The sequence below is a fragment of the Lynx canadensis genome, chromosome A1, assembly GCF_007474595.2.
Source record: "Lynx canadensis isolate LIC74 chromosome A1, mLynCan4.pri.v2, whole genome shotgun sequence".
Lineage (NCBI taxonomy): Eukaryota > Metazoa > Chordata > Mammalia > Carnivora > Felidae > Lynx > Lynx canadensis.
In genome coordinates, this window is record NC_044303.2 from 13,557,442 (window position 1) to 14,429,881 (window position 872,440).

The window sequence follows — 872,440 nt, forward strand, 5'->3', positions numbered from 1 at the left end:
CATTTAAGAAAGTTGTGGCCAGGAGCCAAGATCGCAGAACAGCATGGAAGTTTTTTGTGTGTCTCGTGTCCATGAGATACAGCGAGACCAACACTAAACCATCCTACACACCTAGAAAACTGATTGGAGGACTAACACATCAATCTGCACAACCTGAACCACAGAATTCAGCAGGTACGTGGTGCGGAGAGGTGAACTTGGGGAGAGAGAAGCCGGGGCAGGCAGGAAGCCGCCTTTGCAGGCAGAGAGAGGACGGAGACTGGGGAGAGGGGGAGGATATAGGAAAAGCACCCCTCCCCAAAAGCAGCTGGAGAGAAACTGGAAAATTGGAAACAGCCGCAGGGACTAAACTAAAAAGGGAGAAAGGAGAAAGGAGAGGGTTTAAATTCCATTAAGACTGTAAACCAGGGGAGCGCAAAGGCTGCAACTCCGCAGCTCATACCTGGCGGTGCTCTGGGGGGAAGGGTGAATCCCCAGGAACAGAGTGGGGTCCGGGAGGTTCTCAGGTCACACCGGGAAAAGCGGTTCCATTGCTGGAAGGCAGAGATTGTTGAGGCCCCCTGGTCGCAGCAGACCCCAGAAGGTGGCCACATTTGCTAGTGCTGGAACAAGGTCGTTGAGGGTGAAGCCTGGTGCCCATAATCCCTGAAACGCTGCTGCTACACTGTCTCGCGAACTTTTGCTGGGGCGGGCTGGCACCTGGCCGCAGTCTCGGAGCACCGGCAGCAGCAGGTTCCAGCGGGCGTTCCTGGGTACATTCGGCCATTGCTCGGTGAGCACTCCTGCAGAGGGGCGGGAACAGGTCAAAGCCGCAGTCCTTCAGAAGTAAGGGGCAGGGGAAAACAGCCACATCTGAGACAAAACTCAGGAGAGAGGTACTGCCTCTCTTGGGGCAGTCACGGACAGTGAGGCTTGGTCACGGACAGTGAGGAAACAGGGAGTGGACGAAAGCTGAAGACAGAGTACGGGTGCGCGATTGCTTATCCGGGAGAACAGACTATGTAGATGGGTGAAGCCATTTTTACCACTCCCACGCATGCGCACACGCACCTACTAGCTCCGAAACAATCCACGCCAGTAGGCTAGCAGCGCCGTCTAGTGGAGAAAGGAGCTGTTACACTGAGCCCCGCCCAACTGGGCCAACCTCCCTCTTCAAGAACACAAGTCTCACCGCCTGCTTAATTTATGGACTATAAAGCGCTACACAGTCTGACTTCTAAGGGAAAACGAAGTAATTTCAGTCACATTTCAATTTGTTAGCAAGTCCAGCTATTCAATTTTCTTTCTTTTTTTTCCTTTTACACTATTTTTTTCTTGAATACAGAAAGAGAAAAATTCATCTTTATTTTCAATTTTTATTAAAAATATTTTTCTTTAATTTTTTTACTATACTTTTTATTTTTGTTTAAATTTTTTCAAATTCTCACTTCCATCATTGTATTTTAATCTACTTCAGTGTATTCACCTTTTCAAATTTTCAAATAATTTCCTTGTTTTCTTTTTTCTTTTTTGTTTCTTTTCTTTTTCTTGAACACAGTGAAAAACTTCATTTTTAGTTTCAATTTCTATTAAAAATATTTTTCTTTAATTTTTTTACTATATTTCTTGCTTTTATGTAAATTTTTTCAAATTCTATTTTACTTCCATCATTTTATTTTAGTCTACTAGAGTGTATTCACTTTTTCAAATTTTCCAACGACTAATTTTTTTCTGTTTTCTCTTTTTTGTTTCTTTTCTTTTTCTTGAATAGAGAAAGAGAAAAAAATTCATTTTTATTTTTATTAAAAATGTCTTTATTTTTTTTCCTACTATATTCTTTACTTTTGTGTAAATTTTTTCAAACTCTATTTTACTCCCATCATCTCATTTTAGACTACTTCAGTGTATTCATTTTTTCAAATTTTCAAACGATTTCCTCCCCCCCCCCCTTTTTTCTCTAATCTGTCAAACCACTTTCAACACCAAGACCAAAACACACCTAGGATCTAGCATCATTTATTAGATTTTCTGTGTGTGCGTGTTTAATTTTTTAATTTTAATATTGTTTTAATTTCAATTTTTCTATCTCATTAATTCCTTTTCTCCCTTCAAAATGACAAAACGAAGGAATTCACCCCAAAAGAAATAGCACAAAGAAACGACAGCCAGGGGTTTAACCAACACAGACACAAGCAAAATGTCTGAACCAGAATTTAGAATCACGATAATAAGAATACTAGTATTCTAGCTGGAGTTGAAAATAGATTAGAATTCCTTTCTGCAGAGATAAAAGAGGTAAAAAATAGTCAGAATGAAATTAAAAATGCTACAACGGAGCTGCAATCACGGATGGATGCAGCAGCAGCAAGGATGGGTGAGGCAGAACAGAGAATCAGTGATATAAAGGACAAACTTATAGAGAATAATGAAGCAGAAAAAAGAGGGAGATGAAGGCAAGAGACCACGATTTAAGAATTAGAGGAATCACTGACTCGTTAAAAAGGAACAACATCAGAATCATAGGGGTCCCAGAAGAGGAAGAGAGAGAAATAGGGGTAGAAAGGTTATGTGAGCAAATCATAGCAGAAAACTTTCCTAACCTGGGGAAAGACACAGACATCCAAAATCGAGGAATTTTGGACCCCCACAGAGAACCCCCATTAGATTCAACAAAAACCAACCATCAACAAGGCATATCATAGTCAAATTCACAAAATACTCAAGCAAGGAGAGAATCATGAAAGCAGCAAGGGAAAAAAGTCCCTAAACTACAAGGTAAGACAGATCAGGTTTGCAGTAGACCTATCCACAGAAACCTGGAAGGCCAGAAAGCAGTGGCAGGATATATTTAATGTGCTGAATCGCAAAAATATGCAGTCAAGAGTTCTTTATCCAGAAAGGCTGTAATTCAAAATAGCAGGGAAGATTAAAAGTTTCCCAGACAAACAAAAATTAAAGGAGTTTGTGACCACTAAACCTGCCCTGCAAGAAATTTTAAGGGGGAATCTCTGAGGGGAGAAAAAAAAAAAAAAAAAAAAAAAAAAAAAAATATATATATATATATATATATATATATATATATATAAAACAAAAACAACAAAGATTAGAAAGGACCAGAGAACACCACCAGAAACTCCAACTCTACAAGCATCATAATGGCAATAAATTCATATCTTTCAGTACTCACTCTAAACATTAATGGACTCAATGCTCCAATCAAAAGACATAGGGTGTTTACAAGAGACCCACTTTAGACCTGACGACCTTCAGATTGAAAATAAACGCATGGATGGGGCGCCTGGGTGGCGCAGTCGGTTAAGCGTCCGACTTCAGCCAGGTCACGATCTCGCGGTCCGTGAGTTCGAGCCCCGCGTCAGGCTCTGGGCTCATGGCTCAGAGCCTGGAGCCTGTTTCCGATTCTGTGTCTCCCTCTCTCTCTGCCCCTCCCCCGTTCATGCTCTGTCTCTCTCTGTCCCAAAAATAAATAAACGTTGAAAAAAAAAAACAAAACTTTGAAAATAAACGCATGGAGAACCATCTATCATGCTAATGGTCAACAAAAGAAAGCCGGAGTAGCCATACTTATATCACATGATCTAGACTTTAAAATAAAGACTGCATCAAGAGATGCAGAAGGGCATTATATCATAATCAAGGGGTCTATCCACCAAAAAAAACTAACAATTGTAAACATTTATGCACCAAATATGGAGCACCCAAATATATAAATCAATTAATCAGAAACATAAGAAAGTCATCAATAGTAATACCATAATAGTAGGAGACTTCAAAACCCCACTCACAGCAATGCACAGATCATCTAATCAAAAAATCAACAAGAAAACAATGGCTTTGAATGACACACTGGACCAGTTGGACTTAACAGATATATTCAGAACATTTCATCCTAAAGCAGCAGAATATACATTCTTCTCCAGTGCACATGGAATGTTCTCCAGAATAAACCATATACTGGGACACAAATCAGCCCTAAGTAAGTACAAAAAGATTGAGATCATACTGTGCATATTTTCAGACCACAACTCTATGAAACTCGAAATCAACCACAAGAAAAAATTTGGAAAGGTAACAAATACTTGGAGACTGAAATACATCCTACTAAAGAATAAATGGGCTAACCAAGAAGTTAAAGAGGAAATTAAAAAGTATATGGAAGTCAATGAAAATGATAACACCACAACCCAAAACCTCTGGGACATAGCAAAGGCAGTCATAAGAGGAAAGTATATAGCAATCCAGGCCTTCCGAAAGAAGGAAGAAAGATCTCAGATACACAAACTAACCTTACGCCTTAAGGAGCTGGAAAAAGAATAGCAAATAAAACCCAAAACCAGCAGAAGACAGGAAATAGTAAAGATTAGAGCAGAAATTAATGCTATTGAAACAAACAAACAAACAGTAGAACAGATCAATGAAACCAGAAGCTGGTTCTTTGAAAGAATTAACAAAATTGATAAACCACTAGCCAGTTTGATCAAAAAGAAAAAGGAAAGGACCCAAATACACAAAATCAAGAATGAAAGAGGAGAGATCACAACCAACACAGCAGAAATAAAAACAATAATAAGAGAATATTATGAGCAATTATATGCCAATAAAATGGGCAATCTGGAAGAAATGGCCAAATTCCTAGAAACATATACACTAACAAAACTGAAACAGGAAGAAATAGAAAATTTGAACAGACCCATAACCAGTAAGGAAATCGAATTAGTAACCAAAATCTGCCAAAAAACAAGAGTGCAGGGCCAGATGGCTTTCCAGAGGAATTCTACCAAACATTTAAGGAAGAGTTAACACCTATTCTCTTGAAGCTGTTCCAAAAAATAGAAATGGAGGGAAAACTTCCAAACTCTTTCAATGAAGCCAGCATTACCTTGATTCCAAAACCAGATAGAGACCCCACTAAAAAGGAGAACTATAGTCTAATTTCCCTGATGAACATGGATGCAAAAATCCTCAACAAGATATTAGCCAACCGGATCCAACAATACATTAAAAAAAAATTACTCACCACGACCAAGCGGGATTTATACCTGGGATGCAGGGCTGGTTCAATATCTGCAAAACAATTAATGTGATTCATCACATCAATACAAGAAAGGACAAGAATCGTATGATCCTCTCAATAGATGCAGAGAAAGCATTTGACAAAATACAGCATCCTTTCTTGATAAAAAGCCTCAAGAAAGTAGGGATAGAAGGAGCATACCTCGAGATCATAAAAGCCATATATGAATGCCCCAATGCTAATATCATCCTCAATGGGGAAAAACTGAGAGCTTTCCCCCTAAGGTCAGGAACAAGACAGGGATGTCCACTCTCGCCACTGTTATTCAACATAGTATTGGAAGTCTTAACCTCAGCAATCAGACAACACAAAGAAATAAAAGGCATCCAAATTGGCCAGGAGGAGGTCAAACTTTCACTCTTTGCAGATGACATGATACTCTAAATGGAAAACCCAAAATATTCCACGAAAAAACATCTAGAATTGATTCATGAATTCAGCAAAGTTGCAGGATATAAAATCAACACACAGAAATCAGTTGCATTCCTATACACCAACAATGAAGCAACAGAAAGAGAAATCAAGGAATCGATCTCATTAACATTGCACCAAAACCCATAAAATACCAGGAATAAATCTAACCAAAGAGGTGAAAAATGTATACCCTGAAAACTGTAGAAAGCTTGTGAAAAAAATGAAGAAGGCACAAAAAAATGGAAAAAGATTCCATGCTCCTGGATAGGAAGAACAAATATTATTAAAATGTCAATATTACCCAAAGCAATCTACATATTCAATGCAATCCCTATCAAAATAACACCAGGATTCTTCACAGAGCTAGAACAAATAATCCTAAAATTTATATGGAACCAGGAAAAGACCCCAAATAGCCAAAGCAATCTTGAAAAAGAAAACCAAAGCAGGAGGCATCACAATCCTGGACTTCAAGCTATACTACAAAGTTGTAATCATCAAACAGTATGGTACTGACACTCAGATCAATGGAACAGAATAGAGAACCCAGAAATGGACCCACAAACGTATGGCCAGCTAATCTTCAACAAAGCAGGAAAGAATATCCAATGGAATAAAGACAGTCTCTTCAGCAAGTGGTGCTGGGAAAACTGGACAACGACATGCAGAAGAATAAACCTGGACCACTTTCTTACACCATACTCAAAAATAAACTCAAAATGGATGAAAGACCTAAATGTAAGACAGAAAGCCACCAAAATCCTCGAGGAGAAAGCAGGCAAAAACCTCTTTGATCTTCACCGCAGCAAATTCTTACTCGCCATGTCTCTGGAGGCAAGGGAAACAAAAGCAAAAATGAACTACTGGGACATCATTAAATAAAAAGATTCTGCACAGTGAAGGAAACAATCAGCAAAACTAAAAGCAACCGACAGAATGGGGGGAAGATATTTGCAAATGACATATCAGATAAAGGGTTAGTATCCAAAATCTACAAAGAGCTTATCAAACTCAACACCCAGAAAACAAATAATCCAGTAAAGAAATGGGCAAAAGACATGAATAGACACTTCTCCAGAGAAGACATCCAGATGGCCAACCGACACATGAAAAAATGCTCAACATCATTCAGCATCAGGGATATACAAATCAAAACCACAATGAGACACCACCTTACACCTGTCAGAATGGCTAACATTAACAACTCAGACAACAACAGATGTTGATGAAGATGCAGAGAAAGAGGATCTCTTTTGCATTTTTGGTGGGAATGCAAGCTGGTGCAGCCACTCTGGAAAACAGTATGGAGGTTCCTCAAAAAACTAAAATAGAACTACCCTATGACCCAGCAATTGCACTACTAGGTATTTATCCAAGGGATACAGGTGTGCTGTTAAGAAGGGCCACATGCACCGCCATGTTTACAGCAACACTATCAACAATAGTCAAAGTATGGAAAGAGCCCCGATGTCCATCGATGGATGAATGGATAAAGAAGATGTGGTATACATATAGAATGGAGTATTACTTGGCAATAAAAAAGAATGGAATCTTGCCATTTGCAACTATGTGGATGGAACTGGAGCGTATTATGCTAAGTGAAAGTAGTCAGTCAGAGAAAGACAAAAATCACATGACTTCACTCATATGAGGACTTTAAGAGACAAAACAGATGAACATAAGGGAAGGGAAACAAAAGTAATATAAAAATAGGGAGGGGGACAAAACAGAAGAGACTCATAAATATGGAGAACAAACTGAGGGTTATGGGAGGGGTTGTGGGAGGGGGGGATGGGCTAAATGGGTAAGGGACACTAAGGAACCTACTCCTGAAATCATTGTTGCACTATATGCTAACTAATTTGGATGTAAATTAAAAAAATAAAAATAAAAAATAAAACAAGTTAAAAAAGAACAAAAAGAAAAAAAAAAAGATAATAATAAAAAAAAGAAAGTTGTGGCCAGGCCAATGAGGAGCCCTTAAGTCAGAGTCATCTACCAGAGAAGTCCTGCATCACACACAAATGAGCCTGAACCTGTATTTCACTGTGCTTAGTCATTGCTGGGAGAAGCCTGGGAGAAGCAAATACAGTGAAAAATTCAGACAGGATCATCTTGGACTGTCATCACAATGCTTTTGCAGCAGGGGACCTAGGTGGTCTAGTTTTCAAGGGTGCCATATTAGCTATCTCTGAGCTAGGGGACAAGGGAAGAGGATGGGATCCAGGAGAGATATAAAAGAACTCTAAATGTATTTATAATATTTTACTTCTGAAGCTGAGAAGTGGGGACATAGATGTTCACTTTGTTATTCTCTTTGTTTTGGGGTAGGGGTGGGAAAAATGAGAGGTTAATAAGTTGATACATAGGATTTAAACAAAGCTTTCCTGATATTTTGCTGTAATGTGGAACACAGCAGCAGGACTGAGGGATGAGAGAGATTATAGCCTTCTTGATGCTCATCCAATTTATGGGGACATTTGACACGTGAGAAGGAGGGAAAAGTACGGGAGCAAAGTACTTAAATGCTGAGAGAGGATGGGTCCCATACACAGAAGAAAGGACCTGTTCCTCGATAGGAACAAGGTAAGTTTATTCACCCTTGAAAAAAGGCAAGCTGAACTTGTGGCAAAGATGTAGGGAGAATAGATTTTGTGGTGGGAAGATGAGGAAGCTCTCTAATGACTGCTTTTATCTTCTCAGTAAAAATCAGCTGACAGTAAGGCAGAGGAAAGTGGTTTTGGAGGTTTGAGGAGAGTGGAATTGCCAAGGAGTCCCAAGGGCTCACTTGAGGTTTGTGGTCAGAGATTCAAAACAAAAGCAGTTGGTCTGGTTGTGTGCTTTCTACCAGCCATAAGCAGGTGCTTAGACGTAGGCTTGTAGTTGGCCCAGAGCATGGAAGGATTTAACCAAAGCAGGCTTTTGCCAGGCAAGTACAGTGAAGACAGTATAAGGTGGAGGGATTTGGGTGTACAGGGAAAGACAGTATTACAGTGATAGACTATGGGAAGTGAGCATACGGGTATTTTTTAACTCTTTTTCCTTTACCCTGTATTTTCTAAAAGCTGTAAATTAGAGCTAAAAGCTTGATAAATTTCAGTTTAGCATTTTTGACAAGATAATTTTGTAGGCAAGGCTGTGAATTTCATATTGCATCACATCAGGAGGCACATAATGCCCGGCCATCCCACCAGTTTTGATGCTAAGATCGATTCCCATGTGAACAATAAATAACCAGGGTAATACCCATCTCAAGCATGTAACTCTCTTAACTGTGTTTAAAAAAAAAAAAAAAAAAAAGAGGAAGAAAGAAAAGACAGAAGAAAAGAAAAAAGTCCAGTGATCAAAAGTACAACGCAAACAAAAGTTTGGAGACCCACTGTTTCAGAAAGCTACAGCATTTTTGATATTGAAGGACTCATAAGCCAGAGTGAGTTCTCTAGGCATTGTGATTAGAAGTACAGGACCCCAGTGTGAGGGAAATCGTGGAGAACAGAAGGAAGTTGTACCTCATTTTATGCCTTTCCTCATTCTAAGCCTGAAACTAAATGAGCCTACCTTCCAAATCTAAAGATTCTACCTCTTTGTGTTTTGTTTTGTTCTTTTTGTCTACATAGTGAGGTATTTCTTTCATTTGTATTCCAGAACTCTGGGTAATGGGTGGTCTCTTTTTCAGTTGATCTAGGAAGTTCATAATTTTGGAAATGATGAGGAGATTGGGGTTATACCCAGAAAGTCTTCTATGATCTTACTGTATCTCTTTGAGGGTTCTTCTTCTCCTCCTCCTCCTCCTCCTCCTCCTTCTTCTTCTTCTTCTTCTTCTTCTTCTTCTTATTTTGGTAAAGTTTTTTTAACATTTTTGAAAATTTTAACGTTTATTTATTTTTGAGAGAGAGAGAGAGTGAGGGGGGGAGGGGAGTCACAGAATCTGAGGGGAGCTCCAGGCTCTGAGCTGTCAGCACAGAAGCCCAGGCAAGGCTTGAACTCACCAAGAACACGACCTGAGCTAAAGTCGGACACTTAGCCGACTGAACCACCCAGGTGCCCTGGTAAAGTGTTTTCACTGTTCTATTAGCTCTATCACCTGGTTACTGAGCTTGGACTTCCTCCATCAGGCCACTGTTGCCTGTTAAGAAGGGTATAATTTTCCTCTGCCTTCTCCACTTCCAAAATATACTCTAAGTTACGATCACTTCTCACCATCCCCACTGCTAACACCCTAGTCCAATTCCTCGTCATGTCTTGCCTGGATTTCACCAATAGCCTCTGCATGGTCTGGTCTCCAGCTTCTACATTTATCCCGCCCCTCCCCACAGCAGCCAGAAGGATCCTTTTAAATTCAAAGTCATGTCATGTTACTCCTCTGTTCCTTCACCTTCAGGGGCTTCCTCCCAGCTCACTCAGCATAAAAGCCGAAGCTCTTATAACGGCCTGCAAAGCCTTACAAGATGTGACCTGGGTTACTCCTGCTCTAGTCTTTCTCTGCCTCAGCCCTATGCCAGCAGAAGTGATACATCTTGTTTATCCAAAAGATACCAGACGTGCTCCTGTGTTAAGGTCTGTGCTTTGGCTGTTTCATCTTCCCAGAAAGTTCTTTCATCTTGGCTGACTCCCTGACTTCAATTCTTTGCTCAGTTGTCATCTTCTCAATAAACCTGCTCTTACTACACTATTTAATTTTTTTTTAACGTTTATTGATTGATTTTTGTGAGACAGAGAGTGCATGGGTGTGCAAGCCAGGGAGGGGGCAGAGAGACGGAGAGAGAGAGAGACAGAGAGAGAGAGAGAGAGAGAGAGAGAGAGAGAACCCTAAGCAGGCTCTGTGTCACCTGTACAGAGCCCAACACTGGGCTCAAACTCACGAACAATGAGGTCATGACCTGAGCCAAAACCAGGAGTCAGAGCCATCCAGGCACCCATTAAATACTCTATTTAAAACTATAATTTATGTTGCCCCACCCAGTACTTTTGTCTTTTTTATATCGCCTTTTGTGTTCTACTTTTATCTTTATCATCTTACCTAAATTACATATTTCTTATGTTTATTATTTATGTATTGTCTGTCTCTCCTGCCCGAATATAAGCTCCATGAGGCTGAGATTTTTGTTTTATTCATTGCTGTGTCTCGGGGCCTACAATAGCACCTAGAAGGCATTGGATATTTAACTAACATGTGTTGAATGGATAGAATAAATGATTTTTAAAATTATCCTTTATCTAAGATTTGTCTGTTTCTCTTTTGGCCACTTTGTTTTTACTGCTTCTCCTTTGTGCTGTTTACTTCTTCAAATATCTGGCAGTCCTGAAATGTCTATTTATATTTATGAATGAAGAAAGCTAGGATACCACATCTCTGTATGTACAAAGGCCTCTTTTTTCTTTTTCTTTTTTTTCTTTTTTCTCTTCTCTTCCTTCCCTTCCCTTTCCTTTCCTCTCTTTTTTTTCTTTTCAAGTCTATTTCCTTCAATGGGAAGGCTAGCTGCAAACAAGCTTTCACCAAGCCCTCCACCTACCTGCACAGCCCCCCCCCCTTCCCCCCAGGCTGAACTGATAAGGGCTATATCCTGTTTGCTTACACCAATCCCACACCTCAACAGAGCAATTACCTTCTCTAAAGTGCCATTCTCTGAGTTTAGCCTCAGGGTAAATAGATGAGGCTAGGAACTCTGTGTGTATGTTGACGATGGAGAGAACAAACAGGAAGGAAAGGTAGAGGAGGCCAGACCAACACATCTGTTCAGAAGATATCCCTTCAAGGAGCCATTTCAATGGGTCCCTCCTTTACCAACCCCCCCCCCCTTTTTTTTTTTTTTTTTTTTTTTTTTTTTTTTTTTGTCTATGTGCTGTCTCCAACTGTCTGAGTGAGTAACCATTCTTTCTCACAAGGGAGAATTCTCTACTTCAGACTCCGTCACGTATTTGACATGAAGTGCCCCCCATTCTAATGTATTCCTCAGCAAAACCCATCTATTTTCAATCTTCTAGAAATTCTCTACGGAATTGACTGGCCTGTTTCCCCAACCTACATCACTTTCCTCTCTGCCTATGATGACTCTATTTCCTTTTTTTTTAACTAGTATCTTTGCGGAATGTAGTGAGAAACATGCATAAAGAAATGTTTAGTCCTCTATCTTGAAAAAGAGCCAGAAGAATCTCTGATGACACAATAGCACTTGTTAGCAAAAGGAGAAAGCCATTTATCTGAAGTAGAGAAAACTCTTAACTTTCACTTCAGTTTCGTTTTCTTTTTTTAAATTCAAGTAAAATTACACTTCATATGTTGAATTTTAATTCAATGTTTTTAAGCATCCAAGAGGAAGCTTGCTGTGTGAACACTGGAGAATGTAGCCATTCTCACACACCAGGTCACAGTCATCATCCACACCGTCTTCAAAGTGATGGATGGAAAGGCATGAGAGGTGATTAAAGACAGCAGAATGTTTCTACCATTCATCCACAAACCCACAGACAGACACCTGATGTATATGTCACACAAATTCACATATCTGCTTTATCCCAGAATTCTTTAGAGAGATTATATAAATCCCTTACTCTAATATGGTCTTTGTATTTGCAATGCCCAAAAGACAAGGGCAAAATTGATTTTATAACACACTCTGCCATTTAAAAATACAATGTATTTTATCCTTGGTAATAACCACAAAGTGATAAATTGACAGTTTTTAAATGTATGTCAAATTTCTTTTGTTATCACCAAATTGAAAAATATTTCTAAATGCATTCCCTGGTGACAACTGACAATGACTTTGGTCTCCTCAAATCTTTGATTCAAATATGTCATGGATTTAAAGAAATACACTTCAGAATAAATTCCTCGAAGATGAAAATTTTCTTATGGATTTAATGCATTCTAATGGTTAAACTGTTTCTTGTTTCCCCAAGTTAATTGTAAAATAGAATAAACATGAACCGGATTACATTACAGCCAAAGTGGTACAGGACCCTACCATGTTATACATAAATAGTTACTGCAGGCATAGTCTCTACAAAAAGCAAAGGTTGTTACAATGAAGACAAGGGCTGCTCTTTGAAGAGAATGTAAAACTCTCCAAGTAACAATTTATAATGTTTCTTCAAGGCATTGATCTAAATTATACTTACCTTAAAACCAATGAAACAGCAACGTTCATTAACAAAGTAGGTGACTGCATACATGGCTTAATTTGAAGGTTGCCCCGGGCTCTCTCCTTTAACGGAATGCCATGATTCTTAGAACCCACAAAGTCTGACCCGTTCTTTGAGCCTTTTAGGAGGATCTTAAAACGTGCTGAAAAGGTTATTGGGCAAAAAGATGGAGCTTACAACTGGGAGAGAATCTAATGATCATGGGTTTTTACCTCCAATTATTAGCTATACAATCTCCACCAATAAACTCTTTCATTTCAGGCTCTTATAAATCAAAAATCACTCAAACCCTCTTAAGTAAGAAAGAGAATTTATCTTTAATTCAGTGAAGTATCACAGGAACCACAAAACAAAAACAAACAAACAAACAAACAAACAAAAAACATGCCAGCCAAAGGATGGATAGAATTCAAAGTAACTTTGGGAGCAATCCCTTTCAAACTTCCATTTCTCTCACCATATCTGTGCTTCTTGGAATGCTTCTGTCATTTTCCTTAGTGTTGTTGAGATTCCTCTGCTTACCCATCTTAAGCATGACCATAAATGGCAGCCTCCTCATTAGGCCTACAGATCCTTAAGTTAGCAACCTACTGCTGGACTTTTTAAAAAAAATTTTAATGTTCATTTATTTTTGAGAGAGAGAGAGAGAGAGAGAGAGAGAGAGAGCGAATGGGGGGAGGGGCAGAGAGAGAGGGAGACACAGTCTCCTGAAGCAGGCTCCAGGCTCCACCTAGAGCCCCACGCAGGGCTCCAACTCAGGAGCAGTGAGATCATGACCTGAGCCAAAGTCAGAGGCTTGACTGACTGAGCCACCCAGGTGCCCCACAGCTGGATTTTTGTTTTTTTTTTTTGATTCCATGTCCAGAGAGGAAAGATCAGATTGCAATAGCTCATGCTTTCCTACCAGACCAATCTCCTGGAGTCCCGGGGTCCCTAGCAAACATTTACCTTGGCCCAATACCTGTGGCCAGGGAGAGTGTGGTCACACAGGAAGTGGGTGTATCCAAGCGGCCAGGCAGCAAGGAGGCAGCAGGAAGGCACAGTCTCTAGTAAACTTTCTTCATCTCATTTCCTCATCTGCAAGACCTGGACCAGCAATCCGCTTCACATATGTGTAGGGGGAGGGATTGAGGTATTTTGTTGACTTTTTACTTAGATCGACTTAGGATGACATATTGCCCTTCTGTGCTTTTTGGCAAAGGCCACCATTTTATTCACTTTAATATAGCTGACATCACTGATGGTGACTGTCGTCCTGTTGGATCTTCATTGCAATCTTAGCATACATGAGAGTTGGCTCCAGGGTACGTAAGCACTGCCTGAACTACTGCAACATCTCACTGAGACCAGTTTATTCAACAACTCATATTTGTAGATCATATTCTAGTTCAGAAAGTGCTCCGCAGGACTAACGGGAACCACATCTAGTGCTGCCCCTGCCTCTAGGTGCCATCATTTCGTGTGGTGATGTGTGCTGGCCACGTACACTGCATAGGCTTCCCTTCCAAGGCCCATTATGTTCCTACTTCTGCTGCAACCCTGTCGTCTTGAGGCCAGAGCTCTGCTCACCTGGGCTTCAGGTATGCTGGTGCTGCTTCTTTAAGACAGAAGGCTGCCAAACACGTGACTCGTGATTGCAGTTTGATTTTTTAAATGATAAAAATAAACCAATAGGTGAGCCCAGTGTTTACTGGAGGAAAACACTCAGGATGAGGGTGCTCTGGGAAGTCAGGGAGCCAAAGAAGCAGTGGCCTAATTTTCAAATAAAGCAGAAAACTTAAGAGATTAATATAGTTTGGTTCAGAAACTCTTGTCATTTCCTGATTACCCAAAGATCAAAAAGTTACCTCGTTCTCTTCTTTATTTCAAACTTCTTGATATCTCGCACTATGGTTAAAAATCTTGGATAATTATTACCATATTTTCACGACTTCAGAGGTGAAAATGTAGCCTGTAGTCTTCTTACAACTATCTTAAAGAAGCAGGTGTCCTGCAAAAGGCGACTGCTTTAAAGCCCATCCACAAATTATTGCTATACTTCTCTGTGGGTTCTTCCTATTAAAAAACAAAACAAAACAAAACAAAAAACCATTATATGTAATTGGACCAATGAACTGTATCCAGGATCCACCTTTAACTATAAGTTTTAGGAGACAGTATAAAAGCAATCTAATAGCAACCTGTGTTAGATGTGTTTCTTATCAGCTTCTCAGTTTCCAAACTCATCAAATATTGAACTTCCTGGAGCCAAAACCAACCCTCCAGAAGCTGAAACATTTATTTAGAACTACACTCAGAATATAAAGAGCTGGGACAGGAAAGAAAAACAAGTCAATACAAGCACAGTGTTCGTTTCTCCCAGAATGTGTGTTCTGAAAGACAAATACTGAGCCGCAAACACTGAAAGCCATGTCTGCTGTTCTCCAGTTCCTATGACTACCCCTGCCCCCTGTGCAAATTGTAGCGAGGCTTCCATTACCACCCACCGTGGGAAGCCACAGTCTGGAATCAGGACCAACAGAAGCCAGATCTACTACTGCTCCTGTCTCTAGATACTCGTGTGGCTTAGCTTCTTGATCTGCCAATCTCAAGGTGGGATCATACATTAATACCTGATTTGCTTACTTCAATTGGTTGTTTAAAGTAGAAAATATGATTGGGGAGCCTGTGTGGCTCAGTCGGTTGAGCATCTGACTCTTGATTTTGGTTCAGGTCATGATCCCAGGGTCACGGGATTGAGCCCCGTGTCGGACTCCACCCTGAGTGTGGAGTCTGCTTTGGATTCTCTCTCTCTCTGTCTCTCTCTCTCTGTCTTGCTCTCCAGTGAAATAAATAAATAAATAAATAAAATAACAAAATAAAACATAAAATAAGATCATATATGTGAAACTACTTTGAAACTAAAAGTTGTTCTACAAAATCAGGAATGAAGTGAAGGTACGATATTTTTGTTGAGAACCCAAACATTGTTTCTGCTCTTAGCCACTGAAGAGAAGCCCTCAAACTATGTAATTTTCTTTTCTTAGTTATAAACAATTTAGGAAAGAATGTTCTTACTCTGATGTATTCCCTCTCACCACCATCCCACCAGGCCTTCAGAATTCTGCTGACATTTTCCTCGACAAGTATGAGGATTTCACTGACATTTTCCTCAAGGCCTTTTCAGCTTCTGACTGTACCACAGTCCCAAAGCTGGTGCCACATGTCTCAGGGTTTTGTTATGACAGCACCCCCTTCTAGGTACTAAAACCCATTCAGATTATCCATCATGGCATCAGTAAGCTACTCCAAAACTTAGTGGCTTAAAACAATAGCAAATATTAATTTTGCTCACAGATGTTCATTTGGGGCAGAGCTTAGAAGAGGTAGCTCATTTTTACCTCACAGCATCATTTGGGGCTGCTTGACTAGGATCCGCAGGACCTGATTTCAAGACGGCAAATTGGTGCTTGCCACCACCCAAGGGCTCATCAGGGCTATGGACCTGTCAGTGTGGGTCGTCCTGCAGTCGACTTAGGCTTCCTCACGGTATGGCGGCTAGGTACCAAAAGCGAGCTTCCAAGAGACAGAAAGAGAAAGTTGTAAGTGTCTTAAGGCTTGTGCGTGGAAACTGTCATAGCATCCTTTCTACCATTTTCTAGCTTTCTCTTGAATTATTGCATCAATAGAACCACCCAGAACAATGATATGTGATAATAATGATTGTGTAAAGATCTCTTAGTTTACTCCTGAGTTGAAAGGGAATGCTTCTAATGTTTTTCAAGTCAGTATAATGATGGAGTTAGCCTTGACATACCTATGTTTTAGGATGTTAAAAGTATCCATCTATTTCTATTTTACCAAAACATTTCACCAAAAGAGGGGCCTAGGCAGCTCAGTCAGTTGAGCACCCAACTCAATTTTGGCTCAGGTCATGATCTCATGGTTTGTGGGATGGAGTCCCACATTGGGCTCCACACTGACAGCACGGAGCCTGCTTGGGATTCTCTCTCTCCCTCTCTCTCTGCCCTTCTGCTGTGTGTGCACATGCATGTGCGCTCTCTCTCTCTCTCTCTCTTTCTCTCTCTCTGTCTCTCTCAGGGTAAATCAATAAACATACAAAAAACACATTTTACCAAAAATAAGTGTTGAATTTTATCAAATGCCTTTTCAGCATCAAAGAAGATGATTATATATTTTCCCCTTTTGATGTATAAATCCCCTGACTTAGGATATTTTCAACTACTGGATCCTCCTTGCATTCCTGTAATAACCTGCTTTGATAATGATGACTTATTTTTAATACTTTATTGTATTTATTTTTATTTTATGTGTCTGTCTTTGCCACACCAAACTAAAAGGTCTTTGAAGTCAGAAGATGTTTTGTTATTCATTATTGTTTTCCCCAGGTCAAATAAAGTGACTGGTAGCCAATAGGTCCTTAGAAATATTTGTTAAATGATTTAAAGAAATTATAGGAGTTCAATAACTATTTACTGATGCCTTCTCAATGGCATTTCTAGAAAAACACTGCAACCGTGATTAGCATACTCTTGACTTATCACTTCTTTTTCTCTGCTGTGTGCATTCTTGGTCAAGGTTAATATATCTGCAACCACAATGCTGCAAATGGGCAGAGAGCTATTTCCTATGAAATCTATTTAGAGTGTATGACCACACACACACACACACACATGCACACACATACACACACCCATGAACTGGCAGAAGATTATAATAGCACCCTTTTTGAGATAGCTAAGAGGACCACTTATAGTGGTGGCAGGTAACTCTTAATTATTACTGCTAAAAAATATTCTTCAATGTTTTCATTCCTGCCGGCTACCTTCCTTAATACTAAAGGTTCTGAATCTCTGACTCCATTCTTCATGCCTCAGTAGCCTAGCAGCAAGGAACCAAATTCCAATTTTAAATATATGGCCCAGGTTTTAGTGTGCTTCTATGGCTGAAGGTATGCTGATAGACTTAAAAAGTAGTATTAATCACAAACAATCATCTTAACCTTTTGGGAAAGACACTACCACTGTTGGTATTTTTGAAAATCAATGCATCTTTCAATATAAATAAGCAATTGTATGCCAGATAACCAAATCCAAGCCCTGATTTCAGATCTTTATTCATAGACTAACGCATAAGTGTCCAGTATCACTGTAACTTCCATTGCGGATTATTTTAAAACAATAAAACTTTAAACATAGAAACTAAGAACTAGAAATTAAGGGATTGATAATACAAGTTTAAAGAAAAAACTCTATCTGTAAATCTTTTTTTTAATGTTTGTTTTTGAAAGAGAGAGCGTGAGCATGAGTAGGGGAGGGGTCAAGAGACGGGGGGGACAGAGGATCTGAAGTGGGCTCTGAGATGACAGCAGAGAGCCTGATGCAAGCCTCGAACTCATAAACCGTAAGATCATGACCTGAACTGAAGTCAGATGCTTAACTGGCTAAGTCATCCAGGTATCCCTATCTATAAATCTTGGTAGAATTCTTCAAAGAGGTCATTTAAATTATAAAATTTAGAACCGCTGACCTAACTTCTATGAAGAATAAACACTAAAACCCAACTAACTTCATCATCTGGAGAAGTTAGAGCTTCTACAAACATGTGTCTTCTATATGGCAGACACTTAACAATTAAATAATCCTAGGATTAGAAGGGAATTGGAAGATCCCTAAAGAGTACTAAGTGAAACAATAAAGGGGAAATGAATATACAAGAGCCTAATACAGAACCTGGCATTTTGTAAGCACCCTATAAGTATTTGAATTAAATCTATTTCCATTGTCAGTGATTAAAAAATAAATATTTCAGATAAAATCTCTGCAATAAGAAACATTTTTCACCATAATTCAGAGAATCCAGATAAGCAAGCATATACATTAAATACATGGTAACACTATTATACAAGTAGACAGAATGCAACACTGGATTTCAAGTCTGAAAAAACTAACTTCAAGCTCCAGATTTAGCATTTATCAGTTGTCTGAGGTTGGAAACTTCATTTCATTCATCGAAATATCCATTTTCTTACTTGTAAGAATGGGAATAATTATCACATATTGTGTGAGTTATCACAAGCACAAAATTAAGTAAGATAAATCATCAGAAAGAACAATATAAATCTAGGATATTACCATAATTGCTGTTATTGTACTAGTATATATTTTCACTCTCTGGACACTCTGAAGAGTAGGTTTAGAAAATGACATATAAATTCATCTGCAATATTATAGGAAATTTCAAAAGAGAAATGGAAATTAATACATTTTTGGAAAATAGTTTTCCAAGGGTATAGTATGTTATAAAAATAATAAATCACTACAAATCAGATACAACAGATAAATTTTCCCCTTAACACAGTGAATGCTTCAGACTTCATGCAGTTTTCCTCAAGAAGTTCACTTAGGGCTTAACCAAACAGCTCCATAGTGTTAAGTACAGAGGAATATATCAACCACCCTAATAAAACCATCCAGGCACTCACTAGAGAGGTTCCTCAATTCTGGAACAGTTTTACAAATATTTTTGAAATAACAATAAATCGGCTTTGGGGAGGTTGATATAAATAAATTTGAAAAGAAATTAACCATGTGTCCCTTAATTCATCATAAAATAACTTTCAGAAAAATATGCAGAAGCTTTAAACATAAAAGGCTAAATCACACATCAAGATACCTTTGCAATAATTGGACATTTTATATTTCACAGTAAAACACTAAACTATGAAGCATGGTTTCCTAGTAACAGCAGTAATACTAGGTAAATAAAACAGAATTCAGCTTACAGCAATCAGCAACAATTCAGCTTCCAAATGAGAGGTTGAAATCATTTGGATGATTACTTTTTCATTTCCAATATCATAAAAATGGAAAAAAAGAAATTGACTTTCTAAGTGTAGAATTATTTTTTCAAAATTTGGAGAAGACATTGAAGTGGTACCCCAATGTTCTCTGGACGATCTGGGCCCTTCTTGGCTGATGTACAATTATCCTCAACAAGGTTCTCCTTACCCAGTAATTGAAAGAGAAGGCTTCCTGCATGACATAAATTTTGAAGAGCGGAGACCAACCTCATCTCTACTCACTGATGTGTGTAATACCATACTTAAAGTGTTTTTGTTTGTCTGGGCCTCTTTGGTTGTTTTGTTTTGTTTTTTGTTCTTGCCTTTCGTGTAAGACTTTCTGGTCCCCCAAATTTCAAAAATGCAAATGTTCCAATATGCACACTCATGTCTCAAGTATAAACCCTTCAACCCAATTAAATGCTGGACATGTATAAGAATTATACTAGGAAAAAGAAGTAGAAACTGATACATAAGAGATGATTTGTGTAAATAACTCAACTTGGTAGGTACGATTACTGAAATGAAATGGGCCTGTATTGCTTGAGAATATGAAAGGAATGTAATGCAAAAATCATTAAAACATTAAACATATACGTAGAATTTTTATACTATACTGTAAAAAAAAAAGTCTTTGGTAAACATAGCCAGTCATTTAGAACCAATCACTAGCAAACAACAAAATGGTCAGTAAAAAAAAATAATAGTGAAAAAATTCAGAAATATGATCTCCTATAAATGTTATATGTATTGCTTTTGACATGTAGAGACAGAAATACTGTATTTTATTCTAGAAAAATTACTGTTCTTGGAAAGTAATGACATAACGTATGTTGTTTTTCAAGACACATCATGTTATATAGGAGGCGCACCATATGCTCATGTTTTGGAACATCCTATGCCATAGGCATAGCGATCTGTCTTGGTTATCTACCAAAAATCCATTCCCCCCTCAATCCTCCTTCCTGAAAGATCCCAGTTTTGTTTTCTTTTGTTTCACTGCTCTGGCCTACTTCCTGTGGTCAAGTGCTTAGGAAGGATATTCTAATTTCTAGCTGATGAGTAAAGGCTGAGTCCATGCCAATCATGGGAACCCTTTGCCCGTGACTAGCATGTGGTGCAATTTTGATCAATGAAACAAGATAGAAGTCCACTGTGGAGGCTTCTTTATGTTTTGTTTTGTTTTGTTTTGTTTTGTTTTGTTTTGTTTTTAAAGAAACATAGAGAAAGAGACCCTCTTCTACTAGACAGTGTTTTGTCTAGGTGCAATGCCTGGCACTACTGCAGCTATTTTGTGACCACTAGAGATGATCCAGGATACTCAGCATGGCAAAGCATACCAAACAGATAAAATCCAGATCCTTTACATCATTGAGTGGCTGAATTAACCAATCCTGGAACTCTTTTGCCTCTGGACTTCTTATTGTGTAAGCTAATACGTATTATTATTAGTGTTTAAGCCAATGGGGTTGAGTTTTTTTGTAGCCAGAAGTATTCCAAATACTACAGAATGTACGTTTATCACAGCAAAGCATTTGAAAAGTCTCTTGTAATATCCCTGTACATTCGATAGAGAAATGTGGGTTGAAAAATAATTTAATTGGGCAGGTTATAGATGGTTAAACAATGGAGGGAAGCATTTGGTAATATGTTTCACAGTTCTTTTTGCCTTTAGCTTCTTCTGCTGAACTTTGTTTGCAATCAACAATGGATAACTACACAGAAGACATAAAACATATAGATGATTTCACAGAGAGCAATAACGTGCTAGATGACAGAATCAGAACTGAACACGTTTTTAAGTCAAAGAATGATATGAATGCTCACTACTTCTCTCCTACCTCAAGATTCTTTTCAGTTTTTATCCATGTGAGCTATCTTATCTGTGAAGCTTTTCCTTATCCCTCACTCCTAGGCACAATGTAACACACATATAGAATCCCAGTCCTGGCCCTTGCCTCTACCACTATCAAAGCTTTCACTGCAGCTTAATATATATATATTTACTTATCTCTATACACGTGAGCTCCTGGAAAACAGAAACCATGCTGTAGTCATCTTTGTACCTTCAGCCTCCCACTTGATGCTATTGGTGCAATAAATGCCTACGTGAGTAAGTAAGCGAATGAATGAACAAATGGATTGATTTTATTTTATTTTTTAATGTTTTTTCAATATATGAAATTTACTGTCAAATTGGTTTCCATACAACACCCAGTGCTCATCCCAAAAGGTGCCCTCCTCAATACCCATAGCCCCCCCCCCTCCCACCCCGAATCAACCCTCAGTTTGTTCTCAGCTTTTAAGAGTCTCTTATGCTTTGGCTCTCTCCCACTCTAACCTCTTTTTATTTTTTTTTTCCTTCCCCTCCCCCATGGGTTTCTGTTAAGTTTCTCAGGATCCACATAAGAGTGAAAACATATGGTATTTGTCTTTCTCAGTATGGCTTATTTCACTGAGCATAACACTCTCCAGTAAATGGATCGATTTTAAAGAAACAGCTTCATTTACAGGATGCTGAAGGACAAGAACAAAAGAAACAACATTGAAAATTCCATGGAAACTACCGAAAACCAGGAACGATTGAGTTTAGACTCGATACCACACATAGTCTCCTGACTGAGCCTTCCTTTCTTGCATTGGTAACTTGTCCACAAATGTGTGTACACATGCATGAACACACAACGTAACATTATAGGTGGCCACAAGTTTTCACACTTTCTTTGCGACTGCACTAAATTGCTTGAACTACGTTTTAAACAATAATCACTATGCATTCGCAGTTACTGTAGAAATTGCTGGTCGGCTAGACAAGAGTAATTTGTGTTTCAGCCTCTCAAAAGTCCTTTGCCCCGATGGTGACAATGTAGAATACTTGGCATTAAAATCTAATCCATAGGAGTGGCTGGATGGTGCGGCCAGTTAAGCGTGCAACTGTCTATCTCGGCTCAGGTCGTGATCTCATCGTTTGTGAGCTTGAGCCCCTGCATCAGGCTCTGTGTTGATGGAGCAAAGCCTGCTTGGCATTCTGTCTCTCTTTCTCCCTGTGCACAGGCTCTCTCTCTCTCAAAATAACTTAAATAAATAAATAAAACCATTAAAATAAACAAACATAAATAAATAAAACCTTTAAAAAAACATAAAATCTAATCCCTATATAATTTCCTGTTCCTTCAACCGACTGCTTAAACTGTTTTACTTCCCACTGTCTTCCCCAGTGTCTTCTCCTCGTTCCCTTCCAAATTCATGTTAACATATAACCTGGGATACAAGATATAAGATTCTTTACCATACACAACTAAATCTGCGTTATATGCTTTCTAGAAAACCTAACGATGCAAACTAAAGTATATATGTATGTTAAGAATTAAAAGGATATATCCAGTTAACTTAAGAAATAGAAATGCATCGTTTTCAGAGCATAGCAAGAAAGCCGGAGGAATGATACACTAATGCTTTGTTTTAACTCAAAGGCACAGCCACCAGAAATCAAAAATAGGTTAATAAAATCACCGACCAGATAATAAAAACAAATGAATACTAGAGTTTTATTTCATTATCAAACCAGGCTCCAAGTTAACTCCTGTATGTGGAATGAGCTCTTGTTAAACATTCTTGAAAGTCCTCATTTAGGGGCGCCTGGCTGGCGCAGTCGGTTAAGCGTCCGACTTCAGCCAGGTCACGATCTCGCGGTCTGTGAGTTCGAGCCCCGCGTCAGGCTCTGGGCTGATGGCTCAGAGCCTGGAGCCTGTTTCCCATTCTGTGTCTCCCTCTCTCTCTGCCCCTCCCCCGTTCATGCTCTGTTTCTCTCTGTCCCAAAAATAAATAAACGTTGAAAAAAAAAATTTTTTAAAAAAGAAAGTCCTCATTTAGATTGTGTTGTAAAATCAAACTGAGAATTGGCGCAAAAACTGAACACCTGAAAATTCATATATGAGCCTTAGAGAAGACAAATTTAAATTGTCACTTAGAATTTAGAAAATGTGAGTATAAGGCACTTCAGCAGTTATTTTCACCTAAACTTAAGCGATCCAGTCAAGAGGTCACCAGCCTCTATTGTCTCAGACTATGGTAACCACTGCTTCCTTCAGCTCTAAGTGAAAATTATTTGTAAGAAATATAGTGCTAGGAGATACCCAGGATAATAGCTTCTCTATGTCATGTCTCCCGCGATTCTTAGAGATTTGTGCTTTGTTGCAGTGTGTTAAATATAGAAAAAGGAAAAGTGAACATTACACTAACCTACATGTATATGTGTGATAGAATACAGGAGAAGTTCAAATATTAAATTTTAAAACTCAGTTCAATAAAAACTCAACTCAATAATAACTGACTGAGCACACACTCTAGGTCCTGTTATATATTTTATGCTGTGTTATGTATTGATTTTTTAAAAGTCACATTTTTAAGAGCTCTGCACTCAAAAAGTCGTATCCTCCTAAGGAAAGTATAACTGAATGGCGAAGATAAGTGTTTCTCAATGCATTTTTAACCACTAAATATTCACCATCAACTAGTCACATCATGTTCCTATAGACCTCAGGTCTGAGCCTGATGCCAAATGCGGTGAGATGTTTGGGGAGCCTGCAAGTGGATGAGTATATCTTGCATATGGCCGTCAGGCTAGAAGGCAGAGGGCAGCCTGTAGAAGTTTTAAAATATTGGCTCCAAAGCTTTCGACATGTTTCATGACAAGAAGTGTGGTCTTTACCCCCAACCCACGAATCTGAGTAGGCTTGTGATTGCTCCAATTGAGATGAATAGAGTGAAGGTGACCCTGACTTTTGAGCTAGATCAGAAGAGGCCACACAATTTCCACCTGGTTCTCTTTTGAATTCTTGCTCTTTGAATGTGTCCTTTCAGGAAATCTAAGAGCCCGAGAGCCACAGAGTGAGAAGCCCAAATCCATGGAACAGCAGTGCGTAAGTGCTCTTACTGACATCCCCCCAGTTGACTTCTCATTTTGAATCATCCTCTCTGAAATGCATACATGTGAGAGAAGAATACTCTAGATCAGTGTTCTCAAATATTAGCATGCAATAGAGTCACGTGAGGGCTTGTTAAAAACATAGATTATTGAGTCCCACTGTTAAAGTTTCTAGTTCAGTACATCTGGGGTGGGACTCTATAATTTGCATCTAAGTTTCCCAGTGATTTGAGAAGCACTGCTGTAGATGATTCAAGTCACCAACCACTGGTGAAACCCCAACATCATGGAGCAGAGATAAGCCATACCTGTTCTGCCCTGTCTGGATTCCTTGGCCCACCTTTTCCCATTCAAGAAGGTATTTAAGAATGAAAATTAGTAAAATGACATTATAGGAAACTTTTAATTCATTCTAATTGATTTCAAAGTACAACATTCACAAACTTTCATGCTTTAATGATTAGCTTTAATTATTAATGTGATACAACACAGTTCACAAGTGATTGCAAAACATTGCTGCTTACTCACCACATCTAGAAGACTCCCCTGTTTAAGAGCAGGAGCTTTGCAATCAGTAGCGCTTGTTTTGAACCTCACCTCTGCTACTTAAATGTTAACACAGCAATGGATGGGGAAGGGGAGAAACTGAAGGGATTTGTCTGCCTGGCTTTAAATCTTAGTTCTATCACCTTCCAGTTACATGTGATCTGAATCAAAATACAGTAACAAAAATACATTGGTTTCTGAGCATAATTTGCTCCAAAAACATGCTTGTAATCCAAAGCACTTGTATATCAAAGTGAATTTCAAGAACCATTGGCTCTGTTGTGATCACGTGACATTCGGCATCACATACTACTTGTATTCCAAGAGATCGCTCGTTTATCAAGTTCAAATGTATTAGAAATGTTTGCTCATGTTGAGGAACACTCACAGAGCAAGTTACTGTACTTAAGTTACTGTATTTAATCTGTGTAAGCCTCTGTGTCTTCATTCCTAGAATGGCCTGAGAAGATTGTTGTGGTCATTAAATAAGATAATGCTCTTGAAACAGTGCCTGGGACTGAGAAGTCACCCTGTAAATATGTTATGAAATGGTATGTGTGCTTAAATAGGCTTTTCACCACTCTGAGAATTAGAGCTTCCTTTACAAAGCCATTCTAACAGTCAATATCAACTGCATAAGGTGATCGTTAGGATTAACTAATAAATAATACGTACCCAATAAATGGCAGATGATGATGATGATTATACTGTTATGAAACAGGATACTTCCAGGGACAGAAAGTACAAATGAGCAAGTTCTATTCCAATAAAATAGAGCTTGCATGTGGGGTCACAGCAGCACACAGTGTCTTAGTCTGGCACTGATCCAACAGTACAGGAGTATGTGTTATTAAAAGCTCCATGATAGGGGCACCTGGGTGGCTCAGTCAGTTGGGCGTCCGACTTTGGCTCAGGTCATGTTCTCACGGTCCGTCTTTCAAGCCCCGCGTCGGACTCTGTGCTGACAGTTCAGAGCCTGGACCTGCTTCGGATTTTGTGCCTCTCTCTCTCTGGCCCTCCCCCTCTCATGCTCTGTCTCGCTCTCTCTCTCAAAAATAAATAAACATTAAAATAATAATAATAATAATAATAAATAAATAAAAGCTCCATGATAGAATCAAAGGGATTCCTGAAAGTCTGTTCATATACATTCTAAAGCTAGAGTAAGGACTGCACTAAATCATCATATATTCTGGCTACCGGCCTCTTAATGTCAGATCCCAGGAGATGTGAATCAAGAAATTTCTCAACCTCTAGAATCTATGCCTCTTTCTTCCCTTGGTACCCAAAGTATTAGTTTGAGGTATCATTTTTGCTAAGCCTTGTACTAATGGATTATTAGGCAGGCAGAAAATCCAAAGGAATATTAATGAGTAATGAATATGTTAGCTAATAACTCTGAGATGATGCTCTTCAGGGACGAAGAACTTTAAGAAACAAAGAACCTTCGGGGCCCCACAGAATAAATCTATAGTAACGTAACAATGGATGAGGAGGTTGCCATTTTGATGCAAGATTTTCTCAGGTCAGTTAGACTACAGCACACAGCAGGCTGCTTTCTTCTAAGGCTGACCTGATGATTACAGGTTTTACAAGACACAGACATGGCTTTCTTTAAAAATTGTTTCTCTGGGTGCCTGGGTGGCTCAGTTGGTTAAGCGTCCGACTTCAGCTCAGGTCATGATCTCTCAATCTGTGGGTTCGATCCCTGCGTTGTGCTCTGTGCTGACAGCTCAGAGCCTGGAGCCGGCTTCAGATTCTGTGTCTCCCTCCCTCTCTGTCCCTCCCTTACTTGCATTCTTTCTGTCTCTCAAAAATAAATAAACATTAGAAAATTTAAAGAAATATATTGTTTTTCAGTCATGATGTATTCTGTTCTTTGTGTAACCAGAAGAATGCTGAAAAGAGAGTTAGGTAAATATTTTCCTTCTCTTTGGGCAGGGAAGAATTTTATAAGCATAAAGAAATACAAGAGGTCACAGAGGAAAAGATAAACAGATTTGTCTACAAAAAGAATTGAAACCTTCCAGATGTTAGGAAATACCATAAGCTAAACAAAAAACTGAGAAATAACATCACCCACAAAGCATTTATGTCTATAATATACAAATCAATAACAAAACTTTAGCATCTCAATAGAAATAGGATCTAAAACTAGACACAGATACTTTACATTATTAATGGAAAAAGAATTGCAAACTTAAACTGTATACATTTTTCCCCTTAACAAATTAGCAAAGATTTTGAAATATGTTAATATTTTATGCCGGTGAAGAATGTTAAGACCAAGATTCTAATAACCTTCTCATGAAAGTGGTCCAATTTTTCTGGAAAGCAATTTGGCTAAATAAATGAGAAGTAATAAAAAATGTTTCAATCCTTGATCCTATGAACCCACTTCTTTTTTTTAAATTTTTTTTTTCAACGTTTTATTTATTTTTGGGACAGAGAGAGACAGAGCATGAACGGGGGAGGGGCAGAGAGAGAGGGAGACACAGAATCGGAAACAGGCTCCAGGCTCTGAGCCATCAGCCCAGAGCCCGACGCGGGGCTCGAACTCACAGACCGCGAGATCGTGACCTGGCTGAAGTCGGACGCTTAACCGACTGCGCCACCCAGGCGCCCCCCTATGAACCCACTTCTAAGGAAACTTGGAAAATGTCCCTGTTTAACAGTCAAGAGTTTCAGTCAAAATTTGAAGTACAAAGATATTTACCATGGCTTTCTTTATAACAGCAAAATTTATGGAATAACATATATTCAACATTATGAGTAAATAGCTGTATACTTCTTACGAATATTATGCAGTCATATAAAAATTTCAAATAATGTTAGTGATCTCAGAAAATTCACACCAGAATATTAATGGAAAAAATCAAGATACAGAACAGGAGTCATCAGAGACAGCTTTTGAAATATTTTGGTATTGGCTTTCTGGAGTGCTGCATTGAAGCATATTCTGACATAGCATCTGGGCTCAGCAGGAAAGAAAGCTGTGATCAGTAATATCTGCCATGGGCAAAAAAGGCAGGAAAGAGTGGTACACATGCTCTATATCTGCCATCCCTAGTGGTATATGCAATATGGTCCCAATCATTCATCAGCATACACGTGTACCCTTTGTGTGCACACGCACGTGCACGTGGATACGTATAGAATCACTCCACTGTAACTGTGATTATCTCTAGCTTGTGATATTAGGGTGATTTGGTTTTATTAAAAATATTTTGGTATTTTTCAAATTTTCTACATTGAGCACATATTAGTTTTCTATTGGTGTTATTTTTTAGATTTTCGAATTGTCCAGGTGATTTTTTTTTTTTTTAACAAGTTGTTACATTCACTCTGGGGAAGGTGGCAGGAGTAAAAGGGATAAAAATACAGGCAAATAAATTCTAGAGAGATTTTCTTAGGCACGTTTGTTTCTTTTTCTGGAAGGTAAATGTGTTATTAGAGTTAGAAATATCTTTCCCAGTGCAGGTTAGCTCAAAATCTCTTCGAATTTGGTTATGAATAAGAATGTGACCTTTTGTCTCCTATGGAAATCCAAGCACTTGAAGGAAGATTTTTGTGAATGAGCTGAAAAAAGAATCAATTTTTGTCAGTATAAATAGCCAAAGGTCCTGAAACTAATAAGACCACCTTTGAAAAGGCCAGTCTTATAATGAGGTTGTAAATTTTTTAAACAATTAATCACCTTTTTTTTTTAACTTTACTAATTTGTATACTGCTCAGTCATCCCCACTCTTGAAGCTGATTTTGATGTTTTCAAAGCTCTGATTTCTTTGCAGACAATAATTACCAGGTGAAGAAGCAAGCTGGTATGGTTTCTTGGCTGAATTTCTTCCACCTTATGATGCTGTCTCAAAATTGGAAGCCATAAGCTTCAGGGAGTCAGAGACAAAGGGCCCAGATGCAGCTCTCCCTTTAATTAGCTCTGTGACATGAGACAAGTCATTTTCTCTATTCCCTTTCAGAATTTCCACATTGGTAATATGAAAATATACTGTTACTGTCCTCCAGGGCAGGATATGTGAGGATAAATTGGGTAAAAGATGCAAGATGTATAAGCCGATGGGAGGCCATCCTTCCTACTGGGTCTCTCTCCCACATGACAGTGTACAAATCCCTCCTAAGGTGTTAACTGATAATTAGAATGTTAACTAGCAGCCAAGGAGTCAGTGATATTTGAGGGGTTTTTTTTTGTTTTGTTTTTTAAGAAAATTAAGGGGGACTGCCCCGAATTTCCAAAGTGGACAGTGCCAGCAAGGTGGCCAGTGCTGATCCCAGGGAGCTTGGCGGGAGGATGTCTGGCTATAGTTTTCCCAAATCGTCACCAAATACTCTTCAAACTAAAATCCATTAAGACAATCATATATTGCCTTTTATTAAGCCATATTCGACTATAGCTGAGTGAATTTGTCACCTTGCTCGCAACTAATGTTTGCATTCCTCTGCTCCTTCATTATTTTTTGATGCTCCTAGAAACATCGAGGTAAGTGTTAAGGTGCTGCTAACCACCAGTACTGAGAGTAGAAGCAGACGGTGAGAACCAGAACTGGTATCTAACTGGGGAAAACCTAAATACACCAAGAATACTCCCCAAAGTGAGGACTCTCATTGTATCATTGCATAGACCCCTTTATCTTTCCTTCCTTACCATGTCTATATCTGTTGCAGGTTTAACAAATGCTTCCTCTGTGGAGGTACTGTGCTACACCTGCTTATCCATGGATGGATGTAAGTACAGCATGGAAAGAGTTTTTATGGACTGTATTATATCACTTTTAGAAATAGTTATATTTCCAAATTGTGGACTTTCAAAAAATTATCTAAGCTCAAATACTGAAGCAAGAAAGTCTTGATTTGCACTTAGTGAAGGATATCACTAAGGGTAGCCTCATCTGCCCTGGAGTACAGCAAAAAAAACCCCCAAAAAACAAACAAACAAAAAAACCAAACCTAGCAGTTTAAATAACAACTAGACCATAAGTGAAAGAAATCCACTTACTCTAACCCTACAGCATCCATCTTTCTGCATCATCAGAGCAGTTCAATTTGGCAAACATCACTGCTGTCTTATTTTAAGAAATTGCCACAGCCACCCCGACCACCACCCTGATCAGTCAGCAGCCATCAACATTGAGGCAAATGCCTCCACCAGTAAAAAGATTACAAATTGCTGAAAGCATTTATTAGTGATGTGATATATTTTTATAAATATTTATGTATGTATGTATGTATGTATGTATTTATTTATTTATTTATTTATTTTTGAGAGAGAAAGAGAGCACAAGTGGAGGAGAGTCAGAGAGAGAGAGAGGGAAGACACAGAATCTGAAGCAGGCTCCAAGCTCTGAGCTGTCAGCACAGAACCCGATGCAGGGCTCAAACTCATGGATCATGAGATCATGACCTGAACTGAAGTCCAACGGTTAACTGACTGAGCCACTGAGCACCCCATGACATTTTTAAATGAAGATATACACATTGTTTTTTTAAGACATAATGCTATAGCACACTTACCAGGGTACATTGCAGTATAAACATAACTTTTGTATGCATTGGGACACCAAAAACTTTATTTGACTCGCTTTATTGTAGCACGTGCTTTATTGCAGTGGTTTGGAACTGAACCCACAATTTCTCCAAAGTAAGCCTGTATTTACAATAGCCAAGGTAGGGAAGCAACCCAAATGTCCACCAATAGATGAATGCATAAAAAAGATGTGGTATATGTGTATGATAGAATCCTATTCATTCATAAAAAAGAATGAAGTCTTTCCATTTATAGCAACATGAATGAACCTAGGGGGTATTGTGCTAAGTGAAATATATCAGACAGAGAAAGACAAAAGCCATATTGCTTTGGGATCATTGAACACTGTTGTCAAGAAAGAATCCTCGAGGGCCACCTGGGTGGCTGAGTTGGTTAAGCGTTGGACTCTTGATTTGGGGTCAGGTCATGGTCTCATGGTTCATGGGATTGAGCCCCTTGTGGGACTCTGTGCTGACAGTGAGGAACCTGCTTGGGATTCTCTCTCTCCCTCTCTCCATGTTCCTCCCCGGCTTGTGTTCTCTCTCTCTCTCTTTCTCTCTCTCAAAATAAATAAATAAACTTTAAAAAAAAAAAGGAAAGAATCCTTGAGACATTTTATTGTGCAACATAGTAGGTTTATTCAAGTAGCACAGGGATAGGACCTGTGGGCAGAAAGAGCTGCACTTATGCTCTATGAAGCTGGTGGTTATGTGCTTAGTGCTCAAGGGGGAGGAGGACATACAAGGAGTACTAGATCATAAATGTCTTCTTCAAAAATTCTACTCATAAAACTGCTTTTGCAAGATTTCTCTGGTATTTATCATTGAGTTTGTTATTAACTATCAATGAGATTTACAGGCCATCACAAGACCCTTTAAGAATATAGCAACCAGCATTTATTTGATCCTTATCAAAACTATACAGGCCATAGGTCAGGTTGCTGGCCTAAAGGTGAACATTTTTCTGATTCTACACTTCATCAATACAATTTCACTTATATGTGGATTCTAAAAAAGAAACAAGCAAACAAACCAAAACAGAAACAGACTCACAAATACAGGTAACCGATTGTTGATTACCAGAGGGCAGACTAGGTGAAGGGGACTAAGGGTTGCACACTTCCAGTTACAAAATAAAATAAGTCATGGGGATATAATGAACAGCATAGGGAATATTGTCAATAATATTATAATAACTTTGTATGATGATAGATGGAAACTAGACTCACAGGGATCATTTCATAATGTATAAAGATATTTAATCACTCTGATGCACATCTGAAACTAATAGGATATTGTTTGTCAATTATATTTCGGTGAGAAGAAAAAGTTTAAGCTATATAAAAATAATACTTAACATGGCCGGTGGGGGTATAAATTGCTTTTCCATTCTAGAAAGCAATTTAGCCAAATACATTGGAGCTTTAAATGTTCCCATGCCATTTGACCCAGTATACTTTCAGGAGTTTATACAAATTAAATGATCATGAACGTAGATAACTATTCTTATCTATAAAAATATTCATATGTATTATTTATAATAACAAAGGTAGCAACTAAATGTCCATAAAATAGAGGAAACTGCATATGATGGTACCTTCTGCATTATTATGCATATTACACAATATAATGTAGCCATTCAAATGATAATTATATATACTTTAAATAAGTGAACATGCAGACAAAATCATATTAGATACTATAAGGTTATAAAACTATATACGCAGAATAATCCCAAACTGGCTAATAGTCAATAAACACTTAAAAACAGAAGACTGGAAGAAAATACACAAAAATATTAATAAGATTATTTCTGGGGTTGGTGCTTATGGGTGAATTTTGTGTTTTTAAAACTTTTTCACATTTTTCTAAAAACTTAAATAATGGTCATATAATATCTTTCAAATAATAAAAAAAAAAGGTTTTCTCCACCTCCCCAAAAAAATTTTCTTTGGAGAGATTAAAATTTTTTAACACAATATCCACCCAAAGTATATATCTGTACGTAAGTATGCTATGGAATTTTGTGTAAAATTAAAGATATTGTTGAAACTTGATTCTCTGTCCCAAGGGTAGCCATTTTTTCATGACCAAAGTTAAAAATGTCATTGAAGAGCATTAGAAAGACACACTTATCCAAAATAAAGAATGTTTTAAAAATGTTTAAATATCACCTGTGTATGTGTCTTTAAAAACAAATACTTATTTCCACTACGATCGATTTAGTAATATTTCTAGTTTGCTTGACAGAAGTGATGTGTTTTCAGTTACAGTCTTCTCACCAGTGGACATCGTTCTCCATAAAAGGAAGAGTGAACCTAAAATTCCCTCCTTCTTTAATTTTTTCTGTTAAATTCTAGGCATTACTATGATTTACTGGGGAAAAAAATCTTAAATCACCTTCCTCAGATCAAGTCATAAGTGATTCAAAAATTGTTTGAATTACCTTGGTCACACTGTTATCATCGCTGTGATATGAATCTACACAGTGAGGTAGGTGATCTTGCATATGGCCAACCAAGCAAGGGGTTAAACACCTAGGTCCCTGTTGTCCTGAAACCACTGCCAAACAGACAACAGTTAAGCTCAACGGAACCATAGGAAGATGAGCATAGTTGGCAGCAGGCTTCTGAGTCTCCAGAAGGTGCAAGGGTACAAACCAGCATCACAGACATCAATGAAACAAACAGAGGTTGGGTAAGAAGGTACAAACAGGTGTGAGGCTGAACCTGGGCTTTGGTGCATGGGTTCTATATGTTAATGGCTTTATCTGGTGGAAACTTTTGTCCCACTTTGGACTGGCAGCTTCTCGGCTGCCAGGGATAGTGTGCAACCCTTGGGATACTGCGTAAAGCTATACAGATAGGCTTTCTTTTCCTACCTGGCCAAATGGCCACACTATATTAACAGGCCTCTTTTGTAGCAGAGTTCGGCTCCAGAAAGGCAGATTGCAGGAATTCTCCCCTCCTTATTTTACTCTCTGGGTCCCATTCCCTACTCTGATCAGGCCCGGCCTTTCTGGGTGAATATAAAGGCAAACTTAAACATCATTATAAACCAGGCTAAATTTTAGTTTGACAAATTTGGAGAGTATAGTCAATGTTTTAGGAAATAGGCTTAATATCCTTAACTTTTAAGACAGTACAGAGACAAGTCACACATTGCTCTCTCATTTTTACATCTGTATACCTATGTCTGCATCTATATGTATCTATAGCTTTCAAAACAAGCATTTATTGAGCATCTATGAGGTACCAGGCTCCATCTAAGGTTCAAAGGGCATTTGATTTAGTAGAAGACACAGACATGTTAATAAAAAAGTATTTCCACAGCCAGTGATGAGAGCAACATTGTACAATACCAAGTTACAAACAAACACTCCAAGGCAGGAGGAATTAGATCTAACCTGGAGGTGTAGAAGGCTCCTCAGTGTGATCTTTGACCGAGTCTTTAAGTTAAACAGAGTTTTCCCTGAAGGTGAGGGTGTAAGAGAACTCTAAGAAGACAAAAAGGTATTCAAAAGTGTAGATGAATGGAGCAATGATAATGTATGCTGGGACTCCAAGTAGTCCAACATAGACGATAGAGTGCAATGCAGGTAGAAGAGGTGGTGAAGGACTTTGTTTGCCAATCTAAGCCTCTGCACTTCTTTCTATAAGCAAAGGATAGTTGTTGAAGAATTAAGCAAGGGTCCAATCTGCAAGCAAAGGATAGCTGTTGAAGTATTAAGCAAGGATCCAATCTGCAGATCAAAATGAGGATTCTGGAGGCAAAGAGGAGGGTAGATTGAATGGGATGTACACTGGGAGGCTAGTTAAACAAGCAATTGTTAAAGCTCCTATGGGAGATGTTGGAGGCCTGACATGATTTTAGACTACAAAAGGGTAGTTTCAAAAAGAAAAGCATTAGACCTTTACATTTCAAAATCTGTCGGACTAATGCTGAGGACTACATAAGGCTCAGAGAAAAAGAGAAATAGAGAGGCTTCTTCATAAGGAGACAGGAGAAGGGGTGAAGGTGGCATCTATATGCTAAGGCATGCATCGCATGACATCTAATTGGCAATGATGCCCTTTACCTGGAACTAAAACCTATTACCATGACTTGACTGGAAATAAATGTAGCAATAAATTCTGATGTTGTAGAAAAAGAAATAGAAAGAAAAAAGAAAAACTCATTTTATATAGGTTAATCTTCTATCACTGGGTCTCAGGTCCTGCTGTTTAGTAGCAGGACTAAATCTCTCTGTTCCTGTATCTCTTTAGCTGCAAAGGCTCACGCTTGGCCAGTCTCAGAGGCAAGAAGGATATAAACCACCTGTTCAGCTTTCCTATAATTCCTCCAGGGACCAGAATGAGCATCAGATCCTTTTAGAAAATCACAATCTACCAATCTCTTGACCTCAGGAATCCCAAGTCATTGTGTTCTGAACTTCCCTCTCTTGGCTCCAACCTTGTAAGTCCAGATGGAAAGAACTACTGTGTTAACTCTCCCCATCTGGACCTGAAAGACCCAACTAGGCCCCCAGCTGCTTGCTGGTCCCCTCAGGATCTGTACTTCAGGAAGCTCATTCTGGATACCGAGTGACGAATTCAAGGGAAACAAGAGCACCAAGCAGGCAAGGGTCGCCTGGACTAGATGGTGGCTATAGCAATGAAGGAAAGAAGATAGATTTGAGAGATGCTTATCAAAATTTTAGGGGCCAATTGAAGGTGGGTGATGAAGGAGAAGGATGATTCGTCAAGGAAAACTTCCAGGCTTTTGATCTGAACAGTTGGGTAGGTGGTGCTTTCATCTACTGAACTAGAGAAACAGGGCATAGAATATTCAATTGTAGACCTTGTGAAGTTGAGGCACCCTTGAGGCCTCTAAATGGAGATGGCTGCTGGTCTGGACGTTCATGTTTGGAGGTCAGCAGAAAAATCTGGGGTAAATGATTCTGGTATCACCAGCATATAGATCACAATGCTACCATTCCCCTGGGAGAATGAATTGAGTACAAATAACCAGAACTCAGAGGAAAACCCATCTTTAAAACATTAGAGAACGAAAGAGTCTTTGGAGAAGAAAAAGAAATTCTACTGGAAGGGACAAGACCAATCAGGAGGGTAAAACGTATAGAAAAATGTAAGGAGCAGTTAACACTGTAAAATACTGCTGAAAAATAAAATAGGATAATAAGTGAAAAGTGTTCACTCATTTTAGGGACATGGAGGCTACTGGTGACCTTGGAGAGAGCAGTGTCAATGAAGCAGTAAGAATAGAATACAGATTAGAGAGGAGAAAGAGTGGGAAGAAGAGGAGAGACCAAGTATAGAAATGGATTCACTAAGTTTGCCTGTCAAGGGGAGGAGAGAGAAAGCACAGGTGGAGAGGGACATGTAATGAAGACAGGGTATAACTGAGGCGATGAGGCATAATAATAATAATAATAATAATAATAATAATAATAATGTAATAATAATAATGATAATTGGAGAGCAATTCTAAGGAAGCCATGCAAACAAACATGAACAAAGGTGGAACAGACCCTAATAATGGGGCACACGGGACATCAGAGGAAGGGAGCTACTAATGAGCTCGGGTGACTGCAGAGCAAGTACCAACAAGACATGGAAATCAAGAGAGTTGTGTTCAAATTCTTATTTTTTTTTAAGTTTATTTTTGAGAAAGATACAGAGAGCAAGCAGGGAGGGGCAGACAGAGAAGGAGACAGAATCCCAGGCAGGCTCCACACTGTCAGCATAGAGCCTGACACAGGGCTGGAACTCAGGAACCCTGAGATCATGACCTGAGCTGAAATCAAGAGTCAGATGCTTAAGCGATCCAGCCGCCCACGCACCCTGTGGAGAGTTGGCTTCAAATTCTTGAGCCGGCACTTGCTAATGTTTCCTTATGTGAAAAATGGGGATAATCTTTACCTCTTTGAAATGATTCACACAAAAGTGTACTTGCCACAGAGTAAAAATTTAGCACAAATTAATTTTGTCATTTTTTTCTTATTTGCAGACTAACATAAAGGAGCAAGAAGACTTTAACAGTAGGATATAGGTATGTAAGATATCAAAACCTCACATAAGAAAGAATGTATTTTCATATTTAAAATAAACTAAGGCTGATGTCCTATGATAATGTCAATACCTTGTATTTCACACCACATTAAAATTTGTTCTGTCATCTCATTTTAGTCACCAAATAAGTCTATGAGGGAAGTAGGACAAGTATTCTTATCCCTTGTTAAAGATGCAGAAACTGGGGCATGCTGAGGTTAGGGAACAGCCCATCCTCAGTTGTTAGCAGTGGAGGCTGGGTTTGAACTGGTTGCTGGAGTTCAGTGCTTTGTTTAGGAGCCCGTAATATGCAGATAAAAGCTATGCAGTCTCAGTAGCACATCTAGAACAATGTTAAGTGGAAATTATTTGATACTTACTCTTCAATTTTTAGAAATGAATACTTTAGTTTAAGTTTCATTCAGTTGCATTTCATACCCCCCTACAACAACTAATTCTCTGGTATCGAACCCTCCTTGCCTGTGAGACTAACCAAGTGCTTTCCTTTAAAGCTGAGGAGACCTGGAAGTAGAGAAATTTAGTATCCCAGCAGCAGGACCCGAGCCCCAGTGATGGTGTGCAGAAAACAATATACTTATCCAAGGATGACACAGCAACCAGAGAGAGGAAGCTTGGTTTAAAACATCCAGAAGAAAGGATTTCTAGCGAAACGAAACTGCAGATGGAGACAGCTATCAACCCAAGCTGAAGTACTCCTAGTATTACTACTACTGCTATTACTAGATATGTGTCTACTAGATACATATAGATACCTAGGTACGGAAATTTATATCTAGGCAGAGGCAGCAGTAATAGGACTACCAACAACAGTTAATGGCAGAACACGGGGCAAGTTAATTTCACCGAACTCTCCATCCCCTGAAAAAGACACAAAGGGACACAAATCCATGGTTTGTGTTTTTTTGTGTGTTTTAAAAAATGAGACCCAAATGAATAACCTGGAAGATCAAGTGGAAGCCATTACTGAAAAACTTCCATTCAAAGGGCTAGAAATTATGAGAGAAAGCATGAGACTGGCTGGACAGACCTAGGATACATGATGCAAAAATGACAGGGATTCCAGGAAAAAAGTTACAGACTGATGAGAGATGGTAATTATGCACAGAAAAGAAAACTGATGTCCCTGAGTTGATGGAAGATAACAGATCGGAAGGGCTTGCTGAGTTCCAAGCAGGATGCACATTTAACATACTCAAGTAAAATTTCTGAACTTAAGAGAAGCTAAAAACAAAGTATTAGAGAGCCTTGAATTCTCATCTCCACATAACAGAGGAACCCAGAAAATAATAGATTACTATCACCTAATCTAGAGAGAAAAGGAAAGTAACCCAAGAATCCTAAAGTCCCTCAAGATACAACTTACCAGGAGATTAAAGGAAAGATATTTTCCAAAAAGCAGGAATTCAGATAACTCCCACTGAAAAGAATACTGGAAATATACCTACAACCAAACCACAAATTAATAAGAGGAAAGACCTCAAGAAAAGGAAAGATGAAGATAAAAGGGAACAGCAGTGATTTTTAACCTTGCAACATGCATACTTAAATTTAAATGGATAATAATGCGGAGTGTTAAATATACCCTAAATAAGGATTCTTAAAAAAAAAAAAGAAAACGGTTATGCTGCAAGTGAAAACCTAACAGTTTGGAAAGTAAAATTTATCTCAACAAAACCAAGGAGGTGGGGTGGTAGTGATGAAAGGGGTAAGGTAAAAGTTTTCTGCCTGTTCCATTTATATGGGGGAGACTAGCATGAGAAAAGTAAAAACATTCTAAAATGCCTGTTGGATTGGGGCAAAAGTCTTGGGGTAATTGGGGGAAATAATTTCTTATTCTCATACAATAATATACAAATAGGCATTTGTGAGTGTTGAGAGATGTATAACTACTAGCTGAATGGAAAACTTCAGGAGAACTTCTAAATTAATGCAAGGGGCAGAGGTGAGAAGGCAATTAATAGTAACATCACCAAGTCACCAAAAAATAAGGAAAAGGAATAAAGAAATCTTAGAATAAATTAACAGTTACCACAGTAAGATAAAAGAATAAAGTATGATAACGATATGATATAAACATCTGTAGAAAAATATAAAACATGAATTGAGAGACAAAAATTCTTATTAAAATATTAACAAATAGACTTCAGCATTGTACCAAAAGAAAACAATTCCCTATGATAAAGTAGTATTTACTCTATGATATCAAGAATTGTTCAAAATCATGTTTGAGCCTTGTGTCAGACTCTGTGCTGACAGCACAGAGCCTGCTTCAGATACTTTATCTACCTCTCTCTGCCCCTTCCCTCCCCTCTCTCTCAAAAATAGACAGTAAAAAAAGAACGAATTGGTTAACCAAGAGATTAAAGAAGAAATAAAAAATTACATGGAGACCAATGAAAATGAAAACATAATAGTCCAAAACCTTTGCGATGCAACAAAGGCGGTCAAAGGAGTGAAATATATAGCAATCCAGGCCTTCCTGAGGAAGGAAGAAATGTCTCAAATACACAACCCATCCTTACATCTAAAGGATCTGGAAAAAGAACAGCAAATAACCCCAAAACCAGCAGAAGAAGTAAATAATAGATTAGAGCAGAAATGAATGATATTGAAATTAAAAAAAAAATAGAACAGATCAATAAAATTAGGAGCTGGTTCTTTGAAAGAATTAACAGAATTGATAAACCCCTAGCCAGACCTATCAAAAAGAAAAAGAAAATGACCCAAATACATAAAATCATGAATGAAAGAGGACAGATCACAACCAACACTGCAGAAATACAATTATAAGAGAATATTATCATCAATTATATGCCAAAAAATAGTGCAATGTGGAAGAAATGGATAAATTCCTAGAAACATATAAACTACCAAAACTGAAACAGGAAGAAATGGGAAATTTGAACAGACCCATAACCAGCAAAGAAATTGAATCAATAATAAAAAATCTGCCAACAAACAAGAGTCCTGGGCTTCCCAGGGGAATCCTACCAGACATAATAGAAGAGTTAATTTAAAGAACAGTCAAACTGTTTCAAAAAATAGAAATGGAAGGAATGTGTCCAAACTCATTCTATAAAGCCAGCGTTACCTTGATTCCAAAGACAGACAAAGACCCCACTAAAAAGGAGAAATGCAGGCATCCAAGAAATACATGGATGCAAAAATTGTCAACGAGATACTACCAAATTGAATTCAACAATACATTAAAAGAATACATTATTCACCATTATCAAGTGGGATTTATTCCTGGGCTGTAGGGGTGGTTCAATATCCACGACTCAATCAAGGTGATACACCACATTAATAAAAGAAAGGATAAGCATCACATGATCCTCTCAGTACACGCAGAAAAAGCATTTGACAAAATGCAACATTCTTTCTTGATAAAAACCCTCAAGAAAGCAGGGATAGAAGGAACATACCTCAGCACCATAAAGGCCATATATGAAAGACCTAAAGCTAATTTCATCTTCAATGGGGAAAAACTGAGAGCTTTCTCCCTAAGGTTAGAAACATGACAGGGATGTCCACTCTTAAATACTGTTGTTCAACATAGTACTGGAAGTCCTAGCTTCAGCAATCAGACAACAACAACAACAACAACGACAACAACAACAACAACAAAATAAAAGGCATACAAATTGCAAGGAAGAAGTCAAACTTTCACTCTTTGCAGACTATGTGATAGTCCACATGAAAAACCCAAAAGACTCCACCAAAAAATTGCTAGAACTGATACACGAATTCAGCAAAGTCACAGGATATAAAATCAATGTACAGAAATCTGTTGTATTTCTTATACATCAATAATGAAGCAGCAGAAAGAGAAATCAAGGAATACAGAAAAGACTCCGAACAGCCAAAGTAATGTTGAAAAAGAAAAGCAAAGCTGGAGGCATCACAATTCTGGACTTCAAGCTGTATTACAAAACTGTAATCATCAAGACAGTATGGTACTGGCACAAAAACAGACACATAGATCAATGGAACAGGATAGAGAACCCACAAATGGACCCACCGACGTATGGCCAACTAATCTTCAACAAAGCAGGAAAGAATATCCAGTGGAAAAAAAATCTCTTCAGCAAATGGTGTTGAGCAAACTGCACAGCAACATGCAGAAGAATTAATCTGGACCACTTTCTTACACCATACACAAAAATAAACTCAAAATGGATGAAAAAGCTAAATGTGAGACAGGAAACCATCAAAACCCTAGAGGAGAAAACAGGCAACAACCACTTTGACCTCAGCTGCAGCAACTTCTTACTTGACATGTCTCCAGAGGCAAGGGAAACAAAAGCAAAATTAAACAATTGGTACCTCATCAAGATAAAAACCTTCTGCACAGTGAAGGGAACAATCAGCAAAACTAAAAGGCAACAGGTGGAATGGGAGAAGATATTTGCAAATGACCTATCAGATAAAGGGTTAGTATCTAGAATCTATAAAGAACTTATCAAGCTCAACACCCAAAAAACAAGTAATCCAGTGAAATGGGGAAAAGAATAGACAATTTTCCAGAGAAGACTTCCAGACGGCTAACAAACACATGAAAAGATGCCCAACATCACTCATCATCAGGGAAATACAAGTCAAAACCACGATGAGATACGACCCCACACCTGTCACAATGGCTAAAATTAACTCAGTATACGACAAATATTGGAGACAATGCAGAGAAGGGTGAACACTTTTGCGCTGCCGGTAGGAATGCAAACTGGTACAGCCGCTCTGGAAAACAATATGGAGGTTCCTCAAAAAATTAAAAAAAGAACTACCCTAAAACCCAGCAATTACACTACTAGATATTTATCCAAAGGATACAAAAATGCTGATTCGAAGGGGCACCTGCACCCTAATGTTTATAGCAGAGCTATCAACAATAGCCAAATTAGGGAAAGAGCCCAAATGTCCATGGATTGATGAATGGATAAAGTAGATATGACATATATACACACAATGGAATATTAATCGGTGATCAAAAATAAAATCTTGTCATTTGTAACAACGTGGATGGAACCAGAGTGTATTACACTAAGCAAAATAAGTCAGTCAGAGAAAGACAAATATATGATTTCACACATTTGTAGAATTTAAGAAACAAAACAGGGGCGCCTGGGTGGCTCAGTCGGTTAAGTGGCCGACTTCGGCTCAGGTTATGATCTCGCGGTCCGTGAGTTCGAGCCCCACGTCGGGCTCTGTGCTGACAGCTCAGAGCCTGGAGCCTGTTTCAGATTCCGTGTCTCCCTCTCTCTGACCCTCCCCCGTTCATGCTCTGTCTCTCTCTGTCTCAAAAATAAACGTTAAAAAAAAAAAGAAACAAAACAGATGTAAACAGAAGGGAAGAAAAGATAAAATAAAATAAAAACAGAGAGGGAGGCAAACCATATGAGACTCAAATATAGAGAACAAGCTGGTTACTGGAGGAGAGGTGGGTGGGGGGATGGGTTATATGGGTGATGGGCATTGAGGAGGACTCTTGTTGGGATGCGCACTAGGTGTTGTACGGAAGTGATGAATTACTGAATTCTACTCCTGAAACCAATAGTACATTGTGTGTTGACTAACTTGAATTTAAAAAAACTAATAATAAAATAAATAAATAAAGACAGCAAAGATGAATTAATGTCCAAGAATAATGAGGAAAGTCATTTATAAGGAAAATGAAGATGAGGATTTGCCTAACTGGATATAAAAATATATAATAAAGCCACTGTAATTAAATAGTATAGTATTGACACAGAAATGGATAAATATATCAGTGGAATAGAAGAAAAAATCCTAAAATACATACTAATATGTTGGAGATTTTAATCTATTATAAAGATAGTGTTTCGATTCTGTGAAAAAGGTATAGCTTAAACAATGAATAATGTCACATTTATTATCCATCTGAAAGAAATAAAGTGAGACCCCTATCTCATACAATCCTGAAGCAGAATTCTAAATTGGATAAAAAACTTACATGTAAAAATAATAACTCTTTTATAAAAAGGAAAATTCAGGGTTGAGAAGACTTTAAACCAAGTAGAAAGCCCAAAGCTCCAAAGCTCTAAAAGTAAAGACAGATATATTTAACTAAGTGTGATGGTGACTTCGTGTCAACTTGACCAATGCCCAGATAGTTAGTAAACCATTATTTCTGGATGTGTCTGTGAAGATGTTTCCAGAAGAGATTAGCATTTGAATCCAGTAGACTAACCGAAGATCTGCCCTCACCAATGTGGGTGGACATGAGTCAATACTTGAGGGTGAGAATAAAACAAAAAGTCAGAGGAAGGGTGAACTCTTTGTTCTTGACCTGGCATGTTCATCTTTTACTGCCTTTAGGCATTGGACCTCCTAGCCTCTCGGCTCAAACTCCATTACACCACTGGCTTTCCTGCAGACAGTAGATCATGGGACTTCTCAGCCTCCATAACATGTGAGTCGATTCCTGTAAGAAATCTGATCTTGTCCCTATCTATCTATCTATCTATCTATCTATCTATCTATCTATCTATCTTTCTCTTCATCCTATTGGTGCTGTGTCTTGGGGAAATCCTGCACATATATAACAGATTAATATCTTCATTTAACAAAGATCTCACAGAAATTTGTAAAAACATAAAAGGGAAGCAATAAGAATAGACAATTCTCAGAAAGGCAAATTAAATCATTAGTATGCACATGAAAGGAGGTTTAACCTCCATAGAAGTCAGGGAAATATAACTTAACTAACAATCACATAATTAACAATAATTTAAAATGATGATGATATCTGCTGTTGTTAGGGATCCCATAAAAAGTTACCTTCAAACAAATTGGTAAAAATACAAATTGTTATACTATTTGGGGAAAACAACTGGTATGTCTATTAAAATTTAAAATACACATGTGTTAGGTCCAGCAGCAGCAATCCTAGAAAACAAAATTTTCCAGCATAAATAAGAATTGATGTTTATGTAACACTGTTTTAGTGGCAAAGATGGGAACAAAGAAAGATCCAACCATTCAGGAATAGCTGAACAACTTGCAGTGCATCTACAATACAGAATACTGTGCAAACCATTGAAAGAATGACTTAGATCTTCACTAATTGATTGGAGGGATGCCCAATATATATAGTCAAATGAGGAAAGCATGGTGAAACTACATATAATAGAAATGTATCATTAAGAAATGATATCATATCTTAAAATGAAAATGACTCTCCGAAAACCCTGGTGTGAGAGAGAGAGAGAGAGAGAGAGAGAGAGAGAGGGAGAGAAAGAACATTTATGTATTTCTTACAGTTCCTCTAGCCTCTGCACATGATATTCCCTGCTTGGAATACACTTCCCTCCAATTCTCTCGTTTCCATGCCCACAGTCAGGCTACTTTCTCAGGAAGGCTTCCCTAGTCCCCAAGTTGAGGTTATATCCCCCTCTTTTTTGCCTCCTTACGTCTTCTCCCTAAATCACAGATCTCCTGACATGTTATAATAATTATTTAAATTATTTATCTTTCCCACTAATGTATGCTTGTACAAACAGGGACTGTCTACCTTCTTCACTCCCAGCTTCTGGCATAGCTTCTAACATGTACTAGGGGCTCGAAGCTCAACCAATACTGACTGAATGATCTCAAGGATATAGTCAACATCATTTACTTCATATGTATCTTCCTCTACTTCTCGAGATTGGAGTCTAGAGTCTATTGCAGGGACTATTTATTGAATGAGTATATGAATAGATGACAGGAGGTATCATAGTTATGATACAAGAAAGATCTAGATACTACCTACAGTAGACTTAGACAATATTCAAGTTGTAGGCACTTATGGTGTATAAGACAATAGGAGGACTTGTAAGGACTGGGATGCATCATACTTACTTAAGTCTGACTTGAGACAAATTTATTATATCATTTTTCCTCTGTAAATCACTTGAGTGTTGAGGGATGAATATACTTAGAACTAGAGCTATTACTGAAGACACAGGTTTACACAACCCTATATAGCCTGTGACAACCCATCTCCACCACCATCTGAAGTTGCTTAGAGAAGTCATGGACAATGGACCCAAATCTGTCTAATTTTATTCTCTTTCTTAAATTTGAACTTGGGAATCTGAGAGACTGTGGGGCCAAAGAACATACAAACTCATGGCCAAGCCATTGCTATAGCAGGACGAAGCCAATGACAAACATACCTTGAGAGAACAGAAGTGCCCATGCATAACACAAAGAAGCAGATAAATGGAGCAAACGTGCAGGGATGACAGATTATTTAGTACCATAGAGATGGAGAGAGCAGCCTCATTTATCTATCTATCCATTCAAATATTTGCTGAACCTACTAGGATCTCTGCTACCATAGACGTGGAGGATTCAACAGCAAATGAGACAATAAAAGTCTATGCTTTCATGGGGCTTGAAGTCCTACAGAAAGGACTGATAGAAAGTGATTATGATGAAGTTTCACAAATGTTATGATAGGCAAAGTTCAGGATGCTATGGGAACATAAAACTGGGGAACCCAACCTGATCTAGCCCTAGGTCAGACTTTCCAGATCCAGTCCTTTTGTGGCCCAGTTGTATCTTATTTCGTGCCTTTTGATATCTGTGAGATTCCTCTTTATCTCTTCAAGAATAAGATCTATTTTCATTTGAACCAGCATACTAAATATCTGATACATTTTGTTCCCCCCATAATCTTTCAAATGCTGTCATTTTAGGAACTGTCCTTTCTTCTCCAGGTGATACAGAATCATTTTGTGGGGACTGATAGAATTGAGAGGGTCTCTGTCTTGGGATCTCAGGCACAAAAATCCTGATAAGGTGGGAGCTGCTGGGACCATTCTTGCCACACTTGGAAAGGGCTTGCCTGAGCATGAAGACACCACAGAGGATAGCAGAGCCAAGAGGCTCTGAAAGAGACAAAGATTCCTGATGACATCTTTTTAACAGTCTCTAAGTCTTTCTAGTTACATGGGCCAATAAATTCGTTTGTTTCTAAAATTAAATGAGTTGCTTTCCATCATAACTAAAAGCATCCTCATTAATACAGATATTCTGAATAAATTTCTGTTCCATGCGCACATCATCCGTGACCAAGATAGTTTAGTGGGTTTGGGGATGGGGAGGACAAAATTGACTTGTCCTTGTCCTATCTTCCCCTGCTGTTCCCCAGGTTGTAATAACTCATTTGTATAATACTTTATGTGACAGTTCCTCACATGGTTTCCTCTGGCCCTCCTGCTATTTCTGTGAAGCGGGTATTATTATCCCCATTTTGTAGTGGTGTTCCAAGGCTGATTAGCTACAAAGTGACTGGCTTGGTACCTGGAATGTCATTCTGGCACCACTCCACATTCCTCTACTCTGATTCCTGCTCCCTCTGAATCCTGTCCCCCATGCCAGTGCCACCGTCATCGGCCTCCAGCTCCAGCCCCAGTCCCTCGAGTTACCACATGGAAAATGCTCGCAGGAAAATTAAGAATTTAATTATCTTTCTTGAAGAATCAGAATCACAGCATAAATTTTATTGCTCAGCTAGAGTTTAATTTTAACATGCAAATTTTTGATAAGTTAATACCTTAATCAGATTTTTCAAGAACCTTAAATCATGCCAAATTTTTCTTTTTTTTTTTTTTTTGATGCAGTGGATAAATGCATATTTTTTGAAATTTGGCAAAAATATCTGGAAATAGTTACAGCAACAACACACATAGGTATCCGTCAAATGATAGAAATACCATTTCTATCCAGATTCTTTCTTCTCTTAAATATACCAGAGTCCTCAGCAAAAAATAAAACACAGAAAACTGCAGCTATGTACTTTTTAAATTAAAAATATCCTGTACTTCTATGAGATTGGTCCTGAAAGCTATAGGATACAGGGGACAGAAATAATTTTGTGCTCCATACCCTAAAATACACCAAAGAAATAATAAATTTGGATTGGAACATTTAAAATACTATTTATTTTAATATTTCACTGATGATTAAATTTATGTTAACATTCACCACACTTTATTTTCTTTATTTTCTTGACAACCTAATAAAACTAACCTACCTCTTTTAAACTCCATTATATTTTTGGTCACTCAGAATTCCATTTGGGATACAGTCTTGTTCTTTTGTGTCCATCTTTGAGGAATGATACCAACAGTTTTGTACCTGCCAGCCCTCCACTAAGTCACCTGCTAAAATAAGCCAGAGGCCATCACCACTCAATACATTTTTACTTCAATGAGCTATTAACTAAAGCTTTATTTTAAAGTAGAAGTATTGCCAGGGCGCCTGGGTGGCTCAGTCGGTTGAACGTCCGACTTTGGCTCAGGTCATGATCTCACAGCTCATGAGTTCGACCCCCATGTCAGGCTCTGTGCTGACAGCTCGGAGCCTGGAGCCTGCTTCGGATTCTGTGCCTTCCTCTCTCTCTGCCACAACCCACTCACGTTCTGTCTCTGTCTCTCTCAAAAATAAATAAACATTAAAAAAAAATTAAAGTATAAGTATTACTATTTGTTGCCTGGAAGGTGGACTGGTATCATTTATGAAGTCTTAACATTTGTGTTCATGAACCAGAATTTCTTCATTAAAATATTAGTATAGGAAGCGAAAGAAACAATTCTAGAATTTTTTTTCCAAGGCCATTCAGAAACCCTATTTTTTTGGTTCTTATAAGATAAATCTATTTAAGGATTTTTCTGAACTTCTATCTCACACAAAGATTAAGCGTGAAATAATATACCGAGACAGTAGACTCAATTCTGTGTGCAAAGTAACTGTCTATGCAATATGATATTGAAGATTCCCCATCTCTCAAAATTGAAATCACTTAATCTTGCTGAGAGCAGGCACTTTTGTACCTCCTTGCGTTATCACTGTCAACTGATAACAACTGCTAATCTGGTCACGGATTAACAAATCAGATATCCTATTAGCATGGAACACTAAAGGAATGGAACAGAGAATCAATGAGTTTCGATAGAAAAGTAGAAGAGACAGGAAGAAAGTTCAGGAGCTTTGGGGCAGCCAGGGAGCCTCAGGAAAGTTCTGTGACACTAGACCTCTGTGAGGAGGAATGGGCTCCAAGGAGTGAGTATTAGAAGGACCTAAAGAGAAACCCACAAGAAATTTCACCGGCGTCACATTTTAGACCATATAATTCTATTTAGTGGCATTTTCAAAATGTATATCAGGCTCAAGAAGACATTGAAAACAGACCCTGGAACTAAGGGGGGTGGGGGGTGAGATTATTCCCTTAATTAGGCTCATGGAGATAGCTGGCTGACTACGGCAATGCAATGTAATTTATTCTTTTCTCCATTCTCTCACATGCACACTCTGCTGCACCTTACTGAACAAGCTAAAAATTCAAGAAATAAATACATTCATTAATGATTTAGTATAACCCAAAAGGAGAGGAAAGCTGCCAGAGTCACTCCGCAGATCTCCCGCTTTGCCAGAAATGATTACTGTGGTGCAGGACTGACAGCATGAACCCGCCTGTGGGGGGCCAGGGCTCCCGGGGCTGTGGCTGCTGTTGGCAGCTGCTGCTGTTGGAGTCATGCTGGAGGAGCTGCCTCTCTGGCCTTAGAATTGGCACACCCCTGGTGACTGAGAAAAGAGACACTTCAATGTATTCATGTTAAGGGTTCTTCCTTCTTCCCCTTCATTATGCGGCAAGAGACGTTCTAGTAAAATTCAAGACATCAGCTTAGAATATGTTAATGCTCATAAATTAAATTGCTCACAGAAGGTGATCAATTTTTAATGTTTACACTCAAGATGTTCTTTTTAATTAACACTTAGCTACATTTGTACTCTCGGTTCACCTCAGAAAATGTCTGAACTTGCAGAGAACTGCAATAAGTTGTAAGACATCAAACTGCAGTAATTTTCAAAGTTGCACCCTTCAACTAAAGAAAAAGGGCTGAGGTTCAGAGGATTGACAGCATAAAGAGACCTAACTTACTCTTCGGAAGTAGTCGGAAGCTGCTCGGTGTGCATAGGTATTTTTGGAAAGTCACCTATATTCCTCATATTGAGGTGGAAATTGCCCATCCGTAAAAGCCAATGATACGTTCTGAGGCACATATGTGAAAACAAAAAGTGACTTCCAAATTTAATGAGCAAAAGCTCATTAATTAAGAATCCACTGATTTATACTTCATGTTAATTGATCACTTGTTAGCCATATACGACTATAAAAAGCAGATTGTTTGCTAGCTGCGTAACCTTTAGAAATTCATCTACTCATCAGTAAAAATGCAAATAATACCTACATGACGGTTTCTTATGAAATAACCCATGTGAAGTGCTTACCAGTGCCTTGTGTAGATTAGATACTAAATAAATATTCGTTTCTTTCCTGTGTATAATACCATACTTATTTGCATTGTGCTTCTTAGTACTTTCTCTTTAAAAGTGGGAATTAGAGTGTGTCAGAAAATACATATCTATCTCACTGTGGGGAATATTGCTTCTGGTAGTCTGGGGTCCTGCTCCAAGATAGGGACAATTCAGGGAAGCAGACCCAGGGCTTTGAAGTATTCAGCAAAGGGAAAAAGTATTATGTGTCATTTAAAGAAAACCTAGTCTCAGTAAAAACAGAAATTCGTGGGCCGTGAGGGTCAGAATGGCTTTTATGGTGGTGGCAATGCCAATTCTATAGGAAAGGAGAGCAGAAGAGTATAAAGAGAATAAAAGAATAATTTTTAAAAAATATAGTGGAGTCTTCTCATCCTTACATTCTCTCTGAATTGCAGTTTTTTAAGGATCTGTAAGAGTATCTCTCCTGGAGAGATTTCCATGTTTGTCCTAGTTTTCTGGGAGAGGAAATTTCAGGCTTTGAGAAGATAGTAACAAAGAAGAATTGGCACCAAAAAGGGTGGGTGGGGCCAAGACATATTTTGCAGACTGATGAAAGTGTGATTTTTGGCAAAATGGATGGAAATTGTCATCTTTGCATATGCTCAAACGAGCTGTTGGGTTGGTAAGATACTAAATTATAAATGTATAATTTTTACTACTGGTGCACTAACCTGTCTAGGAAGTTCTCGAGATATATATTTTGGATAAACATCCTAACGTGTGAGTTTCTTCATCTATAAATAGCTACTGCCTATATATTCCAAATATTCACACAAGTCTTACTTTCAGATATCTGTGGAAACTCTTGGTATGTGACTTACTCACATTATTATTTAAACCCATAAAAAATCAGTGATGCACTAGACGGGACAATAAGACTATACACCCTCATCATACTTAAAACCAGAGCTGTGACAGAGCTTCCTGAGTCACTATTTCTGGAATATCCACTATAATGTGCCACGACTTGAACTAGCAAAAGTCGTCTTAGCTAGCCAGAATTACTCTTCTTGTATTTTACCCAATTTCTCTCAAACTTTCTAAGTATTCCAATGTTAAAAAAAACATTCTTAGAACAAAGGGCACCTGGGTGGCTCAGTCGATTAAGCATCTGACTCTTGATTTTGGCTCAGGTCATGATCTCACGATTTGTAAAGTCAAGCTCTGTGCTGACAGTGAGAAACCTGCTCGGGATTCTCTGTCTCCCTCTCCCTCTGACCCTCCCCCACTCTCTCTCTCTCAAAATAAATAAATCAACTTAACTAAAATCTTTATTAAAAAATTCTTACAGCAGAACAGAATATAGCTATCTGAAGTTCTATTTTCTGAAGTAGATGGTTCGAGAGTGGTAAGAAAGTAAGGCACAAAAAAAAAAAAAAAAAAAGACTTCAGTGACTTTTTTGTAAGCCTGCCAATATATTTTAAATCTGGATATTTGTGGCAGGATGATACCTTACAAACCAGGATCTTAGGCCAGTAAAAGTTCTTTTGGCTTAGAACTTTTAGAGGTTCACCCAGTCTGAATTAACACCCAACATTCCTTGAAATTTTTATTTTTTATTTTGTTAAGCTATTTCAGATTTACTTTCTACCACGTTTGAGTCACTAAAAACCAAACTGGATAGCTACACTATCTAACCCCTAGAAGAACAGGAGCTGAAGTGTAAAATAAGAACCTTGATCAATGCTTTGTAACATTGCTGCACAATAGATTCAGCTAAGCAGCTTTCAAAAACATACAATACCCATGTCCCACACAGGTTATGTCCTGGTATTAGTAATTTTAACAACTCTACCCAGCTGAGTTTAATGTTCAGACAGAATTAAAAAACACTGCTTCTGCTACAGTCTTTTTTTTTTTTTTTTTTTTTTTTTTTTTTTAGGATAGAAAAGAGCCCTTCAAAGCGCTTTGTCCACCACTGTTCCCTGCATATGAAAGTGGTCAATAACTGTTAGATTCTCAACTGTTTCAACTCACCAGGGGTTGGAAAACTTTTTATGTAATAGGTCAGATAGTAAATGTCTCAGGTTTTGCAGGCTGTAAGGTCTCTACCACGACTACTTAACTCTGCTGGTCTCCACCTCCACGACTGGATCCTGGCACTCTAGTGCATAACCAGCCATAGACCAGAGGAGACATATGGACCTGGCTGCATCCCAGTAAAACTTTATTTACAGAAACACGTGGCAGGATGGATTTGGCTCGCTGGCTACTGGCCATAGTTTGCCAAACCCTGCAGTATATCACTTCACGATTCAACTCTTGCAGCCTTTTGCAATTTTACTGTTGTAGCTTTATTTTATAGATTTAAATTATTTGTGATTATAAAAATATTGCCATGGACTAGATAACTAAGCAACTATTATACAGGATTACTAAAGAAATTGCATAAATAAGAATGACCAAAATAATAACCTCTGCACTTTTTATCAGATTACCATCTCTATGATGTCAGTTATTAGTGAATTTCATTACATTCTATCTAGGCTGGCTAATATAACTTTGTAAATGATGCCTACTAGGTACAAAGTGATTAAATAGGAATTCCCTAGTGCTACTACTAGAAGAAAAGAACTGTGTAATTGTTTCTACAGAAAGTAGCATCATGGTTAATGGTAGTAAATACTTGGTACATACAGGGTCCTTTTCCTTTCCAGGAAGGACATTGCCTATCAGTTACAGGTAAGCCTAGATGTGGGCTGGCAATGTTTCCTGATACTGTTAGTAGACAAAATGAAATCTATGTGACATTCTTAGCCCAATAGGAGATGTTTTTTCCAGCGTAGACAATAAGCAGGAAATTATTCTCCCCTCCAAGGGTATGAACATCCTTCCATCACAACAGTGAAGGGTGTGCTGATCTTGCAAAGGGGACAGAGGACCACGTGGTCATGTTAGAGATGCAGAGAACTGCAGCAAGCCACATCTGAACCAAAGCATATAGCTGGCATTTCACACAGCCATGGGAGGAGAGCAAAGATTCCCATAGAAATCAATTGATAAACATTCTGTAATTAAAGACTATAATTTGGGCTCATGCAAAAGGAAATAGTAAAAACCTTTCTATCATTTATATAAAATAAAGCCTGAAGCAGAGATTTTTGGGCAACTGGTACGGGACTAGAGAAATGTGGAGCACACAAAAAGTGATCCACATTGGACCACAACTTTTTCCTCAGCCACACTCTCATGGCGCTAGGACCCTGGGCAACCTTGGTTCTCCTCCATGTGGCCTCTCATCCTCCAGTGTACTGGACCAGTTTCCTTGCACGGTGGTCTTTGGAAATATTCTAAGACAGCAAAACCCAAGCTGCAAGGCTTTTGAGGCCTAAGATCCACACTTTGCAAACCACTTTACCCACATTCTACTGATCAAAGCAAGATTCAAGGATTAGGAAAAGAGACTCTACTTCTTGAGCAGCAGCTCTACAAAACATTGAGGACATCTTTTCCATCTGCCACTCCCGGTGGAGTTGTAGCTTTATTTAATACATTCGTCTGTTCCTTCATCAAACCCTGAGTTAAGCTCTTCGAATTATTATGGATAGCAGACCCAGATGGCCTCTCTGACACCATCTAAAGATTCTGACTCCCACAGTGGCCAAAAGGGATAAGAAGTTGATTTACTAAAATTCTGTCACAGAAGCTGACTTCTGTCTAAGAGTGCATCTCATATAATTATCCCCACTTCATACTTGATTTTGTAGAACCCTAATATTAAAAGAAAGGATTTTAGATCTCATTTAATTCCAGAGTAAGCAAGATTTCAATTCAGAAAAAAAAAATGTAACTTTTATTCTATTAAAATAAGAGATAGAGGGGTGCCTGGGTGGCGCAGTCGGTTAAGCGTCCGACTTCAGCCAGGTCACGATCTCGCGGTCTGTGAGTTCGAGCCCCGTGTCAGGCTCTGGGCTGATGGCTCGGAGCCTGGAGCCTGTTTCCGATGCTGTGTCTCCCTCTCTCTCTGCCCCTCCCCCGTTCATGCTCTGTTTCTCTCTGTCCCCAAAAAAATAAATAAAAAACGTTGAAAAAAAAATTAAAAATAAATAAATAAATAAATAAATAAATAAATAAATAAATAAGAGATAGAGGGGCGCCTGGGTGGCTCAGTAGGTTAAGCGGCCGACTTCGGCCCAGGTCATGATCTCGCATTCCGTGAGTTGGAGCCCTGCGTCAGGCTCTGTGTTGACAGCTCAGAGCCTGGAGCCTGTTTCAGATTCCGTGTCTCCCTCTCTCTGACCCTCCCCCGTTCATGCTCTGTCTCTCTCTGTCTCAAAAATAAATAAACGTTAAAAATAAATAAATAAATAAATAAGAGATAGGCCCATGGGGGAAAATTATATTTTTCTACAACTATGCTATTTGTTTTCTGGGGCTTTTGGGGGGAACAATACACTGCAGTATTTTTTGCTCACTGAAGGTTTACTATTTGGTTATAATTAAGAAGAAGCAAAGTGAGTCAGGCCACATGACCAATTCCCTGATTTTCTATATGAGAAAATAGAAACAGGGACGCTAAGGGTTTCACACAAGGTCACAGAGTCAGCTAATGGCTGAACTGAACACAAAGCCAGAACACAAAGCTTGCCACTTTCAAAACATTTTCCCAGTTACTTGGATTCAGGAAAAGTATACTAGTGTTAATCTTTAAGCCTTGCTGCCCTGGCAAGATCAGGGATCAACACTTTTTTTTTTTCCTGTAAAGGCCAGGTAATAATTATTTTAGGCTTTTCAGGCCATAAAGCCTTTTGTCACAACTAGCCAATTCTGTTGTTATGACACAAAAGTAGGTGCAATTAATACATTAAAAGATGAACATTCCTGTTACCTAATAAAACTTTATAAAAAAAAACCAAACAACAAAACAGGCAGCAGGCCAGGTTTGGCCCATGGGCCATAGTTTGTCAACCCCTGTGCCTGATTTAAAGTTTAAACTACTGGGATGCCTGGGTAGCTAAGTCAGTTAAGCATCCCACTCTTGATTTCAGCTCAGGTCATGTTCTCACAGTTTGTGAGTCCAAGCCCCACGTCTTGCTCTGCACCAACAGCACACAGCCTGCTTGGAAATCTCTCTCTCTCTCTCTCTCTCTCTCTCTCTCTCTCTCTCTCTCTCTCCCTCTCTTTCTCTCTCTCTCTGCCCCTTCCCTGCTTATGTTCTCTCTCTCTCTCTCCAAAATAAATAAATAAACTTAAAAAAATGAAGTTTAGACTATTAAGACTCACTCCCATTCTTCACCCCTTCCTACATTCATACTCTTGCCATGTCTTCATTGTAGGAGGGTTTATAAGCCCTGTACTTTGAGCTTGAATGTATATTGTGGGTTAAACTGTGGCCTCTCTCCTGCCCCAACAAAAAAATTCATGTGTTGAAGTTCTAACTCCCAATATATCAGAATGTGACTTTATTTGGAGATAGGGTCTTTAAAGAGGTAATCAAGTTAAAATGATTGGGTGAGCCCTAATCTAATATGATTAGTATCCTTATAAAAAGGGGAAATTTGAAGACAGACATGTGAACAAGGAGAACACTTTGTGAGTATAAAGATGGTTTTCTGCAAGCCAAGGACAGAGGCCTGGAACAAACTTTTCCCTCACGGCCTTCAGAAGGAATCAGCCCAAGCCAACACCTTGATTTGGCACTTTTGGCTTCCAGAACTGCGAGAAAATAAATTGCCATTGTTTTAAGATGCCTAGTCTCTGATACTTTGTTACAGAAGCCCTAGCAAACTAATATGCCATGTTACTTGCTCTGACCAGTGACGCATGGCTGCAAGTAGGTGTGAGCCAGTCCCCAGTTTAGACTTTAAAAAACTTCACACCTTTCCACTTGCCTTCTCATGGCTCTTCCACTGATATGTGAAAAATATGCTCCGAAGCTGTCCTGCTGGTATAAGGAGCATGAAAGACACTTGAAGCAGAGCCACTCCAGCCAAGCCCAACCTCCAGCTGACCTGCAGATACAGGCAATGATAAGTTATCTTTGTTAAGCCACTGAGTCATAGTTAATTGATTCAAAGTTTAAATTAAACATTAGATAAATTCTCCCAAATAAGACTGTTAATATCCAATACAAGACTATGACTTTTCTTTCCTACCTGTGTTTTGCTGATTCCATGGAAAATTTAAGTCAACAACTCAAAACATTGCTCACCCCCTTCACCCCCACACCCATTCCTTTTCTCCTCCAGGGAAAATAGCAATGAAAGAGCACTTGAATGGGTTAAGAATCTACTTGCCTGATTTCTTTGAACTCAAGGGAGCAAAATTGCCCTGTAGACCCAGTCTTAATATTGGCAGCTACAAAGTTTACACCTCCTGGGGCGCCTGGGTGGCTCAGTTGATTAAGCATCTGACTTTGGCTCCGGTCATGATCTCTTGGTCCTTGAGTTTGAGCCCCACATTGGGCTCTGTGCTGACAGCTTAGAGCCTAGAGCCTGGTTTGGATTCTGTGTCTAACTTCTCTCTCTGCCCCTCCCGTGCTCATGCTCTGTCTCTGTCTCTCTTAAAAAATATATATATAATTTTTTTGCTTTTCAGTTTACACTTCTTCACCAATCTCACTTTATCAACCAGGTTGTTTCTTTTTCTTTTTTTCACCAGCTTTATGGATATATAATTGAAAAATAAAAATTGTATACAGTTAAGGGGTACAGCATGCTGATTTTGATAAGGGCTGTTTAAGAAATGTGTCTATAAAGAGGTATTTTGTTATTGTTAACTGAGTAATGCAATCCATTTAAAACACATGGAATTATTAAATATTCTTTGAACAGATAGACAGTTGATTCTTAACCTTTCTAGTACTTTCAGTCTTCAGAATGTTGTCTAACCCTTTTGGTCTTAGTTTTTGCTGAATAGGATGAAATTAGACTAATCGATGTGTTAGTTTTCTAGGGTAGCGTGGTACCACAACTTGGGTGGCCTAACACAACAAAAACGGATTGTCTCACAGTTCAGAAGTTTGGAAGTGCAAAATCAAGGTGTCGGCAGAGCCGTGCTCCTTCTGAAACTCTTAGAGATTCACTCTTGGGGTCTTTTGGCTTACAGCTGCTTCAATCTCTGCCTCTGTCTTCACGGAGCTGCCTTCTCCCATGGATCTCTCTCCCCTTCTTGGAAGGACACCAGTCATGTAGGATGAAGGGTCCACTACTGCAGCAGAACATCATCTGACCTTTTATACAGAAGAATCAACCAGAAAATAGTTTAAAACAGAATGGCTGGGGCACCTGGGTGGCTCAGTCGGTTGAGCGTCCGACTTCGGCTCAGGTCATGATCTTACAGCTCTCAAGTTCGAGCCCCGCGTCAGGCTCTGTGCTGACAGCTCAGAGCCTGGAGCCTGCTTCGGATTCTGTGTCTCCCTCTCTCTCTGCCCCTAACCCACTCGCATTCTGTCTCTGTCTCTCTCAAAAATAAATAAACATTTAACAACAACAACAACAAAACAGAACTGTCTTGTTGAAGAAACAGTAGGCAGCCCCTAAACCTGTCCATTCACCACCAGTTCCCCTTTCGAAACTCACATCTCCAGTGGTGCCTCAGAAAGCTTGAATCCTAGTCTGTAAAATCACTGGCCTATGTAAACTCTGGCTTTGTATGAGTTTTCTCAGAAATATAAAATATTCTAGAAGAGTAAATTTTCCCTCAATAATTGTGTTCAGTAAACTTTTCCTATCAGAAAATCAAATTTCATGCCCCTAAAAACAGTTACTCTATAAGTGATTAATTTTTTTCTAAGAAACCACATTATCTTAAGTTAATTTCTTTTTCATCTAGTTTCTACATATACCTGTTTGATTTAACTGTGCAGAAAGAGTTAACCTAGCAGGCTTGGGATATTTAAACACCACACCTCCCAAAGAAATAACTGGTCCCTGACCAGTTCCTGAGAGATGATGTCTAAGTCCTTGAAATATCCTGTCCGACAAAAGTGTCTGTATGGCTACAGCCTTGGCATTTGCTACACGATTGATGTTAATGGTGTGATTTATGGTGGGGGTCTTGCACCATGTTGAATCAGTATGACCTCTGGAGGGGCTGGAGACTGAACAGGGCCAGTCACATGGGGGCTCCATGTCTATGTGATCAACCCTGGACACGAAGATTTAGTGAACTCCCCTGCTTGCCAATACCCTGTGTGTACAGCCATACATGATTACAAGGAGAATTAAGCGCTATTTACATGACTCTCCTGGCAAAGGTCAGCTGGAAGTTTATTCCAGGACTCTCCTCGACTCCACTCTATGAGCCGTTTGCCTTTGTTCACTTTAATCTGTATCCTTTGCCTATAGTGAACCATAACTATGAGTATACAGCTTTTCCAGGCTTTGTGAGTCCTTCTACAAATCATTGAACATGAGAGTGGTCTTGGGGACCCCTGAAGACATAACTCTTCAAGCAAATACATCTCATTGGAAAATGTAAGGCTGTAATTAGTAACTTCTCTGCAGAAAATATATGTGTGATAATTTGACAGTGCTGTGCTGTACATTACATTTGTTTGTGTGTAACATGTATGTGAAAAGTTCTCAAGCTGCACGTAAGTGGTCATTGAAACCTGTGAGAGCTCAGGCCAGGCCCCGCATTCTTATAAAAGGATATCAACATTACTACTGGCTCATCCTATCTTTACAGGGTGTGATCTGTCCTTAAGCAGTCACACAGAGAACTTGTCCTCCAAGCTCTTGCAAAACCAGAATGATGGCTGAAGCATTTACTAGCAATAAGACACGAAGAAAATCCCATAACCTCTGATCCTTAGTCTCCTGTTTGTAAGCAGAAAAACAGTAAATAATCACACTGAATTATTGTCAAGCTTAACAAAGATAAGGTACATGTGACTGAATAAAAATAACAGAGGATGGCTCTTTGCCACTAACCTTGCTAAAGAGGGTCTTGTCTTTCTATCACATTTTCTTTCCCTTCCTTGTCTTCCAAGGAGGATTCTGCCTTTGCCAGATTCATTATTTGGAATTTGATGTGCAGAATCAGAAAAGAGGGAAAAGATAGAAAGAGAAGAGGTACATAGACTAAGGCTGGGGAGTAAGTTTTTCAGGAAGACTTTTGGAAACATAGGTCTGACAGGTGCTGCAGAAGGGAAGAAAGTGGATGGGTGATAGAGGGTTTTTTTAAAGGAGTGTTGAAGCTTCAAACAGTTTGCTGCCCAAGTTAAATAAAAATCGTAGAAATGATACAGAAGACTGCTTGAAGAATAGATGTCCAACCTTTCTGTCAGAACATATAAAACTTCATAAGCTGGTACTTGTCTCATTCCTCAGAAATTCTTTCACTGAGTTCCACTTGAGCTGTATGTCCTTAACTCATATCATGGGGATAATAGACTCAAAACTGTATTGTACCTGGGGACATTTTTCAAACGTGATGTCATACTCCAGAAACTTCCCTCAGAACCTAGTACCAGAAAGATTTGTTTCTCTAAAGATCTAATCTGTTTCTCCCTTCTGACACTGATAAGCACATCATTATGGCTATCCTTACGATCAGAGTCAAATTTCTAGTCCAATTTTTACAATGCCCTAACCTCTAATATTTATTTGCATTTGAACTGCTTTCATCATCCTTGCATGAATGACCAAATCATGCTGTTGGGAACAGAGAAGGATAATACCACCAGAATAGGAAGAGTTTGAGGTTGTTAGGAGAGGATATGGAAGTTAACAGACTTCCTTTATGTGTGTGTGGGAGAGGACATCAGTGGAAATAGCCTTAAGACAGGCAAAAGTAAATCAACATGCATTTAGGAGCTCCAATAAGCCAACAAGAATAGGGGAGTTTGATGGAGCTTTAAGAGTCAAGCTAAATGAAAGAAGCTTCTTATGAAACTTGACCCAGCTTAAAAGATCCGAGCAATAAAAACAAGCACAGTGTTATGGTTTTAGGATCTATGCAAAGAATTCAGTTCATAATCAGGTGGCTGCAAAGTGCACAGTTTTGATTTTTAAATACCAGTGGATTGAACCTTGGAGTCCCCCTGGAAAAGACTAAGTGTGCTTAAGGATTTAGAGAGGTTTAACCAGCTGGGGGTGAAAAAGTTTGCAACTGAACAATCTAGGCAGTTATGTCAAGTACTGTGCCATGCAGAGTACCCATAATTTATCTCTGTGATTATAATATCAACCCTAGAACTTGATTTTAAAAAAGAATCTTCTTGAACCGTTATAGACTCCAGGAGGCAACACAACGGGACTTTTCTTTGAAGGTCTTTTTGGTGGTTTCATGAACAAAGTCCAGCATGTTTGTGTCAGACACACAGAATCACACCCAAGAAGAACCTTACAAATCATCTAGCCCTACTCCCTCATTCTACAGGTTTAAAACTAAAATTCACAAAGGCCAGAATCAGGCAGTTCAGCTAATGGCAAAAAGCTGAGGCCTTTGGATTCCAGCACAAACTCCCTGTTCTGTGAGAACAACATCAGTCTATATTCTGCCCAAAACGTTACCAATGCAAGCTCTACAGATAAATTTGAAGCTATTTCTGGCTCAGAAACAAAGACTTACAGCTCTACTCTTCCTCACAGGGTACAACAGGTCACATTTGCCTTATTGTCTTATAAATTATTCCTATTTTAACTCTTCTAGCTTTCAGATTCCAGTATAATTTGCATATTCCATAAAATTCCCAAGTGACTTTACTGAGCATATGTGTTGACAATGTAGACAAATTTCATCTTATTACTTGTTACTACATGTCTTTCTTTATGAATCTCCTCTGTCTTTTATGACTCAAGACTTCCTTTCTAAATCTCCCTGGACCAATATGCCTCTATTTTCACTAAGGTTTGGTTAGCTCTTTCAAATTCAAAAATACAATCTGTAAGTATAAGTCTTTTCTTCAGCAGGATAGTCATACTTTGTAGTTTCTTGGTAACTTACAATTTCCCTTCAGTGTCCTTCATCCCAGGATATTTGGAGAAAGTCTTATTTGTCCTTATTTTCATTCCATAAGTATCTCTGCTTCCTATGGAGCATCTTCAAGTTCAAGGAAAGAAACAAAACAGAACCAAAGTTGTATTAAAGTACAGCAGGTACATTTTCAGGATCATTATGGATCCTTCGTTTGCTTAGAAATTCTGCGCACTCTAGGGGCACCTGGGTGGCTCAGCCGGTTAAGCGTCCGACTTCAGCTCAGGTCATGATCTCACGGCTTGTGAGTTCGAGCCCCGTGTCGGGCTCTGTGCTGACAGCTCAGAGCCTGGAGCCTCTTCAGATCCTGTGTCTTCTCTCTCTCTCTGCCCCTCCCCCACTCACACTCTGTCTCTCTCTGTCTCTCAAAAATAAATAAACATTAAAAAAATAAAAATTAAAAAAAAGAAATTCTGTGCACTCATGTTTTTTAATAACACAAAGTCATCATTATCATATTTTCTATTTTTCCTATGGTCCTATGACCTATTATTTTTCTTTATGTTTTACAAATGGGACTTTTTGCTGTATCCCATATAACTGACACAGAAGCAAATTCACAAAGAATGATAAATATTTTTTGCAATGACGTGTTAGTCAAAGCAAGTAGTTAATTTTGTCAGACAAACTCTAAAACTATGGGAGACATTGTGCAATAATTAAATTCACATAGTCTTAGATGAACTCAAATCTGCAAACTTTGAGAAAACACAGAGCAGTGAGTAGGAATTCCTCAGAATGGTTCTTATCTCTTCCATTTAGTAGGTTCTCTCTATGAACTACACTTAGCAATTTTTTTAAGTTTATTTATTTTTGAGAGAGACAGAGAGAGAGAAGGGGAGGGGCAGAGAGAGACAGGGAGAGAGAGTGAATCCCAGGCAGGCTCCACACCATCAGCATGGAGCCTGATGTGGGATTCAAACCCATGAACTGTCAGATCATGACCTGAGCTGCAACCAAGAGTGGGACCCTTAACTGACTGAGCCACGCAGGCACCATTCTATGAACTTTTATTATAACATATAAAACTATTAGATTCAATTTTTCATTTCAATCCCTCACTCTCTAGATTAGTCACCATTTGGAATTCACTAACACTAAGATTTTGAATATTCCTTTATCATCAAAAGGTTTCTACATCTGCTACCACCTATTAAATCCCTTCACAAGCCTTAGAAAAGATCAAATTCATCATTAGGGTAAATATCAAGGGCATGATTTTAAGGCATCTTCAGAATTCTTCCTGGAGCATTTCAGGGACACTTGCCTCAGGGAAACATGTTCTGACGTCTAGCCAGAGTAGCCACAACCCAAATAGTCCTGGAGTTATTTTAGTGCTCTGTGATATTTTCATCCCTATGCTTTGTCCTCCTTTCCTGTAGTATCACTTTCAGGATTATACTTTATACATAAAGAATGAAATAGGAAAGTGACAAGGAAAAATAAATATTAAAAGAGTAGGACCAAAAAGGTGGTCAAAAGCTTGTTGCTTACTTATTTTTCTACTCAGAAAACATCTTTTTCTCTCTATATATGTACATACAGACACACATATGAATACATATACACACATATGAACTAAAAACCTATATGTAATTAAACTACACTTTCTTATTTTATTTTATTTTATTTTATTTTATTTATTTTTTAATGTTTTTATTTTATTTTTGAGAGAGACAGAACACGAGCAGGGGAGGGGCAGAGAGAGAGAGGGAGACACAGAATCCGAAGCAGGCTCCAGGCTCTGAGCTGTCAGCACAGAGCCCAATGCAGGGCTCGAACTCACAAACCGCGAGATCATGACCTGAGCCAAAGTTGGATGCTTAACCGACTGAGCTGCCCAGGTGCCTCTAAACTACACTTTCATGTTACTGTATTTTCTGAATATCATTGGTCTATATATATATATGTGTATATATATATATATATGAGCTTTTGAAACAATGAACTTCAATTTATTTTGCCAATTTATACATTAAAAGTGTTAACTTGCATATTAATAGCTAACAATCGGCTTCCTTTTCTCCACATCCAGAATGTATGTAATTTTAAAATACAAGATCATATCTCACATACTGTGTGGCAGCACAGCCTAGCACTTTGCACACACTCAACCGCCAGTCACTATTACGATTACTTATTCTTCCCCAGACTGGGAGAGATGTTGACCAGCATGATAACATCAGTGGCTTACATCTTTGGAATGTTTGCTATGTGCTACGATGAAATTTACAGATGAGATAAAGTAAGTCACCTGTCCAGGGTCGCCACAGCAAGAAAGTGACCTGCGGCTGCAACCCTCAAAGGGTGTACTTTTAATGCCTGTTTTATTCTTGACTGAAAACCAGAAAACCAGATATTCTTTTTCTTTTTTTCTTTCTTTTCTTTTTTTTTTTTTTCTGGCTCACACCATGCACAAACACCACCCATTTCCTTTAAAATGCTCTCTCCCTGCACACCAGGAATATTTTGAAAAATCTTCTGCCCTAAATTTTTCCTCTCCTTCCACTCTGGGTTTCTGTGTCTTCCCACACACAGAAAGGGAGCATACCATTACTCTTTGGGAAATTAAGATTCTAAAATCTCTTTCTCCTCTTGACAATTTCTCACATGGATTCTGAATATTCATAATCTCACATACAAAAATGACAAAAAAAATTTTTGAGTAAAATCTTGTATCAGTTATATGAACCACATCTTAAGCTTTTATTAGTCTTCTTTTAATATTTATTTTACTCTATTTCAGTAATATATCCAAATACATCATCGTCTTTGGTGATATTTTCATGTACTCCAGGCCTCCTCCCAGTTCAAGAAAAATTTCAATTTTTCCTCAAATGAGACTTCCTACCTGATAGAATTTTTAAATTTTGTTGGCTACCTATAATATTTGTAGACTAAATTTTCTTACACTATTTTCTAGGCCTGTCATATTCTCCCATGCTCTTGTAATTAAACGTATTATCCATGATGGGACACACTGCTCTGTCTGGGTCACTGTTCTTAGTTGTTTGATTACTGCTCTTCACAGCCTCCAGAAGTATGTTTAGTTCATCTGTAGTATTAACTAATTTAGAGCTTGTCTAACATTGTTATAGCTAATTACTTTTCTGCAATCCTTGTTTTCACTTTCATTATTTCTCAAGAATAGTGAGTATTAGCTCATTTACATGCACAGGTAAAGTCGTCAGTAATTATTTCAGGTACCATGGGTTCCATCTCTAGGTTGACTCTCTTTTCCCTTTTGATGGTGTAATGTTTACTTGTTCACAGGGCATGGAGTTTTGAACATGCCTCATTGTTTTTGGAACTTTGATTCTTGAATTCTGCCATTTTCTCTTTTTATCTGACACTTTTTTTTTCTTCTGGTGCTATGATGTTATTTCCTCCACAGTACCATCTTTCTAGAATGTCATAGGCTTGTATTACCAAATACAGTAATGTCTTTTTATAGTCATGCTGGATTTTTTTTCTTGTTAACCTCTTAGGATGATCATTGAACAGTATATTAAAATAGATGGACACATTATTTTTAAAGTATTTTTTAGTCCTCCAACAGGATTTTCCTGGTGCTTAAGGTTTGGACATGAAATGATAATGGCCTATAACGTAAGATAATTCATGTTTATCGATCTCTTCAGGTAGGATTTCCAAGTAAATTAGAGGCAATTCTTTTTCAGCCTAGCAATTTTTCTTAGCTGGAGCTCAGTACATTTACCTTCCCTTGCCTTGATGCTGGGAGTTGTAGTTACAGAGGGTGAGTGATATTCCTGAACCAGTCAGAGCTCAACCTTTAACTTTGCCAGTGGTGCATCTTCAACCCCCAGCCACCTGGCCATGTAAGCAGGGTGGCTGAAATGTCTTTTCTCACTGACTGGGTTTCCTCTTCATTCAAACTATAGCAAACAACTGGGGTAACTATAAAATATAGACCCTGTTCTAGAGGATAAAATGGGCCACGCCCATGGTTTGATTTGTTTTTAAATGGTTTATTTTGTCTTTCACAAAAAGACTTCTGCCTCTTTCTCCTCCAAGCAGATACAGTGACAAGTCTGCCCGAGACCCCAGACCATTGTGCCCTTCCACACCTGCTTCCCAAAGTAATGTAAACTCCCACATCTCTAGTTCAAGAGGTCTTTATATTTCCATAACTGAAAAGTCTCTATCTCCATAAAAAACAGTTTGCTTGGAAGCTGTACTGGAGTTTCCATCTTCCACCTAGTAAAATCTTCTTGCGGTTTTTAAATAATGAAGTTTGAGAGATTAGGGATATTATACTCTGCTGTCTTGCCTCTAGCTTTTTTCAAAATTCATGGGAACTGGGAAAACTGATGCAACTTCTCATAGGCCCTGGAATGTGGTACTATGCACTACTGCACCCATGTATTTTTCATCCCCATTCAACAAATGTCTGCTGAGTGATTTCTCTGTATGTGGCTCTCTCTGGGATCCATCAATGAACAACCAAGACAAAAACTCCTCCCCTCATCCAGTGATGGAAGGAATACCCACCCCAAATAAAATGATTAAGTTAAATACATATTATAGATAGGTACAGGCTCTAAGGGGAAATATTAAAGAGGAAAGGGAGATGGGGAGGTCAGGTGGCGATGGTTCTGAGACATCCCACAAAGCCTTAAAAGAAGAAAGAAGGGAACAGCAGGTGAAAGGAACAGCAAGGTCAGGCCTTGAGGCAGAGCATGCCTGGCAAGGGGGCCAGAGAAAAGAACCCAGCATTTACAGTACTTTAGATCTCCCGTGACTAATATTTTCTTCAAATCAAGAAAAATGTAAGACTAAAGTACAGTAAAAGATTTCACATGTTTTTACGTTTTTCCTGACTCTTGGAGCACCTGGGTGGCTCAGACGGCTAAGCATCCAACTTTAGCTCAAGTCATGATCTCACGTGTTCCTGGGTTTGAGCCCCACATTGGGCTCTGCCCTTGCTGCTGGGGATCCTCACTCCGGCCTCTCTCTCTCTGCCCCTTTCCCACTCATGGTTTCTCTCTCTCTCTTTCTTTCTCAAACTTAATTAATCAATTAAAAAAAAAGTTTTCCTGACTCTTGATTGTATCTGAGATCACTGAGCTGTCTTAACTCCTTGGCACACAGAGGGCCTTAAAAGATTTCTTCAACTTTTTCTGCAGCTTAGGCCAGTTTTTCTAAAAGCATCCGCTTTGGATCTGTTTCTTCCAAATGTGTAGACTATAATAAAACACTTTTTGGATATATTTGGGTTTTCTTATCCCCCCTCTCCCTGCTCCCCTGCTGTGATCTTAATTGCTTAGAGGTGACATCTCACTGACAGCTGCAAGGCTGCAGACGCCATGCCAATCTCACCAAAATGAAATCATTCAGCACCTGAGGGGACTGTGGCCGTCTGGACTCTTCAGTTCTGGCTGAGAAATGAGTGCCCTACTTTGATGGTCTGAACCACAGGGGAAGAAGCTAACCTAGAGGAGTTTCTCTTTCTCTCCTTCCTCACCTCTGAGGTTGGCTTAGCACCACGAAGGGGCCTACAGACCCTGCCCCCATACTTCTGAGCCTGGAAATTCTGTGAAATCAAATCAGCATGAAAGGCCAGGGGACTTAGAGTCACAGTAGAACGAGGTGGAGGTGAACACTCAAAGTCCAGCGCGTACATGGGCCAAATTGGATGAGTGGGGTCCACAGCAAACTTGTGACCTTGCATACTTTAGGAAAAAGCCAGTTCTCAGATCTAGCCGGTTGGTACTCTGTGGCAAAAAAACGCAGAGCTGCCAAATCGGATTTTTAAAGAAAAGACAGAAATCCCAGGACTTGTATGAAATGTTCTCATGCTTTAATGTTGGCAACTGGTAATAAAAATAAATAAATAAATAAAATAAAATAAAATAAAATAAAATAAAATGTGGGACAATCTTGGATCCCATCAACCATTTTTGTCTGTTTCATGGGGTTCATGGTAGACTGAAATTCAAAAACAAGAGGTGGAACAAGGAGAGTAAATAATTTCCAAATTGCATGCCAATTCTGATTTATTAGTTGTGGCCATTTCTGGGTCAGCAGGAAAAGTACTGTGTTACATTATCAGTGTTGAACGATGGTGCATAACACATATATCTGCCATTCTTGAGGAAGACTATCCCCATGACGGTCAGTGTTAATGGTGATAGAATAAATGTTTTCAGCTGCCCTACTTCCTTAACTCTTCAATTTAGGCATGTTTCTCTCAAGTTCTCCAGAGCCTGGGAAAACGGAGTGCCGACACAAACATGAGAGTCCTGCCAAGGATCAGGTGCCTTTGTTCATAATTCACGATGCACAAATCAAGCTAACACAGCACTAAAGAAGGAGGGCAATCAATTTGATCTATCAGTAGAACACCTAAGATACCATTTATTCAGAGTCCTTGTGATGGAAAACTATCAGAACAGAGTTTCACTACTCTAGACCAATCAGGTGTCAAATTATTGAATGTTTTAATCCCTGCTGATCTTCTAGCTAATTTTAATTTACCAAAATGAGTTACTCTTTAGAATTAGAATGGTCTTTAATACAAAGTCCAGATACTTTTATTTTAAAGAGAAACAATAAAACCCAACACTGGAAAGCAACATAAAGACAATTATTTTTAGTGCTTTAATCCTTGACTGGGAGACTGAAACCAACAAAGTAATTGAAAAACGTTATCCTCCAGGAGGTAAGGGCATTTGAGTGTCTAGAAATATATTTTTAAACATACATCCATTTATTTTCAACTCCAGAAGGAATTTCTTTATAGAAAAACAGTAGCAAATCTCTCAGATAGGTTCTTATCTGTTAATTCGCTCAGCTTTCCTTCTAATACATCCTCTACCAAAATTCTATTCAAAATAAGAGAACGTCCACAAATTCCATTTCCAATAATTGTGTACTCAGTACCAAAATAAACTCCTTGAGTAAATTGAGTAGGTGGTAATGGCCTATATGATGAAGGAGTTGGGTGTAACAAATCCCCTTCCCAACCCCCAAATCTCTTTCCCATCAACATGCTGTCAAGGCCTGAAATTCATTGATCAGAATCTTTCTGAATATATTTTAACAATTCCTTATTACAATATTTATTATTATTATTATTATTATTATTATTATTATTTTGTAGATGTGAGAATTACAATATTATTTAATCTGGAATATCAAAATTTCAAAATTTCAGTGTTTTTGAGACTATAAGGAAAAATTTGGGTTTCCATGGAAAATTGTGCTTTGTCTATAGCATACTCTTCCACTTTTTTGGTTCTGACTCTAGGGGAGATTTATTTCCAATTTTGTAAGCTGTCGGCAGCTGACAGCACTGCAAAAATAATTCTTGTCTGTAGACACGCAAGTAATACTGACTGATGGAGGGACCCACCCTCCCACCTATGGAAAAAGACAGTCTTTTCCATTGGTATATTCATTTCAATAGTCCTCATCTAGAAATGTATCTGTTCTTTTGGATTCTTCTTTGAATTGCTTGTAACATCTGGTTTTTCACTGATAATGAGTTAAGTAAGATCTTCAACCCATGTTTGTTCTATATTTGTAAAAAAGTCATGATTTTCCCTATTTTTGAAAATTACCCCCCCAAAAAAATAAGCTTTCAAGCCTGATTAGTGTTGTGTGTATTTGTGTGTGTGTGGTGTGTGCATGTGAGTGTGTGTGATTTAATTATCCTATCAATACTTCCATTGGGGGAAAAAAAACTTCCATCAATAAATTTGTTTCCAAAGAGTTTATCTGAGCAGATTTCCACTCTTTTTTATATTTAAAATCTTATTTCACTTCATGGTTTAGACAAAGTGACAAAGATTATAAACAATTTGTGGGGGGAAAATCACTCAAATGATTATTGAGAGTTGCTCTGTTCCAGTCTTATTCATTGTTATAGGCTTAGTTGTTTACCCTCCCCCACAATTAATATGTTTAAATTCCGATCCCCGATACTTCAGAATGTAATCATATTTGGAGTTGAGGTCTTTAAAAAGAAATGATTTGGGGCGCCTGGGTGGCTCAGTCAGTTGAGCGTCTGACTTCGGCTCGGGTCATGATCTCATGGTTCGTGGGTTCGAGCCCCGCGTCTGGCTCTGTGCTGACAGCTCAGAGCCCGGAGCCTGTTTCAGATTCTGTGTCTCCTTCTCTCTATGCCCCTCCCCAACTCATGTTCTGTCTCCCTCTGTCTCAAAAATAAATAAACATTAAAAAAAATTTAAAAAATAAATAAATAAAAAATAAAAAGAAATGATTCAGTTAAATGAAGCCATTAGGGTGGGGCCCTAATCCAATATGACTGGCATCATCACCATAAGAAGAAACATTAGGGGTACTTTGCATACACAGAGACACAACATTTAGATGACAGTGGTTATCTAAAAGCCAACTGATCCTTTACTTATGGCCCTTACCGGAAACCAACCATGACAGCACCTTGATCATCTCCAGCCAGTACTGTGGAAAATACTATTGTTTAAGTCATCCAGCCTGTGGTATATTGTTACGGCAGCCCTAGAGCACTAACACATTCATCTATTGGACCAAGGGGTCTAGTATGTGTCTCACTATTGAAGATCTCTCTTCAAGGCCATCCAAGAACAAATTCACTTCTACGGTATCCACCAGCCCAGGCAAAGTTATCCTGTCAAAGCTCATGCTCCAAGTCCTCAAAGAGTTTCTCCCATGTTACAGGGTGACCAGGCCAGCATCCCAAGTTGTCATGCCTAATGCTTCCTTTGGTAAACCTACCTTCCAGTTCAGCTTAATCTTTGATCCCTTCAACATCAGCCCTGTTACCAGAACAGCCTCTCACTAGGTTCAATCGTGCCTTCTAGTGGAAAGATGATGGGGAATTCCATGGCGTGGTGAAGGAAGCAGGTTGAAATAATGCAGGAGTGAAACTGGAGGTGAAGACCATCCATGGATAAGCCACAGAGCAATCAAAATTCCCCAGAATAAAGGAGGATTCGAGATGGAGAGGATGACCCTAGAGCCAAAAGCCAGAATGCTCTCATGAATGTGGGAGAATAACTTGAAGGTTGATGCAGGAAATGAAAAAGGGGCTAGCGCATGAGAGTGGAATAGTCTGGAATTAGCAATGGAAGCAAGATTGGCAAGATGACAGTACTCCTGTCCTAAAGGTATTTCAGTCATGAAGGAGACACACCAATAAACAGATAATTAAAATACGCTCCTTATCTGTACATGATCAATATATGCTAAGGGAGCCCATAAGAGATATACGTATCCTGGCCTGGGTCAGTGCAGAGCATAAAGAAGGAAAGCATTAAAGGAGACCCGAGCAGTGTTTATTCAGCACCATACAGAGAGAAGTACCAAACGTGGCTGAAATGAACTTTCCAGTCACTGGAAAGGCATCTCTGTAAGTGGAGTAGAGATGATTGATCAGGCCTTGTCATAGACTAATGAAATCTTTTCTTGTGTTCACTAATCAATATTCTGATTATCAGTTTATCTTTCTGAGTACCCGAATTCCAGCAAAGGAACACCCCAGATGGAGAATGTATGCATTCCAGCAACTAGAATTGAATATCTCAACACTAGATTACTTAGGTCTCTTGTGAGTAGATTGCCCCATGAATCATCTTTCCTAGGCTTTTCAGCTCAGAGAAACTGACAGGGCTGAGGGCCAGACTAAGGGCCTTGCTAGATTCATGAAAGGTAATGACTTCTTGACAGTCTTTTAGCATTCTCGTGGAAGGACCCTAACCTACTCTTTAGCCCCTTTGCAGCTTTTAACAATGGGCATGGCAAGTATGAATTGGATGTCACCAATCAGCTCTGTGGAAACATAAACCCATTTTATTTTTATGATTACACATACTTTTCTTTGACCAGCCCTGTTATTGCCCAATAGCAGAAAAACTAAATTTGATCCAATCAGAAAGCTTAACCCAAACCAGTAAATCTTCCAGTTGCTTTTGATTTAAAATGAGATCTCTTAAGCGAGTATCCAGTCAGATGCAACTATTATTATCAACTATCACTGTCCAGTTCAGTGTTTTCTCTCTGCCTATAATAATCCTCCTCTGCTATGGACTGCATGTCGGTGTGTCCCCAAAATTCATATGTTAAAATTCTAACCCCCGATGTGATGGTATTAGAAGGTGGGGTCTTTGGAAGTGATTAGGTGGCAATCTCATGAATGGGATTAGTGCGCTTATAAAAGGGACCCCTCCCCACCCGTCTCCTCGCCAAAGCTCCCTAGCCCCTTTCACCCTATAAGGACACAGTGAAAAGATGGCCATTTATGACCCAGGAAGCGGGCCCTCCCCAGACACAGACCTGACCATGCAGGCACCCTGACTTTAGGCCTCCAGCTTCCATACTGCCAAAAATTAACGTGTGTTGTTTGTAAGCCACCCAGTCTGTGGTACGTGTTATAATAGCCAAATGGTCGGAGGCAGTCTTTATCCACCTAACTCTCAGGAAGCCTATGAGGGCTCCTGGCCCATCACCCATGTGGTGTAAGACCTAAAATTAAGATCCAATATTATGTGCTTTGACATCTGATAAAATCTGTAGGGCCTCAAATAACCTAATGCCCAAATTCTCCCTACTCTACCCCATGTAGAAGGTCCCCTGGTTGAAAAACCCTCCTCATCAAGGGGACCAGGCACAGCTACTGCTTATCCCCGAGCAGTGGATTTCTGTTCCTTTCCCACCCCCAGAAGAATTCAAATAAGCCAATCACATCCTCCCACAGGAACCAGTCACCTCAACCTCTTGATGCTATAAAGGCTGCCTCCCAGCACCCTTGACTGCTCAAGTCCTCATACAGCCTGTGTGGCCTTATATAGCAGACTGTATCCTCCTCCCCTGGGTGGTGAGTACATGTAACTAATTAACTACCAGCATTTCATGTGTCCAGTGTTGGGTGTCCTATGTTTGGCCATCCTGATAACTTTAAAGCAGAAATCCTGTCACTAACAGGGTCCATATGAGGTGATTAAAACACCCAGCAGCAGCAGGGAAGGAATGGAGATTCAGTTACGTGACTGACTGCATTGAGTATGGGGAGGTCTCTTCAGTTAGACCTGGCTGTTGGAGTCCTGACTTTGCTCACTGACACTGGTGTTTTATCACTCCCAATTCTTTGGAATGGTCCTTTAGATGGTCTACAGAAGCTTAGAAAGAAAGGCCTTGGGGCGGCTTCCTGCTTGGGCAATACCCAGTGTGTTACCCATAGGCAGGCTTAATCCATGGGGCCTTATCCTCCCCTCTCCCAGGAAGCCTTTTGTTGCAGGGTAGGTGGCCAGCCAGCCAAGACCTCAGCTGCCTTCCCTAGTTGACTCCAAGCCTACAGGGAACCTCTGAATCTCCCTAAGCTGAGCTTGGCTCCAGAGAAAGCTGAAAGTGATCTCTGCTTTCTCTTGATTCATGTTGTTGTCTTATTGGGACCCTTCTTGCTCCAAAGGCAACAGAGGGCTCTGCAGATTCTGTTGCTCAGAAAACTCTAGAAACCTTATGTCAGTTTCTGACTTATTTGCCTTTATCTACAAAACTGGAAGTGATGGTTTAGAATATGTTCCCCATGTGTAGACATGTGGTCAGAATAAATCAAATGCCTCCTTTATCTCTCCTTTTCATTCCCTCTTTTAGCTTTCCTTCCCCTCAAAGCTTCATAGTGACTACGGTGCCAACTGTGGTTGTGTGCTCACCTTCTTTACTTCCTTTCCTTACATTCACCCCTTGTTGCAATCTGATTCCAGGCCCTGAAACTCCTCTCCGTAAAGTCACATTTATCTTCAAACTGTCAAATTCAATGACAGTTTATGTCCTGCTCTTATTTGGCCTCCCTGTGGCATTTGTCACTGCTGTAACACTCCCTCCTTAAAACTCACCTTAGCGTTAGTGACACCAGCCTTGCCGACCTGTCCACCTCCTTCTCTGACCATTTTTCCGTCTCTCGCATGCAGGATCTCCCAATGATGCCTCAGTGATGCTGCCATCACTGCTCAGAGCCTGATTCTTTGTTCTGTGCTCTTCCAGCCATATACGTCCTCACTGGGTGGCCATGTTTAAGTCTGTTTTCCTTCAATGACCATTTATGACCCAGTTCCTCTAACTTCTTATTTTCAGCTCAGACATCACTGCTGGGCTCTGGACCCACAAAGTCTGCTCTGTATTTGACATTTCTACCTGAAAGTTGCCTAATCACTTCATATTCATGAATTAATTGATATGAATTAAGATCCTTTCTTCCCTCTGTATGCTTCTATTTGAAGGCATAAGCATTTACCCAATGACTTAGTGTTTCAGTCATTCTAGACTTTCCCCCTTCAGTCCCCATCTCCTAAGAGTCTGCTTTTACTTCCTACATATATGTTGGGCTCTCTTTTTTGCTCTGTTGATCTGAGACCCTCATCTTTTTTTTTTTTTTTTTTTGCCTGATTATTGCTCTCTCAACCTCTAGATTGCACAAACCCTTTATCCTACCCAAGCTCCACAGCGATTTTCTAAAATTGTCAATCTGTTCATGTCAGGTCACTTTCTTGCTTAAAACCTTTCAGGTTCCAATGACTTTTAGGATGAAGGTCAAATGCCTCAGCCTAACAAACAAGGGCCATCATGATCCAACGGCAGAGAGGTTAATACTTTGGCATCATGCTTTGCTCACTAGAGGTGAGAATGTAGACAAGTTACTTAACCTTCCTATACCTCAGTTTCTTCTATCTGAGAATAGAGATAGAAATAGCACCTATGTAATCAGATTGTTGTGAGGACTAAGTGAGATGAGGCATGTGAAATACCTATGGCAGTGCCGAGCACATAATAAATAGCCCATTTTTTATAGTAGGTGTTATTATTATATTCTTTCTAATCTTTTTCATCCCTTCTCTTTAGACATACTGCTCTACTTGACATTTGTGAAAGCAGCTTGTGATTTGATTCTTTTGGCTTTCTTATCACGGTTGCTTCCTCTGCTTGTAATGCCTTTCCCCCATTCTTTATCTAGCTAACACACTGAGTTTAAAAACCCTTCTCATGTCACTTCTTCCAGGAAGCCATCCTTGACGTTTCCACTTCAGTCTCCTCCAGCTTGCCCTGGGCTTTCATAGCCCTTTACAGATATTTTTATCTCAGCACTTAATACCTTGCATTAGACTTGATCATATGTCTGCCTCCTATGCAAGACCGTGTGATACTTAATGATACGATACAACTCTCTGTCTGCAGTTCCAAGAATAAGATTTCACACCATGGAACTAGGGGTTCAGTAAATGAAATTTACTAATTTACTAATACTTTCTTTTCCTCAGAGATGCCAAGCCAACTTTGCTTCCCAAAAGCACCTTTGAAATCATTCTTATCTCATTCCTTCCTCTATTAAAAATCCCAATTTCTAAGCAGTGCTATTAGCTTACTGCCAATGCTGAAACTGAGCTAGTCAACTGATATTTACAGTTCAATATACATATGTAAAGGATATTTGTATTTTCAAACAAAGCACATATTAAGACAATGGAATGAATTTTTACTGACGACACTGAAAGAAGTATAGCAGTAGGAGGGGGTGGAGCATGATAAGGTGGGGAAGACAAATTTACATGGGACTCTCTTAGCACTCTTCAAGTAACATTAAGTGGGTGTCCAGCATCTATAAGTAAGGAAGACTGAGGGCTACGCTATGAGGAATTAAACTAGGAAAGCATCAATAAACTTTATAATTAAGCTAGTAGCTGACATATTTGAGCAATATGAGTAATAAAAAAGCAACACGACCGTATAAAGAAATAACATCTTGATATATGCTGTAACATGCTAAGTGAAAGAGGCCAGATACAAAAGGTCATATATAATTCTATTTATATGAAATGTCCAGAATAGGCGAATCCACAAATACAGAAAGTAGATTAATGGTTGCCAGGAGCTAGAAGAATAGGAAGTGACTTCTAATGAGTACAAGTTTCTTTTGGGGCTGATAAAAATGTAGTGGTGATGGGGGCACAACCTTGTGAATATACTAAAAGCCACTGAATTGTACCACTTTGGATGGGTCAATTTTATGGCATGTGAATTATACTGCAATAGAAATGTATAAGAAAAAAAGTGATGCGCCAAAAATTATTACCAATGGGAAAAAAAAAAAACTGTGAGTTATTTATTGTTGCTATTAGAGGGTCCACAAATAAAATCACATTTTCTAAATATGAAGGATTATGTAGCCAGCTACTTTAATAGCTTATATAAAGCATTTTTACATTTCTTTTCCTCCAGTTTCCCAGAAACCTTCTGCTGTATTGTAACCATTCATTCATAGACTCTAAAAACTATAATTGTCAGTTAGTTGGTGTTTTTATTTCAGCTTTAAACTTCAATTTTCTTTAAATAATTTCTATTAGTTTATAATGCCCAATTTAGCTCATTCAATAAAAATAAAAACCTGCCCTATTTTAAGTTAAATTCAAATCTCCCTTTTGACCATTAGTTCCACTTTCAAGACAGACATTTTAACTATTCACTCTGATGCCATGATATGCTGTAATTAATAACATTTTCGATTTCTTTTTATTTTTCACAGTGACATAACTTATTACTACTGTTCACTATAAATGTCAATTGTACCAAGGCATAAATGGAAACATTCTTTAGATAACAGAAAAAATATACTGATGCTTTACTGGTAATCTCCAACCAGTTAGATAATGCAAAGTTGAGAGATCATTGAATAAATGCTTATCGAATGTCCACCATGTAAAGCTATGGCTTTCAACCTTTTTGTGCTTGAGGGGATATTTTGAAAACCAGCTATCTTAAGCAACACACTTGAAAAGATTAAATGTACCATATAAGTTAGCAGTAATTATACTGCAATCTCAAAATATAATGTCTCATCGTATCTATATAAGTATGTAGTCATTATCACCTCAAACCTGTTAGGATGGTAGTCATCAAAAAATTAAAAGATAACCAATATGGGCAAGGATGTGGAGAAAAGGAACCCTTGCTCCCTCTTGGGAATGTAAATTGGGGCAGCTGCTATGGAAAAGAGTATAGAGGCTCCTCAAAAACAAAAACAAAAACAAACAAAAAAACCCAAAAAACAGAATTATCAGATGACCCAGCAATGCCACTTCTGGGAATATACCTGAAGGAAATGAAATCACTATCCCAAGAAGATATTTGCACTCCAATGCTCATTACAGCATTATTAACAATAGCCAAGACATGGAAATAACCTAAATGTCCATCAGTGGACAGATGAATTAAGACAATGTGGTATATGTATACAATGGAAAATTATTCCACCATAAATCTGAAGGAAATCTTGCCATTTGTGACAACATGGATGGACCATGAATACATTATGCTAAGTAAAATAAGTCAGACAGAATGTGGGAATCTGAAAAAATTGAGCTCATAGATATAGAGAACAGATTGGTGGTCGTCAGATTTGGGGCTTGCAGAGGTGGGCAAAATGGGTGAAGGGGAACAAAATGGGTGAAGGGGGATACAAACCTCCCATTAATTTATCTTCCCTAAGGTAAATTAGTCCTAAGAATGTAATGTACAGCATGGTGATTATACTTAACAATACTGTACTGTCTATTTGAAACTTATTTAAGAGAGAAGACCTTAAAGCTTTCTTAAGAAAAAAATTTTGCAACTCTGTGACATGAATGTTGACTGAGCTTGTTGTGGCAACCATTTCACAATATGGGAATCATTCTGTTGTACAATATCGAAGCATTATGTTGTACACTTAAAAATGGTACTAAACTTATAGGTGCACTAAACAATAGCTCTAGTACACCTACCACTAATTGAGATCTTTATATCTCAATAAAACTGATAAAAAGTATACAGTCATCACGGTGTTCACAATGACAATGTTCATGTTTCTACCAACTGTCTGTTCATGGGAATGTCAGCGTTTTTTTAGCATGCACCTCAAAACTCTTCCAGCCTCTACCCACTACCCACTTCCAAGGCTACACTTGCACATTTTCAGCTATTTATTACAGCTGTACCACATCTCCCAGTACCAAAATCTGTATTAGGGTTCTTCAGAGAAATAACAAGAACCAATGAGAGTTTGTACATATAATATATATATGTGTGTGTGTGTGTGTGTGTGTGTGTATGTGTATGTAAATACATATATATTGGGGCACCTGGGTGGCTCAGTTGGTTAAGCATCCGACTTTGGCTCAGGTCATGATCTCACAGTTCATGGGTTTGAGTCCTGCATCGGGCTCTGTACTGACAGCTCAGAGCCTGGAGCCTGCTTCAGATTCTCTGTCTCCTTCTCTCTGCCCCTCCCCTGCTCATGATCTGTTTCTCTCTCTCTCTCTCTCTCAAAAATAAATAAACATTAAAAAATTAAAAATGTATATATCAAATTTGTTGTATGTTTATTATTAAAAATTGGCACACATGATTATGGAAGCCAAGAATTCCTAAGACCTGTACTCAGCAAGTTGGGGAACCAGGAGAGCAGATGGTAAGTTCCAATCTGAAAGCCACCAGACTCAAGACCCAAGAAGAACCAACATTTAAGTTTGAGTCCCTTAGCAGGAAAAGCCCAGTGTCCTAACTCAAGGCAGTCACGCAGGAAGAGTCCCACCTACTTTGAAGGGGGTTAGCTTTTTTTTGTTCCATTCAGTCCTTTAACTGATTGATTAAGGCCCACCCACAAGGAAGAGCAATCTGCTTTACTCAGTCTACCTATGCAACGTTAATTTCATTCAAAAACACCCTCGCAGACATACCCAGAGTAATGTTTGACAAACTATCTGGGCATCCTAGAACTCAGTCAAATCGACATATAAAATTAACCACCAGAGTTTCTCAAATAGAGGGAATTTAATACAAGGATTTGGTCACAAAAATGTTAGCAGAGCTAAAGGAGCAAAAGTCGAAAGATGTGTTTATACAGGAATGGAAGAACAAAAGAGGAAATAGAGTTACATAGATACCATGCCCCTGTGGTGCTGAGGCTTCTGGGAGCTGCTTTGGCCAGTGCTGCTGCTACACTCGCTGCCTCCACCCTGCAGGAGGCCGAGTGCCTGCATCTCCACTGAAATCGCAAGAGCTCAGACTGGGAGACGTTCATTACTGCTGCTGCTACTACTGAAGCCAGAGCCCACACGCACTGTGCTGCTAACTCTATTGCTGAAATCACTGCCTGGGCAGGAGCCCAGGAGCCTAAATTTGCCTGCTCGCTGCTGCTTCTGTCCAGAAGTGCTGCCACAAGCAGGAAAAAATGGCTTGTTCCCCCTTCCACCCTTCATCTAATCTCCCACCCAATGCCTCCCATGGGCATGGGTAGGACTTATACGTAAGCTCTCAGGCAAGAGAATCTGGGAAATATCGTTTGCCACCTTTCAATCCCTTGTGATTCAATGGAGATAGAAATGGGGCAGAGAGCCAAAAGCCACATAACCAGAAGAGCCCATATGATTACTCTTTTTTTTGCATGTAATTCGTCCCACATGGGGAATCAGCTCTGCTTTTTTATTCCCCAAACCCTACTAAATGCAAGCTGTTATGTGCAGCAAACTTTTTTGAAGGTTTTATATAATTGAAGCTATAATGACATAGGGGAGGAAAATCTCAAAATTAAGTACTAATTGTGATTGTTCCCACAAGCCAAGGGGGAAAATAAACGTAAACACTTTTGTAGGGGTTCTCTCCTGGCCACCCTCTAGGTTCCAGCCTTGTTTGTTTCCCATGCTCAAGGTCCATCCTCCTCCCTCTGTTCCTTGCAGCCCCACATCTCCTCTTCTCCAGGTTACATCCCATACTCCCCACCCCTGCCTCACAATTCACTTGTTCCTCCTGGAAGATTGCAAACCAGTCTTCTCTTGACAGAGAAGTCCAGCTTTCTTTGGTTTCTCACTCTTACCTATATCAAAGTACTTTTATTTTTATGTATTTACTTATTTTATAATTTTTCAATGTTTATTTATTTTTGAGACAGAGCATGAGTGAGGGAGGGGCAGAGAGAGAGAGAGAGAGAGAGACAGACAGACAGACAGACAGACAGAATCTGAAGCCAGCTCCAGGCTCTGAGCTGTCAGCACAGAGCCTGACATGGGGCTCAAACTCATGAACCATGAGATCATGACCTGAGCAGAAGTTGGATGCTCAACCCACTGAGCCATCCAGGCGTCCCTATCAAAGTACTTTAAAAATAAAATATCTGTCTGCCCAAGAAATGCATTTGCCACTGCTCTAGACAGAGAAAGTAGTTGTAGTAAATTTTTGTTTTAAATGATCATTTCTTCTTTCAGTTATTTGTATCCTTTTTCGATGCAGTTTTGAGAATATCAAGCCTCTTTTTATTTGCAGCAAATGATACCTTGCCCTTCACTGTCAGGTACCATGCACTCAACTCTGTTTCATCTGCAGACACTGCTGTAACAATACACTTACTTAGTTGTACAGCAAAATAATTTCTTCACATTGTTGAAAAGTTGTCTGCATACCTGTGAAGTATGCTGAGATCTTCACTGACCAAGATCCTCTGAAGGAGCAGATGATCGCAAGTGTGGTAGCAAATACAATGAATATGACATTAGCTCTTACTTTCAAGGAGTCACCAATCCATGTCAGGAAAATAAGACCTACATATAAAAACTACAAAATAAAGCAAAATACTTCAAGGTCTATTGGGGGTGGGGAGATGGGAAGCAAAGAACCATGGGAGTTCAAAAATGGCTTTCGTAGGAAGTGGCCTCACAGCTAAACGTTGGAGGATGAGTTTCGACAATGAGAGAGCGGGAAAAGAAAGTGTAGGTGGAAGGATGCCATAGGACATGGATGCACAAGAGTACAACCACCTTCAGGAAACTGTGTGATTAGTAAATATTTTCTCTCATTCAATAGTTTGCCTTTTCATTTTGCTGATGGTTTCCTTTACTGTGCAAAAATTTTTTGTTTTCATGTAATCTCTTTTGTTTATTTTAGCTTTTGTTTTGTTCTTGCCTGAGAAGACTGGTCCAAAAACCATTGCTAAGACCAATGTCAAAGAGCTAACTGCCTATGTTTTCTTCCAGGAATTTTATGATTTAGTGGAAATGCAAATCAGCATAGCCACTATGGAAAATAGTATGGAAGTTCCTTAAAAGATTAAAAATAAAACTACCATATGGTCCAACAATTTCACTTCTGGTTATTTACCTGAAGAAAATGAAAACACCAATTCAAAAAGATAAATGCACCCTTATGTTCATTGCAGCATTAATTGCAATAGCCAAGATATGAAAGAAGTCTATGTGTCCACTGATAGATGAATGAATAAAGATATGGCATATATGTGTGTGTGTATGTGTGTATATGAGTGTGTGTGTGTGTGTGTGTGTGTGTATGTGTGTGTATAATGGAATGTGAATTAGCCATCAAATATGAAATCTTGCCACTTTGGGCCATATGGATGGACCCACAGGGTATTAGACTAAGTGAAAGAAGTCAGACAGAGAAACAAACAAAACAGAACAAACAAAACAAACAAACAAAGAGAAATATACTAATAGATATAGGAAACAAACTGTTGATTACCAGACAGGCACAAGTGACATAGATGAAGGACATTAGGAGGTACAAACTTTCAAATAAATAAGTCATGGGGATGTAATGTATGTGGCATAGGGAATATAGTCAATAATATTGTAATAACTTCATATGGTGAAGATAGTGTGACTAGACTTGGGATCACTTCGTTATGTGTAAAAATACCAGGTCACTATGATTTACACTGAAACAAATAGGGTGTTGTATGCCCATTATACTTCAATAAAAAGAAAAGAAGCTGTGAGTAGTTAGCATAAAGTCTTGAAATTCTAATCAACCTGAATGACTTTTTTTATTCCTACCTTTATGTGTTTCTACATCAGATTGACCATCACTATCTTAGTGATAAGCCACAAATCTAGATGCATTGCTTTATTCTCATCTACCTCTTTCAGATTCAGGAGGTGGAGGATAAAAAAATACAGGTCTTACGGGAAACAGACTATTTGCAAAATACCTGGGAACCCCCTCAGGGGAAACTAGTGTGCTAAAGCAAGCAGGGTTCACCTATGAATCTGGGTCAGATTGAAGAGGAAAAGCACTGGGACATTTAAGATGCTTCATTTCTCTTTAGTGTTAGTAATTAGTTCATCTTACCTCACTCTTTTTGGGCCTATAAATCTTTCTTACCTCTCTTCATTGACTTCTGATCTTCCTAAAATTGGTCTGGTTGACTCTGCTTTCCTTTGTGTTTCTAGACTTAATTTTTTATTTGATAATTTATTTGACTTAATACCCTGGTATCTATTTCTCATCTAACATGATGTTTCCAATATAACCTAAATCTGAAATAGGTTCATGATTACTTCCCTCCTTTTGGTAGTTCTCAATGCTGGGGAGGTACTACCCCCAAAGAAGGTATCTGGAAATGGAAATGAGTAGTGGTTTGTATTGTCACAGGATTGCAGGGTGCCACCAGCATTTGAGGGGCAGGGGCAGGAATGCTAAAAGTTCTACAATTTGGGGGATATTCTGACAGAGTTGTTTTCTCATATAAAATGCTAATAGTCCACTTCATGGAGAAATATTGCTTCTTTTGATGTTTTTATTTGTAAGCGTATTAAACAGGCCCAAGCACTTCAGCAGAGTGGACCAAAATGATTCCCCTTAGCAGTCTAGCATCATGCCTTGTGTATTTTTTTTTTTTTAATGAGGAATTGAGAGGAGCTTGTTGCTATAATAATAGATTTATTGCTTGGTCCAGGAAGGCAGAAATTCAGACTTAGATCCCCAATTAATCACTCCCTGTCCAGCAATAATGCTGTTTTCCACCACAAGGGCTTCACAGGCATTTTGCAAATTGTCTTTATTCATTATCAACCGGTTCCCTCCCTGCTCCCCCCCACCCAATAAAGTCACAGGAAGTGTGCTACACAGAAAGAACCATAGCAAAGTGGGGACCAAAATATCACATCATAAATGGCTGAACAAATAAATGCCTGATATATCAAGGAGAGTTTTTATTACAAGCTCAGATGAAAGACTAAGGTTGATATGAGCTGGCCTGTGCTGAGACTTCTACTCCTATTCTGCTCCCATACAGAGATGTAACTTTCCTAATGGCTGAATAGAGGAAGAAAGTGAAAGAAGAAAGGATATTGGCTCTGTAGCTAGGATAAGTTTTAGTTTAATTTATTACCTTGGTCTCATTCGTCAGCCAGAGATAAATGTAGAAAGAATCAGAAATGACAAAAGAAAGAAATCTGAGTCTTTTAGTGCCTAGACACAGGTCCCATCCAGTCTATGTCCTAAAGAGAGATGCAAGAAACAGAATGTACAAGACGGTGAACAAGGCTGAAATTCCTAATTCTGAGTGTAAAGCCTCCTAATGCTGTTGCAATTCTGCTCAGTAGAAATCTATGATCTAAAGAATGACTTTTGTCTCTTGAGACTTCATTTTCTTTTTTCCTTCCCAGAGATAGAGAACCAAAAAGAGGGTTGGTAGAAACAGGCCTTGAAAGGTGGATGGAAGAACGTTCACACTCTATACCTTAAGCCTTCATGTGCTTTTTTGGTAAAAGGTGGTCATAAATAGTGTTATAGGGTACCTATATCAACAAATTTATCAACAATTATATCAACAAATTTGGCTTGGAGGTGTGAGATGCATTCTGGAAAAAAGAAGAATCCATATGAAAAACTATGAGGTATAGGTATAGCGAAGAAGAGAAAGTTTGATCATCTAGGGGTCGAATTGGCAATATTGGTTACAAAGCAGATATGGAAACTGGGAAGAGAAGGTAGTAAAGCTGATTACCAGATATGAGGAGGGAACTCTTCACTAAAATGCAACAGATAGGATGAGGAGCATGTTTGGGGTAAGAAAAATTGTTTCTGGTAGCATGTTAAATCTGGGTGAGGTGGTATATCCAGATGAAGATGTCCAGGAGGCCATTGGTATATGGGTCAGGTACTCAGTAAAGAAGTCTACACCATGTATTTCCTTGCCTAACAGGAACCTATTTATTCTTCAAGGCCCAACTCAAAGGTTTGCCTTTACTCACTCATATAAGCAGGATTCCATGTAATTGTTCCCAACATGCTTTATACCATTTCTGACAAAGCATTTATCAGATTTTTTGTTCCTAATTTTTTTCATGTTACATAAAGTCCTGGGTCATGATGTATGTATCTTTATATCCACAATACTTTGCACAATCTAAATAATACTTATTGAAATAAAATTAATAAATATTTCGTTACATGGTTGAGATGGTTCTGGGAAATTTGGTAATATATGTGAGACCTCAGACAACAGGTATGTTAGTAACTAGTCAGTCCTCTCTAGTCACTGGTCTTTTTTTAGTTTCTTGAACAAGCAAAACTGACTCCCGTTTTAGATCATGGCACTAACCGTTCCCTCTGCCTTGTATGTTGTTGCGACAGTTCTTCCCATTGGTATTCTTGATTTTCATGTGATCTCCTTAGAGAGATACTCCAACACAGGAATGTCAACTCAACCAGAAACCCCCCTAGCTTGTCATCGTGCTTCACTTTCTTCACCGTACATATCACTGTCTGATATATTTATTTGCTAATTCTCTGCTCCCGTAGACTGTTAGGTCCATGAGAGTGGAGAACTCTGTCTTAGGCACCACTAGACTCTTGTTCAGTGCCCAGAACAAGTAGGCCCCCAATACATATTTGTTGACTGAACGCATGGAACAGGTCACTGCCAACGGACAGAGAAGAGGTTGCAATAAGCGTTTGCAAAAACACTGGATTTACTCTAATTTGGATTTGCACATTCAGAAATACAGACTAATGTGGTAAGTTACCATGTCTTGGTGGTTTCATTTTTTCCTCTACCTGCGGTTTTCTCACTTTAGCAAATTCCAAGGCAAAAACTCAAAAATCCCACTGTCCTTAATTTTCACAGCTGAGTTGCTTTGATTACAACTTCAGTGATGGTAGGCTGGATTCTTTCTAGGATCTCTTTGTTAAAGATTTTATCTTATTTAGCGCCGCCCATGAATCTGAACAAAAAACCAGGTATGCCATTCGTGCAGTTCACATATCACCTCTACAATAACAGGAAAAGACACAGAACATCTGAAAGAACCATATGCAGTACCATGCTGCTGCCTGCAGAAAGATGTGACCAAGACTCTGTAACACCCTGACTGCACAGTTTGTAAATTGCCTAGTTAAGTCTGGACTCAAACTGTGTTACCCACTTTTAAACTGTGTTAAATTTCTTAATACTTTAGAGTTGCTAGGGTGAGCCCATTTACTGTGACAAAAGGATTACCTTTAAGTTGGTCTTTTACTTTAAGTAAGTAATATTTCTTCTTTAATGATTCTAACAAAAGAGGGCTATAGTTTATTACCTGTGAATGAGAAAAAGAGGACTCCAAGGAGTCCTGGATTCTAAGAGGAGACACTATGAGTACATGTGCATTGTGGCCACAGCAGGTTGGGAGGCTGAGATCATTAGGATGACGGGGGGCCTAAAACACAGCATCTCAGATCACGAATACATATTCATAAGTAGATCCAAATATTTAATAGGAGACTTAAAAATGATAAATATTTCTCCTAATTTGCATTATTAAAGAAAGATTTACCTTTTTAAATAACAATTTTGAAATTAGTCCTCATCAAAGGGTTTCCCAATCATGGCATCAGCTGTTAGAGATTGATTTTTAAAAGTACTGAAAGGATATCTCTTTTCACATGGCATTCATTCATTTTATTCATTTGTACATGTTTAAAGGTCCTTTCTTCAACATCTTTCCATGTTCTTTTTTTTAAGTTAATTTATTCATCTCAAGAGAGAGACAGAGCACGTAAGTGGGGGAGAGACAGAGAGAAAGGGGGGAGAGAGAGAATCCCAAGCAGGCTCCACACTGTCAGCGCAGAGCCTGACATGGGGCTCTGTCTCATGAATTGTGAGATCATGACCTGAGACAAAACCAAGAGACAGACGCTCAGCTAAGACACCCAGGTGCCCCTCATATTCTTTTGGCCAGTAGGGACTAATATTATTTTCTGTCGTGTGTGTGTGTGTGTGTGTGTGTGTGTGTGTGAATGCTATTCCATTGCCATCTTCTTGCAGTTCTCAAAATTAGTCTCCATCTTCCACATTTCATCCTTCAAGGATCTCTTGAGATTTTTGGCATCTATGCTCCACTTAATTTTGCTTTAGAATCTTTGACTAGTGGTATAGTCCCAAAAGACCCATCAAACTGCACGTCTTTACTAACAAATAGACATCGGATTTCTCATTGATTTTCGTCATCTCTTGGGAGGTGTGCTCCCTGAAGGCAGCACTATATTTTCACTGAAAGAGGCACAATTAAGTGATATGGAAAGGTGTATCTGAATTTTAAAACTAGCCATAAAATTGACATTGGGTCAGTATTCTCTATTGGAAAGATGCTAGTTTATTTACAAAGTGACACGATTTTAGTTTTTACAATAACATCAGAGACAATTTTGCTGTTATTTACATTCAGTCTTCTATCTTTAAGACAAATAATTAATTCTTGCAGGAGGGGGTCTTAGAAAAGAACTTACTCTGTACCCTACAGATAGAGACCAGTGTTACTTTGGAGGCTCGATAATTATTTCTTTGGAGGTTCTTTAGTTACATCTCCCTCAGAAGCATCAGGGAAGACAATAGGCAACTACAAAATCATTTTGTTCAGTTTTTTTGGAAACCGCTAGCTACTAATCCTCTACATTTTCTCATCCGCACACCTCTCTGTGCCTCACTACTGAATCAAGCTTCCTTCCTTCCCAAACCTTTCCACTGTGACTTCTGAAAACCTCTTTACAGGACATTCATTCCATTTCTTTGTTTTAATTAAAATTCAATTTCCTCTATGGACACATTGCTTCCCTTGAAATGGCCCCAAGTGAAGGCTGGTCATTTCTCCAAAAGCTAGGTTATCACAGAATTTAAAAATGGGCTTGCATGCTTTAGTTCAACATTGCCTATTCCAGATCATTTCAAATCATTGCTCCTCACCCTTGTACACAAACTTCTGCTTTGGGGATCTTTCCATCTAGCTATGTCATCTTCTAACAACCACCACCACACTAATTTCCAGAACATCCTCTCTTCCTAAGTCCCATCATCGTCTTACTTGCCTTCCCTTCTTTGCTCATGTGGTTAACTCATTTAACATCTAAACCTTATATGTCCTTGATTCCCTAAGCTTTGACAATCTGTACTTTTTGAATTCTGCCTCCAACCTCCTGTGTCCTAGACATTTTTATCACCCCAACTGCTGTATATCAAAATTCATAAGCTTTAATATCCTTATTCTGATTCTTATTTTGATTCCTCAAAATATCTTATTCCTTACTTCTATTTAACTGGCTCTCTGAGCTGAGAGTGATCTAGACCTTTTTCCTATTTTCCAAATTTAACAACTGTTCCTGTCTTAACTTTATTATTTGACTAAATCATATGATATGATACAACACCTGATACAACCACGCTGAAGCTAATATCTTTAACTTTGTCTTCTGACGTGAATGCCTGGAAGCATCCTCATCTTGCATCAGTACTATTGTCAATGTTTCTCTTCCTATACCCATGCTGCTGAATACTGCTGAAGAACATCCAGCAGCCACGAAACTGATGCTACTACAAATATACAATCTCTAATATCAGCGGTATTCTCAGGAATAGTCTTTTCACGTGACACTACTCTGCTTCTTCTTTCCTGCCCTATTCTCATTTTTAACACCGCTTAGGGTGGATATCCAAGAATAGATATTCCTTTGAAAAAAAAGTCATTTTTTGCCGGATGAACTTGTAAGCTGGAAGTAAATGATTATATGTTCTCAATTTCTTAGTTTCACCCTTAGTCCAGAATAGTACTTCCTCCAGAAAAGTAATGGGAAGCTTGGTATGAGAGATCTCTACTTTGTGAGAGATTCTTCCCAGTGACTTTTTTTTTCACTTTTAATAGGATGCCTAATTAAGCCAGTCATATTAGCTAAGATTAGCTTTGGCTAATATGTTAAATGTTTAAATTAACAGTAAGTTCTCAAAATGGAAGGTTTTTTTTTTTTTTTCATTTAAGAATTCAAGCTGGTTTTGTGGTTTTGTTCCATAACAAAACCATCGGAGAACCAAGTTTCTTATTGTTTCTCTGTGACTAGGGTGTTAACCCTCATAGCATGGCTTATGATGGGTCACTGGTATACCCATTAACCAGTGGGAGGGGCATGCATGCTTTTATGTCAAATCTTAGAAGTGGAATGTTTCACTTCTGCTCGCATTTAATTGGCTAGTAGGTTCTTGGCATAGTGATTGAGAAGAGTCTAAGAAGTATAATTGCTCTGTATGTCCAGGAACCCACCTAAAAACCAGGGTTCCATTACTCTAAAAAAGGGGAAAAACAGATATTGACACTTAACTGTCACAACACCTCTTTCGCCACTCAAAAATCCAAACCCACCCTTCTAGCTAAACATAAGATACATATATACTTTCCACAGTGATATGCAGTCTCTTCATAAAGTCCAGAGGTGGCTCTTCATGAACAACAAATGATCAGCTTTCCTCCATATTCAACCATATAAAATAATCACATAGTATGAATAGGGTATTTGTAATAACTCCCTTTTGGAAAGGAAAGACCTGGAGATGTACAAACACCTCTGGTTTTTATTAATTATAAAATTCTTGAAATTATCAACTCCTTTAACTTCTTGCTCTGGAAATGTAGTAGAGTTCCTTGTTCCATCTCGGGTTCTGTTCTCTGGAGGAGCCTGCTCATCTCCTACCCTCTGTGGTTCCTGGTTTTACTTTCAGAGTAAAACCATTGTAATGGACTTTCAGAGTTCGCTATCCATCATGGCTACAGCCGAATAGGCACAGGGAGTAGATGGGAAAGGGGGGTGGGAGTGCAAAGCTTTTGTAGCTGCTTCCTGAGAGTGCAGGTTGAGTCCAGGGTTTCCTTTAGGGATCTAACTATCAGTACAGGTTTTAAAGGCATTTCTTGGGCAATATAATTCTCTCAAAACTGTATCAGACTCCCAATATATTGGCTTTTTTTCAGTTTTGTAAGCAAGTTGACCAAACCAAAGATCTTAGGTAAGATTTTTAAGCCTGAGAACTCCCTGACTCTCATTTACTGGGCTTTGGTTTCTGTCCCCCTCTTGCTTTATCTCCCGATTTAAAAGCAGCAGCTTGAGGCCAGATGAAAAAATTGTCTTGGGTATGAAGACCAAACCCTTAATCTAATTTTTAAGTCCTGAGTTGGGTCTCACTGTTGGGCCACCATGGCTTGGGGCCACAATTTTATCTTCTGCTAAGTTTGAGCCACCTTTAATAGCTACTTCAGTGTACAGAAGTGTTGATAGGGTGCTAGGCTCCTTCCAGACTTTTCAGTCAACTTGGATGGCAAACCATGGGCAGAGAGTCTTCTTGGCACTTGTGATCCTTTCCTGCTCTGCTTCAGGTTGACCAGCTGTTGCCAGAGTTCATCTCTCTTTTAAAGGTTTTGCTGAAAGCAGCAAGAAGCAGCCAGCTTACATCAAAGATCTGGAATGGCTTTATCCACTTTCTTTTAAAAAAAATTAGAAGCCTATTTATTTATTTTGAGGGAGACAGAGACAGCACACAAGCAGGGAGAGGCAGAGAGAGAGGGGAAGAGACAGAATCCCAAGCAGGCTCCACGCTGCCAGTGTAGACCCCGATGTGCGGCTCGAACCCACAAGACCTGTGATCATGACCTGAGCTGAAACCAAGAGTCAGACGCTTAACCTGGTGAGCCACCCAGGCACTGTGTACCCACTTTCTTTGGAGTTATAGGCTCAGGTGGCATGTGGTCTGTCTTCTATGATGTCACAGGCAATAGTTTTAGCAACTATTTTCCCATGACCTAGCTAGACTCACCAGTTGTGTCACTGTTGCCTGCTGGGGCACTCTAAGCTAATGCCATACATTTCAGATTCTGTTCTGTTCATTCCCTCTTCCAAGTACCTAGTTCTGTATTAGTTATGATACAGGTCTGGCAGCTAAGAAAGAGGTTCAAAAGAAGTTATTTAAATAAGAAAAAGAGACTATTTCCTTTTTATATAATAAAACAAGCTGGTAAGGCAGTGCAGCTTCACATGGTTGTCAATACTCAGACTCCTTTTGTTCTGTTTTTCCCATTAGTGTGACGCCAGTGATACGAAAGAGCTCACCACCATGTCTATGTGCTAACCAGAGGAAAGAGGGAAAGGACCCACTTCACTGACACACACCAGTCATCAACCTTGGTCACATGGCTATTAAGAAGCTTCAAGGAGTCTGGGTAGCCAGAATTTAGGGGGGAGGATGAGGTGGGGAGAGTAACTACTAGTTAATCACACTCAGCTACTCGGATATTGAAAATTACATTTAGTTTTCATTTAAACTTACAATAATGTGAGTTGGAACATTAAAGAAAAAAACACTAGAAAACAAACAAACAAAACTAGAGAATGTTTTCCATTCCATTCATGTGTCCCTGATCTTTGATCAGCAGGATAGGAAGATCTGGATTTGACTTGATTTTCTTTTTAAAATTTTTTCAACGCTTTTTATTTATTTTTGGGACAGAGAGAGACAGAGCATGAACGGGGGAGGGGCAGAGAGAGAGGGAGACACAGAATCGGAAACAGGCTCCAGGCTCCGAGCCATCAGCCCAGAGCCTGACGCGGGGCTCAAACTCACGGACCGCGAGATCGTGACCTGGCTGAAGTCGGACGCTTAACCGACTGCGCCACCCAGGCGCCCCTTGACTTGATTTTCAAAATGCTTTCCTAATAACTGAATAGAAAAAGCGCACCATCCTTAAATGTTATTTAGTTCTTCCCTCTGTCTCTAAGCGGATGTGCATTTAAGATATGGATAACTTTTTTTTTTTAATTTTTTAATGTTTTATTTATTTTTGAGACAGAGAGAGACAGAGCATGAGCGGGGGAGGGGCAGAGAGAGAGGGAGACACAGAATCGGAAGCAGGCTCTAGGCTCTGACCCATCAGCCCAGAGCCCGACGCGGGGCTCGAACTCACGGATCGCGAGATCGTAACCTGAGCTGAAGTCGGTCGCTTAACCAACTGCTCCACCCAGGCGCCCCTGGATAACTTTCATTTAAACATCTTTAAGAAAAGCTATTTCACAAATTCCTTCTATTGAATTTAGTGTCTCTCAGTTATCTAGCCAAAATGAACCCCTCAAGCTGTACCTATCCCTTACATAAGGTTCAGCCCTCATGATAAACAAATTATATATGGGGCTGACCTAACATAACAAATTCCTTGAGAACTGAGGTTGCACATTTCTGTGTTAGTAGATACTGTGCAATTTTAATGTTAACTTAATGATATTGTACATACTTAAAGAGTTACTCGGGTACATACTATCTCATCTTCTATTTTTTGCCATTGCGTGTAACTGAGGAAGGACAATGGGATTTACCAGCAGAAGGGAGCTTAGGTTCAATGCCTCACAGCCTGTTTTGGCCCTGCACCCAAATGGTATAGACATAAAAGTGGGATTTTCTGACTATTTTTAACCTCCCCACCCTGGAGAACAGGGACTGCAGGAAAACTAAAAAGAAGAGGCCTTTATTTATTTTTTTTTAATTTAGTACAAGCTTTATAATGAGAATGTAATGGATAGTTTCAGAAAACAGAATAGAAGAATCTTATTGAATAAACCACGAGCAGAAGCTTCATGAGAATTTTGCTCCTTGAACTCATGCTCTTAGTAAGTACTTATATATTGGGTTATTCAGAGGACCTGCTATTCATTTTCCAAATCATTCACATTTAAATGTATTTACATAGGTAATTTACATGAAGTTATTTCTAGAAATCATGATCATTTAAAACCTGTCGCATGATAATGATCTCTAATTTTGTGGACCTCTAACTTGTTCACACGTTTAGACTGACCTTCCATATTTTTTCAACTGTGGCATCTTCTAATATTAGATGCTTTGGTTTCGAGAGCCCACAACTGCATAGAGCTTGAAATGCGTAATAAACAATTCTATAAAAGGGACGGTGGAAGTTGACCCAAGAAGTAGTAACACACAGCATTCTCAAACACTGCACCTCGGTTGCCTTCTTTTACTTCTACTTTCATATCTCATAATTCAAAATTCTGGGGAGCCGTCCCTGGAATGTTGTTCCTCCTGATCATAAATACCCACATCCAATATATCAGACAGTACCAGATATTTTAAAAAATGAAACAATGAATAGCCCCAGAAAAGCAGAAGCTTCTACTTATTTGAGGATATATATATATACACACACACACATATATATATATGCACAATACGTATATACATATTAATAAATACACATTCTCTTCATCCCAAGACTATGAGATTATGAACTGATTTTTTTTTAGTCGCCTAGTATTTTAATGTTACATTTGTCTGTCATCACTTGTTTTATTTACATAAAATCTGAGTCACATTCAAAGAGATCATTTGGTTATAATTTGTTTTCATTAGGAGCCAAAGGTTTTAGATACTGTGTGAAGAAAGCAAAAGGTATATAGCTGGAGTTTTTTTCTTTGCCAGTTGTTGCTATTTTACTAATTTGCAGGCCACAAAATACAAATCATGCCATTAGGTATCAAACATTCAGTTGCTCATTCATTCATATCACACTTTTCACAAGTGCCTACAGGGCACTGTAGAGCCACAAATGAAGAAGTGGTTTTCAGGCAAGTAAGGAGATGAACAATTTCCATCCACGTTCAAGGGCTGTAGTGGAAGGAGCGAGGTGAGAAACCTAATGAATGTTTGTTATGTCCTAGGTATTGTGGTTGATGTGATTCATTAAATTAACTCATTGAATCCTTTAGCTCCCTGAAAAAAGTATTACTAATTCCAAAAGAAACTAAAATTCAGAGCCATGATGTGACACTCTCAAAGGCACAAAGCCAATATGCACCAGAGCCATAAATCCAAATCAGGCTTGTCTCACATCACAGGTGCATAGTCTATCCACTGCATCCAGTGACCTCCTCGAGCTCTGAAGGTGCCACAGGTGCCAAGGCTTTAACTCTGCTGAAGGAGACAGAGAAACTTCTATGGAAATGGGACAGCTGGAGTCAAGTCTTGTGGGATAATCACGAGCCCTACGGGTAGACCCACTTGTGAAAGGCTTTCCAGATAATGGGAGGAGCATGTGATAGATATAGAGGCCTATGATAAATATCAGGTTTAGGAAACTGCAAGTACTTTAGTATAGAAAAGTCACTGTACGTTCTAGAGGCAGGCTGTGTAGAATCAAATCTCAGCTGCTACACTACTTAGGTGTATAACTTGGGCAAGTTTCTAACTTCTCTTTTCTTACCTATAAAATATGGATAATGATAGGACCTTCCGACTAAAGTTGTTGAGGATTAAATGACAAAATATATATAAAGTACTTCACACAGTGGCTGAACCCTAGGGAGATCTCCATGAATATTACATATTCTGAAATAGCTGGAATATAATGTGCAAGGGAAATAATGACAGGAGACAAGTTTGAGTTGAAAGGTCAAGACCAGATCATGAAGTGCCTCCTATTATATATAATTGGGATCATCATTCAGGATTTAAAGCATGTGTTTGTGTATGTATTTGTCTTATACAAAACTGGCTCTAGTTTATTTAAAAATATATTTTGTGATGTTAGTGTGGAAAACAGATCAGAAGAAATGAGACCTGAGTCAAGGAGGCTGACTCTCTAATTAATGCAATAATCCAGGGTAGATACTATAAGGATCTGAACTTGAACTTAGTGGTGATGCAGAGGAAGGACAGGCCTAAAAAATACTTAGGAAATAGTCTCCGTAGGACCTGATTAACAGAGAATAGAAGTGGTCTAGAGGGTTGGTGGTGCCAATCACAGAGACAGGGAATACAGGAGAAGGAACTTTAAAGAAAGGTACTTATACACCATATGTTAGCCAACTTGACAATAAGTTATATTTTTTAAAAAAGGTGCTTATATATAGCAAAGCACCTCATGTCTTAAAACAGTTAAAGAAATCAATCTACTCAGTTATAAAATACAGATACTATTCTATTTAAAAAAATTTTTTTTAATGTTTTATTTATTTTTGAGACACAGAGAGACAGAGCGTGAGCAGGGGAGGGGCAGAGAAAGCGAGACACAGAATCCGAAGCAGGCTCCAGGCTCTGAGCTGTCAGCACAGAGCCCGACGCGGGGCTCGAACACACAAACTGTGAGATCATGACCTGAGCCAAAGTCAGATGCTTAACTGACTAAGCCACCTAGGAGCCCCAATACTATTCTATTTAAAGAGTGACCTAGAAAATTGTGCTTGAGGTTTGAAGTTAAAAAAGAAAATTCCTGTTATCAAGTAATTTAGTGATAGAAAAAACACCTAAATTAACATTTTATCAGATAAAACTAATAACTGGTTTAATATCATTCACATTCAACTTACATATTACACCTCCCCCTACACACAATACTTCTTAGGTAAGGCACAAATTCACAAAAAGAGAATACACACAGAAATTAGATTACATTTATGATTTTATTAGTCAAGAATGAAAAATTTGGTGTCCAAATTTTAGCTGCTGTACATCCCAGTAAAAGGTCCCTTGGCTCCCAAAGTCCCCATATGGGTGTATAAATACAGATGGAACTGCCTGACCAAGATAGGGTCTCACTAGATCTATAATGTTCTATTCTTGCTGTGTCAATGACTAGTTTACTCTGGGTTTACCTATCTGAGGAGGAATTACACTAAAAGTTGATATACTTCTATTTATGGAAATATATAAAGGCAAAGCCCACTCCTGACCCCTACTCAGAATCAGCAAAACAATTCTCTCAGAGGAAGCCCATTTCACCACAATTCTATTTATTATAAGCATTAAATAAGTGCTAACTACCTGTAATCAAGTGGGCTATTACAGGGAATTTGATTGCACATATTTATTTTTAAAACAAATCCTTTAATCCTGACACATTAAGTCAAATGCTAGTTAACATGAACAAGGTCAACTTTTTGGTGGGTAGTAATATGTTTTGATATCAGGAACATTTATAGACTTCTCAATGTACTGTGTACTGTTAATTACCTTCTAGGCAAAATTTTCCAATAATAAAGATAGCAAGAATAAGTAGAATATTAAATATTAGTCTCTTAATCATTAATCAAGATGCTAATGTGTAAAATCTAATATTTTGTTAAGGTATTAACATTTATCCCTCATAATTTCAATTAAAAGGTATGACTAGGAGAAACTGTTTCTTTGTTCAACCACAAGGACTACACGGAGCAGTTTCAGCACCAGGGATAGTAATCTTCCTGGATAACAGGGAATGCCATAATACAGATGAGTAAATGCTATGTGTCTAAATTAAAATTACTTACAAGGTTTATATGAGTGCGTATGGCATGATAGTTAAAAGCACAGGCACAGGGAAAGATTCAATAAAAATGTTTTGTTGTTCTTGTGATTATTTTTATTATTTGTGAAGTTGATGTAACAAAAAGAGTTCTATTTCTTCTTAGTTATAGATATGAATAAAATATGGAAAATTAATGACCTTAATGAAATATTTCTTGTTTTGTACATATTAATTTAAAATATGACACAATGGATCACCATTTCTTGGTATTAGCAAAATATAAGAAAGAAAAACATAAAAATCATGAGTGAAAATTCCCCAAATGAAAGTTCATTGCAAAAGGAAAAAAAAGGAAAACAAAATACAAAATTTTAAAGAAATATTATCTTTCCAAACATAGCCATAATATTCCTGTATATTATAAATCTTCATGAGTTTTTGCTGGTATACTTTCCCTGCATGCTTTGAAGAATAAAGCAATTAGTGAACTGTTGACCAACTGTAATATATTATGTACTGTTAGGTGTATTTCTAAATGAGGGTAAAAAAAACACCAAAAGCTCTATAAAGTCAAAATATATTAGTAATCTATAGAAATTATAAGAAGCATAATGCCAACTCCAAGAATGACTGCAAATTCATGCAATTTTTAAGGTACAATTGTTCTGAAAAAGTTGGCCAATTTGGAAAAAAGCCATTAATATATAAATAGATACATTTGGATTAATACCTATTCATCATTAGAAACCAGGTAATCTGGGTTCTGCACATTTTTGCACATGTCCATTTATTTGCTTATATGCCAACAACCAATAAAAAAAAATTTTTGCAGCCACCAATACCCAACCTATTTTTAATGGGTAGATCCACATCTATGTTGACATGTCGTGGTTATTATTTCAGTTTATAGATAACAAGCATCTAAATGATACCGCACCTGGGAAACTAGTACTCAAAACCCCAATTACCAGGAACACGTGATGGAATGGCCAGAATTCAGTAAACATACAGGTATATTAAATCAATAGTCAATTAACCCAACAGCCTATAAAATCTCCCATGAACTGAGAGGCACAAAGTTTTTGGGAAAGCAGGTACACAACACTTACAGAAAACAACTTGATGCGAAGGGCTGATGCACCTAAGAAATTATTTGGAAAAGTTAACCCCATGAAGTCCTACTGTTTCTTTTTAAAAATAAAAGGAAAAACTCTTCTTGTCTTGGCAGGAATTTAAAGTACTAAACTTTATTTACAAAAAAAAAAAAGCAATTACGCAAAAATTTGATAAAAATGAAAGGCAGAGAAAGTCAGATCTTGAAACAACAGAAAAGTCTGGTTTAAAACCTCAGGTACATTTTGGCAGGCTGTTTACTTCTGTGGGTTAATAAATTATAAAAGATTATTTTGTAATTATTATTTGCTTATTCTTTTGGTTTTTTTTATTTTTAGAAAGCCTCAGAAAAAAATTCCTATTTCATAATATGTCTTCTCTTGTTATGACTAGTGAAAAACAAAGAAAATGTATATAGCTAATTTGGTTTTATGTACTTAACAGAGGTAAGAGACTTAAGTTTGAGATAGAAAAGTAAATAGTTAAGGGCCTTAAAAACAAACATAGTATATATACTATATATAGTTATTTATATTAAAAAAATGAAAGAAGAAAATACCCTCCTATTTGCTCTTTTAAGAAAGGAAAGTCAGGTCAATGAATAAAGAGATACAAGTGGGTATTAGTGTACTTAATTATATAACTTGAAAACTCACAAAATTCTACTAAGTCTTTTTGTGTTAACATATAAGCACAACTTCTATTATCAATTGAGTACTTATTGCAGACATGGTTTAAGTGCTTTATATGATTCATCTCTTTAAATCTTCCAAGCAATACATTTGGGACAGTTAGATTTTACAGGCACAGAAACAGGTTCAAAGGCAATTTGTCTGGATTTGAACCCAATCTGTCTGATTTCAAAACCATTCCTTTAGCCATTATACCATACTTCAAGGGATTACTTGGGATTAGAATGGGAACAGTAAAACAATAAACAGTGTTTGGGAGAAATGCCATATTTTATAAGGTAACCATGTGAGCTCGGTTGTGTTTATGAAAGAAAACACTATGATATGAATTACGAGGGCAAATCATGTGGCCGTGATCTTAATGTGCTTACTGAATGTGACTAGCCCTGAAATATCTTCTTGCGATTGCAAAATAAATCAGGTTGAATTTGTTTTAATATAAACAAAGAAACTAGGGATAAAGCTGTGGCCAACGTATGACATTCCGTCTACTTCTCAGAAACTTAGATTAGCCAAACAGAAATAAGTTTAATGTACACATTCATGGATATTTAACACACACTCAAACACTAGATGTGATTGAGCATCTTGATCACTTAAGATATCCTTTAACCTTATGATTATGTGATTTAGGAACTGTTTTCACATTAACAACAAAGAGGCCGTATATAATGTATGTCTCAAAATGTTTAAAATTAAACTCTCAGGAAGAAGTGAAAAGAGATAAATAAACCAGAGCCCCAGGAAATCAAAGCATAAATCTCAAATTGTCTCCAGGTACTACCTCTTAATTGATCAATGAGGTAGTTGTTTCAAGCCATTCTTCCACTGGTTAATCCATAGCTGCTGGCACTAATACAGAAAGCCTCTAATCCAAAGCTTTATGCACCAGTACCAGGCTGAAATTGATTCTATACACCATCTCCTGGTTGGGCTAAAGTTTGCTAAAAATGCTCTCGCTTACTTTGAAGAGATTGTATTAATGAGATTACCATTCCAAAGGGTCCTTGGACATTTCTTCATAGCATTCTTTTCCTGCTTCTACCCAGAGTATATGCTTCTTATTATAATCATATAGACATAGAGTAATACTTTCAATAGGGAATAAGAGATTAATAGACACATAACAAAACCTTCGCCGGAAAAGCATAATAAGGAGTGATATATTTAATGGGACTATGAAATTAAGTTTTGGTTAATCTTAATGAATATAATTAAAAACTATTTATTTATCCCAAGTAATTTTTTGTCTAGAATTAAAGTGATTCCCAGGAAACAGAAAGGCTAATGGAGTTTTTTTTAACCTTCATAGGCATTGAGATATAAAAACAGATTGACTCTTCATCTTTTGGTGGATAGCTTTCACCAAAACACGCAAAAACGTGATGATTTTGTTCTTTTAAAATAACCTTCCCCAGTCTCATTATCTTTCATCTGGTAAATTTGGTAGAAATTAACTAATGGCCTCAGTCCAGGTCCCAATGTAGGGCATGTGGGATTGTGAATACACCTGAGGCCTTGGCCAGTATACTTGGGGGATCAAGTCACAATTTTATCACTTAAAGTATGATCTTGCACAACTGACAATCTCTCTTCATATTAGTTTCCTCATTTGAAAAATGATAAAAACAATATTTTATTTGAAGGACTATAGTAAGGATTAGAAATAATACATGTTAGGGGAGCCTGGGTGGCTCAGTCAGTTAAGACTCTGACTTCAGCTCAGGTCATGATCTCATGGTTCATTGGTTCAAGGCCCCCATTGGGCTCTGTGCTGATAGCCTGGAGCCCACTTCAGATTATGTGTTTCCCTCTCTCTCTGACCCTCCCCTGCTTGTGCTCTGTCTCTCTCTCTCAAAAATGAATAAGCATTAAAAAAAATTTAAAAAAATGGACATAATACATGTAAAAGTGCATGGCAGATAGGAGATGAATAGTATATAACAACTATAGTGATTAACAATAATCAACCATAAACTCCATTCTTTAACATACTTTCAATGTTAATTAGCATAAAAATAATTGCATATATTCTACCAAAAACTTTTTCAGTGAAGGGAGTTTAGGTGACTATATATATTGTCATGTGAATTGCTTACTTTTGGAAAATGAGAGAAATGGAAACTATTAATTTAAGTGAAAATTTGTCAACCAATGCTACTTGAAAACAACAACAAAAAAGCCAGAATCTTTTATTTTTTAAATGCTGGAAATGGGTACAAATTTCAGATCACTTTCAACTAGGTGGGATTTTGAATGTATTCTTGAAGGTGACATTTAAGCCACCTATTGAAATTTTCTATTGAAATTAATAGGAGGGGTGAGGAGGACAGTGCTATAGACAGAAGGAAGAACACTCGTAAGGCACCAAAATAGGAAAGCACAATATATTAACTGGGAACAGAGTATTTCAGTTTGGCTGAAGCATTGTCTCCCAGCCAAGGGACCTCAGAATTATTGAAAGCGATCCATGCCTACTTATATACACGTCAGATATTGTTTATGGACAGAACAAATACCAGATACATGTACGTTGCATGCATGTATATTAGTTTTCTAGAGTTACTGTAACAAAATGCCATAAACTAGATGGCTTAAAACAACAGAAATTTATTCTTTCATAGTTGTGGAGTCTAGAGGTCCAAAATCAAGGTACCAACAGGGCCATGCTTTTTCTGAAGGTTCTAGAAAAGAATTTTTCCTTTCTCTGTCTGACTTACTTCACTTAGCATAATATCATCTAGGTCCATCCAGGTTGTCACAAATGGCAAGATTTCATTTTTTATGGTTGAGTAATATTCCATTAGATAGATAGATAGATAGATAGATAGATAGATAGATAGATACCACATTTTCTTTATCCATTCATCTATTAATGGACACTTGGATTGCTTCCATATCTTGGCTTTGTAAATAATGTTGCAATAAACACAGAGATGCATATATCTTTCTGAATTAGTGTTCACTTTCTTTAGGTAAGTACCCAGTAGTGGAATTACTAGGTCATATGGTATTTCTATTTTCAATTTTTTGAAGAATCTCCATACTGATATCTTCCACATCAGAGAAAGGCAAATATCATTTGATATTACTTATATGTGCAATCTATAAAACAAGACAAAGGAACAAACAAAAGCAACAGACTTAAATTCAGAGAACAAACTGGTGGTTGCCAGAGGGCAGGTAGATGTGGGAATGGGTGAAATAGGTGAAGGGGATTACGAGATTCAAATTTCCAGTTATAACATAAATAAGTCATGGAGATGAAAAGTACAGCATAAGGAATATAGTCAATACTATTGTAATAATGTTGTATGGTGACTACACTTATCATGGTAGCAGAGTAATGTAAAGAATGGTCAAATCACTATGTTGTACACCTGAACAAATATAACATAGTATATCAACTATACGTCAATTTTTAAAAAAGTCTTTTCTTGCCTCTACCTAGCTTCTGGTGGTTGCTGGGAACCCTTACCTTTCCTAGGCTTAGAGCAGCATAACTTCAGTCTCTGCCTCTGTCTTCACATGGACTTCTTCCCTGTGTCTGTCTTCAAACCATCATCTTTCTGGGTGCCTGTTCAGCTGTGTATCACTTTCCCTTTTCTTTCTTTCTTTTCTTTCTTTTCTTTCTTTCTTTCTTTCTTTCTTTCTTTCTTTCTTTCTTTCTTTCTTTCTTTCTTTCCTTCCTTCCTTCCTTCCTTCCTTCCTTCCTTCCTTCCTTCCTTCCTTTTTCTTTCTTTTTCTTTTTTTATGTTTATTTATTTATTTTGAGAGAGATTGCACATACAAGCGCCCGGTGTAGGCACAGAGAGAGAGAATCTCAAGGGCGCTCCATGCTCTCAGTGCAGATCTCCATGGGGGGCTTGATCTCATGAATCATGAGATCATGACTTGAGCCAAAATCAAGAGTCAGACACTTAACCAGCTGAGCCACCCAGGTGCCTGTCTTTCCCTTTTCTTATACCAGTCATATTTGGTTAAGGGCCTATGTAATTCAAGCATAACCTCAACTAAATTTGGGAGTACCTACATAGGTCTTACTTCCAAACAAGGTCACATTCCCAGGTACCAGAGAGAGCACTTGAACATATTTTTGGGGGAACACAAATCAACCCACAACACAGTGTGTGTGTGTGTGTGTGTGTGTGTGTGTGTGTGTGTGTTTGCATTCAAATATATATACATGTTGTGGCTTTTAAAAAGTTAAAATTATGTAAGTAGCATTACTGAACTGAAAATGGCTTTCCATTACTGTATTTTTCGCAATGGATATTAAAATAACAAATTTCTTGGGTAGGAATCTAGGAGTCTACAATTTTTTTTCATGATGAAAAGAGTCATAGTACTTACAAATGTTGAGAGCTGGGGTGGCTCGGTCGGTTGAGTGCCCAACTTGAGCTCAGGTCATGATCTCACATTCCAGGAGTTCGAGCCCCGTGTCGGGCTCTGTGCTGACAGCTTAGAGCCTGGAGCCTGGTTCGGATTCTGTGTCTCCCTCTCTCTCTGCCCCTCTCCTGCTCATGCTCTGTCTCTCTCTGTCTCAAAAATAAATAAAAACATTAAAAAAAAATTCTAAAAAAGTTGAGAGCCATTGTTGTAGCTTTCCTGCCCAGAACAAAATGAGGTAAACTAGAAAGTAAGCTTAAGTATGGAGGGTCTTTGGTGCTAAGATAAGGACTCTGGGCTTCATTTTTAGACTTTTTGAACAGAAGACATGGATGCATGTAGATGTTATTATAATTAATACATTAAATAAATTAATAATCAATAATAAGTTAAAAATTCTGACCACACCAATCCATCCACAAAGTTGGAACTTTAGGACAATTACCATGTACAGGATGGATTGGAGAAGAGTGAGTGTGGAGACAAGGAGAGCAGGTATGAAGTGAGTAGGTTCTCACTGAGGATGAAAAGAATGAGATACATGCTGGGTATCTTGCCCAGGAAGAAGGGGCAGAGGTGTGACCAATCTGATGGTGAACGTGCATGTGTGTGTGGTGCATTTGTATGTATGTTCAGGGGGATATTTTAGGGTATATATGTGTGCATTATGGTTGCATGATGTCTAGTTCTTTCAAAAATCAAGAGTGCCTATTATTTCTATACCACTTGTTTGATACATTTAATGTATTGACATGCTGATTAAATGGAAAATTTGAAATCATTCATTTCTACTAGTCTACTTTCTTACACGCAGTAGGCCCTCAAATATTTGTTGGCTGGTAAGCATCAACATTTTAGCCATTCCAAATCTGTGTCAAATTCGTTAACAAGTATTGAATTTCTATTTTGCATCTGTGTTTTCTGCTCAGGAAAAAAGTTGGGGTAAGAAACGTAGAACTAACTAGTTGGAGGAAAGTGAAATTAAAATTTGGTGAAGAAATTATAAAAAGGCACCTAGCTAGTCTAAATGATTACAAGTCCCCAAGGCAGGACAAATTATATACATTGATTCTGAAAGAATCTGAAAACTAGATCATGTTTAACAACTCTCAGTGGTCTTTGAGGAGTCATAGAGAAGTGCTGGAGAATTAAAGTGTCAAAGGAGAGAAGGAGGAGATAAATTCTTGAAAAACCGTAGCAGGTAGCTTAATATTACCTGCAGGTGAGATTACAGAATGGTTCGTTCTTTGGAAAAAGAAGCAGTAAGTCTTGTCATCACATTAAACACATTTTCTTGTTTATGTTGTGGTTAGCTTGTTATGTCGGAAACACTGATAATAATTCACACCTCTCTATAGTTTTTACTTTAATTTCACCCAGGCACAGAGACAGTGCCTCCGGACTTCAAATAGCCACTTGTCAAGTTCCCTTATGATATTCTTCTGCACAAGTTAGAGAAATATAGGCTAGTTGTTAGCACAGGATGGTAGCTGTTTAATAGTTGAAGTGCTTATAAACAACTTAAATCAGTGATTTCCAAATGTCTTGGTTATGACTTACAGTAAAAGATATTTTACATGTAAGCATACATATATATACATATGTATAATGTATGTATATATATATATATATATATATATATATAATTAAAATAATAGATGCACTTGATATTTTCCACTCTGTTTTCTATTCTATTTCATTAAACTGCTGGTTGCAACCTACTGAATCTATTTCAAGGCTCACTAATGGGTTGAGGCTTACAGTTTGAAAAATGTGAATTGATTTCAATCAGAATGTTTCTAGTGACTATAGAGCTGTTTTTATCCTGTTTAATCAAATATTTGGATGAAGATATAGAAGTGTTGTGCTCAAGTTTGCAGATAATATAATAGGAAGAAGACCATTTTTTGTATGATATAAATAGGATTAAGAAATTCCCAGCAAATTAAATTTAAATGGAAAATTAAATAAAAAATTGAATAAAATAAAAAAGGAATTAAATTAAATTTAAATATATATGTAAAATCCTGTACTCTATATTTCAAAATGGGGGGGGGGGTTGTGTTACTGCTTAGCAGCAGCATGTCTAGAAACAAAACAAAACAATAACAGCAAAACAAAAAGCCTTGGTGTTCAGTTGATAAGAATTTTAACATGAGAGGGGAATGGAACCAAAATTATTATATGCCAAACATCAATCATTAGTGTCATGTTGCTGTCAAACCCAGAATGAAACCAAACTAAACCGATATGGGGCTACATTAACATGAGTTGTATTTCTAAAGGTTGAGGTTCAGGTGAGAGTTATTCTCTGGGGGCTCTTGGGTGGCTTAGTGGGTTTAGTCTCTGCCTCTTGATTTTGGCTCAGGTCCCGATCTCACAGTGAGATCTAGCCCCTCCTGGGGTTCTGCAGTGACAGCACTGAGCCTGCGTGGGATTCCCTCTCTCCCCGTCTCTCCCTTGCTTGTGCACGTGCGCGCACACACACATACACACACACACACACACACACTTTCTCTCTCTCTCCCTGTCTTTCAAAATAAATAAATAAACTTAAAAAAAAAAAAAAGAGTTATTCCCTATCTAAACTTGGTCTAAACCTACTGGTCTAAACCTGCCTACCTGGGGGCGCCTGGGTGGCGCAGTCGGTTAAGCGTCCGACTTCAGCCAGGTCACGATCTCGCGGTCCGTGAGTTCGAGCCCCGCGTCGGGCTCTGGGCTGATGGCTCGGAGCCTGGAGCCTGTTTCCGACTCTGTGTCTCCCCCTCTCTCTGCCCCTCCCCCGTTCATGCTCTGTCTCTCTCTGTCTCAAAAATAAATAAACGTTAAAAAAAAAAAAATAAACCTGCCTACCTGAACACTACACTTTTCAGATAAAATTTAGAGGAAAGCTAGAAACCTGTTCTTTAAAGAACAGGTCAAGGGAAATGGGACTATTTAGCCAGGGGAATTGCTGTTTTCACTCATTTATTTTTGAACACTTTTATTAAATGTAAATTACAAGCCAGCCATGTTAGGTGCTGAAAACACAAAAATAACTACAACAATGTGTTTTCCCACAGCCAATGAACGAAAACATTATTTATTGACACTTGCTACTACATTAGTACTTCAAATGTATTAACTTCTTTCATTTTTTAATCCTATGAATCTCTAATTTGGATTTGATAAACTATGGCTTTGAAGAGAAGTCATTTACCAAAGATTATGCAGATAGTGGCTGAGGGAACTGGAATCCAAACCCAGGTTCTATTGCCCCCGGAGCATGTGTTCTCAACCACTATGCAATATCACTTCTTGATATGTCATCTGTAACACTATATCCCTATATTGTACACCTGAAATTAATCTAACACTGCATGTTAGTTATACTGGAATTAAAATTTTTAAAATTCCTTCTTAAAACTCAGATTCATGGGCTTCTTTTCTTTGAAAAAATCATCCTTTGGAAGCAGGGGTATGCACCTATTAAAGTAAAAATGTGTATAAAATTAATACTCACCACAAAATATTGTTTAATCTGGGGACTTAAAAAATGAATATTTTAGGTAGCTTCTATGTCAAAATATTGTTAGTTAATGTAAACACTAAGCTATTTGTACATTTGCAGGGACATAGGCTTTGTAGGCTAAAAGGAAACAAACCTGCTGTCTTTTCTAAACTTTATGCTTTTGGGGATACTATTGAAAACATATAACTGTGCAATTATAAAGACCTGTATGTGGTGATAATTGGTTTTACATGTGTTTATAGGTCATTCAACACATATTGTGTCTGTATACTAAGGGTACAAGAACATATTTACTATATGCTGGCTGTTGAGTTCAAGTAATTTCATTGAATTCTTACTTCCCTATGGGATAGATATTCTTATCCCTGTTAGTGAATGAGGAGACTTAACTCAATAAATTGAGTAGGCTGAACAGGTAGCAAGTTGTGAGAAGGCTGCACTTTCCACAGTACCCTACTGCCTTCAAGAAGCTAACAGTGTACTGGAGAACATTTTTTTAATAGGTAAGCTTTTTAAAATATTTCTGATATTGGTACGTGTATGACAGTATCAGAGTTTTCCTACTTTGACAAAGTGATATCCTTTTTACCCACTCCCTATCTCCACTAAAGGAAAATGAACACATACAAATTGAACGAATAAGAAAAACAAAACCAAAGCACACACCCATACTGCTTAAGAAGCAATACAGGGAAAATTAAAGTGAAAATATTAACATGATGTTAAGCTATTCATTTGGAAAGGAAATAGAAAGTTCAGGTTGTCACTGTCTCTCAAAGCACTCATGCAAGAAGTCTAAAAATAGGAAGAGGTAGAACCTGCTGCCATATTTTCACACACGGCGGGGTGAAAAAAAGCCAGTGAGATGATCTTTCAGTCTGGATTTACATATTTAAGATACATCATTTTAGATTTACAAATGAAAATAGCACTTGCAAAAGTAGACAGCACTAAAAATGTTATAGGTGGTTATATATGTCACAGGATTTTTAAATTATAGCATATCTGACTCATACTATTAGAAGTTATCGGTTTTGTAAGTTTTTCATAAAGTTTCAATCATTTTAACATTTTATAATTCAACTGTCATTTAATATAAATGGACATACCAATTACCACTTCTTTCAAAAGGGATTTTTTTTGCTTGATGATTTAATCAATTCAGTGCAAGTTTAAACAAATTCACACACAACTAAAAACTAATCCTAAGGGCCGGTTTTGAGGAGCTGTGTTATACACAACCTATAGTACTTTAGAATTTTACCATGTTCCAATATCCTGAGAGTTAACTTGACTAGCTGTTCCGATTAAATGTAATAAAAAATCGGATTATGATAGATTTGTATATTGACTCTTCTTATTTGAGATAACAATTGGAATGACTTGAATATACCTCAAGATACCAAATATTTCTGGTGGCTTTATTGAAAAGGGCATACTTCATGAAATATTAAGGAAAATTACATCCTTCATTTCAAAGAAGAAAACAGCAGTCATGCCTACTTAGTTTTAACTCAATAGTAGCAGCAAGATTACCATATACATTTTAATTTTCTTAAACTGACAGTAATATTTTTCTTTTTATATTTGTGCAGATACAGTAATCTACTTTTTTCATAGATTAAGGCTGGCCGTGAGGATTCCCTACGTTTTTAGATCATTTCAAAAACCTCTGAACTGTACACGACTAAGAAAAAGGGAAGTATCATTAGCTGGCATCGTACCTGAAGACTGCAAGGGATTTTTAAAATGTGGGGTTTGTAGTTCGCAGCAAACTACCCTTAGTGTCACACAGTGCAGCCTTTTTAGGCTGGTAGGCGAGTTCAAGAGCTGTTTGTTGTTGGGAGCTCCATCCAGAGCGGATCACTGTTTGACAAGTTCTATTTTAAGTCGTTCCTGTGTGTGCAGGTGTCAGCCTCTTTCATGGCTGTAGAGAAAGAACCATTACACTCCATCCGTATCCTTCCCCGACAATGCAAGATCTTTCCCCACCGTGCGTTTGTTTCTGCTTTGCCAGCCACTTTTTATTAAGGAAATTCGGGGGTGGGGGGTGGTGGGGGGAGGCGGGAAATACTGCGAGGAAGGGCGAAGAGGGGCAGAAAGAGGTCGTCTGCCACTCCCCTACCTTACGAGGCACGTGGCACTGGCAGTGACAGCTGCTGGATGCAATGATGAAGGCGAAGATGATGAACCTCCTCTTAGCATGAGGATATTGAGGGAAGGAGGAGGAGGCAGCGGAGGCAAGACACACACTCCCTGTGTCCTTCCTCAGCCGGAGAATCCACCCTCAAGGGAAAAAGTACGCGGAAGCCACTCTCCGCCCCGCCTCTACCAGCTCGCCCCGGGGTCTGGCAGCGGTCCCCATGCACCTGCTCACCTGTCTATCCGTTCAGGGTGGTTGGGGGAGGAACGAGGGGTGGCGGGGTGGGTGGGTGGAAAGAGAAGGAGGGCAGGGCAAAAGAGGGGGTGCTCCGAGGGCTCCGCCCCCGGAGGCTCTGCGCAGGCGCAGTGGCCGCTACCGCAGGCAGGGGGCGGCAACATGGCGGAGTGAGCGGCGGCGTCGGGGCTTCACAACAACAGTGGCACCCGTAGCGGCGGCAGCGGCAGCGTCAGTAGCGTCGGCCACAGCCTGAGCTTCCGCACCGGCCAGCGTGCTGGCCAGCCGCTCGCGCCCCGGAGCTTCTCGGAGCGGCGGCCGCATCTCCGCGGGGGGCGGGCCGGGCCGGACGGACCGGGAGGGGGAGAGAGAGGAGGCAGCGGCAGCGGCGGCGGCAGCCGCGGTCCAGCTGCTGGGCGGGCACTGCCGCTCGCCGGGCAGCGGTTAGCGGCGCAGCCACCGCCGGGAATAAGCCTGGGAATAACCCGCCGCCTCCGCCGGGGAGGGCGCCGGAGCGGGCCGGGCGGACGCGCAGGCGGGAGCGGGCCCGGCGCCGCGGCGCTGGTGGATGCTGGGGCTCCGAGGCGACGGCCGGGGGGCGGGGGCCGAGGCAGGTATAACGGTACCGGCGGAGGCAGCGCCTCTGCTCTTCCCTTCTCCCCAGGAGGGGGGCAAATGGCGAGCGAGAAGCCGGGCCCGGGCCCGGGGCTCGAGCCTCAGCCCGTGGGGCTCATCGCCGTCGGGGCCGGAGGCGGGGGTGGCGGCGGCGGCGGCGGGGGCAGCGGGATGGGGGAGCTGAGGGGGGCGTCCGGCTCCGGCTCGGTGGTGCTGCCCGCGGGGATGATTAACCCTTCCGTGCCGATCCGCAACATCCGGATGAAATTCGCAGTGTTGATTGGACTCATACAGGTCGGAGAGGTCAGCAACAGGGACATCGTGGAGACGGTGCTCAACCTGGTAAGGGAAAAGGCGTGCTCTCCATCTGCCTCCCAGCCCCCATAGCCTCCCCCCCCCACACACCCCCCCCCCCCAGCCTCGCGCTCCCACACCTCCACCCATGGGGTCGCACACGCAGCGCGTCCCTGGGAGCACCGATCGTCGGGCGGGTATTGCCCAGCGGGTGACCTGCTTGCGCGCAGCCGTAGCCACGCCACCTCCCCGCTCTCCTCTGGTCCTCTCCTGCCACCTGAGTGCGGTGCCCAAGTTAACACCGCTTACCATCACTTCTCCTATGAGTAGAAATCATTCCTTGTGCAGGGTTTGGGTCGACTTGAGAGTTTAGTTAGCGGGGAGAGGAGACCTCCCTGTTCTCCGGGGTTCTTTTTTCTACACTCTTAATTGTCCGTGGTGTCGCTCTCCAAGGATGAAAGCCTTGCCCCTAGAGCCTAATTTCCCCCGTGCTACTGAAATGTGAGAAGCGCATTAGCTCTAACTTGAGCAGCTGGGCTGTGATGTTTTCGAATGAGGGAAATGATGCAGTTTTGCATCTGCCTTTAAATATATTCAGAGGTTATGATGGAGAGTGTTGTAGCAATATCTACCCCCCCCCCCCGCGACCCATCTCTTTTTAGGCAGCCTTCTTTCTTTGTAATATTGCCCTGAATATGCTGACCTGTTAGTCATTTGTGTGTGTGTGTGTGTGTGTGTGTGTGTGTGTGCACACAAGGTGTTAAAATGTGAGGGCACCAAATCATACAGGTTGGTTTCTATGGTTGCCTTCCGAGAGCGTGGCATGTGGATAAAGACCAAAGGAAAGGTGTTGGTTTGTTTCATGATAAGAAAGAGTTACTGCAGAACTGTGTATGACTTAATGTTTTGCGCTATCTACGGAGAGCCTACGAAGCGTTCAAGATGTCAGGGGAAGAAATGGGAAGAAATAAAGAGAGGAGAATCATAAATTGCAGATAATTAAAGAGTAGTTCATTTTTAATGTTTTGCAAATGCAGTTTTTGCTGCAGCAAAGCTTTTAAAAACAGTTTCCTCTGCAATATCTAGTCTTTGACACACGTAAGGTAGGATTTTGGAAGACAAGGCTTAAATCGAGCGATCAGTTGACTATTGTATTTGGTGTGGAGTCACAGGAATATAAAAATATGCTTGCAGGGGGATTTTATAACACCCATGCAGTCTGATTTTTTAGCCAAGCAATTATTTTTATTTGATCTATTGGAAAACTGAAAGAAAGCTGCAGCACTGGTGCCCTGAGACATGGATTAATGTCTGTGGTTTATGAACCTCTTAAATTCACAGAAAAGTTGAAGTGTTTTTTTTTTCCTTTCTTTTCTTTTCTTTTTTCTTTTTGCTAGTACATCAAATCAAAGATAGGAGAATATGTCTTTGTTATATTTATTACTGTTTAAATAGAATACACCGCCTTCTACTTCTGTGTATCTTCAAATAAATCACCACAAAAGTCAATGTAAGTTTGGGGAAATGTTACCACGTTGATATAACCAAATTCTTTTCAAAACAGTAATAGAAATATTGTTTCTTGGGAGTTTTAATTTTAACTAGCTGCGAATAGGAGGTCAGTAACTTGCCTTTTCTTAAAATAAGATGAAATCTCAAAACATGTTAGAATGTTAGCAGGTATTGTGTTTTTAAAAATTTGAAAGAACACATTTAAATTCCCCCCCCCCCCCCGGTTTTCACCTAATCAGTATCATTTTTATTTAGGTTATGTGGTATTGGGTTATTTTAATAAGTATTTCTATGCTTAATACATTTTGACATGGAAAGAGGCAATAGAGCTCTCACAAGCTGGAAACTGATTGGAATGTGTAACCAGTTCAGACTCTGCAGCAGTAATGATGTATGCCAGATCAGTTCTTAACAGATGGGGTTCTATAGATATACAGTAGGTTAAGAAAGGAAGTGAAGCACTTCTTTTGAGATAAAAAAGAAATTTAACTCTTGTACAGTGCAGTGAAAATCTGGCGTGAAGTTTCAGTATGCAAACATTATGTTAGAAATTAACTTTACTGTTAAGCTTGATTAGAGTAATCAGAAATAAGGTAATACTGAAATGTTATGTCCCCAAATCCACATAAGACCTTGTAACTGCATTGATCTTGGCATAAAAAAGGTTAGGTTTAAAATTTCCTTGTACATATTTGAAGAATGCAAGAAGTCCTTAAATGGAAACTTCTGGGGAAAGGATGAAAGACAAAAGGAGTTATTTACTATTAAGTTGTTAATTATATTGATTGTGGAATTCAGATTGATTACTTGAAGGGTAATGTTTCCTGAACTGTAAGTTTAGGGCTTTATCTTTCTAATATACTCATAATGAAAATGTCATGTGAAAATTTAAGCTGGTTCTGAAAATAATTTGGAATCATAGGCAGTTAAAAAATAATTATCAAAACTTAATTCTATTAATAAATAAATCAGTAAAAGCCATGTGGAGCATTCAATGACTAGTTAGAAGGTGGACGCTTGTAATATTATCTCTAAAATGAGTTTTTAAAATTTCCAATCTTAATTTAAAACATTAAATAAAAAAATTAGGTGGAAATAGTGAAACCTCTATCACAGTGCCCTTTATGACAGAAAAGGAGGGGAACTAATGAAACTTCAAAACAAAACAGTTTCTACCTTAAACAGTCTCAGTCACCTTTGCCAAAATATTTTTCTATTTTTCCTGTACATACATTTCTTATCTGTAGATAGTATGAGAATACTAATACTTGGTTTTCAGGTACTATTTCTCTCTCGCCTTCCCCAAAGAATTAAAAGTTTTGCTGAGTAAAGTTTAAGCATGCAGTGATATCTAGGACTTCTACACAGCCATGGTTGTACTTTTTCTGCTTTTGTTTGCCAAAGGTAGAGCTGCTTCCATTACTGAAGTGGATTGTGAGTTTGTTGAAGAATCACCAATGTAATGAGAAATAAAATGAGTAATTTCTATTGTAGAGGAATGTATTTTGTATAATGATACTGTTAACTCGAAACATTAATATATAGCACTCCATATTTGTATTTATAGCATTAGGAAGATGAGTAAATTAATTCATAAATAATGTTACAATGAGAATATATTGTCAAGTATTTTGTAATGTAGCTTTATCTGTGAAAGAAGATGATCATCAACAAACTTTGGATTTAGGAAGAATTATTTAATGTGGCAGTATAAGAGAGTCTAACTATAGATAAGGAAGGAATTTGGTTGTCTGTTGCAGTTACAAAACCGGCATACTGCTTAGTCCAATGCTTCCTTTGTAAACATCCTTAACATGTGTTTATATAAGGTTTTTCTTTCCTTGAAGTAAATGCTATGTAAATATTATGTGTTCTTTGTTTATAATTTGAAAGTTTCTTTTAATCAAAGATTTTAATGTAAACATAGTTTTAGAAAAGATAAAATAGAGGACTGACATTTACTAAATGGAAGAATTCACAACAGGGTTTTTTGAATAGCTGTCTTAGGTAGTATAATTCTATAGCATTTAATTTGCAAAATTTTTTTTCACAAATTACAGTGCAATATCAGTGTATCTTTACCTGTAGAAAATAATTCCTCAGATAATTTTATTTTTTTACGTGTAAATAGCATATTGAAAGCAGTACTGGATACTTGGAGGGGATTTTGCATATGGATCATAGTATTTTAGTTAAAAGGGAATTTTTACGTTATTCTCTTGTACTTGCATGTGACAGTAACTTTCTTAGAGGTTTTTCATTTGTAGCTTGATAATCAGAATCATTTTCACTTTAAAGATACTTAGAATTTCACAAATGAAAGGTATGTTCTGCATTTGAACCAAATTTGTTTAAAAAATATGTAGTTGCGTCTTAGAATCATGGAAGTCCTTAATATGAACAAAACCACATTTACTTGTATTAAAAGGGAATTTTTTGCATTTTAATTTATGTTGACATGTAAGCTTTTTCATATTAACTTGAATTATATTTTATTTTTGCTATTGGGTATTGGAAGTTAAATTAAGAATGCATTGGTAACATTGGAATTTGCCATTTCTAGAGTTCTGAGATTTTCCACAGAAAGATTAATTTAGCCATGTAATGACACTAAAGCAGTCTTGATGAGCACTGAGAAATGTATAGAATTGTTGAATCATTATATTGAACACTTAAAACTAATGTAACACTGTATGTTAATTATTCTTGAATAAAAAACAAGACCTTAAACAGCAATTACTTTATAGCCAGGTTATGATCAAGGTATATTAATTTTAAACAAGTATTTTGTATATTGCTAGTCAGTTTTTGGCAAATACTGTGCTGTTAAATAAATAAATGTATCTCAAAGTTTTCTTTCTACTATGGTTTCTCCAAACACAGTGTAGAGAGATGCTTTGGTCCTAGCAGACTCAACCCCCATTTTGGATCACAGATGTGCTGTATCATAAATTTCAGTCATTCACATTTTTGAATATTTACTTTACTGGTTTGCATCAGTTTCATAGGTTTCTTATTTTTTGACTCTACTGTGCATATTTTATGCATCGTCAGCATATAAGTATCCCCTGCTTTCCAAAAGTTGGTGTTTTGCCCCTTCACTTTTATGAAAGACCTGTATTAGTACTGTTTTTGTTAACCAAAAGAAATCCGAAGAGGATTTTTGCTTTTACAAAAAAAAGCTGTTGCTGTATTAGTAATAGGTCTTTTGTGAAAGTGAAGTAGCCTATTGCCAACTTTTGGAGAGTGGGGGATACTCTTTACCTTATGCCATTTCGACTTATGGAAAGTTTCATGGGAACACTCTACTTTTGGATAGTGGCAAACCTGTGTCTCCTTTTACAGAGATATACCTATCATCTCTAGTGTTGTTATTTATATGTGTTTCCCCTCTTCTGCTGTGAAACCCAAGAGGGCAGGTCCCTGACTCAAATGATGGTTATGATTTTTGACTTTACAATGGTGTAAATGTGGTACTCACTAGAAACCATACTTAGACTTTTGATCTTTTCCTGGGATGGTGATATGCAATATGATCCTCTCTCATGATGTTGGGCAGCAAGTCATATCCCCCAGTTAGCCACTGGGTCATGAGGGTGAACAACTGATACGCTGACCACCATTATGTACCCATACAACTATTTTGTTTTTCTGTACTTTGAGTACAGTGTTCAGTAAATTTCAGGAGATTTTCAACACTTTATTATAGAAATAGGCTTTGTGTTAAATGATCTACCCACCTGTAGGCTAATAGAAGTGTTCCGAGCACGTTTAAGGTAGATTAGGCCAAGCAATGATGTTTGGTTGTTAGGTGTAGTAAATGCATTATTGACTTTTGAAATTTTCAAACTTAACGTTGGGTTTATCTGGATATAACATCCTTGTAAGTTGGAGATATGAATTTATCTTTTATATTTTTGGCTCTTGGGTAAGTTAAGTGCATTTTGAGTAGGCAAGACACCATTATAGGCAGTAGAAGACCAGTTTCTGAAATTATGATCAACAGTAGGGTGCAGTCCCAACATCCTGAAATCAATTAGACTCATTGTCACTTAGTGTATTGCCTAGTTCTATCACTAGAAATGCATGTCGAATATGTATGCGTTATGTAGGCCTTACTACATATGTAAATGGTATTTTAAACTGGCATATTGGAAGAAGAATCTGATGCAAACTTTTTAATGATTTATGTGTATGTCAAATATATAAGCACACAACAAAGATGTTATTAGCAAAGAATAATGCATTGGATATAAATTAAAAAGCATTGTTATAATTTGTCATATTTCCGGGAATAGTGGACATCTCTTGTTTTTGATGTCTACCATACATTGCCCTTTTTTGGTAAGGGGGATGCAATTGCCCTTGAGGAACCACCTATCCCCCATTCTTAGTTCAGCTGGTTTCCCTGGGCTGGGGATATAACCCAGGCATGGCCAGAATCACTGTGACTGGTTCAGGCATAAACACTTAACTCTAGGGGAGCCACAGGGTCAGTCACAAGACTTGGCACTGAAATTTTCTGTTGGTGATGCTGAACTGGTTGATGTAGCCTATACCTGTGGGTGACTGTATTAGAATTTGACTAAATAGGAAGAGAGAGTGAGAAGTATATTCTTGGTTATGCTTGAGCCCCTGCAGTTCCCTGTGCCTGTGGGGATTATCTTCTAACCATTACATTCTCTCCTTTAAAGTTTCTAATTCTTATTCTTATTAGCTTAAAGTCATTTTAAATTGGGGTTTTGTCACTTGTAAATGAAAAGAATCCTCCCTAGCATAGACTTTAGTAAAGGGAAACGGGACATTTCATTTTGAAATGAAGGCAGTGAAGACTTTGCTTTTCCATAGCAATTCCTTTTAAGGAATTACAGAACAGCTGTTTTAAATTGTCACTGGTGTTACCTTTGCCCATGGAAGACTGAGGCTGTAACTTTAGTGATACTGGAGTGTTTTGGTCACTTTTTGTGGCCTTTGATAATGTTTTATAAGACAGCAACTAGCTTTGGTGCACGCTGGCATGCTTGAGAGCAGAGAGGGAAGAAGATACTGTCTTTCCAAGTAAGAGAGGCCCTTTCTGCTTGCAGCTATGCATAGCAGAGCATCAGAATATCAAGAACCTTGAAGTTTAAAAAACCTACTTTTTTGGGGGCGCCTGGGTGGTTCAGTCGGTTAAGCGTCCGACTTCGGCTGAGGTCACGATCTCGCAGTATGTGAGTTCGAGCCCCGCGTCGGCCTCTGTGCTGACTGCTCAGAGCCTGGAGCCTGTTTCCGATTCTGTGTCTCCCTCTCTCTCTGACCCTCCCCTGTTCATGCTCTGTCTCTCTCTGTCTCAAAAATAAATAAACGTTAAAAATTTTTTTTTTTAAAAACCTACTTTTTTTAAATTAAAAAAAAATTTTAACCTCATGCTAAAGTTGGCAGGAGTTTAAATTAGAACCACTTAAAGTTCTATTTTATAAGCTTCTCTCAAGCACCTCAGTGCATTATACTCTCAGCTTCCTGACCAAAGGAACAATCCAGTTACTAAAGAGCTTTAAAAGAGGATGCAGCCAGGGAACAGGTGAGAGAACAGCCATGCCTCCTCACTCAGGTTATCATTTCACATTGCTTCAAGGAAAATCATTAAGCCGGGGGTGAAGGGCATGAGTACTGTGGAGGTCTGTTGCTGTGAGACTGAATATTGTTAGGAAACTGAAAAGATGGAAATCTAGATTGGTAAGCTGTTTGTATCTTGACAAGATCTCTGGCTTTGATGCTAATTCATTCAGGTGACTGAAGTTAATAGACCAAGAGCTTACTAAGTTTTTAGGAAAACTACTTTCTAGGGTTACTTCAAGCCTGGTAAACAAAGACTTGTGTTCTTTTCCTTCTACGGAAGTTCTGGGTTTCAATAAGTGAAAGTGGTTTAATTGCTGAAGCAGTAGAGCTGCCAGATGGAAAATCTAAGGCCATGAGGGTAAATGGACAAGCAGGGTCTTCTGAGAATAGTAGGGTTGAGTACATCCAAATTGGCTGAACAAGGAACTCCATTGCCAGGGTAAAGAATTCTTGCTACTCTAACCAGTAATGTCTGGTTTATGTTTTGAATCAGTGACCATGGTTTATCTTCACCACTCTCCTAAGAGGCAGTTATTATTTATGTTCTTTTACCATAGTATGTTAAGTATCAGGGAGATAGTTAAATTTATGTAGCTATATGTTTTCAGAAAATAAGGTACCACCAAAAAGAATGCACGTTTGGATCTGACCAAAGATTAATCTTTGTTCATAGTGCAAAGATTTTAGACTTGTAGCTTGATGCAGCAACTTGACATTGTCTTTGTCTCTTCCCCAACCCCTCTCACCTTGTAACCCTTTGAAGTGATAAGTATGTTTTCTACTGTGGCTAAGGTAGTAACATTGTTAAACACAGGTATTAAAAATTATACATATATGGAAAGAAGGGAGCTTGTAAGGTGTATGGGCAGCCATGGGCTAGAATGTTACAATTTTCTGTTGGTTTTGGCTGTGTAACATCCATTCTTTCCGTTGCTAACCGTTCTAGTTTTTTCACACTCCTTTGGAGAGTCATCCCTTCTTGATTCTTGCCTTCTATGGTTTGAGGTTTCCCTGGATTCCTTTCTCTTTTCCTGGATCAGAAACAGAACCTGGACCTGGATCATCAGTAACAGCTTTTGGTTAAAACTATAGTTGCACATCTGAGCAGCTTGGTAACTTAATTCTGTCAGAGAAAAAAACCAAAATAACAACAACAACAACAAAAAAGATACTGACAGTTGCGGTTGATAAGATGTTAGAATGTAAGTCTATATTTGGGAATCTGCCTTGAAGGCAGAGTATGCTTGAGAACGGACCTATCACAGAAACACCTAGAACCTGGAGATAGATTACCATGACATCTTTGGAACTTTTCAAGTCAGTTATATCACAGACTTTTCAATGCATTAAGCTAATACATTTCCTGTCTTACTCAAGCCAGTTTAAGTTAGGTTTCTATCCATTACACCCCAATGATTCCTGAGCAGTATTCTAAATTAAATTTAAAAAAACCTTAGGTATTAAGTATCATAGGACAAAACAAAAAATATTAACTTGGCAATGGACTTGTTGTAATTCAAGAAAGAAATATACCTTGCTAATTAATATAGAAATTTACTTGTACTAAATAACAACATAATAGTGATATACAATGAAAAACAGGTGACTAAAAAGAAAATTACCCTTGTGTCCTAGGCATGCTAAAATAATCTTAAATGATGTTGTAGGGCATGTAAAATGTTAGAGTTGTTCTGAATGACATTTTAACCATATGTATCAAGAGATCTAAAGAGGTTCTTGTCATTGGGGCTCAATTGGTTGAGCGTCCAACTTTGGCTCAGGTCATGATCTCATGGTTTGTGGGTTCAAGCCCCCTGTCGGGCTCTGTGCTGACAGCTTGGAGCCTGGAGCCTGCTTCGGATTCTGTGTTTCCCTCTCTGCCCTTTCCCTGCTTGCTCTCTCTCTCTCAAAAATGAATGAACATTAAAAAAAATTAAAAAAGGTTCTTTCAGTCATCCTTAGTTCTTTAGGCTAAGGAAGAATTACCTGTGGACAAGTATGAGGGATACATGTAGTTTTATGATATTAAAAAAAAAAATGGCAACCACCTAAATGTTCAAGAATAAGAAAAGGTTACATAAATCACTTTACCTCCATATTGTGGAATACCATACAGTTATTAAAAATTTACATGCCTCAGTTTCCTTATGTGTAAAAAAGGGTATTTACCTCAAGGTTGTTGGACAGATTAAATGAAATAAATGTATGTAAAGTGTTTGGTACACAGTTTATTTAGTGCTTACTGTTATTTTAATTCTTATCTTGAGTCTGTGGATTATCTGATCATAGAAAAAAGATAATGATTTAAATAAAGCTGAGCTCTATTCTTTTAGTTTTGAGTTTCTGAACCTGGTGAACCTCTCAGAGAAGGGATCTCAAGTACTCACAGATCATGTTCTCCTAGTGAAACATGGGGAGTCTGTTCTGCATCCTGGCGTAGTCTTTAACAGTTCATGGGGTACTTTTTCTCAGTTACCTATTTTGAGTATGGAAGATGGAAAACTGGGGAAGGAATAGACCTGAAGTAACACGAGTTCCTTTGCCTGGAATCACTTTGATTTCTTCCTTCCCTCACGTGGCTAAATTTCACATGGAGATGTAGTAGGACATAATAGTGATCCTAGGTAAATAATTCCTCCCTCTGGGAGTCTTAGCTTAAATATTTAGAAGACTACTTGAGCAACAAGCCTAAGGGGCAAGTTAGGGGATTAAAAACTATTTTGTGATGAGCTGTTTTGGAAAATAATATTAGCCTATATGTTAATGTCTCTTTACTGTTTAAAATACACTCGTGAAATTGTACTGTGTTAGCTGGTCCTCAGAATAAGTTCTTGTTCAGATACGATTCCTTCTCTATAGATGTGGAAACTAAGGCTGCAGGAAGTGTGAAGTAGTTAGAAAAATCTAGGAATTAAGTAGCAGAGGAAGGGAAGGTCCAGCCAGCCTCAGAGAGTTGGTTCTGTAGTAGGGAACGCTTCTCGTCGAGGACTCAGGACTAGCTGTTTATAGGAAATCACAATGAATGCAGGACAGTTTGGTGGGTTTGTACACAAAAGTGATTCTAGCAAAAACTGTATTGTGAACTATTTATTTTCAGTTTTGGGGAATAATTAGTTATATAATTTTATAAATGGTAACTAGTTTTCATCAGGCTGAATGTTGGTACTTTAAATATTACTTTGAACCGGAATAAGAGTATGCATAAGTATATTTATTTTGTGTAGAAAGAGTAGATTTGTTATATATTAGTATTAATTAAGTGAACCACCACATATATCATATTTGCTTGGATAAAACAAATGAGTTACAATAGGAATTATTCTACGTCTAGGTAATCTAATTTTCAGTAATTGGGATTCCTCTCTCAGTTTACTAAAGTAGAGCAGACATTGATTAATAGCAAATTTTATGGAAGTGTAAATGTCTGGATATATTTGTCTTCAGCAAATACGTTCATTTTCTGAGAGAAACAACTTGCAGCTGATTTAAAGATGGCATATATGTATTTCTACCGTAATCTTAAAAATTTTCACTTGTGGGGAGGTAACTGGCATTTATAGATTGGGTTTGGTTTCATACCTTATGTTTTTAATATTCTCTCCTAACCCCTCTGAAGGAAATCTGGGTTTACTTTAATATAACGAGTAAACTGTGGCTGAAGTTAAGTGGCTTGTCCAAGTTTGCAAAGCAGTTCAGTTGCAGAAATGAGACTCAAAGCTAGATGTTCCGTTTCCAAGTATGTTGTTCTTTAAAATATAAGAAACCTTTGGGGTGCCTGTGTGGCTCAGTCAGTTAAGTGTCTGACTTTGGCTCAGGTCATGATCTCGTGGTCCGTGAGTTCGAGCCCCGCGTCGGGCTCTGTGCTGACAGCTCAGAACAGAATCAGAATCAGAACCTGGAGCCTGCTTCTGACTCTCTCTCTCTCTCTCTCTCTCTCTTTCTCTCTCTCTCTCTCTCTCTCTCTCTCTCTCTCTGCCCCTCTCCCATTCACGCTCTGTCTCTCCATAATGGATAAACGGTAAAAAAATACAAGAAACCTTTAATGATGATAACAGTGATAGCAGCTTGCACTTACTTATTGACTCCTTATGTGCCAAGCACTATGTAAAGCATGTGACATGCATTATCTCATTTTATAATCTTGACATTAATAATAAAATCTTCAATGAAATTAAAAGGCATCTTTCCAAGTTTGCTAGGTCTGGTATCTTAGAAGTATTTTCAGCTTCAATTATATAAGTAATATTCTATCATAAAATGCCATAAGATTATTTTACATGATTTGTACTAATTCTGTGTAACTTGACCTTTTCAGAGTCCTTGAATTTAAATTATTTAAATTGTTTTAAAAATCTTATGGGATAAGTCATCAACAGAAAAATGTTTCTTTTATTATACCATATTGACTGTTACTTGTTAAATAATTATTGCATTTCTCAAGACATCGTGTTCTTCCATCTTTTGTCTAAAGAACACCTACTTATGTTGCAAGATTTAGTTCTCATTGTCTCCTTAGACCATACTACCTTCCCTGATCTGCCCCTAAAAGCTCTGCCTCTCATCCTCTTCTCTCCCGTAACGTTTTGTACATCCCTCAAATTCAGCACTCGCACATTCTGTTTTAAATATTTGTTTACCTGTCAGACTGCCCTAGAGACTCTGAATCCCCTGAGGTCAGAACATTGTGTTATTCACCTTGGTATCCTGAGTACTTATCATGGAATCTGGAGTTTTGTGCTGCTTGTTGAACTTTTTTTTTTGAATGAGGATTTTTGCACCTTTGAAATAGTTTGCTTGTTTTGGTCACTTTTGGCCTGGGTATAAATCCTGTCTTCGCTGGCTTTTATGGTTATTTTAATTTCTATGTGTGCTTCTTTTTTAACATTCAGTTTTTATTTTTCTCAGGGGTGGGGGAGATAAAGGTATTTAGGTGTAGATATACATCGTTTATGATTAAAAGAAAGTTTAAATTTGGGATGGGTAAGGAATTATATAGTCTTTACATCTGGTGAATAGCCTGACTCTATCACTTGACTAGGCGAGGAAAGAGAACCAGGTAGGTTAAGATCCTGTGGTCGTTGACAGACTAGGAATTAACATCTAGATTCCCTCTTAGTCCAGTGTTTTGTTTTGTTTTTTTTTGTTTTTTGTTTTTTTTCATTTTATCTTGGTGCCTGCAGTTCCACTTTGCTCAGCTAATTTGTAGTTTCAGTTTATAACTTTCAACAGAAGGATGTTTTTGTTTTTGTTTTTGTTTTTCACTCAGACAGGCTTGGATACTTAAAGTGATGGTTAAATAAATTACTGAGTAATCCTAACCTAGTGTTCTTCTTTTCTTTTTTTTTTTTTAAGTTATTTCTTTATATGAGAGAGAGAGACAGAGAGAGAGGGGGGGGGAGGGAATGAATGAACAAGTGGGGAGGGGGCAGAGAGAGGGAAAGACAGAACCCCAAGCAGGCTTTGCTCTCAGTGCATGTGTGCCATGTGGGGCTCAGTGGGATCATGACCTGAGCTGAGATCGAGAGTTGGACACTTAACCCACTGAGCCACCCAGGCGCCCCTCCTAACTTAAGTGTTCTGTTGCCAGAGTAAAGATACTCATTGGGCATATAAAAAAGAATTACATAGTCCCTACCTTAAATAACTAGAGGTTCAGCATAGGAAATAGAAAAATAAGCAGATAAATTACAATAGTAAAAAGTGATATTACAAAGATTTAAACAAAATGCCATGGTGACCATGGATCTACTAACTTTTTTCCTGGGGGAGTCTAGGAAGGTCACATTGTTAGGTAATTTTGAACCTGATCTTAAAGGACAAGAGCTGTTTCTCAAGATGAAAGGGTAGGGGTGGAAAAGTTTCTACAAAGAGAGGATAGCTTGCACAAGGAGACAGGTCATGAGGGACCTCATAGTTTTGTCCTCTGATGTTAACTATAAACTAGTTAATTCTTCTTATAGAAACCCCCCTGTTTTTATTCCATGAGTGTTCACATTTTTCTCCCCTCTCAGGCTTGCTCAGGGGAGGTGTAAAATTTATTTGAGTCCAATTCAGTGAATTATTTCAGGAGCTCTATGTATGTAGGCATCATATTTGCATGCTCCCAGACTTCTGATCTATTGGCTCTTTGACATAGGGGGGTATATCTTTTTCCTATGTACTTATCCTTTCTTTTGACTGTTGACAGAAACAATATTTGTTATACTATTGTGTAATAATTATGTATACATAGTAGGCGTTCAATAAATAATGAATAACATATAAAAATACAGGAATGGGGTGCTTGGCTGGCCTAGTCCGTAGAGCATGTGACTCTTAATCTCTTGTTCATGAGTTCAAGCCTCACAAGGGAGGTAGAGATGACTTAAAAAGAGTAAAATCTTAGGGTGCCTGGGTGGCTCAGTCAGTTAAGCGTCCAACTTCAGCTCAGGTCATGATCTCATGGTTCGTAGGTTCAAGCCCCCCTTCGGGCTGTGTGCTGACAGCTCAAGGCTGGAGCCTGTTTCAGATTCTGTGCCTCCCTCTCTCTCTCTGCCCCTCCCCCATTCACACTCTGTCTCTCTCAAAAATAAACATTAAAGAAAAATAAAACCTTTAAAAAATTTTGTTTAATGTTTATTTATTTTTGACAGAGAGAGAGAGAGAGAGAGAGAGAGAGAGAGAGAGACAGAGCATGAGTGGGGGAGGGGCAGAGAGAGAGGGGGAGACACAGAATCTGAAACAGGCTCCAGGCTCTGAGCTGTCAGCACAGAGCCTAATGTGGGACTTGAACTCACGAACTGCGAGACCATGACCTGAGCCGGAGTCAGACGCCCGACCGACTGAGCCACCCAGGAGCCCCCCAGAAAATAAAATCTTAAAAAAAATTAAAGGAATGTTTCATACTGGCAGAGGATAAAGGAGACTTATTTTGAGAGTATCATAATTCAGAAGAGAAACTAAAGATGAATAGAGAAAAATTAAACTAATTGCATTGACTTCTTTTTGAAATGTGTAATTAACTATTGTCCTATTAAAGATACTGATATTTTGCTTGTACTAAAAATTAATTATTTGGATATGAATTTCATATATGTTCATCTGAATAATGTTCGTTGTCCTTAATGCTTGGTTTGGCAGGTATTTCTATGAGTGGTAAGATAACTTGGGCTTGATAAGTAGCCGAGGAGAGCTACACACAAAAAACTAGTTTGCTAAATCTCCATTTAGTTGAGCTCTTGCTAGAAGAAACAGACTTTTCCCTTGGATACCTTGTAGCCATATGCACGAGGCTAGGATAATGGAGTAGACATAAGCTGCGGTGTTCCCAGGTATTCTATAAAACCTGTTGTTCATGTTATTTCCAAATTGCTGTGTTCCCAACTGTCCTCATCTCTGAAACTCCACAGATGATTTTCAGAGAGATACCATGGGGTTTAATGCATGAAGCTCCTACATTTTAAAATGTTTGTTATTTTCTTTATCCAACCAAGAAGAAATGTAAGTACTATATTTGGGAAATGAGTATTTCTAAATGAATACTTGGATTACTAACATTTAAAAACTATTTTCACTATGCTATATTCATTTAGCTACTGCTTTACCATGTCAATTTCTTAAAATAATGTTATGCATCCAGCACGCTTATTTTCAACAAATAGGCATGAGTATCTTAATAAAGAATACGTATTTTTGGGGCGCCTGGGTGGCGCAGTCGGTTAAGCGTCCGACTTCAGCCAGGTCATGATCTCGCGGTCCGTGAGTTCGAGCCCCGCGTCGGGCTCTGGGCTGATGGCTCAGAGCCTGAAGCCTGTTTCTGATTCTGTGTCTCCCTCTCTCTCTGCCCCTCCCCCGTTTATGCTCTATCTCTCTCTGTCCCAAAAATAAATAAACGTTGAAAAAAAAATTTTTTTAAAAAAAGGAATACGTATTTTTAATGGTGGTAAATGTGGCTTTAGAAGTCAGTAAGAATTATTTCTTAATTTTTATTTTTTCAAATGTCATTATTAATTACTAGGTTTATTTCAAAGCTAACTCAGTTTGTTCAAAGTCTTTATGTCTTTTTTATTGTGAGAAAATTCACCGGTATAACTGTTTTCATATTCCCAAATTGGAACTCTGTACCCATTAAATAGTAACTCCCCAGTCCTTTTCCCTCGGTTCCTGGTGACCACTATTGTACTTTCTGTCCCTGTGAGTTTGACTATTCTGGTTACTTCATGTAAGTGTCATCCTACAGTATTTTTCCTTTTGTCTGGCTTATTTCACTTAGCATATGTCTTCAAAGAGTAAGAGTTTTTTATTCAAACCAGTCTCCATTGGCAACACAGATAAGATACTCTGGAGACTGTATTTGTAGGTTACATTTGTAAATTCAGGATCTGTATGTATCAGTCTCTTTGTTGATGGAAATGAAAAACAGCCTCCAATAAGAGAAAGTAATTTCTATATGACTCAGGCTCGTTACTCCTATTTTTGAATATTATGTGGAATAGAGATACAGAGACCATAGTAATCTTTCTTAAAAATTTACGTTTTCTCTCTTTGCTTTGTTTCCATAGTATAGCTGCTTTTGATCCTCTTATCCTAGAACTTGTCAAAAAAATCAGCACACAGTTCTAGCCTTGTAAATTCTTAGTATTCCTCTTTCTTCTCTCTATATTACAAAGCCTAAAATAATTTCCATTTAGACTGGTAAGACAGTCTCAGGGTGGCAGGAGTAAGAGACTCAGCAGGCCAAGCCAGAATTCTCTTGAGTAGGCACAGGGAAAGAAAGACCAGGAATAATACTCAAACATGAATAATTCTTGTCATCTAAAAAATTAATTAATTATGGAAGACAGCAGCAATTTGTTGCAGTGATTCCAATTTCTTATAGAATATTCAGTAGTGATTTTACCTCAACTTCTCCTTCATTAAAAAAAATACAACAACCTGTGATTTATTTTTTTCTTAAGAGGTTTTTTGTTAATCTGCCTGCATTAAACAGTCTGTTTTAAAATAAAAAAAAAACAAAACGCTTTTCTCTAAAATTTATCTTTTTTTTTTTTTTAAATGTTCATTTATTTTTGAGAGAGAGACAGAGCACAGATGGGGGAGGGGCAGAGGGAGACACAGAATCTGAAGAAGGCTCCAGGCTCTGAGTTGTCAGCACAGAGCCCAGGACGGGGCTCAAACTCACCAACTGTGAGATCATGACCTGAGCTGAAGTCGGACACTTAACAGACTGAGCCACCCAGGTGCCCTTCTAAAATGTGTCTTTCATCTTATGTACCTAGTTAGAAGCTTCTAGAGAGCATGCCCCTGTTTATTTGAACTCATTTTTGTAGTATACAGCTTCTGAAGATGAATCTTTAGTTTTAACTGCTTTTATTTTTAAGAAATAACATAATTTATCCATCCTCTTTTATACCCCTGCAGTATAGGCCTACCTTATCTTAAATAACTTTAGTAAAGATTTATCAATCATGGCTATGTTTATGCCATTTTAAAGTCTATTGAAAACTTGGTCTCATTGTAAGTTTGTCTCTTCATATATTTACTACTTGTTTTAAAGTGCTTCTTCTTTTGGCTTATCTGTAGCTGTACTGTCCAGGGTAGAAGCCCCTGTGTTTTGTGGCTGTCAAGCACTTCTTACAGCACAGCTAATAAGAATTTAGATATGCTTTAAGTTTAAATACAGCGTTTCAAAGACTTAGATGAGGAAAATAATGTAAAATATCTCATTATTTTTATGTTGGTTTCATGTTGAAATGAAATTATCTTGGTTATATTGCCACTTGGGTTATTTACTAATTTATAAAGTGAGTTAACTTTACCTGTTCCATTTTAGTTCTTTTAATGTGGCTATTAGATAACTTTTAAATTATATATATGTGGTTCACATTATATTTCTTTTAGTTTTTGTCTATAGCTAACTTAATTGTTAGGTATACAGGTGACTCAGGAATTAGGTCTTGTATTGAAAACTTTGGGAAATAAATTACACTTTGCATGATTTTCTAAACTATCATACTTACCCTTTATCTTCTTTTATTAAAATCTTTTTAATGTTTATTTATTTTTGAGAGAGAGAGAGAAAGAGAGAGAGAGAGAGCGAGGAAGGGGCAGAGAGAGGAGGAGACAGAATCAGAAGCAGCCTCCAGGCTCTGAGCTGTCAGCACAGAGCCCTACGTGGGGCTCGAACCCATGAACCATGAGATCATGACTTGAGCTGAAGTTGAATGCTTAACCAGCTGAGCCACCCAGGTGCTCCCTTGCCCATTATCTTAGGAGAAAAAAAAAAAAAAGATTCACTCTTAACACTGCTATTAGAGTATGTTCATCAGTAAGAAGGGGATAGATTTCAAATTTTTAAGTTATGATTGAGGGAAGGGACAATGGGAAGAGATTCCTGATGCCTGCTGATGGGTCTGATACAAAGTAAGCACTCAATGATTATTATTTTTTTTAAAAAGTGTAGGTTGAGATTTGAAAAGGTGGTGATGATAGGGTATATGACATGTATAATTTACTGAGTGAAGTTGTAATTTAAATACAATTGAGTAAACTTGTGTAAATTTCAGCCCTGTGGAGAGAGGACGTGAGTTTAGTTTTCATTGCTTACCCTTTTACCGCATGTGAAGAGAAGGGGCTAGATTTCTGTTGGGCATTTGTAGTTCATGATTAAGAGAGAAGGTGGACGAAGAGATGATGGGCACTGAGTGTGTTAAATTATTTTCAATTTCATCAGTCTCATAAAATCAGAACTCTAAAAATTAACATTTTATCAAAGTTGAGTTAATGGTTTTCCGAAATCTAGAAGAAGATTCAAGCTAGCTTGATATAGTTCAGTTTCAGGATCACCACAAATAAGCCTTTTTCTTAACTGGTCTGGTGTTAACTGTTTTGGTGAACTTTTCTTCCTCTGTAAGGAAATCCTGTTCCTTCCTACTGCTGAAAGGACTCTGGTTTTTCCTTTCTGCCAACCAAATTACAGTTTTTCATTATGTAGCATTCCAGATTTGAAAGAATGTTCCAGAAAAATATGTTAGGTCAAATATTATATGTAATAATGTAGAAACTATTTATAAGGTGACATATTTACTTGTCTTGGTTTTTAAGAGTTGAGCTTTAATGATTCATCTTTATCAAAGTGTGACTTTTCACATTGCAAGTTTCTTTGGAGTATCTGTTCCATGCTAAGGTGTGAATTTTTCCCCCTAGCTGTTAATCTATTCACATGCTTGTTTCATTGCTATTATTGTTGAAGTCATCAACCTGGCAGACAGCAGGCCCTAATTGGGTGGGATTGTAGATTCAGTCTTTTAACCATTCACTTTACTAAGTTTAGATTCAAATGGAAATGTAACCCATTTCCTTGGTCTCATTAGTACCACACAGGGACTGACTAAACTAATTGGTCACAGTTCAGTAATATTGCCTGAATGGTCTTGGAGTTGTTTTGAACTATTACCATTTCCTCATTTGGGCCTTAGGATCAAAAAGCATTCATTTTTAGGATGACTGACTTATTTCAGGGATGGGTTGAGTAGCTGTGAAGAAGCTATTTTCTCAGTGAAAATACTCATTTAGATACTTTTATAGGAATTATGTTGAGCAAATATATTTTAGTCAGATTTGCTGATTTTAAAAATTAATTATATTGGGCTTTTTTAAAATTCCAGAAATAATATTTAACCTGATTAGTAATTGCACTCTGAAAGGTAAACTAATGTATTTTAGTTACTGCATGACAAACTGTCATTCAGAATGACAGCTGAACCCAATTACATTGAAAAATTAGGCTGCCAAACTGAAATAAATTGAAAATGACCTGCCTAGAATGTATGGGACATAGACATTTGCAACATAGATTTCAGTTCCAGGGAGAGAGTGATTGGGGCTGGGTCAATATGATAATGTATTTTGTACCTTAGAGCCTTAATTTATTATCTTCATATGTAAAAGGCATAAAGATATATTAATGGGGAGGTAGTATATGAGAATAGAATTTCATAATTACATGTATCACGTTTGTGATATGTTACTAGTTGTTAAAAAGGGACTGTGTTAATGTAGTTTATTCCTAAGGAAAAAGCAGAGATCTTATACAAGTTTTGCTTTATATTGTGATAGAGATTAATGTTTAATATATACTGTTATTGAATTATATTATTTTATAGTTGGCTTGATTTATTTTCTAATTGATTTAAGTATTCAGGGTAGAGTACTATATTTAATTTGCAGGTATCTAGTTCTTTTGTTCATAGTTACTTCTTCTGTGCCCTTCTTTCCACCCCCATTTAAATACTGGTCTACTGAGTCTGACTGTATGTACTCATTTTCAACCTGCCCTTCATATCTGACTGCCTATCCCTTTTATTCAAGCAAATATTTATTGAGTACTCACCATATGTAATGCTAGGCATTGAGGATACAATGATCAAGACACATCCCTGCCCTGGAGTGTTTAATGCTATAGAGGGTGATAATTACAGGCAATTATATCTGTAAATTCTATGATAGAAAGGAATCAGGTTATGGTGGGCCACACTGAGAGGAGAAATGTACTAATGAAGTCAAAGGAAGGCGTCAAGGGAAGGCTTCACACAAGCAGTTATGCTTGAGCTGAGGTTTGAAAGCTGGCTAGGTCTGTCTAGAGCTGTGTAGTCATAGGGTAGACACGAGCCACGTGTGGCTGATGAGCACATGAAATGTACCGAAAGCATAAAACGCACACTTGAGTTTGAAAACTTGGTATAAAAATCATAATAATTTGAAAATATTTATTACATGTTAAAATGGTGTTTTACATATATTGGGTTAAATGAAATATAACTGAATTTCTCCTGTTTCTCTTTACATTTTCTTCTATTGTGGTTAATAAAATTTTAAATTATATATATGGCTTACATAATATTTTCACTGGGCAGCACTGGTTTAGAAGGGAATATCTTAAAAATAAATGAACCATTGGAGGGATAGAAATAAACTAATATTCTAGCATGTTTTCTTTCTTTATATGTATGCATCTGTATGTGTATATATACATATACAAATATATATTTATACATGCCGACACACACATATATAATCTTTATATTGTTTGAACCACTCATGTTTTTGGTTTTCTTGTTATGTATCAGTAAACCTCATCCTAACTGATGCATTGACTTAATAGCAATAATTTAAAAACCACATCTCACTGGGGAAAAACTTGTTCTCCCTGCTCTGGTAAAAATTGCCTAAATAATTCATAGAAATCAATATGGCAACAAATTAAAATGCATCTTATTGTCAGCAAATACTTTGGAAGGCAAATTGTAAACATTGCTTCAGAGTTGAAGAAGCAGTTGCAATAAAATGTAAGAATTGGTTGGATGAAAATTATTTCTAACGTGTTTTACTAGATATTTGCTTGAATTATTTGCTAGACTGTTTCTTAATGAAAGAAATGACTACTTGTTATGAATTACTATTAGAAAATATATGTGAAAATATACTTTCTGGAAATTCGTGTTTATCCTGTTTACTAAAACAGAAGTTGAGAAGTAGCCATAACTTTACCTGGAAAGCAGGACATAACAGTTTGTTATTTATTTGATTTATCAGAATCAGAGTCCCCTATTGTATTTAGAGTGCTAATTTTAGTATTAATTGTCAGGAGTACCATATTTAAAATTTATTTTTTTAATTTTTTTTGAGACAGAGACAGAGCATGAACAGGGCAGGGGCAGAGAGAGAGGAAGACACAGAATCTGAAGCAGGCTCCAGGCTCTGAGCTGTCAGCACAGAGCCCGATGTGGGGCTCGAACTCACTGACTGTGAGATCATGACCTGAGCTGACGTCGGACGCTTAACCGACTGAGCCACCCAGGCGCCCCGGGAGTACCATATTTTAAATAGGACGCTGATTTTGAATACTAGAATCTGGAATGCTAGTACATGATAAAGTTTCAAAGATTATCTGGTTTTCAGATATGGAAACCTAGGCACAGGAAAGTTACTGGTTTAATCTGGGTTACACAGTTTTTAAATTGCCATGCTTTAGGACTGGATTTCAGGTCTCTGAATTTCTAGTCTAGCAATTATTCCTTTTATTATATTCAACTTGAGTTACCTGGGCTTGGCTGGTGTGCTAATTTGCTAAGGCTGCTGTCACAGAACAGATAGCTTGAACAGCAGAAATTTATTTTCTCACTTCCATGTGCAGGAAGAGCCAGGGGAAGAGCATTATCTAGGTGACTAGGTGATTAGTAGGCAAACACTTGACACCCCTTGGATCAAATTAATACTGGAACAACATTGGGACCAGCGGGTGCTGGAAATACTGGATTGGAGAAAGAACTGTTGTAAGAAGCTTCTGGATGATTCACAGCAGTGTCCAGAGTAGAGGACGCGTCACAGCAGTGTTCTTGGGATGTCTTGCCTCAAAGCTAGCACGATGCATTTGGATAATTGTCTAGTTTTTGAGAGTTGGCAATATGTGTTGTCTTCTTCCATTAAAATTTAAGAGTATATATACTTCAGCAACATTCTCGGATGTTCTAAACCTTGAAAGATTTATAAATACCCAGTGGAGAGGAGAAGGAGATTAATTTAAACATATTTTTATTTCTCAGTGGTGATTGGGAGCTAAATTGCTTATTCCTAGGAATAGTATGGTCAAACCTGGGGTAGAATGGGATTGGAAAGATGAATCTTTTCTTTAAAGACTTCAGATTCTAAAAAGAGAGACTGATGTGTAAATTTAAAAAATACTGAGTAATGTGATCAGGCCTTTGTCGCTTGACTAATCTGAATTCAAGTGTTTGTTCTGCCTTTTATTTCTCCTGTGATCTCAAGAAAAAGTGTGTATTAGAATACAACATCACAGAAGAGAAAGCGACAAAACTGTTTGCAGAAGTCAGGAAAGACTTTAAGGTAGAGGATTCTCTTGAGATTGGATTTGAAGGGTGAGCAGGAGTTTGCTGAGTAGATCGGGTAGAGTGAGAGTATTCTATCTACATCTGGAAATTTGTATCAGCATAGTATGTTTAAAGTAGTACCTTCTTTGTAGCAATGTTTTTCTCTCCCATCAAATTACTGCCTATCCTTTAGGACTTAGCTTAAGCTTCTGTCTCTACTGGATTCTTCTCTAATTCAGAGTCAGAGACAATTTTCAGGAAGTTAAGTATTTCCAGTTTTTGCATTACATTAGTTATCTTTTAACTACATTAATCTGTCAACAAACTCAGGAGTCACTTGAAATGTGATGTGGTTGGCAAACTGCAGTTGGCAAAATCGAGGTCTCTAGACGTCAAGGTGGAGGGAGAGCAGGAAAAATAAAAATAATGCTTTAAACATGTATGCTTTTATGAGTACATAAAGAAAAGTTCTGGAATGAGCTGCTTTCAAAACCAGAATCTGTTGCTCATTTCCACGATAGTAGTTACAAGTTTTTGTTAGGCATTCTGCTATGCAGTTGACCGTTATTGATTTAATAATAGCACTTAGGGGTAAGAAAAGAAACACTACTACATTAAATGTACACATCAATTATGAGTTATATGTTGATTTCAGAAATGTTAATATATGAAAAATATTTCTTACAATAGAGAAAATAAAGTATTTTCAATTAAGGTAGTAACTCCATGATATAGGCATTTCTGTCCCCTTTTACACATGAGACAAACGAAGCTGGGTAAATTTGAAGCTCAGGACTTTGGGCAGTGTGGAGGAGAAGTTTTGGCAAGAGTGACAAGAGCAAAGCAATACGTGTGTATATTCCGTGTAAGGTGATCTGATTAGATAGACTAGTATTGTCTTACTCCTTCAGTATTTCTTGTGTTTCTCTCCTTGAAACAACAGGATTGGTCAGAGAGGACAGCCTGTTCAGTGGTGAAGTCTATATAAATAGTGGGTGCTTCTTCTAGATCCATCCTGTACCTGCTCCTTTTAGGCCTTTTACAGCTATGAATTGATGTGCTGGACTATATTTAGATTTATGAATTAATGTGCAAATGCTATTTGAGTCAAATCTGTTTTTGTATCCTGGTTTTCTGTAAAGAGCTTGGCCTTTGTGGAATGACTAATCTGAATTCAAATCCTGGCTCTGCCTCTTCTTTGCTTTGTGACCTTGAGCCAAGTGTTACATCTCTCTGAGCTTCTGTTTGTCTTCCTCTTTATGTCTGTATCTACACTGCATATATATGGATATATAAGGAAATCCTTATATATGGAGTGAAATAGATGTTATTTTCCTTCCCTCGTATTCCTTTCAAGTAGGAGCTGTGTATATAAATTGTATATTTGAAGATCATTATACTTTTAACAGTTTCTGCTTCAATACTGAATGTTTGTTTAGTACATTGCTATTGAGAATGTGGCCCCCAGAAGAGGTTTGGATATTTGTAAAATGTTTCTTGGTCTGAGAGGAGATAAGGAGCTTGTGCCAGAATGTAAATCAAATTTGTTAGTAAGCACACTGTTTATTTCAAATATTTTTTTTCCATAACAAAACTTTCTTTGTGAAAGAAGTGTGTTGATTCATGTTCTGATTCAGCCTTCTCATTCATTGACTGGTACTCTGAGTAGCATGAATGGAGAGTACTTTTAGGGGGTACATTTTGAACAAAGTTTAGTTTTACTTATGTTGTGATGCTTTTATTCACTCATTAGAAAGATTTGGTATTGTTAGTGAAAAGATTATTGATTTTGGACTTGGATTCTGATCTTGTCTTTGTTACTAATTAGTTGGTCAAGTCATTTAAGCGTTGTAGACTTTATTTTGCATGACTGAAAATAAAGATTGAATTAGAGTATTTTGTGGTACTCTCAGGCCTTAATATGCTAATAATCCATGATCTCTCAATAATGTTTTGTTTTTTTCTTTTAGAATCAGAACATAGGCCTGATACTAAAATAGAAAATAAGATACACTGGGGGCGCCTGGCTGGTTCAATGTCTAACTCTTGATTTTGGCTCAGGTCATGACTCCATGGTCAAGGGCTCAAGCCCCATGTTGGGCTCTGTGCTGGGCATGGAGCCTGCTTGAGATTCTCTCTCTCTGTCCCTCTCTGCCCCTCTCCCCTATTCATGCTCTCTCTCTCTCTCTCTCTCTCTCTCAAATAAAAAAAAAAAAGATACACACTGGGACAGAAACATGCTGTAAGAAGTTTTTTTTTAAATAGGTATTTTTATTAAGCTTTTGTCAACTGTATGCCAAGAAGTTGGTCCTAAAAATATGATGATAATGAAACTATTTTTTATTCATAAGTAGTAATATCCTGGAGGAGATAGACAAGTAAATATATAAATATAATTGTTAATGTGTTAGTGATATGTACCAAAAGTGTTGAAACAGGAGACTTTGAGAGACTAATTCCCTAGAACAGTAGTAGGCAAATATTTTCTGTAAAGATCCAGGCACTTTAGGCTTTATGGGCCATATTTTGTTTATTGCAGCTACTCTACTTTGCAGCTGTAGTGGGAAGGTAGCAACACTAATCTCTGACCTCAATTAGGTGTCCTATAATTATATTGAATTCTGACACTAGAGTTAGTGCAAACCTATAAGCTAAGGGCTTGGTACCACAAGACTGTCTCCATTTCAGATGCCAGCTACAAGTGGGGCTTCCTACATTTCTGCCTGGCTGACTATAGCCCCGCCCCCCAAGTTCAGTAATTTGCTAGAATGACTCAACAGAGATCAGGAGAGCACCATACTTAGGATTAGTTTTATTATGAAAGCTGCAACTCAGGAAGATCCAAATGGAAGCGACATATAGGTCAGTATGTTAGAGGTGGGGAGTGGGTACACAGAGCTTCGATGCCCTTTCTGGGCACCCTTTCAGCACATCCATATGCTCAGCAACCTGGAAGCTTCCTGAATCTCATTGTTCAACAGTTTTTGTGGACTCATTGTGTAGGTGTGATTGATTTAATTGTTGACCACATAATTGAACTCAGTCTCCAGCCCTGTGCTCACATGCTTGGTCTTTCATTGGCTGGCTCCTCTCTTTTAAACTATCTAGGGACTGACCATGAGTCACCTTGTTAGCATAACATTAGGTATAATCAAAAGGGACTAATTATGGATAACAAAGGACACCTATAAAATGTCAAGGGTTTTGAAGCTATGTGCAAGGAACTGGGGCAAAGACCAAATATATATATTTCAGTTATACTGTGGTCAACCTTAAACACTATGTCCATGAACGGGCATGGTGGTATTTCAATAAAATCTTATTTACAATGAAGCAGCAAGCTAGAATTGATCTCTAGGCAGTAGTTTGTAGACCCTTTGCTCTAAATGGGAATGGCTTCTCCAAGAAGATGACACTTGAATTGTATTTTCTGTTTCTTCAAATTTTTTTGCTGATGTTATACTATTTTATAGAATTTTAAAAATAATATGTTACAATATTAGTGATGCAATTTTAGTGAAAATGTCTGTAGTACAGTGGTACTACCATAGAGAGATTTTTATTTTAGGATGCTTGGTGAGTGATCAAGGAAGTTTTTCCACATGGGTACCTGATTACTAATGTGTGTTTTAATATCCATTGAGAAAGACTTCAGTTCTTCTCAGATACTAATTCATTTTTAGTCCTATAATTAAGAAGGCTTGAGTATTATCTACCAGATAACAACTGGTAGGTGTTATTTTTCTGAATGGCCATGATTTTTATCATATTCCTTAATTAGTGATATTTTGTCTAATGTGTTGTTGTTGAAATGCTGTTTTTCATCTTTCTATTTTGTTTTGAGTCTCACTTCTTGTGTTTTTTTTTTTGTTTGTTTGTTTTTTTTTTTTTTAAAGGAATTAGAGGCTTGGGTTTGAGTTTTAGATCCATGACTAAGGAAGACTGTGTAGGTTCCACATTATGAGAGCTGTGCAGTGAGAGAATAGAAATGTGGCACTTAGTGCTGTGAAGTAGAGATCAAGGCATGGACATTTAAAAACTTTTGGTTTTTGCCTTTCATTTCTCCTTTTTGCCAGAGTATAAATTGTATCCTATTCTTGCCTGGAGATTTCACAATGAAAGAATAATCATGCTGGTAGCAATTAATCAATTTATCTTGTTAATTTAATTACTTAGTATGACTGAAGTTTCAATTGTGCGTAAAGATGAACATTTGGAAGGCCTCTAAACAAGGAATTTGGGGAGTGGGCCAGAACTGAACATTTTAAAGTGATGGCAAGGGAAGGGTTTGGGTTTGCTATTATTCAGTTGCTTGGATGATGTGGTCGTGAGCTCTTAGGTTAGGGAGTGAAGAGAATTGCCCTTATGAGTACATGCAGAAATAGTGATGAAAATGAGGGTAATGGAAAAATAATCTTGTATTTTAGGGATAAAATAAAACAAATTAAAAAGAACCAAAGTAAAGCTCATTTGTTTTTAAGTCAGTAGCCACAGATGAGTTACTAGTATCATCTTAAAACTGGAAGGGCAGTTACTTAAGTGTGTTTATATGTATGGGCCACAGCAATAGTCTGTCAATCAGTAACACGTGAATAGTTTATTCAGTTCTTTTAATTGAATATTTTTTTAAAAAAATGAATGCCTGTTAAATGTTGTTGGTACTGAGGCTCATATGGAGATAGTAATATAATAATAATAATAGTAATTTTTATCTGGTACTTTATGAAGAAGGCTAAGCACCATAATCTGATAATAACCCTGTGAGATAAAGTTCTGTTATCCACAGTTTACATACAAAGAAACAAGATAAAGCAATTTATCTTGGGTCGAGCAGGTAGAGTTGGCCTGATGCCCAAGCCTTTTAACAGTTTTATTTTTCCTAGTGGACATAAATTTCATAAGTTTTTATAAGAGAAATACAAAGAATGATGGACTTTCTGAGGAGGGGTGGTTAACATCTTTAGGGAGTGGAACCTCAGGGAAACTTTTATAAAGGAGAGACATGCAAGATTAAGTGAAAATATAAGATGAATCTTTGGTATGGAGTGTCCTGAATGAAGAGTTATAGGGGTCATAAAGCTGATCCATTTTTTTCATTGTGGCCTTTTGCAAACTACCCCATGCTGCTTTTTTTCTCCAGAAAAAAAATGTTAAGATTTTGAGGCTTTGTAGTTGTATTTCACTTCTAGGAGACTTCTCTACTTGTTTACATACCTATGCTTATGTATTTAAGTGTAACTGTAAATGGATGTAGATTGTATATGAAATAGGTGCTAATATTAATCAGTACTTTAAAGAAATTAATCCATCTTGGGACGCCTGGATGGCTCATTTGGATGAGTGTCCAACTCTTGATTTCAGCTCAGGTTATGATCTCACTGCCGTGAAATCGAACCTCACATCTGACTCTACACTGAGTGTGGTGTCTGTTTAAGATTCTCTCTCTCTCCCTCTTCTCTGCCCCTCCCCTGCTAGTGCTGTCTCTCTTTCTCTCCATCTTGATAACTGGGAGTCATTTACTTTCCAGACTAAGGTTCATGAGCTTTAGGATTTTTTTCATATTTCCTGTGCTTGTCATCTTACCACTTGGATTTTACCATTTACATTTTACAGAACTCTATCACTTATCCATCCATCAATCCATCTTGTTTTTGGTCTTTTTTTTTTTTTTTTGCATATATTTCAAATCAGGTTGTAGCTATACATATCTTTTATTTCAAATTCAGTATTTGGTTATGGTCTCCCTAAACACTCCCCTCCAAACTACATATGATGAAAACATCAATCTTAAATATAATATTCAGTATTCATACATGCTTGTACCTGAGTAACCCAAACCCCCATCAAGATAAAAAATCCTATAGTCACTTCAGAAAGTTCCTTCATACCCTCTACCAGTTAATCTCTACCCCGTATCCCCAGAGGCATCCACTCAAGTTTTTTCCCACCATAGACTATTGTCATAGAATTTGTATAAATGGGATCTGACAAAATGAATAAACTCTTCTCAGTAAAGCTTCTTTTCATTTAACATAGTGCTTTTGCCATTTGTTCATATTGTTGTGTTTATCAGCAGTTTGTTACTTTTTATTGCTGAGTAGCAGACTATCATGTGAATTTACCATAGTTTATCTATTCTTGTGTTGATGGAACTCTGGGCTGTTTCCAGTTTGGGGCCATTATAAAAGAATAAAGCTTCTTTTAACATTCTTATACAAAAGTCATTTGGGGATTTGTATTTTATTTCCTTTGGGTAAATACTTAAGAATGTAATTGCTGGGTCAGAGAGATGGTGTATATTTGGTTTAACAAGAATCTGTTAGACCTTTTTCCAAATGGATGAAACATTTTGTACTTCCAACACTGTGTGAGAGAGCCCATTCTTACCAGCATTTTACATGGTTAGTGCTCTTAGTGATTCTTTTGGATGTATGATAGTTTAGTTCATTGTAGTTTTAGTTTGCACTTCTGTGATGGCTAATGATGATTAATATATTTTCATATCCTTAATTGGTGGTGTGTAAATATTTTGCGAAGCACCTGTTCAAATGTTCTGCCATTTTTAAATTAAAAAAAATATTTAGAAGTTCTTTATATATCTTACATACCATTCCATTGTCATATATGTTTTTGGAAAATTTTTTGTCTTTAAATTTTTTATTTATCTATAGCGATCTTTTCATGAACAAAGGCTTTTTAATTTTGATTAAGTCTAATTCATCAATTTTTTCCTTTATGGTTTTTGCTTTCTGTGTCCTTAAGAATATGCCCTGTAAGAATCTTCACTACAGATGATGCAGATATTCTTCTGTGTTTTCTTCTAGGAGTTTTATAGTTGTTTAGTCTGTGATCTATATAAAATTAATTCTTGTCTGTGTATGAGTTATGGATCCAGGTTTTATTTTTCTTCTCCATATTGATATCCATCTGTTTCATTGTTATTTGTGGAAAAGACTTTCCTTTCTCTATTGGATTACTGTAGCACCTGTGTAGAAAACTGATTGGAGCGTCAGTGAGTCTATCCTGTTCTAGTGACCTGTTTGTCAGTCTTTATGCCAGTGCTATGGTATCTTGATTACCGGAGCTTTATGATAAATTTTTAAATTGGGTGGTTTGTACATCCTCCATGTTTCTTTTCCTAAGATAGCTTTGAATATTCTAGTTGTCATGCTTTGTTGTTGTTGTTACATTTACATAAACCTTTTAGAATTCATGGTCAGTCTACAAAGAGGCCTGGGAGATTATAAATAGATTTGCAAGAATATATAATTTAACTTGGCAGAAGCAGGGTGTTGGGGGGGAGAGGTTGACTTCTTAAAAATCCTGAGTTTTCCATTTCATGAACATGGTGTATCTCTTATTTATTTAGGCCTTTTAAAAATTTCTCCCAGGGGCGCCTGGGTGGCGCAGTCGGTTAAGCGTCCGACTTCAGCCAGGTCACGATCTCGCGGTCCGTGAGTTCGAGCCCCGCGTCGGGCTCTGGGCTGATGGCTCAGAGCCTGGAGCCTGTTTCCGATTCTGTGTCTCCCTCTCTCTCTGCCCCTCCCCCGTTCATGCTCTGTCTCTCTCTGTCCCAAAAATAAATAAACGTTGAAAAAAAAAAAATTAAAAAAAAAAAAATTTCTCCCAGCAGTGTTTTGTTTTGTAGTTTGTAATTTAGAGGCATTACAAATTTTTTGTTACATTTATTTCTAAGTGCTTTATTGATGTTACATGTTATTATAAATAGAATTTTATTTAAAAAAATTTTCTATGTTTATTTATTTTTGAGAGAGAGAGACCGAGCGAGCAGGGGAGGGGCAGAGAGAGAGAGGGAGACACAGAATCCGAAGCAGGCTTCAGGCTCTGAGCCGTCAGCACAGAGCCCGACGTGAGGCTCGATTGCAGGAATGGTGAGATCATGACTGAGATGTTTGCAGATGCTTAACGGACTGAGCCTCCCGGGTGCCCTGCATAATTATGGTTTTTAAAGCAGCTTTCATAAGATACAGTTTACTTACTATAAAATTAATGTTTTTGTTTTGCATACAAGTCAATGACTTGGTATTCTCCATAATCATTCAACTATAACCATAATGTACTTTTTTAACATTTTCATCACCCCCCCCCAAAGAAAGCTCAGGCACACTTATGTCACTCCTCATTCACACCTCAAGCCTCTGGCAATCACTAACTTACTCTTTTTATATTTGCCTGTTCAGTCACACTACATGTCATCTTTATGTTTGACTTCCCTTATTTAGCATGTGAGGTTCACTTATGTTCCTTTTTATTGCCAAACACTGATTCCATTGTGGGGTATACTGCATTCTGACTGTCCATTTACTAGTTTATGGACATTTGAATTGTTGCCAATTTTTAGCTTTTATTAATAATGCTGTTTTGAATATTTGTATAAACGTCTGTGTGGATATACATTTCCATAGATACATAGTATTAAAATTGCTGGGTCATATGGTAAATGTGTGTTTAACTTTTTAAGAAACTACTAAATTGTTTTCCAGAGTGATTACCATGTTACATTCTCAGTGGCAATGCTACATTGATTTTTGAATGTTAAAACAGCTTTCATCCTGAGGTAACTCTGCTGCATTTTCCATTTTCTATATTGCTGGACTTGGCTTGCTTACAATATTAAGGATTTCTGTGGCTGTGTTCATGAGAGACTGTGGTCTGTAATTTTATTTTCTTATAATGTCCTTGTCAGATTTTGCTACTGAGGTTATCATAAAATGGTTGGGAAGTGTTCCTTCTTCCTGTTTTATTAATGAGTTTTGTAGAATTCACCAATAGAAAATATCTAGTCCTGTTCTTTTTTTTATTGGAAGGTTTTTTGATAATGAACTTACCTTTTTGATAAATATGGGCTATTTGGATTTTCATTTATCTTGTGTCGGTTTGGAAAGTTGTATTTTACAAGGGATTTATCCATTCTATGTAAGTAATTGAATTTGTTGGCATACTGTTGTTCATAAACATTTCTGTAATATGCTTTTAATGTCTTTATGTTTGTAATGTAGGATTTGTAGTGATAATCCATCCCAGGTACTGACAATTTGCATTATTTTCTTTTTCTCTCTCTTATTCTCTTGAGCTAATGATTTATCAATTTTATCAATCATTTCAAAGAAACAAATTTGGCTCTAATTTTTTATTTCATTGATTTCTGTGTTGTATTTCCACTCTTCTACTTGTTTTGTTTTTCTTTAAATTCATAAATGAAATCTTAGGCCAATGAGAGCTCTTTCTTTTCTAGCACTGTAGAATTCTCTCTCAGCACTGCTTTAGCTCATCTCCCCAAATTTGATAGGATTTCGATGAGAGGAATTAAGTGTGTTGTTTTTGGAGGCACTTTAAAAGTTTTTATTGCTGTTGATTTCTGTAAATATTTTTACTTTCTATTCCTCTTTTTTACTGAGATTACATTTATATTAGATCTGTAATTTTGTACTGTATGCCCCTGAGGTTCTTTTTTTTTTTTTTAACCATTTTTACAAATATTTTGTTTATTTTAATGAAGCTGGTCCAGACAATGTCCATTTAAAACCCATATCCCAGGCCAAAAAGTACAAATAAAATAAAAAAGAACAGTGTTCTGTTGAACACACTTCTGCATGAATAACTTTATTAACTGCTAATGAAAATTAGAACTTTTCTGGGATCTTCTGACAAGACTTTTATCTTAAAATGCTTTCTCTTCAGTGAAGCTGTCTTTGGAGTTAGTCGTTACTCTCGCGATCTCTGTCGTCTCGACTCCAGCTTGCTATTTCTCTTCTTTTGGTCCAGACCCTCAAATTTTAAAAGAAACTTCAAGTTAAGGAAAAGTCATTTTTCCACAGTTCACTTCTCTGAAAAACTTCCATCTCCCACTGAAAGTCATAGTCCAGGAGTGAAGCAATCACATACTAGAACTTCAGGGCCGGTTGGAAAGTCATTACGAACACTCGCATTGGTCAACCTTATTTATCACAAGCCTGAAAATGCACAGTCCTGGAAAAGGTGGTGGCCTCTCTGTGCACACATGTAATTTTTTTAAACAGGAGAGTGCGATATGAAGGGGGCTGAGGTTTGATCACCAAAAATCAGCACAATGAAAACAAGTGATCATGAATAATGGGCACTAGACTTCAAATTACCAGATGTTTTATAGAGATGGGGTGCCAGTTTTCATTTCCGTTTTGAACACCACATTACAAAAGAACTATTTTTAAAAATAAAAAAGGATTGAGGGTAAAGAAAAAAAATAAAAAGAATATCTAAATCATTGGATGACCCCCTGTTTGTTCCTGATAAACTCCAATCACATCTTCCTCCTCCATTCCCACTTCTTTTGGAGCATGATTATCAGCAATTCTCGGACCTGCAAAGAGAAACCTGAGTGAATTCATTGGAACTCCCTGTCTTGGACAGTTTCTTGAGATGTGTTGTCATTTTCACTTTGAAGTGAATCGCACTGCCATCCTGTCCAATGACTTTGAGTTTAATGTATTCTCCTTCCTTCTCATCCCCCAAGTCCTCAGTTGAAGGTTTTGCCTCCTGGTCAGACATGGTGACGGTGGCTTCACCCAGGGTCTCTGCACAGCAGGGACGTCGGATAGGCAGAACCTGGCTCCGGGATTTACAGATCTGTCTCTCTTCCCCACAGCACAACACCACGGCTGGCTAGGCTCCTGAGGTTCTATTTGTTTTTTCCCAATCTTTTTCCTCTCATTTTTCTTCAGATTAAATACTTAAATTGATTTACCTTTAATTCCATTGGCTCTTTTTTTTTTTTTTTTATCTGATCTGCTACTTAGCCTATTCTGTGAACATTTTAATTTAAATGTCATAGCTTTCTATTGTACATTTTGTATTTGACTCTGTAGTTTGTAATTCTTTGCTATGATTCCCAGTCTTTTTATTCATTATGAGATGTGTTTTAAGTTCCATGAACACAGTTATACTACTTGATTTAAAATCTTTATGTGTTTATTCAGGCATCTGGGTCCTCTGGATTTTGGTTTCTATTGATCATGTTTTATTTCATGAATGGACTATATTTTCTTTGTTATTTGTATGTTAAGTAATTTTGGATTGTTATCATGAATGCTGTGAATAATGCTGTGTAGAGATTCTACATTTTGTTACGCTCTTCTGAATTTTGTTGACAAATTTTAAGGTGTCCGTTTACTTGGATAAACTCAAACTGCAGAACTCATAGTTGGCATCAGTTGAAATCTTATGAATGTGAGTAGTTCATGGCTGAGCCAGACATTTGTCCAAGGTTATTTGGGGCTTCTTCTCTTTTGTGCTTTTGTTTCAAGAATTGCTTCTCTCATGTTCAAACTGTTGAGATTGTCCGTAACTTCTGGTTCATGATGTGGATCGGGGCTTGTCCCTAAATAGAAAATCATAAGAAACAACTTATTTTACAAAATACTGTTACTTTCTTATACCCGTCAACTCCCATTTCTATTCTTTTACATGTCCGGGTTTGGTTGCTCTTCACCTTCAGAAAGCTGTTTTTGAATATTTTGTCCAGAGTTTATAGTTCTTACCTGTACTGTGTTAAGAACCACTTCACTATTACCAGATTCAGCCTCTATCCTAAATTTAAAAAACAACGCAAAAAGCTTAATAGGCCGTTAGTACACTCAACAAATGTAGAGTCTCTTATGTGTGCCTGACAAACATTGGCAATGCAACTATTAAAGACACAGATCCCTCCTTTCAGGGTTTTCACATGTCCGTAGAGGAAATAAATATAAACAGGTGTGAGAAATACGTTAATAGAAATATCTACTTGGAAAGAAAGTGGCAGAGAAAATGTGATTGTTTCTCACTGGGCTAGGCAATATGGGCACACTGACAGGGAGAGTTTAAGGAACACATTCTGAAGGAATACTACATCCTGCTTGGAGTTTGAAGGATTAATTGGTATTTTCAGGCAAACTGGGAGGGATAGATGTACTATGCTTTCAAGTTTCAATATAGGGACAAGAGAGATGATGTAAAACCTAGAGCCAAGTTCAGCTGGAAACTTTAAAATCATCCTTAACCTCTCTTGCTTTTCCTTCAATTGTGTCTGACTTTAAGATTTCTCCCTCTTAAATCTACTGATTTATTAAATTCACATGTGACCTGGTCAGTTTTCTCTGGGAGGAGTGAGAGCTAGAACATAAGAAAAGCCTTAGGTTTTACACTGCTCCTGAAATTTGTCAGCATTTCAGACAGCTGAGGCAACAAATGGACCTTGATCACAGTGTTAAGCTCACAGTAAGACTTAATTTTTTAGAACTGATCAGTCAACAGTGTTAAGTCCTACTATCAGTGTATTTTAATACATCTGTTTGTGTCAGGGATCTTTGCTCTATTTGTGTAGGAGTTTTAGTAGATGTGCATTAGAGGCCCATTAGCTTATTTAACTTTTGCTAATACAGGTAGTTCCAGGCCCATCTTAATGTCTAGAGTAACTGTTCACCTTAGTAGTTGCTGAGTCCCTCAGAACACTGGCAGTGAGAACAAAGAAAATTTTAACCTTCCATTTGGGGAAGGGGATAGACTCAAATAATTTTGAAATATGGAGTCTCTTGATGGGGAAAAAGAGAGCTAGGAGGAAATGAATAAACCAGGAAGTGTTAAATTTTTGACTTGGTTAAGAGGTATTGGAGAGAAGCATAGCGCCCTTCAGTGGTTACCCATTGTTCTTAAGGTAAAGCTGAAATTGTTTTTTTTTTTTTTTAAGTTTATTTATTTATTTTATGAGAGAGAAAGCATGAGCCGGGGAGGGCAGAGAGAGAGAGTAGGAAATTGAGAGAATCCCAAGCAGTCCCCAAGCCACAAGTACAGAGCCTGATGAGGGCCTCAAACTCACAAACCTTAAAATCATGACGTGAGCTGAAACCAAGAGTTGGACGCTTAACTGCCACCCAGGTGCCCCAAAGCTGTAAATTGTTAATATGATCTGCAAGTCCCTACATGATCTGATAGCACAATAGCTCACTTATCTCATCTGTTGCCACTCTTCCATTCATTTATTCTTCTTCTTCTTCTCCCTTGCTGTCTGCACTGCAACCACCAAGATGTTCTTTTATCTTTTATTAGAGGTTCTTCTTATCCTAGAGCTTTGGTAAACCCTATTATTCTGCCTGAAATTATTTCCTTCATTTCCCTTTTATCTTCCTCTAGTTACTTTCTCCTCTCCCAAATTAATTTTTCAGATATTTCGTGGCTTCTCCAAATAAGGTTATATGCACTAATAATCTAGCAGCTAGAATATAAGCTTTTTTTTAATGTTTATTTTGAGAGAGAGAGAGAGAGAGAGAGAGAGTGAGCCAGAGAGAGGCAGAAAGAGAGAGAGAGAGAGAGAGAGAGAGAGAGAGAGAGAATCCCAAGCAGGCTCTGTGCTGTCAGTGCAGAGCCCAATGCGGGGCTTGCTTCCACTAATTGTGAAGTAATTATCTAAGCCAGAACCAAGAGTTGGACACTTAGCCTACTAAGCCACACAGGCGCTCCTAGAATATAACCTTTATGACACCGAGTTTTCCTGTTAACTACTGTATTGTGAGCACCTAATACAGTCCTTTGCATATGGTATGTGTTCAGGAAATATTTGAATGAATAACTGAAAGAATAAATCCAGAGATGAATTCAAAATTCCATTTAACTAATTTTTGGTGAGAAATAAATATGCCAAAAATTAGTGTGAGGAATTTATTCCTACCACTTCCTATTAGAATAAGGAGGTAGATATCTAGAAATAAATAATCAATTGCTTTCAGAGATTTATTGTCTCACTGTTCGAGAATGATCCCTGGTTACAGCATAGTGAGGAGTGCCTATCAAGCTGTAGTACTCATTATGTAGATGCTTCCCAGTACATACACTGAATTGAACTACAGTGAATAACATTATGTTTGACTTTTTGCTTAGTCTGTTACAAAGACAGTCATGTGCAAGAAGTATTGTAATTTTTTCTACACGCTACTGGGTTTTTCTTTAGATGTTTGAGCACCATTTTGATTACACTTCTTCTAAAAAGATATGAAGAAATCAGTAAAAGATTACATATTTAAAGCTATTAAAATAAATGAAGTTTGATAGCAAAAATGAAATACTAACAAAGGGTACCTATATTGAATTTAAATGACTTATTACTTACTTTAATGAAAAAAATGAGAAAAGTATAGCTTTTAATAGGAGAAAATTATTTCTGATGAAAAAACTGTAAGAGTTGAAATATTTTAGAAAGTGAGGATGTTGACAGTCCATCCTTGAGGATCTTTTGTAAAGACAATAGGAAAATAGTAGTTGTAAAAGTATTTATCTCACTGAATAAAGACAACTAGCTTGGACAGGATCTCTCAATTATTTCCAGTTGTGATTATATGATTGCCTAGTTTTATTTAACATACTTACTCCTTTCAATAGGTCACATAGAGTTATTTGCTCAATCATTTTTTTCCTTTTTATGTGTGTGCCTGAGAGTGTGATTGCTTGTGCGTGAATGTTGTACTTTGTCTCTCTCTCTTTTGTTTCCTTATAGTGCCTGGCATAAGGGATTTGCATTTTAAGAATGAGGTTTACTTTTTAAAAGTAAGATTTGCTCTTATTTAGAATTTGAGATAAAACATCTCAAATGAGATGAGATTTAACTGAAATCTTTAAAACTTTCACATGATTTTTATTCTCCCTAGGGAGTCATAGCAATTGAGGGGTGCTTATGCCTTTGAGACTTCTGTCCCAAAGAAGAGCCTCTGCCACTAGGTAAGAGTAATTAAGAATAGATTGGGGTTAGAGACCAGTGAACTCACAATATTTTTTTAATTTCTCTGATTAAAAAAAAATGCTCTCTTGGGGCTCCTAGGTGGCCCAGTCAGTTAAGTATCCTACCCTTGATTTCAGCTCAGGTCATGGTCCCAGGGTTGTGGGATCGAGCCCTGAGTTCAGGCTTCACACTGAGCATGGAACCTGCTTAAGATTGTCTGTTTCTCTATCCCTGTCTCTCTCTTCCTCTGCCCCTCTCCCCCACTGGTGCTATCTGGCTGTCTGTCTGTCTGTCTGTCTCTCTCTCAAAAAGAAAAAAAAGTTTCCTTGGTGAAAAATTCAGGGTATGTAATAGTCACTCCTAACATTGTCATTGAAAGTCAGTACTTATAACTTGGTATAGTTCCTTCTGGGTCCTTTTTTTTTTTTTTTTTTTGTCTTGGGTAGGCATTAGAATAAAAGGCAGCCTTTACCCATGTTTTTGGGATGTTGCAACCATGGTGTTATGGCTTGAATTTACTGCCCTCCCCCTAACAACAACAACAACAACAACAACAACAACAACAACGTTATGTTGGAGTCTTAACCTACAGTAAGGTAGGATGTGACCTTGGAGATAGGATTTTCACAGAGATGATCAGTTAAAATACAGTCATTTGGATGGGTTTTAATCCTGTATGACTGTTATCCCTTTAAAAAGAGGAAATTTGGATACAGACATGCATAGAAGGAAGCTGATGTGAAGAGATAAGGGGATATGAAGATGGTCATCTGTATGCCAAGGAGGAAGGCTTGAAACAGATCCCTCTGTCATAGCCCTCCAGAGGAAATGGCCCTGCTGATACCTTGATCTCAGACTTTCAGCCTTCAGACTGTGTGAGACCACATATTTGTTGGTTAAGCCATCTAGTTTGTAGTACCTTGTTAACACGGCCTTAGCAAACTAATACATATGTATCAAATTGCCTTATAGCAATTTTATAATTATAATTACTTAATGTCTTATTTTTCTAAAGTTTTCTTATATTTATTTCTTTGAGTATATTTTGTTTACTTGGGTATAACCCAACTAAATTGTATATTTTTTTGAGATTATATATTTTTCCCTATCATTTCATTTCCTACAGTATTTTATAGATGTATAAAAGATAATTTGTGTGATGCAAATAGGCATGCTTTTGATGAAAAACATTTATGTTATGTATAAGCAACATTATGTCCAATATAGAATTGAGTAGGAAGTTTTAAATTTTAGACTTTTTTTTTTAGCTGAATGAACTTAGTTATTTCATATTCTTGGATTCTGATACGTATGTATATATATATAATAAGATATATATTTGGATATATATGATATATACATATATATCATCTATATAAGATTTGTGTGTTTGGATTATGTGATTAGAATTTTTTTAAATTAATATAACCATATTATAAGGCAATTAGGGTAAAAAGAAAACAAGATGACTCATTGTTTTACCACTGAAACACTAACTATTAATATTTTTGTTGTTTTTCTTATAGAGTTTCACCTATATAGAGAACTGGTTTATTTATATAATTATAATTGCCTATGTGTTTGTGTATATAAATTTATTTTAGCTAACATATTACAAAAATTATGTCTTATGATACAGCTTTGTCAACTAATTTAGAATGGGTATATAATATGCTATTTGTGTATATAGTGCATTCATAAATGCACTATAACTTTTCTATTTTTGGATACTTAGGATGTTTCCAGTTGTTGACCATGACAAACATGCTGAAGAGAACATTTTTGTGCATAAATATGTTTCCGTTATTAGGAATATTTTTTGAAGTTCAGTTTTGTTTTGAATTTTTTTTAATGTTTATTTTTGGCAGAGAGAGAGAGAGACAGAGCATGAGTAGGGGAGGGGCAGAGAGAGAGAGAGGGAGACACAGAATCTGACGCAGGCTCCAGGCTCTGAGCCATCAGCACAGAGCCTGACGTGGGACTCGAACCCACAGACCGTGAGATCATGACCTAAGCCGAAGTTGGACGCTCAACTGACTGAGCCACCCAGGCACCCCTGAAGTTCAGTTTTAAAAAGTGGGAGTTTTAGAGTAAAGAAATGTCTTTTAAGGCTTTTCGTACATATTAAAATGTGTTTTACAGAAGGATTATATAGTTTTCAATGGAATTATTTCTTATGTATTCCAATTTGAAACCCAGTTGGCAGTACTTATTGATGATAGTTTTAATGGTTGTTTTTTCAGCTACAGCTTACCATATTCTTGTTAATAATTTTTTAATTCCATGAATTTAGAGAAAATCCTCCCTTTACCATTATATATGAAAAATGCATATATGTATGTACATAAGACACACACACACACACACACACATATATGTGATTAGCATTATTTACAGGTCTTGACCATCACATATTTTATTGATGAGTTGATATAGGAAGGGAACTTGTGTAACAGCGAATTCAACTGAAATGTATAAGGTGGTAATTTTGACTCTAGGCAGATAGCTAGAAGTTCAAATCACTGTATCTGGGATTCGGGTGCATTTGAGTTGGTTTTAGACTAGCTGTGCTACCCAAAGTGTCTGACGTGATGGGTAGTATGGGCAGATGATAATGTTTATATTTGAATAGTTGATAGTGTAATCGTTACGAGAAGAATTATTATATCCACACTGAAACAGAGGTTAAGTCAGTGGCTAGAGATGAATGCACACACATCCAGAGACCAGCACTTTTGAGAGCTTGTTGGGTGTTTGGGACCCCAGCTCCAGGCTGTCTCTACCCCTGACCTTCTGGCAGGGAGACTAGAATTAGCTCAGGAAACCAATGCAGAATCCCATTTTCCAGAACCAGGTAAACCCTGTGAGCATTAGGGGTTAAAAGTTTACTCCCCAGAATATCTGAATTAGAGCACAAAGCAGGAGGACTAATTCTCAGTCTTACCTGCATGGGACTGAATCCTTAATACTCTGCTAGGCTTGAGCCTGAGGTTTTCTTAGTTGAGGCTGTTGGGGTTTGGAAAAGCAGAGATTCAACCTTAGATAAGTTAAGTGACTTGCCCAAGATCATATTATCAATTTGAGATGGTGTCAGAATTGTGATCTAGGTCTTATGCTCACTTCTAATGTGGTACCTTCAGCTGTATAACACTGTCTTGAATGCTAAAATTAAGTATAACGTCAAAACTACTTCACAAAGTATAATTGCTGTAACATCTAAAAAATAGCTTGCTACTTGAGAAGCATTTTTGAATAAACTACATGAATCTTGATACATAAATATAAAGTTGCATAAAGTAAAAAATTTGTACGGTTTTATTATTTTACTTTCATTTTTATCCCATGGTAATTAGCTTGCCACATTTTATTGAACTTTTAGCAATATTAGGGTTAAATGTTGAATTAATGCTGATACCTGAAATGGTAGTCTTTCAAAAGTTTTGAAATGGGCCTTTCAAAAGTTAAATATCTATGTAATCTCAATGATGATGGAATTTATATTATAATGAAGATCAGCTTGGTTTAAAATTTTTTTAATGTGTATTTTTTTGAGACAGACAGAGCATGAGCGGGGGAGGGGCAGGAGAGAGGGAGACACAGAATCCGAAGCAGGCTCCAGGCTCCGAGCTATCAGCACAGAGGCTGACTCAGGGCTCGAACCCACGAACTGTGAGCCGAAGATCATGACCTGAGCTTAACCAATTGAGCCACCCAGGCATCCTGAGAACAGCTCGGTTTTAGAAGTGATCTGTGGCAGACTTTTACAGTTGTTCTTTTAAGTTGTCACAGCAATAATTAATGAAACACAAAAATGAGAACCTACCATTGTTCTTATTTTGTAAATGAGGAAACATACCCAGAGGTTAGGAAAATGGAATGATAGTGGCACATGGGAAAATCATGCTTTTGAATTTGTATGATTTGTATTTGTAATAGATTTGGTTCAAGAAAAGTTACTTTTATGTGTGTAAGAATGTATGTGTGTGTTTTCTGATATAGTATATATGCTCATTGGAGATCATTTTGAAAATTTATGTGAAAGAAGAAATTAAAAATTAACAGTAATCTCATCACTCTACAATAATCATTGTAAATACTTCAGTATTTGTTGACAGCATTCCAAGTGGTGGGGAAGTAAGAGCACTGGACTAAAAAGAAGGAAGCCTATATACTCTGCCTGTCCATTACGTTAGTTGTTGACTTTGGTTGTAAGAGTATCTTTATTACCAACTTTTTTTGTTTTTTAATCATGAAGGATCCCTTTTCATTCCCTCCCTTCTCTCCCAATTTCTCCTAAATTATTTTTAATAAGTAAATATTACTTTGTTTTTTAGTGAGGTAAATGGTTTAACAATACTGCATTTATCTACACTCAATGAAGGACAAAGGGAGATGATGTTTAGGTTAGGTAATACACTTTTAATTCCAGGGCATATAGTAGGTTAGACTTTTTGAAGTATTAAAAATAAATTGAGCATTGACTATTTGACTGTATAAAGGCATATGGTCTCTGTGAAGGGAGCAATTGGAATAGATGGTCTGTAATAAAATTCTTTTCAGGTTTACAGTGCTGGTACTCTGATTCCATTGCACATTGGTATGAACTTTCTTCCTCATTATTATTCCCCAAATGGTAATTATTTTGCTTTCCAGACTAGGAAGCTACTGTATCACAAATTGTTGCACATGAATATAGTTATTTTAATGTGAATAATTTATGAGTTACGGACATGGTGTCACTCAAAGATAAACATTTTTTTGCCTAGAATCCATTTTATGAGAAACTGAAAGTAAAGTTATTCTTTGTACTTTTTATCAACTTTCTCCCAACCAACTATTACTGAAGCTGATATCAAGAAAAGTTTTTAGCTTTTAAGGTTCTCATTTTTGAGGCTGAATGCTATGACGCTGCTATTCAGAATTGCATTCTTTGTTGTAATTTCTGGCAGTATATCCATCAAAATCTATCTGATGCTTGTATGTCACACTAACAGTGTAAGTACTGACGAGGGTTTTCTGGTATCCTTCAGGTTTTACATTCTCCTTAGTGCCAATTCCAGCTGACCTTATTATTACAATGAAATCAGTGAGATGTATCATGGTACCTTTTTCAGAGTGCCATTTGGCTTACTTTTACTTTTATGTAGACGCACCTCCAGTTACATGCTTATTAGATATTTTTCAGTGTAGACTTGATAAAGTCATCTAACTAAAAACCGCATGTCTCTTACCTTACTGTAGTATTAGAGAAACATTGTAAATGCTCATTTTGAGAAAAAACAAATAAAACTGAGGTAAAATTTAGTCCTGCATTTATTCTTTAATAATGTCTTTATAAGAATAACATTTTAAAATGCTTTTTAATCAGTGAAAGGTATTTAATCCATTGTTTGTTTTCCTTCACTGACTCTGGGATGACAAAGCTATGTAAAAAGTGGGCATAGAAATCCAGCTTATTGTTTTGGCATTTTTAACTGATATTTTAATAATTAATAATTTAATAATAAAATATTTAATTAACACTCAATACTTTTATTATTATAGTTTTTTATTATTTTTGTTAAACTCAACTTTTAAAGATGTGAGTACACATTTGAGAATTAAAACATGTAGCAATTAAAATGAGTTGTATCCAGTTTGACAGAAATGCTATTTTACTGGTAACACTAGACACTGAGGATAATTGTAAGCCATGTTTTTACTTCTTGTAGTTCTGTACATCATTTTTCCATGGGTATTGCTCAAGACACAAACTGCTGTGAACAGGTTTTCCTTCCTGTCAACCTGGTATAGTGCAGTGATTCAGCATGTGGCCACCAGTTATTGGATACTTCTCTGCCAGGCACGATGATGGGTTATAGCAATTAAATACATGGCATATACTCAGGCCACACTGATCTAGTTAGAGACAGGAAATGAAAAATAACAATTACATATTGATAAATGCTTTCATAAAGATAGTCACAAGGTATACATGCTTAGGAAATAGCATTGAATTGGGGGATGGGTTAGATTTTAAAATGCTTTCCTTTAAGAAATAACTCCTGAGCCGAATCCTGTTGCCCAGATCGAGGGGATTAGAAAGGGCATTTCAAGCATGTGCAAAAACCTGAAGAGATGTGAGAAAACATAGCCTTTTCTTTCTTCATCCTGTTTCTCCATTGTGGGCTCTTTTTCCATAAAAAAACTTTCCTTATATTCTCACTCTTTCCCTCTAGTACTTTTACCTCCTTACCTGAAATCGAAGTGCTTTTTCTTTCTTCCAAGTTCAGCATGCCTGAAGATGAGCAAAGAATCTGGTGTTCTCCAGATACTTTGCTTCTAGATCACTTTTTAAAATCAACTTTTCCCACCAGTCCCTTCCTGCTTTGAAATCTATGCTGTACCTGCTGTATCATCCTTGTTCCATTATCTTTTAACCTGTAGAATATTCCTCACGGATTTTTGTCACCTGGTTCACCATTTTCCCTTGTAGACTACCTTCTAAGCATCATGGATAATTTTCACCTCACAGGTAAAAGTTCCCTGCAGGGCAAGCCTCTCTGTTCATTCCTATTCCAACAACTTATATATTTATGCCACTTTAGCAACTGGCATATACGGCCAGACATCAAACTTTGGAATCACCAGAGCTGTTGTTTTAAAAATCTTGAAGGTTACAGTTACTTATTCTGATATCAAGATATCTTTTATTTTTCCATTTCCATTAATCTGACTTTGCCCTCATTGGGACATCTGGTTCTTTAATCTCTTTACTTCATTCTTATTTCTACCAAATTCAGATCCAATTGAATATTGTTACAGTTACGCACATATGTGAGAGTCTTTGGTTTATTTGACCTTGACACTCTTTTTTTTTTTTTTTTTGATCTCATAAAAACACATATATGCATATTCTATATCTTAGTTGTCAGTCTGTCAGGGCTAGGGGAGAACCCCATAATTGTCTTGATTGGTTTATTAGAAACACATGGGTTTTTTTTTTGTTTGTTTTTGTTTTGTTTTTAACGTTTATTTTTGAGACAGAGAGAGATAGAGCATGAACGGGGTGGGTCAGAGAGAGAGGGAGACATAGAATCTCAAACAGGCTCCAGGCTCTGAACTGTCAGCGCAGCGCCTGACACGGGGCTCGAGCCCACAAACTGCGAGATCGTGACCTGAGCTGAAGTCGGACGCTTAGCTGACTGAGCTACCCCGGCGCCCCTGTTTTGTTTTTTAACATTATCTGGCTTCTTGGTTCCCTCAAAAATTTTTTAATGGTTTTAATTTTGGTGTATTTGCTCTCAGACTTTTTTCAGTGCATATGAAGACTGGTGATCAGGTATGCGTCAATAAGATGAAGAAAGATATTATGTATTTGGTAATTATCTTCTGTTCCTCATCCCATTCCCATTCTCAGTAATAAAATAATAGTCATGAGTCACTCTCCAAGTTGTGGTCTAGAATACCAGTATTGAAGGGACGCCTGGGTGGCTCAGTCGGTAAAGCGGCCAGCTTGGCTTATTTCATGATCTTGCATTTCACAAGTTTGAGCCTCGCATCGGGTTCTGTGCTGACAGCTTGGAGCCTGGAGCCTGCTTCAGATTCTGTGTCTCCTTCTCCCTCTGCCCCTGCTGGAGCTCTCTCTCTCTCTATAATAATAATAATAATAATAATAATAATAATAATAATTGAGAATACCAGTATTGCTGATGCTCCCTCTATGTTGCTTACCAATCCTATTTTTCTCCTCTTCTTTAGAGTGACTAATTCTGTGGGTATTATATTTATCATTCTTTTCCCTTTCATATGGTTTTAAAAACATATGTGTACATTAGCTGTATGTTGTTTCATTATGATTTTTTAAAAATAACCTTTATAAAATGCCTATACATGATTTTCTGAAAAAAATTTTTTTCGGACTGAACATCATGGGTTTGAATTAATTTATTTCACTATCTTTCTTAAAATTCAGCAAAACACTATGAGATAGATACTATTATTATCCACACTTTACCGATGTGTAAGCTGAGCACAGATGTATATTTAAGTGACTTGCTAAGGTTATACATTCAGTAAGTTTCAGTGTCTAGATTTCAACCCAAGGAGTCTATCTCAAAGTCCAGACACTTAACCATTATATGTATAGTGCTTACATTGACTGCTAATCAGGGCACTGCAAATTAAACTGTGATGCTCACCATCCATAGATATGTCTGTATTTATCTTTTTGTCTCTCTGTATGTATCTACATATATTTAAAATACCAGCAGATGTCTTCAGGGAACTAAGAATCAGATGGACAGTACCTTTCTTTATAGTAATATCTGATTCCATAAGATAGTATGCTGATAAAACAACTAAGGGAAAATAACTTTGAATGTACCAATGTCTTGTCCAGACAGATTGACATTTTAGAATAAGACAGAAATAAAGATAATTTCAGGCATACAGGAACTCAGAAACTGTCCTGTTGATCATTGATGAAAGAATTACTAATGATGTACTCTAACAAGAAGAGCAGGGAACCGAGAGAAAATAGTAGTATACAGGATGTAATGATGCACAAAGCTGTAAAACATGTTGGTAAATCTAAATATAATTTAAAAGGTTACATAGGAGTTGGGGCGCCTGCGTGGCTCAGTCAGTTGAGCGTCTGACTTCGGCTCAGGTCATGATCTTGCAGTTGTCGAGTTTGAATCTCACGTCAGGCTCTGTGCTGACAGCTCAGAGCCTGGAGCCTGCTTTGGATTGTGTGTCTCCCTCTCTCTCCGCCCCTTCCCCGCTCATGCCCTGTCTCTCTCTGTCTCTAAATAAACATTAGAAAAAAAATTAAAAAAAAAAAAAGGGGGCAGAGCGGTTAAGTCAGTTAAGCGTCTGACTTTAGTTCAGGTCATGATCTCACAGTTCGGGAGTTCCATTCCTGCATCAGGCTCTGTGCTGACAGCTCAGAGCCTAGAACCTGCTTCGGATTCTGTATCTCCCTCTCTCTTTGTCCATCCCCCACTCACGCTCTGTCTCTCTGTCTCTCAAAAATAAATAAATGTTTAAAAGAAAAAGGCATATAGAAGTTGGGAGGGGAAGAAGTATAGATGAGAACAAAATAGTAAGCTGTTTGTGGTCCTTTTTGGGGGTAGGGTAGTTATATTTGCTAACATCAGATTTGGCTAGGAAAAAATAACAATAGCCTACATTTTACTTAGCTTTTAGTATATATTAGATAGTTTGAAAAAAATTTACATGGATTATAAGATATACATGTATCTTAAATATGAATACATACTTATGAAGGTGTATAAACCAGCCCTTCCTGCCTTTGTTTCCCTCTGTTTTAGGCAACCAGTGTTTTAATTGTAGATTCCAATTCTCTATCAAACTGTTACTCTGAGGAGGGTAGCTCCGTGCCCATTGTTGGACATTAGGGGCTGTAAAGTGACCATCACTTCTTCAAAGTGTCCCAGTGTCCAAATTGGTGCAATATCATCTGTTCTGGTTCTTTTATAGCACTCTGAGCATTTGCATCTGTCACTGGGTAAGCAAAGTCCAATTCCGAGGCAATGTCTGTTCCTGTCAAGACCCCCATTTGTAGCCTCCAGAATTACTAGCCTCAGTCTGATTTGCTTGCTATTACTTAGGGCCTTCCCACTAAGGAATCTCTCACATAGCCATCTGTAGTCTTTGTCTCTCTTTTTGACCAGCACAACAGTTTTTGTTGTCATTTTATGCCTCAGAGGATACAAGAGGGACGGACATGTCTAGATTTAGCCCATCCCTGTACTACTGTAGTGCCCTCAGGTCTACTCATTTCATGGGCTCAGATGGCCAACCTAAGTGGGCACACCGTGATAGCTGCTTATTGATTCCAGTCACTTTCTGAATCTGCGAGAGAGTTCTTCTGGTGGCTGTTAACATTGCACTCTGATGCACCCCTGACGTCTGATAGTGATTTCCATAGGGCCATGCCCAATGTGAACATCTCTCTTATAGGTCCGGTTCCCGTGGCCCTCCTGCCTGAACATAGAGGCAATTGGCCCCTGCCTATGAGTCAGTAACTACCAAAACATAGAGGCTTTTACCAGTGTTCAATTCTTCCATCACTGCTAGGCAAACACCATGAAATTCAGCATACCAAACTGATCTATTTTTACCTTTTCTTCACTCAGAGTGGTGATTTTCCAAACAGGATGTTGTCCATTCACCTTGGAACTTCTGTCCACAAACAAAGCATCTCTTTGTTGATCAGTCAAGAACTGTTCATATGGCACTGTCCAACTGACGGTAGAATCCAGCAGCTTCTCACACAGTTTCAGAGACAGTCCTCAGGGAAAAGAAACCCCCTGCTCCTGAGACTCTCCTCCTTGCATTCCCCAGGCAGCATGATCTTGTATAAACCATATTCATTTTATTATGTTTTGTACACTGCCATTCCCATTAGAGTCTTTCTCTGACATCATCCTAGACATTATGGCTATTTCAAGTTACAAGATCATTTTATGTCCTTCAATCATAGGGATAGCTTCAGTAAATGTACAATGGCAAGGTAGTAAATGCCCCTCAAATGGAAATTTTCTAGTCCAGTGTTGTAGCAGTCATTGCTGGGAGGCACTCACAGCCTCTCGGAACAAGCCCGTCTGTGCTCCACGTAGGGCTATTGCACAGAGAATTTGTTGCTCCTGGTGCTCCACCTTCTATTCTACAATGTGTGGACTCAGGCAGTCTTACTGCTTCCCATTTAGTATGTCCAATTAATATTACCTGAAGAGCAAGATGCCTTGTGGTTTACAGTACTAGGTCGGGGAAATGTTTCCCAGTCAGGTACAGTGTCAATCTCCATAATACAATTAGATAAAAAAAAAGATGCAACCACTTTGCATAAAGCCTGTTCAACTATACCAATTCTGCTACAAACCTTTACCTTAATTTCATCAACTCTTTAGTTTGTAATGTAGCTTCCGTTAGGACCTCATAGGTTTTGGTTTTGCAATACTAGGTGGGGGGAAGCGTTCCCCAGCCAGACATAATAGCCATTCCCATGAAACATGCAGGTAAAATTGATACAACTTTTTTACATAATACCTGGTTAAACACTCCTGCTTTCATGTCATGCCATACATTAGCTTTTTATATTCTCTTAATCTAATTGCAGCCCAAGTCAGGGCCTTGCCAGTGGGTTTTAGTACCACTTTTGTAGGACTCCTGTATAAAGGAGTCCTGGAAACTTCTCTTTTTTACCCTCTTAGCATTTGACCCACTCTTGTGCAAGTCTTTGGGTCCTCAGGAAGGCATTGAGCAAAGGGACCCTGCCTTTTGATTCATCTGCCTTACAACTGTCCCAAGGTATAACAGGTCAGGTTTCTCATTGTAATCTCTGCCTGCTAACTTTTTAATTTTTTTTCAAAATGTGGTAAATAGGGTAGATTTATTTGGGTCTCTGTAATGTTGCAAGACCAGCAGAAGATCTATCTGGCCCACCCAGCTTTTGTAGTGCTCTATTAAAACCTGTGCGTTAACCCCAAACTTCGTTTTATTCATCCTATATCTTAATAACCATCTAAAGATTTCTACCCTGCTGGGATGAATCCTGTGACTCTCCCCTTTATGATGATTTTTTTTGGTTTCGTCTCTCAATATTTGCTTTATTCACCTTATTTCTTACTACCTGTTTAAAATTTTCCACCTTGTTGGGAAGAGTCCCTTGACTCTCCCTTCAGCCTTCTCCCATTCGCTAATTAACCTAATGTTTTTATTAGCATCTGTAAGACCCATAAGGGAAAGCTGAGTCACCAAATTTAATAAAGCTTCTAGAACTGTTTTTCACTTTTGTAGCAATAAGGTTATGTGAGGTAGCCATGTGAGAGAGACTCCCTTAACCGCATTTACCATGACTTGGATAATGGGTATATTCAGCGGTGAATATCCTGGTCATGAAAAAGCTGGTCTAATATGGTTTGTATGTGAAGCATATCAGCTGCTTCACCTGAGATGTTCCACTTCACATTTATAGGCAGTGGTGGGCTGTCCATTTGCTCAGGGTAAACAGACCTAGTGGTGACTTTTATCCAGCCTACCATGCTGGCCGTTCCCTTGAGAAAAATCTCCTGTGTGTCTAGATTACAGATAGCCATTTGTGATTTTTTCCGTAGTGAGTGGTAGGTCCTGTGTCAGCCCTTATAGGCTCTTCCAACTCTGCATCACTCAAGACCAGATACTCCTCCTAAATTAGTCACTCTCCTAATCCATTTTAGTGAAGGTTCTTCAGGAAGCTGATGATACCAGTCTACAAAGTGAGACAACTTCACACTATATTCCCTAGTTTCAGCACTCCCTGGTTTTGTCCTCCCTCCATGTGGACTACCTTCTTGGTGACCAGAGGTCTTAGAAGTATTCTCTGTTGTTTCTGCATAGTTTTTCCTTTGGGGAGTGGATTTGAGGGTAGTGGCCTCAGCCCAGACTGACTGAAATTTGAAGTTTGTCTATCATCAGGGTGTGACTCGGCACTTTTAATTTTATTTTAGCTTTCACAGCTAAAATAATATTACCATCTCTTGGTAATAATAACCAAGAGATTGTATATTTTGCCTGTTTCTTATTAATTTGCATTTCTTTATGCATTCAGCAAACCAGCTCCCAGGACGTTGGATTCATCTGCAAGTTCCTTTGGTACCTTTTCCCTTTAGCAGCCGAGCACAGCACAGTTGCTGCTCCACTGTGGGTGACCATGTGACCCCCAGGAATCAAAAGTTCTTCATCCCCCACCCTTCATCCTTTCTCTTCCCAAGCCACATGTTTCTATGAGCCAGGCCCATTCGGGCAAATATCACTTCTCAGATCTGTAGCACATCTCCTGTGACTGCCAGCGGTTATAATTCTGATGCCAGTTCTGATGTGTGTTTTCCCCTATATCGCTAAGCATTTGACTCCGTTTAGACACTGTCTAACCTGTCAGATCCCACAGGTTAAAGGCTGAGTCCTGTAAGACTGCCTGCTTCCCACCCCAAATGCAATCGCAAGTCCAGGTTATTGTGCTGTAGATGGAGTTTCTATCACCCCTTCCCTGGGTTCAGTTAATTTGCTAGATTGGCTCATGGAACTCAGAAAACATTTACTTACTAGATTACAAAAGGATATAGCTCAGGAATGACCAAATGGAAGAGATGCATAGGGCAAGGTATGGGAAAGGGGCATGGAGCTTCTGTGGTCTCTGAGTATGCCACTGTCCCTGCATCTCTGGGTGTTCACCAGTTTGGAAGTTCTATGAACCCCATCCTTTTGGGATTTTATGGAGGCTTCATTACATGGACATGATCGATGAAATGTTTGCCCGTTGGTGATTGAACTCAGTCTCTAGCCCTTTGTCTCTCCCCAGAGGTGTGTGGTGGGGTGGGAGGTCTAGATTGAAAATTCTAACCCTTTAATCCCAAATTTGATTCCCCTGGCAACCAGTCCCCAAGATTTGATTACTTTAAAGTCACCTCATTAACATGAAAAAAGATATCTTTGTTTCTCCCCTCTGTTAGGAAATTCCAAGGGTTTGAGGAGCTCTATGCCAAGAATGGGAACAAAGCCCAAATATACGTATATTTCTTATTATAAGTCACAATATCACATCAGGCCATCTCTCAAAAAGCAGAAACTGGGGCACCTGGGTGGCTCAGTAGATTAAGCGTCTGATTCTTGATTTCAGCTCAGGTCATGATCTCATGGTTTGTGGGCTCAAGCCCTGCGGCAGACTCTGTGCTGACAATGCAGAGCCTGCTTGGCATAATCTCTGTCTCCCTCTCTCCCTGCCCCTCCCCCACACATCCTCCTTCTCTCTCTCTCTCTCTCTCTCTCTCTCTCTCTCTCTTTCTCTCTCTCTCTGTCTCTCGAAAAATAAATTAAAAAAAAGCAGAAACTATAGTTCATTCAAGGACAGAGACAAACACGTTAATAACTGGAGATTTTAACACATTCCTCTCTAAGGCAGATCATATTCATGTATCAAGTGTATTGAATACCTTAAATATGATCAAGAGTGGATCTTATTTATATCAAACTCTAAACCCTGGCATTAGTGAACCATAACTTCTTTTTAAGTGCACATGGAGTGTTAATGAGCATTGAACATGTTAGAAGCCAACAAAAAAACTCAGTGAATTCCAAAGAAGAGAAATAATAAAAACAACATTCTCTGATCACAATGCAAAGTACTAAGAATGAACAAACTCATTCCAAAAACAGCAAGGAGAAAAATGATTCACAGAAAACCTAGGCTAAGTACCATCAAATGACAGAGCTAAAACAATTTAGTAAGGAGCTTGATGTCCTTTATTCAAAGAAAAACAATCCATGGACTGGGGGAGTAAGATACCTCACAAGCAGCAGAGCGCTCCTCCTGAGGAATTTTGGGCAAGAGGGATTTTTATAGAGCATTAGTAGCTGCATTTTAGAAACAGGGCATGACTAACTGGGGTGGCATATCTGACCTTATTTCAAACAATTAAGGAACAAGGAAATAGGTATAGAGCCCAGTGTTGGCTTGGCATTTGGGAATGGGCTGACTGGATATATTGCATTTCTGGTCAAGAGTAGCATTTACAGGAACACAAAAGTTCAGTTTGCTGAAGTCACGTTCTGGGTAGAAATGCCTAGAAGTTTATTTCAACAATAGAAAACACAGATGATAGAAAAAATTGATATATTAGTGACCAAAATAAGTGACATTGGATTGTGTGTGTGTGTCTGTATGTGTGTATATATATAACAACATAACTGAGATTGTAATGTGGGGAAAAATAAAATTCAGTATATATTTTTTCACAAGAGATTATAAGTGGTAAAAAGGATAACAAATGATCCAGGTAGTTAGCAATCCTCCTCACTCCTCCTCTTTCCACTGCCCCAAAACACTAGCTAACTTTATAAAAATACACAAATATGGCTTTAAGATAAAAAGAATAAAGATGGTTACTAACTGATTATATTTTTGTTTACTCATGTGGAAGGAATGTAAGTTATTTTAATCCCACCAAGTATATGATTGTTTGTATATTCCCTTATGGTTACACCTTGAAACTTTCATCCATGCATATTTTATTCCTTAACTTCAATTTTGTTCTGATATAGAGTTAATAGGTTGCTTTATCTTCTGATTTACATCATAAGGCTGTGTTCAAGTCTTCTGTGAATTGCAATATTTGAAATAGTTTGCTGTGATGAGAAAAGGAAAGAGAAAAAAAAAAACAGTGGGCAGTTGGATTAGTGTTTGTCACTACCACCGATAAGCTTTGTTATTTCCTCTTGAAACGGTTCTTGTTTCATGAATCCCCTATAAGGCCTTCTTATGCCATTTAGAAAGCAGTTCTTGTAGGTTAGGGATATATCAATATTTTGCCTCTATAGAAAATACCAGTGCACTTATTTGATCTGTAGCTTATTTATTTCAGCAAGTTTACCATTGAACAAAATAGTCATGGTATTTCCAATGGGTGCATGACATGATAAAGGTCCTAACTGATTGAAGATCCAAACAAAGAAAAGTTAGAATACATAGCATTTGCCTAGACATTAGAAATTACTCATTTGAAAAGAGAGTAATAGGACAAAGTATATGAATTTGCAAAGTTGATATAATGTGAATATGCACATGATAGAATCAAAAGAGTCATTATCTTTATTTTTAAAAAGCTTAAGAGTTAAAAATGATTGTTTTATCATAACACTGTCCCAGTTTTTCATGACTTCATTTATTGTATATCATGCATCTGCTAATGTTGATTACCATCTGTGTGACAAGCACTGTGCTAAGTGTTACAGGTAATACGATGAGCTGTAGTTTGGGACAATTCTCTCTCTCTCTCTCTCTCTCTCTCTCTCTCTCTCTCTCTTGCATATTTTATCAGGGTTTGTTCTAGATTATCTTTTCAAGGATTTTTGTAAGTAGCTTTGAAAGAGATATTTAGGGCACAGGGCAGATTTATTTTTAACCATGATAATAAAGGTATCTCTAAGGCAAAAAATTGGCCAGGCTTGCTAGCAGCCCCTTTAAAAGATTGGAGTTTCTATATGTGTAGCATCCACTTGGACTTACCCTACATCAGCCCTGAGGATTTTGGAGGACAGAAGGAACCAATGCTAGCAGGAAGCTTATACAGCCTGCTGTGCTTGAGTAATAAAATCCTTTGTCTCTGACCTGTGAGCCACCTGTCTTTTGCCAGCATTTATGAAACAAGCAGGCTCATTTTTTAGCTCGCAAGTAGGGGAAAACCTCAGACCTTTCCTTGTTCTGGACCCAGTAGAGACTGGGATTTTGATCTTATAGGATTTGTTTTCTAGTGGAGGAGACGGTAAAACATCTAATTACTCTATGCTGTAATAATTGTTCTGATGAAGAAGCACAGTTTGTATGGAATCTCCTAGCAGGGGCACTTTATTTACCCAGTTAACCTAGTTAGGGAAAGTCTGGAAAGCTTTCTGGAGGAAGTGACATGATGAGAACAGGAGGATAAGAGTAAGCTAGCCAGGCAAAATACAGGGATGGGAAAAAGTTAATACTTCTTAAGATCGTGTGTGTGTGTGTGTGTGTGTGTGTGTGTATAATTGCCTTAGGCTTTTCTGTTTATGAATTACCTTGCTAGCACATGTTAAACTCCTGAAAGATGGGACTATTTCACATCCTCCACAGGTTTTATTCTGTACTCGATCCTCATGTGCAAAGCATATTTCTTAATTTCTTGTAAGCTGCATATAGTTGAGTTTTTTTTTTCCTCTTAAAAAATATATCCAGTTTGACAATCCTTGTTTTTAAATTGGAGTGTTTAATATCTTTATGTGTAATGTATGTTTGGCTTTAAAGACACCATATTAGTTTTGTCTGTTCAGTATGTTTTTCTCACCTTTCTTGACTTCTTTTGGATTTATATATTTTTCATAATTATTCAGTACCTGTCTCTGTTAACTTTTAGATATATATTCTGTTGCTATTCTTTTAGTTGTTACCCTGGGTAGATATTATAATGTACATCTTTGATTAATTAAAGAGTAAAATAAGTCCATTCTTGTTATCCTTCTCCAGACTTAGTGCTATTGTTTTCATTTATCTTAATATTTTATATCTTTTAAACCCTTCTTCTCATTATCATTATTGACATACATAGTAAATATTTAGATTTACCTATATATTTATTCTTCCTAACTTTTATTTCTTCTTGCTTCTCTAAGCGTCCATCTGGGATTATTTCCTTTCTCCCTAAAAAATTAATTGTAGGGTTTTCTTTGTTGAACATTTCCTGATTACAATCTGAAGTTTAATTTTTCTTTAAATAGCTTTGAAAATTTCTTTACCATTTATATGTTCACATAGTGCTCCTGCTTCATTTCTTCCTCCTATCCCTCTGGAGGTCTTATTATGCATATGATATATATGATATATATGCATATGATTGTATTCTACATCATTTTTCCCCTCCGCTTTCACCCTTTGTGCATATTCCTGAATCTTTTTTTTTTTGCTATGTGTTCTGCTTCACTAATTCTTTTTCCAGCTGTATGTACTCTGCTATCAAACTCATTATTAAATTTTTAAGTTCAGTTATTTTACTTTTCAGTTCTAGAAAGTACATTTTATACTCTTATGGTTTCCTGTTGCTGAAATCCTCAATCTTGGTTTTTAATTCCTGGAACGTATTATTTATGATTAGTTAAAATTTTGTGTCTGATAACTGCATTATCGATTCATCTATGTATTTGCTTCATTATCTAATTACCTACATGTCTTATTTTCCTTGGCTTTAATTCCCTTCTTGTCTTTTAATCTGACTGGTTGTTTTTGATTGAGGCTTGAATAAAGTACATCAAAAGTTATAGAGCTAATTTGAAGCTTTGGAAGCTTTGGTACCTCTGCTGCCTCCAGGGGTAATTGCTTTTGGTTCATGCTGGTACCTAGGCTTAAGACCCCAGCAATCTCAGAATGTCAGAATTCAATAAAAAATTGAGATGATTTGAGTTGATGCTTGGTCTCTGTAAGGGCGTGTCTGTTTCTTTCCTTCTTAATTGATACAAAATTCACCATTTCATTAAGTTGACCATTTTAAGGGTACAATTCAGTGGTTTATAGTATACTTGTAATGTTATGTAGCCATCACCACTGTCTACTTCCAGAATATTTCTGTCACCCCAAAAGGAAGCTCTGTGCCTCCTAGTTCCCCATCCCTCCAATCCTCTGCCAACTACTAATTTGCTATTTGTCCCTATTGAGTTGTCTATTCTAAATGTAATCATATAATATGTAGTTTTTTGTGACTGGCTTCTTTCACTTAGCATGTTTGGGCTTTTCCTCCCCCATCCTTATTTCTGGGGAGTATCTCGCGAGCAAAAAGCTTGGGGTGTTTGAAAGAGGTCTTCCCTTGTAAGTCTCTAAACCATAGGTTTTCCATGGGTATGTTAAAATTTACGTTCAGATTCTCAGCCTTTCCACTGTTGCTTTTGTGGTGGGCATTTGCCTTGAAGGGAGAGAGTCCTGGGCTGGACTTAATTTCTCTGAGCTTTCTTCCCCTCTGGATCTGGCTGCAAAGCCAGATCATTGTCTTGGCAGCTCTCTGATGTCTTCAAATATTGTTTTTGTATTTTTTAAAATCTCCTTGGGAGCATAGTGGGATTGGGCTCCAAATTTTGCTATAGGACGAAATTCATTTATTCAACTAGTGTTTGTTGAATGGCAAGTATATACCAGATGCTAGAGGTATATAGCAAATAGACAAAGCAGGCAGAAGTCTCTGCTCCCATGGAGGTGACAGTCTAGGGAGAAGCAGTAGGAAATAAACACACACCTAAAATACATAGTATGTCAGATGGTGAAACTTTCTATGGAGCAAAGTGTGGATAAGGATAGAGAGAATTCTGGAGTGTTTGCTGTTTTAAGTTAAGTAGTTTAAAGAAGGTGTCTTTGATAAGGTGACATCTGAAGAGAGACTTGAAGGGAGAGAATCAAGTGGAAACTGGGGAGAGACCATGGCAGACAAAGGGAAAAGCAAATAGGCATGAATGAATGGAGAATGTCAAAATAAGATTGTGGCTGGAGCAGAGGTGAAGTTTGTAGATTAGATCTGATAGATGAAGGATGGAGCAGATTATGTAAAGGGCTGTATGAGTTTGAATTTTATTGGAACTGAGTTGGGAAGCCAGTGGAATACTATGAGTAGAAGAGAGACATTATCTGCTTAGAAGGCATAGATGGAAGCATTGGCTATTAAGAAGGTGGAGGAGGAGCAGCAAAGTATCCCCCAAACTGAGACAGCGCTTTGAACCAGAAAAATGCAGTAGGCAACTCCATACAGTTTACACAGAGTTTTATTTAGGGGGGATCAGGTGGATGGCAATTTACAGCAGCTGCATTGTTATTTTCCACAAAGTCTGGACCTTAGTCCACAGATTTTATAGAGTGAGGGGACACCTAGAGGGCCTTACAGTGTATCGAAGGGTTCACATGCACTAAAGGGTTTGCATGAGCCTAATTGACAGCTAACTTTTAATTAGATCTTGTGGCACCACCTGTGAGTCGGGAAGGGGAAAGACTTATCTCTAACAGATTCATGGGAATCTGGGATGTTCCCCATCTTGGCCTTGGAGGCCATTTCTAACGTACGTGTATTAATCTCCAAGGAGCCCAGAACATGTAGCCCTAAGAGAAGTCCTTGAGCCAGCATGAGCAAGATGAAGGGCCAACGATGGAGTCAGTACCTGGTATATACTTGCCATTCAACAGTACTTCCAGTTGGCTTTGTATAGAAGTCTGGATATGTCATCCAGAAGAAGCAATTATGAGAATTTTTCTTCTCATAATTAAGAAAATAATGAGAAGGGAGATTATATGTGTATACCTGCAGAGTTAATGTGATAAAAGATGACAAAGTTATTTTCTAACTGCTTTTATCTTGTTAGTGCAAAGGGAAGATAGCCATCACTAGAGTAAGGATCAGGCAGGAGGTCTTAGAAGTTTAAGCAGAGAAGGAATTGAGAGGAGAGGAAGATGGCGGCGTAGGAGGACGCTGGGCTCACCGCGCGTCCTGCTGATCACTTAGATTCCACCTACACCTGCCTAAATAACCCAGAAAACCGCCAGAGGATTAGCAGAACGGAGTCACCGGACCCAAGTGCAGACGAGAGGCCCACGGAAGAGGGTAGGAAGGGCGGCGAGGCGGTGCGCGCTCCACGGACTGGCGGGAGGGAGCCGGGGCGGAGGGGCGGCTCGCCAGCCAAGCAGAGCCCTCGAGTCCGGCTTGCAAAAGCGGAGGGGCCTGACAGACTGTGTTCCAACAGCAACGCGACTTAGCGTCTGGGAGGTCATAAGTTAACAGCTCTGCTCGGAAAGCGGGAAGGCTGGAGGACAAAGGGAGGGTGAGCTGCGGAGCCCCCGGACGACAGAGCTCAGTTTGGCGGGGAACAAAGGCGCTCGCCAGCGCCATCTCCCCCGCCCATCCCCCAGCCAAAATCCCAAAGGGAACCGGTTCTGGCCAGGGAAATTGCTCGCTCCGCGCAAACACCCAACTCTGTGCTTCTTCGGAGCCAAACCTCCGGCAGCGGATCTGACTCTCTCCGGCTGCCACAGGGCCCCTCCTGAAGTGGATCACCTAAGGAGAAGCGAGCTAAGCCTGCCCCCCCTCCCGCCGTGCACCTTGCCTTCCCACCCCAGCTAATACGCCAGATCCCCAGCATCATAAGCCTGGCAGTGTGCAAGTAGCCCAGACGGGCCACGCCACCCCACAGTGAATCCCACCCCTAGGAGAGGGGAAGAGAAGGCACACACCAGTCTGACTGTGGCCCCAGTGGTGGGCTGGGGGCAGACATCAGGACTGACTGCGGCCCCGCCCACCAACTCCAGTTATACACCACAGCACAGGGGAAGTGCCCTGCAGGTCCTCACCACACCAGGGACTATCCAAAATGACCAAGCGGAAGAATTCCCCTCAGAAGAATCTCCAGGAAATAACAACAGCTAATGAGCTGATCAAAAAGGATTTAAATAATATAACAGAAAGTGAATTTAGAATAATAGTCATAAAATTAATCGCTGGGCTGGAAAACAGTATACAGGACAGCAGAGAATCTCTTGCTACAGAGATCAAGGGACTAAGGAACAGTCACGAGGAGCTGAAAAACGCTTTGAATGAAATGCAAAACAAAATGCAAACCACCACAGCTCGGATGGAAGAGGCAGAGGAGAGAATAGGTGAACTAGAAGATAAAGTTATGGAAAAAGAGGAAGCTGAGAAAAAGAGAGATAAAAAAATCCAGGAGTATGAGGGGAAAATTAGAGAACTAAGTGATACACTAAAAAGAAATAATATACGCATAATTGGTATTCCAGAGGAGGAAGAGAGAGGGAAAGGTGCTGAAGGGGTACTTGAAGAAATAATAGCTGAGAACTTCCCTGAACTGGGGAAGGAAAAAGGCATTGAAATCCAAGAGGCACAGAGAACTCCCTTCAGACGTAACTTGAATCGATCTTCTGCACGACATATCATAGTGAAACTGGCAAAATACAAGGATAAAGAGAAAATTCTGAAAGCAGCAAGGGGTAAACGTGCCCTCACATATAAAGGGAGACCTATAAGACTCGTGACTGATCTCTCTTTTGAAACTTGGCAGGCCAGAAAGAATTGGCACGAGATTTTCAGGGTGCTAGACAGCAAAAATATGCAGCCGAGAATCCTTTATCCAGCAAGTCTGTCATTTAGAATAGAAGGAGAGATAAAGGTCTTCCCAAACAAACAAAAACTGAAGGAATTTGTCACCACTAAACCAGCCCTACAAGAGATCCTAAGGGGGACCCTGTGAGACAAAGTACCAGAGACATCACTACAAGCATAAAACATACAGACATCACAATGACTCTAAACCCGTATCTTTCTATAATAACACTGAATGTAAACGGATTAAATGCGCCAACCAAAAGACATAGGGTATCAGAATGGATAAAAAAACAAGACCCATCTATTTGCTGTCTACAAGAGACTCATTTTAGACCTGAGGACACCTTTAGATTCAGAGTGAGGGGATGGAGAACTATTTATCATGCTACTGGAAGCCAAAAGAAAGCTGGAGTAGCCTTACTTATATCAGACAAACTAGACTTTAAATTAAAGGCTGTAACAAGAGATGAAGAAGGACATTATATAATAGTTACAGGGTCTATCCATCAGGAAGAGCTAACAATTATAAATGTCTATGCGCCGAATACCGGAGCCCCCAAGTATATAAAACAATTACTCATAAACAGAAGCAACCTTATTGATAAGAATGTGGTAATTGCAGGGGACTTTAACACCCCACTTACAGAAATGGATAGATCATCTAGACACACAGTCAATAAAGAAACAAGGGCCCTGAATGAGACATTGGATCAAATGGACTTGACAGATCTATTTAGAACTCTGCATCCCAAAGCAACAGAATATACTTTCTTCTCGAGTGCACATGGAACATTCTCCAAGATAGATCATATACTGGGTCACAAAACAGCCCTTCATAAGTTTACAAGAATTGAAATTATACCATGCATACTTTCAGACCACAATGCTATGAAGCTTGAAATCAACCACAGGAAAAAGTCTGGAAAACCTCCAAAAGCGTGGAGGTTAAAGAACACCCTACTAACGAATGAGTGGGTCAACCAGGCAATTAGAGAAGAAATCAAAAAATATATGGAAACAAACGAAAATGAAAATACAACAATCCAAACGCTTTGGGACGCAGCGAAGGCAGTCTGAGAGGAAAATACATTGCAATCCAGGCCTATCTCAAGAAACAAGAAAAATCCCAAATACAAAATCTAACAGCACACCTAAAGGAAATAGAAGCAGAACAGCAAAGGCAGCCTAAACCCAGCAGAAGAAGAGAAATAATAAAGATCAGAGCAGAAATAAACAATATAGAATCTAAAAAAACTGTAGAGCAGATCAACGAAACCAAGAGTTGGTTTTTTGAAAAAATAAACAAAATTGACAAACCTCTAGCCAGGCTTCTCAAAAAGAAAAGGGAGATGACCCAAATAGATAAAATCATGAATGAAAATGGAATTATTACAACCAATCCCTCAGAGATACAAACAATTATCAGGGAATACTATGAAAAATTATATGCCAACAAATTGGACAACCTGGAAGAAATGGACACATTCCTGAACACCCACACTCTTCCAAAACTCAATCAGGAGGAAATAGAAAGCTTGAACAGACCCATAACCAGCGAAGAAATTGAATCGGTTATCAAAAATCTCCCAACAAAGAAGAGTCCAGGACCAGATGGCTTCCCAGGGGAGTTCTTCAGACGTTTAAAGCAGAGATAATACCTATCCTTCTCAAGCTATTCCAAGAAATAGAAAGGGAAGGAAAACTTCCAGACTCATTCTATGAAGCCAGTATTACTTTGATTCCTAAACCAGACAGAGACCCAGTAAAAAAAGAGAACTACAGGCCAATATCCCTGATGAATATGGATGCAAAAATTCTCAATAAGATACTAGCAAATCGAATTCAACAGCATATAAAAAGAATTATTCACCATGATCAAGTGGGATTCATTCCTGGGATGCAGGGCTGGTTCAACATTCGCAAATCAATCAACGTGATACATCACATTAACAAAAAAAAAGAGAAGAACCATATGATCCTGTCAATCGATGCAGAAAAGGCCTTTGACAAAATCCAGCACCCTTTCTTAATAAAAACCCTTGAGAAAGTCGGGATAGAAGAAACATACTTAAAGATCATAAAAGCCATTTATGAAAAGCCCACAGCTAACATCATCCTCAACGGGGAAAAACTGAGAGCTTTTTCCCTGAGATCAGGAACACGACAGGGATGCCCACTCTCACCGCTGTTGTTTAACATAGTGCTGGAAGTTCTAGCATCAGCAATCAGACAACAAAAGGAAATCAAAGGCATCAAAATTGGCAAAGATGAAGTCAAGCTTTCGCTTTTTGCAGATGACATGATATTATACATGGAAAATCCGATAGACTCCACCAAAAGTCTGCTAGAACTGATACATGAATTCAGCAAAGTTGCAGGATACAAAATCAATGTCCAGAAATCAGTTGCATTCTTATACACTAACAATGAAGCAACAGAAAGACAAATAAAGAAAATGATCCCATTCACAATTGCACCAAGAAGCATAAAATACCTAGGAATAAATCTAACCAAAGATGTAAAGGATCTGTATGCTGAAAACTATAGAAAGCTTATGAAGGTAATTGAAGAAGACTTAAAGAAATGGAAAGACATTCCCTGCTCATGGATTGGAAAAATAAATATTGTCAAAATGTCAATACTACCCAAAGCTATCTACACATTCAATGCAATCCCAATCAAAATTGCACCAGCATTCTTCTCGAAATTAGAACAAGCAATCCTAAAATTCATATGGAACCACAAAAGGCCCCGAATAGCCAAAGGAATTTTGAAGAAGAAGACCAAAGCAGGAGGCATCACAATCCCAGACTTTAGCCTCTACTACAAAGCTGTCATCATCAAGACAGCATGGTATTGGCACAAAAACAGACACACAGACCAATGGAATAGAATAGAAACCCCAGAACTAGACCCACAAACGTATGGCCAACTCATCTTTGACAAAGCAGGAAAGAACATCCAATGGAAAAAAGACAGCCTCTTTAACAAAATGGTGCTGGGAGAACTGGACAGCAACATGCAGAAGGTTGAAACTAGACCACTTTCTCACACCATTTACAAAAATAAACTCAAAATGGATAAAGGACCTAAATGTGAGACAGGAAACCATCAAAACCTTAGAGGAGAAAGCAGGAAAAGACCTCTCTGACCTCAGCCGTAGCAATCTCTTACTCGACACATCCCCAAAGGCAAGGGAATTAAAAGCAAAAGTGAATTACTGGGACCTTATGAAGATAAAAAGCTTCTGCACAGCAAAGGAAACAACCAACAAAACTAAAAGGCAACCAACGGAATGGGAAAAGATATTTGCAAATGACATATCGGACAAAGGGCTAGTATCTAAAATCTATAAAGAGCTCACCAAACTCCACACCCGAAAAACAAATAACCCAGTGAAGAAATGGGCAGAAAACATGAATAGACACTTCTCTAAAGAAGACATCCAGATGGCCAACAGGCACATGAAAAGATGTTCAGCGTCGCTCCTTATCAGGGAAATACAAATCAAAACCACACTCAGGTATCACCTCACGCCAGTCAGAGTGGCCAAAATGAACCAATCAGGAGACTATAGATGCTGGAGAGGATGTGGAGAAACGGGAACCCTCTTGCACTGTTGGTGGGAATGCAAATTGGTGCAGCCGCTCTGGAAAGCAGTGTGGAGGTTCCTCAGAAAATTAAAAATAGACCTACCCTATGACCCAGCAATAGCACTGCTAGGAATTTATCCAAGGGATACAGGAGTACTGATGCATAGGGGCACTTGTACCCCAATGTTCATAGCAGCACTCTCAACAATAGCCAAATTATGGAAAGAGCCTAAATGTCCATCAACTGATGAATGGATAAAGAAATTGTGGTTTATATACACAATGGAATACTATGTGGCAATGAGAAAAAATGAAATATGGCCCTTTGTAGCAACGTGGATGGAACTGGAGAGTGTAATGCTAAGTGAAATAAGCCATACAGAGAAAGACAGATACCATATGGTTTCACTCTTATGTGGATCCTGAGAAACTTAACAGGAACCCATGGGGGAGGGGACGGAAAAAAAAAAAAAAAGAGGTTAGAGTGGGAGAGAGCCAAAGCATAAGAGACTGTTAAAAACTGAGAACAAACTGAGGGTTGATGGGGGGTGGGAGGGAGGGGAGGGTGGGTGATGGGTATTGAGGAGGGCACCTTTTGGGATGAGCACTGGGTGTTGTATGGAAACCAATTTGTCAATAAATTTCATAAAAAAAAAAAATAAATAAAGACCTAAAAAAAAAAAAAAAAGAAGTTTAAGCAGAGAAGAAAAGCTATAAAATAGTCCTGTAGGAAGGTAAATAGGGAAGTGTAGGATGGTAGAGAGGAACACTGAGATAACTTCACTTTCTCATATAAATTGAAAGAGTTTAGATCCATCTCCAGAGTTTTTATTACTTTATAAGGTTCAGCAACGTGGGGCTTGTGAAGTGAACAGACAAAAGAGATTAACAGGAGGAAACAAATATACAGTTTATTGGTATTTTTACATCACGGTTCACAGAAATGAAGTGAAACTCAAAGAGAGATTATTACCCTTCTTGACAAAGGAAAGAGGGTTTGAGATCCAAGGGACAATGCATTGTGGGCAAGTGACTAGGAAGTACTTGGGAGGACAGCTAATGGAAGATAAGGGTTATTTTGGTAAAGTTTGTTTTTGCAGACTCATTTTTGGGGTGGACTCTCCATCTCCAGGGATAGGGGTTGCTCTTCTCATCCTAGCACAACAGAGGTGGGTTTTTATGCCTTTCACATAGATAAATTTATGCTCTGCTTTTAGGAAGATTATGGGAGGGCAGAATATTTTTCCTGTATCTTTTGCTTCTTAATTGCCTTTAGCTTAAAATAATTCTTATGCCAAAGTGGCATATTTTGGGGTGGTGTATCCTGATCCCCTTCAATATCAATAAGTGGTTGACTGCCACACCCTGAATACTATATAGATTATTGCTGTTATTTGCTGTGACTTACTTTTCAAACAGTAAAATCAATTCTTTGATATTGGTATAATAGTGATATAATATTAAACTGAATTATATGTAAATATGTATTAGTTGATGTAAATGTGACTTGAAAATACTAAATTTCTTTCTATCAAAACTTATTTTGATACTGATTTCTGTACATAGTTTAAGTTGTATATTAAGGAAAACAAGTTAATTACCCTTTGGGAATTCCTATATGAACTACAGACTGATCTTAATATTCCTGGGAATTTTGAAGAAATATTTATAGAAGTTGAGTTTAGGTGTGTATCTTCATTTTAGGAATGATTCATTTTAGGCTAGATGATGTTTTACCTGAGTTTAATTCCTCATGATTAAGTTTTTGTATATGTGTATGTATGTTATAAAGAAAAATTACTAATTTATATGCCTGTGTATTTAATGTGTATTTCTGTTTTCTAAAAAGCAAAACCAACACCTTGTGATTTTTTTTTTCTATTTCTAGGACTTTTTGGTAATTTTGCTTTTTAAATTAATATTTTTCTGATATTTAGTAATATTAACCACGTATTCAGATCTGTTGATCAGCACATAGTGCTAATGAATTTAAAGTCATGGATATTATTCCCATCTGAACTAGTTAATATTCCTCTTTATTTATTTTTGGCTGCCCATCTTATACTGGAAAATTGAGGGAATTTAACATTTATTATTTATTGAGTCTAAGCTGGTCACTCTTGGGTACTTAATATAAAGTAGCTTCTTTAATCATCCAGTGTCCCTGTGAGATAGGTGGTGTTATACTGAGAAGTTATCTGCCAAGTCATGAATTTAGTAAGCGGCAGAGTTGGGATTTGATCCCAAGTTAGCCAGTCTCCGAAGATTTGTGTAGTGATTAATTGTGGGTCAGTAAATTTTTTTTTACATACTATTGAATAATAAATAATGGCTATTTAACCTTATGTTAGTGACTTGTTTCTTTTCTTCTTGTTAAGTGCCTTTTTCATCAGTTCTTCCTGGGCTCTGTCACCTTCCTTTAATTATTTTTCATTTTTATTTTCTGATTGAGAACTTGATAAATTTCCATGTTATGGAAAGAAGTTATATAAGGAAGGGACTGCTTAGGATATTATGGAATGGAACTGGAGATGGAAAGCTGAACGGCTCTTGTTTCTGTGACTAAGAGATAGGTTATTTATTTTTATTTTTATTAGAGAGAAGGAGAGCATGAGCGGGGGGGGGTTGGGGGGGAAGCTTTGGGGAGGGGGAGAGAGAGAGAGAGAAAGAGAGAGAGAGAGAGAGAGAGAGAGAATGAATCTTAAGCAGTCTCCATGCTCAATGTGGAGCCTGACACGGGGGGACCCAGGGCCCTGGGACCATGACTTGAGCCAAAATCGAGAATTGGATACTCAACCGACTGAGCCATCTATGCACCCCAAGATAGGTTATGTTTGTAGAAGAATTGGCAGGAATTCTATTATCAAAAAAGTCATAGGGCTATTACATTTGAAAACTTTAAAAAGATACATATTATTTTAAACCTGCTTTTATATATACTGCTATCATCATAACTATATTAAATACTTGTTTAATAAATATAGAATAGTTTCAGATATTTCAGCACTATATAGGTGCTGTTCATAGATTGGTCACTAGGACAAATGGAGGTCGTACCTTTAGGCGATTTGTAGTCCAGTGTTTATGTATAACTCCTGATACTGAGAGTTATTATACCCTCCCAAACTTATATTTTCTATGATTATAAAAGTAAAGAATTCTTTGAAGAAAATTTATAACATTGGAAAATATGTAAAGATGAAAAGATTTATAAACCTATAACCTAGAGATTCACTTTGAGAAACATTTTGATTCAGTTCCTTTTCTCTATGTAAATTTATTATTACATGTTGAGTATCTGTTTTATGAGATGAAAAGTACACTTACTTGCTATATCTCGCTTTTAATTTTCAGTCTTTTCTCTCTTTGAATGAAGGTTGTATATATTATTCATTTTTCATCTGTGAATCACTTTATGGATTTTGTAACCAATTTACAATTTTTAAATTTTCTTTCCTTTTTTTTAAAGTTTATTGATTTTGAGGGAGAGAGAGAGAGAGAGAGAGAGAAAGAGAGAGAGAGTGAGTATGAGCGGGCGAGGGGCAGAGAGGGAGGGAGAGAGAGAGTCCCAAGCAGACTGTATGCTGTCAGTGCAGAACCTGATGCAGGGCTTGATCTCAGGAACCAGGAGATCATGACCCGAGCCAAAATCCAGAGCCAGACGCTTAACTGACTGAGCCATCCAGGTGCCCCTTGTAAATTTTCTAACCCATGAGATTCTGCTTTAACATTTATAATTTCTTTGCACATAATTATTTCAGACTTGTATTTCTAGAACATTTTCCCAACTTCTTAGTTAAGTGCTTCATTTATTTTTCTTTGTTGCTTCCTAATTAAAGCCTTTTAAAGTAGGAATGCCTTCTCATTGGGATGTAAACAGTCTTTTGGGAAGTCACAGTCTTGTCCCATTTGTTACTACCAATAAAACTTTTCATCGCAAGCAGCTTTGTGAACTCTGGGAATCAGAGGGTAATGCTTTATTTTTCTAGTCACTATTTTTTATTTCTCTCAAACCAGTTGAATTGATGAATCTTCTCATTTGCATTTAGCTGGCCAGGTAATCTTGGCAATTTATTCGGTGCCTCACTTGTAGTCTTTCAAATGTTATTTTACCCACTTTGGGTCTTCAGGTTCTAAGTTCTGTCCTGCCTGCATGATACCTCAGCTTACATCACAGTTGTCTTCTCAGTAGAGACTTTGTATCCCAGAACGAGAAGATCTTAGAGATCTTAGAGATTTTATATATAAGATCCCTTCATATATAATTATGTAGTAACTGGGGCTCAGAGGAAAAATAAGCTGGTGTACCTAGCGTACTAAACTAATGTACTTCTGCCCAGAGGTTTTAGTAGAGCTTTGATTAAAAAGCAAGGACCTCTTGGGGCGCCTGGGTGGCTCAGTTGGTTGGGCATCCGACTTAGGCTCAGGTCATGTTCTCACTAGTGGTTCAAGCCCCGTGTCAGACTCTGTGCTGACAGCTCAGAGCCTGGAGCCTGCTCCCCATCCTGTGTCTCCCTCCCTCTGGCCCTCCCCTGCTCACGCTCTGTCTCACTCTCTTTCTCAAAAATAAATAAACATTAAAAAAATACATAAATAAAGCAGGGACCTCTTAAATAAATAAAAATAAATGAATAAATAAAAGCTGGGACCTCTTTCCATTTCATCCCTTCGGGCCTGATCAGTACTTCTGTGAGAAGCTATTTTAGGATTTCATACAGTAGATTCAGATAATTTAGATATTCAGATAATAAATAAGTAACAATTCATTTAGTGAAAAGGTTATCGAGAAACAGTATTATGACCTGAGTGGTATTTTAGGAAGATGAGTTTGGCAGTGGTATTCAGTGGTGAGTTGAAGTAGGATGATACTGTGAGGCTCCAAGGAAGGGATTTTGAAACTGCTTGGTGCAGAGGCTAGCAAAACAAAGGGTCGAATCTGAGGTACACGAGTAGGGAAGAAACATTAGGGCTTGACAGTGGGAAAGGAGAAAAGAGCAGAAGAGTCCAAGGTAACATGAAAGTATCAAGCTTGTATGAAAGGGGAAAACTAGATTTGCTCTTTAGGGAAAGGGTTTTATTGTAGGGAGATAGTTTTTTTCTCTCCTCTTTTAATTTACTATTTATTACAGAATGGATGACAGTTCTTTTCCAAGAAGTTGAAATTTTGAGGAGTGTGTTCCATATTTCATATATATATATATATATGTTCCATATTTCATATATATATATATTTCATATATATATGAGAGCTATATCTCTCTCTCATATATATATATCTCTCTCACATATGTGAGATATATATATCTCTCATATATCTCACATATATGAGAGAGATATATATATAGATATAACATGCACACATGTGCATATGCAATAAAAGCTTGGATTGTGAGTAGCTTGTTCTGTCAGTGTTCCACAAGATGAGCAAATATTTCTAATACATTAAAAAAATTTTTTTAATGTTTATTTTGGAGAGAGAAAGAGAGTGAGAGAGGGGAGAGGGGCAGAGAGAGAGGGAGACACAGAATCTGAAGCAGGCTCCAGGCTCCGAGCTGTCAGCACAGAGCCGGATGTTGGGTTTGAACCCACGAACTGCGAGATCATGACCTGAGCTGAAGTCAGATGCTTAACCGACTGAGCCACCCAGCTGCCCCTTTAATACATTTTAACTTGATAAACGAGCAGTGTCTTGCAATATGAGTCATACATGATGCCAGATGTCACATGATAACAACTGAGCCAATGGTTCTTGAAATTTGCTTTGATATACAAGTGCTTTGGATTACAAGCGGGTTTCCGGAACTAATTATGCTCACAAATCAAGGTTTTGCTGTTTATATATATAAACATACATTTATATATACATGTATATATAAATATATATATCTTTACTTAAAATATATAGATATATAAAATATATATATATATCTTTGGTTAAAAATTTTTTTTGTTCTTGCACTTTTCATTTTAATTTTTCATTGACAATATACATTCTATATTATTTCCATGGGAAAACATTGTAAAGAAAGGATCGGGATTGGTGAGGCCTGTGAAACCTTGAACAGTTTAAAAAGACTGTTACATTGAAGGTATTTTAGGTAGAAGTTGACTACCAGTAACCCACAATTTGGATTGATCCACATTAAGAACCTTTATTTTTGTAAAATGAACCCAGTAGCACATGCAAGTAGTGAAATTTTTTTTTAGACTTCCAAGAGAATTTAATCATGTGAAACAGAATAAAGTGATAATGAAACATAAAATAAAAAGGAGTAGTAGTAGAACTTCCTTTTTATTTAGATGTTTTTATTTTCCTTTCACAAACTAATGCATTATTGTACTCATCTCATACACGTGCAAAATTTACTCTAAAAATGTAGATGTTTGTTTTTGTAAATGATTCCAGCTGTTCGTGAGATATGTTGGTTTCTGTATTTGATCCCAAGATACTTTAAAAACAAATACCAAAAGCCAGGAGTGCATAGAACTACTTTTCACCCTTTTTCAATATTAGTATTTTTAAAAATTTTATGTGAGTTAAAGAATTCTGTTTCTCTACACAACTAATGTCATCGAATGGTATATAATGAATGCTATTTAATTCAAGTCATGCGGCCTGAAAAAACAAAAATCATGAAAAAATAAGCCTTAAGAACATTATGAAGATCAAGGATAGTTCTGATTGTAAACTGTTTTAGAATTTAAATTCTGCATTTTAAAACTTTTTCATGTATAAGACTAGTAAAAATCCTCTGTGCTATTTTAGAGAACTTACATAATTCTTATTTGACTAGGTATAACAGATTTATGTGTGTAAATTGTGTCTTTCCACATTGTGCAGGTATACTTATGACTAGATTTTGATATTGAGATAAGAGAATGGAATGTAGATGTTTTTCTTTTTTTTTAAGTTTATTTATTTTGAGAGGGAGTGAGTGAGCGAGCATGAGAGGGGGAGGGGCAGAGAGAGAGGGTGAGAGATGATCCCAAGCAGGTTCAGCTCTGTGCTGTCAGCACAGAGCCCAACTTGGGACTGGATTCCATCAACCTTGAGATCATGACCCAAACCACAATCAAGAGTCAGACACTCAACCGACTGAGCCACCCAGGTGTCTGTCCCATAGGTGATTTTCTTTTTATATAATCTTTGGTTATCTTGTATTCATCCATGTAAAAGTCATCATTCATTGCACAGTTACATTTAAATTGAAGCAAATAACTAAAGTAAATATTTTTTTATCAAAGTAAACAACTCTTAAAACTCAGATTTCAAGTATTATTTATAATTAGAATTTAGAGTTTAGAAATGAAATGCATTATGCTTTCATATAACTTCTGTGCATTAGACTTTGAAGTGATTTTCTATACAGTTTTCTTATAAATAGTTAGGGCCACATGTGTATATTTGTGTTTGTATGTATGTGTGCATAAAAGTAAAATATATAATGAAGATTATTTTGAAGGGATTTTTAAGTTTTATGTTGAAAAAATAAAATTTATTACTTTGCATTAAAATCTAAGTATTAATGTATCTGATTGGGAAATGTACTTTTTAGGTAATTGTTTCATTAGCTACTTGAACTTGGCCCTCTTGCATGAAAGTTACAAACTGTGTACCAGGCACTGAGGAAGGCACTAGGAGATATAATGGAGAGAGCAGCAGTAGGACTCTGTCTTGCAGAAATTTATATTTCTTTTATGGGAGACAGATAGTATACACATAAATCAAATATAGACTGTAATTAGAGTTGTGAATTGGAAATCATGTTTTTTGATACAGAGTCATGGAGACATACTTTAGTTAGGGTAGCCAATGAAAGAGCACTGCAGCCAGAGGGAACAGTGAGCAAAAGGCCCAGCAGTTGGGGTGGAAACAAGGCCTGTTTAAGAACTGCTCGAATCTGAGTGATGGAAGTCTGTAATGAGCAAGGGAGAGAGCAATGTGAGCTGAAACTTGTAAGGCAGATGTGAAGGTTTATTCAGGTTTTACAGACTTTTAGAAATACCTTGGATTCTGTTACAAGAGCAGTGGGAAGCTATCGAAAGGCTTTAAGCTAAAGGAGTGACATTTACGTTGTAAAAAGATTATCTGGCTGCAGTGGACAGATACAGGGCAAAAGAAGTGGAGATGTGGTCTACTGCTTCGTTCACTGTAGCTGCACAGGGAGTTTTTATTACGGAAGTGATGAAACTAGAATTAAGCAGGGGAGTTGTTGCCAGTTGTTTCCAAGAAGCTTGTTTCCATTTGTAGGGTATTAGTAAAAATAGGTGAACCTAGGTTTTCATTTTCCTTGGGTAAATATCTAAGAGTAGAAATGTCAGGATGTATAGGTAAATGTATGTTTAACATTATGAAAAACATACCAAATTGTTTTCCAAAGTGGCTGTATCATTTGTATTCACATAAGAGACAAGTGAGAGTTCCAGTTGTTTGATACATATCCTTTTCAAGGTTTTGTATTATCAGTCTTTTTTATTTGAATCTAGTGGGTGTTTGATTTTGCATTCTCTTAATGTCAAATGATGTTAAGCATCTTTTCATGGGCTTATATGGAATTTTCATATTTTTTTTGGAAACATCAGTTTAGATCTTTTGTCTGTTTTAAAAAAGTGGGTTATCTTTTTTATTATTAAAATGTGAGAGCTCTTTATATATTATTATATATTCTGAATAGTCCTTAATCAGATGTGATTTGCAAATATTTCTTCTTGGGCTGTGGTTTATCTTTTCATTTTCTTAACAGTATATTAATTTGCGGAAGTCCAGATCATCAGTTTTGGTAATGTCCTTTTGTGGCCTGTGTAAGAAATATTTGCCAAATCCAAACTCAAAATATTCTTTCCTAGATGTTTTATAGGTTTAACTCTTTCATTTACAAATGGTGTAAAGAGGCAAGGTTCAGTTATTGGCATATGGATGTCCAGTTGTATTTCACTCTTTGTAAATACTGTCTTTCCCCATTATTTATGTTGACACATTTGTCTCTAATCAGTTGATGATGTACTGATTTTATTTTGATTTGTGTGGGTCTGTGATTGGACTTTCTGTTCTGTTCTGTTGATGTGTATGTTTATTCTAATGGCAATACCACATTGTCTTGATTTATGTGGCTTTGTAGTAAGTTATAAAGTCTGGTAGTTTAGGGCCTCTCAAGTTTATTCTTCTGTTTTGGATTTGTTTTGGCTATTACATGCTTCTTTAATTTCCGTGTACATTTTAGAATCTGTGGATTCCTAACAAAAAGGCAGCATGATTGTGGCTTAGATTGTGTAAAAATATGGGTGGAATTGACATCTTCCAGTCCTTGAATATGGTACATTCCTACAACTGTTTAGATTTTAGGTCTTTTTTTTTTTTTCTCTATTTAAAAAAAAACAAAAGCAAACCCAAAAGTCATAGCAATGTTTTATGGTTTTAAGGGTACAGACCTTACACATGTTTAGGTGAACTTTTGAGTAGTTCATGTTTTATGCTATCTTACTATTTTTGGTTTTAATATATTCTAATTGTTCTTGCTAATATAAAGAGAAATATAAATGATTTTTCTGTATAGATCTTAAATCCTGAGACTAGTAAAATTCTTTCTTAACTTGAGAAGCTTTTTTATTTTTAAGAGACTTTAGAGACTTTTTTTCCACTTTTTAAAAATGTTTACTTATTTATTTTGAGAGAGACAGCCAGCACAAATGGGGAAGAGGCAGAGAGAGAGGGAGAATCCCAAGCAGGCTTCCCACTGTCAGCATACAGCCCCATGTAGGGCTTGATCCCATGAATAGTGAGATCGTGACCTGAGCTGAAATCAAATTGGAGGCTTAACCAATTGAGCCACCAGGTGCCCCTAATTTGAGAAGCTTTGAGTAGATTTCTTATGATTTTCTATGTAAATGATTATGATGTTTGTGAATAAAGAGAGTTTTATCTTTTCCTTTATAATCTATATGTCTTGGCATTTTGCATTGGCTTGGGCACCTAGGATAATACGGAATAGAACTGGTTGCAGATGAGGATAGCCTTGCCTTATTCCTGAAAAGCATGCAGTCATTCAGCATTAGGTATGATGTTAGCTGTAGGTTTTTCACAGATAGCTTATATCAGTTGGAGGATATTTCTTTATATTCCAAGTTTGGTGAAAGTTTTTTTAATAATGACTAGTTTTGAATTTTGTCAAGTGATTTTTCTATACCTTTTGGGATGATCAGATGGCTTTTGTCTTTTCATTCTGTTGATAACGGTGAATTACATTGTTAGATTTTTTGATTGGTAAGCTTCCTGCATCCCTGGGATAAAATGTACTTAATTTTTTTTTTTTTTAAATCTCATTTTTTGAGAGAGAGAGAAAGAGAGAAACAGAGCGTGGGAGGGGGAGGGCAGAGAGAGAGGGAGACAATCTGAATCAAGCTCCAGTCTCTGAGCTGTCAGCCCAGAGCCTGACACAGGGCCTGAACTCATGGACCATGAGATCATGACCTGAGCCAAAGTCAGACACTTAACCAACTGAGCCACCCAGGCGCCCCTAAAATGTTCTTATTGATGATGTATGATTCTTCTGTTGTTAACATGTTGCTTATTTAGATTTGCTATATATTTTGTTAAAGTTTTTTTGTGTCTATGTTCATGAGGATTATTTGGGTATAGTTTTCTTTTTCTGATAGTTTTTATGGTTTTATTATCGTGGTATTGTTGGCTCATAGAATAATGTTGGAAATGTTCCCTCTTTTAAAATTTCTGGGAAGGATTATGTAGAGTTCATAGTAATTCATTTTTAAGTAAGAATTCATCTGTGAAATCATCTGGATCTCAGGTGTTGTTTCTGAGAAGATTTGTAACTACAAATTCAATTTCTCTTACACACATAGGACTATTTAGATTTTTTTCTTAAAGTAACCTTTGGTAATTTATATCATTCAAATAATTTGTGTTTTTCATTTAAGTTGTCAAATTGATAGACATAAAATTATTTAGAAGAATCACTTATTACCCTTTTAGTGAATGTGAGATTTATAGTGATGAGTCTTATTTGTGTTGATGCTAATTTGTATTCCACTCTAGACTTTCTTTCCCAAGGCTCTCTGCCACCCCCATTTTTGATTTATCTGGCTAGTTGAAGAACCAGCATTTGGTTTCATCATTCTTCTCTATTGTTTTGACTGTTTTTTGTATCTTTGATTTTTCTTTTGTTTTAGTTACATTTTTAAATTTGTCTTACTTTATGTATGATTTACTCTTTCTAGTTTCTAAATATGGAATCTAGAGGTAACTGATTTGAAATCTTTCTTCTTTAGTAATATAGGTATTTAATAGCATAAATTTCCCTGGAGCACTGTTTTAGCTACATGCCATAAATTTTGACATGTGTTTTCACTTTATTTAGTTAAATTATTTTCCTAATTTCCCTGATCACACCTGCTTTGGTAAACAGGTTATTAAGTATAAGTTTGCCAGAGACTTTCATATTTTTTTTCTGATGTATATTTTTACTGATTTTTTGAGGGGAGCAGGGGCAGAGAAAGAGATGGACCGAGGATCCAAAGTGAGCTCTGCAGGGAGCCCAATACGGGACTCAAACTCATGAACCATGAGATCATGACCTGAGCCAAAATCTAGAGTTGGACGTTTAACTAACTGAGCCACCCAGGTGCCCCATAATTTTACTGATTTTTATTTTAACTTTATTGTGATAAGAATTTTAAGCTTTATTGGGATTTCTTTTACAGCCCAGGATAATCTCATCTTGGTGAATATTTGATAAAGCACTTGAAAATAGTATGCATTACGGCATGGTGGAGTGTTGGGTGGACTGTTTTATATGCCTCCCTAACAGCTAGGTCAAGCTGGTTGATAATGTTATTTAAGACTTCTATATTTTTACGTTTTTTTTTTTTGTTGTTGTTGTTGTTCATTTATTCTCCCAGTGCCTAAGAGAGGAGTATCAAAATTTACAACTAAAATTGCAGACTTGTTGTTTTTCTTTTGCTCTTTTATTAGGTTCATTCTTATTTGGGCTGCTATGCCATTTTGATGAATCAACTCCATTCTCCTGATGGAAAGTTCCAATTTTTCTTTTACAAAGTCCGTTTTATGTGATACTAATATTGTTACACCATTTTCTTTTTAATTGTGTTTGCACGGTGTATCTTTTTTTGTCATTTTCCTTTTAACATATGTCTTAAATTTTAGTTCTGAGGTCAGTTACCTGCTAGTCATTTCATTGCATAAATACAGTTTTATTGGAACACAGCCACACCATGTCATTTATGTATTATATGTGACTGCTTTCAAATTACAAATGCAGAGTTGAGTAGTAATGATAGAGACCATAAGGTCCTGGATGTCTAAAATCTTTATTGTATGGCTCTTTACAATAAAGTTTGCTGGCCTCTACAATGTTTTTTGTATATAGAATTTAATTGGATTTTGCTTATTTTATACATTCTTATAATCTCTGTGTTTTAAGTAATGGTTGTATGTTATTTACGTTTAATGTAATTATTAATATGGCAACATTTCAGTCTGCTGTTTTTGCTATTTTATATTTATCACACCCCTTTTTTTGTTTCTCTTTTTCCTGTTTCATGTCTGGTTTTGGATTGATTAAATATTATTATTCCATTTTACATTTACTGTTGATTTATGAATTATACCTATTATTTTTTCTTTAAAATAATACTTTTTAAATTAAGCCTTTAGCTTTTAGAGCAGTTTTAGATTCACAGCAAAATTGAGGGAAAGGTACAGAGATTTCCCATATATCCCTTGCTCCTACACATGCACAGTCTCCCCACTTACCACCTTCTATCAGAGTATATACATTTGTTACAATTGATGAACCTATCTGGATACATATAATCATTTCAGTCTAATGGTTTACATTGTGGCTCACTCTTGGTGATATACATTCTGTGGATTTGACAAATGTATAATGATATGTATCCATTATTCTATATCATACAAAGTATTTTCACTGCCTTAAAAATCCTCTGTGCTCCACCCATTTATTTGTCCTTTCACCAACTCCTGGCAATCACTGATCTTTTTATTATCTTCATAGTTTTGCCTTTTCCAGAATGTCATATGGTTAGAATCATACAATATGTGGTCTTTTCAGATTGGTTTATCTAATGCAATTTAGGTTCCTCTATGTCTTATCATAGCATGATAGCTCATTTCTTTTTAATGCTGAATAATATTCCCTTGTCTGGTTGTACCAGTTTATCTGTTCACCAACTGAAGGACATCTTGGTTGCTTCCTGGTTTTGGCAATTATTAATGAAGGTACTATAAACATCCATGTCCAGACTTTTATGTGAACCTAAGTTGTCAACTCCTTTGAGTGAATACCAAGGAGAACAGTTGCTGGACCATGTGGTAAAAGTATGTTTACTTTTGTTAGAAACCACCAAACTTTCTTCCAAAGTGGCTGTACCATTTTGCATTTCCATGAGCAATGAATGAGAGTTCCTGTTGCTCAACATCCTTGCAGCATTTGGTATTGTTAGTGTGTACTAGATATTGGCCATTCTAGTAGGTGTGTAGTGACATCTTGTTGTTTAATTTGCATTTCTCTGATGACATATGATTTGTGGAACATCCTAAAGCTTTGTTGTCATCTGTATATCTTCTTCAGTGAGGTGTCTGTTAAGGTCTTTGAAATTGTTTCTTTTTTATATTTAGTGTTTTCCTAGAGTTTACAGTATACATTATTATCATTCTCTACCTTCAAATAATATACCACTTCAGGTATATAGTAAGAACCTTCTAAAGTATACTATTTCTTCCTCTGCTGTCCCTTGTGTTCTAGTCATTGTTTTTTTTTCCTTATATTTGTAAATCCCTTAATACATTGTTGGTATTTTTATGAGTATCTTTTAAAGAGTTTTCAAAATGAGAAAAAAAGTCTTTTGTATTTAACAACAGACTTAACAATTCTAGCATTCCTGAATTTTTTATGTCATTTCAAATTTCCATCTGGTATCATTTTCCTTCTGCTGGAAGAACTGATTTTAACAATTCATGTAGTGTAAGTCTGCCGGCAATGAATTCTCTCAACTAGTATTTGCAAAAATTTTTGTTTTGCCTTTATTTATGAGATGGATTAGGGTTTTCAGTGTTAGGCTTGGAGTTACAATTTAGAAGTATATGGTGGTTTGGCAATTAAGACTTTTAATTTTTACTGTATTTTACCCATTAGCTGGCTACTAGCAGCCAGGTATACTTATCATCTGTTTGTTATAGTCTTACAAAGTAATTATAAAAGTGATTATACTGCTTTTGATAAACTGCATGTTGTTTTAAATATATTTTAAAGGAAGCACTCACTTTGCTTTCTCCTCCATTCCCTAGAGTTTTTATGGACTGTATTTGTAGCACCATTTGTTATACTCTTGGGTATAGTTATTTCTATGCCATAGAAAGATTACCAATAAAAATTAATTGTAGAGATGACTATTATGAAAGAAATAGGAAGCAAGCAATTTTGTATTTTTCTTGCCTTAGTGTGTCATCTGGGTTTAGGATCATTTACTTTTATTACATTCATGTCCAAATTAAAAAGTATTTTCCTGTTATGTACTAAAAATTTATCTATAAGTCGTTTACTATACACACAGCAGATCTTGAAGATGACATGACTGAGGGAGTTACATATGTATGTCTTGGGGGTGGTCTCTTTAGTATTGATATACTTAGTTCTATATAATACTGACAAAGTAAGAAAAATTCTGATGTTGACACTAGCTTTGGGACCTTGCGCTGGTTATGTAGATTAATCTTAATTTTCTTGTTTGAGATACTGCCTCACAAAATTATGAGAGTTAAATGGGACTGTATATACATAAATTACTCAGTACATAAGTGTTCATGAAATGGTGGTTCTTAATTTTTATTTTATATTTCCTTTTTTTATTTCTTTGTAAAATTATAGGTACAAGTTTATCTCAAAGATGCCTTCTTTAGAGGTTAATAATTCAAGAGCTTTAAAATTTAGATTGTATCTGCTTCTAAAAGTAATTTGATTGACTTATAGGAAAGGACATCTGTGTAGAAAGAGAAAGAAAACAATATGTAAGCAGGAGGACAAAATAGAGGAAGGAGATCATCAAGACAAATGTATCAAATTTGAACATTAATTTTTTTCTCCTTAGATGGGCCATATTTCTTGTTTCTTTGCATGTCTCATAACTTTTTGTAGGAGACTGGACATTTTGAATATTGTCATGTGGTAACTCTGGACATCAGATTCTTCTTTCCCCTGTGTTGGTTGTTGCTGTTGTGGGTTGTTTGCTTAGTGATTTTCTAAAGTACGTTTCTAAGTCTGTCCTCTCTGTCTTGTGTAGCCATTGAAGTTCTGTTTGTTTGGTGGTCAGCTGATGTTTTGACAGAATTACTTTAAATGCCTGGAGCCAAGGAAAGAAAAAAAGAAGAAACAAAAAAATACTCTTCTCATCTTTGCAGATTTGCTCTTTTGAGACACTCCTGTGGTGCTTAGTCGGGCTGTTTACAGCTCTCCGCCAGCTTTTGCTTCCTACTAGTGTAGAGCCTAAAGGCCAGCTACAAGTGAAAGGTTAGGATCTTTGTAGGCTTTTTATGACGTGCAACCTGCCCTGGGCATGCAAGCAGTAGTGTACAGGAGAGCCTTTCGAAAACCGTATACCCACACGTATCTTCTTTCCCCACGTCTTCCTTCCCAGGCTTCTGGTCTGTCTATTGCTGTCCCAAGTACTGTCTCCAGCTCAGACTGCTGCAGCTGATACCTGTGGCTTTAAATGCTTTTAGTGAAAGTGTCCTAGCCCTGGGGATATTCTAAGTTTGGTGAAACAAAGACAGTTCTTTGCACCTGTCCTTTGGGAAGCTGCCAGATAGGTTGACACCTACAACCTTGAGTATAAGATTCCTGCCTCTTCCTCTGGAACTAGAAACCCTCACACTTGTGCAGGATGGATGCTGTCCTGATGACTGTTGCCCTCTGGGATGTGGGGGATTGTAGATGGGACATTCCTTTTATCACAAAACAGTGGCTGCTTCTTCACAAAGTCTTCCTCTGGTTGCTGTACATTTGTGTCTTGATTCCAGAATTTTTCAGAAGTTGATTTTGATAGTTTCTGCCAGCTCATTAGTTTTTTAAGGTGAACATTGCCCCGGAGTTGCCCATTCTGCCTGTTTTTGGTGATGTGATCTTTTTCAAGGGAAGATATTGTATCCTGATTTCACTTGAAAATAGTTAGAAACTGGAAGTGGATATAGAATTAAGCCAGATTTTAACAACTTAAAATTGTGTGTACTGTACCTAGTACCTTACTAAGTCAAGAGTACAAATCTTCTGAATTTTATTCATTAAAGATTACATATTTTCCAAGTAGTAATAGAAGAAAAAGTTAGGTGACCTTAGGGTATAAACAGGAATGAGAAAACATCTCTGGCTTTGTAATCTCCCCCCGCCCCCCAGCATTAAAAAAGTTATATGGCGATAAGAGCAGTTCATTACTGAAGGAGAAAAGGGAAACACACTAGAAGGTCTGGCTTACAACTAGACCCTCTTTCCCTTCCTCCTGCCCTCCCATCTTGCCATCTTCCCCATTCCATGTGAAACGCTGAATAATTTTCATGGGCTAAAGGCATAGGTATAGTGGATACTTAGATAAAAACCGTCCTTACTCTTACAAAGCTTATTGTAATGTGGGGAATAGAAAAAAATTTGTTAACAGCTGTATCATGCAGTGATTGCTGTGGTGTGCGTGGGTATATTGGGAATTCAGAGAAAGGCCATTTTTGTAGGTAACGGGAAGGCTTTCTGGAGTTAGTGGTATCTAACTCTATCTGGAGTTAGTGGTTGCAGGTTTAATGGAAGTTAACAAATATAAAAGTTGGGAGAGAACTCTGTGTCACGTATAGGGAGTAACATATATGAAGTTTTAGATGCAATGAGAGATCTGCAATGCAGAAATTGTTCCTGTGACATTAGCTAGGAAATGGAAAGTAGAGGAAGCTGAAGCTGGGGTGTTAAATTGTGGCTTTATAGGTAGTGTTATCTAGTTTAGAATTTATCCAGAAGAATAAGTTGCAAAGAAATTTAAATGGTTTATAATTGTCCAGTCTGATCTACTTAATGAAAAATAATTATCACATATGATTCAAATAATCTAAGATTTCAAAATGAAGATATTTAAAAGCTTTATATTAAAAAGATAACAGATCTTAAATTGCTAGTAACTTTAGTACTTTCAGGAGATAATATTTTCCAAGTCAGCATTTTATATTCCAAATTTTTATATAATAAATTTTATTTACTTAATGTAAATAAGTTATTTCATTTAAAAAGCTCAGCTATGATACTTATTTTATATAAATTCACTTATGACCAATTCTTGAGTAGGAAGAACCATTGTGGGCCACTTTTCTTGCAGTGGTAATAATACCTTGTAGAATTTTAAGGAGAAGGCCTGGAAGAAAAGAAGACTGTTACCTTCAAATAGAGTATTACATTGACATGTTCAGATTTACAGGAAACTTAATTGATTTATATATCTTGTTTATACTATGGTAACAGTGATTTTGGTTCTTTTGATTTAGCTTTTTTAGCCTTCTTATGTCATTTTGTTTGATTTTTAAGTGGTTTTCCTATGATTTTTTTTTTAGTGTTTATTGCTAATTTTCCTGTAATTGAGCCTTAAAATGGAGTCTTTTACTTTCTTGCCAAAATAACCTTAAGTAAATTGGTTGCTTTTTAAAATGAAAAAAAAAATTAAAAATTTACTACCTCTGGATGTTTTATTGCTTACCCGTAGAAATTATTTTCTCTTTCCTTTTCTCCCACACAGAGTTCATAAACCACTGATTTCTTTGTAAAACTACCATAATACATCCCATTTCTATTTTTAAGGTTTGTACTTCTGACTTCATAGGAAGGTATTTAGGTTCATTATTCAATAGATTAGAATCCTGGATTGCTTATATGTGACCTTGGTCATGCTGCTTAATCTCATTTATTTTCATTTCTATGAGGACGATTATGCCTTTCCTCATAGGATTGTTAAAGAATGGTTTAAGTAATAAAGGCCAGTTGTTTCTACTTTCTCTTACATGTTTTAGTTTGGTAAATATTGAACCACTCATTTTTAAGTGGGGGATAAATATTTCTCTAATTTTAGAATGATAGTTTTGTAAGCACTTAGCCTTATTCACATTAAAGTATTAAAAATTATAATAAAGGTTACAAAGACCAGCTGAAAATATACGACCACTTTACAAAATCTACAATAAATTTTTTTACAGCTGCTGGCAAAGAAATCAGAGAGCCAGGCTGTACTCTTTTGTAATTAAATGATATATAGAAAGGAGCATTGTTTTTTAACTGAAAGATGGAACCGTAAGCTTCACATAACAGAGCCTGATTGTTAGAATTACACATATTAATTGTTAATTCCTTTAAAAGCAGACTATTTTTTTTTCTTCCCACTGAGCCCATCTCTGTTATTTGCACATTACATAATGGTTGTTCGTTATGCCAGACTCAACTGAAGCCCTTACAATTCATTTAGGAGATTAGTCTAAAAAATTCTTCAGTGTTCTCCCATTTTAAAGTATCCTAATTCTCACACAGATTATTTAGAGGCTCAGTAGAATTATACCTTGGTATCTACTTCTGTTAGTGTAGTCAGTAAGTGTTCACATCATTGATTTTCAAACCTGTGGTTTATTTTTCTCTATACGGTTCTTTTTTAGATTACCTCTTCTGTGTTACTAGCCACTGGTCTACAAGGTTCATAGTAGTGACCCAGGTCAATTGGGTATATAATAGTGAAAAAGCAAACAGTTCTTTGATAAGACCATGGTATGGTGAAAAGATGTTTGAGTTGGTTTTCACAGATCTACAATTAATATCTAAGAGAGTATATAATCCACAGCAGTTTGACATTTGCTGGAAACAAGGCGTTAAGCTAGCTGTTTCATGGTACTTCAGACATACGTGATCAGATGACTTTTTTTTTTTTTTTTTTTTTTTAAGCTCAAAGCTGGGGTTATAAGAGAACTGGTCATAGCTCACCTTAGCTGAATGCTGGCTATATGCCTGACTTTGTTCCTAAGGGTTTAAACCCAGTTATGTTATTTAATCCTCATAACAACAACACTATTAGATAAGGAACTTTCATTCCCATATTTAGATGAAGTAACTGAGACCTGGAGAAGTAGAGTCATTAAGGTCACACAGCAAGTGAGTAATACAGCTAAAATCTGAATCCAGGAAGTCTGAATTCGGAGACAATCTCTTAACTATTCTTGTAGCTATTTTTGTTAATAAGGAAAATAGGAGGAGTTGAAGTTGTTTCATACACAGAAATAAAACCAGCCTTTAACCTGAGAGAATATCTAGGTTTGTTTAAAAAAAAAAATCAGAAATTAGGATAAGAGTTTCTCATAAAGTTGAGTTTTAGAGCTGTTACAGAGAAAAATACACACATAATGTATTATTTTAAAATTTGAGAATTTTGTTTTTAAATTCTTAAATTTCAAAAGACTTTAAAAATATTCTTAAATGAGATTTTATTGCTTATATGGACTTGTATGAAGACAGACTTTATTCTGATCCTGGGATCAAATCCCAGGGTTTTTTTTTTTTTTAATTTTTTTTTAATGTTTACTTATTATTGAGAGATAGAGAGACACAGAGCGTGAGCAGGGGAGGGGTAGAGACAGGGGGAGACACAGAATTCGAAGCAGGCTCCAGACTCTGAGCTGTCAGCACAGAACCCGATGTGGGGCTCAAACTCGTAAACTGCGAGATCATGACCTGAGCTGAAGTCAGTAGCTCAACCAACTGAGCCACCCAGGAGCCCCTCAAATCCCAGGGTTTTGATTCTGGATCCTGTATTTACTAGTTTTGTGACCTTTTCCAAATTAAATTTTCTTTGCCTATTTTTCCTTATCTGTAAAATGAAGATAATAATAGCTTTTTTCTTGTACGTTGTTGGGAGAATTAAATTATTTAACATGTAAAGCCCTTAGAATGAATAGTACTAAATGATGTATGTAAGGTTACCTGGCAGTGGTATTATTATTATTATTATTATTATTAATCTTATTTCATAGCCTGTGATTATCCACCCTTATAATGAATATTTTTCTTTGATAAAACATTCTACTTCTTGATTCTAATTTCTGGTACTTACCTGCCCCTAAACTTATTTTTCCTTTGCTTCTTTTACTTAACTACTTACATTTTATGTCTTCTTATGCTCTATGTAACTTATAAACCAATTTCAACTTTTGGGGAGATAAGATGTAATATGCATACATATGTACATATATACATCTTTATTTCTGGAACTTAACACTGTTAATGCATGGGCTTTTTCTTGTCTACAGATATATCCCAAGTTCCTAGAATGGTAATTTCTAGTCTTTAGTAAGTAAGATATTTATTAATGAATGAATGACTTCAGATTTGTCAGGCATTTTGTATATGGCTGTTTCTAAATTTTCCATTCTTTAGACCAGAAAGATATCCATTTTATCAATGTTTTTCTTTAAAAATGGTACTTACAACAATGTAATTAATACATCATATGTGAATTGATTAAGGGAGAATAAGAGTATCATCATATACTTTATTATATGTGTATTTATCCATCACTGTACTTAAAGTAGCATTTGAGGGGGGGACGGTAGTACTTTTGACTCATTTTTGACATAATGTCACAAGTCAAATACATTGCTATTAAATCATCTTTGTGTATCAATTCACATTTTTACAAATACAGTATTATAAAATACTAGGTATATATCTTTCAAGCATTAAAAAATTTTTTTAATGTTTATTTTTGAGAGAGAGGGAGAGTGTGCATGTGCAAGAGAGAGTGGGGGAGGGGCAGAGAGAGAGGGAGACACGGAATCTTAAGCAGGCTCCAGGCACTGAGTTGTCAACACAGAGCCCTACGTGGGCTCGGACTCAAAAACCATGAGATCGCGACCTGAGTGGAAGTTGGACACTTAACTGACTGAGCCACCCAGGCACCCCTCTTTTAAGTATTTTTTAACATAGATTCTGTCATTTTCACATTAACTATAAGTTTGCTGGTATCAGTTTCATATTTCTTTAGCTTCTATACATGAAGATTACGCCCTTCTTTTGTTTCTCTTCTGTTACATCTATTTGTCAGTCTAGTACTGTCACAAAAGAAATTTCAGGTATTAAAATTTATCCCTAGTGAATTCTTCATTTTCTAATGATTATCACTTTTAAGTGCCAGGCTTTTATTTTTTATTTTATTTTATTTTTTTGAGAGAGAGAGAGAGAAAACGAGAACTTGCAAGCACTAGCAAGGAGGGGCAGAGGAAGAGGAGGAGAGAGAATCTTAGGCAGGCTCCATGCCCAGCACATAGCCCTGTACTGGGTGCGGGGATTTGGGGGGGCAGGTGCAGGGAGGGGGGGCTGCGAGATCTCATGACCTTGAGATTGTGACCTGAGCCGAAATCAAGAGTCAAATGCTGACTGAGCCACCCAGGAGCCCAGGGGCCAAACTCTTTCTCTTTTTCATAGGAATTTGTCATGAATCCTACCCAGTAGTCATCCACTATTTTGCTCTGCTGGATTTGAAATTGCCTTTTTCCATTTAAAAAAAAATCAGATTTGGCTAGTTTTAATTCTTACAGCACCTTTATCTATGGCTTTCAAATTTTTATCAAAATTAGTTTTAGACTAGAAGACTTGAAATTTTTTAGAGTAGCTATGCTCTCCTGCTAGTTGAATTCTTTTATTGTTTTTAATTTATTGTTATAAATGATCTCTCATGTTATCATTAGTTATTGTTTCTTTTTGTTCATTTTCAGCTGGTTGGTGGAGAATTTGACTTGGAGATGAACTTTATTATCCAGGATGCTGAGAGTATAACATGCATGACAGAGCTTTTGGAGCACTGTGATGTAACATGTCAAGCAGAAATATGGAGCATGTTTACAGCCATTTTACGAAAAAGTGTTCGGAATTTACAGACTAGCACAGAAGTTGGGCTAATTGAACAAGTATTGCTGAAAATGAGTGCTGTAGATGACATGATAGCAGGTATGGGGTTCTCTGACAGGAAAATATACTTTAAATGTTTATAAAGATTCACGTACTTCTCTTTATATTCTACTGGTAATTAGATTTGTTGAAGCTAACTTGATTTAAAATAGATAAATAGAAATGTATGGAAAGTTTGCCTTGTATATTAAGAGGAAATCTTGAAGAATGGAAGATACTTTCTTTTGTATTAGACAAACATAATTACTAATTTTGCTTTTCTAGATTTTAGAATCTCAATAGTGTGGAATAAATACTATGAAATCTATCAGAAAAATAAACAGTACCTTTTTACATAGTACTTAGTTAAACCTTTACATAACTGAAAATTTACAACATGTACTACAATTCTCCGTAATGAGCACTTCAACTTTTTCGAGCTCTGTGCTCTTCAGTTTGACCTATGTGGAACTATAATAGGGGGGTACTAATAGCCTTGGGATAAGCATGTTGAATTTTTAGGAAGTGTCCAATTTTTTTAAGAGAAATTTTGTATTAAAAAGATATAGATTAGAACATAAAAATTGCATGGAATTGTTATGCGTTATTTCAAATAACTTTGAAATCTATGAATTTTCATTGCCAATCCTTTACCTCCCTCCAAGTTCATTCTCCTTTGTTGTTAGATGCACTTCAGTAGAAATGTTTTGAAATATGGTCACAGAGCCACATTATTCTTCAAAAATAAGTTCAGAGCTTGAAATTTTGGTTTTTTTTAAGCCATTAATCTTTAGCATAAGTTTCTTCTGATGTAAAAGGGTTTTCATAATTTTAAAAGTGCTGGTATGACTCCTCACAATATCATATCTGATCCTTAAAAGTAGCTCAGACACCAGAAAATCCTGTATAATATTTTGATTTATGCACAATTAATTTTAATACTAGTAGAACAAAACAGTAAATAAGAAATAATGGAGTGAAGGATAAGTTAAACATGAATGCTTTTTAAATTTAAACAATATTAATTTTTTTTTTCTTAGAGTATATTACAATCATTTCTAATTGCTTTCAAGGTGGCATCTATCTCTATTTAGAGTGATTTAACATTCTCTGTATTGGTTACTGATGGTTAACTTGATGAAAAATGAAATTCAAATTTAGAACATCTTTTTAATGATGATACATACCATCTTTAAGCCGTTCTGTAAATTCTGCCATTCTTTAATAGGAATTTATTTGCATAAGCTTATATATACACATGTGTAGAACATCATACAATTTTTGGGTCTTCATATCTGTGTTTAAATCCCTGAAGTTTTGTTTGTTTGTTTTTTGAAATAAAGTGGCTACCACTTTATAAAGTGCACTTTAGAAAATGAGCCACAATTATATACATAGTTTGCTCGTGCACAATTCATGAGCTTTGAGATACAAGATGATAGTAATCTTGACTAGTACTATCATATGCAGAAGTTCATATGGTCATTTTTCTATTTATAAAAGCTCCTTAATTCTCTTGTCTTTGCTTCTCAATGGTAGCAATTCTGGTAACACAAAACTTTCACTTTGTTATTTTAATCATTGAATAAACATCAGAAAATTACCTGTACCTTACTTTTCAGTAGAGAAATTAAAATTTAGACAACATAGTAAAGAAGTGCTAATAACCAACAAAATATTACTGAGTTCTCACTCTGAATATTTATAGCATGTTAAGTTCAAAGAGGCATTTTTCATTTACTAATGTACAGGTATGACAGAAGGTAGTTAAACATCTATACTGAACTGATAAGAGAATTTCGTAGTCTTAGCACTTGTTTATCTTTAAAAAATCTGTCCAGAAAAGAAGACCTGCAATAACAAAATTAAACTGACCTGCTTGATTATATGTATAATAAATAATAAATATTAATAATTATGTCATTAAGTAAAAATTTAATAGATCACTTTTTGTGACATACATATGAGGTGAGACAAAGTTTGGGAGAAAGATTTTAATTTTTTAGAAAAGTATTTATAGGTAAATGTTTAAGAAATCTATGAATTTGCCATTGCAGCTAATTGCTTAAAACTGCTTCATATTAACTGGGGTTTTAATAAATGCTTGATTTCTATCTAGAATTTTTGCTTAGAAAGAGATCATCTGGCTAATATGCAGTAACCATAAACTTTTTTATTGAGTAATGAAACATTGTATTAAAAGATTTCCCAAAAGTTGGCATATCAGTAGTCACAATTTTATCATAAAGATTGCTTACTTATTGTGGCATTGAGTAAGATTAACCACTTATTTATTGATGAAAATAACCACCTTAAATTCCTATTTTGAAATACATACATAATAAATTTTTTTAAAGTCTCAAATTCCAGGTATTGTGATATTGGATAATATATATTATATATCAGTAACTATTTAAGTTTATCCTAACTCACTTTTTAAATTAATTGATGATGAATTATTTAGAATGTGTATGTGTATTGATTGTAATAACTTGTATAGTATCTTTGATCCTTAGGAAGTGCTTTAGAAATTGAGAAAATGAAGTATAGTTATTTAGATGTGTAATTTCTTACAAAGAGCGATAGATAGCGGAACTACTCACAATGTCTAGAGATGAGAAAGAAATCAAGGCCAGGAAATTAAATGTATAATTTTTCTGTTATCTGGTGAGCTGGTGTATCTCTCATATGCACGTAAACACATGAACAGAGTGGATATCCCTAGTAATGCATTTAAGTTATACTTTTAGAGACTGGTAGGTAACAGAGAGGGCCCTGGAGCCATATTGCCTAGGTTTTAATCCTGACCCTACCACTTAGTAGAGTGTGTTCTTGGGCAATGTGATTAGGGTATTTATGCCTCACATTCCTCATTTTAGGAAGGGGCTAATACTAGTACTTACCTCATAGGCTTGTTGTGAGGATTTGTGCACTTAATAATTGTAAACCACTTGGAATAATGCCAGGCAAGGAGTAAGTGCTCAAAATTGTTAATGGGACAAGGAATATTTCCAGAATATATTTTATTAAGCATAGATAATTCTAAAAGAAAATATGGTCAACTATCACTTTTTTATTTGAAAATAATCAATTTACAATGTTAAACCATTGCACCTTTGTATATTTTTGTCTACCTTTCCCTGCATACAGCCGATGTGTGTGTGTGTGTCAATGTATATGTGTGTGTATATTCCGGGAATTTATACAATCTATTTTATATATTTGCTAAGGAAACTTAATTTAATGGTGACGCTGATGGAAAAAATCCTAAAATTGAAATACCATGTTTGTAGTTATCTGGTAACTTAAAAATTCTTAATTAGAATGGCAGTTCTGGAGGACAATTAGATGAATATACATGTAGAAATGAACAGTTGCTAACTTTTGCTCTTTCAAAAAGTATATTACCTTGACAGATGGCAGCTCACGACTAGAGTTCAGAATAACTTTATTTTCCTTTAAAGATCTTCTAGTTGATATGTTGGGGGTTCTTGCCAGCTACAGCATCACTGTCAAGGAGTTGAAGCTTTTGTTCAGCATGCTTCGAGGAGAAAGTGGAATCTGGGTAAGCTGTGGTCAGAGGGAAAAGTATTCAATATCAGTGCATTAATACTTAATGTTCAACAATATGTCTCTAGAGAGCTATAAACTGGAACTTGTAATGGAAACTGTTCCCTTTAAAGAGTTTAGTAAATGATTTAAAATTAATTTCTCTCTAGTTAGAAAACAGTCCAGTGTCTAACATGATATATTAGGTAATTTTGCTAAATTTGCGCAGTGACATTTTTTTTCTTGTTTCCTCAGCCAAGACATGCAGTAAAATTGTTATCAGTTCTTAATCAGATGCCACAAAGACATGGTCCTGATACTTTTTTCAATTTCCCTGGTTGTAGTGCTGCGGTAAGTTTTAAATACGTATGTTTATTTTTATTTATTTTTAATTCATCTCTGTTAAAGTATAATTTACATCCAATAAAATTCACTTATTTCAAAGTACGGTTTAATGAGTTGTAAAGTTGCATAATCACCACCACAGTCATGATTTTGAACAATTCCATCACTTCCCACAATTCCTTGTATCTGTGTGAAACCAGTCCCCTCTCCCCAGCCCTGTCCCTTGCAACTTCTGATTTATTTTGTGTTTTTATGATTTTGCCTTTTCTGGAATTTCATATAAATAAAATCATTCAGTATGTAATCTTTTCTGTCCTGCTTCTTTGACTTATCATAATGGTTTTGAGGTTGTCCATGTTGTAGCTTCCCAGAAGTTTATTCTGTTCTTTTTATTCTGGTTTGTGTTACATTTTATGGATATACTACAGTTTATCCATTCACTAGTTTATGGGCATTTGAGTTTTTAGTTTTTGACTCTTGTAAATAAAACTGCTATGAACATTTGAACATAGATCTGTAGGCATGTTTTCTCGTCTCTTAAGTAAACATACGAGTGAAATTGTTGGGTTTTATGCTAAGTGCGTGTTTCATTTCATGAGATTGCTTTCAGGCAGATTGTTTTCCATAGTGGAAAATTTTGCATTCTCATCAACAGTGTATGAGAATCTGAGTTGATCTGCACCCTGGACATTATCCATCTTTTAATTTGAGGCATTTAAATGATTATGTAATGGTACCTCATTGGAGGCTTAATTTTGTATGCCCTAATGTTTGATGATATTGAGCACTTTTTCATGTGTTTATTGGCTGTTTTTACATCTTCTTGTGTCATATTTGTGTTCAAATCTCTGGTTAAAAAAATTGGTTGTTTTATTATCTTAAGAGTTCGTTATGTATTTCAGGTATAAGTTAATTTGTCAGATGTGTATTTGTCAAATATTGTTTCCAATCTGTGGCTTTTCTTTTTATTTTCTTACCAGTACTTCTTAAACAGATTTTAATTTTGATGAAGTTCAATTAAACTTTTCTTTCTTTTATGGCATATGCTTTTGTAATCTAAGAAATCAGTATACACCAAAGTCACAACATTTTTTTTTTTTTTTTATGCTTTCTACTGAGAGTTCTTTTGTTTTAGCTCTTATATTTAGGTCTAGGATCCTTTTTTGTGTGAATTTTTAAAATATGATATGAGGGTTTCTCCTATTTCTCTGCTCCCCCCCCCCAACTTGTGCCTTCTCTTTCAAAATAAATAAATAAACATTTAAAAATATGCTATGAGGAAGGTTGGAAGTTAAAGTTTTGTTTGTTTTGCATATGATTATTGAATTTCTTCATAACCATTTGTTAAATAGTCCTTTAACTTCGAATTTTCTTGGCACCTTTCTTGAAAACTATCTGGCCATGTTTGTGTAAATCTGTTTGTGAACTCTGTGTTTGGTTCCTTTGTCCTCTGTTTCAGCTTTTATGCCCAAATCAGATTTTTTGTCTTTTATTTTCATAGCTTTATAGTAAGTAGTTCTTGAAATCAGGTTGTATATAAGTACTCCAACTTTGTTCTTCATTTTAAAATAATTTTGACTACTCTAGAGAGTATTTACATGCGTGTGAATAAACTTGTCAAATTTTATAAAGTGCTTACTGTGATTTAGATTGTGTTGTGTTAAATCTGTAGAATAATTGGAGAGAAGATATTGAGTCTTTCAATTCATAAACACATTACAACTCTTACTTTAGTTTTCTTTGATTTTTCAGTGTTTTATAGTTTTTAGCACACATGTCTTAAAAAGCTTTTGTTAAATTTATCCATAAATATCCATATTGATTTTTGCTAGCATACAGAAATACAATTGGTATTTTATTTTTTATATAATGACCTTATATCTTGAGACCTTGCTTAAATTCACTTTCTAGTCCTGCAGGTTTTTAGTAGATGCCTTAAGATTATTTACAGATATTTTTGTAAATAAAACCAGTATTATTAATATTTTTTTAGCTTACAATCAGTATACCTTTTTATTTCATTTTGTTGCATTACTGTACTAGCTAGGACTCTAGTGCAGTATTTAATACAGTAATATCCTTGACTCATTCTAGCTGTAGGGAAAGCTTTAAGTATTTCACCATTAAGTATGGTATTAGTAATTAGGCTTTAAGACATGTCCTTTTTCAGGTAGAGGAAATTCCTTTACTGTTCCTATGTAACGGAAGTTTTTTAATCGCCAGTATGTTGATATTGTTGAATTTTGCTGAATGCTTTTTCTGATTTTATTGAAGTAATCGTATGGTTTTTCATCTTGATCCTTACTAGTGTGGTAAAATATAATGATTGACATTTCATTGTTAAGCCAAACTTTGTGTACCTGGGATAAAAGCTACCTGGTCACTATGTTTTAACCTTTTAATACAATACTGGATTTGATTTGCTAAGGTATTGCTAAGAAACTTTGCAGTTATTTTTATGAGTGATTTGGGGGTATAGTTTTCTTTTCCTATAATATTTTTCTCTGCTTTTGGTGATAGGGTAATTTCTTATAAAATGAGATGGGAACTGTTAATTTCTTTTTTTTAAAGAAGTTTATGTAGAATTGATATTACTTATTAAATGTATGCTAGAATTCACTGTGGTAGCCATCTAGGTCTGAAGTTCTGTTTGGGGAAGGTTTTAAACTATGAATTTAATTTTTATAATGGATACAGGGAGCTTTTCTATTTCCTTTTGAGTGAGCTTTATAGTTTGTGTCTTCCAAGTAATTTGTACAGTTAATCTAAGTTGTTGAATATATTGGCCTAAGCTTATCATCATATCCCCTTCTTATCTGTTTAATCTCCTCTTTCATTCTTGATACTGGAGGGGTTTTGTCCTGATCAGTCCTAGCTGGAGGTTTATCCATTTTGTTGTTCTTTTCAAAGAACTGTCTCAATCTGCTTGATTTCATTGTTCTTATCTACATTGTAGGATTGTAGAGAATATGTGTAAGTTTTGACTAGAAGAACTGGTTTTGATTTCCGGATCCTCTACTTCATTACTGTAGAGGACTGGTCCCTTAATGTTTCTTGGCTTACTTTCATGTGAGTCACTAGTACTTTATCATGGAGTAGTGTTACTATGAGACTGTAATGAAATAATATGTCATTTAAGGACTATATAAGTTAAAAAACATCATGTAAATATTTTTTGCTCCTTGGTTTTTATTATAAGCATCTTTGTAGTCTTCCATTTCATCAGCCGTTCCTGTAATTTCGTATTTTCTCTTAATATTTCGTTACTAACCTTTTTTTAGAGTTACAATTTCCAATCTTAACACAATTGTGAAACAAAAATAGGAAAAACAAAAATTGAGAAACAAAAATAGGAAAGTTAAAAATCTTTTTCCAGATGAAAGCTAATAATTTTACATATCAGATTGTTAGGGTAGAACACATATCAAATGTACATTGTGGTATGTGACAGAGAAAAACTGTCACTGTCCGCAAGAAAGTACCAGTTTTCTTAGATGTAATAATTCTGTTTACACATGTAGATCTATTTTAATACATTTTATAAAATTGCTAGTGATCTGACATCTAGTAGATCTCACTTTAAGGGGTAAGAGAAGGGCAAGGTGTTTTGACAGAAATATGAGCAAGTTGCTGTCTTACTTACAGCTAAACAGAGTGTTAAAACTTTGTTTTAATAAATTATCTGAATTGCCTCAGTAAGGTTGCACCTCATTCTGTTTTTAGCCACTTGACCATTTACCTGAAATCTATGAATATTTTCTATCTGTATGTAAACACACATACATGCACACACACACAAAGGATTTTGCTTATATGCTATTAGTAGTATATGTTTGACTTGTTCACATTCAGGAGATGTTGATGGACTTAACACTTATCAATTACTCTTTTCTTGGTTTTCCTTGCATCACTTATTTTCATAAAGAGTAGTTTCAGTTAAGACTATATTCTTTGTAGAAGAGGAAGCAAAGAAGGAACTGTTTTTTGAGTCATACAAGCTATATATAAGATAAATGACATTATTGTTGTTACATTTGTTGAGGAAACAGCCTCAACAGTGTAACATTGTTCAGGGTCAAAAAGCAGAGTCATAGCTTGAACTAAAATTTTCCTGACTTTTAAGTGCAGTGTTTTTGTTTTTTTGTTTTTTTTTTTTCTTTTTTGAAACTTCTTTAAAAAAAATTTTTTTTAATGTTTACTTTTTTTTTATATATATATATGAAATTTATTGACAAATTGGTTTCCATACAACACCCAGTGCTCATCCCAAAAGGTGCCCTCCTCCATACCCATCACCCACCCTCCCCTCCCTCCCACCCCCCATTAACCCTCAGTTTGTTCTCAGTTTTTAACAGTCTCTTATGCTTTGGCTCTCTCCCACTCTAAGCTCTTTTTTTTTTTTTTTCCTTCCCCTCCCCCATGGGTTTCTGTTAAGTTTCTCAGGATCCACATAAGAGTGAAACCATATGGTATCTGTCTTTCTCTGTATGGCTTATTTCACTTAGCATTACACTCTCCAGTTCCATCCACGTTGCTACAAAGGGCCATATTTCATTTTTTCTCATTGCCACGTAGTATTCCATTGTGTATATAAACACAATTTCTTTATCCATTCATCAGTTGATGGACATTTAGGCTCTTTCCATAATTTGGCTATTGTTGAGAGTGCTGCTATGAACATTGGGGTACAAGTGCCCCTATGCATCAGTACTCCTGTATCCCTTGGATAAATTCCTAGCAGTGCTATTGCTGGGTCATAGGGTAGGTCTATTTTTAATTTTCTGAGGAACCTCCACACTGCTTTCCAGAGCGGCTGCACCAATTTGCATTCCCACCAACAGTGCAAGAGGGTTCCCGTTTCTCCACATCCTCTCCAGCATCTGTAGTCTCCTGATTGGTTCATTTTGGCCACTCTGACTGGCGTGAGGTGATACCTGAGTGTGGTTTTGATTTGTATTTCCCTGATAAGGAGCGACGCTGAACATCTTTTCATGTGCCTGTTGGCCATCTGGATGTCTTCTTTAGAGAAGTGTCTATTCATGTTTTCTGCCCATTTCTTCACTGGGTTATTTGTTTTTCGGGTGTGGAGTTTGGTGAGCTCTTTATAGATTTTAGATACTAGCCCTTTGTCCGATATGTCATTTGCAAATATCTTTTCCCATTCCGTTGGTTGCCTTTTAGTTTTGTTGGTTGTTTCCTTTGCTGTGCAGAAGCTTTTTATCTTCATAAGGTCCCAGTAATTCACTTTTGCTTTTAATTCCCTTGCCTTTGGGGATGTGTCGAGTAAGAGATTGCTACGGCTGAGGTTAGAGAGGTCTTTTCCTGCTTTCTCCTCTAAGGTTCTGATGGTTTCCTGTCTCACATTTAGGTCCTTTATCCATTTTGAGTTTATTTTTGTAAATGGTGTGAGAAAGTGGTCTAGTTTCAACCTTCTGCATGTTGCTGTCCAGTTCTCCCAGCACCATTTGTTAAAGAGGCTGTCTTTTTTCCATTGGATGTTCTTTCCTGCTTTGTCAAAGATGAGTTGGCCATACGTTTGTGGGTCTAGTTCTGGGGTTTCTATTCTATTCCATTGGTCTGTGTGTCTGTTTTTGTGCCATGTTTTTTTGTTTTTTAACAACAGATTGGCTTATTTCCAGGTATGTTACCTCTGCTATTGAACTGCTGAAAAATTCAGATAGGAGCTGATTTTAAAATCCTTATTACCATTATAGTGTTTTTGATCATTTACTTCTTGGGTGAGCGTGATAGTAACTAGAGAGTACAGGCTGTCTGGACCACTGTTGACTGTCTGGACCAGTCTTTGGATCACTAAAATAATGACACTGCTTACTTTCCCTCTAAAATAACCATATGTACTAGGCCTTCTAAAGTACATTTTATACTGTGGAGGTGCCTTTCTATGAGCTATGCTGCCTTCATATGAGCAATTTGGAATGGAATTGTACACAGTGATTCACATAAAGGTGAATGACAAATGTAAGATGACATTTTATATGCTCTGTGACCTTTATGGATATACTTATTTAGATTTGTCTTTCATGATTATGATGTTTCATGAATCTGCTTAATTTAGGAATAGTGAATTTTTCTATTCGCTGAGTTTATTGAAAGCATTCCATCTACACATCAGAATTATTTCTTTTGCAAATCACAAAAAATAGGAATGCAGATTTTGGAGTCTGTTAGACTAAGGGACAGTGAGGGATATAGATTTTGGCACAGTGAAGGACATCCAATTGTGGGTACCAGAATGCTGTAGAAGGAAATAGGGAGGAAGAGTAAAGACTGCTTGACTCCATAATCACAAAGGTATCCCCAAAGACATGCCATTAACACAGTGGGACTAGAAGGAAATAAGTGTTACGATCAGGCACAAATGATTTGAAAGTAAATGTGCCTGGTTGCACAAAGGCAGTACTATACAAAGTTAGCTTTTGTGCATTGATTAAGGGAGGGTGTATGCATTAGTTAGTTCAAAAGAGTAGAAAAAGGCTAGTGATGCAATGTGCACTTATAGAAGGCTTTGGTTAGTATAGTAGTAGGGGCTAGAAATGAGATATTTCAGGTCCCTAAAGCATTTATTCTAGATGTTATATACTAAATTTAATTAAGAGAATGTCTATCAGTATAGCTAACTGTCTTGTTGAAGAGATTGCCCATAATAGAGATCCTTATTTACCCATGGAATTATTGGAAGTCCACAATGAAATTGAGGAAAATGCTATTCTAGAGTCTCTCACGTGTGTGTTTGGTATGAGTGGTAGCAAGACTAAAGACTATTATTATTTCATTATCACTCAAGGTTAGAGTTTTCTCTTGTGAGATTTTTTTTTCCATTGTATTTTGGTTCACTAGTGTTTGCAACTATATGTGATTTAGGGCTCTTTCATGCTACCATGGAGATAATAACAAATGATCTCTTGGACCACCTGTCTTTTTTCTGGTGGAAAGAATGGGTCTAGAAACTTGAAGGGCAGCTTGGCTCAAATTGTTCCCTGTATCTCTTAGTTTAATGCAGTCTTTAAGTTCTAATTTAGGGTCTGGTAGACTGAATGATGAAACTGGTGATACAGAAGTTGCTAAGGCCATTGGCAGGGGATAAGTCCGTGATTTTCTGATGTTTATACCTTCATTGTTTTTTTGATCTGTAAAGGTTATATTTGAAATTAGTTACTGTCACATTTTATTTAACTGATACTTTTGTGTCTTTTTCCATTGCCTTGTAGGCAATCGCATTGCCTCCTATTGCAAAGTGGCCTTATCAGAATGGCTTCACCCTAAATACTTGGTTTCGTATGGATCCATTAAATAACATTAATGTTGATAAGGATAAACCTTATCTTTATTGGTAAGTAATATATTTAATTTTAGTACTTTTGTCTTAAGTATTTCAGTTTTATAAATATGTAAGAGTACCAAGTCAACATATTAAGTAGAAGATGTGTGTGTGTGTGTGTGTGTGTGTGTGTGTTTATATTTGTATATGTTAAAACTATAAAGATACAATTACATAAATTTATTTTATTTATGTATTTCTTGCTGTTGATTCTAGGCAACCTACTTCACTACTTTTTTTTCCAATTACAGTTTAAAAGTTAAGGGTTACAAACCTTCTCTGTCCACTACACATCAGTCAATATCGATTAGTTGTGGGAGGTTGTTAGTGTACATGCTAATCCCTGATAAGGGGGAGGAAAAAAAGAGAGTACTTTCAGATTTTATTTACTTTGCCTTTTTACTGCCCTTGTTCTATGAGCATAATTAAGGTATGCTTTAAAATGTTAATAATAACTACGATGTAAGAAAATACAATCAAATAATAAAATTAATTATTTGATAGATAACTAACAGAATGGGTTGATGAACCCAACAGTAGGTTGACCTGTAAGGACTGATAGCTTGGAAATTTTAGTTTGCCAATAATGCACAGTAGTGAGAACATCAAGCTTTCATTGATTGCCTTAGTATATACTAGGCATTGTAAGTGTTTACATGTAAGTGTTACCTCATTTAACATTTGCAGTGCTCTGAAATAAGACTGTCTGAGGCCTTAATCTTCACTACTTACTTATTGATCCTGTGCTTTGGTGTTTTCAACTTTAATAAATTGAGGATGATAACAGTACCTATCAGATAGGTTAATGAGAATAATTAAGTGCTTTTGTACATTGGTTCAGAAATATGAGTATAGAAAAATGTGAGCTATTAATAGCTTATCAGCTCTGTTACAAAAGATTACATGTGGGTAGTAATGAGAGAGTTTTAAACAAAAATCTGAACCTCCAAACATAAATGGGTTGAACTTCAGAATGGTCATTTGGCAGATCATACATTTATTTCAATAAGACCATCATTTTGGAGAGCATTTACAGTTTGTGCTAGGAGTACAATTTACAGCTAGGAGGTGTGCCCCCTTAGAAGAAGGTAACTATTTCATAGATACATCTTTTTTCTTCTTTTGACTAAAAATGTATTCCTGTGTTTAGTTACCTACATCATTTATCAGACTTGGCTCTTTTTTTTTTTTTTTTTAATTTTAACTTGTAAGCTATTTTGAAAGATAGAATTAGAGAGCAAGTTGTGTTTGAAACAGTAGCTTTGTAAATGGTTTCTGTATTTGCTAATTTTGGTGGTCCTTGAAGGTAAATGAAATCTACTTGGTAAGATTTTATATTAGTTTGTTTTTGTGTATTTGTGATATTTTACATTGAAATATCAATAGGTTTTGTAGTTTTCTATTTTCTCAATTTAAATTACTTCTTTTAGTTCTAAATCTAAAAGGTTTTAGTCTTTATTTGGTACATGTAATACCCCTTCTGACTCTATAGGAAAATGAGTTTTTATTTTATATGCAGATTTTTAAAAAGTTTGTTTATTTTTGAGAGATAGACAGCATAAGCAGGGGAGGGGCAGAGAGAGAAGAAGAGACAGAATCCCAAGCAGACTAGGTGATGTCAGCCCAGAGCCTGAGGTGGTGCTCTAACTCACGAAACTGTGAGACCATGACTCAGGGCTGAAACCAAGAGTTGGATGCGTGACTGAGCCACGAAATGAGTGTTTATTCTATATTTGGGGCCAGGTGCCCTGAAATGAGTTTTATTTTAAAGTAATGTTTTATATTATTTTTCTAATGCTTTTTAGATATATGGTTCTTTGTATCAGAGAATATTAAACAATTCTATTTTCTTTACAGTTTTCGTACCAGCAAAGGAGTTGGTTACTCTGCTCACTTCGTTGGCAACTGTCTAATAGTTACATCACTGAAGTCTAAAGGAAAAGGTTTTCAGCACTGTGTGAAATACGATTTTCAACCACGTAAGGTAGGTATAAGTAAATGTTTCTATTGAGGAACACACAATTTACAATTCCCAGTCTTAAAGTTCACTTGTTACGACTTCTATAATATTCTCTTACTGATTTTCTAATGACTCATAATGCTTTTTTTTTTTCTCTTCCCCTTGTCTGCATTTTCTTTTTACTTTTCTAACTTTTCACATAAAAAGAGGCTCTTGACCTCTTGCAGTGTGTGTCTCACTTGCTAGCTCATTGTGATTTATTCTATGTTATTCTTAAAGTAAATACTTACTGAATATTTCCTGAGTTCCAGACACTGTTGTAGGCACTAGAGATGTGACAGTGAACAAAACAGACCACATTCCTGCTTTTGTGGAGCTTATATTTTCCGGGAATTTTTATTCAGTTTTATGAGAGCTTTCCACTCTTATTCTTATCTCCAAGCTCTTTTCTTATATTCTCCTCTACCAAACGATACTGCCATGGGAATGTCTGTTTGGCCTCTCAACTTCAGAATATGTTAACACCGAATTTGCATCTCCAGTCCTATATCCATTATGTTCTAAATCCCTTGTTTAGATTAAGAAACTACCATCTTCCTGATAGTGGGGACTTGAGTCACTTTTGTTTTTCATCCCCTTTTTGATCTTTACCAGTTCAATTTTCCAGTCCTTTACTTTGTATGTCTGTAAGTTAACTTTCTTAAAAAAAAAAAAATCCTTACCTGCTGCTTGAATTCTTCATACTGTTCTCTCTTTATTTTGGATCCTTTGTCTTCTCCTCTCCCAGATGATTTCACACGCTAATATCTGATTTATATTCTTGGTCATATTATTGCATTGCTCAAACCGATCATTTGCTTCTTACTAACAACTAATTTATTCAATTAACATTTTTAGTCTAGTCCCTCATGATTTGGGTTTTATTTTCAGCTCTTTGCTTATACCCTTTATTGTGTCAAAACTGAGCTAGCATGTGTGTTTCACTTTTTTCCTTTTCAATTGTTCAATCTCTGGCATGAAAACATTTACATGTCTCCTCACTTGTGGCTGTAGGTCTTCAAATCTCACGTTATCGTTAGGTTCCATTCTACGTAACATGATTTCCATGGACTCTTTCCTTGATTTGCCTTGCTCTCAGATATAATCTCTCTCATAGCATACTATTTCAGTATTTTTTATAACAATTATTTGTTTTAAACCTTTATTACTCATTTATAAGTGCATAATTTAGTAACTGTTGAGATCAAGCTGTGTATTTGATTCATCTGTGTATTCCCTTATTTACCTGCCACAGAGTTTTGAACTGACAATAATATATGTTGGATGAACAAATAAAATAATGCTTTAATAACCAAAAAAGAGTTTCTGAAGGAGTAGGTTATATTTATCTGGACAGCTAATTTCTGTTGAGCAGTTGATTTTCTAGTGGTGTAAAAATAAAGGAGGTATTACTATTGATAAAATGAGAAAGAAGGCGTAGGCCTTGTGGTCAGTGCTTCTTTGTAGGGCAGTATGCCAAAGACCTTTTCCACGTGGCTGGAAGAGGAAAGACAGTCAGTCACGGCAACAAAGATCAAGTCATTTAGGTTGTTACTTACTATGTGATATGTATTTAAAATCAAAAGCTTACCAGCTTTTCTTGTTGTTCTTTCAGCACAGTATTAAACCCTGCAAAACTAAGTTAATTTTTGGAATTGTAGAGAACTAGAGCTTTATCCATGAGCATTAAGCGAGATTTTGCACCTTTTGAGAAAGGGTTTTGCACAGGTTTAATGGAAGATACAGTTACTTAGAATTCCAACCACAGACCCATTCTTGTATGTTTATACTGATCCAAAAATTTTGGTGTATAGCATATATAATTTTGTATGCTATGTCATTTTGTATAATAATCTATGTAATGTATAAATTTGCTATATGTTATATAGGAATCATGCAGTGTCTTTTCAATTTTTAGCACTTTTATGAAAACAATATTAAACAATTTAAGTTATATTATTCAAATTATTCAAAGGCAAACTTATATGAGCTTTCTGTTACTTTAATTATAGTTCTGAGGAATTATGTTTGAAGAACATTTGCAGAAATTTTTCTTTAATAACAGTTCTGTCTTATTCTTCCTCTTCCCTTTTCCTCTCCCCCAAATTCTCGTGGTCCTCCTTTACCTCCTCCTCCTCTTTTGCTCATCCTTTCATCTTCCCCTGTCTTTCCCCTTCTTCTTCCCTTTTTTCCTCCTCCTCCTTTTCTTGTTCTTCTTCCCTCTAACTGTATTTGGTTTAGATACAGAACAAGTTTTTAGACTGGACATTCAGACTTCACAGTAGTTTGTATACATGTACATGTCATGCACTATGGATTTATACATAATTAGCTCTTTTAAAAGGTCAAGTGTTAAACCTCCAGATTTGGTAATACAGAGAGACTTTTCTTGAGGGAGTTTAAGCTGATCCTAGTAGTCCTGAATCTTGTTTCCTGAGATTCAAGGTTACACTAATTTCTGCTCTTCAAAAATGCTGGCTTCAAGAAGGGAGATATTACTCTGTGGTTAATGTTTTGGCCCTTGAAATATACCTCTGAATATAGATATTCAGAGGCCAGGTTGATATGTGTTTGGAATTTTTTTAAATTTTTTTAATGTTTATTTATTTTTGAGAGAGAGAGCAAGAGAGAGAGAGAGAGAAAGAGAGAGATAGAGAGCCACCCGGGTGCCCTGATACGTGTTTTTGAAAGTCTGCTGTAGGGGCGCCTGGGTGGCTCAGTCGGTTGAGCATCCAACTTTGGCTCAGGTCATGATCTCGTGGTTCGTGGGTTTGAGCCCTACATTGGGCTCTGCGCTCACAGTGTGTGGAGTATGCTTGGGATCCTCTCTCTCCCTGTCTCTCTGCTTCTCCCCAGCTCGTGCTCGCTCTCTCTCTCTCTCTCTCTCTCTCTCTCTCTCTCTGTCTCTCAAAATAAATACATTAATTTAAAAAGTCTTCTCTAATATCTAAAGATAAAAAATAAAAAATGTGCAATTATGTTATATAATTAGATTTATAAGATATAATTCACTATCACCTGGGTTTTTTTCTAGAGGGATGTTCTTGGCTATTTATTGGACTCTATCTTTGTGTTAGAGTATCCAGTCATTTGAAAGTCCAGAATTTAAAATAACAAGTTACAGAAGGATAGGAGTTCCTATTTCCACGTGTTTAAGGCCAGTTATCCCTTATAGATTCAAGGGCCTTTTTTGGATACCTGGCATTGAGATTGTCCACCTTCTTTAAGAGCACACTTTACTTTTTATCCAAAGGAATATTTATCCACAGGAGCAACCGTAACAGAGATTGATGAGCCCACATATGGCAGAGGGAATGTCATTTCCTCTTCTTTCTGTTTGTTTTCTTGTTTGCTTATGATCCCGTGTATGTTTTGCCACATATTGAAGAAAATATTATTTAGGATGGGGTTTTCAAATATATATTTAAAATTTTACCTGAGTCCAATAAAAATATTTGCTTTATGTTGAAGCAATAGTAAAACTGTTTCTCTTAAAGAATATCAGTGTGGGGCACTTGGGTGGCTCATTCGGTCAAGTGTCTGACTCTTGATTTCAGCTCAGATCATGATTTCACAGTTTGTGAGTTCAAGCCCCACCTAGGGCTTTGCACTGACAGTGAGGAGCCTGCTTGGGATTTACTCTCTCTCTCCCTCTGCTCCCCCCCCACCCCCATGCTTTCTATCTCAAAGTAAATAAACTTAAAAAAGAATTTATGTAAAAGAAAGAATATCAGTGTATCAGTCATTCATTAATATATACCTGGAAAATAGCTTAAAAAGCAGGGATTCTAAATAAATTCATACATTAGAATGGAGGTTCTTGATTTCTTGATCCAAATCCCAGTTATTTTCATACAAATTTAATTGTCTCTCCTCCAGAAATTCTGATTTATTAGATTTGGGATGCCACCCAGGGGAGTTTGCCAAATGTGCCAAACTGTTTTGAATTTCAGTGGGAACTTGTTATAAATACAGATTCTTGGAATTATAATTTCCATGTTAGGAATATATTTTTAACAAATGCTCTAGGTGATGTTTTTCATCTGACAAGTTTAGATAACAGTGATTTGAAGAGTATGAATAAGGAAAATTAGGGTGAAGCTAAGAACTAAATAAAATTGTCATTAACCAATAAAAAGCAATTTAACCTATTTGTTCTCTCTCTCTCTCTCTCTCTCTTTCTCTTCACACTATTTCCTTATGAGAAATACATTCCCATTTGTAATAGCTCTATATATGTTGATTCTAAGGAGTCTTGGTAGGAACAGGGCCAGGGAGTGATAGATGTTTTAAAAAAACCATAGATGCTCATAAACCTTGAAAACCATAAATACTTTGTTTTACTGTTTCATTATTCAACATAAATGCATTCTCTCTCTTTTTTTTCTTTCTTATTTTTCCAGGAGATGACCTAGCTAAATTGTAATCCTTTGATAAGGTGTTTAACTGGCCTTTCTAAAAGAAATCTTTATATTAAAACTTTTGCTTTCTTAGCTGTACCACTCACCAAATGTTTGACCTTGTGGAAATTCCATAACGTTTTAGCCCACAGTAAATTATTAGCATATTACCTAAGATGTAGTAAGTGCTCAATATGTGTTAGCTACTATTGATATTTGTATAAATGTCATGTTGTATTTTCCTATGAATTCTTATTACAGTTTTTTTTTTCGTTTGTTTGGTATTTTTTTCTAGATCTAGTTTTGAGTCTTAACTAATTGCAGACCTCAGTGGATGTACAAAATATCAGTATGCATGCACAGTTTGCAATTTTCCTCCCATTTCTTTTAAAATATAAATCAGAAATAAAAAAAATATCAAGTCAAACATTGGTCTCTTTTGAATGGAAAAGACACTTGTCTGTTATATGTACATATTGATGTACCATGGAAAGAGAACATAAAAGTTAATTTTCCTATAACTGCTCTGACCTTCACTGAGATTAGTTCGTTCATTCAACTGTGCATTCATTTATTCATCCATCAGCTTTGTCAAATATCAGTGTTATGACCAAAAGCAAACTCTTTGATTGTAACTCCACATCTTATTATCTGGCTAATTAACTGGCTAACTGTATTAATTATCTTAAGTTAATGGTACCACTACCAATTTAAGTGAAAAATTGGAAGCCATCTTTAGACTTCTCTATTCTGTATCAGCACTTTCAATGAGTTTTGTTAATTAGTCCCTGTCTCCCTTCATTTAAATTACTAATGTCTTTGTCTTAATTTAGACTTTTATAGTTTTCTTACCTCAACCTTTGCAGTAGTTTTCAGGTTTATCTTTAACCACATTTGCCTAACTGTCCCACTTACTCAGTACTGCCAGTTATTTTCCTAAACTATGAAGATGATCATTCCATTTTCCTGCTCAAAATTCCTTAGTGATAAGACATTATCAAAAAACAAAGATTACCAAAGGCATCCTAAAGTCTCTTATAAACTGATCTTTGTTATTGTGTCTAAATCTAAACACCGAGAAAAGTTTTGTCAGGCCTCTGTGCTGTATGTAAAGTATTAAGATTCCTCTTTTCCCCCTGTTTACTCAGCAATTTGTATTCATCCTTCAAGCTTAGTCTTAAGTTTCATTTTACTCTTTTAGTGACTTCTTCTCAGTTAGCCTTCCTTCTCCTTTTGTCTTTTCTTTTCCTTCTGCGCTCAGTCATTTCTTCTTTTGCTCCCATATCTATGTTTTAGACAGTTTCCATGGTTTTATAATTGCTTTCATGGTTGTTTTCCTGGTGAACTCTCCTTAAGGGTGTATATGTTATCATTGCCCACAGTCTGGAGGATACTGGGCATGAAATAGACTATCAGTAAATTTTTAAAAAATGTTTATTTTTGAGAGAGAGAGAGAGAGAGAGCGAGCGAGCGAGCCTGAGTGGGGGGAGGAACAGAAAGAGAGGGAGACACAGACTCCAAAGCAGGCTCTAGGCTCTGAGCTGTCAGCACAGAGCCCGATGTGGGGCTCGAACTCATGAACCATGAGATCATGACCTGAGCTGAAGTCGGACGCTTAACCGTCTGAGCCACCAGATACCCCGACTATCAGTAAATTTTTTGAATGAATGAGTGACTCTGAGGAGTAAATGTCAATTTTAGCGGAAAAAAATCTCATCAGAAGGAAATTGTGGATAAAAAATAAGTATTAGTTAATGCTGTCTTCTTTATGGCTGCCAAATATGTATTAGGAACTGTTCTTCATAATTCTCATATATTGTCTCTTATCTATAATGTTCACTCCACAAAAAGGCATTATTATTCCCCCTTTTTTAGAGATGGAAATAGCTAAATGATTTGCCAGAAGTCATAGAGCTTGTAACTTGGGAACTCAGTTTTTATATCTATATGAATGTAAAATTCATACTGCACAGCCAAGCACCCTAAGTTATTTGGTACATAGGAGAAAGAACTCAATAAATATTTGTTAAATAAGTTCTTTCCTATATCAAGTATGTAAGTAACTATAATAATATATCTAATATTATTTATCTTAAACTTGTCTTTGGAGAGCAGGAAATCCTTTTCTATTTATAGACATTTGTTTATATGCATTCTATTTAGAAAGTTAAAATTTCTTTTTTTTAAATTTCAAGTTTTTATTTAAATTCAAGTTAGCCAACATGTAGTGTCAATTGGTTTCAGGAATAAAATTAAGTGATTTATCACTTATATAACACCCAGAGCTTATCACAAGTACCCTTCTTAATGCCTATCACCCATTTAGCCCATCCTCTACCCACCTCCCCTCCAGCAACCCTTAGTTTGTTCTCTATAGTTAAGAGTCTCTTATGGTTTGCCTCCCTCTCTGTTTTTATCTTATTTTATTTTTATTTCTCTTCCCCTATGTTCATATGTTTTGTTTCTTAAATTCCAGACGTGGGTAAAATCATATGGTATTTGTCTTTCTCTGACTGACTCGTTTTACTTAGCATAATATATTCTGGTTCCATGCACATTGTGGAGATGGCAAGATTTCATTCTTTTTGATGGCTGAGTAGTATTCCATTGTGTGTGTGTGTGTGTGTGTGTGTGTGTGTGTGTGTGTGTGTGTATTATATATACACACACACATATATATATATATGGCACACATTTGGGCTCTTTCCATAATTTGACTATTGTTGATAGTTAGAAATTTAAAATTTTAATAATTTTACTCCAAAATAATAAAGGTTATATTTCCTGTGTTACCCAGATGGCATTCTGGTGGAAAATTTTCAAACTCAATGAGGGTAATACAAGTAAATTTGAATTTTTATGCATGTAAACTTTTATAAGATTTTTCTTAAATTTATATGAAGCTCAATTTTTATGGCTTCTTCTTGATAATTTTGTAATATTTAGAAATATGAATGGTTAAATGACTGACTTTAAAGATTTTCTTCTGCTTTTAATCAAGACTAACATAAATGTTGCTTTCTGATCCAGTAGAAGATTCCTTTTGCAATAGTTAAAGATTACCTAGACTGAAACAACTTTAAAAAAGACATGTGTTTAGGGATTAGTTTGACCTAACATTTTATTTTTATAATTGAGGAACAGTGTTCTTTGTGTTATTGTCTTCCATGAGTTGTTTAGTGCACTATTTTTATTTTCGAACTTGAAATGAATGAAATTGAATTTTGTTCAAAGTACTTCAGACACCTTGAAATAGCTGATATTTTTGTGGCTGAGAATTATTATAGCTTTATGTTTTTCAAAATATAGTATTATGAAATAATTGAGTAGTGCTTTTAAGTAATCTGGGAAACAAAGTTTGTATTATATATTTTTATGTTTTTGTGGGGGAAACGAAGTCTAATTTTTTTCTTCTTAAACACTGAAGGCATACTTGTTCAAGTGTCTATAAATCATTTGCATTTTTTTATATCTTAGAATTATATTTCTGTATTTTTGGCCTTAAATTGTTAAGTTTCAAAGAGAGTAAGGGTTGGATCCACAAATCATTGCAGAATTTAAATCATTCCATATCAAAATATATACTTGAAATGCTTTTGGTTGGCCCTAGGAATTATAAACTTAGAACTTAATACAAAGTTATTCCTCGATTCTTAATGAATATTCACACATTATTAAGTTAAAAGATACATAATTTTTCTTGGACCTAATAAATCTGAGTTGTGGAATTGAAACCACCTAATCTTATTATAAATGTTAAAATGTTGGGGGTGCCCGGGTGGCTCAGTTGGTTAAGCGTCCGACTCTTGACTTTTGGCTCAGGTCATGATCTCACAGTTCATGAATTCAAGCCCTGCATCGCTCTGTGCTGCTAGCACAGAGCCCACTTGAAATTCTTTCTCTCTCTGCCCCTTTCCTGCTCCTGCGTGCACGCTCTCTCTCTCTCTCTCTCTCAAAATAAACAAACAAACAAATAAATAAATAAAACTTTTAAAAAAATTTTAAAAACGTAAATGTTGAAGTGTTGTTCCTTTGACTTATCTTTCCTGACCATGCAATCCGAAATAGAATCAAGGTTAATCTTTCTCAGTTTATGCTGTTTTTTTTTTTCCTTCACAGTAATCATTATTTGTCATTTTATATTTATTTACTTGTCTAATCTGTGTCTCTTTCACTACACCATGAATTTCAGGAGAGCTGGACCTATGGTCTTTCTGGTCAGACTTGAAACAATACAAATACAAATGGTACAATACAAATGTTATTAAATGAATAAACCAAATATAATTGTATTTCCATAATATTTGCATCTTGGTATAGTAGAAGGAGTGTAATTCCACAGTTCAAGGTATTCTAGGTCTGTCTCCATCACAGATTTATTCTTTACGAGTCACTTCTTTCATCTGCAAAGTGAGAAGTATGAGGGGGAACTTGGTAATGCGTAATTGTTAGTATTCTTTCAAGCATTCTTAAAGTGTGTTGTGAATGTTATGATTGCTTTTTAGGTAATAACTAAACATTACATATCAAGATCTTTTTTTTTATTTAAGTGGTACATGATCAGCATTGTCCACATTTATAATCGATGGAGGAACAGTGAAATTCGGTGTTATGTTAATGGACAGCTGGTATCCTATGGTGATATGGCTTGGCACGTTAACACAAATGATGTAAGTTTTTTGTTTTTTGTTTTTTTAATCTGTGCTTTAATGTATTTGAGTGTGTGATCTATCACTATTCATGACATTCATGAATTTTATAATAGTTTGGTAGAAACTTAATAGTTGTACTTCCGAAAGTTTTATTCAGTTAAATGAATTTTTAGTTCTTAAATTTAGTATAATTAAGTTGCTAAACTAGATGATTAGTGATGAAAAAAGGGAAATTGCTCAAATAAATTATTAAGTATTAGGTCAAAACATCCATGCAATATTCTATTCTTTCTAGAATTTCAAGCATTAAAAACAAAAAGGTCTTACACCTTATTTGGATGTGAAAGGAAGACCTTACACACAGTGAATCAGTATAACGTGTAGTCACTATTATTTACTACAGAAATAGTGATAAATGCTGTGGAGAAATATTAAGTGGGAATAGGTATAGAGAGTATAGGTGTAGGGAAGGGGGAAGCCAGATGGTACAGAGATGATCTTAGTGAGAAGAGTTTAGGGAGCAAGTCATGTGGATATTTCGGAGAAATATCCCATTCACTGAAAGCAGTGAGTGCAGAGCCTTTGAGGCAGAACGGAAAGTTAATTGAACAAATAAGCAGCCAGTTTGCCTAGAACAGAGGGAGGAATGGACAGAACAATGTTGAGAGGTAAGGTTTAGACAGACCATAGAGGGTGAAATCATGCAGGCGTCATACACAAACATAATACCTGGGCTTTCCCATCTTAGCCAGCATAAAAATCTTAGGAAGGGTTTCAGCAGACAAGTGGCATGATGCAGGCTCATATTTTTTTTTTTAATTTTTTTAACGTTTATTTATTTTTGAGACAGAGAGAGACAGAGCATGAATGGGGGAGGGTGAGAGAGAGGGAGACACAGAATCTGAAACAGGCTCTAGGCTCTGAGCTGTCAGCTCTGAGCCCCCGACGTGGGGCTCAAACTCAGGGACCGCGAGATCATGACCTGAGCCGAAGTCAGATGCTTAACTGACCGAGCCACCCAGGCGCCCCCAGGCTCATATTTTAAAAATGTCCATCAGTCTGCAGTATTGAGAATATTCTAAAGGGAAAAAATGGCAGAAGCAAGGAGATCAATTAAATGACTTACTGTGATAATAACAAGCAGGTAATACGAGTTTTAGCTAGCATGTTAGCAGTGAGGGAGGTAATACAATTGTATTCTGGAGGGAGCATATCTTGAGTTAAATCCTTAAAAGCTCTGTTCTGGGCTTTCCTTTGTCATTATCCCGGCCTGTTAGAACCAAAGTAAAAGATGTTTTCAAATGCCTGATGTTTTACCTTCAAACCCAATAATACACAATCATTCCAGCATACCTGGTTTTATAAAAACTTGGCCTTTCTCTAACAAAATTCACTTCTCAGTGTTGTCTACATTTCTGCAGACTTTAATTTCCTTAAGGGCAGGGGTCTCTTCTTGTTCTCACTTGTATTATTTTAAATAGTACTGTGTCTGTAGTCCATATTTTCCCAGGGTCAGGGGTTGGAAGAGTACTCCTTACAGACATCTGAACCTTGACCTGTTTTCACATGACCTAAGAGCTGAGAATCTTGTTTTTTATTTTTTATTTTTAAAGGTTTTTCTTTTTTTTTTTTTTTTTAATTTTTTTTTTTCAACGTTTATTTATTTTTGGGACAGAGAGAGACAGAGTATGAACGGGGGAGGGGCAGAGAAAGAGAGGGAGACACAGAATCGGAAACAGGCTCCAGGCTCTGAGCCATCAGCCCAGAGCCCGACGCGGGGCTCGAACTCACGGACCGCGAGATCGTGACCTGGCTGAAGTCGGACGCTCAACCGACTGCGCCACCCAGGCGCCCCATGGTTTTTCTTTTTTTTAAGATACAAACAAAAAATCAAGAAAGATTATGTGACAGAAACCACATGTGGCTGGCAAAGTTTAAAATCTTTACTATCTGTTCATTTATAGGACAAGTTTGCTTTTTTGCCCTAGAAACTCAAGGTGGGCCATAGTCAGTAAATTTTTGAGAATGACTTTGTCAGAATTAGAATGCACAGATGAAATTCTACTTTATCTCTGCCCTCCAGAGGGGAGACTTTTTATTATAGAGTGAAGGTAACCCCAATGACCTTGTTGGCTGTCAGTACATCTAGTTATATTTAGAATGAAAGAAATGAAAAGAAAAGAAAAAAGAAAAAAAGAGGGAAGGAAGGAAGGAAGAAGAGAAGGAAGGAAGGAAGGAAGGAAGGATTTTGATTTTTGAATTATTTGCAATAGTACACCAAGAAATGGAGAGGCCTGGGCCGTAACACTTACATACACATACATTGTGCAGTAAACTCTTAAGTTCCCATAGTTTTAATTACAGATTGGGTATTTGATGAAGAGTTTCTGTCTTTATAATTCATTCAGAAATATTTTGTTATTCTATTGAGGCACCAAAGGGATTCCATACATATGCAATGCTGTGCTTATCAGCACTAAGATGTGGAATAACTTTGAGAATGGGCAAAAGAAACTGGGGCCTAGCATTAGGTAACATTTAGAGAAATAGAGATGGGAAGGGTCTTAAATATGGCTTCTTAGGTCTTCAACTCTGCAGATGGAGAGCACTGTACCATCTGCTTTAGCCAGCAGACTTTGGTGATAATTATTTATTTGGTTCTGCATATTATTGCCTACTTATGGGAGAGGGAAGGGATTTTCATTGTGTCCTTGCTTTGTGTGGAGAAATAGAGGAATATATATCCCTGGTGGAGAAATTAGGTAGTTTCTAAAATTAAGCCTTATGTGTTTATGGTTAAAATTTGGAGTAGTCATTCTCTGATTCAGGTGAATCTCTCTCTATAAATGGACTGTTGTTAGAGCATGTGAGTTTTAAAATTAGTTTTACTTTTCAAAGTAGAATTTTAAGCCCTTTTACATTTAAGTATAACATTTGCAAAGTGGTTCAGTGATTATTGAGTAGATGGTTACTGTTTGTTTTACTTTTCCATAGATACGAAATACTTAACTGATTTACTTTTCTGGAAAATCTTTAGCTGGCTTTTATTATGTAAATATTCCCGAAGTCTTAAGTGATGCTTTTTTCTGTTATTATTGTTATACTTGAAGGTATACATGAAAGTGAAGGCAGGCATCCTTAAATATTTTATCATTACAAAATAATACATTGATTTTTTTTATGACTTTTTAAAAATAGAGCTATGACAAGTGCTTTCTCGGATCTTCAGAAACGGCTGATGCAAATAGGGTGTTTTGTGGTCAACTTGGTGCCGTGTATGTATTCAGTGAAGCACTCAACCCTGCGCAGATATTTGCAATTCATCAGTTAGGACCTGGATATAAGGTAGTAATAACGATCTTATGCATTCTGTGGAAAGTTTTATGTGAATTCTATGTGAAATGTGATACAGTATAATATACAGTGCTGGTCTTTCTTCAGTGTGCTTTAAAAGTCATCTCTGTTCTTTGGAATTTAGTTGTTAGTACAAGTTTCATTTTGCTTCAAAGGTGCTTTTTTTCTCTTTTGGATTTTTTTCCTCATGAACTTTTAAAATTCTAAAGAATGTTTTTTGTTATGTTGAAGCCATGGCTTTTGTTGACATAACTCTGAAATAATAAATTTTATAAAACCGTGTTGCTTATGTGGTATTTGAAATCTCAAATTTTGAAATATGAAATGAACAAATGACTGGTATATTCAAAATAGAGGTAACTTGGAAAGAACAAAGATTTAGAAGGAAAATGGTGTCAATTATTACACGTGGCTGAAATTATTCAGTTTTAGTTTTTACTTTTGCTGGTCCTTTACAGTAGGTGAGGAGGGTCAGTACAGTAGCAAGTATCTGAATTTTGCAAAGTCATTATTAAATATGGTTTATCACATTCTTCCTGTTTTTTAACTCCCAAAATGAAGACTTATTTAGGCAAGATATCACATTCACATACGTTAATTAGTTTTTAATATGCAGTACACCTGGCTAGGGAAATATATGAGTTTTATGTAAATCACATTAGTAACTGTGACATCCCAAACTGTTTGGAGCTGAGAGAAAAGTATGCATTGTAAGTCAAAGTATTTTTAATAATTCTGAAGAAGTACATGTCTTGCATGGAAGAGCTGTTTGTTTTAAACATAGTGTTTAAGTAATCAGTGTGAAGATTGTATTATGAAAAGGGGGTACTAAACTATTTCTGTTCCCAGTGATTTTAAAATAATCCTAAATTATGAGAATGATGCTGTCATTTTTATGTCAGGGTGATAATTCTTGCTACCGTCTTTTGTCCATATCAGTTTATTTGTTTTCCTGTCTCTGAAGTGAATTTGTGCTTGTAACAGCACTATTTCTTTCATTGGTTCTTTTGTTGGGTTTTGGGTCCTAGTTCTGCCATGTGTTGGCTTTGCATAGTAATGTTTCTGTAATTCAGATTTTTGGATTAACATACATCCTGCCTCCTTTTGTTTCTTTCCCTTGGTCTGTAAAATATTTGATGTGGCTTTCTTCAGGCACTGCCAGAATATGATATTAGGTGAATCAAACCAATGATATATAAATAAAGGTAGAAAATTTTAAAAACCACAGGTATGCAAATTTTAAACCCAATATGATTGCTATAATGACATTTTAGAATTGATGGGAGCTTCTTGGTAGGAAAAAGGAAAAGGACTAAATATTAACAAGTTATGTAATTCTCCCCTTTGGAAAGGAGCAAACATTGTCTTGAATCACTTTGCGAACTTAGTTGTTTGTCATATGGCTTTTGCTCATCACATTCTTTTATAACAAAAGTGAAAATGAGTAGTAATCCTGTGTTGCCATGTTCTATACACAAGTACTCATGTTATATAAGAATGTAGTCCTAGCATCCTAACATAGACAATAGAGTACCTATATCAAAGTCAGAACTTTTAAAAGAAAATACCTCTAAATTTTGGGTGTTACATGAAAAATAATTCGGGCGCCTGGGTGGCTCAGTTGGTTAAGCGGCCGACTTCGGCTCAGGTCATGATCTCGCGGTCCGTGAGTTCGATCCCCGCGTCAGGCTCTGTGCTGACAGCTCAGAGCCTGGAGCCTTCTTCGGATTCTGTGTCTCCCTCTCTCTCTGACCCTCCCCCGTTCATGCTCTGTCTCTCTGTGTCTCAAAAATAAATAAACGTTTAAAAAAATAATAATAATTTTATTAAGTTTTGAAAGTTCCCAGTTTATGGGTATAGCCCACTGAGCCCCTTGTTTATATTAAAGGAAGTAGACTGTAAATCAATGGGTATGTATGTATTTTCTCAATTTGTAAATATTAAAAATAGAATCACTATTAGGACAAACATCTGTAAAAATTTTTGACAATGAAATTTTTTTCCTAGAAATTCAGAGAATGAAGGGAGAGGGGAAAGAATGCAAATGAAGATCAGACTGTGTTATCACAGGGGAAAAAAGCTGAAGTGGTTCACATAGCAGTCTCAATTTTCTTGGGTAAAGTAGGAGGCAAAGTCACTTCCTATGAGTGAAGGGGTAAAGAGTTGCAGTGGAGTTTTTAAGGTGTTTAGGATATAATAATTAGTTGACATTTGGTGTAAATCACAAATGAAGCTTAAATTATTGTTATAGAATAATGTATTTATATTCATCGATGTGTGTTATATAGAGCTTCCTGTAAGTATAATGGTCAGACAGTATTGTCTGTGATTCTGAGCTTAATGTAGATAGCATGTCAGCATCTGGGCCCTGAAATAAAATAAATTAATTCCCCCCAAAATAATGCCCTCAAACTATATATACTATGTAGCCTATCCCATGTGATTTTGACTTCTTGGTCATTAGAGTATTCGGTAATTTTCTTTCTGTGAAATGTCTGGTTTTGAGCAATATAGCTTGTCTATGAATATTTTACACTTAGTTATTTTAGGTAAATGATTAATAAAGGAGGGTATTACTAGTCAATTAAATAAATCGTTAGGTTCAGGGGTGCCTGGATGGCTCAGTCATTTATGTGTCTGGCTTCTTGACTTGCTCAGGCCATACCGTGGTCTCATGGTTCGTGAGTTCGATCCCTTCACTGGGCTCTGCACTGACAGTGCAGAGCCTGATTGGGATTCTCTCTCTCCTCTCTCTCTGTCCCTTCCTTTCTCCCTCTCAAAAATAAATAAAGAAACTTTAAACATAAATAAATAGGGGAGCCTGAGTGGCTCAGTTGGTTAAACGTCTGCCTTTGGCTCAGGTCATGATCTTGCAATTGGTAAATTCAAGCCCCATGTCAGACTCTGCTGACAGCTCAGAGCTTGGAGCCTATTTCAGATTCTGTGTCTCCCTCACTCTCTGCCCCTCCCCTGCATGTGCTCTCTCTCTCTCCTTCAAAATCAAATAAACATTAAAAAAATTTTTTTAACTAAATAAACCATTAGGTTTTGGATTTGTAAAACAGAATTTCTCACTGTAATTTTGTCTAGTCTAGAAACATTTACCGTGAGTTAAGTTTATCATACAGTTCCATTTGATGGGGTTATTCAGTCTGTACAAGATTGTGAAGTCATACATACAGTGACTTTTTCACATCAACTTACACAACATTTCAACAGTTTTGATATTTTCCAATTGTTATTGGACATTTCCTAATTATCACTATCATATAATCTCTTGTGGCAAGCAATTCATCTCCCTTGCTAAATATTACAATGTTAAGTTTTGCTTATGTCCTCCATTCAAGAAAATAATGATTTTTATCAGTTTATTATATTATGACAAAGGCATAACTGATAAGAGAAAATGTATAAAACAGCCTCCAAAATTAAAGATCACTTTGGAGGATTTCTGATACCTGCTTGGATAGGCAAGTTCCTAGCAGTGATATTCCCACAATCACCACTTAACACTCTGCACATAATACAGAAAACAACTATGTGAGGGTTCTAAAGAGCCAAGATTTAGAGAGGTGTCAAAACATGAAGCAAGTGGTCCAGCATGGGCTGAGCTGCCAATTTTTTACTCTGATAGAAAAACTTTTTTGGCCAGAAAATAAGGTGAAAAGCACTTGGCCAGTCAGTACCGCATGGAGGTTAATGGCCAGCTGAAGAAAAGAGACAGCCAGAAAAGGATCTGAATTCTATATTTAAAAAAACTCACCCTAAATCTCTAGCCCATTCCTGAAGCCATGATGATCATGATAAACTGATAATAGACTGTAAATAAGTCTTCAAGAACAGAGCTGAGACCTGAGGCACCACACATAGGAGGTATGACCGTCTGTAATAGTATTGATAGAAGAAATGACCCCACAAAACAAAACATCAATACTTTTCAAAACAACATAATCTCCGTAGAATAATTTTCACCATGTCCATCATATAAGCCAAAATTACTCATTCTATGAAGAGCCAGGAAAATGTGACTTATTGTCCAGGACATGCGAACTCTGAGATAACCCAGGATCATGGAATTATTACATGAGGACTTTTAAGGAGCTATTGTAACTAGTGAAATTAAACAAAATTTCTTGTAATGAACTGAAAAATGGGAATTATCATCCACAAAAAGTGGAAATTTTAGAATTGAAAAATATATCTGGAATTAAAAATCCACTGTATGGGTTTAGTATTAGCAGAATGGATATGGTAGAGAAATAAATAAACTTGCACGTAGATTGACAGAACCATTAGAAAAGAAAGAAGAGATTAAGGGGGAAAGAACAAAACCATAAGATGCATGGGGTGGTTTTGAAGTCTAATATGCAGAGAAAGTGCCAGGAAAAAAAATATTTGAAAGAATATTTATAAAAAAAACCTTTGTAAATTTGGTTAAAAACAAAGCAAAACAAAACAATGGACATTTATAGATTAAAGGAACTATGTAAACTCCAAGGAAAATAAATTCGAAGAGAACCAGTGTAGGCATATTATAGTAAAACAAAAGGAAAAAATAGTTATTGAAAGCAAGTAGAGAAAAGCTAGACATAACTGCACACTTTCCTTCAGCAATTGGGGAAACCGTAGAGCTGAAGCAGAACCTGTCAACCCAGAATTCTTCATCTAGTGAAAATCTTTAAGTCAAATAGATGGAAATTAAGACAATTTGTTTGTACCAGATGTACTCTGTAGACTGAAGAAAAAAACTTGGATCATTAAGAATGAAATAATGTAGAATATGAATGAATGATAAATGTGTGGATAAAATAAAATATCTTTTATTTTCTTTAAAACATATACCACCGAGGGGCGCCTGGGTGGCGCAGTCGGCTAAGCGTCCGACTTCAGCCAGGTCACGATCTCGCGGTCCGTGAGTTCGAGCCCCGCGTCGGGCTCTGGGCTGATGGCTCAGAGCCTGGAGCCTATTTCCGATTCTGTGTCTCCCTCTCTCTCTGCCCCTCCCCCGTTCATGCTCTGTCTCTCTCTGTCCCAAAAATAAATAAACGTTGAAAAAAAAATTAAAAAAAAAAATAAAACATATACCACCGATTAAAGCAAAAAATATTACACTGAATTTTTTTGGTTTATAATATACATACATTTAATATATATGACAGCTCTAATGGAAGGTTCTGGGAGGGGATATAATTGTAAACTTTTCATATTTTACAAAGTGTCTGTGGGATTTAAGAATATTGACTGAAATTCAGTAGCCAAAATGAAATTAACAAATTCAGTCACTTTTCTTGACATGTAAGTATTCAGTATTTAATGAAAGATAACATATATTCAACATATACTCAGTAGTAAGGAAAAATAAATTAATGCAAGCTAATGAAGACAAGGTGAATGAGATATGAATAAGAAGCATTCACTGAGTCATCCATTCTTTTTAAAAATATTTGTTATTAAATATTATTTATTGGCACTGTTATTCTAGGTGTTCTAGGTGCTAGGGATAAGACAGGGAACAAAACAGACAAAAAAACCCCTGCCTTTATTGGAGGTAAAGAGGATATACATTATCATGGGAGGAGACAGAAAACAAAACAAAATAAAAATACATAGTGTGCTTGATGGCGGTAAATGCTATGGGAAAAATAAAGCATGTAAAAACAGAAAATTCTGGACTACAGTTTTAATAGAGTGATGAAGGGGATTTTACTAAAAACTTCAAGGAGGTGAAGTTGATGCCAGCCAGGTGGATATTTGGGGAAGAGCTTTCAGGCCACATGTGAAAGCAGGTGTAAAGGCCACTTAGTAGGATCTTATTTGAGAGATTACAGAACACTGTGATTGTGTTTCCCTGTGACTCAGAGCGAGTTTAGATAAGGCTGATATCAATAGAAGTAATGGAACTTGGTTGGATTTTTGATAAAGCATACCTAAAATAATACTCTAAGAGGTCAGCTTTTACATATATTTTGGAGGTAAAGCCAGTAGGATTTTCTGTTCCTGTGAATGTGGATTAAAGGTACAAGAGAGATTCAAAGGTGGCCCAATGTATATTAGCCTGAACAACTGAATTGATGGGCTTTTTATTTACTGAGCTAGGGTAGATTTGAAAAGACTAAATTTTGGAGAGTAAGGTCAAGAATTTGGTTTTGGACATGGGAAATTTGAGATGCCAGTTAGACATCTAATGGAGAAATGTTGTATGCCTGAATTGTGGGGGAGAAGTCTAGATTGGAGATAGAAATTTGGCATTGGTAGGGTATATACAGGATTTAAAGCTATGAGACTGGATTTAGGAATCAATGAAGTGAGTTCAGAGATAAAAGATGAATGAGGAATGAGTCCTTGGAAAAGCCAATGTTTGCAGGTTATGGAGATGAGAAGGACCCAGCAAGGGAAAATTAGGAGGAGAGCAAGAGAGTAAGGAAAAAGCAGGAGGGTATGGTGTCCTGGACATTTTAAAGGAAGAGGAGGTGAATAATTGTCAAATGATGCTGACAGGTTGAGTAAATTCAGGACTGAGAAATGGCAATTGGATTTAGCAGTATGGAGGTCAGGGGTGATCTTGATTATCACAATTTAAAATTAGTTAAAATGAGAGAAAACATCTTTCACTTAATGAAGACAGTAGTGTTTTTTCAGAATTGAAAGAGAAGCATTAATTTGTGATTGAAAGTATAGTTTAGTTCTGTGTGTATCATTCTAGTGCAATGCATACCAAGACTTTATCTCTTCCTTTGTAATATTCCATCACTGAGTTTCCATCATTTTTTCCTTTTGAAGAGCTGTTTATATATAGTTGATTTTTTTCTGGTTTCATAATTATTTGTTTTTACTATTTTATACATTTATTTATGTTAAATATATTTGTATGTAAAAATTTTATGGAAAGAAAAACCTCTGAGTAGTATATATTTAAGTGCATATGAATAGGGGCATGTAAACTTTCTCTGCAAAATGGTGAAGCTTTATTTTCAAATTGTCATACTTTAAATGATTTTTTATTTTAGTATCTTTGGATGATATGAACATACTCAAAGTATGATAACATTTTTCAAATTAGTTGCAGTTCTTTTGGAATTACTTTTAAAGGGTCAGTTTTTAAGTGACACAAAAAAATAGTTCTCATTACTTAGAACTATGCTATATTTTTAATAAAAGATGGTTTTGTGACACCTGTTAATTCATCAAACATGGCTTCAAGTTGATTTTCTTTTTCCCAAAAATTAGATCCACCCCTTGAGGATGACTGTTTTCCTTCAAAAATGTAATTTAAAATGTTATAGAGTTTGATCAGTACTGGAATTGGAGAATGGATCCCAGAAAGCCTTGAACAGTTCTGTCCACCTTCCCCCTCACCCCCTCACCAGGGGCCTGGTGCTGCTCCTGGCCGCAGTCACTGCAACCTTGAGTAGTGAGGCTGAGATCCAGCCTTGAAGTAAGCGGCAGCCAGGGTGGCCTCATATTGGCAGTACCTGAAGGGTCAAGTTCATCACAAGGAAGATTTGGAGAACAGTAAATGGTTCAATGTAAGAAGCAGATATGGTTTAATCAACAGGGATGACAGCAGGGAATATGTATTTGTATACCAGACTGCCATAGAGAAGAATAACCCCAGGAAACACCTTTGCAGTGTGGAAGATGGAGAGGCTGTTGAGTTTGATATTGTTGAAAGGACAAAAATGGGTGCAGAGGTAGCATATGTTACAGGCCCTAGTAGAGTTCCAGTGCAAGGCAGTAAACATGAAGCAGACTAACCTGCTAAATTATAGACACTATCCACATTACAGGGGTCATCCACACAATTACCAGTGGGATTTCCAGAATAGCAAGAATGGGGAAAAGAATGTGGGATCCAGGAGGGCTCCGAAAGGCCAGGCCCTCCTGCAAGTCACAGTGTCCACTTTATTTGCTACATGTGGAGACGCCACGGGTGTTGAACACAGTATTCCAACTTTCCTGTGTGGGGAGAAGTGATGGAAGGTGCTGACAACAAGGGTTCAGGAGAGCAAGGTAGACCAGTGAGACAGAATATGCATTGGGGTTATAAATGACCATTCCACAGGAACCTTCCTTGCCAAAGGCAACCTAAAGAGGATGGCAGTGAAGGAGATAAGGAAAATCAAGGAGGTGAGACCCAGGGTCAGTAGCCACCCCCACATCTGTACTATTGCAACCTCAATTACCACAACACAGACAGAAGCCCAGAAAACCCTAAACCACAAGATGGCAAAGAGACAAAGCATCCAACCCACCAGTGGAGAATTAGTCCTCTACCAAGGCTGTGCAGGGTAGGGTGGAGTAAATGCAGTCTTACCATCTCTACCATCATCCCATCATCTGGTTTAGTTAGCCAACAAGGGGAAATGAATATGAAGTTTCAACAGTAAGAAATAACAGAAGGTTGGAGCTGAAGATCTCAAATGCTTGCTTTTTGTCCATTTACCAGATAGCTAAAGCTCTTTGCATTATCTCTGCAGACTGGAGTTTCTGATATATTTACCTAAAGATTTCTCTCTCTCTCTCTCTCTCTCTCTCTCTCTCTCTCTCTCTCTCTCTCTCTCCCCCTCCCTCCCTCCCTCTCTTTTTTAAGACTGATTTTCCTCAGTACACTTAAAAAGGTTTTTTAATTGTTTCATATCTGGAAAAGTTGAGATTTTTAACAACCTCATTTTTAATTTGTAATAAATGTTTACTATTTGATTTTTTTCCAAAAAGTCAACAGACTGCAAGCACCACTTAATAAAGGTCTTTAAAAATGCTGTAGATTTTGAAAATGTTTTTTATTTTTTTATTATTTTTTTAACTTTTATTTATTTTGAGACAGAGAGAGAGAGCATGAATGGGGGAGGGTCAGAGAGAGAGGGAGATACAGAATCTGAAACAGGCTCCAGGCTCTGAGCTGTCAGCACAGAGCCTGACTGTGGGGCTTGAACTCCTGGAGTGTGAGATCATGACCTGAGCCGAAGTCGGACGCTTAACCGACTGAGCCACCCAGGTGCCCATGAAAATGTTTTTAAAAAATCTTATATATATAAGAAGTGTTTTGAGTAATAGAATGTATGTGTAAGTAGTTTTAAGGTGAATCTTTTGGAAAATGCACCGCTTGTGATCATATTTGTTTAGCTATATTTGCTTTAAAATATTAGGTGTATTATTTAAAGATATACTATATTTATCATAATAGAATTTCATTGAGTGGTGAGACAAGTGTTCCATTTTTCCAAAGTTCTGCCCCACCCCTCAAATATAATGCTTTCAGCAAGACATTTTATTATCCACGTTCAGATAATTTTTACTCTCTGGTCTTAAATTAAAAATTCCTACAAGGTTTTTACCCAGTTAATGAACATTTTGTATATGCTAACAAGTTTTTCCTCCACCAACTCAAATAATGCTTCCTAAGGGTCATTGAGGGAAAATGGGTAACTTAATGCCATTTCCTCATTATTTGAAGATCTTTGATTAGGTTTAAAATTTCATTGTAAACTCATGGATTTAAATGTATTTGAAGTGTTTCAATCTATAGCAGTTATTCTCCTTTTTGAAATTCAAATTGTCCCACCTTTGAGTGATGAGTTCTAGTTGGTCCTTTAGTCTTTTGACCTGACTCTGTAGTCTTTGATAGCTTCCTTGCTATTTCCCAAGACAGTGCTTCAGACTCATCTTGAACATTTTGTTGCTTAAGTCCTGGAATCAGCCATTATTCCAAGAATCCTTAATTTCTACTAGTGTGAAATTAATGGCTTTTTGTGTTTTAACTTGATCTTCCCTAAATTAAATCTATATCTCCTTCTTCTTTATTGACAATACTAGTTGTCATGTGCACAGAGGAAAGTCTATAATTACGCATACAGTAGTCTCTGAACAACACTACTGATACTACTCTAATGATGTTATTACTGAAAACCGTTAATTTGTTTGTATATGCTCTCTTCATTTTCATTGCCGTTTTTTATATACTTTTAGATGTGTTATGTGCTGAACTGTGTTTCCCCCAAATTTATATGTTGGAGTCTTAACTCCCAGTAGCTCAGAATGTGACTATAATTGCAGATAGGGTCTTTAAAGAGGTAACTAAGCTTGAGTGAGGCTGTTAGGGTGGGCCTTGATCTAATATGAATGGTGTCCTTGTAAGAAGAAAGTAAGATACACACATGCACAGAGGGAAAACCATATGAAGATACAAGGAGGAGACGTGGTCATCTACAAGAGTAGGAGAGAAGTTTCAGAAGGAACCAACTATGCTGACACTTTGATTTTTAGGCTTCTAACCTCCAGAATTGTGAGAAAATAAATTTCTATTGTTTAAACTACCCAGACTTTGGTACTTTGTTGTGGCAGCCCTAGCTGACTAATACATGGTATGATCTACATTGTGAGTATACATAGTTATTATATACTATTCTCAATTTTTAAAATTCTTACTTAGTTGTAATCTTGTAAGTACTTACATATTTTAGTTTCATCCCATTCCTTGTATTGATGTATTTTGGGTATCTGAAGCTCATTGTTTAGTGTATTTCTCTAGAAGGGAATCATGGGAGTAATACTTCTTGAGGACTGCGTTTCATTGTTAGTTTGTTAGGAGTTTTTACACTTGATAGGCATTTGCCTGGTTATAAAATCCTTGACTATCCTTTCTTTGAATGTATTAAATATGTTACTAATTTTCTTCTGGCTTTAAATATTTTGTTCAAAGTCTGATGGCAGTCTGATATCCTTTCTGTTATCAGGCACTTGTTCTTTTTGCCTGTATGTTCAAAGGATTTCTTTTGTATCTAGTAATTTTGGTAGAAATGTCTTGGTCATTTGGAGTTGATTTCTCAGATGAATGGTGTGCACTTTCAGTATGCAGTTTTGCATCTTTTTGTATTTCAAGAAATTTTTCATATACTGTTTAGTGTTCTGTTTTCTTGCTTTGGTTTTCTTTTTCGATGACTTGAGTATACTTGTTTGATTTACTTTGCTTATCTTTATATTTGTCACTGTGTGTGTGTGTGTGTGTGTGTGTGTGTGTGTGTGTGTGTGTGTGTATTCAAGTTAGTTTTTGGGTTTCTTTTTGTTTGAAGGACTTCCTTTGTTGTTTCTTGTAGGGTGGGTCACATAGCAACAAATTGTCTCAGTTTTTATGTTTTTTGAATGTATTTCATTTTGTTTTCAGATGGCTTTCCTGGATATAAATTCTTGGTTGAAAGATTTTCTTTGAGCACTTTGAATATTGTATTTCACCATGTTCTGGCCTCCATTTATTTATGTATTATTATTATTATTATTATTATTATTTTTAAGTGTTTATTTTTGAGAGAGAGTGGATGAGGTACAGAGAGAGAAGGGGACAGAAGATCCTATGTGGGTTCTGTGCTGACAGCAGACAACTCCATGTGGGGTTCAAACTCACGAACTGCGAGATCGTGACCTGAGCCAAAGTTAGACGCTTAACCGACTGAGCTGTCCAGGTGCCCCATGGCCTCCCATTTTTTTAGCTGAGAAGTCAACTCTTGAACTTATTGGTGTTCTTTTTAGGTGAAGAGTCATTTTTCTCATGCTGCTTTAAGATTGTCTCCGTGTCTTTGGTTTTCAGCATTTTTACTACGATTTTTCTGTCTGTATATTTCTTTGCTTTCATTTTTCTTTGAGTTCATGGGCTGAATATGTAAATTGGTGTTTTCCAAAAATTTGGGAAGTTCTCAGCCATCAAATTTTTTAATATTTTTCTCTTTTTCTTCTCTACTGCAGCCATCCCATTCTGCATATGTTGGTACATGTTTCCCATATTTCTCTGAGGCTCCATTTTCTTCACTCATTTTTCTCTCTGGTTTTTGGATTACATAATCTTTATTATTTTCATGTTTGCTAATTCTGTCCTCTGCTTTGTTCAAATCTTTTGTTGACCTCTAGAAAAGTTTTCAGGTCAGTTACACTTTTCAACTCCAGAATTTCCATTTGGATTGTTTTTATAGTATTTCTGTCTTAATTGATGTTATCTATTTAATATGACATTATCATAATGCCTGCATTTACTTCTCTATTATTTTCTTTCAGTTCTTTGAACGTATTTTTAATGGCTACGTTGGAGCCTTTTCCTGTTAAAGCTAACATCTGTGTGCTCTCACTGGTAGTTTCTATTGCCTGCATATTTTCCATATGTATGGGTTGTATTTTCCTGTCTCATTCCATCTCTCAATGTCTGGTTGGAAAATGTCCATAACCCTCTTTTTTCATTTTAAAAAATATAACATCTTTATTGAAATGTAACTTCTATACTGTACAATTCACTCATTTTAAGTTTACAAGTAAATTATTTTAAGCAACTTACAGAGTTGTATTGATATCCCTGCTGTCCAAGTTTAGAACACTTCTATCACCGTGCATGCCTATTGGCAGTCACTCCTCATTCTCATCCCCATGCTACTCATAACATTTTATGTAACAATTCTGCTTCTGGAAATCCTTCAAAGAATAATTTACTAAATACTGATATATATATGCACAAGCATGCTTATTATACTTTCATATGTAATTTTGAAGTGTTGGAAGTGATGTAAATAACCCAAATGGAGTAAGTATAAGAAAATTATTAAGTCACTTAAGTTGTATCATAACTAAAAAAAAAAAACAAAACTAAAAATGTTGTATTTAGTTAATTATAATGTGAGGTAGTTTTGCTCCTACAAGCCAAAGCAGGGAATTATGATATTTGCATCATGGACTGAAAAAAATTAAGGACATTTTTTTTCAACTAAGAATAGGTTGTTTTAGACTTCTTATATGATATTTCCCAAAAAGATTTTATAACTTCTAGAGAATATATTAAACATTGTTTATTTCACTGGAAGCAATATAAACAAAATGAGGGTTAAGGTTTTTTTTCCAGACAGAAGAATGCACATACATTTCGGAATTGTAAAATGCCAACATGCCAAAGCTAATTACTATTTAGTAACCCATTTTTCAGTATTTTATTTCAATCATTATTTTTAGACAGCAGGTATTCTGAGTTCTTAAGCATGATAGGATTATAAAAAAAGATAAGAGTTAATAAGCTATTTCAGCATTATTTTTAAAGGATAGTAACCAGGAGCCAGAGTGATATCTTTAGTGTTTTTTAGGACTTTTCACTTAAATCACTGAGGATTATAAGAATGAATTATATTAGTAATTATTAGTACAAGAATTTCAGCTCAAAAAAGAATTTACTGGTTATAAGTGCAGTTTGTGGCGAAGAACATTGGTGATTTCATATTCATACTTAATGCTTGCTGTGTTTCTCAAAGCAACCAACTCTTTCATACATGTAGCAAGTAAAGGAAAAGGGCACAAAGTCAAATAAAGATATTGAAATAGACAAAAACTGGAAAGTGGTAGGTTTTAGCAATAGTAGATAACAAAAGTGTAATGACCGAATTGAATCCATAAAGAAACGCAGAATCAAAGAAGAAATAGGATAGTATATTTGTAATCTTAAAAGAATGATCTTAATATAAAGGGTATGCATATTCTCAAAAAAAGAATAATAAAATAAAAATTAAAATGCTAAAATATTAAATAAAGAGGAATGGATAATTTTATTCTAAATTCTGAATTTTCTCTGGATAAAGAAAAGTCATTTAAAAAGTAACTTTAGTGGTGCTTGGGTGGCTCAGTCGGTTAAGTGTTTGATTCTTGATTCCCGCTCAGGTCATGATCTCATGGTTGGTGGGATTGAGCTCCGCAGTGGTCTCTTTGCTGACAGCCTGGAGCCTGCTTGGGATTCATTCTCTGTCTCTCTGCCCCTCCTTCCCCTACCCCTCAAAATAAATAAATAAACATTAAAAAATAGAAGTAGCTTTGAAATGACTAGAGGAAAAACAATTCTATTTGGATGAATTTCCTCATACAACTTTAAAATTCAGAGAACATTTGTTAAGCCATTTCTATACATGGAGCACTATTATAGGCATTATGGAACATGCAAAGCTCTAAATTACCTTCAAGTAACTTATAACCAAGTAAGGGAGAAAGACCTACAAAAAAGCTAAAAAGTGAAGTTGATTGAATTTAAAATCCTGATACAATCTGAAAACAGTAAGTCCAGTGGGATCATGGAAAAGGATTCTGATTGTAGGAACTGAGAAATGCTTCATAGAGAACATAGCTTGAAAACTGATTCAGTCAGGCTCATGAAACTTTTAAGATTTTTTGAAATTCATTAGGAATAAGTGAGTTTTATTTATTTTAGTAGGGAATAATCTGCTCTCGATTACCTCTCATAAATCCATCCAACTGAAAATGCTGGTTTTGTTGTTGTTGTTGTTCCTTTTTGGATCCATTGGTACTCTTTAACTGATTTTTTTTCACGTGGAGATGAGGAGGAGAATTTGCAAAACAATCTTCTAAAACCTATCCAATTACACAGTTTCTTAATTAATTAAATTTTTATTTGACTGTAGGTGGCACAATGTTACATACGTTTTAGATGTACAACATAGTGAGTTGACAAGTTTTTACATTATGCTACATTCAGTGCAAGTGTAACTACCATTCATCACGACACATCACTATTACAGTACCATTGACTATGTTATTAATGCTGTGCCTTTTTTTCCTGTGACTTTTTTATTCTATAACTGGAAACTTGTATCTTCCAGTCCCTCTAGTTATTTTGCCCATTCCTCCACCCTCCACCCTGTTCCCCTCTAGCAATCATCAGCTTCCATATCTTGGCTATTGTAAATAATGCTGCAATAAACATAGTGGTGCATCTATCATTCTGAATTAGTGTTTTCATTTTCTTTTTTTAAATGTTTATTTTTGAGAGAGAGAAAGAGAGACAGAGAGAGAGAGAGAGAGAGAGAATGCGCAGGGGAGGGGCAAAGGATGCCAAGCAGGCTCTGTGCTGACAGCAGAGAGCCTGATGTGCGGCTTGAACTGATGCACCGTGCTATCATGACCTGAACTGAAGTCAGATGCTCAACCATCTGAGCCACTCAGGCATCCCAGTAATTTCACTGTCTTTGGGTAAATACCTAGTAGTGGAATTATTGGATTACAGTATTTCTATTTTTAGTATTTGAAGACTCTCCATACTGTTTTCCACAGTGGCTGAAAATAAACTCAAAATGGTGTAAAGACCTAAACATGAGACCTGAAAACCATAAAAATCCTTAAAGAGAACATAGGCAATAGTTTCTCTCACATTGGCTTTAGCAGCATTTTTCTAGATATGTTTCCTAAGGCAAGGGAAACAAAAGCAAAAATAAACTATTAGGACTATATCAAAATGGAAAGCTTTTGCACGTGAAGGAAACCACCAACAAAATGAAAAGGCAACCTAATGAATGAGTGAAGATATTGACAAATGATATATCTGATAAGAGGTTAATATCCAAAATATATAAAGAATTCACTCAATGCAACTCCCAAAAAACAAACAATCGAATTAAAAAATGGAAAGAGGACCTGAATAGACATTTTCTCAAAGAAGACTATACATATAGCCAACAGACACATGAAAAGATGCTTAACATCACTAATCATCAGGGAAATGCAAATCAAAACCACAATGAGATACCTTGTACACTTTTAGTCAGAATGGCTAAAATAAAAAAGAAATAAGTGCTGGCTTAATTAATTAATTTCAGAAAACATCCAACCTGATTTTATCCATTTTTGGAGTAACTGGTAGTGAATGTGCCCTACTGCTGTAAATAACTATAAAAATGGGCAAACTATGCAAACCATCTGTTTCTTTGACACTTGTCAATACACATAGCACAGTCCTGACATCCTTGCAGGTAGAAATATATTGAAGATGAGCTGGATATTCATCCTTGGTATCTGGCTGGGGCCAACATTTTTATTGAGGCACTAGGAGGTGGAGGTAAGCTGAGCTGAGGAGGTTGAGATCAGAATTAAGGGCAGCTCAAACAGCTAGAATATGTGGAACAGGGTGCAGAAAAGGACAAAGTTGTTGGGGTAGAGGCAGAAGTCTGTGAGGGTTCCCTGTTCATCTTTGCCCAGGGTAGAGTTGTACATTTATGGGGTGAAGCTCCACGAGCCCTAGCAGAAAGTAGGTGCTAACTAATAGCAGAAGAGGCGTAGTAGAGGTCACACAGTTGTCTGAGTCTATGGAGTGTCAGCCCAGTTAGAGCTTTATCTCCACATCCTCAGCTGCTCAGTAATTGTCGTACAAACGAATGACAGTAGTGGTATAGAAATTTTGGAGTTTTATTCTACTAGATTATAATTACACAGATGTCCAATCAAATCATGTCTGCAAAGTATATCTTTTATGATTATATAATATTGATTGATTTTGCAGTTTAACTTTTAAAATTACCAGCCTATCAAGATCTATTCTTCCGTGCAACTGCATGCATGTTGAAAACTTTTTACTCATATTAGAAAAATGTGTTATATGAAATTGCTTAATATTGGGAAATGATTGATCAGTTTCATATAAGTAGTTTCTTGGTATCATTCTGTTAAAAATTTCTCCTGGATAGTGGTTGGTACCAGTGTTTCTCTAATTTAATATTTGAAATACGGTGGTTATTATAGTGCTGATACTTGGCATTTCTGCTAATTTTATATATGCCGTTATCATAATTTTTAAAGATTTGATTGGACGAATAATTATCCACTGTGTGAAACAACTGACTGCACTTCATGCAGTGAAATTTTCTGTGCTGATCTACTTGTTGGCATGTTTGTGACTATAATCTTTTCTTTATAATCTTGCTTGTTAAGGGTTGGTAATGATGATTTCAGGGCATGCCATTGAGTAAATTTCATCAGTGTACTACGTATTTATTGTATTCAAGGAATTGTTCTAAGCTTTAGAGGATTAAAAATGATCAAACTTATACTCTCTTTATGAGAATAATTATATTCCTAAATGTTTATAATTAAAAGTTGATATGTGTACCAGAAAGGAAATATAATGTAAATGCTGTTAAAGTTTTGTGAAAGGATGATTAATTTCAGCTACAAAGACTTTAGGAATTCTTCATAGGAAAAAGTTTTTTAGGGTTCTTGAAAAATACATAAATTTCAGATGGTGAGCAGGACATGATGATAGAATGTGAGAAAGAGGGCATGATTAAAGGGAAAGAATCAAGGGAGTATAGGGTGTGTTTATGGATTAATCCATAAACAGACATGGCTTCATGGTAGAATACAGAGTAGGCTGAGTGGTTTATGGTGGGATGTGAGGATGATTATGATTGGTTGAAACCAAGTTATTGAAGACTTTGAATATCAAAATAATGAATTTTGTTTTTCCAATCATTTGGAATTATAAAAAAAACTGTGGTAAGAGAATGGATTGATTCTATATATATATATTTTCCTAGAGAAGTTTGGAAATGTAGATATTAGAGTTTGAAGTAATTTTACTTCATATTATTATTAATATGCATTATTCATATTATTTTTAATTTTTATTTTTGAAAACTTTTAAAAATGTTTTATTTATTTTTGAGAGAGAGAAAGAGAGATAGAATGTGACCAGGGGAGGGCAGAGACACACACAGAATCCGAAGCAGGTTCCAGGCTCTGAGCTGTCAGCACAGTACCTGATGGGGGGGCTCAAACCCATGAACTGTGAGATGATGACCTGAGCTGAAGTTGGACGCTCAACTGACTGAGCCACCCAGGCGCCCCTAGATTATTCATTTTGAAGGGAAACTTCTCCAATGTATAGGTGGCAACATTCTCTTAAGTTACACAGTAGGAAACATAATTCATGGAATGTTGTGTCATTACCTATTAATATCAGTAATACTAGTCACATAGCGATACTGGAGAGAGCAGTAGGTATTGCCATATATATGTTATTCTTACATAATTCAATGGAAATGGCTATTTCTTAACATTGGTGAAGTTTTCAGATGTTATTAGAAAATAGCAAGTCTCTGCTCTTGTAGCTATTAGATAAACTTAATTTGGTTGAGTTTAGCAGTGTTCTGGAACATTTTCCCATGTTTATGTTAAGTAATTCCAGTTTGGGCGATTAGGTTCTATTCAATGAGGTTTTGCCTCATTAGCAACTATGTTACAGATATCTGGATGTTCACTACCATATGTCATTACATAAAATTTATGGTATATATTTTGTGAGTGACATTTATGAAAAAATATCTTACAGAAAAATACTTGTATAATACTAAGTAGGAAAGGATGCGGTAAAAATAGCAGCTGCCATTTTGTGTTGCTTTTAAAGATCCAGGTATTGTTCAAAGTTCTCTATTTACTATTTTGTCTGTAAGGTGTGTAATAAGAGATGACAGGTAAATAACTTGGGGATGGATACACACCTAGTGTTTGATAGGGTTGGGATTCAGACTTAAGTCGAACTAATTTTGAGCCCAATGTTTTTAGCTATTTATTTATTGCACTGTACAAAACTGAGAAGACAGTATCTTACTTTTTTAATTTCAAAGCTTTTCCCCAAGTTTTATTGAGATATAATTGACATATAACATTCCATTCATTTAAAGCATACAATATAATGATCTGATACATGTGTATATTGTGAAATGACTGCCATCGTAAGGTTAGCTGACCCATCCATCACCTCACATGGGTATAATTTTTTGTGTGTACTGAGGACTTTTAAATCTGCTCTCTTAGCAACTTCCAAATATACAATGCAGTATTGTTAGCTGTGATCAACATTCTTTATATTGTTCTTCAGAATTTATTCATCTTGTAAGTAGAAGTTTATACTCTTTGACCTTCTTCGCCCATTTTATTTATCTCTTCTCTCCACCTCTGGCCATTCTTTGTATCTGTGAATTCTTTCTGTTTGTTTGTTGGCTTGCTTGCTTTAGATTCCACATATAAGTAAGGTTGTATAGTTGCTTTTCTCTGATTTATTTCACTTAGCATAATGTCCTCAAGGTCCATTCATGTCATTGCAAATGGCAAGATTTCATTCGTTTTTACGGCTGAATAACATCCCCTTGTATACATACACGTACAACATTTTCCTTATGCAGTTACTCATCTATGGACACTGAAGTTGCTTCCATGTCTTGGCTATCGTAAACAATGCGGTGAACATGGGAGTGCAGATATCTTTACGAGTTAGTGTTTTCATTTTTTTTTTTTGGATGAATATCTACAAGTAGAATTGCTAGATCATATAGTAATTCTAGTTTTAAGTTTTTGAGAACACATCATACTCTTTTCTATAGTTGCTGCACCAGTTTACTTTCCCACCAGCAGTGCAAAAGGATTTTCTTTACCTCCTTGGCAACACTTGTTATGTCTTGTTTTTTCAGTAATAGCCATTCCAACAGGTGTGAAGTGACAGCTTATTGTGGTTTTGATTTGCATTTCACTAATTAGTGAAATGTGTTACCATCCTTATGTCTGTTTTGGAAAAATGTCTATTCAAGTCCTCTGCCTATTTTTAAATTAGACTGTTTTCTTGGTGTTGAGCTGCATGAGTTCTATATATGTATTTTATATTAGCCCCTTATCAGGAAATTGATTTGCAAGTATTTTCTCCTGTTTGGTAGCTTGCCTTTTCATTTTGTTGGTGGTTGCCTTCACTGTGCAGAAGTTTTTAGTTTGATATAGTCCCACTGGTTTATTTTTGCTTTTGTTGCCTTTGTTTGTGTCAAATCCCCCCAAACTCTTAATACAATGTAGCTCCACTAGCTGGAACTTACGTTGCTCTTCCTCCAGTTCCTGTCTACACATTGCTTTTCTTTAAAAAAAAATTTTTTTTAAATATTTATTTCTGAGACAGAGACAGAGCATGAGTGGGGGAGGGGCAGAGACAGAGGGAGACACAGAATCCCAAGCAGGCTCCAGGCTCAGAGCTGTCAGCATAGAGCCCGATGCGGGGCTCAAACTCACAAACCATGAGATCATGACCTGAGCCAAAGTCGGCGCCTCAACCAACTGAGCCACCCAGGTGTCCCACACATTGCTTTTCTTGGTGTAACATCATCAACATAAGGAGGTAGCACTACTCTACCTGGTTAAACTCCAACTTGCTTTTGGGTCATCCAACTCCTTGACTCCCCTCTTCCTTATTTAGTCTGCTTCCCCAGTGTCTCGTTGTCATAGATACTCTTTCCTCAAATTCCTCAGCTAAATAGCTAATAGTCCTCCTTTACTGAAATAGTTATTTCAATAAACAAACTCATATGTCTTATTCCTCCAAAATAATTAAATCTGCTTCTGATCAGTTCTTTGCAATGTAAGTAAAAATTCTAACATATTTGTGAAAAATTTTTTGAAAATGATTATGTTAGAAGCATAAATATTAAACCTTTTGAGCATTTATAATCTTATTGAAATACATATTAAAATGTTGATATTATAATACCAAGGCAACCAGTGAAGAAGACAAATTAAAATGGTTTTATGTTGCCAATATTACTACCTTATATAGTTAACTCATAATTTCATTCAGATAATCCTTATTTATTTATTTATTTATTTATTTATTTATTTATAAAATATAATTTATTGTCAAGTTAGCTAACATACAATGTATACAGTGTGCTCTTGGCTTTGGGAGTAGATTCCCATGACATCGCTTACGTACAACACCAGGTGCTCATCCCAACAAGTGCCCTCCTCAGATACCCATCACCCATTTTCCCCTCTTCCCCTCTCCACCTCCCCGTTGTCAACCCTCAGTTTGTTCTCTGTATGTAAGAGTCTCTTATGGTTTGCCTCCCTCTCTGTTTGACACTATTTTCCCCCTTCTGTTCCCCCATGGTCTTCTGTTAAGTTTCTCAGATTCCACATATGAGTGAAAATATGTGATATCTATCTTTCTCTGACTGACTTTTTTCACTTAGCATAATATCCTCCAGTTCCACCCACGTTGTTGCAAATGGCATGATTTCCTCCTTTGTCATTGCCAAATAGTATTCCATTGTATATATAAGCCACATCTTCTTTATCCATTCATCAGCTGATGGACATTTGGGCTCTTTCCATAATTTAGCTGTTGTTGAAAGCACTGCTATAAACATTGGGGTACATATTCCCCTGTGAATCAACACTCCTGTATCCTTTGAATAAATTCCTAGTAGTGCTATTGCTAGGTCATAGAGTAATTCTATTTTTAAGTTTTTGAGGAACCTCCACACTGTTTTCCAGAACAGCTGCACCAGTTTGCATTCCCACCAACAGTGCAAGAGGGTTCCTCTTTCTTCACATCCTTGCCAGCATCTGTTTCCTGAGTTGTTAATTTTAGCCACTCTGACAGGTGTGAGGTGGTATCTCAGTGTTGTTTTGATTTGTATTTCCTTGATGATGAGTGACATTGAGCATCTTTTCATGTGTCTGTTGGCCATCTGAATGTCTTCGTTGGAAAAGTATCTATTCATGTTTTCTGCCCATTTCTTCACTGGATTATTTGTTTTTAGGATGTTTGATAAGTTCTTTATAGATTTTGGATACTAACCTTTATCTGATATGCCATTTGCAAATATCTTTTCCCATTCCATCAGTTGCCTTTTAGTTTTGTTGATTGTTTCCTTTGTAGTACAGAAGGTTTTTATCTTGTTGAAGTCCCAGTAGTTCATTTTTGCTTTTATTTCCATTGCCTTCGGAGAGGTGTCAAGTAAGAAGTTGTTGCGGCTGAAGTCAAAGAGGTTGTTGCCTGCTTTCTCCTCTAGGGTTTTGATGGCTTCCTGTTTCATATTTAGGTCTTTCATCCATTTTGAGTTTTTTTTTGTGTATGGTGTAAAAAAGTGGTCCAGGTTCATTGTTCTGCATGTTGCTGTCTAGTTCTCCCAGTACCATTTGCTAAAGAGACTGTCTTTTTTCCATTGGATACTCTTTTTTGTTTTGTCAAAGATTGGTTCACTGTCCATGTGTGAGTCCAATTGTAGGTTCTCTATTCTATTCCATTGGTCTATGTGTCTGGTTTTGTGCCAATACCATACTGTCTTGATGATTACAGCTTTTGTAGTAGAGGGTAAAGTCTAGGATTGTGATGCCTCCTGCTTTGGTTTTCTTTTTCAACATTACTTTGGCTATTCGGGGTCTTTTGTGGTTCCATACAAACTTTAGGATTGTTTGTTCTAGCTTTGAGAAGAATGCTAGAATTGTTTGATTGGGATTTCACTGAAGGTGTACATTGCTTTGGGTAGTATTGACATGTTAACAACATTTGTTCTTCCAATCCATGAGCATGGAATGGTTTTCCATTTCTTTGTGTCTTCTTCAATTTCCTTCATAAGTTTTCCATAGTTTTCAGCATCCAGATCTTTTACATCTTTGGGTAAGTTTATTCCTAGGTATTTTATGGTTCTTGGTGCAATTGTAAATGGGATCAATTTCTTAATTTTTCTTTCCATTGCTTTATTATTGATGTATAGAAAGCAACGGGTTTCTGTACATTGATTTTGTATTCTGCAACTTTGCTGAATTCATGTATCATTTCTAACTGCATTTTTGGTGGAATCTTTCGGGCTTTCCATGTAGAGTGTGATGTTTCCATGTAGAGTGTGTCAAAGAAGTTTGACTACTTCTTTGCCAATTTGGATGCCTTTGATTTCATTTTGTTGTCTGTTGAAGCTAGGACTTACAATAGTGTGTTAAACAACAGTGGTGAGAGTGGACATCCCTGTCATGTTCCTCATCTCAGAGGGAAAGCTCTTAGTTTTTCCCCATTGAGGATGATGTTAGCTGTGGGCTTTTCATACATGGCTTTTATGATGTTAAGGTATGTTCCTCCTATCCCAACTTTCTTGAGGGTTTTTACTAGGAAAGGATGCTGTATTTTGTCAAATGCTTTTTCTGCATCTGTTGACACTATCATATAGTTCTTATCTTTTCTTTTATTAATGTGATGTGTCATATTGATTGATTAGTGAATACTGAACCAGCCCTGCAGCCCAGGAATGAATCCCACTTGATCATGGTGAATATTCTTTTAATGTACTGTTGAATTCGATGTGCTAGTATCTTATTGAGAATTTTTGTGTCCGTGTTCATCAGGGATATGGCCTGTAACTCTCCGTTTAGTGGGGTCTCTGTCTGTTGGGAATCAAGGTAATGCTGGCTTCATAGAATGAGTCCAGAAGCTTTCCTTCCACCTCTATATTTTGGAACAGCTTGAGAAGGATAGGTATTAACTCTGCTTTAAATGTCTGGTAGAATTTCCCTGGGAAGCCATCTGGCCCAGGACTTATTTATTGGGAGATTTTTGATAACTGATTCATTACCTTTGCTGATTATGGGTCTGTTCAAATTTTCTATTTCTTTCCGTTTGAGTTTGGTAGTGTTTGGGTGTCTAGGAATTTGTCCATTTCTTCCAGGTTGTCCAGTTTGTTGGCATATAATTTTTCATAGTATTCTTTAATAATTGTTTGTATTTCTGTGGTGTTGTGATCTTTCATTCGTGATTTTATCTATTTGGGTTCTCTCTGTTTTCTTTTTGAGAAGTTTGGCTAGGGGTTTATCAATTTTGTTTATTTTCTCAAAAAACTAGCTCTTAGATTCATCGATATGTTTTACCATTTTTTTGGACTCTATATTGTTTATTTCTGCTCTGATCTTTACTACTTCTCTTTTTCTGCTGGCTTTGGGGTTTCTTTGCTCTTCTGCTTCTAGTTCCTTTAGTTGTATGTTTAGGTTTTGTATTTAGGATTTTTCTTTTTTCTTGAGATACACCTGGATTGCAGTGTATTTTCCTCTTATGACTGCCTTTGCTGCATCCCAAAGGCTTTGGACTGTTGTGTTTTCATTTACATTTGCTTCCATGTATTTTTAAATTTCTTCCTTAATTGCCTGCTTGACCCATTCATTCTTTAGTAGAATGTTCTTTACCTCCATGCATTTGGAGACTTTACAAATTTTTTCTTATGGTTGATTTCAAGTTTCGTAGCATTGTGGTCTGAAAATATGCATGGTATGATCTCAGTTCTTTTATGTTTATTGAGGCTGTTTCGTGACCCAGTATGTGATCTATCTTGGAGAATGTTCCATGTGCACTCGAGGAGAATGTGTATTCTGCTGCTTTTGGATGTGTTCTGAATATATCTGCCAAGTCCATCTGGTTCAGTGTATAATTCAAAGCCATTATTTCTTTATTAATTTTCTGCCTAGATGATCTGTTCATTGTTGTTAGTGTATATTAAAGTCCCCTGCAATTACTGTATTCTTATCAATAAGATTGCTTATGTTTGTGATTAACTGATTTATATATTTGGGTTGCCTTCATGTTGGGGGCGTAAACATTTATAATTGTTAGCTCTTCTTGATAGATAGACCCCATAATTATGATATAATGCCCTTCTTCATCTCTTGTTACAGTCTTTAGTTTAAAATTTAGTTTGTCTGATATAAGTATGGCTACTCCAGCTTTCTTTTGACTTCTAGTAGTGTGATAGATGGTTCTCTATCCCCTCTCTTCAAGTCTAAAATGAGTCTCTTGTAGACAGCATATAGATGGATCTTGTTTATCTATTCTGATACCCTGTGTCTTTTGATTGGGGCATTTAGCCCATTTACATTTAGAGTTATTATTAAAAGATATGGATTTAGTGTCATTGTTACCTGTAGGTTTCATGCTTGTGGTAATGTCTCTGGTCCTTTGTAGTCTTTGCAACGTTCCATTCATAGAGTGGACTTAGTAGTCATGAACTCCTTCAGTTTTTGTTTGTCTTGGAAAGACCTTATCTCTCCTTCTATTCTGAATGACAGCCCTGCTGGATAAAGGATTCTTGGCTGCGTATTTTTTCTATTCAGCACTTTGAATGTTTCCTGCCACTGCCTTCTGGCCTGCCAAGTTTCACCAGACAGGTTTGCTACTACCTTTATGTGTCTACTCTTGTAGATTAAAGCCTATTTGTCCCTACTTGCTTTCAGAATTCTCTATCTTTGTATTTTGCTGGTTTCACTATGATAATGCCATGGCAAAGACCTATTCTTGTTGAATCTGAAGAGAGTTCTCTGTGCCTTCTGGATTTGGATGTCTGCTTCCTTACCCAGATTAGGAAAATTGTCAGCTATAACTTGTTCATGTAAACCTTCTGCCCCTTTCTCCCTCTCTTCTTGTGGAACTCCTATGATATGGATATTATTAAATTTCATTGAATCACTTAGTTCTCTAATTCTCCCCTTATTGTCTAGTATTTTCTTATCTCTCTTTTTCTCGGCTTCATCATTTTCCGTAATTTTGTCTTCTATTTCACTTATTCTCTTCTCTGCTTCCTCCATACTTGCTGTCACCACCTCTAGTTTATTTTGCACAACATTTTCTTAATTCATCGTGACTATTTCTTAGTTCCTTGATCTCTGTAGCAATAGATTCTCTGCTGTCTCTAAGCTTTTTTCAAGCCTAGCTATTAATCTTATGACAATTATTCTTTTTTGATCAGATATATTGTTTATATCTGTTTTGAGCAATTCTCTAGCTGTCATTTCTTCCTGGAATTTCTTTTGAGGAGAATTCTTTGTTTTCATCATTTTGGCTAGTTTTCTGTCCCTTATGTGTTTTAATACCCTATTACATGTCCTGCACCGGCGAGCACTATTATATTAAAAAGGGGTCATACACTGTCCAGGGTCTGGTCCTTCAGGATGTGTTTTGGAGTCTCTCTCTTCAGAGAGAGAGAGAGAGGAAAATAAATAAGAAGGATATATAGAGGAAGTATAAAAAGAATAGATTAAAAATGTTTGGTTAAACAAACCAACAACCAGAATAGAGAAGGGAAGAAAGAAGAGGAAGAAAGGGAAGGAAAAAAATATTACATATATGTTATATATAAAATTAGAGTTGACCAAGAATCAAATCAGAAAATGCAAAACTGCTAGACCAATATCTGACAGTGCCTTGGAACTGGTGACTCTACTGGTCTGCAGGAGGGGCCATCTGGTTCTGTCATTGTCAATCTTGCTCTGGTAGATACTCAGCTACCAAGCAAAGAGGGGCGTGGTTTGGTATAGGCGGGTCCAGCCTCCACAGTGGGCCTGTTTTCTGTTCTCTGAAGCCCCACCTTTTTGGTGATGGGGAGAAAAATATTGACACCCCAGTCTCTCCTCCCCAGACCAGATGACCCAAACCACTGTGTTCAGGCTATTCTCACAGTGCGGCACCTGCACGAGCAGCCCGTGTGTCCCGTTTGTCCCGTTCCACGGCTTCCTGTGCCTCCCAGGCGCTTGGCTGGGATTCAGACTGGCCCTGAATTTAAAGGATCCTGCTCCAATGCCCCAGTTCCAGTGTAGTGCCATTTTGCCCAGCCAGCAGACAGAGGGCCTCTGGCTGGTGGGTGTCTGCAGGATCTTTTGTCCGTGGAGCTACTATATACCTTCTTACCACAGCACCCAAGGGAGACGACTGCTCTCTCTGACTGCCCTCTGAGCTAGCTACCCAGCCTGGGGCTGGCTCCTCCTCCCCATCAGGAGAGTGTACAGTGTGTCTGCTCCCAGTCCAGAGAAAGTCCTGCAACTCTGGATTGTGTTAGAAATTGGTTCTTTCTCCTTTTTTCCCGTTTCCCAGTCTGTGGGTTTTCTCTTGTTCAAATACAATCCTACACTTCCACACCCTCTCTTTCTCTTCCTTTTGTCTATCCACAGAAGGGGATCCCTCTCCTCTCTGCCTACGCCATGTGTTTTATCTCTCCCAATTCATAATCACGCACCTATGGCCTACCAATTTGTCACCAAGGGCCCCTTGAGATGTTTCTGTCACTCTGTAGCCGAGATTCCTGAAATTCTAAGTCTCCTGACCTCAGTACTGCTGTGTTTGAGGGATAAGGGAACTTTGGGTCCCCCTACTTCTCCACCATGTTGACTCCTCTCAAAGAATACTTTAAAAAAAATCTTTTTTTATTGTAATTGTCACCTATTCTTTAGTGCAAGAGGGACTGAAATATAATCTTTATTTTAAACCAGAACATATTTTAAGCCCAACTGTTGCCTCTAGATTGGGAGGTGTGAATCTGTGAGTTATATAAACAGATTACATTTTAAATCTCTGGGGTGGCAGATAAAGTTCTGCCTTCCATTTAATTGAGAACAGAAAGCAAGGTCTGATCCCAAATACTGCAATTGGGTTAGCTTATTTCTAATATCAAAATATGTAAATGTGCTTACATTTAAAGGACAAAAAGTATCATCCTTCCATAGCTACCTTCGTACAAATTTTCATTTATTCATGCTGCTCTTCACTTTGCATGTGCCTAATTCAATGGTTTGCATCCAGGTTCCAGTAAGGAAGGGTCTCTGGATACGAGTTTAGAAGTACAAAATGGGCTGAATTTGACCTGACATGTTTGGTTTGCCCAGTGTTTTTAAATATTTGCATTAAATTACAAATTAGGTGATTTTATATTTATGTAAAAGTCCAGAGTTCATGTTCCTTTTGAAAAATATTGAGGAACTGGCAACATGGTACAATAATTGAGCTGAACATTGAGGAACACTTTTAGACAGGACATGTACTTCTGTAGTCTGAAGAAACCCCCACTTGACCTGCTTCATTTATGCCTGTGTCTGTTCACCTCCTACAAGAATGTGGGTTTGGAACGTTTGGTTTAATCTTACTGTAACAGTAACCAATCGAGCCACATTGGTTAAATGATATCTTTGACACCAAATAAGGGTCTAGAGATAATTAGTGGTAGAGCCTAGATTATAATATAGGTCACTTCACTTTTGATCCATTGATACTGGTACCGTCTATTCCAGATCTTAATTTTTCTAACATTCAGTTTTCATAGTTGTTAGGTTGAAAATAATAAAAATACTGATATCATGTAATTGTTGCAAAGGTGAAATATTACTTGTCATTGTTATTGTCAGGTTTGTATCTGTAGCGAAATTTTAACCATTTCTACCAATACTTTTTTTTATTACAGCTAGTACATCTTTATTATTTCTGTATTCTGTATATAAAGTGGTGACACTTTATATATGCACAGTGTTTTTAAATATTTGCATTAAATTACAAATTTGCAAATAAAATACAAATTAAAATTCATATATATATATATATATATGAACTTCTGGGTTTAACATGACTTTCTGATGCTTTTGTAGACTGGTATTGTTATTCAATATGTTGCTATACTTAAGAGCTAAATATTTCTACACATAAATATTCTTCATAGTCTTAAATGATACTCATTTTTCTATATGAGTAATTGATGTCCCAGGTACTGTATACTCATGTAAATACTTGTGAATGTGTTAACAAGAAACATTAAATTTATGTCATGAAGTATTAAATCAAACTCCCTTGATATTTAATAACATCTGAATGTACATTTTTTTCTAATAAAATTATTTTGTAGATAATCAAAAAAAACAATAAAATGAGAATATGAAGATCTGAGTGTGTTTATTAGCATACTGAGTACAATTTAACTTCTAGAACTGAAGTGAGCTAACAAAATAATATAATACCATTGACTAATACCTGACACATGGAAGGGTCAAAACAAATTCTTTATTATCTTAAATTACTTCTGTGCTTTAAGACTTAGAGTTTTATTATGTTACATTTAAAAAGAGAATTTAATTTAGTTTTATTTTTCAGAGTACCTTCAAATTTAAATCTGAGAGTGACATTCATTTGGCAGAACATCATAAACAGGTTCTGTATGATGGGAAACTTGCAAGTAGCATTGCATTTACATATAATGCTAAGGCCACTGATGCGCAGACTATGCCTGGAATCATCACCAAAGGAAAATGCATCAATTTTTGTGCATTCCCCACATGCCTAATGCTCCAGGTAGGTGAATAGTAGCTTAGTTTCCATATTTTCATTGAGTATTAACAGTATCTATTTTACGTATTAAATATTACCAACCTATAGGTCTACAGTTGGTATTTTTTTTTCATCTTCTAGTTCTTTGCATGACATTTTTTACCTTCTACCTTATTTTTTTATTTTAATTTTTTGGCAATATACTTTACCTTGGACTAGTCAGTCTCCTTAGTAGGGAATCTGTCATTTCTGTTATCTTATCTGTTATGTATCCTTTGGGAAAAAAAAATCCTTTGATTAGCTGAACAGATAGCTGTTAGACACAAAATATACATTGCTTTAAAGATGTACTACTATAACTCCCCACATAAAAAATTACTTGAATGTCTTTAAATCTTCTGATGGTATTTCTTATTCTAAATTATTTTTCCATTTATAGCTTCATATTTCAGTATAAAAATCTCAACATAAGTTTCAGATTTAAAGTGGTTGGCAAAGATATTTCAAGTTTCTATTTTATATGTGTATCAAAAATTATATAACTGAGGGCTTTAAAAATGTCAATATTTTTGAAATTCTTTTTACGAAGTTATTTGGAACAAGGAAATAATGATAACTTATGCCTCAGAAATTTAATACACATTTTTGTTTTTGAACATAGGATGTGAAAGCTATAGTAACACATTCAATTCATAGTGCAATTCATTCAATTGAGGGATTCCAAGTGCTTTTTCCACTTTTTTGCCCAACTGGACAATCGTCAGCTCAATGACAGTCAAGTGGAAACAACTGTCTGGTAAGTTTTCTTTGAATGTGTAATTTGTACACACTTAGATAATGCCTGACATCCTTGGTGCTGTCTAAATGTGTTGTAAAATTTGGTTTTTATCCCTGACATGCTAATAAAAGCTCCTTTAGGACTAAGGCAGATACAAATTTATACATTATTAAGACTTGACACAATCATAAAGGAGTGACTTCCTTGATAATAAATGAAAACATCTTACTAGATGTAGCATAGTGATTATAATACAAGTTGAGGAAAAATGGTAGTCCCAACCTTATCCTTTGGAAATGCTTATGGTTTGCATCATCCATGAAATCCTGTCGGCTTTAAAAAATTACTAGGGTAAAGTTTATTCTGAAGAATACTATTTGATAACAGTTATATAACTTACATGTTAGTATTATTTTGTAATGATATTATCAAAAGACCAGCATAATATTAAAAGATATTAGCTTTCCTTTAAATACAGTTCCTGTATGAGAACCCAGATATACCCAAGGTATATCTGTGTTTATATAATTCAGTTATTTTCTGATTAGGTTGATTTTATGTGTAATTTTTGTAGTTTCCTTCCTTTTATTAAACATAACCTCATGCATAAAATTTTATATTGTTTATATTAATTTGATATCTTAGAATCATTTATGTAAGTAGTTAATGTGAGTTTTAAGAATGATTTTACTGTGTACATTGCTATGTTGGAGAATTTAAAGAGAAAATGTATAGGTAAACATTCATTTTTACTCCAAAAGCAATAATAGGAATGCTTCCTAGTATGTACACATATGTATGGAAAGTCTTCCAATTTTGAATTGTTGGAAAACCTAGTGAATGAAGCAAACAAAGGTGGGAAAAATTTCAAGTCCGTTGAAGTGTAACATGATTTCTCATATTTATTATCTAAATAAGTTATTAACAAAATTCTATTTTATATTGCTAAAATATTATCCCTGTACGAGGACCATCTTTATGTAAAGTATAAATATGAATATAAATGTGACCTGTACATTTACAACACTGAGCTCCAGGGTCATGCTTTCTTTATATCAGTGTAAAGGTTGAAGTCTTGAAGTTAAAAGGAATCTCGAAATCATACCCTGCTGTGATACTACTTTGCTACAAGATCTTAAGTAATTTCATTGGGCGGCATATCAGCCTAGTGGAAAAATAAAACTTTTAATTTCCATCCTGGATCTAAATTCAAAATGTTTTGCTCTTTATCATCCAAGTGAACCAGTATACATTGTAATCAGTAATTAAAAACTTAGTGCTATGAGAAGAAATTGGCAGAGGAAGTAGCCAGTAGAAAATTCCCGTGTGTAATTTAAATATTCCTTATGAATTAATATTGTCCATAGTTATTCTAACCTGAAATGGAATTTGTTGCTTTGCGAATAAATCAGAAAGATTATGGAGTTTGAAATGTTATAACTAAAACAAACTATCACAGTAATTTATGTCTACATGAATAGCTATTATAAAATCTTAGTGCTAAGATCATATTTAACAGGTTATCTGGTCCATTCATCCAAGGCACATGGTTATTTTTCATTGCCTGTCTTCAAAACTCATTTTGATATTTACACTATATTTTGGTATCTTAAACTGTATTTATTTCATCATGGAGATAGAAGACAGTGTAAACAGTCAGTATTCTGATTTTCATTTTTATTTGTTTTTAGTTCTTTTATGTCACTCATCTTAACTTTTCTCTGTAATAAATAACTTCAACTTTTGCAATGATATATATGTTCTTCTTAGTTTAAATCCAACAGAAAACATATAATAAGAAAAGTATCACTATCCTTTTTAGTAATCATACATACCCAATTCCAAGCTACCCTGCAGTTAATTCAGTTATGTGCTATTTGAATTCTTATCTAATTCTTTTACATTATTGTGTCCAAGCCCTTGATGTTTGAGGTTGGCTCTTTGTGGACAACTGTATCTATCAGCAGTATAGTCTTTTGTTATTTAAAATTTTGAAAGGGGGGGGCATTATAGATAAGTGTGCACATCAGTGATATAGTCTTTCAGTGATATAGTCTTCCTAACATTTAAAATGTTAAAGTTGTTAAATGGGACTTCTCCCTCTACTTGAAGAACATAGATTCTTAGCTGTAGGACAAGGGTTGGTTAGAATTTCTTGTTTCCTGGCTATATCCTAAACTCATATAGATGAATGAGACCTTGAAATAGGGTATACCATCTTATTTTTAGTTATTATTGAATTATTCTAAATCAATGAGAATCTATTTAAAGTTTTTAAATTCCAGAGAAAATTAGATACACTCTTTTCTGAAAATCTGTTTGCATAATAAGCATATGCCAACAATTGTAATATTATCTAATTCTTAATTACTTTATGGAACAATTGAGCTAAGCTATAAAGTTAGTTACTTCTCTGTCTTCTGTGTTTCAAGCTGAAGTATTTAGTTTCCAGGTACTTTCGTCTACTTAGCAGTCCATTTTTATGAAACTTTGTATTGTTTCTGCACTGTTGGCACTGTTACACTGTCCTTACAAATCTTGATGAGTTTTATTCTATATAAGAGGCTTGTATTAAAATGATTATTGACATAATTATCTTATTTTTGGAGCCTTTAAAGGTAGGCTTTGTGAGATTTTTGTGGCTTTGTTTTATCATGAAAGCTATGTGTTATAGTTGTTATATGTGTGGACTTTAAAGTCAGACAGACGTCGGTTCAAATGCTGAGTTTACTGTATTATTAGTACACCTTTGTTAACAATTTTGTGCTTCAGCTTCCACCGTTATAAATGTAGTAATAATAGCTCATTGGATTCTTTAGATTAAATGTGATAAAATATATAGATCGATGTAGTAACAGTACATGCTGGGTTTTGTTATCCTGATGACATTGGGCTAGGCGATCTGTAAGATTATCTCTAATACTACAGTTTTATATTTAAAAAATGATATATTATTAATCTTGGAAGTTGGTTGTCATAATACAGGCTGTATTACTTTGTATTTGAACTTCTTTCTACCAGTGATATAGTATTTACAATAGAGAATTACTGAGTAATGAAGTAGGACTTATATTTGAACTTTAGTTGTAGTGATGAAAACTGGTTTTGAACTATCCATTTTCTAGATATAGTGGCTTAAATAGAGGATGTGTTACTCAAGTTTTGAAGCCAAACACCAAGTCAAAGAAAGCCTGGAAGGGTTTAAGATGAGTTTTCTTTAACTATTTTGGATTTTGTATAGCTACCCCTTTAGTATTTAAATCTCCAGGAATAACACTTCCTATCGCCTTCCTCTTTTAACATGTAATTTTAGCTTTTATTATGGCACAAAAAAATTAACCAACAAAATGAATAGATAATATTCAATAGATAATAATTCAATAATATTGTTGAATTGAGTTAAATAGCTTTTGGCACCACAAACAGTATATTTGATGTTACCTGTTTTTGAATAAGTAAATTAGGCCAATATGTAATTACCATTGTGATTTCCATTCTATTCATAATGATTCTCAAGCACTGTGATCACCTTGATTATTCTGTCAAGTGATCAAAGCTATTTGGATGTTTTTGTCATTTTCTCAGCAACTAATACTATTTTGCATTGGATACGTCAATCTTAGTCCAGTGAATATTGAAAGCAATGACTAAACAAATTGCCTTCCATTAGACATTTAATAGTTGATAACATAAAGAATAAATAAATGATTAACAAATTATTTCAAGAAAGTATAACTCCAATCTTGAAGTAATCATATTTTTTTAATTTTATATCTAAGAATGACTCAATACATTAGAAATTTCATTTTCTTTGACTTGGATGATCAGATACATTGACTGTACATGACATCTTTCCTCATTTTGGCTCAGCCTCCTTTTTTCAAGAACGGATATTATTAAATTCTGTAGGTGATATAAAACAAATCTTCCTTATTGTGTGTCGTGGGAAGAATTTGCTTTGGAAAAATGTTTTCTAGTGCAAGGTATAAATAGACTTTTGTATATCAAGCAATTAAAAATACACTAAGGAAGAATTCTCATTAGAGACAGTGTGATGCAATAAGCAGGACTTCTTTGGTGTCAGACAGATTAAGACTCACACCAGTGTTGTGTTATGTACTTTCTGATTTTAGGTGACGGGTTGTTTCAAGGATGTGTAGTACTAGTTGTACATGGCAAGTACTGAGTACTTAACTATGTGCCAGCCTCTGTAACTGTGTTATCTCATGTACTACTTTTCTGCTGATGAGGGAGAGAAAAACCGAGTAACTTCCTCAAGGCACTAGATTTAAGTGGCGATTAGAACCAGGATCCGAATCCTGAAAGCCTGATTCCAGAGCCCTCCCTCTAAACCAATGTGGGCAACTCTGAGAATCACTTTTGCCAGCTGTGGTATGATTTTCATAATGCCAACTTTATCTGAGTATAAATGAACTAAACTAAGATAGCACGTGTTAAATATCTACCATATTATCTGGTACATATAGGGCATTGAATGTGTTTTCTCTCTTTCCTCAGTAAATATTAGATCACTATTGATGTGATATAATTTTGTATTACTAAATTTTATTTTAATGCGATTTTAATTCTGAACAATTTTATAAGCTAAATTCAATTTCAAGTGATAGTTTCAATGAATTCTTTTAAGTATATAATATTTTTTTCTGAGAAAAGTGTTCTTTTGATTTAGTTATGATATAAGCTGTTTGGTAGACTGCTTGGTGGAATATAAGATATAAAAAGATTTAGAGAATCCCATAAGGCATTTATGTCTGTGACCTATCATTAAGAATCTTCCTTATAATGTGAATGCTAAGAACTCATCAATTTGTTTAGTGAATTTAAATGAAGTTTTTTTCTTAAAATGTATCTTGCTCATCAGTTCTTCCAATGATTATCTTGAATTTATAGTCCCTTTAATAATTAAGAATTTCCCTTAATTAAAAATTTCATTGTAAATTCCTGACTAGCACTGTTGTCATATGTAAACAACAAGTTGCCTGGAAATTGCAGTATTTCAGTCACTTACTTAGCTCAACAGATTTTTCCTTAGACTTTGAAGTGACATAAAAGACCTTTTTCCAATCACACTTTCTGATTGTAAGTTGAGGGAAAGTTACCTACTATACAATGTCAAAATTCTTTTAAATACTTTTAACCCAGCTGACAATAAATGAAAAGGGATTGGTGTTAGGTAGGCAAAATAAGTGAGACATCTGTTTATAATGATTATCTCTCTTGTGAAGGTTATTGTACATAGGTATGGAATATAGTATTTTGGTTTCCACGAGTACTTAGATATTTTAAAATACATACCTACCAATTATATTCCCTTTATATTTTTTTGGGAAGAATGTATGTCTGTCACAGTTAGCATATATATATATATATATATATATATATATATATATGCTAGTTGCCTTATTTTAGTTTACTAAATTATTAATGAAAAACTCTTTGAAGTAAAATAGACACAAAGTGTATTTGGGTCAGTATTACTACTATTAGAGGAGAAAAAAGCAGATAATTATTTAGTGAGATTTAGCTAAATAAAATGGAATTTATATTGCATTTACTGTGAAAATTAATTTTTAAGGAGTAAAAATAAAATACATTAAGTATTCTGCCTAAAACATAGGGAAATTATAATTTAATGTTCAAATAGCCTCCTTTTGTCAGAACAAGTCCTTTTTACTCTGTGGAGTCTTTACAGGAGATATCTAATAATAAACTTCCAGTACATGTAGCAATTTAATAAATTTGTCAGCTGTCAACAACAAAGGATATTTTGTTTTACTCTTGATTTATGATTTATGATTCATTGACTTTTCACATAAGCTGGTGTCTTAGTAGTCCATTTTAAAGTGTTTTTTACAATAAGTGATTACTTTTTCACAATAATTCTTTCATGAAAAGTTTCTTTTAAATCTAGTGAAATCCATTTTTAATGCTATGTTACTTGTGCTATTTCAGTGTATAGCACATAATTTGCTCTGGAAAAGGCAAGGCTTTTGCTGTATCTTTGACCCCCCCAAAAAAGGATAGTTGTTTTGTCAAAGCGATAACTACAAATTATTTGTTGCAGAAATTTTGACAACATGAGCACATCTTCAGTGAATTATTGCGTTAATTTTCCTTTAGTTTGTATATCCACATCCATTCTCCTTGATATTTCAGTCTTGTAACAATTTTTGTTATTTTTCACATGAAATAGAATTTATTTCCTTTAAACTTTCCTTTTACATTCTTTTTGAAAGTAAGAAAAATTGCTTCATTCATTTTGATTGTATGGAATCATAGAATCTAAAACTAAAATAGAATTATTTGCTTTTATAAAAACTAATTGCCATATGCTAGGCTGTCACCTTCAGAAGCCCCAAGTTCTTTTTTTTTCTCTTCTCTCTTCTTTCTTCTTTCTTCTTCTTTTTCTTCTTTCTTTCTTCTGAGTTCTTCTTTCTCTCTTTCTTCTTTCTTTCTTTCTGTCTTCTTTCTTCTTTATCTTTCTTTCCTTCTTTCTTGTTCTTTCTTTTCTTCTTAAATGTTTATTTATTTGAAAGAGGAGCTCTCGCATGAGCTGGGGAGGGGCGGTGAGAGAGGGAGAGAGAGGATCTCTGCACTGTCAGTGCAGAACCCGATACAGGCTCAGTCTCATGAACCATGAGATCATGACTTAAGCCGAAATCAAGAAGTTGGACCGTTAACTCACTGAGCCACCCAGGTGCCCCAGAAGCCCCTATTTTCTAATGAAAGTGGGTATAATACTAAGGTTCTTCCCAATGTTGAGGCTCGTTTCCCTTGCTCTTCCCTGGATGAGATGACCATTATGTCATATTTAAGAAAAGAATTAATCTGTAAGAAAAGAATCTTTTCTTCTGAATTGAATCTTTAAGAATTAATAAGTCATCATCAGGAGGTTCTAGTCAACTTAGTATTGTAATTTTATTTACTTTTATGTTATTTTGTTTCTGGGTCCCTGATCTTATTACCTAGGCTGATAACTCCCAAAGCTTTTTTTCTAGCTATCTTCTGTTTAGGCTCATATACCCAAACTCTGTAGAAGGTATCTCAAACTTAACATGCCCTAAATAAAAACTACAAATCTTCTTCTTTGCACAATTTTTATTACTTTTGAAATTCTTTTTATTTAGAAATTTTAAAATTATTTTAATTTTTTAAAGACTTTCCATTTTTAGGAGAAGTTTTAGGTTTACAATAAATCAAGAAGATACAGAGATTTCCCGTATACTCCCTTTCCCCCACATAAGATACCTCCCCCTTAATCAACATCACTCATCAGAATGACACATGTTTTACCAAGGATGACACTAAATTGTTTCAATGTAATGACCCAAAGTCTGCAGTTTATCTTAGGATTCCTCTTGGTGTTATACGTTATGGGCTTAGGGAAAAATGTGATAACAGTGTATCCATATTAAGAATACCATACCAAGTACTTTCACTTCCCTGAAAATTCTTTGTGCTCCACTTACTCATCCTCTTCCTTCTCATACCCACCCCTTGGAAACCACTGGACTTTTCATCATCTTCATATTTTTGTGTTTTCCACAGTGTCGTAGTTGAAATCATACAGTATGCAACCTTTTCAGATTGTCTTTTTTCACTTGGTAATATACAATGAGGATCCCTTCATGTCTTTTCATGGCTTGATAGTTCATTTCTTTTTAGCTCTGAATGTATATATTCCTTTGTCTGTATATACCAGAGCTTATGAACCCATTCACCTACTGAAGGACATCCTGGTTGTTTCCAAATTTTGACAATTACGAGTGAAGCTGCTGTAAACCTTGTGCAGGTTTTTGTATGGATATAACTTTTCACCTTCTTTGGGTAGATACCAAGGAGCATGGTTGCCGGTTCATATGATGAAAGTATGTTTATTTCTGTAAGAAACCTCTAAATTGTCTTCCAAAGTGGGCATGCCATTTTTTTGCATTCCACCAGAAATGCATGAGACTTCCTGCTGCTCCATAGCCTCACTGGCACTTGGTGTCGGTGGTCTGGAACTTGGCTATTTTAGTAGGTATGTAGTGGTGCTTCATGCTGGTTTCCTTTTGCACTTACCTGATGACACGATACGGGGCATCTTTCATAGCTTCATTTTTCATCGATATCTGCTTCATTGAGGTGTCTGTTAAGGTCTTTGGTTCATATTTTAATCAGGTTGTTTTCTTCAGTTTTTTTTAAAGATTTATTTACTTTTTAGAGAGAGAGTGAGAGGAGAGAGAGGGAGAGAGAGAGAGAGAGAGAGAGAGAGAGAGAGAAAGTGAAAGTAGAGGAGGTACAGAGAGAGAGGAAAGGGTGAGAGGAGAGACTACCAGCAGGCTCTGCACCATCATGCAGAACCCAATGCGAGGCTCAAACCCACAAACCGTGAAAGCATGACCTGAGCTGAAGCCAAATGCTCACCGACGGAGCCCCCAAGCACCCTCTTACAAGTTCAGTTTTAAGAGTCCTTTTATTCTTTGGATAACAGGTTTTTGGGGGTTTTTTTTGTTTGTTTTTTTGTTTGTTTGTTTGTTTGTTTGTTTTTATCAGGTGTATCTTTGCAGATATTTTCTCCCGGTCTGTGGCTTGTCTTTTAATTCCCTTGCTATTATCTTCTAGGAGAATATTTTAATTTTAATGAAGTCAAAGTTATCAATTATTTCTTAATGGATTTCTCTTTGGTATTATATCTAAAAAGTCATCACTATACTCAAGGTCATCCATGTTTTTTCTTATGTTATCTTCTAGGAGTTTTTTGGTTTTGCATTTTACATTTAGGTCTGTGACCCATTTTGAGTAAATTTTTGTGAAAGGTGTAAGGTGTATTTCTAGATGGGTAGTTGGTCAGTTTTTCCAGCACAATTTGTTGAAGATACTGTTCTTTGCTCCATTGTATTACCTCTGTTCACTTGTCAAAGATCAGTTGACTACATTTGTTTGTGTCCATTTATGGGATCTCTATTCTGTTTCATTGATCTGTTTTCTATTCTGTCCCCAATACCACACTGTCTTGATTACTATAGTTTTATAGTAAGTCTTGAAGTTAGTAGTGTCAGCACTCTAACTGTGTTCTTTAATACTTTGTTGACTATTTTTTGCCTCTCTGTATAAACTTTAGAATACATTGTCAATACCCATAAAATAGTTTACTGGATTTTTGACTAGTATTCCACTGAACCTATAGATCCGTTTGGGAAGAACAGACATGTTGACAGTATTTCTTCCTCCTATTCATGTACATGGAATATCTCTCCATTTATTTAGTTCATTTTTATTTCAATTTGGAGAGTTTAATTTTTATTATATAGATCTTATTTATATACTGTTAGATTTAGATACATAAGTATTTGATTTCCTGGGGGGTGCTAATGTAAATGGTACTAAAATTTTAATTTCAGATTCCACTTATTCATTGTTGGTTTGTAGGAAAACAATTTGACTTTTTTATATTAACCTTGTATCCTGCAAGCTTGCTTTAATTGCTATTAGTTCCAAGAGTTTTTTGTGGATTTTTTTTCAGATTTTCTACACAATCATGCCACCTGCAAACAAAGACACTTTAATGTCTCCCTTCCCAATTTGTATGTATGATGTGGAAAGAAGTGGTGAGATGGGACATTTTGCCTTGTGTCTCATCTTAGTGGGGAAAGCTTTAGTTTTCATCTTTAAGTATGATGTTAGCTGTAGGGTTTTTTTTTTTTTAATGTTTGTTTATTTTTGAGAAGAGACAGAATGTGAGCAGGGGAGGGGCAGAGAGAGAGGGAGACACAGAATCCAAAGCAGGAGCCAGGCCCTGAGCTGTCAGCACCCAGCCCGATGCAGGGATCGAACTCACAAACCGCAAGATCATGACCTGAAGTTGGACACTTAACCAACTCCCACCTAGGCGCCCCTTAGTTGTAGGTTTTTTATAGATAATCTTTATCAAGTTGAGAAAGTTCCTAGTTTACTGAGAGTTTTTATCATGAATCGTTGTTGAATTATGACAGATGCTTCTTCCGCATCTTTTGATATGAGCATGTCATTTTTCTTTTTTAGCCTATTGATGTGACGGATTATATTTGATTTTTGAATCTTGACTAGCCTTGCGTACTTTGGATAAATCCCACTTGGTTGTGGTGTTGTGTAATTCTTTTTGTACTTTTTTGGATATAATTTGCTAATATCTGATTGAGGATTTTTTGCATATATGTTCATGGGAGACATTGGTCTGTAGTTTTCTTAAATATCTTTGTCTGGTTTTGTATTAGAGTGATGCTTAGGAAGTAGTTCCTCTGTTTCAACTCTCTGAAAGACATTCTAGACAATTGGTATAATTTCTTCCCATTTAGAGTGTTTGGTAGAATTTACTCTAGTGATCCCATTTGAGCCTGGTGCTTTCTGTTTTAGAAAATTAATCGTTGAGTCAGTTTCTTTAATAGATACAAGTGTGTTCAGAATGTTTATTCCTTTCTGTGTGAGATTTGACAGCTTGTGCCTTTCAAGTAGCTGGTCTTTTTTCATTAGGTTATCAAATCTATGGGCATAGAATTGTTCCTAGTATTCCTTTTTATTCTTTTAATTTCCATAGGATCTGTAGTTACATCCCTTCTTTCATTTCTGACATTAGTATTATTTTCTGTCCTGTCACTTTTTTTTATTAGACTGGCTAGAGGTTTTTCAATTTCATTGATGTTTTCAAAGAACTAGCTTTTTGTTCCATTGATTTTCTCTTTTGATTTCCTCTTTTCAGTTGCTTTCATTTGTACTCTAATAATAATTCTTCTTCCTCCTCCTCTTCCTCCTCCTCCTCCTCCTCCTCTTCCTCCTCCTCTCTCCTTCTCCTCCTTCCCCTCTCCCCCCTCCTCTTTATCTTTCTTCTGCTGCTGCTGCTGCTGCTTCTTCTTCTTCTTCTTCTTCTTCTTCTTCTTCTGTGCTTACTTTGGATTTAGTTTACTCTCATTTTTCTAGTTTCTTAAGGTGGAAATGTAGATTATTATTTTAGATCTTTCTTCTTTTCTATAGGTGCATAATAGAGGATTCAGCACATAATTCCAGTGTGTAGAGAGGTGGTTCCCTCTACCACTGCCACTCCGAACAATTCTCTGTAACACTAGCTGATTGTCCTACAATTTAATTCAATTCTAACACTGTCTACTTGGAGGTAGTGTCCGATGGCACACATTAATGGCCCTGTCGTAGAAGACTGCTGCTCTGAATTCAGATACCAGTCACAAGCCCAGATTATCTCCTGTGCTTCTGACCAACTGACTATACGTTGAGCGTTCAACCAACCCCCTCCTTGGACTTATGGTGCCAATCAGAAGTCTGGGTTGTTACCTGGATTTCTGATAGATTATCAATCAGAGGTTCCTACTATCACCTCCTTTGGTTTAATTAATTTGCTAGAGTGTCTCACAGAGCTCAGGGAAACATTTTGCTTACTGGATTGCTGGTTTATTATAAGAAGATATGATAAAAGATACAGATGAACATTTAGATGAACATTTAAATGGAAGAAATGCATGAGGGCAACATATAGGGAAAGGGGCACAGAGCTACCATGCCCTCTTCAGGCATTCCACTGTCTCAGCATCCCCAGATGTTCACAGACCAGCTCTTCAAATCCTGCGCTTTTGGGATTTTGGTTGATTGAATCAATGGCCATTGGTGGTTGAACTCAGTCTCCAGTATCTCTGTTGTCCCTGGAAGACAGGGTTAGGGAGGTGGGACTAAAATTTCCAACCTTCTCATCACGTGATTGGCTTCCCTGGCAACTAGTTCCCATCTTTGGGTGAGTACCCGAAGTAATCTCATTACCATGACAAAAGACATTTTCTCACTCTCATCACTTAGGAAATTTCAGGGATTTTAGGAGCTCTGTGCCAGAAACAAGGATGAAGACCAAATAAATATGTTGTTATTATAGATCACAATATCACAGCATTCAGTGCTGTAAATTTCATTGTAAGCATGGCTTTCATTTCATTCCACAAATTTTGCTATGTTGTGTTTTCATTTTAATTTCATTCAGAATATTTTTAGTATCTCTTGAGATTCTTCAGTCCGTGTTATTTGAAAGTGTGCTTTTAATCTCCACGTGCTATGTTCTTTTATTGATTTCTAATTATTAATTCTATTGTGATCTGAGAGAAGACATGTATGATTTTTATTCACTTAAAATTCGTAAGATGTGATTTATGGCTCCAGTTGTGGTCTGTCTTTTTGAATGTCCCATGTAAGCTTGAAAGAAATGTGTATTCGGTTGTTGTTGGATGAAGTTGTGTATAGATACCAGTCTTCTCCAGTTACTTGTTGGTGTTGTTGAGTTCAACTGTGTCCTAACTGATTTTCTGCATGCTGCATTTGTCTGTCTGTGAGAGAGGGAAGGATGTTGAAGTCTCCAGGTGTAATAGCGGGTTCATCTGTTCTCCTTGCAGTTACAGTGGTATTTGCCTCACGTAGTTTGATGTTCTGTTGCTAGGTGTATACACTTTAAGAAATGTTATGTCTTCCTGAAAAACTGACCCCTTTATCATTATACAATACCTTCTTAATTAATCTCTGATATTTTCCCTTGCTTTGAGGACTGCCCTGTCTGAAATTAATGTAGGTACTTTCTACTTTGTTTTGATCGTTGTAGCTTGGTGTATTTTTTTCTATCCATTTGCTTTTAATCTGTGTCTTTTTATTAAACTGGGTTTCTTGTAGACAGCATTATAGGTGGGTTGTGTTTTTCATTTCATTCTGACAGCTTCTGTCTTTTAATTGGTGCGTTTAGACATTTACATTCAAATTGATTATTGATATGATTGGATTAATATCCATGATATTTGTTCCTGTTTTAGATTTGTTGTTTTGTTCTTTGTTACAGTTTTTGTCTTCTAGTCTTTTTCTGCCTTTTGAGATTTTATTTTATTTTATTTTATTTTTTTTTGATCTCAAGATATTTTATTTTAAAACATTGTTATTATAAAAGTGATACAAGAAAAACAGAAGACAAAAGTCATCCATTATTGCTCTGTGACCCTACTGTAAGAGATTTTAATTAAGCATTTTGTATAATTCCATTTTCTCTCCTTTCTTAGATATCAGTTTTTTGTTATATTTTAACCTTTTTTAATGGTTGCCATAGAGTTTGCAACTAATTTAAGTCTACTATCATATAACACTTTACCACTTCATGGGTGGTGTGTGTACTTCATAACAACAAAATAATCATCATTCCTTCTTATCCCTAGTATCATTGCTGTCATTAACTTCATATGTCATTGATTTCATATAGAAACATATATAAGCTTATATACATATTCATACATAATGAATATACATAAGCATACATAATGAAATACAATGTTGGTATTATTATTTTGAACAAACTGTTATGTATTAGATCAGTTTAGAATACAAAATTCAAACTTTTTTTTACCTTTATTCCTCTTTAGTGCTCTTGCTTTCTTTACATAGATTCAGGTTTCTGACCTATATTATTTTCCTTCTTTCTAAAGAATTTTTGTTAACATTTTTTGCAAGACAGTAGACTAGCAACAGATTTCCTCAGTTTTTGTTTGTATGAGATAGTCTTTATTTCTCCTTCACTTTTGAAGGATAATTTTTCAGGTTAGAGGACGTGAGGTTGCTGTTTTGTTTTTTTGTTTTTTCTTTTTCCTCTTACCACTTTAAATGTTTACTGTATTCTCTTCTTGCTGGCATGGTTTCTGAAGAGAAGTCAGATGTAATTCTTACCTAATTTTGACTATTGGTATTGTGTTTTTCCCACTGGCTTCTTTTAGGATTTTTTTGTGATGTTTGATTTTCTGTAAATTGAAAATGATATGCCTAGATATAGGTTATTTTAGCATTTATCTTACTTGGTGTTCTCTGAGCTTTCTGGATCTATGTCCGACACAAATTTGGGGAAAATTCTCAGTCATTGTTTTTTTAAATATTTCTTCTGTTCCTTTGTAGCTTTCTTCTCCTGGTATTCCCATAGTGGATATGTTACACATTTTCTACTTGTCCACAGTCCTTGGTATTCTTCTTCTTTTTTTCAGTTTTTGTTCCCTTTGGTTTGGGGTTTTTGAAGACTCGATTGATATATACTCTAGTTTACAGATTCTTTCCTCAGCTGTATTCAGTCTACTAATATTCCCATCAAACATGGTCTTCATTTCTTTTACAGTAGTTTTTATTGCTACATTTCTTTTTGGTTCTTTCTTAGGAATTCCATCTCTTTGCTTATGTTGCCCATTTGTTCTTCTGTGATGTCTCTTTCATCCATTAGAGCCCTTATCATAAGGGGTTAGCATAATTTTTTCTTGATGGTCAGACACTGTGTATTTGGTAAAAGGAACTTCTGTAAATAGGCCTTTAGTAATGTGGAGGTGAGGCGTGGAGCAGAGAAAGTGTCCTTAGTCTTATGATTAGGTGTTACTCTTTTAGTCAGCCTTTGCCTCTGGACTGTGAATTTCACGTGTTTCTCAGGTTTTTTTGTTTTTTTGTTTTTTTGTTGTTTTTTTTTTTTTTCAATGCCTTTAGGTGGGAGGAGATGACTAGAGTTGACTGTAGTTGGATGTTTCCCTTCTCTAGGTCACTTAGGCTCTTAACTCAGCAGGTTAGGATTGGTTAACTGGTTTCTCCAAGTACAGGCCTTGTTGAGAAAAGATTGCTGTCGTGTATTTCAAGTTCATTTTCCTTTGCCTTGCTGGAAGCCTAGAAGGATTTTTCTCTGCTATTTATTGTGAAAACCTGGTTTATTTCCTGGAAATAAATCACCCAGTAAATGTAGGGACCTTTTGGACCTTTTGGACCTTTTGGATCCTAGAAGAGCTGTGGTTTTTTAGTCTGTTTAGCTTTTTACTTGATAGAGTGGGTGGACTGGCGGATTCCAGGATTTTTACTTTCAGAATGAGAAACCTTTATATTGCTTTGTTTTATCCCTCTGTTACTGCTGGTTTGCTCTGGATTTGAGCAGCATTACAGAAGTGTGCAGCAGAGTGAGGAAACTGAAGCACTAGCAGTTTGAAAGCAGAAATGAAAAGAAGAGCCCCACAACCAGAAATTACCAGGGAAATCATGGAAAGGAGAGAACTTGGGAAGTAACTCAGTAACATTATATATGAATTCAGCTCTGAGTTGTAGCTTTGTGATTCTGATCCAAATCCGAAGTTCTAGCCATTGGAGGAAGGCAAGATAAAGAATTAAAAGTTATTTACATTGGAAAGGAAAAATTAGAACTATCCCTTTACAGATGACATGATTTCTTACGCAAAATAAATTTTATTTCTTTGCATTAACAATGTGTATTAGGAAACCAAATGCAAAATACTTTTAACAATAGCTTCAGAAATTTAAATACTTAAAATATAAATGTCCAAACATGTAAGGATCTGTGTGCTGAAATCTCCAAATTGCTGATGAAAGAAATGAAAATATTAAATAAATGATGAGATTTATTGTGTTCATGTATAGGGAACTCAACATAGTAAGGATGTCATTGAATTGATCAATAGATTTAACACAATACCAGTTAATGTCCTAGCTAGATTTGTTTGTTGATATATGCAAGATGATTCTAAAATTTATATCAAAACATAAAATAACTAGACTAGCTAAAATGATTTTGAAAAAGAATGTAGTTGAAGGAATCATACTTGCCTGCCTTCAAGACTTACTATAAAGCTATAATAATGAATGTAGTATGATATTAGGAAAGCAATAGACACTATCACCAGAACAGAATAGAGTCCAGAAATAGTCTCCCAAATAAGGACAATTGATTTGTGGCAAAGGTGCAAAGTGAATCTAGGGGAGGAAAGATAGTTGTATGTCAAAAATGGCCATTGAACTAAACCTCACACTTAAAAAACATAAACTCAACATTAACTCTAACTGTAAGATATAAAACTATAGAACTTTTAGAAGAAAACATAGGAGATAATTTTTGTGATCTAGGCTAGGCAAAGTCATTTTAGACATGACCACAAAAGCATGATACATAAAAGACAAAAATTGATAAATTTGACTTTGACTTTATCAAAGTTAAAATCCTTTAGTTAGCAAAAGATACAATGAAAAGACACATTACAGCCTGGAGGAAAAGAGTAGAAAATACTTTATTTGACAAAGGATTATAATCATCAAGAATATATAAAGAAGTCCCTAAAAGTTTAATAGTAAGAAAACATAAAATCCAATAAAAAAAAATGGGCAAAAAGTTGAACACTTAACCAAAGAAGATATAAGGATGTCAAAATAGCACATGAAAAGATGTTCAGTATCATTAATCAACAGGGTAATTAATGTATAATACAACTAGTAGAAGGTACAACTACACACTTAGTAAGATGGCCGAAGTAAAAAAATACTCATGGTGCCAAGTGCTGGCAAGGATGAAAAACAACTGGAATATATTACTGGTGAATTTCCAAGCGGTACAGCCACTCTGGCAACTTGGTAGTTTATTACAAAGGTAAACATACACATTTACCTTGTAATTCAGCTCCTCTACTCCTATAGGTTTATATTGATGAGAAATGAATGAAAGCTGTGTTTCACAGAAGCCTTTGTGTGAATGCTTATAGTAGTCCTGTTTGTAATTATTGTTAACTAGATATAACTCAAATGTACACAAATTGTGGTAATCCATTCATACAATGGAATACTCTTTTACCAAGTCAAAGCAATAAACTCTTGATATATGCAACTACTTGGATGAGTATCCAAGACAATATGTTGAGGTCAAAAAACACAAATTCAGAAGATTCCATGCTATATGATTCAATTTATATGACATTCTTGAAATGTCAAAACTGTAGTGATGGATAAGAGATGAGTAGTTACTCAAGATTATGGGAGTTGGAAGAATGTGATTTGTAAAGCTCTAAAGAGATGGAATATATGAGGGCTTTTTTGGTGTGATGGAAAAGGTCTGTATCTTGATTCTGGTAGGATTATCAAAATCTACATGTATAAATTGTCAGAATTGTACACACACTGAAGAAAAAAAAGAAGTAAGAAGTCAGTTTATTGCCTGATCATTTAAATAATAATTTTAAAACACCAGAAAATTCCTGGGCATTTGTAAAGCCTAAGTATCAAATAATTATTTCTTTCTGTGTCAGCTGTTTTTTTGTTTTTGTTTTTGTTTTTATAAGAGAGTGAGAGAGACGGAGAGAGAGCCCGAACAGGGGAGAGGGACAGATGGAGAGAGGGAGAATCTGAAGCAAGCTCTGTGCTCAGTGTGGAGCCTGATGTGGGACTTGATCCCATGACCCTGGGATCATGACCTGAGCCAAAATCAAGAGTGTGACGCTCAACCAACTGAGGCAGCCAGGCACCCCCACGTTAGCTGTTTTAATACTTATTTTCTTTATTTGACAATTTTAGCACTTCCAGGGTATATTTTTAATCCTGCTTCTGTTAAACAGACTGGGCCTTGACACCAGGATAAAGGATTGGCTATTTGGTTCCCCTGCTATGACATATTTTGATCTTGAAGGGCATCACACATGTGTCATTATGTCTCTATTTTATTTTTGAAATTTTCAACTTCTTAGGTTAGGAAGATAGAACATTAAATTTCTAAAGTATTCATGTATCCATGGATTGTACATGGTTACTAGTAACTGCCACTTGTAACTTATCTACTAAATTTTCATAAAGGGACAAGGATGTTTAAAGTATTGTAAGTGGTCATTTTTCAATTGGGATTAAATTAGTAGGCTTTGAGACCCTTTTTAGTAAATACTATTGGCTGTCTGTGGAGTTATGAGTGGAGCTGGTCAAAGGCTGTTTTGTTCTCAAACTATGTAAATACTGGTAGGTACTATATATGAACATATAACTGTGTCATAAGAGGCTTAGAATTAATTCCTTTAGAATTAAATATGTTAAAATTTTGTTTCCTATAGAAGACAGATTTTGAGACATTTCAATCACAATTTTATGAACTTTGACTTTTTGGCTATAACATTTTTCAGAAATAAAATAGGTTGATGAAACATAAAATCAAAATCTGTTACCAAAGGAAGGTAAAAATGTGTGATTCCCTGATGAACTTTAAAATAGGACCTTTAGGGGCCCCTGGGTGGCTCAGTCAGTTAAGTGTCTGACTCTAGGTTTCAGCTCAGGTCGTGATCTCATCGTTGCTGAGTTCAGGCCCCATGTCGAGCTCCACGTTGACTGTGTGGGGCTTGCTTGGGATTCATTCTCTCTCTCTCTCTCTCTCTCTCTCTCTCTCTCTCTCTCTCTCTCCCCGCCTCTCCTCTGCTTGTGTGCATGTGTGTTCTCTCTCTTCTCTCTCTCTCCAAAAATAAATAAAAATAAACTTAAAATAAAATTAAAAATAATTAAAATAAAATAAAAGATAAAATAGGACCTTTAAAGAATACTCTCAAATAGCCATGACAGGGGTAGCCAATTCAGTTTATGAGGCTGCCTGTCTCCTTATCAGGCTGAAAGAAAAGGTGGAAATTACTGAGAGATTTCATGGCTGTAGGCAGGCTTAGTGATTTCCTGTGCTACCAGTATATTCCATCTGTCCTTACATTTTCCTGTGCTGCATTTCACTGTTTTCCTTATTTGACTCTGCAGATAAATGTATTTTACTTATTTCAGCATGTATCTCCACTTGATGTCTGAATTGATGAATGTGACGGTTTTCTGTATCAGGTTTATTGCCTATATAGGCAGGTAGGCAGTGTTCTTTTAAGACCACATCTTTAGGAACACATTGTCTTAAACGTGACTGTCAAATGGATATGGAATTAGAAACTTTGGTTTAGACCTTTCCAGTTGTGAACTGTGAAGAAATTTAACTCTTCTAACTTTTGTGAGATTTTTTTGTGTATGGGTGTCACTGAAATTAATTGTGTTGAGTGAGAAATTATCTTGGGTATGGACTTGAGTTTATTTCTTTTACAGTTTTGTTCCTGCTCTGATCACTCTTATCTCAGAAGAGTTTTCTAGTCAGAGATATAGCATAGAAACAGTGGTATTAGATATTTTATATAATTTTAATCATTGTTTGCAAGATTTCAGTGTATCTCAATACCAAATTTGGCTACAAAAAAGATGAAACCTTATGAAAAAGTCAAAAGGTTTTCTCCCCTTACTGGTACCTTAATCTTAATGGAATGTAATCTACTTCTAAATTTATTCTGGCAATTACTTTGTAGTGTTTCTTAAGATATTAAAAACATCCTTTTAAAAGGGCAGGATGTGTTGGATCCCAGGGAATCTTTAATTTTTTACATTATGAATTCCATTCTTCTTAATATATTTAAACAGTTCATGTAGCTGAGGTACTTTGCTTGTTTCAGTACAAAACAGATTGAAAAGACAGTTTCTGTGTCCTAAGAACTGCCTTTGAGCTGAGGTTTCATATTCAATCTCAATCATTTCAGTTATACATTAGGTCTGTCTTAATGATACAGTATATCTTTAAATAATCAAAAACCTCAAAGATAATAAAACTTTTAGGATTATAAATTGCCTACATTAATTACTTTAAAAGATAAATAATGGACAAATTGAAATGGATAAAGTTATATTAAAATCAAGTCCAAATCTATATTTATATAAATTTCAATGGAACCTAAATAGAGTACATATTTATCATTAGTAACAGAAATTAGTCATGTTCATACACAGTTATTAAATATTCTCAGGTATTTGTGGGCCAAGACTGTGGTATTCCTTAATAATATGACCAGAAAGCTCTAGAGAGATAATAAATATGCTGTCATAGTGGTATTATTATACTATTTTCTTCATTTTCATAAGGTCTAGCCCTTTATAAGTATGTTACTTGAAATAAATATTATTTTCTAATTTATTGGAAGCTTATTAAGAACTGGAAGGTGTTAATTATTTTTAAGAATAACCCTATAGATTATTTAGTGTCATTTTCCTTAAAAGGAGGCAGGATTATTAAATACCCTTAACTATTCCTAAAGTAGAATTGCTACTTAAAAGAACATGATATGTTATAGTACTATCTGTTGAAAAGTTTAGCAATTTTACTTTAAGATATAAAAGAACACTTTCTGTCTATTAAGTAAAATATTCCTGTGGAAATCCATTTTTGGGTATTGCTATACTTTTCAAGAGAAACTTCTATGTTGTGTATACTAGTTTTGGCTGACACAGATACTTGCTTTTTGGTTATCCTATATACTTAGATCCTCTACAGATGAACTGATATGTCTAGACAGGAAGTGGTATGTAGGAGATATAGGAATGGGCTGAAGTATCCTTTATATTTGCCTTTGTATCTAGGGGAGTTGGAAATAGGCAAGAATGGAGAGAAATTTTGTATGGCAGTACACAGAATTTTGCAAGTTTATTGTGAGCCCTGCAGCAATCCGATGCATTTTAGTTACTGGTAAGTTTGTTAAATTATGTTTGAAAATGTACCTCTTCGAAGATGGCCATCTATTTACTATTACATCCACCATGTCAAATATACCTATTTTAAAGATTTTTTTTTTTGAAAAGATGTAGTATTGCTATTGCATTCAGTTTTAGGTATAAATTTACAATACTTTTGTTAGTGAATGCATTTGACTTTTCAATTGTTGTCGTACTTAAAACTGAAGTGAAATTAACTTTATATGGGTAGCATAGATACGTGTTAAGATTTTTGGAATAAAATTAATATTTCTGATTTTGTAATGGAATTCCACTGTGATTAGAAGTCTGCATTTATTCATTAGATGTTTGAGAAAGACTAGTCCTTCTGACATAAAAAGAGTAAGAAAATCCATGGCATTGTTGTAATTTTATATAGCTTTACATAGGAGAGTGATTTATTTTGCATTTTTTTCATGGACCATAGGGACCATAGACATTTCCAGTCTCTCTTTTTGTCAGTGCTGATGTTTAGGAATGTTAGTCATCTTTCTCCTTAAGTCCCTAACTCAGGCGTAGACAAGAATTCCATGAAAAGATTAGGAAATTGTGTGATCTCTATGCACTGATTTCTTTATTCTTCTCAACCATTTAGGCAGAAGTATTTTTGTGCAGTGGTACTATGCAGTTATTTGTGTAGTGGCTTTTATTATTCATACAATTCATTCAAAATGGACTAGATTGCTTAATAGCTGTTTTTCTTTACAGAAACATTAAAAAAAATTCCAAGAGATTCTTTGGTGGTTGTGTTTTTCTTGCAAATGTCTAACTTTAGGTCAAAGTGAAAGAATTATGTTGACTTGTAATACTAGTTTACTTTTTTTGTGTGGTTAAAAGAATTAGGGCCAATTAATGTGTTTGAATTTTAATTTCCTGTAATGAGTACCTTATTTCCAGTTACACTATATTTTTTCTAGCTGACGTCATATAATCCATTAAACTACAGTCTTTATAATAATAATGATAATATGCAGTTGATTCTTTTAATGAGAATATTTCTGAATTGAACAAGAATATCCACATTTTCAGAGAAATGTGTTGTCAATACTATTGAAACCAGAAGAGTTAGCATAAGTTGAGAGAATGGAATCACTTTAGATTCCTTTTGGACTTAGTTATTTTCAAGTTTTCCTCATTAACAGATTTTCTTAATTCCTTGTAGGAATGAGTACTTGTGAATTTAAAATATATTTATTAATTTGTGGTCTTACTCTTTCTTATGAATATAAATAGGCAAATTAGGGTACCTTATATAGCATTGTAAATAGGAATTTTAATTGCTGATGAAGTTTGGCTTGTTGTCATTTATTGTTATAAACTACAGGAAGCATATACAATGAAGGAATATATATTTTCTTAATTAGGATTGCCATCATGTATTAATGCTGCTAGTTGAAAATTGTTCAGTGTGTAACTTGGTGAAATAATATATTATCAAAGCTTAATTCAGTGCAATCATTTATTTATTTATTTATTTATTTTGTTTCTTCCTTCATTCAACAGACATAACAAGTGCTTTATCTTTGTCTGGCACTTCTCTTTGTGTGCTTTTATGTGTTTGTGTATACATTGTATAATTAACTGCCACTTTCATTTCAATACTATACAGATCATTTGTTTTCTGCTCTCATGAGCTTTCCTGAAGGCATATATGAACATAAAAAACATCTTGCATATTTCTCTGGATATTTTCTAAAAAATTAGAAGTTATTTTTAAAAAATAGGTCTAAATGAAAAGTTTTCTTTAAAAATAGGTGTGTTCTCAAAAGTAATATTGCATACACATTTAAAATTCTCTGTGATAACATGTTCTTTAAAACAATATTATGATAAAGTCTTTATTATGGAGAACTGATGTATTTGTGGGTATGTTTCTTATGGTAGATTTACTTGAAGCAGATAATATACATATGTATAGATGAACTTCGGTGTTTGGCTTTGGAATATAAAAAAACTATGCAGTTATGTTTTGATTTATATTTAATTTTAAAGAGATGAAACAAGTTTCCTCATGCTTGTGAGAAAAATATATTCTTGTACAGCATAAGGTGTAATAATCATTGTCAGCAAACTAGAGATTAGAATTGAATATGCTTGTTACCTTTTGTTATATGTTTATAATCAACATTTGATGATTACATAATGTAATTATCTGTACTTTACATGCAGTGCTACTCTTTTGGCATTCCTGGTTGAACTACTTAAAAGTTCAGTAGCCATGCAAGAACAGATGCTGGGTGGAAAAGGCTTTTTAGTCATTGGCTACTTACTTGAAAAGGTAAGTGGTGTGTGTTGATGGTTTTATTGTGTAGTATATACAGCTGAACAACTGACAATCCTGAATTATATTTTTTTTCTATAGTTTCTCTCTTCATTAACTGTTCATTGTTGTTAGCTAATTCACAAATATTTACTTTTATATTTTGCATTTGGACTTAAGTATAGACATTGAACTAAATTGGATGCTAGAAATCTATATAATTAAGGGATTTTGAGTGAAGATAGAAACTAAAGAAAATTTTTTTCCTCTACCTTTAGTCAAAGTTACAAGTTTTTCCCCTTAACTTTGTTTTCTAGTTGTTTCTTTAGTATCCTTACATTCAAACTAAGTTTCTTAGAAGCTTTATCAATTTAATTTTAAATGGATTTCTTGGTTTTGCTTTATTTTCCAATTATATAAGGTAAAAAAATCTTTGTTTTGTAATAAGCAAAAATAGTTTGTGATTTGTCTCTGCTTTTAATATATATGAATATTTAAGGTGGCTTTTCTGTAATCACTACATAATATAAACAATACAAGTTAGATGGGTTTAATATTTCCCATGTTGTGTCATTTATGTCTTGGTTTTCTTATAACCTTTGCTTTAGTCACAGTTGTACTATTCTGGTAATGAATGCTGGATTTCTATTATGGGCTCATAAGAGTTTAGTTGTATCATGCAGTTTCTTTTAAAAATTGACATGGGAAGTCATGAATAAAAGTGATGGCGTATTGACCTTTTTTTTTTTTTTTTTTTTGCCTAAGGAAATACCTGCCACCCTCATTAGCTCTCTCAAACCTATTTTTATCATTTAACTCTTTAGCATTCAGTTGCTCTGAAAATGGAACTATTTGAGAAATAAAGAGGTGAGGCCTTGAATAAGAGGGATAAACTTATTTTTCCATTTGGAAATAAAATTGAGAAGACTTTTGGAAATAGTTTTTTCAACTCAGATTGTTCTACCTTTGAAATCCTTGTAACTTGTCTTTGTTTTAAAACAAATATTCTTTCTTGAAGGATTGGTGATTGGCGAAGTAGTAGGTTATTAAGTAGATTGATCATTTGTAGCATTTCTTTAATGAAATAATTTTTTCAGAAACATTAAGATTTTCACTGAGGTGTTTGGTTTCATGGAAAACTATTTTTTACATCTAGATTATTAAGAATTTTTTAGAAGATTTATATTAAATTATATCTTATGCAAATTAGATATTATGAATGTAATGTGCCATTACTATGTACGGGCAAGATCACTACCAGGATCTATCCCTTGAATATATTTTTCATCCATCTGCTGTGAGGTTATCAAAATAATTCTAAAGTGAGCATTTTTTTTCTTACACATAAAACTTAGCTTAAAATTAGAAATTCATTGGAGCACCTGGCTGGCTCAGTTGGTGAAGCATAATTCTTGATCCGGGGGTTCTGGGTTCAAACTTCATGCTGGGTATAGAGAGTCCTTAAAAGTAGATCTTAAAAAAAAATTTAAAAATTAGAAATTCAGTGAGAATACTTTAAATCAAAATAAAAGACATATTCAGTTCTTCCTCCTTTTCAGAGTTAATAACCTTAAAATTATATTGTCAGCTTAGGTAGAAAATATTATCTCGTTATGGTTTTAATTTGCATTTTTTGAAATTTTGAATAAGATATGACATATTTTCATATATATTTATTGCACATCCACTTTTTCTCACTGATGGAGTACTTATTCATGTCCTTTGCCAATTTCCCCAATTTCCCTCCAAGATCCCCACTCCTAGGCAACCTGTAATTTACTTCTTATTTCTATGATTTTGTGTATTCTAGATGTTCATGTAAGTGGAATCATACAGTGTTGGTCTTTTTGTATCCTGTTTATTTCACTTATTGTCATGTGTACAAGATTTCATCCATGTTGTAGCATATATCAGTACTTCATTTCTTTTTTGGCTGAATAATATTCCATTGTATGCATACAACACATTTATCTATCTATTCAGATGTCAATAGACTTTTGTGTTTTTTCCATCTTTTGGATGTTATGACTAATGCTGCTATGAACTTTCATATACAAGTTTTTGTGTGGACATATGTTTTTATTTCTCTTACGTAGATACTTACCTATGAATTGATTTGATGGATACTATCATAATTCTGTGTGTAACCACTTGAGAAACTGCCAGCCTGTTTTCCAAAGTGGAAAATTTCATTTCATCCACAGTATGTGCGGTTTCCAGTTTTTCACATCCTTGCCAACATTTGTTAATTGTCTTTTTTATTCTAGCCATCCTAGTGAGTGTGAAATGGCATGTCATTTTTTATTTGCATTTCTGTGTTGTCTAATCATGTTGAGTATCTTTTCATGTGCTTATTGGCTGTTTGTATGTTTTCCTTAGGGAAATGTCTATTTAGAACTTTGCCCATTAAAAAAAATATGGTATTTTCATTATTGAATTGTAGCAATTTTTTTTATTATTCTGTACACTAATCTTCATTAGATATGTGACTTGCAAAGATAGTCTTACATTCTGTAGATCACATTATGTTTTAATTTGCATTCCCCTGATGACAAATTAAATTGAACATTTTTGTACACTTATTGTCTTTTAGTTATCCACCCTTATTAAATACCTGTTCGAAGTGTTTATCCTTTTTCATATGAATTGTCTATCATTTTTTTACTGATTTGTGGAAATTCTGTTTATATCCTGTATTTGAGACCTTTGTTGGAGATGCATTCTGAATATTACTTCCTCTGTAGCCTGCTTTTTCACTCTCTTGATATTTTTGTTTTAATTTTTTTTAACGTTTATTTATTATTAAGAGACAGAGTATGAACAGGGGAGGGGCAGAGAGAGAGGGAGACACAGAATCGGAAGGAGGCTTCAGGCTCTGAGCTGTCAGCACAGAGCCCGAAGCGGGGCTTGAACTCAAAAACCGCAAGATCATGACCTGAGCCAAAGTTGGACGCTTAACCGACTCAGCCACCCAGGCGCCCCTTCTCTTGATATTTTTTGATGAATAAATGTCCTTAATTTTAATATAGGTCACCGTTTCATTTTCTTCTATGATTATCCCATTTTGGAAAGAATCTTCAAGATTGTTTTGGCTATTCAAGGGTATTTGCATTAACATCTATATCAGTTTGTTAATTTCCACCAGAAAAATGCTAGGATTTTCATTGTGTTTCATTGTGTTGTATTAAACCTTCCAATTCATACATTTGGTGCATGCTTCTATTTACTTAGGGCTCTTTGGTAGAATTGTGGAAGAAAACATTGTCTTTTTGCTAAATTTATTCCTAGATTCTTGAGGTTTTTCAAATATAAGTTTTTTTTATCACTGATATATAGAAATATAATTGATGTTCATGTTGACCTTTATATACGTCTTGCTACTCCTCTAATTCTCGTAGTTTGTCAATTTTTCAGAAACATTTACTTGTAGAAAATTTTATATCTTCCTAATACTTATTCTTTTTGTGTTTTTCCCCTTGATATTGTACTAAGACTTACAGTATAGTGCCAAACAGAAGGTGTAATAGTTAGCATCCCTATCTCTTATTCCAGAGTTTCATGTGCAAAGCTTTCAATAATTAGCCACTAAGTATGGTATATGTTGTAGATTACTTTCAGTAGATTTTATTTATTTTTAAAGAATGTTATTTATTTTGAGAGAAAGAGAAAGAGCACATGCAAGTGAGAGGGAGCAGAGTGAGAGGGAGAGAGAATCCAAGTAGGTTCCACACTGACAGTTTGATCTCCTGAACCGTGAGATCATGACCTGAGCTGAAATTAAGAGTCGGATGCTTAACTGGCTAAGCCACCTGGGCACCCCTAGTCGATTTTTAAATCAAATTAAGAAACTGTCCATTACAAGTTGCTGAGAAGTTTTCCTTATCATAAACGGTGAATTTTACCAAATGTTTTTCTGCATTATTTGAGAAAATTAAGATGTTTCTTCAATTTTTTCTTAGTGAATTATATTAATTACTTTTCAAATGTTAAACCATCTTATATTCCTGGAATCCTATTTGGTCTTAGATCATTCCTATCCCAATCAGGCTTACTTATTTATTTATTTATTATTTATTTATTTATTTATTTATTTATTTATTTTAACGTTATTTATTTTTGAGACAGAGGGAGACAGAGCATGAACGGGGGAGGGTCAGAGAGAGGGAGACACAGAATCTGAAACAGGCTCCAGGCTCTGAGCTGTCAGCACAGAGCCGACGCGGGGCTCGAACTCACAGACCGCGAGATCATGACCTGAGCCGAAGTCAGCTGCTTAACCGACTGAGCCACCCAGGCGCCCCCAGGCTTTTATCCTTCAAATGGCTTATGTCAGTGTCACCAGTAGTCTTCATATTGTTACATCTTAGGGTTTTCAGTTTCATCTTATTGGTCTGTTAACGTTTCAGTTTAACATTCTTTCCTTGAAATGCTTTCATTTAATTGTATTTTGTAACAGCATCCTTTCTTTGTTTTCTTTCCTACCTCGTTGGTCTCCTATTTTATTCTCTCCTACTCACGCCTCCTCTGTCTCAATTTTTTTTTAATTTTTTTTTTTTCCTTCAACGTTTATTTATTTTTGGGACAGAGAGAGACAGAGCGTGAACGGGGGAGGGGCAGACAGAGAGGGAGACACAGAATCGGAAACAGGCTCCAGGCTCTGAGCCATCAGCCCAGAGCCTGACGCGGGGCTCGAACTCACAGACCGCGAGATCGTGACCTGGCTGAAGTCAGACGCTTAACCGACTGCGCCACCCAAGCGCCCCTCTGTCTCAATTTTAAGGACTGATTTTCCTTTCACATATTTCATCCTTCAGTTTTCTCTATTTTAGTTAATAGCATTGCCATTCACCCATTAGTTCAGACCAAAAATGTTAATACTTTTTGACTCTATTCACACAATAAATCCATATTCTATGCAAATTATCTTGTCTTGGTATTAAAACATATCCAGAATGAATGACTTCTTCCTACTTACGAACCTAGTCCTTTCTATGTCACATTGATATCATCCTGTTTCAATCACCATCGATCACCATTGGTTATCCACACTCTATTTTTCTTGCAGTCAGACTAATCTTCCTAAAATATGCCATACTTTACTACTTCGTCCTTCTCAAAGTAAATTCACAATTCTCTTACCTTTGACATCATCTCATTATACCCCTTCATGCTTTCTCTGTTACAGACGCACTGGCCATGCAAAAGCCTTTTTGCCTTTCCCTTAAAAGCTAAAATGGCAGGCATGAATCCATGTCAAGACTTTTGCATTTTCTTTTCACATTGCTTTCATCACTCATTTTGTAGATGTCCACATGGCTTGATTCTACACTTCTTTTATGATTTATGACATCTTAGAGAAGTCTTCACTCATCCCTCTAAATAGAATAGTAGCCCTTCCATAGTCATCACTATCTCTCTATTGATTTTTGAGAGCACGATTCAGACGTTTTTTACTTGTTTATTTTCTGCCTCTTTTCACTAGAATATAAGCATCAGCTGGATGAAAACAGGGACTGTATCTTTTTTGTTTTCACCTTATTGTTGTGTCTTCAGGTCCTAAAAGAGTGCCTGCCTCGATAAATAGTTGTTGGATTAAATTGAATAAATGAAAAGCACTTTCATACTTGTTTGAGTACCTAAAAGAATGTTTTTCACCTTTACAGATGAATATTCATACTGCTTTATTTTAAACATCAGTTCCTGGGTGAATAGTATAGATAATAAAGTTTACATTTTTATTTTTATTTAGTTAGTTTTTTAAAGTTCCATTTTTATTTTATCATCAACTAATAACAAGCTAATAGTTAACTATCACTTAGCTTTATGTTCTTGTCTTAGAAGGTGTAACTTAGTGGGGCGCCTGGGTGGCTCAGTCAGGTCAACGTCCGACTTCGGCTCCTGTCATGATCTCATGGTTCGTGAGTTCAAGCCCTGCATCGGCCTTAAGTTCCCTTGTTAAGGGAAATCAGCAAGGTTTGAAGAGATGAGAGGATTGTTTATCATAACTCAAAGAGAAAGTTTTGTAATTCTGGAAGAAATCATACCCAACTGGAATGTGGTCTTAAGTAAAAGAATGTGGTGTATTGGCCTGAAAGGGTGAAGCTAGTAGAATAAATACCCCAACTTCATTTTCTTCCTGGCCTCTAATTTCCTGCTGGTGTCTCTAACTAGTCAAACCCAACAGGAAGCCAACAGGCATGGGAGCCTCTGGAGCACAAAATAGGATGGGGAAGGTTGGGGAGTAGATCAGCACAGCCAGTAAAACCTATATCCTATATATCCATTAGGTTGGGCTTTAGGGTTTGGTTGTCTGAGGCTCTATTTTGTCAGCAAGGACCTAGGTTTTTTCTGTATGTCTGCTCTGCCAAGTCACTGATGATTTTATTTGATGATATAGCTGCTGTCCTTTGTGGTAAAAAGAAGGTTTCCGGGTAGACTTAGTGCTGTAGGCCTTCACATCCAGATTGGGGGTAGGCAGAAGAGCTCCCTCTGCCAGATACTGAAGGACATCCGTCTCTCTAATTTGATAGTCAGCTTAGGTCTTGACCTACTTTGAATCATTTGTTGCCATGAAAATTTTGATGCTGGTTCTCTGAACTAATTGCTCTCTACCTGTCTCCCCCAAACAACAGCAACAACAACAACACATAAATGATTCATATTGGATTAAGCTATTTGGAGCTCAATCTTGGTGTCCTAAAAGGAGTGAGATGGATGTTGAGGATCAACTACTTTATGATGTACCTGTAGTAATTAAAATAATTATCCACAATTTCCTTAATAATATAGTATATATTCTCTATGTGTAGAGTGGTTTCTGCAATAAAAATGAACATTTCTGGGGCATACAGGTGACTCAGTCAGTTAAGCGTTCGACTTTGGCTCAGGTCATGATCTCACAGATCCCATGTCGGGCTCTGTGCTGACAGCTCAGAGCCTGGAGCCTGCTTTGGATTCTGTGTTTCCCTCTCTCTCTGCCCCTCCCCCCACTCATGCTAAGTCTCTCTGTCTCTCTCAAAAATGAATAAACATTAAAAAAAATTTTAAATGAACATTTCTGGTAATCCATTCCATGGTGGGCCGCTCTAAATGTGGGAAAGACCTCTTCTTATTGAATAGCAACTTCTCCCTTTAACATCTGTTGCCCCTATTTGATTTAGTTACTTATGGAGTAAAATGTTATCATCTAACTTTTTCCCCTAGCTTCTCAAGTTCTATTTCCAATATCTTCTATCACAGTTCATATAGTTCATTTTATAAGTTATGTGTTCAGTCACCACACAAAAGTACTGTTACATAGTTTAAATTTCAGAGCATACAGTTTACAGATTTATAACTATAAATTATCCAAGTATAACTCTCTTTTTAAATAGCTTTACTTGAGAAAATGACAGCAAATATCAAAATAAAAAATATTTCAAAGCAATCATTCAAACGAAACTCATTAAAGCAGAGTTGGATATCTTCTTTTCTCCTAATCTGTGTTTTGTCTTTTCTTATTCTCTTCTGCTGAGGAATTATGGCAGGCACCAGACACAAAAAAAAGATGAATAACATAGTATTCTCTTTTATAACAGGAAAGAAAGATGTGAATAATTAATAGTAATGCAAGGCAGGAGGATTAAGTACTACTTATGGTAAAGGTAACATGCTACTGAAGGAACTTTCATTTTCTGCCTGGTAGGATTTTGAGTAGGCCAATAAAAAACAAAACAAAACAAAACAAAACAAAACATTACAAAACAAAACAAAACATTACAAAACAAAACAAAACACAGTTTTAGAAAGATATTTCCTAAAGATAAATGTTAGAATAAAAACTACTACCCAAGAGCTTAATTGCTATGAAAAAACTGATACTTTTTTTTTTTAGTAATATGGAAGGAATGCCTCATGTGATGCTTCTAGTGTATCTTTTTATAACACAGAGCAAGTTGAAAACTTGTTTCCAAATTATGAATTACTTCCTCAAATGAATACGTGCATAATGGCCAGTCTGATTTTATATTGCCTTATTGTTCTTTGTAAACACATGACAGTTTTATAGAATAAAATCTGATCTCTGAAAATGTTTATCTAGGAACAGGATCTGACTGTTCTATTTCAGAATTTTAAGTGTAAAAGTAGGATTTATCAGATAATGTTCTTGAAATCATCATTACTGAATAAGAATATAGTCTATAAGATAAGCTATCTGAAATTATAGCTAGTGAAGGAGCTGGCTAAAGCTTTATATAACCATTGATCTCTTGTTTTAATTTTTTTCCCCTACCCATGAATAAAGTGGTTAAAAATTTTAAAAACATTGCATTCTTCTTATTAAAGGTCCTTTAAAATGACTGCCCGAGCTTTGATTTTTCTTTTTCCTTAAAGACTTATTTGTTTTTGTCTTCCACTTCCCACTCTTTAACAATTCAGCTACTTGTTAGGATCATTTTTCCATCTTTTTAAAAAATTTTCATGTAAAGTTTTTCTCCCAACCTTTGTTAGGACCATTGCTTATCTACTCACCACTGGTGTTTTGTCAAACACCTAGTAATAAAAGCCTAGTAATAAAAATAATTGCTATCCATATTATACTTAAAACTAATTGGTACCTACTCAGTAACACCTTTTCATAATCACCCTTCCACAAATTTCCTGTCCACTCTGTGCTTTTTCATGTACTTACTAACATCTGACTTGTTACATATTTTACCTTTTTATGTTGTTGACGTCCCAGGCTTCTCCTTTCTTAGACTTTGAGTTCTGTGAAGGCAGGGCTTCTTCAGGGCTTTTTGTTAACTGTTCTTTCCACGGTGCCACAGAGAGTCCCTGGCAAATAGTAAGTCCTCAACATGCATATTTTCTGTATGACTAAATGAAGAGTATTGAATCTACCTTTAAGTAAAGGAAACAGATGCAAGGGGTTTACAAGTTGAGGGAGCGTGGTAGAGAAGGCACATGAAGGAAACTGGTGTTGTATAGGCAAAACTTATTTTCCAAAGAAACAATTTATTTGGCTCAATGAAAAGTTTTCTAGTTTCGAATTTTATTTTATTTATTTTACTTTTATTCCTTTAGGTACCTTCATCAGTTCTCACTATTTATTGTCTCCTACCCTAATTCATACATTGTTGTTAACTATTTGAATATTATACTCATATGAGTTTGTGACCCCTTATGAAATGCATGGCATGCTTATGTCAAATTTATTGAGTTGCCTTTGTTATGAGCGTGATGAGTGTAGGTATACCATATGGGAAGTAGAATTGGTAAGACGGTTCAGTCCTTTTTAGACCTTAATTATCCTATACTATTATTTGGACTTTAATCCCTGGTAATGGAGATAAAGATGTGATGTGACCTGTGCTTCAGGGTTTAGTGGTAGGTGATTCTTTATCCTAGGGAGGATCAAAAAAGGTCACCAGATGAGGAAGGAAACATTTGTGTACTAATACATATTTTTCACATTTGAATTTGAATTATCAGCTTTTAAAGAACAGCATTTACTCTATAATATTTTCATTTGAAATTATACTCCAAAGCAGCAATATAACGCAAGCCTTGTATGTTATGTAAAAATTTCTCATAGGGGTGCCTGAGTGGCTCAGTCATTTAAGTATTGGACCTCAGCTCAGTTTGTGATCTCGCGGTTCATGGGTTTTAGCCCCATGTCAGACTCTGTACGGACAGCTCAAAGCCTGGAGCCTGCTTCACATCCTGTCTCTTTCTTTGTCCCTCCCCAAATCACGCTCTGTGTGTGTCTCTCTTTCTCTCAAAATAAATGAATAAACACTAAAAAAATTTTTTTTAGATAAAATAAAAAAATAAAAATGTCTCATAACGTAATATGTGAAATTAATACAATAATGTATTTTATTTAACTTTATATATCCAAAAATATTATCACTTCAGCATGTACTCAATTAAAAAAGGATAATAGATACTTTGTATTGTCTTTTATTCTAAACCTTCAAAATCCAGTGTATACTTCCTTACAACACCATCACCTGGGACTAGCCACATTTCAAGGGCTCAGTAGCCACAAATAGCTAGTGGCTGCTATATTGACCAATGCAGCTTTTAAAAATTTTTTTTTTCAACGTTTATTTATTTTTGGGACAGAGAGAGACAGAGCATGAACGGGGGAGGGGCAGAGAGAGAGGGAGACACAGAATCGGAAACAGGCTCCAGGCTCTGAGCCATCAGCCCAGAGCCCGACGCGGGGCTCGAACTCACGGACCGCGAGATCGTGACCTGGCTGAAGTCGGACGCTTAACCAACTGTGCCACCCAGGCTCCCCGACCAATGCAGCTTTAAGGTTTGGTTTAAATTATGGAAGGTCTGTCATTTCTCTAAATGGCATTGATAGTAGGTTATGTATTGGTGATGGCAGTTGAAAATCTTGATGGAGTGTTTAGAATAGAGGTATTGTTACATGAAGCTGTGGAAGTATAAAATATCGTCTAGGGACAGTGGTTTTATAGGAACGAGAATATAAGTTTCAGCAGTCCCCATCTTTTTTAAATTTTTATTTATTTTTAATATGAAATTTATTGTCAAATTGGTTTCCATATAACACCCAGTGCTCATCCCAACAGGTGCCCTCCTCAATGCCCATCACACAGTTTCCCCTCCCACCCACCCCTCATCCCATCTTTTTTTTTAAATAAACATTTTGTAAGCTAATTTTAAAAATTTATTTATGTATTTGAGAGAGACAGACAGCATGAGTTGGGGAGGGGCAGAGAGACGGAGAGGAGAGAATCCCAAGCAAGCTCAGTGCTGACAGTGTGGAACCCTGTGTGGGCCTGGAACTCACAAACCGTGAGATCATGACCTGAGCCTAAACAAAGAGTCCAACACTTAACCTACTAAGCCATTCAGGTGCCCCATCAGTTCCCATCTTTTAAGCAGAAGGCACTGGGGAGTAATCTGAGGGTCATGAAAGCCAAAGGGGGCAGTATTTCCAGGGAAGTGAGATTTGCCTTTTTAAATGTGTTGTATTTGTCCATGTGCAACTCATTTGTGATTTTATGAAGAAAGGCTTTAGTGGAATGGTGGGGTCAATTTGTTTTCCAGTTGGTTTGGATCTCATGATAGTTCTCTTTCCCAATATTTGTGTGTGTGTGTGTGTGTGCGTGCGTGTGTGTGTGTGATCATGGTATTAATTGTATTCCATTTTAATTGTCTTTGAGATCTCTTCTTTAGTCAACTCACACAAAAATGGGTTGAGACCATTTTTATTCATAACTTACTTTATTTCTTTAGCTTGGGTTGAGAGTGGCATTTAACCTGAGTTCTTTATCTGCAGGTGTTCTGGAAAGGGATTCAGATAACAAACTGTCATTTAAGAGAATTATCTTAAAATGTTATGTTTCTGAATATAATTAGATTTTGAATGCTGAAGGAAATATACAGTTTTATATTATACTTAACGTATTAGGGGTGGATATGGAAAATGCATATGTACTTATTGCAAGTCAGCAGTTTTAAAATGTGATGTTCTGGGTATTTTTAGCTTGAAAATCTTTTCCTTTTCTTCAGTCATCAAGAGTCCATATAACTAGAGCTGTCCTGGAGCAATTTTTGTCCTTTGCAAAGTACCTTGATGGCTTATCTCACGGAGCACCTTTGCTAAAGCAGCTTTGTGATCACATTTTATTCAACCCAGCCATCTGGATACATACACCGGCAAAGGTATATGTTTTGTTCTCATTCATTTCATTTTAGCGTAATATTATAAATTATAGTTATGGACCTAAACTATCCATGGAAAGCATTTGTTTGGATTTTTCGACCTGTTTTATAGTCAACCTGAAGCAGTTGAATTCCACAGAATCAGCAATCAAAATATGAAATATGTAAATATTAAACTAAATGAAACTATAGTTTAAATTAAACTGGATCTAATAACTGCATTCGGAAGTTAGTGGTTGTGATTCATATCTTTCCAAGAAAGAATTTGCTACACTGATTATTAAGACTAAGAAAACAGAAAGTAACAGGTAACTAATTATGCCATGATAAGTATAATCACAGTGACTGGAAAATTGCTTTTATTGTAAATACAGAGTTTATATCATGATTGTAAACATTATTTATTTAAAAATAAAGATATACATTGTTTTTTAGATATCAAGATAAAATTTTTATTTTTTTTTTTTACCTAAATTTAGCCAATAATAACGGACATTTTTCATGAATGTGAGCTTCCTTTTACAGTTTTCAAGTTTCCCATACAACTTTGGTTACATAATATAAGTTCTGACCTTTGTTGTTTAGCATGTTAATTGTGGTGCTAAATTCAAACTTGACGTTTGTTCACTTTTTAAACAAGATGTTTGGCTTGTCCTCTCTCTGCTTACATGCTTAGATTCTGATACTGTGGGAGTGGGTTAAGAAAATTTGAAACTACCTGAACTTTTAGGATATAGGACTATGTATATTTTTTCCAAGTATGATATAGCTGATAGATATTCTGTTTCTTTCAGCTGCTGAAATATACTTTGATTAAAGGCTTTAGTCTAGTTAACTTCTTAAATAATTTGGTCTTCCTATCAGATACTTTTGATAGATTATTAAGTCATTTAAAATTATTTCATTGGTAATAGCCACTAGATTACTTTTATTAAAATAAGTTTTATTAGAATGTGTTGGCTGCAGATTTTTTTCAATGTAAATAAGATTTAATTAAAAGTTATTTTTAACCTCTTAATAAATGGTTCTTTCTTGGCCTTTACTAATTTGCATTTAAATTAAAATGTATATTTATAATAAACACTTGAGGCATTTTAAATTTATTTTAATGCTTTGCTAATATTCTGTATTAGGTTCAGCTCTCCCTATACACTTACTTGTCTGCTGAATTTATCGGAACTGCTACCATTTATACCACCATACGCAGAGTAGGAACAGTATTACAGCTAATGCACACATTAAAATATTACTACTGGGTCATTAATCCTGCTGACAGTAGTGGCATTACACCTAAAGGATTAGGTAAGTACAACACTACCACTGTATTCATGGTACTATTACTGTTCTGTATGCTGAGTACTGTTATAGGGAACAGATGTGCATGGTTATGAAAATATCCTGAACTATTGTCTTTCTTAGATAGTAGCCGTATGTGTTGAGAGCTTTTTGTGATAGAGAAGTTTATGGATTTGTAATATTAAATTATTTTTAGAATAAAGTCAGGTAAAAAATAATATTCTACCTTTTAGCCAGTGTACTTATTGATACTTGGGAAGATATAGGCATAGTATTAAAAACAGATGAAACTGGGGCGCCTGGGTGGCGCAGTCGGTTAAGCGTCCGACTTCAGCCAGGTCACGATCTCGCGGTCCGTGAGTTCGAGCCCCGCGTCGGGCTCTGGGCTGATGGCTCAGAGCCTGGAGCCTGCTTCCGATTCTGTGTCTCCCTCTCTCTCTGCCCCTCCCCCGTTCATGCTCTGTCTCTCTCTGTCCCAAAAATAAATAAACGTTGAAAAAAAAAAAAAATTAAAAAAAAAAAAAACAGATGAAACTGATCATGGCCACTGTGTTCTAATATAGTTGTTTTGGTGCTTTGAGATTGTTGCCTTTTTTTTTTTATATTTTACCCCAGACTTTACCCTTTATTCTAAGTATAGTAGAAATTAATTTTATTCTTCATTGTGTTATTGCTAATTTTCCTAATTATATATAATTTTCCTATTATATACTTTCCTAAGTATATAAATACATACTCAGCATAGAAAATAAAATGATATAGAAGAAATATATTATTTATACCCAAATCCCAGGAATAGTAACTGTTACATGTTTGGTGTGTGTGCTTCCACTAAATTTCATTGAATTAAATGTATGAAATACTTAAACTCTCTTAACAAAATTGAGATTTTCTTGATTTTTTTTTCTTATGGTTTTTTTTTTTTTTTTTTTTTTTGGGCTCTACGTAGCAATCCAAAAGAATGTGTCATTTACATATTTCTAAAATTTTTATTTTATTTTATTTTATTTTATTTTATTTTATTTTATTTTATTATTATTTTTTTAATGTTTATTCATTTTTGAGAGACAGAGAGAGATGGAGAATGAGTGGGGAAGGGGCAGTGAGAAAAGGAGACACGGAATCCGAAGCAGGCTCCAGGCCCTGAGCTGTCAGCATAGAGCCTGACATGGGGCTCGAACTCAGGATCCGTGAGGTCATGACCTGAGCCGAAGTTGGATGCTCAACTGACTGAGCCACCCAGGCGCCCCTGAAATTTTGATTTTATAAGTAATGCAGTGTTTACACCTGTGTATATAATAATTAACTTCTGTCTTTGATTTATGTAGGATTATTGAGAGTAGTTACTGTGTAATATGTTAGAGTGCTTTTCTCAGCATACTCACAAAGACATTGAAAATTTTGTTTTATAAAAATCTTTTTGGGTGCCTGGGTGGCTCAGTCTGTTGAGCGTCTGACTTCGGCTCAGCTCATGATCTCACAGTTTGTGATTTTGAGCCCCACATGGGGCTCTGTGCTGACAGCTCAAAACCTGGAACCAGCTTCAGATTCTGTGACTCCCTCTCTTTCTGACCCTCCCCGGCTCACACTCTGTCTCTCTCTCTCAAAAATAAATAAACATTAAAAAAATTTTTTTTTTAATTCTCAGTAAGGGAAAATAACGTAGAAGCATTCTAATATTCATTTATTAGCTTATTTTGTGTCTTTTAATGATAGGACTTTAAAAGTTATATTATACAGTCTGATATATTATTCTGTCATTTATGACTTTTTTATTGCTTTTAATCTTGATAATGCCTAAAATTTACTAGATGTTCACCATGAGTTTGAATCTCTGCTAAGCATTCCATCTGTTAATTTTGTTCAATTATTTATATGTAATGTAATTATATATACATAGACATGTTTACACATACACATAGGCGTATACATATAGCTTGTAGTCGGTATCACTATTATTTTGTACGTCAGGAAGGTGAAAGTTGGTACAAAGTGATAGAACTAAAATTTGAATCATGTCTATGTGACTGAGAGCCCTTGTTCTCTAACACTATAGCATGGTAGAGTTTTCTCTACTCCAGGCACATCATATATTCACACATACTAATTTCTGCTTCAGAAAACTAATTTATAATTTACAGAAAAGTTGTAAGAATTTTATAAAGAATTACTAAAACTCCACCATGTTTCCCAGTGTTTAATGTTACCACATAGACTTTATCATTCTCCATTTTATGTAAATATAATCAGACCTACATATATGTGTATGTATTTTTTTCTAAATCAAGAATAAATTGTAGATGTGATACCTTATTACCTTAAATATTTTCCTGTTAATTTCCTAAAAGACACTCTCTTAGATAACCAAAGGCAACCATTTAAATCCTGGTAATTTAACATTAATACAATGGTATCATCTAATCCAAAGATAGCATTTAAATTTCACCAATTATTCCAATAATACCCTTTTTAGAAAAAAAATCTCTTTTTTTTCCTCTTAATCCAATTCAAGAATCATATGTTGCATTTAAGTTACCTTGTCACTTGAATATTCTTCAATATAGAAAAGTTATTTTTAGCATTTTTGTCTTCCATGACCTTCACATTTTTGAAGAATAGAAGCAAATTACTTTGTAGAATGTCCCTTAATTTGGATTTGTTTGATATTTGCCCATGATGATTCAGGTTTTTCATTTTTGGACGCAGTCACGCACAAGTCATACCAATTCTGTCACATTGTATCATGTCAAGAAGCGCGTGGCGTTCAGTTGTCGTATTACTGGAGATGTTAATTTTGATCATTTGATTAATGTGGTGTCTGCCAGTATTCTTCATTATAAAATTACTACTTTCTCTTTTGGAATAATAAGTATTTGGTGGAGAAATACATTGAGACTATGTAAATATCCTGTTCTTCAACAAACCTTCACTTACTGGTTTTAGTTCATCAGTGAATCTTGTCATAATTGATCTTTATTGTGATTGCTGCTAAATGACATTATTTCCTAAGCCATTTATTAGTTTGTAAGGAGGAACTTGTTTTTTTCTCTTCCAATTATTTGTTCATTTTATATCAGCAAATATTTCATGGATTTCTATCTTATTCAGTGTATTACATGAATAGTTGGCACACTTTCTCTGCAAGGGGCCACACAGAAATAGTTTAGGCTTAGGGAGCCTTATGGTCTCTGTTGCAAGTAGTCAACTCTGCCAGCGTATAACAAAAACAACCATAGACAGTATGTAAATGATTAGATACGGTTTGTTTCAAACAAATGGAAATTTTTAAGTTTTAACGGATTTAGCCCAGAGAGTATACCCTGGGTTGTATCATTATTTATTCGATGTTAAAGTTGTCTCAGATTTGGCTAGTAGGAGTCTTTCACCTTAGTTTTGGGGTCTTTATGACAGATGTCCATAATTTTTCAGTCCTGGCTCTTTCCCACAAGAGAGCCAGAGTTTTTGGTTCATGTTATACTTATCTCAGTCCTGGAATCAGACATTTCTCCAAGGAGCCCTGGTTTGGTTGGTGGATATGGTTTCAGAAACCAAGATTTGGGTGTTAGTGTGCTTATTTGGCTTATTGCTCTTTGAGTGTTATCGCTTGTAGGCATTCTTCATTGATGTAGGAGACACAAGTTTATACATAGATACCTTCAATTCTGATTTAAAACCACTTGGTTCAGTGTAGTCTCAAACTTATTATATTTATAGCTTTCTTCCTTCAATATTGAAAAATCTGGCTTACATTATCTTTAATATATTTATACATTTGCTCATTCTACTTTATGAAACAGTGTTCCGACACATGCACCATCACCTTCTCAGCTTTGACGTTGCCAGTCAGCTCTGACCATCTCTTCACCTCTAACTCTGGATGGTCCTTGTCACCTCCTTAGCCCTAATTGTTTCTTTGCCCCTGACCACACTCCTGGCTCTTGTTGTCTCCTCGCCATGACCGTGAAGGTCCTGCCAGACTTACTTGCCTCCTTGGCCCTGCCAAACTCCTTGAGCTCTGTTGGTTTCTCCTATCCCAGGGCCCTTAACCTGGCTGGCTCTGACTCAAGGAGACAGGAGGGAAGAAACCAAATAAATATATTGTGAAGAAAACTGACAAGAAAGTGGAGAGAATTTGTTTTTCTTTATAGTTTGATTTATTCTTTTTAATGCATCTTTTTATTTGTTATTTTTAATCCATCTGAAATTAATTTTGATATTTAGTAAAATGTGAGGTTCTGACTTGAAACGTAGCTTTCTAAATAACTTTTTTTAAATACCATTTTGAACTAAAATGCTTTCTTTTAACAATAGTCAATTTGTACTATGCTAGCTGTTCGTAGTACTTCCTGATTCATATGTAGGCTCTGACTTGAGAGCTAGGATCTTTTTGCTTTGACTCTTATTTAATACTTTTGTCCCTTAAATTATTATTATATCAGGTTCACTATAAAAATTCATATTAACAGATATTGTGGCAACAGATATCATTAGCAAATGGAATCATACAAAGGCCTATTAAAAAAAAACAACTTACTGTTCTCTCAAGGAGCCAGTATTACCAGTCTTGTATGTTCTTCTACCCTCTTTTTCTCTGCTCATACAGGCACAGTTTTACACGTGTCTACGTGTAGGTCCTTCAGATGAGGCGTGTTTCATAATTTTTGTATTTTTGAATATGTCATAAATGCAAATATGTTAATACGTGATAAACCTTACATAGGTCTCACCAAGCTTAAGAAATAGAACATTACCATAAACCTGTATGTCCCTGTCCTTGGTCATGTCTTCTTCCCATTCCTAGCCATAGAGATAACCCCATCCTCTATTTTATGTTTTATGTTTTTTGTTTTAGGTTTTTTATGCCTTTTCCTTACTTGAGGGCTTATTATTTTTTTACTTGTGCTTTACCATTTTGCTATTTATGTATGGATTCCTAACCTATTGATTGTTTAGCTTCTGTATTTTATATAAATGGTACATTTGTGATTTGTTACATCACTCAATTTTATATTTGTGAGATACATCTTTTTTTTGTAAAATATGGATCTGTATCATGTATATGCTTAAAACCCACACATATGTATGTATTTTTTCCAACATGCTCTTTACATTGTACAATATCTGACAGTAGTAATTATAGCTAACATTTACTGAGTGCTTGTGATTAAAATGGACCAGGGACTATTCTGGTCCCTTTACATATGTTGATCTATTTAACCATTACAAAATATCCTATGACTTAACCATGATTTTTATTCTTATCCTTACAGTAGAAAAAGAAACAACTGACACTTTCAGACAGTATAAAACTTTTCTAATTTCATTAAATGGAAGTAAGGGTATTATTACTAAGATAATGGCTGTCTCTACTGGGTTGGGATGGAGGATGTGATCAAGATGTAGCTCAGAGCTGAGGACTGGCGTGGGGTGAGGACTTCAGTGCACTGGAGCGAGCTGCTGTGCAGCCGGTTGTTAAATATTCAGGGATTTTACAACCTCGTTTTTAAACTATTAGTAGATTGATCTTGAATTCAGTCATGATGGGAACACTTACACAGCAAAAATCAGAAATCTGCAATTACTTAATCTGATTTAAGTCAGGACCTCACCCCTCCACTCTTGTGTAGTTCCTTTACCTGCACACCGGTTGTTACTGGCTTTCTTTGCCAGTTTGCTGTCAGTGTTCAGTATCTGGATCTACAAAGTGATTATACAGGTATTAATTCTGAACTCTTCATTAAGGTGTATGTTTACATCTTCTATATATGTGCTATATTTCACCATGAAAAAGAGTTGAAAAATTAATACTAAATATTGGTAAGGAAGGAAAAGGTAGCTTGTATCCTGTTGCCAGCAGTGGGGCAAAAAATGTAGAGTGCAGTCTGGGAAATGAGAAAGAGATTTCCTTCTCAAGAGTAGATGGAATGGATTATTTGATAATAATTTGCATGTAAATATTGAGTGAATAAGATGTTATAAATTATACATAAAGTGATTTTTATTTTAAAACTTATGAAGAAGCTATGTAAATACTCATTGCTTCAAGAAAGCTTTATGGTTCTAGCTACATACTTAAAGGTATAATTTAATTATTACATTATATGTATGACATATATCATTTAATGTTCTCATTTATTGGTAATTAGATATTTGCAATTAATTACTTTGAAATTTAGATGTTATGATGAAATTAACATGTGTACTTTAACTGTTCACATTCATTTATTCACTCATAAGCATTTATTGAGTGTCCACCATAATATGTATTTAGTATATTTAAGTCACATAGGAAAAAAAGCTGCAAAACAAACATTAGCATGTCACTTTTCTGTGCTTTATCATATAATGTGTGGGGTGAAATGGAGATGGTCTTTAAATGAAGACTGGTTTAATTGAAGATGAAAGAAATGTTAGGGAAACTTGATTTGGGGGAAAAGGGAACCTATTAATAAAAAGTAGGAAAAAATATTTAATGTAAACACTTGATGATTATGCACTTATGAATGGATGATATTCTAATTATTTAAAAAGTAATTCTTTCCTCCAAATCTCAAGTTTGGCGAATAATTTGAAATTGCCAAAATCTGAAAATAAATGCTTGGATCCTCTGATATAATTGAAATTAGATAGCATTAATATTAATGAGTATTAAAATAAATACAACTATTAAAGAATCCATAGTGTTCCAACATAATTGCATTATGTTTGTTGAATATCGTGAGGTTTTTTTTTTTCCCTTTTGTTTTTGTTTTTGTTTTCTGTTTTATTCTAGATGGTCCCCGGCCATCACAAAAAGAAATTATATCGCTACGGGCATTTATGCTACTTTTTCTGAAACAGCTCATACTAAAGGTAAAATAATTTTACATAATTTAGAATTTCAATATATTAAGTGTAAAGGAATTTTTGGCATAGTTTAAAATCAATATTGTAAAATTAGCAGTAGCTATCTTTAACTTATGAATAGCTTTTAACACTCTAAAGTAAATCTTACTGTTAACTTTTGTGAAACTTCACCTTTTGTTAATCCTTTTTTGAGATCCTCTATTCTAAGAGATATATCTGAAATGGACAAGGAACATATGCATTAGAAATGAGCATAAAGTTTTTATTCCAGAAAACAGTCTGTATACCTGTTTGAGAAGTCTTACATTATATCTTTTATCACAGTAGGATTTTTAAAAGATTAAGATAAAGAGAAATGAAAAACAAAGGTAATATATGCACAATTGATATTATAAAGTTTTGCGGTAATTTGCATCATTTTAAGAAAAGAATAAATTCTTAGAAAATAGTAATATGAATACAGTTTAGATGATCACAATATACCAACTCTTGATAGTGATGGTCAATCAAATCAGCAACTTCAAAAGACTAGATACAGCGTTCCAAATATTTATTTATTTAACTCGAAATAATATAGTCTATGAATTATGAAGTATTTAAACATTTTAATGAAAACATCACTACTTTTAAATTGTTCACATTTTTTAAATGATCGTTTTGATGCCTGCCTTTAAAGTTTTAATTTTAGATTTAAAATTAAGTAATACACATTTTTTTAAAAATTAGGACCGAGGGGTCAAGGAAGATGAACTTCAGAGTATATTAAATTACCTACTTACCATGCATGAGGTAGGACATGGTCTGGGTCTTTGTTTTAATTATTTTATTCAAAGCAGTAGAATAAAATATTAACTATAGAAATATTGGTGATCCTTATGCAGGATGAAAATATTCATGATGTGTTACAGTTGCTAGTGGCTTTAATGTCAGAACATCCAGCCTCAATGATCCCAGCATTTGATCAAAGAAATGGAATAAGGTATGATTATAATATTAGTATTATTAATAGACTTTAATTGAGTACAGTTTTGCTTTCTAGAATAACCCCTACTCTAGGAACTTTTGAATAAATACAGCAAAATCTTATATACGAGAAGGGGATAAGTGGAGAAACTAGTATTGATCTTCTAATACTCAAGAAAACTGATGAAATATATCAAGAATGGGTCTTGGGTCTCAAAAAGAGTAATTAAATTGTTGCTGTAGTAAAGACTTTTCAAGTAGTGGGAAGAACAAATACATATGTATATATTTTTCAGGAAGACAAAAGAGCATAGTATATTTCAGCAAAAGAGAGCACTAGAAAATTATATGAGTTTAGTCTCAAGAAATACATAGTGAACAGATTTGGAAGGTCCACATAATAGAAAGTTCAGATTTTATATTTTGTTGGTGACGAAATAAAATATTTTGAAAGGGGAACTGATTTGCTTAGAGTTCCATTTTGTTTTGATTTACAGTCAGCAGTGTGGAAAATGAACTGGAGAGGGATAAAACTGATGTAGCAAAAAGAGTAGAGAGATTATTTTATTCATCAGTATTGGGGATGATGGGTTAGGGCAGTGGCAATACAATTGGAACAAAAGGACAAAATTAAAAGAGATGAAGACTAACTTTAGTCAGAATGACTGTAAGTAATTATGTAGATAAGTGAAAAATAGTTCCTTGATTAGTATGAATTTAACCTATACCCCAGGCCCTTAGGGATTCTCCTTTTTTATTTTTGTGAAGTCTTAATTATTAGAACGAAGAGGAAATGTAAGTTATGCCATATGCAACTCAGTGCGCTTCCACAGGTTATAAAAAGAATTTTGAAATAATGTACCTGCCAAGGTATTTTATTAGTGCATCTTTTATTTGGCCATTTATATCAGCAAGTGACAGTTTTCTAGATCAGAGAAAACAGTCACGTCATTTCTATGTGGCTGTCCTATTTGTGATATCAATAATACTTTTGAGTTTACAATGGAGTTGCTAATCTGTTTGAAGAAGATTACACGTTTAATTATTAACAACTACAAGTATTTTCTTACTATGAGGTTGAATTGTATAAAATTGCTGATACTTAACTGTTTACTAAATAAATAATGGCAGTTTCATATGTTCCAACTTAATAATATAATACAGTTATACTTCTCTTCTTAAATTATATTTAGATTGAACAATTAGTATCCTTGACCTTAGATTCTAGTATCTGCTTTATTTATTATATTAATTGATAAATGAATTAATTGAAAATATCCTCCTCATCCCTGTGGATGATACCAACCTTAGATTGGTTAATATGAAATGCAGACATAGGATTTTTCATTACTTTGACGTGGTAAAAATATGATCATACAAAGGAGAGTGGCTAGGTCTTTAGGGGAGTGAAATAGTAATTTAAATGTATTGTGTGAATGGAATGATTAGGCACAATGAATACCAAGACCTGGTTGCTCATGATTGACACCTGCTAAACGTGTCATATTGTCACCAATGTGTTCAAAACAATGACAGAGATGGAAGAATTTCTACTTCACTTTTTCCACTTGAAAAAAATGTGGTGACTGTAGGCTTTGTTAAAAATATGGAAAAAGTAGGCTTATTCTATAGGACATTTAATGGTCTGTATCCTAGAAAGTAGGTACGTAAGGATAACAGTTACATATAAAATATTTTCTGGGGAAACTTCTGATTAATTATAATTTATACACACTAAGAAATGAATACAAAGAATGAATTTAATTTAAGTTTGGTGATATTTTAACTGACTTTAAGGAAGACCATGTGAAATATGAAATACAACATTGAACTGAGTAGCTAAAAATGTGGTATTTTTATATCTGAAATTCTTTAAAGAAAAGAACAAATAAGTACTTATCTCAATATAGACAATATTCTGACTTAATATAGTAAGCTCAAACAGATGAATTAGGATTCACCTAATTATCTTATTATATTGCAAGTAGGTTCATTAACTGATTTGTCAGTAAATTTCCTATTCATATTGTATTGCAAATCCAGTGTTTGTTTCTTGTTTTGTAAGGAACACTTATCTAGTTGTGAAGAAAATCCTGTGTAATGTAGATGAATGATGGCCCTCGATGTTTCCATGTTTCACTTGTCAATCATAATTTCTGTTAGTCCTGGGTGGATCTTATGCCTTTGTTATACCTAAATTTGAAGTTATTTCTAGAAAATGGGAATTCTGTGGGAGTTTCTCGTTCCATGTCTGAAGCTAGTCACATTTTTAGGCTGTGAACTTCTACTTCTGTTCTCAAGATTATTTTTTCTGTTGAAGGTTCTTTCTCACGATTTCCTGAATAGTTCTTTTCCTGACATGTATAACTTTCCTAGTCTCATACTTGTTCTTTTTTTTTCATTACTGATCTTTGTCTTTAAACATTCTAAAAATCAATCTCAGTGTAAATACATATTTATTTAGGAACTTGAGGCTTTTGAAAAACTTCATCTTCTAAAGGAAATAGTTACCCCTAGAGTTTACCTAGTCTGTTCTTCAATTGAGTAACACACAAGTAAGAGGCAATATCAACAATATATTATTTTCTTTTTTAATAGTATAAGCCATTATTAAACATAAAACAGATGTCACTAGCTTTAAGTTATTTGTTTCCCTTTGTTAATGTTACTGAAATAATATAAAAATTGTACTGTATCTTCTAATACCAACTTTTGTGTTTGGCCTAGATTACCTCATTTTAAAAATATAAAATGACATTGTATTTTTCAAAAAGAATTTAATACAGTAAAGCATATCCCAATTTTATAGGTCCCACCACCAGCTTCAAAGAACTTTCTTAAATTGTAGAATGAGTTTGAAAAGAATTATTACCCACTACTACCTTATAGAAAAAATACTTTTATGTTTTGAAGAAAACAAAAGACAAACATTTTTAGATATTTATAAATGTTATAGTGAATATAGCCCTATTCTTATATAGTATATGAAGTGCCTCTATAGGTTAGGTTAGGTTAGGTGAGGTTTTGTGTTGCTAGCAGAGACTTTTTTGCTCCAAGTAACAGAAAAATTCTCAAACCGATTAAAGTAAAAACAGAATAATGCGTTTGTTATAGAAATCTCATTAGGATAAGAACAAGGAATTGGAAAGCTAGAAGGAAACAACTTTGCTTTCTCTGCTACTTCCTGTATGGTTGCTTTGTTCTTCCTTTTGTGTATAGACTCATCTATGTGGACAAAACAAGACTGCATTATCCTTTCTATTTTAAATACTTTTTTTATTCAGGAGCCCCCAAAGTGCTAGATATTGTTTCTGAGAGCTCATTCCAAATGCTCAGAAAAGAGAAATAATTGGGCAACTATCTATCCATGATCCAATTAGCTATAAACAAGAAAAAAAGGTCATTATGTAGAAATGTCAGAGGCAGTTCTAATAGAAGGGGAAATGTGGCTTAACTAATCATGTATCTTAAAATAGAAAAAATGTCTTTTAAACATGCCTGGAAGGCAGTGCTTATAAGCAACGAATCACATTGAATGTTTGAGTATTTATTGGAAGACCAAGTTTATAGAAAAATTTGTAAAATATGATAATTTTCAATTTTTCCAAAGAATTTTAAATCCTGAGAGGTACTTTATATTTTTTATATTTATGGTTTGTTTGTAAAGTATATAGTGCTTCTATTTTTAATATTTGTAGGTGCTTAAAAGGTCATTTATTTCTGTATTTTTTAGAGTAATCTACAAATTATTGGCCTCTAAAAGTGAAAGTATTTGGGTTCAAGCTCTGAAGGTTCTGGGATACTTTCTGAAGCATTTAGGTCACAAGTAAGTTGATGTTTTTCATAATGAATTGTGAAAATATCTATTTAAATTGTATTTTTAGTAGTTTCATATCTAATATAACATGAAATTTGACTTGAATAATCTTACAGTGGAAAAGAATAGCTTCCTATGATAACAATTGTGAAAGTGTTTTATGAAAGCATGTTTATTAATAGTAGATTATAGAACAAATTCACAATTTAAGTAATATAATTTATTTCTATTTGTTTGCTAAAGAAAATACTGTTCATCTTAAAGATGTAATAACATATTTCGTCAAATCAAATAAATCACATATGGATATGATTTCAGTGAAAACTTTCGTGACACAGGGAATACAGTGTATATGAGAGCTGCTCTTTTGCTGACATGTTAAGTCATTATTATTTGTATTTTTTTCTAACATTGAGGCCTATGGATTATTTTTGTTATTTGAAGATCCTAGAATATTTCTTTTTTCCCCAAAGTCTAGAATTTAGATACTGTCACTTGCTGATATAATGAGTATTTTTCATATTATGTTGTCCAGTGCAAAATTATTCTATATAAAATCCATTTTCTATACAAATGAGCCCAACAGGGTATCATCTAACTGTTGCTAGATATGGAGCTCCTCTCAGAACCTCACTGTTGTCATTTCATTTTGGTATTTAAATTTTCAGAGAGTTTATTGATAACACTGATGAAAACTACACACGATCTAGGTAAAAACATCTCAAACATGCTAAATAGTCTGGAAGAGTAGATATTATTTTTATTTTGGTACCAAATTGATAGTCAAGTAAGTGAAAATAGACATATTATAAATACAGGGAATAGTTCACCAAAACCAGGATTGTAGGAAGGAGTTATGCATATTTGAGGAACTGTAAATGTGTATTAATTGATTGAATACTGAGACTGAGAAGCATGTGTACTTTTAATATTAAGAGAAAAGGACTGCTCATTTAAATTTGGTTAAGTAAGAGAAATTGACTAGGAGACATTAAAGGATTCTAGCCCTAGATGCAACCTCTTAAAAATTGTTAAGAAGACACATTGAAAAATATAGAAATGTGGAAAACTTAAGCAAAACTAACCAACAGAGGGGCACCTGGGTGGGTTAGTTGGTTAAGCCTTGACTCTTGGTTTTGGCTCAGGTCATGATCTCACAGTTGGTGGGATCGAGCCCCATATCGGGCTTTGTGCTGACAGCATGGAGCCTCCTTTGAATTCTCTTCTCTCTCCTTTCCCTGTCTCTCTGCCCCTTGCCAGCTCATGCTCTCTCTCTCTCTCTCAATCTCTCTCTCTCAGAATAAATGAAAAACATTAACAAATCTTAAAAAAAAAACAAAAAACTAACCAGCAGATAAGAGCACTCACTGGGAAAACATTGCTATAGAATACATAATAATTGCAATTATTAAATTGGTAAATAATTGCAATTATTAAATTAGCAAATTAGAAATTTACCATAAGTTTAAAAAGTAAGATATGAATTGCTGCTGAGGAAGGAGTACTACTAAGCAGAATTTCATGAAGTTAGAAGACATGGTAGGATAACACAGAAGTGTTGGATCATAGACTAACAGAACTTTGGAGGAAAGTTTCTATTTTATTTTTATTGAAGAAAAAAACTTGCATACAAATAAAAATGAAATCAGAAGAAACTCAAAGGAAGATGAACTATGTGGTTGGCATAGTAAGATACACAGAAGATAAAAATGAAAACAAGGCAAATAATATGAGAAATTTAAGAAATATAATAAGAGTTTAGAAGAATTAGAGAGAAAATAATTGCTGTACAAAGTATGGAAGTTCCAGTAGTGGCCTAAATTGAATTTCCAACTAAGAAAAGCAGAACAGTGGAACTAAACAAATATTTAAAGCTATAATTCAGTGAAGTCCTAATATAAGATTTTACCATCCATTTTAAAAGATCATTCTGAGTACCAGGGAGAATTTTCCTAGAATGGTCAGCACAAAAGTATACTATTGGTCTTAAATATTAGTCTTAAATCACCTATTTTAAGAAAAATTCAGTTGATCACAATAATAAAAACCCAGATCTATGTGCAAGAAACATACAAAAATAAAGTGATTTAGAAAGGCGGAAAATTAAAGGATAACTAAATGTTATACCACATGCATACAAGTGAGGAAAACAGGAATCATCTTAATATTGGACAAATTAGAAGTCAAGCCGAAAAGCAATAAATAACATAAAGAAGGATACATAATGTTACAGGGTGAAACTTTCATAAAAAAGAAATTGTGGGATAAATAATACAATTACCATTAGTTTGAAATACTAAAACAAAGTTTAATCCACCTATCTTGGCTCATAAAAAAATCCAGGGGGAAAGTAATCTAAGTAGTAAGGTAAATCTGATTAATATAGTTTGAAATCTGTACCATGTTAACATGGAACATTTATAAAAATTTGACATCAAAGTAGTATACATCAAAGAAGAATTCCAAAACATAAAGACAAAACAGACAATATTCTTTTAATAAAACACAGTAAAATTAGAAAATAGGAACAAAGTCAGAAACCAAAGTTTCTTCTACCTAGAAATTTAAAGTTTATTAAGCAATTTTTGTGTCAATGAGAAAATACAAACAGCAGAATTTTTTCAATATTTTATTAAAATTATTGTATTGTATTGTATTGTATTTTTTATCATGAGTGTACTCTTTAATCCCCATCCCCTATTTCTCCCATCTCCCCACATACCCTCTGGTAACCATCTGCTTATTCTCTATAGTTAAGAGTCTATTTCTTGGTTTGTCTCTTTTTTTTTCCTTTTCTTGTTTGTTTTGTTTCTTAAATTCCACATATGAGTGAGGTCATATAGTATTTGTCTTTCTCTGAATGACTTATTTTGCTTAGCATTATACTCTCTAGCCCTATTTATATTGTTGCAAATGGCAAGATTTCATTCTTTTTTATGATAATATCGACAATATTATTCACAATATTATCACAATAATATTCCATTGTGTTTCTATACCACATCTTCTTTATCCATTCATCTGTCAATGGACTGGGCTGTTTCTATAGATTGGCTATTATAAATAATGTTGCAATAACCATAGGGGTGCATATATCCGTTTGAATTACGTTTTTGTATTTGGGGGGTAAATACCCAGTAGCGCAATTCCTAGATCATTGGGTAGTTCTATTTTTAATTTTTTGAGGAACCTCTATGCTGTTTTCCATAGTGGCTACACCAATTTGCATTCCCATCAGCAGTGCAAGAGGGTTCCTTTTTCTCCATATTCTCACCAACCCTAATGAGGTGATATTTCATTGTAGTTTTGATTTACATTTCCCTGATAATGAATGGTATTGAGTATCTTTTCATGTGTTTGTTGGACATCTATATGTCTTCTTTGGAGAAATGTCTGTTCATGTTGTCTGCCCATTTTTAATTGGATTATTTGTTTCTTGGTATTGACGTATGTCAGTATTTATAATTTTGGATACTAATCCTTTTTCAGATATGTCATTTGCAAATATCTTCTCCCAGTCTGTAGGCTACCTTTTAGTTTTATTGGCTGTTTCCCTTGCTCTGCAGAAACATTTTAGTTTGATGTGATCCCAGTAGTTTATGTTGGCTTGCCTCAAGAAACATATCTAGAAAAATGTTGCTATGGCTGATGGTGAAAGATTACTGCCTATGCTCTCTTGTAGGAATTTTACTGTTTCACATTTAGATCTTTAATCAGTTTTCATTTGTTTTTGTGTATGGGGAGAGATATTGGTCTGGTTTCATTCTTTTGCAGGTGGCTGTCCAGTTTTCCACATACCATTTGTTGAAAAGACTGTCAGTTTCCCATTGAATATTCAGTCCTTTGTTGAAGATTACAAAATCATTGTGCAGAAATCTGTTGCATCCCTATACACTCATAATGAAGCAGCAGAAAGTGAAATTGAGAAAACAGTTCCTTTTACAACTGAACTAAAAACAATAAAATGTTTAGGAATAAACCTAACTTAAGAGGTGAAAGATCCATATTCTGAAAACTGTCAGGGGTGCGTGGGTGGCTCAGTTGGTTAAGCGTCTGACTTCAGCTCAGGTCATGATCTCGCAGTTTGTGGGTTCGTGCCCCATGTCAGGCTCTGTGCTGTCAGCTCAGAACCTGGAGCCTGCTTCAGATTCTGTGTCTCCCTCTCCCTCTCCACCTGTCTTCCACTCATGGTCTGTCTCTCTCTGTCTCTCAAAAATATGTAAATGTTAAAAAAATTGAAAACTATAAAACACTGATGAAAGAAATTTAAGAATACACAAAGAAATAAGACATTCCATGCTTATGAATTGGGAGAACAAATAATGTTAAAATGTCTATATGATCCAATGCAACTTACAAATTTAATGCAATCCCTATTAAAATACCAATAGCATTTTGCACAGAACTAGGACAGACAATCCTAAAATTTGTATGGAAAACAGTCTTGAAAAATAAAAATAAAACTGGAGGTATTGTAATTCCAGATTTCAAGTTATATTACAAAGTGGTAATAATTAGTGGTGCCTGGGTGGCTCAGTCAGTTAAACATCCAAGTCTTGATTTTGGCTCAGGTCATGATCTCATGGGATCAAGCCCCGCATTGGGTTCTGTGCTGATAACGCAGAACCTGCTTGAGATTCTCTCCCTCCCTCTCTCTTAGCCCCCTCTCCACTTGTGCGTGCATGTGCATGCTCTCTCTCTCTCTTTCAATAAATAAATAAATAGGGGTGCCTGAGTGGCTTAGTCAGTCGAGCATCCGACTTCGGCTTGGGTCATGATCTTGCGGTTCATAAGTTTGAGCCCCACATCGGGCTTGCTGCTGTCAGCATGGAGCCTGTTTTGGATCCTCTGTCCCCTTCTCTATCTGCTCCTTCCCTGCTTGTACTCTCTCTCTCAAAAATAAAACATTTAAAATAAAATTAAAATAAATAGACATTTAGTAAAAAAAAAAAATAATAAAGTGGTAGTAATTAAAACAGTATGGTACTGGCATAAAAAGTAGACACATAGATCAGTGGAATAGAACAAAAAACTCAGAAATAAACCCACAATTATATGGACAAATAGCAGAATTAAAAAAAAAAAACTTTCACAAACCTATGAGATACAGCCCAGGAAGTGTTTAGAAGAATATCCATAGTTATACAGCAATAAAAAGAAAATACAGAGAAAAACAATTAAAATGTCTAAGTTAGGAAAAGAATAACCAAATAAATTGAAGAAAGTAATTAATAAATAGACAAGTAGGAATATCGTGATTTGGGATATAAAAAGTCATTTAAAAGCTAGTTTTTTTTTTTTTAAACTCATGACATAAATGGATGTCATCATTAAGCAACTTAATAAAGGACAAAAATATGAATGTATAAAATAAATTATAATTTCCATAATTAATATACAAACTGAAGAAATTAAAAGAATTTTACATGATCATTTTGTACAACTTTCCCTAGAAACTGGTAAGACAACCTACTAGAAAAAGAGGGAAAGGATATGCATGAGTGGTCAGCTTATAGAGGAGAATATGCATGGCATATAAATATTTAAAAAGAAGGGAGTCCTACTGGTGTAAGGGAAATATAACCTAAAACTAAAGTAAGACATAATTTTTCACATATTAGATTGACAGAATTCTCAAAATTCCACATCCTGTCTTTGTTAGCAAGATTGTTGGGGGGAGCAAGCATTCTTGCACATCAGAACTTAAATTAGCATAGTCCCATTTAGAGTGAAGTGTTAATTTTGATGAATGTCTGTTGAAATTACAAATACATATAGTTTTTAACACGGCAGTTTATCTCTTGTACACATGTGAAATAATGATTCTTCAGAGGTACTCGTTGTATTGTTTATATTTGTAAGGGTTAAGAGAAATCTTAAATTTCTATTAATAGGGGATTTGCTAAAAAAATGATGGTTTATTCATTAAATGGAATACCATGCAGTTGTAAAACAAAACTGTTAAGTCTCAGTATATTGATATCACAACTAAATTGTTACATGATTAAAAACAAATAGTATAGATAAGTGTTTATTTGATTTAATTTTGTATAAAAAAGAGGATATAAGTATATAATAGTTCCTATATTACATTAAGAAAATCTAGTAGAATATGTAAGAAACAAGAAATTACAAACAGTGGCTCCTTATGGGGAATTGGTACATGCACATACATATATATATATATATATATATATATACACACACACATACATATATATATGTGTGTGTATGTGTATATATGTATGTGTATGTGCATGTATATATACACATACACATATATATGTGTATATATATGTGTGTGTGTGTGTGTGTGTGTGTATATATATATATATATATATATATATATATACACATACATACATACATACATAAAATTCATTGGCTATCAAGTTGGACTGCATTGGTTTGGATCCTGGCTTAGCCACACATTTTTTGAATGGTTTTGGAAATATCCTTGAGCCTCAGTTTTTATCCTACATGAGTAAAACTATACTCCTTTCTCACTGAGTTTTAAGGATAAATGATACAGTAGATTTAAAAGAGTTAATCACAGTACATTGCAATATGATGCTTTAAATATTTGGCAAAAAGGTAATAGGTGCAATTTAACCTGTAATTCTGGTAAAAACAGGTCGTATCTTAAGTATAATAAGATATTTATCTTAAATATAAAATTTAAACATGAAATACTAGTATCCTTTAGATCGGTAAGATAAGTATTTCTACTATATTATTACTATTGTTCAAGATTTGAAACAAATAAAACACATAATTATTAGGGAGGAGGAAATAATGTTTGTAAAGGCTTTGATTATATACCTCAAAACCTAAGAAAATTGTCTCTAAAACTGTTAAGAAATGAAATGTCACCCAAACTCAGTGTCTTATTTGTGTCTGGCAGTGAATCTGAGTTGGGTCCATGAATGAAGCTAAACTGAAGGTGCATTGGTCCTTTGCAATGCCTAGTTTGTAATTTCTGTCAAGTGCCTGGGATATAGGTTGTGAGATAATCCATATACTTTGTCAGCTGAAGTAGAGATAGGTTTGATATCCATCATTAAAATTGAGAAGTCTGTTCCAAATAATATATACACAGCTACTCCTTCCTCCTGAAGATGGAACTCAAATAAATCCTCTCTACTTGAGTGTGAGATGGACTTGCTGTTTTTTTCCAAAGGATAGTGAAACCTGGCAGTGATTTTCCCTATTGATTAAGGCTGACATCAACAGTTCTGTATCATGTTGATATCATGTATTCCCTGATATGATGTAATGAGAAAGGCACTTCATCTCTGTGGTATTCTTCTAAACGTAATAATAATAATCCCAGTCTAGTCCAGAGAAAGTATCATATATCCCCAAATTGAGGGATATTCTACAAAATACTTGACCAATACTCTGCAAAACTGTCAAAGGGCATGAGAAACAAGGAACAGGAAAACTGCTGCAGAGCAGAGGAGTTTAAGGAGATATGATGACTAAATGAAAGGTGGTATTCTGGATTGGGTCCTGAACAGAAGAAGGACATTAGGGAAAACGGGTAAAATATTAATAAAAGTCTGTAGTTTAGTTAAAACGTTATACTTATGTTGATTTCTTAGTTTTGACATATGTATCATGATTAGATAAGATAGTAACATATGGGGAAGTTGGGTAAATAATATATGGGTACTCTCTGTACTATCTTTTCACCATTTCTGTAAATCTTAAAAATTTTCAAAATAAAAAGCTATATAAAACTGAAAAACTTAACTTGGGTGTATGCTTCAATAGAAAGCCAAACTGTTCTTTCATGGAAGTGGTCTGATTATAGTTATCCTCAGAACAGAATCTAACAAATCATTCAAATAGATGATCAAAATGCCTAAACGGCTGTACTGTAATACAACTATGATGATTTTAGCTTATAAAAATTTAAAAGCCTATGTTATTGAATGTTCATTGTGGAAATAAAAATTCTCAACCAAGTATATTTGTCTGATGTCTTAACTTCAAACCCTGTAATTTCTGGGTGAATTCTCCAAGTTAATCACACTCTAAATGAATCAGCTTGCTGTGTGTAGTGTTGACTACAGGCCTGAGAGTTATATACTGACAGTTGTTTTAACCTAATGGTTTCTTTTCCAACTAGTTGAAATTACCCAGTTTTTCTGGCAGAACCAATTGTCTGTTAACAAAAAGTAGTGATGTAGGTTCTGGGAGTATGAGAGGTGGAAAGAAGTTTCCTTCCCATATATTTTCAACATCTAACCTATTGGCTTTCTTCAGGCAAATGTTGGTTCCTATGTGTACCTGGGGTAGCAGCAGAGAAAACAAGACAACTGGTGAGGGGTTTTCTCTCCCATGGGAATGACAGGCAGCTGAAGAATTATGTTAGAAGCCTAAAGAAAAGACTAAAAGCAGCAAATTTTGAGAGATCATTTTTCTGTCAAAGATCTCTGCCTCTTACTTTCTCTCCTTTGCACCCCCCTCCCTCCTGAGAGGTGTTAACATTGGCTTCTATGTAAGTGACCACCAAGAAGTATCTGACCGCCAAGAAGTATCTGAAATGATGGGTTGAATCTTCCCTGTCCTTGAATTTGTGGGAGTGCCGAAATATTGGAATGCCACAATGCTGGCTCCAGGACTTAACAACAAGCTAGGTTTTATACTACAGATCAGTTATCTTAGGCGGTCCTCTACCTTACAGCACCTGCAGGGATCCCATCATGTAAAACCCACAGCAGTGAGATCTGACCTCAACTGTGTAAAAAAGAAAAATAGCAACTCATTAAAGGCTAGTAGCCAGAGACAGGAGATAAGAGAGAGTCATCAAACTATGTACTCAATGAAATAGAACTAGTGGAGGGGGCTATGGTGGAATCTTTGAATTTTATTTTTAAGAAGAGCATTTAAGATTCAAGTAGGGAACCAAAAATGATATTCTGCCTCGTTAGCTCATGATTTGTTTTCCAGTCCATCCAAATTAGTGGACTGTAAGTTCCCAATGCATGGGTCCAAAAATAGAAAGAGAAAAAATAACGAATATAGGAGACTAAACATGTGAATAAGAATTCTTATAGGAGAAAAATAGTGGGTAAAACAATACCCTGAAATACTTTGTACTACTAGAAACTTAGAAATTTTGAATAAAATACAACAGAAATCCTTTCAGATGAATAGCTGAGCACAAAAAAGTAGTTAAATTCTCATATGCCAAAAATGAAAATCAAACATAATGGGAGAAATAATTCTTAAGAAACAAGGTAATATTAAAACAAACCATGAAGCTTTAAAAAAATCACAGTAACTTCTAGAAATTAAAAGGTAGTAATTAAAATTAACTCCATGGACATGTTAAACAGATGAGATAAAACTTAAGAAAGAATTGGTGAGCTGAAAGATAGAAATGAAGAAATTACCCAGAATGTAGCATCAAGAGACAAAGATGACAAATAAGAAAGGAGGTTAAGAGATGGAAAAAGAATGAAAGTTTTCACAGAATGAAATACCCAGGAATGAATTTAACCAAGGATATAAAAGATCTACAAACAAAACTAAACCTAAACTAGACTAAAAGTAAAACTAAAACTGAAAACTAAAAATATGCTTGATTAGCATATTCATTATTCTCAAACACACACAAAAATATAAAACTTGTCAGTGGAAGTCATAAAATTGTCCAAAATGTAAATAAATTGTCATAAAGATGACTTGTCACCCACAATTCAATTAAGAAATCACTGATAAAAATCAAACTAATACAATGGAAATGTACATATTGTAAATAACTCATAACAAGAAATTACTGTACACATTATAAAGTGTTTAGAATCAAAACTGAGAATGTTGTGTATTTACACTTCTGAGAGTTGGCCTAAGTAGTATTGGAGGCAACTGATAGTCATAAGTATTTATATTAAAAAAAGAAAGGTGATGGGGCACCTGGGTGGCTCAGTTGGTTGAGCGTCCGACTTTGGCTCAGGTCATGATCTCGCGGCTTGTGAGTTTGAGCCCCACGTCAGGCTTTGTGCTGACAGCTCGGAGCCTGGAGTCTGCTTCGGATTCTGTGTACCTCTCTAGCTCTGCCCCTCCCTCGCTCATGCTCTGTCTGTCTCTCTCTCAAGGATAAATAAAACATTTTTTAAAAATTAAAAATAAAGTGTTTTGCCTTTTCCCCCCTAGGTTTTTAATTTTATGCTGAATGTAAGGATAGTTTAACATCAGAATATCCTTTAATATAATCTCCTTATTAACACATTGAAGAATAGCTATGTAATTACGCAAATGAATACAAACAATTTTGGTAAAATTCAGTATCCATTCATCATCAAAATTCCTAGGAAAGCAGGAATAGAAAATGATTTCTTTAACCTGATAAGGTCTGTCTACTTGGAAGTAACCATCGTCCTGTTTAGTAGTAAAATATTAGAAGCATTCCCCTTCAATAGCTACAAGTTAATGTAAGCCTGTTTTCACCAGCCCTATTCAAGATCTTATTAAACAGTATGCTGACATTCATAGAACAGTCAGCAAATTGTTTTAAGTGTAGAATATATAATGGGCTGGGCTATAAAACATAAAACAAGTTTCAGTACATTTAAAAGAATTGAGATCAAACAACATGTTTTCTTTGACCACAACAAAATTAAGTAAGAAATCAACAGCAGAAAGAGCTTTGGTAAATTGCTTGATAGTAAGAACCCCTAGGTCAAAGAAATCTCACAGCAAAATAGAAAATAGTTTGATTTGTATAAATCCACAACATACAACATATAACCAGAGCATATAACAACTAACTGAATTCTCATGCATTGCTGATGGGAATGTAAAATGCTCTAGCCATGTTCCAGAAGAGTTTTCTAATTTCTTAAAAAATGTAACACTTACCACATACCCTGGCATTTCCATGCTTGCGTACCTACTTGGGAGAAATGACGGCATATGTCCACAACTGGACTTGTGCATGGATGTTTTTAATACCATTATCCAGAATAGTTCAAAACTGGAAATAATCCAAAATTCCATTAATTAGTGAATGGATAAACAAAGTATCATATGTCCATACAATGGAATACCAATGCACAATTAAAAGGAAACAAACTACTGATGCACACTATGACATTAATGCGTCCTAAAAATCATTATGCTAAAAGGAAGAGGCCTGATGGAGAAGAGCACGTGTTACATGTTTTCATTCATATGAAATCTCCAGAATGCAGTTAGTGATTATTATATTGGGCTAGTGATGGGAGTGGGGATTGACTACAAGGCACAAGAGAATTTTTTAGGGTGATGAAAATGTTGGAACTGGAAATTGATGATAATTGCGTGACTCTATAAGGTTTTCAAATAATTACTAAATTATATACTTACATGAATTTTATGTTCATGTTGGTGAGAGAAGCTGCTGGTCAAATGCATTTACACTTTGATGGTACAAGTATGAATGTACATATTTTTGGAGGCAATAAATTGCAGAGTCTCATAAAATTAAATATAAAAGCTTTTAACACCCATCATTTCAGTTACAAGAATTTATTCCAAGTAAATAGTCATGGATATATACCCAAAGATTTACCTAAAAGGGCAAAGTTTTGTTCATGGTAGAAAAAAAATTGGAAATAGCATCAATGTCAACAGTCATCAATGGATGTAATGTGCTGCATACTTATTATATTTAATGACTGAAAATTCAAGACAGGATAACAGGAAAAAAAGTATAAATTACCTTATACAGAATTAGTTTCATCATATTGATATCATCTATATTTATTTATCACCATATTTGTATGCATAGTCATTAATCTAGAAGAACATAAACTGACACTTTATAATGATTTTCTCTGAGTTACGGAAATTATGGGTTTCTTTTACCTTTGTCTTGTTTCAACATACTGTCTGAGTTTGTTACAAGAAGTATTCTTTGACTATCCAAAAAAAAAAAAAAAGGCTTGTTTATTTTGTGAAGAAGAAAATTGGATTATATTTTCATTGGGATGTTAGTAAGCTAATAAATGTATAATTTGTATGACATTAAAAGGTTACTCTTTTTTTTAAAAAAGATTACATTCTTAATCCAAATGGACAGAAATCCTATAAAATTCAAAGGGTAAGGCAAATAGGCACTAAAGCCTGAAGTCTGTTTAGGTCTTAAAGTTAAGTAGGTTCAAAATTTTAGTTTCTCTAGTCTATACCCTATTGAAGTCTTTTTGAGCAGAATGCATTGAGTTGGGTCTTTCATTAGGGATTCTGTGGGAAACAAAGTCACGTGGGGATCATGGGGAGTATAGCTCACCCACACTCTGCCTGAGATCATGGATGGCATTTTTGGCTATCTCTTCAGTGCTGTGCAGCAAAAATTATTGATAAACATTGTTTTAAAGCAAACTGCAGGAGGAAGCTGACCCATCTCTTCTCTGGTATATACAGAGGATTCTTCAATTCCCCCACAAAAGGCTAGAATATAGCTGCTCTATAGAAATTTACATTATAGAAGATAATCAGAAGGGCATGAATTTCTTTAGTAGCTGAAATTATACTGGTGCAGGTAAGAGATTATTGTAAATTCCTAATTAGGCTATTCCAGGTAGCCTAATTTGGATAACTTTTACCAGCTTCATGTATCAGAGAGATATATAAAGGAATACACTTTAGCATTTGTTCTTTCTTGATTAGGGAGCAAAGGAAAGTTTAAGTCGTCCTTGCCTTGGGTGTCGCCTGAATTGGAAAATACTTAAAGCCTTCCCCTCTATAATCCCATAATATCCATTAGTCCTGATTTTTAAAAATTTTTTAATGACCAGTTGACCTTTTTTCAGTCGTGTTTAAGTGTTTCGCAAACACAGCCACAAGACAAACGTGTGCCTAAGCTCTTGGGTTTCAGTTATTTTGCTGTTTCCCTCCCTGGACTGAGGAGAATTAGGTGGGGGGAAACAGCTGCCCTGTGTCTTTTGTTGTACAGTGTGGAGCTTGGAGGCTGATGTTAGAAGAGAGGATTTTCAGGTGAGTGGTACCCAGATAAATGGTTCATTATTTGATTTCTGTATTAATTAAAGTAACAATGGCTGCTGCAGCAGACAGACACAATTTTAGCTGCTTATCAAACTAGTAGTTTCTTATTCATTGACAATCCAAATGGGTGTTCCACAGTAGGTGGCTTTCTTGCAAGCTGTGATTTAGAGACCTGGGCTGCTGCTTCCATCTTGTCCTCCCTGTCTTCGTCATGTGGCTCCTGTGTTTCTGCCTTGGAGACAGAGCATGGAAGACGTGCATGAGTGCTTTTCTGTGGGCCAGGCCTGAAAATGGTTCATGACTTTCCTGCTCACATTCCACTGGCTAACACTCAGTTAAATGGTCACACCTGAGTGTAAAAGAGGCTGGAATTGATAGTATACCTGTGCTCTCAGGAAGAAAGGAATAAGAATTGGTGAATACCCAATTTATATCAGTGTTGCCAGATCTGAATAGGGAACAATAGCAAATCAAGGTAAGAAATGAAATGCCTTGGGTTGAGAGCCAAGAGGATCCACATCTTGAATTCGAAGACAGTGACACAAGTGAGAGGCTCATAGCAATTCCCTGAGATAGAACTAAATGTTGTAGGAAACCCTGAGTACAGCCTTCTATTCTATTTATGGATTTGGTGTGGGGAGGACAGTTAACTGAGCCAATAGTAAGTAATTAAGAAAGTTTTTTTGTGTCTCTCTCTCTCTCTCTCTCTCTCTCTCTCTCTCGGTTTTAAATCCAGTGGCAGACCACAAATGCAAGCAATAATGAGCTAACCATCGGCTCTTGATTTCTACTCAGGTCTGCTCATGGTTCATGAGTTTGAGCCCTGCATCGAGCTCTGTGCTAACAGTGAAGAGCCTGTCTCTGTCCCTCCCTCTCTCTCTCAAAATAAATAAATAAATAAACAAACATGTATAGACTTTAAATTTAGACAGAAAGGCTTTAAAAATTTTGTGGTCTCTGTATTAGTGGAAACTAATAGTTTTAAACTTAATAAAAATAACTCCTAAATAGTTCATTAAAAATTTGAAAATAATAACTGTCAACGTTTATATAATATTTATAATTTGTATATTTCACATTTTATATGAGGAGTGTTTAAATAGTGTTTTTGGGACTTTAGAAGATAGCTGTGTTATAAATGTTATTTTACTGCAGATGGAAGTTAGTAAAAATAATTACTTGTATGATTTTGTATCTGCTTAATAGATTGTACTTTCTAAACCCAAAGTCATGTGATTAGATAATCAAATGTATTTCATAGTGTTTTGTTTTCTTTCCCCCTTTTTCTCCAGGAGAAAAGTGGAAATTATGCATACTCATAGTCTTTTCACTCTTCTTGGAGAAAGGCTGATGTTGCATACAAACACTGTGACTGTCACCACATACAACACACTTTATGAGGTAAAAAAAAAATGTGATGACGATTTAAAATGTATTTAGTGGAAACCTTCTATGTAATTGGGATCAGTTGGTCAGTTAATCAAAAAGCCAGAAATCATTATTTTCAAAAATGAACACATACTTACATTTTAAAATTTTATTTTAAAACATACCCATGTACATTTATTTGCCCATCTTTTTATGTCAGTCCAAGGTGTTTTATCTTAGTATGCGTTGGCTGATTGACTTTGTGCAGTGTTTCTCATACACACCACACCTATTATGTATTATATATTAGGTCTTTCCCTCCCTCCGCCTCTGCTAATACTTTCTATCTCTGTCTCCTTTGAAACTACCAACATTAACCTAGAGTTGATAGTGAGGTAAACTATAGGTAAAAATTATTTGTGAAAGCAGTATCTGGAAGGAGCAGTAGATTTTATCATCTCAATTCACAAATCCTTTTTTCATCATTTCTACCATATAGCCATATAGCTTGAGCTCCGTATTTTCTATGAAATGCACATACTACCTCCCAAAGTAGCTGTTTTTATTTTTAAGGACCAGTAAAATATGAGTAATAATCCCCGTGTTAACCTTAAAACCTTAATTCTACTCTCCTACAACTGGTCTTTGGTGGCCCTAGTTCTTTTCTGTAGTACAAGGATTAGCAAACTTACTAACACCTGTCTGTGGGGCTAGGCGCCAAGGCTAGTTTTTCTGTCTTTAAGTGGTTGAAAGTAAGCAAAAGAAAAATAAAATATGACATATAAAAATGGTATGAAATTAAATGTCAGTGTCCATAAATACTTTTGTTGGAACAACCCCTGTGCTCATTCCTGTACATACTACTGGTGGTTGCTTTTGCGTCACAGCAGCAGAGTTGAGTAGGTGCAACAGAGAATGTATGTCACGTTCTCATCACACTTTGCATGCTGCTCTGTTGCACTACAGATCACGGCATGTGGTGACTTGATAGTGTTTCACGTATCACAGGTATTTTAAGTCTAGCTTTTTGTTTAATACCAATGCATAACCGTCATGTCAGAATAAGAAAAGTGGACTTCAGTTCTCACACGTCTAAAATACAGTGGAGTGTGAATTATTTTGTTACAGATTTAGGTGGCAAAGCATTTTATCTGTTACACAAGGACACTACTATACATTGACGCTAATAGATTAAACACTTGTAATAACATCCTTCACTCAGAAAAATAGTAGGCAGAAAATAAAAAATAGCATCATTGCAGATTTCTCCACAAGAGTAAAAAAATGAAGTGAGAGACATTGAGGGCAAATGCTAAAATTCTTAATGGAATTGTACTACAATTTTAAATTCATATGGAACAAATTCAGACTCCTCTAATAACTACATTTGTTTCATCTAAGCCACAGTATATCTCAATTCTAGTTTTGGGTGGCCCACAAGTAGACGATAGTTTTTACATTTTTAAATGACCAGAATAAAAGAAGAATATTTTGTGATGTGTAATTTTATGAAATTCAAATTTCATATTTGTAAATAAAGTTTTATTGGAAGGTAGTCACGTTTATTCACTTAGTCTATGAGTGATTTCAAACCATAATGACAAGGTTGAGTTGTGAGAGACCATATGACCCACAAATCCTAAAATAGTTTTCTATCTACCTTTCTGTAAAAATTTTGCTACAAAGATAAAATTCTCTCTCTGCTGTAACAGAGAAATATCTCTCTACTCTTTTGTCGTTTTTATTAAAAAGTACATATTAATCTGATATCAGAATTAATATGCATTCATTATAGAGTTTTGGAAAATACAGGAAAACACCAAAAAAAATTTACTTCTGGTGTCTCCATCAGTACTGAATTATATATAAAGTTTTTTGTCAGCTCACATACACATACAGACACACATACAAAAAACTCATGAAATATCATCCTTCCCATAGCTTTGGGTTCTCCTTTTTGTGCTTAACAACATACTGCAAATATTTTTATTATAAAATGTTCATCATAGTTGGGAGGGCAAAGTTTTCTGGTAAAGGGCCAGATGATAGATATTTATAGGCTTTGTGGTAGTCTTAGTTTGTCTAGACTGCTGTAACAGAATACCACAGACCAGGTGGCTTATAAACAACGGAAATTTGTATCTCACGGTTTGGGAGGCTGGCAAGTCCAATATCCAGGCACTGGTGGATTTGGTGTTTGGTGAGGACTCACTTCATGGTTTATAAACCATCTTTTCACTGTGTCCTCCCATGGCAGTAATGTCAAGGGAGTTCTTAGATTTCTTTTATAAAGGGTCATAGTCTGACCTTCATGAGGGTTCCCAAGCCCTAAACACCTTCTAAAAGGCTCCACACCTCTTAATACCATGACACCCGGGATTGGTTTGCAAGATGAGAATTAGTGGGGACACAAACATTCAGTCTCTAGCGGCAGGCTTTATGGTGTCTGTGGGACTACTCAGCTTTGCAGTTGTGGCTCAGAAGCAGTTGTAGACACTGTGAGACAAATGGGTGCGCTGGCCAATAAAACTGTATTGTATCTGTTTTATTTTATATCTGTTTACAAAAGCAGATGGTATCCTGGATAGTATTTTGGCCTCAGGTCTGTAACATTACTTTCAGCTGTTTTATTTCATCTTTTTTTTCCGTTGTATCTTATCATCATTAAATTTAAGAGTAAATTAAAAAACTCCTTTGACTGCTCTGTTTCTTTCATTTTTAAGCCTAATATTACAACTTTGTGTTATTCATTCATCTAATTACATGATTTGTAAATGCTTATCGTCCAGAACACTGGGTATTACCGTAGTGTTTTTTTTTTTTTTAGTATTGCTCCAATATTTGACCTACAAAACTGAATAAGCATTAATAATAGAAAAGCCTACCGTATACAAATCATCTTGATTCTGATATTATATTTCCCTAATAATAGTAACTGTTTTGGAGGGTGTATTTCCTGTGACAGTCACTTTGGTGTAAGTACTTTTCGTACATTATCTCAGAGTCTTACAACAACCCTATGAAACTAGATTTTTTTGTTGTTGCCTTTTTAAACAAACAGAATCGTAAGTTAAACAATTTTTTTTCTGTGTCTCACCATTAATAATAAATGGCCATAAGATAGGCAGATTCCATAATGTATGTGCATAAGGTAAAAAATGTCAGAATCTACCTTTGGTGGACAACATGAAAGTCCTCTGAATCAAAACTGTGCTACAATATCATATTAGAGCTCTTTCTATTTGTGTTTCTATCTTGGTTTTTTTAGACTAATCCTTCTCTGGTTGATGATGTCTATACATGTTTTTTAAATCATTTTTTGCCTACATGAATTCCTAACCCTCTGCTTGTTTTAACCAATTAGTGTCAAGAGTAGAATGTCTTTGTAGTTAGTGAAACCTTATATTAAAATAAGAATGTAGCATAATAATATATTATGTTGAATCTGAAAAATCATTAGGTACTTAACCTTAAAGTAAGAACATATGTATTTCTATTAGTTTTCTTGAAAAGTGGCTCAATAGCAAATGCAGCAGTATTTTTACCTACCATCTATACTCATATGCACTCTCTTAGTATCCAGATTTTAGTCTCTAATGATATTCTACACTAAAAAAGCCAAGTTGTTGCTGATTCCGTGTCTTAGGTGGAGAAACTATGGATAAGTTTAGATCTTCTGATACTGGATATTGGATGCTGCAGATAAAGGAACTAACTTACAAGGTCTCTGACCAATTTGGCTGTAATATATGCTTTTAAAGTAGAATAATAATCATGGTTAATTGGAAAGATGGACTAAGTTAATTATACTCTAAAAAAGGAAAACTTGGGGCGCCTGGGTGGCTCATTCGGTTAAGCGGCCGACTTCGGCTCAGGTCACGATCTCACGGTCCGTGAGTTCGAGCCCCTCTTTGGGCTCTGTGCTGACAGCTCAGAGCCTGGAGCCTGTTTCAGATTCTGTGTCTCCCTCTCTCTGACCCTCCCCCGTTCATCCTCTGTCTCTCTCTGTCTCAAAAATAAATAAAACGTTAAAAAAAATTAAAAAAAAAAAAGGAAAACTTAACATAAGTATACAAAAAGTCAAAAAAGAAAGATGGTTATGATATGATTGGGTTGCACTGTTGATCCCATAAAAAAGTAGAAGGGGTCTTAGCATAAGCTTTAGTACCACTAACAAGCCATATTATGTTATTAGACTGCAGGATGGTGGATGACTAATTCTAGATTACCAAAGTTAAAAGACTGCACCGTTTTGGAAGGTAGCATCAGGTCACAGAAAATTAAAACTTATGTGACAGGTTTGAACTTAATTCTCATTAACACAGTAAGTGAAATTTAACTGTAACCGGAAAACTCAGCCTCAAAACCTGCAGCTTGACTTTGATTATCCTTGTGAGTAAGCATCGAACAGGGCCTACATCCCTGGCAAGAATGATTTGGTTGATAATCTTCAGTTTGAAAGCTCTTTTACCTTCATTTCCATTTTGGTTTGGGGAAATTAACTTCACCCCAAACAATGTATCAAAATCAATATCACTACAACTGTAGGAAAGTATAAAATGAAGCACAGAAATAATCAAGAACTATGTGAAGCCTATGATCTTGGTAATGATATTTTAGCATATGAGGTTTTTTTAAAGTTTTTGGAAGGCCAGTTAAGATAAGGACTATGTCACTGTCATCTTTAAAATTCTAAATCTGGGGCACCTGGGTGGCTCAGTTGGTTAACTGTCAGACTTTGGCTCAGGTCATGATACAGTTCACGAGTTCGAGCCTCACTCACATCGGGCTCTCTGCTGTCAGCACAGAGCCCACTTCAAATCCTCTGTCCCCCTCTCTCTCTGCTCCCCCCCTGCTTGTGCTCACTTTCTCTCTCTCTCAAAAAATAAATAAACAAACTTAAAAAAACAAAGAAATCTCTCTTTTAAAAAAATTCTAAGTCTGGTAATGCCTATAATAGAATAAATAACAAATATTAAAGGACAAAGTAACTAAGACCTTTTGGCAGGATATAGCAGATACCATTGTATAAAAGATGTGAAGATCTATCTCAGTTATTCTGAAAATTTTTAAAAATTATTAAGGAAATATCCCTGTCTCTTAGTTTTCTGAGGTGAATTTATTCTTATAGGTCCTATGCTAAGAAGTAGGCTTTAGTGAACTCCTCTTTGAAATAACTCAAAATTATTTTTATTTGAATACTTTCTGAGAGTTACATTATTTGCAAAATTTGTATCTTAAGTTGATTTGCTTTATTTTTGCTTTTATATTCCATCTCTAAATTATGGATAATTATATTTTCTTAATACTTGTTAGGACTCTCAAACATACTTAAAAATATAATTTGTTAGATTTTAAAATATGTCTTGTAAGCACAAAACTAGATTGTTCTGTTTGATATAGATCTTAACAACACTATCTGATTATTTACTGTATTAAGTATTGGGATATTAATTTTACCTCATAGGTTTGGGTTTACTATTTCTCTTTAAATATTGTTCCTATAATTCAGTTAAATATTAATGTAGACAGAGGCAGCCAAGTGTGGGAACTTCTCATCTGAAGAGCTCAATGTCTTACAGAAATAATGAACTGATTTTTTTTTTAGTTTCAAGTTTTTATTTAAATTCCATTTAATTAACATACAGTGTAATACTAGTTTCAAGAGTAGAATTTAGTGATTCATGCACCCAGTGCTCATCACAAGTTTTGTTTTGTTCTGTTTTGTTTTGTTTAAATAAAAATGTGTATATATGTATTTTGGTTACTTTATCTTTTTTCTGTTAGGGTATAACAGTTTCTGAACACAAAATTTTTACAAGGTGGTAGCATGCTTAAAACTTATAAAAATGAAACCCTTTTCTCAAAATTATAGACTCTCATAGGTGGACAGTATGTTAAATATCTTGTTCAAATATTCTTTTCACAGATAAAGAAACTAAGTGAAAAAAGTAATACAGCTTGTTCAAATTATAAAGATACGAAGATTCTCCAACCCCAGATACTTACAGTGGCAATTGGGTGTAACGGTGGGGTCAATAGTTTGCCATTTTAAGAAATAGCCTAGTACTACTTTTGTCTTAGAAATTGAGCCTACTATCTAAAATGATTTATACATGATGAAGCTGGGGAGTGAGTAGGTCAGAGAGGAAGCTTTAACAGCTCCTGCTTAAGCCTAAACTCTTTCTGTGGCCCATGAGTTGTGAGATAATTCCATTTATAAAATAGAATTTAAATGTATAATGCTAGGCTCAGATCTGTGTATCTAAATACATATTTATCAAGTTACTTCCATGCTTATAATTCATTATTGTTCCTCAGCCCTGTCCAAAATGATTAGCCACTAGTCACAGGTGGCTATGGAATTCTTAAAATGTGGCTATGAATTGAGATGTGCTCTAAGGCTTAATACATATTGGATTTCATGTCCGTATCTGGCTCTGAACCCTTCCTACAATTTTGGTTTTGTAGGGGCTGGGGTTAGCTTCCTATGCGTATCTGTAATCAATACAAGTCAAACTCTCATGGCCCATCTTGAGTCAAGTCCTTTCATTACAATGTTTATATCTATATTCATCTCTCCTTATTTATATCTCATTATTTCCCTCCCTCTTTTAAAAACTCATATAGGTTCTTGGGGTGCCTGGGTGGCTCAGTTGGTTAAGCTTCTGACTTCAACTCAGGTCATATCGCATGGTTCGTGGGTTCGAGCTCTGCGTTGGGCTCTGTGCTGACAGCTCAGAGCCTGGAGTCTGCTTCAGATTTTTGTGTTTCCCACTCTTTCTTCTCCCCCACCCCCTGCCCCTTGTGTTCTGTCTATCAAAAATAAATAAACATTAAAAAAAAGGAACATGTATTTATGCCTGTCTCGACAATTAATTGATTCTTGAAATAATAGTTCCACCTAGCATCTATGTTTCTCATTCTAACTATGTAGCAGAGTGTGGGCACATAAATGGTTCTTAATAAGTACATGCTGGGTTGAGTTTCTAAATATGTTTTTGTAATTAAACTCATACTTGAATATGTTATAGTTTTCAAAACACTTTCACATATAGAGCCTTCTTTGATCTTCCTAGCAAGTTTATTAGGTAAGCAAGACCATTATTATCCTCCTCGTTAGAAGATTAAATACAGACTTAAAAAGGACAATATAAAATTGTAGATTTTTTGGGATAAATATTATTTTCTTTGCAATGAGGTTTCTTATTTTTGGGGTGAGACGGTTTTAACTAATCTTCATCATGGAAGAGTGTGGCCTGATTTTTCCCAAGCTTGTCTACAGTTATTTTTAATCTGTTTGTAACCAGAATTTTAGGGATGTGGTCCACTGGGCTGTAGGGCCACACCAGGGCTTTTTTGGGCAGACTGGTGTGAAAACTTCTTGTATGCATACAAAACCACTGAATGTTCTTTGGTATTTTCAAATTCCTAGGATTTGCAAAGAAATTTTTGTCCCATGTGTCTGCTCCATCTGATTAGTAGTGCATGTCTGTAGTGCAGTGTTCAGAAAATCCTGAGGCACTGTTCAGTTTCAACAACAAAGTGTTTGGTTTAAACACAATTATAGGCGTGAAGGAGAGAGGTTCTTAAACCCTGTATTTATCATTTTAGTAACGGTAGGTTAGTTTTAATTTCAAGGCAATACCTTTTTGATAAACATTCCTAATATACATAAGTCAGTTTTCTATCTTTATCTCCTTTTTCTTCTTCTTTCTCATTTCTGAGTAGAAGGTCAGAAAAGTGCCTATACTGGATATCATGGTCTTTTTCTAATCAGAAGGGATCATTTCTGGCTTGTAATTAATTCCCTTTCCCCATCCTCAACTTTCATAATAATGGCTAAGTACAACTAGGCTCTCAACTAACTTTTATGGTTTCTCCATAGATATTGTACCTTACTGTAGGCTGAACTGAACGTTTCATTCAGAACTTAGCATATTAATTTAAACAGGAAATTAAATCAGTAATACAAAATTATATTCTTATTAAGTATAGTCTCATTGGACCATACTCATGCAAGAATAGGTATACACAGGCTAAAGCCTAAAATACAGTGAACAGCCATATGTCCATTATTTATATATAATTCAGTTATCCATTCTTAAATTTAACAAATGTTTGAATATTGGCAGTGTGTCAGGCATTGTGCTGATTGCTAGGAATATAACAGTGAAAAAGATGTGCAAGAATCCAACACTCATAGAGACTGCTAAATTTTAGTGGAAAAAATTAGAAAATGTTTTAGAATTCTGTTTTTTTCTTTATTTGGTTAATTTCTTGTCATTTTTTTTTGTTACTTGAAAAAATAAGTTTAAAGAAAAATTCATTAGTAAATGACAAAGAGCCACATTTCTAATGAAGACTTTTCCTTTATCACACTTCATTTTGAAGTTGAGACCCAGGCTCAGACATTATTTTTTTTTTATTGCCTTACTTTCTAAGTTTTTTAAAATTAATGACGTAAGAGTCAAATGTTTATACACCATAAGTTTGCTAAGGATGTACAGTGTAAGGGTATTTCAAACAGAGTAATTCTTGGATTTCCTAATTAATCTTTCCTTCTGTCAATACTGGTTTGTTTTTGTCTTTATCCATAATAAACAAAATTTGAAAACTGAAGAATTAAAGAGTTTAGAAATTTCAGAATGACTAGAGGACCCTTAGAAGAGAGTTTCATTTGATTTTGACAGAATTGACATTTTTTGCATTCTTTGTATATCTATATTTTTAAATTATGATTTAAATTATTTATTAAGTGAAATTCAAATTCTTCATCTTTCAGATCTTGACAGAGCAAGTATGTACTCAAGTTGTACACAAACCACATCCAGAGCCAGATTCTACAGTGAAAATTCAGAATCCAAGTGAGCAAATAGCAATTTAAAAAAAATATATATATATATATATATATACACATGCTATACCTACAGCATAGGATATATATATATATATATATCCCTGTGACTTATCTACTGTGTAACTGGAAGTATGTAATTCTTAATTCCTTTCACCTATTTTGTTTGCCCATCTCCCTACCTCCCTCTCATTTGACAACCAGCAGTTCTCTAGTTCTGAGTGTATTTGTGGGGTTTTTTGGTTTGTTTGTTTGTTTAGATTCCACATGTAAGTCAAATCATGGTATTTGACTTTCTCCCTCTAACTTATTTCTCTTAGCATAGTACTCTCTAGGTCCATGCATATTGTTGCAAAAGGCAAGATCTCATTTTACAACTAATATCCTAGTGTGTGTAAATACCACATCTTCTTTAGCTGTTTACCTGCCGATGGACACTTAGGTTGCGTCCATGTCTTGGCTATTATAAATTATGTTGCACTGAACATAGAGGTGCATATATATATCTTTTAGATTTAGTTTTTTGTTTGCTTTGGGTCAATACCCAGTAGTGGAATTACTGAATCATAATGGTAATTCTATTTTTAATTGTTAAAGACCCTTCATACTGTTTTTCACAGTGGCTGCACCAAATTACATTCTTACCAACAGTGCAGGAGAGTTCCCTTTTCTCCACATCCTCACCAACACTTGTTATTTCTTCTTTTCATTTATTTTCTTTAGCTATCCAAATGGCAATTCTTTATGTTAATGCAGTAATGACATGATAACATGTGAAACTAAATCGAAACTTTTCCTAACCACCTTAATCATTATGGTGTTTACCATAGTTCATAATACTTCTAACTCACCTACCATAGGGCTAAGCTGAAAATGAGTAAAGGTTTTTGAGTGGAAGATATGCAGTTGTAAATCTTGACTTTTTTGTGTGCACATTCACAGTGATTCTTAAGGTGGTGGCAACTTTGTTAAAAAACTCTACACCAAGTGCCGAACTGATGGAAGTTCGTCGTTTATTTTTATCTGACATGATAAAACTTTTCAGTAACAGTCGTGAAAATAGAAGGTAAGCAATTTCAATACTATAACAAAGCTTTATTCCATAATTAGTTTCTCTCCTTTATTTTTAGTCTCTTTCAAAAAGTTTTTCAAAACTTTCCCATGTTGCTAAATACTTGTAATTCTCCGAAAAGGCATTTTATGTTTCTTTGATCTAATGTACGTTCATTATACTTACTTTTATGTTTTTATTTGATCATGTGGGCATTATATTTTAATTGTGGATATGAGTACACATATTTAAGATGCACCATTCCTTCTGGTGATACTTGTGTGTTGTAATTGTGTTCGAGTTGCTCATATTCATCTCTGCTTTTCTCAGTTTCTGTCTGATAACTGATTATTGTGATGCATTTTTAAGTTAGTTAAGACATGGGGTACAGTCTAAGGCTGTGGGTGCTTCCTGAGTCTTCAACAAATATGTATTGAATGTCTGGTATGTATCAAGCACTGTGCTGCACACAGATTGTCTCCGTGTTCAGTCTTGGCACAATTTAATGGGGAAGATAACAAGAAAAGAGTGATTAATATGTAATGTATTAAGTGCGTTGTGAGTGCTACAGGTGATGAGGAAGTAGAGAAACGATAACTAAATCTGACTGGGAGAGTTAGGAAACCAATTTGAAATGATAATTTGGATTTTTCCAGGTAGAAAAATGGGAGAAAATCATTCCAGGTATAGAATATAGAATGTGCAGAATGACTGTGCATCTTGCTTTACCTAGGTCAGATCATATTTTCACTCTTTATCTAAATTTAAAAATAGTAAATTCTAATATAATTCAGGTATTTTTAATGAGGTGGGTTTTTTTTGTTTGTTTGTTTTTTTAACCCACTAGATGCTTATTGCAGTGTTCAGTGTGGCAGGATTGGATGTTTTCTCTTGGCTATATCAATCCTAAAAATTCTGAGGAACAGAAGATTACCGAGATGGTCTACAATATCTTCCGGATTCTGTTGTATCATGCAATAAAATATGAATGGGGAGGATGGAGAGTCTGGGTTGATACACTCTCAATAGCTCATTCCAAGGTAAGGAGATGTAGCACTTTAGATCATCAGGGTTTCAGCTGTGGATTCAATGGCTATAAACACGCATATGGTGCCATCTTGTGGGCATTTTACATTATGGCCGATTCCTTTATCTCCGCTTTCTTTACTGTTTTTGCTTTTATTTTCTCTCTATTCTGTAACACTGTTAGAGCTTGAAATATTTTATAGATCATTTCATTGAAACCCCATGTTTATGAACCAGGGATTTTAGACCCCAGACGTAACCCCACATACGTTTTATAGCTCGAGTCTAAGCCAATAGTTCTTTTACCTTAAACATACCTACTGGTTCTTAAAAGAATATTTCATGAAATACATGCTGAAAAATACTTTCTGAGAAGTAATGAGAAATTGCCTTTATTTCCAAGTGAATCATGAATAAGGGTTTAAGTTTAGTGGCATTTTTAATTGCATTATCTTTCCTTTTTAATTCTAAGAATCTATATATCTGTATTTTAAATGTTACCTGATCTTTGGTGAGAGAAAGTAGTGAGTTAACATGCACATTTATGTACACATTAGATTCTGGAAAAATCAGAGTCAAGATTTCTCATTATGTGGTGTCCTAGAAAAAGCGTGGGTGTCAGAAGTTTGGCTTTTAATCCAGTCTGTGCCACAATTCAGTTTTGTGACTTCAGGAAATTTGTATAGTCCTTTTGTGCAGGGGTTAGAAAAATGTTCTTTTTAATGTTTTTTTAACCTGTACAGATAGTAAATATTTTAGGTCTTGGGGACTGTACAGCCAGCCTCTGAAGCAGCTATTTAACTCTGCCATGTGGTGTGAAAATAGCCATAGGAAACGTATAAAAAATGAACATGGCTGTGTTCTTGTATAACTTTACTTACTAAAACAGGTGATAAGCACGTTTGATTCATGGGCTATACTTTGCCAGCTTCCACTTTTAGGGCTTGATTTCCTCTTCTGTAAAATAAAGGAATTTTTGTATCAACATAATCTCCAAAGGAAGATCCCTCTCAACCTAAAATCCTGTTGTCATTTAGGTCAATATCATATGTGCCTATAAGGAAAGATTTTGAACTTTATTATTTTCAATTTTAGAAGAGCTTTTATTTCTGTTAAAACTTACATTTTATAATGTATTGGCACCTTTTATCATTAACAAATTTTAAAATACTACTTGATAAGAAAAATATTTCATGTTTTATGAAAAAATATATTTCATAATTATTCTTAAACAAGCCATGTAAAGTAACCCATTAGTCTATATAAAGATAAATTTGTGATGTTTTAACAGTTTAAAAATGTACATATTTAGGGGCGCCTGGGTGGCGCAGTCGGTTAAGCATCCGACTTCAGCCAGGTCACGATCTCGCGGTCCGTGAGTTCGAGCCCCGCGTCGGGCTCCGGGCTGATGGCTCGGAGCCTGGAGCCTGTTTCCGATTCTGTGTCTCCCTCTCACTCTGCCCCTCCCCCGTTCATGCTCTGTCTCTCTCTGTCCCAAAAATAAATAAACATTGAAAAAAAAAATTAAAAAAAAATGTACATATTTATAGATATGTGTGATTTTTAAAAATCTCAATTGGAAGTAGGCACACATGAATAATAGATGGTGAAAACTGATATGGTAATACTTTGGATATTATATATATTATTAGCCAATTTTCTGTGTTAGCTGAACTCAAATATGTAGGAATTCAACTGGCATATTAGGTTAGAGTAACATTGAAATACTCAACCTAAAAGAAAAGATTACTTCACCTAAAACTTTAATGTTGCTAGTTTACTTAACTGTTTTTGGACATTGTATATATATATAACACACACACATATACACACACACACACACACACACACGTATATAAAATAAGTCATATGTAACTATTTTTGACGATTACTTCCAATTACTTAATGAAACTTATCTTAAGATTAATATGTGCTACATTTGAAATCATAATTTTGATACCATTTTCGCTATTAACATAACTTTACTTGTATTTTTTTCTCCTTGGTATGTATATGAAATGCCTTAATGTTTTCTTTGCTTATTCCTAAGGTCACTTACGAAGCACATAAAGAATACCTAGCCAAAATGTATGAAGAATATCAGAGACAAGAGGAGGAAAACATTAAAAAGGGAAAAAAAGGGAATGTGAGCACCATCTCTGGTCTTTCGTCACAGACAACAGGAGCGAAAGGTGGAATGGAAATCCGAGAGATGGAAGATCTCTCACAAAGCCAGAGCCCGGAAAGTGAGACAGATTACCCTGTCAGCACAGACACTAGAGACTTGCTCATGTCGACAAAAGTGTCAGATGGTATTCTTGGAAATTCAGATAGACCGGGAGGTGGTGTGCATGTGGAAGTGCATGATCTTTTGGTTGATATAAAAGCAGAGAAAGTAGAAGCCACCGAAGTAAAGCTTGATGATATGGATTTATCACCAGAGACGTTAGTAGGTGGAGAGAATGGTGCCCTTGTGGAGGTTGAATCTTTATTGGATAATGTATATAGTGCTGCTGTTGAGAAACTCCAGAACAATGTACATGGAAGTGTTGGTATCATTAAAAAAAATGAAGAAAAGGATAATGGTCCATTGATAACACTAGCAGATGAGAAGGATGAACTTCCGAATAGTAGTACGTCATTTCTCTTCGATAAAATACCTAAACAGGAGGAGAAACTTCTTCCTGAACTTTCTAGCAATCACATTATTCCAAATATTCAGGACACACAAGTACATCTTGGTGTTAGTGATGACCTTGGATTGCTTGCTCATATGACTGGTAGTGTAGACTTAAGTTGTACTTCAAATATCATAGAAGAAAAAGAGTTCAAAATCCATACAACATCTGATGGAATGAGCAGTATTTCTGAAAGAGACTTAGCGTCATCCTCTAAAGGGTTAGAGTATGCTGAAATGACTGCTACCACTCTGGAAACCGAGTCATCTGGTAGCAAAATTGTACCAAATATTGATGCAGGAAGTATAATTTCAGATACTGAGAGATCTGACGATGGCAAAGAATCAGGAAAGGAAATTCGAAAAATCCAGACCACTGCTACAACGCAAGTGAGTTATCCTACGTGAGTTCTAAAAATGCATTGGACAGATCCTGAGTTGTTAGCACTACGGCAGAGTAATTTCTGAACAGTCACATCATGTTTATACTTAATTATGGCATTATAGTAACTTCGGGAACCACGTGTTATGGTAGTATACATACAAAAGAAATTTAAAATATCTGAATTATATTTCCAACTCCACCACATTGTGTCTGTGTAACTTTGTTGGGCCTCTCTGGGCCTGAATTTCCATAAGGAAATTCCAAGTGTTTGTACCAGATTAAAATGTGACCTGGAAGGGCTCTACCCGTTCCCCTATTTTGTGACTCTGTGACTAAATATACACATTTTGTACTCAAGATCTTCATTCTGAATACTTGATTAATTTTAACCTTTTAAGCTTCAGGCCCAACCCCGTTCTGTGGATTATAGCAAAGAGGACTTGGAGCCCAGATTGAACTGATAAATGAAATGAAAGGGAAGGGAAAAGGGAACTGTTATTTATCAAGTGCCTACTATGTTCCAGGCACTGTGCTATATGTTTTCAGATTTAATCCTCACAGCCACCCTGTGAGGTAGGTAGTATGGCTGAGAAAATTTGGACTTATTAGCAGTGAAAATTTTCTTTACAACGATGTGGCTAGGAGTCGTGGTTATGAGAAAATTAAAGATTCTTAGGCCTAGTGGTGAGGAAATGTTAGTGCTGCATTTCTGGCCTCACCAGAGTAAAGCTAAAAATAGATGATGTTTTCTGATATGAATTTTAATTGTGGAGCTTTGAGTTTTAAGACCACTACCTTATTTTCCAGGCTAAATTACCTTATGATTAAGAATTGAAGAATACTTTTACCATTAGTGATTTGGGTTTTTGGTTGTTCTCTGGGTTTTCCACTCACTGTTTCATATCATCAAAGATAAGGTTAACATGTTTCCATTAGAATTGTATTATAAAGAGTAAACCATACCTTTCTGGTGTCTTTGTACTCTAATAACAATCCTTACATATTCTGTGTGGGGAAGAAACCACAACAAACAAACAAAACATGTTCTCTGTGTGTGGGAAAGCTATTTTTATTTTTTCTCTGTTAACTGCCAGCTTCTATTTTTGTGGTGGTTGTACTACCATGGTAATTGGAAGGGAGTGGGGATATTGAGTTAGGTGAAGATTTAAATGAAAGGAAAGCATAGTGCGTTGTTTATTGAGCATAATAATCGCTAGGCTTGCCTGGTTTTCAGAGGTTGTAGGTATTTTTCTCGTTTTCTAACTTGTCAAATAAATGTACTATTTTTCGAAATTGAAGTATTATGAGTAAAATAGACTTTTGAGTTAATTTCAATCTGTTCAAGTAATATTTTTTAATCTTGTGTTTCTAAGTATAGTTAGTTGATGACATATATCCCGTATACTTCAATTTTAATTATATGCTCACTTTTGTAAGGGACACATGTGTCTAATATGAAGACTCCATAAACAAGGGTAAAGAGGACTTGGTTTTCAACGTGAACCCTGGTGTTAGACTTGAGGTATTTGATGTCCTTGCCTGGTTTTTGAAACAGAAAAATAAAAGTAATAATAGTATCCTCTTCAGCTCAAAAAGGTTTCTGTCTATGGAATCACCAGATGAATAATATGTGTAAAATAGATAACCTATCAAAGTTACATGCAGGAGCTCTCCTCGCTCACTTGACTATACTTACTGTTTTCTTTTTGAAATCATGCATTTCTTTGGCAGTCTACAGAAGTTCACCTTTTCTTTCTCTAGGCTGTTCAGGGTCGGTCTATTACACAACAAGACAGAGACCTCCGAGTTGACCTAGGATTTCGAGGCATGCCGATGACTGAGGAACAGAGGCGCCAGTTCAGCCCAGGTCCACGCACCACAATGTTTCGTATTCCTGAGTTTAAATGGTCTCCAATGCACCAGCGACTTCTCACCGATTTACTGTTTGCATTAGAAACAGATGTACATGTTTGGAGGAGGTAGAAATATTTCTTTTCTTAAGACAACTTTCACTTAAGAAAATGACTATTTTAAATTACTGATCCATAGTGAATTATATCATTGAAAATCTCACAAATTGAACTTATTAAAAATAATCCAACATGGGGCACCTGGGGGTGGCTCAGTTGGCTCAGTGTCCAACTCTTGATGTCAGCTCAGGTCATGATCTCCCGGGAGGATTCAGCCCCACAACATCAGGCTCCTTGCTGACAACGTAGGGCCTGCTTGGGATTCTGTCTCCGTCTGTCTCTCTCCCTCTCTTTGCCCCTTCCCCGCTTGCGCTCGCTTTCTCGCTCAAAATTAATAAACTTAAAAAATAACCTAACACTAAAACTTTGTATAGAAACATGAGTATTTTCATAAAGGTAAGGTTATAAAGCCTAGGGCTCAAATCAACAGGTATCCAAGAACTTAGGACAATTAAAAAGTAAAATTTTGAAACCTGACATTGCCTATTCTATATATAAAAGGGATTTAACAACAACAAAAAGGTTAAATTTTGGTTCAAAGCTGCTTCCACATTTTTTGTTCTTTTTCTGTTAAAATTAATACCATATACTAACTTTATTCTGGGTAAAAAAATTATAACATAGTGTTAAAATTTAAAATCACCTATGACATCTGTTTTTAGAGCCTTTGCCCTTGAAGTCGTTGGTATCAGTTCGTATATAATCACCTAAAGAAAACAGTCTGAATAAATTAAATCATTACCCTGCTTCACTTTCAGTTGATTTTCTAATAGCAAATATTTGACAAATTAAACAGTTACAAGAGTGCGTGCGCATAATTTAGGAAGTTGGTGGCTGGAACAGAGTACCCTACTGTCATTGACTTAAACAATCGATGGCGTGATGTTCTCTGGACTCCAGGAGACTTCTCTGCTTCTCCTAATTTTCCTTCTAAGATTCAAGGTGGCTGATTCAGCTCCTAGCACCACTAAAACATTGGAAACTTGCCCAGACTGGAAGGCAGGGTCTCTTCTTCTTCGTCCTTCATCCCCTTGTTCCTCCTCTCCCTTTTTTCCCTCTTCCCTTTCCTCTTTTTTCTTTTCCCTGTTTTCTTCTCCTTCTCTATTGCTTCCTCTTCCTCCTCCTCCGCCTCCTCCTCCTCCTCCTCTGCTACTTTTTCCCTGTCATGCTCCTTACCCTCCTTTCTTCTTTTCTAAAAGAAGCCCTCAGGAAATCTTCCTCTCACCTCTCACATGCCAGAAGGCAATCACCAGCAAAAGGGAATGGGATTATAATGACTGGCCTATATAGAGCAATACTGGTTAATAACCTCATAGCTGAGGTAAAGCCAACCTTTCCTGTACTTGATCTAGCTCAACAATAGAACAAAATCTAGATTGTGTTAGCAGGGAAGAAGGAATAACTATTATGGAGAACAGTCGATGTCTGCTATAGAAAGCTTTTACTTCTAATTTTATTTGACCAGTTTGTCCTTAGTCTACTCATGTGATAGAAACAATGGTCTTTCCATTGTTAGTGTTGTTCTATGCTAAATTACCTGGGGATGATAAATAAGGAAACTGGAACACAGTGAAACACGTTACTGTTAGCATGACATTAACGGAGATATATAGTGTAACTTCCTAATTATAATATTAGTAGTCGTCAAATGAGTGGTACTCAACTTCCCTTCCTTTAACATAAGATGGATACATAACATACACACAGATACCACATGTTTCTGTTTTCATGCGCTCTCGTAAAATTCCCCAAGCAGAATTTTACTTAATTTTTTAAAAGCACTTATTTTTAGGATCAGGTCATACAGCTTGACATCTAAAAGATCGTAGATGATAGTTTACAATTCTGAGGAGTGAGAATCATTGACTTAAAATCGATTATGGAATAACCTCTTTTTTCCCATTAGAAAACAGTTCATATTCCTGACAGACATCAAACTAAAGCAGTGTATGTTTTTGGGTATCTACATTGCATGTTTTGTATGGGAAACTGCACTGATGACCTTTAAGGTCTTTTACCTTTTTTAATTCAGTAAGTCCTTGAATTTTTACTTATTCATTTATATTTCCCCATCATGTCACTTCTGTGACTAGCAGTACACATTTTCAGTATGGCTGGTCACAGGTGGGGCTCCAGTCTGGTGATAAAACAAACAGAAATTACCTGAAAGGTAAACTTGGAGTTAACTATCCAATTGTTCTAAATTACCTAAGGATAGTAAATAAGGAAAACTTATTACAACACAAAATAACAAGCTTTTGTGAAAATACTTTTTAGGCTAAATTCATTGACCTAATATAATTTGTCTTGAATCTAGTTAATGTACTGTATTTTTAAAGCAGAAACCCAGTAACGAATTAATACACTAGGATACAAAGAAACCCTGCCGAGATGAATGTTGTTTTTTGTAATATGGTATCTCAATTATAAATTGTTTTCTTTTCTAATAATTCCATTTTAAATTTGCCTAGCTCTTCAATAATTTTTACTTTATAAATGTTACAAGTAGCATTAAGCTAAGAAAATGTTCACTTGTGTTTTGTTTTTGTGCTATTTTAGCCATTCCACAAAGTCTGTAATGGATTTTGTCAATAGCAATGAAAATATTATTTTTGTACATAACACAATTCACCTCATTTCCCAAATGGTAGACAACATCATCATTGCTTGTGGAGGAATTTTACCTTTGCTCTCCGCTGCTACATCACCAACTGTAAGTACTTTGCTTCCATCTAGTGGTGTATTTTATAATTACCTGACAAGAGCATGTCCACAGTATTCTCTGCTCTAAACATAAGGATTTTAACAAGACATGTTCACCTAAGGAAACTTTTTCCCTTTTCTTTCTCTTTCATCAGTGTTGCATTTCAGTTATGTGTGTTTATGAAAATACTAATCTGGCAATTTTGATGAGTAATTTGAAGAAGAGCCATAACTATAAGTGACTTAACGTTATTTTCTATATACTGCCTATCTTTTCAAATATATAGTAAACTTAAAATTTTTATTCTGTAACTCTTGAAGTTCTAAATACAAATACATGGTTATTGTGTAAGTAAGTAGAGTCATAAATCTAAATTTAGAAAAAAACATTATTAGTAATGCAGAATCTTACGTGAATTACTTGGAATATTATTTATAAACAATATTATTTTAAACTGTATATGGGAGTTTTATATTCCTGTTCTCTGAGATGTAATCTTGAAGCCAGAAATTTGCTTTCAAAAGGGAACCAAACTAATGAATTCTTATTTAAAACTCAGGCACCTCAGATAGAAAAAATATAAATAACATACCATTTTTAAGCTATCTGAACAATTTCATAATCCTTAAAAACCTCAAAAAAATTTTTATAGACATATGGACTCTAATAGCATTTGCATCTCACTTTATCTACTAGTTCAGCATTTTATTTAAAAAAATATATCGCTGTTTTTCATTCTATATAAAACATTGAAATGTATTAATAAGTTTGAAAGGCATTTAATTATATATATTTAAAATATAATAGGTCAATGTTAACTTCATATTTTAATTGTAATGTTAAAAATCTCTGATTTCTATTAAAAAACCACATTCCATAGCTACTTGCTCACATAGGAAAGAATGTAGAACTCTGCCTCTCATATTGCCTGTGTTCCTGCCACCATATTGGAAACTAATCCATAGCTGGAAAAGTATGCTCTTTCCACAGAGAAACGTGTTTTTTGTTGTTGTTAAGATGTCTTTAACTTGGTGCGGCAGTGTTTCCAAATTCATCTCTGGCTTTATTTCATCATTAACCAGCTTTTCCTACGTGATTCCTTTTCTCTCTGTAGTTTTGTCAATAGCATCACCCCCCCCCCCCCCCGCCAAAGGAACATTGAAAGTTAAATATTGGCAGCAAAAGCTTGTATCCTGAACATCTCTCCCCCCTCACAGGCACATACACTTTGATTTCATTCATGAATTTATTCAAGAAGTCTACAAAGGCAAACAGGCTAGTTCAAGAGGGAGTGCAGAACAGTTCATCATTATTAGAGCCTTAATTGAATTAGCAAGTAAGCAAGGAAATGGAGCCAGGAAGAAAAATAATTGATGGCATGTGAGGGATGTGGATATCCTGTGAGATTAATGTACCATCTCTTCTCTTTAATCTCTGATTTCCTCTGGTGATTTATACAAAATTCTGGTAAATTGGGAGTCATATATGATTTTCTAAATGCATTCTAATATTGAGGCAGGAAGAGTTTTTTTTTCCCCTTCTACACATTCAAAGCTGAATAAATCAGTATTTTCTCCTGGCATTTTTTTTAATCATATAAAATTCTTTAATGTTTTCTAAGCAGTCATTTTTTGTCAAGAAATTTTAAAAGGTTGTATTGAAATTCATTTTATAATATTTTAAAATTTTGTGCAGAACTGGAAATGATCTCTATATAAAATTAATAGTAGGTATTAAAATTTGTATAGGTTTGAAGTTTGCCTGTTTTTATTTTATAATGAATATATAATAAAGATATTGGCATTTTGATAATTTCAAATTAATTCAAATTAATAATTTCAGAATTATTACCTTTGTAGTTTGGATCACTATATTTTGCACTTTGAAACTGCTTATTGCTTAGACTGTTCATAACAGATTTAGGAAGTCATTCAATTGTAGAAATTTTTCTTCATTGTCTATTTCTCTATCTTTCTGTCAGTTTGGTCCATTAACTGATTGTACCTATGCCTGGTTATACACCATAGCTGATTTTATGTTCTTTGAATAAATTGCTTCCTTAAAAGACCCATCTAGAACCTTTTCTCTCACTTGATGCTAGTAGAACTCTGATTGGTGCTGACTGCTGGGTATTGTTTTCTCTTACTTGATTGTGTAATATTCCTGGTAAAAATTGTAATGTAGTAGAGGGGGAGAGTTTGGAAAGAGGAGATTGAATGAAGAATAAAATTAGAACTGGATAGGGAGGTTTTTGGCTTAGATTTAAATGTAAAACTCCAAAAGAGAATTTTGGAAAGAATAAGTGAAAGAGGAAACATTGGCAGTGTACAGATTAGCAAAGGGAAACATTGTTATGTAGATGCCATTATAATTATAATTAATTTCAATCCTAGATATATAAAGAGAGAAACATTTGAAACTGGTGTTTGAGTGATCTCATGATTTTGTTTAGGTTGGTGTGATTTTAAAATGCATATATGCATAAATGAATGAATAAATATGAATAATGGTGGATGGCTGTGGCTAGCAAACTTTTTCTCTATGGGTCAGATGATAAATATTTTCAGTTTTGTGAGCTATATGGTATCTGTCTCAACTTCTCAACTCTGCTAGTGTGCAAAAGACAGTTATATAAAGTTATATAAAGGAATAGGTACGGGTTTGTCTCAAGAAAAATTTATTTATAAAAAAAGGTAGTGGGACAGATTTACTTGTGTGTCATAGTTTACTGACTGCTGACTTAGAGCATAATCCTTACATAAAATTCATAAGTTTAACATAGTATAATGTTTCAGTATGAAAACTTTATTACTGACCATTGAAAATTCAGTAATTAGAGCTTAAGATAAACTCACCCTTTTCTATTAAATAAGAACTTAAATTTGACTTACTCAATATTTTTTAAAGTTTAATTTTTAGAGCAGTTTCATTGTATGTTGTGGTCCTTATGTTCTATTAGAAGATATATAATTTTCACACTCAGCCATACTAATTTTTTCTAGCATTTGACGTGTCTAATGTTAAAATTGTATTTAATTTTGAGAGGGTAAGTAGAATGCTAAGTATTCTTCTTTTTTTATTTTACCAAGGTCAACAGTAACACTAGTTGTAATTATTTCTACTAACAATGAACATGTGGACACAGAAATTAAATATACAAATATGAGATACTTAAATACACAAATATGAGGTACTCTCAAATATGAGCTATAACAATAAATATATGTTACCTTTACATTAAAAACTATAAAAGACAGGTAAAAGCAATCAAAGATGGTCTAAATAAATGGAGACTATACCATGTTTATGGGTTGGAGACTCAGCGTAACAGGGGTAACACTTGTCCCCAAATTGGTATTTAGACATATCTCAGTTACTATCAAAATCCCACCGGGGCGCCTGGGAGGCGCAGTCGGTTGGGCGTCCGACATCAGCCAGGTCACGATCTCGCAGTCCGTGAGTTCGAGCCCCGCGTCGGGCTCTGGGCTGATGGCTCGGAGCCTGGAGCCTGTTTCCGATTCTGTGTCTCCCTCTCTCTCTGCCCCTCCCCCGTTCATGCTCTGTCTCTCTCTGTCCCAAAAATAAATAAAAAACGTTGAAAAAAAATTAAAAAAAAAAAAAAATCCCACCAATTTTTTTGTAGATACAAAGACTATTTTTTACTTATTTATTTTTTTACAAACACTATTTTTTTAAAAAATTCACATGGAATAGTTAAAACAATTTTGAAAGACTCATTATATATTAAATACAGTAGCCAAGACTGCGTAGTATCTTAGAAAGACATAGTTCAGTGGAACAGAACAAAAACACAGAGATAAACATCCAACATGCACAATTTTCTTCCTCAGTCAAGGAAGGATAGCTTTTTCAAAACAGGTTAATGCTAAGTTTTCTTTGTCATTCTCCATTGAAATAAATCATGATACAAAGTTCAACTCAGGAATATGTGTTTCCCATTTCTCACATAAAGATGGGTGTCACGAGAACTATGGAAACTTCTCATTTTCATCGAACAGACTTGTTTCCCACCATTAGTGAGATTCAGACACAATCTGAAATTAAGATTTGATATAAGATATATGGATTTTGGCATAAAATAAATCTGTATTTTAACCTGGGTTCTACCACTTCCTAGATAGGAACACACTCTCAATCTCTTATTTATGAAAATGTGTTAATTATACTTATCGAACAGGGGGTTTGTGGAAATTAGGGTAAGTAATATGTGTAAAGCTCAATAGTTGGGGAATGCTCCTAATGTTTCCTTCATTTAGTTGTTTTTGGAACTATTCAGAATTGTATCATGATAGAATAATTTTCTCATTTATAAAATAATCCTGTCATATTCAGAATCCTAAAATAGGATATTTGAGACAAATTTATTCATGACGCGTGATTTATTTTGATGGCCAAAGATTAACATGATATAATCTTTTTGTCTGCTATCCCAGTGGGATTAGCAGAGTGGTGGTCTGTTTTCTACCCTGCGATCTTATAGGAATATACTATTTCACACTAAGGATAACAGTTGTGTATTGCTGTTGCAGTATCATCATGTAAGAAAAGTTGAACTGTTTAGATAAATCTTACTTGTAAGCAAATATTTTAGTAGAAACTTTAAGGAAAAAGTATACTTACATCATATTTATATTATAGTGAACACCTTGAACTTAATATTCATTGAAGAAGCAGGACTTTTGGAATTTCAGTTTTGCCTAGGTTAACTATGTGGCATAAAAATAAATCACGAAAATAGTTTCAAGTCTCTAAATTAGATCGGTGGTTTTAACTTCAATAGTCACAGAAAAAATGAAAACCTCTTTTAGTATGTAGTTTGACCAATCTTTGGTTTTGGAAAAGGGCATTATTTTTGTTGTTGTTGATTTTTTTAGAGTTAATGTTTCTATGACTAGTCAATTGAATCCTCTCTTTCATTCTCTATACATTGTTAAGTTGGTCATGAATGAAAAAAAGGAGTTGTAGAAAAAAGAGAAGCAAAGAACATGGATCAATTACAAATTGCATAATCACTTCATGATTTTCAGTTGATTATTTGGTCAGCCCTCCAGGACACTGAATGTTTAGAATTTAATTCAGTGTCTTGTATGGTTTCATTTTCTCTGTTAAGGAGAATAACAGAGACTGATATTTCTGGCTTTCCTAATAGTTTCATAATAAAGAAAAAAGAAGAGTATTTTCTGTCAAAAAATGATGATAAGGTCTTGAATTTAGTTTACATTTAATTATCATTATCAGAATGTGTGGAAAAATTAGTAATTTTTCTTTTGTTTATCTCATACGTTAGTATTTTCAGAAGGCTTATATGCATTTTCCTATACAGTGTAACATGAAAATTGTGTATTTGAAATTTATGCTCACATATATTTGCTGTCAAAAATCAGAGAATAGGAACGGTTGATGACTTTTATTCCGAAACTTAATTCTAGCCAAACTTTTGGATATATTGAATATAATTCTTAGTTAGTATTCTGAAACTTAGTGTACTATGTAATTAGCTTAGTTCACATGCAGGCCTCATTAGTGTATCTATCAGTTCTTTTCTAGCAAGGGAAAGTGGTTTTTAAGTTATAATCACTACAGTATTTTATTCTTTAACTCCTGGAGATTTAGATCTATAGGAAAAACTCCAAATATTTAAAAAAAAAAAACAAATTATAACATGATTCCTTAATGAAAATTCTGGAAAGTTGGTATAAATAGTTTATTTACTTAAATCATTGCTGCCTAAACCAGTATTGAGGTTAGGGCTTTTACAGAGATACCATATTAGTTTATTTATTAAAATACCTTCTTAGGCATCACCTGGGAAAATATATTTATTTTATAAAATAGAGTATGCATAATTTCTAGTATATGAACTGTACATATATATATATATATATATACATATATACTGGTATATATGAATATATATATATTATTTGGGCAGAGTTACTCTAATGAAAAAAATAAATATTAGTCTAAATATTTGATATTTAATCTTAATCATATGTAATTTATAAAAGAAATATCTCTTCTGAGAACTTTGCTTTTAATAAAATAATCAAATATAATTTTTAAATATATTATTTTGTGTTTCAATTTTACATTGTATTTTCATTTAATTTTAATAATTTCCTTTTCTTGTACTTTTTTGATCTGTTGTCTGTTTTGTCTAATGCATGTCCAGGGTTCTAAGGTTAGTATTACTTCAGTAATTTTCAGGTTTTCAGTTTTAAGTTTTATTTTTGCTTATTTATGAAATTTTTGACTTGGTTATATTTTGAGTTTCCATACCATCTTTAATATTAGACATATCTTTGGTATATTTAAAAGATTCATTAAAAGGATTTTTTTCTATGCATTGATTAACTACTATCTTATGACCCACAATAACCTTTAGACTAAACTATTATAATGAAAACAAATTTCAGTCATATGTACAATCAGATGTTAATTGGTTCCGTTGAAAGGAGATTGGATGGAATATATGTTATTTTAAGATTCAATAATAATCATGTGAGTGATCTTTATTATTAAATATATGTTATAATGTTTATATAACATTTCATCAAAGTCACTAATTATATAGATTTAATAAGAACTCCCTTTCTGGTTATTTGTGTTAAGAATGCTTTTTATTTTAAAATTTTATTTGGATAGGTCAAAAATATAATTTTGCAAATTACATGGATGATAAAATTTTGTTTATAATTTCTGTATGTAATTCAGTCTTAAAAATGAAAGCATGTTTTGAAAGCTAGGCTTAGTAGACCAGGAAAGCATGAAAATAAGACCATTAACTAATAATAATGAGTTAGATTTCTTATAATTTCAGTAATTCAAAATGATGAATTTCTTTGAGAATCCATCTATAGATGTCCTAGAATCCTAATATTTTTGAAAATTTATTTAGAATATTTGATAGACCTAAGCAATGGCCAGATCTTCCATTCCATATTGAAACACATTAACTGAGATTTAAAATGGGTCTTATGTGAAATTATTACTTTTTTTTTTTTTGCTTTTATTATAAACTATTGTATTGTGATCTCAGATTTTTAATTCCTGCTGTGAAATAATACTGTATATCAATGAAGTGCTAGGAAATACGGGATCTGTATTTAGGAAATCCAAGTAATCAATTATTTCTTTACGCCGTGGATACTGAGTTGGCACAGTGTAAATCAAGTTGAAAACAAATTTTTGTCTATTTTCTAGCTCATTTTAGAGAGAATGGTTTTAGAACTATTTTGCTGTTAAATGGAAGGAAGAAAGGTTGTTACATTTTATACTCCATTTAGAATCAACTTTAGTTATGTAGTGCTTGCAGTAGTCACCTATCATTTTTATTACCCATCTTGTGCACAAGAAGTGTTTTAAGAGGTTTTGTTTTTTTTTTTTTTTTCCAATCAGTGTTTCCTGCTGACATTTCCATTTTAATGTGAGCAGGAATATGTTTAGGTAGAATGATGGGCATAAACAATGTCCAAATGGAACATTAAATAGGAGTAGATACCTATAATATATGCTTACCTTGTAGTTGAATTTATCATCTGGTGAAGAAATAAGGTTAATCAATGTGGTTAGTGTGCCCATTTTCAGAAAAATTAAGCAGTAGTATTTTTTACTTGTAAAGCCCTTCTTTTCTCTGTCCCCTTGTGGCACTGAGAAAATGAGGCCTAGTTATAATGAACCTTAATAATCAAAATGTTATATAATACAGAATGAAACGTAAAATACAGTATGTTGCTGTTGCTTACAAAATACACAGTTAACACATCTCGAAGTAGTACTTCGTAACATTCCCTTTGAAAGCAGGAAATTATATTTTATCATAGTAATTTATTGAAAGTATAGTTGTACCTAACTAGGATTCTACGGATTCTTCTCATTGCTAATGTCTTATGGGCTACAAATTAATATCTGTAGAGGAATTAATAACTTTATTGATTATTTTTACCCTAGAATTTCATTGTATGTATGAGATACCCAGTGGCTTAGTTTATTCTGAAATGGGTAGGAAATTGTCATATGTTCTCATCTGACACTTGTCTCATTTTGAGGCCCACTGGAGCTGCCATACATCTTTCCTATTACTTATCTTACATTTATAGCAAAAAGAAATTAAAGCATATCTTTTTATAAACAGGAGTGAAGATTTTAGGAAAGTATCAATTTTATATCTGTGTTAATAAAATAAGACAAAAATAGTAGAAATATAGATGTGTAATCATTTCTAAGTATCTTTATGGAATGATCTTAAGTTTGGAATATAGTTTTTTCAAGTAATGACATTTAAGTTTAACCTTGATTTAAAAAATGAACTTTTCCTTTATTTAAGGATAATTCACAGGCAAACTAATTAAATTTGATAACCAGCTCTTCTGATATATAGAATTAGTTTATAATTTATCATTTATTTTGTTTACAAAATGTACTAAATGTGCTGAACTGCTTATATATACTATGTGTGAATATGTATTGTATTTCCAAATTTTAAACAAGACTTAAATCTTCTACTTTTTTAAAGACGGAATTGGAAAATATTGAAGTGACACAAGGCATGTCAGCTGAGACAGCAGTAACTTTCCTCAGCCGATTGATGGCTATGGTTGACGTACTTGTATTTGCCAGCTCTCTAAATTTTAGTGAGATTGAAGCTGAAAAAAACATGTCTTCTGGAGGCTTAATGAGACAGTGCCTAAGGCTAGGTAAGTCTGTTAAGAATAACGGTGCGTGTTAAATAATTACCTACACATTGCTTTTCTGATGTTCTGTGGTACATAAAGTATTGATGATACAAGTTAATGATTATGGAGTAGAGATATCACCTTGTAATTCCTAAAAATTGCTAAATTAAAATTATGGTATCTTCACATTAGAGATTTCATGAAATTGATCATCTTTAATAGATTATAATTTGAAATGAAGTCAAATATATTATGAGTTGTTTCAAAATCAATAGGACTATAACATTTTTCATTGAAATGATTGTAATGTGAATCCATTTAGGACTTGTTTTGGTAAACTAATACAAAGGTAGTTGTCCTGATCCGCAAATATGTCAGAAGACCAGTGACATAATTCGTACACACAGAATGCCAGTTGATAACACTGACTATGCCAATATCACTATTTCTCAGAGTGAGCAGTTAACACTAATAAACATTACTATAGCTATGCTGTTCATTTACTATCCTGTGTAGCAAAGAAAATTTAGCACTGAGAACTCTTAGTAAATGTGGTTCAACTCCTTACATCCATTCTTACATGTCTTACCTTTCTTAGGGAGGAAATTTATTTATACTACTTAGTCTTTACAAGGGACCAGAAAGCTATTGTTTTTGTATTTGCCTTAAAGCATGAATAGGACACAAGAAAGTAAGGCATTAGATAGGAAGGAAATTTCTGATGGATGCTTTTATTAACCATAATTTTAAAAATTGTAAAGAAATTGGGGCAGCTGGGTGGCTCAGTCGGTTGAGCATCCAACTCTTGATTTTGGCTCAGGTCATGATCCCAGGGTCGTGGGATTGAGCCCCATGTCCAGCTCTGCACTGAGCATGGAACCTGCTAGAGATTCTCTTTCTCTCCCTCTGCCCTTCTCCCCAGCTTGTAATCTCTGTCTCTCTAAAATAAATAATAAATAATAAAATAAAATATAAATACAATACAATAAATCTATATGTGTGTAGTTTCAGGGGATACATTTTTTTCTGATCCAGGGTAGGAATAATAACTTGCTTTAAGAATGATGGAATGAAACCTACTTTTTTGTTTATTTTGCATTTTTTAAAGATGGGCAGTCTAAGTGGAATCATTTCATAATCATTATAATGGAGAGATTGACCACACTGAGCTCTTTCTGACCAGTAACAGGTGTGGGATAATTTACTGTGGCCACCATGGACATATCCATTGATATTTTACAATAGCTGACAGAATGAACGTTGTGAGAAAGAGAAATTTTTTTAAATACCTAAGTATCTTAAAACCAGCATTTATTTGGTTATTCTGAACTTTTATATCTGAATATATTTCAAACCTTTACTACTAATTTCATTTTTATTCCAGTATTTGCAAGCGGAGTTGTTTTTTGGTCACCCATAGGAAAGTTTAAGTGATTAATAATGAAGCAAACAGTTACAAATCAATATGTGCTGTCTAGTTCTAAGCACTTTATACATATATTAATTCATTTAATCCTCACAGCTAAGGAAGTTAGCATATTTGAAGTCATTTTACATATGAGGAAACTGAGGCAGACATAGTCTAAGCAGCTGGCCCAAGATCACACAGCTCACAGGTAGCAGAGCCAGGAGTCAAATTCAAATGGTTGGAGTCCATGAATACGACTGCTTAAAATACGTAAATAAGTAAAAAGCTCGCACTCAACGAATATTTATTGAGAAGGCCGCACATGTCCCCACCGTGCAGAAAGGTGGATATTGGGCCTCGGTTCTGTCTCTACTGAGGTAGCCTATCACTGCCTGAAGCGGGAGCTGTGCTCAGTGGAGTCTCCAAGTAGTCATGTTACAGGAAGAAGTCCTGTCAGTAAAAACAGTTTATCCAATGTGAACATGAAGTTTCAAAAAATCTGTACTGATTTGTGAAATTCAGAATTTTAAAGGATGGGGGGGATAGACTAAGGAAGGGATAAATTGGGAGCTTCAGTAATCTTGTTCCTGCACCCGGTTGGTGGGTATGTTGTACTTATTTTTTAACTACACATGTGTTTTATATGTATTTTTCATTACTGTATTTGATAATTTCAAAACATGTCTGTTTAGTCTTGTTGACTTTAGGAACAATGAATGGAGATAAGGGAAAGACATAAAGAAAAAAACCCAGCAACTCTTTTCAGCATGTCAGAGTCAACACTTTGTATTAATAATATGCTTTTGGTTTGTAAATAGTTTGTTGTGTTGCTGTGAGGAACTGTTTAGAATGTCGGCAGAGACAGAGAGACAGGGGGAGCAAATCTTCCCATGGTAGCAGTAAACCTCAGGAAGCTCCCCAAAGTGTGACTGCCACGGCAGCTTCAAAGGTAATTAAACGTTTTCTATGTTAAATATAATGTACCTTAAAGTTGTTGTTTTGTTTTGTTTTGTTTTGTTTTGTTTTGTTTTTTAATACGAGAGAAAAGTGGCATGGTATTGCTTGATCAAAGAGCAAGGATTTGGTAATCAGTAGGCTTTGGTGCTGGCTTTTCTTCTTCACAATTGTGTTACCAAGATTATTTAACCTCTCTGAGACTTAACACTTCTTGTTTAAATGAAGATACTAATCATTTCTACTTCATAGGATATTTATTAGGATGTCAGTACACATAGCTCTGAAAGTTCTTAGTTATCACTGTTTTTCATAGTTAAAGGTATTTTCACAGAGCTGAATGTTTGAATAACATGTCTTTTAAATGGATATGTTTTTGGTGATAGATATTCTCATAATATGAAATATATATGTTGAATGCCCAGGAAATGAACAAATAGTGTATTTTGGAGTATACCAGTAATCCCCATTCTGAATTAGCTCTTTATCAATATGTTTCACTGACCCTTTGTATCACATCCAGAGTTTTATCAACGTGACCTTTAAGGTCCTGCATGTCTGACTCATGCTTATGTCTCCAGCTGCAGCTTGTACCGCCTTACCCCCTTGCTTTTACCGTTTTAGTCATGTGATAGACTTCATTTAGTTCATCAGAGGATTTTTTTCCCCTTAGACTTTTTCATAGGTTCCCTTTACTTGAAGGGTCAGATTTTTCACATCTAGCAAAAGTCCATTCACCTCTAGCTTCAGCTTAAGTGCTACCCTTTGAGGAAAATGTTTTCAGATACACTTACTGCCACCCCTGCCTAGGGTAGTTTCCTCTGTTTGATATTTTCATAAAGCCCTGTATGTCAATTATTGCATCCTACGCTTGTAACGAGATATTTAACATTGACAAGCTAATTTTTCTGTGCAGTAAGTGAAGACATGAAGTAGTTTAATTCATTTAAATAGTTCTGTGGCTTCAAATTTCTGTATTTTTTAAGCAGAACAACCACATATTTAGCATATCTGTATTGCAGCCTCTTTTTCACTTCTGTCAGAAAACATTCCTAAAATGATTAGACCATATTGTATATCAAGTCTCCAAAGCAGTTGCCGTTACTTAGAAAATTAAATATTAACACATCAGCAAGAATGTCTCATGTTATTTGTGTAGGCATAGTAGACTGTTAGCTGAGGGCAGTCTCGTACATCTTTGTAATTCCAGAGCAGGTATGTATAACATTGGCAATACTTTGTCAAAAGAGTACTAATTCTAGAATCAGACAGGTCTGAGTTTGTATTCTGGCTCTACCCCATAACAAGCATGGTGACCTAAGATGAACTTCCTAGTCTCCTGGGCCTGAGTTTTCCGGTCTTTAAAATGGATACAAATTTTAACTTTTTAATTTTAATTTTAATTTTTAGTTTACATCCAAGTTAGTTAGCATGTAGTACAATAATGATTTCAGTAGAATCCAGTGATTCATTCCCTATGTATAACACCCAGTGCTCATTCCAACAAGCATCTTCCTTAATGTCCCTTGCCCACTTAGCCACCCCCCCACCCCCAACCCCTCCAGCAACCCTCAGTTTGTTCTCTGTATTTAAGAGTCGCTCATGTTTTGTCCCCTTCCTGCTTTTTGTATTATTTTTGCTTCCCTTCCCCTGTGTTCATCTGTTTTGTATGTTAATTCCACATATGAGTGAAGTCATATGATATTTGTCCTTCTCTGACTAATTTTCACTTAGCATAATACCCTCTAGTTCCAAAAAATTGGTACAAATCTTAATTTACAAAGTGTTTATATGAGCTAAATGAAAAGCAATAATGTATTAAAGTGTTTAGTAATTCCTGACACAGTGAACTTTCAATTAATATTAATCCCCTTCCTCTCTCTAGCAGTTAACCACTCTATACACTCGTGAAATGAATAAATAAATTAGTATTTTTGAGAGCTTTGATCTTAAAGGATCTTAATTCACTAGATAATATGGAGCTTTTCAAGACTGTCAAATGAAATATTACTCTGATTGTAGAATATGGAAAGAAAAGTCCAATGCAAAGGAATTTCGTAGTAATTTAGTTGAGCTAGTCTCAACTAATGTAAAGACCCTTAGCAATGAAAACTGGTTCATAAGTGATGGATAAAGAAATACTAGGGGAAATGGACTTGGTAAGAAAACACATTTTCTTGTGAGAATCAATGGACCTGGTTAATGAGGGTTTTTATTTTTTTTTTATGTGACACTTTAGTAAGTAAACCATAGACAATTTTGATGAAATACTAATCTGTGTAGACTTGGGTGAGTCCAACATCTTCCTTGGGCCTCATTTTCTATACTTTGCAAAAAGGAGCAATAATACAAGTTTTGTCCATAAAGGAGTCTTTATAACGACCAAATTTGATTATGGATGTAGAAATACTTTATAAAATGGAAAATGATATATTTAAGTTGACATATTTATAATTTTTTCACTTATGCTATAAATTATGTACTTTTCATCTCTGCTGTGAACAATGTGTTATTGTTTTAACCATTTTTGTGATAAGTGTTACTAGCTTATTATTTAGATGATATAGCTGAGGCTCTGAGAGGTTAAGTATCTTACCTAAGGTCATATGGCTGATAAGTTTTGGAATTATAATGGAAACCAAATAACTATGCCATGTTCTTTTCACTATCCTGTGCTGCAGAGGAATCAAACATCTTAATTTAGGAATAAAATATCATATTGAGGTATATAGAGGATTAGAAGGAAGCGTATTCACTTTTAATTAAAGTAACAACAAATTATTCTATTTTCAGGAATCGTATTTAGTACTCTATGTATATGATCTAAGTTTATTCATACTTTTCTTAACATACAAATGAGTGTAAAAGTACTAGATTGAATTTCAGGAAATCTGGCCCTCTCACTAGTTTGCTATGTGATACATTACATAAAAATTGTCGGTTTTTGTATCTTCAGCTGTGAAAAGGATTCTTGGTGGTTATAATTTTTTTAAAGTTTTTATTTAAATTCTATTGAGTTAAATATAGTATAATATTGGTTTCAAGAGTAGAATGTAGCGATTCATCACTTACATATGACACCCCGTGCTGATCACATTAAGTGCCCTTCTTAATCCCCATCACCCATTTTAGCTCATCCCGGCTCACCTCCCCTCAGGAACCCTCAGTTTGTTCTCTACCATTAAGAGTCTCTTATGGTTTGTCCCCCTCTCTTTTTTTCCCCCTTCCCCTATGTTCATCTGTTTTGTTTCTTAAATTCCACATATGAGTGATGTCACAGGGTATTTGTCTTTCCCTGACTGATTGATTTCACTTAGCGTAATACACTGCAGCTCCAAGGTGCTTATGATCTTTAATGTCTTTCAGCTTTAATATCAAGACTGTGGGTTTTCGTAGATTGTAAAATGTTTATACATATAAAAGCTCATGCAATGTAATAGAGTAATCTCATATATTATAAAAGAATGATGGATAAATGAACCCAGTGACTCAGAAAGATATATTAACTAGAGATTGAGAAAGTGAGGCTCAGAAAATGTTAGTAACAAGCCCAAGGTCACACAGCAGAATTTCAATCTTACTGTTCTTCTAAGTGTATAGTGGTAGCAATGGTGATGAAGAACAAGAACATTACTAGTAAGTGAAACTGTGACAAGGGCAGAGAGGAGAAGAGAAAAAGTGTCTTGTAATAGAGTGCTGTTGTCGATAAATGTTACTCAGTGATGTGTAAAGAACGTGATAAAGAATGTGGCTAGTGCAATACTGGAAATTGCACTCCTATATGAGTTTCTGTATTATGCTATTTTCTTTTTAACAATTCTCTTTCTTTTTTTAAGACTCCATTAGAAAGTGTTCCAGGTAACCTTTCTCCTATTAAGGATCCTGATAGACTTCTTCAGGATGTTGATATTAATCGCCTTCGCGCCGTCGTCTTTCGGGATGTGGTAAGTTATACCTGCTTGATTTCCCAGGAAAAAAATCTTCTAATGTTATTTGTGTAAAATCATTTCAATTTTATAAGAAAGCTGCAATTACAACCAGACGTCCTAATGTCAGGAATTGTAGGTTTAGAACATACTTCTGATTGTAAAGTGATTGAGCCTTTGCTTTCTCTGAAAGCTTATGGATACATCATTTTTTTAGACGATGTGAAATTTTGATTTAGATTGTGTATATACCAAGACCCTAGGGATAACCTTGAAAAATTATGATTCATTTTATGTTGAATCACCAGCTTTCTCTTTTAGTATTCCTTGCTTCATCTCTAGGTACTGGCTATTTTGTTGTTCTCAATGTTCCTTGTCCTATGGATAAAAAAAGATTAAATTTATTAAGGTGTTCATGGCAATTACTTTTTTGAGGGGCAGTAATTTTTAAAAGAAGATCTGCATTTTAAAAATGTAGAATTTTTTAGGGGCGCCTGGGTGGCGCAGTCGGTTAAGCGTCCGACTTCAGCCAGGTCACGATCTCGCGGTCCGTGAGTTCGAGCCCCGCGTCGGGCTCTGGGCTGATGGCTCAGAGCCTGGAGCCTGTTTCCGATTCTGTGTCTCCCTCTCTCTCTGCCCCTCCCCCGTTCATGCTCTGTCTCTCTCTGTCCCAAAAATAAATAAACATTAAAAAAATAAAAAAAATAAAAATAAAAATAAAAATGTAGAATTTTTTGAGTATTTGAGTTACAAAAGTAGCTTTATAAAGCTTAAGGAAAAGATAGCCCATGGAGATAGTTTCTTGGAACATCCCAATTATATGATCTCTTACTCAAGTAAAAATAAGATTGGCCTTTTCACAAATCACATAGAAACATATATAGTATTTCGCAGCAGACTCAGTATTGACAGTACTTCTTACTGTAGTTATTATGTTCCAGCACTTTGGATTCTATTTTTATTTTAATTGATGATTTATGAGATACATAAAAAAGTTTATATCTTAAACTTATACTTAATAAATTGGATGAGTACTAGTTAAAACATATTTAAGTCACACAGCATAATACTACATGGTAGGAATACACAACAGAAAAACTGTCACTCTCTTTAATGTATATCAGTTCTTATAAATCACTAGAGAAATTATAAGCATACCAACAGAAAATTAGAGAGTGGACATAAAATAAGAAAGATAAGGTAACAAAGGTAACAAATATATGATGAAGTCAGTATCACCAATAGTCAAAAGAATGCAAATTAAAATAACAGTGAGATATTTTTACTATTAGACAAATTTTAAATAATTTTAAATTTTTGTTATTTATTTTGAGAGAGAGAGAGAGAGAGAGAGAGAGGGAACAGGGGAGGGGTGGAGAGAGAGGGAGACAGAGAATCCCAAGCTCAGAGCCCAGTGTGGGACTCGAACACATGAACTGTGAGATCATAACCTGAGCCAAAATCAAGAGTCAGACACTTAACTGATTGAGTCACCCAGGCAAATAAAAACATTTAAGTAATAATAATATCTAGCATTGCAAGGGTACATTGAAACATGCTGTGTCATGTATCACTGGTAGACATTTAGATTGGATAAATGTTTGAATAGTTCTCTTCCATCATCAGGAGTTAAAACTCTTACAAATATTGATGCCCTGTGACCCATTGGTTCTACCGAGAAGTTATCTGACTTCATGTGCTCATCAAAGATGCCTACAGGAAAATTGCCAACAATACAAATATCTAACAATAGAGTTTCAGCTTAATAGGTCATAGTATTTTCATTCATTGGGAGGCTATGCAACCATTGAAATCATATTTTTGAGGAAGATTTAATACATAGAAAAATGGCCATGATATATTTTAAGGGAAAGCAGCAGTATACAAAAGTACTTATATTACATAAATACTGCATTTTTATGTTGAGTGTATGTACATGTACTTGTGCACCTTTAAAAAATAAAAGACTAGAGGGGCGCCTGGGTGGCGCAGTCGGTTAAGCATCCGACTTCAGCCAGGTCACGATCTCACGGTCCGTGAGTTCGAGCCCCGCGTCAGGCTCTGGGCTGATGGCTCGGAGCCTGGAGCCTGTTTCCGATTCTGTGTCTCCCTCTCTCTCTGCCCCTCCCCCGTTCATGCTCTGTCTCTCTCTGTCCCAGAAATAAATAAAAACGTTGAAAAAAAAAATTAAAAAAAAAATAAATAAAAGACTAGAAAAAACATACCAAGTGCTGCTAATGATTATCTCCAGTTCTTATTTTATACTTTATTCTTTTATACTTTTTGTGTTTTCAAAAGTTCTAGAATAAAACTATATTTCTTTGTAATTAATAAATAATAAAATATTTTTTAATGGAGTTAAAATGAATGGTAGCATAAAAACCATGATGTACGAGTCTCCCAATAATCTGGACTCTAATCCAGACTTGGAAAAAAATCAGTAACAGGTTAGTCACTTAGACATGAGAATTATCCTGAAAAAATATGCTATGGAAAGAATGTTTTTCTCATGGAGAACGATTAAAATGGAGCAAATTCTCATCTCTCAGAGGCACGCTCAGACCTAACATACAAGGGGTTTATGTTAAGTGCGACATTGTGTTTAAATTGTTAGTAAGTTCTGCATTAGGTTATTGTGGTAGATTGTGATAATTTTCTCTAAAACTGCTAGATGTTAAATATGTCAGATAACCCAGCAGTGGTGCCTAGCTTTTTCTTCCTGAAGGACGGGAATTAAACGTTTCCAGATGTACCTTCCAAACATCATCAAGGTAATATAACTTGTGTTTGTTAAGATTATAATGTGTTTCAGACACTTAATATAAATCCTAAACTTTGATTTAAGGGCTAAAAGAAAGTTAAGACTCAGAAGCATTAAGATCACACAGGTAGTATGAGGTAGTCAGAACCCTAAGGTAGAGCTCTCCAAAACATTCTCTGTTTCATCACCATATTTTTATTTATTTATTTATTTACTTATCTATTTATTTATCTATTTATTAAGTTTTTATTTAAATTCCAGTTAGTTAACGTACAGTGTAATGTTAGTTTCTGGTGGACAGTATAGTCATTCAACACTTTAATACATCACCTGGTGCTCATCACAAGTGCCCTCCTTAATCCCTGTCACTTATTGGAAGTGTTTGACAATTGATATATTTTAGGCTCAATTGTAGATATAATGCCAAGAATTCTACTTGACTTTTGACATTTTTGTGAATCAACAGTCATTTTTAGTTGCCTTAATTTCAAAAACAAATGAGGCCAAAAATTAGGTTTTTAAGGGAAAGTATGTAGATTATATATATGCAGGTAATATGTAATAGATGTGAATTTATCTTGCTCTTGTCTGTTTTCCGTGATGAAGACATTGCTGACTTAACCTCACATAAACTGTTCAAATCTAGGTAAAAGTGCCATGTGGCAAAATTTGCTATGTGGTAAGAAAATAATTAGACTTTAAAAATCAATTTTGTTTTCAGTGTTTGCCAATAAGCTAAAATTTGAAAGGAAATTCATTACGCTTCTCTCTCTCTCTCTCTCTCTCAAGCCTAGATTATACTAGGTCACTTATATACAAATTATATAAACTGAAGTAATTTTAATCCTTTAAAGCTGAATTAGATAGTTTTAGCATCCTGGTTGAAGCATTAAAATTTTTAAAGGATTTCAGAGTTAATTATGTTACTAATTCAGGATTGAATAGTGGAGAGACCGATTTCTTAAGCAGATGGGAGAAACATAAGAGTTTATGTCTTCATAATAATAACATATGTAGGAAAGGCAATTGATTTGTATAAAAATTGAGTTACTCTCCAGATGTTTAGCCTCTATGTCTGTTGTGCTTGGTTTTTAAAGACAGAACTGGGAATAAGCAGCACAATTGGTTTGCAGATCTGGATTTGAAAAGAAAAGGCAACTGTTTTCATGCCATACATATGGGAGATTTTCACTTGGCTAAGACAACACTTCACAGTATCTGTTGTTTGCAACTCCCCAACTTTGTAGTTGACATGCATTCATTACACACATGCCTTTTAATTGCCTGGTACTGAGTTTCCAAGTGGTGGAAATGTATCCTAGAATATTACAGTTCATCACAGCTTGAGCTGTGTTTGAATTCATTCCTGGTCAGTATCCTCACTGATCTGATTGCACTTCAGTTTCCTTTACAATACTGTTTAAGTATTTGATTTTGCCCGTTCCCTATGTATTTATTCCATCAGCATTATAATCACAGGGTATGTATTTCACACACTTTATAAGAAATTATCTCTCTAGAAAAGTTGTCACTCACAAAATATGAAATATTAAATTCATAATATTTCAGAACAAATTTAATCTGTTTGGGTTGTTTTTTTCTGTTAGCGGTGCTAATTCCATTTCATAGTATTATTAGTAAATATGTCTTGTTTGCTTTCTTTTCTGACAAATGCCTATAAATTCTGAATCTTGTTGGCATTGGTGCTTAAATGTATAATAAATATTAAGTGCCTTTAATGGAGTGGCTAGACTTTAATGCATGTTTGCTTTCCTTATTTGTATCATACTATTTCTTACCTGCTATCTGTGGGCCACAGTAATCACTGGCAGTTTTGGTTTGAAGTGTTAGTTTTACTAGGTTAGAAAAAAGGACTTATAACCATTTACATTTGATTCCTTAGATATAGTCTAATTTGAAAGTGGTATTAGAGGTTATAATTTTTGCCCTATGAGATATTTACCTAGGCCTTCAAGGGTCTGTGTAGCTCTTTATATTTCACAAAGCAACTTGTAGAGTTATCTTCTCTACTAGACTGCAGTCTGCTTTTTTAAATCTATTGTCTATGTATCTTAACTTGACCCATTGTTTTCTGACCTTTTACCAATTTGTTGCAGTCCTCTTTAAAAACTCCCATTTTGTCATTGAGTTTTTGAAGTTCAGAGCCTCAAATATTGGCAGTTTTTTAGAAGTCATTTTTTTCTAGTGCAAAATAGTGGGATTGTCACTTTTTTAAAGTTTATTTATGCAGTCAAAGGTTGCATTAGCTTTTCTTAAGCTGCCATATCATACTTCTAACTCATATGGAGCTGGTATAAGTCCACATTTTCTGTTCCTCCATTGTTTATATTTCCCCTGTTTTGTACTCATATACTCTCCTAAGGCAGGATTGTACATGCATCTCAATTATAATTTATTTTATTCATTTTTTTTTAAGTTATAACATTTGGAACTGTTGATTTTTATCCAGATATTATTCTTTCTAACTTTATACTTTCTGTATATTTTATAAATGTACATACTCTGTTATAGAAGTAATGGATAGTAAAGTTTTGTGGCATATTAAGCAAAATTTTAAAATTCTTATTTTTTAAAATTAAATTTCAACCTATAAGTCAGATGATATATTCCTGGAGTTTTGTATTTATACTTAAATGATACTAATTACATAATAATATATGTTTAGAAGTTTTAATAAAAATTAAATGTCATATTTTGCCTCCATAAAGAAAACAAAATAGGAGTAGTTTCTTACACTCTAATAATTTTTAAAAAATTGAATGTCAGAACTGCCTTTTCCTTTCACACAGGATGATAGCAAGCAGGCACAGTTCTTAGCTCTAGCTGTTGTTTACTTCATTTCGGTTCTGATGGTTTCCAAGTACCGTGACATATTAGAACCCCAGCGAGAGACTACAAGAACTGGAAGCCAACCAGGTAGAAACATCAGACAAGAAATAAATTCGCCAACAAGTACAGGTACTATTTTTTTTTAATTATTTGAATTTTTATCATCATTTATCTCTTTTTGTTTCATTTTTACTTCCAGATATAAACTAGTCCTACTTATAAAATCCCATCACACATTTGTAAGTAGGTGGTATATAAATGCCAATTTCATTTTCCTTAATTCTGCAAAAATGTGTGGATTTCCATGATATTAACTGATTCTCATTTTGCCAGTGCAGTTTGGTTTTAGTGTTTTCCACCTATTAATACAAACCATTTACTACTTGATGTGCATATAACTGATATATTTTTAATGTATTACTTTTTAACTATTATGAACATGAAAGTAGGAGATCCTTATAAAGACCTTGAATAAGCCAAAATTTAAATCTTTAGAACCAAATTTAAAGATAGCTTCTCTCTCTCTCTCTCTCTCTCTATTTCTTTTGCTGTGTATAGTTACTTAAGGATATAAATTTTTATCAGAAATTCATAGTAAGCAAACATATATTCTAAACTTTATACCAAAGTTGTTTCAACTAAAATCAAAGACTTACAGACAACAAGGAACCATCTTGGGTCATATTGTCTTTATTATTTGGCAAAGATGCTTATGGTGTGGGAGTTCTTGCATTATCAGCTTTGCCTACTCTGCTTAAAAATGGTAAACTAACATTTTAATATCATGGGGTGCCTTCTGTCAATTGCATTTCCAGCCCTGTGTTTATATCAAGGTTGTTTCTTGGTTGTTTGCAGTGTATCCTTAGTAACCTAGTGGTTATTTCATGTACCACTGGATTAATTTGTAGTTGAGATTGTCTTTCCTAAATAAATGCGTATGATATATAAAGAAAGTGGATATTTTACAAAGTGAGTAGAAATTAGTGGTCAAATCTCTGCATCTTGTTTTCCATGAGCATATCATATCTCCTTTTACCTTGACATTGTGGAAATATGGATTATGTTTTAGCTATTATACTTTATTTTTGCATGCTAAATTTACTTTGAATACATAAACATGACACTATTTCATTGCAGTATACTTTTAACTTTATTCTTCAAATTAAACATTATCCTACCATTCCATTTTATGTCTTTTGACCATTTAAAACACTAAGACATTATGTTAACCAATTTTTTCTTCATTTTTAATGCATCCATGTCAGCTTTATATGTATAAAACAAGCAATATTTTAGTCAGTCTTCCAGTTCTGATTTTGTGTGTGTGTGTGTGTGTCTTTCTGTATGTTGCCAAAATTGCTCTACTTAACAAGTGTATGATTTCTCCTTTCTCTTAATATGTAACCTCTTTCCTTCCCCCAGAGATGCAGTCTTTATTTCTAGTACTGTTTGCATGTTGCAGTAATTCAGAGTTGTCATGGATCTCCAGTGGACCATGTTGCAGGTTGTTACATGCTGGCTCAAATTTGATTCCATGATTTTCTCTACAGTTGTGGTCATACCATCTATCCCTCATCCAAGTTTGAACCATGGATTCCTTGCCAAGTTAATTCCTGAGCAGAGCTTTGCCCACTCATTTTACAAAGGTAATACTGACCTCATCTCCTGACCTGTTTGGGTATTCGTGTTTCATTAATTGTTATACAATAAATATCCATAATGTAATTGTTTACAAATAAGTATACACCTCAGGTTTCATGGAGATATGATATGTTGTGTTTATATTTGGCTATTGGGAGCAAAATATAATTTGTGTATTTGTATTTCATCACATTTCTTTAAAATATCATCTGCAAATTAAGGATACTTAACTATATATATAATAATATTCACGGTGGTGCCATTGTCTGGAGTATGCAGAAAGTCATACCTTAGTAGTGGGACTAATTAGCCCTAAAATGAAGGCTACTCTAGTCTCAAAAGAAAAAAAAAGCTGAAAAACAAGACTTAAAAGCATCAAATTGATCTAGAAGTTACTTAGCTTTCTATCAGAACAAAGTTCCACTTTTCTTTGAAGAAATAAAAAATAATTCTTCAGCAAACAACATAAAATTCAATGTTAAGCATTCCATAAAAAATTTTAAACATGTAAAGAAGCAGGAAAATATAATACATAAGCAAGAGAAAAAAAAATCATTCCATAGAAACAAATTCAGAAAGGGCAGAGATGGCAGAATAAGCAGATAAAAACATTCAAACAGGTGTTGTAAGTATGTTCAAGATGTTTGTCAGTCTAAAAGGAATAGTGAATGTCATGAGAAAAAATAGAAGATTTTTTTAAAGAAGAAGTTGGAAGTTTTAAAGGTAAAAAATAAAATAGCTGATGTGATGTCTCTGGGTAACATTAACATGGGATTACTCTCTGCAGAACCAAGAACTGTGGTAAACCAAATTCGGCTCCCTGCCCCACCCAAGATTTTCCCATGCGTAATTCCATGCATAATTCCTGGGACGGTGAATATGATGCATTTTGTTCCTGTGACCATGTTGTATTACATAGCACAATTGTTTTTAACAGACAGCGATTATCCATGTAGTCCTGACCTAATGACATGAGCCCCATAAAGACAGAAAAGGAAGTCAGAACGACTCAGTTTAAGAGCGATTTGACTTGAGGGAAGTCCTTTATTGCCGAGATGAGGGTGACTACAGTTCAAAGACCTGAGATCACTTTGTAGGACCTTAGGAGCACTACCTGGCTGACAGTCAGCAAGTAAGTGGGGGACTTGAGCCTACAGCAACAAAGAACTGAATTCTGCCAGTAACTTGAGTGAGTTTAAAGAGGACCTCGAGCTCCAGATGATACCATAGTTCAATATATACTATACATTGTCTAATAATATGGAAGACCAACTTGTAGAACAAATAAAGCAGTGAAGAATTTTTTGTTACAACATGATGAATGCACAGAATTATTTTTATAAATGTGCAACCTTTGAACATCATGATGAAATAAAGGAAAAATTCTTTCTTTTCATCTTTATTGCTTACAAACATCTAGCTATGAACTAAGAAGAATTAGATTAAGTTAGATTAGATTAAAAGTCTGGAGTTTGTTTTGTATAGAAATGTATTTACAAAGGTTTAGATGTAGTGACTGGAGGCTATTCTGGAATAGTTATCCACATTAAGAGCCTACATCAGAATATCAATGCACAGTTTTCTTTATCAAGGATACTTTCTTGTGAAAACAATATTAGTTGAATGGCACAGTGTTCTTAGCAGCATAATAAAATTTTGAATAATTTTAAGACTGATGTGATAAATTTGCTGTTTTCTTCACTATGTGATAATATGGAAGCTGATCATAAGTAACTGTTATTGAATGCTGTGGTACAATGCATATTAAAAGGAAAAGTTCTATTGATGATGTTGGAACTACAAATTCAACTCTTGGTGTTTTTACAGGATAAGAAAGCAGCCTGAGTCCACTCTTAAAAGACTAGTAGGACTGGCTGCATTGTCAGACCTGTAAAACATTTTTAAGGAGTTCAGTACTTACAAATGGGGGATGATTGCAATATGTTTTTTTTTTTTTTTAATTTTTTTTTTTTTAACGTTTATTTATTTTTGAGACAGAGAGAGACAGAGCATGAACCGGGGAGGGGCAGAGAGAGAGGGAGACACAGAATCCGAAGCGGGCTCCAGGCTCTGAGCTGTCAGCCCAGAGCCCGACGCGGGGCTTGAACTCACGGACCGTGAGATCATGACCTGAGCCGAAGTCGGGCGCTTAACCGACTGAGCCACCCAGGCGCCCCGCAATATGTTTTTTTAAGTAGAGAAAAGATCAAAGGGCAAAAAGTTAGAATCTTGGAAGTATACAGTTTTATGACATTTTTAATTATTTAATAATTATTATTTAATATGATTATCAATGAAAGTATCTTAATCTTCAAGGATGATCTTGATTTTGCTCATCCTTGAAAATCTATCTCCTAACACATTATGTATATGATAGAATATTTTGTGTTTTTAATTTTCCACCAGAAAAAGATTTGTACATAAGAGACTCATGGAACTGGGATCCATTTCTTTTATTGAAATATAATTTATTATTGATTATAACACAAGATAAGTTACTGGAATTGGGTGGGCATTGATGAGAATTGAGAGGATATTTTGAAAAAATAGCATTTCTAGTTTCATTTTGGATGAAAGTTTAAGATGAGTATCCTGAGCTCTCTGACTTTTCATTCCATGAATATACCTTTGTGACACTACTTTCTGTACTCTGTGTGATATTAAAATAAAACAAAAACAGGGTAGCTGTGTGTTATTCCCATGAATAATTCCCATTATTGCCAGTTCAGCTTGGATTAGATAAATTAACAAGCAAAAGCTCAGTGTCACATTATCAACTTTAAATATTTATATTCCCACTATTTATATAAAACATATTTATATAGTAGGCATCTCTTTTGGGGAATCACTCTTTTACTTAAAACTTTTTCATTTGTTTATGATGTGTGATGGAAAAAAGTCACAAGTATAATAACATTTATTTGTATCGATCACCTATACATACACTTTCAGTGAACAACATGGACAGTTTATTATTTTCTTTTTCCCAATGTTATCTTTGTTCTGATTAAATTGAAGTTCATATTTTGTCTATGGAGTCAAATAATAAAAACATTTGAGCTTTTATTTTGTGTACTTAATTTTTAAAGTTATTTTTAATTCATTTTCAAATGTCAATGATGGTTTTAAAAAAAGGTAAATTTTCACAGATAGTTTGAGAAGTACTGATCTGGACTACTCTTCAACTCCAACACACTTCACTTTCTTCTTTCAGCTCATTATTGAGCCTTTTAAAATATTCTGAACTAGCTCTTTCTGGCCCCCCTCTTTTTTTTCAATCTTTGATATTCCCTTAGTTCAAAGTCTTACCCCTTTTTGGAGCATTGCCATGGTTTCTTCATTGGACTTCTGTAGTCATTTGGTCTATTACTGATGACAATAAAAAAATAACACTAATGTATATAATAAAGTAATGAAATGTAATTTATATTTAGTATACATTCCTATAATAAATATTTTCTAATATATAGGAAGTATAATAAAGCAGTTTTTCTTTCTAAAAATTTTAAAGGCATCCTATAATTTAAGAGACAAAGTTAAAATGTTTTAACTTGTAGTGGACCACTGCTTTAGTTCTAATTTACGTGGATTCTACAATTGTCTCTAAAGTAGTTTCTTCATCTCTTACTGATCTTTATTCTGTTTTTACAATTTTGCTGCAATTTGTTTTAAAATGTAAATGGTACTGTTTCTTGCTTTCTTTTTCTTTTTTTTTTTCTTTTCACTTAAAATTTTCTGGTGGCATTTAGGGTAAAAATACAGGCTTTGGATAGTAATATGACTGCTGATTATCTTTCCAAGTTTATCTCATGTTATTCTTCCATTTTCTCACTATACTGCTGTAATCAAACTGTCTTTTCATTCCTTAATAATTATAACCATTTTCCTGACTCTTTGTATTTTTGTATCTTTGTATTTTGGTTCTGGTGTTTGGCTCTGTCTTTTCCACATTTTTTGCATCCTTGGTGCGTGTTCATCCGTCAGGTGTCTCCCTAAACATGCCCCCCTCATTGATGCCGTACCTGACTGCTGTACCTGAATAGTTTCCTCCCCGTGACCAACCTGTTCTCTACTACTACATCCTCTTTATTTCCCTTTTTGCACTTACACAATTTATTTCTTTGTTTAGTTGTTTATTGGAATGTGTACTTCAAGAGAGTAGTTCCTGACACATAGCATGGCACTTGGAAGTAAATATAGAGTAAGTTTTTGTTTAGTAGATGAGTAAGCCAGTGAGAAAGCTAAACAGTTTTTTAAAATTTTGATATTGATGATAGCCATAAAATGTATATCATGATTAAGCATGCTAAAAACAGAGGCAAAAAACTTTTATTGATAACTTGGCCTAGAAGATTAAGAAGCTTTATATTACTCATTTCACTATAGGATTAATAAGAATAAATTTAATATTTAGGTGAACTTATAAATAAATATATTAGTTTTCCTCTAACAGTTCATTATTAGGGAAAGAATTAACACCAGAAACAAAATAGTTAAGATAATGTAGTACTGGTAAAAGAACAGGCATATGGCATGAATGATCTATAAATATGCTGGAATTTGTATGAATGTTTCTTATGGTATAAATATATTGCATATAGTATCATATATTATAAATACAACTTTCCTAATCAAATAGAAAAAGAAATATCATTTGGCAAATGGTATTGAGGTTACCAAATTGGCAACTATTTGAAAAAAATTAATTTATATCCTTATCTCATTTATTATGCCAGATAAACTTCACATGCACTAAATTTAAAGGTAAAAATGAAACTGAAAATAATTAAAGAAAATTAAAGTTAATATTTGTATAAAAAAACGTGTCTTAAATTATAACATCAGAAACTGAAATTCAAAGTAAAAGATATGACTAAATAAAAGTTTTGTATATCTGCATGTCGAAAATGTTGACAAAATTTAAATCAAATACAAACAGGACAATTTTATATGATAAAAGTTAATAACTTTAATGATTAAAAAGCTTTTATAGATCAACTAAAAGAATGTATCACACTAAGGGAAACATATAGAAAACATCAGTTAACAAAAGAAAATTAAATTACACTACAGATAAGAACAATTTAAATCTAATAATCAAAAATATATTAACAAAAATATTAACAAAAATTTTCAAATTTGGCATAATTTGCAAATTTGGCAAAATTCTGAAGGGTTAAAATGCAAATACGTGCACTTTACACAGCACAAAAATGTTTATAACCCTTAAGCTGGTAATTTTACTTTTAGAATTATTATGGAAACAAGTAAGGATATGCCAATAATTTATATACAAATATTTTATGACTTAGTTTTTATTTATTGTATGTTTGGAAATAAAGTTAATATTTATTAAATAAGTTGTTACATTCATTTCAAACAACAAAGGGTTTCAGTGTTATAAATTTGTTATTTTCTCTTGCTTTTGGAGTCATTGTTAATGTATCCATTGTAATCCATTATGTGGATGCATTATAATTTATTTTATAAGTAATCTTAATGCACTTTCATTATAATATTCATAGAATATTTATTGTATACTGATGTTGCATAATATATCTTTCATTTATTTACAGGTAAAAATCATGCCCTGTATTCCTAGCAAATATTTCTTAAAAACATCAACTCTGAAATAAATGTCTGTTTTCAGCATTAGTAAAGGTACCAACAAAAGCCTCCCTCTCCTCTTTCTTTTCTTTCATCCTCTAATTTAACCTTTCAGTTTACTTTATTTTTACTTTTTTTTGATGTTTATATTTATTTTTGAGACAGAGACAGAGCATGAGTGGGGAAGAGGCAGAGAAAGAGGGAGACACAGAATCTGAAGCAAGCTCCAGGATCCGTGCTGTCAGCACACAGCCCGGCGTGGCGCCCAAACCCACGAACCCTTGAGACCATGACCTGAGCCGAAGTTGGGCGCGTAACCAACTGAGCCACCCAGGCGCCCCTATTCTATGAATTTTTGATGGAGCCTTTAGGATTTTCTATATACAATATGTCATCTGTGTTACTTCTTCCTTTCCAATTTGGATGCCTTTTATGTCTTTTTCTTGCCTAATTATTCAGGCTAGGACTTCCAATACTCTGATGAATAGTGATGAGAATGGGCATCTTTATCCTATTCCTGATCTTAGGAGGAAAGCTTTTAGCTTTTCACCATTGATGATGGTAGCTACAGGATTGTCATATATGGTCTCTATAATGTGGAAGCCTCTATACTCACTTTGTTGAGAGCTTTTATACAAATGGATGCTAAATTTTGTCAGATGCTTTCCCTGCATCTATTGAGATGATCGTGTGATTTTCACCTTTCTTTTTATTAAAGTGGTTTATCACATTGACTGATTTGCAGATGTGGAACCATCCTTGTATCCCTGAAATAAATTCCACTTGATCATGGTATATGATCCTTTTAATGTATTGTTGAATTTTATTTGCTAATGTTTTGTTGAGGGTTTTTGTATTTATGTTTGGTAGGAATATCAACCTATAATTTTCTTCTCTTGTTTGGTTTCAGTATCAGGGTAATGCTGGCCTCAGTAAAATGAGTTTGGAAGAGCTCCCTCCTCTTCTGTTTTTTGGAAGAGTTTGAGAAGGATTGTTGCTAATTCTTCCGTTAATCTTGGTGAAGCCATCTGGTACTGGACTTTTGTTTGTTGGTAGTCTATTCAGATTATAGAGCTCTTCATAATTTAGTCTTGGTAGATTGTACATTATAAGAATTTGTCCTCTTCCTCCAGGCTGCCTAATTTGTTGGCATAATATTATTTGTAGTAGTCTATGATCCTTTGTCTTTCTGTGATGTCAGTTGTAACAGCTCCTCTTTAGCATTTGTGATTTTATTTATTTGAGTACTCTCTCTTTTTTTCCTTAATAAGACTAGCTAAAGGTTTGTCAGTTTTCTTTACTTTTCAAAGAACTAGCTTTTAGTTTCATTGATTTTTCTGTATAGTCTTTTCACTATTTTATTTATTTCTGCTCCAATCTTCATTATTTCTTTTTTTCTGCTAACTTGGGCTTTGTTTATTCTTCTTTTTCTACACCTTTTTTACAGCTTGAGGTATAAAGTTAGGTTGTTTATTTGAGACTTTTCTTCTTTCTTGAGGTAGGCATCTGGTCTAATGTAGTGTTTAAGGCTGATGTTTCCTTATCAATTTTCTGTCTGGATAATCTACCCATTAATGTAAGTGAGTATTAAAATCTCCTTCTGTGATTATCTTGCTGTCTATTTCTTCTTTAGGTCTGTTAATATTTGCTTTTTATATTTAGATGTTACTATGTTGGATGCATGTTTACGAATGTCTATCCTTTTGTTGAATTGACCTCATGTAACTGCCATCTTTGTTTCTTATTACAGTCTTTATTATTTTTTGTATATATACGTATATATACGTATATATATGTGTGTATATATATATATATATAGCTATATATATGTGTGTGTGTGTGTGTGTGTATATATATATATAGCTATATAAAGTATAGCTACTTCACCTTTCTTTTGGTATGGAATATCTTTTTCCATCCCTTCACTTTTATTCTCTGCATGTCCTGACATCTAAAGGTAGTCTCTAGCAGGCAGCAGATATGATTGGTCCTGTTTTTTGGATTTCGTTTGTTTGTTATTCAGTCCCTCTACATCTTTTGATTGGAGAGTTTAGTTTACATGTGTCTGGTGGCCTGATTTTTATGGCTGCCTCCCAAGGGAAACCCCTTGACCACCTGATTCTGAAGGCCGGAGGAGCTTGTGTTCTTGGTGTTATGGAACTGTAATAATCTGTGTCACCCAGGAAGGAGCCTATGCCTCAGTCTGGCATCCCAATTTTTACAATTTGCTGCCAGGGAGCAACTGTATATTGCCTGACTCTGGCAACTTACCCTTGTGAGTCTAACAGGGTTGTAACCAATGGGGACAAAGTTCTAAAACAACTACCACCCACAGGGTACATCTAGAGGCAGCAGACCCAGGGACTCTGTCTTTCTAAGAAGGCTTATTAGCTAATCATCATGACTACGCCCTGAGGAACAGGCTTCTAATTAAACATGCATCTAGGGGCTGACTGTAATCATTTCCAGTCTCTGGTGCCCTAGTTTTTTGCAGTGCACCCAGGGAAGCCCCTTGATCACCCAGCTCTTGTGGATAGGGAACTTTCATTCCTGGGTCCCACAGGACTCTACCAGTCTGAGAGACAGTTCTTGGCAGGCTGCTACCCCGGGTACTACACAGACAGCAAACTGAGGCACACCCTCCAGTCTTTCTGTGAAGGAGACCTCTTGAGACCTTTTGGCTTACTTATCCTGGAGCTTGGCCTTCGGCATGTATCTAGTGGCCTATGGAGTTTATCCCAAGGAATGTAGGCTGTGGATGCCACCTTGATGCTTTCCCTCTCCCTTGCTTCAGCATGCTAGTATCTCCCAGAAAAAAAGCGTGTGCACTCATCCCAGTCCCTGGTTTTTATAATTGCCACCCAGCGGATGCTGCCAGATAATCTGGCTCTCATGGCCAGTGGGGCTTACACTGTTGGTTCCAAAGGACCATATAGATTTGCATACTTTAAAGAGCTGCTGCCTGAGAGTCTGTCATCTAATTAACCTGAATCTGGGTCCTCCTGTTAGGGATACTGGCAGGTCTAAGCCCATCTCAACCCCTGGGAGCTATTAAAATATAATAGGCTGCTTGGACAAGTGCTGAGGTTTGAGAGACTACAGAGAGCCAGGGCTCTTTGAGTGGAATGGCAAGATATCTCCTATAGGAGCCCACTCTTTCAAGCCTGGGAGAGGTGATTGTTTCATCTAATGCATAGAAACCAAGACAGAGAGGCAAGCAAAATGAAAAAAAAAAACAGAGGAATATGTTCCAAATGAAAGAAAAAGTTAAACCTCAGAAACAATGAAATACAGATAAGTTAATTTACCTGATAAAGAGTTAAAAATAATGGTTATAAAGATGCTCATTGAACTGGGAAGAAGAATGTGTGAACACAGTAAGAACTTCAACAAACAGATGGGAAAAATGAAGAAAAACCAATTAGAAGTTATAGAGCTGAAGAAAAAAATAAGTGAAAAATTAGATTGGTTCAACAGATTAGATGAAGCAAAAGAAAAGTCAACTCAAAGAGAAAGTAATAGAACTAATAGAATCTGAACAGCAAAACATTAAAAAACAAAAACAAACAAAACAAAACAAAAACAGTGAACAGGGCACCTGGGTGGCTCAGTCAGTTAAGTGTGCGACTTTGGCTCAGGTCATAATCTCATGGTTTTTGAGTTCAAGCCCTGTGTTGCACTCTGTGCTGACAGCTCAGAGCCTGGAGCCTGCTTTGGATTCTGTCTCTCTCTCTCTCTCTCTGCCACTTCCCCACTTGTGCTGTCTCTATCTCTCATAAATAAGTAAAACTTAAAAAAAAATTAAAAGTGAAGATAGTTAAAAAAAAAAAAAAGTGAAGATAGTTTGAGGTTCTTAGTGGACATCAAAACACACTAACATTTACATTATAGGTATTCCAGAAGGAGAAGAGAGAACGAAATCTTATTTGAAGAAGTAATGGCTGAAAACTTCCCTAACGTGGGGAAGGAAAAATATATCTAGATGTATTAATTTTGAGATGTCTGTGGAAATCTTCTAAGTCTTTGGAAAGCTGAATCAAGGAAGGAGAGTAAAGATGACAGACTGACAAGTTTCTTAATCCTTATGGCCTACTTAAGATCTATGTTTTTCAAGTGAAACCCCTGCAATTCTGAAAGCAAAATTATTTTTTTCCAAGACAACATGGAAAGCTAGTAGGTTGTAGAGGCAGAATTGGAACTTTGATCAGTTTGATGGCATTACCATGATCTTTCAATTATGACATACTCCCTTCAGAAAGGAGGGAGAAATAACCAAAGCAGCTTAAGGGCTAGAAATATAAGGGGATATGGGTTGAGAAGTTGTTCTCTTAGGTTAAGAGATATTGGTCTGCAAATAGAGAGGCCAGAGCTAGGAAAGGTGGACAGAAGTTGAAGATGAAGGGCACCTGGGTGGCTCAGTCGGTTCAGCATCCAACTCTTGATTTCACCTTATGTATTGAACTCAACACTTCGTGGGATTGAGCCCTGCATGGAGCCCAACAGGGGTCAACAGAGAGCCTGCTTGGGATTCTCTCTCTCTTCTCTCTGCCTCTACCCTTCCCCCCCACTTTGTCTCTCTCAAAATAAATAAAGAAGTTGAAGATGCATAAAGAGAATAACTGATAGATGGCTTGGCTCTATATTTTCTTTTGGGATATGGTGATGATGATGGTAATGATCATTAACAGTAAAATCAATAATGGCAGCAGCAAGGTACAAAAATTTATGGTAAGTTTACTCCATTCCTGGTGCTATTCATAAATTATGTTCTTTAGTCATCACAACAATATAATATATAATGTGTACTTTATAATGTATGTACTATCATTATGCCAATTTTACAGATAAAAGAATGAAACTGAGAAAGCTTAAATGGTTCCTCAGATATCACAAAGCTAATAAGGGGTAAATAAGTCTTCACTGAAAGGCAAACAGACTTAATTTCAAAGCCTGAACTCTTAATCATGTATAAGTTGCAAATGTGGCTTATCTGATAGATATTAGCAGAATTACACTATATTTGGTTGTTTCTGTTTTTCTGCAGCTGAAGACGTTCTTGGCATATATGTTGGCATTTATTATTAGTGCCAATGGTTGCCTCCGTAACACTATGGAAATGCATGATGTATTTTAATAGGAAAGAGGTGTTTTTTTTTCCTTTGAAAAGGAAAGAGTTAAAAGTACAGACACAAAGTAGGGAAAGGAAAAGGAAAATATATGTATATGAGTATAATTGATTATTTATTTACAATGTGCAAATTGGAATTGTAAACATCACTTAGAAGTAGTACTTCTGAAAGAGTGGAGTAAGGACGTCCAAAGAACTGCTCCTCCAAAAAGCAAAGAGAACACTGGGAACAATTGTCAAAATCATGTGTTCCACTTCTCTGGAAAGTAATCGAAGGCTTGCACCAATTCAGAGAGTGCTAATTGAAGAAAAACTCCAAAATTTTTATGGGAATAGTGAGCTTTTTGGTGATTTATCTTGCCCTGTTGCCCTCCAGTTTTTGTCAGCTCTGTGATAGCCTTGAAAATGAACATCCAGACAACTGTGGTAGCTGTGAAAACCAGCAGCCTAGTAGCACTGGAAGGAGGCTAGTTATGTTGGGAGTTTTCAGGAAGTCCCGTCCTGGAGCACTATACTATCTGGCAGCTCCCTGGTAAAGCTCCGATGAGCTTGTCACTATTTAACCTGATTAGAGCTTGCTCAATGAGAAAAGCCCTAGATAGTTTTTGAAATAATCAGCAGCATTTTTTTTTTTTTTTTTTTTTGTAATATAGCAAGTGCTCGAGGTGGCAGTACTAGTTGGGAAAATAAGAACCTTACCAAAAAGCTTAAAAGGAAGTCCTGAAAATGAGATATTCTTACTCTGGGGCCTATATTCAGGTCCAGGAAAGACCTGAGAAGGCCCCAGTCACTCACCTCTGGCTAACCTTGAAGGCTCTGTGCAAGCAAGAAATGAAGACCAAGGGAGAGTTTAAAATAGAATTGTTGGAAGCATGCCCTACCACACACCCAAAGCTTCTGGCAAAGAGCAGAAGACATACTGGTGCAATATATTTAAGGCACTCTCTGTCTAATCATTGCCAGATCACTAAGCTAACTGAACAGAAATATAGAATATAGATTTTATGAAATCTGTTCAGACAAGTCAACAAACAGAACAGTGATCCCTATAGGAAGGGTCTTATTTTCAAGATTTCCACATTAAATTATTGAACAGATTCAGTTTTCAACAAAAAAATTTTTGAAACTTGTAAAGAAAAAGGAAAGTATGGCAAATACACAGGGGAAAAAAGCAGTCCATAGAATTGCCTTTGAGGAAGCCTTGATGTTGGGCTGATTAGACAAATCTTTTAAACCAGCTATTATACATATGCAATTAAAGGAACAGTTTTCTAAAGAATTAGAAGTATGAAGGTGATGTCTCACCAAAGGAAGACATCAATAAATATTATAGGAAAGAAATAAATAGCAAATCTTAAGTTGTAAATTGTAATAACTAAAATAAAAATTCATTAGAGGGGTTCAGCAGAAGATTTAGGTTGGCAGAGGAAAGAATCAGCATACTTGAAGACAGGACAATTTCTATTCTCTCACTCTGAGGAACAGAATGAGGAGCAGAATGAAGAAAGGTTGGAGAGCCTCAGATACCTGTGAGACACCATCAAGTGAAGCAACATACAAATAGTGGGAGTCTTAGGGGAGAGGGGAGGAGACAGAAATAGGAAGAAAAAATTTTTAAAGAAATAATGGCCTGAAAATTTTCCAAATTTGATGAAAATCAGTAGTATGCACATACAAAGAGCTTAATGCACTCCAAGTAAGATAAACTCAAACAGATCAAAACATCACTGTCAAAACATCAGTTAGAAGTATCTTCCTGGCTCCTAATTGTTTCTTCGGAACTATAATTTTGTCTGTTATGGGTATATTCATTCATATGGGTAATATGGATTCTTAAAGTTGTATTCTTATACGATTAGTGTAACAAACCAAAAATTGAATCACATATAAAGAATTGCAAAAATTACTTAATGCCTTGCAGTAAAATGAATAATAATGATTTTTAAATCTTTTTGTATATAGCTGGCCTTTTTCTTCCTTGGAGTTTAGGTTAATTTTTGCATAACTTGGCATTTTGGGATTTAATATGAACAAAATGTACAACGTAGTTATAGGCAGTTTTTTATGTTTTATGTTAAATTACTCTAATGTGATTTAGTTTGCTTTGAGCAAACAATGTTAATATAATTTTTAGTGCTACACTAACAGGAGCTGTGTCTTCCTTTCATGTTATTTCTCTTTTTTTAAGTTGATTTATTTTAGACAGAGAGTGTTAGCAGGGGAGGAGGGAAGGGATAGAGAGAAAGGAAAGAGAGAGAGAGAGAGAATGAGAATCCCAAGCAGGCTCTGTACTGTCAGCCCAGGGCCGGGACATGGGGCTCAAACTCACAAAACAGATGATGACCTGAGTTGAAACCAAGAGTTGGACACTTAACTAAGTCACCCATGTGCCTCTCATGTTGTTTCTTTATTTAAGTAGTTTGGAAAATAGCCATTTGAATAACCTAATAGGGAAGACATATTGAAACACTTTATAAATCGCTCTAAAATGAAATTTTTGGAGAAAAGAATGTGATAATTGAGGTCCCCATATTAGAAATCATGTCATTTGCTGAAGTTAACCCTATATGTTTCCTAAAATTCATTAGGTTCAATGGAAAACAGTAAGTAAAAGAGGCATCTGGCATCCAACCACCCATTTCAGATAAGGTTAAGAACACTCAGGCCAATCATATTTCTTGTTTGGTGTACTAACGTGGCCTCTTGCTGCAGAGACTGATAAAGAATAATTGAAAAATTACAAGTCTACTGTCATTGATCTAACCGGCGAAGATGCAATCTTTTGTACTTTCTCTGTTGTTCATGCTTAACATCCTACTGAAGTCACTTGGGTTAAATCCTCAAAGTACTTTGGTTTCCCAGAGAAGCATTCTGGAAATGCATAAGCTATCTAAGTAGAAGTTGATGTTATCAACTAAGAGCATGCTCTGTAAAAGATGTTAATGCATAATTGGAAATTAAAATAGGCTTTTTCACTACTAATCTGTTTTTTATTTGCACTTACTATTATAAAATTTTCCATTAGCGTTTATGCTACATAATTTGATGACAAAGTATGCTTTATACAGTTTATTTATTTTAATGGAATTCTTATTGAAATATCAAAATTACTCTTCATTTTTAAATCATTAGTTTATCAGACACAGTAAAAAAATTATTACTGTGTAAATATTTTGGTGAGTCATTTGAAAATATTTAAATATTCAATTTTTTAAATGTTTACTTATCTTTAAGGGAGAGATCTCAAGTGGGGGAGGGGCAGAAAGAGAGGGTGACAGAGGATCTGAAGTGGGCTCCATGCTGACATCAGCAAGCTGGATGCAGGACTTGAACCCACAAACCCTGAGATCATGACCTGAGCTGAAGTTGGATGCTCAACTGACTGAGCCACCCAGGCACCTCTCAATATTCAGTTTTAGTAAACTTAACTGTGTTTTGTAATGGAGAGGTCAACATTTATATTTGAGTACCAAATATCTATTTAGTGAGTTATAGATTTTCATTGTTCCTTGAGAGTCAGTTCAACAGAAAGGCAAAAATTGCATAGTTGGTGGAAAAATCTTTTAAATGATATCTTGTAGACATGAAGTCTAAGACTTTATCTACTTACATATTTTGTTTGTAGCAAAATGCTTGTATTTCAAGTTCATATAACTTGAGAAGTTTACATTTTTGTGTAGCTCTTAATATAAAACACACCATAAATAAAGGTACTGAGACATCACATTATGATAAACTCAGACTCTAAGCTAAACCTATAAAGTAGGTAAATTCAAACTAAGAACTAGACTTGACTATCTGCCTTTTGAGAATTAAATTCTGGAAGAAGCTCATGCTGGTAACCATGCCACTGTGATTTATTGTTAATGTTAGAGTTGTTATTTTGTTTCTGCATTTACATTTTCTGTCCTGTTGCCATAGAGACTTCACTACTACTATTTAATTTTCTGATTTTTCTGCCACAATTGTTTTCACTGCCAAATATATAATCTATAGATGCAAATGTGAATTAAATAAATTCAGTAGTACATCTAATAGTAACTTCCTTAGCAGTTGTTTTCTCATTTTTTATTCCTAGGTTTTTTTCATGAAGTTTTAAAGTTTCAATTATCATTTTAGTTTGAGTAATCCCAAAATATATGGCTATATCTCTTTTTACCTAATGGGTATAAATATTTCAGAGATTCTGTATTCAATTGATTTCAATATTTATTAAATTTCTGAACGAACTTGCTAATCCTTTGCTTCCTTCCTCACTTAGTGACATTCTCCATTCTTCTTTTTCTTAAACTACGTATTGCAGAAGCATCTTTGTTCTTTCCCTTCTTTCTTATTCTCAATGCTATTATTCTGATTTAAGTCTTAATTTTCTGTCACAGAGTTTTATTAAAAAAAGATGCCAAACTCTAACCTTCCTTCTTACCTTTTCCTTCTCCAGTGCTTTGCCAATAGTATTATTAAAATTATATTTCTTCTCAAAACTTTCATGTAGTTATCTTAAATTTTTAGTCTTGTAACAAAAAAGAGTAGGTCTACACTGTTTTTCATGTTGGTCATTCAGTGTTTGAATATTATTGTCATGTTCGACTGATTAATCTTTTCTTCTTTAAATTCGGACTCCTTTGACCAAACAAATAAACCTATTTAATAAATATGAGGGAAACTACAATAAAACACTGAAATGTGAGAGATGTACATTTTTAGGCAATTTAAATTAATATTATGTATTAAGTTGAATAATATGAAGATGTTATATTTATAAAGTAATGTACATATCTAATATAATTTGAATAAAAAAGGCATTTTCTTTCTTTTGAAAACTTGACAAAATTATTCTGAAATCTGGAAAAATCAAAAAATTCATCTCAGTAAATGTGGATGTCATGATATTAATCTACATTTAAGAAATTAGCAAAAGTAGAGTCTAAGAATTAAGCCCTGTTACCAGAGAAATCCCTTCACATTGTATTTTATCCTTTAGCATGTTTTCTCATTGAACAAATTAGGATCCCACCCAAAAAGTAATATCATCAAAACATTTCTGTGTGTTTTTACAAGAGACTTCACCAAAGATTTTGTGAAATGTCTTATTGAAATCAAAATAGCCTGTTCCCTGTTGGGCATTCTCCTGATTTTCTGTTTTTAAATAATCTTTCAAAACACAGAAACAACCAAAACAACAAAACTCTAAGGGCAGTTTTATAGAATTTACAGATGTTCATTTTGAAGAGATCTTAGAAATAGTCTGCCCTTCTTATTTTACAATGAATAAACTTATAAATATAAGTCTGAGTAATACAAGTAGCCAACAATTTACTAAGTATCTACTTTATATGGGAACTGCAAATAATTTACCTATGTATCTTATTTTCTTATTCAACATGACTTTATTAAGACCTATTATTCCTATTATACCTAGATTATATCAATTTTTCAAGGTCACCATGTAGAATTTAATAACATTTTATTATATGTGGAACTCCATTATATTAACATTTGCATAATGACATTTGATAGGCATTTAATATTTTAAAGATGGTTTTCTATTTTAATTGGTAATATCATATATGTATTTCACACCTGTATGTATTTTATCTGCTGTAGTTTTCATAAACTGAAATTTATATTTATTCACAAAAAATGAATATGAGTATTCCAAAATAATTGTTCTTAAAGGCACATATAGGCTAAATTCTTGAGGAGCATTATTTTCTTACTAAAGTATTTATCCTTTTGAAATTATTATTTGGCATACTTTTTGCTATTGACTTCAGAATTTTGGTATAATATGTGTGTGATTTTAAATATAATTTAAAAATAATATCTTCAATTGGTTTAAATATTTCAGTTAGATATTATATTATTGGTTATTGAAGTGCCAAAAAGGTATACAATGACTTCATATTTTTAAAAATAACATTAGGGAAGTATAAGAATGTCTCATCTCATTGGTAGCTAACACTGAAAGGCTGGAGGGGAATTTCATATTATTTATAAGCTGCTATAAGAAATTGTTGTGGGTACTATTTCTCCGTGCTTTTAAAGAAATCAATTTTGAAATGCCAAGTGGCTTATAAAAGAAACAGGGTTCTGCTATGCTTCTTGAACAAAATGACAGGTGTACATGGATGATATGTTTTAATCCAGTAGTTGTTATGCACCTCCATTTAGCAGATTTTTTGCCTCTCACAGGCTTTATATTCTTTATTCTAATATGTGAGAATATTTTATTAAATATGCTGGATTTTCGCTTGTGAAGCTTTTTGTTTAAACCAGTTTCTTTTATTACAGAAACACCTGCTACATTTCCAGACACTATAAAGGAAAAAGAAACACCAACCCCTGGTGAAGATATTCAGCTAGAAAGTTCTATTCCACATACAGATTCGGGAATCGGAGAGGAGCAAGTGGCTAGCATCCTGAATGGGGCAGAATTAGAGCCCGGCGCAGGCCCTGATGCCATGAGTGAGCTGTTATCCACTTTGTCATCAGAAGTGAAAAAATCACAGGAAAGCTTAACGGAGAACCCCAGTGAACTGTTGAAACCTGCACCATCCATATCTAGCATTAGTCAAACCAAAGGCATCAATGTCAAGGAAATACTGAAAAGTCTTGTGGCTGCCCCAGTCGAAATTGCAGAATGTGGCCCTGAACCTATCCCATATCCAGATCCAGCATTGAAGAGAGAAGCGCAAGCTATTCTTCCTATGCAGTTTCATTCCTTTGACAGGTAGGTACTTAACTGATTATTCACAGGATTCTAAATAAGGAAGGAATTCTAAATAAGGACTTTATTAATTGAAAACTATTAGGACGATCTTGAAAGCCTTATATTTAGTAATGTGAATTCTGACTGTAAAGAATATCAAAGCGATAGGCCAACCAGATTGATCTCATACATAGTAAGGCATTTAATAATACATCTCTAAAAAGGAGTTTTAATATGATATGCAGGACAGCGCATTAAATTACAAATAGGGAGGGGTGCCTGGGTGGCTCACTGGGTTAAACATCCGACTTTGGCTCAGGTCATGGGTTCACGCCCCATGTCCAGCTCTATGCTGACAGCTAGGGTCCTGGAGCCTGCTTCTGATTGATTCTGTGTCTCCCTGTCTCTCTCTGCCCCTCCCCTGCTCACACTCTGTCTCTCTCAAAAATAAATAAATATTAAAAAAATTTTTTTTTAATTGCAAATAGGGAAATCCAGATTCTGATTCCATCATCAAGTGACTACACTGTATTGAGGAAGTGATTTTATCTTTTTGGACTTAATTGTTTCATAGATAAAAGGTGGAAGGGATACGCAATATCTCTCCAAGGTCTAATCTGGCTCTGAAATTCCTTTATTTCAATTCAATATACAGTATTGAATTCAATTCAATTCAATTCAAATTCAATATACAGTATTGAAAACTGTAATAATTATTGGAGATTAAATAGCTTCAAGTAATAAAATTCAAATTTGAGTTTTAAATGCAAGTATATGGAAAAAATTTAAAATGTTCATTATCACCTTCGTTATGTAATTTTCAGGATAAATGTAACATGGCCCATATATCTACATTCAATCATACAAGGGATTTTTAGTTGGGAACAACGAATTTTTTTTTCTGTTCCACTATATATGCCATTAAAATGATAGTTCACAAGCAGGATAAAACATTTAGAACCAAAGAATTTGTTGATGTAATTTATCCTACTATTTAATAACTCATGCAGTATTAGAAAAATATTTTAGAATGATCATAATTACTAAGAATAGTATTTAAATTTGATACTGGGACTGATGCATATTTACATATCAGCATATAAACTAAAGAATGTGTTTACCATCTGAATTAAATTGTTTTTGATGTTAAAAACACTCCTCCCCCCCCAAATCTATATATGTGTGTGAGATGATTGGTAAACAATTGTTTTTTGTTTTAGAAAAGATCAAGTTAGGAAATCAAATGTTTCTTACACTGGAATGTCAGAAATAAATATATAGTCAAAATATAATACCTCTTATGTATCACTTTTTCCAAAATAGCCAAAGTGCTTTGTCCAAATTTGAGATAGTAATTTTTTGGTGTTTAGGGGGCAGAGGTGTGGCAGTAAAGCCATTTGCAGTTAAGACAAATTATCTTTCTCATATATAAATATAACGTAAACTTTACCTTTAAACATTTTAACCACTGTTGTATAGATATTTCTTGAAAATTTACTATGAAAATGTAAATAGCATTAGTCATCATGACACATATAAAGATGGGTAAAGACAGTGTTGTCTACATTGAAATTACAGAATAGTAAATGGAGATGAAATGTTTGCAAGAAAAATTGTCATACAAGATAAAGTGTGTTGAGTGTCAGAATTTTTAGTAAACTAAAAAAGGGGGGCTATAAAATATAGGAAATATTTTTTAATGGTTTATGTTAATATTATATTTAGATGTTCATTCATATAGTTCCTTGGATGTTCCTTATGCCATTTCATATTGATATCCTCTATTTTGCCTATTTAGTTTATGTTCCCAGGTTATATAGTGTATGTGTGTTTATGAGTATATGTAAACGTATGCATGTAAGTATCTGTAATTGTATACATCTATAAAATTGTTATAACTTAATTTAGGGTTATAAAAATTTTGTGTTCCGCTTTTAAATTATATATTTAAATTTTCTTAAAATACAAAACAGTAAGTACAGAGAATTATTGTGATTTGCATAAGAGAATCCAATGAAATAAAAATTAATTTAAATATTTTTGTTTTAATTTGGATTATTGTTAGAACAGTTTTTTCATTAAAACTTAACCGAGCTATCACTTGAGTGCCAATATTCTCAGCTACTCAGAATTTATTACACTTTTGTGAGTATGGCTTTAAAAAAATAGAACTTTCCATTTGTTCTTGGTAGCATTTGTGCAAAGTGCAATGGGAGTGGAATCATTATTCTAAATTGCATAAGTAGAAATGAAATCGAGGCACACAAAGCATATTTCAATTCTTTTTAGGAAAAGGGTCTCTAGTGTAGTTAATATATGCAGTAGCTCAAGTACTATCAAATGTAAATGATGAGGTGATATTGATGAAAGGAGGGGATTGAGGTCTCAGGGGGCGCTGATGACGGATTGAACAGAAGCGGCCTTGCACTGCACGTAACTCAAGTCTGTCGTCTTCACTGCTCAAAGCCATAATGGGAGGTGGCAGTCTGAAATGAGTTGCCACGGCAAAGAGTATTATTTTTGAAATGCTTTCACACAAATCACTAGGCCCTGCATACAACTTAGTTTCATGCTTTAATGTCATCAGGAGGCACAAATTGGTGTGTCTAATTGTTTGCCACCTGCCAGCAAAATGAGCTGCCAGCCAGCCAGACGGGTTTGATTGTCTGTCAGCCATTCAATAGATTGAGAGTGACAACATCAAAAATTTTACTTCAAACTCTAGAGCTTTGAGCAGCTTTTCAGAGACATCATCCCCACAAGTGCTTCTGGACAACTGCATTTTTCAATTATATTTCCAATATATTGCTACCATTTGCCTTATCTGTCTTAAGGTACCTATAATTATATTATGAAGTATATAAACATATTTCTGAAGCACTAAAGTCTGAAATCCAAGTTATAACATGTCTTTTAACATCAGATTGAATTCCTTGAAAATAGGATCCAAGATGACAGGCCTTAGAAGCAAAGTCCTGAATACTACCAGTTTCAAACACAGAATTATCATGGGTCTCACCCTACCAATAATGTGTTTTTCATTTTTATCTTTAGTTGGAAAATAGCTATAGACTCAGTTGCTCGTTTCTTTGTAACTAGATCATACTTCCTAATAACACTGTGTAATCCCAGTGGAGATCACCTAGGATTTTACTTTTGTTAGCCAATAGTTTTTTGGTTTTATTGCAAACATGCTAACAATGTATTCCTTATACTCATTCTATACTGTAAATTTGAGAATAGCTTCCTAAAACTGATGTAATTTGAGTTATATTAACTTATGTTCCACATGGGGTGTTTCTCCCCACTTGGGATGTAGCATTTATGAATTTCAGTTGTGAATTTTATACTATTGTTTTCTTTAGGTAGATTACAACATCAAATTTTAGAAACATTTAGATTTACCTAACATAAAACATTTTCTGTCAGTATTATTTTACCAGATTGTATTATGAGATATTATATAAATATTCTTATCTATGTATCTGGAAAGTGCTGATTCTTTTTCTCTCATTTCTTCCAGTCATCATCTGTGCAGATTTACGTATATGTCGGATTATACACTTGAGTGGCCCTAGCAAATGTGTATCTATGAATTGTAAAGCACTAAAACTGCTAGAGATTCTCTAGTACTGTTTTATAGTGAAGAAATACTATGTATATGGAGGAAATACGATTATGAAATGACAACATTATCATGGTTTTATTTCTAACAGAAGCGCTTTAATAATCGTAGAACACACAAGTCAAGTTACAAAGTTCTCCAACAATAGTGTCTCTTTTGATAGATCTAAATATAGATCTGTAGTCATAAAACATTCTAGCTGAGCTATATTTCTTCCGCATTAGTGCCTGTGTAACTTTTAGGTTGGGGTAATGCTTTTCTCTAAAACCACCGATTAAGCTTTATCCTATCTTTTATGTTAAAATGTAATTTTGTATATCCACATGATTTTAATCTTTTGAGAACTTAGTATATATCTGTGATGTAGATCAGTCTTAATTCCCCAGGGATTTCTAAGATTATTTTTCCCCCTCTAAGTTGGACAAAAGACACACACACACACACACACACATACACACACACACACAAAGGCAGAGGACAATATGCTTCTCCATACGTTTTAACTGTTACTATGTTTTAGAAAATTGTTTTATGCCTAGGATATCACATAAAACTTACAATTGTATTACTTCTCTAACAAACATTGATCTTACATGTTTATATTTCATCCCTTTTGATTGTATAATCCCACTTATGTTTGAATTACTAGGTTGGATAAGTTTGGGCAAACGAGTCTGTATATTTTCTCCCTAAAACTTTCAATTTCCTTGCTTTCAAGTGTTTTATTCTCTGAAAAAGAAAATCTCTAAAATACAAATTAAAAAAAGCAAGATTGATAGCCTTCATATTATTAAACCTAAAGTACAAGGTGAGGCCAGCTATTTTCTCGCTAGCTTTTTAAAATTAACATTTTTAACATTAGTGCTAAAGATGACAGTTTAGGAAAGATAATAAAAAATATGCTTGCTAGACATGATGGGATCTTCCTAAATTGGTTTAAATTTATAAGAAATTGTAATCACTGCTGAGGACTTCAATTTCTGTTCCTATAGTCTCCTAATTTTTGTGAAGTGTTTTGCTTGTATCACTTAAAAGATGAACAAGTAATTTTAAGCCAAATTGATTAAAAGTCTGCCAGCCTTTACATTTTGAAGATTCTGTGTTATCTAGCTACTGAAATTCCAGCTTTTATTATTCTCCAAGTGTCCTGGGTATGTTATTTTAAGGCCAAGTGCTAGAAGATGCAGTTTTGACCGAGCATGGTTATATCCTAATATCCCCAATGTTGTTGCTTTTGTCTCCCCTGGCATTTACACAGACAATTCAGTGAACTGAAAAAAGTATCTCTCTTTAAAGGGTAGGTTAATGGAATACTCAATTATTTCTTATACACATTTTTTCATTGGAATTCTAAATATTTTACACAATAGAGGCATATAAAGCATGAAAATATCATAGCAGTAACCTTGTGATTTCTGATGAGCTACAGTAAATTGTAATATTGCCCTAAAATCAGTAGTAAATTGTTTTTTTCCTAAGCTTCAGCTTTCTCTTTCAAGATAAATGTTTAACATTTATATAAGCCTTGTTAGGGAAGAGTGTTAATCTTAAAATTAGGGAAACTGGGTATTAATAATCAATCTGTTTGTAATTAGTTGTGTGATGTGACTTTTATTCTCTTTGGTTCTCTGGGACTCAGTTTCTCAGCATGTAAAATGATGCATTATTTCTTTGAAAAATCCCATAAATTTCCAAAATCCTATAATAAATGATGACCTTGTAATAGTCTCACAAAAAGTAGCAGGTACTTATTGTTGACTTTGGTTAAAAACTTGAATCCTAGAAAAGATAGGACATGTCCATTCCCAAAGCTAATACCTCACTGTAGGCCCTCAGTATCTCTCAAGTGGATTCTTTCTCTTACCGCCTAACTGGCCTCACGATTTCCAGGTGCCCTTCCGCATTTTGAATGTATTTTCCACAATTATGCCAGACTCAGTTTCCTTAAATGAAAAACTGACTAAAAATTCTGAAATAATTTTTACTTATCACAAAATAAAAGGTGAACTTCTTAGTTTGGAATGTCCTCACATTTTACTAGTCATAAGATCTGTTTTTTAGTCTGTTTAGTCTACTATGTTTTTCCTATCTCTTTGCCTCACTAAAGTTTTACTATTGAATTTTTCTCCTCTTGGCTAATTCCCATTGATACTTTTAGCTTCAGCTCACTGTTCCATGATAATGCACATACTTTAGTTCCTGAAAGATCCTGTGCATAACTGATCAGAGCAACTAATGAAATATATTGCACAGTTGATTTGTTGTTTTCTTGTATTTCCTCCAAGTATCTCTAAGGCATGGGTTATGTCTTACTTTCTTTTTATCCTTCAAACTTGTCAGTGAAGTATTCCTTTAACCTGTCAGTGCTCAGTAAGTGTAAAAGAGAAGGGAAAGGGAGCAGAAGAAAGAAAGGGATCCTTGTAGGGTGCCACAAATGATTATAAAACCAATTTGCCTTGATGAGTCACTGTTGAAAATTCCTTATCTTCACTATGTCATTTTATACATAGGATACATTTTGAAGTATACTGATAAGGTAGTAACCTTTTTACAAAATTCACGGGACTGATTAATGGGTACCCCAAGATTCTGTCCTTGAACTATTTCTCCTATCCATTTGCACTCATTTCTTTGGTGATTTCATTCGCTTTCCTGGCATTAAATAGAATATGCGCTGATGATTCTGAAATTTATGTCTCACCCTAGTCCTCTCTCCTAAACTAGAGACTTAGCTCTCCAGCTGCTTATTCAGCATCACTATTTGGGTGATTAATAACTACTCCAACCATATGTGTCCCTATCTTAGCTAATGGCAGCTCTTCCCTTCATGTTGCTTAAGGAAAAAACTCTTTACATCATCTTTGACTTTTCTCTCACACCCAATCCAGTCTGCTGCAAATCCTGTTTGCTCTGCTTTCTTAATATAGTCAAAATTTGCTTTTTCACCACTTTTATTTTGCCATTCTGATCCTAACTACCATCATTTCCTGCTTGATTATTATAGTAAACCCCTAAGTAAGTCTTCCTCCACTTGCCACTCCCTTTAAGTTTATTCTCAATACAACAGCCGGGATGGTCCTGCTTAATCTAAGATCATATTTTCTCCTTGTTCATAAGCTTTCAAAGGCTTCTGATCCCACTCTGAGAAAACCCCGATGTCTTTACAATGGACTACAGGGACCCATGATCTGAGCCCCTTTTACTTCTCTAGTCTCATCTCTTAATAAGTCTCCACATCTTCCAGATTCATACTAGCCTTCTTCCTGCTCTCTTTGCCTGTGACACTTTTATTCTCTTCCCTGAATGTCTTCATAGTTTGCTCCTTCCCCCTTCAGTGTTTCCTGAAATGCTACTTAATTTAGTGAGTCCTTTCTTAGCCACCCTTCTAGTAATTCTCCTTATTTCTGTCTACGTTTTATTGTTTTCACAGCATATACTGTATACTATATTTCCCATATATTATATTTGCTCCCATATACTATATTTACTCATTCATGTTATTGTATCTTCTCTCTCTCCCTATTGGAATGTAAGTTCCATGAAGGCAGAGATTTTGTCTCTTCTATATATCACTATATCTAAGAATTTAGAACCACCTCCCATGCATCATAGTGCTCAATACAATAAATATTTGTTTAATGAAAGAATGAATGAATCGTAGGTCACACCCCCAAATCTTTGCATTTGGGATAGGATGAATTCAAAGACAGAAAAATTTACACTTATATGTGTTATATCACTCAATGTATTACAAAACATAGTTAACCCTCAATGGAATATTTTGTTGAAGTGAGTTAGACTGAATAATTTCTTGGCTTGTGCTATTTGGTGATAACCTTACAATCTTGGAATATGTGTGAGTTTTATGTAGTACAAAAAATCATCTACTTTATAGTTTGCAGTCTTAAGGTATGGAACAGAAATGTGAAATTGTGTGGAAAAACATGGAAAGAATTTTCTTAAGATAGAAAAATGCAGTTGGTGAAGTGTGTGTAGTACAGAGGATTGTAAGTATGCATCTGTGTGAATAGCAGATCTAGAAGGAAAGTGGAATATGTTAATAGTTTAGATTAATAGCTCTTGACTCTTTGTGGCTATATTTTTGAAATACAGGTAAGAATTATATGTTCACCCTATAAAAGGGTATACACACTTCAAATTTGTGTCTATTTAGGGTATGTATTCGGGTACCCATTAGATTCAAAATGGGTAACCCCAGTGGTTACATAGACTACTAGGGAAGCCTTTTAATGTAGGTAGAACTGGTTAACATGTTGAGTAATAATGTGATAGAAAATTTTGTAAGAGCTGAAAATGTCAGTTTTCACATATAAGTAATTGCAAATATATAATATTCCAAAAATGAATGTGTTATGAACACATTGATAAGTGTACAGTTTCAAATTATTTGTCAAAATAGACTGTTAGGACAGAGAATGGTTTGAGGGATTAAGGAATGGGTAGTGTCAATGAAGAAATTATATTAAGGATAAGAACGTACAGTACTCTGATTCTAGTAAACAATCCGGCCATTATAATCAATGGAGAAATAGTGGACTGCTTAAAGTTGTAGGCTGAGAAAGAGGAATTAGTCAAATCCAGCGTCCCACCTCTCTCAACACAGCCCTGGTGACATCATCATCCTAGTCATGAACACATCAGTAGTTGGAAATGGAAGCTCATAAATTTTCCTAGAGATTCTTCCTCCTGTTGGCCTTAATTTGATATGGAGATATATAGGTGTTTCCTCTTTTATCCTTTGCATATACACATAGGATATATATGAAATATGTATGTGTGTGTGTGTGTATAAAACATTCCTTCAGATTTTTAAAAATTGGTGTAATTTTTTTATACCTTTTCACTATTATTTTCTAGTTTCTCAGCCTTCCCTCACATGACTTATTTTCTAGATCTGCTGTCATCCTAACTATTCTCTTATGGACATGATGCTGTTTCTCATTATTCTTGAAATATGATACCTAAAACAGCACCTAGGGTTTTGTTTATGAGGTCTGACAATCACAAAGCATATGCTTCTTTCATATTGCCTACTGTTGCTGATGCAGACCCAGACTGCATCTGCACTTTGGGGAGCCATAGCAATACTAACGATAGCTAAAACGTATTGATCACTTATGATATTTCAGGCAAAGTGCTAAACATTTTATATGTATTACATTCTTTTATCTTTTTTAACAATATTATGAAGTACAAACAATCATGAGTCTCATTTTAAAGGTGAGGAGAATGGAGCATAGAGAGATTTACTTGCCTAATACCACACGGCTAGTGATTGTTGGAGGTAGAATTCTAACTCAGGTCTGTAGGTCATTAAAAAATGGGTTTTTAGTAACTCACTGTGCTACTATATTTATATGTTGCACTAGCAGACTTTACTGTGAATGAATGGAGGCTTTTATAGTTTTCAGGTTTTTTGTAGTTTGGCGTTAATGTTGTTGCATTTTTTTACAAGCCATCACTACAGGTTGTTGAGATTAAATTTTTTTCCTTTATTCATATAATTAATTTTTCTCAATATATTTTGAATAGTCTCAGCACTTGACAAGATGCCTATTAGTAGTCTGTTGTAGAGTTTTTGCCCAAAGTTGGTAATGACCTATTAAGTGAGAATTTTTGGTAACAGCTTTCCTATGATCTACAGATCTGTCTCACAACACTATAAACCAGCCTGTGTTTCTTATTTTATCCCCAGGGATTTTAATGAGTTGTAGAAAAAATGTATTATAGTTACTAATGACTTTTTTCAAATCAAGAATTGATTTGGATAGCCAGTGAAATAGTGCATCTCAACATTAGTTTAGGAGTTTAGAGAAGAGTTTTGATGATAAACCCAAAATACTAGTTTGTTTGTTTTTTTCTATTCATAGATGAGTATAACTTGATACCTTACATGATGTAGGCAGAGAATTATTTCACTTTACCCAATGGTAATAATTACTAACATCTATAAGACATCTTATACTTGAAAAACCCTTTTAAATATATTCTAATTTAATTTCCCCAGTTATAGGTAAATGGCATTCATCTTGCCATTTTTGCAATAAGAAACTGAAATTTAAAATCACACAACTTGAGAGTGATTTAGATCTCAAGACTTAGTCTTCTCCTTCCACATCCTGTATTCTTTCCATAATGTTAAACTGCTTCTCAGTGTTATAAATGAAGGCATTAGATGAGGAATGGCCAGTGAAGGAGGTGAAAACATAAAGTGTGCCTTTGGTAATTAAATACGATATAATTGAGAGTTCAAGGTTGAGTCTAATGAATTAGACTCCACCCATAAAAAGAAAAGAAGAAAAAATACAGAAAGAGATAATGAAATTTTTGACACAGTAAAATTATTTAAGATTATAATACTTTCGTCACAAAAATGTTTTAAGTACTCCTAAAATTGATAGTAATAATTCTTATAAATTTAGATTTTTGATATTGAAGAAATCCTTAAAGACATCAACATAAGTGTTTCTATGAAAAAAAAAAGTTATTAAGGAAATTTAAGCCATAGACTTACTAGAGAATGAGCCATTGATATAATTTTTTTAAGTAGAGATTTTTAATGGGAAAATTAAAAAAATAAATGTATATAGGTACATTAAAAAGAACTGGTTTAGATTGAAGAATTTTGTACTGTCAATCACTAGCTATCAAAGCATTACATTTGAGCTGACAACATCTTATACATCCACTTTCTAGATGAAAAGTTCAATGATGGTTGAGTAACCCTGGTAAGTATTTTTTCTATGAAACCTCAGTGGTATAAACTTTGAGAAGAATGAAGTTTCACTACTTGGAAATAAAGATATTTATTTTGCTAGATAGTTTATCTTTTTAAATGACTGTTATTTATTATTTAAGGTTAACACATGTCAAGTTCAGAAATTTTTTTTGTGAAATTCATCTAAATAAGCTAAAAAAAACATGGGAAACTCCTGTGTTCAAAATGTCAAGGCCTAAAAGATCTTTAACTGAGTGTCTTATGTATCATCTTAGTTCCTTTTCATTATAACAACTGTGAAAAACTAAGTTTTTTTCAGAAAAATAAAGTATAATTTTACTATGCCGTTAGATGTTACTCAGTATTCCTTGGTTCATTTTTAGGTTTACTATGAAGAAGCTTCAGAATTTGGCTTTCAGAATGTTTTTTTATGTTTTTATGACAACTTTACACATGGAGAATATAGTACAGATAAGAAGGATATTTTATGCATATTTTCCAAAAAAAACCCCTGCGTATGCAAAATATTCTAACTTGAGCACACATTTTTCCAGTTTTTCCAGATTCATGTTTATAGCCAATGCCATCTTAAGAAAGGTTTGCAAACTCCAGATTCTACATAAATATTTGCCAAATGAATTAAAGTCAACACACTTCACAGTATATCCTAATGTTCATAACCTTTTCACCATTGAAATTGGGCTCAGAAGTTAAAGAAAAAGAAAGAAAAGACAATTGAATGGTGACTATATATATAATCTGCCACAGCAAGTTTGGATTTCATCTTAAGCATTGTGTTTGTTATTTTCCATCACTTCTTTCTTTGCAGGAGTGTCGTGGTGCCTGTTAAGAAACCACCTCCCGGTAGTTTGGCTGTAACCACTGTGGGAGCCACTGCTGCTGGAAGTGGGCTGACGACAGGCAGTACCTCCAATATATTTGCTGCTACTGGAGCTACACCAAAAAGTATGATTAATACAACAGGTATTGTCCTTATATATTTTTGTGATACCTCATCTTTTTCTTTCTGTTTTCTAGATCTTCATTAAAAATTAAAATACCCTGATCATTTAAGATAATCATAGTCTTTAAGAAGGTTCTACTTTTTGTTACTACCTTTCAGAATTTGTACTTCTAAGACATATTTTTCAGTGGTCATTTTAGAGGGCACTGTTGGTTTTTGTTTTGAGTCTTCTCAAAACACAGTGCTATTTACTTTCAAGTTAAATCAGATTGGTCAAAGGTATTTGGGGAGCAAAACCAAAGATGATTTGAATACTGAAGTTTGATATGTAAAAATTAGTAAATGTATCAAGAAGATCACTAAATATGTTAGTAACAGAAAATAAATTTAGTGACGTTTACTGGTTGAATCCTAATGTATGTTTTTTGCTAAATTCTCTAAGGAAAGGCAGAGCTCCCCGAAGAAATTTGACGATATGCAAGAGCCTCAACTTGATGGGGAAAAAAGTGCATGTGAATAAGAATCATTATTTGACATTGAGTTAATTTATATTCTTAGAATACAGTTGTATCCAATTCATTGTCCAACATTTTCCTAATGATTCTAGGAACAGAAAATTCCAAATCACTACAAATTTTAAAAGCCTGCCTAAAATAACCTTTTTTTTTGTAAATTTCCATAAATGTTCCTGTTGATTATTAGCTAAATAAATCCTACCCAAATCTTTGTGATTCCATTTTAGGTATTTATACAACGCAAGATGATCCCTGACTTTTCTTCCCTGACTATAGTAGCCTTCTCTTCTCCAAACTGTATAGCTTTGAACTTTTCCATCTATTATCATTACTTAGATTCTTCCCATTTTTATTAATTTCATAGCTCTTCTATGTGCTTTCTGTATCTATCTTGTTTATCATACCACCTGAGTCTGACATATCATGAACAGCACATTTATGGGGTTGTAGTAAGTAGAATGTACTCTATCAAGCATATTTATATTAGCAAATAAACATTATTAGTGGCATTGTATTAAAGAACTTAACATCTTTGATTTATCTATATTATAAGTAAATATATATATAAAGTATAAAGTTTTTCTATACATTTTATAATCTTATTCTTTATACTCATTCTGCTTTCTAGAAATATGAAGAAACATATTTTCTTTTACCAAAATATACATCAAAAAAAGGGTTGAAATTTTTTAAATATGCCAGTGTAGTAGAAAGAAGTCTACATTTGGTGTCTATTGATAGGTCCTTATTTTAAGAGATAGGTTAAAGGAAAATTAAATTAGTTATTTTTAATCTTGTGTGAAACAAGTTATGGTATTTTATTATAATGTCTATTTTGTGAATTAATAGATGTTGGAAATGATGGCAGAAAAAGTTTAGTGATAGCATAAAGTGTATAATATTACAATGGAAAATAAATGTAAGTAATTAAACATTCTCCCTCGGAAATATATATAGACAGACAACGCACACACATCCACATTTTGTATGCCAGCACCTGAACTGGGCCCACTGTACAGTTTAGATTTTGGCAAATAGATGCTATACAAAGGTTGTAGCAGAAATCCCAGGAAGCAATTCAGCTTTATGGGATCAGTTGAGATAAGATAATATTTAGGAACACTAGATGTCCCTCAACTCCACAGCTCTTAATGTACTTACATGGTGTATTATAGAAAAGTCTGTTCCAAAGTGGCATCTTCATATCATTGAGGAGAACCCATTATTTTAAAATCAGGTACAATTATGTTCATTATAGCCCTTCTGAAAGCAGTCATTGTATCAAAGTAAGCATTTGATGCTGCAGTGCCACAAATTTATGCTCAATTTATTGTAAACTGTATCTTAGTAAACACTAAAATTTATAATATAGAAATAAAACATAAATTTTTCGCATCTGAATTTGAATTGTTTTATCAGCCTCATTTTATCTAAAATTATTTTCATTTGTTGGTGTCTTTTATTTATACCCCATTTGTAATATGTAGTTCTGTTAGATTAGTATAGGTAAATAAACTGGATTTTAATGCAACAGCTATTGTTTATATTTATCAAAAGTTATTAGTGTACTAATGGCCAAATGGTTTTTTATTTATTGAATTCTGTTTTGACATTCAGATGAGTAACTCTTCAAAATCAGATAGTAATGATATAATGAAATGGTTTTGTTAAATAAATTTATGTTTAAGGCTAAAATTATTATTTTGGGAACAGGTGCCGTGGATTCAGGGTCCTCCTCCTCTTCCTCCTCTTCTAGTTTTGTAAATGGTGCTACCAGCAAAAACCTTCCAGCTGTACAAACTGTCGCTCCAATGCCAGAAGATTCGGCCGAAAACATGAGGTACACATAACTATTTGTTTATACTCATCTTACAACTCCACCCCTAAACATAGTGAAACAACACACAGTGAATACGAGGGTAGAGTTAAGAATTCTTGAAAATGGTTAGTTATGAATGTTGTGACTACGTTTCATAACTGTATTGTGTTGTTATTTTCGGCTAGTTACACATTGTATCAACACTACTTACTACATTTCAGAGCCTAAATAGGGATCCTGAGTGACTTTCAGACATTGACTTTGCTGAATTTATAATCCATTGTCGTATAACATGCTACTATTTTCAGTAATGTAAAAACATGCACAAATGGTGACATGATAAAGTTGTGCATCTTTGCCGTGGCAATGAGAAGTTTAAAATACAGACTTTCAAAATAACTCTGCAAAGTTACATGTAATATAAAATATATGTAATTGGAACTTGAATAAACATTTTCCAATTACATGTACAGTATTATATATTACACAGATATTGTTCATTTCATAAACAAATGAACAAACATTACCTTTTTTATCATGATTAATAGATAAAAATTACTTATAGTAGCATGTCATGAAAACTCCTACAAGAGACTAGTCTACACTCTTAGAGTTAAATCGCACACACACAGGTATGTGTGTATTGACATTTCAAATTCAAGTATGACACAAATACAGAGTGTACAAGCTCAGTGAAACAATGAAGACACTCAGGTTACCATCACCCAAGTGAAGAAGTGTAATGTTCCGGGTACCCCAGAAGCCCCACCTTGTGCTCATTTCCAGTCACAAATCTTGCTCCTCTTCAGATTCATAACCCTGACTTTTAATACCAGGTTAGCTTTGTCTTTCATGAGTTTTATGAAAATGGAATTGTAACACATATATTCTCTTGTCTGTAGAGTCTTTTGTTCTGCATCATATTTGTGAGATTCATCCATGTTGCATGTGGCAATAGTTTGTTTATTTTTATTCCATCTTTATTCCCTTGTGGGTGGACACTATAATTTATTAATCAATTTTACTGATGATGGGCATTGGGATTTTCTAGGTTTAGGCTACGACAAATAATGCTGCTTTATACACAATAATGCTGCTTGTACATTACTCTTCGGTGTACCACACATTTGCATGCACATCTGCTGGGTAAATAATGTGGAGTAGAGTGGAGTAGTATCGGTTTTATCAGATAATGCCAGATGGTTTTCCAAAGTGGATATGAAAGTTGACTACCTCAGCAGCGTATGAGCATTCCTGTTTCTTCCTATCTTTAACGATACTTAGTACTGTCACTCTTACATTTTAACCATTTTGGTGGAAGTATCTCCCTGTATTTATAGTTTGCATTTTCCTGTGATTCATGGGGTTAAGCAACTTCTTACGTATTTATTGGTCTTTTGGTTTTACTGGTTTGTGGTTTGCTGGTTTACTGGTTTGTGGCCTATTGAAATCTCTTACCCATTTTTAAAAATTGAGTTGTTTTTCTTCTTGTTATTAATTTGTAAGGCCCTGTCCCTTTGAAGATTATATGTATATATCTTCTTTCTGTGACTTTTCTATTCATTTATACGAGCTGTTTTGCTCCACAGAAGCTGTAATTTTACTAAAAATCTGTCAGCAAGTGCTTTTTCTGTTGTAGATGAAATCCTTGCCTACATTTCCCCCACCTTATCTTTTGGCTGCTTTATTATTTTTCATATTTACATGTATAGTCCATCCAGAATTGAGTTCTGTGTATTTAATAAGGTGGGAGTGATATGGATGTCAGGATGACCCAGCATCATTTATTGGAAAACCTCCTCTTTCTTCCCATTGCTCTTCTGTTTCATCAAAAAACAAGTGCCCCTTTATGCTGGGTTCCAGTTTGCCACTCAGTTCTTTGTGTATTCTTGTGCCATTCTGTCATAGTTAGCTTTAGGTTTAATAAAGATCTTTATCTGGTTGAGTAAGATCTTCCCATCTTGTCCTTTTCTTTTTCAAGGAAGTCTGAGGTATTCTTGATACTTAGAGTTTCTATTTAAATTTTAGAATCGGTTTGTCAGTATCCGTATTTTAAAAAACTTGCTGGAGTTTTGGCTAGGAATAGAATACATAGATCTATTGCAACTATATCGATCTCTATTGCTTCTACAGATCTTCAATAATGAAATTTTCAGACTATGAGCATCATATATTCCATTTCTTTTTAATTTTTCTAGTAACAGTATTTACTTTTCTATGTAGAAGGCTTACATATTTCCTATTTGATTTACTCTTAGCATTTTTAATATTTTGTATTTGTATTTTTTTCTCTAATTTCCAAATCAATGTTATTGAGACCATTTGTGTATGTTGTTTCAACTTTAAAAAAACCTCATTCAAGTGTATCTTTTACTGAGTTTTGATTGGTTTAGGTACCCATATAACCATTGCAATCAGAGAGAAAAATATCCATCACCCCAGAAAGTTCCCTTGTGCTCCATATGTAATTCCCTCCATCTTTGCCTCAGGCAACTGTTTATGTGCTTTTTAATATTGTAACTTAAATTTGTCTTTTCTAGGGCTTCACATAGATGGAATCATGCAGAATATGCCTTTTTGTGTCTGTCTTCCTTCACTCAACTTTTGAGATTCTGAGACTCATCCATGTCTTTTTGTTTATTTCTGTGGGCATTTAATAGTCAGTGGACCTTTGAGTACAAGTCTTGTATTAGACATAACGTTCTCAGGTAGACAACTAAAATTGCTGGTTGTGTAGTAAGTATATGCTTACCCTTCTAAGAAACTGCTATTTGCAAAGTGGTTGTATCATGTATTCCTGTCAACAATGTATAAAAGTACCCTTTGTTCTATATTGTTGTTGACACTGGTGTGGTTAATCTTTTAAATTTTATACTTTATAATGACTGGGTAAGCATATCTCATTAGGTTTTATTTTCGATTTTCATAATGATTAATGATAGGAAGGTGTTTTGTTTGTTTTTGTTTTTTCCTGTGCTTATGGGCCATTGAAGTCTTTTGCTTTTTTTAAAAAAAATTCCTTTTTGGGATATAAGAGTTTTATATATTCTGAATATATGTCCTCTGTCAGATATATGCATTGCAAAATTTTTATGTTCCATTTTATATTTTTATTTTGTTAAAACTAGTAAGAACAGGAACTTTCTAATTTTAATAAAGTCCATTGTTTCAAAAAGTCTTTTCTATTCTGGTTTGTACTTTTGTGTCCTAAGAAATCTTTACCTTCCTGAAAGTCATGAAGACGTTCTTACAATTTCTTCTAAAAGTTTTGTAGTTTTTAGCTTTTGTGATTAGGTCTGTGATGATCCATTTTCACTTAATTTTTGTGTGTATGTCGAGATAAAAGTTGAGGTTTGTTTTTATCCATTTTTATAAATCACTGTTTCAGCACCATTGAATTACTTTGGTACACTGGTTTAAAATCATTTGCCCACCTATGCCTGAATCTATTTCTGGCCTCTGTACTGTTCCATAACCTGTATGGCTGTTCTTCTGCCAATACCTCCTGTCTTCATTTACTGGAGCTTTATAGTAAATCTTGAAAGCAGGTGGTACAAGTTTTCTAGCTCTGTTCCTCTCTACATTTGCTTTGACTGTTCTAGGTTATTTGCATTTTCACATAAATGTTAGAATTTGTTTGCCAGTTTCTAACAAAACAAAACAAAACAAAACCTGCTGTAGTGTTAAGTAGGATTGTGTTGAATCTTTAATTAAATTTAAGGAGAAATGATGACTTAATATTATTGAGTCTTCCAGTCTGTGAACATTGTCTGTATCCATTCATTGAGATCTTTAATTTCTCTCAGCACCTAACTGTAGTTTTCAATCTAAAGATCTTATGTTTACTTTTTTACTTTAGATTTCCAATTTTGAGTTAGAAGCCAAGTAAAAACGTAAATACTGTATATTTTCATTTATACCGTATGCAAATAAATTTATCTTAACACAGTCAATTGATGATTGCCTGTGTCAGTTATACCTTAGTAGCGCTGAAAAAAGAGAAATATTTTAATAGTGTGTTGATAGTGTATAAAAAGACAATTTATTTTTGCATATTTGACCTTGTATCCTGCAGCTCTGCTTAATTCACTTAATTTTAATAGACTTTGGTAGATGGTTTAGAACTTTTGTCAGCTCAATAATTCTGTCTGTAGTTTCCTTATTATTTTCTGTGTGTAAGATAGTGTTATTTGTAGCTTTAGTGATATTTATCCTTAAATGTGTAAGAATTCACCTCTGGAGCCATCTCTAAATGGAATTTTCTTTATGGAAAAGTTTTAAATTACAAATTAAGTTTCTCTAATGGGCAAGTGATTATTTAGATTTTTTGGTTTTTGGGGGGGGGATTTTTTGGCATCAGTTTTGGTCATTTGTGACTTGTAGGAATTTAGCCATTTTATCTAAGTTGTTTGATTTAGTGCCATAAAGTTTTATTTTTTTGTTATTTAAAAATATTTATAGGATCGCTAATGGTGCTCTTTCATTCCAGATTTTGTTAATTTATGGCTTTTCTCACTGTATCATTACTAGAATAGCTATTGATTGTTCAGTGTTACGATTTTTCTCAGAGATTAGCTATTAGCTTCATTAGTTTTTTTTTTTCTGTTTTCCATTACACTGAATTCTGGTCTTATTAATTCCTTTTCATATATTAGTAGTTTACAAGCTATGACCCATGAACTAAATTTGCCTGCCACCAGTTTCTATTAAAAATAAACTTTTATTGGTATATAGTCCTATCATTTGTCTGTATATTGCCATGATTGCTTTCACATTATAGTGGCAGTGTTAAGTTGCTGTAATAGAGAAAGTATTGCCTAAATGCCAAAAATATTTACTATCTCACCTTTTAGAGGAAACATTTGCTGACCCTTGCTTAGATCATTGATTTTAGATATCTCTTCTTTTCTGATATGAGCTTTTAAAGTCACAACTTTTCCTCTAAGGACTGTTTTAGCTTTATTATATAAATTTTCATTATAATGTTTTAATTTTCATTCAATATTTTTTCTGTGTTTACCTACAATTTAGTCTTTGACTCATAGGTGTCCAGAGGTGCATTTTGACATTGACCTTTTCTTGCTTAAACATAACGCTCTGAGATCCATCCGAGTTGTTGCATGTTTTTTTTTTGTTTGTTTGTTTCAAATTTTTATTTAAATTCTAGTTAGTTAACATATAGTGTAATATTGGTTTCAGGAGTAGAATTTAGTGATTCATCACTTACATATAATACCCTGTGCTCAAAACAAGTGCTCTCCTTAATATCCTTCACCAGTTTAGCCCATTCGCCATCCACTGAGGTAGTATGTAGTGATATCTCATTGTGGTCTCAATTTGTCACTTTCCTAATGGATGATTCTGAACATCTTTTTGTGTGCTTATTTGCCATCAGTATTAAAATGTCAGTTCATATTTTTTGCCCATTTCATAATTGGATTGCTTTCTTGATTTTAAGCCTTGAGAGTTCATTATATTTTCTAAGTACCAGTCCTTTTTCAGAAATGTAGTTGCAGTTATTTTCTTCCACAGAGTGGCTTCTTTTAAAACACTTAAAAACATTGTTTTTTTATTTTTTATTTCAGACAGAGAGCACAAGTGGGAGAAAGGGGCAGAGGGAGAGAAACTTAAGTAGGCTCCACATTCCACATAGAGCCCAATGCAGGGCTCGATCCCACAACCCTGGGACCTCAGCCAAAATCAAGAGTCAGATGCTCAAGCAGCTGAGCCACCAGACACTCCTGGACTGTGGCTTCTTATTTTATCCTTTTAATAGCATCTTTTGCAGAGGAAAACTGCATTTTTATTGTAGTCTAACTTACCATGTTGTCATGTCTAAGAACTCTTCACCCCTCTGAGTCCTAAAAATTTTTTTCTTACACGTTTTCCATTAAATTCTATGACTTCATAAACAGTTTTACTTTTAAGTCTGTGACTCATCTTCAGCTAATTTTTGTATAAGGTATGAGGTTTATATTGAGGTTTGTATTTTTGTCCATGATTGTTCAGCACGATTTATTCAAAATCTTTCTTTATTCCAAATCTTTATTCTTTCTCATGAGGCATGCTTTTAGGGTATTTTAAAGAGAGTCTAGAGGGGCCTTTATTCTTGGGCTAATTTTGTCACACTTAGAAAGTGTGCTGGGATTTCTCCTGAATGCTCAGTGTATTTAATGAGGACTCTCCATTCTGGCCGGAAGGAACACAGACACTTCTCAGACCTGTATGAGCTATTAGGAAATGTTTGTGTTATAGCTCCTTCATAATTGTTCTTTCCTCTGGATTTGATCTATTCTAACCTTCGGAGCTTTCAAGTGTCACACATATAGATTGTTATTCAGCCGAAGACTCAGATTATTGAAACTGTTTCTCTTTATAATTCTTTCCTCTTGGATGGAAGTCCTCCAAATTCTATCCACCTTGGCCTTCCTGAACTACAGTTTTAGTCTTGTCAACCCAGAATGCTTGCTGGATTCTATAATTGCCCTAATAGGGGAAATACCTCCCTGCAGGAAACCTGAATGATGGTAGGAATCATTTCATTTTTTTTCTTTCCTCAAGGTTTATGGTCTTGTGCTACCTGTGTTCTCTGAAAATATTGTTCTCTGTATTTTGTACAATTTTCTAGTTAATAGTGTGGGAGGTAACTCTATACCATCTTATTGCTCCGAGGTGAAAATGGAATTTGATATTTTTACACTGTAAATTATATCTTTTATAAAGTGCATTTTTAAATTGTTTGTTGGCATATATAATCCATTGTGGTATATTGAACTAATATCCTGAAACATTTAGCTACTTATTATCCCTAATTATTTATCTCTACTTCTTTCGTTTAATAAAATCTTTTTAATGTTTATTTATATTTGAGAGAGGTAGATAGAGACAGAGCATGAGCTGGAGAGGGACAGAGAGAGAGGGAGACACAGAATCTGAAGCAGGCTCAGGCTCTGAGCTGTCAGCACAGAGCCTGATGCCGGGTTCAAACTCACAAGCTATGAGGTGAGATCATGACCTGAGCTGAAGTCGGATGCTCACCCGACTGAGCCACCCAGGTGCCCCTATCTATAGTTCTTTCTAAATGAATATATATGTACGTAGTCTTTTCATCTTAGAATACTGGCAATTGTATACCCTGTTACAATCCTTAAATCTTTTTGTTTCTTTTCCTTGTCTTCTAGTACCGCCTACTACCTCCGTTGCAATTTTCTATAAAAGTAGTTAGAAAAAGCATTGTTTTCTTCATCTCAGATGGAAAGCTTTGAACATCATTAATTATGATGCTCTTGTCTATTTACTATAGGTACTTTTGTCACATGTAAGACCTCTCTTATGTTTGTAATTGGCCAAGAATTGCTGTGACTTACCTGTATTGAATTTTACTGTAATTAAAAATATTTTTGCATACTCCTTTTTCTGCTAATGTAGTCTATTAGATTGACTTATTTTTTAAATGTTAAACAAACCTTGAATTCCTAGAAAAAAATCAACTTTTTCTTTGATATATAAAACCATTTTTCTCTTTTGAAGAGTTTGTGTAAGATTATTATTTTTTTCTAAAATATTTGGCATACTTCACAAGCAAAGACATCTGATTCTGGTCTATCTCCTTTTTTAAAAATTTTTTTAATGTTTATTTATTTTTGAGACAGAGACAGAATGCAAGTGGGTTAGGGGCAGAGAGAGAGGGAGACACAGAATCCGAAGCAGGCTCCAGGCTCCGAGCCATCAACACAGGGCCTGATGCGGGGCTCGAACCCACAGAGTTGTGAGATCATGACCCGAGTGGAAGTCAGACACTCAACCGACTGAGCCACCCAGGTGCCCCTGGTCTATCTCCTTTTTAGGGAATTTTTTTTTTTTTTTTTTCAATTTTATTTATTTTTGGGACAGAGAGAGACAGAGCATGAACGGGGGAGGGGCAGAGAGAGAGGGAGACACAGAATCGGAAACAGGCTCCAGGCTCTGAGCCATCAGCCCAGAGCCCGATGCGGGGCTCGAACTCACGGACCGCGAGATCGTGACCTGGCTGAAGTCGGACGCTTAACCGACTGCGCCACCCAGGCGCCCCGGGAATGTTTTTAAAATAAAATATCAATTCAATAGCTACAGCTCTTCCCAGATTTTCTATTTTGTCTTGTGTCAGTTTTGGAAGGTTCTGTTGGCATAAAGTAGTTCATACTATTCTATAGTTTTTTTTTTAACATTCCTGTCATCTGTAAGAAAGTCCTTCTAACAATTCCTGATATTCATTATTTGAGTCTGCTTTCTTTTTGGCTGCTTTCCTTCCTTCCTTTCTAGTCTTGGTAGTGATTAATCAACTTTATTCATATTGTTGAAGAAACTTTCACTAGAGAGAAGTAACAAGTAACGGTGAGGTTGAGGGTTATACATTATTATTACTAGTTTTCCTTAGTGCAGAGGTTCATAAACACCACCTTGCAACAGAGTTACGTGGAAGGCTTGTTAAAACATGTACTGCTGAGTCTTACCCCAGAGTTCTGATTCAATGGATTTCTGGAGTGTGAGAAGTCCCCTGGCAAGCTGGAGATTCAGAAAAGCCAATTTATATATTTCCAGTCCAAGTCTAAAGGCTTGAGAACCAGAAAAACTGATGTTATAAGTTCCAGTCTGAAAGCTGGCAGGCTCAAAACCCAAGAGGAGCCAATGTTTTTGTCTGAGTCCAAAGGCTGGAAAAGACCAGCGTTCCTGCTCCAACTGTCAGGCAGGAGGAGCTCTCTCTTACTCAGCTTTTTGTTCTATTCATGCCTTCAGCTGAATGGATGAGGCCTATCCACATTAGGAAGGTCTATCTGCTTTAGTCAATCTTCCCATTCAAAATATTAATCTCATCCAGAAACACCCTTACAGACACACCAGAAAAATATTTGACCAAATATCTGCATACCCTATGATCCAGTTAAGTTGATACATGAAATTAACCATTACACTAGATGATCTTGATCCTGCCGGGCCTGAGAACACACTCTGAGAAACAATGTTTTAAGTAGTTATCCTCCAGATTGCAACATTAATTTCTTAGTTTATCTAAGTTGTCTTCCAGGACAAAGCATAGATCTTAGTATAGTTTAACTTCATTTACCCCCAATTTTGCAAATACACTTGTACACCTGTACACATGTTTGTGTGGATGTAAAATTTTAAACCCCATAACAGAGCATAATTACTATTTTGTTAGTCAACCTCTATTTAGATTTACCCACATGGTTATCATTTTTTGTTGCTCATCATTACTTTCTGAAAGTCTGATTTCCATCTGGTATAATTTTCCTTCATCTTGAAGAACACCTTTTAGTATTTCATTTCATGTAGGCCTGCCACTTATGAATTCTCTCAGTTCTTATTTGACTAAAACCCTTTCAAATTTACCTAACTTTGGGGCACCTGGGTGGCTCAGTCGGTTAAGCGTCCGACTTCAGCTCAGGTCACGATCTCGCGGTCCGTGAGTTCGAGCCCCGTGTCAGGCTCTGGGCTGATGGCTCAGAGCCTGGAGCCTGCTTCAGATTCTGTGTCTCCCTCTCTCTGCCCCTCCCCCATTCATGCTGTGTCTCTCTCTGTCTCAAAAATAAATAAAGGTTAAAAAAAAAATTTACCTAAATTTTTTTAATGACAAATTTGAGCCAGTATAAATTTTAGGTTGGAGTTGTTTTCTTTTACTGCGTTGAAAATATTCTTCAACTGTTTTTGGGTTTTGTTCTTTCTATGCTTTCTTTACTTTTTTGCCTTAAAAAAACCCCAGAAAACTTTTAGTCTTGCTGCTATTTCTATGCTCTTATCCTGTCTTCCCCACCATTGCTACCTGCTTTTAAGATTGTCTCTATCTTTGGTGTTTACCATTTGAACTGTGATATACTCAGGCTCTGTGGTTTTTCTTGGTATTTATCTAGCTTGGGCTTGCAAGAGCTTCTCAAGTCTCAAATTTGTTGACTTTCATCAGCAGCTGGAAAATTCTTAGCCATTACCACCTCAAATTTTGCTTCTTACTCATTCTTTTCTTAGGACTTGAATTATACATATATCAGATATTTTCTTTATTTGTTATCTATTTATGTATATTCTTTCTCATTCTCTAATTCTGAGTATATTTTTTAACCTTAGTCCACTTTACTAATTCTCTCTGTAGTTGTTTCTAATCTTCTAGATTCTGAAATTAGTAAGTACTAGAATTTCCATTTGATTTTTTCATAGTTTTTCTCTTCCAATTGTCTATCTCGTCTATAATTTGCATGAATATATGAGACATAGGTATTTCAAGTCTTGGTTTCATTATTGGGCTTTTGGGCTATATGTATGATTTTGTGTTTCTGTTAGTATTGGATAATACGTTTTTTTCTAATGTCATTTGTTTTAATTCTAGTGTGAAGAACCTGGTATATGAGAGATTATAAAGGTACAAAATGGTGGATTTTTCTAGAAAAAAATTACATTTGTTTCTGGTAGGCACTATCAATTCTAGATAACATAATATAGTCAAGGTTATAGGGCTTAGTCTTTTTTCTGGTTTACCACTACTCTAGGGTGTAATTCTATAGGGTTCCAACTTGAATCATAAGGATTTTTCTAAGTTCTCCCTGCCTTTGGTGGGTCCTAAACTTCAGTTTTTCTCCATAAATTAGTTAAAAGTTTGTTCAACTGCTGAGTCATTAAACTGCTTCTTCTAAACCATGTCCATATGAAAAAGGGGCCCAAATGCCAAAATCACCTCTTTTAGGATTTCTTCTTTTTAAGAATCATCATCAAATATTTGGTCCCTGCCTTAATGTTACCCTTAAAGAGGTATTTTTTCTTTTGGTTCGGTTTCTGTCTAGTTGTTTAGCTGTTCTCAGCAGGAAGATCAGCCAATTAGTAACAGTGAAAATCCAAATTATTTTTGTATAGCTAGTTTGTTTATTACCATATATTAAATTGAGTATAAGCATTGAAATAGCTTAGTTTTATTTTTTAATCACTACTTTAAACTAGATTATGCCATATCCATTTATTTTGTCCCTTAATTACATCATGGGCAAATTTGATTTTCTTATAATCTTCAAGCTATACAAAAGATTAGTCAAATATAATGTAAATTCTAATATCTCATCTAATAAAAATCTCTTCAGCTCTTTCGCTGGCTCTTTTTATATTAGGGTCTTAATGGCATTTCTCTTTCCTGTCTTTTCTTTAAACTTATCTATATTTTACTCTTAAAGTAGGGTTTTCATAATGTGTCATTGGACCCAGCTTTTTTTTTTTAATTATCAATTTGACATTTGACAATATATTTTACATTTAATGTTATTACTGTTACGGTTGCATTTATATCTATCAACTTGCTACTTGTTTTCTAAAAACTATTATTTCCCATCTTTTTTTTACTTTTTTTATCCCTCTATTTCTGCTTTCTCTTGGATTAATAGGGCATTTTTTGTATCATTCTTTTTTCTCTCTAATATTGGCTTATTGTTTATTCAGCTTTAAAATATTTTCAGAGCTGCCCAAGGCTTACAATAAAAATCCTTAAGTTATTGCAGTCTTTGTTTATTTTTTTATTCTTTTAATGTTTATTTGAGAGACAGAGCAAGCGGGGAAGGAGCAGAGAGACAGAGAGAGAGAGAGAAAGAGAGAGAGAATCCCAAGTAGGCTCTGCACTGTCAGCTCAAAGCTCGACACAGGGCTTGATTTCATGACCATGAGATCATGATGTGAGCTGATATCTAGAACCAGGTGCTTAACTGACTGAGCCACCAGGCACCCCTAAATTTTTATAGTCTTTAATAGTTTTATACTCTTTCATGTGTTGTGTAAGATTCTTATAATGGTTTACTTTTACTTTACTTTTAATTACTCTGTCATCCTTTATGTTAATGTTTTACCTTTATATTTTACCTTTATATGTCTTTTTAAGAAACAATGCATCACTACTCTTTGTGCTGTGTAAAGTGCATTATCTTTAGCGCAATTAAAAATAAATGAGTTTAATATTTACTCTTATTTATCATTTCTAGCCTTCTTAGTATGTTTGTAGAAACATAAGTTTACATCAGGTATTATATTTCTTATTCTTGAAGAACCTCCTTTAAAAGTTCTCGTACTGCAGGGGTGTCTGGGTGGCTCCGTCGGTTAAGCATCCGACTTCGGCTCAGGTCATGATCTCCCTGTCTGAGTTTGAGCCCCGCGTCAGGTTCTGTGCAGACAGCTCAGAGCCTGGAGCCTGCTTCTGATTCTGTCTCTCTCTATCTGTCCTCCCCTGCTCGCATTCTGTCTCTGCCTCTCTCACAAAAATAAATAAACATTAAAAAAAAAAAAGTTCTTGCACTCCAAGGCATATACATGGATGTCTCAGTTTTTGTTTCTTTGGAAAAATTCTTCTCTGCCTTCATTTTTGAAAGATATTTTTGTTTGTTTGTTTGTTTTGGCCAGAAATAGAATTGTGGCCAACATTTTTTTGAAGTGGATTTGAAATAGATTTCATGCCACTGTCTTCTGGCCTGCCTCTTCCTTGTGAGGTCATTCTTTCCTTTTTCCTCTTTGCGTGATGAGTCTTTATTCTCTGAAAGCCTTCTTTAAATTTTTGTCTACTTTTAGGTTTCAGTATTTTATTATGACAAAAATAAGTTATTAATTAATTTTTATTGTGCTTGCTTCCTGGGATTCTTTTTTTTTTTTTTCAACGTTTATTTATTTTTGGGACAGAGAGAGACAGAGCATGAACGGGGGAGGGGCAGAGAGAGAGGGAGACACAGAATCGGAAACAGGCTCCAGGCTCTGAGCCACCAGCCCAGAGCCTGACGCGGGGCTCGAACTCACGGACCGCGAGATCGTGACCTGGCTGAAGTCGGGCGCTTAACCGACTGCGCCACCCAGGCGCCCCTCTTTTTTTTTTTTAAGGTTTATTTATTTTTGAGAGAGACAGAGACAGAGCTTGAGTGGGGGAGGGGCAGAGAGAGAGGGAGACAGAATCGGAAGCAGGCTCTAGGCTCTGAGCTGTCAGCACAGAGCCTGATGCAGGGCTCGAACCCACGGACAGTGAGATCATGACCTGAGCTGAAGTCGGACGCCCAACTGACTGAGCCACCCAGGCACCCCTTTCCTGGGCTTCTTGCATCCATGGTTTGAGGAACTTAATCATTTTGGCAAAATTATTATTCATTATCTCTTAACATATTTCTTCTGCCTGATTTTCTCTCTCTCCCTGTATTAGTTTTTTATTGCTACCATAATCAGTTGCCACAAATTTAGCAGCTTAAAACAATACTCATTTATTATGACACAGTTCTGGAGATTAAAAGTCCAACACAGGTCACATTGAAAACCCTGCTATTTGCAGGGCTGCTTGCTTGTTGGAGGCTTTGGAAGTAAACCAGGTTCATTCAGGTTGTTGGCAGAATTCAGCGCCGGGCCACTGTAGGACAACAGCCCTGTTTATTTGCCAGTTGTCAGTCAGGGCTGTCCTTAGCTCCTAGAGAGTCCTTTTTCTAGTCCTTGCATATGACCCCTTCATTCAGAACCAGTGACAGTGTATCACATTCTTCTCACACTTGGGACCTCTCTGGCTTCACCTTCTGACATGTCTTTTACATCTTTCTCTTCTACTACAACTCCCTGATGCCACCAAGAGGGTTTTCTGCTTTTTTAGGGCTCCTATGGTTACATTAGGCCCACCTACATAATCCAGGATAATGTCCCTATCTCAGTGTGTAAAGCGTGAATTTCATTTTAGAGTCCCTATTGCCATGTAACATAACTGACTCACAAATTCCAGGGATTATGGTTTAGGCACCTTTGGGCAGCCATTATTTGGCATACCACATTTTTCTTCTGGAATTTTAATGACATTTATGTAGACTATTTGATACTCTTCCACAGCTCTTGAATGCACTTGCATTCAAAGAATATATGTATTCTTCTTTCATTATATATATATATATATTATAATGTGTGTGTATATATATATGTATACACACAATATATATATATATCCTCCTTTTATTTCAATATGCCTTTTTTAATTGGCCTTTCATCAAATTTGCTAATTCTTTCCTTAACTTTATTGAATCTGTTGATAAGCCCATTGAACGCATTATCTTTTTTCTCTATTTTTGTATTTCCATCATTGTGTCTTTTTTACAGTTTCTTACTTTGCTAAAATTCCCTGTTTATGCACATTGACTTATCTTTTCAAGTATTAATTAACTCCCAACATGTTAAACATAGTTATTTTAAATCCTCCGATAGTTCCAACACCTGGTTTCTCTGTGATTCTGATCTTATCCTTTTGTGATTCTGACTTTGTCGGTTTTTCTTCTTTGTGTGTCTTATACTTCTTGGTTGAAAACTGGACATTATCTATAGATTAGTCATAACTGACATGGTATTTATCCTGGAAAAGGCTTGCTCTTATGCTAGGCCTCTCCTATTGTAGCTTAAATTATTCTACCCAGGAGTTGAGCTAGGTTTGTGTTTTCTTGTTTTAAATACTCTCACTGCAACTCATGCCTTAAATTTCACTACATTTACCTTGTCTTTATGTAGAGGCTGACTTGTCAGAATGTTTTACTCAGTGTTCCTATTGAAGGCTTTCTTTCGATCGTATATTTCCTATATTTCAAAGAGGTTCCCTCCACAACAGCCGTCTGCTGTATCTGTGCTGGGTACTTGCAAGCCTGGTTTGTGGTGGGCATGGGTTGTTTCCTGTTGTTCTGCTCCAGACTGGGTTTTAGGCAAGTGCTGCCCCGGGTCTTGTGTGTGGGACTTGCTTCTGATCGTGCCCATTTGCAAGTGGTTGGAGAATCTCTAAATTTCAGGACTTCCTGCTCTCCCTCAGAAAAGTTTTTTTTTTTTTTTTTTTTTTTTTTTTTTTCTGTTCCCTTTCCCTAGCTGCAAAAGGCTCTCTCTGGTACCCTGAACGTGACCGGTCTTGCCGCCCTGTTCTAAGACAGATAAGGCTTTTGTTCCGCAGAGGTTATAGAGAAGAAGGTCCAGGCTGGGCTTTATGTCTTTTCTACAACAGTCACCGCTTCCCTTGCTTAGCCTGCAGCGGTGAAAGGACTTTCTCAGTCTTCCATGCTGCCCCCGGTCTCTCTCATGAGTAATGGTGAGGTTTGTGGACAAGAGGCTGCAAATTACCGCAGGCTCCCCTTGTGCTTGCAGCTCTGAAGATCCATTCTCTCACATTAGCTCACACTTGGACTCGATCAACTTATTAAAAGTGTTAGCTGATTTCCTCTTACCAGGCTATGGAGGACCCAGTGTTTCTTCTTCCTGGGCTCTGCCCCGAGGAAGCAAGTTCTTCATCCCTCCCTTGTCTTCTTAAGGGTCTGGTCTTTCTTCAGATTTCAAGGCTAATTGGTTGTCCTGCAATCTCAGCAATCTGCTAGATCCTAAAAGTGCTATAATTCTATATATTTTCTGGCTTTTTCTTGTGATCAGTGTGGGAGTGACCATTTCCAGCTTTCTGCATCTTAAGTGGAAGTTTTCTATTTTTTTTAATTTGAATTTCTTTTTTTTTTTTTTTTAATTTTTTTTTCAACGTTTTTTATTTATTTTTGGGACAGAGAGAGACAGAGCATGAACGGGGGAGGGGCAGAGAGAGAGGGAGACACAGAATCGGAAACAGGCTCCAGGCTCCGAGCCATCAGCCCAGAGCCCGACGCGGGGCTCGAACTCACGGACCGCGAGATCGTGACCTGGCTGAAGTCGGACGCTTAGCCGACTGCGCCACCCAGGCGCCCCTTAATTTGAATTTCTAACTCATGATATTTCAAATTGTATTTTCAAAAAATATTATGTGAGCCAAGTACTATACTAACAGCACCCATTAACAGACTACAGTCACAGGAAACATATTCTCAGAGCACTGTATAGGCGGTTTACTGAAGAATGTTCTTCACATCACCTATAAGTGGGAAGGGAGAACTGGTCTGAGGAAAAGTGAGGCGATTGGAAGGGAGGACCTAGGTCATTCTGTGGGAAAGCACTAAAACCAGGAGTGCCTGGCTGCCCCAGTCAGAAGCATATATGACTCTTGTGTTAAAAATATTATTTACTAGGAAAAGTTTTATTATTTCATTTTTATATCGCGTATTAAAAAGACAATTAGCCTTACTCTTTATAGCACTAGGTCTGTTGTGTGGTCTCAGTTAAATGACATATTTTCTGAACTTTATAGTTAAATTTTATATTTTATTTGACTAGTTCACTAGAAAGGAGGAGTATTTCCATTTCAGTTTGTTTTTTTTCTTTTTGTCTAAGACACATGCAATTAACAATTTCCAAACATGCACTGTAAAAAAGCTTTTATACCTATCTAAAGACATCCCAGCATTACATTTCTTAAAACTTGAAAAAAATGCATGTTTGGAATTCAGTTTACCTTATAAAAGAGTGAAATACTTCCTTGCAGAATTCTATTGAGATTCAATTTCTTAATCTTCTGTAATTTCATCTTCTTTCTTTTCTTTTTTTTTTTAATTTTTTTTTCAATGTTTATTTATTTTTTGGGGACAGAGAGAGACAGAGCATGAATGGGGGAGGGGCAGAGAGAGAGGGAGACACAGAATCGGAAACAGGCTCCAGGCTCCGAGCCATCAGCCCAGAGCCTGACGCGGGGCTCGAACTCACGGACCGCGAGATCATGACCTGGCTGAAGTCGGACGCTTAACCGACTGCGCCACCCAGGCGCCCCTCATCTTCTTTCTTAGTCTGTACTCATGCACTTGAAAATGTGTATGATTCTGTTTAAAAAGAATAAGGAGAAAATGTCAGTTTTTTAATTTAGAAGTCCATGTGGAGATAAAGTAGGCAAGAATTTTTTCAGCTTCACGTGTTCATTAGTTGCTATAAACCTAGAAAGTTATAGTGGAAAAAACTGTTTACCAGTAGGTCACAAGGTTACAGAACCTAAGATTCAGGACACATTTACTCTTCACTTGTCTAGTATGTTAAATTATATTTCACATTAGAAACTTAGTGAAAACTAAACAAAATATTTAAAGTCAATGTTTGTCGATTCCCAGTCATAGTATGTAGCTGATTAAGAATTTACAACTTATGGTTTTGCTTCATTAATACTCTCCTAATCTTTCCTTTTTATCTAAGTTTACTTAAGCAAATCACTTCACTTACCTATGCCTATATTTCCTAATTTACATAGGAGCATTTGAATACTGAAGTCTGTTGTGGAATTTCACTAGTGTAATAATTTCTTTTATATATGAGTTGTATCTTTTATTGTACATTACTTAAAGTTACATAATTACTTTCATTCTAGATTTTATTATTATATACATAACTTTTTTATGATGTAAGAAGTGAGGAAATTTAAGAATTTTAATATACCAAATTAAATTATCAAGTATTTATTATATTTATGACATGCTAAAAGGACCTAGGAGGATACAAAAGTTAAAACTAAAAGTAAGAATTATAACTTTATGAAGTGACACAAACATAAAGGAGTTTATTAAAATAAAACTCACAGGGCACCTGGGTGACTCAGTAAGTTAAGCATCCACCTCTTAGTTTCAGCTCAGGTAATGATCTCATGGTTCATGAACTCGACCCCCACATCAGGCTCTGCAGTAACAGTGCAGAGCCTGCTTGGGATTCTTTCTCTCTGCAGCCCCCATCCCTGCATCTCTCTCATTCTCAAAACAAACAAACAAACAAACAAACAAACAAACAAAGAAACACACAAACTCACAACATAAGCAGTGTCCTAAATGAAAGTAGAATTGTTATTATTTTCTAGAATTCTAAACTTTATCTGAAGTTTACTTTCCTTTAAAAGACATTATGAGGAAGCTGTAACTCTTAATGACAACAATAACAAAATCCTGTCCATTTTCTTCACTGTAAAAAAGTGAGGATGAAACATTTCCACTTAGCATAGCTTGTTGTGTGATAGAGCTATCTGGCAGTATTATTTAATGATGATTTTATGTACTTAAAACATTTGGTCTCTTGCTGGGTAAAATGTTACTTTGTCCCTCATTAGAAAATTAAAATTATGGTTACAGGATGATATGTAAGAGCATCATTTAATATTCTATTGAGTTTTATAAGAAATTAGTTGCTTATTAAAATCCTATTTTGCGGGGGTTGCGGAGGGGAGGTGCCTGGGTGGCTCAGTCAGTTAAGCTTCCAACTTCAGCTCAAGTCATGACCTCACGGCTCGTGGGTTCGAGCCCTGCCTCATGCTCTATGCTGACATCTCAGAGCCTGGAGCCTGGAGCCAGCTTCGGATTCTGTGTCTCCCTCTCTCTCTGCCCCTTCACCCTTTGCTCTGTCTGCCTCTCAGAAATGAATATATGTTTAAAAACACTTTTTAAAAAATCCTATTGTAGGGATTCACTCACTGAGAAATGTCTGTTTTTATCCATTACCCTTAAGATAATTAGTACATATGTATACACACTCATGTAAATATTTGCTTAGATTAATTGAAGTTTCTATTTGATCTGTAACTTAATCACTTAGAACACTATTGTTGCAATTCTGATGCTTCTAAATCATACATAAACCCATAAATTATGGGAAAAAGTCATAAACTAGGGAAAAAATACACCTGGATTTAATTAGCCAATAGTATATTATGATAATATAACTGATGTGGACCTTTATACATCTAAAATTTTTCTAAAGTAATTTCACTCTCATTAATTAATCTTAAATAAAAATATTCATGCTTCACTCAGAATTCAAGTATAGAAGCAAACAACAGCATCTGGATTTTTCTCCTTTTCATAGGTTTGCTCTTCTCATTCTTACCCATCTTTCCTTAAAGGCTGGGATTGCTTTAGCTGGGAAGTCATAGGACATGATCCTGGAGATAAGAAGGAATGAATTAAGTAGACATGAAAAAGGAGCTCTGTCCATCTATATTCACTAAAGTCAGACATAACTTACTGTGATTGTTTTATGACTTCAGGTAGCCTTCCCTTTGCTGGCTATTTTATTCTAATTTACTAGTAGTAAATCTTCTCGCTGAAACAGCTTTCCTCCAAGTGTGTTTCCTGGATCAGCAGTAGCAAGCCACCTGAGAATGTGTTAGAAGTGCAAATTCTCACAGTACACCCAAACCTGCTGACTCAGAAGTTAGGGGGATGGGGTTCTAGGAGCCTGTTTAACCAGCGTTACAGATGATTCTAATCTACACGAAAGTTTGAGAACCGTTGTGTTGAAAGAAGGTTCTAGGTTCAGGAAAAACGGAGTAAGGGAGAATATTGAAAATTCTGTTTATCTCCGGCAAGTCTTCACAGCTGCACCCGAGTCCCTTTCTTGCCGCGAGTTGTTCCTCCAGAATAGTCTTTGTGGAAGTGCTCACACCAGTTGTCTGAGTTTTTTGTCTAAAACTGTTCATCCAAATAAGAGAAGAAAAAGTCAAATAGAAGTGCTGATGGTGAGGCTTTGAGTACACAAATGAATCAGATCATGCTATTTCCAAGTTAAGAAAGAAGGAATCCCGTCTATTCCCTTATCCCTATTTAATCATTTCACAATGCAGTTCTTTAGTTTTAAGTATTAGTAATATATGGAAAATTATTCTGTGATTACTAACCTTTTTGGCATTTATGTTTTTCCTCATACGTAGCCAAAATGTTACTTAGCTTTGTGGCTGAACTTTTATTTTGGAGCATTGTTCAATTTTTTGCCATAGATGTCTTCAATGTAGAACGGTGTGTGTTCATCTACCATTGTATTATTATAGTGATTTTGTTTTCTTAAGTCAGAGCCAGATTTGGTAAGAGTAAATATAGTTTTGTTGTATTCAAAGTAGTTGTTATAAGAGCTACCGTGACTGACCTCTCACAGTGTGCCGGGTACTTTTCTGTGCACTTTACATGCCTTAGCTCATTTAATCCTCACCAGTCGTACTACAGTCATCTTCATTTTGTAGGCAAAGGAAGTCTTAATGTCCCACGCTCTCCTAGGTCGCCTCAGAACCAGCATTCTAGTCCAAGCAGTCTTACTTCAGAGCATTTACTTCTAAGACAGATAGTTAGATGTTACCAGATTATTTCTTCGCTTGAGCAGAATTATTTTCTTTACGTCTGTTCTTTTTTTACACACACTACTTAAAGTATTTTTAAGAATGTCAAATAGTGTTTATATAAGGCCATATAATATAATGAAATAATATAAATCATATTACAGGGATCAATAACTAAAAGTAAATGGGCTTATGAGGTGGAAAATGCCTACTTTAGCACAGCAATTTAGTTGTATTACAGAGGATTCTAGTTACTGCGCTATTAGTCTAGCCTTCCAGGGAATTTTTAGGTAACTCTTGCGAACAAAGGTTAATTCTTTGTAACCGACATAATGATCCCTGTAGGGGGTGTTCAAAACAGCTCTCTTTCATAGATAGAAGGATAGTCACAGAAGACATAGAAGAACAACTTTTCTTGAAGCTCCTTAGAGCTACGAGCAGAGTCTATGACCCTTGCGGGTTACACAATCCCAACAGCTTTTCACAGAATAGTCATTCCACATTAGCTGAAGTCTTCAGAGTAGCCTTATGTCTGATGTGAAACCGTACAGGGTGTCCCTTCTACTGAAACTGGTACGATTCCATGGGTTAGAATTGTATTTTCGTGATTTTTCAAGATTTTAACTTAGAAGTAAACTTTATTTGACTTTTATATTGAATTATATTTACTAGTCTTTATGTCTTAATTTCAACAGCATCACTGCAAAACTTGAAAGAGCTTTAGAAAAAGTTGCTCCTCTTCTTCGTGAAATTTTTGTAGACTTTGCCCCATTCCTATCTCGTACACTTCTTGGCAGTCATGGACAAGAGCTATTGATAGAAGGTATGATTTCTCTCTCTATTCTAATTGTTTTAGTTTCCTATAATGTATCTCTTAATCATGACGTAATTTGTACTTCTGGAGGAATATTTATTGCCAAAAGAACGTAAAGACATTGCTTCCACAAATTCGAATACGATACTCCTGTATGCTTTCTTCTTATTCATTTTTTAAGAATAACATGTTTTCACAGTCAGTGCTAATAACAGAATGGAGAACTGTGAAAAAGTGTTGGACTAGGAGACTCTGGCTCTTACAGTCCTAGTCTACCAGGGGTGCGGTGTAGCCTTCGTTAGACGGTGTGTGTCCTACGCAGTACTCTCTGTAAGAGCCGTGCTTCTGCAAGTGACTTCTTACTCCCCTAACGTTTGTAATGTGACAATTCTTCACTGAGACAATGTAAAGAAATACTTAACCTGGAGTTGATGAAGTTGTTGTCTTTTACTCAACAGCAGCTTCAATGGAGTGAGGAGGGAAACCAGATAAATTAATTGTTGTGAAGATTTAATTAATGCACCTGTATTAGGAGAGCAGCTTTGAAAATATGGTTTTCTGAAGCCTTACTTCTTTAACAAGTTTGTTTTATAAATATTCATGAGCTTCAGAAAGGGGTAATCTCAATATCTAGATGATCCTGTGAGGACATAATGGCCGTAGGTACTATTCCTTGGATTTAGCAGCCTTACGTATGTATCCTTTTGCTTTTCACTTTCTATTTACTGTCATTTTCCTGTGACTGTTCTATCATTGTCTCAACTGCTTTTACACAAGAGAGGCAGTAATAGTTAATAACTTGACTCGGTTAGCTTAGAAAGTAACTTAGAAAGTTACATCCTTTCTGTAAAATGTAGTCAGTGATAGCACCTCCCTCCCAGGGTTCTTGTGAGAACTAAATTATTTAATGCCTATAAAATGTCTTAGAACAGTGACACATGGGTGAGCTATTCATTTAAAAAAAAACAAAAACACATGAGTTCTTGTTCTAGGCCAAGCATTTTCTTAGGTACTTAGAATATATTCACATATCACAGACGAAGATGTGGAATCTACAAAAGAAAGCAAGTGAACAAACAAACAAAAGCAGAAACAGACCCATAAATACAGAGAACAGACTCTTGGTGACCAAAGAGGAGAGGGGTGGGGAGATGGGCAAAATGGGAGTGGCAGACACAGGCTTCCAGTTATGGAATGAATAAGTTACAGGGATGAAAAGTTACAGCATAGGGAATACAGTGAGAAGTATTGTAATAGTGTTGGATGGTGACAGACGGTGAGCGTAGCATAACATACGAAGTGGTTGAAACACTATGTTGTACACCTGAAACTAATCTAATGCTGCGTGCCAACGATACTTTAATAAAACAACAACAAAACACACCTTAATTAAGAAAATATTCCCTGCCTTGAGTTTATATTCCATCAAGGAGAGGTCACTTAGGTAAACATTAAACACAATAAATAAATTATATATAGCATGTTAGAAGGTGGTAGATGCTACGTTAAAGGATAAGACCAACACGGGTTTGGGATGATAAAAACAGCAGGGTCAGGTTGCAGTTTTAAAGAGGGTGATTTATTAAATAAACCGCAACTTGACCCTGCCATTTTTATCATCCCAAACTCTGTGTTGGACATATCCTTTAACGTAGCATTTACCATCTTCTAACATGCTATAGAATTTTCAATAGACCAGTGGTAAAAATTACATTTAAGCAAAGACTTACAGGAGGTGAGTCATACACCTTACTAGAAAAACATTCTAGACTGAGAGAATATTTAGTGTAATGACCCCATAACTTGTGTTACTTTACAATAAGAAAGAAAAATCAATAAACATTATTGAAAAAATAAATCTTAAATGTTTCCTCATTCACTTAAAGTCTTTCTTCTGTATTTATATATGTCTTTTCCAAAAATGATTTGGCAAACTTATACAAGAATATATAAATAGTGGTCAAAATGCTAAAATAAATGGAGGATAAATTTAGAAATGTTAGCATGGGTCCTGTAGTGTTATTAAAACTGGAACACAAATCAGCACTAAGTTTTCCAGCAGCCAAAGCAAAGAAGGAATGATTTTAAGTTATTAAGACTCACATTCCTGGTTCCTCAGTGACGGTTTGTGACAAATTTAAGCTCTAAGGAATTACAGCCAGATAACTATTAACTGCTTTATGTTGATCAGGCAAGACCCCACATACGTAGCCCCTTCCCAGAATTTGCCATGATCAGACACCTGGTCTGTTTTTTTTATTTCTTCCAGTGCTGCAGAAAGAAGGTAGAAGAAAGGGCTGGGTAGGTAACTGAGAGCTGTTTTTCTTGGGCTTCCCTAAGTTTACCTAAAATACTCTGAATTGAGTACTCTGAAAGAGTATTAAGAACATGCCTCTTGGATTTTTAAAAAATAACTATGCTAAAAATGAAACATTGGAACAAGGTATATATTGAAAGTTCACCTTGTTTTCATCTGGCAGAATACAATTTTATGTTCTAACTTTTTGGCATCCAGAGTTTATCATATTTTTTAAAAGTATGTAGATGTTATGTTCATATTCTTTTTTGTGTTAACATTACTTAACTTAGTACAATATAGCAAATGTTAGAATTTTAGGTTTAATTTTTATTTTTTTAAATAGAAAGTTGACACACTTAGGATATGTCCTCCAAATTTCTGCCAAACTATACATTCCAAAAACCTAGAAACATCTGCTGTATAACAGAACAACATTCTATATCTCTCACAATTTAGTTACAACTTTCCTTTTCAGACTCAGCTAGTCTCCATTCTCTTGCTATAGAAAACATTAATTATTGAAAACAAGTTACACAATATCACATTTCCTTGTGTTTCTACAACTATGTCTTCTGCATTGGATCTCTTTCCTTTTTTCTTTCCCCCAAATTGTTATCATCCTTTGAATCCAGCTTCTTATTAATGTCCTCTATTCTGTAATCCTGTGTTGTTTTATTTATATAATTTTAATAAAATCATTCCTCACTTATAAATAGGAAGTATCTTACTGTTTATGTTACATTGCCTAGCTAATAATATTCAGTATTTTCTCTATACTTGACTAGAAAATTATTTTTGTTACTAATAATTTCTGGAAGAGGTAAGTTTTGAAAATAAGATGGTAAGACAGATAAAATGTTGTGTTCTATAATAAAAATTCTCCGTATTGATCAGTCATCCACAGTCACGAATTAGCAGCTATGCTCATCCAAGGTGTATTCTTGCTTTCCACCCCGGTCTCTGAAATACATGCCCTTTCATGTTCTCATTCTTGAACATGTACTCTAGATCATTCTTTTTTTTTCCCCCTCTCCTCCATTTCCCTTCTTTCTCTAATTTGAAACACTTCCTCTCCTCTGAGAAGAAAAACTATCAAACTATTGTAAAGGACTCAGGAGATTTACATGATAAAAATACCTTTATGCTAGCCATTGACTTCAAAAAGAGTGCTTATGATGACTAAATCTCATTGCTTTGACTTTGTCATATATATCTAAGTGGTAGGAACAAAGTTGGGTTTAGGTAACTGAAGATACTTGAATGTTATGCAAAGGGAAGGCAATTATTCTTAATTTCAAATAAGAATTTATTTGAATTGTATCTTTGTTGTTTTATATTCATTGTTAATTTATACTTGTATTCATTTGGTTTTTTATAGAATAATTCGTCATTGGTATTTTACATTGTCTGTGTCCTTTAAGATACAAGCTAAAATAGTGTCTTTCAATGATCTTATCTATCACTTTTTTCGTCAACCTGTGTTAAATTACTATTGAATGATTCTAGAGTACTCAATGTAGTTCTTAACTTTTAAGGTCACTCATTGACAGTAGCTATTTTTATATACCTTTCCTGTATTTCTCTTGGAAATAATTAAGGATTTTTGAAGATAGCAGTTATTTAGAACTCAGTGAACTTTATATAAGAATAATTATAGCTTTTAAATCTGTGAACTAATGCATAAAAATTAGAATAGATATATAGGCAAGGATCAAAATCCACCAGCTCAAGGAGGCAAAACAACTGTTAGTCCAAAATTGTTATATTTATTTGACTTGCTGCACTGATGGAGGATACACTTCACAGGAACAGTGTGGCTTCTCTTAGAGTTTGGATTTAAAGGTGTAGGTCCAGTTGTACATTGGGGGCTGACTGTCAGGAAGCAGATTAGACTTTGCTCTCTATGTCTATATGCTCTCTATCTCATAATATCTCTATTATGCTCTATTTATACTCTATTACTATCAGTTAAGATTGGGGTGGATGAGAAGGGTGAGGTTGGATGTAATCTATAGGCTGCCTCTTTTAGAAGCTCTACGTATAGGTTGAAACATCTTAGAAAGAGATGATAGCAGTGCAGAAAATGTTACACTAAAGCATCTGTTACTCTTTTAGTGACATAAATAAATATTCTGTTAAGTCATATAATACTCCAGAATATTTAAATTTCCAAGACTAACACTTTAAAAAAAAATAGCCTGTAATTTTCACTCTACCAAAAGAGAACATCACTGAAACGTTATTATAAAAAGAATGACCCTGATCAAGGAGGCCATATCACCCTTGAATCATTCATAGTAACAGTATGGCCAAATAATTAGAAAAACTTGCATATGTTTAATTCAAAAATTATGGATTAAAATATCTGTTCAGAAGTTATTTTAAAATGGCAATAATACAAAAAAAAATGAACATGACAAATTCAGTGTAGATGGCAATGAGGGGCATGCTTTTTAAATAACCCTGAATTCCTCCACGAAAAACAGACAGAACCCTAGGCTTTGAAAAAATAATTACAACAACAAAGGAACATTTACAACAAAACTAGGTGACAACGTATCCCCCTGAACTCCAGAATATGACCGGGTTGAGACACAACACCTACAGGATAACACATGGATCAGCAGAGGCCTGGTAGAAAGTGGCGGGAAACGAGGCAGCATCTGAGGAAACTGGTCTACCAACACTCGCTGGAAAACCCAGAGGGCTAAAACCCAGCAGCTAGAATAGAGAGGGTTTTTACACACTGTAAAGCAGATGAGTTGAGGGGTTCCATGGTAACAACGGAAGGGCTGAGCCGTGTAGGCCCCATGAGAAATTAACCAACCCGAGTTATCTTCCAAGACAAAGTCCCACAAGAAGAAGAAACTACTATGAAGAGAACCCAAATGGAGCGACAGGAGGGCAAGAGAGACAAAGAGAAAGTCTTCGTAAAACTGGGGAACACCGGGGCACCTAGGTGGCAGAGTCAGTTAAATGTCTGACTCTTGACTTCAGCTCAGCTTGTGAGATGGAACCCTGCATCAGTCTCTGCACTGAGTGCAGAGCCTGCTTGGGATTTTCTCTCCCTCTCTCTTTGCCCCTCCCCCCCTCCCCCGCCTTTCTCTCTCTCTCTCTCTCTCTCTCTCTCTCTCACTCTCAAAATAAATTTTAAAAAATGGGGAAGATAAGCAGAGCTAATAGAGGTCAGAAAGTACACTGTCATATTTTTTTAAAATGACATGAAAACAAACAGAAGAGGGATCTCTAGAACCTGAAAAGGAAAAAAAAAAAAAAAAAGCTATTCTAAGAGTTTGGGTAAGTTAATGTCACATAAAATAACCAACAAAAAGTATCCTAATCCCACAAATTACAACAAGAAAAATGAGAATAAGTAGAATAATACCCTCTCAGCCCATGAAAGCAAGACAGAAAACAGATGAAAAGTTTTTAAATGAGCTAAAAAGACATCAGAAAATAATACAGGATATGAAAGAACAATTTATATCAGCATTTAAAGAATTAGAGAATCTTACAAATGTGGTTATAGAACTGAGGAAATAATTTGAAATAAAGAAAAATTATTTTAGAAATGAAGGTTAAATTAGAAATAAAGAAGTGTATAAATTCAACAGTTAAGTCTGTAAGATATAAGGTAAAAAAGGAGAAATAAAAATATTAAAAAAATTACTAAAGGGAATGGAAAAGATGAGCGTGAAAAGGACAGATTTAGATTACTTAATATATATAAATATAAATATAAATATAAATATAAATATAAATGAGTTTCCAAAGAAGAAACCAAATAAAAGAATAGCAACATAATAAGACCATAATTCAAGGAAACTCCTGGAATTTGAAAAAAAGAGAGATTTTAAATATATATATATATATATATACATATATATATATATTTAAAAAGCACACTGAATATCTGAGAAAATTACTCAAATGACCAACACTGAGACACATTCTAATAAAATTAATGAATTTTAAAGAAAAAGAAAAATAATCTCAGGCATCTAGATAAAAATACAAATTAACTTGGGGAAAGAGAATCAAATTGTCATCATCATTTTTGATGGACATATTTTCTACCAGAAGAAAATGGGGTAGGATATTTAAGATACTCTAGGAATGAAAATGGCAGCCAAACTGGCTTTCATGTATGAAAGATAAACAGATAAACTGTTACACTGAAAGAATTCAGGGAATATTATTCCTATTAGGCTCTCCTGAAGAATCTACTGTAGAATAAGTATCAGGCAACCTAAGTGACTGGAGAGTGTAAACATGATAACCCATGATAACCATCAAGTATACATGTGTTTAGACAACTAACTGAACTAATTTGGTTATATGGGAGAGAGTTATAGTAGTATATAATGGCTTTATGCCCTGAAAACTGAAAAAAGGAGGAGGACAATAATTATATTTGTGGTGGCATTACTGATATTTTTATAAAACTGTTACATAATGTTATATAAAACCAATTAATAATTGTTGATATTGTAATTATTTTATCTTGTGTGCCTGAAAATTAAGATTCTCATTAAATCTCTCATTAGTTTTGAATTTGAATGGGATATTATAAAAGCTAAATTATTATCTGCATGCACACACACACACACACGCACACAAACAGACACACATTCATATATGTACTCTAGTTCTGTCTACTGTTTTGCCTAGGAACAATGACAAGTTAGTAGCAGAGAGTACATCTGGATTCTAGATTGTAGTCTTGAAATATCATTTACCACTGAAAGAAACCAGTTTTTGGAGAAATGAGTGATGCCAAGGCTAGAACAGTAAATGTTCATGATTTGCCTGCAAAATTTGGTGATGCCAAAACCAAGGAAAATCTCAAACACTGTCAAAAGTACTCAGGACCTAACTTGAAGACACTCTTATTGGCCAAACATGGGGCATTTTCAACATCAGTAGGTATAATAACTGCAGTGCATCCAAATGCATGGATATGTTAAATATGTAAGTTGTAAGACTGATTTTTAAAATGACTTGGTTGAATTTAGAAGATAGGGAGCCAATTCATTATTTTGAAAACTGATCAGTAAAGGGAAAAATTTGTCTTGTTATTCCTTTGTAAGTTATGTCATTTACGTTATCCAATCATTAATGAGGGAAGTCTTCTTTTACAGAAATATAAATATATCTGATAAGTGATAGATTTTTGGGTTAGGTCATTAACATTTAGCATCCCCTGAGAAATTAATAGACCTTAGCATCAATTGCTGCTAACATCACAGAAGGGGAGACAAATAGATAACCGGATGGGAGAAAGCTCTATCATCCATCAAGACTGACTGAGTGACCGAATGAATGGATGAATGAATGAATAAAGTAAAGCTAAATCTGATTGAGATTATATACCCAATATGTTAAACTACGCCATAAGAATTCTGCCGTCAAAATTAACACTGGTGGAAATTCTATACAATAAATATCTTGGTTCCTTCAAAATAATTTATATAGGGAAAAAAGTGATAGAGGCTTAAAAGAGCCTGTAGCTTAAAAGAGCATTAAAAGATATCTCAAAAAATTAATAAAACTGAATTGTTTATAGCTATAACTATCATTTTTGGGTCATAAGCTTTAAAAAGAAAAATCAAAGTGATTATCATAAAAATTAGATAATGATTTGTTAAAAAGAAGGAGAATAACACAAGACACATGGAGGGCTTCTGGGATACTTGGCAAAAGTCTGTTTCTTCAGCTATGTAGTGGTTTTAATGATGTTCATTTTAAAATAATTCTTAATCTATGTTTTATGCATTTTACTTATCTGTGTTGTATTTTACAGAAGAATTTTAATGTTCTCGAAGGTGAAAGTTATAAGAAGCTTTTATTGACATTAAAGACATAAGTAACACTGACTATATCACATTCATGGTAGGAAGATGATATCACAAAGAAGTAGTTTCTGTCCATGATAATCCATCACTTTCAATAAAAAAATTGTTTTCAAAAAATCTCAAATTATTTTCATGGAATTTGATGAGTTTTTCTCTTAAATTTCTGTAGTTGAATGGAGGTTGAAAAAAACCAACATAATTTTAAAGATGAACAAGCTATTATAATTTTAAAGGTGTGGTAGTGGCCTGAGCTAAACAGATCAGGCACATTCATTCTCTGTCTGTCTCAAAAAATAAAAAGAAAATATGTATAGAATTTGTGCAAAATAATTGAAAAGGAGATTAAAGCACATCATTTAAAAAAGTTAAACACAAAGAAAGGCAGTAAGGGAGCAAATGAGGTACCAAAATGCTTTAAAACAGAGCACAATTTGCAAAATGACAATAGTAAGTTCTTCCCTATCAGTAATTACTTAAAAAGTTAAGTTTATTAAATGCTCCAATCAAAAGACATAGATTGAATGATTTACAAAGAAAAATGATTCAATTAAATGCTGTCTACAAGAGATTCATTTTAAATCTCAGCACACATACACAGATAGAAGATGAAAGAGTGGAAAAAAGATATTCCATGCAAATAGTAACCAAAACAGAACAGAGGTAGATATACTAATATAAGACAAAAGAGACTTTTAACTCAAATGTTTAAGGATACCACCAGTTCACTGGTGTTATATGTAAGTGATGAATCACCAAATTCTACTCCTGAAATCATTGTTACACTATATGTTAATGAACTTGTATTTAATTTAAAAAACAAAAATTAAAAAAATAAAATATCATTAAAACTCACAATCTATAAGCAGATAACTATAAGTTAAATTGTGAAATACCTACATAATTAAATCTTAAGCAGCCAATAAAAAGCATCATATATAGAATGTTGTCTGATCATTGGAATCTCCTGGTGTGTTATAAAAGCATAGGGCTTACCCTAGACTTACTGAATCAAAATCTCCATGAGGAAAGAATGGATATATATTTTTTCATCAGGCTGCCAGGTGATTTTTATGGTGAGGCAAATACATGAAATTCTTTTATAGAAAATGTATGTTCATTGCTGAGAGAATAAAATGCTATCAATATGTACCATTCTTTAACATTCTCATAAAAATAATAATTAAAAAGAAACAGAAGCTCAAAAAAATATATACTACCAGATCCACCAGATCTTCTCAAAATTTTCTAAAACACTGAAATTGAAGAGAAGTGAATACCTTCAAACTTACTATGTGAGGCCAGCATTTCCCTGACACTGAGACCAGACAAAAACATTAAAAGAAAATTCAGACCCAAATCCTTTATAAAAACTGATGCAGAAATCCTCATCAAAATACTAGCAAATCAAAGTCAGCAGCATATTAAAAAGGATTATACATATGACCAAGAGTGATGTATTCCTAGAACACAAGGATGGTTCACATAGGAAAACCGATATAAATGTAAGACGCCACATTAATAGAAGGAAGGAAAAGAAAAAACCTACAATCATCCCAATTGATGCAGAAAAATGATTTAACCAATTCAACATCCTTTTATGATAAAAACACTTAAACTAGGAAGAGGGGAAAACTAACTCAGCATAATATAGGCCATATATAAAAAAATTAAAAGCTAACATGCTTAATGGCAAAAAAAATGAAAGCTTTTCCTTCAAGATCAAGAGCAAGATAGGGATGCCCACTTTAACCACTTCTATGCAACATAGCACTGGAAGTTTTAGTAAGAGTAATTATGTTAAAAAAAGAAAAGGCGTCAGGGGCACCTGGGTGGCTGGGTCGGTTAAACATCCAACTTTGACTCAGGTCATGATCTCGCAGTTCATGGGTTTGAGCCTCCCATTGGGCTCTGTACTGACAGCTCAGAGCCTGGAGCCTGCTTCGGATTCTGTGTCTCCCTCTCTCTGCCCCTCCCTGCTCATGCTGTGTGTGGTCTCTCTCTCAATCTCTCTCTCTCTTCTCTCTCTCTCTCTCTCTCTCAAAGATAAACATTAATTTTTTAAAAGCATCAAAATTGGAAAGGAAAAAGTAAATTATCTGTTTGTATATTACATGACCTTATATGTAGAAAACCCTAGATATTCTACAAAATATTTGTTAATGAATTCAACACAGTACAAAATCAACACTTCAAAAATCAGTTGGTAGTCCTATAAATTGAACATTGAAAATACAAGAAGGAAATTAAGAAAACAATTCAATTTACAATCACATCAAAAAGAGTAAAATATTTAGGAATAAACTTAACCAACGACCTAAAAAGAAAGCCTTATATACTGAAAAACTATAAACACTGATGAGAGAATAAAAGAAGAAACAAATAATTGGAGAGACAGCCCATAGCCCATGTTTATGGGAAAACTAATATTGCTAAGATGTCAATATTACCCACAATCTACAGATTTAATGTAGTCTCTCTCAAAATTCCAGTGGTGCTTATTGAAAAAATAGCAAAATCTATACTAATATGAATATGGAATCTCAGGGAGCCCCAATTAGCCAAAACAGTCTTGAGAACAAACAAAGTTGGAGGTTTCCTTCTTCCTGATTTCAAAGCTTATTACAAGCTACAGTAATCAAAGAGTATGGTACTGGCCTAAACACAAGACTCATAGACCAATGGGATAGAATCTCTGGCCCAGAAATGAACCCTTGCATACATGATCAAATAATTTTCAACATGGATTCCAAGACCATTCAGTTGGAGAAAGGACCAGTCTTGTCAACAAATCATGTTGTGAAAACCTGATGTCCATATATGAATGAATGAAGTTGAGCCCTTTAACCTTACACCATGTGCAAAAATTTAAAACAGATCAAAGACCTAAATTTAAGACCTAAAACTATAAAACTTTTAGAAGAAACATAAAGATAAAACTCATGTTCCTGGATTTGGCGATGGTTTCTTAGATATGACACCAAAAGCACAGGGAACCAAAGTAAAAATAGATAAATTAGACTTCATCAAATTTAGAATCTTTTGTGTACCAAAGGACACAATCAATAGTGTAAAAAGGCAGCATACAAACAGGGAGAAAATATTTACAAACCAAATCTATTGAAGGTTTAATATTGAGAATATATAAAGAACTACTACAATTCAGCAAGAAAAACATAAGCAATTTAAAAAGGAGCATATTTTTTTTTTTAATTTTTTTTTTAACGTTTATTTATTTTTGAGACAGAGAGAGACAGAGCATGAACAGGGGAGGGGCAGAGAGAGAGGGAGACACAGATCCGAAACAGGCTCCAGGCTCTGAGCTGTCAGCACAGAGCCCGACGCGGGGCTCGGAACTCACGGACCGTGAGATCATGACCTGAGCCGAAAGTCGGACGCCTAACCGCCAAGCCACCCAGGCACCCCTAAAAAGGAGCATATTAAAGCCACAAGGTATCACCTCACACCCTTAGGATGGCTACTATCAAAACCCAGAAAATAAAAATGTTGTCAAGGATGTGGAAAAACTGAAAACCTTGCATACTCTTGGTGGAAATGTAAAATTGTGTAGCCAGTATGGAAACAGCATGGCAGTTCCTCAAAATATTGGAAATAGAAGATTATCACATGAATCAGCAATTCTCCTTCTGGGTATGTATCTATAAGAATTGAGGGGTGCCTGGGTGGCTCAATTGGTTTGAGCGTCTGACTTCAGCTCAGGTCATGATCTCACGGTTCATGATTTCGGGCCGGCCCCGTGCCAACTCTGTGCTGACAGCTCAAAGCCTGGAGCCTGCTTTGGATTCTGTGTCTCCCTCTCTCTCTCCACTCCACCCCCACTCAAAAATAAAAATAAACATTAAAAATTTTTAGAACAATTGAAAGCAAATGCCAAACGTGTATTTTTACACTCATATTCATAGTGACATTATTCAAAATACCCAAGGGGTGGAAACACCCTTAATGACCACATATAGATGAATGGATAAACAAGATGTGGTCTATAACGCAAGTGGAATATATTCGTCTAAAAAAGGGAGAGAATTCTGACTTGCTACAACAGGGATGTACCCTTGAGGACATTATGCTAAGTGAAATAAGCAAATAACATAAAGACTGTATGATTCCCTTTATATGAGATATCTACAATTGTCAAATTTATGTATACAGAAAGTAGGATAGTTGCCAAGGGATGCGGGAGAAACAGGGAGTTGTTTAATGGTAATAGAGTTTCAGTTTTGCAAGATGGAGAAGTTCTGGAGGTTGCACAACACTATAAATATACTTACGAGTTAAAAATGGTTAAGATAGAAATTTTTATGTTATGTGTATTTTGCTGCAATTTTTAAGAAAAGTGAAAAGTTTAGCCACAGACTGGAAAGATGTACTTTTTTTTTTAATATATGAAATTTATTGTCAAATTGGTTTCCATACAACACCCAGTTCTCATCTCAAAAGGTTCCCTCCTCAATACCCATCACCCACCCTCCCCTCCCTCCCACCCCCCATCAACCCTCAGTTTGTTCTCCGTTTTTAAGAGTCTCTTATGCTTTGGCTCTCTCCCACTCTGACCTCTTTTTTTTTTTTTTTTCCTTCCCCTCCCCCATGGGTTTCTGTTAAGTTTCTCAGGATCCACATAAGAGTGAACACATAGGGTATCTGTCTTTCTCTGTATGGCTTATTTCACTTAGCATCACACTCTCCAGTTCCATCCATGTTGCTACAAAGGACCATATTTCATTCTTTCTCATTGCCACGTAGTACTCCATTGTGTATAGAAACCAAAATTTCTTTATCCATTCATCAGTTGATGGACATTTAGGCTGTTTCCACAATTTGTCTATTGTTGAGAGTGCTGCTATAAACATTGGGGCACAAGTGCCCCTATGCATCAGTACTCCTGTATCCCTTGGGTAAATTCCTAGCAGTGCTATTGCTGGGTCATAGGGTAGGTCTATTTTTAATTTTCTGAGGAACCTCCACACTGTTTTCCAGAGCGGCTGTACCAGTTTGCATTCCCACCAACAGTGCAAGAGGGTTCCCGTGGAAAGATGTACTTCTAACACCAATAATTGAAAAAGATTGAAATCCAGGTTACACAAAACAGCTACCAATCGATAAGAAACTCGTAATTCCACAGAACAGTGGGTAAAAGGCAAAATCATTTAATTTGCAGATGAGGAAAATGCAGATGGTCAATAAACATGTAAAAGAAAAAGTTCAACCTCATTTTTAATCAGGTAAATGGTACAAAATATGTCTTTGTATCCAGTTAGTTAAAAATTTATATTGAAAACCCATCCCATTGGCACAAAATATATATATTTTTTAAATCCATGTACTAAGGGTGTAGAATCATCTAGTGGGAGTGTAAATTAATGCAAACACTTTGAAATATAATTTAGTCTACTTATAAATTTGAATTTGTAAGTTGTATTGACTCAACAATTTCATGCCTGTGTGTGTACCACGAAGTAATTTTTGCATATGTACACAAGCAGATGTAAATATAAAATATTTATAGCAACACTGTTCTTGCTGAGGACAAACTAGAAGCAAACTGTTCACTAACAAAAGAGTGGACAAATGGGTGTTGATTATCATTACATTACCAGAGGTCAACACACTGTGGCTTGACAGCCAAGTATACCAGCCATCTGTTTTTGTAAATAAAGTTTTATTGGAACCCGGATATGCCATTGTTTTATGCATATGTAAACTACTTTTATGTTGACAGTGGCAGAGTTGATTGATTTAGCCAGAGACTGATATCCCACAAAACATTTACTGTCTGACTCTTGTAGGAAAAAAAATGACCCCTGAACTGGACCAATATCTATACCAATATGCCTTTCAGTATTCCTAACAACAACAACAAAAATACTGAAGAAATAGTGTGTTATGATTGTTAAGATTGTAATCTTGACACTTCTAATGAAGTTATAGAGGCTCTTTGTGGATGAAGAAGGGCAAAAAGTCATGAATACAGTTGATTGATTCCCAGTTAATTAGTTTTGGACATGGTTTTGGAAATTTGTCAGGTCACATACATTATTTGTTTCTCAAAATTCAAACCATAATATTACCAATTATGCCTTATAATTTACTATGTCTCCCCTATAACCAAGTCCTTATCTAAATCTTTAGTTGGCTAAAAATAATGAATTAAACATGACCTAGGTGCCTAGGGTGCCTAGGCGGCTTGGTCAGTTAAGCATCCAACTTCAGCTCAGGTCATGATCTTGCAGTTCATGAGTTCGAGACCCATGCTGGGCTCTGTGCTCACAGCTCAGAGCCTGAAGCCTGCTTCAGATTCTGTGTCTCCCTCTCTCTCTGCCCCTCCCCCTCCCATGCTCTGTTTCTCTCTCTTCCAAATAAATAATCTTTAAAATTTTTTTAAGAAATGACCTTATTTTTTTCTATCTTTTTGAGTAAATGATAATAGTGTACATAAGAACTTTATGCCTAATTAAAAGCATTTAGTTATTTGTTCAATTCTAATTAGGATCTTCGGGGGTAGTATTTTTATTATAAAACTCTTAAGCAATTAAAATTATATTGTAAAGCCTTCAAAAATATAAGTTTCTATAGTTTTTATTCCTTTTGATAGCAGTGTCAATATAAATAATACCTTAAGGGTTTTTTGTTTTGTTTTTTGTTTTGTTTTGAGAGAGGGAGAGAGCATTACTGTGCACAAGTGAAGGAGGGGCAGAGAGAGAGAGAGAGAGAGAGAGAGAGAGAGAGAGAGAGAGAGAATCCCAAGGAGGCTCCACACTGTCAGCATAGAGCACAACATGGGGCTCAATCTCATGAACCATGAGGTATTATGACCTGAGCCGAAATCCAGAGTTGGGCTCTTAACTGACTGAGCCAACCGGGTGCCCCTAGGGTTTTTTTATTCTTGAAATAAGAACTGACAAATTTTTTCCTAAGTTAAAAAAACTCACAGTTCAATTAACCATCTTAATATTATATCTTTTGCTTATTATAGTTGTTGACATACTACTTTGAGTTTGAATTCTCTTATTTAAATTTAAAAAATATTCAAAATTGATACAGCAAATATATTTCATTCCTGGGGGTGGGGCGGGGGGGAAGATGCTGTCACAGTGTTCTATCCAAGGTGTGAAATAGAGAAATCCAAACTGGATTCTGTAAGTCAAAGGCTCATTAAAAATTATAGATGTTAACATATTTTTTTAATGTTTATTTATTTATTTTGAGAGAGACAGAGAGAGAGACAGAGCATGAGTGGGGTAGGGGCAGAGAGAGAGGGAGACACAGTATCTGAAGCAGGTTCCAGTCTCCGAGCTGTCAACACAGAGCCTGATGCGGGGCTCGAACTCACAAACCAAGAGACCATGACGTGAGCTGAAGTCAGAAGCTTATCTGACTGAGCCACCCAGGGTCCCCTGATTTTAACATATTTTTGACACTAACAGTCCTGAATTTTCAGTTTTACTCTTGGTAATTCTTGCCAGTATCTTTTTATCTATTTAAAATATTGTCTATGTAATTAATTTCTGTACCACTGAGAGATGAGATGGTGCAGTAGTCATCTAATTTTTCTCAAAACTTCTATTAAAATGTACATTTTAAGAGTAGCAATGGACAGGACAACAGTGGTTATGTCTAGTGACTGAGATATTTTTAAGAACATTTTGTGGTTTGTTTCAATTTTTACACAAATTTGACTGAGTTTTTAATGCACAAGATGATGGTATAGCCTGAAGGAAATGGAAAGCAAACTTAAGTAATTCCTACTCTAGACAAAGATGAATCTAGCAACAACAATTAAAAAAAAACATTTCTGGAGAAGTTACATATAGAGGATTAACTGTATTTGAAACTCATTCTTAAGGGATAAAAAACTGTAGCATTGACCTTGTGAATGGAAAGATGGATAATTACGTTTTGTCAGTTTTTCACAGAGATCTGATTCATAAAAGAAATTGAATAAAGGAAAAGTCTCCAATTGTTTTTGTATTTGAATGAATAATTTAAATTTTCCAACATCAGATTGTGAGGTACCAATCTAACACCAGTTATCTTATGCAGGAAGTCATCATATACATAAGCTCGTATTCATAAGTTTTGTCTTTCACAAAATGGAATTATAAGCAACTTTTACAGATTTTCATATTTAAGATTTTTTCTAATGAATTTTGCCTATGACGCAAATTTTCATTTTAATGAATTCAGCATTTCTCTTTGTTTTCTAGATGTATCTTAAATCTGAAAGTACTCTGGAACAAGAGTTTGCAAACTTTTTCTTTAGAGGTCTGGATTATGGACCAACAATCTCTCTCATATATTCTTTGTGTTTTGTGTTACCTGTTTTCACAACCCTTTAACAGAAATGTAAAATCTGTTCTTAGCCTATTGGCCATACAAAAACAAGCTGCAGGCTGGATTTGACTGTAGTTTGCCAACCCCAGGCTAGAGTAAGAGATGATGGCATCATCAAAAGAAAAATTAAATTTAGATACTATTGGTAACGGTAGTTTTTATTTTCACTTAATTGGCTGTGTTTATTATACTATATGATTCTGGAGCTTGAAAGTCTCATGGTTTCAGAGGTTCCTTTATGTACTAAGCACTCACAAGATTTTCCTTAATAAATAGTTATAAACCACTTTTTATTTATTTTATTCATCACATAGTATCTTGGATACCAGGATATTTTTTTTGAAAAATTTGTTTAAAATAAAGATGTTTCTTTTAGCTGAAAGCCAAGATTGTAGCATTGACAACCACAGTTCAGTGGAGTGTTATTTAAGATTATATTGACTGCAGATTGCATTTCTCTTCCTGTTTTTGATTATTACTTTTGATAAGTTTGGTTAGCTGATACTTAGGTATCATTGTCCATTCTTTGCATAATTCTATTTAAGCAACAGTGTGTATCTTTAGTTCTTAGAGGGTTTTTTTTTATAATTTTTTAAACGTTTGTTTATTTTTGAGACACAGAGACAGAGCATGAGTTGGGGAGGAGCAGAGAGAGGGAGACACAGAATCTGAAGCAGGTCCCAACCCGCAAACTGTGAGATCATGACCTGAGCCGAAGTAGGGTGCTCAACTGACTGAGCCACCCAGGTGCCTCCCTAGAGTTGTTATTGATGTTATTGTAAGAAAATAGTCACTAGCACTTTAGGAAAATTTCACAAATGTATACCAGTAATGTTTTCTGTAACATTCCATGTTTTTGCAAATGATCCATTTTCATATGAGGGGGGAGTACTTCACTTTTTGTGCTAGCTATCCCAAAATTTAGGAATTTATAATCAACCAGTTTGATTCAAGCAAAGTATTTAATGTGCAATTTAAAATTTTTTATCTTCCTAAATTATTCTTTGGAGGTATTTGTTGGTATATGAGGAGTGGATCACTTTAATTTTTACAAATATGATAGTTAAGTGGCATTTTATCAAGGGATCTTATTATATCAAATAGCTACTGAAAAATTTTAAATACCTGAGTTATTTGGGTTGTCAGAATGTCAAGAGATCACAGTATAACATAACGTTAAGAAATTATCCTTCAGAAAGGACATCTTCCAAAATGTTTTCACATGAATCAACAAGATGGAAAAGAGATTTGCATGATTGATCAGCTATATCACTTGACTTAACATTGACAATCAGTGCCTTTACAATTGTGACAGCCAGAATGCCTTCATATAAAAATTATAATCTATTGTGAATATCAGAATATCTTTTGGTATCTGTTCCATAGTATACAGTATATGTTTAAGGATTTTACTTTAAATGCAGAAGATCCTTCCTTAACTTCTCTGTGCTTTCAAAAAAGGAGAAGTCAAATTAAAACCTGTGAAATAACAAGGTGTCTTTAGTCAAGATTGAAGCTTTTTTAGAAATGTTGGTTAAATATAAAGTCCTGCACAAAGTTTGTCTCCCTGTTGACAAATAGGGAGAAAAGGGCAGTGGCATAATGGTTTGAAAGAAAAAGGTCTAAGATATTTAGTGTGATTTCCTCTTTTTTGTCATGATAGAATAACAGTTATTGAGTGGATTGCCCTCCAAATGTAACCACTAGAAAATTGGACAAAATCTATAAACCAACAGTTTTTTAGGTCTTGGACAGGAGGCCAATGTGAACTATAATCCCTGAGAAAAATGGAAATAATTTCATTGGATTCAGTGATCTCCCTGACATTTTGCCTGGAGGCACATTCTAGAGTGTTGTAAAAGAAAGGGAATCTGAAGTAAAAGCAATCTTGCTGATCTGAAGAGATGATGATTGAAGGACAGGAAGTTGTGCAGCAGAGTTTCCTAGAGGAGGTTAGCTCTGCAGTAAAATAGTTCCAGAACCTTGTGTATGGGCCCTTTGAATCTTTGCTGAATACCAAACAGCACATATATAGAAAGCAATTCCACGAAACCTGGCAAAATATGACCAAGGGGCTTCGAAGTGAATAATTTCCTTAACTCACAGAAGAGAGAGCACTGTTCTAGCTCCGCCCAGCCAGAGTGGTGAGTCCTCACAGATTATTGGGGGCAGTGAAGAGAGAGTTCAGAAGCGTTAGTAGTAGAGTTAAATTATTTTTACAGCACAAGATACTCTAGTGTAGACCCACCCTTAAAAAACCCAAACTTAAAAGGGAGCCTCTATAGAATCAAATTGATCCGCCAGTAATTTAACTGTCGAAACAAAGCCTAACCCACTTTAAAGGAACAGAGCAAACTATAACCACTGAACAATGCAATAATTGCAATTCCCAGCATCTGAATAAGATTACTAGACATAAAATGAAGCAGTGAAGAATAGCACAAAACCAGAAGGAATATCATTTGATAAAAATGAGAGATGATGAGTTTAAAAGACAAGAATTACCAGCTTTCCTAAAGATGTATAGGTATTTAAAGGAAAACAAGAATACAGAGTGGAGAGAAATGAACAATATAAAACAATGGAGCCCTGAGAAATTAAAAAGCCAAGTGAAAAATTCATTTAATGGATTTACAGCTTATTGTACACTAAGACTATAACAGTGAATTGCAAGATATAGAACAGTATCTTCCCAAACTGAAGCAAAAACAAAAAACAAGTAAACAAACAAAAGAGACTAAATAAATAAAAACGGAACAGAGCCACAGGAGCCTATGAGATAAATCAATTAGTTAAATATAGTTGGAATTGGGGTCTAAGAAGAAGGGTGTTAAAACTGTATATATTTTTGAAGAAATAAGAGTCAAATAATTTGAAAACTAAATCCTAAAATTCCAGGAATTTAGCTAATTCCAACCAGAAGCAACACAAAGAAAAATATATGATGCAACATCATAATTAAAGTATTCAAAACTATCATTCAGAAGAAAATTTTAAAAAGTCATCAATGGAGAAACGGGAACCCTCTTGCACTGTTGGTGGGAATGCAAATTGGTACAGCCACTCGGGAAAACAGTGTGGAGGTTCCTCAGAAAATTAAAAATAGACCTACCCTATGACCCAGCAATAGCACTGCTAGGAATTTACCCAAGGGATACAGGAGTGCTGATGCATAGGGGCACTCGTACCCCAATGTTTATAGCAGCACTCTCAACAATAGCCAAATTATGGAAAGAGCCTAAATGTCCATCAACTGATGAATGGATAAAGAAATTGTGGTTTCTATACACAATGGAGTACTACGTGGCAATGAGAGAGAATGAAATATGGCCCTTTGTAGCAACGTGGATGGAACTGGAGAGTGTGATGCTAAGTGAAATAAGTCATACAGAGAAAGACAGATACCATATGTTTTCACTCTTATGTGGATCCTGAGAAACTTAACAGAAACCCATGGGGGAGGGGAAGGAAAAAAAAAAAGAGGTCAGAGTGGGAGAGATCCAAAGCGTAAGAGACTCTTAAAAACAGAGAACAAACTGAGGGTTGATGGGGGGTGGGAGGGAGGGGAGGGTGGATGATGGGTATTGAGGAGGGAACCCTTTGGGATGAGCACTGGGTGTTGTATGGAAACCAATTTGACAATAAATTTCATATATTGAAAAAAAAAACAGTCATCAACACTAAGTAAACCAACAGCTGATTGAAAAGTCACTTGAACAGACACATCACCAGTAGCAATATTAGGATGTCAAATAAGCACATAAAAAGATGGTCAATATCATTAGTAGGTAAATGCAAATTAAAACCACAGTGAGCCAGCACTACATACATATGAAGAGTGCTTAAAATAAAAAAATAATGGTAATACCAAGTGCTGAGGAGAATTTATAGCAACTGTTGCTCTCATGGCTTTGAGAATACAAAATGGTGGCCACTGAGGAAAATGGTTTGGAAGGTCTCTTACTAAATTTAACATTTACTTACCATATGAGCCATTAATCCCATTTCTTGATATTTTCCTGAGGTAAATGACAACCTATTTTCACACAAAAACCTGTACACAGATATAGCAGCTTTATTTAGACAAAAGCTGAAAAACTCTAATGTCCTTCCGTGGGTAAAAATAAACCACGGTGCATAAAGCAATGGAATACGACCGAGCAGAAAAAAAGGAGCAAACTATTGATAAACCTTACTACTTGGATGAGTTCCAGAGACATTATTGTGTAAGACAACTTCATCTCAAAGGGTTGTGTATTTTATGTTCCCATTGTTTTTTGGACAGTCTCAAAAAGACAAAACTGTAGTGATGGAAAACAGACCAGCAGTGGCCAGGGATGATGGGTAGGAAGAGAATGTAGCTGCAAAGGAATAGTGCAAGGGAATTCTTGGGGGTGATGAAACCATTCTGTGTTCCTATTGTGGTGGCCATACATAAATTAATACATGTGTTAAATCTTATAGAAATTTACACACAGAGTGAAAAAAGCCTTTTTACTGTGTGGCGATTTAAAATTTAAATTAAAAATTTAAAGAGTTCCCAGAGGAAAAACATATTTCTTACAAAAATAAAAATTATTAGCGACACTTAGTCAGAAATTATGCAAACCAGAAGAGATAGTGGAACATCATTAAAGTGCTGATAGAAAAGACTTCCAATCTGGAATTCCCTATCCAATGAAAATATTCTTCAAAACTGAAGAGGAAAGAAAGACTTTTTCAGACAACCCAAGATAAGATTCATTGCCAGCACATCTGTGCTGTGAGAATTGTCAAAAGAAATTTTTCAAGCAGAGTTAAAGATACCAGATGGAAACTTAGACACACACAAAGGAGAATGGAGGAAATATGTGGATAGATAAAAAATTTCTTCTCATTTTTAATTGGTGCAGAAAAGGCATTTGTTAAAATTCAACACCCATTTATGCTAAAAATCTCTAAGAAAATTAGATCCCAAAGGGAACAAACTTAGCCTAAAATTGGTATCTATAAAAGAACAACTGATGTTATACGTAATAGTCAGAAACCAAATGAGATTGAGAAGCAGTGAAAGATTTTGCCTTTCTTACTCATTTTAACCACTTTAACATTTTACTGAAGTATGTAAATACTACAGTAAGGCAAGAAATTAAAACACATAGAGATTGCAGGAAGTAAAAGTATTTTTAATTGTAGGTGAAATGATTGTGTATATAAAAAATCCTACAGACCTCATACATTGCTGATTGAGAACATAAAATGGTTCAAGTCTGGAAAACAGTTTGGCAGTGTTTTATAGTTAAACATTCAATTAAAATTTGACCCAGCAATTCCACTTACAGTTATTATTCAAGAGTGATGCAAACATATGTCAACATACATAAAATTTCATAGCAGCATTCGTAACAACCACAAACTGGAAACAACTATATTCATCAAAAAGTAATTAAACAAATGCTTGTTTGTCCATATGATAGATTACTACTCAAGAATAATAAAAAAGTATATATTGGGACTCCTGGGTGGCCCAGTCGGTTAAGCATCTCACTTCAGCTCAGGTCATGATCTCCTGGTTTGTGGGTTCGAACCCTGTGTCAGGCTTCTTGCTGGCAGCTCAGAGTCTGGACCCTGCTTCAGATTCTGTGTCTCCTCCTCTTTCTGCCCCTCCCATGCTCATGCTCTGTCTCTGTCTCTCAATAAATAAGCATTAAAAAAATTTAAAAAGAATTAAATTAACTACTGATACTTATAGAAAAATCCATGAATTTCAGAAATACTGTGCAAGAGCAGCCTGGCTCAAATGAGTTCATATTGAATGATTTCATTTTTATGACATACTGGAAAAGAACACTTCTTTTTTATACTGTAGAAGGCAGGAAAGTGGTTGCCTGAGGTTAAGGGTGTAGAGAGGACTGAGAATAGGCACAAAGGAATTTGAAGGGGAGTAGATTATACTGGTAACCACATGGACATATAAATTTATCCTAACTCAAAGAAGTATACATTCAGAATGGTTATATTGTATTTTATGTAAACGATCCTTCAGTAAAGTTGAATTAAACTTAGTTATTGACTATGGGGGATGCATATGTATTCTTAATACATGGATGTGGTAAATACTCTATAGACGTGAAGAGAAAGTCTGAAATCAGAGTCATTGATTTCATAAATCACCTTTGGTTACCTCGGAGACATTTCAGAAGAGTTGTGGGAACAGATACAAGCATTGTAGAATGCCAGAGTGTTTGGCAAAGAAACTAAATGTAGACCAGTCATTGGAAAAGTCTGATGATGAGAAAAAAGAGTAAAGTTTAATAGAGGTTCATGTGACTACTGAGGATTTTATTCATGGTGGAGAAACCTGTGCCTGTAAGGAGAGAGAAAGGAAAAAAAATCCTTTTGGAGATGTAAAAATGAAGATGCTTGATAGGGATAAGAGACATTAATGCAGAAAGGACATCAAGAGGGGCTCAGGCCAAATAGAGAAGTGTGCTCTGGGAGGGAAGGGTCACCTCGAAACTTAAAGGATAACTTATAGGATAGGAATAGACATAGGTTGAGGGAAACGTACCTGGAATTTTTTGCATCTGATTGTTTAGTTAACTTACCTTTAAAGTTGTGCTAATATAGTTTTAGTTGATGCTGGGTTCAAAGGAATAGTTCCTTTTGAATTGGACCTAATATGAGGAGCGTCTTGTTTTAATTTCTTTTGTCCTTACAAATAGGTAGAAATTAAATTGTCCAAAAAATAACACTAGTATTTACTAAATGTAGATGTTAACAAAGGTTTTTCATCATAGATAACTTCTCACATGAAAATTATACCCTCTAAAAGTAGAAATCATATTCTTATAAATAAAACATCTCAAACTGCACAATGTAGTGTTTCAATGTGGAAATCTTTTTTTTTAGCCAAAAAAGATATTAACACAAAAAAAGACACGATTTGTCAAGAATGATTTTTGCTAAAGCCTTCAAACAAATACTAGTTTTTCATTCACTAAAATTTTTTCACTCTTTATATACTCATTGACTAGCTGAGCTAGAACTATATTCCAACACTCTAGTATAAAAGTAAGTATTGATGAGAAGTCAGATAAGCTGTATTTACTAAAGAGGTTACCTAAGAAATATAGTCAGAGGTAACGCATCATCTCCTACTCTCCCGGGAGAGAAATTCAGCGTAAGGTATACAGGAATGCATCTTCTTCACAGAGACAGGAAATATGACTAACAACATACAAATCCCTAGTAGACCAAGAGCAGTGATCTAAAAGTCATAGATGGCATAGCTGAACTGTTAAAGGAATAACTGAATACAAAGAATTTGCCATCAGTGGCAGACAGATTTATCCCTTAAGAAATGGATCATTGGAGCACCTGGGTGGCTCATTCGGTTAAGTGTCTGATTCTTGGGTTTTGGCTCAGGTCATGATCTCACAGTTCATGGGTTTGAGCCCCACATCAGGCTCTGAGCTGATGGTGCGGAGCCTGTTTGGGATTCTCTCTCCTTCTCTCTCTCTCTCTCAAAAATAAATAAACTTTAAAAAAAGAAATGGATTATCTACTTTGATAAAGTGATTGGAAAATATTTTTACTTTACAAAATAATAGAATATAGTACCTGCATCATATATTACATGATTAACTTAATTTAGAAAGGGAAAGAGTTTCTCTTCTGTTCTAGTAAAGTATTCACGTAATTTTTCATGCAAATTAGGACAATTGCAGAAGAGAAAGGGTCCATATTTAAAATTACACCCAGGCAACTGTTATGAGCTTTAAAAACCAAGATATATGGATGCTCAAAATACAGTTAATGCTATGAAGACAAGGTCTATATACTCAGTGAAACAAAAGACATTGAATAACAAGTCCTTTTTTGGAGGGTACCAATGGAATTTATATTGAGACAAAGTGTTTTTACAATGTGAAAAAATTGCCTGCATACTGATTTAGATATAATATTTACATGTATAATAAACTACATGAGATCTTCCAGAAACTAGTCTTGAAATCAGTATAGGCTTTTATTATTTTACCCTCTGAGATATTATGCACTTTAGATAAATATGTAAACAATTGGGGAAGAAAAACTAAATTGGAAAATTTTAAAGAGGAAACATATTGCTGAGCAGTTCTATCATAGTGGTTATATTTTCTACTATTTCAAAAATATTTTTATAGTTTTATTATGGACATAATGTCATTCTAAAATAAGAATAGTTTATAGTATTAATCCTTAGTTTATTTAGTACCCGATGGCTGCCTCTGTCCACATTGCTGTAGGAAAAATCCAGATTTTTTTCATTGAATTCTGATTATTTTAGAGTATAAAATGTTACAAACTTGGGCAGCTGGGTGGCTCAGTTGGCTAAGCGTCTGACTATTGGTTTTGGCTCAGGTCATGATCTCATGGTTTTCTGAGTTCAAATCCCGCACTGGGCTCTGTGCTTGCAGCACAGAGCCTGCTTGGGATTCTGTGTCTCCCTCTCTCTCTGTCCCTTCCCCATTCGTACTATCACTGTATCTCTCAGAATAAGTACATAAACTTTAAAAAAAATTACAAATTTTAATTTTATAGTACTAATTTACATATTTTGAAAGTTGAGAATATTGTATACTTTTCCCTTCTGTTTTAATAGATTCATGCGAAGCATGCATTCTCATCAAAGTGAAAGCACAGCATGTCTGGCCCCAGGTGGCCCCAGGTGGCCCCAGGTGGCAGGAGTGGACAAGGATGTTGGGAGATAACTATATGCAAAATTTCAGTTATGTTGAATTCCTACATAAGAACAACTGACTATTATTGTAAATAATGGTTCAACAGCATCTGATAATAGTGGTAAAAGGGCAGGGACAATGTATTTGCCACATATAAATATCCTCGTGTGCCAGTTGGTAGAGTGATTGATCCAAAACAGAAGCCAGTTTATGGATTTTTTAATGTAATCCTTTAATTTCAGTTAATTATAGAAGCAACACGTATTAAGCTTCACATGCACTTCAGTGATTCTTTGTATATATATTTAGCAGATAAATTAGAACTGCCCCTTGGTGTTTATATGTTTGCATACTACAGCTCCAGAATTTAATGAAATCAATGTATTTCTAGTCATTGAAGAATATGAAGGATTCTGAAGTCTTTCCGGAATTGAATTCTTGTTTAATGATCATGAAACACTTCCATGTACTTGTACTTGCCTGGCTAACTCCTTTAGATCCTGTGCCATAGACTTCATCTAAGAAGACTACCTGATACTCTAGACTAAGTCAGGTTCCTTTGTTATAACCTTTGGTAACACAGTATACTTTTTCTTCAGAGCATGTATCAAAATTATAGTAAGTCACCTACCTATGTGTAAAACTTGGTAATGTTTTTATCACCTACCAGACCAGACTCCACAAGGTCTCCAGGACCTGCCGGAGTACCCCCAAAAATACTTGTGGATAGACAAGTGGATGATAGAACAAATGAGATTGTGTTCTATCATCAAATAGATTTCAGTAATTGGTCTTAATAATAGAAGAGAAGGGTATAATTTCACTTCATACAAGCAAAAAGCAAAAATTTCTGGACTACCTTATTACAACATTGTCTGAGGATTTTATGAGTGATGGTGACAGTGACCAATTTTTAATAGTGCACATGAAATAATATATTTCAGTATCACCCTTGAAGTTTTACTTGTATTGTAAAAAGCTGATATTTATCTTGATATTGCTCTATTCCCAACTATATTCCTAAAACAAAAGTTAGTAAAATAATAGTACAATACACACAAAAATACACCATGGATGACATTTGGTCAGGTTTAAACCTGATGGAGAAACCAGGGCCAGAAAAGCACATATTTGTTCATGACTACTGTTGAAATTTGTGGAAAGGCAATGGCATTGACTTTGCCAAATACACATATTCTACAGTAACAAACAAATAAACAAACAGCTAGGTCCTAGTCATCCTTGGAAGAATTCTGAACAGGGAGGGACTAAATTAAAATATGACTAAGAAACAATCTATTGAATTCCTGAAGGCCGAAAGAACAAAAAGATTTTATTGAAAAAAAAAGCAATGCTTAAATTAAGGTCCAGTGTGAACAAGGAAATGTTTAAAACAGCACAATTGAAAGACGTTTCAACTCAGATAAAGAATATTAAAGTAGAAAGAAACCCTGGTTTCCCTTTCTCTACATGCCTATTTTATCCTTATGAATTTGGCATGTACTTAACGAATACAGTGCAACATAACTGGCCATGTTGTGGCCAAAACTAATCCCTTCAAAAACAATTCCCAACCCTTACTGGGCCCATCATAAAACTGAAACACTTAAGGGCTACAAGTTAAAGCCCGGTGAACCCACAGGAACAGGTTCTGTAAATGATTTTAATCTTTATACTGTCACCAAATACTGCCTGTCAGTTTTCCCACTTTTCATTTTTGTTTTCAAGTATGGAATGAAATAGAAATCTAATGCCTAAATAACTGACCAAGAATCCACACTTTTTCGTATCATTTCCTTTTCCACTGTCATACATCTACTTCCCCTTGTTCTCAGGTTAGCCCAGTAGGGCATGAAGGACTTAGAACCACGGATAGTCAAGCCAGAAAGAACTATTAATGCCCTTTATTGCAGGAGTCAAGCAACTTTTTTTGATAAGAGGCCAAAAATAAGTACTTTAGGATTTTCAGCCATTCAGTCCCTGTCATAATTTCTGAGTTTTGTCATTGTATTGAGGAATGTTGCCACAGATAATATGTCAAGGAATGAACTTGGCTATGTTCCAATAAAACTTTATTTGTGAACAGTGAATTGTGATTATATAAACTTAAGTGTCACAAAATATTTTTATTTCTCTTTTTCCCCCCAACCATTTCATAATGTAAGAGCCATTCTTAGCTTGCAGCCATATAAACACAGGAGAGAGTCCCAACTCTAGTGACATTCAGACTGCAGACTGTGACCCATTAATAGTATGGTGTAATCAGTAAAGCACATCTTGATGGTATTTTTGTAATGGCATGTCATGACATAGCATAACATTGATGAGAGCATAGAACACAGGGAGTGGAAGTGTGGTTTTGTGAAACATTTGTTTCAGTTATATATACTGGATCATGAAGTAAAATGTACTACTTTAGATTGTAAGTTTTAAAAGTTTCAAAATAACTGAAATACGGTTTACCAGCAAAGAATTTTAGTATCAAGAAAGGCAAGTGTCTTAGCTGAAGTTTACCTAGCTATTTAGATTGTCCACTAAAACCAGATCTTCACATTTTTAGTCCAGGGCTGCTTTGACTTAATTAAAAGCTTGATTCGGATTAAAGGATTCTGTAATGCTGATAAAATGGGTTTAATCCCAATGTTAAAATATTTAGAAGTATAAGAACTAACTGGTTTGTTACTAGCATTCAGATAATTAGTAGCATCCACGTACATGGTGTTTGAAACACCAGTACAACCAAAGGGAACACAAAAAGCACACTTTTTCCTAGTCCATAACCTCCGCTGTCCAGATTTGTTGTGCTAGGTCTCTAGTTTCTGATACTGAGGTCAGGCTCAGGGCACATCAGCCTTGACCCTCATCTTCCAGCCTGTACTTCTCAGATATCAAAACACAGTTTTCCACATTACAGACGCCCCTTAATTAACTGAAGTTACTGCAATTTACGTAGGCTCTGGATCACAAGAAAAACAAGCCCTTTCCACAGTAACTCTTTCCCCGGGAATCTCTTCATTTCACCAAGTGAGCATCTTGGGTTTCCTGTAACTTTTTCCCAGACTTCACCTCATACCGTCCTAGTATTCTTCCAACTAAATGGATTGCATTTCACTATGCCCAAATTTATAAATTTACTGTTTATAAATTTATAAATTTACTGTTTCTGGTCCCATTATCTCCAAGGACAGTAAGACAGTGATTTCATCTTTAATGTTTCTACTATACAGTAATAGAAACCAAGGTGGTGTAAGTTATGCCATGCATGGTGAGATTTTGGTCAACTTCATGTTATTTTTTTGTTTCAGCTATTCATAAGCCATGCGAACATTTCCTAGAAGATTAAGCTTATCCCTTTGTGTCTCCTTCGAAGCTATTTTCCTGTGTAACTTCTTTGTCTTCACTGCTTTCTTTTGTATATACACTGCCCCTCCATGTAGTATCAGTGCTTTTAATCTATGTTTGCTTGGTATCCAGCTAACAAAATTTACTGGCTCGTATATAAAATAAAGTCTAATGTGTGTAATAGAATCCACGAAAGCTACAATTTAGACTTGTGATCAGTTTTAACTGCTAGGGGATGATTTTCTCCTTTTTCTCCATCATATGGAACTATGACCTATAATGCATTATCTACGTGCTTTCACCCATGCCTAAAATGTTCTTCTTTCCATACTCAATAGGGTTGTTCTAATTACACTAAATCCAGCCAAAGACAGTTTTCTCTGAGGATATTATTTTCAGTTTGAAACTAATTCCTTAAAAAGTTTAGGCAGGTAATTTTAAAAAGCTTTACTTTGGGACGTTTAAGCCAGAAAATATTCTTGTATTAAATGTGTTTTCTATTTACATACTTGTTTTGGTATAGAGAGACATCTCAGGGGTGGATACACTGATGAGAGTCGAGGAAGTTACTCAGATTCTGTTTCACAAATTGAATAATACTGTTTGTGACTGCTGATCTTGGAGTGATCTCTAGTTATTTTTTCTAAGAAATTAATAACTGCACGTTACTTCAAATTAAATATTTCCTGTTGTTATTTCCACCATATTTTTGTAATCACAATAGGAATATCTTAACAACATTATGTATCTTGCTTACCAAGTCAACATCCTATAATGGTTCTGAGATAACTCTTGGTCTCTTCACATTAAATAGATTTATCAGCATGCAACTTCTGTTAGAATGTAGGCTTCTGAAATACATGAAACATATCTGTTTCGTATTTCTGCTTGGCATATAGTAAGTGTGGAATACTGAATCATTGAAAGTCTTTAACTCTTGGAAATTACTAGCTCTTTACTTTTTCACAGACATTTTTGTGGTTATTTATTTGATTCCATTTTGTTGATTTCCTTGTTTATACTGTTTCTAAAGATAATTGATATTTGTAATAGTTCTATTATTGTAAGAAAGATTGGAAGAAATAAAAGCAACATTTGCATTTAGTTTATAAGTAGGTCAAATATTTATACTTGAAGTGTTATTTTTTAATTGCTAAGCAATCCACATGCTGATTTCTTTACTGCATCATTATTGCATTGTATTCTGGTATATTACTATATAATTTGACTCTAAGACATCACTCTGAGTTATGGATATGTGAGTTTGATTGATGTAGACAAAATAATCTTGTTAATTCAATGAGCTATACTTTTTTTTGTTTATATAGTGCATGGTATATATTCCCAATAAATTATTGCTTGCATGGAACCACATGCTTATAAATAATTTCTGTAACTTTTGAGAGTATCTTCAATGTTGTAAAAAATTTAAGGAACTTTCAGGGTGCCTGGGTGGCTCAGTCTGACTTTGGCTCGGGTCATGATCTCACAGTTTGTGAGTTCAAGCCCCACATCAGGCTCTGCTCTGACAGGGAAGAGCCTTCTTGATATTTTCTCTCTTCCTCTCCTTCTGCCCCTCCCCCATTCTCATTCTCTCTCTCTCTCTCTCTCTCTCTCTCTCTCTCTCTCTCTCAGAATAAATAAACTTGAAAAAAAAATAAGGAACTTCCAAGTTCTTCCAGGTCCCAAGAGCTTCTTCTTTTATTACTAAGAATGAATAGAACTGGATTAGTTATTTATCTCTATTTAATATTATGCCCTAAATGCAGAATTCAGTAAAGAAAATGAGCTTGGGTCAAAATGGAAAATTTGTTGCTTTGAGCACAGATCAGGAACTTTGTGAAGGTCTTATTTATTTCCTCAGAGTACTTAAGCAATTTAAGCCTATAATTATTGGATAAAGTTTATGCACTTTTGAAAATAAGTGAGGTTCATCTGACTGATGCAGCCAATGTGGGACTTGAACTCATGAACCATGAGATCATGACCTGAGCTGAAAGCAAGAGTCTGATGTTTAACTGACTGAGCCACCCGGGAGCCCCCAGTTTCTCACTTTTAGAAAGCTGTGACATTTGGGGGCACCTGAGTGGCTCAGTTGGTTAAGCATCTGACTCTTGCTTTTTGCTTAGGTCATGATCTCACAGTCCCTGGATTTGAGCCCCATATAGGCTCTGTGCTGACAGCATGGAAGCTGCTTGGGATTTCTCTCTCTCTCTCTCTCTCTCTCTCTCTCTCTCTCTCTCTCTCTGTCTCTCTCCCTCTCCCTCCCTCTCTCCCTCTCTCTCTCTCTCTCTCTCTCTCTGACCCTTCCCTGTTCTCTCTCTCTCTTTCAAATTAAATAAACATTTAAAAATAAATAACTAAAGGGGGACATGGATGGCTTAGTTGGTTAAGTGTCTGACCTCGGTTCAGGTCATGATCTCACTGCTCATGAGTTCGAGCCCCACATCAGGTTGTGGGCTGACAGCTCAGAGCCTGGAGCCTGCTTCAGGTTCTGTATCTCCTTCTCTGTACCCCTCCCCAACTCATACTCTGTCTCTCTCTCTCTCTCTCTCAACAATAAATAAACGTTTAAAAAATCCATTAAAAAAATGAAGCATTACGGAGCACCTGGGTGGCTCAATCAGTTGAGCATCCGACTTCGGCCCAGGTCATGGCCTTGCGGTTCTTGAGTTTGAGTCCCAAGTCGAGCTCTGTGCTGACAGCTCAGAGCCTGGAGCTTCCTTCATATTCTGTGTCTCCCTTTCCCTCTCTGCCCCTCCACCGCTTGCACTCTGTCTCTCAAAAATAAAAAATAAAGATAAAAAATTAAAAAATAAATAAAAAATAAATAACTAAATACAAAGCTGTCCCATTTTTAAAATTTTACTAAATGCCTAAAATGCTTTATTCAAAACCTTAGACCAGATGTGTCTTGTACTGCAGATATCTTGGGATTTAAGAAAGGTAAGGGGCACCTGGGTGGCTCAGTTGGTTAAGTGTCCAACTCTTGATTTTTAGCTCAGGTCATGACATCACGGTCTGTGGGTTCGAACCCCACTTCTGGCTCCGTGCTGACAGTGTGAAGCTTGCTTGAGACTCTCTCTTCCTCTCTCTGTCTCTCGGCCCCTCCCCTGATCTCTCTCTCTTTCTCTCAAAATAAATAAATAAACTTAATAATTTTTTTTTTAAAAAGAAAGGTAATAGGTACCTATATGTATTATTTTGTAGCATCTTCAGGAGAGTATGGGGTAGCTCGTTAATCAAGCACATTAATGTGTCTGCAGTGATACATAAGGATGTTCACACTAAGTGGAATAAAGATTGTGAATAGCGCCAACACTATTTAGGTGAAATTATGCTGATAATTAAGTTTGCAACAATCTTACAAGAAAGCTGCTTTTCAAAGCTGCTTGGATTTTAAATTATAAAGCATCATAGATATATAATCGAAAATAATTATCCCCGCAGTTTAAAAAATCTATAGATGTATGCATGAGCATATGTATGTGTTCTCTCTCTTCTTTACACACAGACATACACACATGCACATGTACACACACACCTTGTGATGAGTAAATAGATTTTTTGGAAGACAGCCAAGCCCATTTGTTTTATGTGTTATGTGGCTGTTTTTGCTCTGCGGCAGAGTTGAGTAGTTGTAACAAAAATTTATGGCTGCCACCAAAGCCTAAAATATGTTACCTGTGCCTCTATAGAAAAAGTTTGCTGACCCCTGATATATAGAGAATTCAGTTTTGTTCCTATTCTAAAGACATTAAGACTTCCATAAGTTGCTGGCATCTTAGTTTTTAGTGAACTGAAGTAAATTAGTGAATGAATGAACTCTCACTGTCTCTACAGTATTTCGAGGTGGTTTTTTTTTTTTTCAGTTGAAATGTATAATCTAAAAGTAAACTGTAATAGTTTAATTACACTTAAAAAGCTTTTACTTAGAAAATGAACTTAATGTTATTTTAGTTTCTGGAAGGTAATATTATAATTGTTTCCATTTGTAATGCAGTTTTAAATTAAAATCTTTGAAATAACATGAAATCTTGAAACATGAAAGCAGTAATATTACATATACACATATTAATATTAGTTGTAGAAATAATTAATATTCAAGCCATCATCATTATTGCAAAGGATGTTTAATATTAAGTTTTTTATTTGGTTTTGGTGTTTTGGTTTTAAATGAGAAAGTCACACAAATTACCTCCTTTGCTAATTTTTACGTTTTGGCCTTAATAAGTTCAGATGACTTACATGGTAAAACTGGAAGTAAGTTTTTACATACAGGGGCATACCACAGTGATGAAATAGAAAAACAAATTTCATATTGCAGATAAGAAAGTAAAAGATTGGTAAACCAAAAAAGGAAATTGTTATTATACTGATAGAGATGTGTAAACATTGCAGAGGTCATAAATGATAGACACAGATATACATATGGTGTATATAGTGTATAGTATATTTTAGAATGCTTTAGAAAGCATTTGGTTTGGAAGCCAAAAAAGGACATTGCTATTATGCTGATAGAGATGTGTAAGCATTGCAACAGACATAAATGATAGACACAGATATACATATGGTATATACAGTGTATACTGTATTTTAGAATGCTTTATAATACACTGTGAAAACTGCATGGAACAGAGACTTTCAAAGAAATTAGCAGCTGTGGACCACTGAAGCTAAAACAAGTGAAGCATAGCGAGCCTATTCAATTCCTTTCAAGGTCTGTAGTTTTTATTCCACATTTGTTACTAAAATGAAACTATTTCAACCATTTCAGTGTCCCTCAATCTCTACTAATTTTGGAATTTAAGAAAGTTAAAATCATTAGAAAGTTATTTAAAAACTAAATAGTCCTGGGAAGACTTGATTTTTGTTTTTATTTTTTTTTTTAACGTTTATTTTTGAGACAGAGAGAGAGCATGAATGGGGGAGGGTCAGAGAGAGGGAGACACAGAATCTGAAACAGGCTCCAGGCTCCGAGCTGTCAGCACAGAGCCCGACGCGGGGCTCGAACTCACGGACCGTGAAATCATGACCTGAGCCGAAGTCAGCCGCTTAACCTACTGAGCCACCCAGGCGCCCCAAGACTTGATTTTTAAAACTCAAATTATCAGAATAGTCATGTCTGTTAGATGGAAAATTAATTTGGATATTTTATTATGAGGAGAAATAGAAAACTAGACTTTAAAACTACTGGTAGGAACTCTTCTAAAAATTACATAATTATGTTTTCTTTAACACCATGCTCTCTGCCTGACTTCTTTATATCTGGTTTGTTAGAGTTAGAACATCTATACTTAAAAAACATACACTCCTAAAACTCAACATTAATTTTTTGCCTATATTTCTAATTTTGTCCAGGATGAAACTCGGCACTTTCTTTCCACATATCTGCTGCTTCATTTGTTATCTGTAGCTCAGGTAAAGTCTTCACCACTCACACTTTCATTGCTCCTGTACCCTGCTGTTTAACCTCCTACCCTATTGTCTGAAATACTGTCTCGTCTCATTCCAAAATGACTTTCACATCTGCCTCTATTTGCTTTGTCACTGCCTTCAGCTCAGGCTCACGTTGTCTTGACTGGACTCTACAGTTGTGGATTTCTGCCTCTACCACTTACAGAAAGGAATCTTCCCAAAATAGATGGTATTCTGTCTTCCCTCTGCTTAGAATCCTTCAGGGGCTCCCTGTTGACACTAGGAATACGTACCATATATGGTCCTGCTTCCTCAATCTCTCTCTCTCTCTCTCTCTCTCTATCTCTCTCTCTCTCTCTCTCTCTGTCTTCATTTCCACTTGCTGCCTTCCATCTTTTGCACAAGGCAACATAATACTCCAACCCCATTTTACTATCTAGTTCTTGTTTCTTTATACCTCTAATATTTCTGTCGTCTCAGATGACTTTCCCTTCTTTCCTTTTTTTGCCTAGATAAGCATGACATCTTCCAAATGACATAGTGCATACCCTGTAAATTCTCAGCACAGTTGCTCACTACCTTTCTGTGCTTCTAACACTTTGTACTTTCTGTCTACCTCCTAGGATTCTATACATGATTATTTGTATATAAAACCTGTGCCACTTTCCTTCTTTTTATACTTAGTACTTGTCATGGTATTTGACACATTAGACATTAAGCTCAATAAATGCTTTTTGAATGAATTGGGCTCTTGTCCCTTCCAAAATACTCTTATATTTTTCTCCAAATCTTATGTTTTTTTCCTCTATCATCTATAGCAGTTACTCAGTGAATGATGGTTTCCAGATTTATTCATTAATTGGTATTTATTGGGAGCATACTCAGAGCACTGCCTTAGTCATAGATGCCTGTAGGTCTCCTCTCTTGGTAAAGGACCCTTGCTGAAGGAACACTGATACCGCTTAAAAGATGAGTCCCACCTATGAGTGTGATTCCTTGCTGGGAGTGTGGTTCCTTGCTTATCACTGTAAGGCTTCACACCCCTTACCTCCCACTGTGAGGAACATCCTGCCAGAGAGAGAATTTCTCCATACTATTCTGAAGCTAAGGGTTCTTTTAATTTGATCTAATTCTACAGATACATGAAATCAGACTCAGAGATTGACGCAGAAGAGTCTGACAGCTCTGTATTAAAACAGCATCACTGGACCTTTCAGTATTCCTTGAGTTAAAGAAAGATAGCTTTCTCCCAAAGGTCAAAGTTTTAACTTTCCATTCATCTTACATTTTAATGGGGTTTGGTGGGGTTTTTTGCTTTGTTTTGTTTTGTTATGTTTTGTTGTTTATGGTAGGGAAGTGGAGTTCTGAAAATAAAGCTGACTTCTAACCCCTAATAAGTGGGAACCCAAAAGAACTGCCAATGTTTTGGATGGTGGTCTACTCAGATCTTTTCATTCCTTACTTCCTGCATCTGGGCCACCTCAAATTTGTCCATCCAATTAATCTTCTCAAGTGCTTCTATGTAGACACTCAGCTGACTTTATCTTTCAACAGTATAGTTCACAATATATTCAAAAGCTATTACTAGACAGTTTTCTTCACTGTTGACTATCTCCTTTACATACATATTTATTTTCTTCACTCCAGGTGTTAATTTTATACTGGTAACTTGTATGGTATACAGTATTGGATTAGTAATTCTAGTCAGAATATTCTGGTGAATGTATATTTGCTGGTGAAAATAGTCTAGCAACTGGCCAATACTTCTAACTAGATTTTTGTTGGAGAGGCGCATGTGTACAGCTCTTTTGGGGGCTACCTCCCTGAGAGGGTGGGAAAAGTGATCAGAGAATCGGAATACATACCTTAGCCTTCGTAACATTTCCCCAATTTTGTATCTTGCTCTACATTCTTTCTCTTTCAAAAACATTTGTAATTTTAGTGCTTTAAATCTTTACTTATGTTTGGGGGCACCTGGGTGGCTCAGTCAGTTAAGCATCTGACTTCGGCTTAGGTCATGATCTCACTGTGAGTTCGAGCCCCACGTCGGGCTCTGTGCTGACAGCTCGGAGCCTGGAGCCTGCTTCGGATTCTGTGTCTCACTCTCTCGCTGCCCCTCCCCTGCTCACGCTTTGTCTCTCTCTGTCTCAAAAATAAATAAAACATTAAAAAAATAAATAAATAAATCTTTATTTACGTTTGAATTTTACCCTAGGCCTCAGTCCCACTTTCAAATGCCTCCTATACTCTACTCATCCTTCCCCTAAGCAATAAAGGTCTTTCAGATTTATTTTTGTTCCCTTTCCCCTCTGTGCTTTTGCTAAATATAATGCTTTTTCCCCCACGTCTGACTAACATATGCTGTCTTCTCCAAGAAAGCTGTCAAAATCATCCCAGTTGGAATCAACCATTATAACCTTCCTCATAGCCACATATTGCCATCCTAGTCATGTTTAATTATTTACGTAACTCTGCAGAAGACATTAAATGGGCTTTCAAGTTAGGTGACTTGAATTCAGGTTTCAGCTCCACTACTTACTAAGGGAAACTCCTTGGGCCAGTCACTGAATCTTCATATTTTATCTATCATATGAGGTAATAATAACTAAATCAAAGAGTTGTTAAGAGAATCAGATGAGATAGCAAATATATAAAAAATGATTTGTAAATGACAAAGCTCCTGGTAAATGTTAGATAACCTTAGATGTGAATTAAAAACTTGGAGCATATGGGAAGGTATAGATAATGTCTTAATTCCTCAATGCTAACACTGTACTGTGCTCCTATGAGTAGATGCCAAATGAGTCGATTTGATTATGAATTTCTTGCCAGGTACAAAAAGGATAAAATCAACCTGTTTGAAATATACACTTATAAAATATCTGCCTTATGCTTATACAGCCTGAGTTCTTTATAGCATCACTAGATAAATATGGCTTTCTTGAGCTTATGATTAAAGTTATAAAAAACCATGTTTATTCCTACATCTTAAACTTTCAGGTATGGATACTTTTTAATTTAGAAAGTGTGCAAGGATAGAGTGTCATCAGACATTGCTTGTATTTTTAGTATCTGTAATGAAAAACATTGGAGTTAGCCTATTTGTTATAGTAATACTAGAAATAGTTCCAACCAAAGTGATTGTATAGAATTGGAAGGCTGATAAGTTTTCCAGAATTGACTCTGCTTGTGTTCTCATTGTCAAAGCTGAATGTTTTCTTCCTTTAAAAGAGAATCCATTAGTTCCTTCTGTTCAAAACCAATTAGACAAAACACATTAATAAAGTTGTGAGGCTTTATGGAGTTGAAATCCCAATGGCTGTCCTGATTGCAAATTGCAGTGTGGCTATGCTGTTGATTTGTTATGTCCTTTGAACAAGGCATTGATGGGACATTTTTTTATTTTTCCTTATGTCAGAATTTGTAAAAATTGTGAGCATTCTTGTAACATAGAAGTCTTTTAGAAGTTCCTTTAAAGAATGAGTCTGAGAAATTAATGCAATTGCATATTTTTCCTAATTTTTACTTTAAGTTGTTATATATTTAAAAAATTATTATATGCAAAATAAATATATGGTGAATAATTCTTTTTATAGTTATCTTTTATATAGCCTGCAGTCTAAAATCTAAACTGATATGGAGTACATATCATAATTATGATTGTTTTGCTGTGCATAGTCCTTTGGCCTTTTACTTAGTTTTGTCAGAGTTTCAAATAGTTGAGTAGCCAACAGGTGATAAATGTCCCATTAATCTTTTTGACTCTCTAGCTCCTGAGCATGAGAATTGCTGATCAATTACAGCAATTGTCTCTTAAATGAGCTTTTCACATCTGCCTCTTATTTCATTAGTTAACTGTCTGCCCAAAGATCTGATAAGATGGAATACTAGCGCCTTTTTACAGCTTTTTCTGTCATGTGTACAATAAGGATAGTCTTGTTAGCAGAGTGGGCACAGAAGGGTATTTATCCACTACCTACAATAAATATACATGCTACAGCCTAGAAGGCATTTGAGACTGTTTATTGAAATCACCTTAAGAAAAAAAAAGCTGGCTCCACCTCAACTTTCCATTTAGCAACAACTAATGTAAGACCATGGCATTTCCTACTATATACAATGCTTTTACAGATTACTTTTGTGCTCATATGAAAAGAAGAAACAAACCTATTAATTTTTTTAAAAACCAAAAATATTTTAAAACCCTTTTTTTTTAATTAAGAAGCATCATGATTACATACTCTCAACCCAAGATGGTTATTAATTCTTAGTTATATCTTCCTCTATTGCTGGCACTTTTAAAAAACTACCAATCATGATCTGCTTTCTAATTATATGTTATTCAGCAGTCATCCTTTTGATTGGGAAAAGTCTTAATGAATAATTAGTGTTTAAATTGTTTGTGGGAAGAATATTTTCCTGCCTGTAGAATGAGTATAGTAATAGTATGTAACAGAGTAAAAAATGAGAATTAAAGGGCTCCTGGGTGGCTTGGTCAGTTAAGCGTCCAACTCTTGATTTTGGCTCATGTCCTATCTTAGGTTCCTAGGATCAAGCCCCACAGCAGGCTCCATGCTGAAGGCAAAGAGCCTGTTTGGGATTCTCTCTCTGCCACTCCCCTGACTCATGCTCACATGTGCTCGCTCTCTTTCTCTCAATAAGTAAACTTAAAAAACTAAAAAAAAAAAAAAAAATTAAAAAAAGAAATGAGAATTAAATGAGACTATGTATATAAGGCACTTAACACAGTGCCCAGCACATAGTAAGTGATCAATGAATAGTAGCCATTACTATGTACAAATTATATAACCTTTCATTCTTTTCTCTACTGATGACTGTTCAGAGACTTTGGAAACACAACAGTGGAAGATTTTATAAACATAGCTTAATGTGATACTTGTGTGTGAAGTTCATTTTTTAAAATATTTTAAAAACATTTAACAACTGACAACCGAGGGAGTGTTACTATTTGTAAATTATTTTAATTTTGTGTTTTTAGAAGAAAATTTAGGCGGATCTTCACTGATTATTGTTCTTTGTTCTAGAGACAGTCACATAGCAAATGTCTTTGGAATAAAAGTAGCTCTAACAAGCTCACCAGTTTCAATAACTACCCTGTACCTTGTTTAAATATGAGAAATGCCTTGACCAAATAAATAACCCAAGCATGAAGAAGTCAATTTTTTTAGTATTTTTTTATAACTTCTTGAATATCTGAATGTTTTAAAATTGTCATAAAAACTATGTGAATGTTTCCATTTGTTTTATTTTAGGAGTTCTATTTTAAAGAAAGTTTTGATAAGTTAAAATCACATAATTAATTAACTCGGAATGATGATTTCTACCATGGAGATTTATTGTTTCAACCTTTCTTCGTTGCAGGCCTCGTTTGTATGAAGTCCAGCACGTCTGTGGTTGAACTCGTTATGCTGCTTTGTTCTCAGGTAGGAAATCTCATTCACTGGATTGCATTAAACTCCATGAGGATTTTTAGTCATAGAATGCATATGCATATATTTGTATTTGTTTATGTATATTTAAAACTTCCATCTCTTATAGATGACGAAAATAATTTATATTAAGATATTTTTATGTAGATGATCGTACTGTGTGAATATTGATATAGTCTCCCTCTCCCTTCTTCCACACACTTTAGCTATCTTATTCCTTCCCACCATCCCTATCCTTCTATTGTCTCCTATCTGGAAATATATATGTGTGTGTGTGTGTGTGTGTGTGTGTGTGTGTGTGTGTGTGTGTGTGTAATTTGTTATAGATCTTTTGATACCCTTTTTTACATGTCTCCATTTAAAAATGGTATAGTAGAATTTATAGTTTTGACATTTATTGTTAAATGATTTCTTCTATTAGGTTAGAGATAATGAAAGCAAAGCCTTTTCATACAATAGCGGAGTATAAAATACAGCTTATTAGTGAATGGCCTTTGATACAATACCTTGTGGCTTTCCTTTTTTTTAAGGTAATTTGTATATTTCAGGATACATTCCAAAAATCTACTTGTGCTATTTATCTTTAATAATCAGATTCAAAAATACAATTTATAGTTTTGGGGTTTTCTTTCTTCTTAGCATTTATAAGAAATTAAAATACATATATTACATTTTTCTAATAACTAAAATTAGGGACCCAGTGGTCTGTCTTATCAGCTCAGTCAAGTCTCCGAGTGATCCTGATTTTCATATAAGTATTAAATATTTTGTATTATGAGAACAAGAAAAACAGCTTATGTGTGTTTGTAATAAGTAGTTATTACATTTATCCCTAGTTTGCTCAATAGAAAGAAAAATACATCTAAACTCTTTCTAGTTACTGACCTTGAGGTCCGTCTGAAGCTGCAGCTAACTCCCAAATAAACAACAATATGGCTTCAATATTTAAAGGATCACCTTTAAAATATTAGCAAAAACAAAACAACCAAGACTTACCTATTGATTTCCAGTCTTTAGGTTTATTTTCTTGAAGAATATATTCATAGGGAAACCATTAGGTCCATTTCTCCCTTTTCAGCCAGGAAGAATATGAAGAATAAAGAAAACAGCATCTCTGGCAGGAGTTCATTTGCAGGGCATTTGAAAATTGTTACCTATTGCCAGAGTCCTGAGTTCAAGAGACATTTGGAGAGATCCGGACCTTTTAGGTTCTTGATGATGCACATGTATTAAAAAAAAAAGAAGAAGAAAAAAAAAGCTTTTGTGGGAAAAAAAAGTACCTTAAAATTCCTTCTTCTTTAGCTCTGGGTTTTACTGCAGTTCAGAGAAATAAAGAAGAATGTAGCATTAGGGTCTAGTGTCTTTGATGGCCTCATCATCTAATCATAGGTTTAACATTACTCATTTGCTGGCTCCAGGAATTCCTGCCATTAAGGGCCCTAGAGATGAAACTTTGCCTCAGATATTGATTGAAAGGAAGAGTGAGAAATTTAAGCACTCTGTGCAGTGCACTTTCTTTCAGTGTTTCAGCAAAGCAATATTATAAACGTCTCTCAGTTTGATTTTTAAGTTGAATTTTTTAAATAATTCAGAGTGTATTTAAATATTTCAAGTGGTTAATTGATTAAATATACTTCATTTAAGCGACTACAAAATGTATGTTTGTAAAAAATAGTTCCCATCATTCTGTTATTTGTTAAACTGAAATGCTGCTTTCCATAAAATATTTTTAAAGAAATAATGAGTAATAATCTTACGTTAATACAGTTGAGGTAGGATGAGTTTATGATAATACTGTGAAATTAGCTTATGAAACCATCTTTATAGATCATTAATTTTTCCATGGATGTGTAAAATCTTGGTTTTAAGGACACTCACACAAATAGACATGCGTTTAAAATTTCTTTTAATCTGTCATTTTTCTCTACTACTCAAATTCAAGATGATCTATGTCCTGTTTTCATCCATTAGCAGGACAACCATTGCAGTAGCAGACTTCTGATAAAGGAAAATGATTACAGTTAATGATGCTCTGGAGCTTGCTGGGCCTAGCACTCTCCAAAGCTGGGTTCTCTTTTACAGGCCTTAATGCGTCTCTTGGACAATGGAGCTCATCCCTGTAGAATTAGCAAAGTTTGTAGGGCTGTCTTTGTGCCAGGGCAGTCCTGAGGAATCTTTAAAGCTACAGAGTTCTGAGTTGTCTTTTTGTTTTATCTTACGGTCAGCTTTTTAGAAATATCTATGGCTCTATGTTGTTATGATTTATTATAAGTTTGATGGTAGTGATGTTATTAAAATTCCAACGCAAATGGAATTTTTCTGTTTATTGATTTGCTCAAAATGTGTTTTTCTTTTTCCAAATTTAGATAAACTACTGAAGGATAAAATTTTGTTTGGAGAGACTAGGTAGCTAAGGATTGAAAAAGGAAAAGAAAAGGCAATCTTTCTCTCAATATTTGTTTTTCTTTCATTTGTGACAACACATTAGTTACTTTAATTTTTATGCTTTTCATTTCGGAAATTTCATGTTAACAACTATTACTAAAGATATCAGTTTTTCTTTTCTTCTTATCTGAGCTCCTGAACAAACTTACTATTGCCACTGGTTTGTGTGCAAAATATGGTCTAAATTTACATGAGATCGTATTACAAGTGTCTGAAGGTACTTGTCAAGGATAATTCAGTTCATATGGACAGCCTTTTAAACTCCAAGGGACATGCCATCCAGTCTACTCCCCAGTGGAATTTTAGGTCTCTGTCGAGAACATATTTTTACTTTTAAGAAGCTATTAGCATTATCATTGTATTGCATTTATTGTTCCACAAATACCCAAATGTTTCTTACAATATTTTGCATAGCTTTCCTTCCCATGCATACCTGACGACACAAGAGTACATTTTAAGAATCAACTCTTTGTTCTTCTTCCCTTTCAATGTGTATTAAAGTTGCGCCTTAGTAGTATCTTTTTAAAAAGAATTGGTTTCTTGTCGTTTAGAAAGAAAATGAACTGAAATAAAATAAGTCAAATAATTAATATATTTTGTTTTAACAAAATCACTGCTTAATCAGTTAAATGTAGTGTTTCCTAGTGTTCTTCAGGATATCACAGGTCTGACACTGTCTTCTGTCAACTTTTTTTTTAATGCTTTACAATTACATTTGTTTGAGGTGCTCTATGTCATTCTATATATGTACCTTAATTTTCTATTACATTATTCTGAGTGTATTGTGTTCTTTGATGAATAGCAGATTTAGTTTTCAAGTAAACTTTTTTAGGTACTATAATAGTTTCTAATTATTTCCAGATTTTTTTTTTTAGGAAGTCTCCATCAGAGGTACTCCAGGAAAAATTGAGTGATGTTATCCCGTAGGATTTCTTTAAGTTTTTCTAAGTAAAGCTTAGCAGATGTCATTGCATTTTTCTGTGCCTTATCTTTCGATAGAAAACGTTTTATAAATTGAGAAACTTTTATGTAAAAAGTAATGTCTCTCAGTATTCAAGTACTTTCTGACTTGAAGTACTGATTAAGCAAAATGCATGCTTAGTAAATCATTTTTATTCTCATTAGAAATCCCAAAACGTATACGTACCATAAAATAGAAGTCAGCCTTGCAAGTTTCTTTAGAATCTGTGTATGAAGTTACTAACATGAATTATTTTGTGGTTTTGTTTGCCTTTTTTTTTTCTAAATATTTCATATAGTTAAATAAAAAGGAAGTTAGTGACTTCACTGATGTGATCAAGGCTCAGACCCAGGACTTCTAAACACAGCACTTAACAAAAGAACCACAACTGAGGAACAATCTTCCTTTTTCAGATGATTTGGTATTTGAACTTTTAAAATTTTCATTTTTTCTCTAATTTGATACAGTTTATTCAGATGGTACAAAGGAAAAAGACATACTTTTCTTCCAACTATAATAAACCAAAGATAGAGGTAAAAACACAGATGAGATGAATATGGAAAGCTAGTAGTGCATATTCATGAGTGCCCACTATTGAAAACATTTGGGGTGTCTATAGTAAGATGATAAATGTTAGAAAACTTGGGATGAACTAGATTTTTTTCAGTGTTTTTTTTTGAGGGGGGGGAGCAGCAGAGAGAGGGAGACAGAATCCCAGGCCGGCTCTGTGTGCGGTCAACACAGAGCCCAGCGTGGGGCTGGCTCTCACGAACCATTGACATCATGACCTGAGCCGAAATCAAGAATCAGATGGTTAACAGACTGAGCCACCCAGTCACCCCTGGATTAGATTTTTTAAAAGCATCTTCAGAAATAGGAAATCCTAGTTTTCTGATGAAATTGTGTCACAATTATTTATTTAGTGACTGCTTTTTTATATTAGCCTTGTGCTGGTTACTGAAGATTTATTGGTAACATCCTTCCATTTCTTAATGTGGTCTGGTGTTATCTGTGAAACTTGCCTGTTATGTAGCTGAGTTTGAACTCAATGATGAGTAAAAAAATTGTAGTATGATATATTTTTTAAAAATTTTATTTATTTATTTGTATTTTTGAGAGAGAAAGAGTGCAAGCAGGGGAGGGCCAGAGAGAGGGGAGACATAGAATCTGAAGCTCTGGGCTCTGAGCTGTCAGCACAGAGCCCAATATGGGACCCAAACTCATGAAGCATGAGATCATGACCTGAGCCAAAGTCAGAAGCTTAACCAAGTGAGCCGCCCAGACTTAGAGCACACTCTAAGCCTTTTATGCTTTAGACCACACTCCAGCTTAGAGCTATGACGTGCTTAGAGCACACTCCAGCCTCATTTTAAGTACATCAGAAATTAAGTAACCACACAATAGGTTTATTTGGGTTTAATTTGTCACGTAGGGAGTTACCCATTTCCAGGCAGTATATGAAACAATGTTTCCTCAAGGGTAGTTTTTAATATAAAATGTTATTGTATGTTAATAGCATAGAATTGAAGTCGATAAGAACTTTCTAACTTGTGATTAGTATTGAGTAGTTCCTGGTGTTTGCTTTTATAAGTTCTGCCTCAGCGTTTAGGAGAAATAAAGCCTCTGTTTCATTCCTGAATATCTCACAAATCCCTGCCTTTTTCTCTGGACAGTGCTTGGCCCCAACTTCTATCTGTGGCATAACATCCTCTCAAAGTTAAAGGGGCAAATTAGGCATTAAAGTTTTTTGAAATTGCCCAGAGCATACCCTCTTTCTCGCCATAAAGTTTGTAATATGTCTTAAGTAGAAATAAAAGTTTAGCAGGAAATTGCACATGTGATGATGCATGAAGATTACTGTCAACTTGAGTCATAATAAAGTTATTAGAAAATATGGAGAAGATTTATAGTAAAAATATAGACATTTGGAAAAAAAGTATTTCCATTTAATGTATCTTGGGGAGAATGCCTACTGCACAAATGCAACAGGCTCAGTCTGTTATTTACCCAACTATTATGGCATCCCTCTATGAAAATTTAATCCAAGATTTAAAGAACATACAATTCAAATTACTTTTGATTATTTCCATGTGGTCTTTTATTATTGATTTCTTTTACTCAACTCCTAGAAAAGTTAGGAGGTATAATGAACATTGAGTCTATCAGTTTTATGTCATAAAATATTTATTTTCCAAGCTACCTATAATATATGTAATTCTTGTGCATGATATAAATACTTTCATCCTTGTATATTAATTAACTCATATCCAACTCAAATTGTAAACTGAAGAAAATGATGAATAAACAGAAGTTCTGAGCTCCGCTGTATGTAAATGGTAAAATATAAGAGAAACAACAGCCCTTTTTCTCATGTCTGAATTCTTACAATTTTACTAAAAACAGGACAAAAAGAAATCTGTAAGCCTTGTCCACCCATACAATAATCCTTGGGAGCTATAATTTCTGTAGGAGAGGAGAAAGAATATAGCATATTCTGAGGTAGACAGATTTCCCTGGGTCGCTGATAGACCACCTCCCTGACGTAGAACCCCTTCCCATACTTTGCCACAATATCCACCCCTTTCCTTTCTTTCTAGCTATTTTGGCATGTTTGTATTCCCCCGTGTCTATTTTTCTATGTTTACGTTTTATAAATTCTTCAGACACATTACCACAACTTTGAAAAATAGCAACAATAATGTGTATGCATTCCACAGTCCTACAACTATTACACATTCTCTTGATTTTAGGTGGTTTGTTGTTGTTTTACTTTTGTCCAATGTATACTTCAACATACTTTATTTTTAATAGCTATTATAAGTAATTGTGTCCTCTTTTACTTTCATTGTTTAAATAATTTCAGACTCACAGTAAGTTGCAAAAATAGTACCTAGAGTTCCACGTGCCCTTCCTACAGCATTATTCACCCTTCACTGTTTTTTACGTGCATTCATTTGTGCATGTGTATATAGATCAAAGCAATTTCATTTCTTGTAATGGTGTAACTACTGACATTATCAAACTACGGGATTATTAGTGTTACCTCATATCTTCCCAGTTAATTCAAACTTCTCTTTCATGAAGCTTCTTGTTCATGATTATGTGGTTCTAATCACTCCATCATTCCCTTTAGCATTTGAAATACATACATCTAGATAGTAAATACAGGTGCCTGTTTACATGTTTTAATTAAATGCTCTTACATTTGATATACGCATGCTTTTCTTTATCCAGTTCATTGGAATTTCCTTTTGGATAAGCATTATGTTCAGTATTTCCTCTCATTTCGAAGCATTCCATACAGCCAGTGGAAAAAAGTAGTTATGTATAGTGTCATCAGTATATTTATGTAAAATCTATGGAGAGTATTTTAAATTACAGAATGTTTGAAATTATTCAAAAGGAGAGACTTCTTAAGGATGCTGCAAAGCCTTAAAGTCTTCCAAGGTTACTCTATGGATGTTAATCCACTTCAATTACACTACAAATTTACACCATAACAAAGTTAATTTTATATTTCTGTTCACCATTATATCATCCATGCTTCGCAAACTAACACATAGTATATATATTTATTGTTACTTACTGAATTAATGCATGACTAGAAAGAAAACACAGTCCCCAAGATGATTTGATTGATACACTTTTATTGTGGTAAAACAGAAAGAACATAAAATGTGCTTTTTAACTATTTTTAAATGTGCAGTTCAGTTGCATTAATTACATTCACCGTGTTGGATAGCCATTACCATTATTTATTTCCAAGAACTTTCAGCATCCCAAACAAAAACTCTGTGTCCATATCTCTCTCCCCCCAAACTCTGGTACCTCTAATTCACTTTTTATCTTTATGATTTGCCTATTCTCAGTATTTTATATAAGTGGAATTCCTTTATGTCTGGTTTATTTCACTCAGCATAATGTTTTCAAGGTTCATTCATGTTGTAACGTATCTCAGAACTCCATTTTTTTTATGGTTGAATGATAAATACTCCATTCTATTTACAGACCCATGTTTTGTTTATCCATTAATCTGTTGATGGACACATGGCTTGTTTATACCTACTTACTATTATGAATAATGCTGCCATGTTAACATTGGTCTACAAGCATCTATTTGAGTTTCTATTTTCAATTCTTTTAAGCGTATACAATTCTTGAGGAGAATTGTTGAGTTGTGTGGTAATTCTGTTTAGCTTTTTGAGAAATTTCCAGTTTTCCAGGATGACTCACTTTTTCCATTTCCATGAGGAATCAACAAGTGTTCCAGTATCTCCATATCCTCTCTGACACTTGTTATTTTCTATTTTTGTTGTTGTTGTTTTAATGTGTTGCTGTTGTTTTAATTATGGTCATCCTAGTGAGTAAGAAGTGGTATTTCATTCTTGTTTTGATGTGCATTTTCCTAATGACTAATGATGTTGAACATCTTTTCATGCATCTGTTGGCAATTTGTATCTTCTTTGGAGAAATGGCTATTCACATCCTTTTTCATTTCCTAATTGAGTTTTTTTTTGGGGGGGTTGGTGTTTTTTTTTAACATTTATTCATTTTTGAGAGACAAAGAGAAAAAGAGCATGAGCAGGAGAAGGGCAGAGAAAGACACAGAATCTGAAGCAGGCTCCAGGCTCTGAGAAGTCAGCACAGAACCCAACGCAAGGCTCAAACCCATGAACCATGAAATCATGACCTGAGCCAACATCGGATACTTAACCAACCGAGCCACCCCGGTGCCCCCTAATTGACGTTTGTTGTTTTTTGTTGTTTTTGGTTAAGTGTTTTTTATTCTGGATATAAAATCCTTGTCAAGTATATGATTTGGAAATATTTTTTTCCTATTCTCTGGGTTATTTTCATTCTCTTGATACTGATTTTGGTACACAAAAGTTTTTAATCATGTCCACTTTGTCTATTTTTGTCCAATTGTTTCTTAAACTTTTGCTATCATATTTTAGACCCAAGGCCAAATCCAAGGTCATGCAGATTTTCCCCTATATTTTCCTCTAATAGTTTTAGTTCCTCAATTTAGGTCTTTGATCCATTTTGAGTTAATTTTTGTATATAATGTGAAGTAGGGATTTAACTTCATTCTTTTGGATGTGGATATCCAGTTTTCCAAGTACCATTTATTGAGAGACCATTCTCTTTCCATTGAATGGTCTTGGTACCCTTGTTGAAAATCAATTAACTGTAGATGCCAAGATGATATCTAATTCAAAAGTTGTTCCTGGGGCACAGGGGTGGCTCAGTCATTGTGCGTCCAGCTTCGGCTCGGGTCACAATCTCATGGCTTGTGAGTTCAAGACCCGCATCGGGCTCTGTGCTGACAGCTTGGAGCCAGAAGCCTGCTTTGGATTCTGTGTCTCCCTCTGAGACTCTGCCTCTCTCCCACTTGCTCTCTGCCTGTCTGTCTATCTCTCTCTCTCTCTCAAAAATAAATAAACATTTAAAAAATTAAGATTATAATTCATAAGTAGTTCCTGTACATTACATTAAAAGAAAAACAATTTTAGGATATTAGAAGGTTAAATGAAACTTCCCCTCACCTCATATTTTCACTACCCATGAGTGATAACAGCTAATCATTGAATGAATATTCATTCAAACTAGATTTCTATACATAAATGCAAAGTTACTTCTCTTGTTATTAGTGTAAGCAGAAATTGGTCTTATAGCAGTGATGGCTTATAAATTGCTTTCCCAGTTGGTACTCTAGAGAGCAGCACTGTGTGATAAAAATGTAATGTGAATCACGTACAATTAAAATTTTTCTAATTACATTTAAAAAGGTAAACAAGATAGGTGAGATTAATTTTAATAATATATTTTATTTCACCTAAATATCATTTCAACATGTGATCCATATAAAAATAATTAATGAGCTATTTTACATTCCTGTTTTTATACTGTCTTTCAAATCAGATAGGTGTGTGTGTGTGTGTGTGTGTGTGTGTATGTGCGTGTGTCTGATATATATATGTGTGTATGTGTCTGTCATATGTGTATTTACTTGTAGACTCTTTTTTTATTGTTTTTAAATTATTTTGATGACCTTGTTACTACCCTGTGTTAATTATAATGACGAGAAAATTTTATTCACAAGTAACAGTTACTGAGGGAGCCAGGTTTACAAGTCTTTGTTCTTGTTCAGAAGTCCAAACACCACACAAGTTTATCAATTATTTAAAATTAATCAGGTATGGGACACCTGGTGAGTCAATCGGTTAAGCATCTGACTCCTGATTTCAGCTCAGGTCATGATCTCACCCATATCAGGTTCTGCACTGACAGAGAGGAGTCTGCTTGGTACTCTCTCTCTCTCCCTCTTTCTCTGCCCCTCCCTGGCTCACATGAGCACTCTGTCTCTCTCTTTCTCAAAAATAAATAAATATTTTTTAAAAAATTAATCAGGTATATAATTTATACTTAGAACACATATTAGTTCATCCAGCTACATTTCAAGTACTTCTAATAGCCACATATGAGTATAGATGCTATATTGGTCTCCACAGCTCTTCCTCCCATATATGAATATCTATGCTTCTTTTTGTAATGTTAATATAGTCCAAAAATAGAACAAGTTTTTCCAGAATCCCAGAAATATTATAAGTCTTCAAGCAAATATCAGCGAATTGTGTGTAAAACATTCTTAGAGTGGGTTAAAAATTATATCTAAGTCTCTACAACACTAACATTCTTGTACTGGCTTATACACCTATTGCTATGTGATTATTTATGAAAAATATAAAGTAATGTAACTGTACATGATTGCACTTTGTGCCAGTGAAGCACACCAGGGTCCTAGCATTCAAGATTTAACATTGAAAGTTCCTTCTATTCTTAAGTAGTAACATGGGTAACTGGCATAGTGTCATTTATTGTTTTGCCAGGGCATGAGTTGAGACCGTGTGTGCTACTAATTTGGTATGTGGGAATGAATTCGCCAAGCAGTAACACAGCATCAACAGCTCAATACAGTGTGGTTGTTTTCTATTTACTCTGGAAAATAAGGCAATTTTATAATGAACTTTTGTTGTGGGATATAGTATGAGCCTAGTGGTAGTCACAAAACATAACTAAATACAAGGTCTTGAAATGTACATCTTGAGAAATATCAAATGTCTGTTGTATTATTAGGTTATTTATGAACATTTTTTGAGAAGCTACGTATGTATAGTAGCTTATTAATACCCAACACTTTTGTGCTGCAGTTGAGTACAGTCTAGAGCTCTTATGCTAATGGTATAATTTTCTTCATATTTATATTTTACTGTGTACTCCTCCTAAGTTATGATGTTTTGAGAGTCAGTCTACTGATACACTGATTCTTAGCCCTAGAAAAATATGACATTCAAAGATGATCCTCAAAAAAGTGATCTCAACAGCATAGTATAACTTAAAAAATAGTAGTGCATCTAGCCATGTCTCAGACACATAGTAAGCTCTCAGGAAACGAATTTTGCTGAATATTTACCTTTGTAAATCATGGAAATTATAGAAGGATAGTCACTGTTATTTCATTGATTATAGACCAGTACAGGATTTTGTTTTATTGTCAAATATTATTTTTATTTTGTTTTATTTCTTTAATGTTCATTTAAAAAAATTTTTTTAACGTTTATTTATTTTTGAGACAGAGAGAGACATAGCATGAATGGGGGTGGGTCAGAGAGAGGGAGACACAGAATCTGAAACAGGCTCCAGGCTCTGAGCTGTCAGCACAGAGCCCGACGCAGGGCTTGAACTCACGGACCGCGAGATCATGACCTGCACCGAAGTCGGCCGCTCAACTGACTGAGCCACCCAGGCGCCCCAAATGTTCATTTTTGAGAGAGAGACAAAGTAGAAGTGGGGAGGGGCAGAGAGAGAGGGGGACTGAAGCAGACTGGAGAGAGAATCTGAAGCAGGCTCCAGGCTCTGCCTTGTCAGCACAGAGCCAATCGTGGGACTTGAACTTATGAACCGGGAGACCATGACCTGAGTCGAAGTCGGATGCTTAACCCACTGAGCCACCCAGGCGCCCCTATTGTCAAGTTTTAAAAGTTATTATTCTATCAAACTAACGTTCTTCAAAACCACATTAGTATTAAATCTTAAAGTGCATATTTGAATGTGATAAACCCTAACTTTTTTAATGTTGCATATGTTTTAAATTTAAATTTAATTTTTTTAAATTAAAAGCACAACTCTGAAAGTTTATTTAAAGAATCCTAGTCTAGCTTTTACCCTTCTCCTATCTAAATAGAAAATATGAAACTTTCCTCTATTTTCATATTTTTTTTAAGTTTATGTGTTTTGAGAGAGAGAGAGGGAGAGAGAGAGAGACGTGGAGAGGTGCAGAGAGAGAGAGAATCTCAAGCAGTCTCCACACTTTCAGTGCAGAGCCCAATGCAAGGTTTCAACTCATGAACCGTGAGATCATGACCTGAGCTCAAACCAAGAGTCGAACACGTAACTGACTGAGCCACCCAAATCCCCCTATTTTTTTATTTAATAAAGTTATCATTTCTTGATATCTTTCTGATTGTTTCTAGTAGCATATGTTTTCTCACCAAGGAAGAAATATCTTCAGCAACTTAACATAGCATATAAATGTGTTTGTTTATTGTATATATTTAGAGTTATAGAAAAAATACTGTTTAAAAAATATCTTATAAAACAACCTAGATTATTTTTCATTAAAATACAAACACAAGTATGTGTGTGTGTATGTGTGTGTATCTATCTATCTATCTATCTATCTATATGCATAAGAATATTTGTAATAAAAAGCGGTGTTAAATTTATTTACATAATTTAATGATCTACTAGGATCCTGGGAAACTTATTTATATTTACATTTATATTTATATTTATATTTATATTTATATTTATATTTATATTTATATGAAACACCAACTTTTAGTAACCAATTGGATCTATTTCCACATTGCCTAATGGTTTTTCTATGGCTGAATTTCATATCAATAATCTCTTTGAGATTGATTATTCATTTCTTATATCCGATTTTTCCTATATGCTTTAGTAGGATGTTCATAAAAATAAGCAATGAAAATGAAAACAAAAGATACATTGAATACTTGCATATTTATTTTCATTAGTTCATTTTTGTATTCATTGAAAACATTAGTTATATCTGGTTTTATTTATATACAGTATGTTTTTACTTCAGTCCTTTTACTTACTAATTTCTCCAACTTACTGCACAGAATTTATAAGCACACTTGTTATAATGAACATTCACAAGGAAAATATTTGAGGTACATAACCTACTTCTTTTCCTGGCAATTAATGATAAGTAGACATTAAGGATATAAAAGCAAAAAAATCAATTCTGGAGTTCCTGAAGACAAGATTTCAACTTAACCCTCCTTTTTTTACCATGAAATATTTTCAAAGATTTTGAGATGGATTGAGTCTCTAAGGACATTAAGTTGGTTCACCTAATTGTATACAAAGCAAAAGGAAATGAGAAATGTGAATTGAGCTGACATAGAGGAGGAAAAACCGTTGGGGGGAAAAATATGTCCTGGGTCTGAGATTTCTACTAGGTCATCTAACTACCATGAAGTGATTGTTGAAGAGAACATAGGGATTTCATTGTCATCCTTCTGGAACCTATTTGTCTTCAAAGTGTTTAGTTTCAAAGGATCCTTAACTTGATATCCAATTCTCTGAAAAAGTCCTTCATCTTGAGGAAATTTTATGCATCCATATAGAAGAGTTAAAAAATTATGACAAAACTGTCTACAGACTTGGCATCTCTCTGCAGGCATTCAAACCCAGTTTAGTATGTTTCCCATGAAGACAAAAATTTGATACCGATGTTTAATTTACACCTTTTCTTATAGATGTTCATTTTTTTCCAACTTGAATGAATGCATGTGTGCGTGTTTTCTCAAATGGCAGAAAACTTTCTGGAATGATTTGTAGACACAATTTGAAAATACACTTTTTTCCTGTCATTGCCAAAAGATTGTCTTTGTTGAAATGACAATAGATTATTACCCCTTTGTATACATTCTCATGTGTCCGTTTCCCTTGTTTTAAGTAATTTCTCTAAGTCTACATGTCAGAGAGAATTGTTAGAAAGTTAGGACAGCAATTAAAGTGTCTTCCCTGTCCGGCTCTCACCCATTCATCAACTCTCAATGTAGTTTATGCCTCACCCATCACAACAAACACAGAGTTCCTCTCTATGCTAGGTACTCTACTTGTGAGCCTCTCAATATTTTACCTAATTATTCTTTTGAAACTCCTAGAATCAGTTACATGGTAATGCACATTTAAGAAACACTTTTTAAAATGCAGAACCAAATGTGCATCAGTGTTAAAGAATAGGACCATTGCCTAGCCTCTATCATTACTGACATTTTTTTACACAGTCACTAGAAGTTAATGTTTGAGTCCTACAAAAATACCATGTGGGAGAATGAAATGCCATGTCAGAACTGGAAAGGACCTTAGTTACGGTGTTATTTTAGGGATGTGAATACCTCAGTAATTATGGTGTAAGTTATGATGTAATTATGATACAATAATATACTATTTATGAGAAGGAAATTTAAATAAGTGAACAGTCTGAAGGAAAAAATATATATTACCTCATGACTAAATTACTCCACGCTGGGAAGTTAGGTACTTTGAGGTTTGTATTGTGCAGTCTTTTTGGGAGAGAGAGATGACCTAAGACAGTGGTTGTCAACACTGACTTTACATCAAAATAATTTGGGAAGCTTTAAAATGATACCAATGCCTGGGCCCTGTCATTGGAGATTATTGTCTTATGATTGGTACTTTTTAACAACTCCCCCGTTGATTCTTCTGTACAGCCGGATTGAGAACCATACATTGAAGCAATACCCTTAATTTGGGAGGATTAAGTTCAGTTCGACAACAAAAGTACATTGAGTATGTACAGTGTGCCAGGCATTTGTACTTAATATCCCAGGGCACCTGGGTGGTTCAGTCGGTTGAGCGTCCGACTTTGGCTCAGGTCGTGATCTCCTAGTTCGTGAGTTCGAGCCCCACATTGGGCTCGCTCCTGTCCGTGTCGAGCCTGCATCAGATCCTCTGTCCCCTTCTCTCTGCCCCTTGCCCACTTACACTCTCTTTCTCTCAAAAATAAACATTAAAAAAAAAGATCCTCCCTTTCATTAACAAATTTATGATGTAATAGGGAGATATATGTGTGAGTATATTACTACAAAATATAAATATATTTCAGAGGGAATATTTTCTGATTAATGAAAGTATTAAGCAGTGAGAAAATAATGATCTAGGCTTGATCCCATTTCCAAAGTTTTAAGATTATCATTTCTTGTACACACTTTTGGGATTTATTACATTACCAACATAAACTGTTGTTACAAGTTATACTTTTCTTGGAGAATACTTTTCCCTTCACATTCCAGTTTTTTCTTTGCATTTACACATTTTTGTTTACTATTCAGTACTGAGTATGATATTTTACTGAGGTTGTAAAGAGTTTGGAATTTTCAAAGATGCCCAAATAATTATTTGTGCTATTTTTATAACTGTCATTCAGAAATTATTAAACGAGCTTTAAAAACCATATTCAAGCCTGATGATTTCTGAGATAAAATATACTTTATCTTCTGAGGAATATTTTGTTGTCCCTTTTTCTCTCATTTAGTTTTTTTCTTCTCATTTGAAAGAAAGAAACCTGTGTTTATGAGATACCTTATGAGATGTAGAGAGGAACACAGGCAATGGATGTGAAGCTTGAGCAAGAAATTCATCTTTGGTTTTTAAGCCCCTGAGATTCGGGGGCTGTCACAATGTAATCTTGTCTCTCCTGTGGGAGAGATGCCCTCATTTTTGGCAGAGTAAACCATTACTAGGTTCTTTAAAGAGAGTGGATGAAAAGCAAATATTTATTTGTGCCTGTCTGAAAATGTGACTCATCTATCCTCATATGTTATTGATACTTTGGGTAGATATTGTGCCCTGAATGTTCTCCATAACTGTGCAAGCATTTCCTTTTCTTCTCTTTTCTGGATTTGCTACTGAGAAGTTTAGTTTGATTCTTATTCTTGATTCTTTGTATTTTTTTTCCTGTTAGCCTTTTTCTTAACCCTCGTGTTAAGGAAAATGTTATGATGATGTGCCTTGCTAGGGGTTTTATGTCATGTACTTCATTCCTGGGAGCAATTTTATTTTTTTTTATTTTTATTTATTTTTTTTCAATATATGAAATTTATTGTCAAATTGGTTTCCATACAACACCCAGTGCTCATCCCAAAAGGTGCCCTCCTCAATGCCCATCACCCACCCTCCCCTCCCTCCCACCCCCCATCAACCCTCAGTTTGTTCTCAGTTTTTAAGAGTCTCTTATGCTTTGGCTCTCCCTGGGAGCAATTTTAACTTTATCTGATTTAAACTAAATCCTCTCTTCCATGGTCCCCATCCACTCTTTCTAGACTTCCTACTCAGTGGGCCTTTCAGTTGGAGAGCCTCCAGTTTCCTTATTTCTTTACTTTTGTTGGTGCTGTTACGGTTTTTGCATCCCTTTATCCTTTTGTTGGCACCTTATCTTTTTTTTCTGTTTTCTGGGGGGGGGGGGAGATGTTTGCAACTTTGTCTTTTAAGCCTTCTTTTTTTGATGTTTGCAATGTCTTCACATCCCTTAACCGTGTAATTACAGACTCATTTTTCTGTTTCTTCCCTGCCTTTCATTTTCCAAGGTTTTTGTTGTTGTTGTTGTTGTTGTTGTTGTTGTTGTTGTTGTTGTGTTGTTGTCGTTGTTGTTATTGTTCCTGGTATCTCTTTTGTACTCTTGTCTTGGTCTGGGTCTTTCTTGTCGAGTTGCCAACTCGAGATCATGGCTTCAACAGTGATAGTAGAAGTGTCGGCAGCGGCTCTTCCGCGAGCTCTAGCACCAGCGCTGGCACCTGTGGAGTTCGGGAGAGCAACTGAACAAGCTGTAGGGCCTCACACAGCTCTGGGACCCCTTCCAGCCCCAGAGCTGAAGGCAGTGTCTGCTCTAGAACTAGAAGCAGCTCCAGACCCGCTCCAGGACAGAGCTCGAGCCAGCCCCGGGGATAAAGGTAGTGCCATCGTGAACTGCAGCACTGGCTCCAGCAGCAGTTCCAGAGCCGGGGCCAGTTTCAGAACAGGTCCAAGCGGCGGCTCTGGAGCCACAGCCAGCGTCTGCACCAGCTGCAGAGGTAGAGCTAGGGCTGGCTGCCGAGCTACAGCCAGCTCCAACAGGAGCTCTTGCTCCCACTCCGCGCTTCACGCCAGTTCCGGCTCTAGCTCCAGAGTCACGAGCAACTCCAGCTCCGGAGTCCTCTGCATCACCAGTTTTCACACCAGGTCTGGCAACAGTGCGAGGCTTAGAGTCAGCCCAGAACTAGAGCCAGTGCAACAACCAGCTCTCTCACTGCAGTCTGAGCATCAGCTCTAGAGCTGGATCTAGCTCCACACCGAGTGCCAACTCTGGTACCGTACCACCACTGGCATCACAGATAGAGTCAGCTGCAGAGGGAGAGCCCGCGTAGGCTCCAACTCCCGTGCCAGCCCCCGCTACAGCCAGCGCCAGCTCTCGCTTTCCATCCCCTCCCTTGGGATGGCATCTTTTTGTCTTTTCTACTTTTCAATTTATATTGCATATACTTTGGGGCGTGCTGTATTTTGCGTTTTACAAGTCACGTGCAATAAAACTTAAATTCTTGATCATCAAAACGAGAATGATGTTAGTGATTAAAGGGTCTTGTTTGTATCTTTTTGTTTCGTTGAGCCAATGCAACCAGTGAATTATTTTCTTTTAAATAGTGCTATAATAACTTTGCTACTATTCTTAAATTTTGTTAGATCTTTTCTTGTCTCTGTTAACTGCTTCTTTTTCTGTTTTTTATTTGAAGTTTTTGTTTATATTCTAGCTATTTAACATATGGTAAAATTGGTTTCAGAAGTAGAATTTAGTGATTCATCACTTACGTACAACAGTCAGTGCTCATCACAAGTGCCCTCCTTAATACCCAACACCTGTGTAACTCACCCCCACACCCACCTCCCTCCATCAACCCTCAGTTTGTTCTCTCTAGTTAAGAGTCTCTTAGGATTTGTTGGGGCGCCTGCATGGCTCAGTCGGTTGGGCATCCAACTCTTGATTTTGGCTCAGGTCATGATCTCATAGATGTGGGATTCAGCCCTGCATCAGGCTACGTGCTGAGCCTGCTTGGGATTCTCTCTTTCCCCCTCTCTCTGCCCCTCCCTCCCTCACTCACACTTGCTCTCTCTCTCTCTCTCAAAATAAATAAATAAACATTTTTTTTAAAGAGTCTCATGGTTTGCTTCTCTCTCCCCTTTTTCATTTTAGAAATGTGAATTATTCCCAAAACTCGGCCTAGGTCTTTTGATCCTCTTTCTGTTGATTCTTCTTTAGAGACGTGCCTCTGGTTTGCCTTAATCAATATTTTCATGTAAATAATCTCAAATTCCACATTCTATTTGATATACCATCATGATTCTCAATCCAACAAATATAAACTTAAGCAATCCTATGGTTTTCCTCAAATGTGTTCCATTCTTAAATATTTTCATGAGAATGCCACCATTCTTCCTGCCATTCATGTTAAACACTTAAACCTTATATTCTTCCACCTTGTTACTTTAGCCGTTAAATCCAGTTTCTCATCCAGCCCTGGCATCTCTTCTTTGTAATGTCTCTTGTTTTCCATTCACCTGTTCGAAGTACCAGTGTAGGCCTCTATTGCTTCTCTTCCGGAAAGGCACATAAAACAGTCTTCTACCACTTTCTCTTCCTCAAAAATGTCAAATTACTCTTCTAAAACATATTTCTTGCATGAAGTCTTGCAGTGATATATTTTCAGTGTCTTCTTCATCCTTTAAATTCTAATATCCTTAACTTGGCTAAGACTTATTTGTGCTGCTCCTCTATCAAAGATTGCAGATTAGTGTCTCACGGGCTGAGGCGTCTCACAGATATATTTTGTTTGATCTTTGATCTGAACAGAGTTTTTAAAACATTTTACTCTGTGATCTTTTAGACACAGTATAATTTGGGATGCATATGTAATATCTGAATATGTACTTTGAAATATCTTCTTGAAAAATCCCATGCATATTAAAGTTTATGCTGATAAAAGAGCCTTGGTGTACAAACAGTGTCATAAAGAAAATCACGTTTAAGAAGTTGTCTGTAAGAATTTATTCTTCGGAGTGTCATGGTTCTCGCTATATAAGAATCAGTTTTCCCTTTAAGCTAATGCCACAATAAATGTCAAGTATTCCTGAGAAATTTCCACATTTTGTGGGATATCGGCTTGCAATAAATATAGTATATGTAATGGGAATATACAAAATACATAAAAGGATGATGGTAGAAGACATCTTATTAAAACATAGCAAAAAGAGTTCCCTGTAATTGTTCACAATAGAAATGATTGGAAAGTTTTAATAAGCTCTGTAAAGTGCAATAGTGGTCTTATCATTTAGATGAATTTTTGCTAAAGGTTATGTATGATAGCTAAAATACAGTGGCTTTGCTAAAACCACGTAGCCAACCATAGAGCCATTTAGGTCTTTATAAGATCATTATAGTCCCCAGGCTTCCATATCCCAAGTTGTTGATTCTCTCTCCTGGGGAAATGTAGGTTCATGATATGTTCTTCTTTAATTCTTCACAGATTGACTTACAGCAGAAAATACTTATACAGCAAGTGTCTATGTTGGGGGACCGCATTTTTTCCCCAGCATGGGTGCAAAGCTCTAAAAAGGCAGTGTGATCAAGAGTAGAGAGAAGGGCTGACATAAAGACTGCTTTATGTGAAGCTGAATTTGTGGGGAGACAGGTGACTACCTCGGTGTGTAGCACTTTAGTAGTAGGAAAATCATGCAGAAAAATCTGGCTAGAAAATCTGGCTAGATGAGTGATGTGAATGGTCAGTAGGTTTTTTTTTTTATATATAAAATGTATTAATGAAGTGTTTATTTACAGTACTGTTGAAAAGGATATTACTTTTAATCCAAAAAAGTTGTAATTTTCCAGCTATATAAAAAGCAAAAAAAAAAAAAAAATCAGTCGACTAAACCAGGATCCATTGAAAAAAAATTGGTTAAAGCATATTCTAAATATGTCATAGGAAGAGTATAAAGTAAGCAATATACTTTCCTAATCCAGAAACACTGTATAACAATCAGAAATTTATAATGATTACACTGTGGAACTACCAAATTCACAAATATGTCCTCATCTAGATCAGCAAGGAGAGATTACATTTGGATATAGTATTAATGTTTTCTCCTTTTTTTTTTTTTTGTTTTTTTACAAATTCAAAAGAATTCATTTGTAAACTTTTCCCCTCTGTACTTTTCAGTCACTTGGAATGCATGTGTAAATAGAACATTTAATCTCCTGATCAATTTAAATATGTTGTATATAATTCTGATTTTGTTTACGTGCTCATTTTTCTTATACTTGGTTTGGTTTCTCCTTTTAGGAATGGCAAAATTCTATTCAGAAGAATGCAGGACTTGCATTTATTGAACTCATCAATGAAGGAAGGTAATTAATTTTACAGTTTTTAGATAATTCATCTGTGTACATTTTATTCCACTAGGCGACTGCTTTCCTACCATCTGTTCCAAAAATGGGTAAGAAAATATATTTTAGTTAAATAATTTATCATACAGGTAATTAATCTTCAAAGGAACAAAGTTTAAGATACTAATCATTTATTTTGGGGTAGGGGAAAGCATGTATGAAATAAAGGAACAGACTTTCTGAGGCTTTTGTGAGATGGAGCCTCATCTTAACTGGGTAGAAAAGTTGTGTAACACAGATCGAGTGAGCCGCTCGGCAAGCCCATCTGCCACTCCATCTGTTTTCAAAGCCATGCTCGGCATTCACCCCGCAGCCCATCTCCGTTCATGTGACGGAGTTTTATCTGAACATATCATGTTGTCCGATATCCAACTGAAAATGGGAAGGATATTAATTATGGGAAGAAGAACAGTCAGGTCAGAAATTTATATGTACCATTGTTAAAATGAAGCTGTAAGTAAATTCATGTTTGAGCCCATCATTGTACTCATCACTTTACGATAAACAGTTGTTCACTGTGATTTTTCCAATACTTTATTGGCAGTGGATACATGAAGATAGATGTAACTGTCACCAGTTTGACATGTGTAGCTTCTGTCAGCCAAAGACCTGCATCCTTTACAGTTCTTTTCTATGATATAATATATTCATTGGAAAATAGTGACTGAATATTTGGCATAATCTATTTATTTCTTATTTGAAACTGGATTTAATTAAATTGATGATAAGGGGATAACACTTACTGTATATAAAACTTTATCAAAGGAGGTGTCATCAAAGGATATTTGACAAGATATTCCTTGAAAATTAATTTATATATGCTGTAGAAACCCATTTAAAAAATTAACTAGGGACACCTGGGTGGCTTAGTTGGTTGAGCATCTGACTCTTGATTTTGGCTCAGGTCATGATCCCAGGGTTGTAGAATCAAGCCCTGTGTCAGGCTGCACACTCAGCATGGAGCCTGCTTTAGATTCTCTCTCTTTCTCCCTTCTTTCTCCCTCTCCCCTTCTCCCCAGCTCATGCTCTGTCTCTCGTTCAAAAAAAAAAAGAGATTAACTTCAATGCACTTTAGTATTACTTTTTTAGTATTAGTTTTTTCTCATCAGTTTATTATAATTAGAGACATAACCTCTTTTTATAGTAATTTATCTTATTTTATATTTCTCATTTACATTTTCCATGACTAAATTATTTTTAGTCATAGTAATACAACTCTAGAAGTTAAAATAAATTTTACATTTATTGCAAAGCAAAAGATACAGGAAAATACCAGTTTTCTTTTATAACATAAATACTAATTTTACATAATAATAACATACTTAGTTCTTATAAAACTTGGTTGTGATGAGAATTGATAATAATTATTATCCATCCTAAGGCAATGAAAAACATATAAAAACAAAAATTTGCCCAGACTATTCATTTTCATTTTAGTTATAGAAATCTCTCAAATCACACACATGCTAATTTTGCCAATTTGTTTCAACTGTGAAGTAAAAAACAAAAATTATCTTGTCATCAGTAACTCTGAAGACTTAATATAATTGGATCTTCCTCACTTAAGATTATAGTTATTGTCTTAGGAAAGGAAAGAGTAGAAAATTTGCTCATATCAGAGGTTTTAGCTTCTGATACTGTTTTATTGCTCAGGGGTAGAGTTTGGAATTCGTTTTGTTTTGTTTTAGGAAAAGAGTTAGATTTATAGAAAGCAGTTATAATTTTTTTAAATTTTAGTCCCTGAAAACCTTCCAAATGCCCATCATAATGTTCTTTGTGTCATTCTAGAATTTGTTTTCATTTTTCATACCAATTATTCCTCCAATAAAGAGGATTTTGAAACAAAAATTGAAACATGACTAGCTATAAATATGAAAGAACAGATCATGTGTACATTGATACAGCAAAAGTGTATTCAGTGCCTATACTACATACAAATACTATTATGGAGATGGGAATAGAGAAGTAAATGATACAAACATGGTTCTGAATTTTGGGGGAGAGACAAATATTAGAGGAATACACACAGTATTACAAGGGTCCTGTGATAGAGGTGATATAGGTATGAATACAAGTAAAAGACAAGGCATCTAATCTAGACTGAAGGGGTGTATTCCCCAGGTGGTAGGACTATCGGGGTTTTCAAACAATGTATCAAAGAAAAGCAAATACAATAGAACAAAGATAGCCTTTTCAACGAATGGTGCTGGACATCCACATGCAAAAAAATAATAATAAATCTAGACACAGACTTTATACCCTTCATAAAAATCACTCAAAGTAGATCAGAGATCTGAATGTAAAATGCAGAAGTATAAAACCCGTAGAAGATAACATAGGAGAAAATCTAGATGACCTTGCATTTGGTGATGACTTCTTAAATACAATACCAAAGACATGATCCATGAAAGAAAGAGTTGACAATCTGGACTTCATTAAAATTGAAAACTTCTGGGGGTGCCTGGGTGGCTCAGTCGGTTAAGTGTCTGACTTTGGTTCAGGTCATGATCTCATGGTTCATGAGTTCAAACACTACATCAGGCTGTCTGCCATCAACGCAGAGCCCACTTTGAATCCTTTGTCCCCCTCTCTGTGCCCCTCCCCCACTTTCTTGTATGCTCACTCACTCTCTCTCAAAAATAAATAAACATTTAAAAACAATTAAAAACTTCTGTTAAAGTCAATGTCAAGAGAATGAAAAGACAAGCCATGGACTGGGAGAAAATATTTACCAAAGATACTTCTGATAAAGGATTGTTATCTAAAATAGCAAAGAGGGGCGCCTGGGTGGCGCAGTCGGTTAAGCGTCCAACTTCAGCCAGGTCACGATCTCGCGGTGCGTGAGTTCGAGCCCCGCGTCAGGCTCTGGGCTGATGGCTCAGAGCCTGGAGCCTGTTTCCGATTCTGTGTCTCCCTCTCTCTCTGCCCCTCCCCCGTTCATGCTCTGTCTCTCTCTGTCCCAAAAATAAATAAACGTTGGAAAAAAAAAATTTAAAAAAATAAATAAATAAATAAATAAATAAATAAAATAAAATAGCAAAGAATTCTTAAAACTCTACAATAAGAAAATAAACAATCCGGTTAAAAAAATGAGCCAAAGACATTAACAGACACCTCACCAAAGAATATCTACATATGGCAAATAAGCTTAGAAAAAGATGCCTGTCATCGTCAGGGAAATGCAAATCAAAACAACAGTGAATAGTACTACATACCTTTTAGAATGGCCAAAATCTGAAACACTGACACCACCAAATGCTGACAAGGATGTGGAGCAGCAGGAACTCTCATTCATTGGTGGTGAGAATACACAACGGTATAGCCACATTGCAAAACAGGTGGGTAGTGTTTTTTGTTTTTTTGTTTTTTTTTTTATAAAACTAAACATATTCTTACTGTAGATCCAGCAGTCATTCTCCCTTGTATCTACTCAAAAGAGTTGAAAACATGTTTACATAAAAACATTCACACAGATATTTCTAGCCTCTTTATGCATAATTGCCAAAATTGGGAAGCAACCAAGATGTCTTTAGTAGATGAAGGGATAAACAGATACCCGTATATTTATGTGGTACATCCAGACAAGGGGATATTTATTTTTTAGTGAAAAAATAAATGAGACAAGAAATGAGCTGTCGAGCCATGAAAAGATATGGAGAAACTTTAATTGCATAATACGAACTGGAAGAAGCAATCTGAAAAGGCTTCATTCATACTATATGATTTCAACTATATGACTATATATGTCTCTAAGGAGAGAGTAAAAAGATTAGTAGTTGCCAGGAGTTAGGGAAGAGGAAGGCATAAATAAATAGGCAGAGCACAGAAGATTTTTAGGCCAGTGAATCTAGTCTGCTTGATACTCTAATAGTGGATACATGTCATTATACATTTGTCAAAACTCATAGAAGCTACAACACCAAGATGTAATCTGTGGACCTTAGGTGATAAAGCTGTCTTAATGTAAGTTCATCATTTGTGACAAATGTACCACTCTGGTAGGGAATGGTGGTAATGAAGGAGATATGTGTGTGGGGAGGGCATATTTGGGCATTCTCTGTATCTTCTGCTCAAGGTTGGTGTGAACCTAAAATTACTCTAAAAATAGTCTATAAAAAAACCCAACAACAGGAGGTTCAAAATAAAAAGTGTATACAACTAGAATGCCAAAGATGGCTTTGAGAACTGAGAGATGGTTAGAACATGGCTAGATAAAAGAAGAAAAAAAAAGAGGAATGAAATTCTGGACCAAGGGCATAATTTGATACCAAAGCCTGGAGGCAAGAGATAGTAAGACATGTTGCTGGACAGCTCTTTTTAATCAGCCAAAAGCTATGTACCAGCCACATAGGCAAGGTCATCGCATCTTGGCAAGGGTGGCCGGCAAGGGTCATGCCATGAAGGGTTTATAAGCTATGCTAAGGGTGCTATGATATAATTAAAGAGAGCTAGGCATAATCTACAGTGTAGCAAGTGGACTCCGGATCGAAACTAATCTGAGATTCAGAAATCTTGTTTCAGATGCTGGTATCATAGACTGACTAATAGTGGCTATGAGGAAGGAAGAAGTGGACACATTTAAAGTATCCTTTGGAAATTAAGTCTAGAGAAATGCTGATAGATTAGATTGTAAGAGGGAAAAGAAGGGATCAAACATAACTTGATTGCTGGCTTTAATAGCTGGATGGTTTATACTGTAAGTATAGTTTACTTGGAACAATAGAGAAGGAAGAATATGGGTTGGGTGGGACATAGTTTCACTTTTGGTTACACTGATTTTGTAGCGTCTGTGAAATTTCTGAGTGGAAATGTTGAATAGACATCTTGAATTTGCATCTCCAAAGAGACAAGTAGAATGGGGATTTGGATTTAGGAGTCCTGAGCTTATATGGTAAATGGTAGATAAGGATACAGATGTGATGCTCGGGGAACCTGTGTGGAAGGAGCAGAGAACATGATGCCATGCTTTTTGCTGCTGTTTCTGCTGGGAATCCTCTTTACCCACAGCTGTACATGATTGGCTGTTTTTTGTCATTTAGGAATCAGCTTAAATGTCACCCCCTCAGAGAGGCTCCCTTAACCATCTTATTGAGTTACCACACTTCCGTCATATGATTTTGTTTTAACATTTAGTAACACCATCTCAAATTATTTTCATTCTTTACGTCCATCTTCTTTACCAAAATGTACTTGGCCTTAAGAATTTGTGTCTTCTTCAGTGATACATTCCTGGTTTCTGGAAAAATACCTAGCACATAGTTCACAATCACAAATATTTATTGAAGGAATTAAGAAAAGAATGGTGAGTAGAATGTTTGAGAAGCAATGAGGAGTCAACAAAAGAGGTTTTTTTTTTAATTTTTAATTTATTTTGAGAGAGAGGGAGAGAGAACGAAAAGAGAGAGAGAGAGAGAGAGAGAGAGAGAGAGACAATCCCAAGTAGGCTCCACACCATCAGCACAGGACTTGACATGGGGCTTGAACCCACGAACCATGAAATCATGATCTGAGCTGAAACCAAGAGTCTGCCTTTTAACCGCTGAGCCACCCAGGCACCCCAGCAAGAGGGTTTTTAAGTTAGGATGAGAGGGACCACTGGATTCGGTGACAAGATGGTCGTGTTGGTTTCACCCACACATACACCGGTGAGTACCTGTGTGCTAAGGATGCTGCGTAGAGACCCAGACCCTGCTGTAAGAGAGCTTACAGTCCAGTGGGGACAGCAGTCTTCTAATTACTGATATAATAAATATGCCAGAGTAGAGGGTACTGCGGGAGCAGATAATTAAGGGAATGACTTCTGAGAAAGCAGTGACTTAACTAGAGTACTGGGGTCAGGACCTAGGTTGTTTTGAGCTGAGGAGTGAGTGGGATGTGAGCATGGTCAGCAAGTACACACAACTCCAAGGAGTTTGGCCAAGAAGGGGAAAGATAGAGCGGTTGCTGCAGATGGGTTTTTTGGGTAGTGAGGGTATTTTTTGGAAGATCTTTCTTGCCCCTTTTATCTGAATGTTGGAAATAATATATGACATTTATTATAACTGCTGCAATATAGGCTTTTAAAAGTGGAAGTTTTGTTGTCATTGCTTATATATTTAGAATTTTACTGACTCTCACCTTCAGTTTACCTCATTTCTTTTCACTTTAGACCTTTCTCTTTCATAAATTTGAACTTGGGAGTTCCAGATTTTAAGAAAGTATCATATATAGGGGCATATGGGTGGCTCCGTCGGTTGAGCATCTGACTTCAGCTTAGGTCATGATTTCACCATTCGTGAGTTCAGGCCCCGCATCAGACTTGCTGCTGTCAGCACGGAGCCCGCTTCCAATCCTCCGGCTCCCTCTCTCTCTGCATCTCTCCTGCTTGGGCTCTCTCTCTCAAAAATAAAATAAACATTTAAAAATATGTGTATATTTTTTGAGGAACCTACACACTGTTTTCCAGAGTGGCTGCACCAGTTTGCATTCCCACCAACAGTGCAAGAGGGTTCCTGTTTCATATTTTAAAAAATAATAATAAAATAAAATAAAACAAAATACGATAAAAAATAAAAAACTAAAAAATAAAATAAAATAAAAATGTGTTTATATATCATATTTGGATAGTTAGGATGTAGTTACAGTAAAGACATATTACTCTGTTAGATAAACAGATAGGCTTCTATTTGTTGAGGCCCTACTATGTGCTAAGCACAAATTAGACTATACACTCTTCTATCTCATTTGCACAGACATACGGCATTTTTCTTAACTTTCTCTAATAGTTTAAAATAAAGCATATAAAAAACACTTTCTCTTGGTCGTTAGAATATCAGTCTTTAATTTGTCCTTGTGGGAATGAAGTTAAAAATCTTTAAGTTGAAATTGTTATAAATGTTGATCCTACTTAACAGCTATACCCATGAATATAATTCATCAATCATAGCCGGAGAAAGCAATTGTGCAGTTGTCTACAATTAACAGGACAAAAACAGTTGATGAATGTGCAGCTGAATTAAAGTACTCCCTAGGACAGACTGAAATTATAAACTGGATCATTTAAAGGAATCTAACAAAGGATCTTTAGAATTAAAACAAAGCAAGGTTAATGGGATGTAAAATTGCCTATAATATCTTGGCAATAATAATTGGATTTTAAATTATTAAAATATGAATTGAACTATAAAGCAAATAAAGACTTTTTTAAATTATGGAATTTGAGTATCCTTTGAAATAAATTAATCATTTGCCTAAAATAAACGTTTATCACTCTTTTGAAAGCATTTAGGATATAATTAATTAGTATGCATACAAAGCAGTGTGTATTTGTAGTTAGTACCGAATTTAACATAGGATTCATAAGATTCCAATTTTATTTTGTTCTTTGGAATAGTGAAAAATATATAGCTTACATTTCTTTGGTTTTAAAGGGGAAAAGCATATTGCATCTAAGCATAATTCCTTAGTGATTATATAGCCCCAACTTGAATATCTTCTTTATTTTAACAACTGTTATTTAATAATTAAGCCAATAAGCTTTGGTTTATCTATTCGTTTTGTGTGTTTGATTTGGCAAAAAGTGTATTAAATAAAGAGTAACTTCCAAAACTGTAAGGTAAGAAACTTTTTTTCTTAGAGTTGAGATTCCGGTTTAATTTTGAACCAAGAATCCCTGAAAACTTCTGGAAAACAGAAGCTCCCCACCTAATCTAAACCTTTTTTCTTTACTACTCCATTATTCATTTTACACATGTGGTAAGTTATTAAATGTGCAAGTTTTGTAAATGAATGAGGTAAAAAAAAATCTTGTACTTTTACAAAATTAATTGTATAGATCTTAAACAGTATTGCTAATTTACAGACTTAGCTTTAGACATTGATTATAAATAAAATGTTATTTACCTAAAACTAAGATTAGCAAGTCCTATCTAATAATGGCTAGATTTCAAGGAATAAGAAAATATATTTCAGAATTTGGTTATCATAAATTTTATTTGAATTGCATTTTTTTTTAAATTTTTTTTCAACGTTTATTTATTTTTTTGGGGACAGAGAGAGACAGAGCATGAACGGGGGAGGGGCAGAGAGAGAGGGAGACACAGAATCGGAAACAGGCTCCAGGCTCTGAGCCATCAGCCCAGAGCCTGACGCGGGGCTCGAACTCACGCACCGCGAGATCGTGACCTGGCTGAAGTCGGACGCTTAACCGACTGCGCCACCCAGGCGCCCCTGAATTGCATTTTTAACTATGTTTAAAATATATCTGCGTGTGTGTGTGTATTGAGATTCTTTTTCTTTTATGAGGACTTTAAATATACTTCCCTCCTAGAGAGGATTATTTTAATTTTGGTGAGAGTTAAGTAATAATTCATAAAACACTTCTAATTTATATTATTTTTATTAAGACCAAAAAAAAGGCAAGAGTGACAATTTTTTGGTATAGTCATTTATATATCTTATTTTCTGTTGTTTCGTATTTCTTCTAGAGACATTAATTTTTTTGTTGCTCTTCTTAGCTTACTTATTGCAGGCAAATGCCAGTCAAGATTCAGATGATCCATATCTTTATTAGAAAACTTGGATTCAGTTTCTATACCATTCTGATATAACTGGTTTCTATTTTTGACATAACTTGGCAACAGAGGAGCTGAGAATTGGCATTTATAGTTCGTATGTTGTTTAAATAAAAGATATGGGTAAAAGTGAGCTAACGTGTTGCCGGAGGGCCTGGGCTAACATGAAGGTGCAATGTGTATGGCCAGTCCAAGCATAAGCTAAAGGTGAGAAGTGAGGTGAAGGAATAGAAAGAGCAATCCAGGTAAGACCAGAGTAGAGCCATGGCCTGGGCTATAGATTTTAGTCTAGAAGCTCTTCCTAAGGTGCTAGGGAAATAGAAGCATTAAGTATATAGGCTGATTATTTTTCATGTTAGTTACTATTGTAGAGACCAACGTTTGAAAAACCAGGATACTTCCTTTATAATATGACTATCTTAAAGAGTCACAGTCTGAGATAGAAGAGTAATAAGAAAAAGTCATTTGTTTATATTTGCATATATAAATGTTTACATATTTTTTTTAAAAAAGCACTACTCCCATTTATGAATCAGACTTGAAAACAGTCCATTATTCAAGGTCTAGATTTTTTTCATTCCTACCACAATGTAAGAAAAATAAGACTTAACTTACTTAAGAATAGATTGATGTTAAAATTGTTTAATATTTCTACCAAACATTTAAGGAAAAAAAATGATAAAATTAATTTCAAAGTCTTCCCAAAATAGAAGAGTAGGTAATGCTTTACACTTCATTTTATGAGATTTCATCACCCTGATAACAATAACAATTACAAGTAATAAAATTATAGATCAATATCCACCATAAGCATAGGTACAATATTAATATTACCTTTAATAAAAGTTGGCAAATCAAATCCAGGAATACATGAAAAAGATGTATCATAAGCAAGAGGTATATATTCCAAACATGCAGAGTTGATTTAATATTCAAAAATATCTATGAATGAATTATACAATGTCAGCAGATTAAAAAAGAAAACATATGTATGGATATTTTAATATTCATAAGAAAAACATTTGAAAAATTCAACATATGTTCATAATAAAATTCTCAGTAAACTAGAAATCAAACTCCTTCAATGTAATAGTGCTATCTATAGAAAATATACAGCTAACATCCTACGTAATGGTGAAAGACTAAATGCTTTCCCTCTAGATCAAAAACACTGCAAGGATGTTCTCACTCACTATTTCTATTCAATATTGGGCTGGAGGTCTTAGCCAGTTCAATTAGGCGAGTAGAACATTCTAAGATGTTTGAAAAAAGATAGTGTCATAAGTGAAATTAGCAAAGTCACATGATATGAGGTCAGTATTCAAAAATCAATTATAAAAAAAGGATTATAAATACATGCAGCATGCATAAAAAACCAAAAATCTATTACAATAACATTTAGTTATAATATATGTGAAATATTGGAAGCTTAAATAAAGCAAAACCATTATAATATTATCAAAAACATGAACTACTTATGGTTGTACTTAATAAAATTTGTGAAAGACCTGTGTGATAAAAACTACAAAATATTTCTGTAAAAAAATTAAAAATAAATAAATGCAGAAATATGCATTCATGAATCAGAGGGCCTAACATGGTTAAGATCTTAGTTCTCCCCAAACTGGTCTATAGACTCAAACCTAATCAGAATTCCAGCAGGCTATTAACAAGATAGTTTTTAAATTTCGGTGAAAATACAAAGGACTAACAGTAGCCAACACAAATGAAAAATGAACAGAGTTGGATGACTGGTGTAAAGATAGAGAGATAGAGCAATGGAATGGAGGAAAGAAGATCTTACAGCTCAATAATAAAAAGACAAACTACCCAATACAAGTCAGACAAATGATTTGAACAGACACAGTAACAAAGAAGACATACAGATGGCCAATCAGCACGTGAAAAGATACTCCACATCATTATTCATTTGGGAAATTCAATTTTAAATACAGTGAGATAGCATTATGCACATACTGTAATCGATATAATTCAGTAGGTTGTCAATACTAAGCCTTGGTGAGAATGTGGAGCCCCTGGAACCTTGTACCTTGCTGGTGGGAGTGCAAAATGGCACATCCACTTGAAAAACAGTTTGTCAGTATCTTACAAGGTTAAACATCCACTTAACCATTTGACCCAATAATTCCAAACTTAGATATTTTCTTGAGAGAAATGAAAATATTGGTCCAAATTAAGACCTGTATGTGAATGTTCATAGCAGCTCTATTTATAATAGCCCAAGATGAAAATAACCCAAACGTCTATCACTAGATAAATGGATAAGCTACTATGTAATGTTATAGGGAATACTACTCAACAATAAAAGGTATAAGCCACAGATATGCGCCACATACATGGAACTTAAAAGTATTTTGTGAACCCAGAGGCAACTGCGTGACTCAGTTGTTTAAACGTCTGGTTCTTGATTTGGGGTCACATCATGATCTCACACGTTCCTGGGATCGAGCACCACATGGGGCTCTGCGCCAACAGCGTGGAGCCTGCTCAGGATTCCCTTTCTGTCTCTCTCTCTCTCTCTCAATTAATAAATAAACATTTTTTAAAGTATTTTGTGAAGCTAAAGAAGCCAGACAGAAAAAATATGCTATGTGGTTGCATTTATGGGCATTATGGAAAAAACAGAATTAGAGGGACAGAAAATAGTTCGATCCTTGCTATGGATGGCAGGAGAAAAGCACAAGGGAACATTTTGGGTGATGGAAATGTTGTGGTTGTAGCAGTGGCTACCTAAAATATGCATTTGTCAAAACTCATGAAATTGCATTTAACAAGAATTAACTTTATTATGTGTAAATTATACCTCAATAAACCTCACTTAAAAAAAAAAAAAAAAAAACTACAGTAGTGCTTCATTGCTTATAAAGTTCTGTAACATGACCTGAGAGGCTTTTACTTATCTGGCCTCCCTTGCCTTCCCACACTGACTCAAGCACACTCCATTCACTCCTAAAGCACCCCTATGTCACCTCATATTTCATTGTCCTTTACTACCAGGAAGAAGGCTCCCAGTAAATTATTGTTAAGTGAATGAATGCCTAGCTCTGCATCCCACTCTCTGGAATGCCCTGGGAGAAGCCATACTAAGCTGATTATTTCCCAAACAAGTCAAACACAATTTGCCTGTTTGTGTGGCTTTGAGCAAGATACTTAATCTCTCTAAGCCTTAGTTTCTTCATCAGTGTAATGGGGCTAATTATGCTTGTCTAATAAGATATCAAATGAGGTGGGGCGCCTGGGTGGCTCAGTCGGTTGAGCGTCCGACTTCAGCTCGGGTCACGATCTCACGGTTCGTGAGTTCGAGGTTCGTGAGTTCGAGCCCCGTGTCAGGCTCTGGACTGATGGCTTGGAGCCTGCTTCCGATTCTGTGTCTCCCTCTCTCTCTGCCCCTCCCCCATTCATGCTCTGTCTCTCTCTGTCTCAAAAATAAATAAACATTAAAAAAAAAATTAAAAAAAAAAAAGATATCAAATGAGGTAGGAATCAAATGAAATGATACCTATAATGCACTTAGCCTGGTATGTAATCAGTACTCAGTGTTCCTGACACATAATAGGGACTCAAGAAATTTATATTTCTTGAATTTCTTAAAATTTATTATTATTATTTATTTAAGTGACATTTGAGCTGGATTTTGAAGACTATGGACAGAGGAGGTTGAGGACACTAGAGTACCTTACACATCCCATCCAGAGCACTGATGGGTTTCTGTGTGTTCTCAATATGATAGTGTCACTACTCCCTCATTGACTAAATCACATTTTACACAGAACACTAATACACACACAAGTGGAAGGATAGGGTGGTAATCATGACCTAGTCAGAGGCTTCCTAGTATATTGTGTCACTAACCAGTGGAAACAGCAAAGATAAAAGCCAAATGTTACTTGTTCTCTCCCTTCTTTTCCAAAAGAAATATATTTTAGATTGCATCATTCTCTAGTTCTTAGAATTCATACTGGTAGACTCAACAATAAGAAGTTGTATTTTTAGCCAAGGGTAAAGCTTTTATTGGGACTTGTAATCATAGTATTTGGGACACTTTTGCAACCGTTTTCCCTTGGTAAAGGAACCATATCACTGAGGGCACACAGAACTTGGTAAATTAACCAGAGACTCTCCTGGAGTACACATTTTTTCCTGGCATCACTGTGGCCACTGGTGCTGTTATGCCTCATTTGCTTCCAGATTTTTCCCCCAAGTTGTCTTTATACACCATCAATCCATGTTTCTCTACTCCTGTTACTAGAAGTTAAGTAGAATAAAATGGCTTGAAGCAAGCCTTCTTTTCTTTTAGTCACTACTACATCTCTGATCTTGAGCTGGTTTTTCTCACTTCACCAAGTCCTGTTCCATTGCTTTTCAGCCTTGTATTCCCATTAGCATTGGCTGTCCTTCTCCTGGACATTATAACTTTGAGCCCTTTACTTGCAATCACAAATTTAAGCTAGGAGCTTGACTATTTGGCCCAGGGTTAACCCTAAAAGGAGGGAGTCTTCTGATCAGTATTTTTGAAACTATTTTCTTGGCCCTTAACAGTATATGAAAGTAATGGGTTGCTGTTGGCATTTTCAAAAATAGGAAATAGTAAATAATAGAAAAAATAATTGGGTATAGGTAAATCTTGCTTGCTGAAGTGTTTGCTGCATGGGTGTATAGGGTTATGATATGAAGTGTATTTCTCATAGTTTACTTTGAGACACAGTTTAAAAGTCACGATTCTAAGCTGATTTCCTAGTTTATGTGTCTTAAAACAACTTCGACATGTTCTGCCCTGATAGCAATGTTTTCTAAATCCATATTAAACTATAGGGTGAGTAAAGTATACAAATCCTTCATAGTGGTATTAGCTGGTTTTGCATAGAAGAGTAAATAGCTAAGCAATTAGTCACTGAAGAGACTGGAAAGAAGAAAAGTAGGAGATTTGATAAAAATTGACCTTTGTGGCCTGTGAACAAATGGAAAGTTACTCTCTTTGTATGTGTACCATATAAGTTGACTTCCTTAATCTAGTGACGAAACTAGTATTAGAATACCTGGAGACTCCTCTTAAGAAGTGACCAACAATGCTGAATTAGTGTATACTCTTTGTAATCTTTCTAATAATATTGTTTCTGAGCTGGTTAATTCAGGATAGACTTTGGGACTGTACAACTAAATGAAACTAACTAAGCAGGGCCATGCTCCCCACATAAAAAAAAGAGAAATGAAGCTTGCTGAGAAATGAAATCCAGACTTTGCCATCTGCATGAACTCAGGACACTGCATGAACTCAGTGGTCCTCCTATGTCAATGTGCATTAGTATCACAGGGATGTTTATTAAACATACAGATGCTAGGGTCTCACCTCAGTCAGACCCGTGCAATCAGAATCTCTCCATGGGAGTTATCCCACCCTTTTTAATATGTTCTGCAAGTGATCAGATCTTCAGTATACACCAAAATTTGAGAACTGTTACACTTCATTCATTCATCTTACGAGCCATGTAAAATTATCACCATCTTTACCCATAACTGGAAACATAAATATGGTCATGAGCTAAGTCATTTTTTTTCTATCCTGTACTAAGAAGTATAATAACTGTTTAGGTTCATGGTAGATCATAATATATTTTTCTCCGAAAAAATTCCACTTTTATGTATTTGAAGTTATAGACATATGAAGTTGCAAATAGGTGATAAGAAAATAAATGCTTATCTGTGGATCCTTGTTTTCATCCAACACAATTACTTAATTCCCAAAGCTTTTTCGTAACAGTTAATTAGATGGAGGGTGGGGGCAGAGGTAGGTTTTCAACCAAGGTGAATTCCGTCTCCTCACCCCACTTTGTATCTTTAATGCCTCTCTCTCTTCATATCAAGTCCTTCGATATCAATCTCAAACTCCAAAATTATCCATTAGGCTTTATCTTCCTTCTCTCTAGTTCTCCCCAAGCAAACCCCAGTCCTCCAGTGAATCTGACACAAGTGTAGGTCTGATTATATTTTTATATAATAGGTTTTCATATATTAATTTGATCCAAAGTCATGAATAATTAGTAGATTTTATCCTCTGGGAAAGATTTAGTGTTTTAAGAGAATAACTTGGTATTGTATGTAATTTTTTTTTCCTAACAGCAACATAAAGACAGAGATTTTTAAGTCTCTAAGTGTCTGTTTTCCACCTTTCCTTCTTTCGTTGCAGTAGAAAGGCTCAGGATAGCCCACTCCAGAGACCCCCCCCCACTGTACCCCAGCTTTCTAATCTTTGTATTATATCAGTATATAATTGAGTAAATTGGGTCTTGCTTAAAAAGAATTTAAAAAAGTTTGATTGAGTAGTACAACTCCTACTAATATTCCAAATTCCAAATCTAGATTCAAATATGCAGAATCTCTTTGAAAGTCCCACCACAGCCTGGTGTGGGGGTTCATAGACAAATGTCAAGATGTGCCATTGTTTTTCCTTCTAATGAACATAAAATAACCAGTATATCAACGTGTGCCTTTTAGAAAAGTGCAGTACTCTTTGGCAGGGGTAGAGGTAGGGGATAATATATGTCAAACATTTTACAAATATTCTTTTACTTATGCTCCTAACAAATTTTCCCTCCTTAAAGGAAATGTACTTTTGGCTAATGCAGGAGAGTTGGAGTCAGAGATATACTTCTCAGGAACAACATGGTATTTATTCTACTATTTTCATTAAGTGAAGACTGTTGGCACTAAATTAAGAATCAGTAGAGGCCAAAGCTTGTAAACATTTTCAAAAAAAAAAAAAAAAAAAAAAGAAAACAACAACATTAATTTTAGATTTAAAAATCAGATTATAATTTTTTTAAATAGTCTATTCAAAGACTATAGCACAGGAAGCAGTTGAACTTCTCTGACCCAGTCAGACTCCACCTTGCAGTGTCACCAGAATCTCCATGCCTTTCTCTTAAGATTTTGGCACCAAAGGGAATTCTGCTCCTATGCTGTGTGGCCACTCCACTTTCAATCAGTCTGTCTTCTTGGCTAAATAAAAATCTGATCTTACAGTTTGAGCCTGCGTTCTTTCCCACAGTTTATAGAATATCTGAAAGAGTACACCCTCATTTTCTAATCAGGAAACTGAAACACAGACACAAGGAAAATTCTTTGCGCAAATTCATAATGCTGACAAAAGGCGGAACCTTAATATTAACTGCTTTTCCCCTCTTCACCTATAGATGATGGAAGACTAATTTTTTCTGACCTCTCATATTGCCTTTTCTGTTGACTTGTTTTCTTTCATCAAATTACAGAGATTATATTGGGGCACCTGGGTGGCTCAATTGGTTAAGCATCCAACTTCAGGTCATGGTCTTGCAGTTTGGTTTGTGAATTCGAGCCCCGCGTCAGGCTCTGTACTGACAGTTCAGAGCCTGGAGCCTCCTTCAGATTCTGTGTCTTCCTCTCTATCTGCCCCTCCCCCACTCAGACTCTGTCTCTCTCTCAAAAATAAATAAACATTGATTTTTTTTAATTATAGAGATTATATTTAAAATTCAGGATCTGTTCATCTCAAGTCAAAGACAAATAATTGAATTATAACAAACGGCCTAAAATTGGATTCTTCCTAGAATATCAGAACTTGCTCTTCTGATATCTATTCCATTTGGAATAGAATACTTTCTTTTGTCTCCTGACTTCTTTCCTGTATCCATGACAACTCTATCTGCTTTAGAATAGGAATAAATAGGATTGAACAAATTACGTTTTGTTCTGTTTCTTTTGGAAAGTAGACTCACATTAGAAGATGAAGACCACTTCATTCACTTCCTGTTTTGTATAGATACTTGAGAAAGAAAATATCCTGTAACAGATACTCCTAAATTATCCAATATTTTTTATTTACCTCATTTTATTTACATTGTGCTAAAGGTACCATAGAATTTCCTGGTATTAAGAAACTACCTTAAATTAAATTAAAACTCTACATTAAAATTCTATTTCTTCTTTGCCCCTCCTTCTCATATAACATATTCATGTATTCATTCAGTCATTTATTCATCTAGCCATATGTTACTGGTGAATCTATATTTCATAACAGGTACCTTGTCAATGCATGTTGGCTAGAGATGAATAAGCACTGTACCTCATTTTATGAACATCCCAGTCTTGTTAAAAAGAAAAGAAAGAAAAAGAAACAAAACAATGTGATTAATATTATAATGACAGCATCGAGAAATTGGGAGGCCTCTTAGCTTTATTGGGCGCAAGGGTTGGTAGGGTTTACAGGAAGAGATGGCACTTACAAAGGTCCTGAACTATCATTAAAAGATACTATAAAGATTTTTTTTTAGACCATAGAATAAGTATGTTAAAGAGGCAGTAGACAAGATTAGAAAAGTATACAGTCATCTATATATAGTAAGCTTGACTATTATCTTGTCTATTATAAGTAGGCATTGAAAAAATTTAAGAATAGATAGCACTGATGGACAAATGGAAAATGTATTAGATAGATGGAAGATGGGGGGGCAGAAAAATGAGGGAGCCATTGTAATCCAAATGATAATGATTTATGTGAACTTAAGTAATGGCTTAAATTAAAGCAATGTTAGTGTATGAGTAAAACAGTTTAAAATATATTGAGGTAAAATCGACAAGACTTGGTGACTAGTTTACTGTGGGATGATCTTAAAACCACATTTCAATGGATTGGAAAGTGAATAGGGGCGTTTAAGATTATTTCCTGTTGTGATGTTGATCTAGCTCCTAAGATCCAATATTTTGTGTTTGACACAATGTTGATATTTTTGGCCTACCTGCTAAATATAGTCAAATTTCAATGTTAAGCAACTTAAGACTTTGTTCCCTTGTTCAGAATGCTTAACTTTTTCCACACTATGTAAAACTTGTGGTGTAATTGTTCTTAATCTATAAAAAGGAGCATAGGAATTAAAACTCCCCAAAAGTCTACATTAATGTTGTCTAAGAAATATATAAATAATAAGTTGATTAATACCCAAGATTATACCATAATATCCTAAGGGAATATGTGTATCAGATGTGAAGAAAGAGTTACTTAATTTTCTTAAAATCTTTCATTTCAGGAGTCAGCCTCACATAACAAACCCAGACAGATTTGGGTTGTACATTGGTTCTGTTGCTGGAAGTTCCCTGGACTTAAACAAATTGCTTAACTTATTTAATTAATTATTTATTTTGGTGCTTTCAACTATAAAATGGGACTAATAATATATCCAACTCATGGTTGTTTGGGGATTACCCAAAATAGTATATGAAAAGAACCAAGCCTGTGTAAGGTGTTCAATAGAGTTCATTTCTTTCCTTGAAATTTTATTTTTGAGGGGGACATGTGTGGAGAAACCACATAGACAGTTCATATTCAGGAACAATATTGTGAAATAATAATTTTATACAAGAAGAGGAACTATGGGTTACTTAGTGATCTGAGGTTATGTTCTGCAAAGAATACTCACATCCTACATAGGGTGCACGCTTTGAAGCAACATGGGTCTTACAAGTGTTTTAGGAGTTCTCCAGTTCTGCTCCTCCTCCCTATAAACTGTTGTCTCAAAGAGCAGGAATGCTCTGGGAGCACATGCCTAAAGCAGTTGGTATTTTAAGCCTATGACAAGAAATTAAGTAGAGAATCTAGCCTGGAACATTCTGGATAAGCCAAGACCCATGAGAGGCTAATACGGTTCTAGTGACTCCTCCTTGATATCACCAGGAATTAAAGGAAGCACTTACCCAAGATAGGTCTGATGAATTCCCACTCATTAAGACTAGAAGTGAGATTTAAAAAAAGGTCACTAAGTGTATGAGAATGAAAACTACTGTATATGAGAATTAACAAGGAAAAAACAACAAACTTGCTATTTAGTTTATACAAAATTAAGTGAGGTTCAGTCTGCCCCGTTCTGATTGAACTTGACAATTGAGCAAGAAAAAAATGATAATTCATTTCATTAATGAGCAGTGCAAGTAAAGAATGGCAATCTTGAGAATAGCACTGTTGTTAAAAATCTAAGTGAAAGGGGCACCTGAGCATCTCAGTAAGTTAAACATCCTGTTTGGGTCAAGATCTCGAGGTTCATGAGTTCAAGCTCCACATAGGGCTCTGCACGGACAGTGCAGAGCTGCGTGGGATTCTCTGTCCCTACCTCTCTCTGACCCTCCCCCACAGCACAAGCTCTTGCTCTCAAAAATAAATACAGTAAAATCTTGGTTTGCAAGCATAATTCATTCTGGAAACAGGCGTGTAATCCAAAGCACTCATATATCAAAGTAAATTTCCCCATAAGAAATAATGGGAACTCAGATGATTCATTCCACAACCCAAAAATATTCATATAGAAATGATTACAATACTGTAATATAATATAAAATAATAAAGAAAATACAAAATATAAAGAAAAAATAAAACATTAACTCGCCCCTACCTTTGAAAATCTTTGTGACTGGTGTGAGAAAGAGAGAGGAGGGTTATTGTGTAGGGCGACTTTCGCTATCACTGATGGAATCACTGCTGTCCGTTGGCTCAATGGAATCTTTTTCTGCATAGGGCCATTGTATACACTCACACAGATGTTTACCACAGTACAGTTTTAATAAACTCTTGTGATATACTGTATTTAATGTAACTGGCAATAAGGCAACAGAGGAAAGCGTCTATATCTGCAGGCAGCCTGACCTGGAATGAAGCAAAGCATTCTAAGCTTACTCTTATATGGAGCAGCAAGATCTGTCCCTAGATGTTTTGAAGTGACAAAAACTACACTAGTGCCGATTGCGGGCACCTTCCAACATTCTGAATAATCACTGATTTCTGCCAAACACCATGGCCTGAGACCGAGCATCTGAGCACGGGACATGATTACCCACAATCCCTCAGTGAGAGAGGGAGAGAGAGAGGTAGAGAAGAACCATTGGTTCAGTTATGATCATGTGACAGTTGGCATCACCTACTACTTGTATTGCAAGACATCACTCATTTATCAAGTTAAAATTTATTAGAAATGTTTGCTCATCTTGCGGAACACTTGTAGAACAAGTTACTCGCAATCCAAGGATTTACTCTAAATAAACATTTTTTTAAAAACTAGGTAGAGAAAAACTGGACCAATGAATGAATGTGAGTGTTAGAACTGAATTTAGAAACAATTTTTAATGTTTATTTATTTGAGAGAGAGAGAGTTGCCGCACGAGCGGGGGAGGGGCAAAGAGAGAGGGAGACACAGAATCTGAAGCAGGCTCCAAGCCATCAGCACAGATCACGATGCGAGGCTTAAACCCACAAACTGCAAGATCGTGACCTGAGCCAAAGTCAGACGTTCAACCAAATGAGCCACCCAGGCACCCCATTAGAACTAAATTTTAAAAGGACAATGGTAAAAGAACAGACATTAATTTGTAAGTTTGCCCTTTAAGAAAAACCGGAAAGACTTGAGTTAACTTCAAATATCCTATGATTATTTTTAACACAGTAATTGCTTACTGCAAAAGAAAAGAATGTAAAAAGACCTAATCACTGTTCAAAATTGGAAAAATGAAAAGAATTAATGTTAGAATGCCCACAATGGAGGAGAGCACCAGTAAACACAGAGGTTTTACTTCAAAAAATATTGTTGGTTAATGAAGATGCAATGCAAATATAAAATTAGAATTATTTTTTTTAATTATGATCTGAAGCAAAGAACTTAATTTTTCTGAGCCTTGGTTTCTTATGTTTAAAAATGAAAATAATATGTATCTCCAAGGTTTCTTGTGAGAATTGAGTATTATGTGTAAATTACCTATTTTATTACCTAGCTCTCAATAAGTGGTTTGGTGACAGCTGTTATGATCAATATCTTCTTCCTCCTCCTCGTCTTCTCCTCCTTCTCCTCCTTCTTCTCTTCCTTCGTCATCATCATCATCATGATCGTCATGTGGCTTAAACAAACAACCATTTTTTAATCTCTCATTGTTCTCATTGACTGGGCTTAGCTGAGCTGTTCCTTTGCACCACTCTGTGGAGCTGTCTGGTACTGTAATCACTTGGGAGGCTGGCTCTGGGCTGGGAGTTCAACTAGGCCTGGGAGCCTAATGTCCTCTCTTCTCTTCCTTGAGGCTCTCCACATAATATGAGCTTCACTCAGCATTGCAGCAGATTCTACAAGACAGGTTTCCAAGAAAGAAAGGCAAAAGCTTCAAGGCATCTTATACCCTAGGCTCAGAAGTTACAACACTTCATTTCTGCTATATTCTGTTGGTCACAGGAAGTCACCAGGCACATCTAGGGGAGCAGAAACTCTTCATTTTTAAAGAATTATTTTTAAATGTTTATTTACTTTGAGAGAGAGAGGGAAGTTGAAAATCCCAAGCAGGCTCCATGCTGTTAGCGCAGAGCCTGATGCCAGGCTGGATCTCATGAACTGAAACCATGAGGTCATGACCTGAGCTGAAATCAAGAGTTGAGTGCTTAACCAACTGAGCCACCCAGATGCCCCAACATTGCTCTTTTCGACGGAGCAATAACAGTATCACACTGCAAAAGAGTATGTGGGATGGGAGATATTGTTGCAACCATCTTTGGAAATAAGCTTGCTCCATGCTATCAAATAAGTATGAAGAGGCTCCCTGTGCGCTCCCACTTAAGGAAGGATCTTCAGTTATATTGCTAAGTGAGAAAAGCCAGGTATAGAAAAGACTGTGTAATATACTAATATTGGTGTAAGGATGTGGAAAAGAACATTTGTATTTTCTTACGTATTTTTAAAAGCCTCTGAAAACATATGCAAGAAACTGTCAACAGCAAGTGCCTGATGAGGTTGGAAATCAGGTCAAGAGGTAATATCGTGAGAGGCTTTTCACTATATGTCTTAAACTTTTTGAAAACAATTTGAATATTCAAATAACTTTGTTAAAAAGTTGAGTGCATAGGTTTCCTAATATATGATTATCTAGCTTTTGTGTGAAAGTTTACTTCCAAGATAGTGAAGTCTATTGTTTTAACCATTTCCTTCAAAGATAGGGCATTCTGTTGTTTTAACCATTTAAAATACTAATAAAAACCTTGATTTTTTTTTTTGCATTAACTAATTTTATTGAATTAATTGAATCATTCATTCACAAGATACACTATTGAACAGAGGCATTGTTGTAACAGTTTTATGGTACATTTCTATATTTCAAATGTCTTTGAATTATAATTTTGACTATGTTAATTTCATAATGTAACTAAATTTTATGCATAATTAATATTTCAAATACTGAAATTTTATTATTAAAAATTAGATTAACCAAAGATATTAGGAATAATAATTGCAAAGGTATCTTCCTTTTTAGATTACTATGCCACGCTATGAAGGACCATATAGTTCGTGTCGCAAATGAAGCTGAGTTTATTTTGAACAGACAGAGAGCTGAGGATGTACATAAACATGCAGAGTTTGAGGTAAGGTTTTGGTGGCAGATTAAATTCTGCTTCTCTGTTATAAGTCAGCTGTCTCTGATGGTAACTTACATAAGTTTTTTTTATAGGAAAATTTCATTCAAATAATTTTGGTTCTTTTTTTTTAAAGCTTTAGTAAATACCAAACACAGAGCACTAATTTTCATCTCATTTGCAACATGGAGAGATCCCTCTTACCTTGTGCCTAACCCTTTAGTAGACTGAAGTTTTTCTAAAGTACTCTCAAAGGCAAATAAAATTTTAGAATGCAATTACCTTAGTAATTTTTAAACTAGCAGAGTTTATACACTACTAAGTGTGGGTTTAACAAGTGGTTATATAAAAATACTCAATTTTTCCATGTATTCAGTAATTTATTATTTATCAATGTATCCACCTTTAGAGTGGCCAAAGATCATTGCAGTTCATATTTTATTGTTATAATTGATATTTTATTGACAATTGAAGGATTGCTATTATATGATATGCTTGCAGATCTATATGTATATCTGGGAATATATAATTTAAATTAAATATGTAATTTTATAATATATAAATATATAAATTTAAATATATAATTTAAAAATCCTCACAAGTCCCGTGACTAAAGAAAAACTTAAGTATCATTTCTATTTTATATGAAAAAACTAAAGTATGTTGAAATACTGTATATTCCATACTAACAGGTTTTATATACAAATATTATTTTTATATTTCTAGCATGTCAAATTATTTACCATTATTTGAATTTCCTCCATTCAGTATCCTGATTTCAGTGTTTTAAATTACAGCAATTACTTCATTCAATTTGCAAAACAAACTTGGTTTCAGAAATAATCAGGTGACTTGGTATTTGGCTTAGGTTGAACTGCCATTGGCCTTGAAAATAATAAATAACCATCCATTTATTTTCCTGATGCCACATGCGAACAAGTGTGGCGTGGCTAGAAATCAGAGCCCAAGATTTAAGTTCTGATGAGGTTTTTATCTCGGTAAACCAGCTCTCTTAGTCATGCGCGTTGATGCCCTAGGTCTAGTAATCTCTGACCTCGCTGGCTGAAAAGCATGAGACAGAGAAATAGCTGTTGTCACTTCCATACTCTTAACCTCTGCTTCATTTGTCAGATGAGACAGCACACACTTGTCATGTGAGATCGCAACAACCTTATTTTGAAAAAAAAATACCAAATATTTTAAACTTTGATCAAAGTACGTGGACAATTGAGTGTATATCAAAGTGAAGCTTAATATCTTTTCAACAGTAAATACCATTGGGTATTTATCAGGGGGTCCTGTTGTAATCTGGATGTCAAGAAAATTCTGAGTTATCTGTTCTTTGACAAATATGTTTAGATATAAGATATGTCAGGACTTTAAACAAAATAAGAATATTCAATTAAGTATTGACTTCCGTTAGTAAATAAGATTTAGAAAATTAACTGAATTCCCTGCAAGATGAATTTTGAGTCATTCATATTTCTAGTAAGAAAATCTAGATGCTTTGTGGGGATATAAGAAGATCAATATTTGCCATGTGAAAACATTTAAAATAGATTCTCAAGCAGCTAGGTATCAGTAACAAGCTTTAACACATATTTAACGAAGGTGAAAATTAAGCTGAAGGCAGTGTTTCTCAGCCTTTTTTTCATTATTGCCCCCTAAGCAAGCCTTTTAGACCATTTTCACTCTAATCACCCCCTCTCCATAAAATTTTGTATCTACTAATATGCTGTATATCTGTTTATGTACTATATACACATCTGTGCTTTACACATAAAAAGAATACAATTTTTTCACACACACACCCCCCTCGCAATACCACTTTTCACCCCCTGGGGATGAGATCATTCCTATTGAGAATGCATGGCTAAGAGTGATAAGAGGCCATGAAGTGGATGTGAAGACTCAGTGTTTTTTAGAATTATGTAAACATAAAATAAAATACTACTGTAAATCAAATTGGAGAGTATTATCCTTGTTATTTAATGGATTATACTGTTTTTTTAACTAAAATGTTTGTTCTTTTTAGGTTAGAGCTGTCTTACTAAATGCATTGATGTGTGTGTGTGTGTGTGTGTTTCACCATTTACCACTTTTAAGTTATAAAAAATTTCACAAAAGCCATGGCATTTTACTAGGCCTTTTTGGGGGAATTTCTCTCTCTCCCATATAAGCTTGTATTTAACAGATAAAGTATATTTAATTTGAGATGGGTACCTCACAGTTAAGTTTTTTTTTAGTTAACCATTGTAATTGTTAAGGAAGAAAAATGAAAATTTAATTTTGCTCTCCAATGAGCTAATGAAATATTAACCTCATTATGGAGGCAGATCATTGTACTAATTGGTGATTCCCTGTACAAAAAGATAAATTGGAAAATGAATTAATCCTCCTTAGATTACTGTAGGGTTATTTCTCTGAAAGAGATAACTTGTGGTAGTAGTGGATAGAATAGACAGACTGAAGGGATATGTTCAAATGCCTTCCTTGAAACAGATTTTTACATAGTAAAGATGAATGTGAGCCAATTATATGTATTTTTTTTAGACGTGAGACTTTTTTTCTTCTAGTTATAAGACTCATATTACATACTTGGTAATGTTAAAATTTACAGTGAATCCACCCGATATAAAAATCACTATACAAAAAAAATCACACTCATAATTAAAGAGATGTTCATCTTCATCATCATATTGAACCTTTTTGATACACAGTGGGATTGATTAGCTTTGTTGCTAATGCCAGTGAGCATGAATACAGTAGCCGACAGAACAACTGATTATTAGGAAAGATAAGAATAAGATAGTTGTTATCCTGAGAACCTTTGAACACATTAAATACCAGGATTGGGAAAGATTGTAGAGAAAAGCTTACCTTATTATTTTACAAATATGAAACTGAGTATGATGATGAAATAAAACAATTTTCATAAAGTGTGAAATAAAATGCAAGCCTAAATTCCTAAATCATTGCTTTTCCTTGTACATCGCATTGCCATTTATGAGATGGAAATATTAATTAAATGGCAAGTTTTGGATCTCTATATAACTATCAGGAATGTAATTCTTTATTTTAAGTGCAGTATATACTATATTGGTTAAAATAATAATTAGAATTACATTTTTAATAAACCATTATTCTAAAATGTTTTCTTTTTAATGTATTAGCAACAGACTCAGAATTTTGGGAGCCTTAAATGTCATTAATTGCTTTATATAACATCATCCAAATTATCTTCCATATACTTTATGTATAAACACATAGGACACATTTTTACCAATTTAAACAGTAATTATAATGACTATATTCTTTAGAATAAATTTTCACAAGATTGGATTATCTGAGTTTTTAAAATTGAATTATTACCCTTTAACTGAAGGTTAGATAATATTCCTTACTTAGCCATAGCAGAAGTTATGCATTGTTAAACATTATGCACTGTTTGTATGTTTTTATAGTCTCAGTGTGCCCAGTATGCTGCTGATAGAAGAGAGGAAGAAAAGATGTGTGACCATCTTATAAGTGCCGCTAAACATCGAGATCACGTTACGGCAAACCAACTGAAACAGAAGATCCTCAATATTCTCACAAACAAGCATGGCGCTTGGGGAGCAGTTTCTCATAGGTGAGTAATAACAGATTACAAGTAAATAATAATTCACAAGTTATTTATAATAGAAGTTTTAAAAACGTCTATAAACTTTAAAATTATCTAGAAAATATGATTTAAAGCATAAAAAATTGCTTGAATTTTTCCCTGATATTTTTAGTAATTCCTCTTTAGAATCCTTTGGAAGAAAAGCTAAACTTTTAACAGAAGCTCCAGTGGAAGTTATTTCTAATTTAATAATAATACGCAACATCATAAAAAAATTAGGCAAGTATTTTAGACTACTGTCTCTTACATGAGGATGTGTGTTAATTCTAAGAAGTGGCTCTTTTTTTCATGTTTCAAGAGTCAACTCTTCCTACTTATTAAATTTATATCATTCTGAATTTTTCTTATAAACAGGTAATAATATAAACATTTACTGTGGAGAGTTAATACGTCCTTTTTAGAAATTTTTTTCCGTATTTTTCTATTCAGTCTTTCTTGCGATGGATTTTCATTGCAGATTAGGAGATTTGTGATATTATAGTGTAAGTAAAACCAAAATTGGTTGTTTATGGATTACAGATGTTCTCCTTGCTAAAGTGTTGTGGTGTAAAATTATTTTCTTTATTTTCTCTATACAATGAAGTTTTCTAGAAAAATAATAATGAAGCAGATCACTATATTTAGATTGCTAATGTTCTTCATTTTTATATCTTCGTTTTATTTGTTCCCATTAATTGCTTTTAAGTGTTTAGCAGAGTTTAGGGGTTGGTTAATTGTGGACAGGACACTACTAAGAAGAATTCTGATAGAAGCAATTCTATTAGTTAGGGAAGAACATCTAGAATATGACGAGGATAGTGTTTGATCATCTGACCTGGTATTTCAAGTGTAAGATAGATTTAGTAAATCTTTTTTTTATTTTTTTATTTTTTAATGTTTATTTTATTTTTGAGAGAGAGAGAGAGAGAGAGAGAGACATAGTGTGAGTGGGGGAGGGGCAGAGAGAGGTAGACACAGAATCTGAAGCAGGCTCCAGGCTCTGAGCTGTCAGCACCGAGCCTGATGCGGGGCTCGAACCTGCGAACCATGGGATCCTGACCTGAGCCGAAGTCAGACACCCAACTGGCTGAGCCACCCAGGAGCCCCACCCTAGTAAATCTTTATTATTTTTGCATTTAAGGTAATACTAAGAACCTTACATGAATTATTTCATTAAACCTTCATAACATCTCTACTTAGATTGATACTCAAACGTTTTCCATATTACATTGAGAAAACTGAAGCTTTCAGAGGTTGCATAAAACTTACATAGTATCACACAGCTTATACAAAAAGAGACATTGTTCCAGTCAGGGTTCTCCAGAGAAACACAGAAACAGAACCAATGGGATATATGTGAGACACAGAGATATACGTATAGGTATAGGTAGAGGTATAGGTATAGGTATAGGTATAGGTATAGATATAGATATACAGATTTATTTTAAAGAATTGGCTCACATGATTGTCAAGGCTGGTAAATCTGAAATAACATATTCTAGTCACTGCGGCTTTCTCCTATTTTTTTAGGCTTTTGGGACATGCTTACTCTACTTAGAATGCTTTTTCCCAAACATTCTATGCAGCTAGCTCTCCTACTTTCTTCCAGTTTTAATTCAAATGGTACTTTCTCAAAGGAGCCTTCTGTAGCCACTCTGTCTAAAATTCTATTTCTTCCCCTAACTATTTTATATTGTATTTTTCTGCTTTATTTTTCCTTTCCAACATTTATTACTATCTTACGTATTATATCCTTTACTTATTTGCCACTTGTATTGTTTTGTGTCCCACCAGCATCCAATTCCATAATGGAAGGGATTTTCTCTCTTTTGTCCACAGTAATATACCTAGCACCTAGAATAATGCCTGATACATGTAGATGTTAAATAAATATCCATTGACTAAGTTAATAAATGAATACTTAATGTATACCCTTTTTTACAGTGATACTGGGGATGAGTAGAAAAATAAATTAGTCTATTGTCTGGGACAATTTTATATTTTAAATGAAATTATTTTATTAAATGACAAAATGTACTTATCCTTGCATAAAACCAAAGTTCAATTCATCTGGGAATTAGGATGAACAATTCCTGTATCATTGGGTTATTTTAATGGTAAAATAAAACATGCAAAATACTTAACACGATGTCTAACACAGAGTAGACTTCTCATATTTGTTAGTCTCTCTTCTTTTTTGGTAGCTCTTTGAAAAAAACTTTAAAAAGACTTATTTTTTTAGAGCAGTTTTAGGTTTACAACAGAGATCTCCCTTATATCCTCTCCCAACACACATGTGTACCCTCCCCCATAATCAAGGTCATTCACCCAAATTGTACATTTGTTACCAAGAATGAACCTACATTGACACATCATAATCACCCAGTCCATAGTCTACCTAAGGGTTCACTCTTGGCGTTGTATATTCTGTGGCTCAGGACAAATATGTGATGACATATATCCATCATTTTAATATCATACATAGTATTAAATTTTATTTATTTATTTATTTATTTTTTACATTTATTTATTTTTGAGAGACAGAGCATGAGCAGGGGAGGGGCAGAAAGAGAGGGAGACACAGAATCAGAAGCAGGCTCCAGGCTCCAAGCTGTCAGCACAGAGCCCGACGCGGGGCTCAAACCCACAAACCGTGAGATCAAGACCTGAGCCAAAGTCAGACACTCAACCTACTAAGCCATCCAGGCACCCCCATACATAGTATTTTAACTGCCCTAAAAATTCTGTGTTCTGCCTATTCACCTCTCTTTTCCCCATCCCTGGCAACCACTACTTTTTTTTAAATTTTATCCATAGTTTTGCCTTCTCCAGAATGTCATATAGTTGAAATCATACAGTATGTAACCTTTTCAGACTGAATTCTTTTACTTAGTTACATGCAATTAAGGTTCCTCCATGTCCTTTCATGGCTTGATGGCTCATTTTCTTTTAGCACTGCATAGTATTCCATTGTCTGGATGTATTTATCCATTCACCTACTAAAGAGCATCTTGTTTGTTTCCAAGTTTTGGCAGCTGTAAATAAAGCTGCTGTAAACATCCATGTACAGGTTTTTGTGTAGGCATTGGTTTTCAGCTCCTTTGGGTAAATACCAAAAAGCATGATGCTGGATGGTATGGTAAGAGTATGTTTAGTTTTACAAGAAACCACCGGAGTATCTTCAAAGTGGCTACAACATTTTGCATTCTCAGCACCAATATATAAGAATTGCTATTGTTCTCCCTCCTTGCCAGCATTAGGTATTGTCAGAATTCCAGATTTTGGCCATTCAAATAGGTATATAGTGGTATCTTGTTTTGATATGCATATTCCTGATGAAACATGATGTGGAACATCATTTCATGTGCTTATTTTCCATTTGTACATCTTTGGTGAGGTGTCTGTTAAGGACTTTGGCCCATTTTTTAATAAGGTTGTTTGTTTTCTTATTATTGAGTTCTAAGAATTCTTTGTATATTTTGCATAACAGTCCTCTATCAGATGTGTTTTTTGCAAATATTTTCTCTCAGTCTGTGGCTTATTTTTTCATTGTCTTGATAGTGTCTTTTGTAGTGCAGAAGTTTTTAATTTTAACGAAGTCCAGTTTCTGTTATGTCTTCCATGGATAGTATCTTTGATGTTGTACCTAAAAAGGCACCACCAAAAAGTAATAATAATAATAATAATAATAATAATGATAATAATAAATTTTAACAAGGCACCAACAGTACCAAACATCATCTAGGTTTCGATGTCATCTTCTAGGAGTTTTATGGTTTTACATTTTACAGTTAGGTCTGTGATCCATTTTTAGCTAATTTTTTTTGAAGTGTGTTAAGTTTGTAGTCTATTTGTGGGCACTTTGTTCCACTGACCTATTTGTTCTTTCACCAATGCCTTATTGTCTTGGCTAATGCAGCTTTTAGTAGTTACATAAACTAATTTGTTCTTCTCCTTCCAACTTAAAAATTACTTCTTAAAGTAATTTCCCATGCCACTTAATCACCCTCTAACTTGCAATATATAGCTCTAATCTATTGATTTTATTCATATAATGAACTGATAGCTCTTATTAGCATGGTGAGAAACAAAGTAGAATAACTCCCTCCCTCGCTTAGTTCATAGAAGTCCAATAGAAGAGACATATTACACGAACCCAATGATTATAGAAATAAAAGATGTAAAGGCAAACTTTGGCAATTACTAGGAAAGAAAAGTACAGGGTGCTCTGAAAGAGAGAGTATATACAGCAAAGGATCTTCATTTTAGATTCAGAAGTCAGGGAAGTCTTCTTTAAAGAAGTTCTGTTTGAATTTGGTACTCAAGGAATGAGCAGGGAATCATCAGTAAAGGCTGGGGTATAGAATATTCTAGAGAAAAATATTACAAAGACTCAGAATTTAGAAATAATAAAATGAACAGAAAGGAGGGTAGTATGTCTAGAACTTACTGAGCACTGGAGATAGGTGTTTGAGATAAGGCCGGATAGTGACATATGAGCTAGATGATTTAAAGTCTTGTAGATCCTGTTAAAGATTCGTGACTTTATCCTAAGTGGCATGAAAAGCAGTGAGAGGCTTTGAGCAAAAGAGTCACATGATCTGATATATGTTTTAAAAGATCAATCTGTCTTTTTCTGTATGACTTATTTCACTCAGCATAACACTCTCCAGTTCTATCCACGTTGCTACAAAAGGCCATATTTCATTCTTTCTCATTGCCACGTAGCATTCCATTGTGTACATAAAGCACAATTTCTTTATCCATTCATCAGTTGATGGACATTTAGGCTCTTTCCATAATTTGGCTATTGTTGAAAGTGCTGCTATGAACATTGGGGTACAAGTGCCCCTATGCATCAGCACTCCTGTATCCCTTGGGTAAATTCCTAGCAATGCTATTGCTGGGTCATAGGGTAGATCTATTTTTAATTTTTTGAGGAACCTCCACACTGTTTTCCAGAGTGGCTGCACCAGTTTGCATTCCCACCAACAGTGCAAGAGGGTTCCTGTTTCTCCACATCCTCTCTAGCATCTATAGTCTCCTGATTTGTTCATTTTAGCCACTCTGACTAGCGTGAGGTGGTATCTCAGTGTGGTTTTGATTTGTGTTTCCCTGATGAGGAGTGACATTGAGCGTCATTTCATGTGTCTGTTGACCATCTGGATGTCTTCTTTGGAAAAGTGTCTATCCATGTCTTCTGCCCATTTCTTCACTGGATTATTTGTTTTTTGGGTGTGGAGTTTGGTGAGATCTTTATAGATTTTGGATACTAGCCATTTGTCCTATATATCATTTGAAAATGTCTTTTCCCATTCCGTCGGTTGCCTTTTAGTTTTGTTGATTGTTTCCTTTGCAGTGCAGAAGCCTTTTATCTTCATGAGGTCACAATAGTTCATTTTTGTTTTTAATTACCTTGCCTTTGGAGATATGTCAAGTAAGAAATTGCTGCGGCTGAGGTCAGAGAGGTTTTTTTCCTGCCTTCTCCTCCAGGGTTTTGATGGTTTCCTGTCTCACATTGAGGTGCTTCATCCATTTTGAGTTTGTTTTTGTGAATGGTGTGAGAAAGTGGTCTAGTTTCATTCTTCTGCATGTTGCTGTCCAGTTCTCCCAGCACCATTTGTTAAAGAGACTGTCTTTTTTCCATTGGATATTCTTTCCTGCTTTGTCAAAGATTAGTTGGCCTAGTATGACTAAAATTAAAACAAAACAAAAACCTTACAATGTAAGACCTGGCAAAGAGGTAAGATGTAGCTGGAACCCACATACATTGCTGATACAGGTACAAAATGGTGCATCTTCTTTGGAAGAAAGTTTGGAAAACAGTTTATTTGGTTTTTTTTTTTTTAATTTTTTTTTCAACGTTTATTTATTTTTTTTGGGACAGAGAGAGACAGAGCATGAACGGGGGAGGGGCAGAGAGAGAGGGAGACACAGAATCGGAAACAGGCTCCAGGCTCCGAGCCATCAGCCCAGAGCCTGACGCGGGGCTCGAACTCACGGACCGGGAGATCGTGACCTGGCTGAAGTCGGGCGCTTAACCGACTGCGCCACCCAGGCGCCCCTATTTGTTTTTTTTTTAATACAATGAGACATACAGTTACTACATGACATAACAATCCTACTCCTAAGTATTTACTCCAGGAGAAATGAAAACGTACATTCACACAAAAACTTGTACATTCGTGCAAAAAAACTTGCACATTAATGCTCAAAGCATGCCCCTAAATAGCATAAATGCTCTTCAACTAGTATATGGATAAATAACCAGTACATCCATATAATGGAATAGTACTCAGCAGTATAAAGAATAGACTATTGTTATATGCAACAGCCTAATGAATCTCAAATGTATTCTGCAAAGTGAAAGCAGCCAGACTCAAAAGAACACAAATGGTGTAATTCCATTTATGCAACAGCTGGAAAAAACAAAACCTTAGGCAAATAAAACACAGAGGTGGATTCTAAGGGTTAACAGTAGAAAGAGAATTTGACCAGAAAGGGACAACATGAGGGAGCTTTTGGGATGATGAAATTGTTCTATATCTTGATTGTGGTAGTGGTTTCATGATTCTGCCTTTGTCAAGATTCTGCCTGTACAGCAAAAAGAGTGAATTTTACTGTATATAAATTAATTAATTGTTTTTAAGCCTTTGGGCTAAGATCAAGTGTATATAAATTAATTAAGTTTTCGAAAACTAAAATAAAAAAAAAATCAAAGGCCCAGAGAAGTCTTTATAGATGGCTTTTGAGTTGTGAATACTAATGTTTACCTAACTATATTATACTTTTCATATAGAGAATTACAATCACATATTATTTATTCACTGTTTTAAAGTTAAATAAGTTGCAACTGAGATTATCTCAATTACTTTCATGCCAACAAGGTGTATTGGTCTGTAATCTAAAGCACATAAGTTCGATTTTCCCGTAACTAATACCTCTAAATGAATTAATTTTCACTATGTGTATTTTTTTAATTATATAGTTTTTAAATCCTAAAGTAAATGCAGTAAATATATTATTATCTAATAAAGATTTTGAAATGTTCAGAGGGAGAAGAAAAAAGAACCTTCTTTCCAGCAATTTGCAAGTGAAGTGTCAAGATTTAAATTAGGAATGTGCTCTACACTCAGTGAATACAGTTGTAGCAAGCTGTATCAAGTATATTGGTAGTAACTGAGTTAGACTAAGCAATCTACTAATTTTGATCACTATAATAATGTGTGATATAAGAGGGGGAAAAACCTGCTTAGAAATCAGATATATATATATATATGTCTCTCAACCCATATTTGTTTTATGGCAGTGAAGTTTCATAAAAACTTAGGCCACAGCTTCATAAGAGCTAGGTAAATGCACATAACAGGGTCAAATGGGAAGATGGCGTACTTCTTGGATTTCAACCTGAGATCCTACACCTCCAAAACAAGAGTTCTCAGACTCACCGTATCGTGATTTTAAAGTCAAAATAATAACTTAAAGTTACATAAAGAATGAGTAGGTAGTGCTGTGGAATAATAATTGTATGCTTTGGGAATAAATTCTGTATTTGGAATATTCTGAAAGAGTCACATTAACTTTCGCTTTCTGACTTTTTCTTCTGTTTCCCTTATTTTTAAATATCCATATTTAGGAGTGCCTGGGTGGCTCAGTTGGTTGTGTCTGGCTTCGGGTCAGGTCATGGGTTCGAGCCCCCCGTCGGGCTCTGTGCTGACAGCTCAGAGCCTAGAGCCTGCTTCAGATTATGTGTCTCCCTCTCTTTCTGCCCCTCCCCCTGCTCAAGTTCTCTCTAAAATGAATAAATGTTTTAAAAATTAAAATAAATATTCATATTTACATATGGGTATGAACTACAACCACTGCACTTGGATATTTATTTAATCCCAAATTAATTTGCTCTGAGTCCCTTCATGGGGCTTTTGGAAAATCCAATCATAATCATTAATAGGACCCTACATATACATTCCTGGATTATGCAGAGATTTTTAGTAATCTTATTAATATAAAGCCATGGGATCCTCATTTCACTCTGGGCCCCAGAGATATGCTTGATTTATGCTTGAAGGTAGGTCTGTTTCTGGACAAAATGAGATATTAGGTTCTACATTAATGCAAAGAGCTGTGGCCCCCTCAGGGTACAACCATATATGTTTCTGCTATCTCATTGGGAGTAAACATACCCCACCACTTTCAGGACCCTCTTCATACATCATCTTCTCAGTTCTGGAATAAACTCAGGCCCTGGATACTTCAGTCGCTTTACACCTCAAGCCTCCATGTCCATCATTTCTTTTAGGATAGCTGAGCTACTTTTTAAAAGGAATATATCTTATCACTGCTGAAAAGATAAGAGTAGCGTCAGATTTGCTAGATTCAAAACCCCGCTCGTTTGGGAGGGGTTGGCATAGAGTGAAGTAGAGATTTTGCTTATTTTTCTCATCCGTTTAGATTCCGTAGCCCAAACCTTTCTACAGCTATCCTGGGGCATCTGTTTGATGCACAGGTTCTGTGATCATGGAACATATTTTATTTTTCATTCGGAATTTGAACCTTTGGCATTCACCTCACTGTATTCTAATTGTGGTTGCTAATTCTAACTGCTCTAATCAAAAAACACAAATCTAGGGGCGCCTGGGTGGCGCAGTCGGTTAAGCGTCCGACTTCAGCCAGGTCACGATCTCGTGGTCCGTGAGTTCGAGCCCCGCGTCAGGCTCTGGGCTGATGGCTCGGAGCCTGGAGCCTGTTTCCGATTCTGTGTCTCCCTCTCTCTCTGCCCCTCCCCCGTTCATGCTCTGTCTCTCTCTGTCCCAAAAATAAATAAAAACGTTGAAAAAAAATTTTTTTAAAAAAAACACAAATCTAAAATTAAGTAGAGTCATTATGACTTAATAATTAACTAGATACGATGTTGTCTAAGTTATTCTCATCATTCACTGGGTGAATGGTGGGGCCATTCTTAGAACTGAAAAATACTCAAGGAACTGGTGTAGATGGGAAGATGATTATGGAGTTTGCCTTGCCCATGGCATATTCTAGTGTAATTACCCACCACAAAATTGAAAGTAGAGCCATATGTCATTAGTTCCCTAGTTATGCATGTGATAGCTTTCTCAGACATGGCCAAAACATATTTTCTAATCCAAATTTCATTTCTCTTATTCACCCAGTAAAGGGCATCTAAGAGACATCCTTGATTTACTTCTTTCTTTCAGCCCTCCCTCTCCCCATAAAACACACATACACAAATTGCCCCTCAGAAGATGTTGTCAGGAATACATTTAGGATATACACTTTCTTCTTGGAAGAAGTAGAAGAATATAGTAGATTCTTCCAAGGTTGTGTTTTACTGGGTAGGTTCATCAAGGCAAATGAGCAGAGATATTAAGAAGTAAGAAATTGTTTGAAGTGATAGATTGTGTACTTAGTCTAAGATAGTTCAGGAAGGACTGTAAAAAAAGAAAGGAGATTGATAGGCAGATAATAATGGAGTCAAGAAAACAAGAGTCAGTGAGCTGAAAGAATGGGAAGTTTTAGGATGTTTTAATTCAAAATTTCAGAACGACGTCACTACAAGATTGACAAATTCAGAATGTGGTCCTGAAAGTGGTTGTGGGGTCAAGCTGAAGGTCATGGTAATGATGAGCTCGAGAAACTGAAAAAGATGGAGCCTTGCATGTGACACACATTGGATTACCCAAGACAATTCCAGTATTTGGGATGGAAAGAAAGGTTGTCAGCATCCTCTAAGTCTCCAGTAAATAGAAGGAATGGCCTGGGATGCTGATACAAGTCTCCATATGGGGAGAAGAATAGGTGGGATTGCCAGATTTAGCAAAGCCTCAAAGGAATCTCAAAGCTCATCTTCCCTATATATATATACACACACATATATATGTGCATATGTATATGTATATGTGTGTGTGTATATATATACATATTTATATTTACATACGTATATACGTATGTATATGTATTTATTATCTTCCCTAAGTGTATATGTGTGTGTATGTATGTGTGTATGTGAGTGTATATATATCTCCAAATGAATAGAGGTAAAAAATATACCACAGGATGGCAGAAATTTAAAAAGCCTATGAGGTCATTTTCCCTGATAGAAATCTAATGCAGATCACATAGGCAAGAGCAATGTTTTGAAAGGACGAGGTGATATAAATCAATAGTGATTCTGTGGGTCAGACCAAAAATGTCTATAATTTGAATATGAAGATGATCAGGCTGAAACCTTTATGACCCACTTGATTGCCAGCCTTATTTCTGCTGCCCTTTTTCCTAAAATATATAGTTTTTTAAAATTAGGATGACTATTTTAATAGGCCTCAAAATAAGATACTTTGTAAAATGCTTAATACATAGAATTGTATAAAATACACAAGAAAGAAAAAAATCAATAAGCAGAATATAAAATAAACATCTCACAAGTATTAGACTACTTTCTCAGCTGTGGAAGTCATTAGGTTTAAAACAAAAATTAAAGCTTTGGATCTTCACATTAATGAAACTTCTCCTTGGTTTACTAAACAAATGGCATAAAATTTAAAAATTTTTGACCATTTGCAACAAGTGCCTGGAATTAAAGGGAGATGATCACAGTCCCTCAGTTGTTTATTGGGCTACTAATTAAAATATGCATTTATGAAACCATAGGAAATATTTCTCAAGCAGTAACATCTGCTATCTTGGCAGATGGTATTTTTGCTGGAATCATTAAAGATGGTACCTTATTAGGCTGTCGAGAAGAATCTCTGGACTCCTTTGATGTGATTGTTTTTATAAACTTATATTTTAGATTAGACATTTTCAGTTAAATATCACTGTATTCCCTAAAATAATATGCTCAACCCATTGACTTTTTGAAAATCGTAGAGAGACATATAAGAATGTTTAGTAATTTGAATTCAACCAGTATTTTTCTCTATAAAGATCCTCTTTTTATAACTGCATATCATATATATTTTTGTTTTTATAAATGAAATGAGTAAATTAGCTTACAGTGGCGTTGCTCTGTACTTGCACACTAAAGTTTTGTACATTAGACTGTCAAGTGTTTTTTGCTGTTTGTGTTCACAAGGAGTTTGCTGTCTTTTGTCAATAATAAGGGTTGCTTGTTTGGTTGGAAAGTGCCATTGCCCTAGAGTGCTGTATTTTGAAGTCATCTGTCATGGATACATTGTAGAGAGAAGACTATTTATGTTTATGGCATTTTAAGTAACTGAGTTAAACCCTTTGGAATATAGAGAAATGACGTGTTTACTGTCATCACTGTTCACTTAATCTTGTGACCCTGACATGGTAGCATTCCCATAAATCTCCCTGTGGGTAGTTCAGTAAAACAGATGAACATCAAAATGTAATGATTGTTTCAGCTTTAGGAATTAACTACGTGATGGAATAAATATGGCGCAGATAGTAGTAATGTTACAGAAGCATTTTACTACTCCCTTTTTCTAACAAGTAACACTAGAAAATAATTATGTATTACAGTTTGTGTTCTATTTTCAGATATTTGCAGTACCTTGTAGTCCTATCATTAAAAGAAAAAGGAAATAGATTTAAAAAATATTTGTATTATGACATTTTTTAAAGCAGTTTAAATTTTTTGGTATATTTAAGGCTCCAAAAATAGTAAAATTGGTTTCTGCAAGGATATTTTAATATAGCTTTTTATTGTGTTTTCATTGTATTACATCTTTGTTATTTTTTCTATATTCATTTTTAAAAAATACTTGCCATTATATAATTTCTCAAACATAAATTTTTTACTTCAGTAGTTTTTTTTACACCACTCATTTTGTAAGCATCTATTGAGGCATTCAGGAAAAATAATTGGGGACAGTGAGGCATTCCAAAAAATAATAATAATAATTAACATGAAACACAAAGATAAATCAGTGGAAGAAACTAAAAGGACGTAACACCCAGTTCTCACTATACCACATTCCAGAGGTCACATCCACAAAGTAGAAGAAAATCCAACTCATAAATGCTATTAGTACTCTTACTACTTAGATAATAGATCTATAGGATGAAATGATCTGAAAACAAGTTACTTTTGCCTCCCAATTTCCATATGTAAAAAAACTTTTGTCAGTTTAGTTTGGTATGATAAAACCTCTAAGCCTCTTTTCAAATAGGATTTTGTACTTTGGCTACTAATAATCCAATTTGCATGATAATGATAAATTCTAAACACCAAAGTGTGCTGTATAATGTAAAACCTGTGGGGGAAAGCATAGAAATTATATTTTTATACAAGTTATTATAAAAATATATATAACAGATCTATAAAAAGACCGTCATAAGCATTTTCAGTAGCAACCCAGGCAGAAAACTAAGAAAATGAAGGGCTCTGAACCCTGTCAGAAAAGAAGGCCAATTACTAATATGATACAAGACCCCAGGAAAAATAAGATTGACCTTACTAATTAAATCTTTGAGCATTAGCATCAAGTTGAAAAACAGTCTTCCATGAAGAGAAGGTTGATGTGTAATACTTAATAAATAAATGATCAGCTACTTTACCTTAGGTAACCAAGCCCTAATAATATTTTCTTATATTTTTAATAGCCTTTCAAAATGATAAGAGCCCTTAAAATTTGATTGTGGACAGTGTTAAGACAGAAACTGTTTTCTGTTAAGTGGGATTCTTTTCTGTTAGCTATTAATATTCAGTAAATAGCTACCAAATTGCAATCAAGCACTCAATAGATAAAAACACTGTTCAGAGCTAGGTAACGGGATATTACATAAGAAGGATTTTTATGTGTTTCCAGTCTTAACATAAACCTTAAAAATTAAGTATGGCTATGTTCTGGATTAAGAAAGACTTTCAAGGGCTAGGCAAAAAAAATAGTAAATATAAACTATCATATAGGCATTTTTAAAGCTTATAAACTAGATTTATCCAACTGAGTAAACGGAATGTTTTTTTTAGAATATTTTAAGTTACATTTTTAACCAGTAAATTAACAAACATATCAAATAGCTACAAAATACCTTAACTTCTTTAAAAGCACTTATTAAGTATATGATAATTAAGTGATAATTAAAGTTTTCACCATTCAGTAAATTCGATGGTGCCATGATCAGAGTTAGACAAATATTGGTTCTAAGTATTAATAGTTCAAGGGCACTTAAGTGATGAGTGGATGTCATTGTAATCAGTCATTCCCTTGAGGAGCATCATGTCTGTGATACTTAGTTTAAAATAAGTTTGATAAATCAATTAAGGCTTTCTTCTCTAGTTAATCCCAACTACTTTTTATTTACCATCTTCCAGATTATTTTCAATTAAAATTCAACTTTTTTGATCTATAAAATGATAGTCATCTCACAACCTTACGTGTGCTCCTAATCAGACTTTGTGACTGTTCTCTGCTCTTCTAATTTGGGTATAATTCAGGACCTAGACAAATAAAATACCTTGGATTTGTCTCTTCAGTTTTCTTGAATTTCTTCAGTATCCACCCCTGTTCTGTCCCACTTGAAACCATGCCATTAAAATGATTTTTATTTTGAAATGTCTCACCCACCTTCCTTCAACCACAAAATTACGGTAGCCTGCCAATTTGATTGACTAACAGAATACCTTAATGATTGTCCCAGGAAAATAAACAAACACAAGAAAACCAATAAAAAAATAAAACAAAATTTTTAAAAAATAAACATTTAACTGGCCTTTGTTAAGATGCCATGTGGTCAGATCAGAATTTCCAGCTGTCCACTTGATATCTTTAGCTAGGTCTCCTGTGAGGCCTTACAGTGAATAAAACAGCTGGAGTATTACCACTTTAGGTTTCGTTTCTTCCTTCTTTGTGCTTCTGTAACACTTTCTTATTTATATCCCTGCTCTATTGTATATTTATTTTTTTCCTTTATAGCCAAAACTCTGTATTCTTCAGAAGTCTTGGCATGTGTCAGAGTGCCTGGCATATAAAAGGTGGTCTGTAAACAAATATTATTGAGTCAGTAAAGAAGTGAATGAATAAAAGAATAAATGAATGAATGAAAAGATAAATGAATATGACTGGTCTCAGAGAATTCTGAAACATTATGAAGAATGCCCAAATATTAATTGTTATTGGGAAATAAGATAATAGTAATTATTATTTGGGCATATTTGCTAACTTTTCAGAAATTATTAAGGTCAGATAAATAAGTAAGAGTACATTTGGCCTCTGTCTCCAACTCTAACTTTCTGCTTTACCTTGAAATATGGAAAGAATTAATCATATTATTCAGGAAATTGAAAATATTTTAACTATAATATTTTATATATTTTGGCAAAATTCTTACTTTCAGTGTATCATTTAGTAAGCTTTGTATGTAATAAAAGTAAACTAAATTGTTAAATTTAGTTTAAAATTTAAGTTGCAAAAATTAATTTTTAAGTGGTTATTAATTATATGGATAACTTTATGTTGGAGCTATAGACTCAGAGAGACTTGAATTCAGGTTTCATCTCCAGAGCTTCAGATCTGTATAGCTTTGGCAAATTTCTTTTCTTGTTTGTTTATTTATTTTTGAGAGAGGAGACAGAGCGTGATCTGGGGAGGGACAGAGAGGGAGACACAGAACCTGAAGCAGGCTCCAGGCTCTGAGCTGTCAGCACAGAGCCTGATGCGGGGCTTGAACCCACAAACTGTGAAATCATGACCTGAGCCAAAGTCCAACACTTAGCAGACTGAGCTACCCAGGAGCCCACTTTGGCAATTTCATAACCTCTTCAGGCTTCAATATTTTTCATATGAAAAATGTGGCATATTAACTATATCATAGAATTGTGGACCGTAAATTAGAACACAAAATTTTGTAATTTCATCAAATGCTTGTTAATGAATATTTTAAATTGGTAATAATTTTAAAGCAAACCTGAATTTTAACTTATTGGCATTTTCACTCTTATATATTTGAAGTTTTTTTTTTGTTTTTTGTTTTTTGTTTTTTGTTTTTATTCTTGAGAGGGAGAGAGAGAATCCCAAGCAGGCTCTGCACTGTTAGCATGGAGCCTGACACAAGGCTCAAATTCACAAACTGTGAGATTATGACCTGAGCTGAAATCAGGAGTCAAATGCTTAAAGAACTGAGCCACCCAAGCACTCCCCGTTATGTTTTTAATTTAAATATGTATAGTAATATATTTGATCATTGGAATAGTTACCAGCATATTTCAGGCCCAAAACACTTACAGAGGCTTGATATCTTTACTATTTTGATTTCTAATAATTTGTCTTACAGTTTTCGTTTATACTTCTCACTATTATCTAAATGAAAACATTTATTCATTGGCATTATACTTTTATAAATACATGGGAATATATGGATAGAATATTAAGTAGAAATAACTTTCCTGAATAAAACTGTGACAGTATTTTCCATTAGTACTGTTTTCCCAAGAGAAACAATATCACCTATAATCCTATAAAGTCAGAAATTCTGCCTTTGGTTTTAAAAGTTTTGGGCAGCTTTTTAAAAATTTTTGAGGTTAAAATGTGTATAGATTTGTTTTTCTTTATTTTTGAGTAATTAACTATTATTAAGCACCTTGGCATTACTTTCCTGGCCTTTCAAAAAAGTACACACACAACTTTTGGTCACTTATACTAGATTACGTGTTTGTTTGCATAGTGAAATCTGATTTACAACTCATGGCGTACATACATTTCTTTTGATTTTTGATTAAAACCTAAAACATCTATTTTGATTCAAGAGCTTTTAATTATGCCATTTCTGGGCCACCTCCTATTCCAAAGTCATGTTCTGTTTTACGTGTTCAGTAGGTTCTTGTTAAATTTGCCAAATGAAGTTTAAGACAGTTATGCTATTTTTTTGTGGAGCGGTTTAAAAAAAGAAAACCTTAGAAAATCTTCCTCTGTTTACTCAAAGAATAAGATTATGACAAGTCTCATCCTCTTGACTTAACACCTTTACATATTTCAGTCTTTACTTCCACTATAACATAATAGAAATGTACAGCAATGTTTTCATAGAATACAAACAAGGGATACACCTTATTATATCATTTCACAAATATCTAGCAAGGTAGCAAGTTAACTTATGTTCCCAGAAACTATACTCAAAACCATAGCATTTGGGAGGTTGAAATTTATAATAAATGATAAAACTTTGGCTTTGTAATAACAAGTTATCAAGAATATATTGTCAGAAAAACTAAGGAGTTTAGGGAAAACGTTAGGCATGTTTCCTAAATCACTTTTTTTTTTTCATAGTTAACTGAATTAGTATGGCTGTTGTTTCCAGTTACTTAGTAGACAAATTGTTGTATCTTGAATATTTGAAAGGTAATATTTCTGTGTTAAGTATTTTTTTACCTCACAAGTATTTATAAGAGAAAATGTCTAATGACAATGCAATTTGTCAGGAACTATTTGGGTAGTATGATCATAAACCTTTTGCTGTTGTTATTCCTTTTTTATTCTTTTTTTTTTTTTAACTTTTGTTTTTGGTCAAGAATAGGGAAAGAAAAATGACTCATTATTTCCATGATCTAAAGGTTTTACTGCAGCAGCTGAACAGCTCAGTTTTATTCAATGCTACATTAACTTTTCCATTAAGGGCACTGTTGTAAAGTATGGAGCCCTTAAGCATTATGAAGTTGCTGTCTGGTATTTGTTCATTGATATGGCTGCTATATTTGAATGTTGGAATCATTCCAGAATGAAAGTCTTCATTACTTTTTAAGAATGTTGTTTCTTTCATCTTCAATTTAGTTAAATTTAACTTCACTGCTATGGATTAAATGTCTAAACATTTTTATAAATCTAATTTTTTTCCTCATTTAGAATTTCTGTCACATAAGCTATAATATGATTATGATGTTTGTGTTATTCACAAAATCCAGATTTGTATGTGACACATCCTACTTTAGGAAAAAGGCAAATACTTTGGTGTCACACATAGTCTTTAGTTCATCTTCTTTTCCTCTTTCTCATTCACTCTATAAATTATCCCAGTTGTCTAGAATTGTGCAAGATCCGCAGAATAGTCTCTAGGATGAAGCAGTCTTTGGGTGACACTGAGGATGGAAGAAACAGGATGTCCTCCCCGGAGATGCTTAGGCTGTTGAAGGGGAGAGTGGGATTTGGACTTGTAGAGCATTTAGGAAAAGGGGGGATGAAGTTGTGGACACAGGCGCTAATAGAGACTGCTGAAAAGTTATTACAAGCCTGCTTAGGGTGGACAGTATGGTACCCCACTAAAAAGGCTGGGGAGCTCAAATATGGAGCAGTATGTCCAGCATTTCTTTCTAGCAGATTTTCAAGCCTCCTTCATCCTGATAAGAGGATAAATTCTATGATGATGACAAGGCTATGGCAATCAGATACCCCGTGTTTTCATGTTTATTTTAAGAGCTAAGAAAAGGGAAAAGCTGGTAAGAACCAAGATTATGTTTTGAGATATTTTGTTTGTTGATGGGCTGTTTTGTAATATCTTATTTTATGTTAACTTATCTTATCAGATGTTTGTCTTTCTCTGACTTATTTCACTTAGCATAATACCCTCTAGTTCCATCTACTTGTTGCAAATGGCAAGATTTCATTCTTTTTGATTGCTGAGTAATATTCCATTGTATGTATGTACCACATCTTCTTTATCCATTCATCCAGTGATGGACATTTGGGCTCTTTCCATACTTTGGCTATTATCGATAGTGCTGCTATAAACATTGGGGTGCATGTGTCCCTTTGAAACACTCTATCCCTTGGGTAAATACCTAGTAGTGCAATTGATGGGTCATAGGGTAGTTCTATGTTTAATTTTTTGAGGATCCTCCATACTGTTTTCCAGAGTGACTGCACCAGTTTGCATTCCAGTGCAGAAGGGTTCCTCTTTCCCTGCATCCTCGCCAACATCTGTTGTTGCCTGAGGTGTTAATTTTAGCCATTCTGACTGGTGTGAGGTGGTATCTCATTGTGATTTTGATTTGTATTTCCCTGATGATGAGTGATGTTGAGCATCTTTTCATGTGTCTGTTAGCCATCTGGAAGTCTTCATTCAAAAAGTGTCTTTTCATGTCTTTCGCCCATTTCTTCACTGGATTATTTGTTTTTTGGGTGTTGAGTTTGATAAGTTCTTTGTAGATTTTGGATACTAACCCTTTATCTGATATGTCATTTGCAAATATCTTCTCTCATTCCATCAGTTGTCTTTTAGTTTTGCTGATTGTTTCCTTTGCTGTGCAGAAGGCTTTTACCTTGATAAAGTCCCAATAGTTCATTTTTGGTTTTGTTTCCCTTTCCTCCGGAGACATGTCTAGTAAGAAGTTGCTACAGCTGAGGTCTAAGAGGTGGCTGCCTCTTTTCTCCTCTATGATTTTGATGGTTTCCTGTCTTACATTTAAGTCTTTTATCTATTTTGAGTTTATTTTTGTGTGTGGTGTAAGAAAGTGGTCCAGGTTCATTCTTCTGCAGTCGCTGGCCAGTTTTCCCAGCACCATTTGCTGAAGAGACTGTCTTTTTTCCATTGGATATTCTTTCCTGCTTTGTCAAAGATTAGCTGGCCATACATTTGTATGTTCATTTCTGGGTTTTTTCTTCTGTTCCACTGATCTGTGTGTCTGTTTTTGTGCTAGTACCATACTGTCTTGATGATTACAACTTTGTAATACAGCTCAAAGTCGGGAATTGTGATGCCTCCAGCTTTGGTTTTCTTTTTCAGGATTGCTTTGGCTATTCAGGGTCTTTTCTGGTTCCACACAAATTTTAGGATTGTTTCTTCCAACTTTGTGAAGAATGCTGGTGTTATTTTGATAGGTATTGCATTGAATATGTGGGTTTATTTGGGTAGGATTGACATTTTAACAGTATTTGTTCCTCCAATCCATGAGCATGAAATGTTTATCCATTTTTTTGTGTCTTCCTCAATTTCTTTCATAAACTTTCTATAGTTTCCAGTGTATAGATTTTTCACCTCTTTGGTTAGGTTTATTCCTATGTATTTTATGGATTTTGGTGCAATTGTAAATGGGATTGATTCTCTGATTTCTCTTTCTGCTGCTTTATTTTTGGTGTATAGAAATACAACCTATTACGTTGATTTTATATCCTGTGACTTTGCTGAATTCATGTATCAGTTCAAATACAGACCAGTTTCCCTGATGAACATGCATGCAACAATTCTCAACAAGATACAAGCAAACTGGATCCAACAATACATTTAAAGAATTATTCACCACAATCAAATGGGATTTATTCCTGGGATGCAGGATGGGTTCAATATCTGCAAAGCAATCAATGTGATACATCATATTAATAAAAGGATAAGAACCATATGATCCTCTCAATAGATGCTGAGAAAGCATTTGACAAAATACAGCATCGTTTCTTGATAACAACCCTCAAGAAAGTAGGGATGGAAGGATCATACCTCAAGATCATAAAGGCCACGTATGAAAGGCCCACTGCTAATATCATCCTCAATGGAGAAAAACTGAGAGCTTTCCCCCTAAGGTCAGGAACATGACAGGAATTTCCACTCTTACCACTATTATTCAATATAGTGTTGGAAGTCCTAGCCTCAGCAATCAGACCACACACAATAATAAAAGGCACCTAAATTGGCAAGGAGGAAGTCAAAATTCACTCTCACAGACAACATGATACTCAATGTGGAAAACCCAAAAGGTCCACCAAAAAACTGCTAGAACTGATCTATTCTCTATGGTTTTGATGGTTAATTTCACCCAATTCGAAATATTTCCAAACTTTTACATCTGAAACACATAATCATCCACATAGTGCTACCTCTCATTCTATTGCCTTGTTAAAATTTACTTCTTTTAATAAATAAGCCTCTAGCTCAGATCCCAGTTGTCTTTACCTATCCATTCCAGATATTCATCCATCGAGCTGTCTTTAAATTCTTTTCTTGGTTTGGTGCTTTACCATACCATATCATCTTGGAAGCCATCTGACTCCTGCCTTTACAGTAACTTCCCAATAAATTCTGAGACTTCCACCAGTAAGGCCCTGTCTTTAGTGGCCTCTGTCATGCTTGTCTTCCATTTATCCAACCAAAACAAATAAATAACCATAAACATACATACAGGTACACAGACTCATGCCCCACCAAAAACAAGAACACTGATTTGGATCTTTTCATTGAAATCCCTTATTCTTATTCTGGTCTTTGTAAGCTTTTTACTAACCACTTTAAGAGAGTACCTGAGAGGAGAGAGTGTCATCCTATTGTAGTGTCTTTCCAAAAACCACCATAATTATTCTGATTTCAGGGTTGCTTTAAGATTAGAAGAACAAAATTAGAAGAACAAAATAATAACTTTGATAATGATACATCAGAATTTAATTGATATACCATTGAATCCTACTGTTTTGGGGAAAAAAGAAATTTAGATATACAAAGTGAGGAATGTGCTTATGTGTATATATATGTATGTGTGAATCTAAGAGTAGGCCTACACAAACTAAATTAAATCTATTTTTCTTTCATTCTACCTTGTATTTCAGAGGTCTCTGCTTCCAAAAGTTTCTCTGGCCCCATTGGCTGGCATGGCCTCTGAAAAACAAACCCCTAATAAAGTGTCTCTCCCTCATAGATAGGCCTAAATCTATCTTTCTAGTGGAAACTAAAAGATAGAAACAGGCTCATAACTCATAGGAATGGAAGTCTGTGGTCAAACTCAAGAAAATACAACTGGTCGCTGTAAACATATTTTGGAGGTTTCCTGGTATATTTAAACTATATCATGACATTGGCTGGCCATTTTAACATCCTCTGCTTTTTAAGTTAGCTTTGTCATTTCCCTTCATGTATTGGTAAACAATGCAAATAAAGTCAGCATTTGGAGGGTCTTGGGTAGATTTTACTTGGTAAGTAAATCAAATTGATAGATGTGAATTTCAGATAAGCAGCAAAATAGACCATAGATTTTCACAGAGTGAAAGAAGAAGGCAAACAGAAACAGTGATTTTTTTTTTTACTTTAAAGTGTGATACATACAGAAAAGTGCATATATCATAATGAGACAGATCAATGAGTTTTCAAAAACCGAAAAAACATCTATGCACATATCCTAGATTAAAAAAAAAAAAAAAAAACAGAACATTACCAAACCTTCTAAATTCTCTTCTAAGGCTTCTAAGCCCCACTTGTACTTCCCACCCACCTATCTACCAATAACCAGTGTCCTAAATTCTAAGATGATATATTTCTTTTGCCTACTTCTGTATTTATATGAACAAATCACATAGTATGAGCTCTTTTGTCTGGTACTTTTTACTCAATATAACATTTGTGAGATTCATCTATATTGTTGCTTATAGTTTTAGGTTGTTTATTCTCATTGCTATATACTAGTTCATTTTGTGAATATACTTTTGACTAGTATGAATAGTATTGCGGTGAATATTTTAATATGTATTTGTTTTTGTTATTTCTTTGATGAACAAGTAAATACATTTCTGTTAGGCATATAGCTAGGATTGGTTATTAAGGCATAGTACAGCTTATGTTTAGCTTTATGGTGTAACAGTTGTCCAAAGTGCTCAGTTACTTGTTCTACATCTTCTCTAACACTTGGCATTTTCAGTCTTTTTCATTTTAGCCATTCAGTTCAAAGTTAAATATATTACATTGCTGTCTTAATCTGCATTTTCCTGATGACTAATGGAGTACCTTTTATAATGACCAGTAAAAGTTTGCCTATCCATTTATGTCAAATGTCTGTATAAGTCTTTTGTTTATTATTCTATTGGGTGTCTTTTTATTCTTACTAATTTGTAAGACTTCATTAAATAATCTGGATCTGAGGCTGGATATATGTATTGTAGATACCGTCTCCCACTCTTGTGTGTTGCCTTTTGCTTTCCTATATCTTGGTCAAATTACCCATTTTTTCTTTTATGGTTAATGATTTCTGTTTCTTGTTTAAGATATCTTTGCCTTGGAGTGCATAGGTGGCACAGTCACTTGAGTGTCTGACTCTTGATTTCAGCTCAGGTTATGACCCTGGGATTGTAGGATCGAGTCCCTCATCAGGCTCCGTGCTAAGCATGGAGCCTGCTTGAGATTCTCTCTCTCTCTTCCTTAGCCCCTCCCCTCTGCTTCCACACTTTCTCTCTCTCTCTCTCTCTCTCTCTCTCTCTCTCTTTCTCTCTCTCTCTCTCTGTCTAAAATAAAAAAAAATAAAATAAAATAAAATAAAAAGATATCTTTGCCTACTCCAACATCACAGAGATATCCTCTTAGGTTTTCTTCTAAAAGTTTTATTGCTTTGCCTTTCATCTTCAGATTTGGAAACCATCTGGAATTGTGTATGGCAAGGGGTAGAAGTCAAGATTAATGTTTAACCATATGGACATTCATTTGACTCAGCACTATTTGTTGAAAAGACCATGCTTTTCCCCTCACTGTACTAAGATGTCTTTTTCTGGGTCTGTCTTGGACCTTCTGGGCTTTTTCTTCAGTACTTGTGATCACTTTGCCTATTCCTGCACCATCCCACACTGCCCTTATTACCATTGCCCTCTAAATAGGTCTTGATACCCAGAAATGCAAATCCTTCAGCTCTGTGGTTCTCACAGATTCTTGGTTACCCTTGGCCTTGACATTTCCATTATAATTTTTTCAATCAGCTTTGCCAATTTCTGCAACAAAAAATATGTTGTAATTTTGATTAGGATTACATTTAATCTATAGAGCAAGTTGGAGAGAATTGACATCTTTAAATACTGAAATATAAACCATATCATGTGTATGATATATGACTATTTACATAGGTCTTTAACTTCTCTCAGTATAATTCCTGATTTTAGTGTGTAGGTGTTGTAAATCTTTCATAGGATTTATTCTTACGTATTTGATGTTTTTGTGTAACTTCTGCAAATGTTGTTTTAAAAAGTTAACTGTGAGCTTGAGACTGAAATATACTGTTTCCTTGCATAGACCTTTATCTAGTAGCCTTGCCAAATTCACTTAATTATAATAACTTTTATATTTTTTAGACTTCCTATCACCTGCAAATACTAATAGTTTTACTTCTTTTTTTAATCTGTATACTGTTGGGGACACTGTTTTTCTTACTTAACTCTAATGACCAAGCCCCCTGATACAATGTTGAATTGAAATGTAATAGCACTTGTCTTGTTACTAATGGAAAGGGGAGAGTTTTAAATAATTTGCCATAATTGTGATATTTGCCAGAACATGGTTGGTTGGTTGGTTGGTTGGTTGGTTGATAGATATTCTCTTTCAGGTAAAAACAAAGTTCATTTCCCTTCCCTTTCTATTTTGGTTTGTTAAAAGATTTTATCCTGAATAAATTTGTAATTTTGTCATATGTTTTTTATTCATCATAACAGTCATATGATTTTCCTCTTCTTCTACTGAAATAGTGATTCAGTTGACTAGTATTATAATATTAAGTTATCAAAGGGTGATTAATTGGAGTAGATAACAACTTTTCAGACTGAAAACTTCTCAAGAGTTCAAGTGCCTAACCTCTAGCAATGTGTTTGGCACATAGATTACTGTATTTATTAACTAACGGGTAGTTTAATTAATATGTTTGGGGGGATATGCCTTCTTCCATGCAAATTAATATGTATTAAACAACCATTCTGTGATAGGACACACAGCCAGCCATTGTGCTATGCACTGTGTAGAATACAAATAAATGTAAAAATTAATGTAGAAGTTAATCTCAGCATCAAGTAGCTATAGTCTAGTTTGTGAGATCACACCAAGTCTTAGATAATTATAATGTTAATATAAAGTAATATTTAGTTATATTTAAGTGAAGCATTGACTAGACTGTATGCTTTTAAAGAATAAATAATAAAGACTGTATGCTTTGTAAATAAATATTCAGACTTCTCAGTCCCAAGGAATAGCACAAGGCTGAAACAGCCAGGCTCGTCTCATTACATTAAATTATCCAGAATAAAGTATGAGAATGGTAGTAGTTAAAGATAAGACTGCAAAATAGAGTTCAAATTCAATCAAGGAAGATCTTGAATGCCCAGCTAAAGATTAGACCTGGTTGTGTAGGCAACTCAATTTTACAGATAAGGAAATAAGTCTTGAGAGGTCATGACCTGCCTTTGGTGATACTAAATCAGAACTGGGAGTGCATAAGGAAAAGAATGCAGTCTTCTTGATTCTTAGTGAAATTTTTCACCCAGTGCAAACAAGTTTATTTGGCTAATTATTAAAATGGTATTACTTTATATTCATAAAGATAGTTTGTTTCTTGTCTTTCTGTAATTCTTTTTGTATTCTTCTATGTCTAATTATATTTAATACCCAGTTATATAAGTAAATGGATGAGGAGCGGGGGGAAAAAAAAAACAATTATTCTTTAGCCATGACAGATATAATAGGCATTCATGTCATATGATACTGAATGTTAAAATGAGGTCACAGGGCACCAGAGAAAAGGAAACAAGCAATATAGTACCTCAGGGTGATGAATGTGAGGGGAAACATCTTATATACGGCACTAGCCAGGATATTTATCATTTACTGCTGAAACTCTGATGACATGATAACAAGGTTTTCCTATAGTAGTCACGGTACCAGAATCCCATAGAATTTCTTCATGATGGCTTCTTTATCCCATTAGCTCAGTACTTTCTTAAATAAGAAGCAAATGGCCACAGGATTCCCTGGGAAGGATGAAAATGCCACTACCTACTCCTTCTTTGGTATTATTACCTTCACTATCTTCATATTCAGAATGGATCATTTAATTCTACTCTATTTAACATATATTTAAGTACCACAGGGTTGGCCTTTACTTTACAGTCAAAAGTACAGGAAACATAAAAGAAGAAACAAGTGCTAAGTGGATCTGGAGTTAACACTCTATTGTTATTTCTGAGTAGTATAATGCCTCTTGGGTAGTAAATTATATATTTCAGGAAACACTAATGCACGTGAAAATGATCAATAGATAATTATGAAATAAATGAATTGATGAAAATAATTGAATTGTTACTACTATTCCCACATAAGCCTGGAAGTAAGGAAGGCATGAGTCCTTTCTCATTCACTCTCCTTTTATCATAACTTTGTAATAGGTTTACATTTCCAAAAAGTGTTACAGTTATTTATAATATTATTCACATTAATAATAATAAAAATATCTAATTTTTGTAACATGAACCGAAAATTCTTGAGCTAAGTTGAACAAAAATGAAAATGCTTATGGCAACAAAGAACACATCAGTTGGGTTTAGCCCCTGGTTTAGACTTTTATGGGCTATATTTCAAGTTTGAAGTTTTACTAGAAACAAATGAGTGATCAGTCTGGTATTAGCCGTGCCACCTTTATCACAGGATTCCCTCATGCCATCTGCTTTTATATAACGTGTGGACCAGCAGATACAGATTCATAATAGAGTTACTTTGCCCTCTGCCCTTAAATTCATCCTGGCGGGATGGAGAGAGAGAGAGAGAGAGAGAGAGAGAGAGAGAGAGAGAGAGAGATCATTGATATATAGTGATCATGCATACCAATACCAATAGTACCTTAGAGATTTGCGTAAATTTGAGTTTAAAAGAATTCAGTGGAAGAGAAATTAAATACAGGCTTTAGAAGAGATAAGTACAGCATTCATCAGAATTGCCCACCTAGGAAGGCTTCCTGAATCAGGGGTCCTTAAAAGGAGGGAGGTTTGATGACTGGCAGAACGTTTAAGAGCAATCACAGTTGAAAATAGAAAAAAAAAAATTATTGTCTAAAGTCAGAAATTAAAATAATGTCAGTCAGGAGCAAATTATACTTAATCAGTGTATATAAACTATAAATAGCTGGACCCCTGGCTGGTGTCAGACTCTTGATTTGGGCTCAAGTTGTGATCTCATGGTCATGAGATCAAGCCCCCGTCGGGCTCTGCACTGAGCCCTGCTTGGGATTCTCTCTCTCTCTCTCTCTCTCTCTCTCTCTCTCTCTCTCTCTCTCCCCCTCTCTGACCCTCCCCCACTCTCATTCTTATACTCTCTTTCTCAAAAAAAAAATTAATAAACTACAGATAGCATTAGTTAAGGGGAATTAAGAAATAGAATAAAAATTCTTCTTAAAGCTCAAGTAAAAAAGGTGAGTCTGCTTCAGAACACATGGTCCACATGGTCAGGGAAATTGTCAAAGTGTGTGGTTAGAAAGATGCCTTAATTTTTTTTTTTAAGTTTGTTTATTTTGAGAGGGAGAGAGAGAGAGAGAAAGAGAGAGAGCGAGCGAGCGAGCGAGCGCATGGGACTAGCAGAAAGAGAAGGAGAGAATCCCAAACAGGCTCCACACTGTCAGCACAGAGCCCAACACAAGACTCGAATTCACGAACCGTGAGATCATGACCTGAGCCGAAATCAAGAGTCAGATGCTCAACCAACTGAGCCACTCAAGTGTCCCAGAAAGAATGCCTTTAAGTGAGCTTGTAGTCTGACTGGAAGAAGGACAGGAAGAGACCACTGAGAGCCACTGTGAGGAGCGGGTCAGGACATGGCCAGGAGAAGTGACTAGTCCTAGTGCAGACATTCTCCTGGCCTAGGGACAACAGTCAGTAAACGGGTTGTATTTTACATAGCTCTGTTGCTCAAAAAGACATGGGACAAGATAGTAAAGATACAGAAGTTGGGAGGGGCACCTGGGTGGCTCAGTCAGTTAGGCGTCTGACTTTGACTCAGGTCATGATCTCACGGTCCGTGAGTTCGAGCCCCACATCAGGCTCTGTGCTGACCTCTTGCTCAGAGCCTGGAACCTGCTTCAGATTCTGTGTCTCCTTCTTTCTCTGCCCCTCCCCCGCTCACGCTTTGTCTCACTCTGTTTCTCAAAAATAAATAAATGTAAAAAAATTTTTTTTTAAAAGTTGGAAAACAGAAAATAAAATTATTCATAAAATTGACCTTGTTGACAAGAATAATGTTGATAAAATTTCTATCAGTATTTTAAAAGAAGAAAAGAGAAAAGAATTTCAGGAAATGGTGCATATTTGTGTGTATATGTTTAAACACTTTTATATGTTGTAGATAAATGGATATTTTCCTCCATGTTTGGGATAGTGATGAAGGAGCCAGTCAGATAAGTATTGGGCTATGCTGTAATGGGCTGGTCATATGAGAGACCCATCTGGAAAGATAAATCGAGCAAAAGGCCCAGGTGGTTTTTAGAACTAAGATAAAGATTGAAGAGAAAAGAGATTCTAATATCCAGGCCCTGCAAATACACTGATTGGGAAGGCTTGAGTGACTAACTGACTATAAGACACCAAAGACAGGGTCAGCAAATAAAAAGAAAACCAATGAGCATTATGAGTATCAATTTTAAATGTTGATGTTAGGCTAGTACCTTGTTAATGAATCATTTGTCATGTTCTAAAGATTATTTAATTATCCTAAACTTTTATTAACTAAATAGATTTTTTTTCTACCTATAGTAGAAATTACTAAGGAGCAAATTACATCTCTTAAACATTAGTAGAATCCTTGACATATGTAAAGGTAGTACATGTCCAAAAGTGCCTGATATATAATCAAGAGAAATAACTTAATCACCCAGTAGCTTAAAGCCTATTTTTTCTCGAGGCTCTCTTAACTTATGCTTCTTTACAGACCAGAGTATGTTAGCACCTACAACCTAGAATTGTAAAATTATTTTTAAGAGTTCATACTCATTTTCAGTTGTGCCCATTATGCAAATGGACTACCTTTTCTAGAGAGATAAGAGTGTACTATTGTGCCATTCCCAAAGTTAATTTTGAACCCACTTGAAGATCACCAAACAGAATTTGGATGAAGATTTTATCTACTTTTTCTTGTACCCTTCTCTTTCAAAAATGTACTCCACTGTTCGCTCAAATATCTTATGTTTGAAACTCTGCATTGACGATACACATTTTCTTCTTCTAGTGTTATTTTTGTTCTTCACGTAAACCTTTTTGAGTCTTAACTGTTTGAAAAATTTTAGCAAGTTCTACAGTTTTATTAGACTTGGGTAAATTGAGATTGGCTTGAGTGTATTCCATATATTGTCCACAAAGTACTTCGTTTTGATTATTTACAATGTAAATTTTAAATATTTTTTTAACTTTATAATTTCATAATACCTGATTTTTTTTGTTTTGCTTTTCTTTTATTTTAACCATTTTACGTCTGCCTAGTTAAAGAATACAAACCATATGTTCTTGGTTTACACCTTGAGGAAATTAGTATTTTCTTTTACTTAACATGTTAGTTGGAAATGTTTTATCTGTGATATGTGCTTAATACGATAAAATACCTTTTGATATTACCTGTTTCATTTTGAATGGGTAGGGACTGAATCCATTTATCTGGCTTTGTACAACTTAACCATAATGCCATGCACATACGGAAAGGGAATCTTAATAAATAACAGTTAACATGTATGATTTACATCACTTCCCCATCCTTTCCGTTTTCTCATAATTTTCTTTAGAGATCAGTAGTAAATGTGATAGTATTTCATGTATAAAATAATTACTTTAATGTGAAAAAAATTTAATATAAATATATTTGCTAAATATGTATAGAAAATACATAATGTTTCTAAATGTAAAACATAAATATACTTACAAAATATATAACTTGAATGCTTTCATTTTGGAAAATTATTTAAAGGCAAAATTATCCCATAGTAGTAACTCCCTCTGCTCATGTCCTCTAGATTCTTAATATCACTTTGAAATAAAATACTAATAATATGACAATAAATACGTACACTTTGTTTGCAACGTGTATTGATTTTTACTTTTTCTACTTTGAATCTTCCAGAGCATGAAGGATGACTTTGGGCAAAATTCCTGTTTTTAAAATTAGCAGGATTTTCATCTATATAGTTTGAGTTCAGAAATATTTAAGTCCTCTGTGCCCCCTAAATATTGCGATCACCCAGTCTGAAATTCTTTTGAAATGTCTTCTGTCATTCTCTGCTGTCATTTTTAGCTATTGATTAGCAAATAAAAGCATTTTACATATTAAATAACAATTCACTCTATAAATTTCTGTCTCTACTTAAATGCAAATATTTAGAGTAACTTAAAATAGAATAACTCCAGGACAATCTGTGAAAGTAGATCCAAATAACTGAGAAACCCAGGAGGTAATGCTGGACTAGTTAAAATTGAGAACAAAGTGAAAAGTAATAGATATTTCCTACAGTATAAAAAAGTTTAACTCAATTTCTTAATTAACTAGACTAAACCGTTCTTGATAACAATGACTAACCAATAAGACAAGTAAACCCGTATTTCATTTGATCATTTTATTTCCTAAACCTTTGTTTAAAAATAGATTGAGCTTTCTTTATGATTGTTGATAAATGTGCCTGTACTAAGCTTATAGCAGAAGATCAATGTTTTAAAAATTGAAACAGTATAGGTTTGTATTGATTAATGTGGCTAAATCAAAACGAGAGGTTTTGTAACGGCTTTCTTAGACAGGCTACTCCCCAGTAATGGCAACCTATCAATTTTAGCTTTCTACTGATAAATCAACTTGAAAATTGGATGTCAAAATTTTTTTCACTGAAGGAGTGATTTTTCCATGCCCTTTAACCTTTCCTGATATATTAGATTGGTTTATAAGACTAAGCTCTATCTCACAAAAAGCAGTTGTCAAATTGACACTTGGATAGATTTTCAAATGACTATTACACCTATTTTTATCCATGTATATAAAATAAATGTATGTACAATTATCTATGATTCACCTCTGTAACTGCAAGTATTGTTTATCTTGAGAAAAATTCAGTTGCATGTTATAAAATTGTGGATTGTTCTGGTTATGGATTTAGAAGTTCAAAGGTCAGAGCCTCAACTAGAAAATTAGGAAACATGCTTCCAGAAGTACTTAGGTTTTCGCTGAGTAGGGACACTGATTGTTTTTACCTTATGAAATGATTTTTTTTCTTTTCTTTTTTTTCTCCTTCAAAAATACCAATGGGTTAATTAAAAGCAGTTCTCCAGTGTTATTATATGGTCAGTAGTAACTTGGTATGTTTTAGTAACAAAAAACAAACACAAAACCTGACAACACTTTATTTCCAAGGAACCAGTATTGAGGACTTGAAATAACACTGAGAAAGATTTGATTAACAGCACCGAAGAACAGGCTTAATTTGGATTTAATGGGGTAGACTTCAGTGACAGTCTACAGTGCCATACCTTCATGCCTATATAGCCGAGTTTAAGTTAGCCTGAGAAGGTATTGATTGTGAAGTTTCTGTTGTATAATTACTTTTTGCTAAGGGGGGAAAAAAAAACATGGTGTATTGATCTAGATGGGAGCATTTGAGTAGCAGTTTCCCTTGGCTAACAGTGAGTGTCATCTTTCAGCCATGATAAATTGTAACATTCTGGCTCAGCATAATTGCTTTGTGGTGAAATGAACCTCCTATACCCTTCTCCTTTTCCCATCAAGGAGATATAGTAATCATCTTTATCTCGAAGCCATGATTTACTGAACTAATCATCCTCTTAATAGAGGAAAATCTTTCCCCCAGAGTATGTCCAGTTTTTGCTAACTGAAACAAATGCATTATGAAACAACGGAATTTTTTTTTTAATTTCAGAATCCACAAGTATGCATCTTTTTGATCAACTGTCAATTATTCCTGACCAACCTTTTATCCATCTCTCCATTCCCAGCCTATTAAGTAGGCTTTGATCTTCCATTGAATGCAAATTTGAATGTAAAAAATGTAATTTGAATGTAAAAAAGAAATGATAGAAATTGGTGGAATCTTCTGCCCTTTATCTTGACAATAGGTGGAATCCATAAATTAAAGTTCAGGGTTTTTTTTGAAATTTACTACATTTGGCAAATATAAAAGTTTACTTTATTTAGTTAAAACGTATTTTAGAAAACTTTTCTCTGGGTATAACAATTTTTTTTTACAATTTTAAGTATTAAGCATTTCTGTTTTTTAGATTTTTTTCCTGTGATGCTGATCTCCATTAAAAGGCAAATAAGATGCCTTGAATGTGAAAACCATACATTTCTTACCAATTCTGGCAAACTGAGATAATTTGTATTAGTTGTTAGCTTTTTGTTTAATGTGTTATCAATTTTTCATTAAGCCCATGTTATATTTTGCTGAAAATAGATCTGTGAATACTTGCCAGTGCTTTAATATTGCCCCTGGGTAATGACTTTTAGTTAAGTAATGTTATTTAAAGAATATCTGGCAGTCATTTTAGATCATTTTAAGACTGCTGTGCAGGGTTTGGATAAAGGTCATTTTCAATGATTGTGCTTAGTTAAATAAATGTGAAAGGTTTCACAAAGGGGATCTTGCTTTTCAGTGTGCTGTCATAAATTTCCTCTTAGCACATCTGGGAATACCAAGTAAAATGTAGTTGTTTCTGCCTTGAAGGCAGTATATTTTGTATTTTCCTTCTCTTTGTTTATTTTCTCCCCATAATTCTGTTTATTCCCACAACTGAGCACAAAGGTTTCATTTTATCATAAATTGTATTCACCACTTTTGACAGTTTGTGGAAACCCTTGTATGTATTTCTCCAAACGTTTAGAAAGAGTAGTTTTTTTGCTAAAAAGTCTTAATAAGTATTACTTTTTTTTTTTTTTTTAAACAATCCCCCTCTAATGTAACCCTGGTTCACAGTTTGCTCCCACTCTGGCCACAGCTGGCCTCTTGCTGTTCACAGCTGAAAAGTGAAATCAATGCTTGGTCTAACAAAATGCAGATGAAAGCCATTCTGATCATATATAGTCATTTCCCGTAACTTTATCAGCCTTCAGTTACTTATGTGATCTCTGGAAATCATTGTTTATTCAAGTAAACACAGCCCCAACTTCTGTGTTGAGATGTGCTGTCTTCTAGGAAAATAATACTTCCTTAAAGCCATAAGCATTGTGAATAGCTCATCATTATAGTTTTCTAAAACAGCTATTCCTTTTGTTCCCCCGCAGGAAATATTACAAATCTAATCAAATCATTTATCACTTGAATTCTGGAAATTTAAACTCTGAGCAAAGATGTCTCTTTGTTCTTAATGTTAACACAATCTAAAATTCTGAAACAGAAAATACTAAAATACCTCAATCCAAATTAGAATTGATCTAGTATTTTCTTGAATATTTATTTGAACAAGATTGAATGGAAAGCTGTATTGTAGCTGAATGCTTCAAAGGTCACAGAACTACAATGAGTTTGATGGAAAACAGCCTTTCTCCTTCCTATTTTAAATGGTTCCTACTTTGATTACAAGCATTTATTATAATTATCAAGAGATTAGGCTGTTGTTATAGAATCCTTGTAATGGAACCATTTAGAAGGAATATAATGGCAGTTTATTGGATTCTGCAAAAGAAAAGAGCACAGATAAAGTGGTCCTTTTTTGTAAATGGTTCAACTGCTAGCTAAGTATACTAATTTTATTATTCTATCTCAGTTCATTTGCTTCAGTAGTTTATGTGACTAAGGATATAGTTTTTTCTAACAAATAACCTGCCCTTTAGTCTTTTCTATGATTTATTTTTTTGTAGGGCTTCTGTATATATTCATTGTGTGTGTTTTCTGAAGGCAGAAGGTCCACAAACAAGGAGCACTCAGTACTCTGATTCATCGTCTTTGTTCTAGAATTTACATTTGTACCATTATCTTTCCTGATAAGACTTTTTGTTATTATATTTTTATTTTTAAAACTTATTGGGGTATAGGATGAGTCCATTCATTTGTCAAGTCTAATTCATGTGTACTTATTCTTCTAGCTTAAGTGAAACGGGCCCAATGAAATAAATTCCCAGGAAGTTGACCAACGTCAGATCTATTCAGTGCTAATATCTTTTCTATCAAAATCATTACGTTTAGCACTCAGGTTAGATATGTGCTGGGTCTTTTGTAATTCCTCAAAAACAAAGATATGGACGTTAACAATACTCTTTCTTTTGAGACTTAACTTATTTGAGGCCACACACAAGAAAATGCAAGATATAATATTTTAAGAACTACTAAATTCAGTGAAGTGAATTTTCCTTTTTTCCCCCAGTCTAGCAACTAGTGAATCTGCAATGTTTGCTAAACTACTAGAGTAAACAAATAATTAGGGAATCCATGCCCACAGAAAAAAGGAATTAAGGTATTAAATATTACCTGTCCTGTCAGAGGGGCAGGCGGGGGCGGGGGGGGGGGCTGTTGCAGGGGGTGGGTCACAGGCTGAAGTTCAGGAAGAATGGTTCTTGTGAAGCAAGGGTCTGGGGTGGGGGATGGTAATGCTATTTTACAGATTATAAACTTCCTGAAAACCAAGATCACCTAGTAAGTACCTTGTGCTGATAGGTATCTTGGGCGTAGTAGGTCCTTAAGGATTTTTTTAGAAAGCTGTTTTTTTGAATCAGAGTAGCAAAGGAAGCACCATTTTAAATCATAGATTATATATATATATATGAAGAGTGTCAGATTGTATTATCTCTACTCCTGCATATTTTGTGGTATCAGTGTTCATACTGTTATTTTGTTGATGTTGTTGATATAAGTGCCTAATTGAGTAGGAGCAGTGATTTTATTCCTACAACTTACCTGAAGTTTTTTTTTTTTTTTACCTGAAGTCTTAAATCACTTTTCATATACCATAAGAAAGCTTTACGTGTAATTCAAATGTTTCTAGAGATAATAGAACACCCTTTCACAATGTGCTTTGTAAGTGTAAGGGTGTACCTAACCTTCTTTTCTTCATAAATGAGTTTCATATATGTTGTACATATCAGGGAATGTGAAATTGCAGTTATGCCAGTTAACATAGATGTGAAGAGAGTGATATAAAAAGGAGAAACATAATTTAGAAAGGCTCTGAATAATGAGGAGAGTTAAAACATGCACAAAATCACTATACGTTCTCCAGATCTACACTGCTATGTTATTTAATTCCATATTAATTTAATACTAAGCTTTGCTTGAAATAATATAATATGTGTATATATTTGAATTGTGGAAATGTGGAACATGAAGAAATTTCAAAGGGGAAATTTCTGTTCTCATCATAGTTCCTGTAAGAACTACACCTAAAACGTTCAAAAAAGTGAAATCAGAAACTTTGCACATGTGGGTCGAAGACTATCTCTGTCATAGCTTGTCAGACTAGGTCATCAGGAAGTTGTTTCTTAATTCTTACTATATCTTCAAACATGATTATGTATGTTAGTTTTGTAAATTAATTTTTATATGTGAATTTAGTTTTTCCTCAGATCTCAAGCATATAATGCTGCTTTCATTAGTATGACTGTAGTCATAGTTAGTACTAGAATCTGTATACAGGAGAGATTTAAGGATGATAGCAGGTAGGAGGCATCACAAGCACACTGTTTCTCTGCGATGTTATAGGACAAATCAAAAAAATAAACTTTTCCACAAGTGCCATTCATATTTTATATGCAATATGTTTTATCAGTGTTATCTAGAGGAACCTGAAGAGGCTAATAAGATTATGATCTCATCATTTTTGAAAATGAAAGCAAAAAAAGTTTAAGCTTACCTGCTAGGATTGTAGTATGGCAACTGAGTAATATTATTGGAAAATAAAATAATGAAATTTTGTGTTCACTTAGCATTTGTGCCAAATGTGAATACAAGTTTCACTTCTAGGATTTGTTACCGATCGAATCGTCTTAAAGCTCTGAAAACCATAAATTTTTTTCATATGTCTTTGTCATATTGGGTGACAGAACTAAATTTAAACCAATATGTGGCTATTTGTTGTTATCCCATTTAGTATAAATATTTGTGCATTTCTTTGCAGAAATATTAATTTATTTGATTGGAGAGTAGTAACTCACACACTACTAGGAGTGATCCATAATATAAAGAGCTGCACCATACTATTTTTCTAACATCTGAAAAATTATGGTTTGTAAAACATATTCAATCCCAAGGGTTTTAGATAAGAAGCATACTAACAATAAAAATAGCAGATCAAAGTTGCCATGAGACCTGGAGAGATCTGAAGGTAAGTAAGAAAGTCAGGTATTTAGATACATGGAATTTTCTTTACCCTACATAATTTCATAGTAAGAAATGGTAATCTTGCCTAGAACCAAAGATATTTTGAGACACACAATTAAAAACTCAGTAGAGTCAGCAGTATTCAAAAGAGATCCAAATAGGGTACATTGTGATTGTTAATGACCTTTTAGGTCACAGATGAACATTCCATTAATTGTTTCCTGATATATTGGTTGACTCTCCAGAGCTAGTACTTCTAGCTAGCTGGGACTTTGGCTAAGTCCAAATTCAGTAATTATAATCCACATTCTTTCTGAGAAGCTATTTCTTTACAACCTCCCTAAACTAGCCCTACCACTGTGACTGGTTTCAAATTGTACTTAATCAGTGTAAGTTGTCCAGTTATCCTAAAGTTGAAGGCTAGCGACTGCAACAGATGACAACCCAATGCAGTACCTTAGAGAGTTAAACTGAAGCAGTAGTAGAAGCTTCCTCTTAAAACATATTCTTTAACACATTAAAAAAAAAAGATTTTGAAAATTCTACTGATAGCCTCCTAAACTTGAAATTGAAGACTTCCCCTGGATTTCACTTTCATCCTATCTGAAATGACTATAAATGCAGTGCTCTAAAATTAGTAATTATATATTATATATCATAGAATAAGTAATAAATGATAGCAAGTTCATTATCAAATTTTTCAAAGAACTTTTTATATTTGTTTATTATCTTTGAGAGAGAGAGAGAGAGAGAGAGAGAGAGAGAGAGAGAGAGAGAGCAGGGGAGGAGCAGAAAGAGAAGGAGACAGAAAGAATCCCAAGCATGCCCCCTGCACTGTCAGCATGGAGCCAGGAGGGGGGTGGGGGGAGCTTGAACTCACGAACCAGGAGATCTTGATCTGAGCTGAAATCAAGATTCAGACACTTAAGCAACAGAACCACCAGGCATCCATCAAACTTTTTTAAAAAATATTTAATTTTAGGTGGGTGATGGGTATTGAGGAGGGCACCTTTTGGGATGAGCACTGGGTGTTGTATGGAAACCAATTTGACAATAAACTTCATATATTGAAAAAATAAAAAAACAAAAAACAAAAATAAAGAACAACTTTAAAATAAAGCTCAATGTAAGATGAGCTCACCAAAATAATTAGCATCTAAATTTATTATTTTAAATGCCTTTGTTAAAAAAAAATTAATTTTGAGAGATAGAAAACACGCATGCTCAGGGGAGGGGACAGAGAGAAGAGAACTGTCAGGACAGTGCCTGACACTGGGCTCCATCCCACACCCGGAAGATCTGAAATCAAGTGTCCAAGGGTTAACTGACTGAGCCACCCAGGCTCCCCTTCATTATCAAACTTTTAATTAAAATCCTTTGGTATGGATTTTTCTTTGAAGTTTGTTTGGTAAAAGTCAAAGCATCATTGAAACATTCATTTGTTTTCGAAAAATTTCTGGTTATTCTATTTAGGTAATTTAAATTTAGAGGACTTTTTAAGCAAATCTTCTAAATGTAGGGAAATAGCACATCTTGCCCTTCTAAAAAGGAAAAGATTATTCATTGAATTTGTGTATAAGTCTGTATAAAGCCAAGGAGTGGAAAATTGAATCCAAAAAAAACGTTCTAATTATTTGCTATCTTGCTCCCTCTCACTGATGGATTGGTCTATCTCCACCATAACTTCAGTGGAACACTAAACAGATCTGAAATCACCGCTTTTAGGAACAGAAACTTCTATGTTTCTTTATCTTTGAAGAAAACGATTGTCTCTTCAAGATAAAAGGCAGATGTAATTCTCCTCTTCTTTCCCTCCTTTCCTCTCTCTCTTTCCTTTTTTATACTCTTACAGTAGAGTATATTTATGATCATTGATGAAAATTTATGTCACAATAAAGGTGTAATATTATAAAACCTTGAGATTTTATTTAGTTATAAAGATTTTCCAAATCAAATGAAGTGATTCAATACCAGTTTACCAACAAATTCAGAGAATTAATATAAACTTATTTTTCTTGCTATAGAAGCAAGAAAGAACTCCAATTACCAAAGCTCATTGTGAAATTGCACATTTTTTGTGCTAATTATTCTAGATACTGATATCTCCTCCACATGACATATGCATACACACACACAGAACAAAAACTCAGTTCTTGGGAGATTTGCAAATCTGTGCTAGACTCCAGGCTAGCTAGTTTAACAAATTCTCTGCCAGATAATAATCTGTGATTTCTGCTCTCACCTTTATTATTTTCTTTTTTCTACTTGTATAGGTTTACTTTGCTCTTAGTTTTCTAGTTTTTTTTTGAGATGCAAATGTAGGTTATTGATGTTCTAATGTATCTTTTCTTTCTTTTCTAATGTAAGTATTTAAAGCTATAAATTTCTTTCAATGATTGCATTAGCAGGATCTCACATTCCTTTTACTTTCATCATCATCAAGTTTGAAATCTCTTCTTTATTTCTTTAATAATTTATGTTATTAAGTGTGTTGATTAATTTACAAATATTTGGGGTGTTCATAGATCTTACTATCATTCCATTGTAGTCAAAGGACATAGTCTGTATAATTTGTTATTTTAAATGTAAAGGTTGCTTTATGACCATTTACATATGGCATATTTTGGTAGATATAACATGTGCATTTGGAAATAGTGTGCATTCTTTAGTCATTGAGCATAATGTTCTATAAACTTAAACTAGGTCAAAGTGGTTGATAATATGGTTCAGATGGTCTATATGTCTTTGGTGATTTTTTTTTTTTTTTGTCTACTCATTCTATCTACTGAAAGAGAGGTATTAAAATTTCCTGACATTATTATGGGATTATCTATTTCTCCCTTTAATTCTGTCAATTTTGCTTCACATACAGGCAAACCTCATTGTATTGTGCTCTGCTTGATTGTGTTTCATAGATACTGCGTTGTTTACAAATTGCAGGTTTATGGAAACCCTGAACCCGGCAAGTCCATTGGCATCATTTTTCCAACATTTGCTCACTTTGTGCCTCTGTGTCACATGTTGGTAATTCTCACAATATTTCAAGATTTTTCATTATTATATTTTTTATAGTTATCTGTGACCAATGATTATGACTCACTCAAAACTCAAATGATGGTTAGCATTTTTGAGCAATAATATACCTTTTAATTAAGGTATGTACATATTCTTAAGCATAATGCTATTGCACACTACATAAACTACAGTATAATGTAAACAGAATTTATATTCACTGGGAAACCAAAAAATTCATTTGACTCACTTTATTGCAATACTCACTTTACTGAAGTAATATGCAAATAAACCCACAGTGATTCTGAGGTATGCCTATATTTTGAGGTTCTGATACTAGCTAACTATGTGTGAATATTATGTATTCTTGACGAATTGACCCCTTTACCAAGATTAAATATCCCTCTCTACTGCAGGTAATATTCCTTGTTGTAAATTTTTTTTCAGTTTTTTTTTTTTGAGAGAGAGACAGAGAGTGTGAGCAGGGGAAGGGCAGAGAGAGAATGAGAGTCTCAAGTAGGCTCTACACTGTCAGCACAGAGCCCAATATGGGGCTTGAACTCACAAACCATGAGATCATGACCTGAGCCAAAACCAAGAGTCAGAAGCTTAACCGACTGAGCCACCCAGGTGCCACCCCTTGTTTTAAAGTATACTTTGCCCAATGATACTGTAGCCACTCCAGTTTCTTATACTTATTGTTGATAGATATAGCTAGAGAGAGAGAGAGAGAGAGAGAAAGATACAGATATAGATACAGATATAGATATAGATGATATAGCTTCTTTCTATTCATTTACTTTCAACCCAGCCATGTCTTTATATTTTTGATGCATGTCTTGTACACTAGTACACTAGTTGGGTACTGCTTTTTAATCCATGTTTTCTCTGCCCTCCAGTTGGAATAGTCTATTAATAGTTAATGTAATTGTTGATATCGTTGGGTTTAGCTCTATAGTTTTAATGGTTGTTTTTCATATGTCTCCTCTGTTTTGATTTATTCCCCTTCTCTTCTTTTGGACTATTTGAATATTTTACATAATTTCATTTTAATTTATATATCATCTTTCTAGCTATACCTCTTTGCATTATATTTGTTTTAGTGGTTGGTCTGGGGATTATTTTATACATCTTAATTTTCAGTCTACACAGAATTAATTGTCTACCACTTTGCGTAAAATATAAAAACTTTGCAGCCATATATATCCATTTAGCCTCCCCACATCCCATCCAAAATACTTCGTGCTGTATTTCTTGTGTAAGGTATATTACACCTGCATACATTAGGAATCCCACAAAAGCATATTATAATTTTTACTTTAACATTATATATGTGTTATAGAAATTAAGGGAGAAAATAGTTATTATTATTATTTCTTCAATGTTTATTTATTTTTTGAGAGGGATAGAAAGACAGAGTGTAAGCCAGGGAGGGGCAGAGAGAGAGGGAGACACAGAATCTGAAGCAGGCTCCAGGCTCCGAGCTGTCAGCACAGAGACCGACACAGAGCTTGGACCCACGAACCCCGAAACCATGACCTGAGCCGAAGTCGGACATTCAACCGACTGAGCCACCCAGGCGCCCCGAGAAAATAGTTATTTATATAATCCAAACATTTACCATTTCTAGTGCCTTTCAGGCATTACAGAATATTTGAGTTTCTATCTAGTATTTTCTTTCAGACTGAAGAATTTTCCCTATCGTAATGTCTGATAGTGCACATTCAGTGTCAGTGAATTCTCATACTTTTCCTTTTGCTGAAAAGACGATTATTTTGTCTTTATTCTTAAAGTATATTTTTGCTGGATGTGGAATTCTGGGTTGATAGTATATTATTTTCCTTTCGATATTTTAAAGGTGTTTTTGCACTGTTTTCTGCCCTCTGTATTTTCCCCCATATGTAATTTGTTCTTTTCCTCCATCCACTTTCATCATTTTGTCTTTATCTTTAGTTTTCAGCAGTTTGACTATGATGTTCCCCGGTGTGGTTTTCTTTATCTTTATCCTCTCAGAGATCATTCACCTTCTTAAATCTGTGTACTTATTTCATTCTACATGTGGGAAGTTGGAGGCCATTATTTCCTCAAATGTCTATTTTGGGGACTCTGATTGCATGTATAATAGACCTTCTGATACTGTGCTATGGGTAACTAAAGCTCTTAATTTTTTTCAATCATTTTCTGTCTTCAAGTTCACTAACTTTCTTTGTATTTCTATTCAGCTATTAAACTTATCCAGTGAATTTTTATTTCAGAATTTTACTTTTGCAATCTGAAATTTCCATTTGATTCTGTCTTACATTTCTATTGCTGAGATTTCATATCTTTCATTAATTATGATTATATTTTCCTTTACTTCATTATACTAAATACTTTTAAAGTCCTTGTCTAATAATTCCCACTCCTGAATTATCTTGTGGTTGACATCATTGATTGCCTTTTTCCTCCAATGGTTCATATTTTTCTGACTCCTTTTAGCTTTTATTTACCATATTCCAGAAACTGCAAATGTTATGTGATGGAGACTGGATTCTGATACATTCCTCCAAGGAGTGTCGATTCTTGTTTTAGCAGGCAGTTAACTAGGTTAGACACAAATTTTAAACTCCATCACACGTATAGTGAGTTGTGGCTCAGATTTTTCTTCAGATTGTTTTTGTCTATCCTACTCAAGTATGGCTCAGGATCCAGCAAGAGACTTGAATAGAATTTAAACATAGAATTTGCCATTCCCCTTCTCAGGCACTCTTTTCTGTGGTTCCCACTTTACTCTTCAGCATCCCTGTTTACCTCAACCTCCTTCCCTTTGTTTCTCTTTCCAGAAGTAGGCTTTCTATCAGTTTTAGTCACTTTGCACCATTGTCCTTACTGTAGTCGTCCTCAAGACAAACTCTCAAAAATGAATAACTGTCCCTGTGTTGATCACTTCCTCGAGTTTTAATTCCCCTCCAAAATCATACTGCTTTTGTTTACCCTCCGTAGCTCTCAGGTTGTTATTTCTGCTTTGCTTAGATTTTGTAGTGGTCATCTTTGGAATATTCAGTTTGTTAAGAGCTTACTCCCTAAACTAGAAGCAGAACTCCAGTTAGGAGTGATTTTTCATTTCTTTATTTTTCTCACCACTCCTCCAGGTACTCCAGTACCTCTTCCTCTGCCTCTGTATTATATCAGCTCATTCAGTTAGCCCTGTCTGTAAAATATATCTGTACTCTGACCTCCCCTTTCCAGTGCTGTCTACCACCATTGTCTCCATCTTGACTTCTCCAGTATCCTCCTAATATGCTTTTTAGCTTCCACATAACCTTGAGCCATTTTCCTCTCACACAGCAGCCAGAGTGAGATCAAGTAGAAATCAGATCTTGTTACTATTCCTTTCATAAAACCTTCAAGATCACAAATGATCTTGTCCCTGCCTGTTTTCATAACACATTTGATCCTGCTTTCTAAGCTTAAACCTCACTACCATGCACTTTGTTATTCAGACATATCAAGTTCATTTCCAGTGCCTTCTCAGCTGGCTCTCTCAATTTTCTAGAACCTTTTACCATCGGGTGGCTGCTGGATTCTTTTCATCACTGAGATACCAACTCACATGTTACTTTTCTTTTCTCATAGAGGCTTTCCCTAAATACATTGCATATAATATATCCAGTCATTTTCTGTCCCATAGCTAACCTGTGTTTTCTGTGTAATTCCAATCATTATCCAAAGTGAAGTTTTGTTACTTTATTTAGATACTTATTGACTGTTTCACTACATGAGAATGTAAACTCCATGAGGGCAGAGACCTTTTCACTCTTGATCATTGTTGAATCCCTAGTTCTAGAAGTAGTGCCTATTTTAGAATAGGCACTAAGTATTTATTCACTGAATATTGAACCTGCAGGTTGGACTGGTTGGTATATGACTTCTGGAGCCTCCTTTCCATCTATGAAATCTGAGGTTATTACATATTTCATAGAACTGTTGTAAGGCATAAATGATATGTTTAGAGAATATAATGGGGTCCCTGGGAGTCACACACACAAAAAAAGAGAGACATCTATTTTGCTTTATTTTTTTCAGAGCAAGAAAAATGATGTATTTTTGAAGGATTATAACACAACCTTCAGAAAGACTTTGAGGGGAAAGAACTTTAGAGTTCAGAATATTAAAGATAATCAAAAAACTTTATGCAGCCCTAGAGGCTGTGTGTAATCTGGCACAATCCTTCCTTCCTTCTCTTACCACTCAATCCATAGTAACCTTTCTTTTTCTGTATTTTACCATTTCTGGTCTGAATTTCTAGTCTAGAAGTTTCCCTGGGAATATTCAAGTGGAAATCAAACTATGGGATGATGAGGCAATCACAATTCTTGCTGACCCAAAATTACTTTATCTATTCACTCATTTATGGAACATTCCAATATAGGAAAAGAGGAAAAAAACAGCTAAGAAACCATTATTAGAGTTGGACACTTTTGGGATTACTCTTTTTCAGTGTGGCTGTATCTTTGGGTCAGCACCTCTCCTCTCCTTGTTCACCTGGTATATCCCTCTTTATCCTTTGAAGGCTTATTTCTACCATCATCTCTCCTTGATCTCTCCACCAGAGTTTGTAAGTCTCTGCTGCCTTTATTCAAGCATCAGTTCCACATTACATTGTAATTGTGTATATCTTTGTCCTCCTCATACAAAACTCTAAGCTTCTTAAGTAGAAAATACTCCTTACTAACCTTTGTTCCTTTGCTCCCAAACACGGTTACTAGAGCATAGTAGTCACTCAAAACAGGCACTGTAACAAGCACTATTTCTAAGCACCGGCTATGTAGCAGTGATCAAAACAGAAAAGGTCTTTGCCCTCTTGAGCAAGGGGGAAGTTGCATGAATGAGCTAACATAGCCACTGTCTCATAGTACATATTTTTAAAGGAGGAAACACCATATCACTGACAACATTCCAAAGTATGATCCAACAGATGTAGGTGAGGGTTACTTGAGTCAACTATTACATGGTCATATGAGTTTGGGATGTTGATTTGGGATCTTGAGTTAAAGAAAATTACACAGTTTTGTTTAATGCAGACTTCCATTTATGCAAAAAATTCATCACTAGAGCCCCCCAAACATCTCAGTTAATTAGATCTTTCTATATAGGACAATATTGTAAAATATTTATTAACGGTCTCTGTCTCAAACTTGAGACAGTTATAAAAGAAAAGTTTCTTGGTATTTTGCAAAGAGTTACTGTCATCTTTAAATAATTGCTTTAGAGAGAATATGCTTTTCGGGAAGACAGAGGTCATTTATTATCAGCTAAATGGTACAACATTTTATCCTCATTATTTATATTTATATTCAAAAAAACTACTGTTAAAGATCAAATCAACTGATATGGATTGGTGAATTGTAAACTGTGCTGAGTTTTCTAATCATATTTTTATGTTGTGTTTTCAACATATAAGCTGCTCTTATGTAAATGAAGAAATATAAAATTGAGTAATACTGAGTAGCATCGATCCATCTGTAATTATAGGATGTGGGGATGTGGATATGTGTATAGCAAACCTTATTTCATAACATGTCCAAATTATTAAATTTACATGAACTATTTAAATTTTGAAAATTGAGTCAAAATAAATAAAAGTAAAATGTTATGCAAGAAAGTTATCCAAATTTGGATACCTGTCTACTCAGTCAGTGGAGCTTGTGATTCTTGATCTTGGGATTGTGAATTTGAGCCCCATGTTGGGTGTAGAGATTATTTAAAAATAAAATCTTAGAAAAAGAAAGGAAACTTATCTAAAACAAGGAGTTTAAAGCTATTCCAAAAGTGAATAAGAAAACATTTCAATTATTCCACTTTAATAATAAATGTATTTATTTATTTTTAAAGGTTTTTTTTTTTTTTCACTTATTTATTTTTTAAAGACTGCACATGCACGTGGGCAGGGAAGGAACAGAGGGACAGGGACACAGAGGAATTTGACTCTGTGCTGACAGCAGAGAGCCCAATGTGGGGCTCAAACCACCCAGGTGTCCCATTAATAAATTTAAATATAATTGTAATAAATGAAGCATGAATATTGAGGTGAATATTTAAATACCCTTAACTTATATAGGCACATGAATTATGCTACCCCTTAGAAAAACATTGTATACCTGAACACTAAAAATGAATTCAAAATTAAGTGTTATATTTAAATACCAGTTTGAAAATAATTTAAAAATTATTCCTCTATTGTGAATACAGTTTTTCAAAATATTATCTACATTAATGAGAATTAGATAAAATGTAATGAAAAGTTTGCCTTATGAGTACTTACCTAGTGGAGTGTGTTTTTTTTTTTTTTTTTTTTTTTTTTTTTTTTTTTTTTTTTTTTTTGTCTATTATTATAAGACTCTCAGTGTGACAAATAAATATCAGGGAGGAGCGCCTGGGTGGCTCATTCAGCTAGGCATCCAACTCTTGGTTTGGGCTCAGGTCAGATCTCAAGGTTAATGGGTTCAAACCCTGTGTCAGGCTCCACATTATCAGGGCTTGGGATTCTGTCTCCCTCTCCCCCTCTCTCTGCCCCTCCCCAACACATGCTCTCTCTCTCTCTCTCTTAAAAAAAAAAAAATATATATATATATATGTATATATATGTGTATATATACATATATCAGATAAAATTGCTTTTAAAAATGGTTTTAGGGGCGCCTGAGTGGCTCAGTCGGTTGGGTGTCCAACTTCGGCTCAGGTCATGATCTCATAGTTCGGGGGTTCAAGCCCCACATCAAGCTCCGTGCTCACAGCTCAGAGCCTGGAGCCTGCTTTCAGATTCTATGACTTCTCTCTCTCTGCTCCTACCCCACTCATACTCTGTCTCTCAAAAATAAATAAAAATAAATAAAAATAAATAAATAAATAAATAAATGCTCTGTCTCTCCAAAATAAATATTTTTTTTAATTTTAAAAATAAAATAAAAATGGTTTTATATTTTTAAGGATCAATATTTGTAGGAAAAAAATCAAAGTGAGGGGGGTATATGATTCGGTTGTTTTCTGAATGGACAAAATTAAGTGTCAACAAAGTTGAGAGCCTTTGTAAATAGAAAGTTAATTGTAAAACTAATAAGCATACTTTTTCAATCAGTTTTGAAAGTATATTGTCAGATAATTTTTTTTGAATGCTAACATTTTTCTTTGGTGGGCTCATAAATACCAGAAAGAATCAAATATAAATGCACCAGCTTGCATCTGATTACTGAAATAATTGTGTAGCCTGAAGCAAACTTCACGGAGGCAGACTAAATTGTCACCATGTTCTTAATTTACTATGTTATGTTTTCCTATTTGGGTTAGATATGTTACTGGAAAATCATTCCCTCCTACAAAGTGATGATAAGCTACTAAGAAAGTGGTATTTTTAGTGCCATTATCAGAAGTTTGATAACTGATCCCATTCCACTTAATGTGCACCAGTGGAAAAGCCTAATAGACCATATATGGATGGTTCTGTTAAAATTCTTAAGCGTGTTTAGTAATTACTAGCTTTGCTCTACCTTTTAAGATTTGTCTCTGTCATAATTTGGTTTTAAAAGTTAAATCTAATTTTTATCACAAGACAACACCATGAGAGAAAAATCAAATTAACAAATATTATTACATACCTATTATTTGCAAACACTGCTCGAAATCTGTGGGGTTACAAAGCTGCGTAAAACAAATATCTCGATCTCTTGTTTATAGTCTACTGAGAGAGTCAAGGTGTACGTGCATGAGGTATTAAATGAAAAGTTGAGATCCACCAAAATACAATAATTTGTTTAATTACCAAATTTACAAGCAAGGATATTTAGAGAGAAGAATGGCAGGTGACCAAAGTAAAAATAGAAGCATAGCAAAGAATAATACACAACTAATTGCTAATTGGATAAGCATCGATATTTTAATGAGAGGAATAGCACAAGTTTGAAGGACAGTGTGAAGAGAATAGAGATTCTAAATGTGGTAGGGGTGATGAAATTGGAAAGAGGTTCACTCTGTGACCCTGCCAAGAAGGATAAAAGAATTTACTTCTGTATGTATGTCACCTCAATTAAATGTTGCATTTAAACTATTAGACCTTAAAAATATATATCTGAATTTCTGGAAACTTATTGTTGTAGTTTAACAGAAATGGAAACCTAAGCACACTTAGTTTGTTTACCAGCTGATATAATTGTTATTTATTGGTAGACTTTTAGCAAGCACTGGGTGAAGAACTATTAATAACTATATAGATAAGTTAGTAACTCATATAGAGAAGAAAACTAATACTCAGACAAGTTGTCATTCATCTAACAAGTGGCAGGGCTAGGATTTGAACCTGTTTCTATCTATTCTTCCCCCTATTGTCACCTCTTGCTTATATGTACCATGCACTGAGTTCAATGCTTCACATGCCTTCCTTATGACAATTCTATCAAGTAAGTTTTATTTATCCTCATTTTATAAATGAAGGAACTGAGGTTTGGAGAATGTAATAGCATCATAAACGTAAATAATCTTACATAATACCAGACGTGTAACCATTATATAACCAATGGGACCCCTTTTATATTTTACAGGATTTAGAAAATATTTATTTGGCAATAACAAATACAATTTTAAAGATAATTGAAAATTATACAACTTAGTATGAGGATATTCCTCAAAGTTAAGTAAATCCTTTTCTATGTGGTTTCTTATAGTGATCAATTTCTGAAGTCTTATGGGAAGAATTTTTAATTATAATTTCTAAAATACTTAAGCCTATTCACCACAGCAGTAATTATTAGGATGGCAGAAAATCTTTCTTCAAGCACGGCAATTGCTGTCCAGAATTAGATGTTCACAAGTAATTTTACAATTTTCTCAATAAAGATTAAGGTAGTTATTTCTGTCCTAAGATTGCTTTAAGTGGAGAGTCTAGCTCTACTAGAAGAGAGAAAGAAAAGGAGTCTATAAACTCTAAAAAGCTTTGAATGCCGTTGCTCCCCCTCTCCCCCCAAAAAGGCTGAGTCAGAAGAATGGTTGGTTCAAGATGAAAAAACAAAGAATGAAAATGCAATTAAACATGTGCTAATCATGTGCTCATTGAATGAAGGTCTTTTCTTCTTCTTTTTGGAAACGACTTCTCTGCTCTACTCTCCAGCTCTGCCTCCTTGTTTAATTGTTCATAATATTGGAGCCACTCCCCCTCCCACATTAATAAATTATATCAAATTGTCCCTTAAACAGTTTCACCATTAAAACCCATCCCTACCAAATATTTTATGGAGGGTCACACCTAGTGACCTCCTTAAGAAACCACCTTTATGGGAGCTGAGACGACAGTGCTCCAGTGGGGCAGCTCTTCCTCTTTAGCTGCAGATTAAGGGAAGCTCAGGAATCAACTCTACAGCCCTGTCTGGATATTCAACTCCTCATTGCGTTTCTCTTCTTCTAGTTGAGACAATATACAACCATTGTAAACAAATATTTTGTGGGAATCGAGCACAATTTCCTGGGCAACACACTTAAAATAGCTGTTCTTGCGTTATGATAACATATAGGACCTGACCAGATGCTTACAGGCTTATTCTCATCTATCATTTTCACATTGAAAACTATCCCTTAAAGGCTATAAAACCACTTTATTCCTTATGATACCAGGAAACCAGGCTCTTGGGGAGTAATGGTACACCCACAAGGCAAAAGTAATCACCTAAATTTTTTTTTTTTGTCCTCAGTAAAGTGCTTTCCCTGAAGAAAAGAAAAGAAAAAGCAAATTGAAGGATCAAATAAACTATCCAATACTCTATCAGGACTTTTCTTTCTGCAGTATTAAGAATAAGTAATGTATTGGGGCACCTGGGTGGCTCAGTTGGTTGAGTGTCCAATTTCACTCAGGTCATAATCTCATGGTCTGTGAGTTCAAGCCCCACATCGGGCTCTGTGCTGACAGCTCAGAGCCTGGAGCCTGCTTCAGATTCTGGGCCTCCCTCTCTCCCTCTGCCCGCCCCCCCCCACTCACTCTCTGTCTCTCTCTCTCTAAAAAATGAATAAATGTTTAAAAAATTTTAAATAAGTAATATAAACCCTTTGATGGGATTATTTGGGAACAGAATAAAGATTTTTTTTCTTGAATGGTTTGTTCACCCCTTTACCAAATAGGCATGCATCTACCTTCAAACTTGCAATATAACATATCCTCCTTTAAAATTACCAGATCGGGGGCACCTGGGTGGCTCAGTCAGTTAAGCATCTCACTTCAGCTCAGGTCATGATCTTGCAGTTCATAAATTCAAACCCCACATTGGGCTCTGTACTGACCACTCAGAGTCTGGAGCTTGCTTTGGATTCTGTGTCTCCCTCTCTCTCTGTCCCTCTCCTTCTCATGCTCTGTCTCTCTCTCAAAAATAAACAAACATTAAAAAATGTTTTTTAATAAAAAAATAAAATAAAATTACCAGATAACATTAACATGGTTTTTCAAAGTTCACTGTGAGTTCACTTTTTTTATATAATGTAGTTTATGCTGAAAGGTTTTACTTTTCATGTTATGATGATATTATCATATGTAAACCCAATGATACTACTTTTTCCTCTTTCTGATAAAGTAAATTAGGATCAAAAGTAATGAGAAGTACAAAGGGTTGTCACTTCAGTAAACAGTACAGGGAAAAAAGAAGACGAAGAAGCTACAAATGGGGTGGGTCATCTAGAGACAGCCACAGCATAAGCAAAAAGTTAGATGGGAACTCGGGTAAAAAATAAGAAACCCACACAGGAAACAGATTTTAGGCAAAAATGTTTCTTTTCTACCCACTTTCTTTTTCATGTCTTAGCTGTTTGATTAGATTGCTAATAAAAATATTCTCATTGTTAAGTATAGCTTGTACAGTCTAACGTACACTTTAGTAATTCCCATTATTTTTTCACCAGAACTTTCATTATAGTTAATTGGGAACCTTGCTTAATTCACATACATACATTCATCAATCACTGTCTCCCTCTTCTGTGAATCCAAAATGTTTCAGAGATTCTCAAGACTCATCTTTCATTGTAACTACTCCCCACTGATATGCATGGGAACAAATGATATAGCCAGAGGTTGGAATGCATCCCCAATGGTGTATTTGGCATCCTTGTTATGGGATCCTGTCTCTCCTTCCAGGTTCAGTAATCATGTGGAGAGGGAGCAAACTAGTCTGGCTGAAAAAGAATGGGCTCAAAACAGGGATTTGGCTTTCTGAACTTTGACTTTGCAGTGTCAGAATGTGAGAAGTGCACTTTTCAGAGACAGGAAGAAGTGCACTTTTCAGAGACAGTGCATTTTTCAGGAGCATCACCAATTAATTTGCAATTTAAATGACCGTATATAATATACAACCTGAGGTTAGAGAAGATGGAAGCATGTTAGAGAGAGAAGACTTTGGAAGAAGTGCTCAGTAATACATAGGAAAGAGTCAGAACAGTAAAAATGGCTTAAGACATATGTCGAATGTACGTGCAGATATATAATTTGGAGAAGAGGGCTTGCACACATACAGACATGCACTTACAGCATTGAGGTGATATATATCACTAGGAATTGACTAAACAGCCCACAAGGATGTTAAATAAAAGGCCAACGATTTTTCTTAGGGAGGAGAACGAAGGATGCCAATAAATGTAGACTTCTTTTTGCCAACATGTTTTATAATTATGTTTCATTAGCATACTCCCACCTGTGTACTTGTACATTCACTTAAGCAGCCAGTTGGTTTCCCTGTTTTTATTATTATATCTCATCTCTTTCCTTCCTAACATGTAAAAAAATTAACTATAGGTTTATTTGCTTATTTGCATTATGAGATAGATTGAAAGGTGCGTAAAGGCAGGAATCATGTTAGTCTATTCATCTGTGCACACCTAGTACTTTAGCCTGTGGCCCGGGTCATAGTAGGTGTCCACTAAATATTTGCTGACTATATGATGAGCATACACAATAAGCACACAGCATTCTGTGTATTTCGTGGTTATTATTGTTCATTCACAACAATTAGTTCTGCTTATAGAGAAGCAGGAAACAGCTGTGCTGGTGCTTTCAGTGTAATAGCCTCAAGATAGTCCGTTTCCTCGGTTGCTTTCATTTATTTATTTATTTATTTATTTATTTATTTATTTATTTATTTATGTTTATTTTTGAGAGAGAGAGGGAGGGAGGGAGAGAGAGCACGAGCAGGGGAGGGGCAGAGAGACAGAGAAGGACACACAGAATCCAAAGCAGGCTCCAGGTTCTAAGCTGTCAGCACAGAGCCCAACTCGGGGCTCAGACTCACAAACTGCAAGATCATGACCTGAGCTGAAGTCAGATGCTTAACTGACTGAACCACCCAGATGCCCCATATATATGTGTGTGTGTGTGTGTGTGTGTGTGTGTGTGTGTGTGTGTGTGTATTTTTTTTTTGAGAGAGAGAGGGAGGCAAAGAATCTGAAGCAGGCTCCAGGCTGCACAGAGCCCAACATGGGGCTCAAACTCACCAACTGAGATCGTGACCTGAGCCGAAGCTGGATGCCTAACCAGCTGAGCCACCCAGGCTCCCCTTCCTCAGTTGCTTTGTTTACAGTTTGAGGCAGGGGAGCATGAGTTAGGGAGTCAGCCATCCTGGGGTTGGGTTCTTTTTCTGTCACCTCCTGGTTGCTTCATGGTGGGCACATATTTAACTGTGCCTCCATTTCCTCATTTGTAAAATGGGTTAATAACAGTACTTATCTCAAACGGAATATATCAAAGAGTGAAGAGTTTTACATATACATTGCTTAGAAAAGTGTCTGGAACACAATAGGCTCACAGTAAAGGTTGGACCTTGAAAAAGTATTATTATTCTAGGAATTTACTCAATTGGGTTAGATTATACAACAGTGACGTATGACCTTCAGTTCAACCCAAGAGAAGTTTATTTCTCACTTACACTGCATGCCAATATGGGTCTGCAGGGAAGCTCATTCCCTTGAGGTCACTCAGGGATGCAAAACGATGGAAATTCCATATCAGTGCATATTTTCTTGATTACTACCGTGGAGGGAAGGAAAAGTGGCAGATTGTTCATTGGCTCTTAAAACTTTTGTCTGGAAATGACTCACCTTTGCTCACATTTTAAGTCACATAGATGTGCTTTATTTCAAAATGGTTGGAGAAGTATAATCTCCAGTCTGCCAGTTAATTTTAGTGTTTTTCTTTGATCTTGGTTAGATTAAAAGTCATGCACAGAAGTCCTGGCCCTAGTAATTACCACCAATTCTTTAATAAAGTAGAAATTCAGATTCTCACTGTATTTGATGTGTATAGTTAGCAAAATATTCCTTTGTTCTTTTTGCTCTTATCTCTGTTCCATTGGGTAATTTTTGTTACCAAATACTGAGTGACCAATTAACAGTACAGTCATGCTTTTTCAGGTAAATTCAGTTTTCTCCCTAGCTTATGAGGTGATCCATTCCTGGGAGGGCAGTAAGGAACTGTAGTATATTCTCATGAGCCTAAAATATAATTATTAAAAATTTTGTGGAGAAAAACTATGATTTCCTGAACTCTATTTATGCTAAAATAATACCAAATTTCATTTAATGAACACCATTACATTCATAGTAACATTAATATCATAATACAGCCTAACTGGTGATCTTCTCTTGATTAATTACTGGCTGTTTACCTACTCCTTTCCAGCACTTATGCGGCTTATAAAACCACACTCATGAACAAAACATACATATGGTACTCTATGTTTCTATACTCAGTCCTAAGAGGTAAAAACAAAATTACAGGACTAAAATAAATAAACAAATGGAAACAATACATACGATATCACTTTCACCCTCCTAGCTGACAAATTAGAGGTATCAGGCATGACATTATCAATGCTAAAAACTCACAAGTCCAAACAGAACTTCAGCGCAGCATGACCCCCCTGTACAACTTTGGTGATGCTTGTACAGCATCACATGCACATGTTCACCTGGACACCTGCTCTCCAACTGCAGGGAGTCTAAATCAGCCCTCCTTCATGAAAGACGTGTTTGTAAACCTAACTCAGGACATTAAATGAATATTTTTGTTTATGGTATAGGAGAGTGGTCCAGATTCATTATACTGGAATTTGAAATGGAAGGAGTGATAGAGGAACAATTTAAAGACTCTGCGGTCATGTATATTGATGAATTTCAGTGGTAAAACAGCGAAGAACATGCTAAGTGAGAATAAAAGGAAACCTAATTTAGGACATGGAAAATATACTTATCTAATGAGGTGTATCACACAGTACAGTTTTTCATCCTGCTTACAAATTATTAATAACAGTCATTTCTGGAGTTCTTAAAAACTTAGTGCAGTGGTCTCTTGTTTTTCTGGAGTGGCTCACAGGTTGTAGAAGAATATAGCAAAGTATAGTACATACACTGAAATTTTATTTTTTTTTAGTTTCAATTTTTATAGAAGCATAGTTGGTATACGTGTTACATTAGTTTTGGGTGTACAACATAGAGATGCAAAAAGTCTGTACACTATGCTGTGCTCACCACAAGTGTCACTACCGTCTGTCGTAAAACACTACTACAATACCATTAACTATATTCCCCAGGCTGTACCTTTTATCCCCATAACTTATTCATTTCATAACTGGAAGCCTGTATTTCCCACTCCCCTTCACTCATTTTGCCCCCATCCCCCTCCCCTCTGACAACCACCAGTTTATTCTCTGTATTTATGGGTCTCTTTTTGCTTTTTTGTTTGCTTGCTTATTTGTTTTTTAGATTCCACGTATAAATAAAATCACATGGCATTTGTCTTTCTCTGTTTGACTTATTTCACTTAACATAATGCCATTTCGGTCCATGTTGTCACAAATGGCAAGCTCTCCTTTTTATAGCTGAGTAATGTTCTGTTATACATATATAATATATAAAGAATACATTCTGTATGATATATATTATATCCTCTTTATCCATTCATCTGTCACTGGACACTTGGGTTGCTTCCTTATCTTGGCTATTGTAAACGCTGCAATAAACAGAGGGGTGCATATATTTTTTGAAACACTGTTTTCATTTTCTTTGGGTGAATACCCAGTAGTGGAATTACTGGGTCATATGGTATTTCTAATTTTTAATGTTTTGAGGAAATTCCATACTGTTTTCCATAGTGGCTGCACCAGTTAACATTCCCACTGACAGCGCATGAGGGTTCCTTTTCCTCATTCCTCACATTGTCACCAACACCTGCTATTTCCTTTCTTTTTGATTGCAGCCATTCTGACAGGTGTAAGGCGATCTCTTTGTGGTCTTGACATGCACTTCCCTGATGGTTAGCAATATTGGGCATCTTTACATTTGTGTTGGCAATCTGTATGTCTTCTTTGGAAAAATGTTCAGTTCCTCTGCTTATTTTTTAATCAGGTTATTTGTTTTATTGGTGTTGTGTTGTAGAAGTTCTTTATTTTGGTCAATATACCCTTTCTTGGATGTATCATTTGCAAATATCTTCTTCCATTCAGTAGGTTGCCTATTCATTTTGTTAGTGGTTTCCTCTGCTATGCAAAAACCTTTTATTTTGGTGTAATCCTAATTATTTTTGTTTTTCTTTCCCTTGCCAGAGGAGACATAATGAAAAAAAATGTTTTTATGGTTTGAGGTCTCACATTTAGACCTTTAATCCAGTTTGAGTTTATTGTTGTTTATGGTATAGGAGAGTGGTCCAGATTCATTATACTGGAATTTGAAATGGAAGGAGCGATAGAGGAACGATTTAAAGACTCTGTGGTCTTGTATATTGATGAATTTCAGTGGTAAAACAGCGAAGAACATGCTAAGTGAGAATAAAAGGAAAGGAGTATATTTATCCATTTATTATATATGTTTTGCTACCAGAATATATCTTCAGCACCAAGAATATTACTAACAAGGGATAAGCACTCAGTAAATATCCTTTTGAATGAAAACATTGAAGAAGGAAGGAAAAGAAAGAAAGAAAGAAAGAAAGAAAGAAAGAAAGAAAGAAAGAAAGGAATAGGAGTTCATAAAAAAAAAAACAGAGTGATGACCTAAGTTGGTAACCTGTCACAGATGCCAGATATAATGGTGCTAGAATATAGGACTTTTGGAGGTATAACATTCCGCCAACAAAAGGACCTCTAATGATTCTTGACTTGCTGGTAAATAGTATCAGAAAAAATGGGGACACAAGGAGAGAATAATTTATATACTCTTTAGCAATATTTCTAAGCATTTGGATCAGAAACAGTTTTGAGAAAAATTCTGTTAAAATTGTGGACCTCTTTTCCCAAAATACATATGTACATATCCCTCAAAATTTTGCATGCCATTTCAGGAGCTTTGTGGATGCATAAAAGTCATCCATGGCTTAGTGATGAGTAAATTACCACATATTTCTTTATAAAAATGAGAACACTAGGGGCGCCTGGATGGCTCAGTCGGTTGAGTGTCCGACTTCGGCTCAGGTCATGATCTCACAGTTCGTGGGTTCGAGCCCCACCTCAGGCTCTGTGCTGACAGCTCGGAGCCTGGAATCTGCTTCAGATTCTGAATCTCCCTCTCTCTTTGCCCCTCCCCTGCTCGTGCTCTTTCTCTCTCTCGAAATAAATAAACATTTTTAAAAAATTTTTAATGGGAACACTAGATATAAGTCATGTAGGAAAGCAGATTTCAAAATTTTCAAGAAAAAAAGTACAAGTCCCATGAAGAGAAGTTCAGCAATAAAAACCTTTCAGTATTTGTAAGAAGTTTTAAAAACAGAACTATGAAAATACAGTAGCAAAAATGCCAGCCAAAAAAGAAACCATTGTGAGTGAAAAACACATACCAAAAAAACAAAAAGGAAGAAGAAAAAGAAGAAGAGGAACACAAGTGCAGAGGAACAACACAAAACTATGAGATAAATGTGAGACAGACCAAAACCCAGAGCGGAGGTGTAGTTGACAAAACTAATGTTAAGTCCTCCATCAGTTTCCATAGTGACAGGGAAATGGCTTCTTCCCCTGCTTTGACCTAACAATCCACTGTTGGTACAAAATACTGCTTTAGCTTTCCTACAGAGAACAGTTTGCCCATTTACTCAGCCTCTTCTGAGCATCTAGTTCCCCTTGTACCTGGTCTTTGTCCTCTTTTCTACCCTCTGCCTCACCTCAACCCTCCAGGAACATGGTTTCTTCCAGATTATATAAGGCCAGGGCCATATGGGTGCTTTTTCTAGCCTCTTGCTGTATGAGTCTTCTTGGACCAGTGTAATTTGCACATTTTCGGGGACCTAGGGTTCAGGGTTTTCAGACTCATCAGACGGGAACATCTATAAAATAAACCGGTGTATTTCTTGCTAGTGTTAACCATCTCTCAGTAAGTAATTACATTTTACGGGAAAAATAAATAAAATGAGGAAAAAGTCCCCTTTTCTACTAGGGTTGGAGAAGGGAAGGGAAAAAAGCACAGAGTGGTGAATAAGGTAGAAAACTCCTTCCTCCACACTACAGTGGATTTGGAACAAGAAGAGGAAGATACTACTGGCACCCTTTCAAGTTCAAAGGCACAGTCTAGGTAAATGATACCCACTGGACTGGCCTGTTGTTGGAGACCAAGAGTAACTTTAGAAGATGATCCAAAGAAAGCACAACTCTCCAATTCCTATTATTATTTCATCTATACTCAGTGCCAGCACTATCTTTAAACTAAAAAGAGTAAAATAAGTAGGGTGTAAAAGGAACAGACAGTTGTTTAGAAGAGTTTATGTCTGTTCAAATATTGAAAACCCCAAGTATGATTCAAGACTGACTCTCAGTACTGTAAAATAATTTCTATATAGATAATGGGAAAAATACCATAAGAACAAATCAGAAAACAAATATTCAAATTTTCCCAGTTTCCCCCGTCAAAAAAAATAAGAAGATGGATTTTAGATTTTTGAAACTACAGTTAAATATTTTTTCATTGTTACTTATACTTAAATTTTTATATGAATCAAGAAGTGTATTATTGACTTGTTTAATTAACATAAGGATATTTTTTAGTCTAAAATGGTAAAGGAGAAACGTAATTTAAAATGGAACAAAACAGAAAATGCATTTGAAATGAACAGGAAATTAGATTTCGAGATTAACAATGGTGATTTTTTTAAATAGATATGACAGAATACAGTCTTTCACAATTTAAACTCGTTTGTGATATTAGAAGGAAGAATGACTTTCCATTGAGATGTAGCTTTTACTCTGTCATTTATTCTTTGAACTTGGTTAACAGGTGTTAGGCACTTATATGTCTCTCCAGTAGAGAAGGAAATAACTGTCAGTCACAACTGGACATTAGTTTCCTGTGTGTCCTTTCCCTCCACAGAGAAAAGTGGTGCATTCCTTATTATTTGCTCCCAGTACCATCCTGGACCTCGCTTGTTCTATATGCAGTATTCTCTACCACAGGTGCCCATAAAAATAGTGGGTTGCTGGAGTATTGGTACGTGCTATACTTCCCCAACTGAAATAGATATTAACCCTAGGAATAAGGATCCAAGATTCTTCTTTATGTAGAGCTGTTTAGGGAACACAGATAGTGAAGGAAAAGTTTGTTTTTCATCATGAAGAGTAAGTAAATATAAAGGAGGTATAGGGTATTGAGTTAATTTGTATAACTACATTATATTAGGGGATATATTTGTGAGTATTAGGAAATTTTACATACATAATGAAGTCTCGGTATAGTGCAGACATTTTTAAAATTGAACTTTATTTTGAGATAATTGTAGATTCACATTCAGGTTAAGAACTAAGACAGATCTCATGTCCTTTTTATCCAGTTTCTGCCAACGGTAACATCTTGCAGAACTACAGTATAATATTACAACCAGGATATTGATACGGTCAAGATACAGAACATTTCCATTTTCACCAGGGTCCCTCATGTTGCTCTTTTATGACAACACCCTCCCTCCTCCTGACTCTCCACACTGGTCTGTTCTCCAGTTCTATAATTTTGTCATTTCAAGAATGTTGTGTAAATGGAATGATACTGTATGTAACCTTTGTAGATAGTTTTTTTCAATCAGCATAATTCCATGAGGATTCACCCAGGTTGTTGTATGTATCAATAGTTTGTCTTACTTTACTGCTGAGTAGTATTCCATGGTATGGATGTGACACAGTTGTTGAACCATTTTTACCTATTGAAGGACAACTGGGTTGTTTTCATTTTGGGGGTATTACAAATAAAGCTTTTATAAACATTTGTGTACATGTTTTCCTGTGAACATAAGTCTTCACTTCTCTAGGATAAATGCCCATGAATACAATGCTGGATCAAATGATAATTGCATGTTTAATTTTTAAGAAAACTGTTTTGTCTAGTGACTGTTCTGTTTTACATTCTTGCCATCAAATGAATGAGTGGTCCAGTTTCTCCATATTTTTACCAGCAGTTTCTGTTGTCACTTTGTTTTATTCTAGCAATTCTTATAGGTATATAATAATATCTCACGTGGTTTTAATTGGTCTGTCCCTAATGGATAGTGATATTGAATATCTTTTCATGTGTGTATTTGCCATCTGGTTGTCCTCTTCAGTGAAATGTCTCTTCATGCCTTTTGACCATGATCTAATTGTATAGTTTGCTTTATTTTACTGTTAGGTTTTGGTAATTTTTCATATATTCTAGATTTTACTTCTTTATCAGATATGTGTTTGACAAGTATCTTCACCCACTCTTTTCATCCTTTTGACAGGTTCTTTTGTAGAGCAGATGTTTTTTTTTTTAATTTCTGTATAATCCAGTTTATCAATTTTTCCTTCCCAGGCTTATGCTTTTGGTGTCAAATCTACAAACTCCTTACCTAGCCAATTACAAAGATTCTCTCCTTTTTTCCCTAATTTATTTTATAGTTTTACAATTATTTATGTTTCTGAGCCATTTTGAGTCAAGTTTCTTAAAGATATGAGATTTAGGTCAGGGGTTTTTGTCTCTTGTTTTTTTGCGGTTTATTTTTGGGAGGGAGGTTTGTTTTTTTGGGTTTTTTTTGGTTTTTTTTTTTTCTTTTTGCCTCTGTATGTTCAATTGCTCCAGCAATTCAGTGGAAAGATATCTTTCTTCCGTTGAATTAATTTTCTACCTTTGTCAAAATCAGCTGGGCATCTTTGCGTAGGTTTATTTATTGGTTCTCTATTCTGTTTGTCTAATCTGTAGGTCTATTCCTTGCCAGTATCACATAGTCTTTAACTATTTAATGTCTTGAAGTCAAATAGACTGGTTCCTCCCCCTTTAACCTTCTGTTATATAAGTTTTAGAACAATCTTTTTTAAATCTACTAAAACTCTTGCTGGAATTCTTAAAGGAATTATATTAAGCCTGTGTACCAATTTGGGGAGAATTGATACATTTACTATACTGAGTTTTCCAATCCATGAACATGGTATGGCTTTCCATTTTATTTAGGTATTCTATTTCTTTCATCGTTACTGTGTAGTTTTCATTACACAGTCCTGTACATGTTTTGTTACATTTGTAACTCTCTTTTTTTGTTAATTTAAATTGTGTTTTTATTTCAGTGTTCATGTGTTCATTGCTAGCATATAGAGATACAATTGATATTTTAATGTTTATTCTGTGACCTTGTTAAACCCAGGCATTACTTTCAGGGGGTTTTGATAGATGTTGTTTGATTTTCTACATAGAAAATAATGTTTTCTGCAAACAAAGACAGTTTATTTCTCTCTTTCCTATTCTGTATTCTTTTTTGCCTTTTTTGTTTGATTGCATTGGCTACAAATTCTAGTACTTTGTTGAATAAGAGAAGTGGGAGCAGATATTTTGTATTTTTCCCAGTTTTAGGGGAAAATCATTCATTCCTTCTTCTTTTAGTATAATTTAGCTATAGGATTTTTGTAGATGCTTTTATCAAGCTGAAGAAGTTGTCCTTTATTCCTGTTTTTCTGAAAATTTCTTTCATCATGGATGCATGTTGAATTTTATCAAATTCTTTTCTATATTGACTGATCATGTGATTTTTCTTCAGCCATTAATTTGGTGGATTATATTAATTAATTTTGAAACATTGAGCCAAACCAGCATTCCTGGAATAAACTTCAATTGTCATCATGTATAATTTTTATTATATATTGTGTAACTCTATTTGCTTGTATTTTATTTAGGATTTTTTGTCTGTATACATAAGCGATGTTGGTCTGTAGTATTCTTCTCTGTACTGTCTTTAGTTTTTATTTTGGTATTATACTAGCTATAATATTAGTTGAGAAAAGTTTCCTTCCCTATTTTCTAGGTGAAATCATGTATAACCAGGATCAGTTTTCTTTAAATGTTTGATAAAATTTTCCAGTAAAACCATGTAGGCCTGGAGATTCTTTTGGGGGAGTTTTTAAGTAATGTCTTAAATCTCCTTAATAGTTAATGATCTATTCATATTATCTATTTCATATTGAGTGAGTTATGGTAGTTTGTACTGTTTAAGAAATTTGCCCATTTTGTTAAAGCTGTCAAATTTATGTGTGTAGAGTATTTTACAGCATTTACTGATTATGCTCTTGATGGCCTCAGGGTCTGTAACAATATATGCTGTTTCATTGCGGGTATTGGTAATCTTTCTCTTCTTTCTTTTTTCTTTGTCAGTTTTACTGGTATTAAGACTCAGCTGTTTGTTGTATTGATTTTCTTTGTTGTTTTTCTGTTTTGAATTTCATTGATTCTTACTTTTATCTTTACTATTTCCTTTTGCTTGCTTTGCTCTTATTTTTCTATTCTTAATGTTGGAATTTAGGGTATTGATTTGAGATATTTCATCTTTTCTAATGTATGTATTTGCACTATAAATTTTCCTATCATTACTGTTTTAGTGGGGTCCCACAAAGTTTGATAGTTTTATTGTAATTTTTATTCAATTCATTGTATTTTTTGTTTTCCCTTGAGAATTTTTTTTTTGACCCATAGGTTATTTAGAAGTGTGTTGTTATAGTTTCCAAGTGTCTGAGGATTTTTTTTTCTGTTGCCTTTCTGTTATTGATTTCTGTCTTTATTCCTTTTTTGTAGGAGAGTACACTATAGGATTTCAGTTTTCTAAATTTGTTGGATGTGTGCTGTGGCCCAGCATATGGTCTGTCTTGAACAATGTGTATTCCTCTGTTGTTGTTGCATGTTCTAAAAATGTTGGCTGATGGTGGTATTGTGTTCTTCTGTATCTTTGCTGATCTTCTAACTAGGTGTTCTATCAATTGCTGAAAAGAAGGGTGTATATACACACAATATAGCTCTGTATTTGTCATCTCCTTTCAGTTTATCAGTTTTTGCTTGACATATTTTGCTCCTCTATTGTTTGGTGCATACACATTTGGGATTGGTATCTAATTGGTAGATTGGCCTTTGTGTCATTAGATAAGGTCCTTCTTTATCTCTAGTAATTTTATTTTTTCTGGAGTATATGTTATATTAATATAGCCACTCCTGCTTTCCTTTGGTTAGTGTTTGAATGATAGATCTTTTTTATTCTTTATTTTCCACTTGCCTGTATTATTATATTTGAAGTTGATTTCTTGCAGACAGCATTCTTTTTAAAGCATTATTATTTATTGTTTGTTTATTCTCCTTGTTTTCCATTGCTGTGTTTTGTTTTTCATGTCTTCTTGTGGGTTACTTGAACATTTCTTGGAATTCCATATTGATTTATCCATCATGTTTTTGAGTATATCTCTTTGTATAGATTTTTTAGTGGTTGTTTTAAGTATGACATTATGTATATGTATTTTATCAGAGTCTGCTGTGTTTTACCAGTCCAAATGAAGTACAGAATCTTTATTTCCTTTACATCCCTTTACCCTCCCCCACTTATAATCTCTTTGTCTTAAATATTACCTCTACACACACTTAGAACCACATTGGACAGTGTTAAAATTTTTACTTCTATGATAAATCATAATTTAAAACACATATTTACTCATGTTTTGCTTATTATGTTCCTTCTTCCTTCCTGGTGTTCCAATGTTCCTTTTATTGCTTCCCTTGTGTTCATAAGACTGGTTATAGCCACTTTTTAGACTGGCTTTGATGGCAACAAATACTTTGTTTTCCTTCATCTGAAAAATCTTAATTTTTCATTCCTGGGTAGTATTTTCATGGGTTATAGGAATCTGAGTTGACAGTTCTTTTTTTTTTTCCAGTACATAAAATATATTTGGCCATTTCTTCTGGCCACCGTAGCTTTTGATATAAAATATGCTGTCATTCTAATTGTTTTATACCTGTAGGTGAGATGTCATTTTTCTCTTGCTGCTTTGTAGATTTTGCTTTGTCCTTTGTTTCAGAAGTTTAATCATGATTTGCCTTGGCATAAATTTCTTCAGATGTATGGAGTTCAATCAGCTTCTTATATCTGTACATTATGCTTTTTTTTTGCCAAATTTGAGAAATATTCAGCCATTATTTTTTCAGGGACTATTTCAGCCCTGCTCTCTTTCCTCTCTCCTTTCCAGAATTCCCATGACCCAAATATTTTGGATGTTATAATTCATAGATCCCTGAGGCTTTGTTCCTTTTCTTTTTTTTTTTCAGTCCATTTTCTCTGTTATTCAGATTGGGTAATATCTATTATTCTATCTGCCATTTAACTAAATCTTTCTTCTGTCCTTTCCATTCTGCTGTTAAGCCCATTCACTGAGCTTTTTATTTTGGTCATTTATTTGTCAGTTCTAAAATTTCTTGGTACTTTTTATATCTTCTAATTTTTTGCTGAGTGAGACTTTTTGTTTCTTTCCTGAGGCTTTCTATTTTTTTTATTTGTTTCAAGCATGTTCATAATTGCTCAGTGAAGCATTTTTTAAAAATCATACATGGTTTAAAATCCTTGACAGAAAATTCTAACATCCCTGTCATCTCAGTATTAGCATCTATTGGTGACATTTTACATTCTGTTTGAAATCTTCCAAGTTCTTGATGTGACATGTAACTTTAGATTGAAAGACGATATTTTCTTATTATTCTTTGAGATATATTGTATCCTATTTAAACCTTTTGTTTTAGTTGACCCTCTCTGACATTCCTCCATTAGGAGAAATAGGGAAGCACTGCATCTTTCCTGCCAGGTGGAGGTAGAACTCCAGATTCCCCACCTGGATTCTACTGACGTCTAGAGAGTGAGGGAGGAGGCAGTGCTTCATTACTACTGGGCAGGGGCAGGAGTTCTAGCTAGTGAGGCTAGTGTGGGTAGCCTTATTGGTGTTGATCAGAGGTGAAAGTCCTGACTCTCTACTAGGCGTTCTCTGATACCACCCGAGTGAGGAGGGAGAAGAACATCTCATTACTGTTTGGCAGTGGGGGGAAATCCAGGCCTTCCACATGGTTTCCGCTGACTTCTTGAGGGTGGTGTTCAGAGATGCAAGTCCTGGTTCCCTGTTGTCCTTCTCTGATACACCCCTGACTGAGGATGTTAGAGACTCAATCTCTTGATTGAGATTACATCTTGATTAGTAGACTTCCCAATTACTTTCTGGTGTGGGTAGAGTGGGGCTACTGTTTTTCTGTGGTGTTGAGCTAGAGTGCGATAGTTGTCTAAAAGTTTTCTCTTTTGCTGGGTTGCACCTTTCTTGGTTCTTTGGCTGGAGAAACCAGGCTTTTGTTGGGGACTTTTTTTTTTTGGTCTGTACCCATGGGTCTAATCTAGGTTGCTAGCCTCTTTGCCTTGAGGTCTAGGATATGTGAGGCAAAAAGACAACCCTGGCAACTCTACTAAATTTATTCTTTGGCCCTGGGGTCATTAGTCAGTCTGCCTTCTGCTTTCCAACTTTCACAGTCTTGTTATATTTGTTTTACATATAGTGTCCAAATTTTTTCAGTCATACCTAATAGGAGGAATAGAGAAAAATATGTCTATAGTTGGTAATTTGAGATAATATTAGATCTGTCTCTCCTGGGGAATTCAAAATTTGATTTTAACATGCTCTATTTTTTAATTTTTATTTATTTATTTTAGGAGAGACAGAAAGAGCTTGTGGGGGTAAGAGACAGAGAGAGAGGGAGAGAATCCCAAGAAGCCTCCATGCTGTCAGCACAGAGTCCAATATGATGTGGGGCTGCATCTCAGGAACCATGAGATCATGACCCAAGCCAAAATCAGGAGTGGGACCCTTAACTGACTAAGCCAACCACACCCCGATTTTGACACACTCTTAAGGAAAATCTGTATAGCAAGTTTTCAGCAGGGTCTTCCTTAAACCACTACGATTAGTCTGTATTTGTAAGGATAGATACTGTCCTATTTTAAATTCACAGAGGTACCTGTAACCATTATTCTTTGGCAATCTTATTTTGAATGAAAAATGAAGTTTTAATAATTATGATGTGTAGAAAAACAAGTGAATTCAAATATACTTCAAATGCTTATAATTTTAATATTCTCTTTATATATCCCTTACCTTGTTATATTCTTTAACAATTAAGTTGTGGAAAACAAAATTGGATAGCCACAAAATCCAAAATGTTTTTCAAAAGTGTATTACTGTTCTCAATGACTACATGTCTACAGGTTTTCAAGGTGAAGAATTGGCATAATAAATTCATTGACTATTCAAAAACGTAGTATGTCCTAGATACTGTACTAGAGATATAATGATGAGCAAAACATATACAGTTCCTGCTTTAATAAAATGTAGTATTCTTTTACAATAAAATAGCAAAATAAAAATGAAATCAAATCTTCTATGAAAGCATTTTATGTGTTTTTATGAATAGTGCTGTTCAAGAACATTAGAATATTATCTCTTGAGTATATTACTCCAAATACTAGAGAGAGAGAAAAACAGACTTCTCAGACAGTGGCTTTTATCACCAATGGTTATTGAAATTGAATTGAAAACAAAAATTATATTGTGAAACATTCCATTGATATACAATGAACAGATTTCAGTAGTTTCTGAAATATCTTGTGGATTTTTAATATTAGTTTAGAGCATAACATGGTTTAGACAATGTTACCCAGTGAAGGCCGTAATTGTTAATGGTTTATATTAGCTGAAAGCAGTAAAATCATCCAAGGACTCTGTTAGTGTTAGAATAATAATTTACCAAGACAATTACCACATACTGGAATTTTTTGCAGCTCTAATTCAGTATTATTAATAATGGATAAAATTGCCCTTTTCTCAGGTTGCTGTGGGCAGCAGGGAATTATTTCAATGAATATTTCAGCACATTATTTTAATCATTGTTCCACCAAATCCAAGCAGGCAATATTTTATGGTTCTTAATTCAGTCTACTAAGAAACCATGGTCATTAAATTGCAAACTATTTGTAGTGAGGTCTATCCTGTGATTTACAAGCCTTGTTAAAGACAGTGTAAAAGAAGGAAAACTGTGCCATTAATACTTGTAATTTGATGCTGCATTTGTTACTGAACTCCCCATGATTAATGTTTTCAGTAGAAAGAAGAACATTGTAGAGAAAACAGAGCTGAGTATTACAATGCTTAAAATATGAGAATGTTACTCTTTTAAGTTTTGGTCATTTGGACAGGAAATACGTATGTAAACACAACTGTAAAACATAAATATCTCAAAAATCATCTTAATTTTCCATTGAGACCAAAGAAATAAAGCCTTAATGTTATGTAAAAAAAATATATTTCCAGTTATGCATTGTTGTTAATAGTGCCTACTGTTTATTTCCTCATTCCTAGCCAATTGCATGATTTCTGGCGTTTGGATTACTGGGAAGATGATCTTCGTCGAAGGAGACGATTTGTTCGTAATGCGTTTGGCTCCACTCATGCTGAAGCACTGCTCAAAGCTGCAGTAGAATATGGTCAGTACCAATACCTCTTACACAACACTTCCCTGGATACGATGGGACTCTTTGTGGTTGAAAATTCATTTTTTTTCACTAGCATTTAAAATTCAGCATGTCGGGGTACCTGGGTGGCTCAGTTGGTTGAGTGGCCGACTCTTGTTTAAGGCTCAGGTCATGATCTCAAGGCTCATGGGTTTGAGCCCCACATCGGGCTCTGCACTGATGGTATGGAGCCTGCTTGGGACTCTCTCTCTCCCTCTCTCTCTGCCCCTCCCCTGGTCATTCTCTCTCTCTCTCAAAATAAATAAACTTAAAAATAAATAAATAAGCAAGTAAGTAAATAAATAAATAAATAAATAAATAAAATTCAGCATGTCGTAAGTCAAAAATACTATGTTCTGCTTTATCCTTCAGTGTCATGTAGGTGACACTTACTCAACCCAATATTTCACCCACCTTATATATTTTAGACCCTTAAACTTCTTTTTAATAGATTAAAAGACTCTAGGGGCATCTGGGTGGTTCAGTCGGTCGAGCACCTGACTTCAGCTCAGCTCATGATCTCACAGTTCGTGAGTTCGAGCCCCATGTCAGGCTAGCTGCTGCCAGCGCGGAGCCTGCTTCAGATCCTCTGCCCCTCTTCTCTACCCCTACCCCGCTGGCGCCCTCGCTCTCAAAACTGAATAAACATAAAAAAAAAAAAAAGACTCTATATGAAGGATTATTACTCAACATCAATCTTACACAGCCTGAAACAAGAGTAAAATCAGTTTCTTTATCTTTCAAAGTCTTTTTCAAAGTCTTTCAAAATTTTGGTGACCAAGATACAAGGTGGCAAAACACACGATTGTAACTGTGTACTCAGGCTTATATATTTTTATGTACAATTTGTATATGTGTACATACACTCATATATGCTATATAAATGTACATATATGCATGATATATATATATACACATATGTATAGTGTTTGTATATATATACATGCACATATTTGTGTATTTAACAGAAACAAATGTCTTATTAATAATCTCATCATATGACATTCTCAATTTTTTTACTGTTTTATTCTCTTCAGTCTAAAACAAAACAAAAAAATAAATACTGCTACAATATGTAAATTGAAATTACCAGTCCTCCAATGGGTTGCAAATAAAGTTTAAAAAAAAACCATCTCACATTAAATATATCATCAAGTATTACACTACAGTAGAACTGTACCTTAATTTTTCCTTTAAAAAATCTATATTAAATAGAAAATATCAAAATATTTTTAAAATTTAATAAAAATACTACTATTTTAGTTTGCTGTCTACCAAGAAATATAAATAGGACTATTTTGTACCATTTTTAAGTGCTCCAACAAATTGAAGTGTAATTGATCAACTCAGAATTGAATAAACTATATACACTCAGAAAATACCATTAATGAACCCCTATCTATATATTTTTGTTATTAACCACTTTTGTTCTTACAATTACTTGTGTTTTTATTATGATAATTTTCATTTACTTGAGTATAATAAGTGAGCCATCTGTTTTAAAATTTACCATAGTTTATAACATTTAATACTATTCATGTTCTTGATGGATTAGACAGAGAAAATACTTAATCCTGATAAAAATAAAATGTGCAAAGCTTTTAAAACTTGTTGTACAGGTAGTCCAGGAATTGATATAACTTAGTAAGACTCAAACATATTAAATAAATAGATGAGGATTTCATATTAAAGAATTATGCCTAAGATAAAAGTTTCAACATAACTTTATACAATAAAAGTAACTATAGGAAAGAACATGCTAGAAAAAAATTATAGTTGACTGGTACTATAGGGGATTTCTTTAATGAACAAGAGAGATCACCTAAGGATTTTAGTGCCTAAGGATTTAAACTTAACTTGTTGTGTTATCTTTATGCTTAAAATAAGATATTGTCTTGGGCGCCTGGGTGGCTCAGTCAGTTAAGCGCTGACTTCGCAAGGTCATGATCTCTCAGTCCGTGGGTTCGAGCCCCTGGTTGGGCTCTATGCTGACAGCTTGGAGCCTGGAGCCTGCCTGGGAGTCTGGGTCTCCCTCTCTCTCTGCCCCTCCCCCACTTGTGCTGTGTCTCACTCTCTCAAAAATAAGCAAACATTAAATTTTTTTAAATGACATATTGTCTTTACACTCTAATAGAAGAGATTTTTAGAAATACCTAAAATGTCATGCTTTATAATTGGAACTTGAAATTATTAAAACTTCACTTCATACACTTTAGACTTTTTCACCAACCCATCCTATTTGAATTCATCCCATTTGAAAATAGAAACATATAGAGACAGTTTGTAACAGAGCTAGGCTAAATTGATATTAGTAGTGATACTGAGTTGACAAAGGTTTATTTATACAAGATCCACATTATACTGTATTCAGCATTCTATAGGTTGCTTTTCAAGAGTCTGTTAGTTTAAAAAACAAAAACAAAAAACAAAACAAAAAAAAAAAAGGAGCCTGTTAGAAAAAAATGGCATTCTCTGTAAAAGCAGATACTTTGTATGTTTAATTTGTAAAATATCTGTATTATTAAACCATTGTTAAAGCCTATCAGAAACAAATTTTAAAATCTTTTACTTTAAAATCTTTTAAGACATCTGATAGTCAGCTTTTGATGCCATAGTAACTACTGTTACTGAACCTAAACTGAAAATAGCAGTTTAATTTTGAAATGAAAATGATGAAATGAAATGAAAGATGTAGGTAATACTAAACATCTTCCGAAGGTAGTGTAAGAGTATTTTATTTTATTTTTTGTCTACACATAAATAAACCTTTTGTTATTAAGTTTTTTGATTCCAATATAGTTAACATACAGTGTTCCTTTTAGTTTCAGGTGTACAATATAGTAATTCAACGATTCCATACATCAGCCAGTGCCCATCACAAGTGCACTCCTTACTCCCCATCACCTATTTCACCCATCCCCCCCCACCCAGCTCCTCTCTGGTAACCATCAGTTTGTCCTCTATGCTTAAGAGTCTGTCTCTTGGTTTGTCACTCTCTCCTTTTTTGCTTTGTTTTGTTCTTAAATTCCACATATGAGTGAAATCATATAGTATTTGCTTTTCACTGACTGACTTATTTTGCTTAGCGTTATACTCTGTAGCTCCATCCGTGTTGGTGCAAATGGCAAGATTTAATTTTTTATGGCTGAATAATATTCCATTATGTATATATACCACTTCTTTATCCATTCATCTATCAATGGACACTCGGGCTGCTTCCACAATTTGGCTATTGTAAATAATGTTGCTATAAACATCGGGGTACATGTGTCCCTCTGAATTCATGTTTTTGTACCTTAGGGGTAAATATCCAGCAGTGCAATTGCTGGATCACAGGGTAGTTCTATTTTTAACTTTTTGAGGAACCTCCATACTGTTTTCCAGAGTGGCTGCACCAGTCTGCATTTCCACCAACAGTGCACAAGGGTTCCTTTTTCTCTACATCCTCAGCAACACCTGTTTTTCTTATATTTTAATTTGAGCCATTAGTGTAAGAGTATTTTAAAGTATGGAGCAATTTATGAATTTGAAATTTGGAATGAGCGGTATTCAGAACTAATTATCTCTCTTGAGTTGAGTTCATTGATAGAAGGCAAGAGGGGTATGTTTTTTTTAATACATAACTAGAACAAAGACCACGTGTATGCCATAAAATATTCAGAAAAGCTATATGGTACCCATGCCAGAGTTATTGTCACATCATTCTCAAGATTAAGATCGTGTAGTGGAAAACAAAAGAGAACTGAAACAATTCTACCTCCAAAACCAGCTCTAGAGCATACCTCTTCAACCTTCAGCACAGTTTCTTTTGGTGGGCCTTTGCAGTTGTGTAGAGAGTAGGGAGTAAAATATGGAGGATGTAAACAGATGAGTGGGAAAGTGCCCCCTGGTGTGAGCTGTACACAGAAATAGAAAGAAGTATTAAAAACTGCCAAGAGAAAAAGGTAGCATTGTATCTTCTTCCAAACTCTCAACGTGCCTCCTAACCTATATGTAAAGTTATTTCTTCAGAAGAAATAGAGAGTAAATGTAAGTTATTATTGCAAAGCACTTCATCCAATAAAAATAAATGTTGAAAACCTTAATTAAAAATATTTTAAATAAAGCTTTTTATTCACATATTGCTAGAACATTCATATAAAAGTAAAAAATTCAGCCCATCATCTGGCCACTCTGCCTGCCATTAAACATTTAAATGTGTTTTAAGTACCTTCAAGTCTAGCAGCATATAGACTTAACATCTAAATTATTAAATATTTTGGTTTGTGTAGACCTAGGAAGGGTACATTTATTGTACATTTTTGTAAAAGGCTTCACATTTTGAGAGGGCTTCTAGGACAAATTGAAATTCAATTTGTTTCTTCCTCGATGTTAAATAATTAGAGTATTTCAATTTCCCTGTACATTGTGTCTTGAAAATTAAGCATTAAATGAACAGAAACTCTGCTATAATCTTTGGTCCAAAAAAATTATATTCATCTACATTGTGGCAGCAAAATTCTTTTAAGAGCAGAAGAATATTTTGTGAATGGAACTTTCAGTATGGATATAAGTGTTTGAATCAGTGATCAATGTTTCCAGACTATTAAACAAGTTGTACATAAATAGAGAATACTTACATGGCCATCAAAGCAGTCCCTGGGATTTGAACACTGGTAAGGTCTATCTGTTCATTCCTATAGTACAGTAAGTTTCAAGAAGGTGAGCCTATACTAATGTAACAGAACTGAAACTGAATTAGCAGACTTAATATTTTATTTAAAATGTTTTGAATCACTTGACTTTTCCCTAAATTCAGTCATTTAGATTAAACTGGAGTTAAACTTTCATGTGATGGGTGGGAACACTTAGCCATAATTTGAACATTCTTTTCCGATAATCTGTGTGGAGCCACAAATCAAATATATTAACAGTGCTTTCTTTTATATGAGCAAATAATCAAAACTGGGTATATTTTCAAGAAGATAGAAAGGACAATAATTTTGTTTCATACTGACTTTGAAAAGCTTTCCTTTCCATTTCATTATTAAAACTTTTGGTTGACCTTTTTCTGTTGGAAAACATTCTTAATACTGATGGAGTTTTTCATGCTTCTTAGTAATACTAATGAGTTGAATAATTTATGAGGTTGTCATGCGCAAAAGATTTGGTGTGATTTGATATACTTTCAGCCTTGGTGTTGGAATGTGATTAATAAAACCTAGAGGCATGTAATTTTTTCCTGATGTTTAATGTTCTAATTTTGTATGTATTAAATATGTTATTTAGGTATTTTCTAATAGTAAAATTTCTTAAAAGTGCAAATTTAATTGATTAGTAGGAATTTTACAGACCATAAGGAAGAATATAAGGAAAATATTTTAAACTCAAAATTCATCTTCTGACCTGCAGGATTTTCTTCTTCAGGGCAAATTAGCTAATGGGGAAATGATTGAAAAGGAAGGGTTTTGTGTATTGTTTATGTGTTTAAATAAAACCTAGACTAGTCAACTTCTGGTGCATTTCTGGTGCTTAAAGATTATGCTGTCAAAGAAGAGTACAAAATCTTAATAAGTTTGGTTGTCTTTGTTGACTGTCAATTATCATTTAAGACTCTGTTTCCCTTCCATAAAATTATAGTGGAACAATGTTTCATCAAAGCCTAGGATCGCAAGCTCCCCGTGTCTGTGATCAAAGACATCATCTTAAATAGGTCTGATCAGGCATCGCAAAAGAGGGCAGGCTGCTTCAGCTGGAAGAAAAAAAACATAGAGCAAAGATGACAAAGTTAATCAGTCATTTCTTTGGCAATAAATAATAAGATATGCTGAGAACTGCAAATGAGAACATCCTTAGGTTCCTCAGAGATGTGTCTGCTTAACACCTGATTTATCTAAGCTTGTGAAGCCATCAAGATATGACCTTGATGAATAAAAAGCAGCTCTGTAATGAATCTGGAATTAAATTAGTTTTGATGGTATATGCATGGCTACTGTAATGTGCTGCTTGCAGAAATAAGAAAAGCACTTGAGACTAAAAAATACTAATGCAACTATAAAAATTGAGAAAGAAGCTAATTGACTTCTTTTTAAGAGTTTACAGTTATTATCATATTTGAGAAATACGATTTGATTTTTTTACGTAATAATCTATCGTTTGTATTATATAGAAGCACTCGCAAACATCTTATTACTGTTCATCGATAACTCCATTTTAATTGGTGTGTTATTAATCGAATCTCCATATCTTGAATAAATGAGGTGATCTGATTATGGTTAAAATAATTCACTGAAAGTTAATGATGTAAACTCTTTTAAAAGAAGAAGAAAAAGACATACAAGGAATCATCTTTCAGCTCTTTTTTATGCCAGTGTCACATTTTAATATCAGAGCATTGTCTTCACTTCTCATTTTTATATTCTCTTAAAATAATTGAAACAGATTACATAAATGCTGTTACAAAATATGCTCATCAGATGCATTTTACAGACTTTATATAGCATTTTTGTACCAACAAATGTTCTAATTACAACTCCCCTGTCTTTGTGTTGAAGATGCAGATTGTACCTTTAAACAGATTCAGAAGAATCAAATCACTGTATTAATTTAGAAGCATTTATTGAATATCTTCTATATTCCAAGCATTTGCTACATGCTGGCTTCGAAGTTTGAGACAGTTTCTACCCTCTAAGAGCATATAGTTTAGTGCTTTATAACAGGGTGGAGGTGGGGGTGTGTTCCCAGCATCTACTGAATAGAGACTGCTGCTAGAATATCCTGTCATGCACAGGCAGCTTCCCTAGAATGATGACAACAACAAAACTCCAGCCCTAAATGCCACTAGTGGAATGCCACAAGGTGGAAAAACCCTGGTCTACTGGTGAGAAACAGTTATCATAAAGAGAGGTAGTAGCTCATAAAGGAGCGCAGGGGACAGAGTGACTAACTGTGAGTCTGATGGGTTGGAGTAGGCTTCATAGAAGTAATTACTTAGGAACCGTCTTGAGAGAAGATTAGGAATTTACCAGGTGAGCCAGGAATGGCAGAGGTAGTATCAGAAATTACCAAGATATGAAGGCATAACTTATTCCTTTGAATGGCCTCAATGTTTTGCATTTTGTGATAGGCCCCTATGTAAAAATTTCAGAAAATGTTTGACTTTAGGTGTATCATATTCTGAGATAAAAACGATTTGAAAACAAGAAATGATATCTTCTGTTCCATTTAGAGCGTAGAATTAATTCAATTCTATGTAGTTAGTTGCTGTTTTTTATTGAATTGATAATCGATTAATTTCAAGGTATACATACAGTATTTTCATCATTTAAAGTAGTAGTATTGAAAAATAGGATTTTTATGGAATAGGTCTACGAGTATGGTATTTTCAAATTCTGAAATGTATTTTTTATGCCTACATTTTCTTTCCACTTAGAACATCGAAGGCTGTTTAAGATAGGGAGCTGACAAAATTATATTACTGCTGAGTGGCATAGAACTATCCATAATGTTATTTATGTTCTTTCAGACTAATTTTTCATAAAGTGTATACACAATTGCATTTATAAGTAATTACAGCGCACCATGATAAATATTTTTGTCAACGTGTGTTAAAATGCTATCTGAGCTCAGTGAAGGGAGTTGCCTAACTGAAGAAATACATTTTAGCTAGACTTGAAAGGATGAGTGGAGATCTTCACAAGCCAGTAAGTGAAATGGTGGCAATGTGAGAAAGGGGCCACACAGTACAACATAATGTGTCCAGGGGATGCAAAATGGTGCTATGTGATGGAACACAGGATAGTGGGGACAACTGTACAAAATGAGGCTGAAAAGCCTGTTTGAAGCCACATTGTGAAAGGATTTGTCAATAGACAGAGCCATTAAAGGATTTTTATTTGAGAGAATGACAGACCAAAGAAGTTAGATGGCATGCTAATAAGTGGTAGAGAGAACAAAAAATGCAACCAAAATACCATTCTCTTACTATATAGTATGTTGCCTTAGGTACACTTGGAATTCTGACTCCAAAGAGCATTATTGAACACTTTCCTGCTTTGAAGTTTACCTGTTAAATTTTGGTTACTCCTGTAGCCTACAGATGAACTTAGTGTCGTTCACAGCATGCACTTCAGGTGTCATGTGCAAGACGTATTTTGAAATGTTCTGAGGGGCAGGGCACCTGGGTGGCTCAGTGGGTTAAGCATCTGACTTCAGCTCAGGTCATGATCTCCAGGCCCATGCGTGCTGACAGTTCTGTGATCTCTTCTTTGTTCTCTCTCTCTCTCTCTCTCTCTCTCTCTCTCTCTCTCTCTCTCTCTCTTTCTCTCTCTCCCTCTCCCCCCTCCCCCTCTCCCTCTCCTTCTCTCTTCTCTCAAAAATAAATAAAAATTTTAAAAAGATTTTTAATGTTCCGTGGGGCTCTTGGGTGGTCAGTCAGCTAAGCAACCGACTCTTTGATTGCAACTCAGGTCATGATCTCACGGATTGTGAGTTCGAGCCCCGCATATGGCTCCAGGCTGACAGTGCAGAGCCTGTTTGGAATTGTCTTTCTCCCTGTCTTTCTGCCCCTCCCCTGTTCATGTGTGCACTCTCTCTCTCGCTCTCTCAAAAATAAATAAACTTAAAAAAATAAAATGTTCTGAGTGTTTTAAAAGTGCTTTAAATAACCTATATCAACACCATCTCTTAGCTATTCCATGTTTTTTAATGATCAAGGAGAAATTTTTATCAGTTTTTTTCTCCCATATTTGAGCCACTTGCTTATGTAGCCAAAATATCTCCTACTCCCCGTTCCCAGGATCTTAAAGTAAATTTTCCCCACTGACTTCTGTGACAGGCTTTCAGAAGCAAAACCAAGCATCATTCCCTAGGTTGATGCCCCCCACTGCCATAGGAAGTGTGCCCATCTCTCAGCCCTTGGTTCAGTTGCCTGATGCATCTTTCATTCCTAGAGTTGTCAAAACTTTCTTCCTTCCATTCTGCTCCTCATCTGCCATTTACTCCTCTTGACTCACCATGCAAGGTTTTAGTCCTCCCTCCCTCCCTTCCTTCCTTCCTTCCTTCCTTCCTTCCTTCCTTCCTTCCTTCCTTCCTTCCTGAAAAGAAATATGCTCATTGTAGAAAATCTACAAAAGGCCAGAAAAGTACAAAATGGGGAAAAAAAATCTCTCATTGACACCCATGTAAAGCAGCTATCTGCCGGTTTTGATGGCTTTATTTCTTGCTAGTCTTTTTCTAAGCAAACTTCAACATAGGACCCAAACACTATGCTCTGTATCAAATAATCGCAAAGATGAATAATGCATCGTCTCTGCTCTTTATGATATTGACAGGGTTCCAAATTGCCCCAAGTTTTCTATATGTTTTAGCATTTTTTTCCATAAGTAAAGTGTGCCATGTGACTTTTAATGTAATAAAGTCCTAGTTTGAATATTTCACAATTACCCTAACTTCATGGCTAATCAAAACCCAACCAAGTAATATCCAGTCTAAAATGCACAGGGATTCTACATTTACTATCATGTATATTCTTAAAATATGGTTTATCAGATTTCCTTTAAAAAGCACAGAATGCATTTTTCTACATTCACTCCATTAAGAAGCTTATTGAGTTAGCATTTTATACTTCTATAGTGCTGCACTTAAATTCAATAAGATTTTCTTGCACCTTTTTAATTGCATTTTTTTTTTCAGTTTAAAAATGCTGTTTGAGAATATCCCCTTTGTTGGTCTGCTCTAAGAAATATTGCTTACATATGAATATTTTGAATTAGGAATAAATGAAATTCCATTTTTGCTGTCAGAACCAAATTGTAAAAATGCATTGCATGTCTTGGAAAATCAGTATACTCTATTAGCAGGCCTGTCAATATAAAAAGTGCCTTCCATTTCCACCTCTTGCTCTAATAACCTTTTCTGTGTTACTCTGAGGCAGTTCACATAATCAGAGTATATTGTCAGCTTACTGGAGTTGGGGAAGCATGAAATGAAAATCACGTTAATATTGATCCAATTCTTTTACTTGCAAGTGTCCTTGATGTCCTTTTCCACTAAGCAATAACTGTTGATGTTAGGTAGCCATTTTCTTATTTTAGTTCATACAGTCCAGTAAATCATTTACAAGCATAGCTAATCTAAATAAGAATTTGCTGCTCAGAATAATTTCTGTGAACACTCTATCTTAATTAATGCCCATATTGCTAATTCTGTATTTCACTCTACCACTGAATATTTTCCTGCAGCTTTCCAGAGAACAGCCTACCTGCAGATGTAACATTTGTCCGGTTTGAAACAAAGTCTGTGCAAGTTTTTCATTGGTAAAAAAAACCACAAGGGATGTGGCAGTCTAATTTTATGTAATGCAATGATGTGCTAAAGATGGACCATAAGTAACATAATTATTGATTCAGGCAAGGATTACCATTTCTGAATCAGGTTCAGTGTAAATTTGAAGCCGGGATCTTGGGTTTTTAGTTTTATGGTAGTTTAGATAATATCTATTTTGGATTATTCAATGTATTCTCAGACAACAAAAATGAAGTGGAAGCCACAATTAAATCTAATGCATTCAGAATGCATTTATGTATCCATTTATTGCATGTTTATTGAGTCAGTGACCACTTAGATTTTTACTTAAAGTGTGTTGTTTTCATAACATGATTTTGTGTTAATGAAGGGAGTCTCCTGACTCACCACCAGGTATAGAAGAGAGAAAAGGTACTTGAAATTTTTAGTCATTCTTTTTAGTAGTGTTTTTATTCAGTATCACTAACAGTTTTTATCATTAGGATATTTCTACTGTAAAGTCTTGGATTTTTTAAAATTTGTTCTACATAAACCATGATTTTTTTCGTCTTTATGTCAGCAGTATTTCTTATGAAAATATTTCCTTCTTTCCTAAGGAAAGAAATACTATGTCTGTGATGTAGAGTCAAACACAAAATTTAATTTTGAATTTAAAGTATTTACAAAGAAAAATATTTACTTTAAACAATTTTTAAATTATATTACAGTGAAGTGTATTGTGTATATGTATCTACTGCATTTATATTATATTAAGGTCGGCCTAAAATGTTTCTGAGTCCTATGTTTCTCAATATAGAAAAAATTTCATCTTATTTGAAATGTTCAAAATTATAATGTTCTCAGTAATAGATTGATTCATATATATTATTGCATGGTAAAATGTCGCTATCTAATAATATTAGGTGAGAGGTATATTTACCTTAAAATCTTTTCCTTTTAGTGAAAATTAAACTTAAAGTTACTAAAAGCACTGTTCTATAATAGTATTTGTTGCTCTGATTTCAGCTTTAATGAGGAAATGTAATCTTTGTTTTACAAGATTCCAAGAAATTAATACCTCATTAATATTTCTAAAAGCATTTAGGTTTGAAAATGAATTGCAGCACATTTTTATTACTGAGGTATAACTGACATCGAATTGAAACTTTTTTTTTTTTGGAGGAGAGGGGAAAGACAGACAGAGAGGGAGAGAAAGAGAGAATAGTAAGCAGGCTCCATGCCTAGTGCTGAGCCCGATGAGGGGCTCAATCTCAGATCATGACCTGAGCCGAAATCAAGGGTCAGATGTTTAACTCACTGAGCCACCCAGGCACTCCCGAATTGAAGCATTTTATCTTATTTACATAGGAGTAGATTTTGTCAAAACACATTTTACAACCCAGAAATATTGTAAAGTGGTGTATATTGGAAAGAATTTTCTCTTTCACGAAAGAATGTTATCTTGCGGAATTGACTTCCAGATGTTTAGAAACATTAGAATTTTTCCTGATGTTACATTTAGCTGAAATTGAAATGATACTAAATTTCCATTCTGCCCATTCTCTTCCAGTGATGGAGAAGTATATATTATGTGCATTATCTATACATAATACTCTAAAGCAAATTCTGATGCTAACTTTGTTGAGAAAGCTGTTCTTTTCATTCGTGTCTAAGATATTAATAATACTTACATTCTAAAGATACCAATATACAAAATCACGAATGCATGCCAAATACATTGATGCTTATGTAGTTTTATTTAAAAATGTCTTTAAATGAATATTATGGTTATTGGGGAAAAACAGTTTTTAATGTAAGCTGTTTACATTCCATTGAGTTTCACAAACACTTCATGGCACCTGTCTCCAGGCCCTCCTTCCTGTCTTCAGGGAGCATCTAATCAATGGAGGAGTTGAAGGCTCATACTGTGTTTTAGTGAATATAAACAGAGAAATGACAGCATGGCTGAGGGAAGATTAATCCCAACCGAAGGAAAGAAAACATTTATTTGTTGAATACCTGTTGTTTGTTAGGCATTCTGCTAAGACCTTACATGCATGAATTATCTTGAGATTTTTTTTTTTAATTTTAATCCTCACATCAGCCTAGTTTTTTTTTCCCCCCTCCTTTATATAAATCTTAAAAGCATTATTATACACAATAAAATACTGGCTGTATTCTTTTTCAATTTTAAGTTATATGCTTAGTAAACTCTTTTAATACTCTCTTGTTAATTTTTTATTTTACCATAATTTTAACATTTTGAAACCTTATTATATAAATAAGCTTCACACATTTTAAAGTATTTTAATATCCACTGTCTCATTTTAACATTGCAATAATACTATAGGAGTTTGGTTGATAGATACCTATTCCTCCTTCACAAGTTGAGAAACTGAAGTTAAGAGATTGGTCTAAGTATGTTTTTAAAATATGCTCTTAATAGATGTTAGAGGGGAAAAATAAAGTAAGAATTGCAAACCTCATAGCCCAGGTTCTTCATTTTTGAGGAACCTATAAAGGACATAAAGAGTCAAGTGACTTCTGTATTGTGCATAAAAAAAATGATTACTATTTGAATTATGCTTATATTTTCATGTGCTCATTCAACAAATGTTTGTTGATTTCCACTTTGTTTGGTATTTGGCACATATCTAATTAAAGTCTTATCAGGATAACACCTAAATGAAAGAATCCAGAAAATACCAAAAAATCATAATATATTTTGACTAATTTGTTAGATACAAAGCTTATACACGAAAGGGAGTAATCAACTAAACTGAATCTTGAAGGACAAGGCAGATAAGAGAATTCCATGTGAAAGAAATTACATATGTCAGATTTAAAAGCTTGAAAAAGTATTGCATGTTTGGGACCAGACACATCCAATTCTTGGGGGATATGAGATATGAAGATACCAAACCAATGAAATAGAGGTTAAATAAGTAGGGGGCAGACCATGAGTCATAGATCATGTATTTAATTGTGCAGGTCGATTAATACTGAAATTGTATTCTTAAATGGTAGATTTACATTAGATAGGTAAATAGATGCATAAACACATGCATATATCATTTTTAATAAATAACAAATTAAAGCTATATTTCTGTACTCAGTGAAAAATAAATAATAGCGTAAAACTGGTAAGAAGCTGATGCTGTGCTAAAATTGGCTTATTACGGGTTTATATCTTTTCTCTTTGTGTTAGTCACATATGTATAATTTATAGCTAACTTATGGCTGTAAATTACTTTTTTTTTCAATATATGAAATTTATTGTCAAATTGGTTTCCATACAACACCCAGTGCTCATCCCAAAAGGTGCCCTCCTCAATACCCATCACCCACCCTCCCTTCCCTCCCACCCCCCATCAACCCTCAGTTTGTTCTCAGTTTTTAAGAGTCTCTTATGCTTTGGCTGTCTTCCACTCTAACCTCTCTTTTTTTTTTTTCCTTCCCCTCCCCCATGGGTTCCTGTTAAGTTTCTCAGGATCCACATAAGAGTGAAACCATGTGGTATCTGTCTTTCTCTGTATGGCTTATTTCACTTAGCATCACACTCTCCAGTTCCATCCACGTTGCTACAAAGGCCATATTTCATTCTTTCTCATTGCCACGTAGTACTCCATTGTGTATATAAACCACAATTGTAAATTACTTTTTATCTTTGTTAGTATAGATGTTTCAGAGCTGTATAGAATATTCATCAAATAATTTCTGAAACAAATAAACTACAATGTGCTCTTTTTCTTTATAGTAACTGTTAATATTTATCAATAATAATTTAAAAAAGGACGTGATGGGTAAATGAAATAACTTCTTTTGCCTAGATTGTCCTGACTCTCCAGATGGACATATTCTCTGAGTATTATTAAGATAAGTGAATGTCTTCAATTTGTCATTTCTATATTTAACATATTTAATGATAATACATTATAGTAGTGATATTAAAGTATAGAAACAATTCTAGAAACATTTTAGTTCTCTTGTTACTTCGGTTTTAGAATATACTGTGTTTCACATGGATCTTGTTTATTAATAAATTTAATGAGGGGTCCCTCAGTGGCTTAGTCGGTTAAGCATCCAACTTCCGCTCAGGTTGTGGTCTCACGGTTCGTGAGTTCGAGCCCCGCGTTGGGCTCTGTGCCAACAGCTCAGAGTCTGGGGCCTGCTTTGGATTCTGTGTCTCCCTCTCTCTCTGCCCCTCCCCAGCTCGTGCTGTGTCTCTGTCTCTCAAAAAATGACTAAATGGGGCGCCTGGGTGGCGCAGTCGGTTAAGCGTCCGACTTCAGCCAGGTCACGATCTCGCGGTCCGGGAGTTCGAGCCCCGCGTCGGGCTCTGGGCTGATGGCTCAGAGCCTGGAGCCTGTTTCCGATTCTGTCTCTCTCTCTCTCTCTGCCCCTCCCCGTTCATGCTCTGTCTCTCTCTGTCCCAAAAATAAATAAACGTTGAAAAAAAAATTTAAAAAAAAAAAATGACTAAATGTTAAAAAAAATTTTAATAAATTTAATGAAAGAGGAGCTTTATTTAGGTTCATATAACAGATTATTCTACGTTAAATAACATTTTCACATACAGCGCTTCAAACATATATATTTACGAAGAAATCTAATGGGTGTAGAATGTCTTCCTGTAGTTGTTGTTTGTAACACAATGTGGAAAATAATGTAAGAGTAACTTTGGATTTGGATTAATCTATAATTTGGTGGCATTTTTTTGTTTCTGAACCTTCCCAACTTATGGCATTTTGATGTTTTCTTAGAAAATAAGTATATATGTGTATACTATCCAATTTTACACACAATTAACATTTTCAAATCTAAGTAGGGAGTTCTCATGGTCTGTAGTATTTGCTTGTTAATTTCTTGATGAATGGTTAAAGAGGCCAAGAAGTGCACTCAGTCCAACATGTCTTCTGAAGACAGATGATCTCAAATAAATTCTCTTCCCAATCAGATTTTGATTTGTTGGGTGTTCAACCAATTCTTTCCAAGGACAGTGTTTATAAGCCTTGTAATGAGACAGCCCTTTGAGACCTTACCTCTTTTTGCCTGTAATTTTGATGAATGAATCTCTAATTCATAAAAGATATTGCGATTGAAAAGCACCTTTGGATCTTGTACACTTTAATTTAGATAAATGTTTGGTGCAATACCACAAAATCAGGAAGTTTACTGAGCTACAGACTGATAACACTTCAAACAGGGGTGGCAAGTTCAGTGTGTTGGTACAGATTACTTTACTATCTATCTTTTAAAGGCATGATTGTTTTACTACTTTAAAACCAGAGATGATAAAATTGAAAGCTTAATATGCATTTCAGAGTTTACCTTCCTTTGACTACATTTATTTTATTTGTAGATTTTAATAACACAAGAGTAATGTAAAGCATTTTTCTTAATGACAAAGCAGATTAAACATGATGGTGTACAAGGTAAAACATGTTTTATCAGGCTGACTCATACTTAAAGGGTTTAATTGATTATTTCATGTAAAGGACCAAGTTCCCTTTTGTGTAAATACACAGATTCTCCAGTTTGCCCCCAAATTGGAGGCAGATCAACCAGAATCTCTGAGAAATCTTAGGATCTTCAGATTAAGAAATATCCAGAGGTGACGTTTATGTCTCAGGTCATCCATTTGTTTAGCGTTTAAGAGGGCTCACTCTGTGTCAGGCAGTGTGCTAAGAACTGAGAAGACAAAGACAGAAACATGTTGCCAGTGATCAAGGAGCTTTTGGGCTGTGTGGAGACAACAAGCCAACAGCCAATTCCAATACCTGTAACTCCAGTAGTAGGATTTGCAAGGGTGGGGGAAGCATAAGGGAAAAAGCACACAAACTTAGCTTAAGAAATCTGCGAAGAGGGGTGCCTGGATAGCTCGGTCAGTTAAGCGTCTGACTCTTGGTTTCCCTCAGGTTATGATCTCATGGGAGTGAGATTGAGTCCTAGCCTTGGGCTTTGCCCTGGGCCTGACGCCTGCTCTCTCCCTCTCTCTGTGCCCCTCTCCTGCCCCCCCCCCATAAATAATAAAGAAAAAAATAAGAGAAATCAGAGGGGTGCCTGGATGGCTCAGTTGGTTAAGTGTCCAACTCTTGATTTCAGCTCAGGTCATGATTTCATGGTCTTGTGAGTTAGAGCCCAGCATCGAGCTCTGTGCTGACAGTGCAGAGCCTGCTTGGGATTCTCTCTCCCTCTCTCTCTGCCCCTCCCCTGCTCGCACTTGCTGTCTCTCTAAAAAAGCAAACAAATAAATAAATCAGAAATCAGAAGGGCGCTTGGGTGGCTCAGTTGGTTAAACATCAGAGTCTTGGTTTCACCTCAGGTCATGATTTCATCATTTCATGAGTTTGAGCCCAAGCATCAGGCTCTGCACTGACAGTTCAGAGCCTGCTTGGGATTCTCTCTCTATCTCTCTCCCTCTCTCTCTGCCTCTCCCCTACTTGCACTGTCTCTGTCTCTCTCAAAAATGAATAAATAATTTTTTTCTTTAATAAGAGAAATCAGAGAAGGGAACACAGAGTGGGTAGACTTGAACTCATTCAGCGAATGTTTGTTACATGTCCCCTGGGTACCAGGCGCAGAGGCTGCAGAAACAAGGCCATAATCTAATGGAAAGGACAAACACATAACAGATTAACACCTGTACAGTGTAGTTGAGTTCTATGTAAGCTGTGAAAGTACGGAGTGGTTGGCTAAGAAAAGGCACCTAAAGGAGGTAATTTGAAAGATCAAATAGGAATTAGCCCAACAAAGGAGGAATGAAGGAACACACCATACAGAGGGAATAATATTAGCCCTGGGTGAAAAGGTCCGAGAACGTATTTTGGAAGCTATAACTGGTTCAGTAATGGTGATGGGGGAGTAAGAAAATATAATGCAAAACTGGTAATGAGGATAAAAGGCCTAGACCAGCTGTGCTAAGGAGTTTATTTTTTTTATTTTTTTTAACGTTTATTTATTTTTGAGACAGAGAGAGACAGAGCATGAACGGGGGAGGGTCAGAGAGAGAGGGAGACACAGAATCGGAAGCAGGCTCCAGGCTCAGAACCATCAGCCCAGAGCCCGACGCAGGGCTCGAACTCACGGACCGCGAGATGGTGACCTGAGCTGAAGTCGGATGCTTAACCGACTGAGCCACCCAGGCGCCCCAAGGAGTTTAGATTTTGACTCCTATCATGTAAGACTTGCATTGAATGTTGTTGATTGGGAGGAGTTAGTAAACAATATTCAGCAGGAAAATATCAATTTATTTCTGCTTTGTAATAATCACTCTGACAAAAACATGGGGATAGAGTGAATAAGGGAGCTATTGAAGACCTCCAGTCTAAAACAATGGGAGCCTGAGCTGGGGCCATGGCAGTCACCTTCCAGGATGACCCCCAAGGTTTATGGCTTAAGTAAGTGGGTGTATCAAAACAGGGAGAGGTGGAGAAGCCAGAGATGATTCATTCAGTTAGGGAAATGTGGAATTAGGAATATCCAACTGCAGATGTCTAATAGAAATATGGCTTCTCGGTTATTAATCATTGGATTTGTGTCTTTTGTTCTCAGATGATGCAAGCTCTGAGTTGCTCAAATTAAGTTACTACCCAAGAAGCAAACAAGTTATAAAGATAGCTACCCCCAGAAGAGTTCTGTTTTACTGGCTTTATATCACCAAGAAACCAAATAAAATTAAGATAAGATTCTGGAGCATTCAGTATTCAGTCCTCAGGCTTTTATTCCAGAAGTAAGAATCATCTGTGGGCCTGTGAAAGAATATACATATAACCTGTTTAATTCCTCTCACCTCCCACGTAGCATTAATTTGTAATAATATTGTTTGTTTCTGAAGTATTTATCAAAATATGTTTTAACAAATCTATTACTTTATGCTGTTCTAATTGCCATTATCCAGTAAGAGCTAGGATAACAGACTGTACCTCTCTGACAGTGACATTCTACAGCGCTATTATGACATGACCGTGTTCCCCATATGTTTTTTATTCCTCCACGTGCTACTTTTGAGCCAACTTATTAACGTTTTAAGCAAACAGAATTTGCTCTGAGTCGCTGACAGAAACAAGTGTGTAAGTCGCAATGAAAGGCTAGCTCTTTTCCCATGCAAGTTTTACAGCGGCTAGATGTACTTCTGAGGAAATGGTCGAGCAGATATCACAGACATTAATGGACTATTAATATCCAAAGTCCTATATTGAGGCTGGGAGAATGGACCAAAAGTATTGCTAATTGTTCACTGTAGAGAATTTTGGCCAAAGGTGTGATAAGATTTGGAGAGTTATTGCACATGTACACAAGCATCATAACAGCCCCTAGAACTCTGATGTGACACCACCATGCAGGACTGATGTGTTAGGCTCCCATTTGCAGGAATATTTCCACCATGCCTAATGACGTGTAGGTATTTTCCCAGGAAACGCTGCTTCCTTGAAGCCTATATGCTAATATTACAGCTAGAACACATTAAATTACATTTTCTTCCAGAAGAAATTCCTCCTTCAAGTAATATGAAATAGAGGTGTTTTTTAGCTATCTATATAGATAGACAGCTAAAATATATGTATGTTTACATATATATACATACACACACATATATATGTGTGTGTATGTGTGTGTATGTATATATATAAGTTTACTTGCTCTTCAGATCATTTGAGTCATCATCACCTGCCAAAGCGGGTGGCTGAAGTGGCTATTCTTAAGGTATTTTAATATAATGTAGAAATTTAAATCCTGAATTATATCCATTACGCAGTCAGATCCATGAGAGATTCAAATGCGTTGTAATTTGTAACCTTAACTGATTGCCATGTTAATGCTAGGTCAGCTCTGGCTGTATTTCAATTTTTCTGACTGACTTTGTTTTTATATATTTGGCCTTCTATACTATTTTATATAACAAAATAAGGCTATCAGTTTAGAAAAACTATTGATTTCACTAACTGTTAATAGCAATTGTGCAGCACATTTTATGTCTATACTAGTCCTAACTTCACCTGTTTGTAGCTTCCCAGTGACAACCACTTCTCTCTTCAGATGTGGATGCGTTCTTGTTTTCTTCATACTTCTGTACTTTCAAAAATGATCTGATTGGGGTGCCTGGGTGGCTCAGTCAGTTAAGCAAGTGACTTTTAGCTCGTGTCATGATCTCACGGTTCAGGAGTTCAAGCCCCGCATTGGGCTACAGAGCCTGCTTGGACTTCTCTCTCTGCCCCTTCCTCACTTGCACACTCTCTCCCTCTCTCTCAAAATAGAGAAACTTTAAAATTAAAAAAAATGATCTCGTCTAATGATTATCCAATTCACACAAAAGTACAATTGTGTAGAATTGTGTACTTTTATGTATCAGAAAGCCAAGTTTGTGGGGAGGTGCAGATTTTTTACAGAAAATGGTGGTCTTAGAGCCCTGAGACATGGGTCTGTAGAGTCCTTTCTCCTAGGCCAACTCCTAGGTCCCCATGAGACATGAACTTTCTCGGCCTGCTTCCTCATCTGTGAGATGAGGGTAGGTGATTACACCCCCCACCTTTCTCAAAGCTTTTCTGAAAGCAAACCAGATGAAGGGGAAAATGTTCTCTAATTCTGTAATTGTGAAGTCATGTGTAAGTGCAGCATAAACTTATAAGAAAGTAATAGGTTGTTTTTTATACAAAAAGCTAAGCAATCATGATCACCCATATTATTTTGGTTGTGATTAGGCACTGAAGAAGATGTGGTCAAGTCCAAGAAAACCTTCAGAAGTCAAGCGATAGTGAATCAGAACGCAGAGACAGAACTTATGCTGGAAGGGGATGACGATGCAGTCAGCTTGCTGCAGGAGAAAGAAATCGACAATCTTGCAGGTAAATGTGTAAATATTTTTCTTCTATTTGTTATGAGTGATAAATACACACAAAGTTCCTGAGCTGGAGATCTGTCTCCTGGTGAATGAGTTTGTACCAGTGGTTGGAACGAGGCTGAATCTCGTGAACATTAATCATTTACTTTATCTCGTTTCTTGTATTGGAGAGAAGAAAGTACATACCAAACAAATATGTATTTTACTACTAATAATTGAATACTGTACCTACTCTCTTTGTAATGAGGAGCAACATTTAATGTGAGATAGTGTATAGCATAAATTGTCCTCTCTAACTGCCTGAATAATTGGAAGGGGGGACAGAATGCTAGACTCATCAACATACATGTGACTCCAACATGCTAACGGCTGTGAAGAACAGCCACCTCAGCCACGAGACCATCGAATTTGCCGTTTTTTTCCCTGCTTTCACTTTTGGGAATGTCCCTCCCCATTCCTGTTTTTTTTCTCTATCGCCACACTGCTAACCCCCACATTCTTTCACCTGCCTGCCCTCAGTTTTCATCTTGTCCTATGCTGGTGTAAGGTGAGTTCAGAGCAGTACCTGCCATGACCATGTGGGATATGGATATCTCAGAGTGTTGGCCTATACCCTTGTTTGGGTTTTAAACCATCTTTGAGACTCTGATGAAAACAGATTGCTTCACGAAGGTGCACATATAATTTTGTACACAATTTCAGAGGGTTCACTGACCCCTGGAAACCAGTCCATAGAATCATATCCTGGATCTCAAGTGAAAAACTCCTGCTTTAGAGTCAAAAAGTGGCTGAGTCTTCCCTCAATTCTGTATTTTCAGTCCATACCACGGTGGGGAGGCAGGTGCCAGTAGAGAAGTGGACTTGTATTCATCATTCTGTTTACAAAATAGCACTTCTGTTTTCAGAAATGTGCTGAAAATGATCTGGCATGCTTTATGAAAACCTCCAGTGAGGGCCACCTGGGTGGTTCAGTCAGTTAAGCATCTGACTCTTGATTTTGGCTCAGGTCATGATCTCAGGGTTCATGGGATGGAGCCCCACATCGGGCTCTGCACCACCAGCACAGAACCTGCTGGGGATTCTCTCTCTCTCTCTCTCTCTCTCTCTCTCTCTCTCTCTCTCTCTCTCAAAATAAATAAATAAGCTTTAATTAAAAAGAAAAAAGAAAGCCCCTGGTGATGTTTTCTACCAGTTAGAGATTTCTCTTTTTCCCAGAGGTGTTCTTATTAATTGTAAACTAGAGGTGGCACATTATTCTCCCTCTTCTATAAAATGTTTAATAAGGTTATTCTAATGCCAGCTCCTGCATATACCTAGTCTAGTCACTGACGTTTCTGTATCATGAAAATTATGTGTTCCATTTGGAACTCATCCTAAGTCTATGAACAAATGTTTGCTTTGAATTCCTAGGTAAGTGTTGAAGTTTTGGTTTTGTTGTTTTCGTGGTTTGTCTTACTAGTTCAAAGATTTACTCTGAGGCCATTTGGAAGTTTAAGCAAATGAAGTCTGTGATTTCTTTTTCCCAAAGATTTGTTTTCTCTTTTCCCGGTCTTATTCTTGATCCTAAAGAAGTAGAGAAAATTTATAAACATGTTTTGGTACCTTTTTAGATAATGTGTTGTCTTTCCTCATTCACATATGGTAATAAATATGTTCAATAATTATACAATTTAGTTTAGACTCTCCATTATAAAAGTAATTAATTAGTTGATACAAATTTGGCTGGTACCCTGAAGTTTATTATAAAAGGATTTTCCCTGTACTACCAGAGGCAAAATCCAATAAAGACTCATAACTTCTTTATGTTTCTCTCCTTTAATGGTATCTAGAGTAATTATTAATATTAATTAACAGTTTTTTTACTTGTATTTATTTTTGAGAGACAGAGAGAGACAGAGAACAAGCAGGGAAGGGACAGAGAGAGAGGGAGACACAGCATCTGAAGCAGGCTCCAGGCTCCGAGCCGTCAGCACAGAGCCTGACGTGGGACTCAAGCCCATGAACCATGAGATCACGACCTGAGCCACCCAGGCGCCCCTATTAATTAATACTTTAAACAAAATTCCCAAAATAACATTAAGTTAAAATACCTACAGGACAATGAAAGTATGCTTGCAGTAAATTAGTTAAAAACCTAATTATGTGGCTCTTGACCAACTCACTGTCAAGACTCTTCTAACTTCAGTCTTTTAAACAGATTTTTCTTTGAGCAGATCCACTCCTATCTATTTCCACCTGGTTCTAATTCATACTATTTTTGCAGAATGCTTGTGTCTGATAAATCTTACAAACTGTCCTAAAATATTGATCCCTGATCTGGTCAGTAATGTTCATCTTTAAAACAGCAATCCATGAATGTGACACTGAGCTTTGAATGCAGTAGAAAAGAAGGAGGGGATGGATGTTTTGTGAAGGGAGAAGTAAAGGTAACAGAAATAGTCTGCATAATATATAGGTATATATAGGTTCATCTTGTAAATGCTGAAGCCTGTTTATTATCTAGACTGGCGGGATAGTTATAGTGTCACAGAGAAATCATTTTTAGAAGTTAATTACAAACCGCTATTCTTAGATTTAAGAGGTTAATAAAATTGCGGACCACATAAATATGTAACTTTTTGGTTGTCTTTGTCTCAAAAACTAAAATTTCTTCAATAATAGTGGCTTTCTTGTATATAACTTAGTGTTCTATATATCCAAATAGTGCTAAGCTGCCTTTATAAAGAGTGCTTCTGTATCACAGGAGATGTACACTCATTAAAATCCAGGACATCCTAAAATTAGTATAATCTGATACTGTTGTCTGGAAATATTATGTAAGATAACAAATGCCCATTTTTCATTTCTGGGATTAAAAATTACAGGTTGATCTTTTCATGATTTAGTGATAGGACTTGCATATCAGTAATGTAAGAAATGTACCTTCAAAAGTATACAAGTACTTAAGAGTTCTTACATTTTAGAGTTTCGTTGAATGAAGGCACCATTTTTATAATAATAATGGTAAACCTAAGCCTGCCGATTAGCCTAATTCATTTTCTTGTTCTTACAAAGCTCTGTTTTGCTGATAGGCACACAAATGAGGAGACCATGCATTATAATTTGTCAATATGCAATATTTCTTATGAGTCAAGTTAAATTCCAAGAAAAAAAAATACGCTAATTAGAATAGAAAACTAAGGAAAGTACTAATTTGGTTAAGATTAATTCTATTTGGTGGCTTAAAAGACAGGTTCAGTTTTTGTTTATAAAAAGAAAAAAAAAAAGAATAGCTAGCATGGCTTCCTAAGAACCAGGCGGTGTTCGAAGAGCTTTATATGCAGTAACCTATTTCATGTTCACAATAACCCTATGACCTAGATACTATTATTACCCTAATTTTACAAATGAGGCTTTAGAGGCCAAGACAGATTAATTTGCTTGTGTAAGATTAAAAAGTAAATAAAATAATGTATTTCCTCTTAAATACATAGTTTATGGTTTGAATTGAAATATACCAAATACTATATTTAAATATGCATGTGTATATACTTAAAGACTCTCCTAAAATAATGTCAAAAGAAGATCCTCAGCTTATACCTCAATTTTTACATTGGTCCATTATACTATATTTAGAAGTCTATGAATATGCCCAATAATTAATTTTGGTTTTATATATCAGTTCTCTAAAATCATTCCGGTAAGTTAAGAAAATTTGGTAGAGTATTTTTTAGCACAATTTTATTTGAATTTTGACTCCTTTTTTTCCCCATTTTCTTTGGAGTTTTCTAGTTTTAATAAAGATAAAATGGTCCACAAATTTTACAGCTTTAAATGTCATACAATTTTCTGTTTCACTTTTTAGTTCCCTTTCTTCCCAAGCTGTTCATCTCAAGAGGCAAGTTAAATGTGTGTGATTATTAATTACTCAATTTATTATGCATTGTAGCAAGTGGCTAATATAATTATAATATAGAAGTATGCAAATCAGTTAAGTAATTATTATATTAATAACACCTAACTTTATTTTAATTGCTTTTTTTAGTTTGTAGTGATTCACCAAAGTGAATTAGCACCTAAGATTCCATACGTAACTAAAAATTTCAATTTACTAATTATATTGTTACTTAAAACATTGTAATTAATTAATATAATTTAACTGATTTTAATCTAAAACCCCGATATACATTTTAATTTGAAACTTACTTTGCCAAGTTATTTCTTCAAATAATTATTAAGTAACTGAAATTTAAGATTAACTCAAATTTATATGAATTGACAAGTGAATGATTTACTTCAACTGATAGAATTGTGTAGCACTGATAAAACGTACCTCCTTTTTTTAGGATGGTAGTTCTGTCACATACACTGAGTGAAAGTACAAATATTTTCCATAACAGATTTGAAATTTGTACAGATTTCTTTATTGTTACTTACAAATATTAGTCATTTTGCAAAGTTAGGGAATTCTGGGTTCATGTTGATGATGGTCACTTATGGTTCATCAGTTCTGCAAATTATCAAAAAAATGTTTTATCTGTGTAAGCTCTTTTTACCAATAATCCACCCATCCATTCCTACACCAATATCCAAACTTCTTAACCAGAAATATCCTTCACATTTTTCCATTCTACACCTTCCCTTGTATCACTTATCAAAATCTCTACCCATTTTTTATACGTATTTTAAACACTTCATGAAGTATTCACTGGCCAGTTTTGTCACCCCATAACCTTTGTGTGGTAGCGATTTTATTGAGACATAATTCACGTGCCATACAACTGACCCATTCAAACGGCACAATTTAATGATTTTTAGTATATTCACAGAGTCATGCAGCCATCATCACAATCTTAGAACACTCCATCACACAAAAAGAAACCTCCACACTCTTTGGCTATTCCACCCAATTTCCCATGCCCCCTCTACAGGCCTAGAGGACCAGTAATCTACTTTCTGTCTCCATAGATTTGACTATTCTGGACATCTCATATAAACATAATTGTATAATATGTAGTCTTTTGTGATTAGCTTATTTTACTTACCATTATGTTTTCAAGACTCATCCATGTAATAGCATGCATGTCCTTTTTATGGTGAATAATATTCCATTGAATGGATATGTCACATTTTGTTTATCCATTCATTAATTGTTGGACATTTGGTGTGTTTCCACTTTTTGGCTACTGTGATTAACAGTATGAACATTCACATACAACATTTTATGCCAACATGTGTTTTCATTTCTCTTGAGTATATACCTAGGCATGAAATTTCTAGGTCAAATAATAACTCTATCTTTGACTTTTTGAGGAACTGTTAGACTCTTTTCCAAAGTGGCTGCATCATTTTACATTCGTATCACCAGTGTGTGGGGATCAGATTTCTCCACATCTTTACTGCTCATTATTATCTGTCTTTTTTATTATAGCCACTCTTTGAAATTTTGATTATATCACTCTTAAGATACTGATACAATACAAGATGTTTTTGTGTATGTTTTCTTTTTCCTTTTAGATTGAAAATTCCTTAAATATAGTGACCATATCCCATATATCTTTGAAACGGGAAGAAATCTAACACAATTACTTGCACTAAAAATGTTCCCATTGAAAAAAGTTTATGTAGGGGGCGCCTGGGTGGCTCAGTCCATTGAGCGTCTGACTTCGGCTCAGGTCATGATCTCATGGCCTGTGAGTTTGAGCCCCGCGTAGGGCTCTGTGCTGATAGCTTGGAGCCTGGAGCCTGCTTCAGATTCTATGTCTCCCTCACTCTCTGCCCCTCCCCTACTCATGCTCTGTCTCTATCTCAAAAATAAATAAACATTAAAAAATTAAAGAAAAATTTTATGTAGGTTGAAATAAACTAGAGAGCTAGTTTAATAACTATAGATTATTATCTAGTTAATTTATACCAAAACCAAAAAAACAATTGAGCTATTAGAATTAAGTGTTTGGGGCTTAAATTATTCAGATCATCTGTTCATACTAATTGAATCATTCAAATTACTCAAATCATCAGTTGACTTTTTCAGGGTAATGTGACTAAACTAATCTTTCTTCCGTTCCAGTTTTTGCTAATTGTATCATTTTAACTAAATGTCTCTTAAGACTCCCATTTTTAAAGTCAAGATACCACTGTGACTCTTACTCAAAAATTTTTTTTTCTCTATCGCACAGAAAAGATATTCTATAACCAAAGGATTATATTGTTATTTTGAATACTTAAAAAGAGTTAACTAGTATAGAAAACTGGCAACGTGGGAAAAAAGTGTTAGAATATGAAAGTTGGATATTTTTATGTGGCTTTTTCAAAGTGATAGATTTTATTATCCTTTACACACACACACAATCACCTCACATACCACACACCAAAGTCCAGAATCCATAACTCAGAAAAAAAATGCATTATATAAACTTAAGAATGAAAAAGATATAGAAATGAGGAGAACATATACTAAAAGAAACAGGATGTAATCAGTAAGAGGTTCTCCTAAATGACAGTCAGCTTCCTTGCAGGACACCCCCCTTTAATGCCCTAGACAGTTCCCAAGTATGCTTTCAGTGATGTTTAGAGGGCAGTACCTTTTCAGACTATTTTTCTGGTTGTTAATGGGTCAAATTTTTGGTCTGTTTTCTGTTATCTTTATTAATTCATGGTGAATGCAGATATCAAATAATTGGAGGGGAGCTTGCTTAGACTTTGTTTTAAGGTTGACCATTCCTACCTCCCTAAGTCTCTATTTTCTTACATTCACACACCAACTGATTTGCTTACTCATTAACATCTATTAAATATTTAGGAGATAGAACTCTGGGACTCAGAGACTGATAGAAAAAAAATCATCAGAAGGATTAGCACTGCTACCACTACCTCTCAGTAACTTCAGTAACCAGAAAGTTACTTCATAAAATATGTCTAGCCTAATAAGTGAAAGTAGACAATTCCGATGATCAGATAAGTGGGGCGCCTGAGTGCCTCAGTTGGTTAAACATCTGACTCTTGATTTAGGCTCAGGTCATGATCTCACGGTTCGTGAGTTTGAGCTCCACATCAGCCTCTGGGTTGACAGCTTGGAGCCTGCTGGAGATTCTCTCTCTCCCTCTCTCTCTCAAAATAAACATTTTTTTAAGATGATCAGATAGATACTGTAGGCCTTCCAATGTTCTAACTTGGAATGTCCAGATACCAGAGGCAAAAGTTGTTTATATATACATTGAACATTACCTAAAAACTGAGCTAAGAAAGGTGGATAAAGCAAAATATACAACATACAAGAAGGACAAACTCAAGATTCTAGAAAAATATAATAAAAATACAGGAACAACAGGAACTCGAAAAGCTAAGAGTTTTTCAGAGAAATGTTATTTAAAAAGAAAAAAGTTTGAACCTAAACACAGAAAAGTTTTATTATAATTGTTTAATGGAATAAGAGAATACATACTACAGAAGGAACAGGTTCAGTGTTAAACAGATAAACTCATACCATATCTGCTTAAGCCTAACTACTCCATGCAATCCAGTTCAAATATGGTTAATGAACAGTATTTCCCTAACAATACTAGTATGTTTTGCAAGATTTCTCCATATTTATTTTATGTAGTTTTAGTTACAGAGTCAAACTAGAATTGAATCGATCTGATATTTGTATTTAGGGGGAAAATGCCTTTTAAACATTCTGGATTCTCTAAGATGCATTTTGCTCAGTATTTTCCCCTTAATTTTTAAGCCCATGTGTATTTCAAGGGAAATTTAATCCATATGTCCCTGACTCACTCACACTTAACTCATCAAAATATTGTTTAGTAAAAGCATTTGATGTTGAAAAAGCCTTATGAGTCTTTATAAGTCTTTTTTCTCTCTCTTTGAATTAGGAAGTTGCTTTGCTAGTCATAAATAGTATACCCAAAGGGTTCACATTCAGCTTCAAACACAGAATTCACAGAGCTCTTGGACACAACATTAACACATGCCCATTGCCTACAAAAGCTAAAATATTTAAACTCCTAACTCAATTTTTTGATTCAGTTAAAGAATTGTAAAAATAAATAAAAGCTTTACCTTGACTACCTAGCCTTTCTACTCTCTCCTCATTATTTTTTCAATGTCTACAAGGCCATTTTAGAGTCTACAACATTTTGCTATAATCCATATTTTGTTGTTTCCAAAAATGTATGTCTCCTTCCACCATGTAGTATATAAAAATGCTTTTAAGGTACTCTTAATTATAACACAACCTGCTAGCCCAACTATGTAAATTTAAAATATAATAAAAAGACAAATTCAACTATTATTTAGTAGTTCACCAGCCATGATTCAAATAATATATAGCATTTTTCCATCTTTTCTTAAGAAACCATCCTTTGTTATGCTGCAAGAGTTCCACAAACCACAACAATGCCTATTCTTCCTAATACAGTTCTAGTTGAAACCTATTTTTATTTTTTTACTTGTTTCTCTGTACAGAGACTTTCCCATAAAGTAATTCCTCTACAGACTTATAATTATATTTATTCCCAACCTGAAAAGCAGAGGTGACAAAGAACTGAACTAACTTATCAGTAGACCAGATCTCTCCTACATGTAGGGGACTAAACTCTCCTATGCTGTGTTTTTTAAAAAGTACATGAATGAGTATGTTAATCACCTACTGGAAATATATGGGTCATCTTGTCTGTCACACTTGGAGGAATAAACAAACAAACAAGAAAAGTTCCTACTGCCAAACTGTGGATGTCAGCAACTTGGAGAAGAAGAGATGAGTATTCATCATCGCATATTGCCACACCTGTGAGGACTCCGGTGGTCTCTCCAAAAGAATTTAGCACTAATACAAACATTATATAAAAACTGATCTTGCCACTGCATTTAAAGCCGTAATATACAAAAGGACAAGTAAGTTTTTCTGCAGAGCGAAAATATTTTATTTATTTGATTATTTTATTTCCATGGCTTGGTGTTATAGAGCCAGAGTAATATCCTGCAGAAGGTACTTAAGGACAAGTATTTACATGGTGGTCAATTTGTAAGTTGTTATCACAGTAGAAGCTGCTCCATCAGTTCAAATCATCAGCCCAATAAATATAAGTGTAGAACTTTTCATCAGCAAAAAGGAAGGGAAAGTCAGACTGAGTTGCCTGTCTAAATATTGTTTTTTGTATTGTATCTTTTTCCAGTTAAAATGTTTAGGCATTTACTTGATCAGAAGATGACTGATTGCAATGTTTTATGCTTTTTTAATTCAAAAGTTCTGTTGAATTTTTCCTTCATTTAGGTCACTAACAAACAAAACTGCTTAGTTGTAGCCTTATTACAGTTCAATTGTATACAAAACAGGATTGTTAAGAACCAGGTATCACAAAAACTTTCTTAAAAAATCTTCTATCTAAGGTTGAGCTAGAAGGAGTCTCAATTCACCAACTAGTTTTCTGGGGAGAAAAATGAGCTTGATAGGTAGTAAAGAGGTATGTGTGGATGGGCACATGAAGCTGGGAGACATAATTAAAATTTATTGAAAGAAAAAAATAACCATAGGCAGTAACTTTCAATTCTGAATTAGGTAGCATAGTTCATTTTAGGGTGTGGAAATTAGGGGTCCAGACATTGGGGTATTTACTCATGATCACATTACAAGCAAAGAGATAAGCTGAGATTTAAACCCATTTTTCTTCCTCTGTTAAATCCCTTGTTCATTTCACTATTCCATTATATATAAACCAGTGTTTGCTTGGTTTTTATTTTTTTTTTATTTTTTTTTTATGAAATTTATTGACAAATTGGTTTCCATACAACACCCAGTGCTCATCCCAAAAGGTGCCCTCCTCAATACCCATCACCCACCCTCCCCTCCCTCCCACCCCCCATCAACCCTCAGTTTGTTCTCAGTTTTTAACAGTCTCTTATGCTTTGGCTCTCTCCCACTCTAACCTCTTTTTTTTTTTTTTTCCTTCCCCTCCCCCATGGGTTCCTGTTAAGTTTCTCAGGATCCACATAAGAGTGAAACCATATGGTATCTGTCTTTCTCTGTATGGCTTATTTCACTTAGCATTACACTCTCCAGTTCCATCCACGTTGCTACAAAGGGCCATATTTCATTTTTTCTCATTGCCACATAGTACTCCATTGTGTATATATACCACAATTTCTTTATCCATTCATCAGTTGATGGACATTTAGGCTCTTTCCATAATTTGGCTATTGTTGAGAGTGCTGCTATGAACATTGGGGTACAAGTGCCCCTATGCATCAGTACTCCTGTATCCCTTGGATAAATTCCTAGCAGTGCTATTGCTGGGTCATAGGGTAGGTCTATTTTTAATTTTCTGAGGAACCTCCACACTGCTTTCCAGAGCGGCTGCACCAATTTGCATTCCCACCAACAGTGCAAGAGGGTTCCCGTTTCTCCACATCCTCTCCAGCATCTATAGTCTCCTGATTTGTTCATTTTGGCCACTCTGACTGGCGTGAGGTGATACCTGAGTGTGGTTTTGATTTGTATTTCCCTGATAAGGAGCGACGCTGAACATCTTTTCATGTGCCTGTTTGCTTGGTTTTTAATTCTAAGTTGTAACCCATTGTGGGTAAGCAAATCACCTATGTGGATTATTACCCACATTATTTGTAAATAAAATAAAATAAAAGAGAAAATAATAAATTCAAATACCAAACTTCAAAATTCATCACACATAGTAAAGATAAGAACTGGAAGGACTTGCTGGGTCCTTATTCTCTGATGCCAGATCCCAACTTGATTGAGGTTGGATGTGGTCATCCAAGCAAAACAATTATCAATATTGAATATCTACTATATGCATGATATTATGGTGGGTGCTTGGAGTAAAAAGACACATACGATTAAAGTTTCTGCTTCCAAGGAGGTTATAGTCTAGAGGAAACATACACAATGAAAAACAGCAGCAACCTAGATATACAAAGGGAACAACAATAACACAAAACCGGACCCTTGACTACCATGCAGATTCTGGAAGGCCTTCCTAGAATAGGTGTTTCCTGTATTGAGTCCAGAAACGTAAGTAAAGGATTTCAAAAGATTTAAAGGGTTGTTATTGCAGACAGTGGAAACAATTATATACTAAAATATCACCCTCCCTGTGAAACTACAGTAGTTCTAAATTATTCAGGTAAATGTATGAGGCAGGGAGTTTGTGAAGTTGAGACTAACAAGCTCCTGGGGGAACGTTATGTGCCATGAGGACCCTGGATTTTTATCCTGAAGGCCACAATGAGACAGTGAAGGATTTTAAGCATGGAAATGATAAGATCCAATTTAAAAAATTTGAAAGAAATCACTCAGGCCACTGTGTAGCTTATGGTTTTAGGATGCCGAAACTTGAGGTAAAAGGCTGTTGTTCGAAGTAGAGGCAATGAGAGCCTGAACCGAGTTTAAACTGGTAGTGGCAGAAAAGGGAAGGGGACACTTAAAAAAAAAACACTTAAAAGGTAATATGTCAGGGACTGTGATAATGGGCTGGTTGTGAGGAGTAAGAACGAGGGGCACCTGGCCTAGGAGAGGGAATGATCTAGGAATTATTAAATGTTTTTGGGAATGCGAAGATGCGAGGTTTTAGGGGAGAGGAGAATGACGATGATTGGTTTAGCTAGGTCAGATGGCTATCCGACATTTTCAAACGGTTGTCAAGGTTTGGAATTTGAGAGCCAATGTTGGACATAGAGTTTATAATTAAAACACTGAAATCACCCAAGGAAAGTGAGAATACATATGGAGAAGAGCAGCGGGCCAAAGTCAGAACCCACCAAGGATACTAACAAGGAAGTCAGGCACTAAGAGAACAATAAAGAACAGTATGCTCTAGAAGTCAAAGAACTCTCCTCTTGTTCAACATTTTTCACACTGATATTCCTTAGGACACAGGTATTTTGAAATATGCTAATGAGGGGGGAGTATCGCTAAATGTGTTTGGAAAACTCTGGGTTTAAATATACAATGTCATGCAGGGTTTTTTTGGACTGATGGATAGATTTTCTGAGCTTTTTTTTTTTTTTTCAACGTTTTTTATTTATTTTTGGGACAGAGAGAGACAGAGCATGAATGGGGGAGGGGCAGAGAGAGAGGGAGACACAGAATCGGAAACAGGCTCCAGGCTCTGAGCCATCAGCCCAGAGCCTGACGCGGGGCTCGAACTCACGGACCGCGAGATCGTGACCTGGCTGAAGTCGGACGCTTAACCGACTGCGCCACCCAGGCGCCCCTAGATTTTCTGAGCTTTTAACACATGAATTCACATGTGCTCCTCTGCCACTGTGGCCTAAGTAGAGGATAAAAGTGCAGGCAAAAGGAGTGAACAGGGGTGGAGAACTACGAGGGAGAAGCTGATGTGTAGAAACTTAACAAAGGAGGTCAGGGACAAAGATAAGATAGTAGCTAGAGGGGGCAGGGAGGGTAGGACCAAACCCCAGGTAGAGTGAGTAACTGGTTTGAACAGGATGAAAGATACATTTTCTGAAACTGGGGGAAAAAAGAGAGAGAGAAAGATAATGACAAATGCAGAGGCAGAAAAGTCTCAGATGGAGGAAGGCATCAAGATAAATGACAAATTTTCATTTTTCTCCAAAATATGAATACTTCATTTATTACCGAAGCAGGATGGACAGATGTTCATAGTGAATTTTCTAGGAAGGAGCCATATATCTAATCATCTTCTCAACAAGATGTGTGACCACAAAAAAAGGATAAACGCCACCGTGCCACACTGTAATATCTGAGCTTTAATCATTGATTCCTTAACCTGAAACATCTCACATTCACAACTTGGTATGTGTTTTCAGTTTCACATCATACTGTCCCTCCCCCTTCACACGTCCTAATCACTGGCCAGTCTTACTTCTCCTGTACACATACTGCAGCTGTGTGTTTGTTCAAACTCTTCTGCTCTGCTTACAATGCTCTTCCCCCTCGTATCCATCTGTCCACATCCTACCCATCCATTACAGCTCACTTCAAATACCATTGCCATCTTCCTGTCCCAATTACAGCTATCCCCCCAAAAAAGCTGGGTGGAAACCATCACGGTTCAGTGAATGTCTATGGAATTTTTTCTGTCCCTTCCTTGTTGGGAGGCATGTATACATAACAGCCCTGACTTTGAAGTCAGATAACCAGGGCAGAATCTTGTCTCTACCATTTACTAGTTGTATGACCTTCCCTAAATTACTTCACCACTTCGTCTCATTTTCTATCTGTGAAATGGACACAATAGCAGTTCCTGTATATCATAGGTTTGTTGTTATGAGGAACAAATGAGATCGGTTCATGTAAAGTGCTTTAACAATGCTTAGATAGCTTTTCTCCTTTATGTCATTACCGCGTGTATATATTTCTTACCTCTACGATGTACTATAAGCTCTCGAGTAAAATTCATGTCTCATACTTTAGTCTGTGCTCTCTTAGTACCCAAAACAGTGAATAATTTTTGTTGACCACATGAATGAATGAATGGATGCTGAGTTAAGTATGTTTCTCTAAGCATTTAAATTATAAGGAGGGAACAACTTAGTAGGAAAACTATGGCAGTTATAACATTATGCCATTAAAAAAAAATAATAGTATACATGTGACATAGCTACAATGACCAATTACATTATAACCCTTGTTGGTTTTCAGCATATCTTTTACTTATGTTTTCTCTAAAATGCAGTGTCTTTCATATTTTTAAAGCACAACTTGAAATGAATTCCAGAAAAATGTAAAGGGTGTGATCTGTTAATACAATGTCTTTTTACTAGTACATCCACATGCAATAATGGTGTATTTCTTTTTCTATTTTCAATTCCATAAAGATATATTGCATACCATGCAACAGCCACTGTGTTAGAGGAAGAAGGTAACACCCTTTTCTTTAAGTAGCTTATGCCAAATGGGAGGATAGACGTTTAAACACATATATGAAATATATTATAAGGCTGCAGTAAACGTGCACCCATGAAGGCTAGGCCCTTACTCCACCCAAGGGTACAAAGACTTGGTCCTCCTGGTCCAATAGATTTAAATCATCTCCTCTGGTTTATTCACTCATCTAGTCCAGTAGGAATTTACTCTTCTCAATCATTAAATGATATCCTCATGCCATAAAAGAGTCACTACGCTTCCAGAAAGTAAAAAATGTATTCCATATGTTGAACTAAACGTGATATAACTAGAAACACAAATCTCATCTGGATCACCTAGTGAATCAAAAGACAGAACAAATGAGCACAATGAACATTAAAATGATCGCTGTTTATTAGTAAATTTTTGTGCTAAAAATAACTCAGTTAAAATTTACTTAGCGTATATATGCTTTATAAGTTTTTTTTCCTATAAAATTACTCATTGCCTTTGTGGAAAATGCACGGGTTTTTGTTGACTTATTTTTTATAGAAAAAATTACCTGTTCTACAAATATATTGGAAAACCTAAATGGTAGGTTTAAATTAGAGCCTATCAGATTATCTCTTGGTACATTTAAAAATTATTTATTATAAACATGCTAAATTAGATGAGATGCTAGATAATATTAGTGCAGAAATAGGTGTTCTACCATGATGAACAAATATTTTGTTAAAATGCAGTTTTCTATTGCTCTTATATAGAGGGCTCCATTCTTTCTGTTTCCATTTCAGACTGTGTTGAGGTTTTTTTTTTTTTTTTTTTTTAATTTTTTTTTTTCAACGTTTATTTATTTTTGGGACAGAGAGAGACAGAGCATGAACGGGGGAGGGGCAGAGAGAGAGGGAGACACAGCATGGGAAACAGGCTCCAGGCTCTGAGCCATCAGCCCAGAGCCCGACGCGGGGCTCGAACTCACGGACCGCGAGATCGTGACCTGGCTGAAGTCGGACGCTTAACCGACTGCGCCACCCAGGCGCCCCTGGACTGTGTTGAGTTTTACCACAGGTAGCTTTACTCAGATCTGAAGACCTTGATGTGGTTCTTAAACACGTGTATAATTTTGTACAATAATAATCTAAGGAAACCAGTGTATTATGGGGATGGTTGGTTATTGTCCATCTCAATCTAAAAATAGATTACGTTTGGGGCACCTGGGTGGCTCAGTTGGTTAAGTATCCGACTTCGGCTCAGGTCATGATCCCATAGTCCGTGAGTTCGAGCCCCATGTCGGGCTCTGTGCTGTCAGTTCAGAGCCTGGAGCCTGCATCGGATTCTGTGTCTGCTTCTCTCTCTCTCTGCCCCTCCCCACTCATGCTCTGTCTCTCTCTGTCTCTCAAAAATAAACGTTAAAAAAATTTTTTTTTAAATAAAAATAGATTACATTTGGGGCACCGGGGTGGCTCAGTTGGTTGAGCATCCAACTCCAGATTTCCGCTCAGGTCATGATCTCACTATTGGTTCAGTAGATCCCTTCTTAAGGCTCTGTGCTATCAGCATGGAGTCTGCTTGGGATTTTCTCTGTCCCTCTCTCTCTGACCTTCCTCTACTCATCATGTGTCTATGTGTTCTCTCTCTCTCTCTCTCTCTCTCTCTTTCTCTCTCTTTCTCAAATAAATAAACTTAAAAATATGTATAAATAAAGGCAGATTATGTTCAAGAAGTCACCAAAGAGCTTAAGAAGCTACTTCTTGGACACAGTGAGCTTTGTAAAAAATTCAGGTTTATAGAGTGTTTGTAATCAATAGTGTGTGTGTGTGTGTGTGTGTGTGTGCGTGCGCGTGTGTGTGTTTGGGAGGGAAGGAGGGAGAGAATAATGCTGGAAGTTAAATTCATAACTCTTGCGATGTGTATTCCATTAGTTGTTCACATTATATTTTTTTGATTCAAGCATAAACATTCTATAACTATTTTCCTGCAAGAAGTTTTTGAAAGCTTCAGAGGATTATTATTCTGAAATTATATTTGGACCACTATCAATATTTTCTGTACATAAAGAAAAGAGTCACTGTCTAGAGATTTTGTTACTATCCTATCTTTTTTCTTGGGGAATTTCAAATGCTTGAAATCAGGGAACTATCCTGGCTAATAGAAATCTCAGATCTTAACATTTCCTCTTAACTCCCTCTCCCCCAGGCACATACACAAACACCTCCATTTTCTTTATGCCTAAAGCTTTCCTAAGATTTCAAAACAAAGTCCCAGCTCTCTTATATTCTTCATTAGTTCCCTTTAAGTTGTTTTGAGATTAAAGCATGTTATTCTTTGAATTCTATGGGGAAAATGTTTTCTTTAAATTGGTATTGCCATACTTAAAAGTAATAGAAGTCCATTGCAGGTAGATACTTTACATGTGTTCAGCTACTCACTCTATGAGTTTTTCCTACAAATTGTATCATATTATAGAAGAAATTGTAAAGATTACTTCCATATTAAAATTTTATCTTAATTGTTTTTGGAATGATACCTTCTTCCACTAAACAAAGGATTTCAGATTAGTTCTTTTTCTTCTAAGTAATGTCAGGATTTTAAGTTTAATGATTTTATAAAGATTAGTCAATGTTTATTATCCCCCAAATAATTATCTTCTGCATGTTCCTAGAGCAAACTGAATATGTAGTTTTAAAGTAATTGAGGTTGAAGAAAATCTATCTACTTAATAAAACTTTTATTAATATTAAACTAAGTTTAGAAAGTATTCAAGTGATACTAAAATTCATTGTAACTTCATGTACACTAAATATAGGTTTGGCCAGTTGAAATTCATCAAATAATTATAATGATGCCAATTTTCATTCAACTTCAGCTCTTTGTCCCTATATAGTCTTCGTTGTACTTTATATTGAAACTTGTAAAGAATCTTAGCCTTGTTTGAAAAATTAATTGCCATAGTTGCCTGTTAATGCCTGTTAGTATGTTACTGACACCCCTAAAAATGACTAATTCCTGGATGTGAGAAAAAGAAAAGCAGCCCTTGACCTCTGGAAACTTGCCTGACCCTTATAAGGAAGCCCAGTATTGTCAGGAGCTAGTATGGAGCTCATAGCTAGGCCCTGGTGTTTTCTTATTGGTCATAAACAATCTCACAGAACACCAGCATCAGACAAGAACTCATGATGATGATGTGAGGCAAAAAATAACTTTATAATTTTGTGCAAGCATTGACAAAAGCAAGGTCACTCTGCATACCACCTAAATATCAAACATTCCCCCGCCCATCTCCTGGTTTATATGGGGGACTGCTGCTTCTTTGCTAATTATAGCTTTAGCCTAGATCTTGCCCTCCATCCCTCTAGATAAGATTTATTAAGACCCATAATCACAGAATTATCCCTGCTTCCCGACAGAGCCCAACTCAGAGCAAAGCCAAGCTCCTTGAACTCTTCTCAGAATCACTTAACCAAAGCCCATATCCTACAAAGTCCCTTATGAAGTTGCCCGTTTCTCCCTCATTGCACTGAGCAGTAAACCCGACTTCTTCAGCTACACATGTGTTCCTGGCGGTCTTTGACAAGAGGGTATTGACACATCCATAGCCCCCAAAACTGTCAATATTGAACTAGTAGTTAAGTAAAAATGATGTAAAAGAACCTTGTACACTGTAAAGCTTTATTAGAAAGTTGATGTATTATTAAGATTTCCAGACTTGGAATTTTGTTTTCAGTGGAATCATCCAAACCCACAAGTATTTTTTAACATTCTACTTTTTAAATATATTTGATGAATAGTTCCCTTTCCAAATATAAAACATGTGTATTTTCTACTCTAGGTTTACCATCTCAACTGATTAAAGATGGTGTAACTCTCAAGAGAAGTTCATTCATTTAAAGATTCTTTTCATTATGCTTGGGTGATCTTTGTTCTAGTTCAGATTTTAAATTAGCATTGAAATGAATGTCAAGTAGTATCCCTATCCTTTCAGAAATAGTGATGGATCAATATTTCTTAAACATTACCTGCCAACTCTAAAAGCAAATAACGCTTATTGTTGCTTTCGTCACCACTTTAGATGGTGGCATTTTAAACTGCTGTGTTCTACGCATCAGTATGGGGGAGGAGGTTCTGACCCCCCCCCCATCTGTTTAATGGCCATCACTAGACTTCACTAGGTGCTAAGAACATTATTGTAACATATCCTTTATTGCCATAATAGTGGTTGGAATGGATATACCTACATTCAGTCCGGAACTCACCACACCAAGCAAAGTTGGGAGGTTGAATTTGTACCCAGTCATCTTCCAGGACAGAGTCTGCAAGATCGCCATCTTTCTGGGATCCACAGATGCTGCCCTCTTTAAACTGTTTTTATTTGAAAAGGGATCCCAGGTTTTCACATGGAAAATCTCCCACATGGAAGATCTGGTTTGTGATGGTGTCTTATGTAAACATTTTAATATCAGATCCCTAAAATCCAGAGGCTCCCCCAAAAGGGATTAAAACATAATCCCCTCTCTCTATTGCTGTAGTGGATTAACTGTGTATTCTCTCTGCGGCTGGTTTGCTCCCTGAAGGCTGCAACAAAAAGACTCGGTGCTCCTTAAACATGCTATGGAATTGGAAGTTGTAATTGGAGATTTCCAAAGGACAGGGGTAAAAATGACACACTATTAAGGCTGAATGTTTCATGACGCCTCTTTCTGAAAGAAGAACCAGTTCGAAGTCCTTTTATAAGCCCCCAGAAAATCTCAGTTCAATAGAATCAGATTGGAGTAAAAGCAGAGGCAAGCGCAGTGTCCTTTCAGAAACGCAGAGAATCCAGTAGAGAGAATGTGCTCCCTGTGAAAAGTTCACGGAGACGTGTACTTAGAATCCGTAATATATTTCAGTAAATCACTATATATGGTTTTGATAATGTGTTTCTTGATTTTTTTTTCAATTTCTCCCAAGTTAATTGCTTGAATATGTTAAATTACTCTTTAAGAAAAAGGAATAGTTCGCCATTTTAAATGTTTTTGACCATTCTTCGTCTCCAAATGCCAGAAACCTCTATTAAACCAGAAGTCACTGGCCTTCGCTGTATATATAGCATGACGACTTTTGTAAGGTTTTAGCAAGGCCCAACGATGTATAAGAAGGCACTGTTTTCAATGTCAGTCACATCACCTTCTTTCTCACCTCGCCCCAGTCAAGAGAGTAAGCCTCCAGTCAAGATCTCTCCAGAAAGGAAATAGGAAAAGTGGCGTCCACTGGAGCGTCCTGGTGGCTCAAGGGTTAAGGGAGCGGTTCGAACCGGCCCGAGCGTTGGGGGATTCCGAGGAGGACGCGGGAGGCAGGAGGCGCCGCGGAGCGCGCGCACAGACCCTCCAATAAACACAAAGGAGGGCCTGGGGAATAGAAACCCAAATCCACTTGTAATCGTACAAGAGATTCGGGCATAATTACTTGAGCAACCTAGATTAAGATTGATGAGCCTTTAAAGTGGCGCTTCAGATCGACCGCCTCGCCCTTTGGAAAGAAAAACCTTGTGCAGCCGAGATGGACCCCGACTCCGCTTGGCTACGCGGCGGGAACTGGCGGCCCGGGACCCAGGCCGGGAGTGCGCGCGCCCCGGGGCCGGGCCCCCCGGTGCGGGCTCGGGGGGTACCGAGGGCAATAAACTAACCGAAAGGGCTTCGCGTTAGTGTGACCCAGGCGGTCAGCTCGGGGGTGAAGGCTGACACTGACGCAGTTGGCTTCCTGTCCACCCGGTTAGGCGCGACCGAAGCCGGCCGAGAGCCCTCTCCGTGCCTCCCGCGGCAGAAACGGCCCGGCTTTGTGCAGGACGGTAGCGGCCTCGGGGCGCACGCCTCCCTGGGAACGTGAACTTCCCCGCAGTCCCCGGGCCCCGCCGGGTCGGGCCTGCCAGCGGTGGCCTCGGCGGTGGCGGCGCGAGCCGGTCTCACCGCGAGGAGCCGCCGCCGAGGGCCCCGAGCCCGAGCGGCCGCAGGGGACCTGCCTTTTTATTGCCTTTATCCTACTGTTACTGTGACTCGTTTGACTATGTGCATTTCAGGGCGTGGGGGGAGATGGAAGGAGGGGAGGATTGGAGGGGAACTTAAGGCGCCCTTGCTACCAAAAAAAAAAAAAAAAGAGAGAGAGAAGAACAATAAAAAAAAGAATAATTTCTGTGTTCCATGTCTGTGTTTTCAGTACAGGATAGCAAAGAGTGCCTCCCCTTTCGGGGAATCTTAAAGGGGCAGTTAAGTGATCCCCTTTGAATTAATATTCTAAAACGTAATTTTCAACATTAACTCAGATTGAGGGAACTCGAAGTAGGCACACTTTCTGAAACATCTTTTCCTGAAGATTAGTTTCTCTAGTTTCAAAAGTTGAGAAATAGCACTTTTGGCACGCTTTTCTGAGAATCGCCTTGTTCGAGCGTCTTACAATTTCATCACTTTTGACTGATTCTCTGTGAAAATCACTGCTACGATTTTTGTTCTTTTCTACATAAGAAATGTACTTAATATCCTTGTGTGTGTGTGTGTGTGTGTGTGTGTGTGTGTACGTGCGTATGTGGCGCGGCTTAGGACGCCGATGTGAATCTTCATGCAAGTTGCAAACCCGTTAGTACAGTGGAATTCATACATCCAGATCCTGTACCCCTTCACACCCTCCCGCCCATCCTTGGGGAACTCCGCTGCCCAGTGGACCGGCCTTTCCCGGATGGCTGGCCTTTGGGGGCAGTGCTGACTGCCTAGGGTCTCCCAAAGCCGGTGGTGCCCCACGGAGAATCGGGGCATTTGTGGGATTTCTAGGCGGAGGTTACCAACTCTCTTGCTAAGGGTCACTTATTCGGTATTCTGACCTCTTGGGGCTTTATAGGATTCTGTATCTCTACTCTCGTTATAAGATAATGTGCAAAAGCTAAGCAGACCTTATCTCACACGAGAGGAGCTGGCCGCATGACCACAGGCACCATTTTCTTAGTACATCTTTAAAAATAAAGACCTGCGGCACCCTTCGGGAGGGAGCGAGAGAGGGCCACAGGGATTCAGCCTGACTCCGGTGCCCTTGTCTTTCAGGCCCAGTGGTTCTCAGTACCCCAGCCCAGCTCATCGCTCCTGTGGTGGTGGCCAAGGGGACTCTCTCCATCACCACGACAGAAATCTACTTCGAGGTAGATGAGGATGATCCTGCCTTCAAGAAGATCGACACGAAAGTGAGTTAGTGATTCTGTAAACAGTCCTGGTGGCTTTGTGGCAGGAAGTGGTTTTCCATTTTGCTTGGTTTTAAATGACAGTGGGGGAGGGGAGCATGTTTCCATCTTTGTCATAGGAAATAAAATGAATGAAATAACACATGCTCTATTTTATGGGACTGAAGAATATATTAATGATTTTAAATCCCGTGTTACCAGAGCATGCTCATTTTAATACTTTCTACATGAGAGCCTTTGTCTGCACTTGGGTAGATTTGATAGTTAAGCCAATTGTTCAAAGTCTCTGGGGTACAGCATCCCAAGCTCTTTGGGAAGACTGGGAAGGTTTTTCTGAAATACCTTAAGATCACTTTTAATTTCCAGACGTGTACATTGAAATGTGAATTATTATTCATTAAAAGGTTATAAGGAAACGGGGGGGGGGGGCGAGGTGGCATTTAAATATAAATTCATCTCCATTATTACATCCATTTTTCATCTCCTGAAATAAGAATGCGCTTTACATGTGAATTTAAGAGCAGGAGAAACTAATTCTCTAAGAAGCATCGATTTCAAGTGTATAGGTCATATATACTAGCAATCAGATGTTTAAAGTTTGCATTCTTCTGTGGGTGTAATGCCAGAAGATACATATTTGGACAATTTGAAATGCATAAATATTTATTTAGTATATCTTATTGTGCAGATTTTAAAACCTGATGTTGGGACAGCTCTACACCTCTGCACTTTCTTTTCAAATCAGTGTGATTGTTGTTTTAACTTTTATGTTACCCTGCAGTTTGTAAACTTTTCTGAGGTTAAGAATTCAAGTGTCCTGCTAGATATCCAAGCATCAGTATACAAAAGATCTTCCTTTGCAAGCTTTATCAGAAGCAATTATTCTAAAATAGTCAAAGACAAATGCTCCCACAGATTCAGAACTTTATTATTTGTATTTAATTTTTGTATAGAAATAAAGTATTATAAAACACGATTTGTAGAAGAGGAACTGAAATTCCAAAATCTACCCTCACCTGAATTAACTGCCTACCTTAGGGCCTGTAGGTGGTTAGCTCTCAGCACTTGTTGACTATTAAAATACTTGGAAGGACAGTCAAAGGACTTCTTACACTTCTGGCTCCCAAAGGATGGAATGTTTAAAATGAGCTGAAATGTAGTGTATTTGATTTTTAAATAATTTAAAGTTTGTCTTTATGCTTTTATCATTAGCTTGCCCTACAAAGGAAAAATAAATTTTGGGTTTCTGATTAACTTATTCAGCTAATGGAACACTAACTGCATAAAATAAGATTTGACATAAAGTGGTCAGAAATAATCTTTATTTTATTAGCATAGTTAGTTTTCATATACAAATTTTGAAACTTTCATTGTGACTTTGAGTTCACTTTCTCTGAGTCAGATTTTTAACTCCACAGTCTTTGCTGTCATGACATATTTTTTTCCTTATATTATCAGAAATGCTACAGAACCTAGTCCAGAAGAGCAGACTTTCAAGGGTAGATTTAAATCTGTCTGTCATAGAAAGAAATAGTCTTACAAGTAGATCATTAGCTTCTGTAGCCGTACAAAGAGTTTTCTCCGGTATTTTAAGGTTTTATTTTTAATAATTCCATTAGCACACTCCTCAAAATGTTTAAGATACTCAGGTGGGTTCAGTTTCCAAAATGAAGCGTTACATCTTTTGATAGAAAAACAATTTAAAGTGAGACACAACAACTTTTATTTACTTCATTTATTAGCTTCTAATTAAATAAAAACCAGCAACAGAAATTAAAATCTAAGTCACAAAAGTAGTTATCCAGTGTATTTCAAGTGCATTTTCAAATATATAATTCAGATATTCAAGCGTTATTATATAAGCTGAATTCAAATTTCTTTGAATATATTTAAATAACATTTCAAGTATATTTATGGAATGTTAGAAATAGAACAAGCATTATATTTGAAACAAAATGTAAACTTTTTTAAAGTTCAGACACTTTCAAAGACAGATAAAAGTACCGGGAGGAAATCTACCTTTAAATGGCATCTTTGTTAGCGGAAAATGTCTGGAAGTATCCAAAACGGCAATTTAACTTCTGTTCACCAAATCACAAAACACCAACATCCACACGTTCAAAGACAATGTGAGATCACAATATTTGTTACAAACCAAAATATACATTACACTTTCCTTCAGATGGCATATCCAAATGGTGTTTACTCACAGACAGATGCACCTAAATCACCAGGATTGCTATAATCCTTTGATAGCTGGGCAGAGTGTTCTCTGTGGTCTTGCATCACAGCCGGGTTGCTTTCCGGGTGTTACTGTGTACTTTTCGAGGGCGATAAGAAATCCTTTGTAAAAGAAGTCTTCTAATACTTGTGGGTTTGGGTTTTTCTCTATCCGCTTTCCCTACTTCTTCTTCTCCCCTTGGAGGGGTGGGTGAGATGATGCCTAAACATTGTACTGTTATTCCTTTTTAAGGAAGAGATTGTTTGCACTGACAAGTGGAATATTAGATAGGAATCGACCAGGAAGTTTACACCGAAGTAGGTCTTTGAGAAGAGCAATCACATTTCGGCTCTTGACGAAACGGTCCTCTAAAGTTTCTCCAAACTTTTCGGGTTGGTCAGGATCTCTCTCGCCAGTCGCCACGTTTGTTTGGCAGCGTTCTCCAGAGCCGAATGAGGTTTGCCTTGGAACAGATCTAAGTTCGGGAGGAAGTAGTGAGGACACCGCCGGCACTGCAGGCAGGAGATAAGTTGCAGCAAAATCCCGTTAAGCCGATCACCCAGGCAGGACTCGTCCCAGTCCGACTCCCGGGGATGCTTTTCACACTCGTAGGAAACCAGAGTCTTCATGTGGTAATTGTTGAGGGGCTGGCCGGGCAGTTCGAGGTGCCGATCCCGCAAGGTTTTGAGGATGGAGAGGCATTTCTTCCTGCAGCCCCCCATCTGCAGTCTGTTCTCCGCTTCCGCGAACTGCAGCACCCAGGCGTCGCTCTCGGCCGAGCTCTGTTTGCCGGCCAGGGAGTGGCACTCCTTGGACAGGAGATTGAACCCTTCCGCTTTGACCTCCGCCACCCGGTTGGGTCCCGGCCAGGGGATGTGGGGAAGCGGCCAGTGGGCAGCACTCCTGGGCCAGATGCCGGTGCACTTAAAGGCCGGGGTGATCTGCACCACGTACCTATCTCGGATTCGCAGTTTCACTTCGCTGGTGTCCGCCACCATTTTCACCACGTCCCTGTAGCTGCATTTGTCCACCGCCTGGGCCACCAGCGTCTGGAACCTGGACCGGATCTTGCGCGCCGAGAGGTAGCCGGAGGCGGTGATGAATTCCACCCAGAGGGACATGCTCCTCTTGCGCCCGTCGCTCAGCTTCAGCACCGCGCAGCCGGGCAGCGAGCCGTCGTCCACGAAGTTGAACACCCCCATCTGGTTCAGGTAAAGCACCACTTCAAACTCGGTGGGGGAGATGACCTCGAGGCCCTCGTAGCGATTGTCCATCTCGTTGAGAGAGCTGATGAAGCGGGGCTCCTGGACCTCCACTTCTTTCAGGACGTCGGAAACGACTTTGCAGACTTCGCGGATCGTCTTGGCGATGGCAGCCTTCCTGGCCTGGCACTTCTCGTTGTAGTATTTATTCAGATGGTACACCAGCTTGGCCTGGGCCGCGATCATGTTGGGGCAGAGATCCGGATTGTACACCGGAGTCTCGCAGTAAGCTGTGGGATCCAATGCGGCTGCTAGAGCGGGAGCCAACTTCGGTGGAGAAACGGGCCGCCGCGCTCAGAAACGCACCCAAACGCTCTCCGACGTGCTGCCGCGCTGGACTCCCAGCCCGCTGCTCTCCCCCCTTCCTTTTATCTTTGAGCGCGGACGGCCTGAAAGTGAAAGCCTGCTCTCCCCCCACCCCCCCTCTCGGTCTTTCTTCCTCCTTTAAAGGATCCTTGTGCGAGAGAAACGCAAGGAGAGATCACCTTCTCAGTAGTGAAAACAAAAGTTGCGCCGAGACCCAGCAAAGCTCCTCCCGTAGCCAAAAAAACCGGCCCTCTCCGTATTTATTGACGCCTTCCCGCAATCATCGTGTCTGCCGGACTGTTAATCAGACGGAGGAAAAGTGTGCGGAGTGTGTGTCGGGGGTGAGTGTGCGTGTGTCTGTGTCAGAAGAAGCTGCTGTTGGTTTGTCTAAGAGCCCAGATGCACTCGTGTGGAAATTATAAAGGCAGGGCCAGGCAGGCTGGCGGCCAATCGCCACTGGGCTCGTCACGACAGCCTCCTTCAGCTCCAACCCGGCTAATTAATCCCCCCTCGTGGATATAGGCACACAAACTAAAGGTAGGAGGCTGCTGCCGGCAGAAAACCACCCAGGCCACCTAGGCAGTTTTGGAAATCAAGAGGAATCTCTCGGCTTTGGTATTAATGGAAGCATATTGACGTTTTGAAAAGACTTGGCAAAGTGCTTCTCTTCTGTGTTGAAAAAAAAAAGCCCTGCTTGTCTTTTTACCGCGGAAATGCAAATACAGGTGTATTAATGGTCATCCATCAATTAGTGAACTAGATGGGGTCTTCTAAAACCAAAGTCACTAACTTGCATTTAGAATAAGATAATTAACGTCTCTTAATCCTGGAGGTCTTTTAAAATGCAGGTTGAGAGCTCGCTGTTGCACGTCGGTGCGAGTTGGCTTTAGATGGACTGATGCCTGTGTAATTTTTTGGATGTTCCTATAATGTCAGAATGTTGCTGTTGTTGTTGTTGTTGTTGTTGTTGTTTTAATGTTATGCAGCGTTTTAACTCTGGTTTTTCCTCATTTGCAGTGGTTGAAAGGAATCTGAAAATTACTGTTTTGTTAGACGTTGTCTACTGCTCTTTAAGTTAGGATGTTTAAAAAAATGTTTAGGATCACTCCCCCTCTGTCCCCAACTGCAGCCCTCTTTGTACTTCGGTTGACTTGCCAACATAATCAGGACACTGAGTTTTGTACGCACTGGTAGAAAGCTTTAAAAAATAACTTCTCTCTGATTGAGAGACTGTGGTAACGTGAGTTCCTAGTGGGCTGGGTTTTAATATGTGAAATGAAGGCGAGATCATAGAGATGAGACCTACTGGCAGATAACTGTTCCAAAAATTTTCAGGCTCGGGGTTTCTGGCTTGCCTATTGATGTATAATTCAGGATATACCTCCTCTCCTAAGTGTCCTTAGTGGTGACCTGACAGACTTCTAATTTTATACGATTTCATGTGATTTGATTGAGGGAAAAATCAGTTATGATTGTAAAAGAAAACTAATTTGCAGTCATCCAGGGTGTTAAAATTTAAATGCCATTTTGGAAAACTTTGAAAGAAAAATCAACATTTCCAAATTTTGGAACCTTGATACAGGAGGGGGGAATGGATTTATGTAGAACATGTTTTTGGTTTTGTTTTCTGGTGATACCAATTGTGTCCTTCATGTACAGGAAAGGAAATAAATACTACTTAGGGACCATGTAGTGGTTTTAAAACCCAGGCAGATTTTTAATGCCTACCTTTAATTTAGATGTCGTGTCTTTAAAATTAACAATATTTCCAGCCAAATCTTGTAACTCCTGGTAACAGGTTTGTAGGCACTTTCTTTCAGAGCCACTTTCAACAAGATCTTGTTCAGGGCTCCCACTTTTTACCTGAGCTTTTGTTTTTTTTTTTTTTTTTTTTTTTTTTGCACAGGTACGAGCATCACAAAGGCACCTATTATTTCCTTTTTCCTTATCCAAGAGTGATAGGTTCCAGATTTAGCTTAAAACAATACATTAGATTTGGGGCTCATGGCATCCATCTACTCTATTCCCCAGGAACCTTCCATTCCCTGGGGAGCAGGGACTGGGAACACGCGAACAGCCCCTCCCCACTTTGCAGGCTCTGCGGGTGAACGCACTGCTACCTTTTGGCAGTTGGAAGAGGAAGAAGAGGAGGCAAATCCGATCTGCAGAACCCGAGGCCAAGAAGGCGAAGATGCGCCTTGGTCTCAGGGGAAAAGCCGCCTCTGGCCCTCACCCAGCGTCTGTCCCCTCTCTCCCGCTGCTCCGCACTTCCAAGCCAGCCTCCTTTCCTCTCTCTGTTCCGTGGGTTTTTTTCGCCTGCGTGCGCGTTATTCTAAGCCTTACTCGGTGTCCTCGGGTTCTCCCCGTCCGCTCCAGGCCACGGCCTCTGCCCGCGCATCCCTCAGCCCCGCCGCCGCCCGGGCCCACGTGCGCCCGCAGCCTAGCCCCGCACTTTCTCGTCGGCGGCCGCGGGCCCCTGCGCCCAGCGCTCTGTCCCTTGGGTGCGGACCAGAGTTGCTCGGCCAGGACCTCGTCCCTCGATTTGCTGGGCCACCTGCAAGTACCCCGGCCGCCGAGGACGTGCGGCCTGGGACGCGGAGGCCCCGGGGCCGTGTGGGGGGGACCGTGGCGCGGCGGTCCGGGTGGGTCTAACGCGAGGGACGCGAGGGGCGCCCGGCCGGCCTCGCTGGAGCCAAGCGCGCAGGTGGCGCATCTTCGGGGCTCGCTGTGCGGCTTAATTGGGTTAAAGCGAAGCTAAACACCGAAGCACTTTGTGCAAACTAATTGGTGTAACCGGGGCCTTTTCACTAACGATTTGCACTTTGAAGAAGAAAAATGGATGGTGAGAAAAGGACTAAGAAAGTCGTTAGTCCTAGAATGTTCCAGGCAAGTGAAGTCATTCAGTTCCAAGGACGCCGGGACTGTGTTTTCCGAGCTGCTTCCCCCAGCACCCTTCACGCTGTGAGCTGACAGTGATTTACATAACACAGGATTCACCCACCCGCCGTTATCACTGTAGGTGAACTGGGCGCCCTAGAATAATACTCGAGCGCAAGTACTGCTTGTTGCTGCAACACAGTGATTTTCTATCACACTGAACACGTGAAATGAATTGCCTTCTGTAGCTGAATCCTTTCAGTGATCTCAGACACCTCTCACTGTTGAAGGGAAAATTAAACTATCCGAGGAGTGTGTTTTCTATCCCTTAATTTTTTTTTTTTTGTTTGTTTTAAGGAAATGACCTATGGAGAAGAATTTACAATATATAGTATACATTTATGTAATTCAGCCGCGTTTTTGGAGGTAGTTTTGTGGGAGCAACTTAGTTATTTTATAAGATTTTTTTGTGAAATATCACTTGACCTATTGAACTAGTTATTTCAAATGATTATTTACTACCTGGGGATGGCTTGAAATCAATTTATTTACTTATATGAGAAGTTATAAAACAACTCTAATGATTTCAGTCTTGTATTATTTTTTTTACTATAAATATAATCTTAGTACTAGAGTAAAAGCTTGTGCGTGTCCAATGCTTTAGGATATAAATGCTGAATTGTTTTCAGTGCTTTGCTATGCAGTCATCTTTGACGTGAGCTAATAATAGGATGATAATTGAAGAAAACTGACCTAATTGAAGGAAAAAGGAAAAAAAGCCAAGAATCTCATGATTTAATGATAGTTTGAGATGCTTACATTTGAATGATATTTGGGATTTTAAGGTCTAACTGGCTTGACTTTTTCATTTCATTTACTTAGGTTACTAGGCAGCCTTGACTTAAAGTGTATCATTTAGGAAAAGAATCCAAAAAAGTCACCAACACACCATTATCATAAATTTTAGTGGTATTAATGAATACAAAACAATTAAATATTATGGTCCTTAACGTTTCAAAACATTCAAAATAACGATGGCAAAATAATTTTTCCTGAGGTCCTGTTTCCTAAGTAACTTATTCCCCCTTCTGTAATCCTACTTAGTTTGTATGGGATACACAATGTAATGTGTAAACAGTCACCTTATTAGGTTTAAAGAAAAACTATTACCTTGAGAAATGCAGAAATGCAGGAATGCAAGGCTTCTGTGTTTAAAAAAACTAATTTAAGTTTGAATTACATGTTCATGAATTTAAGCAATTGTGACCTTTCATCTGGAAAAATGTGTCTGTTAGAGAATATACATATACATGTTAAATGCTCACATAGATATTGTTTTGTGTTTTTTATATCTGCTGGCTGCTATTCTACTCGCAAGTATTCATGAACTTAAAGTTTTATTTTTTTAATATGTGCTTATTACACTGGGGAGATAAAAAGAATATGAAGTTGAGTTTATTAAATTATTTATCCCTACTGCTGGAGTGGCTTTGAAGGCTCATTGTACGCATCTGATTTCTACCTCCCCCCACTTCGTTTTTTAAATGCACCCAGGCTATTTCATCTGTTTCATTCTGCCAGACACAATATATTTCTTTTTTTACACTAGAGAAATTAAAGACAGATATTTGTGCAGGGTTTTCTCGATGTGTCACATTAAATAAAGTAAAATAGAGGCAGTTTTTCTGGTAATCTAATTTGATGGCATCTATACCTTTCTTCTTGTTGTGACTCCTCGTATAAGAACACTTGAAACAAAATAGCTTGAGAGCTTCAAAAGTTTCCATGATTTCTTAAAACAATTATTTCATATTTTAATATCAGGTTTATGAAACGGTGAAGCCGAGAATTGAGGTCACTGTTGGCACAATCTAGACCCTATTTTATTTCTTCAACCAGAGAGCATCCTGATAATTGAAGCTTTTTAAAAAAATTATTTCCTTAATTCTTCACTTGAATGATCAAGGCTATGGCCTCACTTTTCCTCATCCCCCTAGTACACATCAGATAGTCAACATTTGTTGTGGGGCGTACTTTTCTTCCGTACAGTGTTGCTTAGTAAACTTGTTATTGGTGCTAATAAATGTTGAAAAGAAAGTAACTTTGAGATTAAAGATGGAAGTTAGAAGTGTACCTACTAGATTTGCGGATTTGCAGTCATTCTGGGTAATTCCAACCAAAGCCTTTCTCTGGGCAGAAAAAAGAAAATGGAAGGACTGGGTTATTCAGACAGTTGTCTATTTCCTCACTTCATTTGAATGTGTACATATTGGTGTAGGATGTTTTAAGTTGCATCTATGAACTGAAAAATTTGGAGGGGTGGAGGGTTATCAAGCAGAAGATATTCTTATTGCTCAAAATAGAATGTGATCTCTTTACTCTTTCCAGAAATTTAAGGATATTGGGGTCAATCATTTATTTATTGAGTGTTATGTAGGAAGTGTTGATTACAATGTTCCAGTTCCTCATAGACCCTTCAGAAAGTCACTGTTAATCTTTATAATCTAGAAAATTCGAATTCATTTTGTTAGATTTCAGCCTCTATTTTTCCTTTGGATATTATAGGAATATTCTGGCAAGATAAATGGACTCACATGATTCTTTTCTTTACGAGTATATGAGAACTAGGTATTCCTTAACCCATAATTCACGTGGATTTACTGACATTTGTGTATATGACCACAACCTTGGTACTCTTAGCACATTTGCGTTTTATTGCACTTAGAGAAAACAATGGAATCAAATGTGATTAGTGTCTTAATCTGTACATCTGTAGTGGGTCATCCAGGACTGCATAGCTCTCATTACTGTCCCATACTGTATGTGATTAAGCCACTGGAAATATTCAACATGACCTTGAGGCTAGAGAATGGTATATAGATAATCAACATTCAGTGATTGCATGTCTAAAATAACCTTTTCTAGATCTAGTTTACCGTTTTGGAGCTTACTTTTTCATGAACGAAGCAATTCCTCTAAACCAGGATTTATTATTTTTTTAATGATTAGCAACAGGAGTAATAATTTAAGAGAATAATTACATTGAATAAAAAAACTATTATTCTTATCATATATATATTTTTATATAATAAATAAGTGCTTTATAGAAAATGAAGGAAATGAGTTTATGAATAGGAATTTTCTTTATCGTTTTTTTTTTACACGTAGAGATTATGAACATCCGAGAATACACCACCTAAAGAATGATTTCATTTCCACCTATGTGTGATTATTTTCACTCTTCTAATAATACACATTTTAGTATACAAGTATGTATTTCTAAAAAGCCCAATTTTCCATGTTTGTCAAAAATATCAAGTCAGAAGTATTCATAAGTAGTTAATACTTTCTGGTCTACGTGTTTATTCCTATTGTCTACACATCTAGATCAAATCAAAAGCATGAAGAGCACAGAGTTTGTAAGACATAGTCTTTCTAATAAGAAAATTTGAAACCAATGAAGTAGAAAGTATAGTTTTATTTGATTTTTATGTGAACTCTATTTTTTTATTATTGAAGCCAGGTTTACTGATGTGTATTTTGTGTACAGAACTATCCTTTTCTATGGTTTTTCCCCATGAATGTGCCATTCTGTGAATTTTAACAAATATACACAGTCATATCATGCTGGCACCAACAGAATATTTCCATTGCCACAAGTTTCCTCATGCCCCTGTTTTATTTTTTCATTCATAAATTCTGTGATTCATGTATAAGTATCTGGGTGTTTTACTTTTCTCTCAAAAAATCTTTAGATTGTAAATCTATTTTTATTCCTCTAGAATTTATTTATTTTTATCATGTTTCTAATTTAAGGCCAGTTTTAATCAGATCACACTGACGTAGAGGCAGAGTATGAAATGATACTTCAGAGAGATAAGCAATAGGCTTACAATTTTTGTTGGACCTGAAGGTTGTTTGACTTTAATATATATCACCTTTACGCTTGGTAAAAGATTCATTTTTCAAAGGAACTGCTAAGATCTGTTACGTTGGTATGAATGTACGTATTAGACTTATGAATATAGCTTATAGTTTGCACGTCAGAATATCTATTGAGAAACAGGGATTCCTTATGTAAGTTAACAACATTTGAGGCATATTGGTAATGTCACTAGCTTTATGTCACTGGGGAAATAAATCTCTCAGCATTGAAATTACATTGTACGTTATATTTCGGTAAATTAATCCTCCCTTTGAGTGGTGGGGGACAAGGCCAAGGAGTTTATTAGAGCTAATATTAATTAATATATATACATTCTTGAAACATATACCTCTAATCCTAATTTTATATAAATATACATTGTCATTGAAATTTAGATGGCTATAAAGACTCCAAAGAATTCTTAAATTATAGGAGAGCAGACATGTTCATTGACAACGATGCTCTTTGAAGTATTTTGCCTTTTTACAACTTGGAATAGTACAACTAGTCTTCTGTTTCTTTCCCCAAGATATAAAATTATTTAAATGCTTTTTGTTTTATATTTTTATTTGGCAATTACAATACAAATTTTAATGTTATGCATGCTTACAGCCCTATTAAGAAAGAAGTTATTGCTTTCTTAATAATCTTAAGCCATTTTTAGAAAGTATACTCTTTTTATGGTTTGCAAAATAGCCTGTGCATGCAGGCTGTGTACACACACACACACACACACACACACACACACACACACACACAGACATCCCCAGTATTTCAGATAATAAAAGATTGAATCGGCCTGTATACATTTGTTTTAACCTGCTAAAAGGAAACAGCTACTAAATATAGGATTCTTGCCACCAGGATGTAATATCACACTGCAAGTTTATTCCATGATAACCTATACAGTTTTCAATAATACCTTAAGAGACTGAGGCTAAATAGACTTTTAAAATAATAATAACTGGAAGTTCTAACAGTATTTATCCAGACACATACACTGTGGCAGTTTTGAATATCATAAGATTTTAATTGTGAATGAGTTTAAACCTTGCTAGCCATTCTGTCCATGTAAATACAAATATACTTAGCTCCATCACTCACATACCTAATATGTGTGTGTATCCATAAAAACACTTTCATATATTTAAAATTGTTTTCTGCTTTCTTGCAAAGACAATGGTTAAATTTTTTGTGCAACCTGAACCTGTATTTGATAAGCAAATTGCATAACTCTCTGGGGGGGGGGAAATTTTAGGGTTTTTTTTTCTGGTTTTGGGGTTTTGCTTTTTGTTGTGTTTTTTTTTTTCTTTTACTAGCAAATTCAGTTCTTCATTTGTTTTGCTCTCCACGCTGCATTAGCACAGTTTTCCCCTGTGTACATCTGCCAGTGTACAATTTAGCCACGGGCATCTGTAGACCTTGTGGTGATCAGTATTGCAGGCAAAAGCCATATGTGTTTAAATAAAAAAAAAATCTCTTTATTTCATTTGCTATTTTAACTGGATGGATAACTTTTGTGCCTCAAGACAGAAGAAGAAAAAATACAGAAATAATTAATTGCCTCTCTTCTTGAGGCAGTTTCATTTCCCCTCCAATATGGAATGCTTGTCAGCTTTCCTGATAAATGACTGCATGTATTTGCATAGATTTTACATTAACACAAAAATTAGTTTTATTTGTGGAAAACTAGTTTACATAATAATATAAAACCTAGTGTTATTGATTATGTTTGCAAACATTGATGATTTTTTAAAGGGGTTGTAGCATACTTATTTTTCAAAGACCTGATCAACCTATTTTTTAAGTTAAACTTTCTTTTGCTTTATACAGTTTTGCACGAACAAGACAAACATTCATAAAATGTTGGTTTTAGAAATTCTTTTCTGGCCATATGAACCACAACTGTTTCAGGCCCACAATTAGTAACCTTCAATTGGTAAGAAGATTCTGATTTTAAACTTTGGCCGAGGATTATTTTTAAATACTTATTACCGATTGTATACACCTCGGACGGTTGGAGGATTGCATCTGTGTGAATGATTTTAATTTTCATATTCATGTTCTCGAAAGGATGGGTACTCTAATGGGTGTGTAGTCGAACTCACTCCTGAGACGTTATGAACTGTTTACAACCAAATTTAAAATATCACTGAGAATTATTCTCTCCATCTTCATTCTGTTGCCTTGAGTATACTTAATCGTTGATCACCCCGATCCAACCTTGAGAGAAACAGTGTGCCAGAGCTATTTGGGTACTGCAGACAATTCTCGCTCTCTAAGTGGCAGGCAGTGGATGTTTATTCATACGGCAATCCGGCATCTTGTTGTCTAGAGGCAACCTGCTAACTATGTGCTATCATCGTATTATCCATGTTACGGAAAATTCAAATATGTTCACTGCTGTTAGTTACATCACAAAGCTTTTTATAAAATATACTTGATCCTCAAGAAACCTCCTACACTTAATGGCAACCTAAACCAAGAGTCTCTCTGCCACTTCTTGATTCTGGGACACCCTGGGTGCCAGCTGTCACAGCTCAGCTAATGATGACAAATGCCCCTCTCTATGCAGATTGCAAAGCTTGCAGGCTGCTGTGAAAGGCGACCAGATTACCTTTCTTCAGATAGTAACTTAACCTTTTAAATTCATGTCAGAATGAAATTATCAGCTGTGATTTTCAATATCTGTATCTTTAAAAAACAAAAATCAGGACAAGATCAAATCGCAGACTCACTTTTTAAAAATTCTTCCAATTTTTGTATAATTTACATGGCTTTATCCGTGAAGGCCATAATCTTCTTAAATGAGAAACTCTAGGTAAAATATACTTTACAGCAGCATGAGAGTGTATATTTGAACTCCGCATAGAACTCAGGTAGTGTGAATTATTGAGAGAATTATCAGTATTGTTTAGGCTACAAAATAGGCTGGTGGAATTTTGAGAGAAAAAATGTATTCTCTCCTTATCTTCACCTGAGTGGTAAAACGTCTGTACTCCTGCCGGGTGTATAGACCCAGCCTGTTCTGGATAAATTTTTATATCATTTCCCTAAAACTCTGTGGATTGTTCCAAAATGATTTAGAGAATAATTATTGTTAACGATTGTTTTCCCTATTTCCAAACTTGAGCTTCTGTTTTAGGTTTCTAATTTGTTGTAGAAACTTGTTGTCATATTTTGATACATACACCTACATGGATTTTTCAAAACAGTAATGAACGCTGTTAACCGTGATGTAATGCGAGGGGTTAAATTGCCTGTTAAATGAGATAATACAATTGCAACGTTCTTTTAGATTTACAAAAGACTTTTATATGCATTAATTCACTTGAAACTTAAAATACTTCTATGACTTGAGAGAAACGGGTTATATGGAATGGGGACCAAGACTTCATGAGTATTTGATCACATTTAATCTTCACAACAAATATTAGTTCCCATTTACAGGGAGAGACTGAGGTTTAGAAAGGTTAAGTGTGTTACCGAGGGTCGCATAAGTAATTACAGAACGAGGTTTGTCTGCCTGCAGCTGCTTTTAGCACTGCAGCGTCTAGACTTGTGTATCGCAGAGGCATATACGTTTGCATGGAGGCATGGGGCGTGCGTGTATGTCCTGTCTGTACCCAGAGATAATTTTCGGCAACTGCTACTAGGATAGATGTTATTCTGAAAATAAACTACGAGGCTTGCATTTACATTACGAATATGATAGTTTGATAAGTTTTAAAGAGTAAGTTCTTTTTAGGAGGGCTTTAATTGAGTAAATAGTGAGGCACTTTTTATAAGTTTTTATTTTACGACAATGATGTGTTCATCTATTACATAGGGAGAAACCATTTAGTATCACATGTACTGTTTAATGAACATCAAATTGTACTAGTTCACCTAAAGAACTAGTTTCATTATAAAAGTTAAATTAATGGGATATACCTTTATGAAAATGATGAAGAGAAACAATTCAGCAATTAACTTGAATAAAATATCCATATACTTTTTTTATACCTATAATTTTACTCTGTGACATCAGTGGGTTATACAAGCCGCAATGTTGTACATCTTTCAGTTTAAGACACGTTGAAAACTCCCTTTTATCATGCACTTACATACAGTTGTTTCAGTGAAAGCTGTTGGAATGCCGATTGTTTTCATTCCTTACCAAATTTTTATTTGGTACAGATACTACAATATAGGGATTTTTATCAATGATACGTCTGTTCATGTTGTAAATGTTCCATCTTTATATGTTTTAATTATAGAATTCTATTTATAATTACTAACCGGTACTAATGCTTAGTAAGTTGTATTTCGCTACGTATAAAAATTAGGTAGAATTTACAGTGACCATTTTATAAGCTATATCATGCAATTCGTACTGGGAGGAAGAAACTAATTCTACTCCAAGAGCCATATATTTTATACCAGAACTTTAGAGGAGAACATAATGTAACCCTCGTCACGAACTGCCTGAGTTTTCTCTGCAACATTACTAAGGAATAGTCATCCTGCCTCTACCTTTACCTCCACTAATGAGAAATCCATTACCTACTCAGATATACACTTACAGGCAGTTCTAATTGTTAGAAAGTTCTTTCTTCTTCTTCTTCTTCTTCTTCTTCTTCTTTTTAAGTTTTATTTACGTAATCTCTACACCCAATGTGAGGCTTGAATTCACGACCCCGAGATCAAGACTCACATGCTCTTCGGACTGAGCCAGCCAAGTGCCCCAGAAAGCTCTTCTTAATACTGAACCAAAATCTTTTCTCCTTAAATCTATCACCTTTTGGTGTCTTCTCTATAGCCTTATTCCTTTAATGGAAATAAGTCATTTAGGGGTGCCTGTGTGGCTCAGTCAGTTAAGCGTCCCACTCTTGGTTTCAGCTCAGGACATGATCTCACAATTCATGAGTTAGAGCCATGTGTTGGGCTCTCTGCTGACAGCTCGGAGCCTGCTTGGCACTTCCTTCTCCCTCTCTCTCTGCCCTCCCCAGCTTGCTCTCTCTCTCTCTCTCTCTCAAGAAAAAAAAATTAAAAGAAATGTATACAAAAAAGAAGTCCTTTAAATTCAGCATTTAAGATATCAAATTGAATATGCTCTCGCCTTCAGCCATTACACCAATAGCATATTTTAAGTCACCTCACCATTTAAGACCCATTCTCATACATCATTTTCTTCAAGTGTGTTGCCTAAATTTATTACCCCCAGAGTAGATTGGTGAATGTAGAGTGGAGAGGCCTCTGTTAAGTGAAACATGGTCATATTCACTTTATGGAGTACCTCCATAACCCTGTTGACAAACGTTCAGCTGGATGTCACCAAATATCACATTTGTTTAAACATATGATGGAGTCCTGAGCACATGACTTTTTTTATTTATCCAACTCATTTTATCTTACCATTTTTAGCTGTTTTTCCATGACTTGACTTATCATGGTCAAGTTGTATATTATTATTTAGAATAAGAATTAACAGGCATAACAGTTCCTTCTTAAAAGTTATTATAGGCTGCATATAGAACGTTCATAGCAAAGTCAAATTTTACTATAATGAATCTATTTTTGTTCAGCTAGGTATATAAAGAGGCTAATCCACTTAAGATATATGGATAGATTAAACTCACTAAATATTCCAGAACCTTTGTGGAATTTTTTGCTAAACATTTGAAATCCTAATCCTAGTTTTTCCTGGCTTTATCAAAATATGTAACAAATAAGCCCCATTTGGTATAAAGTGTACTTTATATATTTTGAAGTATTTATCAATTTTTCCTTGCCAACCACTTTTTGTCTGCAAATGGAGTCTATAAGTTTCCCATATGCCTGAACAATGCAGAGAAAAACTAATAAATTTTTAATGTAAATGTGTTCATAGAGTGTTACAATGTTACTGGAATAATTTTCATATTGATCCACCAATATTTTGGGAATCATTTTTGATACTAATAGTTACTAAATAACTGAATATAAAGAGAGGCAAATGCTTTTTAAGAGAGATATATTTAATAAGTTAATGTCAGTGTAAAAATAATTTTATTAAGCTAAAGTAGTTTCACCAATCAGGGCCCACTCCCATTATTTTCTTCAAAAGCAATGCCTAAATCTAAATAGATACAGTAACCCAGAGTGAATTGGTACAGTTAAAGAAACATTCCTTAAGTAATGAATATATTACTGGAAAAACATACTCAGAAGATTAAGTAGTAAAAGGTAACCAATATTAAGTATTTCGATAAAATGTACTGTGAGTTGTAAAAAAAGAAAAAACTTTTTGTGTGATGTGTTATTTTAAAGCCTTAAACTTCTCTAAGTGTAAGCTCATGTTTTTATTTGCCACGGGGTTTTTTTTTCCCTATATGAGAGTATTTCATTAATATGTTCTTTACTATTGCTGTGTCATCTAGGCGGTAAGACACACGGAGAGCCTGCCTCAGATTTGGCTTTCCCATGGTTTGTGTCTTGAATGGAGAATAAGAAAGTCCAGTGTTTTTTACAAAAGAAACATCCCATCTGCTTCATCTGGTGGCTTATGCAATAAGAGGTGTTATCACATGAATCTAAATGCGCAGGCAGTTGTTTTATGAACTCTTTCTGCGCTTTGAGGAGTTTATAACTTGCCCACCCTTATTGTGTGTCGGTCCCAGCTGACCCAAGTGCATTTTGCTGAGCATATTTGGGGGATAATTAGACCTAATGAAGCCTGGTACACAGCTAATTCTCTAAATGATTTATTCTTCTGTTCTTGTCTGATTCCGAAGAATTCTCCAAATCATAATCTCCGCCACTAATTTTTGCTAGCACCTTGTTGGTACAGCCACTCGATTTTTATGTTTGTTTGAACTAGCCTCTAATTCAAACACCTAATTTTATGTTTGTCTGAATTAGCATCTAATTATCAAAAATAAATCAGGTTTTTGAAATGCTGAGAAAAATGTTTCAGAGTAAAAGTTGGTAGTATTTGTTAGTCCCCAGAGTGTAGGGGACTGCCAGTTCCTCGCCGTCTTCTGTTTCTGTTTGTATCTCAAAAAGTTGATGGCACCGGTGAGCAGATAAGGGGATAGCAGATAGCAAGTGGTAAGAACCTCTTTTAAAAAATGTACCACTGGGAAGTAAACCTGCAAGGAAAATAATTGAAGATCACTAATGGAAGATCCCTATTTTCTGAATTAGGTTTCCTAAGGAAATCAGAAGCTTTTTAAAAATCCTTATGAATAACCTTCGTGTTTCAAAACCGTTTCCTTACCAATGGCTTCTCAGCACTAGCGGTGTTGAGAATGACATTTCTCTACATGCCCTCACCAAGTAGTCACTGATTCAGTGGCCTGTAACACTTTAAATCCTATCAACTTGCTTTCCTTTCCTGTTATAACTGTTTCAGTGAGTGGCACTTTTGTTGTGCAGGGTAAGATCTGGTAGCTTACGGAGGGCATACTAGAATGAGGACAGACACAATTGCCAGCACAAGAAGGCTATAACTTAATTAAAGCCTTACGCTCAGTAAATAAGACACCGAAGTCTCTTCAGGTATGTGGGTTTTGTAGCTTATGTCCTATTCATTCTCCTGTTGCCTAGAAACTATAGCATAATTCATTGTTGAGTTATTACTTTTATCTAGTGATCCCAGTACTTACAATTCACCTTACTTGAGAGCCCAGATAATAAATACGTTCAGGGCAAGATACACTGAGATACCTAAACTAGTTAAATCACCAGCTCCACTGCCTAAGTACTGACCTAGGAACCATTTGGTGATTCCCTGATTTTCATTACAAGATATTTAATGGTGCCTCTGAGAAATTCTGTTCTTACCTGTACGCCTCAACTTAAGGCAGTCCTCTTCCTCATCTTTAACCCACTGCCTGAACGTCACCTAAACACTCAAATAACATGTCTCAGAACATTGAAGGAAAAAGTCGCAGGTCATTGTTATTGCTTGCTCTTCAAGAACATCTTTTTTTTTTTTTTTTAATTTTTACATCTCTAAATGAGACAAAGAATGGGCTGATAAAATTAGTACTGAGTTCCTATTATGTGCTAGGTACTGTCCTAGGTACTCGATCTGTGTATCACTGCACCTTTATCCTCTGAACAGCACTAGGGTGCAGATCCTGCTGCTGTCATTTCATTGTTGGGAAACTGAGGCCCAGAGAAGTCAAGGAATTTCTAAGCTTTCAGAGCTAGGAATTTGCAGAGTTGAAACTGTTCAGCCAGCCCCTCTGAATCCAGACTCTAGAGCCCACTCTTTTAGTCATTACACTAAACTTATCCTAAGTTTATTTTCTCTTCTGTAATATAGGGGTAATAATATCTACATCATCGGTACATGGATTAAATAAATGAATACACATAAAAAGCTTAGACTTTTTTAACTTGTATTACCCGAGTCCATACAATAACTGCAGAACTAGGATTCACACCCAGCTTTTCTGTCACTAGACCCCTGAGCTTAACTAGCATAGTGCTTAGGTGAATATTTATTGAGTGAATAGTGAAATGAGTATCATCTGTTTTGTACTTCCCAATGGAAGAATGTGTGAGTTTTGCTGGTTGTTTCAGTAGCATAGAGCAGATACTCCATAGTGGTTGAATGAGTGAATGATTATTCATCCTTACCTCTAATAAAATAAATACATTGATGACTCTCAAGTGTATAGCCTCAGGCAAGACCTCTCCTCTCAACTCCAAACTCATTTATCCAGCTGTCCCCCCCTCCACATCTTCTCACATATGTAACACGTGTGTCAAACATAACATATCCAAACCTAGCACCTGCTCTCCAACATGCTTCTCCGGCAGTCATCCATGGCTCAGCAAACGGCAGTCCTTTTTTCCAGTTGGGAAAAAAAGGCAAAAATGTTGGCTGCCATCCGTGACTCCTCCCTTGCTTTCATACCCCACGTTCAGTGCATCGGCAAATCCTCTAGAGTCTGATAACTTCTCACCAACTTTACAGCTTCAGTCCTGGTCAAGTCACCATCATCTCTTATGTGTGTTGTTAGTTATTCAAGAAAGTGTCCTGATTTTCTTCCTTATCTCATTCTTGCTATACCCCTTTACATTCTTTTCTCGACATGGCAACCAGAGAGATCTGTCTAAAATGAAGGCCAGATCATGCCACCCTTAAATTCAGAATTCCCTAACGGCTTCCCATCTCAGAGTAAAAATCTAAACCCATATTAGCCCTACAGTCAGCACCTTGCCATTCTGTTTCTCCCAGCTTAACCTTCTGACATCATTGCCCACTACTGTCACCATTGCTCTGTCTTCACTTGCCGCCCTGGCACCCACTAACATTAGGGCCTGTGCACGTGCTGCTTCCTCTGTGTGGAGTTCCCTCTGTTTCCAGTATCTGCATGACATTTTCTCTCACGCCCTTTAGGTGTTTACCCTATCTAAAAATGAAATATATCCCCACACAGACTCTCTCCATCCCCCCTCTGCCTTCTTTTCCCCCTATCACTGAGCACTGTCTAACGTATGTTTTTACTTTCATGGTTAATGTCTCACTCCCCCAATTTAAATCTACGCTCCTAATAAGGGCAAGGGTTTTGTCTCTTCACTGCTGCATACCCAGAATCTAAAGCAGTGTCTGACTTATAAATGAGTGTTCAATAAATACCTGTTGGTAGGAAGGAAGGGAGGGAAGGGAATAGGGGTAGATGGGTAAAGAGAAATAATAGGAGAGAAAGAAGGAATGAAAGGAGATAACCAGTTAATTCTGCTGAATGTTCCGTTTGTCATAAGGCTATGGATACTGTACTTAAAAGTCGTAACATAATTCAAAAATCTTAACGACGTCTTGACATCATTGACCTCTCCCTCCTTTTTGAAATTTTATTCTCTTCACAAAAGGGGTGATATTAGCTATTACGTTACTATTAATTATTCTGTGCAAGGAAGGCCCTGTGCTAAAAACTTTGTGCAGCAAGAGTTTGAGTGGGATTTTTCCTGTGGTCCCAGAACTGGCATCTGGGGCTCACAGCTGATAGATAGCAAGGAAGCATCTAATTAATAGCTCATTTTCTAAAGAGCTGAAAACAGTTGAGGGTAGACAATGGAGCTTAAATTCCAGTGGGGAGACATTAAGTGAACAAATATACGAGCAAGTAAACAACTATGTAGCATGTCAGTAGGTCGTAAATGCTCCGAGAGGTAGGTATTACTATCTCATTTTTGGAGATAAGAAAGTGAACCTTAGAAAAGTTAATTAAGGCCCACTGTTGGGGCTCGGGCTTGAAACCACTTTTTGTTGACTTCGGCATCCACGCACCTAATTGATGTTCTACTCACTACCTCCGTTCATTATTCTGTTACACCTCTTTCCTCACTGAGTTTTGACCATGAACTTTTGACTCCCCTTTCTCTTCTCAAACCCTTTATATACAGGTATTACTGTTTAGCTACTTCTTGTCTGATGTAATGTAACTTGAATGATCATCTCTGTGTTGATGTGTCACAAATCTATACCTCCAATCCTGACCTCTGTTAGTTCTTCATTGTCATTTTCTATTTCTTGGTGGATATTTTCCAAACTGATGCCTTTGTTCTCCTCTTGTTGTTATACTGTTATACCTCCTTCTTCTTAAGGAGAAGTCAAGAGCTTTACTTGAGAAGTGCATCTCTCATTTCTCCCCTTGTTTCTATCATTGACTTGAGTCATTGTTATAATTTCAGAGACTTGACATCCTAGCCATTATTGAGTCCTTTCTTGCCCTTTGCTCCTTCTCTACTATCCCCATGCTCTGTTCATCAGCAAGTCTTGTGGATTCTCATTCTTTCCTGGTATCTTTCACATGTGTTGCTGTCATACCCACCACCATCACCCTAGTTCAGGTCTTTATCACTTTGTTACTGGACTGTGGCTCCCTGTGCTGTCTTTCCCATTTCTAGACTATCCTAAAGAATACTGCTGGACTGACTTTCTCATAGACACTTCTATCATGCTACTCCCCTGCTAAAAACCTTAGATTGACTCCCAATTCTCTTGGAAGGAGGGATGGAGGAAATGAGGGAGGGAGGGAAGAAAGCCTCCTCTGGTACTCAAAGCACTTCACTCTCTCAGTATTCCTTAGCAGTACTTCACTATTAGCTTCTTGATGTCCATACTTGAATGCACTGCCTATTGATTATTTTCCAAACACAATTCTTACATTTCTTTCTCTGCCTTTTTACCTCTCACTCTTCACCTCTCAGAATTGCATTCCTTCCTTAAGATCAAATATATCCTTTCCCTGATTTTCTCAAATAAAAGTGATTTTTCCTTCTCGATAATCTTATATCACTTAAAGATATAAGGTAGTGTTGGTATAGTGTAGATAAGTGCTATTTAAAAGTATATATTTAAATTTATAAATGTTTTTCATCCCCAAAATGGATTTCAAATTCCTGGCTGGAAGTAAAATTTTACCTTTTTCACCCTTGCCCCAAAATGCCTAGCATAGGACTGTATGCATAGTAGATAACCAACATGGAAATGTTGAATGGATAACTTACCTTGAGGTATCAGAAATGTAGGAGGAAGATTAGGGCAGGTTTGGTGATTATGAGAAAAACTGATGAAAGTGATCATAGTACCCATTTCATCTGTAGACTGATCACACATAGAATGCACAGACTGATTTTCATTCATTACATTTCATCCAAGATCACTATAATACTGTAACGTGTTGAGTCCATTGGACAGACTGGCTGGCTTCTATTTTCTTTACTGATCATTATTAAAAACCAAACTTTGGTAAATAGGTTGAGATTCTGCACAGGCACCTCCAGTTGCCACTGTTCTCTTGGTGCCATAAGAGTGTGTAAGGGAGCAATTCCTGGGTCTCTTCCCTGCCTTATGTTGCACATGTGGCAGTTCTGAGCCTTCTTTTACCGTTAGATAGTCTTCCCTAAAGACACGGATTGCTCAGCACACTTCAAATAAATGTCTTCATTCAGGAGAACTTAGAGAGATTTTAAATAAATATTTTTAGTGCTCCAATGTACATGAATTATGAATCTCCAGTATTAAATATGTATATAAGCAGTGTTTGAAAATTATAAAATTATAATCATCTGGCCGCTGATGGCAAATAGATATCTTACCTTGGCACGAACATACAACTGCACAGGCCTGCAAGATTTCTAGTTGTGTCTGTAGAGAGTGCAGTGGGAAAAAAAAATGCCGTTGTAATGCTTTCTCAGGAAAGTGCAAAAACATTCCTTTATAATTCCTCCTGGAGGACTCAGGTGAAGAACTTTTTAAGTCATTCAATTATCAGATATTCCTTGTCTATCTCTTGTGCCTTTCACTATGTCCTGATGATACCGCCACTGCCTTCACAGACTTCTTAGGCAAGTAGGAAACTTAAAAACAACTGAGAGCACAATTACAATTCAGTGGGCCAAGTACCAAGTGATTAGAAAAGGAGAAATTATTAAGGATCATAAGGGAGGGGTATGTAAACACAATCCAGGAGAGCTTTCTGGAAGGCTGAATATGTTGGTCCTTTCAGCAGACCTGTCAAGCATATGTTTTTTTTTTTTTCTCTTTCTATCCTTCTGTTCTCAAGCATTATGCTAATTAGTACAGTGGATATGTAACTCATAGCCTCCACAGTGAAAGGCAACTACATGAGAAAGAGAAATCATAAAAAGTATTTGGGTACACTTAAGATGATTCTCAGGTTTCTGCCTTGAGTGACAAAGGTACAGAAACTCTACCAGTGGAGATACAGAAATATTGGAGTAAAAACATGTTTTCTGGGAAGATGAAGAATTCAGTTTTAACCACCAGAACCTGTGGGTCACCCAAGTGGAAAAATTAAGAAGGCAACTAAATATATGACTCTAAAGCCTAGGAGAAAGGTCTAGTTTTCATCATAATATTTTGTGTACCTAGCAGCATGAGAGTGTTTGAAAGACACTTGGAGACATTTTAGAATGAAAAGGGTTCAAGGACATTATCCTAAGGAACACCAACAGAAGAAGATGATCCAGAACAAATGAATGAGAAATGAAAAGTAAAGAGGAAAACCAAGAGACAGGACTCTCCTAAAAGCCAAGAACAAGAGAGTTTTAATAAAAAGGTAGTGGACAACAGTTCAGCTACCACACAGAGTTTAAAGAAGAAGAATTTTTTTTTAATCTCTCCACATCAGTTTCAACAGAATCATAGAGACAGAATGCAGATTACAGTGGGGGTGAAGAGTAAATGGAAGTAAGTGAAGTGTAAAATACACTTTCGAGAAAATGAGATATAAAGGAGTTGTAAGAGATATTGTGTCAACTATGGAGTGATGCAGGATACATTTTAAGAGAGATTTTTCACCTATTTAAGGTATAGAGGAACAATAGAAGCGTGGTTAAAATTGAAAAAGAGGGCTAATGCGTGAAGGCTTATCTCCAAGACCAACAGAAAAAAAAGGTATCATTTTCTTGAGGCTGCAATTGGAAGATGGCTCAGTTGTCCTTAAAGGTAAATTCTGCATAGTTACTAGTATTACATTTTATTGACTGTATTCCATATGTAATAATAACAATGGAGGGTGAGGTTTTGGGTTCGGGATAGACAGGTGAAGGTCTAGAAATCCACCAGGAAGAAGCTGTTGCATGGTGCAGGGTAATTGTGGATAGAAATAAGTTTAAAGGTGGTTGTTTAAACAGTTGATGGAGCATCTAACTTGACATCAGTTTTCTCGTGGCAGTAGAGAACACTGGGACTTAGGTAAGCATTGAGGAACGTGGATGTTTAAATCGTCACTAAAAGGGATAGGCGGTAATACACTGATCAAAACAAGTAAAAGGATTGAAGAGGAACAGCAGAGACCTACCATGCTGGAAATCATGAATTGGCAGTGGTGTCAATTTACCTAAAGTTGAAATTATCCATGTCATGTAGCCATCCAAATGCGGAAGAGGGGAGAGACTAAATTACAGAATGAGGATTTATCGAGAGTTTATGACTGAAGGATATGGATGCAAAAGAACTGAAGTACTTACATGATTACACTTATAGACTACTGGTTCTAAGCAGGAGGGAAGAAAATGCAGTCAGTTTACTGGGGGAAAAAATGGAATGATGAAGAAGAAACTGGAAGTCTTGGGGTGCCTGGGTGGTTCAGTCAGTTAAGCCTCTGGCTTTTGGTTTCGGCTCAGGTCATGATCTCACAGTTGGTGAGTCCAAGCCCTTCTTCAGGCTCTGTGCTGACAATGTGGAGCCTGCTTGGGATTCTCTCTCTCCGCTCTCTCTCTGCCCCTACCCTGCTTGTGCTCTTTCTCTGAAAATAAATAAATTTTAATTTTGTTTTTAAAGAAAGGAAGTCTTGTGGGGGTTAACATATGGAGATTCAGGATTTTTCATTAGTATATGAAAAGGTTATTTCCATCTTCACCTAAAATCATGTAAAAATGTAGGATTTCCAATTAAATTTGAGTTTCAGATTAACATTTCATTGTTTGCCTGAACAAACATCCTTTACTTTATCTGGCAACCCTAGATGAGAGTAAGATGTAGATAGAGTAAAATCCTAGGTTAGATGAGTTAGTGGGATCATTTAGAGGTAAGAGGCCAAGTGGGTCATGAAGCAGAACGTGGCCATCCGTAGGCATAAATTGTTGGAATTCAAAGAAGTCTAGGAACTCTGAGATTAAACTGGAATAGATTGAATATTGAATATATGAATATTGAATTCTCTAAAAGTGATGATAAGATTTTGGGTGGCGAGGGGAAGAAGAACCTTTGAAAAAGAAAAACCACAAACAATAGAACGAGTGAGTGGAAAGGAAAACAGGCCGAGTCATCAGAACCTGGGCAGGAGGAAACAAATGAGCCTGTGAGGGGTTGCTGGAATATTGGGAGCCAAAAGACTACTTCACAAAATCATTTCCAGTTTAATGCTTTGAGTACTTTTGAGATGTTTAGTAAAATAATTTTTTCATCCATAGCTGATTTGAGTAGAGTTTATTTAAAGGTAATTCCTGTACCCAGGACAATCACAGGCTCCTTTAAAAGACCCTGCTACAGGGGTGCCAGGGTGGCTCAGTCAGTTAAGTGTCCGCCTTGGGCTCAGGTCGTGATCTCGCAGTGTGTGAGTTCAAGCCCTGTGTGGGGCTCCGTGCCGACAGCTCAGAACTGGGAGAGAGACTGCTTCGGATTCTGTGTCTCCCTCTCTCTCTGTGCCCCTCCCCCGCTCATGCTCTGTTTCTCTCTGTCTCTCAAAAATAAATAAACATTAATAATAATAATAACCATAATAATAATAAAAGACCCTGATACATATGAAACTCTATTTAGGGGTCAGCCCAAGTCTTCATACACTTGGCATAACTGTTTCCAGTACTACCAAAGTGTTTTAGGATTTGATAGAAGTCGATCATGTCTGTTTCATTTCAGGTGTGTAAAAGGGCCAAAAATACTTTTCCTTTAAGTCGACGGTTATCAACTAACTTCCTTTGGTTTTGCAGTAGAGCAAGAATAGCCCTTGACTCAGAATCAGAACACATGAATTCTAGGACTTCCTCATATGACCTTTATTAGTGGGTTCAGGTAACTTCTGTCCAGTTTCTTGCCCTATATGATGAGAGCCATTGGGATACATGATCTCTAAAGCCTCTTCTATGCATTTGCTTCTAAATTATTCAGCTCTCTGTATTTTATTTAACTTTGAGGTCAGCACAAAATATCAGCAGTTTTACCTTTGAAAATGTACTTCCTTCATTATATGTACCATATATATTCCTGAAAAGTTAGTAGCAAATCGTATTTTTATTAGTTGAATTATGAAATATATTTGAGGCTTTTACCCAAGGATGCTTTTAATAAATCTTCTAGAAACAAATTATTCTTTTATACTTTTAATGATCTCTTTATAATGTATCATTTTTAAATTAAATCCTTAGTTACTAAATATTTTTAAAAAGACAACTCTACATATCTTTATATAGCTTTAGGGAGGATACAATGGATATGATTAAGAGTAAAAACTGATGATAAGAAAAAGTAAATAGTAAGAGAGTAACTGATCACTTTAAAGGGATTCATTATTTCCGGGTACTAAAGAAACTTGTAGGTTTGATTGGAGAACCAGTCCTCATTGAGGAATTACAGAGATGTGTGAAAAGACCAGATATGGACAAAATACTAGGAAATTTGTACTTGGCACCTTGTTCATCATTGTTAATAAAGATAAAATGGAGATTTAGGGGAAAAACTCAAAAGTGCCTTAAATCCTTTTGATAAACAAGTAAGATCTAAATTTTTTTGAAGCAAATTTGTATCCTGACAAGATATATATTGTAAACCTGAGAGCAACCTCTAAGAAAATAACCTCAAAAAAAATAGTTTAAAAAATCATTAAAGGAATTATAATGTTGCGCTAGAAAATATTTACTTAATGCAAAACAAGGCAGTAACAGAAGAACATATGAAGAAAAAAGACCCTAGACATATAGAAAATAAAAAGTAAAATGGCAGACATAAATCCAACCATACCAATAATAACATCAAATATGAATGGATTAGACAGTCTAATCAGAAAGAAGACTGTCAGACTGCTTTTTTAATTTAATTTTTTTTAATTATTAAAAAGTGAAAAGATCTATGTGCACCCTACCTACAACTATATGCTTTCAGTTACACTTTGATCCAGTTTAGATTCAAAGATACAGATAGGTTGAATATTAAAAAGATGAAAAAAAGGTATACCATGCAAACAGCCACCATAAAAGTTGGAGTGGCTATACTAATATCAGAAAAAAAATAGGCTTTTGAAATAAAAAAAATCACTAGTGTAACTGAACCCGGGTCCATCTGCTCAAATCCAATCATTGAGACATCAGCTCTGTAGCAAGGAAAGAGTTTGAGAGGCAGCCAAACGAGGAGACTGGAGGGCAAGCCTCAAATCCGCCTCGCCAAAAGAGGAGAGAACAAGTTTTTTTTTTTATAATTATTGGAGTTGAGACTGCATACATATTGATAAATTGGGCGGGGAAACTTTTGATTATTCATGAGGAATGATGGTGCATGCACATTGAGTAAACATATATGTGATGTATATCCCATGTTCGCTTTACGAGAAGACTTAACCCCAGAATGAGGCAAACTCCAGCCCCTGACATGAGGACGTTACATCTTAGGACAAGGAAAAGGAGCTATGGACAAGCTCCAAGAGCTGATATAAACTGGATGGAGTGTTGGGCTTCCAATCTTGGGTAAGGAAGGCAGGCCCTCACTTGTTCATAGACTGGAACCAAATCAGTTGACCTTGAGTCCAGGCTTCTGCAGAGACAACTAGTGGCTTTGATAGTGTCTGAAAAGACACAATAGGCGATTAGGGGGAAAGAGTTCTCTGAGAAACAAGCTTTAAACGTTTTGCTGGTTTCTACCTCATTACCCTTGTGGGGCATGGTTTCACTAGCAAGAAAGAAAGACATTTTATAATGATAAAAGGGTTAATACATTGCGAAGATATAACAGTTATAAACGAAGCAAGAACTGATGGAAATGAAGGGAGAAATAGACATTTCTTCAATAATAGTTGGAGACTTCAATACCCTACTTTTCAATAATGGGCAGACTAAATAGTAGATTAACAAGTACATGGAAAGCTTGAACAGCACTATAAACTGACCAGAACTACTGGACATCTATAGAACACTGCACCAAACAATAGGAACTTTTTCTCTAGCTCACGCACAACATTCTCCAGGCTAAACCGTATGTTAGGCCTAAGAAAACAAACAAACAAACAAAAAAACACTTCCATATTTAAAAGCACTTAAGTAATACAAAGAATCTTCTCTGACACGATGGAATTAAATTAAAAACCAATATACAGATGGCACAAAACTGAGTTAGTGAATACTTTGACATCAAGATTCACAAATGATATGGAAAACCATATTGTGTGAGTTGAAGAAACTGAGGTTAGGTTAACCCATTGAAGAGACTAATTTGGATTCTAAAGGTAGGAATCAGGTAGGACACAACAGTCTCCTCGAAAAAGCCTGTTATTTATAATAAGGAGTATATTTAGAAGAGATCTTCCGAAGGTCGCTAGTAAGACCAATGGATGGAAGTTACATCACAAAATAAGGAAGAATATTCTAATAGTACTTTACACCAAAATATAGGCAGTCTTGTGTTTCCATATATTGTGTCCCTTAAAATGTGTTTTAAAAGTGTTACATTGGAAAGTCAAGCAATAACTTAAAACAGTATTTAAAAAAGGGTCTAGGGTCACCTGCGTGGCACAGTCAGTTAAGTGTCCAACTTCAGCTCAGGTCATGATCTCGCGGTTTGTGGGTTCAAGCCCCGCGTCAGGCTCTGTGCTAACAGCTCAGAGCCTGGAGCCTGCTTCAAATTCTGTGTCTCCCTCTCTCTGCCCCTCCCCTGCTCATGCTCATGCTCATGCTCATGCTCTGTCTCTCTCTCTCTGAAAAATAAACATTAAAAAAGTTTTTAAATAATAAAAACGTCATACCAAGGGTCCCATTCCCAGGAAGTTGAACAAATTATAAATATGGTTCCTGTAAAATATGTTTTCCCAAAAAGTCAAGGAAAGGCCTTCGTGGCAGCACCAGCTTGCTAGGCAGAGAGGTTCCACCCCTCCAGGGTTGGATCTAGAACTTTGAACCCAAGTCAGCCCATTTCACTTCTTTCTCCAAATAATGCCCCCCCCACCAAATTTAACACATTTTTCAATAAAATCTTGTTCAATTTCCTTATGCTTTAGAACTTCTTATCAAGCCAATTCTTAATTGGCTGAGTTTCTAGAGAACAATATGAACAACTCTTTCTCCTAAATCTATGTTCCAATCATACGAACTGTGAATTATTTAAACAGCAATTCAGAGTTTATTGTGTAATATATATAATCTTCAAAAATGCAGATTTGTATGAAAATTAATGACATGAAAGACCAAGATCACCTCCACTACATTATCTCGCAAGTAGAGAACATGGAACAAAGTTAACTCAGTCAGAATTCTGAAGAACCTTCTGTGGGGAAATTGAGGAAGGACCCCTATGCGTGATTTTGTACCCATGCGCACATGCACACACACACAGGCACACACAAATGGACTGAAAAATGTCAACCTATTTTGTCAGACATTGTGAACTTATGTATTTCTCTTCATGAAGACAATATTTTCATTACTAAGAGCAGAATTTTCAAAAAGGTTTTAATAAGAAAAGTCTGATTCACGATATTCTCCCAGAAAATAAATTACACTGGTGGAGGAGGTTAGGCAAATTCTTTTCTACCTGGGGTTCCTTTAGAATATTATTCATCCAGTGAACTAACTGATGCCCTTAGATGCAGAGGAAGGGAGCACCCAAATTGTCTGGTGTAACTAGAAGACACTACTCTACATATCAGGAAGATGTGTATAAATCTTTCAGTCTGTATAAATCTGCATCTTTCAGTCATTTGTCTGTTTTGTCTATATTGGCCAGTCAATTTAGACAGCACCCAGAACCTCAGAAATGAGGAAGATATTGGTATATTATCTCTTTTAATGGGGGCAGAGTTCACTTTAGAGAAACCTAAAAGCTTTGATATATCTCAGAGACTTTAGACTACTTATTTATAATTTATACATATTACATAACTAAATATATGTATGCTTTTCCATTAATTTTCTGCCAAAAGTTTAGAGAGGTGTATTTAAAATCCACTTGAGGGGCGCCTGAGTGGCTCAGTCGGTAAAGCGTCCGACTTCGGCTCAGGTCATGATCTCAGTCTGTGAGTTCGAACCCCATGTTGGGCTCTGTGCTGACAGCTCAGAAGCCTGGAGCCTGCTTTGGATTCTGTGTCTCCCCCTCTCTCTGCCCCTCCCCTACTCGCACTCTCTCTCTCTCAAAAATAAACATTAAAATTTTTTTTTAATCCACTTGAATATTTCTGTTTATGGCTTACTCAACTTTCTTTGTAAGATTGGCTCTTATTTTTTACCTTGAATATGTTGTTTTACTTATTCGTACTCTTTTTCCTGAATATGATTATTTTAGAAGCAAAACTTTTTAATGATAGATTTATGACATTGTGGATCTTAGCAAATTTTAATCGTTCAAAAACTCCATTTTTTAAGGGTCACGTAAATCAAATTTCATGGAGGGAATGCAATGGAGATGCTTAGTAGACATTTTCCTGGGCACTAGGAGTTATTTGTTTATGTGTGAATTAGGTATTTTACTTGTAACACCCAGTCCTCCCTGGGTTGAAAACTTTTCATTGCTAATCGTGCCTTTTATGTGTCCAATAAGGATAACCAGAATATCTTCCATGAGGTGCAGCAAATAATTGCTAATTACCATTCAGCTTCTCCCTCCCCCAGGCAAGTTGGTTCCTATCTAGTTCCCAGAGCAAGGGGGCCAAAGGAGGAGTCCTCTGGTGTCTATGCCTGGTGGGATAATCCACTATGACACATCCCTACTGTACCACATGAAGACATCACTATTTATTTATTGTAGAGATGGTTGCAGCAATATTAAATGATGAAACACTTTTCTTAAATCACTAGGAGCCCAGGGATTAACTTAGCATTTTTTGAAAACATTCAGATAATTGGAAGAGAAGTTGGAAAAAATGCTCCAATCTTTTGAATAAATTGTACTTTCTCCTTGACTATTTAACTTATTCATGTGCACCTGAAAGATATTTTACCTCAAATCTGAATCCTCATAAGAAAATGTATATTTAAAAATATTGAAAATATATGTATCAGTTAGCTACATTAAATGTTAGTTCCTGTTGTAGTTTAATTAAATGATATCTGTCTTTGCTAATGGAAATGTAGCATGCCAAATGCTCCATTAATTTTTTTTTTCCCTGATACCTTGTGGTCAGCCATCTAACACCATGCCCAGTACAAGAGACATACACATGTACACTTTTCTGATCTTATTAATGAGTTGTTCACAATCTTGCGGTCAAGATTCGTGCGTCGTTTCCGCATTTAAAGAAAGCGTACTTAGCGACATGCATGTGACCACACCAGGCAGTTTAAAAGTAGGTATTAATTATTCCTGGCTTGGATCCTTAACCTACGTGAATCAGAATCACTTGTAGGAAAAAAAAAAAAAAAAAAAAGATAGTCTTGCCATAAGCAAGCAGTTTTGTTTTGTTTTGCTTCCTCCCCCCCACCCCCGCCCAAATGAGAGAAAATTGATGTAATGTTCTTTACCGTCGCTTTTTCCAGAAAAGCATGAGATCTGTTTACCTGGTTGCAATTCACATTGTTTTACTGCGGTGTCAGTTCTTTGGTTTTGGCAGCGTTTCTCAAGTGTCTATTCACAAAAAGACTAGCACAGCGAATGAATGGTAGTGTTGCCACCACCTAACAAGCGGGGATTATGTGTTTACAGAAGAAGTAATATGATAGGTCAAGTATAAGAGGCACTTCTCGAGAGCACTTCAGCACATAATGAGTGACTGACTAGAAAGTGCGGAGGCTGCCAGTCTTTGGCTTCCAGTCCGTGTTGATGCCTGCCTCTCTTCTCCAAAGCTCTCTTGATCATGTTCAGCTGCTCTGTTCTCATGTGGGGAATAATAGTAGAGTAAAGCTGCTTTTCTGTCTCATTTTTCTTGCTAATTTACACATTCAAGCCATTTTTTGTTCGCTACCCTTATTTGCTATTCCCTTTTGTCAAGGCACTGTTCTCTTTTTTGCCTCAGGCCTAAGAACTAATTTGAGCTTCTATAATTACTCCATGTTTTACACCTGTCTGCATATCATGCACACCCCCCCCCTCCTTGTCTCTGTACTTAAGCTGTATATTTCCTTGCAGAAAAGCTAGTTTTCATACACAAGGAATCCTGAGTTTCTCTCCTCAGACTTCCTACAGAAGAAACACAATTAGACTGTTGAGATGTCCTCCGAATGCAGCTGACCTCTGGAGTTCAGGAAGGACAAATGAACGCTGTCTGCTCAGACAGTTTGTGTGAAGACGTTGTCGAGCAGAGAGCCTGAGCTTTGTTCCTCGTGAATGAAGCAATGGTTGTAGTCATTTTAAAATCGTTAAGACTCTGAATGCACAGTATCATTGCACAGTGTTTGCTCCACAGCCGCTCCTCCGCTTTAATAGCAGCTTATTAAATTTGGGTCAAGCGCACTCTGAAGAGTATCACAATGAAGAAACTGTTCTCAAAGTTACCTGTTTAAAAAAAAAGGCAATTGATTAGATTTTTAACTTAAGTGACAGCTGCAATTCATTGCCTATTCTTTGTGATGTCCTGCAGCCACAGCGGCCTTTTGTGACGGGGGCTTCATTTTGTAAGGGCTTTCCTGAATAATCCAGGGTTGCTTTCCACTCAGAGCCTGCTTCAATCCAATTAGGAGTTTAACAAGGGTCAAATTAAGGAGACTTTACACTTCATGTTTGCATCATTAGCCGTAAGACTGTTATGCGAGCGCATGACTGTGTGTCAGGGACGAGGGGGGAAAGGCTGCAAGATGGGACGGACACAAAGCTGTCATCCACCATGTGGTGTGTCCCTTCACTGATGGAGGCTCAGCAGGCTAGCAACAACATTTCCAGTTGTCTTTGGGGTTGTTGCCTTGTCAAATCAGCTGGTATATAGTTGTTGGGAGGTTACGGGTGCTAGCTGGGGCTGATGAAGAAGTGTTTTTCGCCTACTCTTTTCTGTTCGGGTAGCCTACTGCGATTGGACCAATGACTGGAAAGACATGAAGTTGAACTCTCTCGAGCATTCATTATTTTTGATGAGATGACAACTATCTAGGTTCCTGTTCTCACTCCTCGTGCTGTTTCCTGCTCCTTTTTTTTTTTTTTTGAAAACATAATTGTTCATTCTGTAAGATATTATCATAGCGAGTGGAAACTCATTTTTTTTTTTTTAAGAGAGAGTAGTTTGTTAGAGGCTTTGCAAAGACGCGTTACTATTGAAGAAAAGAAGGACCTCACGGTGGTCTCTTCGGATCTGCAACATTTAGAATAACTTTTGGTTTTAGTCTGTGCATGCTACCAAGATATATTTATATTTGTTAATGACCTCTAACCACAGGATGTCAGTGTGAAGAAAACGACCTATTTCTGAAAAGAGAAGACAACAAAATTCCGCTAATCAGCGCTTCCATGCATGGGCTATTGCTGGAGAACTGTTGGCTATGCCCTTCAGCAAAGCTTTGTGCGGCTATACACAAAGTAAAGATTTATCTAAAAATAACACTTTCATTGTTCCTTTCTTACCTCCTCAACCCATTAATAGGTACTTTAGTATCATGAGAGTTTTCATAGTTTAATCCCCTTTCAAAAGCTTTTCAGAATAAAAGCTCTAAATGGTCCTCAGTATTAATTTGATGTGACTTCTGTACAATATGGTTTAAAACTCTCAGAAGCGCATTTTTACCGCTTACCCCTTTGCATTGGAGCAGTGCGTGGAAAACGCCAGCTCAATGTTTAGCGGGGTGTCTAATGTGAACCATTTTTGTTACTTTCTAATAATATGCTTTCCCAATTTAAAAAATTGTCGTGATGATGTCATTCTTAATCCTCAAGAATATTATTTTGGGTTTCCCCTTGATTTTTTAATTGTACATGCCTTCTTCATGTTGACATTCTGCAAAGCTGTATTTTTAGTCTCTGATTTGCTAAGAACTAAGATCCAGTAATAAAGTCAGCCTGGTAAGTAGCAATCAGGCTAGATGATATGCATTCGGTTACATCTTTGTTTATGTTTGGACCACAGTGCCCTCAAACACAAGAGCTTCTGGTGCTAATAACTAGCTTCACCCTTTTTGTGTGTTTTGTTGCTTTTGAACACACATCGGTCTTTCTCAAAAAGTGGTATATGCTATATGTAATTCTTGCTGGCTACAAATCATTTCATAGTGGCCCCATGCGTTCCATGCCAAGTTCCATTTCCTCAACTTCTCTTACGTCTAGAAGGCTTCCAGTATGAGGGGAAAAACTATTAATTCCTTTAACTTCCAAACTCCTTCACTGAGTTTTAATGTTCACATTTTCCAAAGGATTGTGTGTGCGTGTGCTCCTACCTATGAATAGATACAAATAACATCTTTCTGCAGCAAACAAGGCATTCATTTATTTAAAAAACATATATTTGAATCACCTACTCGTGCAGACACTGCTGTTTCTGATGAAACAGTAGAGAAAGCTAAGATAATACCACCCTGCCCTTTGGATTTTGGGAGACAGGAAGAAATCAAATGAGCACACAAATATATGTAAATTTACGATCATGAGTATACTCTTTGTGGGGAATGTGATCTGGTCAGTGAGTTCAGGGAAGATTTTCCTGAGAAAGTGACTTTGAGTTGACCTGTTGAAGACACCTTGCCATATAAATATTCATATCTGTTTATTTTCATTCCAAAGATCTGAAGACACTTGCACATACACTTACAACTCAACATTGATATACATAATGAATCTTTGCACTGATAACCTATTAAAGGGAACGTGTAGAAAAAGGCATCTGAAAAATATGTAAGTAATTATCATTTCAGAGGAAAGTTTTAGTCTATGTTCGTGGGCAGGAAAGAAGCTAGTGACCTTCTCTAACAATGTTTCCTTCTTGGTTACATTTTCTCTGGTGTCATTTTTTTAACTCCTCCTATAAGGCTTAGTACATGATTCGTCTGCTCACTCTGTGGAGACAGATTGGAATCCTCCAGTGTATAACCAGCGGTGCCCTGGAGCCTCCTCTGCAGGCTTGGAAGGGCCGCCCGTGCTCATCCTTCCCAGCTCCACATTCAGTGACCTCACCTTAGCAGCTTGAAATTTGGCGTGGTGCAAGTTTACCCAGCGAGGATTGGTGCACCCTGCAGATGAGCCTCGCCACCCCAGCTGGTCTCTCAGCACGTGGTTATATGTGCTATAGTGCATGGGATCTGGGCCTGCAGAGAGATTTGGAAGGAAGTCCATAAATTCGCACAGCTTCCCATCATTCCTTTATAGGAGCTGGGAATGGAAGTTAGAAAACACCAAGTCCAGTTTTTGGTTGTTTTTTAAATTATTTGGAGTTTTATGAACATACAAGACTTAACAGTTAACGAGGTGCCTGGGTAGCTTAGTAGGTTGAGCGCCCAGCTCTTGATCTCGGCTCAGGTCATGATCTCATTTGTGAGACTGAGCCCCGCCTCAGGCTCTGCGCTGTCAGTATGGAGCCTGCTTGGGATTCTCTCTCTGCCCCTTCCCCCTCTTTCCTCCTCTTTCGACTCTCTCTCTTTCTCTCAAAAGTAAATAAACATTAAAAACACAGTTAACAAAAATACAGTTTCTCACCATATAAAAATTTAGCTAATGATACTGTTTACCTTTCGAGGTTAACAGGCAATAACACCTCTTCTCCATGGACTAAATAAATGATGATTCTCTTTTTAAAATAATATAATAATATAATATAGCATAGTATAATATAATAATAATATATATTATAAAATATATATTATATATAATGTATATTCTAAAATATAAATATATATTTATATATATTTTTTATGTATTATATATATTCTTTTTATATATGTTATATCTTTTATATAATTTTTATATATTTTTATAATATATTGTTTATATTTATATAATATATTTTTATATATATATTTTAATAAATGTATTATATATAATACATATTTCAATGTATTTATTTCAATACATATATTGTTTTTACTGCATACAAATGTAACAATTGCTAAATGCTAACATGTAGGCAATTTAAAATAGGTGTGGGTTTCTTTTGGCAATTTCAAACAGTTTTAAAAATTAAAACCACTTACTATCCAACAGCCCAGAGATTAAAATTGTTAACATTTATAACATGATACCTTTTCAATGTGTGTATCCACATATATAGCTAGATGTATTTTTATAGATGATAGTATAGAGGTTATTTTGTAACTTGCTTCTTTTAAACAACAGTATAATATAGACATATTTCTATATCAATAAGTACATATCTACATCATTATTTTTAGCAACCACCTAACAGTTCATTGTATAAATACAATATAATAACCAATCACCTCTAGATAAACATTTAAATGCTTCTCTATTTTAAACAATGAATAATTTTGTAACTAACCCCTTTATACTATGTTCACTTATTCCTCAGAACAAGTTCCTAGAGGTAGAGTTGCTGGAATGGAGAATTCACATTTTGTTTTATAAAGGGCTTTCATACATATTACTTTTAAAACTGTGTTGTAGGGGTGCCTGGGTGGCGCAGTCGGTTAAGCGTCCGACTTCAGCCAGGTCACGATCTCGCAGTCCGGGAGTTTGAGCCCCGCATCAGGCTCTGGGTTGATGGCTCAGAGCCTGGAGCCTGTTTCCGATTCTGTGTCTCCCTCTGTCTCTGCCCCTCCCCCGTTCATGCTCTGTCTCTCTCTGTCCCAAAATTAATAAACGTTGAAAAAAAAATTTTTTTTTAAATAAAACTGTGTTGTAGAAAGTTTATACCAGTGCATAAAGTAGCATTTACTACTATTACATACCATTGCTCCCTGTCAACATGGCGTATTATCATTGTTATTAATTTTTGTTAACCTGGTTGTCATAATGGTTCTGATAAACTTAAAAATCTTTATTTCTTCTTCACCTATAGATTGTGAGCTTGAAATTGTCCAGTAAAATGTTAATGCTTGGTCCAATTATAATTATTCTTTCAGAGAAAGGAACAAGAACCAATTTGAAATGGTGCAAAATTATTCTTTAATGCTTACTATTTGTTTTTTTCAGAGACAGTATGAGTGGGGAAAGGGCAGAGAGAGAGGGAGACACAGAATCCGAAGCAGGCTCCAGGCTCTGAGCTGTCAGCACAGAGCCTGACACGGGGCTCGAACCCACGAACTGTGAGATCGTGACCTGAGCTGAAGTCGGACGCTTAACCGATTGAGCCACCCAGGTGCCCGGAAAGGTGCAAAGTTTAAGTAAAGGAATGGGACTGCAGTTTCAGGTTAAAGAGCTGGAGGTTGTATATTATAATTATATTCTCTAGGATGAAGGCAACAAATATGAATATTCATTTATAATTGGATTATCAGGATATTTCACATTCTTTATTTATAATCCTGCATGAATATTCATTTTACAGGAAATATTTTGGATTACAAATAAGAATGTGGAACATCTGAACTATAGAATATTGCCAGCTAAGTGAAGTTAAAAACAACAAAACAACCAAAAACACTGCACAGGCCAAGTAAAACATATCTATAGCAAACTCGGGCAGAGAGGTTGCCAACTGACAAACTCTGCCAAGGGTTTTGTGGCTTTCTTCCATGCAAAGTAGTTTCTTACCAATTCTTAACTAGAACTGTTTTCCCATTCCTTTACCTGAAACTTTATAGAGCTTCAGATACACACACACACACACACACACACACACACACACACACACACACACGCACGAAATTTTCCCCATAAGTGTAACTACTATATAAAGAATTGCTCTAAATGATGATGGAGATGGGGCGCCTGGGTGGCTCAGTCGGCTGAGCGTCTGGCTTCGGCCCAGGTCATGATCTCACGGTTTGTGAGTTCGAGCCCCACGTCGGGCTCTGTGCTGACAGCTCAGAGTCTGGAGCCTGTTTCAGATTCTGTGTCTCTCTCTCTGCTCCTCCCCTGCTCATGCTCTGTCTCTGAAAATAAATAAATAAACATTAAAAAAAATAAATGATGATGGAGATGCATAGCACCTACCTCCTGTGGACTGAGCATGTCCAGCTTGAGGGTTGCCATAGTTCAGAACCCTCGTTAAGGCTCATACCTGTCCCATCCTCACTCAGTGACTTTACTTGCAATTTCTATTTTTGAGTACGTAAAAGTAAAGCCTAAAAATTCTTTTACTGATATAAATTTTTCATTTTTAAGTGGGATGTTGCTTATTTTTCACTAATAAATATAAATATTACTATTCAGAACATCATTTGTCACAGTAAATTGCTGGTTTGCATTAACTGACTTTTAAAAGTAAATATATTGAAAAACATGTATTATTGTACGGAATGGACATGGACAAAAATCAGAATTCAAAATAACATTTCTTAAAGTTACTTTCATAATGAGACTAAATGGCATTACCATAAATACTGAGAAATGCATCTAAATAAAAAAAATATATTTTCTTATTTGGAATTATGCTGTATCTATATGAATCCAAACATTTAGTTGAAAACTGACTTTTTTGAAATTTAGTTTATGTTAGATACATAAGTGCACATGTAGACTTAGCATTGCTAATACTGGGTGGGGCACCCGGGTGGTTCAGTCGGTTAAGTGTCTGACTCTTGATTTTGGCTCAGGTCATGATCTCACAGTTCGTGAGTTTGAGCCTCGCATTAGGCTCCATGCTGACAGCACGGACTCAGCCTGGGACACTCTCTCTCTCTCTCTCTCTCTCCTCTCTCTCTCTCTCTCCTCTCTCTCTCTCTCTCCCTCTGCCCCTCTCTCCCCCACTCATACCTATGCTCTCTGTCTCTCTCAAAATAAATAAACTTAAAAAAAATTTTTAAAAAGAAATCACTATTATCTCAATGGTTACATATTTAGCCTTTCATCTTTGTTGCTTTAAGGCCAACTCACTATGGCTCTGTAGTTAATCTACCACGTTATTGACACCAAAATAATGTGAAAGTTTGAGAGTTGAAAGTGAAAAGTGGAAGTAAGGCTTCAGAACTAGAAGTATAACCACTTGGCTATTATTTTGTAAGTACTCCATTTTTGCTTAATAACCTTACAGCTTATTTTTCCATGTAATGTGCATAAAAGCAAACCTCTCAATTGTTTTCTTATATCAGGAATCCTTCTAGGTCTAAAATGGAGTTAAAGCTATGTTTTGAATATGTGACTGCATCTTACAAGAAATAGCCAGAGTACAGCCTTGAAGAAATAAGTTAAAACTCATGGTTGTCAATTTCCTTTGTCTCTTGGGAAAATTTCCTTAGTAACTACATTTTCTTCATCGAAAAGGTAAATGTAGTGAAATAAATAATCTCCGAGGTACTAGTGAATTTTAGTATTTGGGATGTCTTTTGTGTATGGGAGGACATTTTAAAAATTGGGTTTTAATCAATATTCAGTTAATGAAATGATTTTAAATTAATTAGTTTTAAAGGTAGAAAACTTTACACTTTTGTCTTTCTAAGTTCACCTTATAGACTTAATTTTGCTTGCAAATGTTTTAATTTATCTATAATATAACATTTACTTTCAGTTGATCTTTAATTCCAATTTAAATAACAGATAAGCTGAGAAATCAAATCCTGTAATCATTTGACACCAGATGAATATTAATTCATCAAATTCTCTTAAATTTTTCCAGTTTTATCTATTGAATGTATGTGTGATTTATTATTAGTTATGGCAGTTGTTATTAGAAAGATTTGTGTTAGATTTATGTCTGCTTATTAGGTTTTTGCGGTGTTGGATGAATCTTCTATCTATATCTATATCTATATCTATATCTATATCTATATCTATATCTATCAATTTAGCAATAGTAATTTGAAATTATTGCACAGAACTGTGACATAGAGATATCATAGTTAAAACAGCCCAGTCTGCACAGTTAGCCAGAGTTGGATATAAAGCCATTTAAAAGTTTCCTCATCCAGACACTGGGACCACTAAGACCTACCTCATAGGATCTTTGGAATTTTTAAATAGTATGCAAGGATGAGCAAATGCCTAGTACCCAGAAAAGCATTAGCATTCTGTTACTCCCTCACTCATTCCCTACAACATAGTCAGAAGATGAATCCTCAGCCAATTACCCCCTAAATATTGAGAGTTAGAATTTGAAACAAATCACTTCCCCACATCGTTTCAGGTCACACAGCTAGCTGGAACTAGTGTGGCCCATTCTTCACTGCCAGCTCAGTGTTCTTAACTGCAAACCATCTTTCGAATTATAAAACCACCTGCCATAGGGTTAGAAAAGACTCTGTAAGTCATCTAATTTCACACTGCAGGACTTCTTTTTAATATCCACCCATCCATTTGGATGAGTAAAACAATAAGGACCTGTTGTTAATTTTTCCCCTTCTAAGTACAATACACTTTCCTCCCTCATTTCTCCTTTTTAGTCTCCTTTGCAGAATCCTCCCTTCTCCTCAACCACCCAACACTGGAGTCCCTCAAGGCTTAGTTCTTGGACCTCTTCTCTTTCTCTCCAGTTTCTCCCTTGATAATCTCACTCAGTCCTATGACTTTAAATATCTTCTATATACTGAAATTCCACAATGTATATTTCTAGCCTGAATCTCTTTGTTGAAATCTTAAATTCAGTACCTACTTGGCATTTCTACTTGGATTTATTTTTTATTTTTTAGAGATGGTGAGGGGTGGGGAGAGGGGCACATAGAGAGAGAGAGAGAGAGAGAGAGAGAGAGAGAGAGAGAGAGAGAATCTCAAGCAGGTTCCACACTCAGTGCACAGCCCGACATGGGGCACAATCCCACAACCCTGGGATCATGACCTGAGCCAAAATCAAGAGTTGGACACTCAACCGACTGACCCAGCCACGTGCCCCTACTTCGGTATCTGATAAATCAAACTTACCTTGTCCAATCCTTAACTCCTATTTTCCTTTCCTCTTGCCCCCATCCAAAAAAAACCTGCTCTACCCACAGTCTCTCATCTCAAAGTTCTTGGAACTCCATCAATCCAGTTGTTCAAGCCAAAACCTTAGAGTTATCCTTGACTCCTCTCTCTCCCTCCTACCTCATATATATCGTCTCTTAGCAAATCATGTTGTCTCTACCTCAAAATATATGCAGGATTCTACCACTTCTCACCACCTCCACAGCTACCACATGGGCCAGCCTCTTCTGGGTATTCTTTAATTTTAAATGTACCTCTTATTGTATAATGCTCAGAAATGCCCTGACTGAACAGATTACAGTTATATCCTTTTCCTATCACAATAATTTGTCCTGGGATTACAAGGACCAATTTAGTTCTGTTACAGTGTTGGCTAGAATAAACTAAAACTGACTGATGTTTTTAAATAGTAATTGTTGATAGATTGGTGTCCCCATCTAAAGTGATTATAGCGCCTATCATTTGCTGAGCGTCTACATACACAACTTTATCACCACAATCCTTTATGTATAAATAGTATTAATCCCATTGGGAGATGAAGAAATAGAGGCCCAGCACAGTTAAGTAATTTGCTCAAGGTCACAGAGCTAAAAATTAGTAGAACTGAGCAACAGAATTCAGATCTGTCCCATTGTCTCTGCCTATCATTAGATGACCAAATATGAAGGCCTAGGGATGAGAAAGAAGATGACGCATTTAAGGGTTTGAAAGGTTCTGTATATTGGGAGGGTGTAAGGGGTAGGATGCTGGTAAGAATTAGACTAGAGAGGATAGTACCAAATTCTGAGGGAGATTATAAACTCTATCGAGGAGTTTACACTTTCCTATCGGGTGTTAGGAAAGAAGCTGTTAGGGTATTTTAGCCATATTATTTTCCAAATAATAATGAGTCTGACTTTGGTATGAAGGAAGAATTGGAAGACAACATTGCTAAAGAATTTCTTGATGGCCTAACCTAGAGTAATGGCAGTGAAAAGGAGTCACCTAAGGGGTAATGTTTGCAAATAGTTGGCTCTAGTAGGGTGACTACAAAGCAGAATTGTTCGAAATCGGACCATGTGTGAATACCTTTACTGAAAGTTATCTCGATGCCCAACATAGACATTTTGATACTTTTCTCTTCTCTAGTTGTTTGTTTTAGGCAAAGAATTGTATTTATGACTGTTAGCTATGGAGTGAAAATCTAAAGATGAGATTTCCTGTCATCTGTACTTCAGAGGGGACTCAGACTGATCTTCCTGAATGAATCTTAGCCCTGCTCCTGGTTACCAAGAGTAGAAATGGAGCAGTCTTCTCTTCAGGCCGGCATTTAAAAAAAAAAAAAAAAAACAAGTTTCTAAAAGCGCTTACCAAACTCACCCCTGTCTTGAAGTATCAGCGAAAGCATATGGTTTTGCTTTTAATTTCTAACACACATTAGTTGCACTATAGGTACATGACAGGAAGCAAAAACCTTCACACACCGCCCAATACCAATTACAGTTTTGGCTGCAGGAAATATTATTTATAGAGGATTACCTGAATGTAAAGGAGTTCATTCATTCCTAAATATTCTGTACTCCTGGATTACACCTGATTAGCAGAACATGTGAACCTCGATCACCATGTTGGCCTCTTTTCTGGTTAAATTCCTTGGTTGTATGGAATAGACTTCATTCAAATTACCTCATGAAAGAGGGGCTTCATTGTAAAGATATATATTGTAAGGATATATATATATATATACACACACACACATATACACATACACACACACATATATATACCATATATAGATATGTAAGGATATATATATATATATATGGTATTATATATATATATATGGTATTATATATATGTATATATATATATGTATATATATGTATATATATATGGTATAGAGTTGTAAAACTAAAAAACTAAGTTGGGTCTAGAGACTTCTTTCTCTACCCATCTTTCATAACCACTTGGTCTGCTAATCTATGCATTCTCTTGGTCTGCATTCTCTTCTTCTCTGTAAACAGATAAGCCTTCTATGCTTATTCATAGCCTTGGTTTCCTTGAATTTTCAGCTTTGCCCAGGTCCCAACTTGGCTCCCCTGGCCTCTCACTACGTCAGTTCCTAACTGCCAGTTACACCATTCTTTCTGGGCTTATTTCCTGCTCTCTACAGGAATCTGATTCCCTGAGCTCAGATTCATGAGCCAGACCAAACCACAGAGTATTGGCAACCCTAAGGATTAGCTGCCCTTGATTCTGCCTAGTGGAGGCACCTCATGCTCCATGTCGGTGTGTCCCTTGCACAGACACTCTGGATGAGCCCATTGCTCTCAGAAGGCAGGTGTGGGGTCCCTCTTACTATTTCTCAATAGGATTCTTTTTTTTTTTTCTAACTTGTGCTTTGGGAAATACCATTCACCTTGAAATTCAGTGTAAGGATATTGTTGAGACATTATTTATTGCACTATACAGTGCCCTTTTTGTGAAAACCCTTGGCATAAATTCATTTCTAGCTTTGGTATTGGAAATAATTGTGCAATTATTCCTGAACCGGTTTGTTTTTATCTTATTAACTCTGGTGAAGTTATTACTTCTTTTCCTAAATTGGCTGTTGGGAGTTCACAAATCTGTAGCCCAAACAAGGGAAGTCTAAATGACTCTATGGTATACTTTTTATTTTTATTATCAATCTTACATCGAGATTCATTTTCTGCTTTTGACTTGGTTTATTCATATATTTCTAATTCAAATCACATTTTATATACCTCTGTAAGTTACTTTACATCTTTACAGAAGCAAGTTATATATGTAAATTATACAAACTTTAACACACTCAGGGACATGTTAAAGTTCCTGGCTAGTTTTTAGTTAAATGTGACCTAATTTTAAAGAAAGGAAGAAATAATTTGAGAATATTAATATATCACATTTTTCTATATTTATGTAATTTTAAAACCATCCAGATGCTTTTTTTTCTAAAATATAAAAATCCCTTTGGGCTTAGAAGTATCTTTCAAATAAAGTTTGAGATAGAAAAGATCTTATTACACATTAATCTGCTTTTGGCGCTCATTAACTCTTTGTAACATCGTTTTTGAGAAGGTAGATGCGTAATAAAATTAATACACGTTTAAAATTGTTTTCCCGTGAACCCTGTTTCAAAACAGCAGCCTCTACCCTCCAACAATAACATATTCCTAAAATTATTTCCTTTTTCTCCCAGACTTTACTTCTCAACTACTCCTTTAAAAAAAGAAAAGAAAAGAAAAAGAAACTGACATCAATTTTATATAAAAGAAGCCCTTGAGGTGGAAAGTGAGGGAAGACTGCATGAGTTTATAGCAGACAAAATGTCGCTTACATTTTGCTGTTCAGTAGTTTGATATACTCATTTGCTGATGTGAAATGACGAGGGCTTACAAAACAGGGTTTTGTTTTTTAGCTGCCTGTAGACCTGGTGGGGCCTAACAGAACCCAGTCAGCAGGTCATTAACTCTGGAGAAAACAGCTTGCATTAATATGCTCTAATCCGGTATAATTAGTCAAATTACTGCACGCCGACCAGCTTGTCATGTGTTGTCAGACTTGGCATGCACGCTGGATTGCCTGGGTCCCTCTGGAATGCCACCCTCAATCAGGGAAAACTGCTCATTTGTAGTGGTCTTGAACTCTTGATAGAAAAGCTAACTAAAACAGCGGACGTGGAGGAACTTTTATTAATTCTTTGAGTTAAAATATTTTTTCATCAAAAATAATTTAGTGTTTTGGTGATTGAAATGGCATCTTTTCATTTCTCCTGTTTTCTGTGGCACGTCTATGTAATACTCAAGTGAAATTAACATTCGTAGCGGAAAAAAAAAAAAAAAAGATTCGAAATAAAGTAATTATCAGTTGGTCAGCTCTAGTTCCAGTATATGAGAGTGTGAGTTCATATGCGTTTGTGTGTGTGCGGGTCTTTTTCCAGTAGGGTAAGAGGTTATTAAACTCCAAAAGGGCTATATTAGCATAAATTTACAAGAGCTCTTGTTCTGGCGGCAGGATAAAAACCTGTGTTACCTTTGCATTAACACTGAATTGCTTGTTGTGCTTTTGGCAATGACAGATAAGTCAGTGTAATTCCCCATTGCAACGGAAATGATGCTCCAGATTCTAAACGCATCCTGAAGATGTCACTGACAATAATCTTCAAAGAACGGCCAGTGAAAGTGGGCTGTATGTTTGTAGGATGATATACTGCAAATGACAGGAAGAATTATGTGAGTGAAGACGAATCTGTAACATATTATTAAGCAATTTCACGAGAATAACAGGGATAAAAGGATAATGGATGAGGGTGTCATTATTACCTTCATGTAGAGGGAAAGCAAAAGCAAAGGTAGAGAGACAAGATTAATTGAGGAAGGGTGAAGCATTCATTGCTCATCAGCTCTTTTGTACGCTTTGCTCCTGAAATTCCAGACTGGGTGGGGGCGGGGGGTGGGGGAGAAAGGTGCTCAGAGCTGCATTTTAATGCGGCTGGCAAGGAGGAGGAAACTGACAAGGCACTTTTTAGTCCCCTCCCCTCTTATCAAAAAACACAAAATCACTATCGCCTTTTGAATGTTCTGAAGCCACGACAAAAATCCAGCAGAACTGTTTTTCTTCTTTTGGCGGTGGTTTTCATTATTAGTCACACCTTAAAAAAGAAAACTTACAAAATTTTTAAATGCGTTTTTCCACATACTGCCCCCAAAACTTGCTCTTTGAAATTTAGAGATTTCGCATTCAGTGATGAAGCATTTCACAATCCATTAGATTATTATTTTGGTTATCCTAAAATCATTAGGTTAAGGAAACAAAGCATTTTATGATCAATTTTGACTGTGCCTTTCATATTCTAAGCACATTTCCCTTGCATATAATATGTTTTTCTTAGGTAGTAGTAAATGTGCTTACCTTCATTAAATGAAGGTGTGATTAAAAATTTTAAATACTAAAGTCTTCCTCTATCATCTGTTTTTTGTAACTTCTCATCTGGCCAATTATTCCAAAGCTACATTATATCCCACGCAGTTAAGGTGCAATTATAATATAGCAACCACTGTCCTTCTGGTTGCAAAACAGTAGCACAGGTGTTTTGCTGGAATCTAAGAAACCTTTTGGGACATGAATTCCCCTCCTGATTGTAATTTACACCTCCTACTGAGTTAACCTTCGATGTTGCAGAAACTTCAAAAATATTTTTGTGTGTGTGTACTAAGCCTATAGGAAGGTCAGATGATCAAGGTACATGCTTAAATATGTATCCAGTGGAGGTACTCAGAGTTGAAGACTACTTGTCTGCATAATGGGTTCATATATTCAGGAAAGGTAACAAAGGGTCGGGATTCGGGTGTCAGTGAGAATTGAGAATTATTCAGCGTTAATATGCAGCTAGCAACCAGCAGTTTAATGTATACATACATATAAAGACATGCAAAGCAGTGCTGTTATCAAATGCTAGACGTATATACTATCCAGTAATACTAAGTTTTTATTGTATAGTAATTTTCAAACTGTCTTCTATACACCTCTTCATATTTGATCCTTGAATGGTCATTTTGGATGAGCAGAATTAGAATTCCTATTTCAGCTCTTCAAATGGGAAAACTGAGGGGCAGAAAATTAAGTGAGTTTGTCCAAGTAATTCCATCTGCTACGAATAATACCGACATCTTCAGACACCTGATCCAGTGTTCTTTCCATTCGCTATTTGATTTTTAAATTTATTATTCATGCCACGCTCTGATCTTTGATATTTTACTACTTTTCACGTATGTCTTTCTGCCTTAAATGATTCTTCACTAAGAGAGCGTCCTGTGCCTTGTGTTTTCCATGGACTGAGAAACAGAAACTAACATTTCTCATGTTCGTGATGTGTACCAGACGTGGTATTAGACACTACACGTTATACATTATCTAAGTTAATATTCACAAACAGCCAAGGAAGTTAGATATCGTATCACTTAACTAAAGAGGAAACTAAAATTCAGACATGTCAAGCCACTTGTCGAAGCTCACAACCAGGCAATGTCAGGGATTCACATCTACGTTTTCCTGGCTCCAAAGCTCGTGGTCTTTCAAACACCATCCAGCCATTTTCTTTTGTCTGTACCATATGGTATACGTGCAATCAAAAGTTTACTGTCTTGGGGCACCTGGGTGGCGCAGTCGGTTAAGCGTCCGACTTCAGCCAGGTCACGATCTCGCGGTCTGTGGGTTTGAGCCCCGCGTCAGGCTCTGGGCTGATGGCTCGGAGCCTGGAGCCTGTTTCCGATTCTGTGTCTCCCTCTCTCTCTGCCCCTCCCCCGTTCATGCTCTGTCTCTCTCTGTCCCAAAAATAAATAAACGTTGAAAAAAAAAAAAATTAAAAAAAAAAAAAAGTTTACTGTCTTTTTGCATTGATCCCATATTTTAGGTCTCCGAGTGTCTACATTCCGTGGCTTTTTTTCCATCCTGGCATTCCCTGATTTCTGCATAGCATTTGACACTGAGTTTCCAAAATCCCCAATAGCTATGCCACTAATTCACTGGCCCTGAAGTCTTTTTCACCGGCTGTTCTTCCTTCTGCTGTGCCCTCTTGATATAGATTCTCCCATTCTCAAAGGTGTGTTTTTTCCACCTCCTGGATTCTCTGCCACAGAGATCGAATCTCTTTCCATGCCTTCAGCTTTCTCTCTGTATACATGATGCCAAACATCTTGCAATCACGCCTTCTCTGCACAGCTCCATTTTCTTAGCTACCTGCTCTGCTGAACAGCCCTCTGAGGATGCTTTGTGGTCTCAAACCAAACTCAGCATTTTCCTTTTCTTCTCAAATTTCCTCTTCCTTATTTTAAAAGAGACCACGTTTGGGGCGCCTGGGTGGCGCAGTCGGTTAAGCGTCCGACTTCAGCCAGGTCACGATCTCGCGGTCCGTGAGTTCGAGCCCCGCGTCAGCCTCTGGGCTGACAGCTCAGAGCCTGGAGCCTGTTTCCGATTCTGTGTCTCCCTCTCTCTCTGCCCCTCCCCTGTTCATGCTCTGTCTCTCTCTGTCCCAAAAATAAATAAACGTTGAAAAAAAAAAAAAAAAAAAAGAGACCATGTTCTTCTCATCATCCAGGCCTTCTTGCCAATTTGAATTAGTTAGAAGTTTTTTAACCTGACATTAAAATCTCTCCCTCCTCTTTAGACTGCTGGATTCCACCCCACGTCCCTTCTCCATCTTTTACAGACCAGCCATCCTTCAAGGCTCTCATCCAATTTCATCTTTTTTTGTGTGTTTTCAAATTTTTGGTACTGTTTATTTCTGGGGGGAGAGGGGAAATGGGTGGAGAGAGAGAGGGAGGGAGTGCATGAGCGGGGAGGGGCAGAGAGAGGGAGATGGAGAATCCGAAGCAGGCTCCAGGCTCTGAGTGGTCAGCACAGAGTCCAGTGCAGGACTCGAACTCACAAACCATGAAATCGTGACCTGAACCGAAGTCGGAAGGTTAACTGACTGAGCCATCCAGGCACCCCTGCCTTCTTTAATAGCAGGTTTTCCCCAAACCCATCCGATGTATATATTTCTCTCTTCTTTAAATCTCCAAACACTTAATTTGTATCCAAGCTTTCCTGATTCCAAAGTTCATGAAACCTAACAGAAAACTCAATAAATATTTGTTAATTGAGTTAAATCAAATTCTCTAACAACCTCAATCAAATATTTTTAATTTGTATCATTTTTTTAATTTAATGCTTATTTTTGAGAGAGAGAGAGTGTGTGCGAGGGAGGGTCAGAGAGAGAGGGAGACACAGAATCTGAAGCAGGCTCCAGTCTCTGAGCTGTCAGCACAGAGCCCAATGCAGGACTCGAACTCACGAACCGCAAATCATGCCCTGAGCCTAAGGCAGACACTTAACCAACTGAGCCACCCTGGCGCCCCTATATCATTTTTCTTTATACTTGAATGAGCCTGGCTTTCCCATGTCAAAATTTAATATTAATCTTTTGATTATTTATTTTACATTTTGGAGGGTTTTCTTTGTTGCTGAACTTGCATCCGTACATCCTGATTATCAAATACTTGCCATTTGTTGAACATGCACTTCCTGCATGCTTTCCACAGACCAGGCACTCTGTTCAGTCCCAGGGATGCTGAAGTGAACTAGTCCCTGTCTTCATGAAGTTTCCTGCTTAGTTGGGAAGATAGTACTCTTTTCCTATGATATTTGAATCAAATGTGTTAAACATGCCCACATTCTCTTACAGGTATATTTATGATAAATAGAGATAAGACAGAACTGTACAGCACTTGATTATGTTAAATTTAGAAATATCTAAATCTTTATCCCTTATAACACCCCTAAAATGTAGATATTATTTATCCCCGTCTTACAAATGAGGAAACAGACTGTGAGAGTCCGAATCGTTCGCCCCAAATCACAAAAGCAGTAAAGCGACAGGGCCAAAAGTGAGACTGAAGTTTGTTTAATGCCAGAGTCCGTGCTTTTCTGCTGTGGCACACAACTCTACATGACTTTGTCCCAAGAAGAGGGATGTTGTATGACAGGGTTCTTAACTTTGACTCACCCGTTTATCCAGTTGCCTTGACTTGTAGAGAAGGTGGGAAGCAGTAGTCATAATTATGCCACATGGTGGGTAGAATGATATTACTAATTACACTCCTGGAAAACACAGCCCCACAGTTTTAGGAGTGGAACTAAAACAACTTTCTCCTTTTGTGCACAAATGCCCAGTCGGGGTGGGGACACGTGGTTGCCCTGCTTGCTAAGCACTAGTCAGAGGATTCCAGTTACTGGTATAATTTGGGTCAGGGAGGACGTGCTGTCCATCCTACCAAGCATTTGGGGGCGGCGTGTTGTGGAAACCTCAACTGACACTTTCTACTGCACTTGCTTCCGCTCCAGTGACTGAAGGAGAACAATTCTTAAGTGACCATAAGCCCCAACCGAGCACAGAAGATGTAAAAGGAGTCAGAATTCACTCCTTTCTCATCCCTGCATTGAGCCAATTTTGGACTCCATTGTGGAGATGAGAAGTAAACATCAGTGGATTCTTTTTTAATGTTTATTTATTTATTTACTTTTGAGAGAGAGACAGAGCGCGAACAGGGGAGGGGCTCTATAGAGAGGGAGACACAGGATCCGAAGCAGGCTCCAGGCTCCGAGCTGTCAGCACAGAGCCTGACTTGGGGCTCCAACTCATGAATCGGGAGATCATGACCTGAGCTGAAGTCAGAAGCTTAACAGACTGAGCCACCCAGGTGCCCCCACCCCCAGTAAAATTCTACTTAGCCTTCTAAACAGTCTTTCAAACTGCTTGTTAGCTTGTTATGCCTAAATTTCTTTCTCTTGCTTGCCTTTTAAATTCAAACTTCCCTTATGGCTTCTTTTGTCTTCTCTTCCTGTAAGCTGTTTGTTTTTGTTTTTGTTTGTTTTGGTTTTATTTTTGTTTTTGTTTGTTTTTCTCCTCTTCTTTTCTCCTCTTCCCATAAGCTGTTTGGGTTTTTGTTTGTTTGTTTGTTTGTTTGTTTGTTTTCTAATCCAATCTTTTTGGGGAGGAAATGTAGACATTTTCTCATGGTTTCACATTTTTCAAATTTCAAAATTGTAGTCCACTTACCTGGGCACAAAATGACACTCCTTAGTATAAGTTAGGATTTGACTTTTATTTAATTACTTGCATCTAATATATTATTCTAATTTTATATTTCAACTTACAAATTCAAAGGTGGGATCATTCATGCCTCTCTAATTGGCTTTATATAGTGCCCATCACATTGACATTCCCAAATACTTATATAGAAATGGTTTTGATAATAAGATAATCTCCTTTAGTATTCAGACTTCCTAAACATCCATGAGTGAAATATTAGTTTCATTTAGTTTTTAAAAAAAAATATTAGCCTTTCAATTACCACTCGATATAGACATGAGTCAGTATGCTTCATAGAGAAACTAAAGAGCATAACTTAATCTGATGACTTCGTTAAATAGAAGTCAAGCCTAAGGTGTCTAACATTGGTATAGTGACCATGAATAACAATGCTTCCATGGTAAAAATGCATCAGAAAACCACTTCTCTCCCTATACTAGCAAGAGTGGGTATTTCTTCCCCTTAGCTTCAGTGGCACTGAGGACAGGGGATTTTGACTAGAATAAGGGCCTGGAGACAGGTAGTAAGGGAAGATGTGCCAACAGTGTGACTAGTGACAAGTAGGTAAGAGTATCCAGGGTTAGAAGAGCATAGTGCCAATAAATCTAGGACATTTTGTCACCAAAGCTGTCAGGGACACCAACCAAATGACCAGTTGCCTCTTTCTTTCTGACAGCTCCAAGGACTGATTCCTCCTCTCCCTTTTCCAGTACCGTTAAACGTTATTTTCAGCCTGATTTTCTTTTCTTCTTGACCCCGGAGGGGAAAAGGACACAGTCTTCTAGCTTCTCACAACTCTCCTCCTTAAACCAGAGTAAAGTTCTCTGGAAGTTTCTAAGTGTCTTTATTGATTCAGTTTGAGAGGTTGCCCTTGCAACTCATGGTTTATTTATGACATACCATAAACCCAACTTTTTTTTTTTTTTGACAAATTTTTACTGATGAGACTTCTGTCAAGGAGAGATCTTTTTATTTCCTCACATCTCTGCTTTGTTCATACAGAAGAAACTTCTGCACAAGCTTTTGTTGCTCGTCCCATGAGAAAGGAATTTCTACTCTGATTTTCCAGAGCCAGAAGTATTCATTGGTCCATAAAAATTCACTGTTGGTCGGGTCAGTATAACGTTCACTTGTCAGTGCTCCCATGAGGTAAACACATCTGGACAGAGCTGATCCCTCAAGGTAGACTAGCCAGACTGTTTTATTTTGTTCCATAGAATCATTAAGTTGAATAGGTTCCTTTTGAAGTCTAGCCAAAATTGTCCCCATAGGGTTATTCAGGTACATATACCCCAAGATCTCTTTTCATGCCAGACGTCATGGAAGCCTTGCTTCAGCTCCACACCAAATTCTTTAATCTAACTCTTGCCAAAATAGCCTTGCAACAAAAGGGGATGTATCCGCCATTAACTGTTTTAAAAAAATTCTTTAAAAAAAATTGCATCTGGTTATTATTCCCTCTTGTGTATTTTCTCAGTCAAGAACCCTCCCAGAGAAAGCAGAACATGGTAGGATTTAAGCAGCAAAATGCCACCCACGAATTCTAATCCCGATTCCATTGTTAACACACATGTACGAACTTTCAGGGAGCATTGGGTTTCAAGAGATAGAACTCAGATAGCTTAATCTAAAAGATCACTTAAGCAGTTAGGAGTAGTTCATAGAACCAATGACAAGTGCAGCTGAGCCTGACAACAGACTGGAACTGAGAATTGGAAGACTTAAATTTCTAGAACCGAAAAGTCTGGACTTCTCCCTTTCTTGGCCATAGGATCTCTTGTCTTTGCTTCTGCTTACTTGTCATCGCTCTCCACATATCCGATTTCCCTAAATTCCCTGTTCAAAACCCAAAGGTAGCCACCACAGCTTTCTGCAATTCACTGCTGCTCCAATACCGACTAAAATTCCAATTTCACCTCCTAAGGAGAGGGAATCTCATTGGCTACTGTCTGCAGCAGGAGTTCGCCCTGGTCTACATCTGCTATGGCTAAGTAGAAGCGGGGGCACACATCAACAGAATTTGAAGGGTAGACCCCTGGGGGTATGGGAGAACTTCTCAGAGAAAAGGGGGATGGTTGGGACACACGCTCCAGAAAAGTCCTCTCTCTAACTATTCCAGTGCTTCCTTCCCTCAGGTTACTGTGCCAGAAGAAAGAAGGAACAAGCACCCCATTTTAGAGGATGGCAGGAGGATTCTCAAATATGAAGCAGTCAACAGTAGGTCAGACAGAGGGGAGCAGGGCATTCCATACAGATAGAAGGCACAAGGCTGCAAGGAGGGCCAAAGCACGCAGGGGTTCTGGGAACAGCAGAGCTCCAGTGGAGTGTGTGACGCAGGGGCAGGAGCGGAACCTGGAGATGGGAGCTGACAGGCAGCGACCCTGTAGCTACCGGATGCCAGGGGTGGGGGTCAGGAGAGTGTGCAGGGCATTGCAGAGGCTACATTAGAGGAGATCAGAGATCCAGGGAAAGGCTTTAGCAGTGGCAATGAAGAGGAAAGGGCAGATTCGAGAAGTCGTTTTTTTGGAGCCAGAATCAACAAGATGGAGCCATCAGCTGGATATAGGGAGTGAAGTAACGGGAATGTTTACAGATACGTCCCAAATTTTAACTTTGATTACTTCAGGAATAGTAGTGCCATTCACTGAGAGAACGACAGGAACTTAACCACTCTTGTAGTTACCACTTGTTCTGAGTCCTACTGTTACACAGAAGCCCTGGGCCAAAGACGTTTCCATTCATTATTTTATTCAGTCAGCATAAAGGCTCTATGAATTTTGTATTATTGTCACTATTTTACAGATAAGCAATACAAGCTCTCAAGAATTTAGGTACTTTGCATGTACTCACATAACTCATGAAGTGCGAAGTTAGTTTTCACATCCATTTCTGTCTGACTTTGGAATGATTGGTTACTGAGGTTTACTTTTCATAAGAAAGTAGAGCACGTTTTAAGGAAAATGTAACTTTCATTTTGGACATATTTCATTGAGTTTCCTGTGAGACATTCAGCTTAAGAGGTCTGATGGACATTGGACTATGGAACTGTAACTGATAAGTGGTCTGGGCTGGACACTCAGATTTGAGTCGGTGGCTTAAAATGGGAACTCTTTAAGGAGGGCGGAAGGCCTCGCTCCGGGAGGGGAGACCCACATAGTCACTGGGTAAAGCAGAGGCCTGCCTCCGATGGGAGTTGCTTCACAATGTAAAAGAGGAATTATATTAAAATATATACAAGTCTTGGGTGTCTGGGTGGCTCAGTTGGTTGAGCATCTGACTTCAGTTCAGATCATGATCTCATGGTTCGTGGATTCGAGCCCCACGTCAGGCTCTGCGCTGACAACTCAGAGCCTGGAGCCTGCTTCGGATTCTCTCTCTCTCTCTCTCTCTCTCTCTCTCTCTCTCTCTCTCTCTGTCTCTCTCTCTCTCTCTCTCTCTCTCTGCCCCTCCCCTGTTTGTGCTCTCTCTCTCTCAAAAATAAACATTAAAAAATGTTAATGCATACAAGTCTTCAGAATATTCATTTTTACTTTTAAGCATCTTTCTGCCTCAGTTGTTACAGCCCTACTTTTTACTTGTGTACAGGTTTTTTTCTTTTTTAAAGATATTTACCAAGGATTTGTCAAATTTACTTGTCTTTTCAAAGAATCAGTTTTTAGACTGACAAGCTTTTCACGTTTTAATTTTCTAATGATTTTATTTTTAACTATTTTCCCTCCTTCTACTTTTTTCCTTTGGTATGTTTTTCTGTCATTTTTTAAAGATTTAAGTTTAACACTAAATTCATGTATCTTCTTTTCCTTTTTGACAGTTGAAATATTTAAAACTGGGGGCGGCTAGGTGGCCACTAGGGGAGGCTAGGTCGGTGAAGTGTCTAACTCTGGTTTCTGCTCAGGTCATGATCTCATTCATGGTTGGTGAGTTTGAGCCCCATGTCAGGTATTGTGCTGACAGCACGGACCCTGTTTGGGATTCTCTCTCCCTCTCTCTCTGCCCCTCCACCAGTCACGCGCGCATGATCTCTCAATAAATAAATAAATAAATAAATAAATAAATAAATAAATAAGAAACATTTAAAACTAAGAACTTGTATTGACATTTTCGTCATATTCCATGATAATATTTTAATATTTATTGTATCCTAAGTGCTCTGTTGCTGTGTTCATTCCTAACAGTGACAGTAATCCAAATGAACCTTGGTAGGATGTCTTTAGTACTAAGGTCTTTTCAGGACACTGAACAGAGGAAGCTTCAGGGCTTCACTTGTTCCCTGTAGGTACACCACGTGTTGCCCAGCCAACTCAGAATCCATACCGAGGATCTGTGCCGTAGCATACCGAGGATCTGTGCCGTAGGTTAAAAAAGACAGAAAGATCCCTCTCTTTCAGAATATGTTCCAAAGGAGCAAATCAGATCTTCTGGACATGTTCCAAACAACTAGTCAGCAACGAACATAGTCTGAGTGAGGAAAGGAGTCCAGGGAATGCCCGGGAGGTCCCTCCACTACCCTCCCAACCTCCTGTTCCTGCTCTCTCCCACCCCCACCCCCAAGTACCTACCAGTGGTTCCTGTAAACTCCTTTTAGTTAGACTGTGCTTAACATATTAGCTCCATAGATTATTTACTCTGATTAAGAGAAACTTCTCTATCAAGTTCTGTGTCATTGAACAGTATTGTTATTTTTTAATTCCTTTATTTTAACCTGGTATATTACACTGAGTTTGTCATACTTAATCAGCAAACCGAGTAAAGATAAATATTTTCTAAGGATAACACAAATGGCATAATACATCACCTAGATTTTATTTTATATTATTAAAAATAACATTAATTAGAGTATGTAAATGTACATTTTATAATTAAACTTACTGATTTATATATCATAGAAAAGTATAAAACACCTCTCTTCCAAATAAAGTTTTATTTACACCATGGTAAACAGAACTATGGGCACTTATCTGTATGTTCCTCATCGTCATGCAAAGCATCTTGGGAAAGACTACCTGCACGAATGAGTAGGAAGCTTTTATCTAGACAGCATTACAAAGTTAGGGTATAATGTATTCTGATCGTTGATGTGGACCCATTTTTTTTTTTTTTTTTACATAGGGAGGTAAAACTGATGTCATTTGTTTAAAATTATGCCAAGTCATAAAATTTATTAATTCTTAATTTTTTGAATGTCCTACCATATTTTAGAAAATATTTAAAGCAAATTGATGCATATCAGAAATGAGCTACCATCAAAGCCTATTAAATGTTATTGCTTAAAACACTTAGTCTCTTTGCTTTAGTGCTTTGTATATCAAATCCTCAAATGTTTACCAAGATATACATTAAATGATTAACGAGATTTTGGCAAATATTACTGTATTAATGAAACAAAGATGGGAAAACTTGCCCATATTTATGGAAAAGTGTTACTCTGTATGGAAGCTGAGGCGGGATACTTGGGTTCTAGTGTCTGCTCTGCCGGGGATCCGATTTCTTGTGACCCTGATGGGAGTCAGTTAGCATCACCAAGGCTTTTCTTCCTCAAGGGTAAAATGGGAATGAAACTTCCATCCCCACCCATTACACGGTGATGTTGTGATGATGAAATAAAGTTGAATGTTTGAAAATGTTTGGTAAACATAGATATAAAAGTATATATTCAGTACCTTTAATTTTGTTTTGTTAATATTTTACATTATATTATTATGAAACAGTCAAATTATTATGAAACTAGAAAAAAATCAAAGAGTATGGGGCACCTGGGTGGCTCAGTCTGTTAAGCGTCCCACTTGGGCTCAGGTCATGATCTCACGGTTTGTGAATTGAAGCCCCACGTCAGGCTCTGTGCTGACATCTCAGAGCCTGGAAACGCTTCAGATTCTGTGTCTCCTTCTCTCTCTGCCCCTCCCCTGCTTGTGCTCTGTCTCTCAAAAATAAATAAATGTAAAAAAACTTTTTTAAAAAGAAAAAAAAATCTAAGAGTAGTATAACCAATGCCATGTACCCTACACCCAACTTTAACATATCATAAAACGATGCCATATTTGCTTCTGATGATTTTGTGAAATAAAACATTACAGGTACAAGTTGTACCCCGTCATGGTTTCATTTTATTTCCTCTTTCTTAGGAATTCCACATTGTTTTATAGATGAGTTGTAGTAATTTGATCCTGTTCAATTAGGCTTTCTACTCAGTTTTCACAGTTCATATATCCAACAGTTTTACTCCAAGAATGAGTATATCCATTATGATGGCTTTTAACAGAAGGGCAAGCCAATTACATAGATTTCCAGAAGCACTCTATCCAGTCATTATCAAGAAAACCTATAATCAGACTCTATTTTTCTTGTTTTGTTCCCATTCTAGATGTTAGTTGATGCTAAGCAAAAATAAAGAAGACATTCTTTTAAGTGCATATATACAGTAATAAAGATAGCTCATTGAAAATAGTTATTTCTCATCTGTTTTGAGGGATAGATAACCTAAGAACAGAAGCAATTTCATAACTTGATTAAAATTGCAATTGTAAGCAAATCTGGATGACAAATATGAATATTTACTGTAATGGGAATAAGGTTAATATTTTAAAACAAGGTTGACAGGAGAAAAATTGTCTTAGTTTGCAAAAAGGAAATTTGTTTCTTTAAGTGAAAATTGAGGTCAGTAGGCCATAGCTCTCCTTGCTCCTACATGACTGAAATGAATTAAATAATGCAGCAGGAAAGCAGTACCGAGCAAACTAATGACAAAATTATACTGAAAGCTTGAGTAAAATCATTATATGTTAGCAACATGTATTTTGTATACGAAAATATGAAATTTTAAATGTGTGTCCACTTCACTTTGACTGTCTTAGGATAGAAAAACGAAGTTCTTTTCTCTTGTGTTCATTAAAATCTCATGGTCCTTTTCTGGGGAGCAAGGGTCATAACCACCATTTGGACATATTCCAGTTTGGGTGGCTGCATTCTGTCTACCTAGTGTGATTTCAGTGTGATTGGGTTCTTGTGAAAGACTTGTTCGAGACAGTAGAAGCGCTATCCACCCTCATATGCTATCCAGAGGGAGCATTATTTTGTAGAAGGTGAACCTAATTTTGTTTCGTTTACTCTTCTGGATTCTCTGAAGTGAAATAATGGTAGTGACTTTGCCAATCATGTGCTGCGTTCTAGGCATCGTGATAGATGCCCTGTATCCACTGTCTAGTCCATAACAACCCTTTGAAGCAGACCTCATTTTCACTATTTTACAGGTGAGGAAACAGGCTCAGAATGGTTGTAGAACTTGACCAAATTGGCCAGGCCAGCAAGTGGCAGTTATTATATGCCAGCTCCATATTTTCAGTCGTGACATTTTCAGTAATATATTTCAAATATATTAATATTTGATGTGATATTGCTACCATATATGTGCTGAATCTTATGATTCGTGACCTTAAAAATAAGTGGGCATGGGAGCCTGCTTTTAGTTGACAGAATGAATAGCTCTTTAAGCCTGTTCCGTGCATTTATATAAACTGAGACATGCATAGAGAGCTGTATTTGGCTCTTTTGGTTCAGTGTGAATGCTGGCAGTTACACTATGGAAGATGTGAGTGAAAAATACTAATGAGTATAAGGTGTATTTTAATATATAATTATTTATTTACATGTGGGCATATGCTGAACAAAGTATTAACCTATACATATATTACATGTAACTTCTCTTTGAAGAGTTATATATAAATAGCTATATGTCAGCACATTGACATGGTGATCTTACCGAAACAACCTTATCTGATTCACAGAAATTAGTCAATCACTGTGATTTTTATTACAAGTCTTCATTCTTTAGTCCTTTGTGTCAAGTTATATAATATAAACATGACCCAAGTTGTAATGTTCTCAGTGGGTTGTATTTATTTGTAACGGCTCTTTTTCCCTACATCACAAAAGGAGGAAATACGTTCCAGCATCTGAAAATACTAGTTCTATCCTATTACTCTCTTCACACATATTGGTTCTCAGAGCACAAGAAATAAAATCAGCACTAAAGCTACCTAGTGACCTTTACAAGAAAATTCTTTGAACATAAGGGATTGTGATATCAATAAACTGAATTGAAAAGTATTAAATTTATGATATGATACAGCCTCTCTTTGGGCAGGGACCGAGGTGGTCTTAATGTTCCTTTTTTCTGCACCCGCATTATCAAAGTAACCTTTCTACGCGTTTCTCTCTAACGATGACATTTACACTTTGTTGCGTTGATATGAAGTAACATGGATTGCAAGTGTGAGCAGATTACTTTTAATTGCTGTGGAAAAATGATACGTAATTGAAACAAAAAGCATTGTTTCCAACCCTAATTTTTTTTTTTTTTTTTCCTCAAGTCCGTCCTGTCAAGCTGAAAGCATGAAAGTTATTTTCTGGTGGTGTGATTAGATTGGGGCTGGACTCTCCAGCTGGCAGGCCTGTCTATGACTGGCGGCGGCCTGTCCCCAGTGCTTGTCATTTCCTGACATGCCTGACAGGATGGGGACAGCCGCCCCAGACAGGTTCATTAGATGGTGTTTTCTACAGCTGGGCTAAAAATAAATAAATAAATAAAAAGTCTGTGCTTTGTCAAGGCCCAAGCTGTAGGGGCCCTTCTTGTTGGTTTAAGCCAGGGCCTTGTTTTGACAAATTTTGATCTGTGCGGTTTCTAGATTTTCTGACACATTTTTGTTTCCTTCCCCTTTGGCCTGCACTTTGTGCACCCTGCCTTGTTGCTGCTACAAAATCCTAACATAGTCTTCCCAAGAGAGAAAAGAACCACAGGTATTGAGATCTTAAAAGGAAAAAATAGTGCGATGCTCTATAAAATAGCAATAATTTATTTCCATGGTGATCTGCACAATGATAGGAAAAACAATCTTGGGACTTGGGATAAGCCAATTACAAGAAAGGTTAAGAGTTTTTCCACTGCCAGAAACATGCCATCTATGTGAGAACATAGTATCATTACTAGCAGTCTACGCTCTCAAATGCATTGCTCTTTAGAACTGCCAGAAATTTAAGTAATCTTCATCCTTGGGCTTTTAGGAAGCTGACAGACTTTTCTGCCCGTGCTGATAGGCTTTGATGTCAGGAAGGGAAATTATAGCAGATTACAGAATACCTGCTAATTAAAATCAGAAATAAATTCCAAATTCAAATTTAGAAATGTTTTTCCTTGTCAACGCTGGGGACACTTTTAAGGTTAACTGGACTTGACAAAAATCGGTGTGCATTTGAAATGTACATGCGTAACCGAGTCGTAATTTATCATGTTCATTCCCATTTAAACTTTTAAAACTGTAGGGCTAGAAAGGGAAAAAACAAATCTGTAGCCAAGAAATTATTCTTTCCGGGTTGTACCTGCGATTAAAAAGTAGATATTGACATCTTTACTTTATAAACTTATTAGCCATAGCCTCTTTACTATGGTAGTTTCGGATTGCTGTTTTCCATTGGGAGAAACATTTGATCTTTAATTTTTAGCCAGTAGAACATACCCAAATAGAAAACATTTGACCGTATATGTTGACGTAACCTTATTGCTACTGTTATCTATCATTCCATTCACATGCAAGATACAAAATGCAATACTGTTTGTGTCTCTTGTACGTTGTCACTGGTGTAATAAACAGTGTTGCAGAAAAAAGCGAGCTCCTCATTCACAGAAATCTTAGCCCTTACCTTTCCTTTGTATTGTTAGTTTCTGCTGCTTTAGTTCCCCGTCTCTATGACAACTGTTTAAATTGGGATGGGCAACTGTCATCTGGAGCATTACCGAGAGAAAAGTGTTAGTGAGCACACAGTTCCCATAGATAGAGCATTTCAATATAATCCAATTTTAATTGAGCTCCAGAGACTTTGATGTGCTGCAGAAGGTTGGGAGGGAGCTATTCCAGGGAGAAATTAAAGCAGCCCAGCAAGGCTTCTCTACTCCAGACTGTCACCATTTTAAGTAAGCATTAGCATCAGACTTAACCTGCCCCTATGGAACATCTCACTTCCTTCTTCAGCTTTCCACTGATTCATTTTGCCATATGTAAAAGCAAACCACTTTCATCTCTTTATATATGTTTTTACACCCATTTGATTAGGCTTCAAAAGCTTGTACTGGACCTGAGATTCATCTTACGCTGTCTATTGGACTTTGCTTCGTGGTTCATAAAAGAAAAAGAAGGTAGAGTAGGGATTACTTTGAAATTGTCAGCTACCATATATTAAACTTTCCTTTTAATATTGCTGTGTAAAACCCTATATTGGAGCTAAAAAGTTGAAGGTAGTGTAATTTTTATTTAGCTTTGATTTACCATTGAATTTCATTTTAATGCCTAGATGCTTGTGCATTTATGAGAAGCTTGGATTTTTATTTCAAAATGCATTGAAATATCTTTTCTTCATCACATGAAAAATGCCTTTCAGGCAAAGCTACTTTAAAGCAGCTGAACACAGGCACATCAGTCCTTCATGAAGAAAGCATGAATCTTTTTTTTTTTTTAATGAGGAGGAAAATGGATATTTCCCATCTATATTGAAAGATCTTTTTAAGTATTTTGAAATATTAACGTTGAATATACACTAGGCATTTTATTTATAATAAAATGACATAAAACCACAATGTAAACTTAAAAAATTAAGCGAACACTAAATACAATGCTTGTGATGTTAAAAAGCTTTGTTACAGGTATGGTAAACTTAAGGAAGTTATTACCTGTTCATGATAGACCTGAGATTTCTAATCTTATATATATTGGCACATTTACAACAATAAATTAAAAATGCATGTTGAGAAATTAAGTAAAATTGTGACCGTAATTAGAAATTAGCGTATCCACCATCATAGATACATCTAGATTTACTTGTGCATTTACTGTAAAGCTAATGAAGCTTAGGCACCAGGGTCCTTTGGTCCACAGAGCCTGTGACAGATGGAAGTTTCTGAGAAACTGTGTAGTAGGCTCAGTTCACTCAACTGTTGTAAGAGATCTCAGAACTAAACAAGCTTAATGTCCAAAGCTCTAGTATTTGTTGTGATTTTTCTTTTCTCATTGTAAGTTTTCACTTACATAACATACCAAATTTTTATTTGTAACTTTGTGTTCTTTTTCTTTAAAAAGGCATCCCCAAGAAAGTAAGCTTATTCCATACTGTATTTACTTTATTGAATTACGCCCCTCCCCCCATCCGCTTCCCTCCCTCTCCCCCATTGGTTGGCATTTCCTTCCCATTTTTTTTTTTACTATTATAAGCAATACTGCAGTGAAGAATCTAGTACTACTTAATCTTGCTTCATCTTGCACGGGGTAAATTCTAAGAAATGAAATTACCGGGTCAAGGATATATGTATTTGAAATTTTGATAGATAATGCCAAATTTTTCTCGTTGTAAGTTATACTAATTTATGCTCCCACCACAATGTAGTGAGTGACTATTTTCCCCACAGCAAGCTCAGTATTATTAAACTTTTAGAATTTTGCCAATCTCCTAGATAAAAATAGTATGTCTGTATCTCCGTATAGTTTTAATTCTTCTATAGGTAAAGTTAATTATGTTTGTAATCAACAAAGAGCTATTTGTACAGTGTTTTCTGGGATTATCTGACTTTTTTTAATGTGTATCTATTTATTTTTGAGAGAGGGAGAGAGAGAGAGAAAGAGAGAACACAAGCAAGTGGGGAGGAGCAGAGAGACATAGAGGGAGGGAGAGAATCCCAAGCAGGCTCCAAACTGCAGTGCAGAGCCCAACATGGGGCTCGATCTCATGAACCGTGAGATCATGACCTGAGCCCAAATCAAGAGTCAGACGCTCGACTAACTGAGCCACCCGGGTGCCCCTGCTTCACTTTTTCTTAAGCAAAATTGTACTGTTGTCCTAATGTCTATAGGAGGCAATTATTATCAATTGTCTCAGGTATGTGTTTGTCTCAGGTACAGTTTGTCTCAGGTATGTGTTTTTGTGTATTAGACATCATATAAACTTATATATTATGAAAATTCTATACATGTATGTATCTCCTCTTTTCTCTATTTACCATCTAGCCTAAACTGTTTTTCCTCTATGGAATGTCCTCCCAAATTTTAGTGGCACCAGTTGTAAGAGTAAGAATCTTTTAAATTTATCTACCTACCCAATAAGAATTGTCCTGCTGTATTAATACATCATGGTATATTTACTATATAGAATTACATACTACAAGGGCCACTGCTTTGTAAATTAGTCTGCTATGTGGATGTCTCTGGTTTACAGTTTTATTTCTTTACTCAGACTTGAATACTGGAGAAGCATATAGTGGAGTTCCATAGAGCTACACACACAAGTTGTGTGCCAGACATGATGCCCAGTGCCAGGGAAATCATTCAGTGTCAATACGGGGTTAAGACTGAGACTTAAAAATCCTCTATCTCTGGAGAAAATAATATTATTAGGTTTACTTATATTATTAGTGGAGAGCAGAACTTTAAGAAATTAGGTATTTAATGGATTTATATGTTATTCACTGGCTATCATTTCTTTAAGGTCATCCAGTGTAGGTAGGTTGCTTGTTGTTGTTGTTGTTAACACATTTTATTTGCACAAGTTCATGTTTATATGGGTGATAATGAGCATAGTGATTGCTTTCTGTTTAGTCTGAGCTAACCTCTGACTTTTTCCCCCAATACTCATCTGCCAGTAACCCTAAACCTAGAATCCAGTGACTGAGCACCATTCTCTCAGTCACTGGAGCCAGAAACCCTTGCAAAGATTTGATTCCTTTCATTTCTTTATGTCGGCATAAAACGAAATGAAAACACACAGGTCTTATTAATTCTGCCTCATAACTATGTTTACTCTCTTTCCCCTCCTCTTCCTCTCTTCAGCAATTGTCTTAGATTAGACTTCCTTTACTTCCCACTGGCATGGTTCAAACTCCCAATTTAGCATCCTTCCAAATCCTTCTCACCACTTCTAGAACAGTCTTTCTAAAATGCAGATTTAATGCTACAACTACACTCCTTTCAAGTGGTCTCAGTGGCATCACACTTATCATTAGAGCTACTATTTATTGAGAGCTAAGTTTAAAATCAATGTCGCCATTAATCCTTTCTGCAGTAAATGCTCTGGAGAGCCTCTTGCCTCCATAGAAAATAGATAGATGACCATATAGAAAGATGACCTCTGGTACTTATACTGGAGACACCTATTAGACACAGTGACCTATTTAATGTTTTTTTGTTTTGGTTTTTTTTTTTTTTTTTAGCAACCCAGTAAAATCAAATTCTTCTATCACTCGATTATCAAGGCTTTCCATAAAGAGAAAGTATGTGCTGTGTAAAAGATGGGGCCATCTTTCTCTTGTTCACTGGTGTATTTCCATCACCTAGCACAACATCTGGAACCTAGTAGGTGCTGACTAAATTGTTCTCTGATGAATAAATGATATGTGATGCTAACAGCCTTGCCTGGGGACAGAGTACTTGCTCATGATGTTCAAATGAAACATAGAAAAGGAAAATTCTCAGCAAAATAGTATTCTGCTGCAAATAGCTTTACAACCAAAGAGTATAAAGTAAACAGTAGAAGCAAGTCTTAGAACATTATAGTAATAAAGAAGAAACTTTGCGGGGAGGGTGATACCTAACCCTAGAATTACTATTTTCATTGCCTTTACAAGTTGGGAGACCTCTAAACCCTCTTATTGCCCCCCCCCCCAATTATATATATTTGTGTGACATTCATGTACAAACAAGGGGTGTTTACTGAGCTGTTTACATTTAAATTGAGTTGTATTTCTTGAAGAGCTATCAGTTATCCCGTAATACAGAAAACAGAGAGTAGAAGTAAAAATACCACAGGAAGTTCGGTAGCTGAAATGTCTCTAGCTGAAGCAGTAAGAAAAAAATTTTTTTAAGATTAAACTTCAAACACAGCAGACAGAACACTCCAAGACATCTAGTACAAACTCTTGGAAACGACCAGATTTAGTTGAAGCACTGGGAGATGCAGAAGCAGAGTTTGGATCAGAGAATGATGTACAGTGGAGAGGGACCTGAGTCAAGGCCACAGCAGGGACTTGTTCTCATCACCCCTGACTGTTTCACGAAGGTCCTGGTGGGGAAGGATCATGAGTTCATTTGTTCAACACACTGATGTAGCCTACCTTTGTACCAACCTCTCCACTAGACACTGTATGTGTTATTTCACTTAATACAACAACTCAGTAAAGTGGATACGATCATTCTTCTCTTATGTAAGTGGAAACTGTCTCCGTTATGTGAAGGAACATTCTCAAGTTACACAGTTCTGAAGTGGTTGCATCAGACTTCAGTCTGTCTGTCATCCTCTAAAATCCAAGTTCTTTCTGCTCCGGTCTGACATACAGATTTATAAAAAATTATAGTCCACCAGACTAAGTGCTAATAAACTACATACTTTTTGGTACATACTGGTAGTGTGAGAAAATGTGTCAGGGGTAACACCAATACTGTGGTGGCAGATACACATGAATATAACCTCCAATCTAAAGGGCTTCCCGAATACAAATTCCCTACGTAAAGCAGGTTTCATTCTATAGCTGCTCTTTGGGAGACAATGATTCTCCAAGAGTTCCAGTTTTGAAAAAGAAAAATTCTCATGAACCCCAGTGATGCACCTGTGAGTCCCCAAGAGTACTCAGGTTTTCAAGGGAAAACATACTTATAAACTCTGCACTTACATTTTATGAAAATAGCTGTAGGTGGCTAATTATCGCTGCAAAAGAAGTCTTTAAAACTTGAAAATAAGTCACATTCATATTGTGTTTCTTGTCCCTGATGAGCCTGGTACCTACGTGACAGATAGATACATGATAAATGGTAAATGTCTTTTGAGGAAACGCTTTTCTGAGCAGTAAGCTTAATAGGACTTGATCAGGAAGACAAGGAAGGAAAGCTATTCTAGAACACATACAAAGTATGGAAATGTTCAATGTTTGCATATTTTTTAAAAATTTTAATATATTTTTTAGAACTATTTGGGTTTATAGATGCTTGAACAGACAGTACAGAGTTTGGTGTGTGTGTGTGTGTGTGTGTGTGTGTGTGTGTGTGTGTGGTATTAGTCAGGCTTTTTCCTTCTTCAAAGAACAGACATTAAGTTTACATCAGACAATACGAGTTTGTTTCAGAAAACTTTGGGCTGCAAGTAATACAAACCCTAATTCCAATAGTTTTATAGATTTGTATGTATTGTGTATGCATTATAAAATATCAAGTCCTGAATTGTACCGGTCTCCAGGGTTGATTGCTTTAGCTATCTCTATATGTTTTCCAGAACCCAGGCTCATTCCCCATCTCCATTCTGTCACCCTTGGTTTGTCCTCATTCTCACATTCAGAGCAGCATGGGCTTTAACATTTCCCCAAATCCATGTAAGCCCAGGAATATTCACAGGAATGAGAAAGTACCTCTTCCATGGGTTTCCTCTTAAATCTGAGGGCATTTTTACGAACTTAATCTACCCCTGGGACTGACCATGGGGTCAGTGTGCCCTGACTCGGAAGTGCACAGAAGAGAAGCCAATAACCGAACGCAGTCAGGGTTCTGTTGATCAGGAAAGTGGAGGGCGGGGGAGGCAGGAGTGGATTCCGAATGGGGCAGCCATAGTGTCTATTCCAGAGTTTTTATCGTAGGAGAGCATGGTAATGTACAAATGGCCAATTCTTATCAGGCCTTCTGAAAAACTGGAATTTCATCCAAGTTCCCTGACCCGTTTTTTTTTTTTTTTTAATGAACCTCCAACCATTACATTACATCCATTAACATTACAGCTCCAGTTACTCTGTATCTTTATCTTTTTGCTACCACAGACAAACTGACTCTAAATATACCTTTAATCCAGTCACTCAACAAATTATTTACTGAGCTTTACAATGGGACAGGCACTGCACCAAGCGGTAGAGATACAGTAATAAGTAGAAACAAATGGTCAAAGAGTGGGGGAGATTACGTTAATAAAATAAACAAATTTGCAAAATTATATTTGTGTTAAGTGCTGGAAAGAGAACTTCTCTCATATACGGTGTTATGAGACTCTGTGATGGTGGGGGAGGTTACCTAGCAAGAGAGGGCAGCTGAGAAAATAAAAAGTAAAGAGAGCTCAAGGATGAGTAGAAGTGAAGTAGGCAAATAGGGGATGGAAGATATTTCCAGAGAAGAAAGAATATGTGCATTGGCTCTGTGACAGGAGACAACATGGTATGGATAAGATATTGAAAGAAGACCGGTGGGGCTGGAGCCAGGAGAGCAAAGTGGTACCAGATGTGGGCGGTGCAGGAGATTGTTACATCTACCACTAGACCCATCTTTTTTGGTCTTGGCTTCTGCTTCCTCAAAATTCCTGCTGCTTATGATTTCTGGTGACTGCTTTCTCTGCCTTTTGGCTTCCTCCCGCCTTCCTGTGAGAGTTGTCTCTGAATATCTCACATTCAGATCATTAAGACAGATTATTGAATGGTGTCAGCCAGTCAGCATTCGTGATAGCATGGTTCTGATGGACAGATGGGATTTTTACAGCCACTAGCTGTGGCCATCCTACTTAGATAAACTACTTTTATAGTGGTTGTCTATCCTGGTCCAGTCCACTGTGGCCCAGAGCTGTGGGGTCACAGGTAACCAACATGCTAAAAAAGGAACTCTTCAGGAGGGGGTACCTTTCGTCCTGTCCCAATACATCATGAATTGGGAATCAACTCTGAACTGTCTTGATATGACTGCTTTTTATTTTTTTTTACACATTTTATTTTTTGGTTTTTTTTTTTCAATATATGAAGTTTATTGTCAAACTGGTGTCCCTACAACACCCAGTGCTCATCCCAAAAGGTGCCCTCCTCAATGCCCATCACCCACCCTCCCCTCCCTCCCACCCCCCATCAACCCTCAGTTTGTTCTCAGTTTTTAAGAGTCTCTTATGCTTTGGCTCTCTCCCACTCTAACGTCCTTTTTTTTTTTTTCCTTCCCCTCCCTCATGGGTTTCTGTTAAGTTTCTCAGGATCCACATAAGAGTGAAACCATATATGACTGCTTTTTAATTAATATAAACCATATAAATTATAACTTTTCTGCACATGTGTGTTAATATTGATCAACAAAGACATTTATAATTAATTACTACTATTAAATTATTGCTGTGGGCTGGGCTCTGTGCTAAGTATGAAAAATGCAGAGATGAACTGAGAATTTTTGCCCTCAGTGAGCCCACAGGTTAGCAAGAGACACCAACAAGTAAACTGATAATTGCAATAATGGTTTGGTAAGTGTCATAGGTAGGTCCAGGGTTCCCAGAGAAAGCAGCAGCCTCTTCTAGTCCAATCATTAATAGGAGCTAATCAGAAGAACAAAATAGGGAGACATCTACCAGACGGAAGAAACACCATGTGCAAGGACACAGAAGTATAACAGAACATGACACATTTGGGGGCTGAAAAGTGTTCAGGATGGTCAGGATCTTTTTTTTTTTTTTTAATTTTTTTTTCAACGTTTTTATTTATTTTTGGGACAGAGAGAGACAGAGCATGAACGGGGGAGGGGCAGAGAGAGAGGGAGACACAGAATCGGAAACAGGCTCCAGGCTCCGAGCCACCAGCCCAGAGCCCGACGCGGGGCTCGAACTCACGGACCGCGAGATCGTGACCTGGCTGAAGTCGGACGCTTAACCGACTGCGCCACTCAGGCGCCCCGGTCAGGATCTTAAGAACTAGGCATATTCTGACTGGCGTGAGGTGATACCTGAGTGTGGTTTTGATTTGTATTTCCCTGATAAGGAGCGACGCTGAACATCTTTTCATGTGCCTGTTGGCCATCTGGATGTCTTCTTTAGAGAAGTGTCTATTCATGTTTTCTGCCCATTTCTTCACTGGGTTATTTGTTTTTCGGGTGTGGAGTTTGGTGAGCTCTTTATAGATTTTAGATACTAGCCCTTTGTCCGATATGTCATTTGCAAATATCTTTTCCCATTCCGTTGGTTGCCTTTTAGTTTTGTTGGTTGTTTCCTTTGCTGTGCAGAAGTTTTTTATCTTCATAAGGTCCCAGTAATTCACTTTTGCTTTTATTGATGGGGGGTGGGAGGGAGGGGAGGGTGGGTGATGGGTATTGAGGAGGGCACCTTTTGGGATGAGCACTGGGTGTTGTATGGAAACCAATTTGTCAATAAATTTCATATATATAAAAAAAAAAAAAGAACTAGGCATAATGCACATTGTGGCTCAATATGGGGTTTGATACTACCATTAATAATAGTAGTTCACACTTATTAAATATCTATTGTGTACCATAAGTATATATACCTTATATAAATAAACTCTATTATAAAAAAATTGAAAACAAAAATTTAAAAATTAAAATTAAAAAAATTAAAAATTTTTAAGATAAAAATCTTTTAATGTGTTAAAAGATTTCTCTCGTAACAACATCATTAGATCTCCAGTCAAAAACAATTCCCCTTTATATCTACTCTGTAGGTTAGGAATGATTCATTTCCCTATTGCAACAATGACCGCAAATGCCCCATCTAATCTTGTGTCATTTCTGACTGCACCTAAAACTCGACTATGAAATATTTGCAAAAAGGGAAAACAATGTGTGCTGACAATTAATAGTATCCACAGATCAGACCCTATTACAAAAAAAGGTTCAAAGAAAAACCTGTAACCCAGAAATCCAAATGATGTCATATAGAAGAAAATAAAGCCGAAACAGGAGATGCATACATATAACTAGTTTAGAACTTGACATCATACAAAACAGTACAAAGGAAGGTAACATATTCAGTATGTAAATGAAAGTAAATTCTAGAAACCAGAAATAAGCTTCTTTCCAGTAGTGTAGAGTTCTCCCTCCCCCTACCGCATTCCTCCCCTTTGTTAGCAGAGGGACAAATACAAAATTTTAGAGTTTGCCAAATTTGAGAAAATGAGAAAACACAGCCAAATATATAATAGTTACACATGGGGACATTCATGAATAGGACAAAAATGAAGCAACCTTGCCAATACCATTTTTTAATTTTGAGGATTTTACCATAATTTTGAGTGTGTGTTTGAAGATGAAGTAGGCACAGAGGACTCCAGCTGCAAGCCCAAGTTTGTTTGAAAATTAAATTTTAAATATTTTCTTCAACAAAAATTGATTGAGTTTCCTCCATGTGCTGGTTCTGTAAGGAATGTGAAATAGACTACAACCTAGTCTCTACCCTCAAGAAGTGTCCAACTGTTACAGAATGTATATAATAAAATAAGTGAATTTAAAAGCCTTTGCCATGATGTGAGATACTATTGGAGAGAATACAAATAATACTCTTTTGAAAGGGTTCATGGTTTTCTACTAATGACAATGAAACAGCATTTGCATAGACTATTGGAACCACATCTACGCTGAAGTCACAGCAGTGATTTTCAAGTGATTTTCAAATTTAATCATCTCACCTCTTTGTTTAACATAGGGACTCTCTGTTTTTCTCAGACCAAAGGTTCAGACTCCAACATGAATTACTTAATATTTCCCCATGTCTAGGTTCCCCACCCACCTTTTATTATTCTCATTCATTCATTCATTCATTCATTTATGTTTCACTTTCCTCCTCTTTACCATATGTGTTCCAGACAGCCTGGACCCATTCCCCAAGGCACCATTTTTACATACATCTTGTTCCTTCTGCTTGCGAACCTCTTCTTTCCCCCTTTTGCCCACTATTTGTGATTCTCCAGCAGACTACGAACTCCTTGAGGTGAAGGATTCTACCCCTCTTGTTTGCCATCAGCTCATGGAGGTCAATCGGTAGATATTCGCTGAATGAAAGTCACTGAAAATAAATACAATTGATAAATGATGAGGACAGGTTTGGTAGAAAAGAGCTGGCCCATGTTTAGATAGATAGAAAGATAGAATGGAAGAAGCCTTCTCAGAATTATCACTACTGACAATGAGAGTGGCAGCTGATGTCCCAAAGGGTTGGGCTTTCTCATTACAGCTTAGTAGTATGAGTTCAGATAATTTCTAGAATACAAACTGTCACTAAGGAAACAGTAGCTGTGACTGTTAGTTTAGTAGAAGTTTATTTGCTGTGGTCCAGCTTTTCTCCTCCCTTGCTGGCAGTGTTGTGTATGTGTGTCTGTGTATGTCTGTGTCTGATAGGCAAGAATTATAGTTCTAGGTTAACATATGTTTAGCACTTCCTATGTGCCATGCCCTGTCCTAAGCATTTTTACAAAGAGTTATTCCATTCAGTCCTCATAACTACCCTATGCAGTAAGGTATTATTATTTCCCCCAAATCTTAAGATAAGTAAAGAATTGAAAAGTAGCTAACTTGCCTCATGTCTCACAGCTTGTGAGTAATATAGGCAGACCCTAGGGTGACTTTAAATGGAGGATAGGCAGTTTCCTTTTAAAAAAAATATTTACAAACAGAGAGAGGGAGGCAAACCACAAGAGACTCTTAAATATAGAGAACAAATGGAGGGTTTTTGGGAGGTGGGGGAGAGGGGAAAGTGGATGATGGGCATTGAGGAGGGCACTTGTTGGGATGAGCACTGGGTGTTATATGTAAGCCAATTTGACAATAAAGTATATTAAATAAATAAATAAATCGAGGATAGGCAGGCACATAAATTGATGAATTACAGCAAAAAAAAAAAAAAAAAAGCAAGGTTATTAAATAAAAAACTCTCTGTGGATGGGCTGCCTAAATTTTCCCCTCTGGAGGATGTTTCTTGACCCTGCAGTTTTAATCCATATGCTGATAATGGCTGTGTGTATGAAAATCTATAACCTCACAAGTATAGCAGTAATAGCATAGATTGTTTCGTTTTCATTGAGAATGTATTTTCTGTAAATCCTCATCTTGCCAGCTTGATTTCTTGAGCACTTTTGTTGGGTTCACAGTTATGCCACTTGCAGTTTTCCCTATTTTCAATTTCATATTACTCAATTATTTATTTCATCAAGATTAAGTATTTTCCATAAAAATTTTCTAGGGTTTGATTCAGTGATCAATTTTTCAGTCTATATTAGATTTTACTGATTATGGTGCTTGCCCTTGACAGTTTTATTTTTAATTCATTATTAATTGAACAAAAGGCCAAAGTGAGACTTTTGCATCAGCTCTTTGAGGATTTCTTTATTGTGCAAGGCTGGTCTATCGCAATTGTCCCCTAACTTTTTTTTTTTAACCTATGCTGCAAAAAATAATTTAATAAAACTATATACAACCCAATATTGTATGTCAACCATACTTCAATATAAAAACAAAACTAGGGGCGCCTGGGTGGCGCAGTCGGTTAAGCGTCCGACTTCAGCCAGGTCACGATCTCGCGGTCCGGGAGTTCGAGCCCCGCGTCGGGCTCTGGGCTGATGGCTCAGAGCCTGGAGCCTGTTTCCGATTCTGTGTCTCCCTCTCTCTCTGCCCCTCCCCCGTTCATGCTCTGTCTCTCTCTGTCCCAAAAATAAATAAACGTTGAAAAAAAAAATTTTTTTTTTAAAAAATAAAAACAAAACTATTCACCACCCTGCACAGGTTTAAGTTCACGTCTAAAATTTTTCTTAAGTTCAAATATTTTTAAAAGCTGTAATATCCAGCATGTTCTAAATATTGATAGTTTAAAGTAAAATTGTTATGTCATTGTTCCATGAAAGGGAGATCTATACTAAATGACTTCCAAAGGCCAAAGACGCCGTAAGACTGAAGAAAAAGACCAACAAGTCCAGCCTGATGAGAAATGGTTTGTTTAGGAGACTTAACCGAGACTGTCTTGGGCAGCTGCAAGAGGAGTACCTCTCCTGCAGCCCCACATCCCTGTAAAACCTGCTTTTAAGCTGTGGAGGCTGGAAGTACATGGTGAGGGGCTACCCAGGAGAACGTTCAGGAATATGTGTGTGTGTCATACCTACCCCTATATCTGGGGCAGATCAAGAATGTTATGCCCCTGAGAGTAGACTTAAGGTGTGGTTAAACAAAAGGAAGGAATGTGTGTGTGTGTGGGGGGGGGGTGCTGTGCGCATGAAGTTTCCCATCACAGAATGGTCATCTTGGGGAATTTCTCCAAGATGGTTGGTCTGGTTCACAAAATCCCTTTTCAGATATATTCAGTAGGATCAAATATATCCAATAGAATAGTGATTTGATTTCTGTCATCACCCATTTTAAATCTTTTTTCAAATGGATATTTCATGTAATTCCTATTTCTCTGAACTCATATTTCCATTTGATTCCCTCCCCAAAATTTACCTAATCTAAAATATCTTATTCTTTTTTTTTTATGTTTATTCATTTTTTGAGAGACAGAGAGAGACAGAGCGTGAGTGGGGGAGGGGCAGAGAGAGAGGGAGACACAGAATCCAAAGCAGGCTCCAGGCTCTGAGCTGTCAGCACAGAGCCCGACGTGGGACACAAACCTATGAACTGTGGGATCATGACCTGAGCCGAAGTAGGATGCTCAACAAATGAGTCACCCAGGCACTCCATAAAATATCTTATTCTTGAAAGTCTTTCATTGATCACTATATTATACTAATCTGTAAAAAACATATACACTTATAAATTAAAGTTTTAATTTTTTTTCATTCCTAAAACTATGAAATTTTAAGTATTTAAAACTTTTATTCTGGAATAAATTATTATTAAAAATAACATCAGCTTACAATCATATAAGAATAGAAATATAATGTAAACTTTGGAAAATAGCAAAAAAATTAAAATGCTATTGGAAATTCATCTCTTACTGAGATGAATGGTTAATATATCCACATATGAATATTGCTAAAACAGTACAAGTATCAATATTACAGCTACTCCTACCTTTCTTTTTTGTAGATGTGTTGAAAAACCTTGTTCACATAAATCAGCAGGATATGTTGAAGTTTTACTCTAGCAATGTTATAAGCTTTTGTGCCATTTCTAAGTTGTACGCTAAAAATCACTCAGTGATCTATAATCAAAAATTATTTTAAATGATCTCTCCATTATCAACTCAATTAGATCCAACTTCAATCTTTGCATGTAAAAAATTGAGAAACCATCTGAGTTGCAAAAGGATTTTTTTTAAATCTAGTCATTGTAGGCATACACTTTTCAACATCCCCATTAATGTTTTGAATTATCCCTTATTTGAGGCTCCTACCCCCTCAACAGATCTTATTACTCCAGGCAATACACCATAAAGAGTCCCCATCCCCAACTATATTTTTTTTTTTAATAGAAAGGGCAATGAGAAAGACACGAGAAAGGGAAGCTGTACTTCCCCCACAGGTTTGGTCTTGGCCAGATAGACTTTAAGAAGTTGAGGATCGGGGCTCCTGGGTGGCTTAGTCGGTTAAGCGTCCGACTTCAGATCAGGTCACGATCTTGCGGTCCGTGAGTTCAAGCCCCGCGTCGGGCTCTGGGCTGATGGCTCAGAGCCTGGAGCCTGCTTCCGATTCTGTGTCTCCCTCTCTCTCTGCCCCTCCCCTGTTCATGCTCTGTCTCTCTCTGTCTCAAAAATAAATAAACGTTTAAAAAAATTGAAAAGAAAAAAGAAGTTGAGGATCTGGACACTTATTCTGTTACATCATGTGTACCTAACTTATCTCTCAGAAAGTTATTGCATTGCCCATTTAGAAGATGCTGTTCCATTGTGTTTCTGTTTCAGTCCTTCCATGCACATCTAATTATTTACTATATCTTATACTTCTCCATGCCTTCAGTGAGGAAATAGCGTCACCAAGAAGACATTGTGGTGGGAACAGGGAGGAGAGAGTGGCAACCGTCCAGCTGTCTTTGCCACTCCCTGCATCCTCACCCCAGTGTACCACAACAGCAATTATCAGTCAGAGATGCACTTGCACAGGGTCATTTTAAAACCCAAGCTTCCTCTGTCTTGTGGTTTGGCTTTGCTTCTAGGCGTTAGAATTCTCTCCATTCATCTGGAAATGGAAAAGAACACGCACCATCATGTATAAATATAAACCTGAAACTACTTTTGAACTATTCCATCTTGAATACACTGGTTATATCCCACATCATTGAACGCTTATGCGGAATTATTAAAGTAATGAGGACTTGCAACTTTACGTTGTGTTAGACCCCTTTAATTAAACTGTTCAGGCTACAAGGACAAGTCGGTTAGATATGACAACCTCACGAACACCGAAAAGGGCATGTCCACCCAGCCTTCTGCAACATTTTCATCAATTCTTAACAGAAACTGTAACCTGCAGCAAAATTCAGATTTTTCACATTCAAAGAAAAAAGTGTTTGTAATACTTGTTCTAACATAGGTGTTAGGTGATGTCGAGATCAGCAAAGGTATCACTAAACAAGTACTTTTTAGGTTGCACAATATTCGCTGCCTTAAAAAGGAAAAAAGATGATGAAACTGATTTGACAGCCCTAGACATGTTTCTGACAACATATACGTGTCTGATTCACATGAGTGCACACGAACCCTAGTTTTCTTCAACAGGATCATCAAATAATCTGTGTTAAGCACACATCTGGGTGAGGTGGTTTACAAGGGGTCTCTATTACATTTGTGTTATATTGCTTCCTGAGTGTTCCAGCTCATAAGTGAGGGGGGCAGACCTCAGGGAATGAGGCCAGTGTGGAGTCTTTCTCCCTTCACTTCCTTTGGGTACTAAGCAGTTGGCTCAAACTAGTTCAGTGGTCACTGAAAATCACAAAGTTCCCCAAGATTTGGGATCCGAGATGCTTTAATATTCTTGTTTATGACCTACGTGATATCATAAAAGTTACGTGTATTCAATTTTCAGAAAACAAAACTGAATTGGGGTGCTTGATTAGATTCCCTAGTATATTAAATAATTTGGAGAAGCAGGCAGGGACAAACCAGATAATGTAGGAAGGTTGACAAAAGAAAGAAAAAAAAAAGCCACAAACCTCAAACATAGATAAAAGTACATAGTGGTATAGAAAAATACCTTGGATTGTAATGAAAAATGAGCGTAAAGGGTTCCTATGGAATGTCCTGAAACTCATAGAACATTATGTAACTAGTAAAGGTATAAATAAAATATAGTCAGTCTTATAGCATCAAGTCATATGTCAGACCTGGGCTTGAGGCCCAGGTTTTTAATAGAAAAATGACATGAACTCAACATTTAATCAACTCTAAATGATAATATTTTACATTTCTGAAATACATACAGATTCGTTACACTCCTCATCACTTGCCCAAAGTTCTATCCTAACTGGTCTCACAGCCTTCCATCACAGCCTCCACGTACTGCCAGGCAAGTGTCGGAAAATCTCACTAGGGTCCCCTCTGCCAATTTTGGGGGCTTTCTCGTTGCCCATGAGCAGAGGAGAGTAAGGAAGGTTGTGCTACAGTCTAAGGACGCCTGTGGCAACCACAAAACTTACCTGAGTGCTAGTGTTACAGCAACGGATCACCATGTTTTACATTTTGTTTTCCATCCTGTCTGTATTAACTTCATTACAAAACATTTTCAGTTACTTACCAGAAATAAAACTGATGCTCAAGAAGGGTGCCAGGTGATATTCTGTGACACACCTCAGTACGCATTTTGTTTAAGTGGGAGGTGTTAGGTTTAAAAGTCAAAATACTGTAGCCTGAAGACCTTGCCTAGCCCCTCTAGAGTGAAGGACTCCTTTCTGTGGGGGGCATGGCCTTTCAGGATGAGGTGTAGCTGAGTCCAGAGGTTCCCCAGGGTGAAAATTAGACTGCCACAGAAGAGAAGCCAGAAAAAAAACTGTCTGGTTTTTTTCTGATCTTGACTCAAACTAAAGTCAGGAGAGATGTCTGCTAGGCTCAACCATTGAAATAGTAAACATGAGAAGTCTGAAGGCCAAACTAGAAAGCTTTATGCAGTTCAGCCAAGGAGTCCGAAATGCACACACTTTGTAAGATTTCTCTGTAGCTTTCCCCGTGTGTGTTATCTCTGTCCATTTCTCTTAGTGATTTATTGAGTGGACGAATGTGTGTGCACCAGGCACTGTTTGAGGCACTGTGTACTGAGCAGTAAATAAGACAGGGTCCTGTTCTCATGGAACTTTCATGTTATAGGGGGAGGACAGAGGAAGAAACAAATAAAGAAGAAAGTTAAGTAAGTGCCGTGCACAGAATTAAAATAAAGTGCTCTAATAGAAGAGACAGTGGAGGTTAGTATGTGGTGATTCAACATTGGATGCCAGGAAAGGCACCTCACAAGAGGGGATATAGAAAATTTTTAAATAAAATATTTTAAGAGACTTTCATTCCATATACAGTCTTCAAGGAAATGAGAAGGGAAAGCAGGAACTGGTTTGCTATTTAAAAATGAAGAAGAAGGAGAAGGAGAAGGAGACTCCTCTAGGCTCTATTGGATTTTGTTGGCAGGGAATTATGACCAGTTCAGAGCATTATCTTTCATCAGCCCATCTTTAAGGATTTCAAAAGCTTAAATATAACATAGGTTACTGTAAAGTAATTAGGAAGGTTTTTTTAATAAATAAGGTTTTTTTAATAAAGTTGTAAATAGTTATATTTACATAAATATATATATAATTTATAATATATATGTGTATATATGTATATGTATATGTACATGTATACATGTATATGTACGTGTATATGTATATGTATATGTACATATATACACATATACACATATATATACATACACACACACACACACACACACACACACATACATACACACAGCCCCTTTGGTAAGGGCCATACAGTTATCCAGATGATATTGTCCTTCCTCAGAATAGCTTCGGACCTTTGGATCTGTCTTTTGGAATTTGCTTCTTGAGCTGTTTTCTAGCTACTAGCAAAATAACTTTTAGTTTTAGTCTCTCTCCTTTTACTGCTCGCCTCCAGGCTTTACTGAGTTCCTCTGATTGTCTCTGTCCTTTTTTCTTTCTCCTGAGGGTCCCTGAGGACTGTTACAGTCCCAGCCTGGAGCAAAGACAGTAGTGGTGGTGGGAGAACTGATTGAGTTTGTCTATCAGTCTGGATCCAGCAGGAGAGAAAAACCACATAGCAACTTAAACAGGGAAAGTGTAATGTGAATAATTATAATCTAAACTATCACAGGAGATCAGAGTAACAGGGAATGATCAATAAGAAATAAAAAGAGCTCTAAAGAATGTAAGGATAGCATCGGAAATGAGCGGCCCCTACTCTTAGAGGCCCCCCTGGGCTCACTGGGGAGGGCATGGCTGTAGCTCCTTGGGGGGTGGAGAAGTCACTCTGGTGCTCTGGCGGGGTACGTGCTGGAGCTCTGTCCTCTAGAACTTTTCAGAAATCCACCCTCTAGGGAGCTGGTGAAACTGTTGAGGGGAGAGGTTCCCGCCAGAGGCAAGTCTGCTGCAAAACTGCCTGGGGCAGGGGGAGGTACTGAAAAAAAAAACCTGCCTGTCACTGGGTCCTGGTGGCCATCACACCCTGCAGAAGCCTGGCAGTGGAGAAACCCCAGTTCTTCGGGAAGCTGCTGAGTGAGCGAGCCCACCAGCCCCGGCAAGGAAAACCCCTTCCTCCCGCCTGCGGGTTCTCTTCAGTGTGCTTTCCTGACAAAGCTTCACGTCGTGGCAGCTAACAGAGCAAAAATAAAGGGCACAGGTTCATTTTTGCAGAACAAGCAACTAAGGCTGAATTTGGAGCTGGAGGACCATCAAGTGACGGCCGGCAAAGCTGGGGAGACAGTCTCACAGGGAGCACTCCAGAAGTTCGACTAACTCTTGTGTGTTTGTGAATGGCCTGCCTGCTATAAGCGAAATAATGGAAAGGAGCACTTGGCCAAATATTCATTGCATCATGCCCAAAGAGAGAAATAAGTAAAAATAAGAGTGTGTATGTGTGTGAGTGCGTCTGTCTCCATCCTCACGGCGTAACGGTTTTCATATAGGGGCGCAACACAGCCTTCCTGACAAGGTCTCTCCTTTTTTATGAGATTATACGCATTGTACTGCTTTGGGTTTTCAAACAGCCTTAATAGTTTCAGTTTTTAGTGAACTGATAGTCATGTGGAAGATAGTTTTTGTTGTTTTGGCTGTTTTACTTGTCCTGAAATTTTTCCTATCCGACAAAAAAGTTATCAATCTTGTATCAGTACTCTCCCCATTAAAAAAAAATTATACTGGTCTATGAAATTTGAATCTGGGGAACATTGCACCCAGCTGAGAATGTATTAGTATGAATTGTGGCAAGTCACTATGACCCTTTTATGAAATGTATAGTTTTACATTTAGAAACCCAAACACAGATGTCACTTTATGCTCGACAGTAAGGACATAGAAACTTATAAACAGAACTTAGATAATAGCTCAGGCCATGTACTTAAGGTTCATTGTCGCTGCTTAAACTAGCCAGTAATAGTATTATTATCACTGTTTTTCAGATGATGAAAATCAGATGGAGTTAAATAATTTTTCCAAGGTCCTCTAACTGCTATATAACAGAGCCAAGATTTGAACAGGAGTCTGACTGGCTCCAAAATGTTTCAGGATTTAAATAGATGTCTGACTGCTTCCAAGAACTTTCTAGCATCCAGGGAAAGACAAAACTGAATTAAGGAGTTAGAAAAAAATGGAATTTTCACAAACTAAAAGACCAAAGTATCATATATTATATATCTTTTCCCAGAGAAAGGAAATGTAAAAGGGGAATTCATAACTTGTTTTTAAAGCTTAAGGAGTATCATGCATGTAGAATTCAACTAGTTTTGGTTTCACCAGAGCAAATTTAAATGTGGTAGGTTGTACAGAGTGTACTAGTGCAAAGAGAAATGTATTTTGTATCGTTAACTTGCAATGGTGTATCAGGAGGGAATGCATTTGTTTCAGATTTGCCTGTAGTGGCTTTATCAAATATGGACTGATCTGTGTCATGTAACAAGAAGTGCAGGTGTGGTGGTTGCTGACACTGTTTCACTAACTCAGTATTAGGGCCAACTTGCTTCAATTTCCTTGGCCTTGCTCTCCTGGTTATACAATTGCTGCTACAGTTCCTGCCATTACATCTCTATTCAAGAAAGAAGGAAAAAAAAAGTGTGCCAGCTACATATCACTCATTCTGTCATCTTTTCTGAAACATCCCCAACTGACTTTGGTTTTGTTCTCGTTAGCCAGCTCTGGGTCAAATGTCCTCACCCCTAGTTTCAGTGGAATTTGCGAAAGCAAGGAATAACTTTGCCATGATTGGCTTAGACCATGGGTCAGCCAGATTGGCCCCAGGACCAAATTCAGGCCACCTCTGTTGTTATTAATTGGAACACAGCCACACGCATTCATTTATACATTGTCTATGACTTGTTTCACTCTATGATGGCAAAGCTGAGTAGTTGTGATAGGGGCCATATGGCCTTTAAAGTCTAAAAATATTTGCCGTTTGTCCTTGTACCAAAAATGCTTGCTACCCCTACCTTAACCAGTCATGACCCATTGCCTGGTGTTGACCACATAGACACTGCTGCTAACTGGGCTTCCACTAAGCAAGGAAGAAGGAAGAAAAGGAATATTGGAAAAGAACCAACAGAATATGTCAAGTTACCTTGCCCAACTAATTATATACAAGACCAAAAACTATAATGTGTATCTGTTTTAAGTCACAGGGTCACTTTGAATATATAATTTTTCTGCTGTTCATTTCTTCATGAGCCAACCAAGAAAATGCAGGCAGGTAGAAATTTTGCAAATGCTGTATACAGAATCGGATGATTGGCAGTGTTGTGATATATCATGAATCCAGGAAGATAATCCCTAATTTACTGACTTTTATACAGCACTGTCTAAGATATTGTCAGACTAAGTCTTAGACACACATTTCACTGATTGACACTTCCCTTTCAACTATTTATTTTAGGTTCTTGCATACACTGAAGGACTTCACGGAAAATGGATGTTCAGCGAGATACGAGCTGTCTTTTCAAGACGTTATCTTCTACAAAACACTGCTTTGGAAGTATTTATGGCAAACCGAAGTAAGGCCCCTTAAATATTATGAAATGTGCTCATATTTGGATGTTATTTATTTACATAGAATGATACAGTTTTCATTTTTCCCTGCTGTATTTCTCTCTTTGATACGCCCTCACTAAAATAAGAAGAAAAATCCGTTTGTTTGAAAATGTTAATCCTAGATTTTTCCTGGATAATGCTGTACAGAAAGCTGATTTTCCATGAAGATACATTACCTTGACAAATAAATCATGAGAGACACTTGAAAATGATTTCTAAAATTGATGGTTAGTTCTCCTGTGGTTTTCTAACTCGTGTTTTTTTCTTTTTCCCACAGCCTCGGTTATGTTCAATTTCCCCGATCAAGCAACAGTAAAAAAAGTTGTCTATAGCTTACCTCGGGTTGGCGTAGGGACCAGCTATGGTTTGCCACAAGCCAGGTAATTATATCATATCACGCATTATGTATGGTTCGTTAACATATTTTAATCCTAGTATGACAGAAATATAAATAAGGTTATACCATTATAATTATTTTGAGAACCAAGGCATTTTCTTTCTCTGCAAGTCATTTGTAGGCAAAGAGGCTGTGAAACATCTATTTTAAGAATGAGAATAGTTAATGTATAAGTTTTATTTGACACCTATATAAATGAGGAAGTAAAAAAGTTGATTGTATATCATAGCTCGCACATCATTAGGACATTTTTGCTGAAGATCTTACAAAAAACATACCAGAGCCTCATGATATTTGTGATTAATTGTTGCATGATCGCATATAAACTGTTTGTAAAAATGCTGCACATAGATGCTTCTTCATGAAAGTAATAAAACTCTTAGAATTTGTTGAGGTTAATAGTTATGAATGATGGTGTGGTTTTAACCATTTCCTAAATGTTTCATCTTGGTATTTTAAAACATAATTTTGAAATCTTATTTTATCAAAAGATACTGGTCTAAGAGAAAACATAGTAATTATGTGTATCACTAATATCAGTCAGTTTTTAGCTCCATGTAACTGAATACCTATCTAAAAGTGGCTTAAACACTAGAGTGTTTCGCTGTTTGAGCCTTACTTTATCAAAAGTCTGGAGCTAAGGAGTTTCCAGTACTGTCTCAGACGTTCAGTGATGTCAAGACCCTCAGTCGGCCTCCTGGTCACAAAATACCCACTAGTGTTCCAGATAGCACAGCTTCACACAGTTGCATTAAAATGGGGAAAAGACACAAAGGATTTCTCCTCGAGCCTCTAGGTTTTAGGAAAGAATATATTTATCAGAAGCCTCCTGCAATCTTTATCTTAGGTCCCTTTGGCCTGAATGGGCTCACCTTCCTGTCCTTTGAACAATCACTGCCAAAGCGAAGTGAGTTAACTGGCTTAGGCCAATCGCCCTCTGGGTAAAACTCAGGGTAAACTGTACCTCTGAAGTCCTCGCCACCTCCTGCTTGAACAAAACAGGTCCCTGTTGGCCAGAAAGAAAGATACTGACTTGGGACAGACGAACAACAATGTCTTCCACACCAGTCACTCTGTCCATGAGAATTATTGCAGAGCCCAGCGTGGATGGACAGGAAAACTAATCTTTGTGTATCTTCCCTTAAATAGGCTACAGACATTTAAAAGACAGGGACTGTGTCTTCTGTATCTTTTAATCTATAGCACCTAGCACAGAGCCTAATTGCTGAGATGCTTTTTAGGTGCTACTCAACTAGAATTACCTTGATTTACAAAGCATCCGTTCTCGTATTAAGCTCACAGTGTAAAACCAATTCACTGACATGTATGTACAAGCTCAGGATATTTGCTAGGAGAATGACAAGATTAAATTAAGACATTAGTGGATGATGAAGAAATACTTATGTAGAATACAGGTCAGAGGAAAAATGCATTTAATCTATCGAAAAAAAGAAAATGAGGTTAGTTTTGCAAGACTTGTTCTTACTGAATCGAAGCTGACTCATGTAATCACTGCTTCCTTTCCCAAGTGCTTACAAACTGTTCGTTTAATCGTCAATTCAAGGATTTTTCCAGGAATTGACATTAAGAACTGACAAATAGGTCTTTTTCCTTTTTGAAAATGATCTTCTGCCTCCTGACATCTTTCTCAATGATCATGATTCTTCAGAGATTACCCATACAGGTTTCTCAATGATGTGTGTAATTTCCTTCAGTACTCTTGGACTTGCCTCGACCTGGATTCATTTAAAACAACCGGAAGTTCTTTACTCTCTCCCTTACCCAGTATGAGTATTATTTCCCCTTTAACCACAGTTGGTCTCCCTTTGACTTCTGGAAGATCATCCTTCTTGATGGCAAAACTGGAAACAAAATAGATGCTTAATAGTTTTGGTTTTGCTGTTGCTTCAGACAGCCATTCTACCTTAAAACCCTTTTTTCTGGTCCTTTGGCTTGCCCCTGCCAACGGCTCAATGCATTCTTAGTTTCCTAACAATATTCCAGAAGTCCAGTTTTATGTATTTCCTATGAGATATAGCCTTGGGAGCAGCAGATAGGGGTGAGAGGAACACTGAATCTGGGCTTGGACCTGCCCCTTCCTGGTGGGGTAACAGTCACAGAGCCTGATACACTGAGTGGGAACTTAGTTGAAAGAATGAATAACACTAGGCGAGAGGAGTGACACTCTCATCTGCTATAAAATGGAGACACTATCTTTGAAAAGAGATGTTTTATGAAAGTCTTGAGATCATAAAGTGAAGGCATTTTGTAAACTGTAAACACACATACACACTATACATGTATATGAAACATGTTCGCACATAGATAAGTAGGGAGGTGGGTAGGAGGGTAGGTAAACAGATAGGTGCACCTACACCCATAAACACATGTGTGTGAAGGTCCTGTTATATTTACAAAATTGTCAAAGAGAAGGGATGATGTGTGGCTTCTACAAGTGGAAGCCTTCCAGATGACAGTATTTTGACAGAACCACGAAGGGCTTCATTCTCTGCTTTGTTTTCTTGACATTGGGTCTTACCGGTTTAAGCAGAGTTTATCAAACTCTAGGAAACTTACTCTAAACTAAACCTACAAGATTTATAAGCAAAATTTTATCGGGGTGCCTCGGTGGCTCAGTCAGTTAAGCGTCCAACTTCGGCTTAGATCATGATCTCACGGTGCATGGGTTCAAGCCCTGAGTCAGGCACTGTGCTGACAGCTCAGAGCCTGGAGCCTGCTTTAGATTCTGTGTCTCCCTCTCTCTCTGCCTCTCTCTCTCTCTCTCTTTCTCTCTCTCTCTCTCTCTCTCTCAAAAATAAAAATAATAAAAACATTGAAAACAATTTTTATCAAATTCAAAGGCAGGTATACTGCTAGAATAATGGCCTTCACATATCACATAAGCCACTTGTTGGACAAGCCCACCAAAGAGATAACATTACAAATCAGATTGTTGCTTTGTCCTTTTAGAATGAAAGGAATATATCCTTTAAGCTAGCATAGCTTAATGAATGCCTCTTTAATTAATTAATATCCATTTACTGAGTTTTCATTTACTGAGAACATCCCATGTGGCAGGGACCATACTTTGTGTTTTAGTTTATAAACATTATATGCCGCCTTCTTCTTCTTCTTCTTCTTCTTCTTCTTCTTCTTCTTCTTCTAGCTTATAAACAACAAATTCTTGAAATTCTGTGAGGCTAGAAGTCTTAAGATCACGATGCTAACAAATTTGGTATCTGACTACAACCCATCTCCTGGTTCATAGATGGCCATCTCGCTATGTCTTCATGTGCCAAAAGGGAGCTCTCTGTCCTTAATTCTATTTTTTAACGTTTTTTTTATTTATTTTGAGAGAAAGAGAAGGTACGAGTAGTAGAGGGGCAGAGAGAGGGAGAGAATCGGAAGCAGGCTCTGTGCCACAGTGCAGAGCCTGATGCAGGGCTTGATCCCATGAACTGTGGGATCATGACCTGAGCCAAAACTGAAATTCAGAGGCTTAACCAAGTAAGCCTACCAGGCACCCTCTTTGCCCTTAATTCTTAAAACAACCACATTCCTAAAACATTGGGATTATCATCCCATTGTACAGCTAGGAAAATTTTGATTTAGATAAGTTACTTATCTTGCCCAAGTTCATAGCTCACACCCTTCATTTCTATCCTGTGACATCTGTCAAGGTTTCCCACATTGCTCATAAGAACAGTACCATCACCCCTGCATAATGATTGAAAAATACCAGCAAAAACTTGCCCATATTCTGGATTCCATACTGATTACCATTGTTTGGTCAATGCATTTTTCTATTCAGATAGCACAATCAATTAACTTTGGATTTAATTAGATTATTTACTTACCAAAGATACATCTGGTTGTATCCATAAGGTTTGTGATTTTAAATGGTTGCCATGTATTGTGGTACTTAGTAGCTTTTATCTCAGAGGGCAGTTTGTCTTCATCTTATCCCCTGATTCTAAAAGCATCGTAATGTATGGGGCGCCTGGGTGGCTCAGTCGGTTAAGCGTCCGACTTTGACTCAGGTCATGATCTCACAGTATGTGAATTTGAGCCCCACGTCAGGCTCTGTGCTGGCAGCTCAGAGCCTGGAGCCTGCTTTGGATTCTGTGCGTCCCTCTCTCTGTCCCTCCCCTACTCATGCTCTGTCTCTCTCTGTCTCAAAAATAAATAAAACATTAAAAAATATATATTTTAAAAGCATCGTACTATAGCCCAAATACATACCAGCCATCCTCATTTAATATCTAAATTTGTTGTAGATGTTTTGAACAGACCTATTGATTTACTGTTTCCCATTCTTCTTCTTCATATGATTGAATTATTTAATTTTTTGGCATCACATATCTTTTTAGCCATTTTTTCTTAGAGGGTGGCCAATAATTCAAGTCATTTAGTATGGACTTATTGAGACCCCACTATATACTAAGTATTGCTAAAAGCAAATCATATAACAATAAGTAAAACAAGGTTCCTGCTCTCAATGAGTTTATGGTGGAAAAAGTGAAGCAGTAAACAGGAAAAGCTGGTCGTTTTCCTAGACCTGCTGATAAGTGGCTTTTCTCAATTCCTTTCCCATGCCCACATTTTTCTATTACTTTCTCTAAGAATGACATGATAACTTTCTCCCATGATTCCCATTATTGGTACTTAGCAGGATTTGTGTGATTTTTGGTTTGGGGATATTTTTGATGGTCAGAATTATTTCCAGATCAGCAATTTTCTTCTTAAATTGTTTGGGTTCAAAATGTCAACAAAGGCATTCAACATTTTATGATATATATTGTAAAATTTTAGCAGACTTCTCTGAGCGTGCTGCAGGTAAGAATTTTAGAATAGCAAGAATGTGATTACAATAGTAATACTGTGCAAATTGGACCAAACATGTGATTATAATAGCACAATGCAAATTGGACTAAGCAAAGTTTATTAATTCTTTGATGATTCAGAGCCTATGTTAGCCTGTTGCCATGACAAAGTCAGGATCAGGGATAAAGTTTACTACATAAAATAGTTGTGTGAGTAGAAGTAAAGCTGGAGAAATTTTAAATATTGATATCAGTATGGATCAAAATCTGGAAGCACTGTAAAAATCATATTATAAGTTAATTGAAAAATGTACCGAATTACAGAATTGATGTATGAAATACATATACCATTTACCATTGCAATGAAGTGAATCATTAGACTCATATGGTTCATTTGGAGTGAGTCAAATATACATTACTAGCAAAGTTTTTTAAAAAGTTAATATTTTAAACATTGAGTTACACCTAATTATTCTTAGAATTCATAATTCGGATTTGAGTTTGAGATAACAAGTTCCTTTCCATCCTTCCCCCCCTCCTTTTCCTCAACTAATATGTATTTTAGCTCCTACTATGTACAAGACAGTGCCTATTAAGATTCCGTGCACATAGAAATATTTGACAATAATCCATGAAACAAAAATAGTCTTAAGTCCACAGTTCCCAAACTGAGCAGCAGGGAACCTGGGATGTCACAGTGAACTCACAGGCTTCTGCAGGGCATTTCATGCTTTTTAAGGAAAAACAGCACCATCTGTCAGATACCGCACAAACTCTTAGCTCAAGTTAGTTCTACATTTCAACATTAGATAGCACTGTGTTCTTTTTCATGACATCTTAGCTTTGTAGAACCAGTTTTTGGGAGTTGCTATGATAAAAATTTAAAAAAAGGAGCTGCATGAAACTCAGTATGGAACAGGAGGTGTAAGGAGTGGTGTCAGATATAACAACAAGGCTTAAGAAGCTGTGCAAAGCCCACGGTGCACACATCCCGTTACTAAGTAATTGTAGTTATTTAAGAATGAAGTAAAAATACTATTTTTATTTCAATTTATGAGTATCATATTTTCCAACAGCTACTTAGTTGTTAAGACTTATGTATTTATTATTTGGATCTAACCATCTAATAAACATGACTGTTAGGTATTTCTCTTGGCCCAGGGACAACATGAAAAAGTCCTTGACATACCAAGGGTAGCGTGAATTGAAAACATTTAGGAACCTTTGTCTTAGGTTAGTGATCATTTTAGAAACTCAGTGGCTTTAGCAGACTTTTACAAATACAGGTCACTTTCATTCCTTTTTACATAAACACAATGAACCTCAGAAAGTTCATAATTTACACAGATCGTCCCAATTTTACTCCCTTGAGCTATTCCTGTGTCCCTTCTTCTGAATTCATATGTTTTCAAAGTTCCCGGCTTGTTTTTTTACATCGTTAGAGGGATACGTACAGCGTAGGTAGAGGCTGTACTCCCATGCACACTCTTTGCGGAGGCCTGCCACAATAACACAACTGTATCCATATATAAAGTTCAGTGGCAGCCATTATTATATGAGGTTTAAATCAAATGCTTACAAGCTGGCACCTGACTACCTGCCTACGTAGCTTATTAGCATGGAGTAGATTTGCTATATTGTTCACAAGCTACTTTTACTTGAGTGTAGTTTCACCTTTTTTGGTCTTGTTGACTTGTAAAATACCCATATGCAGCCATATTATTCAAAAAGGTGTTTTCATTGGATAAAGAAGATGTGGTATATATACAATGGAGTATTACCCAGCAGTCAAAAAGAATGAAATCTTGCCATTTGCAACTATGTGGATGGAACTGGAGGGTATTATGCTAAGCGAAATTAGTCAGAGAAAGACAAATATCATATGACTTCACTCATATGAGGACTTAAAGAGACAAAACAGATGAACATAGGGGAAGGGAAGCAAAAATAATATAAAAACAGGGAGGGGAACAAAAACATAAGAGCCTCTTAAATATGGAGAACAAACAAAGGGTTCCTGGAACGGGTCGGGGGCGGGGATGGGCTAAATGGGTAAGGGGCATTAAGGAATCTACTCCTGAAATCATTGTTGCAGTATATGCTAACTAACTTGGATGTAAATTAAAAAATAAAAAATTTTAAAAAGGTGTTTTCATATTGGTTTATTCTGAATAACTAAATGTATCTTTTCTATGGTAGAATTTTCAAAGATTGCTAATATCTGCAATTAAAATGTATTTTTTTTTAATTTTTTTTCAACGTTTTTTATTTATTTTTGGGACAGAGAGAGACAGAGCATGAACGCGGGAGGGGCAGAGAGAGAGGGAGACACAGAATCGGAAACAGGCTCCAGGCTCCGAGCCATCAGCCCAGAGCCTGACGCGGGGCTCGAACTCACGGACCGCGAGATCGTGACCTGGCTGAAGTCGGACGCTTAACCGACTGCGCCACTCAGGCGCCCCTAAAATGTATTTTTTAATCTACCTAAGGATAAACCATTAATTATTTTAAGTGGATTGACACCAAACCAATGTATTAGTTAATACTGATTTTTAAAAGGCATGAGTTAAAAGAGACTATGTTTGTTATGGTTTGCTTAATTTCTAGGAGGATATCACTGGCCACCCCTCGCCAGCTTTACAAATCTTCCAACATGACTCAGCGTTGGCAAAGAAGGGAAATTTCCAACTTCGAATACTTGATGTTTCTTAATACTATAGCAGGTAAGACATCTCATTCTTTAATTTCATAATACATTTGTGTTCATCAAAAGCATTGGTAATATGACTTGATGGAATGCATTTTTTTTCTTGGAATTCAAATACAGCATTAGAATAAATGTGGGAGCACTCACGTTAGATGTTATCAGAAATGGTACAAGCTGGCACTGAGGTTTTAGATGCTATTGTTGTTGAAGAGCCTTTTCCTTGCTCCCCTTTGCCATTTCCTTTGCTGACAGCTTTGTCTGAAGGTTTATTAGAGTCAACAAACCATTGCCAGAAAGTGTCTGGAAATAATAATGGGAAAATGTAATTTCCCTACTTTGTCATTCTCGGCAATAGCAGCTAGACAGGAGAATAACAACAGGATTCTGCCTAGTACAGATGTCACCTGGATTATGGCATGATTGGGTTACAGGATCTTTTCTTCTTAAAATCTTCAAATGAAAATATAAAATCAGATTGCATTTCTAAATGATGAGTAACTGCCATCAACCTCAGCAGTACTGTGCCTGCAAATTAAAAGAAGGTAGTGGCTTTGTTTTCCTGTTAAATCATTGGCTGTCTGTGGTTAAACATATTTATGAGATTTAAGTGCCTCTTTCTTTTTTCCTAAATTAAGTTCCAAAAGCCCTTATTCATGTTGAATTACAAAAAGTTTACCTCTATAAATCAGGCTCTGCAAAAACTTCTTGGAATAACATGAATTGAAGTAACTATATAAACACATATGCTCCCCTTTGGTTCTTGTTCTATTATGAATGAAGGCTCAGAACCATGAATTTAGAGACATGTTCTCTGAATAATTGCTTAAAAAGGATAACTGTGTAATATTACTCTTCTCAAATCAATCACATATGTGTGAATATGGATGCTATAGGGGTACACATAGTAAATATGGGTGATGCAGATATATATTAGATAGGCAAGAGAACACAATTTGTGAACAAAAGGGATAAAAAAGTTGTTGAAAATGTTTTTACATTTTAATCATTTAATACATATTGTAATGTAATGCCTTTGTGAATAGGATACTAGAGGTACAACCAAAGGTCTATTACGTAAATTAAATTTTATTGTATATTGTATACACACATCTCCATCCTCTACGTGTATCTTCATGATATATTCATGATGTCTTTCGTATATATAATATATATGTGTATATACATGTATATACACATATATATGTCAGTAAACATGATGTTTATATCTTAAAGAAACCTATTTGCTCCCTTAAAGATACAAGAAACAGGTTATACGTGTCCATGTACAGATAGAGTGAACTTAAATATCTGAAATATAAAAACCTTCACTAGCATGATGTAGCAGAAAGAAGCTTCAGTGCCAAAGAGGAGGATAGAATCTGAGGTGTGCCAACTTTGTCCTAGAGCATAGATGAAATTTCAGGTTGTAACCCTGTCCTGGACTTCGCTCTTTCAGTAACCATATTTAATCTGTTTACATCTGTTGTATCAAGTGATACGTTTGGTCGTATATTGTCTCATTTTATACTATTTTAAAAAAATTTTGTATTCTTTTGTTTTTCTTTGGCCTTGTAAAATTTCTTCCATTTGTTAGTGACTGTAGGAATCCTGTTATTAATTCTCCTAGAGATATGTTTACATTTTTAAAAACCCTCTAAAGTATATTTTCCTTATTTTTGAAGTCAAATATGAATCAGCAGTTTTAATTACTCCTATATAAGAACTTAAAGTCAATTTACTTCTTGTTCACTGCTTATTTTTGTCAATATGATTTGCTACCCAGAATCTATGTTCTTATAGAACTCCTATGTTTTGGAGTCCCTATATTTTGCATATTATGAAGGATTTCAAACTCTACTAAAATTTTCTCCTTGTTAATGCAGTACATCATTTTCAGCTACATGGATCTTTACCTGATTTTTAGGATAATGTTTGGTCTCTTTACATTTTTCTGCAGTGTTTTTCCATATTCCCTGTGCTAGGCTTCTCTGTTATCTATGCTTGAGAGATCTATCAAGGCTAATTGTCTACCGTATGTCATGGATGGGCATAAGATTTTTTTCCTTGGCTGTGTTAACTATTTGGAAGACAGGGTGATATACCTCACTCACAGTTCAGTTTCCAGTCGAGCTGGCATTTATATTAAACTGTTCTGCCATTCTAAGGTGGGTTTCTTGCTATCTTTCTGGATGCAATGTGGTCTAGTTCATTGTTCTAAAGGACTCTTCTAGTCTCCATCCCTTCCCACTACATTTCACTGATGTCAGACACACTTCCCACAATATGGTACAGTACCGCCTATAACCACCGCCTACCCCATGCCTGTTGCTGTCTGGGAGTTTCTTTCTCTGTCAAGCTCTGGAAAGATTGCAGTCTGAATAAGATAACATTGTGTTCCCATCTGTAAGCTATACCTGAGCAATACAGACACTGTTTTTTTTCCTGGTTGGGACAGTCTTTGGGTTTCTGAGCCAGAGCATGCAGATCCTAAGGGATGTCTCAGTGTCATTCCACTCTCTTTTGAATCACTGGGGTCTGTTTCATTTGATGACATAAAGAATGTATAGGCCACTGGCTTTTTAAAAAAGAATTTATTGGGCCTTTCCTTTATAATGATCATATCTAAACATTGAAGCCCGTCTGTTGTAGACGGCGGGATAAAATGAAGTATAAAATTGGGACTAGGAGCTCAGAGCACTTACAACTGGATGGGTAAATGAACTATACATAAATAAGAGAGCATTTTAAATAGCTGATGTTAAGTGCTGAATAAGTGCTGTAAATAATGAATGCTCTGAGAGCTAAGCAGAGTGGAGGAATTTTAAATATGTGTTTGTCTGGGGAGGAAAAAAAGAGCAGAGCTTTACAAATATTTCTGCCGGTTGGACATGTGATGTGTTCAGTGGACACGGGTATCGTATCTTAGCTCAGAGTAGAGAATATTGGAGCTATCGGTAAGAGCCAGATTGTAAAGAGCCTGATCTTAGACTCTTAAGAGGTCAGTATGGTTTTGGAGTAGAAGGGGACACAATATAGAGTTTTAGGAAAATGAAACTGATGACGATGTATGGCCTGAATCAGAAATGAGATAGCCTACAGTTAGGGAGAGCTGTTGATAGGAGTGTATTACAGGTCTCTAGATATGAAGCCAATGTGTTCAGTTTTTTAGTAAATAGTCGCTGAACACACACTCTGGTTCTGACACTGCAGAGGAAAACTAGAGTGTGGTTTCTGCCTTTGAAAAGATGATGGCGTAGTTGGCGAAACACATACGCACACCAGCAATTCCACGAAAAAGTGATAATTATTAGAACAGGAGAACATACAAAGCCATTTGGGGTCACAGAACTAGAAGGCATTACTTGTAACTAAGAGATCAGGGAAAGTTTTTCATAGGTAACACTTAAATTGAAAAGTATAATATAAGAAGTCACTGGAAAGTAAACAGAGGGCATTCCAAGAGAAAAGAAGATGTGGAGTGAAGAGTTGTATTAGAAGAGTTAAGGAGGCAGTAGGTATGGCCGCAGGTATGGCAAAAAGAGCGGGGGGGGGGGGCGGGGAGAAATGCATGACTCTATGTAGAGTGTCATTGTACAAAAAGGAGAAATCACTGTAATGTGCTCTAGTTTGGTGGCTGGCAGTGTCACTTGGAGACTTGTGAGAGGTGACTATTCTCAGAAGACTCCTCCGACTTACTGAATTTGAGGCCCGGGGAGTGGGCCCAGCAATCTGCATTTCAGTAAGCTTTCTAGATGGTTCTGATACATATATAGTTTGAGCACCAATGCTCTAGCCATTTAAGATCTAATTAACAGAACAATATTTGCATATAAAAATATTTAGAATATATAAGAAATCATGCAGTTACATGCCATTAACAGTCGTTAAGAGTTTACAAAAGTGGCAGATGAGGATGAGATAGTCTGTTCAAAGGAAGCCTCATAGAAAAGGTGGACTTTGAATTAGCTCTTAAAGGATTTTGTCTAGATAGATGATTATCCAGGCAACATGAATCTTTATACAGAAGTGGAATTGGAACGACAATTGGAAAAAAAAAAAGCTATGAATGTAAATATCCTGAGGTACTTTCCTTGGATACAGTCCTGCTAATTCTTCCCTGGCCATCATCCTCAAGTTTTAAGTAGGAGTGCCATTTTGTACAGAGCACTGGCATTGAAGATTTGGGTGATGGTTTTATAGAGATGCTTCACTGAAGCCAAATTGAGTATTTGTTAGGGAAGTAATTGGAATTGCCAATGTTTCTGATTTGTGGAGGAAAATGTATCCATTCATTTCTTCTTATTGAAACATTTTTCAGAGTTCTCTATGGATCCTAGAATAAAGGCAGCTGTAAAGATGTTACATTGAGTCAGTATCACTTTACTAACATGGGTTCCACTAAATAATCATGTTGTTATGTCACATGGTTTTGAGAATGCAGTTGTTGTTCAATAAATACTTATTTAAGGCCATTGATTGAAACTTAAGATTTATCATTTCTTGAAAGGATGTTAGTGTTCTTACTGACAAATTGTATTTCATTTCCTGGGTAATCCAAAGCCAGTACATGGTTGGCTGATAGTATTACAAATGCCTTTTTTAGAACATCTCTTTAATTATTCTTAATATCAAGCTTCAGAAAAATTAAATATTTTTATTATTTCTTTGTTTAGTGTTATGGTTTCTTTTGGAAATAGTTCTTTAATATTATAATTAAGAAACCATAAACAATAGTTAGCATTTATTGAGCAATTTAGAATGTTCCAAATATTTTTATAGGTACTTTATGTGTATTTACTCATTTAAATGCAACAGTAACCCTAAGAGTTAGGTTCTGTTCTTATTCCCATTTCACAAGTGAGAAAATAAAGTACAGAGAAGGTAGATAACTTGCCCAAGTCACAGAGCTAACAAGTGATAGAGTCAGAATTCTGATGTAAGTAGTTCGGCTCCACAGCTCCCTTAACAAGTTTGCTTCCAGATATTCATGGCACCATTCAATTTCCTCTCAAGTCATCAGCTTTATTCTATTGAATGCTTAAAAACCTAAACAATTAAAGACTTGCAATAATTTTATCATTTTCTTTTATATTTCATCAAAATAAGCTTTGAAAGTTTATTTGTGGCCATGAGTTTTGCGGATACTGATATTCTAGCACTAGAACCGGGTGTGGAATTATCACTTCTGATGTAGAACCTGGTATTATTTTCAGCTAAGTCTCAGATCCAGAGAAACCCTTTTTGAGACAGAGACTTGCTTGCAGGAAGTTTATTGGAAAGTACCTTTGCAATCACGTCCGTAGGGGAGTGAAGAAAGTGGAACTCAGCAGAAAGACAAATTGAAGCCCAAGGCAGTGCGGAAAAGGCAAGGGAGACAGGAGCTAGAAGTTCAGAGTTGTCTTGCCTTGAAGCAAGGTGGCCAGGCCTTCATTACCTCCTCCACACTGCTATCACTGGATGCAGACTCCTGGGAAGGAGACAGGATCTTGCGTGAGAGGGCTTTCTTCTGATGCTGGCGACTCCTGGAGAGGGACTTGGCCGAGCACCACCAGCCACACGGTCAACACCAGCAACATGGCCACCAAGCCAGCATCCTCCAGGATACCAGTGGTTCTCAGAATCACCTGGAGGGCTTACTAAAACAAGGATCGTTGGACCCCATCCCCAGAGCTTCTGACTCAGTAGCTTGAGGGTGGGGCTCAAGAATTTGCATTCCTAACAAGTTTCCAGGTGATGCTGATACCACTGGTCTAGGGCTCACACTTTGAGAACCATTGCACCACCTCTATATTCGTTAAAAGATATACCCCTTAAAGAGGGGCTACTGGGTAACTCAGTCAGTTAGGCATCTGACTTTTGACCTCTGCTCGGGTCATGATCTCCCGGTTCGTGAGTTCAAGGCCCTCATCAGGCTCCATGCTGACAACGTGGAGCGTGCTTGGGATTCTCTTTCTCTGCTCTCCTCCACTCTGTCTCTCTCAAAGTAAACAAACTTAAAAAAATAAATAAAAGATATACCTAAAGATAATTGTATTAATCCTCCATAGCACTCATATCTTCTATAGCACTGTCTATATCATATATTTTGGCATTTATGCTAATTTGTCCTTAGCATTTTATGTGTATATTTCATCTCTCTAATGAGATTATGAGATTGCTACAGAAAAAAAGCAAGTTTTGCTAAGTAAATACCCATTAAATTGAATTGATTTATACTTAGGCTTTGCAAGTGTTTTGCTGGATTGTGTGATCTGTTATATGAATTTACGAGAATTGCTGGATGAGGGATTCTTTAAATTTCCTGGATTAAAGAGAAGATTTACAAAATGCTTGGGTGGCTCAGTGGGTAACACTTGATCTGATTCTTGATCTCGGCTCAGGTTGTGATCTCACAGGTTTGTGAGTTCGAACCCTGCATCAGGTTTTATGCTGACAGTGTAGAGCCTGCTTGGGATTCTCTCTCTCCCTCTCTCTCTGCCCCTCTCTCTCAAAATAAATACATAAACTTAAAACAATGAAAAATAAAGTAGAAAAGTTACAGGATGGGAATCTGGAAAGAAGAAACAATCTTTCTTGGCTTCACATTTTCAAAAATACAGGCTAATGTGACTTAGTAAATTTACATTTTCTTTAGAAAAGCATTTTGGTTCCTGTCTTACACTCTCAGACTCAACCTTTTTTCTCCAAAATATTGTTTTAGGGGCGCCTGGGTGGCGCAGTCGGTTAAGCGGCCGACTTCAGCCAGGTCACGATCTCGCGGTCCGTGAGTTCGAGCCCCGCGTCGGGCTCTGGGCTGATGGCTCAGAGCCTGGAGCCTGCTTCCGATTCTGTGTCTCCCTCTCTCTCTGCCCCTCCCCCGTTCATGCTCTGTCTCTCTCTGTCCCAAAAATAAATAAACGTTGAAAAAAAAAAATTCAAAATATTGTTTTAGCATGACATATATAATACATTTATGCCCCATTTCTTGTTCTTCATATTTTGAGGTCTGTCATACTTGGCCAATTTTGCTTTTCTCCTTTCAAGATGCTTTTAAAAATAAGATTCTGTATAAAGCATACAGCAACAGTGTCTTAGTATTAATGCATTATTAGATTTTTTTAGACCCTCATGTGATACATGTATATATACATAATTGCATATAAATAAGCACACATTTTATTATATTATATATAGGTGAGTTTTGTAAAGATACTTTACATGAAAAGTTTATCAAAAATTCTGAAAACATACTATTTTTAAAAGACACCTAAAAACTCGCAGATGTTTTCATGGCCTTTATTTTGTTCTCCTTATAAATTTAATAAATATTCATTATAGAAAATTGGAAATATAAATTAACTCACTCATAAGCCTAGCCGTATATATCACATTAACAATTTTGGTGGCTTTTTTCTTTTTTCTTTTTCCATGTGTGCCTGTCTCATTGGGAACCTGCTACAAATGCAGGTTCGGATTCTATTTTTTTGATTTCATTAAATGTTCTTGGGAAGACATGATTTTTAAAACTGCATGAAAGTCCAGCTCAGGACTCTGGTATAATTTATGTAACTATTTCTGAAACACATGGTTTGGTTTGGTTTGGTTTGGTTTGGTTTGGTTTTCAAGGAACATTAAGTTTTGGAAGATTTATGTAGAAGAATTTTTTCTTTTCTTTTTTATTTTTTTTACATGTAGAAGAATTTTAATAATGCTTGGAGTTCAAATAAAATATGGTTTCCACCTTTAATTCCTGGAGTTGACCCGATTTCTGTTCATTGTGTTCTGAAAGATACAACCTATGCCTCATTTTATACCTTATTAGATACTACCATGAACAAGATGTTAAACCCTGGCATTCTTGCATTTAAGAAAATAGCAGAGTGATTGCTAACATAGCTTTGTCTAAATGATTCTGTTAGGTCTGAGGATTTTTCTAAAGGTTTTCGAGTTGTGTTTCATATGATCAGCTAATGAATTCAGCACAACTTCCCCAACCCCAACCTTTTTCTCCTGTTTAGCATTTTCCACTTTTTTACTCTGTGATGTACAAGCCCTCCCTGGTTAATTATGTATATATTTAGCTACTGCATGTGTTGGGCTTATTATTGTCATCTAATTAGATGTAACTTGAACTGCTTGCTTCTAGAAAAATCATTAAAAATTCTTTCCTAATGACCTAGAGATGACAAAATGTCTGTAAAGTGTGAAGAAGCAGACAAGCACAGGAACATCGCTCTTAAAGAGTGTTAATCCAGATGCTGCAATCATCTAATTAAACAATATTTTGCTGTCATTAACATTTTCACCAAGGAATTGCAGTTATAATTTCTTTGTCAGCTGTCTCTAGATCACTTTACCTTCAAAACTAAAGTGCCATATAAAAACATTAAATTGGATGGTTTAATTAAAAAGTTTTTTTCTTTAAATGAAGAAACATATCCAGTGTTTCTGAGATCTCATTTACTGTGCTTCACTTTTATTGTTTGAGTAGATTAGTGTCATAGGCTTGCAATATTTAATATTCATCTTCTAAGATAAAACCTTATGAGCATAGTTAGTAAAAAAAAAAAAAAATCAGCACTTACCACTGCTGGAAAAAAAAGAACCCTACCAATTACAGCATAAGGTTATTTACTAAATTTCAATTATCCTTAAAAAAAAAAAACCCAAAATATAAAAAACAAAAAAACAGAACAGTTGATAAGTAGGTTCCTCCAAGTGCCAGAACCTAATAGGTATTACTTTGGAAACATTTCATTTTTTTTTTAATTTAGTAAAGTCTTTTTGTTTGTTTGTTTCACTAAGGTGTTTAGTAAAATAAGTAACATGCTAATTCATGAATGCAGAATCCCAAAGTACCATTTAATTATTCTTTTTCATCCATGTGATTTTTAAATACATTGTACATTTTTCATTTAAATAAAAAATATATGTTGACTATCCATATTGCAAGGCTTTTATGTGAAAATTTTTATTTAAAAAGGTTTGACTATAACTGTATAAGTACACTTATTTATAAAATTTTTTTGTATTTATTAGAATTTAAATGGTGCTATCAGCCTTCGTAATTTAAATATTGCTAAATTTTCCTAAGAATTTATTTTGAAATAACCTTCCAAAGATCATTAAAAGTGAATTACAAAACATGTTGCAGAGAGCAATTTCATAAACTGTGAGTGTTGGCATCCATCAATGTTGTGTGTGTATTTTAAAGATAATGCTTGCTTTCTTTGTTCTTTTTCCAGAAATACTATTCTATCATTTCCTATATTAGAAAGTCACTTTTATTAAAACGCTGGTATCTTCAAATATGGTCTCTATTTTTATGCTGTTTGCATTTATATGATAACATTTAAGTATTGAGTCAAGAAAAATTGGCTTTTTATATATTTTATCTTGAGAGGTTTTTTTTTTCCCTTAGTGTATATGGTATAAAACTTTATCAGAAAATTTAAAAACAATTACGATATCTAATTTTCAACTAATTCATTTTTATGAATAATATAAATGTATGTTACATAAATAATAGCAACGTTATTCTATGAAAATACACTCATTTAGTGGAAGACCTACTTTTCATTGAAACCGACAGATTTTTAAGTAGAATGGTAACCCAGAAAACGACAGAGCCTTAAATATGCCATGGGCCCAGTTAGAATCCCAGAAATAGCTCTGCTTAACCGATCTAGACTCTCTCTCTATATTCCATGTGTAAGAAAAAATATGGATAGTAATCAGGTGTCCTAGGCTAACATATACATGAGCTGTCAATAATACATTTAAAATTTTATACTTTTATACTTTGTACTTTGCAGTGATACTGGTTTGGCAGAAAATGTTCATGCACAAGACTTTAATAAAGGTTCCAAATTCTTATTTATTCTCATCAGTATTATTCTTCCCAGTAGACTTACAAACATAAAACAGGTGCATTCATTGGCCGAGCTGTCTAGCCGCAGACATTTTCCTCATGGTTCACCATGTCACTCTGTCTCGTATGTAGTGCATTGCCTTTGCATGGTCCTCATCCGCCAAGAGACCATCCTGCAACTTTCCTTTTTCACTTGGCTGTTTGTTCACCTTTTAAAATTTGGTTCATTTTATGCCATTTTTATCATATGTGTATTCATTCCTTTCACAGACATTTATTGGCAAACAGTGTGTTTGAGATTAAAAATGAAACACAACCCTAGACTCTACATTCGTGAGTGTGCAGAGTAATGGGGAAGCAGACAAGTAAACGTGCATTAGGGGCAACTTACATCTGTGTGAGTGCTGTGGTGGGGGAAGGTAGGGGAGCCCGAACCTGCCCCTCACCTCATTCCGGGGAAGTGCTGTCTAGAGGTCACCTACCTCTATAATACGTACCGACATCAATGCACACACCTAAAACAATATGTCATTTTTGTTGTAAAATATAGATTCACAGGTAAAATAGTCACCCAGTAAAATGTGTATGAAATGAATGAATTAGTTTGATCTGATGCTTGCAATAGCACATTTAGTTCTCCCTTGGATTATAGTTCGTTTTTTTTTTTCTATTTCACAATCACAATTACCAATTGCCGCAGGAAGTAGGTATCATTTAATGACAATTCTTGACGACAAACAAGATAACGTATGCCTATCTATGTTACCGTCGTGCTATATGTGGTGTGTGCACTAAAGCATTCTGGATGAAATCCATACAAATGGATATAAATTATATTAAATCCATGTAAACCATCACGAAGTACTGGTGAAATCACTCTTTTGTATGAATTTGAATGGAAGTTAGAAAGTTGCCCATGATCAGATTATGACATATTTTTACATAAAAAAAAAAAAAAAACTTGTCCAACAAAAGTTTTCTTTGGCCCCTGTTTCTTTAATAGCGATTCTCTTAATTCCCTCTGCTCACATGTTATTTCAGTACCAGTTTATGAGGGCAAGCCAGTGCTGTGCTTTCCCTAAACTTTCCACCTTCCCGCTGTGCTTCAGTGAAACTCGTAAGTCATTCTAGGAAAAAATAAACGGCAAACCCAACCAAAGGTCCAGCAGTTGTCCCCTAAAGTGAAATAACATAATCCCTAATGTGTGGGACATCTGCCTCTGAACTTTTTCATTCTGGCTTCAGAGGACTCCCGTGAGCCCTTCTCAAGTGATCCTTAGAACCCTTGGTATAAGCTCAATGTAGCATTCTGTACACTGGCAATATAATTTCTAGGTATATAGTCATTGGAGTAGAATACCGTCACATAACCTGCAAATGTACAGGTCGGCAGGAGGACCTCATCCATGATCACTTTTAGGAATCTTCACCATCAGGGAGGGCTCTGCTCTTCAGGCCGGTCATATCGTCATCACAGCCGGCAGCGAAGCAATGGAGAAGGGAGGCGCCCGCGTGGCGGCGGGTTGTAGTGGGTCAAGACTAGGAGTGGGGCAAATCACTTCTGCTCATGTTCTATAGATTCGAACCTCTGAGTGCCATGCCCACAGCTGCCTGTGAGGAAGGTTGAGAAATGTGGTCTAGCCCAAGAAGATAAATCAATGACGATCAACAGCTAACAGTCTCTCCCACAAGCTTCTATTATGAAAAGTCATTCTAGTTACTCGTTTCTTAATTATTATTGAGTGAATTCACTTGAAACACATTGTTGCTAGAGTGCTTTTTATTAAACAAAGACGTAGTTCAATAAACAAGTTACTGTTTTCTGAAATCCAATAGTTTCCTTATATAAGAACAGAAACGATTTCATAAGCAATTCGTGCGTACGGGTTTTCATTTCTCTTTTTCTTTGCTAGGACGGACATATAATGACCTGAACCAATATCCTGTGTTTCCATGGGTATTAACAAACTATGAATCAGAAGAATTGGACTTGACTCTCCCAGGAAACTTCAGGGATCTATCAAAGGTAACTTTGTTAATTTTCTTCATAAGACTTTATTCTAAAAGCGTTCCTACCAGGTATATTTGTAAGAAGTAAACCTGCATCTTCTTTTGTGGTCTGTGACTAAAGCACATCAATTCTTAGCATAGGAACTAAGCTGTAAGAGGATAAATTAGTACTAGCATAGACAGAATGAAATGCATACTTGAGAAAAAGCAGATGTAAGGAGAGGTTGCTCACATATCCTTGGTTTCAAAGGTCAAGGTAAAAAAAAACCTGAAATTAGAACAAAATATTATGGTAAATTATTTCTATGATATATTTCTTAGGTGATACGACATATCATCTTGACCATCTGCACACACACGCGCTATGTAGGGAAACATAATAGTGAAAAAAAGTAGGGCACAGTAATTTATCAAGGATCTGTTAAGATACAAGAGAGAAGATTTGGCCCCAAAAAATGGCAAGAAAAAATACATAATGGTGGATAAGAATAAAAAAGCAAATTTTCGGTTAGTTTACCTCATTTATCCAGAGAAAACTTCAGTGGGTTACTAAATTATTTGAAGTGCAGTGAAAAATTAGGAACTAAGCCCCAAAATGCTTCTCTGGAGCGTAAGCTGATGTCAGAGCCAGACCCTAAAGTTTACACATACACTTCAGCCATTTTAAGCCTCAGCTCATTCACTCTGAATTTCGCTCTCTTTTTTATCATACTTTTTTTTTTTTTTTGAGAGAGAGAGAGAGAGAGAGAGAGAGAGAGAAAGAGAGCAGAGCATGAACGAGCATACCAGCAGGGGAGGGGCAAAGAGAGAGGGAGAGAGAGAATCTTAAGCAGCCTCCAGGACCAGCACAGAGCTGATCTCAGGGGCCTGATCTCAGGACCGTGAGGTCACAACCTGAACCGAAATCAAGTGTTGGATGCTGAACCGACTGAGCTACCCAGGCGCCCCTCTACCATTCTTGGTTGTCCGCTTTAGCATCCCGCACCAGTAGGGGGCACACGTGTGTGCGTTTGGTTTGGGTGCAGGGAGGGCTGAGGGGCTCAGCAAGAGATGCATAAGCCCTGCAAGTCAGGGAAACATGCATTGTGGCCAATTTAAAAATGATCCCACAGATAGTTTTTAACTCAGCACACCTTCTCTTGCCTCCTTTCTTACTTTTGGAAACTAGACCTACGAGGTTGAAGTTCTGTATCACACGGCTTACTAGCTGTGTGACCTGATGTCACTTTCTCTTAGCCTTGGTTTCCACATTTGTAATGCGAGAATAGTACCATCCTAAGCCACACGGTTGCTAAGATCAAATGACACATGCATTTAAAGAATGTGACACTGGTACTTGGCACATTGAAGCACTTCGTGACTATTAGCTACTATTATCATACATGCAATATTTCTTAGCCTGTTTTTGAAGCCTGTGTACAAATATCTGCACATTCTTATCTGTCGTTCACTCTCTAGTTCTTTTATGTTTTGTGTGACCTCCTTATCGAAGCTCTGTTGCTACCTCATTGCTAATTTTAGTTATGATGTTACAGGTTTGAAAGGGACCTGAAGAGATGAGTTAGCCAACATCTTACTGAGAATCACACATCTGGGAGAAAACAAAATGCTAGCAATTTCATTCTAATATGGTCTCAAATATAGTAATTTTTCCAGTCCAAATGAACTGAACAAAAATCTTGCATCATTTACCATGGACGAGTAATTATTCAGGCCCAGGTAGATAGAAACAGTGTACTTCATGGGGCCTGCCCTCCCGGAGCAAATATAGTTATAAAGTATCTGAATCATGAAACCATTCTCTGCAAAATTGAATGATAAGGTATGATATTTTACAGAGAACTACATGAGAGGCAATAGGCAGTAGTTAGGAAAGGGAACCCCGGAGCTAGACTGCCTGGGTTCACATCCTCATTCTGCCAACTTACTGGCTTCAGGGTCTTAGACAAGGTTAATTTTCGTTTTGCCTCAGTTTCTTCACCTGTAAAATACGGGCAATAATAATAGATGTGTTGTGAGGATTTGATGAGTTAGTAAGTGTAAAGAACTTAGGAGAGTTCTTGGCATCTCAACATTAGCTAACACCGTATGTCTAAAGATAATGTAGTAAATCATTGATAGAGGTCATATACTTTGAATTATCTTTCAGATATTGATGATAAATAGAGATGCTATTACATTCATGTTAGCATTAGAATGTGTGAAGATATGCATTTTTTGACATGACCTGCCAAGGTTGTGGTGTAATCTTTGGGTGTGAAACAAAACCAGACTAACTCATCAGTGTGAGGATGAAAACTGTCAAAATGGTTCTTTTACACCATCTTGTCTGCATATGTTTTATTTAGCATGACTCAAGTGGCTGTTGTATGCTAGTCACTATAAAATACACGTACAATAAAATTTATAGTAGATTGTCAAGTAGTATGACATGCAGTATTAAAACCTCAAAAGCCGACTACCACTCTGGCTATTTTAGATTTTTTTTTTAAGATTATTTTAAAAACAGGGCAAGGGGCGCCTGGGTGGCGCAGTCGGTTAAGCGTCCGACTTCAGCCAGGTCACGATCTCGCGGCCCGTGAGTTCGAGCCCCGCGTCAGGCTCTGGGCTGATGGCTCAGAGCCTGAAGCCTGTTTCCAATTCTGTGTCTCCCTCTCTCTCTGCCCCTCCCCTGTTCATGCTCTGTCTCTCTCTGTCCCAAAAATAAATAAACGTTGAAAAAAAAATTAAAAAAACAAACAAACAAAAAAAACAGGGCAAGAGGGTCTTTTGCTTTGAAATTAACTGGACTATTGTGGCAGTAGGAAGCTTCTCAGTTAAGTTCCCTTTACTTCCTCCATTTATGTATTCATTTTTCAGTCAACAAATGTTTATCGTACCCCTGCTATATGTCAAGCGCTGTACTGCATCAAAGAGTGTACAGGAGTTAATAAAACAGACTTAGTCTCAGCGCTTTTTGGAGAGAGTCCAGTCCAGAGCTGAGATGAAAACTCAGGTAGTTGCCAGAAATCTGAGGCCAGCATTTCTGACAATAGGTTGAGTGGGGACTGGACCAAATTGGAGAGTTCACGCTTAACTACTTGAAGACATTGGACTCAAATGTTCTTGAAACACTATCCCAACCAAAGAAAATATAGCCTTCATTATGATTAATATGGATTAGAGATGGCATATGGTAAAATATTTGCAAGTCATTATAGATTTTTAATTTGCTCCTATAAAAAAGAGATAAATGAGATCACTGTTTCTAAAGTAACTAGAATATGTAAACATTCTTCAGGTTCTTCGTGCTGATTCATTTAGCGTTCCTTTTGGCAGAGCATTTCCCTCTGTAACTCACACGTGCTCTCCTGATTGTATGTAATGTTAAATAAGTAGAAGAGGTAGACAAACAAGGTGACGTGAATACTAACTATACGTTCGCAAGCATGGAGTCCTCCGTGCTGCGAACATTTGAACCTATGAGCTCTTAAAAGATAGATAGCTTTTTTTTTCTGCTATGTTCCATGCTTTAGTAACTTGTTCTTTATATTCTGTCAGACAAACATGATAGGAAAATGTTAGCAAATTAAAGACTCCTGATGTGTTAATAAATTACTCTCGCATTGTTCCCATGCTTCATTGAATTTCTTAATCGGAACTTCTTACAAATGGACTAGAAACCCAAAACTACCCTGTATAAAAATCATTAATAAACAAGATTTTAATGTATGAAAATATTGTATATACCTAATAGGAACGTGACATTTGAAGTATAATATTATAATTGGAAGGACAAACTACTAGTAGTGAAATATAATAGTAATGAGATGCCCATTAAGAAGGACGTGAAAGTCTTATTGGTATAATCAGTACTACAAATGAAATATTTAATACAGAATTTGTTAATCTTCAAAAGCTCAAGGAAGAATTGGAATATCTGAATGATATTATTAACGAGGAACCTTCTAAAAGGTCTCTAAAAGCAAAAGAAGTGTTCCTAAACAAAGATTGGGACCCGTGGAATAATTTCTAGCAGTGAATAATTCTACGATTGGTTTCATAAGCACCTTTTTTTTTAATTTTTTTTAATATTTATTTATTTTTGAGAGAGAATGAGACAGCACGAGAGGACAGAGGGGCAGAGAGAGGAGGAGACACAGAATCTGAAGCAGGCTCCAGGCTCTGAGCTGTCAGCATAGAGCCCGATGTGGGGCTTGAACTCAGAGAGTGCAAGATCATGACCTGAGCTGAAGTCAGCAGCTTAACCAACTGAACCACCCAGGCACCCCGTCAGTAAGCACCTTTGAAGCCCCAAATAATTTTCATGTTCTTTATTGTATAAAAAACATAAGAAGCTGTGAGGGGTTCCTGGGTGGCTCAGTCAGTTAAGCATCCGACTTCGGACCCGTGAGATCATGACCTGAGCCGAAGTCGGACGCTTAACTGACTGAGCCACCCAGAAACCCCTCACAGCTTCTCCGATCTTGCAGTTTGTGGGTTTGAGCCCTGCGTCGGGCTCTGTGCTGACAGCTCGGAGCCTGGAGCCTGCTTCAGATTCTGTGTCTCCCTCTCTCTCTGCCCCTCCCCACTCGCACTCTGTCTCTCTCTCAAAAATAAATAAACGTTAAAAAAATAGCTGTGAAATATACATCCCTAGAAAATTGAATTTGTTTTCTTTCTTTATAATCCCACATTACACTGGCTTCATGAAATTCTATGTTGTCAGAACTTCTGAATGAAAGCTTGAGAAAACCCAGTTCGTATTGGCTTGAACAATAAATCAGTGTTCTGACTGAAAATTCAGAGGCACGTTTGGTTTTCAGCAAGATCTTCAACAGTGATACACATAATAAAGGTTCTTTGGTTCTTTCCTTCTTCGGCCCTGCCTTCCCCACTTGGGCCTCAAAGTTCATCTCCACTGAGCGGCCTCCAAGAGCTCCAAGTACTCCCCTTCAAGTATTAAAATGGCTGTGTCAGTTGTTCTAGACCTCACATCATACAACCCAAAGGAAAAGAAAGCATCTCACCGAGGTAGCACTCATGGAAGACAGAAGAAACTTTTCTTTCCCAGAAATCCCAGAAAATGTCTCCTTATTTCTCATTGGTGCTGCTTAACAGGGAGGGGAATATGTTCACTGGAGATGAAATAAGCCAGTCATTTCCCATGGTTGGAGCCAAAGGTAGAGTCAGGATCACACAAGACACCTGTCAGGGAATGATGAGGTGAAAGTTGACCAAAGGGAATTTGGATTTCCATTCCCTAAAGAAAGAGGACTTAGTTGTGGTCAGCTCTCTGTTATAAAGTATCGAGTACATTGTATCTGAGTTTCTTCTCTTCTATAATCTAGAGAGTAGCAAATAAATTACAGGTTTGTTTGCACACAGCTACTATATAAAAGGAGCTTTTACAAGGTGCTAAGAGGACCTTAATGTATAGTCCTCACCCTGGAGGAATATTCACTTGTTATGAGGGGAAAAAAGCCAATAGGCAATGGGTTATTACATGCATACAATTTTAATAGATGAACATCAGGTGGAATCAGAGATAAATTTGCCATAAAGCTAATGAAGCTTAAACTTCAAGGCCCCTCATGTTTCAGGGGCTTCCTATGCCTTGCCCCTCATCTTACGCTCATAGGCATAGGTTTGTTTTCATAGAGAGCCCCCCTCCAACAAATTCCTAAGCCCTCTGGACTTCTTTTTCCTCTTCTTTAAAATGAACATAGTACTATTTACATAATAGGGGTTGTTGGAAGAATTAAACACACTAATGTAGGAAAAGCACGTAGCGTAATATCTAGCACACAGGGTAGCATTCAGTGGTAGCTACAAACACATTTCTATAACTGTCAGCTGAGGGCTCACTGTCTTCGGTACGATCGAAAAAAATAGAGAGAAAGATGGTTTAATTTAATTTTGTTCTAATAAAATAAAAAGCAATACCTTTTATAAGATACAGAGTCATGGGGCACCCTGGGTGCCTCAGTCGGTTAAGCGTCCAACTTTGGCTCACGTCATGATCTCGCAGTTTGTGGGTTTGAGCCCCGCGTCGGGCTCTGTGCTGACAGCTCGGAGCCCAGAGCCTGCTTCGGATTCTGTGTCTCCCTCTCTCCTCTCTGCCTCTCCCCTGCTTGCACCCTGTCTCTATCTCAAAAATAAATAAACATTTAAAAAAAAAAAAAGATGCAAAGTGATATTCTCATGCAGAAAGTAATTGCTTTTCATCTCTTTAAATTGTCAATTATCAAAACCTTAAACATCCAGATACTGAAGTTAAATGTTTATTGAAACTTGAGATGCACATTTATTTAGACTGAAATATTTTATGACATTTATAATATTCATATTCTTTCCTTAACCCAGTTAATTGAACAAAGAGCACAGGAACAGTGAAAGTTCTTTATCAGTAAAATTTATTAGACCCCTCGTTTTGATTAGCCTTCACAGGTTCTAGTTTTATGTATTACCTGTACAAGGTAGAGGTTATGTTTATTGTTTGGCATGATGGACAGCAAATGAAACAATATGTCATTGACTTATCTTTTCAGCAGTCAACCAGTAGTGGGTGTCGACAATTTTTCCCTCCATGTATACAGATTTTCCTTATGGAGATGCAACGTTGTGGTGAAATCTATCTTAAAACATGATATATGCTAATGATTCAGTTATTCACATATACTCACACGAACCTTGCTCTTAAATTACAGTGGTTACATGGCTTTGACATGAAGCACAGCCTCTGCTCATTAAAGTGTAAATGGAATTTCCTATTTCCCAGTCATGCCCTCTGATAAATGAAATAGTTTCATCACAAAGCCAAGTCCTGCTAATATTGACATGAGCGTTAAGACATCACACACACACACACACACCCATTCACTGAGTGGAAAAAATATATTTTGTTAACACAGGAATTGTTTGACTGACAGATGATGATAAGCATAACCATTTTCCCAAATTATTATGCCACTTAAAAAAAGGAAGTGATAATGCCTCGAGGCTTTGAAATGTGATAATGCAAATGAACGCACTGAAGTGTGAATACTCTTCAGCCGTCCATCCATGATAGTACAGCCAAATGTCTATATGCCATATAGAAGAGAGTTTACCTTGTTAGGTGTGGGGGGGTGCTCCATTCAGCAATGTGGCACAAGTTTCTATCGTATTTTATCTTTTCTTTTTTCATCTTAAGTTAACAATATCTAAAATGAAATTCGTTCTGTTTATTTTAATATATAATCTCACTAATGCTTAGGTTTTAACAACAAAACCTGAAGAATGGGCAAAACTACTGGGTGTATTAATAGCTGACTATGATGCTATAAACTTGGCAGAAGATAAAAATGTGAATGTGTGAATTTAATTCTATACCAAAACCCGCCAAAAACCTACTGCCAAATGTGAAATACTTTTCTAAATATACGTTGAATGTCACCTTAACGTTAGTATACCCCAACTTGAAAACTGTTTTTGTTAGACTTGCTCATACTGCATTGTTGAAGGAGAGGTACTATTTTGAGACGGAGTATTGATTGGCAGTATTTGGAGACTGTTTTAAACTCATGGAATAATCCAACCTGAGGGTATAACTTGCAAAGGGGGGAAATGCAAAAAAGGCACCAATTTCAAAATTGGGTTTATTTAAATTATATTCTATTCATGTACTTGCTCTTCCATTATACAAGCATTTATTGCGCACCTACGTTGTGCCAAGTACTGGAGATAAGAAGACGATAAGATGGTTGAGCGTCTGACTTTGGCTCAAGTTATGATCTTATGGTTTTGATTTGTGAGTTTGAGCCCAGCATCAGGCTCACTGATGTCAGCGCAGAGCCCATTTCAGGTCTTCTGTTCCCTTCTCTCTGTCCCTCCCCCATTCCTGCCTGTGCTCTCTCTCTCTCAAAACTAAATAAAACATTTTTTTAAAAAAGGCAATAAGAACTGGTTCATACCCTTAAGAATCTATATTCATTTTTAGTTTACCCAGTGGCATATTATGTTCTTTTCCTTCTAACTGAAAGAAAGAACCAACTAAGTTCAGACAAAGAAAAGAGTTGGTTCATAGGCACTGTGATAACCAGAAATAGTGAGGTGTTTTTTTGTTCACTTTTATCTCCACTATTTGTTGGAGATATGTAATAGGGTGACAGGGAGCTCTGAGGATGTACACAGAAGTCCCAAACCGGTCCCATGCTCTGCCAGCTTATGCTAAATGTCCCCTAGTCTCTTTTCTAGTTCCTTCCCATTTAGCCAATTGTCCTACCCCTTCAGAGAGAAAGAGAGAGAGAGAGAGAGGGAGAGAGGGAGAGAAAGAGAAGAAAGTGCTAGAGCCTGTCCTGCTTTGAAAACTTTAAGCTGTCAGGGGCACCTGGCTGGCTCAGTTGGTACAGTATGGCAACATTTTTTTCTCTTTTTTTTTTTAATTTTAAAAGGTGTTCATTTATTTTAAAAAGTGTTTATTTTTGAGACAGAGAGACAGAGACAGAGCAGAGTGGGGGAAGGGCAGAGAGAGGGCGACAGAATCCAAAGCAGGCTCCAGGCTCTGAGCTGTCAGCACAGAGCCCGATGTGGGGCTCAAACCCACAAACCATGAGATCATGACCTGAGCCAAAGTTGGTTGCTTAACTGACTGAGCAACCTGGGGTGCCCCATGCAACTCTTGATCCAAGGTCATGAAGTCCGAGCCCCATGTTGGATGTAAAATTACTTGGCAAATAATCCATGAATAGTAGAAAGAAAAGAAAAGAAAGAAAGAAAGAAAGAAAGAAAGAAGAAAGAAAAGAAGAAAGAAGAAAGAAAGAAAGAAAAGAAAAGAAAACTTTAAGCTGTTTAGAGAAGGAACTGGGAACCATAGGAGCACTTTTGCAGTGTAGTTCTTAGAATACTACCTGAAGAGAGGAAAAGAGCCTGCTTATGCCCTTTGGGGTCGCATCTGAAGCACAGCATTATTAAGACAAAACTAGGCCAGAGTCCATCTCCTTTAACGTTTCTCTCCCACTAAAACAGAATTTTCAGTAGAGATGGTCTTGAAACTAATTTGTAGGCTCATCATTATCCTAGTACTTAATACTTAGAAAGCCTTTAGAACTGACACATGAAGATTTAGGATATTTAATTATGCCTCATTGTTTTTTTTATGTCAAATTGGTTACTTTTCACTAAGATATTTAAAATAATTTTCTTAGGAATTATCCTGGGGTAATGATAATACAGCCAACATTTGACATGCACTTCTTATGTAGTAATTGTGCTAAGCACTTTACATAGATTTTCTCATTTTATCCTCACAACTTTATGATGGATTGCATCGGTTTTATAAGTTGCATTTCCTTTCATTTGTTACCTATTATTTCCCTACAATAGGTAAATAGAATATACTGAAAAAAACAAGCAAACAAAAAAAAAAAAACTAAAAACAGGGCACCTGGGTGGTTCAGTTGATTGTCTGACTTCGACTCAGGTCATGATCTCGTGGTATGAGTTCGAGCCCCATGTCAGGCTCTGTGCTGACAGCTCGACAGCTCGGAGTCTGGAGGCTGCTTTGGATTCTATGTCTCCCTTTCTCTCTGCCCCTCCCCTGCTCACACACACACACACACACACACACTCTCTCTCTCTCTCTCTCTCTCTCTCTCTCAAAAATAAAACATTAAAAAAGTTTTTTAATAATAAAAAAATTCTAGTGTGTAATAAATCTTTTAGATGCCCCCACCTTTCCTAAAAGCCCTACACTATGGACAGCCATGTGATAGGAGCAGAGGAGGCAAAGAAATGCATTGAGGGAGCCATTCTCCACCTCCAAAGACTTCAGTCCTGTGTGGAACTGACAGACCTGTGAATATGCTAATCAATTTTGCTAATCAAAATTCAACTTTAGCTCAAAGTCTCTCTCTCTTCCTAATGTAATTAGTCATGTTTATTCATCCTATGAAAAAAATATAAAGAGAATTGCACTCAAGTATAGCCAGCAAAATATACGTCTTAACACATACTTATCAATGCTTCAGTACTTCGGGTTCTGTTTATTAGGAATGGATGTGGAGTTGTGTGGAGAACAGCTGAAGTTTACCTGATGATGAGAGGCCATGTTGTGCAGAAAATTGTGAAGGGGAGACTTTATCTGTTTAAGAGAACATTTTCACACATTAGAAGTACAACTTTTCTTTTCTTTTTTAAAGATTTTATTTTGAAGTAATTACTACACTCAACATGGGGCTCAAACTCATAACCCTGAGATCAAGAGTCACTCACTCCACCACGAAGCCAACCAGGTGCCCCGAAAATGTTTGTATTAAAAACTTTCTTAGCTATAAGAACACCCCAGAGCATAACCACAGTGGAAAGGTCTTAGTGGGAGTTTGAAAGATTTTGCTTCGTTGTGGCAAGCAAGCTTTATTTTATTTTGACTTGTTGGTATAGCAATTTTCAAACATAAATAAAAGTACCAAAAATAACTAATACACTTAGTTATTACTAATACACTTAGTACTTATATATATAATTACTCACATGTTTAGCTTTGTTTTTGTTCTGCTGAAGTATTTTAAAGTAAATTAAAGATATATCATACCTTACCCATAAATACTTTAGTATGAAAAAAGCATTTTTCTTCATAACCAGAACACCATCATCACCCCATACAAGACTGACAGTTAAAACTCCCTAGCATTATCTAACACTGCGCTTTAAATCAGATTTTCCCACTTATCTCCCAATATACCTTTAAAATTTGTTTTTTTCAAGCCAAGATTCAGTCAAGGACCTCACGTTGCACTTGATTTTTATGTCTCTCAAGTGTCTTTTAGAATAAATAGCTCCTAGCCAGCACCACCCCCCACTTTTTCATGATATTGTGTCATCGAAGAAACTGTTCCAGTGTTTTTATAGAAATCTCAGCTTCTGGATTTGTCTTATTTTCTTCATGTTGTCATTAACTTTGTTTTAACTAGTGAAGTTTTGATATATGGTGATTCAAATATCAGTGAAAATTAAAAACATTATTTATTTATTTTGAGAGAGAGCGAGCATGAGTGGGGGGAGGGGCAGAGAGAGAGAGAGAGAGCGAGAGAGAATCCCAAGCAGACTCCACTTTGTCAGCATGGAGTCCAATGTGGGGCTCAAACTCACAAACCACGAGATCATGACCTGAGCTGAAGTTAGACACTTAACTGACTGAGCCACACAGGTGCCCCTATAAACCAAATTGTTAATCAAACAGTGCAAAGGGATTAGGGAAGACTAAAATCTCCATTATTCTCACTTGTTGTTTTATGTATATTCTTCAAAAATTTTTTCTCTGAATACTTAAGCAAAAATAAATTGCATATGTACTATAAGATTTTTAGGAAGCCATTGGGGGTGCCTGGGTGTCCCAGTCAGTTGAGCATCAGACACTTGATATTGGCTTAGGGCATGATCTTATGGTTGAGAGTTTGAGGCCCACATCAGGCTCTGTGCCGAGCGTGGAGTCTGCTTGGGATTCTCTCTCTCTCTCTCTCTCTCTCTCTCTCTCTCTCTCTCTCTCTCTTGATCTGCCTCTCTCTCTCTCTCTCTCTCAAAATAAATAAATAAGCTCTTTAAAAAAAAAGAAAGAAAACTATTGATAATGCTGTGATGCTGAAATTGCTTATGATGCAAATGGCCTTTTTCAACCCTGGTACTTGTAATAATAATTTACTATTACCTATAATCCATTCTCCACACAACCATTGGAGTTATCTTTATAAAGCCTACTTCAGGTCTTGTTTTTGTCCTGCTTAAAAGCATTCGTTGACTCTCCCCTTCACTTACCATAAAATATGTTTCATTTCCCTGATCTACAAACCCATATGATATGCCTCTACCTATTTTATCACCTCATCTCCTAAACTCTTCCTCTCATCCGCTATACTTTAGGCACAGTCTTTCTGTTCCCTGAACATGTCAGTCAGGACACCTTAGGCCTTTGTACCAAGCTCTTCCTCTGTCATGAATTCTCATTCTTGAATTGCATTTGACCAGCTCCTTCTGGGTATTTACATCTCTGCTGAGAGGTTCTCCTTGAGAGATGCCTTGCTTATCACCCGGGTGCTCCTATCCTATTAATTCTGTTTTAATTGTCAGTAGAGCACTTATCTCTGGTATTTTCTCATTTACCTAATTGTTTATTTAGAATCCATCTGTTTCTGCTCTAAAAACACACCACACGTACACACACACACGATACAAGCTTCATGAAAACAGCAACCTCATTTATCTTATTGTAGGGCCTAGAATAATTTCTGACACATAGTAGGCACTCAGTATTCACTGAACAAATTTATCTTGGAGTTTTTTTCAAATCAACCTTTTCAGTTAGACGCATAATATGCAGCAGTATGGGTATATCATCATTTATGTAACATTTAATTATTTTTGAGAGACAGAGTGTGAGTGGGGGAGGGGCAGAGAGCGAGGGAGACAGAATCTTAAGCGGCTCCAGGCTAGTACAAAGACTGACGAGGGCTCAAACTCACGAATTGGTGAGATCATGACCTGAGCGAAGTCAGCCACTTAACCAACTGAACCATCCAGGCACCCCATCACCATTTATTTAATAGTCCAAATCAAACCACACTGAGATATCAGCTCACACCAGTCAGAGTGGCTAAAATGAACAAATCAGGAGACTATAGATGCTGGAGAAACGGGAATCCTCTTGCACTGTTTGGTGGGAATGCAAACTGGTGCAGCCACTCTGGAAACAGTGTGGAGGGTTCCTCAAAAAAGTTAAAAATAGATCTACCCTATGGACCCAGCAGTAGCACTGCTAGGAATTTACCCAAGGGATACAGGAGTACTGATGCATAGGGGCACTTGTACCCCAATGTTTATAGCAGCACTTTCAACAATAGCCACGTTATGGAAAGAGTCTAAATGTCCATCAACTGATGATGGATAAAGAAATTGTGGTTTATATACACAGTGGAATACTACGTGGCAATGAGAAGAATGAAATATGGGCCTTTTGTAGCAACATGGATGGAACTGGAGAGGGTTATGCTAAGTGAAATAAGTCATACAGAGAAAGACAGATACCATATGTTTTCACTCTTATGTGGATCCTGAGAAACTTAACAGAAGACCATGGGGGAGGGGAAGGAAAAAAAGAGAGAGGGAGGGAGCCAAATCATAAGAGACTCTTAAAAACTGAGAATAAACTGAGGGTTGATGGGGGGGGGGGAGGGAGGGGAAAGTGGGTGATGGGCATTGAGGAGGGCACCTGTTGGGATGAGCACTGGGTGTTGTATAGAAACCAATTTGACAATAAATTCCATATTTAAAAAAAGGTAACATATGTAAATAAAATAATAATAAATAAATAGTCCCTTATTGGATAGTTAGACTACACCTAGTTTTGTTTTGTTTTGTTTTGTTGCCATTTCAAGCAATGCTGTGAGAAATACAAATATCCTTGTATCTGATTCTGTCCATGTTATAAATTCCTCCAAGTGGAATGATTGGATCAAAAGCAAGTGCATATTTTTAAAAATATTACCAGTTTGCCCCATGAGAAATTTATACCGATTTATATTCCTACCAACATTATTATGACATATCATGTTTTGCTATACACTGGCTAACATTGATATTGTGAAACTTAATTTTTGGCAATCTAATGAATAAAAATAGAGTTTATTTGACATTTTAAAACTTGCCAGTGTACTTCTGACTTTTAACTGTAAGGAACAGAAAATCAACTTAAACTGGCTATAACTTCAAATGTAAAGTTTTTATTGGCCCATATAACTGAGAAATCAGCAGGGTGCCTGGGTGGCGTAGCCGGTTGGGCATCCAACTTTTGGTTTCGGCTCAGGTGGTCATCACATGGTTATTGAGTTCAAGACCTGCATCAGATTCTCTCTCTCCTTCTCTCTCTGCACCCTCCCCCAACTTGCACTGTCTCTGCTCTCTCAAAATAAATAAATAAACTTTAAAAAAAATAACTGAGAAGTCGGGGATTGGTCAGTTCAGGAAAACTGAATCCAAGGGCTCACCAGTGTCATGGGACACTACATCTCTGGTATTTTTTCTCTTTGGCTTCATTTTGAGACAGGCTTCCTTATGTTACTGCAGTGATGCCTTTGTAACCCCACTAGAAAAAGAGAAACATTCTTTCCCAGATAGTTTCAGCAAAATTTCATTGGAGTAAGTTGAATCATCGGCTCATTTCCGTACCAGTCTTAGTAGCCATATGGATAGAAGATGCTGATTGACAGGTCTGGATCACACGCTCACCCAGGGCATCTGGTACTGGAGTCAGCCCACCTGAACCACGTATACGGAGAGTAGGGAAGAAGTGGTTCATAAAGGAAGAAAGAGTAATGCATGGTGAACAGAAAGAGAGTATATATCCAGTATACTGGATCAGCTGGTGCTGTTTTTCCTGTATATATTGGAAATTTGCATCTATAAATTGCCTGTTCATCTCATTTGCTCATTTACTCATTTAGATTATTCATCGGTTTCTTATTGATTTGTAAGGGCTCACTTTTTAAGGAAACTAGCCTTTTATCATATGTGCTATAAATATTTTTTACTTTATTGTTTGTCTTTTGATTTTGCCTAAAATTTTTCTCTAAAGTTTCCATGTGGAAATTTAAATGTTATATAATCAGATCAGTCAGTCTTCCCTCACTCAGAATTTATTATGTACCTAAAAAGAACCAAGTACTGTATTAGGTTCTCAGAACATAGAGATGAATAAAAGCGATTGCCTTGAAGGGCTAGTCTACTGGGTAAAAAAAAGTCATAAACCTGCCTATTACCAGATAGTGTCCTGTAGGCCTTCACAGATGAAATTTGAGCTGCTTCCGGAAGAATGCATTGAAATTCCCTGGTCAGATAAGAAAAGAGGCAGGGAGTTTCCTTGAGCACAGAAGCATCTGTAGGTATGATTTCTATACGGTCAGTCATAACTGAGAATTTTAAGAATGATGATAGACAGCTCATGACTGAACAAAATGAAAAGACAAGAATTCTTGAAGCTTCTTCTCAGGATTCCCAAGCCCTTGGTTACTATAGTGAAAGATAACAAGGTAAGTTCGATAAGTTAGAAGCTCAGATATGTTGAGAGTATTGAGATAACAAAAGCGATACTTAGTGAGCCAAACAGATCAATGGGCTCCACCCCGCTTCCAGCTGTGTGTAGCACAAAGCTTCCGCTGGTTCTGTGAAATGGATAGCCTCTGACTAGCAATGTGATCTTGATTTGACTTTCCTTCATTGTTCTCATTTATAATGTGAGAGAGTTGGACTGGTAGGCCTGTAGGGTGTATTCCATTTCTGAGGATCTGTGATGGTTGAGGAATTAAGTAGGCAGTTATAGAAGAAAAAAATGACATCAAGATCAGAATTTCATATTTAGCAATGAAATGGCAGTGTAGTGCTGTGGAAAGAATAGAGGCTCTGGTACCTGTTTCCTCCTCATGAAATTGGGTCCATAATGAATGCCTTGCCCACCTCAGAAACTTATGAAAATCAATCTAGAAAATGGATGTGAAAACATACCTTATATAAATATATAGTACCATTAGCATTTGCAAGCCGAGAGCACTCGCAATTGCAAGCTCGTAAATATTTTACATACACAAGTAGAATCCTAATACTGTGAACATGGCGAGGATTTTCAAGTTCTTTTTGAAATACCAGACTTCAGTATTATTAATATTACTTTAATTGGACCTCTGATTCCTCCTTAAAACCCTTTTTTATTCCTGAAACTTGTGATCTATTTTAATGGCATTGACTATGCCTCAAGCCAATCTACGTTGAGTTTATTTTTTTACATTCAATAAATTTAATTTACATTTATATTTTATTTTGTGGTGATTTGTTTCTTTTTTTATTTGATTTGATTTTTTATTATGTTTTAGCTAGTTGATATATAGTGCAATGTTGCTTCCAGAAGTAGAATTCAGTGATTCGTCACTTACGTACAACACCCAATGCTCATACCTTCTTTTGTTTTTTTTAATTTTTTAAACGTTTACTTACTATTGAGAGAGAGACACACACAGAGCATGACCAGGGGAAGGAGCAGAGAGAGGAAAGAGACACAGAATCCAAAGCAGGCTCCAAGGCTCCGAGCTGTCAGCACAGAGCTCGACGCGGGGCTCAAACTCACAAACTGTGAGATCATGACCTGAGCCGAAGTGGGTCGCTCAAGCAACTGAGCTACCCAGGAACCCCAAAATATTTTTTGTTGTTTATTTTTTTGAGAAAGAATGAGAGGGGGAGGGGCAGAGAGGTTGGAGGTGACAGAGAATCCAAAGAGGGTATCAGCAGCAAGCCCCAATGCAGGGCTCAAACCATGAACCATGAGATCATGGCCTGAGCTGAAGTCAGATGCTCAACTGACTAAGCCACCAAGGGACCCCTTTACTCATACCTTCTTAATACCCGTCACCCATCCAGCGCATCTCCCTCCCACCTCCCTCCATGAACCCTAAGTTTGTTCTCTATCATTAAGAGTGTCTTGTGGTTTGTTTTCCTCTCTCCTCTTTCTTCCCCCCCCCCCGTATGTTTATCTGTTTTGTTCCTTAAATTCCACATGAGTGATGTCATGTGATATTTGATAAAAACCCTTAACAAAGTAGGGATAGAGGGAACATACCTCAACATCATAAAGGCCATATACAAAAGGCTCACAGCTAGTATCATCCTCAATGGGGAAAAACTGAGAACCTTTCCCCTGTGGGCAGGAACAAGACAAGGATGCCCATCTCACCATTACTACTTAATTTAGTACTAGAAGTCTTAGCCTCAGCCTCAGCCTCAGCCTCAGACAACAAAAAGAAATAAAGGCATGCAAATCAGCAAAGAAGAAGTCAAATTTAACTATTTGCAGATGACATGATACTTTATGTAGAAAACCCAAAAAATTGCCAGAACATCATGAATTCAGAGTCACAGGATATAAAATCAGTGTGTGGAAATCTATTTCTATACACCAACAACGAAGCAACCATAAAAGAAATCAAGGAATCAATCCCATTTACAATTGCACCACATTTATTTTTGATGCATTTATTCATATCAATACAGCTGTATGCCCAGACTTGCACATTCTCTAAAGTTCTTTTAATTCCTCATAAAGTACCATTTACCCAGTTAGTGTTTTTTTTATTTAAATTATCTTTGTTATTCATTTTTACCTCTTTAATTTATATACCTGTCCCATAAAACTTGTAAGGTTTTATAAAGATAGAAAAGTATTGATAGGTCAAAGCTAAAAGAAAAGAAAAGAAAATAGGAAAATGTAATCAAAGCAAAAGTTGCACTCAGAAATATGTACCGTAAGGATTCTAGCCAGAACTTTTCAGGGAGCACTACTTCTATTGCCTGTTAATAGTTATTATAAAAACAAGAAGAAGGATGAAGTTTTAGAAGAAAGAAAGAAAGAAAGAAAGAAAGAAAGAAAGAAAGAAAGAAAGAGAAAGAAAGAAAAAGAAAGAAAGAAAGAAACATTGGTGTGAACAAAATTAACCAATTCTTTTTATAATAGTATTTCTCAGAGCCTTTAATAACGTAAATCTCCATGAGCATCTGTCAGGATCTTTGCTCCATATAACAAAGTCACAGGTTTGTTTTTTGTTTTTTGTTTTCAGGGGAAAACAAAGCTTTTTGTGGTATTTAAGACTGAGACAAATGTCTCTGTTTTAATATTCAAACAGGGGAAATAGAGTGATAGAGTAGAGAAACTCCTCAACACCATTTCTTTGATAAATTCAGTTGTATTTTGGGGTGCCTGGGTGGCTTAATCAATTAAGCATCCGACTCTTGATTTTGGCTCAGGTCATGATCTCCATGGTTGTGGGTTCGAGCCCCCCGCGCCTGGCTCCACACTGACAGTGGGAGCGTGCTTGGGATTCTCTCTCTCCCTCTATCTCTGCCCCTCCCCCGTGTGCTTGCGTGCGCTCTCTCTCTCTCTCTCTCTCTCTCTCTCTCTCTCTCTCAAAATAAGTAAATAAACTTAAAAACAAGAACATTTTAAATTCAATTGTGTTTTATGTAATGTTACATGTATAATTTTCCACCAATTTTATACGGAAATAGTTCTTTTTGCAAGCTATGTACACTTTGTAGCAGTTTGAGAAACTGGATCATAATAATAAAGTGCTGCAGAAGTGGATTTTTATTTTTCATTTTTGCACTGCGATCTGCTACACCTTTATCTGTTACAGGGTCAATTGTGGCATACAAACTGACCAGAACAAAAATCTAATAAATCTAATAGCAGGTTGTAAACTTTCAGTTAAACCTGTTTCATATGGAACACCCTAAAAGGCCTAGAGGTGGCTGTTCCTAAAGCCTACTGTTTGTGAGAATGGAAATTGGCAACAATTGCTATGGTTATTATGGTAAAAATGGGAAAAGATTACAAATAGATTTACTTGTAAATGTAAAATTTACATTTTATTGAGTAAGTTTTACTTTTTCACCAGAATTCCTGCCTTATTCGTTTGCTAAATCCAAATGGTTTGACATTGCATTTTTTGCTCAAATTTTAAAACGATAATATACTTACCACCATATCAACTTATACATGGGTCAGTAGGTAATTATAGGCAGGTAGATGATAGATAGACAGACAGATAGATAGATAGATAGATAGATAGACAGATACACACCACACTATATGTTTTGGATCCCATAAGAAAATATGTCATCTGTGATGAAATTTTCATTTCTCAGACATTTTGAAGGCATTTTTCCTTTACATGATTTATTGCTAATTGATTATTAGAACAAAATTATAGATTAAATAACAAGAACAAATTAGATCATATACCATTTTGTTTTATAAAATTCATTCCTAAATGTGTTAGATAAAAATTCAAACTTGGAAACATCTTTAAGAAGTTACTAATGGGAGGCATATACTACTTTAATACTGTGCAACTGTTTCCTACAAAATATTATTCTTTAAAACATTCCAATAAAATGACATTGGATGAAACTTGAGTAACTTAAAACTGTAAATATTTATTTTATCCCTTTTTCAGTAGTGAGGAGAAGGCTGGAAAATACTAGAGGAAAGGACTTTTACCTTTTTCAAGAAGGTTTTGTGAGGTCTTACAGAACCAACAATCTCAAATAATGGCAATCTTTACAGATCGTGCAGACATTTTAATGCATGTGAAAGATCCATTAACATATTCAAGACAGAACAAAGTATTAACATTTAAATGCTTTGAAAAATAGACTTTTAATACTGAGTTAGAAAAACAGACGTCTGTAACTCTAGTAAGTATAAAATATGTTGGCCATCTTAAAAGAAAAAGGATGTCAATTCCATTACAGCTCACATTCATTCTACTGTAGTCATACCCTTTTACCAAAACATTAATGACACATTGTTTTAAATATTATTAATATTTATATGACATTTAATGAAATGACATAGCCTTTTTATTCTATGTAAAAGATTTGAGAGATGAACAGTGAAATTTAGCAAAGAAAATTTAAGCCTTCGAACATTTAGAAACATATTAAAACAAAAAGTTCTTAATATTTTTTTGAATAATTAAGTTAAACCAAAGTTTTAAAAAAAATTTTAATAAGTTTTGTAGTCTTATAGTTATACTTATGGTTAAAGAAAAATGAACATAGTTTACAAATTAATTTTAATGTTAAAGATAAGAGCCATTGCACGTAAGAGTTATTATAGAAATTCTAACAGACTTTAACTGCTGGACATCATTGTGTTATTTGAATTAGTCCCCTGGGACCCAAAGAAAAAGCTTACAAGCAATTCATAAATGAATCTTTCTCTCTTGTGTCACACCATTTGTCCCATTGAAAACACTACTTTTCTACTTACTTATCTTGTTAAAATTAAGCCCTGGGGGGAACTTCATAGTTAACTAGTAATATTAAATTTTGAAGAAAGGAGTTCTATATTATACTTAGTATTCATCTTTTCTTCTCTCTTCTCTCTCTCTCTCCTCTCTCTCTCTCTCTAGATATATAGATATATTATATATAGTATGCATCCTAAAACAAAATAATGCAGCTATTATCTATCATGAGGAATGGACTCCATGTCCCATAACCAAAATCAGACAAAAGCTGAAGCTAAAACAATTTGTTCCTTGAAATCATGAAGACTATTTGCTAGAAATTCTTAATGATTATGTTGGCCAAGAAGTTGGAGACAATGATCCAATTAACACAAGCTTTGTTGAAAAAATATATATATGTGTGGTCTGTGTGTTTGTGTGTGTGTGTGTGTGTGTGTGTGTGTGTAATGCTCAGGATACTGAGCTTCACTATAGGGATTAACATCATAATTGGGAGTGTGGTGGTACTGATAGGACAGGTCTTAGTGACCTTACAAATGCTTTCTAGGGAATCTGAATTGTTCTGGATTATTTTCATCAGCCTTAGGTTTGTACTTCCACTTAATAAAAAGAATACATGATTCATTTGTATAGTAACAGAATGGAACTAGCATTCCAACAGGGTTTCCTTATGGGTCATTATTATCTTTCACAATCTGGGTGGCCCTCTAGTAAGATACGGTTTTCCTCTAATATGGTTATCACATGGTCAACTTCCTCACTTTCTCCTCATTGGATCTCCTATGATCAAGCTAAACTTTTATTATGATTATTGTTACGGAGGCAGGAAAATGACCATTAAAAGTATTGGTTTTGCCTTGATAGTTTAAACTGGATCGTTCCTAGTAATCCAGTTTGCTGAAACTTTTTGTAAATCCAGAACTGTGCACATATAAGTCATCCTCCTGAGAGATTTTAGCAGTAATCAATATAAAAATCAAATTTGATGAACATAATACAAAATAATTTCTTTATGCTCTATGGTTAAATGAATGGGATGGTAAATACTTTCAGGATATAGTTATAATATAGAATGTTTAATATGACTGTAATTAAGTGAAAGTCTTCTTTTCTCTTTGTATAGCCAATCGGTGCTTTGAACCCAAAGAGAGCTTGTGTTTATGCAGAACGTTATGAGACATGGGAAGATGATCAAAGCCCCCCTACCATTAATAACACATTACTCAACAGCAACATCTACCTTATCCTGCTTGTTCGAATTGTGAGTATCTTCATTAAATTACTATACTTGTTATGTGTTTTAAAACAAAGGTTAGAGACCAGTGAAGTAGAAACGAGAGATTTCAAACTCTAGCAAGACCTGAATCCTTTTTGAAAATAAGTTTTCTCATTTGCAAAATCGGGTTAGGAAGATAGATTATTGTGAGCTTCTTAAGCCTAAACCAGTTATGAAAGGAACCAGACTCCTGGAGTGCATCCTTAATATCCACTGTTTCCTTTGTCCACTGAATGGTCGCAAGCTGGCACTCTCCCCGGCCCTCTCAGTCTTGCTTCTTGGACAGTGTACCTCAAGAACAATTTCTAAATGTTTGAAAGTCTTCTTTCTGTTATTTTTTTATTTCTCCTAACTCATTAAGGGCTCTCTGATCTTTCCAAATACATACCACATAGACACGCACACATACACATACATACGTAACATGCATGCACACGTATGCCATCCATGCAAGCTTCCTTGCCATCCCCACCAACCTTGCAGTTACGTTCTCCTCCCTGCATAGTCACATGTAAACACAGCTTCCACTGAACTGCATTGTGCTAGGCTCATCTCTGCTCATCACATCTCATTCAGTCTTTAACCTGGCTATTCAGCTTCCACACCCATCACTTCACTGAATTGTTGTTGCAGAAGTCACAAGTTATGGTTCCCATCTCATACCGTGATCTATCTGAATGAAGCATTTGGCATCATTGTTCACTTTCTTCTTCTTGAAAGTCTTCCCTTCCATGGTTCCTTAGACAATATCCTCTCCTGGTTTATCTCCTACCATCCTAACTGCCCTGCCCAGTCTCATGCTCGGTATTTTTTCTCAGTGTTTCTGGTCCCCAGAATTTTTCTGTATACTTTATCCGGGCTATGCCATTCAATTATAAGCTAACGACTTCCAGCTTCTGTCTTCATTGCAAGCATTTCTCTTGGGCTCCCAACCTTTATTTTCAAGTGCCTACTGGATATTTCTACCTGAACATCTCATAATACCATAAACACCATTTCCAAAAGTGAATTTCTCATCTCCTCACAAACCTGTTGTGGTTCTTCCTGTATTCCAACCTAAATAAATGATGTGATCGCTCACAGAGTTAACATGATCTAGATATTTTCTCTGTTTTTGGCAGCCTGCTACATCAATCAGATATCACATCAGATAGGTTCTATCAGCTAAATTCTCCGCAGTCTCCTTTCTCTATTAACCCTGGCATTCCTTAGTTTAAGTTCCCATTATTTCTCATCTAGATTACTGCAGAAAGCCCTTAACAAATCTCTTGCCTTTCGTCTTGCCTTCTTCAATCCTGTCTAGTAAGAGCAGTTACTGGAGTCAGATGGTCTGATTTTTTTTAAATTTTTTTAAGGTTGTTTATTTTTGACAAAGATAGAGTGCAAGCATGAGCTGGGGAGGGGCAGAGAGAGAGGGAGACACAGAATGGCTCCAGGCTCTAAGCTGTCAGCACAGAGCCTGACGCAATGCTTGAACTCATGGACTGTGAGATCATGACCTGGGCCGAAGTCAGAGACGCTTAACTGACTGAGACATCCAGGGCGCCCCCCCCCCCTTTTTTTTTTTACTATAAGCACCAAGGAGTATTATGGAATGCTAACCCAAATCTGTAAATAAATATAGTCAACAATGTCTTCTCTCCTTACCAAAATATAGCTCAGACCACTCTTTTTCATGAGACAGATTTGCCTCAGAAGCACATCAGTAAAGTAGCCTACATGAAAATGTGTGTACCTGGAACCGCATCTTCTATTTTCAAAGATTTTTTTTTCTCTGCCTAAATGACAGCTTTAGTTTGGAGGTCTTTCTCAAACATTCTCTCTGTTATGGGGACAAATTGAACTCACCACAAATATAGTATGAGTATCTTTTAAGTAGCTTGGAAATCACTGATAGGTAATATGCTGTAATTACTCTTATTACAAAAAAAGATTTGTCAGAATTATGACCCAGTTTAACTTAACACAAATTTTATATTTTTTATAATCTTAAAGCAGTATGAGTAGTTTTAAAAAGTTAAGTTTAACTAACCTATGAGAAAATAAACCCAAATCTTATTTTAAAAATAAACTCTGGGGGCGCCTGGGTGGCTCAGTCGGTTAAGCGTCCCACTTCAGCTCAGGTCACGATCTCACGGTCTGGGAGTTCGAGCCCCGCGTCGGGCTCTGGGCTGATGGCTCAGAGCCTGGAGCCTGCTTCCGATTCTGTGTCTCCCTCTCTCTCTGCCCCTCCCCCGTTCATGCTCTGTCTCTCTCTGTCTCTGTCTCAAAAATAAATAAACGTTAAAAAAAATTTAAAAAAAATAAACTCTGTAATTATAACTAAAGAAAAATACATAAAACTGTTTTTAGCCCAAAGGTATTGTCTAATTTTCTAAAGGTTTACCTTAATTACGTGAACTCAGATTCTTTTATAAAAATGTTTCTGAGCTGTTTCTTTTTTTTTTTCCTGAGCTAACAGTTTCTTAAGAAATATTTTTTAACTCTAGCACTTTTAAAGAATAACAATTTCTATTTCTTTATTTTCTGTTAATTTTTGAGGAATATGAGATTTAAATAGGTGCCCATTTACCCCTATAAACCAATCAGAACAGAGTACCTTGGTTTATGGGTTGTAATCATTTTTTAATACACTCCAGATGTAGGGAAATACTTCACACTCACAAAAGAGTTAAAGGCTTTTCTGAATTACAGACACACAAATATATTGAGGACTTATAGCTTCTATCCTGTAATGTCAGCCACAGGTCAAAACAAAACACAGAAACACAAAAAATTACCAGTCAAGATTTCAAGGAGCTGGTGTCCTTTACAAGGGACATAAAATATGTTCTTATTTGATTTGGGCTCACAAATAGGCAGACCGGAAAACAAAAAGGCTAATAAATTCTCTGATCACCAAATGGTGAGACCATGAAACCAAATTCTCAGTCATTACCACCACCAGTGGGAAATTATTGGATTAGCAGTGCATGTTACAAATGTTATAATAAAAATATCAGCAAAGGGGTTAAAAAAAACCTAGAGAAAAAGTGTGTCAGTAAGTTAAAGTTATATTTGCTGCTTAGAATTCACTCTACAGAGCAAGAAAAGGGATACTGGGCTTAAGCAACCCTTGAGATATACCTCCTGTGTATTTGGCTTCATAGAGTTCATTCTCAAAGGGACTTCCAAAACTGTTAGAAAAGGAAGTTTTTAGAAGCAGTGAAACCAGAGGTATTCATCCTGGGAGGTCTTTTCCTATCACCTTGGGTTCCATCAGGGACAGTCATTGCTGTAGTGAGCACTGCCATAAGGAGAGTGAGACACCTTTCTCAGGTATTTTGGTGATAAAAAAAAATCAGGAATCATTTCAGAAAGGACATTTCAACTGGTTGTTTGAGATTTAATTGAGATTATATATGTGATATTATTTTGAAATACATAAATTGGTATTGGTGGTTTCTGTGTGATCAAATTAGACTGAAGCCAGATTTAGAAGACTTATTTGTGTGAATCTGTAAAAATACTTGCTATCAACAGCTTGGTTTAGGTTAACAATCTTGTATCTCCAATAAAGCTAAATACTTCCTCAAGACATAAATGATAATTCATCCTTGAATTGATTTATTATTCCAGTGAAATGGAGTACAAATTTGAATCTGTACAAGAGTATGGCAGAAATTCTATGCACATTCATTCTACACATCCGCTTCTAGTATTACCTATAATAGTGCTGCACCATGGAAATAGAATGCAAGTCACTTATGTAATTTGAAATTTTAGTAGCCACATTGAAGAGTAAAAGAAGTAGGTGAAATTAATTTTAACAAACATATTTGTTAACCCAGTATATTCAAAGTGTTACAATTTCAACACTTAACCAACATAAAAATTTTTAATGATGTATTTTACTTTTGGGGGCTACTAAGTCTTTGAAATCCAGAATGTCTTTTATATTTAGAGCACATTCAGTTTGAACGAGCCATAGTTCAGGTACTCAGGAGTCACACGTTGAAGTGCCTACTGTATTGGACAGAACAGACCTATAGGACTGCTTTTATGGGGACTCGTTTAGCTGACACATCTTATGTCACGCTGTTATAAATAGAAGTATCCTGGTCTAATAGCTTAGTAAGTGTTTAACCTAATGGCCCAGGGAATTGTGGTTTCCTCACTCCTATCCCATGGAGTTTAAGAAGTAGAAAATGCATTAAGATTCATGTCGCTAAGACTTTGTTCAAAAAAAACAAAACACAGGTGAAAGTATTTGCCCTTTACCTTTCAAGTCTTTTGGACCCAAAGTCATTAAACTCATTATTTGTTTCAATCAGTTTATTGAGTACAACGATAATAACTGCTTTAAGATGCTAATCAACTACATATCTCATTACTTTAAATTTAAAATATTATTTTAGACAAACTAACAGTGAAGTCACTTGTCTGAATTACCAGACTCTGTAAAGCTTATTCCTTGATAGCAGCCATTGGGCAAATGATGAATTAACTATTATGGTGGAGTCTGGAGTTTCCCCAGATACTAACCAGCATAAAGGCACACTTAATTTGGAATGTTTTACTTTAAATCTTATCCTGAACATATAGTGTATAACATATACACAAAGTAATTAAATCTTACTCTCTGACCTTTACGTCCCTCAGTAACCTATTCAACCTTCCAATTCACTATATTCCACCTACATATTCAAATCTCATTTGTCTAATATTTAATCATAATCTTTAAGGAAGTTAAATAGGTTGTGCAAAAAAAGTTCACTTATAAATTAGTTGTTTGGAATTTGGGACTTTTAAAATAAATTATGGTTTTTTTTGGAAAGCCTACCCAAGAGCCTGTTCACACCATACTATATCTTTAAAAGTGTATCTTCTAGTGAAGAAATAGTGGAAACACTTTTGCAGGTATTGTAATTAAAACCCAAAAGATTAATGCTACTGAATATATTGTTATGTAAGTTTCAGGTATACACCTTTATGATTTGACATCTGTATTCCCTACATAGTCTAGTTACCATCCACCACCACACAGTTGACCCTCTTCACCCATTTCACCCACCACCCAAACCCTTTCCCCACTGGGAACCACTAGTCTGTTCTTTGTATCTACGAATTGTTTTTGTTTTATTTCATGTGTTCATTTGTTTTGCTTGTAGGTTCCATATGAGTGAAATCTTTGTCCTTCCTTATCTGATTTACTTTGCTTAGCATGTAATACACTCAAGGTCTATCCATATTATTACAAAGGGCAAGATTTCATTCATTTTTATAGGCTGAGTAGTAGTCTACTGTGTAAATGTACCTCAACTTCCTTATGCACACATCTGTCAATGGACACTTAAGTAGTTTCCATGTCTTCATTATTGTAAATTATAATACTACAATGAACATACGAGTACATGTATCTTTGCAAATTGGTCTCTTTGTATTCTTTAGACAATACCCAGAAATAGAATAGTTGGGTCATATTATAGTTCTATTAATAACTTTTTGAGGAAGCTCCATAAGATTGGAATTTTAATCAAACGCCTGATTTATAATAAGTATGTAGGTTAGTTACAGAGTCTTTTTGAAGATTCTAAAGATACATCTAGATTCATTTGAAAGCAATGTGAGAAAATAAACTTGTAGAGTTAAACAATGCACAATACAAGTAACGGTTCCTCCATTTCCTAGAATGTAATGCTGAATTTCTCAAATGTAAAATGGGAACCATTATACCTACTCTGAAGGATAATCATGAGGACTGAATTAACTGAGATAATACAGTGCTGAGGACAGAAGGGTGCCTCAGTAAGCTCTTATTTCCCTTCCCTTTGATCTTTATTATGCTTTGTGTCACTTCAAGATATACACCTCTTCTTTGGTATAGTTATGTACCAAACCCTACCCATTACCCATGAATGGGATTTGCTTCAAATGAAATGAAAGGAAGGAAAAGAAGGCAGGTACGGGGGGAGAGGGACTTGAGAAAGACTTACGAGATTATGGAGCAAATATTATAGAAGACAGAAAATAAAGGGGTTGAGTGAAGAGAAGAGAAACAGGGAACAGAGTTAGATTGCCCAGTATGGAATTGATCGTCTGTAATCATTGAAAGGCAAGAAAGGTTGTTAGTAGTATCTTTGCAGGGGATAAAAGTGATGATAAAATTCAGTGGGACAGGTATTACCCAGCACAGGCCTAGCTAGTTTGGTTTTCTAGTACTAAAGCAGTGTTGGAAGATAGGAAGTGATCTTAGGGTAGATGTAGTTAGGAGAAGGAGGAATGCTATCAACCATTAGTATTGCAGGACCTAATAGGAAGTTCGTAAAGCCCAAGAAATGCCAGCATTTAATTTCTGAAATTTCTACTTAATATTTATTCATTTGTACATCTTGCAAACAGAAAGCTTTTCTAGTAATGATAAATCATCTACTGTGGTAATGTATATGTGGAAAATGGTCAAATCAGCATATTAGGTGAAAAAATATAAAAGTTTCTTAAGCTTCATATACCACTTAATCCTCTATGTTAGCCTAAATGGAAAAAGAAAAGCCTTCCACTGTGCCTTGAACATAATAAGGAAACACATGGGAAAAGGTAATCTCCACGGTAATCAGAGCTTGAAAGATCAATACTCACTTAGAAACAAATAGGTTATCAATTTCTATTCGTACTCGACCACTGTTGCAGCTGGAGGCCTTCAGGAATAATGACAATATTTGTCAGTAATGTACTATGTGACCCTAAAACAGTTGTTAATCAGATCTTTTTAAAAGCTACTTAAAACTGTGGAATGTGGCATTCAGTATTCTCCGCTTTTGGGTGCCACCAGTTTCATAGACTTCATGACCAGAAACAAAGTAATTCTCTAATTTCACGTTTCTTTTTGCTATGCCCATCTGGGCTATTCTTGACATACCTTTGTTAAGGTTTGAAAACAGGAAGGACTTTATCATTTATGTCAGGATAGAGATCAGCTTTTAGTGGCTGATGATAAAAAGTTAAGGTTTTTGCACGTATGAATGGTCTTTGCCCACTTCAGTGTAATAGGTTAAAATTGTAGAGACAAGTCCCATCCCTGTAAATTAATCCCTGCCTATGGCCCACAAAGAAAAACAAAAAATAAAAGCACATTGGCATCCTAGAATAATGAAGAAGTGGATTCTGAAGTTACTTTTTTTATAATCTTTTTTTTTTTATATTTGTTTCTGAGAGAGAGCAAGCAAGCAGAGGAAGGGGAGAGAGAGAGGGGACAGAGGATCCCAAGCAGGCTCTGCACTGACAGCAGAGAGCCTGATGAGGGACTCAAACCCACAAACGGCGAGACCATGACCTAAGCCAAAGTTGGACACTCAACCGACTAAGTCACTCGGGTGCCCCTATTTATATTTTGAGAGATAGAGAGAAAGAGGGCAGGGAAGGGCAGAGAGAGAGGGAGACCGAGAATCCCAAGCAGGCTCCACACTGTCAGCAGGAGCCCAAAGTGGGGCTCCATCCGTGAACCGAGAGATCATGACCTGAGCCGTGATCAACAGCCTGACGCTTGAGCCATCCAGGTGCCCCTGAAGAAACATTTATGAAACACAAACCATGAGCCAAGCACAATACTTGGTGCTAAGGATGCAGAGATGAATGAGGCCTAAGGCACTAAGAGTCTGGTCAGGTTGTCTGGTGAACTGGCGGTCTGGTATGAGGCCCAGCAGTGAATACTCGACACGGTGCATAAAGCTGTTGTCATTTTTATAACTCTGTGTCAGGTGAGCCACTCCAAGCTTTCCCAATATTATCTCATTGTATTTAATTCCCATAATTATCCCCAAGGTGTTGTCCTTCCCAATTAACACAGATGAAGGAACCGAAGCATAGTTATTTAACATCGCTACGTAAGGTTAAATAACTTGCCTAAAAGAAGGAAATGGTGTGTTCTACCAAGATTCAGATTTAGACCTGTCATTTTTCATTCCGTTTACCATTGCTACTTCTAGACTTGTTTTGATCCCTACTTTAATTAATGTAATTTAGTGATAAGCTACACCACATTAATTACCTAATGTTTAATAGTGAGTTAAAAATCTACAAAGCAAATTAATTAGTGAAGGTCATCTCAAAAAATTTTTCTTCCTAACTTAATTTCAGTGACATCAATTTGTCTTTCATGTCACTTAAAATCTTAAACAGCAATACGGACTTCCTGCATGCCTATCTGATTTACAGGTGAATCAGTAATACCGTCCTCTATTTATTGTTATATCATTCTTCATCCAATATCTTTGATCATACTTTTCTATCATCCAATACTGAACATAAAATATTGCTGATATGTTACAAACTTATAACACTGATGACATCTAGCCACACTAAATTTCAGGAGGAGACTGAGGACAATGAGTGTTTGTAGCTGTTGCCTTACAGCTAACGGCAACAAGAGACGTTCAAAGGGGCAAAGTCATGCTTTGTAGACATACAAGAATTAAGAGGGATTATATGTTAAAGAAAAATAACCGTTTAGGAAAATGTTGTGGAGGTTTCTTAGCATTATTGAACCTAGGGGTGATATGTCATTCCTCCTAGACTTAAGGAAGAATCAAACCACAGAAAAAGAAATGTATATTTATCTGTGTTATGCCTGTAGTTAAAACTAAGAAAGCCTTGGTAAGAATGAATGTCATTTAGGGGCGCCTGGGTGGCGCAGTCGGTTAAGCGTCCGACTTCAGCCAGGTCACGATCTCGCGGTCCGTGAGTTCGAGCCCCGCGTCAGGCTCTGGGCTGATGGCTCAGAGCCTGGAGCCTGTTTCCGATTCTGTGTCTCCCTCTCTCTCTGCCCCTCCCCCGTTCATGCTCTGTCTCTCTCTGTCCCAAAAAAATAAATAAACGTTGAAAAAAAATTTTTTTAAAGAATGAATGTCATTTAATCTTTTAAAATTCAGAAATGGGTGCCTGGGTGGCTCAGTCGATTAAGCGTCCTACTTCGGCTCAGGTCATGATCTCACGGTTCGTGGGTTCGGGCCCCACGTCAGGCTGTGTGCTGACAGCTCAGAGCCTGGAGCCTGCTTCGGATTCTGTGTCTCCCTCTCTCTCTGCCCCTCCCATGCTCATGCTCTGTCTCCCTCTGTCTCTCAAAAACAAATAAACATTAAGATAAAGTAAAAAAAATAAATTTCAGAAACAAATTTAATGACATCAGAAATAATGTCTTTCTCCCAACACAAAAACTACACACAAAAAAAATTACAATTAAATGATTAGGACTGTGGATAGTTATCCCTAGGTTTTCTGCCATGGGAACATGTACTGGGTGGCAGACACTGTTTTTGTGAGGTAATAATGACACAATACCAAAAGGACTCGAGTTTAGTCTTATTTGCACTTAATTTTATTTCATTCATTTCTTTGCCAGGTTATACATTGAGCAACTTCTATGTACCAGGAATTGTTCTAAGTGTTGGAGATAAAACAGTAAACATGACAGATATGGAATCTGTTCATGTGGGGGAGGGGGTGATAGACAAGTTACAAATCACTTAAAAATAGTGTGACAAGTGTTCCAGTGATGTATTTAGAAAATATAGGTTGTATATTTTCATACAACCTATATTCATACAACCTGTATTTTCATACTGGAGATCTTGGCAAATCAAGGAAAGTCAGGAGAAAATGACATCTTGGCTGAGACATAAAGGATAGAAAGAACTTAGTCAAGTAAGGATGGTGAGGGAAAGGAATAAATTGGTACCAGGCAGAGGAAACATCACCTACAAGGGACAGGAAGTGAGAACAATGTGGCACAACCTTAGAATATGAAGAAAGGAAGAGGAAAGATAAGTTTCCAGATCATTCAGGACCTTTTAAGACAACTAAATAGTTTTAGACTTTCTCCTAAGCCATCGAAGGATTTTTAAGCAGAACTTTGCATTTTAAAAAAGATCATCAGACCGTAATATGTACAAGTACTTTAGTGGACTTTCATAGGTAATCTAAGGTGGCCATTCCCTACCCAATTCCACAGTGCAGTGAACAGTGCCGGAGTGGTTTTCTTATTATGTATGGCCTTAGTTATTAGAAAGAAATTCAGAGTTATAAACTAATAATAATGCAAAGTCATTCATCATTAAATCGTAGAGCACTAGTATTCCATCATCTTATGGGTCAGAAGACTGAAGCCCAAGAAGCAAAATGGACTGACATTTTGTGACAAGTGCCTCAGCAGCCCAGTCAGGCCCAGACGGGTACCTCCTGACTCCCGGATGTAGGCATCTTTCCAGGTCCCTGCACTGTTCCGACCTCGTGAGGGTTTCAAAGACAATCCTTTTTTATTTCGGGTGAAACAAGGGCAGTTGTGTTCAGAAAGGTCAAATTCCTCATTCTTCTTTTTGCTCAGGAACCTTTCACAACCTTCTTCCTCAATGCAAATGATGGAAAATTTGACCATCCAGATCGAACCTTCTCATCGGTTGCAAGGTCATGGAGAACCAGTCAGAGAGATACTTCTGATGTCAAGGTGGGCTCTTTTATTTGTTGATACTAATTTAATTTCAAAAGTGCTGAAATCTTGATTTTTTAATTTAATTGGCTATATAAGACATTTTATACTACAGTTTTCTTCCATCGTACTTTAAAGTCACGTGGCACATCTAACCTAAAAGGAAACGAGAGGAAATAATCATGAGCATCACAGAAAATGATTCAGAATTCATTTATGTTATTCAGTTAAGGTATTTTCGTTATTTCAAGAAATTCCTATCTAATTTAGATCGAATAATCTGGAGATGGAAAGAAAAGGCCATAAATTGCTTTTCCTGCTGTTAACTCAATATTTGGCCCATTCCATAAAACACAGCAGGAATTGGATTTGACCTTAATGTGTCATATTGTTATAGCTTGCCCAGCTTTGGGTTTAGGTAGCCTGGGGCAATTAATAAAGCATTAATGACAAGACCCATTTAAAATGTAGGCTTTTCGGGGCGCCTGGGTGGCGCAGTCGGTTAAGCGTCCGACTTCAGCCAGGTCACGATCTCGCGGTCCGTGAGTTCGAGCCCCGCGTCGGGCTCTGGGCTGACGGCTCAGAGCCTGGAGCCCGTTTCCGATTCTGTGTCTCCCTCTCTCTCTGCCCCTCGCCCGTTCATGCTCTGTCTCTCTCTGTCCCAAAAATAAATAAACGTTGAAAAAAAAATTAAAAAAAGAAAAATAATAAAATAAAATGTAGGCTTTTCTGTACAGCCTTAGCTTTTACTTGACTGTGCCTGGGGATACTATGCGACAATACACATTAGATTAAACCAACACACACACGATACTGAGGAACAGCCAGGGAGCAGAGTAATTTTACAGTTGTTACTACTTAACTATTGTTAAATACAAAGATTTGTTATTCATTTACATAGGCTTTTGTTTAAGAAAAAGAAAGGTTGTATTCAAAACAATAAAATACATTTGTTCTCTCATTTTTTTCTCTGATAATGAGATACGGTCAGGTTATTGCATAGGTATATGTGTTTCTTATCCTAAGCCCTCTTTCTTCAAGGCACATTTTTCCCCATCACTGCCACTCATATTGTTAGAAAAAAAAAATATTATGGTATTATTACACTTAAGGTCTTAATCCAACAAAAGGCAGTGAACTAAAGTCAAAATTTTCATATTTTTGCTTATCTATTGCAAACATTTTTAACAAGGCAATTACAACCTTATGGAACTGTAAGAAAACTGGATGAGTACAAGTTTGCTCAGTTCTTTTCAAAAGTGGAAAACAAACAAAATGGATCTAACAAGTGTGTAGCTAATCCATACATTTTGTTTATTGCTATCAAAGATAATTCGGAGCTGTATCCACATTGTATCAGATTTTTTTCACGTGAAAATGCCTGCTCACTCTTATTAGACATCATCACAAAAAAGAAAATTGGCTTTTCAGCCTAATTCAAAGATCTACCCTTACAAACCTACTCACAGATCAGTTAATCACTCTAATTTACATAGTTTTAGACTTATTTTCTAGCCTGAGAACTTTATTGATGCTTCTTATCACCAAAAATATCTCACCAAGTTACAGGTCAGTCTCTGATGACCAATGTTCATACCAGGCTTTTCCCTTTTAAAACTGCTAGGATTTCTCCCGGCACATTCCTGTTGTAGAACTTTTAAGAAATGCATACATTTTGTTACCATTGTGTTGCTTTGGTTCCTGGGGCTCACATCACCAATGATAGTGGCCATCACTATCTGGGGAGGTTTTTCTCTTTTTTTATCCTCAAGCAGCTGTGCTGAATACAAACAGGACCTATTCCCCCAACCCTGGACTTAATTAGTTCATAACAAGCTCATTTCCCCAGGTTGACATTCCATGGATTTTCCCATCTTCCATTCCCTTTCATACTTTATGATAGGTGTACCTTGAATATCTTTCCATATAGATCCTTTCTTTTTAAAGGCTGCACATTGCGCACACACACAATAATTTATTTCGACAATCTCCTGTTTATAGATAGCTTGTCTTTCTCTCTGATTGTTACTGTTAAACACAAGGCTGTAGTAAACAGCCTTGCAAAGTCATCTTGATGTATATATGTATGTACATGGTATATATGTAAAGGCTAATTTCTACTAATGGCTAAATGGCTATACACACTTTTAATTTTGAAAGATATTGCCAAAGCATTATTCACAGAGATGGTAATTCACTCCCTAGAGCAGTGTGTGAGGATGCCTCCTTCCCCACAGCCCCCCCTCATCACTATTTTAATAAATGGTGTAATTTTTGCTAATCCGGTGAGTGAAAATAGAGTTGTCTTTGTTTGGGCTTGCATGTCATTAATTATGAGTGAAACTGAGGATTTTGCATATATTTATTGACCTGTAAACTTACTCCAGTCTTTTCCCATTTTTCAGTTGGGTCATATGTCTTTTTCTTATTGATTTGAAAAAGATCTTTGAAATTGCATCAAGTTGCATTACAAGTATGTTTTCTCAGTCTTTTTGTTGTGCTGTATTTCAGGTGTGTGTGTGTGTGTGTCCAAATGTATCAGTCTTTCCATTTATAGCTGTCAGAGTTTGAGGGTCCTCATCAAGGAAAAGTTAGAGAAGTTTTTTGGCAATACTGGTAGTAACTTGAGGTTTTCTACATTCATGTTTAAATACACTGATCAAAGCGCACAGTATTTTTTTTTCCCTCTAAAATAATACTTCATTTAGCAGGGAAGAATATGTTACCAAGAGCAATAATAGCTTTTCTAACCGGGTGTTAAAAACCTAAGCTTTTGATTTCTTATCCCCAAGCTGTTAAATAAAGCATTGGATATAAATTTAAGGAACTGCAGTTCCATTTGTGAAGAAAAGTATGTCTGCTGTATTTACTTAGATAATCGTTTAAGAAAGAACTAGAATAGAGTAGATGGCTTTATTCTGTCTCTCTTTATTAAGATCATTCTCTTCCTGTGATAATGAATACAAGCTGGGCACAGATGGAGTGTTGGTGAAGTGACCTTTCAGGAGCCAGTTCCCCTGAGTTAAGTCAGACTAGTTAGTTTTTTATTTATTTATTTTATTTCCCTTTTCTATAGTAGTCTTGGTAACACTGACATTCAACTTACTGGAGTTCTTACACTAAGATTCCTTAATGCCTTCAAAAGTTGTTATATTACTTTTGAATAGCTATGTAGATGTCAGAAAAGGTAGCTGTGACAAAATGTCATTAAGGTGACATAGTGTAAATTAATACAGTTAATGGAGGTGCTCACCACTGACTCATTGACCCATTATGAGCTCTTGTGGAATTAACGGATGCCAGGGCATCAATCTTTTGAAAAAAAGGGAAAAAAGAGATGGCAGCTTTAAAACCTTGCAGTGAATTATATTAGAAAAGTGAAAACGTCTGGGTTGGATTTGATTTCTCTAGGAAGCCATATAATGGTATGCTCTCTCAGCAAAATATATTAAACTGAAATGTCAGATTTGATGCAATAGGTATACAATTATGATAGTGTTAATAGTGGTCTTCTATCACTCTAAGACATACTTTCAAGTCCAATTTCTCAGCAGCTTGAACTTGTCATAAGCTTGTAAATTAGAAATTGTGTTTGAGGATATTTTCTTATTATTGACAGAATGCATATAACACTATTAACTGTACCACGGGGCTTTAGTGTAGCTGTTAAAATAAACCAGAAATCACATTTGCAGACACATAATGCCTGTTATAATATTCATCTTGCCATTTCTTGAGTAATATTTGGTGTCTTTCTGTACTGTTTTTCATTTAGGAAATCTTAAGCTACTTGGACTCTTTCCTTAAAGAGAAGCTGATTAACAGAAACCTAGCAAGGGGACGAGAGTAAACAGAAGAGCCTTTATGTGAAGTAGGCAACATAGTGCCGAAAGTACCTCTGAAGGAGCACACTTAGAAGTTACGATAGTAGAGTTCATTCTTTTCGAATGGTTCTCCATAGTTTTTAAACATGCTTCTTGGTTAGTTATTTGACACAGTCTTCAAAACATCCCTTTGAAATAGCTATCACGATTCTCGTTTTGTAAAGAAGGTTCAGAGATATTAAGTGGCCTGCCTAAGTTCACACAGTGGGGAAGGAGGAAGCCAGAAGTAGCACTGAGGTCTATTCAGTTCTTTGCAGTGTGTATTCATTGGATGGCAGGCTGCCGTGATTTTCCTGCATATGATCATATAACCACATCCAACCGCTTTAACTAGTTTGGGATAATTGGACCATCAAGGTTTACTTTAATCATTTATTGCTGTGTAACAAAACACCCCAAACCTTAGTGCCTTAAAAAAAAAAAACTTACAACCCTTTATTTCCCCAGAGTTCTGCAGTCAGAATAGGGTTCGTCATGTACAGCTTGTCTCTGGTTCACCTGGGGTCAACTGGGGTGTCTTGTCTGAGTCTGGAGGATTCAAGCTGACTTTACTCACTTATCTGTTGCTTTAGCAAGAATGGCTGGAACAGCTAGGGCCTGGCTGGTCCTCTTTCTTTACATAGTCTTTCTAAGAAAATCACACTTTCTTTCATGGGGGTTGCTACCAAAAGGTTGAAAAAAATGGGAACTGCAAGGCTACTTCATGCCTAGGCTTAAAACTCCAATAGTGTTGGGGCACCTGGGTGACTCAGTCAGTTAAGCGTCCAACTCTTGATTTCAGGTCAGGTCATGATCTCATGGTTCCTGAGTTCAAGCCTCATATTGGGTTCTGTGCTGACAGCATGGAGCCTGCTTGGGATTCTCTCTACACTCCCCTCTCTCTGCCCCTCCCCCACTTGCACTCTCTCTCTCTCTCTCTCTTTCTCTCTCTCTCTCTCTTTCTCTCTCTCTCTCTCTTTCAAAATAAATAAATAAACTTAAAAATAAAAAAAGTCACTTAGTGTTACCCCTATAGCATTCTGTTGGTCAAAACAAGTCACAGGATGAGCCCAAATGAACTTTGCTTCCTGGTGAGATAAGTAGTGAAGTCACATTACAAGAAGACATGGTGGTTAGAAGGATTTTTGTGACCATCTCTGCAAACAGTCTACTAAGGTCCTCTCTCCGATCACAGTTCACATTCCTCCTAAATGCAAAATATAATCAGCTTGTTAGCTACATCAGGCTCAAAATCTCGTATCTCATGGTCTATATTAGGTCCAGATACAGATAAGGTGGAGAAATTCCTAATTAGGATACCTGGAAACTAGAAATACAGCTTTTCTGTCCCATGTACACTCAGCATATGATGGTGAGTCAGAAACAGGTGAACCTCAACAGACTCTGTTCCAAAGGAGGGGATGTGGGAGTTAGATAGCAGTGGCTGGTTCGTAGGGATTGCAGCCAGGCACGTGTGGTCAGTTTCCTAGACTGTGGGGATGGGTCCTCTGGGACCTTGGCTTCGCCCTCTGAATCAGTTTTCTTTTCCATAAGAGATAGCCCTTGTTTGCAGCTCAGTGGCTTTCTCTAAATGATTATAGAAAGTTGGGACCAGGTCACCTTCAGCCTCCTTTAAAATTCTGTGCACTTGGTATATATCAAATTATAGTTCATTATTAAGAAAAAGCTTTCACTCAAAACTCATTTTGAGATAGGATCCTTTCTACTTCTGCACATGAGTTAAGATGCTATTTATAATGCCCTTAAGATTCTTAGAATCCCTCTGTGTAGCTGAATTAATTGGTCTACACTCCACCACCTTGAATTTTGCTGAGCTCGGGTATAAGGTGGGATACAGCCACGCCCTTTCCCCTCTGGCCATATTTGATTTGCAGCACTTTGTAATGGACCTTTGTTCTGAACCTGTTTCTTATTTTGAGAATCTTTTGGCATCAGAATACATTGTCCTAGGCCCTTATATCTCCCCAAAATATTGCTTTAAAACTGAGCTGTTTCTTCCTTAGCTCAGAATACCTTATCCATAGACCATTCAAAGAAGCCAGTGGCCACTTTCAGCATCCTGCCTGCAAATCTCCTAAACCAGAGCACAAGTTCATTAGATGCTTTTTCTCTTATTTTTGAAATTATTGCAAGAAACAGTCTTGTTAATTTTCCACCACCATGTAACACCGGTTGCTTTTCTCCTGCTTGCTGATTGATCTTCCAGACTCTACCCAGTCTCCTCACGGCCTTTGCAGCCTCTGTCTCCTTCCTGGTTGATGCCAGTGCCATGTTTGAGTTTTTATTACTTCGCACTCCACTCCCAGGCATCAATTTCAGTTTCCATTATCTATTACTGTGGAACAAAGCACCCCAAAACTTTGTTTTAAAACCACAGCAAGTATTTATTTGTTGACAGTTATGCATTTGGAGTTAAGGCCCAGCAAGGATTGCTCACCGCTGTGCTCCACGGCAACAGCTGGAGGGAAAGGGCCGGGCCACAGAACCCATCGTGGCTTCACACACATATTCCGTCGCCCATCTGAGCTTGCTGGAATAGCTCGGACTGTCCACACATGTCTGTCCCTTTCTACGATCACTCCAGCAAGGGGGCCACACTACTTTCTGTGATGGTCAGCTTCTAAGTGGATAAAAACAGAAGTTACAGGGCCTCTGAGGTCTTAGGGTTCTCTAGAAGCCCTACAGTGTCATTTTTTCACATTCTGTGTGTCGAAATGTGCCTGCCCATATTCCAAGGGAGAAAAAGTAGACTCCACCACTTTATGGGATGAATGGGAAAGTGGAAATGCCAAAGAGGACACAGAGGACATGGAGAGGTCTTTGAAAAAGTTCTACAAGCAACTAATTTTAAGAAGTTAGAAGTTCTAGTTTGGTTTATACCGTTCAGTTCAATCTGATCGTGCATTTAGACAAAACGAAAATCTGAAGTGCAAATAACTTATAAAAATATGTCAGATTAGGCTAGTATGTAAGATACAAGATTGTATGTTTGATAAAAACATTTTAGTCATCTGAATTGTCTACATAGGTATGCATTCAAACAAACACCCAAAGTGACAGCTTTGTTACTGGTTACAGTGTGTGCTTTGGTACTGGGGCAAACTCAGCAGCAATATTTTTGATCTGCATGGAAAAAAAGTTGATAGAATAAATAGTCTCTAGAATATATTTTGCATAAAGCTATTAAATGCATTGTTTTACACACTGTCCCCATTTAATCCTCACATCTACCCTGTGAGTTAATTACTATTATCATCACAATTTTGCATATTGAAGAAACTGATTTTTTTTTCCAAAAGGTTAAGAAACTTACCCAAGCTAGCAGGAAGTCCAGATTTAGACTCAGATCTACTTGATACTGATGCACATAAAGTAACACTTCCTTGCTAGAAGAAAAGATAATCCCCAAACTGCCTGCCCACCCCTTTTCCCCCTTATCTTCAACTAACTGGTCATCCTAAGTACCCCTGCATTAACCAACACAGCCTGAAAACCAGGCCTTCAATATTGTTCTTATCACTCTTTCATGCCTGAAATTCAGGAGATGATAAACATATAGCAATAATTGATTCATTTTTTTATCTCACACATTTGTATTGAGTGTCTATTATGTACTAGGCACCATTCCTACCAACTGAGTGGTGTGAACCAGAGAGCAAACTGGACAATGATTCCTACCGTCATGGGAGTCCCAGTATAGTGGGACACAGGAGCTATATATATATATATATATATATATATATATATATATATGTATATATATGTGTATATATATGTATATATGTATATATATGTGTATATATATATGTATATGTATATATGTATATATATGTGTATATATATGTATATGTATATATATGTGTATATATACATATATATATAAAGAAAATCAGCATCGCTATGCAGAAAATCAAAACAGAATGAAGTCCCTACAGAATGACTGGGTTGCTGCTTCAGAAGGCAAAATAGAGAATATATGAGCAGAGACCCTGGATTTAAAGTGTTTGATATTGATTTCTGGCTTTACCACCTATTTCCACTGTAATCATTAGCAAATTACTTACCTTCTCTTTGCCTCAGTTTTCATGTCTAAAAAGTGGGAAGAATGGGAATACCTATCTCATGAAATTTTGCCAAGATTAAGAAAATATATGTAAAGCACTTAGAACAGTACCAAGATATAGTATGGTACAAATAAATTCTGCCTGCTGTTTTAAGATTGAACGACCAGAGGTAACATTTCAGCTGATTTCTTGTCTTGAAGCCAAGATACAATTATGGCCATCTTCTTGGATATAACAGCTGAGTCTCAGAGATGAAACTCTTCTTATTCTTTAGGTTTTTCTTTTTTAATAATCAAACCTTCTAAGTTATATACACGTGAATATAAATTATATACTATTGTCCTGCATTTATATGCTAACATTACATTTAAAAATGCTATTTGTGGGGCGCCTGGGTGGCGCAGTCGGTTAAGCGTCCGACTTCAGCCAGGTCACGATCTCACGGTCCGTGAGTTCGAGCCCCGCGTCGGGCTCTGGGCTGATGGCTCAGAGCCTGGAGCCTGTTTCCGATTCTGTGTCTCCCTCTCTCTCTGCCCCTCCCCCGTTCATGCTCTGTCTCTCTCTGTCCCAAAAATAAATAAACGTTGAAAAAAAAAATAAATAAAAATGCTATTTGAAACAAGGTTTTTTTTTAGTCTTTTAATTTTAAAAATTAAAAATAAAATGGAGACATAAACATTTACACTCACTCTGCTGCTTTAGCAACTTCTCCCTAGACTTCGTGAGTTCACTCTCTACCTTCCCCTTCGGGGAAAAAACAAACAAACAAACAAACAAAAATCCCCAAACCTCCCCAGCTCAGGACTTCAGGCTCAGTCACATATAGCTCTGGTCTTTGGAAGCTTTTAGGGGCCTCGCAATTAAGCTGAGCTCCAGGAATTTCTTTATATCTGCCTTAAAAATGTGTCTGTTTGTGACTGTTCCCTCTATTCGAAATCTGAAAGCATTTCTTCCACTCTTCAAACCCTCAAATCAGGCTTCTAACAGCTTAGTCCAGCATCTCAGTGAACACCCTAATTAGTGATCACAGTCTGGCGGTTCAGATGAGGACTGGAGTGGAGGACACGGCCTCCTTGAAGGGATGGTCTGGAAGGATCATCTGGAAGGCCCCAGTAATGCTACCTTTTCATATAACTGGCCTTGCCTTCATGTTCCTGATGAAATACTTAACTCGTCCTCCTGACTTCCTGTGTAACCATCAGGGCAGAACTTTCTTGGCCCTGCTTCGCTGCTTCTCCTTGGTGGCAGCCAGCTTTTAGCCCCTTCTTATGCCAGAGAGTTTAAATTAAAATGAAGTAGGTCTTGTTTCTTCCACTTCTGTATTTGGGGTACAATTTTGTCAGCAACTTTACAGTGAAATTCTTCTGTATTTTAAAGTGAACACTTTTATGCTGCTAAACCTCTTATACATAACTAAGCTAAGCAAGATCATGTTTTCTAAGCTGCAAACATTGCCCCTCAAAGGGTACAAATGTTATTTTGGGGGTTCATCCTTCTTCTTTTATTTAATAAAGTCCTTCACTGGCTCCTTTCCAATCTTGAGGCATTCCTCCAACCATCTGCATATTCCCCAGAAGATTTCTAGTGATATTAAAATAACTTTACCTAATATCTTCATCGATAGCTTAATATTTAATGAGCACCTGCTACATATAAAGTATAACACCAAGAGCTACGAGGGATCAACAAAATATAAACCTTGTAATATCAGGCTTGAAAAGCTGCTTTGCCCAAACTGTTATTAATATAAAATCCTGGGGCTTTGTTGCCTTTGTGAATCTAGTTTAATGACATTCAGGAAAATAGTATTATAGTGGTAAATAGGTTAATAATAACCAGACAGTTTATGTGACCCTAAACCACAGGGGGGGAAAAATGGAAATAATATATTTGGAAAACATTACGAAGCACCAAGACAGGTGAAGATAAATTAAGACTCTTTGGGCTGTTTAAATAAAAAATAAATTTATGTTGCTTTATCCATGTGGCTATATCTCTCTGTCCTCAAGGAAGCTTATATAGTCTAGTTCTGGAGATAAGACATGAACACAAATAACTGATGAAAGGCAGTAAGGGAAATCCCTGACTTATGTGAGTCTACTACATATAAATCACCCTGCAGAGAAAGCGACTGCGTGATCTTACATTCTTTTCCCCCTTTTGGAACGCTATTGCTGTTCCATGTCAGATAAAGAATGCGTAATGCCCAAACAGCCATATTCTTAACTTTTTCTACATCCTTTACTAATTGTCCGTGTTTTCCCAAACTGCGAGAGTAAGATCAAAAGAATATCGTTAAGTTTTACCTTAATGCATTGAAATGAGAAGTTAATAATTATTGTTTTGGTCAGCTCCGGCAGCTATATTTTTACCATAAGCTAGGGAACTTATAAAGAACAGAAATGTATGTCTCACAGTTGTAGAGGCTGGAGGTCCAAAGCTAAGGTGCCCACATGGTCAGGTTCAGTGTCTGATGAGCACCTGCTTCCTGGTTCACAGACAGCCATTGTCTTGCTGTGTCTTCACGTGGCCAAGAGACAGGCTCCCTCAAGACCCCTTTCAGGACACTACTCCCATTCCTGAGGGCTCCACATCTAATTCTAATTACCTTCCAAAGACTCCGCTTCCCAATACCAGCATAGAGGACAGAGTTTCAACCTTTGCATTTTAGAAACATCAGATCATAATGATTATGCGCTTCTGATTGCATACAGATCAATGAGAATGGTAATGATGCTTTGCTTCTACCTTCTAATCAGTGATCACACACCTTTACCAGATTGCTCCTTCAAAGCAATATAATATACACCATCAGTGTGTACCCAGTCCAGAAATCAGCTGATTACAGTCATTGCTGATAGAATATTTCTGAATCAGTGTTTAGCTCTTGTGTTACCCACTAACTAAACTGCATCACGATTTGCAAATAGGATGTTTGTTTACCTGTTAGTTTTTTTTTTTCAGCCCCTTCTCAGTTTCCCCTTTTACATACCGTTCACTGAAAATGTACATTAATTTATGTTAATTTCACCATAATTCTCCTTCCCCACACTTTCTTGTGGCCTTGAAGTTGTGTAGTTTGTTGTTAATGAATGACTGTCTTGCAGTGTGAACCACCTAATTCCCTCTGTTCTTTGCAGGCCCATCCTCACCTCTGTCACAGGTTACCCTCCCTGCTGAAGTCCCACAGTCACCACAAGTCACACTTGCCCTCCCCCCTTCCCTCCTGTTCTGCTTGCTGCTTCTGGTTCCCCTTCTCCCCACATATGCACAGGTGCCCAGTCTCTGTCCTCTGCAGTCCAACCTTTATGTTGCCACCCAATGTCTTGTTACAAAACAAATCTGCCCAATAACACAAGATCCAAACAGCTTAGCTTGGCATAAAACTTCCTTCATCATCTGGCTCCATATAACGCTTACCATCCCACCTCCCCCATCTTCACCTTCCCCCCCCCCATATGTCCTATTCTCCACCCACACTCAGTCCTTACCCCTTCTTGATTATACTTCCTGATGGTCCCCTGCCCCCTCCCCCTGCCTTTATCTTAGCCAGAGCCAAATTCAACTGTCTGGTCTCGAGTGAAGTCTCTCCTGACTTGCCCTGTGTTGTCTGCCTTCTCCTCTGTGCTTCCTTGCACTTGGTTTCTACTCCTCTCGAGCAGTTATTATTGTGTATTACAACCATCTGTTTGTGTATTTACCCCACAGAGCAGATTATAAATTACTTGAAATAAAACTATGTCTTGTTCACTTTTTTCTTCCCTACTTGTACCTGTCGCAGTGCCCTGTACCCAAACTTTATTATGTTTTATGTTTTTTACAGCTCACATTTGTCATCATCAGAATGGATAATAATCAAATTCTCACAGAGCGTTACTAAGATAAACACCTACTTAGGCCATAATAGACAAATGTTGATTTCAGCAGGAGAACCCATAAAGAGAAAGCTTTTGTGTATGCTGTTCTTAGAAAGTTAGTAATTTGATTTATTTGAAGATATCAGCGTCTGGTGTTTTGGGATTTTTGTTTCTTTGTTTTTTTAATTTTTCTATGAATCTCTAGAGAAGACCACAGGAAGAGTTGAATTTCAGGTACTACATTATCAGTGTAGATCATATTACATAAATAAATGTCCTTATGCTTTTCACGATATAAGGTTAATTTAACCTTCATCTTGATATTTGAAAAGATTGTTGTTGTTGTTTATGATATAGATGGTGTACATAAAAACTACAGTGGTTTATGGTTTTTTTGGTTTTGTTTGCATTTTCTCCCAGTTACTTAAAAAACTGACAACAAAAAAACATTTCTAGGGTCATAAAAACAGTTCATTTCCATATCTGATTTGTTCTAAAAGAACATAAACCTCATATTAGACATTGTGCATCAAACATGAGTTTGCTTGAATCGTGTTGTTCACGCCATCTTTATATACAAATAACACAAGATGTCTTTGGATCCAGTTTATTAAGAAGTTACCATCCAGGTGCCATGTGTTAAACATTTAAAACTTATTGTCATGTTGTATATCATCTCTTCATTGTGCTTGGTGATAGGTACAAAAGTAATTAATTGTGCCAAATTATAAAATAAAACTATTAATCATTTTATAAAAAAATATGTAGTATAATTGACAGTGTGATCAAAAAGAAAAGTAGAAGATATTACATGATTTTTAACCATTATTGGCAACAACTTTTTTTTTAATTTGAGTATTAATAATATTCAGAAAAGGTTGTTGAGTGTCATAGACTTGTAGATATAGCTTTACATATTTGTTTGATAATACTACTAGGAACTATTGTTGATTCTGTAACCCTTTTAACTAATTGTAGCAAGATAAGATTGAAAGTCTTATAAATTATCAAATAAAATGTTCAAGAAAAATATTGCTCTTCTCCTTTCTTCACCTCTCTTCCTTCTCTTCCTCTCATCTAAAGAAAATCAAATACAGAATTGAATTAAATAATAAACTATTGGATTTAAAGAAAGAATTTAATTTGGTTTATAGTTAACAGGTTATAATAGTTTTATTCAACTCACTTTTAAAGTGATTTAATATGTCACATTTTTCTTCCTGGCAGGAACTAATTCCAGAGTTCTATTACCTACCAGAGATGTTTGTCAACAGTAATGGATACAATCTTGGAGTCAGAGAAGATGAAGTTGTGGTAAATGACGTTGGTCTTCCCCCTTGGGCAAAAAAACCTGAAGACTTTGTACGGATCAACAGGATGGTAAGAGAGATTTTGTTTTTGCTTGAGCAGTCCTCAAGAAGTGAAAATACTCTGTTGTTTTATTTTGTTTCTAACTATTTAGCAAATTGTCTTTTAACATCTGTAAACACAAGGTTAAAATTTTAAGGAAGAAAAGGCAAGCATTTTACTATTGTCTTTTGACATCTTTCTTTGTTGTGGAGTGGATTTTCCTTTCATGAAGACTAATAAAGGAATGGTAATTCAGTTATATTTGCTCCCTTAGGAGAAGATAATCAGATGAGCATCTGTTGACTAATATAAGATATTCTAAAATGCTTGAAATAAATGGCCATTTCTTATTTTTGTCTACCGGCTAAATCTGTACTCTTTTTTGACTCCTAAAATATTCAAAAGCAAATAATTTACATTGAGAATATATTTGCATGCAGGAAATTATAAGTTAGGAAACATACCTTAAAATATAATATACTTGTCTTTAAGAGAACATCTAGTGAACATTCATAGATTCAAAATATCATTACTTTTTTAAATCTATAGGACAGATACCTGGTTGTTCAGATAGAAAATGTGTAAATAGGGAAAAAATGTATAAATAGAATGTTTGCATGTGGGAACTTTATAGCTTTTGGTATATTTTTATCCATTATTTAAGGAGATTTTAATCTCAATGTGGCTATGATATATGGAAATGAACTACTTTACCAAACAACCTCCCTAGTGTACTATTATTCTTGGTAAAGTGAGGAATTATACTAAAAAAGCCAGTGACCCAAAATATGTATATACTTTTTAATATTTTTAAGTTTATTTATTTGGGGGGGGGCGGGAGACAGGGGCAGCATGAGCGGGGGAGGGGCAGCAAGAGAGGGAGAGAGAGAATCCCAAGCAGGCTCTGTGCTGTCAGTGCTGAGCCCAATGCAGGGCTTGAACTCACAAACCATGAGATCATGACCTGAGCAGAAACCAGAGTCAGATGCTTAACTGACTGAGCCACCCAGGTGGCACCCCCCCAAAATATTTTTTTAACCCTGTTTCACTCACTCCCAATTTTTTCCAACTGTCTTATAAATGTCTTTTATTTTGCTTTTACACCTTATTTATATGAATCAGAATCCAAATAAAGTCCACATTTGCAATGGAGTTCACATAGTCCTTAGTCCATTCTTTTAGTAAGACTTACATAATTCACACATGTCAGGCAGATAGAATTCACTTACTGTACAGTTCACCCACGTAACATAAAAAAATAAATGGATTTTAATTTTTTTACAGAGTTGTGCAAACATCACCACAATCAATTATGAACATTTTTATCACCCCATAAATAAACCCAGAACCTTCAGTATCTTCCACCATTTTCCCCAGCCAACCCTATGCACTACTAACCTACTTTCTGTCTCTACACATTTACTTATTCTGGACATTTCACATAAACAGGATCAGATTATATGTGGTTCCTGCCTCTACCCCCTGATTTTGTATGTGTATGTCTCTCTTTCTCTCTCTTTTTGTGGACTTCACTGTCAGTCACATGATCCCCTCAATTTGGAGCTATATTTTCTTTTTTTTTTTTTTTAATGTTTATTTATTTTTGAGAGAGAGAGGGTGTGTGAGCAGGGGAGGGGCAGAGAGAGAGGGAGACACAGAATCTGAAGCAGGTTCCAGGCTCTGAGCTGTCAGCACAGAGCCTGATGTGGGGATCGAACCCGTGAACTGTGTGAGATCATGACCTAGGCCGAAGTCAGACACTTAACTGACTAAGGCACCCAGGCACTGCATATATTTTCTTTCTTTAAGAAATATTTTACCAGGGCACCTGAGTGGCTCAATCGGTTAAGTGTCCAACCTCAGCTTAGGTCATGGTCTCGCAGTTCATGGGTTTGAGCCCCATGTGGGGCTCTGCCTAGAGCCTGCTTCAGATTCTGCCTCCCTCTGTCTCTCTGCCCCTTCCCCACTCGCACTCTGTCTCTCTCTCACACACAAAAATAAAATAAAACGTTAAAAAAAATTTTTTTAAAGAACTATTTTACTTTTGCGCTGCCTGGGTGGCTCTGTCGGTTAAGTGTCCAACTCTCGATTTCAGCTCGGGTCATGATCTCACGGTTCGTGACTTCAAACCCTACGTTGGGCTCAGTGCTGCTGGTGCAGAGTCTGCTTGGGGTTCTCTCTGTCTCTCCCTTTCTTTCTGTCCCTTCCCTGCGTTCTCTCTCTCTTAAAGAAACTTAAAAAAAATTTAAAGAAATATTTTACTTTTAATATATTTTATTTTAGAAAACTGTTGCTCATGTGGTAGACCTATGTTTAAAAGTACTCTTTATATATATTATCTGCAATCTGGTCTCCTCCTTTGAGGGAATATCATGTATTTTGTAATTTGTAGATATGATTTCTGACACTTTTCAACCTATAAATTGGTACTTCCGGATACATGGGGTTATTTCATGCACCTCCTTGAATAACAGATTATTTCTTCAGTTTGTATTTTGAATGTGAAGGATTTATACTTCTATGATGCATTATATTTCTAAAATCTATAGTTATTTTTAGAATTGGCCATCCATTTCCATACTACTCTTACATACTTGAATGCTGCCAGTAATGTCAGTGTAAGGATATGGGATCCACAAATTCAACCCTAGAAACTGCTACATATCAGTAGCTCTCAGTCACAGCATTCCACAATACACTTGTGGAGCCCAGAACTGTGCCTGATGCAAAGTAGTTGCTCAGTAAATATTTGCTGGGTGAATGATTGAATCATATAGGAGTAATAATGTCAATGATTTCAATATGTGGTCTGTTATGTCCAAACTAGTTAAATTGAACGAATCCTCCATTCAGGCGAATAAAGTAGCCAAAAATTGTTGGACCAGATTTTTCTCTTGTTCACATGATCGCACCCAACCGATTAAACAGAACCTTTCATGTGGGTGCTAATAATGAATACCATATTGGAAAGAGTGTGACTTAGAGTTTAATAATTTCCTGCTCTTGAACCTGGGCTCTGCTGTTTACTAGCCTCATTGCCCTGGGTAAATGAGCATCTATGGTCTTCCCATTTCTCACCTGTGAAATGTGGAGACATACTTTATAAGTGTTTTTTTTTTTAAATCATTATCATAAAATGCATTTGCTTTCAGTGTACAATTGAATGATTTTTAGTAGATTTACAGAGTGGTGTGACCATCCCCACAATCTAATTTCAGAACATCTCCATCATCCCAGAAAGATCCTGTGCCTATTTTCAGTCACTCTCTATACCCACCTCCAGCCCTAGGCAACCATTAATCTGTTTTCTATCTCCACAAGTTTGCCTTTTCTGGACATTTTATAGAAATGGAACTGATTAATACGTGTTCTTTTGTGTTTGACTTCTTTCACTTGGCATAGTTTTTGAGATCAATCCATGTTGCAGCCCGTGTCAGTACTTGGCTCTTTTTCATAACGGCACTCCATGTTTTGTTGATCTACTCATCAGTTGAACATTTGGGTTGTTTCCACTTTGGGGCTGTTGTAAGTAATGTCGCTCTGAACACTCCTGTATCAGTCTCTATGTGGACACACGTTTTCATTGCTTTGGGATGTATACCTAGAGTAGGGTTGTTGAGTCATGGTAAATTTATGTCTAACTTCTAAGAAATTACCTAGTTTGCAAAGGGTCTGTACCACCTTAGGTTCCCACTAACAGTGGATGCCTGTTTCAGTCCTTCCGCATCTTCACCGACACTTGTTATCGCCTGTTTTTTATTATAACCATTCTAGTGGATGTGAAATAAAATCTCATTATGGTTTAATTTCCATTTTTCTAGTGACTAACGATGTTGACTGTCTTTCCATGTGCTTTTTAGATGCTGAAACATCTTACATATATTTTAATAAAACATTAAGTAGTGGCTCATTACAGATATAACCTTTGTGCTCCTCATTAGTGAAATGCCTACAGAATTAATAATTTTATTAATGATATGCCTAACTGAAAAAAGAAAAGGCATCTGTGCTTCTAAAAGCAAATCCTCAAGGTAGCATCATACACAGAATGTCTTGAATACAGGGAAAGAGAATTATTATGGATACGAAACCATCAGGTAATTAGTATTGATATAAACTGGATAAGACCATACACTCTTGACTAACTTTGCATAAAAATCATGAGGCTTCTGGGGCGCCTGCATGGCTCAGTCAGTTAAGTGGCCAACTTCGGCTCAGGTCATGATCTCACAGTTCGTGAGTTCAAGCCCCACATCGGGCTCTGTGCTGACAGCTTAGAGCCTGGAGCCTGCTTCCGATTCTGTGTCTCCCTCTCTCTCTGCTCCTCCCTCGCTCATGCTCTGTTTCTCTCTCTCCTTCAAAAATAAAGAAAAACATTTTAAAAAATCACGAGGCTTCATTCATCTAATATGATGGGTAGTAACATAATCCAACTGAATAAACATTCCAGATAAAATAAGTTTCTAGATTTTTATAGTGAAAACTTTTTTGCAGACTTGTTTTTTCTAAACTTTATCACTCCTTTGCTCCCTATCCTCTTATACAAAAGAAGAAACTTCTTCTCTCTATTATGAGTACCCATTGTTATTGTATGAAGGATATACTTCTATATTCTTTTTATATTTTCTTCTGTAAATTGTGAGCTATCAGCACACTTCCCTTTATAGCCATACCAATTCAAATATGTTGTTTAAAATCTCCAGTCTGCAAAACCAGTTAATCAAATGTATCAAAGCCTCATGATCAATGAGTCAGTCAAATGCTAATTGAGGCCCTGGAGGAAATGTATACTTTGTAGCTTTGGTAGAGTGACTGTATCTTCTGCCTCAGGTTTTATTGGTCATTGTTTGATCACTTCCAGTGTAGAAATGTACCAAAACATGAAATGACAAAATTCTGCCTTTAGTAAAGTGGAATGTTATTATACACGGTGCCCAGTTTACACCCCTCCCTACAGCTAGCTCTACGGCTAGTAGCCTACGACATTCTCCTGACTTCTCTGGTGTAGCTGCTTACATGTTTTTCTCTACTGTCCTCACTCTAAGACTTACTGCTCACAACTGCTGCAAATCGGGATGTACATACGCTAATCTTAGTCACCTTACCCTGTAGCCCAGTGATGGTCCTGAGTCATCCCAATAGGAAGGTTGGCCAAGATGCAATAATGGCAGTGATAGTCCTTATACCCTGTGCCATTTTTGAGTGTTTATTCTTTGTCGGATACTTGCTAGAGCTTCAAATACATTATTCTTTTAATCCTCAAAAAGTCTTTTAGGAATTATCTTGGAACCCAGAGAGGTAAATGACCTTGCCCAGATATCACCCACTTATCAAAGTGGCCGTGTTACTATCCACAGTGCTCAGGATAAAATGATGATTTAAGGAGCTGTGGAAAGGGAGAAGGGAAAGAAACATGTCTTCTAACAAGAATCAGTACCTTGGGGTCAGTGGAAGAAAAGAAAGAAATGAGTGAGCATTGAACCAAAACCAGCAGGATGTTCTGGCCCCAACAGCCATGTAGATGTGACTTTCTGAGATCTCATTTCTACCTCTTTCTCCCCCAGCCCTTACCCTGTGAGGCTCCCTTTCCAGCGGGCGAGACCTCTGCTTAGAGTGCAGCAGTTGTGAGCGGAAGAAGACTCTTTAACTCTGCAGATGGAGGAAATGTAAACTTTAGAGGCACACACAGGATTTTAGAGCTGGAACAGATCTGTATTTCAATAAGGAGACGAAGACCCGGGAAGGCTACATGACTCACCCAAGTGCTTTTTCTACTTACCATACCTAGCATTGCAGATTGGAACTCTGAATGTCATGTCTCCCAGACCCACTGATAGTCTCTGAAATGTCAGCTGTATATTTAATTAAATACGGCTTTATAGATCGACTTGACAGCCAAAGCAGATTAGACTAATACTGTTTCCCCTGCAATATCTATTCCAAACACCACCTTATAAAGGAACTTTGGAATAGAGCTTATTTGTTATTTGCAAACTAATTATATCTATGCATGGAAGATTGCCAAACACCTAATTTTGACTGAGACTTAAAATTGAGTTTTAATTTAATTATTTAATTGAATTGTTCATGTGATCACCACATAAGATTTTTTAAAAAGTCTCTTTTCCTGAGAGATACCTGATTCTCACCAAATGGTTTCGTATCATTTGGATCTTAAGAGAATTAGGATTATTCATCAAAGAGAATTAGGATTTTTCATTGAAAGATACAGCCCAGGGGCGCCTGGGTGGCGCAGTCGGTTAAGCGTCCGACTTCAGCCAGGTCACGATCTCGCGGTCCGTGAGTTCGAGCCCCGCGTCGGGCTCTGTGCTGACGCTCGGAGCCTGGAGCCTGTTTCCGATTCTGTGTCTCCCTCTCTCTCTGCCCCTCCCCTGTTCATGCTCTGTCTCTCTCTGTCCCAAAAATAAATAAACGTTGAAAGATACAGCCTGAGGGGCACCTGGGTGCCTCAGTGGGTTAAGCATCCAACTCTTCATTTTGGCTCAGGTCATGATCTCATGGTTTGTGAGTTTGAGCTCTGAGTCCGGCTCTGCAGTTCAGAGCCTGCTTAGGATTCTCTCTCTCTCTCTCTCTCTCTCTCTCTTTCTCTCTCTCTCTCTCTCTCCCCACCTCCACCACTCACATGCACACATGCTCTATCTCTCTCTCTCAAGAATAAATATACATTTTTTTGAAAACTTAAAAAAAAGAAAGATACAGCTTAGGGCGCCTGGGTGGCTCAGTCGGTTAAGCGGCTGACTTCGGCTCAGGTCATGATCTTGCGGTTCGTGAGTTCGAGCCCTGCATTGGGCTCTGTGCTGACAGCTCAGAGCCTGGAGCCTATTTCAGATTCTGTCTCTCTCTCTCTCTCTGACCCTCCCCCATTCATGCTCTGTCTCTCTCTGTCTCAAAAATAAATAAACGTTAAAAAAAATTAAAAAAAAAGAAAGATACAGCTTGAGAAATGATTGTAACATTATAAAGACAAGTTAAAGTCTAAAATAGATTTTCCCTCTTCAAGAAAAAGCAAAATTTATAAGTATAAATTTTGAGTAATAAATTATTTTATATTTATAATTGCTCAGAGTACTTCTGTTGAATATAAATAAATAAACTACAAGAAACATTTTAATCCTGATACTAAACTTACCAGTTGCTATAATGAATTACCTGACTTCTGTTTACATACCTCTTATATCTTGTCTTTCTATCAGCTCAAGTGCTCCTGAACAAACTTTCAGACAAAATATAGTGCTTCTTTAAAATAAATCTCACTATTTACTATCAATGTAAATACGTTGATATTTACGTTGAGAAATACATGTATTTATCAAGCCACAAGAATGTCATCAAGCCAAGTTCATACAACATACTAGGAACTATAAAGATTGCATATAATGTGGTGAATTCACTGTCCCTCAAAGATGTACTCACGTATTCAAAACAATTAAGTTTTATAACTGACTAAAATATGAGGGATAAATACTTGTGCATTTCTGAAAATGTCGTAAAACATTTTCAGAAATGTATAGTAATTTTTGCAGTTCTTTTTTCATTGAGGTATAGTTGACATATAACATATTATTTTTTATATGTATTATATATTACATTTTTATTATAACAACAAGTTCCAACTTGTTTTTGTGAAGAAGTGAAAGAAGCAAGGCACTGGGGTTTTTCTTTATTCTAAGCCAAATCCCTCTTATCTTGTAGCCATTAATGAGTCAGGTAAGACTTTTGAACTAAATCTTTACTCCATGGAGTGAAAGGCTTTACCCAAAATCCCGCATATTTGGGGAAATCCAGCTGCCCCTGTCTTGGTTCCGTGCAGCACCAGAATGCAGGGTCAGGTTCAGTCAACCGTGTGTAGGAAGTGCCTGCTAGCACAGAACAGGTTGGCTTGGGAAGTGTTTATTCTTCCTGTTGTCTTTCCCTGGGTTTCCCTAGAAGAGACCCTGAAGAATAGGAAGGGAAAGCTACCATGGCGTCACCTAGGCTCTGCATCCATAGCCGCCACTCTTGGTTGCATCAGAATTAGAGCTAATGGGCAGCCGGAGAGAGCTGCCTCTTAGAAGAACAGTCCTAGACATCAGAGCGAGCAAAGGACGTCTTTTGAAAAGTAGCGTGTGTCTGCTCTCCTCCCTCAGTGTCTCCTGCGCTGTTTTCTTCAGCTTGCAGTTTTTCTTCACAGTATCCTGTTCTTAGCTGACTTTGCTCCAGCTTCTCGTCCATTTCCCCATCGTACTGCTGGGAAATGATCGCACTGATGTCATTCAGAAACAATGTCAGGCATCTGTGTTAACAGTAGGAAATTTAATCAATCATGTGCCTCTCTCTCTCTCTCTCTCTCTCTCTCTCTCTTTTACTGAAGGAATAGTTATTGGATGAATATTTCCCTAATATACAAAGCCTGAGTTATAACAGAAAATATAGAAGGGTTTAAATTTCCCACAAATTCCATGAACAGAGCCCTCATTCTTTTACATTGTTTTGTAACGTTAAAAGTTTCTGACTTTGTACCAGCTGGGTAGCTCATGTAGGATTTAGTTCTTATGAAATAGGTTTAGAGAAAATGTGCTCCAGTATATTTATAATTTGGGCTGGGATTATCTTCAGTTATTTGAAGGAGTTCTTTGTCATAAGCCTACAGTATAAAATGAAAATGTCATATATCCCAAAGAAATGACATTCAGGGTGGTAAAAAAACGTTCATTTCTTCGTGAGGATTAGTATTCTGTACCCATGAGCACATCCTCCTCCTTCTTTCAAGATGTCATTCAGGAATTCAAGGCAAAGAAGGCAAAAGTAATATTATAAAAAGGGATGACATCATTGACCATAAATCAGTTTTTATTCTCTCACAGCAGCAATTGAAAAGGTATTTGATGTATTTGTAGAAGTTTTTATGTGCAGAAATTTTTAGACAGGCATCTAAATTTTAATTTTTTAAAAATGAAATGGTACTTTAAGTTTTAAGGATGTATTTATTTTTTTAGTTAATTGGTGTTCTAGTTATGGGAGATAACGTATATAATTAATTAGAGTTGTTTATACCTTGTAAATATAGTGACAAGGATTGTGTTTTACCAAACTGTGAAATTCAAATTTTGGCCTCATTGGAAAAGCTGGAAAAGCAATATAGACACTTTGAGTAGATATTTCAATAAATTCTGAATGCATTGAGTTCATACGTCAAGAATTGGTTTAATTTACCCACACCCAGCTAGGCTGATTACAACTCACTCATGAAACATTAATAAAGCACTGTGTTCAGTTCTAACATGATTATAATCTGACCTCTCCACAAAGGACAGAAATAGAAAGTATCTCTGATAACATTACCCTAATGCTGGGTTCATCAATCATAATCTGCCCTTTTTTAAAATTTGTTTTAGAAAAAGGCCTTTCACGGATGTGCACTGATAATCTCATCCAGCCCTCAACCCACAGGTCCCTGGTGCTCCCGGACCACATGTAGAACGTTCTCAGTCTGAGCAGCAGTGCGACATGCACTGAGGCAGAGAAAGAGAACTGAATGTCGTTTCACTTTTGCTGTATTACCTCCTTTATAAGATCTTCATGTTTTAAAGAAAAAAGTCTCTTTCTGATAGGTAACAGTTTGCATTTGGGTATATTTTTATGCTAAGAAAAAACGCCCTGTTCAAAAAAGAATTTGTAGTAAATGAGAATTTTTGGAGGTGTTTTGCAGCAACTCAGAATACTGAGCTACATGTCATGTGTTTGCGTGCATGCTCTGGCCCCTGTTAGCTGTGACACCTTGGACAAATAAGTCACCCTTAATCTCTTGGAGTTTCAGTGTCTTTCTATCTATAACTGGGGATCTGCCTATTCCATAAACCTTCACGGAGAGCCAGCTCTGAGTAAGGCATTATGGAAAACACAAAGAAGCATTGAACAGGGACCCTACTCAAAAGAAAGCTAAATTAGAGAAATTCTTTCTTTATCCCAGTCATTGAGGGCCTGTTACACAGTTCATACTTCTCTAGGCTCTGGAAACACTATCATGAGCAACACAGCGAGTGGCCTTCAGGAGCTCCCACTCTAGTTAGGAGCACAGACAAGTAAACGTGTAGTCACAGCAAACGCTGATAGAGGCTATCATCCATTCATTCAACAGATATGAGTGTTCCAGATGCTGTTTTATGTGGTTGGAGTATACCAGTGAAACAGACAAAGATCCCTGCCCTCATACAGCTTACTATTGATCGAAGGCAGACAGACAACAAAATAGTAAATAAATAAGTAAAATATGTAGTATGTGAGAAAGTAATCAATAGTATGGAAAAAAGAGGCAGTGGAAGGTAAAGGGATCAGGAATACACAGATTGGTGGTCAGGATCCCCTCAGTGAGATTTGCATTAAGACTGGAAGGAGGTGAGGGAGTGGATCAAGTGACTGTCTTGGGGAAAGACCATTGCAGGCAGAAGGACCATCTGGAGCAAAGGCCCTGTGGCAGGGACGTGCTTCCCTCGGAAACCAAGGAGCCAGGGGGGAGTGAGCAGGAAGGGGGCACCTAGTACAAGACTGAGCAGTACCGAGGTCAGATCACAGAAGGCTTTGAAGGCCACTGTAAGCACTTTGAGTTTTCACTCTGAGTGAAATGGAAAGCCATCACAGTGCTTTGGAGCAGAAGAGTGCCATGATCTTACTTATATTTTGAAAGGATTGTTCTGGCTGCAGTGTTGGGAGTGAACTGTTGGGGCACAGGGTAGAATCAGGCGTATCTGTTAGCAAGTGTTGTGAGAGATGATGGTGGCTTGGACCAGGGTGGTACCAGTGAAGGTAGTAAGAAATTAATCAATTCTGGGTGGGGTTTTTTTAGTGGTTTTGTTTTTAATTTTTAATTTTCATTTTAGAGAGAGAGAGAGAACGTGAGTGGGGGAGAGGGGAGGAGGGATAGAGACAAAGAATGTTAAGCAGGCTCCACACTGAGCTTGGGCTCCAATCCCACAACCTTGGGATCATGACCTGAGCTGAAATCAACTGACCAAGCCACCCAGGCACCCCAATTCTGGGTGTATTTTAAAGTTGGAGCCAGCAGTCTCTTTCTGCCACTTTCTGGCTGTGACCATTTTCCCTAAGATTTCTCTAGGCTTACAGAGGCAAGTAAATGGTTGGGGGGACAGGCCCTGTAAATGTAGAATGGTGATGGATAGAGCAGGAGAAATGGGATGGGGTAGAACATTTAGTGCCTTTTGTCAGCTTAGAGTTTGAGCAGAAATTTGAGCAGCAGGAAAAGCCCAAGTTGACATGTTTATCTCCCACTACATTGTGATATTTTTGAGGGCATGGAATGCTTGTTCATCTGTATATCCTCCAAGGCTAGGCTTGGCTTTCTAACATAGGATAGAGGGTCAGTAATTTGGGGCTGGAGAGAGATTATTTTCCCATTGTTTATTTGCATTTCAATGAGATATACCCCTAGAGATCAGGGCTTTTGTCTTGTTTGCCATAGTATCTCTGGGGCCTAGAATAACTGCCTGGCACATAATAAATGCTCGATATTGAATGGATGATGGATGAATGAATGAATGAATGAATGGCTGTTACCTCTGTTTGAAAACCTCTTCCCCCAAATGTCTTTATAGTTCACTTCCTCACTGTGGTCCTTAATTATCACAAACTCAAGGAAACCTTCTCTGATCACCTCTTCCAAAATAGCAATCCCCTCCTCATCCATGCATACTCCTTAACTTTCTTTCCTACCTTTCTCTTTTCTTTAGCACTTACTACCTTCTGACATACTGTGTGTCTTACTAATAATTGGGGGGGGTGTCGATCTCCTCCCGCTACAGTGTGAACACTCCAGAACAGTATTTTCTTTTATCTACTGCCGTAATCCTAAAATCTATAATATTGTCAGCGCATAGCAGATGGTCAGTCAATAGTTACTGAATGAATGAATGAGCTTCTTTCCCACCCCTGACATTTTTTCCTTCTTGTTACCAATACTTCTTTCTCATTGCTTAATTAATTATCCAATAATATTTATCAAATACTTTTAATGTTAGGTGGGGTGCTATGGCAAATGGAAAAGAAGCATTAGATATGATCCCTATCTTCGAAATGCTTATATTCTAATATATACAGTATTGCAAGTTTGAAACAAGTGCTAATTGGTAATGACCCCATTTGTTTGTATAGCACTTTCCAATTTATATGCAAATTGATTTCACAAGTAAATGTGTATACATAATCTTACTGCATTAAACAGGAGGGTACAGGTTTCAAGTGTCATAGAAATTCATAGAAGAATTCATAGAGTGTGAGCTGGAGAACTCAGGAAACAAACATTGCACTTGAGTAGGAAGGATGGCTAAGACCTCAAAAAGAAGCAGGAGGTTGAAATGCTTTCATCTTGAGGAGAAAGGAGCCACAGAGGCTCAAAGGTTGTACCAGCTGCTGTGTGCCCCGGGGGTGTGAATTGTCTGTGCTTCTTGGAGCCAGGAATCCTATCAGCAAGTCCCGAGAAGTCATGGTGGACGGTGGGATCATGATTTGAGAGGCCTTAGCAGCCAGGTAAAGTTTACCCTACCATGTTTTGCTGGGAGGAACCGTGGAAAATTTGAGATAGAGGATGACCATAGGAACATGATGGTTTCAGAAGTCTATGTCCCCAGCAGGGTACAAGACAGGTTAGAAGAGAGAAACAGGTTGAGGACTATTGGCAGTCACCCATGTGGAGAGCAATGAGAGCTAAGACCAGGGTGGGGCGAGTGGGAAGGGAAAAGAATTCTCGGTATTTATACATCCAGTGAGCAATCACTTAATAGGGTAATTTAAGTTCCCTGCAGATGTAGCGCTATGATTCCTGATTGCTTAACTATATGCAACTCTCTTTAAGAATTTTTTCAAAATCAGAAGCAGATTTTTGAGGCAATAAGAGAAGGGGCTTGGAAGTATTCTTGCTCTTATCTAGAAGAGGAGATGGAAATTCAATATTCTTAAATAAAAGAATTCAGGAGAAATAAATATTCTTTCCTGAGAGTTCATTCCAGCAGCCTAGTTTCCTTTTTCATAAGTTTCAGACACTTTATCCTAAACCTGCTGGAGAAAGAATCCTCTAGCATCTAATACCCATGGGACAACATGGAAATGGGAATTAGGTAACTATTATCCATCTAAGAGATATCCCTCTACGGTGTAAATCTCACTCCTTATTTCCTTCCTCCCAGATCCCCAGGGCAGAATTATGGATTGGGAATTGGTTTATCTAGGCTTAAAGCAATTGCTTCTGCTTTTAGATATGCAAGTAGAGGGTAAAGCAAGCTATTAAGACCATTATAACCCTAATAGCTTGGTAATCAAGTGTTTCTGTATATTTTTCCATTGTAAGTATTTGCAACAAAATCTTGTTTCAGAGTCCAAAATGGGCTTGTGCAAGAAAACATAGTTCTGTAAAGAACAAATAAGCAGAGAGCACGTATTTAATAACAGACCGATACTCTTTAGAGTACAGTTAAGTCTCAGTGTCAGACTTCAGCTTTAGATAGGTCTTTATGCTTTCATTATGGGCTATCTGAAATTTGATTCTTAGCTATGTATTTGATTTAGAGTTGGCTTTTAGATGTTCTAACTGGATTTTCTCTTCTCTTTGCACAGTGACCAGCAAGACAAGGTATAAGACAATATATAAGACAGATGTTTAAGACAGACGGTGTATGCAGTGTATAATGTATAACACTATCTGTTGAATCTGCTACCTTATTGTTTCTTTGCTATTTAATCTTGTGATGCCCCTCCCCCCAAAAAACCTGAGACAAAATTATTTAAACAATTAATTTTCCATTGATTCACTCTGCTGCCTCTCCAGCATATAAAATAGGATAGGATAAATAACTATAGACTTTAATTGAATTAAAGAGTGTTAGAAAATTTTTTAATTAAAAAAAAAAACATATAAAGATTGTTAGAAACAGGGGCACCTGGGTTGCTCAGTCGGTTAAGCATCCGACTTCAGATCAGGTCATAATCTCACAGTTCATAGGTTTGAGCCCCGCGTCGGGCTCTGTGCTAACAGCTCAGAACCTGGGGCCTGCTTCATATTCTGTGTCTCCCTCTTTCTCTGCCCGTCTTCTGCTCTCTCTCTCAAAAATGAATAAACATTTAAAAATTTTAAAAAAAGGTTGTTAGAAGCAAATAATGACATAATAATTTTTTTAATTGAGATGGAACAAATATTGAGAAAAATATATAAAATATTAAAATTAGCACCAAAAGAACTAAGACTTAAAAGTCTTTAAAAATTTTAAATGGTAAAATCTTCCCATCTCCAAATTATCCAAGGCCATGTTATTTTACGGGTAAATTCTACCATATTTTCAAGAGATAATAAAGTCATTTCTTAGTAAGTTGTTGCAGAAAACATGGCCATCCATGAGGCTAGTGTGATCTTGACTCCAAAAGTAGCTAAAGGGAGCAAAAAGAATAAATAAATAGGGCCATTTCATGTATGGATATAAATACAAAAATTCTAAGTCAAGTATTATCTAACAACCCAACAATTATGTATATAAAAGGTGTGAGTGTATATATGTGTGTCAGATCAAAACTAATCCTTCAAGATTAGGAAAAAGAGATGCTCCATATCACCACTATTATTGAATGTAGTCCTCAAGGGTGAGAACAATTCTATAAGAAGAAATAAAGAAGTTTTAGGTATATGGGGCACCTAGGTTGCTCAGTCAGTTAAGCACCTGACTTTGGCTTAGGTCATGATCTCATGGTTCTTGAGTTCGAGCCCCACATCTGGTGAGCTCGAGCCCTGCATCAGGTGAGCCCCACTTCTCTCCCTCTCCCTCCCTCTGTGCCCCTTGCTCACTTGCATCCTCTCTCTCTCAAAAAAAAAAAAGTTATAGGTATAACTAATTACCACAAGCAAAATCAACTTATAGAAATCAATGGCATTTTCTTTACATCATCAGTAACCAACTATGAAATATAATTTTAGAAATGTTATCATTGCATCAGAACTTATAGACTATCTGAGAATTCCCACATCCTTTATGGAGAAAGTATTAATTTTTAACTCTAATAAAATACATAGAAAATAATCTGTATAGGTAAAGAGACATTCTGGGACCTTGGATGGGAAAACCTAGTATCAATTTTCCAAATTACTGCACGAATTTATTGGACTCCCAATCACAATTATTTTGATGTATCCATGTGCACTTATTCTAAAAGTTACAGGGAAGAATAAGGTCCAGAAATAGCTGCACTGACTCTGAGAAAGAAAAAGAAATCCACCAAACACAAAGATATCTGAGAAATAAAGATAATTAAAATAAATAAAGGTAACAATAGAAATAAAAAGAATGGGACAAGCCGGAGACTCACACATATCCAGAGAGAGAGAGAGAGAGAGAGAGAGAGAGAGAGAAGAGGAAGGAAGGAAGGAAGGAAGGAAGGAAGGAAGGAAGGAAGGATAAAAAAGAGGGAAGAAGGAAAAAGGGAGGACAGAAAGCAGAGAGAGAGAGAGAGGGAGACAGAGAGAGAGAGAGAGAAAGAAAGAAAGAAAGAAAGAAAGAAAGAAAGAAAGAAAGAAAAAGACCTTGCAACCCTTTTATTGGTTGTAATCACTTGGCTGCTGATTGTATTGCTTTTTCTAGGTAGATTATCATATATGTAAACACTAGCAGTTTTACATCTTTGTTTCAAATATACACACACTAAAGATGACACTACAGACCACTGAGGAAAGGTGTGTTTGTTTAATGGATGGTATTGGAAAAACTGACGTACTATAAAAACAAAAATAGTACTGGATCCCTATTTAATACCACATATGAATGAAAGTAGACTCAAGGTGGATTAAAGATCAATATGTGAAAAGTAAATCCATAAATATAAAAATAATACATCAAAATTATAGAAAGTTATCTTTGTAACTTCAAATCAAAATCCCAAGAGCATAAAAATAAAGAGAAAGAAGTATTTGATTATCTCAAAATTAGGAATTTCTGTTCAACAAAGAACAATATGGATAAAGTTCATAGACACATGACATTTGGGGGAATTCATCTGCAGTGTTTAAAACCAACAAGGAACTATTATCCTAAATATATCAAGACCTTTTGCAAAGTAACGACATAAAGATAGGAACCTCCATAAAAAGATGAGCAAAGGGTGTGAACAAGAAATTTATGGAAGAGGAAACCCAAAAGGCCAACAAGTGTATTAAAAAGATGTCAAGTTCCTTAGTAATCAGAGGAATACAAATTAAAACAATGAGATATTGATTGTTTCGTATCTATTACACTGGCTAAATTAGAAACCTGTATAATATCAAGAGCCAATGGGGATGTGGACATATAGAACCCTTTATGCACCACTGGAGGATGTGGAGCTGGGCAGCCATTCTGAAGAGCACCTGCAGACTAATGGCTGCTGAGTCATGGGGTTTATACACATCCACTGTGGTGACACAGCAGTCCTACTCTAGATTATGAGTCCCAAAGAAATTCTTACAAAGATCCAAAAGGAGATGCAAAAGTGGACATTTATCACAGCATCATATCATGGGGACTTAGAGGCAGTCTAATGCTCATTGCTGGGGGGAGTTCTATGCAGCCATTAGAATCAGTAGACTACCGGGGCACTTGTGTGGCTCAGTTGGTGAAGTGCCCAACTCTTGATTTTAGTTCAGGTCACAATCTCAATGTTCATGAGTTCAAGTTCCACTTCAGGCTGACATTATAGAACCTGCGTGGGATTCTCTCTCTCTCTCCCACTCTCTCTGCCCCTCCCCTCCTTTCTCTCTCTCTCTCTCTCTCTCTCTCTCTCTCTCTCTCTCTCTCTCAAAATAAATAAACTTAAAAAAAATCTTTAAAAAAAAAGAAAACAATGGACTACCTATACATACAGTGACATAATCTTAAAAATCAATGCTAACTGGAAAAAAGTAAAAAACTACATGAAATCTATAACCCTATATCATTTTTATGAATCAAAAATGCATACACAAATAATGAGTAATGTTTTATAAAAACACATGCAAACAAAAGGAGAGACTTCAAACACATTACAGATGTTGCCTCTGGTGGAGGAGAGAAATGAAAGTAGTGGATAGAGATAAAAGAGAACAAATAGATTTTTAAAATTCAAATTAGTGAAAAATAATCATTCCTTCCACCTCTCGTATCTGCATTAGGCATTTTATTCAATAATTGCTTTACTCTACAGAATAATAGTGAATTTCATCAGTCCTTTCCAAATATGTTGTTAAGATTTATTTGAAATTGTTGCTGATTAACTGATTATGTGATGATGTTGGTAGAATCTTCCTTTAAATAATCTACCTGATTTCAGTATTATTTTGAACTCCTGTGAATACATTTGGACAATAGCTACTCCATAACTTTTTGTCTTTCATCCTTTTCATTTATTGTACCAGGCACTAATTAGACTGACTTTTTTCTTAACTAACTAGTTATACTGCACTTACAAAATCATTTGTGTACATTGACCAAACCAACATTTATGACATAACCAATATAGAATTTTAACCAACCTCGTTCTTCTATTTTAGTCTCCTTCCCTGTGCTCTAGTCTGAACTATTATATCAAGACCACTATGATAGAGAATACAAAAATCCTGTTCAATTTCAGTACAGAAATTACCCTTTAATAAAGTCTAATTGTTTATATTTCTGAATGAGAAACATGCACAATAATTGGTTTAAGTAAAATATCAAAACTTTTGAGAGAAATAAGTCAAGAAGAAGTTGAGGGGAATAAAATTAGTAGTAAAATGTGATCACAGGAAAAGTTGAAAAGTATCATCCAGATATTTTATAGATTAAAAAAATGAAGTGTAATTATCAGAAGGCTAATTTAAGAAATCATTTATTAATTAAGTGAATCCAAATTGGTGTCAACACGTTGGAAATCAGGGTCATGAAGCCAGAGAATGACTTCATTCACATATTTAGTTACAGCTGTAATTTAGAAAATTGTGTAATATGGCTGCACTTAGTTGAAATTTAAGAAGCTAGTTCTACAGCTTTTGTTCATGTTGCTGAAATCAGTGTGCTCTTAAAATCAATAAGAAATTGATGACAGGTGACTGCAGTAGGTGAGAGGCATAGTGAGCCATACAGTGATTGTCACTGCTCATATCACAGGTGTGAACAGAACTCCGTGTCTACATGGCCCGATACCTCCAGAAAGCTTATGATGGTTTCTTGGGGAATGACAAGGCCTTCTTTTTTTTTTTTTTTGACCCTTTACGGAAGCTTAGTATGGTCATTGGTTGTCATTAATTTGCATTCATTTCCTACTAGCTAGCAAACATCTAAAATCGCCCAAGGATTTCTACCCTGTATAAAAGCAAGGATTCATTTGTAGCAGCAGGAAGATGTCCCCTTTTCGTAGGGTTAAAGGTAAATTTGAGGACTTCAGGCAGGAAAATAAGTGTGTATCAATGCATTTCTAATAAAATTGTTCAGTTTTAAACTAATGCTTAAAAATTAGAAATGAAATTATTGTAAAATTAGAACAGGTACTTCAAATTATTTTTTGTTTTAAACATGAATGTGGCTTTTTTAAGAAATCTACTTAATATTAAAAATTGTATCATATACATAGCTGGAGCCACAAGAAAGTTAAGCATTTTAGAAAGGGAAAATTTTCACTCAGGTCTGTGTTTTATTGGAGGTTGTATGTTACCATTTCTAGGAATAGGATGTGTAATACATATAGATAAAATAGGGTAAGGCAAAGAACATATTGTACTCCTTTATATAGAATATTTCAAACTAAGAATAAGGGAGATTAGCTCAGTTTGTACTGTCTCTTATTTCTTTCTTGACTCATTACAGGCCCTGGAAAGTGAATTTGTTTCTTGCCAACTCCATCAGTGGATTGACCTTATATTTGGCTACAAACAGCGAGGACCAGAAGCAGTCCGTGCTCTGAATGTTTTTCACTACTTAACCTACGAAGGCTCTGTGAATCTGGATAGTATCACTGACCCTGTGCTCAGGGAGGTAGGTGTTAAGTCCCATATTATTCCAAAAATTTCTTTCATCTCTCAGAAAGACATTTGGCTTTCCATGTCTTTCCGTATACATTTCTTTGCAACATCAATTTTTACAAAACATAAATTCCAGAGTTTTTACAAATGTAGGAAAATGAATAATATATGTCAAAACCAAGTAATGAGACCATCATGTTCTTCTTTTTTGAATTGTAGACATATATAATGAACTTCAATATCCCTATTTTGCTTGTTTTATTTTAGCATCTTCATTAAAATGCTTAATGCTCAGTGTGTGTTATTAATAAAACCTAGTGGGACATTTGAATATGAATAGTTCACATTAAAATAATCTGCCAGTATATATTTTCTTAATAAAAGCAAACTTGCAGACTTCTACACAGAATGCTCAAAAAATGCATTGATAAAATAGATGAGGGTATATATAGTATTTTATTCCAGAATATTCACCAAAATGCATCAATGAAATAGATGAGGGTATAGTATTTTATCCATGTAAGTTCTTACCCTGAAAGTTTATAGCTAACAGTTGGGAATTGTGTGTGCGTAAGTATTTTTAGTGAAAATATTCCTGGAAAATATTATTTAAATCACTTCTGCACTGCACGAAATGACTTCAGATAGGTGAAGGAGTAAAGAAGCAACAGCTGCTGGGTGAGCATCACTGCCAAGGAAGCCATGCCCCAGCCTCCATTCCGCCCGGTAGCTGCCATCTGCTGCGTGCAAAACAAGCAATCATGGAATGCTTGTTGTATTTTTTACTTTTAGTCTTAGAGGTGGAAAACTTGTAGATTTGGGAAATAAAGCCCTACAAGAAAAATTTGCATCCATAAAGTTACTTCTTATATACCTCTACAAAAGCAAAATGATTCCATTTGTATGGCTTCAAGCAGAGAAAAGGAAAGGGAGGAGGCTCACAATGAGTGCTCATTGGACCCTTAGGGCTGAATATTCAGAGAACACATTGTAAGCATGTTATTAGGTGCAGTGTTACATCGTGTTGTATGTGCAAGGAAACGGATTATTGCCTGAAGCTGGAGGAAGGGAATAGAGACAGAGAATGAATGAATGAGAGAGAAGTCAGATAGTATGAAATTCATCAGTGAAAGAAGGGATTTTCTCTGCAAACCATTACACTCTCCTGATTTAGTATCCCCTGTACAAACTGTAATCAGATTATTTTGTAGAAGATATTCTCAATTATTCTGTTCACAATATGCCTTTGTTTAACACATGTCCAGTTCTGTAAACGCCTTACAGATTGTATTCCCCTTTTAGACCCAATATCTATAGGATCAGAAAAAAAAGAAAATACTTGGGATAGCTTATTGTTTTATTCCAAGACCAGCTCCAAGTTGCTTTTTGACTTTTAAATATCATATGGGATGCCTGGGTGGCTCAGTCGGTTGAGCGTCTGACTTCTGCTCAGGTCAGGATCTCGTAGTCTGTGAGTTTGAGCCCCGCGACGGGCTCTGCGCTGACAGCTCAGAGCCTGGAGCCTGTTTCAGATTCTGTGTCTCCCTTGCTTTCTGCCCCTCCCCCACTCATGCTCTGTCTCTCTCTCTCTCTCTCTCTCTCTCTCTCTCTCTCTCTCTCCTCTCTCTCTCTGTCAAAAATTTTAAGTATCATAAACCATTTTGTTCCTGAATATTACAGGAGCAAATTACACATTTTTATTACACATTTTTATCCATTATAAAGTTCTATCCTTGTGAAGAAAGTTGCAAGTTAATCCTCTTGGGCAAAATATAATATTTTAATCATATTGTACATAATGAAAGTACAAGACCGCATTACCATTGACAGAATAATACCAGACTTTTTTATATTCAAAAAAAATTTTTTTTTTCAACGTTTATTTATTTTTGGGACAGAGAGAGACAGAGCATGAACGCGGGAGGGGCAGAGAGAGAGGGAGACACAGAATCGGAAACAGGCTCCAGGCTCCGAGCCATCAGCCCAGAGCCCGACGCGGGGCTCGAACTCACGGACCGCGAGATCGTGACCTGGCTGAAGTCGGACGCTTAACCGACTGCGCCACCCAGGCGCCCCAGACTTTTTTATATTCAAATGAGAGTAAATAAAGAGATAAATGGGAATAAAGAGAAAATGGAATTCGAATGGAGACTTTCTTTACATGGATATAATGTTTATTATTTGAATTCTATAAAAATACTTGTTTCTATAAGATATCACACCATTGCTTTGGACAGTGGGGGGGAAACACTATGCATAGGCCTTAATTATCAAGTTATAAGACTTCCTAATGACACATTACATGAAAATGTGTAATTTTTAAAAAATTTTGGTTGGTTGGGAATGGTTCAGCCATGATGTTTGTTTATTAGCTAGACTGTCTGAACAGTATGCTTCTGCTCCTGATTCTCTCCTAGTGAGGCAGACTGCCGAGCACTAGGTGGGGTACCAGAATTCAGGACTCTTTCCTCCTGGCAGTCTCAGTCTGAGCGCCTAATTGCTGAACACCAAGGTTCCACTAGAGAAACTCCCAGACTCAGTCTGTGATAGAGATGTTCTCCCACCCCGGCTCCTCACCTGCCTCCCTGACCCAAACACACTGATGTCAGTTCTCAGGATACTTGGTAAGGGAGCACACACTTGGAACACAACGACCTTCCCTCCCCCAGCCAGCGTAGGCCCAAGCACCCACCAGCAGAGAGTAACATTTGCTCTGACCCTGAGGACCTGTGTCAACTCAAGACTGCTTAGGAAGATACTTTATTTCCTTAAGATCACTGGAGGCTGCTTATAATGTTGTAGCCATAGCAGATTGAATGATATCAAGGGATAGTAGCTAACTGTCCTTCTCCCTACTCCCCATCCTTATCCCATGTACCCTACAGAACTAACATATTCCCCCCAAAAGTTCTGCACTAATATTTAAGAACCTGCAACAGATGGGAACCCACCTAAAATCTGTGAGCTATCTAATGTCAACCAAGTCATCTAGCTCCCTCCACCTCAATTGCTGTCTCTATAAACACGACGTATGTTTGCCAGCCCAAAAAGCACTTAAGATCTACTGTCGCACGATACAACTCTGCAGATAAGTGGAATGAAGTGCAGTATATTTGTTACTTGGTAGCCATCTATACCCCCTTACATATACATTTCCCCTGTGAAGGGGCCCTCTGGGAGGCATCTTTTATGAAAACATCAATGTTGAGATCCCAGAGGTCTGGGCTATGGCACCATGACTTAAGAAAGTTGATACCTACCTAAACGGTGGGACACAAACTCTTGAAAAAAAGACGTGTTCAAAATATTAACCCTCTTATTGACCTTAATGAATTTCTTTTACTTGATAATGTTTGTCTTTGTATTTTTAAAATACTAAGATCATTACATTTCACGTAGATAAAACCAAAGGAAGACTATAGTTATACTAAACTGCAACTAGCCTAAAGAAGATGAATTTTTTGATGCTTAAACACTTATTTAAAAAAATAAATATTTACTGTATGAATATCTGTATATGTCATATACATATATATATACATGTATATATATATATATACATAATACATATCCCACAACCTGCCATATCCCACAGTCTGCCTATAACTTTGAGCTTTGAGGTCAGTGCTAAAATTTGAGAAATGGCTTAAGGTTATTGATTCATTCTTCCTTGACAGGTGAAATCATGAAGCAGCACTAACCACAGCAATTATGGCATTAAAATGTCAAGAAATTAGAGGTCAGAATAACAGATAATTTTCTTCTCTATGTCAGATTTAAAATTGACATTCTTTGACAGCTTAGGATCTTTGCCTGAGAAAAAATATGACAGCTTAACTTATTTTATACTTGTAAAGCAGTAACTGATAATAAACTTTATCATGACAGCCTCTGGGCAGAAACATGACAGAACAGTTCTGGTACAAAGCTCTTCTTAATATGTAAACACCAGATCTGTTGGATATTAGATATTATTTAAATTGTCTTAAGTCTTGGCTTGCATCATAATCTTCTAGACACATTATTTCATAGATGAGCTCAAGTGACTATTTGAGCAGTAATTTTAAGCATGGTAATGAATATTCTTTCTTACTACTTTTACATGTGAATAAAAATTATGTGGTTTGCTTCATATTTTTACTTGCCAAATGATGGCTGAGAGCCTTTATCCTATGACCTGCTTAGGAAATAGAATATTCTAGTTAATAATATCTGGTCCGGTGGTGTTCTAACTCCTTTCTACTCAAATGTAGTTCATAGACCAACAGTATCACCATCACCTGGGCACTTGTGAGAACTTCAGACTCAGGCCTTCCCAAACTACTAAGTCAGAACATGTATTTTAGGAGACCCCCAGTGATTTGTCTGAGACATTAAAGTTTAAGAAGCACTGTCTACTCAAGGTGTGTAAGAAGATCTGGAAAGCTCCCCACCCCCCTACAAAAGTAAAGAGAATGATATGATGAACCCTCATGTACCTATCACTCAGTTTCAGATTTTTAACTCTAATTTCTTCTATATCCCTAGCCCTTCAGCTATTTTTAAGTATACCTGCCATATCTGGGCACCTGGGTGGCTCAGTTAGTTCATGATTTCGGCTCAGGTCATGATCTCATGGTTCTTGAGTTCAAGCTTCCACGTCAGGCTCTGTGCTGACAGCATGGAGCCTGCTTGGGATGCTCTGTCTCCCTCTCTCTCTGCCCCTCCCCCACTCATGCTCGCTTACCCCCCTTCTCAAAAATAAATAAACTTCAAGTACACCTGCCATATCCATCTAACCCCATCTAACTACTTATCCACTGTCCCATTCCCCATCCCATGGGCATCTTAGGATATCCAGGGAGAAGGTTCAAGCAAATTTATTTTGAAGAAAAAAAAAATCTTTGCAGGCATTTCATATGCATTCCCAGTTCAAACCATTAATCTAGCCTAACATTCTCACTAAATAATTTTTCCAAGGACATCCATCCATGTAGTATCAGAGCCAGATTTAGAACCAGGCGAGGTCTCCTGATTCTCAGGTCAGAGTTGCTTTGTACCCACTACTTTGTAGGAATTTTAAAATAACAATATTTACTAATACTTACTAGTTTCAGGGATGATACTCTTCTTACTTTAAAATGATTCTTCAAAATAAGGGACCCCTAATGTGTATTCCCATTTCACTAATTTAACCTCTAAGGTTTTTCTTTCTATTTTGTTTATGCTTTCAAATTTCTTAAAAGTCTCAACTCAGTGAAAGTTCCCGGAACTACAGGGGATATTTTGCGATGGCTTTAAGAAATCATTCTCAGCCATTTTGTTCATTGTTTATTCTAACCACTTCTCAGAAAAAACATAAGTTTTATCTGTATTTAAGAGTTCCAAAGGCACAAGAGGATCATGCCACAGTCAATAGCTGGTTAGTAGAGAATACAAATCAAATGCCACAATTTTTTTTACCGTACTCATGAGTGAAGATCATTTCATTCTGAAATTGTTTATAAAACTGATCACCCTTACAATCATGGATATAATTACTCAAGCCTGTCTGCCTCAGAGTATGATTATATAGTACGTAGTAGGCAATAAAAAATGATAGAAAGGTGTAAACCAGATGATAGATTTTATCACAGTCCATCATTACAATTTGAGTGACATTAAGTGAGTCACTTTTGTATGCCTTGGTTTTCCCACCTATAAAATGATAACAGAAATGGTACCTAACTCATAGATCTGGATTTGAGGATCATATGAGAAAAGATGTAGGGAAATACTTTGTAAACCATAAAGGACTACACAACCATTGGTTAGTGTTACCTAAAAGCGTAATTAAATGAAGTATCTTGGAAGAACTTTTGGTTTAGTAATTCACTTCTCTATATCATTGTATGTACCGTCGACACTGCCAAACTGAAAAGTGACTTAAATGATTTCTCTTCGACAGTGAGAGGTATACACACAAGCCTCTCATAAAAGGCTGTTTTGCTGGCCAACTATTATAACATACAGGTCAATCTTTATTTATTTATTTATTTATTTATTTATTTATTTATTTATTTACCCATATATACACATCTATCTATTTATGCTGGAAATATTAAATATTAAATTTTAATATTACCAGTCATCATAAAAGTGTGATATTTTTAGTCTAATTTTTTGTTACTAATAGTTCTTGATCTTCTATTATGTTTTCTTCGTTTATCTCTTTCTTTGATCTGGTAGGGATAAGAAAGCATTCCTTTGGATCTACTATAATGAGAATATGCCCAAAGGAAGTAGAATAGATCCCTTCAGTTTTTACTTTATCTTCTTGCTGAAACATTCGTACTACTACAGAAAACTGACATGATAAGGCTGTCAAGAACCAACGAGACAGACATGTCTTTAACCAAAACAGCTACAGTGTTGGCTTTCCTAGAAAATGAACTCATAGGGGCGCCTGGGTGGCTCGGTCGGTTAAGCGTCCGACTTCGGCTCAGGTCATGATCTCACAGTCCGTGAGTTTGAGCCCCGCGTCGGGCTCTGTGCTGACAGCTCAGAGCCTGGAGCCTGTTTCACATTCTGTGTCTCCCTCTCTCTCTGCCCCTCCCCTGTTCATGCTCTGTCTCAAAAATAAATAAACATTAAAAAAAATTTAAAAAAAAAAGAAAATGAACTCATAAAATTTATAAGGAAAAAAAATTAACCCACTTTCCATCCTGATAATGGTATTTGTAGTGACAACACTGATGGCCTTGTGGGCATTGCTTATTCTTTCTGTGAATTTGTTATCCCTTGTCTTTTCCTTCCCCCATTTCTGATTCCTTTCTTCTATCTGACAAGGGATAGCAACACGCCCCTAGTGGATCGCTTGAGTGGGTTGTAGCCTGATGTTGTCCATTTACAAGGGCCACGATGCCTAATTGTCTTCATGTGGGGGATGATCAGGGTTTTTCTCCTGGGAATTTATTCTGAGACATGATTGCAAGAAATGATCAACAAAATGGCTGATAAAGATTTCTTAAAACCATCTTAATTTTCCCCCTATAATTACTGGAGGTTTTACTGGCTTATAAAAATGTTAGCAAATTCAAAACCCAAATTAAAATAGAAATAAAATAAAATAAAATAAAATAAAATAAAATAAATAGAAAGAAAACCCCTACATTTTAAATTATGGGAGTGGAGATGCACATTAGGTATTCATTTGGGGAGCAAGAAGAATATTATGATCTTAAAACTAGTAAGTAAGAGTATACATTCAAATGTGCCTGCTTATGTGTCCTCATCCACAGTAATAAGGCTTGCATTGCAAAGATCCAATGAATAAAGTTTCTATGTTGAAATTAGTATCAAGAAAATTAATGACACACATTTAATTTTGATTAGTGAATAAATCTTTAATTTAGGTTTATCTTTTCTCCTTGTAATTACTGCAGTCCTTAGCTAGTCCATGGTCATCAATCGTCCACTAGAGAAGCATAAATAATGCAGCTAGTCAAAGTGGGATATGTGTCATTTATGTGAGGTGTGCTTTTTCTCGTCTTTGTGTTATTTTTATTGCGTAGTGTTGAGAAGTGCTAATTATTGATTTTCAGAAATTAACAGCAAATGCTTTCACAAGCATCTAAAGTCATGTTTTACACCAGGAAGAAGGGTGAAAATTGCAGCCTGCTGTTTGCACTAGAAATAGCTGGAAGGGATTTCCTTATCTTCTATTAACATAGATTTCAGTTATATTACACAGTTGGTACCTTAGCATAAATTAACAGTTATTCAAAACATATTGCATGCTTCAATTTGTGGAAGTAGATATTACTCAATCTAAATACCTAAGCATTTCAGTTAGATGTTTAGAACTCATTTTTAAAGGTTTTAAACATATTGATAATGAGCCTACTTATAGCCATTTGAAATCTCAGTATAGTATATCTAAATTACTGTTTCCCATTTATGTCAGTATCAAAGAAGAGCACTTTGTTCTGCCAAATACACGCAATACTATTTTTAATTTGAATTTAACCTAATAAAAGTGTATGATTTCATTTTGTAATGTTTATACCACCACCTGGTGAACCTTTGTCTTGATGTCATTCTACTTCCAAGCAAATCTTGTCAGCTTTTATTACTTTTATTATTATTTTCTTTCCATGATCAGACGCTCCAAGTGAACTTATTTTGTATGGTGGGGGAAGGTCATCACCTGTGCTTCTACTTCTGTCTCGTTCCTCCTCCTCCCCCTCCCCTAACTTCTGCTTCCTGAATCGCCCAGCATAGAGTTGCTTTATATAAATTTATTCAACCAGGGAAAATTTGGCAGGTACATTGTACTGATTCCTCTCATATGTCACTGAGCATTTCTGCGTTGAGTCCTTTACTTAATTACTATTTAATGATCAACCCAAAAGTGAGCACAGAACCAAAAACCTGGAAGAATCCTTAAGACATCATCTGGTAAAACTCTTACTTCTAGGTAGATCAATCAGTAACTTATCCAGAAAAGAGTGTTTTCATTCTCTTCCTGAGGATTAATGAGTATAGATTGCCAAGAGACTCAATGGCATTCCCCCAAAAGCTTATGATAGTATTTATCCCCAAAATATTTTTTAAATATTTTATGTTTATTTATTTTTGAGAGACAGAGATAGAATGCGAGCAGAGGAGGGGCAGAGAGAGAGAGAGACAGACCTGAAGCAGGCTCCAGGCTCTGAGCTGTTAGCACAGAGCCCGGTGCTGGGCTCGAACTCATGAACAGTGAGATCATGACCTGAGCCAAAGCTGGGCGCTTAACTGACTGAGCCACCCAGGCACCCCTCTCCAAAATATTTTAAATCCTCAATGAAAATGCCTCTTGCTTGGATGTAATCATATTTTGGTTAGTCTCACCCAGGAATGAAGCAAACAGTAGCCAGGATTTCCCTTATATAATATACCTGAATATCAATTCTATTTGTATCAATCACAGTGCGTCACCCTCTCAAGGAATAATGAAGGCTCCAAAAAAGATACACAAATGGCCGAAAAGCACATGGAAAGATTCTTTTTTTCTTTTTAATGTTTATTTATTTTTGAGAGAGAAGAGAGACAGAATGCAAACGGGGCAGGGGCAGAGAGAGAGGGAGACACAGAATCCAAAGCAGGCTCCAGCTGCCAGCACAGAGCCCGACCCGGAGCTTGAACTCACAAACCATGAGATCATGACCTCAGCCAAAGTCGGATGCTTAACCCACTGAGCCAACCAGGCGCCCCACCCTGGAAAGATCCTTCACATCACTCATCATTAGGGAAATGCAGATCAAAACCTCAGTGACATACTACCCGATACACGTTAGGTTGGCTACTATCAAACAATGCAAGAAACATAAAATAGCAAGTGTTGGAGCGGACATGGAGAAATTGGAACCCTGGGGCACCTGGGTGGCTCAGTGAGTTCAGTGTCCAACTCTTGACTTCAGCTCAGGTCATGATCTCATGGTTCCTGGGATCAAGGCCCATGTCAGGCTGTGTGCTGACACTGCAGAAGGATTCTCTGTCTCCCTCTCTCTCTGCCCCTCCCCCCTCATGCGCTTTCTCTCTCAAAATAAATAAACACTTAAAAAAAATAAATTGAGGGACACCTGGGTGGCGCAGTAGGTTAAGCATCCGACTTCGGCTCAAGTCATGATCTCACCATTTATGAGTTCCAACCCCGTGTCCTGCTCTGTGCTGACAGCTCAGAGCCTGGAGCCTGCTTCGGATTCTGTGTCTCCCTCTCTCTCTGCCCCTCCCCTTCTTATGCTCTCTCTCTCTCAAAAATAAATAAACATTAAAATTTTTTAAATAAATAAATAAATAAAAACCCTTATGCACTATTGTGGGATTGTAAAATGGTGCAGCCTCTCTGGAAAACAGTATGGAAGATCCTCAAAATTTAAAAATAGAGCTACTGTATGATCTAGCAATTTCATTTCTGGGCATATACCCAAAAGACCTAAGAGCAAGATTTTGAAGAAATATTTGCACACCCATGTTCATAGCAGCATTATTCACAGTAGTCAAAGGGTAGAAGCAGCCCAAGTGTCCATCAGCAGATTCACGAACCCATAAAACTGTGGTGTGGACACACAGTGGAGTATCACTCAGCCTTAAAAAGGAAGGAACTTCTTACACGGGCTTCAACAAAGATGAACCTTGAGGATGTTATGCTAAGTGAAATAAGCCAGTCACATGACAAATACTATATGATTCCACTTATATGAAGTACCTAGAAGAGTCAAAATCAAAGAGACAGAAGGTGAAAGAGTGGTTTCTGGGGGCTGGCGGGGAGGAGCAAATGGGGAGTTGTTAATGGGTACAGAGTCTCAGTTCTGAAAGATCCAAAGAGTTGTAGGGACTGGTTGTACAGCAATACGAATGTACACAACACTACTGAAGTGTGTACTTTGAAAATTGTTAAGATGGCAAGGTTTCTGTTCTATATATTTTACCACAATTTAAAAGAAATTTAAAGGGATAATGGAGAGAGGTTGATAGTAGTCCTATTTACAAAACTATGGGCAGGACAAAGCAGATGAACAGGGGGGAAGTGAAGCATGCAGGGGTAACATCTAGGGGCCACCCTGGGGCCTGAGCGTACACAGGGAGGGAGCCGTTACCACAACGTGCCAAGAGAGGTAACCCTGGGAAAGCGGTGGCCCCACAGGAGCTATGGCCTTTGGAAGAAGAATGTGACCCAACCACTGGCAAACTGGGACCTGGCAAGGGAGACCCGCACAGTGAGTTTTACCACACCTCCCTATCTCCCGTCCTGAGTTCTCATTGGCCGAAAAGAGTGGAAAGCAGAGAGCAAGAGAGTACCCCGGATGCAGTCTCTGGAGGCCCGCCTCTGGGGGCAAGGAAGACGGTCCAGCTCACTTTCGTGTTCCCCCTGAGTTAGTCGCTGCTCTAGGCAAGTTTCTTTAAGGCATCCAGGGTAGAACGGCCACTACCTGCCACATTGAAATGCATGTACTTCCCCTACCTGAGTTGACCTATACTTATTTCTAAATATAAAAATTGAGTGAGCTTTGCCACCAATGGCACGGACCTAATTTGAAGACAAACTATTCTGGAAAGAATGTTTTCTATCCCAAGGACATCGTGCTTGCTTTTCACGTTCACTGTTCTGGTTCATTTGTTAAGTCACATATGTAATATCATCCTCATAATTCATCAATCCAAGGAGGAAATAGGAATCGGCAAGAGGATGCTTCTCCTCTTCATTGTTCTTACGTTTCTACTCAAAGAAGAAAACCAAGCACTGAGGCAGGTAAATGAACAAATCAGAATCCACTCCCTCAATATTGTCTAACATAGTCTGATAGTTAAAGCAAATGCAGTTCTTTTTTACTTGAGTTACTAGATATTTGCTTAAATATTCTAATAATTTTGCTTGCATAGACTTAACTTAAGGCAGTTTATTGTTGAAACAAAAAGAAACATGTTCTTGTGTAGTCTCTGTGAAAAACTAGAAGCGGTTGAATATAAAATAGCATTTTAATTTTTTATATAGTTTAATGTTTGTAAAGCAAGAAATAATAAAGTGCAGATATTATTTTCTTGATTTATTTTGCTTCTGTTTTTCTAGCATTAAAAAGTAATGCTTTATATGATCTTGTTTTATTATAACAATAAACCAGAAGCAAAAGCATATCAGTTAAAATACAGTCTGCCATTAAGTAATCTTTTCTTTCATCATTTCAGATTTCTCAAAATCCTGGGTTTTTTTTTCCCTATTTGGTATCTAATTGGTAGAATTGGAGATAGAACAGAAAGATGATATAAATCACATATATATTTTTAATTGTATGTCAAAGTTGTATCTTCTGGTTAAAAAAAATAATATCTACTTTCAAGCATTCAAGTAAAATCATGCTAAGTACAAGCAATAAAGCGAGATGAACACAATCCTAAGGAAATTTTTGGAAAATCCTCTTCTGTGTTCCCAAGGAAGCACTTCTGCTATTTTTTCCTTGAATTTTCTGAAAATTGTCAATAATTGACTGGTAATTTGAACATAGTCTGATATTTGCATTGTGGGTAGCACAACCTGTAGCACTTTATAAAGTGCTTACTTTTCTGGAAAAGTTTAAAAGATTGCACAGACCAAGCAAAATGAATGAAATAGGTCATTTGACAGCCTCCCTTATTAGCTTCCTCACACTCTCTCTCATGGCACTTAGACCTTATGACACTTCATCAGAAAGACAGTATTAAATTACATTTACAAAAAAAGACTAGAAGTTGTAAAGATTCTACAGGAGAAAAATGTATTGGATTAAATGTACCTGCATTGTGGAAAAGACAAGATTAATCAAAGTTTTTATCTACTGGGTACCAGAAGAGGTGAATGCTAGATACTAGTAAACCCAAGGAGGGAGAGAAAGCATGCTTATTCACCTAAATAGTAATTTCTTTCTTTTAGAATATTTGAATTTATCAGTCATTTGAATATCAGTCTGAACTATAACTTACCTGTCACTGTATTTTCTTTTACCTTGGCTATGAAATCTTTCCTATTAACAGGCATACATATAATACACATAAACCACAGCATTTCACTTCCTCTTCTAAGGATTTATTTTTTGTTAAGTTTATTTATTTTGAGAGAGAGGGAGAGCTCACTTGCTCTCACGGCAGCAAGGGAGGGGCAGAGAGACAGGGAAAGAGAGAGAGTCCCAAGCAGGCTCCACACTGTCATCGCAGAATCCAATGTGGGACTTGAACTCATGTGCTGTGAGATACGTGTCAAGAGGCAGACACATGGAGTGCCTGCGTGGTTCAGTTGGTTAAGCATCTGACCAGCTCAGATTATGATCTCACGGTTCATGGGTTCGAGCCCCATGTTGGACTCTGTGCTGACAGCTCAGAGCCTGGAGCCTGCTTCGGATTCTGTGTCTCCCTCTCTCTCTGCCACGCCCCTGGAAGTGGAATGCTCTGTCTCTCTCTCTCTCAAATAAATAAACATTAAAAAAAATTTTTTTAAAGGCAGTGGGGAGGGTGCCTGGATGGCTCAATTGGTTCAGCGTCAGGCTCTTGATTTTGGCTCATATCATGATTTCCCAGTTCCTGGGATCATGCCCCTCATCCTGCTCTGTGCGGACAGTATGGAGCCTGCTTGGGATTCTGTCCTCCTCTCTTTGCCCCTCCCCCATTCTCTCTCTCTCTCTCTCTCTCTGTCTCTCTCTCTCTCTCTCTCTCTCAAAAATAAATAAACTTTTTTGTAAAGGCAGACACAAAAATAGGTGCCATATGATTCTATTTATAAGAAGTTCAACAAAAGAAAAAATGATGATAATTTTGATGGTGTAATTTAATTATCATCAAAATAGTGATTAGCCTGGCAGAGGATGAGGAGTGGGAAGAATTTACTGGAGGGGGAAGAGGGCAGTATCATCACATATGTATATTCCCATGTAGATACTACCCAGATCAAGATGTGGAAATTTCCAGTGCGGTGCCAAAGCCCTGTGTCTTGATTTGGGGGACGTTATAAGAGAGAAAACACACACACAGTTAATTAAAGTGGATGCACATAAGCAGCTTTAGTTAAGATACCACATTCAGCAAGTACAGAGGCCCGTGAAAGTATAAGCAGATCAATATTTTCATGTTATCCCACCGAAGAGTTGCCCTCAGATAAATACATGGTCTTCCATATTCGTAAAATACCAAAGATTTTGTCAGTCACAATTGTTTTGAAAAATTCACTGTTCTAAGCCTGTTGCTTGTGATAAGTTTGTATGAAATACATAAGACTTATCTCACTGTATTACATGTAAAAAGTTATGATAACTTATTGATTCTGAGATGCGTGTCATTGTCATATCTCAACACTCCAAACTGCAGTGTGTCTTACAGTCAATAGTGTATCACAGTTTAATTGGCAACATCTTTTTACTTCTTAATAGTATATAAATTAACGATGCTTCTAATAATGGAGAACATCTTAGCTTCGATTAAGTTAGGTTGGCAGGCCTGTTTCCCGAGTTTTACTCTTGCCATACACATTGTAAAAATCATGAGCTCACAAATACAACATTAGTTCATTCTTTCTTCAGTGGAAATTGCAATGCAACGGTCTCCCCTTATCCACTGTTTCACCTTCCACTGCTTCAGTTACCCTCAGTCAGCCATGGTCTCGAAGCAGTGATTCTGACTTAGCGTCAGAAGGTCAGCAGCGGTGACCTTAGATCACAGTGCCTACTTGATTACCTCACTTCATCTCATCAGACAGGCATTGTACCATCTCTCATTGTCATCTTAAGAAGAAAGGTGAGTCCAGTGCAATGAGGTATTTTGAAAGAGAGACCACATTCATGTAACTTTTATTACAGTATGTTATCACTGCTCTATTTTATCAGGGGTTATTGGTGTTAAATCTCTCACTGTGCGTAATTTATTAATTTAACATAGGTATGTAGGTATAGGATAAAACAGAGCATATGTAGGGTTCAGTACTATCCACAGTTTCAGGCATTCTTTGGGGTCTTGGACCACATATCCCAAGGATGAGGGCAGGACTACAGTAGATGTATAAAGCAATAGATTCCTTCTAATACAAATTAACGTTTTGGTAGTAGATTTTAAAAGGATTAACAAATGCCGAGGTCTGTAGAAGTCAGACAGGGACTAAACTAGTGAAGCAGGCCAGGAGGTAATGATACATGCTGGGGTCCTGCGAGTGGTGGGCATTACAAAAGGGCCCCGGTGGCTTAGCACCAGACAAGTGTGGCTGTTCGAGAATGCTGATGAACCAGCTCTTCTGGTTTTTTTGAGAGAAGCCAAAAAATCCAATTTGTTGTATGAAATTTCCTGACCTGTAAATGTTGGCTCAGATGGAAACCATGCCTGTAGGCTGATTCTAGCCCAAGGGATACAGGCACATGACATCTGGCTGAATGTAAGCTCCTATGTCATCCTGGCTAGAATGTAACCTCTACAAGAGCAGGAATCTCTGTTTTGTTTGATGAGTATCACAAATGTCTAAAATGATACCCAGTACATAGTAGGTGCTCAAGAAGTGTATGTTTTATGAATAAATGAAACTAGGTAGCATTATGTCTCTTCAACCCACGCAGAACAATGCATAGAAAAATGAAAATGTGCTGAATTTTTTCAAATGCAGTTTCTGATTTTCCTTTTTTGCTGTTGACTCACCAATTCCTACCTAACACTCAGACCTCAGCTCATGTCCTTTTTTGAAAGCCCCTTTCCTAACAGCCCTCCTCTCCCTGCCCCTTCCTCCACCCTGGGTCTGATGTAGTCATCACTCCTGGGCTCCCTCGCACTTGGTGCTGGCCTCCACCGTGCTCCTTCCACCTCCTGTGTGCCCTGATTACTACTCATCTTATGTCCCATGGGCTGAAAGCTTCTTGAGGGCAGGCTGGTCTCTGATTTTTTATCCCTCAGCATAAAGTAACCATTTAACAACGTTTGTTAACTTCATTGTTTTGGTGGTATTGAATTGTAAAAGGAAAGAACCCTGATGTTTCCTCTATTACTATGCTTTTCCTTTTCCAAGCTTTCAGTTCTGCACAAATGTCCCACAGCTGCCCCACTGCTAGACTCAGCAGATGTTTTTGGACTCTGTTAGGACCAAGTCACAGCCCTGACCTGCAAAGGTTAACAGTCTGAGCAAAGAGAACTATGTAAAGCACTGTGCGTTGAATTTCATGATAAAGGAAAAAACAGTACTATGAGAATATGGAGGGCATTCATTATGATTTAGGGATTCTGGAAAGGATTTAGAACCCTGCCCAAGGTTTACATGGAGGGGAGGCATTTTCTCATACATCAGGGAGTAGTTCTCAGAACAACCACTCAATTGCTGTGCTTCCCAGATTACAGAATGGTATGTGTACATGTCCGGGCACCCTCCCAAGAGGGCACACTCCCTCTTGACAGAAAGAAGACATTGATGACTTTCTAAAAGTGGGGGAAGGACAGAAAACATATGACAGGGGAACAGGTGAAGAATATCAGTAGGTGCTCACTTCCCATTCAAACATGTTGGTAATGACAAGAAATAGAACTCAGAGGAGGTAGTGTGCTTTTTCAAGGTCAGAAAGACCTATATGTTTTCAAATCAGAGAGTAAAGAATTATGAGGGTAGACAGGATTACAAGATAGCTAAAAGGTAAATGCTGGGGGGCGCCTGGGTGGCGCAGTCGGTTAAGCGTCCGACTTCAGCCAGGTCACGATCTCGCGGTCCGGGAGTTCGAGCCCCGCGTCAGGCTCTGGGCTGATGGCTCAGAGCCTGGAGCCTGTTTCTGATTCTGTGTCTCCCTCTCTCTCTGCCCCTCCCCCGTTCATGCTCTGTCTCTCTCTGTCCCAAAAATAAATAAACGTTGAAAAAAAAAAAAATAAAAAAAAAAAAAAAAAAAAAAGGTAAATGCTGGAATAAGAACTTTTAGGTCATGAAGGCATGGGAGTTACAAGGGAGGGGGATTGCATTTAGTATAAAAAAATAAATAAATAAATGTTGGGCACCTGGGTAGTTTAGTTGGTTAAGCATCTGACTTCACCTCAGGTCATGATCTCATGGTTCGTGGGTTCAAGCCCCATGTCAGGCTGTGTGCTGACAGCTCAGAGCCTGGAGCCTGCTTCAGATTCTGTGTCTCCCTCTCTCGCTGCCCCTCCCCTGCTCACATTCTCTCTCTCTCTCTCTCTCTCTCTCTCTCTCTCTCTCTCTCTCAAAAGTAAATAAACATTAAAACAGAAAATAAGTGTTGGGGCACCTGAGTGGCTCAGTTCGTTAGGTGACCAACTTCGGCTCAGGTCATGGTCCCCAAGTTCGTGAGTTCAAGCCCCATGTCAGGGTGTGCTGACCGCTCAGAGCCTGGAGCCTGTTTCAGATTCTGTGTCACCCTTTCTCTCTGCCCCTCCCCTGCTCGTGCTCTGTCTCTCTCGCTCTCAAAAATAAAATAAACATTGAACAAAATTTTTTTAATAAAAGAAATGTTAAATTTAGGAAATAGACTGTCTTAATGAGAGGGTGAGATCACAATATTAGGTTGATCACAGCCTAATATGTACCCTGATGCCATTTGAGAGTCATTTAGAATACATATGTGTATGTACTCTGACTGAGTCCAAAAAGGATCAGAGGTGGGCCCCCTGAAGAGAACTGTACAGATTTCTGGAAATTAAGTGAGTTTCACAAGATTTTCTATTATTGTTTAATACTTCCCTTTCAGAAACAAAATTAAAGTCAAGCAAATCATGTTTGTGGATTTAGTCCTTCCGCGACTATTTAAAGGCTACGTACTAAGTATAGGCACTGACCAAGAGACTAAACTGTGTTTAATTTTATCCCTGTCTCCCCACCCCCACCCCAGTCCTCTTTCTGGAGGAGTAAAAACACAAGCCATGGTTATCTATGGTTAGAGCAACTTTGGCTGTTCTTGATACATAAAGCTAGGGTATTGGAAATTTTCTAACCAGGGCAGCTTTAACAATAAAATTACTGCTTTTTTTTTTCTTTCAAGTAATTCTCAAGAGTTTATTGTTCATGATGTGAACCTAGCCAGAAATGGTCTCTTCCCTCTTTTATAATCATAAATCTTGCACTGGGGAGATAAAGTGTGATGGTATCTTTGTGAGTGCGATTTACTTAAATAGTCACACTTTGTGTATGAGTGGACACCATGCGAACAAATGGATACATTAAAATTGGACAGCACTTAAAGAGATTTAATAATTCATCCTATTGCCTCTGCAAATAAAAGAACCAAAGCCCCGTTTATGCAATTGCTAAAATATGGCAGATAATGATGCATTCATGTTTAATATTACTAATAAATTTGAAAATTCACATTTTTATTGATAAACATTTTCTTGAAATGCAGTCTAGGCAGACAGATTGTTAAATTTAAGTACTTTATAAATGAGATTTGTAGATAGTGATGCGATTAGTGGCAGTGCTGTGTCGAGAGCTATCTACAACCTTACCTGCACTCCTAAGCACTCAGCAATGAGTTTCGTATTTCACTTTTATGTGCAACCAAATTGCACACAATTTTAGGGGAAAAATTAGCATGGTAAGAGTAATGATCATTGTAAATATTGTGCTTCTCCTTGTTGACTTAAATTACATGCTAACAGTATTTTGGAAAAATATTTCTGTTAGTCTAGCTTAGTATATTGAATTTTTTTGCCAGTGGAATTTATATATAGAAGAAATACATAAATGTTCTATAAGATTATGTCTTTGAAATACACACCAAAAAGAAAAAAGGCATGTTATACAGTCCACACAGTTTGAGATCCAAAATTATTTTTATTCATTGGAAGCCATAAAATCTCATTAATATTTCTATCTGCATAGGCTTTAATAAAATATTGTGTAGCTCAAGATGCCCAAAGAATTATTTCCTCTTTGGGTTAGTTATCTCCAAAATTTCAAAAAATTTTTGACAGAAATATATCCATACCTTATAAGACACTACATAATATTTCAGCATTCATCTTAAAATAGCATAGCATGCCAAGATATATTTTTCGCAGTGAAAATTTGTCCATACAGAAGTCATAGTGATTGCCCTCTGTATTGACTGGAAAATATGATTTTCTGAATTTTATTTTGTATCATTGGTGGACTTTATGTATCATTCTTTTTTCCCAAGATTCCAGAAGTTTATTTCATTAGAGATCCCCATACGTTCCTTCTTACCAAGGACTTTATTAAGGTATACATGCTGTATTCAGTGTTAAAAGTGTTCTTTGGTCTTCGCTGCATGCATGCACTCACAGGTTTAACATTTCCACATTTAACCCCAGCTTCTAAATAAGAATAGTGACTTGGTTAACGGAAGCATGTTTGGAAGGAGAAGCAAAGCTTGTCTACAAAATACTAACACTTGGATGATTCTGCACCCCGAGAGAAGAGCGCCTGGTGAATTTTCTGGACTTCTTTCATGGCTGACTTGGGATACACTTGCATTGTCAGAGAGTGTGTTGACCTCTCTGGTTGATGCATATTGATTGTGACAGTCACTCTCCTTCCCCTGCAGGCCATGGAGGCACAGATACAGAACTTTGGACAGACGCCATCTCAGTTGCTTATTGAGCCACATCCACCTCGGAGCTCAGCCATGCACCTGGTAAGACGTAGCAGCTTGCTGAAAGTTTTCCGCTTTCTTTGTACCTGGGTACAGGTCAAATAAAACAGTGATTTTAGCAGCATTTTTAAAGGCTTCTCAAAATATTGGTCAACTCTGCAGGCTTCAGTATGTGCTGATGCCCTATGGAGAAACAGAAGGGAGTGCAATTCTTACCTTTAAGTTCTGCAACGCTAGCCTAATTTGGGATTCACAAAAACAGCCCTCTTCTCTGACTCTATGTGCCTCTGCATAAACTCATTCATATGCATACAGGCACCAAAATTAGATTTGATTTACAAAGTAGGATGAAAATGTAATATAAACACAATATGATATTGCCCAATTTAATCTTTTGGGACAAGGTGGAGTAGGGGGGAGGTAGTTCGTTTTAAGAAAAGGAAAGACACATAAAGGTAATTTGTAGTCACTGCAGAGAGGCAGTGGAGTTAAGAACAAGGGCTCCAGAGCCACTTGGGTCAAACGCCGGTACTGCCTCTGGCTGGGGAATGACTTGGGCAAGGTATTCAACCTCCCTGTTGATGTTTCAGCATCCGTTACGTGAAAGTAAAAATACCATTTGCCCTCAGAATGTCATGACTTCACACTGGAAAGCACTTAGACCAGCACCTGGAGTACAATACATTCTCAGTAAATGTTAGCTGGTGTCATCATCGTCATTAGCTACTCATACTAAAACTTTTATTCCAGTTTTACAAGGGAAAAGGTAACATTCTTTTCATTCTAATCTGAATTTTCAAGGCTCCCTTTTCATAACAAGACAGCCCTTTTTCAGTTTACTAGCAAAGTGTATTACATTTCCCTCTTTAGTTTGAAAATGGTAATTTTTTTTTCTGAGAAACTTCTTTTTTTAATTTTTTTCATGTTTATTTTTTATTTTTGAGAGAAACAGAGAGACAAAGTGCAAGAAGGGGAGGGACAGGGAGAGAGGGAGACACAGAATCCAAAGCAGGCTTCAGGCTCTTAGCTGTGAGCACAGAGCCCAATGCAGGTCTCAAACTCACAAACCACAAGATCATGACCAGAGCTGAAGTTGAACGCTTAAACAACTGAGCCACCCAGGTGCCCCCTGGGAAACTTCTTTAGAAGGAACTTATTTTTTAAACTGTGGCTTTTTACTATTATTTTTTAAACTGAAGTGAAAAATGCTTGAAGAAAAGTTCATCTGTTTCTCTAGGTAATTATCAAGGCAGCAAGTATCCTAATTTTGGGGTAAGAGCTCTGAAATATGGTTCATAAATATGTGCAAACAAATTTATAAGCTGTTCAGACCTTTAATTTATTTTATCAGTTACTTAACACATTTGTATTGAGTTCCTTCTGTGTGTCAGGCATGACGCTAAGCATTGGCAATACAGAGGTGACCGCATATTCTAGACCTTCAAGGAATCGATAGTCAAACTCCTAGTGAAACACGTAAATAAATGTGTTTGTGTGAAACCATGTTTTTTCTCTCTCCAATGGCTCAGTTTCAGCACCCTTGAGTAGTCACTAATGAACTCTTCGGATTGAAATTGGTCCTTGTGTGTGTGAGAAAGCAGAAAGGTTGTCACCAAGCACGCTGTTCCATACAAACACGCAGTCCCAGTGTAGACGTGGGGATGTGGCCTTGGAGCCTCAAGCCTTGAAACGAAGCATTTTTAATAAACTGTCCAAGAGAATATCTCTAACACTTTATTGTATGAAATGCTTTGGCAGGAGAGTTTTATTCCCGTGTTAGTTGTCTCTGTTTAATAATAATAATAAAAATACTTATCCTGGAGAAATGCCCAGTCAGGATTCATTGCTTTCCTGGGGAACATTGTTAGAGACTAAATTGGCATGGAACTGTTCATAAAGGAAACGTAGGCCTCGCAAGTTCGTGGAGCAGACGATTCATATGTGTAGAAAACAATTACAAAACATTTATGAAAGCTAAATCGTGGTTATTTCCAGCATCCCTATTTTGTGTTTTTGATGCAGTAATGTGTTGCAGTGTTTTATAGTGCTGAAACAGTAGGACGTTATAACGTCTACTTTCTATCAAGTCACATGCTAGAGTTTGAAAACGCAGATTAAGAGAAGAAAGGGGGCAGCCCTCAAGGAAGCACCCAGTCTAGAAGGGGAAAGGGGGTGTTGACTGTACCCAGTCAGTACTGCCCCAGCAGAGATGTGTACAGACCTCTGACAGGGAAGGCTCTTCGCTTTTAATGATTTAGGTTGGAGCCAGGAGCCCAGATCAACCAGGTAAAAAATGCAAGTACCGACCAGTTCACCTTATCGTTCATGGAGACGTTGTCAGTAACCAATTTTTCCACCAAACTGATGTTTTCGCGACGCCGACCAATTTATTCTACATCACACGACAGATCTGTAAGCGAACTTCTCACACCGCGGTCGGGCGATACTTAAATTGAGACTGGCCGTTAATGCTTCGATGTCCCCTGCCAGCGACCACACCGAGTCCTTGCCCTTCTCCCTGCGCCGTCCCCAGAGGATGCAAGTTCACCTTGCTTTGCTCCCTGCTCGTGCTGGCCTTGTCTGTGCTTACCTCCATCTCCCCAGAGCTCTCACTAACCATGTCATCCCTTTTGTCTCCTTCTGCCCTCTTCCCTTTCTATTCAACAGTGTTTCCTTCCACAGAGTCCACTCATGTTTAAAGATCAGATGCAACAGGATGTGATCATGGTGCTGAAGTTCCCGTCCAATTCTCCGGTGACCCACGTGGCAGCCAACACCTTGCCCCACCTGACCATCCCTGCGGTGGTGACCGTGACCTGCAGCCGACTGTTTGCAGTGAATCGATGGCATAACACAGTAGGTAAGCAGGCATCTAAGCAGGTGACTTACGGAAGGTGTCTTACGAGCTGCAGTTAAGTTAAGGTAAGGTAAGAGTGCTGAGGGCTACCTAATATGCCAGATCGTCTACAAAAAGCAGTAGAGCAAATAATTGCCAAACCTGACGAAGTGAGTCTTGTGTGTCTTACTCACTACTGCTATATGTTAGGGCCTCGCCTCACAGAATGCTTGGCCACTGGTTAAGTAGTCAATAAATATTTGATGAATTAAAGCCGTTCTACAAATAATTCAGGTCCTCCCACCCTCCTGTACCTCAGCCCTGCAAACAAACAAACAAACAAAAACACTTTTATCCCATATTAAATGAAAGTGAGTTTGAATCTGGATTTCCTAGATGCTGGTTTCGAAATCTTTTTCTTCCACCTAATTTATTTAGCAAATATTTGGCCACTGTGTGTCACATAGTCACGAGCACTGGGAGAACAGGAGTGAACAAGACAGACCCCACTTTCCTCCTTGGGTGGAACTGAGAGTCTTTGAGAAAAGACAACATCTAAATTGTTCAGTGATTTCCCGCATGGTTTCTTTAAGCGCATTCCTGAAAGTTCCGGCTAGTACATCTTGAAGTGATATAATTCTGGTGTCACAACTAGACGTATTAATACTTACCTAACCAGGACAGAAATGGATGTGACCAAATGATTTATTTGGCCAAATTCACCCCTTAAGGTCTCCCTGGAAGCCTATCTCCAGGGCTAAATGGATGAGTCCATGGTGAATTAACCTGACATTTCCTCTTCTACTGACTTCTGTATTCCTCTGAAAAATGGTATCATTTATATCATAACTTAATCTTCTAAGAGGTTCTAAATGCACTTATTTTATATTTATTGCTGATACTCTCAACATGAAGTATAACTACTTCCATTTGATCAGAAATATGCAACAAACATCTTAAGAAAAAAATATAACTATTATCCATGGTAGTCTTAGCCTTTAGAAATGTTTTGCACTGAGAAAAAAACTACAAAGGATTCATTTTTTCGCTAGCATTGTTCAAAAGTATTATATATGTTATATAATCACATGTAAAAAATTATGACTAATGAACTCAATCAAGCCCTAAATATTAATCCTCTAAAAGTAGCTTTTCCTGAGCTTAAGGTCTTAGGTGTGTGTCATTTCTACTTACCTTCAACTGACTTGTCATATATTGAGTGAAGCTGGGAGCCCCATCTCCCCCTCTGCCCTGGCCTAGGTGAGCCCGGCCATGCTCACACCCACCACTACGTGCAGGCACAGCCTTTCTTAGATTTCAGGCTCCTTGGTTGCCCGGAAATCTTAGCTCTCTGACGGGTTCAAGAAATGTTATGATCTTCTATTTTGTGCTGTTTTTTCATGTTGTTAGAATGAGAACAAGACTCTTTTCAGCTTTCCACATCTCCGTGGAAACCAGGAGTCCCTGTTGTGATGATTTCTTTTGAGAGTATCTACAAAGATGTGTAGTATGACAGTCATTCTTACAACAATTTGCCAAATAACTTCTAAACCATACTTTTCCACAATCATCATGAAACACTGCATCTTAGGAAATTCCCCCTTTCCAAGAATTTTATGGTAGTTTTCTCCTTCTGTTTAAACTTTAGGCCTCAGAGGAGCTCCAGGATACTCCTTGGACCAAGCACATCATCTTCCTATTGAAATGGACCCCTTAATCGGTACGCTAACCACAAAAATACATTTTCATGAATGCTGGCTGTGCACAGATTCCTGTGCACTTACTACAAAAGACAGTCGAATGGCAATTTTTCTGCCATAAAATTAATGTGCAAATAATATGAAATTACCATCAAGGGGCTGTGTAAATCATATGCCATCTAACAACTTTTTGGTATTTACGACAATTATTTGTGGCATTTTCTTGATATTTTAGGAGGTTGTTTAAGTTGGTTCTAAACAAGGCAAATCATTCCGAACTGTCCTTTCTTTCTGCCTAAACTATTCTTTGACAACTTTATATTATTTGAAATAGGTAAGGCCTCAAAAAAAATTATTAAAGCGGGGGGGCACCTGGGTGGCTCAGTCGGTTAAGCGTGCGACTTTGGCTCAGGTCATGATCTCACGGTTTGTGAGTTCGAGCCCCGCGTCAGGCTCTGTGCTGACAGCTCAGAGCCTGGAGTCTGCCTTGGATTCTGTGTCCCTCTCTCGCCATGCCCCTCGCTCATGCTCTGTCTCGCTCTCTCTCTCAAGAATAAATAAAACATTTAAAAAATTTTAAAAATAAAAAAATTATCGAAGGAAACTAATATGAAGGACATCTTTTCTAAAAATCTCCATTCAACAGGGCCAACTTTTTTAAATTAAATATTTCATATGAATTGCAAACTATGAGCTGTAACTCTTTGCAACAGATAATGGAAATATTTTAAAATCACATACATATTTATTAGCATGGGATCCTGAGCAAGCCCCTTAATTTTTCTAGGCCTCAGTTTCCTATCTGCAAGATGGCTGATCATGATGTTTGTTCTGCCTTTCTCATGGGATCATATAGAGAACTAAATTAGAAAAGAGTTGAAAATGGTATGAAATATTATAAATCCATATACAAGTTTTGGTATTCTTTTCTTAGATTAATTCACCCTTCATCTCTGAACCCAGAAATAAATTAAAAGGTGGCCAGTTCAGTTAGTTACTTATACCCCTACACAAAATAGCATTTACATGTCTATGGGAAATTATAAGGTTTAGGACTAGGAATATTTTTAGAGTCTAGTCCAACTATTCCTTTGTCCGAGAGACTTCAACAATGTCACATACAGCTAGAAGGTAATCATGGAAAAATTAGCAACTCTATTCTAATTAATCAAGACCAATTATGCAGTTTTCAAGTGACTCAGAACCTTTGATTTTCTTTTCCTTTCCTACCTTTTTGTTGTTGTTGTTCCATTTTGGGGGGCTTACCTCCCTAGTCGTTATTATTGTACCGTTAGAGGGAATCCACAAAGAGTGGCACTTCAGTCTAATTGGCGTTAGAGAATGCGGGTGATCTCCTACGTCTGCATCTTCTGTTTAAGAATTCAGCCCAGGGATTTCGCCTGAAAGGACAGAGCAGAACACGGGACAGGCTGGCATGCAGACAGGCACTGGGGAAATCAGACGGTGTCTCCGAGTTCCTGACTTTATTCAGATTCAGTCCCAGCGCTGTCCCCTGATTCTCTGCCTGTCTCTTTCCTCCCCAATCCTTCTCCCATGTTTTTTATTCCTCTCCTCCCCTGCCAGCCCATTCTGGAAAGGCCTTCTGTTTGTTGACAATCCAGGTCTTTAAGGCTGCTGACCTAAAGCTCCCTGTGGGGCTGCCCACATAACAACATCCCATGCTCAAACCCTTCCCCCTTTTCTCTTTCCACATGAGTTGTAAATGCCATCAGAAAATGACAGATTGGGGCAAATATTAAGACTTTTTTTTTTCCTTACATACCATACTTCACATAATGTTCATTCCTCCTTTATTGTGGAACTTGTTAGACACTAATGAACTTGTGCATAGTGAACATGGATACAATTAAATGCTTTCAAATATTTTTTACTTTATTTTAAATTCATTATCTGAATTCTTCATATTGTTGTTATTTATTGGTGGAGAAAGAACTTAAATTTCTGACAACTTTTAAATATGTAATATGGTTCATAAATAGCCACTGCTGCTAAAAAAAAAAAAAAAAAAAAAAAAAAAAAGCTTATGTTCCTCATGGGGAAATGTTAAAAATCTTAATAATCTTATAAGCCTCAAAAACCCATTTCTAGATAAATGAAGCATAAAAATATTCCTCCTGTAAGTGTTTGATGAAACTCTTGTGGAGTCCTTCTTTAAATTCTCTTTTCCATTTATGTTTAGCCAATAACTCTGGTGTGAACAAACGGCAGATCACAGACCTTGTTGACCAGAGTATACAAATCAATGCACATTGTTTTGTGGTCACAGCAGATAATCGCTATATTCTTATCTGTGGATTCTGGGATAAGAGCTTCAGAGTTTACTCTACAGAAACAGGTAAGCTTAACTATAAAATACCTTATTCCCTTCCAACTGCCTATTGTTCTGTAAAATAAAATCATACTTAATAATGTAGGCATTTTCATCTTGAGTGCCAAGATCCAAATTAAATGTTCACATTATAAGTAACTAGTTATAATGCCATCCATTCCCAAACCTCAGCGTGAGTCCTGATTTCATAGGACAAATAGGACTATGGTCCCTTTCCCAAATCAAATCCAGTAAAAGACCTTAAACCTCCCTCCCCTTAGTCTGACCCAAACCCTGGGGACTAAAAATCACAGTTGTGTTGTTTTAGAAGTCATTTCCTTAAAAATCCCAAGTAACATTCTTGTATTGTTTTTCAGAAGAAATTCAAGAAAGCATCTGTAGCTAAATTTGAATTAGCTTATAAATGTTCACGTTTACAGATTCCCTTTTCACAAATCTAGTAAAGTTAAGCTTATTACCATTTAAAGGAAAATAGCAAATGAATTAAACCCACCCTTTCTGTGTTTCAGGGAAATTAACTCAGATTGTGTTTGGCCACTGGGACGTGGTCACGTGCTTGGCCAGGTCGGAGTCATACATAGGCGGGGACTGCTACATTGTTTCTGGGTCTCGAGATGCTACCCTACTTCTCTGGTACTGGAGTGGGCGACACCATATCATAGGGGACAACCCGAACAGCAGTGAGTATTTGTCTAGAAGCGTCCCCTCAGACAATACATTTATTTAAACATACTTTGCCTTTTTTATTTTTCTAACAGCTTTTCCTGGGGTTGTGAGACTTTTAAAAAAGGAGAGCTTTACGTAGCAAAAATGTTTGTTAGAATGTCACTATGTTCAAAGTACAAACAAGGGCAACCACTGTAACCTTCAACCTGGGAAAAGTCCCAGGTCCCCTCACATTGACCCTCTCTTTGGCAGCCCATCCCCAATCTCCCAATGTCTTTATCCTTCAGAAATCTCTTTCAGTGTCACCTGGTCCATTAAACTTCTTATAACTGCTCTCAACTGAATATACTCTCTCCCTTCTCTGAATTTCCTCAGAGTGCCTCAGTGAGGACACTTCTTACTTTCTACCACACAGTTGAGTAAATATCTGTTTATTCATTTAACAATGATTGAGTACTCCCTTCAGGTTAGGCATTGGGAAGGCAAAAACTGAAGGAGACAATTTCTTTGTGATGGTTCCTGACTATTCTTTATTCACCAGCGCTCCCTAAAATATCCCATAGGAAAAGAATGGGGGCGGACTCCAGAGTAAAATAATTTTAGAAAACTCTGCATATACTCTTATTCTCTAGGTAAGTTCTGAAAGTCTTACACAAATAAATCTGTTGAAATTTGTTTAACCCACTCTGCTCCTGGCAGAATAGTTATTATTCTTTGGAACTGCTGTTCTGAGGAAACACTGAAATGGACTATGAGTCTCTCTCTTTCCATTCTCAGTCTCTGGTTCCTGGCAAAGTGACACACATAATGGTTTTTTCAATAAGTATTGTTAAATGGAGAACTAGATATTGAAGGAAGATGGCGGCTTAGGAGGACGCTGGGCCCACCTCGTCCTGCTGATGACTTAGATTCCACCCACATCTGCCTAAATGGAGAACTAGATAAGAGATTGCCTAGAAATAGTCACTGTTTTTAATTACCAAGGTTTCAATAGTTTCAATGCAAATATTTCCTATAAAATAGAGAATGGTTTCTGGAAAGCGTTGATGATGTCTGGTGCTTAAACCAGGGCGATTCTAATTGTAATTCATACATTGGTCACAGCTTAAAGAATACTCCGAAACCAACTGAAACATGAGTTTGGGTCATATGTACAACAAGACAGAGATAAGAATTTTCCGGGGATGCTGTGTACCTGCCACTAAAATATTGTAAGAGCAGATGAGAAGTACACGAGATGCTCTGTTCCAGCCACGTGGCTAGAGCCTAGCTGAGGATGAAAGCCCAGTTGTATAATCTGTCCACCTTGCCAGTCCCACCCACCCCCGACTCTTACACATTTTGACAGGAATATTGCAAAAATAGGAAATGGCTTTTCATTGCTAGGAGCCAAGGCCCTATCATAGTAGAGAAGAAAATAGAGAAATATATAGAAATATATACGTATGAATGAAGATAGTGGGAGATGAACTAGAGGACCAAATGTTACATGGGGTTTTATTCATGCTGCCCACAGCTGGAGCTGAAGAACAGTAGATGAAGAAACTCAAGGGTACCATGGAATCATGTTTCTTAGCATAGATACCAAATAAGAGAGAGTGTGTGCGTCTTACGTATCAGCCTCTGCTTTAAGTTGTGAACTAAGATGTGATGCTGGTTTGAGGGAAAAAACATTCAGCGTTGCTTGCTTTCCAACCAGCTCAAATAATTAGCTACCATGTCTACATTATAACAAATATACTCCAAATACTAAAAAATTAACCTCCTTATTTATTCTTTTCTATAATATCCCTTAAAAAAAACAGAAACTGCATTTTTAGCAGAATTCTAGTGTATGTGCATGTGTGTGTATGTGCGTATAAGACATTTGATCTACCATTGGTGGCTTTCTTATTCTCAAGCATTGTACGTTATCACATGTATTCTATCCGAATTCATTTTTTCATATTTACACATCTCCTTTATTTTCATAGTAGCGTAGCATCCATTAGAAAAGTTGAATTAAGTAGCAGGCCCGTGTAGTATCTTCCATCTGTATTGATAAAAATTGTAAGTTTTTAAATTAAAAAAATATTTTTAAGAAACGAAATAGTGCTTTTTATTTTAATGGGGCGCCTGGGTGGCGCAGTCGGTTAAGCGTCCGACTTCAGCCAGGTCACGATCTCGCGGTCCGTGAGTTCGAGCCCCGCGTCGGGCTCTGGGCTGATGGCTCAGAGCCTGGAGCCTGTTTCTGATTCTGTGTCTCCCTCTCTCTCTGCCCCTCCCCCGTTCATGCTCTGTCTCTCTCTGTCCCGAAAATAAATAAACGTTGAAAAAAAAAATTAAAAAAAAAAAAAAAAGAAACGAAATAGTGCTTTTTATTTTAAGTTTACTTTGAGAGAGAGCTCAGGCACGCGCAAGTGGGGTAGAAGCAGAGAGAGAGGAGGGAAATAGAGAAAGAATCCTAAGCACGCTCCGTGCTGTCGGTGCAGAGACTGATACGGGACTCCATCCACGAACTGTGAGATCGTGACCTGAGCTGAAGTCAAGAGTCAGATGCTTAACCAGATGAGCCACCCAGGTGCCCCCAGAGTAGTGTTTTAAATTTCTTTCAATAAATCTTCAAAATGAAGCTCAGAAATGATGAAAATGATATTTCCAAAAAGAGGATTTATTTCTTAAAAGCTCCCAGCTGGTAGCCAAGATAAGATATTTTGTATATTGTACTGCTATGAGGTAAAGAGTTTTAATGTTAAATTATAGTAATTATCTGTGTTAGCTACTTTACTTTATATTATTTTCTAATGATCTTTTAAGCCAAGAGATAATTAACCATTGCTGTAGCTTTGGTCCATCAGTTATCAAGAAAAATTAAATATAGTAATATTTGGACTGTTTAAAGTTCCTTACAATGGGAGCTCTCTAAATGAAAATATTTATATTAATCCTTAAGAACAAAACTCTGAACATTGTATTTGTTAAGATGCAGCATTTTATTTAAGCTTTCAATAAAGACAAGATTATCCTTAAGGAATTAAGAATATTATCAAAGCATATTATTTATTATTGCCTCCATTTATAAGAATTTATTTTTGATCAAAACTATTGTCATCATTATGAACATAAACCACTTCCTAAAACCCACTCTGTCAAAACTTGCTTGGACATTTAATATGGACATATATCATAAGGCTTTATTTCATCCACCATCCTTAATATAAGGTGAAAAATTGCTCTTCTAGAATAAACAGCATGATCACCTGAAGTGTTAGTCAAGCAACAAGCACGTATTGAGTGCCTCCTGGGTGCTAGTCCTGCCTTAGCAGCTGAGAATGCCGGGTAGTCAAAGTCTCTGACCTGTGGTTTACAAAAACCTATATTGTACTAATCTCCAAACTCCTTTTTCTGCTTGAACGTACTAAACACATGGAGTATTTATTACACGGATCATAAATTGCCATCAGATAATAATGTTTGGTCTTGTACTATGAAACGTTTAGTCTTCCACCTGGGGGACAAATTGATAATTATGTAAAAACTAGTATCAGCTTCTTACCCTATGAATAATTGTAATAGTAAAAAAAGATTAATAATTGGTCATATTTTGTACTTGATTGACTTGACCGATTTATGACTTTGCCTAATCTGTTGAAACAGCCAACTTAGCAGCACATATATGCATGACTAGAGAGACCACATATATTGGTCCAGCCACTGTTCGTAAAGGCAGCCTCTGCACACACTGAACTGGCGGTCACATGAGGGATCAGCCATGGGTGTTGACATAAACATAGTCCTTGCCATCAGAAAACTCACAGCACGAGAGGAAAGGATTTTTTGCTTCTGTCCCAGTTTAATCTATTCTAGCCACCAATTCACAGGTCAGAGAACCAGGCCGTATGTGTTTTCTATCTTATAATGCATTGCTACTCAAGACGAAAAAGCTCGTTATGTCTAAATTCATATTAAAGTGTGTGACACAATGCCCTTCGGTTTTGAGGGTTGTATATATTAACCTAGACTTGAAGGGGGAAGTCCTAGTGTGAAACATAATATCCCAGTAGCTGTTAGAATCCCGGGATTGGTCGTGGTAAGGACATTGAATTGCTTTGTATGTCAGAGGCCGAATCAGATGTATATTCAGCCCAACATAAAATGATAGGATCCATTTACTCACTTTCTCAAGATTAATTCAGGTGGCTCTCTAATATATTTATGTCTCTTTCTCATTGTCTTTATTCTTTTTTAATGGGTGGCTCTGTTGCTACCAGAGAAAATATTTCTAATGTTTGTGGATTTCTTAGGTAGGTGCAGAAAGAGTTTTATGGTTTCATTGTGTCAAATATATTATCATGACTAATTCAGACGTCTCAGAAATAGTCTTTTCCTAATTATTTTCATAGTTTTAATGAATTTTCTACAAAGACCATGAAAATTTGTACACAGATTATTACAAAGAGTTTCAGACCATAGAAGAAACAGGCAGATGCTGTGTAACATAGGTTACAGTTGAATTATGGTTGTTTTATTAATATATTTTATAATACTAATATCTAGTGTTATTCTTGCAAACTTGTGACTTTGAACATAGAAAATTTTCTTGGAGATTTGAATAGGTCCCTGACTAGATAACGAATTGCAGAGATGTGAGGGACAGATGCTTTCATCTGAAACACTCTTTTGCACAAATTCTGAAACTAATTTGGAAGTGATAAAAATTAATTTGCGCACTTTAATTGGAAGCAGCCTACTGCATGAAAGAAAGGAGAGCAGAGCAGGCAATTTGTGCTAAAAGCTGATTGAATTTTTTGTCAGGTAGGTATCTTGGACTTGGCCGCTTATCCTCCCGAGCCCCTCTTTGCAATATATTACAACCCATCTCTGACTGGTGTTCTTTAAAAGGATCAATGCTATTCCTGTTGAATCCCTGGAGCCCAAAATTTCATTGATCTTGGGACTTGACATTTCTCATTACGTGCCGTAGCTTCCAACAAGATAGTCACAAGAGGGGCAAGTCAACATTGTTGTCTCTTCAACAGACACTTAAAATACACTGGGACCTCAGCTCTAAATCCAATTTGCTTTCAAATTGTGTGGTTTTAGTGTTTGTACCACACATGAGGTGCTCTGTAGAGAGTTTGCCGATACATACATATGATATTTTTAAAAATCATAGCAATAGGAAACTTTGGAAGAGAATTTACTGCTCATCTTTTCAAATCCCATCTACAAATATTCATTGAGTAATATGCATAAGACGTTAGTATGCCTTTCCAATTTCACTTTTTAAAAACAAGTCTTTTAGCTCATATATAAGCATTATGCAGACTGAAACGAGAAGCCCATTGAAAAGGAGACTCCAGCTGTGCACACATCCCTTCCCTGGGCTCCCATTGTGTGAGCTTCAGCTCTGGACACTGACCCTCCTGCCAGCCACAACCTGTCACTAAACATCTGCCAAATCGTATCCCCCTCTTTGTTTGCATCCAGCCTTCTTTGAATATGGCTACCCTGGTGCCCAGCTCCATGACCACCACTAACCAGTGGTATTGTACCAGGCGAAAGCGTGCGCAAAGAACGGTCCAGAGATTTTTAACATCTGTCTCTTTGCCACACTTCTCAGAGCAAGGGACCTTATCTAGGGCTTATTAAATGTATTAGAGGCAAGAGTTATATGTGAACAATCTCTAACTCCTAGGACTTTCAAAACTGATGTCCATAGTGTAACTTCCTTTTCTCAGCCTCCTATCCCCTTAGCCTACCATTGGGACACTTTGTAGGGTTTGTGACTAAGAAGGGGACTGACTTGCCACTTGGTCTCTGCCTTGCCTTGCCTTGCCTCGCCTCGCCTCGCCTCGCCTCCCCTCCCCTCCCCTCGCCTCGCCTCCCCTCCCTTCCCCTCCCCTCGCCTCACCTCCCCTCCCTTCCCCTCGCCTCGCCTCCCCTCCCTTCCCCTCCCCTCGCCTCCCCTCCCCTCCCCTCCCCTCCCCTCCCCTCCTCTCCTCTCCTTTCCTTTCCTTTCCTTCCCTTTCCTTTCCTTTCCTGGAATTGAGGCTGTGAGGCTCTTTGGCTTGGGTCAAAAGCAATATATATTTAAAACACACACACACACACACACACACACACACACACACACACAAAGAGTAACTAATACGATCTCTTGGTCAGAGAGCTTCAGATCTGCACCAGGAGGCAGTGGGGGTGTCTCTGGGCATTATGCAAAGCTCTACTCCCTTGGATTATACTGTTGACTATTTGGGGAAGGTAATGGCAGGATACTAATGTGCCTTGTCCTGGATACAGGGTCAGGACTTAAAGGGAAGAGATTTGCCCTGCCACAGCAGGGCTCAGAAGTGGTCTGTGTCATCTCTGCAGGACAAGAAGAACTTTGAATGAATGAATAAACAGGCGCATATCTATCTTCTATTTTTCAGTGAATATGTAATAAAATGAAACCATATCGTGGGATGTTCTCCAACCCAGGTGATGTTTTTTATGTGGGTCACCCTGTGGGCCCAGCCATTTTTGGTACTTGGGCCAGACCTCTGCAAGGGGCTGCGAGCACACACTCTCCATAAGGGACTCCTCATGGGCACAGTTCTTCTGAGCAATCCTGACAATTGCCTAACAATTTTTTTGAATAAACCTTGAAATCAGGTAGTGATTAAAATGCCTCTTCTGGGGTTTCACATCTATTTCATGTAGGCATAAACATGAACGAAAATACCTTTTGCCATGACCTAACGAAGGTTGTAGATAAAATCAGGTCATACGTCATCAAGACGTTCGCCTTCTGACTCTAGTAGAACCGTGCTGAGGATCATAGATTGTAGAAACTCTGCTGTTTTTGTTTAGCTCTTGATTCAGAAGGACCAAAGCTTCTCCCTGCATACTAGTCGCCCCACAAATAAGGCTTAAAATAATAAGAACCATGAGTATCTTTGCTTTGATCATTTCTCTAAAAGCAGAGACCATCTCACTGAAAAAGTTCTCCTCGTCAGTTCCATGTGAATAACAGCATCTAATAACTTTGTACTGTTTTCATCATCCATTTTGGAAAATATTGAAATGGCTTTTGCTTAATAATGAGATGGAATCTGTTTATAATAAGCTTTTTGTATTTGGACTTTCCAAATACTTGTCTATAAGCAATGTCAAAGTCGGCATGTTTGTTCTTTATGATCCACGGCAATTCCGTCACACAAGAGCTCTTCTGTTTGAGGAAATGCTGGGGGATGAGGGCGATGGTGTTGTGGTCCTGGGATGGGGGGGGGGGGGCTCACCTGCGCCTTCCCCCTCCCTGTGCACAGGCCCTTTCACCCCCAGCTACATCCATCAATTGTGATGTGACAGTGACAAAATATTCCCAAGATTTTGAATGATTGTTGGGGTGTGTGACATCTGTCCCTGGCAGTGAAATGTCCCTGGCAGGAAAATATGCTTTTTCCCCCTGATGCAGGTTTCTCAATTCAAAACCCCCTGCATAATATTTTATTTACTTTTCTCTGTTTTAAATCGGGAAATAATGCTTTCAGAGGCCCTAAACAATATCCCCTAATAGTTCTGTTCCACACTTTATTCAAATGATCTGGGGAGATTCTCACGGAAAAAAAAATTTTTTTAACTTTCTAAATCAGTTGCAAACTTTTGAAAACCTTATTTCCTAATAGATAATATATACATAAAGAATAGTTTTATACATGTTTTTCAATTCCCTGCAAGAGAAGTAGATTGCTTTTTACTTTTTTCTGTAGCATATAAGGGAGAAGTTTAGAAAATTCTTTACTTTATGTAAATTTTATTAAGCATATAATTTCAGGATTTTTCACTTGACCAGTCTCTCACAAGAGAAAATAATCACTTAGAAAAATTAAGGGTAGGGTCACCTGGGTGGCTCAGTCGGTCGAACTTCTCGTTCTTGATTTCAGCTCAGGTCCTGATCCCAGGGTCATGGGGTCGAACTCCACTTCAGACTCCACACTAAGTGTGGAGTCTGCTTAGGACTCTCTCTCTCTCCCTGTCTCTGCCCCTTCCTCCCCACTCGCACACACGCATGTGCGCTCTCTCCAAATAAATAAACCTTAAAAAAGAAAAGAAAAATTAAGGGTGGTATTACACAGAAAGTGTTACTTCTCATTTTACCAAGGAACTCAGGGCCTCTTTGAAGCATAATTTTATAAATATGTTTCAGACAAATCTGGGACTGCTGGCAAATATAAATCGACACTTTGCCAATATTGAAACACGTTATAGCAATGTACATAAACTTAGAATAAGACGACACGCTCTCTGGGGCTACCATCCCCCTCCTCCCATACTCCATCAAAGAGATGCCTCAAAAGCAAAATGGAAACTGATGGATCGGAGAAAGCTCACATGAAACTGAGCAGTTCCTGGAGAGACAGAAGATGAGTAGGTCTGAAGGAGGAGGTATTGGCAAACCAGAGGGAAGAGCGTTGTGTGTCTTGCAGGGTAAGGTGTCTTAGTTACGCTCTTTCCTCCCAGAATTTTCCCAGACCTATTGTTGCCTTCCCTCTGGCCGCAGTGGGGCGTAGAATTGGACAACCAGTGTGGCTGCTCAGTGCCGCGGGCCACATCAGTGCCAAACAAGGGGCTTTCAGGAGGCAGGCACGATTCCCAGGCCTTGAACATTCACTTCCCCCATCCTGCCCCCTCCACAATGAGGGCCAGGCATGGCAGCCCAGGAGACAACTCTCAGAGCAGTGTCAACCCCAAAGCACAGGGTGGCTATCTAAGAGACAAGAATTGGGTGGAAGGGGCGGGGGGCACGCCATCCAGAATAGGATTTACAGAGAAAAACAGGCCAGTATGCAAGGAACTCAAGCACCATTTAAAAGAAGATCACAGGGGCACCTGGGTGGCTCAGTGGGTTGAGCATCGGACTTCAGCTTAGGTCATGATCTCACGGTTTCTGGGTTCGAGCCCCACGTCGGGCTCTGTGCTCAGAGCCTGGAGCCTGCTTCAGATTCTGTGTCTCCCTCTCTCTCTGCCCCTCCCTCACTCATGCTATGTCTCTCTCTGCCTCTTAAAAGTGAATAAACGTTTTAAAAAATGTTTTAGTAAAAAATAAAATTAAATTAAAAATCACAAACTCAATAACCGGGTGAGGCAGAATGAACAGAAGAGAAAAATAAACAGAACTTTTAAGATACAACTTTTAAAATAAACAGTCTAAAAGAGAGGACCAAACTTACTAGTAATGTTCTATATTTCTTAAGCTAGGAGGTGACTACAAATGAATGTATTTCATTCTTTTAATTTCATGCATGTGCTATAAATATTTATATGTAATTGATTTCTTTGAATTATTTATTTCTAAAAACAAAGGAAAATCAGGACACTTTGTGGGAGCTACCAACTTGAAAAGAATTTGTGACCCTGGGAAAAAAAAATTAATTAATCTACAGAAGTGTTTATCAAACTTGACTGTTACACTGATCCCTTTTAAAGAGAACAAAATTGTTATTAACACCAAAAAACAAAAACAGAATGAAATGAAAATAACCTCTGGCTTTGAGAAATGTGTTCTAGGACCCCACAAACGAGTCTGAGAAACATTGACTTAATCAATTAGTTCATCTTAAGTTTTAAAACATATGTAAATTTTAGGGGCGCCTGGGTGGCGCAGTCGGTTAGGCGTCCGACTTCAGCCAGGTCACGATCTCGCGGTCCGTGAGTTCGAGCCCCGCGTCAGGCTCTGGGTTGATGGCTCAGAGCCTGGAGCCTGTTTCTGATTCTGTGTCTCCCTCTCTCTCTGCCCCTCCCCCGTTCATGCTCTGTCTCCCTCTGTCCCAAAAATAAATAAACGTTGAAAAAAATATATGTAAATTTTAAATTGCCACAGCATAGATGTTAGACAGCAAACAAGAGATCTCATCTTTATAACTGATGAAAAAATATTTTTAGAGTATCAGTGTGCCTGGGTGACTCAGTCGGTTAAGCATCTGACTCTAGATTTTGGCTCAGGTCATGATCTCACATTCCCTGGGTTCAAGCCTCGTGTTGGGCTCCACACTGACAGTGCAGAGCCTGCTCAGGATTCTGTCTCTCCCTCTCTCTCTCAGAATAAATAAATAAATTTTAAATAAATAAACGTGTGTGTGTGTGTGTGTGTGTGTATCATCAAATTATAAACCTGAAATTTAAAATTTTTCATAGAACTTTATACTCCCAAGAAAATATCCACAGACCTCAGGGTACAGGGACCCTAGTTTGAGAAATACCAAGAATTCTGGAAGAGTTGCAGTTACACGACCGAGTTCCAACATGCCTTTTCAAGGAGAAAAAGTAATGGTCAATAATATTGATAGCTTAAGATGAAATATACATAAAAAGTATAAAAAAATAATAATAATATAATAAACTCTTTGCTAAGATGATACTGTAGAATAAACTAAACAACACAGCCAGCTAAACCAATGTCAGACAATAGGAGTCAGCTAGAACTGTTTAAAAATTAAGACAGAAAGAAATGGGCAATGTAACACATTAATAAGTGTGATGTTAATGAAAAATGGAAATACTGGGGTGTTACAAGGCATTGCTAAATATTTGTTGAATCTGATTCAGTGGTTCAAGTCCAAATTGTATTGTTACTATTTCGCATCCTGCTTTCTGATCGCCCCGCCTTCAGCAGAATTTCACTTCGGTGAATCTTTTAGGCCTTCACATATGCCCAAGGCGACCAGCACTGGCTTTCTTTTCCCATCCACCAAACAGAACCACTCAGAGCCCTACCCATTCACCTTCCACAGTGCCTCTGTGACTTTCTGTTGTTTCCTTTTCCTTCACATGTCTGCACCCAAGACTGTAGAGACCCCTCATTTCTGTCCCAAACTGGCTTCTCCAATCGGTTTGCCCCCATACGACAATGTTGGGCATAATGCCCTCTCAACTTTGCTGACCCTTCTCACACAGTCTTTGTGCAGGTTACTCACCAGATAGTCTGATATTCTCTTCCTAAGGAGATCTTTTGATCCCTTTTGTACTCTGCGAACACAATCTGTTCTTCCCCACACTTGGCATTGTCGAGTGCCTCCACTGGAAAGCCTGGGAAAGGCCAGGGTTGTTTGATGAGTTGTCAAGAGTTTCAGGGTATGCCTTATGCCTCCTCTTTATACTCCCAGCTCCTAGTCTCCTTAGAGAATGCCTTTCACTTAAAAGTCATCCATTCAATGTTTGTGAAAGCACTTAGCAGTGAAAATGCTTATGGCACGTAATGCAGTTGGACTTTTAGCTAGGTTTGACTTTATTAAGTCAAGTGGAAACTTAAGATGATCATCTCTTTTTTTTTTTCTTTACTACTTACCTCTCACCTCAGAATCAAAGCGTGTCAACCTGTTTTGTTGGAGATTTTAGGGAAAATTTTTAAATGGGTAAAGGCATGGGTTTCAAAATTAGACAGCTTCAACACTTACTAGCTGTATGAACTTGTGCAGATTGAATAACCTTGCAGAGCCTTAGGTTTCTAGCCATAAAATAAGTATAATAAGTGTACCTACCTCCTATGAATATTGCCATCACTAAATGAGATAATGCATATAAATACCTTGGCAGCCTTGGTGTGTTTCCTAACAATAGGAATAAAAGAATAGCTGTCACCACTGTCATAATGTTGTAAGCACATGACATTTGTTAACTTATTTAGGCATCTGAACAACTCATGTAGAAGTTTTACAGAAGTAGTAGGTTACAGATGAGGAAGCAGTAGAGAGGTTAAGCAACCAGCTCGTGGTTACACAGCTAGTAAATGCCCATAATAGATGTTCATGGTTATTATTGTAAATGTTTGACGTAGTGGTGTAGCTCTTCGTTTCTGCCATTGGTCTGTAGTAACCCACTGCTCCTGTTCCCTTGCAGGCGACTATCCTGCCCCAAGAGCTGTCCTCACAGGCCATGACCATGAAGTTGTCTGTGTTTCTGTCTGTGCAGAACTTGGACTTGTTATCAGTGGTGCTAAAGGTCAGAAGACATTTCTTTTGTTTTAAGTCTTTAAAAACTACTATTTTCTCAAGTTAACCATGATTTGTGATTTATTTCCTTTAGGAAATAGACATTGCCCTGTATAGACAATGTAATCCCTAGGTTCGTTGCAACTATTTTGTTTTATTATTAATACTTACTAGTACTAATATCAAATATATATGAAATTTTATGTAGTATTTTGTGGTCACCAGCACTCTAGCCAGAACCCTGGTAAATTCAACTGCAACACACCCCTATGATGCAGCCATTAAAAATAACCTATAAAAGATGGGGGAAGATATTCATGATGCCGTGGGGGCCCTGAGGGAAGTCAGGTTGCTTATCAGACATGGCCTTGGACCCCCCTCCCTCCAGAAGCCCCTTCCTTCATCAGGCCCGGGACTGTGTTGAGGTTGATGGGAAAGGAAACATGATTACTTGGAGTCTTTGACTTTTGGTGAAAGAAGCGTTGTTTCAAGAAAAGTTAGAAAACCTGGATTCTAATTCTGGATCAGACACCAATTCACTGTGAGAGGCTCTGGGGCAGGAAGGAGCCTAACGCTCAGGAAAAACTTCAAGAAAACCAGAGGGGCTGAATGGATGCTGTCTCAGTGGAGTTAGAGAGAAGGCTGGCAGGCCGGGGACCAGTGACACAAGAACTTGCGATGTTCCTTTTATTTTGAGTGCAGTGGGAACTCACTGGAGATTTTTAAGCAAGGTTGATCGTATTTGGTTTTCAGGAGCTTATCCTGGCTGCTTTGTGGAGAATAGATGTAATGTCTGAAGGTAGCGACAGTGTTTTTCACTTTTGTATGTAACAGTAAATAACCCTATGGACACGTAGGATATTTTCAATAAATGTCTTTTTAACTAAAAAATAAGTAACGATAAGTGTAAGATTATCCTATCCTGTAAAGTGAAAGGAAAGAAAAGGAAAAGGAAAATACAGACACATGGTAGGTATAGAAGAAAACATTAATTTTGTACAGGTGATGGGTGATATTAGAGATGATTGCTGTTTTCTTTTTCTTTCTAATTTTCTGTCTTTTCTATCATGCACATCTATTTAGTAAAAATTTAGGTATAGCTTTACAATGCCACTTGTTTAATAAAATTCCCACCTACTGGAGTCAGTTGAAAAATATAATTCATTAGCTGTCTTTATGAGTTGTTTTTTTTTTTTTTATTGGGAGACAGGTAATACCAAGCTATATTAACCAGTTATTTTTATGAACTTGACTAGTGAAATTTTTATCTTATCAACACAATTTCTACCAGGAGGAAGGAAAAAAAAATTGGAGCAAAATAAGTCAGCCCCCATACTATTTTTATTCTCTCACTTCACTATTCATATTTAAAGACAAAAAGTGTTTTTACACTCTGAATCACTTGTTTTACAGTCTGAATCACTTGATTAATTATCTTAACTTTGCCTTTTACATTTTATGTATGAATTGTAGAAAAGGTGAAACTCATTATGATAGGAACATATTTATGTGGTATAATGTTAAAGTTTTGATGAAACTAAAGAAAATTAGCAGTTATGTGGATAATTCTAAACTTTGAAGAAACATTTCTAAAATCGCATGAAGAGAAAACTTTGGGACGTACAGTATTTTAATCTCACATTATCTATGGACTGTATCCTTTTTTAAGAATATTATCTCACATAGAAAAAGACCAAGTATTTCCCTAGATGAAAAGTTGAGAAGGTCAGCTCAGAAGACACAGCTCCCTGTGTTTGTTCTGTTTAAATATAACATCAGTGCCTGGCTCCCGCCAGCGTACCTCTTTTCTTTTCTGCCTCCTTCCACAAATCTGAGTGTATGTACCCAGGTAGGGTCAGTGTGTTTGTAAGAACCCATAGGTGACTAGTCATTATGAATGATTCTGGCCATTGATATCCTCCTTCTGCAGAGGGTCCTTGCCTTGTCCACACCATCACTGGAGATTTGTTGCGAGCCCTTGAAGGACCAGAGAACTGCTTGTTCCCGCGCTTGATTTCCGTCTCGAGTGAAGGCCACTGTATCATATACTATGAACGAGGACGATTCAGCAATTTCAGCATTAATGGGAAACTTTTGGCTCAGATGGAGATCAATGATTCAACACGGGTAGGTCTGCATGTTCGGTGCTAAACAGGGACTGAAGCCATCAGATTGAAGATCGACTATCTCACATTAAGTGATCCATGATACAGTTTCTCTGGTATCCAGATAAAGAAATGTGTGGTGGTTTTAAAAGCAGGTAAATTCATGTAGATTGATGCTTTGAACAAACCCAAAGTTCATTTAGTCCCGAGTAGGTAACTCTGTGAATTTGATTTTAGAGATGACAGCTTTTGTTTGATGAGGGTCAGACCCTTAAGGAGATTTTTCTTCAGCTCTTTTGTAAGCAGCGCTACACCCCCTGACATTAAAAGTGAGTTTATTGTCAAAGAATCTTATCTTCAGAACCCTAGACCAAAAGTACATGTACCAGATTGCCCTTCGCTCATAAGTGAATTGTAATTGTTGGTTTATCACTATTAAAAGCTGTTTTGAAATGATGCCTCTGCCATTTGTTCTGAAAGTCTTGACATTGTTGATATTCAGACTTAACAGAACATCATGTTACTTAATTCTCAAGTTCTTCCCGGATTAGATTGATAATATTCTCTTTGGGACGTCTGTTATTTTGTAACCTTAATTGGTTTTAATAAGATCCTTTGTTTATGTAAGAACTCTGATGAATTCCACATTGGAAATTTTGTAGACTGCACTTGAGAAAACTTGGACAAATGGCTAAAAGTAGAAAATAATTATGAGGGAACTGAATTGAGTGCTTTTCAGTAATGACCATTGACCATCTGGGAAAATCTGAGAGAAATGGCTGCTTTTCTGCCTTTTCTGAAGGCCATTCTCCTGAGTAGCGATGGCCAGAACCTGGTGACCGGAGGGGACAATGGTGTGGTGGAGGTCTGGCAGGCCTGTGACTTCAAGCAGCTGTACATTTACCCTGGATGTGATGCTGGCATTAGAGCAATGGACTTATCCCATGACCAGAGGTGAGCCACATGAAGGAGAAATGTAATCACTTGAGAACTGTCCTTGAAAGTCCTGTACCTTCTACCAAGGGTGAAACGTGCTGTGAATAAGTCTCCAGCATCCAGATGGAAGAAAGGCTAGCACAGAAAAGGGTAAATTGAGGAGGGTAGTAAATGCTCTAGGAAAGGATTCTGGTAAGATGAAAACAGAGGAAGAGAATAAGGCAGGGGGAAGAAAGGAAGGAATGGGTCAGAGGGAGAACAGGCACATCAGACACTGCCCAAAACAGAACTGTTCCCACTAACGTCCCTGCTCGAAGATCCTCACTTAGTCTCAGGGTCCACAGGCTTCCCTTCTGGAAAGTAGAGACACGTGTGTTTCAGCAGAGGTGCGTTTCAGCTCGAGTCATGCTTGTAGCTAGCAGTTCCCAGCAGAAGGCTGAGTGTAGACCAGAGCTGGCCTGTTTTAAAAAGATACAAAACAGGGCACCTGTCAGTTAGGCATCCCACTCTTCATTTTGGCTCATGAATTCACACTGAGCACAGAGTCTGCTCGGGAATCTCTCCCCCCCTCTCTCTGCCCTCCCCTGTTCATGAACTTGGGTGCTCTCTCTCTCAAAATAAATAAACGTTTAAAAAAGAATAACAGGGGCACCTGGGTGGCTCAATCAGTTAAGTGTCTGACTCCGGCTCAGGTCATGATCTCACAGCTCGTGAGTTCGAGCCCCGCGTCGGGCTCTGTGCTGACAGCTCAGAGCCTGGAACCTGCTTCGGGTTCTGTGTCTCCCTCTCTCTCTGCCCCTCCCCCGCTCGCACTCTGTCTCTGTCTCTCTCAAGAATAAATAAACATTAAAAAAAGAAAAAAGAATTGGTATGGGAATTAATTAATTTGATTTTCCATGGTTCCTCAGTTGGCAACAGGATTTTACTGTTTCCTAAAATTCACCTTGGGGTTTATTATAAAGTGAAAAGAATATTTGGAATATCGTACATTTAAAAATTTTTTAACTCGATAATCTTAATGTGGTATGTAATTTCTCTCTTATTTTTGCTGTATATTTAACAGAAATAAGAAAAGCTTACTAGCCAAAATTTTCAACCATCTGTGTATTCCTTATAAAAATATTGTTTTCAAAATGTTATAAATATTAAAGCATATATAACACGTTTAACAAAGTATCACACAATCTAGTAAAATGGTACTGATGTCATCAGGAAAAGCAACGCAATTTGATTCAGTTTGGGGAAGGGATATTTGATCTGCAGAAAGCAAAATTAAGCAGGTGATTATTAGAGTATTCCAAAATGCTGTCGTCCATACTCATGAGTAAATGGGAATGCTTTATTGTGTGATTATGTGTATATACATGAGTGTTTCTAAAGTTTTTGAAGTAAGGTACTTGAAATTGTGTTAAGTAGTTTAAGTGTTCTCCCTGGCGTCCTTAGTCGTTCATGTATTCGTGTAGCAAACATCTGCTACTACCGTCATCGACTGAGCACTACCAGATAATCATAATTGTATATGAGGGAAGCGGGGACAACCCAACAGAAGAGGGAAGGGATCAACTTTTCCTGAGGGTGAGGGGGCAGGAAAGGCTTTATTCAGTGGGCACCGGGAGAGGGGGTGGATGGGAGCACCTGCAAGGTCACAGTAGTGCCAGGGGGCTCCAAAGAGGAGTGAAGAAAGATACTAACAAAGTTTCTATTTCTATTTTAATTTCATCCCTAATTTCAATTCTGTTTGCCTTTTATAATGTCCCTGGAAAGTTAGAACAGCAACACGTGCATGTAAGCCATGTACACACATTGAAGATGCACACCCAGAGCGTTTATCTGATGAACTGTCCGATCAAAAGCTAAGCAGTTCAGGTCTGGCAGTTCAGGTGTGAGCAGGAGAGATTCAGCTTCTCTCAGGAGAACCAAGAATAAGTTGTAACCCTCTCTCAATGAGCACAAAACCAAGACTTGGTGAACTTAGAGACCGTGATACCATCTACCGTAAAGCAGCAACCACATCAGTGATTTCGTATCGCTCTTAACCACCATCTCTGCTTTTCCAGGACGCTGATCACTGGCATGGCTTCTGGTAGCATCGTAGCTTTTAATATAGATTTTAACCGGTGGCATTATGAGCATCAGAACAGATACTGAAGACAAATGAAGAACCAAAAGCCAAGTTAAAGCTGAGAGCACAAGTGCTGCATGGAAAGGCAATATCTCTGGTGGGAAAAAACTCGTCTACATCGACCTCCGTTTGTACATTCCATCACACCCAGCAATAGCTGTACATTGTAGTCAGCAGCCATTTTACTTTGTGTGTTTTTTCACGACTGAACACCAGCTGCTACCAAGCAAGCTTATATCATGTAAATTATATGAATTAGGAGATGTTTTGGTAATTATTTCATATATTGTTGTTTATTGAGAAAAGGTAGTAGGACGCTTCACAAGAGACTTTTGACAATTCTGAGGAACCTTGTGTCCAGTTGTTACAAAGTTTAAGCTTTGAACCTAACCTGCATCCCATTTCCAGCCTCTTTTCAAGCTGAGAAAAAAAAAAAAAAACACGTTTGATACTTTGTACATCAGATGCATCTTATTTAAAGGGATACTTTTGTAAAAGTAAAACCTTGTATAAAGAACAAAACGTTTCTTAATTTTATTGTGGAGTTACAACTTGCATGTTCTTTAATCCTGATGTCTCGATGGAACAGGTGCATTCAGACTATGAAACAGAAAGATCCGTCCAAGGACACAGCTTGTACGAAAGGGTTGAATTTGGGCTCAAACAGTAATTTTTGACATTTTCACCAAAATATGGTTTGCACTTTTTAATCTAAATTCATCCCTTCTAAGTGAAATTTGCTCATAAAGCATTTGGATACTAAGCCATTATTTGCCATTTTTGCTACTTTAGACACAGAAAATTCAGCCCTACCCTTCATAATTTGAAGACACAGCAGAAAGGGGGCTTAGGGATGAGGTCTTGGTTTTTCTTGTATAAATAGAAGTCACGCCCATTAGTTCCATAGTAATGACTTCCCAACTCCTGGACATCTCTTCCAGACTCATCCTGCTGGCTTAGCGTGTGTACATTAGGGGAGGAGAATCTGATGCTAACTATTTTTGGATTTTTTTTTTCTCTTTGGTTCTCGAATAGCTTAGTTTCTTTAATAACAAGCCAGACTTTATTATAACAATAACTGAGGCTATTCTTTTAGGTTCTTGTGAAATTCTCACCTAAAGCCACATTCTTAGCCTAAGGCACTTCATCTTTTATGATATAAGATGATGGGTGTCAAATGATTTTCCATACATTGTACTGATCAAGTTATACACCCAGGGGTATATACACTTTATTCATGTTTCTTCTTTGTATATTTGGTGACTGTATCGTCATAGATGTACATATTGTGTCGGTAGGGCTATGAGGCATGTTACAGGAATGTGATTTTCTCAGAATTTACACTCACTTGCAGTCATTTATTTAAAAAGATAACACAAGATAATGGGTTCTTTGTATTGGCACTTTGCACCAGAAACATATCATTATTTATTGATGTGATTACTTATTTGTCATCCACCTTGTATTAGTAAGTTTTAGCACTGAATTCCTTCTTCATTGTTGTTTGTATTTATGAGATTCTGAAATTCTGGGGAATCAGCGTAATGATTAAGTTATTCATCACCAGGCTGTAAGCAATATCTTGAGTTTGTAGCTTAGAATTGGGAGGATACTGAACATCTGGAAGACAAGTTCATTTCATCTTGAGATCATGGTGAAATATTTTGGATATATAAATTCCTTAAGCTATTGTAACCATGTTTTATTGCAAAGATGTAAAATATGCCAGATGTGTGTGAGTTGGAAATCAAAAAAAAGAAAAATAAAATATGCAAAGAATTCACCGATTGTTTCACATTTCATTGGACACTTCACCAACACGCATTCATTATGTTGTCATACAAGTTTAAGAAATCAACATCACCTCGTATAAAGGCCCGTGGCGTCTAAAAACATGAAATAGGGTCCTAATGAGGTTCCGTAATTTGCTGATACACGAGCTGCTCTGCTTGACCATCTGGCAGGGATTTGGGGCAACGGTGACCAGAGGGAAACGGCCCTGTTGTTTTCTTCCACATAATCCACTTTTTGGGTTAGTCTGTGTTTTATTTAAAGGGAACTAAACGCAGGTGATGGTGAAGAATATAACTGCTCATCACATGAATGTTATCGAATAAGGCTGTTTTTGTTTGAACCGTGTGTTCTAGAATTTATCATGCCACGCCTGCATGCCACAGGCAGGGGACGAGCAACCTGGAGGAGGGGTGCATCTGCCAGGCGGGCAGGCGGCAGGGGTGATGCTCCGGGGACCCGGTCACTCCACGCCATTTCGGCACAGGCAACAGGCCCAGGGCGTGACGGGACTGCACGTAAGCCTCCGTCTACGTGCTCGAGACCAAAAGGACAACCAACAGCCACCCGAGAGAGACTTGCTCCGGTCACTCTCCACTCTGTCCCCAAGCCAGACATCTGTCAGCCACCGTAAGCCCAGCCGGCTCGCTCAACCAGCCTCCTGGCAGCCCGTCAGTCGTTCAGTCAGGCTGGCTACCCGCGCTCTTTAAACCAACTCCCCACTTCCAGAACCATCTATCCGAACTGTCACCAGAACCTCCCGACCTGTATCCGGGTCTCCAGCCAGACCCTCCCGCCACACTTGGCCTTGCTCCTAGAGGGTCTGGTGCACCACCACCCAGTCATCCCGCGGCCGAGCACCGTGCAGTGGTTCTCTTTAAACTCTGATGGGCGAAAACTTGCCTGGGGGACTTGTGCTCTTAAAAAAGAGAGCTTACTCTAGGCCCCATCCCCGCCAAGTGATTCCGGCACAGGTCATCTGGGGCACATTTTCAACAACACCGATGTGAGGGCTGAAATCCAAACCCAGCAGAGCATGAAAGTCCTTCAGGAGGGAAACATTCTCATTATCCCTCCCTCAGGGGAACCCACCTATTTACAAGCCCCTGAGAACTTCCCTGTGCCTTGGTCCCTAGTGTCCTCCCTGCCCAGAGAGCACCCCTCTGCCTGCCCTATGTGCTTGAGCTCCTTGTTGCAGATTGACCTAAACCAATCTGGTCACGCGCCATCTTTCTGGCATGTGAAGGTAGTATCCAAACCCCACGTGCACAATATATTATCAGGAAAACAACTTTCAGGACCAATATCTTCCACGTGTAGAGATACCTTTTCAGCGAGCACATTCTAGCAGGCAGGCAAGTAAAAGACCCATCAGAATTATTCTGTGGGCTTGGTGAATTCCAGTGCCTTTCTAGATGATCTGACAACCATTTGACATAGAAAGTATACTGAAAGCAGACACCAGCATTCTGTATAGGAGCAGGACCCTATCAGCCTTGTGATGGCTTCAGAATCTGCCAATCCAATCATTTAGGTATCAGCCTCAGGCACCCGCATAAGAGTATAAAGACCTCAGTGGATTCTTACACCCTGGTTATGGAGAGGCAGGAAAGGTCTCTAAAATACTGCAGCCAGTGCATAACTGGGCTCACATGTATTCAATACCACTACTTTCATCAATGAGAGACCCTTTGTAATATCCCTTATGCTAATTCAGAAGGCAATACTATCCCCCACTGAAAAGTCATTCTTAACATTCACTATCCTAATAAAAAAAAAAAAAAAGCTCCTGGTTCCTTTTGGAATAAGGAAGCTGGAGCTCTGGGCCCTTACATTGAGTCTGGAATGTAAATCTCTGATCTGGACTGTAAAGCTCTGATCAGAGTAACTGACCGCCCCACAGAATGCAGTACGAATAAGCACATACTATCCCGATGTCTCTAGTGCATATTTTGAAGTAACTTACAGCATCATAACACTTGTACTTATTGTTACAGGTTCAGCCCAAGTGCTCCCTCCTCTCTGAGGCCCTCCCCACCTGCTGAGTTAGCTTGCCCACACCTGGTATGTCCCTGTCCCAGTGCTGAGTAGTAATATTGTCCGAGCTTACTTGCCTCCGCCACCCCCCCCACCCCCAGGACTGCGAGCTTCTTAGTCAATGGCATCCTTTTATCTTAGATCCTTAGGAGAGTGTTGGATTCAGATAAATTGCCAACAAATGTAGACTTGCTGGATGTATGGATAACAAATACCAGATCCCTGGGTCAAGTGACACAGTTGCCTGTGATGCTCGAAAGCCTGCCAACCTACCTCTCTCCACTGCCTCAGGCTGTCTTCTCCTGCCCTGCTCTGTGGTCCTTCCAGAGAGCACCATGCCCAGTTACCACCACAGTCATGGGCTTTTTCTAGTACAGTTGAAGGGATCATTGGTTATAGCAATTACCATAGCTACAAAGGAAAGAAAGAAAGAAAGAAAGAGCAAGAAAGAAAGGAAAGAAGAAAGAAAGAAAGAAAGAAAGAAAGAAGAAAGAAAAAGAAAAGAAGAAGAAGAAAGAAGGAAAATACATTTTTGAAATCCTGCTTTTTATCATATTCTTCCAGTTGGGAAAAAAGGGGGAGCTAGCTGGCAGATGATTTGGGATAAGAACTTCTCCTGGTATTCAGGTCAATTCAAGCACGGAAAGCATGAGCCAGTAACTGGGCTCCTCACTCTGGAAGTAAACTGTGAGTTCCTTCATCAACTCACATTTTAACCGTGAGTTCAAATGGGCATAGTAACATCTACATTACATGTTGTTTTTGACAATCAGCTTTCTTAATATATGTCAAGCACCTAGTGGAAAACCTGGCTCTCAGTAGAGTTCAGACAGTCGTTGCCTTCTACAGTCTAGTGAACATGCTCCATTTCATCTGCTTGGCATCCTCTATTTGTCTTCTATGAATTTGGGGGAAAGGGGTAGTTTTCCTCCCTTTTTTGTACTGTAATTTACTGGAACCCAAACCTTGGGACCTGTTAGACTCATGCCTGTCCAACTATATCACCTCCATTCTGGTGACCTCAGTGACTGAGCAGTGGTAGGTCTTCCAAAGCCTTCCTTGAAATGTTTATATTCTGAAGTGATGGCGAGAACAATTCTCCTCTGGTGTCACTAATCTGTCAGTAAGAAACCAGAGACTCCTAACAACCATGTTCCCCATTACATAGACAAAGCCCGTTTACAACAGCTGAGGATAAAGCCATGGGAAATAAAAGATCATGTACACTTGTCTGTCAGCCACAAGCCCATGAGGACCTAAATTGACCTCATTCTTACAGGTGACCCAATTCTGGACCCCTGATTTACTCAATGACCAATGACCTGCCTGATTTAATTGATCAAAGCTTTGTTTTTGGTGCTTGAGATAAAATGAAAGTGTCCTTGACTAACACAGTTCCCTGCCCCCAACTCCCTACCTCTGCTGAAAAAAATGTGGCACAATATACATTTGGTAGTAAAACTAAGCATATTCCCAGCTTACGTAGGACCTGGCGATCTCATGTTTAGGTAAAGATCCAAATGAAATGCCTGCGTTTCTCCATCAAGTAGACATGGGGAAAAATAACTAAACATAGACGCTGACTAGAACAATCCAGACACAAAAGAGTACATGCTCGAGTTGACATAAGGTGCCGCTGTTCACTGACACGTGCTGTTAAAAAAAACGGGACAGTTATTTTCTCTGACTTTCAGTCAGAGATTGTAACAGATAAGGGCCACGTAGGGGATCCTGGAGAGCCAGAGTTGTACCTTAGGGCCTTGGGTTCTATCTCATGAGCTGGGTACACTACCCAGCGACATTCGTTGAGCTGTATGTTCAGTAGTTATTTGTGTCCTTTTCTGTGTGTATGCTATACTTCAGTAAAAACAGTACTTTAAAATTGTTAAATGTGCCATGTCTCACACGGACTCTTGTGACCACTGAATTTGTGAGACCTAAGCTTGTCCCATAGTCAGAGCCAAGGTCCACCACCGGCAGTAGCCTCTTTCTCCTATGGTCTGTAGACCTTATGGTCTTGGCTGCCCTGTCTCAATGAGCGCTCTTTTCTTCTAATGACAGCCCTGGTTCCAATGTCTTCTCCTCCAGGAAGCCCACTTTCGTCACAGGGGAAGGCACCTTTGGTGCCCATCTCTCTGGGCACAAGACTGCACAGCTCTCCTTTGGCATCCATCTTCCTGTATTCCCACTGCTCACTGACACATATCTTCCCTCACTACAAGACAGCTCAACTGTCAGGATTTTTCCTTTTGGTGTCCCAGACACTTAGCACAAAACTGTATCGTCACTGTCATTTATGTGTCTGTCTTTCCCACTGCGCTGTGAACCTACATGCTAAGCCGTTGAACATGTTGATTGAATGAATGAATAAACCAATGAATAAGTGAACGTATGAGTCATGCGGGAAAAAAAAAATAATAAAGTTGGGATTTGAGGACTTGGTCTGAGTCCAAGATCCTCTGCTTACCAGCTCTGTGAACTTGGGCAGTTGATTGAATCTGTCTGAGGCCGGGCCTTTCAGGTGTACAATAGACAGAGCCCTTGTACAAGATGCATGCTTTGCAAATCATGAGGCGCTACAGAACTGTGCGGTATTGCTACCAGACGAGGAAGCCACCCAGCCACCCAGGCATGTGCTCTTATGACAAGGGCAAAACTCAAAGTGTGGGGCGTGGGGGCACTGTGGATCTTTTTTGATGGGATGTGAGCCCTCCACAGAAGAGGCTGAGGCAACAGCTTCCCGCCACCACGTGTAGACATAAATGCGGATTTCAACTCTGCTTAGCACCTAAGAAAAGAAAGATTTTGTTTGGTTTAATTCTGGTTGTTGGTTTGTTTTTATAATGCCCCTCCCCAGTCAGCACACAAACAAAACCAAGAAGCCACTCAACGCCGCTGGGAGATCCAACTTCTTAGCAGGGCCTTCTCTGAGGGAGATTCTCTTGGATAATGACATGTTTTCCTTGCTTGCTTCTAGAGCCAAAACGCTTGTAGGGAAAGCTGCGGTTAGAAGCTTGGACGCCTCTGTACAGACTTTCCTCTCCTCTGGAGGAAAGAGATACCCAAGGGAACTGCTCTGAAGACAGAGGGGCTTTGGCTCCTGCAGACCCAGGGGCCCCGGGCTGGACAGGTCGGAGCAGCTCTTCCCAGGCAGAAGGTAGCCTCAGGAAGGGTCAAGTTCTCCATGCCTGGGGAGGGCTGCAGGTGACAGACCATGGCCCCAAGACACCCCCTCAGCCCTTCTCCTTTGCCTTAGCAGGAAGCTGATGGCCAGAGAGGTCACCACACATGCAGAAAAACTGGCAGTGTTCCCACTCTGCTCCCCTGCCCTCCATCCAACACCCAAGATAGCCAGAGATGGGGCAGGCTGGAGAGAAGCTGGGCATCCTCACTGGGGGTGGAGAGGTGGCAAGTTCGGGATGAGGGAGGCCCTCGGGATGAGGGAGGTGACACTGATACTGCCAGTGTCACCAGCTGCAAGCAAACATGGTCAGTGCCCCCTCAGAGGACAAAAAAGGTAATGGGCCTTGAACCACCTCATGAAATCAACCAGCGTTCCCCAAGCCCGATCCGAACGAAGGCCCAGGAGGAAGATGCCATTGGACTACAGTGAAATCGGACAAATAAAAACTAGCGACTGGGTACTCTTATCCTGAGACTATGCCTTTGTGTGTGCTAAACACTTCGGTTCTAATGAAATTAAGGAAGTAGCAAGCAATTACTTTTCATGTCTTTCTTGATCAAATAAAGTCAGTGCTCAGAATATTTTCGAAAAGCCATTTCCTGAAATCCCAAAATACCTGATTTAGAGCTGACATTTGCCCTCAGGAACAGAGCAGACCCAGAAATCCAGGAAGAGGCATTCCCAAGGCACAGTGGGTGTGAGGTGCCATCCACTACCCAGGATAAGACCAAAGCAAACTAAGCTAAAGTAAATCAAAGCAACCTAACTCTCTCTGTGTGTCTAGGAGGTTGAACAGCACTTAGATACAAATTACAAATTTATGTCTATTGGAGGCAGCAGAAAGCCTCTGGCTCAGCCTGGCCCACAGAGAACATCGGTTCCATCAAAAATCCCTGGCTGCTCCTGTGAGGGTCTTCCTGTCTGCACATCCCCCTAGTCCAGTCCTGAGAGGTGGAGAACGGGCTTCTAGAGCCAGAAGGGCCGAGCACCCTGCACCCTGGCTCCATGGGCAATTTCTGCTCTCACTTCCCTCCCAGGATCACCCACAGGAGAGGGCGCCCTCAAAAGCCTTGGAAAAGGAGTCTTTTCTCCATCAGCCAGGCTTCTTACAAGCAAAGAAAACCAGCTCCATCCAGTTAATTGAAGCAGAAAAGTGATTTATACAAGGATTGGAAAGCCTCCTCCGTCTCAAGCTGTGCGGCAAGCCAGATGCCCTGAGCACCCTTCCCAAATGGAACAAGTAGAAAGTCGGGTCAAATACAGAAGCTCTATTTTAAATTCGTTGTGGAGCTGGCACAAAAGGAAGACGTCCCAGAGGCTAAGCACAAAGTGAAAGTGGGAAACCCCGGTTGCCTACAGTGAAGGAGCTATTTTGGGGAGGACAGGAATTTGTGAGGCAGCGCCCTCAGCCCAGTGGGTGGTCCGGCGGGTTCCGGAGCCCCAGCGAGGGTTAGTTCTCACTGAGGACCTGGTCACGGTGCGGTTTTCTATGTGCGTTGGTTTGTTATTTTTGCTTCGCGCAGTTTTGTGTCGTGTGAGGAGACCAGAGGCTTCCTCGTAGAGCCGGAGTAGTTAAAAGAACAAGGCCCTAGGGTGGAGGATGGTAACAGGCCCAAAATGCAGGCCCACGCCACAGGGATTTACAAATAGGCAGTAAGAACCCGAAGAAAAGCAGCTTTACGAACCAGGAGGGGTGTCGATGCTGTGACATCAGATTTGTTTGGAGCTTTCTGGCAGGGCCAGCCAAAAACAGAAAGGGAGAAGCATAATCAGAAACACACTGAGTTGTTATTAACAGCCGTATGGAGTACCTACTGGGTGCCTCAGACTGTTACGTGATCTCAAAACATTATTTCTTACCTTCCCAACAGTAGCCACGTAAGGAAACATCATTCCTAATTTCACATAACAGACCTAAGGCCCAGAGAGATAGGTACGCACAGAGGTTTCCTCACGGTAAACTCTGAAATTAATTCATCTTACTTTTTTCTAATTTTTTTAATGTTTATTTCTTTTTGAGAGAGAGGGGGACACAGAATCCAAAGCAGGCTCCAGGCTCTGGGCTGTCAGCACAGAGCCGGACGTGGGGCTCGAACTCACCAACAGCGAGATCATGACTTGAGCCGAAGTCAGATGCTTAATTGACTGAACCACCCAGGCACCCCTGAAATTAATTCATTTTTAAATTAGAGACACTGAGAAATCAAAGGATCACTGCTTTTTCAGCATAGACACAGTTTTTATTTGACTTTTTCCTTAATAGTATTGGGTAAAACCCAAGGATATAGTGTGAAAGCAGCTCAATGAGTGTAACCCTTGAAAGCACTAAATTAGCAAGACCCAGGTTTGCAGCCTTCCAGAAATCTCATCTCTGTCATCACACTGTACGGTCCTCATGGGCAGAGGACCTCCCAGACCAGGGCCTGAAGAGGTGCTCCCTCAAGTCGGCAGGGGGTGGGGGGTTGGGGGAAAATCTGGATGTTCTGAAAATCATGAATATAAGAAATGGGGACCGTGATCTTTCATGAAGGTCCAGACGCTTGGCTGGTATCTTTGCTGGGCTTGAAGTCTGCCCCGTTCATTAACTTATTTATTCGTGTGACAGATAGTTTTAAGACTCTACCATTTGCCAAGGTTTGTCCAAGGCCCTGGGTTTCAAGCGTAAGCAAAACCCTCAGGGGTAACAGTTCAGTGGGGAGACCAAGGAGCCACTTATCACGTCACTATCGAGTGTAACTGCTGTGAGAGGTGATGGCAAAACAACACAGCTCTCTTCTTCTGTGGCGGTATATCATGGACTCCCCAAAGAGCTCTGGTAATGCTATTCTATTTTTAAATAAGCTATATTCAAACTATTGCACCTATAGTTCAATAGCTATGTTCCATATTAGCCTCCATCTCTGTTCTTGCCAAGAGAGGTCTAGGGCCCAGGCCTGAGGTCCTTTGCAACCACTTTCTTCATGCAGGATGATCAAGGAAGAAGGTCCAGGCTAAAATCAAGTTTCCTAGGCAGGAGAGATCAGGCCCTAGGGGACTGGCTTCAGCTGAAAAGGAAAACAGCGGTGTGGGGATGAGAGGCAGGGGAGGGAAGGAACTCACCTCTGGGAGAGGGCTGGCTACGCCTGGCTCCAGGTGAAGAGCTGGGAGTCAGCCTGAAAACTCCTCCCTCCTCTTCCCACCTCTCCTCACCCGTCCCTCTCCCCCTCCCCTCCTCCCCCCTCTCTCCCTTCCCCTCCCCTCTCTCTCCTAATCCCCTCCCTGCATCCCCCACGTGTTTCCTTCACTGTGCCTTTCCACCTACCCTCATTCTAAGTGATTCTCCAGCCCCGTGAGGTAAATTGGAATCCAAACCTGCTTTGAGAGGAGATGAACAAATAATCAGAAGAAAAGATGGGAATTAAAGAGAGATCTTTTGGGAAGGGTTTGACACCAAGGAGGGATGTGATCAGAGCATTTTCTACATGCATGAACCTTTGTTTAACTTGAAATGGAAAGACTGCGTGTTTTTATTTCTATGTAATTGCACAGCAAGGCATAAATGAATATGACTTCAGAATAACATTCCAAAAAGTCGGTATCACACGAACAACAGTTCCGGTAACCTTATTTGAATATCACAAGGTAAGCTAGAATCCTAGAAGCCCGTAGATAACCAAGATCACTGCTTCAGTACAGCTGTGAGCAGAGTGCAGGGAACACAGCAGGGATCCTGGCCAGGGCTGGGGCTGGGGCTGGGGCTGGGGCAGGCTTCCTGGAAGATGTGGTGGCAGGAAGCTGAGGCCTGACAGGTGGGGATTTTAGCTGACAAGAGGATGAAAGGGAGGAGAGCGCTGGCCTCCCACCCTTGGGGAAGTTCTCTTCCTTCTGTGTGGTGGTTTCACATGGCGAGCGCTACAGGCAAAACCAGAGCATTCCTGGGGGCTGCACCTGCCACACACACAGCCTAGAAGAGGTGGCTCCAACCTGGACGATCCTGAAAGTAGCTATTACGTGCCCACGTCAGCCCCTCAGAACTGCGGGAGCATCCCGTGACACATCGGACTCAGGCAGCAGAGTCCCTCTCATGTCCCCCAACTCTGAATGCATGGGTTTGCCTTGGGGAATCAGAAATGAATGTCACAGAACGTGTCTGCCTGTGTTGGGGTGGGAAGAGGTTTCCTGACGCTTAAATTTCACTGTTATAATACAGATGGACGCAAGCTCTTTCTGGCGGTAAGAGTCTGTTTTCATCCTTATCAATAGCATGGACTGTGGGCTTCCCAACAGGAGCCTCCTACTGGTCCTGGAAGGGATGGCAAGCACAGAGCTCTGGCTCCTTGGTGGGACAGGTCTGGAATGTTTTACACTTCTCGTTACAAAAGAAAATGTACGTACCTCCCTGAAACTTCCAACCATACCCCAAGCTCTGCCCCTTAAAGCAGAACAAACTAGTGCTGAAAAACTGAACGGTTCGCCTGGTACCAGGAGCCCAAATTTCCTTGGAGAGCATCTGTGTTTATGAGACAGACCTCCACAACAAATGACTCACCATTAATTCGTAGAATGCCATCTTCCTACTTAATCTGAACAGGGAGCCTACAGTCAGTTCACCTAAAAGTGAGACCAGACCACTTATTTATAAACTAAAAATGAGGATAAAAACAAACAAACAAACAAATTCCGTTTCAAAGAACTTCCAGCATCTGTCTCCAAAGTCAGGAGATCATGAGTGTCTATATTGACTTTTGTAAGTAGAAGCCAGTGTTTGTAATGGCGCTGATGTTTGGTCCATAGATAGGCCAAGAAAAATGCAAAGATTTGTTGCATTCTCCTTGCCAGATTTCTTCATAATGTAAAAGGAAGTACGGAAGTGGCCAATGTTTGGAAATGAGATCCAGTTGTTCCTCATATAGTATAATGAGAAATCCAGATCCGAAGTTCTAAGGAGAAAACTGGCACAAGTTTAGAGGGAAAACTATTTAAGTAAATGAAAAGGCATGTGAGCTATTGGCACAGGGATGTTGGGGTAACCCTTTGAGAAAATTGGGTAAACTACACTTTTATTTTATAAAGAAAGGTACATAATCAAAGGAGCAAATAGATGTAAAAATTTTGGCAAAAACCAGAGCAAACCATTTAGATTCTATTTTGGCAATATGGAAGCTTAGCTATTTAACAACCATTCCACCACAAAACATCTAAAAATACTGGAGTTGACAAAAACCTAAGGGAGGTCACCGGAGGCCAAAAACAAAGCTGAGTCATGAATCCAGAGAGGCAAATTCTACAAATACTACTACCTTAAAGTCATTTGCAAATCCCCAGTTTTTAAGGCCCTGTGGGAACCAAAAGATAAAGCTTAGATCTGTCAAAGTGAAGAGCTGGAACAGAACTACACTCACATAAAGCCAGAATTCCTATTCTTAAAGTGAAAGCCTCTTCTTCTTCTTTTTTTAAGTTTATTTGCCTATTTTGAGAGAGAGAGAGAGAGAGAGAGAGAGAGGCAGAAAGAAAGAGACAGGGAGAATCCCAAAGCAGCCTCCACAAACTGTTAGCATGGGGCCCCATGAGGGTCTCTGTCTCCCGAACTGTGAGATCATGACCTGGGTCTAAGTCAAGAGTCAGACGCTTAACCAACTGAGCCACCCAGGTGCCCTGAAAGGCTATTCTTAAAATGACCTGAAAAAAACAAAGCCAAGGAATTTTTCTGACTTGCTTTGGCTCTGTGTAGCGAAGAGGAAAGAGTGTCCATGGATAATTCATAATCATAGCCCAGCCCACTACCTGTGTGATGCTGAAAGTCCCAAGCCAACACTTCCATTCAAAGAGGTCTTAGTTTCGTACTTCCTTGGGCACTAAAAAAATAAATCTAAATTGCCCCTGGAGACATGGACAAATGGACCCTCAGTCTGCAGCAATTTCCTATGGTTAAATTTGCATGGAATACAAGCACATGCGCGCACACACACACACACACACACACAAAGGAAACATACCACAAGAAACAAGAATCAATCACCAGCAGAATTAGACTCCTAAATAGTATGGATATTGGAATTGTCAAAATCAAAATGGTTTAAATAATTTAATATGTTCTATGTTTTTTATTTTTTATTTTCTAACTAACTTTATTTATTTTTGAGAAACAGGGAGAGCATGAGCAGGGGAGGTACAGAGAGAGAGGAGGACAGAGGATCCAAAGCAGGCTTTGTCCTGACAGCAGAGAGCCCAATGTGGGGCTTGAACTCACAAACTGTGAGATCATGATCTGAGTCGAAGTTGGGTGCTCAACCGACTGAGTCACCCAGGCACCCCTGTTCTATGTTTTTTAATGTGTATTTTTATATCATGAAGTTCTTTTAGTTATTCTTTAAGGAATCCAAAAGGGAAAAGGAAAATGAATATGAAAAATGCACTCTCCCAAAGACCAAGCTGGTTTCCTTAAATCAAACTTTAAGGAGATAAAAAATGCAGTTAGTAAAATATAATGCTTAATGGACAGGTTACACAGCAAATTAGACTTAGCTGAAGAAAAATTGGTGTATTGAAATTTAGATCTGAGGAAATCGACTAGAATAGCAAGATAGAAAGCAAAGAGATAAAATATATGGAAACATGTAAGATAGAATGAAAAGTTCTACATGTCCAGTCAAAGTTCCAAAGAATGGGAGGAAAGCAATATTCAAAGAGGTAACAGTTGAGACTTTTCCAAAATTGATGAAAAACATGAATCTGCTGAAGCAGAAAACACAATGAATCACCTAAAACAAAGAGAAGATCCCAAGAGAGAAAAGACGTATCATCCTTCAAGACAATAAAAATCAGAGAGAAACTAGACTTCTTGACAAGAGAAACAACGGAACAACATTTTCAAAATAGTAGGAGGGAAACAACTAATGAATATGTTTACATGGCATAACTATCATTCAAGAATTAGAATAAAATGAAGACATTTTCAGGTAAAATACTGAGAGCATAATTATAACAGAACTTCACAAAGGAACTTAATTCTTCAAACAGAACAAAAAGGATCACAGAGAGAAAGGTCTGAGATGCAAGAAGGAATCCTATGCAGGAACATGGTAAATACATGAATAAATGTAAACAGGCACTGATTGAATAATACAACAACAATAATAATATCTGATATGTGGGGTTAACATAAAGATGGAAATCAAGTCCTGGACAGAGGTCTCCTCTGAAGTGGGTAGGGCAATGATTGGTGGTTGTATTGATTTGCCAGGGCAGCTATAACATAACTAGGAGGCTTAAACAACAGAAATTAATTTTCTCACAGTTCTGGAGGCTAGAGTCTGCAGTCAAGGTGGTCTGTAGGATTGGTTTCCTCTGAGGCCTGTTGTAGATGGCTGTCATCCTCCTGTGCAAGTCTGTGGCCTAATCTCCTTCTCTTATAAGGACACTTGTCACGTCACCAGATTAGGACCCATCCGAATGGCCTCATTTAACTGTAATTATCACTTTAAAGACCCTAATTCCAAATAGTCACATTCTGAGTAGTGGGGGGTTAGGACTTCAACATACGAATTTTAGGGCTGTGTCCTTGTGCACAATTCAACCCATACCAGTGATAAAGCAATCTAGGGTCCTTGTGTTGTCTTCTGAGAGACTGATAAGGGACCCTCAGTTCCTTAAGGAGCCAGACCAGGCACGTCTCTCTTCCTTATCTGCAGAAACCGTTCCCTGCCTGGAGGTATGAGGATCCCTACTCCCCCACCTTGGGCTACAGAGCAACCCTCTCCTTTCCAGTGCGCAGCATTACAGTTTGTTTTTGTTTCTCTCTTTAAAAAAAATAAATAAAAAGAAAGCCGATAAGCTGCTTAAATACAAAATGTATTTTCTTAGGGCTTTGTTCAGTTTAAGATGGCCGATCAGATGAGGAAAGGTGATTGGTCCCAGATGGACAGCTGTTCTGGGACCGGTGAGCCTGCAGAATTGTCAGGGAGGATCATCTCCCTTGCTCACAACCTCTGTTCCTGAAACTATACCACATCCCACCATATCCCCAACTCCACTTCATTAGTAGAAAAAAAAAAGCAAAGTTCGGGCTTCCATTTGCCATCTACTATACATTGTAAGTTTTTCTCAGGCAAAGAAACTTAAATGTAATGAACTCACAAGAAGCTTCTTGAGTGCCATACTTGTCGTGTTACCTCCAACTGTCTCATGCTTGTTTTCATTTCTGATTGTTACCAAACCCAGAGCTAGAGGAGTGAGACCGTGTACACAAAAGAGAAGGTCTTACAGGACCAGGCAACAAAAAATGCTCAATGACTAAGCATCAGTAGACTTGGCCTACATTTTCCACAGCTGTTTGGAAAGCAGTCAGGATTAATAATGAATAGCTATCTTTCTGGACTTCATCAGGGGGTGGCCCATAGAAGAATGGGCACACAATGGCTTTTGAAAAAAAAAAACACCCAGGAATGTCCGCAGCTGGAGGGATGTGAAATTATATCACACAGGGAGGGCTTTGGCTCAGATAGGAGTTCTGCTTCCTGGGGGACCCCAAGCAGGAGTTGCTCTTGTGCTGAAAAGCTGGCAAAGTGAAGCAGAATATCAAGTGGCAAGGACAGGAATCACCCAGCTGACTGAGAAGGAAATAATGAATACTCAGTTTCAAGTGTTTAGCAGAAAATATAGCAAGGAGGACGTTTCCTTAGGAATAATGTTGCTAAGGGACGCCTGAGTGGCTCAGTCGGTTGAGCGGCTGACTCTTGATTTCAGCTCGGGTCCTGTGGTTCATGAGATCAAGCCCCCCATCAGGCTCTGTGCCAACAGTAGGGAGCCTGCTTGGGATTGTCTTTCGGTCTCTCTCTCTCTCTCTCTCTCTCTCAGGATAAATAAATAAACTTAAAAAAAAGAAATAATGTCGATAACATGATATTCTGAAAATGAACCCTAATAATAACACATCTATCAATCAAATTTTTCTGTAAGGAAAGAACATCCTGAGGTATAAATCTGCCATTGAGATATGAGCTGGGCTGGGACAAGAGTGAGGCGACCCTAACAGAGCACGAAGAGGGATAGGATTTAAATCTCATCAGAGTAACTCCTTAAGTCTTACCCGGTGAAGAGCTTCACCAACTTTTATATCAGGCCAGAAATAGAAGTTCATTTTATAATTTGTGGTGTTTCATGGGTAGTACTTTTCACATTGTGTGGTTATGGTTTTCATTTCCAAGCGTGGGTCTAATCTTTGATTTCTTCCATAAAGTCCTAAATTCAAGAAATTCTCCAGGTTTTGTCATAGAGGTCTCTGCACAGAGAGAAACTTATGGCACCATTAAGGACAAGAGTTCGGTTCCCTAAAAGGGATAAAACGAGGGAAGTAGCCTCCAACCAAGACTCGCCAATGAATTTGTATCAGTCTGCTCAGGCTACCATAACAAAATACCACAGGTTTAAACAACAGAAAATTAGACTTCTAGTATCAACGTGCCTCAGGGATGCTTTTCTGGTGAGGTCTCTCTTCCTGGCTTATAGATGGCTATCTTCCTGCTGCGTCTTCATATGGCCTTTTTTCTCTTTGTTCTCAGACATCTCTGTTGTCTCTTCCTATTCCTATAAGGACACCAGTTCTATTGGCTTAGGGCCCCACTCTTATGACCTCATTAACCTCAGTTACCTCCTTATAGGCTTTATCTCCAAATAAGCTCACATTCTGAGGTGCTGGGGGTTAGGGATTCAACGTATGCATTCTGGGAGGACACTATTCAGTCCATAACAATTGCTTTATGGAGGGTCATTTGTGACACTTGAGACTATGACAGAATCCCAGACTTGTATATCCCTCTCAGCTGAGAGCAGAAGCATTGCCTTCACAAGACATGGTTTTGAGTCTTCTACCCCTTATCTGCTAAGGTCATCTCAGGCAAGTTTCTTAACAGGGTCTTTGTGAGGGTCACATAAGACACTATGTGAAATGTGTGGTCCTGAGCCCTACACATAAATAATATAATATAAATAATAAATAATAATAATATAATTGATAAATAATATAATTGAATATGACTCTTTGTGATCATTCTATATGTTTCAGAAGGGTATGACCAAAATGTTATGGGTGGGTGGGGTCCAATAAGGAACTTAAATGGCTAGAAGATTGATCATTTTAGGATAAAGCAACTTGAATCTATTTCCACAGTATTTCAGGGTTAGTTAATTTTCTCATTTTGCCTCCCTTATACCAAAATATGAACAGCTGGACTACCAGAAATGTTCTTCTTTGCCCTATTTTCCGAAGTTGCCTTTCTTTTCCTTCCAAAAATGAAAAAGGATTAGGATTAACAGTTAGATAAACTAGCGCATGTGTGTCTTTCATGGAGAGACAGCAGAATTCACTTACCCAGTTAGTCATTATTCGAACAATCAAACACTCTATCCTGAAGCCCTTTAAACTGATATTGTGTTGAATGATGTCACTAATGTTAACTGACAGTTTGCTGGAAACCGTCTCTTAAAAACTCTCATTTTCTGTTCAAGACCTGTTTATTTTGTTACAGAATTAGAAATCAAGGAGGAACTTCCAGAAAGAAAAAGTGCATATGTGTGTGTGCATGTATATGTTCTGGCTTTTATACTAGGAAGGTCATTTGCAAGAGAGGGAAAAAAAAAAAAAACGAAACAAGTAGAAATGAAATTAGACCTATGTTTATACAGTTCTCCACATTGGCCCAGGACTTATTTTTGAAAGTTTGTAAACTAGCCTTCCAGTTTAAATTGAATAAGTAGGTGCAGCTGAGTAAATGGAGAGACCTGGTTTTGCAGCCATGTGTTTTCACTTTAAAATTACATTGAAGAGGAACAGAGGGGGTTAGAAACAAAAATAAGAAAGAGAGATATAAGACAGACTACATTTAAAGGGAAAATGTGAGAAAACGAAGAGTCAAAACAGAAGTCCTCTCTGCTTGGCCCTAGGGGCCGGCAGCCACTGTACCCTGAAGGGGGTGGGGGTGGGGGGCGTGGAGAGCAGCCTTTCCAGAGCCGTGTCCCCGCAGACCTGAGGATGGATGTACAACCTGTGAGAGGGGAAAGGATCCGCCCACCAAAAGGTGAGGCGCTGGGACAGGACTTTAAAGGATCAGGAGACATTCTGGGATGGCCTGGGTTTAAGACCTCTTCTTCCAGGAGTCACCCCATAGCCTCCCCATGGAAGAGCTATTCATCTGCTCATCTTCAAGACCAACCTAAAATTAATGGCCTGTTCCTCTAAGCCAGAACAGCGACTTCCTCTACAGCTACTTGTGGGTTGAATTGTGTACGTCCAAAATTCATAGGTTGAAATCCCAACTTCCAGCATCTGAAAACGTATCCGTATCTGGAGATATGGTCTTTTAAGAGGTAAATGAGTTAAAATGAGGCTGTTAGTGTTAGCCCTAATCCAGTAGGACTGGTGTCCTTATAAGAAGAACAGAACCAGTCGTATGTTTGTGCGGACGAAAGGCCATGTGAGGACACAGTGAGAAGACAGCTTTTTACAAGCCAAGGAGAGAGGCCTCAGGAGAAGCCCTGCCAGCACCTTGATCTTGAACTTCCAGTCTCCAGAATGGTGAGAAAATAGATTTCTGTTGTTTAAGTCACACAGTCTGTGGTATTTTGTTAGCGCTCCTTTAGCAAACTAATTTACTACTGAAGAAAACCACTCCCACAGCACCGATGGTGGGTAGTTTTCTTGCCTGTCCCATCATGAAAAGTATAGGTTGGCTTCTCAACCTAACAGCAATGCAACTGCTTTGTTCTGCTTCCTTAACTGCCCAGGGTGAGTTGTAAAAACCATCTGGAAACTGTGTCATTACTCAGGGACTTCTGGGTCATTCTAAAATATTTCCATCAACCAACCCTTGTAATCTACGGTGTCCCTGTTATGGGTTGAATTGTGCTCCCCAGCCCCCCAAAAAGGATATGTTAGAGTCCTAACCCCCAGTACCTCAGCAAGCGACCTTATCTGGAAAGAGTCTTTACAGAGGTAATCAAGTTAAGATGAGGTCATTTGCATGGGCCCTAATCCAATATGACTGGTATTCTTATCAAAAGAAGAAATTTGGACACAAACAAACACAGGTAGAATACCATGTGAGGATGAAGGCAGAGATCAGAGTGATGTGTCTACAAGCCAAGGAACACCAAAGATTGCCAGCAAACCACTGGAAGCTAAGCAAGAGGGGTGGAATAGATTCTCCCTCATGGCCCTCTGAAGGAACCAACCCTATCAATCGTGTTTGATCTCAGACTTGTGGCTTCCAGAACATCGAGACAGTAAATCCCCATCGTTTAAGCCCCCTGGTCTTAATTTGTTACTGGAGACCCAGGACACTCTTACAGCCTCTCTGTGCAGTGTTTGTCTTCTCATCTCCTGGAAACGTGACAAGAATTACCTCCTGTGGTTCTAGTTGGCATCTGTAGTTCCAGGCAGGTATGGGGCTTGATAATTTGACATATTTGGTCTACGAGAGTAGATGTCTCAGACTCCTCTCTTCCACCCTCACCCCCACACTCACACCTAATGGCTGTGACTCGCTCTGTCCCTGAGCCCCCAGTCGGCTTCCTCTCTCCAGAATTGCCTTCCATGCCCACACCCATCCCCCACTCCTGATCTCAGGATTTCTCTCAGTTGCCTTTTAAAAAGTCTTCCTTTACCCTTTCTCACCCCTACCCAAGCTGCCTGAAAGCCCTCTAGGAATTCTGTCTTTTTTGGATCCCCTAACTTGGACCCTGGTATATATTAGGTACTGGGTTAATGTTCATTGAAAAATAGTATTGAATGGTATAATGTTAAGACAGATGTATTCATCTATTACTATGTTATTAATTACTCCAAACTTTACAGTTTATTCTCTCACAGTTTCTGTGAGATAGGATTGGGAGCTCCACTGGGTTTCAGGCAAGCTATTGGCGAGACTGGCTAAGATAAAATACAAAGATCACTTAAGTGGCTGCTGGCAGGCTTCGGTTTCTTGCTGGCCATGAACATCTCCTCGGTTCCTCACCACCACGTGGGCCTCCGTGGACTGCCTGAACATCCTTAGGGCATGGTGCTGGCTGCCCCCCAGAGTGAGTGACTGAGACAGAGCCACAGACTCTTTTTTTTTCAGCTTTATTGAGGTACGATTGACAAATTGAAATTGTGTGTATTTAAGGTGTACAACATGATATTTTGATATATGTGAATATTGTGAAATAATCACTGCAATCAAGGTAATTAACAATATCTCACATAGTTAACACCTAAGATGTAGTCTGTTAGCAAATTTCAAATATACAATATAGTATTATTAACTATGGTCACCATGCTGTTCATTAGATCTCCAGAATTAATTCGCCTTGTGTAACTGATGCTTTGTACCTCTTGATGAGCACCTTCCCATTTCCACCACCCGTGGCTCCTGGCAACCACCATTCCACTCTGAGCCACAGACTCTTACAACCTAATCTTGGAAATGACATACTGTAACTTCTGCTATACCTGTGGATATAACGTGTGAGGAAATCACACAGGATGTGCCCACCAGGAGGTAGGAATCATTGGTGCCATCTCGGAAGCTCTCTACCACAGTAGACATAGGGTTCAAATCCCAGACCTTCCTCGGACTGACTCTGGGCCCAGCAGTTGCCTTTATGAATCTTCTTTACTTGATTCTTATCTGCGTAATGATGTTAATAATTGCAAGGTGATCAGCTATTTAAGCTATTAAGCATATGTTGACTCATTTAATGGGTGCATCAATCCCCAGAGGCCTGGGTTATTACTTCCATCTTCACAGATGGGGAACCACTGGCTAAAATTCAGGAGGTCACCTAAACAGTAACAGTGACTGAGGCTGTGGACTTGAACTCAGGTCTGTCTCTTTCCTGAGCTACCATGTTTTCCATGTATAAAACGGAGATGTTGGGCTCCTGATTCCCAGGAGGTTGGCCTGCTTTCTACTGCACTCTGATCTTCCTGTGGCCTGGAGCAGCTCCACGTCCCTGAGGCCCATTGTATCTTCAGGCGATTCGCACACTGTCCTTGGGAGAGATTCTGTCTTTGAACAGAGGTGGGCTGTTTTGTCTGTCTCTGTAAGACCGCAGGGATCACCCCCACCCGACTGCACAGTCCCCAGGTGTCACTTAGGGTAACTGGCTGTGACATGCACCTCAGTCAGGTCACAAGCTGATACCCTCACTTCATCTTTCTTTCCAAATATTTATTTCTGCTACTTTGAGGAGAAATTTCTAGACCAAACAAGCCTGTGGTTGGGAGCCATTTGCTGTAGGCCAGGGACACCTATTGAGGATAGTGATTGGCTGGGTAGGAGAGACAGGGCTATCACATTTGTGACAAGAGCCCTCAGCCTGGGCTCCTGCACTTCAGAAAGGACCACAGTCCCCAAGCCTTCAGACTGAGGATCTCATTTCCCCAGTCCCTTGGTGATCACACTTCAGGACTCTCTTGATTCCTATGCAAAATCCACCCCATCCGCTCCTCTGATCACCAGAGCTGGCCGCCTGGTGGAGGCTGGAACTGGCCTGCGGTCCTATGTTGGCTCCCCATGTCGAGGCCCCTCGTGTCTGGCCTGCTCCCCGTCACTCTCCCTGACAGAAACGTCCATGCTATGGCAACCCCACAGAACCGTCTCTACGCACCTTGGAACTGAGTTGGGATCAATTACTTGACACGACTGACCCGCCACCTGCCCTCCCCTCCTCTTTCCCCATCTATCTTCCTCTTTCCCAACCCTGTTTGCTATTACCAGGAGCAAACAACAGGTCCACATTTAAACTCAAAAGTAGGAGACTTGTGTTTCGAAAATCTGCAGCAGGCTCAGCTTCTAGACAGCTCTATCACCCTCTCCCCACAGTTCTGGGGAGCCTGAGGGCAGAGCACGTCTCTCCCCCCACCCCAGTCTGCAAAGTCAAGGCGAAGCCTCCTGAGGAATTCTGGAACGTTATGGCAGCTAGCGGGAATTTCATGAGTGACCCTGGCTCTGCGGGAGAATCTGCAAGAAAGGCCTTCGGAGGATGTGGGACTGAGTTCCCTATGTTAGGGTACTGCACCCGTGAGGAGGGTGTGGGATCAGGAAGGCTGACTGGCTTCAGGACCCAGTCTTTTCACACCACAGCCGTGTTCTTAAGCAGGCAAAGCAACTGACGCTCGGCAAGCGTGTTGTGTTACAGCACAGCCAAGCCAGCCAGGTGGCAGGGCCTCGCGGAGCCCAGCACCGGTGGGTGACGAATGACAGCCCTCCCTATCTGTGTAATACAGGGTGAATCAGAGAGCCCGTAACCCTGGGCCCCGTTCTCCCTTACCCCACAGTTACCAGAAGGCGCAGTTTCCGTTCCCCCAACAAGTCCTACAGTGCTTCTCGTATTCCTGCCTTTTGAGTACCCTTACCCAATCTATTGATTTCCCTTGTTTAATAGGGTTTAAGCTGTGGAGGGAGACCGCCGGGGCCTTAATCTTGGGACGCTGCACGGACCTTCAAACCTGAAGCCCACCAGCCAGAGACACCTGCCAGGAAGGCTGTGTGGAATCGCTAAAAAGAGCTTTGTTCTGATAGTGGATAGGTCCCACTCCATTCCAACGGTGGCACTTTGGACAAGGCCCACAAGATATTGAAACTTCTCGCTTGCCTCGCAAATCGGGACAGTAGTATCCACCTCGCAGGTTTCCCGTGGGGGAGAAAATGCACGTGAAATGCCTCGCCTGTGGTACCTGTTCAGCTTAACAGCTTTCCTTTCCCTCTTTCCCCTCGAACTGATTCATTCATCCAGGTGGGGTGAGGAAGGACCGTAGCCAGGAGGTCATGTGAGAAATGGCAAGTGTAGACATCGCTGTAACTTCTGTTCTCGTGTTCCTGCTGTTTTCAGACTCCGCAGTCACAGCCTCACCCCGGGAGGCTCAGGACACCCTAGAGTGAGCTTCTCTGAAAAATAGAGTTGCCACTCACCTACCAGCCCACGTTGCATTTGATTACCACATAATGAAATGATTTTCCTTCCCTCTTTTATTTCCTCTCCTTCTTTCCTTCTGAGACAAATGGAAAAATAATTTGATCCCCTTGAATCTTTTCACCCTGGGTATTTTCCCCCTTCACACCGAGCACCGCCCCTTGATAAATGAGAACACATGTGCTGAAAACCCGGCCTTCACCCTCTTGACTCAGGCTCCTCCTCCTCTCGGGACTCGGCTTTCCTTTCAAACCCCCTGAATAAATTCATCACAGCAGGAAGAACATTGTTTTTCTTCAAAACTTGGGGGAAAAAGCAAATCCCATATCACAATTATTCCATTTCACAGGGAAAATGCTGCCCTTTAATCTCCCGAGTTTCTTCTCTCCAACTCTGAAGGCTGTGGCCGAGGTGACTTACAGACTAATACAGCTGCTTTTGCAAAATCTGCACTGATTCATTACCTCAGGGAGCCAAAGGGTGACACACACATATTTTGAATATTATCCTGTGGGCAGATCTGCAGCGTGGCTTGACTTGGGGAGTTTCTACTTCTTGACATGTTCACATGCGGACACTTTCGATGGAGTCTGTACTTAAAAAATAACCCTCGATACAATTCTTTCACTTGAAGGTTGAACTTTCCGGAAAATGTGCTGTGAACCTAGTATGTTCGTCCACTGTTGTTCCTCTAGCGTCCTAGTCCCTTAGAAAACAAGCCCCTTTTCCTTTAACAAAAACACACACGATGACAAATGCCCAATGCCACAGAAATTAAGCTCTTTGGTTTGACCATCTTCTGTAGCAGACATCAGAGAAGCAGGATGTCTTCTTGAACCAAAACATCTGCCCAAGAATTCCTATAAACTTCCTTACACTTCATCTCAAGAAAATCTCCCTGACACTGAGCATACTTCTCCCTCGCTGCCAGGCGTCTTTCTGTTTACATAGCCTTTGTTTACATGTGCCCCCTGTTAATAAAAAATCGGTATTTATCAGATGCACTCAAGCACCTTGGAAACTAATTTTCTTTCAAACTCAAGAACTTCCTGGGAAGGAATAAAAGGAGCAGAGAGTTGTGTTGGCAAGCCTCCATCGCGTGGCCATTTATTGTCATGGAATGTAGCAGAAGACGGCTCCCGCTATTTCCTTTGATTTTGCTGTGTAAATCTGCTCTCACCTAAAGCCTGACCACATGACGGTGCAGACACACATTAACCTGATTATTTCTGTCTGAGCTGTGTGTGAAATGTGCACTCTAAATTGCACATAAAAATGTTCCCCAAAATAGTACCACCTGCCTGGAGGAGTATCATTTTCTTTCACAAAGACAGACCCAAATGTGTTTCTGGAGATTCTGTAGCCTCCAGGCAGATGAGGATTGTCTCCCTGTCCGTGTTGGGTATGAGCCGAGGCTGGCCTGGGGCTTCCCTCCCCATGCAGGCAGGGACTCTGGAGGCCTCCCGGAGTGTTTTGGGTTCTCGCTCAGAAGACTGTCTCAGAGACCAGGGAGCAATGTCTCCCTATCAAAATGGGGGACAATAGAGGACAGCAAGGTGGTGGGAGTGTGGGTGAGAGAGGCTGGAATGAAGTGAGCAGAGAACAAAGAAGCAGAAGGAGGTAGGAAACAAACCCCCACAAGCCACAGAAGAGCTTTCCAAGAACAAGAGAGAGAAGCCTGGGGAGGAAGAAAGAGAAAGGAATGTAAAACCAAAAACATGACCGTTGTTTCAGTCTTTTAAAGGCACAATGAAAACTGAACCCAGGACAGCAAGATCAAATTATTGTGATTTCTCCTGATTAATGAGAGCAGTTGAACCTCCTGTTACCTTTCAAACATCTGCCGTGACCTTGCCAATTAAAAGAAGAAGAGGAAATTCAGAAGGAGAAAGAAAGGTGTTTTGCCCATGTAGGGGCACCTTGTGAGCTTTTTTTCTCAAAATAGCTCTGTCCTTGACTTACTAGCTTCTTTGCCCGGGAGAAAAGGGAGTCATCTCATCCCCTCTTTGGGGGCCAGCCTTGCAAATGTGCCATTTCCTAATTATCTGGGGCTGAGCAGAGGAACCACACAAAGACCTGAAAATCCTCATAATTTTCTTGGTCATTTTATGCTCTGGATATGCACAGCTTTAAGAAACGAAGCATGGAGGGGCACCTGGGGGGCTCAGTCAGTTAAGCATCCAACTCTTGATTTTGGTTCAGGTCATGATCTCACTTCATGAGATGGAGCCCCCATCAGGCTCAGCGCTGAGTGTGGAGCTTGCTTGGGATTCTCTCTCTCCCTCTCTCTCTTCAGCCCTCTTCTACTGGTTCTCTCCCTCCCTCCCTCTCTCTCTTTCTCTCAAAATAAATAAACTTTAAGAAAAAAAAAGAAACTAGGCATGTAAGACAGTAGAATATCTTAGCAGTTAGGGTAGAATAATTCAGAACAATACATTGTCCATCGATGTCTTTGTTAGCTCAGAAGGCTGAAGGCTGGGCTACTTTCTCACATGCTTTGGTGCTGCCTCCACTCCTAATCGTCTGGGGCCCTTCATCCTTATCCTCAGACTGTGGTTTTTGCTACTATTTTCATGTTAATCAAGCTCCTCAAAGATAATCAATGTCTTGTCTCCACAGCCTCAGCTCTGCTCCTGTACCAGAACTCTGTAGACTGACCCAGACCCTGCCCTGGCAGCTTATTGGCAACCTCTGACCACCAAAGGTAGAGGGAGCCTTTCAGTCCATCTCTTGTCATCTCCATGTCTGCTGAAGTTAACCTCTCCCTTCTAGAATCTCTCTCCTCTCTGAGCTTCCCATCACACTCTCTCCTATTCTCCTCTGCCTGTTGTGACTTCTAATTCTTCCCCTCCCCAGCCGGCTCCTGTTCTTTAGTCCATTGCTAGGTGTTGGTCTCTTTCCCACAGTCTCAAATGAGCCACCCAGCCCAAGTCCCAGCCAACACGGCCCTCTGTATTTTGCTGCTACACCCCCAGCTGTGAGGAAACTGTTCTTACCAAGGTCTGTGTGGGAAGCTGAGTCCTGGCCCCCAAAGACATCCATATCCTAATCCTTGTAACTGGAGGATGTGACTTCACATGGCAAAAGGGACTTTGCTGATGTGATTAAGTTAAGGATCTTGAGAATGGGAGCTGATTCTGGATTATCTGGAAGGACCCTAAACATTATCATGAGTATCCTTATATGAGTGAGGCAAAAGGAAGTTTGACAGAGAAGAGGAAAAGGCAACGTGATGTTGAAAGCCAATACCAGAGTGGCCAATTCCACCACCAGCCAAATAACACTAGCAGCCTCTAGAAACTGGAAGAGGCAAGGGACAGATTTCCCCCCTAGAGCCTCCAGAGGACCCAGCCCTGCTGACACCTTGTCTTTACCCCAAAGAGACTGATTTTAGACCTCTGGCCTCTAGAACCATGAGAAAATAAATGTGTATTGTTTCAAGGCACCAAATTTGTGGCAGTTATAGCCGCCACAGAAAACTAATACAGTCTTCAAGAGTGGCTCATTAAGACATCCATTGGATATCTTTCAGTCTCCATGTCTCCTGGCAGAAGTATTTGGTACCATTGATCATTCCCTTTGGAACCTCCTCCTCCTTTGACTCTCACCCACTGCTCAGCAGCCAATCAAGAGCCAGGTATTTCACTAACCAAGCCTTGGAAGCTCTCACTGTCTCTTGCCTGCACCCCTCTGTGTCCTGCCTAGACTACTTCTAGTCCCATGTCAACATCCACTTAACCCCACAACTTATTGCTGCCAACTTGTCAATGTCATATGACACAGTTGTATAACCCAATAGATACAGTTGTAATTATGCTGGTGAAAAAAATAATTCTTGGATGTAAACATTTTTAAATACGGCAGAATGTATTCTGTAAGCTTGATTCAACTCTCCCCCTCCTTTTTAAGAGTATACCAGGAAACCCAAGTAAAATGGCTTCTGTCTCTAGAACTCCAAGGAACTGGCTGGAAGGGGGATGGCCACCCTGCTTCTTGTCTTCCTCCCTGTCCTGCACTTCCCATGATATAGGCTGTGATGCCCTGTTAGCTCCTTAGTTCTCTGGTCAAAATTGTTCTCCTCAAGGTCACCACAACCCAGACTCCGTTTGCCTCAACTCTCCATCGACAGAAATTTTCTGAAGTCTTTCTTGGAGGTCAGTGTTATAAACTTTAGTTCTAAACAAAACAAAACAAACCTGTAGCTCCTAAAGATTGGACCCTCAGACCCTTTAGCGAGATCTCTTTAGCATGATGAAGAAACTCGCCTGCTTTGCCCTCCCTACATTTAAAGCCCACGTTTCATTTTAATTCCTGCCTAAGCACATTCTTCAATTCTCTGAGATTGAATTGGGGGTTGAAGATTGTTGTTTCTGTAGATGCAGACATCACTATGGTCTTGCTTTCCAATATTAGATTTTTTAAAAATCTATAATAAAACCACGGAGACTATAACACCCTTAGGCAAAATAATTTCTCTCTGCAAATTCACAAAGAATCTTTCTATTTCTTTCCTTTTCTATCACTTCCTCCCCTTGGTCTCCCTCTTGTCTCCCACATCACCTATCCCAAATCATCCATCCCAAAACCTCATCTGATTATGTCTCTGTCCAGTCCCCCATGACTCCCCACAACCTTCTGGATATCCTCACTTCCATTCGTCCCATTCCCTTGCCCACACTCTGGTTCCAGAAACATTCAGCCACTTACAGGTGCCAGAATACTGGACAGCAGGCCCTGGTTTCCATGTCTCCCTGGCTCTCCAACATTCTTTCCCTCATTAAACCAACAGTACCTCATACACATACACTTAAAAATTCCTTTTGGTAATATCATAATAATTTCAAACATGAAAAACTTGGGAAACTAGTAAAATAATTCCTCAAATGTTAACATTTTACAGGGAATAGTACAATTATCAGTGTCAGGAAAATAACATTGATCCAACACTATTATCTAATTTACATAACTTACTAAACCTACTAAAACTAAACCAAGTTTTAGTAATTGTCCCACTGGTGTCATTTTTGTGTTCCAGTTTCTAATCTAGAAGTACCTCTTGCATTTAGTTGCTACGTCAACTGAGTTGCCTTTGTTGTGGCCTATTTCTTGGTTTCCCTCATCTTGCATGGCCTTCACACTTTTGAAGAGCATTGGCCAGTTGTTTTGTGGTGTCATTCCCAGTCTGTGTATGTCTGATGTTTCCTCATGATTGAGTTCAAGTTATGCGTTTTTGGCAAGAATGCCTCAGAATTGCCTTGATACCAAAATCAGCCAAAGACATCACAAGTTAAAAAGAAAGCCAACTCAGACCAATATCCCTTTTCAATATAGATGTAAAAATGTTAACAAAGCACTAGAAACCAAATCCAGCAACATGATGTAGAATTATATACCATGACCAAGTGGAATTTGTTCTCAGAATGCAAGGTTGACGCAATATATTTAAAAAAAATCAACCTATGCAGTAAATCATTTTAATAGAATAAAGGACCGAAACCACATGATTATTTGAATAGACACAGAGAAAACATTTGACAAAATTCAACACTCATTATAAAAATACTCAATGTACAAAAATCAGTTATATTTTGATACACGAGCAATGAACAATTTGAAAATAAAATTAAGAAAACAAGTTCATTTACAATTGCATACTTAGACAAAAATGTAACATTCCTGAAGTATAAACTTAACAAAATAGTACAATACATGTATACTGAAAACTGCAAAACATTTTTGAAAAAAATTAAAGATCTAAATAAATGGAAAGACGTTCATGGATTGGAAGGCTTGATATTACTAAGATGATAATACTCCCTAAACTGATTTACACCTGTATTGCAATACCTACCAAATTCCTCATGGCTCCTTTTTTTTCCCCCACAAAAAATTTTAGAGCAGTTTTGGGTTCATAGTGAAATTGAGGGGAAGATACATAGATTTCCCATACATTTCCTGCCCCCCACACTCATAGCCTCCACCATTATCAACATCCCTCACCAGAGTGGTCCATTGGTCACAACTGATGAACCTACAATGATGCATCATAATCACTCAAAGTCCACAGTGCAGTCTTGGTATTGTACATTCTATGATTTGGACAAATTTACAATAATATGGATGTACTATTATAGTATCATAATGAGTGTTTCCTTTGCCCTAAAAATCCTCCATTCTCTATCTATTTGTGCCTTCCCGCCTCTACCCCCACCACCTGACGACCACCGATCTCTTCATTGTCTCCACTCTTTTGCCTTTCCAAAATGTCATATAGATGGAATCATGTAACCTTTTCAGATTGGCTTCCTTCACTTAGTAATATGTGTTTAAGGTTCCTCCAAGTCTTTTCAGGGCTTGACAGGTCATTTCTTTTTAGCACTGAAAAATATTGCATTATCCAAATGTACCACAGTGTTTTTATCCATTTGTCTACTGAAGGATATTTCTGGTTGCTTCTAGGCTTTGGCAATTATTAAAAAGCTGCTATACTGGGTGCTGTATGTAAGCGATGAACTGTGGGAATCTACCCCGAAAACCAAGAGCATACTTTACACACTGTATGTTAGCCAATTTGACAATAAATTATATTAAATAAATAAATAAACAAATAAGCTGCTATAAACATCCATGTGTAAGTTTTTGTATAGATAGAAGTTTTCAACTCCTTTGGGTACATACCAAGAGCACAATTGCTGGATTGTATGACAGGAGTATGTTTAGTTTGTAAGAAACTGCCCAACTGTCTTCCAAAATGCCTGTACCATTTTGCACACACCAGCTGTGACTGAGAGTTCCTGTTGCCCCACATATTTGTCAGTACTTGGTTTTGTCAGTGTTCCATATTATGGCCACTCCTAATAGATGTACATTGATATTTCACTATTTGTTCCTTGATGAGATAGGAAGGAAGTGGAACATCTTTTTCTATGCCTACTTGCCATCTGTGTGTCTTCTTTGGTAAAGTGTCTGTTAAGGTTTTTGGCCTATTTTTTAATTGGGTTATTTTTGTTTATTGTTGACTTTTAAGAGTTCTTTATATATTTTGGGTGATAGTCCTTCATCAGATGTGTCTTTTACAAATATTTTCTGAGTTTGTTCTCATCTTCTCATTCTCTTAACACTTACACAGAAGTTTTTAATTTTAATGAAGTCCAGTTTACCAATTATTTATTTCATGCCTTTGGTGTTGTATCTAGAAAGCCATTACCATACCCAAGGTCATGTAGGTTTTCTTCTGTGTGATCTTATAGGGCCTCTGGCTTCTTTTCAGAAAGTGACAAGCTGATCTTAAAATTCATATGAAAAGTCAAGCTACCCAGAATAGCCAAAATGACCTTGAAAATAAAGAAAAACATTGTAGGACTCATGCTTCTCAACTTTAAGACCTAAACAAAAAGTAATCAAGGTGAAGAGTAATCAAGTGCTGGCATAAGGATAGATATATCAGGTAATGGATTATAATTGATAGTCGAGAAATAAGTCCATACAGGTAGAGTCAACAGATTTTCACCAAGGGTGCCAAGACAATTCAATGGGGAAAAGGGTAAAGTTGGATCCCTATCTCACATGATAAACAAAATCATAGACTTTAATGAAAAAACAACTACAACTATAAAATACTTAAAAGAAAGCTTAGGAGCAAGTTTTCATGACCTTGGATTAGGCAACAGCTTTTTAGACATGGCATCAAAAGCACAGGAGACAATACATACATACCTTGGACTTAAATCAAAACTCAAAAATTTGATGCTGTAAATGATACCATCAAGAAAGTAAAAAGACAGCCTACAAATGGGAGAAAGTATCATCAAATCACATATCTGGTAAGGAATTTGTATTCAGAATATATAAATAACTCTTACAACTCAAAAATTAAAAGACAGGTAAGCCAATTAAAAAATTGAGGTATAATTCACACATTATACAATTCAATGTTTTTTAGGAAGTGTATAGGTTTGTGCAAATATCACTACAATCTAATTTTACAATATTTTTTCATTACCCCGAAAAGAAACCCTGTACCCAGTAGCAGTCACTCCCCATCCCCCACGCCACTCCAGGCCATGCTGAGCACAGGTCTGGTCCTGAAGGACACTCAGCTCTGGTCTGTGGCTGGATCAACAAATGCAGGAAAGAGTAAAGGAACAAACAAACACTCACCGCTAGTGAGTGTTCAGATGAAACTCGTAATGTAAGAATATTGTTTAAGAAACTCCTAGTTTAATCTTGTTTGCCCTCAGGTGGTTGCCAGGTGTCCTGTATACTCATTTTCTGTCCAGACTGGATAGAGAAAGACAAAGAGGGAAGAATCAAATACACTTCTGAGGTTTCTGGTTATAAGCCCATTGGTAGAAGGTGGTACACACACTTAACCTGCAGACTTACCTAGAGAAGATCTGTGGGGTTAGCTGTGATGGGCTGGGGAACTCCCCTCCACCCAGGAAATTCAGGGGAAGAGTCTGGGAGGTGGCTGTGGATCTGGGCTGGAGCTCCCAGGAGAGGGCTGGCTGGGGATGATGATGCTTTGGGAGCCATGGGCCTGCTCAGAAGGGATTCAACTGCAGGAAGAGGAGCATGAGCAGAGAGAGGAGAAAAGAAGACAGAGAACCCTTGACAACACCAAGGTGTCAGACGCCCATGGAGGAACCTGAGGAAGAGCAGTCTGAGAAGAGTTTGAAGGAGAGAAGAGTCAACAGAACCAAGAACTGGAGTGAGGTCCAGTAAGACCGAAGAGGGTCACCACGTAGGCATCGCAGCCAAGTGGTTGGGGCAGGAGAGACTTGGAATGTAGGTGGAGCATATGGGAGTGGAAACTGTACCTGTAGCTTATTGTCAGTTAACCTAAATACCAACAGGACAGAGACCTGGTGATACTTCTTGGAAGTTTAGTGTCAGTTGGTAATTTCTTTTCAAGTCATGTAGGATCTTGAGTATGTTTGTATATCAGAATAGGCAGAGCCAGCAGAAAGGAAGTGACTTGGTAAGAGAACAAACCATTGCTAGCAGGAGCCTAACGACGTGGGAGGAGAGGGGATTTGGAATCCAGATGGAAGGAGGACTCTCTGAAAGGGAGGGCCGGGTCTTCTTCTGAGACCAGGGGGAAGAGGAGAGAATGAGAAATGTGCGTGAGCTTGAGGACGCAGCAGAAAGCTGAGGTGTTCTCCTTTGAGGGTCTCCTCGTCTTCTGGGAGGCAGCAGGTGAAGCCACCTGCTAGAAGGTGGGGTGGCGGAGTGGGGCTCGAGGAACTGGGACGAGAGCGAGGGGATGCTGTCCGGAGGAAGAGGGCCACCCAGTGGCTTTGGGAGAACAGCCAACCTCGGGTGAGGGGTGGGGTCTGACTCTGCAGCGCCATCTTGTGGGCATTGCTCCAGCAGCCCCCGGGGCGAAGCCCCAGGTGGGTGGGATGGAGGAAAAGGGTGAGGAAGCTGAGGGCAGGTGCTGAGTTGTGGTGGAGGGAAGGACCCAGGGCAGGCGGCCTTGCAGGGCGAACAGCCTGGGGGAAGGAGGGAGGGAAAGAACTGGAAAAACAGGGTGTGTGGCCAGCGAGTGGGATGATGGAGTGTGGGGTGTCTGCAAGGGCAGCCCGGTGATGACAAGGCCTGGGTGCGGCTGTGGGTGTGAGTGGCTGAATTTGCTGAGCCAGCAGGGGTGTAGGAGGCGGAGCGGGGCATTCCAGGACACCAGAGGGGGAGGCCCCACCGCAGAGACCTTAGCTAAGGCCAGCCAAAGTAGCGTCCGGTGTGTCAGAAGTCAGCCCTGCGCTCGGGGGGCGTGGGAAGGAGCTCGAGAGAGGGACGTTGCGTGGGCGGGACGGAGCGCAGGACAGGGCTGGGTGACAGTGCCCGAGAGAAACGGAGCTGCCACACCCACCGAGCTTGAGAGCCTCGCTTCCAAAATGTGAGCTCCGCACACACCTCTGTTAAAGGGAAAGGAATCTCCCAGAGCCCCAGCGTTAAATGTGCAGTGGTCATAAAACTGTACAGGCACTTTAGGCTAATAGCTTTTAAACTAAACTGTGCACATTTTATACCCACGGTATGGCTGGTGAGGGTGTTGTGTTCAAACAAAATCATTGTTTCCCTCACAAACTCAGTCCAGTCTGCTACAGTGCAGGTTTCTTTGTTTTTGTTTTTGTTTTTACTTTGGCTTCTTGCCCTTCGCCCATAGGACAATTCAAATTCTTCTGCTACTAGTTGTTGTCTGATCAACTTGAAACGTCGGTATGATGAGTTCCAACGGCACCTGGTTTCCACTTGATAGAGGTGTAACTTCTATCTGCTGGGCTTACTGGCAGCTTACAGCTCTCAGCTGAGCCTCTCATGCCAGATTTGACCTTGCTGAAGGGCACTGCCCCGCGCAAGGTCACACCCTCCAGGGGCAGCCCGCATCCAGTGACTGGTCATTTTGGGAGTATGAGGCCCTGGCCACCTTCCCTTCGATGCGGGGCAATTCTGAAAGGTCTTCCTGGCTCCAGAGCTCCCTGGAGGGTGGGTTGAGATCTTTGCTGTGATTGCATCTCAGTTCAGCTTCTTCCCCTGGCTCCACTCTCCTACAGGCATCATCCCTCAGAGCACTCCCCAAGAAACCTTCTGCATACACGTCTGCAAACTCTGAGGTGGCTCAGAGCTTGCTCTGTAATAGTTGCCAGATTTAGCAAGTAAAGCTACAGGATGCCCAGGTAAATTTGAATTTCAGAAGAACAATGAAAACTTTTCCAGTAAGCATATTTGGCATATTTTATCTGGCAACACTGCCTCCTAGGGAGCCGAACCTGGGTTATGAAATGAGCATTCGTGGCTGTCGCGGGTTATGGAAGAGGAGGCCGGTGGTTTCCATGTCTATGAAGAAATACAAAGTTTATTAAAGGCATGAGAGCCAGGGACATTTCAAGGTCAATAAGACACCACATCTAGAGAATGGATGGAGGACAGGTATTGCTAGTGGACCTGACCAATTTTCAAGGGTGGAGGTGAAACTGAACGGTTTTCCAAGAAGAAGCCCCACACTGTCCATATGGTGGTGAGCGCCTCAGATGAGGCTGCCTGCAGAGCAGATCAACCCAGACTGAGCCGTGCAAGGCCAGGGACACGTCCCACCATGACAGTCACCAGGGGAGACTCTGCCTCTGCCTCCTTCCTGCCATGTGGCAGTGAGGAAGCCAGCTCTTACTGGAAGGGACAGATCACACTCCCTCCTGTGCTCAAGGCAGTGAGAGCCCCAGTTCAAGAATAAAGACATTTTAATTATAAAGGTTGAATTTTAAATGCCATCTTTGACTTATTTCAGTAACCAAGCAATGATGGAAACTGATAGCCTGTGGTCAAAATGGTGTGATGAGGGAACCTGGCCCCTAGTGAGAAATGGGGGGTTCAACAGGGACTTTATCAAGAGCCAGTTATTGAAAAGAATGAAACCATTTCATGCTTCTATCTAACACTCACAATAAATCAGTTACAATCATTGTTATCACACTACGGGCCTTTAGCCTGAGAAACGACGTGTCCTAATACCCTGAGCAAAGATGTCTGTTATTCACTCTTACTGGAGAAAGAAGAGAAAGGGTTGCAGCTTGGGGGAAGGACCACAGGCCCTACTCCTCATCCAGCCCACCCCATCCTCCTGGGCTCTCAGCCTCTTCCCACTGCAATGCACTCGCTCTGGGAAGGTGTTTTGTACCCGGCAATACATCCAGGTCTTACTAAAGAGCTTGCCTTACTTCTACTGCTTCTTCAGGCTTTTCTTCCCATCCCACAACCCAGATCTGCAAGTCACAGTGCGGTGGTGCGGCCAGTGGCGCTATCTTAGGGGACATTGATGACGTGGTTGGTTCGTGCCCCTGTTTACTGGTCTGGATCTGCCTTTACCACTTAGCAGCTGCTGAAGCAGCTGCCTGTGGACTTCTCTAGAGTCATTCCTCTTCTGAAATATAAAGGATCTCTCCTACCTCCACTTCCTATCTCTGTTGATAAACCCACTTCCTTTTTCTGCCTGGGGGAAGGTACTCATTTTCCAGAAGTTTCATTCTCCGTGTCTCAGCATCCTTGCTGACATTTGTTATTGTGTGTCTTTTTTAATGTTAGCCATCCTAGTAGGGATAAGATAGTATCTCATTGTGGTTTTAATTTGCATTTCCTGATGACTGTTGATGTCGATCATCTTTTCATGTGCTTATTAGCATTTGTGTCTCTTCTTTGGAGACATCTCTATTCAGATTTTGGGGGGGCCTATTTTTCCATTAAGTCACATGTCTTTATTTTTGTGTTGTAAAAGGTGTGTATTCCGGCTGCAATTTTCCTACCAGATATATGATTTGCAAATACGTGGCCTTTTGTGACTGGTTTCTTTTGCTTAGTTTTTGGATGCTTTTGAGATTCATCCACGTTGTTTTGTGAATGGTAGTGGTTCCTTTTTATTGCTGAGTAATGATCCCAATATATGGATGTCCATGGTCCATTTGTCCACTTACTATTTGATGAACAATTAGGTTTTTTTCTAGTTATTAGCTACAATGAAAAAAAGCTGCTATAAATATTAGTGTACAAATCTTTCTGTGGCTATTTCTTCTTACTTCTCTTGGGTGGGTCAATACTTACTTTCTGACTTTTGAACCTCAGGGTGGCCATGAAATACCAACAATTCTAGTATAATTGGAGAAGAAAATAGATGCCTGGGATGACTAGCAGACCGTACTAATAACCCAAACATAAACCCTGTCTTTTGTTGTATGAGTCAGGGTTCAACCAGGGAAGCAGAATCAATAGGACACATACAGATACACACACACACACACACACACACACACACACATGGGATTTATCATGAGGAATTGGCTGGCTAACCACATAAGAAATCCAGAGAGAGGCCTTTAGAAGGGAAATTCAGAAGCAGGCTGGACCCACAGGCATGAGTGCAAGCTGTTGTCCAGGGAAGTCCTAAACCTTCTTTGAAGGACTCCCAACTGATTAAGTTAGGCCAAACCAGAATTATGTCCCTAACCTAAAGTCAACTGTTCAGGACTTTAATGATCTCTGCAAAATCCATTTACAGCAGCACCCAAATTAGTGTTTGAGTGAATAGCTGGGAGAGGGTATGTATATCTTACAAAATGGCTGCAGCTTCCCTTCTTTCCTTCACATCTCCCAAGAGAATGTTTCTTATAGCCCACCCTGTCTGAAAACATGCTGGAAAGAGAATGCTGGGAAATACAGTTCAGTACAGTAGTTCACCACAAAGCTATCACACCTGGGTTGGAAAAAGTCTCTAACTGGTCCAGCTCAGGTCACATGACCACTCTGAGACCAATCTTGGCCACCAGGGAGAGGGGTAGAATGATCAAGCCTGGGGCACCTGGGTGGCTCAGTAGGTTAAGCATTGGACTTCCGCTCAGGTCAAGATCTCACAGCTTCTGAGTTTAAGCCCTGAGTCAGACTCTGTGCTGACAGCTCAGAGCCTGGAGGCTGCTTTGGATTCTGTGTCTCCCTCTCTATCTGCCCCTCCCCTGCTCACGCTTTATCTCTCTAAAATGAATAAACATAAAAAAAAAAAACAAAAAAAACAAAAAACAATGATCAAGCCTGAATGTCATGATCATCTCTTGGCTAGGAGGATATGAACCTGTGATGATTCATCCAACTCACATGATTCGGACGAGGAAGGAACAAGTACCCAAAGGAATTGGGGGTGTTGAAAAGCCAATGCAGCCCATATCTACCCATGGGATCAAGCACTAGGCCTAGCATTCAGAAGGCATTCAATACGGTGCAACTGAAAACCTAAACAAGGACAAAAGTGGAACACAGGTTGTATTAATTCTACTGCATGGCCAGTCACTGCCGTTGGCTGGGCCTGGCTGAGATCCAAGAGAAGGGCAAATCTGTTAGTCCCTGTGACTGCCACGTAGGTCCTGGTTCCTGCACATCAGGATTGGCTTCTCAGTGTGTTAATGCCTTTCCAATTTTCTGAAACAGTTGTTATTTTCCAAGACATGTTACATATCTCCACAGCAGCACGGCTGCTTGTTCACACTCGGTTTCCTCGGGAAGTCTCTGGCGAGCACCATCTGGCTTCAGGGAGGGGACCGATCATGGGTCTTGTGTTCCTCCACTGCCTCCTCCTCAGGGGGCTTTAACTTCTCCCTCAGGCCCCCAAGGAGAAGGCCCCCACGACTGTTGGTCCCATTCAGCCAAAGCAGCAAGTTTGCACCTTTAGTCCCTGCAGCCTTATCCTGTTGCTAAATCTGGGCCAGCGGAAATGGTGCTTAGCTGCCTCTCTCATGGACTCATCAAAGTTTCATGATCCTTTTTATGGAGCAGTACCAGCAGGAAGAGGAGCTGTCGCTGTATGTATGTCCTGGTCTCATCCCCTACTTTGTTGTAAACCTCCCAGCCAGAGAAGCATGTCGTACTCCTGTGTGTGTGTGTGTCTTTGGAGCCTAGGACAGCAGCCTCATTCTAAAGGGCATCAGGCAAATGTTTGCTGATGAATAATGAATGAAGGGGTAAATGAGTGAAGGAGATCGGGAGGGGCTGGCCTTCCCTTCCTTTTTTATTGTTTTAATTTTTAAATGTTTATTCATTTTTGAGAGAGAGAGAGAGCACACGAGCACGAGTGTGGTACAGGCAGAGAGAGAGGGAGGCAGGCTGAAGCAGGCTCCAGGCTCTGAGCTGTCAGCACAGAGTCCGACATGGGGCTCAAACCCACGAACCGTGATATCATGACCTAAGCCGAAGTCAGATGCTTAACTGAGCCACACAGGGGTTCCTGGTCTTCCCTTCCTCTTAAGCATTGGCAATAACTGAGCTGAAATTAGAAGTGGGTGTCCTTATGCACAGTGGGGCTGGCAATGCTAGTAATGTGACCCGCACTGTTGTGACACTCTCTGTCCTTTTCTTTTGTTACACTCGTTAAATTTGTAATTATGGGCAACACATACCTTTCATTCTGCCTGCCTCTCCTACTAGACTGTAAGCTCCGTAAGAGTGAGGGAAACTGGGCCCGTTTCCCAGCCGTGGCATTCAACAGGCACTCAGTATGTGTTGAATGAATGAATGAATGTCATCTGGTGAGCATATTTGATTCAAAATACCAGAGCTTTCGAGGAAGGCAAATGATCTCTGCTAGAGTCGCTTTCAGTTTAAATTCTAGTTCTGATTCTCCCGCTAGTCATTAAATAGGTAGTGTTTATTGAGCACTTGCTATGCGGCACGCTTTGCTCTAAGCCCGCTACTTGTATCCTTTAAGAAATCCTCACACCGTCACTACGAAGTAGGCACTGTGCTATTGCTCATTTTGCAACACAGGGAACAAAAGCACAGGGAGCTTAAGTACGTGCCCAAGGTGATGCCATTGATAAGTAGTTGTGCCTCGTGATGATGAAAGACACCTGCCCCATCCCTAGTGTCCAGACAAACAAAGCAGGCCTTGGAAGGCAGGGTAGAGCCCAGGGATGAGCTAATTCTTCTTAAAATCCATCACTTTTTGGGGGCACCTGGGTGGCTCAGTTTGTTAAGCATCCAACTTCGGCTCAGGTCATGATCCCACGGTTCGTGGGTTCAAGCCCCGCGTCAGGCTCTGTGCTGACAGCTCAGAACCTGGAGGCTGCTTTGGATTCTGTGTCTCCCCCTCTGTGTCTGGCCTTCCCCCACTCACCCTCTGTTTCTGTCTCTCTCTCGAAAATAAATAACATTTTTAAAAATTAAAAAAAAATTCATCACCTTTACATGTTACTTCCTGTGAAAGCCACCCAGCAACGTTCTTTTTTCCTTTAACATTTATTTATTTATTGTGAGAGTGTGTGCACAAGTATGGGAGCGGCAGAGAAAGAGGATGAGAGAGAATCCCAAGCAGGCTCTGTGCTATCAGCGCAGAGCCCGATGAGGGGCTCAATCTCACGACTGCAAGATCACCGCCTGAGCCCGTGTCAAGAGTTGGACATCCAACTGACTGAGTCACCCAGGCACTCCTACCCCTCTTCTTTGAAAAATTTTCTATGTATACTTGCCAAATGGCCCAGCGATCCTACTCTTAGGTATCTCCCCCAAATAAAATGAAAACATACATTTTGACAAACACTTGTAAAGAAATTTTCATAGCACCTAAAAACTGGAAATAACCCAAGTATTCATTTACTGGTGAAGGTACATGCAAATTGCGATGCATCCATAGAAGGGATACTGCTCAACAGGAGAAAGGAATGAAGTGCTGGGTTGTATAGCAACGGGGATGGATCTCAGAGGCATTGTGCCAGATGAAATAGACCAGACGCAAAACACCACAGACAGTGTACGATTCCATTTAAATGACATTCTAGAAAAGGTATAAGAACAGAAAACAGAAAGACAGCTGTGGGGTGCTGGGGTATAGATCGTGGATGTGACGGGGGACACAGGGAATTTCGGGGTGGGGGGAAGGAGTGGAAATTTGATTGTGGCTAACACCCAACTGTGTGCATTTGTGACCCAACCACACAACTAAGAGGAGGCATGTAAATTATACCTCAGTAAACCCGATGTTTAAAAAAGCAACATTTTCTTCTTTAGCCCAATGTAATGAAACTAGGTTTTTTTAAAAATCCCTTTCCTTTTAGATCCAAGCAATAGCGTCATCCTTAAAACATACATAGTTTTTAAAGAACAGTAGGGAAACCCGGACTTGAAATGTGGGTGCTGAACCCATCCTACTGGGCAAATGAAGCGAACGGACCCATATTCTACCACAGCAAGAGCAGCTCCTGGTGTCCAAGAGGCTTGAGTGGCTCGGGAAAGCATTTAATCCAGGAGTGTGTTTCTGCAGCTTTGTGTTAATCAGATTCCACATGACCGCATTGACCTTTGTTCTCCTTCTGGCGGAATCTCCCACGTTGGGGGGGGAGTCTGTTTAGTTTTAGCCAGCGTCCCAGGGTACACGCAAAACTGTAGTCACCCTAGTACTCGAATTGCCTGAGAAAAACAGAGGGAAGGAGAAAGAATTGATGCAGGACAGCGGGTCAGCGCCAGGAGCTACGCCTCGGGACAGAAAGTGTGCTGTCCCCGCTGAACCCCACCCCCAAACCTCAGCCTCCCTTCTCTGGGACTGGTGCCATGGCCCCAGGCAGTGGAGGCAGCAACACAAATAAATAGAAGAGCTGTTTCATTAAAATCTCCGTACGACGCGGTGGAGCCCTGGGTGCAGTCTTCTGTGACCCCTGGAACAGAGGAGGCCACGTGTTAAAGACAAGATTGCCCCTGAGGCCAGTCTCCAGAGTGGGACAGGGACAGGGCGGCCCAGGGTCAGCCGGGGCAGCCTCCAGCTGGAGGGCGATGTCAGGCCTCTGCAGCATCAGCAGCTTGGCGGCTCAGAGACTGAAGCCACCGCGGGAGAACAGGGCAGCAGGAAACTCATGCCCACAGTGAGATAGCAAATCTGCAGGAGGTCCCGGCCCTGATCACGAGCAGGGGGGAAGCTGAGGCAGGCTGGGGTTCCTACAAAGAGGGTAGGTCCAGAGTTGTTTTATTTAAACGCTTTCTTACTATTATATTAACTTATAATTGTCCACATCCCTCCTCATATCCTCCAGCTAGTGTGGGGCTGGGGGTAGAATAGGCCAGCGACACTAAGAAACTGGATTTCTGTGCTGTATAACATGGCTGTGCAACCACATTCCTCCTCTTGGCTTCTAAAATTCCCACCTGCATTATATATAAATCTCCTTAAAGGTTCCGTCTCTGTATGCATTTCCCGGGAGCTCTGGTGCATAGCAACTGAATCAGCATCCGGGCCTGCTTAATTAATAAAATGAGTCTGGGTACATCTGCAATCCTTCCAAGCAATTACGGCCTTTCTCCCATTCCTACATGCAATTCAGCCTGTTAGTGCACACACACACACACACACACACACACACAAACCCACAGTGCACCAAATGATTATCTTGCCTTGAAAAAAAAAATCCTTTAAGATACAACTCACTTTGACGGAGGCCTTTTGGTAATTTTTCTAAATTGTGCTTTTGCTTTGCTTGGTATCTGAGAAACCCCAGGCTTAGCACCAAACGGAGGCCTCATAGTTTTGTTGAATGGATTGTAACCTCAGGTCTGTTGCATAATCTCTCCCTGAGCATTAATTTTGCCATCTTTTAATGAAGATAATCATACCACTCCTATAGCATCGAGGTGAGGATTAGAGACACTATGCGTTAAGCATGTGGTGCATCACGGCTATAAAGCATATTCAGCATTTTGTACATTACACAAATACTGGGGAGGAATAGAAACCAATTCTTTCATCCTCGATCTGCCACTAAGTTGTTGGCTAACCTCTAGAAAACCTTTTAACTCTCTTCCTTTTTGTGGAGATGTTAGCACGGACACCTGCAGGATTTTTTCAAACATTGTATGAGATGTTATAGATAAAAACAGGTTAAAAAGTAGAAATTGTTACTCACTTTTTAGAGCTTTGGGACCATTGTGCTTCCCTCAGAGTTAACCAAACTTTTCTTGCCCTGGGAAATTACCCCTCCTTGGCTATCGAATTGATAGGTGTTTCCATAAGAGCCCATCTTGTGTGGTTCAGGCACAGCTCATCTGTGGATTGCTCACATGTACATTCATTTCCACTCCAATTCGGTTCAGCAGGAGCATTTCCCAGCCCCGCTGGGGTCTCCCAGTACTTCTGAGAAAAAGAAACCCGCCCACGTCCGTAAATAGTGTTGTCCTGTCTTTTTTTTTTTCCCCTAGGAAATGCTGCTCAAGTTCCCTTTTCTGCACCTCGAGCTATCGGGAACCGCGCGGTATTTATTTATTTATTTTGCACATCCACTCTCATTGGAGGTGGTTTTCCCTCTCCTCATCTTTTGGGGCTGTCACCCTTTGTAGATCATTCTTATTAAGCATTAACTTGGTGAATGGATGAACATCACTTGGGAACAGCTCTAGAATATTGCAAAACATAAAGCAGTCAGTGAAAACATCTGCAAAACTTGGCAATCTACTGTGGTTTCAATGAGCTCGGGGCCAAGTCCTTGACAGGCCTTGAGGTCCTCAGAGAATGCAGTGCAGGGAAGATTTATTTGGGGAAAGGGCGAGAAATGTCACTTTGTACTTCAGGTATGAAGTAGAATCGGTCAGCATTTGCAAGCATGAGTCATTGTCTAATCTTACCCTTCACAGATGTCGTCTAAACTGCCCTCACCCTGATTCCAACAAGTCCTTGCGGTGCTTTGAAAGAGGCTTAACACCCATGGCCATCCCTTGAGGGGCTTGGGGAGCCAGCACCCTCTGGGCTAGCCCCTGATCTCTGGGTTCCACTGACCGCCCTGTCTTTCCCATCACCTCTTGTACCAGTGGCCTGGCAGGGGATTAGGTCCCACTCTCCACAGTCACTTCCTTCTGAGACCACCCAGTGTTCTGGGCTCCAGCTTTGGGGCCTCCTCTGTGGCCACCCAGTCAGCTCAGGGAGGCCCTGACTGGCAGCAGGAGTCTGACTCCCCAGCCAGCAGCCAGCAGGCCTCCTGTACCCACTGAGAAGCAGCAGAATTAAAGCAGGTGGGATGGAGTGGCTTCCATTTTTGCGTCCCCAACATCGCGCATGGATTACATACATATTTCCAGAGTGTGGCTTTTACTCTTGGCACTTTACACACTCATTTAGGACAGGAAGAAAAATCGGGCCCCTTTCCTAGCAGTCAATTTCTGAATAATTCTAGGGCTTGGGTCACAAAGTGATGCTATTTGGGGTCCACGAAGGGGATGTAGGTATTTGGATCTTTCTTTTTTTCCCCTGGTCTTATAAGGACAAAGTTTCATGGTTGTGTTTCCTTTCAACTTCAGACTTTGAGATGTTGGACCCCCTTTTGTGATCACTGATAAAACATCACCCCACATTTCAGAGTATTTACTTCAGAACCAAGGACAGTTTTTTGTACCTTATAAAATCCAGTATGCATTGAATGTCTAATTTGGCCGTCACAGCAGAACTACATTATGACTTTAATGGGCCCTGAGCACCTTTCCTTTTGTGGGCTCCTCTCTCCATATAAGTAAATAAGCAAGGAAGAAAATAAACAAACAAGTAAATAAAAAAAAAAAAAAAAAAAAAAAAAAAAGAGAAAGAGAGAGAGAGAATTAAAATTCCAAATGTCTGTGTTGGTGCAAGACAAGTGTAATCCAGGCTGAGTTCATTACAAGTATTAGATTCAATATTTTTCTGACTTAAAAGTGAAAACAATTTCAGGACCCCTAAAAATATCATGGGTCCCAGGCACTCTTCCTGCTGCACCCAATGGAGAAGTCAATCTTGTACTGAGGCTGTCTGAGGCAGCTTATGGGTTATAGTGTCTTTGCAACCTGGCCTGGAGCCCAGAAGATTCCCAGTGCCTGCACTGTGGTGAGGAGCTGGTTTGAGTTGTTTTTCTATTCCTCTCTCTCCTTCCACACACACAAATCTGGACTTTCCTGAGGCTAGGGATCATGTCTTACTTATCTTTGAATCCCACCCTCTTACCTGCCTTCTTTACTTATTCAATACAAGTTAGTGGAATTAAATTAAATGTCTCAGGTGGCATTTCACAGCCACATCACAAAGATGGAAACTTAACAAGTCCTTCAGTCAGTAGAAGCCATATGCATGGTTTTATGGAGATAATCTAAGAGACAAACGATGGTGCTGTTTCTCTCACTTTCTGACGACAGAATGGTGGAGACACATAAAGAAAACAACTGTCATCTGGTCAAGCCGTGAGGCACCCCGGTTAGGAGCAGGATTCAGAGCCCTTCAGCCTGACCTTGACCCCACCATCCCCACCTATCGGTTCCAAGGCTTTGGACAAGTTTTTTAAACTTTGTAAAGTTTTCTCACTTTTGACTTGGGATAATAATAATAATTAATAATAATAATAATAGCAACCTCATTGAAAGAGATAATACATGTAAAGATATTAGGACATGACACGGCCTGGTACATAGATGATTCAGTATAGTAGCTCTTCTTAGTAATAATGGTCTTGTCCTGTATCAGTACTGAATTATCTGTATCTTACTCGTTCCATCCTTAGCTCCAGAAATTTCTGACTATCACCTCAAACAGTGCGTGTTCAAAACTTAACTCCTTTTCTTACATCAAAACACACGTTCTGTGTTCTTTTCTCCTGTACTCTAAGCTCACTGAAGGCCTGTCAGGCCTGTCTGTGCCTTTGCTCTTTGTTTTTTCTAGAGCCTAGTCAATTGTCTTTATAGGAGGTGTGAGATAGTTACACAGTGATGTTAGCTAAGTGACTATAGCCTAGAGATGTGTAGTGCTTGATTTTCCCCTAGAAGTGTGGGGGAGCTAGGGTTCATGGGGGATCTGGTTAGCACAAATTTCTATGGCATTGAGGGTTTTCCATCAAGCTCTATCATATACACCCCTTTGTTGCCTCGGTGCTGGGAGACTTACCATAGAGAGACAGGTACATGTTTGAGGAAGCAGAAATAAATCTGGAGGCAACCTTTTTTCAGAGCACATTGGAACCACACAGAGCCACTAGATGAAAGACTGTTCTTAAAGTGAACCTGAAACTTTGTCAACGCAGGGATTAAAAAACAAGAATGTCTCGATGCGGTAGGATAACATCTTTGATATTTGAGGGGACATATGAACTGACTTTTAAAATCTCTCTCCTAGTAATCCTTCTTCTTCCCTTGCTTTCCCTCATTCTGTGCAGCCTGGAGACTGGGTAGATGGCACGGCCACAAGGTGCACCAGACCAGACACCTCTTGCAATACCCACAGAGGAGTCCATGCAGTGTTGTTTTGGGTTCCTGTGGTGACCTAAGGAGACTCTTTCTCGATGTCCAGAGCTTTATGTCCTGCAACTGAAAGGGGAGGATGTCCCACTTTGGTGGCACCAATCTTCACCTCCAAATGGAGCAGTACATCTACAAAAGGAAAGGTGATGGCATCTATGTCACAAATATGCAAAGAACCTGGGGGAAGTTTCTGCTTGCAGCCTGAGCCACTGTTGATGTCAGTGTCACGTCCGCCAGGAATACTGGCCACCAGGCTGCGCTGAAGTTGGCCGCCACCATGGGATCTGCTCCTATTCCTGGCCGCTTCACTCCTGGAACCCTTAGTGACCAGATCCAGCCTCGAAGGAGCCAAGATTTGTGGTAGTTACCAGTCCCAGCCTCTCGCACAGGCGCTTCATGTTGCCCTGCCTACCACTGCCCTGTGTAACACAGACTCTCCTCTGTGCTATGCGGACATGGCCATCCCGTGCAACAACAGACCTAGTGGGTGGTAGAGCCTGAGGTCTACTTCTAGAGACATCCTGAAGAGATTGAGAAGGAAGAGCAGGTTGCTCCTGAAAAGGCCAGGACCAAGGAGGACTCTCAGGGCAGATGGACGGTTCCAGCTCCCTGGTTTACTGCTACTCAATCCAAGGTCACAGACTAGTCAGACGGTGCAGGTGCCCTCTGCGCCTGTCCGGTGGTTCCCTCCTGCAGCCTGGCACGTTCCGCCTGCCACTGAAGACTGGTCTGCAACTCCCACTGCTCAGGCCACTGGAAGGAGGAACGATACTGTCTGTTCTTCCGCAGACTCTTAAACAGAAAACGGAAATAAGGTTGAAGGAAAATAAACACTTGAAAAAACAAAAAGGAGAAGAGAGAACTGCCTCTTACCTTGGTTTTCCAAAGCCTGAACACATTACAGGTATTGTTTCGTGCCTCCAAGCATACGTGAATGTACAAGAAATTTCCCTGAGGGAAAAAACCCTCAAGAATGAAAAAGGATTTCCCCCTCCAGCTTCTTTAAAAAAAAAAAAAAAAAAAAAAAAAAAAAACAGTCCCCAGGAATGGGAGTGGAGTCCCAGGATGGCTGCATGAGAAGATGCCCTGACAGTTTTCTGGAACAGAGTCTTAAAAGTCAAGACCCCAGGGGCTTCTGGGTGGCTCGGTGGGTTGAGCAATGGACACTTGATCTTGGCTCGGGCCATACTCTTGTAGTTCCTGAGATTGAGCCCCATGTCAGGCTCTGTGCTGACAGCTCAGAGCCTGCTTGGAATCTCTCTCTCCCTTTCTCTCTCTCTGTCCTTCCCCTACTCGTGCATGCTCGCTCTCTCGCTCTCTCGCTCTCAAAATAAATAACTAAACTTAAAAAAAAGTCAAGACCCCAAAGAGAGATTGCAGGTTGGGCTGGAACCCCGGGGAACAGCAGAAAGAACTTATTTCTATGTCTCTCCTCTGTGAAAAGAGCCTTGACGTGAGGGGATATGTGGACAGTCTCAGAGCAGATGACTCAGGGACTAAATCCGCACACCACCCCAACCCTCCTGCCTCCATATAATCAAGTTCATGGAATATCAACACCACTCTGGGAAAAATGGGGAGAGAAAACCTAATTCTAAGGGGAATTAGAAGACCTAATTCTGACCAACAGGAACTTGAAATAGGAATAAAGTTATGGAAAAATTGAAAAATTTAAAAGCGTATAGTTCTTAGACCACTGAATTTGTGGATGAGACTCATTCTGGCTACAGTAGCAGGGACCCATGTCAAAGATGCCAGCCCCAGCAGAGACAATCCCCCAGGATGGCCAGTGGCCTGTACCCAGAGAGAAAGAAGAGGAAGCTTTGTCTCTCACAGCCAGGACTGGGTGGATTCTATTTGACTATTGGACTCAAGATTTTGGTGCCTGATGTGGGCACCACCAGGTGAGAAGCCTCCCTATGTGATAAAGAATGCTGGGGCGCCTGGGTGGCTCAGTTGGTTAAGCATCCAACTTCGGCTCAGGTCATGATCTCGCGGTTTGTGGGTTTGGGCCCCGCGTCGGGCTCTGTGCTGACAGCTCGGAGCCTGGAGCCTGCTTCTGCTTCTGTGTCTCCCTCTCTCTCTGCCCCTCCCCTGCTCACGCTCTCTCTCTCTGTCTTCCAGTAAGAAATAAACATTGGGGCGCCTGGGTGGCTCAGTCGGTTGAGCGTCCGACTTCGGCTCAGGTCATGATCTCGCGGTTTGTGGGTTTGGGCCCCGCGTCGGGCTCTGTGCTGACAGCTCAGAGCCGGGAGCCTGCTTCAGATTCTGTGTCTCCCTCTCTCTCTGACCCTCCCCCATTCATGCTCTGTCTCTCTCTATCTCAAAAATAAACATTAAAAAAAATTTTTAAAAAAGAAATAAACGTTAAAAAAATTTTTTTAAAAAGAATGCTGCTCAGCCTGTCTTATTTTGGACCTGTTTTGCTGCCTGACACATAGTAGGTACTCGATGTTGAATGAATAAATGAAAGTCTGAGCTTCTCTGGAGCTTTCCTTTCTCTTGTTGCTAGAGGGGAGTCGAATTGTTCCTCTACAGCCCTCGGATACCAGAGCCGGTATTGACAATTCTGGCCCAAGGCTACTCAGATGCCGCAGAGGACCGACTAGGTGACTCATCCTCCAGGACTGAGTCCGATAGTTTGGAAGCCCTTTACCCCCAGCTGTTGCCAAAACACCCTGTTTTATAATGGCCTGTTGACTTGACTTTTTCCCTCCCTAGTCTGTAAATTACTGGAGCATGACAAGTATATCCCTAGCACAATGCCTGGCAAATGTTTGCGGAATTAAATGATAATGTGCTAAAATCACGCCAGATGAGCCTGACGAACCAAGGCCAGGCAATGGCTGCACAGACGGAGCTCAGTGTCATCAAGAGGCCGTAAACTGATCGTCTCTGATCTGTGCTACTTTTCACAAGGTGCTTACGTTGTTAATAACCTCTATTTCTGAAGTGTCTGAATTTCCGATAGGAAACGTCGATGTCAAGCAAGCCGACCTGGGTCAGAGCAGCAGGCTGAACGCCCAGGGGGTCGGACAATACCTCTGCTCTACTGCCCACCAAGGTGCAGGGTGTCATGGGAGAGAGAGGGGAAGAGAGGAGCCTGTGCTTGTCCTCACTAGATGTCTGGAGCTAAGAGAGGAATCATGGAGCTCAGCACACAAAATGCAGCAGAGTAGATGTTACAGGCCCAGGGAGCTGCGGGGTTGCAAGAGGGATCTTGTGGGACCTAGCTGGTCCATTCCCTGGGGAATGGGATGATGCACAGGTGCCCCCTGGTGGTCTTCCTGAGAACTTCGAGGCTCTGAAAGCCCGGTGGTCTCCAGCAGAGAATGGCATGGCCACCTGGAGAAGCAGCACCACCCGTTAAGCAAAGAAAAGAGTCAATCGGGGGCAGAGGAGCCACAGTGCCTTAATTAAGTGCCTGACACTGTGGGATGTCTTCTTAGTGAGTCTGTGCCCAGCCAATGTGGATTGATTTTGTGATTACATCTTGAAGTCCAGCCGCCGGGAGTCTTGATAAAATCTTTACATCTACGTTAATCAGGGAATCCAGGTAAGCACCATGGAGCATTTACCAGATGCATCCAGCAGACGAAAGCCTCCACTGAGGAGATCAGTGCACCCAGGGCCAACATTAATTGTCAAGTTCAGTAGCCAAAAAGGGCTGAGCGGTAAGGATGGAACTGGGGAACCGGGTGGGGCCGGCATGGACATGCCTGGAGAACTTGCTGAGAAACTACGGAAGTCAGGTGCTGGAGAAGAGCACAGACCTCCATTCCTGAGCTCTCGGCAACAGGATGGCCTCCTATCACAACCTGGGGGAGGTGGGGTCTGAACCCAGGCTGCTGCCGGTTGGCTGAAAGAGCATCGAGACTTTCCCAATGAAGCAGGAATTATTTCACAGATTAGGACTTATTCTATGGGAGTGAGGGGGAGCTCAAGGTTCCTTACATCTCCATACACAAATGAATCACCCCATTTTTGCAGCAGGTGGTTATGTGTTATCTTAATGAGTCGTGTTTAACCAAAGGGGTTTTAGATGGCAAGGTATTGCATGGTTCATAGGTGGACAAGACATGTGGGCAGATGATTTTTTTCTTACCATAAAACAAATGGGTTAAAAATAAGAATGATTTCATGCACTGAGCCCTGTTCAAGAATCTGGAGCCCAAAGGATCACGTAGTCTTAAACCGTTTCATTACAAAATCACAGCTTCTGTGCCTCTAAAAGTTACCAAAGCAGCTGTTTTCAGAGTGTGGCTCAAAATTTCTCTTCAAAAAAGCACACAGTAGTTAACCAAATTAAAGGTTTAAAAACATGAGCGAACAGTACTTTGCCTCTTCTAACAGTCACATACCCATTGAATGGACAGCTACAGTGAGGCTTTTAGGATCTGGCTAGATGTTTCACGATAACTGAAATGGGGAAAGAACAAAGGCAACCTGGCTTCCTTTCACCCGTTCACATCGAGGATGCACGTTTCACCATGTGGGGGTCTTACTCAGTGCCCCTCAAATACATGGCTACAGCAAACATACTTTCTTCTGGCTTCTTGGAAAAGACAGGCTTCGAGAAGTGATTCCTGAGAAAAGCAATACCCCCCAATGAAAAACTGGTCATAAAACATAAAAGAGAAACTCCCCTGCTCTCAGCAGCAGTAATGCGTTTTCTACTGTATCCTGCCTTCTAAAGGCTTCAAACAGTGAAAGAGCCGAATTTGAAACATTTGCCACATTAAGGCAAAATTGAGCTTAGCCAGGATCTTTATGGGTCTTATAAATATTTATACTTAATAACATCTGGGCTGAGACTTAGTTTCTAGGCTCATGTTTGCTGAACGAATCTCTCTCTCTCTCCCTCTCTCTCTCTCTTTAAATGAGAAATGATGTCGGGGAGGACACCTTTAGTTTGGTATTTTACAGTTTTTGTATTCGTTTCTCTTAGCGTATCTCACAAGAGCCAAGCCGGGTCTGTGTGATTTATTCATTTTATTGCTAATCAAGAGGCACAAAGTGAAGCAGAATGGGAGAAAAGGGGCAAATCGAAGGTGTGAGGTCTCCCAGGACCAGCTCGCACAGCTGAGGGTTGCACAATTATCTGCAAATGTCAGGGCCCCAAATCCACTTTTGCCCGAATTATATGATTGACTGTCCCAAAGGTCCCGAATTTCCCCTAAATAATTGCATAATGTCCGTACTTTGTTTTAGCTGAGGAGACGTAGTCACAAAAGTGAAACAAATGTGGTTGATCTCTCCGGGTTCTCCAAAAGCTTTTCAGGAGGTGATTTATTCGTTTTGGACAGGTCAAAATCAGCCATGTTTGCGTACCCAAGAGAGCCAGTACGTCTTTCAAGTTCAAAGGACAAAAAAGTGTATTTCAAAAGACAAAAACGTGTGACTGCAAAGGAAGTCCACCCTCGATTTTCTGCACAGGGAGAAGAAAAGGCTGTTCAAAGCTCACTGGTGTTGGGTTTGGAAATGGGTCTGTGCTCCCCATCAAATCCAACGCTTTTAAGTTTTGTGGACATTCCCTTCCGGCAAAGCAAAGCGAGGAACCTTCTAAGGAAGGTGCCAGAAAGAGATGGCCTTTCCCATCTCTTCTCTTGTTTATACCTCAATAAAACCCGGGCGGGAAGCGGGGCTCTCTTGCAGGCTCTGAAAGGTTTCAGGAAAAGCTGCACTGCCCTCTCAAATGTCCCTGGAGCAAAAATGGCAGCCTAATTTATGTTGCGAGGGCCTTCCCGGCAGCGATGAATGCTGCAGACAGAGCCGGCACGGAGTACAAGAGACCTACACGTCAGTGAAGTGAGGAATTAAAACGTTAGCGTTTCCTGCGGAAGAGGGAGCTGTCATCTCGGAAAATAATTAAACGGTGAGTGGCTGTCAATGGAGTTGAAAGATTTGCCTCAGGTGAAGCCAAGATGCAGGTAACTGATACGTGCATGTGGCAGTCACACACCCATAGATCCGAGGAAGGCTATCTCGATTCAGAGAGGTGAAGTGACTTGCCCAAGGTCACTCAGGAATTCGGTTCTCCAGGTGGCATCCCATAGAGTCCCTGGCACCAGTATCCCCGCTGCATGGCCTCGAATTCGTCCCACAAGCGTTGTCCTTGTTTTGTGCTCACCAATGAGCACAAGCGCAAAACTTTTGGCCTTTTCTAACGCTAAGCTCCCTCCGGGTGTCACATCAGCTCTTTTGAAACAAGAGATAAGCCCGCACGCTATTATTAGAAGCAAATGGTTTGAGAAAGGCCTTTTTCCCACCCTCAGCCTGTCATCCGAAAGGTGACGGAAAGCGAGGGTGAAACAGAAGATAAATGTCCCGGCTCCTTGACTTGGAAGTTGGTTTTCGTCCAAAGGTAGAAGAAGCCTTTGGAATGAGACAGCAGGTAGAATTACACCTCATTTTCCTAACGATGCGGGCACTATAATAACCTTGGAAAAGTAATCCTCAACATGATACCCACAGGAATATTTCTAATAAGTAATTTGAAATCATATAACAGGCCGGCTGTGGTGCAGCGCAAGGGAACCGTGAGGAGATTAGATTTATTTTCTCGTGTTTTTCTAAATGAGGCCGCGAGCAGGAAGAGGGGCATCGCCCACTTAATGCTAATACTCTGACATTGTGTGACTATGTTCTTAGGCCCGCGTCCAAACGGTCCTCAGGCTGAGAGAAACCAAAGCTGAAAGCTGAGAAGCACCAGGCTCTGAGGCTGAGCTCTTTCGGCCGCTTTCGGAAAATTGAGTACGCGCAGGATGGCTAGTGCATCCTGTGATTTCTAAAGGCTGGGGACTCCGGGAATGCGCTGATGAAAGGAAACCCCAGAGGGAATCGGTGAAATCTAGCCTTTGAAAGAGAGACTCACACTGCAGAAATAAATGATTTTGCTTAGAGCGGTTAAAAGAAAGCAAATGCTACTTGAATTTTTGAGGTCCACAGAAACTCATTATGCAAGTTAGAGAAAGGGATATAAAAGACTTCCAGTTGAGAATTTTAAACATAACAAAAAGTGGCACTAGTAAAATATGAGGTCGTGGCATCTGGTTGAAGAAACACTTAAATGAATAGTTTTCACTAACTGGAACGGGAACCCTTCTAAGACATGACTCTTCAGTCGGATGCACTGTCCGAAGGCTAGCTTCCATTTGTTAGGCACTTTCTAGGTACCAGGCACTAAATTGGGTGTTTTACAAGCATTGTCTTGGTTAAGTCTCATGAGGTGGGAGTTATGCTCCCCATTTTCCAAATAGGGACGTTGGGGTTCAGGGAGGTCTGGCTGCCAAGGGCGTACCATTGGCATGTGAAGTAGCCAGCATCCAAAGCCCAGGCCCGTGTCCTGCCAATACGCTGCCCTGCTTCCTAGAACGCGTCTCTCCCCCACTGCAACGAGAGGCTAATGTTGACCCCCATGCCTGACCCAGTCTCAGGGGAAATCCTGGGTCCTCCTCAAAAATCTAAGGTGACCGGCCACCTGGGAGCCCCATGCTAATGGTAGACTAATAAAGAGCCGGGCTCAGTAGGTTTACCACAACAAGTATTTCTAACGTGTCATCAGAATCAGATAAGAAGAAATGACGAGGCATGCGGTCATTCTACGTAAGGCCCAGAGCATGAACCAGAAAGGCTGGGGAAAAGATGTTCACACCAGACTGAACCCAGACTGAGAAAGCAACAGAGAAGAAGTCTATAATTAGGAGCAAGTTGTTCATTCAGGGAAAGCAAAAGGGAGCATTTTCTGACAAGCCTTGGTGCCAAGACCAATATTATCTTTTATTAAAAAAAATAATTGACGGTGATACAAGGCATTTACGGATCCAAATTCACCATGACCAGGAGAAGAACAGGGGGTGGGGTGAGCAGACGAAGATAGCAACCAATTTCAGTAGCCTGGGGAAGGAGAGAAGAAGCAAATGAAATTCAATATTCCAGAAGTGAAAGCCCAGTGCTTGTAGAGAACAAAAGAAAACACGCCTAATGGAGTAGAATAATAAAGAGAACGCTTCGCATTCATAGGGTATTGGGTCCTTCAAAGATCTTTGCAAACAGTCAGGAGGGAATCCATTGCCATACACCTGTGAGGCATTATTATTTGCAGGGCGCTCTGTAGTGACCCTGGTAGAGCTGACAATGTAAGAAAGTAAGGACACAATGACTGCATTCCCAGCCTTGATGGGATTAGGCTCCAAAGCCACCTGGTAAGGGCACAAGGCAGCAGTGTGGGGGACCCACAGCCTGGGTGCTCTCTCTGCTGGGGGATGGGGAATTTTCGGTGTGGTCTTGGGAAACATGAGGCCACTCTCCCTCTTCTCTCTCCACACTTTCTCTGTGCAGAATAGGTAAGGGTCGGCTGTGTATGGTTACCAGTCAGTTGGATATTTTTCATAGACGACCAGTTTTCAGAGAATGAGACTATGCTTAACGCAATGATCTATAGACGTTTTGATCATAAGCTTATGTGATTGTAAAGGATGTAACTTCTGGCATATTGTAACAGTTGACAATTCAAGATATAATCCATTAACTCTTTTAAATGTGTCCCGTTGGATAGTTTAATACCCTCCCAACATGTATTTAAAAACAGAAGTACAAACTCTTGTATTTCCCTTCTAGTTCCTTTTAAGACCCATCAGATTGCATTAGATCTTTGTGCCTACCTTTTACCATTACTCTTCAATGGGATTCTGTGATAAATGTGTGTGTGTGTGTATTTGTATATTTTTAAATTTATAGGCTTAAAATTTTTTTCTGGATTGAGATATTATTATAATTATTTAATAAACAATTGACTACAACCATATAAATATTTCACAAATTTTAAAAAATAAGCCTAAGCATAAAACTAGAATTTTTTACTGGACATATGTCTTAATGAGATGAAAGGCAGTTTTGGGCATTTTGACTTGTTCCTGTCTTTGGTGCCCTGCAGGTTTCTAAACCTGGGACAATACACAACCAAGGACGTTTCTGTTGTGGTGGTTTGTTTTTGGTTTTGTGTTTCTTATAAAAATAGAAGAAGGAGTGGGGCGCCTGGGTGGCTCAGTCGGTTAAGTGGCTGACTTCGGCTCAGGTCATGATCTCTCGGTCCGTGAGTTCGAGCCCCGCGTTGGGCTCTGTGCTGACAGCTCAGAGCCTGGAGCCTGTTTCAGATTCTGTGTCTCCCTCTCTCTGACCCTCCCCCATTCATGCTTTGTCTCTCTCTGTCTCAAAAATAAATAAACATTAAACAAAATTTTTTTTTAAATAGAAGGAGTATTGTGGCAGGTGAAATGACAAAGGGGGAAAACATGGGCTTGTTCTCAATCAGTTTTTAGCAGAGAGAATTCATGGAAGTTGAGGAGTCAGAGATTGATTTCCTTGAAAGTATCCGCATGCAGGGACCAGATGGAAAGACTTGGTTACAGGGGTTGCAGGGAGATGCGTCGCATTCCTCAGTTTGAAGATGACTGTGCCAAACTCCGCTGCGAGGACCCACATGTCCTCCTTCTCTGGGGAGTCAGAGGCCCGAATCTTACAGCTCAGGGTGAAAGTGGAAACGTTAGCCAAGCTCACTTTACTGCTTGCTGTGTGGCATCTGCAAATAATAAACCCAGGTCCGTGACCCTCAGCTGCCTCTTCTTCAACGTGGGTTGCTAAAGCTGCTTCACCGACAAGGCTACCGAAAGGATTAAGTGACGCATATGTATAAGAGTGGATATGAATTACCTTTCCTACTACAGAAATATTAATTTTTGGAATTTAGCTACATGGACATGTATTATTTTCTCCATAACGCTTAGGGACAAAGCACTGCCCACCAGTCCTCTGCTACTAGGACTGAGTCAATATGACTCGGAAAGAGAATAGTCACTTTGTGTGTCCACATCCTTCTGTCTTTACTGCATTTGACAGGGAGCCAGCTCTGCCCTCAGCTCCTTCTCTCTGGGGTTCACCTTCTCCTCCCTCTTCCTTCTTGTTCTTATAAACACTACTCATGCTGTGGAGGGTGGAGCATGTCGGGTATACTGAGGCCCGGGATGGTCAAACTTGAGGCGCCATCTTGGCAATCTAACAGTTTGGGCCTCCCGTCCAGCTGGAAAGGCATCAGGGGCCCTGCCGGCCCTGTCTCCCCTTGAAAGGTCGGAGGAACCCTTCCTGGCTGAGAGGAAGCTTAAGTTTGGCAACCCGGAGAGTGTAATTTAAGACCCTGGGCTGTGGAGTCAAACAGATGCAGGTTCAGATCCCAGGTTGAGTTACTGACTAGCTGGGTAACCTGAGTAGATCATTTAACCCTTTGAAGGCCAAAGTAACTGTCCCTAAAATGTGGTTGATAGTGCCTGCCACTTACTTCATAGGGTTGTTTGCAGAATGTAATGAAATGAAGCATGTAAAAACACTAACACAGTGCCTGGCCTAAGTATGTATTCAGCAAGTACTGGAGGTTCTAGCCAGGAAAACTAGGGAAGTAAATGAAATGAAGACATCCCAGAATGGAAAGGAAGGAGTAAAATGATCTATATTTGCAGATGACATAACTACCTCACCCTATTCCCCTGATTTATCCCAGCTAACCTCACATTTGAGGTAGTACTTCTTTCAGGTAAATTCTAGAGGGAAATTGCGAAAACAATGCTAAAACACAAGAACTACCTGTCCTTCTCTTTCCTTAAAATTTTCGTGTAACTCGTAAGCAAATCAAGTGGCCAATCACTCTGTCCTCAACTTTTACTGGCTGAGATAAAAGCAGGCCCTGCAGAGGTTATGAAGCCGATGCCATACCTTAGTCTGCTCCCAGGCATCCATCCCGCCAGCAGGAGACAGGAAGGACATCTGGATTAGTGACTGCCATCTTGCTTGGGTTTGGTGCTAGGGCTGTTAATGGGGAATGGACCCTGCAATGAGGTGAAGACCCCTACTGAGGGGGTGTCGCCTGAGGCTTCCTGAAGTGGGGTTTGGAAGCTCAAGGCAGCTGGTGCTGAGAAAATGTCCCATAGGCCCAGTCAGGTGCACCACATACCCCACAGGGACGTCGTCCCTGACCGCTCCCCACTCCCCTGACCCAGGGGAAAGTGCTAGAATGTGAGGCCCCTGAGGGTAGGGACCTTGTTCATCAGTGTATCCCCAGCGCCTAGAATGGCACTGTCCAAAAGAAATATAATTTGGGTCACATGTGGGATTTAAAATTTATTCTAGTAGCTGTATTTATTTATTTATTTATTTATTTTGAAAGTTTATTGATTTATTTTGAGAGAGTGAGTGCGAGCAGGGAAGGGCAGAGAGAGAAGGAGTGAGAAAATCCCAAGCAGGCTCTGTGCTCTCAGCACGGAGCCCAAAGTGGGGCTCGATCTCCTGTGAGGTCATGACCTGAGCCAAAGTCAGGAGTCAGACGCTTTACTGACTAAACCACCCAGGCGCCCCTTCAGTAGCTACATTAAAAAAGTGAGGAGAAACAAGTGAAATTAATTTTAATTTATATAGACAAATACATCCATACTTTTATCATTTAACTCAATGTATCTAAAATACTATTTCAACATGTAATCAATATAAAACTATTAATGAGACATTTTACTTTACTTTTATTTTTGATGTTTATTTATTTTGAGAGAGAAAAAAAGAGAGAGACAGAGCGTGCACGGGAAGGGGCAGAGAGAGAGGGAGACAGGGAATCCCAAGCAGGCTCCAAGCTGTCAGCACAGAACCTGACATGGGGCTCGAATCTCGACCCGTGAGATCGTGACCTGAGCCGAAATCAAGAGGGGAGCCACCCAGCCACCTCATTACTTCCCTTTTTGTGCAGTCTTTGAAATCCACTATTTTACACTTAGAGTATATCTCGGTTCACACCAGCCACATTTCAAGTGCTCAATAGGCACATGGGGCTAGTGGCTATGGTATTGTAACCATCACAGACCTGGAACAATTGTTGGCCCGTGGCAAGCACCCTGCACATGGTTAAAGACTACCATTAGGGGACCCTGGGTGGCTCAGTCAGTTAAGTGTCTGACTCTCGATCTAGGCTCAGGCCATCATCTCGAGGTTCATGAGATCGAGCCCCACTTCGGGCACTGTGTTAATGGCGTGGAGCCTGCTTGGGAGTCTCTCTCTCTCTCTGCCCCTCTCCCGCTCACGTGCACACACATGCTCTGTCTCTCTCTCTCTTTCAAAATAAATAAATACACTTTAAAAAATATTTAAAAACAAGACTACAATTAAATCAGGGTCTCTAGGTTTCCTAGGGCTGTGGGAACTTGGAGGCTTACAACAGCAGAGATGTATTCTCTCAGCGTTCTGGAGGCTGGAAGTCCAAGATTAAGGTATCAGCGGGGTTGGCTTCCCTGGGAGGCTTACAGGAATAATCCCTTCTCTGCCTTCCTCCCAGCTTCTGGTGGCAATTCTGGACATTTTCTGGCTTGTAGACACATCACTCCAATCTGCTTCTGTCTTCACATGGACTTATTTCCCATGTTTTTCTGTGTCTTCTTCTTTGTCTCTTATAAGAACATTCTTATTAGATTTGGGGTCTACCTTAATCCAGGATGATCTCATCTTGATCCTTGCCTTAATTATACCTGCAAGGACCCTTTTTTCTGAATAAGGTCACATTCTGAGTTTCCACAGAGACATAAATTCTGAGGGGTGGGGTAGGGGGAATTATTCAATTCACTATAGGAACCTAAGCATTTATTTAAAACTTTAAACTAATTTATTTAAAATTAACATTTTTACATTAAAAAATTAATTTAAATTAAAAGTATTAAAAAAAACCTTTTTTAATGTTTATTTTTGAAGAAGAGAGACACAGAGTGTGAGCGGGGGAGGGGCAGAGAGAGAGGGAGGCACAGAATCTGAAACGGGCTCCAGGCTCTGAGCTGTAAGCACGGAGCCTGACAGAGGGCTCTAACTCCCCAACCGTGAGATCGTGACCTGAGCTGAAGTCAGTGGCTTAACTGAAAGAGCCATCCAGGCACCCCTATATTTTTAATAGCTCCTGGCTGATTGCTCTATGCAATAGGCTAAGGAAAGCATCACATTACCTTATTGAATTCTCAAGAGCCTTACAAGGTGGAATTACTACCTCACTTTTACCAAAGAGGGATCTGAAGTTGGGGATTAAAGTAATTTGCCCAAGTTCTTGCAGCTGGCAAGTAGCAGCGCTTGGACTTGAACTCAGGTCTATATGACTAGAACATCCATATTCCTATGACTTGTATTCAATTTATCTCATGTCTTCTCGGTATGTGGATTCCTATTAACTGCCCCACTTAAAAGTCCTTTGTAAAAATATCTCCTAAATTTCTAGTCTTCCGGTCAGTGGCTGCACATCATTGTGCACATTTCATATTTTGTCAGGTCGATTCATTCTGTATAAGAAGCATTTTTACCATTGTGTAAAGATGTTACCATTGTTGTAACGGGCTAAGAAAAGGACTTGTTATGTTTCTAACATTGAGGAGATTATGGGGAAAGGAGAGACTGAATTCAGTCATGCCTTTGGCATTCCACCGTCTGAAAATCATCCTCAGATCTGGGAGTAATATTCAGAGTTTGAGTCCAGACGTGGAAACAGATCCTGGGACAGGGTTGTGAGGAAATGCTTGCAACATGGATCCAGTGTTCTGAGGCAGGACCTCAAGATTACCCCACTGGAGGGAGCATTTGTTGATCCTTCCCTCCAAATGTGTGCTTGGTGTGTAATAGACAGAGACTCACAGGACAACTGGGAAGGCGAGTCCAGATAATTCTACTTGTGGGAGGATGACCTGGCAAAAAGCATTCAGCTGGGAGATGGGGCTACTCTGGGTCTTTTTTCACATACATGTGAGAGTAAACATAGCTCTCTTCATCATTTCCTGTTATTTATTCCCAGAATTTGACTTCCCGAATAAGTAGAACAACCCGCGCAATGGCACTGGGCATGGCCACCACAATGGCAAGGGCTAGAGGGGCAGGGCTAAGGCCAGGTCAGAATTGTCTTTTGGTGAGCCAGAAGCCTGCTGCCAGCTATCAGCCTAATGGCCGAGTGCAGTGGCGTATCACTGTCCATTGTCCCTTCTCTCCCCCAACCCAGAGGAGTGCTGACCTGGGGCACTCCCAGAGGAGTGGGGCCCCGGGTGTCACTGACCTGGAGGAACAGAAGTCTCCTTACTCGTATCAGCAGCCACACTCGGCAGGATGAGGAGGATCTGTCTCACTATGACATTTCCAGGCCCAGGCTTGGTGTCTACACTTTGACATTTGTCTTCAAATTTGGTGGATGGGGACTTGAAAGTCTATGGATTCTGTGCCTCTGCCATATCAGGACAGAAGGCCATGGACCCATCTAACGCATGTGTGCTGTGGTAAAAAAACAAAACAAAACAAAACAAAACAAACAAAAAACAACACTAAAGTGAAAGCAAAGAAAATCAACCTAAAACCCAACTGCAAACAAAACCCAATGTGTTGTGCTACTCCCTGAGTAAACTGTAACTCCATGACTGTGGCTACACTGGAAAATATTCATTTTGTGGTTTAAAATGTGGATTCTTATTTGTTTTTTATTTTATTTTATTTTATTTTATTTTATTTTATTTATTAAGTTAGTTAGTTATTTATTTTGGCAGAGACAGAGAGAGTTCGAGCAGGGGAGGGGCAGAGAGAGAGCAAGAATCTGAAGCAGGTCTGCTGTCAGCACAGAGCTTGACGTTGTGGTTGAACCCACAAACTGTGAGATCATGACCTAAGCCGAAGTCAGGAGTCAGAAGCTTAATAACTGAGCCACGCAGGAGCCCCTTATTTGCTCCTATTCTGAGCATCTATTCTGAGCCACATGAGTGCTATATGCTCTGTGTCCCCCACCCCCTGATTCATATGTTGGAACCCTAACCCCCAATATGGCTGCATTTGGAGAAGGGCCTCTAAGGGAATGATTAGATGACATCAGGTCATAGGATGGGGCCCTGATCAAATAGGATTCGTGTCCTTGTGAGAAGAGACATGGGCAGCGAGTGCCCTCTCCCCCATCCCCGCTCCATGAGCACACACTGAGGAAAGGCCACCCCGCAGAAGAGCTCTCACCAGACATAAACTTGCTAGCAACTTGATCTTGGACATTCTAGAAAGTCCAAGTATAAAATTCTCTGAAAAATAAATGTACTTATTTTTATTTTGAGAGAAGTAAGTTTCTGTTGTTAACCCAGTCTGTGCTATGGCTATAGCAGCCTGAGCAGATGACTCCAATCTGAGAAATGCCGACAGGCAGGAGGCTGGGCGCTGAGCGGCCGGAGACTATTGCCTAGTCCTGTATCCCTGATCTGACTCGGCCTCAGCTTCCTTATGGGTGAGAGCACTTGCAGGGTTGCTGATTATAACCCCCCACCAACTGAGATGCTTGCAAGTAAGTGGGAATGTTCTGGACGAGGCTTTCTGGCCCAGGGGTTGCACTCAGCAACCTAAATTCCTCTTACTTCTGCTCCCTGGGGAGAGAGATGTGGATTTTGATTTTCCAGGTGAGTTCTGCTAACATGGGCAGAGGGACTATGCTCTCCAGGCTGCATGATTTTATTTCCCTCTAGACTTCCATGTAAATTAGGGGCATAAAATATTCTCTCAGGTCCTTTCCAGATCGAAAACCACTTTCTCTCTGCTAGTATTTCTTCTTAGTCATCTTTGTAAGAGACATCATCTTTTAAGGGGGAAAAAAAAGTCCCCACACAAAAAAAAAAAAAAAAAACAAAAAAAAAACAACAACCACATGAGAGCAGAGTTTTCCTGAAATACTGAGGAAGTCCAGTATACAGAGGTGTGTGGGTGTGAATTGACCTGAAAACGTGAACATTGCTGTGCTGGGTATTAAGAATACAAAGACAAATAAGATGGTCCCTACTTTCAGGGGTTTAGAATACACTAGAAAACATTCAAATAATTAGCATTCCTTTTTTATTTTAAGCTTTAAAAAAAAGAATGAAGTACAGTAATGTTTTGTTCTACCTTTCCCTACCTCATTTATAAGGCCTGCCTCAATGGTAAGCCTCTGGAAGTAATAGCAACAAATGAACAAACACCCAGTGTGTTTTAACAGACCTGAGCAAGTATCTGGCTCACATTCTGAGTGCAGGCATTATATACCTGTATTAAGTCAACACATGTTAGTATACAAACTTATCTAATGCACATAGCTAGGGCTCATGAGAGCCCAACGTTATTATAGCTACTAACCCCAAAAGCTACTTGCCATTTTGCAACTAGATAGGGGTGGTGGTTGGATAACACTGTGAATGTACTAAATGCCACCGAATTGAACACTGTAAAGTGGTTAAGTTTGTGTTATGTGAATGTCACTTCAATTTAAAAAAAGCAACAATGCCTAATTGCCACTTGAGTCCTCTGCTGGGCTAAGAAGACTTAAACACCTGAGATTCAAGGCTGAGCATTACTACCAGAAAGGAAGAAGGAAATCACAAGGTCAAGGCCTGAAGGTAGCCATGTTATCAGTGCCGGGCCTCATGTCCAGTAAGAACGGAAGCAGGGGCAGGCTGCATCCACACCAGTCTGCAAACATCGAGAAAGCACAGTAGAGAGGTTAGAACCCTAGGTCCCAGAGGACCATCAGACAGAGCCCATCCTTATCCGGTCTGGCCTGCACCTGACCACACAGCTCACTGGGTGTCCTATGTGGCACAGGGAAATTTGTAACTGTCTTGATTATCGCTATCTGCCTCTCTCAGAGTTACTCCTTAATGTTTACCACGCAGTAGCACATTTCTCCCGTTTCATCACTCTTTTTGCCCAGCCTATAGCATTTCCTAGGTCTGAAATGGCTGGCGATATCAACGTAAGGTTGCTCTTATCATATTGTTACAATTTGCCCTTTGAAGGCCTTCTGAAAATGCCTTTACTTTAAAGCGCAATGCTTTATTTTCACACCTATCACCCACCTCCTTCTTCCTCTTGGATGCCTCCCACCTGGGGGATTAGGCCCTGGCAATTTAATCACCCAGCCTCCTTGACCTAGTGTTTATGGCCTGGGTAACATAATTTCCTTTCATGGCATCACGTGTATTTTCTGGCCAACTTGTTTTGTTTCTTCTCTTCTATACAATTGTGGGAAGACAATGGAACTAAGATGGCTTTAAGCTGTTGTTTCTTTTCTTTGAGGGAATGTTTGGGCTTTCTTTTTACCTCCCTGAACTGCTCATTTCTTTCTGGTTCAACAACATTTACTTGTCCGAGCTCACAAAACGAGCCTTTTCTCCTGTCTTGATCTTCTCATTATTCACACTCTGATGTTTTGCATGTTGATGTGTCGCCCCTCCCATCCCCCCCCCCCTGGAAGTGAAGGGGCTCTTGTTGGAGTTTCGTGTGTTTGTTTCTTTAATCTTTGCTCTTGACAGCCACTGTGCCCTAAGGGTGTTCTGTGACTCTCAGTGGATCCACGCTCATTTAGGTTTGTGGCTGCCCTTTCAGGACATAAACCACTGGATCTGCGATTCATAACCAGATGTCACTTGCTGGCCTTTTGAATCTGGGCTCTTTTTTTTTTTTTTTAACCTTTATTTATTTTTGACAGAGAGAGAGAGAGAGACAGAGCATGAGGAGGGGAGGGTCAGAGAGAGGGAGACACAGAATCTGAAACAGGCTCCAGGCTCTGAGCTGTCAGCACAGAGCCAGACACGGGGCTCGAACCCACAAACCATGAGATCGTGACCTGAGCCGAAGTCGGATGCTTAACCGACTGAGCCACCCAGGCACTCCTCTAGGCTCATTTCTTAATAGCTTTTTACCACAGTTGTGAGACTTCAGTAAGGTTATGCCTGTGAAGTCATAGAACATACCTCTGGGAGATAGTAGGTTTTTGATAAATGTTTGTTGGATTTAGAGTAAAATCATTTTCATCTCATGAAATATGTTCTCTGAGCTGAATCTCTGAATTTAAAAAATGCACACAGGGGCACCTGGGTGGCTCAGTTCGTTAAGCGTCTGACTCTTGGTTTCAGCTCAGGTCATGACCTCACAGCTTTGTGAGTTCGAGCCCCATATTGGGCTCTGTGCTGACAGTGCAGAACCTGCTTGGGATTCTCTCTCTCCCTCTCTCTTTTCCCACCCCCCCCACTTGAGCTGTCTCTGTCTCTTTCAAAATAAGTGAATAAACTTAAAAAATGCACTTAAACACGCACTTAAAACCAAATAAGAAAAGTCATTTATTATGGTGGGAACATAAATTGGTACTTTTTTGGAGAAAAATTTTACCACAATGTATCAAACATATTAAAAATATGTAAACTCACTGCAACAGCAGTTCCAATTTGAAAAATTTATACTAGGAAAATGGTGGATCTGCACAAGGATTTTGCTGTGAGGATATTCACAAACACTTGCTTGTATTCACAAAATATCGGAAACACCTAAGTGTTTATCAGTAGGTGATAGTTTAAAAAATGATCCATCCATAAAAGGAATAATATACAACTATTTTAAAAGGTGTTGTAAAAGAATACTGAATGACAAGCATGATATGCATGACATTTTAATTGAGAGAAGAAGGTTAAAATGTACTTGGATGTTTAATAGACAAAAATTAATCTTGGCTATTTAAAAAATACGAAGTCCTGGTGTCCATCCATTTGCCAAACCTCCTTTACCTATAGCCACGACCACAACGAAGGGCAACTCCATCCTTCCAATTGTTGAGGACAAAACTTTGGAGTCATCTTTGGTTGTCAGAGCCCACATCCAACCTCTCTGGATACCCTTTGACCCATACCTTCAAGGTGTACCCAGAATCTGAGCCTCACCAGAGTCATTACTACCGTCCTAGTGCAAACCACCATCATCTCTCAGCAGGATCAGCACAAGAGTCTTTCCTTTGGTCTTCTTGCCATTATGCCTTCTCAACACAGCAGCAGAGTGACCCTGGTAAGGCATTAAAATACATCGTGGAGCTCTCCTGCTCATGAAGCTCCCTGGCTCACTCAGAGTCAAACACAAAAAATGACCTACAGAGTCATCCACACTTCACTCCTCCTCCTTACCTCTCAGATTCTTTTCTCCTTTCTCTTTTCTCCTTTCCTTTTTGCTCTCTCCACCACAACACACTTCTCATATCTTGAACATACCAGGTAGACTCTTACTGTGCACAGATATCTGCATAACCCCTCCCTCAGCTGCTTCCGTCTTTGCTCAGACCTTCTGAGTGACCTTGACTGCCTTACTTAAAACTGCACCTTGCCCCTCCACTGCTAGCACTCCCAATCACCTTTCCTTGTTCTATCATTTTCCCGTAGACTCTGGACTTTCTATTTGCCATCTTCCATTGATCTATGATGCACTATGATTTCTACAGTTAAACATTTCTGATACTGAGATACAACTGACAATCACGATGTCTTCCAACAGATCGGCAGGTTTTCTCTTTTGTTTTTATTTTTTTATTTAAAAATTTTTATAGTAATCTCTATGCTCAGTGTGGAGCATAGATCTCAGACCTCATGACCTCGAGATCAAGGGTCGCAGGCTCCACCAAGTGAGGCAGAGAAGCGCCCCACTTTTCTCTTTTAGAGTAGCTCATAGGGGGCGCCTGGGTGGCGCAGTCGGTTAAGCGTCCGACTTCAGCCAGGTCACGATCTCGCGGTCCGTGAGTTCGAGCCCCGCGTCGGGCTCTGGGCTGATGGCTCAGAGCCTGGAGCCTGTTTCGGATTCTGTGTCTCCCTCTCTCTCTGCCCCTCCCCCATTCATGCTCTGTCTCTCTCTCTGTCCCAAAAATAAATAAAAACGTTGGAAAAAAAAAAAATTAGAGTAGCGCATAGGATGATGGTGCATGTTACAGTTGAGGGGTGATGGATTGTTTGCAGAAATGGCTGTGATTGTTCCCTCCTTTGTATCCACCCCTCTTTTGTGGCTCCTCTATTTCCTTACCTGCCTGCTGTGGTGGCTTGCTTCGAGAAAGATACTACAGCTGGGGGGGCGCCTGGGTGGCTCAGTCGGTTAAGTGTCCGACTTCAGCTCAGGTCATGCTCTCACGGTTCATGAGTTCGAGCCCCGCATTGGGCTCTGTGCTGACAGCTCAGAGCCTGGAGCCTGCGTCGGATTCTGTGTCTTCCTCTCTCTCTCTGCCCCTCCCCCACTCATGCTCTGTCTCTCTCTCCCTCTCAAAAATAAATAAACATTAAAAATTTTTTTTTAAAAATTAAAAAAAAAAAAAAGATACTACAGCCGGAATGAGAGGCCAGCTCTGAGCCTGGTCCTCAAGAAGCCTTGTGTATGTTTGCTCTCTTTTGGAATTCTGCTTCTGCCATACGACAGCCCCAAGCTAGCGTGCTGGATGATGACAGACAAATGGCCCAGGTGCCTCTATTGCCCCAGTTGACAGCCAGAAACGCTGAAAGCAGAGGTGCCCAGCTCCTAGGGAGCTGCTGGTGGATCACAGGAGTAATCTCAGGAGAGATCACAAGAACGCCCAGCCGAGCCCAGGTGAAAGTGACCCGCAGCACAGTGACTCATGCCATGGTTTGTCTTTGATGCCTTTTATTAGGCAACAATAACTGATACCAGTGGTGTCTGAAATTCAGTGAAATACAGTAAATAATTTTCTTATTATGCTTATAGTGTATTTCCCTCCAAGTAAAATATAAGCTTCATGAGGGAGGGAGTTTTGCCTCTTGTTCTACTGATGTGTGCATCTCTTCCATCTAGAAATCTCAATAAATGTTAGTTAACTGCCTCAAAGGTGTGTAAATATGGGATAATCCTATTTTTGTTAAAGACCAGAAGCAACATGCTTATGTCTTCATGGTAGTTATCTCCTGGTGGTGGAATTACTGATGTTTTTACCCCTTCTTTTGGTTTACCCATAATGTCTAATTTTCAACAATGAACATGCATTTCTTTTGTAAAAAAAAGAAAGAAAGAAAGAAAGAAAGAAAGAAGAAAGAAAGAAAGAAAGAAAGAAAGAAAGAAAGAAAGAAAGAAACCATTTGGGATGTACTTAAAACTTTCAACAATAAAATTGTAACTCATCTAATCACTACCCTTAGGGAGATATACCTCCTCACTGCCGTGGTGTGGGTTTCAGTGCTTTTATGTTTGTGGCATCTGGGAGTTCTAGGGTTAATGATACAAGCATTTTCACCGCCAAGAGGAAAATATCAACTCTGAACAACTTCCTGCTTTATGGGTCTATTGAAATTGTTGTTACCCAAAACTCTTCCTGATCTGCTATTTCAGTTCCCCATATGCTAAAATTTAGTTGGCACCTCTCCTTAATGTTAACTGATCACTCTGGTTCTTATTTGCAGCTATTAGCACATCGAAATGATGTCTCTTGGTTTGAGAATCCAGACACCCGCCTGTATTTACTTTTTTTGTACTAAGAGCATTTATTTGTTGAACATCCTTTCTACAGAACTTTCTTAATGTCCAGATTTACACTAACCAGGTTGAAGAGGGTAGCAGGGCTAACACGCCACACGCTATTTGTTCACTATTGATGAATGTTCATTACTGACGAAACTTAGCCAGTGTGTGGGCACAAGAAATGTTATTTCTTTACGTATTTTAATGGAAAGGCTAGAGTGCTTTTTTTAAATTGAGGTATAGTTGACACACAACGTTAGGTTAGTTTCAGGTGTATGGCATAGTGATATGACAAGGCTATGCTCTTGTTCTCTGCTCACCACGAGGGTAGCCACCATCTGTCACCATATAACACTGTCACGATACCAGGGACTATATTTTTTACCCTGTACCTTTCATCCCTGTAACTTACTCATTCCATAACTGGGAGCCTGTACCTGCCACTCCCCTTCGCCGATTTGTCCAACCTCCCCCACCTCCCCCAGCAGCCATCAGTTTGTTTTCTGTATTTATGGGTCTGTTTCTGCTTTTTGTTTGGTTGTTTGTTCACAAGTTTGTTTGGGATATTTTTAGATTCTACATGTAAGTGAAATCATAAGGCAGTTGTCTTTCTCTGGCTTATTTCACCTAAGGGCTACAGTACTTTATAACATTTGATTTGAAAGCTCTCTCTCCTTCACTGACAATCCAACTGCTTATTAAGGCATTCTTCCTCCCTGCATCCTGCCATCCTTTCGCCCCAGAATATTTGCTAAGCCCTCTTCTTTTTAGGTGCAGTGCTAAGTGCTACAGAGAAAAACACGGGGGAGAGACGGTGAGAACACTGACCTTCCAATAAAGTGAGACAGGCATGCAAACACATGCTTGCCCTACAGCGAAATGAGTTTTACTGGTGAATAGTATGGAATAGTACAGCGGTGCACAAAGCAGAAATGACCCAGTTTACTTACTGCAGGTGGGGGTGGGAGTGGTTGGCAAAGACTTCACCGAATGGAGATGCACCAGTGGATCTTACAGGATGACTAGAACTAGACTGGGTGGAGGGATGGGGTGTTGGGGGAAAGAGGGGGCCAGAGGCAGCAGATGAGGCAGGAGAGAGAGAACAGGGACATAAAAAGTCTTCCTTTTGAAAAATAACAGCTTTACTAGGATATAATGGTTTTAGCTGAGGGCAGTGGCATTTCAGTGTCCATTGTCTCTGGTCCCTCCTAGGGCTGACCAGTGGGGCCCCAGTGTCACTAACCTGGAGGAGCATTCACCAGTTGTGCAGAAGTTCCCTCACTCAAATCGGCAGCTGCTCTGGGAAGATCTGTCCCACTTCACATATCATAGAAGTCACCCTTTTAAAGTGTGCAATTCAGGAGTTGTTAACATATTCGTAGAGCTGTGCAGCTTTTACGACTATATCATTTTAGAAGGTATTCTTCGTGCTCGCTTCGGCAGCACATATACTAAAATTAGAAGGTATTCTTCATTTCCAAAAGAAACCCCATACCTGCTAGCAGTCACTGCCTATTACCAGCTACCCCTAATCCCTGGACTTGCTCCTTCTGGATATTTCATATAAATGGAATTATACAATATGGAGCCTTTGGTAAGTAACTTCTTTTATAGTGGGATGTTTTCAAGATTCATCCGTGTTGTGGTGCAAATCAGTACTTCATCTCCCATTATGGCAGAATACTCTTTTTTTTATAAATTTTTTTTTCAACGTTTATTTATTTTTGGGACAGCGAGAGACAGAGCATGAACGGGGGAGGGGCAGAGAGAGAGGGAGACACAGAATCGGAAACAGGCTCCAGGCTCCGAGCCATCAGCCCAGAGCCTGACGCGGGGCTCGAACTCCTGGACCGCGAGATCATGACCTGGCTGAAGTCGGACGCTTAACCGACTGCGCCACCCAGGCGCCCCAATGGCAGAATACTCTTGATTGTATGGTAGATCATATTTTATTTATCTGCTCATCAGTTAATCACATTTGAATTGTTTCCACTTTGGGGCTATTACGATTAATGCTGGTGCGAACATTTGTGTACAGGTTTTTTTGCGAACGTTATATTTTCGATTCTCTTGGGCACATACCTAGGAGTGGAATTGCTAGTCATGTGGTAACTCTACCTTTAATGTTTTGAGGAACTGCCAAACTATTTTTCAAAGTGGATGCACCATTTTCAATTCCCACAAGCAATGTATGAGGGTTTTAATTTCTCTGTATCCTCTCCAACAGTCGTTAGTGTCTGCTTTTTTTTTTTTTTTTTTGCCATCCCTCTGGGTGTGAAGCAGCATCTCATTGATATTTTGATTTGCTTTGCCCTAATGAGGAATGATGTTGAGGCTGCCTGGGCTTTTATAGTCATTCATTTCTCTCAATGCATCTGTCTGTTTAGCTGTTTAATACAAAAATGCTTCCCTGGGTTTTAAAAAAAGATAACACAATTAACTCATTTCCTTCCAGCCACAGTCTTATCGCTAGCTTTCTATTCTCAGCCAAAGCTCAGCCAAAAATAAAGAGTTAGCTATATTTCTCTGGTTTTATTTCCTTACCCTATACTCATCCCTCCACAGGCCACCATGTTGCACAACTCCAGAATATAATGAATTTGGTGTTGGTGGAGTGGTACAATGGTAGTTGTCCTGCTGGACACTCCCGATTCCCTCTGAAAACTGGCTTCTAGGATCCATCAGTTTTTGGAAACTGCACTTTCCTATAAGGCACAGCTTCTTACCCTCTCACTGGCATGCTGAGAATAGGCTAGAGGTGGGCCAAGCTAATGATCATTTACCCTTCAGGGCAGTCAGGTGGGTCCCAGAAAGCTGGAGCTTCTGGGCTGGTTGCATCCAGCCGTGGGCAGCCTTGTCTGGTTACCCCTGGGTATCACACAAATATCACTTGTACTCTGCTGGGAGAAAGGGTTGAGAAGTACTGCCAAGGTAACTAATAACTTCCATATTGCTAAATCCAGCAGATTTGTATCTATCTTTTGTCTCTGATGTACCCTCTACCCTTGGCTTTCACAATACAGCCCTCTCCTGGGTTCTTCCTTCTTCTCCAGCTGCTTCTTTGTCTCTTCTCTTGTGCATGTCCTCCTCTACCCAATCACTATAGGCTGAAGTTCTTTAAGGTTCCTAACTCCTCTCCTCTTACTCTATACTCAAGCATTCCCATCCATCAGTTAGTTCCTATACGTAGACCACTTACACATTCTGTGTCCTCTAGGCTCCAGACTAATATAACCTACTGCATGCTTGAGGTCTTTTGGTGTGTCAAACTCACCTCAAAACGAACATGTCTGAAACTACATTTAGCATCCACCTCTGCTCTTTCAATCAGCTCTCCACCAGAGTTCCCTAACTCAGAGACTGGGAGGGAACATTATCCATATCTGTAAGGGGGAAACCTAGAATCATCCCTGTGGACTCTTGCTCAAACTACTCTTGTTTAAGCCCCATTAAGTATAGCTCCCAAATGTCAGTATCCACCTCTCCACTACCATTACTGAGTCTCTCCACTCCCATCTCTGTACAGCCTTCTGTTTCTATCTTCTCAGCCTGCCGCCTTCACTCTCCATACCCCCCGCCAGAGTGATCCTTTTGAAATGAAAATCAGATCAGATCTCTACCCCTGCCTCCTGCTTAAAACCCCTCACTCTGGCGTTAAAGATAAACCATTGTTCTGCCTGGAAGACCCACGTAACTGCCCGTCTCTTATGCGTCTCATACCTTGCTCCCTCCACACTGGCCAGATCTCACCTTCTTGGGCTGGCCATGCTCCCTTCCACCACCGAAGCTTTGTTGACATTGTTCCAACAAATGCTCTTTTCTCCCTTTTACCTGGTTAACGCCTACTCATCCTTCTAATCTCAGCTCAGGAAGACTTCTTTAACCTCCCCGTCTCCATCAAATTCCCCTATTAGTTTCTCTCATAGTATTCTGCATCTATCCTTTATAATACAGTTGACCCTCAAACAACACATGTTTGGACAGCATGGGTCCACTGACACATGGATATTTTTCAGGAAAGACTGTACAGTACTGTGAATGTATTTTCTCTTCCTTATGATATTCTTTTTTTAATGTTTATTTATTTTGAGAAAGAGAACATGCATGTGAGCAGGGGAGGGGCAGAGGGAGAGGGAGAGACAGAATCCTAAGCAGGCTCCACACCGTGGGCACAGAGCCTGACACAGGGCTCGATACCACCAAGTGTGAGATCATGACCTGAGCTGAAATCAAGTGTCCGTCACTTAATCGACTGAACCACCCAGATGCCCCTTCCTTATGATATTCTTAATAACATTTTCTTTTTTCTAGCTTAGGTGATTTAAGAATACGGTATTAATACATATACAAAATATGTGTTAATCGACTTTTTATGTTCAGTCAACAATAGACTATTAGTAGTTAAATTTGGGGGGAGTCAAAAGTTATTTGAAAATCTCTGCATGTGTGGGGGTTGGCACCCCAACCTTAACATTGTTCAAGGGTCAACTATGATGTGCTCCCCAGAGTTGAAATGATATTTGTGCAATTATTTAATTAATGTCTATCCACTGCTAGACTACAAACTTCAAGAACCAGAGGGTGGATTCGTTTGGCTCCTTACTGTATACTCAGTACCCAACATGATGCCTGGTGCATCTTAGGTGCTTAATAACTATTTATGGAATGAATGAATAAATGCCTAAGAAGTTTGCGATTTGTTCTGTGGGCTTCACTTAAAGAATATAAGCAGAAAAATAAAATTATTTGAATTTTAAAAAGAAAGCTGAGTCAGTAGTTCTGAGTTGGGATAGGCAGGTGTTGAAAGGACCAGTATTAGACCTGTCACACCAGTGCAGTTGAGATATGATGGGAACCTAAACCAAGGCAGTACCAGAGGGACTGAAGAGCAGAGGGTGGCTGTGATGACGTATGGAAGTAAAACTGATAGAACTTAGTGACTCATTGAGGGGCTGTGTCACTGGGGCAGGGAGCGCACCAACTAACCCCGAGCACATAGGAGATAGAACTTGTTTGTAGAAAGACTGAGGGGGATCAGTTTTGAACTTGATGCATTCGAGGTCCAGATGAGACATGCAGAGGGAGAAGTGCAACAGGTCTTATATTTTTACTTGCTTTTACACAGGTTTCTTCTTGGGCTATTAACAAGGTGCACTCATTCTTTTAAAAACAAAATACATCTTGGAAGCTTGTCACCCTTTACTCCTGCTCTTAACAAAATGTCTTTGGGGGCACTGGGTGGCTCAGTTGGTTAAGCGTCCAACTTTAGCTCAGGTCATGATCTCACAGTCTGTGGGTTGGAGCGCCACATCGGGCTCTGTGCTGAGAGCTCAGAGCCTGGAGTTTGCTTTGATTCTGTGTCTCCCTCTCTCTCTGCCCCTCCTCCACTCATGCTCTGTCTCTGTCTCTCAAAAATAAATAAACATTAAAAAAAATTTTTTTTAATGTCTTTGAAAGGGCAGGGGACGCATTCTCCATCCACACGTGCTTATTTCCTATCCGTGTCTGTAGGCTCCATTCTCTTGTCATATCTGAAACTGCTTTCAGTAAACCTCCCAGAAGCCAAAACCAGTGCCCTGAGAGACTGAATGTACAAACGGACAATGCTGGCCCGGATATAAAAATGGAACTTTGGGGCGACTGGGTGGCTCAGTCAGTTAAGCATCTGACCATTGGTTTCAGCTCAGGTCATGATCTCACGGTTCAGGGGATTGAGCCTCACTTCAGGCTTCTGTTATAGCAAGGAGCCAGCCTACTTGGGATTCTCTCTCCCTCTCTTTCTGCCCTTCCCCTGCTCATGCGTTCCGCCCCTCCCCCCCCCCCCCCCGGCTTTCTCTCTCTCTCTTTGTCTCAAAATAAATATATAAACTTAAAAAAAATGGAACTTTGACTCACACCCAGCCCAGGAGACCAACCCCCATATCTATAATAACCAGCCCAGACAGCCAGTCTGCTATATGTCAAGCTTGCAGGTAGCCAGATTGCCATCCCTAATGACAATTTATAACAGCCCCAAATGGTCAGAATTTGACCAATAGCTGACAGCCTCCCTATTTTTGTCCCCACTCCAACTCAGGACCAACCAGAGAAAACTAAATATGCATCCTAACCAATCCTATAGGATATGTTTTTAAGCTTCTTTGAGGGGGGGGAGGCAGAGAAAAAGGGAGAGAGAGAATCCCAAGCGGGCTCTGCACTGTCAGCACAGAGCCCGATGCAGGGCTTGAACTCACAAACTGTAAGATCATGACCTGAGCCAAAGTGGGACTCTTAGCCAACTCAGCCACCCCTAGGATATTCCCCTTCCAGTTAACCCACCTACTGCTTCACGGCAACAGCCTCCAATCAGGCACCGGCAGCCTTCTCTTTTCTACTCTAAACCCCTCCCACTCTTCTGGCTGCCTGTGAGTCTCTGCCAAAGGCAAGCGATGGTGGATGATTCCTTTGCTACAGCAAACTCGGCATAAATAGCTTGTTTCATTTGGTTGGTCTGTGTTTATTTCCACAGCCCTTCGCTTTTTATCTTAGGAAACTGCTTGACCACGTTTGACACCACTCATCATTCCCTCCCTCGTTGCCTCTTCCCTTGGCTCCTGAACCCTTAACTTCTGATCCACAGTCCCTCGGGTATCTGATGTCTTGGCTTCCTTCGGGATCTCTCCCGCTTGGTGTCTCCAGGGGTCCTTCCTCAGCCTTCTTTCCTACATACTTTCATAAGTCTCCTTGTGTGATGGCATCTACCCTTTAAGGTTTCAACAACCGCTATTCTGCTCCACCTCCAGATCACCGTGTCCAGCCCAGACCTGTGTCTCTTGGTTATCTTCTTTCAGATGCTCCACAATCACCTAAACCTAACATACTCAAAACCAAACTCGCCCCTTGTCCTCTGCTCTCCTATATCAGTCATTCCACAGTCACCGCGTCACCCGAGTGAAATGCCGATTCCTTTGGCCTTCTAAATATTTCTTTAGCGCTTTTCCTCCTCTCCATTCGTATGGCCAGTGCCCACTTTAGGACTTCACAATATCTTCCTAAAATATTACGAGTCCCCTACTTGGTTTTCCAGTTGCCAGTCATGCTCCCTTTCATACAATCCCCCGCAATGTTGACAGAGGCATCTGTTTAAAACATGCATTGCAACATGTCATGCCCAAACTAAAACCCTTTAATGCCTCTTCATTATTGAATAAGTCGTACAAGGTCCCTGTGATATCCTCATCAGCCATTTTCCTGCCATGCCAGACTTTGAACTTGATGTTCTAAGCAGACACATCACACCGTTAGACCCCCGAGCCTGTGCAGAGACGTGTGTTCCCAGGTGGTGTCAAAACCCTCATGATTCTCTCGCTTGCGTCCTTGTTGATGACCTACTGTCTTAGCTTAGAATCCTGACAGAACGTTTATGGAAAGCTGTTTGATGCCTGTGAAGAGATCTCTGCCCAGGTAACTTCTGGCCGGAAGACGATGTTGGACTAAATTCTCCATGATTTATGAACTTAGAATTCTCTTTCTTGGAAGCCCTACTTTAGACTTGGCTTTTAGGTGTGGCTGAAACCAAATGCAGGCATACAGGTTTTCTCAGGAGAAGGGGAATTTCAAGCTCTTGTCCCCAGAAGTTTTTCATCTGCTGCATCCCTCTTTATACTTACAAATGTGGCCCTTTCCCTTCTACGACCCGTCACCAGACAAGGGGCAGGGCGGGCTCCCTCTGCTCTCCAGAGACACTGCGAGCACTCCCAGCAGGCATGCTAGTGTCAGCCAAACCAACAGGAAGAAAGAAAGTCAATATCGAGGGCAACTGGCAGATTGTTAAAGCTGGGCCTCACGTGGAAGAAAGATA

General features: G+C 37.0%; 2 protein-coding genes, 1 long non-coding RNA gene and 2 pseudogenes across 3 annotated transcripts; 2 read left to right on the forward strand and 3 right to left on the reverse strand.

Annotated features, from left to right (window-relative positions):
* Positions 1-13,445: 13,445 nt before the first annotated feature.
* On the reverse strand, positions 13,446-59,886 carry LOC115525805. Its single transcript, XR_003972478.1, has 3 exons — positions 59,797-59,886; positions 16,012-16,186; positions 13,446-14,686 (listed from the first exon to the last, which is right to left on the reverse strand). It is a non-coding gene; the product is annotated as an uncharacterized LOC115525805 (long non-coding RNA).
* Positions 59,887-105,901: 46,015 nt separating this feature from the next.
* NBEA (neurobeachin) lies at positions 105,902-800,361 on the forward strand. Its single transcript, XM_030309029.1, is given in 64 exon segments — positions 105,902-106,227; positions 189,966-190,197; positions 193,602-193,702; positions 193,942-194,037; positions 201,261-201,382; positions 203,228-203,354; positions 212,320-212,439; positions 215,620-215,766; positions 244,277-244,402; positions 244,404-244,458; positions 244,461-244,474; positions 245,112-245,189; positions 245,191-245,246; positions 267,795-267,903; positions 279,415-279,567; positions 280,701-280,869; positions 287,636-287,715; positions 288,436-288,498; positions 288,591-288,688; positions 292,406-292,498; positions 306,778-306,886; positions 315,639-315,720; positions 316,653-316,776; positions 317,609-317,801; positions 319,838-320,854; positions 322,611-322,828; positions 325,379-325,532; positions 331,717-331,725; positions 334,060-334,240; positions 336,446-336,576; positions 340,418-340,525; positions 346,079-346,247; positions 347,669-347,764; positions 364,786-365,224; positions 376,397-376,551; positions 378,760-378,886; positions 399,551-399,678; positions 439,014-439,075; positions 458,975-459,039; positions 480,954-481,062; positions 484,518-484,684; positions 549,350-549,474; positions 569,466-569,609; positions 590,495-590,631; positions 671,236-671,353; positions 671,668-671,770; positions 679,218-679,333; positions 691,081-691,193; positions 712,106-712,185; positions 712,187-712,234; positions 717,700-717,709; positions 722,616-722,735; positions 735,750-735,902; positions 754,715-754,882; positions 773,478-773,540; positions 773,865-773,954; positions 776,580-776,772; positions 778,397-778,468; positions 780,649-780,804; positions 781,308-781,478; positions 793,324-793,425; positions 795,346-795,542; positions 796,323-796,474; positions 798,514-800,361. Coding segments are annotated over 64 exon segments (8,886 nt in total). The 5' UTR covers positions 105,902-105,945; the 3' UTR covers positions 798,605-800,361.
* On the reverse strand, positions 138,200-138,760 carry LOC115509691 (annotated as a pseudogene).
* LOC115511688 lies at positions 221,394-224,077 on the forward strand (annotated as a pseudogene).
* On the reverse strand, positions 592,363-594,808 carry MAB21L1 (mab-21 like 1). The gene has a single exon (XM_030309015.2). The coding sequence runs from the start codon at positions 594,295-594,297 to the stop codon at positions 593,218-593,220; it is 1,080 nt and encodes a 359-aa protein (XP_030164875.1). The 5' UTR covers positions 594,298-594,808; the 3' UTR covers positions 592,363-593,217.
* Positions 800,362-872,440: the final 72,079 nt, after the last annotated feature.

Excerpts from the sequence above, each read along its gene's own strand:
- MAB21L1 (XM_030309015.2), bottom strand. The coding sequence starts at position 594,297 with ATGATCGCGGCCCAGGCCAAGCTGGTGTACCATCTGAATAAATACTAC.